The sequence below is a fragment of the Perissodus microlepis genome, chromosome 14, assembly GCF_051167445.1.
Source record: "Perissodus microlepis isolate ML-2025 ecotype Zambia chromosome 14, ASM5116744v1, whole genome shotgun sequence".
Lineage (NCBI taxonomy): Eukaryota > Metazoa > Chordata > Actinopteri > Cichliformes > Cichlidae > Perissodus > Perissodus microlepis.
The window spans coordinates 28,551,122-29,704,554 of NC_140474.1; the positions used below are offsets into that span (position 1 = coordinate 28,551,122).

The 1,153,433-nt window shown below is 39.8% G+C and overlaps 27 protein-coding genes, 1 long non-coding RNA gene and 2 pseudogenes across 50 annotated transcripts; 14 read left to right on the forward strand and 16 right to left on the reverse strand.

Annotated features, from left to right (window-relative positions):
- Positions 1 to 11,652: 11,652 nt before the first annotated feature.
- Positions 11,653 to 13,534, reverse strand: LOC146374119 (uncharacterized; annotated as a pseudogene).
- An 82,685-nt stretch (positions 13,535 to 96,219) lies between these two features.
- Positions 96,220 to 837,445, forward strand: lsamp (limbic system associated membrane protein). 6 transcript variants are annotated; one of them, XM_084951574.1, is made up of 9 exons: positions 96,220 to 96,428; positions 629,192 to 629,270; positions 764,197 to 764,341; positions 768,085 to 768,172; positions 796,796 to 796,921; positions 820,750 to 820,881; positions 822,726 to 822,864; positions 829,623 to 829,771; positions 833,806 to 837,445. In XM_084951574.1, the coding sequence occupies exons 1-9, from the start codon at positions 96,365 to 96,367 to the stop codon at positions 833,901 to 833,903; spliced, it is 1,020 nt and encodes a 339-aa protein (XP_084807700.1). In that variant the 5' UTR covers positions 96,220 to 96,364; the 3' UTR covers positions 833,904 to 837,445. The 6 variants fall into 6 exon arrangements, with proteins under 6 accessions (XP_084807700.1, XP_084807699.1, XP_084807702.1 ...); XM_084951573.1 differs by lacking the exon at positions 96,220 to 96,428 and adding an exon at positions 385,997 to 386,220; XM_084951576.1 differs by lacking the exon at positions 96,220 to 96,428 and adding an exon at positions 386,293 to 386,347.
- Positions 96,643 to 324,140, reverse strand: LOC146374121 (uncharacterized). The gene is made up of 3 exons (XM_084951519.1): positions 323,094 to 324,140; positions 322,816 to 322,960; positions 96,643 to 96,728 (listed from the first exon to the last, which is right to left on the reverse strand). The coding sequence occupies exons 1-3, from the start codon at positions 323,364 to 323,366 to the stop codon at positions 96,643 to 96,645; spliced, it is 504 nt and encodes a 167-aa protein (XP_084807645.1). The 5' UTR covers positions 323,367 to 324,140.
- LOC146374122 (uncharacterized) lies at positions 449,342 to 452,831 on the forward strand. The gene is made up of 2 exons (XR_014802233.1): positions 449,342 to 451,985; positions 452,574 to 452,831. It is a non-coding gene; the product is annotated as an uncharacterized LOC146374122 (long non-coding RNA).
- On the forward strand, positions 675,661 to 676,769 carry LOC146374123 (uncharacterized; annotated as a pseudogene).
- Positions 837,446 to 840,478: 3,033 nt separating the features above from the next.
- gap43 (growth associated protein 43) lies at positions 840,479 to 853,343 on the reverse strand. Of its 2 annotated transcripts, none has more exons than XM_084950822.1 (3): positions 853,017 to 853,343; positions 845,821 to 846,448; positions 840,479 to 841,807 (listed from the first exon to the last, which is right to left on the reverse strand). In XM_084950822.1, the coding sequence occupies exons 1-3, from the start codon at positions 853,044 to 853,046 to the stop codon at positions 841,728 to 841,730; spliced, it is 738 nt and encodes a 245-aa protein (XP_084806948.1). In that variant the 5' UTR covers positions 853,047 to 853,343; the 3' UTR covers positions 840,479 to 841,727. The 2 variants fall into 2 exon arrangements, with proteins under 2 accessions (XP_084806948.1, XP_084806949.1); XM_084950823.1 differs by having other exon boundaries at positions 845,830 to 846,448; positions 853,017 to 853,342.
- Positions 853,344 to 861,738: 8,395 nt separating this feature from the next.
- On the reverse strand, positions 861,739 to 877,718 carry mpzl3 (myelin protein zero-like 3). Its single transcript, XM_084950300.1, has 6 exons — positions 874,003 to 877,718; positions 870,242 to 870,408; positions 864,979 to 865,192; positions 863,901 to 864,057; positions 862,240 to 862,309; positions 861,739 to 862,033 (listed from the first exon to the last, which is right to left on the reverse strand). The coding sequence occupies exons 1-6, from the start codon at positions 874,070 to 874,072 to the stop codon at positions 861,953 to 861,955; spliced, it is 759 nt and encodes a 252-aa protein (XP_084806426.1). The 5' UTR covers positions 874,073 to 877,718; the 3' UTR covers positions 861,739 to 861,952.
- A 108-nt stretch (positions 877,719 to 877,826) lies between these two features.
- On the reverse strand, positions 877,827 to 900,371 carry LOC146374126 (myelin protein zero-like protein 2). The gene is made up of 5 exons (XM_084950301.1): positions 900,133 to 900,371; positions 883,456 to 883,625; positions 882,865 to 883,075; positions 880,635 to 880,806; positions 877,827 to 879,162 (listed from the first exon to the last, which is right to left on the reverse strand). Exons 1-5 carry the CDS (start codon positions 900,185 to 900,187, stop codon positions 879,003 to 879,005), a joined length of 768 nt encoding a protein of 255 aa, XP_084806427.1. The 5' UTR covers positions 900,188 to 900,371; the 3' UTR covers positions 877,827 to 879,002.
- A 1,755-nt stretch (positions 900,372 to 902,126) lies between these two features.
- On the forward strand, positions 902,127 to 906,740 carry LOC146374127 (T-cell surface glycoprotein CD3 epsilon chain-like). Its single transcript, XM_084951777.1, has 5 exons — positions 902,127 to 903,067; positions 903,482 to 903,670; positions 903,753 to 903,896; positions 904,065 to 904,117; positions 905,275 to 906,740. The coding sequence occupies exons 1-5, from the start codon at positions 902,995 to 902,997 to the stop codon at positions 905,335 to 905,337; spliced, it is 522 nt and encodes a 173-aa protein (XP_084807903.1). The 5' UTR covers positions 902,127 to 902,994; the 3' UTR covers positions 905,338 to 906,740.
- A 3,598-nt stretch (positions 906,741 to 910,338) lies between these two features.
- Positions 910,339 to 912,908, reverse strand: LOC146374128 (uncharacterized). Of its 2 annotated transcripts, none has more exons than XM_084949718.1 (7): positions 912,840 to 912,908; positions 912,446 to 912,517; positions 912,274 to 912,297; positions 911,960 to 912,154; positions 911,657 to 911,806; positions 911,238 to 911,296; positions 910,339 to 911,154 (listed from the first exon to the last, which is right to left on the reverse strand). In XM_084949718.1, the coding sequence occupies exons 2-7, from the start codon at positions 912,498 to 912,500 to the stop codon at positions 911,098 to 911,100; spliced, it is 540 nt and encodes a 179-aa protein (XP_084805844.1). In that variant the 5' UTR covers positions 912,501 to 912,517; positions 912,840 to 912,908; the 3' UTR covers positions 910,339 to 911,097. The 2 variants fall into 2 exon arrangements, with proteins under 2 accessions (XP_084805844.1, XP_084805845.1); XM_084949719.1 differs by having other exon boundaries at positions 912,446 to 912,520; positions 912,840 to 912,902.
- A 976-nt stretch (positions 912,909 to 913,884) lies between these two features.
- On the reverse strand, positions 913,885 to 919,859 carry tmem25 (transmembrane protein 25). Its single transcript, XM_084951741.1, has 9 exons — positions 919,305 to 919,859; positions 918,082 to 918,199; positions 917,366 to 917,710; positions 917,000 to 917,290; positions 916,678 to 916,809; positions 916,528 to 916,561; positions 916,132 to 916,241; positions 914,607 to 914,696; positions 913,885 to 914,489 (listed from the first exon to the last, which is right to left on the reverse strand). Exons 2-9 carry the CDS (start codon positions 918,158 to 918,160, stop codon positions 914,416 to 914,418), a joined length of 1,155 nt encoding a protein of 384 aa, XP_084807867.1. The 5' UTR covers positions 918,161 to 918,199; positions 919,305 to 919,859; the 3' UTR covers positions 913,885 to 914,415.
- A 2,678-nt stretch (positions 919,860 to 922,537) lies between these two features.
- Positions 922,538 to 959,808, reverse strand: sik3 (SIK family kinase 3). Of its 3 annotated transcripts, none has more exons than XM_084951172.1 (26): positions 959,425 to 959,808; positions 943,849 to 943,965; positions 943,145 to 943,208; positions 941,860 to 942,021; positions 941,550 to 941,674; positions 941,201 to 941,324; positions 940,706 to 940,824; positions 937,994 to 938,104; positions 937,773 to 937,907; positions 937,347 to 937,424; positions 936,859 to 936,968; positions 936,438 to 936,594; positions 936,187 to 936,336; positions 936,019 to 936,092; positions 934,939 to 935,073; positions 933,394 to 933,535; positions 931,782 to 931,901; positions 931,291 to 931,349; positions 931,022 to 931,131; positions 929,459 to 929,625; positions 928,794 to 928,921; positions 927,281 to 928,041; positions 926,972 to 927,126; positions 926,361 to 926,490; positions 926,154 to 926,280; positions 922,538 to 925,993 (listed from the first exon to the last, which is right to left on the reverse strand). In XM_084951172.1, exons 1-25 carry the CDS (start codon positions 959,788 to 959,790, stop codon positions 926,159 to 926,161), a joined length of 3,921 nt encoding a protein of 1,306 aa, XP_084807298.1. In that variant the 5' UTR covers positions 959,791 to 959,808; the 3' UTR covers positions 922,538 to 925,993; positions 926,154 to 926,158. The 3 variants fall into 3 exon arrangements, with proteins under 3 accessions (XP_084807298.1, XP_084807297.1, XP_084807299.1); XM_084951171.1 differs by having other exon boundaries at positions 937,347 to 937,427; XM_084951173.1 differs by lacking the exon at positions 934,939 to 935,073 and having other exon boundaries at positions 937,347 to 937,427.
- Positions 959,809 to 962,157: 2,349 nt separating this feature from the next.
- Positions 962,158 to 979,546, forward strand: sidt2 (SID1 transmembrane family, member 2). The gene is made up of 27 exons (XM_084951174.1): positions 962,158 to 962,555; positions 962,726 to 962,996; positions 963,089 to 963,210; positions 965,527 to 965,691; positions 965,817 to 965,862; positions 969,925 to 970,026; positions 970,275 to 970,358; positions 970,450 to 970,615; positions 970,783 to 970,876; positions 971,775 to 971,833; positions 972,055 to 972,081; positions 972,831 to 972,869; positions 972,956 to 973,033; positions 973,608 to 973,723; positions 975,864 to 975,937; positions 976,131 to 976,197; positions 976,297 to 976,370; positions 976,454 to 976,577; positions 976,708 to 976,825; positions 977,135 to 977,271; positions 977,384 to 977,492; positions 977,746 to 977,822; positions 978,008 to 978,054; positions 978,143 to 978,248; positions 978,349 to 978,459; positions 978,539 to 978,652; positions 978,759 to 979,546. The coding sequence occupies exons 2-27, from the start codon at positions 962,751 to 962,753 to the stop codon at positions 978,819 to 978,821; spliced, it is 2,565 nt and encodes an 854-aa protein (XP_084807300.1). The 5' UTR covers positions 962,158 to 962,555; positions 962,726 to 962,750; the 3' UTR covers positions 978,822 to 979,546.
- Positions 979,547 to 979,739: 193 nt separating this feature from the next.
- On the reverse strand, positions 979,740 to 999,884 carry cep164 (centrosomal protein 164). 7 transcript variants are annotated; one of them, XM_084951164.1, is made up of 29 exons: positions 999,777 to 999,884; positions 999,208 to 999,291; positions 998,855 to 998,966; positions 997,867 to 998,092; positions 995,634 to 995,798; positions 995,429 to 995,539; positions 995,275 to 995,355; positions 995,039 to 995,109; positions 994,950 to 994,983; positions 991,494 to 992,390; positions 990,884 to 990,937; positions 989,074 to 989,204; positions 988,286 to 988,825; positions 987,960 to 988,091; positions 987,673 to 987,868; positions 985,714 to 985,791; positions 985,447 to 985,569; positions 984,428 to 984,571; positions 984,218 to 984,301; positions 984,073 to 984,141; positions 983,730 to 983,989; positions 983,364 to 983,540; positions 982,715 to 982,871; positions 982,525 to 982,632; positions 982,110 to 982,212; positions 981,059 to 981,451; positions 980,889 to 980,961; positions 980,669 to 980,788; positions 979,740 to 980,522 (listed from the first exon to the last, which is right to left on the reverse strand). In XM_084951164.1, the coding sequence occupies exons 2-29, from the start codon at positions 999,284 to 999,286 to the stop codon at positions 980,426 to 980,428; spliced, it is 4,815 nt and encodes a 1,604-aa protein (XP_084807290.1). In that variant the 5' UTR covers positions 999,287 to 999,291; positions 999,777 to 999,884; the 3' UTR covers positions 979,740 to 980,425. The 7 variants fall into 7 exon arrangements, with proteins under 7 accessions (XP_084807290.1, XP_084807294.1, XP_084807289.1 ...); XM_084951168.1 differs by lacking the exon at positions 991,494 to 992,390; XM_084951163.1 differs by lacking the exon at positions 994,950 to 994,983 and having other exon boundaries at positions 995,005 to 995,109.
- A 7,299-nt stretch (positions 999,885 to 1,007,183) lies between these two features.
- LOC146374133 (uncharacterized) lies at positions 1,007,184 to 1,009,248 on the forward strand. Its single transcript, XM_084951347.1, has 4 exons — positions 1,007,184 to 1,007,238; positions 1,007,786 to 1,007,837; positions 1,007,950 to 1,008,094; positions 1,008,270 to 1,009,248. Exons 2-4 carry the CDS (start codon positions 1,007,795 to 1,007,797, stop codon positions 1,008,868 to 1,008,870), a joined length of 789 nt encoding a protein of 262 aa, XP_084807473.1. The 5' UTR covers positions 1,007,184 to 1,007,238; positions 1,007,786 to 1,007,794; the 3' UTR covers positions 1,008,871 to 1,009,248.
- Positions 1,009,249 to 1,010,672: 1,424 nt separating this feature from the next.
- Positions 1,010,673 to 1,013,294, forward strand: LOC146374134 (T-box transcription factor TBX1). The gene is made up of 7 exons (XM_084951230.1): positions 1,010,673 to 1,010,840; positions 1,010,952 to 1,011,053; positions 1,011,207 to 1,011,378; positions 1,011,603 to 1,011,758; positions 1,011,907 to 1,011,974; positions 1,012,292 to 1,012,401; positions 1,012,735 to 1,013,294. Exons 1-7 carry the CDS (start codon positions 1,010,776 to 1,010,778, stop codon positions 1,012,893 to 1,012,895), a joined length of 834 nt encoding a protein of 277 aa, XP_084807356.1. The 5' UTR covers positions 1,010,673 to 1,010,775; the 3' UTR covers positions 1,012,896 to 1,013,294.
- A 505-nt stretch (positions 1,013,295 to 1,013,799) lies between these two features.
- On the forward strand, positions 1,013,800 to 1,029,466 carry bace1 (beta-secretase 1). Its single transcript, XM_084950929.1, has 9 exons — positions 1,013,800 to 1,014,725; positions 1,022,156 to 1,022,244; positions 1,022,341 to 1,022,557; positions 1,023,712 to 1,023,849; positions 1,024,369 to 1,024,503; positions 1,024,614 to 1,024,715; positions 1,024,827 to 1,024,976; positions 1,027,675 to 1,027,846; positions 1,027,968 to 1,029,466. Exons 1-9 carry the CDS (start codon positions 1,014,414 to 1,014,416, stop codon positions 1,028,204 to 1,028,206), a joined length of 1,554 nt encoding a protein of 517 aa, XP_084807055.1. The 5' UTR covers positions 1,013,800 to 1,014,413; the 3' UTR covers positions 1,028,207 to 1,029,466.
- A 5,226-nt stretch (positions 1,029,467 to 1,034,692) lies between these two features.
- Positions 1,034,693 to 1,051,960, forward strand: pcsk7 (proprotein convertase subtilisin/kexin type 7). Of its 3 annotated transcripts, none has more exons than XM_084950332.1 (17): positions 1,034,693 to 1,034,987; positions 1,035,713 to 1,036,020; positions 1,037,083 to 1,037,325; positions 1,037,970 to 1,038,104; positions 1,038,583 to 1,038,748; positions 1,038,855 to 1,038,945; positions 1,039,054 to 1,039,108; positions 1,039,272 to 1,039,410; positions 1,039,519 to 1,039,619; positions 1,042,873 to 1,043,040; positions 1,046,808 to 1,046,912; positions 1,047,006 to 1,047,108; positions 1,049,267 to 1,049,423; positions 1,049,579 to 1,049,673; positions 1,049,777 to 1,049,882; positions 1,049,993 to 1,050,110; positions 1,050,650 to 1,051,960. In XM_084950332.1, exons 2-17 carry the CDS (start codon positions 1,035,772 to 1,035,774, stop codon positions 1,050,920 to 1,050,922), a joined length of 2,304 nt encoding a protein of 767 aa, XP_084806458.1. In that variant the 5' UTR covers positions 1,034,693 to 1,034,987; positions 1,035,713 to 1,035,771; the 3' UTR covers positions 1,050,923 to 1,051,960. The 3 variants fall into 3 exon arrangements, with proteins under 3 accessions (XP_084806458.1, XP_084806460.1, XP_084806459.1); XM_084950334.1 differs by having other exon boundaries at positions 1,034,693 to 1,034,830; XM_084950333.1 differs by having other exon boundaries at positions 1,034,693 to 1,034,819.
- A 601-nt stretch (positions 1,051,961 to 1,052,561) lies between these two features.
- Positions 1,052,562 to 1,058,223, reverse strand: tagln (transgelin). Of its 3 annotated transcripts, XM_084950335.1 has the most exons (6): positions 1,058,036 to 1,058,223; positions 1,055,079 to 1,055,122; positions 1,054,111 to 1,054,299; positions 1,053,794 to 1,053,965; positions 1,053,436 to 1,053,538; positions 1,052,562 to 1,053,351 (listed from the first exon to the last, which is right to left on the reverse strand). In XM_084950335.1, the coding sequence occupies exons 2-6, from the start codon at positions 1,055,088 to 1,055,090 to the stop codon at positions 1,053,213 to 1,053,215; spliced, it is 615 nt and encodes a 204-aa protein (XP_084806461.1). In that variant the 5' UTR covers positions 1,055,091 to 1,055,122; positions 1,058,036 to 1,058,223; the 3' UTR covers positions 1,052,562 to 1,053,212. The 3 variants fall into 3 exon arrangements, with proteins under 3 accessions (XP_084806461.1, XP_084806462.1, XP_084806463.1); XM_084950336.1 differs by lacking the exon at positions 1,055,079 to 1,055,122 and having other exon boundaries at positions 1,058,036 to 1,058,218; XM_084950337.1 differs by lacking the exons at positions 1,055,079 to 1,055,122; positions 1,058,036 to 1,058,223 and adding an exon at positions 1,056,538 to 1,058,023.
- A 4,588-nt stretch (positions 1,058,224 to 1,062,811) lies between these two features.
- On the reverse strand, positions 1,062,812 to 1,064,338 carry cbln18 (cerebellin 18). The gene is made up of 6 exons (XM_084951841.1): positions 1,064,239 to 1,064,338; positions 1,063,939 to 1,064,118; positions 1,063,694 to 1,063,852; positions 1,063,519 to 1,063,607; positions 1,063,339 to 1,063,419; positions 1,062,812 to 1,063,235 (listed from the first exon to the last, which is right to left on the reverse strand). Exons 1-6 carry the CDS (start codon positions 1,064,336 to 1,064,338, stop codon positions 1,063,107 to 1,063,109), a joined length of 738 nt encoding a protein of 245 aa, XP_084807967.1. The 3' UTR covers positions 1,062,812 to 1,063,106.
- A 7,945-nt stretch (positions 1,064,339 to 1,072,283) lies between these two features.
- Positions 1,072,284 to 1,073,249, reverse strand: LOC146374139 (complement C1q-like protein 2). Its single transcript, XM_084949873.1, has 4 exons — positions 1,073,216 to 1,073,249; positions 1,073,020 to 1,073,124; positions 1,072,800 to 1,072,940; positions 1,072,284 to 1,072,717 (listed from the first exon to the last, which is right to left on the reverse strand). Exons 1-4 carry the CDS (start codon positions 1,073,247 to 1,073,249, stop codon positions 1,072,284 to 1,072,286), a joined length of 714 nt encoding a protein of 237 aa, XP_084805999.1.
- Positions 1,073,250 to 1,075,426: 2,177 nt separating this feature from the next.
- LOC146374140 (complement C1q-like protein 2) lies at positions 1,075,427 to 1,076,810 on the reverse strand. The gene is made up of 4 exons (XM_084950155.1): positions 1,076,804 to 1,076,810; positions 1,076,346 to 1,076,453; positions 1,076,110 to 1,076,250; positions 1,075,427 to 1,076,022 (listed from the first exon to the last, which is right to left on the reverse strand). Exons 1-4 carry the CDS (start codon positions 1,076,808 to 1,076,810, stop codon positions 1,075,598 to 1,075,600), a joined length of 681 nt encoding a protein of 226 aa, XP_084806281.1. The 3' UTR covers positions 1,075,427 to 1,075,597.
- Positions 1,076,811 to 1,080,262: 3,452 nt separating this feature from the next.
- On the reverse strand, positions 1,080,263 to 1,085,202 carry ftr86 (finTRIM family, member 86). Its single transcript, XM_084951338.1, has 11 exons — positions 1,084,242 to 1,085,202; positions 1,083,813 to 1,083,908; positions 1,083,478 to 1,083,711; positions 1,083,235 to 1,083,388; positions 1,083,032 to 1,083,157; positions 1,082,873 to 1,082,923; positions 1,082,702 to 1,082,743; positions 1,082,554 to 1,082,595; positions 1,082,305 to 1,082,367; positions 1,082,010 to 1,082,212; positions 1,080,263 to 1,080,824 (listed from the first exon to the last, which is right to left on the reverse strand). The coding sequence occupies exons 1-11, from the start codon at positions 1,084,749 to 1,084,751 to the stop codon at positions 1,080,489 to 1,080,491; spliced, it is 1,857 nt and encodes a 618-aa protein (XP_084807464.1). The 5' UTR covers positions 1,084,752 to 1,085,202; the 3' UTR covers positions 1,080,263 to 1,080,488.
- Positions 1,085,203 to 1,085,327: 125 nt separating this feature from the next.
- On the forward strand, positions 1,085,328 to 1,088,616 carry nudt8 (nudix hydrolase 8). Its single transcript, XM_084951339.1, has 5 exons — positions 1,085,328 to 1,085,454; positions 1,086,171 to 1,086,995; positions 1,087,089 to 1,087,221; positions 1,087,562 to 1,087,639; positions 1,087,871 to 1,088,616. The coding sequence occupies exons 2-5, from the start codon at positions 1,086,172 to 1,086,174 to the stop codon at positions 1,088,054 to 1,088,056; spliced, it is 1,221 nt and encodes a 406-aa protein (XP_084807465.1). The 5' UTR covers positions 1,085,328 to 1,085,454; position 1,086,171; the 3' UTR covers positions 1,088,057 to 1,088,616.
- mfrp (membrane frizzled-related protein) lies at positions 1,088,617 to 1,094,431 on the reverse strand. The gene is made up of 13 exons (XM_084951340.1): positions 1,094,375 to 1,094,431; positions 1,093,036 to 1,093,144; positions 1,092,533 to 1,092,670; positions 1,092,153 to 1,092,320; positions 1,091,861 to 1,092,080; positions 1,091,344 to 1,091,474; positions 1,091,133 to 1,091,258; positions 1,090,376 to 1,090,452; positions 1,090,069 to 1,090,217; positions 1,089,818 to 1,089,948; positions 1,089,599 to 1,089,733; positions 1,089,237 to 1,089,364; positions 1,088,617 to 1,089,131 (listed from the first exon to the last, which is right to left on the reverse strand). The coding sequence occupies exons 1-13, from the start codon at positions 1,094,426 to 1,094,428 to the stop codon at positions 1,088,907 to 1,088,909; spliced, it is 1,791 nt and encodes a 596-aa protein (XP_084807466.1). The 5' UTR covers positions 1,094,429 to 1,094,431; the 3' UTR covers positions 1,088,617 to 1,088,906.
- A 1,709-nt stretch (positions 1,094,432 to 1,096,140) lies between these two features.
- Positions 1,096,141 to 1,102,484, forward strand: LOC146374144 (complement C2). The gene is made up of 19 exons (XM_084950280.1): positions 1,096,141 to 1,096,281; positions 1,096,413 to 1,096,525; positions 1,096,804 to 1,096,951; positions 1,097,041 to 1,097,226; positions 1,097,520 to 1,097,693; positions 1,097,815 to 1,097,913; positions 1,098,013 to 1,098,155; positions 1,098,291 to 1,098,429; positions 1,098,559 to 1,098,687; positions 1,099,018 to 1,099,122; positions 1,099,208 to 1,099,345; positions 1,099,491 to 1,099,600; positions 1,099,686 to 1,099,812; positions 1,101,025 to 1,101,184; positions 1,101,257 to 1,101,330; positions 1,101,452 to 1,101,570; positions 1,101,644 to 1,101,773; positions 1,101,854 to 1,101,903; positions 1,101,985 to 1,102,484. The coding sequence occupies exons 1-19, from the start codon at positions 1,096,230 to 1,096,232 to the stop codon at positions 1,102,147 to 1,102,149; spliced, it is 2,361 nt and encodes a 786-aa protein (XP_084806406.1). The 5' UTR covers positions 1,096,141 to 1,096,229; the 3' UTR covers positions 1,102,150 to 1,102,484.
- Positions 1,102,239 to 1,109,578, reverse strand: pnkp (polynucleotide kinase 3'-phosphatase). The gene is made up of 17 exons (XM_084950281.1): positions 1,109,142 to 1,109,578; positions 1,107,968 to 1,108,014; positions 1,107,439 to 1,107,717; positions 1,107,049 to 1,107,333; positions 1,106,204 to 1,106,283; positions 1,105,990 to 1,106,047; positions 1,105,777 to 1,105,884; positions 1,105,630 to 1,105,701; positions 1,105,131 to 1,105,179; positions 1,104,308 to 1,104,378; positions 1,104,094 to 1,104,186; positions 1,103,909 to 1,104,005; positions 1,103,763 to 1,103,824; positions 1,103,459 to 1,103,568; positions 1,102,920 to 1,103,007; positions 1,102,766 to 1,102,833; positions 1,102,239 to 1,102,648 (listed from the first exon to the last, which is right to left on the reverse strand). Exons 1-17 carry the CDS (start codon positions 1,109,260 to 1,109,262, stop codon positions 1,102,528 to 1,102,530), a joined length of 1,809 nt encoding a protein of 602 aa, XP_084806407.1. The 5' UTR covers positions 1,109,263 to 1,109,578; the 3' UTR covers positions 1,102,239 to 1,102,527.
- Positions 1,109,579 to 1,109,840: 262 nt separating this feature from the next.
- LOC146374146 (TRPM8 channel-associated factor homolog) lies at positions 1,109,841 to 1,119,268 on the forward strand. Of its 2 annotated transcripts, none has more exons than XM_084950278.1 (13): positions 1,109,841 to 1,110,008; positions 1,111,281 to 1,111,346; positions 1,111,754 to 1,112,482; positions 1,112,867 to 1,113,083; positions 1,113,534 to 1,113,828; positions 1,113,923 to 1,114,224; positions 1,114,343 to 1,114,517; positions 1,114,753 to 1,114,847; positions 1,115,141 to 1,115,354; positions 1,115,530 to 1,115,766; positions 1,117,652 to 1,117,869; positions 1,118,064 to 1,118,177; positions 1,118,459 to 1,119,268. In XM_084950278.1, exons 3-13 carry the CDS (start codon positions 1,111,833 to 1,111,835, stop codon positions 1,118,699 to 1,118,701), a joined length of 2,760 nt encoding a protein of 919 aa, XP_084806404.1. In that variant the 5' UTR covers positions 1,109,841 to 1,110,008; positions 1,111,281 to 1,111,346; positions 1,111,754 to 1,111,832; the 3' UTR covers positions 1,118,702 to 1,119,268. The 2 variants fall into 2 exon arrangements, with proteins under 2 accessions (XP_084806404.1, XP_084806405.1); XM_084950279.1 differs by having other exon boundaries at positions 1,111,285 to 1,111,346.
- Positions 1,119,269 to 1,119,708: 440 nt separating this feature from the next.
- Positions 1,119,709 to 1,129,719, forward strand: LOC146374147 (TRPM8 channel-associated factor homolog). Of its 3 annotated transcripts, none has more exons than XM_084950274.1 (13): positions 1,119,709 to 1,119,932; positions 1,120,528 to 1,120,591; positions 1,120,970 to 1,121,720; positions 1,122,474 to 1,122,690; positions 1,123,235 to 1,123,529; positions 1,124,310 to 1,124,611; positions 1,124,949 to 1,125,123; positions 1,125,252 to 1,125,346; positions 1,125,629 to 1,125,842; positions 1,126,153 to 1,126,389; positions 1,127,815 to 1,128,032; positions 1,128,147 to 1,128,260; positions 1,128,541 to 1,129,719. In XM_084950274.1, the coding sequence occupies exons 3-13, from the start codon at positions 1,121,071 to 1,121,073 to the stop codon at positions 1,128,781 to 1,128,783; spliced, it is 2,760 nt and encodes a 919-aa protein (XP_084806400.1). In that variant the 5' UTR covers positions 1,119,709 to 1,119,932; positions 1,120,528 to 1,120,591; positions 1,120,970 to 1,121,070; the 3' UTR covers positions 1,128,784 to 1,129,719. The 3 variants fall into 3 exon arrangements, with proteins under 3 accessions (XP_084806400.1, XP_084806402.1, XP_084806401.1); XM_084950276.1 differs by having other exon boundaries at positions 1,120,532 to 1,120,591; XM_084950275.1 differs by lacking the exon at positions 1,119,709 to 1,119,932 and adding an exon at positions 1,119,950 to 1,120,163.
- Positions 1,129,720 to 1,132,941: 3,222 nt separating this feature from the next.
- On the forward strand, positions 1,132,942 to 1,151,443 carry LOC146374148 (TRPM8 channel-associated factor homolog). The gene is made up of 11 exons (XM_084950689.1): positions 1,132,942 to 1,133,714; positions 1,133,965 to 1,134,181; positions 1,134,597 to 1,134,888; positions 1,143,873 to 1,144,174; positions 1,144,380 to 1,144,554; positions 1,144,827 to 1,144,921; positions 1,147,683 to 1,147,896; positions 1,148,299 to 1,148,535; positions 1,149,673 to 1,149,890; positions 1,150,053 to 1,150,166; positions 1,150,429 to 1,151,443. The coding sequence occupies exons 1-11, from the start codon at positions 1,133,068 to 1,133,070 to the stop codon at positions 1,150,669 to 1,150,671; spliced, it is 2,754 nt and encodes a 917-aa protein (XP_084806815.1). The 5' UTR covers positions 1,132,942 to 1,133,067; the 3' UTR covers positions 1,150,672 to 1,151,443.
- Positions 1,151,444 to 1,153,433: the final 1,990 nt, after the last annotated feature.

Consider the following 1,153,433-nt stretch of genomic DNA (forward strand, 5'->3'; position numbering starts at 1 on the left):
AAAAATACAACTGACATTTCATCTGCCCAACAAACATTTAACTATCGTGGCTCAAGAGTTGGTAGTTCGTCTTGTAATCGGAAGGTTGCCGGTTCGAGCCCCAGCTTGGACAGTCTCGGTCGTTGTGTCCTTGGGCAAGACACTTCACCCGTTGCCTACTGGTGGTGGTCAGAGGGCCTGGTGGTGCCAGTATCCGGCAGCCTCGCCTCTGTCAGTGCGCCCCAGGGTGGCTGTGGCTACAATGTAGCTTGCCATCACCAGTGTGTGAATGTGTGGGTGACTGAAGTGCTTTGGGGTCCTTAGGGACTAGCGCTATACAAATACAGGCCATTTACCATTTCACTGAAAGTTGAAAGAAGATTAATCTTTTACAGTTTTGGTGGGACAGGCCTCTTTTGCGTGTCTCTTGTCGGCATGATATAATGAAAACATTATTCTTCTCCTTTGAGTCTGACATACAAATGAGCAGAGTGATAGAAACGTGGATGATGTAAATAAACCCTGCAAGCACAGTCGACCAGTGTCATGATGCCTTGTGGGTGGAAGCTTCACAGATGGAAAATAAAACAAAAACAACAACAAAAAACACATACAGAAGATTTAAAAGATTAACTTCAAGCAGCAGTGTTAATACCTCATGTCTCTGAAAGACTATGTTTGTAAGTAGTGCATGATTACTGATTAATAATCGGCTATTTACTAAGCAAACTTAAACTGCTGACTCCTGTAAGAAATCATCATTGCCGCTAACTGCTGTTAATTGACTTAGGATGCTAAAAAGCAAACTGATGTTCTGTGATTCAAATGTTTTCATTTAAAAAATGATTATTTGTTCAGTGCAGTGACTTGATATCACTTAAGAACTGGCTCAGTTTCATTAGTGTAAACTTTGTTTATGTGACGAAAGCATCCATTGTGTGACCTGCTAGTACAGATAGCCTCTTCACATTAACATTAACAATATCCAAGGATATTTTTCAGATGAGACATGCAAATGTCCTTTGGTTTAAAGAGAGTTTAGCATTGAGTTAGAGCCACATGTACAATAAACCACACATGATTTGTGGCTATTAAAAATTCACAATGCTAATGTGGCAGATTAACATATTTATTTACCGAGCCATACGTTTTGCATGCTGAAGATGTATTTGTGAGCCACAGATTACCCCTAGGCATTAGTCATCATTATCATCTTATGTAACCTCTTGTATTGATTTGGACTCGTGATTCTCTTAATCTTTGCTCCATTACAGTAAATAAAATGAGATGAAAGGAAGAACAGGGCCTCAGTTTAAATATATCATGTTTGTGCTGCTAATGAATCTGTTTTCATTTGTCCAAATTACTCATATTTTTCAGTGCTTCAGTGTTAGATGGAAGAGCTTTAAGCTTGTTTGAATTTCATCATTAACTTGCCCTTTTGGATGGCAATGTTTACATGCATGTTGGCTTTTGGTGGATATCAAAGTGTGCTGAATATATCCATCCACTTTCTTTTCTTATCCAGTTCAGGGAGGAGCTGAAGCCTATCCCAGAGGCAGGGTCGCTAATCTGTCACAGGGCCAACATGCAGAATATCAAAGTTATTTAAAAGGTCTACACAGTATGCTGGTATTTAATTTTAAAGGATTGACAAATGCAGATGACAGTTGTGGACCAGGTATGCAGACGTCTGTCTACATAATGCATTGTCTCATTTACATTACTTTAATATTATATTACTAAACATTAAGGTTTGTAACTGAATTCTGACTGAGCTCCTTTGCTTTGTTTATGACTTCATTGAATATTGTGCTAAAAGCAGCGAGTTGTTAAAGAGACTTGATGATTTATAGTGAAAAGAAATACATATCCTTAGGATTCCCATCACTACCTCTCCATTAAATTCATTCTCTGTAGGTTATTAAGTGCTCTCACTTACTTCTCACTTTCAAAGCCTTCTCTTGCCATCCTCCATCTTTAACCACATTCTATATTGGAATTGTATATTCCAATTGCCTCATATTGCAGTCATTTTCCAAGCTGTGTGCGCAAGTGGAAAAAAGAGTTAGCGGAGTCGATATTTCTTTTCTGAGGTAATCTGTGAGGATGTCACTGCAGAGCTTCCTTACACTCATAGGCCTCAGACTTGATTAGATGTGAACACTGACCTCATCTCTGACTGGCTTTTCAGAGCGCAGACAAGAAGACGCAGAAGAAATGTTCATCAGCTCACTTGTGCAGGCTGGCTAATCAAAGCCTTAGTGTGAGTTAAAAGAATTTGGCATTGAAAGTAGTTCAGCTGTTCCATTCACTGTACAACTATTTATCTTCCACGGAGCATTTCTTTTACATGAAGTCTTTTCCACTTCCTTGGTCTCCATTTAACAAGTCCAGCTGCTTAAGTGTAAATTATAATTGATTTTCACCACATTTAGTGGTTTCTCATTTAGTTTCTCCACTTAGTAAAAATAATTAAATCTAATAATCCTCAACATTTGTGTTCAGTCTGAGACAATTACATCTACGAACTGATTATCGCGTACAATTAGATTTAACAGGTTAGAAGGAATACTCAGTGAATCAGAACAGTGTGACTGTCTCAGTAACGGTCCATAGATGATTTTCCTCCCTGTAATTTTGCATCTGTACACCACCAGACTGGATTTTAGATCAAGCAATCAAGATGTGATTGGTACGGAGCCCCTCTGATGACATGGTCCAAAAATAAATAAATTGTGGCCACAAAATACTACTCGAAATAGTATAACAAGCCCACGAAATACTTATTTGTGGCCACGAAATACTATTTTGACGGCACGAAGTAGGTATAACGTGCGCACGAAATGCTAATTTGTGGGCACGAATTGGGTATAACGTGGCAACGAATTATGCATTTGTGGCGCACATCATATTGATACAATTCCTGGACAGCTGTGTAGAGACATAAGCATAAGAGTAGGCTAAACCTGTACACCATGGACAGAGACAGTATGATTGAGTTTTATTTTAGGCTGAGAATGAGCTACAAATGCATTTTGAAAAGCCTGGCAATGCAAGGAGCCATTATTATGGAGAGACATTTAAACAGGATATTGAGAGCCCAGTTGCTGTACAGACGTAAGTACAACCTGGACGCCGGGATAGATTTTATTGTCAACCAACTGCAAGAGCCTGGGAAGGATCACGGTTATCGGTCAAGTGTTTCGTGCTCACAAATTAGCATTTCGTGCGCACGTTATACCTATTTCGTGCCCTTGAAATAGTATTTCGTGGGCACAAAAAAGTATTTTGTGGGCACGTTATACCCATTTCGTGCCCACGAAGTAGTATTTTGTGGCCACAATTTATTTATTTTTTGGACCATGTCATCAGAGGGGCTCCGTAGATTGGAGTGCAGACTTTCACTAAGAACTCAAGGGGTTTAACAAAAGTATTGTATTAACTCTTTAATACAAGTTAATACAGCCATTTTCATCATCAAAATCATCATTTAAAATGTAAGGATTGTTTTTGATATTTTACCAGCCACAGATTGTTTGTGAGTCTCAGTGCCATTCCTTTTTTGCTTCATTTGGCTGAATCTGAGCTGGAAATAGCACTGCATATTTAAGAAATCTTCTTAATAAATATAATTCTTCTGCTTCTATCAGCAGTCATATCATCCATAAAGACTAGTAACTGAGATCTACTGGCAGCCATATATGCCCATGCCCAAATATTAGTGTTGGACATGCTACTGTGTGCTTTAGATCATAACCTGTTTCTCTCATTCTCCCTACTTTTGTCATTCCATCAGTCTGGTACATGTTAGTATTGGTTTCTTCTGTATTTTTATTTATTTTATTTTCATTTTATTTTGATTCTAGGATTAAAAACTTTACTGGAAAAGTCTAATCTGGCTTATCTGCCCTTGAATGTAACCAGGAGTTTTGTAATACTGCAATTGTAAAATCTGTATGTAAATATTGCAGATTTTACTTTGTTAATGTATAAGAGAGCTGACTGTTGTTGTTAATCTTGCTTCAGAGTATCATCACTGAATTATTTTTTGTTTGTTTTGTTTGTTTTGCCACATGGGTTCTTGGATGCTTTAAGCAATAAAATTGTCACACTCTCTTAGCCGCTCTGAAGAGGTCTTGTGCTGTCTTGGATTATTTGGCCAAAGGGTCTAACATTACATTAAGTAAAGCAGAGATATGAAAATAGAATGAAGAGGAAGAGATAAATTGAGAAAGACAACAGATAGTTACTCTGTTCTATTTTCTCCTAACATTGCCTCGAAAAGCCCTAAGGTTGAAATGCTGCAGAGGTGTTTGGAGGCTGTGTCGCTGTGCAGCCTGGGGGAAGATGTTAATAAAACAAATTTTATTTCAGTGGACCTGGGCCTGTCACACAGGTATAGGTCTGTGACTTTTCACAGATTTTCATATATAACTTCCAGTGCAAAGCTCATTTATTGTAGTTTTTATCATTTTTAAGTGAATATATGAGTATTTTATTTGAGCGTAATGTCTGACAAAATCACAGGTGTTACTAAAACGCACGTCTTTAATGATAGTGACTGTCACAGTTTGCACATGCCCTGTTGTCATTTTGTTTACTCCCTTTTCTTTTTGTCTTATTCTTATATATGCTGTCAGTTTTTTAATTGTTTTGTACTGCCCATTATGTAAAGAGCGAAAGGATGGCAATTAGCCTTTGTTTAACTTTTTAAATGTTCTGAAGTGTGTGTGACGTTTGGATTGCATCATTGCTGTTGCTTCAGTTTAATGTAAGAAAAAAACCATGTTCAAACCAACTCCAAAAGTTCTTTAGAAAAGATTTGCAAAAATGTGTATCTTGCTGTTTAAAATCAGTCATTTACATATACCTGAATACAAAGTTTGCCCCATGGCATTAGGAGGTTTGTTCTTACATGGTGTTTAGTTTCAAGAAGTACTCAAAGACCAGAGCACAACAGCATTTGCTGCAAGTTTAGAGGCTCTGTGATTTGTTTCACCCAATATGAACATCAATTCATTTCCAATAACTGAATACCAAATCAATCTTTCTGAATGTTTTACAAATGATCAACTCCAGTGATGTCGTTTCTTCACAGTAATGGATTGATTAGATAATATGGCATGATGAACAGAATATCATCTGATGGACAGCCACGTTTTTTCCTGTTCACCGTGACTTTACATGATTAGTTGGTATGATCCCTGGGTAGTGGCGCGTGAAATGTAGGGGCTCAGTGGACTGATGTAGCATCTTCATGAACATGTTATTATTAGCTGTCATTTCATAACCTGAGTTGTATCTATTTGTTTTTGCAGCCTCTAAGCTGACAGTCTTATCTCACCCATTTCCACTCATCAGGGATTCCCTCAAGAAATGTACATTAGTAATAATAATAGCCACAGGTTAATTTGTAGCTATTTACTTCACACTCTTCTTTATGCTTGAAGCAGCAGCAATAAAATTATTAAAGTCATTGCACACAATGATTGCACATACACCTACAGATATATTCACATCACACACCTTCACTTGGGGTTTTTATCTATGGGAATATAACAGCTACATTTCCATAATAAATTAATAGTGAACATATTTATCTAGCCTCACAGCAACAAAGCTCCAGCCAGCTCTTTATCCTTAATGTTGTTCCTGCTCTAAGCATTAGCACAGATGACCGCAGCATGATTAACCTTGGCATTGTTCCAACCCAGATCGACTGTGGGTATAAACAGCAACCAATCCTTGTTTTTTGCTTTTATTAAATTAAAGCTCAAAAGCTGCTTTACTGAAATACTTATACAATACACTTGAAATCCCAGTCTAAACATATTGGTATTGATAACAGCTTATTGAATTATTCACAGTGGTAACCACATCTTCTGTCTAGTTTGAAAAATTTAAAGTTGATTCAGAAAGGCACTGAAGTTAAGCTTATCCCAATTCGCACTGCATTACCTGATAACACCGGATCTCTGTGCAGGCCTACATTGATCTTGTGAGAATATTCTGCTCAAGCTGCAAATTTGCTACTTTTAGGGCAGACCTTCCCAAAGTGTGGGGCCCGCCCCCTAGGGGGGGCGCAGAACCATGGCAGGGGGGGCGCGGGATGACAAGGGGGGAAAGAAAACAAAACGCTTGGACACTGCTAGCATGGGGCACCTACAGAAACGCAAAGCAGGAGATGAAGCATCGCTGAATATGTTTCCAAACCAACTTCATTCCAAGCCAAAGACTAGAAAATATGGTGAAGCATATCTTCCCTTTGGCTTCACCTGCACAAGTGCCGAGGTAGGTCTCCCCTGCAGAATTGCTTTTCCCTTCGTCGGGAGCAGCGCTGGGCTGTTTAAATCACGTATAAACAGTATCCCACATTCGTGATTTTTAGTTCACAATCACTTCTTGTAATGACTAACTACTCCTGACATTTTGGAGATATACATACTATACTATACTTTATACAGTAAAGTTACAGCAGGATACAAATAATATCAGGCTCATCCTGCCACGATTTGTTCCCCCGGTTTTAATCACGGACAAACAGTATCCCACAGTTGTTTATGTTTTTAAACCTATTTTGCACAGAGAGGCAGTTTTTGAAAAATGTATTGATATCAATGTTGAATATTATTACACATGAAAAAAACCAACTACGCGTAAAATAATCACATCGTGATGCCTCTGCCTTTGTAAATGGAGGGACAGTAACTGCGTGTGTATGTAAGCGTCTAAAACCTGCAGATAGTCAGATTAACAGTATTTTGTCTCGATCTGCCATTCTGCAATTCATCTCATGTAAACAATAACGTGGCGCACAGCGTGACGTGAAAAAAGGCACATACCTTTGACTTTGCGTGAGGAACTCTGTATTCCTCGTCCACACATAAACGCAAAAAAGGAGTTTTAAAAAAAATCTCAGTTTTTGGTGATTCGAAACGCCGTTTATGTGTGGACCAAACAGCTGCGTTTTCAAAAATACCCGTGTAGGTGCAGACGTAGCGTAAAAGAGTTAGTAGTTTATTTTCTTACTACCTGTAATTTATTGCAGATTACTTATATTTCCTTAATTGTTTACTAAATGTTTGAGGTGTGAAATAAACTGCAATGGAGCAAAATATGGGTGTGTGTGGTTGGAGGATGTGTGCGTGCGTGTGCGTGCGCGCGTGCACTCGTGGGGGGGGGAGGCGCAACATTTTTCTTGTAAAACAAAGGGGGGCGCAGCAAAAAAAAAGTTTGGGAACCACTGTTTTAGGGTAAGTTCATTTAACAGCTCTAAGTAGTTTTGTTAGTAAGGTACCTTGATTAAAATATTGTAATCTAGGGTTGGTGAAAGGAAGTGGGTTGGAGTTAAGATTTTAAAACCACAATGTGATGAAGTCAGAGTGATAGAGAGACAGAGACAGACAGCTAGTTTATTTTTTCTTCTCAAAGTTTCCAGCCACAGATGATCTTATTTATTTATTTATTTATTCATATGTATCTCATAATGTACAACATGGCTGCTTGTCTTTATCTTTCGAAGCTTTGCCGTACTTAACAAGGTAAATGAAGTGTGGACAAAAGCTTAAACAAACCCTCTGGGTTCTGATACACATAATGAATCACTATAGAAAAATTAAGCAAAATGACAAACAAAACCTAGGAAAACTCTACTTGAGACATTGATATAGTTTAGTTTTATTTTATTTTTTCATTGTTTTTGTTTAAAACTTCTGTTTCGACTTCACATTATCAGTTACACTTTGGTTTATAAATTCAATAGCTTAAAGTTCAGTATTGAGCAGGAACACACAGGATGATCATCATGAAAGAATGGTGACATCTGGAAAAACAGTTGGTTGCTGAGAGGGACCAGCGCACAGGGAGTACAGGCTTGGCAAGCAGAAGCGTGCTCTTACAAGAGTGGTACCTCTGGAGCCAGCTGACAGGAGGGCTCATTATCCAAATGTAGCTGATAAGTTTAAACAACAAGAACGTGAATGGAATCTAGAACACGAGGATGCTATTAATTACAGGTTTTGTGTGATCTGTTAAGTGTTAGTGTGGAAGGTTTAATCATCTATACCCTAACAGAATTCTATTAGCTTGTTCTACGCTCTCTGGTGAGCTTTCCAAATGCATAAATAAAGCTAAAAAAACAAATAAGAAGAAATTAATCATATGTGGCTCAAGGGGGAAAACGTTAAAATATCATATTGTTCTTTTAAGTGTATGAAATTATGAATGCAATCAATACTGTGTTTTTTTTAGCCTCACTGTGTAGACCAACTGCCTCTAAAATGCTCAGTTACAAATATCAATATTGCTAAATCTTCCACTCTGTGAGACCATGGCTGTGTCCCAATTAAGAGACCGCACGCTTGAAGTACGCATTTTGAGTGCGACTACGTCACCGCCACGCAACGACGGCTGTCCCAATTCGAAGTGTACTTCAAAGGCATACTCCAAATGCGCCGTCGATTTACCCAAATATCAAGCGTGGTCCGGTGCACGCTTCGTGGTCCCATATATCCCACAATATCATAACGCGGCGGTGGTGTGGATAATCTTGCCGCAAAATACGGCAGACGGCAGAAGGGAGCAGCCGAAGAGTGAACTGTCAAAAGTAAGTACTGAATATGATGTAATTTATTTATGTGCGAATGTTTAATAATGAAGAACATTAAAACATTACTGTTGGTCACATGTCGGCAAAGTTATGTGACATTAGTGATGTTTGTACTTTCAGCGTTAACTTGGTTTTAAAGCCTCTACTTCAAAATATATATATAGTTGACCTTAATCTTACAGAGAATGTGATGATTTTATGGATAATTAAAGTCAGTCATATATCCACAAACACAACAAGCTTGAAAGTCAGTGATGCTGCTCGGTTTGCAGTCCTGAATATCACGGCACAAGCAGGATTCACTGCACTGTTAATGTTAGCTATGTTATATTGCTGCCTCTGTTCGGTGGTGTCGAGCCAAACGGACTTTAACGTGTGTTTGAACGAGCTGACGGTTCACTCGTTTAGCTGAAAGAAAGATGCTTTAATCACAGGAGTCACACATGTGTCCACTGTACCATCTGGGAAGTCTTCTTGTTTAGCACTCGTAATAACACAAACACTAAATCCTCCTTCTCTTGTGCTGTTATGTAGCAGTGTGTACACCTGAGACTGTCACCTGTCTGTCTGTCCTGCACTCTCTCTCTGTTTCTTTCTCTCTGATTGTGTAATAAAAGTATGAACATTCATTTATACGTTACACTTGTGTTTGAATCCTGCAGCTTATCACACATTTGATTTCCATGTGTGACAACTGCAAGTGTCCAGAGTGAGGACAGACTGAGGGACCCACTGCTGCACATCATCTGTTGATGATGCCTATACCTGAATGATCCACCAGGACAAACTCAGCAGTGTGTGAGGAAGAGGAGGAGGAAGAGCCAGCAGCAGCTGACAGATGGAGAGAATAGACAGGCTGTTCCCTGTGTGTGAAGGACTGCTAGAAAAGTTTAGAATAACTAATTGTCTGTCCTGAATCAGTCTTATTAGGGTAATATTCAAATAATTTGATCATTCCAGTGTTTTCAGTGTGGGAGAAAGTACTCAGGGCCTTCAAGTTACACACTATGAAAGGCAGCAATAAGTTTAATATTCAGAAACCTAAAGTATGTATCAGCAGCAGAATGGAGCTAAAAATAAATGTTTGTTTCAGTTCTATCAGGCTTTGAGTATTTTGGATTAGTAGCACTGCTGTGTTTGTTGCATCATATTGCCGTAATTGTTTATATGCTTTATATATTCTGAGGTAAGTTGATCTATAGTGTTACATCATATTCTATAAGGATGTTATGTGTTTGTAGACTTTCTGCCCAGTTTGACCCATTTAGCAGAAGTCAGCCTGTTTAAGGCTCTGATATCTATTCTGTATGACTTAAAGCAGTTATGACATGGTCTGATTTTCTCACCCAATAAAGGAATATTTAATATATCAGTCTACTCTTCATTCTATCAGAAACAGTTTTCACAGCTCGTACATTTGCTTTTTACACATGTATGTAAGCATTGAGCCAAATGTAATGCCAACATATTAAACGAACAATATTTGTCTCTTATGTATAACACATCTGTATATACACTGTCAAAGATACTTGTCTTTGAGTGAAGATTTAAGGTGATAGGAAATATAAATAACTGCAACTGCAACTATAAATAACTCTTATGTATAACACATCTGTATATACACTGTCAAAGATACTTGTCTTTGAGTGAAGATTTAAGGTGATAGGAAATATAAATAACTGCAACTTGAAACTTTGACACAGAGTTCAAGCTCACTGCTATAATATTTCCTGTAATATATATATATCATAATAACCTGACAATACATATAATATTGGCCATATTATATTTACATTACAACAGTGAGATGATTTTAGTTTCATGACCAACATTAGCTAATTGCTATTTAGTAACTAATCTTGAAATGACTGTTCAGTACAGAAATGAAGCCCAACAATCATGTTTTACAGTCCCGTGGTCTCAGCCTCAGATACTCAACTAATCAAAGTGATGTCATGACAAAAATGAATGACCAACAAAACATTTTTTCTCCTTCATTTATGTCACACACTGCTGTGTGTAACGTTTCTCGGGGTTAGTGTCATGGTTGCTAGGCAACCTGAACAGCGCGACGAAGGCTAGACCATCCCATTTCACAAGCCTCTCACTTCCGCACTTCTCGTACTTATAGTACGCACCGTACGTAGTACGCGTAGTGCGCGTAGTGCGCGTACTTCAAGCGTGCGGTCTCTTAATTGGGACACAGCCCATGTCTTCTCCATATGCCAAGTCTCTCTGCTCTCATTTGAAAGCTGTTACTTTCTTGTGAACCTCCTTCAACCTCTGACATTTTCACTGTGAATTTCTCAGAGAAATCTATCAATTTTAAGCATTATCAGTCCTTGAAAATAGTTCACACTTGTTGATGCAACATTTCAAGGCTTATATGTATATGTATGTATATATACATATATACAGTGTTGCCACAGTTACTTTGAAAAAGTAATATATTACGGACTACTGATTACTCCTTCCAAAAGTAACTTAGTTACTTTACTGATTACTTTATTTTTAAAGTAACTAAGTTAGATTACTAGTTACTTTATTAGTTACTTTCAGAAGCTGCCAATAACACTCACCACTACCTCAACATAAAAACATCAACCGGTTTTGCCAATACTCACTTTATTGGAAGTGTATTTTAACAGTAATGTCAACAATATATCTCCTGACATTTGAACTTAAAACTTTTTTCCTGACAGAAATATTTGTTTGTATGAAAATAAAGACAGTATTGTTACTTCACTTAACATAAATACTTTTTATAAAAAAAATAAGTCGACTTCATTTAACATAAATACTTTTTATTAAAAAAAAGGAGTCTTTCTTTACTTCATTTCACATAAATGCTTTTTATAAAAACAAACAAACAAACAAAGAGTCTTTCTTGACTTCCCTTAAGATACTTTTTATACCATCCACATGTAAGCACTATTGTCCGCTTTTGTAACTTTGGACTAATCTTATGAAAAAAAAGAGACTGCAGGTCCAACTTAAATTGCCTTACTTCCTTGTAAGTAATTGATTCAAGTTAATCAACTTGAAAACTTTAATAAGTTTATTAAGTGACTTTGATAAACTTAATTCAATTACTTGTAAATAGTTATTTAAATTGGATTCCCCATTCTCTTTTTTTCAGTATATGTTGTCATCGCATGTTATGGGGGAAACAGTAGAGTGGAGCGAGTAAACCAGTGGTTGTACCTCATTAACAGAAGCTTCTCAAACCTTTTGTCAGAAAGTCGATTTCTTTTAGGCGTGAGCACCAAACCTCCCAGACTAAAAAGTCGCTCCACAGGAGCACTTGATGGGGTTGGAGTGTTATACTTTAAAAAAAATTGTCTTTATGCTTGAAAACTTATGCAGAATCTGAAGGTCGTAGCCTGACATCAGGTAGTCCATGACTTCTTTTAGGTCATAGGTCTCCTCCTCTGGCTCTGCCATCTCACCTTGGCTGCTATGTAGTAGCACTGGGCACACTGGCAGGGTTTTTTGACTATGGTGCAGAGGAGCAGTGGTGCAACACTCTGCTGTCAGAAGCTGTTTTACTCGCTCCCTCCTTCCTGTATCTCTCAGCCATTGGAGTTTGAATTTTGGACAACTGGCAGCTGCGAGAAGGGCATCTTTGTCGTCCAGCACACCGGTGAAACGAGCCTGAATAGCCTAAAAAACATAATCGATATTCTTATGCCTACAATTTATTATGTTATTGAATTATTTGCAAACCATGGCTAATATGAGATCAGTATTATGGATTTATTTTGTTTTAGGTTACTTGTAAACATTTTAATTGTTTTGATCTTATTTTTCAATGATAATTAATATTCTGTTCCATGTTTGTGAATTGTATGAAGCAAAAAATTTGACTAATTTCAAGATGGAGCGTACCTGTACAATGGCATCTGGAAGGCCTGCAGTCATCCTGGAGAGGTTATCTTTCACAGCCTGGGTCTTCTGCATCAGAACTTCAAGTGTTGGTAGTAAAGTTCCATATGGATAGTCGCCTTGTAAAATGTCCAGTGCTACAGTCAGAGGTTTCACGGCCATGCAGTACTCATGCAGGAACTGGTATTCTTGATCTTTGAAGCACTTCAGTCCTAGCTTTGTGTACAGAGTATTCAGCTCACCCATGGGGATTTCTGCAATTCTCTTTACAGCATCAAAAAAGGAATTCCACCTTGTGGATGTTGGTATTAGGAGCTTTCTTTTGGTGATTTCTTCCACTGTTTCTGATGCAAGTGTAGATCTACTCGATTTGGTCCAAAGAGCTGTGCATTTTGCTGTGCTGCTCCTATACACAGCCCTGCTCTCTGCATTGGTTGATAAATGTTTCTCCACATCACGTGTGCAAATTATGTTGATGGTGTGCCAAGCACACCTGCGGTGCGGGGGAAGAGACAGCTGACCATCACTTTCATTCTCAGCTGAGATGATTTCTGACAGATCAGAAAAAGTGACATCATCGTCTTTGGGGGTGGACTCTTCCTCCTCCGTCTCATCATCGGACTCCGTGACAGGATGATAAACTTGAAACGCATTAACAAAGTTGGATCCATTATCAGTAACTGTTGCAACTACTTTGTTGAGTAATCCATAAGAGGAGTGAATGTTTTTGATTTCTGTACCAGTGACATCATACGTGTGTCTACCACGAATTCGCCTACATGCTAATGCAACCTTGTGGTGCTCTAATGTGGTTCTACTGATCCAGTGGAGCGTTACTCCCATATAGCTTCTGTTGTTAGCAGTCCAAATATCCGCGGTAGTTGAAACAAAGTCAATCTCATTCAGTGCGGCCTTCAAATTTCTCTCCATTTCTGTAAACTCCTTCTCCAAGTAAGAAGTTAAAGTCGTTCGGTGAGACAGCTCGGCATTAACAGAAGTAGGGATCTTTTTTATTATGGCACGAAACGAGGGCGAGTCAACAGTGTTTATAGGTAGCATTTCTTCTACAATATACTGCGCGACCAACTTCTTCAATTCTTCATCACTTACTGGTTTTGCACCAAAGTCCAACTTTTGTTGTTTGGGGGGTTTAGGACCTTCTGCGCAAAGTCACGGCTCTCTGATCTGAATGAGGGTGGGGGAGGTTCAATTTGCCATGTTGCAAGGAGAGCTTACCTTCTGTCTTGCTAGCTTGCGCTGTGCTCAGTGAATCTGCATTTGACTACTCCGCCTAGGCTGCACTGTCGAGCGCAGATCCACTGAGCGCTCAACACAGACAGCATCGTCAGAAGGAAAGTTGATAAAATAAATTAAAAATTTTATATTGTTCGATACATATGCGTACCGAACCGAAAGCACTGTATCGAATGGTTCAATATCGATAGGAATATTGTTGCACCCCTAATATATTGTGGCGAGCTCAGACAAGGAGGAGACGGAGGTATCGTTTGGTCTTGCTTCCCGTGAGCTAGCCAGGGAGCACAGCCGTTTATTCCATTCGCAGAAAAACACTGCCGCTAGCTAACTGCTCAGCGCGGCAACAACAACAACAACACAGGGCGCCCTCTGACCCCGGAAGGACACACCGTCGCAGCGAGAGGGCGTCACCTGTCACTATGGCAACTTAAACAAAACATAACTGACCCACTACAATATATATATATATATATATATATATATAAATATATATATATATATAAATATATATATATATATGTATGTATATGTATGTGTGTGTGTGTGTATATACTTGAATGTCAACGTGACCGGGAGCTGGTGATATGTATATATATAGTATAAAATAAAACGATAAATTAAAACAAAAACATGCTCCAAAGCTTGGTGGGTGCAGGAACAAACAATATTTTGTTAATGTTTGACCACATTGATCAAAATAAAGAAGCTTGGCACCATAAAAGGGAGCCTGACTGTGCAATGATTTGTAGATATGGGTGAATTTTACACTTGAATGTCAATGTGGCCAGGAGCTGGTGAAGGTGCATTAGTAGTCGAGAGATATGGGCCCTTCTGTTTAACCTGGCATGCAGTCTAGCAGCAGCATTTTGTAAATGCATGCTGTTTTGCCGGCACGCAATCAAGAGTAAATAATGTGGATTATAGTGAATTGCAAAAGTTGACAATAGATTACATAAATGCATCAACAATCATCTTATAATGTTTGGGTTTATCTATTATTACTATGAAATTATGTGGAAAAGGGCAGTTTTGCATGATGCAGCCCTGATTCATGATTAGTACTTTGGAATTATCACAAATGTTTACAGGTAAGAAACCATGGCACTGTGGATATGAGGTAGCATGAATTTTAAACATATGACATTGTGATATATGTCTGAGTCTCTCTTCACTGTTACTCTGTAAGAGTCTGCACCCTTCTTTCCTCGCCCACACGTGTTCTTTTCATTCAGCTCACATAAAGCTTGCTGCTTGTCCTGAATTTTAAAACTCTAGTGGGATATTGCCTCTTAGAGCAGAGTGTTTGCTTTTTAACTCGGTATACTGTGAAGCATTTCACATGGTAGACATTATTGCCTTTTTTTTGAAAGTGAAATACAAGCATCTCTCATAATCTGAGATTTACCATTTTTAACCCTCTCGAGGCAGGCGTTGCCGATTTGCAACAGTTAAAAACTAACAACCTGATTACCCCACATACATATTTTATGAGTTTTTATTACTCAGAAGTACCACTGCAGGACTTGGTTGTGCATTAGCAACAAAAAGTTTAATTTGAGCCTGAGAGGGTTAAATATGGTGTTAAGCAGACTGTCACTTAACTGTGCTGGTTAGTGATTTGCCTGATTGCTGGTTTTATTCTTCTGAAATGATGAAGATTTGGTTTGTCACTCAGAAGATCATTCCTGAACATTACATCCAGGAAGTTTTTTTTATACATTTTATTTTATACATTGCGTTAATGTAATCAACCTGTTTATAACAGGCAAAATATAACATTAGCTGACATCGTCTTCTTTTATTTTCAAATTAGTCAAATATATCAACTAGTCCTAAAATCCACTTTATATGTATTTTCTACGAATTAAGATTAATTTAATTATAATTATATACATTTCTAAACCAAAACTTAAAAGTTTCTGTTTTTCCAAATAAAAACAAGAGGAGAGGACTATTTTATATGTTATGGAAATTAACTTGTAACACACCCAGTGAGCTTGATTTGAAGTGGGTTTAATAAACACATTGCAATGTGGAGAGAGCATCCCTGTGAAACACTAGAACTTTGAATTGTGGCCACTGCCCTTCATCTTACATACAGAGACACAGAAAGAAAGAACATTCCACAACACATGTTGGCCCCTCTCACAGGGGGGCTATACCTCCTCCCTCACAGAGAGAATTATGACCTTGTTTTCTGCTTGGCCGTCACCCAAGGATTTACATCCCTGATAAGCAGAAGGAGTCTCACTATCTGTTTAACGTCTCCCATTACAATGGCCTCACTGTGTGTGTAGAGCAAAAGGCCCCTCTGTAGTGAACATGCATACAACTAAGTGATAAAGTGAAATTACTATTACTAATGTGATATGATTAAATATGCGATTAATACATGACAAAAGAAATCTGCCACCACATATATATTTTTTTCTGTGACAGATTCTAATGTGAGCTCATATTTTTTTATGTTGTGCTGATATTATTATATTGATTTAGTGCCAGTTAACTTGAACTACAGCCCCATCTCAACTTCCAAGAATGAATCACCCTCATCATTTTACTTGGTGACTTTATAAGTCTGGAGAATTCTGGTGTGCGTGGACAGAATGTCACCATCTTCCCAGGACTGGCCGTCTTCACAAACTCACCCCATGCGTCAGATCTTGCCGTAGCAGTGAAAGAAAAATTTATAAAAATCCCAAGAGCTACGTTTCACGTTCTACAGGTCTCAGCATGTCAAATGGGAGAAAGCATGACAGTTAAAAAATTGAAAATGACTGAATAAGTATGGGTTCTTTGGAAGACATTGGAACAATGTCCTTTTGACAGACAAGACCAAAGTGGAGATCTTTGGCCATAATTCACAGTGCCATGTTTGGAAAAAAACTCAATATAAAAAAAGCACAATATATCAGCACAAACTCCCTTATACCAACTGTCAAGCACAATGATGCAAGGTTAAGGATTTGGACTTGTTTTGCAGCAGTAGGACCTGGGCATCTCTCAGTCACGGAGTTGACCATGAACTCTTATCTATACCAAAGTATTTTAGAGTCAAATTTGAGGCCATCTCTCTGACAGCTAAAGCTTGGCTGGAACTCGGTCATGCAGCAGGACAATGATCCCAAAGCATATCAACAACAACAACAGAATGGCTGAAAAAGAAACTAATGTGTTGCAATGGCCCACTCAAAGGACAGACCTCAACCTGACTGAAATGTTGTAGTCAGACCTTAAGAGAGCTTTGCATAAATAAATGCCCCAAAGCAGCAATAAACTCAAGCAACACTTTATAGAGGAGTGGGTCAAAATTCCTCAACATGTTGCGGGGTGACCTTATTATTTTAGTATTTATTTATTCTGTTCGATAGATAGATACAGCAAAGATAATTTCCTGTCATTTTCATGCCTAAATGTAACCAAATAACGAGTAAACACAAACTAAAGCACAATTTGAAACAAAATTGCACAACAGAAACAAGCAAATGACATAATTAGACTTAGAATTAGACACTAACATAGTTAGACTTTTAATATTCTTCACTTTTTAGGCCTCCTTGCAACCCGTAGATCCAAAGGAAAAATATATATGGCAGTAAAACTTGCAGTGTGCAATGCTAACTGGCCCTTAAAGTTAAAGTTGCACCTCATGGTTTCAAATAGATGAGTTTTTACTTTGAAGGCAAAGGGTCTCTGTTAACCAGATTGCATAGCACACTTCAGTTTTGGATAATAATCATAATGATTATGATGTTCAGTATTCCACTTGAATGTTCTGTCAGTTTTGGAAACAATGTTTGATCACCTGAGCAAGTTCAGTCATCCACTTTGTCCTGCTTTTATGTTTGCTAATCCTCAAAGACATACATAAAGTCCATAGAGCTACTTGCCTATTTAGTCCATGTAATGGATTGACTAGCCCATGTATTTCCATATGGGACCTGTCTGTAATAATATAGTTATGATTAAACTGCATATAGAGCCCCTTCACTTGACCAGCAATTTAGTTCTACATAAATATTCATACTGATCAGATTGGGGATGATTAACTCCTCCCAATCCTCTCCCCATCTGCTCTCTTTTTTTCTACACTCTGTTTTGAAATGTAAGCCAACCAAATCCATCTCTTTAATATACCATATTCCATGGATCAAAATGCTATGCAAGACACTTCAAAAATATTCATAGAGCAAAGGACATTAAGGAGAATATGAAATCTCTTCTTATAAATCACCTTGACTCAAAGCTGGAGATGGTTCAGAGCTGGCTGGGAGCTCCGAGCTGCTTGTCATAATGATCCGCTCCAGTGAGTTATAGAGAGCTACACTCAAGTTGAACTCCAGATTATATACACTGACACCATCTTTATTTATTTATGTGGTGTATTTAGAGTAAAATTTAGGAGGGTGTGCCCTTATCAATTTACCAGTTTTTACAGAATGCTTGTTTGCTTCCCAGACACCTTTATATATCAGAATTTGCTATTCTGATATTCTATTTATTCAGTTGTATGTTAGATATATTATATGTACTATAGATACATTATATATTCGATGCAAAGCTTGTTATTCTCATCTTGCATCAAACAAATCAAAAATAATTGTGCCAAAGCCAGTTAAATATAGTGTCTGACAAGCTCCCAGTGTTTGAAAATGTATAACATCCTGCTATTCTTACAGAAGAAAAGGTAAATCTGAACCTCTACCCTCAGAGAACTCCAAACTCTACATGTAGGCACATTACATACATTACTTTCTGTGAACAGAATATGTAAGATGCGGTATGACTCCAGCTGCAGGGGCTGAAAAACTGTCTATCAGTCTGTAAAAGGAGAAGAATGAGTCTGGCTGGAGAGTCTGCTCACATCTCCCAGAGCAGTGAAAGGAGACAGCAGCAAGACCACCTATTTAGACCAGTAGCTATTCATGAGAAAAAAGGACTGAGTCTGTTTTAATTCAAGTGTGTGTGACTTGTGCAAATTGTGTGGCAGTGGGAGAACATCTGGTGTGTTTTGTTTTTGTTTTTTTGTTGTTGTTTTACAATAATCCTTGTCTTCTTTTATTTATTCAATGGGTATATAAATGGTTTAAACGTTGTACTCAGGGGTTACAGTACATTCGTGCTTTTATAGCAAAAGATTGGTATTAAAATGTCCACTCAATCTTACCAAACATGTATTGCTAAGAGCTACAAACAACTTTGGATCCATCTATTCATTCAATTTCTTAACTGCTTATCCAAGTTGGGTTAACATGGGGAATAGAGCCTATCATATCTGTTGAATGGGAACAGAAGGGTTACACCCCAAACAAATCGCCAGTCCATTACAGAGCTAAACCCCAAACATAAACCATAAAAGAAATCTTGGAACTGGTAATCAAAGCTGTGCAGAAATCAAAACAGAGAACTTTTAGCATCGTTGATTTCTTGTTTATTCCTGTCATCTTTCAAAGCAGAACTTAAGAAATGAGAGAGCTCCTGGCCACTGAGCTACTCCACTGTGACTGTTACATTTCTGGACTTTGTTGGAGTCGCCACAGTGTTAATGTGAAAGGGACATTGTTTTATGTCTCAAGATCACTGAGACCTAGAACAGTGCTCCCTGTCCCCAAAGTTAACTGGACAATAAAATTGATGTTTATCAAAGAGAACAAGGACACATTCCACTGTTATTTCTGGTTCTTTACTTGCTCTTTGTAGTCCTTCCTTTGCTGTCCTCTCTCTCACTTGTATTGCATTAAGGTTGTTCACTCTCTCAATTTTACCCTGTTAGCAGCTGGTTTATGTGACACACTCCTGAAAGCACCCTGGATGCATTGTCAAAGGAATGCAGAAGAGAAAAATAGAGGCACAAAGATAGAAAAGGACAATTTAATGAGATGGAAGCAAAAGACTTGAGTGCCACCATCCAATGAGAGCCATATACAACTGCATATGTGGAACATAATGTATGCTTAAGAACCCAGTCAGTTATTGCATAATTTTAATCAGTGGTGTTATACGTTCCAAGTCTGGCACTGCTCCGATCACATCAATTTCGTATTTGAAGGTAAAACTGGCAAAGAAAGTGGTGGAGGTTTGAAATGACATCCTGGCAGTGTTGCCAACTCCTCAGTAAGGAAAATCGCTATTGGTTGTCCTAAAAGTCGCTAGAAGTCGCTAAATGACGTCATCGCCTAATTTGCATAATTGGTCATGCTAATCTAATTGTAACCTATGTTGTTGGAGAGAGAAATAACATCGTGGAAGAGACATAAAGTGAGTAAAAAGCGTCCTAAATGCATTTAGAGTTTATTTAGAACTACAAATTAAATTTCTTTTAGCAATTATTGTTTTTTTTAATGTCACAATTCCAACCCTGCTCTTTTACCCGGGCTTGGACCGGCAAAAGTGACCCGAAATAGGCACTCTGGTGGAGTTACTTTGTGTGTGTGTGTTTATAAGTAGTTTTAAACCTTGTGATCCACAAAACAGCATAAGAGTAAAAGAGTAAAAGAAGAACTGACTGCGTTACAGCACCCGCTGCTTGTTGAGAGTAAAAGCGATACGCGCTTTCACGTCTTTTTTTAGCGACTTTTTTTCTAAAAAAAAGTCGCTAAGGGGTCTGAAAACTCGCTAAATATAGCGGCAAAGTCGCTAAGTTGGCAACACTGCATCCTGGTGTTTTGGACCAGTCCCCGAGGGAGAGAGACTTGGCTGGATGAGGCAGAGTCAGATGATAAATGTAGATGTGACTTTTTTCCCCCTTTTTTTTTAAATTTAGCACTTTGCAGTAGTCATACAGACCAATATACTGAGATCACTCATTTCCACTGGAACATGCTGTTCCATCACTCTGTCACCCTCCCTGGAACCAGACAACTATTAGGTGAATACTGATCTTCTTAGTGTTTTTTAATCAGATAGAAATAATCCAAATGTAAGATTTTTAAAGTATACATAATCTAATTTAATTCATAATTAAAGGCATGAAGATTCTTTAAAGCATGCAGCAAAATTCCACGTTTTCTGCAACAGTGTCTTGTCTACTAAAATGCTAAGTATGTGTCACTATCAATGTTGGATAATGGCATGTGTGTTTAAAAAAAAATAAGGTGTGTGTGCCTAAAAAATAAAAAGGTTTGTGTGTATAACTTCAGAAAAAGTGTGTGCATCTAACTTCAAAAGTCTTTTCTCTTAGAAGGCCACACTGCAACACAAACAAATTAAATATAAAAGCAAGAACCTAAACCAAATTAGACTTTATTTTGTCTTCGAGCTCAGGTTGTTTATGCAGGTGCACTGCAGCCGTGGTTATAAGAATGAGTTGTAGCGCGGGAGTAGTTATTTTGAGGATGGCATGATATTACAGTACAGAAGAAGTTATAGAAATGGTCATGCACTCTGAGTGCGAGGATTCTGGGGGTGACACAGAGGATTCATCAGCGGTAAAACAGAGCAGCTGGAGTCCAATTCCGACTCATCTGATGTCTCGTCTGAAAATGAGAGCAAAGGGGAGATGGACGAAGCAGCAGCGGGATGGACTTCAAAAAACTGAAGAATATTTTGGTTTCCAACAAACACGGAGACACTCCGGTACATCCCAGCAGCCACTGGTTTTCTCCCGACCCGATCTCTAGCTTTGTGCTGTTCCTGACGGACGAAATCTTGCAGCATTTCGTGGTGATGACTAATCTGCATGGGAGACGAGCTGTCAAAGAATGGCGAGATATGGACACTGAGGAATTTCGGGCTTATGTGGGGCTGTTCGTTTTGGCTGGTGTTTACCGGTAAAAAAGCGAATCAACCCTCAGCCTCTGGAGTGAAAAATCGGGACGGCGCATTTTCCAGGCTACAATGTCCCGCAAGAGATTTCATCACATCAGCAGGGCGCTGCGTTTTGATGAAAAGCTATCCCAACCCTGACAACGTCATGACAAGTTGACTGCCTTCTGGGCATATGTGGACGCACTGCCTGGAGATGCTGTTCAGCCCAGACATGTCTGTGTTGACGAACAACTCATCCCATTTAAAGGCAGATGCAGCTTCAGGCAGTACATGCCAAAAAAGACAGACAAATATGGTGTGAAGATTTGGGGAGTCTGCGATGTCAAAACGCCCTACGCTTGGAGACTGCAGGTGTACACGGGCAAAGCAGCTGGCGATTGTGCTGAAGTCAACCAGGGGATGATGGTGGTCCTGGAAATGACAGAGGGGCTCCAGGGACATGTCATCACCTGTGATAATTTTTTCACCTCGTTTGCACTGGCGGATGAGCTACTCAAGACAAAACTGGCGCTAGTTGGCACAATTCACCAAAACAAGCCTGGACTTCCACCTTATTTGCTCCAGGCAAGAGGGAGAGTGGTCTTCTCCTCCACCTTCGCTTTTACGAAGACCCACACACTTATGTCTTACATGCCCCGATGGGGCAAGAATAAGCACAAAACACCACAGTCCAGACATAAGCGATGAAGGGAAAAGAAAGCCCATCATAATACAGGATTACAACAAATGTAAAGTAGGTGTCGACAGACTTGATAAGGTAGGCGTCAGTTACGCACACATTTATTCATTCTTGCTAATATATTCTTGTGTAAAATATACATAGGTTTTATGTTTTCGAGTTTTTTGTTTTTTTGTTAGGTTGTTGGCACCTACTCCTGCAGGAGGCGAACAAATCGGTGGCTATTGGCCCTCTTCCACAACCTCCTTGACGTTTCCTGGCAGAAACCATACAGGAGGAGGCTGTACATTGAAGAGGTGGGAGAAATGATGCTGAACACACACATTATGAAGAGAGTGTGCCTTTCCCGCTCATCAGCCGCTGCAGGTATCGTCACAACTGCGCTGGGTGCGGCTGCAGTGGATCTAAGGGCAGTGCGAGTTTTGCACCGACAAAAAGAGAAGAATTGGGAACACCTGCTGCAAATGTGGGAGGTTTACTTGCAAAGACCATAGTCTGCCCATTTGCAGCCTCTGCTCCACCTGAGCAGGACTGTTACACCCAGCCACATATGCGCTCTTTCTCTCTCTCTCATACCATTTCCGTTCCCAGCAACATAAATCATCGTGTTCATCCTTCTGAAATAAATGTTTTTCTGGTTCAAACTGATCTTGTATTTTTATTTACATATTTTTATTTTATTTTAGAATGCAACAAAGTAGTAAGCATTTAGTGGGGAAAAAGTGAAAAACATGATATACAATTATAGGCTAAGTTGATTAAATTTATGTGCCCCTGCAAAAAAAAAAATAATGATGGATCAAGATCCTGTTGGTGCCGATCTTTGACCCATTTCTTTGTCCCTTGTATTTTATGTTAAATGTTTTAGTTTTGGGGAGGGGCGGGGGGGGGGGGGGGGGGGGGGGATTTGGCAAAAAAAAAAAAAACAGTGCAGTTATGTAAAGATACTGGGATTTAAAGGGTTAAAACCCCCAAAATATAATTAATACTTGATATTAATATTTTAAGCAGAAGTAGTTTTAAAAGACTGGCCTGAAAGTGGAAAAAATATTAATATATAACATTTTTATTGCACTTTTTGGGAAGGTGCAATTTTTTGTCCTTTGGAAAATTTACCATGTTTTCTGCACTATAAGGCACAATTAAAAGCCTTTAATTTTCTCAAAAATTTGACAGTGCTTCTAATAATCCGAATTCTGGTTGTGCTTACTGACCTCGAAATGATTTTATGTGGTACGTGGCGCTCAAAAATCTGTCAAAAAATGTTTTAGTACCACTTTGGTAAGCTACGAAGCTGCACTGCTTGATGGATTGCCGGAGCATTGCAGCTACCGCAGTCAGGAGCCTTGTGGAGTACTCTGGGTCCAAAACTCATCACTTTGAGTTAAAAACTGTCAAAACTCTTTCATCTTTAATAAAATGATCAGCGTTCTGCTCTACCAGGTGAAACAATTAAGTTTAACATCCAGGCATCCATGAAAACAGAATTTATTACATTTAACAGTGTTAGAAGTTAGCAGGAAGTTAGCTCGCTAGTTTCCCCTTAAACATGATATACCATGTTCTAACTGAGAGATTTCTGAAAAAATTAAAACGTACAGCTCTGCTATCACTTCCAACATAAATGAAGACAGAAAACTAAACAGCAGTGACTTTTGTAGGGTTACTAAGGTTGGACTAGCTGGTATATAATGATGTGCTACCTGATTCCTAGCAACACGGCTATGTTAGCATAACAAACACAGTAAAGCTGGAAGATGAATGCTAACTTTTTTCCACTCGATAAAAGTTAATGTGAGCGTTCCCGATGGCTGGGGACAAAGGCAATCACATGGCAGGATGCTGTAAATTTCAGTCAGAATAACAATGGGATAATCCATCCACAATATGATGTCAGTCATTAATATACTGCAACAACATGGGAATAGAGCAGCTGCGAGAGAATTCAACATTAATGATTCAATGGTACAGAAGTGGAGGAAGTAAGAAGAATGAGTTGAGTAAGATTTAACTTATCTGACTGTTTTGTTTCACTTAGTGCTCCTTATAATCCTGCGCCTTATGTATGAAAACAGACTCGTTCATCGACAGTGCGCCTTATAATCCGGTGCGCCTTATGGTCTGAAAAATACATTTTTTAAAAATGATCTGATTAAATGTGGCTACTCCCCGTATTCTGTTACTCCCCAACACTGTCTGTGAGGTTTACTTGTGGTCAGGGCCCACTATGGAGCTAAGGATATTTCAGAGCACATTAATAGCTCTCCAGTATTATACAGTCATAACTACATATCAATTTATTTTATCTCAAATATGTCAATGATCGTAATCTGACAGTCCCTGAGAAAGATCCAGAATCCTATAATATCTTCCATTAATGAAATCATTTGTTTTCCGTTCTGATAATAATTCTCTCTGAAAAGCTGATTTCTCTGTGTTCTGCACTGCGGAATGCAAATTCCAATGCCATGCTGTATGTTTGCCAAATAGGACAACTGAAAATGACTGGTGTGTCTTGTGTAAATGTCTCTGTTTGTAAAAAGCAATAAATGGCATTGCGATGACTGTACTGATGTTCAGCTTCATGATCATCTTCTTCGAGTAGATGAAGAATAGTTCAAGTCTTTTTCTTGTCATGTCTTTCTTCCTGATACAATTAATTCACAAATCAGAATTATGCTAATACTCACAAATCGGTTAATGAGTGTTTGTTGCTTATTAAACGTTTCATTTAATTTCCTTAATTGAAAGAAATTTTACTGTAATCTATTCCCTACAATTAAAAAATAAGTGATAATATTTCCCTGTACAGGAGAAAACAAGACTAAGTTAGATTTGTAAACAAAGTACCTGTGTGCCATAAAAATGAATATATATATCTGAAAAGTACCCGTATCAGTCACATGTGACTAAATACCCACAAGATACACTAGATCTAGAACTCTGTTTGCAAATTATTGACTTAATTTTTGTTTTACTAATGACAACAAGATGCTATGCATAAAAATGCAATGTCGTCAAATGATTTGTTTGCCTGTACCTCACTAATTAAATATATTGTAATCCCATCTTCTTCCTCAGGTCACTATTTTCATACATTTCTACAAAATAAATCTTCAAGTTGGAAGATTGCAGTAAATGTACAGAAATTAATCTGTGGAAATAGCTGAAACAATTTGCATGCTTATCAAATATTCATCAAAAGCCATACTCATTTCTAATTAGTAGCCTCTGTGCCTGCAGAAACACTTTCTACCATTAAGATTTCTTAATTCTAAATGTTCTTACACATTTCTGCATGTTCTCTGTGTCACATCTTTGTTACCTTGAAGGCTGATGTTGTTTGATGATGCGATGATGGTGCCATATCCACATGCTTGAGTCCAGCTAATGAGGTGGGTTCTCCCCTGTGTTACGTCAAGCCGTTAATACACACTGTTACTGCAGTTGCTTTACTGTGATGTGATTTGTCTTCGTGGATTCAACTCAGCAGCAGCTGTCAGTCACATGAGACAGAAGCTTGCTGTGCTTGAGTTCAGAGATCCAACAAAGGAAGCCAAACTGTCAGAGGCAGTACTATGGCTGGCACACACACACACACACACACACACTCAAGTAGCAGCACCATCCTGCTGTGTTTGTTAACTCCATTTTAACTGAGTGAGTTTCATAGCTGTCATGTTTTAAACACTGCTGTACAAGCTGTGCCATGGATGTGCATGTCTTGTGGTCTTGCATTGCCTGATTTTCCCTTAGAGATTTACTGGCTACCCAGGATGTCTCTTACTATCAGCCAGAAGAAGTGTGTGTGTGTGTGAGTGTGTAAATTTAATTTTTTGAGACCAGAAAACACATTTGCACTTGCTACTGCTCTGTAGGCAGAAATGCATGTGAAGAGACTGCCATAAAAAAAGAAGAAATCAGACAAACTTCTTTACTGTGCATCTCATAATACACACAATTATATTAAAGTGTTCTTCATCTACACAACATTAACTTTACACATTTGTAATGAAATTATCACAATTGTGGAAACCGTGACTGCTAAATTTTCACCTGTATGAAAATGTACGTTTTATTTATTTATTTAAATCTAACAACAGTCTGTTCACAAAAAGGAAAAAGCGGCTTTTACCATTTCACTTCCACACACAGCTGTGAAGCTTTTCATTCTGATTATTCTTATTTTACATATACCCAATCTCTGTTGCAGTTTGGTACAGCACGCATGTATATATGTGCATGTGTTTATAATACCTTCAAGCTGACAGCATGTTGGTGCCTCCTTAACAAATAGAACAGTAATATTATGTAATATAATGTAAAGTTGCATGGTAGACCTAAATGCAGATGCATAAAAGTCCAACGAGTACAGCCATACAAGGAGGGGATAATGCAAGGAGTCTAACAGACAACTAAAAAAAGGACAAAGGGTGACAGCACTGTTTAAACAAATGGGGGTAAGTCGAAAAAGTAGTGTAACTGAGGAAAAAGGTATCTGAACACAACCAAGGAGAAGAGAAAGGAATTAATACTTGTGACAAATCAAGGCAGACAGAAGGTGAGTAACATTAACCCAAACAGGAATGAACTTAACAGAGGAAGAAGGCATAGGAGAATGAAACAAATGGGAACTCTCAGGTAACAAATAACAACCACAAAATAAGAACAGAAGCTAAGAAGAAAACCAGTGCATACGAATGCCAATAAACTGGTGTTTGCTGCACTTATCTTCAGCATCTTCTTTACTATCTACAGAAGCAAGAAAGCAATTTGCCCTGGTGCTGGCTGCGGTGTCCATGTTTGCTGTTTGATTAGGTCAAAGGAAGCAGTCTTCAGTTTTCATTAAAGATTATGATGCTCTACTATCCTTTACAAAATTCTGCCTTGCAGGTTGGCAAGCATGTTGTAGGCTGCAGTTTGCTGAACCCAGAAGGAGTAGTAAACCTCAACGTCATGACAGTTTGCAAATCAGAACGACATAAATAGACTAAGAATTTAAAAAATCAGTGACATAAACTCAGCTCTCTTTAAATCACGATAATTATCTTAAATTTTTTTACTAATACTAGGGGTGGGCGATATAAACGATATACGATATAAACGATATAAATTTGGCCAACGATAGAGATTTTGACTATACCGCTCTATCGCTATAGCGCATGTTGATGATGTCATCAAGCTGCGCCTGTTTTGGTCGAAAGCATCGCAGCGGCTACAACCATTATTCATTAATGCTGAATTCTCTCGCAGCTGTTCTATTCCCATGTTGTTGCAGTATATTAATAACTAACCTTGTATTGTGGATGAATAATCTCAGTTGTTCTCCTGACTGAAGTTTGCCCCGTGTATAGATCCTGCTATATGATTGCATTTGTCCCTGACCACCAGAATCCCTCACGTTAACTTTTAATGAGTGGAAAAAAAGTTGGCGTTCATCCTCCAGCTTCACTGTGCTAATGTTATGCTAACATAGCTGTGTCGCTAGCAATCACGTAGCACAACATTATATACCAGGTAGTCCAACTTCAGTAACCCTGCAAACGCCACTGCTGTTTAGTTTTCTGTCTTCATTTATGTTGGAAGTGATAGCAGAGCAGTACGTTTGAATTAGTTTCAAAAATCTCTCAGTCAGAACATGGTATGTCATGTTTAGGTGCAAACTAGCGAGCTAACTTCCTGTTAACTTCTAACTCCGTTAAATTTAATAAATTCTGTTTTCATGGACGCATGGATGTTAAACTTAATTGTTACACCTGATAAAGCAGCAACACTGATGATTTTATTAAAGACGAAATAATTTAGACCGTTTTTAACTCTTAGTGTTCGTTTGACTTTGGGACCTGAAGTTGACGGAGTTTTGGACCCAGATTACTCCGCAAAGCTCCTCACTACGGCAGCCGTAATACTCTGACAATCCATCAAGCTGTGCAGCTTACCAAAGTTGTACTAACAGATTTCTGCACGCCAAAATCGGTTCGAGGTCAGTAAGCACAACCAGAATTCATACATAAGGCACACTCTTGATTTTTGAGAAAATTAAAGGATTTTAAGTGTGCCTTATAGTGTGGAAAATACGTTATACAGAAGAAAAGAATATATCGCGATATATATCGTTACCGCACATGCTTCAAATTATATCGCAATATGAATTTTAGGCCATATCGCCCAGCCCTAACTAATACTCTTTATACTCAAAGAGCCTGTGTAACCAGTTATGACAAAGTAAGATATTTGAGTTTTTTCACTGCACAGCACGTCAGTGCAAATGTACTTTATGCAGGACAGCACCCTGAGGCCCTAAGTTTAAATTAAGGCTACTGCCTCACATGGTGTGAATTTTATGCCACTGAGAATTTAAGTTTTGTTCTCTTTGCTAGCCAATGGGACGACATACGTCTCTTTAGTGACCAGTCCTTGGGCCTGTCCTCTCATATACTGAGCTAATCTAAAGCTGAACAGCTGTCCCTTTTCCCAATCTGTCTTGTGTCAGAGCCAGAAGGCTGGAGTTGCCCTCTTGTGTCTCTTCTTCACCACAGAGATCCCACACACAGACTAACTTCCATTTTCGGTCCCTTAAACAGGACAAAACTGCATATCTTCTTCAGTCTTTTCATTGACATTGCTAAGCTTTAGATATCATCCATCACCTGCAAACAACATACAATGAGAAAAAAAAAACATATTAATCTCGATTATCCAGATGATGAGATATTTGTGATGCAAATGATTTTCCACTTTAATTATAACAACAGTTCATTACTTTTCATTACTAATCACAATATGTTTTAATCACGACCACTCAATCCTTTGCTAGAGTTGTGAGGCCAGCTGCATTTTCTTTGTGTCAGGATCACAGTTTGTATTTGTGTGATGAATTGTGAACGTAAATAACAGTTGCTTGAATATTGCAGGTGAAAAATGAATGAATGACTGAATAAAAGAAATCCGAGTGTTTTTAGGTCAGCTCAGATTATACGCTTTTAGTCATGGGATTATAGAGCAGTTTAACTGATGCAGATAGAAAAAAAAAAGGTAAACTGTGAGAAATATATCTGACATGGTCAGAAAGCAGGAAATGAACACAAAAAAGAGGTCCACAGAGACTCAACTGGAGAATACTCCTGAGAACATGTCAAGTATTCTGTTTCTGTTGCTCTCAGAAGCAGGAAAGACAGACAATGCAACCCTACAGTAGTGAACGCTAAGCAATGTTAGACCTCAGATTTGTGGGTGTAAAGGCAGCACAGACACATCAGAAAGAGAAAAAGATCTTGATCTGTTTTGTTTATTTTTCGTTTTCCCACACATTAGTTTTTTTGTAAGTGACTTCATTCCGACACACTGACAGAAAACAGCATGTACTATATGTCTGTGACCCAATTACCTCGCTAAAATACTTCTAACAACTTGTTTGAAGTAACACTTCGAGTGTAATGTTAGTTCAGAAGAAGGTGGCAATTTACTCTGCTGTCAGAAAAGATTCTGAGACTTGGTTTGGTGTGTGTGTGTGTGCACTTGTTTAAACATCTGTATGAGGACCAATAATTGGCATACCACTGTACTTGTGGTGAGCAGAGATGGGCAGTAACACGTTAAAAGTAATGCGTTACTGTAATCTGATTACTTTTTATCAAGTAACGAGTAAACTAAGGGGTCAATATTGTAAAAAAAAAAAAGCTACCCTGAGGTACCCCTGAGCAAGGTACCGTCCCTACACACTGCCTGATACAATAAGCTGAGACACAGACTTCAAAGTAAAACAGGAAACATAACACAGAGACGCAGACTTGACAAGGGGATACAGCAGACAGGGGAGACAGCAACTAAGGAACACAGACAGAAACCAGAAAGCAGAACACTAACAAAGAAACCAAAAGACTAGAAATGATAAATAATATCACAAAGTTCAATACTAATGGAAAACTGAAAACTCTGGGTCAATGACTCAGGGACCCGAACAACTTTGGGACTTGAAGCGGACAGAGTTTTGGACCTAGATTACTCCGCGAGGCTCCGGCAATCCATGCAGTGCAGCTTCTTAGCTTACCAAAGTGGTACTAAAACATTTTTTGACAGATTTTTGAGCGCCGTGTACCACATAAAACTGGTTCGAGGTCAGTAAGCACAACCAAACTTCATACACAAGGCGCACCGGATTATAAGGTGCACTGTCGATTTTTGAGAACATTAAAGGATTTTAAGTGCACCTTATAGTGCGGTAAATACAGTATACAGAATAAAATAATATATCGCGATATATATCTCTACCGCACATGCTGCAAATTATACCGTGATATGGATTTTAGGCCATATCGCCCAGCCCTAAATGAATGTATGCATCATACCACTTAATGATTGTGATATTCTGGGATCTCTTACTTCAGTTTGAATTTGATGTCTCTAATACTGTACTAACTGTTGTTTTTGTGTTTACAAGAGCTGGAGAGATGACCTTCATAAAAATAAACCGATAGTTTAAGTTGTCCCAGGTTCTTTCACCTGAAGATCATAATGATTTGAACACCTGATGTTATGAAAGGGGAGAGTCATTCCATGCAGAACAATAAGCAACAGCAAAGAAAAATGAAACTTCAATAGTCAATTTAGTTCTGTTGTGAATATTTTATTTCCTGCATATGTTCCTCTAAATAAAGTGACAGAAAGCAGGTTTACATGTGTGATCACTCAGACATGGGATTCAAGTTAAGGTCTATTTACTTCATCAGCACACTTGCTTACAGCTAGCCAGATAGTCTGCAAATATTTCAGTGATTTGCATCATGCTCAAAACGACACGGAACAAACATCAATAACTCTAAAACAATAAACTCTTACGACTGGAATGGTTGATAATTTTACTGTCATGGTCCGCGGCCCGGTGTCCAAGGAGCTGATGGGATGCCCACGCCCACGGGTGTGGCTGTCGACTCCACACCTGCATCCCATCCCAGGCGATCAGGTGGACCATTTAACCCAGCTCAGCCAGCTGCTCCACGCCAGTCCGTTAGTCACCTCTCAGCGGTAACAGCTCGGCGTGTTTGGAGCCCTCTCCTGCCTGTCTTCCTGCCCGCCTGGAGTTTTTGGATCACTACCGGCACTCGTCTCCTCTAATCACCTGGAGCTTCCCCGCAGACCCACACCCCTCCCTCCGGTTCCCACGGCCCCATCTGGACCGTAAGATTAATTCTCTACCCACGTATGCTGTTATTTCTCCGTTCCCCAGTAACCCTCTGCCTCTTTCTGTTGCAGCCTCCCACAGTCCCGATTACAGCGTTCCTGAGTTATTTCCCGGTCCCTTGGTTTTCTAGTTACCTGGCGTGTTTTCCTTTGACCCTTCCGGGACACCCTTAGTTAAAATAAAGTTTTTTGCGTGCACCTTGGCGTGTTGTCTCTGCTTCTGGGTCCAGCTTGTGTGCTGAACTACGGTTCATGACATTTGGTATTCTGAATGCACAGTGAACTTAAAATGCACAGTGTTGTCTTGCTATAACCTATCAGGTTCACAATATACCTCCTAGGATTGCAAACACTGTTAGCTGAACTGAATTAAAACACTTTATATATCAGAATGATATGGTCCAAAATTAGGAAATAATAGAGGATGGGTCCTAATGTAACCGTGGTTACTCATTATTAATGAGAATAATGAAAATTACAGTAGGCCAATGTCAGAGGATCTTGGAACAGCAGGAGCCCAACCAGTAAACAGTGTACAAAATGGTGTATTTAACATACAGCAACTGCAGATAAGTGTATATTTTCTCCAAAATAACAAACTAAATTTAAGTGTACCATTGTCAAAGGAGCCTTTGAGGTTATTTTCAGTGTGTGTGTGTGTGTCTCTGTGTTCGCTCTCATGTACTTCATCCTGCAGATGCCCTTACCTGAGGCTCCTGCTCACAGTTTGAATTTGAATAGTTATTATCTCCTCAGCTGGATGTTTATTGAAGTGACTAGATTGAGTGTCTTTCTTGAAGGCACATCAGCATGAATTGCATTATTAAAACCACCAGACAACGATAAAACAATGTGTAATGTATTGATATTCTTCGCCATCTTGTCACATGACCTCCAAGCAGCCTGTACAATTACAGATTGACCTGATTTAGGGGCCTAATTAAGAGTAAATAAGGAAATGCATTATGTCATTTTCAGAGATGGGCAGTAACGCGTTAACGCCCATGAGTAGTGTATACTATACATACAGACGTACATATATTTGGCTGTAGCTGGCCTCTTTATCACAGTTCTATTGGACATACACTGGTACTTATAGCTGTCCTTCATATCTGCTATTCCACCTTCTAGTACAATAAATCCGACCCTTCATTCCAGACCACCTTCCCTTTCTCTGCAACCATTCAGCCACACTTCCACAGTCCAGTATGAATAATATCTGGAAATCCTTGCTGTGTTGAAGCGGATCAGTGAGTCAGTGTCTCACTCATCCTGGCATATAGCTTGATCTCATCCATGTACAGAAAGTGGCTAATGGTGACTCCACTTCTGAATCTACAGTATATCCATATCCACTCCTAGTGATCAGCTGGCATAGAGGGTTAAGGCGTATGCAGAACAGCAGTGGGGACAGTGTAATACCTTGGTATATTCCATACTTGATGCTGACTTGTGCGATTGTCTTGGACTTGGCCTCCATTGTTGTCTTCACAGTCACATTCAGCTCATGATGAATGTTACTAAGGCACTATTAGCCTTGTCCTCCAAGCACTCCAGTATCCATGTGTGGTGCATTGAGTCGTAGGCTTTCATATAGTCAGTCCAAGTGGTCATCAGGTTGGTCTGAGGCAAAGGTAAATATCCAACAATGACTCAGTGAAATGTAGCACTGGACAGCACCTGAACCTGACAAGAAGCAACAGCACCTCTTGATTGTCTGGCAGCACAAATAAGAAGGCTGCTAATAGCAGCTACTCATTCAGACTGGCTAACACTGGGCAGAATAATCATACATATATATATATATATATATATATATATATATATATACACTCTCACACACACACCACCTCGGCCAGTGAGAAAGAAATATAGACTGTGCTGAAAAAGAAAATAAGATTGGATTGAATTGTCAGTAGACAGTTTCTTCAAGACACAAACAGTTATTTCACATCTCAGGCGTTGTCCCTGTTGCATTCCTTTCGACTTCAAGATGGTTGCCTCTACTAATTTATTTTTGCTCTCTCACTGTGACCTGAAACACAGCAATCTGGCTGTTCAAACCACAGGAAAGCCATTAGATTCCATTCAGTTAAATGGTGCCATTCATCACTGTATGAAATAAGTAAAAGACATCACTTCTTCATGTGGTGATACATAATAGCTTCCTAAAAGCAAGAAAAGACAGAGGGATTTGGAAATTGTGGAAAGCCACATTTACAAGCACTGAAAAACAGCTAAAAGTTATCTGTTCATGATTAATTTCTTCAGTCTGAGGATTCTTTGTACTTTTGTTTCAACAAGTGAGCAATAAGAGATTTAGACTTTTAGATCAGAACTTAGAAACAAAACGCAATCCTTGCCAATACTTCTATACTTATAAACATAGATGCTAGGGATTAGTTAACTGATAAAAAAAGATCCATTAACATTGAAACAGTTGTTGTACATCAATAGCCTCAAGCCATTTTTAAGGACGGTGAGCAGTGGGTTACAGACTGAGAGGCCATGAGCCAAAATCTGTCCTAAGGATAAAAGACAACAGAGATATAGCCGAGTAGATCTGACTCAGCCTGAGAGGAGAGGAGAGTGGTGACACAGAAAGACAGAATGAAAGATCTAAGCAGAGCTTGGGCACATGTACAGGTAATATATTTTTCTCTGCTGTTCCCACTTGTCTTACAGATAACCCCTGCGTGTGCTATGACCCCTTACATCCATTATGCTGTATCCTCGGAAATCATTCCAGCTTCCTGCCTTAAGGCAGAAGAGCCATAAACCAAGAAGAGTGGGAGTTGGACACAAATCTGTGATGTGTTTCTAAAAGTCCCACTGAATGCCCTTTCTTTGTAATTTACTGCAGTTCCACCTAAGTTATTTATGCTTTAATCTATATGAAATGAGACAGCATGTGACATCCAGCAATCACTGTACCAAGTAAAGAGAAGAAAAATCAGACAGGATCAGTATTTTGGATGGGAAAAGTATTGTAAGGTGGATTAAATTAAACAATAAACTTTCTTTTTGTAATTGAGTTTTTATTCAGCTTTTAACAATAATTTTCCAATAAAATGTAAACTCTTTCCTGTGTTACATAAATCAAAAGTTTTTCTTTTCATTATCCAGTTAGCTGGTCGGTGCCAGGATGCTGATCGTGTTGCCGGTCTTGTCTAATGAAGCCTTTCCCCTTATAACGCTCAAAATTGAAAATGCTTATTTAGACTCATAGATAATTATAAAACATTTACGTGCAAGAAGAGGGGAGACTAGGTGGGGTTAGTGCTAGTATGGCTCCTTTTTTCTAAGAAAAAGAACGTGGTGCAGTTGAAGAGGATGAAAAGGAAATAAGGCATTTGAAGGCACCTGGAAGAAGGATGATGTGAGAGAGGTGTGTAATCAGGTGATATGTTTTCTCTTTTTCTGTGTGGGTGACAGGTCTCAGTGACTCACATAAGTATATGGGGTCCAGTTACAGGAGGAAGACATAGAATGTTAGCTGTGTTAATCACACCATCATACCCTTCGTTCTTCTCCCAGTCATTTCTCTTTCCCCTGTGTCTGTCTTTCATCATACTTTTTTGTAACAGTATAAAACTAGCCTTTCTGATTTAGCAGGAACTCATTTCAGCAGAGCTTCAGAACTCAAAGCAGCTAATATTTCATCAATATTTTGCTGTTGGTTAAAATTGTGCTCTTTGTAGAAATTACAACTGTTTATTGATTGTAATTGTTGTAACTTGCTTTTTATTTCATTTTTAAGAGTAAATGGGGCAGTTTCAGCTTATCTTGTATGCAATTTCTTTAAAGTGATTCAGTTGTATATAATTCCATATATAGATGTAATTAGTAATACTAAAAATAAGAAGCAGCCAGTGTCCTTGGTTATAATGTCTGTAGTTTTTTGTTTGTTTGTTTTTTTTATATCTAAGATGCAGATTATGAATCTGGAAGGAGAAGTAAAGGTAACATGGGACAAGCAGGGTTGATGCTTTTTTAAACAGTAACCTTCTGATACCTGTGCCAGTGTTGCCAGCACATTATAGCTGACAGATGGAGCTTTGTGCCAGACTGCATTAGACATCAGATCATATTTTGGTCGTATTTTATTGAAACTCCAACAGACTGAATGAGGTTGGACTTGGGCAGGAGCTGCTTGATTTTGACAGTTTTACATAAAGTATACAGATTCTTTCCCTGTGTGTGTGTGTGTGTGTGTGTGTGTGTGTTATGAACAGCTACTGACCTTTTCTATACCCCACAGGAGTTTCTCCATATTTTTTCACCCATTTGCCTCCTCCATCTATTTTTTTTAGCAAAACACTGAAGCTTGTAACTAACATTTATCTCAATAAATGCTGGCAGACAATATTTCATTTATGTTTTATGTTAAAAGTTTTTCAATAGATCTCTGAAACATGGTGTTTGACCAGCAAAAGGAAGACCAGAGCAGAGCAGAGGAAGGCGTTTTTTGTAGAGGCAAATAATAGAATAAATACTGGAGTCAGAACAGAGGCTCTAAAAATAATAGATGCATTTTGCAGCCAGGAATACACAATTTTGTTCTGTAATTAGGAAACATGTAGTAGTAATTTTGGAAAGACAATAAATAAAATACAGAAATAATATCTAAAAAAGTGTAAAGTATCATCCACTTGCTAAACAGTGGAGAAAATGGCAACTACTTTCATTTCAAACAATCCAGGATGACTTTAGACACCCAAAGCTCTTGACATTTAGCCAGGACCATAATCTATCCTTTTTATGGAGGTGCTTTGTATAAGTCTGAAGCACCTGTAGAAGTTTTGAGCTTTTTCAAACTGCCAACCACACATCTCCTTGTTGGCCATTATGCAGTTCACAGCAGTAAACATATGAATCTAAAATAACTGTAAAAATATTTGTAATATTGTCATGTACCTTTGCAGTTATCAATAATGAAAACTGTTGTCTTAAAGTAAAATAAAACTGTAGTGTCATGTTTCAGAATTCCAAGTTAACTGCTCCCACCCCTTCTTTTACGCTTGATTTCTAAAATGACACTGCTATGAATCAATCAATCAATCAATCAATCAATCAATCAATCAATCAATAAAGGGAAAAGAGCGAAACCATTCCTTTATGTTCGGGGTCCCAAATTCATAATGACACACAATATAACAATTTATGATGAACAGCACTTCCTGCACATCCATTTATATGAGACATAGTTAAATGCATGTCAGTAATGAATAATATGTAATACTGTTAGAATTTGCAGCTTTATCATATTTAAATATTTATTTCTGTTCGTAAAACATTTTTGATGCATCTTTGCAACGTTCATATCCCTTTCCTTCCCCGTACATCGAGAGTTGGCATCAATTATAACAGTCATGACATTGAAATCAGAGATAAAATGATTAACATGAAATGGGGTTTACACTAGGTGGGTTTGTAAAGTGCCTTGCAGCGGTTTCAACAAACTAAATCAGAAGTCCCCAAATGAAAAAAGGAGGTTTTAAGTTCAGCTCATCTGATAGGATTGCTTAGCTCACACTTGCTGTTTGGTTAGATTTAGACACCAAAATTATTATTATGATGGATGGATGATACCCACTCTGTGTTTAAATGTGGAATGAGAATATGTGACGACTTGAAGTGTTTTGTCACAGTTGCCATGACCAGTGTATCAGTGCCTGTGGACACCATCTTCTCATCTCTGAGGTGCCAGCAGCTTTGAGGCACTGAAAGAACAGGCTTTTATCTCATGAAGGAGGGCAAAACAAATCTGTGTATACAGTGATATTATGGGGACAAACTAACCTTCTGAACATCCTTCAGTTCTGTTTGATGTTGCCCTGTTTGTAAAGTTCAGTTTTACTTGTTTTCAACTTGGATATAGTTTTTGTTTTATAAACTTGGCTGCTAAAACTTGGCTCCTCTCAGTGATGATTTAAGCCTGCCTAATTGAATGAAATACATGAGAAATGTCATTGTATGAACAGCACTTGAGGTAAACAGCACGGGGGCTTTGTGTAGCAGCTATCTGTTTAGAAAGTTTATTGTCAATAAAGTTATCCATCATAATTTTCTCTTGTGCTAAACCAAAGACTAACTTCATCTGCAGTTGCTTAAAGGGAATTTTAATCAGATTTGGGTTGAAATAAGAAGAATAGGAAATTCTGCTAATGCGTTGTTTAAGAATCGTGTTACTGCCAGTGGTTCTGTACAGCAAGTTTTCAAACTACAATCACATAATTTTAGTGTATGTTTTGCATTTTCTTGTCTTGCAAAGCCTGACTGCAGCTCAGTGAGTCACAAATATTGCAGTTTCAGTCAGAGTAAAAGGAAGATCAGAAAGGTGTAAAGCACATACAGCATTTACACGATTTGCAAGAAAAAAAGTTTATTTCTTACCCTAAATCAGAATATTACTTGTGGGTAGGCATGGGTGAATGTCTTCCCTGTAAATGCCATGCTTGTTTTCAGTAGAATGGCTGATGAAGGGATGAATAGGCTTTCTGCTCACAATGTTGACCTCATGATATGTGACTCTATCAGACAGAAGAGGTTTAAAAAAGAATATAATTTCACTCCCTTGAAAAATTTTTGTTGTACAGATGTTACAATGCCCTTGAGCCATTCTGCGAAAGGAAGCAATCAGAAAGTAAATTTGATCTTCGATGAATGCAGTTGTGTGTTTATTTCAAAAGCATCCCTATCCATTCGTATTACATGGTATGTTTACTGTAAAAGTTTGGATAGAAAAAGTACTTTTTTGATGTAACAAAGTTAGCAAAGTCAAGGATTCAGTGTCACATAATCAGCACGGGACTTTTTAAAGTGCTCCAAAGAGCAAACCATTCACTGTCTCTCACTCACACACACACACATATAGGTGCATATGTTGTTATCCAGGCTGTTAATCTTCAAATGACACTGACAAGTCAAAAATATATCTTAATAATTTAACTGAAATAATTTATTATTCATTTTTGGCCAAATGTCATTTTTGGTACCTTTTGATACATATACAATAAAATATATTCTGAATGCTGAATCTGCATTGTAATTATGTCAAATGTCATACTTGGTATGATTATGCACAATTCCAGTTCCATAGCCTGTTATTCAGATTCGTATTTAGCAGTAATAATGAATAGAAACAAATCCACATTCCCAAGAGTTACAATATTTTGACTTTGGCATAAGTGAAAAAATGTCACGCAGGTAACACAAACATTTGCGAACTTATAATCTTTTGTATTTAAGTTCATGTGTCTGGGACCAGGTCACTGTTTCTTGTGTCTTGTATTCATTTCCACTTCCCCTGAAAGATTATCTGTGAGTGGTTTCAGCTGTCCTCCCACCTGTTGCCTGTACCCTTGTTATCCTCTGTGAATATATTATCTCAATCTACCCCTTGCCCCTGTAGCATCCTGCCTACTGGTTATATGCTCTTGCAATATGTTTTCCCTGTTCGTTTGTAGGTTTGGTTTTCCTTCTTTATTGACTCACGTTATTTTTTACATTGTTTCAGTTAAACAAAACAGCCTTTTAGTTTATCCCTCATGTTTCTCTGCCAGCCACACAGCCAGTCCTGACATCATACGTTATGTCTCGAGCCTCATTGCTCTCTGTATTTTATCATCTATTTTATCAGGTGATTCTGCTGTGAACAATTAGAGTAAGATTCCTTCACTATGTCTGTGTCAGGTCAAAATGAGAACTGCTAATATGATCATTAATCTCTGATCATGTGTGGGGTCAAATGTCAGAGCAACCATAATAACTGTTAACCAGGTTAGATAAATCACATCCATCATTCCAGATTCTGTCACACTCTTATCTGTTGTCACACTAAAGCTTTGTTCTCAGATTTTAGACTATTTGAATTGAACTCTAAGCTGTTCCAATCAAAATCAGAAGCAGGAATGATAGTCATTTTCAGATTTCTAATTTTTTACGCTACAAGTTTATTTATAAATTTGTCATAGACTGTATTCCAGCACATCCAGCTTAAATGTAGCACAAAAATGAATTTTCATTATTTCATTTCATTATTTTTGTTGTACCACTGTTTTGTATTATAAGAACACTTGTATTTTTTTTCTTTTTTAAAGTTTACAGTGGAGAGCTAATATCATAATTACTGTAATAAGCACATACATCTTTGTGTGTTGTTGTTGCAAACTGTTGTTTCCAGTTTGAACTCGAGTGGAACAATGACTGATGGAGCAGATGGCAGCCGTGTCGACAGAACAGTAGACTTTATAATGAACAGCTCCTGAATGACAGGAGTATCTGACCACACCTGGAGCAGGTGCCAATCTAAACAGCATAATAGCAGTCAGTGCCAGTCATGACTGTCACTCTAGGTTGCACTGTCTTCTTAATAAATTCACAGATTCTGTCACAAACTGCCACTCAACAATGAAAGGATGTTACTCCAGACTTTTGATTTATTCTAAGTTAAGTTAGTTGATTTACTCAACTTCTGCAATAAGGTGAGTCCATTCAAGTGGTGACTCTTTCAGCCCTACGTTGGTGTTTTGGGAGCAACTGAAGCTGTATGTATTAAAACTACCAGTAATGTGCTTCTTCATTTTTATACCTTTGTGGAGTCACGAGTACATGCCAAAATCTGACTGGGAAGAGCTGGGAAAGTAGCCAGTGTCATTAAGGCCAGCTGGCGTGCACCATTGTTCAGCTATCTTTTATTCCTTTCTAAAAGCACTTTTTTTAAACACAACATTCATCCTTCTTCTCACCCACTAATGTATCTCCATTAGACTTTATGTTGCCATTTTATGCCTTTGGAGAATTGGCCTGCATGGACACAAATATTCACACACTGCATACATGCTGAGTAATGTGGAAATTTATAGTGACGGTTACAGTGTAAAATACTAGGATGATACATCCTGAATATATAACAATCCTAAGCATATTTTATGTATAGTTTATGCATATGTGTATACAATATGTACCCATGGTATACCATGTGCATATGGTAATCATGTCCCCAATTGAAGAGATCGGGGACATGATTGCAAAATTAATTTCTCAACAGACCCTTTTTAAACTGCAATTTTAATGGCATTCTAACTGAGATGGCACATACGTCACTATCTCCAAATAGTTTAAAAATCTCCCTGGCAACCTAATACAGGGAGTGCAGAATTATTAGGCAAGTTGTATTTTTGAGGAATAATTTTATTATTGAACAACAACCATGTTCTCAATGAACCCACAAAACTCATTAATATCAAAGCTGAATGTTTTTGGAAGTAGTTTTTAGTTTGTTTGTAGTTTTAGCTATTTTAGGGGGATATCTGTGTGTGCAGGTGACTATTACTGTGCATAATTATTAGGCAACTTAACAAAAAACAAATATATACCCATTTCAATGATTTATTTTTACCAGTGAAACCAATATAACATCTCCACATTCACAAATATACATTTCTGACATTCAAAAACAAAACAAAAACAAATCAGCGACCAATATAGCCACCTTTCTTTGCAAGGACACTCAAAAGCCTGCCATCCATGGATTCTGTCAGTGTTTTGATCTGTTCACCATCAACATTGCGTACAGCAGCAACCACAGCCTCCCAGACACTGTTCAGAGAGGTGTACTGTTTTCCCTCCTTGTAAATCTCACATTTGATGATGGACCACAGGTTCTCAATGGGGTTCAGATCAGGTGAACAAGGAGGCCATGTCATTAGTTTTTCTTCTTTTATACCCTTTCTTGCCAGCCACGCTGTGGAGTACTTGGACGCGTGTGATGGAGCATTGTCCTGCATGAAAATCATGTTTTTCTTGAAGGATGCAGACTTCTTCCTGTACCACTGCTTGAAGAAGGTGTCTTCCAGAAACAGTAGGACTGGGAGTTGAGCTTGACTCCATCCTCAACCCGAAAAGGCCCCACAAGCTCATCTTTGATGATACCAGCCCAAACCAGTACTCCACCTCCACCTTGCTGGCGTCTGAGTCGGACTGGAGCTCTCTGCCCTTTACCAATCCAGCCACGGGCCCATCCATCTGGCCCATCAAGACTCACTCTCATTTCATCAGTCCATAAAACCTTAGAAAAATCAGTCTTGAGATATTTCTTGGCCCAGTCTTGACGTTTCAGCTTGTGTGTCTTGTTCAGTGGTGGTCGTCTTTCAGCCTTTCTTACCTTGGCCATGTCTCTGAGTATTGCACACCTTGTGCTTTTGGGCACTCCAGTGATGTTGCAGCTCTGAAATATGGCCAAACTGGTGGCAAGTGGCATCTTGGCAACTGCACGCTTGACTTTTCTCAGTTCATGGGCAGTTATTTTGCGCCTTGGTTTTTCCACACGCTTCTTGCGACCCTGTTGACTATTTTGAATGAAACGCTTGATTGTTCGATGATCACGCTTCAGAAGCTTTGCAATTTTGAGACTGCTGCATCCCTCTGCAAGATATCTCACTATTTTTGACTTTTCTGAGCCTGTCAAGTCCTTCTTTTGACCCATTTTGCCAAAGGAAAGGACGTTGCCTAATAATTATGCACACCTGATATAGGGTGTTGATGTCATTAGACCACACCCCTTCTCATTACAGAGATGCACATCACCTAATATCCTTAATTGGTAGTAGGCTTTTGAGCCTATACAGCTTGGAGTAAGACAACATGCATGCAGAGGATGGTGTGGACAAAATACTCATTTGCCTAATAATTCTGCACTCCCTGTACATACATCCGAGTCTGTTATTGCGACTGTACAGCACCTCTGCAACTGTCTTGTGTACTGAGAATGAGAGACAGAGGGCAAAATGAACAGACGAAATAAAACTGATACCAAAAAACAAACAAAACACAGTTACACTGATAGCTAATTACCTCTGTAGTCGTGTTTATTATTATACAGCGGTTGTCACGTGTCAGTTACTAGAGTCAGGGAGGCCAGAAACTGTGCAAACTCTAAGCTTCAGGAATACTTTACAGACATGGTAAAATGTATGAAATAAACAACCCTCTTAAACACTTCATCTATGGCTGTTGTAGAGGACAAAAGCATGGAACAGAAGTCGTATGGTGAGGGAAAAGATTTTCTCTGTTGTCATGAAACAAAAATTCAAACTCTTAAGGCGCAAAAAGACTCTTCCCATTGCCTAGCTGCCATGTGAAGCAAACATGCAATAGGTCATCTAATGGAGTTGATTCAGAACATGCTGATACAACAGTTCTCACTACTGCACAAAACAAAACACAAATAGGTTTTCACTCTGATAAGTAGTGTCGACTGAACATGAGAAACTATTCAGTTTAAACTTAATAGTTTAATTAAGTGCAAACCATAAATGAGTCAAATACAATTTTTTTTAAGGAAGAACCTCTAACCCTTGAAGCAGATGCAATAGTCCTTTTCCCATATTTGATGTGTTGATAATATTTGTTTATTCAACACTTTTCTACCTGAAAAGTTTCATAATTCACTGTAATTGTAATCCAGGTTTAAAAAAATACCACCGTAAATCACAAACTACTAACACATGTTGTATAATGCTTTAAATCTTGTAACACAAAACTTCTAGGCAACTGACATGAAAAAAAGTTACCTGAGGTCTGCAAACTTGTAAAAGGAAAGGAAAATAAACATTTAACTATTTCACGATTTACAGCGAGGTTTAGCTGAGTGGTGTATCCCAAGGGATCTACACTGAAGAGTAATCAGAAGGGAACCTTTTTTGCAACATCATCAAAAAGGCCAGCATCGGAAGTTTCCAAAGCAATATCTGTAGGTAAGCAGTGGAACAGTACTGATGAAAAGAACATATTGCTTACTCTTAAGTACGAGTGAGGAAATATTCGGATTTGGAGTGTTGCAGTGCTACAGGAAACATATGGGACGAAATTCATAAAACACACTTGTGTCAGGCTATTGTAGGTGTACCAAAGGTTATTTTTGCTCACTCTTTTGAATTTTCACTTAATCCGGGAGAAATAAAGTACCATGATGACCATATTCTTTATGGGGTTTGACTGTGTAATGAAGGCATATTTCCAAATTGAAATAAACTGAAACAAATCAGAAGAATGACAAAAGAACTAATGCTACAACAAAATGTAGCACTTCAAGTAAACATCTCCATGTTTCTTCCTTGAGGATGTGCATATGATTTCTTTGAATAGTAAATTTAGATTTCAATTTCATTAAATCGGTTTCATGTGCTTTTGTAAGGCTAAGGGTCGTCTGTGTTTCGAGGTTTGTATGAAAGTGGGTTTTTTTCCTCACTCGTTTTCTTACTCTGCAGTATCGTAATGGCGGGCTGCATGTTGTTCTCAGATTGTGAGAACGTGGAGAGCCTTTTCAGAGTTGATTTCTCAAAAAGATCAAGCCACATTAACCCTGACACCTTCAAAATGACATTATTATAGTTACTTTCTCAAATCTGTGGGAGCTCCTCGTGTGCCTCGCAATTCATGATAGAAGTGCTTTTTAGTGACTAGAGTAAAAAAGTGTGCAAAAATCATACAGTGTTGGTTTTTTTTTTTTAAAGAATTGGTCAAGGAATGCAGGACTGACTTTTGGAATTTATAGAATTTCATTTATAAAATTGAAAACTGTGTGTTTAATAACATTTGAATAATAATACAAATATTTTAAATTATCAAATACTTTATTTCTTTTACATTTTGATGGATTTTATGGGGGGAAAAAAAGATAACATTAACAAAAAGCCAGCACCAATGCTGCTTCAATTTTCACCAAGTTGCTTACCTGCTTACATTTGTGTTGTTATAGGAACTTCCTTAACAGATGAAATTCTCTGCTTTTTTTTTGGTGTCCTCACTAAATCCATCTCTGTTACTCTTCCATGGATACATCTGCTTCAAAATATCGAAGGACTGAATGTGTATGGGAAAACCTAAGTGCTACAGATACTGCGAGATCTAAAAATCTTACAAAACCTTTTTTCTCAAATGTTGAGCCACCATTGGTTAATAAAAACAAACAAACAAAAATACTTAAAAGTACACATTTTCTATTTTTGTTTTTATAATCATGATAAAACTGGAACACAGACAACAATTCACTAAAACAACTGATATACTGCTGCTGCTTATATGCACATTTCTTAACACTTAATCCCTTCAGAAGACCTCAGCCTTTTGGTCTCATCTCTGCTGCCTACTGAGAACTAAACATTGTTCTATCTGGACTCCATCTGCTAATAACACTAAGCCTTCCCTACCTCATCTCAAACCTGACACCAGGCCAGCCCTTCATGTGTGCTTCCATGCCAGGCAGACTTGGCACAGACAGCCTGGCACAGATCAGATCAGTCTCTCTCTTCTCCTACAAGAGAAATAAACTAATTGCAGATGAGTTTCAACAGCTACACTGACTGAGATGGAGCAAAAAAAAAAAAAAAAACAAGTTAAAATGCCGACTTTGGGGTGGGTGTAGCTCAGGAGGAGTCATGTACTAATCGAAGAGGTTGTTGGTTCGATCGCTGGCTGCTCCAGTCTGCACAGCAAAATGCTGGACCACAAGTGTTCATGACGTCCAGTTTTTCAAGAATGTTTGAAAGTAATTAAGCATAGAAAACCTGCTGGTGTGAATGGGTGAATGAGGCATGTTTGAAAATGGCTTTAAGTGCTCAAGTTGAGTGGAAAAGCACTATATAAGATTTAGTCTATTTTGCTAACTTCTTTGTGACTGAATGTTCTAGATATCAAAAGCACATTCATGCCAAAAGATATCTTCTTTATCGCCTTTTTTCTATGTCACTGTTACAGAACTCTTCTCTATCTTTTAATAGGCACATTTTTATAATAAGGAGCTATGACTCTCTCTCTTTCACACAAAAAAAAGTTCATAGTGATGCTCTCCAGATCAGAGGCTCTGCAAACTCCTCTGAAAGACTTAGAAGCTCTATATTTGCACCACTATGTTCACACTTAACTAAACCCTAAAATCTCAAATGTTAAGTAAAGCAAAAGTGGGTTTTTTTGGTGGTTGTTGTTTTCTTTTTACTTGATATTGCTCTCTCTCTCTGTGTGTGTGTGTGTGTGTGTGTGTGTGTGTGTGTGTGTGTGTGTGTGTGTGTGTGTGTCTTGGAGCTCAGTGATGGTTTTTTGACAGGTTAGAGAAGCGCTGATGTAGATGGTGTACTGAGCGATGTTAACATGCACAGGTTAAACACAACAGTTCCCAGCAGTCTGTGTTCTCTGGGCTGTGACAGAAGATCAGAATGAAGCATGGGCAGTGTGCTAATAGGATTCTGTAATATCAGCCCCAAGTACTGAGGAGGTGTGTGCATCACAGTAGTTTGGTGTTAAAAGACAGCATTTTTCTTGAGGCCAGTTTGCTGATAGCATCTCCAGTTCTCATTCCTCCGGGGCCAATTATGAAATCACACAGGAAGGCACACATGAAGACAAAGGAGGGAGTTTCTCTTTAATAATCCTTACAGCACCAGTATAGACGTGCAGGTGGATCGACATAAAGCCTTCACTAAAAGAGAAAGCCAGTGGTTTAGCTTTGTAAGAAAAGGCATTGTTATGTATGGTGAGACCCTTTAGTTGACTTTTAAACATGCTGACAAAGAAATTCTCTAAATTATAATTTAAATAATTTGTAGCTGAGGTTTAGAAGTGTTTATGTTCATGTAGTGACATAATGCACATACAGTGCTGTTATTTCAAAATGAAAAGTCACTTTTGACTTTAGTTACTTTAGTTACTCTATTGATATAGATTACATGATCTGCTTAGTAAAACTCTGTTTTTAATTTCCAATAGAATTTTTTAGTCAAATGTGTTTATTATTAAAACCACTTATGTTATGTCCTATAATGGCATATACCAAATGTTGTCCATTGTGTCTCCAGCTACTTTGACCCTGAACTTCTCCAAGTGCCTCTTCTGAAATTACAGTTTTTACTACAATTAATCATGAGTGCAACTTCCCCAAAGTTTTGCTGGAGGAGAAACATTCTGAGCTGGAGATTAATTATAAAATAAGACACCCAGAGGTCAGACGATTATAAACATGAGTGGACGCAAGTTTGAATCTGAACCTGCTCTTTAATAACGGTGTGTAATGAAGTGAGTTTGCTTGACCTACACTAATTTAAATGGCTGTACAAGATGAATTTCTTTTAATTAAAGATTTCATTGAATTCTTCTGCAGCGGTTTGCCCTCGCTGTAATTGTTGGGGTCATCACTGATGGTAAACCTCACAGTGTTAACTTGTCCTTTTGTGGCATAGAGAGCAAATACAGGAAGTTTGAAAGTTTCTTAAAGACTAATTAGTTAGTATCTACATGTCACATAAACACTGAAGGAAAGCAGGACACATTCAGCTGGTGTGTTTTAGCACGTTTTGCTCTGAATGAAACTTAAGAACCCCAAGCAAAGCTTCATGCAGGAAGCACTGAGCGTTATATTAAATGTCCACAGGGGAAACAAATGAATATGGATGTGCAGGCAAACAAACCCACAAACAAAGACTTGAAAAAATGATATAAAAGGCATCCTTAGTTTGTACACTTCAAAATATTCTCTAAAAAGGTGTTTGAAGGTGTTTGTTTGTCTTTGCAAAGCTCAGCCCTCTTGGGAACTTTGCTCTGGAGATCAAAACCAGTGACAAAATCGTAGACGCTCAAAGTAAGAAATGTTGTCTCTGTACTGTTAATTTGCACCACTGAGGTACAGATTAAAGACATTGTAACATTTATGTTGTCAACAAAAAGAAATATTGGGACTGTTGACAAGATTTTCAAAAAAAAAAAAGTTCTATTATTTTTCATTTAACATGAACCTGTAGCGTGGACTTTTACGTTTTTGTCTAGACATGACTGCATAATGCAAAATGTAAAACACTAAAATGTTCCAAACTCTAATTTCAGTAAAATTAGTAAATGAATTTTCTGCAGGATTCGCCGTGAGACGATGGGAACACAAATGGTTTTATCTTGACGTAACTCAGTCTTCGATTGTGTAACAGCTTACTGTAATCATGCAGAAACTCAGTTTGGCAAGAAATATGAGTTTGTGTTTTTACTCATTCATTTCGTTTCTCTTTGACTAAAGTGTGTGGATAAGGACAGTTTTATTGCAGTTTATAGTTATGAATGGCAGTGTTTGATTTACTAAATGTATTGGCACAATTGCTTTTTCACATAGGACATGGTTTATTAAGGGACTGCCTTTTTCCCTTAATAAATAATAAGTTGCTAATCTCATGTCTCTTTAAAATGATGATATTCTGTCTGAAAACTTCGTGTTTTGTATCTTTCAGTATTCCCAGTCCTTAATTCTGTATCTCATGTTAAGAAAAAGACCAATAAAAATCAGGTAGCAAGTGTTTATTATACTAAATGTATAGAGCATAAAACAGAAGGTCAGTCAGGTTTGACCAATTCTTTCACATAATTGAATTGTGCTTAAATAAACTATTGTTTTGCTAGTGTGTTTGGAGATGTTTGTCAGGTGGCAAAGAAAATATTTTGTACATTTTGCTTATTTAATTGTAATTTGTGTTGTTTTGAATATGCCACTTTGTGAAAGTCTACTTTTTTTACCTGGAAAATCTAGCACTGGACATTGTAAAGAGTCCATTTTGGAGCTTCATCTTTATCATCTGGCGTTAAACTAGCTCATTCTAAGCCATATCCAGCTGTCTGTTAATCATCCAAATTGAAATCTGTTGAGCCCCACATGACAATTACCAAAGTGTTGTTGGAAAGAACAGACAGTGTCTAATGCGTCTGTCTTTCCAGCATGATTGTTACATGCTTGTTCTTGCATTTATACATCTGTCTTCTTGATTACAGCAATGGAAGTGACTCAGTTTTGGTAGTATTTATAGAACTAACAAAGTAAAAACATACATGAGGGTGATGCTGCTGTTATTCAATGTAAATTGTGAAAAAGGAAATCAGAAACAAAACAGAGTTGACAGCAACACTATCTCTCTATTGACAGAGTGTTAATAAGTTGCAGTGCGTGCACAATAGTAACAGTGCTCACAGGTGAAGGACAGCCACAGAAGGCTGTTCTGGATGTTACCTATATGTGGGTGTTTTGGAGTGTGCATTACAAAGTGACAGCAGCAGTGACAGATGACGGAGAGCTGAAAACACACACTATAATATTACCAGCCATATTTATTCAAAAAAGCATAGAATTGAGAAACATAATTATCCTGATATTAAATCGGCCCCAATTTAATGTCAGGTAATTGCTCCCTGCTTTTGGCAGCAAACATATTAACATTTTTGACCATTTTACTTTAATTCTGTAGAATAAAATATTAACCAATCTGCTGAGTGCACACACATTTCCATTGTAAGTACTATCTAACCAATGTGTTTTAACAGTCATATTTGTTAATTGCTTAGTATACAGCAATTACTGAATATGACAGACTTCCCCATTTACAAAACACAGACTTCTTTAGATAATACCATGCCCATCAAAGTGCTAATGAACAGTATTTTCATGTAGTTTTCACTTTTGTTGTTCAGAGGGTCTTCTTTGGTTGACTGAGCTTAAAACCAGTGATGGTGACATTTTAAGACTTCAGAAAACAAACTTCTGGTAGTGTCCCAGTGAAAATGAAGTGAAAATTCAGAAATCCACCCTTGTTAGTTCAAATGTAAAGCACTTTAAGTTGGTATAAACGCACACACACATACAGTCATACAGTGTCTATTACAAAGTGTTTTCTGTGCTCATTTTTATTCAACAGACTCGTGGTTTCTGAAAAAATAACACAAAACAATCTGTTTTTTCATCTGTTGGTGGGTGATTTGTGTATTCTATGTCTTCTGCCAGAGGGCATCAGAACAAACAATTGTGTGGATGCACTGGGTCTTTTAAAATTCTCAGGGCCCTCCTGAAGCATTGCTTTGTGTACAGCTCGTGTACCAGGGCTGGACTGGGAAAAAAAATAACTGCTTTGTGTGTGTGTGTGTGTGTGTGTGTGTGTGTGTGTGTCTATTTTGTTTGATTATAAATATTGAAACAGGTTTTAATCAGGTTGGTACTTTAAAGACAGCATTTTACCTGAATCCTTAAATCTCTCCCTTCCTAATTATATCCCTCGATCTATTTTTCCACCATGTTAATTTCATCTTCCTCACTTCTCGACAGCTGGTGCTAGCAGCAGCATGCTTTTGTGACTGTGAGGCCTGGTTACTAGTTGTTGTAAGTACTACTGTTCACTGTGCAGCAGCACCGATAGCTAACATGTCATTTAATTTGACACATTTTGCTGTTTCTATTTTTAGGATGTTTTTTGGGTTTTTTTTCGTTCTCGACGCTTTTTTAGATAGGGGACTGTCCGGTCGCATTAAGATATTTGATTGGGCAATCCAGTGTCAGTAATGAAAGTGAGCAAATAGGCTGCTGTGCTTGTAAGGCTGGTTTGCAGCGACGCTTCAGGCTGCTCCAGTGTGTCCGCCTACTGGTAAAAATGCCCAGTATGCCAGATTACAAATCCAGCCTTGTCTTCTAATTTGATATTTTGAGTTTACCTGTAATGCATGAAAGCACTAAGCTATAGTCCAAATGGTGGCATAGACTTTGCTTTGCATTGTTTGTTATTTTATATAGGTATATGTTATATTACAGGGAGTGCAGAATTATTAGGCAAGTTGTATTTTTGAGGAATAATTTTATTATTGAACAACAACCATGTTCTCAATGAACCCAAAAAACTCATTAATATCAAAGCTGAATGTTTTTGGAAGTAGTTTTTAGTTTGTTTTTAGTTTTAGCTATTTTAGGGGGATATCTGTGTGTGCAGGTGACTATTACTGTGCATAATTATTAGGCAACTTAACAAAAAACAAATATATACCCATTTCAATGATTTATTTTTACCAGTGAAACCAATATAACATCTCCACATTCACAAATATACATTTCTGACATTCAAAAACAAAACAAAAACAAATCAGCGACCAATACAGCCACCTTTCTTTGCAAGGACACTCAAAAGCCTGCCATCCATGGATTCTGTCAGTGTTTTGATCTGTTCACCATCAACATTGCGTGCAGCAGCAACCACAGCCTCCCAGACACTGTTCAGAGAGGTGTACTGTTTTCCCTCCTTGTAAATCTCACATTTGATGATGGACCACAGGTTCCCAATGGGGTTCAGATCAGGTGAACAAGGAGGCCATGTCATTAGTTTTTCTTCTTTTATACCCTTTCTTGCCAGCCACGCTGTGGAGTACTTGGACGCGTGTGATGGAGCATTGTCCTGCATGAAAATCATGTTTTTCTTGAAGGATGCAGACTTCTTCCTGTACCACTGCTTGAAGAAGGTGTCTTCCAGAAACTGGCAGTAGGACTGGGAGTTGAGCTTGACTCCATCCTCAACCCGAAAAGGCCCCACAAGCTCATCTTTGATGATACCAGCCCAAACCAGTACTCCACCTCCACCTTGCTGGCGTCTGAGTCGGACTGGAGCTCTCTGCCCTTTACCAATCCAGCCACAGGCCCATCCATCTGGCCCATCAAGACTCACTCTCATTTCATCAGTCCATAAAACCTTAGAAAAATCGGTCTTGAGATATTTCTTGGCCCAGTCTTGACGTTTCAGCTTGTGTGTCTTGTTCAGTGGTGGTCGTCTTTCAGCCTTTCTTAACTTGGCCATGTCTCTGAGTATTGCACACCTTGTGCTTTTGGGCACTCCAGTGATGTTGCAGCTCTGAAATATGGCCAAACTGGTGGCAAGTGGCATGTTGGCAGCTGCACGCTTGACTTTTCTCAGTTCATGGGCAGTTATTTTGCGCCTTGGTTTTTTTCCACACGCTTCTTGCGACCCTGTTGACTATTTTGAATGAAACGCTTGATTGTTCGATGATCACGCTTCAGAAGCTTTGCAATTTTGAGATTGCTGCATCCCTCTGCAAGATATCTCACTATTTTTGACTTTTCTGAGCCTGTCAAGTCCTTCTTTTGACCCGTTTTGCCAAAGGAAAGGAAGTTGCCTAATAATTATGCACACCTGATATAGGGTGTTGATGTCATTAGACCACACCCCTTCTCATTACAGAGATGCACATCACCTAATATGCTTAATTGGTAGTAGGCTTTCGAGCCTATACAGCTTGGAGTAAGACAACATGCATGCAGAGGATGATGTGGACAAAATACTCATTTGCCTAATAATTCTGCACTCCCTGTAATTATATTTCTGCTCTTTCTGAGTTACCTGACCTCTGCTCCAATCCTTCCTGGTTTGGCTGAAAGAGGAGGCTGAGGGTGGAGCTGATGGAGAAGCCAATAAAATGGACTGGACCATCTATTGTGATCATGTAGGGGGAATGGGGTTCTTCTTGAATGATGGTTAGCTGTTATCTCTCTAGTTTTCACCTTTGGTGTATATAGTGGTTTGTTCATTTGCTATATAACTGGAGCTGTTTCTCATTTGGGCAGGTCAGTTTGTTGAGTTATGTTTTTGTTAAGTGACTTTTGAGTAGCGTTCTGTTAAGTTAACCTCTTTTATGGGCCCACTTGGTTCTTAAAAAGTTTATTTTTGTTATTTTGAATTTTTGTAATCATCTTGTCCTTTTTGGGGTATAATAAAACCCTTCCCCCCCCCGAAGATTACATTTGTGCCTGTGTGTTCCTGGCTGCTTGGGTCATGACAATAACCCTTGAAAACACTTGTAAGAACACAGAGTAAGATCTGTGGGTCTCTGGTCACTGAAACTGCTTTCTGTAAAGAATGAAATAGTCCAGTTCATATGTAATAAAATCACTGCTGGTTTGTCAGAATCACTCTGAGACAGGAAAGAAGTCAGTCTAGCTTTTTTTTGTTTGATGTGGGAGTTAATGGTTCATCATCATCTCTTGCATGTTGTATTTCATTACTGTTATTGGTCTTCAGAGGTAATACAAATGAACAGTCTAAGTCATCAGTGCCAATATATGTTATAACATAGTTAAATACATATTTCATGTAACACAAATTAAACAGAGCAGCCAAACTTTGTGCAAGTTTTTTTTTTTTTAGTCTCTGATGACTTTCATTCTGCCAAGAGCCTTACATCCCACTGACACATTTACAGCAACACAGATACATACTTTCCACTAAGGGGTGTCAGCATTTGGTTAGTATAGACTTTTCAGTGTGTACAACATTTTGTACTACAGTGTGTACTACATGCCTTTTAGAGCATTCATTTAAGAATTTAGTGGCTCCATCGCTACTAATTCTATGCTGCATTTATTATACAGTAACACACGGTGCATGCACCAGGTTGGCAGGCAGCAAGTCATCATACTGTAGCTCAGTTTCCAGTGTATTGATGTGTCATTTGTGTAGTATTTTTCACAGTATGTGTAAAATCATGTATAAGAGGGATGCATTCCTTATGCTGCAGTGAACAGCACACGGTATCAATCATGTTAGTCTGGATGTCTTGAAGAAGCTGTTATGAGGCTGCCAAGCTAGAGCTAAAGCTACAGGCAAGGGCCTCGATACACAAGTCTGTTTTAACCATCAATCTTGATGGAAAGCATCAACTCGAGCCCCAACAGGATTCAGTAGTTGTAGGCAGTCATGAGGAATCAGTGAGCCTACTGTCTATTATAAGCTTTCAAGGTAGTGAAGAGGAAAATGTTAAGGTGACACAGCAAACCATGAAAATCAGAAGCAGGCAAAAGGGGACTATAAAGAAAGCTGGAGAGGAAACTGCAATGCAACAACATCAAAGACGTATGGAGGGGAAGGAACACCAACAATGGCTTCAAATGGAAAAGAAGATAGAATTCAGGATATATGGAGATGGCAAAGTTTTACAACATGCTTGACCTAGTGCCCTCCCCTGGCCTATCCCCTCCTTCATGACCCTCGATACCACAGCTTTAGCACTTTCTATAACAGCTTTAGCTCAACTGCTCTTTAGTATGGGACAGGTGAGAGATGAGCTGAGGTGGGACAACTAAGGCAAAGGACGGAGTAAGTCTCAGGCTCCTTAAAAACTGTACAGCTCAACTGATGAAGCTTTTTCACACTATCTTCAGGCTTGACCGTATCAAAGACATAATGTCTTGTACCAGTACCCAAGGATGGCAACTGTTGACTAATGATAAATTACTTAAAAAAGACAATGGAAAGGCTACTTCTTTTCCTCCTTAGACCACATACATTAGACTCATTACAGCTTAAATAGCAGGAAAACACTGATGTGGTTGATGTGATCCTTTACTTGCTTCACAGGATTCATTCCTTTTTGAATGACCCTGGAAAGTATTTGAGGATGTTATTTTGGTTTTTCTAGTGCATTTAACACAATTTAACCCCAGATTTTGAGAAGATAAGGTGGAGTTCACTGTCACATATATCATTATATATATATATTATATAATTATCCAACAGAATGACCACATCTTGTTAAGCTTGCGGACTATATTTCTGGGATTTTGGTGAGCAACGTTAGCGATTCAAAGGAACTTGTTCTGGCTCTGTTCCTCTCTGAATCGTACACGCCCTCAGTGAAGCTGTGCATCACAGGTGTATGAGGAGTACGTTGCACATCATCCTCAACAGCCCCATTCAACCCCTCTGTGTTATTCTAGTCAGACAGAGAAGCACACACAGCTGGCTCCCATCCCTATGCTGTAAAACTGGGTGGTTCAGGAGATCCCTTGTCACTGCTGCTATTAGATTTTATAATGCTGATCGTTCATTTTATGGCGATGATTTGCACTTTTTATACTTGCATTTTATTGCTTTTAACTATTGTTGATGTTTTATGTTCAGCCTGTACTTATTTTATGTTTTGACTCTGTCTATAGGACACCTGAATTTCCCTGTGGGGATTAATAAAATTTATCTATCTGTCTGTCTGTCTATCTGACTGGATACAGACAATCAGGATTTAAACCATACAGAGATGAACTGAACAATCATCTGTTCAAATTTGGGTATAGGGGAATATATTTAACATTACTTATAACACAGCTAAAGAGACACTAGCTTGATCAGGATGATGTAAATCACTGCTGATTGTTGATTGATGCCTTCATGCTTTGCTTTCTGGCCACTTACTCCCTCTCTTTTTTCCTTTCAAATTGGCTTTTAAATTCTACTCTGAAATTTTGGTATCATATTATTTAGAACTCGCTCAGTGCCACTGGCTCAAGGAACAAAACCCTTACTAATCAAACTCTTACAAGCTTTGGATGGTTGATCAAGTGATTTACAGAGCACCATCAGCTTCCCATTTGCTAAGATTCTAGTACTAAAGGTTTTTCCCTAACTCTTATTTAATGACACTTGACAGTTTAAGTGCACTTATTGACTGTACTGTTAGCCTGCATCTCCATCCTTTTCTTTAAAACCTTAAAACGCTTCACATCACTCTTTACAATTTCCCTGTTTTTTAACCTGCCTGTTTATGTCACTTTCTGCTAACTGTTCATTGTATTTTACCCCTACTTTTTAATGTTATTCCCCTTCATCCATTGCAAAACCCCTGCTCTCTCCTGGTATGGACTGATGTTGAGTTTGAACAAGGAAAACAAACTACTTACCTCCAAGTCTCCTCTGTATTCCTAATTTATCTGTTAATAGGTGTTGGAAAGAATAAATCAAGAATATAATAAATATATAAATGAAAAGATAAGTAAATATATTCAAAAACAAAGTTACAGTAATGTCCAGCTCAAGCCAGTGGTAGCTGGTTAGCTTTTAAAAGCACCGTTAGGAATGTGCAGTGATTGGAGCACATCATGGTCATATCAGTGAGGGCAGGTGGGATGAAGAAGGAGCATTTAGATCACATGAGTTAAACAGCAAGAAGAAAGAGTGAGCACAGTGAATGAGGGCTGTACCAGTTTCCACAAGCAACATGGTAAGTATGACAACACTTCCCTAAATTTAGTGCATCAAGCCCAAAGGACACTTTTGTGTAATTTCGAGATCCAAATGGTTTTAGCAAAATTTCATTGCTTGATGCCTTGAGAGGACAAAAAGCTAGATAAAAAAAAAAATCCCAGACTGATCTTTGAAACCTCCTCAGCTAGTCTGCTTTTGGAAGCAGGGACTGGAAATAATGATTGAAAACAGACATCAGAGAGGATCTGAATGGTAATCATCATTCAAAAAATGATTATACGCAAAATAATTATAAAAACAAAGAAGTTGAGGGTTAGTGTTGCATGAATGAATAAGATGTTCCATCAACAACAGCATCAAATTGTACAGATATCTTACAAAGGCATGGCTTGAAAAGACTGGCGTACACGTTGTTACTGAAGTATGAAAAACTGAAAATCTAACAAAAAAAGTTATAATGTTACACAAACAAACAGAGGATAGCAAGGATTTTCTGGTGCTTTGCAGCTAGTTAAGTAAAGAAAAAAAAACATTTTCACACTCATGGTATAATCATATATTATAATATATTCTTGGATATGTATGGAAGAGGGTTAAGGCCACTGTAAAAAAGAAAAGTGTGGATCTGTTGTTTTGTTTTGTTTTCTTAGAAGTCAGATTTTAACTTCGATTCTGAAAAAAAGACATCCCCACTTTTTTTTAGTCCAGTGACCCTAATGCTTTTCCCATAGATATCCATAGATTCAGTATTCACAGACAGAAATATGATAGATTTTACAGATGTAAAATATGATAGAAATGTTCTGATGGGATCTGAAACATTAATAAAAAAAACACTTGGCTCACTCAGAGAGGATAAAAAAAAAAAACACTGGACCTTTGAGGAGATACACTGCATGGTGAGTTTTATTTGAATGCATTCAGTTTTATGATGAATGAGTTTTTTTCATCTCCACATTTATTTGTTAATTTTTTTCCCCACCAGACAACCAGCAGCTGAAATCTTTATTCACAGATGAGGAGGAGGACGGGGGGCTGATTGATTGATTGTTAAAGAAGAATAGAGATTTTCTCCAGACTGTTGGTTCCAGTGTTTAGCTGTCTGTGAGGACAAAAAACAGATTAGTCAAAAATCACCTCTGCTGTGACGGTTCATTAGCTCATTTCTGATGGATCATATTCAGTGTTTGACTTCTGTGCAAAATCACACCCTTTAGCCCTGCAGTATTCCTGTTTAGTAGCGGGTCATCATTTTGAAGTACAGCACAGAAGCATGACAAGCAAAGTTTTATCAGTATTAACATGTTTGTGGTGCAACATCAGATATACTACTGATGTTCATGAAAGAGAGATTTTAATTCAATTAAATTTTATTTGTATAGCGCCAAATCACAGCAACAGTCGCCTCAAGGTGCTTTATATTGTAAGGTAGACCCTACAATAATACGTACAGAGAAAACAACAATCATATGACCCCCTATGAGCAAGCACTTTGGCGACAGTGGGAAGCAAAAAGTCCCTTTTAACAGGAAGAAACCTCCAGCAGAACCAGGGAGGGGCGGCCATCTGCTGCGACCGGTTTTAAAAACCTATTTTACAGTAGCATTGCCATAAAAACCAAATTATACATGAAAAACTTTATGTCCTTTTGGAGGTTTTGATTAAGAGGTGACGAACTTCCTAAAGAAGTTTCTGAGGTTTTGTAACAGTTCTCATGCTCGTTCCTTTGAATGCCTGGATAGGATGTAGGGGCCTTCCCAGTAGAAGTGAGTGATCCAAATGATTCAGCTTTTCAGAAAAGCATCTGCCGGGACTGGTTGAGTGTGAAGGGAGGGAGATGGACATAACACACACTGATGAAGAGAGCCAGAACTGTATTTACTTGGACTGGTTCTTCATTATATCATAGAAATATGTAAAAAGTAATGTAAAGGAAAACAGGCAAACACACGCAAACAGGCATGAAAACACGCACGCACCTTGGGCTCACATAATTTTGCAGCCAATGTAGTCCTGTTGACATGACAGATCAGTTAGTGCAGCGTTCCCAGTGATGCAGATACTGTACCAGTCTGTTAAGCTGAAAAGAGTGCTGAGTGTCGAGGCAAAGGTCTAATTGCACTGTCATGAACTTTAACATTTAACACGCAAACGGAGGCCTGTAGAATTTGAGATTTAGCACCTGAGGGTTTTTTGTTTTGTTTTGGGTTTTTTTTTTCCACATTCTGAGTCCTGCACGCTGTGACCTTGGAGTGAATTTAAAGAGATGTCCGTTCCTGGGAAGGAATGGGCCATTGTGTTAACACACCCCTGAATGCTCCAGATTGGAAAACTGCCAAAACCTCCACTTTTATAGAGATTCTCACACTTGCTGATGATCAATAAATCAAATGCATTTGATTAGTTGCTTCTGGCTGCTACTTAAGAACTATGGAAGCAGTAAGAGTGTACTTAATTTTTTTTACAGGACTGCATAGGAAAAAAATATTTTTCACATGAGCGCAACTGATCATTTAAAAAAAAAAAGTTTCACTGTCTGCGTGATGACTCAACCACAGTCTGACCCTCATTCTTTAACCTCTCACTTTTGTGATACGCTTCACTGTGCCGTCACATATTAGAACCCAGACTCCATATTGAATCATGCTAATATTGTCCTACTTTTAACTTTCCCTCTTTCTTGTGGCCAAGTTGCTCTCCATGTTGTGTGGGCTTAGTGAAGTTCTCCCCTGATCTCCATTACTCTCCGTGAACACTAGCAATGAATGTCTCATTTATTCTGTGGTCACTGGTGTGAAGCAGACTGCACTCTAATTGAGACCAAAGGTCAAATATGAAACATCTTCACAAGAGATTCATTGTTATTTTATTCAGTCTCTTAAGAAATTGAACACTTCAGTTTAGCAAACTCAGAGATGGTTGAATTTGTAAAACTACTTCTCAATAGTGTATGTGTCCTGCCTGTGCTTTCTTGGTGGGTGGAGTTATAACAAAAAAAACCCCAAAATGATAAGAGATGAAGGGTTCAGTAGCAGTATATTTCAGTCTGGAGTAATCATTATAAAACCAAACATTTATACCTGAATTCAAGATTAATATTCCCCACAAAGAGGTTTCTCACACACACAATAAAGAGAAACACTAAAACTTTGCTGGCTGTTGAACACTGTTGGAGTCTAATTAACACATCTGGTTGCACGTGCCTTTGATCAGCTTTTCTCTCCTAAACGATTAATGAGGCTATGCAAAACAACCAGCAGGGATTCTAGATTATTCTTAGTTTTGTCCATCAGAGTAAACAAAAATATGGGATGTATCAGAGATGCTTATGTTGACTTCAAACATCATATCTGGAAGATCTCAAGCAGTAAGTCAACATACTTAAGAAGGCTAGTCTTAATGAACATAATGTCATTGTAAGTAGCACACATAAAGCACCAATATATTGTTAACATTTGCTGGATATTAGTTTTCTGTTTTTCCCCTCAAGTAAAATATAACTGATGGAAAATAATAGTCAAAATAACAGTCAGCTATTTAAAATAATGTTATATATGTAAATTTTAGTTCAGCAGCATGAAGTTGGAGCACATTTCATCTTCGAAGTGGATGACACTTTATTCTACAGAGGCTTCAGATCACACTAATATTTTACCTCAATATAGTTTTCAGCTGACACCTCACAACCTTAATCATTTCATATCTTTGTAGTTACTGCATGTTGTTATACTATTCTCTGCTATCATGCTTGGACTGATGATAGGTTTAAAATAAGCCTTAAAGAGATGCATCCACATTTAATATCAGGTTATTTTACCTGAGCCGTGCCAGTGAATCACATATCATAATGGAAAATTAAACGGAATATTTCACTTTAGCTGCGGCTTTCAATTTGTATATTGTTGATAAAACCTGACACATACAGCAATTTATTGTTTCAATTCCTCTGTAGATCTTTTTATTGCATCTTTCCCATTTAACCAGTCTGGCCTTGTTTTCCACTCTCCTAAATTGTGGATTTTATAGAATTTTAATGAAGTGGTTATTTTCTCCAAGCCTCCCATCAACTGAGCTGTGGGGGAACACTTCTGGCTATTTTCTGACCTCAACTGCTCTACTTACCTGTTCTCTAATTAATTAATTGCAGTGATTTTATACCCACAACAAAGAGGTTGTGCAGAATAATTGTTGGAGTTTAAAATTGTAGTCAACTGTATAAATCATTAACTGGGGAAGTAATGTTTTTAGCCTATCCGGGCCCCAAACTTTTTTGACAACAGCAAAAACAATAATTCTTACAATCTCAGCTTTAAGATGGTTATGTGAGGATTATTGTTGAAGAGTCACTATAATATTTGTTTAATTACAATGTATTGGTGCATGCGGTTGTTGAGAGCGTGCATGGCAGGAGGTTTGAATTTTCTCATGTACAGTGATGTTTGAGTCGAAAAAAATGGGTGTTCATATTGGAATAATTATAATTTTTTACTTATTAGTTATGTCGAGCCAGGGTGTGTACAGCATAACTAATAGAAGCCAAGAGGTGTGAAACCCAATTACTCGCTTTTCTGCTCTTCTACACTGCTGTACTCAGCTGGTTGTCAGTCATGACTTTGTTCATAGAATAGGATTCTGTTTGTTGGATCCAAGCCTCAGAGTCCAGTTCAGCACTCCCAAATGAAAAGCAGGACTTCAGTTATTGTCGGGGGTTCTTAGAGTAAGAACTGTTTTGTTGTTGTTGTTGTTTCGTTTTTTTTTTTTTTTTTCTTTAATGATGTTTAGCTGCTGTTACTAACTGGAACACTTTAAACTTGTTTGGTGGTGGATACCAGATAACCAGGAATTTCATGCAGGCTCTCATGTAGCTATACAAGAAGGCTGTTGATGGTGTCTGCAATGCAACCACACGGGAGGGAGCTTGGAGAGAAGAGGGTAGAGCAGAGCACTGGAAAAGCACTCTGGAGTTGAGAGTGGAAAGAGAGCGGGTACAATGAGCGGCTCGAGTTTTTAAGCAGTGTTCCAAATATTCATGAATTTAGTTTACAGTGTACAAATGAACAAACCAATCTGTGGCCTTCATCGTGGCTCCAACAGCTGTGCTACTATCTCAAAATGTTTGGCCTTGGTTTCATTACTGTCAGCCTCATAGATGCAGAACAAAGATGATGGTGAGGCTGATGGAGGCAAAATGAATGCTTGTCCTCTAATTGTAAAATCAACTGTTCACCTACGCTGAAAACATATCTACAAACATTTTATCTATTTATTCACTGTGTTAGGGAAAATGTGTTCATTATAACAGAAGAGATAAAGAGATGCTACCATATGCAATCATAATATAAAAAAAAGATTATGATAATTAGCTCAAAAATAGATTCTGAGAGGATGGAGAGCATCTAATCTCCCTGTTGTTTCTGTTGCTTCTGTGATGAAGACGAGGGAGGAACTATGTTATCGAGGCAAAAACATCAGCTTCGGAAGTAACGAAGGATAATTTCCTTTTTCAGTGGAATACACTGCAAATTTCATTTGATTTCATTTATTAATTTAATTAATAATAATATTTGATTATTATTTAGGTAATAAATAAGGTGATTAACAGAGACTCACAGTCATATGAATTCATTAATGCTCACTACACTCATATTAGCCATTGGCTGCCAATGCTAACTAGTGGTGCTAATGCTAACAAGCTATGACAGCTAGCACTGCACTAGTTTCTTGCAATGGCAGGTTTCACTCAAACTAACTGGAAAGTGTTAACTCTGATTGATAGCTGCATGAGTAATGGGCCCGTCGTTTAGCACACCACTGCTCATTAACATTTTTTGGTCTTTTTTATATAATAACGACAACAATTCACTGAAGAACATCACAGATTAGAATATTCATCCTTTTTCTATTTTAAACCTTTCCCAGTGAGCACCTTTAGCATGTAGAGGAACTCTCTATAGGCTCATCATGTTCTATAAATGAGTGGGTGAAAGTACTCAGAGCACAGATGCTGTGCCAAGAATCAGATTTTAATTCTGACTCTATTCAGTTTTTGCATTCTGTCTTGTCTGATCTTACAAGGACCAAAGGTTAAAGCAGACAACTAAAGAGGAAGTGTAAGCCACTCAAGCTTTAAATATGAAGTCTTAATTTGGCTGGTGTTATCTCTCTCCTAGCAGAGTTCTCTATGGCTTGACTTTCACACACAGTCAGTAATCAAATTAGGCACGCTGTTCCTAATGTGGGTAAGTACTAATTGTAGAAATTATTTAAAAACCCACCCACTATTATTGTCAGCTATTAGCTGCACTCTAAAAGTTGATGTCCCCAGTATTCCTTCATTTCCCCCTCAGCATAAATGCTCATGCAGATATTAAGCTAATAACAGTGTAATGACAAAAACCCACAGTACTGTCTTCTGCTAGTACTTAGTATCGCCATTATTTGCAATAAAATGACAATGATTGCTTTTAGTTTTAAAACTTTTTTTAAATTTCTGTCTGTAAATCCTCATTCTGATATATTTTTACTATACATCAAAAAGATTCAGTAAACAAGTTGGCATGTCTGCATGGCTGTCTTGACAAAAAACCCCAATGTCATTCTGTCATTTTTCTTTGTTTGTACGTTTTACACTTCAAGACTTTCACTTTTATTAGTTAACACATTTTGTCTGGCGGTGAGCCATTACTGAAAAATCTTTCAAAGTTAGAGCTGAAGTCTGTGAGCCATGTGACAAATAAATGTACAAAAGCCAACCATATAATGATGAATGTTTTGTATTCCTCTGCCATTTAGTTTGTTTATGCAGTATGTGGGTAGAACAGCCTCAGCTATAATTTCCAACTTAAAAGGGAATCGCAAACTTCACTATTGTTGTAAGCGCCATAGACATGGAAGATGATAAATGAGCGGACAAATAAAACTTTGTTTTCACTTTTTTTCCCTTGGATGTCCTTTTCCTATTTAAATAAATAAATAAAACAAAGGTTAAAGCAGAAATAGCTCAGCATTTGTAACTTAAATAAAACAGTATACAAGCTCTTTCATGTAAATAATCAGCGATGAATACATGTAGGAGACTTTTAAATGCAGTCCCCTCATCCAGATTTCTCATTAGTGGTTTGTTTCATCTCTCTGTGACGCTGCCAGTCAAAGGCCGTATTCCAGGAAACAGGTTCAACAAATGACGAGTCTAATCATAGGCTCTGAGTTGATTAACTCAGAGACTGGCAACTCAGAGTTTCCACTTCCAGAACAGCTGATTAGAGTTACTTCATTGAACTGAGGCCATGCTCACCTTGAGTAGAGAAAGCAAGCCATCATCAGTGGAGGTTCAATAACAGGATTCACCATAACAATGCATTTAAAAAAAAAAACCCCACACACACCTAGCGGACCCAGGAACATGAAATATCAAATCTCAGCTTTGACCTTTGAGTCACTTGTATATTCTATTAAATTAATTCAGAGGTTTTCACTTACACGTGTAACCCATTCCAAGTGAGTGGCTAACACCAGCAATTTAAGCCAACCCAGCAGAGGATTCTATATTCTATAAAGCTTCCCTCTTCGTCACCTTAGATTTTAATGGAGTTGCTTGTCTGTTCTTGTCTGTTGTGTCACTAGAAAGTACTAGTGTGGCAAGTGTTGGCTTAGTCCTGTATAATTAGCGGTGTATTCTAATTACTGAACTGTGCTTGCTTATTATATATCAAGCAGCATGCCAGGCATCTGTGCAGTATTAATTTGGCCAGCTCTGGTCTTTTTGAAAAGTGAGTTTTAAGCTCTCACTCAGTGGGAGAGTGGTTTTTCACATGATAATGACATTCATTTCCCAAGTCAGCTTCAGATTAAATTAAATCTTAGACAAGTGACTGTAGCTGTTTTCTCCCACGCATTGCACCCCTGCACTCTTTAGACATTACCCAGAAGCATTTGATCTAAGAATGTAAATGTCTAATCCTGCATTTACTATAAGCATGTGTGAACAAAGCAGAGCAAACTGGGGTAATGTTGCCTGCCTCCTGCGACTTGAATACAGGTCCCACCCTCAACTCAATGCATTTGGACATGGCAGGGTTAATTGGAACAAGTTTCTCTTCTGTTCTGTCAAAACTTAGTCACCAGTAGTCTAAATTCAATAGCTCTAATGCCTGTGAATGTATTTAAAGGCAAAAAATCTGGTTTCCTATCATACAATGTTAAGCCAGTCAGGCTTCTTGAAGTTATAGCACATTTGTTGCATTTGAATCAGCTAACAATTGCCAAAGCACATTTACCACCATTAACTAATGTTAAATTATACGTGGTAATCAAAATGCAACATAATGGATATGACAAGTGAGATGGAACTAGTGAGTCTGGAAGTAATAAAATCCAGATTCAGCTGTCTGTCAGTCAAGAACAAGAGCACGGATACAGAGAAGCTGACAAACTAAATAGACAGAGTGCTGGTCAGGATTGTGACAGTTAGGATTTCTGTATTATGAAAATATGATATATGATCTACCCACTTCTATTCTTCTCACTTCTCCTTCCCTCTCAATTAATAGCAAAACAATCACAGTTTGGCAGCGAGGATGCTCTTTAATGTGTTCAGCTTCAAAACAGCTCTCTCCTTATGGTGGGGATTAGTTGTCCCTTCGTGCACTGTGGATAACGAAGGAGTGAATGAAGCCAGCTATTGATCCATGAGCAGACACACACAGGAGCAATTCATCTTACACAAAGAAAGAAAGAATCCAAGAGCCTGATGGGCGAAAATGTGAAACATAGGCATCATGTATTGATGACATTTGAGTATCATGTCACAGTGGTCAGGTCTAGCTTATGTTATTATATATGTCAGAGAACATGTTGGTTTATGAATTCTTGTTTTTGAAAATGTTACCTGTAATTTTAGTTTCTCATTTTCACCACAATATCCTTTTATCACATTTAGTTTATTTTGCCCACAGTTTTTAATGAGATCACTGAACACCCACACTTTAATTTGACATTAATTAGCTCTTAATCAGCCCAGTGATAGACTGTGCTAAAATATTGTGGAGAAAGATTTTAGTCTCTTGTGGTAACAGATGTGCAATGCATTTTTAGCACATGCTCACAGGAAGACACTAAAACTTGTGTGATGTTTCCTAAGATCAAATAAAAATAGTAAGATTTTATCTGGTTAAAGTGTAATCTTCTGCCCAGTGTGACTGCTGAAGCAACTAGTTCCTTAAGTGACACGTCATTACCCCTGCTGGTCTTTATATTTCATTGTCATGCAAACAAAACGATGACCTCATGACTTCTAAAATGGGCTGACAAATGTTAGAATACCTATCAGTACCTTAGCAGTACAAATAATATGGTGAATACTCAGGATCTACTGTGTTTGCTTTCCTCAGTGACACAGGGAGCGATTAACAAGAAAGTTCCTCAGTTGGAGTCTCTGTGTGGAGTTATTATGCCTTTATTTGCACGGTTCTCCTCTGGGTGCTCCAAAGACATACATGTTGGGTTAATTACTGATTCTAAGTTGGTCATGAATGTGAGGTAGATAAAGTATGTTAACTGGATATAGTAAAGTCTTCTTATCTGATGATTATATGATTAGGTGATCAGGTACACCTTTGGGGGGGGTAATTCTGACACTATATGCTACCAAAGTGCACTTTATATCAAACAGTTACGATGAGATTGGTAACAGTGTGTGGTGGTTAGTGCTGCTGCCTCACAGCAAGAAGGTCTTGAGTTTAATTCCACTATCTGGCTGGGGCTTTTCTGTCTTTGCGTGGGTACTCTGGCTGGGGTTAGGTTAATTGGTGTTTCTAAATTACCCATAAGTTTGAGTGTGAATGTTTGTCCTGTGACAGACGGTTGACCTGTCCAGGGTGTACCCTGCCTCTTGCCCTATGACAGCTGGGATGGGCTCCAACCCCCGTATGACCCTGAAGTGGATGAATGGATGTTTAAGGATTATTTTTTACATATTTCCCCTCAAAAGTAGTCTCAAAAGTCATAATTTTAACTGTAGAGGGCAGAGAAAAGGACACCAGGACTCTGACCTTTAAACCTCCTAATATGCATCAGGTTTTTTTTTCATGTTGATCTGCACTGATCACCCTATAGTATCAGTGTTATGTACTAACAGTAAATCGCAGTAGCTTATTATACCGTTCAAACCACTTTTAAGTAAAATACACAAGACATATGTGTCAGATTAATGCATTTGACCTGAGTTTTAATCCTTTAATATCATATACCTTTGTCTTTTTAGAAGTGACTTGAAATGAGCCACACTAAATGCTCCATTTTGTTACAGAGGTCCTTTTAGCCTCTGGCTAAAGTTTTAATTAGAGGACAAATGAAGTGTGGCAGAAAAATTAGAAGACAGTTCTCCAGCTATCACCATTTCCAATTCTTTATTATTTTATCTCAAAAACTCATATTTCATGCTATCAAATGTATTCCATATTCAGCAAAGGGAACAGCCAATAAAAGTGATCATAGCTTTCATAAAGACAAGTTGAATGAGTACATTTCATGCTTATTTCTTAAATTTAAAAAAAAAATAGTGCTCACTGCCACACATGTACACATTAGCATTATTTATATGTACTGATATATTTCTTGTTAATGAAATGAATGGTGGTGCTCTTTGGTCATATAGAACAAAAAAAGGGGGAAAAAAAGAAATAAATCCAAAGACAAAGGGGAGAGGGCCAGACTAACTGCTTTTAACAGAGATTTATCGCTGCACTTCACAGGGTCAGAATGGATTTTTTGAGTCCATTCTTCCAAAGGAACAACTCTTTAAAACACTAAATCAACTGGCATCACAGATAATATGAACAGATGCTCCACAGAATACAATGGAAGTTTTTATTTATTTTTTTAGATTTTTAGTTTCAATGACAATTGAATAAACATACTGAAAGTCATTTACAACCTTTCCTGTTGTAGCAGATACATTGTTGAGTCCTCAGCAGTATAACTGTACCAGTCGAGTGCTGTGACAATCAGCGCTGTTTTGGCAATCACATCTTTGGACATGTAAAGCCTTTATTTTCATTTGTTCTCTTGATTCTTTACATATAGTAAAGTTCAATAAGGAGAGATTATTAAAAGCAACTGAATGTGATTTATTAGTATACAAAATGCAATCATGCTATTTGGCAATTCGACTCCGTTGGCCTTCACAGCAGAATTAAACCCCAGCTGTGATACAGAAGGAATTAGAGTAGAGGGTGGTGGTTGTGAAGATAAGAGGGAGGATTGGATGAAGTGAGTTGTGTGGGGTGGAGATGGGGAGGAGGTGAGCGCACAAAGGAGTCTGCAAGCGAGAATTAAAGATTAGCAGTGCAATTTAAAGTATGCAGAGTAGAGGCTGATTGGTTTGACGAAGGTGGGCAGAAAGATGATTGGACTACAGCAATGATGTTGTTATGCATAAGCATCATTATTCATTAGGTCCTCTACCAGAGGCATGGGAGCTTGAGGGTCCTGTGCAGTATCTTAGCTGTTCCTAGGACTGCGCTCTTCTGGACAGAGATCTTGGATGTTGTTCCTGGGATCTGCTGGAGCCTAGCTTGGGAGTCACTGCGCTCTGATTACCACTGGGACAAAAGTTACCTTCACCCCCCACATCTCTGAGCCCTTGGTACTTCTCATGCTTTTTTTGTTCCTTCTTCCTGATGTTACTGTCATTCGATATTGCCACATCTATCTTCCTCTGCTTGTCTACCACTACTATGTCCGGTTGGTTGGCCATCACCATTTTGTCCGTCTGTAACAGGACCTTAGATCGGTCATTCTCGTCCACTCTAAGGAGCATCTCCCATTTTGACCTCAGGTCTTCCAGGACATACTCGGCACAGGTGTTACTGTACACTATGCCGGCCACTTGCTTATGGTGTTCCATGTATGCCCTGCCTGCTAGCATCTTGCACCCTGCTGTTATGTGCTGGATTGTCTCAGGGGCATCTTTACACAGCCTGCACCTGGGGTCTTTCCTGGTGTGATAGACCCCAGCCTCTATGGATCTTATGCTGAGATCTTGTTCCTGTGCTGCCATGATTAGTGTCTCTGTGTTGTCCAGTATGTCCAGCCACTTCCTCTATCTGCCGGTGATATATACCGTGCAGGGGTCTATCTTTCCATGATGGCTCCTCCTCTTCCTCCTCTTTCTTGGGTTTCTGCTGCCTGAGGTATTCACTGAGCACGGTTGGGGCCATCTTCCTGATATATTCGGGGATGTTCGTTGTCTCATCCTGAGCTATGGTGCTGACACTCACTAGTCCACAGCCTCCTATACCATATATGTAAAGTATGACTGTTTTCCCTAACAGGAAATATTGCCTCTGTTAATCTGACTATTCTTACAGACTTTCATATCTTGTGCACTATGAGATTAGGTCTCATCAGGTTTACCAGGTGTAACAGCTTACTCTTTGCTATCACTTCTCAGCTGCAAGAGAGAGAACAGTATAATGGATTAGCGTTCATAAAGCCAGATGTGACAGTAGATATAGCAGTCCAGATTATAATATTTCTTCAGGATGTTTTAATCTGTGGTTAGAAGTATGCTTGCTGCTCTAAGAGTGTGGCCTTGGTTTGATGCTTCTCAAACATTACTGATTTTATGGGTTACGTAATGCATCCTAGTTTTCCCATTATAAAGTTTCCTTTTGGCAGAAAACGTACACTAAAATAGCTTGTGGCACAAAGAAATCTGCATCTCTCTTCACCTGCTGTCATACATGGCTCATAATAAGAAAAAGGCACATTAAATTAAGCCCATAATAGCTTTCTGCTTTTGAATGGATCGCTGCTCATTACTTATCACTGCTAAATGGCCTGTCCCCTGTTGACATGAAATTCAATTTATACTCGAGCATCTATGGCCTACAGCTGTCATTAAGAAAGTAGCTTTCTTGTATCTTCACAATGTTAAAATTTTATTATGAAATGGATGGGTGTGATCATACAAAATAGGGTTTATGAATGATGTTGACCCACACATGATTTGGTTTCATCAGAGTATGTTTTTGCATCTCCACCATTTATATCCACTGCTTTGGAGATTTACCTATATTTGAAGCAAAGTGTTAATGATCAGTAGAGTTACTTTGGTAGTTCTGTTTGTGCCCAGCATTTCTGTTTTTCAGTTTAATTTTACCTGTACAGAGGTCTTGGTCTGTTATCACACTTTACTAAAGCTGGGACCCTGAACAAAATGACAAAATTTGGGAACATGTTGGGCAATTTTTTCATCCTTCTCTCAGAAGAAAAGGAAAAGAAAAAGCCTTTGTGTCTTCCTTACTGTGAAACTCGAAAAATGTTTTTGTCAATTGAAATTAATGTCTAACTGATTCAAGTTTGTGTGTCTCTTTTTACAGTTACACAAAGACAAGGTTAGTATAGTTGTGGCTTGAGAGGCGGCAGCAGCATAGCCATAACCTTCTGAACAATATATTGAAATCCAGGCTCTGCTTTGCCTTGGGCATGTAGCTTTGTTTTGGTCAGGGGGACATTCTTCAGTATTATGAGTCCTCCCTCTGCTGTGCTCCCTGCAGCTCATAGGGTTACCAGCTGTGGTGTGCTTTCCAAAGTGGCCACTTAGTGGTTGATTAAACACAGGGTTAGTATACATCCAGAATGTAACGTGTGCACCTAATCTTGAGTAAGAACTTTGCAACAGCCATGATCTCCATTTAAGTGAGATGACTACTGAAAGCAGAGAAAGCTATATGGGTGGAAAAAACATATTAAAGCCGGCACTGTAAAACATAAAAAAAGAGGTTTAATTTAGTTATAAGTATCTGCAAGGGCATAACTGGGCACTGTCAAGCAAATCAGAGGGACATTGCAATGTACAGGGAGTGCAGAATTATTAGGCAAATGAGTATTTTGTCCACATCATCCTCTTCATGCATGTTGTCTTACTCCAAGCTGTATAAGCTCGAAAGCCTACTACCAATTAAGCATATTAGGTGATGTGCATCTCTGTAATGAGAAGGGGTGTGGTCTAATGACATCAACACCGTATATCAGGTGTGCATAATTATTAGGCAACGTCCTTTCCTTTGGCAAAATGGGTCAAAAGAAGGACTTGACAGGCTCAGAAAAGTCAAAAATAGTGAGATATCTTGCAGAGGGATGCAGCAGTCTCAAAATTGCAAAGCTTCTGAAGCGTGATCATCGAACAATCAAGCGTTTCATTCAAAATAGTCAACAGGGTCGCAAGAAGCGTGTGGAAAAACCAAGGCGCAAAATAACTGCCCATGAACTGAGAAAAGTCAAGCGTGCAGCTGCCAAGATGCCACTTGCCACCAGTTTGGCCATATTTCAGAGCTGCAACATCACTGGAGTGCCCAAAAGCACAAGGTGTGCAATACTCAGAGACATGGCCAAGTTAAGAAAGGCTGAAAGACGATCACCACTGAACAAGACACACAAGCTGAAATGTCAAGACTGGGCCAAGAAATATCTCAAGACTGATTTTTCTAAGGTTTTATGGACTGATGAAATGAGAGTGAGTCTTGATGGGCCAGATGGATGGGCCCGTGGCTGGATTGGTAAAGGGCAGAGAGCTCCAGTCCGACTCAGACGCCAGCAAGGTGGAGGTGGAGTACTGGTTTGGGCTGGTATCATCAAAGATGAGCTTGTGGGGCCTTTTCGGGTTGAGGATGGAGTCAAGCTCAACTCCCAGTCCTACTGCCAGTTTCTGGAAGACACCTTCTTCAAGCAGTGGTACAGGAAGAAGTCTGCATCCTTCACGAAAAAAATGATTTTCATGCAGGACAATGCTCCATCACACGCGTCCAAGTACTCCACAGCGTGGCTGGCAAGAAAGGGTATAAAAGAAGAAAAACTAATGACATGGCCACCTTGTTCACCTGATCTGAACCCCATTGAGAACCTGTGGTCCATCAGCAAATGTGAGATTTACAGGGAGGGAAAACAGTACACCTCTCTGAACAGTGTCTGGGAGGCTGTGGTTGCTGCTGCACGCAATGTTGATGGTGAACAGATCAAAACACTGACAGAATCCATGGATGGCAGGCTTTTGAGTGTCCTTGCAAAGAAAGGTGGCTATATTGGTCGCTGATTTGTTTTTGTTTTGTTTTTGAATGTCAGAAATGTATATTTGTGAATGTGGAGATGTTATATTGGTTTCACTGGTAAAAATAAGTAATTGAAATGGGTATATATTTGTTTTTTGTTAAGTTGCCTAATAATTATGCACAGTAATAGTCACCTGCACACACAGATATCCCCCTAAAATAGCTAAAACTAAAAACAAACTAAAAACTACTTCCAAAAACATTCAGCTTTGATATTAATGAGTTTTTTGGGTTCATTGAGAACATGGTTGTTGTTCAATAATAAAATTATTCCTCACAAATACAACTTGCCTAATAATTCTGCACTCCCTGTAAAGGCAAGTTATTAAAGTCTGAGTTTGATAAGGATGAGAAATTAATAAGTGAGCAAAACATTGTTACAGGCCATTTTCACCTTAGCTGTCTGTGTATCACTGCCAGTTTGTTTATGCTTGTTGCATAAAGCAAAGTGTCACAGTTGAGGTTAGAGATGTGGAGCCAAAATGGAGACAATGGAGATGAAGGTGAGTGTTAAACAGAAACTGAGCCTTTATTGACGGCTGAACAAAACAATCAACAGGAGGAACAGGGAAAACGATCCAAAACCTAAACTGGGAAAACTAATTGTAACATAACACTAATCAGAAGCAGGAAACTAGAAACACCTGGAAACACAAGGGGACGGAGAGCAGAGGTTACACCGGGGATGACAAGCAGATGGACCAACAAAGAGCAAGGGATAACACGTGCTATTAACGTGTGGTTAGCGAGGAAATGGTAGACAGGAAGGGAAATACAGCTGAAACTAATAGGACAAGACAACAGGGAAACGAAACCCAAAACACTGAACACTGGACTCTCTAAAGTAAAACAGGAAATGCAAGACAGAAAACCACAATCCCCAGAATAAAACTTAAACCAAAAACACCAAACACTGGGCCGCAGACAGGGCTATGACACAAAGAAGGTGTTGTCGCTGTTGTAATTTACCAGAGAAAACCAGAACATTTAGTTTGGATTGAGGAGAATGGAAATAAGGCTATTGTTACTCAGCACAGGAGAGTTTACATTTATGAATATTACATTAAAGTATACTTTTATGCTATTTATAATGAAGAGGTAATCACATGATACAGGGCATAAAAGAAGCAGCAATCATTTGGAGGGGAAAAGCTGTCTCATATTGTAAGAGTCTTGTGAGCAAAACATCCATACTGATAAAGGCAAATAGATGAAAAATGTCATGCATTTCAGAATTAGACAAGAATGTTAATTCTATATGTTTACATCTATAAACACTTTCCTTTAATAATCCCAATAGTTTTTAAAATGTAATTTTACTATAGATTTACATTAAAACTGCCACTGATGTTGATTTTATTAACAATTCATTTGAATCTTTTTTTTTTTTTGGTGACATTTGATTTAGTCGTATTACAGTCGGATGCAATCTAGATGTCTGTTTTGACATTGTCCCAAGTAGTGTCTGTCTGTGTGTTGACCGTATAATTTGAGTGTGGGGGTCCTCAAAAACGTCCTCCTCAAAAGGGCAGTAGAGACAGTCCTTTGTCTCTGACTTTGCAGTCTCACCAGAGTCTGCTCAAGAAAGAGATACCTCATCTGCTGCTTTCCATTTATCTATATTCAGTATCATCCAGACATCAAATGTGTTTTGCAGTGCGGTCAGCAAGTTTTTTGCAAAATATCACAATCAGCAAGCACAGGCTGTCTGTTTTGCACCTGCTGTCATTCAACAGCTTGTCTAGCTTGTTCATGCCTCCTTTTTTGATATTCTGGTTTATTATGCCTTTCGCTTTGTGATGCCCCTGACCACAGATCCCCATGTTGATGTGCAGCATACTAATTTCTCCCGATCCTGTGTTTAAATGTTAAACCCCATGGACATATCTGGCATGAACCCAATCATGAATGAACCAACAGGCCTGTTCCGTGTCAGTAGTTGAAATGGGAGCTCTAACCCTGGGATTATTATCACTTTGAGATGCCCACTTGAACAGCTATTGACACCGTTGACAATTAGTTATTCTTATTAGACTTTTCATTCGGAGTGTGCCTCTATAATACTGCTGTAAGATTGACTGTTTTATATTGTTTTGTATGGTTTTTTGGACTGCTGACAATTTCATGTTAGACTGTGAGGTAGATAGACTTCAACATAATCCTTTGGATAAACCATCCAACCAGTTTTCACAATATGCACTGCTAGCCAAGTGACTGGCTTATACAGCCAGCATATTTTTTCCCATCTTGGCTCTCTCTTTCCCTTATAGTTCATTTGTAGATATTTTTTAACATGCCTGCCCTTTTCTGCAGATTCCAAACGTTCCCTAGTTCGCTGAAAACAGAGCGTCACAAACTAGTGACTCATTCCAAGCCCAGAAAAGTGGAGGGTTGAAATAGGAAGGCCATCTGGTGCAAAATCCATGTCAAATCAAACATGTGGATCCATATTTTGTGTGTCCATGTCAGTTTATTTTGGTTGTTTTTAACACGCTGTTCACTGAAAACGACTGAAAGCAGTGAGCATCCAGTATTTTTTTATCACTACTTTTAATAGCTATTTTTTGTATGTAATATTTGGGTACGTGGAAAAGTGGTAGGAGGGCCATCTGGTGTAAAATCAATGTCAGATCAAACATGTGTATCCATTTGGATCCATCTACTTGGTTGATGGGAATATCTGGGTATGTGGGAAAGTGGTCCCACATACCCAAATGAAGTAAATGACAAACAAACATTTCTGATTTCCAGAGAAATTCTAAGTTCAGTGCAAAGAGGTCTGTGCATTTTCTTTCAGTGAAACAGCAAAAATGACAATATGTATAAAACAGCATACATACCTAGATTCAGTTCTTATCTGCTTTGCCCATATAGCTGCTTCAATTATTGATTGATTGAAGGTAAGAGGAATGGAAATAAGTTATAATACTTCTAATAGTTGTATGCTGGTAGTAAAAATGATCATTTGCCTTAATCCAGACTGGACTAATCATTTCACTTTACATAGTTTAACTACCTTGATGTCAGAAAAAAATACCTCAATTTCAAGTACAGTGGAACCCTGACTTATGAAATGAATTCGTCTTTCATAAGTCGAAAATTCTCGTAAGTCGAAGCACCCATCGCGCCTCTTGAGTGAACGATAGGCTATAGGCTAATTGCTAACTGCAACAACAAGACGTCGTTCAAGTGGAACAGCAAAGCGTAAGTATGAAAGCCAAGGGGGTTCTCACATGATTCGGAAGGCATTGTGGGCATTGTAGGCATTCTGGGCTCAGCCAATCAGAGCCAGTGGATTTTGTTACGCGGGCATTTTGCCGTAACACGGGCAGAAATATTGCCGTTAACTTAAATTTTTCGTTAAATGGGGTATTCGTAAGTCGGGGTTCCTCTGTACTTGAATTCTCCCTATTAACAAAGGGAGACAAAGAAACAAATATGCAGTAAAAATTGATATCCAAAAAGAAACAAGAAGTTTGAAGACAAATTCAATTCCACACATACAACAAGAGACGCAGGAAATGTAGGACCCAAAAGAAATAAAAATAATCCTGTCTCAGATGTCTACAGACAGTTCCTTGGACTTTATAGCTTGTTTGTGCGCTGATGCGTCATCAATTATGGGACCTTATAGGTCCCAATCTCCAAATTCAAATTCATGTCCAACTGAGCATAGTTCTGGGTATCAGGGGAAAAAAAATCAGGCAATTTTTATTTTAATAAAAACTTATTAACATTTTATTTTAAATCATATTCATCATCAGAGGGATGATGAATATGATTTTGATTTCGATGAACATGAAACTGATTTTTAGTTTTAGTCTATGTTCCACTGAGTTTTTGGTTCTGTAACTAGTTACATAACATAAACTATAAGTCTTCTGTCTGTAATGTTCCATACTGACAGAAGATGGCGCTAAACGTGTTTTTAAAACTTTAAGAACTTAATTCTTAAATCCAACTACACAGGTAATGTTTTATCTTTGTCAGCTTTTAAGAACAGAGCTCAATGGTTTAAATTAGCCTTTATACATTTAGTCTTTCGTTTCCACCCTAAAACTACTAAAATTGTGTGTTTCATCATCTTTACGTTGTAAAAATTTGGGATTTTAAGATATTTTCATCGAAAGTGTGAACTTTATTATGCCATTGTGATTTTGTACGGCACCATATTGAAAAATAAAAATCTCCATGCACTTTCATATGATATATTACTCAATATGTTTTCAATATCACAAGCAAAATGTCAACTTTGACATTCTGCACTAACAATGAATGTCAGGGTCAAACGGTTAGCCAACCTAGGTACTCCCCCAAGGTCGCCATTCTAATCCAGGCAGATGGTAATCTGATAATTGTTCATAATGGAAAAAATGAATATTTAATGGCCTAATAGAAATAGAAATAGTTTATGTTCACTTTTATGTTTGTGTTTTATGTTCACAGTTTATGTTTACTTACCTCTTTGTTTTTCATATATATCAATATGTGATGTAAAGTTTTTCTTTATTCCCACAGAATACTCGCTCAACTGAGTTGCCACTTGCACTGCTCAGTTTTTTCTTTGCTTTTCTCTTCTTTTTGATACGTTTTTCTTAATGACATACACAGTTATTTTGGAGGAATCTCTTATTCGTCTCACTGACCATTCCTAACTTAACCTTTCCATCAGTAGTACAAATTTTTGTAATAATTGGAAGGAAGCACAGGTAATCCTGATTTTTAAGTCAAGAACAGCAATTATAGGGAAGGAGAAATGACATGCTGAACATGGTCCAGCATGTCATGGAGTTTCAACCCAACCCAAACTTCAGTCTTGTAAATCTCAATGAACTGAAGCCTCTTGTAGGTGAAAGGGTCATACAGAAAATGATTGGTGGTTCTACAAACTGCATCGTCACCTTCGTTGTTACTATTGTTTTAATTCCCCTGTAGCTATAAACAGTCTGCGGTGTCCCATAAGCATAGTAAATAAGGCATTCAGGAAAAGACCAACTTACTGAACAAAAGATATTTTATAACCTAATGCAGTTACTTTTCGGCAATATCTGTGTTGTACTCAAAATGTTGCAGGAGAAATCCTACAGAATTTGTGGAAAATTGGTATTGATTGAAAATCAAATAAAAATATGACCAGGTGGTACCTTTGACTTATAAAGGCAGCTTATGTAAGGGGCGGGGGGGTATTGATTCATGAGGTGAATGCTTCATCAGTATGCTAAATCTGAATGTAAATTGTAATGCTGAATCTGAATATGCTAAATCAATATGCTAAAATGACCACTAAATGAAGATGATTTTTGCTTTTCACTCACAACAAAACACACCTTTCACAGTTGTTCATATTCAACTGGGTTATTTGAGTCTTACAATGTAAATGAGCTTGCCTCTAAATCCGTTTGGGTCAGCAGCTATTCTAACAACTATACTAAGAGTTTGAGTTATGACATAAACTTTACTTTCTATAAAGCCCAAGGTACCTGGATATTCTTTGCCTCTGCAAGCACTCTGCTATTGGCCCTGTCACCATGTGCGGGTATTCACTCTGAGTTCTCCTTCTCACAGTTTCTCACCTGTTTGTGTAAATTAGTTGTGTTGGCCCAGCAGCATATAGCACATTTGTTTTCAGTGTTTCATTCACATCATTTCATTTACATTTTGCCAGGAATACTTGCAAATAATCATGTAACGTTTCATGTCTGTTCCTGCATCCAGTCGGTGACCTGTCCAGGGTGTATCCCCCTCTCTGCCCATGGTAGCTGGGATCGGCTCCAGCACCCCCGCAGCTCTGATAAGGATAAGCAGAAGATATTTTGATACATATTAGCATAAAAACATGACAAAGAAGAGCAGAGGCTGAGCAGCTAGAATTCTATATCAGACAAAAATGGGACAACATCCCTCTCTCAAAAGCCCAGAAGCTGATCTTCTCAGTTTCCAGATGTTTATGAACTATTGTTAAAGAAAAGGAGTTGCTACGCAGTTGGAAATAACTTTTTGAGATGTGCTGGTTAAACATTTGGTGTGTTTTCTATGTTCAATTGAAAATGAAAGAATGGGTTTGGTTTTATTGTTTTTTTCATGATTTCACACTGTGCCACAGGATTTTTGGAATTGGGGTTGTATAATTTTTGTTTGATTAAACACAGTTGTACCTTTGCTACACAGAGAGCACATGAAAAATGGAATCAGGGTTCATTCCCATATTTTGTCTCAGAGCACAGAAAAAGCTTTTAACTACCTGCTAACGTTCCACTTATTTACTCTGCACCTGTTCCCATTTCTCTCTGGTATCTTGTATTTTTTACTGGCCCCCCTAAAATTTGCAGCAGTTGTCTGCTTTATTTCACCCATAAATTTGACAGCGGTAGAATTGGCATTTTCAGCAGTTGTTTGCTTTATTTTACCCGTAAATTCTCTGAATTCTACAACAGTAGAATTTATTTGTTTGTTTGTTTGTCTAAAATCTGCAATCTTGCTGCATGATCTGTATGCTGCATTACATGTGTTTAAGCTGTATCGCACTTGTAACATGCTATTTTACTTTTCATCGGGCAACATGGAAGAGCTTTTCCAAATGATTCACACAGGTAATTAGAACAAATTAAACTTTGTAATTTAATGAGTGATTTGCCTGGTCCTTAGTTAACAGTGAAAGACACAGATGCAGTGAGATAGCAAGAGGAAAACTTGTTGTTACATGTTTGTCTGTCCTTAATGAATCCCACAGTCTCAAATAACTAATGAGATGTTTTCATTTCTGTCTTGAACTGGAAAAGGTAATTAGGGAAGACAGTGATTTATTTTTATTATGTGTTTGAGCCTTCAACAAACAAGGGGAAAGTAATAGACTTGGAAATATCAGTTCTGTTGAACTGTTGATTCCTTCTCTTCTGTCTACTTCTAATTGAATGTCATCATCAGTGAGACTCTAGTGATTTCCACTGTTGTAGCAAAAACATAAAATCTGTCCTGGTAATAGAGAGGAGCACTGAAGAGAAGATCAGTTGGACATAAATAGAGAGAGACTGTATAGTAGCCTTCAGTGCAAGTGAACAGTCAGGTCTGGTCAGAAGCAACCAGCTCGTTAACTAGAGGAATTGAAGCGTCTCTTTAGCCATTTCATTTTTTTTTCTAACAGGTGAACCAAATCGAGTAACTTGGTAATTGTGGGGGCTAAAAAGAACAGTACTGATGTTCATAAATGTTCTTACAAAATCTGACATTTCTTTATACTCCTGAATGCAATGCAACTTGAGGGAACAGCAAAGAAAATCTTACAGCTTTACCTCTTATATGATGATCGAGGACCTGTTTGTGTTGTGCATACTGACATGAAAGTTTATTATGTCATTCTTTTATTTAGTTATTCTTGCTGAATGCCAGATGGATGACGAGAGCTTCATGTAGAGGATGGTATCTGTGTGAATATCAGTTTGTTCCATCTCTCATGTTTGACCGATGAGTACACACCTTAACGTTGATTTGAGAAAGTTTGCACTGGGGTTGGCAATGTTAGAGGAGCACTAACTAGGTTTGGATGGAAAACTGCATGCAAAGAATAATTTTCATTTAAAGAGTAACATGTGTAACTTTATCTATTGAATTAAACCACACTCCCCGGCGGTGGCTGATGCCCCCACCTGTCGGTGTATTGGTGGTTCTCAGTGTCCGGGGCTGGGTGCTTGGGTATGTACTGGCTTACTCCAGGCGGCTGCTTGCCAGGGTCTGGCCCCTGTGGCTCGGTCGGGCCCTGGGGTGTGTAGGGTCCTCAGATCTCAGATCTCTGTGCCCGGGGCTTGGTCTGCTCTGGCGTAGCCAGCTGGCAGTGGAGCCTGCAGGCTCACAGCTCATTGTGTACCTGTTTGTACACACCTGCGTACAAACAGGTACTCACAGACACACATACTATCTTGGTTGGCTGCTGCCTCTAAACATGTTGTGCGTTGTCGGTGTTGTGTGCTGGTCAGTAACATTCAGTATTTATTATTTACTGTTACTTAATGCTTATGTTGGTTGTTGCTGTGGTTTTCTTTTTTTTCCAACAGTGCTTTCCCTCCCCTTCTGCTGAGTCTCTTCCCATCTTCTCTTTACTTTGTCTTTTCCATCTCCTGGTCCTGTCCGTTTCGATTGTAATAACTTAAAAGTAAATGTAAAAAAATAAATTATTTATATATTATAATAATAATAATAATAATAATAATAATAATAATAATAATAATAATAATAATAATTGAACAAACTATGGACCAGTATGGCAAAAGCCATAATGATTACGACCTTGATAAGTTAAAAATATCTGTTATGAAAATACAGTCAACCAATACACCACCACTAACTATAACCACAGAAATGTCCATGTTCATAGTTTCACTGACCCAGGCAAAATGCAACATTCTTAGCTAAAATATTAAGAATATTGTTATTTGATTGCAATACTATACATGTGCATATATACTTCTAAGTATAATGACCTTGAAGAAGGAAGCTTGAAGAGCATAAACATAAATTCACTTTATTTAATAATATTTTGAGAAATTAGTCGTGTGTGAGTGGGTGATGTGGCTTTTAGTATAAATTCATAGGACATTATAGGACTAGAAAAAAGTTCAATTTATGTATTTCATAGTACTGTTCATTTTGGCAGGTACTTAGATTGTTTAGTGAACCATGAGTTCTGACAAGGTTCTGACAAGTCCTCCACTGCTGTTCATATATCTAACAAAGAAAGCACTTAACTCAGTGCTACCAAGTTACTTAAAGGTCAAATAAATTCACCAGCATTGGAGTGTGTATGTGTATTGTTTAAACATCTTTGTGAGGACCAAACACTGGCATGCCACTATGCTTGTGGGGGCTAACAGTCATTTGGGAACCAAATGTTGCTCCTCGTGAATTCGAAGGCATTCTTGATGCTCAAACTGTGGTTTTAGGGTTAGTGTAAGGGGCTAGGCTAAGCATTATGTCAAATCAATGTCCTCACTGAAATGTGAATACAAGTGTGCGTGCGTGCGTGCGTGCGTGCGTGCGTGTGTGTTTGATAGCAAAGCAGAGTTAGCATTTCTGTAAATTCAGACTTGTCTTTGTCATCAAGTCTGAGCTCAGCTTAACTCTCTTTTATGTTCACCTAGTGTTGTCTGTTCATCATGAGTAAAATATCATTATAATCACTCAGACATGAAGATGCCCACTGTTGTACTTACTCTGTCATTATCTAGCAAAACCCCTGACAAGTCAAGAAATGATAAGGCAGATCCAAAACACTTTTCTAAATAACTTCTGTCACAGTTTGTATCATTCCAAACTCTATTATGTTTGTCTTGTGTTTGTAAAGTTTGAGTTTTCCTCTGTGCTTTAATTTAAGGTGTCTTACTGAAACTGAGTTACTTGGTACTTGCTGTTACTTGATATTCAGTGACTGTAAATGTATTCATTCATGTATTTCATTTTGAATCAGCCTACTTTATGTGTGAATTCTGCCTTGACCACACATCTGCCATCCTCCGAGGCAGAACAGCAAGGTAATTATTTCATGAAGTTGTCAGCGTCCCTTGCTGTCAGGCTCTGTGTCATAGTGAGACTCCAAATATAGAACTGACTGGACAGTCATAGACTGTGCTCTGACTTCAGGTCACTGCATATGTAACAGCTATCTTAAATGAACTTCACAAAACACATCAGGATCTGCTGAACCTTGCAATCTGGTTATTTTTTTAATTCATTCCTGTCTCTGTTCTGTTAATCCAGATTAGCGTATATATACACACAACTAACAACATGGATATTAAGGCAGATTTTAATCAGGTTGGTGCAGTTATTTGTTGAGTTAGATCTTAGTTGCAGTGCAGCATGTGAAAATAATTAACAGCTACACTTTACCTATTAGCAAAAACTCATGATGATGGTAATTTCATCTTCCTCTGTCTCTACCTCACTTCTCCACATCTGGTGCTAAGCAGCAGCCTCGTGTTGTACTGTGAGGCCTGGTTGCTAGCTGTTTAGCTGTTATTAGTTGTTGCTGGTACTACTGTTCATGGTGCAGCAGCCCCGGCAGCTAACATCTCAATTAATTTGACACATTTTGCTGCATCTGTTTTTAGCTTCTTTTCATTGTTTTCTCTCTAAACTTTTTCTACAAGATGCATTAGCACAGAGCAAAGGTGGTGGAAGGTCTGGTCATGTTAAGACATCCGATTGGTCAATCCAGTGTCAGTAATGAAAATGAACAAATGGGCGCCTGTCAGTGCTTGCATGGCCCATCAGCAGTGATCTAAAAGTGGGTCAGCCCACCAGGAAAATGCCCAGTATGCCAGATTACCAGTCCAGCCCTGCTGGAGCCTGTCCCTGCTGTCATAGGGTGAGACACAATGGACAGGTTTTCAGATTGACACAGACAGACAGAGACATTCACTCTCCGATTCCAGCAGCCTGGGTCACAGAAACATGTTGCTTCCTCCCCTCACCATCAACCAGTCACTAGGGTACCAAATGAGCTGTTATTATTTTTATTTTTTGTCAGCTTACGTTTTTTTTGGGATTTTTCAAGTTGAGAGCTCTTTGTATTAGTTGTAGTTGTTACTGCAATGTTGCACAGTCACCGTATTGTTGCGGTAAGAGGGAAATGTAGCAGGTTTTCAAGAATATTGGTGCTTTACTTTTTTCTTTGTGTAGGTGTTTGGAGAGTTCCCCCTTAAAACATCTAGCTTTCTGGTAAATTGATGCGTTAACTTAAATGGAAATGGTCAGTGGGTGCTTTAAGGCTCAGTGAACAAGAAAGGGACAAATGTTTTTTGTGGACTTGGTTATCTGCTGCACTCTGGAAAATTGGTTTTCTCCATATAGATGTTATTTCCCTGTGACCACCAAGAGGTCTGTCTCGATGTCATTTACTTCCACATTTAATGAGAAATACGAACAATCAAGTATGGATTAAAAAAAAGGGTAAGAGCACGGCGATATAGGAACAGAACTTCAGATCTTGAATTTTTTCCCTATTTAAAAAGAGAATTTCTCTGACAAATACTTAACTTGGGCCCAGGAAATTTGCATTTAAATAGGTATATAGTCCTGTGAAGATTAAGTATGAGGCACTGGGTATTGTGTTGCCATCTTATGTGTCTTTGAATGTAACTTATTAAATGAGGAACAATTAGTAGAAGACTGACACAATGTATTTTTTATGTTTCCTTAAAGAACTGCAGACACTTTATACTTGGTGTTGTCCTACAGTTTACCAGCCTTTGCCATTCTTACTGTTGAATTTTCTAAAAAAGAGTTTCTCTTATAAACACTACAATGCCTATTAGTCCTCTATAATATTATTGGGAATACAAATTTTCCCATGTCAGGATGCGTCTCTGTCCAGATGGATGCAAATCATGTTCCTTCAAGGGGAATTATTTCTGCACACTAATCTGTTCAAACACAGTCTTACACATGATTTGAAAAAAAAAAAAAAATGCATTTCGCATTTTGTTATACCTGTGATACAGAAAGTCACAGATATACTCAATTCTTTAAACAGGCATGTACTTATTTTTCTTGCATATACAGTATAACAAAGAAATGGAGAGCATCCTTCAATAATTTTTACTTTGTAATTTAAACTTCAGGTGTTTATAAATAATGAAAATAAGACTTTTTCTTCCTTTCTCTGTTATTGTTTCACAGGTAAGATGGCCATACTTGAACCACCTACTTTGAGGGTCATTCCTGGAATGCGGGATTTAATGTAAGACTTCAAGTAACATGTCATCTACGTTACTTTGTTACAAAGGTTCTTCATTTATCAGCCCACTGAGTGAATAGAAAGAAAGAAACCCCCCCTTTTTTTTTCTTTTTCTTTCTTCACACTTGTATAAACCTATAAAGCTTTGAGGAGTGGAGATATGGACATCACTTGTGATTTATCGGACAAAGGAAATAGAGCATAATGGTAAAGTGCAAACTGCATCCATGAGAGAAACAGCTGCATTATCCTGATAACAGAACTCTTTTCAAGCATCTGCACAGATAGCATGTTAAGGCAAGGCCACCTTTAAAACCCAGAGTTATGTTAAAGCTGACTGAATGACCCAAGCCCAGCAGCCGGACACTGATCTTCAACTAGTCACAAAAGCAGTGATGAGCAGTCGGCCTTTAAACCTCAGTTCATGTTCTTAAAGTAGAATCACTGTGCTGATCGCTTTAAAGTGTCTTTGGGCTGCTGTTCAACTTTACTTTGTGTTATTGGCTTTGTGTTCAAATGTAAGATCACATATGTATCCTCATATGATACATATATGATACCTAATATGTTCCAGTAAATTGAGAACTTCACTTTTACGCTCAGCCTTCTTTCAACGCGATGGACCGGTTCACCGTCGTCATGACTGCAGCCTCAGCACCAATCCATCTGTGCAACTCCTGTCAGCTAATATCAGGAAACTTTGTGTCGGCTCCCTAAAACTGAACAATAAAGATTGTCTGATGAATCATCATTTCTGCTGTGACAGTTGTTATGAAAACAATGAAACAACATGAAAACATGCATTCATCCTGCCTTATTTCAAGACATGCTGCTGCTGGTGGATTGATTTGTGTGGAGGATATATTGTTGGCACATTCTGGGCCCATTAATACCAACTGAGCAATGTTTAAATGCCACAGTCTTACATGGTACAACCATGTCAATCTCTTTCTGACTACAGTTTCCACACTTTCTGGTAAATGGTGAAATTTATCACAAAGCTGAGATTATCTCAAATCATTTCAAGAAAGCATGGCATCACTTGACCTCCAAACTAACCAGATCCCATTCAATTAGTCCACGTTTGAGATGTGGTGGGGTGGAAGATTTGCATTGTGGAGGTGAAGCCGACAAATCTGCACAGTGCTATCTGATCAGTATGTCTCACTCACTTAGTGAGTGGGCCAAAATCTCTGAGGGATGAAATTTGAGCGTCACAATTTTGTATCAAAAACAGAGGAAGCATAAATGAAGCAATGAAATGTTTGAAGCTTCTCCCTCCCTTTCTCCGTTTTTGTGGGAATATATGACATTATAATCTAAAAATGTGATGCAATTCATTTAATGCACACTACAAGTATTGCTACCACTACCTCTACTATTGCCAGTACCACTACTTGACTTCCAAATCACTCAGTAAAAATGAACTCCTGATTTCTCTGTTTTGTTCCTATCAACAAAAAAGTTGTGCTTTCTCAGTGAGCGTCTTTCTCCAGCTCTGTAATGATTTCATCATATTAAAAGGACACTGCCCTCCAGAATAACATTTGATCTCATTATAAACTGCTAGTGGTGGTAAAAAAAAATGTCAGCAGTCGTCTTTTACTTCATTTCCTCTGAGCTGTGGGAATCTTCAGACTGTTACAGCTCCATGGCTGTGATCTGAAGCTTGACCGTTGGTTCAATCTCCCTCTGCAGCTTAGCGGAGAAGTTAATCAATCTCCTGGTGTTTAAGAAAACTGGAGGGTCACCCTAACTGAAGAGTAGAGTGTGCTACTAGTAGAATGACATTCTGCTCATATTATTATTAATGGTAGTAGTAGTGGTAATAATAGTTTTGCATGCTTTTATTTCCTCTCTGTTGTCTGAGAATTTGCATAGAGTGCTTGATGTTCAGGACTTAAGCATATGGTTATATTCTACAATGAATGAAACTTTATGTTGGAAAAAAATCCTCTCGTCCTCTTCCTCGCTGTCTAACATTATATGCTGGGTGTTGTGCCACAGATGGAGGCAGGGTCTGCTGCTGTGATGATAAAGGTCACGCAGGCTGTGTTGTAGGTTTGCCCACAGTGTCATGAGAGGCTCCAGGAGTGAATGTGATGAATAAAGAGGTTAAACGGAAGCCAAAAGAGAGAAGCAAAGCATCATCACCTCCTGACAGAGTGCTTATGTTTGGCCTGAGTTTCATATTAATGCATATGCTTTGCACTGACTTGTAATTCACTATTTAAACCGTTTGGCCTGGATCGTGATATGATGGGATAGTGCATGCTATATAGAGAGAAAGTATTTGCAGCTGCTGTTGTGGGTTATAATATGTCCTCTAGGTATGTGCATAACAGCAAGTGGCCTTGACTTCTAGTTTTTAAAGCGCAGTGATGTAGGTCACTGAGGAATCAACACTTGTTAGATTTGGTCTTTTGGCACAGAAGTCATTAATCCATCTGAATCTTATGTTCTCATCTGTGCTCAACAGCACATACAAAGAAGAGAGTTTGCATTTATAAGAGGTGATTGATTGATTGATTGATTGATTGATTGATTGATTGATTGATTGATTGATTTGTTTGTTTCTTTGTTTGTTTTGGTTGCTCTGACATTTGAATTTGATGTCCAAATGAAAGTAGTTTATTTTTGCTGTATATGAGCTATTTGTTTCTTTGTCTGATAAGAAAATAAGAATTCTCTGGTATTTAGTCCATGGAAGGATCTTTGAGCCACTGCCAAATTCACATACCTGCTCAGCTATACAGATAAACACATTTTGACAGACAAACACACAACACACATTCACATTGCCAGAGGTTATTCGGCTGTCTGGTGTAAACATTTCCTTCCCTTAGCCAATTGGCTGCTGTAACTAGCCTCCAGCCATATTCGAGCACAAGGCGCAGCTTGTCTCAGCAGGAGAGGTTTGGATGGGAGCGTTGGTGAAACGCAGAGTCATGATCTGTCCTTAAGGTTGCATATGTCACTTGCAAAGGCAAGTGAAGTTTTACCTGAAACTCCGGGCTACAACTCATCATCATCATCATCATCATCAACTTTATTTATAAAGCACTTTAAAACAACCACAGCTGACACAAAGTGCTGTACATTGGAACTATAAAATAAAATTACATGAGATATAAATAAAAAACAAATAAAAGAAGAGTGAAATCATTAATTAAATAACTACTTCAATTAAAAGAGAAAACTAAGTCTCACTGAGGTTAAAAGCCAAGGAATAAAAGTGGGTTTTAAGACGTGATTTAAAACTGGACAGTGAAGGGGCCTCTCTAACGTGCATGGGCAAATTATTCCATAATTTTGGAGCCACAATAGAGAAGGCCCTGTCCCCTCTGAGCTTCCTCCTGGATCTCGGTACCTCCAGGAGCAGCTGGTCAGCTGACCTGAGAGACCGACAGGGTATGTGTGGGGATGAAGAAGCTCAGAGAGGTAAGGCGGGGCAAGACTGTGAAGGCATTTAAAAACAAACATAAGAATTTTAAAATTAACTCTAAAAGACACAGGCAGCCAGTGCAGGGAGGCTAGCACGGGGGTTATATGCTCTCTTTTTCGAGTTCCTGTTAGGAGTCGTGCAGCTGCATTTTGAACCAGCTGCAGACGTGAGAGCAATGACTGACTGACCCCCACATAAAGTGAGTTACAGTAGTCCAGGCGGGAAGAAATAAAAGCATGGATCACTGTTTCAAGGTGCTGCCTCGAAAGAAAAGATTTTACTCTTGCCAGTCGCCTTAAATGATAAAAACTGGACTTCACCACTGCTCTGATTTGGTTGTCCAATTTAAAATCACTGTCCAACTTAAAACCAAGGTCAGTAACAACAGATTTAAAATAGACTTCCAGGGATCCTAAAACAACAGAGGAGGACTCACAGGGACCACTGGGTCCAAACACCAACACTTCTGTTTTCTTTTCATTAAAATTTAAAAAGTTTAGAGCCAACCAAGCTTTAATGTCATCTAGACATGTCAAGAGAGGTTTTATGGAGATGCCATCCTTGTGTTTTAGTGGCAAATAAATTTGGCAGTCATTTCATAACAATGAAATGAGATCCCATGCCTTCTAAGGATAGAACCCAGAGGCAGTAGATACAGTGAAAAGAGCAGTGGCCCTAAAATTGAGCCCTGTGGGACGCCGCATGACAGAGGAGCAGAAGACGATTCGTAACCGAGAAGGCTGACAGAGAAAGTTCTATCTGACAAATAAGACCTAAACCAATTAAGTGCAGTGCCACCAATACCCACTACATCATGTAATCGAGAAATTCGAATATTGTGGTCTACGGTGTCAAAGGCAGCAGTTAGGTCAAGCAAGACAAGAACAACATGGTTACCAGAATCACATGCCAAAAGGATGTCATTAAAAACCCTTAATAATGCAGATTCTGTGCTGTGAAGGGTTTTAAAACCTGATTGAAAAACCTCAAAGATTCCATTTTCATCTAGAAAATCTTTCAGTTGACTAAAAACAATTTTCTCTAAAACCTTGGAGACTAAAGGCAGACTCAGAGAGAAGAGTCAGACAGAAAGAAGATGCCATTTGCGGTGATCTATCACATTAATAAAACAAAAAAGGGGGATATCTCGCCGCTGTCTTGTAATATCAGCTTATAGAACAATAACTGTGGGAATATTTTAAATTCAGTGCAGACATTTAAAGCTGTGGGTGACCGTGTAATTCAAGGAAAACCTTTGGCTGTCACAGACATTTACTGCTACATAAAATAATAATAATAAGGCTAGTAAACAGCTAGCAGACAGCTACTATTAGAAAAAAGAATTTAAAGGAGTCAGTTAAAATAGCTTTTAATGTTTATGTGTATGAAGGTATATATTTTTATAATTCCCAATAATTCCCAGCTTTATTATAGCTGGAGTGTTAACTGGCATTAACAGTTTAAATTGTATTTCTTTTAACTTATAGCTTTAAAAAGCTCTGCCATTTACACTGTTGATACATCAGTGTAAATGTAAATGACAAAAGACAGAAATCACATTGTTTTTCTTTTAGGTGCTTCAGTTAGTCACCTACATCAGATGCCCTTCCAGACACAGTCCTTCGCATTCATCCAGGCTTGGGACCAGCACTAGGAGTACACTGGCTTAAAGTTTCCTGTGACTATGTTAAAAAGATAAAAATCCACATAATCCATCATTTAATAAAAAAAAATTGAAGCTGTGTGGTTGCTCAGCTCTTTCAGTCTCCTAATAAATCCACTACTGACCGGCTGGGACCAACCCTATTCCAAAGCAAAAGTTCAAAAAGCTTAAATGTCCTCAGAACGTATTTAATTTAAGGGGGAAAAGGATTAAATAAGATGAAAGTGTCAGTGAAAAGAGGTAAAACAAAATAACAGAGAGAACAAAGGAAGGCAGTTGTAGAGACAGACTGCTGTGCCATGCAGGGAACAGACATTTATGTGATGCTGCGACAATTCATCATGTAATTTAAAAAAATAAATGTTGCCCGAAAAAACAAGCAAACAAAAAATAATTAATAAAACAAGAACAACTCTTCAACATCTTGATGGACTCACTATTGTGAAAAGTCATTCAGGTCAGGAGTGTATTTTTATACCTTTGTTTGAGTTGCCGATTTCATTTGTTCACTTATGTAAAGAGAGTTTATAGAAGCTGTAGTCCATGAAAACAGCAGACACACTGACAATACACAATTTATATTTTTGCCCTTTAAGGTCATAATTATTTCTTTCCTTTATCTCTTTATTCACTGGTTTGCAGATATCTTGCCTCACCACACTACTATGATTGCCTTCTTTTACAAACAAAAGGTTGTGCCACATCCAACTAAACAGTCTTCATCTATATTTAAACATTTGGTCGTGTATATGTAAATATAAAACAAGCTGTTATTTTCCAACCTTATTTGAGCTGCAGTTTATGAAACACTTTGTTTCTTAGGAACCAATTATACATTTTGTTTGCTCTCATAAACCTACATTTCTTTTAATTATAAGTTGTCCATCTCCCAGCAGAAGTCAGTAGGTGGAGATAATAATGTAACATAATAGCATAAAACAATACTTAAACCTGTAGATTAAATTATGATAATTCAAGCTCTTACCAGCTGTTTTATCAGGAAAAAATATGCCATATAGATAAAAATTACCCAGGGTGGACAATGGATCTCACCTTAATACAATACAGTTATAACCATCAATGAAACTGTAGATGGTATATAGTTACTTTGTAAGTTGTGTGTATGGTGACATTTTACAGATGAAAGACTTTTACTAAGTAAACCATAAAAAACAAATGCCTTGGTAAAAACCTTCTGTTAAGCTGAAGATGTGAAATCCGACCCTCCAAAGATGTTTATGCAGATTGGCTGCAGCATTCTTAATAATATAACCAGTGTCTGCGATGTGCAGGTAGCTGCCCTGCATGGTGATGGGATGTGGCAGTGAAAGAAATCTTATCATATTATTTAAATTTGGTTAGAATCCTGACAGATAGACATCAGCTGGATTGTTCTCATTTCCCTGAGTGCTGTGCAATTATTGCAAATAAAAAAGAAAACAAAAAAGAAGAAGATGCTGCTGTCTGTAAACTACGTGTCATTCTGCCAGTAATGAAATAGCAGTTCTAATCAGTGGCCATGCTGAGCTCGTGAATATTTGTAAGTTGGGAGTACTCCAACTTGTAGACCGTAGACAATTAGATTTGTTGTTTGAACTGGGCTTTGTATGCTACACAGTACGGCCCCTATCAGGTCCGTTAGCGCTTCTCTGCAACCATGTGAAAGACAATAAAGCTGCATGCACAATACTCAAAACAGCTGAAATAAATGAAGTGAAATCATTTTCAACATTATAAATGAAACGTGATCTTTTCCTGTAGGAACAACTTATAATGGCCTCTGTAAAAAAAATAAAAAAAACAAAAAAACATCTGTCATCCTATACTGCTGGGAGCTCTGGGAGGTTAAGAGCCACTTCCACAACATTGTGTGAAACAGCATGCAAGAAAACAGACCTGCAGGAAACCTCTCAATGCGTATGAGTGCAGTGAGAACAGATACAAATGAGCACAGAGAACAGGAATTTATTTTGCGGAAAAAAAATTCTTTATTTATGTAAGAGTTGCAAATCGGCTGATGCAGAGAGTCATTAGCTAATGCAGTTCAATACGGCTTTCCGAGCTGTAAAGGTTAACACGTTTATGGCTTCTTTCCTTCTCTCTCTCCACCAGGAATCGACCATCTTCAACAATTTGTTGGCAAACATAATGTCCATTTCCTTTATCATTTAATATTGATAAAGGTCCTCAATTTAGGTAACCATAATCCCACAGTATTAGATACATCTGTTCTTTTCATTTTAAATGTTGTAAATACGTTTCTGAAACTGAACTGGAAGAAAACATTAGCATTCCATTAGCATTCCTCATTATCCCATGATCCATTGTGTGTTCATGGTGTTCATAAATCTTGGTGATTGAGTCATCTTCATGTCATTTGGACCATCAGTCACTGGATAATAGGGTCAAGGACTTCAGGCCACCATTGACAAGAATCCAACTGAACCACACACTGCAAAGCTTTTGGTGAAAACAGTGGACATGATGAGGTTTTTCTTTCATATTGCACAAAGACCTTGGTGATATTTCAAACAGGATTTAAGATAATGTAATATTTAGCACTGATGTCTAATCTGTCCTCAGCTCACTCACATTTGTGAATGCAAGTGGAGATTAAATGACTGAATGGCTTTGTCTTTAGCTGTTAAAATTAATGTTTATACTGCTCCCAATGACTTTTAACCCTATGAAGATGTATGCATTATGGTGACAAAATTCCATCTCTACTCACACAGTGAAATTGCCAAGACTTTATTGGCTTAGCTGCTCATCTCATCTCAGGTCACAGCAATTTGCATGCTAATGCTTACCCGTGACAAGCTGTTTGAACCTTGGAGGAATTTTTCCTGCATAGAGTCAAGAGTGACACCTCAATCGAATCACTTCTCTTCTGTGTGCGAGATGGAAATATGAATCAGTGTCTTTATTACAATCTTACAGGTTGACAAGTGACATGTTCTATGTACAAACAAACATGGTTAATTACTCGGCAAGCAGCTGTGAAAACATTGGAGAAGCCTCTGCCATTTCTTAATGTGTGATTTTTTTCTTTTCTGGGGTGGGGGGTGGGGGTGGGGTGGGGTGGGGGATGGGTGTTCATTAGTGCTACTTATTCTGTGGTCTGTGTTGTTGCTGTACATAGTTATCAAAGCAAGACAACTCTGAGACTATGGTGTGCAATGCTGAAACAAGACACCTGTTGTCCTTATTCAGCTTCTACAAGTGTAGTTGTGTCTACACTATGTCACTGTTACCGTGAACTGAATCAGAAGCTTATATTAGCAACTGGAGGTTTGAAAGTATTTGCTGATGTGACAGTGCTGTACATTCTGGAGCAGTAGCACTAGGCTCCATATAAGGAACCAGATAGTGTTGTTGAGCACGAACTGATTTCTGCTTAAACGGAGAAAGTCCATCAGCTCCTTTGGGGTAATGAAACAGCTTTAAATTCTCCAATAAGGTTGCTATGTACTTCCTTGTTCCTTTGTCTGATGCGTTCGGGGTGCTAAAGGATGGACTATGCAAATAACAAATAAATAAGTAAAAATGACAAAATTAAATAATATTTGTTCCCCCATGACGATTCTTTGAAGTGGCTTCATGTGGTGTTCAGATACAGTATGCTTAAGGAAAGAAGTGGTGGGAGTGATGAATCATCTCATCAGTGTCTTCAAACCAAAGATTGAAGTCCCACACACATTAAAAAAAAATATTTTTTCCATTTCCTGTGACTTTATCACTGTGGTGTTTGCAGCAGATGATTTCATGATTTAGATAATCAATATATAATGACTAGCTTTGTTTTAGTGCATGTCTGTATCTGTGTATTCACTATTATTATATAGGTGCAAAGTGGCTAATTCAAAAATAAAGCACTAACACTGACATCAGCTGGTTTGAGCTTGAAACCAGATTGATTGTTTGCTTATTCATTTCAAATGGAACTCTTAGAAGGACACAGATTCAAGTGCAAACAAGTTTTATTGCTCAGCCCGTCGATGTTTGATCCTGAGAGGTTTGAAGAATCATAAAGATCTAGATAATCAACACTCTTCACAATCTTGTATAAAATTTCACTCTTTCAAAATATGGACTGTTAAGTGTCCCAGCTTCAATAAATAGATCTCCAAAACTTTCTTATGAAGAGTCAGTGACAGGCAGCTGAGTGGAATCAAGCAGAGAGGAGAAATCTGTCAGTGTGATGTTTGCCTCCACACTGACACTGTGTAAAGAGTGTGTGAAAAGCAGGTGAATGTGAATATGAATGTTTGATTTAAAGTCCCATGAAAAAAACCACACATATACATATGAACATGATCAACTGATCAGTGCTTCATTTGCATTTAAATTGTAAGCGTGTAGATTTTCTGTACTCCCAGGAAGGGAAAGTAGAGGCTGATAGGAAGGAGGTGGACAGAATGACAGTGAAGGAAACTGCTCATTAGTAGACAAGCAGTGGGTCTGCTTGGAGACAGATGAAAGAGGAAAAACTTTGAGCCAAGCCTGATAAGAACAAAGAGACACTTTCAGCTATGAACATGTCCATGTGCTTCTCTGTTAGTCTTCATAACATCAAGACAGAAGGTATCTATATCAAGTTTCCGGTTCAACTGCTCTTACTGGAGCAGAACTGCTTTTATTCAGCATATCTTCCCACCTGTCTGATCCTGTTAGACCACGACAATCTTTTTTATGGACTCAAAGAAGGGCTGGGAATCACAGGGACTCCTGAGGTGTGTACTGCACAAGGGGACCTATGTTTACGAGTGATCAGGTCCTCGTTTAACCAAAGTGAGTGCTGTATCAGACTGCTGTGGTAAAAAGAGAATGGAGTCAGAAGGTAAAGCTTTCAATTTACCACTCAATCCACATTCCAACCTTAACCTATGGACGTGAGATAAGGATCATGACTTAAAGAGTAAGGTTACAAACAGAAGTAGTTGAAATGAGTTTCCTACCTAGGGTGCCCAGGTCCGCACTTGAAGATTTTTTGAGGAGCTGCTGCGCCATGTCAAAAAAAGCCCCTTGAGGTAGTTGGGGTATCTAATCAGAAGGCACCTTCGTTTAGAGGTTTTCTGGGCACACTGAACTCGGGGACGCCCCGGTGTCGATCCAGAACCTACTGGAAACATCACAGATCTCAGCTGGCGTCATAACGAGATTCCCAAGGAGGAACTGCAAAATGTTCATGGGGAGGCTGTCTAGAGTGCCCTACTTACCCTGCCAATACCACTCGACTTTGGATAAGTAAGAGATGAATAACCTCAAAAAGAGAGCCTGAGCTCATAAACTTACCAAAAAAACTGAAGGAACTGCAGGCTGTTTTCATTTTGACTTATGTCAAAATTGACCGATAAGTCCTCAATCAGACTTTGTTGCTCTCTGAAGCAAGGTCATTATGTACAGTACTGATGTAATGCCAGCAGTTTCTGACAAAGTGACACTATTTGAGATAAGCATTTTGCTTTGAGATGAGTTTGTGAGAGTTCATTACAGAACCATCTGCTTTAAATGAGTGGCATTAGAAACAAGATGTTAGATGGTCTCTACAAAATCTACGACTGCAGTGCTGAGGGTACAGAAGAGGGCAAACAGGTGGGAAGAGAGGGTTCCATCTTCCGTTGGATTGACTAAATCCAGTGAACTGATTTAGTCTTAATCTACAGCTGCTTGTTTGATGAATTACCTAAGGATTAAAAAGTAATGTTACTCTGATATGTTGAGTGTTGAATAATTAGTTTTTAAATACAATGCTGTTTGCAAATTAATGGTCGGAAGAATGAAATGTGTGTGGTATCATTCATTTACAAATATGGAGGAATAATAAATAATCTTTTTTCTTCCATAATAGGTAAATATTTTTTCCTTTTGATGGGCAGCTACTTAATGTTTCAGAGTGAAAACAATCCCAAACACACTACAAGCATTCCCGAATGGAAGAAAACACCCAGTGAAACATGATCAGTCACAAAGTGGCCTTCCCAGAGATTCAATAACCACCTCAGTTAGTTGTAGTCAGTTTTTTTTTAAAACAAATGCAAAGGTTACTATTACACTACACTAAACTCATTGATGATGCTACCCCAGGTGACTGATCACAGCAAAGACACCAATAACAAAGAGGAAGTAAAGTGGAACGTGAATGTTCTTAATCACCGCTTCTCTATGTACTCAAATTATTTGATTGTTTGTGTTCTGTAGCTGTTTATGCTGGTCTCTTCCTGTTAGTAATCAGATCCAAATTTCTATGAAGAATAAAGGCAAAGTTACAGAGTCTAACAGATTTTAACAGCATCTTGGCTACAAAATATTGCTTTGTTCTGCCAACATTTGGCTCTCTATTAGAGCAAAGTGTTATGAAACTGCCTTGAGGGAAGTTTTTCATTCAGCAAAGGGCCTGAGTATAATAAGAACAAAACAGTCATAAATCAAATGCTCAGAAACAGTCTTGGGTAATCAGCTGGGGTCTGGTGTGGTGGGAAACACTGGGTTGGAGTCACTAGAAATAGACAACTGAGCTCTTTATTCAGGACAGAGACCAACAGTGGAGGCAACTAGAAAGTAGAGCTCCAAGAGTCATTAGCATCTGAGTATAAATCCTGCAGACATCTGTGACTTTACTGTAAATGATCCACTTCTGGAGGTCACAGCACAGTGTGGAGAGAGTGCTGTGTAATGTGGTATCATTTTAGAGGTTAAATCAATACATATCTTTTTTAGTATCCTGATACTTGATTGATGGAAAATCATGTTTACACGTTGGGAAAGCGCATTGCCAGATGTGATGAGACTTTGGTCCCTTTGAAATTTCACCAGAGGTATTTACAGGAATCCCATGAGGTTCATTCTGTTCATCTGGATGTAGCGTTTTCAGTGGGAGAAATGTTTATTTTCACTCATCCAAGTGACTTCTTCAGCCTCAGCTGACTGCAAGTTTCCCCGACCTTATAAACAGTACATTTGCACAATGACCGAAACTAGCCCACTGAACGAACACTGGTTGTTGATCAGTGTTCATGACCATTTGCATAATCATGATCAAGGAACTGACCACACAGCCCATTGTTCATGTGTTCTGTGTGAAAAAGTGACTGATTCTGCAAAGATGAGTGGACCAATATTCCTCCACAGCGCTGTGAAAGACTCATTGCCATGTAGGTTTGTATTATTTTTCCCCTTAATAATAAACACCTTCATTTAAAAACTGCATTTTGTTTTTGTTTATGTCATCTTTGTCTAATATTTGAATGTGCTTGATGATCTGAAACCTATACGTGTGACAAACAGTGAAAAAATAGGCAATCAGAAAGAGGGAAAAAACTTTTTCACAGCACCGTATGTTTTGGTGCAGAGAGCAACACAATTACTAAGCAGTAAATGTACTTTTAGCTGCTATTTGCACATCAGGGGAATATTTTATAGCCTTTGTGAAACTGTGATGTCACACAAGTCTGGATGTCTGTACCCATAACAGATGCAACCAGATAATGAATAAATTATCAGCTTTTGATTAACCTTTCTCTACCTTTTTGATTATTTCATTAATCTTTCTCAGCCTTCTACTCTTATGCCATTTTTGCCTAAACTCTGATGTGTGTTGGCTAATTAACAGAAGTGTTAACCTTGACAACAGTTCCATTTGCATCCTATACATAGGGTCCATCATTGTGATATGGCTCCAGACTAGGAGACATGTCATGGAAGGATCCTATATCTTCTCCACAGAGTCAGTAGAGGATTAAAATTCACCAACATTAGCTTGAAGATTTCACATTGACATCCAAAGGTTTGCCTGAGGATAGAAAGACTGTGGGCTGGAAATTAATTATGGATCAAGACACTTGGCAGTCAGGAGCTTTGACCTTGGTGCTCGGTGTTAGACATCAGTAGACTGAAGTCCCTGTTAAACAAATATGAATTATTTCTTAATGGAAGGTGGTGAAGAAGATTTTTTTTAACTGACGAGGTGTCAGTAAAAGGTCGTGAAATTGTCTAAAGTTATGGTTTGAACCAAACTGCTATGTTTGCCTCATTTCTTGATTCATGCAGTGTTGATGTCAGCTGGTAAGTTGGCAGTACTTTTACAAAGATGGTGAAGACTAACTAATGTGAAATCAGTTTGTACCATCTGCAACATAATTATAATCATGAGATACTTTGTGGAAAGCCTTATTATTACTATGTTTGTTTGTTCTGAACAATAATAGTTAAAATTCTAATAATTCTAGTTTCTATTTAAATACTTTAAACAGGAAGCTGAGAGGTGAGCTATACAGTTTGATAATGGGTGTGGTTTATACCAAAGAATAGCATTATGTACTGTATTTATAGGCTTTGAGAAACACTAAATGTGAAGAAATTTACGATCCCCAAGGTGCACAGAGAGATCTTTTTTCATGTGGAAGTGACATGAATAATGCATGGAAGCTTGGCATGGTATACTTTTCATCCACCTGGCTGATGATTTTTTTTCACAATTTGATTCCAACATGAAACACAGCTTCTTCACTTGTCTTTGTATTCTTTTGGTGAGACCGTTCTAACCGTTGCTTTTCTCATCTTGCTGCTGGCATGTTATAATGAAAAGTGTGTAAAATACAAGTAAGCTTGATGCAAATAAATTCTCTAAGCACGTAGCATCAGGTTTCATCAGTGAAAACTTCACAACTGAAGGGAACTGAAGGGAAACCCAAACACACTAAAGTATAAGCAGGTGTTTAAGTATTAATAATAACCGTGAACATGTTGATAATAGTATGTTGATAACATTAATGTGGTGGCCCTGCTTTTCCCATTTGCTCAAAAAATGAAAGCTCTCCACTCTGATCCCAGGAGAAGACACAATTCTTATCCATAGGTTAAAAAAATGTAATAAATAGCTTAATTGTTCCATATTTATCTAAATCGTTGCCCTCTTTAATTGGGAATTGATAAACATATAACTGAAGGGTTAGCTTTTACAATATATAAAGAAAAGAGAAAGACTAAGGTACACTCAGCCTGGCGACAGACCCACATACACACTTTCTGTCATTGGAGGTAGGGGTCGCTAATGTCCGGGAAGCACAAGTATAAGCAGTCTCAGGCTCTCCTGTTCATCAGCTCCGCTCAGGCTGGGATTTCTTCCTGCGCTCGGCTTCATCTGCAGCGCTTTCTCGTCGGGAAACTTACCGCTGGAGACGGAGCCTCATCTGGAGGAGCGCGGAGCTTTTGCACCTGAGTGAAGGAAACCATGGCTTACTTCTGGATACACACTGCGTGGATCGCCGGCGTCGCCTTCCTCTTTGGATTTCAAGGCAAGGGACCGTTTTATTCTTTTCATTTGGTTTCCCGCTAGGAAACACTGGAGTTAAGAGGAAAATTACGTCTACAGTGGATATTTAATGTGCGTCTGTCCGTCCGGTGCTGACTCGAGTTGTGAAGGTATGTGAAGAGACTTCCCTTCCTGTGAAACACCTGACAGGGCAGAGAGGTGGGGAGTCCTCGCGGTGAAGCTTCTCACTTTTACTGTTACAGCAGAGCGCCGTTCGGTCTGAATAAAGTTAGTGGTGAGTGTCTCGGAGCTGAGCTGACAGCAGTGAGCGCGCAGTAGCGCCCTGTGACACAGAAAAGAGCAGCACTGGAGGCTGATACCCCTGACAGCTTCACTTGAGTCTCCTCAGCAGGGGAGTAGAGTATTGCAGAAACGTGGAGGGTGCTGGACTGTCAACAGTTGTAGCTATTTAGGGATGTTGGCTGTATGTATAAACGCATGTCGGTGAAGAACGTGTAAAGTAATTGGGTTAGTGCCCTGTCTTATTTTTACTTCTGAGCCTGCTGATACTGTAAGATCTCAACATCTTAAAACTCATCTCTTCCCACTTTTGTAGTGACGCAACTGTAGATCAGTTTGGATCATTCGTTTGTGACCCTTTGCAGTCTTTTTGGCACTGCGCTTGTGATGGCAATAAGTCCATAACTGTGGATATGCGATCCATGTGGACTGTCGAGGAAGGAAAACAACAACAACAACAAAAAAACACAAAACAAAACATTATGTGTTAGGAAACAGATGAACAGAAGATACTATGGCAGGACAGAGAGGAGGAATTAATTTTCACATCTTCTTTCTGTCTACTTTAGTAATTAAGTGTCAGCTGTAAGTAATGATGCTCTCCAGACTGAGAGCAGATCGACTCTAAAGGAATTGTGAATGTTTGGAAATAGAGCTGTGGCAGTAGATGCCTAGTTTGAGGGGAATTCAGTTTAGATGAGAAAAGCTGCTGTTCAGTGAGCAAAGCAGTGGAAGCGTTTCTGTTTCAACCAGGGCACATACAAGGGGGCGAAGATGAGCACCAATGAGAGAACCAAGACCTCCATCGCATACAGGTCTACCTCAACAATATCCTAACAGACAAACTTTATGGCAATTTATTTAAGAAATTCTGATTAATGTAGAGATGTGTCAGGTGACCTGCTTATACCGATATTTGATGATTCTGACTTGGCAGGTATACAAACACAAATCAACGTCTCTTCAATGCAAAATATAATTTTAGTAATAAATGATTAATTTAAGTAAATGATTAAACTTTGCAGTTAAGTTTACAGGATCTTCCTTCAATCAAACAACTGAAAAAGAAGCACCCTGTTACTGGAAGGAGGTATAGATCATTAAATGAAAAGGAGTTCCTGTATCTGACACACTGTTATCTAACAGAGCAAATTCAACAATTTTACATTAATGAACAGGTAGTTACATAATTTTCCAATATGTTGACAATGTCACCAGATTGTAGGATATCGATTCTTTTCTATTGTTCACTCATCTCCTAAATTTTCCCTGTAACTGCTTTGCATTTTTGCTCGTACCACAGCTGCTAGCTTGTGGCTGACTGACAGGTGTGGATACCTTTACCTTGAGCCACTTTGCCTTTGTCACTGCAATCCCTATATGGGTAAATGTGACTTAAGTGTCTGATAAGGTTTGTTGTTCCAAAAATCTTTGTGGTTTAATTCATGGATCGTCCTCACTAACAGTGAAGAACTTGCTAATGGGCACGGCCAAATGCTATCGACATGTGCCTGCTCACAGTGTGTGGTTGAGACTGTATGTGTGCCGTCTGCGTAAATGAAAAGGACCACCTCATAACTATATGTACATGAGGCTGACTGGTCAGCTATCAGTCTGCTAGAGAATGCTGGCTTGTTCCTCAGTATGTATTTTTTCTTCATCTTTGACCTCTATTACCTCTTACTTCATAACTCTTGTGATTTAAGCCATCATTTTCTTTGTATATTTCTGTCTTGCAATTATTTTACCAATTCTGCATGCTCATGACAGACAGTAAAATCGTTGACAGCAGGCTGAGCCATTGTTTCCTCTGAGGGGAGCAATGATGCCCATCTCTCTGCAAAGCTACTTTAAAACTGTCATCTGCTGTGACTTCAATTGATTTGGATGTTGACACTGTTTGCTGCAGGCTTTTCAAAGTGCAGCCAATGAACCAGACCACCAGATAAACTGACTTTATGAAATAGACAGTAATATATATATTAGGAGTGCAACGATACACAAAATTCACGGTTTGGTTTGGTTCGATACTTTGGTGTCACGGTTCGATATTTTTTCGATACAAAAAAAATGTTCATGCCTTTTTTAATTTGTCATTTATTAAAATTATAAATATATATTTTGACTCAAAAGTACAGTTTTTAAATTTAATGTTGCTGAAACAACAAAATAAAAAAAAATAACTCTATCTGATCGAGAAATCACTCATCTTTGGAAAAGAGAGTTTATTACAGTTTATTATTTCCAAAATAAAAGCTATACTATACGCTTCTTCTGGGTTATATTCTCAGCAGCATATTAAACATATCAGGTCCCCATAAGGAGAATCATGTGCTAACGGCTGTCTAAATGACTCGGGTAAAGTTTGTAGCATGCGTGCTTGTTGTTTTTGTCTGCTTCCACTTGTCTTTGCACTAGGATGATGTCAGAGTAAATGTGCAGTCATATTCGTTGTGTTCCCACTAGTGCTGTCAACGTTAATCTCGTTGAAATGACGTTAACGCCACAACACGGCAAATCTCCGTTAACGAGCTACCGCGGATCGCCCCGTGCGTGGGGCTGGACGGCCAACACGTTAATGAGCAAACTGCGCTAACGCACTAGTTCCCACCAATGTAATTGAGCATTGCGTGGCACATCCAACATACTGTTTTACTTTTGTCCATGATGCGCTTACCTTCAGGGTCATACGTCACACAAAAACCAAAATAGTTCCAAACGCCAGATCTGAATGAGGGTGGGGGAGGTTCAATTTGCCATGTTGCAAGGAGAGCTTAACTTCTGTCTCGCTAGCTTGCGCTGCGCTCAGTGAATCTGCGTTCGACTACTCCGCCTAGGCTGCACTGTCGAGCGCAGATCCACTGAGCGCTCAACACAGACAGCATCGTCAGAAGAAAAGTTGATAAAATAAATTAAAAATTTTGTATTGTTCGATGCATATGCGTACCGAACCGAAAGCACTGTAGCGAACGGTTCAATACCGATACATGTATTGTTGCACCCCTAATATATATATCTATATCTATATACAGGGCTCTAGACTAATTTTTTGCCATGGGCGTACCGGTACACCTAACTTTAAAAAGTTAGGCGTACCGGCACAAAAGTTAGGCGCACACAAATTTTATAATAATTTATATAATATAATGTGTTTTTCTGGATACACTGTGCTTTTTCAGCATTCAAAGATTGATGACACCGTGTCAGAGCACTGGCTATGAATTTCAGAAGGATCAGGCCTTAACTTAACAGAAAAGTTAGCAATAGTTCTTTTCCTATTACAGCTACATCCACTTCTGTCGTGCCTAGGCTGCTCACTAGGGCTGGGTATCATCACTGATTTCTATAATCCGTTCGATTCCGGTTTTCAAAGTCCCAATTCGATTCAACTTAGCCTCAGACAGTCAGAAATATTATAATTCTGATCACTTATCAGTACTGACTTCATCAGAATTGTGAACATCACAGCAGATGCCTTTGTGTGAAAGTAACAGAGAATAAAACACAGAAAAACATGAATGAGATTTTCCTGGTCTGGCTTTTTATAGCAGATAACCTTAAAAATATTCTACAATGTTCTGCATATAAAGTTTAAATTTCTTCAGTATTGAACAACAGAAAAATAGGCTTTCTTGTCCGAGGTCATTTAAGTGAAAAAAAGAAAAAGAAAAGAAAAAGACAGCAGCCGACAGCGCTGTAAACAACGGTAGACTGGTGGGTAATAAGCGAATGAATAATACAGAAAACAGAGATTGGAGACGGGAAACTGTTCTTGAAGTACAGAGAGAGATAGAGAGAGAGCTAGCTGTGCATGAAGTGTGATTTTAATAGTCGTGGAAGCAAAACAGCAAAATTCATGACGACATTGATCAAATGTGAAGCGCAGTTTGCTGCTTCTTTTGCTGCTGGCTCGGTGAATTTTGGTTGGAGAGAGACAAAACTTGCAGCTCAGAATCAGCGCAAAAAGACGTAATCACAGCGCGGACCGGACGCATCAGAATTGCTAAGCTCCGACAGCGTGTCCGTCTACGGGCCGTCGGGTGAGAAAGCCGAGAAAGACAAAGTTGATTCTGATGCGTCGGTTCCGCTCCGTGTTTACGTCTTTGTGTGGAATCCGTGTACCTGCTCTCATCTGCTGTTTGGTTGTTGTTGAAATGGCACTTTCAACTGGACCACGGCCAATCAGAGAGGTCCCGCCCCTTACTATCTCTGATTAGTTTAGTCCACGATAGGGGCATAACGTGTGTCTGTTGTTGAACACAGGGAAGGTTGCAGATTTATTATTATTTTTTTGTTACCCGAACAGTTGGTCGCACAGGTGCAACCAAATATTTTTTTTTAGTCGCACCACTGAAAAATTTGGTCGCACTCTAGAGCCCTGATATATCTATATATATAAATATATATATACCTAAATGTTTGTTTGTTTGTGTGTGTGTGTGTGTGTGTGTGTGAAACAATAGCTTAAATGTGTAATCAGCTCAGCTGCTTTGTTCAGTTAACAGTATTTATCTTCTGCTAAGCATCCATTTTAATTACAAAGGTAAGTTTTTGTTCCGCCTATTCTCTCTCCCTTTAACAAGGGGAGCTGTATGGGCTCAAAATGTGGTCATAAATATTTTGTACTTGTAAAAAAGATTTGTATGTGTAAAAAAGATTTGTGTGTGCGTAAAAAAGATTTGTGTGTGCGTAAAAAAGATTTGTGTGTGCGTAAAAAAGATTTGTATGTGTAAAAAAGATTTGTGTGTGGACTTAGAAAAAAAACCCCTGCAAGTTACAAGTACGAATTTTGACCCTATTTTTCTTCCTTTCATCTGATTGGTCAATGTCATGTCAATCACAAATGTAACAATCCAATCAGAGAACAGATGGGTTTGGCTGTCAGAGGGGCACTTTTTTGAACTGCAGGTCTTTGAAGGGTGATACAGTTTGAAGCTGGAGGATCTCTATATAAATATCCGATAGCAGCTAGGTCCCCTAACTTTCAGCAGCTGTTGAAAGGATAAAGTTGTGCTATATCAGTGGTTAGAAATACCATTATTACTTTAGGATTAGTTTAACACAAAGTCAGGGCTGACCCAGGACCATTGCTGTGAGTCACAGTGCGCAGCATAAAAGTCCTTTCACATCAGACGCAGGATGTGCTGCTAATGCTAACTGCTAACTAAAAGCAAAGGATCCAGAATTTGTTACGCTGGCTGCTGGGCTCTGTGGGTTTTTGCAGCAGCTCTACCTGTACTAGATGCACCTGCTCCTTGTCTTTTCTATCTCTGACTTTATGTCCTCTACAAGAGTTTCTGTTTTTTTTGCTGGTTCTTCAAATGTTCAATAAAAACATGTATGCTAATTCATAACGAAGAAAGCTTTGCAATGAAGACTGTCATTTCCAAAACACTGCCCGCCCCCACCCCGCGGTCCGCAGCGCTGTTGAAAAGGCTGTGGAAGTCCCTATATTAAACACGTAGACCTGTGACACAAAAATCACCAAACTCGGACGACCACAGACTGTTTTCCTTCGTGGTGATGAAGGAAAACGCTGGGTTGGCATGTAAAAGGGCATTTATTCCCTTCAAAGACCTGCAGTTCAAAAAAAGCGCCCCTCCAACAGCCAAACCCATCTGTTCTCTGATTGGATTGTTACATTTGTGATTGACATGACATTGACCAATCAGATGAAAGGAAAAAAAATAGGGTCAAAATTCGTACTTGTAACTTGCAGGGGTTTTTTTTCTAAGTCCACACACAAATCTTTTTTACGCACACACAAATCTTTTTTACACATACAAATCTTTTTTACGCACACACAAATCTTTTTTACACATACAAATCTTTTTTACGCACACACAAATCTTTTTTACAAGTACAAAATATTTATGACCACATTTTGAGCCCATAGAGCTGCTAAAGTGTGAATTCTAATTTATCATCACTGCTCTGTTTGGCTTCTCATTTATTTTCAACACAAAATTTAGCAACTGAAAAACAAACACGCACATTACAAAAGCTATTGCCTCAATAATGTCAAAAAACCCCAGAGTGAATCTGTCAATGTTGAACATGAACAGGTTGCAGTTATATTTATTGTCTTAATTCATTATTTGAAACCAGTACAGCGAAGAACCTTAAAAGCAAACAGAGAAATATGTGTTTAAATCTATATTGCTAGATAGAACAGAAGAAAAATCGTCGGTAGTGTGATGCTACTGAGTAATTTCTGTCAGCATTGCAAAGTGCTGACAGTGCACCTTTCTTTGATAGTAGACTTTTTTGTGCTTTGTTTCTCTCACTATTTAAAAGTCAATTAAAGTCATATGTAAGACCATATAATTACATTAAAGAATTAAAGCGTTTTTCTCTGTTTAAGTGTTCAGCCATGGCATCAAAATGCCTGTTTGATCATGATCACTATTATTTCAAACAGGTAAACGTCTTTGAACAGGTTAATGATAACACTGTAAGATGTAAATCGAGCAAACGCTAACAAAGCTCACTGAATTTGCTGGAGGATTTCTCTGGATGCTGACGCTAAAGGTCCTTTGAAAAAGACTTTTCTTAATAAAAAACAAATTCTGGTGAAAGGCTGAAATTTAGCACAATAATAACATGAAGTTATAATGATGCCTAACAGCAGATTATGAAGCTCAGAACTAAGAGCTGGACATAAACTGGTCACATTTGTGAACAAGCCTGTGTGAAAATTGCTGCAAATTCTGCTGGACACTGCATTGTAGAAGCTGTTGTGATCAAAGCCAAATGCACTGATTAGTTTCAGTTGTGATTCAGATGCTTTGCTTTTCCAGAAATCCCAGATTGCATTTTGTGTGATGTGCAGTGCCAGTCGTACTGGGCCCACAGAAAGAGATTTTACAGTAGCTAAGTCTGGATCTGCAGGACAACAGTGGGGCCAAAGTTAGAGCTTTAATGCCACGAGTCTTAAAGAGGAAACATTAATACATTCAGTTCTTCTCTGAAGATATTTTTGCATCAGTTTATTTATATGCAACTATACTGAAGTGTTGAACAGCATGAAAAGCAACGTCAGTGGTTTTATTTGTGTATTATCTGAACTATTAATACCAAACCTCATGTCACAGATGTCATTTTAATCAGTCATCCAATGTTGCTGCCCCAATAACTGATATACAATTTTTTCTCCCTGTACCATTTATGTTTGTACCCTTCACTATTACACAGTGACCCTAGAACAGGGGTCAGCAACCTTTAGCACCCAAAGAGCCATTTGGACGCAATTTCCACGCAAAAGAAAACACTGGGAGCCGCAAATACTTTTTGACATCTAAAATGAAGATAGCACTGTATATATTGTTTTTTTACCTTTATGCTTTGTGTGAACAACTAAGGTGTGTTGCTTATGAAATCCATGAAGTGCTACAGAGAAAATTACATTTTATTTATGTAATTAACACATTTTGAACTCTTAAAGAAATAGAACAAAAGGAAAGACAGCCAGCTGAACTAAAATGATCCATGTAGCAAACAAAAGCTGTTGTGAGCCTCCTATCCTCCCTCATATCGCCTTTGGGCTTTTGGAGCCTTGACCTGACTTTAAAAAAAAAAAAAATGGAAAAAAGCACTATGCTGCTAAAAAATGAAAAATGGATATTTGCAAAATTCTGCCTTAATATGTATTTTACCTGGTTAAGGTGTGTGGCGGGGCGTGGCCTGCAGCGCCGCTGCAGGGGAGGCGGACGCACCTGAGCGGCACCCGCAATCACGCCTAATGTCTGTGCCATCTATGCTGTTGTGTTGGTATGTGTCGGGCTGTGAGCTTTAACACTGGCTGTATACGTACAGCAACCGTGTGTGAAAAGTGGTCAGTAAAAAGATGCTGAAAAGCAGCGGGTCTGCTGTGGTATGTTTACAATGGGACTTCTGCTCCTGAACCTCTGCGCACAGCGTCTGCAAATCGGGGCTGTACGAAGTCACTTTCATCTTTACGGAGGACTGTAAGCTGTCATCTGTGAGGCGCGAGCGGTGTTTGTTTTTAACATAGTTCACGGTGGAGAACAGCTGCTGACACAATGTGGATCCGAAGATCCATAATTAGCCTACCTGGGGCTGAAAGTCTCGATAAATGCACGGCGATTCGGCGGGAATATAGAATATAATTTTATATTTATATTTCAATATAAATATAAATATTACAAATTATTGTAATATTTTCAATATTACAATAATCTTCCAATTTAGAACTACAAGTTAAAAAAGAACTAACATAAATAAAATACACTTCAGCTAATTACTTATAATAATAATTTATTTTCCCAAACCACGCGGAGTCGCACTAAAAGGACTAAAGAGCTGCATGCGGCTCCGGAGCCGCAGGTTGCCGACCCCTGCCCTAGAACAAAGGACAGAGTATGGTATTTAAGGTTCTGAATATTTTGTTGTCCAAAATCTGGAAAAGATGTGAGGAAATACTGATGACACCTGACTGAGTAAATTGAAGAGATCTTCAACAGCATAGATGGTTCATAAATGCTTGTCCTCCACTGTGAGACCAGTTTGAAAAGTTGGGAACACTTATTTGATTCAGTGAACACCTTTTCAACTTTTCTGAAAGTAGCTACCTGTCACAGACATTTAGATTTAGAGTTGCATAGATTGCATCAACTATTCATGATTTATTTTCCCGAGTTTTAAAGTCTTCACTGTGTCTTTGTACAGAGATAAAGCTTATGCGCAAGTTCAATCCCAGGTGTTTGGTGGCTAATCTAAGCTTTACATCACTTCAACTTTCCCACGCTGTCAAACTCATTGCGACATCACTGGTCTAGTCCAATCATCTTTCTGCCAAACGTCTTCAAACCAATCAGACTTCACTCCGCGTACTTTAATTCTCACTGCTCATCTGTCATTCACCTTACAGACACCTCTTCCAGCCTCTCCCATGTTACTTAGGCTCCATCCAAGCCTCCATTTTTCGTTTCATATATCTTTTATTAGAAGCAAGTATCACAGTTGTTACAGGTTAATAGGACTTATGCCCCCTTTTTCCCAAGATATACAAGTAAAGGACGCCAAGTTAGTTCAAAATCTTTCACAGTGCCATTCATGGTATATCTTATTTTTTCAAGGTGAAGTGTATTTGTAAGCTCTGCGAGCCACATCTTTAATACAGGAACCTCTTTGCCTTTCCAAAGCTGCAGGATCAGTTTCTATGCAATGATCAGTGCATATGACATAAGACTTTTTTGAGCATATTGTAAGCTTTGTGTTTCTTTGGAGATCCCAAAGATAATTACTGTTGGATTTGGATCAATCTTGATTTTGAGAATATTAGATAGACAGGTGAAGATGTCACACCAAAAACCCTGAAGCCTTGGACAAAGTGCAAAACTATGTAACAGATTTCCATAATGTGTCATACATTTTTCACAGAAGGGAGAGCAGTCTGGATACATTTTGTGAATTCTTTCCCTTGAGTAATGTAACCTGTGTACAATTTTATGCTGAGTTAGGCAATGACTGGAAAAAGCGTATTTATGTTGCGTAAGACCTCCAAAAAAATCTTCCGATAGGGAGATCCCAAATTCCTTCTCCCACTCCTCTTTAATTGAATGAGTAGAAGGTGTACTCATCTCCTGTAGATTAGATTAGATTAGATTAGATGAGATGAAACTTTATTAATCCCTCGGGTGGGTTCCTCCGGGAAATTCAGTTTCCAGTAGCAAAGCACCGAAAGAAGTTGCATGTTACAGATACATTAAGGGGAATGAGAGTAAGGATATAAGCATAAATACACCATATATACACATATACACATATATAGATACAGAATATACAATATGGATAAATAGGATTGCTCATTTGAGTGAGTATATTGCACAGTGATTATTGCACAGTCAAATTGTAGTGAGTTATAGAATAATGAGATTCTCTGTTCGGACCCCTGGCTATCCAGCATGCTTTCAAACTGCGGCAGATGTGTGCGGATATAATTTCGTAGTAGAAGATATCTAAAAAAATGGCTACACGGTACAATCTTTTAATTGTTGAAATGACATGAAAGCATCGTTTAAATACAAGTCTTTTAATTTACGAATTCCCAGTTCCTGCCACACGTTGAAAGCTCCGTCTGCACATGATGGAAGGAAAGAAGGGTTCGATGTAACAGGGATACACATTGATAGTGGTTTCAGTTTAAATTTGTTTCCAGATTTCCAAAGTGGTATGGATCACTGGGTTATAGTTATAGTGTGCACTTCTCAAGAGAGTAGGAGAAAGTAATATTCCACCAACACAGTAAGGTAGGCAGTCCTCCCGTTCCATCTGCAAGCCATGGGGGAGTAACGCTGTATCATCAACTAAGAGGGAAATTATTCTTAAATTTGATGCCTGGTAATAATGCATAAAGTTAGGTAGTGCAAGTCCTCCAGGGGATCTGCGTTTACAAAGATGTTCTTTCTTTATTCTATGCGTTTTGTAGTTCCATATAAACGGCATAATAATGGCATCCAACTTTTTGAAGAACGATTTGGGCAAAAGAATTGGGATATTTTGGACCAAGTACAGATATTGTGGGAGAAAGATCGTCCTTATTGAGTTCACTCTTCCTATCAATGAGATAGGGAGTGTCCTCCAAAACTGAATGTTGTTTTTTAGCATCTCCAATAGAGGGAGAAAGTTTTCTTTCACTAGGGAACTATATTTTCTTGTTATTGAGATGCCCAGATATGTAATTTTTTCATAAGTTATTTTAAATGGTAGAGATACAAGCCACTCACTACTTTCAAATTTGATGGGCAATACTTCACTTTTTTCCCAGTTGATCCTGTAATCGGCAAAGGTGCCAAATTTATCAATAATGGAGAGAATGGAGAGGATGGAAGTTTGGTGTTTTGTTATGTATAGTAAAATGTCATCAGCATAGAGCGATATAGTATTAGAAGTATATGCTGTGTCATAACCATGTATATCAGGGTGAGTACGAATTGTCTGTGCCAGGGGTTCCAAAGCAAGAGTGAACAATAATGGACTAAGAACACATCCCTGTCGTGTCCTCTGCTGAGCTTAAACTGAGTGGATAATGTTTGGTTTGTAAGGATTCTGGCTGTGGGATTCTTATAGAGTAATTTTATCCAGGCTATAAAATCTTGTCCCAATTGAAATTTCTCTAAGACAGCAAAGAGATAGGGCCACTCCACATGATCAAATGCCTTTTCGGCAACTAAGCAAAGTATAAGTAGGTCCTGTTGCACCTTAGAGGAGTAAGTTATATTAAATAGACGCCTTAGATTGTTAAAGGAGCTCCTATCTGTTTGATCTGAATGTACCAGTTTATCTATTACCATACTGAGTCTACTAGCTAGTATTTTAGCCAGGATTTTTTGATCCGAATTTAATAAAGAGATAGGTCTATATATATGATCCCACTTCCTCCAAGACTTTACCTTTTTTTGGGAGTACAGTAATAACTGATTCATTCAGTGTTGGTGGTAAGGTGCCCACATTGTATGCAAGGTTGTACAGTTTAAATAGATATGGAGCAAGTTTGATCTTAAACTGTTTGTAAAATTCATTCCCTAATCCATCTGGGCCTGGACTCTTGCCATTTTTTAATACACCGATAGATTTAGTAATTTCTTTAGTTGTAATCTCGGCATTCAGGATCTTGCAATCCATCTGATCCAACACAGAGAGGTCACATTTGTCTAAAAAGTCCTGCATATCTTTAGGCCCTGCAGTGGAATGAGAAGTATAGAGAGATTCATAAAACTGTCTAAAGTTATCATTAATGTCTTTATGTGAAGTGACCAGGTTTCCATTGCGTGATCTAATTTTGTGAATCATTCTGTCATTTTCTAACTTCTTTAGCTGCCTAGCTAATAACTTATGTGACTTGTCCCCAAATTCAAAGTACTTCTATCTTACAAAGGTGAACGCCCTATTAATGTTGCTTGATAATATTTGATTTAATTTATATTTTAATGCGCAAATAGTGTTGTATTTATCTAAAGAGGGAGCCCTTGCATTGTTGGCATCCAAATCATGTATCATTTTTTCTAATTTTAACTGTTCTAGTTTATTATTTATATTCCGTGAGGCCTGATATGATATTATGCACCCTCTAATATAGGCTTTAAATGTTTCCCATAATATATCAGGTGAAATTTCAGCATTATCGTTTATATCGAAAAATAAAGAGGTCTGAGAGTTTATATACTGTTGAAGTTTTGAGTCATTCAATAGTTGTGGGTCAAATCTCCAGTTCCTATGTACTTTAGTGAAATTGCCAAGTGCAAAGGATCAGGTAACAGGACAATGGTCAAAAATAATAATATTGTGATAGGTTACATTATGCATTATACATTTTTCCATCTACCAGAAAATAGTCAATCTTTGAATAAATGTTATGTGCAAAGGAGTGGAAAAATACTCTCTGCCTGATGGATTTAAAGTTCTCCACACATCACAAATATTCATATTGTCCATATATGTTTTTATAAAGCTGCTACCTTTACACAATGTGTTTTTTTTTGGAGAGGGATTTATCTAAGTATGGGTCTAACACTAAATTAAAATCACCTCCAATTATTAAATTACCATTAGGTATATCTAGAATCAAACTAAAAACCTTTCTATAAAACTCTGGATCATCATGGTTAGGCCCATAAATGTTCAGTAGAATAATTGGAATGGCGTGCAGCTCCCCGGTCACTAATACATATCTACCATTCTTATCAGCAATAGTGAAGGTATGCCTGAACAGAATATCCTTAATTACTATAGCTACCCCTCTGGTTTTAGCAGAAAATGTTGAATAATACACCTGATTAATCCATCTACACCTAAGTTTATTATGAGCAGCATTTTTCAAATGAGTTTCTTGTAAAAAGATAATATCCACTTTTAAAGATTTCAAATGTGATAACACCTTGCCTCTTTTAACAGGCTCGTTTACACCTTTAACATTTCATGTACAAAAGGTCAGATCCACTTTCTTTTCATTTGCATTTCTATTGCCTTGCATTTAAATAAGTTATGGCGGCTTAAATCTAGTACTCTCCATACTTATGCAGTCATGGTATGGGCCCCAACCCTCACCCCCCACCCCCCTCCCCATGTATAACCATAACAAAACGTGAACAGTGCATCCCCGCCCATAAAGTCCCAACTAAAAATAAAAACAAAAAGTCTGAGGGGATGCCGTAACAAAAACTAAGCTTCCTAAAATACTTTATCTCAAAACTTCCTCTATCCAACGTAGCTCCATAGCAAATTGTAGTCTTTTTACATCAAAGTAAATAAATGTCACTGGGCCAGAGACTGTTTGACATGCTTGTAGCCAATTCTGATAAATCCTTCAGCTGGGCATCGTGGTTTTCCATCACGGTTCTCAAAGCTGAAATGGCCTCATCATTTTCAATCCTCAGCACTGCAATTTCCCCTCGCAGAGTATCACAAATGTTCGCCTTCATTTGAGTTATCTTGGTGTCCAAAGAAGCAATCGCAGACACTTGTTTATTGCCTTGTGTATACTCCTCATGTGTAGAGCTAGCAGGTGTGCTAGCAGGTGTGCTAGCTTTAGCGCCGTCATTTTTAGGTCGGTCGCTTCAATCGCCACTTGCTTCGGGTTTGTCTTTTTTGGTGGCATTTTTGAAAAGAGTGCGCTCTTGACAACCACTGTATTGCTTTTTAAGAAAAAGCAATAAGAAATTACTTTTTAAGAAATTACTTTCGTGATTATCGCAGTTTCAACAAGTCAGGTGCAGGAGCCACTGACACACGCGTCTTCACCCTGTCATAGCCTACCCGGAAGTCCCCCAAGCCTCCATTTTTATCTCCATCACCAACATCTAGACTCAAGAGGGTCCTTCCCAAATCAGTATCACAGCTGCGATTCCGTTCGGCCATCCAAATAGCTTAATTGAATTCTGCATATCAATAAATCACATTCAGGTCCTTTTAATGACCTCTCCTCTTTGAACTTGGGGTTGTGAAGACACAGACTGTGATTCATACACAAGTAGGCAATCTGGATAAAATTAGTGAAGACAATGATGTAGGCATGCATCCCTTTAAAGCACTGTAAAATAAAGCTTGAGGGTCATAAAAATTATGTGAGCTTCCCAGAAGATACAGCAAAATGAGAGGGGATGTAAATAGCTGAAGAGTGCGGACAGCTAAGACACCTGAATATGACAACATTGGAATTGCTGAGGAAAGGCTAGACTTTTAATCAACACCAAATGAGATTTGTTTCCAAGGGGATTCGTCATTTGTCTTATAATGCTGCCAGAATGCGCTTCCTGCATAAATTAAAATAAATAAATAAATGCTGTTGATGCACCACAGAAATTAGTTTTGCCAACCCACAGAGGTTGTTAATAACAGTGCGTAATTTGACATGATGAGGTGAAGAGATGTGATGATGTTAATTTGGCTGAACTGCATCTTATTTTCCATCATTCTGTCCTCACTCATCGGGGGTTTATAAAGATTATCTTGCTGCCTGCCTTGCCTACGTCCTTTGATGACATGGCAGAAGCACACAAACCACTGTGTCCTGAAAGTTGTACTTAAATGCCCTTCCATATCATTAGAAATAAGTGTAAATAAGGACAGACCAATGGTAACAGTTTGCCAGATGTGGATAATTATAAATATACATAGAATAGTGTGTAATTTCTTATAAGCTTATAATCTTATATTTAATCTATTAATATTAATCTAGAAAAATACACAGGAATGGTTGGCACTTTGTGGAAACTGCCGTGTTCCTCTGGAATTACAGCTTTCTTTCGACTAATCGTGTGTGTGGTTGCTAGAGACCGCCCACATAGAATAGAATAGAATAGAATAGAATAGAAATCTGAATAGGAGTAGGTAATTGCAGCATTAGACAAAACAACTAAGAAAAACCACTTGTTTATTTATCTCTGTGATCTCCATGCACATAGATGACAGTAGTGCATCTGAGCAAGTGTCATCTGAGTGTAGTAAGGGCAAAATGGCTAACTAACCTGTAAAATAAGACAGTAAGTCACACTGAGTCAGATCTGTCAGAACTGACCTCCATCCTTTGTACGTACAGACCAGAACCTGTGAGAAAGTATTTTGTCATATGTAGCTCTATAAGCTGTTTATTTTTGCAGGGTTCTTTAAATTGCCTTGAGTCTTACAGCATATTGGGCACTCTGAAAATGTAGAGGTTGGCAATTCGCCTCAGTTTATATTCCAGTGCTGATGTGTGTGGAAATGATAAAAATCTGAGTCAAGTTTGCTCCTGTCCTCAGCACCATCCCACATTTGCTTTACTGACGTAGAGCCTGCCCTTCTCGGGCTGATCGTGCTCCAGATATGGAGCAACGTATGGACAATTTGATAAAGTTGCTTTATCAAAAGATTTAGACCATTCCAGAATTTGTTTTGAGTATAATGTAAGTAAGACAGTTATCAAAAAATACTGACATATTTTGAGTGCAAATATTCAGCTATTGTATACTACAGCATATAGTGGTGCTGTTAATGCAAATATTTATACTGCATATCTCTGCTGTACTGAACAGAGGTAAGGACAGTTTGAAACTGCAACAGTTTTTGGTTTGCCTTGAATTTATAACTGAAGATAGTCAAGGACTCCACATATTTGTCCAATATATACATTTAGAAGTCGCAATCTACATGCATGCTTAAACACAATCTAAATTGTAAGTGTCTTTGTTAAGTCCGGCGCTGGTGTTTTTGAGAATCTCTATTTTGCAATAACAATAACCAAGAACAATAACCAAAAAATCCATAGAAATGCATTTAAAAAAAGTTATAAATTAATTTGCGTTTTCATGAAGTAAGTAAGTATTTGATCCCTTTGCAAAACGTGCTTTAGTACTTGGTGGCAAAAGCTTTGTTGGCAATCACAGAGTTCAGACATGTCTTGGACTGATTCTTATATAGCTCTTTATACTCTCCCGGAGTACTCAAAGCGCTCTATACAACATGCCACATTCACCCAGTCACACAAGCACTTGCTCTATACTGAGTGCTTACTAAATACATTTATTCACACTCCAATGGATGCATTGGAGAGCAACTTGAGGTTAGTATCTTGCCCAGGGATACTTGACATGCAGACTGGAGGAACCAGGGATTGAACCACTAACCTTCCGATCAGTAGGTGACCTTTTCGCTAAAAACACCTTGTTTTAATGATCTGCTGACATGAGAGTCTTACAGTATATTGGGTATTCTGAAAATGTAGAGGTTGGCAATTCGCCTCAGTTTATATTCCAGTGCTGATGTGTGTGGAAATGATAAAAATCTGAGTCGAGTTTGCTCCTGTCCTCAGCACCATCCCACATTTGCTTTACTGACGTAGAGCCTGCCCCTCCCGGGCTGATTGTGCTCCAGATATGCAGCAACTTCTGGGCAATTTGATAAAGATCCTTTATCAAAAGATTTAGACCATTCCAGAATTTGTTTTGAGTATAATGTAAGTAAAAAAAAAAAATACTGACATATCTTGAGTGCAAATATTCAGCTATTGTATACTCCAGCATATATATATATATATATACTATGGTCTATTAAGTATTTTCATATCTTTGTAAACTTTAGGAATGCCTTTTATGCTGCTGTTAATGCAAATATTTATACTGCATATCTCTGCTGTACTGAACAGAGGTAAGGACAGTTTGAAACTGCAACAGTTTTTGGTTTGCCTTGAATTTATAACTGGAGATATATGGGCTCAAAATGTGGTTATAAATATTTTGTACTTGTAAAAAAGATTTGTATGTGTAAAAAAGATTTGTGTGTGCGTAAAAAAGATTTGTATGTGTAAAAAGAATTTGTGTGTGTGTAAAAAAGATTTGTGTGTGCGTAAAAAAGATTTGTATGTGTAAAAAAGATTTGTGTGTGCGTAAAAAAGATTTGTGTGTGGACTTAGAAAAAAAAACCCTGCAAGTTACAAGTACGAATTTTGACCCTATTTTTCTTCCTTTCATCTGATTGGTCAATGTCATGTCAATCACAAATGTAACAATCCAATCAGAGAACAGATGGGTTTGGCTGTCGGAGGGGCGCTTTTTTGAACTGCAGGTCCTTGAAGGGTGATACAGTTTGAAGCTGGAGGATCTCTATATAAATATCCGATAGCAGCTAGGTCCCCTAACTTTCAGCAGCTGTTGAAAGGATAAAGTTGTGCTATATCAGTGGTTAGAAATACCATTATTACTTTAGGATTAGTTTAACACAAAGTCAGGGCTGACCCAGGACCATTGCTGTGAGTCACAGTGCGCAGCATAAAAGTCCTTTCACATCAGATGCAGGATGTGCTGCTAATGCTAACTGCTAACTAAAAGCAAAGGATCCAGAATTTGTTACGCTGGCTGCTGGGCTCTGTGGGTTTTTGCAGCAGCTCTACCTGTACTAGATGCACCTGCTCCTTGTCTTTTCTATCTCTGACTTTATGTCCTCTACAAGAGTTTCTGTTTTTTTTGCTGGTTCTTCAAATGTTCAATAAAAACATGTATGCTAATTCATAACGAAGAAAGCTTTGCAATGAAGACTGTCATTTCCAAAACACTGCCCGCCCCCACCCCGCGGTCCGCAGCGCTGTTGAAAAGGCTGTGGAAGTCCCTATATTAAACACGTAGACCTGTGACACAAAAATCACCAAACTCGGACGACCACAGACTGTTTTCCTTCGTGGTGATGAAGGAAAACGCTGGGTTGGCATGTAAAAGGGCATTTATTCCCTTCAAAGACCTGCAGTTCAAAAAAAGCGCCCCTCCAACAGCCAAACCCATCTGTTCTCTGATTGGATTGTTACATTTGTGATTGACATGACATTGACCAATCAGATGAAAGGAAGAAAAATAGGGTCAAAATTCGTACTTGTAACTTGCAGGGGTTTTTTTCTAAGTCCACACACAAATCTTTTTTACGCACACACAAATCTTTTTTACACACACAAATCTTTTTTACAAGCACAAAATATTTATGACCACATTTTGAGCCCATAGAGATAGTCAAGGACTCCACATATTTGTGCAATATATACATTTAGAAGTCGCAATCTACACGCAGTCTTAAACACAATGTAAATTACAAGTGTCTTTGGTAAGTCCGGCTCTGATGTTTTAGAGAATCTCTATTTTGCATCTGTATGGTTAGTAATATGTCATACAGTCAATTATTTGAACCCTTGCTAATTTTGTAAGTTTGCCCATTACCAAAGAAATTATGAGTTTATAATTTCAATGGTAGGTTTATTTAAACAGTGAGAGACAGAAAAATAACCAAAAAATCCAGAAAAATGCAAAGCGTGCTTTAGTACTTGGTGGCAAAACCTTTGTTGGCAATCACAGAGGTCAGACGTGTCTTGTTGTTGGCCACACGTTTTGCACACATCTCAGGGGGGATTTTGTCCCACTCTTCTTTGCAGATCCTCTCCAAGTCATTAATGTTTCATGGCTGATGTTTGGCACCTCAAACCTTCAGCTCCCTCCAAGGTCTGGATACTGACTAGGCCACTTCAATAATATGCTTCTTCTTGTTTTTTTGCTAAAAACTTGTTTTAATAATCTGCTGACATCAGAATTTGTTAGCAAGATCAGAATCAGTAAATGTCTTCAATAACAAAAAAAACCACTAGGTAAACACCATAATCATGTGTCCACATGAATCGCTATAGCAAGTTGTTCTGTGAAGCCTCACATCTGCTGAAGAGGTGAAATATTAACTTCATACTCACACAAATTCTATTCAAATTAGCAAGCCGTCTGCGTTATTATTACTACAGCTAATAGTAGACAGTAAAAGACTATGGAACAGCAGGTCTAAAGCAAAACTGACAGCTCAGGCTCATTTCTGTTTAATGAGATGAGGTTTAACACAGTCTCATATTCTCCACAGTGCAGTTCTACATCATATTAGGGAGGTATCTGAAGATTTTTTGCTTCACTAACTTTTAAGCTTTATGTCTCCTGTTAGACATGGGTGGCCTTATAATATTCAGGTTATTAATCATGACATTTTTGTCACATTTATGTACTACTGCTGTCGTGCTATTCATCAAATTGTTCCTTTACCCTCTTCGATTTTTATTTAATGATTGCCCACAGTCATACATTAATTAGACTTTGTGTATTATTTCCCTAGGCAATGTTTAATTATTCTGATTACTTTATTGCATTTTTCAAATGCTTCATCAGTCAAACACATCTTATGTAAGCTTGTGTTGCCGTAAATGGTTCGGCTTCCTGTGACATGTTTCTCTGATTGTGATTTATTTATTTTCTTTCAACAACGTGCACATTAATTTATATCAAAAAATTTAACACCTTGGTGAACAACAAATTGGTTGGTCTGGAATGATCAACAGACATTAATTAGACTTTATTTTAACGGAGCCCATCATTAATGGAGACTTGTTTGAGCGTTAGGCTCAGTTTCCTAATTTTAGCTCAACCTGAATAATGTTTTTATGGCGGCTTGTTTCTCTAAAACACTACACCACAGCCTTTGTTAACAATCCCACATTCATCAGAGTTTATCTAATGTGCTATGAGCAACATTAGAGCAATGTCAATGGCGGTCAAACTCCCCATTTGCTAACATGATGCATCATTGCCAACTCCAGTAATGGACTTATTGGACATCAGCTGAATGACAGCCATCCTTCTGCTGTGTTGACTGATTAGAGACAACCAGTTGGCATGGTGCACAGGTACTGGGATGTTAAAACAGAGCTCAGAGGACTAATGGTCTCTTGGTCTCATGTTAGACAGGTTTTTATAAGCTGTCAGTCCAAAACCTCAACTTCATCTGCTCATTTCTTCAGTACCAAGCTGTCAATGCTCTTTCACACACTTTCACTCATGAAAGGGTTCAGGAGTTTAATGCTTGTGTGTGACAGTTAGGAAATACAGTAGATAGTAAGAATAACATTAGTGTCAGTCCACAGCTTTGGACCTTACTGTTTACATCTCTGTATACAACCTCACTGTCTTCTTCATATTTTAAGCTACAAAAGAAAATTATTACAATCCAGTTCCGCTATACTGCCAAAGGTTTTTGCTTGTCTACATTTACATGCATATGAACTTGAATGACATCCCATTCTTAATGCGGTTTACAGTAATATGATGTCAGCCCACGCTTTGCAGCTATAATGGCTTCAGCTCCTCTTAGAAGGCTTTCCACAAGGTTTATGAGTGTGTTCATGGGAATTTTTGACTATTCTTCAAGAAACATATTTGTGATGTCAGACATTGATGTTGGATGAGAAGACCTGGCTCACAGTCTCCGCTCTAATTCATTTCAAAGGTGTTCTATCAGGTTATGGTCAGGACTCTGTGCAGGCCAGTCAAGTTCTTGCACAACAAACTCACTCATCCATATCTTCATGGAGCATGCTTTGTGCACTGGTGCGCAGTCATGTTGGAACAGAAAAGGGCCATCCCCAAACTGTTCCCACAAAGTTGGGAACATAAAATTGTTAAAAATGTCTTTATGTACTTAGTCCACTTTCACTGGAACTAAAGGCCATGCCCAACTCACCAATTAGATTGCCAGACGGAGCAGCATGACTCATGACCACCAGTGGTGGCGGGCTTTACACACTGCATCAGAAACTTTGAATGGCACTTGATGACGTAAGGCTTGGATGCAGCTGCTCAGCCACTGAAGCCCATTCCATGAGGTTCTCTTGGAGTTTGGAGGTCTGCAGATTGACTCTACAGAAGGTTGGTGACCTCTACCTCATGAGGCTTAGTGTCCCCTGACCCCACTGTGTGATTTTATATGGCCTACCACTTCATGGCTGACTTGCTGTCGTTCCCAATCACTGAGCTCCTGAGAGCGACCCATTCCTTTACAAATGTTTGTTGAAGCAGTCTGCATGCCTAGGTGCTTGGTTTTATATACCTGTAGCCACAAAAGTGATTGAAAAACCTGAATTCAGTGATTTGGATGGGTGAGTGAACACTTTTGGGAATATAGTGTGTCTTACATACACCTGAATTATGCTCTCTCTCTTTCTTTCGCTTTCTCCCTCTCTTTCTCCCTCACACACACACACACACACACACACACACACACACACACACACACACACACACACACACACACACACAGAAACTCACTTGAGCTTTAGCTGTGGGAATAGAGCAGCTAGATTAGCATAATAAATTTATATTAGGCATATTTAACCAGCCAATGCAGCCTCACAGCAGCAAAGCTCCAAATGTGTCCCCTGTTGTTAACATTAACATAGCTGACCACTGTGTACATGATATTATTCATCTTGGCATCATTTCCAGTGCAGACATAACTAAGGTATTGTTATTAATCATATGCATTTCAACAAAAATAAGCTTCTGATCTTAAGACCAGAAGCTTGGTGTTAGGATCAGGAAGGAGGATGGTCTGGTTTATTACACAAAATGACACACACTGTGGATTTAGCTTTAACTAAAGCCACAAATTCCATCTTGTGCTGTAACATGACTGTGCACGTTCATCCTGATGTGTGAGTTTTGCACAGTCGTCCACTTTGACCACCACCTGCTTACTGTAATCTAGTTTATTAATGTGATGCAACATTTGTTGATATGTCTTGTATAATTCTCATAATTCAGCCAATGATAAGGGAAGCCCTGTTTTTTTAATCTAAATGTCTACAAAAGACAATTTGGAGTGAATTATGTGACAGTGTATAACCTGGTTAGTCTGACATTTCAGTTGTTCCCATAACTGAGGCCCTCCAAGCATTAAAGGTCAATGAGTACATTAACTCCCTTTATTTTGACACTATTCCTAATAATCCACTAAGGCATTCGAAATATCACTGAAGCCATATAATCGTAGTTTTTCTCACACAAGACAATCCCTTGACAGCAAAGAGAAGAAGGGAATAAAATGAAAACATAATAGCACAGGGGAATGGAAATGTAAGAACAAAAGGCCATTTGAATGATCAGGGACAAATTAATGAGGCTTCAACTGAAGCTGACCCAGGTGACAGGTCTGCTACATTAGTTCTGGTCTGACACTACTTTGCGCATATTTTATGTTTGTGTGAGTGTGTATAATACATTGTCCCATGCTACCTGATCTTGTTTTCCCATGTGACATGTTGCTGAGAGAAATGATTTAGTGTGGCTCCTGGCTCTAGGAGCTCTGTCACTTGGAAAATGGTTTGTGAAAATGCAAAACAGAAAAGGATTAGCTTGGAGTGATGCCAACCCAGGCAGCTTGAGAAGAATAGCTGAGAGACAATTGCAGGGAGAGTCATAATGGTATTTCTCAGTCTGGTCATTCATGTAGCAGTCTGTCATCATTCCTATTTCCTCTTAATGTCCCCATCTATATGCATCTCTCCATATCTAAACTGTATAGCTGCTTTCCAGGAATGGATATGGATAGATCGATGAAGGCTTCTTTGCATTCTTCAGTTTTGCTAAAGTAGTGTCTATTTATTCACATCCGTTTCTACTGTGATCACTTTTCTGAATAAAATTTAATTAAAGGCTAACAAAGAAAAATCTGTCATGGTTGACTGTTTGGATGAGAACAAGGGAAAAAAGGAGATACAATGCCAGGAGATATGAATAAAGGGACAAAAAGAAGATGAAGTACATGGAATCTGAAATGATGTAATGTAATGCAATGTGCCACAGTAAGACCTTAATAAACAATACACTCCCACAGAGCAGAAATAACATGTCCCAGTGAAATGATATATTACTTTGTTTCAAACAAGTATACAAGTATACATGAATATGTTTATTTTATTTAATGTTTTACCAATAAGAGATACTTTGAAATGTAGCTAAAAAGGTTAAAAAATGATAAGATAATTCTCTTACTGGCTAAATACAATTCTTGGACCCAGTTCTAATTTGATTTGATGGAAATTTACATGGAAATTTGCTTAATGTCAGTGTACCTTAAATGTATTTAAAAGTATTTTCATACATGCAATACTTCATATCCATCGAGCAGCTGACTCAAAATCACACATTTCACGATGACTAAAAGGTAAGGATGAATATAGAAGGAGACTTAATAACCATGTGACAGAGAAAGCACAATGTGTATAGTAGGGCTGCCACGATTAGTCGACTAGTCACGATTACGTCGACTATCAAAATCGTCGACGACTGATTTAATAGTCGACGAGTCGTTTGAAGCTTTGTAAGATCCCAAAACACGCAGGAATAAGTAGTAGGATTTAAGAGTGTAATAACGGACTGAAACAGAAGATGGCAGCACTGCATGTACAAGGATGCCAGCTGCCGTTAAACTCCGAAGAAGTAGTATCTCTGTCCCAGAATTCATAGCGCAGCCCAGCTCAGTTTCCAACAATGGCGGCAGCTAGTTAGTTTTAATATTACTCTTATTATTCTTTCTGGGTCACAAAATAAACGTTTAGGCGAGAATGTAACTGTGTAAACCTCAAATATCTGCTCAGTTTATCAAGACACCACATATTTTCAAAAGCGCTCCGACGTTTTCGGAGATGTCTGTTACCCACTAGCTCGATAGCTAGCCGGGGGCAAGGCTCACTAGAGCCCGTGAGAACACCGGACTCTCACGGGCTCTATACTTAAAGGTATATAAGTCACTTAGATAACTTAAAAATGTTTTTGTTTGGCTTTTTTTTTTTTAGTATTTTATTTGTTCCTGAGTAAATCGGTTTGGCTGAGATTAAAGTTATAGTTTTTACACAGCTAAATAAACGTCAAGCAGACAACTGATTATCAGAATATACTCTGGTGTCCTGTTATATTTTAGATAGCAAGGAGTTTATTAAACTTCACCAAAACAATCTGCAAATTTCATTAAAATTTAATAAACTATCATCTTGTCTTTATTTTTAGTTAGCACATACCTTAAACACTTAAAGCTGTAAGCTAATGATAGTTATATAAGAGCAGATGCTGCTGGTGCAATAAGCTGTACGTTTTATGTCCAATGGATGATGATCTGATTAGTCGACTAATCGCAAAAATAATCGGTGACTAATCGACTATCAAAATAATCGTTTGTGGCAGCCCTAGTGTATAGATGAAAAAAAAATGCTCAGGTTGGTATGGTTGATAACTCACTCCCAATTTCTCCCTTTTGGATAAGTCTTCTTTTAGAGTACAGTTTGGGTTTTTGATAAAAGTTTAGATCATACTGAAAGATGTTCATCTTTAAAAGCTAAAAACTTCCCAGCAGCTGGATCGAGATTGATTTAGTTGAGCTTCAAGAAAACAAAACCTCTGCTGCTCAGCTTTCATTCTCTGGCAGCACTGTCACTCATTGTTCAGCATCAGTGGTGTTCAGTAGCTCTTCATTCACATCCTTGATTGGGGAATTTTCAGGTCTGTCTCATCTTTGTTTAATTGACATTACAAGCAGACAGGCCAGTTCATAAAGTACTTATCCACCACCCGCAACATACACAAAGGTCAGATCCTGCACTGATGCATTCCTGCAGATGGATTTGGAAGTTTTCTGTAGTTCACCCAACTATCTCGCCTTACGTACATCAATTTATCCTCTAAATCACTAATGATAGTTCTTTGACTAAAACAAAGACTTTTTCAGAGGACAAAGGATAAAGAATAAAGGGACTGATCAACATGAACAGAAAGTAAAAGTACTGCTTGTGCACAAAAAGAAGATGCTGACAGAGCAGTATTGCTCTGCTTTCAGTTATTGCAGTCAATAAAAACTAGATCAGTCTTCAAAAGCGGCCAATGACCTCAACCGGACCACCGTACAATAATGATCAACACTGATTCATGTTCATACAGAAGGTCATGCATTCAGTTTGCGGCCGTTCAGTTTGTCAGCATAGAAATTAATTGTGGCTATTCCAGTCACAATTATTCACAGTATGTGAATAATTACTTGTTATAGTTACGTGCTAGGTAGTTACATTCACTGCAAGTTTTGAGGATTTTATTACTAAAGCTAAATTACACATTAGGCTCATTTTAGAACAACTCTGCAGCTGCAGCTCAGATTGATGGGTCGTAACAACACTTGAAACGCTTCCACCATTTGACTGTATCAGCACCTGATTATTCAGCAGCCTTCTTCACCCTCTAATTATGCAGCATAGTCTGAAATAGATTGTAGAAAAGCACACTGGAGAATTTGTGGTAAAAGTATGACATATGATAATTACCTGCAAATAAACCTTTAGAGGTAACCTGAGAGCCATTGCAAGAACAAATCTTTATTTATATTCCTATGGAGTGCACCATACTGCTGCATATTTGAATAGTTAGAATGGTCGTTCAGTTTGAATGTCACTCTCATCACCCTGCGGTACATATAATAGTTTTCACAATAAACACACTGAACAATTTCCCAGTGGCAGCTTCATTTCTTATTTTAGCAAACTGTTTCTGTGATGTCTGATCAACCTGCTTGTTGTGAATGTGAAACATTAAGTCTGATAAAATATTAAAGAGAAAATATTTTGCTGAATTTTCTCCTGCTGATGGCAAAACATAGCAGTACTGAAAAAGTATAGTATTAGTTGGAATATTGCTTCCAACCAGACAAAAGGTGAGCAAGAGTGCAGGTTTTGTATAATAATTATAATATTAATAATAATAATAATGTATACTTTATTAATCCCCATAGGGAAATTACTCCTCTGCATTTAACCCATTCACTCAGTGAAGTAGTGGGCAGCCACCAATCCAGCGCCCGGGGAGCAGGATTGGTTTTGAGGTTATTTTGAGGTTCTTGTATGTTCTCAGCAAAAAGATGCTGAGAGAGCTGAGAAAGCTCTGTTATCCATTCGTAAATTGAATATGAGTGTGATGTGATCTAATGTTCAGTTCATATCCTAACTTCAATTCAATTCAGTTCAATTCAGTTTTATTTATATAGCGTCAAATCATAACAACAGTCGCATCAAGGCGCTTTATATTGTAAGGTAGATCCTACAATAATACATACAGGGCAAAACCCAACAGTCATATGACCCGCTATGAGCAAGCACTTTGGCGACAGTGGGAAGGAAAAACTCCCTTTCTGTGAGAGAAGGAAGGCGGGATAAAAGACATGCTGTGCCAAAGATTAATAACAGGTATGATTCAATGCAGAAAACACATAGTGATCCAACCCTAACTATATGATTTAACAAAAAGGAAAGTTTTAAGCCTAATCTTAAAAGTAGGGATAGTGACTTTCTCCCGAATCCAAACTGGAAGCTGGTTCCATAGAAGACTGACAACTGAAGGCTCTGCCTCCCATTCTACTTTTAAATACTCCAGGAACAACAAGTAAGCCTGCAGTGCAAGAGTGAAGCACTCTAATGGGGTGATATGGTAATACAAGGTCATTAAGATAAGATTGGGACTGATTCTTCAATACTGAAGAAGGATTTTAAATTTAATTCTGAATTTAACAGGGAGCCAATGAACGGAAGCCAATATAGGAGAAATCTGCTCTCTCTTTCTAGTCCCTGTCAGTACTCTTGCTGCAGCATTTTGGGTTAACTGAAGGCTTTTCAGGGAGTTTTTACGACACCCTGATAATAACACAATAATTACAGTAGTCCAGCCTGGAAGTAATAAATGCATGAACTAGTTTTTCAGTGTAACTCTGAGACGAATCAAATTTTAGAGATATTGCACAAATGAAAGAAAGCAGTCCTATATATTTGTTTAATATGTGCATTGAAGGACATATCTTGATCAAAAATGTCTTTAAGAGATTCCCTCAGTTTAAGTGATTGGTGTGTTATCTGGCTTCATTGATAGATAAAGTTGAGTGTTATCTGCATAGCACTGAAAAAACTCAGCTTTGTCTATGAGTGTACTGTCATATATTATGTAGTGATTTAGTAGTGTAGTGTAGTGATGTAGTGACAGTTCCCTAATAAGTGAAAAATTGCCAGTGTGATTATCATTTGATTGTCAGATGATCACAAATCTGTTCGGAGTTACATCAGTAAGGGCACCTGGTGAGTTCTAGTGGTGTACTCAGGTGGAAGCGTCAAAATTGAGGACTAAGGGATCTTCACTAAAATAGAATACATAGGAGTCTTCAATTTTACATGTGACTCAGGTGGCACATACCTGAAATTAAATCCCCCCCATAGTAGGAGTCATATTGACTTTTCAATATAACCAGATTTATTACCAGGCTGTCATCCAATCCACAGGTTTGCAGTTTGATATTAGCACAGTGTCTAAGAGTGTGTTTCTTTTTTTAAAGGAAAAAAACAGTTCTAGATAATGTAATAAGAAAAGGGAATTATTTCGTCATCCTTCACTGACTGATCAAGCTTATGTTGTATGATAATGACAAAAGTATTGTTTAGGCGCCTATGAGAAAGTATACTGTAGTGAGAAAATGGAAAACAGCCTAAGCTATTCAGTTCAATACTAACAATGTTGAACATATTTAGTCTGGGACAAAGTCGGATGTTGTAATGAATATTATGCTAGATAAAGGGATTCTAGCAGGTGTGTAATCCCACATTTTATTGTCACATTAAATTATGTTTTTGGTCACGAGACCTGAAGTAGATTTGACATCAAAGTAAATAGCAGGCCTTTTATATATAAATAAAATTGAATTGAATAGAAGGCCTTAGAGACAGTGGCATGCAACTTCAGATTAGGAATAGAGGGTTTCATTGGCTAGATATTAAGAAATATCATTGAGTGAGAAAAGGTATGTCTGATATCTCAAGGTATTAAACCATTTTCAGTGCTTAGTATTACAAATGAAAATTTTGTGTCATTACAGGGTTTCATATTTTCCAAGAAACCATTCATCACTACTGAGCTAAGACAGTTTAGTTTGATTTCGTTCTAATCTATCGCTATGGGCTCATTGTTAGCCTGAAAATAGGCAAACAATATAACTGATGTGATGTGAAGAATTAGAAATGATAGATTATCATTGATTACCTGGGTTGATGCAACTATTAATCATTTCCATTTGGTCTTTAAAACAGGTCTGGGTGTCACGGTTCTGGGTCGGTTCGACCCAGCATTCTGTGTTTATTATGTTTATTAGGTTTATTCTTGAATGATCGTTTTGTTACCTTTGTGATTTGTTGGTTATTATTTGAATTCTATGTTTCTGTTTATTCATGTTTTAGGATTTGTTCTTCGGTTGTGTCTCACGTTTAGTTTTGTTCAGGTTCCATGTGTTATATTCTGTCTGTCTCGCAGTGTCGTGTCTGCGTCTTTGTGTAGTGTTTTCTTGTTTCCTGTTTTATTGTGAAGGTCTGCGTCTCATGTGAGTGTGTTCAGTTTTACCTCCCTTGTCTCGTGTCGTTAATTACTCCCACCTGTGTGTAATCTCCCTGTGTTTCTCTGAGTGTATTTAAGTCGTGTCTTCTGTCATTGTAGTCGCTGGTCCGTCTGTGTATCCACCATGTCTCACTCGTGTGTTTTCCCTGCTGTCCGTCGTCATTCTCCGCTGCTCATCCTCCTTTATGTTCATGTCCTGGTTTGTGTTCACTAGTTTAGTTGTTCTCAGTTTAGATAGCCTTCTGTTCCTTTTGTCGTTTGCCCATTTTTATTTTGTGTTTAATAAACCACCCTCACACCTTTACAAGTGCCTGCGTTTGGATCGTCCTTTATTTCTTCCACACGGCTCATCTCACTCGCCGTGACACTGGGATCAGCCCATTAGCATAGTGACTCAGCTTTGTTACCAAATAACAAAGTAAAACTGAAAAGCTCCTCCAAGTATCCACACCCAGTTGAGCATAGCATTATTAAGGGCATCATAGCTGCTGCCCTGAGGTCACTATAAGTAAATAATACAAAATAATAAATACTAACTGACACTGAAACTTAATACTCATTTGCACAGACGTACATATACACATTTGCAACAGCATCGATACAAACAGTGCCATTTTTGCCTCCTCCAGCTGACATACATGTAAAACTACATTTTGTTTCTTTTCATCTCGTCTTATCATTTTATTGAATATGATTTGTATATTCAGTCATTGTCTCTGTGAAATAAACTGTGAAATAAAATTTATAATTAATTCTGTATTATCAAGTTAATGCACATTTTTCATTTTTGTCTTTTCTAATCTGAGATTTGCTGCAAACAATGAATGTTATAATCAGGTACAGAAACCTATTGTTTTTTTTTATCAACTATATATATAATTGATACATTTAATTTTAAAACAATAATTTTAGAAGGGGAGGAAAATCAGCAGTTATTTTGGAGTTTCAAATTTTCCTGTAGGTCATTTTTATATGTTATCATTATATTGTATTTTCAACTTTTTACTCATTCATTTTTCTTTGAAAGTGAATTTTCAGTGCTGGTTTTTATATGCCTACAAATTTCATCATGGTGATTGAGTGCTAATGTCTCTGTTTCTCTCTTTCTTTCTCTTTTTTCCCTCAACTGCTTGACACTGAACCTCTTCAATTGTGGATCCTGAAATGCAGGTAAAACATCAAGTTGTGTGTGTGTGTGTGTGTGTGTGTGTGTGTGTGAATACACTGGTTGCCAAACAACTTGCTCATAGTAGATTTTTCAGTGTTCCCCTCTGTGTTACTTGTTGCTATTTGTGGACAGTGAATCATTATCGTTCTACATTTCACTTCATGCAGTGAGAACTTTATGGTTAGTTTGTGATGGTGTGATGAATTGCATTTATTATTTTCAACTGCTTTGGCGAGAGAACAGTTCGCAGCATAAACCCAAAGAATCCAAAGATCACAGTGCTAAACATGTCTGTGTGCAGGTCGCGTGTTCCCTGTCCTTGGTAGTTCGTAGTCAAAAGATATTCAGACAGCATTACTGACACAGCTTGTCAGTATTCCTGAGAAGAGGTCAGATTTTGCTCTGCTGTGACTTTTTAAATGTTGGTCAAGTAGCATTTGTAATTTGCACAACAGTGTAACTAATACATAATAAGCGGTTTGTAGCAGGAGAATCAATCTAATAGAAAAAGATGGATGAATTCTTTCTGTCACGCTCACACTGATGTGCAGCCTCAGGTTCAAATGCTTCTCTGAGACCACCATTGCAGAGTAGATTTAATTGAACTACATGAAATCCTTTACCTTAAGAAATCTTTGTAGTTTAGAGCTGAGAAATCTGAAATAGAAGGAAAACAGCTTGAACGTAGTCTGATAGGAGTTTCTTACACTTTGTATCTATTGTTGTGTATTCCACGCACAACTGAAGATCGTTGTGCTCTTCCTCTCAGAGGACATAAATTGCATTTTTTTAAAATGCATGGATGTGCTCACTGATCCAAAGATTATGCACATTCAGGCCGGCTTCTGCACAGGGATTTTGTTTCTTTTTTCTTTGTTTGTTTGTTAATGCCCCAGTGACTCCAACCTGACAGATTATTATTCAAAAACTCAGCATGTGGTGCTATTGGGCTAATGGCTCTCCTTCACTGATACATTTATAACTAGCAGATGTTCTATCAAAGGTCAGATTTCCTGTTTCCAGTATCAAAGGGATGCTTTACTCGAAGAATTAAAAGCACCTTTATCAAAGGCTAACATCAGCATTGCAGGATTACACAACTCATAACACCTATGAGAATTTGTTGCCAAATTTGAACTGTTTTGTCTTTAGGAATTTACTGCAGGTTTTCTTTTAAAATTGAAAACAGCAGGATGTGTCGTGGATGTCATCTTGGGTCATGCCTAAACCAGCTACTTTGTCCAAAGTCTGTCAGATAAATATTATGTCCTATATTATGTAAAACTGTTGAATCTTTTTATATACCAAGAAGGGCAAAGACTATACTAAATTCTTGATGTTTTACGATGGTTATATTACAACGTGATGATGTACGCCTGCTTTTATAACAAGACACTGATGTTTATCAAAGCATGAAATATTAAAATGGTGTATTTTATTATCTTTACCCGTATGATTGGAGCAGAATTGGCTGAAAACTCTGGATTCTATAAGCTGTAAAAACTTGAACTTTTAAGATATATTCATATCATTTGTACTTTTGTGAAACTTTGTGGCGTCACCGTGATGTCATAGGGCAGTGTCATGGGAAAAAAAAGGAAAAAGTTTGTTGTACAGCTGCCCCTTCATATAATATATTTCTCAATATGGTTTACTCAGTACATTTTTTTTATCAAGGTCAATTTTGAACTTGGTCACATGGTCAAGGTTAAATGGCAACCTACATAACAGATATATCTTTAGTATATTATTGTGAATTTTGAAGATGATCACAAAAAATTGTGGGTAATTTTTTTTAAAATGTAATTTTTTTTACTGATTATGTTTGGTGTGAAATTTTCACCAAAATTAAATCACCTTGAGCTGTAATTGGTATTTATCGTCACACAAAATTTGAATATGATATCTTGAAAATTGGGGATGCTAGCGCACTAACAAACAGACAGACAAATGGAACCAATTACATACTCCCTCCTAACAGGAAGAAGAACCGTGTATATCTATTTCAACTGTTAAACACTGTTCTCACTCCTGTGTTGTAAAGGAATCATCATAACTGCCATTTATAATTAATAATTGTTAACACCTAGAAAATGAAACTTATTACACAGTACAGTATTAGTAGCAGGAAAACGCTCATCTATGCATAAATGGATTTTAATTTGTTTATTGTTAGATTGCCTTTGTCTTATTGTGGGTATTTCTCCTTAGTATAAGCACCAACACACAGGAATGTAAGGACCCACTCACATTGATATAGCACTAACAGACTCTTAAAGGGCTTTTAACTACAAGTCACACTTTAACCATATATTCACCAAGCACTTTCTTCTATATACAGTACTTCCCCTCATTTATGACTAATATAACTAAATTACTACACTGGACTAAATTAGAATCAGCAGTTAACTGACAATAGGTCCAAGGATTTTATCTCGATACCTAATAGCAGTCATTGGGCTATTTCTTATCCTATGGAGGTCTGTGCGTCCCAAGACCATCACTGGTCATCACCAAAGTGGTCAAGGGGAATGATGTTACTGACAGCATTATGTTCTTTACAGAGTCTCTCACACACAGACATGGCATGTATATTTTTTTTCACTGGATTAAAATTCTCTGAAACCACCATTTGCTTTGGTTTGACCCAAACTGGTGGATCCCAAATCAATCTTGGTTCACTACATGAAATTTCAGGTAGAACAGCCTCAATGTGGAAAGTGTTTTGTAGCACCTGTACAATAGTATAAAATTTGAATTTGAATAATAAAATATTCCGTATATTGCCAGTCACTGGCAAATTTCTGTCTAAAAAGTCAATATGTACGGATTGAAAATGATTCGATTTTTAATTAGGTATTTATGGTCCTTATGTTATATATTACCAACAATTATGTCTAACAGGCCACAGGAAAGAGATCATATGATGCAGAAAAGGAGAAAGGTGAACCAGAAAACGGGTTGGGGAGGTTTAATATGACCGCAGCCTGTTCTCATTCCCAGCCCCCGTGTTAAACCCTTAAATACTTTGAGCTGCGTGAAGAATGGTGGTTTGACAGTTTAATAAAGTTAAAAGGTTTCTGCTGTGGAGCTTTAGATCTACACTTTCGGCCGCCATGGTCAGACATCTATCAGAGCTGTACAAGACGGAGAGGAGGAGGAAGAGAAGACAAATTAGTCAGGCATTTTCTTTTACCCTTGAAACATAATGAGCATGTCAGGCTTCCCTTGAAAAGCGATAGAGAAATATTTATGCATACGTCAGAATGCACACATAAAAAGAAAAATCTTGGAGAACACATGAGACCTCAGGGTATTTTAATTATGCCTCCAACAGCTTAATTTGCGTGAGCTTTCTGAATTAAATACAGTCCTACATACACTTGCATGCTCTGAAGAATTTCATTTCTTTTGTATCAGCTTCAAAGAATGTGTAACTGTTATTAAAAATAGCACATTTATTGTAATCTTTATTATTTATTTATTTATGATAAACATTCCATCCTGATGAATTACAAAACCAAATTTCACATGTGACAACATGTTTATGCTAAGCTGCAGGGAAATCTTCTTATCTGTTGCATTTAAGAGTGTTTGGCAAGTGTCCTTTCTGGTGCCTTAGACGTCCATCTAGTACTAAGAATAATAGATGATCTTTTATTTGTAATATTTAATAGAAAAAATGACATTCACATGTTGAGATCTTTGTTTTTACCTGATCTTTGTTGCATTTATTGTCAGTGACGCACTGTTTTTTGACATGCAGTTATAAAACTGGAAATTCCTGCATGACAAATGTTTATAAGACAAACAATTGTTTCTGCTAAATCACTACATAATTAATATTTGACTGTACACTCACAGACAAAGCTGAAAGAGTTTTTTGCAGATGTGTAGGACCATTTTTTTCACAACTCGCTTGTCTGCTTCATCTCCAAAGTGTAGCAAGCAGTAAGGGTTAACTGCCTGGAATTATAACTAACACAACTCAGTTTTATGTTCAACTTATTGAAGGCCGAAAAGCCTTTAAGAAGAAATAATCAGCTAGCTGTTGTAGTAAGCGTTTCTGTTGTGAAAAGAATCATATGCACTGCGTGACATGGTTCAATATAGCTGAATGTTGAAAATGCAAACTGCAGTATATTGGTAATAAAACATAAGACCAAGGACTGCTTTCATCAGCATTTGGAATGCTCAGATGCCAAAATGCTTACAGAGGTATTTCAAAAGAATCTGCAATTATGGGTGCTCCAGGAGCGCGGGGAAAATTATAGGTAAAAATCATGTATCTATTTTTCCTTAACAAAAATGAAATAATATTATATTAATATTGAGGCTTAGCCAGTCAGCCATATTTGATATCCTTCATCGTTATTGACTCCAAAATAAATAACTACATACATAAATCAATGGACATTTTAAGTGAAAAAACAACAACTTACATTTAAAATTGTGTTAGTTTGTTCAGTTAGTTGCTCTAGAACAGGGGTGTCGAACTCCAGGCCTTGATGGCCGGTGTCCTACAGGTTTTAGATCTCACCCTGGGTCAACACACCTGAACTCACTCCAGGCCTCTGAAGAACATCAAGACATGTTGAGGAGGTAATTTAGCCATTTAAATCAGCTGTGTTGATTTAAAATTCACTGTGGTAGTGTGCAGATGCAAAATGACCAAATGGACAAATCAAGGGTGTGATATCACTAATTAACGACAACATGTTGCTCCTGTAGTATTAACTTGAGAAAATGGCCTGTTACCCCACAGAAAAGACTCCAGGTGTAAAACGGATGAGGAACACATCAGAACTTAAAATTTCAGGCACAACTGATTGTAAACACAGTTGGCATGAATTTATATTTGTAAATAATTAAAGCAAATTTTGCTTTAATTAACAGACAACAGCTATTATTAATAAGAAAACAAAAGGAAACAAGGTACCATTCATCCATCCACTCCTCTGTTTTCTTAACCATCATACAGGGAGTGCAGAATTATTAGGCAAGTTGTATTTTTGAGGAATAATTTTATTATTGAACAACAACCATGTTTTCAATGAACCCAAAAAACTCATTAATATCAAAGCTGAATGTTTTTGGAAGTAGTTTTTAGTTTGTTTTTAGTTTTAGCTATTTTAGGGGGATATCTGTGTGTGCAGGTGACTATTACTGTGCATAATTATTAGGCAACTTAACAAAAAACAAATATATACCCATTTCAATTACTTATTTTTACCAGTGAAACCAATATAACATCTCCACATTCACAAATATATATTTCTGACATTCAAAAACAAAACAAAAACAAATCAGCGACCAATATAGCCACCTTTCTTTGCAAGGACACTCAAAAGCCTGCCATCCATGGATTCTGTCAGTGTTTTGATCTGTTCACCATCAACATTGCGTGCAGCAGCAACCACAGCCTCCCAGACACTGTTCAGAGAGGTGTACTGTTTTCCCTCCTTGTAAATCTCACATTTGATGATGGACCACAGGTTCTCAATGGGGTTCAGATCAGGTGAACAAGGAGGCCATGTCATTAGTTTTTCTTCTTTTATACCCTTTCTTGCCAGCCACGCTGTGGAGTACTTGGACGCGTGTGATGGAGCATTGTCCTGCATGAAAATCATGTTTTTCTTGAAGGATGCAGACTTCTTCCTGTACCACTGCTTGACGAAGGTGTCTTCCAGAAACTGGCAGTAGGACTGGGAGTTGAGCTTGACTCCATCCTCAACCCGAAAAGGCCCCACAAGCTCATCGTTGATGATACCAGCCCAAACCAGTACTCCACCTCCACCTTGCTGGCGTCTGAGTCGGACTGGAGCTCTCTGCCCTTTACCAATCCAGCCACGGGCCCATCCATCTGGCCCATCAAGACTCACTCTCATGTCATCAGTCCATAAAACCTTAGAAAAATCAGTCTTGAGATATTTCTTGGCCCAGTCTTGACGTTTCAGCTTGTGTGTCTTGTTCAGTGGTGGTCGTCTTTCAGCCTTTCTTACCTTGGCCATGTCTCTGAGTATTGCACACCTTGTGCTTTTGGGCACTCCAGTGATGTTGCAGCTCTGAAATATGGCCAAACTGGTGGCAAGTGGCATCTTGGCAGCTGCACGCTTGACTTTTCTCAGTTCATGGGCAGTTATTTGGCGCCTTGGTTTTTCCACACGCTTCTTGCGACCCTGTTGACTATTTTGAATGAAACGCTTGATTGTTCGATGATCACGCTTCAGAAGCTTTGCAATTTTGAGACTGCTGCATCCCTCTGCAAGATATCTCACTATTTTTGACTTTTCTGAGCCTGTCAAGTCCTTCTTTTGACCCATTTTGCCAAAGGAAAGGACGTTGCCTAATAATTATGCACACCTGATATAGGGTGTTGATGTCATTAGACCACACCCCTTCTCATTACAGAGTTGCACATCACCTAATATGCTTAATTGGTAGTAGACTTTCGAGCCTATACAGCTTGGAGTAAGACAACATGCATGAAGAGGATGATGTGGACAAAATACTCATTTGCCTAATAATTCTGCACTCCCTGTATGTTCTCTGGGACACATTTTTATATATTTATCATTATTTTTATTTATATTAATAAATGCTTCCCATGGTGTTATAATTTATTATTATTTCTGAGTGAAAAAGCAGCACATTTTAAATACACAGACGCAGGGTGATGCATATTTTAGTGGCGGCGCATTGCACAGACACAGTTCTGTTTGGTTTTACGCCAGTCATCCTGCTGCCAAAAGACTGCTAATTAGCACTCTGGTATCTGTTGATTCCAGACAGTTGATTCCAAGCACTTTGTGTGCAGTATATTGTGAGTATATTATTCATTAATTTAACTTTTGTCTCTTCTGATCTTGGCTGGTAGCGGCCCAACTCACACTGTATCTATTACATCTATTACTCTGTCTACAGGATTAGTAATTGGATGTTACAATAAAAACAAAGTCCGTCATCTAAACTTGGTGAAGTTTTTTGAAGTGTGCAAGGGTTGCCCCATAAAAATGTCATAAACTGTCTGAAAGAAAGTGCATATCCCTGTGTCTTATCATTAAATCTTAAATGTGGAATTAGATGATACAGATGATGTGAAGAACCTTCCTTCAATCATACTTTTAGAAATGTAAGGAATATCATAGGTCCTACCAGTTTTATAATACTACAGTATTTGTTTAAAAGCTTCCTGTTCTCATCTGTTCACTCGCTGTATTGTGACTTGTTTGCTAACGCTCAAATACTGTACTTATGAAAAGCAGAATAACTAATTAGTCACAGTTCACCGTTAGCAAGTTCCCAGTTTCCTTGACTCTCTCTCTCTCTAACATTGTTGCCCGTCTTTTCCCCCCGTCTTCAGCTGGTTATGACACCCTCAGCCTCTTAGGGTCCCCCACTGCACCCTAAAATATCCTTTGCAGTTAGCAGATCTCCTGCCATTATCTTGATGGTGAATTTGGAATGAACACACAAGAATACACACATACAGGAAAATCATACTTTTCTTTTTCAAATACTATTATAAATTTTCTATTAGGCCTCAGTCACATGGGCCTGCAGACCAGTCAGCGACCCCTTTAATTGGAATCACGCAGCCTCTCCTTCACAGTCTTCATACTAACATAAGGTGGCTCTACATATGCTCTTAAAATTATAACTTTAAACACTTTCTTAAACCAGCTTCATAGACAATGGTTTTTGTTTTTTTTTTTTAGAATAGGTATAAAATAACCTGAATACATGTAGTGTTTCATGTTGACTTTAACATTATTGACTTATAGCAATGAACAATATTTTAATATCTTTATGTAACTCTATTCTTTAGACATATTTAGTGACAAACGGCAATTTTATCAGAAATCATTGCTTTATCAATTCTTAAAATTGAATTGAATTCCAAAAAAGTCCAAATGTATCAAGTATTTCAAAGTCCTCATCACAGTTTTCTTAATTCATATTACATATAATGCAGAACAGATTTTCTGTTTTCCACATATCAAAAACTAGAATTAACAAACCTCTCCAAATTATGCATAAATTAAATTTCATAGTCTGACAGAATAAATGCTCAATACCATACTTTAGGGATCAAAGCCAATTTTAATTTGGTCTGAAGTTCTGGACTGAAATCAGAGTCTCTTTACACACGGTGCTATATAAGTTGCCAAAAATAACTGGAGTCGTGAAGGTCTCGGTCAGCTGTTCTATCAGTTTTAATTGTGACTGTGACCAGTGCTGTCCTAGGCCTGGGGCAAGAAGAAAATATGAGTGTTATTACCCAGAGAAGTTAGTTTGATGTGTATGCCTGTGGAGTTGGCAGAGACTTGATTCTCAAAGGTTCTCTTTGTGAAAAAGGAGTGTTGAGGAACTGTAAGGAAGAGAACATAATTAAGACAAAGACCTTGACAGTTGTGCTTTGAGATGTTCAAAGTGACAGAGTGGCAACAGGTTAACATTTGGTCCATTTTGATTCGGGCTATTCCACCGAAAATCATGGTAATCAAAACCTTATGAAAGGAGAAATGATGCAGTCCTTGGATCTGTTATTTTAAAAACCCTGAATGTATCTTATTGTTTATGTCATGTGTTCCTTTTTTCAATAGTCATTTACATGTATACATATATACATTTCAATTAGTATCTATTAGTATCTAATTGAAATGTATACATCATCTGTGTTCAAACAGCCAATAAGATTGACGGAGCTCTTGATAAGATGATTTCAGGATTTTATTCCTGGGTTTGCTGTTGTGTCTCCTGCTCTTGGCAGGGCTAAGATTTCTCCTGTTTCTCCTGTTCTCACATCTTATACTCACCTGGGCCACAGTGCAAATGTGCAGTGCTATATGTCATGTAAATATGCCACAGGTATTGTAAGAAATTGAAACTCTTGTCCAAAATCTCGAGATTCAACATAGAAAGGTTGATCAGCCAGTTATATAGCATGAAGGTACATCTTAGAAAATGGTTTTGTTCAGCTTAGAGCATGTAGGATGAACAAAAGTGAGCTGATAGGCACTTAAGCACCAACAAACAATAAATCACAGCCAGCAGCCTGTGTGCCGGTTGCCTTTTCTGACTGCACTTGGCTGTATTACTTTCTTTTCAAGCCAGTCTTGATATCTGGCCAAAGATCAAATTTGAGTCCTCTGAAAGGCAAGGGGGAAAAGTCTGCCACTAAACGATCAGTTAGCAGAACACGGGCCATTTCATGCAGTCTGAAAACATGCATATTTGACCCTTCATAACTTCAGAAATACAAAAATTCAGCACTGAAAAACACATTTAGGCTCTTAAAAAAGGCAACAAAATCAATGTTACAGTGTTACCCACTTTAACCGTGACAGTCATCCAAAGTCCAAATCTTGGAGGGCTTAGGGGGATATTAAGAACAATTTTGAGATTAAAGTCCAAAATGTATTTTGAAAAAAAAAAAAAGTCAAAATATGGGGATTACCGTTGTTGTTTCACAACAAACTACCATGGCTTCTATACTCTGTACGAAATTCCTTGTTTAGATAAATTAGTGAAACAAACTGATCAGCCGTCTTGTAATACCACATACATCCTCTTTATTGCACGAAGACGGAGCCATCAATTACCTTGCATCTGTCCATTACCAGCCATTTCCTTTTGGGCAAATCCACTCTTCCACATTTGTGTGTATATAATGTCTTACCAGATGCCGCTTCGGTCACCATCTTTTCAATGTCCGTGTACTGAACAACACACTGTGTTTATCTGCTAAAAGACAAACTATTCCCTTCCTTGTTACTAAAACTGATTCTGAAGTACGCTGAGGATATAGCAGCCGTGGCAGTTTGTCTTGAAACGACAACTGTAATCTCCACAAAGGTACTGTTTATAAGGTTGGGGCAACCTGCAGTTAGCTGAGACTGAAGAAGTCTCAATGTTTTATCGCATTGGCAGCAAAAGCCTTTACAAAGACACGTTAGATCATTAAGAAGGACCATCAACTTCTACCATGATGGGGAATTGTTTCATGTGACACAGAGAAAACTTTTCTTCTCTTCCCAAAGAATTTGAAGATTTGCTACCAAAATGTAACTGAGCAGCTTAGGTAGAAGAACAGGGATTACAATGGGAAACCCGCCTAGTACATTGTTTTACTTATTAGACTTAAATTTTGTCAGTAAGCATATGCAATATAATGCATTTATTTCTGCATGATAGCTTTGGAACAATGACACTGGAGCACAACTTCAGTCCTCCTGCTGCTGTGCTGACGCTCTTTTGACAAAGATGTTACCTTTATTTAAATGGATGGCTGAAACAGACTTTTAGTCACAGAAAATGTCTTTAGAAATTGGGATGGCTATAACTAAGGAGGTAGTGCAAGTCACCTAGAAATCGGAAGGGTGGTGCTCTAGTCTGTATGCCAAATATCTTTGGCAAAATACTAATGCTAACATTATATAAGCGCTCTATAACAACCGGTCCAAATTTATTGTGCCAAATGGCTTATTCTGTTTCATCAAGTTTCACGCTTTCTATAAATACTAAATTTAAAATGCCAATTCAGTTTTATATATACATATTTATATCTATCTATCTATCTATATGTGTATATATAGCACTTAATCACAATATAAAAAAGTCTAATATTTGCTTTTATGTTTAGATTTTAATCTGTGCTGATTTCTCATTAAGCCTAGAAGAGACAGTAATTTTTCTCGATTTCAGCTTCATTTCCTGTCTGCCATCTCACTAACACAATTTCATAGCACTGCAGGTAACTGGAGGCCCATTACACAAAACAACCAATGCCAATAAATAAATGACGTAGTTGGTCACAGCTGAAAGATCCATCTGTGATAATTAGATGGGCATTACAAACAGGGATGTGTCTGTGAGCCTTGCTGTGCTGCTTCCACTTTCTCCAAATGACTGTGATTGGAGTTGTTTAGCTCCTGAATCACACAGACTTTGCATTTGTGGGTTTTTTTTGTATTTTTGTTTTTATTCATTATCTTTTTTTTTTTTGCGAATGCAATTCCCCGCCATCAGACATAAATGTATTTTGAATGACCATAAACATACAGGCGTTCATTAAGAACTACACTTGTGTTAAAAGTAGCACAATACAATCAAAACTTTTTTTTTGTAATTAAATAGTTGCTCTTGTCTGATGTGGTGCCAGCAGATAGATAGTGTACTTGAACAAGAGGTAATTCTTAATTTTGTTTTGGTTTTTGGGAAAGGTACACAGCACTAAAAATTAAGTGACATAAAACTAAAATTTGAGTTCACACATAAATATAAGTTCGAGTCTGTAATTTGGGATGCAGCTGGTTCAGTTTATTTCATTATTTATTTTTTAAAATTTGTATATTTATTTATTGCCTCACAAAAACAGCATGAAAATATGGAAAATAGACTGTAATTATGTCTACTCAATCTTCCTTTAACAGGACTGGATGCCAATTTATAATAGCTGTTTTTTGGAAGAGCCTTTTAAGAGTAAACCAATTAGGTGAAAATGAATGAAATCCCCCCTCCAGGAAGACACAAAGAAATTTGTCTCTATAGCCAACACAGATACGAGAATTAATGGTCCTTTACAATGAAAAGTATGGGGTTTGTTTTTGCCATGCAATGCTACAGGTCATGTAATAGAGTATATTGTCTCCTAATCAGCGTTTAGCCATCTGATATCCTGGTTCATCCACAAGGCTAAGCATGACATGTGAAGTTGCTCCTAATGCTTGCCTTGCATGGCTGCTCCGTGTCTTTTTGGGTGTGAGTTAAGTGGACATATAAGGCAACACAGTAAAGCAAATTGGAAAAGCTAAGGTGAATAAATCAAAAATGCTTTAAAGATACTTTTTTACTATTTAGATTTTCGACTACCACAGTTTATATTGCACAGCAGCACAGAAACTCCCAATGTGGTTGTTTGCTAACAAGCATCACACCTGGTGGACTGTTTTGCGATGAAGTGGTGCCAAAATGGGAGCGAGTTTCACATCTCGAGTGATGGGATGCATCTCATCCAGATGACAGTTTTTAGTTTCCTCAACAGCTAAAAAAAAATTGAGATTTTATCAGATGAAAATTTACATCATTGAAATGTAAAGGACATTAAGAGACAATTTATGTCATTCTGCTCTTTGGTCATATGAACTAACACAGACCCATCATCCAACACCCTTTCTTAATTTCTATCTGGTAAGGCACAGCTGTATTTGATGCTTACGTTGTAGCACTGCGAGAGCTGAAGACCGCGCCAGTCAGAGTTGACTGAGGAAGTTATTGATCAATCTGAAGCCACATCTGATTTGATTTCTCTCTGGAGGTTGCAGCAGACTTGAACGTATTTGATTTATAAATAAAACCAGTGGTTTACACAGCTTGTAAGGTTTTGACCCTCATGTGGCAGCTGTCCAGTCTGGCAGGTTGCCTGTGACAGCAGCTCCGCGGCAACAGCAGGTGAGAAATTAAATTTAAAAAGTAGACAAAGGGTGGGTCAGCTGTAAATGTTTTAATATGGTGAAAATTTACTTGTGGTAAGAGTACCATTTTTTTTAAACTGGTCATGCTACACTCCAGTGCCGTGATACAGTTTTACAGTCATGGTTTAAATTTATGCTACATGAGCAGCTGCCTCCTAGCAAAATAAAAGTTTCTGATTTAGAAATTAACAAATTATAATTAGCATCAGAATCAGAATCGTGTTTATTGGCCAAGTATATGTGCAGACACATACAGGGAATTTGGTTCCGGTAGATGGTGGCTCTCAAGCACAGCAATGTAAATCACACACACACACACACACACACACACACACACACACACACACACACACACACACACACGTATCTATATATACACATTACACATACATACACAAAGCTGTGTAAACCAACTATAAATAACGAATCTAAACTTATATACATAAAATACAGAAATGAATGAGGTGGAATGAATACTACAAAATGTACATAAGGTGCAGCTGCAGTCTGGCAGTGGGAGCAGTGTGACAGGTCAACTGTTAAGAAGGGAGATGGCGAGGGGAAAGAAACTGTTCCTGTGTCGGGTGGTCCTGGTCTGCAGGCTTCTGTACCGTCTGCCAGAGGGCAGCAGATCAAAAAGTCTGTGTCCAGGGTGTGAGGGGTCTGTGATGATTTTCCCTGCCCGTTTCCTGGTTCTTGAGAGGTACAGATCCTGGATGGAGGGCAGGGGGGTGCCGATGATCCTTTCTGCTGCCCGTACAGTCTGCTGCAGTCTGCTCCTGTCCTGTTTAGTGGCTGCTCCATACCAGACTGTGATGGAGGAGCACAGCACAGACTCAATGACCGCAGTGTAGAACTGGATCAGCAGCTCCTGTGGAAGACTGTACTTCCCCAGTTGTCTCAGGAAGTACATCCTCTGCTGGGTCTTTTTGAGGATGGAGTTGATGTTGGTCTCCCACTTCAGGTCCTGGGAGATGGTTGTACCCAGGAACTTGAAGGTCTTCACAGTTGACACAGGGCTGTCTGATATGGTGAGGGGGAGCAGAGTTGAGGGATGTCTCCTGAAGTCCACTGTCATCTCTACAGTCTTAAGAGTGTTCAGCTCCAGATTGTGCTGACTGCACCAGAGTACCAGCCGCTCAACTTCCTGCCGGTATGCAGACTCATCACCATCTTGAATGAGGCCAATGACAGTGGTGTCATCTGCAAACTTTAGGAGTTTGACAGCCGAGTTCTTGGAGGTGCAGTCGTTAGTGTAGAGGGAGAACAGTAGTGGTGAGAGGACACATCCTTGAGGGGCACCAATACTGAGGGACCGGGTTCCAGAGGTGATCTCCCCCAGCCTCACTTGTTGCTTTCTGTCTGTCAGGAAGCTGGTGATCCACTGACAGGTAGCTGGTGACACGCTGAGCTGGGAGAGTTTGGAGGAAAGAAGTTCAGGCACAATGGTGTTAAAAGCCGAACTAAAGTCCACAAACAGGACCCTAGCATAAGTTCCCGGGCGGTCAAGGTGTTGCAGGATGTAATGCAGCCCCATGTTCACTGCATCATCCACCGACCTGTTTGCCCGGTAGGCAAACTGCAGAGGGTCCAGCTGGTGGCCTGTAATGTCTTTCAGATGGGCTAACACCAGTCGTTCGAAGGATTTCATGACCACAGACGTCAAGGCGACAGGTCTGTAGTCATTCAGTCCTGTGATGGTGGGTTTCTTGGGAACAGGGATGATGGTGGAGCGTTTGAAGCAGGAGGGAACTTCACACAGCTCCAGGGATCTGTTGAAGATGCGAGTAAAGATGGGAGCCAGCTGTTCAGCACAGGTTTTGACCACAGCATCTTGGTCAATGCGGGATTGCTGATGTTTTGCAGAGATATAATGGTGTGAAGATAATGAAAGAAAAACAAAAACAAAAAAAGAAAAAAAAAAAAAACAATAGAAAAACTATATTAATTAAGCAAAATTACAAGAAAAAAACTAAATTATATATTTGGAAAATCACCGTTTCCAAATTAATTTGACTGTGGTATTCTTTTTTTTCACATTCTCACAAATGCACAAAAAAGGGGAAAATACAAAAAGGGATTATACTTTCCCTTAAAAACAAAATCATACATTATCATCATCGTCCCAAAGTAATGATGGTTTTCTTATTCAGACACAAATCTTATTAGGATGTGCTCAGGCCCCTGACATGCTAAGAATAAAATAATCACAATCTGCCTTTGCCATTTGATAAATGCAATTATGTGTCCTTCACATCCATGTGATTGAAAATGCGATTTAAGCTATTATACGATAAATCACTACTAGGCAATTGGTGGAGACAGATTGGAGTGGTGTTATTGTATCCTTTATTCAATAGCACATGGATTAGACCAGACAGAAAAGAGTAGGGTAACACACGCAGCAAGGGACCCCTCTAACTTATCGACACTGCATTTAGCCTTACGGAACACAGTCACCTGATCATCCTCTGAGTTAAACGAGCACTTTTCATAAAGTGTATCTTTTCCTTTCTTTTAAAAAAAGACAATATTTGCATTACCTCTAAACTGGAGTGATTGTTGCTGAAAACCTGCACAGACAGTATGAAAAGAGATTATGTGACAATTCAAATTCTAGATTTATTTTTTACTAATTTTTCACTCAATAATATTGTGCAAGAGCACAAAGCCACTGGCTGCGAGCACAGCTGCAGCTGCTCCACCAGTTCTGTTTGAACTGGTTGTGGATTGTTGTGGATGAAGGTATTCCTATACCACAATCTGTTTTATTGATACATATGTAGACCACTGTGACTGTATTTACTGCTAAAATAAGCACCACTGTAAAAGGCCCTGTTAAACCCCACAGTGTTTAAATATGTAGTTCTCATATCAGAATTATTTTACCGATACAACATATGAAGAATATTGTAGCTTGTCTAGTATGGTTTATCCTGATCAAATGTGAATTTATTGTTTATAGGAAAGGAATACTAACCAAAGCACATCACGTTATTATTTTTGTGTTATAATAACTGCTAAGATCCGCATCAGCACTGGCAACAGTCCATAACTAGTGCATCCAAGTACAGTGTGTGATAAATTACTCTATCATAGATCAGCTAAAAAAGTTCTTTATGCACGAACTAAAGAGTGCATGAAAAATACTTTTTCAAATACCATCATCGTTTCTATCAGAAGCTAACACAGACAATGAAAATGCACTTGTTCATTAATAACTGAATTACTTTCTGAGAAAACTAGTTGAACTTTGAGGTGGTGCTGACTGGAACAAAACTGAAAAGAAAAGTATGTACGTAAGGCACTGTTTAGACATTTTTTATTCTTATTGAGAGACTTTTTAGTATACTTCTTCTGACAAAATGTGATTGATTAAATATCTGATCGCTGATGTTATACACCAATAAATTTCATTTTAAGGCTGGAAATCCAGAAAAAAAGTCTGTGTAAGTGCTGAAGGTTAGATGGATGTGGTCTTCATGTTGACTCAGCTACTGTCAAAAAAACCCACAAAAAAATACTTATTTTCTGTTTTGAGAAATGGATTCAATTGGAAATAAAGATTTGTTTTCAATTCAGACTGTCTCTTACACTTATTTTCACTCATACACACAAACACACACATGCACCACAGTAGGATTGCTCTGTTGGAGATCAAACCGTTGGGACATGCATGTTCCATGCTGCCAAATGAGCTCTCATAAAGCAGTAAGTGTTCTGGGCTGTAGACCACATAGAGCTCCAATTTCAAAGCGAGCATAGATCAGTAATGCCTTTCATTCAGAGAACGACAGACATGCAGAGCTGCAAATTTAGTTAGGTAGATTATGTTAAATTAGTGTTTCCTCCAATACACACACACACACAGAGAGAGAGAGAGAGAGAGATCTTGTACAAGAAGAACTTTATTTTTAGAAAAGAAAGCAAGAAAAATTGTGACACCAGCCTCCAAGTGACACACTTCAGCGTGCGAGTTTGACTGGTTGTTTCCATGCGTATGTCCTGGAACCGACAGTCAACGGTTCAGATTGATGATGCATGGATCCATCCATCATGAGGGCAGCAGAGTTACACAGTTCTCCTTGTCACCTGCAGCTCCTGTGAGAGGCATTTCCAAGTCAGTTGAGGAACAGATTCTCCCTGGGGCCTCTTCCCCACTGGACATGCCCGAAACACCTCCTAATCGCATCCTAATCAGATACTAGAATCATCTGGCTCCTTTCAATGTGGTAGAGAAGCAGTTTTATAGTTTTAACTGAATGGCTGAGCTCGTTACTCTCTTTAAGTAAGAGCCCAGACACCCTTAGAGGAAGCTCATTTGAATTATTTCTATCCATGATTTCAATCTTTCAGTCATTACTCATTATTTCTTTACATGGGACAGCAACTCATTCACAACAGCAAGTGGGCACTCCACCTGTTTCAGAGGTGAAGAGATTTGGAGTTGCTAATTCTCATCTCATTCAACTCAAGATTGCCCCAGTATATCTACCAGTTATCACTTAAATAAAAAGAATAGAATCACATTTTTCCTAAATATTGTGATTTTGTTCCATGTTAAACAGTTAGAAAGAGGGATAGAGACAGACAGCTTATAAATAAAAGCACACAAATACAAAGAAATGGAGGAATGACAGTGACTTGCATGTGAGAAATGGATACACCCACAGCCCACAACAACCTGACAGAAGCTAACAGAGAGCCTTGTCCTCGTTGTGTCATGCAACCTTGAGTCAGTGTTATTGGGCTTTTTATTTCTTTATATATCATGATTAAAACTATTAATTATAGTTTCTGCTTTTGATACCCTGATATATCCTCGTACTGCACTTGAACATTAGTGATACTCACAATACTTATTCTCACTTTGTTTTTCTTAAAACATCTTAAAGTTTTAGTGTAATTTCAGTATGCTGAAATAACCAATCATATTATTTACAGCATTAGTTTCTTTTTTTTTTTTTTGCCTGTCCCGTTTGGATCTTTAGCCATCAGAATTGTTGTCTGAAGGCGAAGAAAGATGACAAGTGGATTTACTTTACCAAGTGGATCATCATGGCCTTGCCATATTGGTCCGTTTGATTGACCTTTATTATAATTATGTATTTATTTGATTTGATTTTTGGTTGTTACAGACGGGACAGGCATGACTGGGGGATAGGACAGGGAGAAAGAATGAAAGAAAGAGAGGGAGATAAAGACAAATAGAGGGGTGAAGAGATGGTGAGAAAGGGGGGGAAGAAAAAACAGAAGAGAAAACAAACAAAAAAGAGCAACATAACAAATACAACACAATCACAATAAACTAGCTAACAGTAGATAACAGTAGATACTACTATTACATGTCATTATGCAGCACGCAAGATCGACAGCGCACAAAGTGCTTTGAGGTAGCAGCCAAGAAAGGTGTAGATTGTGTCTGTGAACACCCGTGTGCACACCTGTGTGGATCAGCACGCTTGTATTCAAAAGGTTTCTCCATGTAACGATCTGCTAGTGAGTGTGGGGAGCAATAGCCCCGTACCCCAGGGCATGAAGCAGGTATGGAGGAGATCCAGGCCCCAGACATCCAGAGGCCTCAGAGTACAAGGACCCAAGGAGGACCACCACAGGGGCAACCATGCCACCCTCCTGGGAAGAGCTGAGGAGAGTCCCAAACGAGAGGTCACCTAGCAGCCACGGAGCAGAGGCCAGAGGGGGTTGCAGTGACGTGCCCGCAGGCTCTGCCGGCAGCCAGCTGTGCCAGAGAGGACCGGGGTGGGGTGCCCTCAGGCCTCTGGGCCTGAGGGCACCCCACCCCATAAAAACATGTGAATGACACTGGAAATGAAGCCCCTCTTGAGCCACACATGAATCACTGGAGAGGAGAAACACAAGGAGATTAGTGCAGGAGCTACTCGGGTTAGTCTTAGCACTATAGAGGAGCCTGATTACTGCTCGGGGTATGACAACAATCTGGTGGAGACTGAGTGCTGGAGTTGGGCCTTAAGTACAGCAGGCGATAGAATAGTGAGGCACAGGAGAGCGGGAAACCGGGAGCCCTGCCTCCTAGGTATGCTGAGCTGATTCTCATTGGAGCAGAAAATGTTCCAAGGAGACAAACAAGGGCTGACCAGTACAGACTGTGACAATATTAGTAGTTAAAAAAAAACATCACTACCGTCAGATTCTTCACCCACCAATTTCCCTCTCTCTTTCTTTCTATAAGGCCTCAGGTAATAGGTTCATGACCTCTTCCTGATAACAGAAACATGTCTCTGGGTTATTACTGAGATGGGACTTTATTGTTGAGCTTCAGTTTTAGTGCAAATTCCATGTTGCACATCAGAAGTTTAAATATATTGTTTTGCTGATGCATTTTAACTTCTTATCAACTATGAGAATAAATTGTAAATTGAAAAAAAAAATTGATCTGATGTTAGTAATGCACCACTTGCTAGTTGTCCCTCACGGGGATGTTTCATTTAAATGTTGAATGGTAATGATGATGTAAATATGCACACACTTGTGTGGCTGTCTCACTCTGACACTAATGACTTTGGGACTTAGGTTTCATTCCTGTGTGTGTCTCTCCTTAATTAAACACTTTGATGTCCATTTCTAGTGATTCCATCCCACTGGTTCCAATAACATCTGACCCACAGCTGATTAACTGTGGTTCTGCAAAGAGCATTGATATATGGCTGTATTGTTCTTTCTGTACTTGGGCCATTAGGTTATTTGGTCCAGGTCTCTAGTTAGCCAGACTACAATAATTACATTCTATAGTCAACTTTTACATATGTGAAGCTGTAAGTATCAATATTGTATCTTTTAAGATGCAGTTTTAGGATATGCAGAACATTCTTCATGCATCTCTAAAAATAGAGCATTCACTCCGCAAGCTGGTTGATAGTACTTTGTTTCCTTTAGCTGTCATTAATGCAACATCCTTATCAACTATGATTAAATGCAATAAACAGTCAATCATAGTGTATCACTTGGGAACTTTTTCAACACTAGGAGTCTCTAGAGAAGATATTTTATATCTGTAGTTACTCAGGCATTATAAAGTAATAACTTTAGCTTGTAAACATGCTCACAAAAAAATGCTAGCACAATAATGATGTGATTTTGATGGTGTGGTTTTACTATGTTGAAAATGTATAAGTGTTTTCCTGATTTGTTATATGAAATTTATGATTATTCTTGAGGTGAAGTGGCTCATTAAATTTCCATTTAGTATTTCTGAGCATAAGGAAGGTTTTTACCTGCGTTAAAAAAAGAGAAATAGCCATGGTGGAAAATCTTTATTTTATTCCATGAAAGAGTTTCCAAACATTTTCACTACAATATGAAAGAATTAAATAAAAACAATGGAATTTATATGGCTTTAAGTTTAGTTGCCCTACTAGTGATGGATTTCTAACCCATCAAAGAAGAATGATAGAGGGATATAATAATGCCTATGGAATGAGTAAGACTTAAGACTGGGGGGGGGGGGGGGGGGTAAACAACATTAAATAGATCAGCACTGTCTTTCAGTGGCGTGAAAGAGGCAGGGATTTATTCAGAATTCAGTGGGCCAGAGCCAGGCCTTTGCATTCCTGCTCTAGATATGCTCTACTGGAATAAGTGGGCAGCTATTGGATCAGTCGCCTCTGGAGGCAAGAGAAGTGAACAGAATAAATGTTAAGTAAAGGCAGTCAGGAAAATGAAATTTAAATTTCAGAATTTGCATATGTTTATTTGCATTTGCATCCTGTTTCCTGTGTTCAATAGAGTGTGTCTTGTTATCACTTGAGATGATGATTTGAGTGTTTTTTCCCATTAAGACTTTAAAAGAAAAACTTTTCTAATATTTAGTAATTAAACTAAACAGAAAGAAGGAAAATCACCTTGTGTCACACAGACTAGTGGCTTGATTAATACACAAGCTAGGATTTCTTGTTCCTTGTGATTTATTAATACTCCAACCTGACAGCTCAACAGGCCATTAATCCATGAATTATAAGAGCCGTAAAGCAAATTTCATTCTTATGGCTCTGATCTGGCATTTCTGTGTCACAAACTATTTTCATTAATCACATTCAGGGTTTACTTTCTTTGTATTTCTACATTTTCCCTTATTCAGCGTTGTATGTGAACGCTAGCTGTTTGTCTTTCAGTAACAAAATCACAAATCCATAATACTAGTACCACATCTATTTTGTTTTTTTAATGTTATGAACCCATATGAAACTGGAATCGTTTGTTACAGTTGCTTTTTCACCGGTCAAAATGTCCCTTAACAAAGAAAGAGTCTAAAAGAGACACAAAAAAATGAAGTCACACCTCTCCTGGCTTTACAACAGTCTCTTTCTTTGTGAAACATGTTGACATGTCACATTGAAAGAGGTGCAAATTATTAAATACAGCATGGCTAAATCTTTGCTAATTGCCTAAAACTACTCATGAAGAGTGAAAAAACAGCAAGGAACTGTTAGATATTTTCCAAATGAACAGCTGTACAATATATTTGTCTGTATTCACTCATTAACCATTTGCACATGTAGCACTATGTACCATATATAGTCTGTATGTTAGTTAGTGTTGCTACAGGATTAGTGGTCAGTCATTTAACCTACCTAATTAAATGGCATGGGCAAATCACCGAACAGTGATTTTTGAAGGTAAAAAACTACATTTATAACTCTTCCACTGGACTGTTCCACTATTGAAGTGCCTCATATGCTGATAAAGCGATGTAAGATGATGAAATGATAATAGGTGCTTGATTCATAATATTTGAGGATTCACTGGTTTCCTCATCATCATGTCTTCTCTGTTTACACCCTCCAGTAGCTGTGTAAATGTCTGAATATTTGTAATAAAGAAAGACTGAGTTGGATAGACACCCTTTAACTCTATGTAGGATTTATCATTTATTTACATCACTATGTAAATGTTATATTAAACAACATTTTTACTTGAAGATCATTTTTTTTAGCATTTTTTCATTGATCTTGACCAAAATATTATTTGCAGAGTCCATATTTTCCTTTTTTTTTGTCTGTAGTTTAATGATTGCATTTGATCCTATTTTATATTAATTAAATATAACAACTTTATTGACAATTTCCAGATAGCACACTTTTTTTCCTACCCAAATATGTTCCTTAATTATGTTGCTTATTTATAGTGCCAAATCACAACAACAGTCACCTCAAGGCGCTTTATATTGTAAGGTAGACCCTACAATAATGCATACAGAGAAAAACCCGACAATCAAATGACCCCCTATGAGCAAGCACTTTGCGACAGTGGGAAGGAAAAACTCCCTTTTAACAGGAAGAAACCTCCTGCAGAACCAGGCTCAGGGAGGGGCGGGGCCATCTGCTGCGACCGGTTGGGGTGAGAGAAGGAAGACGGGATAGAAGACATGCTGTGTAAGAGAGACAGAGATTAATAACTAGTACGATTTAATGCAGAGAGGTCTATTAACACATAGTGAGTGAGAAAGGTGACTGAAAAGGAAAAACTCAATGCATCATGGGAATCCCCCAGCAGCCTACGTCTATTGCAGCATAACTAAGGGAGGATCCAGGGTCACCTGGTCCAGCTCTAACTATATGCTTTAGCAAAACGGACAGTTTTAAGCCTAATCTTAAAAGTAGAGATAGTGTCTGTCTCCCAAATCCAAACTGGAAGCTGGTTCCACAGAAGAGGGGCCTGAAAACTGAAGGCTCTCCCAACAATTTTACTTTTAAATACTCTAGGAACAACAAGTAGGCCTGCAGTGCGAGAGCGAAGTGCTCTAATAGGGTGATATGGTACTACAAGTACATTAAGATAAGATGGGGCCTGATTGTTTAAGACCTTGTATGTGAGGAGCAGGATTTTTAATTCAATTCTGGATTTAACAGGAAGCCAATGAAGGGAAGCCAAAACAGGAGAAATATGCTCTCTCTTTCTAGTCCCTGTCAGTACTCTTGCTGCAGCATTTTGGATTAATTGAAGGCTTTTCAGGGAGTTTTTAGGACACCCTGATAATAATGAATTACAGTAGTCCAACCTGGAAGTAATAAATGCATGAACTAGTTTTTCAGCGTCACTCTTAGACAGGATATTTCTAATTTTAAAGATGTTCCGCAAATGGAAGAAAGGAGTTGTCTGTGAAGGTTCTCAGTCATCCAGGTCATCTGAAGCTTCTTCAGTTCAGAACTGAAGAAGCTTCTCGGATGAGAGGTGAAACGTCTTCAAGCAACTTAAAGAAGTCCAGACGCTTTTCTTTGCAAGCTCCTTTGACGAAAAAAGCAGTTCTACATATTTGTTTAATTTGTGCGTTGAAGGACATATCCTGGTCAAAAATCACTCCAAGGTTCCTCACAGTGTTACTGGAGGCCAAGGTAATGCCATCCAGAGTAAGAATCCGGTTTGATACCATATTTCTAAGGTTTTCAGGGCCAAGTACAATAACCTCAGTTTTATCTGAATTAAGGAGCAGAAAGTTAGCGGCCATCCAGGTCTTTATGTCTTTAAGACATTCCTGCAGTTTAACTAATTGGTGTGTGTTATCTGGCTTCATAGGTAGATAGAGCTGGGTCTCATCAGCAGTGAAAATGTACACTATGTCTTCTGATGATACTGCCCAAGGGAAGCATGTATAATGTAAACAGAATTGGTCCTAGCACTGAACCCTGTGGAACCAACTAACTAAATTCAGTGTTGTCTTAGTTCAGTTCAGCATGTGGCTTTTAGTGAGGTATTGTTGATCTAATCCGATGACTGTCGGTGAATGTTTAGGATGGAAAGCGTGATTATTTTCCAATATTAATATTTTAGTATGCTTTTTTGTAACTAACTAACTAAATATACTGTTTGATCAGACATAATTTTCTGAATTGTCCTTATGTCCTTAAACCTATGATGTAAAAAATGTGCTTAATTTAAAAATGTACTTTAAATTTAAAAAGGAAACTCTCATTATGAAGGGTGTCTCTCAAGTAATTTGGATTGTTGGCTTTGCAAGTGATGGTGTCGCTGCTGTGCGACATTGAATGACATCACAATGTCATTCAATGCATTGTTAAAGTTCCCGTCCATTTTGCTGTCCCTCTTGGGGGACACTCCCATAGGGCTTAAAATCTGGGACTATCCACCAGTTGCTCTTAGAACTGAAGAAGCTTCTCGGATGCGAGGTGAAACGTCTTCAAGAAACTTAAAGAAGTCTAGATGTTTTTCTTTCCAAGCTCCTTTGACTACGATGATCTGGATGACTGAGAACCTTCACAGACAAGGAAGCAGTAGTCAAAATTGTTACATAATGTATACACACATATCTCTTATACAACTACAAGCTTTTAAAAAATCCACAATTCAAAAACAATAGTATTTATATACACTTTCCTATAAATATATGTTTTATATAATTATTATGTATTTCAAGGTTTCGTTAAATTAAAAAAAAAAATCCATATCTTATCCATATACCAGAGCTAACCAATCAACATATAACATTTTGCAAAACATTTGCCTCAAGTTATGTCACACTGTCAGTGTTAAAAACAAAAAATACGGAGAGCTATTCTTATTAGAGGCATTTCACATACCAGCTAAATCTCCACCCCTTCATCCACAGAGGATCTCTGCCATCTCTGAACTGAGTGGATAGGCAGCATCAGATTTGAGTGATGTGAAATGACTCCTCCTGCTGGGCCAGAGGCTGATAAGAACAAATAAAACATGCTGTCAGCAGTTCTGTAGCTATAAACTTGTAAAGAGAGAACAATGAGTCAGCAGGACCACCGTCTACTTATTGAAAATACCTGAAGCATTTTTCTGCACTGCTGTGAAGATGCTAGACCATTAAATCAGACGGTAGTTGCTTCTACAATATTGCAAACATTATTTCCAGGAAGAATGTAAAAGCTTTATTTATTTTTGTATCTTCTGTTGAAATACAAGAGCCTGAAATAGATTCTAATATTACCTTTTTTTTCATGTTCTGCTGTATTTGCTCTTAATATTTAAAAGCTTTTTAAGCTTTACTGAATCAAAAAAAAGGGTAGTACCCCAGTGTGTGTAATACATAAGCGATAAGGAGTTTAGAGCTCATATGTAGGTTAGAGGAGGAGATTTTTGACCAAACTGCACAAATACATTAATGCTGATTTTTTTTTTTTTTAAAAAAAGAGCATCTGTGTCATGAAACGCTGTGTGGCAGGCAGGAGATGAGGACTCAAAAATGCAGGACTCAGACTCGAGGGATGAACTGAAAACCACAGCTTTATTTGCTGGTCGCAGAAAAACGAGCATACAAAGTAAACTAAATTAAACTGGGGAATAACACACTGGAGACACAGGGAGCTCCACACGGCATGAGGAACAACGCAACACTGACTCAGAGAAACACAGGGTTTAAATACACTGGGAAGTAACGAGGGGAATGAGACACAGAAGGAGGGCACAGCTGGGAGAAATCAGGACTGACGAGACAAGGAAGCAAAGCAGGACACATTCACATAAGACACGGACCTTCAAAGTAAAACAGGAAGTATGACACAGAGACGCGAACTTGGCACAGTGGAGACAGCAACTAAGAAACACAGAGACATAAACCATAAGGCAGAGGTCTAAGAACCAAAATACACTGAGGGAAATACTAAGCTTGGAACACAAGAAACTCGAGGGAGTAACAAAAGACCAACCATGAGAACATAATGCACAATACAGAGTGACAGAAAACAAGAAACTCAAACATGCAAAGACACAGACTTACACAGAACAGAGGGGGCACAGAGAAACATGAAGGGCAAGGGATCAAAACTAGAAACCATAGAATAACTCACAAGTACAATAATACAAAAACCACGAAGAACTAAACCCGCTGGGTCAGGAGACCCAGGACCCTGACAATCTGTACATTTGTCATGATTTTTTTCCTGTTTGTTATATTAATGTCCTTTTTGTCAACTGTGCCTAGCCCTTTAGTAACTGGTTTTCAATTTACTTATGATCCAGTGTTTATGTGTAAGAGGAGAGTAACAAACAACATTAAGTTCACTACGTAAATAAATAAATAAATAAATCAGCTTGTCAGTTTCTCTAATTTTGACTCTAGGGTTTTTTGCAGAAGTATTGCATAACTGTTCAGGAATTACACCCATTTTTATACATACTTAGCTGTTCAGGTCAGAACAAAGTAATAGGCTAAACTTAAAATAAAAAAGTTTAAATTGTTTTTAACAACTGAATTAAAACCCTTTGTAGTCAAATGCTGCATTTCTTCCCTGAAGATGCTCTGCCAAGCCTTTACTACTGATGCCTACATTTCATGCTTATTTGTGGCCATAAACTCCAGTACCATTAGCTTGGAGTAATTAGATTAAATGTATCCATCAATTACCCCTGAGTTGACACAACCTGATTAGAGCTACTGGCATTCCGATAGATGGAGAGAGGAACTGTGGGTGGAACAGATCAATGTGTACAATAGAAAGGTGGAAGATTAAACATGTTAATGTGAACTACAAATACCAGTGTACATAAAGCGCTCTCCTACTATGCTTCAATTTCTCTGTAGACTTGTTGGAGTTAATGGTCAAATATTTTTAACCGTGAACTATTTTACATTTTTTGCTTATTTTACTTTTTTACTTTACTTTACTTTATTTAACTTGCATATTTTTTTTATTTAATACAGTGAAAAGACAGGAAACAGAAGAAGTATTTAGTTGGATCATTGCCATTATTTAGCTTGTGCTGTAACCTTTTGGCTTCTCAGGCACACGTTTTGGATTTTCAATCTTCTGGCAATACTGGGAGGTGAAAATTCATGAGCCTCAGCTCTTTCTTGGCAAATTTAATCTTTTATTCAGTCTTTGCTTTGACATTAAATTTCTTTCTGTCTCAACATCATGATCTGTGCTGGTAAGAAAACGAAAATAGTTTTTTCTGGCTGGCTATGTGATTGTTTGAGATTGAAATTTTTTTGATACCTGTGTCGTTTCAGTAAAATCAGTGCAAATATTGAATGCAATCATTGGCATGGGGCAGTAAATCTAGGCCCAGTGTACAGTGCCTTAGAATTTAAGTGGGCCTTGCAGTGTTTAGTGTTTACAGTTAATGCAATTATAAGAACTTGCACAATAAGTGCAAGTACAGAAAAAAATAAATAGGCTTATCTTGCCTCTGTATGGTAGTTGTCATAGTTTCTGCTTGTAGAGATTAAGTTGAATATCACTGATTAGTGAAAACTGATGCACGATGCAGAAGAAAAATGGCTTGTGTAAAATATTTCCATAGGTTTTGCTTTATTCAACTTAGATTCATTCTGTTTCGAAGTTAATGCTCGTGCAGATTCCTTGAAGGTTTCTAGCTGGCTGTTGTTCCAGTTCTGCAAGCTATGCACTTTTTTACAGACATATTCAGTATGCATAATTTCTGCAATAATGAGAGCAGTCCAGCAGATAGTGTTATCATGGGGAAAACTCAGATATTGAATAATCTGAATTATTTAAATTAGCAATGTGACTAAGTAATACTCAGAGACAGTCATCCATTACATGCATTCAGTAAAATTCCCCCAGAGGCAAAATGCAGTTTGACCAATACACTGCACAATTCTTCATGCAGGAAAGAAGCTGTTAAGTTCTTAAAACCAGAACCTGTTAACTGTATAGTATAATCCCAATTTACATCAGTAATTTCATGGCTGTAATATTTTCACTGAAAGTAATACGGCTGTTGGTGTACAGGAGAAGCAGAGGTGAACAGGGATTTCTGGCCCCGTGCCTCTTGTGTGGTCACTGTGGTGTGAAATGTTGCTGTGCTCTGCCTCATCTCTTCAAGAGCAATGATGCTTCATAATCAGCAGTGCCCTCAGATATGAGCTGAGCTCCGAGTCACAGAGGATATGATGATATCCACATAAGATGAGGGCATTTATAAGAGACAGATAAAAGAACATAAAACAAAGGGGTGTTATTGTCTTTGATATAAATTTTCTTTCCTACTTTCTTTGTTTTTGTTTGTGGTCCTCTCCTTAGAATGACAGTTCTTCCTGTAGCCTCTTGTGAAAGGTCATTTCTATGTAGTATTTAGTATATAGTTATCATTGTAAGTATCAACAGACAAAATTAATTGGTAGCAATTTTGAATATAGTTTTATGGGGGTTTTAGTGTCTGCTTGGTGCAGAGGAGAAAATGAATGCTGGGAGAAAGTTCTAGGGGGGAAGACAGGTAGGAAATCGCCTGAAGGCAGTTTTGAACCTGGACCTCTGCTGTAGCCCTTACAGCATATAAGTCACCTGGTCAACCCAGTGAATCAAACCTGCTCATCGGTAACAATTTCTTTATCAGTAAACATTTTTTTTACTGAAACTGGTAACAAGTTGTCACTTCTCGCTGTAGTTGGTGACAGTGTAGACTTTCTGACACAACTGTGATCAGGCCACATGACAACCTCCTGATGGGTGATCTGGAATGTTACTGCTCATATTAATAGGACTGCATCAGCAATGGGATAAATAAATGAAGAGGTTTATGGTGAAACAGTGATGTGTACTGAAAAGGGTAAAAATATGTTTTATGATCATAAAACCTCAGAGAAGATCTGAAAATGGCTTTCAGTGAAAGAGGCACAGGAAGGGATAGATTCTACATTTTTATCCTTTAATGACGGAAGTCATTTGTTTTCAGTGGAGATTATTTTCAGTGAAAGCCTGGCATCTCTCTGCTCTCATGCTGTGTGTTTGCCAGAGTCATTAGTTGAAAATGACTCGTGTCTTTTGAAACCAGACTCTATTTAGGGTGAGTAACGTCAATATGTTGGTGTTGTTTAGCTTTAGTCAACAAATGTCTGACTTTTAACTAGTCTAGATGGTCTCGAGCTTCACATGCAAAGACGAAGAAATGTTTCTGTACTCTGCACAGCCATGTTACCCTCCAAAATAGCTCTTGCCAATTTCTATTGGTACATGGGGACAGATGACTTGACCTAGCTGTTATTTTTGAGGAGAAAAAAAAAAGAAGCTATTTAAAAGTTAGTCCAGCAGTGTAAGGGTAAAACAGATTTATGTTCCAGATTAGAAAATCTCTGGAGGTGGAAAAACTCCTATCTCCTCTTGCTATACAACAAAAAGTATCAATTTCCAAAACTAGTTACAATTACCCATGGGTAATTGTAACTAGTTTCAGCATCCATCCAGTGCTGCCTGGTCCTTGGCATTAGGAATGAGCTCCACTTGACAGATTTCGTTCTTAGTAAAAGACTTGTACCTCTTCCACACTCGCTCAATTTTTACGAGGCACCACTCCTTGACCTTCAGAGCAGAATTATGGACTTTGATTGGTAGCTAATTCAGTTCATTTTCTTCAATATGGTTTCAGGGTATGCGTATAGGGAAATAAATCATGAAGGATAATAGTTCATCCGTGTTTCCCAGTCAAAGTTAACACCATCAGTGTGTTGTTACCACGACATGATTAACCCTGTGACTGTGTATCATCAAACTATCTACTCTTAATGCATGTTTGCACTTTGTGCTTCACCTGTTGTACACATAGTGTAACATATGCAGAACAGTGTCTTTACTTGTCTTGGTTCTTAATTTCTGTGGCCCAGGATATGTGGCAGTACAGTAGCAGTGTCTTCATAAAACACGTAATATGCCACTCAAGGTGTTTCCTCTGAGCTCATCCGTCTTATTGCCGAAGGACAATCACATTGTCCACGATGACAGCTGGAACAGCCAAGTTCTATTTTCTCCTCTTAACCTTACACTGAAATCTCCTCCTCTAGTCCTTCAAAAATCATTGAGTACTACAGGCCTCACTGTTGAAGGTAGAACTCTCAGCACAATCAATAGGTGATGATTTTTCCATTGTAATATAAGATAAAGTCCAAATAAACTTGCAAAACCTGACAAGGCTTTTAAATCACAATGAACAAGGGAAAACGTAAAAAGCTGCCAATCAATACGGCTCAGGAAAAGAAACCCACAAGCTAACATGGATTCAAATTATACTGAAATTATATTTTAGACTCAAAGACACTAAACATGTCTCTTGAGCTGATCAGTTTGGATAAAGGAACTCTATAACTACCAATTCTAAAGGAAAATAAAACAAGAAAAAGTATTGTTTTTTGGTATCATGGGTAACCTCATTAATGTCAGACAAGATAAAACTTTTATGCTTTGCCAAGGGAGAGGAAATTAAAAGGTCATGGGAGTGTTCCCTGCAAAGCAAGTGTCTCCTGATGTGTGGGACTGGCTGCTTCCTTGTATCTTTGGCCTCTCTCATTGCTCTGTTTTATTGTTTATTCAGAATAATATATGAGCAGGTGAAGCATCAATGTCTGATCAGGAGCAAAATAATTGGCCTCGGACAGCTGTTGTATTGTAGCTGTCTTGTTTCTTGTTAGTTTCAGCTAGTTGGTCCTGTTTTATCTGCTGTATGCTGAAATGTTCACATCATAAACACAGGTGCTGCTGACGGCTGTGTTTATTTATGTATTTCAAGATATTGTTTCTATCTTTCATCATCAACTTTCTTCTCTAGCTTTAGTTGGCCTTCTTGAGCTGTACAAATACTTTTAGATTCAGTGGTGTGGGGTTTAGCAGCCACCAACACTGTTTGTAGCTTTTTAAAGAAAACTATGGATGAAGCCAGGATGAACATGGGGGAAAGACAGCTACACCCACTTCCATTCTTACATAACCTACATAGTTTCAGACTGAGGGAGGAACCCAGAGCACCCATAGTAATATCATCAAATCCTATAGAGAAAGGTCCCAGCCAGCTAACCACTGCATCACTGCATAATTTTTGTTGGTTTTTAAAAACAACAGTGATCTGAATTAACTATCTCTTATTTTACCATTTAATTCCTAAAGCGACAATAGACCTCAACCAGACACAATTCTACACAATGACTCAGCAGTGACAGATGGACTGCATGCAGTATTCACATTTTACAGTTTTTCTCTCGCATTAGCCATAGAGAGTTCTTCGATTTTGATTTGCTTTAGTGTTGACACATACTGTATCTCACTAAAGATATTTGTTATTGTGTTTATGCATTTCTCATCTGAATCTCAGAACTCTAGATTTTTCACTTTCCTGAATCAATTCCAGCATTGCATTAATTTTTCCAAGCAAATTACTTCGAACTTGCTTTCAAATATGTATGAAATGTAATGAAAGAAATGTATGAAAGAGCAAGGCGAGTCACTCTAAGTCACTTTAAGAACCGTGTTGACCCAATGCATCACTCTTCCATAAGTGCGTCAAAAACTAAAAATGTTTTTATTTTATCATTGTGGTTAAAAATAACCATTTCTATTATATTTTGGTTCACACAAAGATGATTTAATGTTTAAAATATTTTGGATTTTTTTAAAACTGTTTTAAAAAAATTTAAAACATTTAGAAAGTTGGAAAAGAAATAAACAATTACGCAACAGTAATAGAAAGTTCCAACATTCAATTTTGTGTTTGTGTGTGTGTGGGAGAGAGAGAGACCCCACACCTTCCCATTGCTTCAGTGATCGGGGTTTGCAGTTGGGGCAACCTTCCAGTCAACTCTTCATATTGTTGTGGCAAGCTCCTTTGAGAGATCAGTGAGGAAGACCTGTCAATCATTGATGATACTATTCTTGAATTCAGGGTGCTGAGCCATGAAAAAGGTGTAGGCATTCAGATTGGCAATGTCAAGCTGTACCACAGCACCATAGGCCACCTCTATGTTTTACACATGCAAGTGTACGGCAGGTTCCAGCAAACTGGTCAACAGAATTTTGTTGTGATATATCGTGCTCAGGAGTACAACGGCCATTCCTTTCTTGCTGACATAGCTGACCATAGTAAGGCTACCATTAAATCCAAACTCTGTGCTGTAAACCTCTCAGGACTCAGAAGCCTTAATCAGAGGAATGATGTCTGCCTTGTCCTGCAGAGTCCCCAAAATTCCAGAGCATCTCGTGGAGACACTGTCCAAGAGGCATACTGGAGAAAAAGTTATCTGTGGTGATGTTGCGTCTTGTCTTTCTTCTGCACAACTGCTGGACAGATTCTTCACCCAGATTTTTCTCAACTTCATCCCTTGTTTGTCTCCCTGTGTGAACTATTAGAAATATTGTATAGCTCATGCGGGCATCACAGGTCATCAGGCCACACTCGACGGGCTTGCTTGAACCTACCTCTAAATGACACAAGCTGCTGGTTTACAGTGACACAATAACTGAGGATGAATCACTGTCTGAATGCTGGATGTATGCTGTCTGTTAGTTATTGCTGTGTAAAATAATTTTCTAAAGGGGTGACACGCTTTTTGGCCCACAAAATATATTGTCAGGACAGTCACAATTTATAAGAACCAAAAGTTCCCATGAAATTCCATAAGAAATGAATGCGTGGAAGTTTAGGGTAGTAATACACATAGCTCAATGTATAAAAGGTAAGTTAAAGATTTAAATGGCATAATATCAAAAACGTGTTTTTAAGGAATATAAATAATTACAACTTTTATTACAAAGATATTGCAAGAAAACAACCTCACTGGGTCATTTTTGACCCACTTATGCATCTAAGGGTTAACAGCAGTGACAATAAAGTTTCTGATGTGAGAGCTGAACCAAAGCGACTGAGAAAAAACTGTAAAAATAAAGAAAGGGAATTACACTTTGTTCTTGAGGCTATAAAATGATTGCGACTTGATGAGTCATATGATATTAGAGGTTGGTTATCTAGATTGGTTGTTTTACATTGTATCAGTATTCATTTCTTTTTCATAACTTGTAGGTTGTCAAAAGCATTTTGCTGTTCTCTGGAAGAGACAGGAAGTGGATTAGATAAGCACCATATCTATATCTGTGAAATTCTTACAGGGACACACACACACACACGCACACACACACACAATCACGTTCCGCCTGCCTAATATAGACTGAAAGTTTCTATTTTATGTTCAAAAGCACAGCAGGCTGAACTTCTTTTTCTTTAGAAGACTAAATATGACTACAGGATTTTCCACTTCTTTTGGTCTTATTTCTCCTTTTTTAAAGTAGTTAGCTGGTTTAATTGCATGTTCCTGCTATCCTTTTTCAGTGATCACAGTGTTTGCATGGGATGTCTGCGAGACTCCAGAGTGCCAACATGTACTGTAAGTGTACTTCTATCAAAGTGTGTGGAATAATTGGTCCCACAGAAATAAGACTATTGTTACCCACTAATAAATCACAGACTGCCAGTATAGATATTTGTTGAGTTTTGTGTCACATACAGGAGGGTCTTTCTACTGCCTTTTACAGTAGTGGACATAACACAATACTTCAAGATTTTACAAACTGGAATTGGTACTGAAAATGTACACAGAGAATTCATATCGCTGAGCTCTTTTGATGGCATGCAAGGGAAAAACGTATCCGTGTAGACCACAGTGAAGAGAACAGATCTGGCTGCAGAGCTGTGAGGCAGTGTTTCTGTTCATGGCCCTCACTGGGAGTAAAACAAGCCACTGTATATCATTTCTTAAAGGACTTGACAGACTTATCAACAATTAACATTCTTATCAGTGGTACAAATCGTGCATGTGAGGAAAAGATGCATGATAACATTATTATTTAATCTCTTAGTGCGCTCGACTTGTCACTGGCTTAAAATCAAATTGTGTAATGGCATAGATTCAACTACAGAAATATGAATAAATTGTGTATTTTTGCAACAGGCTGCTAATAATAAAATAGTATAATATAATTTTGCTTCCTTGTTAAGTTTTCTGTAATGTGTAGAAATTACACATGTGAGTGTTGAGTGTTGTGTGTTTAACAAACAAAAGAAAAACATTACACTCTGAAAATGGTCAGGTACAAGGACTGGACTGAAGAAGAAGACAATGCACAAAGAAAAATACTGAGAGACCTTCAGAAAGTATGAAGAACTACTTCTCAAGACCACCTTAAAATCTTAAAAATGACAGGTTTGAGCAGAGTATAAAGAAATGAGTGGATGAATGGATGGATGGATTAGCCTTCACAACATGTGCCATATATTTGAATGTGTTATGAACGTGGATTAATCACAGCATCTTCATAGTTGGTCGCTGCTGGTTTTCTCTAACAAGGCTGTTTCCTAATTTATCATAACTATTGTTGGTTGTCAGGAAGGCTTTTAATGAGACTGAAAGGAGAGCATGTAATTAAATGGGGCTTTTTTTAAAGCCCTTGTTTTCCGTAACAAACAGCTGCAAGAATTCTAGTATTTTCACATAAACACATGTTGTATGACTGACAAGTTTATTGGAATTTCGGTGAAGTTTGTGAAAATAGCAGTTACTGTTGCTCCAGTGGTGACGTTAAATGTTTAAAACGACAACAACCAACGAGCATAACCAAAACATTTTCAGGCAGGAAAAAAAAAGAATAAAACAAAAATGCTTTAGTTATTCGTTCAGCCCTGCAGTTATACAAATTGTTAATCCCAGTGGGAACTCTGCTCAGAAAATCTCACGGAGACAGAGCGATTTTCACTCTTCCAGTGGAAAACAGTACTTAATAGTGCTTAAACATTTGTTATTGCTGTAATCTCATAACTGATATTGTATGTATCTGTGTAAAATGTCTGCATTCATCCAGTATATCTTTATATGCAGTTTGTGCAGCATGTCTGAAATAATCACAGATCATGTCAATGCAATAACTTTCTACCTCTCTTCATTTTTTTTTCAATAACATTTATATAATATGCTCACAGTGGGAAGCAATAAGTGGCATTAAAACACTTCTCTGGTGCAGTGATGTATTTATCAATATGCTGGAGTGGCTTGGCTCTTCTGAGGCAGGTACATCTGTGTGTCTTTTCTGTGTCATTCTCTAACCTCATCATATCAGACGAGTATAAAAATGCTCTGCAATGAAGGCAAGTTTCCAACACAGATGTCAGGTGCACAGCGTGACTGGTTGATGGGTCTTTGTTTCCTAGAGGGGAGGATGAACGCGTACAGTATTCATGCAGTTCGTTCGCCCTCGCAATTGCACTCCTCTCTGTTAAAAACAATGATAATGATAGGGCACTGCAAAGCAGAAACGTTATAAAAGTTGTTCTACAAAGACTTACTACATGGTGGATTGTGATGTAATCCTCTACACTGAAGGAGACACTGATGTCATACTGTACAAAACACACACATACTGTAACAGTACAAACCGTCAAACCAAGTTAGTTTGAAAGAAAATGTGGCAAAATGTTTGATTTTCACATACATGATATCAAGTAAAACAACATTTACATATAATACAATTTTCAGTTCGGTTCTGTCACGGTTCAGCTACATGGTAGGTAGGGAGTGGATCCAAATGCTGGACTCTGGAGACTAAATGTAACTTAGAAAGGCAGCTTTACTGCTGACTGTCTTACAAACTCATATAATATAATATAACTAAAGACTTGTTACCTTCTGAGGTCAGAAGGTAACAAGGCAGAGTGGAGACACCTGGAGAACATAGCTGAACAGAATCTAACTCATGAGATCACTGAAGCAAAACTGAACATAACACATACGAGACGAGGGACTACCAAAATAAAACAAGAAACAATACACACACACTGAGACCCAGACTAAGACATACGAAAAGGTAATCAAACCTTGAGACATGACTGACTGGGAAGATAAGACCAACTTCACACAACTAAACGGAGAGACGCCTGGGGAAACGGAAAAAAAATGCAAAAGGTGATAAACAAGAAGATCAACTGGAGTGTAAAGAGAGACTACAGAGGCTAATAAATGCTAAAGGAAACTGTGAAGCATGCTAATATACAGTCCAACAAGAGCTGAACTACAATACAAGGGATCCTCAAAACCACAAAACCCTGGGTCAATAACTCTGGGACCCTGACAGCCTCTTTCTAAGTCACAATAATAAAATGGCTGTATTGAGTATTTGTCCTCTATATAAAGTCTTGCGATTAAGGATGCCATGCCATATCAAAGCACTGATCTGATGGCTGCCATCCATCAGAACATTTAATGGCTCTGCAGCTGTAAAATACTAAATAGATCAGGTTATGGAGTTGGCTCTTTGAGGCCGTCCTAATAATATGAAGTGGCTGCTTCAATGGCTGAATGCTTTGCTTCCCCCATAAAATGATTCCAGATTCTCTCACTTGGTGGTATCATCCTGATAGAGAAAACTAGGTTAAAAAGCCTAGATATCTGTGTCTCTCTCTATCTCCATACATATGGTTTAAAATGAAGTTTTTAATATTTCAGCGAGGCCATTTCAGTTTAAGATACACTGAACATCAAGACCTCTGACCAAGACCTCACATCAGATTTTTCCCTTAGATGTAAAGCCCTTTAATCCGAGTCCAGACAATGTTGACAGCATCTCATTTGTACAACAAAGAATAAAAGAATAAAGATTTCAAAGGGAGCTTTTTTTTCTCTACACATAAAGGGCTGTCTGTGTTTTTACAGCTTTGTGTTTTCTCTGTCCTGTCAGAGAGGTGAGGCAAACACTGCTCACTCTTAATGCACCTACATGGTGGATTGTGATGTGATCCTCTACAGTGAAGGACACGCTGAACTCACACTGTACAGAGAACAAAACATGCTGTCCACAGACGTGGGCACTGTCTGCTGTTCTGTTGATAAATGTCAAGCTACAAGATGTTGGTTGTGTCAGGAGAGGCTTCAGGAGTGATGTGATATAAAAACAACAACAACAAAAAGGCTAAGACAGACAGATCAGGCAATAAACCAGGACACGGAAAGAGATGGAGCAGAGCACAGATATGATTGAGATTTGAGAAAAATTTCAATCCAAGTGCTGAGAATCAGTGTGCTGTCCAACAATTGATAAACCTTTAAACTTAATTAAATCCAATAAGCTTAATTTAGCTTTAGAAATGCATTTGCTGTTCCCTTGAATGGTGTAAAAACTGTCAAAGCACTATCTGTGTGAACCAGTTTTCAGTTTTTTGGAGTTGTATTTATTTTAATGTTATGCAGTGGCATGCTGGCAGTGTCAGGAGAGGCTCCAAGTGTAGATGTGACCCTTGAAAAGGTTAAGAGAGACACAGCAGGAGAGAGCAGTGTAACACAGCCCTGTGTCTGCCAAGGTTGCACACCAAAACTGCTTCACTCACTGCTGGTTGATACAGGTTAGTAAACTGGCTCACAGACAGATTTGTTTTTCATCATCGAAACAACTGCCTAGATTTTAAATTCTCTAGTCAAGGCAGGAAATATGTAGCAGTCTGTCGCAGCATGAAATACCATAGCAGGAGCAGTGGGGTACAGTCTATCCCAAAGGTTTAAAATGATAACTTGGCACCTTGGATCTGAGTCAGTCAGAGGAGAGAGGCTGGGTAGATGACATGTGGAGACAAAGGAAGATTCAGTCAAACCGTAAAATGGGGGGGGGGGGGGGGGGGGGGGGGACTTAATACACATTTAAAATGAGAAAGCTGATAGAAATGAATCTACACCAATATAAGAATCTGGACAAGGGAGGCTGTGAAACTCCAGAAATTGATGCCCTCCATTATATTTTCCAAAGCAGTCCAGAGGGCCAGATTGGATTCTTTGCTGGGCCAGTTTGCCTCCCCAGGCCTTATGTTTGACACCCCTGATTTAGACCCTTGGATAGGGAAAGGCAACATTCAGCAACATTTTTTTGTTAGAATTTGAGCAAAGACATTAATTTTGTTGCATTTCTCTAAAATCTAGCTGAATTGAGGTGAAGGTGTAAAAAGTGATCCTCAGCCAGTAGAGCATTCAACAGACTTGAAATTTGGTGCTTAAAAACAGCACACTCTCATTCCAATGAAAACAATATTGCTGATATTGCTCTCCCTCTCTCTCGCTCTCTTCATTCCCTGAGTGACCTGCTGTAACTGATGCAACTCCGTACACATCCATTTTTCTTTAAGTTAGTGCATAAAACATAATTTAATATCAGGTAATATGGTAGCTTTGTCATGCTGTCATGTACTGTAGTTATGGTTTCCCTTTTGCGACTTTTAGTCAGGCTTTTTGCCTCCACTGGTGTCGTGCTGCATTCCTGTTTTGAACTAAAGATTGAAAAAAAAATGAGGAAATAAGTGATAATGAGCTATCGGAGCGTGAAGTAGGTGTAGAAGAAAAGCAGAGGTGAGTGTGTGGTTGTAACAACCACACACTCACCATCGCAACTCATTAAAATGGTGACATTTCCACTAAATATCTTTATTATGTTCCAGTCTGATGTGTTTAATACAATTATGAAGTCATTTTAATAGCTGATTCTCATGCTAAAATCTGCTTTAGTAACCCACAGCTGTAGTTATTACAGTTGCCAGTGATGCAAATATGAAAAGGGTTATCTGATATTCAGATTGGCCTATTTCTGCGCCATTTAGATTAGTTTTGTGTCACAAACTGAAAGCAGTCACGTAATGCAAGTTGCAAATGGAACTAGATGGAATGGTAGATATAAGTGATAAAGAGACAGGCTTTTGTGACTGTTAAGAAAGTGAAAATTAGTGCTAGGGTTTTTTTTTTTTTCATTTCAGAGTGAAGAGCATGGGATGAGACAGATAGTTGAAGGCACTTAGAAGAGGGAAGATGGGAGAGAGGTGTTTAGCCTAATGTCTCTGCCAGATAATACAATTTTGCTTTCCAGTTTGGTGGGTGACAGGTCTTACTGTGTGCCACACTGATACATTATCAGTGTGGATAATGGTTACATGGTTTGATACACTGCTTTCCCCCCCCCCCCAGTTATTTATCTTCCGTCGATACCTCTATTGTTCTTCAGCTTCATTCCCAGAAACAGTGGGATGCATAAATGTTGAAAAACTGCTGTGATTTGCAAGCAGTTTGTCTCCAAATATTTAACTGAAAACATGTAGTATATCAAATAAACAATTTATTGCAAGCTGTTGAACGTGGGAAATGGTAGTGTTTACCAAAAAAACAAAACAAAAACAGAAGCTAGAAGCTAATTTGAAATGGGCCACTGATACCATATGAAATTGGTGTTGGCTTCTGTTTGTGCTGTTTGTGTTTCTTACGGTGTGAAAATTAAAAATAAGAATGTTGTGCAGCAGTAAAAAAACACGTTTGAGTAATGGATACTAACCACGGATACTCTTCTATCACTTCTTATTGACATAGGAAATTAAACTCTGTGAGAACTGGTTGTGTTGTAGATTGGACTTTGCTGGGGCTAAACTCAGTGGGCCAGATAATGAGAAAATAATACAGATGAGATGTAAAAATTATGTCTTGTTTCTTAGTAGAGGGCATGAACAGGAACACTGGATTTGTGCTTTAATAAATACATTAGTAAATAATTGGTGAAGTTTCAGTGAAAACAAAAGTGCTACCTCTGACATGTTGACCTTGGATGGTGAATATTTGGCTTAAAAATAGATGGGCAGATGGTTGAACTGTAAGAGAGCAATATTACAAAGATGACCATTTAAAATTTTGTGTGACTGCTCTTTTATTCATACAATCTTAGTTTTGGCACATTTGAAACATGGTCCACGTCCGTAATTACTCATGTTCATAGAAGACGCTTTGAAATGCATACCTCATATATTTATTGTTCACTGGCATTTAATGTTTTGACTGGCCACTGGTATTTCCCCACCCCTGTTTTTAGGGGGGGTTAGTGTGTCTACTGGTATCAAGTGATAACTAGGTATCAGGAAGAAATCCTTGGACCCACTGTGCAACTCTTGTGCAGTGGGTCCTGGGTCCCTTCTGGTGCACGATAATGCCTGTCTTCATGTGGCGAGAGTATGCAAACAGTTCCTGGAGGATGAAGGATATGATACCACTTACAGGGCTCCACACTCACCTGACTTAAACCTTAAATGAGAACATCATATTTGCGACATTATGTTTCAGTTAATCTGATGCCATCAGGTGCACCTCAGATTATCCAGGAGCTCATTAATGCCATAGTCCAGATCTAGGAGTCTCTTCAGGGTCTAATTTAATTCAGCATTCTGTAATTCAGCCTTCTCTTAATTTCTATAAAATTACGTTCTTATCATTTGTGGATGATCAGTGTTCACTGTTCTAACACTGAAGAAGACGGCTACTATCAAAGTTCAACAGTGTGCACTAAGAGAGCCTGCAATGCAGGAGAATGTTGGAAGCCAACAAATACACCAGAGAAGCTGATATAAATTTTCTCCAAAGACTAATCAATGTACTCCCAGCTGCAAGAGAACAACAGCATAAGGACAGACCCACTCAGAGCATATACTGAGGAATACTGGAAAACACTGGGAGAAAGACCTTTCACACAACACCAATGCCATGTGAGTGGCAGTCAACACCACAAAGGCATTCATCCATCAGCTCCATAGAGCCAGGAGTCTGCCACAACTGAGCATATAGTAACAGGATATAAGATGCAAGCCAGAACAGTGTGAACTATGAGGGCCAAACAAGTGGTTGGGATAGTGTACAGAAACATCTGTCCTACATATTGACTGAAAGGTATCTTAGAACAATAGAGATAAGGTTCTGTGGATGCCATTAATATATTTGAAAAAAAAGTTTTGGGAAACACAAAAAATAGAAAGTCATTAGACTCTGTCTATCCAGTTTTCACATTATGTCAGAGCTACTGGGACACGCCCACCTGGCGGACAAAAACCGTCCTGTGGTCCTTTGCCTTTCCTAACCCTGCATTAAAAGCCACATCACACTAATCCCTGCTTCTCCACAGCAACCTAGTCTGTCACTGGAGGCTAATTTAAACTCTAGGAATGATTTACTAACATCAGAAACTTTACTGTTATGAAATGCTATTAATTTGACAAATTAACAATACTTTTCTGACCCCACAGTCTAAAAGTCCAAGTCAACAAATCGTAAGCTAGCTATGTAGTAGTTACCTTTGCTTTAACAATGAATACTTTCGTGTTCTTCACCTCCATTATTTACCATTTCAGATTGAAAATACACGTAGTTGTACGTATTTTGTAAGGTTTCATCCTGGCAGTAGTGTAAGGTGAGTCATTGTCTACAAGATACACATAGATGTCACTGAACTGGAGCTCTGTGAGAACTGTTTTGCCTGCCTGGGTAGTAACTTAAGGTTGAAAAGTAAAATTGTGTTTATGCTTGTGTTTTTAAGGCATCAAATATCTTTGAATTATTGTGCCAATTATTGTGTGCATGTCAGTTTAATGTGTATAACAATTATAGATATGTAATGTAAAAAAGGAAACAAAAAAGATACAAACTTGAAATCCTGTTTTTCACTTGAAAAATATTGATCTCAAATACGATTTCCTGATATCAGAAAACCTGTTAAACTGCTTGTCTGCTTCAGGTGCTATGTGACCACTATAAAGGCAGCATTTACATGTAAGAAATATAATGTATGGCTCCAATACCGTTTGATGAAAATTCCTCTATCAGTCTAATGGCTGTGTCTGTGCATGATATCTGTATCTGGCTCTGTCCTTTGACTCAAAGACAAAGAAATGGATATTTGGAGTCAGAACTGTGAAATGAACACGTTTTCAGTCATTTTCTGTGTGCACCAGGCTGTCTTTAATGGAACACCATACTGAGTTCAGACACTGATATTCAACATTTTTCTTATTCTGGTGATTTTTCACACTATGAATGTGAAACAGGACTGAGTACAACACATACATGGCTTTAGATTAAAAGATATTATCTGGAGCTGTCTTCTTTTCCAAGCACTAATTACTCACTTACGCTAACTACTAAGTATCTCTGTGGTCTGGGGATAGCTATTATGAAGGTAATCATTTCCATTCTCTGACAGTTATAGGGGTTTTAAACTAAATTGGGGTGTTACCAAGGTCTGGTGTAATTATTGTATTAGGGTGGTGAAAGTAATTCTAAAAATTTAAAATGAGGAATTAAGTGATTTGTTGACATGTGATACAATCTACACGTGCTTGATTTTATGATTTCTGCTTTTATTTCTTCAATGTAATTAAATAACTGTTATTATTCAGTTCTAAATTATTTCTAAACATCTGCAAACTATCCAGGAGGATGATAACAGTATGATAACAATACAGGGTTTCTTTAAAGATAACTAGTAATAGTCCATTGTTGCTGGGATTACATTGTAGGATTAGATTACTACCTTTGTAGAAGGTAACTGAACCTTGTGCTGTGTTAATATAAAAATAAAACAAATAATATTATATATAATATTGACAATACAAATATTATTGAAATCTAAATTCGAATTCTAATGAATGTACTCAGCTCGAATCTGTTATATAGGACACATGCAGTGAAAGATAATTAAAAAAATAACTATTTTCTGTTGCCTACATGGTAGAGGATGACTTTGCCTCCACATCTAAACAGTAAAGTGAGTACAGTCAGGGGTTACAGTGGGATTGAGCAGTTTGGAGAACCCTAAGATCTATGCAGTAGCTCTGCATAGGGAAAAGAATCACAACTCACAATCATTTCTAATGTCAGCTTCAGTAGATTTTCTTAGTGCACTGGCTGTGATCAGCTGACCTGCTGCTCTTTGTGGATTTACACAACTGAATTCAACAAGATGTAAGCGGTTTGACAAGCTATGCTGGCTGATGTCCATCCCCTACACTGACACTGACAGTAGCACCATCAACTTAAATGTAAATTCATCTCTGCTTCATTTGATGTAACCTAACTCTGACCATAAGCATCACTGTGCACCAGTCCAACCCAGTGCTTTACTGTAATTCACCACAGCACTGCAGACTAACCTGTTTATACTGGACTAAACTACTCAGTATTTTTATGCAAAAATTTAATAACACAAAGTTAGTATAGCTCAGCTTTGTTTTGAAGCATGTTTCGAAATGTGAAAATACATAATTTATCAAAACACATCATATAAAAATCCAGTATCTGATTAAAATTATGACATTACATGTAAGCTTTAAATTTGCAGTTTATCAAGCGTCACTGAGCATCCTTCTCTTTAAACCTCTCCTGTCTGTCTAATCCTTCGTTCTCCATCTCTGAGTAAAATTATCTCACACTCTTTTGTCTTCCTGTGAAATACAGCAGCTGGACCTTTAGCTAGCAACACTGTGTGACAAACTGCACACATGTTATGTTATGATAAAGTGGTGGGTTTTAGCTGTCTACAACTCTCACGTTTCCTGAGCGATCTCAGCCCATTATTCTTTGACAAATTTCTCAAGTTCCTATAGATTATATATATATATATTAGGAGTGCAACGATACAAAAAATTCACGGTTCGGTTCGATACTTTGGTGTCACGGTTCGATATTTTTTCGATACAAAAAAATGTTCATGCTTTTTTAATTTGTCATTTATTAAAATTATAAATATATATTTTAACTCAAAAGTACAGTTTTTTAATTTAATGTTGCTGAAACAACAAAATAATAAATCTATCTGATCAAGAAATCACTCATCTTTGGAAAAGAGTTTATTACAGAGAAATGGCTCTTTCCAAAATAAAAGCTATACTATACGCTTCTTCTGGGCTATATTCTCAGCAGCATATTAAACATATCAGGTCCCCATAAGGAGACTCATGTGCTAACGGCTGTCTAAAAGACTCGGGTAAAGTTTGTAGCATGCGTGCTTGTTGTTTTTGTCTTTTTCCACTTGTCTTTGCACTAGGGTGATGTCAGCGTAAATGTGCAGTCATATTCATTTTGTTCCCACTAGTGCTGTCAGCGTTAATCTGAAATGACGTTAACGCCACAACACGGCAAATCTCCGTTAACGAGCTTCCGCGGATCGCCCCGTGCGTGGGGCTGGACGGCGTCAACACGTTAACGAGCAAACTGCGCTCGCTAACGCAGTAGTTCCCACCCATGTAATTGAGCATTGCGTGGAACATCCGACATACTGTTTTACTTTTGTCCATGACGCGCTTACCTTCAGGGTCATACTTCACATGAAAACCAAAATAGTTCCAAAGGCCAGATCTGAATGAGGGTGGGGAGGTTCAATTTGCCATGTTGCAACGAGCTAAGCTTCTGGCTCGCTAGCTTGCGCTGCGCTCAGTGGATCTGCGCTCGAGAGTGCAGCCCAGGCGGAGTAGTCGAACGCTGATCCACTGAGCTCTCAACACAGACAGCATCGTCAGAAGAAAAGTTGATAAAATAAATGAAAAATTTTGTATTGTTCGATACATATGCGTACCGAACCGAAAGCACTGTATCGAACGGTTCAATATCGATACGAGTATCGTTGCACCCCTAATATATATATATATATATATATATATATATATATATATATATATGTATATATATATATATCCCTCTATATGCTTAGGCCTAAGTTCATGGTAAATGGACTGGTTCTTATATAGTGCTTTTCTACTCTTGCTGTGCATTCAAAGCGCTTTATGCAACTCGTGCATTCACCCAATCATACCCATTCACACAAGCACTTTATCTAAGGTTTTTAGTACTTCTAGCTAACATTCACTCTCATTCACACTCCGATAGATGCATCGGAGGTTAATATCTTGCCGAAGGATATTTGGCATGTAGACTAGAGGAGCCTGGGCTCAAACCCCATCTTAGTAAGGTTTTCTTTCAAAATATTGAGAATTTTTTTGGTTTTGTTTTTTGTTTGTCTTTTTACATGCCACTGTTTGAGGGGAAACTTGTGTCTCTTGTGTTATGCAAAGTGTGATGTTCATTGAAACCATGAAAAACTGTCATGTCAGCTCCAGCCATTTATGACTGACCACAATGATGATGAGATTTCCAGGTTGGTTATTACAAAGGTTCAATGGTCCATTAGGAAGCTATTATGTAGTGAAGAAATGGAAGGAAAATAATTTCTCAATACAATGTTTGTCACAAGCATTTTCTCACTCCCTCTAAATATCACTTTTTATAAATATATGAACCTTTTTTATTTATATTGTATCGGAAAGCAGTGAAGCCAAAGATAGTTTTTGCCTGTTGTTTCTGGTGTCAGTAAAATTATATATTACAGATTTTCAGTTAACCCACTCTGGTCACTGACTTGGCAAAACTACATAGTGTAAATGAATATACAGGTTTTATATTTGATCTTTGTGAACAGAAATTGTAGCTCTGTTTGATCTGTTCACAGCACTGCTGTATTAGAAAGGCATAGTGTTGTGCTGAAATATTATTCTATATGAATACAGCAGAAAAATAGTTTTCTACTCTTCTGAGATCTATGCTCCATTGGGCATAATGGCAGATGGAGGCTTGGTAACAACATATAACAATATATTATTTTCTAATATTCATCCTATAATGTACAATGTACTCTGTCAAGGAAGAGAAATATGTTTGACAGATGGGTCTTCCTCGGTCAGTCTCAAATTGACTGAGGTCTCAAATTTCTCTTTTACTGTCTAATTTAGCCTGTTTGAAAAGAAAGGCAATTTTACCATAGTGTACAACTTATAAAACATCATATTGAATATGTATTATATTACTAAATATGAAAATAACACTCTGATGTATGTAAAAAATCTATCCAAGGAAATATCAGACAAATTAAAAAAAGTGTTTTCTTTCTGAGCTGTAAAGACACAGATACAAGCCTATAAGGGCTGCTTGCTAAATTACTGCTAATGCGGATTTATTTGACAGGCTCCTTGTATAATTAACTATATAGCAAAACATATTTAATGTCAGATAGTTACATTAAAAATGCTCCAAAATGCATTTACATGAATATTTTCTGTTTCATGGCTTGAATTAGAGTTGAAGGGAGTGAAAAATGCCATTTAAAGCTTCTGTAACCCTAAATAATTAAAGTTTTAGACCTTATTACATGTCTATACACAATACATATATAAAGTAAATAAATATGATTAAATAAAATAAAACAACTTGTACACTTGTTAAAAAGTGCTACAATGAGAAACATCAGACTTTACTTTCTTTCTTATCATTTTTATGGGTGTTTAATCAGCAATGTTAAAGCCAGTTTTCAGTGGTTATTCAAGGAACTGCAGATTCAAAATGCAGAAATTATTGTGAAAAACTAAGTACGCCCTTATTGAAGCATTACAAAGACCAAAGCACAGAGAGCTGTGCATGAACAAATGTCCGCAAACCTCCATGACATGAAGGAATGCCATAAACAAGCGTGGGGCAAAATCTCAATCTCACCAACTATATGGGAGAGCGACGATGCCATTTAGAAAATAATTATTTTGAATTATTGTTGCTAACTTTAATTTTTCATACACTGCTTCTGTTATTTGGTGAGTTTGTTAAATAAATAAAGAGGATTATTTCATGTACTAGAACGTGCAGAGATGGAGATGATTAATAAAAAATGTCCTGTTGCACTAATCCTTCAAATTTAGAAGAGGGTTTACTTTATTTTTATTTTCCCTTTACGAACAGATCAGAGAGACACTGTGAGCTCACTGCTGCTGGGGCAGTAGACTGATTCAAGCTGTTTGGCAGCCATAAATATGTAAAGAAAGCAATTTCAGCAGGACTGGAGTAGCCCAAAAGTGTAACGGGCCATGCAACAAGAATATAAAGAAGCTAAAAAAGTTGATACACAGGAGAGAATTAGAAGATGAGATAGAGAATAATTCAGCTGAGACAGACAAAAGTAAGGTTGGCTTTTTATCAGTGACCATTATCATTTGTTCACCAGAATTAGGCAGTGTATGCATAATGTGAGGAGAAATATGAATGCAGTTCATCAAATACACACATATATATTTATCTACTTTATCCTAAACTTTCCTAACATTTCCAGCACTGGTATAAACTATCTTTTTAATGAATATATTCTTATTATGACTGTCTGTGTATGCTTTATATCATGGCATGTACACTGATATGTTTTGCATTTTTAAATGTCTCTTTCTTTTTTTATGTCAAGCACACTGAATGTGTCTGAGTACTGCTTTACAAATAACTTTAACTTGATTTGACTTGTCATGATCTACTGGGATCTATTTTGTGTAATTTCAGTTGCTGCGTTGTGTCATATATTATAGCCAGTTGGTTTACAATCACTTTAGTTTGTTACAGTAATGTCAAGTCCAACCTGGTAGAGGAAACTAGGTTTAAAAAGCCCACACATAGTAGTGGGAGACCAGAGTGTGTCTGTCTTTGATGGGGGCACTTTAAGTGTCTTGAATGAATGCTTTCCTCAAGCAGAATTGACTTATTGTAGTGGACAAAGAGAAGGGTGAGTTCAGTTCTTTGTCACAGTTCACCAGCTTTACTACTCTCTCCACACTGTCACCCTGAAATAGTCGTCTGCTGAAGAAAGCACTGCTGTGCATTAGGCTGCATGGTGCAGAAATCAAGTTGCTCTGCATGGATATTGTTTTGAAACTGAAATATTATAAAGCCAAAAGTTACAGTCCTAGTTTGAGTGTCTTTGCACATTCTGACAGCTCTAGTTATTTTGATGAAAAAATAAATGGCCATAAATGACTTATTTTGGTCTGGATAACGAAACCGCCTAGATTGTCTCATAGCAAAAACATGCACGCTTTTCATTATTTGTTTGCCTGTGTTCCTTCCTTAGGCTGTTTTAAACCTGTTTGTACAGCAAATTCAGGTGAGGAATATCTGTGCACTCTCTGTGAATTAAGTCCGTGTTTGGATCATTACAAAAGGAATATAGCTAAATCACTTTTGCTTAACTCTGCTGCAATGTCTACAACTCTCACAGGATATGCAAACCTCAGGGCATAGTTAAAAAAGATGTCTTGCTTTAGTCTTAGGAGCCTGTGAAATAGTCTGCAATACAAAATATTTTAAAAAGACTAACTGTTGTTTGTATCTTTCCTTTTTCTTTCTTTCTTTAGTTATTTAATTTTGCAGAACAGACTAGCTTCATATTAATTAAAATTCTATGTGCTCAGTGATCCCTGTAGACACTGCATTTCTGCAGTTCCATGCCAATATCCACATTAATTATTTTAGTTGTCATATTATAATCATATCACTGTTAAAATGCATATATTTTATGTTACCACCGTATCTGTGTAGGCTGTCCTTACAGTTCTTAATTTATCTAACTATTTATCCTGTTCAATCCTGCTGCGGATTTGATCTGAAAATCTGATGAATATTGTTTTTAAATATTCTTTTGGCTGAGATGAAGTGAGAGAGAGATAATCAAAGACTAAAGGAGCTGTATCTGTTCTGATAAGACCTGCACTTACTCCTGCGAAACTGTTGCTGACAGTTATTGTCAGAAAAGTACCAATGGTTGGTGTTTGATCTTGGATTTTCATCTCCCTCATGGCTGAATGTCTGGTTTTAGCTTTCACTTAAGTAGGTAAAGTGAGAGAAAGTAAGTGCAGACTGAGAAAATCACTGACAAGTTTCTAAATCAAAACAATGTTTTTCGCTATGGCAGATGAGAACAAAAAAAAAAAAAAGACATATCAACTTTATGAAAGCTCTGTTGCACAGGCAAGTGCTGGCTGCATGTGGATGTTCTCCAACACATGCAGCCTGCTGGTTTTGCTTGTTTGGATGTAAACGTCACAACACTTTGTTTTCAATGCACAGGGAATAAAGATCAGATCCTGATGTTTAAGAGACAAAGATAACCCTCACTTAAAGCTAAAAATACAAAAAAAAAATAACAAATATTGAGTGGAAAGTTATTATTGATTTTGATCTAGGACATCACTACCTTCATCTCCTCCCCAGTCCAATTTCTCCCTGTACTGTCATATAATCAAATATATAATAATAACTGTTTTAAAGATTTTTTTAACAACATTAACTAATGCTTGAGTGCAGAGGAACCTAAGAGGGACAAATGTGATGATGATTCTGAGTGCCCATTACTGACAGGGCCTAGAAAACTGTGGAGCAGTTAAGACAGTAGGATGGCTTCATTAAAAGTAAGGTCTGTGTTTCAAAAAAGAAAAGCGAGACAGGTTGATATTAAACTCATAGTGAAGTCCAGATGAAAGAAAATTCTTAATATTCCTAGCAGTAGTTAGCTTATTTCATTTAGCAAACATGTAATTGGTGCAGCACAACCTTTGTACATATGTATGCTGAATCACTTTTCTAATGACCTGCTGCCAGGCCAAACAGATCAAACCTCTGGCAGAGGCTTAGCTGTCCCACTCCCATCTCCCCAAACTCACACTCTTAACATTGAACCAGCGCCACTGATATCTGAAGAAGCAGGTGAGTTCTTTTACATAAAAAAATGTGTCTAATTGCAGGAGGCTCCTTAGAAAACGTATTTATTTTCAACACACTATTATCATTATAATCCACATAAACAGAACTGTCTGGATGTATTGTCCACACTGCTTTTGACTGTTGCAGATGGTGAGAGCTTTCAGTTAACTAAATCAGGTTAAACCTGATTTCAGTTCTACTAAAGACAGACACATATTTTAGTTGTGTATATTCTGAAACTTGATATCCAAATTATTTAAGACAGCGGTCCCCAACCTTTTTTGTGCCACGGACCGGTTTATGCCCGACAATATTTTCACGGACCGGCCTTTAAGGTGTCGCGGATAAATACAACAAAATAAAACTAGTACCGGTACCGAAAAAAAGAAGATTTATTCATAACACACGTGAAAAGACCCAGGAAAACCGAGTTAACGATAAAAACAATAACAAAATAACGCTGAAAACCGATAAAAACCCTGAAAACCATACATTTCACACCTGAGCCTCTACTCTCGCGGCCCGGTACCAAACGACTCACGGACCGGTACCGGTCCGAGGCCCGGGGGTTGGGGACCGCTGATTTAAGATATATTTACCAGTACTTAATGTTATGAATAAAAAGATCAAAATTTAAAATTTCTTCCATCCAATCAATGTTAAAAAAAAGAAGAAAAAAAAAGTGAGACCCAAAGTGATATTTTCTTTCACTGGGCCCCAAATCCGTGCTTGAGTAATAGCACAATTAATTTTCTATTTGGGGAGAAGGATCACTCAAAATAATTTCTCTTGTGAGCTCCAGTAGATTTTCTTTGTGTACAGGTTGTGATAAGCAGACATTTGCTGCTGTTGCTGCTCTATAAGCCTAATGTGTACCTTAATCAAGCCATGTAATAACGACATGTGCCGTAACATAATAGTGCAAAAATAACATGACAAAACTCCGTTCAGAGGGTGAATGGACTGATTCTTATATAGTGCTTTTCTACTCTCCTGGATTACTCAAAGTGCTCTATACAACATGCCGCATTCAGACACTTTCTCTAAACTGAGTGATTCCTAACTACATTCATACACATTCACACTCTTGACATCCAGAATGGAGGAGCCACTAACCCTCCGATTAGTAGGTCACCTGCTCTACCTCCTGAGCTACAGCCACCCAGTGGTAAACATGAGTAAACCCTCACTAGGTTTTGGATAAAGTGTACACTCACAAACCTGTCAAACCTGCATTTGAAATGTAGCAGTATAGTATTGCAACATGGCATTTGGGTCTTCTAACTAAAATAGGAAAATAGGAACATAAATAGTACCAACATTGCCAGAACTGGCCCACATCTGGTTGACATACACCCTGCCATGACAACGGTCAGTCAGAAGTGCCAGCATGATGCCAGATTTTGTATTTTGTATGAGCCTGGGCCACATAAACCAAACCACAATCGGGCCAGATGTGGCATACCATCACGTAAACAGTGCCATCTACACCAGACCTGGCCCATATCTGGATGACATACCACTTACCATGCCAGAAGTCAGCCAGCAGTGCCGGCTTGACACCAGATCTGGGCCAGACCTGTGTGCTATGTGGGTATAAAGGTTGAATTCAGTAAATTACTCAAAACATTATCAGCTTAATCCCCGCTACACCTAATGTAACCTAACTGACCATGAACATCACAGCTGCTGTGCACCAGTCCACCACAGTGCTTTTTCCCACAAATTTGATACAAATGTTCACTTGAGTTATTGTGAATGAGTTATTGCAGGTCAAAGGTCACAGTGATCTAAACCACCCTCCACCCACCCACTTACACACATACACAATATTATATTAAAACTCAAGTTATGCTAATAATATGCACATTTTTCACATTTGGTCAGACCGTAAGTTCCACTTTAAAACTGATGATAGTATTGTGTGTGTGAAGCAGTTATGAGTCTGGATAGAAATTAATGCACACTGCAACTTCACTTGCTGGTAAGCGGTCAGGGAGGCAGTAATTTTTGTCTCTTTTACAGTCTCCGTACACATTAATGACGCTCCTGTCACTTTTTATTACAATACTTTGAACAGTGTGTTCATGTTGTGTCCAGCTGTGCTGCTCTTTTTGTGTGACCGTGCTGACCGTGCACACCCCAATTTTAGTTATTTATTTGTAAAAAATGTTTGGAATCATGTATGATTTTCGTTCCACTACTCACGTGTACTCCACTTTGTATTGGTCTTTCACGTGGAATTCCGATAAAATTGATTCATGGTTGTGGCTGTAATGTGACAAAATGTGGAAAAGTTCAAGGGGGCCGAATACTTTTGCAAGCCACTGTAACTGTTATTTGGCTTTTCAAATCAAACAGCCTCCCTCTTTCAATAAGTAGTCAAATTTTCTTTTTTTTCAGTTTTACATCCGCTAGGCAAATCTTCTGTTTTAAGTTAAAATACTGTGGAATAAGCTGCATAATGATGCCCTGCTGATAGAGCTGCGAAGAATTCCATGAATACAGCATGAATGAAAAATTCACAGGGTGCTGTGACTTTTCATTGTGTATGAGAGCACGACATAATACAGAGAGCATCAGTTTTTCTACTATAATTGACTCTGCAATGATCCAGACAGATTCTCTGACTCTGCAGGATTCTTGCCATAATGTCACAGCTCACTGAGGAGTGTGTGAGAGTCTGATTGTGTATTTGTTAGTAGTGCAAATTCATCAAAAATCAAGTAGGTACTAGAGAATAACTTTCTCATATCACGTTTAATTTACATTATTTAGCAGCAGTATAATACCGTCTGGATTATATATTAATTATTAACACTAGTGGAAAGGGCCTTATTGTCCAGTAAAGACACTGATATTCACTCAGTGACACTGGTCTTTCCTACAAAGAGCTGTTCTCATGGCTCTTTCAAAGAACAAAGAAGCAAGTTTATCTTTCAAACATCAGCATAAAAAAGAAACACTTATTTACTCTTTTTCTTCTTTTAAGTGAACATCTCCATCCAAAGAGTTACAGAGAATCTTAAAACTTTGTAATAAAATGTATAATAAATATATAAACGACACTAAAAATGCAATATTGTTCTGACCTGGTGTGGTAGGTAAGCCCATCATGATGATTTGCTAAACCATGATATATTGTTCTGCATTACAATTTTTAAGTTTTGTCTTTTTACAAATTTATCTTGAGTCACTCTGACCTTAAAGTTGTCATTTTTCTTTCCCTCTTTATTCTTCCACTGTGCTGTGAGATCTCAGTGACATGTTGCACTTTTTTTAAATTATTCATTTACAAATTGTAGTAGGAAATACAATTTGCACAAGTAGCCTGACATCTATCTGTAAAAAAATGACAGAACCAGTTCAGAAGTGTGTGTGTGTGTGGCTGTCCATTATTTCTGAAGTTCGGATGATGTAATGCAGTAATTAAAAATTTTTCTTTATTTATCTTTGTGTGAGCTGCTCGTGTCTTTATTGAAAGAGCAGAGTGATAGTTCCAGATTCACAGGCCACTATTATTATTACTTATAACTTATATTACCCTATTACTGTTAGTGATTTATATCTATTATTATTATATCTATTGTATCTTATATCTGATTTATATTAGTGATATATATTCTCCGACTACCTCACCGACAGGCCACAGTACGTTCTCCGACTACCTCACCGACAGGCCACAGTACGTCAGGCTGAAGGACATCACGTCTGACACTGTGGTCAGCAGCACAGGAGCACCACAGGGAACTGTGCTGTCCCCACTTCTCTTCACCCTGTACACCTCTGACTTCTGCTACAACTCTGAATTATGCCACATTCAGAAGTTTGCAGACGACACAGCCATCATGGGGTGTATCTGGGATGATCAGGAAGAGGAGTACAGAAGTCTGGTGAGGAACTTTGTCGCATGGAGTCACACAAACCACCTGCAACTCAACACCTCAAAGACTAAGGAACTGGTTGTGGACTTTGGGAGGTCCAGAGCAGGTCCACTGCCGGTTCAGATAGAGGGGGAGGACGTGGAGGTGGTCAACAAGTACAAGTACCTCGGGCTGTGGGTGGACAACAAACTGGACTGGTCATGCAACACAGAGCACCTGTATAAAAAAGCCCAAAGCCGACTGTACTTCCTCAGGAAGCTGAGGTCTTTTAACATCTGCAGGAAGCTCCTGAGGATGTTTTACCACTCGGTGGTTGCTGGAGTACTTTTCTATGCTGTGGTGTGCTGGGGGAGCAGCACAGCAAAGAAGGACTCATCCAGGCTGGAAAAACTGATCAGGAAGGCTGGCTCTGTGGTCGGCATGAAGCTGGACACTCTGGTGACAGTGGCAGAGAAAAGGACACTAAAGAAACTGCTGGACATTATGAACAATGCTGGGCATCCTCTGCACATGGCCATAAACAACCAGAAGAGCCTGTTCAGTGACAGGTTGCTTCTCCCCAAGACAAGAACCAACAGACTTAAAAACTCCTTTGTCCCACACGCCATCAGACTGTTTAACTCCTCTCTGGAGGGGAGAGGGAGGGGAAACAGGAGGACAAAGGAGGGGGGAACAACTAAGCTGTAGTGCCTCTTCACCTCACTGTGCAATTACCTTTGTGCAATACTTTTTGTTAATAGTCAACGGTGCAATAGACTCCATACTTGAAATGTGCAATCCACTTGTATTTTTATTTTTATTTTATTCCTATTTATTCTATTTATCCCCTTTGTATATTTTTATCTATATATGTCTTTGTATTTATATATGTGTGTGTGTATATATATATATATATATATATATATATATATATATATATATATATATATATATATATATAATATTCTGTAACTCTATAACTTCTGTCGGTGCTGTGCTTATTTGGAACCGAATTTCCCAGAGGAACCCACCCGAGGGATTAATAAAGTTTTATCTTATCTTATCTCTTATCTCTTATCATTTGTGTACTTTTTAGCATTGGGTACTGTTGGACTGTATCTTAAATACTCAACTTCTTCTAAAATATTAGAAAAAAAATCATTACTCTTACCTGCCGGGATAATCAGAGAGAGTCTTAACCATGTGTGGACCACATCTTCTTACCCTATCTTACCACAGGACACATAGCTAATGAGTCAGTGACAAAGGCTGTGGTTGCAGATAAACACAACAGAGCTGATGGTCTGTGAGCTGAACCAAAAGCCCTGTCAGTTTATAGATATCTAATTTGTAGCTAAATTGTAATTTTACAGATAACTCTCCCATGAGAGCGGTATCCAATTTCATCTGCTTTTTATGTCCCAGCAGCCGATCAATTCTATATCTTTTTACTTTTTTCCCCTTAGGCTCACACTTGTACCACGAGCTCTTAAAAATTGTGTGGCTGAGATGAGCGCTACAACTTCCTGTCTCTCACTTGGTGCTTTGTGTTGTTGCTTAATTTAATGATAAGCTCAAGCAATTTCACAAAGTTAAAATATGAGCTGCAAATGCACACCGTGGAGTAATAGTCACAGCTGTCAACTTAAAAGATGATATGTGAAGAAAATGTCAAAGCAGAACATTATATGATTAGTCTGGGAGTTTATAAATTACAACCAAGAGTGTGTGTATTTTTCTCCAAAAAGTATTTTCAATAAGGGGAGAGCATTTGGAAAAAAAATGTGATTAGACTCCAATGAAGGGAAACAGCAGAGCAAAGTCCCAACAGTGGCAGGAAGTAGGGCAAAACCCCCTGGAATTGAGATTTTGCTGCTGGTGGAAATGAAGCAGGAGGAGGCGTGGATAATACTCTATGACTGACCAGGATATTGTGGAGATAGGGAGGAGAGGGTTAGCACAAGTGACACACTGGAAGACTGAATGGCAAAGAAACCACTGAGATTTAAAGCACAGGGAACAGAGGCTGATTGACAAGAAAATTACTAGATCAGAGCACTGACGGAAAGGAGCTTGACTGACATGGAAAGTGAAAGTGATGCAAAGAATAGGCTAGCATCCCAAATGCTCAGGGATACAGGAAGACTAGCGAATGCAGATCTTCCTGACTTCACTTTTGTATAAGCTTTTGTTTTTTTTATAAATATTATAAATAATTTTACTAATTATAAATAATAAAAAAATAATTGCAATGACTTGAAGTTACTCTATATGTGGCTATACAGGATTCTTGAAATGCTTATACAATTTATTTGGACTAGGTGAATTCACTGGACGCAGTTAGAAAAGTGGCTTGTAGGTCTTTTATTATTTTATTTTATTTATTTATTTTTTAATCAATTCAAACTAAGTATTTTTTCTAATCTCCAGTTTTGAATCATGAGAGAATGTGGGACACTTAAAGTGGTTTAAAAACTTTACAAAATTCTATTTTAATTGTATTTTCTCTTTGCTTAATGTTTCATGACTTCTGATCTTCTCCATCTTGAATCTTCCACCACGGGTCTGGAAATGCAGGTAAAACAGAATTATCTCTTTTTATTAAACTATGTGTGCATTCTTTTTTTTTCTGGTTGTTATCAAGTCAATTACGTGTTAAGCAGCCTTGAAGTGCTGGTGCATGTTGATAGTGTGAAGAATCCTGAATTGTTTAAAGGCTGACGTAGTTGCACATCTTTTGAATAAACAGGTTGTGAGTTTGGCTAAGGTGAAGCATGTTAACATGTAAAGTAACTAATTATGACACTCTTGAAATAGAGGGAGAACGATTATTATTGCAGCAACAGAAAAGGTGTTGCTCTGCTGAATATGTGCAGATATAGACAGTGCAGTTCATTGTTCAGGATGACTGTAATTATATTCTGGTGCTGTTTACATTAAGGCAGATGTTGCTTGTTTTGCTGAACAGCTGCAGATTTTTTTATGTATTTGTACAACTCTAACAAATGCCAACACCACTGTTGATTGTATTGCTAGGGCAATTAGATATTGTTTGTGTGTGTGCGTATTAATGTATGCATAACTGGTTAAAAAGCTTAATGGTGGGTACTTTGAAATTGTCTTTATGCGTTTTTATTACACACGCACACAATAATACAAACAGGGGCTGTTTCTCTGGAGAATCTTTGTCATTCAGTTGGTGTCTTTTCCCAGCAGACACTGCGGCATCAAGAAAATGTCAATACACAGACACACGCATGCCTCACTTGCCTGTGACCTCTGCTCTTAAATAAACCAACGGCTCAGTGTCTCTGTTCTCTTCAGGTTGTGCTGTGAAGAAAAAAAAAACACAGTCTGCTGCCCTGATATGTCAGTGAAGTGCTGATGCTGACAGCTAGGGCTGGGTATCGTCACTGATTTCTAGAATCGATTCGATTCCGATCCACAAGGTCCTGAATTGATTCGATTCGATTCAATTCCATTCGATTTGATTCAATTCGATTTGAAATATTATAATTCAGATCAGTACATTTACATATTTTTGTATCTATAAAAAGGAAGCTGACACTTTCCAGACTTTATCAAAGGTGTGAGCATCACAGCAGATGGCTTTGTGTCAAAGTAGCTGAAGATAAAACACAGAAAAACATGAAGGTGATTTTCCTGGCCTGGGATTTTATAAAAATATTCTGCAGTACATCAAAAACGAAAGAAAATCATTAATCAACATATGAACATTACCTCTGAAGTTACAGCGGTTTTATTAGAGACACGACTAAGCGTTTTGCATAATTTTAAAAAGTTTAAATTTGTTCAGTAGCCTATTGAATGGCAGAAATTAGGTTTTCTTTTTGGAAGTAAGTAAAAGGGAAAAAAAAACAGCGGCCGACAGCGCTGTAAATAACTGTAGACTTGTGCGTAACAAGCAAGCGAATAATGCAGAAAACAGATTTCGGGGATAGACGGGAAACTGTTCTTGAAGTACCCTGAGAAAGAGAGAGAGAGAGAGAGCTGTGCATGAAGTGTGATTTTTATCGTGGTGGAAGCAAAACAACAAAAGTAAGAGGGAGTCCATGACGATGTTTATGTGAAGCTTAGTTTGGATCTTCTTTTGCTGCTGGTTCGGTCAATACAGGGAGTGCAGAATTATTAGGCAAGTCGTATTTTTGAGGAATAATTTTATTATTGAACAACAACCATGTTCTCAATGAACCCACAAAACTCATTAATATCAAAGCTGAATGTTTTTGGAAGTAGTTTTTAGTTTGTTTTTCGTTTTAGCTATTTTAGGGGGATATCTGTGTGTGCAGGTGACTATTACTGTGCATAATTATTAGGCAACTTAACAAAAAACAAATATATACCCATTTCAATTATTTATTTTTACCTATGAAACAAATATAACATCTCCACATTCACAAATATACATTTCTGACATTCAAAAACAAAACAAAAACAAATCAGCGACCAATATAGCCACCTTTCTTTGCAAGGACACTCAAAAGCCTGCCATCCATGGATTCTGTCAGTGTTTTGATCTGTTCACCATCAACATTGCGTGCAGCAGCAACCACAGCCTCCCAGACACTGTTCAGAGAGGTGTACTGTTTTCCCTCCTTGTAAATCTCACATTTGATGATGGACCACAGGTTCCCAATGGGGTTCAGATCAAGTGAACAAGGAGGCCATGTCATTAGTTTTTCTTCTTTTATACCCTTTCTTGCCAGCCACGCTGTGGAGTACTTGGACGCGTGTGATGGAGCATTGTCCTGCATGAAAATCATGTTTTTCTTGAAGGATGCAGACTTCTTCCTGTACCACTGCTTGAAGAAGGTGTCTTCCAGAAACTGGCAGTAGGACTGGGAGTTGAGCTTGACTCCATCCTCAACCCGAAAAGGCCCCACAAGCTCATCTTTGATGATACCAGCCCAAACCAGTACTCCACCTCCACCTTGCTGGCGTCTGAGTCGGACTGGAGCTCTCTGCCCTTTACCAATCCAGCCACGGGCCCATCCATCTGGCCCATCAAGACTCACTCTCATTTCATCAGTCCATAAAACCTTAGAAAAATCAGTCTTGAGATATTTCTTGGCCCAGTCTTGACGTTTCAGCTTGTGTGTCTTGTTCAGTGGTGGTCGTCTTTCAGCCTTTCTTAACTTGGCCATGTCTCTGAGTATTGCACACCTTGTGCTTTTGGGCACTCCAGTGATGTTGCAGCTCTGAAATATGGCCAAACTGGTGGCAAGTGGCATCTTGGCAGCTGCACGCTTGACTTTTCTCAGTTCATGGCCAGTTATTTTGCGCCTTGGTTTTTCCACACGCTTCTTGCGACCCTGTTGACTATTTTGAATGAAACGCTTGATTGTTCGATGATCACGCTTCAGAAGCTTTGCAATTTTGAGACTGCTGCATCCCTCTGCAAGATATCTCACTATTTTTGACTTTTCTGAGCCTGTCAAGTCCTTCTTTTGACCCATTTTGCCAAAGGAAAGGACGTTGCCTAATAATTATGCACACCTGATATACGGTGTTGATGTCATTAGACCACACCCCTTCTCATTACAGAGATGCACATCACCTAATATGCTTAATTGGTAGTAGGCTTTCGAGCCTATACAGCTTGGAGTAAGACAACATGCATGCAGAGGATGGTGTGGACAAAATACTCATTTGCCTAATAATTCTGCACTCCCTGTATTGTTTGGAGAGAAATAAAACTAACAGCTTTAGAATCAGCGCAAAAAGGGCATAAACACAAAGCGCGGAGCCGCTGAAACATCAGAATCAGCGAGCTGTCGGCTTTCAGCCCCGACCGTGTCCGTGCCGTCGGGTGAGAAAGGCGACATCTCACTGATTCTGATCCGTCAGCGCTTTGTGTTTACGTCTTTGTGCAGAAGCCATGTACCTGCTCTCATTTACTGTTTTAAATGTTTGGTGGTTGTCAAAATTTTGTGACGTTTCACCTGAGATTCTGGAATTTTGGGCAAAATACATTTATATAAAAAAATCGATTCATGAAAATAATGAATCGATATCACGTTATCCAAGCCAGAATCGATTTTAATTGATGCATCGATTATTAAAACCCACCCCTACTGACAGGGTACTCAGTGATGTTAGCACGGTCAGGTTAATCAAACTTTTCCCAGGAGTGTAGTTTCAGGGTTTAGATAGAAACTCATCCACGTTGGCGTAATAACAGAGCCCCCTTCCAAGAGAATTTCAATGAGTCCAGCAGGTTTATGTATAAACATGTCATACTATTTTATGTTGTATAATCACAGCTGTATTGGAGATGAAAATTTAGTGGAAGTAGTGACATAAATATTCCTCCCTGTAGGGCAGTTCATCCGCAGAACTCCCAGGGTCTGAACTCGAGACACAGCCCATAGTTTTCTTAGATTAAATTAGATTTAAATAAAAAACATGGGGCGTGGCTATAATCACCATTTAATATAGTTTTGTTTTAGTTATTCAACATGGTACAATCATGAATTTTATTCACATGTGTAACTCTGTGCAAAGAAAGTGACAACACTCCTTTTAAACTGTGGTAGATATTTTATATACACTCAATAAATAAAGTGTGTAAGCGTTGTGTTGTGGGTTGTGTTGTTGCAACTTTCATTACTTTGGTGGTATGAAATGCGCATGTAACAAACATGATCTGTCCTAAGTAATAAGAAGTAAAGCCTGAAACCACATTTCTGTTAATTTCAGGCGTCTTTATTATAAAAGTCGACTGTCTGATATTGGTGATTCCTCCATATTCTGGAGATTAAGGCAAATTGTAATTAAAATAATGCATACATTATGATAGACTACAAATTCTGCTATTTGTAGTCTTTGTACTCTCTATATAGTATCAATTTTAATATCTGAAATACCTCTTTTCTCTTCTGGAACATTATTTTTTTTTTCCTTTTCTTAGGTTTTCAGTCTCTTGTTAAAGCCATAGAATGTATGGAGTATGAAGTCAGAGGTCGCTTTTTTGCTTTACTTTGTACTTGCTCTACAGTCTTCCTCTATGACTGCTGTGGCATGAGGATCAGAGGTGATTTGTGCTGCTTCACAGATCCTTGTAATAAGGTCTGAGTAGAGCAGGGGGCTGTTAGAGTGCCCTTGGTTATTGCAAAGCAGCTGTAGCTGTGTCATTACAGGATGGTAACATGCTGCTGGTAACATTTTGTGTCTTGTAAAATATCTTTATTCTGGTACGCCATCTATGTGTAAGCAGTTACTCAGGTTATCTCGAAGTATGAGAGCATGTGCTGTCATGACCAAATCCTGTAAACGGCATTATTAGACTGTGGAGGGATAGTACAGTGAGTCATTTATACGGAAAACACAGTCATCAAATAAATGCAGGACACATTCGATTTGTGCTTGTTGTTTACTGCGTTTGGGGCAGCACATTATTTTAATTACACAATGGGAGTGAAAATTTAGAGTAGACAAAATCACAGACACAGCAGAGATGTCTGTACAGGTAATCAGATACTTCAGAAGACCTCCGGGAAAATAAATCACTGCTGCTGTTCATGCATAGACTTTAAAGTTAGTATTTAGTTTGTGTATAATTATCTGTATCCATGTGGTGTTTGCCTTAAATTAAGATTAAGTTCTACATTACCTAGCAACTGTTCTTTACCTTAGATGTGCTGTGTTTTTGTCTCATGCTGTGGATTCACAAGAACTTCCATTTTGATATCTAACTGTAGATAATCACAACCAAAGAACAAAGGAAACCATGGAAGGAGGAAAAAATAATCTGATGCACACAGTTATGACTGTGTGAACCCACTGTTGGACCTGTACTTATTATGTTTTCATTTTAGAGATGGACCGATCCGATATTACGTATCGGTATCGGTCGGATGCTGACCTAAATTACTGGATCGGATATCGGAGAGAAATAAAAAATGTAATCCGATCCATTAAATATCAAAAAAGCACCTCACAAAACTTGCGACATGGCGTAACTCGGCTCATAACCGTAGCACGTCGGAGCAGTATGCATCACGTGATAGAGGGGCTGCGTGTATTTGTAGCCTCGCTACCAATCCGGCATTTCATCTCCGAGGAAGTTATCCCAGAGAAGTAAAGCAAGCCTGTAAATTCATCTCTGAATGTTTGTAAAGCATTCCCGCGTTAAGCTTAACAACCAATATATGGAGCGACTGCCTCTCTCTCTCTCTCTCTCTCTCCTGTTGCTATTTCGATCATGAAACTGATCAATGATCAGCTGATCGGCTTTTCTGTCGCGAGTCTGTCTCTCTTGTTTGTTTATCGCCCACTTCGCGCCAGAAAGAGGAAACCAGCAGCTGAACAACAGCAGCACGTTTAAGCTTGATAAGCTGTTGTTAGAATTTATTTAATATTACTTTCTACACCAGGATCCTTTTCTACGTAGCTGACGGCTGGTAACTGTGCAGGGGCGGATCTAGCAAAGTTTAGCCAGGGGGGCCGATAGGGCATGAACAGGGAAAAGGGGGGCACAAAGACATACTTTTCTTTCTTATTCTCATTTAAAATGTCTAGCTTTTAATAAATAATTATCTGAATCTTACACCCAAAGTTTTAATCTGATGTAAAATGTATAGAAGTCCATTACTGTATATAGTAACTGTTAAGTCTAATATACCCTAGTAAGCTATAGTACTTTTTCCTTTGGGAAGGTACGATCTGTGCAGTCTGCAGTTCTGTTGAAGAAAGATGTTGAATCTATTTAATTATTCTTGAAAAATAATTGATTTCTGTGCATTTTTTTTTCACACTGCATCAAATTAAAGTTGATTACGTCGAATAAGCATCATGAGGTGGAGGGTGGTTCACTATTTTTTTTTTGCTGGGAGTTTGCAGCCCTATTAGTTAGGTTGCTTACTCTTTAAAATACCAGAATAGGGAGGATGGAGTAGGTTTAAGTTTATTAGATTGATCAGTATTGCTGAACTATGAAATATTTTGGGTGCAGTGTATTTTTTTGCATACAGGTATAACAGAATAGCTTTAGTGGTTTTTTTTTGTTTTTGTTTTTTTAACTTGAGTATTAACTTGTACAAAAAGCAGCAAGATATTAAAAAAACAGTTTTATTGATGAAAAAACACACTATATCGGATTCATATCGGTATCGGCAGATATCCAAATTTATGATATCGGTATCGGTATCGGACATAAAAAAGTGGTATCGTGCCATCTCTAGTTCATTTATGTAATTAATCAGTGGGAAGGCACGTATAGCTGCTTTCCACAACATGGAAACTCTTGACAGTCATCATTGCAACCAAGCTGAGTAGGCACAAGAGTCAAGACATAAGTTCAGCTCAGTCTCTTAAGACCAGGAGCCGTTTGGATTGACTCCAAGTAAGCCTAACGACTCAATGCTCCATCCATGCTTGCCACTGTGCAATGCTAATAGAGAACAATAACATCCATAAGAACTCAATGGGACTGTGGAGGACAACAATAGAGGCCAACTGTATGGCAATGCTACAAGTCACCATGAAGTGTTTGCGTGTGTGAGAGATAGGTAGGTCATGGATTATATATATAAATAGATGTGTGATAGATACCCACCTACAAGGCATAGACATAGGCAGATATTTTTATACACTTTTCTCTTACAATTTTGCTCTATAGTAAGAACACATTTTTTATGTGGGCAGTTTCTAGAATAAATCTTTCTGGCATGACTCCCATTGGTCAATACTGAAAGACTAGGGGATAAAAAAAATAGCCCAATAAAGGGGGAAAGGGGTGTTGTTAAAGAAGACTGATTGCTGTATTAGAGAACTGGGTGTTGTACAGTCTTGCTTTCTTTATTCCATCATTCCTTCCAGTAACCTTGAGTGTGTTTCAAGAAGTATTTGTTCCATTTGTATTCAGTGTGTGCTGCAGTAATGTTCTTGCAACATATTTCATCAAGAACAGAAACTCCCAGGTGGCATCAACACGTCTTTGTGTTAATACTGCAGGTAAAAATACATGCGAAAACTGTCTTTTTCTATTTCAGACAATCTTGGTGTCTTGAAGTGTAAAATAGCTGATTTGTTTTGTCTCTTTGATTTCCTCATTATCACTTCTCAATTGTGACTTTACAGTAACAAAAGTTTAATTTAGGTTTTTAAGCTGGTCTAGCAATTGTTGTTATTAGGATAATAACCAAGTGACCTTTTGAAGACCCTGAACACAAGTTTTTTCACTGCTTAGCTGATTGCAGCCATCTCAAATGACAGTAGGAGTGTTTTCAAGGTTCTTTGCATCAGTAGCCTCTGTGTGCCTTAGCTGCTTGAGCAAATGTTTATTCAGATGTGGCAAACAATTTAACAACTAATTACAAAGTCCAGGACATTGTAAGCTTGTGTTATGTAACCTTATGTCACTGTCATACCCTATGGCATACCCTAATAGACAGTGTTGGGTGGTAGAGATCTTAGTCCCCCAAAGTACAATGTGTTCAAAAGAAAAAATGGAATTTGCCAAATCTACAGTCCAGATTGCATCTCCCCTTTTTTGTCAGAATTTGAGACACAATGACCTCCTTTGTGATCCTGAGATGGTCAAAAAAGGTGGAAGCCATTAAAAAAGCAATTTCTTTTTTTATTGTTATTAAATTCAACATCACAGTTAATTTTCCTTCTTTGTCATCAGCTGCCATCACATCTACTACTAATTGCAATTTATTAAGAAAATAGAAGAGAAATTAGAGCCCAGTTATTGTTTTCTGATAAGGTCATGATACCAGGTTGACGTTATTGTATGGAAACTTGGGGGGGTGGAGCTTACATTGTGGGTTTTATTTTTCTTTCTTTTCTAAAAAGGGTGATACCAATTTCAGTTTCATTTGTTCAGTTTATTTACATTCGTTTTGTAGAGAAGCCTGAATGTGATGGCCTGCTGTCTCTCTTTATTTTGAGAACACTATTTCTGTTTTGATCTGTGTATATAATCATAACCGCAACATCATTACATTAAAAAAAAAACATAATTGAAGTGCAGCAATATTATAGCATCTCAAATGTTGCTTCCCTTCGAGCGGCTGACATAGGAGCCATAATCCAATGTACATAAACCTGTTTTTTACTTCTTTACCGCTCTCTTTTTTTCTGAAAGTTATTTTGCCCCATGATGTGCAAAATAATTTACATTTCTTCACTTTTTGGAAATAACATGCAGACAGAAATGAGTGTTAACTTCTAACATGATTTTTTCCTTTGTGCTTTTGGCAGGTGGCATACATAACAATGCTACTACAAACAACAAATACCTATAAGTCAAATTCCAAACACACTTTTAATTCAACTTGTAAAACTGGAGAGTCAGTAGTGATAGACTGGGGTTGGTGTAAAGAGACATTTTTTTTAACAATTCTCTACAGATTAATGTTAAATACAAATTAAAACATTTATTTGATTAATTATTAAAATCAAATCTTAATCTTGACAAAGTTAGACCTTGGAATTACCAACTCTACACATCAGGGTGAATGCAGACAGAAATGGAAACAGTGTGGGGAAAGATGTCACACACCTTAAATAATTAATCTGTTTTGTCTGAGAGATTTTTCTCTCTTTCAGTCTAAGCTGTGTCCTGCTTTCAGGCGTCAGTCACCCTTTATAATTAGTAAGTACCAAGAAAGTCTCCCCTCTATAGAAAACACAGACCTCCCAGAGCCTCTTTAGATGGTGTAGGTCTCCTCAGGGATAGTAATGCCTTGTGTCAGAACAACTATATATTACTCTCAGTAAAAGGTAAAGTAGTTTATTCAAGATGGCTCACATCTTCATTTACATTTGTAAAGACAGTAGCTAATGTACTTTCAGAGGATTATAGTAGAAAATCTAATTAGTGTTTATTATTGTCCTTTTGAAACCATTGTCTCTAGCAGAATGAGCTTATGTGATTAAAGTGCTGGGGGCTCAGATGGTCATGGACTCAGTTTGGTTTAGTTTCTAAATCCTATTACTACGTTCCTCAAGGGTTGAAACTATCACAGTTTTTTTTAAACAAATAAAACTTAGTTTCCCTTAAATAGTTTTCCCCTAATTGAATTTTGAAATACAAAGGAAAGTTCAATGTAATTTCAAATTATACATGTTTAAATGGAGCACTGTACAGTATTCATAAATTGTTTGTAGGGAAGAATGGAAGTTGTTAGTAACACATTTTTTTATTCTTTACTTTTTCAGATGTCTCTATCCTTTATTCCAGAACAAAATTTCTCACTGGACTGACAAACACGAATTACTAACAAATTCTTCAGTCACCTGTTTCCCTTTAAGAAAGGAATAAGAAAGAAATGCAAATTGATTTTTCATTCATACATCTATCCATTCACCCAACATCGCCTTAAAAACATAATCTCTGAAACAGGGCATTAGTATTTCAATATTTTATATATATTGAAATATATTTTATAGAAACAGACTCCAATTACAGTGGGAGAAATAATTATTTGATCCACTGCTGAATTTGAATTTGAGCTCAACTCATCATGCATATAAAGTACAGGTATCCAACATGGGCAAGACCAAAAGGCTGTCAAAGGACATCGGGGACAAAATTGTAGACGTGAGCAAGGCAGGAATGGGCTACAAGAAATTGCTATTATTCCAAAATGGAAGGAATATAAAATGTCCATCACTCACCCTCAATCTGGAGCTAGATGGTGCCTTCTAAATGATTCGAAGAAGGATTGGGAGAAAGTGCTATGTTTAGATGAAACCAAAATCTCTTTCTTTGGCATCAACTCAACCTACTGTGTTTGGATAGCGGTGAAACCAGTATGCTTTGAGTCTGTTTTCATGCTAAGGGTACAGGATGACTTCTCTGCATTGATAGGCCAAGTCTTGGATGAGAATCTATTTTTCTTAGCCACAATACTGAAGATGCTTTGTGAATGGGTCTTGCAGAATGATAATGACCCAAAACACACTTCCAAGACAACAAAGGAGTGGTGAAATAGGACACATATTGCCAACAAAGGCTTCTCCACCAAGAACTAAGAAATGTTCTATTTGGGGATCAAATCAGTCTTTGATTGATATTCTGACTCTCCATTAAAATTAAATTGCCATAAAAATTAGAGACAGTTCATTTATTTGGAAGTGAGCAAACTTAAGCAGAGGATCAAATAACCTTTCCCCCCTCTGTAGTCTTACATTGAAGAGGTCATCACTTCCCACAAATATGTTATATTTAGGGAGAGAGGTTTGGCCCTTTCTGCTCAGGCTGATATATATATATATATTAGGGGTGCAACAATACTCATATCGATATTGAACCGTTCGATACAGTGCTTTCGGTTCGGTACGCATATGTATTGAACAATACAAAATTTTTAATTTATTTGATCAACTTTTCTTCTGATGATGCTGTCTGTGTTGAGCGCTCAGTGGATCTGTGCTCGACAGTGCAGCCTAGGCGGAGTAGTCGAACGCAGATTCACTGAGCGCACGGCAAGCTAGCGAGACAGAAGTTAAGCTCTCATTGCAACATGGAAAATTGAACGTCCCCCACCCTCATTCAGATCTGGCGTTTGGAACTATTCTGGTTTTCATGTGACGTATGACCCTGAAGGTAAGCGCGTCATGGACAAAAGTAAAACAGTATGTCGGATGTGCCACGCAATGCTCAATTACATTGGTGGGAACTACTGCGTTAGCGCAGTTTGCTCGTTAACGTGTTGGCCGTCCAGCCCCACGCACGGGGCGATCCGCGGTAGCTTGTTAACGGAGATTTGCCGTGTTGTGGCGTTAACGTCATTTCAACGAGATTAATATTGACAGCACTAGTGGGAACACAACGAATATGACTGCACATTTACTCTGACATCATCCTAGTGCAAAGACAAGTGGAAGCAGACAAAAACAACAAGCACGCATGCTACAAACTTTACCCGAGTCATTTACAGCAGTTAGCACATGATTCTCCTTATGGGGACCTGATATGTTTAATATGCTGCTGAGAATATAGCCCAGAAGAAGCGTATAGTATAGCTTTTATTTTGGAAAGAGCCATTTCTCTGTAATAAACTCTCTTTTCCAAAGATGAGTGATTTCTCGATCAGATAGATTTATTTTTTTTATTACTTTGTTGTTTCAGCAACATTAAATTTAAAAAGTGTACTTTTGAGTTAAAATATATATTTATGATTTTAATAAATGACAAATTAAAAAGGCATGAACATTTTTTTGTATCGAAAAAATATCGAACTGGGAAACCAAAGTATCGAACCGAACCGTGAATTTTGTGTATTGTTGCACCCCTAATACATACACATATTTATATATATATATATATTTATATATATTTCACTTTTATAAAGGAAAACTTGTCTCAAAGTCACTGGTGAAAAACAGTAAAAAAAAAAAAAGAAAAATTGATGTTATTCCAGTTGTAATTGTGTTTTCATTCTAATGCAAGTCCTAACATAACCTTCACTCGATGTTATCTTATCTCAAATAATGAAAAGTTTGCTAACTAGCAAAACATGCAGTCGTACTACTTTGTTGAATTTCCGACTGTTAAAACAATACAAAGAACACCAATCTAGAGTATATTAAATCAGATGTTAAAGCCTTACAGTGTTATCACTGATGACATGTAGTTAATGATATTTTTTAGCAATTAAATTGATCATACTTGCATTTTGAATTTAGTATTTTAACAAACTATTCCAACTGGAGCGCATTACAAAAATAGTATTAGAATATGCGTTATACTTTCCAATGCTACAACACTTGTTCTGTTGCTAATAACTTAATAGGTGACAATGGGAAACCACACTTCTAGCACTTTCCACACTTCCAGCACTGTGAAAGTGAAGAAAAAGGCACTGTGAAAAATCCCTGGCTGTTTGAAACTAGAAGTCGTTGGGAGGGGCTTTGGGGAGTTCTTACAGCAGTCACAGAAACCACTCTTTTACATGATTTGAGCTGTGCCTGCTAATGTGTCATTATCCAGTCCACTGAGATTGCTGAAAGAGTTGTTAAAATAGAGATTTTAACATTTAATGAACAGCTGAATGGATTCTTTTTCTTTTACCTTTAAGTGCTTTTTTTCAGTTGACTGGAACATATTACTTCTGAATCCCAAAAGGTTGATTCTGTTCATCTGGACGTAGCATTTTCAGCGGGAGAAACGTTTCGTCACTCATCCAAGTGACTTCTTCAGTCTCAGCTGACTGCATAATTCCCCAACCTTATAAAGAGTACATTGCAAAATGACTGAAACTATCACCACTGATTGAACAATGGGCTTGATCATTAATATGCAGATGACCATGACCATTGAATTACTGATCAAAGTCCATTGATCAAAGACTTGGTACCAATGAGTGGCATTCACAGAGAGTTGGGGAATGGCTGCAATCACAGCATTGTAAGATGGTGAAACGTTTCTCCCACTGAAAGCCCAGAGGAACAGAATCAACCTTTTGGGATTTACTTACCTGGATGATTGAGCGTGCATCAAGACATATTACTACTGAAGTAACTGTCCTAAGAAGGCTTCTCATTGCAATACAGTCATCTATGAATCATCTCGCTAATAAGCTTTACCTGAATTCTTGGAAGATCAGTCTTTTTGTGAATGTGGGATTCTCTAATAAGTAGGTGACATTTTGACACATCTTGTTACCTTGACAAACAGACTGAGGGATCTGGGTGGGATGTTCAGGTCTGTTTAGAGTGGTTTTCATCCTACATGTCTGGTAGGAGTTTTAGTGTGGCTGCAAACTAGATTATGACTGAATCTAGAGAGCTACTATGTGGAGTCCCTCAGGACTCCATGCTGGGACCTATTTTGTTTTTAATATATAGTCTTCCGTTAGACCACATAATACAGCAGTTTAGTGATGTGTCTTATCATCTTTTTGCCGATGATATTCAGTTATTCTGCTCTTTTAAGCCTTCTGAATATCACAAACCGGTCGCTTTGATTAATTGCTTTACAAACGTAAAGCAATGGTAGAATAGCAACTACTTAAAGCTAAACCCAGATAAAACTGAAACTTTGATTATCGCATCGAGCAGTGCAATATCCGACACTAAAGACCAACTTTTGATTAAGATTTTTCCTTGGAGCATAACTTAAAACAGATGAAGTTGGTAGTAAAAAACAGCTTTTTTTCATTTGTGGAACATCTCAAAGCTTAGATAAATGGTGTCAACTCATGCTTTTGTCTCTACAAGATTGGACTATTGTAATGATCTTTTTACTTGGCTCAACAAGAAAGGGCTTGCTAGTCTCCTGGTTGTCCAAATCTCTGCCATGAGACTACTGACTCAATGTAACAGACGAACTCATATAACCCCTGTTTTAAAGTCCACTAAAACCTTTAAGTGGTCCTCCACACACGCTTCAGCACTCGAGGAGACCGATCCTTCCGAGTTGTTGCACCCAGACTGTGGAATGCACCGTCTCTATTGCACTTTGTGACATTTGTCAGTGAAATGTGCAATATAAATAGACTTCACTTATTTTCTTACTTACTTCACATGCACTTAGTCATTAGACAAAGGAAAATGCCTGATGGATGAGACATGGCTGATTCTGTCCAAAGGAAACACAATATAGGAAAAAATAAAGACAAAAAAGAAGACAAGAGGAACGTTAAGTTTTAGCAGCATATTTGTTTTATTAAAGCAGAGGGTTGTAAAAACAATCTTTATCTTCTTTTTTTTTAAATTGTTTTTCTCATTCTGTTATAACTACAATGAATTTAAAAATGAAAAATATGGATTGGACTCATAATACCTCACCATGCATATGCATGAAGGCATTTGAATAATGTAATTTAGTACTGGCACAATATCGTTTGGAGAAAGATGCAGAAGGTGAAGATTGTCAACAAGTAGATGTGAAAAGTCTCCCAAAGTCACAGCTCTGATGTACAAGACAGATGATCGATAAGAAATGTTGTATTTATTCTGCCATGATTTTAAACACCAGGTCAGTACATTGCATTTAAAATTTCAACATGTTTTAAATAATTGTTTTCTGGAAGGAAAGATATTTGCAAAATAAATAGCATAATAGATAAATTATAAGCCAAACAATGTGTTTTCTGTTCAAATGAATGCATGTCTGCAGATTTAGATGGATTATTCATTAAATGAAGCTGGGTGCCCGAGTTCTCCTGATTGAAACAAAAGAAAAGAAACAAAAAAAGCTGCCACGGCATCAAAAAAACAACAACATAATGTTAAAACCTACAACTAAATTAATTTTGCACATAATCCCAATGTCCTAAACTAAAGGCAAATGTGTTGAGCTCATTTTTTATAATCAGCTTGGAGCACAAATATAATCAGATATATAAATAGACATATGAATATATGAACAGTGTTTGTTAAAAAAAAAAAAAAGGAAACCCTCTGAAGTTTCTTCAGATATGTTTCTTTTGTATAATGACCATAGATCAGCAACAAGATAATTCCTTGTTTGAGGAAACCAGGGGGTTGTAGGCAATCAGATAAGCCTTATAATCAACAAGCTTAAAAAGCTGACCACTCAGTTGCTTGCTGGGTGGTGGCCTTGATTTTCAATTAGCTTAATTATAGTGTGCACTGAATAACAAGTTGGTGATAAACAGTAAAGTTTGACGTGTGATACAAAGTTATTTGTTTCAGCACTGAATTAACACTACAACAGTGTCCATCAGAGATGGACAGTAACGCGTTACTTGTAACGCGTTACTGTAATCTGATTACTTTTTTCAAGTAACGAGTAAAGTAAGGGATTACTATTGCAAAAACGGTAATTAGATTACCGTTACTTTCCCGTAGGAACGCTGCGTTACTGCGTTACTAAAACCGTGATTTTTTTTGCGAGAATGTCTCATGACAGTGACGTAAGCGAGTGCGACGTTCGTGACAACAGCTGTGTGCAGATCAACAATGGATCATATATCGAGTGCGGAGAGAGTATGAGCGTGCAGCGTTTAAAGCGTGGAAGTACTGACCTTACTTTGAGTTTGATTCCATAAAAAGTGACAAAAACATTAGTGTCCGTTGTGCGTGGGAAGAAAACTTCTTTTTACAGCGAAAAAAACCCCTAAACAAGCTTGGAGTGCGCAACGACGTAATGGGAAATTCACAGAGAAACTCGCGGATTCTTCCACTGACCGCTGCGCCACACCTGCACCAGGGCAAACCTCCGCCTACCCAACTCCTGCTTTACAGGTGAAAATAGAGCAACAGGACCGCTAGTCTTTGATTTTATTTACTTTCTGCTGTGTTTTACTTGCATCTAATTGAAAGACTGAGTGTAAACACACAAAATATTTTATTTTATGTGCTGGAATGTGCAGAAAATAGGTTTAAATGTTAAACTAATTTATTCAAGTCAGAGAATGGTGCATATAATTAAATTTTTGCTTGATGCATAAAGTTAAAAGATTAAAACGGATAAAACAAGTTTAAAAAAAAGAGACTTTTCCATTTGATTACATTTTGTATGATGGATTATGCAGAAAAAGTAGAATTGGGTTGAAAGATCTATTGCTGTATCACCTATTCAGGTTGTAAATCGTGTTTTTAAAAAGTAACTAAGTAACTAAGTAATTAATTACTTTTGAAAATAAGTAATCAGTAAAGTAACGGGATTACTTTTTTGGGGAAGTAATCAGTAATTAATTACTGATTACTTTTTTCAAGTAACTTGACCAACACTGGTGTCCATACAACAGACAGCAGAACTTTTAGAATTTTTTTTTTAGACTTGAGAAGTTAATCACTTAATCAGCATTAATCTGTGGAAAACACAGTCTATTTCCATGTCCATTTCGAATATGATAGTAGGTAGCATAAAAGTCAGGCAATACAACCTCATAATAATATTTACAATCCACAAGAGAACAGGTCAGATGCTCAGGGTGTTAGCAAAAAACCCCAGAAACTGTTGCTTATAGATCTTATATATATAGACTTCTGTTCATTAAGACTTCTCCCAGGCTCTTAAGTGTAAAACAAATGTCTTTATTCACAGCAAAAGCTGAGCTATTCTTTCTCACAAATAAAAATAATTTCAAGTGGGATTATAATTTTAATGTTTTGTTCTGCAATTATAGGTCAACAGGAGAGAGAAGCTCCTGCTAATGTTTTTTATGGTTTTGAAGATGCAATTAGAGTTTAATGTGTTATTCTTTTGAAATTACTTTCCTTATAAGAATAACATTTTTCATGATGAGTCATCATAATGATGCTCTTGACTTTCTGTATCATAATGGTCTGTTGCTGCTGGTACAATAAAAAATTAAGAAGAACATTCATATATATTTGACATAAAACAGAGACATGTTTACCACAGTGTATATGTACTCTGTGGCACATATAATGTGCCAGATGTTTTTTTTGCACCATTGATCACAACCTGTGTACTTTTCCCATCAGGCATGTTGGGGAATGTTTGAATTATGGTGTTTTGAAAAATCATTCTAATGCTGACAGCTTTGCTGTGTTCAACTCCACTGAGCTGCTGACTTAATCCTGCTTTCACTCTAGTGTAATGAAACATCAAAACTTTACTAGACGTGGTTAAACAAAACTTTGAGCTTTAGTCCAAATGAACAAGAATGTATATGTGGAATGTAATATTAATGGTAAATAACATAAAATATGCACAATGTGACAACACAGGAACAGTTTATTTAAGGATATGAAGAAACTTCAAACTAAAAAGACAACATATTGCTTCATATCCATCCGCTTATCCTTTTTCAGGGTCACTGGGGGCAGTGGAGCCTATCCCAGCTGTCATAGGGCAAGAGGCAGGGTACACCCTGGACAGGTCGCCAGTCTGTTGCAGGGCTAACACACAGAGGCAGACAACCAATCACACATTCATACCTATGGGCAACTTAGATTGATCAATGAACCTATCCCCACAAACTGCATGTCTTTGGACGGTGGGAGGAAGTCACGCGAGGAGGACATGCAAACACAGACAGACCACGGCCTGGTGGTGGAATTGAACTCAGGACCTTCTTGCTGTGAGACAACAGTGCTAGCCACCGTGCCACCATGCTGCCCTCTGCGAGGGGCAGACCTGATTTTTCATTTAACTTTTCCAAATGTTGGAGAACAACAATATAAATAGATAGTGAAGAAGATAAAAAGATTGTGAGCTTTTAATGACAATGCCAGGTATTAGAGAAGCAGAGGTTCATTGACCTCACATATGTAACCCAGATCTGTTAAACCTCAGTCAAACTCTTCTCACTTCAAACTTTCTCTTCTATTCTTTGTTCTCCCTTCTGTAGAAATTGTGTATGCTCCCTGGCTTGTAAATGCTGTTCATTAAAAACAAATGTACATAAATTTGTCTGTAGTGTCCACAGTCTAGACTGCCCAACACTGTTAAACACTAAAGTACACATTCCTGGGAACAGACAATATTATGCTTGCCTTTTTTGTGCATCCTTTTTGATGCTCAAATTGTCAAGATTTCTAAAAAGATTAATTAATAATCATAGTAATATTGATAAAATAATTAGCCTGAGTTTTACTCTGTAAAGGAAACATGCATTCACATGCTGATCTGTAGTGGCAGCTTGCTGTAAACGTTTTTTTGTTGGTGGGTATAAACAGCAGAAAGAAAACAGATCCTATATGAAACTGCTCATGGCAAAGTTTATGGATTTATGCATTGTTTTCTACACAATGCCTACTGATAAATAATGCAGTGCAGAGTGATAAGGGTTTTAGTCCCAACCTCAAGTTCTTTTTTTTCTTCCCCCCTCTGGTTAATCCAGCCAACCTGCCACATGATAGACTGTTGTAATATATAACACAACTACTGAAAATCCACTTACCTCAAGTGTCTGAGTTAGGTGTTCAGCCAACACGTGCCACCTGAACACTGTTTACTGTCACCTGGGATTTATTGTACAAGATCATCGTTTTCATGAAACAGTACTGCAGAGAGTGAGTTTCATTCTTACAGTCTCTCATTTTGTGCTTTGATGACGATAGAGGAGAGGGCTGTATAATACATCAATGCAAAATGCTATTTAACTGGGTTGAGCTTTGGTGACTGTAAACGCTAAAGTTCACAATTTGCATCGCTGTCATGCTTGTTAAACCACTCACCTCTGAGGTTGAGGACATAGTTAGCCTGAAAGATGACACTCCCATCAGGATAGAAATGTTCATTGACAGAATAAAGTTAATAACTCTCATTGGATTTGGAAATATTTTCTATTGCAGCTTGTTAATGATGTGGTAATATTGGGGTAATTTGATGTAAACAAAGTAATAACATGAAAATAGCAAGTTATTACCACTCAATTAATAATATCCAAGTAATGATCATATATCAATAGCAATTGATATAGTATTATATGAGTAACAGTGTGATAACCTAACAATAAGTGGGTAATATATATGCATTAACATTTTGATATACTGACTTGTGGTAGTAAACTCATAATAAAAAGGTAATATTTGCTGATGCTTTAAAATATTAGGATACTGTTATCATATTATGATGATGGAATTAATACTACCAAATAGCATTTTTAATTTTTCTTAGTTTGTAGGTACACAGCAAAATCTCCAGTGTTAAATTAACACTAGAGAGTGTCTATATGGGTCCACACCTCTGAGTGTTAAATACAACACTGTTGACAGTGTTATATGTTTAAAAGTAACCTAGTCAGTTTTGAAGATTAACAATGGCTAACACTGAGCAGTGCTGATTTTCTAACACTGGAAAATAACTCAAAATGTTAGAAATATTCCAGTGTTAGAAAATCAGCACTGCTCAGTGTTAGCCATTGTTAATCTTCAAAACTGACTAGGTTACTTTTAAACATATAACACTGTCAAGAGTGTTAATTTAACACTCAACAGTGTTGTATTTAACACTCAGAGGTGTGGACCTATATATACACTCTCTAGTGTTAATTTAACACTGGAGATTTTGCTGTGTAACAATGTTTAATATTGGGACTTAATGACTGCAAACATGGAAGTTCCTATCTAACCCATCAAAGGTATCTTAAATAAATCTGATTACCTTAAAAGATATGCATTAGTTGACAAGCAATAACTAGGAATGAGGGACTTAAAATGCAAAACTACACGGTTCTGCTACATTTCATTGTAATATTTCTTCTTTGCACCAGAAAATGTGTCTATGGATATGAATGGTATAATCGTGACTCAAACATAGGTGTTATGGTTACTTAATATTACACCACTGGTAAGTAAATAATTTTTATACAGCTTTAAAGTGTGAATGATGATATAAGTTAAATCATCATAGCTCACAAACAAACAACACTTATTGATGTGCAAAGACACATTTTTGCTCTGTGTACTGTGATCACGCCTCAATACCTATGAAGGGAAATAAAAACTATTTATTACAATATACTTTAGGATCATATACTTTAAGTAAGATGAACTTACTTATCTATTACTAATAAAGTAATTTATCTAAAAGTGAATTAGAGTGGTCATCTGCCTCCACTATGTGTGGTGAAGGGAATCCAATGAGAAAGAGAAAACATGAACACATGAAAATCAAGTCTTGCCACTATACATCCTCCTTGTATGAGTTTACAATCATTTTTAGAGGTAATTGGTCTTATATGTTTGTGATTAAATTTTAGAAGCTTGCATAAAGGCTGTTTATATCTTGCACTACTAATGAAACCATTCCAGCTATGGGAAACGGGAGGTATTTAATATTCAGAAACTTGGTGAGCTTAATAAGGCCAAAGGCAAACAGCAAGTGTGATACCAGTGCTTCTCAAAATATATCAGAATATAATTTAAGAAATACTTCTTTATTTTGATTTGATTTAAAAAGATACACTTTTAAAATTTTTCTATATACGTTACATGTGATGTGAAATATTTCAAACTGCTTGTTTTAACTGTGTGGCTCTTAAGATTGGAAAGTCTATATCTCAGATATTTCACTTAAAGTTTGGGTAAATTAAAATCCAAAGTCAGTTTCAGTACATTCAGTACATGTAACAACAATCAGGGAGAAGACAGCTGATTTGATTTTTGTTGATTATCAAAACCCTCCACAACGAGGACAAGCCACAGAATGTCATTCCTGAAAAGGCTGTCTGTTTGAAGAGTGCTCTATTGAAGCATGCTGCGTTAATGCAGTAATTCATAACCAATAGGCCCAGTTGTGTGTGTGTCTTACACATATCCTGTTAGCCTACTGTGAGGTGCAAAGTATCAATTTCCAAATAAAAATGAATTTATTTTGGCGTGAAGTCCTAGTGTTGGACACCAGTCTAAGATTAGTTATGTATCCTAATTGCTGAAGTGAACTTAGGCATTCCATAAGGCAATCTGGGAGAACTTTATAATAATTTCAGTCATTTGTGACAATTTCTCCTGTAACGATGAGAATTTCTCAAACTCAGCTTTATGAAAATTTGTAAACATTAGATGACTGACATGTTTCAGACAACTTTACAAAGATGAACACTCACACCAAAATCTCATGGTTCAGATTCAACTGGCTATTTAACGGTCTTCTCACCTAATCTGCCTGATTAATAAAGTGGCACTGCAGCTCTTGGGTAACCATCAGCAGAGAAATATGCAATGTTATCTCAAAGATCCTGGGTTTAAATCTTCCTAAGGCTTTCTGTGTTTGCATATTTTTCCTATGCATATGCACTGTAGTTTTTTTCTGGGCACCATGGTTTCTCTTTCATACACCGGTGACATGCTAGATCACGGGTGGGCAATTCCAGGCCTCGAGGGCCAGTGTCCTGCAGGTTTTAGATCTCACCTTGGGTCAACACACCTGAATCACATGATTAGTTCGTTACCAGGCCTCTGAAGAACTTCAGGACACGTTGAGGAGCTAATTTAGCCATTTAAATCAGCTGTGTTGGTTCAAGGACACATCTAAAACCTGCATGGACACCGGCCCTCGAGGCCTGGAATTGCCCACCCCTGTGCTAGATGCTAGATGAACTGGCAAGGCAGGTAACATGTAACTCTTACTCTGTCCTTTCTAAGTTTAAGAACCCCGGTGGGAACAGAAGTGGTGTCTCAGACTACTTTCATCTTGGGTGGTTTCCTGCTGGGTTGTATTTTGTTTATGCCAGTTGTCTTAGCCCACGCCCCTGTCTGTTGGTCCGTTACAGCCCTGACACTCAACAACGAAAGAGGCTCAGTCTGGCTGTTTGGCTTGACGGTAGGGATAATGATCACATGGATAGACATGCTATGCATCAGTGGCTGTTGGGCCACACTCCTGAGTGCACTATGAACTTTTGCACTGGAAGGTTGCAATTGTATGTAGACATTAAACTGGATTGCGTACTCATGTAAGAGAGAGAGCTGAATATGTGTGAGGTATGAAATATCCAGCATTTTGCAATGGTAACCAGTGTGCACTGTTTAATTCAGATATGTTGATCATCTAATCTCATACAAGTAATTAGACTCCACCCACACGCTTCATGTGGAAAATTTTTCAAAGGCCAAAGAGAAATTACTCCATGCTTTTTGAGAAAAAGTAGTCTTTCTGGTGATTATTCTTCCATCAAATAAGTAATTATTATTCATTCAACACTCACACATTACTCCGCTGATTGAAGAAGTGGTTAGAAATGGTTATGATTTTCCCAAAATGCTGCACCAAGTGCATGAATTCTAGAACATCTGGTAGTCATTAGAAAAGCAACCAAATCAGTTCATCTATGTGTCTACTCATCAGTCTCTCTGATTAGTGTCACAATGATGGCACAGTGATAACATAGAAGATTAACCCTCCACATGCCAATAGAAGAATACTAGAATGTTTCAGATAGCTGATAATTCCAAAAGAAAGGGAGATATAGGTTGGTGGATTTAGAGCAATAATTCCATCCTCTGTACCTGAGTCGTGTGTGTGTAAGATATCACATGACTCCCTGTTACAGTATGTGCAAGCACTTGGGCGACAGTGGGAAAGAAAAACTGCCTTTTAACAGGAAGAGACCTCTGGCAGAAACAAGGTCAGGGAGGGCAGATATCCGCCGACACCTGTTTGGAGTGAGGAGGAGGAAGACAGGACAAGCACACTGTGGAAAAGAGCCAGAAATTAATAATAGCTAATGTTTAAATGCAGTGGTGTACAAAAACATATGAAGTAGATCACAACAGGCTGTGTTGTTTTAAACTTAATGTCACTCACACTGGTATTCTTAAAACTAAAATCTTAATTACGCTAAATATTAAGGGGATACTGCTCTTTGGAGTGTATCAGCACAGCCATGGGTCTATTTTTACTCCTATTCTGAACAAACATTCTCCTGCTGCTTGTTACTCCAGCATAATCTCGCTGTCACTATGAATCCACCTTCAGTCCATTTCAGTTTGCAGGATGGAGGCACTTTGATGTTGTGGTTTATGAACGTGGAAAGAAGCTAATTGTGATTCAAGCTGCGGTTCCTCTTTTAGAGAAAATAGACTCTCAGCAGTCAGAGCACATAAGAATATTGTTATGTATTCTCTCTCTCTGTTTATCATTTCTTCTTCTTCCATTCCTGTCTTTTCAGTTAAGTACCTGTGCTTAAGTGTCCATTTTCTGGGTATCAAGTGCTAACACGTTCTGAGTCTTCAGACACAATGATGCCATCCATTACTGTTTCTAATGCAATCTGTTGTAACCTATTGTAAATCAGCAGGCCAGATACAGTTCTGATGATCAAATGGAAGAAGTTGTTCCAGCGCTGTGCATCTTTGCACACTTGTATGCAGGTTAGCGAGAGATGAGACGTGAACGAGAAACAGTTCCAGAGCTTTGTATCAATAATGTCTCTGACTAGTCAGTATTAGTAGCAGGTTGGTGATTAAATTGAAAAATACAATGAGAAACAAACTTGTGACAGACATTTAATCTAACATTAATATAACTGACTTTAGTTTCTCTTCAGAAAGTAATCTAATCAATGCACAATCCCTATAGTCATACTCTTGGAGCATGACTGTGTTTTTATCGGAGTGAGTAACTTTGAGGTTTCCTCATAATCCACAATAGATGAAAAACATTCACATTTACATTCACAAGGGTGGGTTTATTCTCTGGGTAATCTGCTGGAGCCACTCGCCTAGCTTGGGAGTCACTGCACCTAGTGCTCCGATTACCACTGGGACCACCGTCACCTTCACCCTCCACATCCTCTCGAGCTCTTCTCTGAGCCCTTGGTATTTCTCGAGCTTCTCGTGTTCCATCTTCCTGATGTTGCTGTCATTCGGAACCGCTACATCGATCACTACGGCCGTCTTCTCATATTTGTCTACCACCACTATGTCCGGTTGGTTCGCCACCACCATTTTGTCCGTCTGTATCTGGAAGTCATATCTATCTATCCACATGTGTTAAACTACTTTTTGCAATGTCACAACCTTGCTCGTAAGCCAGTGATAATGGGATGGATATACTATTCAGCAGTTTAAGGAAGTAGTTTATTAAGCAAACTTAAATACAAAATTAATGAGGTGTCCAAATCAGTAAGGTCACTTGTGTAGGTTGTGTGTGGGTATAAAAATGTGTGTAGGAGGGAGTTCTGGTATATTAGAAAAAAAAAAAAACTCAAAAGGAACCAGCGATATTTAGACAAGAGGATGAAGCTGGATGTCATGTTGATGGTTTTCTGGTAGACTTAGAGTGCAGACTTGCAAATGCAAAGTTCAGTGCATTTATTTACAGTGAATGACTCAATAAAAAATGACAACAGAAAGACTTTGCATTTAGTGGTTAGCTGAAGCTCCTAAACAGACAGATCTAACTTCCCAGTCACAGTCGTGAGGCATCTGCAGTTTAAACAGATCCTCAATCCTTCTTTCAACTAGATCACTCTCACAGTATTACTCACACCCAGGGCCAGACATCATGTGCAGAATGGAACAGAAGGTTAGCTGCAGTGTCTCTTGCCAAAGTGGACACAAGTGCAGACATTTGGAAGCCAATTCCACTAAATGTTTTTAGCTTTTAGCTAACAATCCGAAATGGACGGCTTCCTCCAGCTTAAGTAGAAAACAGCTGATCACACAATCACCCACAGGTGAGGTAATCAGCCCGGGTGCTTACAGGCAGGAGCTGGAGGGAGACCAACCTCTATAACACAAGTTTTTAAACAAATTTAAAATGTCAAAATATATTTATGAGTCAAATCGTGTGAACAAGACTTCATCATAGTATTATTATATAATAACACACAACATCAGCCTTTGGCTAAATCATTTTTGTGTTGCATTGTGACATTTTCACAATGCAATGTTTAGTACCATCTAGAAAACAATATGGCTTTCAAAATGTTACAACCCTAGAAGGACTCTGTGCCCCTGTGGGCGTGTCTATGTCTCTATCCTGCTGAATGGAACTGCCCTTGGCAGCTGACTCCAATCAGCAATTAATGTAGGCACTCAGGCCAGTGAAAAGAGAGCTGCAGTGCCAGAGAGCCTTTGTCCTTGCATCATGTGAGCTGTCTGGTTGTCTGTGACCACTTTTTCTTTGATCCCATATTTGCGACATGTTAGGATTTGTTACATTTATTTATTTTAGGTAGTTTATCAGCTGGAATGTCTGGGGATTAGCATGCCTGTTACAGTGATGTGAACGGCTAACTTATTGCTCAATGCAATCTTTAATCTTTATGTAGGTCAGTTCAGTAAATCTGATTTTCATTGTTGCTGTCCTTGACACAACTGCCATCATGCTGAAGAATCTTGAATGAAAATGGTAATATCTCGATATAAGACCAACAAACTCACCCAATAAATGTTGTCTTTCCTTCTTTTCTGTCACTTTAGTTCCCAGCCTCAAAGAAAATCTATTAAGGGCTAGAGATCATTTAAATGTTCATGTTTTAATTAAAATGTGTTAATGTTTTAATTAAAATATACAGTTATAGTTAATAATGGTAATGACAATGGTAATGACAATGCTTTGAATCATTGTCCTGTTGCATGGTTCAGTTTATACCAGGCTTTAGATTTCGCACAGATGGCCTCATATTTGACTTTAGTCATATAGAGGAATTCTTGGTCTACTCAATAACTGCAAAGTGCCCAGGTAGATCCTGTGGTTGCAAAACAAGACCTAAATCATCACCCCTCCACCTGCTTGACAGTTTGTATGAGGTGTTTGTCCAATATGCCGTGTTTGGTTTTTGTCAAATATACCTCTGTGCATTATGACCAAACATCTTTTCTTTGGTCCCAAAAGGACAGAAGTCTTGTGGTTTGCTCAGATGTACTTTTGCTAACCTAAGCCATGTTCTTTCTGGAGAGAAGCTTTTTGCCTGACAACCCTTCCAAAGGCACACTTGCTCAGTCATTTTTTTAAATTATACTGTCGGGAATTTTAACATGCTAATGGAGACCTGTGGAGTGTGAGATGTAGCTCTTAGGTTTGTTTGGGCCACTTCATAGAATTTACACGCAAACAGTCTAAACTGAGGCGCAGGGGGTGAATTTCCAGTGGAATTTCTTTGTGATGGTTCCGAAGTGCTGTCAATAGTCATTAACTTGCATTTCCACAGCAATTATCAGTACTGTTAAAAAAAAAAAAAAAAAGCTCTATTTTTTGTGCAGCAACTGGCAGAAGTTTCTGTATTTTTTTTTTTTTTTTTTTTGAGTCAGTTCCATTTAAAATGGGAATTTTCCTGGGCCAAGTCAATAGTTTTCTTTTATAAGCGCAAATATATGAAGCATAATTTTCCACCACATTTCATTTTGGTTTTTCAAACAACCCACAATGTTTTTCTTACCTCTGCAGTCCAGAATGAGATGTTCAGACGGCTGCCTGCTTGTTATTGTAATTTTGTTTTTCCACTGTGCTTTATTTAAAAAAACGAATGACTAAATGTTCCTGAAAAGTTTTCTGAACGACTAAGACGCAGTTATTATTCTTCTGTTGACCACTGAGCTTACAAATGCACAGTAAAACAACAGAGTTGCAACATACAGATTTTAGTCACAAGTAATTAGAAAAATGATGGATAGAATATACAGAAAGGCAGTGTGATTGCATTGCTTACAGTTTGACCAACAGCCACGTCTGTTTGGGAAGCAGCAGGCTCATTTTTCTGACTGTAACAGAAACCTGATTTTTCTTATGTAGTTGATTAATTAAACTTGTGTTGTTTTCAACTCTGTGCACATTATGTTGAACACAGTCCTGTCTCTTGTGAGTCTACAATACAAATGAATAGCTTAAAACAAGAGGTGAATATAAATTAATAAAATCTACCATGAGGTCTGGTTTTCTAGGCCCGCAGAGGGAAACCGTGAAAAACAAATGGTTATGAGCATAGTACAAGGAAAAATAACAGCACCTCCTTTTTATGTTTAATTTAAAAGTGACAAACCACTGATGACTTACTGGTTCATTTCTGCCTTGTTACATAAACTGCGCTGGGTCTTCTTGCATAAGCAGCTTATTAAAAAGAAGCTGCTTAAAATGGTAGATATACTGGAGTAGAGAGTTAGAGGTGATTAATCAGTGTCGGTTCAATAAAATAAAAAAAATCACAAATACTGCACAACTGGATGATGTCGTTTTTTTACAGTCAGTTACACCAAGGAAATTACAAGGCTAATATGAATGGGGTTTCACCACCAACCTAAAAGATAAAAAACAAGACCAGAAATATCTCTGCATCTTAAGATAGGCAGCTAGTTTGAAGAAAAAAAGGGAAAAGCCATGCACACCTACTTTTCTCATGAGAGCTAGAGGGATTCCTGTTTCCATATCTCAAAGATGTTTCATCATTCTGCTTGAGACAGACTGCATCCTCAGTTTAACGGTGCCTGGTTTAATATTGACAGGCTCCACGAAAAACAAAAACACTCACCGTCATACTTCCCACGTCTAAACCTGTACTCCTCTTACACATGGATGACATATCTCATGTCATCTTTTACTTGAGTATGTGATGCATTGATGAATACACTCAAAAAGGGCCAATTTGCAGTAAAAGTACGCATTGCTTTAAAATAACTATTAATATCTATATCTTTTATAATAGTTGACTTGCTGTCTGTCCATAGTGCTTCCAGTCAAAAACACCTAATGGACCTTAAAGCCACATAGTTAATGATAATATTGTTAATAAAGTTTATATTACATAAGTTAAGCTCCCAGCAGTATTTATATACTGTACTGGTATATGTCAAACTCCACAAATGTCCTCATGTTGGACATTCTCTCAAACCTGCAAATGGATTGTGCTTGATCAACGATGACCAGAGGTGGCAAAAGTACAGAATTGCTTTACTTAAGTAAAAGTACAGATACCTGTATTTAAAAAGTACTTCAGTAAAAGCTGAAGTACTGAAGCAACTTCTTTACTCAAGGAAAAGTGAAAAAGTACAGGCTTAGAAATGTACTCAAAGTAAGATTTTAGTTGTAGCTCCTTGAAGAAAAATTCTACTAACCGTTTTTGTACAAAGGAACTGAACTTTGTGCTGTATTATTATAATAATAAAATTATATCACATGAGAATACAAATATTCCTCAAATCTAAATTCTAATTCTAATGAAAGTGTTTAGTTTCAATCTGTTATATAGGACACATGCAGTGAAAGATAATTTAAAAAATAACTACTTTTTGTTGCCTCCACATTTAAACATTAAAATGAGTACAGTCAGGGGTTACAGTGGGATTCGGCAGTTTGGAGAACCCGAAGAACTGTGTAGTGGCTCTGCATAGGGAAAAGATTCACAGCTCACAATCATTTCTGATGTCAGCTTCAGTAGATTTTCTTTGTGTACAGGCTGTGATCAGCTGACCTGCTGCTCTTTGTGGATTTACACAACTGAACTCAACAAGATGTACACGGTTGACAAGCTGTCCTGGCTGATGTCCATCCCCTATACTATCTTTATATTAGAAAGTATGTAGTTGGTTTAATGTTGAAATTCAGTTAACGAATCTAAGCATCATCAGTAACCTACATCTGACCATGAGCGCCACAGTCACTGTGCACCAGTCCAACTCAGTGCTTTGCTGTGAATTCACCACAGCACTGCAAACTAACCTGTTTATCTTGGACTAAACTACCCACTGTTTTCATGCAACATTTGAATAGCACAAAGTTAGTATAGCTCAGTTTGTTTTGCCCAATGATTCACAATATGAAAATACATAAATTCTCAAAACACATCATGTACAAACCCAATACATGATTGATGTATACATGTATAAATGATGAAATTACATGCAAGCTTTAAATTTGCAGTTCATCAAGCATCACTGAGCAGCCCTTCTCTTTAAAGCTGCAACTTTATGCTTCAATGTTTCTCTCCAGTCAGATGCCCTCTTGCTGCCTTTTATGTCACTGTTCATCAGCTTAACATCAGGGTAACTTTTTTAAATGACTGGCCAAATTAATTAGAACAAATTAAACGTTGACGTTTTAATGAGTGACGTCTTTGCTCTCTGTGTTTATAAAGCAGGGACAAAGCAAGGGGGAGACTTATGCTTGATTCGTCTCTTCACATCCACTTTAATGAAGCACATAATCTCACAGCACTATTAGGATGTATGAACTGCCATGTTGGAGTCAAATAAGCTACACATTTATTTTTTAAATAGTAAATAGCTCTGTCAGTAATTGGCACAGTTAAAATGAACTGCTCACTTACACTTTCTTAATTGCCAAGTGTGCCTCTGCTGATCTTGCATTATTTTGCTGTCTCTATAAGTTTGTGCTTTAGTGTCAGTTTGTAGAGCTAGCTAAACAATGTAGCAGTATTCGGTAACATTCTAATAATAATCCTCACCGCCTCAGAACTTTTAAGTTTACATTTTAAAAAACAATCTAGTTGATCAGTGTTTAGCACCATCACTTCACAGCAAGAAGGTCAATTCATTTGAATCTCAGCTGGAGCTTTTCTTCATCATCTGGCCCTGTAGCGGATAAGTGGAAGGAAATGGATGGAGATGTTCACAGAAGACAGACTTGTATTTTCACCCACATTTTACTAACATTCACAGCTTCAATTATTTGATTACAGGTCATTAATCATCTCTGATGAAAACAGAAAATTGGCAGTAATCAGTTGGAAAGCAGTCATCTAATCAACAAGTTCAAAAGACTGGTCACCAAATTACATGCTGAGTCTATTATTATCAATTAACTTATAGCAGCTGCGCTGAATAGAAATGGGTTTTACATTGAATGGGGGATGCAGCGAGACATAGGGGGACTTGATCTAATATAAAACTAATGTTTCAGTGGAACTGCTAATAGCAGCTGAACTTTTTAATTGTGCCATCCGTGTTTTTCATTTGGAGCTGAACGTGTATAGCTAATGTGCAAACACCTGGAGCTGGATGGATAAACAATGAATACTCATGAAAACCTTTATGCCTTTCTCTAAACATAACCTGGTAAAGAGGGAAGAATGTGCAGACCCTGTTCAAAGATGATGTCTGGCATGTACCCACATTGTGAATTGCTGATGTGGGATATAACTATAAAAAAGTATAATTTTATCTGTGTTGCATGCATGTCTGCAATTCCTGTACTGTAAATTTTTTAAAATTGTTTTTGGAAAACCTATATCTCATTCTATTAATTTTGTGAAGGAAATGCTAAAACAAAGGGGAAGGGGGAGGCATTGAGTAGGTATTGTTGTGTTATTTCACAGACAGTTTTACCCTTTGAAATGTATTTGATATACACAGGTACAAATGCACACATATACACAATATTAAAGTAACTAGGAAAACGAGACAAAGGTCCTTCGGTCTTGTTGATTGTTTTCAGTTTCATTTGCAGTCAGTGCCAACTCCATGTTGGATTCTGAATCAGTATAAGTGAACTCTGTGACACAATAGAATGCAGAATGAATGTAAGTCAGTAAATAAATAGAGAAAGTGTGCTTTTTTTGTGGAGGGGAGGAATGTGTGTAATATGTTCGAAAGGTTAAAAGTTGACCTTTAATCAGTCTTTAATATTGGAAGAACAGCACAGAGCACCGACTGGCCTTTGGGAGCTCCAGCTGGTATTAAGTGAAACCAAATGGCAACCCCTTTGTGACTTGAGATGCAAAAGGTCCACTATCACACAATCAGATGGCTAATCAGGTTTACAAGAAAGGTATGCAACACTGTGAGACCAGACTTGGATTTAAGTCAGAAATATTAGACTGTCCAAATATTTAGTTGGCACTTGGTTTTTGGATTAATTGTTGATACACATAACTTGTCATTGGTTTAGCTGCACGGCACATGGCACTTTCCTTTTGGGTGCCATCAGTGCCAACATTAAAATTGTTGTGATTATGAAGTAGACTGGAATTGGTTAATTGAAAATTTATATGTAATCAGTAAACATTGCACCTCTTCAAACCTCTTGCTCATTTCTGTCTGTAACAGTACAATAATAAGCTATCACAAACATACAACCACACATTTCTTTGTAAACACATGGAAGTTCAAATATTTTGCATGACTTTTCATTTCAGTTGGGTTTTTTACCCACTGTGAATAGATGCTCTGTGCAGCTCATATTTATGATCAGATCTTTTTCTAACTGACAGACAAACAAACATACAAATGGCTGATGATGAAATAATTTTATTTTGCTGCTGCACCGAAGAAACTTGTCATCACTGAGGAAAAAATAAATGCCTATAAATATATAATAAATGCATGCATATATATTTTTTTCATGTGTATACATTACAGATATGGTCACTTAATGATATGTAAATCAGTTCATAAGTCATAATATGTAACCTGCAATGTGTTGATGCTACTCTCACCTATGGTCACGAGCTGTGGGTAGTGACCGAAAGAACGAGATTGCGGATACAAGCGGCAGAAATGATCTTTCTCCAAAGGGTAGCTGGCCTCTCCCTTAGAGATAGGGTGAGAAGTTCAGCCATCTGAGAGGGGCTCAGATTAGAGCCGCTACGCCTCCACATTGAAAGGAGCCAGTTGAGGTGGTTGGGGCATCTGACAAGGATGCCTCATGGGGGACGTGTTCCATGCTTGTCCCACCGGGAGGAGGCCCTGGGGCAGACCCAGGACACGCTGGAGAGATTGTATCTCTCAGCTGGCCTGGGAACGCCTTGGTGTTCCTCCAGACAAGCAGGAGGAGGTGGTTCGGGGAGAGGGAGATCTGGGCTTCTCTGTTTAGGCTGCTGCCCCTGCAACCTGGCCCTGGATAAGTGGAAGAAGATGGATGGATGGATGGATGGATGGATGGTGTTGTTGCTGAATTTTTGGTCAATATTTTGTCTCTTTTGATTTAGATGTAACTACCATAAAAATGGAGTCTGTTCATTTCTTTTTAAGTGAGCAAACATAAAAAATGTAGCATGGGAGCAAACAATTATTTCCCTCACTGTAAAATCTCTGGTTGAATAGATCTCTGGAAATATATACTTGTTCTGATTAACAATAGTCAACACAAAGCTTCATAAATGGACACAATATATACAGTGGCTTGCAAGAGTATTCGGCCCTCTTGAACTTTCCCACATTTTGTCACATTACAGCCACAAACATGAATCAATTTTATTGGAATTCCACGTGAAAGACCAACACAAAGTGGTGTACACGTGAGAAGAGGAACGAAAATCATACATGCTTCCAAACATTTTTTACAAATAAATAACTGAAAAGTGGGGTGTGCGTAATTATTCAGCCCCCTGAGTCAATACTTTGTAGAACCACCTTTTGCTGCAATTACAGCTGCCAGTCTATTAGGGTATGTCTCTACCAGCTTTGCACATCTAGAGACTGAAATCTTTGCCCATTCTTCTTTGCAAAACAGCTCCAGCTCAGTCAGATTAGATGGACAGCGTTTGTGAACAGCAGTTTTCAGATCTTGCCACAGATTCTCAGTTGGATTTAGATCTGGACTTTGACTGGGCCATTCTAACACATGGATATGTTTTGTTTTAAACCATTCCATTGTTGCCCTGGCTTTATGTTTAGGGTCGTTGTCCTGCTGGAAGGTGAGCCTCCGCCCCAGTCTCAAGTCTTTTGCAGACTCCAAGAGGTTTTCTTCCAAGATTGCCCTGTATTTGGCTCCATCCATCTTCCCATCAACTCTGACCAGCTTCCCTGTCCCTGCTGAAGAGAAGCACCCCCAGAACATCATGCTGCCACCACCATGTTTGACAGTGGGGATGGGGTGTTCAGAGTGATGTGCAGTGTTAGTTTTCCGCCACACATAGCGTTTTGCATTTTGGCCAAAAAGTTCCATTTTGGTCTCATCTGACCAGAGCACCTTCTTCCACATGTTTGCTGTGTCCCCCACATGGCTTGTGGCAAACTGCAAACGGGACTTCTTATGGTTTTCTTTTAACAACGGCTTTCTTCTTGCCACTCTTCCATTAAGGCCAACTTTGGTGATCGTGGCTCAAGAGTTGGGTGTTCGTCTTGTAATCGGAAGGTTGCTGGTTCGAGCCCTGGCTCGGACAGTCTCAGTCGTTGTGTCCTTGGGCAAGACACTTCACCTACCGCCTACTGGTGATGGCCAGAGGGGCTAATGGCGCGATATGGCAGCCTCGCCTCTGTCAGTCTGCCCTAGGGCAGCTGTGGCTACAACTGTGGCTTGCCTTCACCAGTGTATGAATGTGAGAGTGAATGAATAGTGGTATTGTAAAGCACTTTGAGGGGTCCCGAAAAGCGCTATATAAATGCAATCCATTATTATTATTATTATTATTATTATTATTATTATTATAACTTTGTGCAGTGCACGACTGATAGTTGTCCTATGGACAGATTCCCCCACCTGAGCTGTAGATCTCTGCAGCTCGTCCAGAGTCACCATGGGCCTCTTGGCTGCATTTCTGATCAGCGCTCCTTGTTTGGCCTGTGAGTTTAGGTGGACGGCCTTGTCTTGGTAGGTTTACAGTTGTGCCATACTCCTTCCATTTCTGAATGATCGCTTGAACAGTGCTCCGTGGGATGTTCAAGGTTTGGGAAATCTTTTTGTAGCCTAAGCCTGCTTTAAATTTCTCAATAACTTTATCCCCGACCTGTCTGGTGTCTAAATCCAATCGAGAATCTGCGGCAAGATCTGAAAACTGCTGTTCACAAATGCTGTCCATCTAATCTGACTGAGCTGGAGCTGTTTTGCAAAGAAGAATGGGCAAGGATTTCAGTCTCTAGATGTGCAAAGCTGGTAGAGACATACCCTAAAAGACTGGCAGCTGTAATTGCAGCAAAAGGTGGTTCTACAAAGTATTGACTCAGGGGGCTGAATAATTACGCACACCCCACTTTTCAGTTATTTATTTGTAAAAAATGTTTGGAAGCATGTATGATTTTCGTTCCTCTTCTCACGTGTACACCACTTTGTGTTGGTCTTTCACGTGGAATTCCAATAAAATTGATTCATGTTTGTGGCTGTAATGTGACAAAATGTGGGAAAGTTCAAGAGGGCCGAATACTCTTGCAAGCCACTGTATATATTGTGTCCATTTATGAAGCTTTGTGTTGACTATTGTTAATCAGAACAAGTATATATTTCCAGAGATCTATTCAACCAGAGATTTTACAGTGAGGGAAATAATTGTTTGCTCCCATGCTACATTTTTTATGTTTGCTCACTTAAAAAGAAATGAACAGACTCTATTTTTATGGTAGTTACATCTAAATCAAAAGAGACAAAATATTGAACAATGAAGTACATGTATTTATGAGTGTGGAGGAGATGTTGCTGTTCATAGAGCATTTATGGATTGACTTTTGTAAAATGAAAATTGTGTGTGAGTAACTGTCTTCTCTTAAAAGTATGGTATTCTGTCATTTTCCATAGGCAAAGGATATTTCAGTTATCTTCTATGGAAGCGCTGAAATTGAGAATTACACTTGAAATATGACCCTATGCCTTTGCTGAACATGGCAGGAGCTGCAGTTACTGTAAATCACTACACTTTCTCAATTTCACATCCTCTTAAAGGTCATGTACTAACATTTGTTGGCTGAAAGTCATTACAGAATGCTGTGCAGCTATTCCAGCAAGTTGTACAACAAAGACTGAAGCTATGAGGGTTTTTTCACTTTGTTAAAAATGTTTTCATGATAAGTTTTCTGTTCCAATGTAGTGGGTCAAGACTTTTAGTTTGCGTGGTGTTCTTGTTTTTTGCTTTTTTGAACTAAGCATAACAAATTATTCTTAACCCAGGGTCTAAGAATCCTATGGAGGATTTCTAATGCCTCATATAATACAGCACATTTTATGTCACAAAAATCACATACAAGTTGATGGAAACAAAATCCAACAAATTTAAGAACAAATGCAACAACAATGCCTATATCTTTTATTTATTACCATGTTTCAAGATCCAGTTTGTGCATTTGACTGAGCTCCACTCTTTTACATGATTCACTCTGTAAGTGTTCACCATCTCCTGAGTATCATTACAATCACAGAGCAACAGTAGCCCACTGTTCCACCTACTCTTTCATCATCCAGCAAGGGCTGCTAAGAGGCTTCACCTCAGTGGAGGAAAACTGAAGAAAATATGTGCTCATTTCAACAAAAATCAAAATTAACCTTTTTTTCATTATTATGTTTCCCACTTAACTAAATCAAAAAAAGAAAAAAAATCTCATCATTCTTCTCTGTGATGTCTGAGATTAATTTTGTGCTTTAAATCAGATTTTATCTGTAGATAACTTGATGGAGCAGCAATAAGTTTTGGAATGATGAACCGTCATTAGTCAGTTTTCTCATCAGTGTAAGAGGGTGATTTATTGGTCAGATGGCACATTCAGATTACACTTTCATATATTATTTTAAATAGTTTGTGGGTAACTGTGCAATTACTCTAATTAATTAGCAAATGTATATTTTTTTCATTGCATTTTGTGAGAATTTAGTTTGTTCATGGTTTCCATGCAGGTGCGCTTCCTTATATTATGACAAGGGGTTATTCTGTACAATAATGTGGAACTATGAAGATAAATAAAATCAAGAAAATTGTCAAATTCTCCCCAGACCTCCATGCTACTTAAATGTGGTGTACCAATGTTTATCCAAGACACATCTATGAGCTTATCAGCAGCAGATGTGTTAAAAAATACATGAATGAAATGTGAGGAAAGAAGGTGTGGCAGCCATACGTCTTTAGATATCCTTGAGGATGGAATTGTGTAGATCCCTTGTTTTCGGGGTCTTTTCTTGAAGGGAAATTCCATTGCTGATAGATGAGCATTTCTATTCGTAAATGAATGTCAAACTCAATTAAAGTGAGCAGTGTTTGTAGAAGTGGTCAGAGAAGAAAGAAAGTTGTTTTCTCTGTATTCCTTCTTGCTGAATCTTTCTCTGCTAAAGGCAAGGAAGCACCTATCTGTTGAACTTTGGGAAATTGGTTTCCTCCATCTATCATTGTTGTTTGTTTGTGGCTAGTGAAGGGCTCCGTCCATATCTTTTAATTTACTTCCACATTTAATGAGAACTTTAAAAACAATCAATGAGTATGCAAGAGGGGATTCAAGATAGATATACCAAGCAATAAAGAAAAAAAGAAAAGAGTAAATCTCCACTTTAGTCTGCCTTACGGTAAAAGAAAAACTTTCTTTCTTCCTATGAGTGGTCTTTTTTGTTACAAATCTTTACCTTTGCTCCAAAAAAATCTATGTTTAAATAGGTATACTGGGTACAATGCTACTTAGTCAGATTGTCTTTTAGTGTAAACGATGAACTAATGTAAGCCTGCCTTCAATATGAATCTAAATAAGTGTGCGAGATGATTTATAGATTCATGAAGAGCATCATAGCCACTTAGTGAAGTTCATGGTTTATCTGCCTGAAACATATGTACAACAGGGCTACAATATTTTTCAATGTCGACAAACAGAGGACACCAGAGGACACAGTCTACTCAAAATTACATTCCCATACAACTGCATTCTTAATGATGTTTTGAGTAAAAACAATTTTTCACTGTAACCTTGAAACCAGCTTTGTACTCATTCAAGAATTCCACTTCAGGGGAGTCAGTAGCATGTATTAGTTAGTAGCAAGGAGGAAATGGAGTAGGCCTAACAGACCAGAAGTATAGTCATCCAGTTCTGACGGTTGTCTTTGAACCTTTATACATTTGCACCAGTTTATTGGCTGAGGTGTGGATAGTGCAGTCTTGAAAGAGCTCCCAAATTAGGCTTGACTTTTCTACAAGCTAATTTCTAAAGAGTATGCGTATCCCCAGTTGCTGTTAGCAACAAATAAAATTTTGTCAAAGGTGGAAATGGTTTTGTGGGAGCAAAGAGCTAATTTGAGGAATTTGAATGGGATAATACATGTGTACTTGAAAAGTCTTTTGGACTTTGAACACACCATGTGCTGCTACATTAATTAATGTCATTATCATTGATGTTATTATAATGCAATTGTCCAGATTCTTTTACAGTAATCAGGCATTACCTATTGTTGTTGTTGTTGTTGTTGTTGTTGTTGTTGTTATTATTATTATTATTATTATTATTATTATTATTATTATTATTATTGTTGTTGTTGTTGTTGTTGTTCTCTTTGAGCTGAAGTAGGGATCTATCTGTTGGGCATCTTTCATCAAGTTCATCATACTATCATACTGAAAGTGTCACTTTCTGTTGAGAATGATCTTTAACCTTGTTGAAAAAAACTGCTAGGACATCTCTGTACTTCATGTCCTTTAAACTGTAGGATTGTTTAGAGTAACTGAATTAGGCAGCTCTACTGTGGCTTTGATTTGTCTGATACATAAATCTGTTGACACTTGATTTATGCGTCTGATACAATTTGGCAGCACTGAGAACAGGAAATGAATCAGTGTGTTCAAATAAATACAGGACTTAGCCCTTGTCTTGTGTGTTCTTTGAGCCAGTGGACATTTTCTCCACAGATACATACAGATAAATACAAAGTGTCTCACTCTGGCTCATAAATAAGACCCATGAATCATAAAACAATAACAGCACAAGCTTGTTCCTTAAGCTTTCATTGTAGATTTGTTTTCCCCTGCAGCGTTGATGAAGCTGTGTTTCTATTTCTCCTCTCCTCTGTCAGACAGATTGTAAATAATGCTTGCTGTTGAGCTTTTTAGCTGGACAGTAGCACTCTACAATGAATTAGACTTTAATTAGATACATACAACAACTCCCAGCACTGCACTCTCTCTTTCTCTTACACACTTTTACATGATATACTGGGAAGTCTCAGGGTCTGCTGCTCTGATGGTAAAATTCATCAAAATTGGTCTCAGTGGAAGGGTGGAAGCCATTCTTAGGGAAGGTGTGCCAAATAAGACGAGAAGAACTGGACTAAAAATCAGTGGCAACATATCTTATGGACTGATGAATCCAAATTTGAAATGTATGGTCTCTTCCATCAGTATGTACAGAGAAGATCAGGAGAGAGATACGACAATGAGTGTCTACAAGGTGGAAGCTTTGTCAGCGTTTTGCATTTCAGCCAGTTTTGGGAATCTTGTTAAAAAGTTACGGATTTGTGAAAAACTACCTTCACATTTTAACCATTTCATGTAGTACTATCTTGAAAACATATGATTAGCAGGGGCTTAATTTTTCAACATGACAATGATCACAAACACACTGCCAATTCAGCAAAAGCAAGCCTTGATAGAAAAACACACAATGGAATACCATTAGTCATGAAAGGGCCTCCCCAGAGCCCGGACGTCAACATTATTGAAGAAGTATGGGATCATCCTGACAGAGAATGGAACCCAGGGTTTAATAAGAATATTTTCTTCTTCCTGCTCCTTTTCACACATGGTTGCAGTGCTTTACTGATAGAAAGTGTGGCTAGTTTGTCTGAAAGAACTAACTGTGGAAACTGTTGTACCAAGTGTGAAATAAATAAATAAATGAAATGAAATGACAGAGAATGGAACAAAAGATCTAAAGAAGAGCTTTTGAAGTGTCCTTCAAGAAGCCTACTTACTTAAAGAAATAATATAAAAGCTTGCCAAAGAAGTTCAGGCTGTGTTCAAAAATGAAGGCGACCATATTAAATTTTGAATTTCAAGCCTGTTAGAAATGTGAAAAATGTAAAATTTTCAAGTTTTGTTTTCAATGTCAAGTCCAAAATAACTCTTACCTGCGTTATTGCAGCTTTCTGAGGAATAAGAAAAATTGTATTTTAGAATAAAATGAAAAGGTTCCTTTTTAGGTTTAGAGTCATTTAATGAAGGGTCAAGTATCTAAGTGGATTCTAAGAACTACTAGACTCTGTGTCACCAATGTGCAGATGTGGTACAAAAATTAATAAATGAATGTCTTATAAATAAATGGATAACAGCAACAATGCAAACCATCTGCTGCCATGTAATGCTAGCTTAAAATCACTGATCACAATAAAGTGTGTCAGGACCAGTGCACATAGATTACCAAAGTTGTGAGCATACATTTTAAAATAACCTGCCTCTTTTTACTGAATAATTTACAGTTGACTCAGGTTAACGCCTTTTTTTACCTTTTACTTAAAATTATAATGTTAAGTAGAGAAACAATCCAATCCGGTCGTTAAGTGATGACGTGACGAATCCTACTTCCGGGCCTAAAGTAGTCTGCGTTTAATATGGCTTTTGTGTTGTTAACATGTTTAATGTTTTGTATTTTCTTCTATTTAATCTCAAAAAGCTCCTAAAACAGTCAGTGATCACTGTTGACCTCCCTCGGCTTTTATTACTGCTAATCATTTATTTAAGCTCAGTTTTTAAAACCTTAGGATGTAACTACAGCCCAGCCCATGCAGCAGTATATGAATGACTAACTTCGTATTGTGGATGGATTATCTCAGTTGTTCTCCTGGCTGAAGTTTGGTCCTTTTACAGCATCCTGCCATGCGATTACATTTGTTCCTGACCACCGAGAACACTCACGTTAACTTTTATCGAGTGGAAAAAAAGTTAGCTTGTTTATATTATGCTAACATGGCTGCGTCGCTAGCAGTCACGTAGCACATCATTATATACCAGCTAGCCAAACTTCAGTAACCCTACAAACGTCACTGCTGTTTAGTTTTCTGTCTTCATTTATGTTGGAAGTGATAACAGAGCTGTACGTTTTAATTTGTTTCCAAAACCCAGCAGTCAGGACATGCTATATTGTATTTAGATAGAAGCTAGCGAGCTAACTTCCTGCTAACTTCTAACTCCGTTAAATGTCATAAATTCAGTTTTCATGGATGCCTGGATGTTAAACTCAATTGTTACACCTGGTAGAGCAGAACGCTGATCATTTTATTAAAGATGAAAGACTTTAGACAGTTTTTCAACTCTCAGTAATGCCATAGTGATCGTTTGATATATGGACCTGCAGCGGAGTTTAGGCCCAGACACGGCTAGTGACGTCAGACTTAACGACCGGATAGATCAAGGGCCAGTGCATCAGATCAAAGTATAACAAGTACAAGATAAAATGAAATCATGAAACCCTAACCTGTGTGGCTTGATACCACAGAAGTATTATCATACAGATTGCTGAAAATATTAATGCTGGCTATCATAGAAAGGTACCTGACAAAACAGTGCATCACAGCTTAGCTGCAGACTGATCAGAATGCCCTGCTGACCCTGCCTACTGCAAGCAGGCACAGTGGGCATGTGAGCATCTGAATTGAATGATGGCACAGTATAAGTGCATCATTTACCCAGGGAAGGAATTGCAGCAGGATGCATTATGGGAAGATTGTGAGCTGGCAGAGTCAGTCTGATGCCTTGGGTAATGCTCTGCTGGGAAACCGTGTGTCTTGGCATTTATGTGGGTGTTACTTTGACAGATATCAGCCACAGCATTTATCGTTTACCCCTTCATGGCAACAATATTCCCTGATCCCAGTGTTATTTTTCAGAAAGTATTGCACTGTAGTGCCATGCTGCAAAAATAATTTGCCATGGTCCCCAGGTAAAATCCTTGTTTTCTATTTGAAATTCTTTGCTAAAATTTTTGAGTTGGAGTTTCTGTCTCCTATTGTATTTATAGTTTATATTTTTGTGTTTCTGTATTTTTTTATTACCATTTTGATTTAGTTTTGTTCTTCATTTAGTCTTCCCAGGGTTCCCTTCATATCTTGTCCAGTGTGAGTTTGTGTCTCCGTACTTAGTTGGTATCTTTTTGGTTATTTCCTGTTTATCTTTGCCGCTTAGTACCTCTTGTATCTTGTCTTCAGTTTTACTTTCTGTTTGTTAATTTTGTTGAACTATTTCTCTGGTGTGGTTCCCTTTGTGTATTCCTATGATCATTCTGGATTTCAGTTTGCTCGCCGTTTGGATTTTGTGCATCCACCTGAATAAAAATGGCTTGCTTTTTGTTTACTCAGTCTTCCTCACCCGTCATGCATGTGGGTCCTTACTCCTGCATTTCACACACCGTGAAAATTTTGGCAACTGGTTTAACGGTCCATGGGTTTAACATGTAAATTCAATCCAGATGAGCTGTGGGATGTGGTGGGAAAAAAACTCCAGTTCATCAGACCTTAAAACTTGCAGGACTTAAAAGATCTGCTACTAACCTTTTGGTGCCTGATCACAGGTATCACAGGACACCTTTAGAGGTGTTGTGGAGTTCACGCATCTGTGGGTCAGAGCTGCTTTGGCAGCAGTGACCTACATAATATTAGGCAGGTAACTCCTTTATGTTTTTCTTTTTAGTTTCTGGAGCATATCTCTGAGCCACTGCCAAGGTTACACACTCAGAAAACTACCGGGAGGTGCCCGTCACAGCTGGAGTGGGCAGGACTGATACAGTATGAGAGAGAAGATCTGAGACGGTTTTACAAACATCTAGCTGCACCTGCATGTTTTCCTCTTTTACTGATCAAGATTCCCACTTCAGCATAGGTTTAGGGAAATTTAAATATCAATTTCAATTTTACACAGACTGACCCAAGTTTTCTTTGTTTGTGACTCTTTTCATTCTTTATAGCACCTAGCTTTTTAACCACCAATCAGAAGGACATACAGAAATAGATATTTGTCTTTAGAGATGCATTGATCTTTGAATCAGTACATCAAGCAGGGTTCCTTTTTGTTTCTTACATAAATGTAGATCCCTCTTTGAGTGCAATCATTCCCTCTGCAGCTTTTCAGGGTGTAATTTTGGATAATAGACTGATTCAGTGGCTCCACTCTGAATAATTTCATACTGCATTTCTGTTTGGAAAGCAACATCAAGGGGAAAGTGGTACAGGGCATAGGAAGAAAGTGCGATTCTCTCAGATAACAGGCAAACCACTCCAGTCATTAATGTGGTAACAGCTGTGAAGGGGAATCTGCGTGGTTAGATTAATCAGGATTTGATTGAGTTCAGCTATTTCTCCTCTAAAATGATGATAATGATGGTTATTATTATTATTGTTATTATTATTCAAAGGTGTTTCATTCAGCCAAAGAGTCAAGACGTAATCTCTAATCAAATGTGGTGTTGAATTGGCAGTGTGTGAAATTTCTCACTTTACTAGCAAAAGTGTAAGATAATATATCAAAAGAACTCATAATGAGATTAATGCCTGCACTCTGAATCAAAAGAAATGTTTGCTTGTATTTCATCAGGATCTACATGCACACTGGGTACCGCTCAAAACGTTTTTCATTTTATTCCTTTTGGCAGTACCTTGAGTGTTTGTTTGTTTTTTTAGTTTTCACTCAAACACTGGGGTAAAGCAAAGATTCTTACAAGTTAAAAAAGGCTACATTCCTACATATTTTTCAGTCAAGAGGCAGCTGCACAACATTTACACCTTCTCCGAAGTGCTAAACTGTATTCTCGCCCAAACAGTCTGAAAGGAAATGAAGACTAGAATAGAAACAGGACCCTCCGCTTGAAAACTTTTGTTTACATTTGTAAGCACATGTGCTTCTTCTTCTTCATTTTTCAGAGACTCTCTTTAGCAGTCACCACAGCAGATCATCTGCCTCCATCTCACACTGCCCCTTGCATCATCTTCTATCACACCAACCCTCTGCATGTCCTCTCTCACTACATTCATAAAGTAGTGTTCCTTGTTTCCTCCTGCCTGGCAGCTCCATCTATAACATCCTTTGTCCAGGTCCAGTACATCCCTGGACTATCTCTGCTCTGCACTGGTCCAAACCCTCTCAACCTCACCTCTCTAACTCTGTCTCCAAGCCACTCAACCTGGGCTGTCCCCTGATATACTCATTTATAATCCTGTCCAATCGAGTCACTCCCAACAAATCCTAACATCTTCAGCACCGTCACCCCCAGCTCTGGCTTCTGTCGTTTTGTCAATGCCAATATCTCTAAGCCATCTTATAAACCTTCCCTTTCACTCTTGCTGCTATGCTTCGGTCACAAATCACCCCTGACACTCCATCCCCTCCACCCCATATGCCTCTCTTCTCCGCCTCTATGGTGGACTCACTGTTGCTGTGAATGGTGGACCCCAAGTATTTAAAATCATTCACTTTTCCACCTATCTCTATTTCATTCACACACGTATTCTGTCTTGCTTCAATTGATTTTCATTTAATTCAATTCAATATTATTTATATAGCGCCAAATCACAACAACAGTCGCCTCAAGACGCTTTATATTCATGCATCTCCTTTCCAGTGTATACCTCCACCTGCTCCTTACTCTCACAGATCGCAATGATATGCACATACACTAGAGTCTACAGAGACTTCTGGCTGACCTCATCTGTCAGCAAACAAGAAAGGGGTCAGAGCCAATTCCACCTTCACTTTGATCTGTCACTCCTACCACACACTTGACCACTGCGACGTTGTTTATCCACGGACACTGTCCTCACATTTTCTTCTTCTTCTTCTCCTCATGCAGTGTCACAGTTACTCTTTTGGCATTCTGTCATAATATCTAGATCCACAAAGACAGAGTTCAACTCCTTCTGAACTTCTCTATATTCTCTATATCAACGCTCTTCAAAGCAAACTTTGCATCTTTAGTACTCTTTCTCGACATGAAGCCACACTGCTGCTCACAGATCATCAGCTCTCTCCTTAACCTTTGACAGCTCTTTCTCATAGCTTCATGATATGGTTCATCATATTTATACCACTGTGGATGCTACAGCTCTACACATCACCCCTGTTCTTAAACGTCAGAGTCCACTTCCATCAGAGTGTGGTAGTGCCCAGGTAATTTGGTACTGAGAATATATTTTTGTGTTATTATTACCTATCATTATCATTACCAGAAAAAAGTCTCTCTCATTTTCAATAAAACCTTGAAATTGAACTTTTTTTGAAGGACGCTGGTAAAAGTGAAAAACACATTTTGATTTGTTGAATTCTGAGAAATCTGAAGAATCAAAGTCACTCAGGTTGTTGACATTTTTTCCTCATTAGTCATAAAGTTCACATTGTTCATCAATGTATGTCTGGTTGAAGCTCCAGCTATTGCTAACCTCTTAACCTTTCTGGGGAAGAATCAGTATGCTGGGACATTCCTGTGTGTTAGGGACAAACAGGCAGTCTCTCTGCTGTGAATCATAAATGTTAGTGCACATGTGGTTTAAAGTTAAGGTGAGTTTGGTTGCAGTTCCGATCAGCATTGGAATAACTCTTAATTTAATCATGGACAGTACACAACAACAGTACTGTGTTTGGCTGTGAAAAAATACATGCATTTGTGCTTGATTTAATTTAAGAAGCAGGTGATTGTTTTAAATGTGAGTTTTAATTATTATGATTGATTCATCTTAGAGAGAGATAAAAGAACAGAGAGAAATTACTGAAGAATGGAAATGTTTTTCATCGGAAATGACAAAATCATTAGTTATTTAGTAGCCATAAATGCTCTTTTCTCCCTAGTTAGTCTTTTACTTTTTTTTTATCATCCATTCTTCAACGTTGACCAAACTTTTTTCAGTTATCACAACCAACATAGTCTCTCCAGGAGCATTCCTTACCCAGGCCTAAAACTTCTAGAACAACTTGGAACTTTTGCTTTGTTTCTAATTTGCAAAAGTGGTTTTGTTCCTTGTCCTGGCACTAAACCTACTCCTACTAGAGAGACAGATTTGTTTACATCTCAGCACAGTGGTGTATGATTACTTGGCATTCTGTTTCTAATTCAGCTACTTTCATTGAGCAGAACTGTTTTTATTCAGCACGTCTCCCCACTTGTCTAATCCTATTAGACTGCAACGTGTCTTCTGAGCAGATCAGGACTGTAACTTAGCAGATGGTGGGGAGACGACTGTTAGTAATGAAGAAATGAAATGAACATTAAATCACCTGATAAGCTGAGTTAGATGGGCTTTAAATCAGCGGAGCTAAGTATTCTGTTTTGTAGCGCTAAGGTGTTTGACGTTTGAGCTTCATTTATGGTAACATAGCAAAGTGGTTACAGATGGGGAGCAAATTAATGGAAAAGCCAACAGCTTACCTTGGCAAAAGGACTTGCTCTTATATAGCGCTTTTCTACTTTACTTGGGCACTCAAAACACGTTCACCTAGTCATACAAAAAACACTTTCTTATTGTGGCTAACATTCACACACATTCACACTCCACTGAACACAACTGAGAGCATCTTGGGGTTCATGCCCAAGGATACTTTGGCATGTAGATTGGAGCAACCAGCAACCTTCCAGTTAATGGATTATCTGCATTAACCTCCTGAGCTACAGCCACCCTACAGAACATTCCCTGAAAGGAAAAAAAAAAGTTCCCTCAACTGATGTTTTAATAATGAGAATAAAGAATGATTTTTGTCACATCACTCCAGATATGTCCCGTGTGCATTTACATGATTTTCTTTGTCTAACTGTCATCAGGTTCATCAGAGTCAGAGTGCTTTAGACAGCTGGTGAAAATGGCCCACCTTTTGTTGAGTCCTCACTCCGGCACTTCACAGTGACACTGTTGAGGAACTGTTTTAGGGGCCATGAGGTCAAGGTGTGAACTTGATTTTTGGGACATGCTGAAAGAGTTTTACTTTAGTATTTGTGTGTGTGTGTGTGTGTGTGTGTGTGTGTGTTTACAAATCAATTACAGCAAATGGTTAATTGAATATCAACTCTGTGAATAATGTGTGAGAACATCTCCTTGGCCAACAAAGCTTTTTGTCTGTGTTGAGTTACTAGTGAATGTATTTTTCCTCTGTTCTCTTATTTGTCATTTTTGTTATTGAGAGATATTTTTATTGCAACGTTATAGTACTGCGTGTACTATAACAGGAAGTGCCAGATCTTAGGATAAGAGCGATGCGTGTGTTTTTGTCAATATAATGTGCCGCATAACATTATTAACTGTCTGCAGGTGGATGATGTGTGAGAACCAACAACCCGCTATCATCATTACAGTTTTTCTCAAATGTTAAAACACAAAAGCCAATCCTGTAACCCAAATGACCAGTAGTCTAAACACATTTACTAAATGTAGCCACCATATTCCAGTACCATAAACACATGTCACATGAAGACACAATTCACAAAACACAACCCTCTGTACTCATAAATCTAAACACATTTTTCCTTGCTAAAACACATGTTGCAAAACAACTCTGCTCATATTCTCAAATGAAAGCCCATGTGATGCAAAATGCTTGCCACAGTCACCAATCTTTGAACACAGGGAACACACCTGGCGTCAGTCACTACACACAGCGACTCAAAATTGAAGACACCTGTTGCTAATGATGTGACCCCACCTATAAAAGCATAGTTTGGTGAAGATGCCAAACAATCACAATGGATGAAGGCATTCGAGCGTGCGGAAGGAGAAGAGCTGCAGGCCAAAGAGGAAGAGGGGTTGAGATCAGAGGAGGAAGAGGTGAAGGCCTAAGAAGAAGAGGAGTTCGGAGTAGAGGAGGAAGAGAAGGAGGCCAACAAGAGAGAGGAGAAGGTCCAGGTGGGAGAAGAAGACAACCTCGCACCATCATAACAGATGATATGCGAGCAACAGTAATTGATCATGTCATTGGCCATGGCATGACAATGGCTGAAGCGGGACGAAGAGTACATCCAAACCTGAGTAGGTTCACCGTGGCCACCATTATCAAGGCATTTAGACAACACAACAGGTATAGTACACTATTGCTTTCTTTGTCACACTACAGTTTTACAGGCCTGTGAAAGTGGTCTGTTACTTTACATGTAGTTTTACATATAAATCAGTCAATTGACAACACATGTTTCTTTCTTTAGAGCTGAAAGGATGCCACATAGAGGTGGGAGGGTTGCCATATTCACAGCGGCACAAGAAACCCTCATTGCAGATATGGTCCGTGAGAACAACTGCATTAGACTCCGAGAGATCAGAGACAAAGTCATTGCAGATAATGTAAACTTTGAGAACATTGATGCTGTCAGCGTGTCCACAATAGACCGAGTTCTCCGGCGCCAACAGATGAGGATGAAACAGGTCTACAGGGTTCCCTTTGAGCGCAACTCTGCGCGACACATAGAACAACGTTACGAGTATGTGCAAGTACGTATACATCCATGTCCACAGTACAGTTAGTGGACATACTGTGTTGCTTAGTGGCCTACATTACTTCTGGACAATACTGTGCTACCTGATTGACCGTTCTGAACACCTGTACGCTTTTCCATGTTCACAGAGGATAATGCAGTTGGACGCGATGGCCAGACCCCATGAGTACCTCTTCCTGGATGAGGCTGGCTTCAACCTCCAGAAACGAAGGCGAAGAGGCCGTAACATCATTGGCCAAAGAGCCATCACTGAAGTTCCTGGCCAACGGGGGGGTAATATTACTCTTTGTGCAGCTATGGGTACGGAGGGGCTTGTCCACCGGCATGCTGTCCTTGGGTCTTACAACACCCAACGTCTCCTCACCTTCCTAGAGGAGCTAAAAGACATCCTCCTGGACCGTCAACAACACCATCCTAGGCTAGCACATCACATGTATGTGATCATTTGGGACAACGTCCGCTTCCACAAAACACACCAAATCAGAGAGTGGTTCACCACCAACAGTGACCACTTTTTAAACGTCTGTCTGCCACCCTACTCCCCTTTCCTGAACCCTATAGAGGAGTTCTTCTCATCATGGAGATGGAAGGTGTATGACAGACAGCCATACACAAGAGAGAACCTCGTACGGGCAATGGAGCTGGCCTGTGCTGACATCCCAGTGGAGGCCTTCCAGGGATGGATTCGCCATTCCAGGGCGTTTTTCCCGCGGTGCCTAGCAAGGGACAATATAGCCTGTGATGTGGATGAGGTGATGTGGCCCAATGCAGCTCGGCGACATGATGCCGCACAGTGACTGTGTGTAATACTGTAAAAAGACCGTGTAGACAATAAAAAAAGACTTCACACCCTGATCATGTTTCCGAGAGTACTGTTGTGTGCGATAGATTCTGTTTTTGCATTGAGTTGTGTTACAGTAGTGTACGTACATGCAGGATGTTTTTATAGATTTATAGTCTTCATGTGAAACTCACAAATCTAAATGCCTAATCCTCTGCAGGGTTCTATGACGATCCGTTACTGTACAGTTTATAAAAATATGCATTGGCAGTTATGAACCAAAGAACCTTCTCACAAATTGAGCATTGTGTTTTCAATTGTTTTGCTGTAGTGTGTAATGCTGTGTATAGTGTTTACAGTTTTGACAGCTTCGAGCTGCTCTCTTGGTGTGGGAGTTTGAGTTTTGCAGTGGGAAGGTGTGGTTGTGTTTATGTAGCTTTAGAGAAGGGTGTTGTGTTTGGACATTGGGGGACCTGGTGGTAACGTTTGTGACATGTGTTTTAGCATTTGAGAAAAACTGTAATGTAGGCTGCCTTGTTGTATGCTAATCTTATAGTTTTCACCAGTGACAATCATTGGTTTTCACACATATTTTAAGTTCCCTTTGAGAGTCACAGTGTTTTTGCTTACTATCATTCAAAAGAAAGCAGCTGGACCACTACCTTGTATATGCATTTCTTTGTACAGAAAAAGAAATGTTTGGATGACCAAATAATGTAAGAAGTCATAACCAGTAATCTATAAAGATCAATAAAAATAGATTTTCTGATTTTTCTGATCCTGTTCTGTCATTGCCAGTGGACTTCCTCTCATTCCTCTCTTTAACAGCTGACCAACTGAGACACGTCATACAACCTTTAGCATATGGAAGTCTTATACACACAGTATGAATACTACAGATCTCACTATGAATAGTGACATTCAGCTCTCTCTGGAGTAAAGGTCCAGTGCAGAATCCATCATATTTAATGGGAACCGAAGAGTCTTTTGGAAAAAATAGATAGATTCTTCATGCCAGCTGAGAATTGAGTGTTGCAGTACACAGCTCAAACCTAATAAGAACAAAACAGCCGTAAAATCAAACATTCTCAGTAGATTCGATGGCAGTCAGTAGGACTTTGGTGTGGTGGAAATCACTGGGGTGACATGACTAGAAACAGAGAGAGGAGCTCTTTATCCAGGACAGAATCTCCAAAGGTGCAGGATGCTGGAAACTAAAGCTTTGACAGTCATTAGCATCAGAGTACTACATTTGTAGTACTAATACTACAAAACTGAAATAGTTTTCCAATAAGTGATCCACTTTTGCAGAGGGAGTACAGTGTAAAGTGGTGTCATATTCAGAAGTTAAATCAATGCACAACTTTTATTGATGGAAAGTGATGCTGGAATTTTCAGAATAACTAAAATAAGAAACTTCTCTGCTATGAACAAACCCACACTGTAGCCAAAAAGAGATGCAGATCAGTGCATCATGGCCAACGTAAACCCATTATGCTCTATGCTCCTTGTGATGGCCAAACCCGTGGCCACACTCTAAAGTCGGTAACTCCTTGTATTTTCATTTCTTCATTTGAACATGGTAATACACTTTAGTTTCCAATAACTTTATTGATTGGTTTGGATACATTTGTTCTATTTGTAAGCGCGCACATTTAGTTTACTTATGTATTCATACCACTTCATTGCTTTGATTTTTGACTAACCTTGTCTTTTTATTTCTTACCTGCTATCATCCCTGGGGGTTGCTGGACAAAAGATGATAGCCAGGGTTTGAAACCACTAAATGCAAAGGGGATAATTGGACCACACCACCACTTCCTGCTGAACGGGAGAATGTGTGTTTTCTTTCATTTTAAAAACAAAGTATTTGTATTTAATTAAATATTTGGGTTTAGGGTTTAATGGGTTTTGATTTTCTTCTTTGGTGTTTAGTTTATTAACAAACTAGATTGTACTGCATCGTTTGTGATTCATGATTGTGTTTTGCTTGTTACCCCTCATGTGTCACAATGGTCTGATCAGCTATTATATATATACCCTTGTATGTCATTTCATGTTTAGATCAATTATGTTTGTTTGGACAGTCATTTGGTTTATTAAGTTTGCAGTCTTTGCCGGAGTTCAGTTTTGTTTCTTTGACCTCTTTTATAAGCTAGACATTTATTACTTTTGTAAATATAGTTTTTGGGGGTTAAATAAATGAAAACCATATTTTTCTAATAATTCCTGGGACGACTCCTGTTTTTCAACTCGGTCCATCACACTCCTCTATAGTCTCACAGTGGTCATCAGTTATGGTAAAAGAGAATCAGTGAGATTTAGCTAATTGTATTATTTTCTTCCTGCATGGGAAAGAAAGGCTGTTGTGATGCCTGAGCAACATGGCTGTGTCTGCAGATTGTGTTACTATATTTCAGTTCACATTAGTCCAGTTTAAACTGATTTGCTGCTGTTATGTGTCGCACACTCTGATAACTTTTCATTACATTGTATACGTGTAGAGTTCCTCCCACATGTCAGAATAGAACTATGTTGTTGTTATGTTAACTGGTAATTCTGCTTTAGTCCTAGGTGTGGAAGTGAGTGTGAACAGTTCTTCTGGGTTTACCCTCCGATGGAGATCTTATATATTCATTTCTTGCTTTTTTCATATACTTTTGAGAGCCATTGGTTTATTTAACATTTTCTTTCTCTTATCTCTCCCTTCCAAACACCTACTTTTGTACTCCACATACTCTGAGATTGTGTTTGGGATGATATCCTCTGAGACCCTTTACAAATATCCCCCGATTTTTGCTTCAAATCTCACATATTTTCTTTACTGTCAATGCAGCCACAAACTTGCCAGCTTCATCTGGCAAATTTGTGCTTTCACACTGACATGCAAAGGGCTGCTGGACCACAGAAAAAAAAGTAAAATGGAAATGTATTATGAATCAAGACACATGGACATTAGGAGCTTTGACCCAAGTTTTAAGTGCTCTGGACTTTGTTAAATGAATCTGAATTTCCCTGTTTAATGGATGGAACATAATGAAGATTCATTTGACCCGCTGCTGTGATTTTTATTTCTCTTATCGATGAAGTTGGAGAAATTGTCTGAAATTGCCTTGTCGCAAGCAATCATCATGTGATTATGATTGTTTGACTGTGATTGTGCTGCGGGAAGTTTGGCATATTTTTTTGCTGTTTATTGCATAAATCTGCAGCTCAAAACACATTTAGGCTAATGTGTCTCTGAAATAATGGTTGATGGGTTCTTACTGTGCATGTAATTCAAACGTATTCACACAACAGCAGCAAAATGATTGCAGAATATTTATTGATTTGGCTCAAACTGAAGACTGGCATTTTGAGTCTGTTACAAAAATTTGAACATTAACCCTCACACCAACCCGAAGTGCACACATACACACACACATGCACAGAGCCAGACAGAGACGGTACTGATATCATACGGTTATGAAATATGCATGATTACATGCAGCATGTATGCAAAAATCACTTTTCATATTTCATCCACTCAACATAAGTTTGGCTATTTGAGTGAAAAATGGAACAAGAAATGACTTTAGTTTGGCAATCAATACCCTCACTTATTTCACATTGTTGTTTGGTGCACAGACCTTTTCTTTGTTTGTCTTGCTGCTGGCATAATATAATGGAAACAGTATTTCTGTCCCCTGAGTCTAAAACACAAATGAGCAGGGCGATGGAAGCAGGTGGGGGATGTAAATAAACCCTGCAAGCACAGTCCACCAGTGCCATGATGTCTTGTGGGTGGAAGCTTCACAGATGGAAAGTAAAACTGCAAACCCATGTGAAGGATGCACTTGTAATATTTAAGTGTTGCTCCAAGTAACATTTTTTTTCTTTTTGAGTGAAGTGAAACATAGAAATATAATCCTGCTTCACAAAGGCGCTACTGAACAAATATGTACACTTCACATTTGTAAAGTATTTTACTGATCTGTGAGATGTATGTAACACTTCTACATTAGCTCTATGACAATAGTAATTTATTTAATGTTAACTGTAACTCATTCAATAATTATTCATTCACACACATGGCTACACATGTGTATATCTATATATCTATCTATATATATATATATATATATATATATATATATATATATATATATTAATTAATTAATGCTGTCAGCGTTAATGTTAATCTCGTTAAAATGACGTTAACGCCACAACACGGCAAATCTCCGTTAACGTTAACGAGCTAACTGCGCTAACCACTAGTTCCCACCAATGTAATTGAGCATTGCGTGGCACATCCAACATACTGTTTTACTTTTGTCCATGACGCGCTTACCTTCAGGGTCATACGTCACATGAAAACCAAAATAGTTCCAAACGCCTGAATCTGAATGAGGGTGGGGGAGGTTCAATTTGCCACGTTGCAACGACAGCTTAACTTCTGTCTCGCTAGCTTGCCCTGGGCTCAGTGAATCTGCGTTCGACTACTCCGCCTAGGCTGCACTGTCGAACGCTACTGCAAAAATATACTCCAAAATCATGTCCAAAACTCAAAAACGGAAAGATCGCGTTAAGTTACAAAGAGCAGAAGGTGGGAACACTCACCAATGTTGTGTCCAAAAAATCTAATGATCAATTTTAACGTTTAAAGAGTTTAGATCGATCAGTTGTTTACATCACTCAACACAAGCAGAACTGCATTACTGCAGCAGAAGACACATCGTCCACATTCAGAAGCACATCTCTGTATAGTGACTGGTCTTATGATTTAAACAGGCAAATGTTCAGCATTCAAACTACAGGTGAAGAATAGTCAAACCAGATGTTTCCCCTTATGTCGATATCAGCTAGTCAAGTACACACCTACACAGCATGTTAACAAACCGTGAAAAAAGCCACACAAAAAATGAATGATTGTTGATAAGGGTTTCTATACATTAGTATTTACGAAGGGTATGTTGTGACTTACCTTCAAAATTACAGTAGTCCCTCGCTAATAACGCGGTTCACCTTTCACCTCGTTGTTTCACAGATTTTTTTAGTGCAAGTTTGCACGTTTTTTTACGTCACATTGTGTCCTGCGTCCTGATCGCTGCAGACGATCTCCTCCGTGACGTCTCTCCTGTACAGTACAGAATCGCTGCATCGATCGCTAGCAGTGTGACTCTGAAGTGCAGTACTGTATGTCCACGATGTCCACGAAACGTTTTGCACCGTCAAAAAATAAAATTGGCTACTTGATTTCACCTATCGCTGGTTATTTTTAGAACATAACACCCGCGATAAACGAGGGACAGCTGAGAAATATAACATTTGAATCCCTTTTCTCTTTTGCTCTGAGGCACGGGGAAAAAATATCGACAAGTCGATGCACATCATTTACAGATATATTGGGTAAATGCCCAAGACATCTATAGAAATGTAAATCACCGCTTGATTCATTCATTTGCTTAACTTGTTTTGGACCGTAAACAGGGCGCGAATAGGACACCGGAAACAAAGCTCCCCACAGGAGTTTCCGCACCGGAAGTAGCATATGCTAACGTGCACATAGTCAATTGACCGTGGCTGCTGGGGCTCTGGGGGTCCTCTCAGCCTGGCTGGGGGGCTTCTTTGCCTCCCTCCTGCTGTGTGCCCAGCCTGGAGGCTGCCGGTGCAGACGGCTCCCTGTGATAGTGTTTCCTCACTTGGCTAATGCGTACCTCATGTGCCCAATTTTACTGTGTGTGTGGGGGGGGGGAGGAGGAGGAGATATGTGTGTATTCACATCGTTTATGTTAATGAGAGTGTGGGGAGTGAGTTGGAGGGTGGGGTGGGGTGGGCTGCTTTTAACCATGTAAAGCACTTTGTGCTAAATTTTTTTTGTATGAAAAGTGCTTTATAAATAAAGATTGATTGATATATATATATATATATATGTATATATATATGTGTGTGTATATATATATTTAAATATGTATAGATATATATATAGATATATATATATAGATATATATATATATATGTAGATTACTGATTATTTCAGTAATCTAGTATTTTATCGATTATTCTGTTGAGTCATTGAGCAAATGCAGAAGAGAAATACTTGTTAATGAAGAATAAATAATACTCAAAAGAGAAAAAGAAACCCCCCGGGTATTTCAAAATGAACAGGTCATTGGATTCAATTTTAGAAATTTCAAGATTTTTACATTTAAGTGCATACAGCATTGTCAAAAAAGTAACCTCTTTGAATGTGTTTACATGCCATATTTAAATATATTTTAAAAATGTCTTATATGCAGATTCACTCCTACTTGCAACAGCTGTTTTACGCAGGCTGAATAATTTAAACATATTTTATCTATCTTTATCTATTTTAATGCAACTCCTGTATCTTTATTGTAGATTTTCAATACAGGAAAATATACAGTGAAAAAAACTGCGGTGGATGGAAGCAGCTCCAACAAGTTGAGCTTTGTTAAACAGTTACTTTGATGAAGTTTTAAAGCTCTAAATTAAAAGAAAGTTTACTTTAACCCCACCTGAGTTCTATGTCGCCTGAAAACTGTGGCAGTGTCACCTTCACTGCTGCTGTTGCATTATCATTTTTGAAAAACTGATGTTATGTTGTCATACTTTTTATTTACATGCATGCTCCTAAATGTGTTTCTATTGCTGTTTAGATTTTACTTGCAAATATGTGTGAAACAGTTTTACAGGGTGACAAGTAACCACTACAGAGCCATGCATTAATCGAAGCATCCAAGTAAAACGTTTGAGTCTTTTAATTCTTGTGTAATCAAATTAATTAAATATTTATGCATCAAACAGTCCTAAGGTCAATCCTCTCAGTCAATGAGGGCATTGAATTTCTAGTTCTGCTATGGTTAATTTAGCATGACAGAGCCTGTCATTTGAGCTGAAGCTTGTGTGCTCCAGTGAGTCTCCAGTTGTGACTTGCACATCATTCTGTCTTCAAAATGGACTTTCAGGTTCTTCTGCTGCTTCCTTGTTTCTGCCTCTCTAAGAGCAGGCTACGGTAGAGCTATCTTAGATATTAGCTTTTATTATTCTCAGCGACAGTTCTTGTTAAAAAGGTCTCCTAGTGGAAAACTCTCCTTTTGGTGCAGTTTCAATGCACAGAATTTAGTGACTAAAAAGCTAGTACATGGTTATATTTGCAGTTTGTCTTATTACATATGTATTTGCAGTATTTCCTTTTCAGAGAATAACATTTTGCAAGGACAATATTGAAATGAAAAATATAAACATGATTCAATACTGAAGGAGGCAATGAGGTGGACACAGGGAGGGAAGAATACTTGCTCAATAAAAGATTCATGCGGGCTATTGATGTATTAATGCCAGTGTTACCGTTTGCAGTGGGTGGAACAGTTCAGTGTTCTGAGTTTTTGCTCTCATTTTGACTTCGAGTAGGACAATCAAAACTGCAAATAACACTAAAGCCTCTGTGTGTCTTTACCCAGCCTTGCACCGACACAGAGCTCTGCAGCATCACAAATGAACAAACTCCTTCTGTCAGGGTTAGTAGAATTTCTGAACCTTGCAATAAGCTGCTAATGTGTCATTCAAAGTAATTTGGTAAAACTCTTCATGAAAAGTGGCGAGATTCTTTTGTAAATCTGTATCTCACCTGTTATTCATTGAGGTTTTCAGGTTTATATAACAGACTTGCTTGCCCCTCTCTAGAAAATTCCCAGGCTCCCCCTGAGCTGTCAGATTTGTCCAGAGTAAGCTGCCTCCAACTCCAATACTTCACACAGTCCCCATCACTTTCAGATATACAGTAAGCCAGTATATCAGAGCACACTTATTTCCTCATGCTGCTTCTTTTTTTTATCTGAATTGCTTGGATTTACAGTCTACAGTGTCTATGCAGGTATGGGTCTAAGAAACTGTTTACGTTAAGAGATGTTATGTTAATCTCACCATCACTTCACCATCACTCGCACCTGTTTGGACTGCAGTCCAAATTTGAACTGCTCTCGGTGGATTGTGCTAATATTGATATGAATTAAATATATGTGTGTACATACATTTGGTCACTTATTATGAAATTGCTTGTAGAACTTCCCACTCTGATCAGCTTTTTATTGTTGTTGTTTGTTTGTTTATTTCGTTCTTTCTTCTGCAGTGTAGTCTAATACTATTCTAGCTCAGATATATTTTGGTCTTGACATGGTTAGGTTCATTTAAAATAATTGTTCTGAATAATTGTTATGATATTCATTGATTGTTTAGGTTATACTTCATATATCAGATCTGTTTGTTATTTCCTTAGAGATGCTAAAAGTTCTCTAAAGTTTTCTTGCTTTAATGTTTTGTCTGTTTTCAGTGACATTTTACAGTCAGTGAAATGATGAGTTGACTGTTTGTTAGAGGAAGCAGGGTAAAGAGATGACATCTTCTTTAAATATAGCTGAATAATGGTCTCGACCAAGAAGAAGATCTTTAGCCAATGTTTGAAGCAGTTTGTTTGATGTGTGTTCTTTAGAACTACATATCTTTGCTGATTAGCTGAATAAGCAACATTATTGTTGCACCATATAGCTCATGCATTTGAATGAAAGCCTCTGGCCAGTACATCTTCCATGCATTTAAAATACACCCGTACACTTTTAGTTCTAATATCTGAATCTGCAATTTTAACACATGTTCTACCTTCATTCTGTAAAGATTGTCATGAAGTGTCATAAAATGCCAAACCCCATCTTGGTCAGGAAAACAGCACAGTTTTTAACAATGTCACCCTTTTTTTTTTGTTACACCAACCATATAATCACTAAATGATTGTTTTCTTAGTCACTGAAGTCAATAAAAAGAGGTGAGTGTATTATGGGATTATAGGACTAAAGCTTTGCTTGCCTTAAGTATTTACTCAATAAAACATCCAGATATTCAGTTTCTCTTAATCCTTCATTTAAACAGGTTCATCCAGTTGTGAATAATGACTGTGTCATGTGTGTGTATTTGTATATTAATGAATTCCTTAGACTGAATGGTCTGTCGCGTATTTGTGAAAGATGAATGGATTCTAAGATTAACAAAAGAGACCATTTTACTAAAACTAACAAAAGTACAGCTTGTTTTTTTTTTTATCATTATCTTTCTCCCTGTGCTTGTTTCATCCTTAATGGTGATTCTGTACACTATACTTTCATGAGTAGATGTGGCCTGTCATCTAAAGTTTTTTAAGTTGCCAGGAAGATCAATATCTAGTTGTTATGTCCAAGTGGCTCCTGAGTTATGTTGGCTTTGCTTCAGTTTGTCAAGATTGTGAACATGTCTTTGATGAAATGGCTCTAAATTCAGCAGGATATCCTATATTGCAAAGATTAAAGCCAAATGTAGAGATTAGTTTCATGTCCAATCTTTGCTGCTCATCTGTGTAAACATTTCATGTTGGAATTTGTTTGAAGTGTACTACCAGCTGTACAAACAGCTACATGATATGATTTCCAAAATTATAAAATCTGGGTTTAAACTGCATCGAGAGTTTACCATGTGATTTCTGATCAAGATCGCCAAAGGCAAAGGTACAAAAGTTCCTAATTAAATGCAAGGTAAATATCTATTTACGTCTACTTCATAAAATACAACCTCTGCTCCTTGGAGCCAATGCAGTCATTTTTACCACTCAAAACTGAACAAGAAGATGATTATAGATAATTACCTGATTAATAATTGAAGGATACGGAGGACATGATAACTATAGCCAAACATCTCTTCAGTTTATGTGCCATTCAAAAGTAGCTCATTTGAATTACACCCACATGCAAAACTCTCAGTCTCAGAGTGTTATTATTATTATTATTATTATGTACAACACAGCAGGAATAACGGGGTCTCTTCTTCTTCTTTTCTTTTTTAACCATCCAGTTGTCTGGGTGATATTCATTTGTATACAGTGTGAGTAGCACCTGTACTAACTGACTAGTGGTCAGAGAGGGTGTAGACATCTACTTACTGGATCTGTCTGAAATTTGTCTGAAATATACACACAGTGTCTGCAGTGCATGGTCCATGAAAACTGGACTCTGGTTCGTTGGTTGGCTTTGAGTTCACTTGGATTCTTCTCTGTGTGAAAACAAATCAAACATCAGAAAAAGTTAACAAAATCACTTTTTTTTTTTAATATTACATGATGCTATGACCTTTCGGCTCTCCATTCACTATTGAGATTCTTCTTGGCAACCGTGTAATTCTGGATTTGAGATTGTCATTGTTTATATCTCACATGTAAAATACGATTCAAATGTTCAGACTGAGAAAACTCTGTACAAGTCAAATTGTAAATCCATTTCGTGGTTTTGATCTAATTTGCAAAAATAACATTTTATGTATTGTTTTTATGCATAAACTTTTTACAATCAACATAGAGTCAATTTAGGATTTGGGGAAATTGGATTTTTCTGTTGGCACTAAGGGTTTGTTGTTCTTTTTGTTCTTTTTTTTTTTTTTGGGGGGGGGGGGGGGGGGGGGGAGTGCTGCTTGATTAGTGATACCCAAAGAGCCCAAAGACAAGAACTTCATTGATCGTATGAAGCTGTTTAACCTTTTTTAATGCTATAAATCACTCAGACTCTATTAAATATTTCTCTGTCATTAGACAAGGTGAACATTGGTTTATATCCAATAACTGAGCACCTTACTACAAAGTAAATTGGTATGTTTAAAATGTTGAACATCTGATGGATCAACAAAGGAGGCATTAATTAGACCTTGCTTAGATTGAGAAGATAATTACTGTGGTCTCCAGTGGGTGATAGGGTCCATTTGCCAATTTGCCTCCCACACATAAATATTTCAAAAACAAAGTATTGGGTTTAGACACAGGAGATTATGGTCTGGTTTTTTCTCTCAATAAAACACATTGCTGAAATATTTGTTAGTGATGCCAAATCACTATTAATCACAGTTTATCTAATGTGTTGCAGAATTTGCTTTGTGCAACATTAGCCCAATGTCAATGGCGGTCAAAGCTGTTTGCAAACATGATGTGACACTGCTAACCTGAGAAATGTTATTGTTTGGCAATAATAGATTAACTGTGTAAGACACTGTAATGAGTAGAATATCTTTTCAATATCAGATGAAAGACGACCATGTTTCTTCTGTTGAATGTGACTGTATATGATTAATTGGTATGATCCATGTGTAGTGGACTGTGAAATGTAGTGGCTCAGTGGATTGATTCAACATCTTCCTGGGTTTTATAAGCTGTCAGTCAACAACCTGAGTTTCATCATCTGTCTGTTTCGACAGCCTCCAAGCTGTCAGTCATTTCTCTCACACTTTGCCTCATGGGGCGTTAAGTTGTCTAATACTAGGGATGACAGTTATACAGTAGCAATAATATTAGGTAGCTTTCAGCCCGAAGCTTTAAACTCACCTATGTACAACCTCTCATCATATTTTAAACTGCAACAAGAAAATTCTACATATCCCTGCAGTATTCTCTCACACAGGTCTTCACATCACACCTCCTCATTTGGGATTTAACTATGGGAATACACTCACTACACCTGCAAAATAAATTAATATCAAACATATTTGCCACAGAATAAAACTATACACAAATTTGCTTTTCTCTTTAAAAAAATATTCAGAAGGTCTTAAATTAAGTGTGACGTGAGAACACATTTATGCCTGACTTTCCTGATGTTAAAATTAAAAATACCGGCAACTGTCAGTGCTACTCATCAGACTTGTAGTAGACACACCTATGGTATCAGTTTGAACATCTTCTGTTGCCTTGAACTGAAGTTATTGGGGGTGACCAAATTCATGGGCTGCATCATCCTGAGGCTGCATTTGTAGACTGATTACGTCACAGCGATGTGACGAAGGCTGTCCAAATTCGTAGACTTCGACAAATGCAGCCGACAAATGCGTCCTCCTTTTCCCCGAATTTGAAGGATGGGTCGGGTGTATCCTTCATGGCCTACCATATCCCAGAATTCATAGCGTGGCCCAGCCAATTCTAAGCTACTAAGTTTTAATATTACTCTTGTTACTCTTTTTGGGTCACAAAATAAACTTTTAGCATGTTTTCAGGCGAGAATGTAGCTGTTTAAACTTCAAATATCTGCTTGGTTTATCAAGACATCGCATATTTGCAAAAGTGCTCCGACGTTTTCGGCAGAGGTGGAAAGAGTACTAAAATATTTTACTCAAGTAAAAGTACTATTACTTTGCTGAAATTTTACTCAAGTACAAGTAAAATTACCTGTCTAAAAATTGACTCAAGTAAAAGTAAACAGTAGCTCATTTAAAATGTACTCAGAGTAAAAGTTACATAGTTACTTTTTTGTCAGCAGGAGGACAGCCGCTTCTGAGTAGTGCAAAAAGGACAATGGGATAAATCTCAAAGTAGTTGTTTCTTAATTAAAATAAAAACTTTACAAATTAAAGCGCAGTGGCAGTTAAACTGCAAGTCTATACATCAAAATGGATAATGGTCACCAAACCAACCAACCAAACTGTCAAAACCATATAATTCTTTTACATGACAATGTGTTCTAAACTGTCAAATAAGAGAACAAGTACTGAATTGAGCTGTACGGCAGCTGCTATAAAACTGTGTTTTAATTTTTTAAACTTGGCCCTGCTCTGTTAATTTTGAGGAGCAATTCAATTCAATTCAATTCAATAAAACTTTATTGATCCTGAAGGTTGACCCCGAAGGAAATTGGGTTAAGGCTGCCGACCTTTGCCAGCGCCATCTTACCCTTCTAACCATACATACATTACACAAACATCACATGGGGAAGGCAGGTCAGAGAGGTATAACAATGGAAAATGCACAACATGAGGAAATATAAGGAGAAAAAATAACTCCCCCCAGACTGAGGCTACGTCCACACGTACCCAGGTATTTTTGAAAACGCAGATTTTTCTATGCGTTTGCACCTTTCGTCCACACGTAAACGCCGTTTTTGGTCACTGAAAACAGAGATTTTTAAAAACTCCGGCGAGGGTGGATATTTTCTAAAACTCCGTTTTTGCATTTACGTGTGGACGAGAAAAACGGAGAAAACGCAGCCTCAAAGTTGTGCGCATTTTTTGAGGTCACACTGTGCGCCACGTTATTGTTTCGGTGAAATGAATTTCTACAATACTGTTACTGTTAATTGTAGTCTCTGCAGTGTTTAAATGCTTACCGTACATATACACACACAGTTACTGTCCCTCCACACATACGACTCGGTTCTGCTTCTATGCCCCATCTTTGTTTACTATTTCCCACCGAGGCTTCTAGACTTCTGATTGGTCAACATTTCTGCACGGTTAGGAATATATCGCCACCTGTTGCTTTGGCATGTTCCTAGCAGCGTTTTCCTTCATTTCTGCCTTTACGTGTGGACGGGATTATTTTTTAAAATGAAAACGGAAAATCTCCGTTTTCAAAAATACCCGTGTACGTGTGGACGTAGCCTGAGCTCCACCAGGGAGATCAGTTTGAGAACAGAAAAAAAACACCTCTGCACATAGCACTTGTTATTCTTTTGCCTGAACATATGTGGGTTAAGTAAGAAAGTAGCCGCTTCTGTCTTCTGTCTAATTTAACTATTTTTTAAAAATAAATTATTATTATTAACAAACAGGAAAAGTAAACACATTTTCTTTTGGCAATTTACCAATCCAGTAAAAAAAATTTAAGTTGCATGGACAACAACGTGCCCAATAACAGCTTATGTCTTTTAACTTAATGTGATTAACTTGAGCACAGCCTTTTTGCTAAAATAAATGTACAAGTTTCATTTAACTTACCTCTACATGCTTGCGCAGGTTTGATGTGGAATTTTTAAAAGCTGCTAACTCGGTCTCTCTGGGCAAACACAGCTTACACTGCATAATATAGCTGTTGCCTTTCTTGCGCTTGAAGCCGAAATGGTCCCTTAAATACGGCCAGGGGTTCTCATCAGTTTCTTCGAGTTCAGGGTCAGCAGAATTCGACGGGGTTTCTTTTTTCACTGGATCCGTAACACCGATGTCAGACTCCATCTTTATCGTGACCCAACGCCAATTTGTTCTACTACCCATCATTCCCTGCAGTATTTCCGAAGCGCAATGTTGGGGGTTTTTTTTGTTCTTTTAATTTACGCAGTAACGGGTGTGATTGAAAATGTAGCGAAGTACAATACTTTTTAAAAAATATACTTAAGTAAAAGTAAAATTACCGACTTGAAAAATGACTTTTAAAAGTACAAATACACAAAAAAACGACTCAGTTACAGTAACGCAAGTAAATGTAATTCGTTACTTTCCACCTTTGGTTTTCGGAGACGTCTGTTACCCACCACCTCGATAGCTAGCTAGGGTCAATAGAGCTGACGAGAATGGCGAACTCCCAGCACATCATTTTCAGATCACCGCAGTCTTTCGCTACTCAGGTTAAACATGATATATAAGTCACTTAGATAACTTAAAAATGTTATTGTTTGGCTTTTTTCAGGGGCGGTCGTGGCTCAAAGAGTTGGCAGTTCGTCTTGTAACCGGAAGGTTGCCGTTTCGAGCCCCGGCTCAGACAGTCTCGGACCGCCTACTGGTGATGGCCAGAGGGGCCGATGGCGCGATATGGCAGCCTCGCTTCTGTCAGTCTGCCCCAGGGCAGCTGTGACTACAACTGTAGCTTGCCTCCACCAGTGTGTGAATGTGAGAGTGAATGAATAGTGGAATTGTACAGCGCTTTGGGGGCCCCGAAAAGCGCTATATAAATGCAATCCATTATTATTTCATCATTATTATTATTTTTTCAGTGTTTTATTTATTCATGAGTAAATCGGTTTGGCTGAGATTAAAGTTATTAGATTAGATAAAATAGAATTTTATTAATCCCTCTGGTGGGTTCCTCCTTGGTTTTCACACAGCTGAATAAACGTCAAACAGAACTTATTAAACAGAAGTGTGAGATGGTCGAGAATTTACTCCAGTGTCCTGTTATATTTTAGATAACAAGGAGCAGACGGCCGAGTTCATTAAACTCCACCGAGTCAGCGGTGACGCAAATCTGAAGGCTAGACCGTCCAATTTCACACCTGAATTTCTGAGGACCCACGTAGACCGCGAAGGACGAGTCCTCAGGAGGATGCAGCCTATGAATTTGGACACGGCTATTGTATTCACTAGCTTTTCAGACACCTTTGACTGTTGACCCTTCAGGTCACTCAGGGTATCAATAAAAGAACCTATGCGACTTCCTTCTCAAGTTATTTGCTTTACAAGTTTTCATAAAACTTGACCCTTAGGTCAAAATGGGGTGTGACGACAATACCCCATTCAATGAGGGGTAAAAACCAAATACCTACCCAGCAAATGCGATGGCTACATTTTACAGATGATCTCTACTTTTGAACCATTCTACTTTCTTTTGCCTACCTTCCTGTTTCCTTGCAACAAATTTTTCATTCTTTCTTTTTTGTCTTTCTTTATTTCATTTCAAACAATTAACATTTCAACAAGACAAACACAGGAAATGGACAACATAAAAAAAATCCAACAAAACAAAAGGTGTTCATTTAAGGCTTTAAAATAAATTTAACTCTAAGTAAATAAACTATCAGGATTTCCTTGGGAGGTAAAGTATTTAAGATAAGAGATACGATAAGATAAAACTTTATTAATCCCTCAGGTGGGTTCCTCTGGGAAATTCGGTTTCCAATAGCAAAGCACCGACAGAAGTTACAGAACGTGAGCAGAATATTATATATATATATACACATATATAAATACAGAGACATATATAAATAAAATATACAAAAGGGATAAATAGAATAAATAGGAATAAGAATACAAGGGAATTGCACATTTCAAGTATTGAAGTCTATTGCACCGTTGACTATTAACAAAAAGTATTGCACAGTGAAGTGAAGAGGCACTACAGCTTAGTTGTTCCCCCCTCCTTTGTCCTCCTGTTTCCCCTCCCTTTCCCCTCCAGAGAGGAGTTAAACAGTGTGTGTGTGGGACAAAGGAGTTTTTAAGTCTGTTGGTTCTTGTCTTTGGGAGAATGAACCTGTCACTGAACAGACTCCTCTGGTAATATTTGGTAACTTAATAGTTAATAACATGTGCTTACTGTTTTGAAAGGGTCACATGCTCTACCATACGTACAGGCATCTTCTAGGTACAGTATATAAATTGGGTTGACGAACGTATGTGGTGCAGCATGTTTTAATGTTGGGTCACATTTTATGCCTAAAAACACGAATTTGGTTGGATAATAATTTCCCATTTTGCAAACTGTTGATTTAAATGTCTTCACGAAAAGACAGCCTGGAGTGAATGATGATAGTTATGTAACCTGGCTGATCTGACATTTCTGCTCATATCTGAGAGCCTCCAAGCAATCAAAGATTAATGAGCACATTAAACACCACTTTTGACACAAATCCCAGCAACACATGTTGACATTTTAGATGTCACTGAAACCTGAACTCGCTTTCATTCCTCACATAAGAGGTTCAGCTGTTAATAAGTCTGAAAAAATGTGTCAGGAGAATATAATGAAAGCATAAAAGGCCAGTGGATAAAGAAGTGAATCCAAATACCCTGACTGGTTTTAGCTTTTAGTCAAAGATGCCATGGGTGCTGCATCCTGCATGTCCTGCACTCAGTTTCTCACATGATGGATTATAATGAAATATGTACCCAGTGCGAAACCCTATCAATCCAATGTCATGCTTACAGAAAGACTAAAAAAAGAGATGAGCAGCACCAAAGCAAAACTAAAACATCAGGGGCATTACAACAAGCTGTAAATAGCTTAAAAGCTAAATATAAATTATGTGAAGGAGTATTAACAAAATGTTATTCCAACCTTAGAAAGCAAAGTTTCTCCCCTTTTGAGGAGCTTGGATTGAGAAAACGGTGTTCAGTATTATTATTATTATGAAGTTGTTGCCCTTCATAGTGATCAATAGGCGCATCAAATCACCTTTACTTTCTTCAGTCTTACCAAAGTTTCATCTAATTAATCACATTCATTATGATGCATTCAGGTTGTCATGTGTATTAACACATTGTTAAAGACCAAAGAAAAATGGCACTAGGTTCTAGTCACATGTTTGACACGAGGAAGAAAATGCACTGCAACAAGGGAGCTTCATGCTCTTCTCTGCAGGCATATGAGAGGGAAGAACAAAGTCAGTGTCTTAAAAACATACATAACCTTCAAAGCAGCCAATCAAATTCAGAATTTGGTTATGAGGTCTTTGACGTTTAGAGATTAAGTGTTAATTAAAAGGGTAAATGAAGTATGGCAGAAAGATTAGACTGAACCTACTCCAGGTTATCAACAGCTCTACTACTACACACCCAATAGCCCCAGCTAATTGTAAATTTGCCTAATCATAATATGTTAAAGGAATATGAAGTATATTTGGATTTACGCTACCAGTAAAAAGTTTGGACACATCTTCTCATTAAATGTTTTTTATTTATTTTCACTACTTTCTACATTGCAGATAAGAAAGTTATTTAGCAAAATTTTTTTGCTACATAACTCCATACAGTGGCTTGCAAAAGTATTCGGCCCCCTTGAACTTTTCCACATTTTGTCACATTACAGCCACAAACATGAATCAATTTTATTGGAATTCCACGTGAAAGACCAACACAAAGTGGTGTACACGTGAGAAGTGGAACGAAAAACATACATGATTCCAAACATTTTTTACAAATAAATCACTGAAAAGTGGGGTGTGGGTAATTATTCAGCCCCCTGAGTCAATACTTTGTAGAACCACCTTTTGCTGCAATTACAGCTGCCAGTCTTTTAGGGTATGTCTCTACCAGCTTTGCACATCTAGAGACTGAAATCCTTGCTCATTCTTCTTTGCAAAACAGCTCCAGCTCAGTCAGATTAGATGGACAGCGTTCGTGAACAGCAGTTTTCAGATCTTGCCACAGATTCTCGATTGGATTTAGATCTGGACTTTGACTGGGCCATTCTGACACATGGATATGTTTTGTTTTAAACCATTCCATTGTTGCCCTGGCTTTATGTTTAGGGTCGTTGTCCTGCTGGAAGGTGAACCTCCGCCCCAGTCTCAAGTCTTTTGCAGACTCCAAGAGGTTTTCTTCCAAGATTGCCCTGTATTTGGCTCCATCCATCTTCCCATCAACTCTGACCAGCTTCCCTGTCCCTGCTGAAGAGAAGCCCCCCCAGAGCATGATGCTGCCACCATATTTGACAGTGGGGATGGGGTGTTCAGAGTGATGTGCAGTGTTAGTTTTCCGCCACACATAGCGTTTTGCATTTTGGCCTAAAATTTTGGTCTCATCTGACCAGAGTAGCTTGAAAATTAAAGGATTTTAAGTGCGCCTTATAGTGCAGAAAACACGGCACATTTAAAGTCTCATGATTATTTTTAGATTTTTTTGTTTTACAAATTAATCTTCAAACACAACACTTCAAAACAAGCTTATCTGATTTCAGTAAAAAACAGATGCATTTGATTTGAATCCAGGAAGTCACACAGTAACTGAACAGGCATCACCAGTCTTCATTTTTCTCTCTCATTCATTATTTCAGGCAAATAACAACATGCTAATCTTGCATCTTTTTCTATTACTTCATATTTTACAAGCATGACAGGATGAAATGCAGGTGATCAAAGAATCGCGAGTCATATGGATGTTAGCTATTAATGATTAATTCAAAAGCTACTGAGCTAGGCCAAAAAATGTTGCCAGTTATTCTCATACATGAAATGTCTGTTTATTGAATGTATTATTAATAATAGTGTTTTGTTTAGAAGATCATGACTGACACACGCACACTGTTATAGTATTTGGAATTAATGAAGAAAACTACCAAGAAAACAGCAAGGGACAAACAACACTGCAAGAATAAGCATGCCCTGCTGTTGCTGATTGTTATTTAGGTGCAGGTGTTGACTTAGAAACTCAGACTTATCTTGGGGGTGGACAGCATCTGACCCAAACCAAAGCTGCCCATTCATCTAGTTCAAGACACACAGAGTTCAAAAGCTTGCAAACCAACAGAAAGAACTCTGACATATTTTTACAAACATAATTTCAATTTTAAATCCAAAAGTCTTGCATGTTACCACTGCTGAATCTTTTTCTGTGTTAAAATGTCCTTCAATTGTTATTGCCAGGAGGGACATCTGCTTTCACTTATCTTTCTGATAAAAACCAAGCCTCACTCAAACCATTAGCTTCCAACCATTTGATTTCACAGGAAAAGATCAGCGTCACTGTAGCAAGAGCAAACAGATGTGGCTATAGGAATTATAAAAGGTTTAAGTTCATCTTTACAGTGGAGGGTTTTAAAAGGTGGGAAAAACAGGAAGCATAGCAGGAGACACCCAGTCTCATGCCGTCTTAGGCCTTTGCATCCTGTTGAAAATGTCCCAGTCCCAGATTTAAGCCCTATGGGAGTGTCCCCCCCAAGAGGGACATGGACCCCAAACACACCCAAAACATTCCCCCGATATGAGGTTTCACAATGAGTTCACCAAAAAACCTTGGCTGATTGTTACCTACACCCATTTTCACATCTTGGCTCGTGTGAATAGTTAAAAGATCATTAGATGGTCCAACTTAAAGAAGTCCAGACGCTTTTCTTTCTAAGCTCCTTAGACTACTTTATACCTTCCATTTCCATTTTCTGGCCATGGCAACAGGAAGGTAAGATGTGACTGGCATAGGTAGTTATCAAGGTGAAGCTTGACTCCTTCTTTTTTTATTTGATACATTCAGAGCATATGTATGACTTTTTTTTCTTAAATAGGGTGATTTTTCTGTTGTTGCTTTTTAATTGACAGTGGAATCCAAGATGAGTCATATTAACAGAAACACAAATTAATTTTAATGGTTGATAGGCCCTAAGTTATGGTTAATTTCACTTATTCTTCATCTGTACAAATTTCATCTTAATTTAGGAATAAGCAATTTAGTTCAGTTCAGCATTATTTATATGGTGCCAGCTCACAACAAAAGTCACCTCAAGGCAATAAGCAAGATGAGTTTGTGAATAAATTCAGGACAGAACATCTTACGCATTTCTTTCTTCTTGATGAAACAGCTCAGACCTTGATTAGATTGCACATTAGGATATTGGATGAATCTGTTGTGGTTTCTTTTTTTTTGCTTCTATATATACCTTTAACATTAAACCTTCCAATATGCTTTTCTTGCAGTGATGGTGGATTGTTTCAATAAATACTTTGTCTAATCTTAGCTGATTATTATTTTTCATCTCCACTACACAAAATCTTTTCCACTTTAAATCACATTCTTTTGACATTTACCTCTGACTGTTAGAAAGAGATAGCCAGTGGTTTCATTCTGAAGTGGAACCAGATGGCTACATAATGACATCTCATTGGGATCTCAGAAAGTTGGCTGCATCATGATTAGCAATACACGATGAGCATAAAAGAAGAAGAAAAAAAGGGCTCTGGGAGCTGGTCAAAATATATTAGTGAAAAAAAGTAATAATGATAGAAAAGCGAAACTCACACTAAGAATAAGTGGCTGTGAAACTGTGGGGGTTTTCACTTTTCAACCAGAGTGAGTAATTATCCCTCTGTGCCTGCTGTGTGTCTCCTGGTTCACCCAGGGAACTTAGTCCTTTCTTTTTCTCTAATTTATAGCCATACTTCATCCATTCATTGAAGGTTCATTGTTATACATCTGATCAAATCAGTGCTTTCAGATGATTTGAAGGCTGGAGAAACAGCTTAACAATAATTGACACAAAAACGGCATTAGAGGCAATCATGGTTTGGAATATTTCTTTGAAAAAAGGCACAAAGTGAAATAGTTGAATTTGCCAGAAAACACTAACTTTGGGATGTTGGAGCTTAATCAGATTTGTATGTTTAAACAATAATCTAGAATTCAAACGAAACAATTGGTGTTTGGTTTTAATCAGATATCATCCTATACAACAGCGTAGATATGCATGTCAAACTCATTTTCTATTGTGGGCCACACATAGCCCACTTTGATCTTAAGTGTAAGTCAGACCAGTGAAACACCCCTTTTGTCAGTGTAAAGAGGTTTAACAACACACTTGATGTCTTAATATTAGAAACGGAAGTGCAATTTCAGCAGCGCGTCTCAGTTTTTCTGCTTAAAAGAGAAATGCTGCTCTAGTAAATGAAAAGTAAATGAAAAGAGATAAATGTTTAAAATGACAGAAATTGTAGCTCTTTGCTCAGACTGTCCTGTAATTATACAGCAGAATGTTTTTGTTTAGTCACAGAAAACGTCCTTTTATTAATATTATTATTTAACTGTAAAAAAAGCAAAAAACAAGGTCTGTCTTCTAACATTTGTAGTGTTCTGAAAGAGCCTCATTTAGCTCATAATCTTTAGCTCCTAACTGGTGCCTTAACCATATTAAAAAAAATAGTTTGCCCTCTTCTAAAGGTGGAAATTCTGCCTATGTTCGGTTCAGAAGGTCGCTTTGCACATGTTATAATGGTCCTAGTTCATTACAAAAATCACTCTTTATACAAATCCATAAATATGTTTAAAGGGAAGATAGATTAACAAGTGGGGAACATTTTGAAGAACTTCGTGGCTTACCCCATTGTACGTGGTTGCCTGAAGAATTTTAAAACTCTGCAGCGTGTTGGTGGAGCATTTGACTGCACCCAAGTGTACGAAATTTCCTGAGGACAGGAGATGATGATTTCAGTGGCAGAAAAACTCTCCACTGTGGTTGTACCATTGATGGATCTGCTTGAAAGCACTGCAACATTTTTGTGGTCCCCTGTGTTTCAGAGTGTGTTTAACCTCCTAGGACCTGGCGTCCACATATGTGGGTTATTTAGACCAAAATACTCAATTTTGCTCTAGAAGGGCCTGATATCCACCTACGAGGACATTATACAGCTACAGTTCTATCAAAATTTTAAACGAATATCCTCATATGTGGCTCTTATTTTTCTTAAAAACAAAAATAAGGTAAAAAATAAAATCTGGTAATTCTTTGTTTTTACATTCACCGGGCCCCAATATGCCCAAATATCAAAGAGAAATTAAAAATGAATGCCGTGGAAGAGTTCGGGTCTTAGGAGGTTAATACTGTGACAAATCTGTTGTATTTGGCTCCTCCACTTCTCTATGAGTCCTTTAAGCTCCAGGTGGATGCCAGTAAGCTGGGTGGTCGGGCAGTTTTGCAATAGGATATTGAGAATATTACTAATAAATTGTGTTGCTACTTCTTAAATAAATTTGATTTGCATCAGCTCAACTATTCTGTGAATTGGACTCCACGCCAATTATTCAGTGGTACTCGATGTAAGCCATTTATATACAGTGGCTTGCAAAAGTATTCAGCCCTCTTGAACTTTTCCACATTTTGTCACATTACAGCCACAAACATCAATCGATTTTATTGGAATTCCACGTGAAAGACCAACACAAAGTGGTGTACATGTGAGAAGTGGAACGGAAATCATACATGATTCCAAACATTTTTTACAAATAAATAACTGAAAAGTGGGGTGTGCGTAATTATTCAGCCCCCTGAGTCAATACTTTGTAGAACCACCTTTTGCTGCAATTACAGCTGCCAGTCTATTAGGGTATGTCTCTACCAGCTTTGCACATCGAGAGACTGAAATCTTTGCCCATTCTTCTTTACAAAACAGCTCCAGCTCAGTCAGATTAGATGGTCAGCGTTTGTGAACAGCAGTCTTCAGATCTTGCCACAGATTCTCGACTGGATTTAGATATATTTAGATATAGGCTTTTAGTTTTCGGGTTGTTGTCCTGCACGAAAGTGAACCTCCGCCCCAGTCTCAAGTCTTTTGCAGACTCCAAGAGGTTTTCTTCCAAGATTGCTCTGTATTTGGCTCCATCTATCTTCCCATCAACTCTGACCAGCTTCCCTGTCCCTGCTGAAGAGAAGCACCCCCAGAGCATGATGCTGCCACTACCATGTTTGACAGTGGGGATGGTGTGTTCAGAGTGATGTGCAGTGTTAGTTTTCCGCCACACATAGCGTTTTGCATTTTGGCCAAAAAGTTCCATTTTGGTCTCATCTGACCAGAGCACCTTCTTCTGTTTGCTGTGTCCCCCACATGGCTTGTGGCAAACTGCAAACGGGACTTCTTATGGTTTTCTGTTAACAATGGCTTTCTTCTTGTCACTCTTCCATAAAGGCCAACTTTGTGCAGTGCACGACTAATAGTTGTCCTATGGACAGATTCCCCCACCTGAGCTGTAGATCTCTGCAGCTCGTCCAGAGTCACCATGGGCCTCTTGGCTGCATTTCTGATCAGCGCTCTCCTTGTTGGGCCTGTGAGTTTAGGTGGACGGCCTTGTCTTGGTAGGTTTACAGTTGTGCCATACTCCTTCCATTTCTGAGTGATCGCTTGAACAGTGCTCCGTCGGATGTTCAAGGCTTGGGAAATCTTTTTGTAGCCTAAGCCTGCTTTTAATTTCTCAATAACTTTATCCCTGACCTGTCTGGTGTGTTCTTTGGACTTCATGGTGTTGTTGCTCCCAATATTCTCTTAGACAACCTCTGAGGCCGTCACAGAGCAGCTGTATTTGTACTGACATTAGATTACACACAGGTGCACTCTATTTAGTCATTAGCACTCATCAGGCAATGTCTATGGGCAACTGACTGCACTCAAACCAAAGGGGGCTGAATAATTACCCACACCCCACTTTTCAGTTATTTATTTGTAAAAATGTTTGGAATCATGTATGATTTTCGTTCCACTTCTCACATCTACACCACTTTGTGTTGGTCTTTCACGTGGAATTCCAATAAAATCGATTGATGTTTGTGGCTGTAATGTGACAAAATGTGGGAAAGTTCAAGGGGGCCGAATACTTTTGCAAGCCACTGTAGACCAGTATCCTTGACTTTTCTGAACTTATTGCTTATGTCCTATAGATTGGACATGAAAAACATTAAGGCCAAAGACAGTATTGTACCCATTGCTTTATGCTGTGCACTACTGTAGTAAAATTTTATGCCAGCTTTGGTTGGGGTGAGGGGAGTTCCCATCAATGTCTTCCTGTTTTCCACTAACCTTGTCATAATTTGCTTTCAGATCCATTTGCCTAGGTGCAGGAGTGTTTCGACAGTGTAGGTAATAATGTTGCTTCCCTGATATCAGACATGACACACTGACTGCTAAATTGGGTTTTGTGGTATCCCTATGGGAACCTTCTTGTTGGGAGGAATGACCCCTGCTCTATACTCTCATCCTTTTTTCATCTGTATGTTTCCCAGCACCCTGATGGGCAGGGCTGCGCTTATTATGTGCCAACTGGAAACCGTGTTCCCAGACAGTAACGCTGTAACTGACCCTTCATTCTGTCTCTTCCTCACCTACCTGCTCTATCATGGCCTTAAAAGTCAGTTTGTGACTCTCAGGAGTTTGCTGCTAATCTTGGTTTTTGGCTAGATCTCAAATAAGATACATTTGAGGTCAAAAGCGACAGGCTACTCACCTTATTTCTACCATTATTTCAGGCTTCAAGGCTTTTACATAATAGGATAATTTCCTTTTATAAAGGAAACAAATGGATGTATTAATTGAATTTCGCATAGCTTCCCTAAGACACAGCAGTAATATTCAAACTGATTACATGCGAGATGTTGGTGAAAGAGGTGTGCAGTCTGAAATCAGATAAGCTTTGGCATTATCTTATCTTCATATGTCATTACTGGGTCCAGGGTGTTTACCAGGTTTCTGTTTTAATCTTCCACCACATTAATTTTCCTGCCTGAAAAAGCGAAACGTGTGACACACTGTGATGCAAGAAGTGGCGTATGATAAAACTGCACTGAAGTTTGATTCTCTGTGTAGGCTGAGTAATAATACTGTTTTTCTTCTGTTGGTACACACCTATTGTGTTATCCTTTTATAGTACTTCTAAATTCCGCCATGAAATTCCCGATTAAGGAATTTGCATTACTATTTAAGAGAAATACATAAATACTGACTAGTTTTTCGAGCTGATTCAAGAGCAGCAGAGGACAAAACAGATTATAAGGACAGACTGCTGCTCTCTCAGTCATGGTAACCTGTGCGTGTGTGTGTGTGTGTGTGTGCGTGTGCGTGTGAGAGAGAGAGTGAACTAGATTAAGGACTGAGGCCATTTCATAAAATAATGGCAAAAATGGCAAATCACTAAGGGAAATATGAGAATTGAAAGATGAAATGTAATATTGTGAGCACATTCAGTGTATCATTCGTTATGGAGCATGTTTTGTGCATCATGTTCCCTCACAGTCAGGAGTACCTGAGCTTGGCAAACAGGAATCTCTGTCACTTAGGTTGTCTTTTCAAAGTTTCCTTGGTTTGTTTTTTGGGTTTTGTTTTTTTTAGAAATCAAAGCGGTTTTCTTGTCTGATGCTGAGCCACCAGTGAGTTTCTTCTTCTAAAAAAAAAAGAGCACATTAGAGGAAGTTTTTAATGCAACTGTATTCTATTCTGGGGTGCTTCTGTGTTTAATTGGGATTTTTTTAAAACCTGGATATGACATTTTAATGCAAAAACTCAAAAAAGTGGTGCATCACAGAATAGATATTTCTGGGAACTTCTGTTAGGGTAAACACAGGTGCTGTTTCTGCTACAGAACCAGTTTTGGATATTAAATAAATTGAAAAGTGTAGGAAACCAAGCAGACCTGCTGGTGGAGAAACTATTTGAAGTTTTGCAAACAAATGCCCACTAACCATGTGTAATGGAGAAGATGGGTAATGGAGAAGACGAGTAATGGAGAAGGTTCGCCTCCAAAGTAAAATTTGCACCTTTTGAAATATGTTGACTGTTTTGTTTTTTGTCTTTTATCTTAACTGATTGACTGATTATTTTTACTTTACCTTTCAATCGATCAGATTATTGTCTTTGATTGTTAATTATTTGTCCTTTTCTCTCTTTCTTTCTCTTTTATTGGGATGCTGTCTCTTGGTCGCCTCCTTTTTGAACCTTCATGGACCTTGAATACAGGTAGAACACATTTTTTCTTATATAAATGACACATGAGGAAGTTTTTGTATTCTTTGTTTTTTTTGGTTTGGATTTGCTGACCTTTCCTCACTTTCTTTGGTGTGATTTTGAATTAAACATGGGTTACTGTCTCTTGCTGGTTGTTTTCCTCAGATTTCTCTTGCACTCTTGCTCTTGAATTTGAATCTGCACACTTGTGTTGTTGTGCTCTGTTGCCTTATTGTACAGTTGATTTTATGATGACTTGAAGGCATTCGGTTCTTCATAAAGCCCAAGCTCAAAGATCATGTTTAAACAGCAGATGTCATTTTCAGAATGTGTCTAAGTTCTTTGTGCCCATTCCTAAGCAGATATGATCCACAGTAGTATGTACAAATGCTTGTTTTCATTCATTTAAGTGTAATTGTACAGTGGAACTTTTGCACAACAAGCTAATTGAAAAATGCATATCAGAGTGAGATGGGCCATTTAAGAGAAAAAGCATGTTGTATTTTTGCTGATGTTATTTTGATTTGTTATATGAATATATTAAGACGTGTAATAGCCACATGAGAGCGTGAACAAGCAGTCTCTTGTGCTCTCTCTCTTTCTAACTGACATGGTGATTTCTTTGCTGTTCTTCCCAGATCCTGTTGTGCTCAGATTTATATCTTTAAAACAGAGGCTTAAAAAAATAACATTAGTGTTATGTCTTACTACAAGCTGTGAACAGCACCCTCCCTCTGAGTGCCACAGCCCTGTCAACAGGTTAAAAAAGTCTTCCGTCTGTCTCAGTCCCCAGCCAGGTGTTTAATGGCAGCCTTTACTTCGCTGAGCTTGTCCCTGCTTCCTCAGATAGTTGACAGTCATCAGTAATTAACTAACCCCCAAGAGATTTTGCCTACAATTAGTATTCAGCACACCAGAAAAGACATCACCCCCAGTGTTTCACCACATTCCACATCGGAAACACTGATAGTCAAACAAAGTACTTTTCTGTACGGTTGTCAGAAGATTTAATGCAGCAGAGCAAAAATGACTAGACTCTAAGTGGAAGGGAACATATATCAGATTGTACTGCAACTTCTCCGATAGGCCTAATTGGTTTGCAGCAAATCGACAGTAACATTGTGAAAACAAGTGTCATGAGCAACAGGACTAACTGCCACACATTGCTGTATTCGGGATTATAGTGGGGGTTATGTTACTTTATGAATACAGAGAGTGGTGATATTAATTATTTTTTCATATTTGTAACTTTTTAGCCATGATCATTTTTGCAGCTCTCAAGAGTGTGTGCTGACTTGGAGCCAAACAAACATAATTTACTATAAAACAACGATGTAATGAAATGAAATGTAAAATTCACTTGAATCAATATCTCTTTGGACCTCATATTTAATTAGAAATATGAGTTCCAGCTACTAAATGCTACTTCAGTTTTTGTTTTTGTTTTTTTTTGTTTTTTTTTTATTATTTGAGATGTTTGAAGGATACAAAATGATGTCAAGGTATAGAAAAGGAAAACAGTTGCTAAGACAAAAATACAGTATATGAAATTTTGATTCCTCAAATCATTCAATTTCAGGTCATTTTAATGAATGTTATAACATTAAACATGCTTTAGATACACATAAACATCATGAATTTCACAAAAACATGAAATAAAGAAAGAAGGAATTCTATGGAATGATATTTATGTCATAACAAGTGTGCAATCAAAACCATAATCCATAATCAAAACATGCTCTAGAATTCTACTGTGTTTAAGATGCTTTTCAGTATTAAAGTGAAGCCAGTGATAAATGAGTACACCCATTGGTGTGCAATAGAAATAACAGCTGTAGGTAAATGGGCAAATTGAACTTTCAAAAAGTCAACAAATCCTCAAGACTGATGTGTAGCACAGAACAACTCTTTCATACTGACTATACATGTGCAAATATTTCATTATAAACTCTAATATCATGAAGCAGAATTAGAATAATATAAAACATAAATCAACTAGTCTCTTTATGAACACTATTACGATTTGTAAATAAACAAATATATAAACTTTACTAAACTGTAAAGAATATCAAGGAAATTGTACAAAAAATATTTGAGCATCGACAGGAGAAAGCAGACAGATGTGTGGTGTTTCCATGTGGTGTGCCTGGACCAGCCTGGAGACCAGAGTGATGGATCAACAGGCATAACTGAAGTTAATCTGCTGGTTAGCTGCACAGAAATAACCACAAAGCATAAAAACTAAGCACACCTAGCACGCAGCAGATGAGAGCACTGGTGTGTAATATAGATATAAAACCCTTTAGATTTACACAGCATGATAGCAACAACCTGAACTGTTTATCAGACACTAATTCAGACAAATGAGCTGCTTACCAAAGCCTATCACATCCTTCTCTCCTGTCCACTCCACAGACTGTTCAAAGAAGCTGAAATATGTGAATGAGCTATTACAGTGAGTGGATCTCTGCAGCCAGATGTGTACAGCTGTTTTACTGAGTGACCACATTTATTGGTAGCAACATAAACACATTTCATAAAATTAACTTAATTGATTAAGAACCAAATGTTCCTTTTTCGTAGGAATGATGCTGGCTTCTTGTTATGATGATTTATTATTTTTAAATAATAGAAGCTGTAATACTGTACAACAGGGTAATGGGACGGCAGTACAAGGCTTCAGAACTTGCCTTTGGTTTAAAATATTTCTTGAGCAGTAAAGTAAACCAATGACAGTTGCAGCACAGCAAATACTAACTTGTGATAATTTGGTAAACTTTGTTTTTCAAATTGAGATAACTCTTTATTGTCACTGCACAGTCATACTTAGTACAATCGTACAATGAAAGTGGGAAACTGCCTTACGTCAGGACTAAACACAACTACACACAACACAGTAAACTTAGATAGGAAAATATATAGATTTTTGCAAGAAAGGTATGAATAATAAGAACGAATGTTATTTGCACACACAAGTCCAAGGTGGTAGCTATTCGAAGTTTGACTTTGAAAAGACGTCCACAACAACCACATTTGGACTATAAATAGCCTGTACATGAAGGTCCTTCCGACAACAACACTAGACGTTCAGCAGATGTTGAAAAAAAAAAGAAGTGCCGAGTATTTGGATTTGGTTGTGCATATGGGGTGGGAATGCACGTTTGTGTCCGCGTGTGCCTGTTCGTCTGTGTCTATATGTCAGGTTGGGTCTTAGACTCAACCTCTCTGGATACATCTCAGGCCCTCTAAAGTATGGAGGCCTATCTCCCCGCACCACACTCCCTGCCGGTGGCTGATGCCCTCAGACGTTGGTGTGTTGGTGGTCCTTGTCGTCTGGGGCTGGGCGCTCATGTATGTACCGGCTCACTCCTGGTGGCCGATTGGCGGGGCCGGGAGCCTGCGGCCCGGCTGGGCTCCTTCCGGGGGCTGGGATGCCCTCAGGCCTCTGGCCTCTGGGCCTGAAGCTCGGTCCTCTCTGGCACAGCTGGCTGCCGGCAGAGTCCGCGGGCACGCCACTGCAACCCCCTCTGGCCTCTGCTCCGTAGCTGCGGGGTGACCTCTCGTTTGGGGCTCTACTCAGCTCTTCCCAGGAGGGTGGCACGGTTCCCCCCCCTTTGGTGGTCCTCCTCGGGTCCTTGTACTCTGGGGCCTCCGGATGTCTGGGGCCTGGATCTCCTCCATACCTGCTTCATACCCTGGGGGACGGGGCTATGGCTCCCCACACTCCCTAGCAGATCGTTACATGGAGAAACCTTTGGAATACAAGCATGCTGATCCACACAGGTATGCACACACGGGTGTTCACAGACGCGGACTACACCTTTCTTGGCTGCTGCCTCAAAGCACATTGTGCGCTGTCTATCTTGCGTGCTGCACAATATCGTTTATTATTTAGTATCTTTTTTTTTTTCTGTTTTTTTTTTCTGTTTTTTGTGTCCCGTTTGGATCTTTAGCCATCAGAATTGTTGTCTTAAGGCCAAGAAAGATGCCAAGCGGATTTATTTTACCAAGTGGATCATCATGGCCTTGCCATATTGGTCCATTTGATTGACCTTTATTATAATTATGTATTTATTTTATTTTCGGTTGCTACAAACGGGACAGACGTGACTGGGGGATAGGACAGGGAGAAAGAATGAAAGAAAGAGAGGGAGAGAAAGAAAACCAAAGGGGAGAAGAGACGGTGAGAAGGGGGGGAAGAAAGGAAAAAACAAACAAACAAACAAACAAAACGCCTGGATCACCTGTATGGAGAAAAAAAACAGAAGAGAAAGCAAACAACAAAGAGCAACATAATAAAAACAGCACCATCACAATAAACTAGCTAGCAGTAGATAACAGTAGATACTAAATAATAAACGATATTGTGCAGCACGCAAGATAGACAGCGCACAATGTGCTTTGAGGCAGCAGCCAAGAAAGGTGTAGTCCGCGTCTGTGAACACCCGTGTGTACACTTGTGTGCATACCTGTGTGGATCAGCATGCTTGTATTCCAAAGGTTTCTCCATGTAACGATCTGCTAGGGAGTGTGGGGAGCCATAGCCCCGTCCACCAGGGTATGAAGCAGGTATGGAGGAGATCCAGGCCCCAGATATCCAGAGGCCCCAGAGTACAAGGACCCGAGGAGGACCACCAAAGGGGGGGGGAACCGTGCCACCCTCCTGGGAAGAGCTGAGTAGAGCCCCAAACGAGAGGTCACCCCACAGCTACGGAGCAGAGGCCAGAGGGGGTTGCAGTGGCGTGCCCGCGGGCTCCGCTGGCAGCCAGCTGTGCCAGAGAGGACCGAGCTTCAGGCCCAGAGGCCAGAGGCCTGAGGGCATCCCACCCCCCGGAAGGAGCCCAGCCGGGCCACAGGCGCCCGGCCCCGCCAATCGGCCACCAGGAGTGAGCCGGTACATGCATGAGCGCCCAGCCCCAGATGACAAGGACCACCAACACACCAACGTCTAAGGGCATCAGCCACCGGCAGGGAGTGTGGTGAGGGGAGATAGGCCTCCGTACTTTAGAGGGCCTGAGATGTACCCAGAGAGGTTGAGTCTAAGACCCAACCTGACATATAGACACAGACAAACAGGCACACGCGGACACAGACGTGCATTCCCACCCCCATATGCACAACCAAATACTCGGCACTCACCCAACGTGTAGACAGACACAAATAGACACTGCACAGACAGTCGCACTCCCCAAACATACTCTATATCCCAGGTCCAGGTACCCCCGCCCCCAGAGGGGCAAGCCGCACCTAGACCCAGGAGATGTAACCCTTCTCTCTGGGGTGGAGGCAAGCGGACCACCTCCTTATCTGCAGTAGCAGGGAGGCCCCGCATCCCAGACCCCAGTCTGACGGCCAGCACCTCCTCCCAGCCCCCCAGCCCTGGCGGCTAACAGAACCGGGGTGAGTGAAGACCTCAAACCTCCCTACGCCCGCTCATATGTAATGTTGTTGTGTGCTGTTCTAAAGTGCATTTAAAACTCAGGAGAGCATGGTACTAGCTTCCTCTCAGACAGCAGCACGGCTCCTCCCGAAAACCCTCAGTGTCTAAATGCATTTAAAATTGAGGGTAGGGCACCAGCGCCAGAGGTGGGTTGGAGTACAACGACCATACTCTGGATGCTGTAAAACGTGCCCACCCCCAAGGCCCTATATGTATGTGTTATGTGAGAGTGTGAGTAATGTGGATGTCTAGGTTGCAGAATAAAATTGAGGCACAGGCGGCCAGAAGGGGACAGAGGGGGAGTGCCTCCCCTGCACCCTGGTGACATACCTGCACCCCAAGCCCTGCGTGTGTGGGTGGGTGTGGTAGAGCGGGAATAGGGAGGCAGCTGAGGATGGGGAGGGAAGAAAGGGAGGGGCAAGCGGTCCCTCCCTGGGGCCAGCTCCCCCGCTGACCCCAGTAGGCACCCCCACGCTCTGGAACCCACCAGGGCAAGGAGGCCCAGGCCCATCCGGACCGGAGCCCGCAGCAGCAGCACTGCCCAGCCCCACAGAGTCCGGGGCAGCCCACCCGACTCCACCCCAGAGAAAACTGCACCCACCCCATCATCCAATCATCTCCCAAACTACACAAGACAATAGACACCCAGGTTGAGTTCATTCTCCCCCTCTCCTATATCTCTCCCCCCCACCTGCAGAGTGAGCTCCTGTAGTGAGGAGACCACCTGCAAAGATGTAACAACCTCCCCACCAGTTAGAGAGCCCCCTAGTTGGGCCGATGCACCAGAGGTCCCCAGACCGGGGGGCGGAGCACCCCCAGACCCCCAAGCCTCCACGCCCGTCCCGGACCCTCCCAGGGGCAGCCAAGCTACCAGGCCAGTAACCAATGTCCGCCAGCACAGACCCTCCCCCATCTCCGCTGTACGCAGCCACAAGGAAAACACCATCCAAGAGCCCCAGAGCTTCTAACCAGGTCATGGCCACAGCCCCCAGGTTAGGCCCTCCAGGGAAACGTCCCTAGGGACTCCCCAGACGCCCTAAGGCCGTCCCTACCCCCACATCAACCACAATAGCGAAGGCAGGACCAAACCATGACCCCCCACCCCCACTAGGTGATGAAGCCGATCAAAGGAGCCCAAAGGGATTGATCAAATGTGATGGCAGAGGTTGTATCAAGACTAATGTGATCTATTAGATGGTTTTTATATTGGTTAGAATTAAGATTATTTTTATTTTTCCAGTTAATGAGGACCATTTTCTTGGCAATGCATAGGGCCGTAAAAACAACGTGGGCTGTGTTTATTTCTGCAGTGACCTCATCCAAGTTGCCCAGCAAGCATACTAAAGGGGAGGCTGGAATGTTACATTTCAGACACTTTGATAAGTCTTCACATATCTCACGCCAAAATTTCTGAACTGGTGGACAGAACCAAAGAGCGTGGATGTAATTGTCCGGTGTATTTGCTGTGCAGTGTGAGCAGTTGTTGGAAGGCGTATAGCCCATCTTGAACATCCTATGACCAGTATAGTGCACTCTGTGTAATATTTTGTATTGTATTAATTGCAAACTGGGATTTCTGATCCATTGAAAGGTTTTTAAGCATATCTGAGACCAAAGGTTTGGGTCTAAGTTGATTGATAAATCTGCTTCCCATTTTGCAATAGGAAGGGATATTGATTCATCTATTTTAGAAAGTGTTCTGTGTATTTTAGACAATAATTTGGGGGGTTTTAGACTAAGAAATTGTACCACACTTGGTGGTGTTTGTAATTCAGCTTCACTGGGATTAAATTTCTTTTTTACTATGGATTTAATTTGTTGATATTCCAAAAATCGTTTCTTGTTGATCCCATATTGTATAACTAGTCTGTCAAACGAAATAAAGTCTGTTCCTTCCAATATATGTTCCAAGTATTTAATTCCTTTGCAACTCCAATCTGAAAAGTTTATCATATTATTGTTTTGTAATATGTCCGGGTTGTTCCAGATAGGTGTACGTTTGCATGGGATTAATGAAGACTCTGTCATTTTTAGAAACTCCCACCATGCTGTCAGAGAAGAGCTAATATTGATGCTTTTAAAGCATTCATGTCGTTTGATGTTTGAGCTGATAAATGGTAGGTCTGAAATTTCTAGGTTATTACATAGTGCCTGTTCTACATCTATCCAAGGTTCATCTAAGAAGGTGTGTTTAAACCATCTAGAGATGAACTGAAGCCTGTTGGCTAAAAAATAGTGATTAAAGTTAGGCAGATCTAATCCTCCTTTATCCTTGGTCCTTTGTAGTGTTTTTAAGCTGATACGTGGGGGTTTATCTTTCCAAAGGAATTTAGAAATGTACGAGTCTAGAGATCTGAACCAATCTTGTGATGGCTTATTTGGGATCATTGAAAATAAATAGTTTATTTTTGGCAAGATCATCATTTTTATAGCGGCGACCCTTCCCATGAGTGATATGGGTAAAGATTTCCATCTAGCCAGGTCGCCTTCTACTGTCTTTAAAAGTGGGATGTGGTTTAATTTAGTTAATTCTGAAAGTTTAGGAGAGACATTAATACCTAAATATTTTATATTTCCACATTGCAGTGGGGAAGGAGAAGAATTATGGAAGGAGCAATTAATCAGAAGAACTGTTGATTTCGACCAGTTAATTGAATAATCTGAGACACTTGAGAAGGAATTTATCAATGCAATTACCCCAGAGATATTGGTTTGTGAGTTTTGGAGAAAAAGTAACACATCATCTGCATAAAGGCTGATTTTATGTTCTATATTCTTACATTTTATGCCCTTAATTGTTGTAGCCTGTCTAATTGCTGCTGCTAATGGCTCAATAAAAATTGCAAACAGTGAAGGGGAGAGTGGGCATCCCTGTCTGGTGCCCCTCAGAAGAGAGAAGGGGGAGGATGTTTGGTCATTTGTTCTGACACAAGCTGTTGGGGAGTTATATAATATTTTTAACCAGTTTATGAAACAGGGTCCAAAACCAAATTTATGTAAAGTTGCAAATAGAAATTTCCAGTTAACTCTGTCAAATGCTTTTTCTGCATCTAAAGAAAATATTATGGTTTCAGTGTTTTTACTGCATGAGTAGTCTATTAAATTAAGTAATCTACGTGTATTTGTTGATGAGTGCCTACCTTTTATAAAACCAGTTTGGTCAGGATGAATTAAAAGGGGGGTTATTTTCTCTAATCTCTTTGAGAGAGCTTTGCAGATTATTTTAAGGTCTACATTAATAAGGGATATTGGACGATAGCTTGAGGGATATACAGGGTCTTTGCCTGGTTTTTGTAAGAGACTGATATTTGCAGAGTTCATATTTGGTGGTAGTCTACCATTTTCTTTGATTTCCTGCAACATCCTGTGAAAAACTGGTGCCAGAATTGTCCAGAATTCTTTGTAAAAATCTGTTGGAAAACCATCTGGACCTGGAGCCTTATTATTGGGCATACTTATCAGAGCTTCCTGGAGTTCACCTGGCGTCAGTGGCGAATCCAGTGCTATTGCTTGGGTGTCTAATAATTTTGGAAGAGTTATGTTGTCGAGAAATTGATCAATTTCGTTTTTAGATGGGTTTATTTGTGGTGTATATAAAGTTTCATAGAAATCCCTAAAAATGTTATTTATTTTTTTAGGATCATATATTGTATTCCCAGATAAATCTTTAACAGCACATATAGTTGTTTTTTCTTTATTGATTTTTAACTGGTTAGCAAGAAATTGTCCGGATTTGTTACCGTGTTCATAATTTTGCAGGCGAAGTCTTTGTACTAAGAATTTAGTCTTTTTATTAATAATTTCATTTAATTCTAGTTTTGTCTTGCGTATTTTGTTTAATATTTCTTGATCTTGGTGTGACACATAGGCTTTTTCTAAGGATTTGATGTTTTTCTCTAGTTCCTGAATTTTTTTGTTTTCTTCTTTCTTCTTATGTGATGAGAAAGAGATTATTTTACCTCTCATCACGGCTTTCCCTGCTTCCCAGAGGACAGATGCTGATGTTCCAGGAATGTCATTAAAGCCTAAATATAGAGTCCATTCTTTTTTAAAGTATTTGATAAACTCTTCGTCTTTGAGCAGTGATGTATTAAATCTCCAGTTTTTTCTTGGTGTAGTATTATTCATCTGTATTAGTGTTAAAGATACAGGAGCATGATCGCTGACAGCTATAGGATGAATCTCAGTGTCTGTAATGTTACTCAGCAGTGAGCTGCTGACCAGAAAATAATCCAGACGAGAGTAGGAGTGATGGACATGTGAGAAGAAAGTATATTCCTTACTATTGGGGTGAAGGGAGCGCCATGCATCGCAAAGACCAAAGTCGCTCATATACTGTTTGATTATATTTGTGGACTGCCAGTTCCTGCTGTATTGAGCCTATCCATTTCTTCATTTAGTCCCAGGTTGAGGTCTCCCCCCAGAACAATTGTGCAGTCTAGGTGTTCGGAGAGTGTACTAAAAAAACCGTGGAAGAATGAGGGGTCATCAACATTTGGACCATATATACTTACAATACCTAGCTTTTGGTTAAGTATAGATAGTTTGACGATTAGGAATCTGCCCTCTGGATCTATAACTGTATCGAGTACTGTGAAATTAATATTTTTATGTATTAGAATTGCTACTCCTCTTTGTCTAGAATTATAACAGGCTGAGAACACATTAGGAAACTCAGGTGTTTTAAGTTTATTCAAACCTGCGACAGGCATGTGGGTTTCTTGTAATAAAACAACGTCTGCCTGTAATTTTTTAAGTTGGTTAAGTATTTTTAACCTTTTTTCCCTAGAGCCAGCTCCATGCACATTCCATGTGACAAATCTTAGTTGTGTGTTTGTGGCTAATGATGTACGCTGTGTGTCTCGCTTAGACGGGTGAGGAAAATGGAAACACATCATTTTTTATTTATTTATTTATTTTTTTGGTAAGTAAAGAGAAGAAAATGCGCGGCAAGAAGCTCCATAGGTCTGACTATGTGTGTGCATAATAACTAATATGAGCAAATGTGTGCATGTGTCCTATATCTGTGTGCGCTGTGTGGCTGTTGTAAATGTGTTGCCTTTAAACGCATGTGTGTGCGTGATCGTGCAGAGTAAGCATGTAGAAATAGACAGTGTCGTTTGTGAATGGATAGGGAAACAGGTGATCGACATAGTGATAGAAAAGAGAAGCAAATAAACCAAAGAGCAAGGTGCGCGACAAGAGAGAGAGAGGAAAAAAGAAATAAAAACAGAAACATTCCAATTAAAGCATTGGCGGAGAGTGACAATGATGTTATACTAAATTAGCAAACTGAAATTACATAGTTAAGCAAAAGTTAATACAAGAGAGTGTGAGTGAAGAGAATAGTGTAGCGGATTCTTATCTGGTGTGCAGTCAATACAGCCATGGAGTGGTGCCAGGGTCGCGGTAGAGTTGTCCGTCCACGTAGAGCCGGTCCACGGCGATGACAGCCCGGGAGCCTTTCTGGATAAAACTACGTCGGACTGGGAAGAGGACCCTGCGTCGTTCCAGGATCTCTCTGGGGAACTGATCGTTCACGCTGAAATCCGTTCCTTTCAGCTCTCTGCCGCGACTCTTCACCTGCTCCTTCTGCTTGAAGTGGCCGAATTTGGCTACAATAGGACGTGGTCTCCCACTTCCTGTCTTCGGAGCCCCTATGCGATGCACTCTATCGAACCCTATGTTTTTCACCGTGTCCTCCGGCAGCTTCAGGTGGATTTTAATGAAGCTTCTCACGGTCGTTTCCGGGTCCTCTCCGGCAGACTCTGGAATACCAGAAAACACCAGATTATCTCTCATGCTACGGGCTTGTAAATCTATAACGGTCTCTTTTATTTTTTTATTTGCTATGTTTAATTGGGTCACATTATCGGTTAGAGATTTGACCGAGTCCCGTAGCGTGGCGTTTTCCGCAGCAAGTGTTTCCACCTGCCGCTGGCTGAACTCCAGGGATTCTTTTAGAGATTTAAATTCCCGGTGTAAGATCTCCACCAGGGACAGCCTTGCATCGAAACTGGACAATCGCTTATCGATTGACTCCAGGATGTCGACGATATCTTTGCCGGCAGGCGATGTTGTGCCGGGAGAGTCTGCCGGGCGATATCTTTTAGATGATGGCGTCTCAGCTTTGGCCGGGGAAGACGCGCTCTGGGCCTTCTTCATTACTAAATCTTCAAAGCACCGGTCGATGTATTCTTGGAGAGCGTCTAAACTCTCCTCGTTGTCCTCCAGGGTGTTAGAGATGATAGGACAGATGTTGTTAGTTATATGACAGTTGGTTAGTTTATTTGGCAATACTGAAGTTTAAAGAAACTTTGTTAAATTCTATGCTACCATTCGCTTTTTTTTTTCCGCCAAATCTCCGGCGTCTGACGTCACCTACAACATGGGTCACTTACCTTTCCCCGTCACTTCCGTCACTTACCTCTCCTTCCGTCCATATTTAGTATCTACTGTTATCTACTGCTAGCTAGTTTATTGTGATGGTGCTGTTTTTTTTATTATGTTGCTCTTTGTTGTTTGCTTTCTCTTCTGTTTTTTTTCTCCATACAGGTGATCCAGGTGTTTTGTTTGTTTGTTTGTTTTTTATTCTTTCTTCCCCCCTCTCTCACCGTCTCTTCTTCCCTTTGGCTTTCTTTCTCTCCCTCTCTTTCTTTCATTCTTTCTCCCTGTCCTATCCCCCAGTCATGTCTGTCCCGTTTGTAGCAACCGAAAATAAAATAAATTCATAATTATAATAAAGGTCAATCAAATGGACCAATATGGCAAGGCCATGATGATCCACTTGGTAAAATAAATCCGCTTGGCATCTTTCTTGGCCTTAAGACAACAATTCTGATGGCTAAAGATCCAAACGGGACACAAAAAAAAAAAAAGACCTGGTGTTACAAAAAAACCTCTTCAGTTGACCAAAATTGGAGGTCCAAAAATGACCTATAAAAAGACGTCACACTGATGTCACTTTGCACAGTGGGTATGAACCCATGAATCAAGTTATTTATGTGCTTTCTTCACACTAGTGCAGTTTTGGCAGCACCCAACAACACCTCAGCCTGGCCATAAAATGCCCCACTGTTTAGTCAAAGCTTCGCCTGACCTCACAGATCTCTCGCTCTTTCACTCCAACCATGACTGCACTAATAGGGCTGATTGAGCTTCTCTCAAGGAGCTGAGAGTTGAATCAGTTAGCTGTTTTTCTCCTTCACTAGAATGTAAGACCCAGAAAAGCATACAGCCTGACCAAGAATGTTGGATTTGCTTTAACACTGACAACAAAAAAGCAGCTTGGTTGATATTAAGTACCAGATTAGGAGGAAGACAGGTAGAGAGGAGGAGGACTGGAGTTCAGGGAGGAAGATGGAAAGAGTCTGTATGCGCTAAAAATATTTGAATGTAGGGAGCAAGAGCAAACAGGAATAGGGTTATATTAGGGGCATGCATTTATTTTGCTTTTATCATTTGTTATGTTATATCAGCAACAAGTGATGGTATTCAGCATCTGCCTGTTCCACCTCTAGTATAACTTGCCCTGTTTCTTTCTCTCCATTGTGAAGCACATACAGTGTCAGATATCGATTGGCCAGAAGGTTGTGAATTTATATTTGTAATACCATGGTGTTTGAGCAGATAGTGATACCCTGTCTATCCCTGGGTCTCTCCTAACTATCATTGTGTATCTCTTTATTTTCTTTCTCTTTTCTTTGCCAAAGTGTGTTCTTGTTATTCAGGTCACACATAGAGCTTTCTGCCTGTCTCGAATTTTAAACTACTAGTAAGACTTTGCTTTTTAACTCGGTAAAACCACGAGTTCTCTCCCATTTTTTGCCTACTTTTTGCATGCAGCTCTAGCGAACCAAGAGACGTTTCTCATTTGAGTATTTTGTCATTCTGATTTTAAAAACTCAAAAGAATCGGAGTCATGCGGGTGTACTGACAGAGTAATTAACACAATCAGTGAACTGTGTTGGCTCATGATGTGCCTCGTTGCTAGAGGGTGATGATGATGATGATAACTATGGGGTTGGTGCATCTCTTAGAAGTTTATTACATTTAGGATTCAGCCGCTGCCTCTATGTCCTCTTTCTGCATATGTTTCAGTCTTTGCCATCTTATCCACCTACAATTCATTCATATGTGTGTGTCTGTGTGTGTGCGTTTGCAGTTACTCAGAGTTTCAAGGGATATATTATCACTTGCCAGTTAAAGCCTTTTCACACTGGTTTTTCTTTCTATTTTATTTTTGTTGAAGTTCCAGTTTTGGTAGGATTAATAATGTAATAAACCCCAGGAATGTTTCATTTGAATTAAACTGGTTTTTCATCATTTGAAGTACTGTATGAGCAGCTTTTCTTCTGTGGAGTGTCAAAGCAGTTGCGGCAGGTAGCTGCTTGTTCTGACTACTCTGTCTCACAAACAAGGCCAGCTGTTAATTTATCATCATTTGCTGTGTTTGGAGGAGAACCAATTTGGCAGCGGACTGTCAGGGCTTTAGATTGAGGACCCACATGCATGGCCCAAATGCCACAGAGATGAACTGGTAACCCATTTAGATGTTTTTTTTCCTATGTGCGAAGATTCTTTTTATGTTCATATGTTGTACTTTTTAAAATTTATATGTTTTCTGATGGTGTATTTGGCAGCAACTTCGTTGACAGAAAAATATTCCATAACATTCTTAAGATATTTTTGGTGCTAGTTTTTCTTTTAAATTATTTGAACTTATAGGTGACATTGACCAAAAGATGGGCCAATCACAAATCTATCACAGGGCTTAAATAAAGAGGCAGACAGTCAATCATATTCACACCTTTGGTCTAGACTCATCAAGAAAGCCCACTTGCATGTTTATTGGACTGTTGAAAGAAACTGCATTACCTAAAAGAACCCATGGAGGGACATTGAGAACATCCAAAAGTCCACACAGAAAGGTCCAAGCTGAGGCAATTTTTAAAATCCACAGTAAACAAAGACTGCTGCTTTCTTGCAACAGCCATGAATTCAAAACACCCATTTTAAATTTGTCATGTGAGGTTTTATTGTGTATGAAAACAGGGCCCCTAAAGTAGAGATTTGTTCTGTCATTACATTAGGGTCCAATTTCAGAAAAAACACTAAATAGTCAGTCTTTGTTAAATCATTGTAAAATATGAATGTGGCATTTCCATAGTGTGTAGCAGGAACATGCATGTGTATAGTAGGACAATTAGTAGTAAGTAAAGCAATATGACTGACACAATCAAATTAAAAAAATTAAATGATCAAATTTTGTCACATTACACCAAAATAATAAATAAATTAAGAGAAACCCATCATTACATTGTATACATACAATGTACAGCTAAACACAGAGCTAAGAATATCAGATACACAGGTCACCTGATAGACAGTCTTGGAATTGTAAACATGTTGGAATTAAGGAGACTAGTTGCTGGACTTCAGAGAAGGAATGTTGTCCCATTCTTACTTCATGGTGTGCTAAATGCTTTCAATTGGTGAAAGATCTGGACCGCAGGCAGGCCAGTTCAGCACCTCGACTCTTTCACTCCATAGGCACTAACGAACCCTCATATCATCAGAGATGCAAGTGTTTGACTTGAGAGCTGAGTGTTAATAACAAGCTGTACAGTCCCTTTTTCCTTTGTTGCAGAGAATAAAGTGTAATGTCTCATTAAAAATAAATATATATTCGATATATTCGTGCCTGAGGATGTGAAGATCACGGGCATCCATTTACTGATTTTTCAGCTAATTTCTCTTTCTCTGCATCTTTTCATGATATTATGCAATGTTGATAATGAGATATTCTTAGTCTTTACAACTTTACTTTGAGAAAAAATATTATGCAGTTTTTCCACAATTTGTATATATAGTTGTTGTGCAGATTAGGGAACCTCTTCCCATCTTTATTTCTGACAAACTCTGGCTCTCTAAGACCCCTTTTTCAATCATGCTAGTGGCCGGTTGCCAGGTAATATAATTAGTTGTTTACTCTGGCTGTTTCTTTTTAGTATCACTTACTTTTGTTGCCTTTATGGCAACAATATTGTTTTATGTTTTACTGTCAATAAAATAAATATTTTTATATTTTTAAATTACATCTCCTCATTTTGTCATGTCTGTTCTGTGGTTATCACAGTTTTATTTTAGCTTATTCCAACATCCTCTGCTTACTTTTGTTTACCATTGGCATGCTATCCCCCCCCCCCCGACATGTGAAACCAAGTGAAAGCTGTGGTTCTCTAGGCATGCAGGGTTACCCTGTAAAGGAGTAAGGAAATAGGAGTTAGTTCCACATAACGATTCAACCAACTGTCAGCTTTCGAGTATTACATTTCTCTGCAGGGCCTGCCTAATTCAATAGAGCTGGATGTTTGGAAACAGTGAATTTTAAATACAGAGGTAGGAAAATCTCTGAGGGTCAGACAGTAATTGACTCTTTGCTTCTCTGGCTCTGTGCAGTGATAGTGATGTGTTTTGACAGGAGTCCATCTACGAAGGTTTCACCTTCCCTCCCACCTTTCATTTTTTCCCAGTGCATATGTGTGGTCAGCTTATTATCTTAAACACCCCTGAAACTTGTGCCTACGTGGAGCCTGTACTACATCAAACAATTCTGGTGAATATTTATGGAAAGATTAATAAACACATAGGTGAATACTTTCATATTCAGCAGTCCTTTCTGGATGATGCTCAGGATTTTTGAAAACTTGTTCTGTACACTTCTCTGGAAGCCAAAAATGTATAAACTTATATTGTGTAAGTTGATAAATTGAGGCCTCTCTGTACTAACATGGTTTTAAAGAGACATATACAGAGTCGCATAGATATTCACACTGACTAGGCTGGGGATGATTAACTCCTCCCAGTCTTCTCTCTATCTGCTCTCCTTTGCTCAGCCATTTTTTCCCCACACTGTTTTGAAATGTAAGCCAACCAAATCAATCTCTTTAATATATGGATCAAAATGCTATGCAAGACACTTCAAAAATATTCAGAGAGCAAAGAAGATTAAGGAGAATATGAAATCTCTTTTTCTATAAATCACCTTGAGCCAGTGCTGGAGATGTTTCAGAACTGACTGGGAGCTCCAAGCCGATCATCATATTAATCTCCTCCACTGGTTGGCACTGTAGGTACTGTTTTTATGGTAAATTTAGCCCGTGAGACTAACATTGATCTATCTTTATGTTACATTTTACAGTTTTTACATTTTTTGGTGCAGGGATAGCTCAGTAGTTAGAGCGGTCGCACCGTGATTGGAAGGTCAGGGGTTCGAATCTGCTGAACGGCTACCCTGAGATACCCCTGAGCAAGTTACTGTCCCTGCCTGCTTAGTGGCTGCCCACTGCTTCACTGAGTGAATGGGTCAAATGCAGAGAGAGTAATTTCCCCATGGGGATCAATAAAGTATACATTATAATTATTATTTTATCCCCCAAAAATGTTATAAATTTGTTCTAACATAGATAAATACCAAATATCAGCTTCACATATGTGCTGTATTTCTTGTAATAGTGATAAAGTAAACATCTTTTAAAACATTTTTGCATAAATGTTTGGATTTATTGATTTACAGAAAATTTTTTTTTAAATATTGCCTTTTTACAGAAGTTGAAAATAATCTATGTGTGTTGACAGACATGTCAGTTCTGTAAGCCGAGAGCAAACATTAGACACGGTGACAGCTCGCTAGACAACAGCTCAAGGTTCACTCTCCACGGGCTCTGTGGCATCAGGGTTTGGTGTTTTAATGTCATGTGTTATGCCGCCAGTGTCAAGAAAGGAATCAGGAGTGGATGTGACCCACAAATAGGGAGAGACAGCAGGCAGGAGTCCAGGAAACACAAAGACATCTCAGTGTACTGCCAAGGTTATGCACCTTCACAATACACACACGCGCGCACACACAAACAGACACACACACAAATACTGCTATTTTGCCAGAGGTTACTCAGCCGGCTGACAGCAACCAACAAATAAAAGAATCCCACCGCTGAGCCAGCTGACTGGCATAAAGAGCCTTTATCCATGGCCAAGGAAAAGAAGCACCCTGTCACAGAAAAAGAAGCCAGGATGGAAACGTTGAGGGAAAAAGAACCATAATCTGTCCCAAAGGTAAGATATGAGACTGGCAAAGGAAGTATTCGAGGTTTGAAATAACATCCTGGTGCTCTGGAGCTGAATCAGCCCCAGAGGGGAGAAACTGGCTGGACGAGGCAGAGCCAGAGGATAGATGTACAGGTGATATTTTATTCAGCACTTTGCAGTTGTCATACAGATTGATATGCTGCGATCACTGTTGTTCCCATTGGAACATGCTGTGCTAGCCCTCGATCATCCTCCACTGAAGCATGATATAGCAGCTTGGCCCTGTAGGTGTTGGTGAACCTGGATTTTCTCAGTGCTGTTAAACTAAGTTTAAGTCTTGAAATTAATATTTTAAAAGGTTGGTTCAAGGATTTAAATGATTTTGTTTTGGTTTGCTTTTTGTTTTTTGGTTATGTTTTGATTGGGGATTTGCTGGAGGGTGATGTGGGGGCTCTGTTTATCTCTTCCTCTGCTGAATTTATACAACATATCCAGTGGGGACTAAATTTCATGTCAAGAAATTTCTGATAATTTTGACATGTTAAAATAGCACCACACTGTGATGCTATTTTAACATGCCTATGGGAAAGAAACGGATTTAAATTAAATAATTCAGTAAAACTTTACGTAAATTATTGATATATATTTGTGTGAATGAATGTTTGTGTTTAAATGAATATAACAGCATTAACTGTAGCAAAACAGATGCCCAGAAAGCATGCATATTTTTCTGTCTTGGTTTTCAATTGACAGTAAAATTTTCCATTTCACACTTTGCCTCTCCAAAACGTTAATTGTACACATATGCAGAAGTTGCAGTAATATGCAGTAACAGCAGAGAGAACTATTTTATTTCAAGCCAATATCAAAATAATCACAGGCAAATGTTTAAAAAGCCATCATTAAAACATTTGCATTTATATACATATTAGCTAGCTGAATCGTTTCTGACCATTAAGGACCCCGGAATCTACTTCATATGTTTTTTGCTCACTAAAAACTTTAAATCCTTTATTTGCAATATATTGCAAGATTGAAAAACTGCAGTATAATGCAGCTTCTGCATGCATGTCTGTTTCATGCTTTGCCTCTCCAAAACGTGCAGTGGAGACAGTGGACCTGTGTGTCTATTACACATTTTGCCGTGATACTGGATAATAAATGCACTAACTGCACTAAAATTAATCCTGATTCTCATAATAAACCACCCGCAGTGACATCTTAAGCCTTTAATCATTTGACTGACAGAAGTATTATGAATATTTAGTGATTCAAAACAAATGTTATGGAAGGGCTTGGGGGAGGGGGTTGGGGCAAATGTCAAGCAAGATTCTATTTTGGCATGATTTTCTATTTTCAGTTGTCAAATGTTGTTGTTTTGTCATTATTTGTCATGAAAGACATGTAGAAAAGTTAAATCAGTAAATGATTTAAATGATTTAAATCTGCCAGATTCAAAGGGCTAAGAGACTGAAATGTTCTTCTGACATGAGTTTTTTGCTCATTGTTATGCAGGTGCTAAAAGCCCCACATTTCTTCAGTCCAACAGTTTGTCACTGGATTATGGTTTCTTTTTTTTTTTTACCAGCTAAATCTGGCAGATATACAAATAAAACCTTTGTGCTTAGCTTTAAGTGTTGCATGAAATGTCATATGTGAAGTTCTTGTTTTCTCCTGTTTTGTGGTGACGATAAGGCTTGATATACCCTCAGGTGTGCCCCATATCCCCCTTTCAGGCATGCCTTTACCATACTTTAACACAATGCTGTTTGTTGTCTCAGGAGACTTTACTGTCACCTTGTTTCAGAGCAAAAGGCTTCATAAAACCCTGTGATCAGATCATCAGCCATCCACTTTTATTACACTCTTAAAGTATAGTCTCATCGGTGCAGAGATGTTAGTGTTTTGCTGTAGAGAATGAATTATTATGCTATACTCTTATCTTGGAGTTTGTAGAAGAAATTTGAATCTTTCTTTAAACTTCTGAATAACAATTCAGATGGAAGATGTGTGTGTGTGTGTGTGTGTGTGTGTGTGTGTGTGTGTGTGTGTGTGTGTGTGTGTCTGTCTGTCTGAAAAAAATGAAATAACATATTATTATCAGTCTTATACTTGGAGATAGAGGCCAGCAAGGATTGTCCATGTAAACTTGTGTTGCCAATAGTGCTGATGCTGCAATCTGAATCACTACGTTTCTGAGTGGTGAAGTAAATTTGACTTTACTTAATGGATATTAGTGAGAGAAACACCTGGAACCCGTCAACTGACAACAAAGACAGAAAAATATGCTGCGAATATAATTCAACAATCTCTCTTTGTTTTTTTCTCTTTTCACTGTATATTAACCAAACCATCATGAATATTCTCATGAATTTTATAGCAACATGTGTTCATGAGCTCTTCTTTATCACTAATGAATGCTTCTATGTTCCTGAAGAGAAATAACTTCTAATTTGGTTCTCTTTGACTGTAATCAGAGCCTTGTACTATGCATACACTTCATGCTGGGAGATCTTAAAGGCTGATAAATAGTTATACAGCATAACGTCATTATAAAAGAAAACGAAATTTGCTCTATCACAAAAAGATAGATCTGGAAATCCCAGAAAGAGAAATAAACCTTAATATCCCTCTTTAATGAAGGAAGTCATTTTAGCAGAGATTATTCCCAGTGAAAACTTGGCTCGTCTGTTTTTTCGCGCTGCAGCACACAGATTATTGTGTCATACTGTGTGTTTGCCTATGAGAGGGGTTGAAAATGACCACTGTGTCTTGTGTAATGGCCTCTCTGTGGAGGACGTGAGGAATGAAAACACCGTGTGTGTAGATGTTGCTTAATTTCATTTGCACGGTGACTTCGCAAATGTTTGTGTTAGTGAGAAATGTCAGTGAGTTTTGATGGATTGCATCTGTGCATTCATATACACACCAAAGTATCACTCTTTCTGCCTCATCATCCAAGGAAGTCAGCGACACAATTATGCATCAACCAGTGGCAGAAAAACAAAAATGAACCTCTCTGCTTCTTCCACACTAGGGAAGAACTCAAACCACATACAATTGTCATTAATGCAAAGTACTTTGTCCTTCCATTATTACACTACTTGTAAACTATTTTGAGTTCAGGCTGTCCTATTATAGAGCTTAAAAATCAGAATATTTACCGAGTTATTGAGACTGCATGGTATTGTACTTAGCATGGTGGTTTGCTTCTGAAAAGAAAACTAAAAGGGGAAAAAAAGAGTTAAACTGCATTTCTCCATAATAATCCTAATAAATCTGAGGTTTGTAGGATTTCGTCATTAGGGCTTTTAATGATTTCAATATGGAGAAAAGTGAAATGATTTGCAGCCTTAATAAATATTCACCAGGCAGAAACAGAAACATTTTTTTCAGCTGTGTAAACATGTTCTGAAATCAACCACATTTTTTGGCTAATTAGTCTCTCCAGAGATGCTTCTTAAAATTTGAGGCCAATGTTATTTGAAGACACGATGATGATGCTATAACCAGCTTTGAGTTAAACCAATGAGATAAGAGTTTGATTGAATTTCATTTGTTTTGCTGTGACAATGCTTTCAGCAGTAGGAACAGTAGTAGGATGATGTGTTGTTACACACACACACACACACACGCTCATGTAGCAGCATCCCGCCATGTCTATTAAGTTCACTTTGAAACTTCACTTTGAATTAATCAGTTTAGGAGCTGCCATGTGTAAAACACTGCTGCAGCAGCTGTGTGAGTGCATGTGTGTGTCTAGTGCTACAGTAACTGTTTCTCCCCTTGGAGAATTACTGGCACTACAAAATACTTACTTTCTTCAGCCAGAACAGTGTGTGTGTGTGTGTGTGTGTGTGGGTGTGTGAGTATCTCCTGTGCAAAAATTCAATTTGTTTGTTTGACACCTAATTATATAATTGTAAGGCTTTCAGACTTATTAAATATTGCATGCACTGCTACCTTTAGAAAGTGTGTAATCTGTGAGATGGTGCTAAAATAATGGGTGCAGTACATTTAATGTTAGGAAATGGCACCTCAATCAAACAATGTATAATAAGTAGAAAGATGAGAGAAAAGAAGAATTAATCATTAAAATTGCATTGTCTGGACTTGTTTATAATAATGACCTGATATTCCCCATTCCCCTTATAAAGCAACACTTTTAAGTTTTCTTTCAAAATTTATAGTCGTGTGTGTGTGTGTGTGTGTGCGTGCGTGTGTGTGCGTGTGTGTGTAAATGGTATTAAATCACAATGTAGTTACAACATTAAGTTACTTTATAAAAGAAAAGCGTATGCCACAAAAAAATCCTGATTTCCCCTTAATGGTAAATCTAAGTGTTTTCATATAATTTCATACTGACTTCATAATGTAAATAGAAACTGGGTTTAAGCAAAGCAAACAGCAAATTTCTTTGTTTTATGTGCTACAGTGTACAGTACATTCCACGCACGATAATGGTGAAGAAAAAGGTAGCAGACATCAGTTTACATTTAGGACAATGATGCTAAAGTGACACTTGGCAAATTCTAGCTTGATCTTTTCTATGGCAAGAAGATGAAAAGCAGCCATAGCAGAATAGCTAATACACTATTTAGACATAGGTAGTGGGCCATAGGGTCTCATAATTTTTTAATTTAGCTATTTTCAGTCTCTTTGCTACCTGCGCATAAAGTCAAACACTTATGCATACAGTCTGCCTTTACAAACATTTGTGAAAGAATGAATAGTTCTAAAGAGCTCCCTGGATTTGATCATGACACTGTAATAGGATGCCACAACAAGAAGCCAGTTCGTGAAATTTCTTGAAATCACTTGAAAGCACTTTGAGTGTCTCGAAAAGCGCTAAATAAATGCAATCCAAATGCAATCCATTACAAAGGGAGGTTGCCTAGTGCTGAGGCACATTCTTGTTTTCTGCTGCAGTTACAAATCTTCCCTGGCATTAACATCCACTCAAAAAATGTGTGCCCAGAGGTTCACAGCGTGGGTTTCCCTGGATGAACAGGGAACCCACGCTCGGTGAAAGTCTAAGTGGCCCGTCACTTAGGTCCATATACGGCCAAATTTACTAACACTAATAATCATGTCACCTAATTTTAAATTTACTCAATGAATTACTCAACGATGACCTAAAACCTCCAGTCATAAGGAGTCACACAATACCAGCAGTGACAAAATTCCCTGCAACTCTTCAATTTTTGATGTTGTATTCTTTTTCACTTCCTGTGCCCCTTCTGTGGCAGGAATTTCACAGCCAGGCTTAAAGTAAAATGTCTGAAGAATAGAGCGAACATCAAAATGTTGACCGTGGATCCAGTCTTAAAAATAATCAGGTTTTGATGGATGTGAGAAACGGGAATTCTTAATAGCAGCCATGTTTCATGCTTTTTTGATGTTTTGAATTGGTTTGATAGGTTGAAGGTGTATGATTTTGTTTTGATCAATAAAAAAGCTTAAAAAAAACCACATTTCTCAATAACGTTTTACTACACTCACATAAACTGAAAAACTAATTTATACAGTTAATTAATTAACACACACACTTCCAAGACACCCCATACAACTCAAAAATATTTAAGAAATCTAAAACAAGAAAAATGCATAAGTAAATTGAGCTTATTCATCATTATTTTCCATCCATCCATCTTCTTCCGCTTTATCCGGGGCCGGGTCGCGGGGGCAGCAGCCTAAGCAGAGAAGCCCAGACCTCCCTCTCCCCAGCCACCTCCTCTAGCCTATCCGGGTGAACAACAAGGCGTTCGCAGGCCAGCCGAGAGATATAATCTCTCCAGCGTGTCCTGGGTCTGCCCAGGTGGCTCCCAGGAGGCATCCTTATCAGATGCCCGAACCACCTCGCCAGCCACCCTTCGGAGGAAGCTCATTTCCGCCGCTTGTATCCGCAATCTCGTTCTTTCGGTGGGAAAAAAGAGGAATGTATCCAATTGGCCATTCATGTTAGGTAGCAGTCATGTGGTCAGCTTGTGTTTATAATAAATTCTGATTGTATAATAAATTCTCTGGTTTAAAAAGAAGAATAACACTTTTTTTGTTAAATGGGTAAAAAAAAAGTAAAGTGTCTGTCTTGTACAAAACTGTATAGTTATGATTATATATATTTGCAGCATATCCCATTCTTCTCTCTGACAAACACTTTTCCAGCCCTTCCATACTTGGCATGGATTTTTGAAGGATTCATGTCATACAAACAGAGAAGATACTGGTAAATATGTCAGAAATGTGTTTGACGTGTTCAGGAAAGAGGCGATGAACAAGCTAACAAGTCTGCAGAGACTCAACAGAAGAATCATCCAGAGTACACATAAAGCATTTTCTTTTCTGTTGTCGGCAGCAGACAAGCGGAAAAAAAATGGAAGCCTCACACGAGTGCACCCTAAAACGTTAAACTTTAACTCTATGTTTACAAAATGTGGCAAAGATCTACAGGTCTACTTTTTTTACTTGATTTCTTTTCAGCGGAGGCTTCAGGTGACTTCAGCCCAACAGATCCGTATTGACTGAATACAGCCCGTACGTCAGTGACCCTGACAGCTCACTGACAGATACTTTTAATGACTAACAGAAGTAATGTGCCAAATGTCAGATGTGCTCAGAAGAAGTTGGCAGTTTAATCCAGTGTCAGAGGTTATTGTAAGACTCAGGTATCTTTGTGTGTGTTCGCATGTTTTTTTGTTCTGCCCCACAGAAGCCAGAGCCTTTCATGTTGGGAAGCCTGGGGATGTTGTGCTCCGTGCCCTTAAAAACAGCATTGTCAAAGGATAGCATTGATGTTGAGCCACGCAAACATACCTTTCATTCCAAGTTTCATTTTTCTTTCAACATCCATAACGATTTTTTTGATCATTGTTATTTTTAAGTAGCAATGGTTAAGCACTCATCACAGCAGAGTTAGTGGAGGCAAATCTAATCTTAGCTTACAGTTTATGAGAATATAATAATATCAGCTTTATTTATTTATTTATAAATTTGATCTTTAATCAGTATATCATTAAAAAACAGTGTGATTTCTGCAATAGCGGCGGCCTTCATGCTATCTTAATTTGGATTTGTATAATCCACTGCATTACACCCAGATTTTACATGTTAAAGCTTCCCCTTGGCCTCAGGGCAAGAGGGGTGAATTACCAGTGGGAGCTCTCTGTGCTTACTCCAAATTCCTGTCAAGAGTCATTAACCTGCTTCTCCACACCAATTTACAGGACTGCTTACTGACATAAATCCCACTTTTCATGCAGTGTCGCAGTCATATTATAAAACATTAATAAATCCATCCAGTAGCTATACTTGTTTTACCCCTTGGGCGGGTCACAATGGGCCGGAGCTGTTTGCCATCTGCAAAATGTGCTGCAGTGGCTGCTCAACTCTGTCACACACTAAAAACTCCCATACAAAATAGGGCTAAAAACCTGTGGTACTGACTCTGGAAAACACCCTCAGGAGCCACAGGGACTCGCATGTTAAAATATAACAACATGGGACCTGATTGGAAAGTCTGCATATGTGTGTTTTTCGTCATTGTGCAGCAGTTAGTGTTCCTTCACATCACAGAAAATAGGTTATTAACTTTTAATGATGGATGATCTCTGGAGGAATTTATGCCATAATTTCTATATTTAATTCTTAGAAAGCAATTTCTTTGGTTTAAACAAGCTTAGGCTGACCAAATGCTCCTTAGATTTGTAAGCCATCTGCACCATCTAAAAAGCCAAATCCACAGTTTATTTTATGTTATGTTAGGCTGCAGGCTTTTAACAAAATGAGATGCGAAAAGTTGGGCCTTAAATCATCTTAAATAACTTAAGTAAGCACAACAGACATAAAGCAAAGCTAAAAGTATCTGGCTATTCCCCAGGTCAACGGGAACCATGATGAGGTCACAAGGAGATGCTTCCCATGGAGAACTAAGCGTTTCTTCTTCACTCCCTTCTTTTTCAGTCTCTATGTGTTTTTATATCACTATTATTGATTACAAATGATTGCTTTTAATTAGTTAGTAATTAATTTTAAACCCTAGTGCTCTCCCCAGTATGTCTTTTGTCCTGCCTCCAACCTAACTCTTCTCTTCCCCCTCACCCTCAACCCATTGCGGCAGATGGCTGCCCCTCCCTAAGCCTGGTTCTGGTGGAGGTTTCTTCCTGTTTGAAAAGGAATTTTTTCTTCCTTCTGTTACCAAGTGCTCGCTCGTACCGGGTCATCTCTGCTGTATTGCGTCTTCCTCCCTACAGATGCCCTTACCTGGGGCTTCTCATCACAGTTTGAATTTTAATTCTTATTAATCTCCTCAGGTGTATGTTTATTGAAGTGACTAGGTTGAGTGCCTTGCTTTAGGGCACAACAGCAGGAATCTCATTATTAAAACAAACAGTAGATAATATTAATTGTTTTGACATCTTGCCAATTAACCATTCTGCTGCACTGCAGCCCCTGGACTTGTTTTTACTTTAAATATTATTACAGACTCGTGCGTTTGTTGGGCTCATTTAACCCTCCATCCCCAATCGAAAAAAAGAGGGTGACTCTGAAACACTCTAAACACCTAGATTTAGCTAAAAAGTATTAATTACAAGTCATTTTTAATTTAAAGATCACAAAAGGCTTTCAAACTATATATGGCAGTTTAAGAAGAAACAACTTACAGACTACCCATTGCACACTCATTGCTAGCATGTTAAGATTTTAAGTGTTTGTGTGGCGTAAAGAAAACTGATTTTTCCTGTTCAGTACTGAGACGTTTTCAGAAGGCTTCGTGTGAAGATGAGGCAAAGCTATCCCCTTTTACTTCTATACATTTTTATCTTTTATCATCTCTTCCCTTCAACCTTTTTATCTGCATCCTCCACCACTGCTCCATCCTACCACATCTCCACCTCATCCTCCTTCTCTTCACCTGAAGCCTGAACTGAAATCCAGACTCTAAAATATAATTTGTGCATAAACATCCTTATTTTTTCCTGGTATTGTCACAGTTAATTATTGTCTGCAGATTAGACGGAGATCCTTACCTAAGGCTGTCTCTAGAGAGCTGACAACAAGCTAACAACAACAGCTGGTTATAAATTAATGGTACAGTAGCTAACATTAGGCTTGAATGTCATAAAAGCCACACTTTACTTCTAATGAGCAGTTCGATTAAATTTTCCTGTCATACGAGAGTTTATTTTCTAATTACCTGATTCCCATGACATTAGCACCTCCACAAAGACAGATTCTGTAACACTGGCTTACATCAGCTTTTTTTCACAAAGTTTTACAGCCTCCTCAAGAGGAAATAGATTTGGACACACCCAGCATTTTGACAGCTGAGATAAATAGATAGTGATAGCCTGCACTAAATTACTATAGATGAAGCGTTCCTACCACTGAAGACAGAAAAAAATAAGGGGCAAGGAGTGGGGGTATAAAATTATGAGAAGAAAATAAACAATTTTGACAAAGTGACAAACTACAACAAAATAATGTCAAGCCTTTGAGATTTATGAGAAAAAAAGTTTGCCAGGAACAACTCAGAAAACAGCATATTTCAGTCCAGGAAATGCATCGATTTGCACATTGGGTATGTTGTGCACTATGGCAACATTAGATGACATAATTGAATTATATTTTTTCCATTATATTTGGATTCAGCTCTCACATTATTGTAAGTATCCGGACTTTACACTGCAGTCTGAAGACATTATCACGAACTGAGTCTATTCAAAAGAAAATTAATTTGGATGTAGTGTATCAAGAACTACAGCACAATGGAGAGATGCAAGGATACTGCTGGTTACATCTTTGGGCTATTCAAATGGGATTTGTGGTACAGCAGGAAACCACCTGACAGATTATTAAAGTAATCAATCCTCATGTTGCGGCGCTTCAAAGAGTCGAGTGTCTGAGGCGACAGCAGTAGGCTACAGCACTAAGGAGCTGCTTTTTTCTAAAAAATTTGCCACTTTAATGTTGAAAATTTAGAGTTTTTCTCTGAATAATTAGTGAAAAGGTGTTGATGTTATTCAACTACATTAAAAAATGTTAACCCTGTTTGGTTTGCCAAGTAGCTCTGGCAGGTTTATGAAATGAGAAGTATATCTGGATAATCCACGCTGCCTCAGGGAACATTTCCTGAAAAAAAAAGTCTTCATTATTGCCTTTATAGAGCATTTCTAATAATTATCACTCCACTTCACTAGAATGTCTGTAGAGATTGCCAAGAGTGTCAGTCTACACTCAGCGGTCTGCTGCAACCGCTCCAGCTCCAAAATTCACGTTGTCTTTGCTCACACTGCATCCACCTGCAGAGACTTCATAAATTTAAATGTCATTCTGTCTTTTATGAACCAACATGCCAGGGTCATTTCGTCTCACTATTCTTTGCATGTGGTCTTGCAAAGGTAGAGCATGGGGACTTTGTTGCAAACATTTTTGATTAGAAACATATAGTGTAGGAATGACACTGCTATTACATTGCATCCATTTCATTTTTGGGTCAAACGCCAACAACTATGAGAAAAAAATTTACTTTTCTGTGACTTGTGTTGTGAAAATACTCTCACTTACAGATCACTCAACATCTGTCTCAATGGAAAAAGGCTTTTCTTGTTTAATTTCAGAGGGAAAAAAGGCCAATGATATTTGACATACCTGTAGACCGATATATGGCGATATATAAAATAAAATGGAAGACACAGAATGGCTCGTCTTCAGTGACATGTAAAAAGAATCACACACCCTGAAGTTCTATTTCTTAAGGCCCTTTTTAAAAGGTTTGATCCATCTACCTTCTGTGGTAGTATCCCCAACATCAGGAATCCCAGTCATATCCAACAATAGCAGGACATAGCATTTTTTCTCCAGAGTCACCAGGAGCAACACACACACAAACACAAACACAAACACACACACACACAAACACACACACACACATTACCCAACACTTTTTTTCACCTGGAGTTCCATTAACCAACCACCCAAGCTCAACTCAAGAAGGGTACAAGTACAAAGCAGGGTAAGATGCTAAACTGGCAAATAAGCAGTTGGGATGCTTTAATTGGGGTAACAGGTGACTACAATCACTAAACTGGTCTGCCAGTCTTAATTAATCAAGCAACTCTAGATTTTCATTCATCTCTATATTCCTTAAATCCTTCTTTCACCAGTATCAATTTTAGCTATCAGAGGAAAACTTTTTATAAGTGACGTCTCTAGATTTTTTTCCTGTGTTACATAATTGAAAGCTAAAGTCTCTCCACAGCCTCCTCATTTATCCTCACCCGCTGTGTTCAGGTCATATAAGCTAATGCTACATCATCCTTTTGAAACCGTTAAGGGTAATTACATATTTTTAGTTTATGCTGCTTTTGAAGACTTTTAAGGTGAAGTTGCTGAACAGATGAGAATAATCTTTAATTTTTTTTTATACAGTGAAATATTTAAAGAGGACAGTGTGCATCTGATCATCATCGTGAAGAACATTAGTTAGAGTTGGAGTAGGGTTATGATGGTTATGCAAAGCTAGCGCTCACCAAACCATAAAAGTACTTCTTCTTCAGCTTCTCAGACTCACAGTGTTACTATGAGTGGGCCAATGGGCCTTTAATTGAAATTTACAGTATTTATCATCACAGTCCATGGGGAATATATAAATATACTGTAGATTTTGCATATTAGAAGATAAAACTCTGCTCGATATGAATGAATTGGCTGCAGACGGTTTACTGGTAAAACGCTCATCTTAACTTTAATTTAGTGGTATAGTGGTAATTAGAATTTCCAAGGCATGGTATACATTATTAAAGGATTCATGTAATAGCAGGACTCTAACAGCAAATATTGTTACTCTGCTGCTCATATATAACAGTTTTGTTCTCAGCTGTATTTTTACGAGTTTATTTTCCTCCCTTGTGCTCTTTTTTTAATAACAGGTTGCCTCTTATGAAGCCATCATCCACTACAAACATAAATATGTGATATTGTGGAGTTTTTTATCAGAACTTGGTACTCTCAGGCATATGAAAAAATACTTTATTGCTCTGCATTGTGAAGCTGCAGTCTGTCTTTTTTTAAGGTGATAAAATGATCTGATTTCATTTAGTCGTTTACTGAATGATGTCGCTGATGCTCGTTTCACTTGGGGGAAAAAATGCAGTGGCTAAGCTATGTGTTGGAGCAAGCTGGTGTCATGAGACAAATGTAGTCCTAAGTTCAGAAGTTTTTCCAGCGGTTTATTTATCTAGGAAATAATTTTTTGACATAATGGTAGTATCAGGATGTTTAGCAGTGTGGGCTTGGTTTTTCTTCACTTAAAGTCAGTGATGCAGAAGAAAGATTCTGATGCAGGGTAAAAGCTGCAGGTGTGTTGAATTGTTTCCTTCTACGGTATAAAGGCTCCCTTGAGAAACATTTCCCACCATGAAGGGTTATGCATTATTTTTTTATGCACTCTTTTTTTAAATCCATCTCCCAAAAAATGTATCCACCGAGACGGCAGATATAAAGTTTGGAGGAGACTCTATACAGTGGTTTTTACCTCCCCCAAGGAGTTATGTTGTGCATCCATGTATGTTTCAATTCTTATCTGTCCATGAATACAATAGCTCAAAAAGACTAAATAATGAAGGCTGAAATCCAATAAAACTCAGGGGTGTAGTGTGGAGTCATGTTAATGATCCATTTGGCTTGAAGACCGAGGTCTTCAAGGCCAACTTAATGATTTCCTGGTCAAGAGTTGACAAAATGTCTTGTAATTGTGTGGTGAGTATTGTCAACATATGGAAAGTACCATATAAAGATTTAAAATATCATGTCACATTTTACCTCTGACCTCTCCTTCAACGTCAGTAGATTGATCTTGTCACGGGTTGCCGGGGCAAGCCGTGTGTGAATTATTAACGGACTACATATAACAATATGAGGAATGATATGTGGGGATTTTTAAACATCATGTTACTTTGAACCTTTGACCCCGTCTTCAAGGTCGAGGTCAAACTTTCATAAAATGTCTCTTTATCTTTAAAACTATGCTTAAACTTCTGCTGCCTTTGTTTGTATTGGCGACAATTAGGAAACAATACAGGTATATGTGGATTCTAAATATCACACTATAGTTTGCATCGCATTTGACCTCTGACCTCACTTATACAATTTACATATTTCACGTTAACCCTCATTTTATTAGAAAATGAGTTCCCTATAGTGCAGATCAAGTTATTGTGTCCAGTTATGTACAACTCATTGTTTGTACAACTCATTGTTTGTTAACCATTGCATAGGGACTAAGTAAAGCGCTATACAAATACAGGCCATTTACCATTTACCATTACCTCCTCTTATATAATGTTTGATTTTTGATTGTTTTTAATGATCACCAGCATTGACATCTGTAATTTCTCTGACAGGTATATTGGGCTGAGGAGGTTTCTTATTTTAAATGGTGGCTATATTTTAACAGTTATGCCGATCTTATGCCTCTTACACGATCAATAATGAAATCAGGAGAGATAGACAGTAGACTTTTACAAACTTCAGCCTCAACCCAAGCATAGTTGGCCATTTTCTCTAATCGGACACCTGTTTGATACATGAGGCTTTGTCCTTTTTTTTATGTTCCCTCACCCACTTCCCTACTCTCTGTTTTCACATTCAAACCAAGACAATCATGATGTTTGAAACTGTAATTACATCCTTTGTTTGGTAAACAATGCTGTGCACAATAACCAAACACATTGTTTGCTGCATTTTCACACCAATGTCCGGACCAACAGCGCCATTCTGGTTAAGCTATAAAACACACAATCCAGTAATAAAGGCTTAACTGTGCCAACAATGAACCAAAAATGAAAACTGAAAATACAGTGAACAATGAGAGGGAGGATGTCAGTTGCACTGAGAGGAAAAAGAGCATCTTGTATGAAATGGCTCTAATAGATGCTCTCTCAAAGATAGAAGCAGGAATCAAGAGATACTGGTGATTAATTATTTATAATTTCTTTTCAAATTTCATCTTTATATCAATAAGTCAATTATAGTACACTGGCTCACACAGAAGAGCTTTTTAAAAGAGAAAGTGAGGGTGCAGAGACAGACTGTGGAATGCTAAATTAAGTTAACCATATGTGGAAGAAAGAGGGGATGACTATAGATGGGAATTGATATGAGTCTAGTGATTCAGATTCCATTATTGATATCATTTATCGATTCTCTTATTGATTCTCATTATGCTTATTGCCTATGCCAACATCACTTAGCAACATATCAAAGACATTACCCACATAGCAGACAGGTCTGGCCCGGATCTGGTGTCAAGCCGGCACTGCTGGCTGACTTCTGGCATGGTAAGTGGTATGTCATCCAGATATGGGCCAGGCCTGGCGTAGATGGCACTGTTTATGTGATGGCATGCCACATCTGGCCCGATTGTAGTTTGGTGTATGTGGCCCAGGCTCATAGAAAACAGGTCTGGCCAGGATCCGGCATCAAGCTGGCACTTCTGACTAACTGGTGTCATGGCAGGGTGTATGTCAACCAGATGTTGGCCAGGTCTGGCAATGATGGCACTACTTATGTTCCTATTTTCCTATTTTAGTTAGAAGACCCGAATGCCATGTTGCAATACTGTACTGCTATGGTAGCCAATGTTTTAAGTGCATGTTTGACAGGTTTGTGAGTGTACACTTTATCCCAAACCTAGTGACGGTTTACTTATGTTTACCACCGGGTAGCTGTAGCTCAGGAGGTAGAGCAGGTCACCTACTGATTGGAAGGTTAGTGGTTCGATCCCTGGCTCCTCCATTCTGGATGTCAGGAGTATGAATGTAGTTAGGAAGCACTCAGTTGAGAGAAAGTGTGTGATTGGGTGACTGCAGCTCAAAGCAAAATAAATAGCCACGGTACATGGAAGTAGTTCACACCACAACAGGCATGTAGCCACCTCCACTTTAAGGCTCAGCTTCCTAATAAAACAAAAACACAAGTTATTAATATATCCAAAACAGGAAAACTATTAAATATGCCCCTTCTGTAGTTAATCCTACTGCAGAAACACTTTCCTTCCAGCGTAATAAAAAGAAAATTACAAATCAAAACAATCACTCTGAAATAAAAATGCATAAAACCTTCAGCTCGGAGCAAATAAACCATCAGTAATGTGGGTGGTAAAACACACATACCAACTGCTATAAAATGAAAATAATCTATTAAAAACATTAACTTTCTATACATCCCCTCATTCATACGGCTTCATACACTGTTTAAAAAAAGACAAGATAAAGTCTAACTAATTACACAAATAAGATTTGGGATCAAATTCCCATCTCTCTGGATTCTTAGCATATCCTGATATTGTGTTACATTCTGTCTATGGCTTGAAGAAAGATTTTTTTCCTGCTGTCATGTTTTTGTGTGGCAGATTTACATTTTCACTTTTTGCTTTCAACATTGTAGTAAATTCACCAACACAAATTTTCAGGTTGTAAGCCATTATGATTTGTTTGTTTGGATGTTGTATGTCACGCTGGGAGTGTCAGGATAGGCTCCAGCACTGAATCCTGCCCACAAACAGGTTAACACACAAACTACAGGCAGGAGTTCATGAGAGAGAAACAAAAACACAACACAACCCCTGCCAGCACATCTACACAGCCAGGAACACACCGTGGCTTAGTTCCTGAAGTTAGTAAACTAGTTGGCAAGATTATTACTACTGAACTAGTTTTCAGGCCTTTAGCAGTCGTAAAGAACGGGGGGAGCCTGCCACAGCACGAGAGGCCAGGGTGGGAGGAGGGAGCAAGCAATGAGCCAAAATTAGTCCCAAAGGTAAGATAAGAGAGACGCAAACACAGCAGAGATTCAAGAACCTTAGACTGTAAATCACACAGAGTACTAGATGAAAGTTGAGTGAGCCTCTTAGATAGATAGAGAGATCTAAGCAAGCTCGGGCACACATACAGGTGGTCTCACAGATAACCCTTGTGAACCCTCCCATTTATTTTGCTTTATTTCTATGATATCCTTCATCCTTCCAGCCTGTGGGCTGGACAAACATAAACCTGAGAAGCTTCAGCATGAAAAATGTATTTTCTTCAAAGATTTCAGTGTCACAGATGACGTTCTTCTGATGTTACATGAAGTGATGTCACACTAGTGTCAGCAGTGTGCTAGTGACTGCTAAAGATGCATTTGTTATTGGCCTTTCTTTTTCACTGCCACATCAAAGAGACCTTACGCAATGTAATGTAATATGACAGTGTAATTGTTTTTGTCTAATAAAGCCTCCTCACTAAACTGTTAGTGGAAAAGCATTTCTTTCAGAGTCACGGTAATAAAACTTGAATTCTTGGCAGAGATATGAAAAGGTCAGTACAGGAGCAAAGGAGAGAAAATGAGATGAGATGGTGGTATGAGTGTTTCTCTTCTCGGAGAAGGAAGATAAAGATGAAATGAAGCTCTTAGGGAGGTGAATGAAGCTGAAAGAGGGATGATGTGAGAGAGGTGTGTAGTCTGCAGTCTCTGCCAGGCAGTATGTGTCTGCTCTTTAGCTGTGTGGGTGACAGCTCTCAGTGTCTCCCTTAGGGAGACTCACTTCAGGTTACAGTATGAAATGTGATCTTTATGACGTTAATGGTCCCACGCTTTCATGATATGCTTCTTATGCGAAGAGCCATTTATCTTCCGCCGCTGCATCTGTCACCACGTGGTAGACCTTTTTTTTTTTTACTTTAACTCCAAGTAGCTCTTCCAGCATAGCCCATTTTAAGTTTTAAACTCTAGCTGTTGATGAACTTCACTGCTGTAAGCAACATTTGTAGTTATAATAATCTGCACATAAACATCAGTGTGAACACAGCTAAGACAGGCAAACAGAACAGTGTAAAGGTGTGGACTGATCTATAACTTTTTTCTTTTTTTTGGATTATATAATTCACAAACTGTGTGGCGCACCTGAGATGCATGACTAGTGCGGTCCAAATCGCCCCAGAAGAAAAATATTTGGAACTAATATTTGACATTGGAACAATTTTCAAAGCAGAAGATAGAAATGAGAGAATGGTGAAATATTTGATCGTGATGAAAGGAACAAAGCAGGCAAAGGTTTTTACACAATCAAATCTCAGGTGGAAATCATAAACAATATCAAAACCAAAAAGGAAGAACAAATAAGCTTATCTTTTTTTCTGACATTAGTATGCAGATTATCTGAGACCTAGCAAATTAGGAAGACACGCAAGCATCGCTTAAGCCACTTAACTCTTTAAGCCATAGAACCAAGTCCAACAGAGCTTATCTTTACATTTTTACATGCTGTAGTGCCATTTTTGGGAGCATTTCAAGTTGCTATACATCAATACAACAGTTATAGCCCAAATTTTAATAATATGTATGCATTAAGTCCATATTAACTACATAAATTGCAAGAAAGTGCAATAAACTACAAAAAAAATGAAAATCGTTTTTGTTTTTTTTACATATATTTCTAGTTAGAGAAATTTAAGAGGTTTATCCCTCAAAACTGTAAATACAAAAAAGTTGCACAAAATAGTTTCACACCACAGGAAATTTATTTTGAGTGTCTTCATAGTTTTATTTTTGAGATACACCAATTTTAAAGTAAGTAAGGCAAGTAATGCCGGACATGCGATAGTTTGAGCTGACGTCTATTCCAACGTAGGAAGTGTTTTGAACAGCTGATCGGATCGGCAAAGCGTGTTTCTGGAATATTATGTTTTTGCAAAGCTATATCTGGAAGGAAACCATGACTTAGGACAAGTTAATGGCATAAGATGTAAGTACAACTCCTCCGGTTTCATATGTAAAAAAAATTATTGCGCTAGCTTATGTGGTTCCGGTTCTACAGTGATTTAAAAATAGTTACGCAAAACGGAGCGTGCCCGCTCCAACCGGTTTTAAAGGGTTAAAGTCTTTCAAGGAACATTTGGACAATACAATCAGCGGGAAAATTGCTTCTTGAAAATGCAACAGTGAAAAATAAAGCACCAATGTTATCATGAATAAATCATGTCCACTATTGCACAGAGCAAGAAATAATGTGACAGCAGAGGAGCTCATGTTCACTGCTGAGGTTCTCCAAGGGTACTGCAGGCTGCACCGTGATGAGAAGGTGGAAGTCAGGACTGCAGTAACTCAAGTTGTTTAAGAAGCAAAATTAATCGCAACAGATGAAAAAAGAAATGTTATTGGGAAGTTAGGTTTCATATAGCTCCCCATCGATGAGTGTCAGTGTCTCATTAAGATTCCAAAGGGTCATGAATTTATTAAGATGCAATGTGAGTCATGGCTGTATGGTTTCATGGTTGGCTTTGACGAACTATTAGCAGAAAAAAGAGGCATGTTCCCTTTGTCATTGTGAGCTCTCAATTGAAAGGGTGAGGCATGACAAGAAAGAGCAGAAAGCACAAGAGGAGACCGTCGAGCGGATATCCTCATCTAACGGCAGTGATGAATCCACCGATGATGAGAGCAGTAGCACTCCATCCACTCTGAAGAGGTTACGCTTCACTAAAAACATTGTTAGACCATTGGCAATGGCAGCCCTGGAATGCAAGCTGAGTCACAGATAAGCAGTTCGTGTCCTGTCTGCAAAGAGCATCTGCTTTGGGACACAACACTTCTGAGTTAGCCATCAACAGATCCACACTCAGGACTTTATGAGTGAGTTATTGGCTCATATGGAAACAGCCCGATACTTTATGAAGTCCTTTTTCTCTGTCAGTGTGGTGATGAGTCTTTGTCTGAAACAGAAATGATTGTCAGTTTTTGTTTTCATTGCCCACTCGTGTACCACTACCAGTCATCAAGATGCTGGTAGATTACGTGCATCCGATATCCGATATTTGGTACTAATATTTTTCTAATAGAGATAAAATATTTTATCCAGATGCATGTTTTCACTCTGGGGTGCTAAGAGTGAAAATGTGCTTGCTGTCCAGTGACATGCACAGGGTGTATATGCAATACACTTCATCCTACAGGAAGGATAATGGGGCTACTCACTCCAATAAAGACTTCGTGTTCATTGCCTTGCTCATTTTGCCATTTCATAATCATTGTGTGAGGATTTGTTGTTTTACAGATATGTCCCAAGTAGAATGACAGCATAGGAGTTTTTTTTTTTAGACATCTTGATTGTTATCTGAGAGAAAAATTGAAAAAGTGTGTTGGAGTCAGGATGTTTAAAGCACAGATGAGGTGGTGAAAAAGAAGGTACTGCAGGCACTTATCAAGAGGGTGTCACCAATGAATGCACTCATACAAAGGGAATCTGCACAATATCATACACACACACCTTCATACTAGGGGTGCAACAATACTCGTATCGATATTGAACCGTTCGATACAGTGCTTTCGGTTCGGTACTTATATGTATCGAACAATACAAAATTTTTTATTTATTTTATCAACTTTCCTTCTGACGATGCTGTCTGTGTTGAGCGCTCAGTGGATCTGCGCTCGACAGTGCAGCCTAGGCGTAGTCGAATGCAGATTCACTGAGCGCAGGGCAAGCTAGCGAGACAGAAGTTAAGCTCTCCTTGCAAAATGGCAATTTGAACCTCCCCCACCCTCATTCAGATCTGGCGTTTGGAACTATTTTGGTTTTCATGTGACGTATGACCCTGAAGGTAAGCGCGTCATGGACAAAAGTAAAACAGTATGTCGGATGTGCCACGCAATGCTCAATTACATGGGTGGGAACTAGTGCATTAGCGCAGTTAGCTCGTTAACGTGTTGACGCCGTCCAGCCCCACGCACGGGGCGATCCGCGGTAGCTCGTTAACGGAGATTTGCCGTGTTGTGACGTTAACGTCATTTCAACAAGATTAACGCTGACAGCACTAGTGGGAACACAACGAATATGACTGCACATTTACTCTGACATCATCCTAGTGCAAAGACAAGTGGAAGCAGACAAAAACAACAAGCACGCATGCTACAAACTTTACCCGAGTCATTTAGACAGCCGTTAGCACATGATTCTCCTTATGGGGACCTGATATGTTTAATATGCTGCTGAGAATATAGCCCAGAAGAAGCGTATAGTATAGCTTTTATTTTGGAAAGAGACATTTCTCTGTAATAAACTCTCTTTTCCAAAGATGAGTGATTTCTCGATCAGATAGATTTATTTTTGTTGTTTCAGCAACATTAAATTTAAAAACTGTACTTATGAGTTAAAATATATATTTATAATTTTAATAAATGACAAATTAAAAAGGCATGAACATTTTTTTTGTATCAAAAAAATATCGAACCGTGACACCAAAGTATCGAACCGTACCGAACCGTGAATTTTGTGTATCGTTGCACCCCTACTTCATACATCATGTTACTTTTTGCACAATGCTCAGTCCTTTGTGCACTTGCACTTGCATGTAGTCCTGCTTTGATTGCCTGTTATATGTTAAGATAAGATAAGAGATAAGATAAAACTTTATTAATCCCTCGGGTGGGTTCCTCTGGGAAATTCTGTTTCCAAAAGCACAGCACCGACAGAAGTTACAGTTACAGAATATTATATATATATATATATATATATATACACACACACACACACACACACACATATATAAATACAGAGACATATATAAATAAAATATACGAAGGGGATAAATAGAATAAATAGGAATAAAAATAAAAATACAAGTGAATTGCACATTTCAAGTATTGAGGTCTATTGCACCATTGACTATTAACAAAAGTATTGCACAAAAGGTATTGCACAGTGAGGTGAAGAGGCACTACAGCTTAGTTGTTCCCCCCTCCTTTGTCCTCCTGTTTCCCCTCCAGAGAGGAGTTAAACAGTTTGATGGTGTGTGGGACAAAGGAGTTTTTAAGTCTGTTAGTTCTTGTCTTGGGGAGAAGCAACCTGTCACTGAACAGACTCTTCTGGTTGTTTATGATCGTGTGCAGAGGATGCCCAGCATTGTTCATAATGTCCAGCAGTTTTTTTAGTGTCCTTTTCTCTGCCACTGTCACCAGAGTGTCCAGCTTCATGCCGACCACAGAGCCAGCCTTCCTGATCAGTTTCTCCAGCCTGGATGAGTCCTTCTTTGCTGTGCTGCTCCCCCAGCACACCACAGCATAGAAAAGTACTCCAGCAACCACCGACTGGTAAAACATCCTCAGGAGCTTCCTGCAGATGTTAAAAGACCTCAGCCTCCTGAGGAAGTACAGTCGGCTTTGGGCTTTTTTATACAGGTGCTCTGTGTTGCATGACCAGTCCAGTTTATTGTCCACCCACAGCCCGAGGTACTTGTACTTGTTGACCACCTCCACCTCCTCCCCCTCTATCTGAACCGGCAGTGGGCCTCCTTCTCTGGACCTCCCGAAGTCCACAACCAGTTCCTTAGTCTTTGAGGTGTTGAGTTGCAGGTGGTTTGTGTGACTCCATGCGACAAAGTTCCTCCTGTTATATATAGCACCAATGTTGTCTTGCTTCACTGTGTACTGTACTACTGCACAATAAAGCAATTTGACTTGACTTGACTTGGAAGCTTAAGCAGATAAGCGGTGTTTAAACCCATGCTATTAGCATGTTCACCTTCATCAGAGAAAGACCTCTTAAAGCGTGACCGTTCTCTCCACTCTGGGAGAGTAAGGGGCTGAACCGAAGTAAATTTGGTGTTTAGAGGAGGTGGTTTTGGTGAGCATAGCACATTCACTTGAAAGCTAGGCAAGTATAGCAGGGAACTCGGTGAAGAAAATGCTGATTTCTTTGTGAATATGCTGAATCCAGTAAATCTGGACCATTTATAATGATTCAGTCGCTTAAATAACACATCTGTTCCCTGAGAGCATTTCATTATGAAGCACTTTACAAAAAACAGTGTTCAGAGTAAGAGATCCACTTAATTTAGCTCGTTTTACATGAGCTTCTTTTCAATGTGTTAACGATGAAAACTGACTCCACCCTCAAGCTGAGGTATGCAGCTCAGATGCTAGAAATTCTGTGTGGAGTGCAAGAATCCAGTCAAAGGGCAGAAAACTGTTGGTGTGGAACATTTAATGAAAGGAGAAACATCCGTTTCTCATTTGCTTTTAGATCTTAATATGCAACTATATATTAGTTTACATTTTTAAAAAAAACATGACTGATTGTAAGCTCACTGTGCGGTCATGTTCTTTTTTCAGTGTAGCATAAATTCTGTTTAAATTTCTGCAGTCTATTTCAGGCATGGGTGACTGACATAAAAGTGTAATAAATACTATGCGCTGGTGAGAAAGGTTGTATTACTTTTTGTTCAAAATGCATCTGACAGTCGAATGGCTCGCTTTGTATGATCGCTCTGTCTGATGTAGTTCTTTACCTTAAAGGAAGAAAAAAGAAAGAAAAAAGAAGCAAAAAAAGTCTTTGTTTTGAAATGAGTACATCGTCTGCCATTTTCTGTGTGCATTATGCTAAAACATCTCTGCAATGATCCAACTACCAGCCTAAATTAAGGCACCTATCATCAAAAGTAACAATAATTCAAATCAATGTTACATTACTGAAGCAAATTGATGTTCAAGTCTTTCAGACTACAAAACAAAAGAATAGAGAAAGACAAGATCACAGCTGACTTTATTAGCGTCCTTGTTATTTATTTACATTTTTCGCTGCTGCACAGATTTCGGGCAAATTTCTCTCAAAAACCATCACAACACTAATATGCACAAATAATTAAGACGCTTCCCATAACATTTAATTATGCGTGTATTAACTGGGCATGTATTTTCTGTTTCTCTTGCGGGTAAGTCTAGTGACTTTCTTCAGAAAAACGAATAAAGATAGATTTAAAAACATTCTCCAATATCTCCATCACTTATTCTCAGCAGGTTTGCTGTTTTTTGTTTCTTTAAAGAAGAAGTGAGTGTGTCCAAAGGGTTGCTTGGTATTTCCAGATGATAATGAGATTGGACATGGGGTTTCTTCACAGATAAGTCTGTCTGTCGTTCCATTCAACAACTTTGTTGAATGGAATGTATCCAACAAGAATTCTAATAAGGAGAAACAGCAGGTCTGCCTGGTTATAATGTCAGCAGCTCTTTGTGAGAGATGAAGATTATGAGTCCCTATGATAATAGCGATAACGAGACCAAACATGGAACAAATAAATACTGGTGCAATGCGACTTTGAGAGTTATGACCTTGCTGTTCATTTTTTTTTTTGTATTCCTGTTGTAGCGTATCAGCTTTCTACTTTCTATGACAGCAGAAACTGCCAGATAGCTGTGCTAGTGTTGCCCCCATACTGACGCTGGGCTGTAGCTGAAATGTGAACCTTTGTGCCATCAAACAGAATTAGATGGACATATGCACTGGAGATACCTTCAGACTGAAACAGTGATCGTGCTCGTGTTTTCTCAGTGTCACTGTCAATTTTGTGTACAGTATAAAATCACAGTTTAGAGATGTGTTTGTGTAGGCGTTGTTTTTTTGGGTAATACTCTGTGTAAAGTGAACATCATGGCTGAATAACAATCAGGTACTGTCCTTCTCCAGCTCTTTTCAGCAAAAACAGTAAACCACCCTCCTCACATTTCTGTCAGTAGATGCAGGCAGTGTGTATTGCATCCGTTAATGTTAGCGATGTTGTTTTGAAGTGTAGAATGTTTGCATTACAAAGGTAGAAGAAGAACAGAGGAAGTTTTGACGAAGACTTGGAGTTGATACGCGTTAATTAGTTTTTTTTCCCTGCTGAATTACTTCCAGAATAAACTTGTTACATTATCTTAAAAAAAAGATGGGAGTGCCTCAGCAAGTCAGTTTTGGTGTTGAACTTGCATCTCCCCCACTCAGGAACACCTGTCAGATAAGCCCTCAGAAGCCTTGTGGCACTTGCAGCACACAAAGATTGAAGAAGGCGGGTCAGTTAGCAACCAGAGTCAAATGTTTATCACCGTGTTCAGCAACTGTATTTTTATGGAAAGTATAAAACAGCTGCAAACATTTCTACATTTTCTTTGACTATATTTATCCAAGAACAAATCATCTTCACAGAGCTGTTTTGCTGCCTAATTCTGAAAGGAGCTGTGAGTTTTGCACAACTTCCAGCTACCCAACTTCATACATATTTCATATTTTTGTCATTTTGTTTATCCATCCATCCATTTAGTTCCACTCATCCAATTCAGTCTTACACAGCGCTAAAATTGAGAGACAGGCAGCCATTCGTGCTCACATTCAGACCTGCAGCCAATTTAGAAATGCCAGTTATCCGAACAATGTACATCTCTGGATGGTGGGAGGAATGCGGCGTTCCGAGAGAAGGGCAATGCAGACGCATGGAGAACATGCAAACTCGACATAAAAAGTTCTCAGCCAGCGGATTTGAACTCAGAACCTTCTTGCTGTGAGGCATGAGTGCTAATCACCACCATCCTGCTCAGCTTATGCACCAGAGTTCATATTCACAGAAGGCAAATTCAAATTCAAAATCTACTCTTTTGTCTAGTGAACATTTTGTAGGTGCATTAAAAAAAAATAAAATAGAACAAATGTCACCAATGCTCTGAGACACGATATTGATGCAATATATGCAGTCTTCTGTATCCTGCACTGCAATGTTTTACATCTGAGCAATTTCCTGTGAGTGGATGTTCAATTACCCCCCCACCTGCCTACCCACACACCAATCATTATCCTTTGCCTTTCTGCCACTCCTATCAAAGTTACTGATTTGATAACAAATATCACAAATCAGAAATTCTCTAGTGATTCAGAAAACTCAAGGAGCTGCCTATATACTTGAACTCTGGTATCGTCAGGACAAGCTGAAACTCACACCCACTTCTGTACACTAATCCAAGCTGCTTGGTACAGTGACATCTGTGACTGCAGCAATAACATTCTCCTGCACTGAACACACCAACACTTTCTGCTCCACTGAAACAGCAGATGGATGCATCTTGGAGGAGAGGAAACACTTTGATGGTTTTCTCTGCGGGTAACTGTTTCCTTGTGTGTGAGTAGGAGAGAGCGAGAGAACGAGACAGAGAGAGGAAGAACATAACATGTGAATATAGAAAATATAACATCTCATTGGCAATGAGACATTAGGAGCAGGTCCTTTGGCTCGTATGAGTACAATGTCAAGACTGAGGTCTTCATATGAACAGTGATTTTAACCCTCAGAACCGCACGGCTACTGTGTTATCATTGCTGAACTCACATATGTTGTCATATTTACCCTAATTACACATTTAAATTACGTTATTAAGAATTAAACTGCCACTGACCGTGACATCTAAATTTGATGAGTTGCTAACAAGCGATAATTACTACTAGCTGTAATAACTGAACTTTATTACAGCTGGGACTGAAGTCATGATATGCTTATAATTTATCTATGCAAATTGCACCTTAATTATTGCAGCTTACATATAGTATAATCCATAATAGTGTCTATGATAAATGTGAATGAAAAAATATATGTTATTTTTCTGAAAACATCTTAACAGCAAGTTTCACTTCCTTCATATTGAGATTGAGGTTCTGTTTTGAATTCAAGGCACAGTGTTTGTCAAATTATGATTAGGAGCGCCACCAGCAGAGAATGTTAATACCCAATTTCACTCCACATAGTTGTTATTTGTTACTTCACATGCATGCCAATAATAAATGATTATCCATTTCATTAGAGCCTGCAGCTAATTCAGCTGAAAGGCTTCAGTTTCTTATCAAAATATTAACCTTACTGTTGCATTTTTCATGTCAAGTTCAAGTCTTTTACATGTCAGTCCCGTTGGCCTGAAACGAGCCCTGATCTCATCAAGTGACAAAACTGCTATGATGTCAAAAGCTCTGTCCACTGAGTACAGAAATATGTTTTGTGGTTATTTAAAGGGAAAAAAGAGTGTTGTACTCATAAATATCTTTGATCATACTGCAAAACATCTTCCAACAAATTGATCCATTTTCACCAACATAACATGAACCCATTAGAAGTATGTACGAGTGCCTTTTTGACGAAGACACCATGTTGCCCTGCCATGTTGAATACAGTGGGTAACATTGACATCACACCAGTTTACTGTTGAAAAAAAACCCAGCTGTGATTACTGTCTGAAAAGTTCAGGATGTCCTCAACAACTCAGTATTGCTGTCATTGGACGGAAGTGAACTTCACTGACTCATCGACTCGTATTGGACTCTTTCCACAAAGAACTGCAGCTTCCTCCAGAGTAAATGGACATGGATGCGTATTGACAGCCGAGGTAAACAGCAGACTGACAGCACTCATTACAGATGAACAGCAGCTTGTTTGTCCAACAGCAGCCACCAGATTCCGTATTTGAATTTGGAGGGGTATGAAAACAATTCAGTTAAGTGCAATCTGCAGTCAACATAGAAAGCCAAGTTTGGCTCATGGCTATGCTACTCTGAGAACACCTGATCTCATCTGGATTTGTCAACTTACCAGGGAGAGACCTGGTATTGTCAGGTGCTTTTCTATTGGAGAAAACCACTGCTCTTAATTTGTGGACAAATCAGGAGGTCAGTCACCTCCTCTACTGGTGCATGGGCCCTCAGTCTTTCTTTGGCCTAGTCTTCTATTAAAGTACCAGCCATTGTGGTTGTGTGTCTTCACCAATGTGCACATTTTTGGAAGCTTCCAGAAGAGTTAAGTGTTATTCTCTTAAGAACTGTGGTTATTGTCAGTACTGAGACCCTTCCTTTTAGTAGGTTTGGAATAGAGCATATTCTGACAGGTTAGCATTTTTGGGTGAGAGAAAAGCCAAGATTTGAATCAATAAATGGCCAGTTTATGATGATGTTCTCAGCCTGAGCACAGCCAAATTATCTCATCTAAGCCAGTACCCTCGTTAGTACGTGAAAGTGATCTTTCCTGCAGAAAAGCTGTGCTCCTCATGAGTCCCACGGTCATTACTTGCTCAGTTCTTCCATGAAATAACAAGAGTCCTTAAACCAAGGAACAAAGCAAACTTTTCACAAAGTACCTACAGCAGGGAAGCTGCATGGATGCACACCTGCACTGTGCCATGAAATACCTCCCATTCTCACCCCGGATCTTTTCTGAGAATACCAGGAATATGAAACTTCATGAGGCACAACAGGTGCACCAAAATAACTTGCTTCACTGTGTTTTTAGCACAGTGAGGGGGAGTTAACAAGCTAAAGCCCAACACTGAAATCAACTGAACTGCACAGCAGTAAGAATAAATAACCAGAACAAATACAAAGAAATGTGTTTTGTTAAACAAAAGGGTTTTTTTGTTTTGGGGTTTTTTGTTATTCTTTATAAGCTGTATTGACTGTCATGGTTGTTATTATTCCATTTATTCCATTGTTCCATCCCATTATGCTCCAGCAGATGGTGAGCTGAAACTTAACAATAAATCACATGATAATATAAATGAGAGTGACTGTAGGGGTCCATTGGTAATGTATCCTGAATTTGTGATCCATTTGCTAACCTGTGGTAATTTTTTGTGATTTTTATTTTTTTTAACTGCTAACATAATTACATCAGGGATCAAAGCACTCAGTGTTCAATTATTTCTACTGTATTTTCTCATGAATCATTGTTGTTCTTCCAGAAAGTTGAACAATTACACCAGCAGTTGAAAACAAAGTGTCTATTTTACTTAACTATTTAAACTTCCTTTCTTCTCCTCCTGTGAATAAGGATCACAGCTGCTGGTACTCTGGAAATGAAAGCTATATAAATAAAGGAAAATAAAACAACATAAATGGGAAAAAAAAACTGTGAGAGTGAGAGGTAAATAAGAAATGTACATTAATGTTAAAAAGAAAGTAAGAAAGTACAACCTCTGTCAAAAACAAAGCAAAAAGATTCTAAGCTATATAATTGATTTTCATGCTTCAGTGCAACGATTTGGTGGATAATGAATTTTTTATTCACATTCAGTTTGTTTATTATATGATTAGTTTGATAAAGTAGTTTATTCAAGTGTTTTGTTTGTTTTTGTCAGCGAATGTGTTGCAGACAGTGTTAGCGGTGTGTTGTTTCATACACATCTCAGTGATTTATGCGCACTGTCAGTGTTGCATGTTGATGAACTATGGATTGATGCCACCTGTGTCTGTTAGAGATTAGGTCCCAGTGGTGTTTTAAGGATGGCTGCACCCACATGTGTATAAGAAATGCTGAGGAAAGTCTTCTGCTGAAATGCATCAGCGTTTTTTTCTTACTGCCTTGTAATCTTAAGTACTTTACACATGTAATGGTGAGTGCTGAAGCTGTTATTCAAAGGTGTAAAAATTGAGCACATCCCAATGATTTAATAGCTCACAGAACCTCTTTTAGCTACTGTATAAGAATTTATTTTACTTATATATTAATCACATTATGTTATTGTATAATGCCTTGGTGCCACTGGATTTTAACATGTCTCACACTCATACAGTAAGACAAATGGTGGGGGTCTAGTAAGGAAGTTGGGGGGAAGCAGACAACTCCACAGGAAGAATCTTTTGTCTCTTTGAGGACTCTGGGAGGTAGCAAGGGAGTGTGAACCTTAAGGTGTGAAACAGCTGTGTACTGCCTTTTGTTCCTGGAGAAGGTATTTAACTGAGAGCCATTTTGGACTCTGCTGACCGTCTGCCCCGCGATCATGCAGGCTCTCCACAAGCCTGGTTTGTCTGTTCTTTGTGTTTTGATTAAAGAATGTTAGCTACCGCTCACCGCTCATCTGCAGGCTTTATTTAAATGGAAAACTTCCACAACAGCTACGATAACTGGAAGTAACTTAATGTAGTCTTTTTCTGTATGTCTGTATCAGTTGCCTGATATATGCTTATATATATATATATCCTTATTTGATAAATAGCTTCTGACACTGATTAACAGTAGTTATTATTTTAAATAATTATATAACATTGTTTTTGTTTATAATTTGTTCTTCTTCCCTTATTTTTTTACCCTCTCACACACCTTGAGTCGCCACATGCTGAAGATGACTTCTAATTGCAACACTTTCAGAATACAGTTGGTGATTCATAGAATGACATTTATTTTTGTATCACGGTCTAAGTCACTGGAGATTTACAGGTTGGATGAACCTTTCTGGTCACTAAGGCATAGCAGCTTATTCAAGAGTTTTTCAAGCTTTTATATAATTGTAAAAGTTATAATAAATCACCGTGATTCATAGACCTTTCATCTTAACCATGACAAATGCAGTGTCTGTTTGGCTTTTCCTTCACCTCCGACAGAACGATGCCTTCCCTGAGCCTTGTTTTGCTAAAGGTTTCCTTTTAAAATAGATGCTTTTCCCACTCATGCCAGTTCATTGCTCTTATGGTGTCATTGGCTTTCTCTCTGCAATACTGTGGCTTGTTCATGAACACACCTACCCACTGAGCAAGTTTTTCCTGTAGATCATATCGCCTTTTGTTGCTGTCATACATTTCAAACTTGGATTAATTACTAAATGACCTTCTAGCTGGTGTTGCTTAGGACCTTTAGCCTGTTTTTTTTTTTCATGCATCTGGACACATCAAACCAAGAGGTAGAGTGAAGACAACTGCTGGAGTTTGTAGCATCTAGTTCTCATTCTGGGGTGCGTAATATTGCTGTTTTGTCAAAGATGCTGGCATTCAATGTGATTTGGCTCTCAGCGAAGGCTGTCGCACTTTTCTCCTCTCCTGCCCTTATCTTCCCTGCTTAGCTTCTTATGTCCTTGTCTTGTCTTGTGTTTTTACTTACTTTTCCCTGAACACTCTCTCACAGTCTGTTCTCTAAAACCTAAAAGAGGAATTATGGATTTGATCAACTGGTCTCTGAATGCAATTGACACCCCTTCTCATCGAGAAGTCTGGGCTCGGGTGAGCCTGACTGCTGAAGAAATCTACCTATTAGGAACCATGATAACAGGGTTCTTGCTGATCGGAGCTGGCTTGGCCCTGGCTTATCGAAGAATTAAGGAAGCGGAACCGGCTGTTCAAACCCCCACGAGGCTGCCCGCTGGGATTGAAATGATGGGACGAGGCGTGAGTTTTCAAAATGGGCTCATTGAGTGCAGCACGGAGAAGATCTTGGAGAACGCACGGCTGCCGTGAATACTCAGAACAAGACCTCTGAGTGAAAAACTGGATTACATCTGGAGGGGCTAGCTCGAATAACACCTTTGAGCGCAAATTGGATCAAATCTTGGGAAGTGCACTGCGGTCGTGAGTTCTCAGAACCTGCTCTTTGAGCAGAAAGAATGACAACATCACGGAAAGCTCACGGCTCTCCAACGGGAGATTGAGAGACCAGTGTTGGACTGTTAGAACAGCTTTGAAATTCATATGAGCTATTCGCACTAAAGTAAAAACCACCATCACTTCATGCGGAGACCCCTTCAGCGCCAGCTGCGGTCTCAAGGCTGGAGCTGAACAAAACTCCCTGATAACGACTGTGTTTAGACTGTTCCCCCCATGGGGGAAGGCTGTTCCCAGCCTTTCTGACATGTCTCCCCAATGTGATGTTTGTGTAAAGTTGGTCAGAAGGTTCCTTTGTAAGTGCGCATGCGCCATTAGCGTGCTGCCTGCTGTAACCCTAATTTCCTTCGGGATTAATAAAGTATTCTGATTCTGATTTGCAGAAATTTCACAATGATTCCTTCACGCACTGGCTGTGGCAATAGTGCTGTACTGAATGGAAGAGCACATGGTTCCGAGAAGGTTGATAAGACAGTTTAAGGGGTGGTGTTAGTGTATAAACCAGAATCACAACAGGTAGACCACAGTCCATGTCACTGTTTTGCTTTACTTTCATTCAGTTTCTTGATAGGATCACTTTAATCAAAATAAATGTGTTATTTCAATCAAAATGATTTATATTTCCCCTCGTTTCCTGCCCTTGTGTCCACATGCTAGGGCACCCAAGTTCATATGGTCATTTCTTAACAATTGTCTGAAGGCTCTTTAAAAGGTGCATTGGGTATTACATTCAGCCAAGTTACTTTTTACAGTGATGATGAAGGTACAGTGTTCAGGTTTTTCAGTCACATATCTACACAGTGCATGTTTTGTGTATATTTTTTTTTTAAGTGTTTGATACGGTTAATTTTGCAGCAGTTAATGGGAATTAGATCTGTTAACCTTAACAAACTCCCGTAGCCTGAAATGGTATCCAGAACAAACACACACGGCTCAGAAACCTAATATATGTGGTCAGGATCTTATGGTATGTTTTTGTGTTCTGCACATTCAGCGGTTGGCGGTTACGCATGGACTTCAGGTTTATATGCTGGAATAGCGTGTTATCATGCAGCATGAAGTTATGATAAGTATTATTATTAATTAATCACATACATCAACAATAACATCTAATACAGCTTCATGTCAAAATCATATTACCTCTCACTGATATGAGAACCATATCTCTGAAATCTGCTCTGACACTGTTTAATTTTTTCTTAGTAGACAACTCACTTCTGTATCAGGTCTGCTTGTTTTTTGTAATGCTTAATATCAGCCTCACGCTAATTTGCTCCACTTAGTAAATCAGGACCATGTAGACATAGAAACACAGATTATAAATGATTGCATCTTTAAGAATTCTGCAGCGAGAAATGGTAAAAAGCAACTAAAGCTAGTGTTGTTCCATTTTAAAAAAAAAAATGTTTTCTTTTGTTTTTATTGTAATAGTTGTCCTTGTCTTGCACAGCCTGACTGCACCTCAGGGAGTCTGTCAAAATTCCAACTTCAGTATCGGTGAAAAGGGAGACCATAAAGGTGTAAAGCGTATATTCTGAAGATTTCTATTAAAAGGATGGAAAACCAGACTGAAAACCAAAATATTATGTGCAGTTCTTGACAGCAGAACTGAGTGTCAACCCTGAAAATGTCAACCTTGTTTTCAGGAGAATCACCGTTGAAGTGATGAATGTGCTCTATGCTCACATTTTTAACTTCTTGACATTTGACTCTTTCGGATTGGAAAGGTTTATGGATGAATCATTTCTGAGAAAACAATCTTTCCATCTTCAAACATATTGTACTTATTAAGCACTAATGAATTTATTTGATTTTGCATTGGGATAAATTGGGATAAATACTGACACATATGTGCGGAGTAGTTTTTTTTTTCTATGCTATGTTTACTGTAGAAATGCACATATAAAAAAGATCTTTAATGGAAGATAAAAGAAGCCTCTAAATCAAAAATTTGTTATTGATGATGACCAAGCAAATGCATAGCTTTGCATGCCATGCCTGAGAAAACCGGGTTATGGTTTCCTACATGAGAACTGAAGTCCATTTGAGCACTGTGTTGATTGTTATTTTTAGGGGGAAAAAATCAAGTTGAAAAAAAAAAATAATGATACCAGTCTATTTTATACATTTGTGTTTTGATTCTAAGTCCTTTTGTCTGAGATGTCTGAGATGTTTGCAGAGCCCACACTTTCATCTTCAGCTAAAGTTTAAACAGCAACAGCAATTTTTATAGCACCTACTCTGTGAGGGACAGTTTGAAAAATGACTGCCATTTACAGATGCTCTATTCCTGATTCAGCGGATATTGATGTTTTCATCTTGAATAGAGCTAACGAATGTCTGGTAAGAACTAATTGAAAAAGAGACAAAAAATATGATGTGCCCTTTTAAAGTAAAACTAATTCTAGTGTTTCATTTTAGGGCTTTGAAAGGGGATAAAATGCTACTACATAATTTACCCCAGTGCTTACATTGAAAAGGGATTATTCAACTAAAGACGTTAAGAATTGATGTAACTAATCTGCTTTTGATGAGTTTTTTTCCCCAAAAGAATGATCATTTTTTAAAGTCCTTACCCACCTCTAATCTAAAATTAAATCCTATGTAGCGTACCGTCCTGCGCTCTGGAGCAACTGTTTGTCTCTGCTCAGCTACAAAGAGGAGAAAGTGTCTCGATAAGCAGCCTCTTACAGTAAAGCCTCACAGACACACAAATTTACAAATTACTCTTGGATCTTTTTTTTTCAGTCCACTTAAACTAGTGTTGTTGTAGTATTGTTGTTAGAATTAATGTCTCTACTTAAACTGTATCATACAGTGAAATGTTCACAGTGTGTGGTTGGTGGACCCTAAAATAAAGTGACGTTCAATTATTATTTATGCTATTAAATTATTTATTTATTTATTGTAAGTGTAAATGTACTGTGCAGCGGACACCTGTGCTTCAGCACCTAATCAAAAGCCACTCATACAAAAAGCCATTAATCATGAAACCCCGTTTTCTTAAGACTAAAAGAAGACTAAGATCTGAATGTCTGAATGATTAGCACATAATAAACGTGCTTCATAGGACATCAAATTTCAGCATCCAGGCTTGTGTGGCTTCCTGATGTCCGGATGACATCAAGTCAAACACATCAATCTCTACAACAGATTCACTTGTTTTCTCATTGTCTTTGTAGAGCTGAATATTTTTTAACCGTATATACATGTACTGTACCGTAGATTAAAATACTGTCACGGTCTGGCTGGCAGACTGTGGGGATATGGGGAATGAGGACCCAAAACGCAGGTTTCTGCGATGCAAACAGTGCACTTTATTTACAGTGAAAGCTGTAAACACAATAAATCCCCATTGCTCCCTTGACTCCCGTGTGTGTGCTCCCCTCCGACGTCTGTGCTCGTGCTCCCCGCTGTCGTGTTTCCGCACACCCCGTGCGTGCTGCCTTTCTGGTCCACTCTTCCACCTGCAGGAAAACCACAGAAACAGCCGTCAACACTGACCCCCGCGGGCATACACGAACTGCACTCTTATACACTGCCACACACTAACTTGGGATGACAACGCAATGATCCCGCGCCGGCGGGAGCTCCAACACTCTCCTAAGTAGCTCCCCCGCAGAGGCCACACCCATCAGGTCTGCAGGTGGCTGTGCTCCATCCTCCAGCCACACCCGCAGACACACACACACGTACACACCCACACCCTGCCTATACATATAATGAGTGGAACACAACGATAATAATAATAATAATAACAACAACAGTCAAAACTGCTCACGGACCCCCGAGTCCTCCAGAGCCGGGTCCGTGACAAATATTTCCTGATTCAAATGTTTTCAGGAGCTTCACTAATTTTTTAAAATACATGTTTGCTGCTTTATAAAGAAATCCCTCTGTAAAGCTATAACATCTCCCTAATCTTCAATGGTTGAAGAAAATAAGAACAACCCTAGGTTTCTCTTCAACACTGTGGCCCTGTTGAGCCAACCATTCCTTTAACGTTAACTAGTAATGACTTCATGAATTGAATTGTCCCAAGTTAAGCAATAATATCATAAACGTTCTCAGGGAAAGATAGGATCCAAACATTTCTGAATGTAATGGGCTGTATTTGTATAGTGCTTTACTTAGTCCTTAAGAACCTCAGAGCGCTTTACACTACATTCAGTCATCCAGACACACATTCACACACTGGTGATGGCAGCTACATTGTAGCCACAGCCACCCTGGGGCGCACTGACAGAGGCGAGGCTGCTGGACACTGGCGCCACCGGACCCTCTGACCGCCACCAGTAGGCAACGTGTGAAGTGTCTTGCCATGTAGACTTCAGCAATAGCAAAGATCGCAGTAGAAGTAACATTTTTTATTTGTCTCACAACATTATTGCCAACATTCTGGGTATATAATCGTAACAAAAGAATCAGAGCCTGTAAGAACAGAGAGATCTCTGTACTTACAGTCAATTACAGTCAATTACTGTAATTGAAAACCAATCTGATCTAAAGGATAAGATTGGTTTTCCATTGAAAACCAATTTAGATATACAGTGTAGATATCCAAAAGCGTGTAAAAATCATTGTGAGAAAACAAATTCTATTTATGCATCCAGATAGATTATTGTGTGATGACATATGACATTTTTTTCTTTTTCTGGCAACAGCTCACTTATTTCAGCAAGACAATGCAACATTCCATTCAGCAAATAATCCAAAACCAACGCTCCATCTTTGCATTTTCTCCAGAGCAATTTCTGAAAATTAATTGAATGGCAACTCTCTCGCTCTCTCGATCTCTCCACGGCTCTCCTTCCCCCTCTTTATACCACCTGCTTTATATAAGCTGTCTGTCTTCAAACTGACACTTATTTGGCTGCAAAAAGATTCCCCGTTCCACCCACCTCTTTATCTTTCTCACTTACAGAATCAGCCACTCACCCGGTTGATTCATAGTCAGCATGAGTGACATGCCAAAGTTACACAATAAAAATTGTTTTCCACCCAGAGATCTGCTTGAATGTGGAAAAAATAGGGATCTAATGGTTTATCCTCTACACAACCACCTTTTTCTTTGAAATGCTGGACATACATTATGATTATTGGCAGCAAGATGTCACTTTCATACAATATCAATATCATATAAGAATCATTCTTTCATTTAAACTGTTAAGTGTACATAATACATCCTGTGAATGTTTGTGGCTTAAAATGCCAACATACAGTAATCCTTCCTGACATCATTTTGGAATAAGCTGCTCATTAAACTGTGTCTGTCAGCAAATTCACACCGGCAGCTTTATTAGCATAGTCAAATAGACTTAAGACAGATTGAAACACTGACCATTACACAGTGTATTCCCCAACATAGATGAGCTATACCTACAGAGAGTGATTTCTTTGTCTACACTTTAAAGTAATGAGCTGTTTGTAGTCACTTTTACATTTCACATTTCTTTATAGAAACAGAAGAGATAAAAAAAAAGACACGTGCATACTTTCATAGTTCAAATTTTGGTGTTTTGTCTTGCCCTCTGCTGTGGATTTTAAAAATGAAAATGTAAGAAATATCAGGTTACGTTTTTATTTTATTGTGTTTTTTCAAGGATATCCAATTTAGACTGCAGTGAAAGGAAGTCAATCGAAGCGATGACAGTTGCAGTGCTGTTGTAGTGCTAGAAGAGAAGATTTTGAGTAACAGACGTATCTGAACACACCTGAAGCAGCTGTCAGTCAAATCAGCACAACAGCAGTCACTGCCTGTCATGACTGTTGTTCTAGTTTGGACAGCTGCTTTAATAAATTGACATGTTTCCAGTGCACATTACAATAAATTATTAAAAATACCTTTTTAGACTTGTGTGCTGCTTCCAAAGGTAAAGTCTCCACTCTACCTTAACTTGTGAAAAGTGGGTTTTGAGTTCAAATACTAATATCAGTCTGAACTGATGTTCTTACAGTTGGTTTTAACAACCTGAGTATGTGTAATTGACTAAATGGTTAGACCTGAAATATAATCTTAAATTCTACAAAGTTAGAAAAGTTAAAGGAACTTACTTAATTTAAGTTCATGTAAATAAAAAAAAGAAAACAAAAGGAAAAACTGCATGCAACAGATTTCCTTTTTTTTTTGTAATCGCTCAAGTGTTCTATTTATTTTACAGTGTAAAATGATTTTTAAAAATTAAAGGATTATGTGGTCAGTGGGTGGTAGCCTGGTGACTCTATAACAATATAGTATGGAAGTAAAAACATATCATAAAAGCAAAAAAACAAAACAAATGTGCATCCATATTAATATTTCATGCTACATTCAGTAAGTCAAGAAGCTGGTGGATTTGTCTGTGTACTGCAGGTAGCAGTCATTATCCAAAGCTGTATGAATTAGAACTTCCAGATGGGTGCTTCTTCATTTGACTCCTTTTGTGCAGTCAGAGTGATGAGCATGTGCCAAAAACTGACTGGGATGAGCGGGGGTAGCAGCCAGTGTCATTAAAGCCAGCTGGCACCCACCATTGTTCAGCCACCCTTTCTTTTCTAAAGGACTTTTTGTCTGCAAATGCAAAACGTTCATCCTACACACCATCCACTAGTATGTTCCCATCTATTTAATGGTGACCGCCCCCAAAGAAAAGAAGAAACCCGTCCACAAAACCCTTTGTGGATGAGGTTTGTCTTGTGGATTTAAAAACATTTATACACTGCACATTCAATAATCTATAAATGTATAATCACAATAATTCTGGAAGAATTGTGTTATACTGAATCTAAATTTGTCCTGTATGTACAGCAATTGGTCAGTTGGTTCACAACACAAAACATACACTACTTATCAGCAGAGGTGGAAAGAGTACTAAAATATTTTACTCAAGTAAAAGTACTATTACTTTGCTGAAATTTTACTCAAGTACAAGTAAAATTACCTGTCTAAAAATGTACTCAAGTAAAAGTAAAAAGTAGCTCATTTAAAATGTACTCAGAGTAAAAGTTACATAGTTACTTTTCTGTCAGCAGGAGGACAGCCGCTTCTGAGTAGTGCAAAAAAAGACAGTGGGATATAAATCTCAAAGTAGTTCTTTTTTAGTGAAAAGAAAAACTTACAAATTAAAGTGCAGTGGCAGTTAAACTGCAAGTGTATACATGAAAATGGATAATGGTCACCAAACCAATCAACCAAACTGTCAGGTATCACAGTGTTTTCAATACAAAACCATATCATTCTTTCACATGAGAATGTGTTCTAAACTGTCAAATAAGAGAACAAGTACTGAACTGAACGGCAGCTGCTTTAAAAATGTTTTTTAATTTTTTAAACTTGGCCCTGCCCTACTGTACCTCTAGAATAAAGTTCCTTTGTATCCATCCTAGAGTGTTACTCTCTGAACTTCCTGTTAATTTTGAGGAGCAGTTGATTTTCAAAGTTAGCAGAGTTCATCCTTGCTCACTTTGCAGTGAACAGTAGTCCAGCACAGCTAAAGAGACGCTCGAAGGCAGCTGAGGCAGGCAGGCCAGTGTTAAGTTTGAGAGAAAGTTTTTTGACGTCCCTAATAAGACATCAATGCATTACATAGCTACCGCTGGTAAATTATACCAATATACCTCGTGTTTTGTTTTATTGGACAGTAACAGGCTAGTTAACGGGAGGTTGCAAGTGCTAATTAACAAGTAACAGAAGTCAGCTGTCTTTGACTAATCTAAGGTAAGTGAGCGCTCTGTTATTCTTTTGCCTGCAGTGTGAACATATGTGGGTTAAGTAAGAAAGTAGCCGCTTCTGTCTTTAATTTAACTATTTTTTAAAATAAATTATTATTATTAACAAACAGGAAAAACGTAGGTAAACACATTTTCTTTTGGCAATTTACCAACCCAGTAAAAAAAATGTAAGTTGCGTGGACAACAACGTGCCGATTACAGCAAGTTGCTAGTACCAACCAACGTTATCTGTGTTCTTCACAGATGTCTTAACGTAATGTGATTAATTTGAACACAGCCTTTTTGCTACCATAACGGTACGAGTTGTATTTAACTTACCTCTACATGCTTGCGCAGGTTTGATGTGGAATTTTTAAAAGCTGCTAACTCGGCCTCTCTGGGCAAACACAGCTTACACTGCATAATAAAGCTGTTGCCTTTCTTGCACTTGAAGCCGAAATGGTCCCTTAAATACGGCCAGGGGTTCACATCCGTTTCTTCGAGTTCAGGGTCAGCAGAATTCGACGGGGCTTCTTTTTTCACTGGATCCGTAACACCGATGTCAGACTCCATCTTTAACGTGACCTTAGCGCCAATTTGTTCTACTACCCATCATTCCCTGCAGTATTTCCAAAGCGCAATGTTTTTTTTTTATTTTTAATTTACTCAGTAACGGGTGTGATTGAAAACGTAGCGAACTACAATACTTTTTAAAAAATATACTTAAGTAAAAGTAAAATTACAGACTTGAAAAATGACTTTAAAAAGTACAAATACACAAAAAAACTACTCAATTACAGTAACGCAAGTAAATGTAATTCGTTACTTTCCACCTCTGCTTATCAGCATGCTTTCTTGAACATTTATTTCTTTATAAGTATACATTAGAAAAATCGTGACTCCAAACTTTTAGTGAAGCTGTCCTGGTGAGCGCAATTTTTGTGAAATACCCACTTATACACACACACACACACACACACACACACACACACACACACACACATATATATGTATATATATAAGAAAAATTTCCCCACTCGCCCCTGTGGGCGGTCTATCCTTCAAGCTCGGGTCCTCTACCAGAGGCCTGGGAGCTTGAGGGTCCTGCGCAGTATCTCAGCTGTTCCCAGGACTGCGCTCTTCTGGACAGAGATCTCCGAGGTTGTTCCTGGGATCTGCTGGAGCCACTCGCCTAGCTTGGGAGCCACCTCACCTAGTGCTCCGATTACCACTGGGACCACCATTACCTTCACCCTCCACATCTTCTCGAGCTCTTCTCTGAGCCCTTGGTATTTCTTGAGCTTCTCGTGTTCCTTCTTCCTAAAGTTGCTGTCACTGGGAACCACTACATCGATCACTACGGCCGTCTTCTCCTGTTTGTCTACCACAACTATGTCCAGTTGGTTAACCATCACCATTTTGTCCGTCTGTATCTGGAAGTCCCACAGGAGCTTAGCTCAGTCATTCTCCACCACCCTTGGGGGCGTCTCCCATTTTGACCTCGGAACTTCCAGGTTATACTCGACTCAGATGTTTCTGTATGCCGGCCGCTTGGTTATGGCTTTCATCTTGGCTAGCATCTTGCACCCTGCTGTTATGAGCTGGATTGTTTCTTCTATTTTAAACCCAGTAGTAGCGCTGCAGTGGTATTGAAAATAAAAATTGAGAATAGTCAACCAGGTGAAATGGTTGAGGTGTGTGTGTATGATTCTGCTTCTAAAGAAAGGTTTTTCGGGCATGGGGCAGTTTTATCTCCTGAGTAGCTTAGAAAAGGTTAAGGCTTCCCCTAAAAGAGTTTGAAGTGGTATCAGGGAGGGAGGTAAAACATGGATGGATGGATGGATGGATTAGAAGTGTTTGATTTTGACACATAAAGTTTTCACTGTGCGGCAACATCAGCTAACACTTTTATCATTTCTGATGTGTCTTTGGATTTGATCTCAAATTCAGATATATTTCTGAAAGCAGGGAGTGAGATACAAAGACTAAGGTGGAAGCCTGATGTGTGATGATATCTACACTTATTCATGGAGCAGTTCCTTGAATCAGCTGTTGTGAGTAGAGCGCCTCTGCTTAGTGTTTGATTTTGGTTTCTCATCTTCCTTCTCCTGGCTTGTGTGCATATCAAAGCTCTCAGGTAGAGCCCTGCCTGCTCCTCCACACTTTGCCTCTGATCTGTGTATTAGTGGAGACTGAACTTGTTTACTTAAAACTTATCTCTGTAGTTATTTCTGGAAAATAATACATAAGTGATGCAGTCTAGTGAAAGCAGCAGAGATTCATCACATTTTATTAATAAAAATAACGAACAGTGATGTCAGGCCAGTTCTATGATGCAAAATGTCAGCTAAACTAACCAGAAGGCCTCTGTGATGCACTCGCCAGCTCTACAGTGTCGAAAGGCCTGGAAACAAAAGACAAATATCATCGCAGGAAAACAAAAGAAAAAGTCATTATATTTACAATCATGATAATTTATTTAACTACTTTTAAGTTTCTGAAATTGTGGGACTGTGTAAAAACAGCTGTAATTCTTAAACAGTTAATACAGTCCTTTTGTCAAAGACTTCACAACAGCTGCATCTTAATTTTGTTGGTTTAAAAGCAAGTTTGGTGGTGTAAATAGGCAATAGTACCAAATTTGTGTCATTGCCTATTTATTATGGACCTGACTGTATGAATCTCCCAAACCACATTTGCGGGGCAGATCCACATTCTCCAACACATGAAAAAGAAGATTAGCATCAGAATATGTGCACCCTGTTATGATAAATAATCTTTTACATTAGTAACACTAAACTTTCATCTTGGCTTGAATACGAGTTGTTCAGAACACAGTCAAATTATGATATAGAGCTGACGTAGAGCTCAAAATGTAAATATATTTTAGTAACACGGCATGATATTTTTTCCACCACTCTCTCATGTCAACGCGATAAGATCTGATTTGACATCACGCAGCTAATCTATTGCAGGGAGGTTCCCCCCCCCCACTGTCATCAGGCGCTTACTCGTAGGGATCTGTTAAATAGAGTTCTCTCTCCAACGATGTACAGTCTTGAATTTGGATTTGGATTACTTTATGCACGTTATGGCTGTACTACAGGTTTTTTTTAATCTCGCTTTATTTTTCCTGCTTAAATAAAGTTAAATACAAAAGTAAATCACAGCTTACTTAGCCGAATGTCTTACAATAAATACAGTCTTGATCAAGGTTTATAAAAATAAAACTAATTTGACTTGAAAATGAGCCATTTTTTAAAATGCATCATTGGGAGAATAAAGTTTAAATGCTCTACAAGGCATTAGAACACAGCTGCAAACACATGTGCCTTTAATGGGGTTCCTTCTATATTCCTCCTGTATTGTAGTGACTAATATCCGGCTGTCTTTTCAGACTACTGAAAAGATGCAGGAAGAAAAATAGCTACAGAAAAACAAAGAGATTACCCGAAAGATTTATCGTCTTCTTAAAAATGTTGCTCTCTTATTTTTATCGGCATCTTCGACATTTTAACCAGATACTTAGATTTTTAAACAAGTCCCTCAACTGTGACTGAGTGGTCTTTTGTTGTGTTGAGCTGAGCTTTTCATTGCTAATGCTGTTCTCGGCTTGTGAATATCTGTAGTGCTGTTTCAACTGCTGTCTGTCAGATTTGTCCTGCTGTCACGAATGCCTCCTGCTCTGTTTACTAATAGTTTCTATTTTCTTGGTCTGGTTTCTGCCATTACTTTAAAACCACTGGCCTGAATACGAACTGATTGCAGTTTCCAGGTGATGATAGGCTGCTGATGCACTTTAACAGTGGTACAGAATTAACTTTTTTTTCCCTTTTTTTAGCATTTGTAAAAGGCTCAGCAGACTCCTCTAATGAAGACACCTTCGCTTATTTTTAAGCGTGACAACACCTTCAATGCAAACAGTGGGCAACAAAGGTGCACTGCATTCGTCCCTTCAGTCACATTTCTCAGAACTAAATCATGACTGCTGGTTGTTTGGTGAAATTGAATGGGGTATTATAAGATGAGTGAGTTTGGGGGTAGTCCTACAGTGTTTCAACTCATTATTACATTGGATCAGTCCTTTACTAGCAGAGCTGTGTTTTCAGTCATGCAGACAGGAGATCAGATTAAAACTTGCACAAAAGATGACAGATAAAAGCCCAAAAACTTGAAAAAATTGCACAAGGCAGCACAGCTGTGACAGTTTTGGACACAAAGTTGTTTTGTAGATGCATTTAGAAATCATCACTTTAAAATCAAGATGGATAAATGGTTTCTTTAAAGGGAGATTAGATTTCAATAATCTGCCTGACCATGGGATCTTCTTCATGTACTGAGCCTTGGGCAAGAAAAAAGGCCAGCAGTCGACTGTGTGTTTGAATTTTGTGTGAAAGGGTTCATCAGCTCATGAGGTCAGTTTTATAGAGAAGACACTTCTCACAGCAGTTTTCACTGCCAACATTTGTGATTCAAAGTTTTGCAAACTTCCTTTGATGGACTATATAATTTTCCCTAACGTGCTCTGAGTGTTTAAAACTCAGCAAAGCAAGAAGACCTCAGCAAATCCTTTAGATTTGGATTGGCTATTTTAACTCTGGTGTACACACTGGCTTTACACAAGCTTTTAGGTTAATCATTGTACGGCCGTGATGAAAATTCTCTACTTATCTGATCCATTTTACAGAAACATTCAGCCAATGACGACGCAGCCTTGTAAGATATTGATTACTTCCAATTTTTTTCCTAATATCCTTATCATAAAGTGTCTCATGTCATCCTGTGTCCTGAAGCTAGGCTGGGCTGTTTGGGCTGGCTCCTGTTTGCAGGGTAGATGAAGATTTCGTTCTTGGCTTTTAGTTCCAAAAGCAGCAGCTTTAAAATCCTGTTGATCAAAAAAGATATCTGCGATTGAGGCTCTTTGTGCCTTCCGCTCACTCTGTTACTCCGTCCTCTGTGTACACTGTGACACTAGTTTTATAATAAGCTTACTGATCATAATGAAAGACCGAAAATGTCTTTCTAAAGAATGAAAGACTCCAGCTTATACAATTAAATTTTATTTATACAGTGGCAAATCACAATAACAGTTGACTCAAGGTGGTTTATATTGTAAGGCAGACCCTACAATAATACATAGAGAGAAAAACCCAACAATCATATGCCCCTCTATGAGCAAGCACTTTGGCAACAGTGGGAAGGAAAAACTCCCTTTTAACCAGGCTCAGGGAGGGGCGGGGCCATGTGCTGCGACCGGTTGGGGTGAGAGAAGGACACTAGTTAATATCCCATACCCTTACCCTAAACTGATGCCACTTCTATCTATCTGTCATACCTGGCCAGTGCGCCTAATACGACACCAATAAATGAGTCAAGCATAAGCATATCAATGACCCATACAAGTATTTCTCTAATACAATGTTTACATTTGGTCATAAAATGATAAAAACTGCATTTCCCAGTGTCAGGGAATAACTGGGCATGATTTCCAGGAACAAATCCCATAGACTCATGCATATCACTATACACAGGAAACTGCACACATAGAGTAATCTATCACTAATCTGATTATTGACAGAAGAGCAAAAGCACTAGGGATTTTCTTTCATTTACTTTCATCCTGTTGTTGACCAGTTTCAAAGAAACTCATATTATTCATCCTTTGGTATATTTCACCCTATTCCCCCTTTCTCTATCTAATATCTTCTTAACAAGTTTTCTTTTCATGAGTTCTGTTACAAGCCAGATTTTCAGCCTTTCATACCAGATATCTTCAGCATTCTTTTTTTTTTTTTCAGTATCTTCAAAACGCCTGAGACTCAAAATACACAAAGAGGTATAATGTGTGGAGAAAAATAACAGAAGAAATCAATTTCAGTCGAAAGTGGTTCCAGTGTTCTTCTTCATGACTCTTTTTTTCTCTCTCCTTCACAATGATAACATTTTTCAAGAGTTGTTGTCCATGTTTTCTGAATCCTCTGAGGCATTTTGGTACATAATGTGCTGTCAGCGTATGCTTTCTCAAGTCTTCATCTCTCTTTTGGGAACAATTTTTGAAGTCCATTGTAATTTCTGTCAGTCCTTTTATTGAAAAAGAAGATAACAAAATATGGATACGGCTGTAGATATATATACCGATGAGCTGCAGCAATGTGAACATTAAAGCTTGTCTATAAATTCCAGTATTTAGCTCTCATCTCTGCTGTCCACTGAGAACTAAACACTGATCTGTTCAGACTCCATCTGTTAATATAGCTAAGCCTTCCTCTTCTCATCTCAAACCTGACCTCGGGCCAGCCTCTCTAATGCTTCCATGCCAGGCAGACTTTACACAGATAGCCTGGCGTAGATCAGAGTCTAGCAAGGCTCTGCTCCTGCTAGAGAAATAAGCTAATTAGTAAACAACAAAGAATACCAGAGATACGTTTCTAGCAGCTAGACTGACAGAGATGAAATCCAGTTAGAATGCTGATTTTAAACTACTTTATAAACTGTCAGTGTTAAAAGGCATTTCTTAATTGTCTTGCTTTAAAGTCCCTTTCATCTCCAGTAAGTTTATACCAATGATTTTTTTTAAACAGTTGCAAAGTACCCATGCTCAACACAATGAGTAGAAGCTGACGGTGTGACTGTGTGTTTGTGCAGACCTTTGTCTTATGATTCTATCTCTTCTCTTTCTCTCTCATTTTTAAAATATCATCATTTGTTTTTACTTTGTTTAATTTCATCTCGTTTGTATTCATTTACTTATTTTCCGGTTGCTTCGCTCCTGTTTCGGGACCCGTTTCATCCTGCAGGTAAGACGTGACTAATGCATGTGCTAATGAGGTGTGACAGTTTGCATGTGAGTTTGTGTTTATGTTGCACTGTGGTCAAATTAAATGTGAAAAGACTTGTGTTTGAAGAGTTTGTGGGTGTCAATAGAGAACAACATAGAGTGGCGATACTGCAGTCAAAAGTCTCCCCCCCACAGTTAAGGTATGGTATCTGCTCGCCTCACTACACCCCACCCCTTCTTTCTTTTTAGACTCCCAGTGGCTTTCCTTGTTGTCCTTTAAACAGAGTCATCCACGTCACTTGCAATAGGAGTGAGTGGAGTTGTGTGGGGACCCCACAGGGAGCTCAGGAATCTCCTATTGTCATTGCATACCTTTGCACATTGTCACTGTTGTACGTTCTTGCCTGAGGTCCTAAGCAGTTGCCTGTCTTGCCTGCTGGCAAGAGGCACTTCTACTGATATGGTAGTACTTTGTGTGATTCTTTATTCTTGAGTCTTTTTCTCAAAGAGTCACATGCACTGTCACACATGCACCTGGCACTGGGAAGGGGATTATTTTTTTATATTAGAATGATTGATATGTACTTTTGGGGGGTTGGAATGCATTTCACCCACAGTTGATGGCAGGCTTGTTTCTTATTTTCTAGTCTTTTGTTGATTGATTTGCTGATGCTTGTGTAAAAGCACCTGTAACACTAAGGAATTTGGGCCATATATGGCAATGAATTTTGAGAAATCTATATTTATGTATCTTTTTTTTATCTGCAACTGCCAAAAGATTGAGAATACACTAGAGTTACACACACACTTGTATACATGTATGCATGTGTAATTTGACTGTCCTTTTGCATCAAAACAACTACAGCATCAGAAAATGTCAGCGCCACACACTTGTACTTCCATCAGCTTATAACCTTTGCTCTTAAGCAAACCAAAGGCTCCGTATCTTTGTTCTTTCAGCTGTCATTGCTGTCTGTTTGTGTGTGTCTCTGTGTGTGTGTGTGTTCTTCGAATTTTGTCTGAGCTCCGTGGTGACAGCAAACACAGTGAGCTCCCCTGACATTTCAGTGAAGAGCTGATGCAGATGGTGTACTCAGTGATGTTAACATGCACAGGTTAAACACAACAGTTCCCGGCAGCCTGTATTATCTGGGTGCTGACAGAAGATCAGAAGGAAGCATGGGCAGTGCTAACAGGGTTCTGTTGTATAAGCTCTAAATATGGACAACAGAGAAAGCACTGAGGGGATAAGGTGTCTTTCCTTTAACAGTTTGGGCAAAGGACAGTATTAAAAGACAGAATTCCCCCTGAGGAGAGTTTGCTGATAACATCCCTGCTCCTTTAACCTCTTGACCCTATTAAGAAACCGCACAGGTAGGCATATATAAAGACAAAGCAGACAGTTTGCTCTTAATAATCTATATAGGGCCCATGTGGACATGCTGGTAGAGTTGTACCAAGCCTTTAGTAAAAGAGTGATTCTGAGGTTAAGCTATGTGATGGAGGATTTTCTTTTTTCATATATACTGAAGCTCTTCACATAATCTCACTGAGACTGTTGTTGTTGATCAAAACATCAGGTATTTTCACTACAATAGAGTTTTTAACATGCTGGCAATCAATAATGTATAACCATCATTAAATACACAGTCCAAAAATGTCTTTTCTGCTCTGTCAAAATAAACCTCATAGTCATAGTCACAGTATTGCATTTGGATACAGACCAAATACAAAGAGCTGAATTTGATTTGGGTCAGGCACTGTTAGTGTTTTTGAGATGAGGTTCAGGATGTTGGGATGTTCTTTCACCTCCAGCCATGTTTGTATACTATGCAGAGCCATTCAATTGGAATAATTATCAAAACATTATTTGAAATGGAAGTATTTAGTTGACTACTCAGCTACTTTTCTTTAAACCTCTTATGCCATCAAATGCACCAACTGCTCTCCATTGCTTGTTCAACCACTCTGACCCCGAACTTCTATGGGATAACAGTTTTATAATTAATCATGAGTGTAACCTCTCCAAAATTTTACTGGAGCAGACACGCAGTGAGGTAGACATTAATTATAAATGAGATACCTAAAGGTCATGGGCTTGTAACTTTGTGTACTAGCTAAGACTGGAGTGGACTAAACTCTGAATCTTAACTTCCTCTTTAATGAGGCTATGCAATGATGTCAGCTTGGTTTACTTACCCTCATCTGAATGACTGTAAAAGATAAGCTCCCTATAATTAAATATTCCACTTTTCCACTGGAGTCTGCTGAAAGCCTTTTGCTTTCTAGTTCTGTAATTTTGATATTTGGGAGAAATGTAATAAAAATAATTAAGAAAAAAATCTCTGATCAGGAATCTGACATCGAAAAAATTATCTATCTATCTATCTATCTATCTATCTATCTATCTATCTATCTATCTATCTATCTAAATTTCTTTGATAAGCAGTAAAGTACTGGGTCTCTCCAGTGGGCATCCAAGTGTGCAAATGCCAGCTGTCTTCAAGTTTCTAACGTCAGTGTCCACAGTTGATGTTTTGTTATCACCAGATGCCCAGTGTCTTGTTAGAAGTGAGAAATATATGGAGTATAAACCCACAGGTCAACTGCTTTAGTCAAGTTGGTCCTGCTGCCGTGGTCACTTCCTTAACGAATGCTGTCATTCAAAGATCAAAAATACCATCTGCTGTTTTCACAGGTCCTTGTAATATTATATAAGTGGAGTAAGAAGCAAGCAATTAAAGGATCCTACATTATCTGTATGTCCTCACTGTAGAAAAACTTTACCTGGTTAAACTGCATATGCATTATAGGCTTGAAATACTCCTCCTGCTGGTAATGAATTAACAAGGCCACCTAGAGAACCTTTAGACCAGCTGGTGAAAAAAGGCCCTGCTACTTCAGACAGATGTGAAAGTGAACGTTGTTGAACGGCAAAGTTTAAAAATAAACATAATAAAGTCTAAAAAGTAAAAAAATCAAACCTAGAATTTTATGTTTGTTTTACAAAATACTTTCACGTATATTCTCCCGGTTTGACCAGGACCTTGGACCCACTAGTTGAATTGCCCTTGTATGACACATTGAGAACATACAGGAAATCTATGTGAATGTTTCTAAATGACTGTATTTAGGAAGTATCAATATGCCACATACAGATTTGTCATATAAAACAGGACTGGTGCGCTCCAGGCAGCATGTTTTCTCCGTGCCAGCATGGCAAAGAAATGTAAGAACACTAAGCAGAGCCAGCAGATACTCCGTTGTGTTGAACATTATATTAAAAGGCCAAAGGGGATATGAATGAGTTTAGATGCACAAACAAATGAACACACAAAAAGACACTCGACACACAAAGAGATGAAAAAATGATTTGATGATCCCACAGTCTCTGACTAATTCACTCTATTTACAGATGGATCTCAAAAGACTCTTTGACTAAAGCCTACAGACAGCTTTATTACAGTTTGCAGCTATGAATGACGTTTAATGAAAATGTAGACATAGAAATGTATAAATGTATTTTTTCCATATTCCAGGTTCCAACTTTAGTACCTCTTCTTACAAAGGTTATAATACAATTTCCCCATGCAACAAGTTGTTATTCAAAATAACCTGCCTGCAAAGTCTGCGTCTTGTCTCTGCAAAGATAGTTTTAATAAATGACTTGGATTCTGCATCTTAGTGTAGGTCACCTCAGGACCTCAGGACGGGTGTGACCTCAGGAAATCACATGATAGGGTGGGGCTGGGTTTCACAGCGGATTCACCCGAAACCTTGACTGATTATGAACTACACCCGTTTTCACACCTTGACTCATGTGATTAGGCAGAGGATCAACAGGGGTTACATGACACTTGGGGACACTCCCCTAGGACTTAAATCTGGGACTCTCCACCATTTGACCTTAGAACTGAGGAAGTTTCTCGGATGAGAAGTGAAACGTCTTCAAGCGACTTAAAGAAGTCCAGACGCTTTTCTTTCCAACAGATTAAATGCTGAAGATACAAAGAGAGTATCCACAAAGGAAAAGAGACAACACAGAAAGCAAGAATAAATGATGTGTACCGAGAAACTTCTTGATATTAAGCAACAATGCTAACCAGTGCGACATTTCGTCAATCTGAGTATTGTCCACATTGTGGCTGTCAGCTTTTTCATCTGGTAGTAAATTGGCTTATTTCTAGCCACTTGCAGCTGTTACTGCGGCATTCCAGTAAGATCTAAATCTGTGCAGTCCCATATGAGAATCACCAATTGCTGTGAGGAAGGACAGAACAGACAGTGCTCCCACTGTCCAATCCATCTCTCTCATTCTGTGCTACTGTATCATTGATTACAGCAGACTTGATTTTTAGAATATTTCTTTTTTTCCCCAAAGCACAATTGTTCGGCCCTGGTCGCTTCCATTTCCCTTACACTTGGAAATGTTTGGAATTTAATGACATGCAGAGTCTAGTCCGTCAAATCATCTGCTCCAGATCCTTTAGTAGCATGTAGCATGGGCAAACTCCTTAAAACTTGTCAAAATGCTTTTACTGTACTTTATATAGACACTGTGGAATGAGCAACTGTAATATAAACAATATGAGTGTGTCTTGTAATAGAGTGTTGCCAAAAGTCCCTCCAAAGATTTGTCAACTATATGTTGGTAACTATGGGTGTCTCAGGGTGTGCATTGCAAAGTAGCAGTAGCAATGACAAGCAATAATGGACTGAAAAACACAGTAATGTGTAGAAATATGTTGCATGTAAGTCTAGAAATATCTGTTTTGAGCCGCTGTCTTCAGAGCAGCACAGCATGTAAATACATAAACAACCAGTGCTAGGTCAACTGATTTTCATACATGGCTGGTTTCAGTTGTTTGGAGACAGGAACCCTGACTAAATGTGAGGAAAGTAATTACTCTGTGCTTTTGGCAAAGAACATATTACAGTTTTTCTCAAATGCTAAAACACATGTCACAAACGTTATCACCAGGTCCCCCAATGTCCAAACACAACACCCTTCTCTAAAGCTACATAAACACAACCACACCTTCCCACTGCAAAACTCAAACGCCCACACCAAGAGAGCAGCTCGAAGCTGTCAGAACTGTAAACACTATACACAGCATTACACACTACAGCAAAACAATTGAAAACACAATGCTCAATTTGTGAGAAGGTTCTTTGGTTCATAACTGCCAATGCATATTTTTATAAACTGTACAGTAACAGATCGTCATAGAACCCTGCAGAGGATTAGGCATTTAGATTTGTGAGTTTCACATGAAGACTATAAATCTATAAAAACATCCTGCATGTACGTACACTACTGTAACACAACTCAATGCAAAAACAGAATCTATCGCACACAACAGTACTCTCGGAAACATGATCAGGGTGTGAAGTCTTTTTTATTGTCTACACGGTCTTTTTACAGTATTACACACAGTCACTGTGCGGCATCATGTCGCCGAGCTGCATTGGGCCACATCACCTCATCCACATCACAGGCTATATTGTCCCTTGCTAGGCACCGCGGGAAAAACGCCCTGGAATGGCGAATCCATCCCTGGAAGGCCTCCACTGGGATGTCAGCACAGGCCAGCTCCATTGCCCGTACGAGGTTCTCTCTTGTGTATGGCTGTCTGTCATACACCTTCCATCTCCATGATGAGAAGAACTCCTCTATAGGGTTCAGGAAAGGGGAGTAGGGTGGCAGACAGACGTTTAAAAAGTGGTCACTGTTGGTGGTGAACCACTCTCTGATTTGGTGTGTTTTGTGGAAGCGGACGTTGTCCCAAATGATCACATACATGTGATGTGCTAGCCTAGGATGGTGTTGTTGACAGTCCAGGAGGATGTCTTTTAGCTCCTCTAGGAAGGTGAGGAGATGTTGGGTGTTGTAAGACCCAAGGACAGCATGCCGGTGGACAAGCCCCTCCGTACCCATAGCTGCACAAAGAGTAATATTACCCCCCCGTTGGCCAGGAACCTCAGTGATGGCTCTTTGGCCAATGATGTTACGGCCACTTCGCCTTCGTTTCTGGAGGTTGAAGCCAGCCTCATCCAGGAAGAGGTACTCATGGGGTCTGGCCATCGCGTCCAACTGCATTATCCTCTGTGAACATGGAAAAGCGTACAGGTGTTCAGAACGGTCAGTCAGGTAGCACAGTATTGTCCAGAAGTAATGTAGGCCACTAAGCAACACAGTATGTCCACTAACTGTACTGTGGACATGGATGTATACGTACTTGCACATACTCGTAACGTTGTTCTATGTGTCGCGCAGAGTTGCGCTCAAAGGGAACCCTGTAGACCTGTTTCATCCTCATCTGTTGGCGCCGGAGAACTCTGTCTATTGTGGACACGCTGACAGCATCAATGTTCTCAAAGTTTACATTATCTGCAATGACTTTGTCTCTGATCTCTCGGAGTCTAATGCAGTTGTTCTCACGGACCATATCTGCAATGAGGGTTTCTTGTGCCGCTGTGAATATGGCAACCCTCCCACCTCTATGTGGCATCCTTTCAGCTCTAAAGAAAGAAACATGTGTTGTCAATTGACTGATTTATATGTAAAACTACATGTAAAGTAACAGACCACTTTCACAGGCCTGTAAAACTGTAGTGTGACAAAGAAAGCAATAGCGTACTATACCTGTTGTGTTGTCTAAATGCCTTGATAATGGTGGCCACGGTGAACCTACTCAGGTTTGGATGTACTCTTCGTCCCGCTTCAGCCATTGTCATGCCATGGCCAATGACATGATCAATTACTGTTGCTCGCATATCATCTGTTATGATGGTGCGAGGTTGTCTTCTTCTCCCACCTGGACCTTCTCCTCTCTCTTGTTGGCCTCCTTCTCTTCCTCCTCTACTCCGAACTCCTCTTCTTCTTCTTAGGCCTTCACCTCTTCCTCCTCTGATCTCAACCCCTCTTCCTCTTTGGCCTGCAGCTCTTCTCCTTCCGCACGCTCGAATGCCTTCATCCATTGTGATTGTTTGGCATCTTCACCAAACTATGCTTTTATAGGTGGGGTCACATCATTAGCAACAGGTGTCTTCAATTTTGAGTCGTTGTGTGTAGTGACTGACGCCAGGTGTGTTCCCTGTGTTCAAAGATTGGTGACTGTGGCAAGCATTTTGCATCACATGGGCTTTCATTTGAGAATATGAGCAGAGTTGTTTTGCAACATGTGTTTTAGCAAGGAAAAATGTGTTTAGATTTATGAGTACAGAGGGTTGTGTTTTGTGAATTGTGTCTTCATGTGACATGTGTTTATGGTACTGGAATATGGTGGCTACATTTAGTAAATGTGTTTCGACTACTGGTCATTTGGGTTACAGGATTGGCTTTTGTGTTTTAACATTTGAGAAAAACTGTAACATGTGATTATTTTGACTGCATTACTGAGTCAGAAAACAAGTATAAAACGGCCGTTCCATATTCCAATATAAATTACGTTCAAACACCAAAAATGGGAAGCTAGCAATTTAAACAAAAACAAAACAGTAAATTATGACCATACAGAATATAATTCACTGGTTTCTGTTTTTTCCACTTTGGAGACTCATTGTTATACTTTTGCCTGCAGCCATGTTCTTCATTTTGAGCCAGAAGAGACAATATTGGAAGGCTAAATTATCAGCTAACACTAGCAAACTTTGTTAGCAAACTGTATCTACAAATTGTGCACATGCAGCTCCCAATATTGCAGGTTAATAAAATATCAAAATACACACAAACTGAAACACTGTAAAAGGCCCTAAGATCGCACAAATCTGTGACTTAAATTAGTGGAGATGAGGCCAAGAAGACACCTGCATCAGTACACCTGTCAATCAAAGTGACAATCTCCATTTAAACAATTCACACCTTGTATAGTTGTTAAAGAAAAACTTTTTATTTCTTTGCAGCAGACACCAAGGCATTCCCAGGCCAGCTGAGAGATATAATCTCTCCAGCGTGTTCTGGGTCTGTCCCAGGGCCTCCTCCCAGTGGGACACCTCACCCAGGAGGCAGCCTTGTCAGATACCCAAACCACTTCAACTGGCTCCTTTCGATGTGGAGGAGCAGTGGCTCTACTCTGAGCCCCTCCCGATTGGCTGAACTTCTCACCCTATCTCTAAGGGAGAGGCCAGCCACCCTTCGGAGGAAGCCCATTTCTGCCGCTTGTATAACCATAAGACGTCCCGTAATAAGTCCCGTCTTATAACGTCCCGTATTGATTACTGCAACTCCCTCTTATTTGGTCTCCCTAAACGGTCCCTTCATAAACTCCAACTTTTTCAAAATTCTACAGCTCAGGTCATAACTCGTACTCCTTCAAGAGCTCATATTACCCCAGTTCTTCAGCAGCTTCACTGGTTGCTCATAGAAGCCAGGATAAACTTTAAAATCTTACTTCTCACGTACAAGTGTATCCATAAATCTGCTCCTTCCTATTTGTGTGACCTGCTCCATATCACCACTGTTTCCCGCCCTCTCAGATCCTCATCTGCTATTCATCTCACTGTTACGTCCGCACATCTTATCACTATGGGGAACAGAGCCTTCAGTCGCTCTGCTCCTCGGCTCTGGAACTCTCTTCCTCCAGCCATAAGAAATATAGACTCTCATTTAAGTCACAGCTCAAAACACATCTGTTCAAACTGGCTTATTCGCTTTAGTGCTAATTTTATCTGTTGTCAAGTTCTGTTTTGCAATTTTAACTTATTTTATGTATTTTATGACTATTGCTCCTTTTATTAGTTTTGTTCTTTTGTAAGGTGACCTTGGGTTTTTGAAAGGCACCCTCAAATAAAATGTATTATTATTATTATTATTATTATTATTATTATCATCATAGGCTGAGGGTAGGGACGTAGATCGACCGGTAAATTAAGACCTTCACTTTTACACTCAGCTGTCTTTTCACCAAAACAGACCAGTGCAGCGTCCGCATCACTTCAGGTTAGGTTAACTGGTGATTCTAAATTTACCTTGATATAAGATGTAAGACTTGCCCACTACACAGTGAGAACAAAATGATAACGGATATAAGTAACAGTAATATAGACTGGTTTGTTGTAAACTGATTTAAGAAAACAATGATACATTTTGAAAATACATCCTGGTATTTGCATTATTTGACTATGCCAGAAGATTACAACCAGATAATGTGCTGCTTTCTCAAAGAGATGCCCCTATGTTGCGTAATGTATATATTATAGAGTCCTGGATCACAACATGATGTTACATCTACAAAATGCATAGAATTCGTTTATGCTTGTAAAATTTGTTATTTGAAATGTAAAAATAAAAAAATGCAAAACGATTTCAGAGAAGGAATGATCTTTCTCGCAGCGTTATGCTCTAGGTGATTACAGGAGTTTGGTTTTATGGTGTGTTATCAAAAGTATTACAGTTGCACAGCAAACATATCAATTTAGGGATAAGTACAATTGAAAATCGCTTGGAAATTGTTATCCTCTGGTGACTTTCCTTTATGCAAAGCACTTTTGTCCCACTATAGTAAACAGAAAGAAACACTGATCAATGAAGTATTTTCAAGCTTTTTAAGGCAATAATTTTGGCAAACTGAGCAGTTCAGTAGCTTGGTTTCCAGTAATTCCATACTGCATTTCTTTTTAAAAGGGACACAGAGAGTCTCACAGTAACCAGCCACTTTGTCTTAATAACACGACTGCAGCTCCAGACAGCTCATCTCAGGGCAGTGATTTTAATGATTTTCATGCTAAATAATTATTTATTTTATGACAGTTTTGTTTCAATTAATTTGTTCCACTCTGTCCAAACTGCAATGGACAGACCCGAACAATCATGTGTACAATTGTTTAATTTTGCATACAGTAACATTAACAAATGTGTTCATTAAACAAAATTTACCTTGCGCGTTTGCGTTATAAAGTTGGAATAAGGTTGTTCCTGAATTCATCCAAGTGCTGGCTGAATTTAATTAGCAAGGCTTAAGATAAGATGACATAAAGTGAACAGCATGAGTAAGCTATGACTGGAAATAAGATGTAGACCCCAACCTTTTTTGTGCCACGGACCAGTTTATGTCTGACAACATTGTCACGGACCGGCCTTTAAGATGTTGCGGATAAATACAACAAAATAAAACTAGTACCGGTATCAAAAATAAATAAATAATAATAATTCATAACACACGGGAAAAGACCCAGGGAAACCAGGTTAATAATAAAAACGATAAAAAAATAACAACACTAAAAACTGATAAAAACCCTGAAAACCATAAATTTCACACCCGAGCTTCAACTCTCGCGGCCCGGTACCAAACTCGGGGGCTGGGGACCACTGTTGTAGTCAACTCAATAAGGTTTACAAGGAGATGCAGTAACATTATTGAAAATTCAAAAGAAAATTGAAAAAACTCCACCAAGCAGCTGGCTCTGTGTTTTTTAATTACTTTCATGTGGTTATTTCTGTCATTTTCACATCCGTTTATTGGCTATAGCTCTAAAAACAACCTGGTTAGTTTCATAACGATCATGGCCCTGTCGAAATCTTAACCCTGCATGTTAAGAAATTATAGATTTAAATATAAACGGGACCTGTTGTAAATTGAAGATGAATTCTAAATAATTTCTTTACCCCCAGAATATTTTGGTATATGCCAGTAATCCAAAATTTTCTTTCTTACCTTCTTTCTCTGAATTTCTAATATTCGTATGGCGTCCACTCTTACAAATTAGAAGCACAAAGATGGGGACAGAAAATGTTGTCTGGCCTCTCTCATACCTCACATGAAATATTTATGAAGGCATTTGAATAATGTGATTTTGTAATGGCAAAATACAGTTTGGTGAAAGGAACAGTAGAGGGCAGGGAGGTGACGAACGTCAACAAGCAGAGATTGAGTAATCTTCCAAATGTCTCGCTGGTTCTTGAGGTGCTGCTGAACAAACAGATGAATGATATTAAATTGGAAATCTATTCTATGATGATGTGGGTCTCCGTGATGACACACATATAGTTTTGAAAATTCCTCACATGTAGTCTTTTGAAAGATGAGACAGGAAAAAACGTCTAAGATTAGAAATAACAGAGGGCCTGCAATCATCTGCTGTCAGTTTAAATCAGAAAAGAAGAGGGCTAAAGTTGCAGGAATAACTAAAGCCTTCCCCCAAAGTACAACTCAATTAACATGTATATGAACTGTCAAAGTTAACAGGAATCTCGATCTTTTTATTTGCAAATCATAGCATCCCATTGTTTTGACATAGCTTAATATGTATAGACGAATGGAGGACTGTTGTTTTAGGGATGATGTACAGTCTTACACACTATTAGGAAAGTGCTTAAAAGAAATCCTAACCGGGTGTTCTGGAAAACACATCAGGTTTCAGCACTCATATTATTCTTGACATAGTGATGGACGTGAAATTCAGTATTCACAGACAGAATTTAAAATAGATGAGGGATCTGAAACATTAATTCGTCAGGAGAAAGGACACGTTTTATCTCTATGACTCATTCAGTGTGAAAGAGAAGGAGAAATAGCAATATTGGGACCTTAGGGAAGCAAAAAATACATATACAAGATCATAGAACTTATTTATAAATATCTTAAATTGTTTTGCTCTATGTGTGTGTTTTGCTGGCTGTCCAAGCAGACATTATATTGTAATATTTGTTGTTCAAGTCACTTTTATTTGGATTCTCCATCCATTGTCTGTTTTATGAATTTCTGTAGTTTCTCCCTCAAGAAGCTAAAGTTGAGTAGACACTGGAAGCAATTCACCTGTCACACATCCCTTTGAAGGTGACAGCTAGTCACTTGCAGTTACCTAGGTGACCCTCTAATGTATTTACTCACAGGTCATATGTCAGTCAACAGTATTACTTACACTCACTGGTAATCCCTTTAGTTGCTCAACCTGAAGATGAGAAGGTTTATCATCCATAAGTAACACAGTGAAATAATGCTAGAATATTTTGCGGATTGAAACTATTTAAGAGATAACAGAAAAGGCCTAAATATTAGTAACTTTTCTCACAAAGACATATGCAGCCAGTAATTGTTTAGAATATGAGGTAATGTACTTGGTGATCTTGTAAAACACTTGAAAATGCTCAAATTTTAAAGCGATACAGTTGAAAGATTTCAAATTCTTATTTGAAAACTTCAACTTCTGATTGAGCCCATATAACCGAGCACAATTTAATAACTTTTTAATACAAATTGTCAAAACTATTGGATCGTCTAATAATAATAAAATAAGAGAAAAAAAATGCATACTATAAACGTCTTCTCACATTTCAGATTTATAAAAAATTATAACTGGTGTATAAGCTAATTTGAAATATGGGTATAGACTTATAAACACACACAAACAGAAGCAAAAACACAAAAACCAAGAAGCAACTGAAATCTTCACTCAGAGACGAAGAGCGGTACGGGAGAGATGACTGACTGGTAGTTAAAAAAAAAAATAAGAATTTTTTTTCAGTGTTTAGCTGTCAAACAACAAATTGGAAACATAGCCTGTAGTATGATGGGTCATTAATTGAAAGATGCACTCAGGAATTGGTATCTGCTTCATTATGTTCACTGTCATTCTCCCGTGTAACACGACATACTGTATCTACAATGAAATACATTTACATTATTTAGCAGCAAGCCACCACTCTAGCATTGAAGCTTGTCAAACCAGCATTTATTATTAAACTTATCTGTGATGCAACATCAGATAAACTAAAGATTTAACAAAGCTAATGAGATAAAACCTCCACACTTGTACAGCTAGCCAAACGCAGTTCACAGCTTGTTTATTAGTAAGAAACGTGTGCACAGTATATGAGTATATAATGATATAATTGTTATAAAACAAACTGCTGATATTGCACTTGGTTTAGGTTCATGTAGATATTTCACAACCACAACAGCGTGATCCCTGGCAGAAACTGTTTTGGTGAAAATAGGACTAGTTATAGTCTTTGCTAGTAAGACGACCTTTGACACTGATTGTAATGCTTGTGGGGAGAATTTCAAGCAGGAGGTTGGTGTAAAAACAAGGCTGTCTATCTTTGCTCTTACCCTCACCTATGACAAGCTGCAGGTAGTGGCTGAAAGAATAAGACTGAGAATACAACTGGCATGTGCTTTATTCAGCCAATGTCTGGGCTTACCCCCCAAAAAAGGGAAGTACTCATTGTAGAACTGCTGCCCCTTCTCATCCAAGTAAATTACTTGAAGTGGTTCACTTGCCTGATCGTGTTTGATCATGTTGTCTCCTGGGTGAGATGCCTCCGAGGTATATCATACTGAGACCCCAAAGCAGAACCTGAACATGCTGGAGACGTGTTCAGGTCTCTGGTTTAGGGACACAAAGGTAAACTCCTATAGAAGGACGGCGGCAGTGGATCTGGAGAGTGAGTTACTTTATAGAGCGTTTGTTTTTTTCAGCCAAAGAATTCTGATCAGATTGATCTTTCCACTCTTTATAGCCACCGACGTCTGACCATCACATAAAGATAATTGCTTGTCTAGTGAAAACAGGGGAATGTGGGAAATCAGATAACTCCTCTAATGAAGAGGCCTAAAAGGACGATCAACCAATTGCATGCTGTGTTATGACTATATTATAATCAATTAGCTTAATTTACACACAACTGTGTCTAATTCTGACTGTGGTTCACAGAATTGTTATGATAAAGGGATATTTGGTTGAGTACAGCAATGACACCCAAGCAATGACTCTTAAAAAAGGGGGAAAAAACAGTAAAGTAAAACGAATGCGTTCTAGCTGCTGCCTTCTGTGTGCAGATTTTGTTTCTGTAATCACTTAAAAGAATTGCAATGTGTATGCTAAACGATGTGTGACAGCCATTGTGTGAGGGGTCTGCTTCGATTCGAGAGCATGAATGTGAGCCTCTGGGTTTGTGTGCTCTCTAATTTGCTGTGACAGTGGAGACTTCTCTGCTCGGATGCTACGCTACAAGAGCACCACAAGTAGCTCCTCCGAGCAGACAAGAAAATATTCTTGTCTGCATTCTTGTGTTTCGTGGTTTTCATCTTCTTTGAAAGTACTTCTCTGTTGGGCTCCAGTCAGAGGAGTTGGTTGGCCAGTCAAACGCATTAATAGCATGGTCAGCAAAGCATTTGCTAGTAGTTTTAGTTTAGTGGACAAGTGCTCAGTTCTGCTGGAAAAGGAAATAAGCATATACCTAAATTTTGTTAGCAGATGAAATAATTAAGTTTTCTAAAATCTCCTGGTAGACACATATGTTGACTTTGGACTTGATAAAACACCGGGAGATAGCCCGGCATCACAAATCATCACAAACTGCATGAACTTCACATTGGACTTCAAACACTTTGGATTCTGTACTTCCCCACACCTCCTCCTGACTGTAGGAACTTGATTTCCAAAAGACACACAAAATTTAATTTGAAAAGTGGACTGTTGCTCAGTGTTCCTGAGCAACTGTTTTTTAACTTTGTTATAACTAACACTTGTAACACTTCTGCCAGTGTCTATTGTTTTGAATTGGCTTGGTATTAGGAATGCGACAGCTATAGGCTCTTTCCATCAGATCTGTGTCATGGCTCCCTGTGCGCTTACACTAGCCTCAGTCTGCTCCTTAGTATACGGTTGTCCATGTAGCAGTTTCCTACCACACTTTTCCGTTTAAATCAACTTTCCATTAAGAAGCTTCAGTGTAAGCTTCGGTGTATATAACCAGCCTAATCAGCAATAATTCTTACTGGCTTACCCTCCTCAACGGTATTGATAATTATCTGGCCAATTATCAACTCAGCTATCTACCCCATGATTTTGGTTGTATGTGCTGAACTTCACTGAGAGATACATTGTGTCTTAGTTCAATAATGTTTGATCAACTTCAAAGAAAGTTTCACTAATGCTGGCTAACACCTTACAGATTTCAGAGACATGGATTTAAGCTGAATTTCCCAAGAGAGAGAACTAGGATGAAGATTGTAACTTTGTTCATAAATAAATAAATAAAATAAATACGCAGACTTACACTTTCTTTCACTTTAGCATATTGGAGTCTGGTTAATACTTATGGTGCTTTTGAACATTTAGTTAAATCTCTACCTTAACTATTCACCTGGGGTGAATAATCTCAATCTTTAAGTCTTTAAGTCTGACATCATTAGCCGTGCCTGGGCCCAGACGCCGCTGCAGGTCCCCAAGTCACACGATCACTGTACGGCATCACTGAGAGTTAAAAACTGTCTAAATCCTTTCATTTGTAATAAAATCATCAGCGTTGTTGCTCTACCAGGTGTAACAATTAAGTTTAACATCCAGGCATCCATGAAAACAGAATTTATTAAATTTAATGGAGTTAGAAGTTAGCAGCGAGTTAGCTCGCTAGTTTCCATCTAACTATAACACACCATGTTCTGACTGAGGGATTTATGAAACAGATTAAAACATACAGCTCTGTTATCACTTCCAACATAAATGAAGACAGGAAAGCAAACAGCAGGGACATTTATAGGGTTACTGAAGTTTGGCTAGCTGGTATATAATGATGTGCTACGTGACCGCTAGCGACACAGCTATGTTAGCATAATATAAACAGTGAAGCTGGAGGATGAACGCTAACTTTTTTCCACTCGATAAAACTTAACGTGAGGGTTCCCAAAGGTTAGGGACAAATGGCAGGATGCTGTAAATGGACCAAACTTCAGTGCGGAGAACAACTGAGATAACCCATCCACAATATGAGGTTAGTCATTAATATACTGCTGGGCTGTAGTTACATCGTAAGGGTTTAAAAACTGAGCTTGATTAAATCGATTAGCTGTAATAAAAAACTGAGAGAGGCCAGCAGTGATCACTGACTGTTTTTAGGGGCTTGTTGAGATTAAATGGAACAAGATACAAAGCATTAAAACATGTTAAATACAAACAGGACTCATCATTTTATCACCTAAAGACTGGATTGGTCTATATCTGTTTTGTTTTCCTGTTTTTAAATCAATGGCAGTGAATATTTTATCAGAATAAACAGTAGTTTTTGACACAGATGGGAAACAATATTTCACCAACTGATGAAGGTGTACAGAATAAAAGTGTTTTGGTGTGCGTGAATAATTTTTAATTAAAGCAGAGTCTCAAAAGAAACTCAAAAAATTAGAAAAATAAAAGAAAGTTGACTATATATAACAAAAATAAAAAGTTAAGGGGAATAATTTAAATTAAATCAATAGTTAAATTATGGACTTCGACTTTGGCAGCTTTCCCAAGTTATAATAAGCAACAGCAACTGTGTTAGTAATTCAGTGGAAACAATCAGCAACAGCAAGTAAATCTTGCCGCTTACCTATAATTTAGGTTTGTGAGGTTAATACTCCATCAGGAAATCTATGAATTAAAGCACTACTGGGACTGAAATCTAATTAGTAAACTCTTAGTTTTTGTAGTACCATAAAATATGAAGATAACAAAGTATTTACATTTTTGCATTATTCCACATGTCCTATGTGGTGTCCGGGAAAAAAAAACATCTTTCAGACAGATATATAGATATATAGTTTCTCTATTATAACTGTTTAAAAAATGTGTCTCATTGTCAGATCCTCGTATTATATTGAATCCCTCCAGTTCCACAGAAGGTTATAATTCTCAGTACTGAGACAGATTACATTTATTTCTTGGGTTTCTGCAGACATATGTCAGCAGATCTGAGAAATGTGATTTGACTTCTGTTGCTGGGTGTAAGGCAAATGAGAGCAAATAAAAAGCTGTGGCAGCTTGTCAGTTGCTGTAAACCTGTAATGAGAGTAGAAGGAGACCACATCTGACAGAGCAGTGGAAGGACAAAGCACAAGAACCAAAATTATCATTGGTATCTCTCTATGAGAGAGACATTTGGTGGGTTACCATAAGTGGATGATAAACACTTACTGATGAAGGAATTAAAATTATGATACTGCTGATGTCATGAGCAATATGCTCAGTGTCAACCATGATGTTATCAAAAAATGGTGTTCTTCCAACTGGTCATCTTTAGAATACCCTGGCACCATAAAATCAATCCAAGCAGACATGAAGGTCTAAGATCAAGTGTTTCTTCCCCTTACTCGTCGATATTAAATTGGTGGTATTCTGTTACTGAAACCACGATACATCCCATGACACTGATTCTCAAAGGTGGTCATAGAATAAAACGTGAAAAACACATTTTAGACCTTACTCGGTGACACTTGATTCAGTTGTAGGGGTTTTTCTTATGTGTTCAAAAGTAATTTTCAGCCTTGAAAATGTCATGTAGATACCTTTTGTGTCCTTCATTCTCCTGTGAGAGCACCGGAAATCAATCTAGGTACATTAGGTATACTGTGGAGGACAAATAAGAGAGGAGATAGCAGGCTTGCTGACGGAGCTATTATCGAGGACACACAGCTGTAGCTTTTGAAAAAGTGTTATTTTTGTTGTACAAAAGAGACAAGAACATACAAACCATGGCAAGTACTGTAAACAGTTGGCCCTCATTATTTATAGGTTCCATCTATCCGTCCATCAATTGCTAACACAGGGACAGACAACAACATTACTCACACATGTAGTTAATTTAGAACTGCAAATTAACTTTACTCATGCATGTGTTTGGGATGTGACCCTGGCTACTAGACTGGAGTAGCCAGTGTCCATGGGTTTTTTGTGGGTTCTCCGTCCTAACCTTGAATTTTTAGAACAAAACTCACATGTCTACTCCACAATAAAACTGGTATTTTGATGATACAGAGTCTGAACTTAATCTGGAGTATCAGCAAGAAGGAAAATCCTGATGTGAGAAACATGTGATACATATTTATTTCCTTTTTACGGTGAGCAGAGTGGATTCCAATGTTTCAGGCTTTTAATCATGTTTCCACAGTACAGAAACGAGTACACAGTGAAAACACATTTGCATGTCTTTTCTTAGCAGTGCACACACAGCAACTTTCCTGTTTCTTTCTCTCTCTTCTTCTTTGTTCTCCCAATATATATACTTCCCTAATACATAACATAAAATACGCAATACATTATGTCTGTTAAATTGTAGCTTGTTTCTTGTCATTGTTTTGAAGATGGCAGATCTGGTTCCTGTCTCCAAAGCAACCATTCTCTTCTGCTTATCCAAGTCAGGGACTTCCAGGCCATAATTGGCACAGATGTTTCTGTATACTATGCCGGCCACTTGGTTATGGCGTTCCATGTATGCCCTGCTAGCATCTTGCACCCTGCTGCTATGTGGATCGTCTCAGGGGCATCTTTACACATCCTGCACCTGAGGTCTTGCCTGGTTTGATGGAGCCCAGCCTCTATGTCTCTTGTACTCAGAATTTGCACCTGCGCTGTCTTTCAGTCCAGCTTTGTCCAGCCACTGGTAGGAATTCTGGATGTCAGCCACCTCCTTTATCTGCCAGTGGTACATACCGTGCAGGGGCCTATCCTTCCATGATGGTCCCTCCTCTTTCTTGGGTTTCTGCTGCCTGAAGTATTTACTTTGCTCACTAAATACTGTGTATATATATTTCCCTGTCATGTAAAGTGTGTGTCATGGCTGAGCTGCCTGAGCTGGCTGTTTATGCATATTACTTTCTAGATCTTAATATAATATAATATTTTTTATGATGTTGCAAATTTAGGTTTTTATACATTTGCTTTCATTAGTAGTTCTCACTATGTGTGCCTTGGTTTTAGGCTTCCCAACATCACAGATGTAAAATGGTGGAGCCAGGGTTGATGTTGTTCTCTTGGCATACAATCAGGAGATACAGGCTAAAAAAAAAAAAGAAAGAAAGACTGAGGCCGTTTTCTAAATAACAAGCATTCCTCGGGGTGCAAACAAAGGATTTGTATATCAGCTGTTGTCAAAACTCCTTCAGAGAAGACAGAGATAATACCATGAACAATCATGGAGGAAACAGAGAACATTAATTTGCTGAAAAAATAAATGTTGAGAGACTGGAGATCACACAAAGCTCATTATTATTGGGGGGGGGGGGGGGGGGTTTCAGCTTCTTGTGTGATGATGGAAAGGTGGTAATACTCTGTTCCTGATTCAAACAAGGTGAGATTCCAGCTTTGCTTGTAATGAATACTTGTTTTCTTTCTTGAATGTAATACACTGAATATTTAAGCAATAACTGACACGAGGTGCTTATGAGAGGGTTGCAGTCATGCTGAGAAACTACTTCACTGAGTTCTGGATTTTTTTAACCATCATCACACATTAAAAACAAATCCCTTGGAAATGTTTTGATTTACTTCAACAATGTTAAGTATTCATAGATTCTAATCAAAACATTTATTTCCTCATTTATTTTAAGAAAACGATCATTCCAGGATCAACAAAAAAATTGCTCTGAAGTTATGGCAGGACGGGCAGTTGACATAAGAAGTTGCCATATCAGATATACCTGCTGTGGTAACCCCAGAGCAAAAAATGTCATTCAGTGGCTAAACTTTAAACATTCTCAGTGCCATTAACATCATCGACTATAGATTTCAATATGACTTATATACTATATGGCCTACTGAAGGTTAACCAGGCACAACAAGAGGATGATGTTCAATTGAATGACTGCCAGTGTTAGAGAAGCATTGTTGCCTCTGATTTAGTATTAATTAGTATGGTGAGTTTTGGAATTACAATGGTGACCAGAGCTCAGAAGAATATTTCAGTGCAGAAGTGTGCTTGATGTCACCTTTGCTGATCCTAACAAAGCTTTGACAGTGGGCACTGCATACGCCAATCCACTGTGTCCATTTCACGCTTTGCCTCTCCAAAACATGAAACGTACACGCATTGAGAGGTTGCAGTAATCTGCAGTAACAGCAGAGGGTGATATTTATTTCAAGCCAACATGAAAATTATCACGGGAAAGTGTTGAAACACAACACATTTACATGTAAAGGCCCTCGTGGCTTCTATATATATAATATATTATTTCCCCCTGCTAGTAATGCAGTTTCTGCATGCGTGTACATTTCACGTTTCTGAGAGGCAAAGCATGAAAATGGACACGGTGGACCAGCGTTTCTATTACATGTTTTGCCGTGAAACTGGGTTGCACTGCACTAGTTACCACAATGGTAGGTTTCACACAGACTTCCCACTGAGTAGGCCTGACCCTGAGTGATAGCTGTATGAATAATAACCCTGCCTTTAACAGCAATGCAAGCCTACCTCTCTGTTAGTCATTATAACTCGGAGCAAAGAGGAACTGATTGACAGCTCACAGTGAGTTAACATCACCTCCAGCTGCATGAGAAGCAGGAACTCAGAGAATTGGCTGCTGTGAGAGCTGAGCAGACTGACGAAATTGAAATCAAATAGAGGAAGCAGACAAAACCAACAAGTCTTCAAACTAAAGGATCATACCAGACTTTCAGTCTTACTCCATAGCTCAAATGAAATGTCCATTTAAGCAATCCCAAAACAAACCGTGAAAAATGAGCAACAAATTTCTCCTGATCGTTTGACAAGTATTCACTATAATTCAAATTCAAATGATTCACTATAGTGTTTGAATGGGGAAATAAAAAGTCAATTCTTAAGCCTTGAAAGTGCTTAAGAATTGAATTGAAGAAAATTTAAACTTTCCATAATGTCTAAGTCCTAATTTCCAGCTGTATCAGACATATGGCCACGGTTTAAAACCTTTCTTTATTTTCCCTGGACTCTAGATATAGGGATACAATTCAGATTCACAGGTCAACAAGTGTGTGAAATTACTAAGACCTCAGTCTGTATGAAAAACTGTATTACTCACACTAAAATTCTGTTATTCAGTTTTTGAATACATTGCATGATCGTACAAAGGAAAAACAAAAGGCGAGCTCAAGCTTTAACAGTGAAGCCTTATTCGGTTTGTAAAGTTATTTTTTTACAGTGCTGTGCAAATGTCTTGGGCCACCTCTCATTTCTTGCCAGGAAAATTGGAAATATGTGCAGGGATATATACTAAAACTTTACTGAAACCAGCCTACATGGAAATACAGTATATAAGGCAAAAACAGAGTTTCTACAATTCTAAGGAGCTTGAAGTCAATATGTGGTATAGGCACCTTTATTTTTCAACATAGTCTGAATTTTCTAAGGGAAGCTTTCTGGTTATTTCTTTAAGAAGTTATCAGGAATAGTTCTCCAGGCTTCATGAAGGACATTCAAAGTTCTTTGAATGTTGGCTGCCTTTCATTCTGTTCTCTGTCAAGATGATCCCACACTGCTTCAATAATGCTGAGGACCGGGCTCTGGGGAGGACAGTCTATGACTGACAGCGTTCCATTGTGTGTTTTTTTCTATCCAGGTTTGCTTTTACTGCATAGGCAGTGTTTTTGGAATCATTGTCATGCTGAGAAAGGAAGCCATTGCCAATGAGACACTTTTCAGGACAAGACCCCAACAGCAGTGGTTGAAATGGAGCATCATGACAGAACCTCCACCATGTTTTATTGATAGCTTCAGACACTTACTGTTGATAATTAGAGCCAAAAATTTCAAATGTGGATTCATGAATCCATAAGACCTGTTACCACTGATTTTCAGCCCACTTCTTGTGTAATGAGGCATACTGCAGCCTTCCTGCTTGTTTCTCTTCTTTGAGAATAGCTTCTTGACATCCACACTTCAACTCAGACCATTTCTGATGAGACTTCAGTGAATAGTAGATGGATCAACTGAAGGGTTGGACGCGTTGCTCAGGTCTATGTCAGGATTTCGCTTTCCATATTTCTTAAGCACATAACTTTCAGATGCTGTTCATCCTTTGTAGATATTTTCTTAGTTCTGCCACATCTCCTTTCTTCCTCCAATTCTCCAGTTTCCTCAAATGTTTTAGGGGCACACTGCACACCATGCCAAGATGCACCAAGTTTCTGCCTCTTACGTAATCACCTTATTAGTGCAAAAATACTATTTTATAGTATCACCCTGTACTATCTTTGGAATTTTTTGTAGATTCATCTAAAGAAATGGAAATAAATTATGTGTTTTCTGATCACTTAAATAATCAGCTATAACTAAATGTTGAGTTTTATGATTGTATCAGGTGATCAAAAGCTGTCAGACTCATGCAGATCTTTTGGTGGTTTATATCATATGGGTTAGATGATATCTCTCACTAATTCTGCCACACTCCCCAGGATTACACGAGTTGAAGCTTCAATAAATGATACAATTCCAATGCTGCGTGGATGTTTTTATTCCAACAAAAATGTAAATATCTTGTTAATATCAGTATGTGTTAGGAGATTGTTTTATGTGCAGGAGGCAGGTTCTGCATCATTCTTTATGATGAAAATGGAGAACAGGTCTATGTGTAAGGTTACTGTCTTGCCAGATTAAAAAAAAAATTTTGGTCACCTCTTTTTGCACTCTAAGAGGAAATTTTATTGAATTTGAATGTGATGTAATACATTTGCGCTCCCTCCTTTTCTGCTTCCTCATAATTTTACCCTCTCATTGGAATCAATTCATCATGATCTAAATGAATGATCTAAATCAAGAACTATTTACGTCTTAGTCATGAAGTTTGACAGTATAGGTACACCCTGTGAAGTGATGTGTGCACTGTCTTACAGAAGACATTTACCATCAATCCATCCCTTTTTGTGTGGTGAAGTGCAAACACCTCTCAGCATTTAGGTCCGTAAATATAAAAGAGAGCATTGCTTCAGTTTGAGTCTGTCACTAAAAGAAGAATCTGATCTAGAAACAGAGGCAAATGCACTGTTGTTCTATAGGTATTACGGAGCTTCATAAGCAGCAGCTGTGTTTTACTTGTGAGTGTGATGATGATAACTGTCATCAGATAGGCCCGCTATAGTGTGGAGAAAATGCATATTCATGTTTGCTCTGTTAGACATACTCAGTTATTATAAATGTAATGGGCTTGCATGCATCCTGATGCTGTTGTTATACAGTGATGAGACGCGAATGATACCTTAGCTGTAGATGTTGCCTCCCTCAGAGAAGGTCAGCTTTAAAGAGTAAGTGGATTATGTGTGAGGTGAAAACGGAGTCATTCATGTTCATCAGTTCATCAGTTTTATTATGCAAGGCTGACAAACTGTCATCCAACTGAAACCTTCCTGAGCAGGCTCGGTTTGTCTGTGACCCTCATTACACAGTTGAAGGGAGAAAATGACTTGGTGAGTTACTGGAGGGTGGATGTGCAGATAAAGCCATAAAGCCACAGCTTCTGCCTGAATACAAATTAATAGCTTAAACTGACAGAAACTTTAGAAAAGAAGCACTCCATTTTTTTCTTTGTTTGTTTTTGTTGTTTTGTTTTTTTTAAGCTGCGAACTGAATTTAGTGACCATACAGAGTGGCTCGGGGTTTGGAAAGAAGCCATAATAACTAATATAACATCTGCTTGTATATTGTTGAATTCAGTGGGATGAATCCACAGAGATCACTGAGCCTCAGAGCAGCAGCAACATATCAGCTAATCACAGTCTGTCCACAAAGAAAAATCTGCATCACCAATAACACAAATTATTATACAACTCATTTCTGAATTATTCTTTTCCCTATGCTGGACTAGACACTAGACCATAGGGTATCCCCACCTGTCAGTTCCCACTTTAATCCCTGAGCATACAAGTAGCAGCTCTCTATTCTGCATTACTTGAAATAGTGCCAGGTCTACTTTTTTTTTTTCTTCCAAAGCTGCACACAGCATGTGAGGAGAACAGTAAATCAGGCACACAAACTGTACAGAGAATCTAGTAAACTTTCAAAATTGAAAAACTGGATCAACAGCAGCATGGTGCTGATGTCGAGCCGCACTGGGAGGGAATCAGCAGTTGCTTACCTTGCTAAAAATGCACTTTAAACTTCAGAAAGCAGAGGTTCTCATTAAGTCGAGGGTGATTCCTGAGTTACCTGAGTCATTGATTTCACTTCTGAGCTCACGATGATAGATAAAGTTTCCATCTCAGAGACAGAAAAAGATTTAGAAGATATAATTACCTCACAGTCGAAATTGTCGGAATAGTCGAATTTGACTTAGTAGCACTGTAGACGTTTACCGTTAGCTAGGAACAATCTAGGTTCGCAAGAGCAGTTCTTACTAAAAATTCCATACTGTGAATTCTGAACTGCCAGCTAGTTTACGGAAAATAGAATACACAGAAATATACATAGAACTTCCAGTGCACTTCATCTGTTACATCCACATCCCAGAAGGAATTAAATAAAACAAGGAGGCATCCATCCATCCTTTTTCTTCCACTTGTCCGGGGATGGGTTGTAGGACTAATCCAAACCCCTCCCTGTAATGGTGGCGATAACATCACCATGCTTATCGATTGATTGATCATTTATTTTGAGCATATGTGTACAAATATACAAGATAGAACATATATACAGGGTAGAGAATATTGTCTTTTAGTACAACAGGTGCTCGAAAAGGAGTGGGAAGAAGTAATATACTCCTACCCCCTTCACATATTCTTTGCCCAGTCATGTAGTTGTGCAGCTGCTTCCTGAGGATATGTAATATTTTTTATAACAGTGATAACTTATCACATTGAACATTTCTATACTGAAAACACCTCTTGTAGCTTAATACTGCCCTTATCCCTGTACAGTGTGAAAATCATATCTTTATACACAGTTTTTCTGGATATCTGGACATTGCTGGTGCTTAGCCCCTAACCCATTCCACAATTGAACCCCACAAACAGACACACAAAAACATTTCCTAGTACACCGTAAAAAAATAAATCCTAAAAAAACAATAATATTCCGGCTGCTGGGGCGCCAAAATAATACCATAAAATAACAGAAAATAACTTTCCTATGAAAATACGGTTATTTTCAGTAATGACAATACAGTTTGTTGCCCTAATTTTACATGGGATTTTGCCTTTTTCAAGTGCTTTTAAACATTAAATTAGGAACAATTTAATGTGATTAAACAATGAAATTACCTATAAAAAAGGTCAATGAATGTGGCAATATGAATAATAATACTTAAATGTACAGAAATATACAGCTAACAGTTGGTTTCAATAACAATGGATTGCATTCATATAGCGCTTTATGAGACCCTCAAAGCGCTTTACAATTCCCCTCTGGCCATCACCAGTAGGTGGTAGGTGAAGTGTCTTGCCCAAAGACCGAGAGGGGCTCGAACCGGCAACCTTCTGATTACAAGGCGAACTGCCAACTCTTGAGCCACGATCGCCCTAAATGACAATAATGCTAATAATTATTTGATGTAAAAAAAGTTTATACGAATCATTTTATATATTTTTCCATAGCATTACATTTGAATTTAACGGTTCAATCTTTCAAATAACGGACAAATATTTGTGAAATTATGATGCATTTGTGAATGTATTTTAACAATCTAAATATGCATATGTACAGACAGATACATTTAAAAAACAAGAAAATTATGTTTTATTACATTTACAGTGATTTTACGTTAATTTACAATTGACATGTAAAATCACAGTCTATTTATGTGAATTTAATGATATTCTAGAAGAACAGTACAAAACTGTAAAATACACAGTAAAATACTTTTATATCACGATTTTTTTTACAGTGTAGTTCACTTTAAAATTCTCATTCCTCCTCAAACTGCAGCCCACATCTCTCTGGTTGAACATATTTTGAATATTCACTGGTAATAGATCATTTCTAGCTCTAAACGTTATCTGTGCTGTATTGTAATTAACCAAGTGCGTATTTGCACGACCTAAAATATTGGCTTACACATAACAAAATATATAAAATACACTGCTTGAAATACACTTACTAAGTGTCATTTTAGCTATCGGTGGCTTCAACAGTACATTTAGTAAAGAACACGAGGGAATAGCATGATAACTGACACCAAAGAAAACAACTCTGACTCACCAAATCATCTCAGTCAAACATGTTTTATCAGCAAGGAACGAAGGTCAGAACACCATCACCCTCAACAGTTTCAAATAAAAATGCATCTGTTCCCAACTTCATCTGTTGTTTAATCTCTTTTTTGCTGTTTGTGCTCATACAGTCTCCTGCTCGCTCTCGCTGCTGCTTTTTTCTTTTCACTGTCGAGTGCTGTGGTTACAGTGTTACAATTTGACAGATGAACAATACACCAAAAAGAAAGGTTACAAAATTTAAAAAAGCAATAAAACTATAACAACTCGCACCCATTTCGGGACAATTACTGCGATAACTATATTATCACGGTGTAAGCAGTGGATTCAATAACAAGAAGAGAACACTCAGAATGTGTAAGTTGTCTGCTATATATTCTCGTCTTATTCCAAAGGTGTTCTGCAGGATAACTTTTTTATGAATTTCATATTAGAGTTTGAAAGCTCACATAAAGTAAGCTCATATGCTGCACTGCTGGTGAAGCTTTGACTCTTCTTTTGTTATAACTTTGCAGATTTTGAGATAAAGTGGATCGAAAAGAGGAGTATGAAGAAAAAAGAAATAATACAACTCATCATTGGACGAGGAATGAAAATTTTTTTTTTTTTTTCAGAGATTAAAACTCCTCGTCAGTGTAGTTGAAGTGTAAGGACAGCATTTGTGTTAACAGACAGTTGAGAAGCAAGACAGCAAATCATTGGAGAAATTAACAAGTTATCAGATTTACAGTACTGAACACGTTGATATGTGAAAATAAATCTTATTGATAATTAAAGATGAAATAGCATTTTTTACTTATTCATTTAGATCTCTGTCATAATGACTGTATTGCTTTCCTTTTTAGTGAGCTAAGCTAAGAAATATATCTTTAATAGGTTCAGCATGTACTAATTTTCTATTTATATTTTGTCTCTTAGCTTTTATTTAAAAGTCAGTGTTATTAACAATGCTGCAAATGTATAAATACGTGAAATTTACATGCATGCACATTTGGATATCATGTCAGCATTTTGCTTGGCAAAGTTGAAAAACTGGCTTATTTTAAACAAGATTTTCTTTCACTGCCTGTATTTCCTTATATTCTTCAACTTGAAGAAGCAACAATATGTTGAGTTAATTTAATCAAGAAATTACCATCACCACACAATGTCACCATGGAAACCTCTCTTGGAAATCTTCCAAGGAATATTACAAAACTTCTTCAGCTACTGGCTTGTTTAGTATGCCTTACAAGAAAGCATCACTATTGCAAAATCAAGGAGAGAAGTACAAGAAAGGCTCAAACCTAAAACTAATCAGCCACCGTTCAGTACATGTTCTCCCTAGTCCTCTCTCTCTCTCTCTCCACACACACACACACACACACACACACACACACACACACACACACACACACACACACACAAAGAAAATGGAAATCATGTTCTGGGAAACTTGATTCGGTTCAGTTGGGTGAATGATGAACACTTCTCCCACAGAAAGCATTGCATCCAAATAAACTGAATAAACTTTATGGGATTTTCTTACCTGGATTATTGAACAATCCTCAGGACATTTTGAAAATCACTTGAAATACCTGAAAGTACCCGTATGTATACACTGTCCGTTGTGGATACATTTTCCAAAAACAAAAATTACCCTAATTTTTTTCCACATTAACATGTAGATGTAAACACACAACAAATACTCAGTGATTTGAACTTTAAAATGTTCATTATTGAGCTTTTTTAAAACTCTCAGTTGTAGTCTTGATTGGACTGCCATTGCTAAACCACTTGAGCCCCAGAAGTGTTTAATAATTTGTTCTTGTAGGTCCCGATCTGGGCTGCATCTTTTTTGTCAGAGTGCAATGAAGAGGTCTTCTGATGACTGTTATCTCCTGGCTGTTGGTTATACTGACTCTGAAGTGTCTTTGCAATCCATTTAGCCCATAATAAGCCCTCTCACATTCATGAAAGCCTCCAAGTAGAATGTCTCTGGAGGACACACATTTAAAGGCTCCCGGTGCTTCTTTTTCATCTGCATCTGTTTATATAGCCGAACCTTTTGTCAGTTTCAGGATTACCTGAGGAAGAGTATTAAGGCTGTTAACAGACCTCAATTAATAGCCAGTCACACCTCTGATGCAATTTTTTGTAACAAAGAATGTCCAGTTGATTATCTGCATGGGTCTTTATAAAACATTAATATTTCAGGATTCATGAAACTGTTGTTATATACAGCAGGAAGGAGGAAAAACAGTGCAGTGTGCTAGAGGAGTAAAAGAGGGTCTTTTAATGAGTCTAAGTGGTCATCAGTGGTACACAGATAAGTGGATACTTGTCTTTTTAGTAATAAACATATATTACACTGGAAAACTGAGGTTTTTTTAAGATAAAGGTGGAGAAAAAAATCTGGAATTACTCTTTTTTTTTAAAAAAAAAGGGAAGAAAAAAATCAAGTGAGAGTCTCCCACCCATTTTGCATGTGGGGAGATTATATTCATAAATTCCTTTCTGAGATAATATTTGATGAACTATAACAATCTGCATTAGTTTGCCAAGGCTACTTGTTATCTTTGAGTGCTTTTTAATGATTTTCTCATCTTCTTTGCTTCACTGAGGAACTGACACTGACTGGATCTGTTTTTTTCTTTGTTTTTGTGGGATTTTCTCTACATTTTTATTTCCTCCCCCATATTTTCCCTTTTTATAAGAGATGATTGCACCAATTTTAATACTTGACGTCAACAATGTTTATGTTTAGCTTTTTACATATATGTACATTTATTCACTTAGATATCTTACAATCTCATAATTCTTAAGAAACTTACAAGATCGATTAGAAAGTTTTATTAAAGCTAAAAAAAGGACGAACGTAATCATGTTCCTGCCAAACAAAGACAAATGACTCTAACACGGCTCTGAGGTGGTCCTACACACAGCCCACAGGCAGCTTTGCAGGCCGGCCCTTGCTGATGGTGTTGTTGGACAAATCACAGTGGAGGCCAAAGTTAAAGTTGAAGTGAAACTGAGTGTTAAAACAATGAGAAGCCACCACTGCTGCTCCTATCTGTGCTTATCCTTCTGTGTTTTTTGATCCTTGGTGGGGTTTTTGTGCTTCTCTGCCTCACTATCCCGGCCCACATTTTAACCAATCATCATTTGATTTATTTGCACATGAAGCCGGGTGCATTTGGGTTGGGCTTTTGGAAGACCACACACAAACCTGTTCACATTGGTTGCATAACCCGTGCTTATGCTCTATGTAGCAAAAATCCTACACAAATGCAGCCCCGTGAAACAAGCATTGGCTGGTCAGACTGTAGGTAAAATCTAGCCCTTTGATTTAATACATCAGCAATCATTAACATATTAGCTTCAGCCTGAAAAGCAGCCAATTTATCATTCTGCCTGCTCTTTCACATTTGCTCTTTTCTCAGCTTTCAAATTGGATGGTCAATATATTTTGGCTGCTACTTAAATAATGTGATGATTATCTGTGAATGAGAGTCCCTTCAGAATTGCTTTCAGCCATTCACCAACTTTCATCCCAGTTTGTATGAGTAGAACACGGAATACTTTTTTCCCTCTATATCCACTGCCTGAAGCATTTTATATCCTCCTCAAAGTATACTCAGAAGGTTAAAAAAGTCAGATTTTTCTTTTGCCTTTAACCAAGGTTTACTTATAAGTGGTACTCAGAATGCAGCATAATGGATGTGACAAAGGAGATGGAACTGCAGTGAGCCTGAAAGTAATGAGATACAGATATAGCTATCTATCACTGAGTAAGGAAGGGGCAAACAAAGATGGGGACAGGTGAAACAAGAGAGACGTATGGAACCGGTGTACCGAAAAAAGAAAGAGAAGTTTCTTTATCTTTTTTATACATATTTGTGTCATATGTCTTAATTTTTAATGACTAAATTAAGTATTTTGGGGTCGGGCATTTTCGGGCCTTATAATATGAAGATAAAAATCTAAAAACTCATTGTATTTAAGTTATTTCTTGCTGTAAAGCAAGACTGTAACCTCTTTTCCTCTCCTTACTGCACTGCACACTGGCAATGTTTGGAATATTTTACAATCCTACCTTTTATTGTTATTTTTGTTGTACAAAAGAGACAAGACTATACAAACCATCTCTCCCATCTCACCATCTCTCCCTGTTCCTCACACCTCGGTATTCACCACTCATCCAACGTGTGAAACCTGCTGTGAGGACAATTAAAGTGTGGCCAGAGGGGACAGACGCAGTGCTCCAGGACAGATTTAAAAACACAGACTGGAATACGTTCACCCACACAGACCTGGACCAGTACGCCTCATCTGTACTGGATTACATCTCCAAAACCACAGACAGTGTCACCACCCAGAAACGGATCACCATGTACCCCAACCAGAAGCCTTGGATGAACCGGGATGTTCGTCTCCTCCTGAAGGCCCGCAACACCGCCTTTAGGTCAGGAGATGCACACGCCTACAGCACAGCCAGGGCTAATCTAAAGAAGGGCATCAAAAAAGCCAAACACCATTACAAAAAGAAGGTAGAAGAACACTTCTCCAACTCCAACCCCCGACGCATGTGGCAAGGACTCCAGACCATCACAGACTACAGGACCACCAAACCCTCCCCCGCATCCTCTGATGTCTCCTTCCTCAACGAGCTCAACAACTTTTATGCTCGTTTTGAGCGAGGGAACCCCACAACCACAACCAAAGCAGATGTGACGCCAGACCACCAACCTCTGACTCTCTCCCCCACCGATGTAGGAGCGGTGCTGAGCAGGATCAATGTCCACAAGGCTGCAGGCCCTGATGGCATACCCGGGCGTGTTCTCAGAGCGTGTTCTGGGGAGCTTGCAGGAGAGCTGACAGACATATTCAACCTGTCCTTGGCCCACGCTGTGGTACCGGCCTGCTTCAAATCCACCTCCATCGTCCCGATACCCAAAAACTCCAACCCATCTTGCCTCAATGACTACCGCCCAGTAGCACTCACCCCCATCATCACTAAGTGTTTAGAGCAGCTGGTCCTAGCACACTTCAAATCCTGTCTCCCCCCCACCCTGGACCCCCACCAATTCGCATACCGCCAGAACAGGAGCACAGAGGATGCAGTCTCCATCGCACTGCACTCTGTCCTCTCACACCTGGACAACAACAACACCTACGCCAGAATGCTGTTTATAGACTTCAGTTCAGCGTTCAATACAATCCACCCCTCACAACTCATCAGGAAACTGACAGACCTGGGCATCAGTTCCCTCATCTGCAAATGGTTACTGGACTTCCTGACCAACCGCCCCAACATGTCCGGCTGGATAACCACTGCTCATCTACCATCACAATGAACACCGGTGTACCACAAGGCTGTGTGATGAGCCCCTTCCTCTACTCCCTCTTCACCCACGACTGCAGACCTGCTGATGGTTCCAACACCATCATTAAGTTTGCAGATGACACCACGGTGATTGGCCTCATCAGTGACAACGATGAGGCCGCCTACAGGGAGGAGGTGGATCGTCTGGCTGAGTGGTGCGACACAAACAACCTGCTGCTTAACCCCGAGAAGACCAAGGAGCTCATCGTGGACTACAGGAGGAATGCTGACCCACATCCACCCATCCACATTAAGGGGACGGCTGTGGAGCGTGTGAGCAGCTTCAAGTTCCTGGGAGTCCACATCTCCGAGGATCTCACCTGGACGACCAACTGCTCCAAGCTGGTCAAGAAGGCTCACCAGCGCCTCTTCTTCTTGAGGACTCTGAGGAAGAACCACCTGTCCTCAGACATCCTAGTGAACTTCTATCGTTGCACCATCGAGAGCATCCTGACCAACTGTATAACAGTCTGGCACGGAAGGCGTTGCAGAGGGTCGTGAAAACTGCCCAGCGCATCGCCGGAGCACCACTTCCTGCCATAAAAGACATCTACAGGAAGCGGTGTCTGAAAAGGGCTGGAAAATCATCAGAGACCCCAGTCACCCATCACATGGACTCTTCACCCTCCTGCCCTCTGGGAGGCGCTACAGGAGCCTCCGGACTAAGACCACCAGGTACCGGAACAGCTTCTTCCCCACAGCTGTCAGACTCCTGAACTCTGCCTCCTGACATCTGACCCACGTTAACACATGGACTGAACATACACACACCCACAATGGACAACTGTACCCTCAAACACACAATAATAACATGGACTGAACCACCACTCACAACCACTAGCACTTTATATAGATACTGTAGAAATTATCCACATATCTAATTTATCTTAACTGCACTACTGTATAGCTCTGTAAATAATCATTCTGTACATACGATAATTTTTAACCCTACAACTGTTTACAACTTGCATAGTTCCCATTTCTGTATAACTGTATATCTCAGATTTCTGTAAAGTTATTTATTTCATATTCTGTATAGTTTTTCATATTTATATCCTGTTCATATCCTGTACATAGCTTGTACTCACTACAGCCTGTACATACCTATAGTTATAGAATATTCACAACATACTTCATACCGTGTACATTATAACATACCAAAATAGACCCATTTCTGTAATATACTTACATATCTATATTATTGCTAATATATATTGTAATATATCTATATCACTAAAGCACTTCTGGATGGATGCAAACTGCATTTCGTTGCCCTGTACCTGTGCATGTGCAATGACAATAAAGTTGAATTCTATTCTATTCTATTCTAAACCATGGCAAGTAAAGTACTGTAAACAGTTGGCCCTCATTATTTATAGGTTCCATCTATCCGTCCATCAATTGCTAACACAGGGACAGGGTTAGTGTATTTAATTAACCTGTTAAGGGTTGGTATAAAACTTGAGAACAAGGGATTATGGTGTCTCTGCCTGGGGAACCTGGTACAGAGTTGTGACTGGTGACCTACACTGTGGAACAGATTCTGTTGGCAACTGGGGAACAGAAAACCCACAAAAAATATATAATGTACTGCCCACAGATGAATAACACCCATGTTGCATTTGTAAGAGAGTAGCCTTCAGTTCACAGGTTTGCTGAAAACGTCCTTATATTAGATTAGCTTTTGTTGTTGCTGCTGCTTTTTGTTCCAACATTAGCAACTGTGTTTGTGACTTTGGTATGCTCTCATTTGTTCTAAATGGCCTCACTGAAAAATATCTTGCTCATTCAAAAAATTGGCCGATTTGTCTGAGTTGCAGCGTGTCTTGTAAGTGCAAAGAAATGAACTGATGTATTTAAAAATATGTGCTATTTGCCATAAAAGTGAGCTCTGGCAACATCAAAGGCTTCAAGTGCTATGTGACATTGAGCATTAAGTTCATCATTATCACATATTCAAAAGGTAACAGCAGGGAGTAGCTCAGGTTAGTAGCAGTTTACAGGCAATGCTATTAATGCTATCAGTGGTAGCCTGCAGGCAGAGCAGCAGGCAGGTAGCAGAAGAGATCCGTACTTGAAATGAGCATCAACACAACACTGACAATGAAAGATTTTTGTTAGTGACGAATTTGGTGGAGATGATGCCGAAGTTTTTTTTCCGTGAATTTAGAATGATCCATAAACTGTTTTGCTTATTCTGCTAGCAAAGCGACAGACAAATCAACTGAAAATATTACATACTCCTTCCCTTCAGGGGAAGAATGAATAACCACTGTTATGATACCCATGTTTAGGTCTTGTGGAGCCAGCTATTTCAAAGAAAGCTTGGTTGTGTTAAACTTCCTTTGTACTATACCTCTCTTTGTATAGTTCAATTCAGACATTTTCCATTGTCTGCCTTCAGGTCCTGCATTTGGGTCCTCTTTTACATACTCAGTCACAACACAAAGGGTGTCTTTTTCTTGGAAGTGGTTCACTGTTCCTTTTTCTGCTATTGCCGAGTAGCGTAATGTACCAAACATATCTCATCAAGTGGGTAGAACTGGCATCAAAGATATAGCCTTTGTGTTCAAACCAGATTTCTGGTAATAATAAAATTTTGCTTCTGAAGCTTTAAGATTATTTACTAAATTACATGAGAAACTCACAGTTTAATATTAACTCACCTATAATAGTAACCAGGGTTTGGTGTTGCACAAGTAGTTTACGTTAGCACTAGCCAGTTAAAATAAAATGACAGAATGTAACACAAAGACAGCCTATTTGAATCAGACTTTTTAAATAGGTTAATTGGGCCCTGAATATCACCATGCAGGGACAGTCTGTTTCTATTAAACCCTAATCATTGCCCATATTTGTACTTCAACAGTCATCTAATTTATGACAAGGCCTTCTGGGATTTTTTAAATGTTTTTGAAATTAAGAAAAAATCTTTTTAAATCATGAGCTCAATCGTGGGCATAGATTATAATCTGCTTTCAGCAATTCTACAATTATACATTAAAAGGAAATGAGAAGATTTTCTTTCACCAATTAGGTTTGAGTGCTCAAAGACAGGATTAACAGTGGAATTACCAAAACCTGGGAGAAAGGTACGACAGCATCATATGTCTTTTTACTTGAAAAGGCAAAAGAAGCTTTTGTTAAAAATGGAATTTCTTCTGTCAATGATATAGACGTTCCAAATTTTAAAAACTTTAGGATGAAATATATAATATACTGTGTATATACTCCACATTTATTTAATGGGACAAAAGGTTAGGTATTATGTTTTGATGACATATCTCAAGCTTCCTGATGGAACCTCAGAAACCACTTCAGGAAAGATGACAGGGCTGATCATAAAGCACAGTCTTGCTGGTTTTGTGGATACTGGAGAGACTCCCTAAACAGGATTGTATAGAGCCACCCCTTCCCTTTGAGAAGCCATTAACCACCATTCACCAGCTGAGTTGTGTCTGTGTTTATAATGATTATGTCATGCTCCTGGGTCTGGTGACCCACTGTTTTTGTGTTGATTTTTAATATTCCGTAATTTTGTGGTTCACAAGGTTTAGGTTTCTATATTTGTTGCTCCCCAAGTTAGCTTCCTTGTGTTACGCCTGGTCACCCTGGTTTCTATGTTCGTGTATTTCCTGTTTTACTTTGACAGTCCTGTGTCTTCTGTTAGTGTATTCTGTTTGCTTCCTCCCAGTTTTGTGCGGGTGATTAGTCCCAGCTGTGTTCCCTCCTGTTCCTCATTCTCTCGATCCCCTCTTGTGTATTTAGCCCTCTGTCTTCCTCTGTTCCTCTGTCTGTTGTCGGTTCATCTGTCCCCCCCCCCTTGCGTCCACACGTAAACGGCGTTTTCGGTCACTGAAAACGGAGATTTCTAAAAACACCTGCCAGGGTGGATATTTTCGAAAACTCAGTTTTTGCATTTATGTGTGGACGAGGAAAACACAGCGTCAAAGGTGTGCGCCTTTTTTGACGTCACACTGTGCGCCACGTTATTGTTTTGGTGAAATGAATTTCTACAATACTGTTACTGTTAATTGTACTCTCTGCAGTGTTTAAATGCTTACATATACACACACAGTTACTGTCCCTCCACACATACGACTCGGTTCTGCTTCTATGCCCCATCCTTGTTTACTATTTCCCACCGAGGCTTCTAGAATTCTGATTGGCCAACATTTCTGCACGGTTAGGAATATATTGCCACCTGTTGCTTTGGCATGTTCCTAGCAGCGTTTTCCTTCATTTCTGCCTTTACGTGTGGACGGGATTATTTTTTAAAACAAAAACAGAAAATCTCCGTTTTCAAAAATACCCGTGTACGTGTGGACGTAGCCCTAGTTTCATGAAGTGTTTTTTATTTAGTTTTTCCAGTATAGGTTTCGTTAGCTCCATACTTTTTCTTTGTACTTTTGTTCAGCCAAATAAAAGGTTAGCTTTTTGTTTATCACCTCACTCTGCCTCCTTCGTCTGCTTTTGGGTCCACATTCTTCTCAATCCACAGCGTTTGCAGACATAACCGATTATAATGATGAAATTATGATTGTAATTTTTTTTTTTTGGTTCGTTTGTTTAAATAAATGCTTCCAGAAGAATGCTGGTCTACTTACAAACTGTTTTGTCTACTTAGACCAGTTTCACTTATTTTACAGATTATGAAGTAATTGCTGTATGTCTTTCAAAAGGATGGATGCAATGATTATTATTGTCATCATTTACAACAACGGATTTAAAGACATGGGTCTTTTGTATCTGGATCAAGAAAAAGCATTTCATATTGTAGACTAATGCTATTGCTTTTTTTTGCTTTTTGAGTTTGATTAGCACACCACTCCTAGGAGACATAAGGCAAAGGCATGCTGTATGCTCTCACCACTGAAACCTTTCTTATCTTAGACCAGGTCTCTCTGTGTTAACCTCTGCTGATGATATAATTTTGTTTGTTAGTCAGTATAATATCCATATAATCATATTTTGGATCAACTACCACTATATGAGAGAATCCGTTAATGGCTACCATCACAAAATCTGAAAACTCATTCAAACCTTCAATGCTTGTCTATTGGCTAATGTAAACCACCTGATTCGTGCATGCATGAATGTAAAAACTGTCAGCTCTAGTGTTCTAAAAGACAGAAAACCTTCCTTGTTATGTAATAGCTGGACCTGATAAGTGAGAAGATTCTCAGCAGATTGTCATTGCTTGGTATGCTGGAATCAAGATGGCGTGATGTACATGCACCACATCCTTCTCCCCGAGGCATTGAAATGATATAATTATCCCTCATGAGTGTCAAGTTACAATGCTCAACCTATGTTATGTTGTGTCAGAAGACATGGCATTTTAATTCTTGTTACTCAAAAATCTTGCTGAAAATTAGTGTGTCTAATCTACCACCTCCCCCAACAGTCTCTGATCTTTAATTCCCTCCACAAAGACGATTTAATTTATTTCACCACCGAGCAGCTGCACTTTAATCTGACATTAATTAGCTCTTAATGGGCTCAGTGATAGACAGTGCAAAATATTATAGAGAAGATTTTTAATTTCTTGTGCCATGAAGTGTATCTAACCATTACAGAACATACCAAAGTCACCAAAAACTCTGCAGTGCTTTAACAAATCCAGATGTTCTCCTTTTAAAGAGCATTCCATTGTTCCTGATGTAGCCCAGTTATTTATTTAGTCATTCATTCGTATAGTAATCTATTTCAAATAATCACAATTTGGTTTTGTGTTTTGCTTTATGTGTATGATATGAGGGATTTTATAGTTTGTGAATAAAGTATGTATTGTAAATACAACTACTAAGTATTGTTAGTCATTTATACTCTGGTTAAAATCACAATTTCTTTCTGGTCTAGTTTGTTTTCTGGGGGGGGTTTCCCAATAAACATGGGAATGTAATGAATCTGAGAATAATACATTTGGAAAATAACTAGTTCACTAGGCTATTATTCTCATGAACTTTTAGAGAGGACTTCAAATGAGCTACACTTAGATGCCTCATTTGGTTTCCAAGGTTCTTTTGCCCTTTGGATTAGGTGTTAATTAGAGGGCAAATGAAGTGTGGCAGAGAGATTATTAAAGGCTATTCTCCAGGTATTACAATGTCTGCTGCACACAGTGGAGATTGTGAGAGAATCCCACCAAAAGCCAATTCTTATGAATACCAAATCGAACCATATTCCTTGTGAATTGTTGGAGAATGCTGTTTGAATATTGTGTTTCAACAACTATAATTTATTTAATTTCCTCATTTTAGAAGTATATGATACCATGTCTTATAAAAAAGAAATCCAGTAAAGATCTCTGTAAAGCATTTTTTTAAAAAATTGAATCAGATATATTATTTGAAAAGTCACTATAATAAACCCACAGTGCTCGGTTTCAGCTTGAAACTCACTTTGCTTTGTGTGTTTTAGCAGTTCAGTACCCATTATTTTTCACTATTGATCTCCTGTTTAAAGTTCGTTGAGCCAAGCTTCAGCTGATATTGGAGCATCTATGACAGATTCACTGCTAATAATTTATCTTTACTGAAACACCAGTGGAAATACACACAACGCAATCAGTGAAAAATTATATCTCATACAGTTTTAGCTAGTAGAAAACATGAACCACTCATACATATTCATCATTTACTCCCCCACTTAAGCTTTAGGCACTTATTTTCAATGTTAGTTGTCTGTTTTATTATATTTCTATGCCAGAGTACTAAGTGGCTTTTGACATTGGCAGCCCACTAGTGTATCTTTAGTCATTGTTTTGCACCTATACCAGCACAAAGCCATTGGACTGTTATCAGTGATACTTTAGCAGGGTGGGAAAAAAATGACAGCATTAATTTCAGTAAACAGCTTTGCTTTCTCCCTCTCTAAACCAGTTCTGGCCACCCTAAGGTTGCTTAGTTTTAGGACTTTGTCCTATATCTCTACAGTAAGGGACAAACAACATTTGACACCAAGGTTCTGCGTTGCTGGTTTTGCCACTTCTGATTTCCTTTTTCAGTCTCTCCAGCTTTGTTTTGCTGCTCAGATCAGTTACAAGTAGTAAATACAATGATCAACAAGCATCTAAAACTGAGTATGTAATGTCTGAAAAATACCTAATTTTGAGAAGAAAACAGTAAAGAGCAAATCACAGTCATGATTTAAAGGGTGTGAGTATTAAAACCAGTGATGATGAGTCATAGAATAGGAGTAACCTGTTAAAAGGGGTCTATTCTAGAAAACATTTTCTTCATTGACATCTCCTTTCACTTATATTTTTTTGTTGATCTCCACCAAAAAAGTTACATTATAATTAAATTATAATTAAAATTGCTGTAAAACATGAACAAGGTTTCATATTTCACTGAGAAAGCTATCCAGTCACCTGCCAGAACAGAAAAAATACTCAGACACAGAAAAGCAGATCAGGCCATTGCTTAATGTGCATGCAAATAAAATTATCACATGAAAATGTTAGTTCAAGAAAAGAAAAGATTAATTTTTAATGTGTATTTTAAAACAACAGTCTCACATTCTCTTTACCTTCCAGGTATGTCTTTCTCGGTGTAACTGTCACTTTGTTTTGGTTAATTATATAGAGTTTAAGGAATCATCACTTCAGCTCTAAGTAGTCTAGCCATTTAAAGAAATTCACCTAAGAAACCCAGTATAGGCAGGATTGAGTAAGGGGTCATTTGTGTGTGACTGGATGTGTGCTTATATGTGAGTGTATGTTTATGTTTATGTGATACATACTTTATGAACATAAATCTGTTTACAGAGCCACATTGCTGGGACCTGGCATCCTTCTGGCAAGAGAAAAGCATGGCAATATGCTGCAAGTTAATGCAGATTAGCCTTGGGTATTTATAATTAGCTGCTGTAAGCTACAACAGTGCGAAAAAATAAAAGAAAAAAAGGGGAAAACTTTGCTCCAGAGTTTAAAACAAGAGACAATGCCAAAGTGCTCAGCAGACGGTCATTCTCTTTTTATGCCTTATACTGAAAGCCTGAGAGGCAATATCTTGTGCAACTTTTCTGTTATAACACAATTAACCCAAATTATGAAAATAACTCAGTTTTCAACATGCAATTGTACATATCCAAAATAGGTTTATAATATTATGTTTCATTTTTATTTTGTCATTTTTATTTGTTTTTATTTGTAAATCGTTTCAGTGTTATTGGTGACTTCCAGTCAAGAGCCCGTTCAAGTAATTGTTCTCCGCAAGATATTAATCAGCAGTGGTCACAAAAACTGCTCTCTTTAAACTGCTCTCTTTAACTTTCTCTAAGAAGCTGAATCCATTTTCCTTATCAGATGAAAAGAGAAAAGAATGGAAAGAAGTGAATGAATTGAAAGAGACATACATAAAAGATGAGCAAAGTTGCTGCATTAGATTTGAGGACGTGCTTTTATTTGACACATCTTGTTATGCGGTGACTATGTTCCTCCAGGAAAACTGTTTGGGAAAAATTGGGAAAAGAAAGATACAAGGACACACAAAGAAAACCAATGCAGAAACAACTGCTAGATAAAAAAGATAGATCTCTGGATTGAGATCTAGTGACTGTGGAGACCATCTACAGCGGACTGACTGTCATGTTCAAGAAACCGGTTTGAGATCATTCGAACTCTGGAACATGTTGAGTTATCCCCCTGGAAGCAGCCATCAGAAGATGGTTATCACAATGCTGATAAACGGTGAGCAACAATGCTCAGGTAGTATATTCATTTGGTACTAAGGGGTTGAAAGTGTGCCAAAAATACCCCCACCCAAAGCCAGAACTATTGATACAAGCAGGGTAGATATTTTTTTTCTTTTTGACTGTTTTTTTCACTGGTTTTGCAATTGGCAAGGTTGATTGTCATTCGTGGTACCACCAGGTTATACTTGGTCCCCACAAAGGTTGCGTAGTCCAGCTCCGCCAGGATGGCACATCAATATGTACCATTGCCAGAAGGTTTACTGTGTCTCCCAGCACAGTCTTCAGAGCATAGAGGAGATTCCAGGAGACGGGCAGTTACTCTATGAGAGCTGTACAGGGCTGTAGAAGGTCTTTAACCCATCAACAGGTCCAGTATCTGCTTGTTTGTGCAAAGAGGAACAGGTTGAGCGCTTCCAGAGCTACAAAATAACGTCCAGCAGGCCACAGGTGTGAATGTCTCTTACCAAACAATCAGAAACAAACTTCATGAGGGTGGCCTGAGGGCCAGACATTCTCTACTAGGCCCTGTGCACATCAGTGCACCATGGAGCATGATTGATATATGCCACAGAATACCAGAATTGTTAGGTCCACTGGCACCCAGCGCGTTTCACAGATGAGCGCAAGTTAAACCTGAGCACATGCGAAAGAGAAGGCTTGTAGAAGCATGAAGATGACCAGTTTGTCAGTGATGATCTGGGGATGCATATCCATGGAGGGATGCATCGACTTCTACAGGCTAGGCACTGGCACCCTGACTGTCATGAGATATCGAGATGAAATCCTCGGACCCATTGTGAGACCCTACACTGGCCCAGTGGGTCCTGGGTTTCTCCTGGGTCATGCCTGACCGAAATGAAATGGAACATTGTGTTGAAATCCATCTGACACCACCTGGTTGCACCTCATACATCAGGAATGCTTACAAGCATGTGGGGAATTTTCTATTTCAACCTTCATTTTGTGTGTAGTCATTTACATTTCTAAACAATGTGGCGTTTCATTCATAACACGGTCCTTATCAGTATAGATATCCAGCATAACTTTGTTCTTTGTTTTCAAAGTGTTCCTTTAATTTTTTGAACAGTACACAAATACACAGAAACCTTACTTTTTATTTGAAGTGAATATTTTAATCAATCTCCATATATATCTGAAGCTCAGTACCTGGTCATATTCACTGGATTTATAGTATATGACTTTGAGTTTTGGGACAACATGGGATAACCATCTCCTTTCCTTTTAAGGATAGCCCAGTGTACACTGCACAAAAGAAGGTAATAAAGAAAGCACTGAGGGCGCTTTCCTTAGTGTTTAGAGAATTTAACCAGGTCTTATTAAGGCAGCAACTCAGACACTTCCAGGTCACTTCACTCGGTTAGGAAGCCTCTTAAGAAAAATTGACTTTTCGGCTGCAACCACAGCTTTCATTTGATCATTTGCCTCAAGTTTGTGACATCATGGCTGTGACAGATACTGGCAAGAACATTCAAAGAACACAGAGGTTCTTATGCAATAACATTTTTTTCCAACATGCTTTTGTTTTTAATATACATTCCTTTTGCAATGGGCAACTCAAAAACACAGCTAATCGAAATAGCCTTGTTAGTGGACGGTTGCAAAGTTCATGCAGCTAAAACTGTGTTATTAGAAATAATAGAGAATCATAAAAATGCTTTCCTGCCACAGTTCAACCATCTGTTGTTGTGGAAGCGAAAACTCACTCTCACACAACATATTTTAAATTACATCCGTTTGGAGAGAAAATTAAAATGAAGTTCTCCGCTGCCCCTGCCATCTTGTCTCCACTATTACCACACATGTCCTCCCTTAAGGCATAAAACTTTCAAGTCCACCAGTCACATTTAGATAATAAGAATGAAGCTGAGTGAAATAGGGAAGAAGGGTAACAGATTGTGCAGTCAGCCCTGCAATGAGTCTTCTGGGCAGTGCAGTAGTTGACAGAAAGTCAGCAGTTATAATATGAGATGGCTGTTTACTATGTTAGATAAAGTAGAATTATAACTGTAATAATTTATTGTAAACACCTCTTTGAGTAAGTTTCACATTCTTTGTGGTTTCAGTTTGCAATCCACTGTAACATCTACAATATGATTATCGAAAGAATAATTTCTTCATTTTTTCAGCTGTTGCTGTTTCCACGTTACTATGGATCACACAGCTGTATCAGAGTGATCTAGTATTTTACAAAGCTGCACTTTTCAGTTTGCTACATGAGACAACACATCCAAAAAGGTGGTCGTATCTCAGAATTTGAAGGCCCTCTTACACAAAAACAATGTGCTGCACAATTAACCACCCTTTGCTCCCACTCTATAATATCTGATTTTGTTAGTTATAAATCAGTAACAATGCTGACTTGGTTAAAATTGACCTCCACTAAGTCCCCATGGCTACCTCTAATGAGGCTCATCGTGAACCAACACCGATGGCTAAGGTCATTATAGATGTAATTTCCCAGCTACAGTGCTAACACTGCCCTTTATTTTGTCTCTGTTTCAATATTCTGTTCTATAATGATGCATAACCTTATTTATTAGTTTCTTTCTTTCATCGCTTTGTCTGCCTTTATTCATTTACTCTTATCAGTCTTTTTTTTGCTCCTTCTTTTTCTTCTAATCGTTATTAATAGTGTTATTATTATTATTATCATATGCTTTAATGAGTCCATACTACATGGTCTGTATTTTGCAATGCTTTTACCCAGGCAGAATTCCTCTAACAAATAAATCAGTCATTTTAATGACTGATTTATTTTTTTCTCGATTTACAGTGAAAGATGAAGAGGTAGGAGGATACCCTCATACACTAAATTGGCCGTTATTGTAGTTGCTACTTCAGGAGGTGAAAATGAAATCCACTCCATATCAAGTAATACAAAGTTATTATAAAAGAAAATAATCTTTTCTTAAGGACACAACTGAGGAAAAAGTCCTACCCTCAAGTCCTGTAGGCTTAATCTGCATCTTATTTAATGAACGGGGACATGTTTATGTTGTCACGTGCACACTGACATGCAGGTTTACTTCTCTGACTGAGTCATTTCTGTGGTAGCTTAAAACCAGATGGCTGTGGAAAGCTTCATGCTGTAGTAGGGTAATATCTTTGAACAACAGCTGGTCTCGTGTTAACTATGATTCAAACAGTTCGTCTCATGTTTGACAGCAGAGTATATACCTCTATCTGAACAGAGGGAGCTCTTAAATATCTTGCAGTAGTTGTTTGGAGATACCATATGCTTAACTGCACTGAGTCAATAATTGCCAGACTACCTTTGATAATCTGTCAAGATATTGCATCGACATTCTCCGATGAGCCACACCACTGACAAGTGAAGTTCATCAGTCATTTTATTACAGTGGATTGTGGTGCTAAAAAACTCAGGTCTTGGGCTTTACTTTGACAAGTGACACTAACCTTTTTGCTGAGCAAGCACATCATCCACATTAAGAGGAGCATTCCTTAATGACTATGGCCTCTACTACACCACTAAAACACATGCTGTCACAGTAAAAAATGCATCGTGGAGCATAACCCAAGGCACTAAGGTGGCCCCTGACCTTCTTAGATCCCTATTCAATTGAGCATTTGTGGGATAAACCTAAACAAAGTCAATCACCAAACAGCATCTTGAGATCTTAGAAGAGTTCAGAAACATGAATTCAGGTTGTTTACTATTATTTACAGATATGGTAAAAAATTAATTTACAAATTCTAGAGAATGATGTTGTTGTGACCGTTTAACTGAGACCAGTTCTAACAGCTATTTTCAAATTGCAGTAACCGAACATTTATGACCTTCTGATTCCTCTCACAATGTCCTTTCCTCTCATCGTCTTAAAGAAACCCTTCACATTATTGAGCCTAAGACTTAACTTTTATTAGATTTGCCATCAGGCTGTATACCAGCTGCTTTCAAACACACTATTGTGTAGCCTGTTTTTATAGAAAAAAATCTTGATCCAAATGTCCTTTCTAACTATAGGCCAACATCTAAACTACCTTTTGTGTCCAAAATGTTGTTTTTAATCCACTTCAGAACTTTTTAGACACTTGTAGTGGTTTAGTTTCAAATCCCACTGCTGGTTTTCAATGGTTTGCTTTTAATTGTTGACAGGTTGCTCTACTGTTTTAATGTACCTCAAGGGACCATTTTGGGTTCTACTCTGTTTTTAGTATGTATTCTGCATTTGGTATTTATTTTCAGGAAGTAACATGCTCCCTTTCATTGTTATCCTGATGACACCCACATTTATTTCCCTGTTAAACTGGATGTGTCTTTCCCACTGCAGCTTGGTTTTAACTGTCTACAAGATGTCAAAAATTGGTCAACACAGAATTTACTTACCCTTCATGAAAAAAAGACTAAAATCATTGTATTTGGAATTCATACCACTATGGATGAGTGAACTCATGCCCATCAGCTTCTTATTATTCCCCCACTGTTGGAAATATTTAAATGTTTTTTGACAGCTCTTTTAAATTAGACAAGCAGTGACCCCAGTTATGGAGACCAGTTTTTATCACTTACTCCCAACTGCCAAAGCAAAACCCCATCTTCCTCTCTGAAAAACACATTCATGACTTCATCACCTATAGATTGGACTACTGTAACTTTCTATATTTGGGTCTCACTCATCTCTCCACCGCTTGCAGTTAGTCCTGTAGTAGTGGCTCCCTGACCATTTTCATATTGATTATGAGATTCTTTTACTTACTTTAAAAGTTTTAAATGTTTTGACATCCACCTATTTAACCAAGCTGATCAATTATATAACCACAAAAGAGGCTAGCATAGAGCCCTAGACTCTGGAATAACCTGCCACTTCATATGCGTACTGCAGAGTCTATATCCTGTCTTTTTGGGGGTTTTCTTACCTTGCTTTTAGTCAGTTGTATTGCATTTACTTATTTTATATTTTATTGATTTTATTGATTATTTAATTATTTATCTTGTCAAAGTAATTTGGAAAGCACTTTGGTCAACGTTGTTGCTTTTAAGTGTGCTATATAAATATAACTAAGATTGACATTTATAGTATTTATGTCTACACAGCTTTTAAAGCATGGTCTGAACAAGGAAAACAGCTTTGCTAAACTGCTTGAAGAAAAAGAAATTCACCTGCAATTTTTGAAAGTATGATAGCAAATTGCAGTTTCGTAGCTATTCCTGTGAACTCAGATGCAACATTTGTCTTTGTTAGGATCTGCTCAGCTCAAGTCTCTTTTATGCAGATAATTAATTCTGTTTTCTTCACTCTATAAGTGTTCATCATCAGCTGAGTATCATTATAATCAAGCTTGTACATTGCCCACTGTTGCACCTACTCTGTAATCATCTGCCAAAGCCTGCTCAGAGCTTTTCTTTAAGTGAAGAAAAGAGACTCAAGAAAATCCAGACTTGTTCTTTTTTCCCCAAATAAACAATAAAGCACTATGGAAAGTTCTCCACACATGTAGCAGAACAAGGGTTAAATGGAGAAGCATTATTTTATATGTATTGATTTATTGACATGAGATCAAAACCACTGTTTAAATTAAATAATAATTTTATTAACATTTAGTCTTTCATCCAATCATCTAAAAGACTAAAGGTCTTTTATGCAAATAAAGTTAATCTTTTTAACTTTTTTCCCATAATACACTCAGAGTATCCAGCTGTTGTCAGCCTTAACATTAACATAACTTGTATCATGTGATTCAAGCCTTCGACCCTGTTATATGTCATTAGGCATTGCATACTTAAGGCTTGACTCTGCCTGACTGGAAATCTAACACTGAAGGAAAATGTAGTAGCTGCACTGTACGAGGCATCATTATCCATATTTGCTGCTGAGGTGAGGAACAAGGTGATATGTAGTTTTAGTCTATACATCCCCAGACAAAAGAGGTATCCGTGTCCTCTTCTTCTTGACTGTAGTTTCAAGCAGGTGAAATTCTGTAAAGGTTTTGCTTCACTGAGTCCGACATTTTTTTAGCTGTCACTCAGCTCTGCAGAACCAGGTGAAAGCAGATGGATTTTCTTTTTTTTTTTTTACATTTTCTACAGGAGAGAAAAAGAAAGAAAATTTAATGTTAATGTTAATGATGAGCTTCTTTTTTTCATGTAAATAACAAAAATGTAACATTTGCATTTTAGGGATAGACTCTGAATCATGTTTTCTTTTCTTTAAGGCACAGAAACACTACACTGTCACTATGTCCAGATTTAGAGCTGACAGCATTGTATCTACAATAAAATAAGAATGATGCAGATGTAAGAGGTTTTCCAATATTAAATAAAGCCACTTCTTTGACCTGAATTTCACAATGTGCTCACCTCAAAAAAAAAAACAAAAAAAAACACAACAACAACACAAAATACCGCTTTTTTAATCTACATCCACACAACAGCACTGATGGGTCTCAACAAACAATATTAGAATCTGACAAAAAAAATCAGATCAGTGAAAGTTGCATGCATCCACTACAGTACTTGAAGTATAAATATATGTTAAAGTAAAAAGAGATGTCAAGAATGAGCCTGGAAGTAGGAGTGTGTCTACTAAAAACATTGTCAGGATAATGGTTCGACTGGTGAAAGAATGTCCAAGGACACTCACTGGTGAATTGTGGAGGTTAATTGAGTTTTGGTATCAGAAAGTCAACAAAAATGCCAGTACCGCAAGGTTTTTGGGGAGCTGCCAGAAAAGAAAGGCTCTGCTGTCAGTCATGAACAAAGCCCTTATAGTTTGATAAATAATTACAATGGTAAAGGGTTATGTGGTCAGACAAGACCAAAAATGTCCTTTTTTCACAACTACAAAATGTGCTTTGGAATCCATACAGAAACAAACCTCACACCCATTGCCACATGTTATGATGGATTTTGGATGTTGTGGGTTTTTCTTTTCCTCACAAAGACCTTGATAAACACGGCATCATAAACTCCAGGGAATACAAATGATATTATGAATAAATATTATGATAGCTGAGTAGTTTCTCCCAAGATACTTAAAACAGGCCATCAGTGGACCTCCCAACATAACAGTGATCCCAAGATCATCTCAAAGCTTAAACAAAAACTAGAAGAATACATTGTTTTCTGATCAGCACAGGTCCCTGTCCCCAGTCAAATATAGATGATATGGGAAGAGTTGAGGAGAGCCTGTATGCAATGATCTGGGTAGCTAATGGAGCTGAAAATATTCTCTATGGAGGAATGGTTTAAAATCATGTGTTTCAAGTATACTGATATTAACATGAATCACAGTATAAGACGTGGAGCTGCTATTTCAGCATATTCTAAAATGAAAAGCTTCCAATAATTATAACACACATCCTTTAAGTCTCCCCTATGGAAATAAGTAGTCACCCATACATAAAGCAGGCTTACATATATTAATGCCAGAGGTTGTTGTGAACTGAAATTATCAGCCTGTAGGTGAAGTTCATGAATAACATGAACAGCCTTTTCAGTGAATCTGCCTCTCTCAGTCAGCCTCTCTGTGAGAGTTGATGCTCATCAGGCCTTCCCTTCACCCTCACTGATATGGACCTGGCATTTACCGAGAGAAAAGAAAACCTGCCAATTGCTTTTGGACCGAAACTCCTGAAATATCTGATAATGGAAGAGCAACAGGCATAGATCCATGTTTTGCTGTGTTGTTGTTGTTGTTGTTTTCTTTTGATCCCGTACAGTCTTTTCCTTTGTATATCATTCACACATCAGGCATAAAGACACTGACAATGGGAGATGTAAAAACAGCGAGGGGGAATCCAAGAGAAAGCAAGAGTGAAAATCCATTAATGCTCAGATGAGATCATTGTGATTTTCTTATTTTAAAAATAAGAATAATTTCTTTGTATAATCTATTTTCTTTTTTAATTTTTATTTTACCTTTAAATATGTTTAAAGCATAAACCTTCACAAATTTGGGAAACAAGTCAGTAAAAAGAATCACCTCCTCAATGTATTGCAGTCCTCAGCGCATGAAATCCTCCCTTTCCAAATTTGAATCTTCAGCACTTATATAATCTGGAGTATATTGGAGTATATGTCTGGGTTTTTCAGGGGGGGTCGTGATGGTATTTGGTGGGCTCTCCAGTGAGATGTCTACCTTTCGGGTAAATTGTTGCATTAACTTTAACAAAACTGGTAAATAACTCCTTTGTGGATTGGTGAACACAAAAGGGGCAAATGTTTATCTGGAATTGGATATCTGCTGGACTCTGGAAATTGGTTTTCTCCATTAAGATGTGTCTCTGTGACCAGCAATAGGTTTTGTCCTTGATCGTTTCACTTATTTACACATGTTATGAGGTGTGAGTATGCACAGCATGGCATGTATAGCGAAAGACAAAAGATGATAGAAAAGCAGAAGTTATTTTTACCTTTCTCCTTTGTTCCTGCTCTAAATCCTAAACTCGACAGCAGGGAATTTGCATTTAAAAAGGTATACAGTGCAGTGAAGATAAAGTGTGAGGCATGGGATATTTTATTGTTGTAAGTCATCATATCTGCTGTCTATATGAATTAATAAAACAACTCCAGGGAAAACTCGAGAGGGCTAATAGAAGAATTGAATCTTAATGAGCTTCAAAAATATTGTACTTTTTGACAGTTTTGTCAGTCTTACTGTTAGGCTACTGTTTTCATGAAGCATACAATGCCCATGGGTCTTCTGTATTATCAATATTCTGGATACAATGAAATGTTCCATGTCAATGTATAAGCTGGAAGAGTTGTCTGGGTCCAGATGAATGCAAATCCTGTCCCTTCAAGCAAATACTGGGGATTACTTCTGCACACTGTTGTGTACTTATCATCATATGCTAATTCACTTTCTTTGCACACAAAGTCTTATGCACAGTTTGAACCAGACCAATATTTGGTTGCCATTTGTTATCCTCGTGACACAGAATGACATAGATAAACTGAATTTTTAGAACGGTCATGTTAGCAAATTACAAATGTCAGCAACCATCAGATAGACCTATACTGAATAACAGTGGTAATTTTTCAAGTTGGAAGTCACACATTTCATTAAAACTGGAACTGACATGGCAGAAAAAAAAATAATAATTTGGGGATCCAACCTTTGAATTTCAAGCTTCACTTTCAATGTAATTGAGGCCCACAGCAGTGAAAAAACACCTCTTATTTGGAAGGTGTCAGAGTCTTATCAGCTGAGAGAGGAAATGTGTATTTGTGTGTATCCAAGTGGAAGCGCACACAAGAGTGAATGACAAAGGTTAGGAATATTAATGTTTAGAGATGGAGCAGTGGAAGGAGCTCTGTCTCCTAAAAATAAATTTTTCAATTTCTATTAAACTGCATTTTCAATCACATTTGAAGGGGACTGCATTTTCTCTAAGATTACATTTATTTGTGACATTGAAAAAAAAAAAGATAAATGTCTCTGTGCTACTTTTGCCCTTCCTCCCAAACCTTCTGGGTGTTTTTCTGCAATATATAATACATGGCATGTAATGCATGTTTGTCATGTGGTGCTTCAATGCATACAAATCTCTCAACACCTGAAGCAGACAGAGTCACATTAATAGTATCAACACAATGATGTTCTTTTCCTTTTGATTAACACAGCCTGTTTCTTGTGATGATTTTTTTTCTTCTTCTTTGTGTTGCAGACATTAAACATTGTGCTCATATTGGCACTATAACCTATCAAAACACAAGATCTGGCTTTCAGGTTTTCTTTTTTATCGTTAACTATGTAAAATGATCATATTCCATCCATCTACATTCAGTATGTCTCCTGGAAATGCAGCACTTACAGCAAGAATTTATACACACAGCATAATTCTGTTTCCTGCCAACTTATCCATGGTTACCATCCCACCAACCCTGATGGCTCTTTGATTACATTTCCATCTTCTTCTCTCTGTCCCTCACACTTAAAAGCTTTCTAGAAAAGCACCAACAGTGATAATGGTACGGGAAATGTATATTGGTTTCTGTTATCCTTGGGGATATGCAGTTTAATGTGTAGACATATGAACTGTAGAATAAGTGAGTTGTGGCAATATATTCAACTTTTGAAGAGTTAAGTTGAATGCTAAGTGCACTACATTGCGTAACACCTACAGAAAGAAATCCCCAAAGCTTCCGGATCAGTTTTTCTGCTGATGTTAATGCCAGGGGAGGTTTTCTTGCAATCTCATAATGCACCTCAGCGTGGGCTGACGCCACTCTATAACTCAGTGCTTCAATCTAGGTGCTTGGTTTCATGGCTATGGGTTTGAAAAAACAGTGATTAAGAGGTGCTGCAGTATCAGTATTTTTGTCCATATGGCGTCTTCTCTTGTATTCCCTCTCCATTGCATGCTTTTATCCATCCATCCATCTTCTTCCACTTATCCGGGGCAGCCTAAGCAGAGAAGCCCACACCTCCCTCTCCCTGGCCACCTCCTCCAGCTTGTCTGGGGGGAACACCAAGGCGTTCCCAGGCCAGCCTTGGTGTTCCCCTGGTGCATGCATGCCTTTAATCTTCTTTAAAATGATAGAGGATTAAATTATTATTATTATTATTTTTTATCAGTGTTGGCAAACATCAGGTCAATCATGGTCACATCCATTCATGCATGTGGACCTTTGTGGACCTGTATCTAGTGGCTTAGTCTTTCTAATTTTTGAAAAAAAATGTTTTATGGTCTCTTTAATAGTTCAATAGTCTCTCTGTATGAGTTATAATAAATTAAAGTCAGGTGGCAGTTTTGTAGTGAGTATATTTTACACAAAAAGAAAACATCTACTTGTCATGGAGAAAGAGTTTACATTATGCCATTAAAATATTTAATGTTGACTGTCAAATTTGTTCCTGGTTTAGCTAGAACAAATCTAATTGACAGTGTTTTCGCCAGCCTCAACCTTGAGTGCACACATCAGTCACGCCATATAGTGGGATGTAATTTCAGTATGCCAATCAAGGATATTTCATTTTGGCTGTGTTTTACAATTTACTGCTATTGGCATATAAGTCATACTGGAAATCTGCATACTTGCTGTGCACAGCTGTATGATTTTCCCTGATGACACAAGACTAAAGTCTGCATCGTGAAACCTGAAGCACTGCAAACCCATCGGCTCACTGAAAAATTTAACTTGGCTGCCTGTAACATGAGACATATCCTTGCACTGTATTCCTTTTGTATTTTGGTTTACTCCATTGCTCTTTGTGATTTTTAATCAATATACCAGTATTATTAAGGACTAAAAATATGTCATCTCAGCTTTAACACGCTAGTCAGGTGACTATGACACTACACTTCTTTATTAGATCCCAAATGAGCTTTTCACCACCAAAAGGGAGTCTTATACTGGCTGCACATCATTAGGAAACCTGGCACATAGAGCCTCAGCAGTGGTCCATGTCCAGTTTACTCTCTGTGCAAAGACTGACATCAGTCTTAGAAGAATAAAGGATGGTTTGTCAGCAGCCCTGGTTTACACAGATAACTTTTTGACCTTAACACCGCGCACACACACACACACACACACACACACACAATTTCAAAGCTATAATTTGAGAGGAACAAGTGTTGCAACTAGACACTCGCAGAAATAAACAACACCCAGTCCGTCATTTGAGCAACAAAGACATGCTGCATGAACACAAAGAGTGTCCTCCACTGCTGTCCTCTATTTTATTTACAAGGGTGACAAGCACAGATTAATGATCAGTGGAATGATTGTGAAATTTTGTAGGTTGTACAGCTTGGTTTGCTAAACTTATGGCAAAGTAGACCATTTTCAGAGCTGGTTAACAATGATTCACTTGCATTTAGGGGCTCTGTATCCCATGATATTGACGCATGCTGTGTTCGCTTCAATAGCAGATAAACGTCTAATAAATAGATCAATATTGAGTACTGGCACCTTTGGTTTTCTTTTCTGACAAAACGTATGATATGAAAGAGGTTAGCCTGTAGTTTTTAGTTGATGCCATCCCTGCACAATTGTAGTGAGACTTTGGTTCACTTTTCAGCCAACAAGTCCAACTTTTTCCTGATTCCCTTCGGTTCAGTTTTATTTAAATGCAGCCAAATCACAACAACAGTTGCCTCAAGGCACTGATGGATGCTGGGATCTGCCAAGGATGCTCCTTTTTAACTGATTGTAATCATAATATTTATGAAGGGAGTTTCTAGGCACACAATTTCTAGAGTGGAGGGTCAAGAGTTCAGGTTTTTTTGTCTTGTTTTGGGTTTTTTTGCATATGATGTGGTTCTGTTGGCTTTATTGAGCCATGACCTCCAACTTTCACTAGGGTGGTTTGTAGCGGAGTGTGAAGTTTCTGGGATTAGCCAGTTAGCACCTCCAAGTCTCAGGCCATGGTATTCAGTTAGAAAACAGTGGAGTGCCCACTCCAGGCAGGGAACAAGATGCTGCCTTAAGTGAAGGCATTTAAGTGTCCTGGGGTCTTGTTAATGAGTGAGTGAGAATGAGGTGAGAGCTTGACAGACAGATTGGTACAGCATCTGCAGTCACTGGGACTGATCAGGAGTGGTGAAGAGAGCTTCGATTTACGAGTTGATCCATGTTCCTACCCTCACCTTCAGGCTGTCTTTCAGAGAAAGAACAAGAAGCTCAGTTATTCAAGAGAGACTTGGAGTAGAGTAGAATGCCTCCTGGATACTTCCAAGGCTCCAGGGCATGCTGAAGAGCTTCCATCTCTGGTCTGACTGGTGTGTTTATTTCAGTTATTTTATCTTTTGGTCAAAATGACCCTCAATGACCATACATATGTACATAATTGTATCTTTACAAAAAATAACAGTAGCTGCCAATCTTTTTTCCTTTCGATAACATTTAAAACAGCAAACGGTGTTTTGAGACCAAATAGTTTATAATATCATTATTTTGCTGTTATGATTGCTTCTTACAGTAAATTCCTTTTTGGAGTCCGCAGGGACCCCATTTGGTAATTCATGTATGTTCAATATGGGTTCAATAGGGTTTAAAAGTGAAATAATTTCAGGGGGTTACCTTAAAGAACTTTAATATGAGAAAATGGTTAGGCTTAGTCTTCCTAGTGTCAATCTTGACAGTAAATATGCACTCTTCCTTTGTCTGTTTCTTTTCAACTGCCTGAAGTAATGACCTCTCTAGTGAGCATCTTTCTCCAGCTCTATAATGATTTCATCATAGTTATGGGACATTTTCCCCCAGAATAACATTTGACCTTATTATAAACTTCTAGTGAAGGTATAACAATTTCAGCAATCCAGCCTCACTTCATTTCCTCTGAGCTGCAGGAATCTCCAGACTGTTACAGGCACCTCTACTATTGCTCTGATTTAAAGCTTTTTGATAGTTGGTTTAATCACCCTGATCATTTAAGTAGAGAAAGTGAAGTTTGTGCGAGTGTTAGAGTAACATGGCGGTTCACCTCTTTGGGACTCCGTAGCAAATTCAAGCGAAATATAAGTATATTTTCTTGTATTGAAAAGCCTGTGAGATGTTGTGGGACATTCATGCACACCTCATTCAGTGGATGTTACTCATTTGGCCAGGCAGGTTAAAATGGGGCTTGTTTACCTTTGTTGAAATGTAGATATTTGCCATTACTTCATTTTTTTAACATCTTTTTAGATTTACAAAAAATAAATCTACAGAAGGCAAACCATTCATCCATCTGATTTTCATTTTCCATATACCTGTTAATGTTTTGTAATACCTAGAAACTTAACTATATATGGTGAGGAATTGTGAAAAATCTCTTATAGAAACTGATATTGTGCTCAATTTCTTTTCTCAATAGTCTCAGATTTTTTTCTGGGACTCCAGAAGTTCATAGTCATCTGTGTAAAAGGAGTGAAAAGGGGAAAACGTGAGAAAGGTGTTTCTGAGAAAATTTGGTAAATAATTACTATTTACCCTGACACCGCAATTTCACGATGCTTTTTTGATGTTTGTCAAAAAATGAAAAATAAAAATTCAGGAGGACTCTGAAAGTGTTTTTGCTCTGTATGAGCTCTTGGTGTTCACAAAGTATCTTTCTATTTATCCTGGCTGGCTCACCTGCTGGATCTCCAACTGGCTACATTATTTGTGTTGATCAGTCTATTACAATGATGGGCAAATAGCTATTCTCTTGTATTTATTCACTTTTTGGCAAGGATCTTTGAGCCACAGCCAAAGGTAGATATTTACATAACTGCCAGCTACACACATACACACACACAAGCACAAAATCCTCCACATTAAACGAGGTTATTCACAAGAATTTCACCAGCGAGCTCAGTGACTGCCATTAGCAGTGATGCCATGGCCAAACGAGCAGCTTGAAACAGCAGAAGGACCCTGAATAGAACCAGTTGGGCGATAGCAGAGTCTTTCCAAAACGGAATGTATGAGACTTGCAAAGGGCGTGATGCTGTTAAAAAAATGAAAAAATAAGGACACAGTGGATTTGATGATGAGTTAGAGAAAAGAGAGTTTCTGACTCGATTTACGTATTATGTAATTTGCAGGAGTGATCTGTGATCATTAGCATTAATCTTGACAAACAGTCAGATATCCCTCTAGTATGTTTCAATAATTTTATATCATGCAGCTGCAGAGGACATTTATTCAAATATTACTGCTTTGCTTGTGTTGAACACAACGAAGAGAAACAGAGAAAAGATTGGTGAAGCACGTGTACGTAGACTGTTTATAAAAGACAAGTGTAGCCACTATGATCCAGCTCACTGCTTTCTAGACTGTTTTGAAGTCATATGTTGTCATATGTTGCTATGTTTTGGAAGCAGAATTGATTATATTTGATGAAGTTTACAGTATTCTGTAATAGCTGCAGTCATGGCCAAAGGTTTTAGCAGTGACGCTACAGCCGTGCATAGGAAAACTTTGCTCTAGCAAAGGTGCAAATAAAAGATTATGGAACTTATTAGATCCCGTTTTGTTTTGTTTTCATGAAAAACGATCCAAATGTTATTTTTTTAAAAATTAAAAACGATCAAATAAAATACTGTATAAAATTGACTGTGTGAAATACTAATACTCATGTCACTCACAACAGCTTCCTTAATAATGTGTAATGTTTATGCTACTAATACCACCACTCATGATAATAACAATAACCTTAATAATAATTCAAATCAGAGTTTGGTGTCTTGATGGAGCAATGGAAGTCACGACAGAAGACAACGATTAAACCATTTATGTACCCTGGCTATTTTTATATTTGATTCTAAGCAGACTGACTTTGTTCGAAGTCAGGCTGAAATGGTCATTCCAGAAACTGCAGTATTTAACTTCTCTGCTCTGGTTGCTAAACACCAATTCAAATTAATCATGGAACATTAAGAATGGAAAGATTTTCAGAAAAAAAAATTTCAGCACTCAGAAACACGCACAAAGAATTGCAACAAAGTTTATAAATGTTTGTAGGAACACATTTATCTCTGAATCAAAACATGATGCCGTGTCCATTTTACTGTAGGTCTCTCTGTGAGTATTGTCATTCCCTCAGCAGCCTTCCAGGCAGTAATTATGGAAAATAGACTGATTCCCCTGCTCCACTCTGAATAATTTCATGCTGCACTTATCCTTGAAAACAAACGTCAGTGGCAAACAGGAAAATAAAGAAACAGGCATGGGAAGAAAGATAACTAAGATAACAGCCACACAACCAACTCCACATTATCACATGGTGATAAATGGAAACTTTAGGAAGATTAATGCAGATTTGGTCCAGTTTAACAATTAAAGTCCTAACATTACTATTATTCTATTATTATTATGAATATTAGAAATTAAGACAATTTTATTCTGTGAGAGAAGATTGAATGTCAGTCAGACAGTACATCCACACACCACACTGATGTTCTTACATTATCAGTAATTAAAAAAAAAATAGAATAAGTAAAAACATAAATGTAACAACAAAACTTTCAGTGGTTGTGTGATGCCCAAACCCATGGCACACTCTACTAAAGTCAGTAACTCTTATGTCCTTCATCTAAACACAGTGATACACTTTAGTTTATAATAAGGTTATTGATTGGTTTAGATACATTTGTTCTATTTGAAGTGTGGACATTTAGTTTACTTATGTATTTATATAACTCATTTGTTATTTTTAGTGTCATAGTGATCGGATCACCCATTATATATACACTTGTGTGTCATTTCCTGGTTAGTTCAGTTATGTTTGTTCGGACAGAGAGTAGGTTGAGTTAAGTCTTGTTTTTTTAACCTCTTTTATGAGCTTGGAATTTATCTTTTTTTTGGGTAAATATCTTTTTGGGTTAAATAAAAAAAACAACAACAACAAAACACACAGCCTGTTTTTTTAATCATTCCTGTGAGTCCTCCTGCTTTTAAATCGGTCCATCACAGGCTGCGAGATAACAATCCTCATAATGTCCATTTTGAGGATTTTTCTACTCAAATGTTTATCAAACTTTGCTTCAAATCAGAGAATCAAACCTGTTTTAAAAATTCACAGCGCTCTGCAATAAAGTATCCTGAGATCCCAAAAGTGTAGCAGCCTCAGCATTCAGTCAAAAGCCAAATACAGCTGTAACATTTCCCTTTTTAGATGTGCATCATCTTCACTACAGTGTCTCAGAAATACTACACTCTCGCCAACGCTTCCAAAGGAGCTGAATCGACCTTCTTTATGGCTCAGAGCACAAAAGAAAAAGGGTAGGAGGAAGACAAGCACTACTCAGAGAGAACAGAGACAGTAAAATTTGAAAGCGGGCTTTGATTTTGTTTTTGTTAGGAAGAAAATGCTCTGCCTGCATAAAATGGCGTGGTCAAAAAGTAGTGTAAAAATACAATGGGTAGAAGGGAAATAATTAAATGAGATGAAGAGAGGTAAAATGAAGGAAAACAGAAAAAAGAAAGCAGGAGTAAAAACAGACTAAATGCTGTGCCATGCAGGTCATGCAGACAACAGACATCATCCTTTTTATTATGTAGAAAAACTGACTTTTTCCCCAAACTACAAATAATAATGGTAATAATGGTATAATATGTGTTTCTCACTCTGTACAGTGTATGTGGTTGTTGATAGTGCAACTACACATACGATAAATGTTTACATTAATGATACTTTCTAATGATAATGATTCTTTTGGGTTATCCTGTTTTTAATATATTAATAATGTGTGCACCACTGGGGACAATTTACAATTTATTACTAGAAGACAATGCTAGTATTATTTAATGCTACTGTAAAAAAAATCTTACTAACTCATGTCTTATTTTGGAATACATCAACAGTCTTTGAATGTATTCGTCTTCATTTAGTGTGTCTTTAAACTCTGATGTTGAGGATCTACTGGAAATACATCTGTTTAGAGCTGCTTATTGAGTATTTACATTTTAATTTCAGCCATTAATACAAGGCCAGGGTACTTCATTGTGAAGCCTAAATTTACATCCATTGACTTCCTTTGACGTTACTATACTGGCAATAGTTAGTGCGGTAATTATGGAGACTTACTTTAACAGATATAGACTCGATCTAAACAATGGGTGGAATTGCAGTTCTAGTTATTGATATATTATTTTTGTAAATCTTTTGATTACCACATGAAAAAAAAAGGTCAAATTTATTTTTCTGCAGTTTATAGAAAACGAGAAAATTCTTCACTTTGAAACCTTTGTTGCCATCTTAATTTATTGCCAGGGTCTGTGAGGCAGAAAGAGGCACCGGGACACTGTTTTTAAAGACGTGGTGAGTGATAGAGAAGGGTATCAGGCTATTGCGCTTTTACAGCAAAGAGGAGACTCACAGCACTCTGGCCACATATAAAAATTGTGAGCATTTGTTCCCTTACAATAAAGCTTCTCTTCCAATATTTTACAGCATTTGTTTTATGTGTACTTTGTAGAGGTATGAAGTGAGAGCAGAAGATGTAAAAAACAAAACATAAGAGAAAAGTAAATATTTGATGTGGCAACTTGTGGGCCTTTCTGGAGATCAATAATATACTGACTGCAGCATGACTCTGTATTACTTCAGAAAAGTAATACCGAGTTGATTTGTTACGATGAAATCTTGATCTAAAGCCTATTAGAGTATTTGATATACTAGTTCATAATTTAATTATAAACTTCACCTAAACAAGTTCAGACCACAAACACACAGACACACACACACAGGCATGATTTTCCCCAGTCTCATGTTTTACTTGTAATCCAATCGATAACAATATAAATTTGTAAAACAATATAAAGTAACATGTCCCTGTCCTTCAATCTTTCATCTCAAAATGCAAAATTTCAAAATGTTGTAACTTTAAAAAAGAATAATTAAATATTCTGACGCAGCAGAGCCATAAGAAAACAGTACTCATTTAATCAGAGTATAATTTCACTAATCTCATAATTTAGAAGCTGCAGAGACATAAACCACAGAGGCAGAAATTACCCCAGATCACTGCAATGGACTGGTGAGTTGTCTTGGCTTTACCCCATTTCACACTTTATAGCAGCTGAGATAGGTATTCAGTGACACAGCATTCAATAAGCATTTGGGAAAATGATGGAAGTGGGAGAAAGGAATAAACTAGGAATGACTAGGTTATTTTCTTGGGATAAATGAAAGGTTACGTAGGTTTAATGAGTCATCTGCTAAAATTCCCAACAGGAAACTCTCAGGAAACTGTCTGACTGACCGTCTCATGCGCACCTGTTGTCAAAACGGTCTGAAAGTAAAGCCTGGAGACTCTGAATTCATACATAAGGCACACGGGATTATAAGGGGACCTGTCGACTTTCAGAAAAATCAAAGGATTGATTTTAAGTGCGCCGTATTTTCCAAAAAACACGGTAATAACAACGGCCTGCTAGCATTCTCTACCAAAAATAGTGCTTTGTTGTGTATCTGATGGACGAAAGCTAAACCAGTTCCACATCACTGAAGTTGCAGCATTTTTACAAACTAGTTCTGGTTCATCCGTTTCATTCAACGATCCGCTTTCTCCCTTCTCATTCTCCGTCGCCGCCATGCTTTTTCCGCCATGTGCGTATGAAAACAAAGGCACTGCGCATGTGCGCTTTACCCATATTCTATCGCGATATTTCATTTTCTTATTGTTGCCCAACATTATACCGGTATTACCGTGAACGGTATGATATGGCCCAGCCCTAGTCATTAACATTGCTATTTGTGTGGAAAAAACAAGTCAGCTTGCAAGTCAAGAGTAGAAATATATAAAGATACAGATGACAGCCTGAAACACATGTGAAGTATCCTAGAACTGCAGCATAGGCAGTATGTAAATAACACGGCTTATCTCTAGTTTTCCAGAATCGCAAACGTTACTGAAGCTAAACTGTAACCTTTTGTGAAAGTGAAGTTTTCCACTGCTGTTTGATTAATTTCAGGCTTTTCACTGGCATTACAGAAGAAACTAATAGGCTGTAAAACAAAAACTGCAGATAACAGATTTTGTTAAAGTTCATGCTTTAGAAGAGTTCAGGCAATTACAAGAATCCGAAGCGTAGAATATCAGACAGTGATTATCTGGTGGCTGATCCTCTGTTGCCTGCATTAACTTTCTTTACATCTGGGGTGCAGTTCCTGTGTTGTGGCTTGCTGTTTTAACATTTTCAAATATAGCAGGTTGGGCTTTGGATAGAGCTATAAGGTTTATTTTATTTGAAAACAATATCTATAGAAATTCACTGTCTAATGGGGTAGGGATGATTGCATTTTGTTTGTCTACTACCTACTGGCTACATGCAGGGTTTTTTTCTCTGTGTAATGTGTGGCCAAGCTAAGCTGGTGAATATTTGTAGCACTGAAAGTAACTTCCATAAATGTGGCCTTCAGCAGGGTACGTCTGCTAGCCTGAGTGTGAACTAAGTTCTGCATGAAACCTTTTCACTGTAGACATTTTGAATCATAGCAGGAAAAGTAAAGATGAGACAAAGTTTGCAAATCTGCATAAACAATTCTATGGAAGTCCAATGATACCAATAATGAACAAGCTGACACAGCAATAGTGCCACTGACTGGAGCTCTTTTAAGTTACCAATTAGTTGTACCTGTGCTTTTAAATGTTGAACATAGCTGTTTTGGGAGGTTTTTTGCACACATAACATCAGCCGTCCTCATTAGCCAATAATCCACGGTATGTTTGTGATTTTCACAAATGTTCATGATTGACCTCTTCATCGAAAGCAAGTTGGGTCATCAAATAATCCTTATGAGAGTCAAAAATACTGCGCACTGATCCATACAAGCTATCCGGTCTTTAAGTGATGACATGATGAATCCTGCTTCCGGGCCCAAACTACCCTCCGTTTAATAAGGCTGTTGTGTTTTTAGCATGTTTTAATACTCCTAAAACCCCTAAAACCAGTCAGTGATCACTGTCGGCCTCACTCGATTTTTATTACCAGTATTAATTTTAAAGCTCGGTTTTTAAAAGCTTACGATGTAATTAAAGCCCAGCCTATGCAGCAGTATATCAATGACTAACCTCATATTGTGGATGGATCATTCGAGTTGTTTTCCTGACTGAAGTTTGATCGGTTTAAAGCGTCCTGCCATGTTATTGCATTTGTCCCTGACCATCGGGAACCCTCACGTTAACTTTTATCGAGTGGAAAAAAGTTCATCCTCCAGCTTCACTGTTTATATTATGCTAACATAGCTGTGTCGCTAGCGATCACGTAGCACATCATTATATACCAGCTAGCCAAAATTCAGTAATCCCACAAATGTCACTGCTGTTTACTTTGCTGTCTTCATTCATGTCGGAAGTGATAGCAGAGCTGTACGTTTTAATTGGTTTCAGAAATCTCTCAGTCAGAACATGGTATGTTATATTTAGATGGAAACTAGCGAGCTAACTCCCTGCTAACTTCTAACTCCCAGTGACTAAATACTAAAATACTCCCACTGACTTTTTAACCTTCTGAACATGTATATATTACAGCATCAAATTCTTCCTCTACTACAATAAGATTATAAAAGATTTTATTGGCTTGTGGCTCATCATCATTCAGGTTGTAAATCATGTTTTTAAAAAGTAACTAAGTAACTAGGTAATTAATTACTTTTGAAAATAAGTAATCTGTAAAGTAACGAGATTACTTTTTTGGGGAAGTAATCAGTAATTAGTTACTGATTACTGTTTTCAAGTAACTTGACCAACACTGATGTGGACAAACACAAATTGCTCTTTAACCTGTAAAGAAACCCGCAGGAGTTTCTACCACTTACTGAAGTGTGATTTGGAAAAAATTGCAGTAAGCACTGATTATCCTCTGAAGAATGAAAACCTCTGCACCATGCTCATCGTCAACTGTTGTGCCGAGGTTCTACTAGATGTTTATGAGCTTCTTTTTATTTATTTTATTTACTTAGTCTTAAATACAGAGTATATGCTTTTCCGTCTGTGGTGAGGGAAATATTTTTAAAGTCTTTAATGAGGCTACTTCCTTTCCCCTCTGTCTAATCCTTTCGAGGCTGCTGACACAATCCAGATGATTTATGTCTACAAAATATGCGCATTGTGCCTTAGTTAATAATGTAGTTCATGGTGTTGGTAGGATTTAATGAGAGTTTTTCAATAAAGAACTTGTCAAAAAATGATTTTTTGAAACAACATTTAGCTTTCAAAGAAATGTCGTAATTTCAAAGAGGTTTTAAACAAGTGTTCTTTTGGGAACTCAGCTATCACCATTCTTGCTCATTGTCTTATGCAGTCTTGTTTCTATAAGGTATCTTTGTGCTGAGATAAGAGTGTGGAATGTGGGGACAGGTCCTGAGAAAAAGAACCATCTTTTCATTTTACATAACAGGATGTTGCAAAGGATGAATAATCACTATAATGCACTAGCAAACACTAACACACACACACATGCTCATGCAATGATATGTACACAACAATCTCAGTCCAATTTTTGTTTTGTTACTGTAACATCTGTGACTCTACAGACAACAGCAGACTCCTACACATTTTAAGTGTTGATTTTCCACGGAGACTCCGGATGGATACGCTCTGATTTTTCACAGTAGTGTTCCGATGAGATCATTTCATGGTTTAGAAAGCTGTGCGTGCTTCTGTCTGTGTAGGTGTTTGTTTGTGGATGCGTGTGTGCGTGGAGGGTTGGGGGCTATAATTGTGTTTGCGTTCTTATCTTTCTTGTTTTGTTGGTGCAAATGGCTAAAATTATACTGTAGTTAACAAATACATACAGAAATGACGAAGTCAGCTGATTTGAGCTTAAATCAGATTGGTTTGCAAATAGAAATTGCTTTTAAGTGCTTTTGCATCCCCCCTATTCCATATTGACTCCTCTAACATGCATTAAAACATCTAGCTCTAGCTGTAAGGAGAAAAGAGCTTCATTACTCAGCCTGCTGGTATGCTTAGTCCTGAGAGGTTTGAAGAATCTCATATATCCAGATTGTTGACACTCATGCTCATCTGGTATGAAATGTCACTGTGTTTGTCATAATATGGACTGTTAAGACCTCTGGCTTCACTAAATAGATCACCAAGACTTTCTTATGACGAGTCAGTGACAGGCAGCTGAGTGGAACCAAGCAGAGGGGAGAAATCAGTCAGTTTGACAGTTCCCATCACACATCTCACTCTCCTCACCCAAAAAGCAGGTGGAAAATGTATAATGTGTGTATGTGTCCACATTTGCAGGCAAGTCATTTAGCAGAAACAATATCACTCTTGAGTTTGTTTTACACACGAAGGAACTTTTTTTTCTAATTATGTACTAGAGCGGATCCCAGTGATTTCACAGGAACTTACAGCAAGAGTGTTTGCTGGTGAAAGACTTCATAAGCGTGCTTTAATTTTATTTATTTATTTAATAGTATGTAAGAAAAAAAAACATCAGTACATGTGGGTTTTCTGTATTTCCTGAAATAAAGAGCAACTTGAGGTGGAAAGAATGACAGTATAGAAAGATGCTCATTAGCAAAGAAGCAGCAAGTCTGCTTGGAGAAAGATGAAAAGAGCAAAAGGTAGATAAGAACAAAGGTGGACCTTCAGCTGCTGAACGTGTCCATGAGGATCTCTGCTTGTGTTCATGCAGCAGGTATCTGTATCCTGTTTCTGGTTCAGCTACTCTCACTGGAGCAGAACGGTTTTTATTCAGCATGTCTCCCCACCTGTCTGATCCTATTAGACCACAACACGTCTGCTTAGCTGATCAGGGCTGGAACCCAGCAGAGTGTGAGCTGATGACTGTTGATAATGAAGAAAATGAGGATTAAATCACTTGGTAATAGAAATTAGATGAGTGCATGTGACCGCTCTAATGTAATGGTGGTTCAGACCAGTTTTTTTTTTCAAATAGGGCAAAGTACAGTAGCTCATATACAAATTCATTCCACATTATCCCATTACACAAACAATGCAACTCCCTCTGTCTCTTCGACACTACCACCTCCAACAAACAAACACGGACTTCCATGTCGTGTCCTTTAAACCAGGACAAAGCTCTGTGTATCCTTCAGTCATGTCACTGTCTGTCTGTCTGCTTCATATCAGAGAGCTTTGAATAAAATAAATAAAACAACAGTGCCATTCTATTGAAAATAATTAGAGATGTTATTGACCATTACATCCACAACTTTACATATAAATAATTTTTTAATGTGACATAAAAAAAGATTTATCTTGAATTGAATAATGTGTTATTTACTGTGAATTCTTTTAAGTTGTGTTTTTATGAAAGGGCTGAGGAAAGGTTATATGGAAATAGGCTGATGGCTGCATTTCTGTTTAAGGAGTCAAAATTTCCCAGCATTCCCAGGCTTCCATTGAAGTTGCAGCTTGAGTAATTGTTCATCTTTATCTCCCTCTGCTCAGTTTTTTTCTGCTTCCTTTCTTCTGCCACCTGCTCCTTTTGACAGTCTTCCTAACCGAGCAGCTACAGACAGTATGGTAACAAGTGTTAACCACTGTGCTGCTAGTTGTGAAAAGAAATAACATCAACTTATAAATAAGCCTCATTTGTGCAGCAGGTTCAGCTCAACAGAGCCTGAACACAGACCGAAAGGTAAACGAGTAAATACGGGTGATGAACAGACTCGATTATCTTTAACAGATGAGATTATTACATTGGAGTTTAAAGTTAATACGTTTCATCATATATATCTATATATCTATGTGCTCTCACATTTCATTAACCTTCACAATCATATATTCATTGACCAATTTCTTTTTTTTATTCATTTTAAAGAATGACAAATGCAGGATTAAAATTAATGCTTTACTTTGCCTTCCAGTTTGAATTGATGAAATATAATAACATAATTAAAGCAGTGGTTTTGTATGAATGATGGTGATTTACTGTCTTAACTGAACCTGTGGACGTTGATTTTTTTTTTTCACAAGATGGGCATCGTTTTTATTCCTCTGGCATCTAATATTGCTCTTCTGTCAAAGCCACTGGAATCTCAGAGTGCTTGTGTTTGGTCCTTGTAGTGTTGTAATACTCAAGGTATTGATAACTGTGAGAAAGCTCCCATTGAAACAGCTCTAATTACCAACTCATGACAAACAACAGGTATTTATCCAGAAGTATTTGGACAATGATATTCCATCAGTCCATCCATCTTCTTCCTCTTATCCAAGGCCAGGTCGCGGTGCAGCAGCCTAAGCAGAGAAGCTCAGACATCCCTCTCCCCAGCCACCTCCTCCAGCTTGTCCGGGGGAACACCAAGGCTATCCCAGGCCAGCCGAGAGATATAATCTCTCCAGCGTGTCCTGGCCCTGAACCTTGGCCTCCTCTTGGTGGGACATGCCTGGAACACCTCACCCAGGAGGCGCCCAGGAGGCATCCTTGTCAGATGCCCGAACCACCTCAACTGGCTCCTTTTAATGTGGAGGAGCAGCGGCTCTACTCTGAGCCCCTCCTGGATGGCTGAACTTCTCACCCTACCTCTAAGGAAGAGGCCAGCCATACTTTGATGGAAACTCATTTTTGCTGCCATGACAATGATTGTAATTTTACTTCTGCGCAGTGCTATAGTGAGGTTTACACCAAAAATTCAAAATGTGATCAAAGTGCAGACATCCAGCTTTAACCTCGCTCTCTATCAGTTTCAGGGAAACTTCAGATCTTCCAGGATATTAACAAGACAGACGGGACGGCTCATTGGTGAGCCCCAATCACAGAGGATGTTGTAGTCCACTGAGAGTTACTGCTGATGCAGTTCCTGTTGTTCAGATCATCATTTTCGAATGATGTTCTTTAGAGAAAACTCACCACATTGATATCAAGCTTCGTCAAGACTTCATAGGAAAGATTGTTTGATTTATTCTTGCCAGCAACTTGTGATGCAGTGCTCGCAAGCGCCGTTAGCGCTGTTAGTTACTGAGGATGTGTGACATTAATATGTGAAGCAATTAGTGGAGTTAAGCGCAAGAACAGTTAGCTTGTAATTAGCAAAGCACCATCTGTGGTTACCATGACGAGACATCGTGGTCGGTGTTACTTCATTTTGTGAGGTCGAATATTTTCATGAATCTTACTTTATAGGCATTTTTATGATTTTGCCTGCAGTGTAGTGAACAATAACAAAGCCCGGAATAGGTATGCATCTCACATACCTCTATGAACGTTGCTCATAGTCAGATTTCGCACCTACATCTCTGATGGTTATACATTTTATGACTTTGCCCATGTTAGGAGCGCTAAGCTTGCATACATACATTTGGCACCACTACACCTACATATATTTAGAAGTTGTTTGTGCAGGCCAAAACGGAAGCCGGTACAGAAATGGGGAAGCTAAACCAGGGTAAAGGTTGTTATACAGAAATAGGAGAGGCAGATTACCACCCCAGATGGAAAGTAGCGGGCCAAGAGGATGGGACCAGCCCGTGTAAACACGACACGGGAAACTGATCTTTGACACCACAGTCGGGAACCCCTTTCACAGCTAAGAAACAGCAATGATGAAGTGAAGAAAAAACACTGTCATTTTAATCGCTAACTTTTTATTTATTATATTTTTGTAGCTGTATATGCTTGCCTCATCTATCTGTTCTCTCTATATTTGGGATGACCTCTGTTAGAACTGAAATCAAGCTCCCTGTTGGAAATAAAAGGCCCAGTGACAGAGTCCAGCACACTTTAACTATATCTGAACCAGAAGGTGGTGCTTTGCTCTGCAGTCATTTGGCTCTCTGCTGGATGTAAAGCATAATGAGACCTCAAAGTCTTTAGGGAAGCTCTCATAGGTTTTTCATGCCAGCTGAGGGCTGCAGTGTTGCAGCAGAGAGCTCAAGTCTAATAAGAGAAAAACAGTCATAAATCAAATGTTCTCAGAACAGGCACAGGTAATCAGCTGGGGTCTGGTGTGGTGGAAAACACTGGGGTGGAGTCACTAGAAATAGACAGAGCAACTCTTTATTGAGGACACAGACCAACAGCAAAACTAGAGCTCCAAGAGTCATTAGCATCAGAGTACCACGGAGCATCTGTGACTTTACTGTAAATGATCCCTTTCTGGAGGATGCAGCGCAGAGTGGAGAGAGTGCTGTCTAATGTGGTGTCATATTTAGAGGTTAAATCAATAATTATCTTTTCTGGGCTGTATCCTGATACTTGATTGATGGAAGTTGAAGCTCACACTTTGGGAAGGAGTGCCGTCAGACATGATGGACTTTACTCATCATTACGCCCCATGTGATTTTCACAGTGGTACTTACAGGAATGGTGGACACAGCTATACACTCACTGTCCATTTTCCATGACCTTTGGATAATTTTTCAGTTTTATTCTCTTAAATCTAGAATGCAGTAGGAACAATCTTACAGTTATATGTCAATGTGGCTTGTTCAAATCTGCAGGAGGCAGTAAACATACTGACCGCTCGTAGGAAGTAAATGTACCAGGATATTAATCGTTCTCTTCACATTTCACCTCTATTTAGCATCACATTGGCTTTTTGCTCTGAGGGATAAATGCCATCTAATGTGCAGACTTGCTGGGATGGATATTTTTTGCTCTCACGGGTGCGTCTGTGATGAGGTGATGTCCAGAAAAGTTCAAGGCTGCAGCGCGTGTTTGAAAATGGCTACAGTTTGTTACCACTCCAAGCACCAAAAACGGGTGGCGGCAATCTGGATTTGAACAGAAGCTGCAAGCAACACCTCAAGATAACAGTTTAGAGCAGAGTCTGTGAAATAACTCAGAACTGACTCAACTCAACTCTAAAGTCTGTGAAATTACCAACTCTTAATATTGCCTCTCTCTACTCTTTTTTTCTGTATAATTTTCGTTCTTTGATCTTTCTGTCTTCAGTCGTCACTTTCTCGTTATTTCTTTGTCTGCACTCTGAGGTGTGTTGATTATTTTACAGAATAACTAAGCCTGACAAGTGTGTTCTACACAGTCCTGTATCTATAGTCCATCATCACTGCAAGGCTACATACTTCCTCATCAGAGGGACCCAACAACTTCTAATCACAGTCGGCACAGGCTGAAATTCATTAGAATTAGCTTAAGGATTTCACACTCACATTCAAAGGTTTGCCTGAGGACAGAAACACTGTGGGCTGGAAATTAATTATGAATCAGGACACTTAGCGGTCAGGAGCTTTGACCTTGGCGTTCAGTGTTAGACATGAGTGGACGGCGCTCACTGTTAAAGGAATCAGAATATTTCTTTTGAATTAATGGAAAGGAATAAAGATGGCTTGTTTTGACTGACCAGGCCCCTGTAACAGCTGGGAAATCGCCTGGAATTAGATAGTTTGATTAGAACTGCTACATTTAGCTCATTTCTGGATTCATAGGACATCAGTGTCTTATTCCAGAGTTGGCAACATTCCGTTTTTTTTTTTTTCCTTTGAAGCATGCAAAGTAATTAATGTGAAATAACCAAGCTAATAATTACAAAGAAAAGTGTTTAATATTCAACATATTTCAGTTTTTATTTATACATATCTTTATATAATTCACATTGAGAGAAAGCTGAGAGATGGTCAGTGATTACCACATGTGAAGGACTACGGCTTTGACTGAAGATTAGTATTATGAGCCTGTTTCGAGGCTTTGAGGAGCACTGAAGATATGAAGAGGTCCATAAACCCTTAGGTAGATATCCACATGCACAGAGAGCTCTGATATCCTGTGGATGTGAATAATGCATAAAAGCATAATACACTTTTCTTCCATCTGGCCAATTATTTATTTATTTTTAATTTTTTTTTTCTAAAACGAACTCGAACATGAAACGAATCTTCCGTCTGACAATCAGCACTCACTTCTCTGACAGCGGGTTATATTTTTCAATGTGCCGCTTCGGTAGGATACCATCTAACCTTTGCTGCTGGCGTGTTATCATAAAAACACTCCAAACTATAAATGAACACAGTGATGGAAACAGGTGGGGGAATGTAAATAAGCTCTCTGAGCACAATCCCCCAGTGATATGAGGTCCTGTGGGTGAAAGCGTCACAGGTGAAAATGAGCAAAAAGTGCAAATAATAACACGGAGCTCCAAGCGAGTCTTGGACATGATGGCAGAGACCGAGGACACAAATTAATACTGTGACATTAAACATGTAGACGTTTTTTTTGCTAATTTCTTATAAAGCAATGAACTGGTCTAGAAAAAAAGTCAGTTGATGAAAAGCTTTGAGTGCAGTGAGGTCTTTATATATTTGGACTTAAGTGTTGCAACTTTGCATCTGAATGTCAGCACAGTGGGATAGTTTTGTTGTACTTCAGTCACATGTTGGCAGTTTTTGTGATTTACAGAGGCAAAATTGCAAACAACGCGATGTAATTTCTTCTTTGCCTTGTGGCTGTGACTTGTCTTATTTCAGAATGAAAGTCATGGTCTTATTTTGCATCCAAAAAAAAATACTGTACTCTATAAAGATTTCGGAACAGCCTGCTGCAATTACAGTACAGGCGGTCACATAAAATATCGTATTAATATTGCGTATCTGTTTATGGTGTATATATATTTTGTACCATATGAAGCCACATGATAGCCTTAATCCATACAGTACGAATACATGTAGAGATGTGAGTATAAAGGGATGGAATACAGGACATGCTTCTTTTTGAGTTCATATCTAAAATTGTGAATACCTGTAAAATATTTGGATCATAGCTGTAGTGCCGCCTCAAAGTGAGAGCCACCGGGGTGACTGTAACGTGGGTGAGATGGAAGATTCTCGGTAGGGGTCGCTAATGTCCGCGCAAAGGTAGCAGAAGAATCAGTGACGGTCTCAGGCTCTCCTGCTCATCAGCTCCGCTCAGGCTGGGATTTCTTCCTCCGCTCGGCTTCATCTGCAGCGCTTTCTCGTCGGGAAACTTACCGCTGGAGACGGAGCCTCATCTGGAGGAGCGCGGAGCTTTTGCACCTGAGTGAAGGACACCATGGCTTACTTCTGGATACACACCGCGTGGATCGCCGGCGTCGCTTTCCTCTTTGGATTTCAAGGCAAGGGACCGTTTTATTCTTTTCATTTGGTTTCCCGCTAGGAAACACTGGAGTTAAGAGGAAAATGACATCTACAGTGGATATTTAATGTGCGTCTGTCCGTCCGGTGCTGACTCGAGTTATGAAGGTATGTGAAGAGACTTCCCTTCCTGTGAAACACCTGACAGGGCAGAGAGGTGGGGAGTCCTCGCGGTGAAGCTTCTCACTTTTACTGTTACAGCAGAGCGCCGTTCGGTCTGAATAAAGTTAGTGGTGAGTGTCTCGGAGCTGAGCTGACAGCAGTGAGCGCGCAGTAGCGCCCTGTGACACAGAAAAGAGCAGCACTGGAGGCTGATACCCCTGACAGCTTCACTTGAGTCTCCTCAGCAGGGGAGTAGAGTATTGCAGAAACGTGGAGGGTGCTGGACTGTCAGCTCAACAGTTGTGGTTATCTTTTTATCCCACGGTTTTGTAGTGACGCATACTGTAGATCAGTTTGGATCATTCGTTTATGATCCTTTGCAGTCTTTTTGGCACTGCGTGGCAATGAGCCCATTACTGTGGATATGTGATTCATGTGGACTGTTGAGGAAGGGAAAAAACAAAACAGTGTGTGGTAGAAAACGAGTAAAAGATGATAGTATGTTTGCAGTTAAAGGGGAGATTGGTTTTCGTGTCTTCTCGCTTGTCTATTTTAGCAATTAAATGCCGGCTTTAACTAATGATGCTCTCCAGACTGTGAGCAGATCGGCACTAAAGGAATTTAGGAAGAGAGTGGTGACAGAAGCTGCTTAGTCTGAACTGAAGAGAAAAACATTTTTAGGTAAGAAAATATTATCACTTAACAGTCAGCTGGAATAATAATAATAATAATAAGAAGAAGAATAAAAAGGTGATAGTCAGTGAGCAAGAGCAGTTAACACGTTTCTGTTTAAACCAAGGCACGTGCTGAAGTGTTAAGGATGAACACCACTGAGAGAACCAAGACCTCCATCACCTACAAAGCTGCCTTCCAATTATGTGCATAGATTAGCTTCACCCACAGCAAATTCTTTTTTGGCAGGACCACAGATGCTGAGGAATGTGTGCATGTCAGTCAAAAGCAAGCAAAAAAAAGCTTATGAATTGTTGATTGGTATTATATTTCAGGGGCGTTAGCACTTAACTCATTGATCTGCTGATGGAAGAAAATGATTTCCTGGCTTGAAGACAGTATGGAAACATCCATCCATACTTAAGCAAGTATATATGGATAAACAAACAACCTACTTCTTTTAAAACCATTGTATTCTCCTCTAAAATGAAACAACATTCACTGACAATTCTGTGTGTCAGTGTGTTCATGTTTTCCGTGTGCTTGTGTGGGTGTCCTCTGGTTACTCTGGTTTCCTTCCACAGGCCAAAAACATTCTCGTACTTCTGAATTGGCCATAGGTAGACTGTGAGAGTGTGTGGTTTCCCTGTCTCTGTGTCTCAGCCCTGTGATAGACTGAAACTGATGTGTCCATCCCAGAGTGTAGCCCTCCTTATCATTTGACTTTTGTCAAGTGACCCAGACTCAAACTTGGATAAGCAGTTAAAAAAATGGATGGCGTAAGAAAGTGGTTGATGGATGAGTGCCGCCCACTGCCGCATGACATACTTACACTTTTAGAGTTTTTGCAGTATTTTGGTACATGCTGAGCATGTTTAATGATCAGCGACGGTACTAAAAACCACCTGGCTAACATTGTGTCGGTACACCTGCAAAAAATGTTCTGACTCATCACAGCATTGACACGGGACCTCAAGGGGTATTGCTGGGTTTGTGTGGATGACTTGAGGCACATAGCAGTAAAATCTTGTAAAATTGCAGAATCTTTAACCTCCTAAGACCCGAACTCTTCCACGGCATGCATTTTTAATTTATCTTTGATATTTGGGCTGATTAGGGTCCGATGAATGTAAAAACAAAGAATTACCAGATTTCTTTTTTTTTTTACCCATTTTTGCTTCTAAGAAAAATGAGAGCCACAAATGAGGATATTCGTTTAAAATTTCAATAGAACAGTAGCAGTATAATGTCTTTGTAAGTGGATATCAGGCCCTTGTAGAGCAAAATTGAGTATTTGGGTCTAAATAACCAAAAATGTGATGTCCACATATGTGGACGCCAGGTCCTAGGAGGTTAAAAAGCATACATAAGAAGATGTGGCTTTTATTTTGCAACTAATAAGTAATGAAAAACAGTTCCCTTTTTACTGTGGGAAGAAAGAAGTCTTCAGAACTGAGTCAGTCTACAGAAAGATTGTCAGCGCTATAAATAAAAATTGGCATATGTCTACATTAGCAGAATACTGCCTATTATGTTAGCATTGTGAAGAAGCTAGATGTAATCACAGCCTATTGTATTTTCTGTTCACTGAAGCGTTATAATTTTGCTAATCAGTATACCGTGTTCACATAGCATATTACTGTCATGCAGACCAATCACACTAGCTGTGGCGTGGGTTGCCACAGTTTGTAGTTACATGTTTAGGAGGGTGCAAGTCAGGTTGCGATGTGGTCAACAGTGTAAGTTATGCTGTAGGTAAGATTATGCCGCAGGTTACAGCCACAAGTATGGGACTACGCTATACTGAAGATGATGAACACAGTATTATGAATACAGCTTGACATTAGCCTCTACTATACAGCAGCGACAGACCAAAACCAAAAAGAAAATATAGCAGTTTGGGCAAAATATGAATTCATTTTGAATTTAAAATTGATTTAAAGATTTAAAATTGGAGGAATCTCTGTGCCCAGTGGACAAGGATGAAAATTAATATTAGATGCCTGTGATCTTTGGGCCCTCAGGTGGCACCGCACTAAAAATGAGGTATGATTCTGTCATTGACCCATACCTGATTCCACAGGCTCGGGAACATGTTCAGAAACACCCCAGTGTGCCATGCATTCCACAAATACAGGTCAAATGTCTATCACGCAAAGAAAAAGCCATATTGGAACATGATCAAGAAATGCTGCCGTTTGCTTTGGACCAAAGCACATTTAAAATGCACTGAGGAGAACTAGAAAATCCTTCTGTGGTCAGATGAATCGAAATGTTTAATTCTTTTTGGAAAACATGAATACAACATCCTCCAGACTAAAGAGGAGCAGGACCATATGCTCCATTTCCAATTACATGTTTTTCAGTGATGCTCTTGCATATTTCAGCAAGATAATTCTAATTTCTCTACAGCAGAAAACTCCCATCCCAACTTTTTTGAAATGTGTTGCCACCAGCAAAGTCAAAATAAACAACAATTTTTCTTAAAAAGGTTCAATTATTCAATTTAAGCATTTAATCAGGTTTTCTTTAATTATGGGTTTACAAGATTTGTAAATCACTGCATTCTGGTTTTATTCAAATTTTGCAGTGTCTGAGCTTTTTGGGGGGACTTGGATTGTATTTTCCAAACTCCTAGAAAATAATGACTTTACCTGTTGAAAACCTGAACTGCACGAGTGAGGGGCAAAAAAAGAAAGGATAAAATATCTATAGTTAGGATTCCTGTCACTATCTCTTACATTAAACTACGAGTTAGTAAGCTGTCAAAGTTTTTCTTTTTTCTCTTTCCCTCCCCTTCAACATTTCTCTTATTCTCTCATGAGCTCCTTATTGTCCCTTAGTGGCTTTTTGAAAAAATCTTTGTCGACCAAAGCCATCCTTTCTTTGTTTATATCTGGTCCTCTACTGGAATTATTTTCCCAGTGCTGCATGCTCATGACAGACAGTAAAATCACTGACTGCAGGCTGAGCCATTGTTTCCTCTGAGGGGAGCAGTGATAGCCATCTCTCTGCAAAGCTACTTTAAAACTGTCATCTGCTGTGACTTCAATTGATCTGGATGTTGACACTGTTTGCTGCCGGCTTTTCAAAGTGCAGCCAATGAACCAGACCGCCTGATAAACCAATTTCATGAAATAATATACTTGCATGAATGTGGGGTGGGCTTTTGGGAAAGACTTTGAATTTTATGTGTATATTTGCCCTTTTCCTTAATTATGTAATCAGCTCAGCTACTTTCTTCAGTTAACAAGTATTTATGAATCAATCAATCAATCAATCTTTATTAGCAGACTTGATGTCCATAAAAACAAGACAGAAACACACACAACACCCCCCCCCCCCCCAAAAAAAACCAAAAAAAACCCCCACAAGGTATAAACCTTTAAAATAAATAAATAAATAAAAAAAAAAAAAAAAAAAGTGTATATATATATATATATATATATATATATATATATATATATATATATATATATATATATATATATAAAGCATTTGTAAAAATATAAAATCATAATATACATAAAACACAATTACTTAAAAGAAATCAATAAATACACAAACACTTCAACCAGTGCTTTCTCAGACTGGATGAGTAACGGGAACTACTCACTGTCGGATCTGTAAGTGCTAAAATTATACTGTTACTCGAACCATCCAGTCGTTCTCTAAAATTGAACATTAACTTTCTTAAAAGTGCTTTAAAAGTCCAAACACCCACAGCTATAAACATCTGGCTGGCACTACCCCTTCTAGGTATCCTGCAAAGGATTCTCATCGCATCATTATATGCAACATGCAGCTTCTGCATGCTACATTGTTTGTAGGATGACCACAAGGGGGCAGTATATAGCGGTTCCACTTTAACTGGAAGTGAACAAAAGCTGAATTTGCGGCAATAGTATTTGCCTGCACATAGAGCTTACACCGTTGTCTGTATATGTCATCATCATCATTCATTTGCACAGTAATAAAGTGACCGAGGTATTTCACCTTTTTATGACCTTCAAGAGTTTTTTGGGCCAGTTTAAACAAAGGGAAATTTAGCTGTTTATCCTGCTTGGTTCTACATATCAAAACAGCACTTTTAACAGCATTGTACTTCATGTCATATTGCACACCATATTCAGTACAGACATTGAGAAGATCCTGTAACCCAGCACTGCTTGGACTAAAAACAACCAGATCATCTGCATACATAAGATGATTTATCAATGTTTTACCTAATATACACCCAGTGTTACAGGCTCTCAGCTGTATGGACAAATCATCAACATATAGATTAAATAAAATTGGAGACAAAATCCCACCCTGTCTAACACCGTTGCTGACACCAAAGGGGGCAGAAATACTGCTTCTCCATTTAACCTGCATGTTCTGATGAGCGTACCAGTAAGAGAGAATCCTCACGATGTATTGAGGAACTCCCCGTCTCTTCAGTTTATCAAAAAGTTTTCTGTGGTTCACTCGATCAAAAGCCTTAGAGGCATCAATGAAACACATGAGGACAGATGAATTTTTAGCCCTATACAAACTGACTATTTCCTTGAGTGCATATATGCACATGTCAGTGCTGTGCTTTGGTTTGAAGCCAAACTGATTATCCAGAGAAGAGATGAACACACTAACTCTGTCAAACAAGATTCTTTCTAACACCTTAGATAAAATACTGGCGAGTTCAATCGGCCTATAATTATCCAAACAGCTCACTTTTGCAGCTTTGTCCTTCATAACTGGTACCAGTAAAATACACAGCATTGAGTCTGGTAATATGCCATGAATCATAAACCCAGTGAAACAGAGTGCTAGAAGAGGAGCTAGCCTTAAACTAGCATGTTTTAAATGTTCTGCAGTGATGTGATCCAAACCAGAAGCTTTATTATCAGATAACCTATGAATGACTTCATATACTTCATGTGTCCTTACACTTATTGTTTCATTACTCATGTCAGAATTGTCCTCATATGGTTCACTTTTTATACAGTTAAACAACGCACTGTAATGCTGTCTCCATAATGCTGCAATGTTATCTGCCCCAGAAACACCTTCAACAGTTGATGGTAGAGATGGTTTACAGTTATTAAGAGCTTTCACCTCTTTCCAAAAATCTGTCATATTATTACACAGCATTTTCCTGGCCAAAGAATCTGTTCTCAGCATTTGCTCATTTTCAGTTATAAAGTGAACAGCGTACTTATATCTGGCATTTGCACATTTTTTCTGTTCAAATTCTGGGCCTTGTTTAGGTCTTCCAGCCATGGCCCAGCATTTATAAGCTATGCGAGCTTCATCATGGTACATGGATATATGTTCTTTCCAGCCAGGTCTGATGTTAGGTTTCTTATGCTTATATTGTTTATCAAGCAGTGTACCACTTTCAGGAACCTGAGTTAGTGCGTGAGGTTGAGAGGTACCGGCTAGATATAGTCGGGCTCACCTCTACGCATGGCTTGGGCTCTGGAACCAGTCTCCTGGAGAGGGGCTGGACTCTGTCTCAGTCTGGAGTTGCCCCTGGTGCGAGGCGGCGGGCTGGGGTGGGTATTCTAATATCCCCTCGGCTTTCTGCCGGTACGTTGTGGTTTTTCCCGGTGGATGAGAGGGTTTGTTCCCTGCGCCTTAGGGTCGGGGAACAGGTCCTGACTGTCATCTGCGCTTATGCGCCGAGTGGCAGTTCGGAGTACCCAGCCTTCTTAGAGTCCCTGGGGGGGGGGGTGCTAGAAGGTGCTCCACCTGGAGACTCTGTTATCCTGCTGGGAGACTTCAATGCTCACGCGTGATTGGGAGGAACGGCCTCCCTGATCTGAACCCGAGCGGTGCTTTGTTATTGGACTTCTGTGCTAATCACAGTTTGGCCATAACGAACACCTTGTTCGAAGATAAGAGTGTCCATAAGTGCACATGGCACCAGGACGCTCTAGGCCATAGGTCGATGATCGATTTTGTAATCGTATCACCAGACCTGCGACCATATGTTCTGGACACTCGGGTAAAGAGAGGGGCTGAGCTGTCAACTGATCACCACCTGGTGGTGAGTTGGATCAGGTGGCGGGGGAGGACGCTGGACAGACCTGGTGCACCTAAACGCGTAGTGAGGGTGTGCTGGGAATGTCTAGCAGAGGCCCCAGTCCGCGAGATCTTCAACGCACACCTCCGGCAGAGCTTCAACAGCATTCCGAGGGAGACTGGGGACATTGAGTCCGAATGGACCATGTTCAGCGTCTCCATTGCCGAAGCTGCTGCATTGAGCTGCAGCCGCAAGGTGGTTGGTGCCTGCCGTGGTGGTAATCCCCGAACCAAATGGTGGACACCAGAGGTGAAGGGAGCCACCAGGCTGAAGAAAGAGTCCTATCGGGCTTGGATAGCCTGTGGGACTCCGGAGGCAGCCGACAGGTATCGACAGGCCAAGCGGAATGCGGCTCGGGCAGTGGCTGAAGCAAAAACTCGGGTGTGGGAGGAGTTCGGAGAGGCCATGGAAAAAGACTTTCGGACTGCCTCGAAGAGATTCTTGCAAACCGTCAGGCGTCTCAGGAGGGGAAAGCGGTGCTCTACCTGCACTGTGTATAGTGCTGGCGGAGCGCTGCTGACGTCGACTGAGAAAATTGTCAGGCGGTGGAAGGAATACCTCGAGGACCTCCTTAATCCCACTGACACGTCTTCGAGGACCTCCTTAATCCCACTGACACGTCTTCCGAGGAGGAAGCAGAGTCTGGGGTTGAGGGGAATGACCCGCCAATTTCCGGGGGCGAGGTCACTGAGGCAGTTAAACAACTCCTTGGTGGCAGAGCCCCTGGTGTTGATGAGGTCCGCCCCGAGTTCCTGAAGGCTCTGGACGTTGTAGGGCTGTCCTGGTTGACACGCCTCTGCAATGTTGCGTGGAGATCAGGGGCAGTACCCGTCGACTGGCAGACCGGGGTGGTGGTCCCCATCTTTAAGAAGGGGGACCGGAGGGTGTGTTCCAACTACAGGGGGATCACACTCCTCAGCCTCCCTGGGAAAGTCTATGCCAGGGTGCTGGAAAGGAGAGTTCGTCCGCTAGTCGAATCTCGGATACAGGAGGAACAATGCGGTTTTCGTCCTGGTCGCGGAACACTGGACCAGCTCTTTATCCTCTCGAGGATACTTGAGGGTGCATGGGAGTTTGCCCAACCAATCTACATGTGTTTTGTGGACTTGGAGAAGGCATTCGACCGTGTCCCTCGGGGTGTCCTGTGGGAGGTGTTGCGGGAGTATGGGGTGTCTGGCCCATTGCTACGGGCCATTCGATCCCTATACAACCGTTGCAAGAGCTTGGTTTGCATTGCCGGCAATAAGTCGGACTCGTTCCCGGTGGGTGATGGGCTCCGCCAGGGCTGCCCTTGTCTCCGGTTCTGTTCATAATTTTTATGGACAGGATTTCTAGGCGCAGCCAAGTGGCGGAGGGCTTTCGCTTTGGTGGCCTCAGAATCTCATCTCTGATTTTTGCGGATGATGTGGTTCTGTTGGCTTCATCGGGTGAGGGCCTCCAGCTCGCACTGGAACGGTTCGCAGCCGAGTGTGAAGCAGCGGGAATGAGGATCAGCACCTCCAAATCTGAGGCCATGGTTCTCAGCCGGAAAAGGGTGGAGTGCCCACTCCGGGTCGGGGATGAGTTCCTGCCCCAAGTGGAGGAGTTCAAGTATCTTGGGGTCTTGTTCGCGAGTGATGGGAGAAGGGAGCCGGAGATCGACAGACGGATTGGGGCTGCAGCTGCAGTAATGCAGACGCTGCACCGGTCCGTCGTGGTGAAGAGGGAGCTGAGTGTAAAAGCGAAGCTCTCAATTTACCGGTCGATCTACGTCCCTACCCTCACCTATGGCCACGAGCTGTGGGTAGTGACCGAAAGAACGAGATCGCGGATACAAGCGGCAGAAATGAGCTTCCTCCGAAGGGTGGCTGGCCTCTCCCTTAGAGATAGGGTGAGAAGTTCGGCCATCCAGGAGGGGCTCAGAGTAGAGCCGCTGCTGCTCCACATCGAAAGGAGCCAGCTGAGGTGGTTCGGGCATCTGACAAGGATGCCCCCTGGGCGCCTCCTGGGTGAGGTGTTCCAGGCATGTCCCACCGGGAGGAGGCCCCGGGGCAGACCCAGGACACGCTGGAGAGATTATATCTCTCGGCTGGCCTGGGAACGCCTTGGTGTTCCCCCGGATAAGCTGGAGGAGGTGGCTGGGGAGAGGGAGGTCTGGGCCTCTTTGCTTAGGCTGCTGCCCCCGCGACCCGGCCCCGGATAAGCGGAAGAAAATGGATGGATGGATGTACCACTTTCATACAGAGCAGTCACTATATCATCATACATGGAGCAGAGTAAATGTTTATGCACAGCATTCTTACAGTTGACATCCTTGCACAAATTAGCTTCTTTGGGCAAAGAAATGTTGTTCAGATGTATATCGGTATTACTATGATAAGCTAAGAAATCATCTTCACCAAATGCTGACCAGTCTAATTTTACACTGGTAGCAATATTAGCAATATTATTTCCAGTTGTTGCTGGCATTTGTTCCACATTCACAGTAAAACCAAAAGGTATATGGTCTGACACAGTTACCTCATACCTAATAGTCATGTTTGCTAAAGCTGCATGTCCACCAGCTGTACAGATACAGTGGTCCAGCCATGATGTACTATGCCAGGCTTCACTTATGTAAGTATAGCTATCTGCAGGCAGTAACACTTTGGTAGACAGGATAAGATTGTTAACTTCACAAAAGTGGGTTAAGTGGTTACCGAGAACTGCTGTCTGTGAGATCAGCATTAAAAACACCCAAAACATATATGCTGTAAAAGTCGTTGTCTTGAATAAATGCATTAATAAAAGCCAGCCTACTTAGGTATTCTTGCTCATTTTGACAAGATTCATAGGGAGTATAAATATTAAGAATGATAAAACTACTATTATTCTGTGTATATTGTACACCAATACACCAGTCTACATTCAGTCTAATGGGCTTTATCACAGGGTCTATTTTTTTGTCCCAAAGCACAGCAACCCCTCCAGGTATTCTACCTCTGACTATAGCTGTGCTGAGATCAGTTGTTGATTCCCCCACTCCCAAAAAACTTGCATTTAGACAGTTAAGTTTTCCCAAGTCCTGTTTGGACAACCATGTCTCTTGCAAGCATAAGATGTCACATTCTGCAAGCAGACTGTCCGCAACAATCCGTCGAGCTTTATCTCCTGCACTCTGTCCCAAACGTAGACCCCGACAGTTGTAAGATAATACCCGAATAGACATCTTCATGTTGATACGTTGGTACCAGAAGGCGCAGTTATCTCCCCTGCTGGATCCACTGTGCTTGGCACCACCGTACCGGGCTTACGAGGTTCATAAAAACGCCGGACCAGAGCCCCTCCAGGCCAGAGTTCAGGATTGTACATTTCACCCACATTATTACATTCAGCAGTAACCTTGAAAGAGCCGAACCTGCTACGTTTACTAGCAATTTTTTGACAGGTCACATCTCTTTTGAGTTTCTCTCTCAAATACAGAGCAAGAGTTTCTGCATCTACATCCAGGGCATATTTAGTGGCAAACACGCTCACCAATTTAGTTTTCACAGTTCTGATTGTACTCACAGCTCCAGTGCCGATAATCGATACACGTCCAGGCCTCTTATTGTGTCCAGTGGTAGCAGCATGCATTCCTGAACCCGAATTAACCTTCTCCAGCTTGTGACGAGACTTGCCATTTTTCACAACTTTACTCTATTGTGGGGAGCATGTAAGAAGCACTGTCTCAACGGGATCCTCCGTTGTTGCAGTAGTTTCCATATTACGACCTGAGGCTGTCGTCGGAGCCCGATCTTGACCACATAGCAACATCTCCGGACAAAACGCTGACACTGTGCTTGTCCCGGTCCTTGAAGCAGCCAAAGCTCTGGCTCCCTGCCTTCCGCGTGGGCCCCCTTTACTTCGACTCCCCCACCATTTCTCTGCGTGTTTCCCCAGGGGAAAGTGGGAAGCGGTCCCCGACCCCTGAGCATTCAGAGTAACAGGCTCAGCCGGTACCTCAGGCTGACACTCAAGAGCAGTCACACATTGGTCGACCTCCACAGCATTGGTCATAACTTGCTCGCAGACATCCGCCTGTAGTTTAACTACATGTTTTAAAGCACCCACCTCAGCACACAGCTGGTCCATTCGCCGTAGTAGACAACACACATCCATGCTGGAGTATGTAACAAGCGGCAAATCATCCAGGTGATGAGAGACAAATCTTGGGATATTCTCCCCACACTCATTCAGCACTTCAAGACAGAGTTTAATATTGTTGGCGTCTTTATGCTGTCCTTTATATCCAACGCACCGCTGTGAGGTAGTGGGGCAGAGCTCAAACAAAACTTTCTTGGAGGCTTCAATCCCCTCGGATTCAAATGTGTTCGTGGCCAACAACACAATTTCATCCTGACTTAAAGTTTTGATTTTTACAGCAAGGAAATTAAGTAGTTTATCCTCTACAATTACCCTTCCATCAGTTGTTTTATATATCTCTGGTTTTACAGTTTGTGACCGTTTGAAAAGTCGGAGCTACGTCTGCACCACCACCTGCTACATCCGCCATCTTGTTTTGTCTTAGCCTTATTTATCTTCTGCTGAGCATCAATTTTAATCACTCAGGTAGATCTGTTTTCCACCTACTCTGTCTCCCTCTAACAGGGCCAGCTGCTAAAATGTGAGTAATAATTCATCACCAGCACGGTGTATGCATTCTCGTTTATATTTACACTATATTAAGTAGTTAAATTGAAAAATACTGCATTTATCAAAAGCCGCAAACAGGATAACTGAGGAGTTCTATAAGTGGTCCCATTTAATAAAGTGAGACAATGCAGTAAGAGCTCATTCATTATTCCCTTGGCAGTATGAAACAAAGCTCTCTGCTTTCATGAGCTTTAATGATGCTTTAGCATCATTGCATTTTTTAATGAAAGAACAGAGATCAGACAGACTGTTTAAATCACTGACGATGTGACCAAAACGAGTTTAGTGGATTTCACGTTGGTGCTTGTAATCCCAAATTTGCTTCACTGAACTGATATGTCATCTTATCTGTTAGGTTTTCTAGTCTACAGCTGGGAGAACCATTTTCTTCCTATCTGAGTTTTAATTTGCTGCAAAAAGTTGTGCTTCAGTGATTATGACATATTTTCATCATTGGTGGCCCAGGCTTTGTGACTTGGGAATCACTGACATTAGAATCATGCAAACACGCATTTGTTTTCTTAGCCAGCAGACGACTTCATGGATGGTTTACAGGGAGAGAAGTGGATCTGTCATTGGAGACGAAGATGAAGATTGCTCCACTTCCTCTGACTGTCGGTGGTTTCCAGATAATATACTCAAACAAAGTTTCAGGCTCTTCAGCTGTTATCTTCTCTATAACTAGCCAAAACAAATTTCTGTCATTTTAAAAGGGAAATAAATCTTTTGAAAAGTATTCTTTTCTCAACTTTTAAAAAGAAGTGTTTTGGTCACTGCTTTATTGATAAGATCCATTTGCTGTCTAAAAGTGGACTTTATCTGTCCTATTAAATTAAGATAAGGGATGTCTGTTTTGGCCTTGTTGTGTGGCCAAAACTAGTTGTGATATCTAATTCCAATGAAGTCTCTTGAGATGTAAAAAAGTAGATAATCACTCCAGTGATCAAAGCCCTTTGACTTTAGGCAATCATCAAGCATGAATTCTCTATATTTGTTTCCTAATTAAGACCTTTTAACCATTTATAACATCCATACCATATCAATCACTTGCATGTATATGACCTATATACAAAAAGTGCAGCTTTTGTTTTCCTTGCCTCACTGCATGTACACTCTAATAAGTACTTTTTAATGTACAATGTAATTATGAATGCCTGCAGGTCTGTGGCGTAGCTTGTGTGATTCATAGTTTGCGACCCTGTGTATTTTGTTTATTTGGGTGAACGCACTTGATCAGTGTTAGATCATTTATGCAAAGTTACATTATGATTTCATTTCGTTTCATCTGCATTAACAAAGCTATGAAATGAGCTGGCCTTAAGTAAGTCAACTGTTGCTAGGAGGTTGCTAGTTCTGACATAACATATCTGCCATGGTTGGAGTTTTTGAAACAGAGTAACAGGAAGTAACATATCCTGGCATACTTTAAACCTGTGGAACCAATGCTCAGGAAAATGGACATCACATATTCAACAAATACAAACAAATACAGCATTGATTTGTATTTATATCAAATCAATGCTGATACTGCATATCAGTACTCATCAAACAAGAGTAAGCTCTGAAAGGACTTGATGTGTATACAGACACCACACGGTTTATTAAGTCATGGGCTTGTATGGGCTTGGACCCCTTTTTACCTTCAGAACCGCCCTAGTTCTTTGTGGCATAGAGTCACACGGGATTGAGTAACATTACAAATTCAAAAAACAAGCTGTAGATGGTCTAAGGAGCTTGGAAAGAAAAGCGTCTGGACTTCTTTAAGTTTCCTTGAAGACGTTTCACCTCTAATCCGAGAAGCTTCTTCAGTTCTAAGAGCAATTGGTGGAGAGTCCCAGATTTTAAGCCCTATGGGAGTGTCCCCAAGAGGGTCATGGACCTCTTATTGATCCTCTACCTAATCACACGAGCCAAGGTGTGAAAACGGTTGTGGGTCACAATCAGCCAGGGTTTCGGGTGAGCTCATTGTGAAACCTAGCCCCACCCTATCATCTGATTTCCTGAGGTCAAATGGCCCAGGATGTGAGTGGGCGTTAAGGCGTCTGGGAAGGGATCTCAAAAGTGGATTATAGATGCCAGACAGTTCGTGTCGTAAGCCACCACTTCTGTTCAAAGATGGTCGTTCACAGTGGACATAGATGGCTTCTTTCACTTCTCTTTCAAACCATCTGTTTTCTCTGTCCAAAATGTGAACATTGGCATCCTTGAAAGACCTTTGTCCTTTAAATGCAGATGAAAAGCTGAATCCTGACCACCTTGACGTGAGTCTCAGCTGTTCATCTGCATCTAAAGGATGCCAATGTTCACACATATCAGGAATTGGGCAAATAGTTTCAGTTTAATTGACTTCAAACTACTTGCAAAGTAACATTATAAATGCTCACACAATCGCAATTTAAGTAATGTTATACCTCATAGTAATGTTAGTAGGCTACTCAGAAATCATCCTAACATTTTAATTTTCACATTGTAAATAAATGGTCTGCCACCACCATGCCTGTTTAATAAGGCAGTTCTGATGTACATTGAGGTCCCAACAAAGCAAAAATGCATCGATTATGTGCAGCATGTGTCCCGATCGTTTAGCAAGAATGTTTTTTCTGCATTGTTGTACTGACTGTGTTTAACACTCATGTACAAAACAGTAACACTGATGTATCTGGTGAATACCTAACACAATATTATGCATAAATGAAACCTGCCTCTATACATGACAGACTGCCAGCAGAAGCAGTGTTTGTTTTCAATGTTTCCTACACACACCTGCTGCCTGTAATTTACAGTTTAACTGCTAACGCTAAAGATGTTATGAAATCTTGTAAGATCTGATAAAATAAACATGCTTTGTTTTCTAGGACTCCAAAACTACTCTGTGAGAAATCATTTAAAAATGATTAATTCTTTCATTATGGTGACTTCAACTGAATCTCTCAGTGTAAAGCAATTAAAAATTTTATTTAGCCGATTCTTTATTTAATTAATGAAAAATAAAGTAAAGTGCTCTGAAAGTAAATAGAAATATACAACATTTAATGAACAGCAAATTTTGGCTAAAAAAATTACTTTACCAAAATACTGTAACATTTTACTGAGACTGTTATCTCTCTGGTTCCTCACAATAAACAGCTGTACTGATTTTTATAGCATTATTCTTGAATTAAGTGTTTACACATTAAATATATACATGCATTTATTTCCTATTAATCCTACTTTCAAACTGGTTAATCCTCTTCATGAAAACAACCCTAATACTGTGTTCAGCTGATGGATTCAAGTAGTTTACCAGAGTGCAGACAGTTCTACCATTGAGCAAGATTAATGGACTGGTGAACCATTTAAAATCTAATTGTTTTGTCAGTTTTTTGCTCGTTTCAGAGTGAATGGAAAATGATTTTTAAACTGTTTAATGTGATTTTTTTGATGCCATATATCTGTATTAGGGCATGGGGCTGTACATGAGCCTGAAACTAAATCTTTTATAAACCATTTTTCTACTCTCTGTTTCTCATAAAATGTCCTGATTTGCAGTTTCCTCCAGCCCACCAGTTAATCTTATACCATCCTACTGAAAAAATCCTCAAAACATGTACTTTGTCTGGATACCATTTCAATTTCAAGAGCTCTAATGTGCAGCCATCAAATTTAGAAATAATCAGAAGCACTGAGGATATATACTTTGAGTTTCAACAAATTTTTTAATTGCTATTATTTCTCGTGCTTTTTTCAGCATCAATGTTTTTTTCTTCATAGTTATACTTGAACTGCTCCTCTTGACTGAAGTAGGTGGCACTTGATCAGCACATTTTCAACAGAAGAAACAAATGATGTATCACATGCCTCTCTCGCAGAGAGCGCACTGAGTGCACTGAGCGCACCTAGTACCTGATTTTAAAAAACGTTATCAAAGAGATTCAGTAACTAAAGTCATGATAGCCATTATCTGTGAGTGGGATTTTAGGTGTTAACAGAAAGAAAAATCTGCTCCGTGAAACGTGCTTTATAGTACATCACTTAGGCCAAAAGTCGTTTTTAAATGAAACATTTGGTTAATCAAAAACGAAGAAATAAATCTGGTTGAATATGTAGCACCATAATAACAGGTCTTAATGATGCCTAACAGTGGCTTATAAAGCCCAGAAGTAAGAGCTGGACATAAACTGGTCACATTTGTGAACAAGTCTGTGTGAAAATTGCTGCAAATTCTGCTGGACACTCTGCACACGCTGTTGTGATCAAAGCCAAATGCAGTGATTAGTTTCAGTTGCAATCCTGACGTTTCCTCTGTCCAAACATGCCAGATTGGATTTTGCCTGCGGTGTAATGCCAATCGTACTGGGCTGACAAACAGAGATTCTACAGTAGCTCAGTCTGGATGACAGTGAGAGCATAGTTAATGGACCTACATGACTGGAACAAACAGATTCAGATAACACACTAAGCAAGTCTAAAAACACACTTAGCTTTCAACCAGTATTTTAGCACATGTCAGGATGCCGAATACCATAATTTGTAGATGGAAAGGAAAAAACGAGAAAATACTTTCAGCAGAGAGGATCATACACTGAGGAAGAGGAAATAAATGGATGTGTGTCACTCCGTGCTGCCTGCGAGGTAAGGCGTCTTTTATAGCCATCCTACATGATGTGTGGGTGTTATAACAGACTAGATTTATACAGTCAAGAAGCTTAATGATGCTGTTGAGCAGCACTCTGCATGCAGAGTCACACATATACATTCACACTTATGTGAAACAGAAGAGCAGGAACCTGCAATATTGTAGAAAAGGAGAATTGCATTGTAGATATGTGATACTACTGTTACTATTAGGGTGAATCTAATACTAGTTACTCAGCAGTTACTATAAAAAAAATCAGCTCTGGGATGAAACGTGAGTTCATATCACTTAGATCACATAGGAGCCTTTAATCAGACAACTTATCAGTTTTTCCATTAAGCGTGCTTAAGGTTTAATACTGTCTAAGAGCTGTTAAGACTAACAAGAGTTTAAGTTTAACTGGGATAATTTATCACCTCAAGAAGAATGCTGTTGTTGTGATTTGTCGGTATATAAATAACATTTAAATCAAATTGAACTGATTCATTTACCAGATGTCTGTGAAGATAAACCTCATAGAGTTCTGAGCAACATGACCCCGTGCAAGCATATGATTCATTATTTCCATTGTTCCAGTTCTGAATAGGCTTCAGAAACTGGTGGTAGTAGGCCATATCAACACAGGTGGGCATCTTTGTTCGTCTTGCGTGCTGCAGTAAATTTACATAAGCCAGTTTCCTAAAGGTTCTTTCTACATAAACATGGTCTTGCAATTTTTTGACAAGACACAAACCACATTAGTGATAATTAGCTTTTCTGTATCCTGTTCATCAGTAAATAAAATGGACACATTTAATTATTTGTAACATTATCACATTGTTTACGACAAGCGGGGAAAAACAGGTGTGGAGCTTTCACAAAATATGACATTCATGTCAGAAAGATACGGAAGGAAGTCTCATTAGGATTGGGTTTCATTTTTCAGGAGAGACAATTAGAGCGCAATTATAGACAGATAATATGAAAATCCATTATACATTTTCAGAATTATGAATAGCCTCTGCAAGATTGATACTTAAATAAAACATTTTAATGAAAAAGGAGAATGTAACTTATTAGGTTTCTTTTTTCGTGCTGCTAGTAGAAGCAAAAAAAAGATTTGTTTTTGTGTGAAAATCCAAATCCCCGTACCTGAGAACAAAAAAAATGAAACTGCTGTTGTGCTGTGATTAAATCCTGACTTCTCTGTAGGAGTAGCAGTATTTGACTTCAGGCATTATCAAGCACGAATAAGTATAAAACAATAAAAAAATGTAAAATATTCTATTCAATGAATTTGCACATTGCTTTCTGCACATGTAATTTTGCATTAATTTGGGGTATACGCAAACACGAGACACTTTCTAAATCCTCTACAACAGCTAATGGGCATCATTTTGACCCTGTCCTGCAACAAAATTAGTAATGACATTAGCAATGAGGTATTTCATGAAGAATTTAAATGGTAGCCTTCATTTAGATTAGACAAAATCATAATCTAAGATTAAGTTTCAGGGGGTGTATTTTATTTTCAGAGTCTTGTATTTACAATACCACAAAATAGCCTTGATGTGATTTTAGCCAGACACTTTAAGCCATATGTTTGGGCTTGGTGAAACTCTGAGCACAGCCTCAGATACTCATTAGCTCAGGTATTCATTAGCTTTGTAACAGACTCTCAGTTACAGCTCTTTAACATTTTCACATCGCCTAACAGCTCATCTTAGGCTATCAGCTCTACCCACAGATAACAATGTCTCAGCTGTTAAAAGAGGGTGATCTCTCTCAGACAGTCTTGCTGCTTTTCCATGTCCACATTGAAGTAGAGAAGAAGAACAAGGGATGGATGGAGATTGACAGCCGACTTCTGTTTCTTTGATTCCAATTTGTCATTAGTTCCTCCAAAAATTCAGAAGGTTGAAATGCTGCACAGGAGGCATGAGCAACTCTGTGTAGCCATCCAGCCTGAGAGAAGAAAGGCTTTTTTTGTGCTGAAAACCAAATGTATGTACGTCTGCTTTCACAGGGTGTCTTTAGTGGTTTCCCTCTTTTTATAATGCACATTTTTTTCCATCTGATCTCCTCATCTACTTTACATAGCCATTCATGGATAATTTATACTACCATAAATAATTGCTGGACTTTTAAAAAAATCTATCTGTACATTCAAATTCACTTTATAACGTGCATATTAGCATGACTCCACTGACAGTTCTTGTAAATGAGTTTCTAATGATTGGAGTTGATTTCCACCGCTGTACATTATTTTTGCATTAACCGTGTATTTTGTTAAAGATACAAATAGACATGAAATTGATCATACAGAACATATTATACCGTGTCATTATGTTTTTTTTAAGAAAACAACTAATCCAAAATGCAGAAGTAGTTTGTGGTAAAACTAAATACACCTGTACTAATTCTATAGAAATTAAAAGTGTAAGTAGCAGCCAGGTACTGCTAATCAAACTTGTATTTGATTACTTGATGAGCACCTCTATAATACCAGAACAATTGTCCGTTTGCTGGTATAAAGCATCAAGGCGTGTGTTAGCACGATGTCAAGCAGAAAGGACATTGTTTCGGGTGGCTGTATCTCAGGAGGTAAAGCAGGCCATCTACTCATCAAAATGTTGGTGGTTCCAGCATACATCATAACAGGTCTCACTTCCATTTTATAAGCATTCCCTTTCACTCTGACTTCTATCTTCTTTCTTCTATCCTCGTCTCCACCTGCTCAATCCTCCCTGCTCTCAGTTCTTCACATCTCCTGTGTATGGTCTACTGCTTTGGATGGCTGACTACAGGTATTTAAACTCCTACTTCTACTTTTTCCAGCTTCACCTGCTTTCTTCTTATTCACACATGTATTCTGTCATGCTTTTACTGACTTTTCTCTTCTCTCCAGAGCGTACCTGCACCTCTTTAGGTTCTCTTCCTCTCTTCCACCCAATCATCACTCCCACTGCACACCTCACCACCACCTTATTTTATCATCTTCCAACTGACACAGTTCAATTCCTTTTGACCTTCTCTATACTTTACTATAGATACAATATACTCTCTCAGGACTCTCATAGCAAGCAACTACAGTGCTCGCGAAACTTCAACAAGTGTTTTCCATATCTTCTTGGTACGGCTGAGCTTTATTTCTCTGCAGTTACTACAGCTCTGCAGATCACCCTTGTTTTGTGACATACTTGTAATTATGCAGTGTGATGAAGATAATTCACAACAGAGTGGCTGAAAAAAAGTTGCAATAACCCAGTCAAAGTTCAGACCTCGATCTGGTTGAAATTCTTTAGAGAAAAAGAGGGTGTACTTTCTTTTTCACATGACTGTACTTGGGATCCTTTTGGATATGTTAAGATGTTGAGTTTACTAATTCATCCACTTCATATTATCTAAGAAAATACAAGGCTGGTTTCTCTTGAGTTGTTTATATTCTAAGGATGTTCAAAAGCTGATTTTATAATAGATGGAGACTTAGCTTGTTCTCAATTAAGATGAGCTGATTGCAAATTAGAGTATTAAGGATTACTTGAAGTCTAAATGAAGTTTGATTGAATGATTCAAATAAGCAGGTTTAACTGTTGCTTAACAATGTCTGTAAGGGAGCATGTGCTACTTGAAAGGCCAGATTTACTAAGTGAGGCAACAAGATTTAGACACTTCTAACCTATCAGCTCACAGTAAAAAGTAAAGGAGCCTGCTAAAATAAGACCAGTGTTTGTAGACATCTTGAATTGGGATATGAGATGAATATGAGTGTTTGGGATCAAAATATATTCTTTCAGTTCAGTTCTTTCTGTTATTAACATTAGTGAAAAATCTGTGGGTGAGCAGCTTTACAGCATGTGTTTCCATGGATGAGCAGCTCCTGGAACTGTAAGGTGACTCGGTTCTTATCAAATTATTGTATCTAACTGAACACCAACATAGAGAACAGATACAACCTGGACGAGTACTATTTTTTTAATATGACTAATCTATTAAATTATTTTTATGTTATAACTTTTCATTAATCTTGGCATCTGTAATCTTTAATTGTGATTTATCTTTGATGTGCTGCTGTGTTCAGGGTTTGTCTCAACTCACTGTTCGATTTCCAGGTTGCTCTTCATCACATTAACGTTGCTTATGGTCACAGTATGTATATGTATGTTGACATCTGTTGGTGTCAAAGAAACTGTAGAACTCATTATTGCACCAAAGGAGGCAGTTGAACATATCTAAAGGAGCATTCCTGCCTGCAGTGGCAGATGAGTGTGACACAGACTGGCTTTCACATTCCAGCATTTCATTTGGAAGTGATGCATTTGTTTATCTCATATGTGTTTATCTGAAAATTGAAATGATGTACAGCAAAAATTAAACGATTAATAAATCTGGTTCATATTGCAGCTTGTGGTGATTAAACTTCTCGTAGTAACAGTTACTTTGTTACATTTTTACATTACATTGTAAACTCTGTCAATTTGTCTCATTATTGGAGCAATTGTTCTACTTTTTGCAGCTTTATGTTATTACTGTTAATGATGATGCTTAACCCAGATGTGCTACTTAGTTACCTTATTCCAGGACTCTGCAGTGTCTGACTAACCTGAGATTGAGCCACGTGCCACACTGAAAGACACTTAAACATTTGTGTCCTTGCTTTTATGTTTGCGTCGAGACCAGCGAAACTGCACATTAATTATTCCGAAGTGATAACAACAGATTTAATGCTGGTAATTCCTGCCAGGTGGGAATAGCAGGGAGATAAATGATTACTCTGTGGTCTCATTATTAGTGATGCTTATAGCTTTTGTTGATTATATCAGAGATTATACTGTTGTCTACTGTATTACTGTACAAACTACAGCATAAACAGTCGATTCCTATTTTTTTCTTATCCAACAGTGAGAATTATCAGGTAAAATACATGGATGATACACAGAAATTATGATATGATCCACCCCACAGAGGGTGTTGATGAGTGTGTGTGATTTGACATGATGAGGTGAAGAGATGTGTTGATGTTAATTTGGCTGAACTGCGTCTTATTTTCCATCATTCTGTCCTTACTCACCAGGGGTTGTCTTGATTATAGCAGATGCCTTAGGTACCTCCTCACCTGTGCCCTCTGTTAACACGGCAGATGCATACTCTGCTGTATCTTGAAGTAGTGTAACTTAATGTCATTCTATATCAATAGAAGTGTGTTGGGGGTTTTTTAGTTTTAAAAAAAGTAGGACAGGGTTGTCTCTGATTGGTTCTAGTAAATTCATTTTTTTAATTTAAATATGTTATAACTCATCAAGAGAGATCTAAAATAATAGTACCTATTTATAATCTGGAGCCAATTAATGTTAAAGCACTGCAACACACTTAAGTGCATATTTTGCATGGCTATTGGAAGGATGAATCTAATAATGTTGCTCATGTCATTACAGTGAAATGACATTAAAGTGAAATATTAAACAACTTTACATACTATTCTTAATGCTACAGCTTATGTTAGACTCCTAATTGTAAAAGCCAGAGTGTCATATTTTAACCTGTTAAAGCCTGAAACATAAAATATATGACAAAAATTTTTATTTATTTATTTTTTAAATGGTTTATTGAGTCTTTGGACAAGTAAAAAAATCTAATCTTTAAAGACAGTTCTAAAGGACTCACTGATGGTGAGTTCTTGGTGCGTGGCACTTTCATGTGGTCTCACAGATCCATAGCCTGTTCATGAAATGTCTTCTTTCCTTCATATTCCACAATTAGCTATAAGGCGTGTTATTGCAAAGTGACAGACCATGTAAAGTTAGAGTAAAGCTGCCAAACACTGAGTGTGTAAAAGTCATTAGCTGACTCAATAACTGCAGAGTTCAAAACCTTCTCTGGCATTAACATCAGCAGAAATCACGTGTAACAGGAGCTTCATGGGATGGGTTTCCATGGTAAGGCAGCTTATAGTATAGGGTTTTTTTCCCCTGTACTTTTGTTCACATAGAGTGCATTTCACATGACACATTCAGCCTGTTTACAACTCTGCCCAGCTAAAGCCATAGCTTTCATAATGCAGTTTTTTTCTTTCTTTAAGTGTTTGTTTGGCTTGGCCAACACAGAAAAAAAGCGATCTGTTTCCCCCTTTCACAGGTCCTATCATACATCCCCCATCTGTCTAGTACAAAGATTAAAATTCACTTTGACAGAAGGTTTTTAAATACTTTCTTTTTATTTTAAGGAGAGAGTACATTTAAAAAAGTGATACAGTAAGTTAAAATAGTAATTCATAGCACATACGGCTTTAATGCCGTAATAACATCCCAAGGTACAAATGGACTTGCCTCTAGGAACACTGTGCCTTGCCATGCCATTTGGGAACCACTGATGTAAATGATATACTAATGGCAATGCTAAGTAATGTACCAATGGATTTAGCTGGGAGGAGTAACACACAATTGATTTTGCCTTAATGGTCTCAGTTGTTGAGTAAAACTTCAGTAATGAATCATTGTCTACTTTTAGCAGAAAATAATTTGTCACGTTTACTTTTGATGGCTTTCACCTCAGTTGCTGTAGTTCAGAAGGGCTCAGGCTCAACACTGTGTTTATAGCAGTAAATTTCTGCCCTCTCGAACTGAATTTTCAGTAAAATATGAGGGCAGGTAGAGGTTATAATGAAAAATATTTTGTTGCTTAAAAATAAATTGTATCTTTGGTGGATTTTTGAGGAAAATGAAACATAAATTTTGTCTTCTTTTAAAATTTGCAGTCCTCTTCTCTGTTTCAGCTAATGGTAAAATAGTATATTACACATAATCTATGTGAGAGTATAAAAGTCAAAGATGGAGAAAGATTGAGTATATATATATATATATCACAACAAGACTTTACCCTGAGCCAAAAAGGCAATATTCTCACATTTATCTATGTATACTATTTATCTATGCCTTCTTAAAGACTGGTTTGTATGTTGATGCTGATGTTGTTGTCAGATCCGTGAGAACTGACCTCCATCATTTATGTCTAAACTGCAGAGCCTAATGAAGGGAGTGTGCCATATTTAGACCTATAATGTATTCATTGTTGCAAACTCTCGGACAGATTGACTGAGTTTTAGAATGATGTAAAGTTTTTGACCAGTTCAGGAACTCCACAAACTTTTGCAAAAGATACAGTTTTGGAAGTGTGAATAGCAGGTAAAGCTAATCTCTGTTTTTCTGTCTTTTCCAAACTAGCGGTGATGTTTTTAGACAGTATTTTTCTGTCACCAGCTCTCATCACATTATTGTGGTGTGACTACATTGTTCCTAATTTAGTCCATTAAGGACAACTCTATAGAATTGGATTAGTGATTAACCAATTGCTCTATAATTAAAGAGTCATGGCAGGTTGGTCTATTGTAACAAGAGAGTTTGTTAGTGTGGTTGCTTTGTGTTTGAGAAGTTTGGAAAAGAAACTTATGGCACATTACAAAGAATGGCACAAAAATTGGAATTTTTCAGATGCAAAATTACTTTGTAGCACATATACAGACTGAAAGTGTTGGAATTTTTTGAAAAAAATCATCCAAAAAAGGCACATCAGTCAACAATAAGTTGGTCCTGCTGTTTCTAAGCATGAAAGAATCGAAATCGAGATTTTGGGTTCATCCTATTCTCACAAGAAGGCAGCAGCAAGGAGAATTTCATGGTTGGATCCAGGAATTAAAGCTGTATCACAGCTGCTTTCGTACATATTTCAGGATGTCAGTAGAGCACTTTGAGGTCTTGTTGGCAGAGTTTGGACCACATCTGAGGAGCCAGACAAATCATTTCAGGGAGCAGATTGAGCAACATCTAGCTGTGTGTCTGAGGTAAAACGGGATTATTTTTTTTAGTATTTCCATATGGCTCAAGACTGGTGCACGTTTTGAACTGTAAGTGCACTTTTTGCCAAATGCAGTGGTCTAATTGGTCAGATCTGTCTAGTCGCATGCAAAAAATCTGAAAAACTGCAGTTGATTTTCCAAGTGTTATTGGTAAAACGGCGTTGCCGGCTCTTTATGTTAAGATTATCTATAATAAAGACTATTTTATTTACTAAAAACACCTGTCTGTTTTCCTTTCATTCTGTTCTGGACTCATTTGTTACTGTTCCCCTCACTAGACCCCTTCGGGGGGACGTAACAATGTGGGGGCTCGTCTGGGATATGAATGTAAGGAACAGCAATTGAGTTTTAGTGAGTTGTTTGCCGGTGGCCTGTTTAGTTGTATTGTATCTGCTGCGCTCTCTCTCCAGTTAGCAAAGGGGAGTGTCTAGCTAAGCGTAAGCTCCTCCTTCAGGCGCTCATTTTTTATTTTGCCTTTTTTATTTTCGGAGTAATCCCGGGTGGGGATTAGTTCCCTGTCGGGGGTAGGCTTGTCGGTGTTTTGTGCACTTGATGCTTAGCCTTTAAAGTTGCCTTGAGCCTGGTACACTCCAGAAGCTAACTAGGCTAAGATTTTAGTAGGCAGGTCTGGGGAGAGGGTCGGTGGTATTTTTCTTTATTGGTTAACCTGTGGCCACACATCTCCCACCTGTTTTTCATTTGTGTATTGGAGGTGGTGCTTCTTTGTTGTTACTGTTAGCCTCAGGTAGTTTTTGTTTTAGTTTCAATGGCTACCTTTGATATTTCCGTGTTTAAGGAAAACCCTTCGCTTGTCCAGCTGGACGCCTGTAGGAAGAGGGATTTGCATGAGGTGGCGTCATTCTATGGCATTTGTGTCTCCACAGCTCTGCGTAAGGCTGAGCTGAAAGCTGCTCGTGTCTGGCTTGGTGGAGAAAGGGATAGTGGCCCTGCCAGTGTCTGCCAGTCCACTTGACCATGGTGTAGCGTCTCAGCCTGTTCTGCAGGTGCCAGCTCAAGGTGTAGCTCCATCAGTGTCTACGCCTGTTGCTCAGGGGATTCCTGAAGACAAACCTATGACACTGCCTCACTTCGAACCTCTCTCCATTGAATCATCAGTAGGCTCGAAGCAGGACGCTAAGCTCCGTGTCCGCCTGGCTCGTCTCCAGTTGGAAAAGGAGGATCGTGAGAGGGAGTTCCAGCTAAAGAAGGAGTTGGAGCTTAGGCGTTTAGACGCAGAGCTTGCCAGAGCAAGAGAGAGACAGAGGGGTGGAGCAAGAGAGGAGGAGGCGGAGAAAAACACCACGCCCACACAAGGGCAGTATCAGGAGGCCCAGCTAGGGCCGTAACAATTTGTAAAAACAAAATACCTGAAATTGCGGTCAGTGTGGATGGCTTCATTAAGAAAAGGTGGGATGAAAAACATCTTTAAGGCACAAAATTGTGCGTAAAACTTTACGTGTCTGATGTAAAGACCTTTAGTCTGGGACAGAAATACCGCTTAGCTGTGCTTTTGTGGGTTTTTTTGTTTATATTTGTCTTTGCACTCGAGCATGTTAATATGATATATTAACAGTAGTGAGTGAGCTACCAGAAACTAAATATGTTTTTGCACTAAAAAAGAGAAACCTCTCACAAAGGCTTAAACATGACTCACCAGAGCAGTTTATTGTCTGAAACCTCATTTTTGCTGAAGAGACTGTGTGATCGAATGCAACAGCTTTTCATGGGACTCTAGACCTTATTATTGTTTATCTTGTCCTCACACACATTCTTCTCACACTGAAAAACTGGGCTGTTATTATTAATATTGTTAAGACAGTAAAAAAAAAAAAGCAGAGAAGCATGTCTGAAGTAACAGTAACAGCTCAGGCCCATTTCTGTTTAATGAAAAAATGTTTAACGCATATTCTCCACAGAGCAGTTCCACATCATGTTAGAGATATAGCTGAAGGTATTTTTACTCCACTAACTTTAAAGGTTCAGACATCCACCGTAAGACATGGACTGAATTTTATTATTCCGGTTATTAATCATACAACTTTTAGCTTTGAAATTCAGCTAATTGTTCCTTTATAGCCTTAGATTTGTTTCTCTTGACTCTCGTGATGATTCCTCATTCTCTCTAGCTTTTCAGTGTTTTGATTTTGTAGTATTACCAACACATTGGGAACAAAAAGAACCATATTTAGAATCAGATCAGGGCTTTGATTTGATTTGTTTTCTTTTTGGGGGGGTTTGACATAGTAGAGGGGAATAAATTAAGGTAATGTAGCTTCCAATAAGAATAAGATTATCACCCATATTTAATTTATAAACCACTCTGAGCTGAAGATTATAATGCTTACAGCTTACTGAGGTGTTCATTGTGTGTGTGTGTGTGTGTGTGTGTGTGTGTGTGTGTGTGTGTGTGTGTGTGTGTGTGTGTGTGTGTGTGTAAAACATCTGTTCCACATTTGAAGTGTATCAACACCTGCTGGAGGATTTTATTGGTAATTTGCCAGACATGATCTGTGTGTGTGTGTGTGTGTGTGTGTGTGTGTGTGTGTGTGTGCGTGTGTGTGTGTGTCAGTGAATATATTTTTAATTTCAGCACAGAAAAACACATAGAACCTTATCAGTGTCTGTTTTCTCTACCTTCATTGCTTTCTTTATGCTTCACTTTTTGACTTTTGAGCTGCCGATCTCTTGTAGTCATCCTTAAATTATTGTTATACTTTCATCTCTTGCTGTCTGCGTTATGTTTATCATATCTGGATGATATAAATGTGCTCTAGCTCTCCTACCTACTCAAAGTAGAGCCATATTGCCCCTGGCAGCATTTTTCAAATGCTTTGATTGATTTAGGAGTTTCCCAGAGAGCAGAGCTTCATCAGTCAAACACATCTTATGTAAGCTTTTGTTGCTATAAACGGTTCGGCTTCCTGTGACATGTTTCTCTGACTTTGATTTATTTATTTTCTTCCCACAACGTGCACATTAATTCATATCAAATAATTTAACACCTTAGTGAAGAACAAATTGGCTGGTGTTGAATGATTAACAGAGAGACATTAATTAGACTTTATTTTAACGGAGCCCATCATTAATGGAGACTTGTGTGAGCGTTAGGCTCCATTTCCCAATTTTACCTCAACCTGAATAATGTTTTTATGGCGGCTTGTTTCTCAGAACTAAAACACTACACCACAGCCTTTGTTAACAATCCCACATTCATCAGAGTTTATCTAATGTGCTATGAGCAACATTAGAGCAATGTCAATGGCGGTCAAACTGTCTATTTGCTAACATGATGCATTATCGTCAACTCCAGTAATGGACTTATCGGACATCAGCTGAATGACAGCCATCCTTCTGCTGTGTTGACTGATTGGAGACAACCAGTTGGCATGGTGCACGGGTACTGGGATGTTAAAATAGAGCTCAGAGGACTAATGGTCTCTTGGTCTCATGTTAGACAGGTTGTTATAAGCTGTCAGTCCAAAACCTCAACTTCATCTGCTCATTTCTTCAGTACCAAGCTGTCAATGCTCTTTCACACACTTTCACTCATGAAAGGGTTCAGGAGTTTAATGCTTGTGTGTGACAGTTAGGAAATACAGTAGATAGTAAGAATAACATTAGTGTCAGTCCACAGCTTTGGACCTTACTGTTTACATCTCTGTGTACAACCTCACTGTCTTCTTCATATTTTCTTATTTCATAAGAAAATGATTGCACACAATCCAATTATCTTGCATACACTTGAGGTATTCACACACACAACCTACACACATACACTTCTTGGCATTATACCCTCTCTTGGGGTTTAGCTATGGGAATACAGCAGCAAGATTAGCATAATAAATGAACATCAGAAAGTCTCACTGTTGCAAAGCTAAGACCAGCTCTTTATCCTTAATGTGCCCCCTGTTGTTAGCTATAACACAGCTGACCATTCTGAACACAGCATTACTCACCTTTGCATAATTTCCAGCACAGAAAAAACAGGGTATTTTTAAAAAACCACTGTACATTTTTCAATCTATAAGACTAGTGGCCCTGGATAACAACATACATTTATGCAGAGCTTCCCAAAGTGTGAGCCATTGCAGCGGGGGTGTGGTATGAAAAGGGGGGGGGGGAATAAAATGGCTTGGACACTGCTAGCACTGGGCGCCTACACAAACGCAAAGCAGGAGATGAAGCATAGCTGAATATGTTTCCAAACTTCATTCTAAGCCAAAGACTAGAAAATATGGTGAAGCATATCTTCCCTTTGGTTTCACCTGCACAAGTACCAAAGTAGGTCTCCCCTGCAGAATTGGTTTTCCCTGCGTCGGGAGCAGCGCTGGGCTCTTCAAACAGTATCCCACATTCTTGATTTTTAGTTCACAAACACTTGTTTTAATGACTAACTACTCCTGACATTTTGGAGATGTTAGCTCTTTATACAGTAAAGTTACAGCAGGATACAAATAACATCAGGCTGATCCTGCCACGATTTGTTCCCTCGGTTCAAATCACGGACAAACAGCATCCAACAGTTGTTTATGATTTAAACCCATTTTGCACAGAGAGGCAGTTTTTGAAAAATGTATTGATAGCAATGTTGAATATTATTACAGGAAAAAACAAAAAAAACAACTACACGTAAAATAATCACACCGTGACGCCTCTGCCTTTCTAAATGGAGGGACAGTAGCTGCGTGTGTATATGTAAGTGTGTAAAAACTAAAGATAGTCAGATTAACAGTATTTTGTCTCTATCTGCCATTCTGCAATTCATCTCATGTAAACAATAACGTGGCGCACAGCATGACGTGAAAAAAGGCACAAAACTTTGATGTTGCGTGATGAACTCTGTATTCCTCGTCCACACATAAACGCAAAAAAGGAGTTTTAAAAAATCTCAGTTTTCGGTGATTCGAAACGCCGTTTACATGTGGATGAAACAGCTGCGTTTTCAAAAATACCCGTGTAGATGCGGAAGTAACATAAAAGAGTTAGTAGTTTATTTTATTACTACCTGTAATTTGTTGCAGTTTACTTGCATTTGCTTAATTGTTTACTAAATGTTTGAGGTGTGAAATAAACCGCAATGGAGCAAAATATGGGTGTGTGTGGTTGGAGGATGTGTGCGTGCGTGCGCGCGTCGGGGGGGGTGAACATTTTTCTTGTAAAACAAAGGGGGGCCTAGCAAAAAAAGTTTGGGAACCACTGCAAACACATATCTGCCACTTAGTTCTAAGTAACACAAAGTTTAAATATTAGAATTTCACTCACCTCAAAAGAAGGACAAGGTTCTTGTCCTGTATGTACATCACAGCAAACCATATACTTGTCAGATAATGAAAAATGCTGCAAATGCCACAAGAACATAAACACAGCTGATAAAACTAGTTCAGTGTCTTAGCAACAATGAAGCATAGACATATCAGTTAGCTCTCTGTGTTGACACATTTGCCACTCAAAGCAGCCATGTCCCTTTACCAGTAGCCAAATAAAATCTCTGGAGATTGAGCCCAGCTCTTCCACATGCATGAGGCCTCTTAAACTTTAGGTCAACAGTTTGTAAAAGTTTTTTTTCTTTCTTTCTTTTCTTTAAGTTGTAAAAAAAATGTGGTCTAATTCATGTCAAACTTGTTAAAATTAAACTTGAGATTTTAATTAAATGCTTGTGTCATGTTTTGGTAGGACCGAGTGCTACTCCACACATTTAATCATTTATAAATAACCTGTAGATTGGGCCATTCTGGTGTCTTTTCTGTTTCCTTAATATAGGTTCTGCTCACCTCGATCCATTCTGGTCAGAAGGTGTGCCAGCAAAGGGTTTGCTTTTTTTAAAATGTAATTTTTAAATTTAAATTTCTAATGATTGCAGTGTAAGCACAGAAAAATACCATAGAAAGATGTTTTCAATGATTTCTATAATTACAAGCTCTGTCAATCTTTTCTTATATATTTTCTATTAATTTTATATATGTATGATACTTTTAGATTTTCCTACAACAGGGGTTAATTAATAATATCCTTTTTTATGTTATTCTCAATATTCTGAATAAACAGTTCTCATCTGGATGAAGGTCACAGAGGAATTAAAGAAGGGCCATGGTCTGCTTTAACACAGAAAATGTCCAGCATGACTTTGACGATATATACATTAGTCTCTATGCTTAAACATACATAGTTACATAGAAATAAAAACGACTTTTCACTATAGCAAGAACCAGACTGGCATTGAAGTATTTATCACAGTCAGAAACTGAGAGAAGCTCAGTTATAGATGTAAATCTCTACAAAAAAATGAATGATGTAACTTGTATGTATGTAGTATGCAATCCTTATAATCTAGCATTTGACATGTTCCCATAAAAGAAAGCCTAGAAGAAATCAAGGATTAATGACTACATTGATGCCACTTTGACATTATTTGACACATTATTTTGACACTAATTTGGGATATCACTGAAGCCAGGTGTGTTACTTTCCTCGCATAAGATCTTTCCCTGACAGTAAACACAAGAATGGAATCCAGTGAACACATCAAAGTGTGGGCCATTTGAATGATTTGGGACAAATTAATGAGGCTTTAGTTGAAGAGAGAAATACTTGTGTGTGATTCTTGGCTCTTGTTACTTGGAAAGACTTGGTGAAGAAGAGCTGAGAGACTATGGCAGGCACAATCTAAGTTTTAACATAACATCACATTTTCTCTGTATGTCGCCATATGTGTGCATGTATATGTCCTCCATCTTCACATCCCTGCCTTCAGCAATGGATAGATGAATGAATGCACCATTACGTTCTTCCGTTTTGCTGACGGCGTGTCTCATTTTTCCACCCTTTATGTCATGTTTACTTTTCAGAGTAAAGAATTGTGCAAAAAGTGCAAAAGAAAAACAAGAATTTGTCTTAGTTAACTATATGGAAGATTAAAAAAAAGAAAAGAAAAAAGAGATAAAATACCAGGAGATATGAATAAAGGGGGGAGAGGAAGACGAAGAATCCTGAAGCTCAAATGATGTAATGTCATGTAATGTGCCACAGAAAGACCTCTGTGAAGTCATTCAGTCAAAATAAGTAGTTAACACAAAGAATGAACTTTTTACCAAGAAGAGATGCTTTGAAATGCAACCCAATGAGTCTGGAAGATAAAACGATTCTTTCACTTAATATCACTAAAATACAGCTTTTGGACACAGTTCTAATTTTCATTTGATAGAAATTTGCCTGAAAGCTTGTTGGAATCAGTGTTTCTGAAATGTCCTTTAAAAGAATTTCTGACACATAGAAACTCACTCACTTTGACTGAAAGGTAAGGATACATGTAGAAGGAGATGCAAGGTTTAATAACCATGTGACAGAGAAAGCACAACGTGTGCAGGCGAAATAGAGAAGAAGAAAAAAGCTGTGTCCGTCTATGATCTGGCCTTTTGCTACAGGTCATTTTTTTCCATAAATCTTTGGATCAAACTGAAAATGTTTCCACTTAGATTGAAATCCACAGCAGTTGGCTCAGCAGTGATTTGGTTGAGAATGGGGCAACAAATGCTGCTGCTCAGCGTCCATCCTTTGGCAACACTGTCACTCAGCATTCAGCATCCGTGGTGTTCATCGTCTCTTCATTCTTGCCCTTGATTGTGGCAGTTTCAGGCCTTTTTTTAAATTTTCTTTCTGGGTGAAACATATCTAGGGCAGACAAGCAAAAGACTGAGTGACTGACCTGTGAAGCCAGTTCTACTGACAATTCATAAAATACTTTGACCCACCAAACATACGAAGGTCAGGTGCTGCACTGTTTGGCTTGGATTGCATTCCTCCATCCTTCTACTGCTTTAACAGTTTTAAACCTAGTTTGAAATCCTGCTTCTGTAGTCATTGGACCAGCACCAAAGCCATTATATTCTCTGTGTGATCTTTTTCAGAGCTTTGTTAATAAAGGAATTGAACAGCATTGAACAGAGAGAAAGAAAGACATGCTGTTTGTGAAGGAACAAACAGAAGATGCTGACAGGGCAGCGCTCCTCTGCTTTCAGTTATTGCAGTCAATAAAAACTAGATCAATCTTATGAAGCAGTCAATGATTTCTGCCGGACCTCCATTCAATAATAATCAACCCTGATTATGTTCATACACAGGGTCATATATTCAGGGTCAGCTTCAGATTATTTTCTGAGCACTGATTTGATTGTAGTTGTTCCATACAGTGTCTATTACAGTTACTACTATGGTATGTGACTTTGATATGTCTCTGTACGTAGAATGAGAGATATAAAAGTTTATGAATCGCAGGATTTAAAGATTCTTCAGTCTGAATTATTAGGATAAGTGTGTTATTACCATCGAAATGTGCAGTATATGATAAGATCGGATTTATATATGGGATTTCAGGGTGGCTGATCATGGCCACGTTTTCCATGTTGAGCGTTAGCTCGTGCCAAGCTTATGTAAAATACATGCAAGATTTTTCTGCCTCAGGAATTAATATGCCCTCATGGTCTCCTTTCTGCCTCTATAGTCCTCTTTAAACAAGGTGGGCAAGTATGCACAGCTAAAGACAGCTGACACTTGGGACCTTCAACACAGTAAGATGATCCAGGTGTTTTATTGCAAAATAGTGGAACACAAACATGGAATTTAATTCCTCTCGATTTTTTAAATCTTCTTCTCCATTTGAATACCTACATTTCACCAGATATAATGAAGCTGAACCTTAAAAACACTTGAGATGTAAGCCGTTTTCATGCACAACCAGTCTTTTTGTAGCTACATTCTGTGTAACCTATTCACCAGCCCAGGAATCAAGCCGTCAGGTGCAGGTGCTAATTATCCAAAAGGGCAGAGAGTGGTGACCAAAAGAACACATTTAAATTTGCTTGGACGATAAACATGATGTGAATCAGATGGATTAAGGTGACTGTTTTTGTTGGTTTTGCTCCATCTTCTCTTTTCCAGTCCCGCTGTTTTTTTAGACTTGTTGTTTTTAGGCTTGTCTGTTTTATGATGTGTGTTGAGGAGGTGTAGTGAGAGTCGTCTAGTCTTTCAGTTTAGAGCTAATGATGCGATGCTGTGATACTTCATTGAAGTCACCAGTCTGCGGAGGAATTTGAAGTGCTGTTTGTTTCACTTGTAGAGATTCGGTGCCAACATTTAAATTGCAGGACTTGAGCTCATACCAATGAGCCTGAAAGTTAACATTATGTCACATCCAATAGAAAACATCTTCTTGTCTGGAAAGCAGTGTGTTATTTTTTCTGTTTGCCCCATTAATCAGTTAGTATTTGGAGAGTGTTCGCTGTTTGATTTTGGTTTCTAATCTTCCTCCTCCTGGCTTTTCTACATGTCAAAGTCTGAAGCTAGAGTCCTGCCCGCTCTCTCTAAGGCCAGTGTTTTGGATGTGTTTATTCGCTGCACTGTCTTTTATTTAAACTCTATTTGAGTTTTAGAAATGGAAAGGTGCGTATGGGGGTTTTGTCTCCCTCAGGTTACATGCTCTGTAAGTTTTGATCATTTTGTTACAGTATCACTTAAATCAACAACTATGCAACTGCAACTCTGATTTATGGGTTGTGACAACACCGAGACACTTCCGCCATATGACTTTCTAAATATCTGATCATCCAGCAGGCTTCTGCTACCTAATTATGCAGCCTAGTCTGAAAGAGACTGTATAAAAACACATTAGGGATTTTGTTGTGAAAATCTGTCGTTTGACAAGTGCCTGGAAATAAACCTTCAGAGGAGCCATTACAAGAGCAAATCTTTATTTATATTCCTATGAAGTGCGCCATACTGCTGCATATTTGAATAGGTAAATAATGGTCCTTGAATCCCAGTGTCACTCTCATTATCCTGCTGTACGTACAGTCATTTTCAAAATAAAGACATCAAGCACCGTAAAAGTGAACAATATCCCAGAGGCAATGTTATTCCTTCTTTTAGCAAACAGTTTCTGCGATGCTGAAACAACTTTCTTTTTCTGAATATTAAACATTAAGTCTAATCATTGCAAGAAAATACTTTCGCTAATTTTGCTCCTGCCAGTGGCAAAACATGGCAGTACTGAAGGAGTCTAACATTACTAAAAGAGTGAATAGTGATTGTACCTACCCATTCAACTTGTTTGAGAGCAAGTCAACAAAAGGGCAAATCTCTGTTTTTTCACTCCAAGTCTCTTTTTTGTTCATTATTCAAGTTCAAGTGTTTGCTCCAGGGTCCATTACCACTCACACATCTTAATATTCACTTCCAAAGTTGTTTATAGGCAAACACAAGATAACCCAAATATAAACTTCCTAACATCTTCCACTCATGATACATAATACATGTATGAAGATAGCAAAAAACAAAACTGTGTAGTGAACAACTTCAGATGATTCAAGCCTATAGTACAAGTCACCATCAAGTGTGGGATCTACCAAGGAGATGCCCTGTCCCCACTGTTTTTCTGCATAGGCCTGAATCTCATAGGATCCCATAGGGGATCACACTACCAGGAGGCAACATTTCAGACAATGAGTACAGCTACAAGCATCTGGGAATCCCATGACGAGGTCGCTAGGAAAGCCTCAACCACCGAATACCTGGAGAACGTAAGGCAAGTCCTGGGGAGTCAGCTAAATGGAAATAACATGATCCGGGCTATTAACACATATGATCAGGTACCCTGTGATCGCCTGTGATCAGGTACCTTGCTGGGATAATAAGCTGGACAAAGGAGAAGCCACTGACAAAAAAGCTCCTGATCATGCATGGAGATTTTCACCCTAAATCCAACAGCCTAAGACTATCCACTAAGGGAAAGAAAGAAAGCCAAGGATTAGTTAGTGTGAGAACCACTGTGCAGGCTGAGACAGCAAACACCTATGAGTACATCAGGAAGATGGCTCCAGCAGATCCCAGGAACAACACTGGTCGAGAAGAGCACAGCTCTGGGAATAGCATAGACCACCCGCAGGGACAAGAAGGGAGTTTAATTTTCACTTTTTTTTTAATTGGTCCAACCATTAGCTTGCTTGGGAGACAACTGGAATTGAAGAAAATGATGGTCTAATCCCCAATTGCCAAAACTAGTTGTAGTCAGTACATCACCTTTACATGTCAATGACAGCAAAACCTGGAAAGGTGTGATTACGTATACTGGCTGGATCAGGTGACCCTGAATCCTCCCTTAGTTATGCTGCAACAGGTCTAGGCTGCTGGGGGCTTTCCGTGATTCACTGAGTGTTTCTTGTGCACTCATGTCTTCTCATTCTCTGTGTGTTTATACATCGTTTTGCATTTAATCATTCGTTATTATTGATCTTTGGCTTTCCTCCAAAGTGTGTTTTTCGTCCTGCCTCTCCCATTACCCTCAACTGGTCACAGCAGATGACTGCTCCTTACTGAGCCTATTTATGCAGGAGGTTTCTTCCTGTTAAAAAGAAGTTTTCTGTTCCCGCTGTCACTAAGTGCTTGCTTAAAGAGGGTTGTTTGATTGTAGGGGTTTCCTCTGTGTTATTGCATGGTGTTTACCTTAAAATATTAAGTGAATAAGATGACTACTGTTGTGATTTGGTGCTATATAAATAAAATTGAATTGAATTGAACTGGGAGGAACCCAAGTGCTGCTTCATTAATGGGCTTTGTGAGTAGTTCAAGGAAGGTTTGGGCTATTAACTTCCAGTGAACTATGTTCCCTACCTTTATTGCTGAGGGGGCAGTGATCATAGGGTGGCTGGTGTCTTTTCATGGCAGCAACCTCTGAGCCAGATGCTTGACTCCGGAAGTGAAGGGAGCTGTCAAGCAGAAGGAGTCTTATTGATCTTGGTTTAGCTTCTGGGACTCAGCTGACAGCTAATGCCAGGCCCAGTGGAGTGTGGTTTGGGCAGTGCCTGAAGCGAGAAACTGAGATCTGCATTTGGTGGGGCAATGGAACAAAACTTTCTGTCAATCAAGAAGCTCAGGAGATGAAAGCAGTACTCTACAAATGATCATTAGATGTGGGATGGAGTCTTACTAGCTGTAGATGTGGATATAGACAAGTTTTGGAATACTTTGGGAATCTGCTAAAACCTTTTGACATACCATATTCCATAGAAGAAACAGTCTGGGGGTGAGGGGGGCAAAAAGGCTATTGATCAAGTTGTCTCCAAGTCAGACTGATAGACTACTTTCGTATTAAGCAGTGAAACCACAAAATAATCTATTAGCCCTAATCAGGGTGTAGCTGGCTTTCCAACAGTGAATGATTTCTGACTGTAACTGCACTGTAGGGGCTCCAGGTGCATGGGAATAATTAAACATTAGTGTTCATGAAAATCTAAAACTTTATTTTTCTTTTCTGTTAAGATGCCCTTCAAGTGTTTTTTACCAGGAGGGATGTCAGCTGTCATTTATCTCTGCTGTCTGATACTGACCTATGCTACACCCCAAGCTCCACTAAAGCCATTAGCTTCCAGCCATTTGATTAAATGTGGCCATTGATTCCCACAGGAAACGAGTAAAGTACAGCATCACCTGATCAGAGTTGCCAGCTCCCTAATTGAGACTAAGAGGGAGACGGATTGTAGGAGGTAGAAATTCACACTCACAATGAAGCATTTGAGAGGTAGGAGGGGATGAAACGGCTTAATGTGAAATACATACAGTGAGAAACATCCAGCACCCTATTGTTTCTGACTCATTGACAGCTTCCAGCAGCCCAAGGGCTTCACATATTGTTGCTTTAGCGATGAAGAGTGAGAACGTTTACACACCAAGGCTTCTGATTTTACATTTGCTTTCTCTAGAAAAAAGTGGGGAAAATCATAATCCAATAAAACTGCTGTCATTTAAATTCTGCATGCGCCTTTGCTCTTCTGTTTTTTACTGAAACGATATGCCACATTGTGATTCATATTTAAACGAATAGTCTTTATGTATCTGAAACGTGTTCACCACCAACATGGTTGGTGAAAAAAAAGATGTCACTTTCTTTTTGCGCAGTTGTATTTTATTTCTTATTCACATGTATTCCTTAACTGTGTTTTTTTTAGAGAATAGCATACAAAGCATTACTACAGTTCTACACGCAGCTATCTTAGTTTGTTGTCCGGCATGTTCATAATGGCAGTGTAAGGAGAGGCTGCGGGATACCAAGGAGAGCAGAGCAACACAATCTACTATGGAGTTTAAGTATATGCACAAATCCAGAATGGGGGAGTAATCGGTTTCAGAGCTAAGATATAAGACTGGCACAGGCAGTGAAGGAGGTGGTGGGACCTAAAATACACATTGTGTTTCTTTTTCTTTTTATGCCCCATTCCATGCCTATGTGAGGCTGGCTAGATGAGGGACAGAAATGGTAACATTTGTCTCATTCAGTCCAGGATTAGGCATCAAAAATAATAGTAAATAAAAGTAATTTGTTCATGAGAAAGTCTTAAGTAGGGCTGGGCCATATCATACCGTTCACCGGTATAATGTTGGGCAATGATTAGAAAATGAAATATCGCGATAGAATAATGGTAAAACACGCATGTGCAGTGCCTTTGTTTTCACGCACATGGCAGAAAAAGCATTGGCGGCGACGGAGAATGAGGAGGGCGAAGGCGGATCGCTGAATGAAACAGATGAACCAGAATTGGTTTGTAAAAATGCTGCAACTTGAGTGGTGTGGAACTGGTTTAGCTTTCGTCCGTCAAATACACAGCAAAGCACTATTTTTGGTAGAGCATGCTAGCAGGCCGTCGTTATTACCGTGTTTTTTGGAAAATACGGCACACTTAAAATCAATCCTTTGATTTTTCTGAAAATCGACAGTGCCCCTTAAAATCCCGTGTGCCTTATGTATGAATACTGGTTGTGTTTACTGACCTTGAAACGATTTTATGTGGTACACGGCGCTCGAAAAACAGTCAAATGTTTTAGTACGACTTTGCTAAGATACGAACCCGCACCGCTTCATGGATTGTCGGAGCATTACGGCTACCGTAGGCAGGAGCCTCGCGGAGTGATACGTAATGTGCTTCAACATAATATTACCGTATTGTGTGTGTATAACCTCTTTTTAAGTTTTGTGGATATTATACATGGTTATGCTGAGGATATGTCGGCCAATTTTCACTGGAAATGCCTTTTGGTTAAACTGTCAGCAAGGAATTTGCATTTGCACTGTTAAATTTTTATATAACTTTAATGCACATAAAAAACAGCTGCTTGTTTAAGTGAAAATACATTGATGGGGTTTTTTTTTTGCACCAATAAAGTTGTGGAGTTGTAAAGTATTTTGTCTAGTGTCAATCATATCGTCAGTTATATCGTTATCGCAAATTTTCAAATGTATATCGTGATAAATATTTTTGGTCATATCGCCCTGCTCTAGTCTTAAGTTATAATTGTCGTTGAATGAGTCGTTTTATACTTTCTGTTTTGTTAGATGATGCATGTGTTTGTCTGCGTGGTCTTCTAAATACTTTTGTGATGTTTGAAGGAACGTGAAATTGATGATTCATCTTCTGGCAAAGTGAAAAAAATTTTAATGCGTGTTACTACGACTTTGCCTGTCATGTACCTGTGACCTGAGACACAAAGATTGTTTCTCCGTCGTCTTATGATCGTTTTCTTATAAAATGTAAATATGATGGTTGTTCTGGTCCATCAGGGAGCCATTTCTGTGTTAGGAATATAATTGATACTTTGCCACAGCCACTGCTGACTGAAGTCATACAATTTATACAAGTTCTAATTTGTACTTGTAGAACTTGTACTTTATACAAGTTATATAATAAGTATAACCACGAATCCTAGCTGTGGCTAGAAAGCAAAGGACCATGTAATAAGGAAATAATTGCACTTAAAGTTTTGAGTATATTTTGTAATAATTACTTTAATATGTGTCTATTTATTTCCCATTTTTTAGAACACGTCATTACCTTAAAATGCATTTCTGTTTCTCAGAAACAGCCAAAAAAGCCTGTTGAATAACATGCTACTATAGAGAAAAAAGCAAAACAAATACAGAGCCTCATATTACACTTTCAACAGTCTGAGAATAATAATTCAGCAGTTGTTCTTACGAGAACTCTGATCTCAAGTGCACTTAGGTTTTTTTTTCCTCAATAACCCAGCACTAATATTTATATTTAATGATTATTTAATGACTGTTACATTCAGTAGAATAGCCGCAATAGGCTCCAGCAACCCCATAACCCTGAGTTTGATAAGCGGTTAAGAAAATTAATGAATGGATGCAGTGAGTTCTTGAAATAAATGTGTAACTGGCATGCCTGGTCATTCTTGTTCTTTGTCCTCATCCAACAATGAGTGTTATGATTAAAGTTATTCTTTCTTAGTGAAGAAAATTGTTCACAGAAATGGTAAAATCTGCTTTATTTTTCATCTGATTTATAGTTCAACCTCAGTGGGAATAACGAGGAAAGTGTCCATGCTTCATGCGCTGCAGATGCTTCGGGTTATTGTAGTTCCCAATAGAAAAGATATTGAGGCATCTGGCCACCTAGAAAAGCTTTAATATCCATTAATCTTCATCTGTGATATAAGTTAATCTACATTAGCTGAATGAAGGGAATTTACCTACTGTCAGTTTAGTGCACAAAATAAGGTGTCCACTGGATTCATGTGAAATGGTCTACTTTGCTTCATTGACATTTCTTAAAGAGATTCAGCTATTGTCCTCTTCCCAAAGTCTTGCCTACTACTTTCGTAATAGCCTTGAATATACTTAGTTTAATGACATAATTCTGAGTTTCTGGTAAGTTTTTAAGTTGTAAGTATACTGCTACTGCTAAAGGAATGTTAATGAGTCATGGTCAAGTAACAAGAGCCTTTGTCCCCGTTCCCAAAGAATGTGAACAAATTGTCTTCCTGTCACTCATTCAAAAACAGATTGAGCAGTGGGAGGCTCATGTTAATTTTCCAGGTGGGCTAGGGGATAATTACATTTTACAATGAAGCATTTTATTTGTTGCAGTATTTTTTTTTTTTTTCAAAAAATGTAGCTCTATATGTCATGTGTGAGCATAGATGTAAGTGTACTGATGTACTTAATCATGCTGGCAAAAAAATCTGTACTTTAAACTGTATAATTTATGTAAGAAACTAATGTAAACAACCAAGAAGCCATCTGATCAGTATAGTTACTGCATTTTCAGTCCAAATATTGTATATCTTTACAGTCTCCATTACAGGATCATGGTCAGATTAATATACATATGACACCAAAAGCACTTTTAGGGAGCAACCGATGTAAAATCTCCATCTGTTTTATACCCCAAATTTATAATAGCTTTCCAAAATTGAAAAGATAGTCCATTACTGAGACGTGATGTTGAAAACAACTTGAGATGGAATGTATCTGTTTCATTTGTACAGGAATTAAGTGCAAGAAATGCTTGCAATATTGTGTTGCTAATAAGGGAGCCACACAGCATCAATTAAATTATGTTTTCTAAAGCACAGCCCATGCATGTTTTCAGAACCTAGAAAAAAGAGACTCGGGTCATTTAGAACTTTGTGGAGGTTTTGGCAGTTGGATAGTGGCATATGTTTGTCTAAAACCATGTGACTCAGCATTCATGGTGTTTTCAAAGATGTGCAAGTAAGCCACATAATGTGCATGAAGGAACCCTGAAAATAGACTCAAAATAGGCAAACCAGATTGCCTATTTCGTGTATCAGAACTCATCTGGTTATTCACTGCATCCATTGTGTCCATGAACATATTCTATTGGACAGTAAGAACATAGCTGAAAAAACATATTTCTGACTTCATGCCTATCTGTCTTTTAACCACAGCACACCAGTATAGCATCTGCATCGCTACAGACATTGCACCAGTCTGTCTGTCAATCTCTCACTCCCCTCACTTGTGAACATGACCCTGAGATACTTGAACTCCTTCACTTGGAGCAGCAACTCATCTCCAACATGAAGTGGGCCTCAGACTTGGAGGTGCTAATTCTCATCTCTCCACCTTCACACTCATCTGCAAATGGCCCCACTACAAAGGCGGAGGTCACCACCTGAAGTAGGACTAGTTCATCTGCTAAAAGGAAAGAGGAGATTCTGAGGTCACAGAACCAAAAAACTCTCTGCCATCTTTCTATGCCTGGAAATTCTCTTAACAAAAGTTGTGAACAGACTCGGAGACAGAGGACAGCCACGGAGGAGTCCAACACCATTAGCTTGAAATGCTCTCTCGGTGATAATCTACCAGATATCCCATACTCTTAAAGCACAATAAAATGCAGAGGACCGTGGTATTGTTCCTTCTTCTCAGGGTCAATGTCCCAGCCTCCCTCAGAATGTTGTTAAAGATGGGATCTCAATTTTGATATTGTCAGTGGTGGAAGCTGGACTGGGTGCCTGTGTCTAGATAATTCATTGGACCCTCATTACACCTTTGGACATGCCAGGCCTGTGTGGCATCCACCCCAGCCACCTGTTCACCGTCCAGCATTAGAACATAATTCTTATTCAGACAGGCACCTTATAGCACCCCTAATTGTGATCTGTTTCAGTTGGCTGTCAGGGGTTTCGGCCATGGTGATCCAAACCCTAGTTGGCAAAACTACCTGGAATAAAATTAAACATTACCTCTTTTGTGGGGCCCAAACCTAGTATGTCAGTTTGAGAAATACCAGCTAGAGATAGCTGTGGTCAACTTAACAAACAACATATTCAATTCTTCCACAATATATGAGAGAGTTGTTTCCCTACACCCTCATCTTGGAGAATGGTTGAGACACAAGAGCAGGTTGGACTTTCCAGTAACCCGCATATACTTTATATTGTATTCAGCTTGTTCTTAATTTGTCTGAAACTAAGAGGAATAAATGTAGTTTGGCTGAATATAAAGTGTGTCTTTTAAAAGAACAACCTCAACCTTTTTTATTTGTCACATACACAATTATACAGAGTACAACATGTAGTGAAATTCTTGTGTCTGAGCTGCGGACAGGCTGCAGACATAGCTGCGACACTCCAGGGCTTGGTTTTAGCATGGGGGGGTCTAGCTAGGACCCTTACTGGACACTGGGTGGGAATTGAACTTGTGACTCCCGCTCCGAAGGTGTTTAGTCAAATCACAACAACAGTCGCCTCAAGGTGCTTTAAGGTAGACCCTACAATAATACATACAGAGAAAAACCTAACAACCATATGATCCCTTATGAGCAAGCACTTTGGTGAAAGTGGGAAGGAAAAACTCCCTTTTAACAGGAAGAAACCTCCGGCAGAACCAGACTCAGGGAGGGGCGGCCATCTGCCGCGACCGGTTGGGGTGAGAGAAGGAAGACAGGATAAAAGACATGCTGTGAAAGAGAGACAGAGATTAATAACAAGTATGATTCAGCACAAAGTAGAGACAGTGTCTGTCTCCCAAATACAATCTGGAAGCCGGTTCCATAGGTTCTGCCTTCACTTTCTACTTTTAAATACTCTAGGAACAACAAGTAAGCCTACAGAGCGAGAGCGAAGTGCTCTAATCATAGTGATATGGTACTATCACCATATCACTATCATCAACACTGGAGAAACATTTTAGTCAGTTCACAATTCAGTTTCACAGATATTCACCCCGTCTTAGATTTATTCTGTCTCTTTTTTTATTATTAAGTTTCACTTTGTTCTCATGTACACAGCCCCTTGCAACTCCTTCTCACTTATCCTGCCAGTTGATGCAGCACTGTTAACATGGCTTGTAACTTCCTAGAGCTCCCAGTGGGATGTGATTACGCTGTTGACTGAGCCCAGTTCAAAGTCAAACCAGTAATACGCACTGCTGACAATAAACAGAATTCCCAGTAACTAGAATTTCATGCCTGTGAGTTAAGAGAGAACTTAAAAACAAGCTGATCATATTACATGTAATTAAATATTATAGTTTGTTTATCCTTCACAGGTGAGGAATCAATGACTCTCTTCTCCTGACTCTGTAATGACATCCTCTATTATCTTTAATGTTCACCTTTACTCTTATCTCTTCACTTAATTGCGGTGATATAATGAGACAAAATTAGCAGAGGATAAAAAGGAGACTGTAAACAACAAGCTGAAATTGCAGGCCAGCAGCATCAGGTCCAGGAGATACGCAATAGCTGAGTTCAAGCAGCAGTCTGTTCAGTATAGTCTGAATTAAATAAGCTTTGGCTGATACGTGTTTACATGACTGTGTAATGTGTAAAAAGATAAGGTTTTGGGAAAGTTGTTGCTTTGTACTAAAGTTAGATCACTGCTTTTACTGAGTTTGATGTGGTAGGTGGTGGATTATGAGCTGCAGTTTTGGTTTACAAATTGTTCTCTTCCCATCATTCTGGTACATATCCAGTGGTTGAGACCTTGTCATAAACCTTCTGTATTTCAGTTCATTAAGGCCTCTGTTGATTGTTGAAATTAACTATGCTAGGCCTACCTTTAGACTGTTCCACACTTGGCTAGATGTTGTGAAGGAGTTTATTCATCAAGGAAGGAATTTTGTCTTTTGACTCAAAGCATTTTATACAACTTGTCTCATTCACCCATTCACATCCATTCCTATGAAAAGTTTTGTCTATCCTGTTTCTACGTAAGTGCTTTCTGTCTAACATTAGAGATGCTCATGAGTTTATGAGCACATTCGTTCTTTTTTAAATGAAGTTGGGATGCTTGAAATCATCTCCACGTTTTATCTGCCAGTCATGTTTTGTAATGGAATAAAGAGTGAATAGGTCTCAAGTATGTCTATATAGTTCACTATTAAATTATTCAATTTATGAAAACGGGACTGTATTATGTTGTAATTATTCCCGAAGAGTAAATGCAACAGTTTTCTCACAACCCTTGAATTAAAGCCGTAAGTCTGAATTTCAATTAATCAATCTTTAATGTTTAATTTAAAATCCACTGTTGTGATACACGGCAGCAAAATTACAAAAATGTTTCGCATCACTTTTGCTTTTTTCTTCGCTAACTCTTTTTGTGATGCTTGAAATATAATGAGTCTTGGTCTGCGTTTTTTGTTATTGTCTGTGCTGATATGGAGCTTTTTGAAAGGTGGTATCAATTTTTATTATATTATTTACTATGTTTATTGTCAATCTTATTTTCAGGGCCATGGATTTTCTTGGATTTCATAGGTTAAATGTGATTCTACTGAAATATTGAAGCTCTGAAGCAGAATTAGAATGATCGACTCTATGAATTAAATGTTGATTGTGTAATGAAAATAAGTATAGTAGTCTCTTCCCTGGAAACCAAATGAGTGCATAATCTGACAGATCACACAACATTAAAGTGCAGTACAAATCACACAACAGCTACAATTTTAATGTCCAAGATGATCAAGAATTTAAAAATGCTAGTCTGAGATCCTTCCATTTCTGTTCTGATTTAGACAGCAGAGCTAAATTTCAGTTACTATTAGTGTTAATTTCAGAATTGGCTTTTAAGCCAGGCCATCATTCAATCACAGAGTATAAAACACCATCTTATGCTGCACCTATCTGGCATAAGGTGAATGTGGAATTATTAAGGGGTTTCTGAGAAATATATCGCATACGTGTGGCACTTTGGTCTCTGATTAATAAGTATAATTTACTGTAAGTGCTCATTTTATATAAACTGAAAGTGGAGCTGTTTTTTATATATTTGAATGATGTATGTTTTTGACATCAAAATAAATATCCGTTGAGTTTTTTGTAGCAGAAATGTTTAAAAAAGCTCTCCAGAAAAAGCTTTACAGCTTATGAAGCTTTAGCATACTGCATATGCTTAATCTTTATGAAGATAATGAAGTAGCCATGCCCCGTATAAAGGTATAAAGTGTGAATAATACATAGTTATCCTTGATTTAGCGCTATCATTTGAATTTTTGTGTGCATGATGAAGATTTACTGAACCCCCACTGGCACAAAAGAGTTGCAGGGTTGTGACTGGAGGGCCTGTTTAACTAGATGAGCTTGTTAAGTTCTTCATTTACAGGGTGTCAGATAGTTCAAGGAAAAAGATTTCGGTGTTCACACATTACAAAAAGTTTCGTACTAGAAAAGAAGGCCTTGTGTTATTATCAGCCCTGGCATTTTTACTCATCATTATTGAGCTTTGGCTTTCTACCTGCATTTCTCTCTAATTCATCCCTATGCCCTAGTTAGCCTCAAAATGGGAAAAAAATATTTCAGATCACATGAATACTGTAGTTGCACACCTTCTAGTTCTCTAAGCAATTCACTAATGAATTTTTTTTCATCAGTCCACCTTTTCTAAATTCCTTTATCATTTGATTTCTTTGTGTTCAGAGTTTATTTATGGGTCTCTTATACCATTCCTTTTGAGTCTGGAATGTTTTGGACTATTCTTCATGAGCTGTCGATGACTAGCAACCCATCACTGGACTTGATTTCAAACTTTTTTCTTTTCTTTTTGATTATTTTTGCCACTCCCAAAGGAGAGGCAAGTGTTCACAAGTGCATCTGGTGACAAAATATCTGCAAGCTATTGCACTTGTTTCCATCATGTCCTAGCATACAGGTCATTTTTGAAGCCAGCATGTTGGGCTTTATCAGCAGCAAATGGTGAGGTGCTAATTTTCGAGAAGGCTGAGCTTGGTTCATGTGGTTCGCCTATTTAATCATACTTTGAATCTCATGCATGAGTTTGGAGAATGTCATGTGTGAGTGTCTATAATCTTACTAGGTTGCTTAGGATCGTCTGTACGGACTCGCTGTGCCCAGACACTTCTTTTATGAGATGTGACTGGGCTGTTAAAAAATGTATGCCCTTCTTCTGCATAGCCTTTTCAGTGTATGTGACTGGTCAATGTTTTCAATAACCTCACTCAACTCAGTCTCTGCAGCAACAAAATGTGGGCCATTATCAGAGTGCGTCTTCCAACCCCTACTCTCAACTTCCCTGCCGCAGTTGTGTGCACAAATCCAGGTTAAATGCATTTGTTAATTTTGTAGTTTGAAAGATGAGTAAGCTCTTTCTTTCTTCTTCTTTTTTCTTTAAAAAAAAATCCCATTTGTGCTTTTCTTTGCAAAGATCCTTCAGAGGAACCTTAGTAGGAAATACAACAGGTGGCAGGAAACAATATACAGAATGCTTTTACTGGTCATTGTCTGGTCCTGGCCCTGTAGCTTGATACTGAGTGTGAATGTGTCATCGTATTTGCTCATTCAGTGAGCAAGGCATCATGAATGAGATCTGCTAGGTTATTGCCTCTATGTTCTGCAGCAATTGCTGACAAAAAATTTTGGGCTATTGTTTACCTGTTTTGTGAGATTAAAACCTCCTTCTATACACAACTCTCAAGGACTCTTAACCAGGGAGACATCTTTGTCTTTTTTAGACAGATTTTAAACTATGTAGAAGTTGCACAAAACTATTTCAGCAGCTTGTAGAGGTGTGGCATGCTTCCTGGTGTTCTTTGTTGAGTATAAGAAGCAAGCCTAAGAGGTGATTTTCATCTGAAAACGTGCGCTGGCACCTGATATTCTTTCATCTGTGCACTAAGACTGCCATCTGACCACCACAAACATTGCAGTAGGTGGGAATTTTCTTCGAGAACCCTCACCTAATAAAAAATTTAACGTCTGCCATCATTGCTACAGGCTCGTCTGGAAACCTTAGCAAGACACCAATTGGTGAGGTCAGATCCCCGTAGTAAATGACCATCCAGTGACACATCCTGGAATGATGTTGTGCAGTCAAAAACTACAATTTTTTCTTTTCCTCAGGTAATGCACCCGTGCTGTGGAACATATCAGACTATTGTTATCCTGGTTTAGATATTTGTGGGGAAAATCAACTACATTTAATTTTTTTCAGTTCTCAGAGTCCTACAGAGTAATGTTCATCTAGAAACCTTTTATCTGCAAGTCAGTGTCGTGTCCATTATCAGGGGTCTTGCTGCTGCTCTTCCTGCCTTGGGCTCCTGAAGTATGCGCATATAAGTACAATGAGGTACCAAAGCAAAGCCCACAGTGCCAAATTTAAATGCAGATGGAATAACGGTCCTAGTTTATCTGAAATAGTCCTGATAGAATGAATCCTGGCAGAACTGTAGTGTTGCAACAAAGAAGAAAAATGGGGTGATGAAAGGGATAGTCAGACGGGCTGTGAGAATGCTGAATTCAGCCTCAGCTTAACAGGTTGTATTTTAAATATTCACAAATTTTCTCAGATTTTCATTGTTATCCTGACCAGTCGCTCTGGTGGTTACATTTCCTAGTTTCAGGGACTGTCAAATTGAAATCACATGTAACTGAGTCTCTTTTCCATATCACAGATCAGTTATGAAAATGAAACTTTGCAGCAGATCAGTTAACATTTCTAAAATGTATCTGGTAGAGCACGCAACCTGACATGTGCTCTGAAGTAAACAAAAAAAGGAAAGTGGAAAGCTAGAAATAATTAATTGGCTGTGTAGTTTCAGGTCGGTTGGTTCCTAAAGTTGCAAAGTTAACACGTGTTTCTATTTTCCATCTTTTATATGCTTTGCTTCTTGCTATTGAGTGTTTGCTAATTTGTTCTTTTTCTTTGTTTTGTTTTGTTGCCGTCTCCTGTTCTTCTCCACGCTGAACCTTCGACTTCAACCATGGCGCCCGAAATACAGGTAAAACACAACTAGTTCTTACGTAAACGACACATAAGGCTATGCTTATGTTTGAAGGTACAAATGTATGAGCGTGTGTATTTTGTGTGCTTGTGCATATGCTAGCGAAAATGGCTTCCTCTTACTCTTGGCAGAGTTTCCCTCACTGCTTTACATGGTTTCATGTTGAAGGGTGGACGATGAATCATTCCAGCCCCCACAGCTACTTTCAGCATTGGATTGTGTTGACTTTGACCAGTTGCTGCTTGTTTGTGTTGTTTCACCTCACGCAGTGACAGCCATATGGTGAGTTTGGGTTTCTGTGATGAATTACATTCATCAGTTTCAGCTGCCTTGGAGAGAGAACAGCTCATAGCAGAAACCCAAAGATCTAAATAATGGCTGCACAGCAGCCTCATTCTCACAGTGCTAAAAATGTCTATGTGTAGGGTCCTGTTTTTCCTGCCCTGGGTAGTCAAAAGATATTCAGGCGGCAGCACTGGGGTAGCTTGTCAGTATTCATGAGAAGACGTCAGATTTTGCTCTGCTGTGACTTTTCAAATGTTGGTCAAACGGCGTATTTAATTCTGCACAACAGTTAAGCTCATGCATAATAACCTGGTGTATAGATGCAAAGTGGTGTGTAGTGGGAGAGTTGGTGTAATTGAAAAAGACTGCTGTATTCTTTCTGTCATGGTCGTGTCATTGCTCAAACTGAGTGTGAATGCTTCAGAATGTGGGAATAGATGCATTTGCCTGGGAGCTGGATATACTGTATGACATCCACCTCCATACTAACTTTGAATTACTTGAACTGATTAGCATCATCCTTCATTACAGGACCAAATTTATCCCACTATTCGCTTTCAGAGCTATATAATTTATACATACATTATTCAACACTAGAAAAAATAATAATGTTCTCTAAAAATACTTTATTATGATCAGAAAGTTGTGGATACTTAACATACACAGACTTATATTGTGCAAGAGTCAATATGATGACCCAGATAAAGCATTGAAGATACACATCAGAAACAAAGCTGGACATGACTGACATGGCCAGCATGGTCGGTGGTCTTAATCTGGAGGGAGGACTTGATCTGACAGGAGATGTGGAAGTGAACAAGCTAACAAGTCAGCAGAGACCTGAAAGGAGAATCCTCAGGAGAACAGCTGAACTCTGCCTTTTTCCTCCTCAGTCAGTTCAGGAAATGCGGTTGAATCCAGCTGAGCGAGGAAGACAAAATGCGTGCGTAGGTGGAGGGTAATGTTATAAAAGGTTGAACTATGATTTTATGCTCGCAGAGATGTTGAAGGAACTGCTAAAGAACAGAATATTTGTCAGTTTGCTTACTGATGCAAAGGTTACACATCTTCGGGCCAGCTTCTGCACGGCATTTCTTTCTTCAATTTATGCCTTGGTGACTGTCTATCAGTAAACTAAAGGCTGTCCTCGAATGTTAATTCTCAAAATGAACAAAATGTTCTGTCAAATGTCAGATCTCCTGTGTCAGCTAGTGCCGAAATGTTTTCTTCTAAGCAGCCTCATCAAAGGCAGCGTTTCAGTGAAACACAAATCTCCAAGATCAGTGAGACATTCTGGATTTGATCTCAAACTTTAACTGTTTTGTCTTCATGACAATTGGTCTTAGGCCTGTTAGACATGTTTTTTTCTTTGTCAGAACCATTGATCCATGACGAGATCTTTGAAAGCTGGAAATAGAAGATTTTTTTGTTTATTTGCTATTTTTTTCCTGTATAAGGACAGTGAGATTTATGGGACAAACATATTCATAATGTAAAATGTTGTTTCAACTAAAGGCTGCAGTGCATTTCTTTATATATAGTAGAATAAATTCAGTCCACTCCCTGGGGGCTTTTTCATGGTGAGTCTGAACCTACTGTCAGTTCAGACTCACCAGTTAACTAACAGGCATGTCTTTGGACTATGGGGGTGAAGACGGAGTACGCTGATAAATCTCATTCAGGAAGAGGGAGCCAATGCAAACTTCCGAGACCTCTTGTATGTTCACAACACATTTCACACGATGAATATTGTGTTAGGACTTGAGCAAGAATTTTACCTAATTTAAAGTTTACAGAATTTAATATAGTTAAACACAGTGGTGCTGTGATTAGCAGTGTTGGATGACCTGGCCGGGGACTTTCTGTGTTGAGTGTTCCTGTTCTCCCCATGTTTGAGTGGGGTCTCTTCCTCCAACAGTCCAAAGACATGCAGTTAGTGGGGTTAGGTTAATTGGTAATTCAAAATTGCCCATAGGTGTGAATGTGATAGTGAATGGTTGTCTGTCGCTATGATCTTGGCCCTGCGACAGACTGGCCACCTGTCCAGGGCGTACCCTGCCTATTGCCCTATGGTAGCTGGGATAGGCTCCAGCACCCCCGCAACTCTAACAAGAAGTGGAAGAGGATGGATGGATGGATGGATGGATGTGAAATTTAATACTCTTTTTGAAAATTCAAAAAACAGTGGCTAACAAACCCTCCAAATGTCTGACAGTGAAATCCAGTTTAGATATCCAACCCTCGCTATACCTCAAGATTTATGAATCAAGAACTTAAGCAGAAAAGATTGCAAATTGCAAAATTGTGTTCAGTTATTTCAAAGAGAACATTTAATGTTATTTTAATGTTTAACACCACCAATAACTTCTAAACAGGCCACAGGGGAGAGATCATACAACATAGAAAAGTAGACAAGATGAACCAGAAAGGAGGGTGCGGGACGGAGCTTCTTCCCATTATCATCCTTCCTGTTAAAACCAATGATGACTGTGAGCGCATGAAGAATGGTGGTGTGACAGTTTAATAAAGTTAAGAGGTTTTAGCTGTGAAGCTTTAGATCTATGCATTCGGCCACCGTGGTCAGACATCGATCAGAGCTGAACAAGACAGAGAGAAGGAGAAAAAGACAAGCAGTTTCTTTTACACTTACAAGTCGAGAAGTGTGTCTGACTTCTCTTGAAAAGTGGTTAAAAATGTTTATGCATATACCACTGAAAAGCATATGAGAACTTGTGGTATTTTATTTCTTTTCTTCAACAGCTTAACTTAAGGCATAAGGTTTCTGACTTAAAAAACAGAAAAAAGCAGTGAATCACGTTTATTTTCATTCCTGAACAGAATAAAAAAATATTTTAGTGGTTAAATGTTGTTCTGGTTAAATTCTGACTTCTCAAAGAAGTCCAGTTTGGATATAAACATTTGAGTTTTAGACTTTTGACAGATTTCTAAAATATGTATATTTTCTTATTTTTAAAAGAGGTCTTTTAATAAATTCGTTAATCCTTATATTTCTACATTTTTTGATAATATTTATGCTTTGTGCTATTTATTTCACTTTTAATTCCCCCCCTAAGAATGAAATACAGATATTTCCATGTGACCATGTATTTTCATACAGTCAAAATGACAGCATAATGAATGTGTCAGATAAAACAATGTCTGAACTTTACTGAACTACCTTCTTTTCATACTGATAATTAGACGCAATAACTTTATTTTTAATATTTAATCATTAGACAGCCATTCAAAATAAATTCAGAAGAAATTTTATTTGGGTTTAGCTTATGGAAGATAAAGAGTCAGATTCTGGAAGAAGTCACATTGCAAATTATCATAGGTTAAAGTGTTACGTGAAAAAAACAACAACTGCATTATATTCAACTATTTATTCTACATACATTCAAACCCAAATGACCCTGCAACTGAGCCCAAGCGCCAGATACAAACCTTTGAACTTACACAGAATAAAGAAGCAAATGGAGGAGCGTGTTCAGAGTGCTTCAGGACAACATTAACAGAAATATCCATGAAACAGATGTTCTCTGCAGAGTCACAGATGATCAGCTGGGCGTCTGGCATGGCACGAAGTAGCAACTAGCCTACAAATCTAAGAATTACACAGAGAAAAAGAGAAGCTCTTTATTCAAAGATCAAAATCATCAAAAGTTTAAAAAGGCATTGACATCAATTGTAGCCGTTGCAGACTGTCTGCAGCTTTACTGTAAATTGTACTATTTCTTGGCAGGAGTAATTATGTATAGCTGTTTTCAGGGAACAACATCCACTTAATCAAATTCAGTAATTTCTGTAATTCATTCTGATACATCAGCTTTTGGAGACAGAAAAAAAAAACTATTTTCATCAAAGGTAGCATGTATTCCATAGAAAAAGCACTGATTAATAAACCCTAATGGCACAGCTTATAACAACCTATAGCTATGCTCATGTTACCATCAAGATCAGGCCATGAACCCATTACCACAGCCTAAATTGAAAATAGAAAATAGAAAGCTATGCTTCAATGCATAACAGACGTAGTGAGAAAAAGAGAGACAAGTGAATAAATTGTATGCCAAAATCACTCTCACTCAATGGTAAACAGTCATATATTTCATACCTAATGCTTCATATACACTGAGCCTGAAGACTGAAAAGAATTAGCACCATGTGAGAACTACATTTTTCAGGGATAGTAACCACAGCTGGCTGTTTTATTTATATCTATTATATAATATTATTTATTGTATCTATTACTAATATGGGCAGGTGTTCTTTGACAATCATCTAGAATAAGGATTGTATTTTTTTTGTGCTGAATGAAATCTATTTTATGAGGCTTATGACTTACATTATGTTATGACATCATACCAGACACAGTACAGTAAACAAAGCCACATTTTACATTTTCTGCATCAAATCTGAAAAACGCATTAGCACATTTACATACGACAATATCAAACTGATCATTCTGCCGTCTTTAACTACACCTGATAGCATGATCTCGACCAAACTTTCTAATAAATTGGCAGGAATCAGGCTGGATAAATCCTGTATCTATGTTATTATTTATGATATGAACAAGTTATTATTTACTATTATTTCTTTAGACAGAAAAATGAGAGAAAATTCTGAACAGACAGTGTGCGGTGTATACATGAGTGGAGGAGTATCGCACCTGCTCACATTGTTCTCTTTGGTTTTACACCAGTCACCCAGTTGCTGAAAGACTTTTAATAGCACTGTACATGAAGTGCCTGTTCCTGACGGTAAAGCACTGTGTGAGTAAATTGTGAGTAGATTATACATTAATTACATTTCTTTTACTGTGCTCAGTTACACTGTGGAGCGTTGGAGTCACATAGTCATGGTTTCATTCCCACTTATCCAGGATGGATTACAGTACTTTGGATCTACAGGATTAGTAATTATATTTCATAGAGAAAAGGAGAAAAATGCATGAGAGCAATATCTAATGCTCTGTGGCATAGCGTTGCACTCAGGAAACAAACTGTAACTTAATTTTGTTTTTAAATTTATCGATTTATTGACAAGTCACTGTTGAGTAAAATGAGGAATAGCAGAGGGTTCATGCCATGATAAATATTCTGTATGGAACATTTTGACACACAGAAACACAAAGGCCTACAATCACGCGTATAGACTAACATGCATGCATGAGTGCAAACACTCACAGTTATTTGGGATATTAATTAAATTGTTTGTTTCCTTGTAAATCTACTACATGAGTATATACAGAAAACAGTGACATTTTGGCATCTTTACAGCAAATTGCTACCCTGAAGAAAGGAAGTTTCTGATGAGTGAAGGTGGGGTGGGAACCAATTTATAATTGATGTATCAATAGGAACCCCCAAGCTCTCAGAAAGTAGGGTGTTTTATTTTATTTTCCACCAAATAATAATTCTAATGCTGTAGATGGTGAGGACGTACATGGAATATCTTAATTTAACTGAGACAAAATCTTTCATATGACCTTGGCTTTTTTCTCTAAAGAGAAATTTTATCTTTAACCTTGAGCGGCTTTTACAAAATAACCATATTTCTTGAATATCACAAATTGATAGAAATATTAATAATGGACATGATCCCGTCGCTTAGATGTCAAACTAATATACAGTCCCCACATTTCTGAAGATGTGAAAGGATGAAAATGTCAGAAATCATTTAAAAAATATATGTTGCTCTGTAAGAAAATGTCTTGTCATAGAATAAATGCAATCAGAGCTGAGATGCACCCTTATTTGAATGTGAAACCTACTTTCAGTTACACGTTCATAAATTTAAGGCATAAAAACCATAATCACCCATCAATAACCTTGCTGTTTCCTTTATGGTAATGTTTATTTAAAAGCTCCCTCTTCAGACTTGCACTACTGTCATTTGTCATCTAATACTGAATGGCTGCTTATAATAACTAAACAAAGCAGAGAGACCAAATGTTAGAAGGAGGTTCTTTGAATAGATTACATTGATTTCTTCACTATGTGTAATAAGTGTTGTGATAACCATGATCTTTGTACATGACAGCATTGCAGGAAATGCAGACTAAACCTTGAGTAAATGACACTGGAATTGTTTATGACTCTATGTGGACACATCTGAAGTTGTTGCCCTTTAGAGGAGCTTGTTACCTGACAAGAGTCAGATTATTTCAGACTGTTTCAAATATAATGTCAGGGGTTCGATGCTGGATGAGAACAGTGAGTGTCACTTGTAGTAAAACAAAGATAAGTAACGGGGAAGGTTTGCAAGATGTTAGTGAGACCTGCTATGATGACGGTGGAACTGATAAAAAGACAGGAGGCAGAGCTAGAGGTGGCAGAGTTGACAATGCTAAGACTTTCACAGACCAGAATGGACAAGATTCAAAATAAATATATAATAGTCAGACAAAATATATGAAAACACTACAGTGTAGCGATCAAAATCATTTTATAATGTCTGAAAAACCAAACAACCAGCACTGTGATATTCCACTCTCTCTAGTAGTGCATATGTTGTTACGAATAACTGAAGTCACCGAGATCACGGTCAGCTACCCTGTCAGTTTTGATTGTAGCTGTGGCCAGTAATGCTTCGGTGTTGTGGGCAGGAAGAGTGGGCAAAGTGTTACATCCTGCACAAAAAGCCCCACACAGGATGTGCAGGATGTATAGATGGTGAGGGCTTGTCTCTATTTAGGTTCAAATTAAGTGTTGGTGGACAACAAAACTTGAAAGGAAGAGACAAGAATCAGAGGTCAGCTAGTATAACTGCAGCCTTCAGGACACACAGACAAACAGCATTTACCAGAGACATAGCTGTCTGGGTCCTATCGCATTTTTTTAAAGATAAAAAAAATGTAGCTTTTATCAAACTGACAATGAGAAGTTTTGTTTCTTTAGGTTTTGAGTGATGTATGCTGACCAGGAAATCAGAGCAGACGTGAAGTATGAAAGACACCAACAGTTACTGGGGAATCAAAGAGTATTTGATAGACATTGTAGACAGAGTTGATGCAGTTGTTGCAGTCTAAAATGAGCTGTTGTGCTTCAGCAGAGGCAGAATTTATGAGACTTGGATTGATTAGTTTTCAAAATTGAATAAAGCATTTCTAGCATGCTCTCCATCATACAGTGTGACGACATCAACACCGAGCCCTTTACTTGTATTTTATTTATATTTTTTGTTACTCTTTTGCTTGTTTGTTTGTTTGCATGTTTTTACTGCTACCGCTAAAAATTCCAATCATTAAATTGAACAAGAATTCACATACATATATAACTGAAGTGTTTTTTCTTCTTTTTATGATATCACAATGCAAAAAAGAAGAAAAAACATTTCAGTTGTAATTACGTTTTAATTACATGGATGGTGGCTTCATTGTTCTGTGACATAAAAATTGATGATTTAAAACTTAAATGCATTCCAAAAATGTAACCTTTGCGGGTATTCATGTTGTAGGCGAACTAGCTAAACAGTGAGTGATATGGTTTCAGCCTGCATTGGTAAATCCACATGAGGCTTTGGGCCTATAGTGTGCCTGCAGCTGTATTTTTACATTACAGGAGTCTTTGTCATCAGAGCCCCAGGGCTCCAAAACAAACTGCCTGGAAAAAAGAAAAGAAAGAAAAAAATTTAGTGCAGTGTCTTAAATTCCAGTGTAGAGCATACTTTTATTGATAGCAAAGTAGATGGCACATATGGTGAGTGGTTGTGAAGTCAAATGCCTGGAGCAGAGTAGAGAAGCATTCTTGTCTGGATACTTTTTTTTCCTCCTTTTTTTTCCCCTTCAAGCCATTCCAGGTAAGGTGACTCAGTCTCCAGATAAAGAGAAACTGACACTGATTCATATGCATGCATGCATGCATGCATTTTACTCAAAAAAACAAAAAAAGATTAATCATATAGTCACAACAAAATTACTCATCGCTAACAGTCACCTGATACTTGTCTTATCAGGTGACATTAATCTTAAAATTGTGTATCTTTTCTGTGAAACAAGCTGTGAATGCAGTTCCAAAAGGCACAAGTGTCACTGTAGCATCATGAATAATGCATGAAAACATTCACTTGTGTTTTCATGCTAAATTACAAATCTTTTACACTTCATCCATTTGACCAATCACCATTCCTGGTTTGACTCTCAGTAAGAAGTCTTGTCTTCTATAACATAAAACACTCAAATCTAAAATGTATTCAGTTTAAGGTTTGCTTTCGCCTTCACATTACTTTTGGCAAATTGCAAAAAAGAACTTTTGTTTTCTTTTATTTAAGGTCAAAATTACAAACAGGCCTTGTGAAAGAAAAAGGGGGAAAAGAGGAGAATGTCAATTAGCTTTTACAAGTCAGTCTGTGTAGGAAAACGCAAAACTCATTGGTTTGGTTTAAAATGTGTTTGAAAAGTAGAGTTTGCTCTGCTTTCATATGCCTTCATTTGTATTTTTATTATATTTTTTCTTATACAGAATATAAACCACATTGTCAGGACTGAAATTGAATTATTTATTTTTCAGTTTTTCTATTAGCAAAATCCTTCCTATAATAACTCCATGTTTTTATCCAAATTTGGTCACAAAATGACAAAAATTATCCCTGATTTCATGTACAGTTAGCGCCATAGTTTTTTGAAAGTGAAACCTTTAATTTTGCTGCTCTGCACTCCCACAGGGCAGTTTAACCAATGAAGTTGGGATTCAAGTGTAGACTTTCAGCTTTAATTCAGCAAAAGTATTCCATTAATTATTTAGAGTCTTTTTATGTAAGCTTAAAAGAACTCTGACTGACAAGTACTTTCATGGTTTTGAGGTCTGGCACCTTGTTTTGAGGCATAGACCAGGTCTATATATACAGTACTGTGCAAAAGTTTAAGCAGGTGTGGAAAAAATGCTGTAAACCAAGAATGCTTTCAGAAATAAAAATGATTGTTTATTGGCCCCAAATGCATTCTGCAGCAGGACAACAACCCCAAACATACAGCCAAAGTCATTAAGAACCATCTTCAGCATAAGGAAGAACAAGAAGTGCTGGAAGTGATGGTGTGGCCCCCACAGAGCCCTGATCTCAACATGATTGAGTATGTCATGAAGAGACAGAAGGATGTGAAGAAGCCTACATCCACAGACGATCTGTGGTTAGTTCTCCAAGATGTTTGGAACAACCTACGAGTCGAGTTCCTTCAAAAACTGTGTGCAAGTGTACCTAGAAGAACCGATGCTGTTTTGAAGGCAAAGGGTGGTGACACCAAATGTTGATTTGATTTAGATTTCTCTTTTGTTCATTCACTGCACTTTGTTGATTGATGACCAGTGTTGGTCAAGTTACTTGAAAAAAGTAATCAGTAACTAATTACCGATTACTTCCCCAAAAAAGTAATCCTGTTACTTTACTGATTACTTATTTTCAAAAGTAATTAATTATTTAGTTACTTAGTTACTTAGTTACTTTTTAAAAACACAATTTACAACCTGAATAGGTGATAAAGCGATAGATCTTTCAGCCCAATTCTACTTTTTCTTCATAATCCATCATACAAAATGTAATCAAATGGAAAAGTCTCTTTTTAAAACTTGTTTTATTAGTTTTAACCTTTTAACTTTATGCATCAAGCAAAAATGTAATTATATGCAACATTCTCTGACTTGAAGAAATTAGTTTAACATTTAAACTTATTTTCTGCACATTCCAGCACATAATATATATATATTTTTTTGTGTTTACACTCACTCTTTCAAATAGATGCAAGTAAAACACAGCAGAAAATAAATAAAGTCAAAGACTCAGCGGTCCTGTTGCTGTATTTTCACCTGTAAAGCAGGAGTGGCGTACGCGGAGGTTTACCCTGGTGCAGGTGTGCCGCAGCGGTCAGTTGAAGAATCCGCGAGTTTCTCTGTGAGTTTCCCATTACGTGGTAGCGCACTCGGTGCTTGCTTGGAAGTTTAGGGGTTTTTTTTTTCGCTTTAAAAAGAAGTTTTCTTCCCACGCACAACGGACACTAATGTTTTTGTCACTTTTTATGGAATCAAACTCAAAATAAGGTCAGTACTTCCACGCTTTAAACGCTGCACGCTCATACTCTCTCCTGCACTCGATATATGATCCACTGTTGATCTGCACACAGCTGTTGTCACGAACGTCGCACTTGCTTACGTCACTGTCATGAGACATTCTCACAAAAAAATCACGGTTTTAGTAACGCAGTAACGCAGCGTTCCTACGGGAAAGTAACGGTAATCTAATTACCGTTTTTGCAATAGTAATCCCTTACTTTACTCGTTACCTGAAAAAAGTAATCAGATTACAGTAACGCGTTACCCATCTCTGTTGATGACAATAAATGATTAACACGTCTGATGATGTCCATGGGTTCCACACTTCAGGTAGTCATATATTTAAAATTCAGTGAGATTGTACAGTTACCTTTGACCTTATGAAAATTGCGTCTGTAAAAAGAAGTGTGTAATGAAAATAAACAAAAAAGAAAAGTTAATGCAGTGCTTTCACTGAAGCTGTTAAAACACAGCTGAACGTCTGCACCACTAATTGTTTGTTATGTGTAGATACAGATGAAACAATGACACAATTTAATATTTTATAACAACTTTGGGCCTAACTTTCACATCTGCTCCAGTTGTTCCTTCAGCCCTTGATACTTGGATTTTATATATATGCCGTATATAGACTGTGTGTATAAAAGTTTTAGATTTTATAAAACGAGTAAATGTTGCACACACTCAATTTATTCACTGACCTTGAGTTTTGAAAAAGGGTCTTTCAAACTAGATGTGACAGTCTTGCCAGAGCTTTCTTATTTTTTTAAGCCCATATAATAACAATTCATTGCTTTTGCTTCTTTCCATCTTTTTTTTTCTATTGCAAATATTTAGCCTTAGAGTCTATGTGGTTTATTGCAGATAGAATAGGCAGAGATTGGTGTTCGAGGGTCAGGAATCCTTTGAGACTTTGAGGGAAAGTGTCAGGAGGTGTGAAGAAGAGATTGCACAATGTCATGATAAAATAGTAAAAAGTGCAGCATATTCACTGGGTTTTATATTGCTTCACACAGAAGCCATCTCAGGTGCAGTGCCTTGATGTTTTAACGTTATTTTGCCCCTACAGATCTGACTTTTTTCAATGTTGTGGACATGTGAAAGTATTCATTTGACAATATGACTTTAACTTATTTTAATTGTACTGTATAGTAATGATCCATATGATTATGAAAATCATCTTGACTGTCTGGCACTTAAAGTTTCATCATTCAAAGTGCATGAACCTTACGGTGAGCAGCAATAATATGCACAAACATTTCAACACGTCATATAAAAGCTATTGAATGTTAAATTCTTTAGTCTTTCCCAGCTAGATATGTATGGGAAATATCAAGGGAAGAAAGCATTGGTACATTGGTACTCAAGTGAAATAAATGCTGGTGACACAAAGTGGGTGGAACACAGATAAACTTTCAGGTTGCAATGGAAGTGACAAGCAGTGAGAGATATGACCTAGTAGTAAATACATTAGAGTTACCGAGGTGCAACTGTGTGCAAGTGATCAGTGGTCACCGTGTGATGGATGAATTGCTTCCAGTGTGGGCGGAGCTTAAATGATTCTGTACTGAATGTGAATGAGAAACATGCAGTATCATGATGAAGAAGGAGCTGGAGTAAAAGCTGGAAGTTAGCTCTAATGATAGTTTTGTTTCCAATGCAGTATTTCGAATTTTGAACATTGAACAAACCCCTGAATTTTAAATGTGACTTTACAGTTGGCTACAGCAAAATAAGAAACACATTTCAACATGTTATCCCTTCCACCACCGGATTTGTAACCTCTCTTTGTCATCTACCTTCGACTGTGCTTCGCCACAGTCTGAAGCCTTTCGCTTCCTCAGCCTTGCTCCACAGTCCCGGAACTCATCCGATTTGGCTGCTCTGCTCTGGAATTTACTTTTTACTTGCTCAGATTAGTTTGCCAGTCTAGACTCTACATGGTTCAGCTAAGGTTTCCCGATTGCTCTACACAACCAGCAGCTGGCCCCAGTCATCCACTCTGTCTCATCTAAATATTCCATCACATTTAACCCTCCATAATTATTCATCTTATCAAACTGCAGTCCACTATATATTTATCGATCTGTCTCTTCTAGCTTGGGCTGTCTTGTGATATAGCAGTCTCGATAGCAAAATGTGTATAAAAAGATTTATTGCTGTCTGCATATTGTTTACACACATTTAGTCAATCAGACATGCTTCTTAATACTAATATCTGCGTTGCAGTGTTTTTTATTTACAGTTCTGTGGTGCAGCTTTCCAGCTGCTCTGCACAGCACACACTCCCTCCCTTCAGGTCCGAGCATCCTACTGAAATAGGAAGGCATGACTGATTGATGGAGAACAGCTGTGTGGGTCAGCCTCCCCTGACACCACACCCTAAACCCACTGCTCCACCCCTCCCCAGCAGCTGAGCCACAAACTACACCCCGCCACACCCAAGCTCTACTTTTTTGCCTTTTCTATATCAGTCCTTTCTATCCAACATTCAAACACATTCTGGTGTATGAATCGGAGAGTATTTGGGGGTTAGTATCTTGCCCAAGGATATTTGGCATGCAAACTGCCAGTTTGGATTCTCCACAGAGTGGAGCAGGAGTAGATAAAGATTTGACTCACCCCGATGGTAGTCCGCTCATTGTGTTCGCTACAAGGAATCAACTCTTAGAGCCAGCTCGTTTACGGACGACACATCGCTAACAGCTAAAATATTTCTACTTTGGATACTATACTAATAGAGGTTTACTTTGAGACAGGCTTAAAATGAAATGGTCTGGAGTTTATGTCACATTTCGCACACTACAGGTCAGAGAGTAGCTGGCCAGTCTTTATAGACCAGTCCATTGCTTCCATGCAGACTATGAGTTACTACAGTAACCTGTCACTGACCTTTCTCTAGGTCTTTGTAACTGGAACTTTTGCAGTCATTTTCCAAATGACTTCCATAAACCTCCAAACACACACTTGCAACTGTTTGGGGAATATTCATTTTTCCCTCATGACTGGTGGTTTCCAGATGGTCTGTAAGCCTGTGTGACTGATTCTGCATCGTCAACATGGCCAAAATGGCTGACAGGTTAATGTCACATGATTACTGGTCATATCAATCCAACACCTCAATAATTAAGCACACGATTTGATACTGAATTGTAAGAGGTTCAAAATGACTCCATCAGTTGTCACAGTTTGTCAAAATTCCCCACGCATTGGCAGTTCTACTGTTGCTTTTTTGCTTGTTTTTGTTGTTGTTTATTTTGTAGAATAGCACATAATTTTGTATATTTACTGTCTTTTGATTATTTATTGTTGTTTAAAAACAATCTGATTGTTGTATGCCACTAATGAAACAGTAATTCTCTAAAAAATGTGAACATCTGAGATGAAAATAAATAAAAGATAAATCAATAAGGACTTAATACAGTAGAAGAGTGGTGATTACACTGAAAGACTGCTTAGTACATTGATTTTCTTATTAGCCTTTTGTAACCTGGGAAATGGTTAGCCACACAGGACACAATTACTGGGGTTCTTAATGTGCAGTTTTATTGTCAATAACGACTGAATAAACCAAAAAAAAATGTCCTTTGACCTTTACTTTTGTCAAACAGCGGCCATATGGACTTGTACTGAACATCGACAGCACGAGAGGTAACGTGGCAAAGTAACAGAATAACCGATTAAACAAAGATGCGCCAATATAATACGAGGAATAAAAGAAATGAAATGAAATACAAAACACAAAAATACGGCAGTGGCCTCTGTCTGTGCAGAACAAAATACAAAGAACTAAATCACACAAGGCTCCTTTAAAAAAATGTGGAAGTGTTACATACATCTTTATAAACACTTACATTCCACAGAAATCTCAGCTCACTTGCAATACTGGAGCACACAGACGATCTCGCAACTTATCCCTTGCATGGAGAAAATGGCCGCTCCACGCTGCACATACAGGTCCTTTGCATCATACATTTAAGAAATACATCATCTTGTTAAAATACTGACGTTTTGCCACTGCACTACAATTATAACAATATGTTTCAATGAGTTATGTGCATATTTAACAATTCCTTACCAACAATTTAACTCCTTCACAACATTCCCGTTCCACATCCACAACAAAAAGAAAAGTAAACAGGAAGTCCCAAGATGCATTTCTTGTTAAGTGTTTTTTTTGGAAAACTGCAGTTAACCCTTAAGCACTGCCCCCCCCCAGTGACCACAATATGCAACTACACAAACCTATAAAATTAACAGCTTCAAGTGCACACAACATGCAGATAACCAAAGAAATAGCACAAGCAATAACATTAAATTACCCAATAACATTCTTGTCTTACCATACATGGAAACAAAGAAACAACATTTTAAGACCCCTTTTTGAACCTTAAATGGATATTTGGTTAACTGAAATGGAAAATATTATTATTAATTTACCACTCGGCTACACAATAAGTGTGTGTGCACACATACATAGACACAGACAACCACACCCATCCATCCACACACCCTCACACACACACTCATTCAAACCAATAAGCACCCAGTCAGTAATAAAAAGTAAAGCAAAAGTTTCTGAGCTCAAACCTACAATGCATGAAGTCAGCCGTCAGGATTTCTTGGGATAAAACACTGCATTTATATGCACACAGCTAACTACCTTTCTCCAGTGAGACCAGCCAAAATCCTTTTTTTACTCTGAACTGTAACAAATACAGTTAAACCAGGCAAGAGCCTCACATGAATCCACTTACACTCATGGGAAGTCCTATTCACATTCCCTCATTCATTCATCATTATCATATAACATGACACATCAGTTTTGCTATTCTTTGTATATAATTGCATGAAATAATACACATAAGCTAGCTTTAGTTATAACGCTAAAAGGCTGGCCTGACTGGCTGATTTATGTTCTGTTTACACTGAAACACATTTACCTGATAAACATAACCATGCTGTTAGCATTGCTTACAGAGAGAATATTACCTGGGGTGAAGTTTAAGGCAAAATCACTTCTTGACAAAGGGGATGAATTTAAATAATAACTGAAAACTGGGTTTACTGTACAAACGTGTTTCAATTGAATAACACAGTATGACCTGCCTTTGGGAGTCACGAGTGGTGGGAAAACCACAAGCCTTTCTGATGTCTCAAACCCTCTTCATGGTGCATACACCGTGGGACGGAGTTACAGGGTACCACCTTTGCAAACATCTTGTGCCCAGAAGTAGGTTAGTTGGTTGGATGGATGGATGGATGGATGGATGGATGGATAAATAGATCTTTATTTGTATAGAAGAATTTATTTGTACAGAAATTTGTATAGTAAGAAATTAGAATAAAAAATAAAGGGGAAAAAGAAAATATGAATATAGGCGTAAATATAGCATATATAAATAAGCAATGAAATTTACTCATTAATAAGATAAGGCAGCCAAATGTCTATACCACACAGTACAACTCTGTTGAACGAATCCAAGTGATAAATGATTTGATGTGGTATAATATGGGCATCCCTTGTACATTGGGTTTTTGGTGATATTACTGCAGAACTTTTGTGTTCTCAGTGTGCTACTGTCGGTAATTGTGGTGTCTTTATTGTTGTGGTTAGATTTGTCTGACAGTCACAACAAGGCACAAATAAAATTTCAATTTATAATAAGACTAGTGTAACAGTCTTATTTGCGATACAATGCGAAAATCTGCTGCTGTACAATAGACCACTGAGCAGTGAAGCTTACCTTAAGTTAATCTAGTATGTTCTCTGTGCGTCTTGTTAAAAGTACAGAGTAATTTCTAAAACAGTTGTTTCAAAAATGTGCTAAATGGACAGGTTAAAAAAAAATCCAGCTTTTAGCTTTAGCTACAGTTCTCCTCCTTCCTCCTGTGGTTCCTCAGAAGTGACCTTATTAACCCAACTCCACTTCACTACATTTAACACAGGCCAGGAAAATTACAGTTAGTTGCTGTGCTGACCCTCATATCCACCAGGATTGTTACCCTAACTTAAATGGGTGGCTGAAACCAGGCTGAGTTCAATGAAAAGACATGGCTGATAAAGTATTAAGAGGAATTTGCTGTGCTGAAATGACTTTCACTGTTCTGTCAAGCCTCTGGACATGCTGCATGTAAAACTCTTTAGACAATCAAATATGTGCCTTTGTGTTTTTTGTGTTGAAGTTGCTTATTTCTCATTCAGACGAAGGCTGACAGCGATTTTCTCTCCACAGATTATAACTTGATTCTCATTCTGCCTGCTCACTAACACAGATTCACTACACTGCAGGTGACTGGAGGCAAATTACACACAAAAGCCATGGCCAATAAATTTAGCTTTTCTGACAATGTTGGCCATGGCTAAAAGATCGATCTGTAATTATTAGGGGACTACAGCACACGGAGTATTTTCTGCCTGTGATTTTGAGTCTAACCAAGCCGCAGAGGGACAGCATTAATCATTCTGAGCAAAAATAAAACTCACATTTAGGCTTAAGTTTGCAGTATGAGAGACATTTGTTTTAGTTTTCTTTGTTGTTCGGCTTTGTTCATATCTGTTTGCATTTTCTTTATTGTAGAGTGTACGTGTATGCTGGTTTTTTATTTGCATTGTAATCACATAGGTAGCAGTGCCATCTCCATCTCCGTCTTCCTCTAACAGTACTTCATGCTAATTTAAGATGACTTCTCATTGGAAGAGCTTTCTAAAGGCGGACTAATTAGGTGAAAATAAATGTTACTAACCCCCAACACCACCACCTTTAGGAAAGCGCAAATCAATTTGTCTCTGTAACCAATTCTGAGGTTCCACAACAACATCAAGGATAACAAAATAAATGATCCATTAGAGTACATTTATTTGCGCTGTGGGCAGCTCTGCATCGGTTTGTAAAGCGGCTTGTCTACTAATCACAGGTTTAGCCATTTAATCTCCTCGCTTAAAAAAAACAAAGACACCCTGATTAATACCGGTGTTAAATTAATAAGCCGTATTCTTCTGAGGAATAGAATGAGAATCATTTCTTCTCCGTAAGGCAACATCATGCTTGACTTATACACGAGGGAGACCTTTGTGACCACATTTTTTAGTTTAATTATAAAACTATGGCAAAAATACAAGTAAAACATGTCAGTGTAGCTGGTATCTAGGACCTTTGAGCTTTACCGTTAGCTTCCTAACTGCCATGTTAGCTCTCCTGGTAGTAACCTGTGCACTGCTGGTGATATTTGGTGTAGTGAACAACATACGGTAGAACTAATTGTCACTGATACATCCATTGAGGCTTTTAAACGCAGCAATATCCAGTTCAAATACTGGACAATATATAATATTGGATTCATGCATCAATGCATTTGAAATCTGCAAAAATATGAGAGTACAAGTGCCACATTTTAGCAAAATTAGGAAACAAATGGATCAAATATCATATGCATTTTAACAGTATCAGAATTATATGCCAGGCTATCTAATGGGGATCAGATGTAAATCTTCCAGAAATGCAATGAGGAACTATGTGTCGGCTCCTACTGCTACCTCTCTTTATGGAGAGATGTTATATTAATAGTCACACAGCAAATTCAAAAGTGTTAAATGTTTTGGTGTTAGTAGTCTTCTTGCAAAAGTAGAGTTAATTTTACTCTAAGTAGAGTCACGTTCTTTTAATGTAACTCTGAGGTGTAAAATGATAGTAGTTAAAATCGAGTGTTAAAAATGAGTGTTTCTATTTCAAATCTGGAGGTGTTACAATGGAAACATTAACTCTTGACCTCTTAACTCTGAACTCCTAGAGGGGCTATGACACCAATAGAGTAAATTCACAGACTCCGCCCCCAGCACCATAGGCTCCAATCGAAGCTGAAGTGAAGCCGTTTCAGAACATTTTGCTCTACATATTTGAGTTGTTTGCCATGCTTGGTAAGTCATTTTTTCAAAGATTGTTCCAATTATTATTATTAGCTTTTACTTCAGTGGCTCTTTGGAGTTGAGACAAAGCTGTGTGAAAGGCATTAGCCATGTTGCTCGCTGATAGCATAATATTCTGTTTTAGCTAGCTGAAAGGTATTGTTTGCGGGCAAATACCACAGCCTTGAAAAAAGCTTGCATGTGAATTTTCAGTCATATTTTTGGTCAAATACATCTAAAACAATGTCTAGAATGTGAAATGTTGGTATAATGGTGCTACTTGAAGCCTGAAAACGATCTCCCATAAAAAAAAAAACGAGCACACAGCAGTAGCAGACGTCCTGACTGGGTTCTACGTTAGCATTTAGATCCCTCCAGAGTTTTGTGCACACGGTTTAGGTAAAAATGAAAAAGGTTGAGGTTTTACATTTAGTTCAGTATTACCTGTTGTTTGTGTCCTTGTCTTTTGGGAAAATACTTTACACAAGTAATGGCTCAAAAAGGATTCCTTTTTTTTTTTTTTTACTGTGCTGCAATTGATTACTGGATTATTTGTGCCATTAATTAGTGTCAACTAATTTTTATTCAATCTCCACATAGGATATGCTTGTGAAGATGGAATATGGGGGAGAGCAGAAGTGCGTTGAAGTTCCACAAAGTGATGAATGAAGGACATGCATATTGTATTGAAGAAATAAGTGATGAGAATGCTGTTATTTGCATTTACCAGCTCACCTATGTCAGACCTTTTGATAAACAAAATTCTAATGAAAGTGAGAACATGTACACTGTTACATCTTTCAGAAAATGTTTTGAAATTGTGGTGCACAGTTCAGAATAAATGTTTTTCAAAAACCATTGCGTCTTTTTAGTAAATGTTTATTTCCAAAAGAAATTTCTAGAAGTTCAGAACAGTAAAATTCCCGCTTTTTAGAATTAATTAGAAGATAACTCTTACGTAGTTAAACTAAAATACTCTTTTGAGAGTTAATATATAAACTCTTAACACCAAGTGTTAAATTAGCAACTCCAGACAGATTAGGTGTTTAACACTAAATCAGAGTTAATGTACCAACTCTCCAAAAAGAGTTAAATTAACACTCTCTGGTGTGGACCCATATAGACACTTTAATAGTGTTGAAATCAAATCCGACAGTGTTAATTTGGACATGCTGGATTTGCTGTGCACCTCGTAAAGGTGAATATCAGTTATTACTTGTGTCGTTTCCTCTGGCTGCCTAGTGTGTAACGTTTATTTTTCTTTCTTGCTACAGATTCATCCCCTTGCTCTCTTTCATCACACAGACACACAGATGGATTTTCCAATATAGCTTAGTTTCCTCATAAGGGATTATCATCAAACAAATATGAATGGTTTCTTAATTTTTCAACAGTAATGTGAACTTGGTCCCTACCTTGAAACACCATGAGAGCCAAAGAGGTGCTATTAAGAAAGCCCCTTGAAGTGGCAGGAGACTTGAATGTGTTTCATTTATAAAATAAAAGCTTCTAAGGTTTTGAACTCCAGTGTGGCAGGTTGGCTGTGATAGTAGCTTGCAACTGAAGGAGATGGTTTGGAAATTATACAAAGTGTATAAGTGAATCAGTTAAGATGTAAATGTTGTAATGTGACAAGACGTCGCTTTTTTTTAAGCGGCTTCTGTTAGCAGACAAGTTCTGTGGTACAGTTTTTATCCTTATGTGTCATAGAGGCAGGGCGACTAACTGGCTCCTGGTTACTTAAAATCAGATGCCTCTACAAGATAATGCAATAGTGAAATTAAAGCATTAACAGTTACTTTAATCCCTGATTTTCTAATGAACGCTGTCTCTTGATTTTAAAGTGGTTTCAGAAAATCTAAGTTTAAATAAATTGATAGTTTAAAATAAGATTATTAAGGTTTACACCATTTATCACAGGCAGAATTTCACAGAGGACAGATTTTATTTATTTATTTACTGGTTAAAAGATTAGCAGTACTTCTGTTCTCATTAGGAATCTAAAACAGGACCAGATTACAGATTTTTAAAAAAGAGGATTTAATGTTAAATTAGTCTTTAAGATGACTGGAGGAAAAGTGAAACTCTATGATTTAGAAAGCAGCACTTTTAACTTGAATATTAATTGCATGTCATCTTGGTCAATTTAAGATCCCAGATGTTTCACAGCAGGATAATGATGTGAAGATAATGACTTTAGATTTTTCTTCCCTCTGCCAAAGAACCATGTAAGGATTTGACTTGCAAACTAGTGAAGTGTGAAGAGGGGAATTTCAGATTATGTGGTTTTTGTTACAACTAACATCAGATCCATTCAATTTTAGTGTGTATTTTGCGGGAATAGCTGTTGTAGCTGTTGTACGTTTACATTTACAGCAGTAAAAAAGATTTAATTAAAAAGACGACCGAACAGAAGAGTTATAGGTCAGGAGTGTCAAGATCAAAATAACAGCAATGAATAAAGATTTCAGTGTTTCATCTGGAACAACTGAAGAGTTGTTTAAAGGGTGTAAAGAAGGCATTGTGTGTTTTCATTTCCTCACTGCGCTCTAATGCTGAGTATTAGTGAAAACAAGTCTAATTACAGCCTCATGCATACAAAGAATAACAAAGGTATAATTTCAGTAATTTTCCTTAAAAACACTACTGGGATAGACGTTTTTAATCACAGTCCCAAAGCACTTGGTTTGAATGCTGCATTTTAGTAAAGTGTGACACAGTCCTTGTCTAGATATGTAGAGCCCGTGGCCATGCGGAGGAATAAAGCAATCACAATCTGCGTACACTTTTTGATAAATGTAATTACGTGTCTGCTGTAAATGCCTTCAGGTTGTGTGCAGGGCTGCTGGTGTAATTCATTTTGTTTACCACTGTTTGTTTTGAAACTGATTTATTTATTTATTTTAGCTAGTGGATGAATGAGATAAATCTGTACAAGGCAGTTAGTGGATATAGAGACAGGGTCATAATCACGTAAACTGCCATATCTTTATATACACAAAAATATACAAGCTGGAAGGCATACACGATTATCTGCAGCACGTAATAAATCAGTCCTTTGAGCCTGATGTTCAATTAGCGTTGGTTTAGTGATATGATGGCTACTGCTTTAGAAAATTGGATGTTTTTTTACCATAGTTATGAGGCGATTTTTAGACTAATTCTATTCTATAGACTTGTATTCAGGTAACATTACCATGAGTGTCAGTGCAGTCGTAATCATAGAATAAAATTTAAAGACTGGAATTATAGTCTTTAATTATTCTAAACTCTTATTCCTTTAAAATCATTTGATTCATCAATGAGAATGTTCTTGTTCCTGCCTCAATAGTTTTGGTCAGCTAGGGCTTCTCTTTCCCAGGTGTGATTTCTTCCCACACTCCAAAGACAAGTATACATATTTATGTAGCCAGAAGGTTGTTTGCTCAAAGATGGGGATCCAGAACTGTGAATGTAGGAATGTTGGAATAATTTGGCAGATGGGAATGTGGCAGTGAACGAGAAGATTAAAATGCACGGCTATATCAAAAAATGGCATGATTGTATAGAAGGATCCCTAAACCATCCTTTGCAGATAATACAGACAAACGAAACACTTCATATTACAGGTTTGGTTAATCCATTTCCTCCTTGAAATATTAGAGTTCTGACACAACACATCACATTTATAGCCACCTCACCTGGTTGAAGCTGTGTGACTCTACATACTGTATTGCTTTAAAAGGCATTGCAAAAAAAAAAAAACAACACAAGATTTTAACCTGTGATCATCATATCAGATAGTAGTTTCAGTACTGTGATCAACTTGCACAAGCTTACATACTTTACAGTGTTCCATCTACGAATGAATCAGGCTGATGTTAAAAGCTTCAGGTTTCTGTAGCTCATATGAATAGGTGTACCAGAGGCAGCAGAGGGCATGTCTCGCTGTATCTAGAACAATACTTTATCATAACTAAGCAGTTGTCTATCCATTAAAAAAGATCTAATATACATTGAACATAATGTATTTAAATTGGGCTTTTTAGATCAGTAATTTTTATAACTCCCTATTTTCAGTTCACTGCACAAAATGGATGTTAATCTGGGGGAGATTCTTCAGATTATGTATTCTGATCAAAGGTGACTGACTGAGTGTTTGATGTTTTCATGGTGTCCATTACGACTGTGTTAATAACTCATTACAACAGCCTTTTATATCTTAAGCTACACTGAATAAGGAATGACTTTCCTTTATTGCTCTCAAGAAGAGAGCGAGAGGAAGTGATTGATTGAGTAATTTCAGCAAAGGGGAGTGAAATCCTCTTGTGATTTAAATTAGATGATCAGAGGCCCCAATCTACTAAGTGTGGCGTTTATTTATGTTTCTAATCTTGAAAATACTTTCAATGTTTTCAAGTGTATAAGTATGCTTTAATGTTGAATCATTTATTATAGAGACGATTTTATGGTCTTGACACCAGGTCTGCCACACATCTGAATCTGAAATAATCAGAAGACTATTGTAATTAATTTGGCTCATTCATGCTCTTTGATCAACAGCTCGTTCTTCGTGTGCAGACTAAACGACGGCCAGGGTTTGCATTTTGCTTGGTTTATCTGTGCATTGGAACAAAGTTTCATATCACATCTATGCATGCTTTTTAATAACTTTTAAAGTTATAACATGATGCTTAATTTTGGTACCAAATAATATAATTACCATCTCATTAAGAGGAAGACCACATGGATGTATTACTTGGAGGATATACAGAGTTGGTGTGACAGAGGAGGAGGTTGGAGATGAGGTGAGATGGAAGCAGGTGATCCACTGTGCCAACCCCTAAAGGGAGAAACCAAAAGAACAAGAAGATTAAAATTAAAAAAGAATACATTCTAAATAAATCCATCTCCTTATATTGATTTTAGACCGAAAATGACAGTTTTTCACGTCTTTAATATAAGCTTCACATTCAAATGTGATTATTTCTTCTGTTAAGAGTCATTCATTTGCTTCTCTCTCTCTCTCTCACACACACACACACACACACACGCACACACACACAGCCACACAAATCCGCTCACGCCACAGTAGAATTGCCCTGGGGACATTACACCATTGGGACATGTATGTTCCACGGTGCCAAATGAGCTCTCAGAAGCAAAAAGTGTGTCAGTCATTGCTTGGCTCAGGAGGCTGTGGACTGCACAGAGCTCATATTCTATCAAAGCTGAGCTGAGATCAGAAATGCCTTTGATTTAAAGAAGGAACATTCACACGAACATGCATAGCTACAAATTTAGTATGGTAGGATGTCCTACAGTGTGTTTGATGTAAGTTGCTTTGAACCAGTTTTTCGTCCAAAAACAAAAACACTTTCCAATTTGATTATCTTTAATAAAACTGTGATGGAGACCAAGGTAAGACGTGAGATTGGAACAGCGATAAAGTAGATGAGATATTAGGGCAGAGTTTTTTCTTTTTACATATGTGAATAATACCTCCAGGTGCAGCTACTATTTTTTTTTCCATCTTGTGATTAATTTGGCCATTAATTTGATACCATATCGCTCACAGACCTTTTAGAGGCCAAGTCCAGCTGCTATTAGAGAATGCGGATTATCCTCCAGAATCAGAACCAATCATCATCAGCTATGCCACCCAGTTATCAAGTAATGCACCATCATGTTAAGCACTTTGGTCAGCACTTGCTGTTTCAATGCACTCTGTAAATAAAGCTGGCTTGGCTTCATTTCACCAAAGCTCAGGTCGTCAAATACAAAAAAAAAGCCTGGAAAACCATTTTTGAAAGCAAAAACCCCAGATTTGTGTTGCACGACACTGAATCAGTGTCAAAAACATAATGTATTACTGATTTTTTAGACTGAGGTGGTTATTAAGTGTAGCTACAGCAGGTACATGGCTACTACATTTTAGAAGGGAGCTGCTGTTAAACTAAATGTTCAACTGTTACTTTGAGTGCTAGAAAGGACGGTTAACTGGATAGAAAGCCCTGATTTTATATGTCTGACTGGTTTAACAGATTAGGATGTTTTCCGTGTACATTTTGCTAGTTGTGTTAATGTGAAGCTGATCAATAATATTGGCAGCACTGCTGTTAAATAGCTCCAATTGTCTTTCAGTTTTGACACAATCCTACATGCCTGTAAGTTAAAGTAGTTTTTTTAAGCTTTTTTGAAAAAAGAAAAACATTAAATTCAGCGTAAAATAAATTTTATATCTTCTAATAATGTTGATGGCATAGACCTTTCCAAGCTCTTTATTTTTAAGAATAGAAAAACTCTAATATTTATGTTTTTTTATTTATTGGACACTAAAATAAAGTATTCACAGTCTTTTTTAATATTAAATTGCAAGCCTTCCTCTAACCCTAACCCCCTTTTCTTTTTCCATTTAAGTACTTTATATTTTCCATGCCCAGCTACTACTCAGGTAATGAGCTCATAACCTCTTTGTGGAAACAGATTCATGTCTCTAGGTTATTACTGACTTGTGACTTTATTGTTGAACTTCTGTTTTAGTTAACTATCCATGTTCCACATCATGATATGGGTATAGTGATTTGCTGAGATTTGTTTTCTTCTTCTTTTTTACTCAGAGTGCGGGAGACATTTCTTGCCATCAAGTGTGAAAATTAATTACAAAGTGGAGCAAAATTGGTCTAATGCTACCAACACACTCCACTCAGCAGCACTCCCTCTGAATGCTGCAATGTAAAACAGTTTCTTTTACAGATGTACACATACTGTGTGGCCGTTGCACTCTGGTGCTATTGACTTTTGGAACTTTTGGTTGTCAGTTAAGTGCTTTAATGGCTATTTGTAAAAATACGACTGTGGTTCCCAGCCTATCTGACCCACAGCTGAATGCATGCAGCTCTTCAAGAGTATTGATTTATAACCTCATTACTTTTATTTTTATTATTATTTTGCCCAGCTCTGTAGTTAGCATCTATTTGTGATCACTATATTACATTTTACATATGTCTCCACATTACCAAAAGCACTCTCTATATACAAGCTACCTACTCTGTAATTACACTGGCAAAGTGCTCTGAGCTGATTGCTATCTTTGGGATGGTCATAAACACAGTGCTGAGATTCTTGATACTGTAATTTTTAACACATGGAAAATGAATGAAGTCTTGACCTGATTTGGTTCTAGATTTAAAAAAAAAATATATCAAAAGATCACATGAGTTATAACCCTCAATAAACCGCAAAATGTGGGGTGTGGTGGGGCTTTCCAGATTATGGACCTTATAATGTTTTTATAACATTTTCTCGCTACGTAAGCTCAAAATTCCTGTGCCACCCTAGAAGCAACCATAAAGGGATCTAATAGACCGAAATAGACGAAGAGTTCCAGAAAGTGCTGATAAAAATAACAAGAATAAACTCCATTATCTTTGATCCAGTTTGGATCTAGTACTGCTTAACTTGATTTCTCAGTAGGGTGAAAGAGGCAGGGATTAATTCAGAGCTTAGTGGACCAGAGTCAGGCCTGTGCATTCCTAGGTGAGATGTCCTCCAGTGGGATAAATGCACAGCTATTGGTCCACACTCTCTGGAGGACAGAGAATGAGATGAATGAATCTTAATATAAAGGCTGTGAAAGAAAGAGGCGATTTTATAATTGGCATATGCACTTGTTTGCGTCTGCTTTTCCTGTACTTAGAGATTAAAATACCAGTGTAGTTAGACAAGCGCACCACTTTATTCTGTATGTGTAAAATAGTAAATGTCTTTTTTAGCACCGTTCCATCATACAATTTTGCCATCACAGGTAAAGGCTACCAAGAAGCTTAATGATACCTGTTTTAGCCCAGGAGCCCTGGCTGTAACAGCAGGTTATACAGAGCAACAGTTAGAAAAGCTGGACTTGCTCATCTTCAAATAAAGGCACTCTTAACTGTGCAAATTTAGCCCTCTTTGACTTCAGAGGTGTGTGATTTAAGTAAAATGTTGTGTAGCACTAAAATTTTGTCATGAAAGCCGCACATTAATGCTGCACAGATAAAAAAAAATATTTTCATAATCAGTTTAACATTTTTATTTTCACCAAAGGGAAATCGCCTTGTGTCTTTTTCAGTTCACCTTGGACCCATCTGTTATGCTGAGTAGCATCTCTGATAGCCTATTTGTTAAGAAGTAAAGTAAAATAAAATTAAATAGAGTAATATAAATACCCAACTGCAATATTTGAGATACTTCAATAGGAGTCTAACAAATTGAATATCTTCTCTTGCTATGGCCTCAGAAATGAGAACATAATTGAATGAACCCTCACAATATCTGCAAAACCTCCAAAAGCTCCATGATTAAGGGATCTATCGCTGTTTTATTGAGTTATACTATGTCACATGTGTCTAAAAAATAAAGTGGTGATTTGGTAGATCTGCTGGCTATGATTTATTTATATTTATGCTTGTGATGTATTAACACTTCTCCATGGCTGTCTTCATATGCTGCACATGTCAATGTTTGTTTTCTTTAGCTCAGCAGGCCACGATTTCATGATTTATGGTGGTGTCAAGCCAATATCTCTCCCGTGGCCCTGGCCTGGTGCTATTCCCTCTCTCAGACTATTTTCACAAAAAACATTCATGGTTTTATTTCTTTGAATCCCTCTTTGTGTATTCCCCAATTGATTGTAGTGTTGTCCAGCAGAACTGCACAACACTTGACAAATAACTATCCCGTGTAAATCACTCATTCGGTGATGATGATATTTCCTTTTATTTACACACAGATTGAGATATGAGGACACTTGCATACCCCACAGTAGCTACTATCGGGTAACTAACATGAACGTTAGTTATGTAATGGTAAATTAAGCATTTGTATAATGTTAGCTACTGCAGACAGTTTAGCCTATGTGACAGATTTGATATCAAAACAGCAATGCCAGCTCTCTTATCATTTATTCCAACATAACATAAGTAGGATACTTTTTTGAATTTGGCCAATGTGAGCTGAAATTAATTTACATTGAATTCCTTAAACAGACTTGGATGTCAGACGTTTAGGTTCTTTGCTTAACTGGTAGTATTTCCTCCATTGGCCTGTAGCATAATATCATTTGAAAAATCTATTATCAACACACGGTCATTCACCTTGAACATAAACTATTCTCTTACCTGACATATTGCCTTTCTTATCAATGAATCAAACTAACTGAGTGAAGCTATTCTGGCAGCTGCAGGAGTCATTATCTTCCACGTGTAGTTTTTCCTTTGCTTGTAGGAATCCTTCTTCCCCATCTAAGGATAGACGCGTTCACTCGTAACCATATGCTGCACAGGGAGGATTGCAGACCTCTTATACAGATCCTACAGTATCTATGGTTTGTATATGCAGAAATCTGGTATAGAAAAGATATTTTAAGTACTTTGAACAAGTGAGTGTAGGCCCAAAAGCATTATCTCAAGCCATCTATATGTCCAATTTATATATATGCATATAAAAAGAAAACACAAGCTTGTATTTCTTGTTGGCCTGGATTAAAAGGAAGCCCTGATGAATGGTGAATGGACAACTATTGACTGTTGGACATTTCAAACACAGGCTATTACAAACACAGAGCTGTGTAGTGTGAAATTGCCAAGTGATGTAGTTTAACTTCGCATTGACTTTGGAACCAGTGTCCACAGTGGCTCAATCATCCATGCAGGCAGTGAAACCTCACAGAAGACATTTGTTGCCTAGTGTGAATGCTCCTTAACACACTTCCAGTCATTAAATTGAGATTGAGTTTTTCCACTCCCGTATTTAAACCAGGAAATTATCAGTGATCAGATAGTACTTCTAAACAACAGGCTGAAAAAGCTGGCCAGCTATCTGCATGCTGTTATTCTATTTCTTTCAGTGACAAATGCAAATTGTAGAGAATAACAAGTGGGTAGTGAAGACAGTAAGGGTGGATCAAAGTGAGGCAGGGAAGCAATTGTTGTGGCACCATCAAAGGTTGTGTCAACAGTTTGCCACGATTATATGAAATTCGGGTGTCATCCATTTCTTTTCAGTGGCTTCTTTATTCTCGGTTAGTAATATTCAGAAACTATTGCATACACATGGCTCAATGTTTCTAAAACCATACGTGGTTTAGCCTAATAATGTTATCAGATTTGCTTCTGCAAATACACATCCGAAGAGTGATGAGTGCTGATGAGCATTGCAGTGGCAGCTGTTTTGTTCAATGACACCAATTCTAATCAATGACTGGATAGTGCTGTGTTCATGTCAAGTCTGCTCAGGCTGTAAATCCATGCAGCCAAGTGGGTAAAGAAATGAAAACATCCACATGAGTCTCCCAGTTGGTGACATTAGTGATTTATGACAAGGACTACAGAGGAGTCGCCTGCTTTAATCATGGCTGAAAAGTACTGCTGTGTTAGATACAGCTCCAGTATTAATACAAACAGAACAGTTGAGATAATACTCCTTGTTTTCACTTTTTAACCAGCTGTTAAATGCACCTGCAGTGCTGTAAATAATAAGTAGTAAAGTTAGGGGAAACTTTTTTTGTTTTTTGTTCTTGCAGTTCTGTTGGCAGTGAATTCTGAATTCCTGAACATGCACTGCATTGTAGCGAATTGGTTTAAATTTTCTATTATAGATCTTCTATAGCATAAAAGGAATCGCTTATTGGTGTCTTTTGTCCTTCATGGAGTCAAACATGAAGTACAAAAGTAAAGTAAAGGCATAGTCTTACCGATAACCCCTAGTTTAGTGCCATCAGTGTTACATGCTCTTTAGAAGTTTTCCTTTGGTAAATTATCAGTAAAAAGTGTCAATTTTCCTCCTCCAGGTTCTACTGTTCATCTTACTACCGCACAAAAGACAGTTGGTTTTGGTGCCAAACAATAACAAATACTGTGGCATGCTACTTTGAATTCAGCACAAACACTACTTTTTATATAGAACTGTTCATCACAGTTTAATGGAAGGCTCTTCTTTTTTTTGCCAGATCGTTTTCAATAAAATACTAATTGGATGAGAAGTCCTTTTTGTATATTTAAGTCTTTATTTAATTGGTCAATTAGCTTACCGAATCTATCATAAACTTTAGGTACTCAGCCACAAAACAAGTCTGACTTCTAGCAACTTGTTCTCACAACCTGCTGTCATCATTTAGTTGAGGACCATTTCACTTTTCAATGGTTAGTCACAAATGAGTGCAGTCATGCCTGTTTTTTTCACTAAGCAGTATTTGCAATTCTAAATTAAAAATGAGGAATTTATCTTTATCAGAAGAAAAAAAACACAATTAAATACGCATACATCTGGCTTGTGTATGGTGGTGTTGCACGGAGGGGCATATAAATTGCTTTTGAAGCAATTTGAAATATGCTGTTTTCTGTCTAGGTGTTGGACTGTCATTTGCATAGAAATGTGGCTAATGGATAGTCTGGTTTTCAGATTCTGTTGCTGTGTGAACTAAGGAGGCACATTTGGCTGGACTTTTAATTCCTTAGTATGGCGCTGAAGGTCTTTTGTTTCAACACTGGTGCACATTAGGATGCAAGGCTTGTTGTAATGACTAGGAAGTCATCTCTTGCCAAAACCCCTACTACCCTACTCTTTTCTTATGCAATACTAAGAAATCTACTGATTAGCAGTCTGTTAGCTGAATGTGCTATTATTTGATGTACTGCCAGTCCTCATTTGACAGATCTATCTATCTATCTATCTATCTATCTATCTGCCTGCCTTTTTTGCTCTGTATTCCTTTTTCTTCTGAGTGTTAATAGTGCAGTGTAACCTTGAATGTGTCTCCAGTATAGAAACATGAACTACTTTCCTATTCAGAGTGTGTGTGCTGCAGTAATGTCTGTCACAGACCATTTCCCTCTAGAATAGAAAATGCCAGCTGACACACAGCTCGGCATTAACTGCGCTGTATGTCAGTGTGTTGACTCTGTGTATGCGTGTTCTATTCTCACCCATTTCAAACATCCACATTTCTGTAATTTGGGCCTATAATGAAATGAAAATATTATTATTGTTTTTTTTATCCTAGTCTTTAGTTAATAATAATTTGTAGATACATGACATATAGAGATTGGTATATCAAGCATAGGAAATTTGGAAGTTGTTAAAATGCTGAGTGGGGTCAATACAGCACAGCCTGAACGCTTTTGGACAAAGTTTCATGTAATTTCTTCAAATAGTCTCCAAGAACACTTGTGTCATAAGGAAAACCCAGAGCTCTTATTTGGATGTTGGCTTCTTCTTGCTCCATTTTTTTGTCTAGATAATCGCACACTATTTCAATAATGTTGCGGTACGGGTCTGGGTGGCCAATCAATGACTCATTGTGTTCTATTAGATGTTTTTCTAACCATTCGCACTGTATTTGGGATCATTGTAATGCGGAAAAATGAAGCCCTTGCCAATCGGACACAAGCATGGTGGATCCAAACCTGATGGGGCTTTTTCCTGCATTTATACTTCCATCAATTTTAACAAGATCTCGGACACCACTGACTGAAATGTAGCTTCGAGCCATGGCGGAGGACTTCACCATGCTTTACTAGCTGTAGCTGTACACACTCACTGTTGGACCACTCTCCTACATATTGATGAGAATGAGGAATTTGGATTCATGTCTCCATAAGACCTTTTGCCACTGAGTTATTGCTTAACTTTGCATATCATAGCCTTTTCTCACTGAGGTTTCAGTAAACAGTAGATAGAACAACTGACGGGCCAGCTGGATCTGTCAGACCCTGTGTCAGGCCTGTCCTGTTTCTTAAAAACATGCTTTACATATGCTGTTCTTCTGGATGAAATAGTAGACTGTTTTTAGGCCTGACACTTCTTGTGTCCCCACTTGTCCAATTTCCTTAAATTTTTAAAGGACTTAGCTCACATCATATAAAGACAGATCAGGTTTTCACATAATAACTCTTTGGGAATTTCCTTCTTGTTTCAATAATACTATTCCTTCCTATCAAACTGTTTGCTCTTTGGCTTTTTTCCAGCTTTTGCAACAGGCTTTTTGTAACAAAGTGTCTAAAGATAAAATTTAAGACTGGTTCTTTGGTGAGTATTGTGTATAGACACACCACCCGTTCATCTATTTGTTTTGGTGCCTTTTTTAGTCATAGATCATTGTTAAGTGTCTTAACAAAGAAAGAAAGAAAACAAAGTGTTCCTCTGAAATTGGTCACGTCAAGTCTAGTTCATTAGGAAAAACATATTAAGAATGAGTGACAACACATACTGTGTTTTGTGTACGGATATTTTTCTCCTACTTCTGCAGGTGTATAAGCATAAGCTGAAATTCTGTAAAAGTACTCTAAACTTGCAGTTGTGTACATATTCTTGGTTGCTTTGAACCACTGGGTGTTGCATGATATTACATTATGCTGAGAGGTGTTTTTTTGCCTACTCTATTTGTAAGAGTGATGACTGGACTTTCACTGACTGCTCATGTCCTCTAGTGGCTTCTTGACAGTCAGATCACATTAAAGTACACTGTTAGTGTCTACCTGTGTGCTGTGAATAAGGTGACAGTGGACTGCACTGTCCCAAACAAATCACCCGTCAAAGTATTTTCACTCTGATTATGACAATATTTTAGTGTGTTTTCTTCACATAACTTATGTGCAATTAACATGCCAGGATGTTTAAATAAACTAACACTAATACACACAAGGGGAGACTGCCTTGTGTCGTGCATTACCTGTGTATATCAACTTTAGACTGCCATTTATACAGTGATAAAAATAGATTCTGCCTCTTGGGTTTAAACATAAGAAATTCCACCCACCCTATTCCTCACTTCATTCTATTTAACATATACTTAAGCTGAGCCATCTAAAATGCCATTTCAGAGGTCCAGTGGTCTATATTAGACTTATAAATCCTTTCCATTAGGAACAGTCTGTGTGAGGAGAGGATATAAAATCTCCCTACAGCACCTTATCTGACACATTGAATGTCATTTTAATCAGTCAGTCATAGTCTAAGCCCACCCCACCCTCTTTAACCTCTTATCCCATACTTTTTTTTTTGGTTCCTTTATTCTTCTGTCTTTCACTTTAAATGCAAAACCAATTTAGGAATATATTGCTCTGCCAGACACCATATTAACTCATCTTCATATGGGCACTTTTGGCCTGTAGTATTTTTCTCAGTCTGATTTGCTCAGTGCAGAAACTTTGGTGAGATCTACCTTGATCTTCCTTTCAGTTTCTCAACAAAATACACCTACTTTTTGCTTCAGTTAGCTTATATGAAATTATAATCAAAGCACTGAAAAGTAAGAAAAAAAGTGGTGAAACAGCTGCAGCTTGGAGAGAGGCTAACCCTAAGCAGGGACCTGTGGGCCTGAAAGAGAACGCAAACATAGAAATCCTGAAAAATGCAATTTCTTGGTGCTTTATATGTGTGATGCACCTATACAGATACAAGTTCCTAACCAAGTTTGATCACATTAGGTGAGAATGTTGAACTTTACACTCTATGTAATAATAATAATAATATGGTGTCATTAGTCTGGTCATATTGTTAAAACAGAGGCTTCAAAATTGAACTTTGCAAAATAATTGAATATACTGTATAAACAACAGAGACATGCACACCTTTTAAGTAGAGTCTATGATTGGGCTTCCTGCACCACAAAAGCAACATAAGAAATTGCATTATCAACCCAGTCAGAATCCTACGTATACTTTATTAATTTAACTTCTATTTAGATACATAAAATTCTCTTATTTTTGTTTCCAGAAGCATCTTATCCTGTAGTGAATTTTGACATTGTGATTCAATGAAACGCAGCAGTGTACAGAAACATTACAATATTCAGATAGGAACTTATCGCAGGGCTTTGTGTGCAACTGCAGTTGTATTTTTATTGAGTTTGCTGTCCTTTCAAGACTTGAGAGTGTACTTTGGCTCAGAAATGATGTCAGCAGCTTTAGTGGTTACTCAAACGTATTTTACCATTCATTGATCATTTAAAGGTGTGTTCAAAAAAAAAAAACATGTGACATTGAGAATTATTTGTCTCTTATGTCCTTCATAAGCTCATTTATATGAACAGGTTGAACGCATTGAGTTCCATTTTAAAAAAGCAGTCCAAAAGCAGTTATAAACAGTATAAGCAGTATATAAAAAGGACTCTTAGTTGTCGAAATTTCCACCTATAATTATTTGGATATCATCATGTAACAGTGAATGTGTGGTCTGCTCAAGGTAAACAGAATGCCCACTTGGCCAAAAGCTAACAGGCTTTGTGTCCGGCAGTGCCAAGCCCAAAATGTCTAAGCAGGTTCAGGGTAATGAAACACCCAGCATGCACTGTCATTACCCACTGAGGTTCATCACCCTGGAGAGTCCACAGACAGGCAACACAACGTCCTGAACTACCAAGTATCCCATCACAAAAAATGCTGCACAGAACATTTGGAGAACACGTCTTAGAATGCATTTTCTTATAGTTATTTAAGACAAACCCTACCCCAGCTAGAGGGCCCTTTAGTAAGATTTGCTAGATATGTAACAGGTAAAATAAAATCATCTGTAAAGCCCATTGGGTGAAAATATCTTCTCTACCCTTATTTATTTTATTGTTATGCAAATAAATACATTCCGTGATACTTGGGCAAACCGAAAACTCCACAAATATCTCAGATTTCCACCAAATACACTTTTTTGTATTAAATAACAGAGTGAGACACAACTACGATCTAGATAGCCTGCCAGTGTATCACAGGGCCAACATTCAGTTAAATTCAGTTCAGTTTATTAGAGCTATAAATTTAATTATTTATATAGCGACAACTTGCAACAACAGTTTTCTCCAGATTCTTTATATTGTAAGGTTACCTTACAATAATACAGAGAAAAGCCTAATAATCAGATGACCTTCTATGAGTAAGCACTCTGCAACAGTGGGAAGGAAAAGCTTCCTTTTAACAGGAAGAAACCTCTGACAGAACCAGACCCATGCAGTGGGTGTACAAAAAGAGAGAGAGAGAAAAATTCACACTTACAACTACAGTCAATTTAGAATCCCCAATTAAGGTAACCCCATGCATGTCAATGGGCTGTGGAAGGAAGCTGGAGTACCCAGAGAGAACCCATGCAGACATGAGGACATCATGCAAACGCCACACGCAAATGACCTGGCCAGATGGTGGATTCAATCCCAGGACATTCTTGCCATTTTCATGCAGTGTAACAATTAACTATTTTGCAAAGAAAAGCGTCTGGACTTCTTTAAGTTACTTGAAGACGTTTCACCTCTCATCCGAGAAGCTTCTTCAGTTCTAAGGTCAAATGGTGGAGAGTCCCAGATATAAACCTAGTGGGAGTATCCCCCCACAGAGGGACAAAAGGACCCCCTGATGATCCTCTAATCGCCTGAGCCAAGGTGTGAAACTGGGTGTGGGTCCCAATCAGCCAGAGTTTCGGGTGTGTTCATTGTGAAACCTGGCCCCACCTTATCATGCGAATTCCTGAGGTCAGATGGCCCAGGATGTGAGTGGGCGTTAAGGCGTCTGGGAAGGGATCTCAAAACTGGATTATAGATGGCAGAGAGTTGGTGTCGTAAACCCCCGCCTCTGTTCAAAGATGGTCGCTCACAGTGGACATAGATGGCTTCTTTCACTCCTCTTTCAAACCATCTGTCCTCTCTGTCCAAAATGTGAACATTGGCATCCTCGAAAGAGTGTCCTTTATCCTTAAGATGCAGATGGACTGCTGAGTCTTGTCCTGTGGAGGTGGCTCTTCTGTGTTGTGCCATGCGCTTGTGAAGTGGCTGTTTGGTCTCTCCAATGTAGAGGTCTGGGCATTCCTCGCTGCACTGTACAGCATACACCACATTGTTAAGTCTGTGTTTTGGCGTTTTGTCTTTCGGGTGAACCAGTTTTTGTCTGAGCGTGTTGCTGGGTCTGAAATGCACCGGGATGTCATGCTTGGAGAAAACTCTCCTAAGTTTTTCTGATACACCGGCTACATAGGGGATGACAATGTTGTTGCGTCTGTCCTTCTTATCCTCCCTCGCTGGTGTCTGGTCTTCTTTTCTGTGCCTCTTTGCTGACTTTAAGAACGCCCATTTAGGATAGCCGCACGTTTTGAGTGCTTCCTTTACATGTGTGTGTTTCTTCTTTTTTCCTTCAGGCTTAGAGGGAACATGTTCTGCCCGGTGGTGTAGGGTCCTAATTACTCCAAGTTTGTGTTCCAAAGGGTGATGGGAGTCAAAGAGGAGGTACTGGTCCGTGTGTGTGGGCTTCCGGTAAACTTCGATGTTGAGTTTGCCGTTCTCTTCAATGTGCACAGCGCAGTCCAGGAAAGGCAAACAGTTGTCCTTTGTGTCTTCCCTGGTGAACTTGATGTTTTTATCCACAGCGTTAATGTGCGCAGTGAAGGATTCCACTTCTTGTGTCTTGATTTTGACCCAGGTGTCATCCACATATCTGTACCAGTGGCTGGGTACTCTTCCTTTGAAAGAGCCAAGAGCCTTCCTTTCCACTTCCTCCATGTAAAGGTTGGCTACAATAGGTGACACGGGGGAGCCCATGGCACAGCCATGTTTTTGTCTGTAAAAGCCTTCGTTATATTTGAAATATGTAGTGGTGAGGCAGAGGTCTAACAGTGTGCAAATCTGATCGGGTGTGAAGTTGGTCCTGTCCTCCAAGGAGCTGTCTTCTTGTAGTCGTTTTCTGACAGTCTCCACGGCCTCTGTGGTGGGTATGCAAGTGAAGAGAGTACAATAATACCTACGAAGCCTTAAAGCGAGACCCCACAAGCAGCTACAAAAAGAAAATTATAGCTTGCCTTCAAGACTTTGAAAAGGACAAAATTATTGACCGCCTTACATATCACCGCCTTTACCCAGGGGATGCCATACCCTGCATCTACGGACTTCCTAAAATCCACAAGGAAGCTGTCCCACTCAGACCCATAGTCAGTAGCATAAACTCAGCCACTTATAACATTGCTAAACACCCCACACCACATCAAGAACTCCACCGACTTCACTGACAAGGTCCAGAAACTTACCCTGGACCCAGATGAAACCATGGTGTCCTTTGATGTAGTCTCTCTCTTCACTTGCATACCCACCACAGAGGCCGTGGAGACTGTCAGAAAACGACTACAAGAAGACAGCTCCTTGGAGGACAGGACCAACTTCACACCCGATCAGATTTGCACACTGTTAGACCTCTGCCTCACCACTACATATTTCAAATATAACGAAGGCTTTTACAGACAAAAACATGGCTGTGCCATGGGCTCCCCCGTGTCACCTATTGTAGCCAACCTTTACATGGAGGAAGTGGAAAGGAAGGCTCTTGGCTCTTTCAAAGGAAGAGTACCCAGCCACTGGTACAGATATGTGGATGACACCTGGGTCAAAATCAAGACACAAGAAGTGGAATCCTTCACTGCGCACATTAACGCTGTGGATAAAAACATCAAGTTCACCAGGGAAGACACAAAGGACAACTGTTTGCCTTTCCTGGACTGCGCTGTGCACATTGAAGAGAACGGCAAACTCAACATCGAAGTTTACCGGAAGCCCACACACACGGACCAGTACCTCCTCTTTGACTCCCATCACCCTTTGGAACACAAACTTGGAGTAATTAGGACCCTACACCACCGGGCAGAACATGTTCCCTCTAAGCCTGAAGGAAAAAAGAAGAAACACACACATGTAAAGGAAGCACTCAAAACGTGCGGCTATCCTAAATGGGCGTTCTTAAAGTCAGCAAAGAGGCACAGAAAAGAAGACCAGACACCAGCGAGGGAGGATAAGAAGGACAGACGCAACAACATTGTCATCCCCTATGTAGCCGGTGTATCAGAAAAACTTAGGAGAGTTTTCTCCAAGCATGACATCCCGGTGCATTTCAGACCCAGCAACACGCTCAGACAAAAACTGGTTCACCCGAAAGACAAAACGCCAAAACACAGACTTAACAATGTGGTGTATGCTGTACAGTGCAGCGAGAAATGCCCAGACCTCTACATTGGAGAGACCAAACAGCCACTTCACAAGCGCATGGCACAACACAGAAGAGCCACCTCCACAGGACAAGACTCAGCAGTCCATCTGCATCTTAAGGATAAAGGACACTCTTTCGAGGATGCCAATGTTCACATTTTGGACAGAGAGGACAGATGGTTTGAAAGAGGAGTGAAAGAAGCCATCTATGTCCACTGTGAGCGACCATCTTTGAACAGAGGCGGGGGTTTACGACACCAACTCTCTGCCATCTATAATCCAGTTTTGAGATCCCTTCCCAGACGCCTTAACGCCCACTCACATCCTGGGCCATCTGACCTCAGGAATTCGCATGATAAGGTGGGGCCAGGTTTCACAATGAACACACCCGAAACTCTGGCTGATTGGGACCCACACCCAGTTTCACACCTTGGCTCAGGCGATTAGAGGATCATCAGGGGGTCCTTTTGTCCCTCTGTGGGGGGATACTCCCACTAGGTTTATATCTGGGACTCTCCACCATTTGACCTTAGAACTGAAGAAGCTTCTCGGATGAGAGGTGAAACGTCTTCAAGTAACTTAAAGAAGTCCAGACGCTTTTCTTTGCAAGCTCCTTTGACTACGATGACCTGGATGACTGAGAACCTTCACAGACAATTAACTATTTTGAAAAAAGGTCGTTTTTAAACAGAGCTCTGCTTTTTTTTGTTGTACGATATATTCTGGCTATCAGCCACATGCCTTAAGCACATATTGGATAAATGATGTGTCATTTATTACATTAGCCAACATGGTTATGTGGTTTTTAGCTATTTGTAGATGTCATTCTTTCTGTCTTTAAACACGATAGATTGAAAGGCTAATTAATTCTGATAAAACTTTGAAGTGGAGCAGTAGAGGTCATATTATCCAATCCATTAAAGTTTGGCTTGAATCTGCCAAGGTATTCAGCGTCAATATAATGATGTACTATTCAAAGTTTTAGAGAAAGCATTAGAAGTTAGAAACTATGATTCATACAAGTGTGGTGTGTATCGTAAACATATAGAAAGTACCGTATGTCACATTTGACCTCTTACCTTTCCTTCAAGGTCAGTGATTGCACTGAAGGTTGACATGATAGTATTGCTATCTAGAGCTACACATATAGAGCTATTTAAAACTATGTTTCTTATTGTGTGTATTGGCAACATATATTCGTATAAAAAATTATATATGTGGATTCTAAATAGCACGTAATTTGGATCTCAGACCTGTCCTTCAAAGTCAAATAAGACCAAATTTTCATTAGGTCAGTTTTTATAAAGTTTCTGTTATCGTTAATATTATTTTATGCAGCCTAAAAAAAACCTGACATACTGCTTGTATGTCAGGTTTTTTTGAGGCTGCTCTACTAGAGCGCCTGTACTAGATGCGCCTGTGCCCTGTCATTTCAAAGAGTATGTCGTTTCCACAATACTGCTTTCCTCCCGAGGTCGTCAGAGCCATAGAAAGGAATGACTTACTCAAAGGCTCTGTGTAAACTGTGTCAAAAAGTTCGGTTATGCACAGAAAGTTTTCTGTTATTTGGTTGAACTCAGTGCAGCTGTAGGCTTCGTTTAGCGAAGGTGTGTCGCAGTACACAGCAGTCAAAGTTCAGCTGGGTTTTGCGAGTACTCTTCAGGAAACTGTTATTGCACAGCACAAACAATAGAAATGAATGGGTTTCGGAGCTCAATGCTGTGTTATTTTTGAAGGGGCCTTTATTTAGACAGAATGACTTTAATCAGGGTCAGTTGTACCGATGTCTTCTGATTTCTCCTAACTACACAGTAAAATATTAAGAGCAAAATTAGTTTTTGATCCTTCTATTTTAACTAATAAAGGAATGTATGCTGTATTTTGAAAGTTGCGAGACATGTGAGTTAGGAGTGTAGGAGCACTGTGCAAAGTCTCTACAGAATTATAGGTGGCTGACATCTATCATGCACTGCATCCACCTGTAGTGTTATATGTCCAAACAATTAGAAGGCTGACATTCAGCATATTGTAATGCATAACACATGAACAATACAAAACTGCACCATTTAAATTATGTGATCACAAGGATGAGTGAGAAGTGGAGAGAAAAGGGCACAACATTTCAAAAAGTGATGCATTTTAAAACGTGTAATAATCTTCAATCATGTAATTCATTGTGTGTGACCTTTGAAAACAGGCATAGATGGAACCATGCAGGCTTTATGTTTATGAATGTGTGCCTTCATATATTCTTTAGGTTTAAATGTCATAAGAGGCAACTCTGAAAGAACAAACAGTGTGCTAAAACTTCTACTTGAAGTTATATTAACTTCAAACCTCAAACTTTTTTAGTTTTAATTAGTTTAAGGTATATAAATCATGCACTAGCAAAATGTATATTAAGATATTACATTGTATAGTAGTGCGATGAAGTGAAAAAATAACCTTGCAAGCTTGAAAGTTAGTCACTTTGTCATAAACCATATACAAAATGAAGCTAAAGACAAAGTCCTCTGCAGTTCACTGTTACCTTTAGAGATGATAAAGTCTAACGGCCCTGATCTCTGCCATTTGGAAGTCATAGCCATCATAGAGAAACAACTAATCACTCTTCAATGAGTCATTCCCTGTGATGTATGGAGATGATTTGGAAGAAAGCACAGTACAGAGTCAAAATCCTCCAGAAAAGAACATTATGAGGGAACATGAGGATGGTAGAGACTGCACTCGTAGATCTGGTTTCAACTATAAAAAGCTTTGGTTTGGATAAATGGCTAAATTCTCCAGCTCTGTAACTGCATTGCAGTGGATGATTTATTCTGACTGTCCACTGCTCTATGGGTGGGGCATTTCATCAATTACAAGAGCACAAAGTAATTATGCTAGAGTAGTGCCTAGAATGTAAAATGCTGTAGTGGCTGTACAGCAGTGATACAAAGTTGTATTTTTTTGCATCATAAACAGTCTTTAATAAAGGACAGGCTGGTCTTGGCAAAAATAAAAATTGAAAATAATATTTTGGACTGTATTCAAGTGAATTGTTAATTAATTACTGCCGATATGACCTGTTTCCAGGGGCTCATTTTAAGCACTGAAAGTAATGATTAGAGTGGCTAAAATAAGGAGCTGCTTCCTGAATGTTTGCACACTGACTGAGACAGAGAAATAGCAGACTTATTAAGCTAATTGGCTTGGGAGATTTTGCCCACCCAGATGTCAGAGTCAGTTGCTGGTGTGAACAAGTAAGTTTTCAGGTTCGCAACCTGTGATTTGACCCTTGCGATAAAGGTTCCTGGTTTTGGCCAGTCTATATTTAACCTAGTCACACTACCTAGTCAGTTTGTAGTCCTTCACATTTAGTGGCAGTTTGTATAGTTTAAAATGGAAACCCCTGAAACTGGTGATCTTTAAACCTTTATTTCGGCATTCCTTCATTAAAAGCAAACAAAATTCCGCTGTTAAAATCAATACACGAGTTCGCGATCCCTTCCTAAAACCACTGAAAAAGTTTTAACTCTTCCATGCAAAGCAAAAAGATACAAACATAATCTAGAAACAATCTTTTAATGGATCAAATTGATTTAAGATGCACTGAGGGGAAATGGAAAGTTGTCCTGTGGATTCACTATGTAGATGGTCCTGCTTTATTTCTGAGACAATGCTAGTACACAGTTTGCACATATTCCAAGAGCATGACTCCCTTTTCGTATACTATAGGTGCCTTTCTTACCACTCAGGCATAAAAGATTGATGGGTTATTATAGTCACCCTGCTGGGGCAGGTGAGCAGCAGGTCACCCAAGTTTGTGAATGGGCTAACTCGACGAATGAGGCAACATAGGACTTTGAAATTCCTACCATATCTGCATCTACTAAAAGCCTCAGAAGGGTTTGAGTCTTAGTGACCCCATGGGAAAGATCAGAGGTATTTTTTCTGAGGCTGTGTAATGAGATGGAATTTATGCAGCTGATTTTTAGGTCCCTTTATGTGCTGATATCTTGTTCAGCCACCTGCTGAAGGACATTTCTATTGCACAAAGACTGAAATACACCTTGAAGCTGACTAATATGATAAGCTGTAGGCACAGACGAAGGAAAACTCGTGGGAATGTGTTGAGGTTCAGAGGTTTCAGTCAGGAAGAGCTGAGAAGTTTGATACACTTGGCTGACTCTACTCTGGCTTAATGGAAGAAGTTGATCTCAAAGGTGTCATTTAGGGATTGTGTGAACAACCCAATAATACTGATACTGTGGAAGAATGTGGCCCTCAGTATTTAGGACCATACACTATATATATATATATATATGTATATATGAGACTTGGAATTAATGGAATGCTATTTTCTCAGCCAACCCAGTGAGAGAGGTTATTTGTAATGAACGTGGAATGACAGACAACTAACCTCCACACTGACAAAGAAGCACCTAGGAGCTCACTGCCATGAGAGACATATCCTGGTTTATTATAAGGTAGAATAAGGAGTCCATAACAGAGTCTCTATAAACAGCAAATCAAAGGCTCAGATATCTGACCACTAGGTTTAAGAGAACATCTCGGAGAAACAGACATCACACAACACTAATACAAAAGACCAAACTGCTGCAACCTCCCAGAACAAGAACGAATCAAAAACCCAATGGCAGACATCCAACAACACGTCTCCAGAATAAAGAGCTGGAAAACAGCAGCACCTGTCATGATCCACATCAATTTATTAAAAAAAGCTAATAGCACTCTGAATCTCTGAATGCCTCACAGCACAAATAAAAGAGATTCTAGCAGCATGTAATCATCCCAATTGCATGATGCAGGGTAGAATAATCCTGATCATAAAGGATAAAGGATTCACGAGAAGGCTCTGCACAAGGGTGTAACACCATCAAACTACCAGCCAATTACCTGACTCTGCACAACATGGAAGCTCTTCTCAAGCATCATTGTAACCAAGCTGAGGCATTGGAATAACACCAGGCTCAAAGTCCTAGCTACTGGTTGATAGAGCAAGTAAAACCGGATTAAGACTAGACAGCCCTGCCTGAGCACTTGGCTACGAGAAAACCTATGCCTCAATAACCAGCTCTAAAACTGGATATGGATATAGAGTAGAGCGACCATCAATCACTTCCTGTACATGGATGGCATCAAAGCCATAAATCACCTCACCAGGATCTACAGTGAGGATACTGGAATCATATTCAGACTGGATAAGTATGGCCGATTGGTTGCAAAGAGAGAGAAGGTGATCCAGTAAACCTCCAGGGTGGAGCTGCTAGAAGGCAGATAATGAACATTCGGGACAGCTTCATGTAATTGGGCATCCCAAAGGCTGATAGGATCAATGATGAAGATGCAAGAAGGTCAGAGCCATAATCCGAGAGTAAACACAGGGCATCCATGAATAAACTGCTGCAATGGTTTCCCAGCCCGCTGAAGACAGCCAGTGATGAGGAACGAGGAGGAACTCATGGAAGCCCAAGGTCTGCAGGCGATGTGCCTTTGACACATAGACAAGGTGGCTGACATCAAGAAATCCTACTAGTGACTAGAAAATGCCAGGTTAAAGCACAGACACTCTGATTATAGGAGCACAAGAACAGGTCCTAAGCACCCAATCCATACAGACAGGAGAATAGAAGCTGTAACAGCATACACTGAGACTCACAACCAAATGGCTGGGATAGTTTACGGGAACATTTGTGCCACATATGGATTAGACATCCCCAATACCTATACCGACACCCAATACCAGATGCCAAAGATGGCTAATCAGGGCCAAGGTCCTGTAAGACTGCTGGTGCACCCAGCAGACATAGTGAACAGAAGACTGCAGTTGTCATGTAGCAATTTCAGTAGACAGGAACAACACAAAGAAGGAGCACAAGAAAACAGTAGTTCCAGTGGCCGTGCAGCTACAGTCACCTCCACCCCTTCTTTCTCTGTCTTGCAGGCGCTTGTTTTTTCAGTTCACTGGTTTACTCTGTTGACTTCTGATTCCTGCTGGGCTCATCAGTGCTTTTCTTTTAATAAAATAGGCCTTTCAGAAGTTTCTTTACATAATACAAACCTCTCTGGTGGCTGTTCTGCTCTGTATATTACTAACTCACAAAGGAAGATAGCTTAGTCAAGTCGAGCAGTATTATGTGGCTAAATTAGCATTTTTAAGTAAGAGAAGAGCAGCAGTTTCAGTTAAGTCTCTTTCAATGGTTGCCGCTCAAAAATCTAATTAGTGTTCATTATTGTCCTCTTAAAATGAGTGTTCTTATGAGAATGTGCTTATGTGATTAAAGTGCTGGGGGCTCAGCTGGGCCTTGGACTGACTGACTTCTTGTTATTTTGCTTCCCAAATCCCATTATGGTTTCTCCTTTGCTCTACCACAGTTGTTTTAAACAAAAAGTAGTGATGACTCTACAATTAATACCACAGGACTAATGAGACATGATTAATTCTACATTGTGCATGCTGCAGGAACACCATCTTGTTTCCCTATAGCCTTAATTACAGAGAAATAAATAAGGGGGGAGGGGGGTCTCATGTAATCAGTATCTTCTTTGTCAAAATGTAATCTAAATGGTAATTGTTTATCCTCTCTCACACAAAAAGCAACAACTCATACTCGATACAAAAGCATAGTATTCTGTTCAGTCAGAAATTATCCATAGTGTGTTTGCGTTTCAGCCTCCGGAGATATGCAGTGCTGTCACTGAATAACAAGATTCTTTTTGCTCCATTGATCTCAAGCTGTGTACTTCCACTATCAGACATGGCTGTGTTAAGCTTTGGCTGCAGTAATCCCTGTATTTACAAAGTCATTCTCATGTTGAGAGCTTTGCTCTGTTCATGGCCACTGAGCTGTTGACTTCAGGCTTTATTCATGCAACAGTGTAATGGACTCCAATGGGAAATACATGTAACTTTATTTAAAGATCAGTAACTACACTGGGACAAAACCAACTGGTGGTATTCATCTTTACACTGCTCACAAAGACATATGACAATACATAAGACAAATGCAACACAAATTGTGTTGCTTAACATAAAAAGCTAACTCAACTCAGTTCACATTTGAGCCGTCATAGGGTGAGAGTCTGGGTACACCAGACTAGCACACCTGCATTCAATTTAGAATATCCAGTTAAGCTAACAAGCTAACAGTAAAGCTAACAAGCATATCTATGGACTGTAATGGCAAGCTGGAGTATCTTGCAAGAACCTATGGGGGTATAGCAAAAACACTAACACTCCACACAGAAAGGTTTAAACCTAAGACCTACTCTCTAAGGTAAGACTACTTTGCCAGGTTATATCTTTGAATTTTTTAAAATTAATCTAAGAAAAAGGTGTTTTTGAAAGCAACTGTTCATTCGTTTATACTCAGATTGATGCTGTTCTGAGCTGTTGAATTGTTCCAGCTTGTGAGAAAATGAAAAGAATTTGAACGCTGCCAAAACTCTGTATTTATTTGTTTTGATTTTCAATAAATAGAGATTAAACAATTTTAGTTTTAGTTTTTATTTATTTATTTCTAAAGTCTTTGTTGTCATCCACAATAACTATACTGATATTGTATTGTGTACTGTGTGTGTATGTGTGTGTGTGTGTGTGTGTTTACTACCGTAAAGCCAGTTGGAAAAGTGGACATTGTAGTCACACATGTAGATGTGTGACTTCCTTGCAAGATGGGCACTTAAAATGTTGCGTTCACTGACAAACTCCTCTTGTTTTCCCTACGAGTGAAACCCTGACAACGAATTACACCAAAACTGCTTTCCTTATTCATTTATTTATTTATTCATTCATTCCTGTGACGTATTCATGAATTAATTTGGTAGGTGAGTAATCAATGTAATACTAGATCACTGTCAATAGCATCAATTTGCAAGCAGGATATGACAGCTTACCTCTGTGATGCTGTTATTTTAATGTGTCACGGAGAAACTTTCAGTATCAGCTAAATGACAACCTTGTTGCTGCTGCTTCTAGCTGTGACTGTGGATAATTAGTTGGTGCAGTCTGTGGGTAGTGGCGCACTGAAGTGATGTTCAGTGGGTTGATGATCGCTCTCTGGTCTCTTCTAAAGCTCGGTTTTATGTGAACTGCCAGTCCACTGCTTTGACTTTCATCTGTCCATTTCTGCATTCTCCATGCTCTCAGTGCTCTCCCTCTTGTACATGTGCATGAACACTTGAAGTAATTTTTTGGGGTGTGATACCTACTGAATATAATTGACAGATCAGAAATATGTTAATATAAAGAAGTGGACGTTCCAAATAACCCCATGTATGTTTGCATACAAATCACAAGGAAACAGTAATTATCTGAAATATAAGATCTCACACTTTCAAGTACAGTTTTTATTCCGCTGAAACAATTTCTCTCTGGAATATTGATATGCTTATTTAAACTGCAACAGCAAAAATGCAATATATATATATGTCCACACAAATAAAAATAAGTCAAGCATGCTTTGTGTAATGCATACATTCATATGCATGCATAAAGCTTTCATACTTACGTTTGACATCAAACCCACTCACTTGCTCTTCAGCAATGCAAAGCCAAATTAGCATGCTGAATTAATGTCAGACAACATTATACAGCCTTTACTGCCTCTCAGCTCCAAACTTCAACAAAGTCGTTATCTTCAATGTGTCCCCTGCTATCAGCATGAGCACAGCTGACCACTCTGTACACAGTATGAGTGACCTTGGTATTGTTTTTATCCCCGGTTAACCACTTTGACATCTCAATAGCAATAAAGAGTTACAAAAATGTTATAAATACATGATTATATATAGAAAATCCAATCAATGCCTCTTTAATGTTCATTATTTTTGATGTGTTTCTGTCATTAGTATTCTGTTCAAGCAGATGGTGAAAAAAAATACATCGGGTGTATGGAAACCACTCTGGAGGTTCAGCTCCTCCACCTACACAGAACAGACTAAATTGAAGGCTAGCATCTGGCAGAAGTGCCAAAGGAAAGACCATTTTTTCTTAGATTTTTCAGGTAGCTGTGGAAAGACTTACAGAAGATTCACCTAGTTTGTCTGAATGTCCTATTTTGCTTAATTTATGCAGGCAGATATTAATGCTATTCCAAATGCACAGAGAACAACATCAATAAAAAGCCAGGAAGGCATAGATCCTGACCCAGCTTTAGGTTAATTGCAAGGCTGAAAACAGTCTCTGAAGCAAGGTGGTCTACTTCAAATTCCCCATTACATTTGTAAGTCAGGACAGCAAATTTTTTTCTCCATTTTGATTGATGATGGTGACGAGTGTGCTTTGGCTATTTAAGTAATGAATACAAATACTTCAACACTGCGGCTTATAACGTGTAATAGTAGTTCAGCTTCTATTTCCAAAGATTGCGAAAAATTAGTTATTACATTTAAGGCATAACAACAAAAAACAACATACCCCATAAATTTATGTTGTGTGTATATGCTGTATTTTTCTTTTGTAGTGAATTTGCTATGGGTAATATACCAGTGACTTTAGTGTAATTAAAGCCAAACACTGTGAATCCCAGCACTCTCCCTCAGTCAGATGGAAGAAACTAATTAGCTGAACCTGCTGTTGTGTTTAACTCAAGCAAAACCTGTAGTTCTAGACTGTTCTTAATGGCCACAGTTGGGGATCACAAATTTGACTAGATGACCTTGTGTGATTTTTTGTGTTTTTTAAATTTTTTGACACAACTAACAATAATAATTAACTTGATTGCGCCGCTGTTCCTTTCCCTGCTTGTTTTCCCTTCTGTGCAAACACAACTATCTGCAAATGTTTGTGCGGGTGTTCAGTGAAATTAATTTGTATTATCATGAGGCAGTTTTTGTAAGCAAACTTTGTCTCTGTTGGTCTCCCCCTCAAAAAAGAGGAGAGAAGACGTGAAAGCTATAAACACTCACTGTACCTCTTTGAAGAAAAATCAGCCATTAGGCTTCTGTGAGTCAGCCAGAGTTTCGACGGTCTCTGTCGCTTTTATGCTATCTCCATCTTTAGCAAGTTTACTTCTTACAGACAATCTACATGTGAATGTGATAAATGTTTTTTGTTTTGTTTTGTTTTTTTTAGCAAGGCATGAATATTTATCTGATTTTATAGCTTCCTTAAGAGGAAAAAAATAGGGACAAAAAAAATAAAGAGAGAAATGAAATATGTCAAGGAGAGAGACAACAAATTGAAGCCGGTTTACTGTGCCCTGTCCCGGTTGTCTAATTTGTCAAGCACATAAATGACAAAACAGAGGGGAACGCATTTCTGGAAACTAGAAAATAATATTATGCTAATTGATCACAGTGCACTTTGGCACATTATCTTACACTGGCATGTTAATGTAAACCCTCATCTCTTCTCCGTCAACTCTTGCTGATTATATTTCTAATAAAAATCACACCGAGCTGGCTCCTTAATTTATTCCAGTCCAAAGTAAACCTTCTGGTAGGTCCTCGTAGAATAGGTGTCATTACAGTGATAATAGTTCCTACAGTGTGTGTGTGTGTGTGTGTGTGTGTGTGTGTAAGGGTTTATTGAATTAATTACACAACTGCTTCTCTAGGAGATTATAAAATGTGCTCACCCCTGTGTACAGTAACTGTGGTGCTGGTTGTATAAATATATCTGCACGTCTGCATTCGCTTGTGTACTAGCTTTGTGATTGCCCTCATTAGTTGTTGCTACGTGCAGCTCACGTTAAACCACACAGATGTTAAGGCAAGTGTAGCTCCCAGGTATGTGTGTCTCGTTGTGATGAGGGCTCTACTGTAGATATGATATGAGGTTGTAGCCTTTTCAGTAGGTTCATGTTAGTCTGCTGGTATCAGTGTGCGACAGCGCTTTCTCTCCAATCACAGTCATGACTACAATGGCAGATCTAGTTAGTAAATGGATAGCGGCACCCCCTGACAGTATAAAAACATTACTTCTACTTGTTTGTTGGGCCGTGTTGGCACTGCTTTCAACACATGATAATAGTTTAAGAATGGCACAGGAGAGAGATTTTCACGAGCTGCTTCATTCACACTCAACTGTTCATTGGTCTCTCAGCTTAAAAATAATGCCCACACTGACCTGCTCTCATTATTTTAAAAATTCTATTCGATTCCCATCTGTCGGTTGTTTTGTTTTAGACAATGAGATGGAGAAGATACATCAATACTTTAGAAATTCCCTCAAAAAGTATGAAAAAAAAGTGCTTTTTTGAAGAACAATGAGCTTGGTGGGCATTGAGATTATTTTAATAAGACAAAACAAGGCAGAAATTCAGAATCTACTAGCATTATAATTGTTCATCTTTTTCACTTTGAAATTCAGAGCGAACAGTAGGAAGCAAAATACAGCTTGAAATTCTACAATGGAAATAACCAATTAAAATCCTTAAAAAGTTGTGCAAATTGTTTCTGCAACAATTTTCAGCTTCTGTATTTGAGCCTCATAAACCCCCGCAGTTAATCTGCTCTTTTACTTGGTAACCATATGAAAGCCTTCATAGTTGATTTCCCCACAGCCTTTGCTGTGCTCAACAGGTCTTACCTACAGCTGTAATGGCATGGACCCAGTGTTTATAGAAAGAAAATTAGCACTGCACACTGAGTCTCCTGTACAATAGCAGTAGAGAAAGTTGATCTCAATGCTTTGTCCGTTTCCAATTAGGAGTGAGCTACTAAGGACTTCAAAGGAAGTACAAGATGCAGTATTTACAGTAAACTTAAGAGTTTTGTTTTTAACACAGTCATAATTTGAATTTGTTAGCATGTAGTTGTGCATGCTCTAATAACTTTTACAGATAAAGAGCCTTCTAAACATGTTTGTTTAAATACACTATGCTATGTAGCTGCTGCTGCCATTGCGTTCTTCATGGCTGAAGAAGGGTATGCCTGATGTTGTTTAGTGAAACATCTTGGAAGAAGGGCGACCAGATCAATTTGTTGACCTCAATGGGTCAAATTCAGAATTGCTTTCCCTCAGACCATTTACCCACAGTTAGAACTCTCTGAAGCAGTAAATAAGTTCCTCGAGTACAATGGCAAGAACAGCTACCACCACTGGGTAAGGCTGCTTGAGCACTGAGTACTGCGATCCTCCCTTGTGAACATGATTTCCATTAACACTCTCTGAAACTTCTTCGCACTCAAGGAAATGTATTTCTTTAGTTCCCAACTAGTTATCATGGCTGCAGTATTATAAACGCACTTTCACTGTGAGTTTATTGATGTTTGTTTGTTTTTTAAATATTCCGCTGTAGCTGCAAAAAGGTTTATTAAATTAGTCTCATAAATCAGTCTAATCTCTCTTGTAAAATACCCTAAACCACCAATTTGTAACTCACGTTCACAATTAAATAGAAAACTTTGGCTTAAGTTACTATATCAAGGTTGACGGGATTTGGGGAAGCTGGAAGCATTCACTGTACAACATAGTTAATAGATGACACAAAATGAAATACACACAACAAAATCTAACAACATGCACTTAATTCAGTTTCTGAAAGGACTGGATTTCCTCTGTATGTGTGTCTTTGTGTGTGTGGCTCTGTTTAAAACCAGTTCAAGGTGATTGTTTTGAGATAATTGTGTCCTGTGAAAACAGTTTGTATGTAAGAAGTGCAGTGAACGCTGGTTAAAAACCACCACCGGATGTTTAATAAAAGAAGACTTAATGCACTTAATTAGATATTTGACCTCAAACACGTCGGCCTTGGTTTCTTTTATGTGAGGAACTTTATAAAAGAACATGTTTTCAAGGAATGCATTCTGTTTAACCCCTTCAGAGATTTATATTACATATATGTTGTTCAGGTTCACTGGAAGCAAGGTTACTAAAAGTATTGATCTTCACTGGGCTTGCCTCAATTTTCAGATAGAACATTTTATTTAAAAAATAAATAAATAAATAAATAAATCACATGTGGCGGTTTCTATAAAATATCTTGTTACCTTTTACTGTGTGTGTTTACTTCTCAGCAGCTGGAAAACTATAGGAGTAAAAGGAAAGTCCTACTTGACCAAGAAAGGTTGAAATCATTCTCGTCTACATGAAATATAAAAATCCAAGGCTGAAAGAAACTTACCAGCCTATGCTATTGCTGCTGTAATGCGGTGATTACTGTTGTGTGCAGTGCTGTGTTATTAAAACTCTTTCATCATGACAAGGCCTTACACAACTGCAAGCCTGCAGTCCAGCCTGCATCAGGCAGGTTTTTCCACCTGATGAAGACGAATCAGCTTCAAAAACAGACATCAGCCTTCAAGGCTCCTCCTTTGCATTGTAAAGCAGATCTGTGAACCCTGAGAAGTCTTTTTGAAAAAACGAGCTCTGTCAGGGAAGGGAAATATATAGTAGCATGTGATTTTTTTTTTTTTTCTTGTTATGCTAGATGTTTTCACCACTCCTGGTGGTATAGTGTTACTAATAAAAAAGGTCTTTTTAAATCTGTGTCAAGGTGTCACAAGCAACATATCAAAGGTTTATGCATCTAGGGAGAAGATTTTTTTTTCTTCTTCACCCTATGTTTCCCAGAAGGCTCTTGGTGGAGGCTCATGTGCGAGCTGATTGTTGAAAAATGAATCCCCAAGGGAGGAGAAACACTCACAAAGAAACAAGTGTCTTGCCTCGATCCTTACACAAAAAAGGACAGGGTTTTCTTTTCATCTCTCACAAACAGCTGAAGTGAAAAACCTTAAGCTATAGAAAGGGTAACTAAATTAAAACATAAGAAACCTTGGTTTCATTTCCTGGTCTAATCAAACGATTAAAAAACATCCATGCTTATAGGTGCTGTATGTACTTGCATATGATTATTGGAGGTAATGCTAGCAATAATCATCCCTTTCTGCTATGACAGCAACTGCTGCAGATTGTGAGACTGTGCTTCATTTGTGTGTGCGTGATCACTACTATTTGCTGATGAAAGGTTGCAGCAGACCCAAGTCACTCGCTGAAATGTCACATTTTTGTTCACTTAGATGTAATCACTTTCATCTCTGGAATTATAAATTCATGGTGTCTGCTGGGACATTTGAGTGCATCTCAGAGAAATCAACCACAAACATTATCATATGTCCATATCCTTTCTGTAATGAAATAAATTGCCAACATTTCTCCTACACTTTTGTCTTTCTGCCATTTTCTGTTCTACTTGGGAAACTTAAGCCTCTTAAATGTTTTCTTTACCACCCCTAAAACCTTCACAGAGGAATGTTCTTAGAGGATAAAATGAATGAATGAATATTATTTGTATGAGAACTTTAGTAATGATGTGAAGGGTAATTTTTTAGGGAACGTCATAATTCTGTCTTTATCTAAGAATTTATAGGCCTCAGTTACATTACTCATGTGACATTTGAAATTTCTTGAAAGTACATTTAGAAAAAGATTTATCAAGTTTAGCTTGTTTGGAAAGACTTCCAGGAGGAAGCCTCTTCTCTTAAAAAAATAAAATAAAAGTTGGAAACTTGGCTCTGAATGATCCCCTGGATTTCTGGAACAATAAGTGAGACCAAAGTGAACATGTTTGGCCATAACACACAGCACCACATCTGGAAAAAACCAAGCACCATATCATCAAAAAAAATACCACTTCCAACTAAGGAGCGTGGAAAGAAAAGCATTAAGATGCTTTTCTTTCCAAGCTCCTTAGACTACAATGACCTAGATGACTGAGAACCTTCACAGACACTTTCAAGCTACCAACTATCAAGCTAGGTGATGGCAGGATAATGATTTGGGCTTGTTTTGCAGCCATGGGACCTGGGCACCAATCCGACGGCTAAAACTTAATTTTGTAGTGTTACAGGTCAGTGATCGCAAGCATAGCAGCAACTCTACAGCAGAACGGCTGAAAAAGCAAAGGTGTTGCAATATATGCCCGCTCAAAGTTCAGACCTCATCCTAATTGAAATACTGTAGTGACCAGCTGTACATCAACAAATGTATGCAAATTTAATGAGCTGAAGCCACGCTGCACAGAAGAGTGAGTCAAAGATTCATCAACAATGACGTGAGAAACTGCTACAGTCATACAGTTAGTTGGTAGTTATTGCTACTGCCTGTAGAATGTTCAGCAAGACATTATTATTATCTATTGCATATTGGTAATTAAGAATATTTACCTGATTAATCAGGGCATCTCATAAGTACCGACTGAGTGTGCAGCCAACAGCCCAAATCCAAAGTTGCCCAAAGACCGTCATTAAATCTGTTCTGATGGCTTAGCCTGCATGCATGCTGCATACACTGGTGAACTTGTTCTAACTAGTGTATGGAACAAAACAAATTAGTTTTCTTAACATTAATTTAACTTAGGTTAAGTTTTGTTGTTGTTTTTATTGCATCGCATCAACAGAACCACCAACCTTTTGTTTTTAACTTCTGATCTACCGTCCTTGCAAAAATCCAACTTAAGATTTCTACAAGTCCTAATATCGCAGACTTAAACTATCCCTGCTCGATAATAGCACTATTTAAATGTCAGTGAGGAAAGAATAACACTGGACGACTCCCAGTGGATTGTCTTCTTTCTGTATTTCTAACAGAGCAGTGTGTCTGCTCTGTAGGGGATCAGGCCAGTTGATCATTTCAATTTTGCAACATGCCGTCTCCTGCTAAACTGTTATTCATAACAAATCAATATCTTAACCTGATAGACTTAGTTTCAGTCCAAGACCTTAAGTCATTGTGCTAGGATAAGCTGTATAACACCAAATAGGCTTATGTCAATGTGTCATAAATATTTAATCAAAATTTATGTAAATACAAGTATGGGATCAGACTCAGCAGAAAAAGATCTGGTGACATCTCTACTGAAAGCTAATCAGCCACATAATGCATGTTGTAAAAGGAATATTTTCATCTTGTTTCTTTTTGTCCATTTACAGTTTCTCTCCTCTTGTCCTTTTTGTTTTAGGTAAGGCCAAAGTCTTGTGAACCTGTGCCTACTGTCCATTACAGTAAGTGTGTCCATACTTAAGTGCGTTGCCTAGTTGTCCTCATTGTCTTGGATAATATCAGCATTACACACATACACACATGAACGTACGCACACATAGCTTGCCAAGGCCCCTTCCTGCCTACTCACCTTTCGAAGAAGACCTCCATCCTGGTGGCTCTTTGATTTGAATTCATTTAGTTTCACTCCAAATTCTTTGATTAGGATTTCTAATTAAATCAGCAGGATGTGAAGACAATCAAAGCTTCTGTAATCATGCTGGATTGAAATGTTCTTTTATTTTTCAAGATGAAATCTTATTCAGGATGCTGCAATAGTGGAGAACATGCAGACAACGGATGTGCACCTGTGCTACGTAATTTGTTTTCAGTGAATAGACATGCCTTGAACAGTTAGTCACGCTGATAGATTTGGATTGATTCAAATTTTGGTGATTTCATGTCCACAGTTTCTGTTTTGTGAGACTGCTTTCAGCAGGGAGTGCAAAACAGTTGAAATGCAATAACTTGTAATACAGAAAGATCACTTAACGTGCACTCAAAAACTATTACTGTGGGTGGGTACGTCACATTGTTCTGATGGAGAACAGAGCACGTGAGTTACAGTGTGGTCGTTCACAATATGAAGACAGAGCTTCTGTTTAGGACGTTTTCATGCCTTTCAGGTGCACTGATAGGTTTGTAGCTTGAACCTATTCGCTGGAACGTTGAAGACAATATAATTACACAGCAAAGCAATACACGAGTAGGAAAAGTTCTTCATGTTTCTCGTGCACGGGAGAGAACCGGACAAACGCCGTTCCTTCGCTTGACCCCAGTTGCTCTCCCGTAACACTGCTCTTTTATTGAGGTTACATGAATATGCATAGGTTCATTAACATACGACGTGTACATACACACAAAGAGTACCTTGCCTTTGTGTGTGTGTGTGTGGGGGGGGTCAGAGTGTGACCCCATAAATGACTTCCCTAAACCTGCTGGTCTGGAAGTCCAGCAGTTCATCTAAACAAAAGGCACTTAGCCTAAAACAGATATAGCCACGTTTATCCTACCATAAAACAATAAGAGAAGGTACGACCTCTCCCATGCTCCCAGAGTGCTCTCTAATGCACACAAAGTTTGCAGACTATCAAGGATCAAACCTCTACCAATCTACAACTAATTATAAAACTCTAAGCATATATAAGTAGATATTTCTAAGCATAAATGACAATCAACAATACAAAACCTAACAGCACATTGCATATTCAGGAGGTGTAAATGAATGTAGTATGTATTCAAAAAAGCATAAAATTGTAATGACATTTCAGGAATTTGGAGGTGAACCCTGAACCCACTATATGCTCGGTTCGTCTTTGGTAACTCTCTTTAGGTCATCACCCAGGAATTAGTCTGTTTCCTCTTTGGATACGCAAATTAAATTCATTTACAAGTAAATTATTACAAGACGTGCATTTCAGAATTAGGTTTTGCAGGTCTTTAGCAGGATTTAACATTTTTTGTGCGCTATTCATTATCTATACAGTCATAGCATATTTAGGGAAACTGTTTCTGGAACTTTTTTTCAATCTGTGAATGTTTTGCATGTGAACATCTATTTAAAAAAGGACAGTGTTTATGTGTTTATGTGTTTGACAGAGATTTCTTTCTATTTTAATCCCGAGTTACAGTAACTCGTATAGTATTCTATGTTTGGAACTAGTGTAGTCAGTGATACTCATCTACAGCTGTGATCTGCTTCACCACAGGGAAGGGCTGACTATTCTCTGTATTGTGATAGAGACATGCTGTGAAGCTGTGAGTGTTTCCATCTGTCACATTGTCACTTGGCTTCTCATTTTCAGCCACCCTTTTCTATCTGCCACTTTCCATGTTTGTGTTTGTTTTAATTTAATCCCATATTTTTTTCTCTCTGCGTCTTTCATTCTTTCTTACTATCTATTGTTGAGCTAATTCATCAACTAAATTGTCTGAGTTCCCACTATGAATTTTTCTATTAAAGGGACAACCAGTTCTCTCAGCTTTGTGCCCAAATAGGATGTTCATGTCCTTCTACTTAAGAATTCAGTCTCTCTCTCTCATCTTGCTTTTGGCGCAATTGTCAGATCTTCCCTCCTCTTTGTATTTTCTTTCACCCTCTCTGTTTTGACTGTAGAGCATTACATCTATCTGGTGTGCACCATGTTTGACTAATTTGATTGGATATTCAAAACCATTTCACAAAACTGGGCAAAGGACAAGTACATGTCCTTAATATTGCTCTTGTTCTTTGAATATTTAATCACAGCATTACTGTGAATACAAAACCTGAGCAGAGAACATGGTCTGGTCAGATCTCTGAGGAACACTGGGCTCTTGGAAAAAATTTTTTTAATTCTCCTTGAGTAGTACAGAAATCAATCCAATGTCTCAGTGTGCCAATAGCAGGGTGTCAGAGGAAAAAAGTGCGTCAGAAGCTTTGGCTATCTGACTATAACCCCCCCCTCCAACAAATTATTAAATACATACGTATCTGGAATGTGGTGATCAGAATTTCACATTTAGGACTGCGACGAACTTACTCCATTAGTGGGTCTTCCTAAATGCCCACTATGTTTTCAAGTTTAATCATTCACTCATGAAAGACTTCTTAACAACATTTTTGTTTGAGTGGTACGCTTTTAAAGGCGCCTTTTATCCCCAGCCATCAGTTGTTCTATTGACAAACTGTCAAGAACAACCCCAGAAAAATTCAAGTGTTTAAATTTTTTCACATGGTCATTTCACGCGGCCAAAATTTCATCTAATGTCAAGTATTCACTATGTGATATGGACTGTCCAAGATAAAGGAGGATAAAAGAATTGTGTCATCTTTTTGACATGGCTTCACAACAGTGCTCCTACATTGTACAGAAAGAGGCATTGAAAGGTGACTTTGTAACTGTGAAAAATTCAGGATGAGAGGATTGTGAGATTGTAGCATGAAATGGCTGACTGACAACACTGGCACTTCTTAAGGAACCCAGAGTAACTCAAATGGAGTAGACGAAAATTGAAGTTGTTTTTTTTGTTTTTTTTTAACCACAAGCCTCATATCATGACTGTATCTGTGTTCATTTTGTTGACCAATAATTTTCAAGTTTTTGACAAAGATCCTTTTTGGGGTGTTAACATGTTCATCAAGGAAACAAAATGAAGATGTACGTGTTCTGGACAGACACGATCCATCAGAACTGATTCAGGTGTGTAGAAAGGCGAAGAAATGTTTGGAAGTCATCCAATCAGAAATAATCTCCCTTTGCGTGCTTCGATGTGCACATTCAGCTAGTTTACATACTTCTGTTTGAAAAACATTTGTGAAATTGTAAAAAGTAAAAAGTATTTTTTAAATAAATCATATAATTAATGCATGCAATACTGTGACAGGTAGAGTGTGGTTCAAGAACAAGGTTTGCTGTATACACTTGTCTATGTTTCCCCTTCTTGTTTTTCTTCATTTTCTTTTTTCTTCTTCTACTGCTTCTTGGGGTGTATAGCTAGCATTACAACTTGCAGCTGAAGTGCCTAGTGTAGTTTTGCTGTGGTTTCAGCAGAGTCAAGGGTGAGAAGAAATGCTTTAGCTACAGGGATGCTTAAGCTGTAGGCAATCAGTAAGGGGTGGGTGGCGGTATGGGCTAATTTCTATGTTCCTTTGCCTTTGCAATAAAGTAAAATTAAGGAGTTTCATACATGAACAGACTTTTGAGTTTTTGAGGCCTTCTTACTTCCGTTTAGCATACAGTCTCAGGGTGTTAGACCTGAGGTTAAACCCTCCATGCATGGTCAGCAGCAATGTCAGTGGCTTCTATCTCCTCCTTTGGCCAACTTATTATCAAAGCAGGGTACCTGATCACGGGTAGGGCGTAGGTGTTGATAGCCCGGATTTTGTTCTTCACATTCAGCTGACTCCTCAGGACTTTTCTGACCCTCTGCAGGTACTTGGTGGTTGCAGCTTTCCTAGTGGCGTCTTCATGGTTCCTATTTGCCTGTGGGATTCCCAGGTACTTGTAGCTGTCCTCGATGTCTAGCACAATCCCCTCAGTTCTTCCCTCTCTTTGTTGCCATCCAATTACACTTCTCCAGTCCGAATGACATTCTAATGTCATTGCTGTATATCCTGGTGGTGTGGATCAGTGAATCGGTGTCTCGTTCACTCTTGGCATACAGGTTGATCTCATCCATGTAGAGGAGGCAAGCTAGGATTGCTCCATTTTTAGTAGGTATCCATAGCCAGTCTTGTTAATGATCTAACTAATGGGGTTCAGGCCTAAGCAGAACAGCAGTAGGGACAGAGCATCTCCTTGGCAGATCCCGCACTTGATGGTAACTTGTGCATTTGGCTTGAAATTGGCCTCTAGTGTTGTTTGCCACATCACAATTGAGTCCCTAATAAATGCTCTTAGGGTCCTGTTGATTTTGTAAAGTTCTAGGCATTCCAGGATCCAGGTGTGGGGCATCGAGCCATATGCTTTCTTGTAGTCAATCCAGACAGTGCACAGGTTGGTTGGTATTTTTTTTTTAATGGCATTCGCATTTATTGTGACACTTTGGATATTAGTTGGCTCTATATTGCAATGCTGTTAAGCTGCAATGCTGTTGCGCCTGACAAAGTATGATTTGATCAAGTAGCCTTGAGTCACTTTACTTAGAAAAATTATCCCAATTTACTGTTCATTTACGAAGCAGTGGGAGTTAATGTCAGGTCCTTGTGGGACTCAGGTTCCTTCTTTTGTTGTGTGTTTCTCTACCATCTAATCCTTCCTCTAATCTGCTGTGTCCACAGAGTAATTTCTCATGCAGGCAAAACAAACAAAGAAAGAAAGAAGGAAATCAGTGTGGAGTCATTCTGGACATGTGTACTTTGATAAGATGTTGCTGGGCTCCTGTGGGTAATATCTGAGCCTGATCAAAAAAAACAGACATGCTAAAAATGTTATTTTGTTGTCTTTACATGCATCTAAGAAATGTATCTGCTTTTCATTGTAGGAATGTTACTTCCCTGGCATCTTTTCACTGCTGTTGTCAGTAAACAGTAATGTTTGTATAGTGAAGAGGCAGTGAGTAACTGGTTTACTGGTTTACAATTCTCTCAGAAACAGAGGGTTTTAGAAAACTTTGTGACAGAACTTGGTTATTAATTATTAACTTTGACTTATTTTATGACTACATTGAGCCTTTAAATGTATTTTTTACACTGTGCATACCTGACAGTTTGTAACTATTCCATGCTCGTTCACTGGAATTTCTAAACCTGGAGTAGAACAAAAAGGCCTGCTGTGAAAAGACACATTGCAAGTTTTAAAGCAGTCCCCTCTAATCTAGCAAACTGTAAAACAAGATGTTAGCAAGTGGGAAATCAGACTGCTTTATATAACGTGGTCTGGTCACAGCCCTCATCCCTGATGAACCAAACTAAGGAGGTTGCAATCTTCATTGTTCCAGCTTAAATGATACAGAAAAACCTGTAAAATAGAAAAGTTCCAACCAAAACACTCAAGTTCTGACAGGCTTCCAAAGGCTAAACACCATCCCTGGGCTCATCTTTGATTTGACAGATCCTACACACTAAACAGATGTTTTATGTGTGCGTTAATCAAACTATCAGTGTTTTAGATTAAGTGCATGGCAATAAATTAGTCTTTAAAAGTCCCACTGAATGATTTATGCAGCTGCAGTTTTTATGGAGTTGGAGTGAGACAGACTGTGATCCACAGAAGGCGATACTAGAATTTTGCTGTGAAGCCATTTGCCAATATACGACGTGCATGGAAAATGCTGTTTCAGCCCTGTCATTAAAATAACAGTTAACCATTTCACATTTTGTTCTGCGCGCATGCTTTTCTCTCCTTTTCTGTTATGCAGGCTTTCCCTTTTTGCTGTGTAAGGTTTTAAATGTAATTGCTGGGAAAAGGAACTGCAGCCTCATGTGTACCAATCATGTGATGGGTCAGGAGTTAATTTATCTTGTGTTATCTCTGGAACCTCCTCATTGCTCATCAGATTATCAGCCTTTGTTAGAGCAGTTTGATATACTTCACCTTTTTTTGCCTTTGTTGAAATATCTCTTCAAGCACTGACAGATAATGTGATTCTTATTCAAAGCCGCTGGAATTGATAATCCCATTAGACTATAGGAGGTAAGAGTGGAGGATCGACGGGGGGTAAAGCTATGCATCTTCAGTGGGGTGTCATACCAGCTCACTGCAGGGTTATCTCTGCCTCTGAAGACAACTGCTGAGCTTGAGCTGTGTGGCTCTTGGGATGTGTGCGTCACTCTTTTCCCATTATCCTCAAGACAGCTGCATTACTCCATGAAGTGCATTTTGTGCTTTCTGCAGTCCAAGTGGGGCATAACAAATGGAACCAGTGATAGATCACCTGATCTGTCTTTAACAAGTACTTTTTTGGACCTCAACCACTCAAATTTCCAACAAGAGCATTCAGGTATTGGTGGCCTTTTAGAGTAAATCTTAGACTACCTTTCCTGAATGCTGCATAAGAAAATGTCTTTAAAGTCATTCTCTTAACAGTTTTTACATTTAAGTGCTAAGATGGTGTGTGAACAAGTATTATCTTTACCAGGATTTATTCTTAACTATGAGGAAGAAAGTAAATAACTATATGAATTTTCTCTGAGCTCTTTCACAAGGACTTTGTGAAGCTTCGTTGTAATACAAAATTATCAGTGCAGTCTTGATCCTGAAGGACTTCAGATATTCCACCATAATTATGTTTAACTTCAGGGAAAATTTAGCAAATGAAATGGATTAGAACATTTGCTCCCAAATTAAAGCTGTCTTTTACAGGCAGCTAAATTAATGCACTAAGAAAGCCACACGTCTAATCTCTCTTGTTCACTCCCCTCCCACTCATCATGCTACATCTTCTGCTCTTTAGCCATACTTCTTCTGGTCAAATCTTTCAATTATATATTTTGATACATGGGCTTTCAATCAGCCCAAAGAAGGTTTTCTTTTCTTTTCTTTTCTTTTTTTTCTTTAAACAGATCACCTTGTGTGTGCTTAGGTGTGTCAGGTCTTGATGGAGCCTAAAGCTGCTCAGTTACAATGATCCACTCCACTGGGCTGTAGGAAGCTATTGTGAACTCCGGATTAATAGCAGTGACACTAGCATGCCCTTCAGCCTCCCTCAGATCTCATCAAGCCTACTTTCAGTTACTCAATCGAGTGAGGAAAAGACATTTTGCTCTGACTGCAACACTGGGTTTACAGCAGAGAGACTATGTACTGTGTGAGGCTTGGTTAAAGCTTATTTGTGTGTCAGCGTCTGCCCTTATATTAATCCGATTCATGGTTGGTGGCATGACATAATCTTCTTGTCTCTTCTGTAATGTTTATCTGCTCAGAACAGTTGTCATCAGGGGACCTGGACTTTGTGCTCATATCTTTCTAGCTGGACTGGACTGTTTACAATAGCCTGCACTCATATTCACATATATATGAACACAACACGGACCCTGTAGCTCACACACGAAAAAAGGATCATATTTCAGACAGGAAGATAATAACAGGGAGAAAAAGAGAAAATAAGAAAAATAAATTTTTCATTTTAATGCAATATTCTAAATTTGTGCATCCAGACAGTAATTTCATGATTTTTGATACCTTCTGAAATATGGTCACAAGGTTTCAACAAAGGCCCAGTATGTTTCCAAAAGTTGATTCTGTTCATCTGGAGTTTTGGAGATTACTTACCTGGATGATTGAGCATGCATCAAGACGCCCAGTATGTTGCTAAGCAACATAATTAAATGGCATGGCATGGGCTATTGTCATATAGGTTAAGTAGCTTGCCATCAGTCACTGATGGTAGTAAACGTTCATTTGTGTGTTTCCATTAGGTGTGTGTTTATAATTTGTAATCTGGTCCACAACAACAACTGCAGGAAAAGCAGTGTGCATCATCCTTGGAGAGTCTTTGATCATGTTACGCCTCCCTTGTGATACTATTGAATATATTTAAATACAGTGCATATTAAAGTATATTTTCCCACCAATCTAATTCAAACATTTGCCAGAAAGTCTTAATCTATGTTTAAGTGGTTGCCAATTAAATATGGTCAAAACCCCACATGATCACTCAGTAATCTTCCAATTTTTCATTCAACATTTACTACAGGTCCAAGTTTTACTTTACAGTAACAAGAATGCAAACCAGTTTATGACTTTCATTCAATATATTTTCTTTTATGGATATGTAGTTGCTATTCTGTCTCTGTCCATTAAAACAAACAAACAAAGAAACCTACCATAAAAATCAAAGACGGGTTCTGTGTGAGTGACCAGGCTTAAAAATTCCCCATTGGATCACATAATCTGTATCTGCATATCGCCTGTTCATCTCCCCATTGTTTCTCTGCACGATGCAATAATAATACAATGGTTGCCAAACTTCTAATCTTTTAATCCACGCTTCCCTTAGCACTCGTCAGTGAGTGGGAGACATCTTCATTATAATGAAAGACATTTGCCCATCACTTCCAGAATAACTTCTAGAAGCGGAATCTTTCTGTGAGTTACTTCCAGACTCTTACAAATCACTATTAGTGAAATAAAAATACTTTACAAGTTGACGCTAGTGCAGTAAAGATTTATGACAGGGAAAGCATTCCGACTCTGTTATAGTTGTTTTTCATAATAATTCTATATAGTTCTTCATCATTACTTTATATCAATTGTACATTATTGAGACTGACAAATTGTTGTGAGTTCCAATAGTGTTTACAGTATTCATCCTAGTCCTCCTCCTGTGCCTCAAGCATCTCACGAAGGTTACAAAGTCAACATTAAACATTACATCTCCTTTTTCCTGACTTCTAAGCCTTATAGACTTTAAAAATTGCTACTCTGTTTAATAAAGAACAGAATGGAGCATACCAGATATGAGATTGCTTAGATTAAACAGAAACAAATGGTTTTCTGGTCTAAATCCACCACGGAGCTCAGGTGAATTGGAGTTTATTATTGGGAACAAAAATAAAACCAAAAGTCATGCATTTCGAACACTCAAATCCTCAGAGCACTGAGCCACACTTCCTTTGTTTCTTGACTTTTTGCTGATAAGCATCAGATCTACAAAATGGTGTTTGACTCCTGCTGCAGGGTTTAGAAGAGATAAGAACCAGTACAACGTTAGGGCTCGTGCTCTGGAGCCTCAAACCTGTCGACAGAAAGAGTTTCATTAAAGTCCAGTCAAATGTTACGGAGCAGTTGAGAGAAAATGTAGCAGCACTTTCACGGCGGGCAACCGCAAGATTGTCAGCAGTTGAGATCGTTTGGTGTCACTGTTGTGAAATATGGTTAGGTTGGTAATTTGTCTGACAATGACACAATTGGTAGAACTTTACCTCTGTAAACGGTCTCATTGGCTTTTGTATCAAACAATCAAAATGTGGTTAATATCAATTAGAAATTGCAGCCCTTTTTATATAGTCAAACTAAGTTGACAAAGTAACACGATATTAAATATAGGGATTGATTTTAACAGTTGGATGAAAACCCTTTGCAGTCAGTGACTGTCTGGAACCCATGGACATCACTAATGACTTTGTTCTCTCCCTTGAGATCCTCTGCCAGGCCTTTCCTGCAGTGGCCTTCATTTACTGCTTATTTGTGGGTATTTCTATGTTCTGTTTTGTGTTTAAAAGCTGAAGAGCGTGAGCTGTTGGGTTGATATCAGCTCAATGACATGTGTATCCCTTTTTTTATTTTGAGAAACTCTTGGATTTCTTTTTTTAGTATGCTTCTGGACATTATTAGTTTGCACTATGATGTGCCGTCTGATCAGTTTTGAGGCATTTAGCTGAATCTGAGCAGAGTATAGTCCTGTGCACATCACAATGCATCCTGTTTCTTTTTTCAGCAGTCACATTACCAATAAACATCAGTGGTATGGTTTCACTGGAAGCCATATATACCCATGTCATAACATTACCTCCGTCGAGCTGGACACATAATGTGATACGCTCTTTCTCTCCTCATACATGTCTCTTCCTATCATACCTCCACAAGAATGTGCTTGACTTAGATTTTATGAAGTTGTTTTTCTTAACCGTGGAAATGAATCTGTCATCATCATCCATTGTGGCAGTGTACAGAGGCCAAACTACATAAATTGTGTGTTTGCTAAAGAAATTAGGGACCTAACTAACTAACTATACCTGTTGATTAATGGCTGTGATTGTGACAGCTGAGATGATTCCATGAACCCAGATTCATTATTGGTGGAATAAAGACTTTTTCTCCCTCTTTGCTCCAAAATGTTATTGAATATCTCCTGTATGTTTTCTTCCCTTTACTACACATTAAGCTCCAAAACATTCCAAACAATATTTTCATGAGGATTTCAGGCGTGGTTATACCTTCATCCTTCTCTAGTCCAGAATACGAGTCATCTGCCTTTCTCATCATTTGTTATCAACTATAAATTCAAAGGTGTGTGTGTGTGTGTGTGTGTGTGTGTGTGTGTGTGTGTGTGTGTGTGTGTGTGTCTGTGTGAGTGTGTGAGTGTGTCAGTGCCTGAGTGGACTTACTCATGTGTGAAGCATCAGTTCCATTTATTTCAAATCGTTGGAGAAATGATACTATGTTTCCCTTCCTCGGACAATTTCCTTTCAATAGTTATCCACAAAAAGAAATAGGAGAAAAGACAAAAGGCAGACATGATTACTAGTTATTTGTTTCCTGAATGTAAGAGTAGCAGCAGACTATTGATATTCAGTTCTCATCCTGTCGGGCTCTGTCCAGATTGCGGTGTTAGTTGACTGTCAGTAAGTAACGGTATGCAGCAATTGTACTACTAATGATTGTGTGATAAAAGAGTATTCTACCTTGGATTATGAAATTTACATTTTAATAAATGCTTAAAACAAAGTGTTAAAAACTGCAAAAACAACATTAGAAACAGCATTCTTTATACTGTAGAGCCATCTAGTGCATATAAAGATAGAGCATATTGCATTAAAGTACCATCATCGCCATATGTCATAACAGCATGAAAAGTTGAAAATAATATCCATCATTCTGATGTATACTAAGGCAGTAATTTTTAAGAGCCACAGTTTGAACTGCAAAAGCAACTTCAGTATAAATTTGCTCACGGACCATATAATTTCTTGAACCACTAAACTGATAAACTTTTTTCCTACAAAAAATGTTCTTCTTATCTCCTAAAATAAAATGATAGTATAGCCTAAATTTCATTCAAACCTTTTTTTCCATTAAAAGTTAAAAATGATCATCATTATCCCTGTCATTCGAAAGCCCAGATTCCTTCTTACCAGAACGGTTATAAATCCTTTTATCATACAAATGGTCATGATTTGGAAATCAGAATTATTACATCACTCTCTCTTTATAAGAAAAGCACATAACATAGAACAGTCTATTTTGTTTTATCTAATTCCACCTACAAGTTTTCTCTGGTATTTGTTCCAAAGTCTAAGAAAACTTTGGCCTTCTTGAGTATTTTAACTTTTAATCAGCAATAGATCTAAATAAATAATAAATAGATCTCTTCTGAAGATGTAGGATAGGCTGGTAATGTCACAAATACACCCGGCTTTCAATGGACTTCTGAGCTTTTTTTTTTTTTTTTTACTTTTATGTTCACTTCCTGGTTAGATATTGGCTGCAGTGTACACTTGGACATTACCTTGGTTTCTATTGGAGCGCTTAATTGTCCAGTGAATCAGCAGGTTAACTTATTCTTATGATGCTAGAAAGTCTTCTATTTCATTTCACAGAGGACAGTTTTCCGTCAGTTTTTTGTATAGTTATTGGCCATTAAAATGGCAGCCTTGATGATGGGCAATATGTAAGAAAAATGCCTGCAATTTAGTTTAGCATGCAGGTAAGCCATCTGTCTGAAAGTGTTGGTAAAAAAAAACAAACTACTGCACTCATACACTAGATGCTGCTGTATAATCATGGACCTAGGTGAGACTTGCACTGTTATCTGAGTGCAGGAAAAAGAAGAAGAAAAAAAGAGAAATAACGTTAAATTATCCTAGAAAAGGAGCAGAGTTCAGTCATTTGATCACTTAAATTGCTTTTATTTAGGGTAATAAGGCTTACTACATAGTATTATCTCTCTAAAACACATAAAACTGTAATTGTAGTCTGTAAGAGCAGAGTGGGCCACAATTTTCCAAGAGCAGATGTGTAGCTGCCTTCGTTCCCACAGTGCTCTCTCCCCTGTTCGATGGAAATGCTGTTGATGGTTAATGCATTTGCTTGTAGGATCAGTAACACTCTACATGGTGCTCTTCTCTTAAATAACATTTTTTTAAAAAAAACTAGAAAAAACAGAAACACAGTAAAGGATATGTTGCGACACAGATAAAAACAGGGTCTGTTGTTGTGATGATAAGGGTCAAGCTGGCTGTGTAGTGGGTCTGGCCACAGTATCAGGAGAGGCTTCAGAAGTGGATGTGATGCACAAAGAGATTAAAAGAGATACACCAGGCACACGGCCATGGGGGAGAGGCAGAACATCACTGAATGTGGGAGTAGCATGCATTCTAGTATAAAGAGGTCTCGTCTATTTTCTGGTTTCAATCTGGCTTGAGGAAAGCAGCAATAGTGGCTGCTAGCTAGATCCACAAACTTATTTGAATTTGCTTTGCAACTAGCGTAAAAAATCTAAAATATACTGAAGAGCAAACTGCACCCAGGAAAGAAACAACTGCATTATGCTGCTAACACAACTTCGGCTCTTTGCAAGCACCTGAGCAGATAGCATGCTAATGCTAAGCTAGCCAAAAACCCAGAACAGATTTAATGCCAGTTACTTTATAATCACTCCTCTATTTCCTCTATTACCGGATGTTTCTGTCTGTTAAAATGGGTTCTTCCTTCTCACTGTTGTCAAAGTGCTTATTCATAGGGACTTGTGTGGTTGTTGAGATTTCTTTTTTCTTGCTGATTTGCAATTGCATGTCTTTTTTAAATCAGTCAAGACTAAATAGTTGGGTTACAAGAAAGTTAAATTGAGAAATATTTAGGTACTATGTCAACACTATAATAACTTATAATATAAAACCAAAGGCCTGCACTACGAAGCAGGATTTTCTCTTATCCAGATAACTTTGGGGTTAATCCTGGGTTTTCTGTACAACATTGGTTAATTGGTTAATTTTTTACCGGGGTGTATCCCCAAGGTCAGCGGTCCCCAACCCCCGGGCCTCGGACCGGTACCGGTCCGTGAGTCGTTTGGTACCGGGCCGCGAGAGTTGAGGCTCAGGTGTGAAATGTATAGTTTTCAGGGTTTTTATCAGTTTTCAGCGTTATTTTGTTATCGTTTTTATCGTTTACTCGGTTTTCACGTGTGTTATGAATAAATTTTCTTTTTTTCGGTACTAGTTTTATTTTGTTGTATTTATCCGCGACACCTTAAAGGCCGGTCCATGAAAATATTGTCGGGCATAAACCGGTCCGTGGCACAAAAAAGGTTGGGGACCGCTGCCCAAGGTAACTCCGAACCTAGCTTGCTTGAGAGGAGGTCGATGTAAGTGAAACCAGACTTCTCTACTTAGATTTTTTTTTCCTAATAGGGAACATGTTAGTTTCTATAATAAGACACATTGCCAGTTACGTAAACTACAATTGTCTATTTCTGAGTACAGTAACATTATGGAAAGTGTCTTTTTACCCATTTACTTAATGCAGTTGTTTGTGTGTTGCTGACACAAAGACCTTTATGCCGAGGAGAAGAAGGGCAGTCTCACTGTGAACCATCTGCTCATTCAAAGTGTGGGTTGCCTTTGATAGCGGAGCAGAAAGTCACACTCATCCATGGGGAACAATGAGAGACAGGGAACAGCAGGGGAGTCACCAGAAAGACAAATACCCTTTCACACATGCAACCTGTGCAATATTAGGATCACTCTTTCTTGAAATACAGTTGGTTTTAACACACAGATATCATCTCTACACATTTTCTGTAAGGACACATTCTATATTGAGTTGTTTCCCTCATTTAATTGCAGTTGTGGACAGATTCTCCACTACTGTTACTAGTGGTGCAACGGATCACGGTTGATCCGTAATCCGAACCGATCCCACTCCACGGTTCGGCACGCACGTGATCCGAAGATTCGAAAAAGAAGAAAAAAAAGTATGTGTATGGTGGCGTGGTGGGTCTGTCAAGCAATAGTTATGTCCAGCGCTAGCGATCCAAGTGGAGGAGCAGAGGAGTTTGCATTATTTAAGCAGCCCTTTGCTGCCCAGTCCGACTATTACAAAAGCTATTCGGGTGTTTAGCTGCAGACGTCACTTTAGTGGCAAGATCGTTCCAAGCATGTATGAGCAGGAAAAGATTTAAGTTATGGCTGAACTGTCCCAGGCATCCTGGACCTCCAGGGCAACGGAAAGCTACGTGACCTTGACAGCTCATTATATCACAGCGGAGTGCGATATAATGAGCGGTATGTATTATTGTAGGGTCTACCTTACAATATAAAGCGCCTTGAGGCAACTGATTTGTGATTTGGCGCTTTATAAATAAAATTGAATTGAATTGAGTGGTAGATACAAAGCCCTTTTGTACCTTTTTTTTTTTTTTAATAATTGCGTGGAATGAGTCTTCAGTTTAATGTTTTTAACAGGCAAAAAATACTTCAATAAGTAAATAATTAAATGTTCAATTTTTGTCTTTTTTCATTTTTTTGCTGATCCGAAAATTGATCTGATCCGTGACTTAAAACCGTGATCCGATCCGAACCGTGAGATTTTTGACTAACTGTTACTCACCATGTGTGAGCAAGGCTGAAGGACCACAGGAGAAGCTTTTTCTGGTCTGCTTGTCTTCAAAGGAGGACAGTTGTTATTAATTATTATTATAATTATAAATTACCTATGTGAATTAAGTTTTAAATTCTTTTTTGGCTACAACACAACTTTATTTGTCAGTATCATTTCTGACTGCTGATACGACGTGTACACTTGGCTCTTTTAAAGTAAAGCTGTATGGAACAATAAATGGCCTCAGATACACTGGTTGTGGAGTGAGATATATGGACAATCTATAAAATATCCATTGATTGATTGATTTTCTTTTCTAGATTTACCTAAATGTGAAAGTAGATTTAAATTATGCATGCAATGCTTTTGTCCAAAATCAGGTATTCCAATAATATTGTATATTTTCACTGGTCATTTTAAACCCTTCCTTTTAAACCCCTCCCTGCATTGTAATAATAGAATGTTAAGATCTGAACTTTATGCCCCTTTTGTGCACGGTTCAGTGAAATGTGTGTCATTTGGTCACATAAAAGTTTTGGCTGAAGAATTACTGAATTTCCTGCTGTAGGCCATAACTGAAAGTTCCTCGAGTGATATTCACATTTCTTTTGTTCACAAATGACTTTGACTTGCAAATTTTCCAGATCACTGACTTATTCAAATAGAAGTCTGGGAGTATCTGTTAGAAAACTATACAAAACTGCACAATGACAGAAACTACACAAAAGAAATAAAGAGAAAGGTGTGAGGTGTATGCATCAACAGAAACAAGCCCAGGTCAAAAGTACAAGCGTATACTTCGAATAAATGGAATTCACTCGAGTAACCCACCCAACATTCATGCATTCACGAAGCTAGTGTTATGCTTCTAACTTTACATGACTGCATGGCGTCCTTAAGGACCATCTTCATTCTTTGAGAGACAGTGAATAGAAAGCTTAGATAAAACAAACAGTTTCCACATCTACTGTATAATTGATTGGGTATTGCATGGCTCTTTTGTGTTTAAGTGCTATAGAGTTGGTGGTGGAATGCCTGAGACTCTCTGCGTATCAAGGCCTGAAAAGTAAATCCATCAAGCGGGTTGAAAAATGTAGGCTCTTGGGCAACAGGGAATGTTTGTTATCTTAAAAGGATCCAGCTATAATGGAAGAGATGAAGGAGCATTTTATTCCATGCCTGATACAATGTGGCATACCCATGCCAAGGATCTTTTGATGTTTTATGAAGAATAAAAGAGGATATTACTTAAACAGATAGAGCCAAAGTATCTCTCATACCGACTTACTTGAATGAAGGCATCAAAAGATAAAAGATGAAGTTTTCTTTAGAACAAAGGGTGGATGTGTTTGCTTTAAACTGGAAATCAACTGATGTGCATACAGAGGGGAAAATGATGCAGAGGTTAATTGTTCACTTAGAATCTTGTGAAGTAATTAGGCAACAATATTTATCTGTGTAGAATGCTTTTGCAAATTAAATGAAAGTGACCTTATTGCATACCTCTTGAGAGAAAGTATTAGCTCAGTCCCACAGAGGCTAAGAACAGTTGGACATAGTTGCCCATATATGAGCATGTCATTTGCAGCAACATGCAAATAGAAAAGATCTAATCTACTGCAGTTATGTGGTAGTAACTGCATGCGATGCTGGCTACATGGAGCACTCTCGTCTCAGTGCTTTATAAACCAAGTCAATCACGGTACCCTCAGGGATCCCTCTGTCTCTGTCTCCCTCTCTAAGGTTAAAAGGCCAAAGAAAAGCCTTTTAGACTGTCCGTTGCAGAAGTTGAAGCTAGCCAGCAGAACAGATAATCAATACAGCATGTTGATTCAACCCACTTTACTAAATGAATGGTCTACTACAGATGGGCATTATAATTAGAGCAGTTTAAAGCATGGAAAAATGCAAAGTAGGTGGATGCTGTGGAGACCCATTCATTTTGTCCTAATTCAATGTGTGCATATATATATATATATATATATATATATATATATATATATATATATATATATATATATATATATATAATTAGTGGAATAAGGTTAATAGCATATAAACTGTTCAGGCAATGATATTGTGGGATTTAACTAGTAGGTTATAGAACAAGAACAAAGTTCATAAAATGCCTTTCAATTTAAAATAATTCACTTAAATTGATGTAATATGAGTTTATATAATAGTACCAGCGACAAGAGCTTTGATCATGTGGCAGCCAGCAGTGACAGATATGGTGAAACAAATAGTAGAGCATCTGAAATGAAAACAAGTGAGAAGAGAAATTTGATTAAAATTATTATGAAAAAAAAACTTGCTATGTATTAATTTGATAATGAATGAATTTTAAATATGCCACAATATTACAGTAGATTGAGGATATCTTACCTGCTTCTCTTTTTTCAATAGAATGACAAATTTATTTAGGAACGGTCAGATGGACTTGTTAAGTTAATAAGGGATTGTAATGACTATTGTAATGAACATCTAAAGTACCTCGTTTTTGCAAAGTATTGACTGTACAGTACAAAAGCCCAGTGAGCTGCATAGTTTAGAAAGATCACATGTGAACCCTGTAGGCCTTGCAGAGTTTAAACCTAGAAGAACATCAATTCTTTGTGTAGTTTAATTAGACATCCTTGTGGCTGACAAGCGGGTGAATTTATTTTCCTGCCAGCGTAACTCAATTTTAGATAGATATCATAGATTGCTAAAAATTTGAACTTTGTGATATTGGCTTGCAGTTTTCTGATAACCGACAACAGACTGCAGTTCAAACCATCATGGGTGTTACAAAAGTATACAAAAGTATATGTGTGTGTGTTTGTGTGTGTGTGTGTGTGTTCACTTACAGGAAGGAACTGTGTTGTGTGTTGAGGCAAGGTTTGCCATGGAGGTAGCAGGTTAAAGATTTACAACTTGATTCGACTAGGAACTTCATATTAAACAGGAGCACAGACTGAGCAAGGACACTTTTCTCATCTGTTAACATTCCCCTCTTTCATCTTGATCCCTCCGTCCCTCCCTCTCACCCTCCCTCCTGTCTACTCTTCATTATGTCTGCCAGCCTACTCTTATCTCTTTTTTGACATTTGTGTTAAGGATATGCTTGCAGGATTTAGTCATGAATTTGTAAACTAACAAAATTTTAAAAAGATATCACTGGAAACACTTTTAATATAAAAGTATTTTGTTTTTATTTATTCATATACCATATTAAGTAATTTAAGTATTAATAAAATTAATTTTAATTAAAATATTAATGAATTTGACAGAGTCAAATTTTGTGACATATGGGTGACCCCTCAGAGCTGTCAAACAATTTGAATTAAAAAACATTTAAAAAACTTTATCGATGCCTTAAATGAAGAACGTGGGACAAACACAAGGGTCTTTTTTTCTGTGGGTGTGTGTTGCCAGTGTTCGGGAAACCTTCCTCAACTTAGACTAAATTTTACAACAGCTCCTCAGAGGCATCTGGTACAGATTCAATTTAGCCACACACTGCTAAACGTCCAAACACTCTCTGGCAGCTGAATGGCATGTAAATCCTACAAGGATGCCAAACAAAAGTAGCTAGCTGCCACACAGCTAGAAAAAAAAAACAAAAAAAGAAGAAAAATCTCTCAGACAATACCAGATGCCTGATAGAAAACAAAGCAATACGAGATCAGTCTGGTAAACGGAATTCATAAAACTACCTGACAGATTGCCTCCATGCATGGCTGCACAGAGATAAAAAGTGTGTGGGAGTGAAGATCCAGCCCTATTAACTGACCATTATGTTACTATTTGCTGTCATGGTGAATATCCAGCAACAGAGCAATTTGCATTCGAAGTTATGCCCTCCATTTATTTGAACAAGGACTGGTATGGAGGATTATGGGATGGTGATGTCAAAGATGTATAATTGTGGAAATAAAGCGCTCTTTTCAGCACAGTGTGTGCTAACAATGTCTTGGGTTTTCAGGCGGCCAACTAAGAAGTTGGCTGTGCTGATTTTGAATACACTGCATTGCACAATTAAACTCTGTGGTTCCTGTGCGTAGCTCAAATTAACTGGTAGGAAATCCCTGAAAACTCTTCACAGAGAGCTTAAAAAAATAAAGGCTTGCCAGACAAGTGGCCCACTATACCTTGCATATGAGATTATTCAGACTAGACTGTTAAACGTGTGAAATGCAGAGCTGAAGTCAATGTCACGATGATGTATCTGCAGTCTACATTATTCTATAAAGCAAATGCCTTTTTTTTTACCATACCACTGTACTATAATGAAAGTTTACACACAGAAAAAGAAAATCACATAAATAAATGTCTTTTATAAAGCATTGATATTTGACAGATAAAACTGCTCCCGTTGTTAGTGCTACCAAGATAAGCCGCTACAGTAATTACAGGGATGAGACCCACTGTAGTAGTGACTTGTGCTGCTGGAACAAATGTCAGGACAACACTTCGAAGGTACCCAAAGACATGACAGAGAAAGGGGGCTTTACTTAAGGCCTTTTCCTTATTTTAGCACTCATCTCCAAACATCACAGAGAGCCTAGTAAACACCTGTCTATATGCTTATAGTGACACACCAGAATTCCTATTCAGTCAACTGTATTTATTTATATGACGCCAAATCACACAAGGGAAAGATCCTACAATAATACAGACAAAACGCCTCCAATCACATGACCCCCTGTGAGCAAGCACTTGGCGAAAGTGGGAAGAAAAAACTCCCTTTTAACATGAAGAAACACCTGGCAGAATCAGGCTCAGGCAGGGGCAGCTATCTGTCCTAAGAGGGTCGGAGTGAGAGGAAGACAAAAGACAAACTGTGGAAGAGAGCCAGAGTTTAATAATAACTAATGATTAAATGCAAAGTTGTGCATAGAGAGTGAAAAAGGTGAGTGAAGAAGAAACAATTCAACATGGAATGTTCCCATCTGCTTAGGCTCATTGCAGCAATACTAAGGGAGCAATGTTCCCTCTAAGCTGCACGTGTGCGCAATTGCGCACTGCTGACACGGTCTCTGCGCACAGAAAATCTGCGTTGCGCACAAAAAAAAACTAATCTGAATTGAAATTAAAATAAATACGTTAACAATTCTGTTTTGCAGTGTTAGTCAGTGAGTGACTGGCTGCTCCCGTATGGGATCAGAACGATGCCACCTTATCCCATAGTCCAGCCAATGATGCGATTCACATTCGTATATACGCAGCTAATCAATGTCGTTGACAGGCTATGACAGCGTCCTTATGTGCCGACACCGGCGTTTTAGCAAAGCAAAACAACTGTTGGAGATGTGAGCACTTTATACTTTATACCAGTTTTTAAATTGTGTTGATAGGCCACGTAAAACCAGAGTTATGATAAAAAAAATATGCAATGTTTGGTTTTTTTCCTGAATACTGTCGTTGTTTATATTTACAGCGGGAAGAAACGGTAAAAACGGCGTTTTATAAGGAAAACGCTCGAAAGCACTCTCCGCCTGTGAGCAAAGACAAAACCAAACACCCCCCCCTCCTGCCCGTCCCCCTCACCCTTTCCTATTGGTGGAAAAGTGTACCATGTCGACCAATCAAAAAATGATATGGCAACATGGCATTTAGTTGTTAAGGAAGGGAGGAAGTTTTAGGAGTGACGGCGGTGTTTTGAGATGTGAGAGATTTGCGATGTTTAACGCAAATCTTGTGTAGTTAGTGTGTAGTGTAGTCAATAGTTTTGTTGTGTGTGTCAGAACAATGAGGCGACTGCTGAATGTTACAGGTGTTACAGGAGTGATACAGTGATACATCTGCAGGTATCAGGCTTGTGACGCTCTCCTTTATCTCATAGTGGACAGAAATGATTTTTTGGAGTGGCACAAATAACTTATGTGGCATCAGATTTGATGCAGAACAGCTGATTGTTCTGTAAATAGTTTGAAATGTTTATTTAAAAAACCGCCTTGGCTGCATTTTTAGCTGCAAAAAACTTTGTTATTTGCATAACTCAGTTACTTTTTTGAAAAAGTAACTATATAATTAATTGCCCAACATTGGTCATTATATACTGTATTTTGCAGGCAGAGAGTTACAGGACTCTTTCCCAGACCACAGACTCATACTCATAATACAAATCAGAGCTTTATATATATATATATATATATATATATATATATATATATATATATAAATGTTGAAGCAATTAAATCAATGCAAAGTAACAAGGCACCGGGACCTGATGGTTTCCCTATTGAATTATAGAAAATGTTTATAGACAAACTAGCACCAATACTCAAAGTTGTATACCAGGAAATATTCTTTCAAGACAAATTACCAGATACTATGAAACAAGCCATAATTTCTGTGCTGTACAAAAAGGGTAACGATCCCTCACAATGCAGCTCCTACAGACCGGTGAGCCTCTTAAATTGTGATTACAAAATTCTCACAAAAATCTTAGCTAATAGAATCGATCTTATACTGCCAAAAATTATTAATCCTGATCAAACCGGCTTTATACCAGGGCGACAGTCATTTTATAATATGCGCCCCCTATTTAATATTTTATATACATCAGAACCAAAAGAAAAGTCAGAAATAATAATTTCTCTTGAATAAATTTGAATTTGGCCCATTGTTTTGAAAATGGATTAAATACTGTATTCCTCTCCAGTTGCGGCAGTGAGGACAAATAATGTAACCTCATTTTTCAGCTTAGTAGAGGCTGCAGACAAGGCTGTAGTTTATCTCCCTATCTTTTCAAGTTAGTAATCGAACCTTTAGCTATCGCTCTTAGGGAGGACAGTCAGGTTGCCGGAATCTCTAGGGACGGGACAGTGCACAAAGTATCATTGTATGCAGATGATTTATTGCTGTATATATCTAATCCAACGGCATCAATCCCTAAATTGCTCAAGGTATTAGACCACTTCGGATGCATATCTGGATACAAATTGAACTATTCAAAGCCTACTGTTCCCTATTAATAACATAGAGCAAGATTTCTCTGCCTTCCCTTTTAAATTAGAAAAAGAAACTTTTAAATATTTGGGAATAAATATAACCCACACAATGAACGAGTTGCAGATTCATAATTTTGACACTTTGTTAGAACAAACATCACAAGATTTTAAAAAATGGGCAACACTTCCAATCTTATTAGCAGGCAGAATAAATATAGTTAAAATGGCAGTCTTACCGCTGTTTTCCAAATGGTTCCTGTTTTTATAACCAAATCAAGTTTCAAAGATTTAGACAGATTAACAGCAACATTTATTTGGAAAAATTCAAATCCCAGAATAGAAAAAAAACATTGGAAGTACCAAAAGAGGCTGGTGGGTTAGGGTTGCCAAATTTTATCTTTTACTACTGGGCGGCTAATATCACCAGATTATTGCACTGGAAATATGTTTATGAAAATAGCGAGGGTGAGGCTTGGGTAAAAATGGAACTGACGTCTAATCCACTTCCCCTCCTAACCTCATCCCTAGCTCTAAATCAAAAACAGAAAAAAAACAAATCCAGTTGTAAGAACATCTATTAAAATATGGCTTCAATTCAGAAGGCACTTCTGTTTGCAACAGGTTAGTAATTTTTTCCCTGTTGCTTTTAACCCTTTTTTTGCCATCCATTTCAGATAAAGCATAATAATGGTTTGAAGTTTTTTTACAATTTATTTTCAGGAGAAACTTTTAACACCTTTGACGCTCTGATGAGAGATTACAATATACCAACCTCACATATGTTTAGATACCTGCAAATACGAAGTTTTGCAAAAACATTGTTTCCTTCTTTCCCCTACCTACCTCCTAAAAATCAAGTGGATACCATTTTGGAAATGGATCCTTTTGGCAAAAGGAGAATCTCCGTCATATACAAACTGATACAGAGCTTAAGGCCTATTGCTTGGGAAAAAACTAAAAATAATTGGGAAAAAGACATTGGGGTGGATTTATCTGATGATGAGTGGAGATTTGGTTTGAATCGTATACATACTTCCTCCCTTTGCATTCGCCATGGTTTAATTCAGTTTAAAATTCTTCATCATCTTCATTATACAAGAGAGAGGCTTTCAAAACTTTTCCCAGAAGCTGATCCTGCCTGTCCCAGGTGTGGACATAATCCAGCAAATGAGGGTCACATGATGTGGTCTTTTCCAAACCTGGATAATTACTGGGGAAATATATTTAAAGTATTATCTCATATCAGTGCGCAGAATTTAGTGCTTGATTTCCGCATTGGCATTTTTGGAGTTATGCCATCTCAATACAAAATTAGTAAATCTCAGGAAAATGCCATAGCATTTGCTACATTGCTTGCCCGTAGACTTATTCTATTCCACTGGAAGTCTGATAAGGCTCCTTCATACATACAATGGTTAAAGGAGGTGCTTTTCTTTTTACCACTGGAAAAACTTAGATACAGAGTTCTCTCATCACAACAAAAATTCTCTGCGACTTGGAACCCATTTAATGACTATATAAAAACGTATTTTCCAGATGTGTGACATACATTTTTTGTTTGTTTTGTTCTGTTTCTCTTTACATGAGCCTCGGGTGGGGAGGGAGGGTTTTTTTTTTTTGTTTGTTTTTTTTGTTTTGTTTTGTTTTTTTTGTTTTGTTTTTTGTGTATAATCGCAACGTTTTCATTATGTATTGTGACCATGATTTACTGTGTTGAGTCTGTTCCTTCCCATTCTCTACAAGGCCACCTGGGTTGGCTGGAAGACTGTTTACTTAGCCTGGCGGGGCGAAGGACACTGTCTCAGCTGAACTATGGACACGCACACACATACATATACTGATACTTATAAGCACTCACTGACACATCACCCTCCCTATCCAACGCCACCTCCAACGCTTACCTTCAAGGTTTAAGGTTCAAGGTTCTTTATTTGTCACATGCATAGTTATACAAGTATAACACACAGTGAAATGTAGCCTGACACACTCCTCGACATGTGCAAAAATGGGGGGGGGTACAGGAAGAACATTATATATATATATATATATAAATAGTATATACATTGGGTGAATGTGCAGTAGTAGCAGCAAGCAGGTGAATTCTGTACATTAATATGAATAGACATCTGACTATTTTACAGAATAGACAATATAAACATATTTAAAATTAAAGGAATTTGGAATGTACATTGTGCCTTGGTTTAGAGTGTCTGGAAGAGAGTCCTGTCTCAGTCAATTATAGATGATGTGAGAGGGCGGGTGTGTGTGTGTTTAGGGCCCGGATGGCTTGGGGATAGAAGCTCCTCTTGAGTCTCTCTGTCCTTGCCCGGATGATGCGGAACCTTCTACCAGATTGCAGAAGTTGGAACAGTTTGTTGCCAGGATGGGACGGGTCCTTCAGTATCTGCGCTGCTCTAGTCCGGCATCTCCTGGTGTAGGTGTCCTGAAGCGGGGGGAGAGCAATCCTGCAGCAGCGTTCTGCTGTACGGATCACTCTCTGGAGAGCTTTTTGGTCCTTCACACAGCTGTTCCCAAACCACGATGTCATGTTCTGTGTGAGGATGCTCTCCACAGCGCCTGTATAGAAAATCCTGAGGATCTTTGGAGAGACCCTGAACTTCCTCGGTTGTCGTAGGTGATACAGGCGCTGCCTAGCCTTTTTGGTCTGGACCTGAATGTGGGCAGCCCATGTCAGGTCTGAGGAGATGTGGACACCAAGATACTTGAAGGACTGCACCCTCTCCACTGGAGCTCCATTGATGATAATGGGCTTGTAGTCTCTGTGCTGACCCCTTCTGAAGTCCACCACCAGCTCCTTGGTCTTGCCGACGTTCAGCTGGAGGTGGTTGTCCTGGCACCATGATGCCAGATTCTTCACTTCATCCATGTAGGCCGCCTCATCATTGTTGGAGATGGCACCCAACACCACTGTGTTGTCAGCAAACTTCACAATGGTGTTGGAGCCATGGGTGGCCACACAGTCTGAAGTGTAGAGGGAATAGAGCAGTGGCGAGAGGACACATCCCTGAGGTGCTCCTGTGTTGATGGTGATGCTGTTAGAGACGCATCTACCCACCCTCACCACCTGAGTTCTGCCAGTGAGGAAGTCCAACACCCATGCACATAGACGGCTGTTAAGTCCCAGATCCCTGAGCTTTGTGAACAGTCTGCAGGGCACTATTGTGTTAAACGCTTACCTCCCCCATGATGTGGACATCGGGTCAGCTGGAGGCGCAGTCGAAGATTGCAGCGGTCCCAGATCAGATGTACACACTGGAACACTTTCCCATGTTGCTTGTCTGTGTTTATTGTGCTATGGTGTGTTGATATCTGTGCATTCCTGTATTATCCTTTTGTGTTACACATTTCAATGTTTTTTTTCCTCGCTACCTAGCCTGACCTGTCTCCCCAATGTGATGTTTGTGTATTGTATGTACGGTCGGCAAGGTCTGTCATCTCGGTTGTGGGCAAAAGACCTGCAACTGACAAATAAAGGCTATCTCATCATCTCTCATCTCATGATTTGTGGAAAAAAAAATAGTTGTGTTTTCAAAATTGGAGTTCAAGTTATTTTTACTTCCAATAGTGTTAACATACTACACAGGTCATGAACAAGATTTTTTTTAATTTTCATTGTAAGTGGGCTAAAGCAGTTAATTAAAAGTAGTCTAACATAAATGTAAATGCTGTAATTTGATTATTTTAATAAACCATGTAACTTGGATGCTGGTGTGACCACAGTGCACACGTCTAATGTTGCTCACAGTGGTCCAAGGGACCGCTCAGGGAGTTTGTGTGTTCGCTCAGACACATGAAAAATTAGAGGGAACATTGTAAGGGAGGGTTATGATTTGCCTGATCCAGCCCTAACTATATGCTTTATCAAAAAAGAGTTTAGTTTTAAGCATAATCTTAAAAGTAGAAAGGGTGTCTGTCTTCCAAATCCAAACTGGGAATTTTTTCCACAGAAGACGGGCTTAAAGTTGGAACCATAAGTAAGTCTTTAAGTTAAAATGTGACCTGATTATTCAAGGCGTTGTAGAAGGATACTGAAAACCAAGGTGAGTCTGTAAGAGAAGGAAATCAGGAAATCAGAAGGAAACAGTTAGTGCGGGCAGGCTCGACTGTGAGTATGCAGTTGAGAGGAATAGGTCTTACTTGCTATTTGAAAAAGCAGGGGAAAGACGGAGAAAGGGTGTAGTGTTGGGTCTTTGGTGACTGTTAGGAGCGGCAGTGAGCGGGCAGGCAATGTGGAGACAGGGAGCAGCTGGAATCAGGTGGAGACACTGATGGCTGACTACTCGGCTGTGTTTCCTTATAGCAAAACCTGAGAGAAGCACAGGTTGGTGTTAGGGTCGGGATTATGAAGTTAATCTTTAGTTGTGGTGGTGAGAGAACAAAACAGGAATCAAGGATTACTGAACTGATTAGTCAAAGTAGCTAGAGACAAAGAAAGCCAGAGAACTACAGAAAACATCCTCTACCGCCACACCTGCCCAAACCCTGACAAATTCCATAAAACTGAAACATCTCAAGCAATTTTCTAACTATTGTGATGGTGTACTTGCCTGTCTAACCATTCTGGTTCTCTGGCAGACATCTGAGTCCACTGTTTGCTGGAGAAATCCCCAAACTTCTGTGGATGTGGATGCCAATGTCTCTCTCTGTCATCATGGCCTCAGGTCGCAACACTGTCTATCCAGCAGCTCACCAGTTGGAATCTACTGTAAAATACTCTACTTTGGACTTGTTTTCCAACAGGAAAGTCAGTCGTGTGATTCTTGTCATCCAATTTGCTACACTGTTCTGATATTGAGCTGGCGTTGTGCCTAGAAGTAGGACGCACAAAGCAATGAGCTATTAGAGGAATATTGATCTTCGCCGAGGCAGTGCCACAGAAGTCAGATGGATGATTCAAAAGCCACAGTTTGTTGGCATGATAGTCTATTACAGTATATGACTGAGACAAGAGCTATGATAGAGTTGTCAGCTAGCAGCCACTAATTGTGATGGGCTATTGCAGTATCAAACACTATACATTAATCTGAACATTTTAATGGTTAATAAAGACTGTGCTCAATGAAAACAGATTTTAATGTATGGTTATCTAAAGTCAGCACAGTGCACTATGTGATAAGGAGCACAAGGCAATTCACTGAAATGTTTAGCCCCTAGAAGCTAAAATCCTGTCATTTTCACAGCAGGGTTATGAATGTTTAAGGAGATTAAAGTGGAACAAAGCAGCCAAACCTCCCGTAGGTTTGCACCCCTGGTGACTTGTTTTCATTCTCTATTAGTTTCTTCTTTCCCGCTGAGAAACTGCAACACAGACATAGTTCTACCCAAAGAAATGCATCTCTGAATCCCTAGATCAATCATGGTTTGCTGTTACACTTAAGGGTTGGGCCTTTCAGTTACTACCAAATTTTCCTCTCCAAACCTTTCAGGAGGTTAATTCCAATGAATAGTCTGATCGCTGGTTCCACTTCAATTAATTTCATGTTGCACTCCTGTTAGAAAACAAACATCACACAAATGAAGAAACATTACTCAGAAAGCAGCACAAACTCTCTGCGTCTGTTTGTGTAGTGAAAAGTGTTTGTGCTCATCCACTTAGATAAACACCCCCCCCCCCCGAAAAACACACACACTCAGAGTCATCCACTCCTCTCATTAACATGGTTGCAGCTGTGCCTAGAAATCTGCGTGGGGAGATTAATGGGGATTTGACGCAACAGAACTGTTTGTCCCTGACATGATAATTATCATTATTTAATCAACTGCAATTGCATTAATCACTAATGAAATAATGAACAATTAACTGCAATCCATTTCTTTGTGGTGGTTATTTTTGGTCTCGGGCTGTTCTCTGAATTTGATTGACTGGAGTTGATTTGATGAAGCCTTCCAGAGTATGTGGCCTGGATGGAAGCTTTTCTAAAATCTAAGAAAACCCTAATGATCTCATCAGGACAAACCAATGCAGTATTATTTGGAAAGCTTTTAGGTTACTGGCATGACGGAACAATTTCGTTTTAACGGTAGGAAACAAAACTTCAGAAAGTCACAATTCTGTTGAAAATACTTTTTTGCCACCACTGTATTTTCTATGTGGCTGAAATGGCAGTTAAAACCATTAAATGAATCAGCAGCACAGTGATTTATTGCAGTCAAGTGATGGAGGTATAATGGAACTGGTGCTGATCTCCATTGTACAGATACATTAAAGCGATTTTTCCACCCATTCAGTATCATTTTAGACGTTTCAATATACAACACATGTTAAGCTCTTTGTTTCCAGTAGTCTTTAGAATGCATCAACCAGCAATAGGTTCACCAAATGTTGCATTGACATCCCTTGAGACTCGAGTTGCATTTATTACACTGCTTAATGTTACAGTCAGACTAGGGAAAGCAGTTCTTGGAAACCAGGTCTGCAACCACTTGCAGTCAGTTGCCATCTTCAGTGATGCATCAAGTAATAATAGTTGTAATAATATGATTTAAATGGGTCAAGTTGGCACTTTGTTTGCAATCTGTTTGTGACAATGTGGTGATTAACTTTGGTAAATAAGGGGAAATTGCCAATGCCATCTATATAAGCAGAAATTCACATCCACTTCTTACATTTAGAGTTTAGCTAGAACCTCATAGAAACAAAAATTCTGAAATTCTTTCACAAAAACTGATCGAGTTGCTGCAATATGGCAATGCAAGCGCAAGATGGAATGATTGCAACCTGTTGATAATACTTGTGCATTTGTAAATTAGCATTTATTTGTGAACCTTTGTCAGTCTGAGAGTGATTATTAGGAGACAGGTTGCCTTGCACCAGATGACCTGTGCAATTGCCTTGCAGGTGAAAATCTTTGTTGCAACTACTTGACATTGACAGCAAAAAAAAAAAAAAAAAAAATCAGCACAATCACAGAGAAACCACCTTTTATTCTAGTCACAAGAAGGTTGCTTATTTTTACTCTGTTTTGACGGAGACACAAGTAAAAGCTTTCCTTCTGCAGGAATACAGGAAAAGACATGGGAATAGAATCATAATCCTCATTTGCCTTATAAAGGCCACTGCTTTATATGCAGGATTTTATAACAGCGTAATAGTTGCAGGGGATGATCTTCAGGGGTGCAAAGGGGGACCTGCCCGCCTGCTGTACAACCTTGCCCCTCCAGCAGCAGTGGTACAGTGCAGTGTTTTTGTGTTTTTATACCTTTTTGTTGTTTCTTTCTGCAACACACTGATAACCTTCAGTGATTAGAAACTAATAGAGCCTAATACAGCCTTGAGCCCAAACTTTACTTCGGATTGAAACGACAGTATACCACCTGAGACCACCGGATGCTCTGTGGGTTATTGTTTGGAACAGCAAGGGACACAGATGGCGCAGAGTTGGCTATCGCATTGAGCTCCGAAAACAACACCACAAATCTCAGCTTCCATCCATCTTCCTCACCATTACCAGATCTTTTCCAAACAAAACGGAGGACCTACATTCAAAGACTTACTACAACCGGGAGTCCGGGAGTGTTCTCTATTGATTGTGACTGAATCTTGGCTCCATCCAAACATCTGCCTCAGTGGGGTTACCGGGCTGGACTTTACACCACCAGGACCGCAACAAAGACTGATAAGGGAAGGAAGGGGCAGTGAGCTCTGGTGCCATAACAGCAGAATCATAGACAGTCAATGCTCACTGGACTTAGAGGCCATGTCCATTAATTGCCTGCCCTTTAATCTACCTTGTGAGCTAATAGTAGCCATAGTTCCCATTGTTTACATTCCCCCCAATGCTAACATTAGCTGGGCACTCAACCACCTCCAACTTATTATCAATAAATGGCAGAGAGAGCACGAGAGGCATGTTTGAAATCTCTACTCCATCTCTACTCTCAATTCCATGGTGGTGGAATTTGGGGGGAAGGGGGGGCTTTTTCAGCTTTATTTAATAGACTCAGTGAAGAAACAACAGGAACGCGGAGGCAGAGAGAGAAGGGGGAAGACATGCAGCAAAGGCTAAACCGGGGCCCGCACCAATATGTTGAGTGTTCTACATTAACTGCTGGGTAGATAATGTTAAAGTGACCACAGCCACCAGGGTTTTTTCTAAACGAAAACCTTGGATAAAGACTGAAGTACAGGCTCTGATCAGAACTCTGAGGGACAGTTCTTGGTACAGCACTGCCGGAGCCAACTTGAGGAGGGGCATCAAGCAAGCCAAAGAGGCTTACAGTAAGCTATAGAGGTGTGGAAAGGCATTCAAGCCCTCACCAAACTCCCTGACAGTAACCTCAAACTCGGAGAGGACCTCAACACCTTCTTTGCTCGGTTTGAGACCACCCCTCCCACATTCCCCCTGTCCGGCACCTCCTCCTCACTCAGCATACCTCCCTTTCCCTCCAGGAACATGAGGTCAGGAGGAGACCGAGAGCAGTGAACCCCAGAAGAGCTGCCTTATGCCACCAATCCCACCTGTCTGAAGGCCTGCACCATCATTCCCATCTCCAAAAAGACTGGCATAGACAGCCTGAATGACTACAGACCTATAGAACTCATCTGTAGTCAGCACCAGATCCCCGCAGGGCTGTGTTCTCAGCCTCCTACGGTACGCCCTGTATACCTATGACGACTATACACCAACCCACCCAGCCAATGTCATCGTCAAGTACGCAGATGACACAACCATAATTGGGCTCATCTCTGATGGAGCTGCGCAGCGGGTAATTTACCCTGCCAAATAAATCATTGACTGCCCTCTGGCACCCTCCTAGATCATCGCCAGATTCTCCTGTATTAGGAAAACCAGGGCCAATACAGGTGACCCCTTACATCCTGCCCACCACCTTGTTGACCCGATTCCTTCTGGTTGGCGCCTCAGGTCAGTCAGGTCCAACACCTTCAGATTCACAAATAGCTTTTTCCACTGGGCCGATCGGACTCTTAAAAACCACTATTCACCCACACCCCACCCCTGCCCACTCACCTTACCAATCTGAGCCATGTTCCCATTAACCCCCATCACTCTTTACAGAAAAAGTCTTTTTGCTTTGTGCTACTTCCAAGCACTTTGCAACTTGTTCGCTGATGTGTGCCTTTCTAGGGTTTTTGTATATATGCCTCTTGACTGTATACATTTCCCCTGTTTAGTATTTATTCCTGCAGTCTACTATTTATATTTTATTCTGACACAGTGGGTGTAGCGCACCCACAATTTCTTTGTACATGTTCAATGACAATAAAGAGCTATTCTATTCTATTCTATTCTATTCTAAATATTGTGATTTTAAAGTCTTGTTTTAAAAAGTCCAACTGTCATTCATGAATAGAGCCAGAAAGCAAACAGTAAAAAAACAAATAGTGAGTGTAAATAAATTAAAAACACAGCTAAAACAATGAAGAAGAAGCTACTCTCAGCTGCCCCCATATTCACAAGGGGTCACTAGAGGAGCTATGTTTGATTTGGCAATTCTTTTTTGTAACAGGGATTTGTGTCTCCAATGGGGAAGAAACCCAGGATGGTTTTGCTCTTTTGGCAAATGTGGAAACCACTACACTAAACAACCACTGAAAGCACAGCACAAAACTGTCAGAATGAATATCTGTTGCATTTTCTGTTGTATGATTTGATCTTATTCTGGTCAAAGCCCCTCACTCAGCAGGATGTGCACGGCTTTCTAGTATTTATTAAGTGTTTTGCTGTAGTAGGTGTTTCCTGCATTATCTGGCTCTCCCACATATTGATTTACATGGTTTAAACTGATGGCTTTATTTATTTATTTATTTATTTTTGTTGGGGGGGGTTTTAGTTTTGTAAATGTGGGCAACTGCCAATTAAAACTCCTGTTGCTGCCTCTTCTCCCCCTGTCACCGTGACTCTCTCATTATTCAGCAAATGATTGCTATTCAGATGTTGCATTGAGTAATTTCCATGACCGGGGATGTGGGAGTAGAAACCCTCCGCTGGCCTCCCTCACACGTCTTTCCCTCCTTCCAATCTCCAAACTCATCATAAATATTTATGACGTTATTTGAATAATGTGAATCGGAATGACACAATATCATTTTGAGAAGTGAAGAGTAGAAATAGGAGGAAGGTGAGGAATCGGAAGCAGCAGAAGTGAAAGAATCTTCCACAACTGAAATGTGAGTCAGGGGTCATGCTTTGAGACATTGGAGGTGCCGAGATATAATGAGATGAGATGAGTGCTCATCACACTCTGTGCCCTTAGGGGAAAAAAGAACAAAAACCTGCGGTGTGATCTTTACCACAGCGTGTTATCTCTGTGACAGGGATACTTTGACACATCACATATTTACAGTAATTAGGCTGATGTCACTGTTCACCTGCAGGTGCTTAAAACTAATGCATCATTCTGTTATCTGAAGGCTGTCATTGGAATAAAACAGACTGTTCCATATTAAAGAAAGAAAAAAAAACAGGTGACAAGAGGGGAAATGGGTGTTGGTAAATGAGGTTTAGAAGTGGCAGTCTCGCAGGGACAGAGAAGTGAGAATGAGATTAGGTACCCATGGAAAGGTGAGTGTTGCACTCAGAGAAAAGAAAAAGATGGGGCTAAGGATAAAGGCTGAGATGAAGATGGAGCCGAGTAGTGAGGGTGTGACGTGAAGACAGCATCTCTCAAGAGGGAGAAAAGTAAGAAGGGGGGATGTGTGTGGTATCCCTGTCTGCAGCCTGTGTGGATCTGATAGACAACAGAAGCTGATTCTCTAGTTGTGCAAGTGACAGGACAGCCTTGATGTCTTCCACAGGGAGAAACCTGATATTCCAGGAACAAGAAAGTCTTTTATGGAGGAGAACCTAAGCTTTCTGATATGTGCCTGCTTGAACCTACCTCATCTTTGTCAAGCAGAAAGGGAAAAATGTGAAGAAGGAGTCCATATACCGCAAAACCTAGAAAATGAAACAATTTATTGTCACTTAGGTTTTAGATTAATTAAAATCTTGATGAGCATTTTCAATATAACCACTTGTAGCATAATTTTGTTTTAGAGTCAGGCATTTGAATATTTGAAGTGTCAGCAGGCACTGACAAAAGGCTAAAATGTGAAATGATTCATGTTAAAGTACTGAAAAGGAAAAGTTACAAATGAGTAATAAATATATAGTTTTATGTTCACAGCCTCTGTGAGCCTGGGATGTTGTAAATAAGTCCTTCGTATGGTTTTAAAGGACAGCAGGATAGTTTGAGAAGTAGATTTAGCTTGCATGAACTTTTTTATTTTGAAAACTGGCCAGCTGTCCTATGTTTCTCATGCGTTTCCTGTCCTGCACATATTCTATGTACAGGTTCATACAGTGAAAAGACTTGGCACAAGACTTTTTGGCTATATGCAAGGCAGACAGTAGCTTTTTTTTTAGGTTTTTTTTTTTAGCCACAATGCTTCTAAAGTAAATTTGTTGGAATTGCTACCTTTGTGTTTATTGGTCTGCCTCAATCTCCCAGATGTAGGAGGGAATGGTGGAAAAGGAGGAAAGGGATTGCACTTTGTGTGCACTTTTATTACTATTATTAGCAATGGTCATAGTAACAATAGCCAATGAATAAGGATTGCAGAACTGAATAAAACGATTCTGTTACGATTCTCTAATATCAGTTTTCAAGCTCTTCCATTGTTTTTCTATACATATATGATGAGCATTTTGTGTTCAGATTCGTTGTCCCTTCTCTACAGCATTTCCTGACTCTTTAGTGACAGCGGGTACTTTCTAAGTGTTTTATTATTTTAATTTGTGGGTAGTAACCTATAACCTATGCTGTTCTGCATATAGTCTTTATCCATCCTGTGGGGATGAACAGGTTGATGATCTGACACAGGGCTAACACAAAAAGACAGACGATCGTTCATACCTATCGGGTAATTCACCCATTAACCCAGAGCTTCCCAAAGTGTGGGGCCCGCCCCCTAGGGGGGGCGCAGAGCCATTGCAGGGGGGGGCGTGGTATGAAAAGGGAAAAAAAAAAACGCTTGGACACTGCTAGCACAGGGCGCCCACACAAACGCAAAGCAGGAGATGAAGCATCGCTGAATATGTTTCCAAACCAACTTCATTCTAAGCCAAAGACTAGAAAATATGGTGAAGCTTATCTGCCCTTTAGTTTCACCTGCACAAGTGCCAAGGTAGGTCTCCCCTGCAGAATTGGTTTTCCCCTAATGGGGAGCACGCGTTGGGCTCTTCAAATCACGGACAAACAGTATCACACATTCTTGATTTTTAGTTCCCAAACGCTTCTTGTAATGACTAACTACTAACTACATTTTGGAGATTTTAGCTCTTTATACAGTAAAGTTACAGTGGGATACAAATAATATCAGGCTGATCCTGCCACGATATGTTCCCCCAGTTCAAATCCCAGACAAACAGTATCCTACAGTTGTTTATGTTTTTGAACCCATTTTGCACAGAGAGGCACTTTTTGAAAAATGTATTGATAGCAATGTTGAATATTATTACACAGGAAAAAAAACTACACGTAAAATAATTACACCGTGACGCCTCTGCCTTTCTAAATGGAGGGACAGTAATTGAGCTGCATTTTATAGAGGTGCAATTTCACAATTTGTGTATATTTTCTAAGTTCACTATTTCGTCATGTGTTGAGAAAAACAGAGGTTTAAAAATCACATGGTCTAATATTTACATTTAGCATATAACTGCAACATTCTTTTTTTTGTTTTTTTTCAAAGACTCGAAAGGACTTGAAATTCAAAGTTTCAGACTTGTGACTTTATTCACACTTTTACACCAGTGACTTGAGACTTGACTCTGACTTGCCTGACATTACTTGAGACTTGACTTGTGACTTGAGGATAAAGACTTGAGACTTACTTGAGACTTGCAAAACAATGACTTGGTCCCACCTCTGGCGCACAGCATGACGTGAAAAAAGGCACAAACCTTTGATGAACTCTGTATTCCTCGTCCACACGTAAACGCAAAAAAGGAGTTTTAAAAAATCTCAGTTTTCGGTGATTCGAAACGCCGTTTACGTGTGGACGAAACAGCTGCATTTTCAAAAATACCCGTGTAGGTGTGGACGTAGCGTAAAAGAGTTTTTAGTTTATTTTATCACTACCTGTAATTTATTGCAGATCACTTGTATTTGCTTAATTGTTTACTAAATGTTTGAGGTGTGAAATAAACCGCCATTTGTCAAAATATTAACATTTTTCTTGTAAAACAAAGGGGGGCCCAGCAAAACAAGTTTGGGAACCACTGCATTAACCTAACTCCACTAACTGCATATTTCTGGACTGTGGGAGTCAGAAACCCAGAGAGAACCCATGCAGAACATGCAAATATGCTAAAGTCCTGGCCAAATTGGGGAAGTCGAACTCAGGACCTTCTTGCTGCGAGCCAAAGGTGCTAAACATCCAGTAATTTTTCATCCATCATGAAATAAATGGGCAAGGTGTTTCATGCAACAGATTCACAAATTATTGAGAAAAGAGTCATCTAAGCTGCAAACTATATAAAAACCCAAACCTCAGGAGTTCTACAATGAATACAAATTTAGTTAAGCATCACATGAATAGGAATTAGTCACTTTTCTTCTTCTTTTTTCTTTTTTCTTTTTTCTTTTGTCAGAATGAATGCAATGAACTTTGCATAATGAGTTATTTAGATCTCCATCAGTCTGAGCACTGTGTTAGCCACAGAAACTCCTGTCCTTGCTCCAATCTTCTGAAAGGAGCTGAATCTAGTTTCCTTATCACTCTGAGCAGAAAACAATGAGTTGAGAGAAAGAAAAGACCTCGGTGAATGGAGGATGCGGGGAAAAACATAATAGATAGTAGTGGAAATTGATTTTGAACAAGTGCTTTTATTCGACAAAAGCTTGGCATCTGAGGAGAAAATGGTCTCCTTGAATAAGTACCGTGGTGGAAATGTGGTTTAGACCTGATAAAAGGATGCCAGGGGGAAGGTAGATGGAGACAATGGGTTGAGAAAGGAAGATAAAGAGTGATTAAAGAAAATGAGAAAAGAGGCAAAGCAGAAGCAAGAAAAACAATCTGAACAACAAGATTGGGTGGAGGAAGAGAGAAAAATGCTGAGAGAAAATGTAGGTGGGTCATGAAGAGGAACAATAGCTCTGTGCCCTTTGGGTTTAAATTGCCAACATACAGATAAATTTGAGATGTCTCTCTTCTATTCTTAACATCTTATTCATCACTGCAATGCTATTAACTAAAGGTGAGTCAGCCAGAAGTTCTAAAGAATGTCCCGATTCTGCACTGATTTATTCAAGAAGAAATAGACACAAAGTGCCTGTAAGAGTTGGATGGAAGGTAATAAGTTATTCATTAATGCCACCCAAAGAAATGTGTTAAAAACTTTTGAAAAGAGTTAATATGTAAGTAAAATATCACAAGAGAGGATCTGGGCAGGTGCTTTAGCTGAACATAAGTGAATTTGGCTAAAGGTAAAACCTACATGTAAGAGAAGTAAGATGCATGACTAGATAACCTCTTATGCTTTAATCTAACTTTTTTTATGCATCTTTTTGAACTGCCAGAGTTTTATTCATTTAAGGTAAGACTATTACCCCGCTATGTAATCATCACAAGGAATGTATCTAAAGATCAGGTGCCTTTCGTCCTGTCTTCCTCCCCTCACCCCCATCTGGTCACGCTAGATGGCCGTCCCTCCCAGAGCATTGATCTGCTGGAGGTTTCTTCCTGTTGTCGCCAATTCCTTGCTCATAGGGGCTTGTCTGATTGTTGGCGTTTTTTACTACATTATTGTTGGGTCTTTACTTTACAATATAAAGTGCTCTGACATGGCTGCTGTTGTGAATGGGTGCAAAATAAATAAAACTGAATTAATTTTACTAGTATTACCAGTTTATCTGCCAAAGTATCATTCACTCCCAGTTTGTCCCTATCCATACTCGTTAATGATTTTCCGGGCAAGAATTTTTGTACTTAGCCTCTAAATGCCACACTTTTTTGCACTTACTCTGTCTGCCTGCTAATTGTTATTGAGCAGGTAGAATAAAATGATGGGTTTGTATAGCTTTCTGCTAAAAGCAGCTGTTGATACGAAGGCAATTAGCGTGAACCACCAACAAGGACGTTGCAGCTGAGAAAATCGAAATAGCAAGCTGAATGTCTATAAAAGGCTATATTTGAAAGAACCCATTTGATATTCGTCAGCGCTAACGTTAAAAAATAAAGTATTAGAGCAAATGTAGCCTCTCTATTAAAACTATTGAACTGTGTTACAGAAATTGTCCTCGTACCTTTTCATTCTGTACTTTTGAAAAATATTCAGTTGTCACTGAGCATTATGGGAATATCTAAAACTGTCTACAGATATTTGTGTAACGCGCCTTATTCATCTAATTTCGTGAGCCCATCTTTCTTCCCCTGCCAACTTTATTTTGGTACATGCTACCTTTTATATGCCGAGCTGACAATGACAGACTGACTGGGCTATGTATAGTCTTCTGCAAGCTGTGGGCTGAGTCCTATTAAATTAATTAAAAATTTCCCCAAAATCTTCTCCTTTACCTTACAACTCAAAACTTTTTTACTAACACTTGAGGCCTTCAAACGTCATCACGCTGTTTATGACACACAGACTGATGAGATCTGCAAACATTTATCATTTTTATGCCATTCCAGTATGCTGCTTTAGGGTTTCCACAGACAAGTGGATTGAAATTAATGTGAGTGACTCATGCCACTTTAAATAGCGACTTTAACCTCTTTCCATATGTTTGTGCACCTGCATTATTTTTAGAAATCGAGTACTATAGTGACTGAAAATATGACATTGCCTTCCCTGCTGTTTTTCAAATGCAACATGGCCTCTCTGGCACTTAAAATCTGTAGGCAAATCACCTATCAATCACTATCTGCATGGGGGCGGGAAGTGCTGTGACATCGTGAATGTGGTATTAAATGAAGAAGAGCGATGGAGAGCAGAATCATGCATCAGGTTATTGTCTTTCCCAGGCAAAGAGGAGACTCTCAGCAGTCGGGCCACATAACAGCCTTGTTACCCATTTCTCTTCTGCTTTAGTTGTCATTTTCCATTTGGCTTTCCCCTTGGAAGACCGACATCTTTTTTCAGTCTGCCAGCATTTTCTACATTGGTTCACAAACGAGGGTGTGCTTGAATATCAATTCTCTAAGTCCTTTCTTGCTCCCTCTGTCTCTCTCCTTCCTGTTCAGGGAGGTAATGATGTAAGCAATTACTCATTGCAGTTTATTAAATCTGCTGTAAGTCAAAGGAGAATGTTATGTTGTCCCGTTGTTTGCATGATTTGTTGTGCCACTTACCGTGTCCTTTAGTGGAGGATCCACATTATGTATGGCTGTGCACCTTACCTAATACATGGATGCACTTTTTCTTTCATTGTTTTTCTTTCTGTTTTTACTGTATTTGGAAATGTAAATATCTTAGTCCAAAAACGTTTCAGTTCATTTTAACCATTCTAACTTATTATACACAGGCACACAGAACATTGATGGTCTGTAATGGAATTCATAAGTATTTGAAAGGCATGTTGTTCATAGTTTTATGTTAATTTGGATTAGTGGGTGAGCACCATCAGTCAGAGTTGAGCAAGCTTTTTAGATTTTAAGCTAAATATGCATTGTTTAAGCAAAAGTAAAGAAAAAAACTGGGAAATATGGCTGGTGTGTTCTCACAAAAAGGGAGCATTCTTTCATTCTTATTCATTTCATTTTTTTTTCATGCGACTGATTGGTTGGTTATAGGTGGGAAGCTACAATAACTAATTTGTAGAATGTAAGAAAACATTCTGCGTTTTATGTGTATGCCATTATTCGTTTGGATGCCTGTGGTTATTTAAGTTCAAAATTGGCCCGTACCCAGCACGGACATGATATGAAGGCCAGTGAAGCCCACATAAGGTGACCCGAGTTAATAATTTAGTCACAACTCCTTCTTTATTCTGGGGCACTGCTGAGAAACAATCTCCCATTAAATCACAACTAAAGTTAGACGGAGCCAAAGCAGTTTCTTTAAGATCAGGACCAGTTGCAAATTTAGAGTTTAAAAAAAGGGATGTTAGCAAGACAAGGAGAAAAAACTGAAACGTTTCTCATTTTAACTTAAAGTAACTGTAATAATCAGTGTGGTCCAATGCTAAAAAACAAAAAATTAATTCATTAATTAAGGAAAAAACCTAGTAGGAATGAAAATATTTTCACTGAATGATTAAAAACACTAAATAAACAAAGAATCCAGACTGCAACGTGCCAGATGATTTTTTTTTTTAATTTATGTAAATTACAGCCAGAGCTCCAAGTTGAATCTAATGGAATCCCACTACAGGCTGTAAATATCATTGTAAGCAGTGACAGAAGCCTTTTCACACAATAAGATTTTATTACTAATAGTAGCAGCAAAGTTGAACATACAATTACATCAATTTCATCATTTATTTCTTTTCCCTTTTTTGAATAGCCTCAACAGACAATTGTCACTCATTGACAACTCGCTAAATGACAAGACAAATATGCTGAAAGAATAATTTAATTAAATTTTTTTATCAAATAGCTTCAAACCAAAATTGCTGCTAAAAGCGTCTGACAGTCAGAATTGTAACCTGATGACAGGGCTAGCTGAAACGTCAGGGGATCACATGAGTTGTAGTCCATCATGAGGGAAACTTAAATGTTAAATTTCCAGTCAGTCAGACAGTTTTCCACGATATATCACTAAATGGCAAATATGTCAATCGGCTGTTGCTCCAAGAGTAAAAGTAAAGGGATCGTCAGAGTGAGTTACATTCACCCTGCAGGGACAGCAATCCATCTTAAACTTATTGAGATATTTCCGTGTGGACTGACATGATGGACTGTTACGCTGACTTGCCACCAGCATTGCTAAATAAAAATACACTAGCTTTTACAACCCACACAGAATGCCAGTTTACTGTGAATTCTTCACCAGTTTCCAGTCAATCAAACTGCCTTCTTGTCTTGCAATTTCATGCTTCAGCTAAATCTAAATTAAACCCCAGACTGTGTTTGGTTTGTCAGACTAATGTACTCTTGATAATTGTCAGTTATTAGGCGTTTGTGCCAAATTCAAAAGAAGCATAAATCTTTCTTGACAAAAGTCCTTTTGCTTTGCCAAGTGCAAACTTACCGCAGCATGCTTATCTGCTGTGACCCTCAACCTTTGGCTCAACTCCCTCCCTCTTTTGATGGCAACCACTTTTCTTTTCAACACGTTTAAGGCCCTCTACCTTGTTAATGATGTGTAATTATCTTGGAGTGTATGTGAGGTGAAAACTGATTTCTCCATGTCAGCGCTGTAGACAGGTTTGACAAGAACTTAGTTGTCTAGGGCTGACCGTCTGTCATCCCAGCAAAATCTTCTGGATCGACATTTGAACTGTGAGGGATACTCGGTGACAGAGTTCACAAGGCAAAATGGCTTTGTGGCTTTTTCGCTTCTCACGTCCAACAAAAATCAGCTACGGCGCTCTCTAAATGCAAATTAGAAGCTGGGCTTTTATATGCCCCGCTGACCGAACAGTGGCACTCCACTGTGAGGCCGGCTGGGTGGGTGGGGACTGTTGAAAGTGTAGGTTCTGGCTGAATGTCATCAACTCACGTGGATCCTCAATCATCCTCGGCATTGAGCAGCTCTTGCAGCAAAATCGAGGTCCTTGTTCACAATACAACACTTAAATCTTTATTTCTGACAGATACTGGCTGCCTCCAGTGGTGCCAAAAGTACAGACATCCGTCACTTACTGTAAGTAGAAGAACAGATACTTGTGGGAAAAAATACTCTAGTAAATGCTGAAGTACTGATTCATCTTCTTTACTCAGGTAAAATGAAAAAGCACAGTGAAATATGCTCATAGTGTAAAAATAAAAAATAGCTCTTTTGGGGATATTTCTAACAGCTGTTTTTGTGCAGGGAACTAAACTTCATGACTTAATAATATAATAATAAAGTAATATTTATGCAAGTATATGAATATGAATGTGTGCAGCTTGAACACGTTGGACACTTAAGCCATCTAAAATCAACAAGATCTAAGGAGATGCTACATGAACTGAGATTTTCCAAACGAAGACGGTACAAAGCTAATAAAAAGTTGGAATTCAGTGAGTGAATCTTTTCTCCATTCTAACTAATTTCATGCAACCCTTGAATGAAACAAAGTTACACTATGCTACTTTGTTTTGTAGGACGTTTCACAATGACCTGAAAGAAAAAAGACAACTGAACAACACAAACTCTAAAATGAATGGTGACGTTTAGTATGTAACATGCAAACAACAGATACATAATAATTATAAATAATATTATGTAAAAAATTATAATGTCCAGTTTATCAGGTATCACTGAGCAGTCCTCACTTCGAAAAATAATCTACTTTGTTCCTCCCTTTGTCTCGTCTTCCTAACATCTTCCTCCATCTCTGAGTGAAGTTCTCTCACTTACAGAAGGGAGATACAGAAGCTGTGTGACAAACTGCATCCAAACAGTGTGTTTGTTAATATTTGTTCAGCTGTTTGAGAGTTGCATTTGAAATGACCTGCCACTTTAAATCATTACTCCCTTTGTGCTCACTCGTTTTCTTTGCTGCTCGACAGACGCTACAACCAAAATGTATCAGCATTGTTGCCTCCAACCCCTGAGTTGGAACAATAAATGATACATAAATTGTATATCTTTGGCTCTCATTGTGTGATAAGCACCATTGATGGATACACAAATAGGATTGTCTTTGATGCCTTATTGTTCCCTCTATTTAAGTTCAAATGTGATTGGATTTTTGAAGGCATGCAGTAATGATAAATAATAACTCCCCTCAAGTACGTGAAACCTAAAGTAACAAACCTGTTTGGAAAATGTAAGGATTAGAAAGTAGAGATATTTGTGTTAAACATACAGAGTAAAAGTAAAAGATTGTCAGAATCAAAATACTCAAGTAAAGTTTTTAAGTACAGTAGCAAAGTATTCATCTACTTTATTACTTACTCTGGGTCTTGCTGGCTGAAAACTCAAAGCAAATGTTTGGTCTGTGCGAGGATTTTATGCGCAAACAGCAATTTCTTGTTAAAGTTAATTAAGTGGTGCCACTATTGATCAGCTCCACAGTAAATAATTTATCAAACATTCTGCAATGATGACATTTTCACCATTTTTCCTTCTATTTTTCCTTGAAGTAAAAGAAGGAAACACACTTTTGGGATGAACTGAATGTACAGAACAGTGAATGTGGTGACTTTATGAACGGCTCTGAAGTATTTTTGATGAGCGGATCAAAGCAACTCTACCAGTCTAACAGCTCAGTCTGCATGCGATGAACCATTGCCTGAAAGTGATAAAAGAATATATGGCATATGAACTGTGAAATGAATGCTTTGTCTGCCAGTTTCCCTGTGCACTGGGCTAAAAAATTATATGAAATTACTCATTTATCAGCTTCAGTTCAGATTACTGAGATTCACCAACTTCCTCGCTGTGCCAGTGTTATTATGTGAACTTTGGCGGAGCTAAATTATATCCTTATCTCCTCCTTTCCTGCTCTTAGATATAGATCAGCAGCCGTGATGATATTAGATTTTCTCTGCTCCTCAAAGGCTTTTCTTGCTTGTCTTTTAAAAGATACTGCCTCTGTCACTTGCTTCTGTGGATTACTATAGAAGGACAGTTAACTGACTCATCAATATAGACATGATTTTAGATTAAAATGTGATTAGAAATACAGACATTTTCAGTATTTGAAAGGGCTTCGATTGCTGTCATATAAAGCGTTTGGTATATCTATATGCAATGCTTTTTCTTCACAACTATTACACCCCATGTGATTTACTCCCTGTAGAAAATAATTTGCTACACTGCTCATTACATTACTGGTAGGTTAATTTCCAAGATTCTCTGCAATGCATTGTGGTTTTCCAGTAAACCGTGTAATAATAAACGCTACATATGCCCACATATCAAATCCCTATCTCAATAAGGACGATACACACAGGCTCTTTAAACGTTTCATTCACATTTTTGTCTTTTTGAGACACTCTTGTTGTTGTTGATGTTTTTTTTTTCTGCCTTTAATGCCCATAATTAAAAAAACAAATTGTTATGTAAATTAATTACGTTATTGTGTTTCTTCATTGTGCATTATGCCAACAGTTTTATTATTGGACATGAAATCTCTAAAGCAAATGGAAAGCAACACTTTCCGGATGAAGGTTTCACTTTGATGTCGACTTAGGAAGGGATCACAGTATGTTGCCATGATTTGAGAGATAAATCCTCTAGATAAATCATTACATCTGCTGTAACTATTAATCAGTGCATCATCTTGATCTCATGTTTGCTTTTCTTCTTTTCTCTATTTTAGGTAAGTGCTGCCAGAAGCTTCGAGGAGGGGTGGGAAGGAAAAAGGAACTACTATACAGGTTATGTTCTGTTTCTATCAGTTTCCTAGTTTTTCTGCATATTCAGTGGTTATAATTCTGATACAATGAGCAAGATGACAATCCCCAAGCCTCTTGCTGGGACATAAGTGTATTTCCTGAGTTAAACATTTGGGTAGATTAAGATTCAGTAGATTCAGTGGTCAGAAGTTCCATCATCATATCATCATATTGTCAGGGCAGACAGAACGGACTGAAGTGCAGACTCAGAAAGAGTTCAAAAGTTTATTTACAAAACCACAGTGCTGAATATATAGGTGCAGGGCACCTTGCCCTTACTACCGGGGGTAGGAAGGGAAGGGAACAAACTCCACGGTGCAATATATACAGGTGCGGGGAAGGGGGTTCAGGGCTCCAGGGGTAGGGAGGAAATCCACACACTCGCACACTCCTCTTCTTGCTCGCACACTCACTCTTCTTCTGCTGCTCACGCTCACGCTTTCCCACACTCCATGCCACTCAGACAGGTACTTCAGAGCGGTTCGGGGACAGGTCCAGGGAATTCAGGTAGCTCAACAATCTAGAGAAGCTCAGAGCCACCACCTTAAGTAGTGGCAGGAAACTAGGTCAGTGAGCAGCAGCTGGTGGTAAGCAGGCCAGGTGTGTGGGCCAAAGGCAGGAGCCCATAATGAGCTCCGCCCAGGTAGACAGGAGAGTGAGGAGAGAGAACGAGAAGAAAACAAAAACAACATGTGCCCTTGAGTGTGACAGCCGGAGAGACACAGGGACCACGACACATATTGATTTATTTAGTCACAATTAAACAATTTTGATTTTCATAGAAGAACTTTTCACATCCAGTACCTGAATGTAGCATTTGGCTTGACTGTGTGAGCTGCTGCACATTTCAGTTATGCTTGAAGGTGTCGATTTTCATCGGAGGCTGACAGTTTAGTTCTTTTTCCAGGGCTTGGCAAAGTGGTGACACATCAGAATAAGTTGTCCAGTTCTGTGAACTGATGATCCTGGAATCTGTAGTCATTTAGAAAAGGTGTCATCAAGTATCTGAAAAAGGCCTCCCAAAGCCGTTACCTCAATCCTTAATATTATGTGGACTATGCTTAGAAAATGCTTCTGTGCCAGGAAACCAACCAGTTTAAATGAACTCTACCAATTCTGCCAAGAAAATTAGTTAAATATTAGCCACAAGCTTGTTGCTGGCAACCAAAAGTGTCTGGCTGACATGAAACTAAGGGATATTAGATGGATTTTATGCATAGTTTTAGGGCTTTGTACATTGGCTAGACCCAATTCCTGTTTTTTAAAGTCATTAACAATGTGTGCTGTACAATCATTTTACCCTGGAATGACTGTACAGCACATTTGCTTGTTCCTAGTAGTCCTAGATTTCACATGGCAGGCAGATTTGAGCCATCATCGTCACTTTGAGGGGAATGGAAAATTAAACTGGATGTTCATCAGTTCTTCTATAATATGATATTCACATTTTGGCTCATAATTCCAAGACTGTGAAGCTCATTACATTTATATAATGTTTTTCATCATATTTGTTATTTCCTTGAATTCATATTATGTGAAAATACTGTTTTATGGAAGCGGGTGGTGATAAACATTACTGTGCAGCTCGAATAATACAGTAAAATGTCATCAGCTATCGCTCCAAATAAAAGAGGAAATTTCTAAAGTGAAAAGGTCACTTTTAAAAGGTGCGTGCTGACTTAAGGCAGCGCTTTTAAAGGTTGTGTTTAGAATTGAAGAATCTTAACGAGAAGTCAAAATAATTATCAATTTTAAAGCAACAAAAATTTGTTACATTTTGACTCAGGTTTATCTAGCCATAGAATTATCACTTTCATCTGCTGTTTTTTATATTAGAGCTTCTTAGGAACAGTCTAGCATCTCTATTTCCATAAATTTTGATCATGAAGTGAACCATTTGGCCCTAATTTATAGCAAGACACTTAGTGCTGGATATACATTGTAACTTAGCTTGATTCTGCATAGATGGAAGTGGAGAGCTCTGTGAGTAATCTGCTCAATCTACAAAAAGCCACGAGCGTACACTGCAATCCAGTAATGACCAGTGCAGTCTGCCGAAATTAACAGGTCAAAAACAAGCAGACCAGATGATTACAAAGGAACTGCACAGTTAAAGTCCATGGTTTATGCATGTGTTTGCCTTCAGTAATGGCATGGAAACTCAGAACAACGAGAGACAGCTGAAGTAGAAATGGTATCTTTTTGATATAAAGGGTGAACTCGTCTGTCAGATCTTGCTGGGGAGTGTGTGGATAAATGTGTGATCTGTTGATAAATCTGACAGCTCAGGTGGAGCGCAGGATTCATCCAGAGGGAGGGTTCCTGTATATCAAACTATTCTGTATAGGCCTAAAATCTGTTTGTAACAGCTTCAGAAAAAGAACACAAAGCATTATTTACCGTCAGATCCTGGTCCGACCCTGCGTTAATGATGTTGCTGTCACTGTGCCACATAGATAAATACGGACATTGCTTTAGTGTTTTCTCCCTGCTACATGAGGCAGACTTATTTTACAGCTCAAACATTAGTCTTAAAATCACTTCAGATCTGTCTGCGTCTTGTTAATTACTGTATTTTGGCACACATTTCAATATGGTATGGTGGAGACTTAAAGTTTATAAACAGACAAGTGGGCATTTTATTAAATGAAGACATGATTTTAAGCTCTGGAAGTGTTATAATGGAGACAGAGCAAGGTGAAGGACTCTGAGTTCCTTTTTAGTTAAACATGAACAACTTATTTAACATGTGTTTGGTTAGATATTAGATATATGCAAGGATTGAAAACAGTCACATTCAAAAAAAAAATGTAGCGCTTATACTTGATTTGAGCGTTTTTGCAAGTAATTTTGGTTCATAAAGATTGCTGTTATTTTTATTCACGCTAAGGAACATAGTCGTTACAGGTGAAGGGTTTGATTTTTGTCTGTGCTTTGGAAAATGAAAAATTGCCCCCTGCGTTAGTGATTTTGCTGTCACTTTTGTTAAGTATGTGAGTAATTCTGTAATGTCACTTGGCCCACCCCCATCCCACGAGGTAATTTGTTCCTCAGAATTGTTGGCTGTTGCAATTCAGGCTGAACCCGGCTCCAATACTTTGCTGGAGCGAGGTGAAGGGGCCTTGTGATAAGTGTTTGTCTGCTGGCTGCTGGTAGAAGTGAGTGTGAAGTGTCTTTGCGTTGCCGTCGTCCATAACAAGTCCTCTCAAATTCACTAAAACGTTCAAATATAACTTTCTGAAGGACACGGATTCAAGTGGAACGAAGCTTCATCACTCAGCCTGCTGACTTGTTTAGGTCGGGAGAGATTTGTGCAGATTGTTGACATTCTTCATCATCTTTTGTACAGCTTATACCATTACTGTCATAATGTGGACTATTAAGACTCCAGCTTCGGTAAATAGATGCCTAACCTTCAGCACTTTCATGAAGAGTCACTGACGAGCAAACAGCCAGATGTCAGGCAGAGAGGTTGTTGCGTTCACATTTATTTTGTATCACCATGAATATGCTGTGTCTGACACTCGGCCAGTCAGCGAGGTGATGACAATAGGGAAAAGAGCCGTCACTGAATCATCTGAAGCACGACCACGCTGCCATTAGAAGACCCCGATCTTTATGTCTACCTTTGTGGCCTTGCAAGAAAATTTACCACAGTTAGCAAATGTTAGCAAGAAGTCAGAAAAATGGGGATAAAATCAAACCCTAACTCCAAAGTTCTCTCAGCTGTTTTTTAAATTAGGGAAATAAAGACTTTTACACAACACATAATATGCATGTCTGTTAATATAAGCTTTATGTCCCGTTACATTCATGCCGAATGAGCTGCTACAGTATGCTTTTTGTCTGACAAATTGAGTTCATTATTTCATTCCCTAGCACTGTCATATTTTAAATCTATTTTTAATACTGTCAATTGGATGACAGCTTATATTCTAATCTGCTCCTTAGATCTTGATGTGCATACGAACAATCAGATATAATTATCAAAACTGACTCTCAAATGAAACGTAATAAGTTTTGATGAAATGGGAGCATTTCAAAATTCTGACAGCAGTAAATTAAGATTGAGTGATGAAAGCACAAACATCCTGTTTCCCAAGTGTCAATGTCATGTGTTTTTTCCTGAGTTTATTAATACCGATGGCGAGTTTCTCTTTTAATTTCATTGAAAGTTATTTATCTGACAAATTATGATGAGCAGCCACCATCCGCATTGAATCTTAATACCCATGTAGACTCCACACTGTTGGTTGATTATTGACAGCAGGCTGTCACTTAATATGCACATCATACAATCATATTAGATAGCAAAGCAGTCAAATGTGGCAAATGGCATCATTAAGAGGTTGAGTTAAATATAATACTTTTTTATCAAGATTTAAGTCAGTTATAATTTCCTCAAACAAAGCTTATTATATCCCACATCTAATGGGCGTTTGCAGTCTTCTCAACTCCACCGGTAGTAATATTAACTCTGTGAATAGTTCCCAATCTCTGCCAGTTATTATCCCTGTGTGCTCACTCTGTGTATTTCTTCAACTGTGCTACCTCTCATGGCGTGGAGACTGGCCAGGGTTTTCAAATGCACTTTTCCCAGTATGTGACGGGAGAAACATTTGATGTACCAGGGTGTTGCCCAAACTTGTCAGGTTTAAAAGTAACTTGTGGTTTGGAAGTAGTGTTACTAACTTCAGCACTCTTAAATGATCAATAAAAACATGCAGTAGTGTAAAAATCTTACACATTCTGCTGTTAAAACAAGAAAATGTGAGCTGACACTGGCAGACATTCTTTGATTATGTTTTTCATAGACCTAATAACTGAACATTGTGTTGTCTGGACATACATATTTGCAGATTTGGCTGATTTTACGATTGAAATCTGTGTATTTTGTTTTTCTCTTGGTGCACCTTAGGTATAATGCACACAATTAGAATGGTTCCCCCTAGAAACCTCTGGGGAAAATGTGTATTTCCTGACTGGTTGGAGAGTGGGTGCAGGAGGCTGCTGGCTGTCACTGGGTGAAATCTGTTGCAAAAAGGTTATTGCACCAAAAATGTCCTTTGATTAGGGACACAAACCAGAAATACAGAACACTGTAACCCAAAAATAAAAGATGTGCCTTACCATTGTACAGGAACCAAAATATTTCAAAAAGCACAACTTTCATTTTGAATGCAAAAGGTTTTTGATTCGTGTTACATTTTCCCCACTTTTACTGCTGCTTGGCGATTAGCTAGCCAAAGTGTACTGAAAAGTTCATCACCCTTCAAACTACAGACCACCATGCCAATCTGCAAGCGACCAAAGCAATTGCAAGGAGGTTTTTGCTGTAAAACTGCATACGTCTTTGCTACCAGTTTTACCTGATGTCTCCCAGCAACCACCAGCAACCAGTTTTCCATTGCCAGCTGTGGTGGCCAGATGTTTGGACTCCAGTCTCTAGATCTCACTGGAGTCTAAACAAATGAGTTGCAAAGTGAATAAATAGTAAATAATTATTTTTACTTGATATTTTTATTTTGTTCTTTAAACCTTTGGTGTGCTGCCTGGCATCTCCTTTAGCTAATTTTCTGAAGTGCCTCCATCAAACCACACAATGATGTAAAAGGCTGTTGTGTAGCGTACCATAATGCCAAGATGTTTTTATAATAATTTATTAGAGTTGAGGTTTGGTGTCTGTACTTGCCACTTGAATATAAATATAATACAAACACTCTTCTGCTTCTTTATTTAGTCTTTGGATAATTGTTCTGATTTGGTTCATTATCCTGTTATATGAAAAAAATCAAGTCAGGCAGTTCTTCTTCTTTAAGATGCCTTTAAAACTATAGTCATGTCCCATTTTATCAACACCAAAGAACCCCCCCAAACTAATCTCTAATTTTGCCACCATGCATGACAGATGTTAAGCACTCCTCTAACTTTCTTTGTTCTAACTCTCACAAATGTTCTTCTTTTTGACCCAAATACCTAAAACTTTTTTTTCAGTTTCTCTCTATCTACTGTCTCTATCTACTGCAAAAACTCTGTTAACCGAATATAAAGCTTATCTAATCAGCAGACCTGCTGTAAGGAATAAATAATTAACTTTGACTAGGTTATGCAACGTGACAGTTCACGTGAAAATGATCTTAGAGATGCACTTGTTATTCTCACCTCTTTGCTGATGTCTTATATCCTTGACATTCCCTGTATTGACCAAGACTTATGTAGGCCTAATGGACGTATTTCAGCTGTAAATTGAATTGAATTTTGTCTCTAGCACAAACGATAACTGAGTTACAGTCATTTCAAAATGTGCTAGCAGTCTATGGTAAATAAGAGGTTAATGCACCTGAATGCTCCAGGCCAAAAACTGCCAGAACTCTCCAATGACAAACGACTCAAGTGCATTCGATTAAAGTAAAATGGTTTCATATGTTACATTTTGTAGATTATCTCACGTTTTATGTACCTAATTTTAAAACCTCCTAATGACCATTTTATTTTTATTATGTCCTGACACCTAAAACTGAAGGAGGGTGTACCTTTTTTTTTAAATATATAGCCCCAGTGTGTAATCTTTTGCCCTGTAGTCTTGTTTTTTTCCTCCTGTTCTCCAATAACTGATCCAAAACCGGACAACTGTCCTCACTTCCAGCCCATCTTCCTGCAGAGCCAAAGGGCTGTAGCTGTTCTCTTACATCCTGTCAGTTGTTGGATATCAAATCTCTCTGTATCTTCTCCACTAGACTCCCCAGACAAGGCAAACCTCTGCACCCACCCACACACACACACACATGCTCCCCCCTCCACACACACACAGGCTGACCTCCATGTTCTGTCCTTCAAACTGCAACAGAACTTTATGTCTCATTTAAGTCTTTATCACTGCTCTTCCTTCTGCTTTTGCTCATCGTTTCATTTTCTTTTTCTTTTTTCGGGTGCAACTTACCCAGTTTGCATAAATGTTATCTATTTAAACATTCACAGTATTCAAAGCTCCCAGACTGTGACTATTCTCTCATATTCTGGTCAAATTCATGCATCATACATTGCCCCCCCTGCCCACCCCCAAAAAACGCATTATGTGCACAGATGGTTTATTATGTTTATTCTAAATGAATGGATTTCTTTTTATTTTTGACATTGCCAGGCAATTTATCTTGACAATTTCTTCCTCTTTTCCTCATCTTCTTCTCATTTCTTCTACCACCTGCTCCTTAAAATTCTAGTCTTTAATAGTGTAGGGTAAGGCACTTCACTGAACCTTAATGAATCTACTTGTTTTTCTCAGAATAACGCAGTAATGAACCATGGATGCAATTGGCTGGGTAAAATTAGCAGGATTTCTTGTGTAGAGGAACTCTAGTACTAAAGAAAACTAGAGACGATCATTTCTGACCCCTCCACTGAGTCAGGGGGAAACAACAAAAGAAAGGACAAAGAGGAAAAACAGAGGGGGAGGAGAGGAGGAGAGGCTCAGTCAGTTAAGGTTTTGTCTGCTATTGACTGTGCGTAAATTGGATTCGGTCCAGACTGTAGAGGCAGTTGTTGAGGAATTCACCAAGAAAGAAGCAACTATGGCATTTCGGCAGGGAGGTACTTGAACAGAGGACAGCATCTAAGATGTGTGGAGTCTTTGGAGGATGAAACAATGAAGTGCATTGTCAGGAAATGTTGAACAACTACTATCAGAGCAATTTGGAGTGGGAAATACAAAAGAACAGAGGGGGAAGCTGAGGATGGATAGAGGACATGGAAGGTAAACAGGGACTTTAACTGAGGATAGAAAGAGAAACACAGCTAGGAGAGATTAAAAAAAAAGAAACAGATTAGAGAGAAACAGCGGGGGAGATGCCACACTGTGCTGCCCCACCAGACAGAGGAGAGCACTGACTGTTAATCACATTGTGTGTTTATTTTGTTTCCTCTTTTCCTTTTTGATGTAGATAGCAAGGGTGTGCATTTGTGGACAGTGTGCCGTCTAAACTGGCTTCTTGACAATACTAAGAACATGTCTCTGTATTTTTGTTTGTACGCAGGGATTCGGTTTCCCTAAAGCATGTGCTTTTCGAGGTCTTTGGACATTAAGATGTTTAGTCTGAGACTTACTTGGTTAATGACATTTTTTTAATGTAAAACTCCAGCACAACCATTCAACTCTGAATTGACAAATCAAGGAAACATACATTGATATCGCACACTGCATGTAGAAGACCGCCTGCTATGACATGAAGTAAAGAGGAGGAATTAGAGGCTTTCAGGCGAGAGCAGTTCCTCAGCCGCTGACAGGTCTCAAAGTAGAAATGTTTGCTATTCATGCTGAACCGCCGGTGGGTGTTTGTAGCTGTGCTCAGTCTTCTACGTTGCACTGTCTGTGCCTGACAAGTTCCAAAAACAGTCCTTTTCTTTCTTTTTTTTTAAGCTCATGAATGCAATGCCACCAGTGGGTTTAATGCTAGTGATCTTCCCTTTTGCTTTGTCCTCCTCCTCCCAAATTCTCTGTTTTTCACACAAAGTCATTCAGTCTCTCGAGTTTCTGTTCACCTTCACTCTGAAAGGAGCGTTTTGTGTATTTTTCAATTGTTTTTCATCCCTCATGAGAGATGGAAGCAATTCAGCGTAGAGCCTGACTTTCATTACTCATCCTTCACACACACACACACACACACACACACACACACACACACACACACACACAAGCAGCTGTTGATGATAAACAACTCATTGATGAAATTGGATACAGTTCAGTTCCTCTTGCTGACCTTTTTTATGCTTCCACTCGTTCCTCAAATTTATATCATTTTACAAATCTGTCTGAAATAATTTGTTCTGTGTTTTCCTAGTCATGGAGCATGAAGATGTTCACATTTCTTCTCCTAATAAAACCGAGCCCTTTTCGCCTCATCTGAGGCCTGACCGCAATCAAGCCTGTCCCATCCTGCCATGCCAGAGTGAGCTGGCACACACACTATCTCACCCTGGCATGGACCACACTCTGTCAGCCTCTGTTCCTACAGGAGAAATCAGCTAATTAGTCTGAAAAAGAAGAGACAAAGAGCTTTCAGCAGCTGGACTGAAAGAGGATCAGCTTTCCTGTCCCCATCATCCTCATTTGAGGGTTTTTTTTTAATATACCAAATGAGGGGGTATGAAATGTTATCAATTTTTAAGTGTTTTAATCATAATTTAGTTTTGTTTTTTACTGCTCAAAAGCTAAAGGAATGCTTAAAAACACCAGACCTCATTGGGAAAAACAAATCATGCTGGATATCTATAATTATATGGACTGGGTAATGTGTTAGGAATGAATGGATCCCACTTCATTTATGGAAATGAAATTATTAACCTACAGAGGTCTTAATTCAAAGTGACGCTGCCCAGTTTTGCCAAAATTTTATTGCAGCAACTCAAAATGGTACTCAGTAGTTTTGAATGCCCCTGATTTTCTTGCTGAATGGCAGTCAGGGTGCCATTGACTGTCTGTGCGTCCCTACATGTATATGCCTCCACAGAGCATCACTGACCCACCATGAAGCCTATCATGCTGAACAGTGTTACAGGCAGCATAACATTTTCCATGGCTTCTTCAAACTCATGTTTGTCACATGCTCAGCTCTCGTCTTTTGAACGCAAACAGGGTGGTGAACCTGCAGATTCTGATATTCAGTGACAAATGCCAATCAGACTCAGCAGTACTAGGCAGTGTGCATAGGGCCCACTAGAGGACATAGAGTCATGAAGTCTGTTTCTGTTTGTCTGTACAGAGACTTTTACACAAGTGGCCTGCTGGAGGTCATTTTGTAGTACTGGGTTCTGGATCTGGCAGTGCTCACTGTGTTCCTTAATGGATTAAACACCTATGGTCATGTCCAGTGTTGGCTGTCTCCTAGAATCCCCTCCATGCTCTCCAGACTGAGCTGGGAGACACAGTAAACCTTCTGGTACTGGCACGTATTAATGTGCCATCCTGGGAGAGTTGGACTAACTGTGTGACCTCTGTAGGGTCCAGGTATCGCCTCATGCTATCAGTGGTGACACTGACCCTAGCCAAATACAAAACCAGTGAAAAGATAAGGAGGGTAAAAATGTCAAAAAATGGCTCAACCTGTAAAACCGTTAATGTTTCTGTGGTTGTTTCATTGTTGTCCCTCTACTATAGGGCTGAAACTGATTAACAACCCCCTATACTACTTGTCAATGTCGCAGAAGTTTACTTGACTTTTACCTTTAATTTTTTTATAGTGCTGTTGTCCAAAGTACACAACTGAAGTGCTTTCTGTCAGAAAGGCATCTGTGTCCAATATATCACAAATAAATATTATCCATTCACTTTTAGACTTTTTAAACATTTTTGTGACTTCTCAGTAAGAGTTTAATCAGGTTCAGATGACAAAGATATTTTTGACTTATTTATTTTGGTTGTCAAACAGAAAAGGATTTGTGGTAAAACATGTTCTTTCACGATGGCATACATGTTTAAAGAAAGCTTTTTTGGTTTGAAGACTTTTGGCAGAAAGCCTTAAAGGGAAATTAGTGGCAGCGGGGGGTGCACTTAAGCCTCCGCAGATGGAAAAACAGTAACTTAGAAAAACGAATATGGAAAGAAAATGTATTTAGAAACTTCATCCTAAAGTTATAAGTGAATATTGACATTTGGCCAAAAATAACAAATATTATGTGCAATTAAGTGTGTTTAACTTGCCTTTGCAGTGAACTTCAGAGAGATTCTCCTTTTTTTTCTTGTGTAATCATAAACACAGCAAACAAGTGAAAAAATTATTGTGATTTTTTTTTTTTTTTTTTTGGTAGGGGGTGATTTTCACCTGTGTACATGCTAATTATCTCTCTTTCTCTCTCTCTCTCTCTGTATTTTTGGGGATCCTTCTGATTTCCATCCCTGTGGGCCTGCTGGATCCCTGAAACATCAACTCCAGGTAAAACTAATGGTAGAAGTCTGTATGACTGGGTTTGTCGCTACTGACTGAACAATTTGCAGAAATATGGTTTTACTGCATGTTGTGTGTGCGTTTGCAGCAGTACGTTTAATCAAATATGCTCTGTGTGCCTGAACACAACATCAGCATTTATGCCTTTCCGTATTCATGACTGTTTTTACATAAAGCAGTGTTTCATCCTCTAAATGATGTCCATGGTAGGTACTTACATGGACATTTGTACTGGACCAGAGAGCAGGCAGTGAGGCTGTTGCACGAGTAAGTGCTCTTCTTCATGAACTTGATGTGCTCACAAGCATAGCTATTGTAGAGTCATGGCAACTATCCAACACAGTATAGGCAGTATATTCTGATCATGTGGATTTACACATTATTTAAGTTCATCACTTTGTTTTTTTCAAAGAAAGAAAAACTCATCAGTTAAAAACCAACTTACTGGCTGCACATTCATGGACAGTCATCCATCGCTGTTTGTGACTTGAAGTTTTATTTTTAAATAAAGAAAGAAAGAAAAAGGAAAAAAAGGTGGTGTGCTTCAGTTGAAGTATTTAAGTATACATTCCATTAAAATGGAGGACTTTTTTTCTTTTTTCTTTATTTTATTTAATTAACTTTTATTTAACTTCTGGTCAGGTCACACCCGTCCTCGCCGTCCATAACATTCGAACAAATGAGATGAATTCACTTCGACTCGCCATAAACCTAAACGGATTAGGTGAAAGTCACATTCCTTGTCTCTAGCAGCAAACTGAACAATAAAATCCTTGTAATCCAACTTGGATGCGACATCTCTGTCGTGGGATAGAACAGAAAACCCCACACTCTCGGCTCTGCTACACAGTGATCTGTGTAAATGTAGGTTTTAATTAGTTTCAGCTTTGAAAAGCTTTGCTCGCCAGATGCCACCATTACTCGGAGAGTCGTAAAGATCTTGAGGACAGTGATTTGGAGACGTTCCTTAATTTCTTTTTAGGAAATAACATGTTTGAAGGGCTGTAGGTATTCCCTCTAGAATGCTTGCACAAATTTGTTTATTTCAATTTTCATCACATGTTGCAGTGGCTTTTGCGGCCACACAGTCTGTTATTTCTGTATTTTTGCATTAAGCCAATTATTGTAGTTTGCTACATCTAGACTACATCCAGTTGTTTCTTCCTGGACTGCAGTGCTGATGAGCATACAACATACCCATCTTGTTTAGAACGCTGGTTTTCTGATTATTTCATGCCGTTTGGAATATCTAATATTGCATTAAGTCATTGTACTGCGAGAAAGAACCGTCCTATTTTAAGACAACATTTTATCTCATCTAATAATAAGTGCATATTTTTGCAAGCGCATCACACACCTGGGCTTTGAAATGTAGAATATGGACTCACACACACTGATTTGGTTTTTTCATACTGAGCCCATTATTGCTTCCATGTTACTGACAGTCATTTATGTTCAGTCTATAATAGCCTCTAGTTCACTCAACAGTGCATTTGATATTCCCTTTTCAGTGTGCCTGTTTACCGGAAGGAAATCAATGAAGGGTAGTTCGACAGTCTAATAACGCCACATTGACAGAAAGCAGAAGCGGTGACATTTGCTCTTGGTGGCTTCTGTCTGCTGTGCAGTAAAGTACACCAGACGGTCTTTCACAATAGACTTTTTGATGTCTGTGGGACAGAACATGGTTTGTTAAAAAGTCCTGCATGCTGTGCATTAGTGTACCTATTTATTTTGCCTATAACATGTTCTTGCGAAGAGAACTCTGATTTGTTGAACGTCTGTATTAACCCTCAAAAGGTAGCAGTGTAATCTTCATGAACCTTTTTATATGTTCCTCGAAATGCAAAAATGAAATTATGTTTACAGGAATAAATCTGAAAACAATGCAGCAGTGTACCTTTTTCTATTTTTGTCATTTTAAATAGCAGTTTTGCAGTTTTGCAACTTTTAGCATGGCCAACTAAATTATTTTTAGTGCAGTGATATCATAAAAACTATATGTTATAATTAGATTCACTGGTTTCTGAATGCATCTAATTTCACTGCATTTGTCTGCATTCTAGTCACTTGTTTTCAGCTTGGTTGGTTGCCAGGGTTTTTTCACCCCCATGCAGTGACAGCCATATGGTTGGAGCATTTGTGGAATGAGCAGTGTCCTTCTCATCCAGTCCAAGCTCTGCTGTCATATTTATTTATATTGAAAAATGTCACCAGTTACTGTTTAAATGCACTCAGTGCAAGCACTGAAAAGCACCTGCTTGTTATTGTGTCACAAAAACAGCTCTAACCTACTGGGGCATGGATACAGGGCCTGTGGGGCTGTGTTGTAATGTCTGGCACAGAAGCGATGGCAGGGGTTCTTTTGGGTCCTGGCAGACGTGGGATGGTAACTTTGTGATAAAAAGCTTGTTAGGGTGCTTTCTCAGATTAGAGATCTGTGTCGTTTGGAGGCAGGTGTCAGTGCCCTGGGCTCATTTCTGAGTTTTGTTGTTTTTTTGTTTTTTGTTTTTAACTATTTAGGGGGGGATTTATTCTGTTGGGCAGTAAGATAATCAATTTCACTTACATGTCATTCATTTTAATTTTCAATTTTCATCATTCAATACTTTCTGACGTATTTCTTTGAAAACCACAAATGGGATTCTCAAAAATAAAGATAAAATTAGAAAAAATCATGATGTGAGATTTATTTTAGCAATTCCTAAGCTACAACGCTGATGTGTTCTTAACCACTTCGGTTGACAATATTTCCAGCGCTGCATGAAACTCCAAATATCAGATTTCTTTGGGAGGGTGAAATAATGAACAAAAAACATATGAAGCTACTGCTGTTATGATTGGAGCTCTGTACAAGTAAAATAAAACTGAATTGAATTGATTGTCATGGTGTTGATGGTAGTCATGGCAACACTAATGTGATGTGTGAGTATATTTGAAGTCCCAAATACAGTACAGAAATGGTGTGTTTAGTGTACAGAGTAACACATATTATTTTTATAATTGCCATAGTGTTGGGAAAGCACATGTTAGCATTTTTATTTTTATTATTTTTATTACTCATGTTAAAATAGAATAGCATTTTTTTTAGGACTGATTGTTTGCTATACCTTGAAATTCATTTATAAGGATCTAATGTATTCATGTGGATTATTAGACACAAACTGGGGAAAAATCAGAGCTAAACACAAATATGTGAGATGGCGTTGTGGAAGGGAAATGGGACGAATTTTGATTATAGATTTTTTTTCTGCAGACTGACATGGACTGTCATTTTCTGATTTCAGGATTTGCTAAATTTTCAGCACTTGAAGGCGCTTTTTTCAACATGCCCACCCGCCTTGTTGTGGTCAGCAGGTTGTAGGTATTGGAAAGTCATTGCACTGATTTGATTGGGCAATCGCAAACTATTTTCAGAGTCTGAGTGCGTATTACCAAATAAATGGAGCCTGTCTACACGCAGAGAAAGCTCCTTCAGGGGCATCCTATCTTTGATGCCTCTCAAGAGATTTTATATTTGCAAGTTGTACAGAAATAATGCAATAGAAGGCTGTCCTGCATGGTGAAAAGATGCAAAGCAACAGAATGAATTATTCTCCATCTTTTACCAGAAGTAAAATATTAGCCATTGCTTTGAAATCACCAGCAGTTTCATCAGAAACTAGAAATGAATTTTGTTTAATCAGTGACTGTAACAGATTACAAATTTATTTATTTTGTAAGTTAATCACATAATTTGTACATGTAATTACTTGCTAGTATGGTTGAGTAATACTGCAATAATCTGCTCTGTTAAGAATGCATTCAGCTCACATAACAAATACCTTTGACAAAGAGAGGGAGAGAATACCACTGTCATTAAAAGCTATTAGTAACAGCCTTCCTGAAATTGCTGTCGAACAAAGGATACATTTTGAATGTTGTTGCCATTTGTGCATTTTAATGTGTAAGCAAACGTATTTCTCAGTTGTTAAGTGTAATTATTTGGCCCTGGAGCGATACCAGTACATACTGACACAGGACAGAAAGGTGAAACTAATTGAAACTAAGCACTCAGAGGGCTGATGAAGCCTCCAAACTGTCCACATTGTCCAGTAATTGCTCCTCTTCTAATGCCAAAAAAGTCCCAGACAAGTGAAATTTTCTGGCAGCTTCAGTCTTTGTGCTTGAGGCTTTGAAATGTTCCTGTTAACAAATGAATCACTACATTCTCGTTTTTTGTTGTCAGAAATCTCTTTCATTGTTGTGGTTACTCACTCCTCTTAATCCAGTTAATTCCCATAGCAGTACTTATGAAACATGAGTTCAAAATAAATTTGTAGGATAAAGTGTGTTGTTTAAAGGCTCCATAGTAAGTAAACCATAATGAAGGTCTTTGACTTGCGTTACAACAAACCCAGCGCATTTTCTAATCGATAAAGCCGCATTTAAAGGGCTTACTGCCATTATTGGTTTACATTTTTGTTTTCTGCTCTACAGCAGAAGGACTAAAGTATATCTGAATTCGAAGATTTTCTCTTTCAGTGGGTGAAAGTAGTTATACCAGCTCTTTAAAAATTTATTTCAGAAGGGCTGTTCCATCTCCTCAAGAGAATTGCATGGTTCATGAACAAAGGCCAGTATGTGCTTTTTATTTGTAGTGTTTTCTGTGCTTTTACGTTTCTAGTAAATCATATCAGTAGCGTCACTCATTAGATTACAAACATGCTGAATATCTAAGTGCTGCAGATAAAGAGAAACAAGGCTAGTGTAAGTGTTTGCCTCTAATCAGCCAATCTCAAGGTAGAGTAATTTGATTTTAAGCCACCTCTGTAGACTTGAAATGAAATCTACATGTACAATCACATTATTAAACTGTGATATGCAATACTGTGCAAAAGTAAAAGTGAACTCACTCCTCATTCCTTTATGTTTTGCTAGGGAAATGAGAAATACTGTAGGTGCAAATGTGTCCAAGCATAAATGGAAATGCAGCATATAAGACAAAAACAGAGTTTGCGAAGGACTTCAACGCCTTTACTCTGTAACACAGTCAGAACTCTTAGTCAGTCTTCAGGAATACTTCTCCAGGAGATCTAAAGCTCTTCTTTGGATGTTTCTGGCTTTTGTTCTTTTCTCTGTCAAGATGAGGTAATGTTGAGGTCCGGGCTCTGGGGAGGCCAATCCACGACTGTTTCATTGTGTGTTTTTCTATCCAGGTGTGCTTTTACTGCATCTGCAGTTTGTTTGGGATCATTGCCGTGCTAAAGAATGAAGTTGCTGCCAATCAGATGCTTTCCAGATGGTATTAAACAGTGGATCAAAATCTGGCAGTACGTGCCTGTGCTTATAATTTCATTAATTTTGACAAGATCTCCAACACCGCTGGCTAAAATGCAGCCATGAGAAAGCCGCAAAACTGTTTTGCAGATAAATGTAGACACTCATTGTTGTATCGCTTGGATAGCCTTCTCCGTTCATACCACACCCCAGCCCAAAGACCCGACACAATGGACCAACCCTAACCCCTGAGAACTGGGAAGGGCAAGACACTGTAAGCACCGGGACGAACCCCCACCAAAGCTGGACCAGCCCACAAGTCTCGCCACAAGTCTCGCAGTCCCTATTCTTGTGAATCTCACCTATATACTTCTTTTTGTCTTTTTTTAAATTGATAAACAAATAATTGCTGATTCTTTCTTACAAGCAGACTAGTAGTGTATTTTAAAAGTACGACACGGTTGTGTAGTAGACACAACACTGGTTCATTCCTCCGCTTAGATGATTCATGTGTTAAGTATCTTTGCAATCAACCAGAGAAAAATTCTCCTGAAGCTGATCAGGTACAAGAAATAAACTAAACATGAGTGAAAAAGCAGCCAATGTGCAACTAAGAACTTTGAAAAACCTTCAGAAAGTGTTACACACTTATTGCTAACATTTCTTACACATATTTTATTTTGTTTCTTAAGCTTTCTATATTTTCTTTACACAATATGTGAATAAATTACATAAATCAGCAGTTCCAGCTTACAAAAATTGTCATTTGTAAATCATTGAAACTCCTCTCTGTATTTTTAGCCTGTATTTTCTGTGTGTTTGTGTTTTGTTTTTGTTTTTTTAGAATGAACAGCTGTGTCTAGTTTGTGTTCTTGCCAGCATTTTTGCTGCTCTTTCTGTGACAGCCATATGGTCAGTGTGTTTGTCAAATAGTCACCTTTGTCACATAATAACCTCTAGTTGGGTTATTTTCAGCATTTCTGAGCAGTGATCAGTGAGCATGTCAGCATGTGAGGGAAGAGGGCAAGACACAGAAAGTCAGTTCGCTCACTCATAGGAAGGTTACTGACATGCAGATCCGTTGTTGCTCCTTATTTTCTGGGTTCGTGCTGCTCCGCTTGCGCTCGTTTAACATATGACAAGGACATTTCAGGCATTCGTTCGGGTGAAAAGATGGAAACCAAAACTGTGATTTTATTTTTCCTCTTTTTGTAGGTTTTTTTTTAACTCTGTGTTGTTTGGCTACCTGTGGGGTTCCTGCTGCCCTGGAGAAATACTTTTCATTTTGAGGATCTGAGATTTTGGAGCACATACATTTTGTGTACACACAAGCAAACAAGCTTGCACACAGTGACACTTTGACCCAAGAAGAAACTTTATCCTCACTCTTTTCAGTCTCTACAAATCTTCCTACTCTTCCAGTGTTGCCTAGAAATTCACACAGAATCCACACTGATATCCTGCCCGTACTTTCACCCTCCTGCAGTATTAAACCTGCTATTGCATGAATCCAAGTAGTATGCTTCTCTCTGTCAGCCTTTTTGTCGTTGCAGTGTGTGTGATATGAATTCAGACTGTGTTCAGGCATGACAGCAAACACAGTTCCCTCTTCCTGGATGTCACCGAGGTGCTGATGCAATAGAGTGGCTAGAATCCTCATATTAAGACGTCCTCTGCAGTGTGGCTTCTCCAGACCGTGACAGAGGCTCCTAAGGAAGCTCATTCGCATTGCAAAAATCATTCCTCTCTACAGCGTGTGTGTCTGTGTGTGTGTGTGCGTGTGTGCCACAGTATGTATGAGGAGAAGTGTGAAAAAGTGTGCACAGTGAGTCGCCTGGGTTTATGCATTTACATCTCAGTATCTGCATTTATGTTTCTTTCCTATATAGCTTGTGTGTCTGCATTAGTTCTGTTCTTCTTTCCCCTATTCAAGATGAAAGGTCAAGCTGCACCATATGTGCTGTATGTGTCTGGGTGTGTCATCTTGGCAGCACCCTGCAGTGCTCAGTAGAACTTGCTTCTTCGTCCATGTCCGGCTGTATACCATTAAACTGGTCTTGTTTTTGTTTAAGCTGATGCATCCGCTTGTTAATGTTGTCATTGTTTCTGGGCCATATGCTGTTGATAGCAGGCGCAGACTTAAAAGCTGGGGCGCAGTACACAAACAAGACAGAAAAGATGCACATCTATCTAGTTATGTATTCATCTATGCGCAATCTTCTGTCTGCCAAATGACAACCAAGAACATTTGTCAGACATTTAGTCACACCAATATACAGCTGAAAACCTGCACACCTGCTCATGCATATAATGCTCTCTCTGTACACAGACCGGGATGAGTGGAAATGAAGTTGTTTCCCATATAATTAAAGAGGACATCCATATGATGTTTGCAGCTGGATGCTACAGGCAAAGGGGGGCACATGCGTGCACATCTCCTTAGACAGACAGAAGCCACACATAAGCAAACTCAGAGGTGCCAAACTCAGTTTGCATCATGGTCCACACGCAGCCCAGTTTGAGCTAAAGTGGGCTGAACCACATGTCCACATGTTTTCTACATAAGGAAATGCTGCTGTAGGAAAGTCAAGAAATGCAATGGCATGACTCATTGGACTGAAAATGTAAGAAATAAATGTGTAAAATTGCAGAAAAGTTTCCTTAGGAATATTTTTAGTGTTTGTCATTTTTTCTTCACTGATTACAAATTTCTCTCAGAATCATGAGCGATATTTGAGAGAGGCTTTCCGGCTATGAGGAGAGGTGGTGATGCAGGGGACCTTTCCAGCTTTAGACTGTGGTTAAAACGCTGTGTAGCTTGTGAGCGACCAACCAGCTTCTTGTATACATAGAGCTGATTTTATCTGAATTCTTTCACCGTTACTAAACCACAACAGTTCCAACTACAGCCACAGTTTTTAAAAGATAGATAAATTAAATCTGTTTGAGAAATTAAAAAAGTGAAAATTTGAACATTTCTCTGCAGGTCTAGTTGCTTAGTACCGCAATCCTACCATGTCCTGAAATGAGACTTGCACCCAAAGTCATTTTCCACACGCCCAGATTAAAATGCTTAACTTTGAAACAGAACTCAGCATGTTTTAACAACAGCCTTGTAGAAGAATGATGAAAACTACACCCCAATTTCATTCTCGCATTTAAACGTTATTGAATGTCAACACAGGCAGCTGCTTTCTTCAAGGCTTTCCACTCAGCAATCTGGACCTCTGACCATCTTTGTGGTATTGCTGGTATTGGGGATCTTTTCTTTTCTTTATTGTAAGTTTAAAACATTTTAACAGAAATATCAGACAAAAATATTAGACTATCACATCCAAATATGATCACTTCTGCCACCGAAAAAACAACCAAACAAAAAATAAATAAATAAAACTGGTAGTTCATAAACTGCGGTCTTGAAATACCAAAGTTGATTGGTTGGTTGGTCAGCTGGTTCGTTGTTCCACCCTTGAAGCAATGAAGTGAAGTAATCAACTTGAGATATCACAAATATCAGACAGGTCTGAATTTACATTCATTTTTGTCCATTTATGGTTGTCAGGGAATGCTGTTCATCACTTTACATATTTAGCATATCACTGTAAGTTAAATATAATTTACTGTGGCTATATTGAAGGGATGTTGCACCACCATAGCCTTTACTAAGTATCCATTGCTAAGCAGCAGTTAGGATCCTAAACTAGGATGGTGAACATGAATGTGTGCATAAATCTCATATCTGTGCAACAGTAACTTTTTTTTTTTTTTTCAAGCTGACAGTTTGTTTTGGATTTTTTTTTTTTTTGCAGTATTCATAGCTGAAGTCAAGGAGCTCTTTCCTCCCCTGTGCTCAACCTTGAGTTCAAGGTTAAAATTGATCGACTGTCAGCCACGTCGGTTGTGAGGATTCTTTGTTCGGGCTTCATTCATGTGCATGTGACGTGAAAGCATGCATACATGCACATGAATGTCGGCTGAATGAAATTCACCTTTGCTATCGGTGAAGCTGAGAAGTGCACATTGTTTAATTTGCCCTTATCACGGCACCATTGTAAGCAAGGCTCTGGGCCATAGATTAAACGTCATTGTTTAATGAGAGGAGAACGGGATGGATGCAGCATGTAATTAGAACGACACATACACTGCTCTGATATATCCATCACCCTGGGCCGAAGACGTGGGAGTGTATGTCTGCTGTGAGCCTTCTCTTTCAACCCCCTGATGAGTGTGTGAGTATGCAAACACTCAACACATTAGGTGCTCTTCATCAGTCTTCAATTAAATCTGTTTTTGTCGCACATGAACTCTCGCACACCTGCCCACACATGCACGCACCCTCGCGAGCACACACACACACACACACACATTGACGTGCTCAAATGAGCCGAATCATATTTGGAATCTCACTCCCCTAGGAAATATGCCAAGCAGGCTCTCTGGGAGGTAGAATTCACTCAAACTGGGAATGTTAGCACCTGGGTGTTGCCGGTTGAATATGTTAATGTTTGGTAATAAGGATGTCTTCCATGACTAATGGTTGGAGTCACTATCTATTTCTCTCTGTCTCTCCATCTCTGCTTTTTTTCTCTTTTTATCCCACTCATTTCTTCTTAAACACACAGAAACACACACACACCATCACAAAAAATCAGTGTGAACCCCATTCATCAAGCGATAACGTGACATATTGGGCACAAACATTAAAATACAATGGCACACAGGAACACAGTGGCACACACATATCTAATACTGTATGAGTACGTACAGTAGATGAACTGTAAGTTACAGTGACGGTGCAATGCACGGCAACAATTGCAAGGATCTGCTGACATCTAGTGGTCATAAAGTATCATTACATATTTAAATCGTGTGGTTTCCGGTCATTTAAAATGCTTTATACACGTGGATGGGAGATATAAATATAAAAATAAAAATATACACTGCAAATGCTCTCACATAATTCCATAAAACTGTGTTTTCAAGATTCAAGACAAATGTGCTGCTGGCTGTGATCATTTGCTCATTTGAATATGTAAAGCAGTAGTGGAAACAAGAGATGATATTGCAGTTGTTATAGGGTATTTTATTGACTTGTCATTGGATTTGACACACTACAGTTGAAAGCAGTACAGCTGAATGAACATGCCTGTGCCTTTTTACGATTACCACGGGAGACAACACGCAGCTATATAACCCAGAAACCCTTTGCATGTCAGAGGTCATGTCAGAGGTGACGCCCGGGGCGATCGTGGCTCCAGAGTTGGCAGTTTGTCTTGTAATCGGAAGGTTGCTGGTTCGAGCTCCGTCTCAGTCGTTGTGTCCTTGGGCAAGACACTTCACCCGTTGCCTGCTGGTGATGGTCAGAGGGCCCGGTGGCGCCAGTGTCCGGCAGCCTCGCCTCTGTCTGTGTGCCCCAGGGCAGCTGTGGCTACAATGTAGCTTGCCATCACCAGAGTGTGTGTGAATGGGTGAATGACTGAATGTAGTGTAAAGCGCTTTGGGGTCCTTAGGGACTAAGTAAAAGCGCTATACAAATACAGGCCATTTACCATTTGTTCTGTATATGAATGCATTTTAACAGATGATATAACGGCGTCCACGTGTTTGATGAGTTGCCATTTCTTCTCTGAGGTCAGCCTGTGGTTCACATTCAAAAGAGAGTGCAGAGTTTAAAAAAACATTTAACAAAGGCATAGATAAATAAATTAATAAATACATAGCAGTTATTCAGTTGTTTTAAATCTGAATCTGTAGTGGGGGTGAGAGAAATAGCTTGAAAGTTTAACTACTAGAACGTTTCTAACAGTTTCAGATCAAGGAGTCAACAGTTTGACTAGACTGAATAAATAATGGAAAGAAACACACCACTCGATGACCTCGCAACCTTCATTAAAAAGTAAACAGTAAACATTTCAGCAATGGAGAAGCTCAAAGTCAGGGAGAACGCTTTATGCATCACTGCACGGTATTTCACAGGTTCACATCTTTAACTTTGCCATGCCCTTTGTTAGATCTTTAAGACTCCTGAATTCGGCATATGCCAGGAGCTTTCAGCATGTCTTGAACTTGGGAATTAGAACTTATAAAAGAAAGTTGGATGTCTTTCTAACACATGTCTGTGTGCATCTGATCCGGGTTACTTTGAGTGACTCTGGGCCACGGTGACAGTACAGACACAAAGTTTGAAAGTTTGAATGTCTGAAACCAAGGTTGGTGCGTGCACGCACACACACAGCGTGAATATTGCCTGGAAAAGAATGCTTGTAGCCAAACTCCAAGCTGACACAGATACACAGACAGGTGGAACTGGTTTAGTATGTGTGTTTCTATCACTGTAAGTCTGAGAGTCTTTAATGCTAAGTATGATAACACAACAACATTAGGACCGCATTATGAGCACATTACAGTAATTTCACGGAGTTTTTGAGTGCTGAACACACTGAATTCTAACTTGTCGTGCTGGATTATACCTTCTGTTTACTTGATAAGTGCGTGCATCTGGTGTGCATAGATTTTTATGAAGTTTCAAGCTCATTTGTTTTACAAAGAGAAAGCAAGACTACTAACTGAAGAGAGCAGTTGTTGGCAAGAGTATGCGCCTTTGTGTCTGCATTTTCTTGTTTGTACTGTTTATACTATAGTCGAAGACGCAGTTTAAATGAGTTTTTTTGTTTGTTTGTTTGTTTCCAACCACTTGACACTTTGCATATTCAAACCTAAAGGAGAAAAATTCAGGCTAAAGGAAATCACTGTATAAGTGTGCAGTTGAAGTTGAGTGTGACTGATGCAAAGGAGATCTGTTATTGTTTTCCTGTTATATGTCGGGCGTGCAACTAATCCTCATGAACGTAAAGCTCATGTTTATTTCTTCTTCTCTTAGATCTTAATGATACAATTGAGATGTGATCATCTCATCAAGCACACAGCTCTGACTGTGAGCACATAAGCCACAAACACATGCTGATCAGGCGAAAGCTTAAATGTATGTATGCAGGAACAGTAGATAGGCTGAGAGGCTTGACATAAGTCATACAAAACTCTAGGTCCTGCAATAAAAATCAACTGGACATGCTTGACAGCAATCTGACTTTGTTTTCACCTGGATTATTAGGCTAGCTCAGATTTCTCAGTCAGACATTACTGTCCTTTGAAGCTAAACAGGTGTGACTTGCAGCAGACGTGCAGTACACATCACTGCTCCTCTAGCTTAGACAGAAACAACATTGCTTGTGAAGCGATGCATCATCTGTTTACTTGATCCAGATCGAATCATGTACCAGTCAAGGTGAAGTCAAATGAAACATTAGACACAAATCAGCGTTGGCCATCATCAATTTAAAAAAAAACACAAACTACATGTGTTGCAGCAAAAGATTTGATTATTTATCTTTCAAATTTTACTCAGCGTGAATGTTGATTGTTGAAAGTTCAGGGTCGTCTATCATTACTATGAATGGTTACTACTTCAGTTGCTCTGCTGAAGTTGGTGAACAAACCACAAAAAAATCATCATCAGCTGATACTCTTCTACTCTCATATGCATGTGCATGTGTTTCTGCTTTTCTCCTCCCCTGCTGACTTTGTGTCATATTTGCTGTCAGTAGTGCCTGATCTGTTCTGTTGCTCTCGCTGCGTTACGCTTTCCTCACATTTACATAGAAGGATGGGGAAGTCCCACCTCTGAATCATACCACTAAATACGGATTACTGTAGCTGGAAATCACAGCCTTCTTTGACTGCGCTTTCCTGACTGAATTTGACTGCAAAAAGTCCGACTGCATTGTAGAACGGAGAGCCTTTTGCGGTGTTTTGCAAATGTCACACTGTGTTTAATATGAGTGTTTGGACTCCCGTGCTTCTACGGCAGCCAAATGTCAGCGAACGAGAATGTTCGTGTGTGTGTGTGTGGCTGTGTGGGTGTGCATGTGTGTCTATTTGTGTGTGTGTGTGCAAATGCTCTGAAAACGGATTCTCAGTCAGATGCGAAGTGCTGCAAGCTTCCACGCTCACTGCACACACAAGAGTGTGAGTACACACTCTACTCATTAGACACAGCCCGACAGTCTGATTTTGAGATCTCACTCTGTCACAGTCATACCCATGTGCGCGCACGGACACACACACACACACACACACATGCACCTCTATTGCAGCCTCTCACTCTCTCTCTCTCTCTCTCTTTCTCTGATGTTTCTATAGCAACAGCAGGCAGGCCCATAAGTGGGAAAAGGGAAGCAGCTGTATTCAGAACCCAAAGCCAATTAAATACCGACTCAAAATCTGCATACAGTACCAGTCAGGAGTTTGACTAAACCTTTATTTTTCCCTTACGTATCCCTGCTTGCACGTCTAGGAATAGACTTAATAGTAATTTATCAAAAGCGAATTCAGTTAAAATACTTAGAATCAATCAGTGTAATCTCTAAAACAAGCACCCAGGGCACTTTATTAGAACCACCTGCTTGTTAATGCAAATCGTTCCTGCATCTGTGCAGCAGAGCTTAGTTATAGCTCAAAATACTCCAAACCAGACAGAGACTACAAGCCCTACAAACTTTCACCTCTGGAAGTGTGAGAATGATAGTTGCTTGGGAAGATGGACTTTAGAGCCTGCCTCCTTCATACATATCTGGTATTTTGGGTAATTAATACTCTGAACAACAACTTGAATATGGATGATGCTGGAATCAAATCAAATAAGTGAGCTTCATTAATTAGTTACCGCAGGGCTGTGATCAGCTTTATCCAGTGGGTCAGTTGAACAGATGAAGCACTGGAAACAAAACTTTAGTATGGGTTTGACCTGTGCCTGGGTCTGTGGTCTACTAATTGGCTGGTGCAATGTCTTGGATTGTGCCGTCAAGTGCAATAAACCACATCGTGAAACGTTTTGGATTTATTCAGCATCTAATCTTTTCGCTCATTTTATGTGCTGTGCTGTAGTAGCTGTAACACTCTATGCTGGATCATGGCTCTTTGGTGACTCCTAAAGATCATGTTTATCCAACTTGCTTTCTTATTGTCTCCCAAAAGGATAAAACACTGGGCTTGCCAGCATGTGCAGGGCAGATGGAATATATAGTACTTTTAATTCCACTCAGAGCAGACTTGGCAGCCACAGTGCACAGTCGTTTTAAACATGGACCCGCCTCGTGAATTAGGTTGGCAGCATATGGCTGCAAATGGGAGATGTCGCCCATAAAACCGCTGCATGGAAACAACAGCGAGCAGCTGGAGATGAATACGGCTGTGTTCATTAAATGCGGGATATGAGCTAAATTGATAAATAACGAGAGAAGTTCAAATGCTTTATGGATCTGTCTATGCAAAAGCAAGTGATACAAATGAAGACACATGTCTTCCTGCATGCACACACTGACACACATGCATGGCTGCCTCCTGCACACGCTCAGGTGGACACAGGTGAGGTCTGCCAACATTCTTGCGGCCCATAATTCTATAAATGGCCACTTGGCTCGCACCTTGATGACAGTGTTTATCTCTCCAGTTTAGCCCATGCACTGTCCTCACATGTGTTTTGTTCTCATTCTATTTAGTCTAATTAGAATCCTTTCCAAACCATGTCCCTGTAGGCTTAATAAGGCAATGTTGCATGTGACGTTTTAATTGAACTCCTGTGGTTTTTCATTATAACACAATTAATAACTTAGTGAAATTTGGTAGATTTTTTTTCATGGAACAGTAACATACCTTGCTCATACTGGGTTAGACTCGCCTTTGTCTTTTTCCTGTATTCACATGATGCTAATGTGATGCCAATCGTCTGTTCCACCACATCCCACAGATGCTCTCTGTTACACTGTGGCATTTGGAGTGCAGTGAACTCATCGTCATGCTCAAAAAATAAAGTTTGAGATGCTTCGCATTCTGCTGCTCTGCTAGAAGCAGCCATCATAAGATGGGCAGACTTAAATGGATGGACATGGTCAACAACAGCCCTGAGGTAGGCTGTAGCCTTTAAAGAATGGTGAGCTGGTGCCAAGGGGAGTTTGCCAAGAAAATATACCCCACACCATTACACCACCAGCAGCCTGAACCATTGATACAAGGCAAAATGAACCCATGGTTTCATGTTGTGTTCAACAAATGCCGACTCTGCCATCCAAATGTTGCAGCAGAAATCAAGGCTTATTACACCAGTTGATGTTTTTCCAATCGTCTACTGTCTAATTATGCCGCGACCTGAGCTTCCTGTTCTGGACTGACAGTGTGGTCTTCTGCTGCTGTAGTCCATCTGCTTCAAGGTTCAACATGTTCGTTCAGAGATGCTCTTCTGCACACCTTGGTTGTAACAAATGGTTATTAGAGTTATTGTTCCTGTCCTATCATCGCAAAGCAACCTGATCAATCTCCTCTGACCTCTGGAAACGTGAACATGTTTCACCCAGAAAACTGCTGCTCACTGGATATTTTCTCTCTTTTGGTTCGTTGACTATAAACTCTAGAGATGGTCGTGTGGGAAAATCTGAGTAGATCAACAGTTTCTGAAACCATCCCTTACATCCATGCCACATTCAAAGTCACTTAGATGGTCTTTCTTCTCCATTCTGATGATCGGTTTGAACTAATCTAATATTCTAATAGTTCAAATTTAAAGCAGCACTAACTCAGATATTGAAATATTTGATTAATTTATCATTAAGTTCATTTAATAGTTTTTTTTTCACAAAATCATAGAAGAGAAATCTACCATCTGGGATGCACTGCCTGAGAAACGTCATCATCATAATTATTTAATTATTTTTCCTGACAAGCATCATTCACAGGAGCTGGAACAGGTTGTTTCCTTGACTGCTGTAATTACTGACTTATCTGACTCCTTCAATGCAGATTTTTAATGCGGTAGGTCTACTTTTATTAAAAAAAAAGATGAAATTTGCACCACTAGGCCATATTTTCTGTCCAACAAACACTCATCACATCCTGGTTATATACTGGAAAGCCCTGTATAGAGTTGTAAGACTGCTGGTAACCAGTAGATGTCTCTGCTATACTGGGGAACAGAACACTCTTGACAGACGCCTCCATATCTAATCTCAGGTTCTCTCAGAGTATATAGGCTTATCTGAAAGACAGAGTGCTGATAAACAGATAGGATCACTTTTCCCATCGCTTTGAATGAGGCAGTCAAGTTTGATGGATGGGCTTATCACATCTTCTCATGATGGAGGGTGGCAGCAGAATTGCTAATCAGGTCCTCCATGTCCCTATCTGATCTATTATGATCCACCAAGTAAAACTAATAAGAAATCTCATTCCTTCCTGTCTTTCCTGCACTTTTGTTGTTGGCAGATTGAAGTGAGTTATGGAGGCACACTTGGGACTCGGGAACAGAGAGTTCAGTTTTACATTGAACATTATCTTTTACTACATTTTACCTGTGCTGATTGGTATGTTTTTAGTAACAGTTTTCCAGTGGAAAAAAATGCCTAGAATAGGACAGATAGGGCCACAATGAATAATGTTCACACATTTTCCACGGATGTTAACAAATCAGTTGATGTATGCCAGCCTTGTGGTTGTTAGCAGATATTTGTGTTTGATGTGATTTGAAGTCCTACACACTGTAATTGGCATGAATCAGTATGCTGTCGATAGGGCTGCACTCGTTTCAAGCTCCCATAAGAAATAACTTATTAACATGCTTACATCTATATGGAGTTTACTGGAGGTTTTCTAGGAACTAGTCTGAATAAATGGGGATGGAGTCTGTTATTTAGACTCTGCAGTCAACTCTGTTTAAAAAGGAAGCTTCAAAAGGCTATTCGGACCCAAAATAAGGTTCAAGTAGTTAGTATACTTCTACTACACACTACTACTGTCTCAGACTCATATCACCAGGGCACTAAAAAAAATGACAAGCTGGGTTCACAGTTAGCAGAGGACTTTTTGATTTGGCTGTTGATTAACTATTTGGTGGCAGAAGTGAGAGACCTGTCTATATTTGCTCTTACAGAAGAAAGTGCCTCAACCAGCAAAGCAGAGTATACCCTCCGTTTTGGCCAATGTGAACTGGCATTTCCCATTTCTGTGTCTTTTAAAAGTCGTCAGTATCACTTCTTCTTTGTCATTATTAATGCCAGAGGTTCAGAATGGCACTTTGGTTCCATCTAATTAGTCTGGTGTTCTCTGTTCCTGCTAGATTTTTTCTCTGACTATCCTGTTACATCCATGGCTTGGAGCTTATGATCCACATTTTGCACTTGCACTCCTAAAAATAGAAGCCGTAAGCCGTGTGGCTGCTCAGTGGCACAAAACAGAGTCTGATGAATGCTGATAGTAGAATCGAATACAAGGAATTTGCCTTTAGTGGGGAGGACTCTTTAGCGGAATCTCCATGTTTTAAGTATTGCAGCTCTGGATTGTTTTGGACACACACAGACAGCTGGAGTAGACATCACACACCAACAATGATGGGTTTGTTCATTGTGTTTGTGCCAAAAGAAACACAGATCCAGTATTATCTGAATATTAATAAATTCCTAAATTTGGGTTTGATGATACAACTGGCATGTATTTATGACCCCATTCTTCAATTCTTTTTAGACTTCTGTGAATGTGCTTGTTAATTTTGTTTTTGTTTTTTAACTCATGGAAGGCTTTTTAGTTTGGACTATGCTTGGGACACAATATTTCTCTTACTTAAAATTCAGAATTTTTAGTGGTTACAATAAGGACATGAAAGCTGTTAAAGAAAAAGTAAACAGTGCATGGCACCATTTGAGTTAGCGGTTTCTCCATCTTCTTAGCAAGTCAACAAAAAAAGGCATATATATTATTTCTTTAGACATTTTGCAGGCAGTTGTACTGAACATAGATCATGTCTCACCCTTTATGCTAAAAACAGGGAACTTAGAAAATAATTTATTTTGTAATAAAATGTTCCAAATATTTTGCAAATCAAATCGAAACACCTCCTTAAGGCATTTAAAAGTTCTGGGAAGTTTTCAGCTCATGCTGATTAGTCACTCTTCAAACTAAAACTGTTTTGGCCAAAGATAAATACTTTTTTTTACCCTCTAGCATTTGTTTGAAGATATATCTATATATATATATATATATATATATATATATATATATATATATATATATATATATATAGATATATATTTTACTATGTAAAAAACTATGTCCAATCCCATCAAGAGCTACAGCTAGAGGCAAATTTAGTGGAACCCAAAGTTACAGTCTCCAATTTCTCTCTCTAGTGCTATTTTTTATTTTTGGACAAATTGCTTTGAAGTAAGGGGAACATAAGACTTTTTTTTCCTGGGTTTAGGAGATCAATGATAAAAAGCCTTCTGAACTATAAAATATTCAACTAATGTTTGCACGTCCACTGAATTCGTGTCACGTACAGGCAGCTCGGGACAATATGGAAAACAGACAAGTTCTTGACTTAACCTCACGCTGATGCACCGAGACCCCAAATCCATCCATCACCTATTTTTTTTCTTTATCTTTGTAGGTCACTTTCTTCACCTCAGACCAAAATAAGGTTAGAAAACGCTTTCTGTGGGTCACCGTCATATGATGCACCAAGTCTGTCCACATTTAGATTTCTGAAATATCCTTCAGGAATGACATGTCAGAAAGCTCAATTTGACCCAAGTCAAATAATTCAACACTTTTCTGAGCGTCCTTGTCAACCAGTGAAGTGATGATTAGGTGGATACTGGAGGATGAGGGCTGGTCATATATATACGGCTCTGTGAGAGGGAAACAAATCTTGGCAGGTGACAGAGAGTAGGGTGAAATTGTGGTGGCAATCAGGCAAAAACATCAGTGAAATAAACCCATACGATATGTAGGTGGTTAATAATAATCACCTGTAAAGCTGAACACACATAAATGTTCTTTCCATAACCTTAGACTTTAAAGACTCTAGAGACTTTTATAAGGTGCTAAGGAGCTGGTGGACAAATTGACTGAGGGATAATATGCCTATTCTGACTTTTCATATGTTTTCCTCTTTTTTCCCTCTTTTCTTTTTCTCTTCTTTGAGTCTTACTTACTTATAAAGATCGGATTACAGAAAGGATACAATGCTACAGCACAATGATGCATGTCTAACCACAGCTTCAAGTCTCACTCTGTTTTTGACACTGAACACAACAGTTGCAGCATTTATTAACTTAAAAAGAAAGACATTGCAATAATTACTGACACTGTATGCTTGAGAGGGAGGGTTAAATATATTCACTTGTCGTATAATCAGCTTTATTTAGTCTTTATTTAGAATGCAGTGTGTTGTGATTCAGAATTAGTGTGATTTAGTGACAAACATGTTCCACGAAGCAGGTCTTTCATTCTTTAGGTAACTTCTATAAGACTTACAGTCGTTTTTCTCCCCATCAGATAATTTGTATCTAAAAATCTGCAAAGTAAAATAATATCAACAAGTCTTATGGTTGCGATTTTTTAATACCATTTTTGTCACTTGACAAATCCTGTAGGACTTCTCAACCAGAAGCAGAGGTGTCACTCAGTGAGTTAAGCACCTGAAAAGAGTGGATGCACCTCAGATATCTGCATATTTTTTCATGCTTCACTGCTAGATTTCTAAATATGTCTCCCTGTCAAAATCTGACAAAATTTATTTTAATATCATAGATGTTTGACAACAATAGCAGATAAATACCAGGGGTGTTTTATGTGATCATTAAAAGGGGATATCATTTTCACAGAGCTGATGTTATACGATCAACCTTATACAGCAAATGATTTCCACCTATACCATTATTTGCTGATCTGGAAGACGTGCTAATGACTTACAGCACCGTGGTATCAGTTTTCCTTTTTCTCGTCACTTGTCTCTCAGATCTCTCAGGTTATATGGATTTTTGAAATGTTGCATTTATTTTACCTGAAATAACCCATGTTGATCAGCTTCCCAAATGTAAAAGAGACAAATTTATGTGTCTGTTTTTTATTTTTATCTAAGACAAAAGCTCAGTAGAGTGTACCAAGGACCAAAGGCCTCTTGAGAGGATCCACTGTTTTGTTTTTGTAAAGCTCTATTTTGCTGCAGTTTGAAAAGCTGATATATTAGTGTTGGATGCAGAAAACTCACACAGTGTGCCAGGAGGTTAGGCACATTCCCCTGATCTTTTGTTCCAGTGCAATTGTTTTAAAATCTTTTATGAACAAAATCCAAAAAAAGTTCTATTTTCTTGTTTGTAATATCATGCATGCCTTCTTTAACTGAGTTTCTTGATACTGTGTGGTGTCATAGTGATTCAAAATCTTAGTAGCGCTATCTAGGGAGGGCAATTTTTCATCTATACACGGCTGCACAGGTGTCTTACGTCTGTCTGCATTTCCTCTAAGGCACATAATACATTGGCAGGTTATCCATCACAGCTTACTGACTGATCCTCAAAGTCTTTGACAACGTGTTTTTTCAAAGTCAACAAGGAAAATAAAGCATTTTCACTGCTGCTTCAGCTTAACTACAGGGGGTAAATGGAGCTTCTTGGTTTTGCTTTGTGCATCTCTGTGCAAGTGTTGGTTAGTCTGCGTAGATACTACACATTTAGGAGTGTATTGATAGATTGACCCATTCAACCCAGCCACTCAGAATTAGCAGAGCATCTCTGCTCTAGGCAACAACCTCCTACAGTTTATCCACTTTCCTCTGAAACACTGTCTGCTTTCTGTCACTCTTAAGAATCTTTAATGGGTTGTAAACCGATTCTACCCTGAGGTGAACTTGTTGGCATGAGGCAGAGGTTTGCCTCTGGGCATAGCTTTGGAAGAGAAAGTGGCTCAAAAATGTTTTTATCGCTGTAAAAGTAACAGGTACGTGGAGTACATGGGCAGGAATGGGGTTCAGTAAGTTTCTGAGAGAAGCTCAGTGAAACTGGGATTTTAAAAATACGAGGCTGAGCTGCAGTTTCATTAACATAAAAGCTACAAATGATGCTCAGAGTAAAATAATGTATTGAAGGAAATTCTACTTTTTACAGAAGGAAAATCACAACAATACATGAATGTGTCACCGCTTTAGTTGTGACATTTCAGCAACATGGATGCACTTGGTTGGTCATGTCACTTCATTGTGTATTATGGGTTACAGCTGACACTGACCTGTCAGGCTGTGAGAGCTCAGTGTTCCACTTCAGTGCTGTTCCTGTTGTCCCCATGGATTTCCCAAGGGTGACAATCTCTGCTCCATCATCTACAAGCTCTCAGATATGGTTGTCTTTCTGTAACTTTAGATATAGTATGTTGATATGTAAACATCTCATGTATTCTTTAGGTCAGCGTGCAGGCACTGTCAATGCCCAGGTGATCGCGATTAGGCCACACTGCACCTTTGTATCATCTACAGGTACTAAGAATAAGTTGGGGGTTTTAAAATTGAGATATGAATAACAACATCCTTTAATCTAGCTAACAAAACAAGTGTATGTATTAAAAATGATTGGTAAAGGTAATGATGCAGTGATAAATAAGCAGTATTACAAGCATGTCCCTTTAGAGTCATTATGTTTGTACCAGATGAGATCAGAGGGAGAGGTAGAAGTCCCTGTCTTTGATTGAATATCTCGGTGTTTGTCATTAGTCCTATGTACCATCTATTTTAGTAGATATACTGGGGCTATAAGCCAGGAAGGGGATATATACATATCTTTATACAATCTTTGTCAAAATGCAGATAATCAAGAATGACATTTCCATAAGATTAGTCAAGACCCGGGTTGGCGACTGCCACCAGTGCTGTTGGAAACTGAACTACTGTCGATCAGAAGAGAGACAGAGGAGAAGGAGAAGCTTGGCGTGAAAGAGCTTCTTTAGAGATGACCTCTAGATTTGTTCTTTGAAAAAACAGGTTTGTGTAGCTTTATAATGAACTGACAACCTGTCCAGAGTGTGCCTTGCCTTTTGTCCTTTGACAGGATCCTAAGTTTGTTGAGCAATCTTTTTAGACAGTTAAACACACAAATCCCTGTTTTTTTCATCCATTGGTAAGATCTTACCAGTGAGATGCAGTTCATTTTTTTAATGCGTTTAATGTTTCATTGAGTAATTTACAATTGTAGGAAAGGAGAGGAGTGTTGGAGTCTGGAGAAATAGCTTTTGACCTTTGTGGAAGAAGGATGAAAGGTCACTTGTCAAGTAGTCTCTGTGTTCTGGAAGTATATCTGATTGCAATCTAGTGTCCAATTACAGCTGTGAAAAGCATGTCTACTTGATTCATTAAAATCCCTTTTTGCATCTCTCAAAGTTTAGTATTTTATGTTTCTCAAGTTGTATAAGTACTTTCAAACACTGTAATCGTACTGCTAAGCCACGATAGTCACAGTAAGGGAAAGTAAATACAAGGGTACAAGCTAGTGCCCTCCTTCTGCAGTTCCATGCCCAGATAACATCTAAAGGGTCAGGAAATGCATCCAACATAAAACCTTGGCTTAATCAACATGCAGATCACCAAGAATGAGACTTGGTCCAAGTTTAGAATGACTCCAAAAAGGTGCAGGTGGAACCTGTACTACTGTTGGCCAAAGACAAAGGAAGAAGAGAGGGGAAAGATGTGTTTGGAGGCAGCGGGAGAGAAGGAAAGGTAGGAGTGTGGAGGTGAAAGTAGGGACTTTAATGTAGGGACTATGACTGGTAAAGGGAGAGAGCTGGCTGATACAATGGAGTGAAAGAAGGTATATTAATTATGCATGAGAACAGAGGGAAGGGAAGCAAGGCCAGGGGCACTGGAGGTGGATTCAAACTGTTCAACCATGGTGTAGATTGGAAATGGAATTGATAGGGGTCATTTGGAAGGAAGAATATGTGAATAGTGTTGTGGAGGTTAAGAGAGTGTCAGAAAATATCACGAGTTTGAAGCTGAGTTGATGCTGAATATTGTAAGTGAGTCTGCTCAGTTCAAAGACAAAGATGACTAAGTTGGACGAAGTGGTAGAGTGTCACCATGGAAAGAGTGGTGATTGGAGCAGACTTTAATGGACATGTAGGTCAAGGGAACAGAGCTGAGAAGAGGTGTTGGGTAGGTATGTGTTAAAAAGAGAAATGCAAATGATTAGATGGTAGTTTTTTTTGCCAAAAGGATGGAAATGACTGCTGTGAACATGTACTTCTAGAAGCAGGAGGAACATAGAGTGGCGTGTAAGAGTGGAGGAAGGTGTAAATGTTACAAGATAGGGGGTTTATATCTTAAACAGAAGTTGCCATCTAAATGAGATGCAAGACTCCATGGTGCTGTTAGGGGAGAATATAGCTATGTAGCATCAGATCATAGTATACAGGATGCAGAATGGTGGAAGAAGGAAGAATTTTGTACAGAGTTGAGACAGGCTCTGGGTGGTAGTGAATAATTACCAGATGACTGGGAAAGTACAGCTGAGGGAAACTGCCAAGAAAGTACTAGATGAATACTCTGAACAGAGGAAAGAAGACAAGGAGACTTGGCTTAGCAAAAAATAAAAGTTGGGTAAGCAAAGAGATGAAGAGAGAAGGCAGTACTGGGAGGCTTTTAACCTAAAAAAATGTGGCAAAGGAAAAGGAAAAGGGTTATAGTGAGTTGTATGTGAGTCTCTAGGCTAGGCACTAAGGAAGAAGAATTAAACTTGTAGCTAGGCAGGAAGAGATTGAGCTAGAAAGGATGTGCAGCAGGCTAGGGTGATTAAGGAAGGAGGTGGAAATGTACTAACAAGTGAAGTAGAGTGTGTTGAGAAGGTGGAAGGAGTACTTTGAGAAGAGAATGAATGAATGAATGAATGAAATGAGAAAAAGGGAAGACAGGTGGAGGAAAGTTGGCGAATTAGGATTTGGAGAAGATTATTAAGGATGAAAAGTGAAAAAGCTCTTGTTTCATATGATATAACTGTGGATGGAGATGTCCAGGGGTGAGCAGGATGGACTGATTTAAAAATGTCAGCGGGACAGCCCCGGTTGAATGGTTTGAAGAGAACGTTAGTTCAATTCAATTCAATTTAAATTCAGTTTTATTGATAAAGTACCAAATCATAAGTAGAGTTGCCTCACTGTGCTTTATATTGTAAGGTAAAGACCCTACAATAATAGAAAGAAAACAGACAACCGCCCTCTATAAGCAAGTGCTTTAGTGACGGTGGGAAGGAAAAATTCCCTTTTAACAGGAGGAAACCTCAAGCAGAACCAGGCTCAGAGAGGGGCAGCCAGGAGCGGTTGAAATGGTCTGGATATGCACAGACGAGGGATAGTGGATAAATTGAGGGAATGATGCTGAATATAGAGCCAGGCAGGAGGACAAGAGGAACACCACAGGGAAGATTTATACATGTAGTGAAGGATGACATGCAGATGGTTGGTGTTGCAGAGGAGGATGCCAGGCGTAGGATGAGATAGAACCCAATGATGCTGATGTAGCGGCCTTTAAAGAGAGCAACCAAAAGAGGAATAATGTAAACATATGTATATGCAGACCACATAGAATAAAAAGGTTAATGCACCATAATTCCTATTTTTCAATTTTCCTCTGACCTTACACTAACTTTAGTGTTTCTGTTAAGGATGATACATGTTATTAATGCTTTAATGACATTTAACAGACTATTGAAGTTCTCTGAAAAGCGCTGACTCAGTGGGCAGGAAGAAGTGAGACTATTTAGTGGTTCCAGAGTGCTGCTGTATCTAATTCTATGGTTTGCAGTAACTGCAGTCGGAGAGCAGCAATTCTCCCGCAAGCATCTCTGGTGCAATATTAACCTGTTATAGTCATGTAATTCCAATGTGGTCAGCTGTGTTTTGTACATTCAGTAAGTCTTAGTCCTGCATACATCTTCTGAGTGAAAGGGGATGTGAAAGGGGCCAGAGCCTGAGCTGCAATTGGATTGAACCATTTCGACCTAAGGTGTGAATAGAGGTGGAGAGTGTAGCTGTTGCCAAACAACAGGTGCTGATTGAAGTCAAGGAGCAAGGCTTTCTCTCTGTCTTCCACTCTTTCTCTCTACATACTTTTGTGCTCTTACTCTTCAGGCATTTCTCTCATAACTAATTTCATTTTCCTTCCTCCTGCTTCCTGTCAGTGTGTTGCCATGAACCCATAGGGTTTCATTGGTCTTGTTTGAAAAAAACAAGGGGTAATGTAGCCCAAAATAGCTAATACAAATGCATCTTTACATGCACCTGTGAGTCATTAAAGGACTATAAAAAAACAGTTTGTATCACATGGTACTACTTTGTCCTGATCAGATATTAGCTCAACTGATGGACAATCCACTATGATATTTTTAATTAAGCTGACACTAGGGGCTACTTGGTGTTTCCTCCTGGTCTCGAACCAGGAGGAAACACAAAGTTCTTTTGGATTGTGTTAGGAAATTAATCTGAAATATAAACTGACCATATCAAACAGGTATCAAGTGATATGACAATTTGGATTTCTATTTCTGTTCAATTGTAAGATTAAATGACTAAAATGTATGCTTTGGCATTATAACCTTTGGGTTCATGGACTGTATCTTGTGAGTATGCATAGTGGTTTGCTTGTTTTCTTTTTGTATTTTTCTTCCACTGATATCTCTTTTCCTTTGCCTGTCTCTGCTTTGGTATATTTTCTCTGTCATACCTGTTATTCTTTTGTCTATTCTACTAAGACTCCAATCTGAGAGGAGCAGAAAGAGATACACTATAACTCAGCCTGACCTCTCATACAGCATTGCAATGCTGTAGTCATCTGTCACTCAGATACCAGCCCTCCATGACCAGAAAAAAATAAAGGCTTGGCTTTCAAACAAGGAACAATCTCACTTTTCTTTTACAGACCCCTATTATTCCCCTTTTCCTTTCTCTTCCTGCCTCACCACCCCACTCTCTACCGCTTTTTTTTGTCATTTTGAATTATAGCTCTGATGGGAGTGAAATAATCAGGCTGCCAAGTTGGCTAGACATGGACAGCATGGTGTACTTTGATCTGGACTTTCTTTTACAGGCACCACACACTGATACAGTCATGCACACAGACACGCACATATGCACACGCATACACACAAATGCCAGGTACAGAAACTAGTTCATTTCAATCTGTTTTGAGGTTAGACATGCTCAGTTTTTCTGCTGTTTAGAGCCATGCTGGTGAAAGAGCTACACAGTAATAAGGTTTATGCCAGGATGAAGGATCATAAATGCCTATGCCATTTAATAACAGCTGAATTGCATTTAAGGAAAGGAAAGATTTAATAAGCTGGGGAAATTAGCACGAGGCCACAGGTGCACAAGAGTAAAGACAGGTGTGGAAAGTTCTTTGGGTCGGCTAATAACAACATTTTCATTTAAAGACAAAGACACAGCCGGTTTATTTGAGTTACAGACACATTCTAACAAAACCAGCACAAATGATCGGATCAGAGATAAGCAGAGCTAATGAGGATATGAGAAGAGATTTACCTTGTTTTTCCTCCAAAAATAGCATGATACTTTGAATCAACAATAGCAGAAAGAGAATAATTATGTTTTTATATAAGATCAAACTCTTTTGTTAGCAGTTACAGGACTGTGTGGGTTCTCGTGAGCTCAGGAATCTGACTGCTAAGGTGGTGCGGGATTAACTTGGAGTACGGCCGCGATAATACTGACTATTCCACCATATAAACCAAAGTCTGATCTGTAGGATGTGCAGAACATTACTTAACATCAGGTCTGGACCATTAACATAATAATAAATTGCTTTTACTGTGCCACATCATCATTATTTTTTTCTTTATTCTGTATTCAGCTGCAGTCAGCATTACATGTTGTAATATTCAGACATTGATCTGATACACCTCACATCTGTCCTATTCATTGCTGCATTTTGAAAGACATTGTATTGTGTTATGTAACAACTACATGAAAGTTAATTTGTGATATATCAGAGCTGTGTGTGCGTGTACGTGTGTGTGTGTGTGTGTGTGTGTGTGTGTGTGTGTGTGTGTGTGTGTGTGTGTGTGTGTGTGTGTGTGTGCCTGGTGACAGAAACACTGCAATGGCTCATAGCTAGTATTTTATTTAATGGGATATGCCTGGTGTGCATCTTTTACTGTGCTCTTTCCCTCCCTCCAACACTCCACGCTCAATTATGTTAAGGTCAGTTAAGTTCTGGTCTGTTACATTAAACTACTTTATGAGGAGGAGAATTATTTAGAGCTTGGTTCTAAACATTCAGGGTGAGGACTCAGTGAAGAGCTACAGCACTGTGCAAAGAGGGAAAAGGGTAACTCCTAAAATACACATACAATAAGACTAGCAACAAAAATATCTGTGACCAGATCTGTGATCTATGTTCAGTTGCAAAACTGACACTGAGCCTCTTTAGTAAATCTGCATAGTGACTTTTCAGGAGCAAGACAGGGTTTTCCCTGCATACATATGATGGACATCCTGTTTTAACTTTGACAGAAAAGGTTAGCAGCTATTTATAAATACAAAACCTACTAAAAACTTTGACCTATATAGTTCCAGGCTTGAAAAGTGACCTATGTGGTCTGTGGATTTCTCTGGAGGTGCAAATATGTGATTTTGTCTGTGTATGCAGTTCCAAATGTTGTAGTATGCTGGGATTCCCTTACTCAACTCCCCTATTTAAATAAAGGTTTCAATGTCTAAAATGCAATTTATGTGTAAATTCCTTTATGAAGGTGTGGATTGGACAGATTAATTGCATAACTGATATGCAAATCCAGATAATCTTAAGAGTCAACTCAGTTAATGTGGTCCTTGTTTGCCTTTTACGTAACCTGGTTATTGTTGTTTATGTAAGCATGGCATCTGTGTATGTGTTTAGTCATGAGTGAACCCAGCCTCTGTGCAGACGGTGCGTTCAATAGTTTTCAGGTGCTCGATGTTCCAGCTGTTCTTAACCTGAGCAGTGACAAATTGCCATGGATTATGTGGCCTGATTCTGAACACTGCTGTCCAGACCTAGTTTTAAAAAGCTGTGGTTAATACATGTGTTATTTATTATATACTGGATGGTTTCGCATGTTTGACATACTAATGCCATCTAATTAAGCCAAGAAACAATTTTCTTTTTTATATCTTTTCTTTCAGACTTTAACCCTTGTTTACTTAAATAATTCTGAAAATCTATGATCAATTACATCATAATAGGTAACGTAAATGTGGTTTTACTGTTTAAACACCTTCAAAATACTTTGCAGGGCTGCCGATAAACGTATTATTCGCAGGCATATAGCTTTAGCAATAGCCAGCAATCATAAGAGCCATTCAAATGACAAATGTCCAGCTCTGGGTAATTGATGTATACAGGATCAAGTTGTCGGGCTCCTTCCTCTGCATCATCTCCTCAATGCCCTGCTGTGGTCGTTTGGTATTTATTCGCCCAATCAGGTTCCTTTATGGCCCTGCTCTGCTTAATGGGCCAAAAGAGAGGTACAGCTCAGAGTGCACCTGCCTTCAAAAAATTATTTATGATATAATTCTTCTCGGACACCTTAAAGACAGACACAATTCACTGGATTAGGAACTTAACAGATTCCTTCATAAGACATATTGCCTCATGGTCCACCTACAGACGTGTTACTGCTCTCCTCTTCTCAGGGTTGGTGTGCAGATTAAGCTTGATTGAGCATTGACCTTTCCTTTAGGGATGCAACGATACACAAAATTCACGGTTCAGTTCGGTTCAATACTTTGGTGTCACGGTTCGATTTTTTTTTGATACAAAAAAAATGTTCATGCCTTTTTAATTTGTCATTTATTAAAATTATAAATATATATTTTAACTCAAAAGTACAGTGTTTAAATTTAATGTTGCTGAAACAACAAAGTAATAAAAAAATAAATCTATCTGATCAAGAAATCACTCATCTTTGGAAAAGAGAGTTTATTACAGAGAAATGGCTCTTTCCAAAATAAAAGCTATACTATACTCTTCTTCTGGGCTATATTCTCAGCAGCATATTAAACATATCAGGTCCCCATAAGGAGAGTCATGTGCTAACGGCTGTCTAAATGACTCGGGTAAAGTTTGTAGCATGCGTGCTTGTTGTTTTTGTCTGCTTCCACTTGTCTTTGCACTAGGATGATGTCGGAGTAAATGTGCAGTCATATTCATTGTGTTCCCACTAGTGCTGTCAGCGTTAATCTCGTTGAAATGACGTTAACGCCACAACACGGCAAATCTCCGTTAACGAGCTACCGGGATCGCCCCGTGCGTGGGGCTGGACGGCGTCAACACGTTAACGAGCTAACTGCGCTAATGCACTAGTTCCCACCCATGTAATTGAGCATTGCCTGGCACATCCAACATACTGTTTTACTTTTGTCCATGACGCGCTTACCTTCAGGGTCATGCTTCACATGAAAACCAAAATAGTTCCAAACGCCAGATCTGAATGGAGGGTGGGGGAGGTTCAATTTGCCATGTTGCAATGAGAGCTTAACTTCGGTCTCGCTAGCTTGCGCTGCGCTCAGTGAATCTGCATTCGACGACTCCGCCTAGGCTGCACTGTCGAGCGCAGATCCACTGAGCGCTCAACACAGACAGCATCGTCAGAAGGAAAGTTGATCAAATAAATTAAAAATTTTGTATTGTTCGATACATATGCGTACCGAACTGAAAGCACTGTATCGAACGGTTCAATATCGATACGAGTACTGTTGCACCCCTACTTTCCTTAGCTTTATTTCACGTGTTATTGCAGAGCACCTTACACTGCAATCATTTCACTTACAACTGGGAGTTGGGCTGGGTAATGCATGAGCAGAGGTCCAATCAGCTGGCTATACACAACAACAACAATGTGCAGGTTGGTGTTTTTGCATTCCATTCAATCAAAATCTGCATTATTAGTCAGTCCTATGCCTAATATTGTGTTGGTCCACCTTTTAATGCTTAAACAGGCCTGGCCCATTGACTCCACTAGTCTCCTGAAGGTGTCCTGTATCTGGCACCAAGATGTTAGCAAAGCATCGTTAAAGTTCTGTAAATTGTGAGGTGAGGCCTCCATGAATGAGATTTGTTAGAGACCAAGTAAATACCTCAAACCTGTTGTTGTGCTCCTCAAACCATTCCTGAACCATTTTGGTGCATTATCCTGCTGAAAGTTACAGCCATCAGGGAGTGATGTTTATGTGAAAGAGTGTACATGGTCTGCAAAGTATCTAAGGTATGTGTCTGTCAAGGATGGATGGGTGATAGAACCCATTAGGACAAGGTTTCCTTACAGAACATTGGCCAAAGCATCACACTGCCTAAGTATCTGTCATTTTTGCTGTAGTGACATTAGGTAATCACCGCAAAAACAAATATGTATTTGATGCTGAGAAACAAACAGCTGCCTAACCCTAACAGTGACATTAATACATCATTTTGTAAAAATGTGTTTTGGAATCAAGCACACAAAGTGCCTGACTAAAAACCTGCAGCTGCTATCTGAAGATAAAGGGCTGTGGTTAGAATTACTAGCAGCCTCCCACCCCATCACTATCCTCTTCTGACTCATAGAGAAAGTGCGACCATGAGGCCTCCATTCACCGTGATGTATTTATCTCTGGCTTTCTACTCATGACTGATGCTTTTCCATTAGCATGGGGAGACGGGAGAGGATTTTAAATCTCCACTGCTGGCTTGCATGGCTCACACCTGAATAAATTCACCCTAGCTTTTCCAGCTCTCCTCTCTCTACTTTCTCCATATCTCTGTTACTATCCACTGATCATGTCTCCTCCAGCCCTTCACTCTCACGACCATCCTCTCTGCTATCTCTTTATCAGTCCTGTTGCAGTCCTAGCTCTACACTCCTTACCCCTCCACCACCCTTCCCTCTGTCTAGCCTAAACTGGGCCCGTTCAGTGCCTCGATAATCCCCCTAAGTTCTTTTCCAAATGGCTGACAAGTCCAGCACTGTCCCCTAAAAGACTTAGCATTATTGAATAAAACGTGGTAAATGCCGCCGCTGGGAAAAATTAATGCCACATCATATCACTCTCACCCTTCATCTCCTCCCATGTGGCTGGCTCCACTATTGTTTTTATTGAAGAATTGGAGCTGAAGACTGATATTCCCTGTTTCTATCCGTGAGGCAGTGGGGGTGGCCAAGTGTAGTCAAACGCAATAGAGAGCTGTCACTTTTGATCAGCATATGAAGATGTTTTTTTATTTTTTCGTCTTGTAAGTTATCATTCTTCAAAGGGTGCCTTTACAGAAACTCATTTCTATTCATTTTGCGTTTGCCAGGTGTGCCGAGAGACTTTACAGAACTGTTTAAAACTAGCAGGAAGAACAGAAACATCCATTTGGACCAACCCTGATGAGAGGGCACGAAATGTAACATTAATCAGTATTCCTTGAAGGCGCAACAATGCAATGCTTTGATGATTCACGTATAAAGAAGTAAGCCTTTTTTTCTTTAACGCCTTGTGGCTGCACAGAGCACATGAATTCATCTAATAGCTTTTATAATGATGAGGTTCTAGAAAAGGCCCAAAATGGTGCTCACGGAAACGTAAGGTGAAATTTTATGCCCCAGACTAAAATCTGACAAACAATAAATAACTGAATAGTTTCCCCTTTTCTCTCTTTTTTAAAGCTTATTCAAATTTCAAATCCTAAGTGAACTTTCAGCACATATTCTTTGCTTTCATTTATTATTTGGAAAAGTACAAAAGAGCACTGCATAAAATCCTCATTTGTCTTCTGTTCTTTGAATTGGCTCACCAGCCAATGATTTCTCAGGTCAGAACAGACAGCTGAAAATTAAACACCTTTTTTTTTTGTCCAAAGGTACATAGCAACATTGAGCAGACAATGAGATGTTCTGAAGCTACCTGCACTACCTGTGTCTACTTTCAATCTCTATGCTAATTCATCCTATTCCAGAATCCTGCAGAAATGTTCGAACCGAGTTAGGTCTCGTTAGGCAAATAAATGAGGCTCCAATCACTGTGAGTAACTATGGGAACAAGGCTACATATCACAGCAGGCAACACACCAGTCGAGTCTAAGCAGCTCATCAATGAGAAGAGGAAAGGATCTGTGAAAGGCTCAGAGATTGATTAAGTATCGAGACGTATCTTCTAGCTAAGATTAGCATTTTGACTATGTGTCACCTTAGGTCAGGGTCATTTATCAGGTATTCAGTGTCAACTGTTTATGTTAATGCAGTCAATGACAATTTAATCTAATGCTAGATTCATACTGTCTACTGCCAGCATATAAAATTAGTTATGCATGTGCATCTTTTTTATAAGCTGCTGATTATTATGTTTTTTCCCCAACTGGTATTAAAAAAGGTACAGGACTAATTAATTCCCTGAGTTGCCCTGCCGTTTCACCAGTGTTATTGCAGTTGCCTTGTAAAGAAGCTACATTACAATCAGTATTTTGCATTGTTACATTAGCCTGCTGGGACCACTGTCTAAAGTCAGGCTCGTCCACTTCAAATTATGTTTGTCTGCACAAATAAACAAGGAAATGCTTTTCCTGCAAACACAAAAAACAGTAGGTGCTGGATTTTTAATGCCTTTCTTTTTTTCTTTCTTTCTTTCATGACTGCACAAAGATATTTGGTAATTGCTTTTTTGTGTACCTTGTGTGTGAAGAGGCTCGCCGTCTTGCAACTGAATCTGAACTCATCAGTTCACGCGAGCTGACTTGAATAACTGCATTCAGCTGGATGCAAAAGCTGCATATTGTTTCTTCAGTTTTGTGCCACTATTGTGGAACATTTCATCTGTTCAGCTGGTAAACTGTGCAATTTGAAATTATCACAGTTATAAACTCTCCCAATTTATTTCTGTCTCGCAGCAGTGCTACTTATTGTAATAATAATAAGGTGAGAAGGTCTTTCTTTCAAAAACAAAACATGCCTCAGTAGTACATTTTCCCATCTTCCTGTATGCCCTGTACAGGGACACAGTTCATACAGGACTCCCATGCAGGAGCTTATTCTGGCAACTGACTTGCGCCACACTAGATGTAGTTTCTAAATGAGACATTTCTGATTAACTTTTGTGTAAAAGTGAAGTCCATTTTGTAGTAATACTACATTCCAACACATTTTCAAAGTGTTTTAAATTGTTGGTGATGAGAGCTTCTTGGTTAACAACTGCCTCTGCATGTAGTCATATTTCAGTGTAAGTTTGAACCAGAAAAGTCAAGTGACAGGAAAGATCAGATATAGATAGAAATCATCCCAAACAAAGTTCCTGAGCTACTCAGATGCTGCATTTAAGACACATTCGTGTTTGGCTGACAAGAAACCTTTTTGTCCCCACCCTGAACAAGACAGGCCTTCTGAACAGTGTTGAGAGAAGTATGAGAGGCGTTTTTTGCAGAGAATAAAAAGCAAAAATGAGAGAAATTGGAGTCAGGATTCATTTTTCAGGCATGAATCACGCCCACAACCACCCACTCATTCCTCTGTGAATTTAAAATACACCGTAGGTGCTGAATCCTGTTAGTTCCAAGCACGACCACATGTTACGTCCTATTCATAAGAACTTCTGGGGAAAAAATGAGCTCATCTGTGATGACAAAGTCATTTTAAGTAACATTTCTTTTCTCCAAGACAGTACAGTTAATTCCCCTTCAGCTGCACCCTGGAAGCAGCCGTATGAGATGAGCTGTGGAAATGTCCCCATTTAAGCAGTATTCAGAAATCTCTTTGTTCCCCTCCACCGGGTTCCAGCCTAAGCCAGCATTACTTTGAATAGAAAATCTGATGCTGGTGTAAAGTACCACTGAGCGTGTGCTCGTCTTTGTGTGTGCATTTGCCCATGTGCTCAAATGGGCCCATGATATTGCATTTGTCCACTCTGAGTTTTGATCATTTCATCCTGATTTTGAATTCAGAAGATCAAAACAGTAGCTGTCCTACATAAGCTGCGGTAAAAAATAAGGCAAAATCAGAAAAATGCTCCATATTGTCCACATAGTATATATATATACAGACTGTATTCTGCACTGTGTTGGGTTATTTAAATCAGAACTTGCAAATCAGTTGAAAACAAGTGTCTGGACACAAGCTCCCTAAACACACTGACAAAGCGTCGAAGGTGTTACTACATGTCTGCTGTTCAAACTATGACTTTTGTGTGAAGAGGTTATACTATAATGGCCTTGGTGCTTGAGGTCAGGCTGTTCTGTCCACTGCGACTAATTAATAAAGGCCTAAAATGTACTCTTTCTGACAAAACACGATTTTTAAGGACATGAATTATCTGTGATGTTAAGCTTTCATGGCAAATACACCACAGCTGACATCCTGGATGACCATATCAAACAGAATGAATACAGAGGAAAACATGGTATGCTAATCATCACCGGGTGTTTGCTGTTCTCATGTCCTAATTCTGACTTAATGGCTTCATTGTGTGTTACCCTGGTTGTAAGGTTCACTAATCTAATGACACAGACTTACATACTCCTGACTGCTCTGTCAATAGAGGCCATGTACTTACACAGATCGAGATAAGGAAGCTCTGATCGTGTACGTGGGTCTTGTCTCTGTGTGTTTGTGCGAGAGTCTTTTTTGCAAATGAAGAAGTAGGTGCATCTTTTATTGATGCGTCCTGGTCGTTGGCTGGGAAGGCGGTATAGTGTCTGCTCTTAAATCATTGTGTCCCTGTAATCACTTTTAAGACCACTGGGCCATTGTTTTAATCAGAGCTTACGCGTTAGGGTACTTCACAATTTCACAGGCAAGCCTAGGGAGTGAAATAGAGTGTGCCTGCAGTTGGGTTTTCTACAAAAGAAAATACACCTCAAAATAGCAGCTAAAGGAATGAACTTGGTCCCATTATTTCCGTTTAGCTATTGGTTCTTCTAAAAAGGAAGATCCACATTACAGTTTTGCACCAGAAGGCAAACCTTTTGTAACACGCATACAAAAAAAAAATGTTCTTTCATTACAAACTAGCAAAGCTAGTTGCATCAAGCACACGTTTTACCTCAAAGATCACTGAATCAGTTCATCCCTGTCCACAGTGCTTTTTAGACACATTCATTTACAGTTCTCTCTGCGACACAACAAAAAAAACAAAAAAAACCACTCTCACCAGATGATAAGGCCAAACCCAGTGTCTTTGAAAGGCCAAGATAAGACCTGCATAGAGATTAGAGGTGGCCAAGGTTAACGTGAAGAGTCAGGAACTACTAATGCTGGGCAAGAGGATAATTGAGCTCTTGTGGACTGGCGATAAGGTAACTTTTAATCTCTCCTGACTATTTAATCCAATCTGAAAATCCCTCTGCATTGTCAAGAGAAGTTGAGCACTCCAAGCTGCAGAAATGAAAGGAAAATAGATTTAGGGATCGCCTCCAACCCTGTCCAATTTCTCATAGCACCCATTTTTTCAAGGTCAGGATTATAACAGCATCTCTGGTTACAAAAGCAGGAAATGTGGGCAGCAAACTATGCACAGTTTGCTATTTAAAATTTTACGATGCAATTTGGGAAACCTTGCACAGGACTTGCAACAGCCATTTGGCACAAGCCATCTTAATTGAGAAGAAATTCATCCACCCTGACATTCAAAGTGAACTCTGAGATGAAAGTTTAATGATAAACTAATGCTTCTATCAGATTAATCAAATGATAGGAGATTAAATTTGGATGCTTCCTGGTTTTGGCTTTTGATGGCATAATTACTTTTTTACCCCTATTAGAGAACATCAAAGAGACAACATCCACTTTTTGACACTTGAAAAATAAATTAGACATTAAGGACAAGAGCTCCAACACAGATAGAGGTCATGCTGTGATTGAATTAATTTCAGAGCTCAGGATCAGCAGAAATAGCAAAGATGATCACACTGCATCAACTGGAAAAATATCTTTTATATACAGTCAAGTGTCGGTAGCATCTGTATGTACATCACTGAGTCCATAATTCAACTGCTAATAAAGAAAGGTTTTTCTTGTATGTAGCAAAGCCACCAGATATATCACTTTACCACAGTCCATATTATATAAAGATGCAAATCTATCAATTAAAGTGTGAATATAACTGTAGCATAGCTCAAAATACATTTTGATGGTTGTCAAGAAGTGATACAGGGATAAGGTGGAGGTATGCCAAATAACGTAAGAACTGGACTGAAAATCTGGGGCTGCAGGTCTTATGAAGTGATGAATCCAAATGTAAATTTTCTCCTTAAATATGAATGGAGGAGATCAGGAGACAGATACAACAGTGAGGGACTACAGCCATCTGTAAATCAATGGCAGCTCTGACATGGATGAGTTTAATTACATTCAGTAATGTTGGGAATCTTGTCAAAACTGATAGAATTATGAACACTGAAAAGTCAGATGTCGATCCGCCACCCAGTGTCATCTGGCAAGCATCTGATTGGCAACAGTTTCAAAAACACCCAATGGAACAGTATCAGTATTTATGTAGAAACTCACCCAAAGATGACTTTTTTCAACACATGGCATAAATATGACGCTAGTGCACAATGTGCAGTGGCTAAAACTCACTGTGTTTATGTTGTGTTTATAAAAAGAGACGTTTTGTTTATTTATCTTTATTACAGTCTGTATTGCTGTCTCAGCAAACATTTAGAGCTTTGTTAGGGGCTCCTTTTAGCTTCTAGAAGCCACATGCAAAGGCAGCATATATATATATATATATATATATATATATATATATATATATATATATATATATATATATAGTATATACATATATATATAGTATATACATATAGTATATACATATATATATATATAGTGTATTTATCAACTCGCTCAGAAAGGATGTGGATAAATGAAATGTGAATAGCAGTAATTAAGAAATTTGAGCGTAAGCCTCTGGATCAGACCTACCTGGAAAGTGTTTTCACAGCAACTCTTTATTATTGCTGAATACTACACGTAGCATAATGAAACCTTAACTGAATCCAATGACATGCGTCGTGACGGCTAAAGGGATTACTCTCCTCACATCTCGCCCACCAGCACTCACCGCTGGCATCCCTTGGAACAAGACGCTGACTCGAGCCTGCGCCCGTTTTGAACTTACCACATACAGTAGACTTCAATTACATCAATTTATTATGTGGCAAACAAGAAACGGGAGCATTTTCTTCTATTTTCCACGTGTCATCTCAATTTTCGCTCTCGCTTGTAACATATTTACTGTGATGTTACACTCTCATTATAAATGCCCCCTTCATTTTGATTCAGTCATTTATCCAATTTTGTCTCCAGCTCCGATACTCCTTCTGTGCCATTTTCTTGACTGAGTGATTAGTTAGTTTGGAGATGGGTTTGTTTCATTCTGATATCATCTTCCGCTCCAATCCCAGGTGAAATTAGATAAGCGCTATCTGTGCGTGGATTGCATTGTGTGTATGTGAATGTCTGCAGGTGTGTCTTGGTATTCCCCTGCAATCCAAAGGATACAGACAAGTAATTTAATCAGAACTTTGTGGGAGTATCCAAGGCACTCGTTTTAAGGATGGACACAAACGATTGAATATGAGCCCAATGTGGGTATTTTGTACATGACAGAGAACTCACTGCTCATTAGGTGAGCTGGCTTTGAAATTAAGTTTAAGAAGCTAGAAGTTATTAATCATTTCATACAGCACCCCTTCAGCAGCAGGAAACACAAAAGTGTTTTTTGTGGAAATTTCTGTATCTTTTTGCCACCAAAGCAGTGCCAGGCAGCCTGCAGAGAGAGATGTCCCAGCAGAGAAACTGTTCAGCTTGTGACTTGGTGCATGTATGCACCAGAATGTCTATGTGCATGAGTGTGCGTGTGTGTGTGCATGTTTTCCCTTACTTTGGAGAGCACCAGAGCACACTCTGTTCCCAGACTTACTGCTCCAACATAATTGAGCCATAATTTTTCATTTTTAACAGAAACATCTGAGCCCGCGTGTGTGTGCCTGCATAAGCGTGAACTCAGCACTGTAAATTTCTGCTTTGTCAGATGGCTGAGTGCTGATGAAAAGAGGGAAAATAAAAGATTTACACCCCTTGACATGAAAATGCAACCTCCTCATACCACCACCATCTGCATTAGCAAACGGCATTATCGCTCACCTCCTCATTTCTTTCACTCTTGCTCCGTCTTTATCTTCGGAGACCTGTGAGACGTGCACGTGGGAATGGTGCTTAACCACAGATATTAATGCGATGAGCGCCTGAGCAGGCACTGTGACCCGACAACCTTTCCGCTGCAGAAGACAATGTGGATGAAATGATGAATAAAAAGCCTGATAGCTATTTTGAGGGCAGTGAGATGCAGCAGCAAGACGGGCAGGTGTCTGCCTGAACTGCACATTTTAAGCAAAGTTGAGTCATGGGCAGATGGTTTTTATCCCAGTAGCACAGCTATATTAAACTGCACCTAGCTGCAATATGGAGAACGAATTTTAAACCCGACTGTCTAGAAACCTTGGAAATCTCAGCACAATAACCATGAATACGTTTCTTTTTCTTTGTTGAAGTCAAATCTGGAAAAGAGATTTGATAGATCGCCCTGCATTACTTTGAACACTCAAAAGCCTGGTCATTGGAAATGTGCTTCTCGAGACGAAGAAAAGCGTTTCCCCACAGACATTAAATAATGAGAGGTCGGGGCAAAGCACCCGATTCTCTTTTTTATTTATCTTGTTACGTGAGGAAAAGAAAAATCATGGGCAGGACAATGGCAGAAGCTAAATGGAGAATTTTATAGCTGACGAGAGAGCCACTCTACGAGTGGTCTGGTTAGTGTTGATAGAAAGACTCCCCTTGAGGAATGTCTTAATCACAGTCTATACCTGCAAGCCATGCGTCACCTAAACTGTTTAGTGGTAAAGATGAAGAAATGTCAGGTTATGCAGAGACACAGTGAAACACAGAGAACAAAAAGTAGCATGTTTGCATGCATGAGAGTCTGTGTGCTGAGGGGAAGTGGGTCTTGAGTTCAAGTTTTCCTCTCTTCCTTCCTTTTTCCTTTCTTTGCAATTTTTCTTTGGTGCCCGGAGGACAAAGCTCCTTGCACTTTTTTCTTTTACTCTTTTGTGCTCTCTCGCTTTTCTTTCCAGGCCCTTTCTCTTTCATCTTCTCCAGGACCCTTTTCCCTCCTCCCTCTCCTTCGCTCACAATTCAGAGTGAACATGCACACACACACACACACACACACACTTGGATGCAAATATCCGTCCAACATTATGTCTTTGTTTGAGGAAGCGGAGCTGGCCAGCATACCAAAGCGTGGAAGCCACCTGTGAGGCTCGATCCCCAGCAGCAGGAAGGAACTGATTGGTACTAAGCCTCTGCGATGGAAAGATGAACTTTTCTCACAAAGACAGGAGCACGTGTACAGCTGAGTGACCTTGCTCAGGCTTCCTCGTGCCTTCCATTAAGGCTGTAATGGAGTTTTATCTGAAGCTTTTTCACAATGTGTTTATCAAACACAGAAAGAGGCATGGTTGCCATAGGTCACCTCTTCAGTGCACTGCAAAGTGTCTATGCGGAGTCTTCTTCTGTTCAAATTTCACTGTGTAACATTTTGTTGTGAGTCATCTGTTTTTGTCACAAGTGCTGCTGACTGAAGGGTATAAATGTGCAGCATGGCCATCTGCTAAAGATTACACCTCAGCTGTTTACAGCAATGTTTCCTGGTGGCAAAAGTATCACAGTTTTCGCATAGCAAACCTTGTTAGTGGCTTCCCACTCGTAATCTTCTAAGCACGATGTACTGCGTCAACTATTTGTTAGCTTTGTTAGAACTTGTTAGTAGTTTTAATCACGGCTTCCCAGGAAGTTAGCCGGTCACTTTGTTTGAGGCACATCAAAGGGGATACCTTGTTAAAGTTTGATCACAGGAGTTATGGAATAAGTGAAGCTACTTAACACCGTCGCCTTGTAGTTGGACTTTGTTTCACAGCTCAAACACAGTGTTAAAAGAGGCCTTACAAGTCTGCTGTTGGCAGACAGCTCACCAGATGGGCTTAGCTCTGATAATATGTGTGTGTAAGAGCGAGAGAGAGAGAGACACGCACACACACAGATAGTCCTTCTAACCCCCGTGTCAATGTGTGCGCCTATCTCAATACGACTCACACGCTCACATGGAAGTGTACACTCTGCAGTGTAATGCAATCGGCAGGAGCAGCAAACACAAGCAGAGAACATCTGCGGGGAAAGAGAAAGCCAAATCCTCTCCGCTGGGAGACGGTGACCACGGACATGCAGGCATATGGATGGGCCAGAGCTTTCCAACGAGGCCAAATAATGATTGATGCTTGCAGTCGCTCGCTACACAACAGTCTGTGCATTCCTAATCCACCAGAGAGCCTCTGTCGCAGCCAAATGAGCAACTAAGCCATAATTTTATTTTCATTGACGATTAAATTATCCCGCTAGTCTAATTTGGACCAGGTTGTCGATGGTTTCTGATTTCCTGTTTTGTGCTATCGGCCATTGGGAAGGAAAGAATAATAAGAATGATGGTATGCTGTGTGTGTCATTGAAGCTCTTGAGCTCTGCGTGGCATCGCATCTTTTTTTGGCAGAGTGCTGAGCTAGAGGATGATGAAAAGTTCTGAAAGAGCAGCAGCCATCTTAAACTTACAAGACTCAGAATAAATTATATTTAGCAGCTCAAAGAACTTCAGGATTACATTTTCTTTTTTTCAGGAAAAATCCAACATTGTTACACCCCCAAATCTATTCTGTTTGTTATTTATGGTTTAGCTGCATTTATCATTTACTGCATCACATAGATAGATAGATAGATAGATAGATAGATAGATAGATAGATAGATAGATAGATAGATAGATAGATAGATAGATAGATAGATAGATATGAGCATCATGATATCATTAAGAATGTATTTCCAAAGCCATTTTAATTTATAGGGAAGTCTAGATTATACTAGCATTTTTCAGATGCCAGATACTTTCACATCAAATTTCTATAACAATGTAGTTTAATACGATACTTGCATATTTCAACTTCTTCCCTCGCTGTATTTTTTAAATCTGCCAGCCAAACTGTGTCCTTGCTGCACAGAACTGACAGCAAAGTGTTGTTAGATTCAAGCAGATGCTGCCTGCATCTGTTCTATAATTTTTAGCGATACATGTGGTGCAAAGTATGGGTCGTGAGCACAGTAATGAGGATTCAACCCTGTAAATTGACGATGGCCTGATTTGAAGTTTAGTGTTTTATTGTAGGTGGGAAAAAAAAAGTTAAACCTCTCTAAAAACTCTTGTCCAGATTCATCTGAATATGCATTTTTTAATCACTCTATTTTATTTTTTCATGAAGATAAATTGTGGTTTGTAATATGATTAGACAGGAAAAACCACTAGGAGTGACTGTGTAATAGCTTAGATTTAGAGCACGTTCTTGCTAGTTATCCATTACTGCCTCTAGGCTGTAAGGCTGAATAAATCTCAGCAGCCAAGTGAAGACAGCAGGGCTGCTATGTGTGTTCCATCTGCAGCTTCTAATTTGAAGAATGAGTTGTGCGTTTTCAAAGCTTTGCACAATTTTAAAAGTGTCACTTAATATGGCTGCCTGGGTTAAATGTTTTGTAACAATCAGCATACCATTTACACACAGGCAGCAGCAACTGCTTTACTTGCTTTACCCATCTGTGGCTGAGCTACTGTCTTCATCAGGAAAGGAAAGTCAGAAAGACTCAGCTGAATGAAGCTTTGGTTTCCAGATACAAAACCTTTTGTCTGTACGTCAGAAAGCTCAATTTTCAACTGGGTATCATATGGAAAGTTGCACAGCATTCATCAATCTGGATGCCTCCATAGTCTGGTTTCGACTCCCTGCTGAACACCCTGTAAACTTTTTAAGATAAGCCTGAAGATTTCTCTTCTTTCCTTCCTCCTAACCTTTTTTTTCCTCTCCCTGTGTGTTTATACACCATTCTGCATTGAATAGTCATTATCACTCTCTGAATCTCTTCTACATTCTGTGTTTTGTCATCTCTGCTTCCCATCAGTAGATGGTCGCCCCTCTCTGAGCCTGGTTCTGCCAGAGGTTTCTTCCTTTTATAAGAGAGTTCTTCCTTCCCACTCTCACCAAGGTCTTGCTCATAGGGGATCTTTTGATTGTTTTTCTGTGTTATATTGTATTGTCTACCTTGCAATATAAAGCACCTTGAGGTAACTGTTGGTATTTGGTGTTGTATCAATAAAATTGACATGGAAAATTGAAATGAATGTAGCTCTCATAGCCTTATTAAGACTTGCTGGCATGTAACAGTAGAGCAAGGACTTCCACCCAGTCTTTTTATACCTACTGATACTGTTGGGTACCCCCACGCCATCCAGCTTAGTCCAATTTCCAACTGTGTCACCCTTGTGGCATTAATTATAGTCACAAGTGAGCCAATGCTGTCAGTTTGTACTTGTACAAGTGTGCATTGACTTTGGGTCCACAAGACTTTAAGCCACAAAAGACCTCAAGATGCATAATGCCTTAGAGGAACAAACCAAACCTAAACTATTCTAAAAGCATGTTAATGAGACACTGCTATGTGCTACTTTCACAATGACCAGCTAGAGTAGAGACACAATTCTCTATATTTGCTTATAACTGTGGTGCAGCTTTGTCTGTTGAATTTGTATTTGGCTTTACACTGTGGCTTTCAGAAGAAAAACAATTAGGCTTCACATTCAGCCTCTGCATACTGCTGCCTTGTGTGACCACATCTCTCTCTGCACTTTACACTGCAGTCTCTGAGGACCTCTCGGGTGGCTCAGTTACTCACATGAATAAGTACTGTGTCCCTACACTCCTCCATTGTCGGATATATTTCTGCAGGAGACAGCAGTGCTTAAAGAGAAAATTTACTGTCTTGGTATCTGCACAGTTTTATTCTAATGTGTCTGTGGCGTTGTGTTTCCTTGGTAACATTGAAACCCAAATACTCCGTCAACCAAGGACTGAGGATGTCCCCAAAGACATGCTAAAAACTGACATGTTGGTTTTCATGTCTTGCGCACACATATTATCTCCTAGATCATGCACACACTGTGTCATTCCTGCACGGCGCCATTTACCGCAGTTAGTTTGACAGTGTGTACATATGTATGTTTGTGTAATATAATTAGAATTGCAGCCCTCTGAGAAGGTGTTCAATGTGCCTCTCCTGCAGGAAGTGAGATTCAATAAGCTACCCTGTTATTATGTAAATATTGATATAAGTAGTAGGAAGTGTGTTAATGTCTGGATTAGCTGCATTTTCAGTTGAAGGGCCTTTAGTTGCTGTAGGTGATAATCTTGTGTCCCAGTGGTTGTGTATTAAGGCTCTTTGGACATTGAAAGCAGTTTTCTTCTTTCTTGCACATCCTGTTGTTGTGGAAACAGTGGCCAAATTTCCTTTTCTCCATCCATCATCCACATATCCATCTTACTGTCTCCATAGTTTCCAGGCTCTCAGCTCTCTCCAAGGATCCACCACCACCCTGGCATGTTGCTCCTCTCAATTTATCAGCATCTCACTGTGCACTATGGCTGCCTGAGCCACGCTCTATAGAGCCAGGTTTGATAGATGACCGTGAAATGGCACACGAAGTTACAGAAAAAAAAGCAGGAAAGTAAAGTTTACAGTTTAGACCTAAGGAGTCATCTTTAAGAATGATTCCAAAAACCCAGTATCATTAATAACAATGATTATTCAGGTTTGTGTCATGTTTTAATATCAATTCATCAAATTATATGTTTCCATTCTGTAAAAAAATGAACACTGGTGTGTGTATATTTACATGTGAATATATGATTTCTAGATAATATAAATTGTAATTTATGACTGATATGATAGCACGCTTCCCTTCCAGGATGTCATTGTTTGTGGTTTTTATTAAACCAACCTATAAATGATTTTTAACATAGATACTGATACCGATACTTGGTGATTTAAAAACCCTGTACGTCAGATGATATATTTTTTACAGAAAAAACATAAACCAGTGTTATGTGTAGTCATTTATAAGTGCTTACTAAGACAATGTGACAGTGTGACTTAGAAATAAACTCATTTTATTGTCACAAGTCGTGACTATCACCCGTTTATGTTCTGCCCAACTTCTCAAAGATCACCTGGTTGTTGTCTTTGTGACTTTCCAAGCATGTGATGCCAACACGACAGCTGCAGACTGCCCTCTGTTGGACAAACTGTACATAATCACCACTCATAATATGCTTGAAGGGTGTTTCTCCCATCTCTTCTTTGCTTGTTTCACCATCAGTATTTATTGGTACTGATATATTGGGCAGGCTTCTTTACATTATTCGTCTTTTGCTATCATCTGGTCAAATCTTTAAAAATCTCGAGTTACATTGGTGAATGACCTGCTATCTGCAGAACTATAACAGCAAGGAAGAGCAGTGTAAACAACATACATGATAAATGCTGGTATGCTACCTTCAATGCTGTGAGCATTTCAACAGTTACCTCTAAAGCCTTCTATGACACATACAGAAATGGGTAGGGTCCACTTAACATCTTTGCAAACGCACAGCAGGAATTTCAGAATAAGAGCTCTGATTTAATGTAAAGTGACTCACAGCCGATTCATAACTGCCATGGATACTCTTATAGTTTGATCTTCCTTTGATGTCAGTCATTAGGAATCACTCTATCGCAGCTTAACGGTATGTGTTTGATAAAACAGCCAAGGCCAAACATTTTCTAATCATAAGTTTGTTGCAGGCTCTCTCTAAATGACCTCACTGCAGCAATCCTCCCTTAAACAATACGCTCATATTAGCATTTTGTATTGTCAACTTAACGAGGTTTGAATGCTTTGTACTCCTCCCTGACACTTGCGAGGAAGCCTCAGTAGACCAGAGCAGGACTTCCCATGACCAAGACTTGCCTAATGATGAGTGAAAGCACCCCTGTGTGTTCAACTCATAAATATCTGTCTTTCCCTCTCTCTGTGCGTGTGTGAGTACCTCTTTGTTTTAGCGCACTGCAGGCAGAGGAGCATCTACCAGGTTGTGATTATACCCATGGTAGCCGTGAGCAGCCGTGTAATCATCAGCTCCTTATTGTTGCCTGTAAAGACACTTTTATTCTTGCAGAAGCGGGGCGACAAAACTGGCAAAAAAAAGATAAAAGGCATAGAGAAAGAGAGAGTCAGACAGATTGTTTAGTTCACCAGGGACTCTGGGACGGACTATTATACTCAGTTATGCCTCACTTGTGCAGGAAAATGTTTAATACATTTTTATCCAGTTTTCAAATGTTTTTCCTTCTCTTTTTCTTCTTGACCAAACGACTCTAACACCCTCGTCCTAATCAGTGCCCACCCTATTTGTAGCTCTTCTAAAATTTCTCCTTCTTTACATCACAACCTCAAACTCCAACCATGGGGAGACTGAAGGTAAAGAGAGGAGTGTCAGTGGAGTGGCTTACAAGCAACCCCTCACAAGACTTTTTTTCCTTCCTCTTTCATTCTTTTTCATTGGTGTAAAAGTACAAGGCTGACAGAATGTTCAAAGTGCTCAGGATCAAAGAAGAGAACTCTGCTTTTCTGAGTGATGGGGGTGGGATTGGATCCAGAGGGTTCGCTAGTGTCAGACCGAATCATGCCTCTGCTTTCTCGCCATCTCCCACCGTCTCTTTTTCTTTCCCCTTGTTCTTCCTGTCGTTTGTTGTCCTCCTCTACACGTTCACTGTATCCCACTTTATCTCTCTCTGCCTGCATCTGCTTTTCTGTTGACGTGCTCTGTCTTCCTGTCACTCACTCCTCCTACGTAGCTTTGCTGCTTGCCATTTTTCTCCTGTCCTTCTCCTCTACCTGCGACTGTCATTATCCATTTTAGTCTTATCATTTAGCCCTGCTCTTTTCTCCTTCTTTCTCTTTCTCTCTCTTCATGTGTGCCTCTGCGTCTCCTCCATCTCTTTCATGTCCCACGGTGGCCCATAAGGCTGATGGCTGTTCTAATCAGCTGTAACAGTTTTAAATGTGGTTCAACATCATTTTCAAATTGATGGTAAACCATAAATCAAAAGGCTTGTAATATTAAATCGCTGGAAGGAATCGGAGTCCTTGAGCGGGCATGCTTACAGCAGAGGGCTTTTTTCTGTGAGAACATGACTGGATACAGTGGAGAAGTCAAGTATTCAATTATATGGCATGTCTAAGTCTCGTTAACACTTTAAATCAGCTGAATGAGGATTACTGCACAGGTTGGGCGGGGGTCATACACTTCTAAGGCACAATGGAGCAGAAATCAGTGTGAACAGCATTTTCTCTCAGTATGATTCAAGCGTAGGATTCATCTCTCGGTTTTTCCGCTGGTTTTCATTACTGAACGCAGCGTGTTGCCAATAAAGCAGAAAAGTGTAAAAATGATTTCCAAAGTGATGATAATTTCTCCTCCCGCTCGGTATCTCCTGAGGACAGATCAGTGTCAGTCATTTGGCTCGTCTTCTGATCTGGCTTGCGAGGGCAAAAACATTTAAAAAGACATTTAATGAGGCATTTAGGCCATGTCCTCACTAATTCAGATCCATTTGGGATTTTTTTTTCTGTCCTTCTCCCAACACTGAGCCTGTGTTTCCATCCTAGTACATGTTTTGGAAAGCTTTATCAAGACTGGATGATTTCCAGCACTGCGGTGTACTCAAGTGCAGTTCTCTGAATTTAAAAACTTGCATACAAACACTGCATACAAAAAAACATGACAGGATATTTTGTGTCATGTTTAATGATATATGTCCTCATGGGGAATGTGTCTGTGTTTTTAAGTGCCTTCCAAATATTCTTAGAGAACAGTTATATTTTACATTAACCTGAGAGAAAAGATTGTCAGACCTTTCGTTTCTTATTTTTGCTGTATTATTAAAAGAGCAAGACTAAATTATGCAATGCGTATTTTACACTATTGATGGTGGTCTCGGGCCAAAAAAGTCATGTGTTTCAGTAGACCTGACCCATAGTTTGTTCACTCCTCTGTTGCCATGGGAAGATGGGTACACTGTGGTGGGATGGACATGGTCAGCAGCAATAATCAGGTAGTTTATAGTGCTCAAAGTATCCCTCACACCATTACACCACAAGCGGTAGCCTGGACTGTTGATATAAGGCTGGGTGGGTGCTTTCATGTTGTCTATGCCAAATTCTGACCCTACCATCTGAATTTCACAGCAAAAATCACATCTCGTCAGACAAAATGACATTTTTGTAATTTGCTCTTGTCCAATTGAAACCTGTTTCCTGCTTTCAGCTGGGAGTAGTGGTAACCACAGTCTAGTCTTCTGCTGCAGTGGTGCAGATGTGTTGTGCACCCATAGATGCTCTTCTTTATACCTTGTTTGTAGTAAGTGGTGGTTTGGGTTGCCCTTGCCTTTCTGTCATGTCAGAGCAGCCTGGCTGTTCTCATCTGACCTCTGGCATCAACATTTTCACCCAATGAACTGCCACTCACTGCATATTTTCTCTTTTGTGGACCATTCTCTCTAAACTAGGGATTGTTGTGTGGAAAAACCCAGCAGAGCTGCAGATTCTGAAAGAGTCACACCAGACCATCTGGCACCAACAACTATGTCATGTTCACGCTCGGCCTGAACTTCAGCAGGTCGTTTTGACCATGTGTCCGTGCCTAAATGCACTGGGTTTCTACAAAGTGTGTTAATGAGCAGGTGAACAAGTGCACCTAATGAAGTGGTTGGTAATTTTGCGCCATATGGAATATTCTCTGCTTATTTTAACAACTGCAAATACTCTGTTTGGTGCTACCTGGCCACAACATGCCCGACAACATGCTGTGATTTCTTCAGACAAGTGTCCATGCTGTTCTTACATGAAGCTCACGCATAACTGGGAGGGAGTTGGAAGATGTTATGTGTCAGAGCACCATTACATGTGTAACAACAAATTGTTAAGGCTCTTTATTATAGACGAACATAGAGTGGGCTCTACCAGACCTATGGCATTAAAAAGTAAAGTTTATGCTGCTTCTGTCTGTGTCTGTCGCATTTATGATCTTGTAGCTGAAGGCTTGGAAAACAGGTGCAGCTCAAGTCACAGATTAAAGAGTGCTATATGACAATGAAAGACAAAAGATCTGACACAAAGAAACTGTGACATACTCAGCTAAAGTGAAATAAGTAAGACAAAGATTAGGTTTATGCATTTATTTACCACATCTGTCTAAAATGTTACATTTTCAAGCCCTCGTCCCTTTCAGTCAAAAAATTATTGTAATGTTTGCCACTGCAGATGTTAAATGTTATTGAGAATTCATCTCTCATCTCTGCTGTGAATGGAACATTATTTGAGCCAAGAACAACATTTTCAAACGTGTCTGCGTTGCTGTGAATAGACTCTGTGACAGCAAAAGAAGGAGAAATTATTCGAGACTTTCAGCTGCTTCAGTGTCATTAATGAGAAACTAACATATTACATATTTTTCTCCATTGGTTTGGCTCATTTCTTGAAACAGAAATTACATTCTCAAAACTCTAAGATCATTTGGCAAAACACTCTTACAGTTTAGAACAACACTATAGCTCACCTGCAAAAACTCATATCTCTTCCAAAACTGTTCACTCAGGCTTCAATCTAAATCCCTTTCTCATTTAAACAGTCAGTGTCTCCAAAATGGCAAAGATCCTTCTCAATAGCTTTGGCTCATTTCTCGACACAGATCGGACATTCTCATCATTCTTGGTGCTTTTGTCAAAATAAACCTGGATGGTTGATCACAACAACATGGTCCACCTGCAAAAGCTCATATCTCTCCTAAAACAGTTCACTCATGTGTCAAAACTACATTTCTTTCTAATCTGAATAGTCAGTGCCCCCAAAATGCATCGTCCCTTTGGCATTGTGTGAGTACTGCCATACAAAATGTTTAGATGTTTTGTCACTATGGCAGAGGACCAACAATATACAACAGAAAAGAGTAGCCTCCAAGGTTTGACATCACAGATTGCACTCACACTACCAAGGAAATTATAACCATTTTTTATTCACACGCGAAGAAAGTTTCATACATATGTAAAAAGAAAATGTACATTACAGTAGTAAATTGTATGAACACAAAATCAAAAAACAAGGACTTATTCAGTGGTCGCTGTACTCATTCTCCCGCTCTTGTCCACTGTCTTCACCCTCCGGATTATTTACACGCTGTTGTCCGTCTGGCCACAGATTCTCGTCCACATCACAGCGGATACTTTCTCTTGTGATGCAACGAGGGAAGAAACGGCGTGCATGCCGCAACCATCCCCTGCATTGATCTCCTGTAATGTCGTTACATGCTGCGTCCATAGCACGGAGCAGGGACGGCTGATCCTGAGCATGATGCTCATACACTCTCCACCTCCAACCAGAGAAAAACTCCTCTATTGGATTGAGGAAAGGAGAGTAAGGTGGTAGGAACCCCATGACCATCCTTGGATGCGTTGCAAACCAGCCCCTAATGAGTGGGCTATGGTGGAAATTGACATTGTCCCACACAATTACATAAATGGATAGGTGAGGCCCTATGAGACCTCTCTCATTTTCAGGGATAAAATCGCTATAAAGGCGATCCAAGAAGATGAGGAGCTTGTGTGTGTTGTATGGGCCAAGACTGGGGATGTGAGTGGCCACACCATTCTCAGAAATGGCAGCACACATAGTTATATTGCCCCCTCGCTGACCTGGGACATCCACTGTGGCCCGGTGGCCAATAATATTACGGCCACGTCTTCGGCCCTTGGCCAGGTTGAAGCCAGCTTCATCCACGAACACCAGGATGTGAGGGGTCTCATGTCCTTCCAATGCCATTATTCTCTAAAATAGAGTAAAGAACATAAAATCAGTCATACAGAAGAGTCATATACTACAGTTAGACAATTACATGTTCTCCCCCACAGGTTCAATATACTACAGGCCACTACTCCAGTGGTTCTAAACTAGTGATAGGCCTATGAGGAAGTACTGCAGGGGTATTTGATAGAAAGGGGAGTGGGAAATACTGACTACTTACTGAGGTGTTACAGTAAAACCTACAGTATTAGATAGATTTGATTGGGAGACAACAAAATAAGGATTATAATGAGAATTGTGTCATACAGTAAACTGCAGTTTTCTGTTGAAATTGTTGAAGTCAGATGAAGAAAATACTGATTCTGAAATCAGGTAAAGGAGGTATTGAAACCAAATAAGTGAACTACTGCTTACTGTGATTACAGGTAAGGTTATAATGAGAGACAACCAGTAACTGACTTACATTTACATACTGGTAGCGCAGCTCCTTCACTCTGTCAGAGTTCCTCTCAAATGGTACCCTGTAGATTTGTTTCATTGTCATCTGATGCTTCTTCAAAACCCGGTCTATTGTGGAGATGCTTATTGTGTTTATATTCTGGAATATATGATTGTCCTGAAGGATGGCATCACGGATCTGTCTCAATGTGATGGCATTATTTGCCATCACCATGTTACAAATCTGTCTTTCCTGTTGTTCATTGAGCAGTTTTCCTCTGCCACCCACGCGAGGTTGTCGTCCACTCCTACACAAAGAACAGAATACTGTAAGTTACCAGTGTAATTGTATCATTGTTTTACTCACAGTAACTTCACCACAATCCTAATGCAACATTGCACAGTGACTGGAATACTACTCTAAACTGTATAAATTATGTAATTCCATAGTTTACAGTAATTTGTTCAATATATTTCTTGTCATATTTAGTATCAAAACATTCCACTGGTCCTCTCCACCTGCTAGTATAGACCTACTACTGTAGGCAGATGCACACAAAATCTCTACAGTAAGTTATACATTTTTTGCCTCACGCACAGTGCCCTGTCCTATACAACATATAATTCCATCATAGATTACATAGAGTACATACCTGTTTTCCCTGCGAAAGGTTTGGATGATGGAGGAGACTGTAGAGCGAGGCACATTAGGCTGCACTCGATGACCTGCCTCTGCCATTGTGAGGCCATGGTTTATGACATGGTCTATAATTGTGGCCCGAATTTCATTCGGGACAGCACAGTGTCTTCGCGCACCTCGGCCTCTTCCCCCTATTCCTCCACCACGCATTCTCAGTCCTCCTCTTCTTCTTCTTCTTCCTCCTCCTCTTCCTTGAGGAAGAACTTCCTCGTGTCCGTTTGCTTGGCCTTGTCTATCCATGTTCAGAGATCGGACTGGCTCTGGTCAAGCTCTATATATCTGTGTTTGGCAGCACACAATCATGGAACACACCTGTGTGTGACACTCCCCCTTCGTTAGTCTAGTTTCACCTGACTGTCAATGACTGTCATCAATTTATCAAATATTCAAAGAAATTCATATATGGTATTCATGGTATTATGTTCTTGACCAATTTTGACAATTGAACAGACAGTTGTGCATGCGAGTACTTATACAATGAAATCATGCTGACATGTTTTGGAGGGAATGATCATTAGACTGAGAATCAACTAATCAGTTTAGATCTACAAGATCTATTCATTTGGAAAATGTGCTAAATGTGGGCTAACTGTATAACTGTAGGCTACTTGTACTTAATCGTTTGCAAAGATGCACTGAGACAATTGAGACATGTACTAGGGCATTTGCCATTTGATAAAATGAATGAGAAATGCCATTCTGTTGTGAACATTTGCCAAGAGGTTTGGAGGTTTGTCCATGTTATTTTGAGAATGTAATTTCTGTTCCAAGAAATGAGCCAAACCAATGGGGAAAAACTGTAATTTGAACGTGAGAGTAATGACGTTTTAAAGCTCACACATGAGTGATGTGTAACACACAACAATCACACAACAATCAACCTTGTATGTTATAGTGAGATAACACAGAAGATGACACCGTTGTTGGCGTCAGCATTTTTATTGTCTTTTTTCGAATGACTCACAGTCCCAGTGATATTACACCTGCATTAGCTGTGTCAAATAGGCGAGATTACAGATGAAAAGGATCATCACATGCACACGGTCTCACAGGCTCACAGACGCATGCGATGAAAAACGGCGTGCCTGTCTGGATCTGACTCTGACATTATGAGAACACCAGGTGCTCTGAGCAATAGTTCTTCTGCTCGATGTGTCCCCTTGAAGTGTATCGTTTTATGACTTTGTGTGTGCGCGTTTGTGTGTCTGTGTGTTTGAACTGAAGGATGAGGTAACAGGGTTATAGAGCTGTTCTTAGACAGTGGCTACCCTCTGCAGTGTTGCAGCTTCTCAGATGCTGATCATACTATGATCAGGGTAACTATTGGAGAAAGAAATATGTGTCTGTGCCTGCACATGTGTTTATATTCCTGTAGGAATACTCTATATGTATGCATATGCATGTATATGTGTGTACCGGCATGTACTGCACCAGCCTGTGTCGAAGAATATTTTAGCCACCTTTGCGCAGAGTCCCCAAGGTTTCCTCTGTGTCTGTCAAGCTCAGTCTTCCTGTCTCTGTGACTTGTGTTCCTTCTCCCTCTGTGCATCACTGCCCAAGCAGCCACTTTGAAATGCAGAGAGCATCAGCAAGGACTGTGGCTAAGCCAGGGCTTGATGCTGTCTTTCAGATAGGGTGAACTTTTAAAGAGCTGGGGAAATAGTCAAGGGCTGACGGCTAGAGAGGGAAGGGGAGGTGGCATGCAGTTGGGATCAGACCAGAGCAGTGCCGGATCTCAGGGGCCAGTCATAAATAAATGAGGCTGGCCACTGAACTGACTGAGGTCTGGATGTTTGGCTGCAGGGAGGGAGGAGTTGTGTGGCTGGCCGCGGAGTAGCCTCGAAGCTTTACAGCACTTAAGCTGACTGAATGTAGAATGAGTGGATGTAGAATGAGAGGGCAGTTAAACGATTCATGGAAGCGGAAACGAGGCTCATCTTTTTAGTAATTGGTGGAGTTTGGCGGTCCCGGCAGTTTCCGCTTTTGAATATTTATGTTTGACAGAGAGCGCCGATCGTCGCTTCAGTATTCAGCTTCGATCTGCTAATATCTCGCTTTTTTGAGAACACGCATTTGGTTTGTAAATGGCGCCATTAATTACCTCTCCTTTCCAGTGTAAGGGGAACATAATAGCAGGCAGACACAAATGTTGCTTGAATGGAACACATCCACCCCCTCACACACACCCTTTATCCCTCCACAGTTGCCCCACCCAGCTGCTGTCGTCTGACTCTAATTCAGTTCTGTCTCAGTTTCTGCTCAGGGATATACAATCAGAGCATAAACCACTGACAAATTCCTATTATAAGCAATTTCATGGGTGATAAACCCATCTGAAATCAGAACGATCCCCTGAATGTATGCATACTGCTTCCTCAATGAGCTCATTATGTTTTTTCCCCCTTTTTTTTTTTATGTACTCTCACAGAATCCCGGAGATAGACTTCATTTCGTGAAATGAAACTGGTCAGAGAAATGAGCTGGGAAGAGTGTGACTGTCTTTAGATAGCAGGACTCTAAGAAGGAGAGATGCTACTTCCTAAAGAGGTTTTTTGGCAGATATCTCATTGCACTGCACAAAATTGCACAGACATCCACAGTGTGTCCAGCTGTTCTTTTAACTACAGTTTAGGTTAGCTTTCATCCAGTGCCATTTGGAGTCATGCTTCGATACAGTAAATAAGAAGTTCTGATCTGCAGTTTTTTGGATTTTCTTGAGGAAATAACACTGGCTGACATATTGCTGTTGTTTTGATCACTTCCACGGGGGAAACAAGGCGTTGTTTTTGCTAGCAATGAACTTAAGTAGCTTCATACTGCCCCTAAAATTGGCCTCTTCAATTTTCTATTGACAAACCAAGTCACATGAGAATGAAATTTCCCAACATTTGCACTACTGTGATCAGTAAATGAAAGCAACAACAAAGCATGTAAACACTTCTCTGAGAGTGGGACACACTCAATCACAGTAGAAACGGTCACCAAGGCAACACGGGAAATATGTTTTGTATTTTTATTTTTTTTCTCTGCAGCACATGTAAATATAATCTCCTTTCTCTAATTTGACTCACACATCCATATTCCTTTCATCCATCACCACATCTGTAAAAGTACATCCACCCACATTACTGCGCGTCGCCGGCACAGCACGAAAGTACATTGCTTTCATTCAAAGTAATTGAGTGTTGCAGTGATGGGTTTTCTGATATTCAAGACTGGAAAAGTGTAAAAATGTCACGATTGGGAAGATGATTGAAATGCATTATTCCACTGCTGTTTCTTTCCTTTGCTCTCCCAACAGCACAAACAACGCCCCCAAAAAGTCGCACTCCTTACAGTTGGATCTTGTTGGAGGTCTTTTTGTAGTTCATTGCTTAATATACAGCATGCATCACTTTGCCTTTGTTGTAAACATGATAAATTTTCTGATACTTTCAACTCGCACTCTCAAGTTGTAGTCTGTCTAACTTCACAGCTCTTAACGTGAGTGTTACACAGTAGCAGATTTTTTAAGGACAAAAAAAGACAGACAAACTTGTATTATTATGTCAATTTCCATTAGATTAGATAGATGATACATAAACTGAACTATGAATTTATCACTTCTTCCTTAACTAGCCCACTCAGAACATCTATTGCATCAAAAGTCTGGTAGAAAGAACATTCATTCTTTTCAATAGGATTTGAGTGATGCATACACTTTTGCTGGGGACCCAGTGTGTGAAACACACTAGGCTATAGATTATTTACAGATTTATTTGCATGTGCTGCTGTTGCTTGCCACACAACACTGCACTCAAGTTAATGACATTTCTACAGAAGATTAGCAGACAGCTCCGAATAGCCTCCAGCCTCCTTAGTAATAGGTCTGAGCAACGCAGCCATTATGCTTCCTCATTTTTCATCCATTCTGAGACTAAAAACTCCTCTCAGGAAAACTGTAATTGTGGCCTCATCAATTGCTGCCACTATAAACTAATTGCAAACATCCAGATATGATTATGCGTCTATGCTTCTCGACAGTAAGCGCCACTTTTGACATAATGCTCCATCTCCCCAAAGAACAGTCTGATTATACTGGCTTTCTGCTCTTTAACTTAGCTCAATCACAGCATCATCCAGTAAGAAAGCTAATGTCCCCGGGCATTTTCCAGACCTTTTTGACAAGAAAGTCAAACTGGCAGCAGATCAGCACTTGCTTATTGGTAAGAGAGCAGAGATGGGGATTTTCTGTGAGTCTCTGTTTATTACAGGTTTTAACCAGTAACTGTGCTGGATGGCACTTTATGCCGTTAATCTATTTTTCATATTTATCTAAATTTTACCTCATGTTACATCATGTCTCCTCTTGAGCTGAAACAAACAAGGATTGAGTTTTAAGTGATATACAGTAAGTTTTATAAGATCATATATATGTTTAACAATTATTTTGACCAACTGCGATTCTATTAAGAAATGCTTTTACAGGGATCCATTCAGCAGAAGGTATTGAGAGGCTATATTTTTTAAACTGCACAAAATATTTTTTTTATGTAATGCACAGATTGTGTTCATTTATAAGCAGTAGTGAACCGCATAATTGCATAATTTGAAATACATAATTAATGTATGTATCAGCTTAAATTCCTGAATACAACCTGCTTTGTTCTTGAAGATTAGATATCTTTGTATCTATTTAAAAGGAAGCTATTCAGACTTTTCCATTAAAGAGCACTGCGTTAAAAGCTGTACATGCAACCATCATAGGCTTCAGTATGAAAAAAGAAAGTGTTAACAAGTTGTAGTCTCCTGTTTCTCATCTTTTCTTCTGCCCTTCTCCACAGAGTACTTTTACTCAATCTACTTCCCATTGAAGCTCAACTTCTCTGAAAATCATTAAATAGCTTGTAGAGTGAGTTGCTGCGCTAAGTGAGAATAACAAGTTGTGCATCCACCTGGTTGTTTTGTAAAGCTGTGCTGATGGGAGGTAGAATAGATAAAATAGAAGAAAACAAAGTTTGTTACTGGCCAGGTGCTCAGTGTTACATCTCCCTAGCAACATTGCATGCATAGACAAAACAAGGTTTGTTTTGGTGAGCCATGAGATGAAGAATGGTGCTGTCAATTGTTATCAGTCCAGTGGTGATCAGACCTCACGTGTAGCCGAAGCTGAATGCAGGTCACTGTCAGGGCACTGTCACTTCTGATTCATCACCAGAACCCCACAAAAGGATTTCAGATTTAGGTTTCTACATAGTGTTAATTTGTTCCCAAGAGCCTCGCTGCCAACAATGGTGGGTGAATGTTGGCAGTTATATCCCAGCAGAACTGATGAATTAGTCTTCTTATTATCCTAGTAAAAAAATCACCTCTTATTCTAGTTGTTAAGCGCAGGCCTTCTTGTTCCTTTAGAGCCACATTCAGAATATAAATAACTTGTTTTTTGTTTAAATACTAATACAGTGTTTGAAGTATCAGTGTCCCCCAAAAGGTTATTCATGAGTAATGACTACAGCCCCAAATATGGGGAAATAATAATGTTACTGATAAATATTATTATTGATATTAGCTTGTAATGAGAGATGGGCACCGGTGAGCCGTGGGGCAAATAATCAGAGGTGGAGTGTTGGGACTTTGTCTCCTGAGTCTTAAACAATATTTGAATAGAATTTTAATAAACCACACTTTGAAAGTTGTCTGCTTATGAATGTTACCGTGCAACTGATTTTAATTTGGATTTGAAAGTATCTGGTCTTCGAAATTACAGATAGACACTTGGGGGACTTTTACATCTCATTGCGAGAGGCAGGTGGTTCTCGTCTCCATCTGTTTCAGCAAACAGGGTCAGTACTTCGGGTAATGATGACAAGACCAATATAATAAGGCATGAAAACTGACAAGCAAGCAGTCTTGTCTGCTCAATTTAACTACAGCAGCGTTGGTGTACTGATCTCTCACAGAACTTGTGGTTAAAAGAAAAAGCACCGTCAGATAAAAAGCAGCTAAACCTCTATTTGAATAATTGTTTGGGATTTATTTGTTTTCAGCTTAAAGTATTCAGCATAATTTTGTAGTTTAAGAGTTAAAGCTATATAAGCTGTGCTTTGGTGTTTCATACCATAGCTGTTATAAACTCTTTATAAGAAAGTTCTGCTCCATTGAAAACTTCAGTGTGCAAGTCAATGACATTTGCTGATATTTTTGGACTGGCGAGGCCCTCTGTTCTCTTTTGTTCCCTTTTTTTCTCTCTCCAGACTAGTTGTGATGTTTGCAACAAAGAGAATTAAATATGAGTGACATGTTGGCCAAATATGAAGAGAACAAAGTGGGACAAAGAAATGCCATACAACCCATTAATTAAACTCCCATAAAGCTCATTCAGTTCCTGCAGTATTTGGTTTGAATATTTTCTCTTTTTACCAGTTTAATAACTGAATCTGCTTTTAAGTTCAACTGGGTTTATTAGGGAGGGGTTGGAATGCACAAAATACCCATACATAAGTAAAAAAGAAAAGAAGTCTTACTTATAAACAATTTTAGTGATTTTCACTTCCTCTGGTGGATTTGTTAACTTGTGCCAGGATTAAGTCTGTTTGTGCTCAGAGTAGATTGGCAATGTGGTGTCAAAGTAGACCTTGAAGAGGAAAGTGTTCATTTTTATAAAGGCTTTGAGACCAATTTTAAAGAAGGACATGCTGTATGTAATTATTGATTTCTCTTCAGATTCTAGGCATTATCTGCCATAGCTTTTCAGCTTTCTTTGTTGTTGATTGCTCATCTTTTCTTCCTTCACTGCAATCATTGGTTGCCTCTGTTACATTAAAAAACCTCACACGTTTTCTCCACTGTCATGAGAAAAAAGCAAAGATATTCATCAATATGTTTTTACTCCACTTATTTTGTCTCGAAGCACAATTGCTGTGCATGGTTTTGTTTTAAATATTACACCTAGTAAGACATGATGGTGATGAATTTAGTAGATCATTTATTTTGTATGTTCATTCATCCAAATGTATTTGCTAGACAAACTACACTGATATAACATGAGTAGAATTGCAATATGAAGCTAGAGTTGTTGTAAAAGGATGGTACACTATCTTTAAATTCTGAAGTTTTACGTATCAGGACATAAAGAAATCATATGGTTCTTAGCAGGTCTTCAAATTAGGTGGGTAAACTCTTATTATTATTATTGAATGTGACATATTATGCCGTGTCATTATTTATTTAACAAAAATTAGGTCAAAATATAGTACACCCTTACTGCTTCCATACAGATTAAGAGGGTAAGTTGTAGCCAGATGCTGCTGATCAAATGTACTTGATTAATTGATGATCAGCAAATACGGGGAACTCTATAAAGGCAGTTTTGGCAGTTAGCTGTTCTGGAGCTGTCAGGTTTGTGTTAACGCAATGCTAACGGGGAAAGACACCATCAATCATCTTAGAGCTCTTTTCGCTATCCATCAGTCTGGGAAGGGTTATAAGGCCATTTTAAAACAATTTGAAGTCCATCAATCTACTCCTGAGAAAGATTACAGTTTCTAATTTTCTCAGAAGTGCATGTTCCAGCAAAATCACCCCAAGATCAAATTCTGAAATGCTCTGAAACGTTGGAAAAAACCCAAGAGCTGCATCTCTTATTCTGCAAGCCTTAGCGAGCAGGTTAAATGTTAACCTTAGAAAGCCTGTTCTCTGTAAAAAGAATATGACAGCTTGGTTTAGGTTAACAAATTTGCAAAACTAAGCCTAAATAGTTCTGTGTTGAAGAAAACACAAATCTTAGTGAAAGATGTGACGGTAAAGTGAAGATGTTTGACCATAATGCATAGCGTATATCAGCGCACACCTTTTACCCATTACCCACACATTACCTGCAATGTAACCCATTAACAGGTCATTTACATATTCATTTTATACCTGTAGTGTCTAGTTAAGCTTCAAGCAGCAATAAGTATAAAATAGTAATTTAGTAAAATCAAATCCTTTTTACGTCCTCATGTCACTGACATTCAAACTCACAGTCTTCAACCTAAATTAATAAAGACATAACTTTTTTTGTTTGTTTGCAAATTATACAGCAGTTCACAAGAAGTGTTCATGAGTTGATTTTTGATATTTTTAACAGTTTTCTATGTCCTGTTTCACTATGCGACTGAGTATTAGGGCCACATTAAGAAAAAAAATATACTGTTGATCATTTTGAGAAAAAAGTCTAAATGTGGGGATTACTACTGTTGTTTCGTGACAGAATGTCACGGCTGCTATACCCTCTAAAAATACCTTGTTTGGATGAGTTGATGAAACAAATTGATCGGCCATCTCATTATACAACATACATCATCTTTACTGCAAGGGTATTGAACCATCGATCACCTTGCATCTGTCCATTACAACCCATCCCCTTTTGTGCAAATCCACTCTTCTTTAATCTCGAAATTTCGACTTGATTCTCAAAATGCTCTGTAACATTCTTTCTTGGTATGGCCTTGATACTCCTTCGCATGGAGACTTTATTTCTACAAATAATATGTTGGTTGACGGAAATGTTCAACAGAGAAGTTTTGATGATTATTTTGTTTGCTGCTATTTTAATTTCTGAAAAAAAAAAAACAAACTTGAATAACTAAATTTGTCATTGGCACTAAAAAGGCCGACTAAGAAGTGCAGCAGGGATTTAAAAATGTCTTTGTTCAGTCCTTTTTTTTCTTTTTGCTGCGCTTTGTCAGAGGAAATCAGTTGTTTCAGTTATTGTCCAGTCTTTTTCCACAGACATTATTACCAAGAGTGAGATGGCTGCACATCTATCTTTGGCATTGTGATTATTTAATAATTTAGTTTTGAGCATCAGCCAGTTGCAGACAGACACATAAATGTGGGAAAAGTTAGACAACTCACAGCTTTGTAGCAGCAAAGTAATAAATCAAGCAACCATCAAAACAGCACCTACTCACATCTAATGAATCACCACTGGAAGATTTCCTAATCCCAGTGTAACAGAATACAGCATGCAATAATGATAAATGGCATTTCTACACTAAGGGCTTTTGTTGGATTCAGTCAGTATATTGAAACCCCATTCATTCCAGCATCAGAACAAAGCAATATAGAGAGGCGGTCTAATACATCAGATACTGTACTATTTCCATATGTAGCATTACTCTGCCTCATTTTCACTCCTTCTTCTTAAAGACCTGTTTTAACTTGAGAGCCTGACAGTTCTGTGTCATGCTCTTTCTGTTTGAGCACTGTGTCATAATTTGTCTTATCTGAATAAAGAGTCTACTTCACAGTCGTAACCCCCACCTGCTGTGAAAGAAAAAGACTTTCAGCAATGCTTTCAAATGGCATTGGTATAAAAATAGATCCAAAGATTTGGCTGGTTGTCAGGTCGTTTGTTACAGCTTGATACTAATCTCTTTAAAATATTAAAGATTGTGTATTTTCTATCCTCACAGTATCACTTATTTTATTTAAAAAAAAAAAAAAAAAGGCCAGTGTACCGATCCTTCAACTCGCTCCATTTTATAGTGTTAAATCGAGTTGATGTTTGAGGCACTTATTTTGATATAACAGTCATTGTAGTTTATTGCTTAAACCCCATCATTTGGATAAGAGACAGCGAAAGCTTTATTAAAATGATAAGGCACCAACTAAAGCAGAGGATATAATATAAAGCACAGACAGTACTTCTGCCAACATGAGCAAAGACTTTTTGAAACATGACCAATGTGGAACACTTGGAGACTGAATTGTTGGAGACAGTTTTAGCTGCAATCCCAAAGCTTGATCCCTGCAGAGTTTTGGCTTGTTCTAAAGACTCTAGATGTTCACAAGTTTCCATTTCACGATCAATTCTTGTACCATTAGAGAAAATAACACGGGCTGCACAGTACTTGATATTCTTTTTCATGTCTTCTACGCAGAGGTGGGAAGTAATCAAGTACAAATAGTTTACTTGAATCTATATACTATACTGTGGGGCCGCACGGCATTAACGCGTTAGCGCGGTTAGCTCGTTAATGCGTTGACGCCGCCCGGGCGATCCGCGCTAACTCGCTAACGGAGATTTGCAGCGTTAATGTGGTTATGGCGTTAACGTCATTTTAACGAGATTAACGCTGACAGCACTACTTTGTACAAACATTTTTAGTAGACTTATCCTTCAAGGAGCAACTTTTTACTTTCTTACTTTGAGTACTTTTCACAGCCTGTACTTTTTACACTTTTCCTTGAGTAAAAAAGTGACTTTTACCTAAGTGAAGGAAGTCTGTCCTTTTGCCACCTCTGCTCCTAAGAGTTAGTCAGAAAAGACTGGAATGACTATAGGATTCCTCTTCAGCTTGAAGTGGAAAGTTTTTTTCCGATTTCCTTCTTTTTAAAAAAAAAAAAATTATCTTTGTTTAATTTTTGTTTTTGTTTTTACAAAGGTTTTTTTTTTTTTTTTTTTACATACTCTATGACATTCTAGTTTTTTGTATTTTTTGATCTACTCAAGAGCTGCCAGTCTAGAGCTGATCATCAACATTAAACGATCAAATCTGTCTTTTGGAGTCTGTGTTTTGGATGTGAGTTATGAAGTCTCTACCTGACTTAATTGGGGTTAAACTCTGGTGATAACATAAAGTGGTTTTTGTCCTCATAATGAATATTAAGAATTGTGCTTTGAGTCTCAGACTAGAAAGTATAACTGACAATTTTCTGAAGATCTTCACGTTTCACTAACACCTAACACCTCTGCTGATGCCTTTTATATCAGTGTGCTTAAGTTTATGTTCATTGTTCAGTTTATTTTGCCCACTGGATGCTTGGAGAAAATCTTGTGACTGACTTTGAGAGAGCAGCCAGAAATACAAGACAGACTTGAAGAACAGTCAGTGGCATTTTTATTTCTTTTTTTATCTGAATGAAAATTATTCAAAAGTCTTGTTCATCATATTGCACATCACTGAAACAGCCAGAAGGTGCCTGCTAAAATGACCAGAGTTTAATAATTGAGTTGTCAGGAAAATAATTTCTCACAATTTGATTTCGAGCATTCTTTTGTTTTTTCAGCTGTTTTGGGGTCTGTTTGCTCAGACTCTGTCAGACTCTGTCTCCTGATTCTGATTGAATCCTGAAATATTGATTCCCCCAGTCTAAGAAAGAAAGAATTCTTAGGCTGTGCATGCTGAAGCTTTTGTTGCAATCAATGTTGAGATCTCTGCTAAAAGTGCAAAAACTGAGTGACAGTATACTGCCATGGAAGGACTGCCCACACTATACACACAGGAATTTATGCTGCAAGACTCAAATAATAACTGATAGATTTGGTGAAATTAAACCCTCAGTGAGCCCTTTAGACTGATGAAGTTTACTTCTTTGCTCCGTATAATGTGTCATATCTATGGTAGGAACCCAAGTAAGAAATAAATAAATACATAAAAGATTTAAAAAAGATCAGTCACATATATAATTATACATAAAATAATTTATGTAATCTTCTTCAAAGTAATTCATTTTGTAGCATTTTAAATTTCTTCAAAACAGTGAGCATCTCTGGGATTAAATTGGTGGGATTAAATTAGGACTCTGCCAGTCACAATTCAAGATACAACCTGAAGCAGCACAGCTTTCTTTCACCATTTCTATCCTATATAAGCAAAAAAGTAAACTAAACTTGGTTTCACAAAGCTGATTTAATTGAAAAGGTAATTTTCAATTAATCTCTGTACTTAATTTACACATTACATTAAGTGTACTAATGTAACATAAGTGTAATTCCATCAATACTGAAAATTTAAGCCAGTTATAAGAACAGTACTAAATGCATCGGCAGTGCTGTAAATAGGATAAAAAAAATGTTCTCTAAAATTCTGAAAACCAGAATATTAACATCTATAAATACTTCACAAAGCCACATTTTAAATGAATTTTCAGAAATTAGAACATTCTTTTCCAGATGTCATCTCATGCATACACTTAAACTCGCACTACCCTTAAAATCTCTACCATTAGTGTATGACAAACATTACCAGATATGATTCTTGGTGGGTATTCATGTTCTACCCTATTCTGCTAGTATGGAAAGGAACACCTCTGGACAAGCTGAAACTGGTGCTTAAAGCTCATTATTATTTACCTATTTTAGTCGAGTAATAAATACTGACACTGACTAAAACCTGCGTCCTGTTTAGTGTGAGTGATGAGCAGCTTCCTGCAGATAAATGTGCAGACTAGTGCGTCATCATGAGCGCACAGGACTGTGCGATCCATGAGTGCTACACTGCACTGCTACTCTTCTGCACCAGACCTGTGCATCTGTTCCATTTGTCTATGTGTGTTTCCACCCCGGGACTCACCTCTGGCTCCAAACCATAACAGACGGCTCTGGGTCATTATGGCAGGTAGAGGAATGACAAGTAATGCAGTGATGGATTATAGTTGGTGTCAAAGCTGGTGTGTGTGTACATATTTGTCTGTGTGAATCAGGTCACCTCCAGTCCCTCCTGACTTTCCTCAGTTTCCTCTAAACCTCATTTCTCCTCCCTTTCTGTCGCTTCTTCACCTCCTTCTCAGCAGTAGATCTCTGAAAAAGGTTATTATCACAGCATGAGAAGCCACAATGCTTTTAAAGTCAGGAATCCACACACAGCACACATTTGAATATATGCTGAATAAGTCTAAGATGTTACACATTTTGTCCTGTCTTATCATAGTTATGCCAGCTTTAAAAAACAACTAAGAAGTAGAAAACTAAATTAAATCAGTGAATAAACTTTATTGAACTTTAGTTGTATATTTGTTTACAGTTGAAGTGTACAAACATAACTTATTGATCTAAAGCATAGAAGTTCAGTTTTCAGTTTCAGTTTCAGTTTTCAGTTTTATTTGTCATATGCAAGTTAGCACAGGGTCAACATCACAATGAAATGTATTTGACGAGCAGAAGACAGTCACTCAGCAGAATGGTACAGTAGAAAAAAATAAAATAAAATAATAAAAAATAAATAGAAAAATAGTAAGAGCAAAATATTAATAAGATGTAGTAAAAGAAAAAAGAGATTGTCAGTTAACTGACTAAATATATATAAGTGTTGTGGTTGAGGTGTCGTATGGCTTGATGGTAGAAACAGTTTTTAAGTCTTGTAGTCCGAGCAGACAGACTCCTGTAACGTCTGCCAGATGGTAACAAGGAGAACAACTGATGTGCTGGGTGGCTGTGGTCCTTGATGATGCTGTGTGCTTTACGGAGGCATCGCTGAAGATAAATGTCCTGAATGGCAGGAAGCCTCATGCCAGTGATGTGCTCTGCTGCCTTCACCACCCTCTGTAGTGATTTACAGCTGCTGGCAGAGCAGCTTCCGTACCAAACTGTAATGCAGCTCGTCAGCAAGCTCTCGATTGCACACCTGTAGAAATTTGAGGTGATGTTGGCGTTCATGCCAAACTTCCTCAGCCTTCTCAGGAAGTAAAGCCGCTGGCGAGCTTTCCTGATAGCAGCGTCTGTGTGAAGGGTTCAGGAGAAGTCCTCGGTGATGTTGACTCCAAGGAAAAACTTGACACCGTTGATGTGGATGGGCTGGTGTTCCCTGACTGGTCGTTTCCGGTAGTCCACTATCATTTCTCTAGTTTTGCTGATGTTGAGAGTCAGGTTATTTTCCAGACACCACTCGTACAGCGCCATCACCTCCTCTCTATAAGCCGTCTCATCATTGCCTGTGATGAGGCCTATGATGGTTGTGTCATCCGCAAACTTGATGATGATGTTGGACTCGTGTTTAGCAACACAGTCGTGTGTGAACAGGGAATATAGGAGGGGGCTAAACACACAACCCTGTGGCGTACCTGTGTTTAGGGTGAGTGGTGAGGAGGTGTGCTTACCAACTCTCACCACCTGGGGCCTGTTTGTGAGGAAGTTTAGAATCCATCTGCAGATTGGTGTTCCCAGCCCAAGGTCGACGAGCTTCGTGGCAAGTTTTGAGGGGATGATGGTGTTAAATGCTGAGCTGTAGTCGATGAAGAACATCCTTGCATATGTATTCCCTTTTTCCAGGTGAGTGAGGGTGGTGTGCGTTGCCAGGGCGATGGCATCCTCTGTGGCTCTGTTTGTCCGATAGGCAAACTGAAGAGGGTCCAGTGTGTCAGGGAGGGAGGAGCAGATGTGACCTTTGACCAGCTGCTCCAGGCACTTCATGATGACAGATGTCAGTGCAACAGGATGGTAGTCATTCAGACAGGAGACCACTGATTTTTTGGGAACAGGAATGATGGTGGATGCTTTGAGGGACGTGGGGACCACTGACTGCCTCAGGGAGAGGTTGAAGATGTTGGTGAACACCTCTGCCAGCTGGTCGGCACACACTCTGAGAAGCCGGCCTGGGATGCCGTCCGGTCCTGGAGCTTTGTGAGGATTGACCTTTTTAAAAGTCCATCTCACAGCTTCTGTTTTCAGAGTTAAAGTTACAGCCTCACTGTCCTCCTGAGGGTAGAGGATCTGCTCTCTGTTGTCTGCATCAAAACGAGCATAGAAGTTGTTGAGCTCGTCTGCGAGAGATGCAGTGGGCTGAACACTGCCTGTGTTGTCCTTCTTGTAGTCAGTGATGCAGCGCAGTTCATTCCACAGTCGCCTGGTGTCAAAGCTGTGGTAGCTGGACTCCATTTTGTCCCTGTAGTCCTTTCTGGCCTTTTTTATGGACTTTCGGAGGTCATACCTGGCTGCTTTATATGCATCAGCATCCCCAGAGTTAAAGGCAGAGGTCCGCACTTTTAGCTTGGCGCGAACGTCTTTATTTACCCATGGTTTCTGATTTGGATATATGCGGACAGTGGTTTTTGTGATGGTATCATCCATGCACTTTCCAATATAACCAATGACAGAGTCTGTGAGTTCATTGATGTTGCCATCAACTGCTGTCAAAGCAGTCCTGTTGGACCTCCTCAGCCTCACTGTCCCATTTGTAGATGACCCTGGAAGCTGGTTTTTCCTGTTTTAGTCTTTGTCTGTATGCAAGTTAGACTGCAGAAGGCCTTTTATTGTTCAGCTTTGTCTTCTGTGATCAGCAGTGTGCACCGACGCTGTGAGTGTGAACTTCTTTTTCACACTGTTTATCTTAATCTGCTTTTGTTTTGCTCTATTGGCGGATATGAATGCAGGTCACTGCCCTCTGGGACGATAACTTGAACTACAGGAATCAGTAAATGAAACCACTTTGGAGGTCAATGACTTCTGTTATTGCATGTTATACAGTTTTGCTCATCTTAAGTGATTTACTTAACAATAGCCAGAAATGCTGGAAAGCTGCAACATAAGCAAGATGTATAGTCACTTGAGCATTACATTGTCTTACTAGTTCTTTTTCCAAAAGACATCTAAAAGACTGCTCAGGTCTGCAAAAACATTGATTAAACCAAGAGGAACACAAACGAAAAGTATGGGGAGGGAAGAAACAGTTCAAATAAATTAATAACAACCAGAAGTTTACTGCAAAAGCCACCCAGGAGTTTGTCAAGTCAAAGAATGGGATATTCTTCAACAGCCAAGTCTATCACCTGATACCAGTTAAACAGCGCATGTTTTTCAGTTACTGTAGGGGTGAAACTGAAGGCAAAGAGACACACTAAGAAGCAAGAGTTCTAGACTTCAGGCAGTCATAGACTGCAAAAGACTCATCGTTTTTATTTTTACTTGAGTAAAGACCTTTAATAAGTACTTTTATCAAACTATTTTAACACAAGTATCAGTACTTTTGTCATCATCCGTCCATTCCCAAGCTGGTCCAAGTTATTCGTGCTGATACGCTGTGTTTGGTCTTCTGCAAACGTGCTGCTGTACATTGGAACTACACATCTTTACTTCTCATCTGTCCAAAGAACATTGCTCAAAAAGTCTTGTGTTTTTGTTCAGATGCAACTTAATTGGAGATTATGTATCGGAATTTCAGGAGCAGGACCACGCCTCCAAACACGCTCCTTCCAGCTGTCATCTATATAGGTTCCCCTAGTTCTGCAAGCCGATCATTCTCATTTACGTGCCCCACCCTCCATCCCTCCTTCTTCTCCATTCTTCAACTTCTTCACTTCTATTTAGTACATGGGGATCTGCCAGGCCTGGGAGCCATCGCCAGTCCCCTGGGCCCAGCTAGTGAAATTAAATTTCTGTGAGCGTTGCATGTTCTGAGCTTAGAGTGGATTTCCTGGGACGTCCATTCATGGGAAGTTTGTGGCATTTTGTTAGCACACAGCTCAATGGACCAGTCCAGCAAACTGCCAAAACCACTGCTTTTAAAGAGCTGCTCACACTCACATTATCAATTCATAAAGTACATTTGATCATCAGCACCTAGCTGCTACTTAACCTCTTCTTGTGGAAGCACTTCATTTTTCAGAGAATTGCATATGTCAGACACAATCCCTGTTTTTGTGGGGAGAGATGTTTCAGTCAGGCAGCTGGGATGATGATTACGAGTGTGCAGATCACTGAGTGGAGTGTGGGTCATCTTCAGATTTTTGTTATATAATGTAACACATACTGGGCTGAGAAGGTGCATAAAAAATAAACCATGTGAAATTTTATCTTAGCCAATTATATATATTATATATACTTACTGTAAGAGAAAAACAGCAGGAACACACACATGGCTCAGTCAGACACCAGGGACTGACTGGCCCTTTGGATGGTCAGCACTGATATCAAATGTAGAGAAAAAATGGATTCATACTCCTTTGTAATTTCTGCTTGAGACTGGAAACTTTGCTCGTTCCCTTGCGAGTCTATATATGTGTGTGTATACTCAAATGGGGTCACCAATTTGTCACATCCTGTCCCTCCTCTCCCGTCATTTTTACTTTGGTACGTTCTGCTTTTCACGCTGAATGCTGAGCTGACAGTGTTCTGTATAAATTTGCAAAAATATGAACCTCACAAGTGAGCAGCCTGCTGCCTTCAGTGCTCTGGTTGAAATATTAGATTCATTTTTTTATGACACAAGCATACATACAGTTCAAAGAGAAAAGAAAATAAAGAAAAGCAAAAAAATGACCAAAAAAACAATTAAATTAAAAGCTGCCGTTAAGAAAAAGCACTGTTCCATTATGGTTTGCATTCAGATTTGTCCAGGGTATATAGTGTGTCACTCTGGTGGGTATTTCTGTATCCATTGTTTGGTTTGTTTACGTGTGACTGGGTTGCACCAGCTACACATGAATATATTGCAAACAGTGTGATGTTCTTACCACAGCAAGGCGCAGACTGTCCAATTCACTGTACAGTACATAACAATACTTCTTTGCTTTATAGTCAAGTGACTCAAGCTGCCAAAACTAAAAGCAGCATACATCCTATCCTTTTTTTAGCAACTGTGATTGGATATTATTTTAGCAAATTGTTGAAAAGTTGAATAGTGCATTACTTTTGTCGTTTCTTGGATCTTTTTGACTGCGTTTCCTTGTAACCGACATGAATTCAGCTCCTCTGGGTCGGCCTTTGAAGCCTGCAGAGCCCTGATATTTAAAAGCATCAACTCCTGGGTAGACTGCACTTGAGTGAGATGTGCGCAGAATAAATCTTTGGGAGAAAGTTCACCGCGGTACAGCAATTATGATTACATTATTATGCTCCGTGGGAAAGAGTGGAAGTGTTTTGTCATTACATCAGGACATATTTCATCTTGTGTGAACTTTAAAGTAATGCAGACTGTGAACTGGAACGGAGCGCCGATCTGTTGGAAGAGGAAAATGACACTTTGTGCTACGCCAAGGCCAGCAGAGAGAAGGAGTAAAGTAACAGCTGAACATAATGTGCTTTAATGGTACTTAATATAATATACACCTGTTTATTGGAAGAGCTTTAATATTGGCCCGTGTGATGATATAGATCTTATTTTATTGCAGCTATTAGTTTATAAGTTTAACAAGAGTAGGATCTCGTGGGAATAGTTTACAACACGAAAGAAACTACAGCCATGTTTGAAGACAGTTAACAATACAAAGACAGACATGGCAGTGTGAGCGGGTGTTTGTTTTTGCAGGAAACAAAATTGTGTTGTGTCAAAAAAATTAAAATTAAACAGGCTTCCTGAACAAATCATGACTTACATGATTCACATGACTTAAATACTCACAAATCATTACATGAAACATGAATAGATCTTTTTAAGCATTTTTATTATTCCTTCTTCTTTTTTTTCTCTTTATGGCCTGACTGGCACTTTTAGTAATCTTCTCTTGTTTGCATGTTTTTTTCGCAGATCTAAAATCTTTGTCATATTTGTATCAGAATCAGAATACTTTATTGATTTGGCAAAGTTTGCAAGGGAGAATATCGCAAAACAGCATTAACCCTTTAAAGCCGGTCTGAGCGGACACGCTCCATTTTGCGTAACTATTGTGGCGGGCTCAGACAAGGAGGAGACGGAGGTATCGTTTGGTCTTGCTTCCCGTGAGCTAGCCAGGGAGCACAGCCGTTTATTCACATTTGCAGAAGAACACTGCCGCTAGCTAACTGCTCAGCGCGGCAACAACAACAACAACACAGGGCGCCCTCTGACCCCGGAAGGACACACCGTCGCAGCGAGAGGGCGTCACCTGTCACTATGGCAACATAAACAAAACATAACTGTACAAACAGAACCCCGAACAGCCCTGACCCACTACATAGCCCCCACCTAAGGGGTCAGTCGTCCCCGACGACCCCATTACCCCACACAAAGTCCTGCAAATGTCCAGGTGTCTTCTTTTGGCGCATCGGCCGGTCACGACCGGCGGGGGAAAAGTCACTCGGGTCAGAACATGGGGTGCCACCATCATCCACTGCTCCGGCGTCTGCTGGAGCGAGCGGTCGGTACGGTGAGAGCCTGTCCCGGTGCAACACCACCATGCGCCCCGGGCCCGGCATGCGGATACGGTACACCACGTCTGTTAGCCGCCCCACGACCTCTGCCGGCCCTTGCCAGTGACTGCAGAGTTTGGGGGACACTCCTCTCTTGCGAACCGGGCAGTACACCCAAACCTTGTCGCCAGGCATGAAAACCCCCCCTCGGCACTTGGTGTCGTAGGCTCTTTTCTGTTGTACTCCGGCGCTGGCCTGGGCCTGGCGGGTGTAGACATGAACCACCTGCAGCCGCTCCCTGAGCCTCCTGTAGTAGTCCATCTCTGGCCCACCATCAATCTCCGGCTCGGGGGGGGACCCGAACACCAGATCCACAGGCGTCCGGAGCTCCCGTCCAAACATCAGAGTGGCAGGTGTGCACTGGCTGGACTCCTGCACCGCAGTCCGATACGACCAAAGGACCAGGGGCAGGTGTCGGTCCCAATCTCGCTGGTGGCGGCTGGTGAGAATGGCGAGCTGGGTGGCCAGCGTGCGGTTGAAGCGCTCAACCAAGCCATCGCTTTGTGGGTGGAGCGGTGTGGTTCTCGTCTTCTCCACCCCCAGTTGCCGGCAGATCTCCCCGAAGACCTTCGATTCAAAGTTACGCCCCTGGTCACTGTGGAGCTCAGCCGGGACCCCAAAACGGGTGAACATCTCCTCCACCAGCTTCTCGGCCGTCGTCGTTGCACTCTGGTCCGGCACCGCGTAGGCCTCTGGCCACTTCGTGAAATAGTCCATAGCCACCAACACATACCGGTTCCCTGACTCTGTGACGGGGAAAGGCCCTAGAACGTCCACTCCCACTCTTTCCATTGGGGCACCCACCAGGTACTGCTGAAGGGGGGCAGTGGAGCGTTGAGTTGGGCCCTTCTGTGCCGTGCAGGTGTCACAGCAGTGCACATGGAGTTCCACATCTCGTCGACAGCCAGGCCAGTAGAACCGTCCCCTGAGGCGGCGGAGAGTTTTGGCGTTCCCATAGTGTCCTGCCCCCACCGAGCCATGGACCAGCTCAAGCACCTGCGACCACAGCGACCGAGGCACCAACAGCTGCAGGAGATCTCTGCCCTGACCGGGGGCCCGCCATCTCCGGTACAGGAGGCCGTTGTGGGTCTCCAGATTGTTGTGCTGGGAGTAGTAGGCCTTCACCTCGGGCTCCTGTCCCGACACCCCCGTCCAGGCGGGGCGTTGCGCCGCCTCCAGCCAGGCCCCCACCTGAACCAACGTCGCGTCGGCCTCCTGCTCCCGCTTCAGCTGCTGCGTTGTCAATGGGAGCCACCCCCCTCCGCCGGCTGTGGCCTGAGCAGTAGCCACCCCCAGCACCTCCTGGGCCCGCTCTTCCTGTCGCAGGCAGTAGCGGCACTTGACGGCTACGCAGGGCCGTCTGGAGAGGGCATCAGCGTTGCCATGCTGTCGACCTGGCCGATGCTGGATCTCGAAGTCATAGCCCTGAAGGAGCTCCAGCCAGCGGGCCACCTGCCCTTCTGGGTGTTTGAAGTTCAGGAGCCAAGTCAGAGATGCATGGCCAGTGCGCAGGAGGAACCGGCAGCCGTGCAGATATGGCTGGAAGTGCCGCACCGCTAGCACTACGGCCAGCAGCTCCCGCCGGGTCACGCAGTAGTTCCTCTCGGCTCGCCCCAAGGCACGACTGAAGTACGCCACCACCCGTTCTCCAGCCTCGTCCTGCTGGGAAAGGACCGCCCCGACCCCTACATTGCTAGCATCAGTGTCCACAATGAAAGGTTGCCGGGCTTCGGGGTAGGCCAGGACTGGGGCTCTGGGGAGGGCCTCCTTCAGCTGTTCAAAAGCCGCAGCACAGGCATCCCCCCAGCCAAACAGCTGTCCCTTGTCAGTCAGGCGGTGGAGGGGGCTGGCCATTGTCGCGAACCCTTTGATGAACCGACGGTAGTAGGAGGCTAGGCCCAGGAAGCTCCGCAGTTCTTGGACATTCGAGGGAGTTGGCCAGTCCCGGACCGCAGCCACTTTTGCGGGGTCAGTGGCGACACCTCGAGCGCTGATCACATGGCCCAAGAACATGGTCTCTCTTGCCAACAGGCGGCATTTCGCGAGGTTGAGCCGCAGCCCAGCTCGTCGGATGGCACTCAAGACCTCGCTCAGGTGAGACAGTGCACTGTCGAAGTCGCCACCGTGCACCAACAGGTCATCCAGGTACACAACGCAGCGGCTACGAGGGATATCCACGAGCACCCTCTCCATCAGCCTCTCAAACGTCGCTGGCGCATTGCAGAGCCCAAATGGCATGACCCTGAACTGCCACAGCCCCTGTCCAATGGTGAATGCAGTCTTAGGCCTTGCGTCGGGGGCTAGCTCCACCTGCCAGTAACCGCTGCGTAGGTCGAGGGAGCTGAACCAACTGGAGCCGGTAACGTAATCTAGGGCCTCGTCGATCCGCGGCAGCGGGTACGAGTCCTTCTTGGTGACTGCATTGAGACGGCGAAAGTCCACGCAGAACCTCGGGCTGCCATCCTTCTTCCCCACCAGAACCACGGGTGCCGCCCATGGGCTATTGGACGGCTCGATCACCCCAGCCGCAGCCATCTCACGGATCTTCTCTTCCGCTACCTGCCGTTTCGAGAGGGGCAGCCGGTGTGGGCGCAGACGGATGGGCTGAGCAGAGCCGGTGTCGATGGTGTGCTGGACCAGACTCGTCTGCCTGCAGTCTTTGTCACTGGCGGCAAAGATGTCCACATTCTCGTCCAGGAGGCACCTCAACCGCTGGCGCTGGTCGACGTTGAGGCCTACGCTGCTGCGCTGCCAAAGGTCATCAACAGCCTCGATGGTCTCGGTCGAAGGAGGTTTGTCAGGCTGAGAGGCTGAGGCTGAGGTGAGTGGAGATGACCCGGAGCCACCGGCATCCGAAATCTGCTGAGCGGCAGCTGCCCGACGCCTGTCTCGTCTGGTCCCCGCTCCCTGCTTTTGGCCGCGCTGGAGAGCAAAAGTCTCTGCGCCAAGAGTGATAGCCAGCTTTGCGGTGTCGACGCAGGCCCCCCAGCGGCTCAGCAGATCTAGGCCAATGATGCACTGGTCTTGAATGTCGGCGAGCCAGAAGTCGTGCACCAGCTCTAGATCCTTCACTCGGATCCGCAACGGTTTCTTCCCCCGCATAACAGTTTTCTCCCCGTCACTGTCATCAGTTGGGTGTCTGTGGGCAACCAACCCTTCACCAGTGGCCCGGATGTTTCAGGGAGCACGCCAGGTCGTATCAGGGAAATGGTAGACCCCGTGTCCACCAGGGCCTGGCATGGCTGGTCCTCAACACAGCAGCTCAGGTGGAGTCCCTTGAGGTGCCCAACTCGGCCCACCACTGTGCATCGTCCTTGGAGGGGGGCAGGAAGCTGGAGCGGTGGTCCCCTCGCTACACCGCTCCCTCCTCGTTTCCCTGAGGCTGCGTAGTTCCGGTCTTCGGGGCTGGTGCTGGGCAGTCACGCGCCACGTGGCCAGGCTCATCGCACCGGTAGCAGCGGTCGGTTGGTCGACGAGGACGCCTCCGGGGCACCGAGGGTTGCAGCTGGGACATCTCGGCGACCCCCCCCTCCCCGTCGCAGTCTGCGGCTCTGATTTGGGGGTAGTTTGGGGGGGGCACCTGCTGGTTAGGTCGCGAGGTGAGCACCGGCTCGGCCCTTTCAGCCTCAAGGAGCGCCTCACGGAGGGTCTGAGGCATGGCCAGGCGGACATGTTGGCGTAGTCGCTCTGGGAAAAGTCCTCGCAGAAAAGCATGCAGGCTAAGCTCCTCACGGGCCGCTGCTGGAAACTCCAGGTAGCCACGACGAGCATACAGCAACACGTCTGCTGCAAAGGTGCCCAGGCTCTCCCCTGGTCGACGGCTCCGGTTGGTTAGCTGCTCTCTGCTCTGATCAGTGGAGTGCCGCTGCCCGAATCGCCTCTCGAGTGCCGCGGTGAGGGCCTGGAGCTCATGCTGCTCTGCCGGGGCTAGGTCAAGGAGTATCTGCAGTGCATCTCCCTCCAATGCTAGTGCTAGGTGTGTAGCAGTCTCCTCTTCGCTCCAGCCACTATGTCTGGCGGCTAGCCGCACTTGTGAGAGGTAGGGCTCTAACGGGGTTAGCCCGTTGTATTTCGGTACCTTAACTGGCGTGGTAGGCATAACTGCTCGCGGTTGGGGGCTCGGCGTGTGGGTCGACAGAGGTAGCCCATGAAGCATTGCCCTAGCATCTGTCGCGACGGGCCGCCGCCGCGGTGCGCTCGCACCATCGGGACCCGTCGGGGGACTTACATGGCCACTCACATCCTCTCTCTTCCATCGCCAGTTTCCCAAGCGGGGAATGTTCTCCTCGACGGCTTGCTCCAGCCTCTGAATGTCTCTTTCCATTACGGCGAGGGTGAGCTATCCCACTTCTGACACCAATGTGGCGAGCTCAGACAAGGAGGAGACGGAGGTATCGTTTGGTCTTGCTTCCCGTGAGCTAGCCAGGGAGCACAGCCGTTTATTCACATTTGCAGAAGAACACTGCCGCTAGCTAACTGCTCAGCGCGGCAACAACAACAACAACACAGGGCGCCCTCTGACCCCGGAAGGACACACCGTCGCAGCGAGAGGGCGTCACCTGTCACTATGGCAACATAAACAAAAGATAACTGTACAAACAGAACCCCGAACAGCCCTGACCCACTACACTATTTTTAAATCCCGGTAGCTAGCGCAATAATTTTTTTTGCATATGAAACCGGAGGAGTTGTTCTTACATCTTATGCCATCAGCTTTTCCTAGGTCACATTTTCCTTCCACATATAGCTTTGCAAAAACTGCATAAAAAGCACTTGCAGCAACAAAAACATAATATTCCAGAAACACGCTTTGCCGATCCGATCAGCTGTTTGTAACACTTCCTACGTCCATCAGCGTGAACTATCACATGTCCTGCCCGAAACCGGAAGTGACGTCATTTTGCGGAAATGTAGTTTTTTACCATCGTGGCCTTACGAGCCTATACTTGTGTTTTTAAAAGTTATGTTTGACTTTATGACTTTCTGTGTCGTTTCTGGGATGCTGAGGACTCATATTGCACTGCTGGAAATATTTTATTTTGATGCATTAGCTGTTATTTTGCAAATTTGCACTATAATATATTTTTTCGTTTTTCCTGCAGTATATAAAAATTGGTGTATCTCAAAAATAAAACTATGAAGACACTTAAAATAAATTTCCTTTGGTGGGAAACTAGTTTGTGCAACTTTTTTGTATTTACAGTTTTGAGGGATAAGCCTCTTAAATTTCTCTAACTGGGAATATATGTTAAAAAATCAAAAACGATTTTAAATTTTTTTGTAGTTTATTGCACTTTTTTGCAATTTATGTAATAACTATGCACTTAATGCAGACATATTATTAAAATTTGGGCTATAATGGTTGTATTGATGTATAGCAACTTGAAATGTTCCAAAAAATGGCTCCACAGCATGTAAAAATATACTATAAGCTCTGGCGGACTTGGTTCTATGGTAGGTCTTAAAGGGTTAAACAAATCTCTAAACTTGTCACCGCTGTCACATTGATGTCAAGACTTGGACTATGTCAATTCAAAGGCTCTGAAGGGACTTATTTAATGCGGTGCTATAGACTGTCTGAACATGATCACAGAGGTACGCAGTGCTAGAAAGATTTTATAGTAAATTGGTTTCTGTGAGAACATTAACCTAACGTTCCCTGAGGCCTATATGTAAAACAGGACTCCCTTGTACATTAAGCTTCTTGCATCATAAGCTGATATATTGAAATGATGAAGAGCCCTTGGGTGCTGTATGGTATATTGTACCCAGAGGACCCAGGCTTGTCATTCCATTTACCCTGCAATTCACTGTGGAGAGAGACACTCACACACAGACACACACAAAGAGAGCTACAGAGAGATTAATTTCTGTCAATGCAGGTTTAGAAGAAGATTCTAGTTTCATCTATATTATTAGGTATGAAATGAGGCTGTTATCCCTGTTTCCCTTTAACACCTCATAAGAACTAAGTCATTCACGGTTTTTATGTCGGGCTGTTACTGACTTCTGTAGCTTGTGACATTTCTTTCTCCTTTAATTATTTACTCTGCCCTTCAGCCTCTTGCCGTTGCCTGTGCCTCATTACGAACCACGCAGATTAAAACTTCTGACTGTGTTGATGAAGAAGACGATAAGCTTGGAAGGGAAAATGGCGACGTTGACGAAGATGAAAAGACAAAAAGAAATGTGACTCGTGGAGGAAAAGAACGTTGGGAAAAGAAGACAAGGGTTTGCCACAGGGGAGGGGCAGAATGAGAAATCTGCAACAGCTGGGTGAAATTACTGTGCCTTCTTGTCCATAACCTGCTAATTAAGAGAACAGAGGGAGAATGCAGATTAGAGGGGCGGGCCTGGAGACAGGCCTGTGGCTCTCTAGTCCTCGGGGAGAACCTCATCCAGGGAATTGCTGTGTTCATACAAAGCAGTGAGGGAGTCTACATTATTCATCTCCGGAAGTAAGACGCGGCAAGGCAGCGAGGGAAAAGGATGGAGTAAAACAGGAGTGGGAGTGAGCGATAAAATATGGTGTTTAAAATCTGCATGTATGATTTTGGGCCCATGCTTTCTTTGTTTATCCAGTTGTTGTTTAGCTAAGGCTTCTGGGTAAATCCTAATGAGAGGGGGCTTTGGGATTTTTGTTTGTTTTTTTTGCTATTTTACATACTTACCCATGGATCAAATCCTTCTCAGCAGCACAGACTCTCAGCCCGTCCAGCTACCAATCGCATGCAATTTACCAAGCCTTTTAGCTTTTAATGGTTCTTCTCTACTCTGACAGCTTGGAGTAAAAATAACAGGACTGCAAGAACGCGCTCGCTTCTACAAGGCGTTAAAAAAAACAAAAAAAGCAGATTCCTCACATCAGATGTGTATCTCTTGGCTTACAGCAGATGTTGTTAATTTGAAATGAATACATTTTAGGCCATAGAAATCATTATCCATCAAAGCATGAACACATCAGTAGGATCTTGTGTCTGGCAGGTGTTTAACTTACTCGTTAGATGTTACTCTTAGCCTTCAGTACTTTTAAATGAAGCTCTCTGAGTCCTATCAGTTGCTCTGTCAAAAATGCGCCTCTGGTTATTGTGGGAATGATAGATGCATTAATCTTAGCGGGGGGTTCCTGGAAGAGGAAAGTCGAATGTACTGGGATCCACCCTGCAAATTAGTGCACATGAAGTTTACAAGGAATGTCTGGGGGAAAAAAAACATTCTTTACCGGAAAAGTTGCGCAATAAACTGCAAAAACACTCATCGTAAATCTGCCTACCGCCATGTTAAATTATACTCATTAAGCATAATTTCATTTTGTTTCAGATGGACGGTGAAAAAAGACCAAAGTTTGACACGTAACAGATCAAAATGTCTATAGGGGAGATTTTTGTTCTCAAGCCTGTTTATTTAACTGTGAGTTTATTACTGATGCATAGAAAAAACAAAGCTGTTGCCTCAATAAACCTGTGGTGCTTTTTATTGAAGCTATTCTGATGCAGCTGAAGTTTAATTTAATCATTTGATCAAATCAAGTTATGATTCTAAACCCAACACGCTGTCATCCTCTCCAGGGTGTAGCCCACCTTTTCCAGCCCTGTGTCTCTAAACTGGATAAACCATAAACATTGGACGGATGGATTGTGAACCTTTGTTCATTAGTCACTTTTATTTTTCACAATTATTTTTCTATAGATGCTAAGTTTTCAACAAATTCATGGACACTAACATTTTACAAGTCAGTGTCTTATCATTCAGATATCATTCAGTGTCTTATCATTCAGATAAGACACTGACTAAGAAAGAACAGCCAATAGAGAGAACTTTTGAATTGTTTTGGTAATCACCTAGCCTGTGCAAACCGTCATTTCTAAGTAATTTCTAAGTATGGATTTATTTTCATATACTTTAACCTTTCCACTACATGCCCGACCTTCACTGTGGATGAACTGAAAAAGTGTTTTGCACAATATATCTGTGTGGCTACCACCAGGTCTTTGTTTTAGTTTGTTAAGTAATGTTTTATTAAAATGAATGTAGACAAAATGTCTGTGAAGGTTCTCAGTCATCCAGGTCATCGTAGTCAAAGGAGCTTGCAAAGAAAAGCGTCTGGACTGTAGACAAACTTACAGGCTTGTCAAACAAAGAGTTACCTCTGTGGAATATGGACCGATATCTCGGTCCTGTATTAATTGTTTGGAAACACTGAACAATGAAATGAATTATATTTTTTTTAAAAACGAAAAAAGTTTTGGTTTAACGGATGGAACTTCAATATGACGAGAACTTAATAAGTCTAACTAGCTTTCTGTCATGATGTCTGGCATTTCCCTACAGTTCAAAAAATTCAATTAAAAAAAAACTTTAAATTTAACACCAGTGAATTTAATTCATGTAGATAGTGCTGAAAGACAATTGGCGTGTGGAACAGTGCAAACTTAGAAAGTCACAATTAGTCAGCCATCTTTTTTTTTAAATGCTTCCCATAACTGAGGATGAAATGTATAAAGAAACAACATCTCGAGAGAAGCGTAGTTGCAGGATGGTTCCACACTCATAGAGTTGCTTTGTGTTTGCAAGGACAAGCCTATTCGATCCATCAAAGTGGACATCCTCGCAGGTCTGCTAAGAATTCATCTTGTTCATCTAGGCTTTCACCTTGAACATTACATCTGCAGCTAAACCAATCCTCTCCAGCAAGGTCTCTCTGTGTGCTTGAACTCTCTAACAGAACTAAATAGTGAGAGAAGGGATGACCCTCAGGGGCCAACTCAGACCAATTCTTTTGCAAGAAGATTGAAGAGATGCTGTGTGTATGCGCATGTGTGCACGTCTATGTGTGTGTGTGTGTGTATGTGTGTGTATGTGTGTGTGTGATCACCTCCAGTAGATGAGATGGATAATGTACTGAAAGCTGAGGTCAAACTTGATGCACAGATGTGGAATTGGAAGAGAGGAGGGATGACACAAAAATAGTCTGAGATAGTTGCTGAAACAAACCACGGGGTATATTTCAAGAATTGTAATAATGCAAATGTGCTTTGGTTCACATCCACTGCATGTTTATGTAGGACTCAGCCTTAACTTTGAATTTTTTAACCTGAGATTTTTGCTGACCAGCACACTTTGTATTGGAGCTTTGAATGAAATGAACCAGCTCAAAGTCAGAAGCGATTGCTCAGTGCGAATGAGCCAGAAACAATGCAAGCAGCACCATCCTGCATAATATAACTCGGAACAATAGTGCTGGTCGGGAATATGTGCACTTTATACTTTTGGTTCAGGTCATTTTTGCACTCAGTTCACTTTTTTTTTGCACAAAAAGCCTGCATGACAGAAAAAAATATAATCCACAGGAGGAAAATTACATTGTTATAGAAAAAAATATCTGTGGTTTTAGCTACTTTTCTGTTTGTGAGGCACCATGAAGTGTGTGAAGTGTACCTTGGGAGTATAACAGCATTTGGCAAAGCACATATTGCTGAGAAGTCTGAAGCGAAAAGGAAAACCTAATAAATAAGTGAAATACATTTTTGATTGTGATATAATGCAAAGAAAATACGCTCACTCAAAAAAAACCTGAAATTCAACAGCATTCAAGCAGAAGGAGAATATCCAAAACTCCGTTATGAAAAAGTTATAGATGCCACTAAAGTTGAATAAAAACAGAGGGCGGCGGTTTCCTATATTTAATGGAATATAGAAACACGGCAACATACTGAAGTTTAAAGGGGAAGGCTTTTAATGCTTTTTAATGTTTTGTTATATGTGTAATAAATGCTAATTTTAGTTTTTATTGCTAACAGTTAATTGGCATCACATCATCCTTTATAATCGCTCTCATACTGTTTGGTATGCATGGTAAAGTTTTAGCTTGCACTCTCCAAATTTTTATTGATATTACATTGTAAAAATAAAATTATACACTGAAACTGGTCAATTCACACGTTCATATCATAGGAAACTCCTAGGTGAAGCGCCAGTGTAATGTCTGCAAACTTTATCAAAGAAAACGCCCTTCATTAGCTAGCCATCCATTTTTAATTCCCATAGAAAACAGCATTACAGCTGCTGCTGCTCAACATCTGCTCACTCGCATAACAACACACATGCCAGATGAATCTTTGTCAAGGTTACATTTTTGGCTTTTAACCAGGCTTTTGGGATATGTTCTGATGCGTGATGTGTTCTTTGAAGTGTGTTTTGTGTTATGTAAAGAGGTTCTGGCAATCTTTGCAAGCAGGCGCTATGCCAGTGTAGGCAGGCACCTTTTGGTAATGCAAAACATACTCAGATTGTAATCTAGCCAAAGCAGGCGTTACATACAGAGTATAACCTTATGTTGCTGAATAAAGGTTCAGTCACTATTTTATTAGATATTGTACGGGAAAGTGGGTGCTTTTAGTATATTTAAGAGTTGTGTTAAATGAATACAAAAAATATATGCTAAAGTCTTCGAAGTGTAATTTTCCAACTTAGACCTCCTTTTTTTAGCATGTCGTCCACAATACAGCAAGCTTTTTGGCAAAGTTTTGCCTTATTTTGTATTTCTGCTGACACAGACATACAGGGATGGAGAGCAAGAGGCTTCAGGCCAGGGTGTGTTGTGCTGCATTTGTGTGTCAGTGTGTGTGTGAGATACAGCATATTGCTGAGTATGTTTCTGGGTATTGCTTTTCCAGCATATCATGCATTTTGCTGCCAAGAGTCTGGTTTTGATCGGAATGCCAGGGTGAATTATGCATACACTCTTTCTTATGAAGAGAAGAAACTTGTTCTGTTTTTATCAGGAATCTTAGTCGTTGTGTCCCTTACACACACCTGGAGTACGTTTCTGCTGGGGAGCATGTGTTCCCAGTGCAGCCTAGTCTAGACTGACACAGAGTGCATTTTGCTTAAGAAACAACAAAAAAAGAGAGATTGGAGGGGAGACTTTGGCTCACAATGGAGCCGACTGCCATTTGTTTTCACACAGAGGTTAGATAGTGCACAATGAAGGTGGGTGAAGAATCAGAATCCCATTATAGATCCTGCTCTCTTGTTAAAAGCAGTTGGGTGTTTGGGCTTCATAAGCCAGTATTGATTGGGGGACTAAAGATGGAGAATGTTTTGGAATACGATAAGTGGGGGGTTTGTTCCACAGTAATGCACAGCATTTAAACATGAAACACCCAAAAAAACTCACTCAGTCAAAGTAGCTGACTGGAAAAATTGAGGTGGAGAGTCACGCTGCGGTCTCGGACATCAACGACTGAGGTGGAAATGTTTGCTGCACTTTTCTTTTGTTGCTGTGAAGTTTCCTGTTGACCCCACTGGTGCATTAGTTGAAATCAAATCCTGCAAAATCCTGCATGTTCCCACCAACAACAGCATTAGGTTCATGGCCAAAATTAAGCCAAACATTTGGCTTTGAATGCGGCCACGTGTGTTTATTGGCAACCCAGGGATGTTACAGCTTTTGCACAGCCTCATCGCTCATTATCCCACATTATGCACAGTTACTTGCAGGAGCAGTTGCAACTTCTTTTGGATGCTCGTGCACAATTAGAGCGTGCCGGTAACAACTTCTCCTCCAGTTTGTGTCATCCCACTATGGCTTCCATCTGTGGGCACTATTAGCTGAGGAGACTGCTTTTTGCACTCAGTGGGATATTTGACAGTGTAACAGCAGTTTAACAGTCCTTGTGAAATGCCATATTTTTGCACAAACTGTGTCCTCCTAAGTTTTGTGACTTTTTTCCCAAGATGCACTAAACAAAAAGAGAAGGGTACAGTAGTGTTTCAGCAATACACCATCCGAATGGTGGGCGATGTGAAATGTAGACTAAAAAAAAAGAATAGTCAAAGGACCTGAGGCTGAAGTGTTCTGACTTGTGGTTTTTAATATAGGTCATGCTTTAAAAGCAAAGACTTCTCCTAATGCAACTTGACAGTGTCTTTACTCTAAACCCTTCTCTATATTGTTAACATTCCCATACTTAAAAAAGATAAGAAAAAAAACAAAACAACTCCAAGCCTGTTACAACACTACTCATTTTAATATCAAAGTTCTTTTCACTAGCTTGACAAAATTCCTCCAGAACCACTGAACTGTTTCACAGTTGCTTCATTTAAAAGTACATCTCTGCGGGTTTTTAAATACTCACGTGGATACTGAAGAAAGGTTCTCTTACTGTATTCCTGTTCCATACAAGCTGCCGAAACATAGCCTCTTCTATTACCTGACACAAGGCTCTGTGAGAATGGGATGTCAGAAGAAGCAAGAGTAGTAATAGTGGTGAACCCTACATAATGTTATAGAATGGTTTTAAGAACAAGAACAAAAGGCACAACTCCACCTGTAATACAACACTTTGTTGAATCTTAACTGCTTAGGACTGAGTTTGTGTTGCAAAATGAAACATTTAATAGTGAAGATAAATATGCAGGATGTGTTTCCTGTTGCTCAAGTGAAGCTGACGGCAAAATTCATTTTAACTCACGTATGCAATCATTACTTTTAAATTATTAGCAATTTGAACAAGAAAAAACGATTCTAGCTTGTCCTTTCTAAAAAGTGTACAGTATTGATCTTATTTTGGTGTAATTATTTGTTTCTGTTATGACATTTTACTCCTGTGAAAGTCTAACTGTGACTTTTTGTGACTGGTGTACCCATCCATTCATTGTCTTTTGCTCAGTCTTCAGTTCAGGGTCACATGGGAGTTAGAGTCTAGCCCAACTAGCATAGGGCAAAAGGGTGGGTACACACTCACATTCACACCTACGGACAGTTTAGAATCACCAGTTAACCTAACCTCACTACCTACACATAGAGAACATACAAACTTCCTACAGAAAGATGCAGACTAGACGGTGGATTCAAACTCAGGATGTCTAGTCTAAGTTTCGCCTTTACAATAAAAAATAAAAAATAAAAAACTGAGTAGAACGGAGCAAAATACTCACTGACTTAAGTTCAGTTTTTTTCTTGGAAACATTGAATCGGCTGTCATAAGAGTGACACATACAAACACAAACAAACTCAGTATTAAAAGCTGTTTCTCTGTTCTTAAATCAGAGTTATACATCTACAGTGTACTACATATTTATCCCTTCTGTTTTCAGCTCTTTTGATCAAAGCTGGGTCGCTCTGACTGAATCATTATGACTCAATGAAATGGGGAGGAGTGCTTAAAGCACTTCATAATGTGCATTATGAAAATCATTCTACAGTGCCTGCCCTGTGATGCAGACCTTGTGTTAAAAAAAAATGCAAATGCCAGGTGATGTGCTGCTTACAAACATTTTCTGGGTTTCAGTGTGATTATGATTAAGTAGACCCATGATTTGTAGTTACATTAGTCTCTGTTATATTTCAACAACATCACTTCCTAGAATGTTTTCTTGCTGCCACTTTTTTAAGCTGAAATACAGAGTTGAATAATAGATCATACTGTATGTTGCTTTCCCCTCAAAGAAGTTAACTCCCCTTATGCTGCCATTGTTTGATCATTTATCAGGCACGGGCTCTGCCACTTATCACAGAAAATACCAATTACTATGTATTTCCCCTCACTGTACCACGCATTAGCGCTTCCATTGTACTGAATACTTCTCTTGGGTGCCGTGTTGTAGGAGCGCAGTGTTTTAAGATGATAGAAATTGTTATATATTGATTTGCAGAAAACACAGTTTCATCCCCTGTGTCAAATTCCTATTTTAAAGAAAGCATCAGTATGGGTTCATTTGAGCAATCTGGTAAATTTTGATGCAAATTTTAGTACTTTGTGCATACATTTATCATAGAAGTAAATTTAACTAAAAAAGAAAAGAGCAAAAAAGAAAAAGAAAAAGAAAATCAAAGCAAAGACGATTCAAAATCTACAAGAATCTAACGCAGCCAGATTCTTGGCTCTATGATGTTTTTGTCTTCCAGATTTGAGTCAGTGTGTGACAAGTTTCCATGTATCGGGCTACTTTTTTGTTTCTTACCTGCTCACTAAAAGTGTTAACTTTAACAAAAAGATTTCTGTTCATGTCCAAAGCATTCTGCACATTCATGCATGCCTCAACTATGTTATTGAGCCTGACTGAAAACAAACCCAGGCAACAGCACATCTAAAGTTAAAAAAAAGAATCCAAAACTGGCTTCCAGCTATATAGTTTTTCAGACATTTTTGGGGAAAAAATTCCTTTTTCTTTCTCTCTCCTCCATTCCTATCAGGCTACTTGCATACACACAGCCAGAGGAAAACATGAGAGGATGTGCAGCTTTTTTGTTGATATCAAAACACTGTATGTGCGCGTTTTTGTGTTGCAGGCTTAATTATATTTACCACAAAACATTCTGTGGTTGTATGAACTCATAATTCATATTCATATCTTTGGGAGGGAAAAAGACCTATTGTTGAAGAAAAAGACTCATCTGTGTGTGAGGCATTGTTATTGTGCATAGTGTTCGTTTTTTTCTTAGTAAATCCCCTGCTTCTTTCATGCTTTTATTGGAGGGGGACAATGTATTCTAAAAATTAAGACATCTCCCCTATTGAGATATAAAATAGATACAGAATTGATATAGAGATATAGGTCTCTGGGTCAGCTGTACAAATAGGGTGGCACCTAAGGCAGGAGACCTGGCAGGACACACCCTACAGGGACACAATCAAGGGAGGCCCTGCTAAGGGCCATAACAGTCCCTTAGCAGTGTTGGACCTCGACCAGATGGTTTGGTAGCCACTAACAAGCTCCTGGAATAATTCTGGCTGAATATTTGAGCATTCTCCTTGGCAGAATTGATAGCGTTCACAAATCTTCAGTAGGGTCGTAGTCTTCCAAAGCTTAATGTTAGCCTGCTTTATCGATTCCAAAACCAGTTTAGATTTGTGTTTGTGATAATTTGTCCTGTTGGAACACTCAGCTGTGTCGACCACCAAGGACTCAATCTTTGTCTTGTCTGACTTTTCTCCAGAAGGCATTTGACTCTTCCATGTGGACTAGCTTTAAAGAGCTGATTTTGGAGCAGTGGCTTTTTTCTTGGTACCCTCGCGGAGTCGCGGTCCCTGGTGACGTAAACCTCACTTCACTGTGGACAGTGACACCGGTGTTCAAGCAGCTCCCAGTTCATTTTAGTCTTGAATGCTGGAGGATGCTGGGTTGTTCTTAAACATCCTAACCAATTTCCTCTCATCTGAAGCTGACAATTTGGGGTTTCTTCCAGATTTTGACAAAGTGGTGACACATTTGAAAAACATTCAACTTTTTCTGCACTTGTTTAGAAATGGCCCATTAATCTTCTGGATTGAACTTCCCAAAGCCCCGACTTTAACCTTATTGAAAATTTGTGGACTATGTTTAATAGCCATCTATGTGCCAGAAACCAACTAATTTGAATTAACTGTAGCATTTTCTGCCAAGAAGAGTCAAATATCCAGCCAGGATTCTGCTAGACGCTTGGCTAACAAAAGTTTCTAAGGCACATTTAAATATAGGGCCAAATATTAGTGAAGGTATATGTAAATATCTGAACCTGTATGTATACTTTTGAACTTGTGTGGATTAGAGAAAACTGTATGCAGTATGTATAATGTACAAACATCCCACTCTGGAAAAAGAACAGTTGAAAGAAATCATGAAAAGCCCAAAATTATAATGACATTCATCCATGAATGGTTTATGTAAACTTCTGACCCCAGCTGTGTAGAATGTATGCCAGCATGAACTAGCAAATAAAAAGGACTTTTGCCTCTTCTGCTGTGTCCTTTTGGCTCCCAGCTGTCTGCTAACTGAGGGGATCTTATTTTATTTTGTAATGTAAACAGCAAACAATGCATCACATTGTTCTACATGTCATATTCTGGATAACGTACAATGTGTTATGTACAGTTTATTTTGCGTGCACAAAAGGAGAATCCATGACCACGTCTGCTATTCAAACTCCAACACCAGCATAGCACCAACACAATAATAACTGCTGTGTTTCCCTGCATTCAGTTTGTCTCTGTGTGAGTGTTTGTGAGCCCTTTAGTACAGGGAAGGCCTCCAGGCATCAGTGGACTTCTGATAAGACCCGGTTAAAGCAGCTGTTTTGTTGGCCTCCACTCTGCCATCTCGCTGCAAGAATTCAACTTATTACACATATAAACTCTCTTGGATCACCAGCGTACTTTTGAGAATTTATAACTATAAATAAAGCAAAAAGGCATGTAGGAGTCATCCCTACATAAATCTGTATTTCACAGAGACCCTCTTCTCTCCTCTTGTGAACCTAGTAAACCTTTTAAAGTGGTCTTAATGCATATGCTCTTTCAGAAACTGAAATCACCAAGATAGCTTAAACCTCTAGAAGATGAGGAAAACTGTAACAAGCACTATTTATTAAGCACCAAGTAGGGAGCAGCTTTTCAAGCGTCCCTCGTTGTAAACAGTTTAACACTTCTCAACTAATGCACTAACATAAGCACCTCCATACATTTACTGACATAAATTACCCCAGTGGTCCTTATCAGTTCTACTTTCATGTGCTCATCAATTTTTCTAATGCATCCAAAAAGTCTGCATAAAAAAAGGAGGGTAAAGATGCTTCGAGAGGCTGCCGTAAAACAGGCGACTGATTGTGTCTGATTGTGTTTTTAAGCTAGCTGGAGTAATTGCAATGTTAAGAACATATGTAATTATTCTACGTTCAGGTCATGACCTCAGCAAGTGCTGTGCTTGTATCAGTGTGACTAGTTTAGAGCACTACAATTAAAGAATTAAAGTGTGATTCTGAATTGTTAACTGCATACCCCCAGAGGCAAAATAAAAAATAAAAAAATGGGAGTGCACTATGCAGCGAATGGCAATGATTCACATTAGTATTAATGTATTTGCAGAATCAAATAAAATGCTAAATGCACTGCCTAAATTGTTACACTGCACTTCATTAAGCACATCATCAAGTGAGCATTAGATCAGGGCCTATTAAGCCAGCGCTTGATTGGCAAGTGGTGAAATTACAAGCTCATGCTGCATTCACATGTCTGCATAATTGCGAGGCGTGCACCTCACAAACTTGTGTCCTTGCTTATGCTGAAAGTGGATGTAATTACTTATCAAGCTATGGCATCACAACAGTCAATGCTAGTCTTGACAAGAGGTGATTATGTCTGGTTAAGCTATTCACGGCTCCGTATCATCCTCAAAATGGTAAAAATAAGTATAAAAATGTTTAGTTTTTCTATTATATATAGAGAATGCTTCCAAAAATGTCCTTTGGTTTAATTTCATGTCTAACATTTAATGGAACATGTTAAATGGAATTGTATAATGCAAACAGGCTCTCCAACTAAATCATAATTAGGTACAAAAAGTATCCACTGGAGATCTCATGGTCCACTGCAGATCTGCTAGGCATGGAAATGCTATGGGAGCTAATGGTGTAAATGAGTGGATACCTGCTGTAGATAAATGAGCTTGTTTGAAGAGTAATGGTACTGAAGTGATCCTCAGAGGGAAAGTGTCTTTCTGCATGGCTTCACCTCAAGGAAAGAAAGTTTTCTAGACCTATTTAAAACTGGAAGTTTGGGTTGTTTTTATTATATTTTTTTCTCTGTTTGTGTCCAAAACCTGTTCTGATATTCAAGACACGTATTAGCCTTCATGGATATTCAGATACACAACTCGATTCTTTTCTTCTGTTGAATATTTTTGTTTTTCTTATTCTCTAAAAATAAAAACAAAAATAAACTTATTCCACGGTGTTCCTCGGTCCTCGTTCGGTTGTGTCTCACCGAAAGGGACCTCAGGTGGTGCTGTTGTCCTGACAACCAATAAGGGGAGCATCAGAGTCAGACGGCTGGATAATCTGAGAGAGAGAGAGTGAGAGAGAGAGAGTGAGAGAGAGAGAGAGGTAGGGGGTGGTGGTGGGGGGTGATTTTCCCAGACTCTAAACAGAAGCTTGCCTCTCTCCATCGTCGCTGTGCCGTGTCTTTACGCGGAGAGCTTTGTGCGTCACTGGAGTACAGAAGGAGGATTTTCGCCCCCCTTCCCCCTCCAAAAAAGTATTTTTGGAACCTCGTGTCACCCATTCATTCCGAACTGCTTTGGACCTAAACGCATTCCCGCGTTTACCAGAAGTGTGGACAACTACGACTGTTTCCCCCTACCCCCTTTTTCACCCTTGGATTTATAACTGCAGAAACGCGCGCGCGCTCCTGTGCTTTCAAAAATGCAAGTCGGACGCAAGTCGTGCTGGAGGCAGTTACAGGCTTCGTTTTTCAGACTGCTTTGTCTTATCCCCACAGGATTCCCCGTCCGGAGTGTGGATATGCAGAGGGCCACAGACAACATCACTATCCGACAGGGCGACACGGCGATTATAAGGTAAGACTCTGCTTCCAACTTTCCTGTGCTGCTTCCCCACACCCCCGCCTCTCTCTGGATGCTGAGCAGCAGCAGCAGGATCCTCCGAGCGAAAGATTGCAGCTTGTTTTATGCATTCCTTTCTTTTTGTTGTTGTCGTTTCATCTTTCTTTCTTTACTAACTTTTTTTTTCTCGTTTGTTCAGTACAGAGAAGTGACGGAAATGTTGAGCGATTGCATGTTCTCCGCTTGCGTTTCTAACTTTTGTGTCACAACCTTTGTGAGAATCTTTGTGACACAGGACGCTGCGGCGGTGGTCACACCGCTTTATAGAACTTAAGATCAAGATGCTCTTGATAAAAGGCAAAGTGCGTCACCGTGACCGTGGCAATCATGACGGTGTGGTGGTGGGAGGGTTAACGACAAAGACTGATTACTGATTGCAGACAGGAATAACATGTTGCAAAAGACGACGTGTGACGAATCCTCCATGAGATGTTAGGAAAAGATTAACTGCCAGCAGTCTGCAGGGGGGCAAGAAGATGAAGTAGCAGCAGTGCAGCTGAGAGCTCGTTTGAGGGTTTTTTGCTTTTGCAGCTTTGTTTGTGGCCCCGCAAATTTAAAGATTCTCTCTGGATCTTTACGCGGATTTTTAGCTTTTTACATTTTTATTTATTTATTTATTTATTCACCACATATGTTAAGACATCCCATGTAATCACTTCGTAAACAATGAAAGCTGACAACTGTCTTATTGTGATACTGCTTGGCAGAGCTGGGTGAACACGTGATGACAGCCATGTGTTTTTGACAGGCTATAAATGCAGAAAGAGGATTTGGATTGTTTTGTTTATTCATTTGTTTATTTATATGTTTTGTGCACAGGGCTTTTCCTCAGCAGCCCCTCTCACTCACTCTCCCCAATCCTTTAAATGTACTCCAAATCAATTAGTTCACCACATAGTGACTGTGGCAATGGCAATTTTCTTTATATTTCATGTGTTCATTACATGCAAATTCAAAATGCTTAACACATATGATAAAAAACATGACAACCTGTGTAGGTTTACAGTGCCTCTAGGCTGTGAGAGAACAAACTGCGGTTATATGCTGGACTTTTAGCACAGCCGGTCAACAAAGCCTGCAGGCATGGACACCGCTTCCCCAGCCCCATATAAGAGAAAAAAAAAAGAAGCACACACATTTCCACATTTCCTCACATGTGCCCTGAGCTTGCATACACACAAAAGCTGTATGCCCAAACACACACACACACCAAGAATAAATCCCTTTAATGGATTCCTTCTGGTGCACAGGTGCCATCCATTTAGGTATCTGCTGATCAAGTTAGCCATCTGACTCAGTTACTGTTGAACTCAATGGGGGTCACAGCTATTTGTTTCACTTTCCACATCCAGTTGACTGCCTCGTTGCTGTAATCAGCCATTTGCCCCCACCCTGTTAACTCTCTATTCTTTAAAGGTGAGGTAACATGGCAGGCTCTGCGCTCACCTGCCAAATTAGATTCCACTTTCTGGGAAAACTGTATCCCCAGTCCACTATTTCACCTTTATATCTGCCAAACGATGTTTGAATAATCTGTGGTAATTGCTCAGTGAGTGTCATAATTAATTTGATGTTTGCGATGCATCTTGTTGGGACTGAGGATCAGTCTTATTTATTGTAAGGTAGACAGCGATAAGCTCTGGCTCAGAGCCCCGTGGCTCTGCTGAAAAATACAACCATTTTTCACACCCAGTTTCCACCTGACAAATAGGATCGAGAGGCGGTTTGGTGGGAGGTAGTTGCGGGACCACTAAGGCTAAAACGTACAAAGTTTGAGCAGGCGTGGGAGGCCGTTGGCTAGTAATTTGTCGTGTTACACAGTGTTGCTGATTCCCTAAGGGGGGGGGGGGGGGGGGGGGTTGTGAAGGCTGAGGGGTTATTGTTGACCCGGGGGCGTAATAAGGCCTGCGCTCCTTTAGCTGAGCCTGTGGCTGCAGTCGTGACACAAGACGAGCGATGCAGGAGTAGAGAAACAGTATGTGGCCAAACAGCCGCTGTGACAGAGCACAGCAGCAGGGCCTCGCTACTGAAATGAGAAAGGAAATTTATTTTTACCAAGGGCAGAAGTGTGTCATGCTGAGTAAATAAGCAAACTAAACTCTTTCTCCTCATGCGCAAAACTTTCAGATTTGTAGCACCGTTGTGAGTCACAGTGAAACACTGCATCATGAGTGTTTATTTAAGCTCCGCGAGGCTGCAGATTCATCGATGTCATGAGAATAATATAAAGGATTGCATCAGCTCTCTGCTCTATATTTTTATCAATACCACAGTCATAAAGCAACAATCTGCACTGGAAATCACAATGGACACTCAGTCAAATTATAGCTGACTGATTTATTAATACAAGATTTGAATAGTAAGTTATATGTAGCTAGGCTAGGGTTAGGATTAGATAACCCTAACCCTACCGACCAACTACTACTTGATGTGACAAGCGCATATACTCTAGCCTGAGCCTGACACAGTGCTTTGCTCACAGAATCTCATTCATTCTGGATCAAAAGTGAATGTAGGCTAGATATTGACACATATCTCTAACAACCTGTGTTGTACAGAACAGCAGAGAATCTACATTGATTTTTACTTGCATGGCTTCTATATCACAAGACAGAAATTTTAGCAGTCTGTTTTCCAGCACTATATAAAAGGAATGATCTTTACTCTTAACCACATTTAAGTCTATATCTGAAGAATATCATTGGCTCAGATGAATATGTTTACACCATCGGTTGTAGTGTGAAGTAAATCAGAAATCATCTGATGTTCAGTAGACTTAAAATCTGTTAATTCAAACTATGTGAATACTGAGGTTTTGTAACATAGTTTCTTTGGTTATCTCAGAAGCAAGAAAATTCCATCCTAAGTTTGCTGCTATCTTAATGATCTTGTGCCGCTGTGTGCTGTTCAAAGATTACAAACTCTTTGAGTCTTATATCTGTCCCTAAGATGTCTTCTTGCTCTAAAGAAGGTCTTTTTATTTAAATTTGTAACTGCTTGAAGTGACATTTGCCTCTGGAAAACACGAACATAAGTCCTAGCATATTAAATCCAGGCCTGTATCCCAGCAGTGATGTTGCAAACCTATAAGATTTAGGTCGCTGAAAAGCACCCCATATTTCAGCGCTTGCTTCCGTGGTGACTTAGCCTTAGCCTGTTTTTACAAGGATGATGCCAACAAGTGAAATCAAAGCAAAGCACAAGAAATAAATCTGAGGAGAGGAAAAAGATAAGTTTCTCCACATTTCTTGAAGCAGTTTCTCTGTGTCACAATAGTTTACTTTTTAATTTATTTTTTTGTCCTTCTCTATGCAGCGGCCTTAAGGAAGAGGTTTCAGTCTCAGGCAAAGCCCTTATAATTGACGATTGCTTATTAAACCACTGATAGTGCAGTGCCTGTGATTGCGCTCCTCTGGGTCAGAAATCTGCACGTTAACAATTCATTGTGCTTCCTTGTTACTTCCAGGGACGATGGTTCTGTATTTGTGCTTTTGCCTCAAAGGATCTTCTTTTCCAGAAATTTTCCTTTAATTTTAGTCAGAGTTGGTCAAATCGGCTGTGACACAACTACAACATGATGTTAGTCTAACAGATTGCAGGTTGTTTTTTTTTTTTAATTTCTATTTAATATTATTAAAAAAAAATGTGAATTTGCATGATTAAAACTTCCACTTTTAGCCACATTGACTGCACATTGTTTATTTCGTTTGATATATATTTAAATATGCAGCTCTCCTCTCTGTATACAGTGGTGTTAAAAAAGTGTCCCTGATTTCCTATTTTTTTTATATCTCATGTAGGTTTGGATTTTTTCCCCTTAATATTAATCACCTTCATTTAGAAACTGCATTTTGTGTTTCCTTGTGTTATCTTTGGCTAATATTTAAATTGCCTTGATGATCTGAAACATTTAAGTGTGACAAACATACAAAAACACCACTGTATCTATGTGTGTGTGTGTTTTTGTCACGTGTGGTCCCGGGACAGTTCTGGGCAGTATCTTAACTGTTCCTATGACTACACTTTTCCCGACAGAGACCTGTGATGTTATGCATGGAATCTGATGGCGCTAATCTTCCAGTTTTGGAGTTCCAGCTCTTCGTGCTCATATTACCACTTGGAGCAGTTTGAACTTTACCTTCCATGTCTACTCCAGTTGCTCGTTCAGCCCCTGATATATCTCTGTTTTTGTCTTCCTGATGTTGCAGTCTGCTGGGATTGCTGCATCCAACACAACTGCAGTCTTCTGTTTCTTTTCCACCTCCTCTGTGTCTTGCATGTTGGCTAGGAGCTGCTCATCTGTCTGGAACTCAGAGTCCCACGGGACCTTAGCCCTGTTGTTCTCAACCACCTATTGGGACTTGGGGACTTATAGTCAGTATTTGGTACAGATGTTCTTGTACACCTTCCTGGACACTTAGTTGTGTCACTCTATTTAAGATGCAGCTTGGATCCTACATCCTAGACCTTTGCATAGTCTGTAACCTGTGTTCGCTTGGTTGTGGTAGACTCCAGCCTCTATGGATCTGGTGCTTAGGGCCTGGTCTTGTGTACTTCATGATCAACAGAGCCTGTGTGCTATGCTTTAGGCTGGCCTTTTCTGGCTGCTGATAGTATTTATTGATGTGTTCCACTTGCTCTGTCTATCGATAGCAGGGATTTGGTTGTCCACGATAGTTCCTCCTCCTGTTCCTCTTCACTCTCTGTCTTCAGCTGCCTGAGGCATTCATGGAGCAGCTCATCTTGGGTGCAGTCTTCCCGATGTCTTCGTGAATGCTCTGTTATATCTTCGGCTGTGGCTCTGACATTCTGGTTCTTGCCCTTTCTCTTTCTCGTGCTCATAGAGCCTCAAGAGTTTTCAGGAGTTGTGAGGAGTTTTTATGTCATTACATTAGTGGCATCTATCTCCTCCTGTGGTCAGCTTATTATTCCAGTTGGGTATGTGTAGGGATTATGCATTGATGGCTTTGATTTCATTCCTAGCATTCAGCGGGTTTCTTAGCACCTGACAAACCTTGTTGAGATATTTGACTATGTCTGATCTTTGTGCATCTTTATCATGGTTCTTATTGTCCTGTGGGACACCCAGGTACCTGTGGCTGTCCTATATATCTGCTCTTCAGCTTTTCTGGCAACTTCCCACCTTCAGTTTGGACAGTGGTTCCCAAACTTTTTTTGGTAGGCCCCCCTTTGTTTAACAAGAAATATGGTTTGGAAAGATATTTGGCAACGCCTCATCCTCTGCTTTGCGTTTGTGTGGGAGCCCCGTCAAAAACCTGTCCATTATGCTAGCAGAGTCCAAGCATTTATAAGGTTGGGGAAACCTGCACTCAGCTGAGACTGAAGAAGTCACTTGGATGAGTGACGAAACGTTTCTCCCACTGAAAACGCTACGTCCAGATGCACAGAATCAACTTTTGGGAGTGTCCAAGCATTCTTTTTTTTACCTTTTTAGGTCTGCCTGGCCTTAGAGTCCTGGTGTCCAGTGTACCGCTTTAATAACCAGGAGCGGGTGCTTTGTCCCTCTGGTGTTATTTGTTATTTCCAGTTGTGTTCTGATCTGTCGTTGTGATGTGCCTACTTCCATGTCATGGAGAGACAGGTAATTGGCCGGTAGAAAGAGAGAGAGTCGGGTACATTAGGTGTCAGAGCTGCATTAAATTAATTTTCAAGCATGGACTGGTGGTGAAAGCTGATGCTACAGTGATGACTATTTAATGGTCCCATGCATAGCATCAAGTTCCACCACAGCTCCACAAAACTGACCTATCATCAAAATTTCTGTCACAGTAATTTACAATGGAGATGCAATGTCAAAACTTTGACAAATGCTTTCATAAGCTGAAACTTATATAGCGCAGTATGTATTCTAGACAGTGGTGGGAGGAAAATCGAGCAAAAACAGATCAATTTCTGGATTTCCTGACAGAGGGGGAGCAATGGAACATCATTTGGGATATCCAGTCCCCAGGGGGCTTTACTTTTCTCTCTGCAGCTCATTAGATTGGTGAGCTGCTTTCTTTCTCTCTCTCTCTCTCATTCTCACTCTCTCTTGCGCTCTCTCACTCACCTAGGCATCTCTCTCAGTCCCTCTTTGCTCTTCACCACCCACCCCTTGTCCTTTTCTCCTTTCCCTGCCAACATTAAATTGTCCAGTTGTGTAGTCTTAACCTGATTCACAGAGGGAACATGAAGTCAGATGAGATGAAACTCATAGATGAGTTTCTTCACAAGGATCTTAAAGGAAAGCCCTGGAAAGGGTAAGACTGGTGACTAAAGAGCACTGACCAAGGAAGAGTCACAAACAGAGAGAAAAAAAGGAGTAAGATGAGTAGAATTAGTATAGGAAGGAGGGGGAGGGGAGGGATGCAGTATTAGTACAATCAGCACAATAATCCCTTCTGTTCCAGCTTGGGCTGGGGTAGGATTTTCAAATCAATTTCATTTTCACTCATCACCCTACAGTGGGACAGCTGACCGGCTGCCAGTTGGGTCATTATCGTCTTTGGCCTGGGACTGTGCAGAGGTGAGAGAAAAAGAGACTGGGTTTTGGTTGATGTTTTTGCCAACTGTGTAAAGTTTCACGAAGCCCTTTGGAACAGCTCCGAAGCGTCACAAGTTCCAGATGCTTTCATCTTGGTCAGAAGGATCTGAACGATGGCCTGCAGAGACGGTGCGAAGTCTTTTGGCATGGCAGATGAACAGAGTGTTTACACTGTCATCTCGAGCTCACAGTCCAGTCCAGTTCAGTGGGCTGTCTGAGCCACTGTCAGAAATCCCCAACCAGATGGTTGTAGTTGGATTTTGCTGCTTCATCCTCAGAAAACATACCAGGACATGCTGAGCTCTTTATTATGTGGTTGCAACATGTTTTGTGAATATCTCAACCAGGGAATTCAGATTTTTTTTTTTTTTTGGGGGGGGCAGCTGAATACTAAAGCAGTGCTTCTCTCTAAAAGCAATTCCACTCCATTTCCATCTTCACATAGACTATTGTTGGACAGGCCAGGCTGTCTCTAAGTGCATATTTAAACTACTCAGCAATTTCTCAGTGCCTCTGGCTGCCTATGGGTGAAAGCAGTGGAAGTGGAGTGGAAGAGTATTGTTATTACAATCTGAGAACCTCAAAATGTCATAGTGCTACATAGCTGCAGTAGATGTACTATTAAAAGACAGAACTGACTCAAAGGGTATGTTTGAAGTAATTACCAGTTGTCCATATGGTATGTGGTATATAGCAGTACCATGCATGTGTCTTTCCCACTTTACTGGATGATTGTATCTAAAGTTCACCCAGGCTTTGTCACTGTAATGAAACTTTCATCTGTGAGTGGTTTGTTAGCCATCTTGATTAATTACCAAATCGGTGCATCTGTTTTAAAAGCAAACACATTTTCTTTTCCTTCTTACAAGTTCATGAAAGTCAGCGTTTTTGACAAAAATATGAAAGAACAAAGCAGGACTTTGGATTCACATTTAAAAACTTTGCAAGTAATCTTGACATGAAGTAGACAAATGAATAAAGTGCATGAGCTGCGCTTAGCTGAACCATGGAAGCAGGTTAAATACATTTAAATCTTTCCATCAGTCAGAGTGAATTAAAGCTGAAACATGTGGGTTTGAGCTGTCTCTGCAGCTGTAAATCCACATGGCTTTAAAGCAGATTAGAGGCATGCGGTAAGTATAGTCCTGGATGAGCGCACTCATTGTTTACTTCCAAATTTTTCCAAATCAGCAAAAAACTGACTCATTGACAGATACTTTGTGCAAGTGGCCTATATGTCGTCAGCAGTAAGCGGAATGTCTATTGCTCATTTATTCATGACACACAGAGCATGCAAGCCTTTTCATTATGCTGAACCTAGTGTGTCTGCTTTGATAACGAGTACTAAAAAATAGTTTTCTTCTTCTTCCTTTTAACTGCAGGTATCACGTTAGCCAGTGTTGCAAGATGTGTGTTTGTTGTGAGAAAACTAGCTCCCATGTTTGATGATGATTTCAATATGTTTTTAGTTCCAGTTTCAGCTCTCATCATTGTGCATGTTTTGTCCCTAATTAAACATTATGTGTCTCTTTAGGCCTCGGAGTGCAGTGGTTTGGGGTGGGTGATTTAATTGGCACTTTAGGCAGGTTAATTGAATATTATTTTTAATTAGGCTAGAATTAAATTGAGCTGTTCATGCTTTTTGTGACTCATAACTTGGACCTTCGTGTGCAATTATATGGATTTATAACTACTTAATTTATAACTACTTGGTTTCCAGTTAATTAAAAAGCTAATACTCCAAGCATCTTTCAAGCCTGCCCGGTCCTTATGTGTATAGAGTTTTCTGGGACTAATGAGTTATTTTGCTTACACTGTTCTTTATTTGTATTTGTCTTGAGTCAGTAGCAAACCTATTCAATGGTTTGGTATTTTCATTTATTATTTTACTTTAAAAAACAGAACATTATTTTAGAGAGCAGTTATGTCATTTCTAGTTTAACCTTGTAGGTAAGTTTATCTCACTCTTACAATTTCTTTTCAGACTACAGTGATACAGAAGTGTGCGTAGTTGGCCTAATATCACAGCAACTTGGTGGTAACGGAGCTGGGACATGGGTTAAGTTAAGAGTGAGGTACGTTCAAAGCTTTTGGAGCTGGAGAAAAAGAAGGAAGTGTCCTTACTTCCACAAGCTGAAGGATAATCTAAAAAAGGTTGCAGTTTTTACCCAGAATAAAAGCTGAAGCACTCCCACAAGATGTATGGAAGATGCCTAGTCTGTAAATCTGTGCTTGACATTAACTACAAATAATCAGTGGCAACAATTCTGAATAATTTTGATTTGGTTGGAAGGACTTTATGAAATGTTACAGCTGTTTTACATGTCAGATGAATGTGAAATGTGAAATTTGAAAAATACAACTGCAAAACACTTTTTGTTATATTGCTTATTGTGAGTACCAACTGGCAGCATAAAGTGTGTATGGGTGGAAGAAATAAAACCCATGCATTTGCTTAACAGCCCCATGCACAGCCACAGTCTTGCAGCGTGGAAGCCGATTAACTAAAATTTATACTGCAATAAACAAAAGATAAAATATGTAGAAAACCGTAGTGCTCTGCAGTATGGGAAGCTTAGATATGTGCCACTGACATTTAAAGTCAATGGAGGCCTTTCTTGGTTATTACAACAGTGGTATGCAATGATCCATAGTTACATAGCTGCACTTTGTCACTGTGACTTATACAGTATAAGTGAGCTTGTACTCATTCCTGACAATAAAGATTTTTATTCATTATTGTGTATTTACAGTTCAGTCTCTGAAAATGTGTATAAAAATTCCTATAATTCATTTGTGGTTAACACAATATATTTCAAAATCTGCACTTTAAGCCCAAATTTATTATATAACCCAAACCTTTATATATTTTGGTACACAAAAACTTTTTGGTAAAAAAAAATTGTGTCAGAATTTCTCTTTGTGTTATGTTGTGTTAGATGGTCTTTGCTGCAGTGAACTCGATGGCTGCAAGATGCCAAATATAGGCAATGGTACTGATATAAAGTGTTGTTTAGCTAAATTAATATTAAACATACCAAGACTTGTCTAATTTTCTGTTATGAAGAAACTAGTTTTGTGTCATAATATAGCAAGATGGTCTTTGATTGATGGTTCTTTGATTTGTTGTTCCTTCTGTAAGTGAATGCTGCAGTTGCAAGCCAAATGCGTATTTATTTATGGACGTCTCTAATTATATGGTATTAAAAATGACAGAGCAGCAAATAAAGCTCTCTTTGTTGTAAAAACAAACTGTTCTGGATTTAAAAGGAAAGATAAAAGTGATCATATTAGTTGATAAAATGAGTTGTTTTTATGTTTCTTGTACAAATTACTGGAAGTGAACAAACTAGAGAAAAAGCCAACGTTTTGGCTGCGACAGCCGCTCCTAAGATGGACTTACTACCGAGGAGCTTATTTATCTGTAGTTTGCAGCATTATCATACAAGTTATGCAGGAACTCAACATTTTGATATCTCCTAAAAGGGCATTTCATGCACTCAGTATCTCCTTTCACTGCTCGAGTTGATAGGCCACGCTTTGAAGTTTCCTGTTTTTTGTTGTTGTTTTTTATATTCAAGCGTCAGCACGATACTTCTGAGATAAATTTGAATTTGTATTAGAAAAGTATTCTTTGTTGTTCTGGATCAGTGTGTTAAATTATGTTTTCGGCTGTATATTCATAACCTGCACGCAACATCGCATTGACCCCTGGGGAAACTGTGCATTTGTTTCAAAGGCATGCTCTAAATGGCCTTAATGGCAACATGTTTTGATCTGCATTATCCCACTGAGTCTTACTTTCCATTTCAAAAGAAAATGATCTGAAAAGCCACAGTGGTAAAGGTGTGGGAGATTAATTAGAGTTTCTCTCTTGAGCATTTGGCATTTGGAAATGGAAATGGGGCTGATGCCATCGCCTACTTGCTTTTACTATCCCATCTGACTTGTAGAGCATAAATGTGTCAGATGTTTAAAAAAAAAAGTTTAACTGAAGCACTTTTCTACTTTATATAGCACATTGACATTCAAGCATTCACATTAACATAAAGAAAATGACAAATAAGTCAGCATTGCTTGTCTCATTTAATCCTTTTCAGTTCAGTTTAATCCTCTACCCTGTGGATCAGCATTGTTTTTGACTACAAGAACATTGCTTCTGTTTCTGTGTGTTACACAATTACCTACAATTAAATCAGGTCCCCAAGTGAACAGTTTGGATGTTGATTCTGTTAGCCCAGCTATCAGGGACCAAGCAGCCAAGAGCATACAGGCACATGTGTAATCTTCAAAAATTGGGTTGTATTATACCCAAAAAGGACAAAATTATTACAAAACTTCTAAATGACAAAAACAAACTATTTTACCAACCACGTTGGCACATAAACTAAAGGTCAGGTTTAAAAAATTCGACTCAAAAACCACTTAACAAACCATAACTCGGCAAACTTTCCTGCCCAAATGAGAGACAGCTCCAGTTATATAGCCATCGAATGCCCCATTGTATACACCAAAACCACAGAGATAATCGCTAATCATAATACAAGAAGAACCCTATTCTCCCCTGTGTGGTCATAACAGATGGTTAAGTCAGGTTAAGTCCATTTTATTGGCCTCTACATTTAAACCAGCTCCACCCTCAGCCTCCTCTTTCACCCAAACCAGGAAGGATTGGAGCGGCAGCCAGGTAACTCAAAAGGAACAGAAAATAATTAACAAAGCATATATCCATACTACCGTAACAAACAATACAAAACAGATTCTGTGCCATCATTTGGACTACAGCTTACTGCTAAATGGTCTGTATTTGTATAGCGCTTTACTAGTCCCTAAGGACCCCAAAGTGCTTTACACAACCAGTCAACTGAGGCTGCCGGACACTGGCGCCACTGGGCCCTCTGACCACCACCAGTAGGCAACGGGTGAAGTGTCTTGCCCAAGGACACAACGCCCGAGACTGTCCAAGCCGGGGCTAGAACCGACAACCTTCCGATTACAAGGCGAACTCTCAACTCTTGAGCCACGATCGCCCCTATTGCTGTCATGTATTACAAACTACTAACTCCAAATTAACTTATATTCACTGAACAATGTAAAAATAAGACAGGAAGGTAAACATGAATATTACCCGAGTATTTCAGTTGTGTGGTTGCATGCAGCCATCACACCAACATTCATAAACTGTCCTCTAACTGTGGTTTAAAAAAGTACCATTGAACCTCACCAAGTCCTTTTCAGCTCCCACCTATTGGCTTGTGTTGGACCCAAGAATACAATGCAGGGTTGGCTAAGTCATTATTAGCTAATGTTCAGCACTTAAACTACATTAGATAAAGCACTGCAGGGCACTCACATTTAAATGGCTGTTTGCATACAAAGGCTCTCTCATCAAGGACTTGAGAAGCGATGGCATTTGACTTGAGAGCACTTGTCTAACTGAATATCAGTGAAGTAACCCTAACATAGAATTTCCACAAAGTACAATACAATAAATTTATCTTTTTGTACAACTGCGCAGATATTTAATGTAGATTAAAGAAATGTATTTTACCCATCTAGGTCTTCTATTTTTGCCGCCTGTTGTAAATGTAAAAACACCACAAAGAGGCCATTTAACAATATATTAGCTGCAGTTATTATATCGTCATCTGAGCCCTTGGCCTTATACTTTCTGATAAGTTGAGATGTAAAATATTACCATGGAAATGATGAATTGCTGCAACTTGACCTATCTAATTCATGTTCACTTATAAGAATGATTGTGTACCTTAATATACACAACATAACAGACATATCAGACACATATTTAATATGTATGTAAATTGTGCTTTATAAACGGATTAAAGTGGACCAGAACCATCTGGAACAGCATCCTGGCACCTTCAGTTAATGAGTCATTAAATCTGATAGGCATGTGACACTTTCATGGTGAAGATGTAGATAAAGTTTTTGGTCATGGTATTTCAGCGTGTAACATTTTAAGTGGAACGTAATTGCAAATGAAACTTTACAGAGAGATATCAGCAAACACAAACTGATGTCAAATGTACAGCTCGACACAAAATGTGTCTGAGCTAAATGTACGGTTGCTGTGTTTCACTCGGAGAGGGGGAAAAAAGTTAATATGCGACACTGATAGATAGAGAAAGATGCAAGAAAGAGGAAACAAGATAAAGATGAGAGATTATTTTCAAAGGTAAGTACTGCTGAGCAAGTGTTACAGCAAGTTATAAAGTGTCAATTTGAATCTTGCATGTAATGTCCTCATTTATTCTAAGGTGCCTTTACTAGGTTACATCAAGTATAGCAGACACTAATTTATATCTACTTTTTTATTAATAGGTTTATAGTAGGTACACGTATAGCTGAAATAACATCTGCTTATATTTTCCCCACAAAGACCAGTGAAAGTAGCAGCACAGGTCAGCATATTATTGTGTTCTTTTCCCGATGCTGCACTGCTCCACCCAAATTTAGAGTTCTCCCACCTGTAACATCCCAGGTAAATCTTGACTATATATACACATTACAGGTCCTGACCTAAATAAATTGTATACAAGTTTGGGGTTTTTTTTCTCCTCACATGTATGAGTGGGAATTTGCCTCTCGCCCTATCGCAGCTGGGTTAGGCTCCTGCATACCCCACCCCCATCCGTGGCTCCGACAAGGACAAGCAGAAGAGAATGTATAAGCAGTGTATGTGGGCAGAGTCCATTTATGTTTTTCCTATCTTTAGTGTACTTTTCACTTATGCTCTGTGCAAGACCTTATTTATGTAATTGTGTCTTAATACTCGTCCACACGTCTTGTTTTTTGCATTCCTAGTTTGACCTGTTTTATGCAAATGATATGCAAATGAAGCACTTCAATGAGTCTAAAGTTCCTTAAAACATGTTAAGTTTTCAGTTTACTTAACAGATATTTGCATCGCTTTGACTCGTGATGCTAAAGGACATAACACAATATGGTATGCCTGAAATACACATTCTGTCCAAAGATTTAGAACAGGTGGCCAAGCACAAATACAGTCCCTTGGAGAGATGGCAGTAACACACTTCCTTTGTGTCTTTTTCAAAAATATTGTCTGTTTTATTTCTTGAGGGTATTTCCATTCAGTCCTACGACAGAACCTGTCAAAAATAAATCATACAGGAACAAATGGTGTTGTGAATCTGGTGATATGTTTGGCATGTTTGAAGGAAAGTAAGGAGAACAATTTAGGGTTTTTTTTTTCTATGTGCCTGTGTTATGGTTGTTATTTACTTGTCATTTACAGTTGACACACAAATTCACACAGAAGTGCTGCAGTCGCAGACACAAAGCCCCTCCCCTCACGATAGTTAACAGTGAGTTGACATAGACAGCTCTGTATGTCACGGGGCAGGCAATTAATTTTCCACATAAGAAACTGGGACTGTTGCACACCAATAAGCTGGAATCAGTTTTGCTCATTATTATATTCATCTCTTTATAAGCTTATTGGTTAATTGCCTCCTCTGTGACATAAAGTGTTGCTCAGAGCTGTCAGTGTCAACTACTTAAGCGGCTGTGTGTGACTATCTGCAGCACTGCTCTGTAGATTAATGTATCAGCTGTAGGAGGTGAAGACAGCACTGTTGGTATAGATACTGTTGCTTTATGAGGACTTTAAACAAGTCAGTAATGCTCCAGTTTCTACATTTAAGTCTTAAGCACTTGTTACACACATTAAGCTGGTCTGATCCACAGGCAGAATAAAAGATGGACGTAGCAGGCTGGTTTATATGGTACGACTAAAATTGACCAAAAACAGTCATTAAATTACAAGGTTGCAGCTAATGCTATAGTTAATATTAAAATTATAATCTAAATGTTGAAGCTAGGCAGCAAATATCATCAGTCCTGTTCATCATTAACAGAAACAGTCACAGTCTACCTTGCAACTCTATTTGATCAACACAGAAATATGGCACCAAGTCACCAGAAGCACAGGACTACCTCACACAACTCAAACAGCCCTACTATCTAATCATCAAATGAACTTACAAGCGGATCAAATAATAACTTCCCCTACTGTATTTTATCTTTTATATAGAGAACTATATTTGGAAGTCCAATTGCCTCCAAATAAATGAAAGTATGACGGTAATAAGAACCTTGCTTTTCCAGATATGTTGCTGGTCCTTTCCTTTCATCCCCAGCAACATCCTCTCCACATTACATTTTTTTCCTCTCCTCCTCTTGGCTCACTTCTCCTCTCCAATATCCTTCTCTCTGCTTCCTCCAGAGGAAGCCAGTACTTCTCCTTAATTGACTGGTTTTGTCAAACTCCCATGTCTACCATTCAAGGACAGGACTGGGAGCTGGATTGTGTGTGTGCTAGTAACTCAGTTTATTAGCTATTGTTTCCATATATGTACCTGTCCAATTGTGTTTGTGTGCGCACACAGCATATCACTCTGCTGTGCTTGCCAACAAGGGATTGTCCACCAAGTACGAAGTAATTTTTTTGTTTGGAGATGAAATATTTCAAATCAATTTATGACTTTTATTTAATGTGTTTTTTTTCTGTCTCTCGCAATTAAAATAAAACCATTCATCAAACAATTAAAGCAGAACATATGCACCTATCCCTTACAGCAGACTGACAGAAGCGAGGCTGCCATATCGTGCCATCGGCCCCTCTGGCCACCACCAGTAGGCGGTAGGTGAAGTGTCTTGCCCAAGGACACAACGACCGAGACTGTCGGAGCCGGGGCTTGAACCGGCAACCTTCCGATTATAAGGCGCACACCCAACTCTTGAGCCACGATCGCCCGTTAATACAACAGCATTCTCAGTGCTGCTCTGATGTTGACAGTGAGCATTTCCAGTATGTCCCTGCAGTTGTCTGACGCACCCCACTGTGCTGTGCTCTGCTGGATGCGCATTCCACTTCAACTCTTACCCGGTTCATAATTCGTCTCGTCTTTGCCGCTTTCCCCTCCTGTCAGTTTCACTTGATGTCCCACTTGTCACAAAAAAGAAGCTGTATTTAAAATCTAAAATCTGCTCTGCTCTTTTGAGCGACTCCATGAAACTATCAGCTTATTGATAATCAAATAAGACACTTTTGTACAGTTATTTAAAAATTTGCTTTGCTATTTTTTTAACATGTGTTCAGTGTGGCTTTACCCGTTTGCCTTAATTCACATTGAAGAGCTGGGTAAAAACAGCTCTGATATCTTTAGGAGTGATGCAGAGGTTGGGATATTTTCAGGTCATTTACAGAGCAGCAGTGTGTTTTATTCTCTTTCATTCTTCGCTCTCTTTTCTTTGCTTTTTTTTTTTTTTTGTCCTGGCTCTTAGTTGCAGTTCTGGCCCGCTGCACCACATCTGTGTCATTTCTTAGACACATCGTAAAGACATTTGATTTGAGGAAACCATTAAAAGGGGGTTCTCCAGAATTATGTCACACAGCACAAAGACAGATAGTGATGAAAAGTTGAAGATGCAACCCAGAAGTTCCAGGAGTTTCTGCTGCTTTCTCCCCAGATACCTTCTGTCATGCATTTATCATGAGGTACCTCTGATGGAAAGTTTTCTCTTCTCTTTTTCCTTTTTTAATGCTGTGGTTGCTTTAGAATGAAGGTGTATGGTAGACCAATCCACGCCGCCGCATGCAACCTTTTTTTTTCTTTGTAGGTTGAAACTTGCACTTCTCAAGGCTTTAACACAGTAAATGTGAAACAGCAAAGGACACAGGATCAGGCTCGTGAAGCAGTGCGCAAGACAGTAATGAAGATAATGATCTTATGCATGAGTATGAGTGGGACTAGTGCTTATGCTAAGAAATTGTCATCCCAGATAATATTCACATTTTTTATTATGGTACTGAACTTTCCAATTATCATTATCAGTGGGACGCTTTCATTAATGTCATTTATGATTGATTGTGATGTACTTACATCATTTTGGGGGGGATTAGAACAAAGTTGATGAAAATATTTTTTTTGCCATCATTTATCACCTTAAAGATCATTTTAAAATCCGTCTAAGTTATTAAAAGGGACAGAAACAAATCCCAGTTCAGGGATGTCATCTAAAGCCTTGATGATAACTTACAGAAATTATCCATTTATTAAAAACTCATCTGCACACTGGCTGTTTTGGGGGGATTTAAGAAGCTGAAAGTAGCACATATATTAGAAGGTGGGAGTTACTTTTTTTCTCTTTTGTTTCACTGCAGTTAGATGAATATAAATATTGTTGTTTTCAGCCTGGTCTATTTCTGTTTTGGCTCAGCGTCTCTCACAGAAGTAAATATGGTAGCACTAAACTGCTTTATACCTACAAGTCAGCATGAATCAGCAACACAATGAGCAAACAGAAAGGAATGCATAACCATCCATAACCTTTAGAAGAGAATTAGCTTTAATATACGAAAAGAATAAAAATAGAATTCAAAATATGAGAAGCGCAGACTTCCTGAACAGTTAATTACCAAGAAAGCCAATTAGATTATTTGTCAGATTTAATTGCATTACAAATGCACCAAAAAACCCACAAACAGCCCACAGGTCCAGTTCACTGACAGCTGAGTTAGGGCCTAGCAGACAGCTAGTAACTACAGCTAACACCAAACAGTGCATATACACATAATAAAGTAAGAAAAGCTTAATGAGAATTATAATTAATTTAAACAAACTAAATGGGAATGCCAATTGTTTTATTAATGATGAAGCAACAACCTAGGTAGCTGTAAGAGAGGCTGACAGAGACAGAGAGAAAAGGGGAGACAGGATGGAGCACAGAAACAAGAACATGTACTATGACTCAAATGTGCTCCAACTCCAGACCTTGTTATGAATGGTTACGCTGGCTATATAGACCAAGAACTAATTATTTATTTTACACAGCTCTAACATGTTTATTTCTGCTGTAAATGAGGGCATCTCGAGCCAGAGGAACCACATTTTTTATCATTTATCAAACAACATTGGTTATCTCTTTAGCTCTGCTACTACAGAGATACCAAATTTTAAAGCAAAAAAAAAAAGAAAATTTAAGAATGACATAAAGTTTCTGTAAATTCCATTGATTGGAGAATAGGAAAGTGTTTTTATGAGGTAATTCAACCTTCACACTTTGCTTCCCCACCTTCACACTGTTGGATAGTCAAAAACACAACAATATGATTCTTTGCATGCCGTGACTGAAGAAGTTGGCTTTTCTCATCCAGACTGGTTAAACAAAAAAAAAGAGCAAACTCTTCTGCTGTGGGAAAGTCTATTGATTCTGTGAGTCTAAAAGCAGTTTGACATGGTGCGAGATCAGCAGCTCCCACCCTGCCTGACTTATCTCTGATTCAGGGCTGGTTAATCCAGCATATGGACTGCAGTGAGAGACTGATAAATGTGGTGTGTGTATGCTGCGAGGAGAAACAGAGGGAGAGATCACAAGGATACAAGAAACAAGGCGCGCTATCACAGCTAAGATAAAAGAGGCACAACCTGAGGGATGTGTTTCTGTGGGCGTGCCTGCTGCCTCCTCGGGTGGTGCGATTTAATAGGAAGTGTGTGTTCAACTACACCAAATGTTTGTGAGAGTGTGTTCAAGTTTTTGCACTGTAGTTGCTGGTGGAGAAACTGATACACCCCATCTCTTCCCACCCATCATGTACACACTTAACCTCTGTTCTGCCTCATTACGGAAAACAATGAGACGGGATGCCAGTTTTGGCTATGACACACGAGCTGACACTTGAAAGGAAATCAGCCTCATATGATTTGGCAACGACAGAGTGACGAGAGCCAGAGTGAGGAGAGAAGCAGAGAGGGAATGAGTTTGAGGAAAGAAAGAGATTGATCAACGAGGGGGTGGAAATGGCATTGTGCTCCAGGCTATGCATTTTCCACTTGCGAAGCCGTCATTTGTGCTCTTTCTCACACTTGTGTCTAATGCTTTCTCAGACCTCACCTAGCGAACAACTCCAGTGTGTCTGTCTGGCTTTATGTTTCTTTTCCACACTCTCCCTCATATTATTTCCTCCCTTTTTGTATCACCCACAGAAGCAAAACAGACAGATTTCCCATCTTAGTTTAGTTTAGTTTATTTTTTTTAACAATCTGATCTATATTATATATCAGTCATAACATTACGACCACTGACAGGCGAAGTGAATAACACTGATATCTCTTCATCATGGCACCAGTTAGTGGGTGGGATATATTAGGGAGCAAGTGATTGTTCGGCTCAAATTTGATGTGTGAGAAGCAGAGATGGGAAGAAACGCTATTTTAATCCGATTACTTTTTTAAGTAACGAGTAAAGCAAGGGATTACTATTGCAAAAAAGATAATTAGATTACTGTTACTTTCCCGTAAGCACGCTGCGTTACTAAAACCGTGATTTTCTTGCGAGAGTGTCTCATGACAATGACGTAAGCGAGTGCGATGTTCGTGGCAACAGCTGTGTGCTGTGTGCAGATCAAAAATGGATAATATATCGAGTGCGGGAGAGAGTATGAGTGTGCAGTGTTTAAAGCGTGGAAGTACTGACTGTACTTTGAGTTTGATTCCATATAAAGTGACAAAAACATTAGCGTCCGCTGTTCACTGCGTGGGAGGAAAACTTCTTTTTATAGTGAAAAAACCCCTAAACTTCTGAGCAAGCACCACTGGAATGTGAAATTCACAGAGAAACTGCCGTATCCTTCCACTGACCGCTGCGACACACCTGCACCAGGGCAAACCTCCACCTGCCCCACTCCTGCTATACAGGTGAAAACAGAGCAACAGGACCGCTGAGTCTTTGATTTTGCATATCATTTAATGTTTGCTTAATGCATAAAGTTAAAAGATTAAAACTAATAAAAGTTTTAAAAAGAGACTTTTTCATTTGATTACATTATATATGATGAATTATGCAGAAAAAGTAGAATTGGGCTGAAAGATCTATTGCTTTATTGCCTATTTAAATTATATTTTAAAAAGTAACTAAGTAACTAATTACTTTTGAAATTAAGTAATCAGTAAAGTAACAGGATTACTTTTTTGGGGGGGGAATCAGTAACTAATTACTGATTACTCTTTTCAAGTAACTTGACCAACACTGGTGAGAAGTAATGTAATGGCCAGACAACTGAGTCAGAGCATCTCCAAAACTGCAGCTCTTGTGGGGTCTTCTCCGTCTGCAGTAGTCAGTATCTATAAAACGTGGCCCAAGGAAGGGACTTTGGTGAACCCATGACAGAGTTGCCAAGGCTCACTGATGCATGTTGGGAGCCAATGCTGGCCTGTGTGATCCGATCCAACAAACAAGCCTCTGTAGCTCAAAGTGCCAAAAGGTGTAGGAATAACAGGGAGGGAAGCTTGTTGCATATGGGACTGGAGAACACCTGGCACCAGCATGCACTATGGGAAAAAAGCAAGTAGGCAGAGGATGAAACTGATGTTTTTGGCAATGTCCTGCTGGGAAACCTTGGGTCCTGCCATCCGTGTGGATGTTACTTTGAAACATACCACCTACCCAAGCATTTTTGCAGACCATGTACACCCTTTCATGGAAGCCATTCCCTGATGGCTGTGGCCTCTTTCCTGGGATAATGAGCCCTGCAACAAAGCAGGAATGGCTCAGGAATGGTTTGAGGACCACAACAACAAGTGTAAAGTGTTGACTTGGACTCCAAATTCTCCAGATCTCACCAAAGCACACCTTCACTGGTCTAGTGGAGTCCGTGCCTTGATGGGTCAGGGCTGCTTTGGCACCAATACAATATTAGGCAGGTGGCCATAATGTTATGCCTGATTGGTGTATAATCATAAAACAGTGGCATGGTTTTTAGCTATCACATCACAGGAAGAAGGTCCAGGGTTCAAATCCACTATCCATACTATACTGATATACTTTATTCAATAGCACAGCTAAATATCTAATAAGAATTCTTTTTTTACAAGTCCTTCCCTTTCATCTCCAGCAACATCCTTCTTCTCCTCCTCTTGGCTCACTTGTCCTCTCCAATATCCTTCTCTCTGCTTTCTCCAGAGGAAGCCAGTGCTTCTCCTTAATTGACTGGTTTTGTAACACTCCCAATCTACCATTCAAGGACAGGACTGGGAGCTGGAATGTGTGTGTGCCAATGACTCACATTGGCACACACACACACATCTAAGCTTCCACCAGTGGCGTTAGCTTGCCCACCCAGGAAACCCCGGATTTGCAAGGAAGGCCATAATTATAATCAATCATAAGGCAAAGCCACTTTTGAGACATGAAGGAGTCTCAGCCTGCAACACCCCACTGATGAGCAGCATGGGAACCTGCCAATTAAGACTCCCTAAATTCAGAACATGATACGCTTAGCTCAGTGGCATTGTTGAGAGGGGGATCCTCTGGGCTGCAGCCAACAATCAGACAGGTACACATATACAGCAAGCAGCAAGCACAGCTGGAAACCTGATGTTTATTCTCCACTCAGGCTTGTTTGTTGATAGGATATTCATGCCGTTTAGACTTGGTGGACAGCAGCTAAGCCCTGGGGTTAGCCTTCAGTAAAGTCTGCATTGTGCACAGGATGGGTCTAAGAGCTTTGATCAAGTGTGTGTTGTATCACTGACACAGAATGCATATATTGTCCATCATTTCACATGAAATGGTACTTGCAGTGTTCCTTAGCAGTGCTTAAGTCTTCTTCTCTGTCATACACACAGGCACTAGTTTTCCCATATTTGACAATAAAATTACAAAATTGTGCTTCCCTCTTTTCTGATTAGTTATTGCTTAGTAAAAGCCGGAATCCATGTTGCATAAAACAAAGCTATTATGCAAGAATTTCTTTCTAGAATTTCCTTTTTGATTACAGAGCTGGCAGGTTGCAAACAAAACCTACTTATGCATTTTCTACTGTGGGATCAGTGCGTGCCTACAGGGCAAGCTTTGTGCCAGATGCACTGGCCCCTATGACAATCCTCCTAATCTGATTAATCTCTGTCCACACACTGAATCGCTGTATTTGTGCAGTGATATTTCTCCCTAGAATGTGTGGGTTCTGACCATGACCCGCACTGATTGAATGTTCAGCTTTTTTAACATTTAACAAAGGGTGTTGCGTTTGCATGCATACTATTAATAAATGTGCATGTGTTTTTTTTATTATAAAAAAAAGCATCTGTGCACGACCTCAGGATTTTAGGAAGAGAAACGATTCAGCAAGATACCTTTGCCTGCTATAGCTAAAATAAACTTTGTTGGATAAACTGTTACAAGCAACAAAGAAACTTCAGCTCCTGTTGTTTTGTCCAGACATTATACATTCTTTGAGGATCCTTCTTCTTATTGGCTTATTGGTGTGTAGGAGTTTGCCTCAGGACACCAAATATGACATCAGGTCAACTTGCAACGCCTACTCACACCTAGATATCTATCATAGTGCAGGGTTGAGGCGACTAAAAATTGTGACTCCTAGCATAATAAGTAAAAACCATGCTTGATTTCAGTTTGAGCCATGCCCCCTTTAAGGTCCAGTTCCTATGGATACCTTGAACACATCCAGCGGAGAGGCTGTTTTTAGCTTGTTGCAAAGTAGTTTGTTCTGACCTTTGTTTAAAAGGATCTGACTTTTGTAGTCAGGGTGATCACAGGTGATGAGAACCTGGCATCAACACAGTGACAAAACAGTTGTCAGAGTTCACAGGCACTTAAGTCAGGAGTCTGACTACAAACATGAGCATGCTCACTGTGCAACACCACAGGTTTGTGCACTCTCAGGTCAGACTGTAAACGCTCCTACTCTAACATCATGAGCTGATTGAGGGAGAACATTTGGAACCAGCAACTAGGCATCCAGCCTTTCCCATTTTTCCTGTGATACAGATCTGAATATCTGCCAATACTGAGTACAGATTCAATTCAACCAGTGTTATTGTTAGTGTCTGTGGTGGGGCGTGGTCTGCGGTGGCGTGCAGGGAGGGTGGACGCACCTGCACGGCATCCGTAATCACACTCGCCGGGTTAAAACACGGGGACTCAGGTGTGTGTGTTGTGTTGTGGTGAGATGTGAATAAAGATGGCTCTAAATGATACTCCGTGGTCCCGCCATGCCTTATTCTCGCCACAGTGTCATCTCAAACTGAGTAATTAGGTATCTGTATGCCACTGTTCCCTTGCTATCACTCCTTAATATGCCACTGGTTTTTACAGTGAAATTAGTTTCTATCTTCTTTCCATACCCCATCCAGCTTTTTGACCCAGGTTAGGGCTGATATTGGATCCAAGTGGATTAGATCCAATCTCTAACAACTCCCGTTTTACAAACTGTGCTCACTACCTTCCATCTTTCAACGGATGATGCGCTGGAACCAGTATTATAGCACTCTCTGAAAGATATGAATCTTTTTTTTTTTAATGTTGGTAAAACTGTTGGGTAGAGTTGCTGTGACCGTGACCACTGCGACCGTGGTTCAGGGGGTTGGGAAGCTCATCTTGTAACCGGAAAGTTGCCGGTTCGATCCCCAGCTCTGTCTGCCTTTGTTGTTGTGTCCTTGGGCAAGACACTTCACCTACTGATGATGGCCAGAGGGGCCAATGGCGCGATATGGCAGCCTCGCTTCTGTCAGTCTGCCCCAGGGCAGCTGTGGCTACATCTGTAGCTTGCCTCCACCAGTGTGTGAATGTGAGAGTGAATGAAAAGTGGAATTGTAAAGCGCTTTGAGGGTCTCGAAAAGCGCTATATAAATGCAATCCATTATTATTATTATTATTTCTATATGACTTCACCTCGTTGGTGTGACATATCTTGCAATAATTCACTCACCACACAAAATTCAACTGACCTATATGACACAACCATAAGCAAAACAAGGGATTCAAAATAGGTGCAACTGAGTAATTTGAGATTAGTTGGAGGACTAATCTGACACTTCACCAGCTGGGACCACATCCTCGGTAACAATAGGCGATGAGGGATGAGGAAGTGTGAACTGGTGACGCGGGTTGGGGAAGGCCTCGAAGGGGACTGGCGAGGGCTCCCGGGCTGGGCAGATCCCCATGTAGTAACGAGAAATGAATGAAGGAAAGGAGGAGAGGGAAAATGAGGGTGGGGCATGTAAATGAGAACAGCAGGTATTGGAGAAGGGGGGCCAGAGGGGGCGTGAAGGAGGAGTGAAATTCAGATGATATCTCCACGTAATTATATGTGAAAGATTTGTAGCAATTATTACATATTTATTTAAATATTTACATACAACTCTGTTGGCTGCTTCCTATTCTTTATTAGTTATTTTTTAGTAGTAATTGTGAGAGAAAGAAGAAATGTTGTCATCAGTGCTCCCCCTGCCAAAAAAAAGAAAAAAAAGAACAACTGGCTTAAGCAAAGGATTTCCTGTTTCTCTCCCAGTTGAGGAGCTATGTGCCGGAGATGCTGTTGTATCATCACAGGAGTAACTCAGCATAGGATGCCCTCAACATCCACCTTTTCCGGCCCATTCACACTGAAGATAAGATATGTTGTTGTTGGGTTTGTTTGTTTTTTCAATTAAAGTCTGTCTGCAGACTCGAAAATACAGAACAGAAAAGTTTGGCTATTTTTGTAATGTGTTTTTATTATTACCGATGTGCCATTGTTTCACATCTTAATACAGGCGTCATGCCGCTGTACGAAAGATAGGACCACAGTGTAGAGTGGTTTTCAGGTTGGTTGTATTTCTGCAAGTGCGTGTGACGCTTTTTATATTACCTGAAAAATATAGAAATGTTCAGGCCTGATTGTAAGATTTGGCCTGTGTTTTTAACTCTCCCCGTGATTACATTTGTAGTCTTTTAAGAGTGTGCACATCATAAAAACTTTTTTTTAAAAATCAGTGTTCTGGCCAGAAATCCTCTTTGGTCTAATTGATTCCAATAGGAGAACAGATCTTCATCTTTATCCTGCCCTGGGGGATAATTTTTAGACAATCTCATTATAGCGGTTCATATTTCTAAGCACGTCTACGTTTGGGTACAAGTTGTCCTTTCATCTTTTCCTATGTGGCTCTGCTAGCACTTACCGCTAAAGACCGGGTGGGGGTGGAAATTCACCAAGTTTTTTTCAGTTTTTCTTTATTTGCTATTATTTTTTTAAATCAGTTCCCTTGCTATCACTCTTTACCTTAATTGAGAGATGCCGCCTCACTGAACTGAAGGCAGCTCAGGATATAGCAGAAACAAATTGAGTGCACAATCTACCCTCCAACTAGGACCATGGGGGAACTGAGGAAATTAAACTCTTTATGATTATTTTAAAGGGAGAAAGAAAACCACCTTAGCTGAACTTTGTGATGAAGATGATGCCCTGAGCACAGCACATGTTTTAACTGCAGGGCCAACTAATGCCTGCCAGGACTTGTTAGGGCCCAAGCACTAGAAGTGCGAAGACCCTTTTTTATCAGCACTGTTTATTATTTTCATTCAGGCAAATGAATCGTCTTTTTACGTACTGTAATAGCTACATACATGAGTGTTTCAAAATGGCTCTAGAGCGCCACCTCTGCAGGATATTAAGCAGCACTACAGGGACATAGTTTGAGCTACATGTACGAAATTTTGTCCACATGTTGTAATTTAAGACGATGAACAAAAAAGGTCGGGACCCATCAATGTTAAGCCAACAGGAAGTCTGCCATATTGGATTGAAAATGGCAGTTTTCAATCCAACCAACTGGCCTGCATGCAGCATCAAATAAACTAATGGTGTTTTTTTTCTTCTTATTTTGATTCATACACTATCATGTAACAGGCATCTGTCAAGAATCCACATGGTCATGTTGAAGTTTACTCACGGATTGTAATTGTAAGTGTGTGTTGGCATGAGGTTTTCAATCCAGACTCCTGGATCTTCTACTTGCACCAATATCTGTGTGGCTGGCAGAGCGAGGACTCAAACACAGGACTCTGAACACAGGGAATAAACTAATAAGTGGTTTTATTAAACTACACTAAAGTATAAAATAACAAAACTAGACCAATCCATTGACCCAAGGAGGAAACCATACTGCAAGGGAAGACACAACCACACAACCCCTACATATAACGAGGATAACGAGGGAACATGACAGAGGTGGGAACACAGCTGACACTAATTCAGACAAATGAGACAAAGGAAGAAAAACTGAGCATAATGCAAATGAGACAAGGGACTGTCAAAATAAAACAGGAAGTGGCAAGTACACCAAAACTCAGACAAGGATACGTGAGGTTCACACTAAGACAGACATGAAACACATGACAGACCGGGGAGACACAACTCAGAGATGAGACTAGAACAGACATGAATAGTTCAGAAACCCAGAACTATAAATGCAAACTCAGAGACACTGGAAAGTGACATGTTCAGAAACTAAAAAACAATGAACTTATACTTTCAAAGAAGTAAATAACAAATCCAAAAATTCTAATCCAAATCCAAACAAATTTCAAAAATTTGATCTTTCTGGAAACTATTTCATAGTCCAGGCTTTACAGGGTCAACTGCATCTGATTTACTGCAGGATTTGATACTTCTCACACAAACATGCGCACACACACACATACCACTGCCACCATAACCACCACCGCATGGGTCCTAGATTACAGTGGCCTACATGTGGTGGATATTATTGAACTAGGTTACTGCTAATCAACTCCATGCCCATAAGCATTGTGAGTGTGTGTGTATGTATGCACTTATACGTGTGCAAAGAGATGAGATTGATTGGGGGCATATTAGCCTGGTAGCCTGTGCATGTACTATTTGAATCTTTCTGCTAATTTAGCACTGTCTCCGTGCTGCCCTGTAAAGCTAGCTGTAGCCAATCAGCAAAATTGTAAAAAAAAAATATATATATACAACTCACTCAGTTTTTATAATGAGATTTCCTCTAAAATATAATAAACTAACTCAGTGATGGCTTTCTAAACATCCTCTGCAAATCTGGATTTCTGCCATGCTGTGAGCACTTCTATATTCAGCCACTTGTGCGTCGATTCGCACACATGTACAAACATCGCACATTGTATGAGATGAAAAAAGCAAGCTCCAGTTGTAGTGTAGCCATAGAGTGTAGCTGGTTTTACAGCCACTGAAAACTCATTACAGCTGCCCTAGATACTCACATTCACTTTCCTCTGATATTCTGCATGCTGTTAAGCTCTAAATCCATCCCCATCCAAAAACATGTAAAGTCAAAATATCTGATCTACTGGTCATTCTTATATAACTTTTTAGCTAGCTTCTTCACAGACAGACATCACATAAGCAACAACAGCACAACCTGTATTTACCATACCACACTTTGCCTGACATACTTTGTCTTTGCAATTGTATTGCGCTGACATACTGCAGTACAATTAGACATGTTTTTTCCCCCTCCAGCTCTGTGCTGTTTTGCTGTACTGAAAGGCTAATGGTCTGCTGCTGCTACACCGAATTGCTGGGTCTCTTCTATGGGCTCAAAATGTGGTCATAAATATTTTGTACTTGTAAATCAGTTTTGTACTTGTAAATCAGGATTTGTACGTGTAAAAAGAATTTGTGTGTGTGTAAAAAAGATTTGTACATGTAAAAAAGATTTGTGTGTGTAAAAAAGATTTGTGCGTGTGTAAAAAAGATTTGTGTGTGTGTAAAAAAGATTTGTATGTGTAAAAAAGATTTGTGTGTGTGTAAAAAAGATTTGTATGTGTAAAAAAGATTTGTATGTGTAAAAAAAATTTGTGTGTGCGTAAAAAAGATTTGTATGTGTAAAAAAGATTTGTATGTGTAAAAAAGATTTGTGCGTGCGTAAAAAAGATTTGTGTGTAGACTTAGCCAAAAAAAAAACCTGCAAGTTACAAGTACGAATTTTGACCCTATTTTTCTTCCTTTCATCTGATTGGTGAATGTCATTGTGGTGGGGCGTGGCCTGCGGTGCCGTGCAGAGGAGGCGGACGCACCTGCACCGCAGGCCACGCCCCGCCACAGTCATGTCAATCACAAATGTAACAATCCAATCAGAGAACAGATGGGTTTGGCTGTCGCAGGGGCGCTTTTTTTGAACTGCAGGTCTTTGAAGGGAATAAATGCCCTTTTACATGCCAACCCAGCCTTTTCCTTCATCACCAGGAAGGAAAACAGTCTGTGGTCGTCCGAGTTTGGTGATTTTTGTGTCACAGGACTACGTGTTTAATACAGGGACTTCCACAGCCTTTTCAACAGCGCTGCGGACCGCAGGGGGGGGGGGGCAGTGTTTTGGAAATGACAGTCTTCATTACAAAGCTTTCTTCGTTATGAATTAGCATACATGGTTTTATTGAACATTTGAAGAACCAGCAAAAAAACCCAGAAACTCTTGTAGAGGACATTAAAGCATTAGCAGCACATCCTGCATCTGATGTGAAAGGACTTTTATGCTGCGCACTGTGACTCACAGCAATGGTCCCGGGTCAGCCCTGGCGTTGTGTTAAACTAATCCTAAAGTAATAATGGTATTTCTAACCACTGACATACCACAACTTTATCCTTTCAACAGCTGCTGAAAGTAAGGGGACCTAACTGCTATCGGATATTTATATAGAGATTACCCTTCAAGGACCTGCAGTTCAAAAAAGTGCCCCTCCGACAGCCAAACCCATCTGTTCTCTGATTGGATTGTTTAATTTGTGATTGACATGACATTGACCAATCAGCTTAAAGGAAGAAAAATAGGGTCAAAATTCGTACTTGTAACTTGCAGGGTTTTTTTTGGCTAAGTCCACACACAAATCTTTTTTACGCACGCACAAATCTTTTTTGCACGCACAAATCTTTTTTACACATACAAATCTTTTTTACGCACACACAAATTTTTTTTACACATACAAATCTTTTTTACAAGTACAAAACCGATTTACAAGTACAAAATATTTATGACCACATTTTGAGCCCATACTCTTCACACTTCAAATGTTGTTTTCTGTGAGCTTTAATTGTTTTGTGGTTGCCTTACAGATTGCTTGTCTGTATGCCTGCGTGATAAATTGCATAGGAAAATTTTGCACTTAAGAGGGATGGAGCGAGCTGCTTGCAGATGCAGTGATAAAGAGAAAATCTATGATGGAAGTAGTGTGCTGTCAAACGCCAACTCTCACTGGTGTTTGTCAGGGTTAGTGAGATTTTGACTGTTAGTGTCTTCATTCCCCAGGTTCATGACCCTAATAAAGGCCATGAGCCTTTCAATAAGGTTGTTCTATGTCCAACAAGTGCCGCGGGCAGTCTGAACCCTTCAGACTCTATGCACATTAGGCATAGCCACAAACCTCTACTCTGCCTCTACTGTCTTTTATTATTTTATTTCTCAGACATCCCAATATGTCAGATACCAGTTTAATTGTTGGCTATTTCTATTTTTCCAGCTATTCACCCTACATCTCTGTTGACGGCTTTCTCGTCTTTGCTTTGATTTGGTAGTTGCTTTGCAGACACCAACGTCATTTGAAACTCAAATTATTCAGAAATCACAGCTTTGCTTTTTGCTTTGCTTTTTGAAATGTGACATATGGCAGAAAGGTGCTGGATGCAAATCTTGTGGTTTGAAATGTTATATCTGTGTAAACTTCTGTCTAGTGTATGAATTCAGGTTTTGTCACACCACAGAAAACTGTTTTATTAACCGTCATTTATTCAATTCAGGGTCACAGGAGACAGAGCCTATATATTGTATCTGTCATAGGGCAAGAGGCAGTGTAATGCTCAGTTAGATTGCCAGTCCATCACAGAACAGTTACACAGAGACCTGTTTTTGGGTTGTGGAGGGAAGCTGGAGTGCCCATGTCTACTGAGGGTGTTGACTGGGGCCATTCCTAATATTAGGTCCCATTTACAGTAAGAACCACATGATGAATATAGTGCATTTTGTATACTAATTCACCAATACTTAATTTTGAAGTCTTGGCTTACACTACCAGCCCTTCTCTACCATAAAAATTTTACAGTAATCACTGATTTTTGAGGAGGCTTGAACATAAAATAAAGTCATGGTCATTTATTGACATAGCAATATTAAGGTACATAAGTGTTGAGTCTGCGCTTCAGTAGGCCTGCTAGTTCAGAGACTCATAACCCATGAAGAAAGCAAGATGAACAGTTTAACCGGTTTTACTTGCTAGCAAGGGAAGCCCTTGGCGGCATCTCTGCCCTCGCTCTCAAACGACTCCAAAGACCAGCACCCCCCTGCAGCCTTTTATTCTGTGACACACAGTTTCACAAACATTCATTGTAAAACCCTCCTATGGTGCGATAAACCTAAGGGACTAAGTGTGCGTGTATGCATGTGCGATGATGTGTGTGTGTGTATGTACGTGTATGCGTGCGTGTGTGTGTGTGTGTGTGTATGTGCACAGGAGTGAGTGTGTGTGGATGCGTGTGTTTTTGTGTGACTTCCTGCTGATCACAAAGGGTCATCTCTCCTTACCCTGTATATGGCTCCACCCCTTTTTAACAGTCTCACCGTACACAAGCACAGGTAAATAAAGGGCAGGAAGTAAAACATCCTCACTAAATAAGGACAGAGAATCTTCACATAGGATGTCCCTACAGTTAAACACTACAGCCAGTTATCTCCCCCACATAGTTGTCGGCCGGGGAGGAGGACAGAAACAGAAGAATGTCTTTGATCATACAGTTTGAACCAAGGCTTACAAATTTAAGTACAATAATGGCAACATTTAACAATTTCAACCTAATAAGAAAAGACTTAATGTGGAAGAAATGACCGAGTATACATAACGGCACAAAGTAACTTGGTAGTGGACATATGGATGCACTCATTTCAGAACACTAGGCTAGAGCATTCTTTACTGTGTGTGAGCTATGTTAGCACTGATTTAACATTTCTCTCAGTATATTAAATTTAATGTCACTTTGGCATACGTAAACCTTAAGCACAGTCGTTGTTGGTGAGGTTTCACAGTGTACTGAATATAAAATAACAATAATAATAATAATAATAATAAAAATGATAATAATCATTATATCTCCATTTCTAATCTGATCATACTTTCTTTAGTATGATAAGGTTGTGACCAGAAACCCAGCAGGCTTGAACATTATTGATTTACCCTTTTAACATACAAGCATGCAATACTGTAACTCTTTGACAGGTAATAAACATGCAAATGAGAATGCATAGCAGGTATACTCGATTATCTGATTTTAAAAGCAAATTACAGTACAGTGAATAGTTTAACATACAATACAGCATGTCCAATGAAATAGAGTAATTCTTTCAGATTTTTTGACTACTCCATTTTTGTCAGTCACCAGAAGATTTGTCTTTATTATGGAGCGCCTAACCTTGTTATCCCCTGTTGTCATTTTCATATTAGAAGCTAATGTGGCATTTCCATTTTGCGTTTCTTCACACATTGTTTTTCTTGTAACTTTAAAAGTCCTTCTGGATGTGTAAATCAGCAAATATTATTTCCTTTTTTTATTTATTTTCGTGGAGTGCCACCTCTTTTGTTTCTGTGCGGCCTTAATTGTCTCGGGATGTGCCGCGCATTGAAAACAGATGATGGTTTCGGTCTCAACACTAATTTCTTTGTAAAGGTCAACTTAATAAGAGGATTAGGGAACTAGGAGGCTTACACATCTGCACACGAAGATGGGGATACACCCCCATGAATACACATATCAAGCAAATGAATGGAGAATAGATTTTGTGTAGGTTTTAAAGAAGTTTAAGCATATAAGCCTCTATTGTCTGGACAGGACAGAGAATAAAGGCTAACTTGGTGTATGGGCCACACGCTTGACCAGGTGAGCTTTTGTTCTTTAACCACACACATGAAAAAACAGTACTGATACATTGTATAGCTTGAAGTTCATAGATGAAGGGGAACTTTAAATACTCAGGTGCTGAAAGACTTTCTAATGAGCTCATTAGTCAGTGGTTGCTAATTCTTTCTAAGGGTGGGACATATATGCGCAGATGGGAGCAGCCTAGATGATATTTACTTCACCTGCAGAGCCTCCTTGTTGCAGATTGTGCAAGAAGCTTTCTACTTTCTACCAAAGTCTGATGTAACTTGTTATCGGTGTGCATTTTTGTTGCTTTGATTCAAGTTTAAAAATAAACAGTAATTAAGGAAAACTTCCCATTTCCAGTTTTGCACGGCACCAGGGGAACGCACCAGTGTAGATTTTACTCCACAGACACCGATTTAATGTACATCGACACTAGGGCTGGGCGATATATCGAGTTTTTAAAAAATATCGATATATTTTCATACGAGGTATAAGATGTGACAATATCCTTTATATCGATATAGTCTATGTTACGTTATAATTATACTTGTGGAGCCACAAGTTTGCCTGTCTTTCGTCCACTTTTGTCTCTACGCAACGTTACTCGGCCTCGCCTCTCCTTCACTGAACACAACTCCCCCTCCTCCCCCATAGCTTCACCTGCAGGCAGCGACAAGATGGACACGGCAAATCTCCGTTAGCGAGTTGTGGGGCTGGACGGCGTCAACGTGTTAGCGAGCTAACCGCGCTAACGAGCTAACCACGCTAACGACACGGCCTAAAATCCTTTAATTTTCTCAAAAGTTGACAGCGCGCCTTATGTATGAATTCTGGTTGTGCTTACTGACCGCGAACCGATTTTATGTGGTACACGGGGCTCAGCAATCTGTCAAAAAATGTTTTAGTACGACTTTGGTAAGCTACGGAGCTGCACCGCTTGATGGATTGTCGGAGCATTACGGCTACCGTAGTCTGGAGCCTCGCGGAGTGATACGTACTGTGCTTCAACGTAATATTACCGTATTGTGTGTGTATTAGGGCCATAAATGGCACCTGTTAAGAGACATGGTTACGAAGCGGATTTCAAACTCAAGGCTGTCAGTCAGGCAGTAGAAGTTGGGAACAGAGCAGCTGTGAAATCTGTCTTTGTTAGTATGCTCAGCGTCTGTTAGTTTACATTTTGACTGCACAATTATGAGCTTTTTGTTATGCACAAAAACAACATTGTTTTCTTTTATTTATGGAGCATGATTATTTAATAAATGCTGATAATTTATTTTTGAGTAATTTCTTCATGTAAATCTATGCTGTATGTAAATAAAAATGCCTGTGTGACATCTGGGACACAGTGTGACTAAGAACTCTCTTTTTGTTCTTAACTTATGGCTTTAAAAAAATATCGAGATATATATCTTATATCGCCACCCAGCTAAAAAATATCGAGATATGAATTTTGGGTCATATCGCCCTGCCCTAATCGACACGCATGCAAACGAACATGAATTTTCAACTTCGGGTTTCTTAAGAATTCTCAAACGGAAACATTACACACATGTACACGTATAAGGTTTGAAAAATAAAGCTTTAAACTCTAACCCCATACCTCTAGTAATTACTGTGCAAACTTCCTCTCTGAAGCAGAGTGAAGAGGCCCCCATATGTACTTTTTTATATCAGCAGAGCTTAGGAGGTGCTTTGAAGAAAAGATAAATCACCTCATTACTTTGCAATAACTTCCACATAGCGATAATAAAAAATGCATCACGTCTCAAACTTTAACATAAAGGGCCAGTTAGGAGACAAATCGCTTCTGATGATCCTTTTTTTTTTTTTTTTTACTGCGGTGCCTCTCTTAACCTTTGAACATCATCACCTCCTGCTGAGTGAAAGAATGATACATGCGTTCTCAGAGAAATCCTAATTAGCTGCCGTTGTAAACGTGCACGTCCCCCCTTTCATTCCCGCCGCGCCTTACATAGTTCGTCTTTGACTGTGGCATTGCGTGTGATGTAGCTGGAGTTGATCTTGGGGAGAAACAATATGCGAATATCTTGCTGGAGTTCAGTGTTTCAGAGAATGTATGGGGAGAGAAGAAATGGAAGATTTGCAAAGAAAGAAAAAAGAAAAGCTACAGTATAATGCTTCCCGTTTTCCTCCAAAGATAAGCACAGGTGTTAAAACACTAATTTTGCCATCTTACTGCATGTGTACTGCTCCACTGAACCACTCAAGTCTTATCTCAGGTGGATTATGGTTTACAGATAAAGAAAGGCATGAGAAAAACCATCATTCTGGAAGAAGTTTTTAGCTTCATGTCCTTCTTTATTTCACTCAGTTCAGCAAAGCTGTAATTGGCAGCGTCGAACAATGTACAATTGTCACTTTCATAATTACTGTGAAGAAAAATCAACAGAGGATTTCAAGAAAATGCTGCCAAGTTGTTCTTGTAAGCTAAGTAATGATACCTTTGCAAAAAAACCTGGCTGTTAAATATTCTTAACTTAAATATCTGCTTAGTATGTGAAGCATGTGTCACACTGGCCTTGTATTAGTATTGCAAACTGGCTTGCAGCTACTTCAGTTACTGATTTTGTCCTCATTATGCTTCTGAAGACATAAATTCACCTTTATATGCAGTAAGCACATTCTCCTTCTTATTTTTAGGGGCTTCTCCGACTACTCTGTGTTTGATATATTTATTTTGTTCGGTGTCCCAAGAAAATGATTCACTACTCAAGATGCAACACATCTAATCAATGGAGACGTGAGTGGTTCGTGAAGTGTGTGCGAACTCTGAGGGTGACTGCCGTAATGAAACGACTTGCGGGAGATGGAAGATAAATTGGTTTGCGACACATCTAATGGTGTCATTTCAATATCTTGGCTTCATTCAGCTGATTGGGTACATTCTCGCACATACACAATCACATATACACATCCCTCATTGGCTTTTAGGTTTAACTGTTCAACTTTGAAAAAAGAAATGTGGCATTTCCCAGTGTGAAAGTTGTATTTGTGCATGCGGATATAGAAATACACTGAATCCAAGTATCAGGGTCGAGTTATGATAAAGTCTTAAGATGTTCTGACACTGACTTAGGCGGCTGAACAGACGTTAGAAGTATCAGAGTTTGTGATGACAGAGAGAGGATGGTGTGGGTTTTTTTTTTTCTTTTGCTTTCCTTATCATTTCTGCCACGCTGTCTGATTTGATATCCACTCTTTTCGCTGTCAGAACTGAAAGGTTCTGCTGAACCTGTCACAACAGCGAGCCATAAATGGGGCTTTGTGTGTTTAAAACAAAAATCCAGAGTTAACACATTTAAAGTCTCTTTACTTTGCAACCAGTTGTGTGCCCACTAGTAAAGCCAGCAGTTTGTTTGGCGTCCATGCTTTCTGTCCTCTGTGCTGCATGCCCTTGTATTTTTCTTGTGTATAGGGGGAAATGTGAAGTTATTGATCCACATTTTATTGCTTCATAACATGCGCTCCTGTAATGTGCCATGATGTGCTTTTCGCTAATGCACCGTGCGTGCAGCAGATTGTGGAGTCGTGTTAAAATGTCTAACCTCAGGCCACAGTTATACTGCTCTGTGAGATGGAACTTTTTCAAGGTAGCGGTTTATTTGTCTGCCTTGTTTGCACATCTGGCCGGCAGTTTAAAATAGTCAGCAGAGGAATAAGGATTCAAACCAGGGATTGCAACAGTGTGTTAGTTAAGTGCAGATCAGGTTTAGATGAGGAACACTTTCAGCCATCCTTTTTATGATCTGCTCACATTTTAAAATTAAATGACTTTTAATGCATGCAATTTGCACACTGAAGAATATGTCACCCTGGTAACGAAGAAAATTGCAGTTAATGTTGTTTTATATGGTATATCGGTGTAACTCATCTTCAACCCTAGTATTTTCCCAGCGATAAGCCAACAATTTTGTTGCAAGCTATGAATGAAACAGTGAAAATGAACTGTTGACTTTATATGTAAGTCTACAAATAGGGGTCATTAAAGAAACATCATATACAATTTAGTTTTTCAGTGACTGGATGTGATGTATTTGCCATCTATCTGCTGAGTCACTCTTTAAAACTGCTGGCAAAGACTTTTCTAAAGCTTTTTGGCAGGTAATATGTTTTTAAAAAGTATTATCTTGCAAACATATCTTTAATTAATTGCTCATGTCTAATTAATAGAAGTCAACCTAAGATTTATTTAAAAAAACAACAACAACAACAACAACAAATGAGCAAAAGAAAAAAATTGTTGGAATTCATTTCATCGTTCACTTCGATGTCTGTAATGCTGTAAATTTTTAATGTGAGCAATTCTAAAAATGTTTTGTGTCGACATTCATCCGCTGACAATTGTCTTACAGGCACTGCAAAGGCAAAGAAGCTGGTTTGATTTGGGAGCAACAGTAGTGATTGGCAGTGCGTGAAAAAGCAAAGATGATAATTGCAACATCAATGTAACCTTCAACACAGGCATCCAAAGAGAGAACAGCTAAACTAATAACTTCATTTATCTTCCGTGTTCCAGGATGTTGCAATATATTTATATGTTTGCCTTGTCGCCCTGAATTAATGTAGCTTCACGTGGCTTTGCACCACTTGGTGGCAAATTTTTTATCCAATTTTCTGCTATTCAGTGATCAGTGGCATGCCAGTACAAACATACCTGCATCTGGAATTGCTTTATTTTTCAGGAAATTTGAAAAAATATGTTTTTGTTTTTTTCTGATAAGCTGGCATTTTGTTGTTGTTTTGTTTTTTTACCAAAATATGACTTGATGAATGAAGACATGACAAAGACACACACACACACACATACATATATATATGTGTGTATGTGTCATTCTTATCAACTCCAGGCTATATGTCATGTTGCAGACAACAAATAGGAGATATGTAGGAGTAATCCCTGATGTTTCCATCATTATAATCACGTGTGCAGTTGCATGGATTTAGACTAACGGCTCAAAATAGCACAGGATACAGTACATATGTACGACTCACTCCTTTGAATGTATAAGTGCATTAACACTGACGAGTATGGCTATGAAATGTGCACTATGAGTACTCATAATCCTAAAAAAAGAGTGCAGAATGCTGTACGTCCTCAGTGGTCGCAGCATTGGGTAAGTAGCAAAAAAGATAGGACCATTAACCAGTTTTCCACCATTAGCCGAAGAATATGTACCAGCAACACTGACGGTGTTTATGCTAGCCTGCAGAGAGTCCCATGTAATACAGATATTCTGAAAATATGTCTGCTTTCACAACAACTGTGGTCAAATGTTGTGAAACTCATTTCTGGTACTTGCATAATGTGTTGGATTTAACACACCATGTTTTAAGTACATAGTGCAGACAAATGAAAAAATACACCAAAACTTATCACATGCAAAACAATTGGCCTATACTTAGTGTTGTGTTATACTATGGCACAACATCTGTATAAAGCTATGCATTCATGTAAAGATTAACCTTGTTTGTACCAATCCCCCACATTCCTTCTAGTTCCTCTCTGACTCTCTCTGATTCCCTAGAGGGTGTTTCAAATTTATGAAAATTGACTCTGCGTCTTTTAGAGCAGATGCTCCTGCTTGGCAGCAAGAAACGGTTCATTAGTTATTTAAATCAGAATAGCCCGGGACTGCATATCAGGCACTAAATTAATTTGATATATGGCAAGAGAAAAATAGAGCTATTAGTGGAAAAACAAAGTGTTGGAGGATTCGCGCTGCCGTACTGGTAACCTTTGCAGCAGTATATCTGGATCTCTATATCTCTATCTATATTTGTCACAGTCTTGGAAAATATATGCTGCACCCAGTATACCAGGGGTTCCAACTATTTGTCAAGGTGTATGTCGCAAAGTCTTTATATCTCTTCAGATCATGAATTTTATATGTCAACCAGTGCCTTGGCATGAATGTCATCTGTCCTCATGATGATGTGTGACTGCAGGTGGTTATGGGAAATGGTCCTTAAAATGCAAGTATGTATTATAGCAGTGTGTGTTTCTAACTTTTGCATATAGTGTATTATTTCAGATCTTTTCAGCCAGGAAAAACTGCTAATTACTTGTATTTGGAGGGCATATTCTTGGCTCTTCGGAGCATTTCATTTGTCACGTTGGTGAGAAAGCAAAATGAATATATGTGTTTTGGCAGCTCTTCAAATGAATTGAGTTCCACATCAGCTGTGCGCACGTGTTCAAGCATGGCACAGCCAACCATTGCTAGCTTTGGGAAGCAAGAAAAACAAGACATAGATTAGTGTTAGGTTCCATCTACCCTTCCTTCTGAAATTTGCGCATCCTGCAGTCACTCCCCCAACCACCATTCAACCATCCTCATGTCCCTTTCTCTCTAATTAGGACTTTTCCTCATCCCCTTAGCTCACTGAGAGCAATCTGGATTTCACTGCTAGTCCATGTGCCTTCCGTTGTGTGCTCTGACTTAACACAACATCAGTAACAATTTGTGGCTTGTTTATATGGAAATCAGTATTGCAATTAGGCTAAACAGCAAACAGTCGTGACTGTCAATACTGTCATCCCGGCAGAGTCCTGTGGGGGAGCGCGCTCAGCTTTATGTCTTCATTTACCGCAGTCACCATGGCTCCTGACATCTTTTTTACCTGCCTCGTTGAGCCCGGGAATGATTGAAGCTATATTCACTGAGCACTCTCCTATCAAGGACAATACCCGGAGAGACATCCAGTTAGTGTATAAGTATCCAAGAGACTGTTGGACAAAGGGATAAATTAGCAGTTCTGCAAGATGAACTTTTCTTTGTTCTTTGTCTACTGCTTTTTTAATTTTTTTAACAAGGCATCATCTTTCACAAAAGGATGACTAGGCTTAAAAAGCTAACACTCTCTGAGATATGGCCTCTGCAATTATACTCCTTTTCTCAGATTAGTCTGCCTGCCGCTCTATAATCCTTGTGGGTTATTATGAGCGGAGGAGCCTGGTGGAGAGGTTTTCGGTGATCAATCTTAAACCATCCTCTCTAATTTTCCACGGTCAGCGCTTCCATCCTGCCTGCCCTTGTCGCTCGACTGCGCCAGCCAATTACGGCCCTAACTATGTCAGCTTATTACAGGACAGCCATGGCCCTTGCCGCCGTATTGACCTGACACGATAGGCTTGGACCTTCCAACCTCCAGGCTCCAATTAATTACTGCAGTGCCCTTGTTGAGCATGCAAACCCAGAGAGGGTTGAAAAAATAACGCAGTCAGCGTACCTGGTTGTTGTTATTTTCTTTCCATGTGGATTAGGTTTAATTAAACTGATCACATGCATGAACACTGGAGCATTATGACAGGTAATAAAGACGAGATGAGACTTCATTGGCAAGGCATTAAAGTGGCAGATTCCTGGACTTGTTTCCTGGCCTGCGCTGATGTGCTTTATGCTGTCTCTCCTGATTTTCTCCCAGGCCCATTAAAGACAAGAATACCGGAAAACTGACTTCCCCAGTGTGTGTGTGTGTGTGTGGCTGTTTACTGTTAGCTAATATGGGGGAGATTGGAAATGTTTGAAGTGAAGTACCAGTTGCACGTGTAAGGCACCGTATTGACTGTTCACTTTGTTATTATGACTAAAACAGGGGTTTCTGGATATTATACCAGGCATCTATGATGAGAGACAAATTGCTGACCTGCAGGCTTCTGAATTAGGACAATGAGGAAGAGAGATATTTTGTGTATGTGCGTGTTTGCGTATGTATCTGTGTGAGGAGCTCAGTAACACTCAGTGAGGCTATTATTGATTAGACAGTTCTATTATTAGCTGAAGTAGACCAAAATCTGGCTAGCTGATTGGCTGGTGCATTGGGGTCATTTCATACACTGACCTAATTAACTAATTGGAATTATATCTCTGTCACCAGCACACAACTGGCATTATATCTGATAACCAAATACAGAGCAGAGATGAAGTTTTGTAAAAGAGTATTTTAGCAACTGTAATACAATCATAACACACATAAAGTTAAACATCAAGTCCATCAAAGTTCTTTTCTTTGTACGTACTCTGAGCCAGGTTGCCAGGTTCCAGTGCTTCTTTGATTTATTTAGCTTTTTCACCATTGCTGCTTTTGACTCACTGTTGACTTTGCCTGAGAAGTGCAGTCATGTGACTTAGTTTTAGATTACATACAGATAAAGAAGTAGAGGGAGAGAAAGGCAGAATAAATTTTAGGAGTCTAGTTGCATTAAAAAAATGATAAAGGAAAAAGTTGTGAACAGTGAATGTTCTCAGAGCAAATGTTGAGAGACAGCAGTGTGTGGCTGGAGCTTGTCCTTCAAAGTGACAGATCTTACCCTCTTCTAAGCTGACTGGAGTCTCTTCACAATATGAGCCCAGTGGATGCTTATTTTACTGCCTGATATTTAGGAAGCCTTTTATGCCAGTGCGAATATTACACAAAATAACATAAAAATGGCGCTGCCTGTGAACAGCATGGACACATGAGCAAAACCTAGTCCAGACCAGCTGCTGGTGGAGATAAGAAAGCTGAAGGACTCAGTCATTAAAGGGACAACTTTTTTTCTTAATTATTTTTGCTAGTGAACATTTGACAGGGATGTTTTCACTGGCTCAGGCATTATCCCTGAGCTGTTATGATGAGTCAAAGTTTCAATCCACCTCGTGCCATTTGGCCAAGGCATTCCCTCGGACAGGAATAGTTGTTTGTCTCCTTCCTCAGTGGAAAGGTATGGCGAGTCAAGCTCACGTGGGGCCATAAGTTCCTTTTCAGTCTTTGCCTCTTTTCACAAGACTTTCAACTTCTTTGATGGCACCCTCAATGTCCTCCCTCTCTATAAATGCACCTCTCTATTTTCTCTCCACTTACCCTTTCGCCCTATTCTCCTCCTCTGCACCCGCCTGTGGACCCTCGGTCTGTTGTGTGTTTGTGTTTTCTGTGTGAGAGAGAGAAGCTGAGACAGAAACGGACAGCATGAGGGATGGCAGAGCCGTACCACTGTGATGGAGCAGGGGGAAGGAGGTGTTTAAGCCATTACTGACGGAGGCTAAGTGGTGCCACACAGTTCTACTGCCTGCCCATCTTAGTGCCATGCTGGCCTCTACCCAAGTCATTAAAGTCTCTTGTCCCAGCTGTGAAATAAAAGGTCATATCACCGAGGGAAAATCTGGGTATGTGTTAAATCAAATTTATTGCAGCTGTATCATTGGTTCTCTGTTCTTACCTCCACTTGCTGCTGAGAGGAAGATGGCTCCTAACCAAGAAAAACAACAATAATCTCCTCTACCTCTCAAAGCAGTCACCCAACTGATGCCTCAATCTACAGTCCCCAGCCAAGTCCCCTCTATTATATTACTGCTGAATGATAGCTCCATTCTCAACCTTGAGTGTCATTCTCAATATTTGAGTGAATAACTTAAGAGGCAAGCAGTTTAGATGGCAGGAGTGCAAAGATGAAATTGCTGCCTATCAGTGCCAACCTTGAAAATAATCTCTCTAACTCCACACACCCAACACTTTGAGTCTTTAGCCTCTGCTGTCAGCGCAGGGATTCTGCTCCATAATTAGTGGCCGGCTTATTATAGGTTGCTCGAACCAGGCTAGGGTTCCTCTCCTCCGGGAAGGCGAGGGGGAGGAGCAGGGAAAGGAAGGGACTAATTGTTGGCTTTACTGTGGAAGCTTCGTTGCAGGATGAATGAGCCAATTAATATGCAAGGAGTGGAATGTCCTCCCTGCGCAAGGCAAGGAAGGAATAGCAGTGGCTCATTCGCTGGGTGTGTGTTGAAGAGGGGCCAGAGCTAAGAGGCCCAAAAGACACAAAGAATGCCTCTGTTTGAAGTAGAAACCGATGCACAAAAACAGAGAACTGAAAGGCTTTCTTCACTCTTAAACTAAACGATGCAAATTGTGAATTGATTATAATGAGCATACAAGTTGGAAGTTGACTTCGGGTTAGAATTTGATTAGCTTTGCAGTTTATAGCATATTCTTAAAAGAGATCATCAGTAAACCCCATGATAATTTTGACTCCAAACATAATGTGGAAAAACAGATAAGCCTTTAATCAGCCTAGTCCCAAATAATATGATCAAACAGAATATCACAGTTATCAAACTGTTATGTCCTCACATCCTTGTTTATTCACTTTGAGCTCACGGCTCCGTTTGTGTTGTGATTAAAATGTGCACCGAAGGTTAACAAGATGCCGTCATCCCTCAAGGTAGGAACTTTTGTAATTTTAGGCACAAGGCTGTCATCTGGATAAATGTTTCATCAAAAGTAATAATTTTCCAAAAAAATATATTAATAAGAGCTTCTTTCCTTTCATTTTAGTGCTGGAAACTGTAAAAAGGAAGTGGAAAAAAAGGAAGTCAAAGTCAAGTTTTTCAAGGTTGCACATGAACACTGTAATAGCATAATCTAAGTCAAAGGCTTTACTGGGTTTTACAGTTACAGTTATCACGTCAGCATTATTCTCCTAATCATTCGAGTGGTTATAAATCAGTTCAGCACTAATAAAGTAAGGAGACTGTGAAGGAATTGATTCAACAGGAGATTTTGGACAGGAATAAGGAGTTATCGGTTTCTTTTAAGCATGCATGTAATTATTTCTTCTCCTTTTTGTCTCAATTGTAGATAAATACTCACAAACAAACAAACCTATTCACAATGCACTTAATACAAAGACACAGAACAATAGTTTTTTCTCACTGGGCTACACAGTAGAGCGTTTCTTTTCTCCTGATCACAGGAAGCAGGGACAATGGCTTTATCAATGTCCATCTTTGTTCTACTGGACGACATCCACTCAGTTGAGTCTTTACAAAACACATTCCCCAGGCTGTGAATGAAGCTATTATTTTGCTCAGTGTTGTATACTTGAAAGACGCCACCGCCTAATTTCTTCTGCTAGCTGCAGAAACAGTGTTGCTTTTGTTTTGGTATACAGACACTACTGTATCAGCAGAAAGAATGTGCTGCTGTTGCTATTGGCTATCAACACATCAAATGAAATCTAAGACAGCTGCAGACGTCAATGTCAGCCCTTCCTACTCAGCACTGTGGATTGGCGCCTACTCCATTTGCAGTCGCATGTGTGATTTCACTACTGTATCGATGATTACGCAGAGATGCCAAAGGCTTCTTGTTGAGACTACAGGAACAAAATTAGAAAGCCAGCGATGAACTTGATAGAATGGCATGTAATGATTCAGAGGTAAAGAAATATGATAGCCTCATGTATAAAATAGATGCATTGTTCCATTGTCTGTCAACTAAGCAAACATCTACCCCATCCGAGGACTCTTACTGGCAGAAGTGATTTAAGATTCCTGCTTCTTTTAATTTAGTTTATGCTCATGTGCTCAAACATCTTGCTGCACTGTTGCACTGTGGGTAGTTACCATCAACAGCTTTCTAACAGGCCAGCGGGCATTTCTCTAAAAACATTTTTATTGGGCTCCAAACGAATGAAAGCAGGAAGTGATCTTTCAGCTTGATGAAACCACTGCAGTTGTAGCTAAACATGGTAAATACGCACAGAGACACACAGTAGTAAAAGATATATACTATGTATATATAGAGCTGCTCAAGTGCATCTAAAGTGTTCTCTGATTTGACTTGTATATCACATTAACTTGCATATAGAGTTGATATGACAGGGATATGCAATACAAGAGATAGGGTGCGATGGAGGAGGATGATTCACTGTGGTGAGCCTTAAAAGGAACAGAAGAAGAAGAAGATGCACATATATGACATCAGACAGCCATACACCTTGCTGTCTGATCGTGTCTTTATGTTTATTATACCCAAGGGCGTAGATTTGGTTTTGGCATTGGTGGGGACGGATGATTCAACCATCGAACCCTGCCCTGTTTCTTTTTTTTCCCCCCTTTTTGTCTTTGCTTCTTTAAAAAAATGCAAATTATATAATGTTAAATTACCTAAGTATTTTAGGCTTTAGTTTTCTTCAGTCATATTCCATATAAATCAGGTATCATACAAAAATAAAAATAGAGTCATGACAATAAAAGAATATGACTTTAAGGACTTAACAACATTACTTCAGTTATAATACACCAACATCTCTTATACATTAGCACTAAGGGAACACTGAATGACCTGGTGGTTTTTGTCCATAAAACTACTCATCTAAGATTACCACAAAGTAAAAGATCTCTCAGCAAAATTATGCAACATTTTGGGCACTATTGCCCCGATCAACTCAGTGAGCTGGGATTTTTTATTCTAAACGTGAACTAGAAAAAAATGAATGAATTCTGTTCACTCAAATTCAGCTTTTCTTCGCTCAAAATAAATTTCTCCTCAAAATACCACACTTGCACCTGCAAACTTTTTTTTACGTGTGCTCAAATTTTTTTTACGTGCGCTCAGTAGCACAAAAATAACGCCATACTGTTCCCCCATGTGTCCCCACTTCACCTTATCACCTCCTGTGTATTTAAGTCCTCTGTTTTCAGTGTGTCATTGTCAGATTGTCTGCTTTGTTTCCAGGCCAAGAGTTTGTGTCAAGTTTTCTCATGTCAGGTCCATGTTCCTGTTGTAGGTTTTTATTTAATTTAGCTCACCCAGTTTATTTTATTGTTAGTCTTGCCTTTTGCCTTTTGTTTGCAGTTATTTTGCCAGCCTCAATAAACGGTTCATTTTTGGTTATTCAAGTCACGTTTCACGTTTTGTTTCATAATAATATTTTGTAATAATGCAGGCTGTAAAAAGCAGTTGAGACATCCTGATATATGCCAGGATAAAGTTGATTTTAAAGTCTTTTATTAGTACAGCTGGTGTGGCTGATGGGGGATTGCCCCTGTATGCATGTAGAAAGTTAGTGAGTGATTGTGGCCTTGCTTATTGCAACAGAGATTTGTACTTGCCTGCAAGTAATAGAGGGCTTGAAAGACTCTAGGTCTCAGCACATGCTGAAACTTGTGTATCACAGAAAACACATGGCTTCCCCTGGTACACATCAGGTCAGCAGTAGACGTGGCACTGACAAGGACTGCAGAGAACAGGGAATTTGCACAAACCCTGAGGAAAAGAAAAGCAAAACATGACAGAAAAAAACTGGCAAGCCAGAATGCCATGCCGTTTTATGCTGGACACGACATAGGAGATAAAGCCTTCACCTAAAGTAACTCTTCATAAGCAGCTTTCTCATTTACCATGTTGAAATGTTGGCTACCTTTGTCAGAAATGATCCTAATTACAGCTACTACAAGAAAAGCACCTCCAGCAATCATTTACATACTAGACCTTTGGGACTTAATCTGGAGGTAGACTTGACAGTATGTCACAGGCAGTTCTCACACAATGCTCCACTTACACATCTACTGCAGGTCTGCGCTGGCCTTTCAGTGAAAAACCTTTTGATCCATCTGCTCTCCTGCATGAAGAGAAACTCAGCATGGCAAAACACAGTAAGGCAACAAACAGAATGCCAAATGATCATCCACAGAGGTTAAAACATCTTCTCTTTTTCTTGTATAATTCATCATTCTTTACTGCGGAAATTGAATTGATTAAAAAGAAGATTCCTCTAAATAAACTGTCTAAATTATCTTCAGTGGCCTGAAAGGTAGTATATCCCCCCAAAAATGGCTATCAAATGAAATGTGAATTCAAGAAAGGGCATGCTGTGATGTCTCCAGTTTATTAGCACTAATGATCACCAGAACCAACGGTAGCCATCGAATTCCTGATCTTCTTGCGTCCCCTGAGACTCTGCTGTAGAAACTTTTACACAGTTACCCTTTCAAATCAATACAAGTACTGTTAATGTTTAATGGGCCTGTTAGTGTTAGCGCACTTCCTCACGTCCTGTATTTGGAGGGTTTGACTTGCTCCTCAAAAATGTGGCCATGTTTGAAAGTAGAAGGCGGGCTGCAGATTGTTTGTGGCAAGTACACTTCAAGGACGTTTTCCCCTCATACATTCCTGAGTGCACAGACTTGATTTTGATCATCATTTTAAGCTTAATAACATGGAGGGAAATCATATGCAAACAAAAGCATGCTTATCGATCCAGTCATCACGAAGACTCCCAAACAGGGACAGGTGAGAACGACACCCCATGCCGTGCTCCTTTTGTGTGCCTCAACAATGTTTACAGGACCAGATCTTCGTTGTACATCCATTCACAGTAAACCGATGTGATAACAGCCCTCGTGGAGTGTCAGAGACTGCACAGAGTGATGCTTTCTGACACTAATTGTTCTTTCATCTTACGCAGCGGCGTCTTAGACAATCTCCAAAGCACTGAGGTCTGTTATGGTGAAGGGAGGAGGTGAGGGGGGCAGAGGCATTGAGCTGACTGTTGACATTCTGACACGTTTTGTCATGAGTTTGTTTATTTATTTATTTTTTTCCCCTGTGGTCATATTATAATAGAATTATCTACCCTGTCCTCCCTTAATCCTGCACTGTTATTGCCTGTGAGGTGATCCAAGCCTGTTCACTGAAGAACATCTGCAAACGAGGAAGATGTGTTCTGCTGGCTGGCTCGCTATATACTTTATAAAGTGGATTTTGAGATAACAGCCATGAGATTAAAATCCAAATTGCTTGACCAAGCAGAAATAACTATATAATTGACCAGGAGTGACCTTGTGCATGAGAGGAGTCCAAAGTTGCGACTCGCGTTGGAGACTGATTTGCTGATGTGATGTGTGCTTTTGGTGTATAAAGGAAATAATGTTTTGATAAGAACTCAGTCATTCTGGTAAGTCTGACTTTAAGATTAGTTTGTTATTTTAAGGAAAATGTGCTTCTAATCTTGCATTCATAGTAGCTTCATTCAATTATGCTAAATATACACTGAACAAAAATATAAACGCAAAACTTTTGCTTTTTGCTCCCATTTTCCATGAGCTGAACTTAAAGATCTGAAACATTTTCTACATACACAAAGGACCCATTACTATCAAATATTGTTCACAAATCTGTCTAAATCTGTGTCGGTGAGAACTTCTCCTTTGCCGAGATAATCCATCCCACCTCACAGGTGTGGCATGTCAAGGTGCTGATTAGACAGCATGAATATCTCACAGGTGTGCCTTAGACTGCCCACAATAAAAGGCCACTCTGAAATATGCAGTTTAATCACACAGCACACATGTCGCAAAATCAGTCAGTATCTGGTGTGGCCGCCCTTTGCCGTACGCAGTGCAACATTGCATTGCACTCCATTGTTAGAGCTGATCAGGTTGTTGATTGTGGGCTGTGGAATGTTGGTCCACTCCTCTTCAATACTTGTGCAAATTTGCTGAATATTGGCAGGAACTGGAACGTGCTGTCATATACGGCAAGCCGAGCATCCCAAACATGCTCAATGGGTGACATGTCTGATGAGTATGCTGGCCATGCAAGAACTGGGATGTTTTCAGCTTCCAGGAATTGTGTACAGATTCTTGCAATATGAGGCCGTGCGTTATCATGCTGCAACATGAGGTTATGGTCATGGATAAATGGCACAACAATGGTCCTCAGGATCTCAACACGGTATCTCTGTGCATTCAAAATGCCAACAATAAAATGCACTCGTGTTCATTGTCCATAACCCCACTGCCACCATGGGCCACTCAATCCACAACGTTGACGTCAGCAAACCACACGACGCGACACAAGCTGTCTGCCATCTGCCCTGAACAGTAAAAACATCTGTCAACGTGCCAGACACCATCGAATGTGAGCATTTGCCCACTCAAGTTGGTTACGACAACAAACTGCAGTCAGGTCCAGACCCCGAGTAGGATGCCGAGCATGCAGATGAGCCTCCCTGACACGGTTTCTGACAGTCTTTGCAGAAATTCTTTGGTTATGCAAACCGATTGTTGCTGCAGCTGTCTGGGTGGCTGGTCTCCACCTGGTTGACCATCCTGGAGGTGAACATGCTGATGTGGAGATCCTGGGCTGGTGTGGTTACATGTGGTCTGCGATTGTGAGGCCGGTTGGATGTACAGCCAAATTCTCTAAAATGCCTTTGAAGACAGCTTATGGCAGAGAAATGAACATTCATTTCACAGGCAACAGTTCTGGTAGACATTCCCGCAGTCAGCATGCCAATTGCACGCTCCCTCAAAAGCTGTGACATGTGTAGCATTGTGCTGTGTGATTAAACTGCATATTTTAGAGTGGCCTTTTATTGTGGGCAGTCTAAGGCACACCTGTGAGATATTCATGCTGTCTAATGCCAGGTGAGGTGGGATTATCTCGGCAAAGGAGAAGTTCTCACCGACACAGATTTAGACAGATTTGTGAACAATATTTGATAGTAATGGGTCCTTTGTGTATGTAGAAAATGTTTCAGATCTTTAAGTTCAGCTCATGGAAAATGGGAGCAAAAGCAAAAGTGTTGCGTTTATATTTTTGTTCAGTGTAGATTACAGGAAAGAAAAAAGCATCAACCTTATCCTGTATTCTGATCAAAGCTGATAGTGTGGCATCATGGATGTGGTAGTCGAAGAATTGGGGAAAAGTGCTTAACAGACCACCTTTCATAAAAACAAAAAAAGACATTTTATTAAAATCAAAGGTTATATTGTTATTTATTAGGCAAATAAGAATCCAAATTCACGTTTTTATACTCAAAATTTGAGCCGGCATGCTGGACTTCACTGACAAGTCCCAAATTAATGAAGCTCAGAAATGCAGGTAAATAAGTATAATTGTGCAACCTCCTTTACTCTTTTTCTGCTTTTCTGTAAAACAGTGAATTTAAACATTCATGGATAACACTAATTAATCATTAAAGAAACATAAAAAATGATTTTGGTCATTACCAATCCCGTAAATTTAGGCAACTGTGGCATAAACCTTACATTGGGTGGTGATCTAATTAATTTTGTTAAGCACTCTATATAAAAGAGACAGATGGTGGTGGCTAACCAGACCATCGTAAGCCGTGACAGTATTTTAGTTCCAGCGGTATGGGCTTCCCTTCAGGTGTGAAAGCTCGACACAGATGAGAAACCTCAGCACATTTTATCAAGACACCAGATGGCGACATGGCAGTGATGCAACTGCACTACATCTACAACGAAGGCTTGTGATGCCAGAGAAAGCTTGAACACTGGTACAAAAGCTTAATTGCAATTTAATTTGGATTACACCCCACACATCCAGAGTCCACCTCTGATGTGCATTTTCACACGTTTGTTGGTATGACTTTAAAGGCTCTCAATTCGTCTGAAAATCAAGAGACATATCTAAGAATGTGTATTCTAATTACATGTAAGCATCTGGGCTCACGATTCACTTCATCTAACTACTTTAATTGGGTATCAAAGATTAATCCAGTCATTGTCACGGTGGCTGGTGAAAACGTAGCAGTAAGGCAGTGCTTCTTGAGAAGCCATTACTGCTCCAATAGGACGCCTCGCTCATTATCTTCCCCTTTAGTAAGGGAATCGGTTAATAAGAGAGGGGAATCAGTTAATAGTTTACAAGGAAATCACTGAAGTTAGAGGAAAGGACACCATGGTCCTTTTTTTCATTCTTTAAGCCATCCATTGTTGAAATCGATTGTTCCGCTTTAGTGATTCTCTAAGGAGCCATTTAGACTGAGTTGGCTGTGGGCTGCACCATGAGCTCTCTCTCGTTCACTCTTTTTCTTTCTGTCTCTCTCTCTGTTTTTCCCTCACTCTCACTCACACACACACACACACACACACAAACACACACTAGAAACCAATGGCTGAAGATGTTCTTAATGGGCCAGAGTTTGATCTACTGTCAAGCAGCCAGAGATATACAGTTTCTACTGACTAGAGAAGCACCCCGAGAGGTGGATTTATTTTGTAAGGGGAAATAAATCCACGTCTCGGAGTGTAAGCCTACGTGTGGTGTGTGTGTGTGTACTCATCTTCCAAAAAGCGTGTTGTGCATAATTGTAATGCACACTCTTATTATCTGCTTGCACTTTCTGCAGTTTCTGTCTCAGCATACTATGCCTGTGTATTTACATACATGCTAACACACACGTGCACACTGTGGTTTAGTATATTACATCAGTTGCTGCTTTGTGATTAAAATGTTTGAGCTGTTAGCTTGCAGCTTCCTTACCCCTTAAGGCTTCTTATGGGAGTATTTGCACCCCACTCCCAGAACCACAGAGGTTCACACACTGTGGGATTAATTAATAGCTAAACCCATACAGCACACTTGCACACATACATTCGATATGAATGGAGGGATACGGAGCAGTTGGGAAAAATGCAGATGCAGAGGGTGGTGGTGGCTCGCGATGATGAGTAAAAACATCCACTGAAATGGAGAAGACAGAAAGCAAGGTTTGTCTTTTAGGTGGAAACAAAACAAGATAGAGAAACAGTGGAAGAGGGAGAGGGTCACAGCTGGCGAGAGGGGAAAAAATGTGTAAACAGAGGATACAGCACAGAAAAATAGAATTAAAGCAACAAAGCAAGGGTGCATTGTGGATTTGTGGACAGATTCTATCTGGTATGTTGGTCATGTCACACAAGGGAGGACTGGCTAGACAAGGCTGTGCATCCACTATGCTCCCCTCTGCTTATTGATTATGTCAGCAAGTCCCCTAGCTGGGTTCTGTGTGTGTGTGTGTGTGTGTGTGTGTGTGTGTGTGTGTGTGTGTGTGTGTGTGTGTGTGTGTGTCTGGCTTGATATGCACACAACTGTGCAGTCTGAGTATCGTTCCTTTTAAAAGACGGTTTAGAGTAATGCCATAAATCATCTTCGCAAAGATATCATTTTAAATCAAAGTTGGCTTTTAGGATTAACTATCCTGTAGTGGTAATGAATGCCATTACACACGTGACGTGGTGCAGAAAAACAACTCAAAATTCCAAATTTTGCTGATCCAAACTTGTCATGTAACGTGTACGCACTGAATGCACTGCAATTTTGCAAAAAAAAAAAATCATCCTCCAAAAAATTAAGGGAAAATAAAGTGATGATAAATTCCTCCTGATGCTGTTAAACAAGAAAAGGAAGAAACAGAGATTCTGGGTTCATCCTATTCTCATGAGAAAACAGCAACGGGGAGAATTTCAAGGTCAGATCCACAACTTGAAGCTATATCACGGCTGCTTTAGTACATATTTCAGGATGTCAGGGGGGCAGATTGAGCTCTTGTTGGCAGATTTGGGCCCATATCTGAAGAGGCAGAGAAATCATTTCAGAGAGCTGATTGCCCCAGAACAGCATCTAGCTTTGTGTCTCAGGTAAAATAGTATCATTTTACTATTTGCATATCATTGTATATTAAGTACTAGTGTGTATTTTGAGCTGCAAGCACACTTGTTAAAAAGTGCAGTGGTCCAATTTGGTGTGAACAGCTTCATTAAGCAAAGGTGAAAAATATTTTTCAATATATTGAAAGACGGACATCATCCTCGTGATGTAATGTATCTTTCTAATTTGTGTTGGATGACCTTAAGAAGATCTTTATAGTCCTTCTCCCAACCAATTAGTTTTGGTGCCTTAATATGGTCTTGTACTAGACTTGAACCCCAATCATTGGGTTGAAAGCCTTGCAGGTTTGTTCCAGTCCCTGCAAATACACCTAGTTGCTAACATGGAGAGGAGAACAAATGTCTAGTGCAACTGCTTTGCTGGTGAATAACCAGTTTCACAGGAGGACTACAAATGTGTGTTTGTATAGATATATATGTGTGTGTGTGTGTGTGTGTGTGTGTGTGTGTGTGTGTGTGTGTGCATGTATTCTATGCCTCCTTATGAGCTTTTAAATAAAAATAACTATTGCTCATAGCATCCCAGAGGCTGTGATCAATCACTGTCATCAATAAAGACAGGCCAGTTTGTCAGGAAGCACCCACTAGCCTTGGGGTCTGGCGGCAGCTCCAGAGGAGGTTTCAAATCGTTGATGGTCTTTTCCCATTAGTTGTACTAAAGAAATTGTCTCTGCATTTTTATCCTGCCGTGCAATTAACACTTCCCAAGGCTTGGAGAAACAAAAAAGCCGTCTTTTGATAAGTTAAGAAACTACAATTTTTGTACTGTCATGAAAACAAATCACTACATGTATATACAGTAGGTTGTACAAATCATTTCAGAGCCGACTAGCACAGTTCATTGGTTAACACTTTGTTGACATGGTTTGTTGACATGGCTTGAAGCCAGCAGAGCTCTTTTCTACTTGGATGGAGAGGTAGTTTGTTGTACTTGTCGTATTAAAAGATGTGATGAGGCTTTTTTTAACTAGTCCAAAAGGAGAAAATAGAAACTATTTATAAGCACATGCAAAAAGTTTTGCATCCATTTACGACAACCTAATACGACTGGTCACAGATGGGAATCGTTAATTTAGATGAGATAAGTTCCCAAAGTTTCAACAAAACGTGGGGAACTGACAAATCCCTTCTCAAACTCTCAAAGTTAATAACAGCCCAAAGTGTTGTATTTTCAGTTGTTTTGTCTATTGGTGGACAAAATATGCTGTCATCAACTGTCACAGGACTCATAAACTCATAAAATTCCCTGTAGGGAAATTACTCTCTGCATTTAACACATTCACTCAGTGAATGTGAGTGCGAGTTGGCTATCACAGGTAGAGAGAGAATAAATGAGCACAAGCACACATTCATGTATATCTGCTCAATCAAAGCGATCTCTCAGATCCACTGTACAGCATCCTCAGTACTACACTGAAATAATTGTAGCTATTACCAGGAGTCCCATCTTGCTTTAGCAAACAGACAGTTTAACCTTTAGACTGAAGGTACGATGAAAAAATAGATGCTTATATTTGCCAAAGGAACCACAGTAGGTTTTTTGATCTGTACAGGTGCATTTAGACACAGCAGTGGTTTGAGCTAAATGCTAGATGTACTCTCAATGCTTACATGTTCTTGAAGCAAATTAGATGTATTCTTCACATACTGTAATGTCCTTTTTATATTACAGTATTAGCCCCATGAAATAAACACTAAACACATGGTACAGCTCAAAGTGACGTCATTCATTTTGAACAAATGACACAGGAAAGGGAAACTGTGGCCAAATTATGACACTAGAGGTGAAGAATGCCTGCACTTAACTTTACAGCAATCTCTCTAGTTGTTTGTGAGTGACCATGAGAACACATACTGCAAATACAACGTACCGAGCTGTTGCATCCCTATCAAACTTATGCTCCATAATCTGCTACATATCACCGTGTTGTCACGGTGTTGTTTAACGGGAGGGGCGTCCAGCTGTTAATCTATCGAGACAATAAACTGCCGTGTGCAGTTGTTTTCTCAGCATTTTGCAACCCTTTCTCTACGCGCACACGCACACGCGCACACACACACACACACACACACACACACACACACACACATGCACAGAAACATATTGACTTAAAGTTGAACAATACAGATTATTTAGCCTTTTAAAGAAGCTACAGCTCAGATAAACTGTGGATTTGAGATTATATGCTTTGCTGTGTGACTGGATTTCATATGATTTTTACCACAAGTGAGCTTTGTACAGATACAGATCTGGTGTCACTTCCACAGACATTCCTTTTATAGTTTTAAATGGACCTCTGTTGGTGAAATCTTGTACATAAACAACTTCAATTTGTCTTTTAAATATTGAGGGTATTTACACAGCGATAGGTAGAACAAGGTGAGCACAGTTTGACTATTGAGTGCGATGTTTTAAAGTAGAAGGCAGGAAGAGAGCGATAAATCGAGGGATTGAGAAGTGTTAAGTAAATGCTGACACACATCCACACACACATACACATAAATTCCACAGAAGAGGAGTAGACACAGGTCGTGCTCAAGTTCAGGCCTCCTGTGCCATCATCAGCTTTTCCCTGTGCTCTGACCTTTGACCTCACTTTAATTCAAATGGAACACTCCTCGCTTCCTGTCTGAGTGCGTCTCTGTCCCTCTCGGTCTTTATCTTCTCATTGTCATCATCTTGCAAGCTCTGAGCTCACAGCTCCTGAGTACATCACACAGTGTATTGCATGTGTGTCTTTAGAGGCAGTAATTGGGGTTATCTCTATAGAGGATTTTGTAAATGACTTTTAGGCTGGGAATCTATTAAAGCACAAGTCAAGTGAAGGGAACATTAGACTTGAGCAAGTGTCCTAAGTAATACAAATCAACTCTCAGGATTTGACCGATTTAAACCAATTTAAAGCCACTGCAATACTTTTCATTAGTGACACAATAGTGTTATCTTATTGAGAAAATTAAATCATTTAGAATGTAGTTGCTCTTAAAAGTTGTTCTTCAAAGTCTGCTTTATGATGACTGAATAGACTTTTGGGATGTTTGCCTGAAGACAACCACTTGACATGACTTTATAGCAGATGTAAAAGTTGATTGCACAGGATTTTGCTGAAATAAAAATGACTTAAGTACTTAAAAAATTCATTTGTTCAGTAAATCGGGTTAAAGAGAATTCCTTAAAACCAGCAATAATGAAATTTCAGTTTGTCACCATTTTAATTAACACTGTTAGATATTTGAATACGTATCCTGCCAGTTTATTAAACTTTTAACATTTAGGTTGGTTAATATGAATATCAGGGTCTGGTTCATGGGTGAAGGAGACTGAGAGATGGATTGGGTCGTGGCTGTTCGTTCTGGTGAAGAGAAGGCTGAGTGTAAAAGCAAAGCTCTTGATTTACCGGTTGATCTAAGTCACTACCTTCACCTGTGGTCACAAGCTCTGGCCGAAAGAAGGACATTACGGATACAAGTGGTGGATACAAGTGATTTTCTCCATAGGGTGGCTGGCCTGTTCCTTGGTGACAAAATGAAGAGTTCAGTCACTTGAAAGAGGATCTGAGTAGAGCCGCTGCTCCTCCAGACTGAGAGGAGTCAGTTAAGGTGGTCCAAGCATCTGACTCAGATGCCTCCTGGGCACCTCTTGGGGAGGTGTTCCAGGCATGTCCTACCATGAGGAGGCCCCAGGGTAGAGCCAGGACAGGCAACAGTCTTACCTATCCAGCTAAAGAAAAGAGTGTAAAAAAAATCAAATTTCTTTTTCTAGGATCTTTCCATTGAAATACATCTTGATTTCAAACAAAAGATTTACCTCCCAAAAATGTTTGTAGAGCTAAAATTACAATCTGCTTTCCATCTGACCTCCATATGTGTGGGCGGATAGGATAAGTCATACTGCAGTCAGGGCTTGTAAATTGGCCAGTGAAACAGTCTAAATCCCCTACGCATGAGAGTTTCTGCAAGAATAATCGGTAGTAGCGTGTGTGATATCTCCGCACATGTAATTCTAAATTGAAAGATTGATTTTTTTTTTCATAATGAAAGGCAAAGGGCTGGGAGGGAGGAGTGAAGAGTGTAAGCGCAGATGAATGGATGGATAGATGACACATTTTCCCACATTTCTCCTCAGGCATTCAAGCCAGAGATGGTGCAGAATGCAAAGTGGGTGCAAGCCGTGCACACCTATATGTGTGCATTGTGTCTCAGTGTGTAGGCGTGTATTGATTGCTGCAGGTTGATGTTTTATTAAACAGAGGTGAGGGCAAAGAAGGGAGTGTCAGAGAGGCTGTTGCCCCTCACCAACAGTGAGGGGCAACAGCCTCTTTCAGTTGGCCTTTTGCTGCTTTTCCTGCTTCTTCCTGCTTCCATTCATCCCTTTAATCAGTGCTCATCACCTCCTCACTTCTTGCTTTCTTTTTTTTTATCCATTTTTTCACACTCATTGAATCCAGCTCACAGCTTTTCTGTTTCTGTTATAGTCCTCCTTTACAAGCAATTAACTCACAATGCTGACATGTGCTTCTTGTGCATGTACTCATCCCGCTCTTTGCATTTTTGCACTGCACAACCTTGTCGCCTCCTGCTTTTTCACTCAACCTCAGTGCTTCTTTCCTGCAGTCTCTCTTTACTCTTTCTTTCTCACCCTTGTCCTCCCACTTCCCCGCCTCCCCTGAGGAAAGCTGATAAGTTGGTTAGAGCAGACACGCCTTCACGCTCTCCTTCTCGCCTCTCATTTCCTCCTCCTACATCTTCCAGTGTTTGAGATCCCGTAGACCCCCGTGGGATCTATGAATCCCTGAGGTCTCTCAATCCCTCATTCCTCATCTTCAACCCTTTCACTCATCTTCCCTCTAGTCCAGGAAGTGAGATAACGCTACATGCGTCCATGAACTTCTACTCGCATTCTTCCTCTTCATTCACCCATACTCCTCTTTGGCTCCAGAGGAAAAGCACACACAAACACAGACACACACCCCCACTGAGACCCAGCAGTAGTAACCATGCTGAATCTTGTAGAGATTGTGCGCTGTTTGTTGTCAAACAGTTTAGAAACCAAGTATTGTGAAGCATTCCATGCATTTGTGTTCATTTCCTACAGTGCCCATTTCAAAAATCTCTCCACTTTTCTTTTGTACGTTTGTACCCTTAAAACTATTCTCCCTATCTTACAACCTGGAAATAGGGGTTAAGAGGGGGTTGCATGTTGGAGAGCCAATCAGCCGGTCCAGTCATGACTAGGGATGGGAATTGATAAGAATTTAGCGATTCTAATTCCATTATCAATATAACTTAACGATTTGATTCCTTATCAATCCCAATCACTGGGATGTCATTGGCTCCGTTTTGAGAGTCACCACCATTGTTAAGCAGAAATAAAGACATTATATTCATGCAAATTAAATTGCATGCTGTGGATCACATGTTTGAGCATGTTTGTTGAGGTATTTCCCCTCTTTGTTGTGATCAGTGTTGGAGACATTACTCAAAAAAGTTATTGTTACACATATTGCATGAAATAAGCAAAAGTAATGCAGTACTTTACTTAACTTCTGGGAAAAAGTCATTCATTATAAAACTCATTACATTACTTTCATGTTACTCTGTAAAATAGCTGAAACACACTGTCTCATAATCACCATTTAACAATTATTACTTGAGTCTACAACCCCACACACCAACACAAATCCTAATGAGATGTTTGTATTCTACTAAGATCTTTCTCTTAGTAGAATACGAAGCTGGACGCACAAAGCAAAAATGAAAACCAGCACAAGAAAGCAATCGCCACAGTGATTCTGCTTTAGAAATGTGAACAGGTAGAAAGGGAGGCTGGCTGCTCATCATCTTGTTACCTGTTAATGTTTTGGCTGACTCATCTATATACAGTTTGTAAATCAGAAAATATTATTTAGGTTTAAGGCTAGTTGCAGAATCCTAACCATAATCCTGACCTGTATTCAGTTTTAATATTGCCTTTTTTAGACAAAGATACTGTAGAATGTCAGTTTGTTTTGTTTTGTTTTTTTTTTATTTCTTTTCACTGCCTTAGGGTACAGATATGTTAGAAATCAGCTGGTTATTGTAATCTGTACAAAAAGCAAATGTATTTAAAGGTGTTTAAATATTTTTCGAGCATTCTGTATCTGCAAGCAGGCTGCATCTTAAATTGGGCTGCCCTAAAATGCTCTTCCTGTGCCCACTGTTCTGGCACTGGTGTAGAAAATACCCTCAGCAAATAGGACATGGCTTCAGACAAAACATCTACAAGTGGGCGTTTGGCCTTAAGAGGCCCGCATACAGTAATTGCTAACTTCACACCTCCTATTCAAGCTCAGTTGAGTGGAGAAAGGCTCATTTCTATTTTTGAGTCATATTTCCAGCAATTCGAAAAACATGCAATCACACATGTGAATGAAGCACTAAATCATTGCACAAGACGTTTGTTGTGACTTGTAGTGGCAAGACAGGCCTTTCCCTGGCTTTCCAACCTCCTTCTTTGTATTCCCTCCTGTTTCTTCCCACCTTTATGTTTAAGAAGAGTGGCGCACATGTGGAAACGGCATGTGTCGGTGTAGCAGCAGCTCTTTCAGGGTGGCCACTGGCCTATTGATTTTCTCTTCGCTTTTTTCCCCCCTCTCTCCAATAATGCCTAGCAGAGGATGTCAGACAGATTGATTGGGATAGTGTGGTTTGTGTGCTTTTGTGCCGTCACCGGCCGCAGATCACTCTTCGTCATCGTTTCATGTTGAATGAAATGTGCAATTCGAACACTTGTCGTCCCCTTCGGACCGTTGAACAAAATGCCACAAACAATCAATGGCAAAATCAAACACACATACTGTAGACGGAACGCAAACACCAATTGTCATCCGACTCCCGCCCAAGAGGGACATTCGCTGATAGAAATCAAACACGGCGTTCAAAGGCACAAACAAAGCTTTAGGACAGTTCCTGATGAAGTACTGTAGATCGGCTATTGCAGCAGGACCATGTGTTGTTTAGCTGAAACGTTGCAGTTTGTTTTTTGAATGCAAACTAAAGCTATCTTGGGGAAAAAGGAAAAAAAGATTGAAATATCTATTTCTGCTCAGTCACTGACATTATTTTGCTGAAAGTGCATTTCTGAAATCCCAATGTGCAACAGCTTAATGGCCCCTGAACCTCAAACCAAAGCAGCTTCTCTCCAACACTGTTTCACTCTGGACTCATTTCTGCCTGTACCGCAATCCATTTCATACAAAGAAAGGTTGTGTTTCTGTGAGAAAACCATCTGAGAGCACCAGCAAATGGTAAAAAAGTATTTTCAATCCCCAGGACTCGACTGAAATGCTGTGACACTGAGATGAATGTTAGGAGGCTGATATAAGAAGACATAAGCAGCTGATGCATATCTTAGAAATGGTTTTAAATGGAAAGACATTTGTTCCCTGCTGAGTCTTACCTTGCTTATATATGTCATAACCAGAGCTGAAAGAAATCAAAAACTTCTGTCAAGTCGTTTTGGTGAGAAAGAGGATATCAGCTTTATAATTTTGAAGCTGAAAAGACAATGAGATCACAGTTGTTGCTTCTTTTGTTTCCTGACCAAAAGGTGGTTTCAGTTATTTCAGTATTGGAAAAAATATAATTGAAATCTACACTGTTGGGAGCAAAGAAGTAGAAGAAATAGAATCAATTTCCCTGACCAGACAAAGATGAAAACAGAGGTCAAACTTTTGAAAGATTGACCTTCAGTTTTAAAATTGTTCACTATCTCCAGGGACACTGAACAGAAACAATCCGTGAACAATGATAAAAGGGAAAATTGTGTCATTTTCAACAAGTTTTGCTTTGTTTTTCTTTTGTTCATATCCAGACAGTCATGTACTTTTGTGTGACTCCATTAAATGTATCATACGTTTTTTAGCCCTAAACAGGCAGTTCAGATTTTTGCCTTTAAACTCAAGATCAAAACCTGCCTGCCTATATCACAGCAATGGACCTTTTAGATGTCCATAACTCTCAATATGAACGCACAGTTAATTAAATGCCAGCTATGTGTCACAGCTTCTCTCTGGCCTGCTCATTAACCTTCCCCATTCAATATGTCAGAGGAAGTAACCTTTTCACGGCTCACTTGTGGGGCTGAGACCCTGTTTTCTGAAATCATCCCATCGCAATGCATTTATTATTCTTTTATGATTGTATAGTCTGCCTGAATAATATTATCATGGCCTGATTTTTAACTGCCTCACTAAAACACACAGGCCAGCTAGCTTACGTCGAGCCACGTCAGCTTACCGAAGGAGTCAACCGCGCATCGAGGTCGTGCATTGAGGGGGAAAAGGATGCTTAACGTACGTGACCAGCCGGCCTTTTATTAAAGTGGGTCACTTTTAATTATAGCTGGCTTTCATTGTTACCTTTGCTGGCTGAATTCACATCATTAATTTTGCAAAGCCGTGCTGTTAGTAACGCAGAATGAATTCATGTCTGAGAGGCAACTGCACACGCTTTATGATCAAATCAACAATCAATTGAAACTGTGGACTCACAGCCGTTTTCCTATTATACGTATAACCCAGGGGAACCAAACAGATTACAGGTCGTCATGGAGAATTTCATCTTGCCATTTTATTGGGTTATTGTTAAGAGAATGTTATTAATAGAAAAAAGCCTAGGGTGGTCACCAGTAATTCCTTATAATGCTGTGTGTGTGTGTGTGTGTGTGTGTGTGTGTGTATACATGCTTCAAATCCTAGTATATTCACACTTGTCAACATGTATACAGCACATGTGTTGACATCCACTTGTTCATAATGGCTGAACAAAGGGTATGCGACCTTGCACAAGGACACGCCTTCTCAGGCTCTTAAGTCTTCTGTCTTTCCAATCAATACTCTGCCATTTTACCTCCACAGCGCAGGCTTGGCCCCCTCCACAACTCAGCACCTGTCGCTGGAACAGTAGAGATCTGTCACAGACCTTTCCTCATTGAAACATGAAATCACCACCAGGAGCAGAGAAGCGGCGTTGCCATTTATAACCATTCCCCATTCCTTTGTAAGACCCCCACGGGGGAGCTGCAATGAGAAGTGGGGGAAGTTGAAAGGTTACACCCTTTGAGAGAACAGACTAGACAGGGATTTGGGATCCACCCTGAACAGGAAATGGAGCCGTCTCCATCTGGCAGGTTGTTCATCATGAGGTAGCTTGTCAGATATAGTTCAGGCATTGGGAATTGCTTCAACTTTCTTCCTAGCTAAATTTCTCGAAGCTTTAAAAATGACTTTACAGCAAAAGGTGTGAAATAACTTCTCATGTTACTCTATGCGTAGTCCAGGGAGGAAGTGCCTGCGAGCAGGGAAAGCTTTACACGCACTACTGACACAACTCGGTGAATAGTTTATTAGAGAATGCCACTGTGGTCGTGCGTGTGTGTCCTCACAGAAATACAACCCACACAGGCGGTTTTATTCATACATAACCTTTGTCAGTCTTGAAAAGGGAGAAAGCACCTTAGAATCCTTGGATACGGCTTTAAAGTACACAGAGTACTTCGCCCAGCTTAATCTAAAATAAGTTTTGTACACCGGGCTGATTTCTGCCACGAGAGGCTTTAGGATTTGAGGACTGATGATGATTATAGTCTAGTTTAGTGGTTTTGCTAATAGTGGCTGTGATGTTGATGGTGGTGGAGGCAGCGGTGGTGCTGTTACGGCCTGTGGCCATAAGAAGTCTGTTTGAGCTGCTGTGTTTCTGTGTCTCTTTACTGTGTCTTAAGACTCTCTGCAGGTTCTTCCCCTAATGAAGAGTAGTGAGCTCCTGATTGGACCATGGAGCACGTGACTGCGTTCAAAAAGCCGCTCTGACAGGAGAGAGAGAGAAGCGAGCGAGCAGTTTAGACAGCAGACCGCGGACAGCAGAACTGGCCCTGGTTTCCAATTTTTCGTGTTACTTTGTGTATGTGTAAGCGTGCTCTGTGAGAGCCGCCACTGGTGTGTATAAATTCAGTGCTTATGCGTGCATAGGCGTGAAGGCGTGAGCCGCCTTTTCTTTTGAACTGTTTTTCTCCTGTTTCTGGGCTAGGAAGAGAGGGATAGTATTGTCATTTGTTTGTTTTGTTTCTTTCTTAGGGTTTAGTTAGTTTTCTCTGGCGGGACTTAGTTGGTTTTGTTTATTATTTTGGCCTGGGCCTGAGCTATGCTTCCTGACACTAAATAAAATCACCTTTTTTACTCATAACCGGTTTCGGATGTTTGGTTTGGGAACCAGGGCGGGTACTTGCTTCTCTCTCCTCAAATCTTATGTGCGTCTCTACACGCCTAGGCTAGGGGCGTAACAGTGCAGATACTTTTTCTGCTGTGATGGGACTTCTGTGGGAATTCCTTAGGAAAATTTATTTGTATTTTTTTTATTCTATATAATAATTTATAGCCTGAGCAATACGGGATTTTTAAGACTGAATGTCATTATTTGATGTGATTTAAAAATCTGATATTGGCCGATATTTCTTTCAGCCACATAAAAGATTTCCCTAACAATTATAAAAGTCATTTATTTACTTACTAAGAGTAGTAAGTAAAAATAAACTTGTTTTTTTGTCACAAGATGTCAATTACGATCTGCCTGACTAAGCTCGGATCCGCTGGTTAGTTTGTTCACCCTCTCCAGAAAGCTACAGAGTTCCCTCTGGTGGATAAACTGTGTAATATTCATCAGTATGCATGACTGAAGGGTGTTTCTACCATCTCCTCCTTGCATTGTTAATTTTCATTTAGCAGCTTATCAATGAAAATGAAAAAAAAAAATCAATTTTTTCAAATATTTGCTATTAGTAGCAAATTGGGGAATATTATTGGTCAAAAATATTAGCTGGTCAGGTCCTATAATCAATCTCGTTCTTGAAATATCTGCTATTGTTAAGAAACACAAGACTTCATAGCTTCCTCTTGGATTTAGTTTGACTTGCCATTTGTATCCTGCTATTCTAAGTACATTCATTGTACAGGTAAAAGTTACGTAAGACGGTGCAGTATGATTTGAGCTTTCTCTGTCACATGTGTACTACTTAAGGTGTATGTTTTTGTGTAGAACTGTCACCAACATAAAATTATTCTGGCTAACAAAGCCTTTATTTGTCTTTTTCTTTCCTTCTATGATCTCCTGGGGATGTCATGTGTCTCCATCATCCACCTGAATGAACCATGTGCCACGCACTACAGGTAAGAAAACATGTCTCCTTTTTATTCCTTTTATATAACAAAAGGAGGCCTCCAGGATCATTTACTAGTTATGATCCATAATTCAAATCAAAGTTTGCACCATTGACGCGAAGATAAAGCCAAAGACCGAATGTGAACCTGCATTTGCATAATCAGTGCGTGCACCCCTGGATCTCATTGAATATTCATATGGTGCCGAAAACAAGTCTCTGAGTTTGAAAAAGAGATTGCTGTCACAGCCTGTGAATCACGGAGCAATTTTAGCTCTTGAAGGCAGTGTAATCAGTGCTGCCTGCTGTCATGCCTTCTTCACCCTCACAAAGACAGAAAAGCACTCGCATACACATACACTGACACATGGGCACATACTATATACACTTCATATTGCTGATGTCTCCTTTAGACCAATGGACAGTTTTAAGAAAAACCCAGTCAAGGGTTTGTTGCTTGATGTGTCACACACTATCACTTCAGTTGCACTCCTCTCTAATCTCTCTTCTAAGGGGCAGACCTAATAAACCCAGTGGACAGCTACAAGCTTGAAGTGTCATGCAGCATCCATCCAAATACTTCCCCCAACTCACTCTCAGATGTGACTGAGGGATTCTTAAAAGCAGCGAAAGTGTTTATCTCCCAAAACCAATAGTCGGAGTACAAAACTTGGGGGAAAGTGGAAAAGATTAGAAGCTGTCTCGCACCACTTCTGCTGCTGTAATTTCTTCTCTCCTAGCAAGTTGTGTTGGAACTCTTGTCGCTTCCTTTTTAATGTTAGGAAATATGCATGACCCTAATAAGCAGCAAAATATAGGAGTCTTCTCTTTGTTCTTTGACAATTATAAATGTCTGAGAAGTTAGTGGACCTGCAATGAAACTGGTTAGTCTACAAGGATGAAACAGAGTTTGTGGAAAAGAGTAGAAATAAGGATTAGGAATGTAGAAATAACAAGACAAAAAAATCAATGGAGTGAAAGGAAGGGAAAAATGGATAAAGTAGTGAATCGATGACATGTAGCAGATTTTGTTACTGATGTGAGAGAGCAGTCGTTCTGTCATCTTCTTTTTACAATATTTATAGTGACATGTCACCGTGTACTACGTTTGAGGCCACTTATGTAAAAGTTTTATGAGGATGTGACAAAATTTGCAGCAACAAATGAGAGTGTCACTGCAGTCTGGTTGACAGTGAGTGTCTCAAGGTTACTGAATGGATTGCCATGAAATTCATTTACAACTTTTTGCGCAGGTTAAGGCAACTAAACTAAACAACTAAACTACTGTCAGATTATTAGTAATAAAACAGCATAAAACCAAAATACAACAAACCTACTTAAGTGGCACACTCACAACCATAACTACATTTGAAAGACGCTGGGATGTCATGTTAGGAAAGACATCTGCTCTCAAGAAATTTTCCACATCACACATGCATTCTCTGTGTATGTATATTGTACACTCATTTATCTGGATGAAATCCTTTGCTGTTCTGACCTGTGTACACAGAGTATCACTGAGTGAGTAATAGCTAAGCTAATATTTATGATTTCTCAAAACATTTTGTATTTATATAGGTTTTCCTACATATACTATTTACTTGGGTGAGTTTTACTGGCCACCACATATTTATATTTAATGAAATTTTTTTATCTTTCTGTTTACTGTTGGCTGATCTCTGAACTTTTATTTTGAAATTTCAGTCTCCTAGCACCTTTCCTTTCATTTCCTGACTCCTATTTCTCTCAATAGGCTCATGTCTTCTTGACTGAATTTACCTCCACTGACTTAGACGAGCTTTTACTGATTCATGTATTTATTTATATATTTAGTAAGATCTTGTTTGTGGACACTGGAGGATGGATTGAGGTGATCCGTGGGTCAGTTCTGACCCTCGGGCCATGTGGGCTGACTCTCTGCATTTGTAGATTTAATAATTGTGAGGAAAAGTTGATTATAATGTTCCATATTGATCTTTTGTTGCATCACTTTAACCTTTTCGCAGTGGTTTTGCTTTAACATTATACAGATTGAATCATGTTTCCCACTTCAGTGTTGCTCTGAATTGCAGCAGTGCAGCAGTCAAGAAAGCTTTAAGTAAACACACTCTTATTGTGCCAGCATCAATGACATCTTACCTAGCGCGAGCGACTAATCATAAATGTGATGAGTGGTTGTATAAGGGCCATTAGTTTTCTGTTATTATCACCATGAGTAATTATATACCCCAAAATATATATTTAAATAAATAAGTGCAGACTCATTTATTTAAAAAAGAGACGATGAGAAAAGATGTCAGCCCAGCACAGCGGCGCTGTAGACATTTGTCTCTCCCACAATGGCATAACGCGCAGCCCTCAAACTCCTGATTGCATTTGTAAGTCTGGCTATACTGAATACTCTGCTCATAAATTGCAAATGTGCTTCTTCACAGTGTTAAGATATATAACTTGCTCAGCCTCATAAGTAAATCATTGTTGGTGTTCCCTCTCTCTTGCTATCTCCCAAAATTGATGTTCAACAAGTCAAGCTGACGTATACTGGTTGTCATTCTGTGGTAGGCGCCCGTTGCTGCATTGTAGATGATTTTGTGCGTCAGTGTCCGGGAGTGTGTTGGTGTGTTTCGGTGTATCTGGAAAAGGACTGGTTTTGCTCGTTTATCTGCGTCACAGGGATGGACACTGAACGGTGCGAGCGGCGTCGTCGTGCATTCATTCAGCTCTGCTTCTCTGTCCGCTTGGTAGCGTGCTGAAGAGGGCATGAGCGGTTGAGGCGACATTTCACATCGAGAGCAGAGCTGTTCATTGAGATAAGAGCAGGAGCGCATTCGGGACGTGAAACAGAGGGTTAGGGCCACGGCCTGTAGATCAGCCAGCAGCCCTGGATTCGCCGGTATTTCAGGAGGAATTTAGTGGGAAAAACTGGGACTAATCCTGTTTGTAAAAAGTCACAGGTAGAGGGATTAAGGCCTGTTGTGTTGTCAGCCTCAACATAGACACAGTCTTGGCAATAAGGAGAGAGAGATATGTACTGGCCTGTGTGTGTGTAATGGGGTTTATTGGTGAGAAGTGCCAGGGGGATTTAGGAGGCTGGGGAAGCATAACTGACCTTCAGCAAACACACTACATACACAGGCGCATGCTGTGCGTGGATATTGCATTACATGCTTATTCATTCATTCAGAGTGTGCCATGTGAGATCATAGAGAGTCTGTGGTGTTGTTCTCTGTGGCTTCTTTGAGTTAGCAGCAAAGAAGCCACAGATTCACCCTCACATATGCTCAGTTCTGACTTCAAGTTGGCACCAAACTTAGATTAGTATTAAGAAAAAGAAAACCTAAAGATTTGCCTATTAATAGTTACTTCACTGCTTAGGCAAAACTCAAGGTTACATTTTATTTCCTTTTTTGCAAGCTGTACCAGATTTTTGTTGTTAAATTACTTATTTTGGATGTATTGGCCTTATTAGGCATTACTTACAGCTACTTTAACAGCAGCAAGGTTACTAAACAAAATCCATTCAAGAGGAAGAAGAAAGTTTATTTGTTTTTTCCTTTAGGCCCTTATACTAAACAATATTCATGCAGAGAAGGTTGACTGTAATTTAATTGCATGTAAATTTTATTATGTAATTTTGTTTCATAAGTACAATGTAAGGGTTACATTTAATGGCAATTTAATGCTTTGTACCAGTTTATTCAGTTTATACCAGTATAAAATTAATGCATTTTTATATGTCCTTAATTATTAATTATTTGAATAAATAACAAATTGATTTCATGTGTTTTAGTTGCATTTTTATCAAAATGATAGCTTCATGTTTGTTCATATTTCTTTTTTAGATATAGTGTAGATATTGCACACATAAAGGTCAGAAGTGTCAATTTGTGTTACATTAGATAACTTTGGTGCATTTTTGTATTTATTTACTTTATTTATGTATTTATCTGCAGCTCATGAGTGCCCAGCTATGACTGTGCAATGGTAAATGTGTATTTTCTCACTATACAAGCACAGATCATGTTGTGGCTCTCTGCTTATAGATTATATTTTTAATTATGCACTGATATTACATCAGAGCAAAGACTGGGACTTCAATGATTGATTAAGAATGATCGTCTGAACAACGTAGATATAAACTTCATGGAAAACTAATCGACAAATTAATACCCCAGCAATTAAAAAAAATATCACTATCATGCATCATGCAGTTTCTACACTAATGTTTGACAAATAGTGCTCTGGACCAAAGACAGACAGACAGCAAGACAATAACTGATGTTTGATATTTGCAACCTTAATGTGCCATCATTAAAAGAAGGACAAAGAAAAATATGCAGTCATGGTTGTACAAACTGTATGTGAAGCTGCTTCTAGCCTAGACTTTATACTCTTATTGTAATATAAAGTAGTATCTTGCCCAAGGGTATTTCGACATGCAGACTGGAATAGATGGAGTTCAAACCATCAGTTTCGTTTATGGTCGTTTCACATTTTGCACATTTTATGCTGCAAGCTATAACACTATTGTGATTTGTGAGTTGAAAAGGAGAATATGCGCATATTTGCATGGTTTTAACTGTGTACCGAAGATACGGCAATAAAAAGATACTAAAGTTCATAAACATATGACTGCAGGAATAGCAGACAGAGGCAATTATGGTATAAGTGCCTGGCAAAAACATAAAACCTAAATGGTCATTATTTTACTTTGTAACTCATGCAAAGGTGGTCCAGTAGAGCATAGGAATAAAATGGGGAGTTGGAAATGATAAAATGAGACCATCTTGCACGCTGTTATCTTACAGTATGTAGAGAGCAGACTCTTAGAGGCTAGCAAAAAAGCGTTCAGGTGCGAGGACTAAAAGTGAGCGTTGCATTATGGGGCTGAAAGGTTACCGTCCACAGAAAATTAGGTAGTACTCATGAATGAGTTTGTGTGTGTGTGTAGATATATGCATTTCCTCACCGCACCCCCACCCCACCCACACACTGTTACCTAAGATCCGCCACCAAATGTCCCCACCTTCTGCCTCATTTAACCTGGCAGAGCTCCCTGTAACAATTCTGCAGATGGCCACCTCTACTTTCTCCGTCTCTGTCTCCCTCTTTCACACATGATTTCCACACATTTCCACAGCCATTTGTCTCTCCCTCCTACATCCAAATCTGCAAATCTGGTTCCAGCTGAGAGCCTCTCAGTCTCTTGGCCGCATTACTTTCCTCTAAGGTCTTTGTCTGCTCCCTGAACTTAAGCAACAGTAGTTTTATTTATTTTATTATACACGATCTCAAGGCTGAAGGCACTATTCTTCTGTTATAGGCTGAAAGGTACTCAGACCAACTGCAGTTTTATTGGAGAAACTTCAGCCTTTCCTGCCTCTGCAGGACTGAAAGGGAAGGTGCAATGAAACTATAATGAAATGAAATCATCGCTTGCTGTGATGACAGTAGTTTGACTAATTCTTTAACAAAAATATGTAGAAAAAAGAAGACTTTGTTCTTGCATTTTGTCTGTCCAGCACAAAATTCAATCTTAATTTCAAACACTGATAAATCCCATCAACAGAGCCTGCTATGAGAGTCTCTCAAGACAGGACATCAGGTACACATAATTATACTCCAACGATGCAATTTCCAGTACCAGTAAAAGCAACAAATTCTCTCGCTTTCACACTCACACACACTCCGTCTCTCACGCTCACACACACTCCCCATCCAAAGTTGCAGATAAAATAACTGAGAAAAGAGAGTCAGGAAGAGATAGGACTCCAGCATCATACGAAGTCGGGCCAAGCCAGCCAGCACTGTATTCCTCACTTATTAATTTGACTTCATGAATGAGCCGGCATTGTGCTGTGAAAATGACTGGAGATTAACACTGATTAAAGAGGGAAATCAGTTAACATAAGAGCCACCCCCACATCCTCTCCAGCATCCCTCCTAATTAAATGCAACCATGTGGAGCCGGGGCTTGTCGAGGCCGACTCTCTCCTGGGCCTCAGCTCCACTCCTGAAACGCGCATATCAAATATGTAAACCAGTTTCGATAGCGGACAGATGGAATTAATTATTCGCTGCTACTTGACTGATGACGCTACATGAAAGTTAGCATGGGCAATTATTTTTGACATTAATGGTGCTGTGTTTTTATGCGTCTTCATCTTCACATCAGGCAGTACGAAGAGAAGACGCCGCGGCTTGTGGTGAGAAACGTGTTTTCCCTAATGTTTTGTCATGTTCCTTTTATCGTCAACCGAAGGCGTGTTGTAAAATAGATTGGAAGCTTTGCCTTCATAGCTCATGCAGGGAAGTATTAAATGGTTATGAAGTGTTTAGACTCGAATTCAAAGCTAAGCCGTGTGAAACGTTTCGATGCGTGATGTTGGAAATGTTTTTTTTCTTTGCAGTAAAATCGTAAAAAATAAGAAATTGTTAAAGTCACTGTGACAGCCTGGTAGGCGGACCCAGAGGGTCACTGTCAGTGTCCACCTTTCATAACTTGCCCAAGGCGAGACACTTGACCCATTTCCTGCAACAAAAGCAGCTCTGTTGCCTGCTGTTCTCCTCTAACCCCTTTACCTTTTATGTCCACGTGGATATTTGTCAAACAGTGATACGCCAAGAAGTACATTTCTTCAAACCCACTGTGTGTGATGGAAATGTACTGCTAACATAATTACTGTAAAGGGTGCTCTTTCAAGCACTCGAAAGCCCACTTACATACAGGAGCCACATTACTTCCTCTGGGACGTCAGTGTGACCCTTGAAAATTCATAATGCCTTCGGCACCCTCCATGCCTGCATGATGCATAAACATGAAATCGTTCATTCTGCTTGGGTTACTGGGAAATTTAGGCCAGAGGCAAAGCGTCGTGTTGAAAACTATGTTTTTAACTCACCAATCAAAGGCATCCCAAGCTCCGCGGTAAAACAAATAAAAGCGTACTTTGCCTCAACTTCCACTTTGCCATGCACTTGTTTTACCGCACACACTGAAGCGTGGAACACCTTTGGTAATACGGAGGAAAGAGGCGGGGAGGGACGACCGCACACCTATTCGCTCCAAGTCACCGGCTCAAATGTAAAATGCGTGAATTTTGCATCCGCATCCATCTGGTTGAGACGGATGAGCGAGGACATGCGCCATGTTTTATGAATGAGCTGGAAAGGATGGAAGCCAAGAGAAGAAGATGGCGAGAGACTTATCACACAGAGATGGAATCACAGAACAGAGAGGGCCTACAGTGCCACTCTGTTGTTCTTCAAGGAGACACCTTAGCGTGGGCTGGTAGCACTTAAGAGAGTCTGGTAAACAAACAGAAACCCCTCGGCTCACACACAGTCATCCTCTCTGACTTGGTACATACACAGGAAACCCGGTGTGAGATCCTTAAGGCAATTGAGGTTTGGGGAAGATGTTTATTTTTAGTTTCTAAGGAGCTGTAGAGTAAATAGGAATTCACTAAAGCCCCCACAGAAAAATCGGAGGGGGAAATGACTCCAGAGTGCACCTGACCACAGCTGAAGGCATATCTAAAATAGCTGTTATATGCAGAGTTTGAAGGCGTACTTCACAGTGTGTGTGTTGGATATTTTTTGCCTTAAGCTGCTATGAGTTTAGAAAGAGCACGGTAGGATTCAATACACATTTCACACAACAGCTTTAGAAACTGGAGACTGGCAGGATTTGACAAGACATGACAGTCTCATCTCAGTGTAACAAAGGAAGCTTTGTTACATCGAGATGACAGCATGAACCTGTGCTTAGCTAATAGTTTATGGCTAAATTTCGTATTGAAATATGCCATGCATAGACTGTATGTCACATACATGTTTGATTTGGACTTCATCATCATCGCAGGTACATGTATGAACAATCTTCCAAAGAGTTGTGTGAAAATATTGTGTTTCTTTATGCACAGTCAGTTCTAATGATTCAAAACTCAAACTGTGCTGTAACTTAATCAAACTCTGTAAATCACGGTCCATCAATTTCAAAGCTATTCTTGCTCAAATATATTAAATTAACTTGCTCTGCACTGGATCTAACAAGTTATCAGTCCATAGCCCGTGATTGATTCCTCCATATCTTTTGGCCATTTCTTAATTTGTAGCAGCAGAATATGAATACATTAACTAATTTTTATAGCAATTTTGCTATGTTTCTATTAAGAGGTCAGGAGGGCAGCTGACCTGAATCTTGCACATATTAAATACTAATTTAAAACTCTTAACTTTGTGAGGTGCTTAGCATTATTTAAATAGTGCCTTTACCTCCTCTGCTTTTTGAGTTTCTCTTTGGTTGTGCATTATGTGAAAGAAATTCAGAGAAAACATCTGACAATCTCTGATTGATGTACTTTACCTAATGTGATCTAATGGATGTGTTGCACCGACTCTGAGAAGGATTTTAAATTCAATTTTACAAAAGTGACAATTTCTGTCTCTGTGTGTGTCTGTAATTATTCAATTCAATCCAGGTTTATTATATAATGCCAAATTACAACAACAGTCTCCCCAAGGCACTTTATACCGTAAGGTAAGGACTCTACAGTATTCTGGAAAAACTCCAACAATAAAACAACCTTGGTGATAGTGGGAAGGAAAAAATCTCCTTTTAACAGGAAGAAACATCCAGCAGAACCGGCTCAGAAAGGGGGGCTTTTTGCTACAATCTGTTGGGGAGTGAGAGGGAAGAGAAAAGAAGAAAGAGGAAAAGGAAAGGGAAGAGTAGGAAGATGGGGGAAAAAAACACAGCCAAAGGAGAGAGAAGATAAAAATTTTATGATATGTTGCAGTGGTGCAGGGACTGATAAGAGGTGAGTGGAGAAAAAGTTCTCAGTGCATCACATGAGGTCCTGCAGCAGTCTGAGCCTATAACAGTTTAACCAAAGGAGTGTTCAGAGTCACCTCATCCAGCCCTTTCTATATGCTTTATTAAAAAGGAAAGTTTTAAGCCTAAACTTAAAAGAGTAGAGAGGGAGTCTGTCTCCCAAAATCGAAACTTGGAGCTGTTCCACAGACAAAGGCTCCTAGAAGCTGAAGGCTCTGCCTCCTATTCTACTTTTAGAAACTCTAGGAAACAGAAATAAGCCAGCAGTCTGAGAGCAAAGTGCTTTGTTGGGATATTATGAGGCCTTTAAGATATGATGGAGCCTAAGCATTTCATGCTTTGCATGTGAGGATTTTAAACTGAATTGTGGTTTTAACAGAAAGCCAGTGAGGAGAAGCTAATATGGGAAATATGTGGTTTCTCTCATTATCTGAATCAACTAGGATCACTTTGAGACAGGATGTTTCTCATTTTAAAGATCATTTGCAGATAAAAGAAAGCAGTCCCATGCACAGTTTGTTTAATGTGAATAATACAGGACATATCAGATTTCTCATTGTGTTACCGGAGGCCAAGGTAATCCCAAATTGGTTAGAGGTCATATTTTTAGGGTCAGATATGATAACCTCAGTTTTGTCTGAATTTAGAAGAAGAAAATTACAGGACTTTCAGGTCTTCATGAGTAACTGATTTGTGTCAACTGGCTTCATAGATAAATATCACTGGGTATCATTTACATAGCAGTGAGTATGTATGCAGTGTTTTCTAATAATATCGCCTAAGGAAGCATGTATAATGTAAAAATGTAAAAAGCATCGGTCCCCACACAAGAATCCTGTGGAGTTCTGACTTTCATGTGTAAAGAAAGCTCACAATTTATATGCACAAGTAAGAGTCTGTAGAAAGATATGGTTTGAACCATGGCAGCACAGTACCTTTCATACCAACAGTGGGATCTAATCTCCACAGCAAAATGATCAGTGGTATCAAATGCTGCACTGAGGTCTAGCAGGACAAGCATAGAAATGAGTCCCACTGTCAGAAACCATAAAGAGATCGTCCTTACCCTCAGTAATGTTGCTTTTGTGTTATAATCCACTCTGAAACTCTTCAAATAGACCATTCCTCTGGAAATGATCAGTTAGCTCTTTTACCACTCCTCTTTCAAGAATTTCTGAAAAAGTTGGAGAGTGGTCTATAATTAGCTAAGACAGCTGGATGAAGTAAAGGCTTTTTAAGTAGCGGTTTAATTATAGCCACCTTCAAAGCCTGTGGTACACAGTGTTGGGCAAGTAATTAATTATAGTTACTAGTTACTTCTTCAAAAAGGTAACTGAGTTAGTAACGCCGTTACTTGTAACGCCGTTATTCCCATCACTGGTGCTACATCATCGTAAAATTCATCGTATTTAAATTCTATAGCATTAATAAAAAAGTAAAGCTTCTTTCTTTCAACAATATTACAGAAACAGTGTCTAATAGACATGCTGATGATTCAGAGGAAATTATTTGGGTCTGTTCATAAAAATAATAACAATTTAAATAAATAACAGCAGTTTTTAACGTTGCTGTACTTAATGATACCTCTGTGGGAAGACTATGTACCATTTTTTTGGTTAAAATGTGATTTTTAAGAAATTCAAAGTATGTTTGTATGTACTTTGTCAGCCTGCTTACCGTAATGAAGATAAACCTCCAGTATGTTCCTGTTTTCCTCTGTGCTTCCCAAACAAGTTAAAGTTATCCATAAAAGTCACCTCACACTCACTACAGACTGATCATAGCAGGTATGTAAGCTCAGCAGGCAACTGAAGAGATCCACACTGCGACTGAGAGTAGGAAAATTGACCTGAGATGAAAGCATGGCAGTTCAAAGAGTCCAGAACTTTAAACAGATGGAGAAAGTCTTGTTAAAGCAGTTCAGACTGTTGATATCAGATATCATTTGTGGCCACGTGGATATTCCCATATAATCTCTTTGATTTAGCTCACTAATTCCAGAACTCAATCGACAGGAAAACCGTATATTTTCACTTTTAATTACAGCTGTAAAAGATGGCATGAGAACCAAGGTGCGATTGGCTGCCGTGTCATGGAACAGATGCAAGGTGGTGCAGGAAGCTGTGGAGGGTTTTTTTTCTGAGGGTTTTTTTTTTTTTTTTTTTCTTGTGGAGTCAGGGTGACAGCCAGTAAAATTCCTTAGACGAGGAGAGTCCTGTTCATCCAGGAAGCTAAATTTTTGGGCAGCCTAAGCATCCTGGGAGAGGATGAAATTAGGAAATTAGAACCGTTTCTCTAGTGCTTGCTCTTTGGTGCTGTGGTCCAGAGGTCTGTTTGCTGAGAGTACACTCCACTGGAGCCTTTGGTTTGGCATCTAAAGGCGTCCAGGGATTTGAAATCGGGATTGGGCTAGTCATTGTTCTGGTAGAATCAAGCTCTTCTCTGGTTGCATAGCAATTAGCAGGGCTAAACGTTACTAGATAGTGAAGGAGCTGTTCATCTTCTTTAATCTGGTAGAGGGTTTAGATCCTTTGTTCAGTTCTGCAATTTTGTTTGTTTGATACAGAGGCGGCTTGTACACCCAGGCAAGGACATAAGTGATTGCTTTCTAAAAAAGTCAGTCAAATAATTAGCCTAGCCATCAAGCTAGCAAACACAAACAAAAATAAGACTGGGTTAAGCTAGCTGAAACAGTCAGTTATAGCAATGCTTGATTCTGTCCATATCCGGATTCATCTAATTGGCTAAACTTAAAATCTAAAAGAAATGCTAAATGAATTGTCAGGAACCAGGCTATATTCACACTGCAGGCGAAAGCGCATCAAATTTTTTGACCCTATGCGACCCATATCCGATCATGCTATGACAGTGAACAGCGCAAATCCAATATTTCCAAATCCGACCTGAATCACTTTCGTATGTGGTACTGAATCCGATACATATCTGATGTTTTAGAAAGCGACTGCTGTTTGAATGGTCATGTCGCATTAAATCTGTCTTTTACATCACTGACACAAGACAGACACCAATTATCAGCGCCGGAGAAGTGCCCGAGAAGACATTGTGAACGCTTCCTGGCCAGCCATCCAGTGTAGATGTCAGTGAAACTGTTGGTCGTTGGAGAAACGTGAACATTTTATTTGTACTGTATAATCTGCAGATTCTGACAGAAATCTGCAACTATCCTTTTAAGCACCGCTCCTCTCTAAAACAGCAATAAGGATAATTATTAGTCCATATGTAAATAACACAATAACTTTATAACTTAATACAAAACTGCAAAACGTAAAGTCCGAAACAAGTCTTTATATTAAGGGCCATCAGTCAAACAATGCTGTTCGGTCTGGGTCTAAACAGAGCGCGTTGTGTGTGACGTCTTCTTTTACCACTGGGACCACCGTCACCTTCACCCTCCACATCTTCTCGAGCTCTTCTTTGAGCCCTTGGTATTTCTCGAGCTTCTCATGTTCCTTCTTCCTGATGTTGCTGTCATTCGGAACCGCTACATCGATCACTACAGCCATCTTCTCATATTTGTCTACCACCACTATGTCCGGTTTGTTAACCATCACCATTTTGTCCGTCTGTATCTGGAAGTCCCACAGGATCTTAGCTCGGTCATTCTCCACCACCCTTGGGGGCGTCTCCCATTTTGACCTCGGCACTTCCAGGCCATATTCAGCACAGATGTTTCTGTATACTATGCCAGCCACTTGGTTATGGCGTTTCATGTATGCCCTGCCTGCTAGCATCTTGCACCCTGCTGTTATGTGCTGGATTGTCTCAGGGGCATCTTTACACAGCCTGCACCTGGGGTCTTGCCTGGTGTGATAGACCCCAGCCTCTATGGATCTTGTACTCAGAGCTTGTTCTTGTGCTGCCATGATTAGTGCCTCTGTGCTGTCTTTCAGTCCAGCTTTGTCCAGCCACTGGTAGGATTTCTGGATATCAGCCACCTCCTCTATCTGCCGGTGGTACATACCGTGCAGGGGCCTGTCCTTCCATGATGGTTCCTCGCCTTCCTCCACTTTCTTGGGTTTCTGCTGCCTGAGGTATTCACTGAGCACGCTGTCAGTTGGGGCCATCTTCGTGATGTATTCGTGGATGTTCGTTGTCTCATCCTGGACTGTGGTGCTGACACTCACCAGTCCCCGGCCCCCTACCTTGGGGTGCTGGACTTGGGGTGAAACCCTCCATGCATGGTAAGGAGCTTTCTTGTCTTGATGTCAGTGGCTTCTATCTCCTCCTTTGGCCAGCCTATTACCCCAGCAGGGTACCTGATCACGGGCAGGGCGTAGGTGTTGATAGCCCGGATCCTTTTCTTACCGTTCAGCTGACTCCTCAGGACTTGCCTGACTCTCTGCAGGTACTTGGTGGTTGCAGCTTTCCTAGCGGCCTCTTCATGGTTACCATTCGCCTGCGGGATCTCCAGGTACTTGTAACTGTCCTCTATGTCTGCAATGTTGCCTTCTGGTAGTTCGATCCCCTCCGTTCTGACTACCTTCCCTCTCTTTGTTACCATCCGACTACACTTCTCCAGCCCGAACGACATTCCGATGTCATTGCTGTATATCCTGGTAGTGTGGATCAGTGAATCGATGTCTCGTTCACTCTTGGCATACAGCTTGATGTCATCCATGTACAGGAGGTGGCTGACAACTGCTCCATTCTGTAGTCGGTATCCATAGCCAGTCTTGTCAATTATCTCACTGAGGGGGTTAAGGCCTATGCAGAACAGCAGTGGGGACAGAGCATCTCCTTGGTAGATCCCGCACTTGATGGTGACTTGTGCTATGGGCTTGAGGTTGGCCTCCAGTGTTGTCCGCCACATCCCCATTGAGTTCCTGATGAAGGCTCTCGGGGTCCTGTTGATCTTATATAGTTCTAGGCATTCCAGGATCCAGGTGTGGGGCATTGAGTCATAGGCCTTCTTGTAATCAATCCAGGCAGTGCACAGGTTGGTCAGTCTGGTCCTGCAGTCTCGGCTGACTGCTTGGTCTGCCAGTAGCTGGTGTTTTGCGCCTCTGGTATTCTTGCCCATCCCTTTCTGTGCCCCGCTCATGTATTGACCCATGTGCCTGTTCATCTTAGCTGCTATGATGCCTGACAGGAGCTTCCATGTGGTGCTGAGGCAGGTTATTGGTCAGTAGTTGGAGGGGGCCAACCTCCAACTTCTGGGGGTCCTTGAGGATCAGGACTGTCCGGCCTTCGGTTAGCCATTCTGGGTGTCTCTCGTCAACTAGCAGCTGGTTCATATGTGCTGCCAGGCGCTCGTGGAGTGCAGTCAGCTAGAGGCTGAAGAACCATGTCAGGGCCTGGTGCTGTCCAACTGTGGTCTGCCCTCAGATCCACTAGCCACTGAGCATTGCCGTTATGGTTTGCGTCCTTCTCCCATATGCTCTTCCATATTCCACTGAGAGTACACCTTGGCTGGTTCCGTGGAGAACAGCTGGTTTATTCTCTTGCCTTCTATCTCTCTGGTGTATCTCTTCAAGCGGCTGGCCAAGGCTGTGAGTCGTTGCTTGGCTTCCTGTACTTCTTAGGCACCTTCCTCATCGCGCCTTTCTTTCCTCCGTGCTACCTTGATCTTAGCCTCTAGCCTCCCTTGTGGCTGTTCAACTTGTTCAACTTCAACTTGATCACTGCTGCCGTATTGTATATATATATATATATATATATATATATATATATATATATATATATATATATATATATATATATATATAGTGAGTGACTGTGTCTAATCTGCACCTGACTTACCTCACTTTAAGTGTTCTCTGTTTCAATGGCAATAAAAACTTTTATTCTGATCTCATCTGATATATGACTTATGACTTTTCAAAGCAAGAAGATCCTGGGTTCAAATCATCTATCTGGCCAAGGCCTTTCTGTGTAAAGTTCGCATGTTCTCATGTCTGCGTGGGTTCTCTCTGGGCACTCTGTCTTCGTCCCACAGTCCAAACACATTCAGGCCCTGGTACTAGGTTAATTGGAGATTTTAAATTACCCAAAGTTGTGAATGGTTATCTGTCTTTCTGTGTTAGCCTTGCAAAAGACTAGCAAATTGTCCAGGGTGTACCTTGCCTCTCGACCTATGGTAGCTGGGATAGACTACAGCTGCCGCACGACCCTGAATTGGATAAGCAGAAATGAAAGGACGGTCCTTTCTCTCTCAGACCTTAAGATTGTTCGCATGCATCTTTGTATGTAATGATTACTTATTTTGACTGTGCATGTGTGTGCACGAGGATATCTATCCACACATGCACTGAAAGTCATTTGCAAACCAATGAATTCCTTCACTGAGTCCCCAATTTCATTTAAAGTAAAATTCATATTTTACCAAACAAGAGAGTTAGCAGTGCACTTCCACAGTTCATTTCCATTCTGTGTGCCTGATAGGGAATGTTTCCACTTCTCACACTAAAAGAACGATGCTGACTGGCAGGTCCCTGTAGGGGCCCTACTTGCCTAGTGGGCTGTTACAGTACTTAATCAATATAGCAATGCATCAACCATGACTTCAGTATCAGCAGAGGGAGCTGCTCAGTGCTGACAGGATGTTTTCATTCACTGTTGGAGCCATCACAGGACTGTTTGATTCAGGCTAGGAATATAATACAGGACAAACAATGATTACCTGTGAGGAAGTCTCAGGGAGTGTCCCACTGAATGACCATGAATGGTAGATGAGAGAGAACATCTTTAATCCACAGAATAGTGATTATTAGCTCACGGCTGATTCATTTAAAACAAAGGTATAGTTCCATTTAAAGCCAGAACAAAAATTGTAGTTTCTGTCATTGGAGATCAAACTTAATGGATGACTTAGACTGCAAAAATTACGCATTCTAGTGTCAAAATAATTAAATTATGTGTTATTTTGGGTGTTGATTTTATGAATAATTTCTTACCTCTTAGTTTCCTCTGTATTTATTCAGTGTAATGACTGATAAAGTGTTGCTCACACAGAGCGAGACTCAAAGCATATTCAATTCAAATGAAACTGCTGAGCACAAATCAGAGTATATAGTACGAGATGAAGTTCAGAACTGTGTGAAGCTGATAACAAAACTCTGATACTACTTTGCAGCAGATTTTTACCTTTGCTTGAAGATTTTGCTTGTCCAATGTACAGTCAGCAGAATACAAGCAAGCATCTGCGGTAACTCACATTTGCATATACACGCAACAGCACACACATTGTTCCCGTACACAACTATCGACCATAGCGTTAGCCCACCATACGTACGCTGAGAATGAATTCCATCATTGACATAACATAAACCCAGAATGAACTTCTGATAACTGCGACCATTACACGGTGTGGTGACATTGAGCGTGGGTTCATCACCTGCCGTTCTATTGCAAAGTGAAGTGTTTAATTGAGAGTGAGCATGTGCTGCTTTTGGCTCCACTCCACCCAGTGGCCTGTGAAATAGACTGTATTTCATGTCATTTCTACCAACATAAGGAAATAACACTCACGTCTCAGTGCCATCTCCTTTGCTCGCTGAAACATAAACACCTGAAATTTTTTCATACGTTTACTTATTTCATGCATTTCTCACCTCCCTATTTCACTTCAACGCTCACACGGCTCAGCGAATCTGCTCATTTGGGGTGAGCCAGCGATGTGGTGAAGCGAGAGAGAGTGAGATGGAGCGTTGTGAGAAAGTTGCTGAGGTGATGACCTGATTGATTTTTAAATGAACTTGAATTTGTGGGTTTATTGCCTTTGCTTACAGCTTGCTGGCAGTCCTGACCGCCTTGGATTTTGATTTTGTTAACGACAGCTCTGGCAGGTACTGCAAATAGCAGCATAGCTGGAGATGACGAGGCGGAGAATGACATTCAGTGGCATCCTTAGTCCTTTTGTATACTGAAGAATCTATTATAAAATAAAATAAAGTAAAATAAAACCTTCAAAATTGTCTTCTCATAGTTAGGAAGTGCTTCCAGTGCTCCAGTTATTTTTAGACTTTAGAAAGTGTAGGTGTAAATCGGGGTGTGAATGATTGTCTGTCTCTCTGTGTTAGCCCTGCATCCTGCATTAACGCAGGCTTTAACAGGATGCACGTTGTTAACATTTTTGACATGGAACTGGCACAAACACAAAAATGAAACATGTTCATTAATTATGTAGAGTCCGACATGTTAACATGGGATTTTACAGACTTTTCTTAGATAGTATCGAGACGAACTGGACTTGGTTTCATTTTTCACCTCGTGAAGTTTTCCCTTAAGATAAACCCAAGCACTGATGCCCATTTAGACCTCAAGGGTGCATGTGCTGTGGAGATATTGTAATAGGAGCAATCCCTATAAGTAATTGCCAACTCCAATTTATAGTGGACTAGTGGCACTGGCTAGACTCCAAAAAAGAAAAAGAACTGCCTGTGATGGAAGATTTCATACTGGGTCTCAAATGCATCTTTCTTCTAATTTACCAAGAAACTTACCAACACATCATATTAAACACAAATAAGTTGACACGTGTTTCTTTGCAAGGATATGGAAGTAGATTGTCCTCTGGGGATGATGTTGCAATAAATTCATTATATTACCCTGCCTTACAATTGTTGAAGCATACAAAAGCTCATTAAACTAGTTGACTAAGAGACAGATGGAACTATGCTTGTTTTTTCTTCTCTTCTAATGAGTGATTTCTATAAGGAACGGGTTCAGTGTGTGTGTGTGTGTGTGTGTGTGTGTGTGTTTGTTTGTTTAGGGGAGTATGGTGTGTGGTAAAAGACTTAAACTTTTCTTCAGGGAGTGACACAGTGAATGTGTCAATAACTCTGGTGTATTTGCCTTTGTTATGTAGAAAAACAGTCTTTGCTGTGATTCTCAGAAATTAAAGCTGCATTTAATCCTTTTTGCTTTGTGCCAGGCTACACAAATGTGCTTTTTTTGTCCACTGTCAGAGGCTGTAGCCAAAATATATCTAATTGTCATTCCAAGCAATACGAGTTGCCATGGCATGCTGTATTTCCATGGCAACAAACTAAGTTATCGCTATTCTTGTACAGGAGTAATGTTGTGCCAGAGTGTTAGCGTTTGACCTCTTGATATTTTTAAGGATAATTTTTCATAAAGAGTTACTTTCCATTTAAGTGCGCCACGTTTCGAGACGAAAGAATAATTGAAATCAAGTGTTGGCTTATAAATTTCTTTTTGACTAGCAAATTGTTGTCAATTAAATTTAGACCCTCCTGCTAAGTGCATGCTTCTTATCTTAATTTCTTTTGTGCCAGTTTTCATTTTCCTGATACAGTATTCTGCGTGGTTTTTCAGTATGTAAATGTGATGGGATTACTTATGAAGAGATGCCCTTGTGAATAATTTGCTCACTGATGGTTTTTATCCCAGAGACATATTGATTCTTCCATCTTTGGGCAAGTCTTTTTGACCTGTCTCTTTCTAAACAAGAGAACAGGCATCTCGTGTGAAATGAGTATTCAAGAATAAAACACTGATGTCCTTTTTCTCACCATTAGTCTCTAGTCTGAACAAGGAAGTTTAAATGGTGGATGGGCATTTGTTTCTATTAAAATGCACAACACAACAGGAAAAAATGGCTCAGGCTGAGGCTCCAACTTACGCTGGACATTTTTGCCAAGATGCTCCAGTTCAAAGCTACTTTCTCTCTATTGAGAGAGTGATATTTAAATCAAGGCGAGAAACTGCTGCCACTCTTTTACTGCTAATGCCATCTGGTAAGATTATCATTAGCACAGATTTGCTCCCAGAGAGCCATTACACAAAGACCAAGGAAGATGTGTGGAGTACGAAATGTGAAAGACAATCCAGTACCATATGGAGGTAGCCTAAAGCATGTGAAGAAAAAACTCCTCCGTGACAATAACTCAACGAACGCACATGAGTTTTTGCTGAATGCTTTCCCTAAACTCCTTTTTTCAGTTCATATAATATTTTTCCTGGATAAAAAATTGTCACGTCTATTTCAAGTCTGCGTGTTACCACTTTTTTTTCCTTTTTTTTTTTTTTTTGCAGGGAACCTATAAAATTAGCTGCCATAAGGATCTATAGACTGCAACAGTGATCAGGCAAATGGTTCTAAGGAGATGGATGGTTTTCATTAAGTTTTCACAATGAAACAGACCGGCAACAAATTGCTAGTTGAAGTTAAATTGATATATAGCAATGGTAAATTTAGTCTCTCTGCTGCATTTCTTGTGCCATTGCAAAGAATCTCAGATGATCTTTGTCCCTCTTTGCTGTTGTTAATTGGATGTTCATATATGTACAAGAGTGTGGCAGGGCTACAGTGCCTGGAATTTGCATCCACAAGGTTAAATACTAATATCATCCGGCTAAGTTTTTGAAGGTGGCCAAAAATGAGGAGGAAAGCTACAGTTGCTTCACTATACTACAGAGAAAAAGTGCAAGACAACAGTAGATATTTTCTTTTTTCTTTCTTACTTTCTTAGTTAACAGCAAAAGGCCAATGTTTGTTTGTCTCTGGTTTGTCTCATGCCACGTCACAGAGGACTCTTTCATCTGCAGGCTAATACTAAAAGACCAAATAGTTTCATCTTAATTTGAAAAGACTGTGGAGAAAGTAGTTGTTTTTTTTAACCCATTTCCTTCATGTACACCTTTTAACTGCTGAAGTTCAAACCTGACGTTTGAATGGTAATTTGATTGACTTTGAACATGGCATGGTTCTTGGCACCAGATAGTCTGCTCTGAATATTTTAGAAACTACTAATCTACTAGCATTTGCATCTGCAGAGTTTATAGACAGAGCTACTTTCAGCTGCCACTTTGCTAGAAGGGGTCACCACAGTTGATTTGGCAGAGTTTTTCACCAGATGCCCTTCCTGACACACAGAGGGGATTTGTGTCTACAGCTGGAACCGAACCATTGAGCTTTCAGTTGCCAAGCAAATTTGTTAACCAAGCAAGTTGCCAAGCAAATTTGTTAACCACCGCATTATTGGGGTGCTGGAGTTTGCTCTCTATGTTTGTAGGGTCTTTACCTGACATTATAAAGTGCCTTGAGGTGACTGTTGTTGTGATTTGGCTCAATTTGGCATTTGATTTGACTTAAAATAATGAAATAATGAATATTTCTTTTGATAATATTACTGTGGTCGCAGTATAGCTTTTTGAGTTATGACTCCCACTCCCAATTATAAGTATTTCATTTTTTCACTATTTCCCTTCAATTCTCCTGCTCCCCAGATGGCTTTTCACTTTTTCTTTTGGCTCAACAGAACGTCCATGACTCATACAGATGATATCCTGTAATTCAATATCAGTGTCCATATGTCATCCAGAATGATGAGTCGGATTTCTTAAGAGCGACTTGTCACACTCCACCTCCTGACATAATGTTAATTCCATCCAAAAAGTCCTCATTTCAGTCTAATCAGTTCCCAAAGGAGAATCCATCCCTTAAAACTGCAGATAATCATTAATCATATCTGCCTTCAGCTCATGTCAGCAGTGCCTGTGGTCCTCTCCCAGAAAGAGACTGGAATTGATCATGCATTTTGAAATAAAAGAAAATAATAAAAATCGTTTTCATTAACTCATGAACACTAATAAGTTCTCAGTCTGTGCTGCACTTGCAGGACAACTGAATGAAATGCAATATACTACTTTGTAATGTGATGCAATATGAATTTGATGCAACCCGTGTCGAAATGCAAAGCAATTAATTAAATTGCTAAAGATGAACTGAAATACTTACTTTCTTGAGTACTATCACATTCATCTCTTCTTTTTATGTGATACTTCCAGTTTGAAAATGTGCCAACCTCAACAAAATAACCCTTGAATGTCGTCACATATGGTAACACTGGGTAAAAAGTTTGACATGTATTCTTCCTCCAGTTTTCCCAAGATGAACTTCTCTGACACTTCACGCCAATACTGCCAGTAAAACAGAATATCATTTTAATTCCCAGTACACCTGAGGTGAGCTTGAAGAGATTTAACTGGCTGGGCACAAACTGCCAGAGGTATCACAGGAAGCGAAATGACGCTATTTTTACACATGCCAAACTGGTGCAATTTTTTTCTGTTTAGATGGTCTGGCCATCAAACTGCCAGTTAGGGCCAGCTGAGCCCAGTTTGCTTCTGTCACACATACCCCAGTATCTGGCACACAGTGCCGCTGGGTCTGCCGTGAGTGCTGAAGCTGTGATCGTTCAGCTGGAGCTGCTCAGAAAGGTGTGCTCTGTTAAAGATCTACAAATTAAGTTCATGGAAATGCTCTTATAATCTCAAAGCTTGCACAGGAGTCTATAACTATAGTGGACTGTCTGTGGGTGCTCATTTACCCCCACACAAACAGTTCACTTGTGCCTGCTGGCATACCTCTACAGCTCGCAGTGTCATGCTGACAGCCAGAGGTTGTCAGCCCAGGATGCCTGGGTCCCAGACAAAAACACACAAAATTCAGGAATTCTTTTTGTCTCAGTGGAAAGCATGGTGCTCTCAAACGCTCCGCCTCCTCGTCTTTTTCTTTCCTGCTGTGTTCAGCAGCATGAGCAGGACTGTATTAGCCTTCTGCCCACGCATTAACATCAATTTCCCAACCACTTGCTGGGGCCACCCACCAACTGAGGTGACATCTGCCAATCAGCTCTGTGTCGGCGACCGGTTAGTCGGTCAGTCAAGTCAGCATATCAGTCTATTAAACTGTCGGTCGTGTTTGCTCGCTCTTTACTGGTGCAGTCAGCCAGTCAATCGCTCAAACTGACAGAATGTCGTTCAGCTGCCCCGTCAGTCAGACACCGTGCCACGACTTTGTCTTTTGGTTTCCATAGAATATACGGAGGTGTGATTTTATAAGATATTGACATGAACATGTAAGCCTCAGACAGGTAGTTTCTTTGATGGGATTATCAGCTAACAGCACTGTAATGTTATTAAAAGTAACTGAATTTATCACTTGTTTCCTGAATGAAAGATTGATTGTTAGGGTTTTGCAACATTTGTACACAAGCATGAAAACACACACACACCAGTATCGACACACAAATAATGAGCGAAAGAAGGGACAAGAGAGCAATCTTGTTTATTTGTTAGTGAGGGAAGCCTTTTTTTGCTGTTCTTGTTGATTGGAATGATTTGGATGGATGCTTCACCGCTGTTTTTGCAAACAAGTGTGTGCGTGTGCAAGTATGTCTGTGTGTATTTTTTCATTTTTCCACCATATTAAAACTGCTGGAAAATTGTACATTTTATTGAACACATCATCTCACAGCCAGATTCATCAATCTGCTATAAACACCCACACATACCTGTTGCATTCTCACACTTTAAATCAGCCCGAGAAAAGATGGCTGAACCTGTCAACCTGTCACAACGGTAAATAGATGGAGAATCAGCACAAGACCGGCCTCTCTCCAAACTTTGGCTAATTTGGAGTTATAATTATGGCAAAGCCCTATTTATTCTTTCCTCACTGAAACAAAAAGGCTCAAGAGATTAGCAGATAGAAATAAAAGAGCAACAATGGAGTACTGCCATCTTGAAGGCGAAGGCAATATTCATAATTAATTTGTAAAATTCATAAACAAACACAACCTTTTCTCCTAATCAGTCCCAGCCATATACAAATACATATTATTTAACACGCTGCCTGTTTGGCCATAATAGATGGATTCAGAGCTCAAAAACTATTAACGATTATCAAGTAAAAAAATGCTCCAGTGCAGCAATTGCTCTGTTTAGTCTGCTTAACCTCCTAAGACCCGAACTCTTTCATGGCTTTGATATTTGGGCTGATTGGGACCTGATGAATGTAAAAACAAAGAATTACCAGATTTTTTTTTTTTACCTGATTTTTGTTTCTAAGAAAAATGAGAGCATATATATGAGGATATTCATATAAAATTTCGATCAAACAGTAGCAGTATAATGTCCTCGTAAGTGGATATCAGGCCCCTGTAGAGCAAAATTGAGTATTTTAGTCTAAATAACCCAAAATGTGATGTCCACACATGTGGATGCCAGGTCCTAGGAGGTTGATTATATGAAAATGTTTTTGTTCAAATTCACATTTACAAACATAGGAGCATATGTAACTTTGGGACACTTGTGGCCATTCTGCAGTAATAATGTCCACTGCCAGCCTACATGAGGGTTGAATCGCCTCTAACTGGTGCAGAAGAAACTGAGGGATTTACAGCACAGGTAGAATCAGACCTTAAGTGAATCTGTGAATGCATCTGTGGCTGTGTTGGTGGAGGGATTAAATCTGCCTGTGAGTTTTCCAAATTAACTATGAATGATTGTAAAATTTCAATGCTACCCCCCACTTCTTTACTTCTCTCCTACCATTTCTGACTCACCACTATTGTCTCCCCAACAACGCCTGTTGGAAAACAATCGCCACCTTCCAGCTTAATCTCAGATTTATTGTCTACTGTTTACAGTGCAGCTAAAACACGTGGAAGTTTATTAAGAGAGGTTTAATGCAAAATTGAACACGTTTATCTCTTTGCCTGCAAAAGTAATATTTTGGGGGGGGTTTGAGAGTGGCAATGCGAGTAAAGTTTCAATTCCTATTCATTTTACGATTCAAATTTTATTTACCCAGTTTGACTTTGCATTTTCATTGGTTTTCCTTTGGTGTTGTGTTTCCATAGTAATGTAACTATGTTCTTTATCTGGTTATCAAAACAGCTGTGGGTAGAAATGTCCCATCTCAAGGTTCGTTATCTTTGTTGTTGCTTTGTTGTATTGACAATACAATACCTGAAAAATACAATACCTGAAAAATATCCTCAGAGACATCAGCGGACAGTAATTGTATAGTATGCAATACAATTAGTAGAAATCCATAACATTCCTGTTTTAAATATTTCAATGTTATACTGTCGTTCTGTTTCTGTCTTTAACATTTATCAAATAATTTGGAGCTGTGGTGTTCTATCAGGGCAAGCAAGGTAGGCAGTGCTTGCCCAGTGAAATCTAAAAATTAAAACATACAAAAATAAACATGATGTTACGTCGCCACATAAAAGCTAGGCGAAGAGGGTGGGGGACAGTAACAGTTGGATCCGGGTTGAAATGAAAAGAACGCCAGGCAGAGGTATTTAACACAAAATAAATCTTTATTATAATCAATTAACTCAATAATCATATAAATAGTAACAACAAAAAGAGACAGCACCGCTGTTTTAATGATAAATCAGACAGGTCAACCCAAAGAGATAGTGACCACTTCAACAAAGAAAACAACTATAAGGCTTCAACAGAAAAAGACAGCAACGCTGCTATTAACAATAACCAGGCAGGCCAAACAAAATAATGGAGGCCGCCGTCACTTAAGGGAAACCACCGCTCTCTTTTGTACATTTTAAATCTTGTAAAAGATGTCACGTTGCCGGTTTGTGTCCATTGTGCTAATACTTGACTATTATCTTTGGAACCTAGCATGACTCCAAGCCATCGGAATCTTAATTTGTTGTTTTCTTGGGTGTGTCCATTTCCCATTAACAAAGGATTCAGCTTGTCACGCTGAGAGGCCTACAGCTTTTTCTGGTTATTTGCACAAGCACATTATGGATAAGCATTTAGCACATTAGCAATAAAAGCTATGATGGGGAGGGCACATCAATTATTACCAGCATTTTCAGATTAGATCTGTGAGAAACCACTTAATGGAATAAATGAAGTTTAACGTGCTGTTTTTCTCATATGGCACCTTCATTTGACATTAAGATTTTTTTTATGCTACAGATCTTGTTAACACTGTCACACCTTAAAAATTCAGCTGTGACTTTTTTGTTTGTTTGTTTTGGTCCCCGCACAACAGACACATTAGAAACATATGATTTTATAGAATATGATACATTACAGTACAATAAACAGACTGTAAAATTTCAAATGAGCTCAACCTTGAACATGTGCAAAACTTATATTGATATCATAAAAACACTGCTGGGGAACATTTCTGCAGAGTGATTACTTTTCCTTTTCCTATTTTAAGTAAACTACGCCAATAACACAGTTTATGTATAATTAAGTGTTTTCATAGTTTAGTATTGCTAGCTTTACTAAACAGATCTAAAAAATAGAGCAGCCCTGACTCTTCACTATCAGCTAATGAAAATATATTATATATTATATGTATATAACTATAGAAACTATAGAAAGAATAACAGTTGACAATTCATCAACCAGGAGGAAGTGGAAAAGGATTCCCTGTAGAGTGAGACTGTCAGGATATATTCAACAATAAAAGACAGGTAGAGCAAAATCATGATCATCATCTATATTTTAAACGCATTTATTTATTTATTTATTTTTAGGTGGTAACTTCCTGTAAAGGTTGCAGCTTTTTAAAATACTAGTTGTACAACTTTTAAGTGTTTTAGTTGCCAAATAAAATATATCAATTTCTTCATAAAGTAAACAGTGAAGGCTTCCTTGCACTATTATTATGTTTTTTTTGTTAGGCTTACCTCACATTGTGTTCTGCTGAGTGGTTGTGCTGCATGCATATCATGAAATGAATGGTTGAGTAGCATGCAGCTTATTATTCTTGAATGAAATTTAAAGATTAATAAAAAGTCTGGTTAAAGCTGAATCAAAAGTTAATGGTAAAGCGATGCCCATCTGCCTTTGACTCTGACAGTATGAGGTCAAATATCAAGTGCATAACTTGAGTATAGCCTATACTGGGATGCTTTTTCATCTGCCCAATCCAACAGTTGCTGGAATGGGGTGTTGCTCTCCTCTGACCAGGGTGTTGCAGGGAAATGAACCAAAATGTGTCACCAGTCAAGCAATCATTACTTAACTGATATCCAAAATAATCTCTGTAAGAGTAAAGCTGACCAAACATTACATTGTGCATGTTAGGAAACATGACATCCCTATTACTAATCAATATAAACAACTTAACAAATAGCGAAAACCTTCCCGAACAATCACGCCCTGGCTGGTTAGTTGGTTGTTCAGACTGGTTTGTTCATATCTGATTCAGGTTAGCATTCAAATAAGGAAGCAAAACTGTGAATATTATCAGAAAAGCCATTGTGTTTAAAACAGAACATATTTGATAGAGATAATAGTATCACCAGTGCATCCACCATTATAGCCTGAATGAGGACTGAAGTGAAGATAATGGTCCAAATAATCATTATGGGGATTCATAGCTGACTAGAATAAGGATTCCATTAAAAAGATCCTCAGTAATTCATGCCTGTGTTGTAGTCAGGACCAAAAATGTGGAACTAATGTGAGTGTCAATGCAATGTAGGCTCTGGTATCTTTTTCTACTAATAGCCTTCATGTCGAAAAAACAAAATATGCTTGGACCACCAGCTGAATACTGAGAGCAATCAAATTCACCAGTGCACATTTATAGCTAATGGAAGTGTTTATTTTCCTGCCTTGAAATCAAATCATTTAACTTGCATTACTCATTCGAAGACCAGTTTAGTTTAAAGCTGAAACATAAGGGTTAGCTTAAATAGCTAAAATCACACTCGTCTGTGTGCGCGTATGTGTGTGCAAACATACACAAAGGCTGACATTTTGCACTTTTCTCCTCCTGTGATAATAGGATATTTCTGTGTCTCTATCTGCTTTCTCTTCTTGCCTCAATATGATATTTTACCAGGTCATGAACATTACAGACTGCTCACCCCAGGGTTGGTGAGATCCTCCCCTTACATCAACTAGGTCTTTTAATGATGGTGGCCTACCAGCCTGCCAGGGGATGCTGCCAGGGGACAGCTGTGTCTGGCCAAGAGTTCCCAGCCCCAAGCACTCTTGTCCATATGGCTTCTATTAAGAAGCAAGCAACAATACAATCGCCGGAGTGGTGAAGGCAGCTAAAATCTGATAATGTGTTTTCTGTCATTTTAGGAATGATAGGTAGAGGGCCACAGATAGAGATATAAGTTATTGTGTGCATCTATATTGTGTTTATTCACATGCCCACTGATTGGCCAGAATAAATCAGCAAAACTGTAGTCCAGTATTGAACTTTGAGCCAACAGATGTGCAGGTATGTGCATGCCAGCCTGACATGCCTTTGTGCATAGCTGATGGAGCTACTTGATGTTTGTGCCTTCAGGGTGAGGGTGATAATAACAAACAGCACAAAGGTGGCATTCATGTCTAAAACGTCTGAAACAATTTGGTTTGTTGAGGGCAATTCAGTCCCTGGGATGAACACTCAGTTGCCACTACCACATGCAAGAAGAGGCTAAAGATTATTTTTTTGTAAAATATGGTAAAATATCATCTTATTAAATGCAAACCATACCTTTCTGAACACATTTTAAAGGTGTGCAGTCATGCTGCAATCAACAAATTTACACCAAATTAAATTTCTTTTAAAAGATAAAGAAGCAGCAGATAAAAAAGTCAGATGGAGTCCAAGGATATTTTTTTATTATATTGAGGAAACAATATTGTTTTAGTATCATTTTATTCTAGGTAAGGAAGAGCTAGGACCACAGTGCACACACATAGGCAGGCTTTAAACTTAAAGAACCTTTTATTGAAGGTGAATAATAATCCATGTAAGAATGCAGCAACACTAGGAAACCCAGCACAGACGCAACACCAGGCTACGGGGCTATAAACACACATAAGAGGAAAAATGAGACTGGGGAAAGTAAAACACACTAAACAGACAGGACAGGTATTACCAAAGTAAAACAAACAAAGTACTGAACAAAGAGACAAGCACTCAAACATATAAATGTCACACAGAAAGACATGGAGACGAGACTGAAAACATTTAGGAAAATAGTGCAAAGAGGACTAATAAAACCAAGATTATTATTAGCTAAACTAAAATTAAAGGCACAAATAATTAAACCATAGGAAGCCAGTACCAGAAGTCAAAATAACAATAAAACTCATGAACAAATGGAAGCACAAAACAGCATTAACCATCTTAGGAACTCCCATAAACCCACAAAAAATCTAAACTCTGGGTCAACGACCCGGGGACCCAGATGCATTTAGCTTTCCTTCAGATCATTAGACAGCCAAAAACAAAAACATAATGGCAGAGCACATTTATTCATTATGATGCATTGAATAAAAGACTGTTTTGTTCTAATAAACAAAATAAAACATTGTTTTCATCTTTGAGGAACATACTAAACCAGACAGAATCAGTGTGCAAGTGTCATGCCCTTTGCATAATGTCATTGTGGTACCAGTTCAGAAAGTTCCAGCAACACTATGCTATCGTTGTTTCTCTTCTGTTAGATGCAGCACGCCCGGGGTAATGGATGGCTCTGGCTCTTTGATGTTTTCAGTCTTTGATGTTGCCATGTTCTTTATGTGCCACAATTTACATTCATGACTTTTGGTAATAGTAAATTATGTACCTCCTCTGGCTTCTTTGGATGCAGTCTCTAAGAACTTGTTGCGTATCTTCTGAAATCGTCCTACAACAAAATTAAGTACAAGTGTCACTGTGTTTGCTCTGTCACTTTCAAGTTAACACCCATATGCAACACCATTAATGTTTTTCAGGAGTTAATGTAAAAACAATTTTCACAGCCATATCCATATTCAAATATTTTTCTCCTCATGGGCCCCTTTTATGATACGCTAGATTTCTCACCCCTCCTCGAGTGGGTCTGCTAGGAACAGTTGTGTCTTTTCCTCTGATGTGGTCACACCACGTCCTACAAACAAGCTCAGTTCTCTAGCATAACACAGCCCTTATTGATAATAGTAATGTGGGCTAACACTGCAACTTTGTGTGGTATGCCCCATTTCAACAGGCATAAAGTTCATGTCCCACACCTCGCAAGTTTGTTTTTTTTTTTAAATGAAAAGGGATCCAAGAATAATTTTAAAATAAGATCGGCACAACTTCAGTAAACACTTCCTTGTTTTTAATGTAATGGAGTATTTTAAAACTCTCCAATTTGAGCTTCATCCACCGATATTTATTAAGTATTTTTAAAAGAAATACTTCTACCAATTAAGGCTATGGATGATAGGGGCAGCTGAATATGTCCAAGTCCAGTAAAGACAGTGCAGAATGATGACACTGTAACAGAAATATAATGTAATAAACATGCAGTATGCCATAGGGTGAGATAGAGGGAGATGATCTGTTGTACATCCCTAAAGGGAGCAGCCAAAAGAAGAAGAAGAATGTGTAATACATACACAGTACCGCCAAGCCTCTCAGTTCTTTATATTTGGCTATGAAAATGGGAAATGTGTGCAGTCATGTATTGAAACATGTACACACATACATAGACATAGAGAAAATGTGACAAAACCAGAGCTTGTACAATTCTAACGTTCTTGAAAGTCAATATTTGGTATGACCACATTTATTCTCCAACACAGCCTGAACTCTCTTCAGAAAGCAAGACCACTTTAAAATTGATATGAAGTCTGGTTCCTTGGAAGCAAAATATAAAGAAATGGGTAACACTTCATTATAATGTCACACTACTAAGTATTAGTAAGGTATTAGTAAGTGCTTAATTCATCATCTATAAAGCATTGTTCCTCCTTAGTCTGTAATTTATCAACACAAATATAAATGTTTTATGTAGCTCATATATAACATGTTCACAGAATCATTTATAAAGGCTGAATAAGTGATTAACAAGATAGTTACAGGCACATTTATATTTGTATATAATGATTAAGAGTGTATTAATAGATTTTTATTAATACGTATTCCATATTGGTTATCTGGCTTATTTAGGAAGTTGCTAGTTGAGTGTTTTATGTGACTTCTTAAGAAAGAATGCCTAACCAAAGAATAGCCAACCGTCCAGGTACACCAGGAACAATTTTCCTTCAAAATTCTACTGTGTAGTTTAATTTCAATTACAAAAACCAGCAGTGAGTCATGGGGAAACCTGGGGATTTAAAAAAGTGATTATTTGTATAATTCCAATATGAAACGTTTTATGTAGTCTATGCATTTGTGCAAATGTTTCATTTATTTTTTAGAGTGTTACTATACAATTCGAGATGCATTCATGAGAAAACTTCATACAGAGGATGTAAACAAGGCACAAACCACTGGTTCCACTCAAAAAACTAAGACTCTCGCTGGAAGTATCTAAAAGAGCCTCCACAGTTTTAAAAACAAATATTTGGACAGATGAAACCAGCATGACCTTGAATCAGGGGCATAATTTCCAGGGGGGTTATGACCCCCCCAATAATCAGACCCAACCAATATAACCCCCCTCCCCCCAATAAAATTATGAATTATCTTACATTAATAGGCTGTTGATTTTCTTTACTCATTTCAGATATTACCAGCAAAATAGTTGCATGTTTAATCATCTTTGAATTTACCCAGATTTATTTATTTATTTAGACAGAGATCTTGACCCCCCCCCTTCCAATGTTCAGCACAAAGTTATGCCAATGACCAGAATGATGGAAAGAGGAAGGTACAGAAAAGGAGAGAAACAGCTCATGATTGGAAGCATAACAAAAACGCATAATTTGAAAGCCATCCAAGAGTTTTTCAAGGCAAATAAGTGGAAGATTCTTCAATGACCAAGTCAGTCACATGACCCACAAATGAGCAGCAACTGAACACACCTGCACTAAGGCCTAGCAGAGCATTTCAAGGGAGGAAGCATTTGGTGATGCAAATGCTTTCCAGACTTTAGGCAGTGAATGACTGCAAAATATTTTCTTCAAAGTATTAAATACAATCCTTAGAAGTTAACTGGAAGCCTATTAATTTTGAGCCTCTGAAAATGGGGGATCATATAGAAAACTGGCCATAATTCATAGGTAATACAATACTTTTGTTAAATCCCTTGAAATCTTCAATTACACGATGTACAGATATGTTATGAGATTTGTTATATTTGCTATGTTTTTACATTAAAATCAATGTAAAACTGGCATTGTGTAGATTTGTTGTAGTGGTAAAAAAAAAACAACAACTGAATTTCAAATGCTACAGTAGACAACCGCTAGTCCTTTTGTATATGTTAATGCAATAGTTATTGATATCTTTTTTTCCATTCAAACTGCTGTTTGCTTATTAAGTCACATTTAATTTAAAGTACCATAGAAATCATATAGAGAAATCTTACTCAGTTAAGGTAATGCGCTGCGGTGAATTAAACAATTACATTTGTATTTCCTAAAGTTGCAACTGAAAATTAATACCAGGCTCTTTTCATTTTGAAGCTGTTCTGGCCCTGCTTAAATAGGAACGTAAACATTAAGAAACAGAGGAAGAGCTTCTATTTCATGCTCCAGTGAATCTACACGGGAAAAAAACTAAAAACCTGTTAATGTTTGTTTCAGATTAAACATTTTCCTTATCGCTAAACAACATGAACCAGAAGCTGAACCATAGCCCTTAAAAGCAACAACAATCAACGTCAAAGCCCTGACTTTCTTTTGTTGTGATAGCTGTTATGGATTCTGGTTGAGAGATCAAGCTTTGCAGAGAGAACGTATGAAGGAATTTTTTAAAGGTGGGGGGTGTTTACAGCGAAATCACTGTTTAAAGTTATATACTTGGATTATCCTCGTTTTTGTTGTGCAGGGTAAGTTGGCGCATTATTCGCTGCTAGATCTGTGCTTTTCTCAAAAAAGATAAAAGTGAATAAATCATAAGGAAAAGAGCAGCCGGTCTCTATACCAGTGATATAATAAAGAGATCCTCAGCTGATGTAAGACTGCTGTCATGGTTGGCATATTTTTAACCCCCTCTCGAGTTTGGGTCTGTGTGTGACACGGTGTCTCGGAATATATCTTGAAAATAACACGAGGTGTGACCGTGCTGTCTGGTTGGCACCTGAGTGGCGCGATCACCTGGAATAAATGGAACTATTTCAGGTAGCAGGGGAACAATGACACACGTGCATGAAGGGAGAAGGTGTAAAGTTAATATGGCACTAACCAAGTTTATCTGTACTTCATCCTCAGCTCACTTTTTCAGGATTAAAAGGAAAAAGAATCATAATTGGATGTTTTAAACCAGCAGTCAGAGACAATGCATTCTCATCATTCCTGTGAAATTGTTGTTTTATAGTGAAGAGTTCAATTCAGTTAAGATGTCCTAAGAGGAATCCTAAATGTGTCCAGCATATACGGAGTCATCAAGGACAAACGGTATGTCCTTTGGGCGGAATTAAACGTCCTGGAGACACTAGTTGCCAACACTTTTATATTGGAAGGCAATAATCACAAATGCACTTTATGTGTTATCATATTTCATTTCAGAAAAAAGTTGTGTATAAACCACTAAATTAATTTTTTTATTATTATTACTAATACGAGGCCCCCGTCAGGGGACAAGCAAACTTGAACCCACAGTTTAAGAGTGCTGACTCATTTCCTGCTTTTATGGCCACACACTGTAAATCTCAATCATGATTCTAATATTAGAAGACCTTGTGTACACTATTATTGGAGTAAAAAAACAACAACCTTAAAATCTTTTAATGTGTTTTTGGAGACTGTGTAATAGACAGTGCTGGTTGGTGCCACTGTAATCAAGCCCAATCGCATGATGAGATTTTGAAGCCAAGACTAAACGGAGCCTCTGTCAGTAGATCTGTAGAAACAGTCGGGCATTCCATCTCTTTCGGTATCCTGCAGTTTTCATTTTCTCGTGGCAAACTGAAAGTTTGATATGAAACATGAGCTATTGTGCTATTTTGGAAAAAGGGTTTACTCGTAATCAAAATACATAAATGACAATGTAAGAGAAGAACAGGAAATGACAGCAGCACAGTCTCTGTTTATCTGTATAAATGTAGCACATTTCTCTCATATTGGTTTCTCTTCTTTGACACCCTGTTAAAGCCAGAGTCAAATTTAAAATCCTTCTACATGCATACAAGGTCTAAAATAAACAAGTCCCATCATATCTGAAAGATCTTATAGTACCATATCACCCCGGCAGAACACTTTGCTCTCAGACTGCTGGCTTGTTTGTGGTTCCTACAGTAATTCAAAGTAGAAAAGGAGGTTTTCAGCTTAAAGGTCACCCAGAACTTGCTTCTGCTGGAGGTTTCTTCCTGTTAAAAGGGAGCTTTTTTTTCTCACCGTCACCAAGTGCTTGCTCGTAGGGGTCTTCCTTATATTACTGTGGGATATACTCTCTTACATCGGTACCTTTCTGAGCAGGTTGAACTTACTGCCTTCCTCTCTGAGCTAAAACTCTTCTGTAAACTGACTGAGATTAACTCGATTCAGTTCGTGCCTGACCATTAGTGTGCATCTGTCTCTGTTTTTATGAATCAATATGTGGGTGTTGTTGCTTGTCGGTTGACTCAAGCGCTAAGAGCAGCAATTAAAGGCAGGTTACACTGAGGTAAATGGGATAATTTTCATGTGGCTGCACAATAATCTGCTTTTTTTCAGTTTTTGGTATTTTAAAATAGGAAAATACAATAAACTGAGTAGAGAAGATCATGTAAAAGTGTGCATGTGTGGGTTTTGTGTGTAAGAAACTGAGGTTTTCACACAAAAAAACAATTAACCATTGTTTGTGGGTGTACTGATTTATCAAGCAGAGAAGTATAACAAATGTGGCTCTAATTTTAATTACATTTTCAGAAAAAAAGCTAGTTAGTACATCTTTCCATCCACTGCAATTAAAAGAATTTCGGGAGTTGATTCATCAAGATAAACAGTAGGTGACACCAAGGTGCCACTGAAGCACTTGAAAAATATAATTAGATTTTAAAAAAGGCAGCACAGTTGGAAGCAATTAGCTGTGATTAAAAGTGCACTAGTCCATGCTTCAAAAGGTGGAAAACAATCCTTTAAAAAACTTGCTTCATGTGTTCAGTTGATAAATGTTTTGGTTTCCTCATCCCTCCGCTCACAGTTTTATTTTTCATATGATGCTGTTTTTCATCTCTCTGGCAGAGCTTTATCTGCATCTTTTCTGTATTTTTTTTTTCATCTCTGTTTCTAATGCATTTTGTCAGGTGTTGCTTCATAACTGCATCTCAGCCCTGTGTGAAAACTTTGCAATACTCTCAGAGTTTTCAAATATCAAAATTGAAAACCTGCCTAAAAAATACAAAATAAAAAAATACACATTTGTTTCTGTCTGCGCTACAGGAGGTGTTTGTGTGCGTTTGTTTCAGATCCCACTGAAAAATGTGCACCGCTCCATCATTTGCCTGAACTTGAGAAACTATAACTACACCCTGCTCGTGTGGCTCTGTGTGTGACAGGGGAAGAAACGATAGAGGAACATGAGGAAAGAGAGGGGAAGTAGCTTTACTGAATGATGACAAGTAATGATTTTTCTACTACTGGAAGTGTATTTTGTTATATTAGTAGAAAAACACTGAGCAGCTCATTGCTGTTGTTATTGTGGCGACAGGTTGCCCAATCCCCTGCTGAACCAGCCCTTTGTGTTGTTGGGGAGTTGCAATAAATAATTGAAATGTTGACTCAGCCCAGTGGTCTGGGTCAGAACAAGCTGTAGTTGAGCTTATGTGTGTGTATATGTGTGCCACCCTGGTGTATGTGGAAAAAACCTAAGAGGCTTCTGTCTAAAAGGCAATAGTGTATATTCAGCGGGGAAAGAGGAGCATTAGGCTTGGACAGAGATGGAGGTGGTGGCAGGAGAGAGGGGATTGCAAACTAAAGAGAGTGTATGTACAGAGCGCGTGAGAGGAAGTGTGAAATTGAACAGCTGTTTTCCATCGCCTAGCTGACGTGCCTTTAATGGCACCATCATTTAATAATGCCTGCGCTTGCCGAGAGTACTGTGTACAGGCACATGCGCGCACACTCATGCCCACACATACAAAAACCTGCCACTGGCTTGTGCAGCAGAGCAACCACAAAGACGAAGTTAGCATCGGCTGGAACCTGCTGTGTGTTTTTCAGGACTTAATTTATGTCTGCAATTAACTCAGCAAAGAGGCTGGAAGCTCTCTCTTGGATGCACATTTCTGGAGTTACTGCGGGGCACCCTGATCCTCACTGTTTGATTCCAGCCAAGCAGAGATGGATAGGCATTAACAAGTCCCTGAAATTGTATTAGGAAGACCACCATCTGTTGGGCTGAATGACATAAAGATATCTAAAGTCAGTCTTTAGTTCCCTTGCCAATTTAGTTTGTTGTAACATTTGTACTAAGAAACTTTTTCTTGCCATTTGGTGTCAATATGGGACGCACAGAGGAAAACACTTTTTCTCTGGCATTTACTGGTGATGTAATAGGTCATAGAACATTTAACTTTGAAGGAGTCACCTTAAAGAAATGGCTTGAACCTGTAGTGGACTTTAAATATAGAAAGAGAAGGTGCTACAGCTGGGAATACAGTTTGAGGGTGGATGTATAGATGACGTGGGGGAAACAATTATTCTATTCCCTGCTAAATGTGTACGTTTTTTCCACTTCAGATTTACAATCACTTAATATTGTGCAGTCTGACAGCTAGTAAATGCACCGTAATTTCAATCTGATGTCCCAAGACCCATCTACGACCCGTCCACCACCTTTCTCATGATCATCCTCACCCCATGAGCGAAAGACCTTGCATGGAGCGATTGATGGTCATTTTATTTTTCTTCCATTTCCAAATTTCAAATAATTATTTCCCCCACTTCTTTTGTTTAGCTTCATACTTCAAGTAAGGCTACCTTCTCATTGAGGCAAGTCAATTTCTCTGATCCTCCTTCCTTGCATGCAGTATAGAAATATCCACCGACACAGTAAACAGAACAGTAAAACTTTCAGACTATATAGAAAAACGGATTTTCAGACGGATTTTCTATATAGTCGGAAGGTTTTAGACTTTTTTTAATAGCTGATTGACATGTATGAGATAATCTGCCACAGCATTTAACAGTCAACACAGAGGGGAAGGAACCACCCAGCACAAATCAGAGTGCTCTGAAATCCTTTTATGCACACTTTAGATTATCCTGCTTACAGCATGCTCATTCGGCAGCAGTTTTAAATACTTGCATTATTTCCTTACACTTTTTTTCTTTTTTTGTTATTTTTTTCTTTGCTATTATATGTGTGTAATTTAAAATTCTTAATGAAACATTTGCTATTAGTTTTATTATTTATTTTGCTATTGTTTTGTTTATTACCATGTCAAGCAAATTAGGTAAACAGAGAGCTGGAGCTTCTGTGTGAAATCACTATAGGCAAAAATGGCTCTCAAAACAATACAAGAACTGCAGTGAAAGAAATATAAAATGACTTCAAGGAGGCATAACAATATTTCAGGAAAAAGGGGAAGGTCATGTAGTTTGTTTAGGCTTCAGTCTTTGGACATTTGTTTGAAGTTCAACCAATGTTAAATGGATTTCCTGAAAGAAAAAGGAAAAACTATAACTGTTGTACCCATGTCATGCAGTAATGGACTGTTGAAATCATTTTTTGTTCTATGTTCAACACTTTGGCCGACACTTGATGTCTTTTAAATGTGCTATATAAATAAAGATGACTTGACTTGACTTGACTATGGGATTTATCAAATGCCAAATGTAAAAGTAGCAAATGTGCTTCACTAGGGTAACTTCACCAAGAGAAATTCATACAAGCCAAACTGCTTAACAGGTATGTAGATTCGATTATAAGGGTACAGCCCATCTTGTTGTCTCTAGTGTCAAATAACAGCTTTTACTCCAACATGTCTAGTCTGTTTTTGGATTTCTGTGCTGCAGTAATGTGGTGACACCAGATGGGATCTGATACCAGATGGAAAAGAGGCTCTGATCTTAGTTCAGCTCTTGGCGTGGCTGATCGGTGCAATGATGGAGCTGGAGAAAGGAGGTTACTGTATTCATCTTCCTCCTCTCTTTCTCTTTATCTCTCTTCCTATTTTCCTCTGATTACAGTTTTCCATGTGGTAACAAAATCCCATCCCCGGTCCATGTTTTGGAACAACTGATTATGCCTTAGCATTTTTCAGCCTAACTAGATCTGTACAGTTCCACACACAAGGGAGCTGTGTGTGTGTGTCCACTGTGGCTTGTGGCCATACTATGCCTTTTCCCGAACGCAGTTTCCCATCTGTTTGCTGAAAATATAGCATGGTGTCGTAAATGTTGAGTAATGTTTTCAATCTAGGAAACCGACTCAGTAAACAGAGTTTGGGGGGAAAACAGTTTGAATACTTTGTATTATTGTAGCACCGTCAGTTCACTAATGCCCTTTTATGAAGCCCCCAAACCTGCACTTCCCCACCCACACAGAAGTAGGTTTGTTCAGTGTTTGTTTGTTCACCATTTTTTGGGGCGGTGGGGGGGTGAAAGAGTTGATTGAAAGACAGCCATGGTATGCATGCAGGCTTTGTCGTGCATTCAAAAGATTTGTTTCTCTTGTGCCGGGACTTTTTTTTATCTCTGCATTTGTCACAACAGCAGGGTCTGTGTTTGTGTCCGTTTACCTGAATGGATGGGCTGCAGTGTGGAAGACAGACCGTGTGAGAATTTATGTTAAAAAAAATGAAATACAATAAAAACTGGCCACACTTGAACAGACCTCCCGGGTTTGTAGCCTGCATAAAAAAATAAAATTCAAAGGTCATATTTGTAATGGACATAGAAGCATGCAATACATTTTGAACTACATGGGTGAATATGAAGTTTTACATACAAAACTTACAATGTTCACAAGTGCTCAATATCTCAGTCTGGACGCACAGCACATGTCCATACAATACGATACTTTTGCAAACGTGTCTAGAATCACTGCAGCCACTGCTGTTGTTCTGTTGCCTACCAGCAACCACATGAAAATCATGAGCCTGGTGCAGACTGGTCAGGTTACTGTTGTGCTAATCCCCAATAACATTCTACTGCCTCAAATCTACTACAGTCTACTACGACAACTTGTAGTTGAAATCTATCTATTAAATGAGGACCCTGCTGGAGAGGCAGCTGATTATTGATCCATTATACAGTATACCTGCTGTATAGATGGTATTATTTATAATATAGTGGCTCTACAGTATTTTATATATCAGTACTACACCCCATTTCATTTCGAGTTGTAGTACCATATACCTATCCAGGAGAATTATTTTCTTGTTTCAGTTTCAGGAGTTCTTCCAAACAAAACAGATGTGGAGTTTTAATCTTCAGTGTGCCTATCCTTTAATGCAACTTTGTGCAGTAAGTACTGCTCCAGCCTTGCCTTCGCCTGTCTGACTTATAAGGAAGAGTTATCAGGGTGTTCATGAACCCACATGTTCAGATGCTGTCAGAAAGAAGTAGCGTAAAAAGGAGTGCACGCCGGAAAGGGGCTCGATTTCTAGTCCCCAGACTCTTTTCGTCTACATCTCATTCTTTGGCACTTTTTTCTGCCATCTGTAGCTGTCACTTTTGCTTTCTATTTTTTTTCCAAGACCGCCACATTTCAATCCCACTTTTTTCTCCATCATTTATCCTGCCTGAAGGCTGAGTGACAGATTGACACCGAAACACTACCCCCCACCCTGAACCCTGCACTCACACTCCTTCTGTCACCTCATCATCTAGTCATAACAGGTCCTTGTGCTATGCTTGACGCAAAGAAGTTACACCCCACAGGTGTGCAGGAAGGACAAGGAAGGCATGGGAGAATCACGGAGCGTTGACATGGAATGGTATAACCTGAAATAAAAGACTGCTTTTAAGCTATATTTCAACTCGCTTCACTATGATGATTGATGGTTAGAACTTATTCTCTTGTCATCCTGCTATGGATGTGTGCATAAAATAAAATATTAGGGTAGTTGGATAGAACCCACTGTAAAAAATCAAAGGAAAGTTCTGCTCTCTCTCCAAACTGCTTTCCTTGCAATGATGTTAAATGCACAGCCAGCAGAAGAAAAACTAACGAATAAAACAAAGGCTGACGCTGTCATTGCTAGAAGGTGATGTGTGGCGCCTGAATATATGCCCGTCTACACAGCCCTTTATTTTTTTTGCATAGACTCTTTGTATTATAGTTATTGGCAAGTTAAATGGAATTCAAGCATAAAGTGAACTCGATAAAAGTGTGAACTGCTGACTCCATAAAGACATACTTCAAAGAGTAAAGTAAACTATGATGACAATATCGTTAGAGGAATGCAAACACACATTAAAAAGTACACTTATTGGGTTGAACTACAGCTCATTGCATCCTCAAATTGAATCCAAAGGGATAACTAATGCTGTTGGCTCATTAAAGACCACAGTACAGTGAAACCATATGTGACAAACAAACAAATTACCCGAATGAGAGCACCAGGAGATTATCAGATGAATCATGCCCATAAAATGAGCTTTATATTACATACGTACATACAAGAGTTAAAAAAAGAAAACTTTGCTTGTCCTTAGGCACTGGGTTAAAAAGTTTAGTATCAACATATCCGTCAATGTGTTTTCAATGCCTGTTTGTGTTTGTGTTATGTGCGTGTGTGTCCACACGGATGTGTTGTGGCATCTGTAGGCGGGTGGAACATTTGTTTGTTGGCGGCATCTTTCCCCTAAATCCTGTCTAATGTGGATAAGGGAATGGCCTGTGGCAAGATAGATAGAAGGATGTTGTGTTTCCAGCGGTGTCCACGGGCTACAGCCTCAACATTACCAGAAGAGGAAGAGGGAGTTGGAGGAAAAGAGGAATTCACCAGAGAAGAGTCATGATGAAGACAACAAAGGGGGTGTTAAGAAGCTGAAGAGATTATTAGGCGAGGACGACTATGCTGGGGAAAGACATGATGGAGATGGCAATGAGGAGAGGTTTTCAGTGTTGTTTTTATATCCTCATATGTATAATTGAAACCCTCCTATCCACAGCTGGCTGTTTTCAGGCCAGCAGAAGGGAAAAACCGCCATGGCTGTCTGAATCCACATCAGTCCACCCAGATGAGTCAGTTTTATTGTCCATGAGTGGACAGCTTTATGGTAATATAGCCTGATATAAATGTTTTTTATTATGCATGAGACTATGACACAATGACTCAGGTTGTATATCTAAGCAATGAAAAAGACAGCAGCGAGACAGCTAACAAAATTCAGACTGATAGCATTAAAGGTATTAGAACAGGGGGGTCCAACGTAAGGCCAGAAATGGCCAGACAAAAACTTCTGTCATGGCTAGTGCTGTGCGCCAGGCAAGAGGAAGGACCCAAAATGCAGGACTCAGAAACAGGGAGTAACTTGGGGTGCAACTTTATTGCTGGAAAACTCTTAAAACAATAACCATTACAAAAAGAAACCAAAACCTCAAATACAGAAATAGAACTAGACTGAGAACAGGAACCTAGAAACTAAGAAAACTCACGCTAGGGAAAAACCGGGATACGACAAGAGGACAGAGTAAAATGAGGGTACAATGCAACGACAAGCAGGGGATGACAGAGGACTAAAATTCAAGGTGGAATAATTAGGAAACAGGAGACAGAAGGGAAACACAGCAGGGACTAATTAGGTAAGACGAGACAAGGAAAGCAAAACTGAATACACTGACATAAGACCCGGACTTTCAAAGTAAAACAGGAAACACACCAACTACACTTAAAGACACAACTCAAAGACACATCTTCACACAGAGACATAAGTGACTTGGAACCAGAGAGAACAAAGAGACAAAACCTAAGGACTAGAATCACAGAACTATAAACAAAAAGACTAGTGATGATAAATCATGATGAAATCAAAGCTTAATAATAATACAAAAATCAAAACACTGACCAACCCAGGACCGTAACACTACCAGAAATTTTGCGCTTCTTGTTATATAATGAGATATCTCAGGGATTAGCTAAACTTCTTTTCACTGACAGAAAGAGGGATTTCACTGGTCTGGCCTATTTGAATTTTCCACACTTCAATTACAATATATGTAAAGCAATTTTGCTTCTGCTATATTTATAGTTAGTGATGTTTTAGCTGTCTAAATATCTACATAGTGTCTTTTTTCTCTTTTTGGTATAAGCAGCTAATTAGAGAGTTGAATGATAAATTCCTCAGCAGGTGATGTTTAAAACAGTGCAGATAAGAAACTGGAAGACCAAGTTTGTTTGTAACATTTGCATTGACAGAGTGTTTCAGTGATTCTATCTGCATCATAATTAGCTGCTGAAGCTCTTGAAGACATGCCTGCGCTTTACTCAGTTTACTTTGGAATTAAAATTGTCTCAAATTTGATTCAAATTCACATTAAATGAGGCTCAGCCAACTTTATGTTTTTCTTGCGCATCCCTGAGCTGACACTACTCGAGTTTATGATTTGCACTTTTGCTTTATTTTTGCTTCCCACAGAAATACTGGATTTTCTATTGTAATATTCTTGGCTCAGAGTTTGTAGTAGTAAAGTAGTAAACATTTTACTGTCTACAATCCAAAGTCCACAGTCATGTGGAGCTTGCTTGTTCTCTTCAGAGTACTCTCGGGATATTTGGGCTTCCTCACACATTCCAAAGACATGCATATTAGGTTAACTGGTGACTCTAAATTGCCTGTAGATGTGAATAAAGCAACCTGTTCAGGGTGTACTGTACCAAGCCTGTTGCCTTATGACAGGGCAAAAGGCTGGGATAAGGTCCAGCATCCTTGCAAACCTAAATTGGATAAGCAGTTAAAAACATGGACAGATGAATGAATGAAATATTTTCCTTGGCTGGTCTCAGAAGATTTATGATTGGCCAAAGCTGAAATCAAAGACTAGAGGAAGTGCGGGGGTGTAATTCATTCATAGACATATTGAATGTTTGTTTGTTTTTTACAGTGATGCCAAAAACATACTTTAAATCACTTTATGTCAATGAGTTAGGGCTACACAGCAAATCAGAAGAAGAAAGAGTGGCCACAGTGTGCTGGTGAAGAAAGAGCCGCAGACAACAAGCTGCACACCTCCAGCATCTCAAAGTAATATTGTGTGCTTCATAAAATTAGATCACAATTGCTCATAGGATAATTGAAGTGATCCAATAATGACTTGACTCCCTATCAAAACAATATTAGCGGGTATATGTATACTATGTGTGAACCTATGTGTGTACTTTTGACTCTGTGTAGCTTAGAAAAAATCTAAAATAAATTCAAACTTGTTCACCCAATTCTTGTTTTTTAAAGCCTTTGAACATGTGTATGCTGGACAGTTGTTTTATCCCAGAAAAAGAAGAGGTCTAATAATTTTTTTTCACTTGTCCCGTTTGGTTTTTGGTTCTTTTTTTTTTTTTTTGCCTGTCCCGTTTGACTCTTTTGCCATCAGAATTATTGTCTAAAGGCAAATAAAGATGCCCAACGGATAGGGCTGTTCGATATAACGATATATATATCGGATGACGGTATAAAAACGTCTATCGTTTCATTTTACGCTATCGTTTGTTTCGTGGTGTTGCAAAATAAACTGTTTACGGCAATATTTTTTCATCGTTTTGATGGTCACTGTAGTGGCTATATTAATTTCTTAAAGTTCTCTCTTTCTCTTATATTTAATATAACCACACTACTGACGGACAAGCGCCTGTTTTTATGCGTTGTCGTTAGCAACAACGACGGTAAAACCATCGCGTGTCCGCTTGTTTATTTTCCACATAAACCTTTCACATTAAAGCTCAAGATCCTGTTGAGACTTTTCAAAATAAACTGAATCACGTGAAAGGGTATGCAGAGTATTTACGGATGAGAAGCAAAAAAGAGCCGCCAGGTGCTAAAAAATAAACCTTAGATTCAAACGTTAGAACCGGCTTTTCCCCGCAGCACGCCGTGTAATAAATACTCACAACGAAAACGGCGGCCATTACAACTTATGTCTAAAAATGTATCGTTTTATGCATCGGTTAAAACACTCCAGGTACACGACGCCCAGCTGGAAACACTTCACAAAAGTCGAGCTGCCCGAGATTCACACAATTTTCAGAAAATGTAAAATTTTTGTGATTTATATCGTTATCGGGACGATAGATGTCTTAATATCGGGATATGAGATTATGGTCATATTGCACAGCCCTATCAACGGATTTACTTTACCAAATTTGACCATCCCAGCCTTGCCGTATTGGTCTATTTGATTCACCTTTGCTTTTATTGTTTATTTTATTTTATTTTCACTTGCTAAATACGGGACAATCTTGACTGGATCACCTGTTGAGAAAGAAAAAAGAGAAAACAAGCAAAAAAAAAGAGAGCAATATAATAAACAACATCATGATGATCTATGTGAATATAACAGTAAATACTAAATATTGAATATTATTGTGCAGCACGTAAGATCGACAGCGCACAGTGTGCTTTGAGGTAGGAGCCAAAAAGGGTGTAGTTTGTGTGTGTGAGCACCCGTGTGTACACCTGTGAGCATGAGCACGCTTGTATTTAAAAGGTTCCTTCACGTAATGATCTGCTAGAGGGTGTGGGGAGCCACAGCCCCGTCCTCCAGGGCATGAAGCAGGTATGGAGGAGATCAAGACTCCAGACATCCAGAGGCCCTCAGAGCACTAATAAATTATTAAAAGCCCCAAATTACCATGATATTTATGCCCATGATGACTGTATGTAAACTTTTGACCACAACTTTAAATGAACATTTGGGATTAGGAAGGGTGAGCAGGAGCTCATGTATCTTGTCAGATGCAGATGATGGATGAGCAAACAGCTGTTGGTGCAGAACGTACGCCAGGTGTAGCCAGCTAGTGTCGCATCATAGTCTGTCAGTACCTTTTCAGTAAGAACATAACACAGAAAAAATATCCATCCATCATCTGCCCATCATTCCTCTCAGTGTGAATCTGTCTGTCATATGTTTGTCTACCCATCCATCTGTTCTTCCATCGACACAAACAACCATTAGGTCTTTCAAACTGGTCTATTCAGTTCCCTAGTCAATATCCGGCAGCTATAGCGTCATAAAAGTTGCTGCATCAAATTAAACCAGACATTGTGGCCACCATGCTTTCTATTTGTACCAACAAGCCTCTTGAAGCTTCATAAAATACACTACGCATGTCAACATTTCCCATTCAGGCTTTTCCTACACGAATGCAATAGCGAGAAAATCACAAACATGTATTTGTTTTTCTTCTTCGGGGAAAAATCCTGACATTTTCAAGTTCTTGCCTGTGCTGACAGAATAACTATCCCTGAAGCACTAAAATACTTCTCAGCGGCACACAGACACAGAACATGCACAAGTACACACATTTGTAGTGGCACAGCCCGTGTGCTGAGGATCACTGCTATCTAGGAGCAGCCCTTGGGCAAGTCATTCGTTTTGGAGACCACCCCTGCTTAACTTGCTTCCCAGGTGGAAGAGCATACTGGTGAAAATAAATATTATTTCATGCGTTGCATGTTGGGTAGGTGGAAGGTCTTACATATCTTATTGCCCCTGGATATCTATTTAGGCGTTTAAGCTCTAGATGGGAGTTTGCTTCTGAAAAGAAAAAACAGGAGAGAGTATTTTTCTTTTTTTTGGCAAAGACGTGCAACTACCCCTGCAGAACAGACAGGTACCTCAACGGTCCGAACTGAAATTGTGTCTAGTGTGGGTTTGACAGGAAGACAAATATGGCTTAATAAAAATTCAGTGATGTAACTATACTGCAATCATGAGACAGCATGGAAATTACGCTGTCACCTATTCACAGAGTTCGTTTCAACAGCTGCTTCAATAATTGAGTATTCCTCAAAATGTTGTGGGTGTTCTGTATAATAATACGACATTTCTGATTACAGTCATTTATCAGTGTCTTTGGTGTTGACAAAAGTGAAGCATTTAGTTGTCTGGTGAAACATGTTGATATTACTTCCTTGAGAAACCCTTGCAAGAGTTAGCTAATGAAAGCAAAGAAACATTTTATCCTTATGTGTCTCGCAATTTTAAAAGTGAAGATCCATGATTTGAACGTGCTTTAAAGTCATGTTTCCTTCACCTCTGCTGAGCTTCAATAAAGTCCGGTATGTATATATAGATAGATAGATAGATAGATAGATAGATAGATAGATAGATAGATAGATAGATAGATAGATAGATAGATAGATAGATAATACACGCTGAGGCATCGTTTCTAAAAGCTTTAAATGTCATCTGCAGTAAGAAAATAAAGTCGAATACATAAAAGTTCTTGCAGTCAAAAATGTTACTCAGATAAAGAGAACGGGGAAAATAAAGGCGCCCAGTCAGATATCTTCAAATTTCAAAGAAGAAGAGCTAGGGGATTCTAGCACATAGGTTGGCAAAGTCAAAGAAAATAGGATGGATAAAGGAAGATACGAAGAGCAAAATTCCAAAATCGAAGATGATAGTGTTCAAGCCAAGCTGCAGTCTGTTGAGAGAAAAAGAGTTGGAGGCCTTGCGAAATGAATCGCCCAGCTTATACTAGAAAGACATTATCATGATGGATATAGATGAGAATCCTCCAAAAAATGTAATCATTTTCTACAAGTACAGCTCAGTTTAGTTTTATTTGTATAAACTCAGTTCACAACAATAATTGTCTCAGGTTGAATATTGTGATCAAGATGATGGATCAGAACCCTGCGATTGAATCCCTTGAGAGCAAGCTTTTAATGAAATTGGGGTGAAAAACAAAGGGTGGTTATAAAGTGTGAAGGGAAATGGAAGAGAGAAAAGAAACGCAATTCAGGAAGAATCACATAGCATCTTGATATGACCACTAACTGCTTACCTGAAAGCTACACAGAAAGTCCTGACAAGACTTTCCAGTATCAAAAAGTTTGGAAAAGCATTACACACTCCAACAAAAGAAGGAAATTGTTATAGTAGTATTGTCTTAGGGACAAGGGCTTAGCTAATATGCTCAACAAGCCGTTTTGTTCTTATTTGCTAGTATTAAAAACACATTGCTGAAAATGTTCTCCATTTGACTACATACACTTTCTAATCCAGTGACTTTTAAAATGTACTATCAAATGAGATACCCCTGGGACACGCTGCACTCCTCCATACACAACACACACACTCTGCAAACAGTGTGACAAGGCACTTCATTAGCCAAGGAGCTGAATGCCAGAAATGCCTGGCTACTGTGCACTCTGTGTAATAAGCTCTGCTGTTCCTTTCTCAAAGGATACTTCTTACACAGTCATGCTCAAAAGTATACGTACATGCACACAACGTTAGCAATTCGGTTTGTGGATGGAAAGTAGATGCCAGCATGGAAACCTGACAGGGGCATCAAAACTCCCAACTCTAGATCAACTGCCAGCGAATGGTCTCCACGCTGGTGAATGCTGCCTGTGACGTTCACCTTTGAGAGACACCCAAGGGATAATTGCCAGGCTCCTTTCACCTCTCTCCTTTTTCACTGCCAGGAGAATGTTGTCCTTTGTAAGGACTCCTGTGGAGTTCAGATGCACTTTCTTTCTTTGTTCTTTCACTCCACTGTATGTCACTACTGTACACTCTTGGAGATTAACCCCTTTTTTAAAAAAAATGAGTGATATTTTTCTTCATAATATTAAGATAAATCTGTAAATGTTATGCATCACTTTTTTGGCTGCCAGAACAAATATTGAGTTAATATCTTTTTCCTTTTTTTAAGGAGCTTTTTGATTTTGTGTATAGCTGCAAAGTATTTTCATATACTCTTTGTTACAAGCTCTATGTAAGGTTTCTTACTATGACCTTGCTTTTATTACTTCTTTATACACTGGGCTGTGTCTATAGTGTATTTAAGTTGAGCTGTGCATTTAAAACTTTGTATTTGTGCCTGAAGTCAAAGCCTCGCTACTGATCAGCTTCCAAGGTGAAACACAAGTTACTCATGCAGCTGTCTGCGGAGTGTGTAGAGCGCTGTTTTCACTTAAGGAATATATATATATATATATATATATACATACATACACACACACACACACACACACACACACACACACTTTTAAATGACTATTTTCTTTTTCCCATGAAGTCTTTGTGCTTTCCATGTATTTTGCTAAACATTAGTTGTGCCATGCCCCAAAGCAGCTTTTGTCTGCATTAGTGAGACATCACACAGCTCAGTCTTCCTGAGGATAGTCTGACTCACTGACCTGGCACAACTCATCTGTCAGCTCCTCGGAAATGGCCCAGGGTTTCTCCCAGTTCGATGCATTTATTCACAACAATACCTTTTCTCAGGTGATAGCATACACAGTTCCTGAGATATTTAATCTGTTAAGTGTATTTTCATGGCATGATGTGGATTTAATATACAGTTCCTTGGAACTTTAAGATTGTATAATATAATGGTCATAGTGATGTTTAGATTTTTAATTAGCACTGTGAGGTCTATGTCATCATCGGTGATGAACCTAATAATTTCCTAACCCTGCATTTTGGAGAAAATCAAAAATGACTTTTAAAACTCTTGAAAAGTTTTTTGATGGTTCACAATGATTATTTTCTTTGTTCCTTGATTTTCAAGATGAGAGAGAACAATAAAATAAAAAATAAACCCAAAGATGGCATATAGTTAGGGATAGGGGAAGGTTGGAGTTGGGGTTGTTACCAATGATAACTTGCAATAGTTGCCACAAATTCAATACAAATTCAGTCATTTCACTAGCTGGGACCAGTGTTGGTCAAGTTACTTGAAAAAAGTAATCAGTAACTAATTACTGATTACTTCCCCAAAAAAGTAACCCCGTACTTTACTGATTACTTATTTTCAAAAGTAATTAATTACTTAGTTACTTAGTTACTTTTTAAAAACATGATTTACAACCTGAATAGGTAATAAAGCGATAGATCTTTCAGCCCAATTCTACTTTTTCTTCATAATTCATCATACAAAATGTAATCAAATGAAAAAGTCTCTTTTTAAAACTTGTTTTATTAGTTTTAATCTTTTAACTTTATGCATCAAGCAAAAATTTAATTATATGCAACATTCTCTGACTGGAAGAAATTTGTTTAACATTTAAACCTATTTTCTGCACATTCCAGCATATAAAAGAAATAGTTTTTTGTGTTTACACTCAGTCTTTCAAATAAATGCAAGTAAAACACAGCAGAAAATAAATAAAATCAAAGACTAGCAGTCCTGTTGCTCTGTTTTCACCTGTATAGCAGGCGGATGTTTGCCCTGGTGCAGGTGTGCCGCAGCGGTCAGTGTAAGAATCCGCGAGTTTGTCTGTGAATTTCCCATTACGTCGTAGTGTATTCGGTGCTTGCTCGGAAGTTTAGGGGGTTTTTTCGCTGTAAAACAAAGTTTTCTTCCCACGCAGTGAACAGTGGACGCTAATGTTTTTGTCACTTTTTACAGAATCAAACTCAAAGTAAGGTCAGTACTTCCACGCTTTAAACACTGCACACTCATACTCTCTCCTGCACTCGATATATTATCCATTTTTGATCTGCACACAGCTGTTGCCACGAACGTCGCACTCGCTTATGTCATTGTCATGAGACACTCTCGCAAAAAAATCACGGTTGTAGTAACGCAGTAACGCAGCGTGCTTACGGGAAAGTAACAGTAATCAAATTACCTTTTTTGCAATAGTAATCAATAGTAATCCCTTACCTTACTCGTTACTTGAAAAAAGTAATCGGATGCGTTACTGCCCATCTCTGGCTGGGACCACATCCTCAGTTACGATAAGCGACGATAGGGACCATGTATTGGTGCTGCGGTTTGGGAAGGCCTCGAAGGGGACGGGCAGCTCCTGAAATTCAGATAATATCTTCACATCTGAAATCATCCATAAATGTTGCCATGTTGGCATCATCATTGTAGGCTCCTAATGACTGATTTCATGGATGTGTGGGTTACACCCTTCAAAGAGTTATCTGGTGTCAGGATGTGATGGCTGTTGGGTTGTTGCAAACTGTTGCAAATGATATAATTGTGAATGTCTAAAAATACAAGTCTTACAAGTCTACATTGTGACACTGGGGGAATTCCCCTTTAATAATGGAGGGAACTGACACTGTGCTGGGAGGAGATTACAATCATCAGTAGCACGTTTTGGAAGGATGGCATGAAGCCGAAGACCTCCAGACAACATTAAAGCTGAACCGTCACATCTAAAGTTACATAAAACGACACCCTGAGCTCGCATCATATTGATTGAACCCTGCACTTGAAATGAGACTCTCATAGTGTTTGCTCACCTCAATGCTCTTCTGCTCAAAATACTGATAAAGACATAGCTGAATATAACATGAGGTTTATTTGAAAAATCCTGAGCACTATTTTTAAGTTTTATCTTTACACTCCAGAGGGCATCAGTGAGGTCAGTTATTTAATTTCCCATGTATAATTAAAAAAGCATGATGTCATTTACAGACGTTCTGTTCTCAATGAAACTACGTCAGAAAGTATGAATGAAATTGTAAAAGCAAAAAACTAATATATGGACTATATCGCCAATACACACCAACAATAAAGCTATATATCCACACTATATAGACATATATAAGTGTTTGGCCACACCTCTTAGTCACTGAATTCAGGTGTTTCCACCAGTCCCATTGCCATAGTTGTATAAAGTCAAACACCTAGCCATGCAATTTGCAATGGATACCACTTTAACATCGAGTTTAATGCTGATGGATGTTAGGATTCACGATCGTGCTTCGGTCAGAACCTATATGATATGCATGTAGTAAACTCTCGGGTTTACTACAGGTAACCCCCAGTTAAAACCAGAGGGTTAAATGACACCTTAATATTACATAAAATAGCTCTGATCCTGTGGACTACTGCTCTGCAAGCCGATTGCATTGATCCCCAGAGCCCAGAATCTGGGATTCTCCACCATTTGACCCTGGAACTGAAAAAGCTTCTCGGATGAGAGGTAAAACGTCTTCAAGCAACTTAAAGAAGTCCAGGCGCTTTTCTTTCCAAGCTCCTTAGATCACCTGAGGATGCTTTTTTAGTTTCAGTTTTCTTGTTTTCCACTTTATTATCAGTTCTATCACCAGTTAACTAACATAAACTAATGTAATTCTATTAGCAGCGACCAACAACACGTGTTGTTATGGAGTGGATGACCCTACACATGATCTAAAAATGTAAACTTTGAACATTTATTTCTTAAAATTGAGCCTCATGGACATTTTTACAGGCGTTTTTAGAGGAGAGCTCGATAGTGTAAATTAGTTTTAATACACGTAGTGTTTTATGTCCACTTGAGCGTCTGTCCACTTAAAATAAACTGACACAAAATGTCCACAAAATGGTGCTGGTGATTTTTTTTAAACTTTTGTTTTACTTTTTTTTTTAAATTTACATTTACTGTCTTTATTTTATTTTTATTTTTTAAACTGCTTGAGGAAAAAACAAGGTTTTGGCTAAACCGTCACATTTTCAGATGTTGAAAGGCAAACTTCTCCTGTCTGCAGCTTGTTTCTGTCAATTGTATTCAGCACTACAGAAATACTGCAAAACTGACAACAACGAAAGAGAATGTTTGACCAGCTGACCTGCTTACACAGTCTTGCCTCCAGTCCAGTAGCAACGGTTGACCATGACTTCCTGGTGCACTCTGCAAAGAATAACAAGCATAACTGCCTGTTGGGGCAATGTCTTAAAATATGACATCAAGTAGTGTATATTGTGAGAACGATGCTCTCCAGATAAGAGCAAAATCGTGTGAATATACCCTTTAACCATCTGCTATTTTAAAAAAAAAATCAACTTAATTTTTCATCTGTGTATTAATATGCTACCATAGTCTGATTATAAAAAGGCAAACCTTGACAGAAATCATGTGGATTTTGGAATTATATGACGCTAAATGTTTGGAGCTATTTTAGTGAGGGAGAAATGTGCATCCCGCTGATCCTCAGGTGCAGTTTTGCAGAATTTACCGTTTTGTTTTGTTTTTAACAAGGGCTGGCAGTTTTTCTCTGATAAATCCAATGTTCCACTATTTTATTGAATTTCTGTGACTTCACTAAGACACTACGGACTTGTGGAGGTGTAAAGATAAAAAACAAACGGTGCACAGAAATTACTGAAAGAAAGGATAAACATCATGAGGCTGTGAGACGTGGCCAACATAAAAACATACACCATAAATTACACAGCAGTCAGCCTACATGAGTTTAGCCTATGTTTTAAGCATGAGCATGTTGTGTTGTGTGTTGTGCCGCAAAGATCACATGTATATTTGTTTAGTATTATTGATGAGCAAGTCTGAAAGAGTAGCACTAGAAACCTGTACAGTTTTCATGCACATACTGTGTCTTCTTAATGGGATCAATTACTGTCTGTTTAAGAATGACAGTAATGTGAAAACTATTAGTGTTGTTCCTGTAAAGATAAGCTTTTAAAAGTGTGTTTGTCTTAAGGTCAACATGTTGGCAGATGTAGCAGAGGACAATGGCTTTAACTTACACAATTTATATTCTCATATAATCTTTTATGACAAGCATAAGCCTGCCCGAAAGTAGCTCATTCAGGACAATTGTTGTGTTAGCAATAAGGTAAGGCAGAAATCGAACAAATAATCAATTTCTATGAGACAAGTCAGGCACTGCAAAATTGTATTGTACTTTGCCGTCCAAAATCAGCTTCATATCACTTCCTGTGAAACGTAATTTTAAATGAGCCACAAATAAGAGCAAATAACAGATCAATTGTAGCTGTTATGGTGGTGTGATGTGAGAGGCATATGTAACAGCAGCGGAGCACGAGCAGAGAGGATGAATGCTTAAACCAGCCTGCTGAGTTAGTGACATTTCAGTTGTTTTGTGATTCCATAAGAAGAATGCATAAAAGCAAACCAAAAGCAGAGAGTAAATTACATACAGTTCTGCGAAGAAGTGTTTTCTCCCTTCCTGGACTCATGTGAAACAATTATTTTACCCCCACTTGTTAAGTCATGAATTAACTGTGTGAACCTATCTGTCAGTGTGAAGTAGGCATCCATGGGAGTACCAAAGCTGACCAAAATGAACAAAAGGCTCGTCTCACTTTTGCCTAAAAACATCTTGATGATCGCCAAGACTTTTGGGAAGATATTCTGTGGAGTGACGAGACAGAAATTGAACTTTTTGGAAGGTTCTGTTACATCTGTGGTAAACCTGACAGACCAGTCAAACATGGTAGTGGTGGTCCTGTGATGGTGGTCACTAGCCGTAATTGATGGAACCAAGTAATTGATGGAACCAAGTAATTGATGGAACCAAGTAATTGATGGAACCAAGAATTCTGCTGTCTTCCAGAAAATCCTGAAGGAGAATGCCCAGCCTTGTTTGTGCCTTGAGACTTAAGATCACTTGGGTTATGACAGTGATTCACATCAACAACTAAACCTCTGAATTACTAAAAAATAAAAAATAAAAATAAAGGTTTTGGTGTGGACAAAGTCCAGACTTAAATCCTACTGACATTGATTGATCCGAATATCAAAAGTATTGATAACACTGCTGGAATTGTTATTGGATTTACACTAGCACAATAGATATGGATAGTTTGTTTTTATTCTCCAATATTAGGTGTTGTCTACTGAACTGTGTTATATATTCTATTTGGAAATGAAAAAATATAACTCAGATATGTACTATAAAAAATCTCTGAACCTTTTGCTAGAGTACATTTGTAGCCTGGAGCCTGATTAAACAGAAAGTAATTAACAGTTGTGGTGGAGTGGTAAACTGTCCTAGAGTCTCGGTTCCACAAAGTGGAAGCTCTGTCCCTTCAGTCTTCAGTCTTGTACGAGGGATAACTAATAGATTTTGAGCTTGTGAACAAAGACTGCAAGCAGCGGTGCGTTTGACAAGAAGCTGAGACAAATAGTTTAGAGCTTGTCCATTTAGTGCTCTTTATGTAAGTGTGAGAATTCTGAAATCAACTATGAGCCAGTGTAAAGAAAATAAAATTGGGGTAATCTCAGCTCGCTTTGCTGAGTGTCTCAGGAGTCTGGCTGCATCGTTCTGTATTGCTCGGAGGTATGATGGAGATGATTTGTTTATCCTCGTAAAGAGGGCATTACAATAATCTAAGCACGATGATAAAAATCCATGAACAATTTTCTCCATTTCAGAGGAGGAGACTATAGCTCACAATTTAGAAATGTTCCTTAAATGAAACAAAATGGAGCGGGAGATTGATTTTATATGTGTGTCCAAGCCCAAGGAGCAATCAAATACTACAAAAAGATTATGAACTCTAGTCTTTACAGATGAGCAAAAAGAAGCAATCACTTGACTGGTTCTTAAGTGTATATCAGGAGGAGCTATGATCATGGCTTCAGTCTTGTCAGAGTTTAAAACAAGGGAATTATTGGCGAGCCAGTCACTAATCTGGGATAAACTGTTAACTAGGGCGGACAGCCTATCCAGCTGGTAAGGCTTAAAAGACATGTACGGTTGAATGTCATTAGCATAAAAATTGTTAAAAAAATGCCAGAGAAAGATTGAATGATCCCGGCTAAAGTAAGCATGTAAAAGGAGAATAACAATGGACCCAAGATAGAACCCTGAGGGACCCCACAGGTCAAACTATGTCCTTACAGATAAATAGGAGGAAAACCATTCATGTGCTGAGCCAGAAATACCAGCCAAAACCTTAAGCCTATTAAGTAAAATATTATGGTCAACAGTATCAAAGGCAGCAACACGAGTACAGAGCAATTTCCTGAAACAGATGCCATTAATTATACACCTTTAAAAGAGCAGTTTCCGTGTAGTGCTGCTTCTGAAAACCAGACTGAAAAGTATCAGAAATCCGTACTGTGCTTAATAAATATCTGAATGGATTTTCAACAACTTAAGCATAAGCACTGGAGTCAGACTCGAGCTACAGGAATAGCATTCACCATATGACCATGATGTTATCCCATTCTGTCACACTGAGGTGAGACATAAAGTCCAGATGCACTGAAACAACAAATGTAATCATGGCTACATGTGTGTGCGCATGAGAGAGCGAACACTAAGCAGTATATGATCAACACTGAACCTGAAGAATGTTCCCATGCCTCTGCTGGGTTTTACATGTCACCTAATTAAAGTGGCACAAGTGGTTTGTAGTTATTTAATATTTCATTCATTTGCAGTTGTCATATGTTATAGAGTGATAACTATCAGAAATCCAACAAATAAACCATAAAAAGACAACAGATATAATTGGTACTTTCATAACAGCAGTGGATTAAATGACTAATGTGTAATTTGAATGTAGTCACTTATTGTCACCCACAGCGAATGACCTCATTTACTCTGAAGTTCCGCCCTGCTTTACAAAGCTTTAAAGGAGACTATTTCTCACTGCTATTTTGCAACATTTTCCAAGCAGACAAACACAGTTAGCAAACATAGTGTGGCATCTTCCCCAAAAATGGAAAATTAGAAGTGGCCAGACATGACTCTCATTAGAAGTTCATGTCACAATTTTTTTCTTTTCTATTCCCTCTAAGAAATGAATTATTCCTGATCCAAGCATTACCCGTGAACTATAGAAAAATGTTTTTTATTACAATTTTGAATTCATAATCTTTTAAGTAAGTACTAAGCATTATGCTGACAACTATGATCATGAAAGATTTCTTTTTTTGCAGCCACCATAAGCATACTTCATATTATCTCGATGTACTCGATATTACCAGTTATCTTATAGTTCATTGCAAAATTGATTAGGATCATGCCAAGGTTTATGTCTTCTACTGTACAATAAAATGGCTTATGTAATAAAAACCCCTTGTGTTTACACTGGCAATAATTTTGTACGCTAACACAGCATTCATTCAAAGATTTCAGATGCAGGCAGAAATTAAGTTAGGTGAACTATAAATTGCTGAATGTGTGTGTGTGTGTGTGTGTGTGTGTGTGTGTGTGTGTGTGTGTGTGTCTGTTGTTGTCCCAAATCAAAACAGTGGCTTTACAGAACAGGCCAATTCTGGGTTACAGCTTTCTTAAGAACTTCTGGTCCAAATAACATCAGTGAGTGATTGCTCATGTGTCACAGGAAACCAAAGACACACATATGCACGCACACACACAAGAACCCCTCTAGGGTAAACACTGGGGTGTTTCTCAATATTTATTGCAGTTTGGCATCAGTTTCACTATATATTGTGTGACACATAAGGTGCTTGAACACTGGTGTTTTTGGAGGGGGGGTTTCTTACGGTCTCCAGTGGGTAATTTGGCACATCCAGCTTTTCCCTTATGTCAACAGTGACAGCACTTAAAAGGCAAAGCCTGTATTAAATGCAATGATGTCCACCGATGTCCAATGATGATGCAATTAAATGCAATGATGATTACGTATTGCTACACCAGATCCTATAAGTGCAGCCTTTATTAGCGTCACCTGCACTAGCTGGAGAATAGCTGGCTTTCAGGAGCATAACACCACTAAGTGCTGGGCAGGAAAGAAGCACGCACATGTGCTAGGCAAACTGCCAGTCCATTAACTGTGGTTCCCAGCAATGATCTACTAATTGTGATGTGCATTGGATGATGATGGTTGTCAAGTTAAGCAAAGAACACATGGATGGATGGATGGATGGATGGGTGGAGAAAAATATTAGCTTGATGTTTCAGGATGAAACCAATGATTGTTAAATTATATATTTTAGTAAGAATAATTATTTACCAATGTATGACAACCATCACACCACTGATGACAGCATGGTAACATTTTCAAAAGTCCACATGAATTGAGTGCCATGTAACTTTAATTACAAAGACTTTACAAAGGTGGAAGTTCTGTTCCCCGAGAGGAAAAAAAATTTGAAGAATTTCTCTTTCTAAGCCTTCATGTATTTCTGTAAGAGTGCAGAGAGAAACACAGCAGAAGCCAAAACTGCAACTCCCTTTCAAATACTGACGTGCTTCATGTGGAAGAAAAAAGAAATTCACAAAAAAAAAAGACTAGCCTCATAAAATTCTCTTTGTGGACAGAAGGAGGGCAGCTAACAGCCAGAGGCATTTCCAGATGTAAGCATACAGTCCAGCTGTTTTGAGAGTCTGATACTTTGATGTCTTACTTGTTCATGTGTTCTGTCTTATTAACAGTGGTGTATCCTTCTTTTTTTTAACCCTGATCACTGTAAAAACAACAGGCAATTTGAAAAGCCATATCAATCATTTAAACTCTGTTCCATAATTGTAATTAGACTTCATTAAAATGCTGAGTGCTATCTGAAGAGAAGGAGGGGGAGTTATATTAGTTATCGATAAGGTGTATTTTATTTAGATGTTTATCAGTGCAGGTGAGTATTGACATATCAGTTCAGAGAATGTGCCCTCATCTCTGGCCCTACTCAACTGTTTCCTATGGCGTTGGAGGGATTTCTGACTTGAGTGATCTCATTTGGCCATAACTTTGCTGCCAGCACCAACTGCAGCGAATTCCCTTTGAAATTCTTTTCACATAATCCTTGAGTTTGTCTGCCACTGTGCAAACAGTTTATTGTGTCCAAATTACAAATCACACCAGACAGAAAGATTTGTGTTTGACTCACCTTGTATCTTAGATATTGCATCTTTGACCAAAAATACACTCTAACAAGGCAGTTAGGAGAAACATTGTGCTAGCCAGTGTCAAAGCCAGTGTAATAACCTCTAACTTAACACACACAGAGACTGATGAACAGTGCATGCTTTAGTTTTTTATATATTTCTAACAGAGTTCGTTTGCCTCTGTATTTTCTGTGGTTGTTACACAAAATTGGATGGTTGTGAAGTTAGCAGAAATGAAAGAATACATCGCAAATCCCTGTCTGTTTGAAAATATAACTGACAGATCCCCAAATTAATATTACATTCAAGATTGTTACATAGTTGAAATAAAATTAGTAAAAACCATGAAAATCAGATGTTGGTTGCATACTACAAGCGGATTCTATGAGTTTGGGTAAGTTATTTAAGAGCAACATGTTTGCAGCAGGCTTGCTGCAAAAAGAAAATCTCAAGGATATTCTTCAGTGACCAAGTCAGTCTCCTGCCCTTAACCCAACAGAGCATAGCATCCTTTTCAGTTCCTGAAAGCATACTGAAAACAGAAGAGCCAGAAACAAGCAGTAACTGAAAATAGTCATAGTAAAAGCCTGGCAGAGCCTCTCACAGCACACTAGAGAGTGTTTGGGAATAGCCATAGGTTAAAGCCTTCAGGTAGCCATGACAGCAAAGGATTTCCATCCAAGTATTACTAACAATCTATATACTTTGACCAATGACTTTTGAGTCTCTGAAAATGGGGTAGTATATGTACTTTAATTGCTAAACAAGTAATGCAGTATTTTTTGAAAGCCCTTAAATTAAAGCACGAAGTCTGTACTTGAATCCCATTTTGATTGTTTGATTTAAAATCCATGATGTAAACACATAATATTAGAAAAAGAAAAGAAGCAGTCAAACTGTACAAAAGTCAGACCTCAAGCAGGTCCTTGTGGAGCACAGTAGCATAAAAGAAAATTATCACAAATGTGTGCTCTTGGAGGGATAAACCACAGCTTTTAGCGAGCTAAGCCTATTCATAAATTACAGTGATTCAGCTATATATAGAAAAAAGTAAACAAAGTTTTTGGCCCCAAAGAGTTTTTATCTGACTCTGAAACTTGGCATGAACTGTGCTACTTTTACCTGAAGCAAATTTGGCTGGAGGAAAAAGCTCATAAATCTGTTTCATGAAGTTCTATTCACATCTAAGACAGAGCTACTTCATCACTGAGCTTTATTTTATTTTATTTTTTGTGAAACAATGCTGCTCCAATGTTTATTCTGTCCAGGTAGCTCTGATCTCCCCTTTCTCCAGAACATTTACAACTACATGTAAATCCATAAACTAACATCTTAGATATTTTTATCTGAATTAAAGCAGAAGCAGGGCAATGTCCAAGTGATTAACGCTCACTCTTTATCAGATACATCAGACGTTTCCCTTTACATGGCCGTGTCCCTGACTGTTGGGCAGATTATCATTGAATACTCTAATGATATCAAAGCTTGTACAGATACATGTTAATGAACACAGATATATTAATAAACACGTACATACAAACCTATAAAATGCTTGCCAACAACCTTTTTTAAGCAAATAAGCCAAATAAACATAATTTCCTGTGTTATGATTCCAGTAAATTCAGTAAATGTTTTGTCCTTTTCTATGCTTTTTAAGTAATGGCAATCAGTGATAATAGAAAACAACTGATTTAAGTGTTTTGGAGTGTTTGGTTTCAGGGAGCCACTATCTATAATGAAATAATCGTGGTTATAAAAATGTCTTCACAGATCACAGTATGAATTCCACTTCTCAGCGGTTACATTTCAGGCTCCATTTGCTGTTAGATTGTCTATGACAAGCTAAGAATCCAAGAAATCACCTGGCTGGTATTTGGTCGTGCATGAATCTTGTTGCACTGCTTATACTTGAAAAGACTTCCTTGTCTCACTTCTCTGAATCAGAGGATAGCCTGTGAATGACTGTGTAGCCATAGAAGCGTTCATAAAGGCTTATTAGGTTGAGTAAACAGCGATCAAAATAGCACAGACCTCTCTGTGTCCTCAAAGTTTAGCTTGTTAAATCCAACTCTCTGTGTAGGTAGTTTATGATCATTGTATGTGCATTAGTGTGTCTTTCAGTCTGAATCTACCTACTGAAATCAGGTTTTTTGTTTGTTTGTTTTATAAGCGTTTGAATGTCTCAGTTTATGGTTTATGTCCTGTGTATGTTTGTCAGTTTCGTGTATACGATTGGGAAAACCTAGTTCGTTCTTTCTCTGTGGGTCCTTAGTGGGTGCAAGGAGACTGAACTTGGCACTGATTCGCTACCTTTCCCCAGCAAACCGTTTAGCCCTAAGGACTTTTTTTTTTTTTCCTCTGACTGAACAAAGTTCTTATGGAAGGCGACAAGAGCATGTGGCTGGCACAAAGTGATTTCCCATTTTACTGTCACTTTAAAGTGATATGCTACATGTCGCACAGTCAATTCCCCACTACCTGTGACAGATAGAAATTGGCCGGACTGAGGCCCCGCAAAATGGGTTTTTCAGCTGATGTGAGCGAGAGCACCAAAGCAAACGTTGGAGGGGAATCAAAATCAGCAGGAGTTAGGATTGCTTCGAGTAGTAATGGCGGCCAAGTGGCTTGCTGGTTACCTTCGCTTATATTGCGGCAATACTATCAACGGATCCATTCAATGTTATAGGCTGTTGAAAGTTTGGTTCATTATCTACTTCCCTCTCTCCATGAGTACCTTTTAACAGACCGATGCTGTTAAAAGGTCCTGATGAAGGATGGAGTTTATTTTTCAAAAATGTACCGCCCTAAAACAGAACACATGAAGGTGCCTATTTAACCTTGTTTACAGGTTTAGTAAACCATGCCTTTGGCAAAAACTGTGGATCTGAAGTATTCATTATGCTTATTGGTGATTTCTACATGCTGTTCTGTTGCATTAAGCAGTACTATGTGAAAAAGCAAACAGTGTGTAGCATTTTGTTTTAATGTTCAAAAAACCCTCCTAATCCTTATTTGTGCCAGAGGCTAATTTCCCCCTGCACAGAGTTGGCGTTTTACAGCAGGGCCATAGTCTCTTTTGTTATTAAACCACCACTGTGATGAAATTACATTCTTCTGCTTGTTTATTGTCTAGAGTCTATTGAGTATTTTAGCATGATTATTAGCTTCAAGCCTTTACTCTCTTTCTCTGAGATACAAGCAGAAGGAGGCAAAAAAGAAGGGATGATTTCAAGCTCAGAAAAACACATTCTTCTTCCTGCTCCCTCTCATCCCTTTCCCTGTCAGGGCTACTTGGCATTATCTGCTGGAACAGTGTGCTCTGAGGAAGAAAGAAAGTCTCCTCCCGCCCTCCGTCCTCCCCCCCTTCTTTCTCCTCGCCCTGCACAGAAGAGAAAGCAATTAAAAGGGAATCTTGTGATTGTCTGTGTTTATGGTATTGCAGAGAATGTTCCTGGACTGCTCTGATAACGCGTTGCGGGATCATTACCCAGAATCTTCGTTCTACTTGAGCTTCTCTTGCTCTGCAGATGAGGCTTTCAGAGTTGTCACACACACTGCTACAGATGTCAGGGGTTGAGAACATGAGTCCTTTTATTCTCAGCCAAAGTTCTATGTGTTAGAATTGATAGATATAAAATTGATAGATATAAATAAATAGATCTAGATACATCTTTGCTGCCTTTTGTGTCTGCCATTTCCTAATTTTCTCTCGCTTGCTCTCTCCTGTAACCTTTAGTAAGTTTTTTAGAAGCAGGTACTCGGATGAATGCAATTAGCAATAATGAAATAATGAATTTGTCGTTATTTTTTCACCCATTTTATTATTTGCTACATTTGTTTTGACAGCTTTATTTACTCCACAAATCAGTCCCGCTCTTTATAAGTGACGATGTGCTCAATTTTATATACCAGTAGATGATAAAGAAAAAATAAAACTTGACCATTTCAGCAGTAATAAAACAAACCCAGTGGTTTTCTTATGTTGTGAGGGGTGGCCGTCCCTCCCCAAGCCTGGTTCTCCCAGTTTTCTCCTCATCCTGCTAAAAGGCTGTTTTTTTCTTCCCACTGTAGCCAAGTGTTTGTTCATAGGGGGTCATTGTTGGGGTTTTTGGGGTTCTACATTACTCCAGGGTCTTTGCCTTACAATAAAAAAAGTGCTCGAGTACTTCATACCAAACAAGGTGTCAAATATTCCTGTTGACAAAGCTGTCTGTGATAACGATAAATCACAGTGTGCTAAGAAGACAAGCCTCTCATCATTTTTTAAACTCTGCTATCTAATTAAACAGCAATTTAGCTCCATGATAAGATAATAATTTTTTTCCATTCATTTATAACCCCCCTCGTGTCTCCATTATGGTCTTAAAGTATCATTATTTTGTGGCAATGAGCTTTAAAATATGATCTAATAGCACTTCAGGGGCCATGTGTTGCCGCATGAATAACCAAATCAATAATTGCATAGATGTACACTTCATAATCATCACCCTTTGAGATTCGGAAGACATCGCAGTGGTAAAGCCTACCTAATATAAAGGGCTGTGTTAGAGCACTATAGATACCAAGGTCAGTGTGGGCACATCAGACTGTATTAGGCTCATGGTTTCCTTGTCCTTTGATCTTTAAGACCGATGACAACTCAGCATATAGTGAGTAATTAAAGATTATTTTAAGAAATCAGCCTTGTACTGAGTCAAAGCCTTTTACATGTGAGCCTTTTGTGGCTTGCAGAGGTTGTTAACATTAGTTAGCCTTGCACAGACTCAGGAGACCACTTGAACTGAGGAGCTATCCTTGGCGATAACTGCTGTGAAAACCCTTTGTGAAAACAGTGAGATTCATGCTGAGCGCATGTAGCACAGTCTGAAATGGCCCTGCTAAAAACTTATCATTAGACGGCATGAAAAACACTAAATATTATAGCTGTTGCAACACATGTTGTGAGTGTATTCTATTGTTGCCATGGCTACATCAGTTGATGCTATAATTAAACAGCAGGAGCTGGTGGTCCTCTCTTGCTCCACGCAAACAAATTTTGTGTGACAGATGCAGATTATAAGCAGCACAGATTTTACAGTGAGTCTTTAGGGTCTATGTTTACCAGTGAATCCCTCTTCAAAATGTGACAAGTGCACATACAGCCCCAGAACTGCTCCAAGGCTTAGCTTGCATCCACGCTACTTATGAAGGCATCAAATGAATTTAGGTGTTCAGAGATGTGTTGACATCTTGATATTTTAGGATGCGTGCATCCACTAAGCCAATGACAGTGACATACTTCAACTGTTTTCTGCCAAAGTTAGTGCAGTTACAGTTGTCACTGTCTTGACATTACAGCTCTTGAGATTTGCCATCGTTCAACTGCCAGTCAAATGTGACCAAATCGTAACCCCCATAATGCGGATAAAGCAGCCTGGATTTAGGGCCGGTTTTACTAAGCGGCACAAATTACTGGGTCAAAATCAGCAGCTGTGATAAGGGAGAGAGCAATGTACTACCCAGAATTATACGGTGTAGGTGCAAGCATTGCATGTGTTTTCCATATCAATGAGAGGCAGCTGAAGGAGAGTCAATATGTTTTTGATGAACAATTTGCCTGGGACCATGTGTGGTGCTGTAGGTTTGGACAGCTGTTCTCTGGCAGTCGTATGGAGCTCAGGAGGGCTGCATTGTTACATTCACATTATTCAGTTTAATTCAGTTCAGTTTTATTTATAAAGTAGCAAACCACAACAACACTCACCTCAAGGGGCTTTATATTGTAAGGTAAAGATTCTACAATAATAGAGCAAAAAACCCAACAACTCGACTACCCCCTTTGGTTGTGCAATAGAATCATAGCACTACTATGAGAAAGCACTTTGTGACAGTGGGAAGGACAAACTCCCTTTTAACAGGAAGAAACCTCCAGCAGAACCAGGCTCAGGGAGGTGCAGCCATCTGTTTGCCATATAAACATGAAACATGTCTGTAACATGTGACCTATAGGATGTATAGAAGAACACCATTTACCATCAGATCCTGTCTCATGCCCGTATTAATGATGTGGTTGTTACAGAGCCAAAAGCAGGCTTTGGGTATTTATTAAAGTCAACAGTAAGACTCAGCCATTCATATAGCTCACTTTAGAGTCCCTTTATTACCTGCATTTTGATACACATTTCATTAGAGTATATAGTGAATACTAGTAGATAGGTATATAGGGAGGTAAAGAAAATAAAAACTGTACAAAAGAACCCTGTGCACACAGGTGTCTTCACTGTGGACTGACAAAAAAGTCACAAAAAACAGGAACCCTCCAAAGGCATCGTTCAGTCTAAAAAGTAACTTGAGTCCCTGTCAAACAAGACACATGCTGTATTTTTGTGTCAAAACAAGATTTCGCGCTGGTGCAGACTGCTTATAAATCTGGCTCTATGTCAGTGCTTGAGGTATCCTTAGCACCAAGGATAGTTCTTGAGTTCAGTTGTTGCCCTGAACATGTAATGGACTCACTCATGTTAACAACCACGGTGAATCACACAAGACTCATATGTAAAAGGTTTCAACAGCTGTTTTACTTTGAATGACTCATGCTCCTGTTGTTTGAGAGTGGATATGCTTTATCAACCCATCTCTTGCACACAGATCTGAAGAAAAAAAAACACCTGATGTTTTATTACACAGGGAAGTTGATTTAAAGTGGGAATGGAACGCAGACAACACCAATTCTCAGTAAAAAAGAAATTAGGATTATTATAAGTAGCCATAAATAAAAATTAAAAGTAAAAATAAGTTGAGTTCTGAAGCCAATGTTATAAGGTATTTATAGTAAAAAAATACAATTTAAAAAATAACCTTAAAGTAAGCCGCATTTCAGGCTATTGCTTATGGCCTAAGGCAAGTCATCACAATCAAAGTAAAAAATAATTTGAGCCGTGTAAAAAAACAAATAGAGTAATTGCTTTTTTCAAGCCTGCTGTATTGATTGACTGCAGTACATCACTCAGACTAACCTAACTAAGGAAAATGGGTAGCTTCCCCATTAGCTTTCACATAAATCTGATGCATAGGTAGGTGTCAACATGTCATGCTCCTCCCCAAACACTGGTATGTGAATAAGCTCTTTTATTTCTAGCAGCAAATCACAGAGCTTTTTGACCTTCTCGCTTGACATGGCACCCGTCAGTCAGTCATTTGACATTCCGAATCCCGCTGGCTAACCTTTAAAGCCGACCCGCAAACGCTGAACATCGTAGATGCGGCGTCAACTCAGCGTCCCCCACAAGCTGCTTAATCAGGCTGTGCTTTTGAAAATGAGCCCACAAGGGAGAACCGCTGATTAGTGTGGCAAGTGTATCTCACATAGGAAATGATGATGAAACGACCTGCACCCCAAGCTCTGATTCATACGTAATTATTGAAAGCACATCTTGTGTTACCTTTGAGATAAAACAGACTCTGAGTAAGAAGAGGTAGCAAAGCTCTTGGCTTATGTTTGTATGATTTTCCGAGCTTTGCTAAAGCTCTCCAAGATGTGTGCGGAATCTCGTTGATGTAGTGCGGGGTCCTGGTAGTCGTAGTTCATACACTATCAGAAGCTCTCCCAAGAAACACACATAGCATGCCGGGCCAACAAATTCAAATAAGCCTATTTCATTTCAGACAGAATTTATGATGCCGCATTTCATTTCGCAGCCTAAATAGAGGCAGCCAGGTCTGGAGTATTTTACCACTTACAAGAGCATTTCGTTTTTTTCCCTCTGTTGCCTCTGCTCTCATTCAGTGCTGCTGCATCATCAACTGATTCACCTCTTTGTGCCCATACTCCACCAAAGCAGAACATAGTGATGGATCGCATAAGAGGTAAATGTGGAGAGCAGAGAAATGAGGTAATAGTTCCACAGTGTCACACTTTGAGACAAGGCCTTATGTGACATCCCGTAGCAATCAGAGCGAGTTGTGAGTCGAAATGAAAAAGCGGCCTAAAGAACGCAAAAGGTGGGCAAAGGCCAGCCCTCTGCCGCCAGCACATGCAGAGTAATGAGCATAATTTGCAGCTGTGAGAGGCAAGTGGATTACATTAGGAATAATATCTTTCTGCCCTATGCTTGTGAACTCTCATCAACACAAAACAGCAAAAACAGAGGCATGAGGGCAGATAGAAAATTCTGATGCAATGCTCTGCAAGGTGTTGCGTGCAGAGCAAACATATGGTAACTTGTATTTGTGTCAAAATTTAAGACCGTTTAATTACCACTATGCAGCTGCAGGCAGTACGACGAAATTACAGGTTGCTGTTACTTTGCTCATCTCTTACTTACGCCGACTGCTGTACAGGCAGGCCAGCTGCTTAGGGGAGTAATAAGTGGGTAAAGAAAAAGAAGAATGAGAAATGGGAAAGAAAGGGGGTAAGGGCTAAAATGGGGAGCAGTAAAGCAGAAATTATGAGGCAAGCATAAATATGGACAACAGAAGGGGAGAAGCAAAAACAAACAGAGATGGTACAAAACTGCATAAAGATAAGAAAGCAGAATGAGAGTGACACGAGGGTAAGGAAGATGTGCCCGAGGAAGGAAGCACAGTACATCTCCTGAGATTTAATAGCAGCATCCTGCCCTCACCATAGATCCTACTGCCTACATCTCAGTAAGGCACCATCTGTCACAGGCTCGTTACATCCAGTCACTTCTCCCTCACACTCCAACCCTACTAAAAAGCACAACACAGACACAGATTGGGGTTGTGCTGACTTTAAAATGAGAAGGAATAGGTCCACTGGCAGGAGAAGTGTCAGAGGCTTCTGCGCCGCTGACGTACAGTATCGAGTGAGAACATTGATCAGATCAGCTTTTTTGCTGGCCGATAATGTTGCTCGAGAGACTTCCGATCTTGCACAGCAAACCCGAGCACAACATCCATTTGGATTAGCTTCAGAAACTTTGAGAAACAGAGCGCACACGCTGGAATTAAACTGCTCTGGCGCTTGCAAAGCCTTCGAGGTGAAATCACACCTGCGCCAAGCAAATTTGAATCAAGCAGACCTGCACATTCCTGACTTGTTTATAACCATTTTTGATTAATATTTCCCCCCACCCGCTAGCTTGGAAGGCCAAGTCTCAAAACAATCATTTCTTGACCTGATTAATGGCTTGCTCTAAGCAGTGATACATGCCATCCAAAGATGGAGGGGCTTCATGAAAATTATATGAGGATTTGTGGCTATCTAGGGGCTTTGAAGTAAGGAAAAAAAATCTACTGGAGCAACAGATATTAAGTCTATTCCCATGCATTTAGATCACTACGGGTTCCCTACAAACTGGCTCTGTGGTATCAAGAAGTTAAAAGGTGAAACATTTGCTAATTGTAGGCACAGGTAGACAGCGACAGGCGTGGTGTGGCCTCATCAACAGATAGATGAACTTTTGCAATCCTGGGCCTCTTACAGGGGAGGGAGTCAAGGGAGGGCTAGTTCCTGTTGACTGCAGCTTTTGTTTGAAATCACTATTAATAAAAGCAGGCAGTTTATTACCCTCAGCACATCACCTTCATCATTCCTTGCTTTAAATGCCTTTTTAAACCTCCAAAGAATATTTTGCAAACTTCAGACACTCTGCTGCTGCCTTTTCTAATTACAACAATTAACGTGACCTGTTTGCAGCTGATGTCGACACCAGTTTACAAAGGCATGGAGAAAATCTGACCTGTCAGTTGTCAATTAGTACGTAACATACATGGGCACATGTAGATGCACAAGTAGAATACACACTGCAGTTCTATCATTTAACACCTATTATTAATTATTTCTTGGTTTCTCTGTAAAGTGTTAATTGTGTTATTCAATGATAGTTTCTTCGTACCAATCAAATGGAGAGGATCGTAGTGGAAGGTGAACTCTGCAGCAGAACAGGGTTGTAGCAGGTGCTTCAGTGAGTGCTTTGTTCTGCTTAAGCCTCGTCCTAGGGGAAAAACTTAGACCTTACCTGAAATACTTTCAACCTGCTACTCAGAAAATATGTGGGGCAAGAAAGTGCTTTGAGGGCTATAAAGGAGACCCTGGTTTGATTTGATATCCAGCTTTAGCTGTGCTCTCACCTCGCACCTTTTTATTTTTGAGTACTTTTATTCTCTGGTGCATCTTTTCTATTTCTACCATCTGGTCTCTTGCCTGACTGGATATCTATTTTGTTTCTGTCCCTGTGCCTGCCTCCTGACACCTGTATGAAGTTAGCAGCACCTCTTGCCCTTCAGGCTAGAGTTAGGCAGATCAGGTCTAAATAGCTAGTGCACCACTCTTACTTTTTACTGATTGCTGAAGCAAAGGGTTTGGCCATTTTTGGCAGGTATACTATTAGTTGCAACTTAGTCACAAAGACGTGCATGCACACTACCATGTCTTTGTGAAACAGCCTGTCCAGTCGAGGATGAAAGGGGGGAAAAAGTGAGAGGAGGAGAATGAGTAGGAGGCAGAAGGTTGAAAAGGGTGGAGGGCAGAACATGACAGAAGCACTACAATGAGGAAGTGGGGGAAAAAGACGGTTTGGAAAGAGGTGAGAAGTGTCAGAGGCGGAAAAAATAGAAAGAAAAGATGAGGTGAGATAAGGAGAACTGGGTATTGATGGAGATAGCGGGTGGTGTGACTGTTCTGTCAATCTTGGCACATCGTTCCTCTCATTACAGTTTCACTCCCCGGCTCTGTCCTGCTCTTTGGTCCTCCCCCACGGCTAGCCCTGGAGCAGGGATCCATCCAGCCCAGCCCTCCTGTCAACACAAACACAACTCAGGCCCAGGCATCTGTCAGCCCACACAGTCCACTGTCAGCCATAGTCTATTGGCCAGTCCATATTGGCACAGCACAGCAGGGCAGAAAAGGAATGTAATATAGCACAGCAGAGCATCCATCAACAAACCTCGGGGTAAAACAGCACAGGACAGCAGCCTAAGCATCCATCACATGCAGACCCTGGATAGGCCAAACCGAGTCTCTGGAGGGACTGGTAAACAACTATTGTACTCTGCAAAATCCACTTTTAGAGAAAGAATTCTTTTTGTTTCAAATAACTAAAGTCAAACTGGTCAAATAACACAGATGAGGTGCTGCTTCATTGTGAGGACTGCAGCCAGTTAATAAGATAGATTTTCATTACAAATCGTTAAAAAGCACCTAGTTTTTCCAATTAAATCAAGTTTCCTGCAAGCGTCTTGTTGAACGAGTCCGAGCAAACCGACCACCGACAGCTGTGATCTTCTATTCTGGTCCAGTGAAGTCGAGACAAACCTGACCCTGCAAAGACATACCTTGACAGTTTCTCTGCCAGAAAGAGGCGAGAGCTACAGGCAGACAACTGCACTGACAAGTAATAGGAAGTCTCCAGTTTCTCACTCATTAGTGAGAACAGAAAATAGGTATTACTGATCATGCACCAGAACCACACTCTGAAGGTGTGAGCAGTTCTAAAGAACAGCAAAAAGCAGGATGTGGCACAAAATCCCAATATGTATGCAAGTCAATCCATTTTTGTTTTATTATTATTTTCTGTTGCAATCTGTTCAAGATGAGAATGCTTGAATTAGCAGAATATGGCCCTAGTTAAAGTCTGACTGTTGTGATACTTACTCCATCAAGTGTAATGGATTTAGTTTTCTGCTCTGTTTCCTTGATCCATATTGAACAGCATATAGTGGGCGCTAACATAAACGAGGTCACTCACAGTATGAACCTCATTAATTAAAGCAGAAGTTTAAAACTTGCTTTGCTAACTGAAACAGAGGGCGTAGTTAAGTTGTTGATTAGCTAACTCGATAGCTTCACATGCAGGCTTTTTTTTGTGCAGGTAAGATTTCTTCCTCAATGCTGACTTATTACTGTAGTTGTACCAAAATTATGATACTTTTTAATAAATTCTGTAAATAAGGAAATATAAGGCAGTTTAGTTTAAATGGGTATGCATTTCTAAAGCACTGAAAGATTAAATCACCGCTAACGCATACATCATGCTAGAGAGCCAGTTAATGTAAGTATTGGCAATAGCTGCTGGTTTTATTTAAGCACCACAGTGAGTTCTTGTTTTCCTCTAGAATCCTTAAGTGAACGAGTAAAGATTAAAATTGTGGCAAAATGGCTCCAGGTGCATGCACATCCCACGCTAGTTAACAAGCTGGCATGTAAGCTAAAACTGGTATTGCTGTTGCAATACTAGTTTTACTTCATTCATTCATGAAAATGCTGTACTGTCTAAAATAGTAACAAGATGACTGATGCTGTTTACTTTACCTGTCAGTGGCTGATCGGTGCACAGAGTACTTGAATACCCACATTTTGTCTTGTTTAAAATTAGAGCTAAGCAAAAATCAATAAGATGGCTATAACTAGACAGTAAAGGAGGAATTCATCGTCTGTGATGACCTGGGAATACCTCCTTAGAAAACCCAGAGCTAAACAAAACAAATGTTAAGAAGCTTCAGCCGGAGGCAAGCCTTCTCACTGAAATTAAAGCACCTGACTCTGAGCCTAGCTGAGAACGTGACGTTGAAAGCTAATTTGTAATAGGTCTCAGATGTTCCAAACTTCTGCACTACAACCTGATAACATAAAGATAATTACGTTATGTTAATAACATAACATAAAGTCTCATTGCCCTCATAAGACATGTAGTAGCTACTGGATATGTTCTGGATGACTGGGGGGAAACTGGAGACCTGTTTTGAATGGCTGAAGCATCCAGTCCAACCAGTGCCACTACTCTGTGTCTAGGTGAATGCTGATGACACAGTGCTCAGGTTGATGGCAAGAGTAATCATAAAATAAGTGAATATATAACTCTGTGTTGAATGTCACTCTAAAAGCCTTTTTCAAAAAATTTCAGCATTAATAAATGAATATGTATGCAGGAAAGCAGCAGAAGTAAAGCAGCGTGATAAGCATGTATCAGGATCTCAGGTAAAGTTCTAAGTATGAATTATAAAGAGCCACCGGGTATTAAAGTCAGTCTTTGGATCGTCAGCACATACAACATTCTAAAGGTCACTGTAAGAAATCTTGAGTTTATTTTGGGCAGGGAAAAAGCATTTTTCTCATATTCGTATTTTTAGTACATGACATTTTTGCATGGATCATACCAATACATCACTTTATTAATCACAGGAAACTCAGACATCAAGTAACAGTGGGGAAGGCTGAGGAGGTAGAAACTCATTTAATGTCTTCAATGCATTCTGCAATTGATCATCTGCTGTTATGTAAATTATCCCATTTAGCATGTGTGTATGCAAAGACTATATAAACATCAATTATCTATCTATTTTGATGTAATTTAATAACACAGCGTGCAATTGTAGGGGGTTGAACTCATTTTGTAAGACCTGAAACCAAATTTATTAAGTAATTAATTAATAAAGTAATTTAATCCTGTGTGGGGAAGGGTGAATTTTTAATTTTTTTAAGAAAAGTAATAAAATAAACTTTTTCGAATTAAAATTTAATAATGCACAAAAAACTTCATGCACAGTGTTGTGTAATACTGCCTCTGTGTGCACAATGTTACATTGAATATTTCAGTAACAGTGGTTATACAATTGGATAATGCACAGGGGAGAGAGTCTATTAAATTAAAGTATGCGCACTCAGTTATCAGCACTGTTACATGTGCTTGCATGTGTTTATATAATCTGCAAAGCTGTTCCTATCAACTTCACTGCTGTGGTTTTTTTTAGAAAGTTCCATTTCTTTTTTATGATGCTAATTTCTGTTAAAATAGCTGCCCTAACCCACACTGTGAATTTTTAATCATATGTCAAAACCACCAATTATCTAACATTTACATAATAATTACATTATGAGTACCAATTTGGCAGTCTGAGAACTGAGTTTTTATCAGTCACATGGCATCAGTCAGGATGGTTTATCTCTCAACAGGAAAACATAAAATGTGGATTTGTCAGCGCTACAGCAAAAAGTAGATTTTAATATATGTTGATGTTAACAATTGCATCCAGTAAAAAAGTTCGGGTTCAGTAACAGGCTACGGTTTAATGTGATCAAGAAAACGACATTAAACCGTAACTCTAAACGAGCATCATGTCCATTCGTGTGGTTGTCTTTTTCATCTCGTTTTCTTTTCCCACCTCCTCGTGGTTACTTCACAGTAGGCGACAAGCAGTAATGAGGAAGGAGAGGAAACAAGTGCAGTACAAGGAAACAAGATGTAAGCATTCAGTCAGCCAGAGCAGTTTATTGCTTCACTGCAAGCAATTTGTCAGTGTGTGTCCATAGCTTGCACTAATGTGGAGGAGCTGTAGACGATTAACGTCTAGAGCAGCAGATTGTGTGGTTCAAAAACAGCACCAGAAGGTTTTGATTATTAGTGTTGGGGAATAGTAAACTACACAGGATTAAACTAGTACTAGTACTACCTGTTTGATTGAATACCCGCCCCACCTGGACTAGTTCCTGGATGTAACCAATAGGACATCATCCGCAGGGTCTAGGACTGTGGTCAGTACTTTGTTAGGGTGATGTTGGAATGTGTGTGACCATGTTTGGACAAGAGACTGGCATTATCAGTTCAGGTTGTAGAGTGTATGTTAATTAGTGTTAAGTAACAAATCAAGTAAAATATTAGAGTTTCCCTCAACAAAACTGGAGCACAGAGTTCATGGATTTTAGTATAATTAACCACACTGAAAGTCAAGTTTATTTGTCAGATAACTGCATAAAAAATGCATCAAAAGCAACCAACACCAGAGACATGAAACAGAGATCCAGTGTAGTAGCTGAAATCAGCCAAGTGTTGCCCAGCAGACAGCTAGAGGCTACAGCTGCAGTGTCTATACTCTCCTGTCATTGGACATGACCACACCCTTTTCTCCCTACTATAATTAGAAGGTTAAAAGAAAAACATCACAGTCTCTACAATCACTATAAAGGAGAAAAATGGCAGCAGAGACCAAAGGGTTTTTTGTAGTGGGTAACAAGCATGTTTATTTCTGCTGTAATTTTGGGCATTTTAATGTGGGAGCCTATGAATGCAGATTCACTTTTCAAGCCAGCGTCAAGTGGACAGCTTTTGGCAGGTGTGTAGCTTCAATTTTGTGCACCCAAGAGTTGCCAGTTGGTGAATGGTAGTTTACAAAGCTTTCAAAACAGTTTCATCAATACTAATGTGATTGTGGTCAGAAAGAAATGGTACTTTCAAGGGAAATTGATTAGCGAGTGAACTATAGGTCTTTTATTTAACTGCACGAAAGCACTTTGAGGAGCAGGCATAGACATGTCATATGCTCTCAAATGGATCAGTTCTTTTGGGTGTCACACGTGAACAACGATGTTGCACTGTCACGACACACTTGCATGCACACATACACAGAACGGCCATTTATTAGTTACACCTTTTGAACTGCTTTATAACCCAAATGCATTGAGTTGCCACTAATTGGTTGATTAATCTTGATTTCTGTTGCAACATTCAGATGGCAGAGTCAGCATTTAATCCAAACAACGTGAAAGAATGGATCCACCCTGCCTTGTATCAACACCTCAGGCTGGTAGTGGTGGTGTCATGGTGCAGTTGATATTTCCTTGGCACATTTTGGGGCCCTTGGTACCAACTGATCATTGCTACCTTAGTACCTTTACTGAGTGTGTCCCTCCCTTTATGACAGTGTAACCATCATCTGATTGCTACTTCCAGGACATATAGAACCACAAAATGTAACAAAGCTCAAAACTTATATATAAGCTTATGATGGTGTTAACATATAAGATGCATGCACACAGCTCCACACTGTCACATCCTTCATGGTTTGTTTTGAGAGGCTAATGAACTGAAACTATTTATATTTTATGCATTTGAATATGACTCAGTCTGTTCTGCACCCCTTGTTCCCTCTGGCTTCTAGCTAGCTTTGGAAAGGGGCAGTTCATAGAACTTTCTTTGATTACAGAAAAATGTATCTGAATTAGCATAGCAAGCTTTTGAATTGCTTCTTTTAATTAGAACACTGAAAACTCTTGAAACAAAACTGAAGGAACACTTTAGAGTGACGCAATAGGAAGATAGCTGTCAAAGCGAGTCAGTAAACACAGCGAGTTATCTTGGTTCCACACAAAGGGAAGGAACATCAGTAGGGATTAAAGCTGCGAGTACAAACCTTCAACAAATCTGACATCCAGCTCCCGCTGTGAAGCAGACTAGGGTGACTGCACCAACACTTTTGTGCTTCACCCGGGGTCACCTGCCAAAGACAGCCTTACTCCACTGCTTCACTAAGCTACTCTCTTGTAGCTCAACACAATCCAAAGTGGTGTGCGCAGCCAAGGCTCGGCGAGTTGCCGGAATTTGCATGTGAGGCGCATTCACTGTCGGCTTGCATTACACCTGATATCCATTCTCATTGATTCCGACTTCTTCTCACATTTACATTTATTCATTAGGAAGACGCTCGGCTCCCTTCGCTCCCGTGCAAGATGTCTTAGCTTGAGCTTACTTGGTGTAATGCGCTGACAGCATGCAACAAGAAGTAAACAAGAGGATACCGGTGTCCCTTCTTATCCACAGGAATAACATACTGTTAAAGGAGATGTATTCATCAGAGAAAAAGGGTAAAGAAGGTGAAGGGTTCAGGAGGCAATACAAGGGGGTGTGTGGGAGGAGAAGAGAAAAAATGGTCGTTCACTTTGGTTTTTACTCCAAGACATTAGAATTAGTAGAGGCCTTAGGTGTCTGCTTAACTTAATAGTCTTTGTTAGTCAGTGGTATCAAACATAGCAGTGCTGAACTATATTAAAACATAACCAGCTTGGCTTATTATTTCAGCACAACTGTTTGTATAAACCTTACTCAAAGCACCTTTGACTTCCATACACCCGCGCCTACTCAGCTGGATTGCATAATTGCTGTGATTTGTTTGCTTTCCCTATCTACAAAACTCCACACTTCATTTTGCCTAATAGGATTACATATCATGAAATGGAAAAAAGTTGCATCCATTTGTTTCCCCTCGTAATGAAGAACCGGGTCTTGCTATTTCTCACCTAACCTGTTTTTGTTCTCGCTGCAGGTGTTATGTTGATGACAAAGTCTCCAAGGTGGCTTGGCTCAATAGATCCAACATCATCTTTGCCGGCCAGGACAAGTGGTCCCTGGACCCCAGAGTAGATCTGGTCACTAAAGGACAGCTGGAGTACAGCCTGCGCATACAAAAGGTAATGTTGACAATAGAGATTTAAAAGCTGAACTGAATTATTGTGCAAAACTGATTCAACCAGAGCTGAGTTGGGTTGTCATTTGCATTTAGATGTGGAAGAGAATTTCTTTTTTTTTTAGTTTCAGGGATGTTATTCAACAAGTCATGAAACACAACCTTATTACACACACTTTGACTTAAATTTATTCTTTTTTTTAGCAGCAGATGTTGTTAAATATTAATGTATTCATTTATTTATGCAGCAGGTTCAGTCAGAGGGACTTTTTTTAAACTACATTCTTAATTTTTGATTTTTCACTGTCTGCATGCTTTTACAAGTATAAACATAAGCAGTGACGGGATGGGAAGACAGGAGTGTTTTCACATCCCCTTCAAAAAAAATCTTTCCTAGCATAAATTAGTGCTGAAGAAGTAGTTTGACATATCGGGAAACTTGGTTGCCAGCTAAATATGAAACTGGAGCCGGAATTCATTTTATTTTAGCATAAAACAAAGACAGAGGGAAACAGAGTAAAGGGGCTAAGCATTAAAAATCTACTTATTCCATCAACTTATTCATCTCTATATTGGAGATACTTTCAAATAGAAATGTTTATTTTAAACTTACCTTATTACTGTCAGCATGACAGAAGGGCAGAACATAACATGTAGTGTATATAGTCTCAAATGTAAAATTTGGAAAGGCTATAGAGAGCAAGCAAAGCAAAGCTACGTACAACTGCAGAGGTTATACAAAGTGCAAGACTTGGCATAAGTGACGGGCATTTGCATTCTGAGTCCCGAGTGTGGTTCGCTTTAGGCAACAAAAGCAATGTTGTTTGAATGACAATGAGGTAAACACATCCTGCCCTGTTCTTCAAGTCGCTTAGCCAAGACAACAATGGTGTGCATAACCATGGACACATCAAAATCACAAATTTCTTTTTATGATGAGATTGCATTATAATAGGATAAAACACATTTTGTTGATTTACTCAGGAAATCAACATTTTGGACTTTGCCAAGTCCATTAATTCACAACAGTTCCTCATTATGTTAATGGAAAACATAACCGAGGCTCCAATACATTTATTTCCAAACATATTTGCTGTCTTGCATTCCTAATATCTAAAAGAAATTTGCATGAGACAGAGTTGGTCTGCTATTTTATGGGGACATGGATAGGGGTGACTGGCGGTGTGGCCATAAATCTGACATTTTTAGAATCTGGGGGGAGAAAAAAGCACACATTAAACTACAATAAAGTTCATATGCCTTCCCTGCAACAACTGCCAGCATTTTGTACTTCATTCAAAAAAAACAACAACAAACCCAACTATTATTTAGTCATTTCAATATCACAACTGTTTGTAAGTGCTTTCCTCGATCCATTTCTTTAATGGGGCTTACAAACACTATTTCATGTCCTGTTTTAATGATTCAACTTTCAAGTCACCTAACAGCATTGACATTTGATATGTAATATAATATATAAAATGTAATGTAATAAGTAAGTGAAATAGTCATGGTAACCACATTTAAACAGACTTAAAGTATGAATAAACTGAAACAAAGTACTTCAGAGTTTGCAATGACAAAGCAAAAATGATATGTAAGAGGCAGAATAATATTCAGTGAAGGGATCGTTCAGGAACCTTTTCTACTTTCACTAAAAGCAACAATATATATATATAAACAAAATATATGAAAAATGAAATGAATAAAAGGAATGTCATAGTTATGTAACAAATATTTGTTTGGTTTTTATTGGTTTGATGAGAAAATTCTGATAGTGGTTAATCAGTGTGCAGTTCTTGGTCTTTCATAAATACTGTCTTTGAGTGAAGTGTAATTCAGATTAAAGAGAATGTCAGTTTAAAATGACTCAGCATTTTTGTGACATGGGAAGTGACTTGCTTTTTTGTTTTTAGGAGAAATTACAAAAGACAACAATAACAATCACCACATGCAAAATCTCTCAATCTCTAATTCCCATCCAAACTTAAATCCGGGGCTGCCCCTGATTTGAGTTTGGATGGGATTGAGGGAATTTGGAGTAAGGATTAGTCAGACACACAGACTGCTACACAATTACAGTGGCAGGATAAGGAATGAGGGAACGCAAGCATTGTGGGGAACAGCAAGATACAACAAAAATACCAGTCATACATCATGGTTTCTCATTCTCAGGGCTAATATATACTCGGATAGCTATTTATCTTGGTAATCTCTTTTCATTTGAATGTTGCTGTATTGTCATAAAGTCTGTATCAGGTTGTGTGCATGCCTGTGAACTCTCTCTACATGATCAGGAGTTGAGCAACTAAAACAGGTCCATCTTAGGCCCCTGAAGGTTCTTATCGATATGAAATATTATGTGTCATGAAGCAGGCAGGATTGAGGACCCAAAATGCAGACTCTTAGTGGCAGGGCTAACTCAAAACACAGCTTTATTGCTGATTACAAAATACATGAAAGCAAACTGGAAGAAACTAGGAACTAAACAGGCAGGTTTAGTTCCTAAACCTGCAAGAATGAGGTAGATCGGGGCAGACGCAGACATACACACAAGGTCAAACAAAGGAACAAACCACATGGGGGAACACAGCTGAACATAATCTAACTAACAAGACAGCTGAACATGACACACACCGGACAAGAGACTGTCAAACTAAAACAGGAAGTATGAGACAGATGAAACACTGGGAAAAAAGTGAGGAGAGAGAGGGCGAGAGAGCAAGGAATGCGACGGACACACAGAGACATGACCAGGGAAACAGGACACGAAGGCGAGACCAGGGCATGAAAAGGAACCTAATAACTAACTAGACAATCTGAACTACAAATACAGAAACGCAACTAGGAAATGATTCACACAGAGAAAACAAGTATGAATAAACAAGACTCAAACAACCAAAAACACTGACTCAACATCCCAGGTACCCTAACAATTATGACAGTATCAAGTTGCCTAGTAACTGCCTACAAGCTGAAATAACCCACTTGTAGCATTCTTGCACATAAGACCTTTTTAAGAATCTCCTCATTTTAATTTCACAACAGTAACATCTAATTTTGTAAATATTTAATTTACTACATTTTGATGTCTCCTAATTATGATGTTTAGAACATCATCATTTGATATCATTTGACACATTAACGTATGACTAAGTTTACTGTTGTTAGTGGGTATATCGTACATTTAATGTCAGATAAATAACAATATAAATATACTTAGGGAAATGGGATTTCTAGCGTGCATTTTTTCAGATGCTTGGTATCGACATGTACTGTGTAGCTAAACCACGGTGTGTATAAACTGCAATCAGAGCAAGATAAATTAAAGCTTTAATCTTGAAATATATGGGTGCATATTCAGTTGAAAACAGTCATGCCAACATTACCAACATTTCATTATCCACTCAATGGGGGTGGACAGTGTCTGGCCAATAAACGTAGCAGTGCACTTATATTTTTTAGAAAATGGACAATTGAAATGGTCGTTTAAACATTCAAACATACGTGTAAATACATTTTCCTGTATGTTAACATACAACAATCCAATATTTATCTGTTCATTTAAATTAACATCTACCGCCCACGTTTCTTTTTTGCTTTTGTCTTAATGTATTTACTGTATGCGTTTGCTACTAGGAAAAAGATATCATCTATTTAAAATATACACATTCTCCCAGTAGCATTGTCGCAACCAATTAAATGTTGTTTTACACTAATAACTAATATTCTGTTTTAATGCGTTAGGTGGATGTGTATGATGAAGGCTCGTACACCTGCTCCATACAGACTAAGCAGCAGCCCAAGACCTCACAGGTCTACCTCATTGTACAAGGTAAGTTACAAGCTCCTGCTGCAAGGCAGAACGTGAACATATCGAATGAAGTCTTTGTCCAAGAGTTCACAAGCAGCATACACAAATGTTAATGCAATAAGTCATTTCTATTGCATTTGTTTTGTATGGTGTCTGGAAAGGAAATTACAGGAATACATTTCGTGAGAAACAGCATGCCTTGTTTTACTTCAGCTGAGTCTTAAGTGCACTTAAAAATCTTAAGCAGTTTTTCACTTCAAAGAATGTGAAGTTGTCTCTCTTTAATTGGGACAGCTGCAAAGATGAGAGCAGGAGGTAATCAGGAAGAGTGAGAAACGGTGATATTTTTCCCTATTAAATCTAGGTTTTTTGAAGTTTTCCTGTGGGTACGAGGCTTTTGGCTCATGAGATTACAGTAGAAACAATTCTGTGAAATCATCAACTTTTTCTAGCTGAGAGGCCTGATGAAAAGGTATCAGCCTCAATGCACAGTCATGTTAAGCTGTTCATTACTCCCCTTTTTTAACTGGATTTGTGAATGGTCCCTGTAGGCGCTGGGAAGCTATATCTGCTGATAGTCAGACCCATACATAGATTTCTTAACTAATTTTTTAATTTGTGGCTTAAAACTTGACTAATTATCTCAACATAGAACATCTTAGTTCAATTACATGGCACATACTACTTAGATATCAGGAAATGTCTGTGGTGCCTAAAACAAAGTAATAACGGCCTTGGATGTGCCAAAATGTCTGAAACCGAAATACCAGATAAAGCAGGAGTAAATTTTGTTTGCTGCTAAAGAAAAGTGAGTGCTCCCAGATCACACCACAATCGATTTTTAAGTCAAAGAAACAAGTTGCACAGCAAAGAAACAAGTTGAAACTGAAATGCAGACTTTCAGCTTTACTTCAAGGTGTTTGATAAAAGTATTGCCTTTTGTGTTTAGAAATTGAATTGAATTGAAGTCATTTTTTATTTATAGTCCTATAAGTTATAGGACAAACTAATATAGCTTCAAATAGAAATATTGTTATTTGGATGAAAATCTGTTGTAGTCAGAGACTGTGTGAAGTTTAAAACCCATGGGTATCACCAACTGCTGTGCTTCCTCCTTTGTTATGCTCTGCCAGGCCTTTACTGCAGCCACTTTCAGTTGTTCCTTACTTGTGGGTCTTTCTGCATTCAGTTTTGTATTTACTAACTGTAAGGTATTCTCTGTTGAGTTAAAACCAGGTGTGACTGACTTGCCCATTGAAGACTATCACATTTCTCCTCCTCATGAAACTCTTGTGTTGCTTTTGCAATCATTTTTGAATTATTTGGCTGAATGTGGGCAGCATTGTACAATTTGTCAGGAGTCACAACATCAATGAACACTAGTGGACCAGTTCTACTACACTCTTTGCATGCCCAAAGAGTGTAATCAGTGGTTTGCACGTTGTTGTAAACCCTCATTGTTTCCATTCATGAAGGTGTCTCTTGATTGTAGACCTTGACCTTGATACACCTACTTCCTGTATATATCCTCACTTGGATTGTGTTAGGAAGCTATTTTTCTTAAGCATTGAAATAATTTTGTCATCATGCACTTGAACTGGCCAGTGCATTCATTCTCTTTAAGAATGCAGATTCTTGATTTGGCCACTCCTAAAGTTTTTGTTATTTCTCTGATGGGTTTACTTTGATGTCCTAACTCACTTGTACTAACATATCTTTGGGCGTCATATTTAAAATTACAGTGAAAAGCGGTAAATGATATTTCGTCTGCACTAGCTCTGTTATTGTCATACAGTACCAGCAAACCTCTGATAAGACAGAATATTAGGTTACGTCACATCAAAATACTGATTTTCTTTCTAAAGTTACCACTTAACGCTCGAATTCAGGTATTTATTATGATTTTCTTTGTCTTATTATGCCCTAAAGCATTTGCAACATAATTTCTCTGCCTGTAGTTTTTCCTGCCTATTTATATCTACACACTGTCTCAGAAAAGCAAATCACACCCAGAAAATAATCTTGGCGATAACAGTCTCATTAAAACATTTATTCTTATGTTCACACTTGGCTGTTATACAGCAGCTGCACACTTTTTCAGGGTAACGGTTGGCCTTTTCAAGCCTTGTTTAAATCCCTAAGTTGTTTTTCTTTTATGAATCGCTTATAAAACAATAAGAGCAATACAAACACGGAGTTGTGCATCAAGGGCAAGTTTATTATCGATCAAAATGCCAAGTCTCTCAGTTTGGCTTTTTCAAAGCCACAGCTGGTTGACAGAATTTTCTTCTTTAAAGAGTCTATTTTATACATGCATGCAGAATGAGTTCTCACAATTGGATTTCCTATGGTGTCCTTGTTTGCTTGCATGAATGTGGGGGTTGAATTTTTGCATGCTTTATCTTCAAGCTGTGAATGTCTGAGCTTCTCAGCTGTCCGTCACCCAAAAAGTGACAGTAAATGTTGATGGAGTGTTGTATACAGCATGTACTTGGATACATTTAATGTTGTAGTTCAATCCATTTCACCAGTGCTGGAGTTTTTTAACTGCCCTCTCCATTTTGAACCTCCTTACTGTGAGATGTGAAACCCAACCGCAGATAAATGCTACAGGCTGTCAGTGGATGAAATGCATCACAGTGCAATTTCACCACACACAATAGTCTACTGAAGAACTTATCATCCAGCTATGAACTGACGATATCATCCATTAACAGCATTTTTAAAGGTCAATATGTGAATTGATGCTGCTCTTCTGGGATCCATGGCAGCAAATTGCCTCTCCTTCCCAGAATCCATCGTGTCCGATTATTCACTGCTTGATCATTGGAACGTCCTGTGCCGGCTTCCAGAGATTCTGACGGCGGTCTCATTCATCACAGCTAATGCGACGGTTATGGCCAAACATTGATTCTGTTGCTTTCATTACCTGCTATTTTGTCCTTTGCTCTGCCTCTCAAAGTCCCATTCAGTGTTGATGCCATTGTTATGCTCATCTATTGTATTTCCCTGCTGTGTGGGTGTAATCTTCTCCTTTAGGTTCACTTCAGCATCTTTCATCTAAATTGCCTTGCTGTGCTGAAGGCGTAGGTTTCTGGCAATTACAGTGAATGTGTTACTGTGAACAAATACTGGGACTTTTTATTTACTTTGAAATTTTGGTCAAATAATGAACGTAGATGTGCTCAAACAAGTGAATGCAGCATACAGGTTAACTAGGTGTAAGTTTGATTCTGATTTGTAAATATCCGACTGCTTTTACTTTTACTTTTACTAGTTTTGTCCACTCTTTTTGTACTCTAACTTTAGTTGTTTACTAAGAAGACAGGACAATGTCTCTTTGTTTGTGGTACTATAATGACATTACAAGCAGCAACCTACAGCAACCCCCACAAAACCCAATCAGCTCTGCGGGATAATAATTCACCCCGCCTTCATCTTTTAATGGGTATGAAAATGTTCCAAGCTTCAAACATTGCCCCTGGTTACAGACCCAAGAGCAGGTTCACATAACCAAAGCTGACAATTTTCTGCTAGCAGGGACAGGGTCGTAATTGGAAAACAAATGATCAGACAAAGTAAATTTGCCGTGGATGAAAAAGTGGCAGACTCGCGGGGCTCAGACGAGCGATACCAGGAAGCAGGGTCACTGCACATGACAAGAATCGTAATATAAGGGCGGGCTTTTCACCCCAATCCAATTTGATTTTTATGAAACACAGAATTTGGTTGATCGGCCAGTCTAAGACAGTGCTTTTATGAATTGAAGGTTTAATGGCTCCTTAAGCTACTTAAAAGAGTGTGTATGTGATTGAATGTAGATTTGCAGTGTGAAAAATAATTATTTGATCTCCTGCTAAATGTGTAAGTTTGCTCATTTAGAAGAAATCAAACAATCTCTAATATTTTAGAGAGAGAGGATATCAACAAAAATCCAGAAAAAAATCACATTAGATAAAAGTTATGAACTGATTTGCATGTCATTGAGTGAAATAAGTATTTGATGCCCCGTCTTCCACTCCAACCTCTCCACCATCATGGGCAAGACCAAAGCTGTCAAAGACTGCCAGGGACAAGATTGTAGACCTGCACAAGGCTGGAATGGGTTACAAGACCATCACAAGAACACTGTTCCTACAGTCAAGCACAGAGGTGGAAACATGATGCTTTGGAGATGTTTTTCTGCTAAGGGCAGGACGAGTTCACTGCATTGAGGGACCATGTATCATAAGATCTCAGACAAGGACATCTTTCTCTAGACCAGAACACTAAAGATATGTTATGGATGGCTTCTAGCTTGACAATGACCCACAACATTACAGCAAGGCACAAAAGGAGTGGCTAAAAAAGAAACACATAAAGGTCATGGAGTGCCCTCCAAGGTCAATCGCATAGAAAATCTGTGGACTGAGCTGAAGCTTTAAATTGCCAAACAGAAGCCAAGAAATATGAAGGATTTAGAGAGTTTCTGTAAAGATGAGAGTGGACCAAAATCCCTCCTGAGATGTGAGCAAACGAGGTGGCCAACTACAAGAAACATCCTACTGTGTTTGCCAACAAGTTGTGTTTTGCTAGGTGATATATATTATATTTTATTCAATGACATCCAAATCAATTCATAACTTTTACGTGTTTTCCTTGGGGTTTTTTGTCTGTATCCATTAAAATTAAGATATTTAATTATTTCTCTCACTGTACAAATGCAGATTAATATTAGATTCAGAATATCTTACATTTCATATAAAATCCTACCTGATTCACTTTCTCATAGCCTGTGGAGAGGTTTTATCTAATCATGTACACTTGACAGACTTTGAACTTGAACCTTATATAACTAATATTAAATTACATCTGCTCTGCGCTGCTGGGTTTTTTTGGAGTGTGCATAGAGTTCAAGCGAAATTCTCCACCACTTCAACAACTAAGAAAAAGTACACTTTAGATGTATATAGATCTAATAGCAATCCCTGAGGGGAAACGGTTTGTAGGGTTTTTTTAAAGATGAAATCCACAATGTAAAAAAAAAAACCCTGTCCGAAGCCCATAGAAACTGCTTACTTCATTAATAATACCAATTAACAACTAAAGGATGGCAGGAGGCAGTATATTTTCTCTGAAGGCAAATATTTGACATTCTAAAAAGTTGGTATTTTGAATTTTTACTCAGTCAGCTTATTTACACTTAAGGTGTCCTTGGGTTAAGTGAACGTGATCTCAACTCATCATTTTGTGAAGCAGCAGGGTTGCTTCAAACTATGACCCTAACCAAGAGTGTATTGATTTTAGAGCTTAAAGCTAACTAAGCATATTTGCAGTAGTATTAAGGGCCGAACCCTATCCAGCAAGTGATAAGTAAAAACCAAGGTCAACAAGGAAACAACCTCCATATGGGGTTTTTAACATCTGAAAAATGTGGTCATTATTTCTCAGTGGCCCAAGTACCCATGACTGGAACGTCAGAACACCAATGTTAAAGGACACCTTGCATGTAATGGGGGATCAGGAAGCACCTGACATAATGCTTCTGACTTGCCCACCATCACTTTCCCTGATACCATTAAACAACTTAAATGACAGTGAACAGCTAGCAGTGGAACAAAATAAGATGAGAGCAAAAGGGTGAGATAGTGAGCAGACACAACACAGTTGTAAAGGATAATCAAACAGCATACGTCATGTTCAAATAAATATGTGATATGATTAAAAAAAGAGGCATTTTGTTTGTAAATACAATATATAAGAACGTTCTTTTAAAAAACATTTTTTCCTAACTTCCCCAGTGTTGTTGAGCATTGTAGTTCATATAGCAGTGGGTACAATAGAGAGGAATCAGGAAAGTAAAATCAGAAGTGTTGTCTCTGTGATTGATGGAGCATGTGCCGTATTTTTTTCTGAATAGCCTCTTTAAAAAATAACCAGGTACTACCTGCAATTTATTTTTCTAGTTCTTGCCATGGATAGTGTCTGTTCCTTTGTGGCAGAATAAAGAGGCAGGATTGGTACAAATAGAGACAAATCAGTGATCAAGGTCATTTATGGCTACAGCTTTTTAGACTTAGACTTAGACACTGCCTACAGTGCTGTAAAAAGGATTTTCTCCGTTCCTGATTTCTTAATTTTGGCATATTTGTCACACTTAAATGTTTCACATTGTCAAACAAATTTTAACCCTTTCATGGATGAATTATGACAACCTCAATCAGGATTTTCTTTCATCATTTTTATTCATTTTTAAGCATGAAAAGATGAATAAATATACTTGAGAAAAAATACTGATCGAGGTTGTCCTAATTCATGCATGAAAGGGTTAAATAACAATAATTACAATGAAACATGTCATACGTATATAGTAACATTAAACGACCAGTGGGTGGCAGGGTATGGAGTGACACATCAGTGTCCAGTGTAGTGGTTTATGTGCAAGTATACCATCAACACTGACACAAATACAAGAAAACTGTCCACTGTAGTGACCAATATGCGTGAAAGGGTTAATATTAGACAAATATAACCTGAGTAAATACAAAATGTGTTTTTAGGACACTGATTTAATTTACAAAGGAAAAATGTTTCCAAACCTTATGTGAAAAAGTGATAGTAGTTCTTTAAACTGGACATTTGCTTGTCTGTTTCTTTTGGATGGGCTGTATTAAAAGTGTGGATGATTTGGGATTGTGACACCCGAAACCCTTGACTGTTTGATCCGATGTGACCAAAGTGTGGCTATGTTTTTTTATAGCACATGTACTGTTATTGTTAGCAAGCATTTAGTCCAAAAGAACCGCCTCAAAAAGCTCTGGGCCTAAATCTCACTACTACATTAATTTCAGCAATTAAACCAGATCTTCTGTGAATCAAAAAAAGAAGGAGGTGCAGTGCAAAGTACAATTAATATTTGAGAAAGTACCACATAAAAAGAGACATAAACCTAAATATAGCCTAAATCCCCATGCCAGTAATTTTCTTGTAGCCTTTTATGCAACCAGATTTACAGCAGCACTGTTTTAGCAAATTCAGCAACTCTTACTATGCTATGCTAATGTATTTCATAAAATGCAGAGGCCAGGGAGTAATTCATTCATCTCATGAGGTCGTCTTGTAATACTCGTTCCACACGGCTGGAACTTTTATTTTATTTAGTCGGCACTGCAACCGAGTCCTCCAGCAGCTGCTGACCCCACAATCAGAAATGTTCAAGCTTGTTGAACTCTGATGTCCACTTGTGTATCCAACATTTGACGTGCTGTTTCAACAGTTAGACAAATAATGGTGTCCACAGCCAGCATGTGGTTCAGCTTTCAGTGCTCAGTGCTTCAGATCATTGGCGTAATCACTAACCACAAGTAGATCGAAAGTCATTCCGTTGGCTTGTGCATCCCACACTAAATGAGGCATAACAGCTGGACTGACTTTGACTTGCTCTTTTCTAATGTTAGTGATTATGCAATAAATCCATGTGTGTCTACGTGCATGCTGGGGTGTCTTGGATGTTTCCCATATTCCTTCAAGTCTGTCAATATTATTGATCCTGTGTTAGTCTCCAGCTGCTCTTTTGGTTCCTTATTTTTGTTTTCTTCTGGGTTTTTTTATCTTTCCTTTCTCACTCTAGTCATGATCGTGCTTAATCAGCTGATTTAAATCAGCATTGATCTCATACTGTAGTTTTTGAGCAAGAGTCAGCAGTTTAGAATTTGCATTGACCTTTATGACATGAATCAAGCCATTAATGTCTTTTAAAAATATATATATTGTGATTGTTATCCATCTGACAGCAACCAGCTAAGCAATTCACTTAAGACTGCAAATTCTGTTCGCTGAACTGCATGTTCTTGCTTAGTTTTCAGTGCAACTTTGTAAGTGTTATTATTGTTGGGTGTATGACCAAAACGAGTCTAGCCAGGCAGTCTTAATTATCTCTTCAAGCTACAAGTTATCGCCCAAGCCTTCCTTGCGAGCAGGTATCCCTCCAAGACATATGGCATTATCCATTCATAAATGTCACAGAGACAGAATGACTATAAAATTCTACTATTTTATAGTCATTCTGTGCAAGTTGAATAGTCCTATAAACAGCTGTTCCCTGGCTGCTGTGATCTCATTTTAATATGTTGCGTCCACTGAGAAATGGCACATGTTAATGTACTGCAGACACTTGTTCTGGAGCACAGAGAGCTGGCAGAATTAACAACAGGATGTTGTGTGTGTGTGTGTGGGGGGGGGGGGGGGGGGGGGCTTGTTGGCAACTCTGGCATGTTGGTTGCTTTAACCTTTATTTTCTATCTAGCAAAAGCTTTGTTTTTAATATTATGAGCCTTAACATTATTACTGACTCTAACTTAGCCACAAGAAACAACCTTTATCCAGTCTCAGGATCACTGACGTCCTGACTAAGATCAACCATCAAATGCTCCCGTCTTCAGCACTTATCCAGGCTTTCTTCCTTTCATGTCTTCCATCTTTGTATCACAATGCCGTGATATTTAAAGAGCTAATCCGCAGAACTCTCCAAAGCCAGCTGTGTCACTCTAAAGAGCACGCTAGCAGGAGAGGACAGGAGAGAGTGTGCAGACTCATACATATGTGTGTCTCTGTGTTTGCACATATCTTTTGCTCCGCATTCTGGGCGAGGAGCAGGACTGACCTTTTTACAATTATCATGGGACAATCAGAAGCTTTCGGTGGTGCCTGTGAAGCCATCTACCCACTATCTTCCTCTTCACCACTTCCCATCTCAAGTCATCCTTGCTCTTTTCTTCTGCCTCTGCACAGCCCTCACACTTATTCATCTCAGACCACCCCTTATCTATGCAGTTACCGAGGTGTTTTGTTACCTCCTCTCTCACTAACCATAGGGTTACACAGAGAGACAAGGGAGATACAAAGACTGAACTGAAAGAAATTTGATGGTTTAGAGTGGATTAGGTAGTGCATTGCTTTCATTAATTCTAGATATCGGCAGTCTGTCTGGCTCCACTGCTTCAACACCATGATCACACCCACATACACATTATTGCTTGTACTGCCCCCAGCCATGGAGAGCAGACTACATTCTTTCTACTGGATGATTCCTCTTTACCCATCTGGAAAAAAAGAGAAAGAATGAAGCTCTGACTAACTAAAGAAAAACACATCAACAAAATTTCTTCCAGTAAAAGCTCCACAGCGTCTACAGCAACTTCACAAGACAGTGCTACTACACTTCAAGGTCTTTAAAGCCACAAAGGGACACATGAAACTCTTTAGCACAAATTATATTCTTCTGATGGTATACACCAGGCTTCATAGTAGTGAATTCAGTTTCATTTATATAGCACCATTTCACAGTAACAGTTGCCTTAAGGTGCTTTATATTCCAAAGCAAAGACCCTTGAGTGTGAGTGGTGTTAGAGAGAAAACTCCAACAATCAGATGAACCTCTATGAGCAAGCACTTGGCAACTAAAGGAAGAAAGAAATCCCTCTTAACAATGAGAGGCAGGCAAAGGAAGGGACGGCCATCTGTCATGACTAGACTTGGATGTGTGATGTGGGACAAAATTAGAAATGGACTAGTACTTATGTAGTGCTTTTACTACTCTGTGTGGGGTATATCAACTTGTCTGCTACCTGAAATGATGCCAAAGGAAAAGTGAAAGAAACAAGAACAAAAAGACCAAAAATAATGACACAAAAACTGTAGATTTGGCTTATAGATGTGCTTTGACATACACAGAGTTTCACCTTACAGTTTGTGGCATATGTTAGTGTAGAACATTAGTAAGTTTACTAGAAATACCAACCAGTGCATTTAACCAGTTGCTATTTTAGCTACATTGTGGTGAGAGATGTGTAGCAAAAACAGTGCTATCTAAAGGTACTTTAAAGGCCTTTAACCACCAGAGGCATAAAATTTGCCATCAAATCTGTTCAAATTTTTCATGTGTTAAAAATATTTGTCAGACTTACCTATTCATAATGCAGCTGATCACACTGATGGCGTAATTTCTCTGGATAAATTTGCAACATTTATTTTTATTTATAGCTTGATTTTTGGGATTCGAATAAAAAGATCTGATAAATCAGACCATGCATTTGGTAGCAAGTGCACTCGTAGCTCAAAACGGTACTGAATATATAATGATATAGAGATGGTAAAATAATACTATTTTAGCTCAGAAACTTAGACGCTTCTCCGGGTAAATCAGCTCTTTAAAATGGTTTGTCTTATGTGGTCCTAACTCTGCCAACAAGAGCTCAAACAAATATGGAAGCGTTTTTCACAAAAATGCAACATTTTTGATGTGTATACTTTGGTGTGAAAAAGTGTTTGCTCCTTCTTGAGTTTCAATTTTTTTTTGTATTTTGTCACACTTGTGTTTCAGATCATCCAAAAAATCTAAATATTAGACAAAGATTAAACTAGAAAAAACAACATGCAGTTTCTTAATGAAGGTGTTTATTATTAAGGGCGGGTGGGGGTGTTCTAAACCTACATGGCCCTGCCTGAAAAAGTGATTGAAGTGAGCCTTCCCAGGAGTGACTGACAAAAATTAATGACTAAAGAAATGACTCATCCAAGAGGTCACAAAAGACCCCAGAACAACATCCAAAGAACTGTGGGCCTCACTTGCCTCAGTTAAGGTCAGTGTCAGTGACTCTAACATAAGAAAGAGACTGGGAAAAAATGGCCTGCATGTTTCAAGGCTGGTCTCAGTTTTGCCAGAAAACATCTTGATTATCCCCAAGACGTTTGGGAAAATACTCTGTGAACTGACGAGACTAAAGTTGAACTTTCTGGAAGGTGTGTGTCCCATTACACAGCATTTCAGAAAAGGAAACCATGGAAAACAAATGGAACCATGAGCTCTGCTGTTTACCAAAACATCCTGAAGGAGAATGTCCAGCAATCTGTTCATGACCTTAAGCTGAAGTGCTCGTGGGTTCTGCAACAGGACAATGATCCAAAACACACCATTAAGTCCCCCTCTGAATGGCTTAAGGAAAAGAAAATGAAGACTTTGGAGTGGCCTAGTCAAAGCCTGACCTGAACCCAATTGAGATGATGTGGCATGACCTTGAAAAGGCAGTTCATGCTCGAAAAAAGTTGTTTGGTTTGGGTGAAATCACTTTTTCACGCAGTACCATGTAGGTCACCCCCAATAAAAAACACCTTAATTTAGAAACTGTATTTTGTGTTTGCTTGTCTTATATTTGTCTAATATTTTAATTTGTTTGATGATGTGAAACATTTAAGTGTGATGTCTTGATGCATACTCAATCATCCAACTATCCATTTGCAGATTAATGATCAAGAAACTGACCTCACAGCCAGTGGTTTTAGTTTCAGTCAGAGGAACAGAATCAAGTTTTTAGGATTAAAGTGTGACAAACATACAAAAAGTAGGAAATCAGGAAGGGCGCAAACGCTTTTTCACGCAAGTTCAGATCTGGAAAATTTGGAATTTCGTGCTGCATTCGTGTGATTAACTCTTTAACCACAAAGATGCAGAACTACTGCAACTATTTCTTTCTGGAGACAAATCACTGTTCATTCAGAAGTAAAATAAGCAGTTAATTTTACTTCAAAACATCCCAGATGTCGTATTTTTACCAATTCTCTTTTCCTGTTACTTTAATTTTAATCTGCAGCACTTTGGAGCCAGCACTTTAAGGTGGATACTTCCACATCAACTCCAGCCTTTAGTTGTGATAATTGACACTACCTTGTCAAGAGCAACTATTCATACATTTAGAACAACACTTTATCAATTATTCATGTCGAGTTGCCGGTTTAAACACATTTGAACTGCACATCGCTATCGCACTCAACTAATTTTAGCCTCTAAACATTTTTAATAATAAGAGGAAGTTCGGTGCTTTACTGTTAAAGCACTTTAAAACCTCTGCAGAAGCACTGGCTTGGTGAAGGGCAACAGTAAGCCCCGCCATGCCTAATTTATGTCTGCCGTGAGCGCTGTAGCAGATCGGCAGCTATACACGCATGCATATGCAAAAACGCTTCAGGGACAAAATTACAAGTAGTTGTCACACTGTCCATTATTCCATCCAAGTCAAGGAAGAAGAGGAAAAAGGCAGAGAGAGACTGTGGGATAAAGCAGCCACACGCTTTTTTTCATTGCCTTTGAACCTTTATAATGAAACTGACTCCTTGAAGTTTTAATGAAAGCGACAATTTACCATTCGCTTTTTCTCCCTGGGCTGCTGCAGCTTACGTTGCTTAGACTGATTCTTTTAAAAAAAAATGTTTTTAATAAAACTGCAGTCTCCTTTAATTTTATTTGTGCTGGCTGCGAGAGGTCCTCTCATGCATTTAAATGGGGTCATCCCATGGACACGCATGACAGCTGAGTATCGACAAGGACTGCAGGTGAGCCAGCAGTGCTATATTTCACAAACTAACCAGGGGAGCCAGTGGCCATCGGTTCTGGCCAATATCTCCCTGGTGTTATTTGTGATATAGAGGACCACTATTTCTTTTCCATTGCCTCCGCGCCCTGCACGCACCCTCATTACTTCTACAGAACCTGCCAGTATCTTTTCTCTCCATCCCTCACCATCTTCTCTGTGTGACCCGAGCCTGTCAAATAGATGGACAGCCCTTTGGCACAGTTCTTCTTGCACCCACGAATGCCTCTGAAAGCGAGGATTGAGTGGCGCAGTTAAACATGACCCCACTTGCTCTTTCTGAGGAGTAGACAGGAGGTTAGGTATATGTAGAGGTTGCACCTGTGTGACTGTGTCACAGCACGTAGGACATGTCTTGTATAAGTAAATCTATGGGCTTGTGACTGCCTTTCAAGAATATCCCCCTTGTGCACTACACCTATGTGCTTTTAAGCGTTTCACCCTTGCTGTGCTTTATAGGTTGTGCTCTTCTTTTTATCAGTGTCTATGACTGCTACAGAACTCAGAATCATACTCATTTGTGTAGCTTTTGGTGGCTGAACTCGCTGTCCACCTGCTATTCAGACCAATACTTTCGCTCGCTTCATTTATAAGAGCAGAAGCACAAATAGGTTGTACTCCTGACACAAAGTGCCACTATTGAAAACTGTGTGCTAGATATTAGCAGAAATTGCTCGTCCTGTTCTGGTGATATCAGTAGATCCCTGCTGTGGTCTATTAATGACTTCTACAAAGCCTCTTACATGTTTCCAGGCTCATGAAGCGGAGAAATCGGCATGGATACTGAGAACTGTCTTTCTGTGGGCTTTCACAGCACACACTGCACTTCAGACACAATGAGCGGTATCTGATTTCAGATGCCTCCTGATGGCTCAGCAGTATCAAGCTGAACACTGCTCAGACCTGGATGCAGTCTACTTCCCTGCTCTCCTTCCTACTCCTGTCAGCAGTTAGATCAAAAAGAAAAGGTTTTCTTCAGTGGGCACATAAGCTATTCATTCCCTTTTTAGAAGTGCTAGCGGTATGGCTCAAGGGACGGCAGGATTTCATTTGTTGGTCTGTCATAGTTTGGAAAAAGCAAGCAGGACTCATAAACATGTCTGCGATGCAAATTATACTACTCAACAGCCAAAAGAGAGAAGCCCAAAGCAGCGTTTATAGACAAGGCAACTGGGAACAGGTAAAAACTAGAGTTCAATAAGGGGTGGAAAAAAATACAATAAATAATGACTGGGAAGCTATGGCAGACTTTAATCTTACTCTAACCTTAAGAGCACCTCTGACTAGCATGAGCATTGAGTTAGCCATGATTGTAGCTTTTTGTAGGTTCTCCTAGGCAGGCACACCAAGTGAAAATATGTCACTTAAAGTGTCCATGTTATGCTCTTTGGGTTTTATCCTGTCCTCTAGCTTGTATTTGTTGTTTTTCCTGGACCCAAACAGTCTGCAGAGTTACAGACCAAAGTCCATGGCTAATGAATTTACTCTAGTCCCCAGAAAACACTGCTGCTAAGTATGAAATGCTTTTGTTGGGTCTACTGCACCGTAGCCCTTTTCAGATATAGGACAGGAGACATTGCTGGCTGGAGAAAACCACTTTGTATTTTATATGCTTAAAATCTGTTGCACCTCTGTAAACAAGTGTCAATGGGAACTAAATCAAGTGAAGTGCAACTACACTCATCTCTGTGGGTATGTGTGCTACTACATTCCTCCCTCACAGGCTAAGAGAGAGGTCCCTTCCCTTGTCCTGATAAATTCCTGCTGTTATACAGCAACATCACATCACAAAATAAAACAATAAAACTATAAAATAAAACTAAAAACCGATGAATAAGTCTAAAAGCTGATAAATATTACTTATTAAAGATCACAGTATCAATATCATCAAACCTTCATATATACTCAACTGCTTAATGCTCAGTTTGAGCTACAGTAAAGAATTTTACAATCACTGTGTGTCTGGAGTGATTTAAAGAGAAAGTCAGAAATCACTGACAGTCATCAAGTGCTTTGCATGCATTACATGCTCATGTTTTTTTAGTGAGTCTACTTGGCTGCTTCATCTCCCAGTGCCCACTGCCCCACCAGATGTCTGGCATGGTTTTCAGTTCAACATATGGTCGCCGGCGCTGATGCAGTGCTTTACATAAAGAGTCTTCTGTGAGGCAGGAGAGTGCTAAACACTTGTTATGGAGCATATGTCTTGTTGGATGTGTTTTTGATTAAAGGATGCTTTTCGCAAATGGTGAGGGAGGGACAAGTTAAGAGGATTCAGGCCTCGTCAGAATTGTTCTCAGCTGATGTCCTTTTGTATCAAATACGGTAACATACGACTGAAGTTAAGGTGAATTTCAAAGCGACTTGAAAAGTGTCTTGATATCACTTAGTCAGTTTAAAGTTTAAAGAATACACATGCTCTTTAATCTCAACGGAAGCCCTGAGAGACACTATGAATACACCTCACTAATGAGAATAATATTGGTTATCACTTACTGAAGGAAAATATTTATGACACTTCATCGCTGTGTGTTGCCGCTCTCCACTGCATAGCCGTCTAACAGCTAAAAGTAGAGTCAGGAATGTGTCTCTTCCTTTGATGGCACAGCTACAGACTTGATGGGATGTATCTGTTCCTAGGAGGGTCTTTGCGAGTTGGCATGGGTCGGCTGCTGCAGTGTCCACTGTAGTAAATAACATATGGGCTTGTTATCTCTCCACAGAGCTAGAAGGCACTCGACGGCAGCCGCTTGCTCATTAGACTGCAGCTCAAGGCAAAGCACAGGAACAGAGAGAATGAACAAAACAGTAAGGAGAGGAGACAGGGTAAAAGTGACAGTGATGTGGTAAGAGTTACGGAGATGGAAGGGCAGCAGGGAGAGGTAACAGCAGACCGAGGTTATGCTCATGTAAGATATGTCTATAAACATGTAGGTTAAAGGCAGTCACATCTCAGAAGTCACAGGAGGGAAAGTGCAAATACACTTCCCCTATGTATAGCAAAAGCAGCAGCTAAACCAGCTGTAAGCTCAGCCTGAGGGTGTGTGTGTGTGTGTGTGTGTGTGTGTGTGTGTGTGTGTGTGTGTGTGTGTGTGTGTGTGTGTGTGTGTGTGTGTGTGTGTGTGTGTGGCATCGTGGGGTAGTCTCCCTCAGCATTCGCTCTTGCAAGAGGAGGAAAAGTACCAGTTCATGAAATTTCCTGTGACAGCCTCCTGGGCTAGACGCTGTGTTGTGAATGTACTGTACTATTGTGCTCACACAGGCACTAAACCGTTAAAGTGCTTACTGTGTCCTATGGATCAAGAGTAAAGCGCGCTGTAAGCTGGTTATTGCAGCGTCACGTCACGGACAGCTGTAGGTATGTCCAGTTTAGCCAATTAGAGGGAGACCAGAGGAAGATGGTTGACTTTTATGGTTACAGGTTTGGAGGGAAGAGTTATGTGAAATATTTTGAAGCTTAAATTAAAACTACATTGAAACCTACTGAGACACATTTCCTTTTGTGACTTCATTTAAAATAATAGAGCGCTACGGAGGGGAGAATTTTATATTAGAAGAACGGCCTTATTATTGAGGAAAGTTCAGACTGTCTTTTTTTAAAAAAATTTATCCTGCTTTTTTTTTCTTGCAACACTAAATCTTTAAATATGCACATATTTTCATGCAGGAAGCCACTAAAGAAACTACAAAATTAATTATGGTAACACTTTATTTTACAGTTCGTGCACACTTTGATTAATTTCCCCTGACATGAAGTAAAACTGAGAGAACATTCTGACACATGAGTTTAGCCATAGTGTTGAGTTACTGAGTGAAAAATCCCTCATAGGAAATTTTAAGCTTTTTTAAAGCTTTAATGTAGGAAACTTTTACCTGAAGTGATGTGTAATCAAGGAGAAATCATTTCAGTGATAGGAGCTAAGTGTGGAGATTTAATTGTAAGTGTACTAAATGAACAGTGTCTTCACATATAATTAAAGATATTTAGGCCCATAATCTGCTGCTCCTCATTTTATTTCCCAGAGGGCATCTGCCAAACTGTCTGTACTGTCCTTTATAACATCTAAATGTGCATTTGGGTGAGTGGTTTTCTTTAATTACAGATTACATCATTAAGTGTCAGGTGGCTTGTGCTCATCAATCCCTTTGGTCGTTTTGCTATTAGAGCAGCGAGAGTCCATCACCGCTGCGGACTGAAGTAAAGAACCTCTGGACCTGCTCTGAGGTTAAAAGTTAATAGCTGCTATCAAAGGAGTCTGGAGGCTTCTAGTCTGGTGAGGGGACTAAAGTGTTAATGCATACACAAACACAGAAATATCCAGACACGTATGCACGCTTGATGGTCCACATTATGGGGTGCACTTCAATTTAGTGAATTGCAGCAAATGGGGGCAAATCAGGTAGTATTGATTAGTGAGTGCAGATTGCTGGTTTAAATTCCTCAAGGGCCTCTGAGGATCAGGGGAGTAACTCTGAAAGGCCATCTGAATGTCACAATAAGTCAAGCTGTAATTTGATAGGCCCACTTTACTGCCCAAGTAGACAAAGAGAGAGAACATTGTGGCTTTAAACCTCTAGTTTTACTTCCAATTTGCATAAATCAATAAGCCACTGTCTCAGTTTGGAAGAGCAGTGTAATAAATCAGTGCTCAGTTTATATATGCACTCACTTAGTCATGATGGAGTATTATTTTTTTCAATCCTAGCACCACAGCGCCTACCCGTTTATTAAAAACATGTGGGTAAACATCGCTCATCCTGTTGTTCTTAGTAAACAGTACTAACAGAAACACGAAAATGGAAAACCATCCTGCGCTGCAACTTTTGGTTCCGAGGTTTTGCTGAATCAGCTGTACTAAACGAGACAGGAAATAGGTTTGGAGTTAGAAAGCGGGGGTGATGGTCGTTTCACAATGGAGAGAAAATGGAAAGTAGTTATAAAAGACGTCTGATTTGAGCTGCATAGGTGTATGGATTGTGGGAGGTCTTGCCCGCTCCAGTAACCCTTATATGGACAAAGTGACATCATGAGCAATGGTGCTTGGAAGCAGAAGAGCAAAGGCCAGGAAGTTGTATTAAATAACTTAAAAAAAAATGGTTCCTGTGGAGGGAAAGATGGACAACGCAGCCAAGATTCAGTAACCTTGGATTTAGCTTGTCTGGCCATCTTTGTTTTTCTCATTATCATATTAGCGGTGTGATACCATAAACCTCTAAATCATGTGACCGCTTGAATACAAAGTCTGCTTTGCCTTTTGTTGGCAAGTCCCCTACACTTCACAGGTGCCAAGCTTAAAGCACAAAGCGCCTGAGGAAGGGAAGGATTTACGAAGCTACCTCCGCTAGGCCGAGATAAGAACAACGCCTCTGTGGAATGTATAAACGCAGTTATTTTTCATGAGGACAAGAGCTGCCATTAGTTGATTTTATAAAAGAAGTAAAAAAAAATACTTGGCAGCGTATTCACTTCTTTGGTTCTCCTTGGTTGAGCTTGTTAGGAAAAAACTGTTACTACACTTTTCTACCTTCCACCTTCTGTTTCATCTCTTTCAGTGCAAACACCAATTAAATGTTCGTGTGATTTACGAGTTGCTGCACTGGCAGGACCTCCATTGGAAAAAAACCCAACTCTTAAAACAGACTAAAAACAACAACATCTCCTTAATTATTCACCTTGGTGTCCCCGAGTAGCACAAGGTCTACATTATAAGGAATGGGCGGAGATGTGTGAGGTTCAAACACCTTCACTAAAACACTACACAGAAAGGGTTTTTTTTTTCACACCTTTCTCCCCGACTTCCATCGACGCCTCCAGCAGCCATCCGTCTCATATCCGGTGTTCCTTTGAAAGCTTCACTGGCATCTTGGGTGCCAGCACTGCTGGTGCTGATGGCTACGGCTGGGATGAAGGAGAGGCGCTGTCTTCTTCTCTGTCGTCACCTCCCTCATCTCCTGTTTCTCCTTCTTCTTCTCTTCAATTTTAGAAGCAGTGTGTAAGGGGAGGAGTGGATCCCAGCTGGCACTGCCAGGTCACTCGAGGTTCTTCTCCTGCAGCTGTAGCAGCAGCAGCCAATTTCTCAGACCTGCTCTCTTTAGTTCAGTTCTGCAGAGGAAACAGTGTGTATGCATGTGGATCGCTGCAGAAAAGCAACCCTTGGTGTCTCAAAATCTCCCTGATATTTCGCCTCTGTTGCAGTGTTAAAGTACAGTCAAAACAGTTGTTCGCTTTTGTTTGTGTCAGTCACGTAAGTGCAGGTGTGTCTTATCATTACATTGAGTTAACATGATAGATTACTTTGAGATAAGGTGTGTTTGAGAGTGAGTCTGTTTAGGGGAATATAATCAGTGGTTCAGCCACAAGGCCCCGTGCACACATTGCAGATGTTTGGAGACGTAGACGCTGCGATTACAGCTTGCTCTTTACTTTCCTCTGTCAGTTTCTGCGTCCTCTGGCCTCCTCTGCTCTTTCAAAAATCGATCACTAAGCCATATTATTGTGTAGGGGTGCCAATTCTTTGTGGCAGATTTATCAAAAACTTTTCTGTTAGCATTTTATTTACTTTCCCTGTGTGTCTGACCCCAAAGTCCAGACAAAATGATTTCAGCGCCCTAAGTGCTCTCCTACTTTCTACAATAACAGCTTGCCATGTGAGGTCAGGGTGCTAAAGTGGAGATGCAGAAAAAAGCAAAATCAAGTACACAAATGTGAACATAAAATAACACCAGCGTTAAGGCACAGCATGCAACCTGTGCTTGTTTGAACAGTGACAGCTCCAGTCAGCTGGTTATATTGTTTTCTTTCCATGGGGGGGTTCGGAGGGGAAAGTTTTTAGCTGACCTTGTTTATAGAAGACAGGTAATTGACGATAAAGCTTCCAAGCACTAAAAGCTAAAGAGCTGCAAGTGCTTTCTCCCGATTATCTTCTAATGGTTTCAAATTAGCTGAGCATAATCGCACGCCTCTTCTGCACTCGCTGCCACATCACTCCTCCAAATGTCACACTGAGAGCCAGCGGGGGATAAATGTCTCCGAGAGCAAATCAGCCCAAGGGGGAGAAAAAAAAATCCAAAACATGTAATATTCATGTTTTACTACCGTAAAATACCTTTAAGTTTTTAATATGAAAGAACCAAGCCATGCGATCTTTCCTTGTAAAGAAAAAACAAAAAAGTACCGATAATGTTCTGTTATTTTGACACAGCTCCTCATTTTCTGTCGAATAAAGTCACTTTTGTTATTTTAAGCAGTGGCCTGTGATGTAGCGAGGTAAAGCGAGTGAATTTCGCAGTTGCTGCACAAAGCTGTCTTGTTGTTTACTCCTTCTTAACATGTGTCCTAAAGAGCGGAATAGAGTTTGGCGCCGTAATCCTTGAACTGTAATGAACAGTTTAGCTGGGATATAAAGCAGTCTGACAGAATCCATGTAGGCAAAGTTGCATTCCTGTTTTCACTCCTGCTGTCCCTGCTCCTGTTCAAAGCCCTATTTAACGCTCACTACAGCTTTATTTGCGAAAGCCCAAGCAACAGTAATAGTCTGTGTGTTTTTGTTTTTTTCTGTTATGCTTCAAATGTTGGTCCACTCTCTGTGATATCACCAGCTGATCATGCTGCCTGTGTGATCTGTGTATTTATTTGGCTTTAACTTGCAGGTCAAAACACTTTTCTAGCTTTTTCGTCATGAGTGCCGAGTGTTCACAGCATTAATCATCATCATCCTCCCCCCGTGTTGCAACGTTTCTTAAAGTGAAGGAGGCAGTTTTGAAAGGGCCAAATCAAATGTCTTTGTTTTGCTAAATTACATTTAGCTGTAACTCGAGTTCGCGCTACACGCAAATTCAAAGTCACTTTTTTTCTTTTTTTTACGTGCACTTTCTCCAGATCTAAGGCAAACTGGAGACATTTCTGTAAATTGTTTCAAATGAGCACATTTTGCATTAGAGGAGGAGACGTTTTGTGATTTGTCATTGCTCGTTGCACACAGTCATGATTGCATGTATAATTAATACAGACTGGCAGCACACATTGACAAACTGTTCTCTGCGTGCTTTGATTTTCCAACCTTATTAGTAGATATGAACATCAATTTTAAATGATTCTGCAAAGTCCATTTGGCTTACATTTAGTTTGCAGTTTCACACACCATATCTGCACATGTTAGCTGTTGTATTATTAAGGTACTGTGGTTATGGTAAATGCATGATGGGTAAGCTATGATAACACAGCTGAATGTTCCCAGCGACTGCAGCGATGCATACATTCATGATTAACACCACCGCCTCTAAATGCTCTTTACATGTTGTGCGTGGTACTTCATGCATTGCTTTTAACGCTTTTCTTGGTACTTACGGTGCAGCGTGTCCTTGAATCATCTTCTTTTCAAGAAATGCTGGATTGGAGTGTCAGCATTACTCACCAAATAGTTTAGTGAACGAATTCAAACTGAATGAACAATTTGAGAGTTTTTGTTGGTATTAAGGTCTGAGTTCTCTGTGATTAAAGGAAGGCAGGTGGTAAAATGCTCAGATTCTTTCCTACAAATGAAGTAGATTATTATTTATTGGTCACAGCTGCTTTTTAAATTGTGTCAAAGTGCAGCTCTCTGCCTTGATGTGCTGGGGTTTATGTTTTTTTAAATAGCTATAGATGATAAATAATGAGCCACAGTTTCATTATCTGATAGCAGCTGATATAATGTGCAATGTCTTGTTGTTATTATTGTTGCTTAATTGTTATTTACAGTGATAACAGTTAGTCCTTATATACATAATCTTTTATCATAGCCATTATCCTATTATTGGGATTTTATACACAGATTCAATCTAATAAACAAGTCACCACTACCTGCACTGTGCAGGTGTTAGAATGCAAGCTGGCCAACATGACTATAATTTTCCTACTTTTACCTCTGTTGTCTAACAATGATGTTTGGTAACTTGTGAAGAACCTGTTGTGAATGTGAGGTAGATAAAGACCATAAAGTGTATAGAAAGAAGCACTGTATGACTGTATGGGTAAATGTTGTGTAAAGTGCCTCTAGTGGTCAGTAAGCTGAGAAAAAGGATATACAAATGCCTGCCTACTTCAATTTTTGATAATGATTAAGCATAAAGTAGCAAGTACGCTTACAGAGCAGACCTTGTTCCCAGCAGCTGCAGCATAGAAGATTTTACTTAAGTTATCAATCTTACGGTGATTGGTATGTAGACGCTTGGGTTAACATTAGAGATGCACTGATTGCAATTTTCTTGGCGAATTCCATTTTTTTTCTCTGTGACCTGCCAATTCTGATTTTCTTTCGAAAAACTATAATTGACAGGTATATAAAAATGTAAATCTACTTTTCTTCAAAGAAGTTTCTTAAAGAAGTCATTCAACTTTATAATTTCCTCTAAAAGTTACAGGCTCTCCCTTCACTTTTACAACTGAATATAAAATGCTATGCTGCTGGAAGAAGGTACAAATGATTAACTGAAAATGAGTTGTGGTACACCCACCTTTACCTAACATATTGTACTTCACCTCACTAAGCAAAAGCAACAGCACCAGGTGCATGTAACAAAACAAAATTCAGGCATAATTTTCCAGTATGTTTATATCTTCACCAGATAGCAGGGCATCCAGCCTTGTCTCTGCATCCACTTGTCTCTGCAATTTGCTCATACCGAAGCTGCTGGCTTGTGGGTTTGTGACTGGCTATGGGTGCTGATTAGCATTAGCTTTCCCTTTTCCCCATCTTTACAATGTCCATATTCCAGTGATGAAGGTGATTTAAATGTCTGATTAGTTTGGGGGGGGGGGGGGGGGGGGGGGGGGTTGTTCTTTTGTTAAATTTTATGTCTCCAGTCACAGTGAAATGCAAGAAAGGGACCAGACTGTAAATGGGCACACGCAAGGCTGACCAGGCACTCAGCAAATAAGTCAGTTCTATGCCTTAAACTCTATTTAATACGATCAAACCACTGGGCAGCATGGTGTTTCAGTGGTTAATACTGTAGTCTCATAGTCTAAGGAGCTTGGAAAGAAAAGCGTCTGGACTTCTTTAAGTTGCTTGAAGACGTTTCACCTCTCATCCGAGAAGCTTCTTCAGTTTTAGGGTCACATGGTGGAGAGTCCCAGATTTAAACCCAGTGGGAGTTTCCCCACAAAGAGGGACAAAAGGACCCCCTGATGACCCTCTACCTAATCACATGTTTAAATCTGGGACTCTCCACCATGTGACCCTAAAACTGAAGAAGCTTCTCGGATGAGAGGTGAAACGTCTTCAAGCAACTTAAAGAAGTCCAGACGCTTTTCTTTTCAAGCTCCTTAGATTACGATGACCTGGATGACTGAGAATCTTCACAGACATGTAGTCTCATAGCAAGAGTCCTGGCTTCAAACCTGGGTAGGGCCCTTCTGTGTGGAGTTTGAATGTTCTTACAAGTGCATGCACAGGTTTCCTCTGAAAGCTCTGATTTCTGCCCAGGAAGTCTCACAGAAAAAATGTTGTATCTCAAGTGTTTCATTTTGTGTTTATATTAAAAAAACAATTTTTTTTTTTAAAGTGAGGTAAATTAACACTTACTCAAGTTGTTTGTTGTTCGGACAGAGACACAGCTTCTCTAATAACTTTGTTGGACAGACTCTCTTATTTTACAATAATCTCACCAAACTTGAAGCTATTACTGTAAAATATAATCTTATTTGCTATAATCTGGGTGTTCTAACAGGTATGTACAAAGTTAGCGTCACATGCAAAACCTATAAAATAACATTACCACCCCTATAAGGTCTCTTTATCATTAACCTGGGGCCACTCTGTTACTGCTTCTGTCACTGGCACTACACACAGTGACAGAGGCAGAGGTGGACACTTTCATCAGGACTCGCCACCACAGTAATAATATCACCACTAAAAATCAGAGCACACAAATTCATGTTATGAATACTTTACATCACATTATCATCTTGGTTTGATTATTCTGTAATGTAATAGATGTCTGTATCTAGAGACAGTGCTAAAGGAAAGTGAGTTGTTATCATGCAGAGACAGGCATTTTTTTGCTTAAAATGCCCAGCCCACCAAGCATCTCTGTGGTGAATACTCAGTCACAAGGACTAAGGAACTGCCTGTGGTTTCTCTTTCTCTTTCCTTGTGCGTGCCCACACACTTAAAGAAGCAAAGCTAAACCATAAACACATTCCTCCTTAATTACTCTTCTCTGCCTCGTTCGGCTGTCTCTCACTCTGTCTTTTGCACTCTTGTCTTTCGTTCTCTCTTTGAAGTTTGAAATTTGAGTTGAAAGCAAGGTCAGCATATTTATACTGTTTACATCACAGATTTATTTATTTATTTCCAAACAAAACAGGAGATCATTAGCCAAAAAAGACATATATTATTATTATTTGTTATTTTTAATACAGACCTGCTAAATCTGAAATGGAAAACTCCTTTAAACTGTAGCTTGCTGTATTTTTAGCTATGAATACTAACAAACTTTATTTTTGGAAGTGGAAGAGAGAAATGAAGTTAAAAGTAGGTCCACTTGAGAATACAGTCCCCAACGTGTAGAGAAATGATTGTTCACGTGAAATTGTACACGGTTAAAATATTAAATATAGTTTCCCATGACTCACACAAACCCTGCCAACGTGCAGACGTCAGCAGAGATGCTGTGCATCATTGTGGAATTCATCCTTCCTGTAGTTGCAGATGCAAAGTGGAGTTTCAAAAAGCTGCCCTTTCCAACATTGCTCCTTGAAGGTTGACCTATGACTAAGATTACAATTCACAGCCTCCTCCCCCTCCACTCCTGACATCTGTACACCAGGCACTATATAGCCACCAGAGCTGAAATGTAATTCACACTTCTTTTCTTTCACTATTGTATTGCTTTGTACAAGTCCTCTCCTCTTTCCCCCAGTCTGGCCTTCCCTCCCATTTATAGAGGCGACAGGGTTATCAGAGTATGAGCAGTTGTTTTTTCCCCAATCCATTTTTATCTATGCTTCAGAGGATTAATTCTCCAGTCACACTTTCTACTCAGCCAATCAACTTTCCCACCCGCTGCTGGTTGTTTTTGAGGTTGGGGAGAAAAAAAAGTCAATTGGGTTTTTGTCACCTCGATCGAATGTTTCCGCCCCGCCATCCCCCTGTTCCATCTCAGCATATCTGATGAACCCATCTTCATTTTGGCTTGGTCATTTGACTACAGCGATAACTCTGTATGACTTCATTTAAAAGGCCGTTTGGAACGACTCTGTCTTGTCATTTCGTATTAGAGAAAGCGTTTGCTTGGGGTCGCTGTGCACCCATGTGTGTGCATGTGTGTGAGAGTCAGTGTGAGTGTTTTGTGAGATAGCTAAAGAAAGAAAGCGAGATGCCAGTTCAGTGATGCTTTTGCCAGCTTTTACTGATGCTGTACGGAGACAAAATTTCTATAATAACTTTGCTGGAGAAACAATCTGAAAGATACAACCAGTGAAATATTGCTTCTCAGAAAAACACGGTCGATATGGAGGAACATGGCAGCTTTATTTCAGCTTAGCACTGCTAGTCCTATCAGATTTAAATAGCAGATGAATTCCCACTCAGTTGCTACAAATGTGTTTGCCATTTATGTGTTTGTTAGTTATGCAATCAGAAGCACAATAGGCTTTCATATACAGCGGGAAGAATAAGATTTGAACAAGTCATTGAAGACTGTTTGTGTGGAAGAACGGGCCAAAATCACACCTGAGCAATGCACATGACTAGTTTCTCCATAGAGGAGGCATCTTGAAGCTGTCATCACCACCAAAGGCTTTTGTGCAAATTATTAAATAAATTTCAGTTAGTGTGTTCAATACGTTTTCCCTGTGTCATTGGATGGGTTGTTACTGACATCTGGTAAGAATTTAATGTCAACAGCACCTTTAGAAACATATTTATTTAGAAAATTGGTGACAATTCAATACTTATTTTACTCGCTGTAGGCATCAGAACTCAATGGTGCGATATCTAAAGCAAACTTCACTGCAAAAAGAAAACTAAGTACACCTGCTGGTGTGGATAACACCAACAACCAGAGCACAGTTGGAGCACAGTCTTTATTGTCGGGCCAATGAGTAACTTTAATGGAGCAGTAAGGGTTTAAGTGCTGTGTTTATGGACAAATTGACAGCAGTTGTTGAAAGCTGGAAGTGTGTTAAATTTCCAAAACAGCTTTTTACAACTGATTCTGGGGCCTTTGACACTTTCAGGCAGATAAACAATACATTTTAATGGTTTACTTTGATTTTTATGCATAAATGACAAAACCACATTACTCTCATGCACATAACAACATTTGTTTTGAGTAATCATGCTGTTCTAATATTTCGACAACTTTACACCTCCTAAATTCGTACTTCACCGGAGTGATAATTCACGTCTCTGTGATGATGAAGACAGAGTTCTTTTTTTTTTAATCAGAGTTCGCTGTGGGGTGAGATAGAGACATGTGTGGGCATTAATGCAAGTCAGTCAAAATGGCTTCAAATTTAATTCACACATCTCTGGTTTTGATAACATCTGTTCTCAAAGAAGGCTTTTTGTGAATTTAGTTCTTATGTAAAAGGCAAACACAAATTGGCTTTCTAATTAGTAATGGTTATCCATAAATGGTAAGTGAACGACAGAACCAGGCTGTTTGAAAAATGTAAATGTGAAGAAACTGAACAGAATGTTTTCACTTAATGAAATATGGAGGCGTACGGATGCTCAGTCTTTTTCTTTTTTAGCAAGGAAGCATAATTGTTATGTTTTATGAAAAGTCATTTGTTATATAATAACAGGAAAGAGTCACTGGTCTATTTTGTACAGTCTCAGATATAATAGATTCTACTGTAAAATGTAATATTTGCTGTACATGACAGACCGTGAACTACAGAGTTTGCATTTTATTTTTAGCAGCATGTTCTATGACGCCGAAAGCACGTTACACTCTTGATTAGTTTACTGACAGGATCAAAAACACTGACAGGATCAAAAAAGAAAATCTTAATGTAACCCATTGTTTTGTTGGAGCCTCAAGGCTGGTATTTTGGTCATTGTCATCTTGTTTTCTTTAAGTTTGACATTACAAAACTGAGACCTGGATCTGCCAACAACTTGTCAATCACAACATATTCATGCTCTAATAAATATCCTAAACCAAATAAACAACACACTGTATGAAATAACTTTAGGAGCTAGTGAATTATAGCATAAACTTAAGGAGTAATATTTACAGGAATCAACAGTAGGATCATTTTCTTGTTTTCATGAGGTCTCACAGCAAAAACTGAAATTAGCAGGTGATCAAGCAAGTCCGTTTGCTACCTGTTGCTTTTCTGATGAATCTTAATATTTGCAGATTATTCATAGTTTCATGACAAAGTATGTCAGCATGATCAGTGAGACATTCATTTAGTTGCTTTAAATTAACAGTGGCTCCATTTAGAATAAGCAACAAACACAGTTAGGAATTACTGAAAAATAAGGAAAGTCATTTGGATTTTCTCAATGCTTTGTCAGATAAAGCTCATTTTCACATACACTACACTTTTTTTCAGAATAACTGAAAAACTAACATTTTATGCATTCAAGTCCTTCCGAGGTGCCAGGAGGAAATGACATTGTTTCAGAAGGAGCTGTAAAAATCCCACTTCTATTAGATGATTGGCATCAGTTGTTTCATTCATGCCTCACAATCACCGTGCACGGCTTATTGTCTGCTGGAACTTTCACACTAACACAGGCGACTGTCAGAATTCGCTTCACCCTGCCAGCCTCCTTCCTGGTGGCTATATTATCAGGAGTGTTTGTAAAATGGGAACCAACTGTTCTTGTGTTGGATTCAGAGAGTTCCTTCAAAACTGAACTATTTGACAGATATGGGGGTTCAGTTATTAACAAAAACATAGTGGATGAGAGGATAGCTAGATAGAAAAGACCATTCCTCCTCCTCCTCCTCCTCCTCCTTCTTCTCCTTCTCCTCCTCCTTCTCCTCCTTCTCCTTCTTCTCCTCCTCCTCCTCCTTCTTCTCCTTCTCCTCCTCCTTCTCCTCCTTCTCCTTCTCCTCCTTCTCCTCTTAGGTAATAATGATACCCTGGTCGGTTAGGTAGAAGGATTGCCAGCAAGCGCTTATAAGTAAAGTAAAAACCTACTGATTCCTGCTGACTGTAATAGAGATCTGTGAGTCTGTGCATGTGCCTCATTTAATATAGCCGGGTTTACAGTTTGTTGAGCCCAAAGGAATATAAATCTGACACACATACGTATGAACACAGACCCTGAAATTAGAATAATAAATCCATTTATTGTACTCATAGTAACTTAAAGTTTTTGAGAAAAAAAAACAGTCAGTCTTGCTTTTTCTCCTGCATAATGCATGTTCCAGCATTCATCTTATTCCAAAGTCATTGATCATTTTACGTATTTTTTGGCCTCTCATCTGCATATACGATACTTTATCCTTTAAAAAAAAAGGAAACAACACTGATGCGTTCCCTCTACATCTTTCATGATTGATTGCACTTTAGCTGCTGACTCACTGACTGTAAAGTCTTAATTCTTTTATGGGATTTTTGTGGCGTTTGTTTGTTTTCTGTGGGGGGAGGAGGAGGGAGGGCACAGGAAAGGACTCTCCCTCCTCTGTGTGTTTCTGTTTGTTTGTGTGGGTGTGACAGCAGCAGGAGTGATGTGTAAATCGGTGATTGCGAGGCAGGATGATCTGTGACGAGATGAAACGGCGCCGTGTCGCTTTGAACATCAGTGTCAAATTCGCATGCACGTATAGCGGGATCTTCATTTCAGCCTTAAATTTGGATTATATATTAAATAAAGCCTACTTCCCTCAAAATAAACTCAAAGTGAATCTGCGGCAGCCGTCTGGTGGGTCCCCATATGACAAGACAGGCAATCTGTTTTTATGAGCTCAGGTCCCGGGGCAGAGGATTAAATTGCTTATTTGGATCCTGGGTTAAGAAAGTTTACCATAAGTACCTCTGAGGGTTATAGTAACAGGGGCAGAAAAAAGTTCTCTAAAGCTTTTTGAACACCTACTTTTAACTGAGAAGATCCAGGTTAGCTTGTGTCTCCATCTAAGAGTTTTTATGCATGTATGGTTAAGAACAAAAAGCAACTTTGTGTTTTTGGTGAGAATATGCATGGGTTTGATGACAATTAGCATCCTCTGTCGTTCATGCTCATATTTAATAGCATTATTAATCTTGTTGTCATTTCTCTTGTGTCTTCAGTTCCAGCCAGTATCTACCAAGTGTCAAATGACATTACGGTGAATGAGGGCAGTAACGTGACACTCAGTTGTTTGGCCAATGGCAGACCAGATCCTGCAATCACTTGGCGACTGCTCAACCCATCAGGTAAGAACTGTTAATCAGTACTCATTATCACATTTGAATTGTTGTTTTTTTTCTTAAGCAAACCATGAAGAAACATCTTTTTTCTTTTTGAGTGCAGAAGATTGATGTCTGTCAATTTTACTAAAGCTTAAATTTGGTGACACAACTCTGTTCTGAGACCCAGAGAGAGCAGAGGCGAGAATCCCATCACTGAAAATGGATATGGCTACAGATAGATAGATGAAAGATGAATCTCGGGTCAGGCTAAAGCATTTCAAATACTATGTTATATATGAGATATGAGCCAGTTGATGGAAGGGTAGGTGGAGAAGTGTATCAGCTAAGATACCAGCTAAGACTGAGATCAGCTGATCTGCGTCGCTTGTGGCTGAAACTGATTTTGCAGCCAATTAACTAACAATGTTGGATTTTTCTGGATCAATTTGTATGTTATGATTTGTTTCATAGCACACATTGGATCGGCAAATACTCAAAACAATAGGAAAGTCCAGAGTTTTTGGCCACAATGGCAATAGGTATATATATGGAGTGGTAAAAGTGAGGAACAATGAATGAGCTGTCATGCATGGTGGTGGCAGCATCATGCTGTGGGGCTGTTTTGCTGTGAGTGGTACTGGTTACAGTACATTGCACAACATGTTTGGAATAATGACTACATTCAAGTTCTTCAACTTTACTTTAAATCAACCGCAAGATGTTAGAAATAAGTTTTACAATAGGACAGTGATCACAAACACAAATCAAAACTGCTTTTTGGAATGGATAAAGTAGGCTAACATTAAGGTAGGCTGTGTTAGAAGATATTCACATTAATGCAGTCTCGAGAACCTTTCCTAGCCACTTTAACCCTCACTCATACCTTGCTTCAGTTGCGCTCAGTAGGTCACATGATAAAGTGGGGCAAGGTGATGATGACCAGTAATGTATCCTCACCTGCCAAGGGGAAAAATCCGACCACTAGCTGTTAATACATACCAGCTAGTTTCCACCTTTTGTTTTTAGAGCTGAAGAAGCCTCATGGAGAAGAGGTGAAATGTATTCACAAACTAAAAGAAGTCCAATTGCCTTCTTTTTTCAAGCTTTTAACCCGAACATTGGGCTACCAGACTGTTTTCCCAAAGCCCCAACCATTTCAAATAAACTCTACCAATTCTGCCAAGAAAAGTGGTCAAATATCCAGCCAGGATTATTCAAGAAGCTTATATACCTTAATAAATGCATGTAAATTTAACTTTCAAATAATCCCTATATTAGCTTTTTGCATATAGTTGTCAAGCTGGTGTTTATGAATGCCATTGAAGTGTACAGGGGACCTGGGTTGTGTTGCATCGCTCCATACATGTGCATCCCTCAGATATTGGCGACATTGTTGCTTTGGGATTTAATCCAGTTTCAGAGAAAAGATAAATGTCTCGAACTGCTGATAAGCTTGTAGTTTGATGGATGAAGATGCTCGAGTTGACAACATCCCGGTTTGATCGCAGCCTTGCTCTGATTTAAAGTCTTTCTATTTATGTGTCTTTATCAATTACTGCATCGGTTTGTCAGCACTCCAGACAGCTCTCATCAAATACATCTGTTTCCTGCTCCTGGAAGCAGAACAAATCAGAAGTTTCTTTTTCTTTTCTCTGTTTTCATTAAAGAAGAGTGATTTTTTTTACCCCCCACCTAATTCTGCAAGTCGTATGGATCCGACTGGCTGCTTTAATGAAAACTGAAAGCACCCTCCTATTTTCTGTCTGCAAAGCTGAAGGGGATCCCACAAAGTTCAGAGTTACTGCAGGTAAAGTTCCTTTGTAAGTGTGAACAGCTTTTGTTTCAAGGAAATTGATGGAAATGTGGAAGAGGAGGGAAAAAGCAATGTTCAATCGTAGATGTCTCACTCTGCAATATACCTGATCTTCATAAGTACGCCTCTGCAAGTTGTGTATAGTTCAGTAAGGAAGGTTCACTTTTTATTATCTAATTTCTCTGTGATTTACTGAGGATACAGGAGGTAGGCACATTCGGTAAGTCTTTGTTATTCACTGGAACACTGTGATAGAAGGAAAATCCTGTTGGTGTCCCGGCTGTATTAGTTACTAGTCTACACATGCACCTGTGGTTCCACACCATTTTAAACATAGGAAATTTTGATGTTATTGTTGTTTCGGTGTGCTGCCTCTTTCTTTCCAGAATTCATAAGTCTGACCCAGTTCAAGAGCATATGAGGCACTGCTGGGCAAGATAATGATGGCAGCCTGTAGTGTGACTGCTTTACGCCTTTGCCTGCTAAGGTGACAACGCCACTTCCCACACCTAGCGATGCTCTCAATTATTTTCTGAGGCCACAGATGTTCATGAGACCCAAAATTCCAGTCCAAGTACAGGCCCAAATCTTTTACTCTGAGCCTTCACTCAGTGTTAAATATTCAGTGTAAAGAGTAAGCTTAAGTCCATAATAGTATGGCCACATTTACCGTAATGAGCATTTCTATTTAACATACTTTAAAACAACATCGTTAATCTTCACTGTAAACCACAGCAGAAGGTTACATCTGTGTCAATAAGTGGAAAAACAAGATGTGTTCAATCTGAGATATATGCATGTTCAACAACAAGGTTACTACAAGCCTTTACTGCTCATTACACTTAACTGACTCTGATGATTTGTTAGGTATCGTGGTCATTCACGCCATACGTTCACCCTAACACAAATCAGTGTTATAAAGGAACAGAGGAGGAATATTCATAATGTATTTATTACTTGTCAAGTAAACTCTTAAAACGTTAAAGATAACTTTTACATTTCGTGACTCTTCTGCAACCTCGAGTGTGACTCACGGATTCTACTGCCAAAGTCTGGCTGAAGCTCATTATTGCATAACCACATGAATATTCATATTCCCACTGATGACTCTTTGTGTGCATGTTGCTGTCCATAAATGTGTGAAAATTTATTGGCATCCATACACACACATACAAACAGAAGATAAGCTCGGCACAGACACGTTCCTTAGGCTTCTGTCTTTTTAAGGCCCTTCTTTGATCGTGATCGTGCGCATTCATGTATTTCCAAAGTCTGATCACCGTCCAAACCCTAAACTTCCAAATTCGATGTATTTGGAAGAACTGTCAGGAACCCAAACTAAACATGACAGAATAAAGGAAAGATCGATGGCAGACATAAATGTACATTTGACAGACTTTCTTGTCTTACCAAGTCAAAAGTCTCTCCAGAACTAAGTAACTAAGTATTTAAATTATTTACATTGATGAAACAGTCCACACTTTGTATGGCTTGGAAACACGTACAGAAAATTCCTGTACCGTGGGCTGTAATATACCAACCACCAATCGAATTAATCCGTGAAGTTAGTATTTTTAAAAGCTTCCAACCAAAAAGAAATAATAATAATTGAAGTGACTGTTAACCTGCTTGTAACCTAACAATGACAATTAATACAGACAGCACAACGTTCTACTTTAAATCAAACTGACCAAACCATAAAAACCAACAAGCCAAACGGAGTATAACAACCCAAGAAGTCAATAAAAATCAGACAGTGAGCCAGCTCTGGAATACAGCATTGTAAAGTTTTGTCTGTAAAACTTCTTTTCTCGAGGGCTCGCAGATAAAACCTGAAGCAATTTCATAGAAACAAATAAGTCGAGTGACAAATGATGCCTCGAATGCCATAGCTGAGCATTTTCAACCAACTGTCCGGGTTGATATCCCAACCTAGGATTTGTTTATAGGATAGTTAATAGCAGGGTTTCTCAGGCTGTCCACACTGATTATGGCTGTCATCTGTTTCCACGGAGACATCCAGTCTTAAAGTCAGCATTTCACAGTCTTTTGTCTGTCATTGTTGCTTCTTTCACTGGTTTTCATGAAGCTAATTTGATCAGAACTGACACATTTCATGCACGGTGGATCATTTTTTCCCTTCTGTTTATCTCTCAATTCACCTTGCATGCAATTTTTGTTTTATCGCTGAGAAAGAACGCAGGCACGTTGTTGCACATCATTCTGAGGCCATATAATGTAGTGCTTGGGCAAGTGTGGCAAAGACTTTTAGACCTGCTTTGTTAAGAGTAAAGAGGACCATGCTGCAACTCGGTAAGATTTTTAGCATGATTTGAGATGATAGTGAGGCAAAAGATACTACATTATGAGTATAAATGTGGAATAGAGGCATCTCATTAAAATAAATGACAATTGATGAAATCAGCATGGTAGCGTGGTGGTTAGCACTGTTGCATCAGGTCCTGCGTTCATATCCACTGACTTGGGGGTTATCTTTCTGTGTGGTGTTTGGAAGGAAGCCAGTGTGCCTGGAGATAATGCATGCGAGCAGAGAACATGCAAAGACGATTGCCAGTTTTAAATTAGTTGTAGGTGTGAGTGGTTGTGTGTCTCCTTGTGTTAGTCCTGGCAACCTGTAAATGGTCTACCTTGCTTTTTCCCCCCACGGCAGTGTATCCAAGCTGCTGCTGATAGGCTTCCTCAGCCGGACAAGTTAAAGAAGATGGATGCACCAAAACAGCTGAAAGTAAAAGCCAGTTTTAACAGTATTTACAGCAGATTATCTATACTGAGTGTAGCGTATGCATGCATATATGTTTGTAAGTACGTTATATCTTCCTTAACGAGTGGGCCAGTCTGAATGAAACACTGCACAAATGTCATCCCACATGCAGCAATTATTAACATCCATATGATCTTTTTTTAAGATTTCTTATTCATTAAAATAATTTTTATTTCATTATTTTGTTCATGTCATCATCCTCCTGCAAATGCGATGTTATGTTCTCTGTTTGTGTTTGTTGCCCGTGTGTAACTGTACTTTTATGTGCACACAGACTTCTGTTCCAGCGACCGCTAAATGTAAAATGAAGAATTAGAAATAAAGTCCTTAAATATCACAGACATATGGCTTAACTGATGACAATTCATTCGGGTAAAGCTAAAAAAAAATGTAACGACCATCTTGACTGCATGAACCCATGTGTTAAGAAACTGCGATAACAAAACGTTTCACTTTAACATGGAGAGACTGTCACTTTGTACTTAAACCTTTCCAGTCATTAACCACTGATTAATTTGTCATCAGACATTTGCGATCATTTTTGGAAGGAACTGGTATATGATGTGAAGATGATAATGCTGATAGTGGTGTCAACATAAACTAGGCTGCTATGAGCTGTTAGAAATGACATATTTTGCCACATCATTTGGGCGTTTTGGGCTTTTACTTCAACACTGTTATCTGAGCTTTAAAGTCCTCTGGCACATCTCCTTAACTCTGATAAGAGTCTGTCTTTGGTAAATCAATGGCACTAATGGGTTTAGCTGGATTTTCCTTATCACTGCTATTCATCATTTTCTACTTTCACTGCACTTTGTGCATTGCATTTGAAAAATGTGGACTGCTGTGGGATCTGTTCATTTTTTTTCCTCGTTTTTTATGATTGCCAGACTCCACAGGACAACTTAATTTAACACATATACATCAGGCGTCTCGTTAAATAAGTCCCTTTGACCACAGCCATGAAAGGGAGACTGAAGACCTGAGAAAGGACAGGGTAGGTTCTCCACTGTGGTCCACAGGTTCAGTGTAACTTTAAGTTTAGCTGCTTGATACAGGGCCATGCTGACTGTACCACACTATCCTATCATTCTTGTTCTTTTTATCAATATACTTTCTGTTCAGCCCTTGCGAGGGCTCTGCTGTAAATATGGGCTGAATAACTCATTGCTTGAACTGAATGTGCAGAGGGGAAGGTATATTCATCGCAGTGGAAGGATTGAAAAGAGGGTGAGGAGAAGCAAAACATGAGTGCGTGAGGGAGGCTGAAAGCACGTGTGTGACACAGAGCAGTTGTTCAGTGCCTACAATCTTCCTCTGACATGCATCTGCTGAGATCTGCAGACACAATGGGATAAATCTCTGTAGCTGGCTGGCTCCTAACTTGGGCCCACTACTGGTTTTGTTTTGAGGCTTTTTTTTTTTTTAAATCTCCTCGTAGGCTAGAGTTCCTGGGTGGTGGAGGGCTGGAAGGCATCGAGCACGATGGGGAGCTACTGGTCAAGCAAGGAAACTTTCAGAGCACCAAAACAGAAGTCAGACAAGTATGAAAAATACATGCCCTCTGGCTCACTCTCGCTTTCCATGACACGAAGGATCCATGCAGAGCTGTAAAGAAGGAGGAAGTGGTGAAAGTTATGCTATCCTTAGGGAAGGAAGGAAACAAAGAAAAAATGAAAAAGGGAGCAAGGCAGGATATAGTGAGAGCTCGAAAAGAAGGACAGAATACTGCTTTAATATTTAATAGAGGTGCCATCATTCTTATCATCAGTTATAGCAACTCCAGTTGTTAATTAATGTTCAGTTATGCAATCAGGATCCTCTCAGCTCTGTGGTGTAATAGAGTTTACCAGTTACCCAGCACCGTTGAGAGACTAACCGCAGTGAACCTCCGGTCCGCACAAGCAAAGACGAGCAGGCTGCAGTGAGAACAGTAAGACAACAATGATTAAAATTCAGGTCATAAAGAAGCATCGACTTATTAACTGTACTGCACATTGGCAGCTGAGTGGAAAAGGGGCCACTAAGAGCCTCCTGTAAGCAAAATATCAACACTTTAAGTCCCTCGATGCCTATTCCCTGTCCATCAGCAGTCGTGTTTACTGTCATTGTGTCCTTCAGCAACACCCTGAACTCTTAAGGCGTCCTGGATAATAGCATCGGCTAACTGTAAATTGGTAAGCTATGAATCTACCCCAACAGTTTCATTGCAACAAAGACATCTGTCCAAATGAATTGATTTGGACCACAGCCCACGTTCCTTGGCTATATGATCCCCTGAATATTGAAGTCATAACCCTTTTATAACAGCGTTTGGCAGGGCAGCCTTTCAGAGATTTGATGCTGAGTGCCCTTGACACCCTTCGTACATCAGCCAGAGCGCTGTCGGCCGTGCTCCAAGACCAGGCTCGGGGAAGTCTCCCCAGGACTGTCACCTTTTCTCGAAAGCTCTCTCTCCCCGTTTCTTCTCTGCGACTCTTTGTCTATCCATCTTGAGCCGTTGTGCCGTCCTCCTCTCCTTCATTTTCACTCTCACTGCCTCCTCCACTTTCCATCATCCTCCAATCTCATCCTTTTGGCAGAAGTGTGACAGTCACTTCAGTTGTCCTTCCTGCTCCTCAATTCACAGTCTGGGGAAAAACGTGGCGTTAGCGAGCACAGCAGAACCTGCTCGTGCACAGCATCTCTGCACTCCAGGGGGAGTGGAGCAAGCAAGAGTGCAGATACATAGATGCCTCAGTAGTCTGACTTCCGTGTCGTAGGAGTGGGTGTGCAGATTAGTCGGGAGACACACACACGTATCATTGTGTGCCAAGCTGTCAGTAACAGAGTGTAGCTGACAAGCCAGCTGATTGTAAGAGTGAAGTGTAAGGTGGTGACAGGTTCTTGTCAGAGCAACCTGGGTCAAAGCTTCCACTCCACATCTCCAGCTGTGTTCAACACTGCGTGTGTGTGCGTGTGTGTGCGTGTGTGTGTGTGTGTGTGTGTGTGTGTGTGTGTGTGTGTGTGTGTGTGTGCGTGCGTGCGTGTGTGTGTGTGTGTGTGTGTGCGTGCGTGCGTGTGCGTGTGTGTGCAATCAATGGAACGCCAGCCCCTTTGGGAAGCAAGGAGAAGACAGCTGCTCATCTGTCTCGCAGCAGGTCTCAGATCTGCTGACTGTCACTGTTCACTTGTTTGTTTACAGTCAGCGCCATCAGCAGCTGTTCTGAAATCAGTCTGATGCCACATGCTATACAGGACATTATGAGCACAGCTTGCCCTGTGTCTGCCTAGCCTCATTAGGTGTAGACACCGCTGGGTGGGCTGAACACTAGAGCTCAGACTTGTTTAAAGTCACGACTGTGTTGAAACTGCACTTTTTGTCGAAGCCATAACCTTTTATCAGGTTTGAATCCCTGCTGAAGAAACAGAAGCAAGAAGAACAAGAAATGGGTTAGGTAATGCAGGTCGAGTACAAACTACTGACAAACATTAGGAAAATCTAATTAAACTGAGCAGAGGAACAAAACAAATCCTGACATGGCAGTAAATGGTTTGATGAGCAGAAAAAAAAAGGATGGGATTCTTATACTATGATATATGCAGTAAGCAGCACTCAGTGTCATGGCCACCTGTGGGAGATTTAACCATTTTATGTGATAGCAAAGGCTAAATGATGTTCCCGAAGCTCTTAATAACATTTAAGCATTTACCTTTATAATAGGCGTATCATGATATGATTTATGTTCTTCACAACAGTAGTGCAAGTTTTTCCTTCTGGAAAAAAGAATATGTCTGGATCTAAATTTACATAGAACAGGCACAGCTGTACTGTAATGATGGGTCGTTCGCGAACGAAATGGCTCTTAGAGCCGACTCTTTGAAGTGAACGACGTGAGCCGGCTCCTTATTGGGAGCCGTGAGGGGTTTTTTTTCTTTCTCTCACCCTTTTTTCCGCTAAACTCTGCACGCGTGGCCTGTACTTTGCGCTGGGCAGAGGGGGGAGGGGCGTTAGTTACACTCGCAGTAGCACAGGAACAGAGCCAGAGAGAAAAAGAGCAAGGGACAACAAGGTATAGTAATCATCCACTACAGGGAGTGCAGAATTATTAGGCAAGTTGTATTTTTGAGGAATAATTTTATTATTGAACAACAACCATGTTCTCAATGAACCCAAAAAACTCATTAATATCAAAGCTGAATGTTTTTGGAAGTAGTTTTTAGTTTGTTTTTAGTTTTAGCTATTTTAGGGGGATATCTGTGTGTGCAGGTGACTATTACTGTGCATAATTATTAGGCAACTCAACAAAAAACAAATATATACCCATTTCAATGATTTATTTTTACCAGTGAAACCAATATAACATCTCCACATTCACAAATATACATTTCTGACATTCAAAAACAAAACAAAAACAAATCAGCGACCAATATAGCCACCTTTCTTTGCAAGGACACTCAAAAGCCTGCCCTCCATGGATTCTGTCAGTGTTTTGATCTGTTCACCATCAACATTGCGTGCAGCAGCAACCACAGCCTCCCAGACACTGTTCAGAGAGGTGTACTGTTTTCCCTCCTTGTAAATCTCACATTTGCTGATGGACCACAGGTTCTCAATGGGGTTCAGATCAGGTGAACAAGGAGGCCATGTCATTAGTTTTTCTTCTTTTATACCCTTTCTTGCCAGCCACGCTGTGGAGTACTTGGACGCGTGTGATGGAGCATTGTCCTGCATGAAAATCATGTTTTTCTTGAAGGATGCAGACTTCTTCCTGTACCACTGCTTGAAGAAGGTGTCTTCCAGAAACAGTAGGACTGGGAGTTGAGCTTGACTCCATCCTCAACCCGAAAAGGCCCCACAAGCTCATCTTTGATGATACCAGCCCAAACCAGTACTCCACCTCCACCTTGCTGGCGTCTGAGTCGGACTGGAGCTCTCTGCCCTTTACCAATCCAGCCACGGGCCCATCCATCTGGCCCATCAAGACTCACTCTCATTTCATCAGTCCATAAAACCTTAGAAAAATCAGTCTTGAGATATTTCTTGGCCCAGTCTTGACGTTTCAGCTTGTGTGTCTTGTTCAGTGGTGGTCGTCTTTCAGCCTTTCTTACCTTGGCCATGTCTCTGAGTATTGCACACCTTGTGCTTTTGGGCACTCCAGTGATGTTGCAGCTCTGAAATATGGCCAAACTGGTGGCAAGTGGCATCTTGGCAGCTGCACGCTTGACTTTTCTCAGTTCATGGGCAGTTATTTGGCGCCTTGGTTTTTCCACACGCTTCTTGCGACCCTGTTGACTATTTTGAATGAAACGCTTGATTGTTCGATGATCACGCTTCAGAAGCTTTGCAATTTTGAGACTGCTGCATCCCTCTGCAAGATATCTCACTATTTTTGACTTTTCTGAGCCCGTCAAGTCCTTCTTTTGACCCATTTTGCCAAAGGAAAGGAAGTTGCCTAATAATTATGCACACCTGATATAGGGTGTTGATGTCATTAGACCACACCCCTTCTCATTACAGAGATGCACATCACCTAATATGCTTAATTGGTAGTAGGCTTTCGAGCCTATACAGCTTGGAGTAAGACAACATGCATTAAGAGGATGATGTGGACAAAATACTTATTTGCCTAATAATTCTGCACTCCCTGTATTTTCAGTTGCAGATGATAAAGGATTCAGAAATCATGCAGGCCCATATGACAGAGAATGTGCATCTTCTTTTTCTTTTAATATTTTAATTTATATTTAATTGTGTTGTGGTTTGCAGTGTTTTGTGTTGTTTCACGTTAAATTTGTTTAAAAGGAAAAAGCTGAAAATTTAAATAGTTAAAAGTTTAAAATGTAAATAGTTGTTTTTTGTATTATATGATTTATTTATTACATTTTATGTGGAGTGAATAAATAAAGTATATTTATGGTGGCCCTTAGAGACAAAACACGTACAAACTCCAAAACGCCTAAAAACTCAGACGAACGTACAAACTCAGAATCACGTACAAAAGACAACAGAAGTGCTCCAGGATGCTAGGGCGCAGTGTTGAGCTTTTGTTACCTAGTGGCTACACAAGCCAGCAAGTACCGGATTTGGTGTGTGGTAATAACAGGTAAATGAACTTTTTTTTTAAATTATTTGAATAAATATGAGTGCTTGTCTATAAATACACAAACAATACACACATGCTTTCAATTGTGTAATTTAAGTGATCTGGGTAGCTCTGTTTTGGAAGTTCAGTTAACGCTAGAAATGTGTTTTGGAGTTTGTACGTGCTTTTTGGAGTTTGTATATGCTTTAGAGTTTGTACGTGCTTTGTCTCTAGGGGCCACATATAAACATATATAAATAAAACCACTTTTTTTACATTAGTAATTCCTTTTCTGCATAATTTTATATTATTGTTAATGATAAATTAATTAAAGCAACAAAACAACCTGAAGAGCCGGTTCGGAGCCGAAAGAGCCGGCTCTTTTTAGTGAGCCGAGCCGAAAGAGCCGGATCTCTAAAAAGAGCCGGAAATCCCATCACTACTGTACTGAATTTCCACTTGAACATCAGCATGGCTAAAGATAGTTTTTATCTTTCACGTTTTTCATCTGTGTGTGGGAAGCGAAGCCTTGCTTCAGTAGGACATTGTGTTAATAAGTATTATTGCAAAAATTAAATTGCAATAACTTTGTTGTTGGATTGTTAATGAGGATAAAGTCACAGTGCTTTAAAAGTGTTTTCATACCTTTCCCGCTTTTTAATGAATGTTCTTGTAATAAGCATCAGTTAATGAGTAAAGAGGCACTAATGAGCCCTTATAAGAGCCTTAATAACATATGTTTGGTTAGAAAAACTAGACTAATTATGACTGACAGACAGATAGACAGAATACTAGCTGGTGATTACTTCATAATATCATTACTTCATGTAAATAACTTTGCATAATACTCAAAGACTACAAAAACCATTCCAGCTTGTACAAATAACATATAACAAAATGCCCCCTAAAAACAAGTTCATGAGGGAACTAACTCTGTAATGACAAATCATATCCTCACGTAGGTGGTACAGAAATATGTTCAGTGCTACAAAATCGCAGGACCACTACATCATGTTTCATATTGTTAAAGACGGCTGCTACTGGATATTCCCCATTAAACCAGCAGATCGCACTTATTTTCTGTTTCAGTTTTATCTGCGTACGCGAAACCAGGTGGGCAGAGACACTCTGACCTTGCTCTCCCCGCTCTCCCTGTGTAACACAAAGCCTCTCTTTCCCATGGCAAATGCAAGCCTATTGAATCAATCCAGACAGTAATAAGAAGCCCTCCCACAACAATAGGCTAGATCCGTTTATCAGCTGTGTTTAAGAAAAGCCAGACAACCCAACTCTCCTTCATGGGAATTCAATCACTTAAACCCTATTCTGCTTTATCAACAATTAATCTCCTTCTAAAGCCTCACACTTGAATGGGACAAGACAGCAAACAGCATAGAGTGTTATACGGTGTGATGCCACACTGAGAGCAACCCCAGCACTCCCTCAAACAAACAAGAAGAAGGAAAATGGGACAGAGAGAGGAACAACAACGTTCAGAAAAACAGACGGCAGCATCGCTTCGCTGTGCGTGTCATTTCTTCGGCTCAAGAAGCAGCAAATAAACAGCCGTCTTGTTTTTGGCTCCAACTCCTGTGTTATTTCTGCACTGCCAGCAGCAGTGGTGGCAAACGGCTGTGAACAGAAGTGGAAGTTCTCCTTTTGTCCTCGGACTGCCGATGAGCTATCGCTCATGTACCGTAGGGCTTCTTGCTGCCAAGAACAATAGGACATTAGAATTCAGCTGACAAAGCACAGCACATTAATACAAGAAGTCACTCAAAGACTCAATATATATATCTATATTTATAGAGAGAGAGAAAGAGAGAGAGAGACATTGGAGCGTTCGCTTAAAAAAAATAATAATAATTTTTATGCTGTAGGAAAAGCGTAAGATCTTCATTGACATTAAAGGGCGCCCATGCTGTCGCGCTCGTGCAGACAAAAGAAAATAAATGTCGCGGGGTCTTTTATGCTACTTGACTCTGAAGTTTCTCAAATCAGCTGTTTAACATAAATTAGCATTTGCAAAATAAATGTAATGTTTCGCGCCGTGGCGAAGCGACGCCGATGAATGATGCATGAGGACATGCAAATGAGCGCAATCCAGCAGAAGTTTGCTCGCTGCTGTGCGATTCACATCCCTCGTCCACATCCTCCTCACTACCCCACTGCCAGTCTCCTTCTTCCCCTGCTTCCTCTCCCATCCCTTACTTGAAAAGGTAGGGCGGGGGGGTGCGCAATGTTTTCCGGTTGTGTCCATCCCTAAGCAGTCCCTCACCCCTGCAAAGTGCTTTAATTGATATGGAAAACCTCAAGTTGTTCGTGCAAACTTAAAATTGCCAGCACAATGCAAATCAGTATCCGGCATGCATTTGCTGAAGTGCACTTATTCCAAGCTGCTCAACTCGTCCCAACTTGCTCCCAGAAAGCCCGCTGTTGCATGTCCCAGAAGCCGCAGGGGCTCTCGACAGTAAAATGTGGGTAATTATGTGCATTGTCTTTTCAGAATGGCTGCATCGCAAATTAGAGAATGGGAGAAAAACAATTTGAGCTCAGTGTCCGAGAAGTAGTTAAATACGAGCTTAAAGACCAGCTTTCAATTTTGTTATTAAAGAAATCAGTAACTGATCTGCATTCAGCTGATGCGCTCAGCTATGAGCACATACACTGAATGCTTTACACACCTGGGACACGGGCATATTCTTCACTTTCCAGTCGAGTTTTCCACCAAATTTCACATGCTTTAAAACGATGACGGCAGGGGAGACGAGCTGGCTCGGGTGCTCCATTTAGGGCATCACTTCTCAACTGCGGGCAGCTGTAATGCAGCTTACTGTATAACTTAATCATTCGCAGATGCTTCCTGTAATTCTCCATCATTTCACGCTTTCCATTTACAGTATCCTGTTCTTTTCGTGCATCTTTGAGGGGGGTTACGTCCGCTGCAGTCCAAATTCACACGGCAGAGGTATTACTTTCCAATTCCTCCCTGAAACAGTGCTTATCAAAGAAGCGGTTTCCAGTCACCAAGCACATCAGCAAAGGTAATTTAATTTTAGGTTTAGAATTTAGCCGTCATGGTATAGAATTCCCTTTGATCAGGAAATAGTTTCTCCCTAAGAGCAGCAGTAGCTCCTAAAATCCAATATGTCTTAATAAGAAGAAGAAAACAGGAACAAATCATGACACTTAGCATTTTCACTGGAAAAATAATAGCTGCTTCCCAGTGTTGTTCATTGATCTGTTGTGCATATAGAGAACAATCCACCACCTATTCCCTCCGTGTTTCTCATCGAGCATTCTATTGTTAGAGCAGCTCAAGGCTACTGGCGCACCAAATGCCCCCACTCCAAGTGCACCGGGAAAAAAGTTTGAAAGAAACACTCTCACTAAGGAAATGTAATCAATAGACTTGCAGCAAAGGCATTTCAGGCAGGAGACCAACTCTGACCTGTATTCAGAGATATTACAGGTGCAAGGGGAGGCACACATGCGTGGTTATATGTGTGAGCTTGGTACAAAAACACAAGATGTAGTTTCAGTGTTTGTGCTGCCAAAAAAGCCTTCACTCTCAGGAGTTTTTCACAGCCATTTGAAGAAATAAAAAAAGAAACCTAAGCGTATCCTGGGTTTACAAAAGAATGTATAGATATAACATATACATGCATAAGTTCGACCTTAACTTCAGATGCTGGGATTAACCCTTTAGCAGAAACACATTTTTGCGGGCGTTCTAAAATTGTCATCCATCAGACTCTGACAGAAGTTTTATGAAAGGCTTTCGTGAAAAATTCCTTCAGCTGCAAAATATTTGTGGTTTCTCTCGCGTGTGCCGTCTGTTTCATATCCCTGCGCAACATGATTCACACATGGACTTTTTTTAAACTGGGCCACTCAATAAACCTACATTTCTTCTCTTTGAGCCATTGAGTTTGTGTGCTGGTGTGGTTGGGGTCATTATTCTTTGGAAAGATACATTTCTGGGTTAACTTTCAGCTGTCAGACAGATGGTCTGACGTTATCTCAAAGCACCATTTGATGATGCTCAATTTGTTGTTGAATTCATTGCTTAGTCATCTCATTACATTTTTACCACTGTGCCTCACATTCGGTGTAAAGTTCACTTCCTGGAAAGCTGTGTTTTGTCTGTGGCAAACATGTCCCCATCTTTGACTTAACTGTCCGTAGCATGAGATTCAAAAATGTATGCTATTTGTCTGCATGTGTGGTGACAAACCATTACAGCAAAGCCTTACTCCACCGCACATGCTGGTCACATTTGTGCAATCTCTTTGCGACTGCACATGCATCCACTTTGAAACTAACAGTTGCGAGAGCTTTTAGTAGATCTTGAGATGAAAACCAGCTGGTTGTCACTTGAAAACGAGCCGCCTGTCGATGAAGTTCCTTTCAGTGGAATGATTTAGTTCAAATCACAGAGATCTTTTTGTAAATCCCTTGCTAGCCGGTCAGCAGCCATAGAGAGAAAAGAGGGAAAAGGGTATTTTTTTTTGGAGCCACTTGTAACTGTTCTGAGTACACTAATTGTTGTTGCAAGTGCACAAGATGTCATTTGTTCCACACTATACCAGTTTTCTCCCCAACATGCTAAATACTCTACTACAGTATTAACAGATTCAAATCCCCCCAAAAGCGCAACTTAGTTTAAACATAAACCAGGTTTCGCTCCATTTTTAGTCATGTAGTCATCACCATGGGCAACCTGGTGATGTTTGTAGTGGTCCTGGGTTCAGGTAGGTTTGGTCAGAAAGTGATAACGCAGCATTATAAGTTATAAATAACTTTGCCTGCAAAAGAGTAGGCTGTGATTAATAGTCCACCATCACTTTTGGCAGTGTCTATCACACACACACACACACACACACACACACACTGGAGGAAACAGCTCTTCAAATGCCCTGGCTATCAGTAATCTGCATCGCTAAATTATAAAGTAACCAACATTCATCATACACCTCTCTGCTATTAGGCTAAGAAACAATCAGGTAGTCTAAGGAGCTTGGAAAGAAAAGCGTCTGGACTTCTTTGAGTTGCTTGAAGACGTTTCACCTCTCAACCGAGAAGCTTCTTCAGTTCTAAGGGTCAAATGGTGGAGAGTCCCAGATTTAAACCCAAAGAGGGACAAAGGACCCCCTGATGATCCTCTACCTAATCACATGAGCCAAGGTGTGAAAGCGGGTGTGGGTCACAATCAGCCAGGGTTTCGGGTGAGCTCATTGTGAAACCTGGCCCCACCCTAACATGTGATTTCCTGAGGTCAGATGGTGACAGGATGTGAGTGGGCGTTAAGGCGTCTGGGAAGGGATCTCAAAACTGGATTATAGATGGCAGACAGTTGGTGTCGTAAACCACCGCCTCTGTTCAAAGATGGTCGCTCACAGTGGACGTAAATGGCTTCTTTCACTCCTCTTTCAAACCATCTGTCCTCTCTGTCCAAAATGTGAACATTGGCATCCTCGAAAGAGTGACCTTTGTCCTTTAGATGCAGATGAACTGCTGAGTCTTGTCCCGTGGAGGTGGCTCTTCTATGTTGTGCCATGCGCTTGTGAAGTGGCTGTTTGGTCTCTCCGATGTAGAGGTCTGGGCATTCCTCGCTGCACTGTACAACATACACCACATTGTTAAGTTTGTGTTTAGGAGTTTTGTCTTTCGGGTGAACCAGTTTCTGTCTGAGCGTGTTGCTGGGTCTGAAGTACACCGGGACGTCGTGCTTGGAGAAAACTCTCCTGAGTTTCTCTGATACACTGGCTACATAGGGGATGACAATGTTGTTGCATCTGTCTTTCTTATCCTCCCTCGCTGGTGTCTGATCTTCTTTTCTGTGCATCTTTGCTGACTTTAAGAACGCCCAATTAGGATAACCGCATGTTTTAAGTGCTTCCTTTACATGTGTGTGTTCCTTCTTTTTCCCTTCAGCCTTAGAGGGAACAGCCATGTTTTTGTCTGTAGAAACCCTCGTTGTATTTGAAATATGTCGTGGTGAGGCAGAGTGCAAATCTGATCGGGTGTGAAGTTGGTCCTGTCTTCCAAGGAGCTGTCTTCTTGTAGTCGTTTTCTGACAGTCTCCACTGCCTCCGTGGTGGGTATGCAAGTGAAGAGAGAGACTACATCAAAGGACACCATGGTTTCATCTGGGTCCAGGGTAAGTTTCTGGACCTTGTTGGTGAAGTCGGTGGAGTTCTTGATGTGATGTGGGGTGTTCCCCACAAGAGGTGCTAGGACGGTAGCAAGGTGTTTTGAGATGTAATAAGTGGCTGAGTTTATGCTACTGACAATGGGTCTGAGTGGGACACCTTCCTTGTGGATCTTAGGAAGTCCGTAAATGCAGGGTATGGCATCCCCTGGGTAAAGGCGGTGATATGTAAGGTCAATGATTTTGTCCCTTTCAAGGTCTTGAAGGCAAGCTATAACTTTCTTTTTGTAGCTGCTTGTGGGGTCTCGCTTTAAGGCTTCGTAGGTATTGTTGTCACTGAGGAGAGTAGTGATCTTTGTGTGGTAATCCGTTGTGTTTAGGACCACGGTGCACCTTCCCTTATCAGCTGGTAATATAGTGATGTTGTGGTCTTTGCTCACCGAAGCGACGGCCTTCTTTTCTTGTAATGTGAGGTTAGACGGAGGGACTTTGGCACTGGAGAGGGTGGCTGAGACTTTCATCCTGATTTGCTCTGCTTTAGCTTTATGTTGCTTTTGATTTTTGCTTTCACAGTCATGTAAACATCACAGTCACATTAAACAAAAGAGTCACAGCTTTCTCAACCAGGTTATTTACTAAACAAGCTGAAACTTCTGAAGGGTCTCTTGGCTTTTGGCCTTAGAGATAGACTAAGGAGTTCAGTCATTTTGGGGGGGCTTGGAGTGGGCTTAGAACCAGTTGTAGTTTGGAGATCCGATTAGGATGCCTCCTGGGTGAGGTGTTTCAGGCGTCTCCTATTGGGAGGAGGACATATCTCAGCTAGCTTGGGAATGCCTTGGTGTTCCCCCAGAAAAGCTAGAGGAGGTGACCAGACTAGTTGTCTTTGCTTCGACTGCTGCTCCTGTGACCTTAACTCAGACTGATGGATGGATGGACTTTGTAGAAAAAAAATTACAAGCCTAGTTTTTAGTCTTATTTTAGTCAAGTAAAACGTTTTGGTGTTTTCAAAATCAATAAATGCAACAATTCCTATCCTGCCGCCTGCCCTTCGACAGTTGGAAACAGGACATTTTTTGCATTTAATTAATGTTTCAGTAATTAGAAAGCTTCAGGCTTCATGTACTTTATCTTGTACATGTAAAAAATTTATTTTTTCTCTATTATGGTTTAACAGTCATTAGTGTCCATTTTTTTGTCTGAAGGTTGTAGTGAGCAATAGACCTTGGCATGTTGATAGCTCACATTTCATCCAAGAGGTTTAAACAAGAAAGTTTTTACCAGTTACTCCTCTATATAAGGAGGCTCTATATAATAATTGCTGTCTGGAAACTGGAAACTGAAGAAATACAGGAATGCAATAACTTTCCATGTTATGAAAAGGTCAACAAAACGTTGTTTATTTAAATATATCAACACGCATGCTATATTTCAAAAGAGGCTCAAATGTTTACTTATCTAAATTGTGCAAAATAGCCAACAGCTATGAGATATTAAAGTATTTTTTCCAGCAGAACATCAATATCAAAGTGTTTCATGAAATCTGAAGGCCTCACCTACATTTACATAATTGCCATTTGCAGCGTAGCAGCTGAAAGCTTACAGTTAGTTGGTAAATCCTAATTTACCGTAGATTTAATGACAATTATTGCCAACTGTCATTGTAGCTCTGTTAAAGCTAATAATTGGTACTTCTGTGATATGGTGAAACCAGAAGGCAAACATTTAGTCTGTCTTGTTATTCTTATTTGTGGAAATAGATATACAAATTATTAGCTTGTTTTTTATGATAAATTAGTAAATTGTCTGTGTTTGCTTTCAAAATCTAAAACTAGTTCAGAATTTTCCTGTTTTAGTTTTTATCTCGGGAGTTATCAAGAAGCAAGTATATTGCTATAGGTTGGAAACATTCTCAGCTGTGAAGTAACTTTTACTGGCTGTCAGTGAAGCTAATGGCATTATTAGCTATAGCTAGCTATAACTCCTGTCTTGGGTTAGTCAGATAATACAGCATTTATCAAATGTTGATATAACTACTTTCAGCAATTACAGGCAGAAGAATTAGTATAACAATAACTTCTGAACATTGAAAAGGGTGATATATGTGAATATACAGTACAAGTGATCCTTCTAGCCATGCATAGCTTAGCTCTGATGCTAAATGTTTCAATATAACAGTAAACAGTGGAAAGATCAGGTTGATGATAGACATTTGTGCACAGCGAATGATTACATTTTAGATCCCCTGTCTGGTTTATGACCAAATTCCCATTAGCCTCAGCTGTGTTCAGTCTTTAATGGTAATTTTTAGAAATGTAAGCGTGCTAGCACACAAAGTAAACCATAACATCAGTGTCATCCTTGTGTATACTGCATTAGAAAATGCTTCATTTAGGAAAAGCAAGTATTCAAAATACATTCACGGCATGACCTTGCCTTACTTAATGTATTCCTTTCCTATCTGACACCCACTCACTCTCTACTATCCAGATTAGCATAGAAATGTGATGATATAATATAGTGTAATGTCAGGCTTCATGGGGCTTTTCTAATGTGCACACTTTTTGAGTCAGTCCCCGCTCTCGGTGCTCCCTGAAAAACCTTCAAGGAAATCTCTGTTCACCCCTGAATTCATGCGTGCAGGCTTCATACTCACCACAGAGACATTACGCCTCTGCACGCAGCGTGGGCATGTGTATGTACACATGCGCTGAGATTGTACACACTCTCAAATCAATTCCCCTTAGACAAGATTAGCCAATCTAGCTTCATTACGCTTCATTAAATAGATAACATGTGACGCGCTCGCTCAGTGTGCAGGATGTATTCTCCTGTGGGCGCAGACAAAGATGTGTGAAATGTAATTAATTGTTTCTTTACACAATACGTCTCGTTCCATTAATGAAAGTGATTGAGTTGCTCTTTATACACTCCAGGTTAGACTGGTGACAGTTCATTTCTACATTTTAACTAGTCTAGCTACTTCCTCTCATCTTGTTCAAATTTGCTCCTCTCTTCACTTTCTGTCTCTTTTCTTTGATCTTTTGCATTCACCTGGTCCCCCCACCCACCCAGCACTGAAAACCAAAGTGCTGAAGAAGATAGTGAGCTTCAAGAGAATTTCCATGGCAACAGATTTTCAATCATACCTCTCCAATAACATTGCTCTGACAGTTCGTCCAGGGAGGGCTGAATATGATGTGGCTTAGACTTTGATCACGATCCCACTGATCTTTCAATCAACGTCAGATAATACTGAATCTCAGCTGACCTCCATCTCCATTAAGCAGCTGATTTAATCATTTAGCTTTCTCTCAGTTTCAAATATTGAGACTGCACACTGGGTTATAGATATCTGAAGGTATAAAATAATGCGACTAATTTCTATGCAGTAGTCATTACCTGGGGTTTTTCTCTGAGATTTATTGCAGAGATGTCAAAAGCAAAACTCCCATTGTTTGACTAACCTCCCGTGTCAGAGTCCCTGACACTTTCTCAGGGTTTCTCAGGGTGAGCGGTTCTGGGTTTCACAGAGCCTGAAGCCCCTCGCTGCAAACTTTAGCGTGGTCTTGCCCACAGCTGAGACCGCTGACATTTACTGTTGTTACAAACAGCACATTTTCTCACTCACCCTTGAGATCTCCCCTCTGCAATTTATTTCCACCACCACTATTCCATCATCCCACATTTCTTTTTAGATTAAGTGAAGTATCAGTCGATGTTGTAGTAGATATTATATTTCTCTTGGTCCTCGGAGAGTCCCTCTCCAATGCAGATAATTGCATCTTTTTTGAAGAAGAAGAAATTCACCAAGATCTGAACTTTTGGTTCATCTGCTTTTTCAAGAAGTTACTGCAATTTCCTAAAACTTCATTTACCATGAGGTGTAGATGTGTAGAATGGATACTGAAGTAAAGCTTGTCATTTTTGTTTGTTTTTTGTTTAGACCCAAATTATCACATATCAGTCCAGTTAGTTCCGATGTCATACATGCAACACATGAATTAATTGTGATATTACACACAATGATAGCACCACCTCTATGACTGAAGATGAAACACAGTTAGCATGGTAGCACATCAAAGAATGTGCCATTGTTACCTCCTGACCCCACCCATAGATCTCTAATAAGACATAGCAGATCTTTCCGAATGAGATGCCGAGCCACTGTGTTCTTTACATGGGTAATTAGCCGGATTGCTCGTTAAACAATTAGTCCGATATCTCCCTGGTAGTCTCTGTGCACTCTGTTCACACACTTTGTCGGACATTTGCAGATGCCATTCCTACGTTAATTGAAGCTTTCAGACAAAGCAACTAATTCAAGTCAGCGTAACAAGTTGTTGAATATTAGCTGCACTTTCACCTGTACAGTCCATCTAAGTCAGTTGGAATTTTTGAGCATGAGCCGACTGTGAATTTAAATGTTTGCTTCTGTTGTGGAATATGAGCATGAACGCATCCTATAATTTAAAATTGTCCCTTATTTATTTAGGCCTTTTTCTTGAGTGAGCCTCAAACAAATTTATGGTGTCAGTGTGCTGTGAGTGCAGTGCATGTGTGATGTGTGGCTACAAATACCTGTTTACTGGTCCAATTGGGACGCCGTACATGACAATTCCTGCAAATCCAAAAATCCCACAGGCACACCTTTGTGACTGACCAGGTGTGTGGAAATGAGAAGGCTTTGTCTCACTCGAGTTGCAGTGGGTGTGTGTGTGTGTGTGTTCACAGCCTAGTGCTACATCAGTAATGCCTAAGGGCAGAGACTACCTCAAAGTGCTCTCCGTTTCCCAAGTGTGGCTAATTAGTGCAGCTACGAACAAGGACAACACTTCACATAAACAAATTTACTGCAACCAGACTGTCACCTTTGAAGATATATGTCATATCACCTTGAAATGTGAAATAAGACAAAGTTGGAAAGAAATACATACATTGCATAATATTTGAGCCCCAAAGCTTCTACTATATTTAATATCTGAGTCAGATTGGCCATTTTGTCTTTCATTCTAAACGTGGCCATGCAAAGCGTGGTGGAGTGGGCGGCAAAATAATGGCAGTAATCTTATTAAATCATATATCATGAAAACACTGGTGAATTCTGTTTTGTTGGTTGTTATGTAAACTATGGGGGAAAAATCAGTCTGAGCGTATATTAAAAAAGGCTTAAATAAACTGCACACAGGAGCGTCACACATTCAGTAAAGTGACTGAAGTGTAATGCCATGTGGCTCCATGCAGCTTTTTGGCTATCTGAGCTGGCTGTTTCTTGGCTGAAAGCAGACTTCCCACACTGAGCTCATCAAAGAAAAAGTCCAGCGCAAAGCCCCTCAAAGCAGCAACACAACTTTCAAGAGGCCCTTCTCGTACCCAGGGAGACAAATACTGCCATTTTGTACGGAGCATGTTGTGGAGACGAGTCCCATTGTTAGCTAAATTTAGTTCTTCACCGGCAGCGACGTATATTTTGGGTCATAGTCATGTTGGAAGACAAAGTGACCACCCAGACTCAGTTATGCTGCTGATTGCTTGACATGTTCACATATTTCTTCCTTCATGATTCCTTCCACTTTGATGAGATTCCCACTTCCAGTCTTTGAAATCTTTGGCTTCCTACTTCTGCGTGGCTTTCTTTGAATTTCTCCATGATACTTCTCACCTCAGTTGACACTTGGAAACTCTGTGACAACTCTGTGGATCCATCTCCTGCTTTATGAACATCAGCGGTTCTTTTTCTCAAGTCTAAACTGATTTCTTTTGTCTTTGACAAATTTGATACTTTCTAACTAACAGCTCAAACTGTCGCTGAAGTTTTGATACTAGGTGTAAATTGGAAAATAACACTCATTTTTAACTTAAGCTTTGAGCATTATAGAGTTTAAGCACATCATGGCAGTGGTTTGTGCTCTGGCTCACTAAAAGGCTCAGTTGTTTAGGGGGGCTAATAATATAGATTCTTGTAATTTGAGTTTCTTCTGAAATAATTCTGTTATTGTGTAAAAATATATTTTTTAATTTGCCTTTTAAGGAAAAGTAGGATGTTTAGAAATGCTATGGTGAAAATCCCATGCTCTGTTAAAAAACACTTTGGAAAATTTTTAATAATTTTGTTTGATTGCCTTATATTGCTTCCTTAGCCGGCAATCATCTTGTGCTAAACAATCCAGGCCTCAGAAGTCTTCAGTACAGAACAGGATCTCAGCTTGTTTCGTTTGCTTGTGCTTGCTCTGTTTTTTCCACAGCACAGGACAGAGGCTCTCTTGTGTCTTGTAGACACTTAGGTTCATGATTGTTGGAAGTGGCAACACACTCTCCGCTCACATGACATACAAATTTGTTTGAATACTCAATACGGAAATTTTTATAGCAACAGCTGTTGCTGAGCAAATCTTGGAATCCCTTGCTTGAACCCTACATGAACCTGCACACTAGCTTGACCATGTCCATGCATAGTGTCTTTTCCAAAATTTAACCATGTACTTTTTCTTCCCTGAAACCTCACAATCTTATTTTATTATTATTTTTTGCCGAAACATTCCCAAGGAGTCAAAGCAAAACTAAAAAGCAACGAATGAGTGAACAGTAAGCTTCCAAATGGGACACAAACCCCACATCTTCGCAGCTTATGCATCACTAATGCCAAGGAAAACCTTGTGCATCTGACAGAACAGCCGTATTTGATGCATTCGGATGAGAACACCTCGGGTTTAACACAAATAAAATAGGGCATGTTAATTATTGAGCTTAAGACTTGCTGTTTTCTGCTGTTTTCATCTTTTTTGCTAAGCCAGGCTTTTGGCTTCGGAAATAACAGCAGTATCAATTTCCACAATATGTTGAGCTGTTCCTTTTAAAATTGAACGGCACTTCATTAGTCATTGTTTTACAACTGATCATACAGCAGAAATCCATCATTTAGTCAGTTTCTCTGTCACTTTAATTTGTGTACCCTCCCGCTCTGCCTGCTCTCTTTGTTCCTCTCCCTGGTACCTCCTTCACTCATGCCTCCACCTCTTTTGTCTTTCTGTCTCACTGCAGCTGAGCCGTTGGACGGAGAAGAGTACCTGGACATTATAGGCATCATGCGAACCCAAGCAGGCCGCTATGAATGTAAGGCCAGCAACGACGTCGCCACTCCCGATGTCAAATACGTCAATGTGATTGTCAACTGTAAGTAAATACAGAGCGCAGTGCGTGCTTTATTCCAAACTGAACACTGATCAATATCCTCGACACATTTAATGTCAAGCATTTAATATGATGATACACTCGGTGGATAAAAGCCTATAAAAGTCAAGATTGGAGGATAGGCATATGGGTAGAAGCATATAGAGTGTAACAGTATGACATGGAGTGAAGGACGTATGTTGAAAGTTTTGGAGCACCCTTCAATCTTCTCAAGATGAGTCCAGGTAGAAAGAGAAGCTTGGTAACATTGATTGCAGAAGTCATTGCCATGGTAATTCTCACATAACACATCATCATTTAAAGGATACTTCAAACTTCTAAACAAGACCACGTAATCACATCCTTTCCACGGTTTATATCCTGACAAGTGTTAATACACTCATCGGCTGTTCAGGATTGATGAAGAGCTCATGAGCCATCACAAACCAACACCTCCCCCGAAGAGAAGTTACAGAATTCTCTTTGATCTGAATAAATCATGGATGGCTGTTTGCCCAAACCGCACTTTAGCCAACACTGAGTGCCTGAATTAAATGATAAAGATTGTTTTATTAAACCATTTCCTATCCTGACTGGAAAATGGGCATTAATCCACTTGGGACACATTTTTGGCCATTGGGATGGAAAATGATTATGTGTGGATGATGAATGCTAATATACTTGATAAATGTGAACTCAGTCGATTAAGTTCACTGATTAATCGAGACCTGGATAATCTGTTTGACATCGTTTTTTGAGCTGTAAGAGCTAAAAGTGGAGCAAAATCTTACACTGAATCTACAAAATGTGGCAAACACTCAACTCACAAGTCGCAAAAAGTTGATTCTGTTCACCTGGACGTTTGCAGTGTTTTCAGTGGGAGAAACGTTTCGTCACTCATTCAAGTGACTTCTTCAGTCTCAGCTGACTGCAGGTTTCCCCAACCTTATAAACAGAACTGAACCTAGAGCACTAAATGAACAACAGGCTATAAGGTCAGTACCTTGATCACTGATTATTATGCAAAATATCATGACCATTGATCAGCAATTGTTTATAAGGTTGGGGAAACTGGCAGTCAGCTGAGACTGAGAAGTCACTTGGATGAGTGACAAAACGTTTCTCCCACTGAAAACGCTGCAAACGTCCAGATGAACAGATTCAACCTTTTTAGTTACCTGGATGATTGAGCATGCATCAAGTCAACTCACAAGTGTTTGTAATTAAATTCAAATTTCCTTTGCACCACACTCACAGTTCTGCTCAGAAGTTTATGTACAGTCATTGTGGACTTGACCGTCAAGGTCATTTGGGGATTTAACGATTTCTTTGAACTGTTCTTTTTCATGACTTGACTTTTTAATAACAAAAACTGGGAGCACAAGTTTGAATGTACTTTGGATTTACTTTGAATTTACCTCCACTAATATCTGGTTTAATGTTCCTAAGCAAATTGCACCTCAACCAGATGCTACCAGGGTTCTGGCATTCTGGTTGTTATTTCTCTTGACAGAATCGGTAGAGTTCATTTAAATTGGTTGGTTTCCTGGCACAGACTCTACTTTTAAGCCCAGTCCACAAATTTTCAGTGGAGATGAGGTTGGAGCTTTAAGTCATTACAATCATTAAGGACATGCGCTGTATAAACATTCCACTCTGGAAAAGAACAGTTGAAAGAAGTCATTAAAAGACTCGAATTACCCCGACATTTATACCCATGATGAGTGTATGTAAACTTCTGACCACAACTGTATATTAGTAATGCTGTTCAGACATGCTTGTCACTATATTAGTCTGACTATTTCAAAGATACCTATCCCCACACATTAACGTGTGACTTATGTCAGCATTGCGTGACTCTGCAGATCCTCCAACAATAAAGAAAACCCAGAGCTCCGAGACTCCCGTGGGCCGCAACGGGACACTGCGGTGTGAAGTAACCGCAGTCCCCACACCAGAGTTCGAATGGTACAGAGACGATAAAAGGTAAAAGCATTACCCACTTGTTTTTTTTTTGTTTTTTTTACACTGCAAACCACACTACACACTACTAGAACTGCATAAACAGTGACTTGAAGGAGAGATAACACAACATTCAGCTGTCAAGATCAAATTTCAGTGAAAAATGCAGGCAGTCTAAAGTTGCAGATAAATAGAGTTCACATAGTGGCTCAAGTTCAGGTTGTAATCTCAGCCTGTGTGTTTTCTTTGCCTCCACAAAGGCCAATCAAGGGCTAAGAGTGAACTAAAATATTAATACAGTTGAAACAACAACATCAGGCGCATACAATCAAGCTGTGTACCAACAACCCATTACATAGAGGGCAAGCCATCAGCCTCCCTTACCACAAACAACCATGGCAACTCACTGACTGATGGTAATGAACTCCTGTAGTGTTTCAAGACGGAAAACCTTCTCTCATTTAAAATGACTGGAAACTGCACAGTCCTGGAGAAAAGCCTTCACGATGTTTGAAACGCTCATACTCAACGTGCATTACAATCCTCTCCTGGAACCTTTTTATTTCTGATCATTATTAATTAGTTACAGCTAAAGTGCTGCTGGTCACAGGCATCTGATGAAAGCGTGCGGAAATGACTCTGAATGGACTTGACCTCTCTTGGCCCAAGGCAGTCAGAAAACTTGATTTATGTTGTTGGCTTTGCACCTAAAGTAATCATAGAGGCTAAGAGATTTTATAAGAATTAAGGCGCGAGTAATGAATTAACTCACTGTATGAGCTGTCTTTAAATAACAGCAAGGTCCTGCCTGTTGTTGTGCATTAAAAACAGCTTCCATCAGTATTGTTCTGCATGGTTTGTCCTGAGTTGATCCCTTCTCAGCCTCTAAGTGTTTTTTTCATATTTTCAGTGCTAGGCATGCTCTGTATTATGACCCAGTGGTTATAATGGATTGCTTTGATTCCTTTGTCAAATGTGCTCTTACAGTGGTCCCCATTGTCACACCCTTGTCTGGCTTTGATAACATCGTCCGTGTAGTTCATTGGTGACTAATCACCCACTTTATCGTTCACTCTGCTGCTATTCTGTTGTTAATTGAACATCGCAGCAGTGGTTTCTGTGACATTCTTTTGAGAAGAGAAAAACGACACCAGATCGGCCTTGCTGCTACTTTATATGGTGTAGCTGCTGAAAATCTCAGAAACTCTTTTCCTTTTCTTTTCTTTTTTACTGAAAGTAATTCCACTGAAATGGAAATCTGGATCCCTGCACTGTACTGTCTCCTGTGAAATTGCCAATTGTGTGACCAGACACAGATGTTTATTGGAAAGCTATCTCTTTTAAGTGTCATGCGTGTGCCTGAAAAACACTTGAAGAGGAAGGAAATGTAATGACATTCAAAGGGAATGACAAGCCAGTGCCTCAGTTTCAACACTTGTCATTTAATAACCTGAGAAATTTCCTCCTCAGCTGCAGACTCAACGTCTGAGTCAGTGTGGGAACGCAGAGGGCTCGACGGGAACAAGCTAATGATAAGAAAAAATAAATAAAGACGAAAAATACATGCTGCGCAATTTCACTCACGCCCAAAGTGCAGCAGTAAAAGTTCACCGAAGACTGTAGGAAAAATATTGGAAAAGTGTTATCACAGATATACTCTCTAAAGCAATAGTCCTATCATGACAGTGCTTGAAAAGAAAGATTAATGATAGCTGAAATATTTTTGCATTATCTGTTGTTTCCAACTTTCATCCATCTCAGTTGTTTTGTCCCGCAGAGGATTTTGGCCGTGCGCCTATTCATGGCACCCTTCTTCCTCTACGCCAGTGGAAAATGTTATTGCTCTTTCTCCTTGGACGATGGTGATATTAATGCACGATAATAATATCATTTATCTTTGCTTGGCTTTTTAATTTTACTGCCCCACTCCCCAATAATCAAACCTAATGCACTGTAGCCCGTTGTGTCTTATTTACTTGATTCTTAACAGGAGGTCTTGCTCCTGCGCTTGTTTCCTCCTTAATTAGTTTAACCTCATACGCACACAGATTATCAGATAATATCTGCATTTAAATTCAATCTTATGCAATGGGCTGTTGCCCAGAATTTGATTCTCATATGGCACAGATGGGGTTAAAGGTGTAAGATTTAGGTGTCAAAATTGCTATCTACCCTTGCATCCTCATTTCCAGTTGCCTACTGTTCATGTCCGCAGACTTCAAGTAAAAGATTATCATACCACCCGCTTTGGAAAAGTGCGTACTTTCTAATTTTCAGCAGGGGTTTCTTCTTATTCTTCTTTAATCTGCTTGCATAAAATCTATAGCTCCAACTGACAGTGAAAAGGGTGAACGTATGTGAGAGAGATGATGCAGTCAATGTGGAAATGCCTTAAACCTGCATTTTATCTGAAGGCCACCAGATGGCGATAGCTGTGGTTGCAAAAAGATTTTAGTCCTATAGAAATCTTGGGGAAAACAGCTTTCCATCTTGATTTCTATTAACACAAGAGAAGATGGGGCAAGTGCACTTTTACACTTTACTGGTTTGGTTTGCTCTGTTTTGCTTTTACCAGTGGCAAATGCTAATCTCAAGGCTTCAAAACGGGACTTCAGAAATCACTGGATTGTTGCTACATCCATCTTTAATTCTGTCTATGGTGGCTCCCTTGATGTCTTACCTCACTAAACATTATTGATGAGGTTTTAGGTTTTAGGTTTTACATTGTTTAAGGATCTAACCAAAAGGATGATGTCCTAGTGCACTGACAGCTGCTTTTAGCAAACCTGTAGCTAGCTAACTAATCCAACGAGTGTTTGCTCGTTAAGTTGGTTAAAAGCATCTTCTGCTATTTTAGTGTAATACATAATATTTCTGTATGAATTACATTGAAATTAGAAGAGGCCTAAAATATGTAATATTGGGTAAAAACAGGTTTCAGTAAAAGACAAATGTTCTAGTCGAGTGCCCCGGCCTTGACAGCTAAATACCTGTAAAAGATAAACAAGGTTCTTCAAGCTACACTGAAGTAAGGATAAACATTAAGCTCTAATATTAACAATAAAACAGTTCAGGATATTGCTCTTATTATTCATATTTATAAACATATTCAAATGTTATACATTAAATTTTAGCAACATCAGAAAAGGCTTTGATAATAACACCTTGATTTTGGCTAATGAAACCATACCTTTGCTAATGTTCTCAAGTTCTTCACTGACCCAGATTAAAACAAAGGAAGCTGTTGTAGCTGATGAGCAGTGTGCCTGATCTTTAGAAGGAACACGTGTATTCTATTTAGCTGGTGTGCTAACAACTGCAGCTCAGGTTTATGCTGATAAACACTGTGCACTTTTTGATTGGAAAGCTATAAAAATATCTAATGGTCATCATTCATTCTCTTCCATCTCAACTTGATGAAATCTTTATAGGTGATATCACTAATAACAACTGACAAATTAACAACTCTCCTATCCTCCTTTGATCAGATACGCTCAAAAGAAGACAGCTAAGTTGGGCAGGGAAGTGTGTTATAATTGAAAGAAAAGAACTCTTTTCTTCTAATTTCTACATTTTTTAGAAGTATATTTAAGTTCCACTGAAGTTTTCTCATTAGCTTTGGTCTTTTGTTGTGTTAAGTCTTGTTTAATCCTTCCTGTACATGGTATTTAGGTAAACAAACAGGGTCGCTTTTCTAATTAGCGAAACCTCTCAGATCTAGGATTATTCTGGTTAAATCTCATTGTATTTGATAACTTAACTCCTTTAATATTTTTATACTGTTTCTTACTTTTTTATTGGGACTCACTGATGTGCAGTAAAAGGTGTTGTAAAACAACTCTTTCAGTGGCATTACAGAGTGGCGGCCCCACACATTGCAAAGAAACTTTGCCTCCTCGTCAAAGTCAGCTTAGAAGGACTTCAGGATTTTTTGTAATCACTTCCTCTCCCGGGTTTGTTTTATCCCCTCCAAAAAAAACAAAACAAAACACAGCAGCTCGCCTGGAACGGGACTGAGGCACCAATTTTCGGTTCCAAAAGCTTTGCTCTCACCTGCACCGAGCAAACTGAGGAAACAAACAATCCAGAGTTTGAACAAACTGTTTGGCACGAGCTGGTGAACACACAACGAGGTGCTGAACTCTGAGCAGAGAAGCTTAACTCCACTAAAACTGCAAACATCCATCTTCTGTCAGTCTCGCTGAAATCTCCTCAGGTGATGAATTGAAATTCATGCTATGAAACAGAAATGAGCGTTACTTCACAACGCCTCTGACTTTGCCGGTCTCTGAGAATCTTCACAGTGCTTGAAGACCCAATTAGCCTCAGCAGAGACAGATACATCATGAGTTTAGAGCAGTGATAATGCTACCTGGATGTCATGACCCTTCCTGCACTTTTTGCATTCTCCCACTGCTTCCACATGATGGAATTTGAATCAAGTTGTAAATCAGTACACTACAAAACTTAGAATCAGCATCTGCCTATCTCCAAAAGCATCTAAAGTAGGATGCTTCTCCTGCTCTTTGAACAGTGATTCACTCCATCCGTGCTCCTGACATGAGAAAATCCAAACTGAGTTGTCAGCTAGCGTGACAGACGGATATGTTTGTTGTTTTGTCAGCTGACGCGCGGCTGTCACAACTACCAGAGCATTTTCAATCATCTCTGGGTTACAAGTCTCAGCAGGACTCTCCTCTTGATTTCATTTATCACTGGCCCTGAATCATGACAGACCTGTCACTCTCCTTGGCGCTGATAACCTACTTTAGATGCTCCCACAGGCTGCGGAATCTAATCTGTTGTCCGATGATTTGCTTTGGTCTTTCATCTGTCCCGGTCCGAGACTGCAGCCCTCGTGAGCGCACCACATGCCCTCTGCCAAATAAACGGGGTCAAATCATTTCAGTTCAGGGTTTTATTGTAGCTTCCTTGCATTAGGAAACAATGGTTGGAAGATATCCAGTAGAGCTCTGCTGCCCTCTGCCTGTGAGGAAAATCATCAAACATAAAAGCGTCCCTCCAAAAATAAAGGGGGGGGGGGGGTGAAAAAAAGGTTGACATCCACAGCTCCTGCCAAATTTGAGATAATATATTCCAGTGTATTATGCCAGATGAAGAACCTGGCAGACACACAGGCATATTTGAGGATGAACTTGAAATCAGAAGTGATGGAAGTCGTGAAGCTGCGTGTGCCAACGCGTTAAAAGTTAAAATGTTGAGCTCCATAAATGCAAATATGGAGAAGGTGAACTCTGGGAGGACACAGATCCATTTAAAAAAATTTTGTAACATCGTAGTTTTCTGCAGCTGGTTAAGTGAACTAACAGCCTTTGTAGCAAACTGTGAAAACAAAAGAGACTTCTATCTTTTCTGTCTGCGTCCATTCAGTCTCTTGCCAGAGCATCACAAATCATGAGCTGCAATCTACTGTAAAAAAAACAAACATAGGTGTTTGTTTCCAGCTCCCTGTAGTGCTGTGCATTATCTAGATCGCTCAGCATGCTCCATACGCAGGCAGGCCTTTTTAATAGTGCAGTCACTTCTCATGAAGACACACTGGAGAATATATCTTCTGCTGCTGGCCTTATCATCAGAGAGGGAGGGGGAGACTGTGCCGGTGCACTTGCCCCATCTTCTCTTACTTTCAAACGCACACACACAATGTTCCCAGCACTCCCAAGGTGTCCCTGCTGGAAGGACCTCAACACTCCCTACCGCCGCCACCGCAGCACCACGGCAAACCAAATTATGCTGTGCCATGATGTGCCGTTTCCTTTTTATGTTAATACTTCCTATCAGCCTCGTATGTGTCAGCACAAACTTCTCGCTCCTCTGCTCGAATTCCGATTACCACATTACCCCGACTTAAGTAGGATTAAGTTGAGGCGCCTTGAATGAGCCTCACCTCATTCATGATATGAAAGCGCTCAATCAGCCCAGAACAAGACGAATCCATTATGCACGGTGTGGCGTTAAATTAGTTTTATTTAGTCGTGATGATATAAGGAGCAGTTCATCAGCAAGGTATACAGTCTGAGTCAGCAAAAGCTGTATTGATTCATTTGCTGTGAGTGGGGTTCAAGGTTGACATCAGCGACAGTCAGAAGTGTGACGGTCGCTAGCGGCGTGTTGGTATTTCATCTGGACGAAAACAACTGAAAGTATTTTTTGGTTGGTGTTAAAGAAAGAAAATGAAAATAATGTGAACAGTGACATTTGAATTGTTGATTTAGAGAAACAAAGTAACGCATTATTTTTTCCACTCGTTTGCAAGTTCTGCAGGTATTCATCCAAAGCTAAATCTTCACAGGCGTTTCCCTTCGCCCCGTGCAAACTGCATGTTGTTCTCTTTGCTTCGATAAGACGCTGCATTCACCTCCTGGTAAAATGCAGCGTCCTATCGAACTGTTAATGAAAAAGATTTGTTCCAAAATGAGAAAGGCTTATCTCGCTCTTCTGAGCAGCCACAACGCCTACGCTCAGGGAGTTCAGCAGCGTGACCCCCGCTGATGCAAAGTAACGGCCGGCTAGAAGGTACAACTTGTTTTGGAATGTAATTAATGGGCTTGGCTATCTGAAGACCTTTACTCCAGTACAGTAACAGTCCATTAGCAAAACATTGCAGGCAGATATGATTATAAAACATATGGACATATATAATGTATCACTTTGTAAAGACATTTTGAATGTTGTTTCAAGGTTTCTGGTTTCAAGACCTAATTTGAATCTTTGTTACTTTGAAGTTTCTTAAAACTGTCTGGTCTATGTCTCCTCTCCAGGCTGGCTAATACCCAGAGCATCACCATCCAAACTTCTGGAACTACCACTAGTCTCACGATTGCCAACATCACTGAAGAGGATTATGGGAACTATACCTGCGTGGCCTCAAACCGACTGGGCGTCCAGAATGCCAGCCTTTTCCTCTATAGTGAGTATATACACAGTAAAATGGTGAATAGACTAGTACCTATAGAGTACTTTTCTACTCTAACTGAGCGATCAAAGTGATTTATACTACAAGCTTCATTCAGCCAATCACACATATATTCATGCGAGCACTTTTTTCTATAGCTAAGCACTTGTCTAACCCCCACACACCCTCAGGGCAACTCTGGATTCAGTATTTTGCCCTAAGGATACTTCAAAACAGGCTGGAGTAGATGGGAATCAAACCACCAACTTTCTGATTGGTAGCAAACCTGCTCACCACCCTCACTACTTCCATGTGCTATTTAAATGTGACATTAGAGGCGTGTCTTACACACATAAAGACCTGGGTGACCTATGATTTTATGCTTGTGAAGTCAGACAAAACTAGAGTTACTGTATTTGGCCATAAAAATCTCAGCAACATGTCTAACCAGATACTTAGATGTCTGCCAGTACCACCCTGGTGTCCATTACTAATGTCATGATCAGGATATGTCCGCTAACACACATTTTTAGGGCCGACTGAGTTCATCTTTGCCATCATGTCAAAATTAGAACCATCCTGTCTCAGAGTGATGCTGAAAAACTAGTCCATGCATTTGTTATTTCCAGGGTGGACTGCTCGAATTCTCTGTTAACCATTTGTCCTAAAAGCTCCCTGAAAAGCCTTGAAAACACAGAAGTGAGGTCATATTTCTCCTATATTGGCTTCTCTTTATTGACTCTCCGTTGAATCAAGGAATTAAATTCAAAGTCCTCACGTACAAAGTCCTGAAAGACCAGGCTCCATCATATCTTAAAGACCTCATTGTATCACATTGTCCCAGTAGAGCTCTTCGCTCTCAGACTGCAGGCTTACTTGAATTTGCCAGTTTTTTAAAGTAGAATGGGAGGCAGAGCCTTCAGCTATCAGTATCTCTCTGTGGAACCAGTCTCCAGATTATTTGGGAAGGCAGACACCTTCTCTGCTTTAAAGATTAAGCTCAAAATGTTTCTTCTCTGTAACATTTATGGGGCTGGTCCCTTAGTTAAGCTGCTGTATACTCAGGCTGAGCACGTCTCCTCCACCCCTTTCTATGCAGTCCCTGTGTGTTCATATATAACAATAAGACTATAGTATCATCACTACACCATGTATGACCAAGACGTCACCTGGGGTGCTGGTTTTGCTCACTGGGCGTAGCAGGCAGCCCATACGCTATAATGCTGATGCAGATGCCTGGGTGTTCCTTTACTGCAATTAATTAGGTTAATTTTATTAACCTAATTTCCTGCTGAACTATTGAAAATCAGAAGAGCAGCAGTTCGCTGCAGTTTGTGTGCTCTGCTTTAAGCTTCGCTGCTGAACGACTGCGAGAAGTAAAGAGCTCACTGTGTGTTCATTTCTAGTCATTTGGCCGACTGTGTTCTCAACTCTGCGTGAGAGCGATTTTGCTGAACACTTAGAGAAATTTAGGAAAGATGGCTCGAGCGGGAGAATGAAATGAGCTTTTGGCAGTCGGTGAAAAGCTTTAAGTTTCAGACTAAAGTCAAAGAGAAGCCAAGTCTGTTTCTGTGCTGTGTGATGCAGTCTCTGCCCTTAGAAACTTTATTTAAACATGCAAAAAAAACACCACAAAAGAACTATTAATGGGAAGAAACCTCAGGAAAAGCAAAATATTCCTTTCCAAAGGTGAACAAATGTATTTTAAGTGAAGCATATGGTTCATTAGGACATGGAGTGAGGTCAGACTACAGAAAAACCAAGAGGCAAAACTCAAGAATGCTAACACACATAAAGGAAAGACAAACTAACACAGACACAGAGAGAGAAGACTCTCCCAGAACAATAGCATGTCCCCCCAGATTGTCCTAATCCACCTTCAGCACCCAAGAATGGGACAGACACACAAAGGCACCCTCAGCTCGGTGCTGAAGATTTAAAAGGGAAGAAGGGGGTCGGCTAGATGTAACCAAAGCTTGTCTCAATTCACAAGCATCAAAACTAAAATTAGATCACAGTGCAGATGTCTTTAATAACTGAGCTGCATTCATAAGCATGTAAATGTTTGCAATATTCATGAAGCGTTCTAGTTCCATCACAGATTTTTGGCCACTTGAGGGTATAAAAAAAGCATGTTAACAAGCTGACATACACAATCACACACACGTCTCTGGCACCTAAACTTCTCAGACATCCAGATCCACAAGAGCAGCGCTGGTGTCAATTTGGAGTTTTTTTATTTGGAGCAGTGGTTAAATCCACTTTGATTTATTTTACAGACTATTGATTTCATGGTTTTTCTGAATATAAGGCTCTTTAGCTGCTCAAACACGGTCGGCAGCTGGGCATCAAATGGCATACAGCGGGGTTATCAGAGTTGTTTTGTTGGTAATGAGAACATGTGGGGGTTGCTGAGAAGATCGAGGAATAAACAGCGCTCGTAAATGGTTCAGCCTGAAGAATCGTGAAGCTGTGCAGGGCCGCGGAGCCGGGTGATGATTCCACCGTTACTTTTATGGTTCGCTGTTAATATCATATTTTTCACATTGGCAGCTGTCAGAGATCCCACACAGTTGTTTCACTGAGCACAAAACTAATGCTGTTTGAATTGCTTTCTTTGAGCTTTCACACCCCAAAGCCTGGCTGGCACAGTGCTGCTTTGAGCTCAGAGGGCCGTCGTGTACCCAACATTTGAATTTTATATCAAACTGCACTCAAACACAACACACTTCAAAATGATGGGTGCATGTATAATATGCCACAAGTGCCGTAAACAATACCAGAGCAACAAACCGACATTTCCCGTGGCCAGCAGTGGCCCCACTCACTGTGACAAATGTGTCTCGTTGTCTCTGCCAGCACTTAAAAGCTGTAAAAAGATGAAACTGTGGCAGGGAGGCAAAGCCAAATGGAGACTAGCTCCCAAAGGAAGACATCTGCACTGACACTGCAGACTGGGATTTGAACAAAAGGGAAACATGTTTGAAAGCGAAAAGAGATGATCAATTTATTTTTGGTGGCAATAAAACCTCCTTTTTCGTGATACTCCAAAGAAAGAAAGAAAGTGCCAACATACAGAAACAAAGTAGTAATATATAATAAAACAGTAACTAAAGTCCCACAGAACGCCTGGATACAGATCAACATTAGTCCATGACAATATTTCCTTTGGATAAGTTAGGTCTGTGTTTCTGTTGAGTTTAGTGACATCTAACATTTATTTTACTGGACTGACACACAGGAAAAGGTGATAAGTGTTTCTTTTACACTCAAAATACTGTCTGAATGTCGGTTTATTCGCTCCATAAATCTTGTGCAGAAGAGTGGTGGAAGAAAGCTGCAGAGATCAAAAGTCATAAAAAGACAGTTTGTGGAAAATGTGAAGGAATTTTTACTTTCCATATCATGAACTTGGTAGAAATGCAACATATGGAGGGCCCAAACAAGTTCTGCAATTATTATATGCAACTAGCAGGTCAAATAGTGCTTCATGAACTGTGTTACGTTAAGTTTAGTTGTGTTTGTTTAGCATTCAAATCACATGATTTTCACTGATCATATACCTAACCTGATAGCCTGGCTACTGCTGACTTAACTTAGCTTGATGAGCTACAAACATGGCAACAAGTATTACAGGCAGTTGATAAACCAGCAGCTTGCAGTTTCCTGTATTCTGCAACAAGACTGCATTTATTTATTTTTTCTGTCATATTAAGCTTGATCAGCAGGCTCACCGGTTTATGCCTCCTCTGTGGTTTAAAGCGTTGAATGATCACTGAATAACACAGCGTCAATGGCACAACATGGCCACTAGATGTCACCAAAAACTCCTGCAAAAGGCTACAAACACATGTTTATTTTCCAGTTTACTGTGTAGAATGTCTGCTAGCAACAGAACAGTGATGCAATGACCCTTTTTTGTGCAGGATTAAAAGGAAATAAAACTGTATTGTTCTTTTTCTTGTTCAAACCAATGTTGTGGTTGCTCTAGAAGTCTGAGTGAGCTCTCATTAACCCTGCTGCCTTTCTCTCTTTGCTTCTCCACACAGGACCCGGGACAGGCAGAGATATCAACGGCTCTGCCTGTGTATCTCAATCACTGTGGCTCCTGCTAGCCTCCTTCGCCTGCCTTTTCTTGAAGTGTTAATACCCCTGCCCTCTATCCTTCCCCTTCTCTCCCCCCGGCCTCGCACCTTGGCCTTCCGCCCCATTCGCTCGTCTTCTTCTTCTTCTCTCCAACTCACCGGCATCCTTACTGCTACCTTCTTACCAACTTTGCCGCCCTCTTCCCCAGACTGTTTGCATCATGATACAGAAACCTTACGTGCTGTCGAGCACTGCTTACAGGTGTGAAAAAAAAACGATGGGTTATGAGTAAAATGTTTTAGGAACAACAACAAAAAAACAGTAAAATCAAGGACAAAACAAGCAAGCAGTGCTTTTTAAAGAATTGCATTGTTCTTTTTGATTCGTATGCACTTCTTTTGTTTCTGCTTTATCTTGTCTTCTGGGTCTGGGTCGGGCTTTGGGAGGGGGGTTGTGGGGGGGTTGTTTGTTTTTTTGTTGTCTACATGGGAATAAAAATGAAGGTGGCCTGGCTCACAGGGACACCAAGAAAACAATCATTTGTCTCTAGGACTACTGAAGACATGAGGTGTATTTCTTCTTACTCCCTTAGATGTATTATGTTAACTTAAAGCGTAGATTTAACCGAGTGTTTATAACCAGTGCATTAATGAGAAACACGCAAAGCATCTGCCAAATATACACGTAAATTTCAAACTAACACATGTGAAACTCAAAGGGAAACTGCTACGGCTGATTTTGCGATGAGATTAGAGCTGTAATTTGATGCTACTGTGCTGAAACACAGATATAGTGTTAGGCAGATACCTCTGCAATCAGTGTCATTGCAAGCAGAGCCCAGAAATATAGGAACAGAAACAAACCTGAAGAAATGAGTCTGTCTGGAGCTCTGTGATATCTTGCGACCCTTCCCCATTATTCCAAAAAACAACCTGTTTTTCTTTTTCTTTTTAGACTCTCACTTACAAACAACAACAAAAAAAAGAACAGGGAAGAGAAACACACAGTAGGTTATAATGATGCGTATTGTACATAGTAAAATTTTGTATTACTCTATGATAAGAAAACCATGATGTGCAGTTTGTCTCAGAGGCTGCACCGAGCAGTGTTTGCATTCAGTCGATGAGTTTTAGGATCATTTTATCCCTACTGCTGGAATTTGGATAAAAATGTATGACACCAATGAATGACTTACTTTTTTGTTTTTCTCTTAATCAAAAACACGTGCTTTCATACGAAAATTATACAGAAAAAATCATAATATATAGATATTGGGGGTATTATTTTGTGTGCACCTCATGAATCCACTGTCCTTATATATGAAAAAAGCTCATTTTACATGATTCTGAATATGGTTGTGATTTGTTGAGGATTAATGAAATGCAGACCTTTGGACCTGGCAGATACCCATTATACAACAATGTTTTTTATGTTGTTTTTTGTTTTTTATAATTCTGTGCAGTAATTATTGTACCTGTCCTTGAAACGAGATGAGCGCTAGCTTAAATGATGTTAAACAGAGGGAGTATTATGAGCTTCATAATGCTCTTACGCATACCTGAGATTTAATATGACAGAAGAAACCAAATGAATACTGAATGCAGTTCCCCTCAGTGTCACCAAGGCCACTGTGCTGAAGGCCTTATGGGGAAAAAAAATCAAACAAATGAGAAATAATGAGAAGAATAGTGCTGTTACCTCACCGTGTCCTACAGCAAGATTTCTAATCACACTTCTGCCAATGCTTAGACTGAACAGTGAGTTAGTTTCTTTATGAACAAAATGGTTAAATAAGTATGTTACGTGTTGATATTTTGAAGAAAATCTTTCAAAGGGAGCAGCTCATAGGCCGTAGCTGTTAAAGAGACAGCACTGACACTGGTGGTGACTAATAGCGTTTGGACTCCAGTGCCCAGCTCAGCTCTTTGATTGGATGTGTGCGTTCAGGTCTCCGCTCTTTCAAACAACCAAGCCGAGATAGTACTGTAAAAACACACGTGTAATTAATGTCATCCTCGTCGCGCATTAAAAGACTCGTTCCCAGTGTGTTCTCTCATTGTAAATGCTTCTGAGGCCATGGCTGTGTGTGTAGTGTTGGTAATGCTCCAGTCTAAGCTGAGACGTACAGAGACTGAAAACCCACCGCGTTTTTAATCAAAACTGAAGCATTTATGAATTCATATTTCCATTAGCTCCATGAGACACAACGAAAACAATGTCTTGCGATCAGATCTCTTAGAATACGAAAGAAGCTGCTTGTTTTTACACTTTTATTGTGTTGTGTGCTTTTTTTATTATTTTATCTTATTTGGTTTTATTTTACAACTGTGCGAATGAGTCCTGGTGTTTTTATACTACAGTCTGCAGATTGATTTTTAGGCTCTGACTTAACCATACTTGAGGACGCTATTGTAGTTTATCAGCAGTTATCTTCTTACCTTAATTAGAGCCGAATGATCCGGTAGCTGTGGTGAAATAGTTTTTCATGATCAGTTTCCATAAACATGGTCTTTGCTACCAGTGAGCTTTACAGAAGAGACAAAATAAATGTGTTGTTTGTTTTATTTCAGCGGGGGAGACCCTGACAGACCAAAAAAGCTGGGTCAGATATCCCCAAATTGCGTTCTGCATTTAATTTCATGAGCCTGCATACAGGTCATTGTCTAAAATTTCTGCCATTCAGGTGTTTTCCAATGAGACTAAGCTCACCGATGTGGAAGTCTAAGTGCTTCCATGCGGGTTAAAACCAGCTAATAAGCACTTGACTTATAGGACCACTGACATAAAAGCCATGGAGCTCTGTCTTATCCATAAAGCAGCGAGAAAAAAGGAGATCTGGTGTTATTCCATTGCTCATAGAAACCAACAGCCAGCCTATAATGACACAGCACCAACCCCCTGCAGACAGACCTAGATATCTACTCAAGACTGTAGATACAGCTATGTAGTTTACTACTCAGCATTGCCTCAAAACATCGCCGAACTGGCTTGTGTATGTGTGCGTGTGTACTCATCTGTTTATATGATTAACCTGCTGGAAAAGTGGCATACATGTGAGGCATGAGATAAATGATGAGTTGGCCCAGCAGCTAACTATCTACTTTCCATTGAGCTATGGTTACACTTGTAACCCTCTATATTAAATTTAGATTGTTTTTTTTCTCTTCCTCTGTGTGTATATACAGCATTATGTTTCTACTGTAGAATGTTGTAAAGTCAGCAAATCCATAAGATTGTGTTTATACAACTCTACATTTAAAAGTTTAAAAGGCAAATGTAACTATCATGTTTGTACTTCCTTCCCTTTGTCGCGGGGAATTAAGATTCAATCATGGATTAGGACACAGCAATGTCCCTTTTTTTCTATTTTACTTTATTATGGTATAAGGTAATTGAAGTCAGTTTCTAAAAAATAAAATATGATATGTAATAAAGGTATATGAGAAATGTTAACAAAATAAAGTTGTTTGAATTCAGTGTTCTGTATTTGAATGTGACATGAAATGTCGAAGCAAAGTAACCTTTTCTTTCTGGAGACAGCTTGGAACACATGTTGTGTTAATCACCATGTAACATGCAAATAAAATAATATATGTATTGTTATGTTTTCTCTGGGAGACGTTTTTGTCCGCGGGAAACGTGTGAAAATTCTGCTCATTGGCAAAGGGAATGGTCCATTTTCACCTTTTTCTGGTGCCAAAGACAAAGACTGTGGTGTTATCACTACCACATATTGCCACACATTAATGACAATATGGCTCAGGCTCTTTTCACCACAGAGATGTGCAGCAAGTGCTGCAATAAAAGGTTTCGCCTCTAGGTGTCACACTAAACCAAATTATGCCCTACATGAGACTTTTCTAGTCTTACTCACCGCTCCTAACCTACAAGCCACACGGTGCTTTATGCTTTTGCAATGTTTTTGGAATGTATGCAAACACTATAAAATGTCAATTTCAGAAAAACATGTAGGTTCACATTTTTCAATTCAAACCTCACACACCAGTAGGGAAAATGTAGCTGTTCATCATTGTTTTCATACCTGAGCACAGTGGGTACCGTTTTTTGTTTTTTGTTTTTATTTCATTTTTGTTGTTGTCCTTTTTAAATAGAAGGTGCTAGCAAGAATTCTCTTCAAAGTACAGGGATTTCAAATGGGAATGATGAGTGACAATGCAGGAAGATAAGAGTCTATGAGGATGGTATGAACTAGCCATTTTAATTGAGGAGATTATGCTCTTCTTGTTAGCACTTGACAAATAGATTGCGGAAGGCATTTATGTAAACGTTATATTCAGGTCTTGCATTTTTGCTGAATCGTTCTGTCTCAGCACAAGTCCATGGAGTCCTTGAGTCCTGTTGGGACCTATAGCATTTGCATACACAGATTGCTTGTAAAGGATTAAGTCATTCAGATTTTAATCTAGAGATTTAAAAAAAAAAAATCAGTAATGCTCAGTGCAAAAAGTGCATGTAAACATATGTAAAGACTTATGTAAAGACTTTGGAGAAATCTGGTAAAGGAGTGTGAGTGTACCTAAAAAAATATCACCTGGTTCTTAGTATATCTTAAGATTAGCCACAGGTCCTGTGGCTGCAAAACAATTCCAAATCATCATCCCTCCTATTCAGTTGGTATGGTGATTGGTTGGTTGGTGCTGATTTATTGTTTAATTTTAGCCAATTGTGCATTATGGCCAAATGTCTCAGCCTTGGTCCCATCTTTCCAAAGGACGTTGTTCAAACAGTCTTGTGGTTTATTCAGAGCCAACTTTGGAAACCTGGGCCGTTCCCATGTTTCTCCTGGCAGCCCTTCCAAACATACTTGAGCCTTCTTTTTTTATTTTATTTTTTTTATTTTTTACTGTCGTGAACGTTAACATTTAAGAAGCTAACTGAGGCCTGTGAGCGATGTGTATAATGACTGGCCTTGGGGTGATTTTGGTGGGATTCCTGGGAAGATCAACAGCTTCCTGGAATGTTTTCCACTCAAATAATCTTTCTCACTGTAGAATGATGGAATTGAAACTGTTTGGAAATTACCTTATAACTCTTGCCAGACTGATGGGCAGCAACATTTACTTCTCTAAGATCATTGGTTATGTCGTTCCTTTTTCACATTCTGTCAACACATCCCTGAACTGCCGAAAGTTCTAATTTTATAGAGGTGCTCACACTTGCTGATGATCAATTATTCAAGTGCATTTCATGAGCAACATTTGGCTGCGACTTACTCTTATAATTCCTTTGGAAGAGGCAGGGTTGGCAGCATTGGTGAAGGTTACAAATGATCTTCTTATAGTCTCTGATTGTGGACTCATGTCTGTGCTTGTCCCGCTAGACCTCAGTGCAGCATTCGATACTGTTGACCATAATGTCTTATTACAGCGATTACAGCATGCTGAAGGTACTACACAGCAGTAGTTTAAATCATATCTGAATGGGGACATGTCTTCACACACTAAGGTTAATATCTAGTTCCACAGGGTTCTGTGCTGTTACCAATTCTGTTTACATTATACATGCTTCCCTTAGGCAGTATCATTCAATGGCATAGCACACGTTTTCAGTCCTATGCACTGTAATCCATAAAGCCAGAAAACAAACATTAATTAGTTAAAGTGGACAATCTCTAAATTTCTGCTTCTAAATTCAGACAAAACTGAGGTAATTGTACTCTGTTTCTTAGAAACATGGTGTCTAACCAAACGCTTACGTCTACATGGCATGACTTTGGTCTCCAGTAACACTGTGAGAAATCTTGAAGACATTTTTGACCAATATATGTCCTTCGATGTGCATATGAAACAAGCATGTAGGACTGCTTTCTTTTACTTGCACGATATCTAAATTAGAAACACCTTTCTGAAAGTGATGCTAAAAGCCAGTTAATGTATTTACTACTTCTAGGCTGCACGACTGTAATTCATTGTTATCAGGCTGTCTTAAGATTTCCCTGAAAAGCCTTCAGTTAATCCAAAATGCTGCAGCACGAGTACTGACAGGGACTAGAGGGAGAGAGCATATTTCTCCTATATTTTCTTCTTCTCATCAGGGCCCATCTTAAAGACTTCATAGTACAGTATTACCCCATTAGAGCGCTTTGCACTCAGACTGCTGGCTTACTTGTGGTTTCCAAAGTATTTAAACGTAGAATGGGAGCCTTCAGCTTTCAGGCCTCTTTTCTGTGGGACGAGCTCCCAGTTTGGATATGGGAGTACTTGCTCATAAGGGATCATCTAATTGGTGGGGTCTTCTCTGTATTATTGTAGGGTCTTTACCTTACGATGTAAAGCGCTTTAAGATGACTTTTGTTGTGATTTGGGGCTATATAAAAATAACTGAATTGAATTAAATTGTATTTCCCTGTGTAAGTATTGTTTTAATGTACGTTTGGTGCAAGAGCATCTAATATTACAGGAATACTATCCATTCATTTTCTTCCACTAGTCCACTTCAGGGTCGCGGCGGGCGCTGGAGTCTATCCCAACTGTCATGGGGCAAGAGTTATAATAAAACCACACTTATGTGTGGTTTCGTGATGGATTCAGTGGAAAATAAGCATGATTATTGGAAACTGCCGGGTGTTTCGAAGTGACAATATGTTTCTATCAGGCTTTAAACAAACTCCACAGCTTATGATGGTAATTGGCACATTTGCTTTATTTTGAAAACAGACATTGAAACCATTTTTTATTTTTTTCACATTTTTTTTCCTCACAAGTTTGAACTCCTCGATAAGATTGAAACTGGACATTGCACTCACTGGAACATAGGAAATTTTTTTGTTGTTGTTGTTTGCTCATTTGTTTGATTTTTCTCTTTATCTTTTTTTTGTAACATCAGTGCAAGAGTATTTTTCCAATTCATATAAACTGTCATAACAACACCAAAGACATCAAAAAAGAAGCCGCCACACCTCTTAAGTTTTTTGTGACTGCGAAAAAGTTCCTCTCAGAGGGAGAGTTCCCATCATGCATCTGGTTCAATGGTTCATGCTATGGCCTCACGTTTGGTTGGCAGAGCACAAATTGTAATATGTAAGAGCCAGTTACATCAATAATATAGTTGATTTCTAGAGTTTTTATTATATGATCACATCATTTAAATGGCAACAGGTCCTTTATTTACTGTAACTGTGAGTAAACGGAGTTTGTAAAAGGGGTGTAAACCAAGCTTGAATGACTCAAGCAGAATAGAGAAAGTTGAGTAAATATTGTTTTTGGGATTCAGGATAAAGCTGCCCCAACTGGAAATGTCACACATTTATTCATACATTCTATTATCCATTCAGTGTGTCAGTACATTACGTCTTTGTTGTGTTCTCAGTACACTTGGATCGTGTCGAAAACATGAATTGCATTTATAAACCTGGTTGTCTTTTTGTGCGTGCATTTGCAATACGGATTTCATTTGCAAAATGTGTCTAAAGAAAGAAAGTGCATTACAATGCAAATACAATACGGCGCATTGGCAATGCATTCTTTTTTTTATTTTATTTTAAATGTGTAAATATCCAGTTGGGAGCGTTCATTCCGCCCCCGGTTTTACATCAAATAGTGAAGATGTACCAAATGAAATCATCCACCTCGACATCATCACCATCACGGTAAGAGTCGCTTTTCATAAACATCAGCAACATCATCATCACCGTCATCGTCAGCATCGTCATCACTTGCGCATAGTACAGTGTTAGCTTGAGCCAAAAAACTTCACGCTGGAAACTCCCCCAACATGAGAAAATCATTGCCACACAAAAAATGACAAACAAATAGAAACGGACTGCCTTCACATTGAGAAGGCAAAGAGCAACCTTTTTAGATTTTTCGTTTTTGTGGTATTCTTCATACTTTTAATTCTGCTTTCATTAAGTTAGACTTTAGCCTTAAGCATCCTTGGACTCGGTGGCCTCCGCCTCTGCATCTGCCGGGGTGGCCTCCTCTCCTTTAGACTCCTCTGCAGCATCTTAATGTAAGAAGTGGTGGGGGTAGAGGGTGTAAGGGTAGAGAGAAGGGGTTTGGGGCGGGATAGATGAAAGGAGGGTGGAGAAAGAAGAGAAGAGGAGAGGTGGAGAGGTGGTTTTACATTGCGAGTAGAGTAATAAAGCTCTGTCTGGGGCGCCTGAGATACAGAGCTTCAAAGATTTCACTCATGAGCAGTAACTTTTGATGTTTTAAATATTTCACCCTCTATATGAAAAAAAAGCCATGTAACATTCGGAAATTCTCAAAATATTCACATCTTCCATCTCAAAAAAATAATTCGCACATGGAACTGTGTAATTCTGCGTTGTTCACAATGTGTCAGCTCCACTTAAACTGAGAGCATGTCTGAAGCCCGCACTGACTGTGTAAATAATAAAAGAAGAGCTTGCTCCTAATGGACCCATGAAGCATTTGAACTGGCATCACAAAGCTAACAGGAGCATCTTGGCCTGTCACATCTGATACAGTGTGATGCCCAGAGTGCACTGCACTATGATAGCAGGCAACGATAACTTGCTAAGAGGTGCACACTGCTGAGTAGCAATCCGTGATACATCACAAAGCAAATGCTAATGGGGATTCTTGCTCAGGTACTTTATATTTTTCAACATTAAATCATAATATCCTTCTTTAATAATCCTGTAGCTGGTGCGCTTTTTAGCTCCAAAAAAGCAAAGACATTCTCATTTATACTTAATCAAGACCTTCTTGCACTATGCAGGAGCTACACTGATTTTGGGGTCTTTGTTGTTCCTGCCCAAACTCGTTATCCGAGTGATCTCATCGGGGTGATGTCACACCCCGATGAGATCATATTCTTTTATTAGAAGGAGGAGACATCAAGGAATGATATCATTGCAATGGAGACCAGGGTGCATGTCTCCTGGTGTGTGCGTGTGTTTGTGTGTGGGAGGGAGGGAGGGAAAGAGAGAAGTGGGGCAACGGTGTCTGCACTAATGTGCGATTGTGTGTGTGACTCAAGACAGCATGACTCATGGCAGATCTTCCAGGTAAGAGATAATTAGCTTGTTAGCCACTGTGACAGATTTGAGAATGTCCTTCACTACAGCCACTGAACTGTGCGATGCAAATCCAATTTCACCCAATTTACAGAGCCAAAGCCCGTCATTTCTTGTGTCTGACATCAGCGCGAGCTCACTTTCATACACCAGTTACCGGCTGAAGTGACAGTTTAGCTTTGCTGTTGGGTTTGTGTATGAAGATTGCAGACAGGGAAACTAACATTTATAAGTGTTTCATCATTTCTACCCACTGACCTCTTAGTCTTTAGTAAATAAGACTAATGAGACATGAGACTGATAACATCGCCAGCTTTAAATTGATAAAATTCTGTCATTCGCACTGAGGTATGTTTTACATAAATGGTTCTCATAGCTTCATTGAAACATATGCAGGAGAGTTACAAAAACAGCCACGCAGCAAAAGACTTGTTGCATTTGTGACCATTGACTCAAGTGAAGTGTAACCACACTTTTGAATGGTTGCTTTTCTCCATCATTGTCACTAAAATCTGAGATCAGAGAGAGCTAGTGCCACCCCTCATTCTCAAAGAGAGATTGAAATCTCTGCTGAACTGGAAATGGCATCCTTTTTTAATCTTTTTTGGATTTACAATCAGAGTTGATGAGATAAAATGCTATTATATGCACATTAATGTAGTTTAGGGCACGCTCTACTAACACAAGCCATTCACAAAGATGTGAGAGAGGACTTCTAAAGATGTACAAGCCTGTCTTAATATGACAGCCTGCTTTCAGATATTGTGTCATTTTGAAAGTGCTGGGCAAACATTAATAGGTCTGATCTGGTTAGACTGTGGTCTCATAATCGACCAGGACGTTCATTCAGATGTAAAGCAGGTAAGTCCAGATAAATCGGATTTTGAATGTAAACACGTTCATATCTGAAAAAAGCTGATAAAAGTACAAGATATCTAAGTCAAGGCAATAAAATTTTACTTTTCATGCTTCAGATGATAAAGTGCCAATATCCATAAGCATGGTATTAATTTCACTGCTATGCAGATGACACCCAACTCTTAGCGTTATAATGAGCTCTTGAGAACCACATATCTGGCCAACATATGGTGTTACAACTGATTCTGATCTAAGTCTTCATCTGCATATATATTTCATTAAAGGTACGTTGCAGCTTGTTTATGTGTTTATAGTCTATAATCTGTTTTTAACAGCTTCAATGCTCTGTTTCCCAAAAAAGAGTTAGAATTCACTAGATACATATAAAAACCTTATGTCACTCTGGGGTTTTCACTCTGTAGCACCCTGAAATCCCCCTGCTCACTGCTGCTCGCTGTGCCAAAACAAAAACTAAAATACATCTGACTCAGTCTGGAGTGGAGACTGAAGAAGTCACTTGGATGAGGAACGAAACGTTAATCCCACTGAAAATGCTACAGAATCAGCTTTATCAAATAAAGAAACCGTCTTTCTATATCGTCTCTGAGTCACTACATCTGGACAGTCCAACATCACTGATGGCTTGTTTATAGTGAGAATCTGTTTCTACTACTCTACACTTTGCTTTACTTTTTCTAGTTAAGTTCTAGTGTTTTCTTTAATGTTTTTAACTTATTTTTCCTGCCTCCTCTTTTTAGTTTTCCAAATTAATCTACTATTTCTTTTCATTATTAATGAATTTGTTGCCACCTTTTAATGTAAGAGAAGTGCTCTATAAGTGCAGGAATTCGATAAGAATTTGTGACATAGAGACCACCTCGTAGAGTACCCAGCATCCTTGTGGATGTGACTCTTTTCTGTGTGCAACAAACCTTAACCGAGCGATTTGGTCATAAATATTCATTTTGGTCTCTGAGTCACTTTGGTAAGTTAAGCAGATTGTAGACAGCAGTGAATTCTTAATAAGCAGATCTTTGTCAAGTAGTGTTTGTTTATGGCAGACTTCCCCAGTGCGGATCGTGACCAGTAGGGATCATTAATCATTCATTTAAATCAGAGCACCTGTTCTACCCGCACTGCTCCATGCAGGCCAGCTATCCCATCGAGGTGGTAACTATGACAACAGGGAGACAGTGCTGCCTAGGTGACCTACTTTCTGTGTAGTTCTCCAGTTGGTGTATGCATGTGTGTGTGTGTGTTTCCCACCTCACGCCCCCACCAGCTCCAGACTGAGCATGCTCCGTTAACTACCTGTCTGACCCAGTCTGAGAGTCCTTGGACCAGAAATATGAGTTCATGTCAAGTGTATCTTGTGACAGTGTTGTATCAGTGGAATAATATCATTTTATCTCCAGTTTCTTCTCAGGTCCACATTTCTGCTCTAATTGGACATCACATGACAGTGCTGGAAGACTTTTTTTTTTTACCAAATATTTTAACGTGATGTGCTTAAAAAAAAAAGAAGTTTAACTGGGTCATCCATTACAACCGTTTTTCATGACTATGGTAGCAGTCAGGTTAATATATCACACCTCGTGTGAAGGCATCTGAGAGCTTTATTAACCTCAATGATTTATAATTCATGCTGCTTTTACATTATGCAAACAACACATTGCTTTTTATCAATAGCTTTGATCATTCCCAGTATCACTGTGTACCACACTCTTGACCAGTGCTTATCATTTTCTATGCCGGCCTCTGTCTAATCAGTATGGAGTTTTCATCTTGCAGAGGCTGAGCTACAAGGCTGTCTAATCTTATATTGAGCTGTGTCTCTGTGTTAACCAGTGAATGGTGGAGCACTGCCAAATATCTCTAAATCCCAAAGACACACCAAGCGGCTATGTCCTGTGGAGCCTGCCAAGCAGACTGTGTAAAAGCTTACCTATTCTTCTCGATTTTATATTTACAGTAAGTAAGTGCTTTTTGATTGGTGGAAGTGGCTGGAACTATTTTTAGCCCTGAACTCACTGCCCTCACGAACATGTGCATAAGTGAGAATGTGCTGGTAAACCTTTCTTCCTGACCACATGGAGCTCTCTCCTATTCTGCATACCTTGTTTACCTTTTGTTTGGTTAGGCTCCTCCTTCTCAGCTGTCGGACTGACAGCAGCAGGCACGTCGGCTTGTCTGGCCTCCTCCTTTTTCTCTTCGCTCTTCTCCTCCTTCTTCTCTTCAGCTGTGGCCGTGGTGGGACTCTTGGCTGGGGCCTCCACCTCTTTGGGCTTCTCCTCAGCTTTCTCCTCCGCTTTTGGCTCCTCTTTCTTGGGTTCAGAGGGCGCTGCGGCGGCCGTGGGAGATGCAGCAGCCGGGGCGGCCGCTACAGGAGACGTTGCTGTGGCAGCAGCTGCCGGAGAGTTAGCTGGCTTGTCTGCCACAGGGCTTTTGGCTTGGTTTGTCTCCTCTTCCTCCTTCTTAGCCTCTTCTCCTGCGGCTTCATCCTGCTTAGCAGGTGCCTCCTCTCCCTCCACTTTCTTTGCCTCCTCTCCTCCCTCTGTTGCCTCCTCTGCAGCAGCAGGACTGTCACCCTCTTTCTCCTCCTCTCCGTCTTTCATCTTTTTCCGAGTTATATGTCCACGGAAGCTGGCCTGTATTTTGGTGGCAGCCTTGTGGGCCTTGTCCTCGGGTTTGTTGGTGGTGCCATCCTGTTCAATCTTCTGGTCCGCCTCCTCATTCTTCTCCACCTGGCAGGCGATAGACAACATACCAGGTTAACATTTACTGCAAGAGTTGAAAAGGTTGCGCTGAATGTCTTTATTTTGCTAGTGTCCAGTTGTTGCTGTGTTTGTGTGTGTCTATCCCTCTTTTTGTTGGCATGCTGCTTGATCACGAGAAGGCATGCTTTATTTCTGTTTGCTAAAGTATGTAAAAAATAGTCAAACTGAAAGGTCAGAAGTCAAGAAAAGAAAAAAGTGTATATCGTGAAATGGGAAAGCTTAATAAATATATATATATATTTCTAACCATTACATGACAATCATAGGCTGGGAAAAGGTTAAAATTTCAGGACATGTTTAGAATAAAAGTGCAGGATGAGATGAGGAGCAGAGTTAGGAGTAGGACAGGAGACAGGGTAATATTGAAAGTCTTTCCTTGATATTACCTTCGGTTACTGGATCCAAAGCTGTCCATCAAATAGTGGGTTGTGCTATGAGTCATATAAATCTAATGAAAAGAAATCAAATCAAATAAAGGAATGAATGATGAGCACTGAAAGTGGCAACACAAAATGAATCAGTACATTCCAAATGAATAGGCAAACAAATCAAGGTAAAATATTCTCTCGCAGGTGTTGGAACCAATCGAAAGCCTCAAATGAACGTGAATAAGTGTAATGAAGCAAAAGAACACAAACCGTCAAGCAGCATGCAGACTGTGTAGCATCAGTTATACCAAATGAAAAACAAAGTGAGAAAACAGCACAATCTATTTTTTATTTTTTTATTTATTTATTTATTTTGGTCCTTCCAGGTATCAAGGCTTAGCTTGACTCTACAGCATTTTATCATTTCATGTGCCAGAGTGAGGAGATTTATTGTCTCCACATAATAAATCCAAGGCGCTGTGATTTTAGGTTGTGACAAGTGTCTCCGGGCATTTATTGCAGTTATTCAATCCAGGCATGAGGCTGATATTGTCCTCCTGATAATAACCCTGAAAATAGATTTAGTGAATAATTAAACTTAAATGTAGATGCTCTCCGTGGCATCCATTAATCTTTCCTGCAGTCTCTGCTAATGATATCCTCAAAATTATGAGCAGTGCTCAAAATCGGAGACAATCTTTATTCTCTGGGTACAGTATATAGCAGCTCCGTGTCTGGCTGCTAGGGAACGAGCTCCCTGCTACAATCTCCTCACCATTCACTGCCATACCCCTCCCAACCATCAAAGGTTACCTTGACAACCAGAGTGCTAACTCATCACAGGGCCTGTCTGCTGTTCGGTGCTATGAAAGACTATATGTCACCCTGATTGGCAGTGCGCCTGACCCCTCGGGGGGAGCGGGCCAATAGGAACTCGTAAATCAGGTGGAGTAATCAGCATGGAAAAGCCAGCAACGGTAGCAGCGGCAGGGTGAGGCGGTAGGGGGCAAAGGGGTAAAATGTATGTGCTTACATTAATGTCTGTGTCACCGAGATCTGGCAACGTCTTGTTTAAGGCCAATGAATCTGGGTGGAAAGCGCTTTCGTGCCTCTGCATCCACCCCCTATGTATGCTCTCCCAGTGTGTCATTATGTAGGATATGAGCTTTGACTTGGACAGCCTGTGTGAGGGATCACATCTGTGTGGAGTGATTTAAGACCCCGAGGCCCTAAATCAACACGTCTTCCTCAGGGTCAGTGTGTCAGTGCAATATTGGAGCAGCGAGGGCAAGGTGCAGCTGTATTGGTATATTCAGCTCCTCCGCCTTTATTCCCCCGGGTTCGGGTTCATATACACAGTCTTCCAGAGTAATTTTGTGCAGTATGAAATTATAAGACAGATAAATGAAATACACACTTAAATGTAGTGATTCACATTTAAAATCTGAACTGGAGCTAAACAAGCTACCGGCCAATGGGTGTGGAAATAAACTTCAGCAGAACAGAGAGCAGGCAGACAAAGCACCACCACCACCACACCCTCTGCTCTTAATAATATGCACGTCTCCAGTGACTTATTGGGCTTTTATTGTGTCTGATCTCATAGGTGCTTACAATTGCCAAAAATCTGACCCGAGCACTTAACTCTTAATAGAATTACTTACTGGCTGGGTTCAGTGAGTCAGACAGAGAAAGAGAAAGCGATGGATGAAGGGTGTTTGGGAATAAGGGGTATGACATCATTATTGGAACAGAAGAGCGATGTCATTTACGTTAGAGGTTGGGGAAATGTGATAAAATACCAGAGGAGCACCAGATGATCTCATCTGGTGGTACGAAGACAGGAAGAAGCATCACCATCACAGTTTGACCACAGCTGGAGCGTCATCACTTGAATTATTGATACTTGTGTGTGCATCACCCTTCAAAAAATAAAAATAAAAAAATGCCGTGCTGTGATTTTCCTTCTTCTTCTTCATGGATTCACTTCTGAGATGCAAAACCAAAAATTACTTGACCCAGCACAGCTGACATTTGCCTGCACTGTATTTAAATCCCAAACAGAAGCATCATTGCACATCATTTAAGACCTGCACCTTGAAGCCTCTGACCGGTAATTGAACCCCGGTCACGTACCCTCCCTGCAGGCGCTTTTGCACCCGGCGTCTATGTGGTGCACATCTCCATTCATAAATAAGGCAAGACTTAGTGGCTGTTTAAACTCTTCCTTGATTAATTTGCAGTGAGACAACATATTTGCATTATGAGTTAGTCAAATGGCTTACTACAATTAGCCTGCAGTGCTTGCTATTTGCACACAGTCGTTCTGGTTGCCATAGATACACTACTTTAACCGCTGAAAAACTGCTTTTAATCTCCAAGAAAATGTGGAATGTTTGCAACATAATAGTGCTATTCTTGCAAGATTATAAAGCCAGCAATTATGCAATCTTTGTGCAATTATATTAGCTGTAGTATGATGTAGCAACATTAAAAAGGCTTGCTCCAGGATAAACTGACACTGTGCTATAAAAGCAGCTGACCTGTGACGAGAGAATCTAGTTCACGGGTTATCAAAATGCAAGAGTGCCATTCACCACAGGACACACACACACACACACACCCTCTCTGTCGGATTTGTCTGCAAAGATAATAAATGGACATGGTGAAATGCGCTCAGTGCATTATCTGACTGGCTGGATGTGTCTATTACAGCTGCAGTCTGAGCCTCTCTCCCTGTCCGCCTCTGTCCTTGGGTGGGCACCGGCTGTTGTAAGAACCACACCCCACAGTCAATGGCTTTATCCATAACCACACACTCACACACGCACCATCCCCCAATGGTGACACAAGTAACAATCCACCACCTTCCCACTGCCTCATTTAGAGTGCCATTAGGGACTTGTTTCAGGAGGCGGGGGGGAGGGGAAGACACAGTGGAAGCAGCGAGGTTAGTGCCATCGGACCACAACTCACACTAATGCATTGGTGCATGCTGTCTAATGATAATGTTGGGGTTTTTCTTACTTATTAATATTATTACTATTACTATTGCAATCCATTCAAGTCCTGAGATTTTTGCCTCTCCACTTCACCCAGCATTGAATGCCTCAAGCAAGAGAGGAGAGAAATATTAAAGGTAATATTTGCATGCATAATGGAGATGCTTGCTTTGCAGACACCCCTTTTTTTTTATTATCACCAAGCCAACAGGTGCAGCTGCACTTTAATATGGGAGGCTTGTATGTAATAAAACCAGCTTATTAGAAGTCATAAAACAGACTGTATAGCGCACTGGCACTCTTTGAAATAAAATGGAAAAACTCCACCGAGCAGTTGTCATATTACCACAGCTCCACCGAGCAGGTGGAGAGACTGTCAGCCACCCTTGCTGGTGGCACACGTTTCTCTCTGCAATGGCACCTCTATCTTGTCTTCGGCGTGATTTCTGTGGCCGTGTCTGCTTTCCTGCAGGAGCCGTCCAGACAGCAAAGACTGAACTGCTGTCTGGAACTGCTGAATATCTCCCTCTTTCTCTCCCTGTCGTCTTTCACTCTCCATGAGCAAACTGCTACCCACTCATTCTCCCTCTCTCACACACACACATACACACACATAGGCACAGCGGAGCACCACACCCTTTTAGCCGGCTATCTCCTGCAGATGAGGAGAGGGGGGCTCAGGTGGTGACTGCCACAGCCCCCGCTCGCCATCTCTCGTCATCTCTCCCTCCTCTCGCGCTTTTTTCCTCTTCCTTTGACGGTGAATTGATGAGCAGCCGTAAAGGATGCACTGTTTCTTTTACGATGGCCCGGGAAAAGATGCTCCACAGCAACTAATAAGCAGCCATATGCCGGCCTCATTACGTCCTCTGGAGCAGCCTTTAATTCACTTACATCAGCTCTCTGGCTGAACAAAGGCTCTGCAATCGCCACTGATCTCATCGGGGGCTGGAGATATATATGTTTCTTTCTTTCTTTCTTTATTACAGCCTAAAGCAGAGGAAAGTCTCAGTTGAGACTGAAAACCTTGTTTTCAAGAGTGACCTGGGCAAGAGAGCAGCCAGTCACACCCTGCAAATGAGTGAGCACTGTATCCATAGGTAACCAGATAAGAGACGGGGTAGAGGAGAGAGGAAAAGGAGGTGATGCCTGAAGGAAAGGGCAAGGGTTGCGCACGGTGGTGGTTGTGTTAGTGGTGACGTGTGATAAGAAGTAGAGATGGAGAGTTGAGTGTTAGAGGAATAGCTCATTTGGGTGGGATTTGATTCTGCTTAAGTTCTGCTTATAAGCACAACCTGGAACTGGGTTCAAGATGTTGAGGTGAGAGCTGAATATTGTTGTAAAGCTGCATAAAAAGCGAGGGAGGCAGATGGGACTTAAACTAGGTGCCCGTAGCCACTCCCATATAGTGGAGATGTTGCAACAGCACTTAACACTCCACAATGGCGGGACCCCACAGCAACGCTGCCATACTCCAGAGCAGAAAATCATGCTTTTTGCTCATCCATCCGTGAAGACCGCGCAGTCTGTCCGGATTCATTTATGCTCAAATGCAGGAGCACGAAGATAAGTGCTTGTAGGCTGGGAGGACGTTTTTTTCTTTTTTACCCTCCCCTGTGGTGCACGCTTGAGGCGGCGACAGCCTTCCGTAGGAAAAAAAAAAAAGCTAGTGCCTCACCCACATGGCTGCAGTGTGCAGCGTGCCGGCTTCTCTTCCTTCAATGTTTCCTCGTGCTTCTCCCTTTCTCATCTTCGCGCCTGCTCACCTACTCCAGCCACCACCACCACCACCATCACCACGTTCTCGCTCCACCACATATCTGCCAGTTGTAGTCAGCCATCTAGTTTCATTCCATCTTCACCTTTCTGCTTTGTTGCATTCATGCCTCTCCCTACCTCCACCCCCCCCCCCCCCCACCCCCCCCCCCCCACCCCCCGCCCATGCCCCATACCTCACAGCCTCCACTCCCTGTCCCAATCCCTGTTTCACCTCTGTATCAGCGTCTTCTCCCTTTTTCCCCCTCCTCCATCTAGCTCCATGTGCACCACCCTGCTTCTGTTTCTCCCTCTTTCTCTCCCTGCATCCTGCTCCACCTGCATGGAGTTCATCTGGCAAGCCTTTCTTTCCTCTTTTTCTCTCTCTGCCAGAGCTAATATGACTCATCCGGGCTGACATTTAAGAAGCAATCAAAGTGCCATCGGAATCCAGCGTGTTATGGCTCTGATAAAAACCCTAATCAGTTCTGAGATAGCAGCCCGCGATCACATGCAGAACCACCGCGACAGCTGCTGAAATGCTACCTCAGTGCAACACCTTTCTTTCATTTCATATTCACTGCCGGGACAAGACTGGCCACGGGTACCCAGCACCACCCTTTCACACCCTTTTAAATGAGTGCTCACTTCATTGACAGCAACCACTCAAAAAGCTGGAGGGCTATGATAATCCATTTATGCTCATTTATTCCCATTGTATTCCCCCCTCGAGGCCACTGACATGATGGAGCTGCTCACTCAGTCAGTACCCCACCCTTTTTTTCCCCCTTCACACTATGGAAATGATGCACTTTCCTCTGTCACCCACTTCTTCTGCTTAACAGAAGACAAATACAGAAGATACCTAGACCTCTCCCCTGCCCCTGTTTAAGGCGTAGGTTAAGAGAAAACTGTCATTTATCTAAAGCATCACTCGCCGGTGGATGAGATTGGGTTTAGTGGATAAATCAGAGTATTTCAGCTTTGATATTGAAGACAATACATAATCTATCAAGTGCCATTCAGTAATAGTTCACTTTTTTCAAGCACTTAATCAATAAGAGGGAATACCGGCGGCCCAGGATCACATTACATTCTTGCTGCCTTTCTACAAGTACGGTGTGAGGTCTGAGAGGCATTGTGGCAGCATCCATTCATGCAGGATAATCACATTAACTAGGCGTGTCTGTGCTCCGTGGATAGATTTCTATAAAGACAAGTCAGGCCTCAAGTCACAGAAAATTACACCAACATTTTGGCTAATCCCACCTCGTGCCTCCTAATCTCACCAAAATTGGGAAAAAAGAAAAGAAAAGAAAAGAAAAAACTAAAAAACAAACCCAACAGTCACAAAGTTCAGAACTGAGGTGAAGCTGAAAAATATTGATAAAGCAAATCAGAGCAGTTTACCGGTTTGGTTCTTCTTATGCAGCACAGCATAGTTGTAGTATCCTCCCTTTTTCTTCTCTGCTTCTTTTCTTCCCTTTTTTCTCCCTTTCACTTCTCTCTCACCCTCTCCCTCTCTCTCTCTCTCTCGCTCTCGCTCGCTTTCGCGCGCACACACACTCTCTCGCTCACTCGCTCTCTCTCTCTTTTCTCTCTCTGGCTGTATCAACAGCTAAGCCGCCCAGTACATTTACTCATCCCAGTTTGCACACACGCGCTCTCCCGTCAGTCTGCCGGGGTGCGACTCTCTCACTCTTTCTTACTCGCTGCCTGACAATGACTGCGAGCCCACCCTTTAAACCCCTCCCTTCTGCCTCCCTCCTCGCTCCATCCATCCCTCTCGCTCTCTCTCCTCCTCCTCCTCCTTTCCTTCTTCTTCTTCCGCCTCCTCGTCCTCTTCTCACTCATAGTGATGACCCCCCCACCACCACCACCTCTTTTAGATCGGCACTCCTCTCTTCTACATCTTCTCACCCACCTCCTCCTCCTCCTCTTTCTTGTTCCCTTACAGCCTGGCTCCAGCAAAAGCTGCGGCCCCACCCTAAAAAAGCCTCTCCCTTAATAAATGACTGGATACCTCCCCTCAGTTTGGTCTATTAATGCATCTTTCTTTCAGCTGTTTCATTGTCTCTCTTTTTTTGCCCTCAACACCCACATAGCCTCACTAGTTTATCCCCTCCCCTTTCTATAACATTTAAGGAGGTTTTTCTTCTTCTTCTTCTTCTTCTTCTTTTTCTTTTTGTTAAGTGGCTCCCAAATGGAAGTTGCCTCCTCTGATTGCTCAGAATCCCTCTCAGACTCGGAGTGTTACAGACTCTGGATCTCAGATCAGCATTATAAGCCCCGGGAGCCCTGTTTCCAAATTACCACAGCAATGCCAAAAGCATGTTTTCTGGCACAGTCAGGGAGCAGCTCTTGGCCAGGATAGACGTGTGAAAGAGAGCAGTGATGATCGTTCAAACGCACGCACACACACACACACACACACACACATACACACACACTCTTTGCTTTTAGGACACGTCACCCCACACCACCGATCCGCCAGCCCACCCCCCCTTCCCTACGCTTCCCCGTACCCAGCGCTCTGTTCTCATGGAAACACCAGCAGATAGACTCGAAGAGCAGAGGAGGAGGAGTGTGTGTGTCTGTGAGAGAGAGAGAGAGAGAGAGAGAGAGAAAGAGATAGACATAGAGAAAAAAGAAAGGAATGAAGGTAGGAGGAGGAAGCAAGAAGGCCGGGTGTGGCAGACAAGCAGGAGAAGCAAACTGCTTTTTTTCACCCCTTTTTTTGTTTTGCATTTCTTTCCTCCCTCTGTGTCCACATTTGCACACACTCTGGGCTTAATAAGCAGGCACTAGGCATGCATTATCCCTAGAATCACATCTCAAGCCATTACCAATACAGTGAGGCTTGCAGGCACATGGTCATGCAAACACCCACACTCTGTATTTGCCTTTCATAATGCACACAGACACGCACAGCGGTGTCAGAAGAGTCCCCACCCCCGCTCTGACACCGGCGAGCACCAGCAGATGCTACAGACACAATGAGGATGCAGGGAGGGATGGAGAACACGGGGGAGACAGACTGAGCCAGGGATGGAATAGGGAGGCAGGGAAAAGAGGAAGAGGAGGAGGAGAAGACCTGAGGGGGGGTTGCGCTTTGCTATTCTTCTCTTTTACAGGATTATTCCACATGCAGTTCACTGAAGGGAAATCATTAACCTGCAACGCTGAGCCTCAGCCTTCTCGGTGGTCACTGCTGCCACACAGGGAAGGCAAAAAAAAAAAAAAATCTAGCACCATTACTTGGCCATCCTACATCATCACGATGTGTCATCATGGCAAACCACGGCCAGTGACACAGATACTGTAGTAATGCAGGGTTTTGCTGAGTATGCATGACTCTCTCAGTGCTGCCCTGCTTTACTTTTCCACAGTTGTGCACATTCATACTAAAGATGTCCAGCTCACAGTCCACATCCCACATCCTGCTGTAATAACCAGATAAGCGCTTTCCTGAAGGGGAGGTGCCTTTTTCTGTTCTGAAGCAGTTCAGATATCCCGCTTCTGTAAGGTGAAGCCAACATCAGATGTTCTTTGAGGGTGAAAACTATGTGCATAACTGGGAAATGAAGCTCTGACACTTATCATCTCTATTCCAAGAGTTTTCTGCACCAAAATAGGCAGAATGATTTACTTTTAAAGCAGGAGGCCTTGCCACGATTCAAACCCAGGACTTTTTTTTTTTTTTTTTTTGCTGTGAGCATCCATTCTGGCATCCACCAAGGAAATCACTGGTGTGGCGAGCACTGCTGCCTCACAGCAACAAGGTCCTGGGTTTGAATCCACCATCTGGCCGGGACCTTTCTGTCTGGAGTTTGCATGTTCTCTTCGGGTACTCTGGCTTCCTCCCACAGTCCAATGACATGCAGTTAGTGGGGTTAGGTTAACTGGTGATTCTAAATTGCCCAGGGGTGTGAATGTGAGTGCGAATGGTTGTCAGTCCCTCTGCGTTAGTGCTGTGACAGACTGGAAACCTGTCCAGGGTGTACCCCGCCTCTTGCCCTATGGCAGCAGAGATAAATGATCCTAAATTGGATAAGCAAATGAGGATGGATGGATGGATGGATGAAATAAACTGAATATCAAATCTAAAGTGAACACCTGACTGTCACCTCACTAAAGTGATTGCTGTTTCGCATCAAAATGATTATGATTCTGTTTACCCAGAGGTTTTCATCCAAACACAGTCGGAATTTAAATAAATGCAATTTTCTTGCATGTTGATGAGCAGCATCAATATTTAAACATCAAGTGACACTTCAAATCAAATGCCCACTGGGAGCAGTGCTACAAATCATTTCAGAGAGGAATACAAAACACAATCCCAATCTTCTTATTCAAAAAAATAGAAAGGGGGGGGGGGGGGGGGGGTATGTAAATGAAAACTTAGGAATTGCAAACACTCAAATTCCAAAGAGCCAGATTAGGCTCGCTGTGTGATCTGAAGAAGTGGCAGATAAAGAAACAGAGCCAGAGTGGTTGCTCCTGCAAAACAATCCATGTGCAGTTGCAAACAGACTGACCAGCAGTTGACAGGAAATAAACCCAACCCAAAAGAAGCTGCTCACTCTTCACTGTATGCTAATGTGTGTCCAGTGACTTGATTGTTCTGTTAAGCGGCTGAGTCTGCTGCTGCACCGACCACAGAGATCAATAACACAACAGCGATCTGCCAGTACTGAGAAACACTCAGGAGCCTAGTTCTGGCAACCGTTAAATGGAAATACAGACAGCTTCCTTTTTTCTGATTGGTGTATTCTGTCATTAAATATGACGTTCAGGACACATGTCGACACGTTTGTCTAATGATCAGCTATTCGTTTGCTGCTCGGTCTGTTTGTGCGTGCTTCCTCACACAGCAGTGTTATATAGATTTATATAAACCTGTAGCATATGCAGAGCTCAGACCAAAGCCAACTGAATACTAACTAATTAACTAACTAACTTATGAGCTTGTTCATATGAAACCATTAATATTGGTTTTTGAAGGGTTTTTTTTACATGTAAATCCACAGTGTGTTGTATTTGTTGCAGTGCTGTCTGCCCTTTCAGGCTAAGTGTGATGAAGCTCCTCATCCGGAGTATGAAAGGTCACTGTATCTGTGAGAGACAATGAGATTCTACCTGCTGCAAATTATACATGCTGCAGGAATATGAATACACAAACCAAGGGCATCTAATCGACCATCACCGTTTTAATCAGTTCATTTCCTTTAGGATGATGACCCAAAAGTCAAAGGTACAAATGAGTGTACTTAATCAGTACTGTGGAGCACACTACACTTCACAAGTGGATGGAGTTTAAAAGTTGCAAAGAGCTTTTTTGCGAAATTCAAATACAGTGCATAAAGTGTGCTACAAGTTATTTTTAACCAGTGCTTTTAGTCCAGGCAACATTCACATGCATCACTCACTCAATGAGGGCGTGTTCTTAAATAACATGATATTAAAGGAGCAGCAAATAAACAGACTCTTTAGTTGTTCTCTAAAGGCTTTCGGCACCGATTGCATTGCTTTATAACCCACATAACAAACCCAGAGCATAAAGTCCCAAACCATCAGAATACTGGAACTATCTATACAATGATATGAAAGTATAACACTAATAGGATGGCACTGCAGTGGTAAATCCAGGCCTGTCTCGTGTCTGGTGACTGACACTACAGCAACGTTGATTACAGGGATCAGCTGTCATGTTAAAGCAAATAAGTGGCCTGCTGAGCAGCCTGCCTGCACTCAAACGTATTATTACCATGCAAGGTGACTGGTCTGATGCTTTCGCCTGCTAGGTGACGCATTGTGTGTGTCACTATTCCGAAAAAACCAACATTGGAGAAAAAAGGGGAAAACAAATCTTGTGGACTAAGTGGAAGCAGACACAGCGTCACAAGTAATAAAATGACTCACCGTTGAGTAAATTTTATTAAGCATGATTGGAAAGAAACCACAACTGAGATTCAGTGAAAGCAAGATCGAATAAAAGTAAATACTAAGAAAAAGCAGTGATGCAAAGATGGATATGCATGGGTGGGTATGTGTGCTTGTGTAGTGATATTTCTCTTCTTTACGTTCTTTCATATGTTTATGAAAGTGTAAATACATATGCACTGCAGTACTATATAGACAGTAATTTTATGTTTTAAGTTGTTTTAAGAGAGCACAATGCTAAAAGCAAAAACAGAAGGTTACGGGTGGAGGGAGCGGGGATCGGTTCCACCACTTCCAATTTGCATAAAAATGTTCAATAAAAATGCAAGGATCAAACAAATGTAATGATTGTTGTGAAATTTTGGGATTTTGTTTCATATTTCAAATACTTTTCAATATGTATTGTTTTGAAAAACGGTCCGTTGACCCACATTCAAGCCCCATTTTTGATATATTAAAATCTGAGGCAATATTTGAACATGAATATTTCAAAAACTGTTAAAGATAAAAGCCTTTTTTCCTCTACTGGTCTTTCATGCTATCAAAATGAATCAGATTCTAAAATATGAGACAGATATATAAAATGTCAGATATGGTTAAAATATGAAAAGTCCACATCTGGAAACTCCAGAGTTTTGTTCTGTCTGGATTAGACTATGTGCTGATTTTTGTTTTTTTCATTTTTGCTCAATCCAGCATTTAAGTTGATGAAAGTATCACTCTCTTTATTTTTGTCAGTAATTATTCGTGTTCTATTTTTGCATTATTGTGAAATGCAACAACACACAATCTGATGTATTTTATTAGCATGTGCTCAAGTATGGGACTTTTTTTTTTTTTTTTTGAACTGAACACTCAGACATTTTTAATGTATCTGTTCCAAATTAAATATCCTGAATCATGATAATAATAATAATAATAATAATAATAATAATAATAATAAACTTTATTTATAAAGCACACTAAAAAACCAAGGAAAATAAAATAGGAAAAAGGAGATGGGAGGGAAAAGAGAAAGGACCTGGCACTTATCAATTATAATATATCATATTATAATATAATCATTAATATATTAATGATTCATGATTCATGATTCAGGAAAGAGCAGTGAAAAGTCTCATGTCTTTTTTCTTCAATAGTTTTTGAGATATTTATGTTAAACATCGCCTCAAATTTCAATGTGCAAAAAAACGGTGCAAAAGTGGGTTGATGGACCATTTTCAAAAAAATATATCTTGAAAAGTATTTTATATATGAAGCCTTTGGACAATAATATTGTTATTCAAATGGGAGACAGTCAAACAGAAGGCTCATGTTTATTTAAGATGGAATGACTGAAGTGTCACTGCAAACTTTAGGCATCTCTCACCGTATGCTGACAACCTCCCATCACCTAAATCTAAATTAAGTGGTGGAGGTGGTGTTGTGGCCAGAAATTGCAGCGCTCCAACATTTTCTGCTCATGTCAAATTACATGTTTATGCTCCCAGAGCCCATCAGTTGTGTTTTTTTCACCAAAGAAGCCATTGTGAAAATCTCAAACCGTCATTCGAGAGATACCATTATATGAATTCTTTTCATCGACTACTTTAGTTTGGTAAAGAAAAAAAGATGCTTTGTGTGAGTATTTTACTTATTATAATAAATACATACTTAGTAGTCTCTACCTTCCCCTGAAACATCTAAAAGGTCTGAGAATAGTACTTTTGTTATTTGGTACTGAGGTCAAAAATTAACAACCCAAGGTGAAAAAAGCATACGTATGCTTCTTTTACACTTCAGGCTAGCATTGAAGGCAACTTCAATGCTAGCCTGAAACATTACCACTGTTGCTGACATAGCTGGTCATCTTCCCCCCATGGAAAAAACAAATCCCCAGGGTAATTTGTGTATTAAGTATTGTATTTGAAATCTTGCCCTGTCTACATAAACCTAATTCACTTCAATGAAAATACAGACTAAAATACAGACTAAGGCGATTAATCGATTAATCATCAGCAGGCAGACTGTGCTAGTTTACACCTGCAGACACAAAAACTCGATTCTGCACTCTCTGAATGTCTTATTAATGGGCAGGCAGAGTGCAGATAGCTGTGTGGAGTGATCTGGGATGAATGATCTGTTTCTGAATGCGACACCATGTGGACACAGTGTGCCCGGAGAGGCAATGAAACAGCCATTTGAACTTGGTGGTTTTGGTCCCAGTGGTTCCAGATTCTTCCAGGTCTATTACTGAGACGGAAATACACTCACAACCAGTTTACACTCACCAGTTGCACCAGCAAGTATGTCTTTGATGTAGAAGCACAGGGAGAACAACCACACAGGAAAGGCCCCAGCTGACCAGGACTTTCAGTGTCACTGCACCAATTTTCCACCCTAAGCTCACTGCTTGCTCTGTTTACACATGGGATATCTGCATTATTGAAGAGCACTTATTGCTTTTGCAACAGGTCGAATAATACAACACAAAAGATAACCATGTGTGTCTGATTTTAGGTCCAAATATAACACTTACGGGCTATAAAGACCATGTGGCAATCCTAACACTCAGTGGTAGTCAGTTTTCCCAGTGGGGGAGCAGATGGTTTATTGATCATTGTTGGGTCTACTTTCCACGAGATGCTGCTTTAGAGGAGTTTCTTTCAACACTTTCTCCAATTTCCAGCCAGTAACAATATCCGACAGCACAAATAAATTTAGGTAAATAAGGTAAATCTGCAGCACTTCCACTAGGGGAAAGTCATAATCGCTACTAAACCCAAAGGCAGACTTTAGGTTGATAAAAACAGATGTTCTGCAAAATGTTTTGCATAATTGAGCATTTAGAAAGATGGATGTTATGTGGCTCAATATTTGGAGCAGTAAATCTCTGCAGGTAAGTGATATTATGAGATAGGAATGATACTATATCCTCTTAGCATGGAAAACAGAACATCTGAAGCATCTCCTAAACAAGGTTTATCCAGAAATTTGAGTCCGGGCAACAGTCCAACTGTTTCCTTTCTTCAATCAGTTTTTTTAAATATATTTTTTTCCTGCTTGACACGAGTAAGCTGTTGCCATGGCAGTTCAGATGAAGGAGGAATGATAATTGTTTCACCACAGCAGTTTGTGAATTATTAAAACCTAGAGGACATGAATGAGCAGGCTGAGAAATAGAAAAGAAATGAGACAGAATGAGGACTTGTCGCTTTCAGTGCGTTTTGCTGGAGACTGTTTATTGGATCTTTTTATGTCTCTCAAGGCCCACGACTGTGTAGATGAGACAGACGCAACCACAAATTTACAAGTAGTTCCAAGACTCCAGCATGTCCTCAGAGTTTTTAAAGGAATATTCAAGAACGTTCATGAATAGTTGAAGAGATCCATTCATGAATAGTGCAACAGAGCAAACAAGGAGAATAACGGAGAAAATGGTGGCAGTGCGCCATGAACTTTAACATCATATTGTCTCAGTCGAAGTTAAATACAGATCCATCACTTTAATATAAAAATAAGAATAAACAATTTCTTTATATTAAGTACAATCATTTTTTTTAAAGCAATCTTCTTACAAAGCCAAAAGAATCAGCTCAATTTATTTGTGAAAAAGAGATGCAAAAGCACGGTGTGCATCCAAAACCAACCGTTATATTACATTACATAACCACATCTACAGTCAAACACAGGACTTCCCTCCAAACAACTATCCAAAAGCAAATGCATACAGTTATTGCTGGAAGTGAAACAGAGTACTGACTATAAATACCATGAGTGATCTCAGTTAATGTTTATTTTTTTGTTTTGTTTTTTACAAATATTAATGATATGACAGAAATGTTCCACAAGAGTAAAACAGAGACACTGACAGATATCACACAGCCACTCTGATGTAGGCAATAAATTAGAAAAAAAATGTATGCATCTCCAAAAAACTAACAAAAACAAAAGAAAAGAATATTTGTGTTTGCATGCATTGCATACACAAGGACAGTTTGCCAAACAGTACCAGCCATGGTGCTTTGTGCACACAGAATAAAAAGTAAATACCATATTCACACCACAGACTTTAGATTTCTCTTCATCCCCAGCTCCGTCGTGTGAAAACAGTCAAAACAGCCTATAAATTCTAGCTTTCTGGGTTTTGTTTTGGGGTTTGTTTGTTTTTTTGTTTTTTGGTTTTTTTTTTTTGGGGGGGGGGGGGGGGGGGGGGTGCATGAGCTTGGGAATACAAAAGAAAATCTAATTATTTGCATAGTGTTAAATATATGGAGTATTTACCAAAGAGGTCACCAAAACAAACCTCATCACCAAGTGGTGGAGTGGCTGAGTGCTGGACTGTGACATAGAAGATAGAAATCCTGCATTGATTTCCTATAAAGCACCAGGCTGCAGTTACATCTCCTGACCACCGGGGTTCTCTAGCAGTGGGAGTCAGCATAGCCTTCGGCTTCAGGAGGCCTCTTTTTAAAGTCTTTTAAGTAATACTCTTCGTCTGAGTCCTGGAAAAGAAAAGGAAGAAATACTTATGGACAGGTACACACAAAGACACAGAACAGCTACACAGGAAAAAATTAATCAATAATTTACAAATCCCAAAGTCCTGTTGTCAGACACCGAGGTCATGTAAAATGAATCATGTGAAATGTATCTCGCAGACATGTCTCAGTAAGTTATTTATGGCTTTGTAGAAATTCTGTACTCTTACCATCACATATAGGTCACAGCATTTGGCCCTATCTTCTTTGTGTGTGTATCCTGGGATGCCATATTCATCCCTGATGAATGCAGAACGGACAGCAAAGATAGTTAAGAACGACATAATCACATGTTTGCAAAGTAAAAACCTGCCTGTGCTGTTTAGATACAGTACGTACAAATCACCTTTCAAGCCCACAATAAAACATGTACTTTTCAACTGAGGCTCTCCATTTGTTGTTTCCACTTATGTCCATGTTTGCCACATTAAGTCTTTAATTGGGCAGCAATTTAGGATATATTAGCAGCTGTTAAACTATTTGAAGACCCAGTTTAGCTTTTTCCTCTTCATCAGAAAGAACAATGCCATCTGCCATAAATCTAATAGTGGACTATTACCTTCCCGCTGGCTCACTCGCTAGGTCACCATTGTTGCAGCCATCGATACGTCACTGATGTCTCGTTAGAGAGTTTCTCATGCCACAATCGCATTGACTCCAGCTGTAGTATTTATTTTGCTGTGGAGATCTGCTGCAAACTAGGGCCACTCTGGTTTCAACTTTTCCTTCTAAGCTACAGGAGAATTGTTTCATGTTTTGTAGTGTGAGCTCAGAGCAGAGCAAGGACTACCATCATGGACGTTCATCCGAGGGAGGGAGGGAGGGAGGGAGGGAGAGGCAAACTGATTTTAAAACCCTGTTATTCAGCTCCACAAAGTAGCTGTCCATTAAAATCTTTGCACAGGAGCACCTTACACACTATATTATTTTAAAGTATATTTCCAGACAGACAGCAGCGTGTGCACATTTCCGATGCATACATTTGTATAAATATGTTTATATACTGGTATAAATGAAATCTGAAACTGTGGGAAACCCTGGATTTACACCACAAACAGACGTTAGCACTCAGACAATTATTCTTCAATAACTACAAAATAAATGTTTGAAATTATAATTCCCCATTAAAATGAATCCCATTCAACTATATGTCAGTTAAGCATTAAGATGGAGCAAGTACTCAGTTAGCTTGGCAAAGCATAAAGACCAAAAAACAAGGAAGACAGGCTAGTTCGCCCAAAGGTAACAACATCAGATTTTCAGCAAATACAAAGATCACTGATAAATATATTCTAATTAAAATATTTTGGCCTTTTTACAAGTTTTCTATTGAGTGTTAAATAGCCAATTTTTGTTATTCTCTTGTTTTTTTACTGTAAAGATATATTTGAGTGTAGTTAACAGTATAAAAACAGGAAAAAGTAAAAGACAAAGATGAAGCAATTTTTTAAAAAGATAATGGTAACAGTGGCAAGCTGCTTATATATAAGTATATAATGTTCGTAGAGCACCTAAGATGAATGTGAACCACAGCTGCACAGCTTGTTTTAAAAGCTTCTTCCTGTATGAACCAGTGAAAAACAAGCCAGTACTGGCTGAAACCCTATGTGACTTCTAATCACATGACATACCAGCGAGAAGTCAGTTAAAGAGTGATTGATAGCCACTCTTCAGAAGCAAACACCCATTTTAAACTTAGATTCATGTTTAACGTTCATTAAATCCATTTGAAAAAGCATGTCTATAACCATCAATCCTATTTATCACCTGCTGTGACCATCATTATCCCCTGGAGAGCCTCACCAGTGATTGGCAGAATGCATCTACTCACCCCTCTGTGACCTCTATGGGGGATCTGTGGGCCTTTGATTGGTTACGCTCTTTCTTGGGACACATCATCCGTCCAATAAGAATGAGGGTTATGACAGCAGAGGGAAGGAGGATGAAAAAAAGGAGGACTGCAACATCTGAGAAGCGAATGCTGGGCACTGAGGAGGAGGAGAAGAGTGTTTGGTCATCAGGGGCACAGTTACATGTTTATGATCACACATCTACAGGACTTCATACAAATCTGCACTTGGCAGTCACCACATATACACACACTGTCACACAGACTGTAAACTGTATACATACTATATACAGCAGCTCTATGAGTGCCACTATACAGTTGATGATAGCACGGAAAACGTGAAACAGTTTGTAATATTCTTGCAGAGAAGAGATGAAAAGACACATGGCTCACGTCTTTACAGTAAATATGCAGCTGAAGCCAGCAGCTGATTAGAACAGCTTGCCTGTCTTTACCCATAGGTAACAAATCCACCAACCAGCATATCGCCAAAGCTCCCTGACAAAAAGTTCATTGCTAATCTGTACAGAAAGAGAAAAAAAACAACAATGGGCCATTACAGTGGGGCTACATGCCAGACTCTTCCCTGGCAGAGAATAGCAACTTCCTGGTTGGGTGGAAGCCGTTCCCAGAAAAATACAGTCAAGATTTCACATGTTCATTTTACGTACCAGAGTTACAAACTGCACAGACAAGAGTGGGTTCAATCTTCCCTTCTAGCTTTTTATCAAAATGTGATGAGCTACACTCCAGTCATCCTCTAATCATCTACCGTCCGCTCATAGCTGACGCAGGTTAATACATGTGAGACCAAATGCTTAAATCATGACAGGCTTACACAAACACAACATGGATGTTTGGATTAGTCTGCCATCCATTAAACTGTGAGGCTGGCATTGGAATTTTAAGCCTTTCCTAAATCAGCCCAGTGTCTGCATGCACACACTGTACAACTGATAATAGGAGGCACCAAATCCAGACACCTGAGTTGAAGTCAGGACAAACACAGAAAGAGTCTGAATGCAAGACAAGGATTTGACTTGTTAGGTTAGCATCTTACCCCTTGGTGTGACAGTAAGTACAGTGTGTGAAGTCGTGGACCCGTGGACATCAGGTGGGTTTCTGACTGTGCATGTAAAGGTCCCGTTGTCATTCAGTGTGGCATTGATTAAAGAGATGGAAGCATCTCCACGTGCCGGGGTGCCTTGCCACCGGATGCGACCGCCGAACTGACCCTCTGTTGGCGGGTACGCCCGTGAGGAGAAGTGGAGAAACTGAAAGGAGAAAAAGACATCTTACATCTTTATATGAAGGACAGAGGAGTGGTTAAATGGCCTGAGCAAGCTGAAAATGATATTTGAGTGTGCAGGAAGGATGTGCAGTGAAATGTGGCTATGCATTGTGCATATTTCAACCTGCTGTGTCACACTAGGAGACTAACGCCTAAAACTGTGTAAATTAATGATCATTTTCCTGTTCAGAGAGCACATAATACTACTCATTTGCAAATCTAACTTGTCTGGAGAAACAGATGGTGGTTGGACATCCTTTCCTTGGACAACAGAGGGAAGAGGGCTCCTTGTTCAGTCTGAGAAATACAAATAAAATCCAGCAACTCCCAAAGGACATTCATGCTAGTGCACAATTCTGCAGGAGTCTTAAAAACTGAATCTACGTCTGTGTTTAACATTTACCACATCAGTCTGTTTTCAACAACAAACTCCATCCCTTTTATCACTCCCACATCAAGCTGACCCAGACCTCTCTACAACATGACATCCGGAGAATGAGTGTGCTGTGCATGTGGGTGGAAAAGAGGGGGATAAAAATGTGTAAACACGACAGAACATGTTTTGCACAGAGTAAACTAAGAGTGCAGAATGTGTGCTTTATTAAGTTTATGACACAACAATACACACAGACATGGGAGGAAAAGAAAAAAAAATGAAAGTAAACAAATAAAACACCAATAAGAAAAAGGGTAAAGAATACAGTCTCATGTATTGTATGCATTTGTATTGATCCGGTTTTCTGCTCCTGTTTGAATAATGCATTTTAAAACTCCACCACAGCAATATCAGATTTGACCTTAACACTGTTGTCATTTATAATCGCACCAGTTTCCACCTTTTTTACTCTCAGTATTACTGCGTGCACGCCTCCTCAAACACAGATGATATTAAACAAGATCACAACAACTTACAATGTTACAGTAAGTAAAAAAAATAAAATAAAAACTTAACAAGTGTTGATCTGAACATCAAAAAAAGTGAAAGAGTTGTTGACAGAGCCACTAAGAAACCGTTAGCAGTTATGTCACAACCCACTGAAAACACGTGCAAAGTTGTTGGTGTAGCATGCGCAAAATACCTACAAATTGTTGAGTGTGTGCTCTGTTAGCTGACAGTCACCCATAGTTTGCACATGAAATGCTGACAAACACAAACTACTCACCAAATGGTAGTGAAACTGAAAAGTGTGGTGCAAACAGGAAACGCAGACCTTTGAAATCTGTTTGTTGTAGCAGTAAAGCAAATGTTCTCCATTTCGGTTTGCACTGCACTTTTCACTGCCTGGAGAGTAAAAGCCAGGTGTTTGGAGAGAGGTTAGCATCTTTCATGCAAACTACAGATGGCTCCAACAACCTGCTAATAAACAAAGTTTTTAGTGCTCTTTGCGACTGATTTCACGTGGCTGATGCCTGAGCTGTCCTCGCAACCCATGCTAGGCTTCTGACATATGGCAATTTAGACACAGAACATTTTCCGAACAATTTCCAATATAAATACAGATGAATCCATGCCCAGAGACTGCTAAACATACATGTAATTTCCTACAACTTAACCAGACAAGTATTTGAGCTAATACACATAATGACAAGTAGTACGCTCAAGTAGAACTGATAGCAGAGATAATCTAAGCCACTAATGCAGTGATTCTTTGTGCTCAGTAAATCTGATAAACATGAACCATTCACAAAGTGCTACAAACCCTAAATATAATCCCTCCCTTTCCTGAAAAGTACATGAACAAACACAAAGTTTTATATTATTTATAATGTATTCAAACTGGCTTCACAAACTCAGAACAATATTTACTTTGAAAAAAATCAAGATTAGGTAAAAACGTTTGCCTTGTTTGAAGTTTATACATTTACTGCCTGAAGTGTGCAAATCTCTGTGAACACTGTCAACAAGGATAACTGCATATGATGTTCACAATAAACTGAGGCAGGAGAAAAGCAAAACCACAGAATCACCTGGATAATTACTAGGATTGATAAGGTTTTATGCTTTTACAGCCTCGTGCTGTAGAGGCTGGCAAAGATAAAGATGGTCATATCTGTGTTGCTCACTCTTGGTTGATCATTTAAAAGTTGGCAGAGCTCAGCCTACAAGAGAAAAGCTTGAAATCAGTTACTACTACTAGACTCTGCTCAGGCTGAAAACAAACATTAGACCCAAAGGTACTTTTGAATTCATGAGAGATGCTGCAGCATGACTAAGGATGGAAGACTGTTTTCAACTGAGACCACCTACATTTAAACAAATGCTTCCCCTGACTTGAGAAGCTTAGCAGCAACTTTTAGATCATAATAATAGATTTTAATGTAACATTATTCAGCAAAACCCAATAGCCAAATCCTTCAATTACCATCAGCTTCCACTGATATTTGATTGAACATTCAGCCTCTCTTCGCCAATCTACAAAATTAATTCTCATCAGGACTGGAGGTAATTATGTAAGCCACTGAAGCACTGCAGCAATTCAGATTGACACTAAAGCTTTGGCAGCAAAATTATATTTTCTGATAGAGGTTTTCACATGCTTATTCATGGCCTCTCCCAGCATGATATACCAGCAGGGACACACAGGCCAATAAAGCAGCCAAAACTGCAAATGAAATTGGATGGGAAGTAAATGAAGGCTTAGAAGCAAGTCTGGAAGTTTCTAATTTTTATTTGTATGTACTGGTCGCATCAGGAATCTGCCTCTTTTTATTTAGGTTGAGTTAGTTCTGATGAACTGCAGGAAAAGTGGGCTCCTTTTTTTGTTAGGAAGCAGCTGGCTCCTCCTTTTCCCCCCCCCCACAAACAGCTGTATGGCTTTATCAAGCAATTACTGCAGACTGCCACCCCAACGCTAATATAACATGCATCTCTCCCTCCACACAACTACATCTTAATGAGAGTGAACCAGCAAAACTCCATATCTGCAGAGCCACAAAGCATTAGCCTCTACTTTACTTCAAGTGCTCCTATAGGAAATGGTTGCATAGAGGGTTACAGCTACCACACTATGGATTCTCACAGTCCAAATGCAATTACACAGAACCACAGTGGATGGCTATCTTAAAGTACAAATGGAAATGCTTAAATGATGTGGTGTGTTTCCAGTGGATTGGTCAGTGAAACTCAAGCCACACTTAGAGGATTGAATGCAGTTATGGGTTAGGATGGATACATTTCAACGCACTTCGAACAAGACCACAATTCCATCGCATGAGGAGGGGTCTATTAAGGTAGCTCACTTTCTGGGGTTTTACCGAGGAAGCCACAAAAGATGGACTGGAAAATGAATGGGTAAAACATGGACTTTTCTTTTTCTCTTCACACCGAGGCTCATAAATCAGATGAGTTTGGCATAAACAAAATTGTAATTAAACTGAATTTGCTTGAGGGTGTTGCTGCTATCACAGCAGGTGTACAGGTACGTTCAGAAATCAAGAGAAGTCGAGCTGGCCATGAATGCAAATAAAGCAATCACATATTCAAACAAGCTGTGTTTGCACAAAGTGGCAATGCGTGTCACAAGCCTGTCTTATGAACAATTTCTGTGTGAGGCCCTGCAAGTTCAAAAATATTTTATGTCTGTTAAACTGTTTTTTGGGGGTGTTTTTCAGCTGAAGAAATGTGTACAAATGATGTGTTTTGCAACAGAGGGCCTAAAGATCAAATTTAAAATGAGCTCTTTGCCAAGAAGTCTGTTACGTGTAGACATAGCACTGGTTCATCCCATGAGTTAGGTGCCTTTTCAATGCTTGAATGATTCCTAGGTCAGTGTTATGTTGCTTATGAAGGACTGTACTGAGAATAAGTGAAAAAACAACCAGTGTGAAAAGAAAATCTTTGAAAGACTTTATGACAAGAAAGAAGACATGAAGTGCAGGTCAGGAGGACCTTAGAGATATAAATACTGTCTGGAGTCTATATTTTATCTTTCAATAACTTCAGCCTACAGTGATTGTGAAGCAACGTATCTGACATGTTTCACAAGGATCTTCTTGTTTTGTCTTGTTTTGCCCCACCTTAATAATCCATAGCTCCTTCCCTGCCAGGCTGAGTCATGTTTAGTTCAGTTCACCTACACTTTTTATTTCAGTTCAATGAAATCTAATTACAAAGACTTCACAAAATGCATTACATTTCTACAGTCAGTGTCAGAGATTTTGTCTTAATCTCTGGCTCTCTTCCACAGCATGTCTTTTATCCTGTCTTCCTTCTCTCTCCCGAACTGGCTGCGGCAGTTGGCCGCCCCTCCCTGAGCCTGGTTCTGCCAGAGGTTTCTTCCTGATAAAAGGGAGTTTTTCCTTCCCATTGTCGCCAAAGTGCTTCTTAACAGGGGGTCATATGATTGTTGGGTTTCTCTCTGTATGTATTATTGTAGGGTCTACCTTACAATATGAAGCGCCTTGAGGTGACTGTTGTTTTGGCGCTGTATAAATTAAATTGAATTGAAAAAAAGTCTTACCAGCACTCGATAATATTTTTTTAAAACAATGTATATTTAGGTAACTGTTACCAGACAGACACCAATAAATGAATCTATGAACCGTTGACATAGAAAAATCGGCTACTGAGAACAGTAATTTAATTATCCTGCTAAGGAAACAAAAAAAACAACAACCCCATAATCCTGTTTATCTGTTACCAAATTATAGTCGTGGTCTTCTAATTTTCATGTGTGATAATAAGTCATCATTAGTTAGTTCAGTAAATAATGTCATTACTGGAAGCACAGCTTTGATCTCTCTATGATCTTTTACAGAGTAATACTTTCAACTGACATCTACATTCAGCCGGTGCACTACAGTGTTTATTTGTTCTCTTGTCCAATTATCTTTTAATGTGTAAAACTCCCAAAATGAGTCAATTACAGGTGTTTTAGAGAAAATGCATGTCTCTGAAAGAGCTGATTGAACATTACACCTACAGACTTTAACATTTCACTGCAGTTATGGCTGCAAATAAAGAATACACATTATTTTTGCAACACTGGCTGCAACACAGCCTTGAAGTTAATTTGGATAAAAGTATACTCACCATCATTGGTGGACCTCCGCTCTGCGGCCGGTAAGACCAGTCAACTGTCATCCTACTAGTTGGCCTACTTGTGGAAGTAAATGAACAGGACAATGTGACAGTATCTCCTTTAGATGCATGGACCTCTGGTGGTGTAGTCACTGTGATGGAGGAGACTGGGGAAGGAGCTGGAGGTGAAATATTATAGTAGAAAAAGAAGAAGAAGAGAGATCCGCTGGTCAGAGATGAAAGCCAGCCAGAAAAAAAATGGGAGTGTCATGTACAGATTTATATATTTGTGTGTAAAGCAGGAAGGAGAACACAATGTGAGTGACGTTTTACCCACTGCAAAACAGAGTGTGCAAATATGCTCACACCAAGGTAACAACGTCCTCCGGATAGACACAGAACTGACTGACGCTAATGCAAGTTACTCATCCGACTCTCTTGCTGAATTGGACAGACCTTGTTTTACACTTGTATCTCTCAGAGGCCTTCAGCTCTGTCTCGCTCTAGATGGCTTTTCATTGTTATTTCTTCAGTGATAATACCAAGGGACTCAACATCAGCACTGTCCACAACAAACCGCTCAACTACACCTATAAACAAAACAAAACAAACAAACAAACAAACAAACAAACGGCTTCTCTTGCTAGTGCTTGCACACATACCATGAAGACTGGATTCAAAACACAGTGGACAGACTGTGCAGCAAGGTTTGAAATTTCACCCTGTTCCCTATCTTTGTTTAACATGTTGATTGCTAATTAGCAGTAAAAATAAAGTGCAAAGTTTGGTGCGATGTGACACTACATAAAAAAAAAAAGAAAAAGAAAATCAGTTCCAGTTACCCTAATAGGACCTTAGGGATCTGTGGCAAATTTCACAGCAATCTAGCCGACAGCTTTGCCAAAATGATTTGTTCTGAACCACAGACACCAAGCTTCTCGTGGCCAATCCATCCAGACATGGTTATTTCAATAAATGCATAAAACTGCTGCTGATAGCAATACAGAAAATGTAGAGGATCGCCAACATGACCAGGAATGATCCTTGAGAGACTCTGTGCATCTGGAGCCATTTTTTTGTTTTGTTGTTTTATGCAGTAACTGTAAAGGTATTTTCACTCTCAAGATGAAATGTCAGCATTGCTGTGGTGCATGCCACAGTCACCTCCTCTGGGGCTCATGAAAATTCTGGCTATGTGATAGATTTCCGACTGAAGCTGTAACTGGTAGACTGATAAAACAGCCTGACCAACTTTGACTCGAACTAAAGTGAATAAAAGCATCATCATGGTGCAACATTGTCCCCTTCAAAACAAAGTATTTATGTGAAACCGGCTCCATTTTCCCTTCAGCTATCTCTAACATTAACACACTGCTTTTGGAGGGCAAAAATGAAAGAGCCCTTCATTTCCAGAAAAAGCCTCAACATGCATTTTCTTTAAGAATTTACCAAAAGCAAAATAGAGCAATCCCCTGATATAACCAATCTTATTAGAACGACACCACTGCTTTCACCAAGCATCCCAAGGGACATGATAAGGCCGAAGTTTATACTAAACAAATGAGCAGAAGAGATCATATCCAATCAGCCCGAGTCATCGACAAAGACGTTGCAAAGCAATCTCTTCAAAAAAAGTGGAAATCAAAAAGCCAAACCGCTCTTGAACTTGAAGATAATAAATGCTGATAATATCGTAATCAGTGCTGGGACAGGAACACCGGCAGCTCATCGTTGGGCATGTTGACACTCGTTTCTGGACATTTACTTGAGTAGAAGAGCGAGGATGAGAACACACTGTGTAAGCATGTTTTTATGTAACCCTGCAAGGAAAAACTCCCCATATTAGTACAACCTTGATTCCACAAAATGTGGATGCTATGTAAAACGTAAACTCAAATAAACATATTTTTTGACAATACAACACACAAAACGTGTTTTTAAACTGAGGCATTTTACTCTTTCATAAAATACATAAGCTCATTTTAAATTTGATGGTAGCAACACGTCTCAAAAAAGTCAGGATGGGGAAAAACAAACACCTGGAAATGTAAGAGGCACTAAAAAGAAACAGCTGGGGAACTTTTTTAACCAATTAGGTTTATTGCAATTAGGTCAGCAGTATGATTGAGTATTAAAAACCAGCTTAGAGAGGCTGATTTCTTTCCACATTTTTTTTTCTTTAGCTTATGCTGGTGGGCTGAATTTCACCAGTCTGCAATAAACTGCATCTTTAAATTGTGAAACAATTTCAAAAACAATGTTCCTCAAGGTAAAATTGTGAAGAATATGTTAGCATCTACAGTACATTCATTAAAAGATTCCAAGAATTTGGAGAAATCTCTGTGCGCGAGGGGCAAGATCACACAAATTCAGGTTAAAGCTATCATGCAAAGAAGAAGCATCAACACAATACAGAAAGGCAAATCCACTTAAAACAGAGACAGAACATAAATAATCTGACCACAGAATAGCATTAAATTTTAAATTATTTTTGGAAAACATGGACACCACATCCTTTGGACTAAAGAGGAAACAGGAACAATCTGGCTTGATATCACTGCTCACTTATAAGTCCTGCATCTTTGAGAGTACAGGGGTGCATTAGTGCCTATGGAATTGGCACCACCATTGCTGAAAGGTATATACAGGTTATAGAGCTGCACATGCCCCCATGCAGACAACGTCTTTTGCAGAGAAGGCCTTCCATATTTTAGCAAGACGAGGCTAAACCACATACTGCAGATATTACAGCAGCATGGCTTCATAATAGAAGAGTCCAGGTGCACAGTGAAGTCCCCGGTCTCAATTTTTGGGACACATTGCTGCCATCAAATTCAAAATGAGCTAATATTTGTCTTAAAATAATACATTTCCTCAGTTTAAACATTTCATATGATCTCTAAAAATTCTATTAACAATTAAATTTGGGTTTATGAAATATTTGAATCATTGCATTGTTTTTAGCTACATTTCACACAGCATCCTAGCATTTTCACAGAACTGCGTTTGTGGACATGCTGATGTTACACCAACCTCTCCCTGTTTTATGTTGTCCACGACAGTCATGGCTCCATTTTCACAATTTATTTTTCTTATTTTTTGAAAGTCTGCCCACAATTCAGCGCCATCTTTGGCAAAATACCATGGTCTTGTGTTACTGAATACCAACTGTCTGATTTTTTTTTTTTCCTCCACGGCTGGTTTCATAACTAAGGTCTATTATTATGCTTATTATTAAGAGCGTGTGTGGCTGCCCCCACGGTAGCTACATTAGCAGGCCTCTGTGGATTATTAGGCTTATTACCACAAGAGGGAATCATTAATTAGTTGACAGTGACTTAACACTTGTCTGAGTAGAGTTTACTACAACTTCGTGGTGTTTACTGGATTACATTTAGTATATTTTGTATTCACTGGCAGTGTATATCTAAAACGAAAAGCTATAAACGAAAAAAAAACTACAAATAAATATGGCGTGTTAGGTCTATCGAAGTGTTGAGCAGGCTTTAGACCCAGAAGGCCTCCATTGTCTTGGGCATTTATGTGATAGCCTTAAAAACGAAACGTGTAATGTACAACTAACAGTGGTGAGCTAACGACACTGAAAACTCAAACGTCAACTAAATTTTAAACAGCCTGTGTTTAACGAGTTATTGCGGAAATGGGACATAAATGCCAGCCTACCAGCCCAAACTTTGAAAGACGCGACAGGGGTTGTGTGAGTATGGAGGCTCCAGTTTAAAAACAAGACAGCAGAGTCTCGGTCTACTCACCCAAACAGCAGAGCCAATACAGCAGCAAAACCACGTTCAGAGCGCTGGTTCTTCGGAGCGGTCGACGCATTTTAAAGTTGGGGGGAAAACAGGCTCCAATGTGTGAAGTTTAAAAAAAAAAGTCCAATGTTGCGTCAAAGGTTCAGTAAAATTCCGCCCATAGTCAATTTTTCATGACTCAGTCTCTCCGATAGCCTCTCCTAGGCGGACCGCCCTACCACTACCTGCCAAACAGGTGTATCAGGAAGTGGCGCTCAGACAGTAAAATTAATTTTAAGCATAGGCGCTGAATACAAGTAGACGCAATTTATGGTAGCTATGACCCTCGCCTGATTCGTTAGTGTGTTTTTTATTACTCGCATGACAAACTCCATGAAAATGCCACGATGGGACGCAAAACACTCGCGTAGTAACCCTGTTTTTCAGAATAAAGCAGCGATAACAAACGTATGAGACCACCCGATGTCAGGTTTATGCCACAGCTGCCCTAAATTAACAGTATTTGTAATTACCAAAATATTTTTTTATGTTTGTGTAATGGTTAATTCGGCAGTATGAACAAGCTCTTTAATCAACATATTGTTTGGAGTGCTAAAATGTAATTATTGTTTTTTATCCACGAATTCTCAAATTTACTCTTTAACAAAAAAAAGAAAGAATAACGCATATTATTTTATTTATTAAAATGCCCAATTGGAGTTATTTAATTAATAAAGCAAATAAATACGTTTTCGTGGTTGAGTATTATGCCTAATTCACTTATGATTCATCAGAAAAGGGCAGTGTGCCAACTCTTGTGTGTTGATGCAAGTATATATGAACTTGTGTTGTGTATTTAAGCTGGTTAAGTTCTAAAAAAAATAATAATAATACAACAAAACTGTTTTATTACGCCTGTTTTGAGGTTTTTAAAACAGACATTGGCCAAAAAGTGCCAAAATGAAACCACATTAAACTGCAATAAACTCCCCCCCACCCACTCTCCTCTGTGTGTGGAGGCCTTATCTCCCAAGCCAACCCTACCCAGCGATGCTCTACTGGGACCTCTCCTGGTATTTCTAAGCATATTACACCACTATCGCTGTCCCCAATCTCATGTTTTTACCACTATAATTATATCCACTGGGAGAACGGGTTTGTTTTTCTAGCCTCAGTGTAGTTTCAGTGGGATATTATGTTTTATCCCCCAATTACATGTTTGCACACATCGTTTGATGTTTGTGTCTTTATTTGGTCTGAATTCTCAGCTCCATTCTTATATTCAACTGCTCTGCCAGGGACCTTTTTCCCCTCTAATCTGACAGCAGCTATGGTTGCTGTAATGGGCCTCCATAACTTCATTTTACGACACATCAGCGTAAGAGCAGCATCCTCTATTACAGTGGCGCCAGCTCTGTGAAATAGTACATGTAATATATCAGCAGGCTAATATAATTGTTTGTAATGTGCAGTTCAGGATCTTGGGGGAGGGATTGCACCATGGTATTAACTTTCTCTGCAAGTAATCCCTTCTTTCTTAATCTTAATCTCTAGGAATCTTTCTTAATGTGTTTCATGAAATAGTAAGAGATCAAATAGATTTGTTCTTATTCCATGTAAACTGTGAGATGTGAGTGTGGCGGTGAATTCTGCCTAAAGACATCACCCTGGGATGGATGTACACAGTATTTTTTTTCTCTTCTTTTTGACAATATTTTTATCTACCAAAGGAGGGCTCTGCAGGGAAAAACTGACTGAGAACCACTTTGGTTGGTCAATTGCAGAATCTAAATTGATTGCAAAGTTTTTGTCCCCTCTCTCAGAGATGAGAGGCACAGGCCACAGGCTTTCTCCTCCTCCTCCTCCCGTATCCATTCACAAGTACAGTGTTTGTGTTGTATCTGTTAACAGTATTATGTAACAGTTCCCACACTGAGGCAGGGATACCACCTCTCTTTTTTTTTCTTTTTTCTTTTTTTTTGAATAGATGCTGAGTTGCAGGACTCCTGGTTTACCAGGAAATGAGCACTAACACCTTCCATATTGTGGGATATCTTAAAATCTGATCAAGTATAGCCTCTTACCTAGATACATGCAGGCACATCAGATGAATACAGGGGCTCTCTGTCTGGTTACAGTGGCGGGGTCTCAGTTTCAGCTGAAATCTTCTCAGTCACAATGAAGTCTGTCCCCGCTCACTGACTCTCAGGTGGCTCTGGTGGACAAGAGGCCCGTTCTTCTGTTGTCAACACTGGATGGGGCTAATAAAGGTGATCTTAAATTGTCATGGGCCAGATGGTATATGGGAACCATCATCCATCGGGCAAAAAAACAAGAAAAAAGCAAAAACCTGAGAATCCTGCAGTCTTTTCATCAGCTGATTTACACTGAAAAGCTGGTAAAAAGAAAAAAAAGTTGAATCTGCTGCACTGGTTTGTGTATTTTAAAGGTTTTGCATACAGATGCACTTTCCTCAAGGCTGTCACAAGCAAGTACAACAACATTAGTCATAGCTGTACAAGCTGTACCTCTCACTGAGAATAAAGCTGACTCTCTGCCTTTAAAATAAATGTATTCATAACCAGTGAGTGTTTTTGTTCTGCAACTCGCTGTGCATGTTTTCTGTGTGCACACACGCACACAAATGAGTGTAAAGTCATTTAGCATGTTTCTACAACACTGTGCTAGGTACAGCCCACCTCTGGGTGTGGAATACAGACTGGAAGGAGAAGGAGGAACGGAGCAAGACACGGCACAAGCAGGAAAAGGGAGTGAGTTCAAGAAAGACACGAATCATTTCTTCAACATTTACTTTACTGTGCGCTCTCCGTAGAATATAGAGGTGTTTTCTGGGTGCGTGGCAATGCTGAACACACTGTAAAAGACAATGGCTTGTTAAATGAGTCATGGGCGAGGAATGGCTAAGAGCACCTCTCCTGGGAGTTTAGTTCTCAAATAGGTAAGAAGGATGAATGCACAAAGGGCAGATACACAGAAATCAATCACCTCGGTCGCATACGATGTGTTTCCTTTCAATGACAGGAGAGGGGAGGGGTTAAGAACAACAGCTGCATTGAAAATTTAATGCGTCTCCCGTCCTTCCCATCACGTTTCTGCTTGCCTGGCCAATAGATTGATAGCACAGAGAGTGGTGTCATTAATTTGCCCAAAAGTATTTTGGGTGTTGCATTCAAATTTGGTCAATGAAGATAAATAATGCTCTAGAAAGTCAAAAATCAAGGTGTACATTATGTTATTTAAACATCCACAGCTGATTATTATCATTATTATTATTATTATTATTATTATTATTATTATTGCTCTTTCTACTATGAAATATAATTATTTAACATCCCCCCTTCCATTTTTAGTTAACCCTCCTGCAGACTTGCTGACACTGTTAAAGTCTGTCACTCAGTAACTAAAGCTGGCCGGACTTTAATCGGTGCTCACAAATGGACTGCCAAACACATACACAAGCTCACAGACAAATGTATAGAGTGACATATTTGTAGACATGACCAATCAGAATTCAGCAAACAAACCCAGACTGAAGTGACAAAGGCAGGTATGAGCATACTGGACCTGCAAGGAATGAAACAGTGATTCAGGACGTTAATGTTTACAGGTACAACAAGTGTAAAGCTCTCTAGACGCACAATAAACACGCAGCTGTAGATAATGCATTAAAGATAATGATGCATAATAAATGCTGGATAACAAGATTACTCTCTTACATAATAGATGACATATGTCAAATCACACTGAGCTCTAAGTGAAGGTCTGCATGTCCGTGTCTTTTTTGTGCAGTGAAACTAAATGTAGTCAAGAGTCAATGGCCATGATTATTAGAAAATTTTCTTTTTTTATTATTTTCTTTAGAAAAGCTCTATAACAAATACATAGAATGACACTTTTTAAAACAACATGATAAAATATTTCTGGCTTTATCTACAAAAGAAGAAAATAAAAATCTATAAACATAGTGCTCAATATTCAAATAGAAGTAAAAAGTCTGTCACACAAGGATGAAAGACAGGCAGCAAATTCATTTGTTAGTAGACACGATGCATTCACAGGCGCATGGAGGGGGGAAAAACAGGCTCTCATTTTCAAATCAAAAGGGTTTTCAGATCTGGCTGTGAGCTCCCACACAACACTCAGGGCAGGTGCATGCGCAGCTGCTTGCTCATGGATCAGATATTTGGCCTTGAGAAAAAATGGCAGCAATATTTATGCCTTGTTTCTCCATTTGATATGACACATTGTACGCATCTCTGTGTACTCGAGTAGGACAAAGCTACTCCTGACCAGTACTCGCAGGCTGGCGTCACGATGGTGTGCATAACCGACTGAAATGGAAGACCTCCTGTACATTATCTTTAATGACATTTAACTGTAAAACAAAGCCACTGTGTGAAAGATTAGCCCACAGGTACCAGAGATACTCTCCATTAAGACAATGAAAGAAAAAAGCCTCAGTGCAATAAAGATCTGCATATATGGCTGATCATCAGCAGTGGTGTCCGTCTCTTTCTGTCTAAATACAGTTCACGCCAATGTCTTTAGGGAAATTGGTTGCTTGGTGCAGCTGATTTTGGTATTGACTTCCTACACGTAACAAGATCCACGTGTCACCCAGGAGACAGCTATTGATTAAGAATTGTCCCCTCTTCCCTTCAGGACAGTAGCCAAGAGTTCAGGGTTACTTCCACAAACCCTGCACTTTTACTCACATATTTTTCCCTGCATATGAATATTTCCGGACTCCGTCAAGTAAAACGATTCTACTTTTGTTCTGTGCTCATTCAGCAGAAGCCTTGTTCTAACCTCTCTGTGCTTGCTTGGAAAGTTTTCAAACTTTCAGTTTTCCTCACAGATTTGTACCGACTGCACAATTCAACCTCAGCAGCAGCACCTTTTTAATCTGACCCCCGCTGGGCCCAATGGCGAGGTCCGCAGGTATCATCTGGTATCCCTCCGTCGAGCTTCCTGGCTGGATCCGCTTCAGCTTCTCCTCCTCAATCTGAGTCGTCACCGCCATCATCGTCATCCGAGCTCGGGCCTTCTTCCTCGGAGGAGCTCGAGTCTCTGGTGCTGGGATCTGAGATCATGCCGTCTGAACTGTCAATCTCTATGGAGGTCTCTGATAAGAAGAGGTGGACGGCCCTCGATGGGTGGCTGTGACAAACACGCACACAGATATGCACACACAGGCGAACGGGGGAGACGAGCAAACACGGCACATATAGACACAACGGGATATGCATTCATGCATGACACATTTATAAATCATACATGTACACACCCACAAGTCACACACATTGGGGGGGGGGGGGGTCAAAGGACAAAGACAAGCAGACACAAACACAGCAGCAGGGACAGAGGGTTAGCATCAGCTAGGAATAATCTGTCCCAAATTAAGAGGAAAGGTTGGATGAACATCTCTCCCCCATGAGCTCTGATTGGGTGAAATTATTTCCTTCTTATACAACTTTTTTTTTTTTAAGCAAGAGAGACACTTTGACTAAATCTGATCAGCGACAGCAAGAAGAACAAAACTTCCTCAACACCTTTCGCTTTCACGGTGTGACGCATTACAGTAACACTGTATTTCATAGGAAAAAACAAATAATCATTGCACCTTTTACAGAGAGATCTGAAAACCCAAGAGAGAAGCAAAGAAAACTCCAGCGCCCAAGAAAAAAGGTGTATTTTTGACAAATTAGCTCATTGTTTGAAACAGACAGAAGGCCATTAAAATGGTTCAAAAGAAAAGAATTCAGAGCTGATCGTGTTAATGTTTCTGTGTTGTTATTGAATTTATACAAAAGTGCTGGTTAAAAATGTCTGTTTCCAGCAAAGCAGCTCACCAACAGATCTTGATTGTTTCAAAGCACCTCGGTTATATTACATCAGTCACAAAATCAGGCTAACGACGACACAGGATGTCAGAGAAGTACAGCAATTTCACTTCAGCAGTGGAACAAAACAAAACAGAATCATAAACCAGCATCCTCCTGCAGCTTCACATGAACCACGGAAGACTGAATCAGACAGCCAATATTAATGACTAATGAAATAACAGCTTTGTGTGGGTTTCACAATATTACCATCATGTGGTGATTAAAGGAATTCAACAGAAGCGCTTTCATTGTAGCATTGTTTCTATTGTTTGCTGACCTACTATAACAAACATGCGCTGTGGTGCATTGCTATGTAGGAGTTTAAAATGTATCAGTAGGGAAGTAAGCAACAGGAATACACCATTGTTCTAAGTTTACATCAAAAGTTTACTCCAAACAGGAAGTGTGTTTGGAAGCACATTTAGTCTAACAGGAAAAGATGATGCGATTAAACAGTCCTTTCTGAGAAAGGATTCGCAGCAGTCTGGCTAAAAGGTCAGTGTCTACTGCTTTCAGCACAAAGGCACATTTTTCATTTTATGTCTGCTTTGTAAAAGCTGCCCCTTTGATTGGTCCAAATCTGTAGGATCCAAAGACTGCAGTTGGAGAGGAAGGAAGAAAGTGAATTGTCCAATAGGAAAAGAGCTGCAGGGAGGACCACAAGCCCTGATCCCCAGAGTTAGACTGAGAACAGGAGAGAAAGTGTGTGATTCTTCTTTTTTCTTTCCCTTTTGTCTCTTTTCTTACCACGCGGTGGGGCCTTTTCGCTCTTTGCGCGGGGCCTCCTCATTCCCTTCCAGCTCCCTTTGTCTCCTCCTCTTGCATCTCCTGCAGGATGCGATGATGAGGAGGAGGATGACTATGCCGGAGATGGCGGCTGCGATGGCAAATGCCAGCAGGAGAAGTCCAGAGAAAGAGGCTGAAAGTGATAGACAGTTATATTTATTTGAAAATAAACAACACCCTCAGCTCAAAGGCACTTTAACTGTGCTTTTCCAATATGTGTCTCCTGTAAGCTGGTATAAATACAAAAGCACTAGTAAGGGTACCAGGGCATCTTTAGAGACGACGAGGTCAGTGCGTCCACAACTTTGGTCGAAAGTGAAAGAAGTGCCTATCAGGTCATACCTGATTTAACTTTTGACGGTTGTCTCCTTGTAAAAGCACTCTGGAACTCTCCTTTTGATTGTTTGCACATGTGCATCTGAGATTTCAGCAGACAACATTACTTTCTAGGTCAGTGGCAAAATCTTACCGAAACCAAGCAGCAGTGTGCACAAGTGGTTAAAAAAGGTCTCCTAGAGAGCGATCCAAATATATGACGTGGCGTAATGCCAAACAAGGAGACAGTCTTGAAGTGGATGGAGAACAAGCTTAAAAACAGGTACAGCCTTTGCTTTTTGTATGTGCAGTAGAGGAACTTCCTCGTGGTGCCAGTTCATTTCTGGCTGCCAGTGATCACCTGACTTTTTCTCTAGTCAGGTGATCACAATTACTTTGCAGAATTCAAGCTTGGTTTCCACAAACACCTGCCAAAACTTTGTGTTTTTCATGTTAAGACTGTAAGATTAAATTTACTTCCCCTGTTACACTACGTCAGCATTCTAGCACTCACTCAGGTCTGCATACGTGACATCTCATAGCTGCTAGCACTGCTTTGTCTCATCTTGTTGACTGATTTTTTTCTGTGTTTAAATACTGATGCATAAAACACCAATCAGTCATAACATTATGACCACTGATGGGTAAAGTAAACACTGATTATCTCTTCATCGTGGCACTTGTTAGTGGGTGGGATATATTAGATGAACATTTAGTCCTTAAAGTTTATATGTGGGAAGCCGGAAAAAATGGGCTAGTGTGAGGATTTGAGCGAGTGCGACAAGGGCAAACTTGTGATGGCCAGATAACTGAGTCAGAGCGGAGTGTGGGGTGTTCCCAGTCTGCAGTGGTCAGTACCTATCAAAAGTGGTCCATTAAAGGAAGAGTGGTGAACCAACGACAGGGTCGTGGGAGGCCAAGGCTCACTGATGCATGAGTGAAGGCCGGCCCGTGTGCCCTGACCAACAGACGAGCTACTGTAGCTCAAAGTGCACAAAAAGTTCATGCTGGTTCTGATAGAAAGGTGTCAGAAGACACAGAGCAGTGTAGTGTTTTGTATGTGGGGCTGCATAGCTGCGGACCAGTCAGAGCGCCCATGCTCCCCATGAAAGCACCAACAATGGGCACGTAAGCAGAACAGAACCACAGAGCAATAAAGGGAGGTGGCCTGGGCTGATGAATCACGCTTTCTTTTATATCATGTCGATGGTCTGGAGAACACCTGGCACCTGTTTTAGGCAATGTCCTGTGGGGAAACCTTGGGTTCTGCCATCCACGTGGCTGTTACTATGACACGTACCACCTACCTAAGCATTTTTGCAGACTATGAACACACTTTTATGGAAGCAGTATTTTTTGATGACTGTGGCCTCTTTCAGCAGGGCAATGCACCAAAATGGTTGAGGAATGGTTTGAGGAGCACAACAACCAGTTTTAGGTGTTGACTTGGACTCCAAATTCTCCAGACCTTAATTCAATCAAGCATCTGTTGGATGTGCTGGACAAACAAGTCGGATACCTGGAGGCCCCACCCTAAACTTACAGGACTTCTGCTGCTAACGTCTTGGTGCTGGCTACCACAGCCTTCACCGCCAGTCTCTTTTTTTCAAGGATATTATTACACTAACTTGAATTTATTTCTTATTGTTATTTATTATTATCTTTATTATGCTTTTTATTATTATTTGATCAAATTAATATTTATTTCTTTAACATTTCTAAACTTTTCAGGTGAATTGCACATTGTGTTTGTGCTGGTTTAACTTGCGTTGCCATCAAATGTTTGGCTTTCCACCAAGACATAAAATGTATAGCTAGAAACGTTGAATGAAGGATGTACGAAGGAAAATGTTGGCTGAAAATTCAAACTGCTGACCTGTTTCAACTACTCTCAGTTTAATTTCTCCATCTGGGCCGTGGACATCGGGTGGGTTCTTCACTTGGCAGATGTAAGTGCCGTTGTAGGTGAACTTGACCTCTCGAATTATGATGGAGGCATCGCTGCCCATGATGTCACCAGCCCAGGAAATGCGCTTTCTGAAGAGTCCTTCTTGTGGAAGAAATGGTTTCCTTTGGTAGTAAAATACCTGCAAGAGAAAATTGGTGGTTACATTTAGATAGGGTAACGATGGCAGGGAATAGTCAGAAGTTATCAAACTGAGTCCTCTGCTGCTGCTGCTGCTGCTGCTGCTGGATAGTGAAGACATTTTCTTCCAGCAAAGAAAGGAAAATAAAAGCCCAGACTTGCCCAAATCTCCCGCTTCTTACTCTGTCTATTCTCAATATCCCCACACACAAGTATACAAACACTGGCTGTCTTGAATGCTCCACAGGGAGCCAGATGACTCACCGGTTCCTCTCTTACTTGGATGAGGGGGCGGATGCTCCTTGACACAATGAGGGAGTTTTTGTGGTTTGTTCTCACTTTTTTTTTTCTTTGCAAAGACACAGACACGCACACACTCACCGACTGCCTTGGACCCCCCTTAAGTGGCCTGAAGCTCCACGTGATGACGACATCATCGGGTTTGATGGGAGACGAGCTCTCGAAGGTGCACCTCAGACGAACGTCTGTGCCGTTGACCGCCTCAACCTCCTCAGATGTGTATATACGCATCCCGCTGACCTGCAGCATGCCTGCAACATGCGAGCATAAATTGCAGCAGCAGAATTAACATAGTGAGTGAGATCAAAACATGCACACGCAGATGGTGGGTAAAACAATCTCTGGAATGCACAAGAAAAAAATACAACCCAATAGGTGTTGTACAAATTCACCCTCATCAGTAATTCCCTTCTTTTTGAGTACATGCAGTGTACTCAGTGACCCTGCTTCTGCCTACGCAGTGCTGCTGCAAGAAAAATCACTAAGTTGTCACTGGAAATACACAGTAGCCTATATTAGATACAGAAATCCTTCAAGTGCTAAAAGTAGGAATTTACTAACGCACAGCTACGATCAGAAATGTGCTTCATCCCATCACATTTGCTGAAAGATTTCAGATCAGGAGCCAATTCTGTGACACTTTGTGAATAATAGCCAATTTGATCACTGCGACTGAGAGAAGCCTGAAAGTGAGAGCCTGCAGTATATTAGGTGGATGTGGACCATGTCAGTCTTTACAGTACGGTGGAGCTATTAGACGTAAAATGGATGGACCTGAAGACCGGGGAGGGATATTGGCAACAATTTGGCTCCTCCATAATATGATGGATAGAGCTGCCCAGAGTCAGCGCTGTTACACATTTACACCATGTGGAAACACATACACACACCTAGCATGCGGTGGGCCAGGAATAGACGTGTTTAATGCTGACTTTCAGTCTGGCAGCCCATCAGTATGGCATAGGGAGCCAGACGATTATGTTTTCCCTCTCCCAGAGATCACAGACTCTGACGGCAGATCCTTGATGAAGTAGTCTCCTGAGTATGTGTGTTTGTGTGAGTGCAGGTTGATATGGAAGTCTGTGTGCGGTTGTGTAGTTAAAGCCACCAGGACTATTTATAGAGAGCTCTATATTCTAAAAACAACAGGAGCCATGTCTAGTGTTTTTCAATACCAAGAACACAGCAGACATCCTTCTGCAGGGCTAGTAGCTGCAGTGAGCTCAGGGTAGCCCAGACTTTTCCTGTTGCCATTAGCACCATCTCTACAGATTAAGCCAAACACTTGAAAAGACTCGTGCGTCTGATGGAAAAGCCTTCTCTGGCCAGACTGCTCACCTGAGTGTATCATACCTGGCCTTGATTTTATACATACTGTGTTATACTGAAGTATTTAGTCATCAAAACATCAGAATTAAATAAGGAGACGTTATTAATCAGTTCATCTTTGTGACAGTGTTAATTATTAAAGATGTGAATAATATATAATATAAAGATGGATTAAGCTGTCCTTTACAACGTAAACTCTCGGTTAAGTAATTTCAGGTAGCTGGTGAATATCAATATAAGGCTTCAGGCACAAAACATCAGCAGCAGCAGCACAGAAATTAGAATAGTCTTGCAAAGCAGGCAAATTGAGCCATATTGTTACCGCTGGTTTATAATCACTGTGTGCATTAAGGCAGGAGCTTGCTGGGAAATGATCAGCGGGGGCTTAGCTCCTTGGGCAGTGTGTTTTGTTCCCTATCAGGCTGGAGAGAGTTTCCTGTGGGCCGGGATGAGACCAGACGACCCCTCGCAGCATTAAACAGACGAGCTTCTCTCTCCCTGACAGTGCTCTAACAGCCTAATGTGTTTTAAATGAGTCTGGTGAAACCTGGGAGTGCTGCATACAAGTGAGCAGAGCAAAGCAGAAGATACAAATCTTGAACTTTTCAGTGCTTTGTTGGATGCACATCAGAGGCTGTAAGCCTTAATTCACCACCTTTCCACCTCTTTCCTTCCCATACTTGGTTGTGTCTATAGGAGCATGGAATTAATGGAGAGAACTGGCTGTGTTTAGGATGTTCATTAGGTCAAGAGCACTGGCTGCATCAGCAAAGCCGGTTAATGACTCCCTCGCGACGGCAGGTGTGCGGCCGTGCGCACTTCTTCAATCCTGACACTTGAGTCCAGGCCACAAGGATGTCCAAGAAAAAGACAGAGAATAGCAGAATCGAGCAGGAGTTTGGTTCAAAATGAAATATTTAAAGACCTGCTCAATTTTGAGTGCTATGACTCCCTAATTTTAAGTTTTCAGTACAGATGACACCGCATGGCATGGTTTCAAATCTGCTTTGAACTGGCCATGGCGTTTTTTTGTGATGCTTAATTAGAGGAAAATGAATTAGACTCAGAGCAGCAAGTCATCACATTTTAGAAAAGCATCACAAAAAAACTATAAATATTACTACTCAGTGTCATACAAATGTTTGCTCATCTACACCTGAATTCCCTGTGAACGTGATATCTTCTTATTTTGACTTGTTGAACAGAAGTCATGCAGTGGGGGCGTGTTGCTATCTCCAACATACTGTGATAAAGACTCAACGTGCTGGACATCCCTGAAGAAATGGTACGCTTTGCAACTGATGGAGAGGCTCCAGTTCAAAAGCGCTAAGTGACCTGATCAATCCTAACCACGAATCACTGGCCGTCCATGATCCTGTAAAGCATGTTACAGAGGCAACGAGTCATTTCAGATGTTTGCCAGCTGTTCGGTTTTCTCTCAAAGTCTAAAAGCCTTTTTGTTTATCTTAGTAAATGGACCAGGGGTCGCCTACCCTGTCTGGAGATTTGCAGAGATGTAACTAAAAGACAGGCAGCACACTATAGATGAGCCCTCACAGCAAACAGCAATAAAAGGAGGTCTTGTTCCAAAGCTCACATTTTCAGCTTTCTATTTAAGTATTCATTTATTTGGGGGGACAGCATAATGTGCTGTTGCAGCTTGAGATTATGTCGTATTAAATATTTAAGTTGGCACGACTGATCAAATGGCACTATTGTTTAGTTCTGGCATGTTAAACTAGCAATAAACTGTTTATTTTGTTGTAAGCTGCATTGATCCCCTGTGGCCACAAGATACAAAAGCACAAAACAAGACACTGAGAATATTGTGCAAATAGCTTCATTTCTTTTTAAAGGAGATGAAATATTCTTGCAAAAGCAGTGATTAAATTTTTAAATTCTACAAATGTTACACTGACAGTAGCAATAAATAACAATTAAGCTAACAAGCATCATAGTCCACTGCGGTTCCATGTGCTGGAATACAGTCCCCTGCTGAATTTGTAACTTTGCTGACTTGCAAAGTAATGAACAGTCTCTAGTTTTTATGATAGTTTAAATTTAATGGCGATGGAGAGAGAATATGAACCAAAACTCCAGAAGATAAAAAACACATTACATCATTTCCATGTCATTGAGTGAAGTAAGTATTTGATTCCCAAACAAAGCATGACTTAATGCTGGGTGGAGAAACCCTTGTTGGCAAGAACAGTGGTGAGATATTTCTTGTAGTTGGTCACCAGGTTTGCTCAGCAGGGATTTTGGTCCACTCCTCTTTACAGAAACTCTACATCCTTTAGGCTTCTTGGCTGCTGTTTGGCCACTAAAACTTCAGTTCAAGTCAATTAAATTAAATTTATACAGCACCAAATCACAACAACAGTTGCCTCAAGGCGCTTTATATTGTAAGGTAGACCCTACAATAATACATACAGAGAAAAAACAACAATCATATAACCCGCTATGAGCAAGCACTTTGGCGACAGTGGGAAGAAAAAATTCCCTTTTAACAGGAAGAAAGCCTTCCCTCCACAGATTTTCTAAAGGAGTGAGGTCTGGAGATGTGCTAGGTCACTACATTACCTTAATGTGCTTCTTTAGCCACTCCATTTTTTACCTTGGTGTTATATTTTGAGTCACTGTCATGCTGGAAAATCCATCCATGACTCATCTTCAGTGTTCTGGCTGAGGGAAGGAAGAGGTTGTTTTCCGAGATGTTATGGTACATGCCCCCATTCATTAGCTCCTCAATGGAGTGAAATCCACTCCACTGAGGGCGATCGTAGCTCAAGAGTTGGGAGTTCGCCTTGTATTCAGAAGGTTGCTGGTTCAAGCCCCGGCTTGCACAGTCTCGGTCGTTGTGTCCTTGGGCAAGACACTTCACCCGCCTACTGGTGGTGGTCAGAGGGCCCGGTGGCGCCAGTGTCCGGCAGCCTGGGTGCCCAGGGTGGCTGTGGTTACAATGTAGCTTGCCATCACCAGTGTGTGAATGTGTGTGTGAATGGGTGGATGACTGGATGTGTAAAGTGCTATACAAATACAGGCCATTTACCAAATCAGAAAAGTACTAAGGTCTCCACTTCTGTGTTTGACTGTGGGGGTTGTGTTCTTTGGGTCATACTCAAAATTTGTCTTCTTCCAAACAAAGAAACATCTTTAGTTTAGTTTCATCTGAATGCAGCACCTTCTCCCAAACCCTGTCTGAAGCACTTAGATGTTCACTGGCAAACCTAACAGGGACCTGTACATGTGCCTTCATAAACAAGTCCATTAAAGTGTAGTGTGTTATCAGTGGTGGTATTGATGTCTATTGTCCCAGCTGTCTTCAAATCATTAACACTGCTCTCCAGTGGACTTTTGAGAGGATCTACCATCTTTCTTATAATCTCAAGATCTTGGATGGAGCTCCAGATTGAGGCCGATTGATGGTCATTTTATACTCCTTGCATTTCCAAATAATCTCACCAATAGTTGTCACCTTCTCACTAAGCTTCTTGCTGATGGTCATGTAGCCCATTACAGCCTTGTGCAGGTCAACAATCTTGTCCTTTGACAGCTCTTTGGTCGTGGCCACTGTGGTGGAAAGGTTGGAACAGACGCAGATGATTCTGTGACAGGTGGGCTTTATATACAAGGTCTCAAGTATCTGTAATTGACTGATTGTAATCAGTATCAGTGACATGCAAATCAATTTATAACTTTCATCTAATGTTTTTTACGGACTTTTGGTTCATATTCAGTCATGTCCAATAAAATGGAACTACCGTAAAAAATGATAGACTAAACATTTCTTTGAAAGCTTGCAAAGTTACAAATTCAGCAGGAGATGAAATAATTATTTCCTCCACTGTATTGCAATTATACGACCAGCACAGAGAAGAAGAACCAGAGAAGAAAGGGGGTAAATTTCTAGTTAGAAGTCAGTACTCACAGCTAAACTCTTTTATTTTCACATCCGAGAAGTGACAGAGGACCTGGAAGATTAGCAGAGTAAAAGTGCAGTGCCTGTGCTCCTCTACCAAATTGTTTAAAAGCTTACACTGAAATGATTCATTGTGCTTCAAATGCGAGCAGAGGAAGCAGGTCCTCCGGGCCATAACACCTCATTTCACATTTCTACCCTCAACCAAGTCTATTTTCGAGTACATGAATTTAAATAAGTGTTACTAATCTCTTTTTGAGCAACAAAAAAGTACGCGCTTTCAACTGTGCCGTCCTTTTGACGCACGCAGAGCTGATTAAGAATTAAGGTTAATTAGGTCTTTTTAGAGGGAGAATGGGTATTAGCACGACGACAGCAGCGTTAGGGTTATGTACAGTGCTTCTAACAGTAATTTGTCCCCATAGCTAGAAGTGCGTGATCACTATTTAATTTGCCATTAGCAGGCACTAATTGCTGAGGGGGACACATGCCGTTACATGAGTAAAGACATTACCAGTGTTGAATGGACCCATTTGGGGAAAGAAACAAGAAATAAGCAAGAAGCATAGGATTGACTTATTAGTGCATAGATGGAGCTAGAGATTAACCATGTCATTCTACACAGTTGCAGTCTGTAAGGATTAGATAAGATAATGATGTTTGTTTGTTTGTATGTCCACTTGTCTCCTCCAGCATAAGTTTCTGTCCAATCTCGTTTGCTCAACTGTTTATGTCTGAACATCCTGTCCAGCCAGTGCCGACCACACCCAGCACGCAGAGACAGAGAGAGGGCTTTCACAGCTTATTAAGTTGGAGCTATGTAGACTACGGAAGAGGGCATGGGAAGATTACAGGCAAATTGATTTGTCCTATTTCTGTTTGTGTGCAACTTGCTACTTTTTTCTTTTATTTGTGTGATTTTTTTTTTGCATTTTTTTTTACTCTTTGCAGGCAGAATGCAAAACTTTCATGTAAAAAGTTTTATCTACAAAGAGTTGGATTTCTTTGTAGAAGGAAACAGAAATTAAATTGTCAGGATGACAAGAAAACACAATATTTCAAAAATCCCACAACCTTTTTTTTCTAATTGGAAATATTAAATACTGTGAAGCATCTGAATGACATCAATTACATTCTTCACTGGTAATTAAAAAAGACCAAATTAGAGTCTTTGTGTGAAATGCGTCTGTAACCCGACGCCGTTACAGTTTAAATGAAAGACTTTCCCACATGGGATTTCCCGCCAGGTCAAAGTCTTATCTCTCCCAGACTTCTGGAGAAAGTGCGTATGTGCATGCGTGTGTCCTTGTGCATATTTTTGTTGATGTAAACGTCAGCTGTTCGTGTTCCTGAACCAATACAGTATCGGATACAGCTAGGATCATAAATATGAAATAAATAATAAATAAATAAATAATCATAAATAATATTGTCTTTCATTGTTGAGTGGATATCGACCTGTGTGCGTTCGCTGGGTTAAGCCCAAGGGCCCATCTGTTGGCACAAGTCCACATGCACCCACACACACACACACATTCACACACACGCTTCATTAGCTGTACTGGTGTTGGCGCAAGTCCAGAATATCTATCAATATCCCTTATATATCACAATAAAATGAACTTGCTGAACCTTTAATGCACTTTATTCTACCTGTCAACACTGCTCGGTACAAACTGCTCTGGCCCACTGTTCTGTCTGCAGCCGGAGAGGGTAAGTACTTTCATCTACTGTAATAATAATCACTGTGATTGGTTTTGCTTGGCTTGGCGGTCATCCCATGACTCTATGAAGCCTTGCAAAGACACAGAAATTATTAAGTACTTTCTGACCTGCATGTATGTATTTCAACCGGTGGCAGTGAGTGCAGGCAGGTTTTAAAGTGCACAGCCTCATTCAAGGACGCTTCAGTGTTGTTTTTAATCTCACATTGCCAGAGATGCAGGTATGTGTGGAATGAAGCAGTTGGCAGGAATCACTTTTATTCTTATTATTCTTATTAAAAGCTTAAAAATATTCTGGTTTTGGTATTCTAAAACTTTCTTTTGTGTGTGGTAGTGTACTGGTTGTTCCGGGTGCTATGCAGAGGTTAGCAGGCCTATTTCTACATGAAGCTGTCTGCTGTCACTTAGAAGCAGCGCCCAGAATGTGTGGAGCAACCAGAGTGTGGGGTCTCTTCATGTTTCCACTTTCATTTGGCCCCAGCTGTGAAAAAGACCAAAGTCATAACATAGCAAGAACTAAGGGGTGAAAAACTTCAATAATTGTCCTTTGTGGTCAATGTTTGAGGTTCCTGCGTCTCCTTTGTTGACCTTTCTGACCTTTTAAAACCAATTTAAAACAGTCAGAATTTCAGAAGTTACTGCAGTTTGAGCCTTAACACAATCCGTCTCGCGTCATAGAGAAAGAGTTACATAAACAGGGTTCCTTAGCAACCATTAGTCACTAAGGAAGGAAAAAACTGAGGACTTTTTATCAGTACTTCCCTAATAACTCCTGAGCCAAGGCTATAAAATCAAAAGTGATTATTGACTAAAGAACCATCTGGGAGAAACTATCTCCGTAGTTAATGACTACTGCATAATAATCTGTCAATCTGACTCCCCATTTTCATCTTAAAACGAGAATATGTACTTTTTCATTACAGATTACATTATTATTTTTTTAATTATTCTTTTTGTGTTGCTTCAAGCTGTTGATTCACATTTAATCAAGTAACTATGAAATAATGAAGCCCTACCGAGTAAATACTGAGGAACCAGCAGAAGTTTCACTTTAGTTGAAAAAGTTAATTAGATTATTCCGAGGAAATAAGGACGCACTGAGAGTGACGCATCACTATAAAGGATCTGTTCCCAGGCTGGATTTTTTTCGTTACTTATCAAAGTTATTTACATTTTTTTTTACCCTTGGAAGATAAAACTGAAGTATTTTTATTATCCAGTTTAAAAAAAATACCATCTCATAGAGTTCTGCCAAGGCTGCAAATCACGTCCTGCACAACATATTCTTCACTCACTTGCTTTCCTACTTCGTCAACTGACCTTTCTCCCACTCGTCAGTAAACCTTAGCTAACCAAGAGGCAGGCAAACAAACTAAGACCTCTGCTGACTGCAATATTTTGCTTCGGTTACCAACAGCTGTACTTCCGCAGCTTAAACATTTCCAAGCCGTTCTGGGTGTGTTTCACGCTGCAGAAAGGCCATGCTGCATGGTATATAGAGCTCTTATCACAGCTCCTCAGCAAACCTTCTCTGTTGGGCTTTGGGGTTTGTTGATGCAGTTGTTCATAAATATGCATCTTTCTAAACAGCAAGGGGAACAGAGCTAGTTTAAAAACAGAAGACACCATTGATTAGATGGTAAAGTATATCCACTAAAGTATGTCCAGGCAGCTGTGAGTCACTGTGTAAGTGGTATTTTCTGCCAACCTGCGTTACAATTTGCAAAGAGGACGTTAGGTCTTTTAGGGAGGCAACACTGCAGGAGAAATCGAGCAGCTGACACAATTCTCCGAATCAGGAAATTGGTTTCATTACCTTATTTCCTTGTTGTGCGTGTTTGTGCCTTTCCTCTCCTCATTACGGCTCAGAAACAGAACGGAGCGCTGGAGGAAACCTGATTCTCTGTTACGCCGGTTTTGGAGGAAACACTTAGGACAGGAGCAAACACACAAAGAGCTCAGTGGATTACAAAGAGCCTCTTCTCTTCTTTGTAAGATGTTTCACAAGCCCAGGTTAGTTTCCCCTGGTTTTAACAAGGCCTCGCTTTCATGAGGGGCTGGACTGAGGGCTGGGAATTGCAGGTTCAGGTAACAGTGTGTTCACAGAGGAGGGGGACACAGAGTTGAGTGTTGACTGGTGTAATGGGAGGGAACCCCTGAATGAACACAACTTTGTTTGAGATACTGACATGTATGCTTTCTTTATACAATTCAGTTTTATTTATATAGGCCAAAATCACAACAGTGGCCTCAAGGTGCTTTATATTGTAACCCCTTCAATCAAATAACCCCCCTATGAGCAAGCACTCGGTGACAGTGAGAAGGAAAAACTCCTTTTAACAGGAAGAAATGTCCAGCAAAATCAGGCTCAGGGAGGGGCAGCAATGTGCCAAAACATGATGGGGGTGAAGACAAAAGACACGCTGTAAAAAAGAGTCAGAGATTAATACAAATTTCCATTCCCTCATGAACGTCTGGCCTTAAGTGATCTTTATACTTTGTACTGTTTTACAAAAGTTACGGCAGCCCTGAGAGTTCAAACGCACTGCAACTTGAGAAAACCAGCAAATGCGGCTCACAAAGCTCACACAACTCAACAGAATTTGAACATAAAACAACAGAAGAAGAATTACAAATGAGTGTGTTTTGGGGAAAACAATAATGAGAGAGACCAGCTCCAGCAGTAACCCCCCCACCCCTTCACCCCCACCCCACCCCAAAGAGCAGAGGATTTGTCCGTGTTGTTTGGCAGAAAAATATGCAAGGTACGGTGTGTTTTAATCACACGGTCCATATAATCATTTATTAAATGCTTCCTGTTAGCTGTTTCCTGACACTTCCAAAGCTGTTCAGTCACATTCATTTCTCCCCCAAAAAACTTTCATATTTGTGTATCAAACTGTCACACAGACCTGTTCCATTCAGGTGTCCACACCTTTGGCCATGCTGTGTTAAGACATGAGGTCACTTTGAGGTGTATCTTTTCTCCCGTCCATATTTAGGTCTGAAAATTAAAGCCAATGCTGAACCGCTTGGTGTCATTCTTTCTAGTAACCACCAGGGGGCTGCACCAAAGGGACAGCGCAGAAGTCAATGAAAAAATTGCCCTACATCTCTTCTGATTTATGACCTTTCCTAAGGGGTTTATGATCTCAGTCACTACTGGACTGAGGGTGTCAAGTCTTTTTTAAAGACAGCATGCTGCTCAGTTAGTTAATTATGGTCCCATTTACTGTGAAATTGCTAATAAAGCTGGGTGTGCTATAGGGCTTGGCTTCTTTGATTATGATAAGTTACTAGCACATGAAGACTCAGTGTCCTATTCTTTGAAAAAACTAGTTTAATGGCCAAAATGTTCAACTTAAAGCTTTATAAATTGCAATGAAACCCAGTAGTTACTGTTTTGTTGTTGTGGTCTATTCTTTGTATGCAGTCTATGACCCTGCCGCTTATTCCAAATAAAGCTGAAATGTAAAATTAATTATTAACAAGACATGACAAGCTAAAGGCTTTGATTAATTTACTTTGGAAAGCTGTTCCTTGTTTATAGGAAGACAAAGAAAAATATTTCTCTCAATAAAACAAGTCACAAATTTTGTCACTGCAATTTTTTTCTTATTGTGATTTGAACTCTTTAGACATGAACTATGCACAGCTAATGTGTCTGAGTACACTTAAAGGTCATTCCAAGCAGGGACCAAGCATCAATCTCTTTTTGAACACTTTCTTCCTCGTCTTTTTTCTCCCACTCCCCCTACTTCCTCCTGGCCAATTGTAATTCATCAGGCGACGGTGTTCAGAGGAAACACGAAGTGGGTGAGTGAGGATAAGAGTTTAATCCATCAAACCTCTTCCACTCCCACCTCGCGGCTGACTCAGCTTCTCCTCGGGATTACAAACTCCTGAGGGGTTGGGGGCGAGGGGGGTCCAATGAGCACACTTCGATCCAGCTCACCCACAGCCCTCAGGCTTCTCTTGGACAGACAGTCCAACCCTCAATAGACAGCCTCTGCCTCACATATTTACTATGCAGCAAAAAAGATGTAGGTTTTGCGTGGTATGAGTCAGACTGGATGTGGTCTTGCTGTGGCTTTCACCTGTGCCCCCCGAGCAGATAAATAAGTGAGGCAGTGACAATTTATACACAGATCAGAGACCAAAGTGTGGAGGAGGTGCAGGCCTTTGCTCTCAGCTGGCTGCCTTAAAGGGGAACGGGCCAATTTTACAAATAGAGATCGCTTTACTTCAGAGAGAGGAAAGAGCTGCTCTGTGAAAAGAGTTACATAACATGGTCTGGCTCTGTCTGGCTTTTTAGAAGGAATACTATGTAACTCAAGATGGAAGAAACAAAACATGGTTCCTGTAAAATGGAAAGTTGGATTTTAGACACACTTGCTTAGTTCTAATGCTGGTTTGTTTCTTAAGTCGGTCTAACAGAGTCTCACTGCATTTAATCAAAGATTCATGTTCACTGTTTCTTTTTTGTGAACAAGCACACAGACAAAAGTAGCTATCTCATAAAAAAAACTAATTGTATCAGTTACAGTGTTTCGATTTTTACTCAGAATTCACTGAAGAAGCTAAAGTTGAAATCCTAAAGGGGAAGGGTCTTTTTCTCTGGTATCACTTTTACACAGAGGTTATGTTTTCAGATACTTTTTGGGCAGTTTTAAGGAAAAGTAACATCTGAATTCTGTCCCCACAAACACACTGAATCTGTGCATCTCTTTACATTCTGCCTCGACTTTGAGCTCAGGATGACACAGAGTCTTCCAGTGATTCAGCTCATGTGATGTTGTGGACTGATACTGTGAGGTCGTTTCACAGACTGTGTGGCTCTACTGTTACAAAAGGTTTTAGAATTAGGAATTATACGCTGTCATCTGTTCAGCAGAAGTTACAAAGTTTGCACGAATCCCATTTTTCTCTCCAGTGGGATTTCAGCCTATCATGGGTAGTCCAAGTTTCAGACTTGGGGTGAAGTTGAAAAATGTTGGAAAACAGGGTCTAAAAAAGTGGGGCCAAATCCTGCCACACGAGTCCTTTGCCTCCTTTTATCATTTTCATTCTCATTCATTTAAATTGTGATTACAGCACAAAAGCTTACAGCTGCTTTTGTATACACTGAAAAGATTTGCAGCCAACACATGAAAGTCAGAAGCTAAACAATGGAAAGGAAAATAAGGCAAAGTAACTCTCTCAGCTAGTGAAATACTATCGTCATGACCACAGTTATTATAGTTTAGTATTTCCTAATTAGTTTTTCTTAAATTTCATTTTGACTTTTTGTTTCTAATTCAGTTTAGCTTCAGTTAGTCTCCAAAGTTCATTTTCTTCATTCAGTTACATTTTTATTGTTTGAAAATGTTTAGTTTTTAATACTTTCAGTCTTTTTAATTATTATTGAAGTCAATTCAGTTCAATTCAATTTCTTTTATACAGCTCTAAATCACAACAACAGCCTCAAGGTGCTTAAAGACCCTACAATAATACAACAGAGAAAACCCCAAAAATCATATGAATCCCTATGAGCAAGTGATTTGGTGACAGTGGGATGGAAAAACTCCCCTTTAACAGGAAGAAACCTCCAACAGAACCAGGATCAGGGAGAGGCGGCGATCTGCCGAGACCGGTTGGGGTGAGGTGGGGTGGGGTGCATGACATATGTCAGAGGGAAGATTCAGGAAAATCAGCGCAGGCATTACAGTAAAATCACAGCAGTTTTCTTTTTGAAAGCAGCTGACGCTCTGTCTTCTAGATCCCACACTCTCAATAAACACTTGAAACAGCGCCTCATCATCAAGTTGTTAAAATATTTTTACCAAACCAGCAGACGGGTCATTCTGCTCAGTCGTCTCCAGTTTGTATTAAATTGTTATGGTACAAAGTTTAAAATTTATAATGATTGCTCTGAAACTATAACTTCATATATTAAATACTTTTATTTTTAATGTTGGTCTACCTACTTTGAGGCTATTTTTTGCGCATTGAAATCTGAGAACATGAATATCTTGTAAAGTATTAAAGGTAACAGCCTGAAATTCTCCCAGGTCTTTATTACAATCAAAATGAATCTGAATCTGTAATTTGGGACAGATACAATAAAAAAAATGTCTGAGTATTGGCTAGTTCAAATATTGTTATAAGGTCCAGCACTCCCACAAAGTCACATATTTGATCACACACTAGTAAGAAAAAAAAACAAAGTTTCCAGATGGTACTGGAATCATAACTCACAAAATCATTTTTCTTAAATATATATATAATTCTTCATGTTAAAACCTGGTTATCACCATCTCACATCAGGACATTTTTGGATGTTTTTTGCTCAATTAGGTATTATTTGAATTAACTTAATGTAATTTTTCAAATATGGTTTGAATTTTTAGCTTATTTTTAGTTAACTATAGTCACCTTGGTCACTACTCCTCTGTTGAGTCAAAAAATGGTTCAACTTAACGATAACTTAAGCGATAAAAATTTTCAAGGTCCTCCTCCCCGTAGATAAGATGACTACGAAAGAGCTGCTGATATTCTGTGGAAACTGTCGAGTTATGTCATGCTGTAAACGTACTGGGGTGGGTCGTTTGAACTTGTACATGTGCGTGTTTAAAGTAACTCTAAACATCTTTGGGAATGATTGGCCAGCCAACAACTGAGTGCATTTAAGAAAAGTGACTACACAAGCCAAAAAGCCACTCCCACAAACATACGGGCTTTGCATTTGCACGAGACGCAGCGACTCAAATGCTCCCTGCACCCAGATAAAGGCATTTGAAACCCCTGCTTCCATCTGGAGCCGAGCACCGTCTCTTGACATAAGTGCGGGGAACACCTTGCCGTCATTGTCAAATATTTTTCACAAGGGCCTCTAAACCCTCTGTGTTGGGGATTGGTGCACCCTTGCATACAAGGCATTCGTCACTGTCAACTTAACACACCCCTCTAAGGTAATTCTAATGTACCACAAAGGCCAGGCATCCCTCTAAGTGTGTCAGCAAAGCACGGCAAGTCAAAAAAACCACAGTCACACTTTGTTATGTTGACCTATTATTAATATTGTTGTGGTGAGATTAGAGACCCGCTGGCAGGGAGATAACTGTTACATCCCAGTCAACAGAGCCTAAAGAAGCTGCTCCTTTACTGTCAACAAGGCAGAGCTAAGAAAAAGCTTAAACAATCACCGTTTATACAACCCGGCCTGGAAAGTCGCAATCGTCAGCAGCCATTTGTTCGCATGTCTGTGCGTCTGTATGTGTGTTAAACCTGTAAGTCGGGACAGGCTGACGCGCTTTAGTGTTTCGTGTGTCGAGGATCATGTTTAAGAAAGAAAAGAACAATTGAAACAAAGCGAGAACAACAGAAACAAAAAGAGACGTACAGTAAGCAGAAGGGGATGGAAAAAATGTTCAGTTGGCTGTCTTTATTTGGATGATGAAAAGGAAAAATGAGAGAAATCTGGTCTAAGTGTTTGTTTTTGCTCTGTTTTCTTTTTCTTCTTCTCAGCTGGCAGCGAGTACATGTAACTGAGTTATTGCTCTGCTGGCTTTGAAGCTAAGTGGTCAGACGTGGGGGAGAAAAAATATGCCCGAACTCAAACCCCCACTTTCATAACAAATGGATGAATAATGCAAAAGTACTGAACAATTTAAACAGGCCCTGTCTATTCGCTGTGACATGTCTTACAAATTGGAAAATTCCAGAGGAAGTCTGGTCACTGTAAGATTACGGTTCAAATCCCGCTTTCTCCTTTAAGACATTTAATCAGCACAAAAGAAGAGAGTAATGTGGGGCTTTTAAGAAATGGCATGCCAAACCGCTACTGCTACAGATAACAGCAGCAACTACTGTTATTTTCACTTCATTTCCTGTTTCCTGTATTTATTTATATCATTAACTATTTGATTTCTTTATAAAAGAAAAAAAAAGTCTGTTGAAAAATGTGTTTCAATTGATGCTGGATTACCTCCAAGAGGCCTGTGCTGCACAACAGGTCAAACAGACTGCAGTTTAACACTTTGATTTGACAGCTTACAGGGAAAAAAGCTCTTTGTGTTTAAACTCCTGTGTTTTTATTCAGTTTGAATCTACTCTAACACCCTCCACCTCCATCACGAAGCAGGAAAACACAAGAGCTTTCCACAAATGCACTACTGAAATAAAAATGGATCCAAATTTGATAAGGATCACACTAGCTGAAGAAAATGAGCAACAAAAGAAACCCCATTGCTCTTAAATATGTCTTGATTTAAATATGATTTACTGAACTTAAAAATAAGAAATCCTGCCAACACACACTTTTCAAAAAACACACACAGCAGGAGTTCATTACGGTTTTCTGAGCCGTGAAGGATTTTTAACACTTGGTGACGGTGATGTTTAGCAGCAGCAGTGTGATTGTTCTCTTTGTTTCATCCTAAATCCCATAAAACTGACTTTTCTGTTTGCAGCAAGTCTACAAATGAATACAAACTGGCTTTGATCGCACGGTGACAGGCTTTTGCAGTCGAGAGAGAAACATCCCATTTATTTTGCATAGAGGGCTGCATATTTTATACCATACATGGCTCGCAAAAATGTTGCGCTGGCTTGTTTTGTCATGCCTGCCCTTTTTTTTTATCAATAAAGCCAAAGGCAATGGTAGTGATCACAGCACAAAACGCTCGAGAACTGAGGTGCTGCTGAGCTGTAATCAGTCCCAACATGCTCCTCTTCATCCACATGCTGTTATTTGAGGATCCGTTCCTCTGCATCCACGCGTCCTCCTGCTCCGTCAGTGTCAGCCTGTGCTGTGACTGATCTGCAGGCACATGCTCATTGTAAACATAAGCAGCTTGCCACTACAGTGAATCCCTACATGGTGCTTTGGCAGTGGATGGACATGTTCAATCAATATAATCCACTTAACCAGGATGGACAGAGATTACTTCAAGGTTAAAGCAACCTGGCTTCTTGTGAATGAATTGCCACTGATTGATGGGCCAACCGATGCTATTAAAACATGTTCCATTAGTCGTGCCAAAGCAGTGATTAGATGTTGGCTGGAACTTTTTTTAAAGGTAAGATCTATGATTGTTCATTTCCCTGCGCATCTGACAAGTTGTTATGATCCAAATTACATATCCTGAACACCAGCCCCCCTTCTCTTACTCCCCCTCTCTTAACGGGAAGCAGGTGGACTTATCTGAGGCCAGCGGGCCACTTCACAGTCTCTGTGAATGTAAGCACGTTAATAGACAGGAAAGGAGTTTGCGTGAAACCACAAACACAATGGGTTCAATGTCGGTAATTGCTATTAAACCATTATCTTGTCTGGAATGGGCCCCACTATGGGTATTGTAAAGCCTTTACAGGAATTCTTAAGTGACCCACCCAGTGCCACTGTGCCAAGTTCCCCACTTCCCAGTGACGCAAGACACCGGTCTGAGATGGAGGTTAAAGGTCCCTGGGGAGCTTTAAGTAAAAGCCAGGCAATCAGCGTTTTTACTCTGAAGCTGTTATTATTGGAAGCTCTCTTTAAGGGTCAACCCAGATATGTGACACTGTGTAAACTTTTGGAAAGCACAGACGCAAAAATATACGCGCAAACTGCCAGATAAACCAGGCGTAAGTGTCCTGGTATGAATATAAAACAGCGTGTTATTGGATAACTTTTAAAATATTAACATACATTAAAAAAAACAACATAAAAAAATAAATACATTTATATATCACAAAAAATATGTCAAACGGCAACTCACGTTAAACCAAAATCACCGTTTCACTCAAATGAGCGGCTCTCACCTGACGCTGCGAGTCCAGACAGGACGGTGAACACATAGAGCCCCTTTATGCACATTGGATGGACGGTAAGAAAGCGACCGGTGGCGGTCAACCGAACCACAGAGGCGCGATACAAATCTGTGGAAGCCCTCTGGAGAGGGATTGAATCGTGAAGTCGCGGTGATTCCTCGCCTGCTCCTCGTCTCCCAAAGACGCGTCCCAACTGGCCGCTGCCCTCTCACAGTTCATTTTTAGCACCCTCCCTCCACATTTTCGGGCGGAGTAAAAGTCATCCACTTTCCTCGCCGCCCTCTTATCTCCTTTTCACATGTAAAACTTAGAGACGGAGAATTCTTGATGGTCATCCAACCTATTCTACTGCTAGAGGCTTGATGCCACGCGTGGACTCTTGCGTAAAAATTTAACCTGGAGGCCAAATCAGTATTAAAGAGTTTATGGAAATGTACTAGTTCTTTTAAAGCATTATTATATTCTCGTGTTATATGATGTAATGTGTTATCATTAAATGAAACAGCAAACGCATGTATTTATTTATTTACATACATCTACATTTTCTTTAACGTGTACTTATTTAGTATTTTACTTCTTTTTTATTTTGTGTGTAATAGAGACAACAGACGCATTTAAGAACAGTCTGGATGTGATATATAGAATTTCCACATATTGAAGCTACTGTAACCGTGATATTAAATTGTAGCTTTCAAACTAATTTGATAGTTTATTCTTTACATGCTACAAATATGATTTCAATATCAAAGTGAATGTATGTACATTGACTTCTACTCTGTCGCAAACCACTTACTTGAACGGCTGCGCTCATGAAACAGGAGGATGTTACTGTGATGCTTCTTGTTGACCAGCAGAGGTATGTGCGCAGTTTACTGCCTTGAACCACTTGGGGGCAGAGCCGCACTTTGATGTGAACACACTGGCTCTGTAGGTCCAGTCAGAAGCCAGTGAGGAAGACTGGTTTTCAGATCTCCCCCTTTTTTTATTGCTCAGATGCCAACATGTTCTGTTGCATTTTGACTTACAGACATAAGTTTGCATGATGTGAATGAAATTGATACTGTGGGAATACAAGTTAATTAGTAAAGTGAGGAATGGTGGTGACTCAGGAGAAGGTAGGGAATCTGCTCGCCGGCTGGGCCGATCTCTGTGGAGCCTGCATGTTCTGCCTGTGCCTTTCTCTGGGTCCTCTGGTTTCCCCTCACAGCACAAAGACATACATGTTAAGTAAACTGTGATGGATGCTAAGTGTAGACGTGAGAGTACATAGCTGGATTGTCTGTTTTTTGATGAACAAGGTGACCTGTCCAAGGTGCCATGGTCTACTCTATATCTGTATAGGTTGGGCCCCAGCCCCCTGCTACCATAGCTGGTTAAGCTAGGCCAAGTTATCTAAAAATAGATGTACATGCAGTGATACTGCCTTTTTGTATTACTTGTACTTTGTATTTGTACTACTTTTTAAACACTTAGTTTATTATACATTTTTCCCAATAGTTGCTAAACACATCTGTTCTGTGTCTTGACTGCAGACAGGCGGGTGAGGTGAGTGGAGCAGATGTGTTGCAGACACACAATTACAAATGGACACGTTGAAGGCACACGATAAGGGCTCTAAACAGCGATGTCTCTATGCACTTGACTCATGAGCTGATCACCTAAGTCACATTTGAAACCCAGTAGTGAACAGTCACATTGTTTAAGGGTTTATTCATAGTTAATACAAATTCTAAAGCCATAGTTATTAAAATGCTTTTTCAGTGCCAGGGTCTTGATGTCTGTCGCCTCCAGACATGTTCGACTGCATGACAACATTTTATTATCATCTGTAATTCTAACGGAATATCTGAAACTCTTATTGGTCTTTTATCAGTGACGTTTTTCTGTTTGGTTATTTGAAGACAACAAGAAATGGGGGAAGGGACGTTACATGTAAAAAAAAAAAAAAAAAAAAAGACATCCACAAGTCACACACAAAGCAGGTGCTGTTTAAGAACAGGACCCGCCATGTTGGCTCAAAAAATAGCTCAGACACTTGTCACAGAGAGGTTTTTCATGACCTAAAAACTTCTTTTATCCATCATTTCGAACTGATCTACGAGTTGTTGTTACATACTGATGCATATGAGGCACAGTTTGTGAAACATACAAACTGCAGCTTGGTTGTAAATGTTTGATTCTTTGTGATTTACTGGAGTTAAATGTTGGTATTTTAATCATGCACATGGAAAATGATCAGAATGAGAAGTTTTACTGATCTAAGGATCTTTACAGTAGTGCATCATATGTTCTGCAAAGCCGCTCCAAACATCACGTACTGTGAGCTGCTGTGAACGCCGCCATCCTCACTCGTCACACACTGCACATAAAACTGATTCCCATCAAAGATTCAGACTGTGTTTTCAGACTAAACAATGGCTACATGTAAGGGGGAGTTTAGGTGCAAACTAAAGAGCATGAAAATATACGCCACACTGTAAATATGAGCTACTCATTCAAGCGATGTGACGTTAGCTGCTGTCATTTGCAGTTTTTTGTGTTTTTGATCTGTAATGAATCAGAAAACAAGCAGAAGCATTTCTATTCTGTATACTTCTTCAGTTTGACTTCATTTTGAGGTTTAACCGTGAATTCATCTTAAAAAAAAAACACTTCCTGTGGGTGCAACGTGTGTGTGTCAGAACAAGAGAGAGAGAGAGAGAGAGAGAACCTCCTCGTCTAATTTGAAGCTTTTCGTCTCATTGAGCAGCATTTTGATGTAACTGAAATCTTCAAGTGGAAATATTCAAAAAGTTATAGTCTATATATTAGAAAGCTTTAGAAACGCACACAAAAACAGGCATCCTGAAGAAAATGCTCAGCATGGGTGTCCAGGCCGTGCTCGTCGTCGTCCTCCTCGGCGTTGCTACCACGAAGGCTCGCGATGGTAACAGTCTGGCATTTGTTTTAATTCATATTTTAAAGTCATTGAGTCTCAGTAAACTTCTCTGGATTTAGAAACATGAATTCTGTCAACAAACTAGGACATCTAAGAGCATTTCAAAGAAATTTCTACAATTTCCTGTATGTCAATGATATGCTTTAATGTCCACATACACTTTTTGACATTTATATACTTTTGTCTTTGCTATATTGAACACATTTATTGTGAGCAGACATGGCCTTTTTTTTTGGTAAATGTTAAAGGATTTCTTTTAATAATAATTTAGAATGATGTGTATTCATGCAGGGAAAATTCACAATGTGCAAAAGATGAGCCAAGTTTAAGGAAAGTGTCTCACATCTCAGATTGTCCCTTTCTGTGTGAAAAGTATCTTAATATCTGTCCATGTTTTTTCAGGCAAAGCGGAATTCTGGAGGAGCAAAGTCATACTGACCTGTCCAGAAGATGGGGAGTGGTTTTACAAAAATGAAAAAGTCAATAATGAAAGTGATACCTATGAATTCCCATATACGAGTAAAGGCACATACAGATGTGTATCCGGCACTGATCCAAAGTCTAAATATTATTTCTATGTTGAAGGAAATGGTGAGTGAAAAAGAATCTTTTCATTTCCTCACTTGTGTTAGCTGTTCATGCTGCTCTAACACTTGTGGTCTTTTACCTCCAGTGTGTGAGAACTGCTTTGAGCTCGATGGAAACACATTATTTACGGTGATTGTCGGGGACTTACTCCTGACAATAATTATGATGGTAATAGTCTACAGGTGCACTAAGAAGAAAAGCTCGGCTGGACCTCCTCAACCTTCCAAAGGTAAAAAGTGCACTTGGACAAATGACTGACAGTCTACTAGTTTACCTTTTTGTCTTGGTTGAGTTAAAGGTTAACTCATGTCCTTTATACACCTTTAATTCTTGAGAAATTCTGTTATTATTGATATTACAAGCGTTAAGTTGTATTTACTCTGTCATCATCTTCCAGCACCTCCTCGATCGGGAGGCCGAGGTCCACCTGTCCCGTCTCCTGACTATGAGGTACGTACTGGATAATAAAAATTCTGTTTTACCTGGAATGTTAAATCCCCAATAATTCAGAAAGTATGGCTTTTATATTGTTGATGTTTTCATAGTTTTCATGGTTTCTCCATCTAACCACCCATTCATCCATCCAACCATCCATCCATTTTCTACCGTTTATCCGCTAGATGAACGGAGCAGGTTTAGCAGGGTATTCCAGATGTCCTTTTGCCTTTAATACTTTTCTCTTCCTTCCTGGGAATCCTGAGGTACACTCAGGCAACAAGAGATATTAATATATTACAGTTTGGGGGAAAGAAGAGAAAGAGAAACAAAAAATGCAGCCAAACTAATTAGTGATCTGAATTGGCAAATTGGCACTAAGTAAATAAAACTGAATTGAATTGTATTGAACTGAATTATTCATACTTTTTTTTATTTACCAGATGAAACAATTAATGTCCTGAAATGGTGTTTTCATGTTCTGTGAATTTTTTTTACTTTTCCACACATATTTTAATATTGTTTTACATGATATTTAATGATGTGGTGCAAGGAGTGATAAAAATCAGAACATGTCATTTGATAAAAATCAAATCTGAATGACTAAAAATAGATTTTTAGCTTTGTTTGCACTAAATTCTTCCAGTTCCTTCATGTAACAAATAAGACTGCGTTAGACGATATTGGAACGAGACCAACGTTGCAATTGAATGGAATTGGATTAATTCCTGACCAGAGTTAATTAACTGTTTATCAACATAGAACATAGATTACACTAAATATTAACACTAATTTGCCAAGATGTGATTCCAAAGCCTGCTATGAGCAGAGTCCAAACTTGCCCAAATATTTTATACTTTCCCTCAATTTTGAAAGAACTAGCAAGATGTAATACATGCAAAAGTGTTAGAAGAAGAGATTCCCCTAAATCAGCTACTCAGATATGTTGGGATGAAAGAGCGTGACTCCATTTTCACCTGGTTCATGGATCTGATGTAGTTATTTAACCACTTATTTTCTTGGGCTTCCTGGGTGGTTGATTAAAATCCCTCCCTCCCATAAATAAATAACATTATTTAAGCATATTGGACTATTTAACCACTTGGTGATGTGTACCTTAATCTGGCATCCTAAAGCAAAACATTTTATTGTTTGTTTTGTTTTTCTCGCAGGCACTGAACCCTCAAACTCGCGCCCAGGACACTTACTCCACGGTGGTCAACAGGATGGGATAGAAGCACTTCAACTATCGACTCCGGGTCTCTGCACAAATGAAGGAAAACAATCACAAAAGACACACAAGAGTATCAGTCATGATCCGAGTAGCGTGCAGTAGCTTCTTCTGTTTTGAATTTGAAGGGTCACCTTAGCCAAAAGCCAACACAACAAATTTTCTCCATTTCCCTTTGACTTACAAGCAGGTAGAGTTCAGGCGGAATTTGCATTGAGATTCAAAAGTTAAAGATATTTCATTTAAATATTATTTAGTATTATAGTATATAGTATTTAAATAAAAAAATTTTGTGAAAAAAGTTAAAATAACAGATTTTATCAATATAAAACCATTTTCCAGTATATTTTGAGAATTGTTCAGTATAAAGGAGACGTTTGTGTCTGTCGTCAAGTGGTTGGGAAATTGAGTTGTTGCTGATTTTAAATGAATCAGTGATGATCTGCCTGTTTTCTAATGAAATGATATTAGCATTGCGATGTGGTGAGTGCCTGAAAAGTAGCCTGCAAAAAGTGAGCAAAAAACCAAATGTAACATGAAACATGTCCAAAAGAAAGAAAGCGTTAGCACTGACATTAACCTAATGAACATTACAAATTTGTATTTGTTGTCGTGAACTGTTAATGCCAACAATGCCCATTTGCAAAGATGCTACCACGAAGCACGTAGAATACATAAACTTATCTAAAATGACTGTTAGGGGTATATCAAACAACAAAATATTCAAACTGATATTGTAGACTAAATATCATCTTTCAATATTGTGAGGCATAAAAACAGGTGTCAGGCTAATGAATAAATAAAGACGCCGTCGGAGGCAAAGTTAAAGAAGTCAAATTTTTTTGTGCTTATTGTACAGGTTATTAGGTGTACACAGAAATGCAGTACAGCACTGCGACTGCAAGTTTGCTTTCTTGATGCCTGTAATATTCATGTTTTGCTTTTAAATATATTGTTTTGCTACCGTCATGAAGTTTTTAGTGTTAGTTGGTTAGTGGTAAGGGTGCACAGCGGCAAATCAATTTATTACTGTATTGACATGGAATTGGATCACATCAGTCTGTAGGAGTGTGCCTAATAATGTGGATAGCCAAATATATGTGTTTATGGGCATTTGAGTATTTTGATCTTTTAATCTAAACATTGGCAGAAAGTGCTGTAATTTAGAGCTATAAAATCATATCAATTCAAATATACTTGCATGTCTTGTACATATATAAATAGAGTATATGCAGCATTTTAAGCTCTGACATGTAAAAAGAGCATCAGATATGTAACATGCTGCATGCACAGACCTTTGAGGCTTACTTCTTTGCTTCTTCTTTCATTACATTATAATGTGATAACCTTTTTGTTACTGTAATGGACAACGTGCGTCATTAATATAATAAACCACAGTGAACACTGCTCTCATGTATGTCTTTGTTCATGGTTGAAAACAGTACTGGGATGGTTCAGCAGATAGAACTGTAACCGATTCATGAAGCTGCCTCAAAGCCACAGCTCATATCCGTAGCACCCCAGCCCCCATCACACACTCATCACCAGTATGTCTTCGTTTCTGCTGTGACAGTTGTATACATCACCGTCTCTGGAAACATCCGATATATCTCTGAAACATTTCTCAATGCATAAACATATTTTTGATAGTGTTAAAGACACAGTGGAAATATCACATCATGTCATGTTTTGGGTTCTGTGTGATTTTTTTTCCCAGCAGTGACAGAGCACAGCTGTACTGGTGGAAACAAAAGAGGGAAACACAACGTAATGTTTTATCTCCATGCAGATTATTAATGATTGATAAATCTGTTACACTGTAAGCATCTCAGAAGAGTAGTGTTTAGTGGAAACACACCCACACTTACTGCTCAGTTATCTTCATTTACATCTTCTGTATATTTGTGAGAGAAAGAAGCAAAGAAAATAGGAGGGGGGTTTGTGTTCTTCTCTCTTTGTTGAGTCAAACCGCTCCCACACACAGACCTACATCTGCTCATCTGTTAGTGCGCACGAGCACACACACGTTCATGTTGGATGAGAGCGTGCGTGTGCTCGAAGGTGTGTGAACATGCCCTGAGTCAGAAGTTGGTTTTGTGCGTGTGTGTGTGTGTGTGTGTGTGTGTAGATCAGGTTTGTGTTTCAGAGCCGAGCTGCTTAAAGCTCCATTGTTTGATCTCTTCTCCGGCTCCGGTAGAAAACAGTAGTTTGTAGCTTTGTCACAGCAGAGTGAGGAAGAAGACGAGCTGCTATCAAAGACGTTAAGCTTTTAGATTATCTGACATGGGGACGCCTCTGAGTTTCTCTCCTCCTTTTGTGTTTCCTGCAACACTTTCAATTCTCTTAACCTTTCTCTCTGCTTTTCTCTTTGCCCTTGTTGTGTAACTTTCTCTTCAGTGTAAAAATTTAACTGATTACAAGACTTATGCAATTCTACATTAATATGAACCCTTTGACTAACATTATAGTATGTATTATAATTAGGTTCACATTCATTTACTTCTTTTAATTTCAATACATTTATGCCACACCTTTCATTACAAGCTATCCAGAGAGTAGATTTAATTTAATCTAAAACTATATAAAAACTAACATTGCATATTAATGTATTAACCATTAAAAATTACAATAATATATTAAAATGATCATAAATAATTCAACTAAGTGACAAATCTTACTTAGAGTTCCCTCCAAGGCCCTATACTTGTAATTGAGTATTTTAATGTGATTATTCACTTAATTGTGCAATTTGAATGGTTAATTACTTATACAGTGAATCGATGCGGTAGTAGCATTGTACTGTTGTATCTGGTTGAGTTAGGGTTAGTATTTAATGGTCACTGTTTTCCTTTGGGTAATACAATATATCTGAGGGTTCATTCATCAAAGGTGCAGTTGTCTGTAAATACTAACGTTAATAATTGTTTTATTTTGAAACAAACCTTTGTTTAATTATGTAAACAAAGGTTAAAAGACAATTCATTGATGAGGTTTCCAAGGTAACATTTCGCTGTCTTAAACTTAAGTATGTGCAAATGGTAAGGCTGCAAAACCAAATTTGCATGCATTTCATTAAAGACCCTTTAGCATTTAATGTTGTTGTTAGATCTTTTAGCATTCAGGCTAAAAAAAAAAAAGGAAAATGAAATCATACTGTTGATCAAAACCTCATGTAGGCCTCAATGTGTTTTGCAAGCAGAAGCTCTACTCGGTGGTTTTACATCAAACCATAAACTGTTTACAGAAAAACGATGAAGCCGCCCTTTGCTAGCTGGACTCAGTATTAGTGTTTGGTTGCAACTATGGTGTTGACCAAATTTAGAAGAGAGAGTGAAATGCTAATGCTAAGCTACCTCTATAAACTGTACAAGTTCAACACACAGACACACTTACCATCTCAACAGGGTGAAATACTAGCATTTCACTCACCAGAGAGTAAGTGCCAACTTCTTGGATGGGATTTTTGTGAGATAATACCACTAAAATTAGTCCAACTGCACAAAGATGGTATAGTGACACAAATTAGCATAGTTAGGATACATCTGTCAGTGTCTGCACACCTGTCAAACTAAGCAGTCACGCCCATAACTAAAGGCTTTAAACCCAAGCAGTGTGTTTGAAAAATAGTAATAAAAAATGGCTCACCACACAGATATCAAATTTTGTCCCAGTTGTAAATAGCTGAATAGCTAAAGTTGTACATTTTAACATGTCACTGAGGACTGACTCTCCTTTGGAGGCAACCACTCTACATAAAGAAAGAGAGGGAACATTCTAGGACTGACAGATAGCATAATGGTTATTGTACATTTATTGTAACTTCTGTGGACATAAGAAGCTTTTCCAAAAAGAAAAAGGACCATGCTGGAACATGGTGAAATTAAGGTCTTCTTGTTTCTGTAGCACCAGACACGAAAGTACCGCTGTCACATCCAAACACTCGGGCTGTAAAGAAGGGGGCTCATCAGCTAGCAAAGGTTTGAACAGGTGATGGAGAAACAGGTTTACCTTTTAGGTGACATAAATGAGTTGAAGGGAAGTTATGATCTGTTTCTGAGAGACAAATAACACCAGGATCCTTTTCTTACAGTTGACAGCTGGTAACTGTGCAGGGGTGGGTCTAGCAAAGTTTTGCCAGGGGGGCCAGGTAGGGCATTAACAGGGAAAGGGGGGCACAAGGAAATACTTTTCTTTCTTACTCTCATATAAAATATCTAGCTTTTAAAAAATAATTATCTGAATCTTACAACAGACGATTGATAGATTGATACATATATACCATCAAAACAGTGTACATCACTGTCACAACAGCGTTTGTTTTCATTCAAAGGCTTTATGATTTTTCCTATAATGGCGGGTCTCTAGTCAAAATGCCCAGGCCAATTTTTTGTCCCAAACCAGCCCTGTATGCAGCTCATCTGCAGTCTGGTGTTACCTACATCTTCCTATTCGGAAGGCAGAATTTCCGAGTTCTGAGTACAATCGAAAGCACCACGACTGCGGTTTTTGTGTTGGATGTAAAAAGCGCACATGACGCTGTGACGTAGGCTAGAATCATGGCAGCGGTCAATGACGGTCCAGGCGTGGGATTTCTCTTGTGGAAATATGCACATTATTTTTTTTTTCTATTGGTAGGTGGCACAGTGCACTTGTGGCAAGTAAGCAAGCTAGAAGACTGGCAGAGTTATGGAAGCAACACATTAACAAGAGAATTCTGAGTAAAACCAAAATTACTTTCCCTAGTAACTCGTTACTCTGAAAGTAATGAGTAAATAGAAGTAACTGAGTTACTTTTGATAGAAGTAACTAGTAATGTAACTAAGTTACTAATTTAAAGTAACTTACCCAACACTGGTTATGAATGATTTGACATGTGGGTAAATTTAACATATTAATGCTTGATGCATGTTGAGAAAATAAAGAAAGAAAAAAATATGTCTGCATAGGCTTCAAACGTATCACTTAAATTAAACCACAGAAAAACTGGTTAAACATTAAATAGTGCTTTATTTTTTTACATTTACAAATAATTATATGTATATAGACATACTGGGGCTGTTTCAGATTTTTGTTTCACAATAACAGTTTAAAGAAATTAATAACCATATCAATCAAAACACAGAAATAATAAAAATAATGCAATAATGCCATCAGTCAAATTTATCTATAACTTTGTCGAATGTGTGAGATCTTTTGTTTTATTTTCTTTTTCTTTCTTTTTCTTTTCTTTATATTATCATATGCGCATTACTACAGACAATGTTAATATTTAATTTTTAAATGTCACAGTTATTCTCAATACATGGTTATGGTGACGCCATTACAATATAGGGTGCTAAAAGGCACAGTATTAAGCTCTTTAGTACATTAGGACTGAAGTATAATATAGCAGTTACCTTAAAATTGTACCAAAGAAAAGTACTAGAGAAGTATTCACCACTAGCGATAGCATAACAAGACAACACAGTCAATTTTAGTTTTTCATTTTGGCAACAAGATAATCTTATTTTTTTTATTCATAAACAAAAATAATACTATAATTAATATTCTGCCTCAATTCTGCCGGTATCTGAAATACTGAGTTTACAAGCATGATGAAAATAAAGCTGGAAGAGACTTTACATTAGAAATGGGCATAAACCAAGCTAAACATAAACCCTGGAAACAGTTTTTCCCTCTGTCGGGGGCTGCTGTCGGATGTTTCAGATGTGAGGACTCATGGAACTTCAGTTTCCAGCGATGGACCCAGTGAGCATCCTTCCGTTTATTTTCTGTGGACGAGTTCATCATATGTATCTCTCTGGCCAGCTCTCCTCAGAGGCTGTTGCAGAAAAGGTGTCAGTTGTTGTTTTCGTTATTAGTGGTATTTTCACATTTACAACGAGTGTTCGTGTTTCAGCTTACCTGGTAGTGGTCATTGGACGGTCCTCTGCTTTCAGAAACAAGATGCTGTCTGTCAGAGCCTGAGGACACATGAATTATTATTCACCAAGCTCATCTGCTGATGGCAATTTGAGTTAACAGTAATGATGTTATTAATAATAATGGTTTTAGAGCATTTGTATGCATTATTTAAATGACTATAGTCTTTAATTGAGTAATTCTGAATTGTGGCTGAAGCACTAATGCCTATTCTCTTCTTCAAATTCTTATTGTGCCCAATGTGGTGAACTAATTAAAATAATAGCACAACATCCTTAACCAATGACCACTCCTCAACAAAGACCAATCCTGCAGGGTGTTTAAAACATCTTCATCTGTTATTTACAGTGTTTTTCACAACCAATGTTTTCCACAGTAAAAAACAGATAAATAGTCTTTACTTTTACTCTTTCTGTTAGAGACGACGGGGCCGGTCCGAGTCTGAGAAGCGAGGAGATAGACACCCACTCCAATCACAATGGTGGCCACCACATTTCCTATGACCATGCCCACTGTGGACATTATGTCAAGCTCTACACAGTTGTCACAGCCTGCAAACACACAGATACAATAAATATATGTATTCACAGAATGAAGCCAAGTAAAGCAAGTACAAAAGAGTATGCATACTATACAACATAAAATTTGAAAACTGAAGTTTTTTTCATCACATTTCACTACACAGTTGTTTATGCAGAACTTACTGCGAAACATCACGAAGATTTTTATACTTTCTTCAGGGTTATCGTTAATCTTCTTCGTGCAGATGTACTCCATTGTTGACTCATCTTTAGTTTTAAGCGTTACTTCTGTAGCAGTATTATTGTGGGCAAACTTATACTCGGCAGGACAAGTCACCTTAATTCCCTCAGCGAGCTCAGTCACTTTTATCATGGGATCTGGGACGTAAGGAAAAAAAAACATTCAAATCGAACACATTAAACCTGCTGGTACTTCTATTGAACTGCTACTTGTACATTACTACATAGTTTCATGAAAAAAGTAGTAGTCTTCTTACCTTTGTCTTCACAGCTGACAAACACTGAAAGAGAAATTTGGAGGGAAATATGAAAACATTTCCTATAAATAAAAAACCAACATGCAACTCTGTAACAACAAAAGTTAACATTACTGAACACAATGATTTTCATTTCATGTCAGTGTGGGGTAAAATGGTGTAGCAGGCCTACCTGTGAAGGTCCAAAGCAGCAGCAAACAGGAGACCAAAGCAAAGAGATTCTTCATTGTTCCTGTGAGTTCTGCTGCTGATAGAAGGAAACAGTTCATTTCCCTGCAAGTAAGAGCAAGCGAACTACAGAACAACAGGAAGTTCGCCATTTTCTACTTCATGTCAACCATTTATTGGACTTACAGAGACAGATAATAGATGATGAAATACAACATTTAGGGTGCTATTATGAGGAAATCATTTTAGTTAGCCAAGAATACAAACTCTGAAACAAGGTTTAGTTTAGTTTATTCCTAGAATTCACACTTTACACATTATCAACTCGAAATGAAAAAACAATATCAACACTCAATATCAACACAACATAATATCAACTTTTAAATAAAAGTACTGACCACGAAATGAAGAACTGTGGGTCTCAGCTGCCGAGCATCCAGTCTCTGTCTGTCAGAGTCTCAGTTTCTCTCTGCATGTGCATGAAACGGAAGTGAATGTGATTGGTTTATCTTCTGTCTCAGCAGGCTTTGTTGATTCCTACATCTGGAGGAGCCTGACTGTGACTTTGACATGTTCAGATGCACTTAGCTAATAATATTTATTACACTCTCACCAACACAAGCAACATTTTAAGTTGCAGTCGAGTATTTTGAACTTGTCACAACAAAAATCAGTTTGTACAGTTTCAACACTAAAGCCTCACTGAACTGTTCATTCATTTCCTGTTTGATCACTAAACTTCATGTTTGTTGTATATGTAATAAGATTAAAATGTTGTGGGTATTGAAACTCCCTACCCACGTGATTTTTTGTCATGGCAGCTTTCACATCTTACAAAAAACACGAACAACAACCGGAGAAGAAAATTCCGCCTTATGGGAATGACTGATCAGCCTGTTGACAGTAATTGCTGCTTGGTGTACGCTTGCTCTGGGATATGTTCGTGCCGGTGGTGGTGAGCAGCTCCATCTGGTAAAACGAAGGCACAAACACAAGCGTGTGTGTTCAGATGAATATTTTAATTCCCCCGTGTGTTGTGAATATTTTCTTTTCCCACTATGTGTGTGACAGACTGCATTTACTGTACAGAGCAGAAGAAAAACAGAGAGAAAGCAAATAGATGCTCCCACAACACAACTCGACTTCCTGTTTGATGAAAAGCCACAGGAACCTGTGACCCAGAGGTAACACCTGGCACACACACACACACACACACACACACACACAGTTAAACCTAAAGAGCTAGATTATTCTTCTCCTGCACCTGCTACAGCTATAGAGTACCCAATTACGTTTCCCCCAAATGCAACAGTGCCTTCTCCATCACACAACACTTATTGCTAGAACTATGCCAACAACACACGACTCTCATCGTAAACCGCTCTGCAGCGCCCCCTGGTGAGTGTTGATTGCAACCACAGCATTTTCCAGCTTTTGCCTCCACACAGTCTCCATATTATCTTTATTAGACATCTTCTTTTATACACATATACATATGCATACAAATATACAGTACATTGCATCTTAACATTTCCATGACCAAATACGTATTCTATAATTATGCACCATTTTATTCAGGTATCAGTGTTAGCATAGAACATTTAATGCATTCCAGTAATGCAACACAGAGGAGGGACATTATGAGCATGTTTACAGGAGATCATGTCGAAACAAACTGAAAGATGAGCGCTTCATTTGCAGTTCATACTGTTGAGACAACATGTCAGCAGTGTAAATACGGAGCACTTGGTAACAAACACACAGACAGTTTCCTTGTGTGGTTATGAAACTCGTGATCATGTCGATGCGGTCAGCAGAATGGTGTTAAACTCCACCATCAAGATCCTGGATCCTGTTCGTGTCAGTCCAGCCTGAGTTGTTGGTTGAGTGGCAGTTGCTCTGGGTTTCCTCCGGGACGGCTGGACTGTTTTGAAGTAGCATGCATGTACAGTATGTGGGTTACATTCAGGGACGTCAGAGCCAGATCTCCTCGCTGCTTGTGCTGTTCACCTTATAGATGTAGCCCACCATCGGATATCTGGCAAAACCTGGAAACATTAGGGGGGAAAGAAAGAACGCTAATGTTCCTTGATACAAAAAACTTATATTAAAGTATTTTTAAAAGTGAAGAAAAAACTCAACAGGATCAGGAGTATTTCCCTGACCTCTGGCAGCATAGGCTAAAGATAGATCTTCCTCCTCCTCTTCCTCTTTCTTCTCCTCTCCCACACTGTTCTGCTGGGCGGCCTCTCGGGCTACAAAAAGTGATACAGGAAAGATGGAGGATGCAGTAGTATGTAAGATGTTATCCTTTTTTGGTGGGGAAGCTGTGGTGAGATTTTTAAAATCAAGTTAAAGTTTATGCATATGTCTACTGATGGACTGGCCACCTATCCAGGGTGCATCCCATCTCTCACGTTACAGTAAGATTTGGGAGAGGCTCCAGGAAGTGGTTCAGAAGGAGGGATAAAAACTGATACAACTGTCAGATACTTGCTGTAGCTAACAGGCTAAACAGAATCAGAAATACAGGTAAAATGGCTAACGTGGCCAAGCTAAAACATTCCATTGAAGCTTACAAATTAACACAATATCAACTATTTATTTAACCTATTAAAAGCAGTCTGTAAAAACCCAACATGTAACAATGCATTTCTTGGATTTTGTTTTTTTGTTTGTTTGTTTGTTTTTTGTTTTTTGTTTTTCCTAGCCAAGCACAGTTTATGCTAAGCTAAATTTATGTTAAGCTAAGCTAGGTTTAGCTACCACACAACAAAATCAATTAAATAATCAAAATAGCTTGCTAAACTGAAAAATAACTTACAAAAAATTCAATTAAATTTAATTACCATCTCTGTGTGTGTGTGTGTGTGTGTATGTGTGTGTGTGTGCTCTACACAAAACCAAAACAAAAAAAGTTGAGACAGATAAGTCTAGGTAAAGATAAATGATTCACTAATGTTTTTCCTGACCTTCTGTTTGCTTTACTGACAGATAAGTAGGTGATTGTTCTGGCGAAGAACCAGAGTGACTGGTACATTGGCGGCTGTCTGGAAACCCAGAGACACATCTCAGAAGTGAAGTCTGGTTGTAATCCTTTCTCTAACTGTGAGCAAGGAAGCAAACTAGTAGGTTCCCAAAAACTGTTTAGCATCTAAAGCAACTCTCTTGTTCCCTCTCACCTTCACGTAATCGCCTTCAGGGAATTAAATATATTTAAAAATATGACATCAAGTACTTTCACAGTAAACTTTCTGGGATCATTATCATTCATTATCCAGTTTTGAAATGGTGTAAATCCTGTGCATTAATACTAAATAATTATTTTCCCTCTTTGTGATCTGATTGATTTTAATAGAAGAACATAACCACAACAGGGCGGCTCATTTCTGAATAAAAAAGCATGGATCTAATCTAAGTAGTGCCCGAATGGATGCCTAGAATTCCAAATGATCAAGAAATGACAGACTGATTGCTCTTAACAAGATCTTGGAGAACACATTTTACACCAAGATTGTCAGATAACGTTGCCCTGCTTCTTCCGTCAAAAGGTTTTTGCACCTGATTATCGGACACTCAATTCAGTCCACCAGCAAAGATATAAGTGATTGATTTATTGTTAAAGTGTTGTATTCTTAAACTGTTTGCACGGTCAGATTCTGTGCTGCGGTTAAACTGTGGTAAATGTACCTTTCTTTAAAGTGCTGAGGTCGTTGAGCTGCATGTTTGAAGGCAGGGACATGTTCTCTCTGGGGATGTGGGTCTTATCAGCTTTATCCGGCTTCAGATTGGCTGACTCGCTGTGTGGAAGATATCAAACTTGGATTAGAGATGGTATTGATCTGTAGGATGCACATAAAGTATTCTTAAGAGCAGAGAAATGCTTTCAGCAGTGTTTTCAGTCCGCTAATGCGCTGAGCTGGAAATTATTAAGGAAGATGTGAAATATGGATGTGCTGGAATACAGAGATGGTGTCGGTGTGGTGTCAATCAAACGTTGAAGATTTAGAAAGAATAATGGCAATGACTGCTGAGATTTCCACTTTATTTGTGCTGTAACATCACAAGTCTGCCCTCCTTGCTTACCTCTTCTTGGTCATCACAATCTCCACTGTATCCTCTGTAACATCAAACGGAGATGTGTGTTAGTCTGCTGAAGAATACATTAAGAATACATGCTGCAATCAAATTTTCCAGCTGGTTTCTTCACTGCATGCATGCACACTTGAGTCTCACCAATAGACTTGCTCTTGTTTTTTTGCATGAGGCAGAGGACTATCAGGCTGAGGATGAGCAGGGCCATAAAGGCCATGGCTCCTCCGGTCACGATTCCCAGCATGGGCACCTCCACACGAGACTGCAGGAACTCTGGAGACAGAAAGGGGAGAGTTTAAAGGAATAATTCCACATGTTTTGTTTTGTTTTTTCAATTTTTCTTTTAGTGATCTCATAATTGCATGGTAAACAGGAAACTAAGGCCAAGAGAAGTGCTGTAGAGGTCCTGATGAATGTATTATCATCACATGTAGTTTCTGAAGTCAATGTAGATTTGTCTCACCTGCCAGTGTGAGGTTGCTTTGCGCCGTTCCCACGCTGTTGCTGGCATTCAGCGAGACATTTCCTGATAGACTGCTGAGCGTGACTCTCAGCGTGTGATTGGTCAGCCAGGGGTAGCTTCGTGAGTCCAGAATGAGGAAGTCAGAGGTATTGGCCACCAACTGGCCGGACTGGTCAACAAAGGTGATCGTGGCAGGTGGATTTGACCGCACCAAGGCGAAGAGGACCAGGGAGAGTCCGGGGTCTGAGGTTTCACTATAGTGGGCATTCACCCTGAGGATTTCTGGCTGGACTGAGATACAGAGAAAGAGCAATTCAGCATTTCGTCAAATGCATCAGGTGAAGACACATGGGCCCACTTACTCACACTGTACATTGAGCGTGACCGTGGCGTTGTAGCTCTCGCCTGTCCTGGGGTTTGATGCGACACACACCAGTTCCCTGTCCCACTTTCTGGCCCTCAAAGAGAAGGTGCTGTTGTGATTGGACCCCGGTCTCATCACCTCAGAATCCTCTTGTGATGTCATGACCAGACGGCCACGGTTTGGCGATGGATCTCTCTGCTGCTCGCCGTTCAAATACCAGGTCAGCATGGGAGGGGCGTGGGGGTCCCAGCCATCTGAATGGCAGTTGAACCGGTGTGTCACATTCTCCTGCAGCGTCACACCTCCCCGGTGCCATCCGTCAATTTTAGGAATGGGCTCAATTGCACCTATAGGTAAAAGAGTAGCACTAATATATTATGGTTCATTCATCCATCCAACCATCCATCCTCGTCACATGACTCCATGTGAAAGAACTTTGCAGGCTGGTAGATTCAAACCCAAAATCTTCTTGCTGTGAGGCAACAGTGCTAACCACCAATGATTGTGCTGCCAGTCTACTTTATTTATTTATTTATTTTCATCATCGTCATCTTGGTCTTTTGAAACCACGTGATCAAATATGATATCCCAGTTCTAGCCTCCATCTTTTATATAAAGTCTGTATATCAATGACACCTTTCAGCTATGACTAAACTGGAGTCAAGATCATAATTAGTACGACAGATATAATCAGGACTGAAGCTGCCATGTTTCTTACCTGTCCAGGACAGGGCCAGTGTGTGAAGGAACACGACGGCCGAGCCCGACGTCCACCTTCCCAGACACACACACTCCATAATGGCCCAACAGAGCACCACACACACTCGCACATCTACCTGCAGAGACAAGAAATCACATATATTTTTTAAATATCAAAAGATCATCCCAAATCAATCGCAACCTCCATCTATGCAGATCAGTTTGGTTCTACGAGTAAATGAGTCCAGTTCAAGAAAAGATGCCCCCTCTAGTGCACAAATCCACTTTTTTATTTTTTTACACCGGATCAGTCCAACCTCACCTGGACCGTGTACCAGTGAGCATAGGGTTATAGTTTAATGTACTGTTGTTCTAAGCCTGACATTTTCATTCTCATGTGAATGAGAATAAATACATTTTTTTTTTTTTTAAAACAGCTTTAAGGAAAAACTCCAGTAAATATGTATGAAAATTGTAGATAGCCTTTTGTGCCTCTAGAGGGAGCTGTCAGAAGTCTGATTATTGCCTCCAGCAGTGTCTCTCCAGTCTGTGGCCTTGCTCCTTGTCTCTTCTTAAGACTAACAGCTCAAGGATTCAGTAGGACCTACAAGAATACCACCCAGCTGTTGATGGTCAAATTGCATTGTGGGTAAGGTGGGCAACATGTTGTGCAAAGCTTCACTGGAGGTTTAATATATATGTATATATAAAGCAGTTGACGGGAAACTTTGAATGCAATGCGGTCTCTACACAGGCACTGACAGGCCCATCATTCTTTAGTATCTTGTCAAATATAGGGTATGTACAATGTACCCCATCACTACAATGCAAAACACTGACGGGCGGCTGGGATCAGTACACGCAAGAGCAGAGAAGGAGGAATATCTAGTGTTTGCTTTCCTGCTGTATAGGTCATGTGATCTGTGGGAGAAACCTGGAGGAGAGCAGGAACTGAGCCATCTAAGAAACGCACACACAATCCAACATGTATGAGGACAACCAAGAAAATTCTTAGCTGAGCTCATATATGCGCATGATAGCAGCGGACAGATGTTTGCAGCCAGGTGGAAGAGATGCTTTCCACTGACAATCATAGGAATCTGATCGCCAGCAAGATGCTATATATTACAGTGCAGGTCTACACACATGCACGCACACATTATGCACTCTCTTAGGCTGCATGCAGTGCAGCTGTGTGCGCTTAAATACACAGCAAAAGTCCTCTATAACACACAGTATTACCTCAGCCCTTTCTGCAGATGCTGCTGTGATTCAGCCTGCTGGAGCTCCATGGCAGCAGAGGAGGAGGAGAGGAAAGGATGGCGATGACAGCGGAGAGATGAGAGGCAGCCCTCCCTGACTCAGTTGCTTTCCCATCTGCGTGCACTCATACACTTACACACATATGCACACACACACACACACACACAGGAATCTCTGCAGGATACGGCAACCTCCAGTAGCAGCTTTCACTAGCTGGCAAAGGCTGGCTGACGCAGGCAGTCACAGTGTCGCCACTCGGAGGAGAGGAGAGCAGAAGGGAGGGGAGGGTGGGAGAATAGGAGAAAGAAGAATGATGTAGAGAGAGAAGCGTAGTAAGGAAGAAGAGAGCAGGCACAGAGTCATGAGGGAAGAAAGAGAAAGTGATGGTGTGGGGGAGGAGACAAGGATGCAGCGTCGAGTAAAGCCAGAAAACTGTCAGTTCCCAGGGATTAACACATCATTTCCTATCATCCATCACCCAGTTCCATCATTAGGCATGTTAAAGTGAACCCATGTTCTACAAACACAGACACACGACAAGTCAGCGCTCGGATACCGCCGACTGAAAAGCCTCTGCAGTGCAGCTGCACAGATCAGAGCAGCAGCATGCAGAGCACTGCAGCCAGAAGGCAGACAAAAGAAACAAGCTCATACAATAGGGGGCTATGTTTCCATTGTGTCATCAACCTGTGACTTATAATGAGAACTTATTCATCTTAAGGGTACAGTAGCCTAATTCTCAGTAAAGAAGTCACTGATTTAATTGTGCAGCTGTTATTCATTCAGTGGAAACGCCTCTCTGCGTGCTCTTTTCTCCAGTTCAGTCATCTGTGTGATTGCATAGTAGAGGGTTAGGAAACATTTAGAGTTTAGGACTATCGTGGCTCAAGAGTTGGGTGTTCGTCTTGTAATCGGAAGGTTGCCGGTTCGAGCCCGGCTCGGACAGCCTCGGTCGTTGTGTCCTTGGGCAAGACACTTCGCCTACTGGTGATGGCCAGAGGGGCCGATGGCGCAATATGGCAGCCTCGCTTCTGTCAGTCTGCCCCAGGGCAGCTGTGGCTACAACTGTAGCTTGCCTCCACCAGTGTATGAATGTGAGAGTGAATAAATAGTGGTATTGTAAAGCGCTTTGAGGGGTCCTGAAAAGCGCTATATAAATGCAATCCATTATTATTATTATTATTATTATTATAAACGGAACGTTTCAGTGTGCACAGACAGCTGTGTAAACCGTGTCAACACACTTCTACACTCACCCAGCTGACAAGACTGCTTAGTGAAACGCACCATTCACCTGGACGCCATTAATAAAAGGAATGTGCTCAGTTACTTCACAAGCATAATCAAACAGACAGACCTACAACAAGTCTGATCTGCATTACCTGTCAAAGTGACGATTTTTGCGCTTTGTCTTATGTATTTGCTTCTCTCTTGAAACCTGTAGGTTTCTGTTTATTTCCAGGCTGCAGTGATATGACATCATTAGCAATTTCCAAGACTTCAAATGAGCCGTTGTCAAACTGAAGGCAGGATGTCTTATTGCACATATTTCAGTATTGGAATAACTTGAAGATCTTATAGTGTCATCACTCAAATATCTAATCCTGTTTGCTTTAGTTATTATTCAGGTAATTAGTTCTTGAGCTGACAATTTGATTGGCATTCTCGTTTGGTAAACTGGCATTTGATGTAGTCCATAAAGACAGCTGTTTAAAAATAAATGCTGAGGACTTACAAGTCAGTCCCATGGACTTCTGCAAGATTCCATCCAACCATCCATTCTCTGACGCTTATCTAGGTTTGGATCATGGGGGTAGAAGTCTGAGCAGAGAAGCCCACACTTTCCTCACCCCAGCCATCTCATCCAGCTGGAATAACAAGCCAAGCCAGTTGAGAGATATAATCTCTCCAGTCCTGGGTCTGGGGCCTCCTCTCAGTAAGATATGCCCAGAATGCCTCACCTAGGAGGCATCCATGAGATATATTAGTGGAGTTCGATGTGGAAGAGCATCAACTCTATTCTGAGTCCCTCTTGAATGACTCTAAGGGAAACCCCGGCCACTCTTCGAAGGAAATTAATTTCTGCTGCTTGTATCTGCAAACTCATTCTTTCCGTCACCACCCAGAGCTCATGACCATAGGTGATGACAGGAACGTAGACTGACTGGTATTTTGACAGTTTTGTTTTTATGCTCAGCTCTCGTTTCAATATAACATATCAGTTCAGCATCCACATTATTGCGGACGCCGCCCCTATCCGTCTGTCAACCCCCCCACCCCACATTATACCCTGAGGGACCCAGTCAAATAACTTGTCCAGGTCCACAGAAACACATGTAGACCTGCTGGGCAAACACCCTCAAATATTCTTGAGAGGATAAAGAACTGGTCTGGTGTTCCAAGACCAACCCAGGGGCCCTGCCACTGTGCAGTAACCACATCAGTGATGGGTGACTCATCCCCTTCCTTCCCAGACTCTACTTTAATGATAGAAGGCGTGACTATAGGATTGAGGACGTCTTCAAAGTGTTCTTTCCACCACCTGACTAAATCCTCAGTTAAGGTCAGCAGCATCCCACCACCACCACTCTAAATAGTGTGTGTGGAATACCAGTTTCAATTGAGGTCAATCAAAAGTCTTGTTCCACGGTCTCACTGAAATCCCTTCAACAACTGACAAAACTGACAGAAATTTGGAACTAGCAGATCTCTTAATAGGGTTGAGTAGCTTTTGCAAGTAAGGCCTTGGTAAGTGAGGAGACCAAGAACCCAGTCGTCCCTTTGACACAGCTTCAGCCCTCAGCAGCCCAAAGACACAGTGGTAAAGACGGCTGTCTCAGTTACACTTAATCAGCTGCATATGGCGGAGTAGGCCTCTCTTGGATAAAAATAGACAGTCTACTTTGTGCTAGAGCCAAACTGCACTGCTCTGCTAATACCCTCCCTACAGTGAAGCACAATGGCGGCATCAAGCTGTGAGGAGTAACAGGGATGTCCTTGAGGAACAAGAACTATGTAGTGCATGAAAAATATTAGTAGGAAGAAACTGAGTGTGCAGCCTGCACTAGAGTGTCTTCAAACCTTGTCTGGTCATGTCAACGTTTGGCCAAATCACTTTTGACCCTACAGTCACGATGTTGTAATCCGGGCACAAGAAATTTCACTTGATTCACAAGTTTCGTGCGAGCAGGTACAACAAAGACACACTGGTCAACCTTTTTAAATTATTTCTTTATTTATATATATTTATTTATTCATCTCAGTTTGGTTGATATTCTTTTTAATCATTGTTGTTGCACTTTAGTATTTTTGTACTCAACAAAAAAGAAAAATAAAAACAACAAAAAAGTAGACAAAAAAAGAACCAATAGAAAACAAAATGAACCTAAGAAACAGGAGTTGAGCAGAGAGCTGGCTTGCTGGGATGGAGAGAGAAGATGGAAGTCAGGGATGGAAGAGTTGATACACAAATTAAAATAAAACAAAAAAGAGGAAGGATCATTCTGATCAGGCAGATGTGTGCGATTCAGCTCAGTGCTGTGCTTTCCATTCCAGTGTGCTCCCCCTCGACCTTTACATACAGCTCTGGAACTGGACACAACGCAAACAACAAGAGGAGCTTCTGGAGTTGCATCTCTTGTCCAGCCAATGGGACGAGAGATGCATCCTCCATCCCCATTATTTCCCTTTTCCATACTCAATCCTTTCCCCTTCAGTTCTTGATTTTGGCTTGGTGTAAACAATGAGAAAAAAACAAAAATAACAGGAGGTCAGATCTGAAAGAGGAACGACTGAGATCTGGAGGAAACTCTCGAGTTAGATTGGAAGGTTGTCTTCTGTCCAATTAAAACACGGTTTGGAAGGAACAGCATGCACATCAGCTTCCCTGTTCACATCTGTGCGTACACTTTGTTTTAGAGATACAACTGCTAAGAAGGAACCGCGGGCCTGAATAAAAGCAAATGTCAGTAAACAGGAAGTGACATGCTGCAAATGGAAAGCACAAGCGCTGCATGACACCACCTACAGTTCTCGGGCGTATATAGCGTACAATATGGCGACCAGCGCAGCCAGGTCCTGCGGCGTCTCCCTTGTACAAGCACACAAGTGGAGCTCGATTGTTTTGCGCCGCAGTCCACTTGCTGGCCCAATATTGAGTACTGATTTATGAGAGGATAGATAAAGAACAACAAACCAAATTTGAAAAACAAAGAGGAAGAAAAGGGAGGTGCAGTCCTCTGCTGTGGTCCCCAGTGTGCTGCAGGGCACACACCTTGGGAGACTAGCGTAAAGGTGGGCGTACCCTTCCCAGCTCAGCTCTGACCACACCTTTCCCTTTTTTTGGAGAATCCAAATAATTCATTCCTATGGTTACCTCCTTATAAATTTTCCCTTTTACAGTTCGGAGGGATGTCCAGGTGTATCCAAACTGTTCATGCAGCCATCACCTCCACCTGGGGTTAGAGTGAAACAAAATCACAAATGAATCCAAAAGAGGGGAACGTGTGGGGGGTGAGCCGCAGCTGCAGTGTCCTCCTTGGTGGTAACATTGTTAGCCTGGGAGGAGGGGGCCAAGTCTGTAAGGCGCCGTCTGATCAGAAGCCGACATAGTAAAAGATGGCGGGGAGGATCACAGCAGACTGGTAGGTTGGGCAGCAAGAGGGAGAAATAGAAGTGGGTTTGTCCGTGACCACACTTGTGATGTTTCTTTTTTGGATGATATGTCAGCTATTTTACAAGATATTCCCTCATTTTTTTGTCTTTTTTGTAGTTTGTTTTGTTTTTCCTTTAAGAGCATCAAGTCAAGTAGCACCCGAACCAACCCAGACAAAAGCCCGAAAGCCTGACCCTGTAAAGCCTGCCACAACTACCCCGTTAACAGAAAACAGGCCCCCCAACATCAACGAGAATGACAGTCACAACAACATCGATTGAAATGATACTTTAAAAAGCAACACAAAATAATTACTCTCCTCTTATTCAAGTGTCTCGATATCATAATAACATTAAAACAAATAAGAACAATCGCTTTTTTTAACGACACAGGAAGAGCACCGTCTCTCTTCTCTCTGTCCTCTTTTGGCTAGAAATCTCAAGATTCATAAAACAAGAAGAAAACATTTTTTCTCAAGACATCAAAAAAAAAAAAATACAAATACAAATGATAAACAATACCAATATACTTTTTTAAAAAAAGAAGAAAAATAAAGCCTCCCCAACATCATCTAAAAACAAAAACAGAACAGAAACTAAAGTTTAGATACAGAAATTTGCAATAGCGTTCTATACATGGCATCACTGTACAAGGAAAGGAGCAAAATGTCTGGTAAAACTACCCACAATGCAATACACTGTCACTGACGTGGGGGGAGGAGGGGGGAGAACACAAAGTGGGGAAAGTTTAGAGGTTGGAGGGGATGGGGAGGGTGGATTGAAAACCAAGCTGACAGTATGGCAGAGAGCGAGGAACTGCGATGAAGGGTGGAAGCTGACGGAGGAAAGCTGGAACCGAAAGTGCTGAATTACTTAAGTCAAAGAACAAAGTTTGTATTCCTTGTAACACAGAACCGTTTCCTTTAATAATAATAATAATAATAATAATAATAATAATAATAATGATAACAATCATCATAGTAAAACTTCTTTTACAGAAAAACAGTAATAACAATAAGAGTAACAATATCGAACATAATGCCAACGTGGACATTAGCTGTGAAAATTAATTTTAAAATAAAATTAAATTAAAAAAAGAAACAAAAGTAAAACAATAGAAGAAATGAATGCCAGAAAAATAACAAAGACCAAAACAATTAGAGCTGGTTTGTCCTGTGCGATGTCTCTGAGCTCCATCTTTGGATAGAGCGCTTTTCTTGCCCAGTTGGGAGCCTGACCCAAAACGCCCGCCGCCTGGCCGGGTGAGGGGCAGCCACCGCTGAGGTTTCAGCCCGCTCTGGAATGATCTGCTGCAGGACAGCAGGAGGAGAGGAGAGAGGGGAGGAGCAGACTGAAATTCATAGACACCCTCGGCTCACCCCTCTCATTCATTCACACACACAAACACACACACGCAGTCGCACCTAATGTGAATACTTTGGGTTTGTGGCAGCAGTGTGGACGTTTCTTTGTGTCACTGAACTCAACGTTCTTGCAAGTATTACTGTATCGATGCATCGGCCAGTGAGGCACATAATGAAGTATGCCGACAGAGAAAAGGGGAGGTTTGGGTCAGGCGGCTACAAGGTGGGGGTGGGGTGAGCTGGGCGGGCCAGATTTGTAGATGGGGGGGAAGAGGGGAAAGGCGGGTGGGGTCGAGATGAAAAAGGGAAGAGCGCAGCCCCAGTCTACCCACGGCGGGAGCTGCGAAGAGGAGACGACCTGCGGGAATGAATGCTGGATGTCTGTGCAGAAAATGCTGGCACTTTGACCTTTGAACCCCGAGGCTCCACCTGAGACCCTCACCCCTCTAATGTCTACACCCACCCACCACATACACCCACACCCTCTCTCGCGCAAACTGCCCTCCCAGGGGACAGATGGAGACAGACAGATGGACACAGAAGCGCCCCTGCTTGGGCAGACGACGATGGTTTGGCGTGATGCTGCACAACTCAAGTCAACACAACTCAGGATGGCTGATATGGACCGATGGACACAGGATACACCGCTTCCTGCAGGAAGACAGAGGGAAACAAGAAACAATGTTCTCAATCATTTTGCTGCTGATATACCAAAATCTACATCAGTTGTTATCAAGTATTTAAGATTAAAGAAGTGATGTTTGAGGCTTCACACAGACTTTAAGGTTGACTTCACATTCACTGTGTGTACCTGTGCTAGACCCCAGCCTGCTCCATGCTGTACTGCAGGTCAGGGGGCTTGTAGCTAAGGAGCATGTCACTGGTGCAGGAGGAGGGATAGCAGGCTGCCGCATGGAGCTCCCCTTCAACGTCACACACTGCATGGGAAACACAAATCTTTAACTGATGGGGAAACACAGAATACTGTTTTTGGGGTAACTACAGGTCTCATACTGACCCGATTCTTCCCGCTGGTGTAGCTGCTGGCTTCCTGTCAGCGATGTCTGGCTGAGAATGTCCGACATGCGAGCGGAGCTTAGCGCCTTCCCAGCCAGCAAGCTCATCCCAGACATGGGGTCTGCCTGATCCTGGAACAGGAAGCGAACGACAGTTTAGAGGCAGGAATAATGAATCGTGTTTAATAAACGGCTTCTAGCGGAAACAGTGAGTCAGAATTTGGATGTTGTGAGCATCCTTGCAGTGTGTTGATGCCCTCTTGGTTCATTTAGTCATACAAACAAACATACGCTTTCTTCGTTCTGCTAAGTGGGTGTTCTCCAGCACTGCACTGGCAGAGAAGGTGAGCTAAGATCCCATATCCTCCAAAAGGACAGCGAGCCAATATTAAAATGACATACAAATATGATTGTTTCTGCCAGCCCTTTTCCATGACCCACCAAAACAACAGGATGAAATTTAACACTGAATTGTTTTTATTTTACCTAGTTGGAAGCTGATGTAAATGTAAAAAAAAACAACCAACAACAACAACCCCCCCCAAAAAACCTACTAGAACCCACACTTAGTGATCAATGTAGTGTGTAAGCATAGCAGCAGTGTTTGACTCACATAAGCATCATCACAAGTCTGGATGGTGTGGTGGCGCTGCAGCTGTCCTCTGGATCTGTAAACCTCCCCCTGGGGGCCTCGCGAGTAGCCCACACCATTATGATCAGGCACTTCCATGGCCTGTCCTTGAGGCCTGCACTCCACATGCTCAGACTCTGAAAAGGACATATTTTGTACAGGTTTAGCTCGTGGCTTTAACATACAGGAAAAGAACATAAATTTAAAGGCGGGAAAAAAAATATTCCAGTTAAGACAGACACTGGATTCCAGATCTTTGGAGAAAGCATTGAAATTGGGGTATGGTCTCACCTCTGTTACCTGTGCCAGTTCTTATGTAGCCACCATGCCTGTGTGTAGGGGAGGTGTATGGTGGGGTGCCTCCTCGGGGAGGCCCCAGGAGCTCATGTCCTTCTCCTGCCTTGGCAAGAAGGCCTTCGTGTGGGTGATGGTAGCTAGCCGGTACCTCGTCCTCCTCCATGCTCTCTGAGTGAGGTAAGCTGGGGCACGGTGCCTGCTGCTGTTGCTGGACCTCCGGGGGTCTGATCTGAAGGAGGTGGTGGTAGTGTTGCCCTCCAGAGGCACCCTGAGGTGCCTGTGGTTCCAAGCTTTCTCCTGGGCCTAGCTGGCGGAGAAGAAGCATATCTCCATACTCTTGTGGCGCACCGCTGGGTGGTGTCGGGGGTGCCGGACATGGCCGGGGGCTCTGCCTTTTCAGCAGGGCAGCCAGGTCCTGTGGGGGCAGTCTGGGATCAGCGTGGCCTGTTAAAGAGTGGCGGGGAGACAGGAGGCCCTGCAGGGTGGGAGTGACGTGCTGCTGAGGGGGGCGGTAGTCCAAAGGAGTTGGGGAGAGGAGAGCCTGCTGTAGTGTGGAAGGGGCTCCGTAGTTGTTGGTCCCCACCGCCCCAGTCTGGTAACCCTCCAGGCCGGGAACTTTAAGGGAGGCTCCCTGCAGGTAGGGGCTGTAGGACCCCACCACGCCTGAGGCGCCTCGGGAGGCAGCGTCGCCAGAGTAGAGGTGGGGATTGAACTGGGCCTGGTCGTAGCCCGATGTGAAGCGGCCAAGGCTGCGGCTAAACAGGAGGGAACACACACAGTAATTACCTACCTGCTGTCTAACAACAATGTACTCCCAATCCTCTGTATACACAGCAAACACATCACCTAACGTCCACCAATCTGCTAAAGATCCACAGAGACAGCCTAGAACACACATCACACGCTGCTCCAGGTTCAAGTATTCACTGAGAGGTGTAACATATTTCCAAAGGACGCTTTTTAATAAAGATTGCAACTTCAAGATTGTAACATGCTCACTCAGTGAAGGTAGTCCTGGCTACAAGGGGCAGTTATGGGATAATGAAGTCAGGGGTGGTGGTCACAGGTTTGACTGACCTCCTACTCGAGTTGATGCTCTGTTTACATGCAGAAACTCACCCAGATACACTGAGCTGGAGAGTTTGTTGTTGCTGTCCACTCAGCACAGACGATGAGGGATTTACAGTCATTTTAAACACATTTCAAACAAAGTTATAATTCTTACGTCTGCTCTTTTACGAACAAAGTCCAGAGCAACGAGTTTTCAAAATACAGTTGTAGAAAAATCATTTAATATGGAAGCAATGAAAACACAACAAAAACAAAAAAATGAGAAGCATACAGTGAGAAAAAACAAAACAAAAAACAATGCAATGAATGTGAGAGAGGGAGAGTGGTGAGTTCATGCAATCTAACTAAAAGGCAAAGAGGAGGACACAGAAACAGTCCATTGCTGGCGACCATCAGGGGAGAGGGGGGGGTTGTGGTGACATGATGCGAGCGTCACCTGTGCGACTCGGCGTTGTCTGCGCTGAGCTGCTTTCCGAGGACTCTGTGTCCGCCTGGCGTGGATAGAAAGTTGCTCTGCCTCTGTGCCCCACCTCCCAGCTCCACCTCCTGCACCTGAATGGTCACCTGCACAACAAAGGATGGTGTTCGTTAGTGACTGCAGCATCGCTTCACGACTAATTAAATACATTCTAGCTCGTGACAGCAAAATTTAAAAAAAGGTCCAATATTATGTTTGATTCAGTTATAGGAGGGATTTCAAACTCATTTTACATCGTGGGCCATGTTCAACCCACTTTGACCTTAAGTGGGTCAAACCAGTTGAAACAGAATTGCAATTTTAACAGCACGTCTCAGTTTTTCTGCATAATAAACGTGTCAGATTACTGAAAATGTTCTGGTAGCTCACTGCTCAGACATTCCTGCAGTTATAAAACAGTGTTTCTGTCATTTAACAGTTTAACTGTTACCCAGCTACTTTGGTATAGTATGAATGGCACTGGCGGTGCACTCCTTTACATTTTACAATGCCATCCAGTCGGCCAGACTGAAGTCTTTGTCGGGCCAATTATGGCCCCTGGGCCTCATGTTTGACACCTCTGAATTAGAGGGAATTCCTCAGAAGACAAAAAAACCCACATTTGATTGGCTCTTTGCAGTCACCTGCTGTTGTTGAGGTACACCCTGTGCCAATGGGACAGTGGGGCGGGCAGATGCTGCTTGTGGATTGGCTGGCAGAGACACTCGAGGAAGGCCCGTGGGAGGCGGGCTGCCACTCTGGCCCTGGTACATGGCTGGAGCGCCATGTTGGTACTGCACTGATGATTGACCTGAAAGAGAACAAGAGAGAGAAGGGGAAAAATGATGAGAGCAAAATCATCAAAAATGTAATAAATTTAAGCTGAGCAGAAATTTCCAAAAATAAAAAATACAACTAAATAGAATAAATAAATTCTCTTAAGACTTTTCAGCTGGAAACCGCAAATGACACAACGAGAAAATAAAAACAGCTGTTAACCTATCACGCTAATCACATGTTATTTCGTTCTTGACGACTGAGGTGTTTACTCACCTGCTGTCCCTGAGGAAACATTTTCATTGAGTCAGCATAAGCTATATGCTTTCTACTGCATTATTCAGAACACACAAACGAACATGGCAGTGCTATTGTACAGAGAACAAAAGCCAGAAACGAATAAAAAGCTTTGTTTTTAAATTAAATATCTGCTCTTTAGCTGCACTACCAGCAAATCCCAAACCGTATTTTAATTAACTTATAAAGTATGAATTGTGACTATAAAGGGCTTAACATTTGACCTCTGTAGCATCTAAAGTCTTCTTGTGTCCACTGAAGGCAGGCATAGATTTAATGTAATTAGGAAACTTTCTCTTACTGTTACATTAATACTGACGAACGAGTGTTTACAATCGGACATCATATTAAAATTGTACACTGTTCGTCCAGGTCGCGTCACGGGTTAAATGCATGGAACTGAGAATTGGAAATCAGTTTGTATTGTGCAGATATTCATACTTTGATTGCAATTACAAGTTTAAATTAACGCACTATAACAGGGGTGGGCAACTCCAGGCTTCGAGGGCTGGTGTCCTGCAGGTTTTATATATCACCCTGGGTCAACACACCTGAGTCACATGATTAGTTCGTTACCAACACTCTGGAGAACTTCTCCTCTTGAGGAGGTAATTTAGCCATTTGAATCAGCTGTGTTGGATCAAGGGCACATCTAAAACCTGAAGGACACCAGCCCTCGAGGGCTGGAGTTGCCCACCCCTGCACTATAATATGTTAAGATCAACATCACACTCATTACCATGCACAGAGACTACATGAACAATATTTCACTGTGTCTAGCCACGTAGCTTTGAGTGCAAAGCGACTTAAAGATTCGGAATCAGATTGTTTGTTTTATCTGGATAAAACAAATGATGCCAATGCATGTGGAAGATCTGGATCTTTTAGTGAGTCAGAATCATTACTTGTTGAAGTCTACGCACATTGGGATGCAAACTACCATGTGTTGAATCAGAAATGCAATATGCTGATCATTAGGTTTTTCTTTCTATGTTAAAATAGATGTTCTAATAAATATATAGCGAGCTGTGAATAAGCCAGTTAGTTTTATATTTACAGTTTAATCACTGCATTTCTGTACAGTCACATCACCTACTAAAGCATTTAAGCACTCCAGCGGTGGTATTACTAACCGTGCCCTTGCATTAGTCCTGCAGAGCCAGGCGGAGAACTCTGATTGGGCTGTCTGAAGAGGTGGTTGCTGGGCTGTGTTGGCGGAGGGCTAGAGGGCTGGATACGCAACCTGAGGGAGGACAGGACAAAGTAGGAGAGGAGAAGAGAGAGATACGACAGTGATGTAACACTTCAGTCGATAGCGCTGCACCACGGTATCAGGTTCATTGTTCACCGTTCAATAGCTGATGAGTAATGTGTGTGTGTGTGTGTGTGTGTGTGTGTGTACCTCTGAAGCTGGTGGGTTAGGTGACTGGGCTGGCTTTCTCCATGGCCTAAAGACAGACCCTGCAAGTAAAGACAAATAACCAGATTATGGCTCACAGGGCAGACTACATAACATGACAAAGCATAACACACATGTACACTTCTCATGCCTCCAAAAAAACACATTAAGTAAAATGAAGCTACAATGCACTGCAGCCAAGCCTAAGGTGATCCAAATCAATAAAGTTTCATCTCGCATGTGTTTCTCCTTCAACAAGATAAGCAACTTTTGTTTCCAGGAGCATCAGTAATTGAGTGCAGTACGCCCAGGTCTCATTGCAGCAATAATGAAAACATAATTCTCCCTTTTCTGAGTAAATTAGTAGAATACAATAATAATACAGTGGTGGATGCTCATATTAAACATGAGCACAACAGGTCCACTTAAGAGTTTCATAACGTGGCCCAAGTTGATGTGAAGACACAGTGCTTCGTATCATTAGCTTCACATACCTGGATTTGCTGGTGGAGGATTTGTTGCTCTTGCTGGTACAGGATATGCTGCTGCTGGGTGTGCTCCAGGAGTTTCTCATCCTGCTGGACAGCATACATTTTCTGGAGCTGCTCACACTCCTATTGGAAACACAGACGCGCACCCAGGGTGTTTAATACACATGCTAACAAGGCACAAAATTACAAGTATCCACACTCTACACGCTCTCAGGTTTGAACAATTACCACAGCTGCTTTCATTACCGTCTTGCCAGTAATTAGAACAAAAACCCAAAAATCCAAACCATTCAACACCGTTTCACCTCAGATTTGTTTGCCACAGGTGTGCTCATATAATTAAGATCACCCTGTGTTTAATGATACCGATCACATTTAGCTAATAAGATTAATTGTGTTGCAAAAATACCACATTTTCCAAGTGCTTCTTAAGTACAACCTCCTGATAACACCAGCTTTTTCAGTTTCAGCTTTTATGACCAACGAAGAGAGACGTAATTTACTGTAATCTAGTTTTACGGGTGCTTTCCCAGGCATAGGTCATGTATGTGCCTCTATTCTAAGCAATATTAATCCTGAATGCTCAACATGAAGCGCCCACCGATTCTGATCATTATCTCTTTCCCCACCTACGCCTCCTAGTGGGTGAGGTAATCTCATCGTGGGATTGCTGAAAATGATGCGACATCTCAAGAAAAGTTGTGGTTTTGTCAGGTCAGAGATTCAGTTTGGTCTCATTTTAAGAAAAGCTGATGCAGTGGATCCAACATTGTTTTTCTTTTAAGAAAAGCCTTTAGTTGGCTAACAGGAATCCCCGCACACTTAGTGGTGTGAAGACCAAACAATAAAATTAAGCTGTTGCACATTATCACTGCAGCCTGTGCAAACATGTCAAACAGATTTGGCCATGTGATGCACATAAAAGCAAAAAGGCAGATGTTACAAGAAATTCAAGTTAAAAAAAATATATGTGTGTGTGTTTTTTAAATGAGTCTTGCTTGATTGTGATAGTCTATTGTTGTGCTACTCTGTGTGTGTGGGGAGGGGCCATCCAAAAACATGAAGCAAGAACAGACAGGTGATGTGAAGCAAATGTCAGACTTCAGGTTTGATGATTACTGAAATTAAGTTAGTATAAGTGCAGTAACAGTCCTCCCAACAAGGAGTCACAACAGTGTTCAGATCCCATGGCTGACTGTGCCAAGACTGTCTGACTGAATGCATCGCATCAGAGTCCTCCACTGCTAACAAAGCACATATTTACAGTGTCAGGGATCTGTTTGTACTCGCCAGCGATTCAAACTTGCATCAGAGCGACTGCAAACTATTTCCTGTTCTGCACTGTTGCTCTGGGAACCATGTTTTGCATACAATATATAGATATAGATATATAGATATATATATATATATAATATCAACCCTAAGGGGAAAACAGTGATTTGTTTAGCCAAGCAAGAACAGTGATACGGTTTCACTGAAAATCCTCAATCTTTGAATGTGATTATTTTCTAACTGGTTAAAAAGTAAAAGTAAGGCATATATTTTTAACTCCTGCACAAATATAAGGATGTAAACAAGTTAATGGCTCTAAAAATGTATAAGTAAGGTGATGTACCTGCTTGAGTTGCTTAATGAGGCTGCTGTTCTCTAGGTGAGCCTTGAAGGCCTGAATGGTGGCAGCCCCGTCAGAGAACCGTCTGACAGGAGAGAAGCGCTCCATGGGCAGATGAAGGGTGTTACAGTCCTTATAGCTGGATCTGAAAAGGGGGCCATGGGGAGCAGACGCAGACAAGTGTGTACACAAATACACACGTGCACGCACACACATATACACGAGACGTAACACGACAGATACCATAGGTACACCATTGGACACACGCATTCAGCCATACAGACAGAGATAAGACACAGAAACAGACACGTGAGCACTTTAAACCTGCACAACATGGTCATATTCAGGTGTTGTCATGGAGGCGTAGTCCAGTGTGTAAAAAGCGTAAGGAGCCCGAACTTATGTGTCAAAGGAAACCTCGAAATTTCACCTTTCCTGTAAATCATGCCATGTAAGCCTGGTTACATTAGATGATCTTCATGCCAGGTTATCTAAGGTCAACACTGATGATATATATACACCATTCAGCCACAGCATTAAAACCTCTGACAGGTGAAGGGAATTAAACATCTTACTAGGATGATTTGTTTTTATTTTTGCAGTGGGTTTTAATCTCATACACCCAAACCACCTAAACAGACCACACACATACCCAGTGTTACAATGGTACTCCCTAAGAAGGACAACACACTCAAGGAAGCTCAAGGAGCACAAAGAATAATCCAAGATGCTGACCTGTTGTTTTCCCTGCAGAAGGAAGCCCTACCCTATTGGGAGGTGGGGGTTTAATGTTGTGGCTGATAGGTGCATAACAGTAAGTCCCCTCTTCAGCTGAACACTGATATAGTTATTTTTCTGTACAGAGCTTAGACAATGCAGATCATTTGATGGGATTGGATAAAGCAGCTGTGTCTGTCATCAAGAAATTCATATTCATAAAAAAGAAAGACAAAAATACAGCTGAACAGAACATGCTTTCTTTAAAATTCAACTTTTACCCATCTATAGCCCCATTTTAAACCCAAGGTTAGGCTGCCTTGGTAGAAAAGTACACTCAGTTTTGCTGAGCTGAGGGGGAGGATAATGACACCTATGAGGGACAACAGTTAAAACTACCAGCATGACAACAGTAAAATATGGCTGCTATTGCAGAGAAAATGTACAAATGTAGTGATTTAGCTCTGAGATGTTGTTCATACCTCCAAAAAAACCTCCAAAAACCTCCAAAAAACAAAAAAAAACATCTGGTAAAATCTCTGTCTTCCCCCAGGTTGTGAAAATGAAAGAGTTCTACTAAATCCTGGTTTACTGGTGATGTGACGATACAGCATTTGCGCCCTGTGTCAGAAACTCCATCTCTACCATCACTCTCCATTGGTGGGTATGGATCACATCCTTTGTGTTGTTTGTGATGTGTTTGCAAGTGATGAGAATGTGTGTGTGACAGTGTGTAAGAAAGAATTGGGCTTAACTTTCCATTCATTTAATGGGTCTCAGTGTTTGTGTGTGTCTGTGCATAGAGAGCTCGGAGTGGGTGTGTCCCCTCACCGGGTGTGTGTGTCGGGGACCCAGCCCACCCGCTGACGGGGGCCTTGGGGCCGCTGTGACTCTGCCGAGGGCTCGCCATGCGATGTGCTCATGAGCGTGTGCGTCGTGTGCCGCTTGGAGCGGTTCGCCAGGTACCTGGGCCGCAGGGAGGGGGGGGAGGACGGGGGTGAGGGTGGGAGACAGGAAGCAGCGCTGGTCAGCTCTCTGTCCTCATTGGCTAATGGAGATGGGGAGGGAAGGCCCACCCCTTCCCACTTCTGCCAATAGGTGCCATGATTAATATCATCTTAGCCAATCAAAAAACAGTAAACAAAATTACACCGGTTGATGGATGTTATAGCTTATGGGTGTCCCGCAACGCCCCAGCTTTCCAATTTTAGGATTGGACTGGTTGCCATTTAGTATTCATTGGTTTTGCAAGCTTCAGAGTTAGCAAAGCTGTGTGAGAAAGAGTGAAAAGGTCCAGAGGATAATTTGGCACTTACTGAAATGAGAGAGAGAAAGAAAAGCTCTTGGCCAAAGAGTATGAGCGATAGGAGGCACTGTGTCTGGTGGCAGATTCAGTTTAGGCCTGTGGCAGAAGGCACTTGCGCAATGGAGAGAGAAAAGATGGGATAAGCACCGCAGCAGAGTGGCCACCTCCCGTTGGGGGGGAAAAAGCAGAGCAGCCAGAGGCACTCACTCCCAGCAACCCAGGACACCAGCGAGGTCTACAGAAGGTGCTGTCTGAAGAGGATCGGCTGGGAAGAGCTCACCTAGACTCAACAGCTCCATAAAAGAACCCAGCGCCCGTCATTACCCCAGACTAATGTCAACGTTTTTCCACATTATTTTTAAAAACTAAGTCAAACATAAAATTGTCATTACATGACTATATTCATGTGGGTTTTTTACACTTTGTTTTATTCGGTTACCTGGTTATAAAACCTCCTCTATAAACTTTAGACTTCAATATCTTGGCCGACCCAGATCTCAGTACTTGTACTTGTCGTCACAGGTTATGAGACTTCCACAGATTCTCATTTAGACAGCACCTCTGTACGGTATTCCCCTTCACCAAAAACCGTCACCGTGGGTTACCTCTGTACTGCCTCTTGATCTGGCTCTCCGTCTGAACCCTCCTCATCCACCGGAGCTACTGCAGGGATAGGATGCTAAGAGAAGCAAAGAGTTTACTGGTCAACGCCTGTTCAGCACATAGGAGGACGACATACAAGGTGGACTACATTCAGAAATCCAGATCCTCACCGGGCTGGTGACAAGTGGCGAGGGCCCTCGGGGCCTTTTCAAGAGCTGAGCGTGTAGTTGAATGTTGGCCCCGCCGTCGGAAGCTCTTCGACCCAGAGGCCCCATGCCGTTGAGCAGTTGGAGGGTAGGCGGCTGCAACAATGATTGCTCCTGGAGGATCAGCAGGCACAGGAAGTCAGATTAAGTGGGAAAATAAATAAAGTAAGCTGATGGCTACCAAGTGAAATCTGGTCTAACCCAGCTGACTGTACCTTGTATTCCAGCTGCTGTGTGGGCTGCAGGCTCTGTGTGGGCATAAGAGTGTGCATTTGACCCATAGCGGGGGCAAGAGGGATGAAAGGGGGCTGGGGCAGCGCACCACGAGGGAAACCAGGTGGCAGCTTCTGGAGATCTTCCTGCATCTCTGTCCTGTTAGGGAAACGGAGAAAATGACATAAAATGAGTCGATGATTGTTTAAGATTAGTGAGAAAGCAGCTAATATAATTACTTATGCTTTAATGCTCCTCATTCTTACTTAAATTTGCTTGAAATAACCCACATGTGCACACCCTAAAATATATTACCTCATCTATAAATAGCTGGCAGTCAACAAATCTGAATGCAATTGTGCTGCACTGTTTTAGACAAATACCTAATAATGTGAGTGAAAACAGTGTCAGTTCATGCCTAACCTTTGGTCTGGTACCCCCACAGTGTGCCGCCTCATTGAAAGGTAGCGAGCCATGGCCTCAGGAGATGGCTCCTCCCCTTCATCGCTGTCCAGAGCCATGCTGCCGTCAGGCTGAACGATAGATAAACACACAGCCAGTGTTTGGTAATCAGAAGTGATCTTTGGTAGTGTGTGCTGCATGCTTGTGTGCATTTGTTACTTAATAAAGACAAAGTTCACATTTTAAATGCATTCCATGTTTATATAAACATGCATAAGTGTTTTCTATTAAAATAGAACACATTTTTACTACATAGCACTGACTAACTGAAATCAAAACACAGTTGAAGAGTCTAAAGAGACTCCCCTTATTTCTCATCATACTATATACACTGTTGCAGTTTATGAAGAAATTAGCTAGTTCTAGCTTGCTTTTCAAGCTCAACAGCCCTAGCTGCTGCGCACCTACTCCCAGGCTGATGCAACCACTTGACTCCACTGCTAACTCACCTCAACAATCTGGTTCTCTGGATTGATGAGTTGGACGTGGGGAACGGTTATGCTAACAGGATTACCTTGTGGGTCTGTCTGCTGGGACACACAAACACACACACACACATACAGAGGTCATAAGGGTTGTGCTAATTTGATAACAATCTTCTTAGCCCAGAATGATTGGCAGATATGGGTTAAAACCATTCAGCGGACAGACACCAGGACTACAGTAAGATATACTGATGGAGGAGTCACCTTTACTACATCTACAGCTCAAGTGCCTCACTTAAAATTTATTCCTAAAACCTGTTGATATAAAGACAATTTTGTATACACAGAATCTACAGAAAACTACACTGATCCTTTTAATTGTATCGCAATAATGTCACTGATATCAGCAGACCCCACATATCATGACAACACCAAGAGGTAATGAATCACCTGTACAGCATTTAGAGGATAGCTAATGGGGCGCAGTGTGGGTTGAGCAACACGCAGGGTCTTGTGTTTCTTGAGGCGGTCAGCCAGCAGACTGTAGATGGCACTGTAGTGATCATATGCATCTGTTTGTAGAGACTGAAGAAGAAAAGGCAATCCGTTCATAAGCTGTGCTATTTATTTTGACAAATAAACAAAAAGGTAGAGATGAAACTTTTCGCCACCTGAAGTGTGCGCTCTCGGTCCAGGCCCATCTCACACATGGCCATGAGCACTTGCTCGTTGATGAGCTCCATCTCTCTCTCCGTCTTCACCTGCTCACACTCCGCTATTAACTGGAAGGGAGTGGAAAAACATGGCAACGCTTTACAGACTGCAAATAATTGCTGCTATTAAACAACAATAATGATCAAAGCATTCACAATTTATTAGTGAGGCCAAAACTTAAGTTGATTTATGTCATTAGCTTGTGTAAAACAAGTCAAGATTTTATGAAGTGTGAATTATTTTATGTGTAATTACAGCTGAAAAGAGATGATAATTGCATTCTGATTACATCCACACCCATAACACTACATATGAGGAGGAGTAATGAAAACATGATCACAAACCACAGTGATCATTAAAAATTCATACTACAATGGATATGCTCAGCTACAGATACTGACATTAAGTCAAAAGATCAGTATATCTTAACCCAGTGGGTTTTTCCCCCTAAAATAACCAAGTAGCTTTGGTCCCTGAACGCAACCTAACCTAACTAACAGCAAGTGAAAGCAAACAGACAGTGAAACCAAAACCAAAAGGTGAGTACTGGAATATAAACCACAGCCTTCAGGTTCACAGTCTTGTGATTTACAAACGTACAGGTGAGGACAAAATTAGTTTTTGTCTATATGTTTCCAAAGGCTTTCTTTAAAAAAATCAACAAAAAAAAAAATCATAGTTTTCTTTAGAAATGATCAATTATTTCTATTTTTAGAAAATAACCGAGGTCTATATTATTAGCCACCCCTAAAAACTGACCATTTTATTGAGCTAGAGCATAAACCACTGCCATGATGACATTTTGTAAAGTTAAAATGAGTGTTATTTTCCCATTTACAAACTTCAGTGACAGTTTGAGCTGTCAGTGAGAAAGTATCATGTCGAAAACAAAGGAAATCAGTTTAGACTTGAGAAAAAGAACCGATGACGCTCACAAAGCAGGAGATGGATATTCAAATGTATCACAGAGTTTCCAAGTGTCAAGAACTGGAGTGAGAAGTATCGACAGCCACACAGTACAGAACGAGCCTGGCGGAGGTAGGAAGCCAAAGAGACTCGTGAATGGCTTATCCAAGACTGGAATTGTAGTCTTAAACAAGAAAATCTCTAGAATCCTGAGCATAATGAATGAACTGCGGGTTTGCAGATCAAGAAAAACTCGATTTCTGTTTAGAGACACCTTGAAGTCAGACTGAAGTATGCTAAAGACAACACAGAGAAATATTCTGCATTGGGCAGCCCGGTGGTTAGCATTGTTGCTGCACAGCAAGAACGTCCTGAGTTCAATTCCACCATCAGGCTGGGGTCTTTCTGTGTGGAGTCTGCATGTTCTCCCCGTGTTTGCATGGATTCCCTCCGGGTACTCCGGAAGTGAATGGATGGATGGATGGATACTGGAGATGGTCCTTTGGTCAGATGACATGAAACTAGAGCTCTTATCCCATAGAGATGGGTGTTTACTCCCCCCATAGTGAAACACAATGGTGGGAGTATTATGCTGTGGGGATGCTCCAGTTGGTCTGTAATAGGGAATCTCATCAAGGTGGAAGGAATCATAAAGAAAGAAGGATATGTGAAGATTCAGAAAGAAAACCTCATGTAGTCAGCAGCAAAACTGAGTTTGGGTCATCGCTTTGTCTTCCAACATGAGAACAACCCAAAACATAGCGCCGTGGTGAAGAACGACCTCCAGAAGACCAAAGGGATGCCTGCACAAAGCCACAACTTGAATCACACTGAAAATCTGAAGTGAAGTGGAGACCAAGGTCCATCAAATCTGGTGGTGCTTAAGAGATCTGCCAAAGATGAATGGGCTGGGATTGCTCAGGACACGCGTGCGAGACTTCAGACTGGTATCATGCAAAAAGGATAATATTATTATTGTATGTGCACAATAATTCTGAGCCTGGTAGTTTTTGGTTTTTATGAAATAACTTTGATTCTGTGTGCAAAATAAAATTAAGTATCCAAAACAAATAGGAAGTGTGGTAAAAATTCCTTCATCTGTTTAAGAGCAATTAGGAAATAGTTCTCCAAAATGGTGATAGGGGAGCCAGTAATTCTGTCCTCATCTGTATAATCTCTTAAAAACAGGTGTTGCAAAGACCAGTGACACTTTTATAACCATCCATAAAAAGGCTTATTTGATGAACCACAAACTACTTATTAACCATTACCAAAGTTAAACACATATCCAGATAAATGTTTATAAATGTTTATAAAAAGTACTAGAAATTACTTTGCAAATTAATTATATGAGTTTAACATTTTTAGATAATGTGCATATTCAGTTCCTAATGATGCAAAGTAACTTTAAATGAATGATTCCTTGCAAAGGGATTAAAGAGGGCTAGTTCAAGGCTAGCTGTTAAGCTTAACTGGTGCCTGACAGTAACTATATTTAACATAATATTTAATAACTCTGGGGTTCATTCTCATCCAGCTTTCAATCATCTCTAGTGCAACCAAATTAAATATGTTGTTCGTGTAACACAGTGTAGCCACTAAATGATGGGGTGAGTCGTTTTTGCAAAAACTCTGCTTTCTGGCAAGAGTTTTGCCAAATCAACATCTTATACTGAAACTGTAACAGAAAAAAGCACACACACACACACACACACGAAGAACAGAAAGAATGACTTTGTGAAATCCTTTTAAAAAGGTCTCACCCGGTCAAACTCTGGGTCTGGGTCCCCCTGTCTCATCCACTTGTTCTTACAGATCTGCTCCATGGTCAACCGTCTGCTGGGCTCCAGTACTAACATGTGTCTAATTAAGTACTCACAGTCTGTAACAACACATAAGCATACATGTTATGCATTTATATCAGAGTATAATAGTTCAACTATTTAACTAATAAGCCTAAATCTTTCAAGTGGTGACAAACGATCAGAAAAAGCTAAAATGATTTGCATTGTTCAAAAAAAAAAAGATAATTATTAATTTATTAATTTAGTTTCTGTTAGTCCAATTTTATTCTTTCCTCTCATACAACATAAAATGCTTTTTTCCAAAAGAAACTTTTGAAAATCAAAAGCTGGCCAGGCTTGGACTTCAGCGGCAGCTGTTAAAAGTCTTTACCGTGTACGTCGCGCGGAACAAAGGTAAATTTGTTTTGTCTGATTAAAAACATGGAGAAGAATAAGAGTTGACTGCAGTCCCACCTGTGGACATGAAGAAAGGGATGCGGAACTTTCCACTGAGAACACGTGCCCGCAAATTTTGTAGAGTGCTGCCATCAAAGGGCAGGGCGCCGCACACCAGCACGTATAACACCACACCTAAGCTCTACACAGAGGAGAGGGAAAACAGCTGTGAGCACATCACTTTGAAAAATTTGAAAACCATTCATTTATTAATTTTTCCAGAGCTCTGTGTGTTATTTAAGAAATGTGGTCGTCTGTGTTTTTCTTTTTCTTTTCAATTCAGCCGTACCTGGAACATTCAAGTCAGCTAGCCACACCCCACGTTTGAGCCCAGCAGGGCCTTCTGCGTACCTAAAAGTCGACTCACCCATATATCTACTTTGGGACCGTCATACTCCTTTCCCTCAAATAGTTCAGGAGCAGCATAGGGAGGGCTGCCACACCATGTCTTCAATAGCTGGCCTCGAGAAAACATGTTGCTGAAACCAAAATCTGACAGGGCAGACAAGAGGTTGATTTAATCTCACCAGTTGCCTTGACAGAGTAAACATTTTGTTCAAAACAGAAAAATGCTCCCTAAGTGCATGCTGACACTTGCCTGCATCCACATCCACCACTAAATTTAACCTACCCACCCATTCGCTCTTCAGTACAAACACACACGTGCGCGCACACACCTGCGATTTTGATGTTGAGGTTGTGGTCCAGGAGCAGATTCTCTGCCTTCAGGTCTCTGTGGACAATGCTGCGGCAGTGACAGAAATGAACCGCTGCCACGATCTGCTTGAACTTCTTCCTGGCATCTTTTTCTGCCATTCGCCCGTGAGCCACCAGGTGGTCTGTACATCCAAACAAAACACAATTGCTGGATTTAGGAAGGGAACACAATGTTTCTACTGTCTACCTGTTCAGGTACAAGATCCTGTGCTACAAATGTCCTTAAATTAATTCCCAAGACTGGCCAGGTGAACATTAAAGTGTACAGCTTTGGTGGGATCTGGGATTTTAAAGCACAGAGAGGGAATTTCATTTCCTTTTTACAGGGAAAAACTTTCATTTTAATTACAGAGAGTCTGCAGATTTAAATAAATTAGACTCTAAAACCTTTTTAATTCCACTTTAAAGGACATTTAATACCAAAGCTACATTGGAAACACATCAAACACATTGATTTACATTCAACATGAACATTGAAGTAAAATAAAAGCTTTTGACTGACGTTAAGAAACTTGTGTTCATTAAAGAGAAAAATCTTGATGTTGTCCTTAATGGTCTTCAATGTTATTTTGATTTATCTGCATTTCCAAGCACTGACTTAACATTGTTTAGTAAAATACACAATTAGTCTTAAACTTGCATCTTCCCACGTCTGAGGCTAGCTAGCAAAGGCCCCTTTTAATCATCATTACCTTTTTCATCAGACTTTCTGGCAGTGAAGCACTAAACTGAACCTCTTTCCCCCCTGAACACATTAAATTCAGTTTTGTTTTTTCCCCACATTAAGTTTCAACTGTTAGATAATGCTTCTACTCCTCATTAGCTGTTTTTACACATGTATTAAAAAAGAGAAAAGCTTAAAGAAGTTATTAAAAAAAAGAAAGATTTTACTTAATAACACAGTTATTCATAGCTGATATCAACCCACTTAGATCAGCATTTAAAATCAGCTTGGAGTTCCAAAGTAGCAGAGCCCAAATGCTATAGCTGCATTACGTGATCACAGTGCAGTCGTGAAAGCAGCAGTACTGTGTGTGGAAAAAGTTCCTGAATTTAACACAAAACTTAAACACTTAGAGTCAATTTTCAATCTGTGTTTATCTAAAACGTTTACAGGACCTGGAGGCACTCTGTAATTAGATTACAATTTTGTTTTATGTATGTTGACACAATCAAAAATCAAAGTAAGAGAAAGTCAATGACAGAGAATCTACATTATAAGGTGACAGTGGGGGACTCCCTTACCGAATATCTCTCCGCCGCTAGCGTACTCTGTTACCAAATAGATCATCCTCTCCGTCTCCATCACCTAAAGATATAAACAAATGATAAAAACCAGGACCTGCAGACCCTCTTCACAGGCCAACATCTAGTCATGGGCAGTTCATGCGTTACATAACTGAATGACTAAGCACGGTTTGGCATACAAACAAGAAAGATGTAAATAGAACAAAAACAGCCATGTACTTAAGTGTACTGATCAACCTATGCATGTGTGAGGATCAGATTATTAAAATTTATGGTAACGTGATAAAAAAGCGTGCCTTCAAATTGCTGGGGGCTATTTCAGATCAGATGCTGGGACACTGGTAGGGTGTTACAATCCTCATACACCTGGAAAAGTATGAAAACAAACAAAACTCTCACCTCTAAATTTCTATCACCGAGTCTCACTAGAGTGAGGTTTTGGGCAGAAGGTTGTAGTTGTACTGCCCCCCCCCCCCCCCCCCCCCCCACCCCACTTTCCCCCACACCCTCCAATACTTTTGAGACTTTTCCAGGTACATTTTATAATTGAACTGTCAACACCCCCAGAAAACAATGTCTGGTAACATCTGGATTCTTCTACACTTCAATCATCTATTTGCTCACATTTGGCCACAGGTCCTGGGTGGAAGAAGTGAGCAGAGATGTGTTAAAAGGCTCTGTGGGTGAGAGTGACTGTGTACCTGGTAGAGGCGGATGATGTGGGGGTGCTTCAGCAACTTCATGATTTGCACCTCTCTGAAGATCTTTTTCAGGTTCTCCTCGTCCAGCTGGGTCTTATCCACTATTTTTATAGCCACCTGGAGACAGAGACGCGAGAAAAAAAGAGATGGAAGGAGATGAATGATGGGAGAAGGAGAGATGGCGAAGTGGTGAAGAGGGTGAGATTAAAAAAAGAAACATGGAGTACAGAAGACAGAGAAAAAAAGCAGAAACAATAACGGTTAGCAGAGGAGGAGAGAATGCGTTTTAAAACATACAATATGTTTGTCAGCTCTTATGTCTCTAAAGCACTCATGACAACGGTATTTTGCCGACACCTAAATTACAGACAACACATCTAGGGCACAGTCACAGTGTCTTAACAATATTGCTGTGATGACACAATAATCAAAGAACAGTAACAAGCCAAGTAAATTACCAACAAAGGGACTAAGGGCATGCAGCCCAGGAGACTTTACCCATTTAAAAAAATAACTTAAAGACAACTAAAAATGAAAACTAACAGGGGACACCGACACTTCTTGAGGTGATTGGTCGGCAAGTGTGCTGTCAGACTGTGTTATTCCTGATTTCCAGCTTGTTTGGATAACGTGACCCACACCGTGACCTTCGACTGCAAGCGTAATGCTTGCGTAACTGCTGAGCCCCTCGACAATAGCTCCGGCAATGCGGACTGTGATAATTTGTGACAGGAGCTTTGCTCCGCCACTTAGGAGTGGGTAGACGACTTTAATGACTTAATCAAGCAAAGCTAATGGGGATGCCCCAAAACACAGCTTCTGCTTCTGCTAGACAAGTGTGGACAGAGTACATGAAAACTATGCTGTGATTACACACACACACACACACTCAGACACACACTCACACACCAACTCATTTGTCAAATTCTGTGAAGTACTATTTCGAGTACTCCTTTTAGCCATGAAGATGAGGCCATCTGAAGCCTGGCAAGGCCAACTTCCTGGAGCAGACAGGAAGGGGAAGTGAGGAAGAGCGGACGTAGGGGCTCCTGAGAGAGCACAGGGCAGCAAGTATGGCATTCATCCAGCTTATATGGTGCATTGGTGTGTGAACTTTCCTTTCAAAGGTATTGTACAAACTGTGACAAACATTGGCACTTGGTAGAGTTCATGTGTTCACTAAATTTGGCAACTTACAAAAACAACGTGTCAGGTGGGCAGAGTTGGTGTTGTGTGTTTTTTTAAATCACACTTTATTTGATAACAGCACTGAGTCCCACATACACAACTGCTATTTCAGTTCTAATAGTCGCGAGTATCTTAAATTGGTTAAATAAAAATAAAAGAAGCTTGAAAAACAAAATTCCTAATTAAATGAAAACAGTTGACTTATCCAGCCTGATTGACCATGTTTGTTTAGTTTAAATAGATAATTTTACAGAGCATTAAAAACAAGACTGAAACAAAAATCACCCCCCATGTATGTAAGCATCTGTTTGGAACGTGTGAGTCTACGAGGTATTTTAAGCCCTGGAAATCTATTCTTAGAACTGGCCATCGTCAAGCCTTGTTGACGTAACTGCTCCTGTCTGCATCTTCTGGACGGTATCAACAGGACATCTGGATCACACGAGAATGAGCACAATTATTATCACTTTGGGGGGCAGCGAGACCTTGTGAAAAGGTGGAAACAGGGCAGCAAGTACAATTATACAACAATGACATACCCCAAAAAAAGAGGAAGAGAGGAAGATTATTCATTTTTTGGCACCACAAAAATAAATTTGAAGTATTCCCTTTTCTCCATGTTCTCATACACACTAAGGCATCCTATAAATTTAACTTGTTCTTTTTCCAGTAGTAGCATATGGGACATCAAAATAAATATCTCAGCCACAAAAAAACTAACAAAGGACAAGCCATTCTTTCCTAAAGACACACAGTCATTTTTCTCCTTTATACGGTAGGGTCTGGCTTGAAGTGAGATGCTGGATCAAGATACGTTTCCAAGGACAGAGCAAAGATACCAGTTACCTCCAACCAAGATGTTGATCTTGGCTGAGACGGAATTCATGATAACACATTCGTGTCTGTTTGCACAGGCATTTGGCTGTGCACGGTGAAGGGTTTGAGGAAAGCAACCTATGCAGATTTGCTTGCATGCTGTCCTCCATAAAACCCAGCAGCATGTAGCCCGACTATCATGTACAGAATGCCGATTGCTTGAGAAGTGGATTTGGACGGGAAGGGAGTGACTGGAGCTTACCACAATGAGCAAGAAATACAAAAAATAATCAAAGTTTCAAAAAGCATCATGGGAAGCACTGAGAGTGGCTGCAGTGGAGCCCCCTCATTATGACTTCAGTCTTCTCCCTGATAGGAACAACAACAGCACGAACACACACGAGAAGTAGCCCACAGACCAGCCTGCAAAGCTCTGCGTAGGTCCAGCATACAGCAATACCAGTCCCCTTAAGCCTTTCAGGTCCAGAGGCAGTTATAACATGTTTTAAGGTTGTGAGGAATGAGTAAAGGGTGCGGTTTCACACATGCCTTGCACTGAATATTTAGTATTAAGTGAAGAGAAATATTGGTGGCAGATACACAGAGGCAGAGAGAGAACAACTCTATAGAGAATGTTAGCGGGCGGAAAAAAACAAATGTATAATGTTAGACACACATACACGCGTCTGCTAAATGTCATTTGTACTAGTGAAGCAAAAGAAAACATTTAGTCACGTTTGACAGAAAACTCCAGATCATATTGGTCCCGCTCTGGAGCCTTGTCTCTCTCTCTCAGCACAGACAAAATCCAGCCCATGACAGGAGACTTTTGCCAGTTATTCGGTTAGTAATATCTTAAGAGTATAAAAACTGAATGTGTCCTTGCAGGAAGTAAGACATGGCTGCAACATGGTTTAACTCTTTATTCCATAAAGACATCTGATGACCGCTGCTGTACCCTTAATTAAGAGTTCTGAGACCTCAGTATATATCAATAAACACATGGTTTGGTAACCATTACAATTGTTTCTGGGTTTTTCCAAGGGTAGCTGTATAGGTAAAGACCTCCCTCACTAACCTCTGATGCACACAGAGTCATTTTGTTCTATAAGCAGGTCTGAAATGACACAAAAACTGATCAGATGAGAAAAGAGATTCAAGGGTTACTCCTAGTAAGCTTTCATGGGGTACGGAGTTAAGCACAGGGTGCATGAGATCTGGTTTTCATACCAAAAATTCAGTTACTTTCTGTTGTTGTTTGTTTTTAGCTGCTGTAAGACATGCTTTTTTCCCATCTTGTCTGGTGGATGAGGCTCATTTCAGAGAGGTGATAACGAAGAGCTGTCCTTTTTTAATTCCCCGTTTTCTTAAATATTAGTTTCCCGAATTTTCCCTTGAGCAGCTTTCATTGCTTGAGATTAGCACAGCTAGTAGAGTATGTTCATTTTATTGTGTTAACAGGTTAACCAACTTGCCCTGAGGTGAGGTTAGCTCTAAGCTCGACTCCACTGCCAAGCATGCGACAAGTGCATGTCTGTAAAGTTCAGTTTCAACCTTCACTAGAGTTTGTGTACCGAAGCACTTTTGGGATTTTCATCTGCTTTGATCCAATTTCCATGGCTATTTCTGCCAAAATACCTGCGCTCTCTCTCTCTCTCACACACACACACACAGGAAGACACACACACAGACACATGCACACTCTCCTGGGAGGCCAGCTGCAATGAGACGAAGTGTCATATAGCCCTTCTGATCACAAGACAGTGACCTCAACACAGCACCATGTCCGAGCAGCTGATGCCCAGAAGAGGAGTCTGGACCCGTTACTACACACAGACACAGACACAAGTTTCGGAGAACACAACAGTAACCACGAAGTGTTCAAGAAATGGCTCCTTTAGTATTTAGTGTAAAGCACCATTCATGACTCAGAGCTGGAGGAAGAGTACTTTCTATACCCAAATATTTTAGGATGTGCGTTTCGAAGTAACTGTTCCCAACTAATAAAAACAGTAAATAAAAGTTGGTGCTCATGTAGATACAAAAAAACTAAGCTTTTAATTTTATTTCATTTTAGTTATTTCACTGCGTCCACTGTTAAATGAACTTGTAACATGCAGCTCAGAAAAGGTTAAACATCATAATTCGTTATAAGAAACTCAGTAATAAGCTAAGATGTAAAGTACATCCAAATCTTATCACTCTCCTTTATTGGCGGCTTTTTTAATGAACTGATTGTAACAGGTTTCAGTTGTACAACAACGACTCAGCTACCGTACAGAGGACAGCAGGACTGAGATTATTGGGAGCTTGTTAGGAGCTTATACGCAAGTTAATGACACAGTGACGCTTACATGTCTCCCTGCATAAACACAGTGGACACCAACACAGACACAAGAAGGACTGAAGTAAACACTGCTGCAACAACAATTTAAAGACCACAGCGCATTTCTTGTACTCCATCTTTGCTGTGAAACATGCCTGCCCTCATGCACACGTGTTTGTGGTTGCTGTTGTGTGGCGGGGAAATCTCATTGTCATTGGTTAGCAGTTACAGTAAAATGCCTTCATTTTCAGCAATGCACTATTTATGGAAAAACATTACACTGTCTTATCTTGTGTATTACTGCACATCTACTATGGGCCACGAACTCTGTCATGCTGCTCATTTCTAAGAAACTGTGTACACAGAAAACCATAAATCAGCTTTTTCCAAGTTACGGAAAACACCCTCACTGTGATTCTTGAAAATACCATCAAGTCAACATTTTTGCCCAAGACACTGTGAAGATAACTGCATTTAGGCTGGATTCATGCCCTGATCACACTAGATAGTGTGCATCACAGATGGGCATTATCTGTAAGCTGCCAAAATCTATCAATATGGCATTTTAAACCCACTTTACACTGGGACTGGACAGCTGTGTTGAGGTGAGAGGAACTGGGCATCACTGCGCAACATTTTCCAAGTGTGCAACCCATCAGAACAACTCTAAAACTGTCTGAAGTTATCCTGGATTTTAAATAACACTGGATTCCTGCAGCCAATTTTTTATCCCGGCTTTAACTGACATGAGCGACCATAAACACAATCAATGCATCTATATTGAATTGAAACAAACAGGGCAATCAACAGAAACACTAACCTCGCATGCCTTTGGTCAACAAGGTCTATCTTTGAGGAAGTAAAAGTCGTAAAAGGTTTCCGCGGGTGAAACTGTGGAAGCTTTTATTAACCTTCTATTAACGGTTGCCTGTAAATGCCTTTGTCTGCGGATCTCAGGCGGTCTCTCGCCCTTGTCAGTTTTCGGCTTGGTGCGGCTGAGGTGTAGGTGCCATTCGGCTTCGGTTCTCCATTGTTCTCTCTGGTGCTAATGTGCTAGTCTCAAGACTGCTTGACTTCCACACCTACGTCTGCTCAGCCAAGAAGTGTATTCTGCTACAGTAAATTGAAACAGTCTTGCTGACCACGCAAAGCACTTTAGACTACATGCCACATTTAACCATACATTCATACTGTTCTTATTCTCCACACACCAATTAAGCTAACATGAATGTGTCTGGACAGCGCTGAGGGGTTTGCAAGCAAGCCAGTCAGAGCATCTCTACTGGAAAAACTGTTTGATGACACCATTTTTAAATTACCCTCAAGCATGTTTTCGGCATCATCTTCTGTTAAAAAAAAAAAACAGAGTGCAGGGAAATACCTGACAACATATCTATAGAGAACCTACAGATAACATGAATGATGAGCTATGCTCTGTGATGCCTGTTCGCGTAGCTTTCAGGATCCTTTAGGACTTGAACTTGAAAACATCCATGCATGACTCAACTATGATTCTAAAAAGCAGAACTTGGTTTATGGTGTAATGTCTACAGTGGGAAGCCTGGGAAAGTGCATCTTGTGTGCTCATCTGTGTTCTCACACACACACACACACAAAATGGTGTGGTGTTAAACTGTATGAGGTTAACCTTCATCGACAGCAGACACAGATTACGACACCCACAGAGGGAATAATGCTCAGGCTTAACCCACATCAGCATGTGAAGGCATTTTAACTCACATGCACACAAAAACCCCAGCTCAACTGATAACCTGCCATCCCATGTTTGCTGTTAAATCTCATCTTTTCAAATATAAACACTATAAAACTGAGTCTGAGTCTTGCATGCTTATGTCACAAAGACATCACGCACCATGAGGTCACGTCAGGTCAGCACAAATGGCGTTGCTCTGGCTGTGCTAAGCGTGAGCACGCACAGTGATGTTACAGGCACAATGAGTCAGCAGCACAATGCCTTTCAGAGGTGTTTTACTGGTGTGTTGTGCACTTGTATGAGTAAATGTGTCGAAATGACTCAGCTGAGTGTGTTGAGCTGAAACTACAAGAAAGGAGACATGCTACAGCGCAGAGAAAAAAAACTGGACATCACATTCATCTGCCAATTTGGCAGCTTTTTCCCCTTCTTAAATAGCAAAGCAGGCATTTTATGGTGACTAAACTCTGTGGGATAGAAATACCTCATCGTGCGTAGCATTCACCACTGAGCTTTGATGAACACAGACATCACAAGAACCACTCCTCCGAAGCTTAATAACTATTTTATTCGATTTTTATTAATGACATTTTTATATCAGAAGCAGAAATTGGAATTAATGCATACTTTACAAGGAGACGCCACCTGAAACAGCATCAGTCTGCATTAGGCCTGTTCGAATGAACGATCAGCTTGGGGATTGGCAATGTTCAGAGTAAGTGGCCACTATCAGCTTCTTTTTTTTAATGTCTTAAAAAACATTATTATTAAATTAATATCCAATTTAATTTGACCCGTCATAGTTTTGCAGCAGCATTCTATGACTATAACTGCTACTTGCAACACCTACACAGTAGACTTGAATAGTCCAGAGCAGCAAGTCTTTTGTGGCATGCTCAGCTAAACGCAGTTTTCAAGGTGCCTGATTACCATAGAAAGCACAAAAGATGGAGGTAACGACCATGCCATCCCCGATGGCTTTGGACTCCACATTTTGAAGGCTCAACAACAATCTTTTTTAGCATTAAAAGTGGAGACGACACGTCCTTCATCAGGATGCTACAAACATACAGACACATCTATATAACATTCAAATCAAATTTAACCAGCAACCTGCTTGTTACAGCATCATACTTACTAAGACTGCAGTCAAAAACTGAACAGGTGCCATGCAAAGACACATATGCCGGCCAAGGCACAGAAAACTGCTAATTACTGGAAGAAATGTAACACCAATTACATGCAAGCAATTGTACTGTCCTGTTAAATTATGCTATTAACTTTTCACAAGGGTGGGATTAATAATGTTTGCTGCATAGCTCCCAAAACTAACGTTACTGGGTGTTTTTTTATGACCTAAACCCACTAGCTGCTACCTTAATGATAACTTAACAGACAGTTAGTGTGGGTGATTGATAGTGAAAAGCTAACTTTAGCATGTGTACACCATTGTGCATGTTGAACATACTGTGAACTTCCCATGTATTTACTGCAAATATAGTAACCAGTTATCCATCCTTTATTTAACATCACTGCTCTCTGCAGCACTGCACATATAAATATGCTAAACATGTTACTGTCTTTACTGTCTGTTTATATTGAGAACAAGAAAACAAAACACAGCCCAATTTCCTGTATTTGGACACATACTTGGCCAGTAAAGCAGATTCTGATAGCTGTTAAATGCTTCGATGCTGGTGAAATGAGAGCCTTATTGACATCTCATATATTCTATAAAAGTGTTGTGAACTTCACTTAGTTCAGCTGCTAGTGAGGAGTGGGTCTGTGTGTAATGCTACTGTGTGAACTTGTGTCTCAAGTGGAAGAGGCAAAGATGGCACTGATGGCATCAATACCATTGCAAATGAGCATCTAATCCAATAGTAATTTTTGGTGTCGAATAGTAACTGTGCATATGCTTTTTAATGATGTAAACTTGGGCATTATAAGACTGGAGTCTACAGTGACAGACCTTTGGAGCTGACTTCAAGCAACACCTGGGGAACTCAAGTTTTTGGCATTTTTGCATCGGCTTTATTTTTCAGCTCTAGAAGCTGCCTCCTGGCATTTACTTAGACCATCTATGCAAAGACACAAACCTATGCAAATCTGTGACCATCAAAGCAAAAAAGGGAGTAAAGGAGTAATCACTGGGCGATCGTGGCTCAAGAGTTGGGAGGTCGCCTTGTAATCGGAAGGTTGCCGGTTCGAGCCCCGGCTCCGACAGGCTCGGTCGTTGTGTCCTTGGGCAAGACACTTCACCCGTTGCCTACTTGTGGTGGTTAGAGGGCCCGTTGGCGCCAGTGTCCGGCAGCTTCGCCTCTGTCAGTGCGCCCCAGGGTGGCTGTGGCTACAATGTAGCTTGCCATCACCAGTGTGTGAATGTGTGCGTGAATGGGTGGATGACTGGATGTGTAAAGCGCTTTGGGGTCCTTAGGGACTAATAAAGCGCTATACAAATACAGGCCATTTACCATTTACTTCCTGCTAAGTTCTGAAAGTATGTTACTGAGTCGTTCACCCATTTCCAAAGTGCAACCAGTAGCTGGAAGTTAGTAGTTCTCCCTTTGCTCCAAAAACACTCCATAAACTGTATTCACACATGTAACATGAAGAAAAATTTCTCCTTGGGTTTGTCTGCACACAACCATTAGACTTGTCCTTGGAGAAACAACACACATTTCTCCTGATAATGCCTGATGTTGAGCTGATGGTTCCACTGATATAGAAACCAGTACAACTAAATGCAGTAGCCTTTCTTCTACTAGGACCAGTGCCAACTACAAGCCCTGTGTGTGAGAGCTTTATCCATCATACAGGTAAGAGGCTACAGAACAGGGACTTTGCATGCACTAATACGCACATTCACAAACTGCTGGCACCACTCTGAGGCAGAACCGTAGCTGATTTTATAATTCGTCAGGAACACAATGTGATTGTATTGACGAAGCCTCGAGTGCCCTCAAACATGCGCCGCACAGTCACACACATTCTGGTGCATGTTCTTCCTCTTTTGAAGCTGCAGATTCACTGAGACGCGGGAGAAGACAACTACAGGGCAGGAAAATAAGTCAGGCAGAAACGTAGCCTTTGTCGTATTACTCACCCAAATGAAATCACATTCGGGCATGTGTATGTGTGTCTGTGAGAAAGCGAGAAGGATTGCTGTATCTTTGAGAGCTGTGTGTGAGTGTACTGAGGGAGTGAGTGAAATTGTTACACAGTACATTAGGCCTGTTACCTAACGCTTGCCATCCTGTCGGCCCCCTTCCTCTTGCTTGTTTCTTACCAAGAGCACAGGGGAGGAAAAGGGGGACAACACAGGAAATAGGACAGAAGGGCATGGGGAAAGGCCTGCTTCCCTAAGAAACACACAGGTCAGGGTGTGCCACACAGCACCGTGTACCTATCATGACACTTTGCAGTTATTTCAATGACAAAGAAACCAAGGACCCAGTCCGTCTGATAATAGAAGCGCACTTTGTTCATGGCAGACAAAGACCATAGCCAATGGTAAATCACTCGCATTCAAAATTGGTGGTTGGGGTCTGGAACCACCATCATCACGACTGAAACCATGGAAACCAGTTAAGACTTCAATGGAGCGACCTTTCTCCAACTAGGAGCCTTGGCAACACACAGTCGCCGCTGACAACAAGCAGCACTTTGGATGATGACGGCACAGAGTTGTGATTTTTAACTGCCGGCTTCCTGTGCCTACAACTCAACCCGCTGCAGAAAAAGCCCAACTCGACTTTATTTTTAACCAGATCAAACAAGACCACTGATCCCACCTCCTTCATCATGGTGCTACACACACGCATATAACATTCAAATCAAATTTAACCAGCAACCTGCCTGTTGCAGCATCACACAGACTAAGACTGGAGGTTTTTGTTGTGATCGGTGATTTGCAATAACCATGTTTACAATTCAAATAAATAAAGGTTTGTCATGCAGATAAAACAGACACTATTTGGTGCTGCATTCTGCACTCCGAGTTCATCATATGTCCTTGGGTCGCACATCAATAAATTATTAGCGATGACCTCTTACCTAGAAACCAGCAAGGACCAAAGACACTGTAGTAGCAAAGATGAAACGTTTCACTGATTCTAATTAATTAAATGTGCATAAACAGTCAATTCCATACAACATCTGACAGGCACTGTTAAAAGGATATGCAAAAAGGATGTGCAAATTTGCCACCTGTTAAAGCGGTCTGCACTGTAAACACAAGGTGACCAGCTCGCAGCCTGCACCCTTATGTCCTAAGCTAACAGGAAAATTGTCCATCTCTATGATGTACAAGCAACATATGCATTTGTTTTTCATCGTGTCTATATAAATCCTAAATCGCTCTTTGGAATCTTTTTTATAAAATGTATTCAAGATTTTAATGACATGATTTTGTTTACAAATATCTACAAATTAAACATATTTGTTTTAGTTTGTCAGTTTGACATAGAAAGTAGGGCTGGGCCATATCATACCGTTCACGGTAATACCGGTATAATGTTGGGCAACGATAGGAAAATGAAATATCATGATAGAATATGGGTAAAACGCGCATGCACAGTGCCTTTGTTTTCATATGCACATGGCGGAAAAAGCGTGCCGGCGACAGAGAATGAGAAAGGCGAAAGCGGATCGTTGAATGAAACGGGTGAACCAGAATTGGTTTGTAAAAATGCTGCAACCTCAGTGGTGTGGAACTGGTTTAGCTTTTGTCCGTCAGATACACAACAAAGCACTATTTTTGGTAGAGCATGCTAGCGGGCCGTCGTTATTACCGTGTTTTTTGGAAAATACGGCACACTTAAAATCAATCCTTCGATTTTTCTGAAAATTGACAGTGCCACTTATAGTCCCGTGTGCCTTATGTATGAATTCTGGTTGTGTTTACTGACCTCGAAACGATTGTATGTGGTACACGGCGCTCGAAAATCTGTCAAATGTTTTAGAACGACTTTGCTAAGCTACAAATCCGCACCGCGGAGCGTTGCGGCTATCGTAGGCAGGAGCCTCGCAGAGTGATCCGTACTGTGCTTCAGCATAGTATTACTGTATTGTGTGTGTATAACCTCTTTTTAAGTTTTGTGGATATTATACATGGTTATGCTTGGACATGGATATGTCGGCCAATTTCCACTGGAAATGCCTTTTGGTTAAACTGTCAGCAAGGAATTTGCATTTACAATGTTAACTTTTTATATAACTTTAATGCACATAAAAAACAGCTGCTTGTTTAAGTGAAAATATGTTGACTTTTTTTTTTGCACGAATAAAGTTGTGGAGTTGTAAAGTATCTTGTCTCGTGTCAATTATATTGTCAGTTATATATCGTTATCGCAAATTTTCAAATGTATATCGTGATAAATATTTTTGGTCATATCGCCCTGCTCTAATAGAAAGCAATTTAAAGTTGTGATCTTACTACTTTCTTAGATCACACTTAAAAAGGAGTGTGCGTGTCTATGTATTCTTTACATCTCAGCAAGTGCTCTTTCAAAACACTTTGCGTTTCAGTGAGTGTGTATTGCTAACATGGGAAGGAAGGCTGGTGGTAATTTTGGAGGAATCTGAATAAGTGATTCTTCAGAAATATAAATAATTGAACAAATGACATTAAGGTGACTCCTTTAGGTGTGGGGCGACTGATAATGACAACAGTGCATCACAAAGATGGCCGTGCAGAGATAGGGATGGATTCTATTGGAGAACAAAAGCTTAAAAACATCAGCCACCGTCACCTAAATCACCTACAGTGTGGGGTTGTTAAAACAGAATCAACACTGCAGTACTTTGTAAGCTCTGCAACTGGAAATGTCTTTTCAAATCAGCTCAACCTGCAGTGCTCTGGCTGTTTCCTGTACTGTGTTTACTGTAACACGGCATTATCTCATATCATTTGATATGCCAGTTGTAAAGTCTTGATGTGGACCCAATATCAAAGTTAGACCCCCTTCTGGTTTGGATCTTCATTCTTTCATTTGAGAATAAACGCGTATTAACTGCTTATTAAATGTTGTTTTAGTATCAGAATAAACAAGATCAGAAAGTCTAACCTAAAACTCTCTTTGACTTGCTAGCTCCTGTGTCTTATCAAACCTAAGTGAGAACACATCAGTAGCTACCTGGTGTATCCGCAGCAAGCCTGTGGGTGTCCCCGGTCCTGTCCTATGTATGTTCCAATCAGGCACCAACCTCACCTAAACCAAACAGCGCTGTAGCAAGAGCACATCTAATGTGGACTAAATCTACTATGTGCTACATATGAGACAGTATAAAGTCCGAAAACACCCAAACTTAATTCTCCCAACACTCTCCGAAATGTCCGTGGGAAAACAGTGACCAAGATTAAATGAACAGATGTAGCATTTTGAGTTCAATTTCTCATATTTATTTGAGGTAAAAGCTTTAAAATACTTGATGAATTAGCTTTTACATTATTCGATTATCGAGTCATGCGTTGCTTGAGAAAAGTTTGAGGAGCAATGTTCAAGGCCAAGCAATCAAACAAGTACAGCGTTAATTATATTTAAAAAAAAATGACTGACCAAAGAATTGTTTTAATTAGTTACATCTTAATACACTTTAATTAGGCATTAGTTAATGCCTATTATACCTAACTACATGAGTATATCCTGCTTGCTAGTTAAATGTTTACATATTGATTATTATTATTTCTATAAGATGAAGGCACATTGGATATTTTTGTAAATAAGGGCAAATCAAATGGCTCTTATTGTTGCTATAGTTGAAAAGAATTTTAAAATAAAAGCAAAACTCAATGATGGGTCACAGTTTACTTAGTCCCCAAAATTCACAGAACTATGAGTAACAGATTTAGTCTACAATGGGTAGTTTACAGTGTCACAGTATCAGAGAGGACTAATAGGTTTTATTAATGAGCCACGGCTAGCAAGGATGTTTGTGGATACCCTGAACAGTAAAGCCAACATTTATCCACACTGCTAGCAGCAACATGTGACACAAACTGCGTGAGTGTAACAACTCTCTTGTTTTGACTTCCACCTCACAAACTGATCTTGTCTGGGTGAAATGAACTTTCACTATTACGACATCAAGGTGCACCACACCAATTGTTTGCTTCTCAAGGTCTGTGCTGTGTGACTGCCTCCGTTTTACTAAGCATGTAAGCCAAAAGCCCCAGATTTCCACAAATGTGCACGGCAAAAACCCAAGTTGAAGTGCTATTGGGAAATTAAACTCTGAACTAATTGCCCATCGAATTGCTCAGATTTTATAAAACATCAGAGGGGGAAATGAGGCTTCGAAAAGGGACCATCCCTTTCTGTGCTTGTGAGCCACAGAGTATAAATATCCAGGTCCTCTTCTGTGTGACTGCACTGCAGGATATCACGCAGCTCCATCTGAGAACGGGGGGAGTTGTTAGGCTGTTTATGACTAGTCAGCATTTCTCTTCAGATCGTAATAGAACCTGGGCCATGAAACAAAGCTACCCGTGCGCATTTCATCTGATGGCTGATTACCATATCCATATTCATGATAACTACGGGCACGTTAAAGCACGCTGCTACTCTTCTGATATCCGTAAGCCAAGTGGGGACGCTGAAACCCCTGCGATTGTTGGTGGAAATTATGAGGTTACTGCGACCAACCACCAACAGACAGAAAACAGGGCTTATTTCATTCTCTCAGTGATTGTCATCTCTCAGGCTCAGACAGACACACATCAATACAAGTGAAAACAATAGACATTGTATTGTTATTCGAGGAGACTAACAACATCTCCCATAAATTCTGGCCTCTACATATCATAGTCAAACACACACACACACACACACACACACACACACACACACACACACACACACACAGGTAGTCTTTCGAGCAACATCCCCAGGATTAAAAACATCTCCACGGCTCACTGACCCTTGTGTATTTTGTCATGAAACTAAATGGAGGGTTCACTCTCTATGTGACGCAAAGCATCCAAATGACCCGTGTCTACTCGTCTGTGTGTATGTCAACAAGAACACCAAGGTAAAGCTACACACTTGGCAGCTTTGACATACCTCTATTTATATCATCTCAATAAAAGGCTCTTCATCATATATTGCAGGCACCGCTTTCAGTAATCGAAGCCCTGAGTGTTCACCTGCACATCAATCACTACTGATCCCAATACTCCCGATAACCTAAGGAAGGATTTTTAACGCTGCTATACTAATCTGCTGCAAATCACAGTTAGTATTAGAAGAGACCTCAATGACGCATCTGTTGTCAAATATGCCAGCAAAGGCCTTCTGATTTGTTTGGCACTTTTTAAGGTTACATTACCAACACAGCTGATAACCCAGTGGCAACAGACTGCTCAAAGGCAAATAAAGCCTTACAAAAACTCAGGCACCGCACACGATAGGTCAGCAAAACTTCAAAACAATACTCAGAATTTGTGAGTGCTGCCTTTTCTTTGTAATGCCCCCAAACGTGTCACAAACAATAAGATTTTTTTTAAAGCACTGAGTTGTGGCCAACTTCAGTGTAAGGCTGAAAGGCATCTACTCATGAAGGATGATTTTGTGTTTCATTAATTTTCTGACAGTAGCATCTGCCATTAACTATCCCAATCGTTCAGTATATTTCAAACTGTCGCCCACACCATGCAAACGCGTTTATGTTCCACTTAAAACTGTATGGTGACCATTCTGAAAACACTTTCATTTTTTTGGCCAATGTCAATATTTTCCTGTCCACGAGGACTTAACGCGCTGTCATCTAGCTATTAAACCTGATATCTAGTACTACAAAATCTGATATGTACAGCTGAAAATGTTCCAACAAACTGGTTAAGGTGTACGAACGTATCTTTACGCGAAACGGTACATGTTAAGTAGCTTGTTCACCCAATTCTTTAAACAGTTAAGTTTATTTTAAAGCCCACAGTCTTTAGCTTTCCTATAATATAGTGTGACAAAGTTTCGATGGTACTTTATTGGGGAATTCCTAAGAGGGATATTAAATCTTGGGCCAAACACAAACCTATCAAGTTTGGAAGTTCACGGTTAACTTAACAAAAACAATGGCCCAAACTTTTCTTTCATCCTTGACGGACTGGCATCTTTCTCAGAGGTATCTAAGTTGTACTAACCAGGTAATTAGCCATCAAGCTAAGCTAGCTACTAGAAAATCGACTCTCGTCTTTTTTATCTTCGTCGATACCCTTCTCTCTGTCCTCTGCGCTTTGCTACACATTAACCTCGGGCCTTTTAAGCTTTCAGAAAAAGCACTACAAGTGGATAGATGCGAGCTATTATTTACGTTGTGGTAAATATATCTGGATCCAGTAGCTAACGGCGGTGTCCCGTGTCGAGCGGACCTCCGCTACACCGAGCAGCGGTGTCACCATAGCGGGCTGGCCGCTGCTGTCTCCCGAGCCCGAAGGCCCCACCGTCATTCTACTAAAGCGGCCGAAAAGGCTCAGAATAAATCAATGACAACTTATAATTGTTCACCTCTGATACTCGGACATCAATTGTCTTACCTTTGCTTTAGTAATGATGTGTGTGGCCAGTTTAACAACCGCGAAATTTCCCTTCCCGATGGTCCGCTCGATTTCGTAGTGGCCCACTCGGGCTGGGGGTGGCCTGGGGACCGAAGTGTGGCCAGGATTTGTGATGCACCCAGTGGCGGTGCTGGTACGACCGGAGTGGCTGATCCCGGAGGATGGCTGGGCTCGGTTCTGGGAGCCCATGCCTGCGTGGGTCGGTCGGGCAGAGTGCGTAATCCCGGCCGCTGCGGACCCAGCAGCACCTCCGCTTGACACGGCCGCCATCTTCTCGCCTCTCTGCGGGAACAACAAGCAGCCGTGCGCAGCGCGCATCGCGGGCACGCCCCCGCCCTGCGTCATTTTACGTAGAAAGCTCTTCCGCAGCGCCCTCTCTAGGTTGTAACCATAGTAACGAGCGGCGTAACAAATGACTTCATCCAGAGAAACGTATTGTGGTTGCCCTGGTGACAAAGAAGTGCGCATTATCACTCCGGTTCCCATGATTCAGTGATTCCTTGCAAAGTGCTGCGTTCTGTGCAGACGGTTTTTAAAGTGTTTAAAGGTGTACGCCGCTTTACCCTTACAATGGCGGACGAGAACAACGGTCGCTTTGTTATTCCACTGCAATACAAATATACATCTGATATGAGTATTTTTCACAAAAATATGACTACAGTTTCTAACAGCTGAATGCCATGAAGAGATCCCAAATAGAAAAATTACAGCCATTATGGCGGTCGTCCACAGGCACTGTATTAGCTATTTTGGCTGTTTTTTTTTTTTTTTTTGTTTTTTTTTTGTCTTCGATAAATTACTAAAAACGTGTACTTAAAAAACAAGCAAACCTTTAACTTCCCCCAGAGATGTAGGTGTCTTTATAATGCTGATAAATGGCCCTGACCTTCTGAGGAGGCTTTGATAAGATCTCTTAATGAACACAGAGTCATTAAATCAGCGATTAGCTGTACTTCCGTGGTGACTGGCCTGCACTCATACAAAAACATAATCGTGTCCCCACCACAAGCGTGCAGTGATACCTGCACAGTGACATAATAATAATTATGCAAAACTAAATGTATGTATGTGCAAGAATAAAAAGATAAACAAGCGGGGTCACTCACACCATTTATAGAAAGATGCATTAACTGAATCCACTCATAGAGCTAATTTAACATAAGGATAATCTAAGTAAAACGAAAGGAAAGATTTCAAAGCTCGTTGCAGTTAATTTTATTCTCTGGTCCATAGGCTCTCTCACCAGACTGTAGACAGCACCCCTTCATGGTGGAAAAGAGTTCCTGCATCCCGGCTGGTCCAAAACAGGAAGGTGCCCTGTGGCTCCCAGACCGCAGAGAGAAAGCAGACTTGTTGTTTGGAATTAGATAACTCATTGTAAATAAGTTTCGGCATGTGCATTTCTAAATGATCGTGTGTAATGCATTTCTAAAGGAAAGTTTTGTAATGTGCAGCTGACTTGTATTTTAATGTAGGAAGCAGCGCATGTTAAAGGCGCCAGGGAGTGCTCTGGGTAACAAAAAGAGAACTTGCTGGTTTCTTGAGGAGTGAATTAATGAATATGTGGGTGGCGTGGTGGTGCAGTTGTTAGCACTGTCCTGAGTTCACAGCCGTTGACTGGCTGGGGCATTTCTGTGTGCAGTCACAATGTCCAGCTTCCTCCCCTCCTCCCCAAGTGTTGATTTTAAATTGACCGTAGGCATAAATGAGGTGTGAATGATTGCTTTTTTGTGTCAGCCCTGTGATAGACTGGCGACCTGTCTACCCCACTTCTGTGTACCTCACCTCTTCTCCTATCCTCCAGTGCACCAATGACCATGAGTTGTATAAGTGCCTGGGGTACAGTATTTTGTAGTTTTACTTAAACTATAACTAAAAGCTACTTAAGTAGCTTAACAGTGCACAGGCCGCATATTCAACTATATTTATAGCTCCAAACGTAAATGTCCTAATGTGTAATGACATGTTTCAGAATGATCATGTAACATGACGGTATTCTTACTTTTATTAGTACTGTTGTTGTTTTTGGATAATAATGTATTATAATTATTCATTTGTTGACGTGTATATCTAGCAGTTCATGGTGATTCTAATTCCTTATATATTGATTGATCAACAATAATGTAATTTATCAGCAAAATAATGTGTGACTAAAAGTTTTATATGTGCTGGTTCTATTCATCTTCACCTACACACAACAGTTTTTTTGGTGTGCATTCTGTTATTTAGACAGACTGCTGGCTGCAGAAGACAATGGAAGTCAAGGAAAGGAGTAAAATTTGAATCCAACAGCTTGGTTTGCGTGAGGATCCTATGATCCAACATATGCATACATAGTAACACATTTTTGCCTTGGTATATACATAAAATAGATCCAAGTCCTTGGGACACTAACCACTGAAATACCTTGAAATGTCCTCTTCATCAAGATTAGCTGTAATAAAAACATATTACATGAAAAAATAAGGGAGTGTAGTTCATACCTCGTGATTTAGTATTTTCCCGATGTATTCCAGCTTCTTTCAAACTGACCTGGTTAATACTTTACCAGTTTTGTATTATTATTATTATTATCGTTGTTGTCGTTATGCCTGGTTTGAAGTCACTATATAGGAAACTCACAGATAAGGCCAACCCCACATACAGCAAACATCGGTTTCCCCAGATATTTGACTGCTGAGGGTCCAGGAAGTGTCGTCATGACGTCGTGCGTCGGTTTGTTTACTGTCTAAGCGTGCAGGGAGGGTGGGCGCTAACGGCACAGATTTTCACACTGAATCTCTTCCCCCCGCTGGACCAAAATTTCTTGCACAATGCAGCGGTCCTACGAAACCCGATAGTGACAGCCGTTCGCAGTTTTACAGGAAGGCTTTTGTGCGGGTTTTGTTTTTGACGACAGAACCGAAGTCCGACATGAAAACATGAAGCTGCCTAACCAGCAGTGCTAATGCTAACACGGCGAGTCAGCGGGCTGTCAGATTTCAGGGTTTCATATAGAAGAATTGAGTGTCGCTGGTTTTGTTGTGTTGAAACTTGGCACTGGGCGCATGACTGACAGCGTCTACTTCATTACGGATGCCGACAGGACGAAGCGCAAGTTTATAGCAAATGTAAACACTTCACTGTGTCACTAGCTTTTATTTAGCACCTGCTGTTATTGTCTGAAGGGGCATAGTTGAGCTAGCCTGCCTGCTGTCATTGTTATTGTTGCTGAATGGGGTGGAGTTTTTTTATAGCGTTGTCTCTCCACCCTAGAGTAACTTAAGATATCGTTTCCCAGTTGTAGGAAGACGGTGTCAGGCAAAATGGTGTTAAGAAGCTCCTGGAAATCACGACATAAAAACAGCTGTGGACCTGCTCCCCGTTGGATCCGACCAGGATTGGCTGCCCTGCTCTGGTTATGTGCGATTCGGTTAGCTTGCGGCATTGAGGTGGGGGAGATCAAATTCATCGTCCAGAAAGATGCGGAGTTTGATGCCAACTATAATGACACGGTTACGAGTGAAAACCAGACCATTTACGCGTTTAATCACACCATCTCTCGGAATAAGGTGAGTTCGCCTCCTCAGACTTGTCGGTTCGTTTTTTCACCACTTAAAGATTATTATCAGTCCTTTCTCCTTTTCCCTCTCTTGACTTTCAGACTGAGGGAGTGCGTGTGTCTGTGGACGTGTTATCCAACAAGTCGGAGAGCCCAATCTTGTTTGTAGTGCGACAGAAGCAAGCCGTGCTGTCTTTTCAAGTCCCCCTCATTCTCAGAGGCCTGTGAGTACCCCCCACCGTTTACATACATAACATATATACATCACACGTATGTGATGTATATATGTTAATGTTTTTTCTTACAAAAATCAAGTAATTTAAAATAAAAACTGATGTGGTCTGTAATTTGGTCCATCCCTTAACTCCTTTAACTTCACGTTTTTGTCTAATTGCATATTAAGCTTCCCTTCTTTGTATGTACCCAGAGATGGCCACTCACTGTTATTTTAAATCCTCTAAGTTAGCGTCAAAGCATTTTAAAAGATCTATGTGTTACAGAGTTGAAATTGAAATTGAAACACCAGTATGCATTATGCTTAGTGAGGTGTGGAGTCAATTGTCTAGTCTACAGTAAAGCCAGCAGTATTTAAACTTACTGTGCCCATGGCAATTTTTAAGTCCTATTCATTTATGTGCAAGTGACATAGAGGAAAGATGAGATACAAAACAGAATATGTGTGGTATGACATGCCAGCTTTTCTGTGTTTTTCTGGACCCAGCAAACGTTTCCTTTTCTTTTTTCTTAATAATGTCTACATTAGTTACTTCACCTTATCCAAAACCTTCTACCAAATCATCTTAAATCAGTGTTTTTCCCCAGATGAGATAAAATGAGTGTATTTAGCTTGTGGAACCAGGTTTTCATTGGCAAACATTTCCCAGCAGGTTCATGTTGACAGCCCTAGTCCAGTTGAAGCCGTAACCCCAGGAGCTTTCATGATAGATGCAACTAACAGTTGCTTTTTTTTTTCACTTTCCTTTCTTTAAGTACACAGCATGTCTTATCCTCTTTGCAGACAGTCAGGGCTTTTGTTATGTCAAGCTCCAAACTGCCAACCATCCATCAGCTATGTGAGCAGACTTGGCAGAGGTTTTCAGAAAATGCCCCTGTTTGGAAAATGAGAGCCCTTAGAGCTCGAATATATTCAGTTACAATTCTTTGTGCCATTTTTACACTGCAGCAGTGATGTGGGGCTGCCAAAGAAAATCTCACATTTCAAATTTGGGCTTGCCTAGAGGTGCATTAGTAGGGCTCGGCACATCATTTGGGACTTCTTACATTAGGGCGTGTAGTTAAATATGACATAATTATACAAGATGTTTCCCAGCTTCTCATCGCAGCATTGCTTTTTTTGGGCCTCACTAATGTAGTGACCTATCACAGATATAACCATATTTCAGGATGTCCTGAAAAAAGGTACTTGGGCGTAATTTAAGAACGGTGTCATCTCAGGCTCAGGCTGCACTTTCCACATGTAGCATCACAGCTGTGAAGATAATGGTGTGAGGTCAAGCTGTCTCCTCAACTTTGATTATTATAGTGTGAGGTATATTCCTAAGTTTTTCTGTTTTCAGTAGAACAAAGATAACATAAAGTAGTATTAAAAATAAACAATAACAGCCAGTATATCGACATTCAATAATTTTTTTTTTTTAGTCCCCAAACATCAACATTCACCCTAAAAACCTGTTGTTGTTTTGGTGCTGGTAGCTTTATCAGGTTTGTGAACATACACTATTGTTTGTGATTACAGATGGATTAAATGTAAGCAAATGCTAATAAGGATGTCCTCTTCCTAAACGCCACGTAGGCAGATTTTATTTGAACATGTGTTCCAAGGTTCTTTTTAAGGAGTGTCGGGCTACTTGGACAGTAAATGAATATAACTGCAGGTCACAGGGTTTCGCTGTAAAAGCAGATGTAGTGGAGAAAGGTGACGAGGCAGTTCAGTCTGCAATCAGTAATTCTTTTCAGAAGTGTGACGGTCATTTGACAAGTTTTGTAAGGAGGAAACGGCAAAAAACACTGCCTGTAATGTGCTTGGGATTGTCTCCAAGTCAAACAGCTCCTGTAACCTTACTTCATTGTGTGCAACGTGATAAAAGGTTCCTAGTTCTGCAGTTTATTTGCCCAACAGTCCATTTGTGATGTGTTCCTCTCTTGCACTGGAAGGTTTTGCAACACCAGAATCACCCCGCTGTCAGTCATTGCTTTGTTGGTCTCATGGTCAGGCCACGTTTTTAGCAGCTCACTAATGAACTTTGGACTCTCACTTCCTCCTTTGTGAACCACCAGTGCAGAGATGGGGAGCTAATGTCATTGTGAGGTTTGCATTCAACCACTTTTAAAGGAAAAATTACGTTCATGTTTCAACTTGTCAGATTGTGTAACTGTCAAACAAAAAAAACCCACCTGATTTGCTTCATTCTTATAATATTAGAGAATATACAAGAAGGAATGAATGAATGTATGAGAGGTTAAGGGAAACTTGATCTTTGTTGTCCCCTCCTTTTTTTTCTTTGTTCCTTTTTCATCAGCTATCAGAGGAAGTACCCTTACTACGATGTGGGCAGGACACTGTGCCAACCTCCAACACGGGCCGCCTCAGAGACCCAGTACTTCTTTGTTGACGTGTCTACCCTGTCCAGTCAGGGTACAAACTACCAGCTCAGAGTGAGCCGTGTTGAAAGTTTCACCCTGCAGTGAGTGTTATCTGTTATGTAATAAATCAAAAACAGTACGTGGTACCTGCCTGAATTCCCATCTTATTGCACTGTACATCAGCCTGTGTTATTTGAATGAAACGTTTTGTTTAACTTGATTACAGAACAAACAAGAAATTCAGCTTCACCGCATCACCATCCCAACCTCAGGTAACCTGCCTGGTACCATAGCTCTGTGTGACAGTAGGCTCCTTCTTTACATAACTGTGTTGAGTCAAAGAAATGTGCACCACAGATGGGGGGAGTTTGTGGGTGGGGGAGGGACTCATGACAAGAAATGTGCAGGAAGCCAGCTGAAAGTATACATGTGAAAGAGGATGTTATGAATGCAGGGAATTTCTGATTTTGTGTTGTTATATTACATTAAAAAAATCTTTTTCTTGAGTAAGCTCTGTTTTCTGCACATCCAATCATTTAAACAAAAGTTTGCTTTCCTTTTGGCCTTTGATGACACTTTCATTGGATCGTGTTAGGTTTTTGTTTTGGATGTGCGGGGTGTATAGATTTGTGTGGATTGCAGGGCTTTAAACTCAGTTTTACCTCACATCCATGTGTAGTTAATTGACACCTTTTAAGAATATAACATTCTCATTTCCAGTTTAAGCCACGTAACGCCTTCAGACGGTCAACAACAAAGATGTTCAGACATTATACCATTTAGTCTGGCATAACAATGCAGTCTGACTGGAGTAGTCTATACTGCAGTAAACAGAACAACCTGTTTCACAAACCTTTATGTGACAGTTACTGGGAGCATGGGTTGTTTATTTAACCCAAATACACACTTATGTTAAAGCTAAATAATGCTTTCATTTTGTATGTGCATGTGTTTCTAAAAAACAAACTATGTTGCTGAGCATGTAGTTTACCTCTGGCATACAGCTTAGGCTTCCTGCATCATGCTGGCTGCAAAGAAAGAAAATAACCACTGCAAATAAACCTCAGAGTTTCTCTAAAGGTTCCAGACTCTATTAATATTAAAACTTTCCTTTACTGAGATTTAGCTCTGAAAACCAACCAAATAACCAAAAAAATTCTATTATTATTCTTTGTAACGGTATAAACAATGAAAGGTGGTGGATTGGCCAGATGCTGGTCGGTGTGTAAAAATAACTCAGTAGTTTGGTGGTGGCTCAGATTCAGTAACATTAGCAAGTGGTGGAGGCCAGCAGGTGAATGAGAGAAAGGGGAGGCAGGAGGAGGAGGAGAGACCCGAGGTGGCCGCTGGTCCGAGTGTGAACTGAACTTCAGGTAAGAAGTTATGACCTGCAGTCTATCTGGGTCAGATGTAAACCAAGTTTAGGTGGAGTTTATTTTCGTTGTGCTGACTTTTTGCAGTCAGTTACAATAACTCGTACTGCGTGCTAGCTAGCATGACAGAGTTTCTATACAGCTGGGTGGATGCTTTGATGTTACTGATAGTGAACTTTATTTTATTCATAAGGTTAGTTAGTAGAGTTGCCAACCGTCCCGTAAAAAGACGGAATCGTCCCGTATTCAGAGAAAATATTACTCGTTTCGTGTTGAGGTGAAAAGGAACAGTTTGTCCCGGACTTCAGCTAGAATGGAAAAAGACACAAAGCTGGAGTTATTCTATGTCTTTACACTGCACAGCTGCTCTCATTCTTTCCCTCTCTCTCGCCTGTTGCTACTTCAATCATGAAACGGCTCAATGATCAGCTGATCGGCTTTTCTCTCTTGTTTGTTTATCGCCCACTTTGCACCAGAAAGAGGAAACTGCCGAATGTCGCGTTAAACAACAGCAGCACGTTTAAGCTTGATCAGCTGTTGTTAGAATTTATTTAATATTACTTTCTAGTAGCTGATGTTTGCTGGAGCCACAGCTGTAAAGCTGCTGGTCATGATATCGGTTTGGATATGTGGTGAGAGGGAAACATGAAGATGAAACCAGGAGATGTCCTCACTGAATCATCAGAGCTGAACAGGTGATGGAGAAACAGGTTTACCTTTTAGGTGACATGAATAAGTTGAAGGGAAGTTATGAACTGTTTCTGAGAGACAAATAACACCAGGATCCTTTTTTTTAAGTAGCTGACAGCTGGTAACTGTGCAGGGGCGGGTCTAGCAAAGTTTTGCCAAGGGGGCAGGTAGGGCATTAACAGGGAGAGGGGGGCACAAAGAAATACTTTCTTATTCTCATTTAAAATGTCTAGCTTTTAATAAATAATTATCTGAAACTTACAACCAAAGTTTTTATCTGATGTAAAATGTATAGAAATCATACATATAACATCGAAGCAGCTGGAATCCACAGCTGTGCGTGTTCATGAAGCTTGCATTTTCACCTGCTGGACATCACTACCTGACAAGTTTAACTGTCTTCGGAACATTGCAGAGGCCTTATTGACAGTATTTGGCTCTACATATCTGTGTGAGCAGATTTTCTCTCACATGAGTGTCCTCAGGTAGCCGTCTGAATGCTGGACACTCGGAGACCTGTGTCTCTGAGTGGGAGACCAGAGATCACATTACCATGTGTGTCTCTGTATTAACAAACATGCCATATTGGCTTAGTTTATTTTTCTTATCATTGTTGTGAGGAGACCATAAATAGCATTTGTATTTTCTGTTGTACAGTTCATTTGCTGTTGTGGAGTTCTTGTTATGGATAAAAAGTGTCTTTTTTTTTTGGTTTCAAAATGGCTGATAACTATTCGCTGATAGCTGCCAACATCTGCGAACAAATATAATTATTCTATAAAGTGTTTCTATATAGTGTGTAACTGTTAATATAGAGCGTTATTACATTTATTGCTAATGCAATCATATGGCACACTGACTTCTGAGGAAATTTTAAATGGCACTCGTCATCAGAAAGGTTGCCTACACCTGATCTATACAGTCCTATGAAAAAGAATGAAGTAAAACCTGTCATTCAGTAGCTTACAGTTGGCTTTTGGCAGCAATAACTTGAAGTAATTCTTTTCTGTATGACTTTATCAGTATTGTCATGGAGTGAGTTTGTTGCTGATTTATGCAGATCTCTCTCCAGGTTCCTTCACATTTTCAGTCAGGTTGAGGTCTGGACATTGCAACACCTTGTTTCTTTTCTTTTTTTAGCTGTTTATTCTGTTCTAGATTTGCTGCTATGATTGGGGTTGTTGTCCTATTGCGTGACCCAGTTTGGACCAAGTTTTAGCTCTCACGCTGGCATCCTGACATTTGAATCACGAATACTTTTGTAAACAGAGGGGTTTGTGGTCAACTCAATGACTGCATGGAGCCCAGGTCCTGTGGTTGCAAAACAAACGCAACCCATCACCCCTCCACCACCGTGCTTCGGGGTTGGTCTGAGATGTTTGTTCTGATAAGCATGGTTAGCGCCAAACGTGGTGCTGTGCGTTATGGATAAGCATCTACACTTTAGTCTCGTCTGTTCAAAGGACATTGTTCCAGTTTGAGTTTTTTCTAATTGTCCTGTTATGAACTTTAACATTTAACTGCGGCTTGTAGCGTCTGAGCTGTCGCTGTTGGGTTTTTTGCAGTTTCTTTAAGCTTTGCACGGTCTGACCTTACGGTGAATTTTCTGGCATTTCCACTCCTGAGAAGATGGTGACATATTGTTAACTTACCTATGAATGCTCCGGAGCAGCAAATTGCCAAAACTTCTGCTTTTGCAGAGGTGCTCACACTTGCTGATGACCGATCAATCAAGTGTGTTTGATTATCAGCACCTGGCTCCTCCTTACACTCTTCATTCCCATAGCAGCAGTATGGGTGCACTGAGTTATGCTCAAAACTGCCAATCCTGTGAAAACCTTACTTTTCACACGACTGTATGTTATTTGAAAACGGAGATCAGCTTGTGGCAAATGATTCCATGACTTTCTTTTGACACTTGATGAAGACATTATCAGTCTCTGACCTCTTTTAAGACAGTCTGCTTTCTGCATCAGCTTTGCTTTGTTCTCCCAGTCTGTGCTTGTAAGCTATCAGGTCAGCTCATTTGTATGCGTGAGGTGCTCTGCAGTCGAGGGCTACAACTAAACAGGATAAAACCTTTTGAGAACCTGGAGTGGGAGGCTCTCAGTAACATATCACTTATCAAATTGTGCAAATGGCCCGTGGGGTGACGTATTGGTTTAATGGTTTATTGTGCTGTCAACAATTAAAACGCCATCCTCAAGTCAATCTTTCTGAAAACTGCCTCACTGACTGTTGTCCTCTTCTTTCCCTCTCCTTTTTTCTCAGTATTTCAAGTATGTCTTCCAAGACGGGGTGGATACTGTGATCGTCAAGGTCAACTCGGACATGACTTTCCCCTGTTCTGTCATGTCCATCCAGGACATCCAGGTACAGTTATCCAGAGCACACATTCAGCTGTGCTGCAGCAGCCCTCAAGAGGCCCCTCCCTCAGCCTCAGTGGTCAGCGTGCAGTAGCACTCTGAGACCACATGAGGGCATCACAGTGGATACCACAGCTGATTTCTTGCTGTTCAAAAATGTGTTTTCTTATTTACTTCTGAAACGATCCATCTGAATCTTTCTTTTTTCACATCTAATTCAGTTTTTTTTCTGCCTCTCCCACTGTCTCCATTCAGTGCCCCATTTACGACCTTGACAACAACGTGGCCTTCATTGGGATGTACCAGACTATGACAAAAAAAGGTGCCATCACCGTGCAGGTAGTTTCCCGCAGAAATTCAGAGCTTATTGGAACCGCTTGCGATAAATCCTGGTGTAGATTTGAATGTAGGTGTTACTGCCTTTATCTAGAGGAAAGATTTCCCCAGCAACAGTTTCTACGTGGTGGTGGTGGTAAAAACTGAGGACGAGGCATGCGGCGGCCCGCTGCGCTTCTACCCTCTGAGACCCGATCAGCTGATTGACGCCGGCAATCGCAGCAAGGCCCTCGATGTGATGGTCTCACCCGCAATCAACTGTAAGTCACATGGCTACATATGTGAAACGCTGAGGGTTAGCATGTGCTAAAAGAAGCAGAGATTTCTCTGCTTGTGTTGTTTAGATTTGGGGTTTTTTGGCAGCAGATACAGAATGTTGTGTCTTACTATGCAAATTAGCTTACAGTTAATATGTCCTCCCACACAGTGGAGGCGTACGTGATGGGAATGCTGTTCTGTTTGGGGATCTTCTTCTCATTCTACCTCCTGACCTTGCTCTGTGTCTGTCTAGAGCGTGCACGGTAAGGTTTTGAAATTGCCTCTGCAGCAAAGTCATCATTTGCTTTGTTTATCTGCTACTTGTACAAAAGAGTTTCCAGTTGCGGAGGTCGTGTTGGAATGTTCTTCACTTAGAAAAGCCATCTCTGCATCTTTGTCTTCCACTATTGCATGAAGCTTGATTATGTTATACTCAAAACCCAGAAAAAGTAAAGCATATGCATATATAAATAAACTGATTTCACACCTGTAGGAAATATCAGGCCTGCATCTTTTTTTCTGTTTTTATTGCATCTCCCTTTTTTTCTGGCTTGTTTTCGGAGTAGAAGGAAGTACGTGCTTTAGGGTGTGCCCTTCCAAACGGACCTCAAAACTCAACAGCTTATGCAGGAGTTTTTTAAAAAGCTGCAGGTGGGCAGAAGGAATAGCTGATTAATTGAAAAGAGCTGAACAGTAAACGTCAGAAATGGCTTAACCGTTAGCTGTCATGTATTTATTTTTTTTGGCTGTTGAATTTCACTGAAGTGAAAGCAGAGCAGTGAATCAGCAATTATGTTGTACACATCTGCAAAACCCTGTGAGGAAGATGCAACTTTTAACCAAAGTCTTCACCCGAAACACAGAATAGAAAAGCCAGGGTGGCAACAAAACAACCGTCTTTGCAAGTCTGCACCGCAACAAAAAGACGCAGGCAGACGGCAACTTGTAGCTGCCTGAAAATGACAGAAAGTTTTGCACTTTGGTTGGAAAAACAACAACTAATTTCCAACCTCCTGTACATCAATTAGTCCCTCTCCAGCCCACGTTTCAACCCACGAGGTCGGACGTCATATTGTCAGAATAGATCTGCACTGCAGGGATGACACTGCACTGAATACAAATTGTGTTCATTTGCATTTTTCCCCCTCTCTGTTTCTGCAGACTGAACAAGAGGAGAAATGTGTTTCTGAATCCTGCCGACATGTCGCCTGCTGAGACAGGTAACCCAGCAACTAGCTCTGATGGACCGGCCCATTAGGAGCAGTGTGCACTGACCACAAACCAGCAAGCTTGTTCTGTTCTGTTAATTAAATACCAGAGTAAATGTGATCCTAAACTGGACTGATCATGCAGTCCCACAGCTGTTTGCCACTCTTTTATCTCAGAGCTGAATGTTTAAGCGTGTACTGAACGTGTATCTTTCTCTCCCCCTGCCATTCAGCCTCTCTGCTCGGGAAGAACAGCGACGGTATACAGACACAGTTACTCCCCTTGTGCACTCGCTGCCCTCTCTCAGTCTGTGTTGCTTGTCTGCAGATGCTCTGCATGCAGTAGCTTCCATACTTTACCCTACAAAGAAGAGAAAGAGACGTTTTCGGCTGCAGGGCTTCATGGACATAAACGTGGCTCTGTTCTGAGGCTTTTCTGGCTTTACAGAGATACAGATATGCACTCACATGGGTCTTTGTTAGCTTCTTTTGCCTGTGTTTGTAACAGTGTTATCCTTTTGTAGTCCTCACAGCTTTATGGCTTTGAGCTAAAGAAACACGTGAGCATATTTTCAGCACTCCCATTAAAAGCATGAAGGCGCTAAGATGAATGCAAGCGCTGCTGATGTGCTTTTTTGGCTGCTGGCTGCCTTCCAGTGTGTATCTGTATCTATCCACTGCAGTATTTGCTGCCACTGTTTGATTTTAAACCACTAGTTTTGAAATAATCCTCTTCACTGCATCTCATTTCTCAGCTTTCACACTTTTGGAGATTAATAACTTTTTTTTGCCCCCAGCCAGAAAAGAATTTAAGGAATTCCATTTTTTCACTGGATTCCTTCACGTGTTTACGTCCGCCTCACCTCCCTGTTTTCCTGACTAACACAGTGATCATTGTGCAGTGTTAGGATACTAACTAAACGTTGATCGTAGTGCTGCTTGTTTGTGCATGTGAGCATTTGGGAGCATGTATCCTTTCTTGGATTTTTGAAAGTTTGTGTCTTCACAGGAAAAACTCCAGCCTCACCAAACGAATATGGCTCATTTGGTGAGTATTTAAAAAAACAAAAAACATTTAGTCTTTGTGATGTCATTGTTTGATTGCCAATGAACGAAGAGTCATCTCCTCCTCAGCTGACAACGGCAGCACAATGAGTTCAGAGGCCATTACCGACAGCGCCACTTCAACTGACAACAACTATGGATACATGGGTATGAGCAAACAGAGACTCACACGTCCTTTTTTCCCTCTTTCTTGTTTTTTTTTGGCCCACTCTAATGTCGCTCTGCAGAGCGGCTTGCACATGGATTCTTAGCAGCTCCACGCCCTCACTGGTTTTCTGTGTGTCTTTGTTCATTAGGACAGGAGCCTTTCAAACGTCGACCAATCCTCAATCACCTTCACTACATAGCCATCCGCATCGGTGACACGCTACCATATAACTAGCCGAATCAGCACCCCAAACCAATCAGCCACCATGTCAATCAAATATCAGTGGAGTTAAGAGGCCGGGAAAGTGGCCACTTCTCTCCACTGATGGCACTCAAATGAACAGCGACGGTGATCTCATCAGTGCAAAGATCATCTGACCAAAAAAAAAAAAAATCATTCTGGTCATCTATTTAATCATTTTGAAAATTGAAGATCATTTTTGAAAGGTGCGATGTGTTGGATCACCTTTTTGCATCAGCCTGCAATTCCCTTAAATCCAGTCGTCGGTCTGCCTGCTCACGTTGTGCCTCCACTAGACAGAATGACTCTTTTGCTCTTCCCTCCTCCAATCAGAGCGATCGTTGGAAAGTGTTGCACGGAGCAGGCAGGAGTCTTTGAGCTCCATTGAGGAGGATGACTATGACACACTGGATGACATACACTCCGACAAGAACATTGTTCGCACAAAGGTACGTGAAAATCATTTTTCCTGCCTCAGAATGGCACAGATGTGGCTCTCTGCACATCTGGCTTATTTACAATAAAAAGATCTGTGAATGTGCAAAGTAGTCCTCACCTCTAGTACCTCGGGGTGCTAGAACAAAAACGTCCATCTGATCTGTTTGGTCACTAACAGATTGCTGTATTCATCTGTGGAGATGGTGAGCCAAACTGGAAACTGGAGGCATAACTTTTTTTTTTCTTTGATAACAAACATTCCCATTTCCATTTGTGTCAAATATTTGCCAAGTTTCGCTACGTCTCTGAGAGTTTAAACCCCAGCAAGGTCTTTAAAACTCGAGCAGCATCCTAAAAACTTGGTTCTGTTCATCTGGACGTAGCGTTTTCAGTGGGAGAAATGTATTGTCACTCATCCATGTGACTTCTTCGGTCTCAGCTGACTGCAGGTTTCCCCAACCTTATAAACAGTACCTATGCACAATGACTGAAACCAGCCCCGCTGAATGAACAATGTGCTGTGAGGTCAGTTTCTTGATCATTAATATGCAATTTGTCATTCACAAATCAACAGCCACTGATCAATGGTTTATGATCAGTGATTGTTGATCAGTTGCCATGAGTACCATTCACAGAGAGTTGGGGAATGGCTGCAATCACAGTATTGTAAGATGGTGAAAGATGTACCCTTAGGCCCCCTCCTCGATTCAGAGATGGTCTTTCCTTTTTCTCGTAAATGGCCTCTTTGACTCCGCGCTCAAAACCAGCCTTCCTCCCTGTCCAAGATGTGTCCTCATCATTGAAAGAGTGTCCACTGGCCTGTAGGTGTGAATAGACTGCAGAGTCCAGGAGTTAGCTCTCCTGTGTTGTGCCATCTGCTTCGCCAGAGGTTGTTTGGTTTCCCCCCCGATGTATAAATCACGGCAATCCTCCTGGCACTTAACAGCGTATGCTACATTACTCCGTTTGTCCCGAGGGACCCGATCCTTGGTGTGAACCAACTTTTAGCGCAGTGTGTTTTGGTGTTTATAGTAAATGCGTCTCAACTGTTCCAATACTCTTGACACGTACGGATCATTAAGGGTTTTCGCTTAAGCAGCAGTTGTTCTCCTCTCCTGGATCGGCTGGAGCTTTCTTTAGGTGCCTTCCCAGCTTTGACAAATGTCCAGTTGGGACAACCACATTTACTCAGGGCCTTCTTGGTATGATGTTCTTTTGCTTCCCTGGCTGCTGTCTGTGGGGATGGTGTTTGTGCTGTGTTGTAGCGTCCTGATGACACAGAATTTATGCTCCAGTGGATGATGAGAGTCAAACCTTGAATACTGAGATTTGATTTTCACCCAGATGTCACCCACGTACTTGAACCAGTGACTTGTAGTGAACCATCCTGTAATCTCTTACAAACGACCTTCACTGCTTCAGTAAAGACAGATGTAACATTGTACAAGACCATTGTTTCATCTGCCTCCATAATGCCATCTCTCACCTTCTCAACAAAATCCAAGCTGTTCTGGATGTGGTGTTCAGAGCTGCCTACCAACGGGTTGAGGGTCGAAGCCAGAAACTTTGAGATGTTATAGGTGACCGAGTTGATCATACAGACAATTGGTCTTAGAGCTACCTCCTGTTTATGTGTCTTCAGTAAACCATACAGACTTGGTGTAGCTTCTCCTGGGTATAGCCTGTGGTATGAGGTCCGGTCAGTAGCATTGTCTTGTTCTAACTGCTTCAGACAATCTATCACCGTCTTCCTGTAACCACTTCCTGGGTCTCGTTTCAGGGGCTCATAAGTATTTTTCTCACTGACCAATGACAAAATTTTCTCATGATCTTTCTGGTTTAGCAAAACCATCAAGCAGCATTCCCTTCCATAAATGCCAGCTCTGAGCTCACACACACACGCGCACACACAGTGTAAAACGAAGAGCAGGGCAGCAGATATTCTCATACTGAGCTCAAATGAAACAAGTGCACAGAGACAATTTAATAATGTGTTCCTTCGTTATATTAAACCTCTAAACCAGAGTCACAAATTTAAAAAACTTGTCAGCAGTAAAGAGTTTGAACATTAATTAGGCGAGGTTAATGCCTTCTTCATCCAGACTTTAATAAAGTAATCAAAGTAATAAAGTCCTCTTCTTCCTCTTACAGAAATTTCTGTACGTGGCTGACTTGGCCCGCAAAGACAAGAGGATCCTCAGCAAGAAGTACCAAATCTACTTCTGGTGAGTTCTCTTGTTGCACCCATGATAAGAAACATGATATTCTTTTATATCTAAGCCAAATCAATTCACAGTGAATTAACCAAGCCATAGTTTTGACATTATATGAAACATTAAAAAAATGACTGATTATTAATGAAGTGCTGCAGATCTGATGGTTGTGAGCGGCTGAAAGTAATAACTGTACCCTCTTCAGGAACATTGCTACCATTGCCGTGTTTTACGCCCTGCCAGTCGTCCAGCTGGTCATCACCTATCAAACGGTAACAATGATTTTATAAAGCATGGCGACACTTTTTTAAAAAAGATTCCGATAAGCCGTCAGCTCGCTAATACGACGTGTGCATCTCTGTTCTCCACAGGTTGTCAATGTTACAGGAAACCAGGACATCTGCTACTACAACTTCCTGTGCGCCCACCCGCTCGGAGCTCTAAGGTTTGCAGTCGAGCACAGTGTGTTAACATGTCCAACATCATCAGCTAACCCGCGTAAAGTAACGATTAACTAATTCCACACAGCGCTTTCAACAACATCCTCAGTAACCTTGGTTACGTGATGCTGGGGCTCCTCTTTCTCCTCATCGTCCTCAAGAGAGACCTCGCCCAAAATCGTGCTCTGGAGCGGCATGACGTCAACGCGCTGGTGAGGCACACGCACACTGACAAACGTGTAGTCATTTGTCATGAAGATGTGTTTTTAAAGATTTAGATGATGATGATGATGATGATTGACAGCGGTAGTTTAGTTATCAGGTTGTCTCTTCCTCCTTCAGGAGTGCGGTATCCCAAAGCACTTTGGCCTCTTCTATGCCATGGGAACTGCTCTGATGATGGAGGGTTTGCTCAGTGCCTGCTACCACGTCTGTCCCAACTACACAAACTTCCAGTTTGGTAAGAACGATTGTGTCCTTACTCAGACTCGACATGGTTACAGTTGTTTCTACCTTTGTCAGGATCAGTAGTCTGAAGAGAGTTTTGGCTTTAAGCAGCTGTCACTTCAAAGGAAGATGAGGTTTCTTGGCTTTAGTCTGCATCAGTTCTTTGTGCAGTTTTACTGCTTCAGCCAGTTTCTTGAGTTTCTGCTGGCTGTAAAATTTGTGAATGCATTATTTTTTTCTCTCTGTCTGGTTTACTTTGAGTCCTGGGCTGAAAAACGTTCAAGTTGCATGCGGTACATTTGAGTTGTTCTCCTCCCTCCAGACACCTCCTTCATGTACATGATTGCTGGACTGTGTATGCTGAAGCTCTATCAGAAGAGACACCCGGACATCAACGCGAGCGCTTACACCGCTTACGCCTGCCTCGCCGCTGTCATCTTCTTTTCTGTGCTGGGAGTGGTAAGCACGCACACACACAATACAAAACCTGAGTTATGCTTTATGGTCTAAAAACACGGATTTCTTAATAATCATTGTGCTGTGCTTTTTTTTTTTTTTTTTTTCCTCTCAGGTTTTTGGGAGAGACAACACAGCCTTCTGGATTGTTTTCTCTGTGATCCACATTCTGGCCACGCTGCTGCTCAGCACACAGCTCTACTATATGGGTCGATGGAGGCTCAGTAAGATCACAGAAAGAAAGCAAACTCAGTCCAGTGGGCTTTATTGGCTTAAAATGAGTCACTTTAGACTAATAACTGACTGCAACTAAAGTAGTCCAGGATTATAGGCTGTCGTGTGAGCGTGTGTCTCACATAAGCTAGCAAATCAGAGTAACTAACATTTAAATCCACTTATCGGGATATTCTAATAAAATAAAGCAGCTTATAATCCTTGTTGTTCTCTCTCCTTCCTCTCTGTGTGTTCACGTATCAGACGCTGGGATCATGCGTAGGATAGTTTACGTCATCTACACAGACTGCATCAGGCAGTGCAGCGGGCCGATGTACATTGTGAGTAACGGCCAGAAAATCCAGTATCAGTGTATTGCATAAGGTAGCAGGTCCTTCTGCTTTTACCTGGTAACTCAATTATTATCTTATCTTAACGACCGGTGGTTGCAGAGAGCAATAAAAGGCATCGGTGAGTCCTGATGACCTGCTTTTTAATCATTTTTCCGCCGGTGTATGTCTTTCAGGACCGCATGGTTCTGCTTGTGATGGGGAACATAGTCAACTGGTCTCTGTGAGTAAAACAAACTGTGTTTCCAGCTCATTTAAATCAGCAGAGTGCGGAGGAGGCAGGTGATGTGTATCTCGCTATCTCTCTGCAGGGCTGCCTACGGCCTCATACAGAAACCCAACGACTTTGCCTCGTACCTGTTGGCCATCGCCATCTGTAACCTGTTGCTCTACTTTGCCTTTTATATCATCATGAAGGTTTGTGTGTTTAGTAACTCTGCGCATGTGAGAAGCACCAGGAGAAAGTAGCAGACATGTTTGGGACCTTTGGAGCTCACAGTTTTCTGTTTGTGCTCAGCTACGGAGCGGTGAGAGAATCAAGTGTCTGGCGCTGGTGTGTATTCTCTTCACGGCGGTTGTGTGGGGCTTTGCGCTGTATTTCTTCTTCCAGGGTCTCAGCACCTGGCAGGTTAGCCACACACAAACCTATGAGATTTGGGCTCATGTGAAAAGACACTTGGATTACTTGTTTCTCTCCTCTGGCACAGAAAACTCCAGCTGAGTCTCGCGAGCACAACAGGGACTGCATCTTGCTATCGTTCTTTGACGACCACGACATTTGGCATTTCCTGTCCTCCATCGCCATGTTTGGATCCTTCCTGGTATTATGAATCATGTTTAAGTTTGTTTAAACATGCAGGATCTGCAATTGGTCTAGAATGAGGCGTTAAAACCTTAATATCCAATATTACCTCTGCTCCCCCTCAGGTCCTCCTGACCATGGACGACGACCTCGACACCGTCCAGAGAGACAAAATCTACGTCTTCTAGATTTGCCAGATCTGCGAAGAGCTCTGCTCTTTCTCTCTGCCTTATCACCCTGTTTGCATCCCCTCCATCTTTTTCAAAAAGCACAGCCAGTAGCCTGTTTCTGGGCTGTCGATGAGCACCTCTCTGCCTCGTGGAGAGTCGGGGAGGAGCAACAGGCCCCTCCCTCTACCTGCATGGACACTAATGTGCCAATAAAAGCTGGAATGTCGTCGAGCGATGCTGAAGTGTTTCGTCCTCTCGCTGCCATCATCGATGTAACTGTTGTGAGCACCGTTTACTGCTGACGATTAACGGTGTGCATTCTCGCTTGACACGAAACTCGTCCATTTTAACTTATTTTATATTGTCTGCATTACATTTGGCCTGGAAGTCAGCAATGTATTTTAATTACTGTTTGTAGCCTGTTTATATGCTGTGTGTTTGTACAGGTGTGTGCGTGCGTGCGTGCGTGCGTGTTTTCAAAAATAATTGTGGGAAGATGAATCCTGTCCAGTCTCAGTGGCCTTCAATGTTCTAATCATAGTAGTCACAATACTGTGTTCTGATTGGTCAGATCTGCAAGCTATCCGTCCTCCTCCTTGAGGGAATATCCATGAAGACATGATTGTATTTACTTGTAACTGCCCTTAAGTGTGACTCTTAAAGGTATTTTTGCACTCTACAAAAAACGAATTTTATTGTCAGGCATTGCAGTGAAAGGATACTCAATAAAGGTCTTTTCTGAAGTGTGGTCTATTTTTCCAATACCTGGCTTTGATAAGATCATCTCGGGCACAACAGCTCCACCCACCTGCTGTTTGGATCTTCTGTTTGAGAGGGGCAGCCATTCAGAAGTAACCTGGCTTAATTACTGAGTCCAATTTAGAGCATTGGAAAAAGAGCAGCTCACAATTTAACCACAAGTTTTTCCACTGGAAATCATTTGCACATTAAAAATGTTTTATTAAAATATTTCATAGAAAAATACAATATTTACACAAATATGTAACAGGCACAACTAGTCGACAGCTCACTTACTGATATTCAAACACCAGGAGACTGGACATTAAAAAACATTTTTCAAAGTGGATTGGCTTCACTGTCTTTACAAAAACAACAGGAAATTCAGTCTCTGTTAAAAAGTGCATTACATAAACGGTTAACCTCCATCAGGCCGTGTTGTGGAAGGAAAGGTTTCAGCAATAGAGAAATCGCAGAGGACACTTCTCTGTGATTGTCTTATACTTATTAGGAAAACCCAACCCGACACAAGTGAACTACAGCTTTAAAACACAGAGTGGATAAGTTCTGGCATGGGCCTCTAACCCTGAATTTGTTTGCCTAAAAAGAATAATAAAAGTAGTTTCTAGTGTTGGAGGATAAAAGTCCTCAGCCCTCTCAGATATGTAACCTCCCTGAATGAACAGCCATGTCCTCTAGAGTAATCTCTTCCTCTGGGAAGAGCAGAGGAGGCTGAACAATCCCTGAAATTTTTCTGAACCGACATATTTAATTTTAAAAGAAGAAGAAGAAGGAATGTAAACATCACGATGCAGACCTGTCACAGTCAGTAATACAAAGTCCTCGGTAACAGTCTTGGTAGAGGGAGGCCGTGCATCATGTTGTCAGTAATGATAGACTCTGATCTGATTGTTGTCATCCAGGCCCAGCTGGACCCGCCCGCTCTTTGAGGAGGGAGCCTGATAGCGGGTGAACAGCGGTCTGAAGGGTGGAGTTAAAGATGGCAGGTACAACCCAAGGTGAACTTAGACTAGAGATGTTTGCAAAGTGAAAATTTTAAAAAGGAAGTTATATGAAATAAAGGAGAACTAGAGGATGGACCGTGTGTTAGAGTGATGGAAGGATACATGCTGGTGTCTTTCTTGCGCATTTCCAGCCACCTCTTGTTGACGTCTATCAGCCCCTGCAGCCTTTGGCCGTCCATCTCAGCTGATCTCGGTGTGGAGTGAAGCGCCCGGCTGTGTTCACTGAGACACACACAGGAGTTACTGTAAGTACACTTAAAACAGCGTTTGTGTGGAATCTGCTACACAGGCTTGATTAAAGGTGTATTGTAGGTCGCAGTACTTCAGAGGAGTGTATGATGAGTAAGCCGTGGAGGGTCTTGTTGTGCTGGAACCGAGTGGGGCAACAGCTGCTCCTGGACAAGAGAACAATGACACAATTTGTACAACTTTGTTTTGGTTTTTTCCCCCAACGAGTGCTGTTGTTGGTGCACCACTAATCCAACAACATACCAGGGAATATCTGGCTCCAGCGGCTGTTGAGGGTGTCCCTGGATGCCCTCAGCTCACTGCTGATGGGCGTGCTGAAGAGTGGGGAGGCTGCAGAGCCGCTCTGAGTCGCCCAGCTCCACGGTGGCTCTGAGGGCCTCTCCAGAGGAGGAGGCGGGGCTAAGGAGCTGGTTCCCAGGTTGTACGTCTGAGCAATGGCAGGAGCTGATGAGGAGGAGGTAGGAGCTAGAGTGGAGTGAGGATGAGACAGAGGTGGAGGGAAAGCTGCGTAAGGTGTGGTGCTCTGCTGCTGGGTCAGCGAACCCAAGGCACCCAGGACGGTGTTGAGCTGGCCTGAGATCTGCTGCAGTGACACTGCTAATTCCTGGACTTTGGCTGGAACGCTGGGAATATCACCTGAAGAGAGAGGGAGGAGAAGAGTGTAGATTTGCAGAGGTAAGAGAAAATACAACAGGTGAGTTCTTCAAACTGGTAGGAGCGGCTCTCTGGGGACGCACTAGAGCCAAAATGATTGTCTATTAACAGCTGATTTGTGAAGTTTATATACAGAAGCATTGGCTCTGACACACAAATCAAAGGGCCACTTATAGTCCCCAATCATAAATCAAAGTATGGTATAGGTTACCTTAGATCTGCTAATTCAGTATACTTTGAAAGGGGCTTTACTCTCAGCCCATAGCTACAGGGGAACATGTTACTTCCATCCATCCATCTTCTTTTGCTTAGCAAGAGCTTGTTTGTGGGGGCAGCAGCTAAAGTACAGCTGTAGGAGTCCAGGAGGAATCCCAGTCAGATGCCCAAACCAGAAGCAAGAAAAATAAAGCGCATTGACAAAATCGGTCTTTTTACACCTTTACATGGTGCATTGTTGATAACTTTGACTTTATTGAGGCTGTGTAACACTGACACATATTCCAGGAGCGCTAACACTCAGTCTGAACACTCAGTGTTAAAGGCGAATGCTGAACCCCAAGCGGTGAACTGGCAGAGCCCACATGTTGGATTTAGACTGAAATTTGAAAATCCTGTTCATTGTCTGGGGAGCATGCATTACCTGTCCCATATGGCGGTTCCACGGTGCTGCTGAGGTCTGACTCACTCACATCAAAGGTTACCTTCCTTCCTCCGGCGAGCTGAGACAAATCTTCAAACAGCGGCTACGTGGAAAAAGCACCAGGGCGTTACAGTCCTCACGACATTCCATTAAAAGTATGAATTCCCTTCTGCTACAGCTTAAATCTAATCCAGGTTATATTTCCAATCCACTGAGACACATTTCATCCTTGCATATAAAGTGTGTTGAGTGGCAGAAATGTACCATGCAGCTAAATGTTCTGCTTATTTTTATAGCTTTTCATCAATTTTACTTGGTCAATATAACCTTCTACACTGATTACACAAACTCATTCTAAGTGTGACTTTAAACAAGCTCACAGAAGAGCACAAATACATGCTGATGACCTCCTGACCTCTTTAGCTATAGAGTTCTCTAGCTGCAGAAGCTGCTCCTCTTTCCTCCGCAGGAGTCTGTTTCCTCTCTGAACCGTCCGCTCCAGCTCCGCCACACTGTTGGCCTCCTGACAAAGGGAGGGGAAATTCCCATCTTGTTTAAAAAAAAAAAAATCAGATTGAGGTTTAACACGTGAGGCTCCCCCTTACCTGCTCAAGGTTTCTCATCGTCTCTTCGGTCGCTCTTCCCTGAGCGGGGTGGGCCTGCAGGGCCGCCTGCCTCTCCATCAGCCAGCTGCTCTCTCTCTCCAGGAAGAGTTTGGTCTTCTGGATGGAAGCGCCATGTGAGGAGATGTACCGCCGGAATCTGGACACGTAGAAGTGTGGGGATTGGAAGTGTTGAAGGTAGACACGCACCAAAAACTCAAATGTTTTGATATTTCTATCATACAAACATTAGAACTAGAAACATGCACGCTTCAAAACAATGAAAGGAAGAGTTTTAATCAGTACAACATCAAGTCAAGTTAAGTAGCAGAGGGGGTTATTACGGTAGCCAGTTTTAGCTGATTTAGTACTGATGACATAAACAACAAGTGCATAAGAGTGGTAACAATGAAAAAAACCCAAATCTGTAATGTCAGATCCTGGAAGAGCTCTGCTTTCACAGCATCTGTCATCTTATTAGGAGTATTCTACCTCAAAGGTTTTTCAACTTTTAGGATTCTGCTATTTTTTTAGATTGACAAAATGATAAGAACAAAATGCTGGAAAGTACCAAACCATAAAAAAAAACCTAATCCTGAAGAATTTATAACTGTTTATTCTGTGATTGGTACTGTGTGTGTGCTCCCCTTACTCATCCATGCTGCTGTTGCTGTCAGGTACAGGGGAAAGAGGCGGCTCCTCCAGGTCATCTACATATAGTGATGTGTCTCCTCTATCACTGGAGGCCGTCGTCGCCTTCTCTGCCTTCTTCTTTCTGTCCTGCTCTTGTTCCGGGGACGTGCTCGCCCCTTCACCTCGTTCCAGCTCACTGAGAAAACGACAGCAGACTTTTCACATGGAAACATATTTAAAGCCATTAAAAAAGCTAAACAAATACAAACCAAGACAATTCTACATATGCAAGGCGACAGTCATTCTGTCATTTAATACTGAGGCAAATCTATGAGTACTAATCAGAGCTTTTATTTTGAAAGCTATTAGTGTAGGAAGCCTCTACCTGACTCTGTGGCTGAGGCGGTCACATCTCTCCTGCAGCAATGCCACCTTGGTCTCCAGGTGCTCCTTGTCCTCCCTGGCTCTCCTGCTCTCTTCCCTGGCTCGGTCCAACTCCTCCCTGAGCCTCTCCTCCTTCTCCTTGGCCTCACTCCTGTCCTCCCTGGCTCTGTTGATGAGTTCTCTGGCTTGGGCTGTCTCTTCTCTCATCCTCTCGAGTTCCTCTCTCAGCCGGTCTCTTTCCTGGATCAGCCGAGGTAAGGCCTGACGGAGGAAAAAAGGAAAGTTGGCAGATCGCAAAGCAAGTGAATAAAATCTGTTCATTAGGAGAGAGCATGGCTTCACACCTCTATCTGTCTGTCCACTTCCTGCTCCTCTTCTCCAAGCAGCTTCCTCCTCCTCTTCAGATCTGCTGCCTGATAGGAGACAGAAATTGATTAGTCCATGTGGTTCAGATACCTCTTAACAGAGCACATATTGTTTAAAACGGACCTTGGTCTGCAGCATGGCCTCCTGGCTCTTCAGCTCTTTGGCTCTCAGCTCCAGCTGATCCCCCAAATCCTGCAGCTCTGACTCCTACACAAAGAGATAAGATGACTTCATTTTAGAAAAGGCTAACCTTTACCCTTCCTTGGCACAGCTTAGCAAATATTATATAAACTCCACCTCAGAGTTAGCATTCGTGTGTCTGTCCTGACTTACCTTGCGTGAGTGTGCCAGGTCAGTCTTTTGTATCTGTGCATCCAGCTGTAAGCGGAGCTTCTCCAGCTGGACAGCATGTGAGGCCTGCAATCGCTCTCTGTCCTCCTGCAGAGTGGACAGCAAGCGCTCCCTCTGAGCCGTCTCCTAGGACACAGACACGATGACGTGACTGATAATAAGTATCCTGCTTGTTTACAAAAAAGCCTTGAGGCAAAAGCTTGTGATACTAGTCCACTGTTTAAAATTAAACACAAACGTGACACTGTGTGAGAAAAGCTATTCTTTACTTTAAAGTCCAAAGCATGTGTGGTGTTGTTTTAACAGCTCAGTCTCTCTTTTCCTTGATTCAGACCTGTTATACGCATTTACAGATTGTTTTTTTCACAGCCTCTCCTAGAGTAAGTTATTTGGCTCCTCTTAAAGTTCTCCCTGACTGAATCTGACTGACTCCTCTTAAACAGAAGGTGGAAACAGCAGGTGAGTCAGTCTTCTATGCCTGAGCTGGCCAGATTAAGGAAATCTGCACTTACTAATATCATTTGGAGCCAAGAGTAGAAATAAACTGCCTCTTTAGAGCAGTCTGAAATGCTGATATGCCAATCAGACTGATATTAGCCATTTGCTGACATATCAAAAATGTCATTTATGACATTTATGTACAAAGAAAGGAGAAACATCCTTCAACCATGTTATGAATGTTGATGTTGCATACTTTGTCCACCAGAGGGCACTCTGCAACTTTCCTTTTGGCAAAAAGCTTTGTTGGAAACAGATGTTAGGAGCAGAGTCAGGTCGAGCATAAACAAATCATTCACTATCTCATTAAGCACTTATAAATAACGATATGTGGAAATCTGGTTATGTTTGGTGAATATCGGCTGAAAAACACTTTTTTTTAAATCGGTATCAGTCTTAAAAATATCAGCCAGGCTCTAGTCTGAAGATCATTTCTTACTTGAAAGTTTGGCTATATGTTTATAAGAATCTACAGTACAACTAAATCTGAAATGCCCCCTGACCTCGTCTAGATATTTCTCTCTTATGCTGTTCATCTCTCTCCTGTGGTCGTTCCTCAGCTGCTCCAGCTTCCTCTCGTGATCCCGCTGCACTTCCTCTCGCACTTCCTGGAGCACATCGGTCAGCTGGGCAGCGGTGCAGAAAAGGGGGAAGAAAAAATTTTTAAAAAGAAGTTATAACCCATTCTAATGCTACTAGTGCTTCATGCCCTTTAAGCTCATATTCACAGAGATGATGATTCAATGCTGTATAAAAATGTGTCCTCTAACCTCGCGGTGGTACTCGGCCAGTTGCAGCTCAGGCCGCGGACTCATCATCAGCTCCCTCCTTCTCTCTGTGCTTCTGACCTTTATACACACAAAAAAGTGCAAACACAGACAGATCATTAATCCGTGTTTGTTGTGTTCGTGTACTATCAAAGCAAACCCATGGATCGGTTGGTTTTAATGTTTACATTAGTATATCACACTACCACTGGCCACAAAGATCATTTGGCAGTTTAAACTGAGACCATTTAGATCCTGGCAATGTCTGTCTTTTCTGTCTTTACAAAAACTAAAAAACAAAGCTACAACTGTATGGTGACGCAGACACTTTAGGACTTGAAGTCATGGACATAAAATATGTTGGTATGTTAGTACCACTGTGATCAAGAACTCTTGCCCTGAGTGACAAGTCTAACTAGAAATGGAGTTACAAGGACTAGGTCACAACAAAACTGACTTCTGGAGTCCTCTCACTACACAAGACAACAAACATCCAGGTTTAACCTGCCAGCATCTAGTGTGAGTCAGTGGTTTGTTTTTCAGTCCATATTGCTTCATAACAAGGACAATATTTGACTATTTACTGAACCCAACTTTAATCTTGATTTCTCCCATGGAAGCAACTACAATACATTTGCTTCCTTCAGAACGTGTATGATCACTTTTCTATAAATCGCAATAACAATCTTAATAAATCAAGATAGGAAAAAACCTTTCACCTATCAGGGGCGGATCTAGAGAAAGTTTCGTAGGGTGGCATGGAAATCAAATGGGATGGCAAAATCTAAGCCTTTTTTGAAACACAGGTGTTACATACGGTTAAAATGATTTAAATGCAGTAAGTATACACATGTTTCATATAAATATAGTCTATAACTTAATTATTTTCTGTAGCTCACATAATTAAACTTTTCAGTTACATAACACGTGAATTTTGACTTTATGTACTGTATAGCCTGTATAATAAATAAATACATATAAAAATATAGTTTTTTAATCAGAAGTCTGGATTTAGTGGCCTGTCATTAAAATTTAAAAACTGATGTATACTTTGAAGTCCAAACTTTCAACACAAGCTGAAATAGAGACTCAGCGTGGCTCCAGCTTGTTGCTATGTCAGCTTAATCACATGCCGGTCCTGCAATTCGGAGGTGCAGCACACACAGTGTTAAGAACGGTCACCTTCATTCCACCTTCAAAGTGTTAATGCTATCTTATCTTAATAAACAACACCGTCATATGCAAAACTAGGGTGGCACTAGAGGTGGCAAGAGATCATTTTAGGGTGGCACATGCAACCCCATGCCACTCCTCTAGATCCGCCCCTGTCACCTGTGACACAACAGCCCCGGGTTTGAGTTCCCTCACCTATAATAAATTATCTCCCACATGGAGACAAGATTAATCACAATATAAAAGCAAATCTGTACTTTATTTCAGACAGGTATATGACACACAGTGACGCAGTTAGTTTAATAGGATTCTATTAAAGGGATACCTTCTCATAACTACATACAGGATGTGGCCTCTATAATTATTAAAGCAGCTATCACCTCATGCGTTACATGTCACTTAACATTTTATTCTAAAAGTTCGAGCATTGCTGCTCAGCAGTCCAGGGTCTTCTTTCTCTTACTTGCTTCATAATGTGTCAAATGTTTCAGGACGGTGAAAGGCTAGCATTGTTACTGCAGCATGAAGCCATGCTGCAGTAACAGATGCAGTATGCGGTTTAGCATTGTCTTGCTGAAATATGAAAGGCCTTCCCTGAATCTGGATGGGAGCATGTGGTGCTCTAATTCCATTCCATCACAGATGCAGGATTTTGAACTGAGTGCTAGTAATAAGTTGGATGGTCCCCCTCCTCTTTAGTCCAGTGAACACTGTGATTCATCTGACCTAAATATCCCTATAAAGACAAGCTGTCTGAGGATAAAAAAAATCAGCAGCATCAACAGTTACCTCCTGTTTCAGAGAGTCCAGTTTCTCCTCCCTCTCTCTCTGGAGCCTCTTCTTCTCTGTCTCCAGCTCTTCTTCTAACTCCGCCTTCAGTCGCTCGATGTCCCGTGTCTTCTGGGCCTCCAGTCTTTCCCGCGCTGCAGTTTGCTCTTCCTCTAGAGTGACACGTACCTCCTTTAACAGGACTTCACTCTCTTCCCTGCACACGACGCAGATGTTAATGTTAATACAGGGATTGTGTTTTTCCACTTCTTTAGGGGCGACTGTGCTGATGTGTGTTAAGCGTTGACCTGAGTTTGTGTTGCTGCTGCTCCCTCTCCCTCTTCGTAGACTCTCTGAGCTCCTCCAACATTCTGTCAGACTCCTCGTTCAGCCTGGTCTCCTCCTCTCTCCTTCTAGACAGGAGGTGCTGCCGTAAAGCCCTGAGGGAGAGGCATGTAAATTCAGAAGCATTTGTGTATGTAGTTACAACAAAAAAAACCTTTGGAAGCAAAGGAGCTTCATCAATTCGCGGATTCACACCTCATGAAATAATAACAATAAAGAGCAGGAAGTAAACAACACAATACAAAAACAAATTTAAAGGTGCTGTCTTTGAGTTTGACCTCCTACCAACCTCAGTCTTTCCTCAGTCTCCCCCCTCAGTTTCTCCTCCTCCTCCTCCTCTTCTCTTTTCAGCTCTTCCCGGAGGAGACGAATCCTCTCTTCTTTTTCCTTAGCTATGCGCTCCTTCTCCTCCTCTATCTCTCGGTCAGCTTTCCTCCTTTCCCTCTCCATCTCCTCTCTTTCCTTCTTACTCCTCTCCTCTCTCTCTAGCCTCTTTCTCTCCTCTTCCTCTTCTTTCTCACTCTCTTTCTTCTCCCCATCTTTCCGGCTTCTCCCTCTCGGCTCTTCTTCCAAAGCCCTCTCTTGTTTTTTTAAGGAGCGTTTAACACCATCAGCTTGGATGCTCGAAAACCGTGCCTGTCGGCCCCTGGAAGTTTCAGGCCTCTCAAGCCCCAGAGGTACGCCGAGGCCCTGGGCCATTTGCCTGGGGGTGACAGCCTGGTCTGAATGCGAGGAGATGGAGGGTGACGGTGAAAGGCTGGACTGGTGAAGGACAAGCCGGTCAACTTTATGCACTGGGGATGTGTCTCTGTCTTTGGCCAGCACATGGCTAAAATAAAAGAATGAGAGCAAAAGAGTTAAAAGGTGTTGTATTTGTTCATCATAATTCTATGAACAGGCAAGAAGGGCATAAGTCTAAAGCTTTCTCTATAAACAGTAAATGTGGTAAAAAGTAGACGTTTCTTTACTAAAAAAACAAAATACACCGAGTGCTAAGTGCAACTTCTTAAGAGGATAAAGTCACATAAAATCAACAAAGCAGATATTTTTGAGGACCAATATGTAAACCAAAGGCACCTCTTGCTGCCCTCTCCTCCTTTCCTTTCCCCTTTTTCTCCTTTCTCCTCTTCCTTCTCCTCTGTGTCAGTTTTTTCCTGCGGACTGACAGCATCAGACAGATCGTTGATGTCCAGAGCCTTCTGCGACAGCTGAAAGACATAGAGTTTGAAATCTAAAAATCATTTATCAGATGTGTTGCAGCTGCAAATTTTTGCTTTTTTTTTTTTTTTTTTTACACTGGAAGAATAAAAAGAGATTTATGCAGTTAAGTGAAAGGGAAGCTTTTTGGATTTTGAAATTCTAACCCAGAAAAAGAAATTTATTTTCTGAACCCTTTTAGACCATTATACCTTGTCCAAGCCTGCCTATCAGTGGAACACCACAAGAAAAAAAGTGTCATCAGGGCTCTAGACTAACTCTTTGCCATGGGCGTACCGGTACGCCTAACTTTTTAAAGTTAGGCGTACCGGCACAAAAGTTAGGCGCACACAAATTTTATAATAATTTATATAATATAATGTGTTTTTCTGGATACACTGTGCTTTTTCAGCATTCAAAGATTGATGACACCGTGTCAGAGCACTGGCTATGAATTTCAGGAGGATCAGGCCTTAACTTAACAGAAAAGTTAGCAATAGTTCTTTTCCTATTACAGCTACATCCACTTCTGTCGTGCCTAGGCTGCTCACTAGGGCTGGGTATCATCACTGATTTCTATAATCCATTCGATTCCGGTTTTCAAAGTCCCGATTCGATTCAACTTAGCCTCAGACAGTCAGAAATATTATAATTCTGATCATTTATCAGTACTGACTTCATCAGAATTGTGAACATCACAGCAGATGCCTTTGTGTGAAAGTAACTGAGAATAAAACACAGAAAAACATGAAGGAGATTTTCCTGGTCTGGCTTTTTATAGCAGATAACCTTAAAAATATTCTACAATGTTCTGCATATAAAGTTTAAATTTCTTCAGTATTGAACAACAGAAAAATAGGCTTTCTTGTCCGAGGTCATTTAAGTGAAAAAAAGAAAAAGAAAAGAAAAAGACAGCAGCCGACAGCGCTGTAAACAACGGTAGACTGGTGGGTAATAAGCGAATGAATAATACAGAAAACAGAGATTGGAGACGGGAAACTGTTCTTGAAGTACAGAGAGAGATAGAGAGAGCTAGCTGTGCATGGAGTGTGATTTTAATAGTCGTGGAAGCAAAACAGCAAAATTCATGACGACATTGATCAAATGTGAAGCGCAGTTTGCTGCTTCTTTTGCTGCTGGCTCGGTGAATTTTGGTTGGAGAGAGACAAAACCTGCAGCTCAGAATCAGCGCAAAAAGACGTAATCACAGCGCGGACCGGCGCATCAGAATCGCTAAGCTCCGACAGCGTGTCCGTCTACGGGCCGTCGGGTGAGAAAGCCGAGAAAGACAAAGTTAATTCTGATGCGTCGGGTCCGGGGGCAAAATGTGTGTCTGTTGTTGACCACAGGGAAGGTTGCAGATTTTTTTTTTTTTTGCTACCCGAACAGTTGGTCGCACAGGTGCAACCAAATATTTTTTTTTAGTCGCACCACTGAAATATTTGGTCGTATTTGCGACCAAATTGGTCGCACTCTAGAGCCCTGGTCATTGTCCACACATAGCCTGTTAATTAAAATAAATAAAATGTAACACCTCATAAAGGCTTTTAAGATGAAATGAGTCGGGTTTTTAGGTCATGATCGTGCCATATTTAAAAGAGTCTTGGGGGATTTTGGGGGGGTTTGTTTTGGCTTTTTGAGTCATAGGCTGGCACAGTAGGTTGAATGGTAAATGAGTTAGGGTGCATACCTTGTTATCTATGGAGGACGATGCCTCCTCAATGTTCTTACTGGCTTCAGAATTCTGCAATAGTACAGACAGTGATCATGTAACGTTCTCGCTGATAACCTATGTCTAAACAACTGAACTGCCCACAAGCAACGCTGGACATCCAAGCATGCTGTCTCTACCAAAGCCACAGAAAGACACTAAGGGTGATTCTAAGCTACAGCCTACATGCAAACACAACCAAGGCCAGACTGCAGGCAGGCACACTGCAAAATCATTGTGCAACTGAAGCAAGCACACTCTGCAGGTGAAGGGCAAGGTTGTGGGATATGACAGTTCTGTCTGAACAGAAAACTCAAACCAGCAACCTAAGGTCAGGTCAGCTTAATAAGTCTGCAGTGTCAATGGGAAAATGCTCCAATCCAATCCTCAGGGGCTCAGATAGATTGACCTTTTGCCCGATTTATCATTCAGTGTGTGAATGAAGACTTCCAGGCAGGAAGTCGCAGGGCAAGTAGCAGCCCCTAAGGCAGTGGAGTTGGAGCCTGAGAGCTACTACATGCACCTGCTTGCAAAAATCAAGCAAGACTAAGACTGAGAGGCAACACAGAGGCACAACATTGGACCCTACCTCTGCAGGAAGGGAAGAATTTTTTGTCACATTTTTCATCTTCCGATCATTACTGGCTGGTTGGTCATAAGCCCCTTCCTCTTTAAACCTCTCTATAACCTCCTCCTCCTCCTCCTCCTCCTCCTCCTCCTCCTTGCTGTCTGATGCTCTCTGGCCAACTGAGTCATCCTCTAGCTCCACTCCCCCCCTCTCTGTGTCTTCTCCTTCGCTCTGTACACATCTTTCCAACACCTCATCACTCTCTGTCAGTTTCCTCCGGCTTAGAGAGCACCTCTCCAAAACCTTATCGCTCTCCTCCTCCTGCCCTCCTTTGCTACTGGTCTCGACCTCCTCTTCCTTTCTCTCACTGTGCCCTCCGTCACTTACAGTTCTCTCAAGCTCATCCCTCTCTTTGTCAGTTCTGTCCTCCTCCCGACTTTCTCCACCTTGATCACTTTTGGAGGACTTCTTCACGACTTCACTGCTACCATCCTCACATTCCTCTTCTTCTATTTTTTGCTCCTCTTCTTTCCTCTCTATGTCTTCATCTTTGTTCTCGTCCTTATCTTCACAGCACTCTTCCTCTAGCTGATTATTTTCATCTTCCCCTTTCTTGTTCTCTCCAGCCGCTTTACTTTGAGCATCCTCTATCTCTTTCCCCTCCTCTTGGCTTTTTCCATCTTCCTGTCTACCTTCCACATCTCCTTTTGTCTCTTTTGCTCCTTTTTCATCTTTGTCTAATGTGCTACCCTGCTGCTCTTCTTCCTCTGCCTCATTTAACTCCTCTGCTACCTCCTCTTCTGAGTGCTCAGCAGAGTGTTCAGGATCAGGAGTGACAGCATCAGCCCCTTTCTCACTGACATGATTTCCACTGCCTGTCTGTGTAGAGAGGTGGGTGTGGCGACCCTTCAGAGAATCCTGGGTGGAAGATAATGGGAAGAATGGTCCATCCATCCCAAACAGAGGCAGAAAGCCAGGCATACAGAGACATAAGGGAGAGAAGGGAAGGAGGAAGTAAGGTGAGGAAATGTGCCAGACAAAAAAAAAAAAAAGAAATCAAGTGAAAGATGGTGAAGGTGAGATGTTCTTGAAACATGGCTACATGCAAAACTGACACATTGTTAGGCAGTCAGCACATAAAAATAAATCCACCAAACAAGAACATGCATGTCTGCACAAACCAAAGACACAAACATTGTTGTTCTGGGTCTCACATTCAAACACAAGCACAAACACGGGTCGAGCAGGTGTGTTTTATGACTGTGATTTCCTTGTTTCAGCACTGAATCAGTACACCTTTACGCTGACAAATCAACAGGAAATTCTGTTATTCTCCCCCAAAACACACCAAATTTATGACTTTGGGTGCAAGCCTTGATTTGGTGAAAAAAATAAATCTAAAAAAGTTTACTACAGGTAAAGAAGCTAGTGATACAACTGCATTTACAGTTTTTCTCCTTATTTATCCCTTCAGCATTTAAATCAGTCATGCAGCATGATTCACTAAGGTGCATATAAAAGAAGCAAAGGTGCCTTAAACCGGCATTCCTTATAAATAAATCAGCAGGAGGCGACTCCTCCAGTCATGAAAAGAAATCTAGTTATAGAGACATCTAAGAGAAAATGACCCTTCAGCTCCCTGTGACTTCTGCAAACACTTTCTTAATGAGCTAATAGACTTAATTACTAGTTTAGTCTTACTCAATCCAACATAATGTTCACTTTGTCCCCATTAGAGTCAAGAAAGACGATAGAGCAGGGTATGGGCACACAGTGTCCCTCGGTTTCTCAGTCAGACTCAGAACTCGAGTCCAGTATGAAGACAGAGGCATCACAGCTGGACATTTGGCTAACACAGTGGGTTATGTAATTATTACTGGGTCCATTTTAACCTCACATGGCAACAATAGTTGTTGCTAGGGAAATGCTGCACAAGAGCACAGAGCACATAGCAGAAATGAGACAATTTTCTCAACTTGTGTTAATTTATTTGGCATGTGAGGAAAAACTGGTTTTATTTGAAAGGAAACTCAACCTCCTGAAACATCCAGCTAAACTAGAAGGAGTCTGACTTCATGAAGCCAAGCGTGGCTTTATAAACTTGTTTTTTCACATAAGCATCAAATCTTAAATGAAATCCTCAAATTTTGTATTTTTTTCAGAACCACAGAGCACATCACTGTTCTACTAGACTACTTTTGCTAGCCGAACATTTTACAGAATATTCGTTTAGCTCAGTTGGATGAGCAGGCGACCATATGCTGTACGGCTGAGAGCCGACGGCCTGGGTTCAAGTCCGAAACGTGGCCCTCCGCTCTCCTGTCAGTCTTCACTTTACCTATCCAATAAAGCCATAGAAAAAGAAACTGTTGCACTATCCTTAGGGAAAGGCTACAAAGTATCTGTCACTATCCAAAAACTTATGGACCCTTCTCTAACCTCTCCTTGGTCTACTCTTCCACATTTGCTTAGGGCATAAAAACTACACACATATTAGGTCTGTCAGACTTCAAGCAACAAAAATGTGCCCGCGTTCTCAACTTTGAAAGCCATCTGTGCTGCTTTTGGTGATTGTGTTTTTCAATATAGAAATAAAGTGTGTCACAAATTTGTGCATCATTAGTAAGTAAATTGCATTTTATCCCTCAACACTTTTTTAAAATTTAATTTGGCCTGATTAACAAACCTGGCCGTGTCTGTATTATATATACATTTCAGAAAAAAACAATTTATATGACTTATTAAATTAAATGATATAAATACAACTGCTCAGTGGTGATGGTAAGGAATTATACTGTGAATGATATACTTAAATAAATAAATTCATGAATGAGTTTTGATGGCGATGGCCCATGCTCTTGCTGTTTAGAGAGCAAAGCAGTAACAGTGGCAGTAGGAGGACAGAAGGACAAAGAGGAAGACACAGTAACAGCCGTGCCCGTAGGACAGATCCCAGCAGCACAGCAGCTGCAGGGACACACATGGGTCACAGTGCAAAGGTGAAAGGTTTAAAGGTCAAAGAGACACAAGAGAAGCAGAAACATATGGTTTAGAGACCACAGTTAGACGAGACAACAAGAAAAGTCCCTTTTTGTAATCATAAAAACACTTATAATAATATAACACCAATACCCATTAATAACACTTCTAGTTAAACAGGCACTGAAAATACAGCAGTGTTTGTGTATTTTCTAAATCTCTCACACTGCAGTTTTACCAGAGGAAAGGTACCCGAGACCCCCATTCTTCACAAACATATTCTGATCTTTGTACAAAATCTCTGGTTTAAAAAAAAGAAACACAACAATCATTATAATACCTCGAATGTGCCGCACATTAAACAACACATCACAGCCGTTCAAAGACACACACACACACACACACACACACACACACACACACACACACACACACACACACACACACACACACACACACACACAGGTGAAGAGGGCAGAAGTGGCAGAGAGGTTTTACTTGTTGAGAGCGAGAAAGAGAGAAATGATGCGTGGACTCTGTTGTGTGCTTTTACTTGTTGTGACTGCGGTTCAGGGCTGTGGTCACCAGACAGGCCCAAATCCTGCAACTCGGGCTCCGTCCTCTCCTCAGCTGGTGCTGCGCCAGTGGCATCACTTTCCTGCAGTAAACATTTACACAGGAAACTTTAACACTGACACTGATAAACCATTAATTAGGAAACATAATTATACTTTCTATAAATGAGAAGGTGCATAATGGTCAATGCAGTTATTTGTGCCTAAATTATGACTCAGAGTAGTAAAAAGCTAGTAATCCTGTCTACCTCATACTTTAGGCTTCCTCCGAGGGCATCCAGATCCAGGTGGAGATTCTTCAATAGTCTGTCTGAATCATGAGGACTTGGCTGGAAAGAACAGTCGCTGGTTACAGAAGGACGTGAAGTGTATTTCCTGGGAGCTACAGGAAGCTAAACCAACCTCGTTTTCTGAGATTTTGTCATCATCACTGTCAAAATCGGGCAAAGTAAATGACACTCTCTCTTCCTGTCGGCTGCCGAGTATTCTGGTTGCTCCACTGGTTCGAGGAGCCTGAAAAAGAATGAATGGAAGGAAGAGATTCAGATGGGATAAAAAGCGAGAAGCACAACATTTCATCCATAACGTAGCATGATGGCTCTTTTACCTGTAGGGGTTTCTTGAGGGGTTCCAACCCCCCGGAGCTGCCGAGAGACCCCCGCAGAGCAGGGGCAGATCCAGAGAGAGCGCTTTGGCTGGGGGCATCTAGACCTCGCAGGGGAGCCAGGCTGGTAAGCGAAGATTGCAGAGGTCCCAGAGACGAACTGAGGGCCTATAGGAGAAGAGACGCAGTCGGTGATGTGAGCTCTTGCTTTTCAACAAATCCTTTTTTAGGAATGCATCGTGTTCTCTGACATGGAAGTCTAGTTTTAATATTGCAGTAGAAAGAAAATGTATTTGGGCTCTTTAGATGTTTATGTTTTAATAACGTAATACCACTAATTAGACATTTCCACAACTCATTCTGCAGCAGTCCAAAATTCCAGCCTGTGACATAAAGAACTCTCTCAGTCACAGGGAGAACACAGAGTTCTGCAGCAGATGGCCCGGACCCCAAGAGAGCCCCGATTACAACACGGAGTCAGTGGGGATTATGCAGAAGCAGATGCAGAAGACACTGAGGCAGCATAACACTATATAAAAACATTGATAAAGTGTCCACAATGTTAGAAACTGATTTTGCAAAGTGTGCATAAAAGGACCTTGGCGGGCTAAATCTGAGCATTTTTAAGGGCTAATTGAAAAAAAAACAAAAAAACAACAACACTGACAACACGGCGGTGGAGCAGTGGTTAATCTCACAGCAAGAAGGTGTTGGGTTCAAATCCACCATCTGGCCGGGGCCTTTGTCTGTAGGTTAGTTTAGTTGATGATTCTAAGCTGCCCACAGGTGTGAATGTGAGCATGAATGGTTGTCTGTCTCTCTTTGTCAGCCCTGTGACAAACTGGCAACCTGTCCAGGGTGTAGCCCACCTCTTGCCCTATAGCAGAAGGGACTGGCTCCAGCATGGTTAAGTGAAAGAAGCTGGATGGATGGAGGTTGGAGTTGTGAATTTCAAACTTTAAGAATCAACAGGCTAACCCTTATGAGCTCAGAAAACCTTCTAATAACCCAGTAACAAACAGTAGTTAGTTAGGAACCTGTGTTCAGCACACAGACACCCATCTTAATAACAAACCTGATGCATCTGCAGGCGAAACAAGCAAGAAGATCATTCTTACAAACCAACAAAACACTTGCCTTAGCTAGTGAGTAAGCTACGTAGTGCAGCGATCCCCAACCCGCGGGCCACGGAGTCATTTGGTACCGGGCTGCGAGAGTTGAGGCTAGGGTGTGAAATATATGGTTTTCAGAGTTTTTACTGTTAACTCCGTATTTATGCGATACCATAGCGACCAGAGAGCATTAAGGGGCAGAGAGGTAGATTTTACTCTCAATGTTGTTGGTGCATTTCAGGAGGACGCTGCTAATAAAGTTACACAATTGCACAGTGAATTTGTGTTTATTATTATATTTACAAAATACCACAGTTTTTGTCTTGGTCTTATCATTTTATTTTGTTGTATTCATCCACGACACCTCAAAAGGCGGTCCGTGAAAATATTGTCTGACATTAAACCGGTCAGTGACTCAAAAAAGGTTGGGGACCGCTGACCTAGTGCAATAACAAGTGAAAAAAAACATAGCTCACTATTAGCCAGGAGCTACTAACTAGGATTTTGAGGATTGCTTTAACTTGCTTCATTTTATTGTTGGTTTTATTCAACCATTTTTGACTTAAGAAGCATGCACTGCTTTCCTAAGCGGTACAGACTCAGGGTACACTTAAAAACCCACAATTCTGTAATGCAATCAAACCATAAAGGGAGACCATTTATTCAAAATTTCACAACATGTCCTTGACTGACAGACAGATGGAAGGCCTGAGAGTCATCAGCAGCAACTAACCACACAGGATGATAATGTTATATTCACACTGTGCAGGCATTCATCATCATTGTGGCAAATTAAAATGAAAGATAACCTGCAACATTACAAACAAACATTACAAAAAATACAAAATAATCTGTGTGAAACAGAAACTTGAATTCACTGGTGATGCCAAAAACATGCACAAGAAGAACAAATAAAGAATTAAAGGTTAGTAGTGATTAGTAGTGAAAATACGAACACACACACACACACATATACATACATGTTTGTCCCTATAACCACTTAATCAATCTATACACATCTTATTTGCAGTCCATTATACTCTGATGCCATGTTGCTCGATAAGTAAACATAAACTTTTTGTCTAAAACAAGAAGGAAGAAAATAAATCAATAAAACCACTCACCCCAGGAGTTTTGAGTGGTTCCTTCTTCTTGTTGTCTTTCTTCTCCTTCTTTTCTTTCTTCTTTTTCTTGTCTTTCTTGGCTCCTGCGCCCCCAGCTGTGGCTGTGAGCTGAGCTCGCTCACGCTCCTGGGCCACCAGGCGTCGGTAGTGCTCGTCACAGGGGTGATCCCAGGTGGACTGACCCGTGGAGAAGTTGAAGTAGTAGATGTCCCCTGTCACGTCCTGGCTGTGGGTAAGGAGAAAGGAAACGGGAGTCATTCACTGTTCTGTTCAGTCTTGAGTCACCCCACATTTCTTTATAATTTTACTTTGAAGGCATCAGACATTCTTGAAATTATTTTAAATGGTCTTGTGCAACAACACCATTGACACTGATCTTACCAAACTGAAGGGATGAACCAGTGTGGACAACTAAAGCAAACCTGTTGTAGGAGGACAAGCTGGTGGTGATGGATGGATCATATAACCCCACCTCCTACATTTTTATGTCCATTAAGCATTACAAATGATTATTATGCTATAACTGTCTTAATAATTATTTAGGTTTAGTTAATACATTCAGTTAAAAACCATAGAATTCATTCTTACAGTTAACATCACTCATTGAGGACATCATAATGAAGCTAAATTATATAAAACACATGAGCCAAAAATTAGAATGGTGGCTATGTTAATCTATTACGTTAATCTATCATCTATCTACAAGTAATAATAACTGCTTTGTAAGCCATGTGTTGCTGGGTTAGAGGCATTATTTTGTCAATAGCTCTGACGTCTCCCTGGAGAATTTGGTAAGAGATGGTTGCTACACATTTTGGCCTTCAGTTGCCAACAACAGACCCTCACTTGTAATGAGCTGGAAATTACACCATAATCCACACCTTGAAAACACTTTGTAAAACACCTGAATTTGCCAGAGCATACGTGAAAAGGGACTTATATCTCTGGTGCTTGAGGTCCACTCCCTGGGTGCTTTCCCATTACTTACCAAGGCTTCCACTCAGGAGGCAAAGGGGCGACAATGCCCTCCCTTGCCAGCCACAGAAGCTCGGACTCATTGTCGGGGTCAATGCCAATCTCTCTTGCATACTCTTGGATCTCTGATCAGAAGAAAAGAAGAATAGCTGAATGCAAAGTATACACCATCATGTAGCATAGTTTTGGAAATCTCCAGATTTTAAGCCATAAAGCACTGCAGTTCTGCATGAGCTCTGTTTATGGAACCTGAATGCAACATGTTCCGGACTAATATTAGTTCAGTGCTTAGGTGTGAATAAACACAAGTAAGCCACAGTGCAGTTTAAATCTCATCAACTGTGCTGTTCAATGATGCTGGGGTACCTTGTTCAGCGGGTATATAATTTTCGTCGTATTCCTCTTCGAGGATCAGCTGGTCTCCTACAAGAGCAGCTGCAGTCATGGTTACTGCAGAGACGAAACATAATTCACGCACATATTCTAAAACAATGGCGACACCGTTTGCATCAACGTCTCTTTTGAAAACGGCAGGTTTTGCGTTGTCGTTTAGCTAAAGGGGTAAAATTTACACATTAGCTAACTTTTGTCGCATATTTGTTGTACACTGACTAACAATGTTTAGCATGGGGAAAAGGGCTTCTGGGCTAAAGCCACAGTCAGCATACAATCAACATATAATCCTTGCTGAGGACAGCAATTAGGGTCGGGGAGTAAAAGGAGCGAAATAAATCTAATTAATCTAACGTTAGCATCTCAGCTAATTTCAACGTTAGCGTAACGTTAGCTCAGGAAGCTAAGTAGTTGGAAAGCAGATTAGAGCCGAGCCGTTTACCTTCCCAACTTTAAATTAACCTCTGTGGAAGCAACGCTTAGCAGTCAGTTCTTTGACGGCGGAATTGTGAACAAAGACAGGGGAAAGATGCGAAACTTACACTCCTAACTACATCTCCAAGGACGCTTCCTTCGTTTCCTGTTGACGATGGAGACGTTTGAATCTAACTGGCTGAGCCACTCGAGGCGTTCACATGTACTCGGAAACTCAGCAATTGTCAGTATATCCAGTTTATGTGTATTACAGTACATGGTGAAATTAGACTTTAACAGAGGTGTTAACGGTGAGTATACTGTCATTTATTTTAGTTTACGCATATAGACTCAAAATAAAAATAAAATGTCTGAAATATATGAATAAAATCTGTTCGGGTGTAGATAAAGAGGACACAGAGAGAGGATTGATACAAAAAGGAAGAATGGAGGGATAGAGTGAGAAAGAGGCAGATGAACCACTGTGGTGACCACTAAAGGGACCAGCCAAAAGAAGGAGAAGACGACGAAGAAGCAGATTCTGTACTATGTATGTATCCATCTGTGCAATATTTTGCAGTGCACCTGAAAGCACCAATAGTTGTACAGCTTCAACCTGCCCTTACTTTATTTTCCAAGGGTTTGGGATGTAGGTGTGTGTTGGAGGGAACAAACCTTTAAAGGGGCTCCAAGCTGAAACTTCCTACTCTACATTTTATTAGTAATTCTTACACCGGGATGACTACCACATCCATCCTCCTCTCGCTCATTCCTCTTGTGTATTGTAGGAGTAAACTAGGACTGAAATAGCTATGTTATCCAGTTATGTGATATTACCTTTGAAGAGAAATATCTTTATGTAATATGGAATTTTCTACCATATCTGTGGTGAAGTTTAAAAATCTATTCTAAATCCCCCAGTTCCCTTTTTTAACATGTCCCTTTTTAGGTCGAAGGTCACAAGGCAGCAGTTGGATCTGTTGTTGGCTCTCACACACTGGATGTGAAACCCTGTCTCTGTTTTGGAAATCACATGGAAATAATAAAACTACTCTCCCCCTGCTAATGAATGACGTTCGTTAACATTAATGTCACAAAACAAAGACAATCCCCCCAAAAAAGAAATCAGGTGGCAAGAAAGAAACTCCCAACCTTTTAGCACGTCATTGTGACAATTGATTCAAAGAGCTGCTCATTGTCAAACATGTGCTAAAACTGCTTTAATGGGAGCCAGTTTATTTTTACAGCAGGGCAAGGCATGTGGTTTGCAGGCGTTATTGTAGGGGGAGTTAAGTGTGAGGATCCTGTGGCTGTGTCAAATGGCACTTTTTGTCCTCTGAGCTTCTCACTCCATCAAAGAGGCGTTGCCAAATGAAGCTTTTTTACAGATCCAGAGCCAGGATGTGATATCAGATGCTTGACACCTATCCCATTCAGCCCTTTGTTTACTGCTGTTTACAATAAAGTAGCTCCCGCAGTATTTATTTATTTTTTACACTGTTACCAAGTAACATTTGCACAGAGGATTATAGGATTGTAAGCTTCAGAAATATCCTAGCGTAATAACCTAGAGCCTTAACCACAAGAGGGCAGAGGAGGGAGAGCACACAGCAATGTCCAGACCCCTTTCTGATAAACAGCAGCTGTATTAATACACTGAAAGAACTAAATTATTCAAAATCTTTGGCTCAACATGTTGCCAATTATCTCTCAAGTTTCCAAATACTCCCTATTCTTCTTCGCTCTTTTGAGTTTATGGCTTCAGTCATTCTGCTCTTAAGCCACACATCGCATTAGCGAGAAAAACACGGTCACCTCTCTAATGACATGTGTTCAGCAATACATATTACGCAACAAACTCCCAGAGTATTGAGAAAAAATGCCCGGGTTCAGGGGAAATGGCTTTTCTTCCCCAGCGTTTGTTTGCTTTGTCTTTGGTGTGGGTGGTTTGGTTCTAGCGTCAGGGTGAATAACCTCCATATCTTGGGCAATGGCAGCTAGAGGACCACAAACTGGCCTTGAAACTTCGATGATCACCTCAACACCCACGCACATGTGCACTTCTTATGTGAGGCTGCGATGCCATGTAGGTATTGAAAAATAAAAAATAAAAAAGAAATGACAGTCGAGTGCATGTACACCAGGTAAGCGGAGCCAGTAAAAGTCGAGACGTCCAGATCATCACCAAACTCTTTGCTTTCACTTTTCCATGAATTTAAAGAGCCACATGTTCCTTTTCTGCTGAAAGGTCCTAATTGTGTACTAATTATCTATGAGCAGCAAATGACTGCAGCGCCTCATAAACAGGGGAGATAATGTTCCCTATCAGAACGGCTGGCATGGGAGATGCCCTGGTGTGTCCTCGTTATTCTCTGATTACGTGAGCATTTGTCAAGCGAAAGAGTCTGTGTGTGTAGAGACTTACAGTTAAATCAGAGTTCTCAACTGTATATCACCATGGCTGCACTTCTCAGGTTATTCGAGTTCACAGCAGATTTTCTTGCTGTCAAGCTGTACAGCCCACAGGGCGATGCAACCTACAGTGACACTCTCCATGCAGGGCTCTGGGCCAAATATCTGTATTAAAACCAAAGGGGCCTCAGCAGCTGTGACATTGCAAAACTACCTACGGACAATTAAGTAGACGTGCGTATGGCCGACCTGAAGCGGCGTGTATGTGTTTGACAAAGCAAGTGAGTGCGCCGCACTGTTGCTTACAGCTGAGATAACCTCCCCTGCTGATCAGAGAGCAGTGCTCCATCATGGAGGCAGCTGGAACAGTGACGTGACCTTTGAACCTCAGCCAGTGCCTGATCAGACGGTGGGTTTGAATGATGAAATATTTATCAACGTTCTCTGAAGAAATGAGGCATACATTAAAACTGACTTGAAAACTAACTTCTTCTTTTTTTTGCCCCAAATATCTACGTCTCATAGGGAAATTAGGATAACTCACCTACTATATCCCCTCAAACGCTTGTCAAAATGATGATGACGACAAAGACAGGGGCATAATATCAGAACTTTCTGTTTGCATAAGAGTTCACTTATATATGCCTCGTTCGTGGAAATCTCAGCAGAGGATTGAAAATCAGCTTGTTTTGGAACTCATATGCAGATAATGAATGTTCAAATTATGTTTATTAAGCATGTATATTGTCTGACAGTGCTTTTAATAAGCTATAATGAGCTCATTTGAGCTTGGTTTTAATATTATTCTTACTCCATCAGAAGAGTTCAGTGTTGCTACACAATCTGCAACCTCAGCAGCTGAGTCACCAGCGAGGAGTCCTGAGGTCCTATTGATATCAGTTATGACAGCAGTAATGTAGACGGACTGCTCGGTGTGGATGCTGAATCAATGTCGTGCGACGCAAGCAGTCTCAAAGGTTATTCTTCCAGATAAGAGTCATTCCTCTGATGAGATTCCTGCTCACCAGCTCTGAGCAGCTGATATCCAGAACATTCTTATCTTATGGGTCAGACCAAAAGCCCACAAGATCACTGCAAAATGACAAGACAGTCCAAGTACTATATTTATCCAGTTTTTATGGTAGAATTATTTTAATTGCGAGAGACAGAATATCAGCCAAAAATCTAGAAAGAACACTTTACGTAAAAAGTTATACATGTATATGCCTCTGAAATTAAATAAGTAATTGATCTCCATGTAAAGCATGGCTCAGTAATTGGCAGAAAAACCCTTGCACACGTCTCAAGACAGATTTTGGTCCATTTCTCTTTACAGAAACTCTCTAAATCCTTTATGTTTCTTAGCTGCTGCTTAGTAATTCAAAACTTCAGCTCCCACCATAGATTTTCTATAGGACTGAAGTCTAGAGACTGGCTAAGCCACTCCGTGACTTTAATATGCTTCTTCTTTAGTCACTCCTTTGTTGTCTTGGTGGTACGTTTCGGGTCATCCATTACCCATCTTCAGTGTTCTGGCTGATTAAAGTCATCTAAGATTTTAGTGGTCAATGACCCCCCAGTGAGGTAAAGTCATCCTACACTCTTAGCAGAAAAACACATAATGTTTCCACTGTGGGAATGATGCAGAGAATGGTGTTCTCTGCATCATACTCAGCATTTCTCTTCCTCCAAACACAGAAGTGATGCCATAGAACTTGATCTTGGTTTCATCTGACCACAGCACTTTCTCCAAGGCCTTCTCTGAATCATTTAGATGTTCACTGGCAAACTTAAGACAGACATCTACATGTGTTTTCTTGAGTGGGTGCTGTAAGATTTCAGTTCATCACAGCGTAGTGTATTAAAAATGGTATTCTTGGTGACTGTGGTTCCAACTGCCAGATCACTAACAAACATTACAATAAAACTTACTAAAAAAAAAGTTTGTTCACTTCATTGTAAATGAGCAAACTTAAAATTTAGCAGGCGTTAAAATAATTAAGGGCATGGAGATAAGACAGGAAAGCCAGGAGGAGGGGAAGAAAAAGAGTAAAAGGGCAGGTTTGAACCCAAACCTTTTCATTAGTCTGACAGCATATGGTCACCAAATCAACCCAGTGACCTAACGTGGCAACCAGTTCTGCCTTTTAATGTGGCTGGTGTATCAAGTGGGAGCCTGCACCAAACAATTATTTTCACTGAGGATTTTTTTTTGTCAGAAAGTCATTGAAAGTCCATCTCACAGCTTCAGAGCTCAAGGCAGCATCTCCAGATTGCATATATTCCAAATATATGGAATATATGCAATGACAATAAAGGGCTATTCTATTCTATTCTATAGCCTGAGTAAAGCAGTAATTTGTGACATTGCAGTGGCATAAAATACTTGGCTTTATAAATGGAAAACAACTTACCGATGTAATCTGGCACTGGTGCAGTGTTTTTATAATTAATGCATTCCAGGCTTCCATCGAGATGTTTACCAGTGAAAAGAAGAAGCTGTGAACGTGGTAGAAGTGGGTGACTCCTCACCGAGTCACCAGGCTCAGCTTGACTCCTTGCATACTTCAAGACACGGGGGTAGAAAAAAGACACCAAGGTGTCAAAGAATGAACAGCAAAGACAAATGAAAGTGGGGAGAAAAAACGTTTAGACTTTTAAATGAATAGAACTGCTGCTAATTGTGGAAATACACCAAAACTAATCTGGAATTTTGTTCAGGCAGAAACTCAAACACAATATCACAAACTACACTGAGCTTCACATCAGGCCATGTGCAAACACTTTTTTCTACTACTGTATATATCAAGTCAACATTTGATTACTTGAATCCTCTATATTTCTACCTCTACGTGTGTGCAGAGCTGTGGAGAAAAAGTCGATGTTTCCAGTTTTTAAAAATCATTTTAAATCCTTAATATTTTTTAAGACTTTATGAAACAAGGAATGATTCTGACATGAAAGTCTAGAGTCAAAGCCTTCTACTGTCTTCATTTTGCAGACTTTATAATACTCTTCCACTAGGTAAATTCTTTGGGTAGTATCCTGCTACATGTTGCTTGCTCTTATGTTGCAATCACACAGAGATTGCATTCAAAGAAACGTTCATTGATTATATAGGCTTCTGGAACTTTTATTGTGCAACACTGCACCTAATAACCCAGCAATACACACGCTTTAAATCTGCAGATATGGCCCAGAGTATAATTCAGTTAAATTGTATTCCTTTTTATATATAGTGCCAAATCACAGCAATAGTGACCTATTGGTGTGTCGTATCCCTCATGAGCAAACACTTGGTGACAGTGGGAGGGAAAAACTCCCTTTTAACAGGAAGAAACCTCAAGCAGGACGAGGCTCAGGAAGGTGCAGCCATCTGCTGGTTGGGGATTAGGGGAGGAAAATAGGACAAAACACACACTGAGCCAGAGATTAAAATTTAAATTAATTACTATGAATGAATGCAGTAGTGATGTAGAAACACATAAAGAGCGAAGAAAAGGGGAGTGAAGAAGAAACACTCAGTACATCCATGAAAGCCCCGAGCAGCCTAGGCTTATCATAGTGTAACTAAGGGAGGATTCAGAGTCACCTGATCCAGCCCTAAGTATATGCTTCATCAAAGATGAACGTTTTAAGCCTAATCTTAAAAGTAGAGATGGTGTCTGTCTCCTGAATCCAAACTGGGAGCTGGTTCCACAGAAGAGGGGCCTGAAAGCTGAAGACTCTGCCTCCCATTCTACTTTTAAATATGCTAGGACCAAGTAAACCTGCAGTCTGAGAGCAAAGAGCTCTATTAGGATGATATGGTACTATGAGGTTTTTAAGATGTAAAGGCCATAAAAGGGGCATTATTGATGTTCACTAGTGCTCGAATGAAATTCTTCAAATTCACTCTACGTGTCTCTCTATGACTTTCCTCAGGTACAGAAGCCATCTCAATATTCAGATTTCAGCACATGAGCGATGAGGGGCTACTAAAATACAACTGAAATATAACAATTATGCTCCCATCTCTTTTGACAGCAACTTCTTTTCAAATAAAAACGAAAGATATGAAAGTACTCCCAGTAGACACATTCATGCACAGACTTAGAGACAAATCTTTGCACTATGTTCATTCCTATTCCCAAAATCACATGAAGCTACAGTGACAAAGTCCACCGGTGATAGGACAACAAACAACAGCATAGCAAACATCACTCTTTGACCTTATTAATCATCATCGCAAACACACCAGTGAGAGAATTTGTTATCTAAAATGAGTCTACATTTTTTTAGGTTGTATGTTATGTGGCATTGCTTGTGCGTGAACGCGTGTGCATAGTTGCCGCCTGTGATTTAATGACTTTAGATTTAATATGACTGCATTTATGAGCTGATTGCATCAAGTCACTGTCTTCTGTTTACTCGTGTCTGTTTACCCTGGCAGCTTTTTTAGAAAGGAGTTGGACTGTGAAGGATGTGGCTTTCCCCATTACAGAACCTGGTGTGAACTGAATGTGAAAAATGTAGAAAAATACAAGAGACTGCTGGGAAATGTGTTTACCCAGGTAACATTTTCAACCCTTGTCCTCATTTTCACCCCCCTCCCACCTTCCCACCAGCTCAATCAAGCTCTCCTCTCGTGTCGCCCTTTACACCCATAATAATATTCGCACTTCCTTTCTAATTTCACAATCTTCCTGGCTCAGTCTTCACACTGAACTGGCATTTTTTACTTTGTTCTTGTCAGCCTTTCATGTTTTTCTGCAACAATTTGGTCACAAGACAAATGAGAAAAAGTCCTCGTGAAGCAGAAAAAAGTGCTGACAGATGTCCCAGAAGAAGCAGACGGAGTTTTGTTTTTTTTAAAAAAAAGAGAGAAAGAAAAAAGTGGTAAACGGGGAGGACTGATTCACCGATACGCATATGATACTGATAATGTATATTTGTGTGTTAATGGTGTGCGTCGATGCGTGTGTGCAGACTGATCTCCTCCCACTAGATGACCATTGAACTGTCGCCCCAGTCCTCCTGCTGATGGAGATAACAGGGGGCTGAGGTCCACCTCCACGGAGACACACAGACCTCACACCTCCACCCTCCCCCTTCTCCACATGGACTCGTCCCCCACCAAGGGACTATAAAAAGTCTGCCCCTGCTGAAGTTGTTCAGTCTCGTCCAGAACTCCACCAGGTAAGAGAAGCAACTTTGCGGTACTCGCAGAACAGAATTGGAAGCCGGAGAGGACTAAGTGTCAGGGAACTTTTTGTTAGATCTAACTTGAAAAACAAAGGGAAAAAAAGAAATTCCTGGAAGTAAAATTCTTAATTCTGACTTAAAGTTTTTGTATTTTTTATTTTATTAGATATAACTTTGGGATTGTTCTCTTTAGCCTGAGGTAATTTTGCAGCAGTGCTTCTCCACCAAGAGCGTCTCCTGCTAATTCTATGACCGTGTTTTACAGCAAAACCTGAAACAGGATTATGTAGCAGCTTAGGTCTGATCTCCTTAATCATCCTCTGTAATCTACTCAGATTACAAGTTCCTTTAATAGCTTGCTATACATTTAGTGCAAACTCATTCAGGCTAATTCAGCAATGTGTTGGGCTGTTAAGACATTCTTACTTCCAAGACTACTGAGTCTGCTTTAGGCACAGGATTCAAGCTCTGTTGGATTAATGAATTCCCACTATTCAGTTGGATGTTCATTTCCTAATCATTAACTGCTTTTCTGCTCTAGACCATCACCATGAAATTTGTGGCTCTAGCTCTCACTCTTCTCCTGGCTGTCGGTGAGTACTGAACGCACCCTTTCCAACCTGAGGGAAATCATTTAAAATGCAGGTGGAACTTTAGCAGGTCCACTTTACCCTTTAACAGTTTTTCCCTCTTTGCTTGCCAAAGGCTCTCAGGCCGCCTCCCTGCAGGCTGATGCACCTTCCCAGCTGGACCAAATCCGGTCCGCTGTGGATGTCTACCTGACTCAGGCGAAGGACGGTGCCATCAAAGCCCTGGACCAGCTTGATGACACTCCATACCAAGAGCTCAAGTAAGGATTCTCATTCTTGTCCATCAGCCGCACTTTTTTGTAGTTGGTCCATGCATTGCCAGGGGTTCGTTTAACTTCCTGCCTTAGTCAGTTTTTACACTTTGCAGTCGACATTTGGTGTGTACACTTAGCTTAACTAAAATGGCTTTGTTTTCCTATCTCTGTTCTCTCTCAGGACCACCCTGGCTCAGCGCCTGGAGGGCCTGCACACTCAGATCAAGACTTTGCAGGCTTCCGTTTCTCCTGTGACCGACAGCGTCTTTACCACAGTCTCTGAAGCCACTGCTGACTTACGTAACAGCATTGTGACTGATATCGAGGCCCTGAGAATCGAGCTGGAACCCAAACGTACTAAACTGCGGGAAGTCATCGAGAGACACATCGAGGAATACCGCACCCAGCTCGAGCCCATCGTCAGAGAGTACCATGCCAAGCACACAGCTGAAATGGAAGAACTGAAGACAAAGCTGGAGCCCGTTATGACTGAGCTGCGTGAGAAGATTCGCACCAATGTGGAAGAGACCAAGGCTGCGTTGACACCCATTGTAGAGAGTATTCGTGCCAGGGTTGCTACACACGTGGAACAAGCAAGGGCAATGTTGGCTCCCTATGTTGAAGAATACAAGGAGCAGCTGAGGCAGGCCTACGACCAGGCACAAAACGTCAAAGCTGAAGACCTTACTGCCCTGAAGGAGAAGATTCATCCTCTGACCGAAGACATCAAGGCAAAGCTCCAGCAAATCTTTACAATCGTTTCCGAAACCTTCAAGAGCTAAATCCTCCCTACCCTGTTCCTATAACTAACCTCCCTTTCCTATCATGTCTAGATCCATTCCAAATTTCTCTCGATTCCTTCTTTCTTCACAAACAGACCACTTCCCTAAAATGTAGCCTTGCTGATGAATGAAACGGCAGGACTCTCTCTTCCCCAGCTTACTTCATGCATACATGATCAAGCACAAGCTCCCAAACACACAGACGTGTAGATAGTCAGCACATAATTGCTCTATTCTTCACATTCTGTGCCCAACTTTTTGTGTAGCAATCATATGTGAATTATTGCACGTGCTCAAACTCCTGTGTAATGACGCTTGTCTGACGAAAAGTGTGCCTTGATGAATTACAGCTCAATAAACATCTGACTGTTTATACTACTCTGAAATGATTTTTCTCTCCTATATGATATGTAAAACTTTTCCTCATCCTAGAATTCCCCAACAGTAGCATTGAACATCTACGCCTTTTTTAGGGTTATCAATGCTCATATTTAGATTCATTAGAGTGTTTAAGACCTCAGTGAACCCCTAAGGTTATGTCACACAGACACACACAGCATTTTAAGAGGTCATCATTGATCAGAAAGGTCTGCTAGAGAAGAATATTAATACAATCAGTTGTACTTAGGAATGGTGTACGATAGCACATGAGACATTTCTGTTTGTGAACACCAAAAGCTGTGATTAATGACTTGATCACACAGTGACCGGTCTATTGACAACTTACGTCTTGTGCTTTATTGGAGAAAAGCATTCTTTCTGCTGTGTGCTGCTACCCTCCAGGCTGGATCCCTTCAACACTGTCCCATTGAGCTACACACACACACACACACACACACACATAGAGTTCTTATATGAACAGTAGTTGTGTGGTCATCATGCAACCCAAGATGATTTGCACAACAACACTGTGAGATGAACTTTCTCCAAAATCTAAAAAAACAACAACAACATTCATCAGTGGATCCTTGACAAGAGATGATGTTTAAACATGCCAGAGTCTTGCTTCTAACCAGCCTCAGAAATGTATACCTTGGTCAGTGTTAAGGAGTAACCGGTTCGCTAATTAGTAAGGTGTTGAAAATCTGCTCCCAGAAAATACTCTGAATAATAAAAAGCAGCTCGATGATGTCCTCATCTGTCTGCACCCTGTAACACTGGGCCGATTAGGGTGTTATTAATGTGCTAAAGGTGGGTTAGGACGAGCTTCACTTATTGCTCCAGGCCATAAGAAACAATAGGTAATAGAGCAGAGAGTTCTAGATGTGTGTGTGTGTGTGTGTGTGTGTGTGTGTGTGTGTGTGTGTGTGTGTGTGTGTGTGTGTGTGTGTGTGTGTGTGTGTGCACGTGCACATTTTTGCCTTAACTGTTCTCAGGGCGGCAAGTGAGTGCATCTGTGATTAGTGTGTGTCAATGGCACCGTGAATATTGTAATGGATGAGTCCACCATGGAAGTCCCCAGTGAGAGCCTCGTGGTGTATAAAACCAGCTTGTTTCTCACTGCAACCAGACACTCCACAGACCTGGATGTACATCTACTGCAGCACCTGAAAACTGGAATACAAATTGTTCTTTTCAGTCCCATGTTGCTTTGCAAAACTGTGGGTGAATGTGTTGACTAGATCTGGATGAAAAGACTGGAAAAAACAAAATAGCACCTCCATCTATGTTATCAGTAAAAGGTGTTGAAATTATGAATGGTAAGTGTTTCGCACTCTAAGTTATCGCATCAAAGCTCATGGGCAGAATCTGTTCCAACAAATATGAACAGAATTGTATTCTCTCTTCTCCTCAGGTCTTCAGCTGTCTCAGAGCTGCGATCTGTCTGTACCCTGCTGCGCAGATGAAGGGTCACTGTCGAGCACAAAGTGCCCCCAGATCAGTGGGGTCAGAGTTCAGCTGGAGATGCAGGCACTTTGGCAGCAGTTTGACCAGCTGGGCACAGAGATGATTGTTACCAAAGCAGGAAGGTGATGAGAATCCTCACATTTATGCATACTCCTACTAAACATCATATCTCGTATGTTTCCTATTTGTCTTCCTGCACTACCTCTCACTAGAATCTGTTTGTTAACTTGCAGGCGGATGTTTCCGACATTCCAGGTACGGATCTCTGGGATGGATCCCTCTGCCGAATATGTTCTTCTCATGGATTTTATCCCTGTCGACAGCAAAAGATACAGGTCAGAAACACAACCTGCATAACTGTGTTTAGTGTATTTGTGATGTTTAACAGTTGTGTTATTTGCACGAATACAATTCTGCAAGCATCGTTGCTCTGTAAGTCCTGCTTTGAACATTTTACACTTTTGTGTGTGTGTGTGTGTGTGAGTCAGATATGCATTCCACAGCTCATCCTGGTTAGTGGCGGGAAGAGCAGATGTCGCAGCCCCAAGCAGGATGCATTTCCACCCAGACTCACCTGCCCGTGGAGCCCAGTGGATGAAGCAGACTGTGTCCTTCGACAGCCTAAAGCTCACCAACAACCTGCTGGATGACAACGGACATGTTAGTGAATGTCTTAAATGAGGGGCTATGATGCTAAACGGGCTTTTTCGCACAGAGAATTAACTGAGGAGCTGTAGTAAGGATTATTTTGAATTGTGAATCATGCAAAGCTTCTCTAAAAGATTCCAATGGAGCAGACTTTGAAGGCCAGAAAAAGAGATCATAGCAGTGTGCAACAATAAGTACTAAGCTATTTGTGTTTTCTCATGTCCCCCCACTTCCAGATGATACTGAACTCCATGCATCGCTATCAACCGCGCTTCCATGTGGTGTATGTGGATCCAGCGCCGAACAGCCACTTGAATGCATTCAAGAACTTCTGCTCTTTCTCGTTCCCTGAGACACGCTTCATGGCTGTAACTGCTTATCAAAACCACAGGGTACGGAACTGAGTGAAACATGATACAAGCTAAAAAAAAATTATGACATTACAATGTTTTTATCTGTTTGATTTTTGATTTTTTTTTGTGTGTGTGCATTAAGCGATTCTTTGCTTTTCATGCCATTTATTTTAACCTCTCCTCTTAGATCACTCAGTTAAAAATTGCAAGCAACCCATTTGCTAAAGGCTTCAGGACTACAGACCCCCAGGCTTGGTGAGTGTCACACTTTCCCTGCACTTCAGCTAATTTAATAAACATATCTGTCCCTACATAGACCAGAAGAAATCACGACATGATCACACTGTTTCTTTATCACTTTTATCACCCGTTAAATAGTGATAAGGCGAAAGTCTTGATGATAGCTAATCTCTGACCTTTGTATGCAAAGAACTGACGTTCATAGATGACAGATTATACATGTCCGGGATGAACACCTTTGCCTGCCATGTATTTAATTTGTGTGTGAGGTTAAGGTGAACACTTACCTCTCCTCTTTCTCGCTCTGGTTTCGTGTGTGTGTTTGTGTGTAGGGCGGGTAATCCCAGTCCTCTAGCAGTGTGCTGTCCACCAGAGGGCAGAGCAGAATCTCAAATCGACAAATCTGGAGAGCAAATAAACTGTGAATCAAAGACTTCAACCAGTCAGTATCTTTTGTGGTTTTTTTTAACAGTGTTATATGTGGTTAAAGTTTTTTTAGCTCATGGAATAAAGAAATTTTAACTAGTGGATACCTGTTTGAATTCAACCTACTTAATGAAACTGTACGGAGAAGGATTATTTAAGGAAAAGATTGTAAGAACGCAGCCTGTTTGGTGCTTTATTTGCCCACCAGTCCTGCAGTGTTTTAAAACTGGATAGGAACAACCAGATTATTTAAATAAGCTTTTGGCAAATGATTTATATTTATTAGACAGCAGATTTGGTCTAAATGTTCTTCAGTACCTTTCTAAAGATTTTTCTTCTCCATCTTCAGGGCAGGAGGGCCTGGACCCGCTGATGATGGAGCAGTGTGAACTGTTTCATCACAGTAAAGACTCCATGGGAGGCACGGAGAGGAAAGGTGGGAGCAGTTTTTTAGCACCTGCCTCCTGCCTCCATCTCCCCTCCTTCTGGGACCGTGCAGGGTCATCATGAGACCGCCAATCTGTCAAGGTTCAAAAGAAGTGTTTTAAATGAAAAATGACCCTCCTGTTATATAATATTATGTGATAACTTCACACTGTGTTCATTGTCATTTTTAGTAACTATTTTACAAAATAATGCCTAATGGATACTTATAATTATTAATTGTAATTATTATTAAGTGTAACATAAAATCCAATGTCTACATGAATTATGACAAACACTGTGAATAATACCATTCAAGCACTTCAAGGACATAGTAGTTAAGTTTGTTAACGCCGCAGTTATACAGTTATAGTGTTATGTTATCTATGCAGTTATAGTTCGTCTCCATAGCAATATTTATAAAATCGTGTGCAACGTTTGTAATGCATCTGTTTGTTGTCTGAGATAATAAAACAGCACCCTGAAGTTTTGTATGAATGTTTGGTGTGTTTCTGATATTGGAACTGATGCCTCGTGATTTGCAAGGGAGTACTGGTGAAAACTACATTCCCCAGGATGCAATGTTTCTTAGGGACAGTTTCCAAACAACCTGCGAGACCTACAATACCGCGGCTTCAGAATAAAAGACGATATGAAAGCATTACAGGCTATACAGAAAAAAATGTCGAGGAAACAAGAGCGATTTAATTTAAATGGAACCAAGTGTAACCTTTTCTGTTGTAAAACTGAAAACTAAGGAATTGTTTTAAGTTAAATCCTCTTTAAGAAAGGCGTATACTCCAAGCCTTCTGCAGTGGTTTGACACGTGATGTGTGACCGTCAATGTGTAGAGCTGCAAATAATCAGTGCCGTCTAATTTTAGAACCCATTGGGGTAAAAATGTGGGCCTTTCATGCTTTTTTGCTTATGCAGGCGTAATCGGTGTAAATTGTTTTATTTTGAAAAGTATTAGAGGAAATGGTGTGGTTATGTAAGCTAACTTGACGGAGGTGATGCTCGCGCTCTTGCAGCTCTGATGGATGCAGAGGGGTAGATGGAGGAGGAGGAGGAGGAGGTGAAAGACTTGAAGGCGGAGAACAGAGAGAACGTGTCGGGCAGGAGGAAGGATGCGGATTATGGCAGCCTGCCGGCCGCCCGCCTGTCAGCGGTGAATGTCGTTTGACACGAAGATGCGCGGACGGAACTACGCAGGCCTGCAGTTTGTTGGCTCACGGAGGCACAGACTGTAATTTACGCGTCGGTGACACCGAGGATTGCCTGGATCAGCTGTGAGGGCGATTTATTATTATTTCTTATTTTATGCTATTTGATTTATTACTTATGCTAGTTGTTGTAGTCTGACATTTTTTGGGGTATCCCCCCCTCGACGTGTCATTTAACATGAAGAAAACAGGAGTGAACGCAGAGTGACCTCGTCTCTTCGTGTTTGTGGTTTAACTGCCATCATGCTTTTAGCCGTCATCTTAGCATCCTCACCACCTGAGCTCTCCCCCTGGGTTGCTGCGGACTGGATGTCAAACTGAAGCGAGTGTCGTTAAGTCAGACTTGAACAAGACAAAATCAAAACTTTTACCCGGTTTCACCATGGACACGTTACAGCCTCGCTGGTTAACGGGTATATTTATATGGACGACTTTATGTCTGCTCAGCAGCGGTCAAACCGCCCCCAACTCCTCGGGCCTGTCTCTAGCCATCCGCGTGCCACTGCGGCAAGGTGCTCGCGGCGAACAACCACCGCCGCTGCCACTTGCCGCCTCCGCGAGCAGGAGCCCTGCGCGCAGGCGGAGAGGAGCGCCAGCGGGCGGTATCAGCTTCGTGGACATGATTGATAACCTGCGTGGGAAGTCTGGCCAGGGATACTACGTGGAGATGGCCGTGGGTTCTCCTCCGCAAAAGGTAGAGGTTTCATTCACAAAGAGTAATTGATTTGATGTCCCCTGACTCCTCAGTGTGTACCTCATCACTTTTTAAACCAATGAACACACACCCACTGTAAGAAAATCAATGTAATTAACACCAGGCACACCCAAAAAATCAATATCTTATCCTTAAAACATCCTTTAAGAGTACTCAGACCTATCAGGCGAAACCAGCTTGAAATTATCATTGGATCCAGGATTATCAATTGGCACAAGACATACCCTGTGATGTTATCTGTATTACACAGTCACCTTAGTGTTGCATCAGTGTGTCAGCATATATGCTCATATATATAGTCTTTGTTAGAGTACGTGTGTGAATCCCTGTGAAAGTGTGAGAAAGGACTGAATGATACGGGCAGATAATGGAACCATTAATTCTGCAGAGTGAGGACTGCCAGCTGGGTGCAGCTGCGGTGTACAGGCTGGCACACAAAGGGCGAGCACGGAGGGAGAGATGGAATGAGAGGATCTGCCAAAAGAGAAGGAGGAAAAAGGGAAAGATGGAGTGGGGTGACAGGGACAGAAGAACATAAACAGATGGACAATGGTCAAAGAGAAGAAAGTGGAAGTTTGAGAGTGGAAGAAGAGGAAGGAGAAACAAGTGTGTGTGTGTTACAGAGGGAGGACGTGGAAGTCAGACAGGCAGCTTTCAGGAAACAAAAGCAATGAGATGGTGAGGGAGATGGAAGGCCGAAGGTGCTAAGCGGAGGTGTCACTTTGCCACTGATTCTTCCTGTGTTAGTGAGAGAGACAGAGGGTGAGAAGGAGATCTGTCTGCTGCAGATCAGTCCCCGGCAGCAGAGGCCAGTCAGCACTGACAGGCAACACTGTGTGTTGGTGGCTGGAGTGATTGTTATTTATTCATTATTCTAATCTTTCAGCGCAGGAAGCCAAAGTCTGACGTTAAGTGAAATATAGGAAGCCGTGCAGGAAATCTGTCTTCAAAAAAAATATTGATTGTAATTTGAGGAATGCGTCAGAGACTGTTTGTTGGCATTTTCTGAATCTTTGTGTTGCAGAGATAACCTTCTAAAAAATAGAAAGAAAACAAAAACAGTGACCTTTGATATGTAGCCGTGGAAGTAAGAAAGAGCATCCAAAATTTAGAGGTGTTAAAAGCTCAGTGAGGTAACCACCCACAGAACACTTTTATTTACTGTCATTTCTGTAATATAAATAACTTTAACTAAAAAGCCAGTCTTCTAGTTTGTTATCTATCATAAATTCTTTATGAGTCAAAAGGGTGTCTTTTTACTTTTGAGCCTGATCATGCCAAAAAAATCACTGTCACCCTGGTAACTACCAGCTCGATGGCCCCTGACCTGAGGATAATCAATATGAATTCACTTAAGGGCAAAATCCAATTTTGTTGAAAGCTCGTCAAAACTGTAGCCACCATTTTTCTTTCTCCTGCCTTTATTTCTCTGTGGTATGAAATAAAAATGTGTTTTAACTAACTTTAGGAATTTTTAAGATAGATAAAGGTTTTGTTTATAAAGCTTCTAATTCTCAAAGATTTTTTCATCTCTGTGGTGTGGACGTACAGTGGGGCAAAAAAGTATTTAGTCAGCCACCGATTGTGCAAGTTCCCCCACCTAAAATGATGACAGAGGTCAGTAATTTGCACCAGAGGTACACTTCAACTGTGAGAAACAGAATGTGAAAAAAAAATCCATGAATCCACATGGTAGGATTTGTAAAGAATTTATTCGTAAATCAGGGTGGAAAATAAGTATTTGGTCAATAACAAAAATACAACTCAATACTTTGTAACATAACCTTTGTTGGCAATAACAGAGGTCAAACGTTTACCATAGGTCTTTACCAGGTTTGCACACACAGTAGCTGGTATTTTGGCCCATTCCTCCATGCAGATCTTCTCGAGAGCAGTGATGTTTTGGGGCTGTCGCCGAGCAACACGGACTTTCAACTCCCGCCACAGATTTTCTATGGGGTTGAGGTCTGGAGACTGGCTAGGCCACTCCAGGACTTTCAAATGCTTCTTACGGAGCCACTCCTTTGTTGCCCGGGCGGTGTGTTTTGGATCATTGTCATGTTGGAAGACCCAGCCTCGTTTCATCTTCAAAGTTCTCACTGATGGAAGGAGGTTTTGGCTCAAAATCTCACGATACATGGCCCCATTCATTCTGTCCTTAACACGGATCAGTCGTCCTGTCCCCTTGGCAGAAAAACAGCCCCGTAGCATGATGTTTCCACCCCCATGCTTCACAGTAGGTATGGTGTTCTTGGGATGCAACTCAGTATTCTTCTTCCTCCAAACACGACGAGTTGAGTTTATACCAAAAAGTTCTACTTTGGTTTCATCTGACCACATGACATTCTCCCAATCCTCTGCTGTATCATCCATGTGCTCTCTGGCAAACTTCAGACGGGCCTGGACATGCACTGGCTTCAGCAGCGGAACACGTCTGGCACTGCGGGATTTGATTCCCTGCCGTTGTAGTGTGTTACTGATGGTGGCCTTTGTTACTGTGGTCCCAGCTCTCTGCAGGTCATTCACCAGGTCCCCCCGTGTGGTTCTGGGATCTTTGCTCACCGTTCTCATGATCATTTTGACCCCACGGGATGAGATCTTGCGTGGAGCCCCAGATCGAGGGAGATTATTAGCGGTCTTGTATGTCTTCCATTTTCTGATGATTGCTCCCACAGTTGATTTTTTCACACCAAGCTGCTTGCCTATTGTAGATTCACTCTTCCCAGTCTGGTGCAGGTCTACAATACTTTTCCTGGTGTCCTTCGAAAGCTCTTTGGTCTTGGCCATGGCGGAGTTTGGAGTCTGACTGTTTGAGGCTGTGGACAGGTGTCTTTTATACAGATGATGAGTTCAAACAGGTGCCATTCATACAGGTAACGAGTGGGGGACAGAAAAGCTTCTTACAGAAGACGTTACAGGTCTGTGAGAGCCAGAGATTTTCCTTGTTTGAGGTGACCAAATACTTATTTTCCACCCTGATTTACGAATAAATTCTTTACAAATCCTACCATGTGGATTCATGGATTTTTTTTTTCACATTCTGTCTCTCACAGTTGGAGTGTACCTCTGGTGCAAATTACTGACCTCTGTCATCATTTTAAGTGGGGGAACTTGCACAATCGGTGGCTGACTAAATACTTTTTTGCCCCACTGTAGCTCTGAGTCTGAAAAGTGAACCCAGGGAAGACTTACTTTAAATCTGCAATCTTTTTAGAGGTCACCAGGGGGCGACTCCTCTGGTTGCAAACTTGACATCCAGCTGTGTAGTCTGTGGGGATCCTTGTCTCTCTTGCTCTGCAACATCAGAAAACACTGATGAGTTTATCGGCTCAGTCACTAGAGTAATGTCTTAATGAGTAAAATATTAAGTTAATTTTGTAAAATTATTGTCATTGTCACAGTTAGAAACAGAATTATCAAGGTATGTCAGGGATGTGTGGTGTCTTCAGCTTCACAGTCATTTTCGCCACTTTCTCTTCCCTTCTGGTTTAAAAACACTGGGATGGAAAAACACATGGAAAAGTCTTGTTATGAAGCCTCAGTGGGTGACTTCATAGTAGCTGCTTTAATCTTTTATATACAGGTCTGGGAACATTTGGAAAGAACCTAAAAACTGTCATCACACTTTGATTAAAATGTGGGAAAATCCTTGCTGATACTTGGAATATTGAGACATCATTCACGAGAGATATGTTTGACATATGTTTAACAGATTATAAGCCAATAAGTCATCTATTAACGGTTAAATACCGACAGTTGTTTTTTGGCAAATACAGTTAATCACTCTCTGGCAGACGATCATTGCGGAGTCTGCAGCTTGGATATGAACATTATTTTTATTGCACAAATGGATGAGTCCGATGGGAAAGTACAAACTACATCCAGAACAGAATGAACTTTGTTATGCTCAAACACAACTTCAGCTCTTTGGAAACATCTGCACAGATCATATTTAGGTACATTAGTAACATATCATTAATGCTGCAATCCTGAACAGGTTGGAATTCAGAGATTTTGAGTTCCCAGTTGTAAATGTTTTGTGGAACGTCCCCAACAATCCAAGATGGTTGCACTAAATGTAAACATGTGGTAAAACGTTAAACTTTTAATCTGTACAGCCACTGTTGTGTATTTGTGACTCGTCAAATAAGGCATACACAGAACACTGACCAGGCTCCATGAACTGTTGTGTTTTTAAGCACACACAAAAAAAATGTTTGGCTTTGCTGGTGGTACCTGAATGATTATCTATCTCCCTAAGAACCAAAAATAAATCCTGTTTTCTGGAACCCGCTAACTCAGGAGGAGTATTGACATCTGATTATCCTAAGTGCTAAATTTATCAGCAAATCCTAGAAAGCTGCACCAATAAACTGTACAAGTTGCAATCTACAGCCCAAGCGGTGATAATAATAATAATAATAATAATAATAATAATAATACATGATTTGATGATTCAAGAAGCAGGAAAATCCTTAATTATTTTCATTTGCCAAAAGTTAAGTTTTTAAAAACAAAGCATATGTGTGTGTTCCAAAAGCCATCAAAGCACCACGATGGTCTGAAAGAGTTCAGATTAACTATCTGTCATGCTAATTGAATTTCATTGTTGCCACAAAGGGAAAAATTCCCTCTTAATTTCCTTCTGGTGACTTGGTACCATATTTTCATTGCTGATATTTGTGGCAGCTTCAACTTCAGTCAGGGACTTGAACCATAAGACTTTCAAACACAAATAGCTGTTATCCTGTAATCTTAACACCGTCTATTAACAGTATTACAGATGGGGAAAACATTTGCTGCCTACCTTCAGGGCTGAGTTTTATCGTTATAATTTTTTATTTAGTAATTAGATTTTTTTTTTTTCATTTTTACTCATTGTTTTAAATTCTGTTTACTTTCAGTCAGTTTTCAAAGAGGTTTGTCTTATTTCAGTTTCATTTTTATTATTTGAAAAATGTTTAATCTAGTTTAATTAGTTTTAATATTTTAAAATGATTAAAATGTGGAGGGCATATGGCAGATGCAAGATTTAGGAAAGTCAGTGTAGGTATTATATTATAGTATATACAGTATACAATAGAAATGCAAAACCTTTTGAAGGCAGTTGTTTCTCAGTCTTTTAGACATCCAGAGTCTTATCCATCAATGACTGATCAGGCAAGTTGTAATAACATTTTTACTAACAAATACGAAAACTTAAGATACTGCCTCTATATTTTTTATTCTTTATTTTTATTAGTTTTCCAAGTTCACAAAATTGTTTCAGTTAAATTACTTTTTGCTTTTTATTTTTATTTTAGTTGACTGAAATGTGTTTTCAGATCTACTTTTAACTAGTTTAGTTCACTATAATAACCTTGTTATTGGACAACTAATGTGGGTTATGTGGCTAATAGTTAAATGGCTAACGTGCACCAGTCAGGTTAACATTTATGGTAATTGTTCAGTACTTTAGTATTAAAGAAACACATGCTTTACTGATCTCTTGAAATTCCTCATTAAAAAAACGGGTGATAATATTTAAGATGCTTCATCAAAGTTTGTTGTGCTGCCGTTCACACGTTCAGCTGCTAGTGAGGGGAGGGGCATTGTGCTGGTCTGCAGAGCTGCAGTTGTTTCTCAGCTAGAGGAGAGGAAGATGCTACTGTTGCAAATGAGTATCTAATCTGATTGTAGTATTTAGTATCAATTATCCAAGTAGCAAAACTATTTCTCATATTCATTACAAATGCTGGCTACGGTACCCGTGGTACTGAAAAAGGTTCTCAGAATTTTGGTATGGAAAGGTACCACAGGTATGTGTTCTGGTGACATCCCTGGTGACAGTCATGTCAGAATTGCTACCGGGCCAATAATAATGTGTATGTGAATAATGCGTATAAAAATGCATTTTGTACGCATTATTCACATACACATTATTATACAGGAATATTTCATAACAAGTTATTCATAACAAGTTTATTTGTTTTGTTTTGACTGTCAGTCACACACCCCTGGAGATCCTCAGAGCCAACTTCAAGAAGTAAACTATAGAGTATATAAACCTTTGGATGTAGATAGTCAGTTTGTATGTGTTAGAGATTAAGAGTGGCACTATAACTCAGAGCACTAGATGAATCATTTGGTCAGCGTTGGCCAAATGGTCTTGAATTTTAATGAGCACATACAGAGACACGAAGGAGACACTTTACATTTATTTATTAGAAGTAATGTTGCGGAAATGACCCTGATCCATTTACAGTAACTTTCAAAAACAGAATGTAGGTTGCATTCTGTTCTCGTAACTGCTAAATGATTTCTCCTCCATAGTGAAGGGGGAAGGGTGTATAATGGATGGAACAGACAGGCACTCTGCCAGAGAGGACAGGAAGACAGATAGAGAGAGTGCAGGGAGAGGCATGAGGTCTCAGTGTGTCAGGATGCAGTGGCTTTCGGCATTTGGGATCCTTGTGTGTGTGGCCCCGCGCACATCTCGGTGACTCAGGATGCGTGTGTGAAAGATTCAGACCTATAAAGTGTAGTCAGCAAATTTCTTTCCAAGAAAGGAGGACAGGGTGCGTATAGAAATATGGCTGACCGTGTTTTTGGGGAAAGTACAGGTGGATGCCAGTGATGTGAACATATGTATGTCTCTGTGTGTGTATGTATGTGTGTGTGTGTGTAGGTAAGATAGACAGTCAGGATTTATTCTGGGCTTTCAGTGCTGGCCCTTGAGACTCCAGCACTTCTCTGGATATTTAAAGAGCCAATCCATTATTGAACAGCTTGCTGTTGGTTCAGTGTCTGCCTGTGTGTTCATCTGTTTGGGTTTCTCTGTCTCTGCTCTCAGCTGAAGTCTCGGTCTTTCTCTGAATTTCTCATTTATCAATAAAATGCAGTCAGAAATGGTGCTGTGCAACATGGGGTACACAGTCATGCATAGTTGTAAATGATCGTGGAGTTTTTTACATAATTAATATGAGGCAGACGTGGCTTATTTCTCTTCTCCTCGCTGTCTGCCGCGGTGCTCCATTCATACTTTTACTAACTGTTTTGACTGACTACGCAAAATACGATACTTGCATTAGAGATGCTGACAGAAGAGGAGGAGACGGGGAGTAGAATGGGCAACCTGAGAGGAGGGGAGGGTTGGAGTGGAGACAGAGAGGGGACAGAGAAGGACATTCAGGTCAAGAGGAAGCATCACAGGACACTACAACAATAGAGTGATGTGTACAGTAAATTCCCGAGGTGAAAAATGAAAGTCAGTTAGAGATGAGGCTAATTACTTGCCAAAAACAGCCTGTAAGACCTTAAACTATCTATAAAATATTGATGTTATCGATTGTAGACAGCAAACGTAATATTGTTTTACAAGCTTGTGGTATGTGTTTAATAAATCCCTCTCTCTGCTTTCCTGCATTCAGTTGAATATCCTGGTGGATACTGGAAGCAGTAACTTTGCAGTCGGGGCGGCTGCTCATCCTTTCCTGCGCAGATACTACCATCGATCGCTGTGAGTAGAGACTCAGTCAGATATAGAAGTTGTTCGGAAACATTTTATGAAGGCTGGAGGAGAGTAAAACGAATCCTGCCCCTTGTTCATTAACAGCTCCACCTCGTACCGCGACCTGGGTAGGAGTGTGTACGTTCCCTACACACAGGGACGCTGGGAAGGAGAGCTGGGCACCGACCTAGTCTCAGTCCCGCATGGACCCAATGCCACGCTGCGCGCCAATATTGCTGCAATCACACAGTCGGATCGCTTCTTTATCAATGGATCTAACTGGGAGGGAATCCTGGGGCTTGCCTATGCTGATATAGCCCGGGTAAGAATCACTCTGTCTTTCCAAAATATGAGAAAAGAAAATCTCAATTCAAACTTTACAAGACACTTACAAATGCCATTATCCAAAGCAGCCTAACATATTAAAGTTAGGGCTAGAAGTTAGATTATGTCTCGACTGCTAATACACTTACTTAAAAGTGACATGTGATGAAATTATAAAGGAGAACAAATGAATGTGAGGACATGCAAAATAGATTTTATTATCACATCATACATCTATATTTAGCTCTTGTGGAAATTAGTGAGAGCATGTGACCAAACTGTCAAGCGGCACAGTATCAGATGTGAGTAAGCGATGCTACTAATCTAGTAAAAGATCAAGAAACTATTGAACTGGTGATGAAAAAAATTTGGTTCATTCAATTTAAACCTAAACCTGTGATTCGATTTTGTTACTCAGATGTCAAAGATCAGTGTAGTTTTATTACATACGGCATAAATGCCCACTTTATGATACAATAAAAAGTAAGTATATTTTATTCGTGACAGTAAGGTGTTTGGGGGTTTTGAATATGTAATTATTTGGGGCTGTGACAGTGGTCTGAATTAGGTTCACTTGTTCATATTTTCATGCACAATTTCCACAGAACATGGAAGTAGATTCAAAGTCCAAGGAAAGACCTTGGACTTTGAATCCTGTATCACACTTACACCTATTGGCATAATAACTGCCACACTGACATCTGCAGAAAAGTAATATGTGATTAGACAGCAGAACTGCTGATGTGTCAGGAGGAGGATATTTAAGAAACTGAAAGCAGGTTGGGACGGGACAAAATATTGACCCGGCAATATATTTCATTGCATCCTCTCAAACATTATTTACACAGAGGTGCCAAATATTAACATTTCTATTGAAACATTTACCTAAAAAATTACAATACTGAACGTTATTAAAATGAGAAAACAGTGAACACACACGTACATTAGCACCACAGTGCAGTCAACACATAGTTTTTGCATCTTTCCTTTCTTAGGGTCCGGTTACACAGATGATGTCATGTGTGGTGGATGATTATTCTTTATAATCATTGCTGTATAGATATACCATTTATATCATGATAGTATTGAATCTGTAGCTATGGTCTGATTCCTGGTTCTATTCTGGACTTATTTGTCTGTGTTTCCCTCCAGCCTGATGAGAAATTGGAGCCTTTCTTTGACTCTTTGGTTCGCCAGACTCCTGTCCCCAACCTCTTCTCTCTCCAGCTGTGTGGTGCAGGCTTCACACAAAACTACTCCCTGGGCAGTGCTACAGTTGGCGGAAGCATGGTGAGAAACACTTATAGCTCTTTTCCACTCGTACCTACTCGACTCGACTCGACTCTTCTTGGTTTCGGTCGTTTTCCATTACAGTTGAGCACCACCTAATGTTCATGGGTCGTTATAGCAACACGCCTGAAACTCCTGTGACTTCATTTGTATCTAACACAAACACAAGACAACAGTGGGGGACGTTGAGGCGACGGTATACCTGCTTCTCAGTATATGGCTGTTTGTCACATTCAGGTACCACGTGGGGTTTTTCATGTAACCATTGCCCTTGTTGCCGGGTTTCAAAAATGGTGGTTTATTTTCATGAAGAAGATGCTGTCATGGTTCATCGAGTGACGCCAATGACTAGCCAATTGGTGACATGCAGTCTGCTGACATCACATTTTCAGATGGACTCAGATTGGACAGGGCATAAGTGGACAACTCTAAAAACCGAGAAAATGCAAGCAGGGTTGAGTAGGTACTAGTGCACATGTGTTAGGCCGGATTGGACTCTATTATTCCTCTTGCTTTCAGATCATTGGAGGTGTGGATCCATCACTCTATGTGGGAGAGCTTTGGTACACACCCATCCGCAGGGAGTGGTACTATGAGGTTATCATCGTACGTATTGAGGTAAACGGACAGGACCTGAACATGGACTGTAAAGAGGTGAGGCTCGATAGGTAGATTCCTACCAAAGCTAAAAAAAACACAAACAGACTAATGAAGGATGTGTATGAAATTTAAACTATGCCTGACTGTGTCACTGTCTTCTACAGTACAACTACGATAAGAGCATTGTGGACAGTGGAACTACCAACCTTCGACTGCCTAGAAAAGTGTTCCAGGCTGCAGTCAAAGCTATTGAAGCTGCTTCCTCGGTCAGTACTACTATAATGTACCATCACGTTTATATCACCGCCCTGGTCGTCTGGTTTGTACTGAGTGGATTATGAGAACCAACTAATGTCCTTCCGACCCTGATTTTTCAGACCGAGCAGTTTCCCTCTGGGTTCTGGCTCGGGGAGCAGCTGGTGTGCTGGCAGGCTGGCACCACGCCCTGGCACATCTTCCCCGTCATCTCCCTCTACCTGATGAGCGAAGTCCGTAACCAGTCCTTCAGAATCTCCATCCTGCCGCAGGTAGGATCTGAGTATAATTTTATAAAGCTGGACTTTGAGAAGGGTCAGGGACATAAAGCTGTATTGCTGAACCTTGAATTCTCTCCAGGTGATGTGAAATTAAATGTTATTTTGTAAGATCTTTTGATAAGAAGATTACATTTAAAAATGTTATTCATTTCCATCATTGGTGCAAGACGCAGTTATGCAAGAATGTAGTTAGCATGCCGCACACTGTATGAGGTCTCGACACCGTGTATTCATCAGTAAGTGAAAAGTTTTAACTTTCATTTGGACTTTGCACAGTACAAAAACTGTGGTCAGAGCAAACACACCAATATATGCAGTTCCACTCCTCATGGAATGAAAGCACAACTAGAAACCGTGACAAAAGAAAAGAGCACGTTTGAATGTCCTTTGAATATATTTTCTAAAGGTTTAAAAAGTCATTCAACGTCCTTTTTTTGTTGTTTTTTTATAAATTGGAAGCCGCTCAGACAGACCTTGATGGTGACGAGATTAATAGAATTTGAGATTTCAAAGAAAAGTTCACTGCAATTAATATCTGAGTGGGTTGTGACCTTGATACTGTCAGAAAAATGAAAAGCTTATTTATTTTACTTTGTGTCCCCCTGTTTGAATGTCTGTAGCAGGTATAATACAGTGAATGACTTTGCTATAACAACTGCATATACAGGAACACTTGAGCTGGAAAAATCTGCCTCTGTAATCTGATTGTTATTTGTTCTGAATAAGATCCTTTAAATATGAAAACATATGATCGCTCTCTAGTGGACAGCTTTGCAATTACATCATTGATTCTAGGTCATAGCTCAGTACTGATCAGCAAACAATATCTGCTACCAGTCTAGTGTGGCGTTATATCCAGGATGTTCATATTAAACAAGTCCGGTTAGTGAGGTTAGTGTATGTATAGTCAAACGCTATGAGCCAAAAAATCATACGGTCAGCTTTTGTGTTTCCCAGGGGCAGCCACTGAAAAGGAGGTTGACCTAAATAAAGCTAAAACAGCTTGTTTCAGGCAGCTGGGGGCACTTCAGTAAGGCCCGGTACAAGATAAATAAGGATTATTTCCCACTATGAATCATGCAAAGCTACTCTAACAGGCTCCAAGAATAAAACTGTGCAATGAGAAATTAGGGTGATACGGGCATTTTAGTGAGCTCTCTAGTCTCTGTATAAAAAAAGTAACCAAGTTACTCAAAACACAAACCTTGTTGTAAGTAGGGATGGGTATCGTTTGGGTTTTATCTGATACCGGTGCCAAACCGGTACTTTTGAAACGGTGCCGGTGCTTAAACAGTGCTCGAACCGGTGCTCAAAGAATGGAAAACACAAACTTTGTCCAAAAACCTCTCATGTTTAGCTGTTTTTTTGTAAAAAGATAACAATGTTAGACTTTTCTGCAGCTATAGGGGATTTATGGTATCACTCTTGGCTGGAAGCAGTGCTTAAACAATGGAAAAAAACACAAACTTTGTCCAAAAACCTCTCATGTTTAACTGTTTTCCACTTTTTCTTTGGTCATTTTAGCCTTTTTGGCCAGGGTGAAGGGAGTATCTGACATCAAACAAAACAAGACAAGAAAGCCGCATGTAACTACGACGGTGTTTGCTAGTTCACCTTAGGTGCATTAATTTAATAACGTGGTTAGCGTACTCAACGTAAATTACACACGAACAACATTAAGCTACTCACCCAGAGAAAAACGGCTGCTGCTGCTGCCATCATCATCCGTCATCATTTCTGCTACACTGGCAGGGCTAGGGACCAGGACTCTACTCTTCGGGTTCTTCTGGGATGTTGCTAACTCCGTGTCTGATAACAGGCACCACACCTGCAGTAGATGTGCTCGGTGTGAGGTCTTGCAGCAAGTTATCAAATATGGTGCATTTCTCGGCTTTTAAAAAAAGCTCTATGTGTTGCCAGATGTTTCATCAGATTCGAGGTGTTACCTCCTTTGCACAGTGTCACCTTAAAGCACTTGTTGCAGGCTGCTGAGTTTGCGTCTTTTGCTGTGAAGTACAGCCAGACTTTTGACCACTTCGCCTTGGGCATTTTTAATCTGTAGCTCTGCTCTAAAAGAACGTACGTACCTGGGCCCGCCTACTATCCTTGGAAAGGTAAAATGATTGGCTAGAATCTGAAGTGTATGACATCTCAGGAAAAAAAAGCACCGAAATAAAGCACTGAAATGTGCGCTGCTTTTCGGTCTGGTTACTACCGTCTAGTTGTGAGCAGTTGTGAGCACTTTGGTTTGGGAACTATTTACTACACGGACATTTCTTTCTGCAGATTGATTTTGTTTATGTCAGTAGGAAAAAAAATGCTTTCTACATTTTATACCATTGTCATGATTTCTGGAGACATTGCTGCTATCTCTCGTTTAGCTTCATCTAGCACTCTGACATTGCAATATCTGAGCATGATGCACAAACTCTGTCTCTTTGCCTGTGAATTCCTCCTACACATGCAGGAGTTGAGCAACCAGGCTTGACATACAGGTACATCTTAGGCCCCTTAGGCTGTTACAAAATAGCTGAGATGTTTTGTAAAGAGTAAATAACAACAACATGCAGTGATTTGCAAATCTCACATGATGGTGTATTTTAAGAATGAAGTAATGGTGATTACACAAGGGCTGTGCATGCCTGATGCTGGGTGTCTGACTCTACTTTTTTTTTTCTTTTGTATGCAGCAATACTTGCGTCCAGTGGAAGACGTGGCCTCTGCTCAGGAGGACTGCTACAAGTTTGCTGTGTCCCAGTCCAGCACCGGCACAGTGATGGGCGCCGTCATCATGGAAGGCTTCTACGTGGTGTTTGACCGCGAGAAGAAACGCATCGGATTTGCTGTTAGCACCTGCCATGGTGAGGAGCAGGGGAGGGAGGGATGACAGAGAAAAAATGGGAGAAAAGAGAAGGAGGCAGAAGAAATGTAGGTAATATTGTTCTGTTTCTTGACTACATACAATCCTTTTGTTTTTTTTAGTGCACGATGAGTTCCGCACAGCCTCCGTGGAGGGTCCGTTCCACGGGGTCGACCTGGAGGACTGCGGCTACAACATCCCCCAGACGGACGAGTCCACCCTTATGACCATCGCCTACATCATGGCGGGCATCTGCGCTCTCTTCATGCTGCCGCTGTGTCTCATGGTGTGCCAGTGGCGCTTTGCCCGCTGCCTGCACCCACACGGGGACTTCGCTGACGACATATCGCTCCTAAAGTGAAAGGGAAGACGTGGAGGTCATATAAAGACATGTGCTTGAAAGGCAGGATAAACATGGACTGTGGTTAAAAAGTGTTTTAAAATGTCGGTGCTGTTAAAACAGGAGCTTTGAAAATATTTTTCAGCTAACGTTAACTAAAGAAAATGGTGACAGCCTTGCTGCCCTCAAGTGTTTTGCAAGGATAACTAGAGCCGTTACGAAAAAGCCGTTTTCATCAGCATCAACTTTGCCTGTTTGAGCTACCTATGCAGATCAGCATGGCTATAGAGAGCAGATGCAGGAAAATGTGAAATGAAAGAATAATGATTATAAATAGTATATAAATAAATCACAACAATGGATTTGTTTTGTAATTCGGAAAGGTTTGTCTCTTAACATTTGGAACTTGAGGAAAGAGCATTTAGAAACATTAAAACACTTTTAATGAAGAAAATCACGCCAGATATGAGTACTGGATGGAGATAATGTAAACATATGGACGTATGAACTGGTCACTGTGTGCGTGTGTGTGTGTATGTGTGTGTGTGTGTGTATAGATGTTCTGTTTCTGGCTTAGAGTGAATGAGACGAGTCTGATACATGTGAGCATGCCTGTAGATGTGCGCAGCTGTACTGTAAGTGAGAAGTGTACTGAGAGGTTTAACAAAAATGGAAACATGATAGTAGCGCCAATGAAATTACATATGCCAGCAAATGAATCCTGCAATGCAAAACAAGTATGCATAACGTGGCTAATTTGATGAAATATCAGACGTTATATTTAAAGTATAAAAATCGGTTTTGCTTTGTGTGAAACTGAGACTACTGAACACAGCAGATGTCACTTTTTCTTATTATATTGATGGCTTCAATTTATCTACTGTACATAAAGGTTGTGCATTCCAGATCATGTATTTGCGCAGACACACACAAAACACACAGAGCTTATACCCCCGCATATGACTGCTGCACCATCTGATGATTTCCACATGTAACAAGAACACATGACAAGCAAACAAACCAAGACTTTATAGGGCTTTTTTTCCACAAACACAAACTGAATCACTCACCACATCTTTCAAGGGGGACCATACATGTATGCTTGGATGAAGATACCAGCCCAACGTATGTTATACACTAAAGAACACTATGTATGTCTATAAGAGACTGTTTGTATTGTCTCTGAACAAGGTGTAAATAGGTCAACTCAGAACTGTTTATTTATCTGCCAGGCGCTGGCAGCACTGTTGAACCAATAAAATACTAATTGTAACTGGAAAATGTGTTGTCTATAGGTGTGTGTTATTAAACTCAACTGCAATAGCCTTGCATGATTTGTAATTTAAAATAAGCCCTACATGTTTCTTGGCCTTGATGTGGCTCAACTTTCTTCTGATTGGCTGCCCCTTGCAATCAGAAGAGGTCGACGGGGCTTCTGTGGTCACAGACAGAGCTGTGTGCAAAGGATATTAGGGAAATCTCCCATTTAACATAATTAAACATAAAAAAAACTACCAAACAGTAATCATTTAGTAACTACATAAGCACCTCGTATTACAATATCTTCAAACTTAAAAAACGAAACAGAAATGACAGAAACGTTCCTGTTTTTCTCCTAATATCTACAATAAAAAGTACAGAACTTTTTCTGTGCTTTTACACATTCCCTCCTGCAATGTAAGCCCAAAGATATGGGATCAGAACGATGCCACCTTGAAATGAAACCGAAAAAAAATATTGTAACTGAAATAAATGTACTGAAAAATCTTGTATTGAAACTGAAAAAAAAATTGATAGTGAAAAACAATTAATTGAAACTGTAATTTTTTTGTTTTCGCTTACAATTTTTTTTTTCAGTTTCAATCCATTTTTCGGTTTCAAACCATTTTTCAGTTTCACTCTGCTGGCACTATTTTGGCGTCCAGGGGCGCGCTGGGGGGCCTTCAAGACCTTTTCAAAGTCTTGAAGGCAAGCTAAGCCTGAAGGAAAAAAGAAGGAACACACACATGTAAAGGAAGCACTCAAAACGTGCGGCTATCCTAAATGGGCGTTCTTAAAGTCAGCAAAGAGGCACAGAAAAGAAGATCAGACACCAGCGAGGGAGGATAAGAAGGACAGACGCAACAACATTGTCATCCCCTATGTAGTCGGTGTATCAGAAAAACTCAGGAGGGTTTTCTCCAAGCATGACATCCCGGTGCATTTCAGACCCAGCAACACGCTCAGACAAAAACTGGTTCACCCGAAAGACAAAACGCCAAAACACAGACTTAACAATGTGGTGTATGCTGTACAGTGCAGCGAGGAATGCCCAGACCTCTACATTGGAGAGACCAAACAGCCACTTCACAAGCGCATGGCACAACACAGAAGAGCCACCTCCACAGGACAAGACTCAGCAGTCCATCTGCATCTTAAGGATAAAGGACACTCTTTCGAGGATGTCAATGTTCACATTTTGGACAGAGAGGACAGATGGTTTGAAAGAGGAGTGAAAGAAGCCATCTATGTCCACTGTGAGCGACCATCTTTGAACAGAGGCGGGGGTTTACGACACCAACTCTCTGCCATCTATAATCCAGTTTTGAGTTCCCTCCCCAGACGCCTTAACGCCCACTCACATCCTGGGCCATCTGACCTCAGGAATTCGCATGATAAGGTGGGGCCAGGTTTCACAATGAACACACCCGAAACTCTGGCTGATTGGGACCCACACCCAGTTTCACACCCAGGCGATTAGAGGATCATCAGGGGGTCCTTTTGTCCCTCTGTGGGGGGATACTCCCACTAGGTTTATATCTGGGACTCTCCACCATTTGACCTTAGAACTGAAGAAGCTTCTCGGATGAGAGGTGAAACGTCTTCAAGTAACTTAAAGAAGTCCAGACGCTTTTCTCTGCAAGCTCCTTTGACCATGGTGAGTATATCCTTCTCTCATCCCCCCCCTCTTCTCACGAAGCTTCTCCTTCAACCTCAGTTCTCACCTCCTCAGCAAAGAGAAGCAGAGAAGACATCTGCACTGAAGAGGTAAGTGCAAAGAGGTGCAAGGTAAGTGATGACACGTTCTGTGGCCCTTTAACATCATCAGGTTCTTTTGGTGTCAGACGCTTCTGGGAAAGGCCTTTTAACCTTTCACTTGATGACAGTGACTCTGACTAGGTAATGTTAGAACTTGTTTTTAAACTTTAAATGTTTAAGTTAAGCCTTTGTGTCTTGTGATGTTTGTAACACAGCTAACTAAGAATATCTGACTTTTAAAGAATATTAACTAACACATGTGAAATGTATTGTTTTTTTCTTAATATGTGGCATTGCCTGTAAGGTAGTGTTTTAGGTGTTGTTACTTCTATTTTTGTTAATATCACAGGTAACTGTTTAAATGACTAACATATTTTTTCTCAAGCTCTAGCTCACCATGCAGGACAAAGGTAAGTCCGTACTTAATGTCAACACAAATGAGTAGAAAAGGTTTAAAAATGATGTCGTGAACTGACTGTAGTCTCTTGTTTTTACATAAGGTATAGCCTGTGGCTAAGGGATCAGAGGTAAGGTAAAAACACATAACAGAAGAAAAGTAAATTGAACAAATCAGTGATCTGTGAATTCATCCTTTTGTCTTTGTCTTTTTGTCTTCAGGTGCTTTACACTTGTCCTCTCCCAGCATTCCAGATGGCGCTAACACAGAGAGATGCTCCACCCAGAAGACAGCCTTACCCCAACCCGATGAGAAGGATGGATGACCAAATGACAAACTGGAGAGTGGTGCTGTGTTCCAGCTATGTAAGTTATCACCTCACATTGGCTACAAACTGTCTTGAAGACTAAATCCTTCCAAAAGCTGGTGTAAATCATCGTCCTACAGTACTGTAGGTCTAAGTTTATTTATAGTTATTGTGTGTATATGTTGAGTTTAAAATAGCATTTTAACAACATGCTGCAGCTACCTACTATGGAAATGCTGTTTTGTGTTAAAATTACGTCTTTCTTGTGTTATTGCTTTGCAGGGCAGCTGAGAGTGGACAGAGCTGCACAGAGGACCAAAGATCCACTCTCAGCACTTCATACCTGACTGGCCACAGCACCACCCCTCTTCACCCAGGGTGAGGAGGGTCCTGACCCCGCCTGCACAGAGGGAGTTGTGAACATGCACTTCTGTGTCGGTGGGTTTAGGAGCCTCCTCACACACACACGGATGAAGACTGTCACTGGAAGATGTCTCCATTGCATCAGCAGGACAGGACGTAAGCATTTGTATAATATCACAGTTTGTGATGTTTTATACATGTTTTTATTGCTTCATTTCAAACTAGGAGATATAAAATAAACCAGTTTTCATAATAGTTTCTGTCTCTTTAGTTGTTTTCTTAATAAGTTATTTGGAACATCATTGCAACCTGTCAGCTTTTTATTGAGGATTTAGAAAGTTGCTGGTGGCCCGAGTGTGTACAGTGGGGTGTTGTTTTTGTCACATGGTGAAAGTGACCTCAGGGGGAGCAAAAAGAACAACTGAACAATTTGGGGATTCACAGACTTTGGTAATCATTAAAAAAATGAAGAAAAATTGTTCTGTGTGAACAAGAAGCTCAAATATAAACCTTACTGACACAAATGATCTGCTATCTGTAAGCAGGAAAATGTTTTCATGAGCCTAGGTGAAGCTAATTTGTATGAGTTTAACCTCCTGGTCAAAAACTTTTAGAAGATTAATACGTTCACCCGCTGATTCTTACTTGGCCTGAATGTTTGAATGTTTGCAGTTTCAGGCCCTACTGATCAGTTTTAAGTACTGTAGAAAGTGAGCAGCAATTTAATCGAGTCCTGGGATGAAATGGGACAAAAGGGTAATGTGACAGACACATTAGTTCCCTTCCCTCGTTTAACAACGTGTAAGCAGACTGCTTTAACCTGCAATTTACTGCATGTTGTTAGGCTGCATGGTACAACCACAGTCTGCAAACCACCCATGGTGAGCGAAGGTTTTGAGGTCTTGCTCGAGCTACTGATGAAGTTTTATTAATGCTTGTTAAGTTTCCCAACCACATTTCATCTCAATGGTCCAAGGCTTACATCTTTAAGCTCACAAATATACTTCTGTAATTAATCAGTAACCAATTTATTACTTTAAGTTACAGTGTGAGGGGCATTGATGAACATAAAGATTTAACTGGATTACGTGTTTAGGTCAAGAGACACAGATCTTCATCTTCAAGAGGCTCTTCTTAAATGTCTGATCACGATGTTTGTGTTTGTCTGCAGCATCACTGCAGCAGAGAGGGTATAACACAAGGCCACAGTCATGTGGTATTCTGTCCTGCTATTAAGTGAATAAAATACTGAAAAAAACATCTAGACACTAAATACAGTCACTGGCCACTTCATTAGTTACACCTTGCCAGTACTGTTTTGGACCTTCCTTCACCTTCAGAACTGCCTTAATTCTTTGTGGCGCAGATTCAACAAAGACCTGGAAACATTCCTCACAGATTTAGTTTCATATTGACATGACAGCATCACACAGTTGCTTCAGATTTGTCGGCTGTGCATCCGTGTTGCAAATCTCCTGGTCCACCACACGCCAAAGATAATCTGCTGGATTGACATCTGTTATAAGATGAGTATACTGTGGTCATAAAACGATGGGCATGGTCAGCAGCACAGCTCAGGGAGGTTGTACCTCTGGAGAGGCCCCTTCTTACACCTGAAGATTTTACCAGTGAAAAGAACGGAGGTTTCCTCACAGTGTTTCCTAGTGTTTCATCAACAAAGGAGAATTTATTCCTTAGACTGTGCAAAATTTCTTTCATGGTTATCCTGCTGCAAGGGTGAGCTCTGAGATGGGCCCAAGCCATGCTTGCTCCTCAGCAGTCTTTATTTAACCTGATATGTCAAACCCAATTATTGTGGAAGACTGCTCCGACTCTGGAGAAGGAGTTATGCTTTCTGTTTTTTTAAATGAGCAGTAATGATACTTGTAATAAATGTAGCCTTTATGCAGCTCTGGAGGCCTGGATCGCTGAATTGTAAACCGAAAAAAAAAATGGTTTGGAACCGAAAAATGGATTGAAACTGAAAAAAAAAAAAATTGTAAACGAAAAAAAAAAATTACAGTTTCAATTAATTGTTTTTCACTATCATTTTTTTTCCAGTTTCAATACAAGATTTTCAGTACATTTATTTCAGTTACAATATTTTTTTTCGGTTTCAATATTTTTTTCGGTTTCATTTCAAGGTGGCATCGTTCTGACCCCATACAATGAGTGCTAAGAAGATTTCTTTCATTCAATAGAGCAGCAATGGACTACTAAAAACTTTTATCTTGTACAAAAACAAAAATGCTGTTGAAATTGCACTTCTTTTTTATATTGAGGGAAAATTGTTAATGATTTCTTACGATAAATCTTCGATTACGATAAATGCTCCAAGTGTTTTGAATAACTTGCTGTTGTTGTTTTAACTGCAGTGCTTTACGCCGTGGCTCTGGGCCAATCAGGAACACCCCACACGACGTTTTGCGCAACGCGTGACGTAGCACCTAGATAGCGACTTCTAGAGCGTTGTACGGAAATGAGATGATTACCTTTGGTTCCCTGAATTTCACAAACGGCAGAGGACTAAACAGGGATTCAGTGGAAAAGTAAGCTGAAGGTGTCTGACTACAAATCATTTTCAAACAGCTACTAATTCGTACTACTTTATCTAATAAAAGAATAGCGAGCTTACTCGTTAGCCGCCAGGACAACTAGCTCGCTTACTAAGCTATGATAACAACGAGGCTGGGAACGAAACCCGACTCCCTCTTCAGGTTGTTGACTTTTTTCCTCCTTCTTTTTCTGTTCTTACATTATAATTTTATCGAGTGTACGTGGCAGTGTTTTCACAGACACTGTAATTATACAACAAATCTCGGTCAAACGTACAGCTAGCTAGTAAGCTGAATAAAAACAAAACAAAAAGAAGTCATCAAAACTAAGAAGTCACGAGAGCGTACTGCTGGGTGATAAGACAGCTAATGCTAATACGTATCAAAGAGAAAGAGCCACGATTTAAATAGCCGTAAATGCCTTTTTAAGGCTATCATTATCATAATTCAGATTTTCGATGGGACAGCCATCGGTAATGTCTTCGGCTGTCTGTCTGATGTGGTTATAGATGTTACATCCGCACATTTGCGCAGACTGGACGTTTTCCTGGTGATTGATTTGTCACGTTATTTGGTTCTGTGAAAAAACCTGAGGCGTACATGTAGTACAACCTGTTGTTTGGCTAGAAGAAACCGCCCACAACAGGTATGATTGATGTTGTTTTGCAGGTGTTGGAATGCACTGTGTGTCTCACTGGTGCAAAGGGTTTGATTTAACCACAGGGTTTATCTCACACAGATGGCGTCCAGTTAGTAAGGTGCTGTGAATTTGATAGTTGCTTCTGAATACAGCATGCAGATGATAAACACCAAGGCGCACTGATTCACAGATTGTCCTCACTAATGACACCTTTTTCTCTCCCTGTCTGACTCTGTCTGATGTTCAGGTCGCTTTTCCAATGAGGAGAACTCGCCCTTTTGGCCCTGTGCATCACCCTTCCTCGCCATGGCAAAGCTCTATCTGCCTACTTTCCTCTTACTGATTTTTCTGTCCTCCTTCGTCCTCCTGCTGCTCATCCTTCTGACCCCTGTCACCCCCTCACTTCCTTTAGCGCCTGCCTCTGATCCCTCACTTTGGCCGTCACCCTCTTGCAGTCCTGGTCAGTCCTGGGCGGTTCGACTGCACACTGGTCTTGATCACAAGGAAGAAGATGGTGAACACGGTGCCGTGCACATGGATTTCATAGCCAACAAGGTAGAGTACTTCATTCATGCTTTTTCAGATTAGACTTAAGAGCTTGTTATTTGCTGTTGTTATTGTAACCATAATAGGCCATTTCATACACTTGCATTTGAACTTAACACATTCACATTCATTAGCTTTTCATTTCACCAAACCTTTCAGTTGTTTGTTTTTTGCTCCCTGTTTGTATTCTCTTTTTATCCCATGGTCTCTTATCTATGTAGGGATTTGACAGGGTTTGTTTTACAGGTTCACTGTAAAAATGCTTTAGGACCAAACAGTTCTGTGAAGCCTTCTCACTGCGATACTTCCCACAGAACTGCATACTGTTAGATCTTTTACGTTTTCCTTTTCTTCTTTTTTTTCCATTCACACAACTGATTGCATTTCTGAGCAACATATCCAACAGCCAGCCAGCTGTTGGCATAACAACAACAACTAAGCTACAAACACAAGAATGAGTTGGAGGACGCTGTGATTTGGAACATGTGTTTACTGAGTGTCAGGGGTTTCATGATAATGCTGTAGTTGAAAATTAGAGATGTGATTTTGTTCACTTTTAAGATGCATAACATAACATTACAAGTGACTCATTACTTACATGTTAAGTACCGTATACAGAGAGCCGCTAATCTTACACCGAGGCTTCCTGCAGTTCCTGGTGCTGCTCCTGATTACCTCCAAAACCCCACTAACCAATCACACCTACCCACATTAAGAGCACATGCCAGCCTGTTGGAGTTATATTCCAGTAAATCATACCAATAGTGATTCACTTTCATGATTTTCTCATGCTATGTCAGTTAGCACCTGCCAACTTTGACAGTTCCTTCAGTTTGGATATACACACACACACACACACACACACACACACACACACACACACACACACACACACACACACACACACACACACACACACAATTTGGACTTCCTCCAAATGTTATAGGATCTATAAAAAGGTTTCTCTGGACCAGCAGTGCCTTACATTAGTCTTACATGAAGGTGGCCACGTTTAGATGCATTGTCCTAGTTTAATTTTGCAGTCGTCACCTGCGTTCTCTCTTGTCACAGGTAGCGGAGCAGGCTGGGCTGCACAACCATGGCCAGATAGGACACCTGGAAGGCCACTACTTGCTGTGCTCTACAAAGCCCGGTGCTGGGTCTGTAGGACGCATGAAGAGACAAGCTCTCCGGCCTGAGGATGTTTTAGCAGGACACCCTCATGTTATGTGGTACTCTCAGGAGAGAGTGCTCAGCCGCTCAAAGAGATCGATGGCCTTCAACGACCCCAACTACCCCAAACAGTGGCACCTGGTGAGGATGCATATGACTGACTGTCTTTATGATGAAATGTGGCATTAACATTTTTAACTAATTCAGAGACTGACAATCAATTCATATCTTAATTAAAAAGCATTTTTAGCTCTAAATTCTATTTTAACAACTCAATCAGAATGGAATTTAAGCCAGGCAATTTAAGTGTGAATCAATGTAACAATCTGTGTGCGACATGACATTTGGTATTATTTTTAACGGCTATGCCAAATGCTACGGAGCAATATCAGACAGCTTACCAAGGAGAGAGAAGGAAAGTAAATTGTTGCCTAAAGTGAGAATGAAGTGCAAAGTGAAAAGCTAAATACTGCCGCTCAGCTGATTGTAACCTTTGAGCTTGCGCCTCTTTTATAGTTTCCTGATTTATAAGCTTATTACTTTGTTTTTCACAGCTGTCCAATGTGTGGGTACAAAAACATAAAACAGCCATAGTGGATTTCAAAGCTCTGATTGGCTTCACAGAAATGCTTGTTGTACAATAAGACCCATACTGCCAGATACACCACTTCACCTTTTCTCCCTCTGTTCTCTCATTTTGATTTTTGTTCTCGTTTTGATTTACCTTGACATTTCTATTTCCACCTCTTCCTCTCATCCCTTTTTTACTCTGCCTGTTTTTGCAGCACAATGACATCAGTAAGGGCATGGACATCAACGTGACAGGAGTGTGGGAGCGTAACATTACCGGCCAGGGAGTCACAGTGGTGGTTGTTGATGACGGGGTGGAGCACACCCACCGAGATATTCAGCCAAATTATGTAAGTCAAAACTGTCTAAGCAATTTTTTGATTTATTCCTATTGCTTAACAATGGGAACTGGCATGGATTTATTTGTTTTGTAGGGAATCCAGTGTTGAATTACTGTAATCGATACTTTTTTTTTTTTGTCAATTCTGCCAGTGGGCTTTTGTATTATAGTTTAGCAACTGCAGGCCAGACAAGAATCATCTTGCTGTGGAGGAACTACTGTGGCAGATTTAACTTTAAACAGCATGTTGTAGATCAGAGGAAAGTTATAAAGTAGAGAGAATGTCGCTGTCAGCAGTTTTTTTTTGTTTTGTTTTGTTTTTTACAGTGTAGACGGACTTACAGTCCGCACTAGTAGAAAGGTGATCACACAGTGAAGAGAACATTAAAGTGAATTGGATAATAAGAAGTTCTAGTTGTAATAGTTTTCTTGATTGTCTTATTAACGATTCTAGTAATGTTTAAAAACTGATTTTATGTCCTTCTTAGAGTCCAGAAGGCAGCTACGACCTTAACTCAAATGACCCAGACCCCATGCCTCACCCTGACATTCACAGCGACAACCACCACGGTACTCGGTGCGCTGGAGAGATTGCAGCTGTTTCCAACAACAGCTTCTGCGCAGTGGGAGTGGCCTATGGCAGCAAAGTAGCAGGTACAGACCGGAAAATCTTGATTTTTTTTTTTCCGTTGTTAAAATCTGAAGATGACAGAGTTAATTCTGAATTTATCTCATTTGTGACTTGTTGCTTGCTTCTAAGGTATTAGAGTGCTCGATGGCCCGCTGACAGACAGCCTGGAGGCTATAGCCTTTAACAAACACTACCAAGTTAATGACATCTACAGCTGCAGGTCCGACTGTGTTTCCTGTGTAATTAAGCAGTGTTTTAATATGCTGTAATATCATATTAATGAAGGTTCTCATGTTCTTGCTGATGTTGCTCGTTGTGTGTTTTTTAGTTGGGGTCCAGATGATGATGGGCATACTGTGGATGGACCTCATCCTCTGGGCAAGGTGGGATCATCTATTCACAGAACTCTTTGTCCAGCAGAGGGCAGTAAAACACAACAGCTCAGCAGCTTGGACATGTAGAAGACCACTGCAGATTTTAACTTCATGTTTTTGTTGTTTTTTTTGTTTTTATGCTAATGACTTGTTTGTTGTCCCTGCTCCACAGGCAGCTCTGCAGCACGGGGTGATTGCAGGCAGACGAGGATTCGGGAGCATCTTTATAGTTGCCAGCGGTAACGGTGGTCAGTACAACGACAACTGCAACTACGACGGGTACGCCAACTCGATCTACACCATTACAATCGGTAAGAACCGGACATTCTTAGGCGTGCCTGTGCCCGCCCTGTTTCTGCAGGTTTATTTGTGCAGTATGTGTGGCGCATGCAAGTAAATTCTGTGTTTGTTTGATGCAGGAGCGGTCGACGAGAAAGGCAAGATGCCATTCTATGCTGAGGAGTGCGCATCCATGCTGGCCGTCACTTTCAGCAGCGGGAGGGGCTCTTTGAGGAGCATTGTAAGTCTCATCAAACAAAGACAAGTAAAAGAATTAAGTGCATGAATAGCGAGTCAACTTAGTTTAGCTTCATTTAGCTGGGTTAATAGTGGCCATGACAGTGGTTTGACACCTTACATGTTCGGTGAAATTCAGACTAGAGGTGTGTGCGTTCTGAACCAGACAAACAGCTTTAAATCATGTGCATCATGTGTAAAGTAAGCAGCTAGACAGAGATTGACTCAAAGGTGAGTCTTGGCATTCTTCCAAGTGGATGTTAGCACAGTTTGTAGATAACTACAGCATTGCGTGATGCTAAATGTAGCAGAAATTTAAAAGTTTAACTAATATTTGAACTGCAGTCTTTAAAGAAATTTGTGGAGGCAGGCTGTTCTGTATCTCCACTCAAGCACAAAAATTGTTACTCTCTCCAAAGCCTTCTTTCCACTAGCACAGATTTGGCTTTGCTTGACTCTGTTTTTCCATTAGGTGGTAGTAGCAGGAGGCCAGGGTTCCAACTGTTTGCGTTGCATGCAAATGATGTTACGGGACTTCTGTGCTGCTGTGCGGCACCAATGACCACACCCACATTGAGGTGGTGCTAAATTTTAATCAAAAATCACCAAAACAGAGTAAAGTCGAGCCAAGCCGTGTAGGTGGCACTGGAAAGGAGACATAAAGTTGAGTTGTGTCTAGGTGAGCTGTCAACCTCTTGGCCAGCACACACGTGTGAGTGAACAGATGATCGCCAATATAGAAAATCTATATAAAATTTTCAAAAGGGTCGTCTGTTTCTTGCTCTACATGTTTAAAAACTGTTGTGCTGCGTATATTTAACCTTACTGATTAAGCCTGCAGATACCAAACTCCAAGACATGACATGCAGACCAGTATGTTTGAGTTCTCTACTGGAAAGGTCTAAAACTGTAGTGATGGGGACAGCTGTTTGAAAGAGCAGCTCCACATCAAGAGCAACAGGGAGTGTTTTCATCTGAAAACCATGACTAATGTTGACAGGGGTAAGAGCCCATTGAAGCCGCTGACTTGTATTTGCTGTTGTTTGTGCATCACCACGGTAACGCAGTTTGGAGCGGCGGATGTCATCGCCTGAGGGAGAAGAGCTTAGCCAGGAGTGGGCTGTGTGATCCACTGCTGACCACAGTATGGTCACAGGCCAAATGCTGTCCAGACACTGCCTGTTAGTTCAATAGTCTCCAGAAACTTTTACCAAGAACAGCTGCTGTCACCAGCGCGCTGAGTTGGGATTTATTATTGAGTTTATAACATCTGGACAGTCATGAGAAAAAAAAAGTAGTGATATCTTAGAAATTACTTCTAAGCTGTTGGCAGTTTTTGCATCTTGTACTAATGGAGGATTGAAGATATTTTAAGGGCTTCAACTCTCATAAAAATAATGTAAGTCCCAAATAATAGCTGTGACTAATTAAAACATGATGCTCAGTGTTGAAGATGAAGAAATTCAGTTGTTTGAAATAAATACACCATGACTGTTTCTAAAAGACATGTGGGCCTTATAAAACCTCATATATGAGTGAAAAAAGAGCCTCTAATGCTTTGAACAATGATGACCACGGTTTGGCAGCATATTTTGTTTCTCATGTGTCCATCACATACTGACTTTTACATCAGTGTATCTGGGAGATAGCAGCAGTTGTACTGGCAGCATTTGATTGACTGAATGATTACACTTTGCTACCTTCGCTAGGTGTCACCACAAATAGCAGTTATATCGTTGTAGAACAGCGCTTCATTATTCATTACTGGACAACTACAAGGGGCTGCAGTCTGCGTGGCCTTGCCAACAGCTCTAATACCTGTAGTGGATCTTGTAAATAAGGAGGTTGAAAGTTAGAACAAATGATTGGATGTGTAACTATTAGACTCAGGCAATGCATTACCCACTTAAATAGGTGGCGCAAGGATGGCTTCCTTCAAGGAATGATAGTAAGAGACTGGTTGATTATTTTCCTCAAGCACAACTTTCTAGGGGCAAACCGTTCTTTGTTAATGTTGGCTGTGTCATCTTTGATCAGTGGGACTAAACCCAAAATACTCATGAACAGTTTACTGGTTACTTTGTTTTCTGTTCACTGTTGTTATGTTGCACAGCTCGCTGAGCTTAGCACTCTGTTGGATTTGCGTGTTTAAGGTTTAGTTTGTTCTTGTTTTCATCAGCTGAGAAATATTAGTTGCTGTTCATGCTTTTATCTCATCTTTGGACTATTGTAATTTACTCTTCGTCTGCCTCAGTAAAACCTCCTTGGATCATCTATATCTTCCACAGATTGCTGCTGGTAGGCTTACCAGATCCCCCAACGTTGCTCATTTCACACAGCTGCTGATCTCAATGCACTCACTCCCTATTAAATTTAGAATTCAATGCAAAGTTCACCTTTAGCACCTAAATATATCAGTGAACCTTTGCAGCTATGTGTCACCAGTAGGACTCTCAGATGTTCTGATTGGGGTTTGTGTCCAGCCATAAAAATTCCTCATTTAAAAAGCTAACTGGGCCTTAGTATTTTATTTTGTCTTATCGTCTGTTTTGTTTTTAATTGTCTGTGTTTGATGTGAACCACATTGTGATTTTCATCTTAAAAGGTGCTATATAAATGAAACGTTCTTAATAAATTACTTATTGTGGATCAGGAGACACTGCACATTGGTGGCATTTTAACACAGTGCAACAGCACAGAAGACCAAAATACATCATCTTCTTACTAGCTAAACAGAGAGTGTATTGAAAATCATACTGCAATACCACCCACATCCAATCATAATTGCCTTTTTAAAAACATTTTTGAGACCCAGTACATGTACAGCACTGCGCTGTATTTGATGTCCATGAGCAAACAGCAAAAGATCAACAGCTGGGAATAACTGTTGATCTTTTGCTGTTTGCTCAAGGAGGTGTCTGGATTGTCTGTGTATACACATTTTAATGTATTCCTCCCTGTGGTTTTGTTCGTTTAACCTCATTTATTTTACTTTTTTTAATCCTAATGTGGCTCTTAAATTCTTCTCTGGGTGTTCCCAGTGTCAAATTGTACTCCAATAACTGCACATACAGAGGGCTGAACTCTGGTTACATTCGTTCAAATGGGTCAAGATGGCTTTTTAAAAGGGTTTGAGGGTTTGATAACAGTTTATATTCAGACTCCTGACAGTTTTTACTGCTGTGACACTGTTTATACTGTGCACAGTTTCTCCAAACTATCCTTCCAACACTCAGCCCATCTGTGTGGTTCTTCAGGTGACTTCGGACTGGTCCATGCAGGGGGGCACAGGTTGTACCGAGGGCCACACCGGTACGTCTGCTGCAGCACCCCTGGCAGCAGGAATGGTGGCACTCATGCTGCAGGTCCGGCCCTGCCTCACCTGGAGGGATATCCAGCACATCATCACCTTCACTGCCACCAAGGTAAGCCTGATGAAATTCAGAAACTTGGTTATTACAGTACACACACACACACACACACACACACACACACACACACACACACACACTGTGCTCAGGTAAACTTCTCTCTTAGGGGCTACTATATTTTATCTTTGTTTGGATATTGAATTTATGGCATTAATCTTTCGTGCCTTCTTCTCTGTGCTCTTGGGTTGAAAATGTATATCCGCGTTTGAAGCCTCTTTCTACTAACATTTGCATTATTTGGTGTAATGTAATTGTCGAGTATCTTTTTGAGTAAAGCCCTTGTGTGTTCTGTTGTTCAGCCAATCAGGTCACAATACCAGCTGTTCACAGAATGATTCAAAATGACATGTTAAAACCTGAAAGGTGAAAATGGGATGCAAAGTAAACTAAATGTAGGATCTGACACAATTTAGCTCACAGTTCTAACAGTGTTTTGAAATCTTCCCTTAATCTTTTTTTCAGCAGTGTTTTGCTTCAGTGGATAAAACTCAAGAGTTATTGGCTTATAAAAATTTGTGAGTCTTCATCGCTGACATATACAGGGAGTGCAGAATTATTAGGCAAATGAGTATTTTGTCCACATCATCCTCTTCATGCATGTTGTCTTACTCCAAGCTGTATAGGCTCGAAAGCCTACTACCAATTAAGCATATTAGGTGATGTGCATCTCTGTAATGAGAAGGGGTGTGGTCTAATGACATCAACACCCTGTATCAGGTGTGCATAATTATTAGGCAACGTCCTTTCCTTTGGCAAAATGGGTCAAAAGAAGGACTTGACAGGCTCAGAAAAGTCAAAAATAGTGAGATATCTTGCAGAGGGATGCAGCAGTCTCAAAATTGCAAAGCTTCTGAAGCGTGATCATCGAACAATCAAGCGTTTCATTCAAAATAGTCAACAGGGTCGCAAGAAGCGTGTGGAAAAACCAAGGCGCAAAATAACTGCCCATGAACTGACAAAAGTCAAGCGTGCAGCTGCCAAGATGCCACTTGCCACCAGTTTGGCCATATTTCAGAGCTGCAACATCACTGGAGTGCCCAAAAGCACAAGGTGTGCAATACTCAGAGACATGGCCAAGGTAAGAAAGGCTGAAAGACGACCACCACTGAACAAGACACACAAGCTGAAACGTCAAGACTGGGCCAAGAAATATCTCAAGACTGATTTTTCTAAGGTTTTATGGACTGATGAAATGAGAGTGAGTCTTGATGGGCCAGATGGATGGGCCCGTGGCTGGATTGGTAAAGGGCAGAGAGCTCCAGTCCGACTCAGACGCCAGCAAGGTGGAGGTGGAGTACTGGTTTGGGCTGGTATCATCAAAGATGAGCTTGTGGGGCCTTTTCGGGTTGAGGATGGAGTCAAGCTCAACTCCCAGTCCTACTGCCAGTTTCTGGAAGACACCGTCTTCAAGCAGTGGAAGAAGTCTGCATCCTTCAAGAAAAACATGATTTTCATGCAGGACAATGCTCCATCACACGCGTCCAAGTACTCCACAGCGTGGCTGGCAAGAAAGGGTATAAAAGAAGAAAAACTAATGACATGGCCTCCTTGTTCACCTGATCTGAACCCCATTGAGAACCTGTGGTCCATCATCAAATGTGAGATTTACAAGGAGGGAAAACAGTACACCTCTCTGAACAGTGTCTGGGAGGCTGTGGTTGCTGCTGCACGCAATGTTGATGGTGAACAGATCAAAACACTGACAGAATCCATGGATGGCAGGCTTTTGAGTGTCCTTGCAAAGAAAGGTGGCTATATTGGTCGCTGATTTGTTTTTGTTTTGTTTTTGAATGTCAGAAATGTATATTTGTGAATGTGGAGATGTTATATTGGTTTCACTGGTAAAAATAAATAATTGAAATGGGTATATATTTGTTTTTTGTTGAGTTGCCTAATAATTATGCACAGTAATAGTCACCTGCACACACAGATATCCCCCTAAAATAGCTAAAACTAAAAACAAACTAAAAACTACTTCCAAAAACATTCAGCTTTGATATTAATGAGTTTTTTGGGTTCATTGAGAACATGGTTGTTGTTCAATAATAAAATTATTCCTCAAAAATACAACTTGCCTAATAATTCTGCACTCCCTGTAGAGTGCAGTAAAAACAGACAAGCGGGAGAAAGTGGTGATTTCAGTAACATGCAGCTACGGCCCAGCCAACCAGGAATCAAACAGAGAACTCGGCTGATTAGTCCCTGTGTTAAGTCTTCTCAGCACCTGGCTGTCGAGCTCCACAAGTTATTTTTATTATTAAGGAATTGTGTGTAGATTGTCAGGATATGGTGACAATTTTTTTTATTTTAATTTTTTTCGTAGACGTGGAAAGTCCTGCTAATTTTTCTGCACTTCCGATATCGTCAGCGTGTGATGTTGAATGCATTTTGATACATATGAAGCCTCATCTACCCCCATTATTGCTAGTTACTCTTCCAGTAATCATAAATAGTAAAGCAATGCTTCGAGTGTTATGAAGGCCAGATAAAGAATCAGCTTTTATATGGATGGGTAAGCCCTGTCCAAACTTACTGCTGCTATATTTACATAGTTACAGGCAGCAGCCAGTTTATATGAGACTCAGAGAGCCAGCCTTTGTCCAGGGGTAACAAAATTTGCCTAAGAGCTAGGGCTGCCACGATTAGTCGACTAGTCACGATTACGTCGACTATCAAAATCGTCGACGACTGATTTAATAGTCGATGCGTCGTTTGAAGCTTTGTAAGATCCCAAAAGACGCAAGAATTAGTAGGATTTAAGAGTGTAATAACGGACTGAAACAGAAGATGGCAGCACTGCATGTACAAGGATGCCAGCTGCCGTTAAACCCCGAAGAAGAAGAAGTATCTCTGTCCCAGAATTCATAGCACAGCCCAGCTCAGTTTCCAACAATGGCGGCAGCTAGTTAGTTTTAATATTACTCTTTCTGGGTCACAAAATAAACGTTTAACATATTTTCAGGCAAGAATGTAGCTGTGTAAACCTCAAATATCTGCTCAGCTTATCAAGACACCACATATTTTCAAAAGCGCTCCGACGTTTTCGGAGCTCGATAGCTAGCCGGGGGCAAAGCTCACTAGAGCGGTGAGAACACCGGACTCCTGGCAAATCGTTTTCAAACCCACCGCCGTCTTTCGCTACTCAGGTTAAACATATATAAGTCACTGAGATAACTTAAAAATGTTATTGTTTGGCTTTTTTTTTTGTATTTTATTTGTTCTTGAGTAAATCGGTTTGGCTGAGATTAAAGTTATCGTTTTTACACAGCTGAATAAACATCAAGCAGACAACTGATCATCAGAAGTGTGAGATGCTCCAGAATTTACTCCAGTGTCCTGTTATATTTTAGATAGCAAGGAGTTTATTAAACTTCACCAAGACAATCTGCAAATTTCATTAAAATTTAATAAACTATCATCTTGTCTTTATTTTTAGTTAGCACATACCTTAAACACTTAAAGCTGTAAGCTAATGATAGTTATATAAGAGCAGATGCTGCTGGTGCAAAAAGCTGTACGTTTTAAGTCCAATGGATGATGATCTGATTAGTCGACTAATCACAAAAATAATCGGTGACTAGTTGACTATCAAAATAATCGTTTGTGGCAGCCCTACTAAGAGCAAAGCTGGCTCATTAACGTGCCAGATCTGATGTATCTCATTTCCCAATACTCCTGGAAGTGGTCTCTGTTGTTTATTTTGTCATTTCTGTTGCTCAATTAAAGCATAAACTCAATCTTGGCTGTGTTTGTTTTGACAGTGCGACAGTAGTGCCGACTGGAAGGTGAACGGAGCAGGATTTCATCACAGCCACCAGCACGGCTTCGGTCTGCTCAACGCGTGGAGGCTCGTCAATGCCGCCAAGGTTCACACATACGCACGTAGAGACACAGCCACTGCTCTCAATAAAGATGTCCACTCCAGGTTAGGCTGAAGATGTCTCTGGTTTCTGTTTCAGGTGTGGGAGTCAGTGCCATTCCTCTTGTCCTATCAGAGCTCTGTAATAAAGGAGGAAACCCCCATTGTGATCTATCCCGATGAGCTCGTCCTTACCTGGGAAGGTAACCCTGCCTCAGTGTCTACTCTTCTCTCTCAGCTCTGTACTGGACATTTACTTGTCAAGTTTACACACTGCACTCATGTAGTTAACTCCGTCTGCCCCTCCCTCTCTGCCTGCCTGCTCCTCAGACAGGCTGCCTGTCCATATTTGGTAATGTTCTCTTTGTTTGTGAGTTCCCTTGGCGAAATTTTTTTTCCAGATTTCTTTGCAGGTTTTTTTCCATTTTCTTCAATTTTTTTCTGATATAACTACTTTAACATTTCTCACTCTTCATTTTGTTCCTTCATCACTTCTTACCGCTCTGAATCTCTCACATTCAGCTATCTGTGTATGTAATCTCTCCCTTGTACAGTTTTTTCGCATATGGTGACCTCATTCTAGCAGAAACATTTCCTTCTCCCTCATCTCCTCCTCTCCTCCCTCGATCTGTATCTTCCCTCTTTTATGGGCTTGTTGATTTCAGGAATACAGCCAGATGTGTGTGCGTCTGTGTGTGTGCGCACAAAGAGCTGCTGACAGTTAAAGAGGTGCTGTACTCCACATTTTCTCCTTTAAGCGTCGTTTCAGTCAGTATTGGTTGGGGTTCTTTTTTCTTCACCACTGACACTGTTCAGACCTGCCCGTCACACTACTCGGGGTTTGTTGTGGTAGTTTCTATGTGTTTTGGCTGACTCACTAACACGCCCCCTTTTCAAAATTTCTTCTTCCCATGTGAACATTTTCTCCACTTGTAAGCGCACACTGCAACGTGCTCTGACCTGTTCATGGCCAGTCACATCAGGTTTCATCAGCCCAGCTCAGGGCGAGTGGGTGACGTTAGTTTACAGACAACTTGAGTTTGACTTTTCTGAGGGAGAGACGATGTGTGGGAGCTCGCAGTCTCATGTTCCTGTGAAGAATAGAGGTTTTAGGTTGCTGCGAGGTGAAGGAACGCCAGTGAGTTAGTTGTAAAAGAGAAACATGATGGTAAAAGCTCACAGCTGCTGCGTCATCACATTCTAACCCAGAGCAGTCATTTAGCAGAGTTGGTTTGTGTGGTATACTCAAACCTGTCATCTCAGACAAAAGTTTGGATTGAAAAAAAAAGTTTCAACAATCTTACATCATTTTTATAGCTCTACACTGAATTTATTTAGCTTGGCCTAAAGCTCATGACCAGCCCAATGACAAAGATATAAAAAAAACCCATCATCTGCTTATTTAGAAAAGCATGCAGTCTTTTATCCCAGGATACATCTTTATCTTCATGCGTCTTCCCTTCTTGAGCTATGAGCACAGGTCAGCAGCGTGCTGTTTGGAGTTTATTACGCACTCACCCCCGCACCCTGTTTATTGAATGCATATCAGGTTTCCTTAAAATTTCTAGTGAAAACCACTGCCAGACCAGTGCATTCATGGAAAATCTTCCAAAATCTGAAGTTGATTTGAACTCTGAGCTGTCATTTCCCCTCTACAGTTGCTTTCTTTTCCTTCTTACTTTCCTCTTCTCCATGTGTCTCCTTGTCCTTGCTGCCCCTCCCGATCATTCCCTTTTTCTCTACATCTGTCCCATGCCTCTCCATCTTACCGTCCACACCTCTGTTTACACGTCTCCTCTCTCCTTGGGCCCTCTGCGTCCTTCCCTGCCCCGAGGATGTGTTCAGCCCTACATGGTCAGATAGAGCCATGGCCCATTAGCACTCAGAGCCCAGGAAATACCAAGAAATTACCAGACACTCGCACTGGGAGGGCAAGAGGTGGTCAGGAAGACTCACTGATAACAGATTCACGTTTGAGGGAAGATTGAAATTTTAGAGTGGTTTTTATTGATTTGCTCTGTTTTAAAGTCTCTCCAGATTAGGACTGGTTTCATTCATTAGCTAAACTCTAATTGTTTGTAAAGGAAATGTTATTTGCTTTGTCATAACGGCAGCAAAGAAGTTTTACTGAAATAAAGTTTTGTAAATAATAGGACGAGTAGAAAATTGAATTCTTATCACCGTCGTATTGTGAAGCAGCACTTAAAATGAAGCTAATGAGCCCTGAAATAGAAACTTAAACATGCATTCAGAATGATTTCAAGCATATTCACATACTCTTCATTATTTACCAGGTTAGAATAAAGGGTCAAAATGCCAAACATACAAACAGTGTGAGCCGCTCTGTCTCCTCTCCATCAGTCTCTGCTGCCGACCTGAGACAGTCTGGAATGGAGACCCTGGAGCATGTGGCCGTGACCGTGACAGTCATCCACCCTTGCCGTGGCAACGTGGAGTTCGTGTTGATCTGCCCCAGCGGTATGACATCAGTCATCGGGGCTCGCCGTGCCATCGACAGGTAGTTTCTGTCTTTGAGCTTTGTAAAACAACACTTTACGGAAAATGGTAATTGTAAAACGTACTCACGTTTAAGGTTTCTAATGTATCTCAAGATTGCACTGAAAATTGTTTGTGCTGCAGTCTAATGTAGCTGTGTGTGTTTTGTGCTCATAGAGATAATGCAGGCTACCAGGACTGGACTTTCTCCACTGTGCGCTGCTGGGGGGAGAGAGCCCAGGGCCTCTACACCCTCAAGATCTCTGACCACAGTGAGTTTCTGCCGTTCTTACAGCTAGACTTGTTTGGGTTTTTAAATTTTTTTTTATTTGTTTGGCTCTTCATCATGACCTCCTCACTCCACTTTTTCTGTAGAAGATGAATCTTCTGTCCAGTGTGCCGCTGTGGGAGTGCTGAAGGAGAGGAAGTTGACTCTGTATGGTTCATCTATGATGTTCAGCGAGGTCAAGGAAAGACAGAGGCAAGAACCGATACACAGTCGGCATAACACTTGGGCAGATGTTAGGAGTGAACCTGTGATTTTTTATGAAGATGTTCTGTGAGTTTGATGGGCTGTGCATCGATTGACAGGCTGGTGGAGGAGGCAATGACTGGGAAGTATCTGCACAGCAACTTCTCTCTGCCCTGCCCTCCAGGTCTGGACCTGCCTCCAGAAATCACCAAGCCCTTCACGTCCAACAACCTCAAGGTAAACAGCGCGGCGTTTACGTTGCACACTCAGACAAGCCGCGTCATGGTTACCATGCTGTTGCCCACTGTGTGCTTCAGTCTTTTGAGTTCTTTGCGGACTGTGTTCATTTTCTCCCTGGGGAGGTGATGTGTGTTTGTTGTTGTTTTTTAACATGTTTCTTGTACAACTTTCATGGTTTTAACCATCAATCAGGGAAGTGTTTATCATAAAGTCTCCAGCGATTAAATATATCCTCAGGCCTTCATCTTTCTTATTTAGTTAAGATGTGCATAACTTAACTTAGCAGTAGGATGGTGGACATGTGAGAGGGTAACTAAAATCTGAGAGCCCCTGGACAGAAGGGTATAAAACAAATCAAGTATTGATTAATTAACCCTTCAGCTAACCTTTAGGTGTGTGTGCTCCTTCTCCTTTTCCATTCTTTATCAGCTCCCTTCCTTTGCACTTTACCAGCACATTCAGCCATCACTGATTGACTCTTCCTGTGGTGATTTACATTCCTTGTTTCTATAACCTGTGTCCTCCTCCTCTTCCAGTTCATGCTGTTGCTTGGCTGTTTTGCTCTCTTCTGGTCCCTCTACTACACATTGGAGGTTATGATGGCCCACGTAGACTTCAGGGTCCTTCTCTGCTTGCCCAGGAGACAGGGTGGTCACAGGAGGGGGCGACAAGGGAAAGGAGTGGAGGAGGCACTGATTGGGGATGAGGACGGGGAGGATGAGGAGCAGGACTCAGGGGTGGAGTTGCAGGCTGTGCTGGACTCTGATGTCAAAGAGCCGCTTGCCAGTGGGGAATGGCTGGCAACATAGCACTGAGCCAGATTAAGGGCTAAAACCATCACACTGTTAGTCCTTATAGGACCTCTCAGGCTTACACCTTCATTTTGCCACTCGCCAACTTAGCCTTCCACACTCAGCTTCCAGCAGTGGTGTTGGAGGGTCAAACCAGTGCACTCTTGTCCTTCTTTGCATTCCCCTTAAGAGTGGCCTTCAGTGTGCTTGTGCTGCACGCAAAGGTGTGTGGCTTGTGCACACCCCCTTAATAAAGGTGATCACATTTTTTTTCTGCGATCTCTTTAGACATGGAAGAAAAATTTGGTACGAAGGTTAAAATTCCTGTAAAGTAAGTTAATGCACAGGTCTGGTATGACCATCAGATGGACTTAACAGGGTTCCTGGTTTAATTACATGTGTGAAAGTGTTCATTTGCTCATATATGTTTAAAATGTAACCTCAAAGAAGAGCTTGATAGGATACAATACACCTGTGGAAGGAAGAACTGAGATGTGCACTTAAAAAAAACAAAAAACAAAACAGGTGTGTGTGTGTGTGTGTCCGTGTGTGTGTGTGTCCGTGTGTGTGTGTGTCCGTGTGTGTGTGTGTCCGTGTGTGTGTCCTGAGCGATTGTGCTTGTGATATGCAAGGTCTTCCATGGAAAAAGTGACCTATGGTAAAATGTGAAGCTTCAAGTGGGTACTGTATTTCAATAAAAAGATTGCTTTTTGAGGGAATTCCTTTATGCATTTATTTTTTTAAGCCTGGTGTTGTTTTCTGTGGCTTATCAATCTACTACTGATAATTTACAAATAAAAAAAACAAATACAAACTTGAAATGGGATTTTTGCATTGTGGGATTTGCAAATCAATTTTTTAATAAAGTATAATATATAGACAATGTGTGCCTGCTGTACAGATGTACTATGCTGATGGTGTTTTTACAGTGCTTTTTTTTAAAGACTATTAAAGAAGTATAATTTTTTTAATGTAAACAGTGTTTGGAGTGATATTGAAAACCATTACTGTGCAAGTCACAGGCAAGTTCAGTGATAATAAACAATGCTTGATTAAGTTTTCTCTTTGACTGATTTTTGTACTTTTAAAATAGTTTTAAAACGAAGTTCACACAAGCACCCACCTCCAGTAAGTCACCTGTATAAATTAATCTGGCATGGTAAATGTATGTGTTGAGTGGTTTTACACATTTTTTTAATCGAATATGTCATTTGAATTGAGTAACTGACTACATTTCAAGGTAATCTGAAACAATCCTGGGTATGGTTACAGAGGTTTTTAAAGTCTATTATGGTAACAGTTGCAACATTAACTTGCACTAACTGGCACTGAACACAAACAATAGCATGGATACAAAATAAAGCAAAAACAAAGAAAAATTAACCAATGGGAATGTCAAATCTCAGAACTGCCAGAAGACTGTTTTCCCGTAATGTAAGGCTTTCCCATTTTTGAAGTCTTATGTCGACGCTTACACGCCTACAGATAAAAATGTGATAAGTGTTCCCCGTTGCCATGTATTCTTAATCTGGGTCATGTAAACATGCATGCATGCATGTTGGTGCATGGGTTGTTTGAAATATTAGTAGGAGAGATCCCACCCCATTCACCCCATTTTCCAACAAGGGAACCCTTAAAGAGCTGGAAACAAAGTCAATTCAGAGATGTATTTCAAAGTCATTATTTAATAAGACAATGTACAAAAATATGAGCGCTGATACAGCAGGCGCAGCGATGTGGGACGTGTACTTGACACGGTAGCAGTAAAAATGAGGAGCATTGGTGCAACATGGTTGTGCTTGTAAATTTGAGAAGAACGTTTTACGGCATGTAAACGAATTCGTATTTCTGTCAGAACCCATCAAAATTCAGGGAGGCAGATGCAACACAAGTTCCTTATCGAAGGAAAGACCGGATCAACTTTTGGTATGTGAAAGGTTTTTGGTCATTTTTCATGGCTACGATTGCAGCTTAAGACTACAAACATTCAGTTGTTACTGGTCCGAAGACAAAGCATAGTTGAACCCTGCATTGATCACCAGTGCGAGCATGTAAATAAGGGCTCTGTGACAGTTTAGGGAGGACCGAAGGGTGTAAGAGATCGTAAAAAGCACCAGAGGTTTTGGTTAAAAGAGGGGCTAAAGAGGTTTGGGGTACTGATGCAAGTGCTGCTCGCTGCAGACAAAAGGTTTCGCTCCATCTCTCTGAAGTTGGAGTTAGGATGGTGGCATGGCTGGACCTGGAGATGGAGTTGGACCAAGCCATTGGCTCTGCAGTGAGCGCCCTTTCCACTGGCGGCTCAGTGACTTTACAGGATCTGTCGAGGTCTTCCGTAGCTCATGCCCTCCTGACTGGCTCCCTTATTGGAGCCCATCTGTAAGCCAATCACATTTTTGCCAGCCTTCATCTGCTCATCGCTGAAGTCTCGCTTGTTCTCCTGTGCCTTCCTGCAATGCAACATTGAAAAGTGTCACAAAAAGGTGCCGGAGTCATTGTGTTAACAGGGGTCTGTTTAATTTTAGAGGACTCACTTGAAGAACCAGTTGGGGTCTCCCTTGTATGTGCCTTCATCCTTGGTAACGGCCAAGCTTCCCAAAGCTGACAGGGTCCTCTGCACCGCTGCCAAGTCCTTACCTGTCCCAACACACCATATTAACAACAGCATCAGTCAAAATATCAAATATCAATCTCTGAAAACTAATACCAATATGTGTAAACAACCAAAACCTGCCGTTCCTCTAATGACCACCTCCTCTAATGGCAACACTCTGAAAATAACACGTGGTGGCTACATTCATTAACAAAAAAACATCTATGGTTGCACCATACAATCCAAGTGCCTAAACCCTCCACCATTAAACAATCCTGAGAGCATGAAACCTGTCTGACCTTCCCAAAGGTCCACGGTCTGGAACATGTCGGTCTTCGTGACGCCGTATTTCTCGGCAGCATTGAGAAACTGGGAGATCTGTTCCATCTGCTTGAAGGCCATGGGTGAGCTCTGAATCTTCTTCACTGGCTTCTCGCCGGCAAACAGACTGTTAATGAGCTCGCTCAAGACCTGGAGAGAAAAAACGAAACCAAAAAGGAGGGTAGAAAGGGGAGGGCAGTTAAAGGGAAGAAGAAAGGAAGGAGAAGCACAAATAAAAGATTTTTATCTTAAAGCAATTTCTAGTAGAAAACATCCGGGCAGCTTGTGCACTCACACATCCGTCCTTGAGCCAAGCCTGGAAGCCCTGTTTGCCAGGCTCTGGCTTCCCCACACCAGAGCCACACTGACGGCTGATCCACTCCACCAGAATCTGCTCCAGCTCTGGGTCGTACTTGCTGTCGATCTTGTCCTGGACCTGCCGACTCAGGCCGTAGGATGGACCTTTGTTAGCCATGCCGGCACCCTGGGGCAGGCGAGATGGATGGAAATGAACGAGAAATACATGCCTTCAAAGAAAAAGGGCTAATGTAGTTATGATCCCTTGATGTCACGTAATGATGGGGATTTCAGTCTCCCTGATCTTAGTCTTACCTGTGATCTCTTTTTATCAAATATTGTCGCTTCTATCCTTGTCCTGCATATACGTTTATACCTATTCCATTCATAGTTGCTTTTAGCAGCTCACATGTTTGCACTGCAGTATCATTTAGATTGAGTCTAAAGCATATGCAGAAACATGCATAGTTGTGCAAAGAATTTAAATAAAGCCACATTTACTCGGGAACACGCATACACCTCCTCCTGACTATATGCTGTATTCATGATACACCAGTACAAACATTAACACCATGCATGTCAGAAGCGTGTATAGAAGCGTAAATGCTCAGCATTCAGTACAATTATAAACCTTCCCAGGAGCACCAGCAGTAACAGTGCTGCGTCTCCCAGTGCAAACCATTCAGCCCCGTCAGGATGGACGGTGTGCAGAGGGAGCTCGCTATCAGCCAGCTGATTTTTGCATATGTTCCTCTGTAATGCCAGCACACACACACACTCTTTCTTCCTCCCTCTCTCTTTTTTTGGCTTTTGCTTTGCACCAACGCACAAACACACATACAGCCAGCACTTGTTTTTTTTTTTTTTTTTTTCCATTTTATGCTTCTGTATTGCCTTTGGGCCAACAGCCAATGAGTGCAAATGAGTGCAAAAACTCATATCAAAGTGCTGTCTGCACCATCCAACCTTTGTTGCCATCTTGATGTCAGGTCACGTCAACTTCCCTGTTCCTGGAGAGGTTTAAAGTCGAAACATTGAAAAGGTTAAACTTCTCCTCTGGCTGGAGTAGAGACTCATTTCTGGCACAGGGTGAGGAATGCTGTTGTTCTGTTTTTACACAATGCACAAGTTTTTCTGATTGGATTCTTTCCACTGTAGCAGAGGCCTGTAGGGGTCACTGACAGAAGATAAAGTTGGGACTTTTTTTCTTAAAACGTTCCTTTCTTTCACATTCCCCTTATTTTCATTTGCTCATTTATTCTTTCTCACCAAATGATTTGTGAGGCATGGAAACCTGTGATGGAAACAACGTGCAAACACAATACTGCCACATTCCCACTTTGGAATATTCAACCTACTTTTAGCTCCATGTTTTTGTTTTTTCAGTTTTAATTTCACCCGTCTCCTACTCGTTGCTGGACATGCAGCCGATGAGTGAGCCAGTGTAGCTGTGTTTATGTAAATTACAGATTATAGGCACTCTATAAGTACTTAGTTTAGTTTAGTTTAGTTTAGTAAAGGGATAAAAGAAATGTGGATTTTTTTGGTGTCGTGGATATGATAAATAAAACCATTGTACCATTGTACGAGTACATATCCCCCATGTCTGCGTATTAGAGGCTGAATGCCAAAGAACTGAATGGCTCCCAGCCCAGAACGTCCAGAGCTCGTTACCTCCAGCCCAGTTTCATATTCTCTGCATACTCTGTGGTGCTTTTCCAGACCACAGGAAACCAAACACACATGCTGGGGAGCACGCTCACTTACTTACAACCACAAGTTCAGATATTATATCTCTTCCACACACACACACACTCATACCTCTCATTATTCCGCCTGACATTTGCCATTATATAATTATTATTTCAAAGCAATGTGTCTCTGGTATAATTTCAATCTGTCCTTTTTTTTTTTTCTTTTTAAACACTGGCCCTCCTGAAACACTCTGTGGGCTTTGACCACGAATCCTTCACGCTACACTTTTTTTAAATAGGAAAAGTAATAGACGGCATCTTTACCACACTGTGCACTCAGTGCCTTCTCCCACCACGAAGAGGAGAAAGTGTGCACTGCATAACAACCAAACAAAGCTTATATAATCTTTTTTTTGGAGGTTAAGTAAATCCATTAAGGCCTAGTCTCTATTTCTGGTATTTATGTGCTTCCAGGGGCCTGATGTTGTGTTTGGGACCCGGCCCAGGTCCAATAAATATCTGCTAAACAAGCTTCTGTGCTGTCTGGCTGCTTCTGCTTAATTCTGCTGCATGGGGAGCTTTTCATTTATAGCGACTTCTAATGCTTTGTACTGTAGAAAGAAAAGGATGGAGATTTTTGTGTAAGAGCAATATGGCAGCATCAACATTAAAAAAAAATCACCAAAGATGGTCAAAACCACAGATTTGAAGTAAAGGCGAGCCTCAAATACCTCTTCTCAAAACTCCCAAAGAGCTCTATCCCACAGTCATGACTTCATCACCTCAGTCCATCCATCTCTCCCTCTCCTGTGTTTTCCCCGTCTGTTTCTCTATCACCATGGCAAATGTGCCTAATGCCAGAACAGGAAACCAGTTTGAGGGCTGTGGCAACTGCGGCAGCCCGAGGGGACGTGGCATCGGACAGCCTCGCCTCCTCTACAGTTAACCAGCTAACCGCCATCTAATGATTTGTATGAATAAGCTGTGGGGTGCTTGTGCAAGCGGCGCACGCTCTATCCTTTTGTTTCTCAGCTTTTTAGAGAGTCAGGATTTGGCGTAAATCTGCTGAACTTTGGGCCGGACATTGTCAGCTGAGTCATCTGGCTGAAGGATGCCATCCCAGCTTGGTGATGTGCTGGTTTTATTTTTTTTTTCCAGTTTATTCCAGGGGCACAGAAAAGTTTACTCCGACCTGCCACTTTCTGGAAGCCCTTTTGCGTTCTGATCATTCTGACAAACTTTACAACAGTTGTACTTCTAGTGACTGTGTCATGTGAGCACTGCTGTCCGGCTCACAGCAACTATGCGCTCTTACAAAGACGTGATCAGTCCCTGGCTTCTATAAACCTCTGCTGTGTTTATGTGCTGCTGCTGGATTGGCAGCGCAGATAGTGTTATCTCCTCCTGTTGCTGCTGTTCAGAAACTCAGCTACCCACTGGTACTCTTTCCCCTCCTCCTTCCCACTGCTACTGCTGGCTGGCTTTACTGGAATCACTGGGTGTGCTGCCATCTTTGATGATTTGCTCATTATCTTCTCTCCAAACACTCCTCCACATCAGGCAGCAGCTTCATAATGTATTCATAAAGACAGATGGAAACTATGGACAGCTCTGTATCCTCATTATATAAGTGGCTGTAACTGTCTGCTCTGTAACTCATTACGCCTCAGAAGCTCATGTATGGCAGTGGATCATTTGCTTGTACAAATAAAACTATGCAGATGTGGAGATATATGAAATGCTGTCTGGCTTTTATGTCCTTTCAGTTTAAGGAAAAAAATATCAGCCCTCAAATAAGATATGCACCGCATTACAGTTAAACGGTGAGTTTATTTGCACAAAGTTTTAAGGTATGTATATAAAACGGTACAACCAGGCTTCCCGTATGAAAACAGCAGTTTTTAATCAGAGAATGAAGATTATAAGCAGCTGTACTCAATCACGTGCAGATATTTGCAAACTTTTATTCAGTCAAATGCGCAAAAATCTTTAGTAAACCCGATAGTCTCTGCATACGTCGTAAACCATTGGTGCATATGGATGTTTGAGCTCCCATCTGCTCCTGGATTTTGCATGCAAACAGTCCCTTTGACCTCCGAAGGATGAAATTAGTCATATTCTGTATGTATTCCTTTTGATATGAATTTAACACCCCGCATCTGACCATCATCAACCAGACAACCATCACTTCCAGGAGTTTTACAAGGGAAAAAAGACACGCATACTCACTGTGTGAAGCAATAGGTGAGTTCTCCGCTGGTGAAGGCGTGAGTGTGGATGCTTGACTGAGTGTTTGTATATGCTTGGCAAGGGACCTCCCTCTCAAAAATGCCGGCTTAAAAGGAGCAGATGAGGCCAGATGACTTCACTCCTCTACTGAGAGAGTGAGAGAGGGCGGAGGAAGGAGGGAGCAACGAAAGCCAAGAATGAGGGCGAGTGAGAGGGAAAAAAAGGAAACTTCATCCTTAAAAGGGCATGGCCTTTCAGCAGCTCCCTCTCCCTCTGCCTGTTGCGTCTCTTCCTCTCACGTCTAGTCTGAACGCCCAGCCTTATTTGGGTACGGCTGTTCCACGCAGAGAGGAGAGAGACGGCAGCATTGGTTTGGTCGGCGAGAATTCCCCAAATAGTTTCGCCGCATTGCTCTTCGTTCAAAGTGGCAGCAAGATGGCGGAGGGAGAGGATGGAGGCTGGAGGGAAGCGGGGAGGAAGGGTGATGGGATGGAGGTGGAAAGAAAAGAGAGGAAGTGACAATTGGTTGTGGGGGAAATAATTAAAGTATTGTTCTATACTACTGTAGGGACTGAGCAGTGTCAAAAGTGACTCTATTTCCACATTTGTGTACACTGAGGAGGGAAGGAGGAGAGGAGAGGAGAGGAGGAGAGGAGAGATAAACAGGATGGGAGTAAGAGAAAGTCATCAAACTTTGAGACAGAAAGCTCCATGTAAGTCCAGGGTGCGTGCATGGATCCCACCGCAAACATTCATGACATTTCCATCACTTCCTTTCCAGTACAAGCACATTTCAGCACGATGCTCCTGTGTGCATATGAGAATTCAAACGTATAGTTACAAACTCTCTGTGAAGCTGGACAGATCACAGAGCGAGAAGCTAGTTCAGACCACTCCTACATAAAACAAAGCATCTATTCATACTGACAATGACAAAGTTACACTCTTAAACTACATTTAATAAACTCTGCCAGCTGTCATACATTATGTTTTGTCCACATACCTGATAGAAGTAATGAATCGCTTTGCGTCACAATCACTTTGTCGTGTCACAAAACATCTGTCTTATGCTCATTGGTTTCCATCTTTAGCACTCTAATATTCAAGTTACATGACTTTGATCTTCTCCTTTAATCCTGCTTCCATAAGCTGTAAAAATAAAAGGAGAGCCAGATGTTTCTGTGTGCTTCCTCGAGTGTTTTATTGGGTGACTATGAGATATGAGGTATGTTAGTCTTTGATAGATGAAGACGTAAAATGGCAAAATAAAAACGAATCAAACGCAGAAAAGAAATGCACAACAATGTCTCATATGTGCTTCTTTGCACGTGTCAACAGTGTAGGAATAAATCTTCCACACATGGCTGGTACTGGTGGTTTTTGTGCTTCGTGCTCAGTGTTGCAGAGTAATCACATTACAGTTACTAAGCTAGCAGTGATATTATTAAGGCTTGATAGAAATGTAAAAAATGTGCAGGAAAACAGCTAAAATCGCAAACAGTTTCCAGGCCAGAAACAACTGCTGACAACAGGACAGCTACTGCTAGCATGCATCTGCAAATACAGCATGCTAACACAAAGCTAGCAGCTTGTGGTTTTCGCCTTTGCTCACACTCGAGCACAAAAATCTTTCTCTTAAAAAAAGAGTGCTATGTAAGTGTAAGCATCACCCTTTGAAAATGTACCAACTCATGTGTATTTTTACATATCTAGTAATATGTTTGTATAAATGACTTTTCATTGAGTAATACTCCCTGTACCAAACCCCAGCCCCAGTAGTACTTGGCGCCATCCCAGTAGGTAGTGCCCAGTTCCTTAAAAGGACGACTTGAAGCTGATTCCAAAAGTGAGTCAGTTCCCATACACCCCAAAGTAAAATGCTAAGCTGCAGCAGAAATAAATACTTGTGCTAAATTTTGCATCCTAACCCTTCAGGGTGTGGATTTTTTCTTTATATGTTACCTGTTTAAATAGAGGTTTAAAGTTGTGTGTTATCAGACTTGAGCATGCTTTAAATGATGGGGTCCTGACTTAGCCTCTTGCTGTCTGCAACTCAACTCAGCGTGACTGGTATCTCCAACGTGTTTGTAGTGATAATCAGAGATAGGCTGATGGGGGGAGGTTTGGGTTGTTTTGCATATTTTGTTTTTCTTTCTAAGAACTATAAGTGAGATCATATATCATTTATACAATTTCCTCCAATCTGCAGTAAGTTGGGATCTTCTCTCACTTTAACGACTAAAAATAAAGTGCTCTGCTACTGCAAAGAGTACAGTTCTGTACATTAGTGAATGAAATACTCAGATGCAATTGAATGCAGACTTTCAGCCTTAATTTAGCAGGTTGAACAAAAAGTTTACATAAAAATGCTAGAGGAAAACGCTTTTTTAACACGATCCCTTCATTTCAGGGGATCTAAAATAATTGGACAAATGAAATAACCGAAGATAAAATGTTCAATACTGTTGTTATGCTTCTTTAAAAACCCTTTGCTGGCAATGACAGCCTAAAGTCTTGAACTCATGGACATCACCAGATGCTGGGTTTCCTCCTTTTTAATGCTTGCCAGGCCTTTACTGCAGAGGCTTTCAGTTGCTGTTTGTTTGTGAGCCTTGCTGATGATGATCTTGATTTCATCTGTTCAGTGAATGTTTCCCAGAACTGTACTGGCTTTTTTAGATGTCTTTTAGCAAACTCCAATCTAGCCTTTGTATTCTTGAGGCTTATGAGTGTCTTGCACCTTGCAGTGAACCCTCTGTATTTACTTTCAAGCTGTCTTCTCTTTATGGTAGACTTGGTTATCTATATGCCTACCTCCTGGAGAGTGTTGTTCACTTGGTTGCATGTTGTTAAGGGGTTTCTCATCACCAAGGAAATGACTCTGTGATCATCCACCAATCACAAAACTGTAGATTTTGCCACTCCTTTTTTCAGTTTTCACAGCTCAAGGATTAAGGATAGCTTGTTTCACCTGCATCGAGAGCTCCTTTGAACGTATGCTGTCGGTTCACAGCAAAATCTTCCAAATGCAAGCACCACACCTCAAATCAACTCCAGGCCTTTTATCTACCTAATTGAAAGCTTTAACTTTGCCTTTGTTGGCATCTTTAAAATATCTTTTTAAAAATCTGGCAGTTTCATTAAGTTTGTTGTTATCGGCATTTTTGTTGTGGTCCCCGTCGTTTTACTTTGATAAACTTTGTGTATTCACTCACAGTGAAAACCTTCCACAGTAAAGACAGATTCAGGGGAGCATTTTAATCCAGTATCACATAGCTTGTACTGTTGTGGTGCAAGAAATTCCAGTATTTTATTTGAGTGTCTCTAATTAGCACTTTTCTAAACAAGCTAGCTAGCATTAGTGATCCATCCTCTTGTGTTAGTGTGTTCATCGCAAGGTCTAAAAACCAGTAACACCACACACTTCAGAGTCTGCAAACAATTTAGATAAAATGTGTGTCATTAGGAGCAGCTGCTTGTTCAGTCTGGCTTAAATATTCACCATTATCAGGAATTTAATATGCCATGAGCGAGCCTGTTATCTCTGTTTCTGTGGTCAGAAATGAACTTTGACCTTAGTTTGATAATAGAATGAAACTGTTCTCATTCCCAACGCATAACATACCGATGATTTGTCACGTCCCGAGGCATCACATAGGAACGTAAAAGGTAACCTTCTGCGTCCCTATGGATTGTGGATGGAGTCCAATAGAATGATGCTCCCGGCAGTAACACACGTTCCAGCCTTGACCCTAACCATAACCTTATCCCTAACCTCAATCGTATTAGATTGTGTTTTCCAAAGCGATTCATGATGAGAAAGTAAAATAAATGTACATGTGTAGATTCATTCCAAATGGTTCTCATGTTTCTGAACGAGTAACATACCGACGATTTGTCACATAGTGTCGTCAGTATGTTATGCTTTGGGATGAGAATGTGTTGATAGAATAATGGAACTGCATCCTGATGCAAACAGGCAACACTTAACATGTTGTGTCTCTTGCACTGAGTACAAAACTGAAGAAAACAAGAGGCTAGCTGTTCGTGTTTTAACAGTCTTTGTGCTAAGTTAAACTCCTCTGAGAAGTAGCTACGTATTAAACAATTAATTGTATATTCACAAGTTTACAGCTTTTCACAGCAATAAAAACCTCTCTCATGGTTATTGGTATTATTAGATGAACAATTATGTAACATAAAAGTTCCAGTTGTAAGCCTTTGATTTACTACAGCAGCATTTCTTTCATGTGTAGGATAAGAAATGCTCTTTTTGCACCTTTTTTCTCATATTCAGATATCTCTTGAACTAAATGTATAGTTTGGAGGACTTCCCTTTTCTAAGCTCAAACTGGGCTGTATGTGGTCCATGCTGTAAAATGAGTTTGACATCCCAGCTTTAAAGTAACAACATGGACCCACCACCCTGTGCTTCTGGCTTCTACACAGAAGCTTCCTATTGGAATGACTGGTATGTCCAAATTCTCACAGCATGTGCGTGCATGTGTGTGTAATCTGCTCCTACATCATGTGTTTGTTTAACTGAAGGTGGGTCGTGGCCAGATGCCATCAGCAGTAGCAGCAGCATTGTTATGATCCACTGTCATCCTTCCTAATTTTTTAGAAAAACCTCTCACTGCTTTTTCCATTCATGGATGTTGCCTATGTGAGTGTGTACGAGTTCTGAAATTAAACACACGCCATCACTGTCAACTAAGCTTTGATTATGTCATAACCCAAAAATTTCACACTTTATCTTTATACAGACAGACTTTGTATAATTTATTGACACAGATTTAGATCTTAATCATGGAAATAACTTTGAAGAAGTGATTTTCTTGTTTTTCTTCTAACTATGCACAAACTGTGTTTCTTGGCATATTATGTGATAGCAACAAACATCTTTGTAGTTTTTTGTTTAAATCTAATGCAGGGGCTCTTAAACAATGGGACCTGCCCCACAATAAATCACAAACCTATATCTGGTGGGTGAACACTAGTATTTCGATTTCAATCCATTTAAGGTCCTGGAATGAGAAAGATGAAGTGACCTGGCTCTCCAGGTGGTGTATTAGGCAGCAATGTAGGGGTACAGGATGTAACCAGTGAAGACATTGTACTGAAGATTTGTACAGAGTTTCCTCCCGGACGTCAGGTCAAGGTAGACCTGATCGCCCCTCTGCATTTCCAGTGCAACGACCTGAAAAACAGATGGTAAATTGTGTTTCTCACTGTCATTCAAAAATTGTACAAAAATGACACAGTCTCACATTTAATAACTGTATTTGTAGCAACCAATTTACCTGCGTGGCGCTGTCCTCCGTATCCTCTCGATTGTTCTCCCACACACTGGCTCCGCGCTTCCCATTCTTCATAAGCTGGACCTGCACAGAAAAGTAAGGTACAACTCATTTTGTTGTTGCTATACAGCGAAACCAGTCAAATGTAATCTGATATCAGAAATTTCAATCTTCTTTGTTTACTTTATGGTAGAGGCGCCCATTCTCTCCCACAGATGAGTAGGTTGTGAAAGAAAAGACGTAAACACCAGGAAAGGGGGCAGTGAAGATACCTGAAGAGACAGAGAGTGTAGAGTTAGTGAGTTAAACTCATAGGAGTCATAGGAGTTTAATCCTTCTTTTTCTGTGTGTGTCTTACCCAAGGACGGGTTATATCCATTGCCACTGTTGAGAAGGACAGAGGAGAAGGGAACTGGAATATTAATATTGAATGGACCAAAGCAACGTTCTGTTGATCCAGGAACCATAAGGGCAATATTTGGGTCCATTGTGGCCTTGAAGGCAACCTTGATTTTATCTGACAGTGAGAAGGGAGAATTAATACTGAACAACAGAGGTCAATGGCCTCAAAACACTTTGAATTTAATAAACAAGGGTGTTCACCTGTGAGTGACTGTACTCTGCCTTTCAGTGTGCTGATGTCATGCCACAAAAAGGTCATCCTTTCTAAGATATCCTCTTCTAATTGGAGCATGTCGCTTGCTGCACAGCAGCAGCCGCGCTGTTGATTGAAAGTGCAATTGCAGTCCGATTTTTCACAAGTCAGAGCTCCCTTCCAGTTAACTGGAAAAAACAGAGGAACACCAAGAAGGGCAAACAGATATGGCTTCAGCCGTCAAACTAAAGTTACTAAACTTAATGTTATATAAGCATTTGTCAACAAAATAAGGCCGGATAACATACGTGCTGCCTGTTTCAGCATTAAGATGGTGTCGGACTGGGCCTGCACTGGATCACAGAGAAACAGTGACCCCAACAGGAACAAAACTGGTAATACAACCATCTGAAAAAAACAAAAAGCAGAATCCAGTATTTTATCAGACTAGAGAGGCCAAGTACTCCTTTCTTATAGATAGTAAGCTAAACACTGCTGAGCTAATGCAACATTTTCAGGCCTACCAGCACTAATTCTCACACTTTTAACTGAGTAACTGAACTTTTTAACATAACTGCTGGAATTACCTAAAACTAGCTACCTACCTTACCATACAACAACTTAAGCATTGTGTGTAAAGTGAAGAAGCTCATGTTTACTCAGAAAATTCTACTTAGATTTTGCCAACCTTTAGCCGTGTATTTTCGATCTTCATTCTGAGGTGTGTTGTAAGGAGGAGTTAAATGCTTGAAGCCATTCCCACCAAACAACAATGAGTAATTGTTGTGTACAACATGGCTATTACTTTTCAGCCACATATAGTGTGGTTTAGGCTTAGTTTTGACCTGCTCTGAGCTATGTTATCTGCCTAGCCAAATAAGCTAGCTGCTAGCAAGTAAAAATACCAAAACTTATGCTTTCCTCAGAAAAATCCCAATAAGCTAGTATATACCCAGCTTACAGAGCCAGAAACATAACTCTAAGAACATGATGTTTATGTCGGCTAGATGTCTACTTGGATTTTTAGCCCTCTGTGTATGGATTCTTATTTCTTAAGAATTTTTTTTGTCATCTAGGCTAAGTCCAAGTTTCACATTAATATTTCAAAATTTTGACTTACACAGGCGTTACTCAAAAATTTTTGATGTTTCATAAATTTTAATTTCAAGATTGTCTCAAAAAAGTTCCACCTAACTCTGGCTGGCAAATTTTTTCAATATTAGCTTTAAAATATGACTGACTTTGTAACTCATACCGATTTTTTGGACTGCTTTTTTAACCTAAATTAAAACGGGTAAAACTGAAATGTAGCAGAAAGCAGAGATAATGAATTTGACCTTGATAATATACATCAATCTGGTACCTGTGATACTCTTTATCAAGACCATAAGTCAGTAGTTGAAAGCTAGAGTGTTAAGTATTTTGGTTATCTTACTGTAATCATCATAACATGTATATTAGTTAATGTCTGCATATAAACAATTTCCTTTTTCAGTCCCACATACAGCAGTATTTTTTTATTTTTATTTTATATGTTTCAAATAAAGGTTAATTATATATCATCCCCCTGCAAAAGCAATATAACGTTCTTCATTTGTATTTGTTTCACATTTTTATAATGTATATGTAAGGACTTAATCATAAAACTTACTGTTTTTCTGGTCCTCTTCTTGTTCTGAAGGACTGGGCCTGTGTCAGGTTCTTGTGAATTTAAGAAAGTTAATGGCGGAGGATGAATTCAGCTTCTTATTGTTACACTTTGGGTGATCCAGCCCATGAGGGTGCGAATGACAGTAGCTCCACCTTTTCACATGAACACACACACAAACACACAAGTAGACATTTGACAGCTAAGCACTAGCTATCCAATCCCTGCCACGGTGACAGCCTCAATTGCCTCTGTAATACAGTCCTGTAGATCATTTTCCTCTAGTTTAAAAGAACAAAAAGTGTTCTCACAGCACCTTTTAGCACTTATTGTGTGGACAGTAATACTCGTTTTTAGGACAGCAGTATCTGGTTGCCAATTTTCAAATGATGCCAGCTGCTCAAAAATGTAGATAGTTGTCAGGTCCCCGAGAATATAATAACACTGAGATAAGAAGACAAATGGAGCTGAGTTTTATCTGATTTAACAAAAACAATATACAGTATTGCTTTCCCATGATTGCTTTCTCTTTACAGGGAGTGCAGAATTATTAGGCAAGTTGTATTTTTGAGGAATAATTTTATTATTGAACAACAACCATGTTCTCAATGAACCCAAAAAACTCATTAATAGCAAAGCTGAATGTTTTTGGAAGTAGTTTTTAGTTTGTTTTTAGTTTTAGCTATTTTAGGGGGATATCTGTGTGTGTAGGTGACTATTACTGTGCATAATTATTAGGCAACTTAACAAAAAACAAATATATACCCATTTCAATTATTTATTTTTACCAGTGACACCAATATAACATCTCCACATTCACAAATATACATTTCTGACATTCAAAAACAAAACAAAAACAAATCAGCGACCAATATAGCCACCTTTCTTTGCAAGGACACTCAAAAGCCTGCCATCCATGGATTCTGTCAGTGTTTTGATCTGTTCACCATCAACATTGCGTGCAGCAGCAACCACAGCCTCCCAGACACTGTTCAGAGAGGTGTACTGTTTTCCCTCCTTGTAAATCTCACATTTGATGATGGACCACAGGTTCTCAATGGGGTTCAGATCAGGTGAACAAGGAGGCCATGTCATTAGTTTTTCTTCTTTTATACCCTTTCTTGCCAGCCACGCTGTGGAGTACTTGGACGCGTGTGATGGAGCATTGTCCTGCATGAAAATCATGTTTTTCTTGAAGGATGCAGACTTCTTCCTGTACCACTGCTTGAAGAAGGTGTCTTCCAGAAACTGGCAGTAGGACTGGGAGTTGAGCTTGACTCCATCCTCAACCCGAAAAGGCCCCACAAGCTCATCTTTGATGATACCAGCCCAAACCAGTACTCCACCTCCACCTTGCTGGCGTCTGAGTCGGACTGGAGCTCTCTGCCCTTTACCAATCCAGCCACGGGCCCATCCATCTGGCCCATCAAGACTCACTCTCATTTCATCAGTCCATAAAACCTTAGAAAAACCAGTCTTGAGATATTTCTTGGCCCAGTCTTGACGTTTCAGCTTGTGTGTCTTGTTCAGTGGTGGCCGTCTTTCAGCCTTTCTTACCTTGGCCATGTCTCTGAGTATTGTACACCTTGTGCTTTTGGGCACTCCAGTGATGTTGCAGCTCTGAAATATGGCCAAACTGGTGGCAAGTGGCATCTTGGCAGCTGCACGCTTGACTTTTGTCAGTTCATGGGCAGTTATTTTGCGCCTTGGTTTTTCCACACGCTTCTTGCGACCCTGTTGACTATTTTGAATGAAACGCTTGATTGTTCGATGATCACGCTTCAGAAGCTTTGCAATTTTGAGACTGCTGCATCCCTCTGCAAGATATCTCATTATTTTTAATAATAATGGATTGGATTTATATAGCGCTTTTCAAGGCACCCAAAGCGCTTTACAATGCCACTATTCATTCACTCTCGCATTCACACACTGGTGGAGGCAAGCTACGGTTGTAGCCACAGCTGCCCTGGGGCAGACTGACAGAAGCGAGGCTGCCATATCGCGCCATCGGCCCCTCTGGCCAACACCAGTAGGGTAAAGTGTCTTGCCCAAGGACACAACGACCAGGACAGAGAGCCCGGGGATCGAACCGGCGACCTTCCGGTTACAGATACGCTTCCCAACCCCCTGAGCCACGGTCGCCCCAAATTTTTGACTTTTCCGAGCCCGTCAAGTCCTTCTTTTGACCCATTTTGCCAAAGGAAAGGACATTGCCTAATAATTATGCACACCTGATATAGGGTGTTGATGTCATTAGACCACACCCCTTCTCATTACAGAGATGCACATCACCTAATATGCTTAATTGGTAGTAGGCTTTCAAGCCTATACAGCTTGGAGTAAGACAACATGCATGCAGAGGATGAAGTGGACAAAATACTCATTTGCCTAATAATTCTGCACTCCCTGTAAGTATTGTTGGAAACTCAGATAGTGGTAGTAGCCCAGTTTATCATCGATATGAGATAAAATAAAAATAAAAAAAGTGGGAAACACTTTAACCTGGTTCAGAGAATTGGCCTAATAAAGTCTTTTGTTGTGCGAGAATATGTTAGCTGACTGCACAATTGTCATAAGATATTGCATTCTGTTAAGGCCTATAATATGTGCCTAGATGTGTCTATGTGTAGATAAGAAATCACGATTGCCATTATTTGGGAGTAGATTGATAACATAGACACTTCATTTGTTATCTCACTTAGAAACTTTGATCGTTTGAGTATGAAATTTTGCATTACAGAGGTTAAACTCTGCTCTCCATGTGGTAGAATGGTGAAGTTGAACTGCACCAAATAAATCATGTTTTTTAACCAACCACCATTATTTATAGAAATATGCAAACATAAGTGGTAGTACAGTCTATATAAGGCAAATCTGAGTTTTTACAAAGTATTGAGCTTGAAAATGAATATTTGGTTTGACCACCTAGTCAATCGTTCTTATAATTTCTTTAAGCAGTCTTCAGGAAAAGTTCTCCAGACGTCTTGAAGGAAAATTCAAACCTTTAGATACTTGGCTTCTTTTCATTCGGTTCTCTGTCAAGATGATCCCACATTGCTTCAATAATGCTGAGTTCCAGGCCCTGGAGAGATCAATCCACTCTTTGTCTGTTATCCAAGTATTCTTTTACTGCATTGCCAATGTGAGTAGGGTTATTGTGGTGCTGAAGAATTAAGCTGTTGCCAATTAGTTGCTTTCCAGATGGTATTGCATTGTTTAAAAATCTGACTGTACTCTTCTGTACTCATAATTACTTCAATTTTGACAGCATTTCCAGCGCCACTGGCCGATGCAGCCACAAACCATGACAGTGCCTCCACCATGTTATAGAGAGGCTGTAGGCACACTAGTTTACCTCTTTATTCAGCTCCTTCTTGACAACCAACCATTTACTGCACAGTCCAATATAAAGCCTTTGTAGATTAACAGATCCTTTGAATAGTAGTAAGATGCAGAGCATGCATGACCAGCTGAGGCCGATGTTGTATTTCCAATTAAAAAAAAGATCCTCTAGGCTATAAATAGACCTTGAACTAAGCATTTTCACCACCACCATCTTAGTGTTTGAAACTTGACATGATGAATAAGCAGTGGATCTGACTGCACTGAGGATATATCCCGGCTACTCTAATTGAACACAATTTATTAAAATAAATAATAGTTTTGATTCACTAGGACTTGAAACTAGCGACTGTGTCTATAAAATCATTTACAGAGAGTTTATCGAAAAAGGGTTCCAGGAGGCATTTTCTTAGACTTCTGTACACCCAAACTTCTACGTAACCAGCTGGCCACTAGTGACTACCTGACAAGGTTTTGTACTGTAAATGGCCCAATTGCTAACCCATTGTTAGCTATAAAAATGAATTGCCCCATCATATGGAGAAGCAAATAGACAAATCTGTGTGTGCTTAATACAACATCATCCTTAGCATGAAGTTAACAAATAACATGATTGTACCAAAGTGTATATATTGAAATCATAGTTGGATATTTTTTTACGCATAAAAGTTAAGCATTTAAAATTAAAATATTGGCCCCATTAATAGGAGTTTGCTGTACAGCAGATCCTCATTCACCTCTACTGTTTGTTATTAACCTGAAACCAGGTGTTTTGTTCAAAAGGACGTGGCCCTATTTGATAACAGGGTTTTTCATGTGTTGACAACCACGTTTAAAAATGTCCGTACTCCTGGAAAAATGTATTATATTTGTCTTTTGTTCACCACCTGTGTGTACGGAGTCTCAAATCAGTTGACCTGGTTCATCGCATAGTTTCATGTTCTTCTTATCTGATCTTCTCTATGCCAGGGTATCTCAGGTGTTTTATGTCTGATTTCCTGTCCTTGAGATAATTCATGTAGCACCTGGGGACAAAACTGGCATGCAGTGTTATAACCTCAGATGTGATTTCAAACCAGAGATTGTTTGATACGGGTGTGAAAATGTAGCCGAGTTCATTTCAGTATGACGAAACCATCCAGAAAAAGACTGCTTTCTTTTGGAGTAAAACAACTAGTAAAAAAAGGTCCCACTGCTGTTTGTTTGAAAAGTATAATGAAATACTACTAATTCTTTGAACAGTTTTCATTTCTTTTATTTTTCAGATTTAATAATTCAACTTATTGTGACAGAATGTATAAAAACTGCCCAGCAAATTTAACTTCTTAACATCTAGCTAGAGGCAGTTTTAGACTTAAGACGCATTTTGGCCTAATTTTTTAGCAAGTTTTAAAAACTCTATTGATCACCAGTCACGGCTATTCTACTGACGACTTTTCTATTGATCACGCTATCAAAGACTAATGTGGATATTCAGTCTATTAAATGTCTTTGTGATTCAACTTGGGTATCATCCATCCGTCCTGCTTATCAAGAACCTGGTCGTGGGACCAGCAGCCTAAGCAGAGAAGCCCAAACCTCCCTCTCCCCAGCCACCTCCCTGAGTTCATCCAGGGGAACAAAGAGGCATTTCCAGGCCATTTGACAGATATAATCTATTCAGCATGACTTGGGTTTGCCCCAAGGCCTCTTTCCAGTAGGAAATGCCCAGTGCACTTCACCCAGGAGGCGCTCAAGAGGCATCCTTGTCATATGCCCCAAAAACTTGAGTGGGCCACCTCAGCTGGCTGTGTTCGTTGAGCACGAGTAGCACTACACTTACCATCTTTCAATTGACTGAATGCTTCACCCTGAGGAAGAGGCAAGCCACCCTTGCATCCATTGTTGTGGTCACTATCGAAAGCTTGTGACTATACGTGAGCATAGGGAAGTAAATCAACCAGTAAATCAAAGTTTCATATTTATGCCCAGCTCTCTCTTTACCACGACAGAGTAGTGCAGCATCACTGCAGACGTAGCCGCAATCTGTCCGTCAGTCTACTCCTCTCCTCTGACTTTTTAATAAGACCCTGAAATATTTAGTATTTACGATTTAGGATTCTCCATTTTGGGGCAGCAACTCGTCCCTGACCTGGAATAGGCATGCCACCCCTTTTCAGCTAAGAATCATGTCCTCAAACTGGGAAGTGCTAATTCTCATTCCTGCCGCTTTACACTCTACGCTACGGTGCAACCTATTTCATTTTGACTCAACATGCCCAGCGTCCCAGCTTTTGAAGTTCTGCCTCAGGTCGGTGTTAAAGATCTCACAGACTGGGCCTCTGCCAGATTTTCCAAGTGCACCTTCACTATACATTTGTATAGTGTCCAGCATCCTTCCCCAACTTACCACCAGTTGGTATGGACACCTTTATGGACAAATCACTATTTGCAAAGAAGTCTTATGACAGAACACTAATCAGGTTAACATCAGGTTGGTCATTTCCTTCCAGACCCGCCTTCGGGTCTCACTATTGTTACCGATGTGAGAATTGAAGCCCCCCTTTAAGAATCACCAGATGACTCTAGACCACTTTGGTATACAAACCATGGCCGACTCAGTGACTATAAGGTGCCCAGGTCAGCATGTACTTGTACAATTTAGTATGTAAAAACATGGTGAAAGTCCTTCACCCGAACATCGTTCTCTGAACCCCTGAACAGGTGACAGGTATACAATCAGGTTCAAGGTGGAACCTGATGAAAGATTAGTTGGATGCATCTGACTGATGTTATCGGGTAAATAAAATAAAGTATATTAAAATGGACTGAAATCCACCATATACTAAATGTTAAGACATTCATCTCATTGATACTGTATGTGTCATGTATGTCTGTCACCAGAGTGGTTTAATGAGGCTTCATATTCATGCTCACTGTGACCAAGATTGTAAATAAAGTTTTTTTTTAATTTAATTGATATATGTTTGTTACTAAATATAGTTCAATATAAAGTTGGTCTGTGGAAAATATCAATACCTAAAAAATAAACAGCATAGTACCGTCAGTATTTCAATAGTTTAATTTTCCAAACAATCACACAATTCTTAAGGTAAAACAAAACTTTTGATTACAGTTCATGTAATTTTACAAGGTGCATGGCTGCTGATTGTATATACACATTACAGGCCATTACTGAAACAAGAAAATATATGTTTTTTTCAGAACAAAGATACTCTTATAGTTTCTTGGTTTAAGCTTTCAGATTGTACAAGCTGAATCAAAGCACGATGAATGAATAGACTGATACAGAAAATTTCACCTAGCAGACTCTAACCTTAAAAGTGGAGCAAAACTTGCAATAAAAACCAACCATCCTCCAACTTATTCAGTAACATAAAGCAGAAAGCCACTGAAGGTGTTGTAGTAGCTTTCATCACAGAGATAGCAGCCACTGCTTAAGGTAACAGTCACCATGTCTCCAACTTTCAGGTGCATGGCCACAACTATAGTGGCGCTATCTTCTTGGTCATTGTTATTAAACTCTTTGGCTCTTGCCATCACTTTATTGTTAACCTGCAGATTGGCACAGGCAGCCAGCATGTTGCCGGGAGACCCCGCGTCACTGAAGATGGTGACTGCGAGGCTGTAGACGCCTGAGAAGGGAACGGTGAAGACGCCAGTGTTCATGTTGTAGGCTTCGCCCAAGTTAAGGAAGGCATTTTTGTAGATGACGACCTTGTTCATTTCGCTGAAGGGGCCGTAACACTTAAAATTCTCATCGCTGAATAGAGAGACAGAGAAGGCAACGCGGCTGGCTGGAAATGCAAAAGGGAGATGGTGTGTTAGCAATGCAAAAATCTGGTTTTGCTGTTATGTCCTTTATAATTGATCACTTACCTTCAACCACCCTGAGACTTTCTTTTGTCATTTGGAAGTCCTTCTCCAGCTCAGTCATGCTCTTGTTAAAGTAGGTCTTCAGCCTGTTCACCTCTTGCACCATCAGGCAGCAACCACAGGAGAATTTGTCCGTGCTGCATGCTGAACACAAAGACACATTAACACACTTGCAGCAGAGAATATATGAGCACACACTTTTTGTGCAGTCACAGTTCCTCACCACTGCCTGCGTTGGGGTCGGGATCTGGAGCAATCCGGACGGGTCCGTTCCAGGAATATTCGTTTTGAGCAAACGCTGCATTCAGCAGACACAGCAGTACAAGAGCTGTGGAGAAAAATGTGAAAGAGATAAACCAATTAAGAAAGAGAAAGCGCTACTTACTAGATACTTGTTTTGTGTGTAAACGTAGGCTCACCTCTCATGCCGACACTAAATGATGGCAACTTCATGAATGAATGAAAGGTAAGAGAGACTGATGAGCTGAAAAAGGGTCATGGATATATATTTTTCACAGCGCTCCTCCTTCATTGCCTTCCAACTTTGACAACGCCCTTTTTTGGGTTTTTTCCTGTCCTTTTTACCTGTGCAACTGATAAAGTGTATCATCGCCACTTGATCTCAGCTTTAAAAATCACACAGAAGCAGGTACACACCCTGACTCTAAGGCTTTGTTGTGGATGCCGGTGAGGTGTCATCTATCATCTGGAAAGAGGTGTCAGTGTGTTCTCATTAGCAGACAAGGTGTAAAGTGCTGGTTGATAGTCTAGTGTACTTTTCTATGCACAGTTCTAACCTGCCTTTAAAAAAGCACTGTCATTTTACATGCTTGTGCTTTCAGTGTGATAGATAAGTTGACATATTTTTGGTCCAACAGAAATGTGTTAGAAGGGCTCTATACACATGGCATACATCAGAATCAGAATATTTTATGGGGAAATTATGTTGGTTACAGTGCTCCAGTACAAACAGTTAACAAAAACAGGCAATACAACAAGTAAGAAATAGCACAATATATACATACATAGAAGTCCCTTACTAATAAATATCTGAATAAGAAAGAAGAGCATGTGCAAAAAGGGTGTAGCTATTGCAGTTTACAGTGTGTTAGGTGGATGAGTTGTACAGGGAGATGGCCACAGGCAGGAATGATTTCCTGTGTCGTTCAGTGGTGCTTTTTGGTAATCTCTATCTCTCACTGAACGTGAGAATATATGTATATAGTAGGAAGACTGAAGTAACGTTCTACACTGCAGGGTTATACTGTGTATATTATACAGTGTAGTGCTGTAATAATTTTTACATTAGGAAATAATCTGTGTAGATTAGAGTGAAATGAAAGTTTCCAGGTGACAAATGAAGCTGCCAGTACTCGTAGTTTCACATGATTTGTTACATTGTATAAACAGCATCTTAATTAGCTACAGAATGTATTCAGAATTACATACACCAATAATATATTTTAATGCTGCACTGTTTGTTGCAATTTAGGACACGATTAAATCTTGCTTTAGTCATCCATCCACTTCCGCGTATCCTTTTCAGGGTCGCGGGGGGCGCTGGTATGGATCAGCTGTCCCTGGCTGTCGCCAGTCTGTCACAGGGCTAACACATAGACAAAGACAACCATTTGCACTCACATTCACACCTATGGGCAATTTAGACTTTCCAATTAACCTATCCCCACTAAGTGCATGGCTTCGGACTGTGGGAGGAAGCAAGAGGACCCACGCAAACATGAAAACTCCCAACAAAAAGCAGTGTAATTGAACTCAAGACCTTCTTGGTGTGAGGCAGCAGTGCTAACCACCATGCCACCATGCTAGCCGTTATTTAGAAAGCATCCATCCATCCAATCAAATTTAAGATAGAGGGTAGACTCAAGTGAGTTGTCTACTAATTGCATCAGTTCTTGGTCCTCCAAGGCATCCTTGGGCAAACACACATACCCCCAACGTAACCCTTGATGAATCTATTAGAGTGTGCGTAAACGTTAGACACAAAGTACGAAAATAAAAGTGCTGTATGTATGTATGTATGTATGTATGTATGTATGTATGTATGTATGTATGTATGTATGTATGTATGTATGTATGTATGTATGTATGTATGTATGTATATGTATATGTATATATATATATATGGTGAATGATACGTAGAGAGAACTCTCTGACTGCTCAACTTGAGGAGTAGTAAGCCAGTACACAAGTATCATTTGATTTGGGCATGGATTTGAGGTGGATTTCACCCTGCGCTGGTTGCTAGGCCATCACAGGACTTATTGGGAATTTCATTGGTGTGGAATAGCATTTATTTCAGCTTATCTTTTTATTTCACAAAGAAGATAATGATTATAAATCCTCTATTTTCCACTCAAATTGTGAACAGCACACTATGCTAGTACCACCGTTACAACTTTGCTTTATTTGTTACAGAATGGATCAAAAATTATAACAAAGGCAACTGTGTTTTTTTAAAGATCTGATTTATTTCATCATTTTTATAGGCTTGACAGATTTCACAGACAAGTAATATAACATTTATAACTAAATCAAAATCAATAACAGTTATAGCCAAGACACTTCAGCAGTCTAAAAAAAAGATACAGCTGTAGTAATTCAAGGGTTAATCCACATAAGAGTGTTTAAGAAACAACTCTTCAGCATAATGACATACAATCTCAGAAAGAACAAAACAAGTCACTGATGTCACCATAGAAAATTTTCATCTAGCAGGCTTACATTTTGGCTGTATTAGGCAAACGTTGGTACAAAGCACACAGTGGCTACACTATGCCAACTTAATCAGAAGCATAAAGCAGAAAACCAGTGAAAGTGTTGTAGTGGTTGATGTCATCGCTTAAGGAGCATCCTTGGAGCAGCCTGACAGACAGCTGGTCCCCAGCGTTCAGCTGCACAGCCACGACAACACTGGTGCTGTCTTCAAGGTCCTGACCACTTCTTTCAATGGCTTCAGCCACATTTTCGCCGTTAACCTGCAGAGTGACGCAGTTGCTCAGGGTTACGCGAGCAGAGCTGTAAACCGTGACGGAGAGGCTGTAGACGCCGGAGCGGGGCACGGTGAAGATGCCAGTCTCCACATTGTAGCCGTCTCCCAAGTTGATGAAGACATGTTTGTACTTAATTATGCTATCACTGGAGAAGGGGCCATAGAAGACCATGGCTGAGTTGTTGTTTAGAGCGACGGAGAAGGCGCTGCGGCTTCCTGGAAATGCAGAGAAGAAATAGCTTAGGGAAATGAGAAATCTATCAGCTTCGACTTTTAGTTTATTGGCCACTTGATGTCACTCACCTCTCATATTGTTGAGGATCATTTTGGAGCTCATGAGCTCGTCCTTCAGTGTGTTAATGCTCATGTTAAAGAACTTCTCCAACCTGCCTATTTGTTTCTGCATTAGACAGCAGCCACACGACGCCTGGTCAGTAACACACACTGCATACACACACAGATGAGTAGGTTTTCAGGTAAAAACATGCAGAGCTATATTGAGACATAAATGCAGACCTTCTTATTTAGCAGCCTCTCACCTTGGCTTTGAACGGGGGCTTGCTGCGGTACATTGTCCAAAGGTCCGAGCCAGGAAAACTTGTTGTCCTGACCGAAAGCTGCATGCAGCAGACACAGCAATACAATTGCTGGAGAAAAAAAAGGGCATCAGACATCTTTGTTATTTTGAAATGTGGAACTGACTCTAAACCACTACTATTTTCTACCTTTTTTCAATTTGTGGAATTGACGAGCTTAATTGGAGACATTCAACATCCCAAAATGTAAAAAATTCTTCTAATATACTTTTCATTTTCACATGGTTTAGTTTCCTAAATTTAAAATTCTAACATGCAGTCTTTAGTCATTTTTTGTATTTCTTGCCTACTAGAGTCTGAATATTTTGAACCTGAGCTAAATCCATTAATGTTCTTTGCAATTAAAAAATCTTCCTCCAAAAGCTTATGTCAATGTAGATGCAGCGTCCATCTAGTCTCACCTCTCATGTTGATGCTGATATATGGCAAATGATGATGCTTCTGAAGGGTGGAAGTTTGTACTGACTGATCATGACACGAAAGTAATGGATATATAGTTTTCTAAAAGCCCCTCCCGTGTAACCTCTTTTCACACAACTCCTCCTCTCTCTTTTTTCTTTGTTGTTCATCCCCTTTCCCTCTGTGACTTTATAGCTCAAGATGAATCTTTTTTTTTTTCATCACTAGAGGCTCTCGTTTTCTCAAATCCACACATTGACAGACAGCTTATGTGTGAGTGCTGCTCCAGGGTGCCTTGTTTGATGTTACACACATATCTTTGCTATGAGCAATTTTTTTTCTAGTCAGATTACTAAACATTGTTTTTGCACTCTCCACGTTCATGATTGAGTTAAAAACAAACAACAAACAACAAACCTGCCTTTTTGAAAGGAAAAACTGTGCTGATTGTAAGCAGGATTTATTTCATTTAGCTACTGCTGAGATCAGCACGACCCTCTGACTGCCAGTAGTCCTACAAGGAAGCTCATCTGCATGTTGTTAGAGCCAGGTAGAAAACAGCAATGCTTTGAGGTAAATCCTAATGCCAATGCTAACATATTTATGATCAAACATTTCATTAATCATGTACACCATCTTACCATGTTAGCATGCTATCACTTTCTAATTAACCTTATAGGTAAAGTACAACTAAAAGACATTCATTCATTCCTTCACATAAACCAAAAATGGACCTTATGCTGATGAACTATTTCAGTCCAGACCAATTTTTTTGGGCGGATCAATATTGGAGTGCTGCACCACTATAAGCTGTTGAATTATTTAAATAATTATATGCTGTGGACTATATACTCGGTCGCTTTGGAATCACACGATTGATACAATTGCCATGACTGTGTGGCTGTATGGTAAATTTGCTTAGTAGAAAGACTGAAAAAGAGGGAAATATGTTTGAAGAGGTCTATGCAAGCATAGACAAAATAAAAACAATCTTTTGCTTTCTTTGCTGAAAAACAGGCTATTCAGTAAACAGGGCCCAATGTGGAGATTTTGATGGCAGAACAATTAAGACACGTGTAAGCCCCGTGTGACTCAACACAGAACCTGTATGAGCTGATTGGGTGGCCAGTGGTCACTGCGTACCTGCTTAATGCCCAGTAGAAATCTGTATAGAGGCACACAAGTAGGAATACAGTGGAACCACAGTGTGTCTCATGTTTAAAACCTTTCTGTTAATCTCTGCTAATTATCTGCTTCCAATAGCTTTATACTGAGCAAACAGGGGTATTGCTTTCTATGCTGAAATGTAAGCTTATAATTACTTATTACTTATTATAATTACTCATTAGTATTTACAACAGCTGAATGTTGTATGAAAACACTCATTTAAACTGTAAACAACCCATTAAATTACAGTCTACCTCCAGATCGGAATCACTGTATTTAAAATTCAGTGCTCTTCTTTATAATGATCATGTGTATTAGCGCATTACAGTGACTTACGATTCACTTTCCCCTTACTTTTGGCAGATTGGTTTTACTTGTCTGCCCTAATGCTTTTTCATGTGTCACCTGCAGACTTTCTTGGGCTTTCTTTGACCTGTGATGAATCTAAGAATAATAAAACTACTGTACTTGCTTATGCACAAAAAAACTACTACTCCACAGGAAGAGAGTGTTGACTTGAATCCAGACTAACGTAGTTTGCACGGAATTTAATCCAAAGAAAAAGTAATGCAAATCCAAAAAAATGTCCTTCCTGCAGCTTGACCTTGGTTCAACTTGCAGCAGTTTCCAACTATGTGAGTCTCAGCTAAATAAACCAAACCAAAAGTTCAAAAAAGAAAAGAAACTCTAAAGAAGTTAGCGGCCATTTGCGCGCTCGACTCTCAAAGTACAACTCAGTGACTCAAATGATGTTGCTGGAGGCAGCATTAGTTTTAAAAGCAAAATCATCCGACCCTGTTCCTAATCTCTGCTTGAAGTCTCAAGAGAATATTTGCAATTTTAGCATGAAACAAGAGAGAAGAAAGCAGATAAAATTAAAGACCTCTGCTTTGTTTTTTTGATCCTTTTTAGGATATCCATCCATCATGACTGATAAATATCAACCACTAAATCAACTTTCAGCTTTCTGCTGTTGATTGCACAGGTTTAAACAAAACAATTTACACTACTGTTACTTCAGATAAATGTGGATGATATTTAAAGTTTATCAGTGAGGTTTAAGTTTCCACAAATCCCAGAGCAGCTTATTTTTCCTTAACTCAGTCAGTAGCGTACAGCAGAAAACCAGGGAAAATGTTCTCTGTATTCTACTGCCACCTAAAAGTTAGCCTGCAGATCAGTCACCTTCATCCTGTCGATCAATTAATCAGTCAATCAATCAGTCAACCATCAATCCATCCATCCACTTTGTTCATGTAAGTAGGGAACCTTCTGCTCACAGGGTTCTGCACTAGGACCAGTTCTGTTTATATTATACATGCTTCCCTTAGGCAGTATTATTTGTATCATTTTCTGTGTCTAAATTCAGATTAAAATGACAGCTGGCAAAGAAGTGGAGATATGGAACTCAACAAAACATTTACCTCACAGCAGGTGCGTTTCCTAAAGTTGCATCTTTTTTCTAACCATATCTAGTCTCACCTCAGATAATCTTGCTAACAGCACGCTAACATGTGCACCTCCCAGGACTTTTGTTGTCATTGTAGGTCAGGTATCACCTCTCCTCTGAGACAAAAAAGGTGAGTGTTTTTACTTTGTGTCCACAAGTACATGCTTAGTCATTTTGCACTGAATATACTTTTGTGGTCATATTAATGATTGCAACACTAGCGTCACCAGGTTTAACCAATAATACTGTAGTATATTTATATATATATGGGAACAGTGCCATTCTAAAGCATATGTTGTTATCTTAGAAGGCTGGGATTTGTTGTATCTATTTAGTGTGTCCAACTTTTTCCAATCAGGGCAGGGTTGCAACAAACTGTTGCCAAAACATGTAAAATGAGATCTTCCTTGTTCTCCTGTGAATAGTGTTTGATTACTAACTAGTGCAAAGCAAGATAATTTCTGAATATCTGCACTGAGAGAGAAAAGACTTACACAAGAGTTTCCTTCGGAAGAGTAACAAGTCAGTAAGGAAGAACCAGAGTTAAGCCTAAACAGACCAAACACAAATCAGGACTTTTCAGCTCATCGTATCTGTGTGTGGAGAAAGATCGAAATAAATATGGGAATACCAAATATATTGTACGTGCAGAATGGAGGGGAAGCTCTAGGCATAAAGGTCAGTGAGATATAGAGAAGACCAGCATTATATTGGTTATGTGTTTGGTCACATAAGAAGGAAGAAATAGACCCAATGCGCTATAAGATACAGTCAGTCAACTCATTTAAAAAAAAAAAAAAAAAAAAAAAAAATGCTAAAACAGATCACAGAGGTATGTGTTGCAAGTTTATTAATCTTTTATTTACTTACATAGACATATTTAAATTAATTTATATTATATGAATCATGGTTGGTGCAAAATCATTATGTAAACAAGAACTGACTGAACTAGTTCTCTCCAGAGCAAGAAGGCATCCTTGACATCCTTTTTAAAAACCTTAAGCTGTTACATTCTTGCAGCCAGATAAACATCTTTAATCAAAAACATCAGATAATTACTCTTGTGCACATCAGTCTAATTGGCAAATAGTTACTGTAGCACCTACTCTTGCCCAGAATCTGAATCCTGGGAACAGAGGGCCAGTGAACTGCTGCTGGTGTCTGTGGATGAGGGTAGCCTGGTTTTTGGTGATGCTGTAAAAGGCCAGAATCCCTGCATGCTGGTCCAGGTAGATGCCGATCCGTTTGGCCTTTGGTGCACCCAGCAGTTTTTCCTGGTTATTGTGCCAAAAGGAAAATCCGCTCCCAGACCAGTACAGACTCCAAGACAGCTCATTGTGGCCCAAACGGCTCTTGTCATCATTACTCTTGCGTTCTATCTCTTTGTAGGAAACTCCGATGGTGACCTGCATGATGGGAGTGAGGAAAATAAATTCAGTGAGGGGCACAAATGTAAGAGTCGTTTGCTAATCACTTTAGCAAAAGCATTAAGAAATGTAAAGTTTATGACTTCATTCCACACTCATATGGTAGCAACTAATCACTCACAAGGTGACCAAATCCTGAAACCTGGATGAGATCAGAATTTTAAAAGTTTAAATTTTGCTATATTTAAAAAAAAAAAAAAAAAAAAAAAAAAAAAAAAAAAAAGGGGGAAACAAAAAAAACAACAAAACTTTAAACTAGAAATTGAGACCATAAGATGACTAGGAATATATTTATCAAGGTCATAAATAAATTCAAAAGTAGGATCAAGTTTTCATAGATTTTTATACAATGTTACTTTTTCTTTTGCAATCAGAAGAGTCGCCCCCTGTTGGCTGTTAAAAGAACCTGTTTAATGCACAAGCGCATTAAACAGCTTTTCATAACTGGAGGTCATGTGGATCTTTTTTAAAAATAACCTACAAAAATAACACATGACAAATATGTATGTTGAACAGATTCCGTCTTTTAAGGAGCGCAGCCGTGGCTAATAGAAATGTCAGTAATTTTTGTATTTATAGCACTGCTGTCCTTAGGACCTCTCTGGTACTCTAATACAGTATGACTTGGCATAAACTATGATGCAACTCTGTGCATTGTGTGTGAAAATGAATTACTTTCCAGGCAGAAAGTAATTGAAATGATTGGTTTCCTTTGAAATTTCTGTATACATGGATTCCATTAGCCAATTAAAATGGAACACAAAGGGCAGTTCCCTCCATTACCAGACTGCCTGTGTAGAGAAATGCTGGCTGCATGATTTAAATCCTTAAAAACATTTATATTAATTAAAATATATATAAAACTAAAAATGTTTTATAGCCAAAACCTATCCTAAAAGGAATGGTAGGACATAGAATATTGATTTAAGCCTTCTTTAGTCAGACTTATTATTGTGAGACTTCTATTTTGCTTTTAGGTCTGAAGACTTTTATGGCATCAGAGTTCTTTCATAACCATCACTTAGCACTGACTGGGCAAACAAAACATGTTAACTAATTCTACGACTCAAACAGTTACAGTTGAGAACACACACACACACACACACACACACACACACACACACACACACACACCCACACACACTTTTAATCATATCCAAGCACCTTCTGGCCAGTCCACTCCACCTCCCAGTAATAAGGGCTCCCTCCCAGCGGCTCTTTGCAGAGAACCTGTCTCCAGAACTGGAATCGATCAGGATGGTCTGGTGGGTTCAGGTTCTCAGCCCGCATTGTTGCCTTACGATTGCCATCCGAAAGCAGCACGTGGCGATACACTGTGTTGGGGTCCATGGTGGGTTCGAAACGAACTAAAGAAAGAGGATTTGTCATTGTAGCTAACACTCTGGAACAAACGAAGGCTAAATAAAGGGGTCTGTATTCTGGAGTACAAAAGACTTACATTTTATGAGTTCATCTCGAGTTTTTGGTTCTGGATTCATAAATCCCACTGATGATACAGAAGCTGTTAAGACAGAAAAAAAAAATACACCATTGTAAAAAGGAAAAGTAACATTTAACCCCAAGATACTCTAAGAGGCATCTGTGAAAGGTCAGGTGAGCAAAGCTGTCCACAGCCAGCTTTTATCTCCTACAAGACGGGGTAACTGCCTGACGTGGATATCTTCAATGATAATGTTTGTGCTTTTACCTTGACGTCGAGGAGCAGGCAAGGGTGGAGGTGGGGCTGAAGCTTCATTCACAGAGAGACAGGGAGAAGCAACAAACAGAACAGTTAAACTAAAGCATATCTAAACTCTATGACAGCCAACATTAGAGAAACCTTTTTCAAGCATTACCTTGAATGTAAGCAGAACCACCAGACCTTGAAGGCAGAGGCCCTGAGGTGAAAAAAATAAAAACAAGAGTAAAATATGAACTCAGTGTTTTTTCAAATGCCACATTAAAGTATATTCTGTGTGTGTGTGTGTGTGTGTGCGCGCGCACGCGCGCGCACGCGCATGTTTTACCTTGAGGTCGCAAAGGTGGCAAGGGTGGAGAGTCTGTTTTCATTTCATACACTACAGAAGAAAAGAGTTTACATGTAAAAAGGTGTCCTTTCCACAATCAAAAGCTAACAGTCAAAACAAAGCTCATTTGTGCTTTTATTGGACTGGTATTTAACGTACCTGTACTTTGGGCAGGAACCTGAGCTGGTAGTGGGTCTGCAGGTAGTGGGCCTGTTGGTACTGGTCCCGCTGGTAGCAGGCCTGCTGCTTCCGGACCACTGGTAGTCAAAGCCAAGGGGTTATTCACTGCAAAAGGAAAATTTTGACCTTTTGTTATTAAGAGAAGAGAAAAGACGAGAAGAGACTAGAAGAGAAGAGCTGACCTATTGTGATGATTTTTTCCAGGCTGCCTTTGCAGAGATCCTGAACTGACTCCTGCAGTTCTTTCATGACTGAGCGGACTGACGCCACCATGGTTTCCTCCTGCCCAATCACTGTGGCATCAGTCTGAACCAGCGGCTCCATGAGGAGGAAGTTCTTGAGAACAAATACCACAAATTCCACAGTCAGAGACTACAGATCTAGTTTAGCACTAAAATATGTGCACTCCGCTTTACACTCGTTACCTTCAAGAAACAGACATCGTCCTGCATGTCAGCCAGTCTGCTCAGCTCTTCACTCTTCCAGTTGAGCTGTGCAACCTGCTGCTCCAGTCTGTTGAGCTGCCCCTCAGCCTGGCTGCCTAAAGAGGCCTCGTGGGTAGAGAGGAGCTCGCTGACCTGGGTGCCTGTTAGATTCACGTTCTTGGCTAGCTCCATGAATAAATCTGTGCTCTCCTTCTCTAGAGCCTGGACCAAGGCCTGGTAGTGTAGACAAGCAAGATGAGGACATATTGTCACCACCATTTCATATTTTTCAAAGTAAACAAGGATGGCATGAATTAATAAGGTTTTCTACATGCCTTGTCTTGACGTGCAAAATGTGGGAGTTCCTTAATCTTCCTGTCCGTCTCCTGGAGCCTCCTCTGTACCTCTGCTTGCATCTGAACAAGCTCTTTCTATACACAAACACATGCACACATACATTGTGAGGCAGTAATGACTGTACTTGAGACTGTACAGGCTATTTGTGATATTGTTACATAGTTTTGCTGGGAATCACTATAACATCAGTAAGGCGCACTTCAGACTTGTTTTTCAAGTACTTCAAGATTAGCTTAAGAAATGTTTTAGTTACACTTGGAAACTGCATTTATAGTGGTGTATTTCTTTTACCAGCATTTTACTTTCATTTTAAAAGTTGTTTAGAGACCCAAAAACAAATAAACAAAAAAAAAAAAAAAAAAGCAGAGTGAAAATATCACCTGAAATAATCACTTCCAATTACACACCTGTCTTTCTTTTCTCTCGTCTCTCGGTTTGACAACACGGTGTCCACTGTGTCCATGCTGGCAACACACCTCACACACACACTCCCTGTCGTCATGGCAAAACAGGTCCAGGGGTCGGCCGTGTTGGTGGCAGGGTCTGGGTTCTACAGAGGGAAGCTGTGGGTACACGCTGCCCTTTCGTTGCATTGTATCTGGCTGGACCTCCAAATAGACCGGCATGGATGGTGGGCCGGGGGAAGGAGCTGTGAAGGAGTGCTGCTTCAGGCTGTTGGTCCTCAGCTTCTCCATAGCCTCTGCTAGCAGGGTGCTCTTGGCCAGCGAGGGCCGAGGGTTAAACACCTGCCTACACTGGGGGCAGCTGTACTGACCTTTGCTGCCCCCTTTGTCCCAGTGGCTCTGAATACAAGCCAAGCAGTATGAGTGTCCGCAGGGTAGAGTGGCTGGATCCTTCAGGGTTTCCAGACATACTGGACAGGCAAAGCTTTCCTCTTCAGTCCAACCTGAGGCCATGCTCGCTGGGAAGAGATGAGCTTGAACTTTCTTTGTATGGATCACAAAGTTCTCTGTGTGAAGTTACAGAACTGATACTACAGCAAGCAGGTCAGAGAAATTAAAGCAATGACGCCCAACAAATGACGAGGCTAAAATGCCAGTTCATATGAATCACCTGCTGCTTAAAACATGAAGAAACGGCTCAGGGTGGGGCTGGTTAAACAGGTGGAGTGAGGAGTCTATCAATCTGACATCATGGGTTTCAACAGTTTGTTGGAGCCTCCTAATGGAAAAATGAATTTTGCTGTTGATTTTTGCTACTCAAACGAATTAATTAAGTTTAATCATCCAGTCACATTCATTCTTGCCAGGCAGTCTGCACATAGGCAAAAAACTGTAAAGAGCGCCTGTTTTAGTCTCCTCTGTAAAGGAAGCGGGCCTACACAGTCCAAACGAGAAGGACTGGTTTTAAAAACCTGTTACATAAACTGACATCATTTGGTGCTTTCCACGTGATTTAATCACTAAATAACGTAAACGTCGTGTCTTAAAACCAAACCTCGGGAGGGGACAAAGAAAGCACAACAGGCTAAGCTTGAATGTTGTGCAATAAGTTTGGCGTCATCACGACGTAGTGAGGGCAACACTGACGCGAGTGAAGCTAGCCGGCGCCATATTGACTGCTGGCAGCCGCCTAGCCGCTGCTGATTCAACTTTCAAGGTGAGCCTTTTCTGTGTTAAAATGACGTTTTACTGTCATACTTGGCACCTTGGTGTGTTTTCTGACATACAGTGAAACACGTTGGGGCTTTGTCATAAGCCAAATCTGAGTGTTAGCTTTGGGGTATGAGCTACTTCAGCTGTTTGGTTTTTGTTTTGATCGCTCGGTCAGTTAGCCTGCGTGCGCTCCTTACTCGTTTTGAAGACACTGAAGATTTTCTCGCCCAAAAAGCCTTCTTTGCATGGGTTTAGTTGGCGATGAGGAAGTCTGAACATTGACAATGTCATATTTTATATATATATCGTCATCACTGCTAACAAATGAATACAGCTAGCTAGCTAGCTACAGCTAACAACCAAAGTTTGGGAGAAACTTGAGCCAAACGTGAACTCCGTATTCGAAGCTAATATGTAATACGTTTCTGTGTCTTAACAGCTTTGAACAACAGTTAAACGTAACACCGAGATATGACAGTGAGAGCACATTGACCAGTATTGCTGTAGGTAGGTTTGGGTGAGCCTCTGATCTCGGTTAAGCCAGGGTATCTTCAGCCCTGTTTACCCATGTTATCTGATCCTTCACCTCCCCTGCTGGCAGAGACGAGCAGATTTCGGTTCATCTTTCACCTCTTTCAAGTTGGTTTAACTAGCTGATGAACACAACTAATTGACTAATACATTTGCGATCATATCTGTATGTTTTGTTTCCGTTTATAGGATGTTGGCAAGTTCTCGGATTCTGACTTGGTCTTGCCCCAAAAGATCATTACAGCTGTTAAGAGACTCTCATCTCTGTGGTTTTTCCGAGATCACATGTGCTGGATGGCAGGGAGCAAGTCACGAGAAAGGAAGGAGACACCCAGAAATAAGTGGAACAGGCACCCACAAGGATGGACCATCCACAGAGACTGTTTATAGTTCAGCACCAGTATCTTCTTGTAGCTTCAATTATAAGCTGAGACAGACACGGTTTGAAAACCTTCTATCCAAAGCCATTTTATTAAACCACCACCATTCTGCCTCTACAAAAACCAAACAAGTGTGTGATCCTGTGCGCACTTACTGGAACTGTTTAGTCAAAATAACCTGCCTTCAGCGCTGGAGAAAACCTTGGGACTTTCGCCTGCCTTCTTTTAGCCGCACCAGTAAGACTCAGTGTAGCCTTCTTCAAAGCCATTTAACTCATGGACAGGACTTCGTTAGACCTCTCAGCTTGTCAGCACATAGTCCCTGGACTTTAGAAAACAAGCACAATAAACCACAACTCCCTAGCCTCAGTTTCCACCAAACCATAGCTACTCATCAGGCTGCCACGTGCGTGTCGGATACCTGGAGAGATTGCTTATCCCCTGGGAATGAAAACAGATGTCGACAGCACTTGGGCCCTAACTTGAAGCTCTACAAGTTGCAGAAGGGGAGGAAAGAACGAAATCAGAGATGGGCATCCGTCCTGGTCTCCCTCTGCTCTCTTGATGGGGAGCCTGCATTTCTCTTCACCCTGCGGTCCAGCACTCTGAAGGGCAGGCACAAAGGAGATGTCAGGTTAGTGGTAGATTAGAAGCAGGCTATGTCTTAAATCTTACTTATTGGAGTACTTTATGAGTCCTGCCTTTTTTTTTTTTTTTTTTTGTCCAGCTTTGCTGGAGGAAAGAGCGATCCTTCAGACAGTGATGTGGTGGCCACAGCATTGCGGGAAGCCAGGGAGGAGCTGGGTGTAAATGTGGGAATAGAAAAGGTGTGGGGCGTTCTGAAGCCACTAAGAGATGCGGTGAGTGGAGCTGTGCTGGTAGAAATCTCAAGTAGAAATGCATATTAAAAAATAATTGACAAAATCATACCATATTTATGTTACCCTAAATAAGCACTTAGAGTCACTGTTTTTTTTGTAAATTCATTGTTTGGTTGATAAATAATGGTGAAAATTATTATGTGACATTGTAAGAGCTCTGTGTTGATTATTTGGTCTGACCATCTGCCCAAAATACCCAAAGATTCCTTATACAAGTAGATAAAATAGAAATGAGCAGGAATTTCTGTAAAAACCTTCAAAACATTCGAATATCTGAGATAAATTTGAATTAAAAATCTGTTCATGTGTTTCGGTCCAGTCGGGGATGGTTATTGCTCCTGTGCTGGCTAACCTCGGTCCTCTAGAGGAGCTGAACTTCAAACCAAACCCCGGGGAGGTACGATCATCTGCCATTTTCTGTCTGTTTGAAAAGAACAGGGTGAGACTAGAGTTGACTAGTCTCATGTTATTCTTGACCCTAATATATAGTACTGTGCAGAAGTCTTGAGCAACTCCTCATTGCTTTATATTTTGCTTCCAAGGAGCTGGACAATTTTTAAAAATATAATTACTCAAGCTGAATTGAATAAAAATGCCAAAAGTTTGAGAGTCTGTTTCCCGCTTCCAGGTGGATGAGATCTTCACCCTGTCCTTGTCTCACTTGTGTAACCCCCAAAACCGAGGCTACACACACTTCCGCACCGGTGACAAATACGGATACACTCTTCCGGTGTTTAGGAATGGCAAACATCGAGTGTGGGGCCTGACTGCTGTTGCCCTAGACCATACCCTGAAACTCATTGTCCCTCCATAATAGCGCACAATAACTGAACTCAACAACTGAAGGATTATTCTGACAAATATAAGCTTTGCACCAAGTGAATCTGAGCAAATCCAAAATAGTTTAATACAGCCGCTTTTGTTTTGGAAGGTAAATTCCTCTCTTGAATTTATTAGAGTGAGGAAGAAGCTCTTTCTGCTAGTGCACTTTCTGAGCCTTAAATTTGTATGATTGTTTAAAAATGAAAAGCAGGTGTTGGAAGCTTTTCTAAGGAAGAATGTGAACCTGGTGGGCCAACGTTATAATTTTACACCGAGTGATTCTTATTCAAACTCTTTACGTTTTTAGGTAAGTCTTGAAATTCTTTTAATTATTTCTATAATAAAAGTTACCACCTGGGTTGAAATAAATTCAGTGAGTTGCTTTCTCAGATCAATTATGTCACATGACTGTGAATTGTTAAATGTTTGTCAGTACCGCTGTGACAGCCTGTTTCCTGTGTTAGCTAACATTAGATCAACTGAAGTAATCCGAGTATTTAGGAGTGATGTGGTGTGTTGAAGAACAATGCAATAAACTTTGTTTTAAACATATTTTCTCTGCATGGTTTATTTAATTTACAAGATTGACATCAAAGCATTAAATAAATACGGCAATTTACAGTAAAACAGTCTGATTCCCGTCGGAGATCGAAAGCTTTCATTTTACTTAGCTGTCTACTTTAAAACTGCATGTGGTCTCATATATACTGAGCACATGTATTACAAACTGTGTTTAAAACTGTAAACCTTTGTTTCCACTAAGGTAAGTAAGGTCCTCGAACGCTCGGGTATTTCCTGCCTGGGCCTGATATGATCTCAAAGGTAACTGGACTGTCCCAGCTTTAAGGCAGTGAGCACTCCAAGGGGTCCTGTGAGTCTGGGAGAAGGTGGCAGTTGAAGGGCCAGCTGAAGGAAAAGAGATCCAGGGCTTGGCTGCATTGCTGCTCGGCCGAGGAGCAGACTGAGCGGCAGGGTTGGAGGACGCCGCCCTGAGGACTACACTGGGGCAGAAACATCCCACAAACCAGCCTCTGCAGAGGCTCAAAGCACGCCAGCTCCATCAGCACCTGGATGACAAAAGGAGAGGAGGGAGGATGGTTTGATGCCTGGTTTGAAACAGTTGCCAGCTACAGCTCCAGATGTCTGATGAAGCTTTTTGATGTGACTTTTACCCGATACTGTCCCAGGAGCGCGGCAGCTTCTCTCTGGTCAGCAATGGACAGCCAGATGTTGGGGAATGAGGTGAAGTTGTAGCTGAGGCCCCGACACATCTCTACTTCAATGTGCTCACAAGACGAGGCTACTTTCATGAGAGGAAATTATTCATTCAGAGAAACACTTATAAAATAGAAACCACAAAACCATGTTGACATAGAGGTGAAAAGTGGTAACATTTCTATTTTGCGGTTTTCTCAGAATATGAAGCCATCGGCAATTCCTGTTATTTCAACACTTAAGTTTCTTCCTGCTGCTTTTCATTGGCAGTGGAAACAAAAAGTGGCTGTGATTGAGGTCAGAGATAAACCAGACTCACTAAAGGGAGGATAGGTGGAGTTGCCACAGCCTTGTTCATCCGCACCATTGGGGCAGTCGTTCCAGCCGTCACACAGCCACTGCTGCTGAACACACTCCCCTGTGCTGCAGGCGAACTGCCTGGGGCCGCATGTCCCTTTAAAAATAAAAAGGATGTAAAAGAGGTTTATAGAAAGCTAATGCAAAAAAAAAATTGTAATATTAAAGCATGAAAACTCACTGCCCAGCACGGACACAGCCTGGTATGTTGCATTGAAGCCGCTGTCGGCCACTCCCTCATCAGCCACAAACACCACTGTCATGTGAGGGCCAGAGGAGGTCAGCTCTGGGGGGAAGGTGGTACCACAAAACCTGGCACAAAGGGAGAAGAGACACAAAAGGTACTCCAGAAAACTGGTTGTTTAACTTGCACGAAGGGAAATGTGTTTGTCCTTAGTTACCCTCAGAATAAAAGACTGTGGCACTTCTCACCTTCCGAGGACTCTTCCAGCTCCGGTGCTGACGCTGTCATGCACCTCCACATAGTCAAACTCACACACATCCTGAGTCTCCAGGCTGAAGTTTCTGAAGCTCAGCGTGATCACGTGACCCTCCTCAACAGATATATGCCATATACACAACTGGAAAACATCAGATTAGTGGAGAAAACTGCGTGGTGTGGTGTGGCTGTCGGACTGAGAATGTGTTATGCATGTGGAAGTACTTCTGAATCTTTATAATTTTGTGTTTTCAATTACTATTAGGATTATTTTTCAGTTTGAATGGTTTAGAATGTAACCTGCTGGTGAGGGTAAGGCCCGGGGTGGTTTGGACTTGCCAGGTAACCATACGGCCCAATCTTCTGCCCACCGCATTCTGTGAAAAAGAAAAGCATCTCTTCAGTGGCTCCCTGTTAATCCCAGAATTGAATTAAATCCTTCTCTGCATATACAAGGTCTTGAATAATCAGGCCCCATGTTTTCTTCAAGACCTCATAGTACCATATCAACTCAATAGGGCACTTTGCTCTCAGACTGCTGGTTTACTTGTGGTTCCTAGGGTATTTAAAAAGCAGAAAAGGAGGCAGAGCCTTCAGCTTTCAGGCCTCTCTTCAATGGAACCAGCTGCCAGTTTGGATTCGGGAGACAGACACCCTCTCCACTTTTAAGATTAGGCTTAGCACTTTCCTTTTTGTTAAATCTTATAGTTAGGGATTGATCAGGTGACCCTGGATCCCTTAGCTACACTGCAATAGACTAGGCTAACTGCTGGGGGATTCTTATGATGCAGATGATGGCCGCCCCTCCCTGATTGTGGTTCTGCTGGAGGTTTCTTCCTGTTAAAAGGGAGTTTTTCCTTCCAACTGTTATCAAGTGTTTGCTCGTAGGGGTTCATCTGGTTGTTGGGATTTTCTCTGTTATTGTAGGGTCTTCATCTTCCAATATAAAGCACCTTGAGGTGACAGTTGTGATCCGATGTTATATAAATAAAAGTGAGTTGAATTGTGACCTTTGACCTTTCCTGATTCTGTTTTAGTTCCATCCGTGGACTCTCACCCTTGTGCTTGTGGCTGCAGTTTGCCTCGTCCATCTGGTCATGGCAGTTTGGATGACCGTCGCACACAGACACAGGCAGCAGGCAGCGGCCGCCGTCGCACATGAACTCTTCTCTGGAGCAGCTTTCTGAGAAAACACAACGTGCTAACTTGAACATGGTTGCAAAACATATACAAGAGTGAACACGTGCTCCCACATGCAGGCTACTGACTGTGTCCGGGGAGTACCGCCCTGTACTGGGCAGTGAAGCCATTGCCTGCGATGCTGCCATCAGAGTGGAAGGTGACCCACACCGTACTGCTGTTTGTGTTGACCGTCGGTGGCGCTACGTTACCACAGAACCTGCAAGGGAGACATTTCTTTTTGATCAGTCTCATTCTTGTTCAGCTTTGGATTGAACTTTGTGCCTGAGCCATGCAGCTATACATTCTTAAAAGGATTTGTAAGCAGGAAATGTGTTACGTAGTTAGAGGAATTTAATGAATCACGTTACGACACTGTCCAGGAATGTGAGCAAAAAGGTCAACGTGTTGATATGTACAAAATTTCCAAAAACCCTTCAGTACCTGGAAGCACTTTCCAATGATGCACAGGCTTTTGGCGCCATCTATCAGCAGTTTAGTGAAACAGCATAATGCTCCTACTCTGATCGTGTATAAAAATGTTGCTTGTGGAAATATGGAGGTGTGAATGATGTTCATAAGAAGGTATGTTTCATGATCGCTGACCTGGTGACCACAGAAGTCTGCTCGATCTGCTCCCGCACCTCCACCCAGTCAAACAGGCAAGGAGAGGGTCCCTCCACGGTCAAAGAGGAGACATGAATCTGGACCAGGTAGGGGGGCGGGACCTGAATCACCCACACACACAGCGAGTTTGGGGGGTAGGACGCAGGGTGATTTGGAGAGCTGAAACTTCCTTCAGTGTCAGTTAAAACACCTCCACATCCTGAGAGGCAGAGAGAGAGAGCTTGTGTCTTAGGTCAACAAAAAGTATTTCGGGTAGAGAGGCCAGACCTACTTGGTTCAGATGGAGGGATTCTGGCAGGTTGTGGTGCAGCTGTACTGTCCTCTTTACTTCTATTGATAGGGACTGTAGGTAAAGTTTGGGACTGTCCATCTCCTGCATGCTGTAGACCTGAAGTGGCAGTGGTCAGCACCTGATCCTTCATTGCCTGGTTCTTTATCTCTAAATAAGGAAGCAAATACATCTGGGTCAGAAGATTTTTATGATGTGCAGTGAGAGCTAGTCATGCTGAGAAACCTTTAAACTCCAGTATCTGTGAGTTCATGGTGTACTTTGAGATTTTAGCATGGATCCTGGGTTTATGAAATCACTCAATCCTTTTAATCAGTTTGAGATTGTGGTAATGAAGCAGTTGATGTGCAGCAGTGACTCACGTGTGAGAATGAGGACCAGCATCAGTCCTAGGGCTGCTAATAGGAGCAGGACAACAGCAGAGACCACTACCACCCCCCAACCGCAGCCCGGAGCACGCACACGCATCACACACACACCGAAAAATCCCCAGACTAGGCCTGAAAGAAATGCATAGAACATCTGTAATCTCCTTTTTTTCCACTTTGTTTTCTTCTTTTTTGTTTTTCAAGAACTGTATTCTGGGAAATGCATTCATTTGGAAATAAGGACATCACTGAAAACTTCCAAACTCACCACGTCTATTTAAAGTTGACATAACCCAATGACATCACTATGATATGTTTATGGGATTTGTTTCCTTTGAGAATAGCTAAAGAAGGCATCAACTGTACACTTTTTACAACTTGAGTACAACTATTATGAGGCCACATTTACCTATATTTCAAGAAAACTGAGCTTAAGTGATAAAATTATGACGTTAGGGTAGAGGCACAAGAAGCAGCAAGCTGATTGGCTGACTCACTTGCTCCTGGCGGTTTGATTGGCTCAGGAGTAGAAGAGGATGTCCTGAATCCCTCCACCCTCTCCTCCTTCTCCCCCTCCAGCTCAAAGGCGGGATTGCAAAAGACATTCTGCGGATGTAAAAATCAAAGATTCACACAAGTGCTGGTTTTAAAAACAGCTTTTTTAAACTCTTCCTCTGCTTTCAAATAAAAAGCAACGAAACACATCTTCAGTTATTAGAACACACACATCTTATGGTTCCATTTCACTGCTGGTCGGGTTACATATAACATTTCATATGACACTGACCCATCATTACCTTCAGATCTGGTTAGCCAGATATCTGACTCCTTTGTGGCTAAATGTCCAGGTATGTTAACCAGCTAGTTACTGTGGAAGTTAGTTTTTGCTACCAAAAAAAGGATATTCTAACTGCATCACTGAAAAATTTCAAATAATTTTCTCAGAAGCTTGTGTTAATGAGTTGAAAGTTTGAGATATAAAAATTTGTTTTTCAGCAGTGTAAACAGCTTCTATATGTTATTGATTGTGTCTGATGTTTGCGTGGGAACCCTGCTCTTTGTTATTGCTTTAAAGTTAGCGACTTGCTAAAAGAAAAAAAAAAAAGCAGCAATGAGTAAAAGTTACAGAAACTAAACTATGACCGGGTAAGAACGTCTTTGTGAGATCACCAGTGTGCTTAGACACTTTTCTCACATTGCTGTTTTGTAAAAATTCAAAAAAGCAAACAAATCGTTATAGTATCATAAGAAATGTCCAGGAAAGAGCCAGAGTTTGCAAAGCCACACAGTGGGCATAGATATATTTGCAGTATACTCAAACAGCAAAAGTTTGTTTTCTAGACTACAAATACATGTTTCAAAGCAGAGGCAGAATGTGCAGGACAATAACTGCCAACATGGTCTCTTAAGCCTATTAGCAGGTCACTTAATGTGCAGACATTTTACACTGGACTACCTTTCTATTCTTGTTTCAACAATATTACCCAGTCTTCATCATCTGAAGTGAAACCCTTAACTGATTAATCTCCACAACAGCTGAATGGCTTTACTCTAAAGGCTGACAGCTGTGGAAAACAAGCTCGACAGCAGCCTTGAGCTGGGATTGTTTTGTCAAACCAAACTCCTTAAGCTCTTAAAACTAGATTTTGATATAAGGCCTTTCCACAAATTACTGAAGTCCAAGTGATGCTGACTAAAGCTCGGGATCTGAGCCTTTAGAACATTTGCCCATTTTGGTAATTCAACTACAACCAGGAAAATTGGCACAGTAGCTCCATAACATATCCGGTTAAAATCCAAAAACATGGGGAGTCAAAATCAACATATCCTACTCACCTTATAAATGTCTGAGGAGTCAGGGTATACAGCGACTTGGCTGAGTTCAGACATCTTTACTCTCTCAGTGCGCTCCTCTTCTTAAAGGCTCCAATGTTGTTCTGAAAACATTTGGGATATGATCCTGAAGATATCCTTTTATCCGTGAGGGAATTTTAAAGATGTTCCCCTGAGTTTTCTTGTCATTGTTCACTTTTTTGCCCTGACTGCAAACCTCCACATGAGCTGTGAAAGCCTACAGCGCTCAATCCCCCAGCACAGCACAGTCCTTTGTTTAGACCCCATCAAAAATGGGGCCTAAACACTGCTAGAAATGAGAGAAAAGTACAATCAAATTCCGATCTTCAGCAGTAGAGATGACTGTGGTTGCTGTCTGTCTAGTTTATCGCAGTAATTATTATTATTTTCTTTTACGTGTGTTTGTGTGCCTGGTTAAAAAGGTTTTAGAAACTTGCTCACATTGCTGAGCAAATCCTTGTCAGGTGAGAGGACTGAGCCCTGGAGGAGGCGGGAAGAAGGGCAGGGAATGCCAAAGATGGGGTTGGGGTGGAGGTGCAGGGGTCCCTGTTAAATCTCGGTAATCCCCTTAATGATGGTTTAAGCTCCTAAAATGTTTCACTGAAATGTGCACCTGCGCACAGCCGAGTGAGCAAACACAAACACACGAGAACGCTGCTGCAGAGACGGAGCAGTCTCAGTCATCTAACAGGGATTCTGGGTAAGATGGCACCATAGCAACGACGGCAGCGTTCAGTGTGGAGAAGCAGGAGTGACATCTGATTGTAAGATCTGAAACTGTGTGTTGTGCCAAAAACTGATCATCTGAAAAGAAGTGATTTATGATATTTGTGTTTTTTTAAAGGTCTAATCTCTTTCTTTTTAAAACATTTAAAAAATAATGTAAAAAAATAGGTTTTAGTTTAATTATTTTATTTAAATTGTGCTTTTTATGGACCCTCTGTGTTTTAAATATATATTTTTATTTTTTGGATCAATTATTATTATTATTATTTATTCATGTTTGTGTTTTATTATTTTATTTTATTTATTTTTCTGTAATTTTATTCTGTCCTTAATGTTTGGTCAGCATTTACTGTTTCAAAGTGCTTTATAAATAAAGTTGGCTTGGCTTGGCTAAATAGACTGCAGTGAACATGATGTAGGAAGGAGTTATACTGTATATAAAATGACCTGTTTTGAAAGTATCTTTATGACTCTGCATTGTTTTACATACATTATAATGAATCCAGTCCTTTTTGGTCCCTTAAAGTGTGTTTATAGAATTGTTATGTTACATTTGTTCTAATCCCTTCTGCCCTCTTGGTCAGATCTGTTTTGAAACAGACATTTTTATTGTCTGCGAGTCTTTTTTAACCACATAAATAAAGGAAATATAAAAATATTTTTTTCCAAAAAACTGATTGCAGCTTCTATCTTGTGATAGGAATGCTCTTTCTGGTCAAAATGACTCAATATCGTTCATGAGAGACATGTTTGACATATTTGTTTGACAGATTATAAGCCAACAAGTCATTTATTTTTTAACAGTTTAAATTCCCTGACACAGTGATCGGTTTGGTGTCTGGTTTGTGTTCACTAAGTATTTCAAATGTGTCACTGAACAGAACAAGACCTCAGATAATCCTGAAGAAAGAGAAAGAGATCAAAACTAAAAGTGAGTGACTTTATTTGTCCTCTGTCCTAAATTGCTCAATGCCTCCTCTTCCCGTTAGGTCCTCTGTGTTAATGGGTAATCAGTCATCAAATAAAGGAACTGACTGCATGTCAATAGAAACACTCTTGTTGCGGCTTCTGTTATTTAAAGGTAAAAAAGAAGTTGCTACAGAGACCAGCCATGCACCCCAGGTCTATACTGTGGATCCTCCTCCTCGTGTTGGTGCATAGAGGTGAGCATTTCACTTTTAAGTGCATTTGATTGTGTCAGATGTGTGTGGACTGATGCCACATGCCCGAGTGCGCTGTGTGTGCGTGCAGAGCTGCATGTTTGTTACCCACAGTTTTACTGCGTGCGCTCTAGGGTCCCTGCAAAAGACCGACTACGACTATGGATATGAAGCGTACGATGATGAAGAGCCCGTGAACTGCTCGGTCACAGAGAGCATCAAAGGTGGACATGTCACCTACTCCAAGGTAACAAAAGTAATATGTGCACCTGGGTGAGAGGTTTAAGTAAAATGCAAATGTACAGCATTTTAAATAGTGTAAATATTCAGTTTTAGTTCTCATAGTTTTAGTGCAGTTTTAACGTTGCTGACAACGGAAGAATTAGAAAGTTGATTTTCTGGTTATGATAAAAAAAAACAAAAAAAGAAAATAAAATCCAAGTGATGCAACAGGGACAGGGCTTTACTGGAAAACCTCATGTTACCTAATCTGTTTATTTAAACAACTGTTTGTTTCCTCGACAGGGAGGGTTGGTGGGCAGCGTGCTGACCTATCACTGCGGTCCAGGGAAATACCCGTCCCCAGTTAGCTACAGGACATGTGAAGAACATGGGGAGTGGTCGCCCATGAGGCTAGCCAGTGGGAGGCTTGCATCTAGGGCCACATGCAAAGGTAATGTTGATGATGATGATGCCTTCAGTATCATACACACATGAAAGCGGTCCCATTCTGGTGTGCACATACATCTTCCTCTCACCCAGACGTGCTGTGTCCGGCTCAGCTGCAGCTGGATCATGGTGACTTCTGGCCCAGGGACCAGTGGTTTGCTGTTGGGGCGACACAGAGCTTCTCCTGCCAGGAAGGCTTCACCCTGTATGGCTCAGCTGAGAGAAACTGCACTCTCTCTGGGGAGTGGACGGGAGAAACCCCCATCTGTAACAACCATGGTGAGAAAAGAAGAAATTAAAAAGCGAATCTTTCTGTCTTCTTCCAGTTTATCACACTTGCTTATGCTGCAGTTTACACTGGAATGATAATATTATTTCATTGTGACGTGCAAATATTCTGATGTCTCAAAAAGCCCATTTGCATAATTTCAACATGCTACATAGTTGCTTTTTTATAATAAAACCTAATTCTTTAGTCACTGTAATAGTGAAAACATGAAAAGCCTTTTCAAAGATGCTGAAATTCCCAGAAATCACTATTTTATATTTTTTGCATCTGTTTGCAAATTCAGCTGATGACTGTGACGACCCGGGGATCCCACCCGGTGCCCTGAGGTCAGGAGGCCGGTTCTTCAGGGGAGAAAAGTTGACTTACCGGTGTCAGACCGGTCTGGATCTGCTCGGGTCGGCTGAAAGGTTCTGTCTGGAGCACCGGGAATGGAGCGGATCAAAACCACGTTGCCATGGTGCTTTAAATTTACAGTTTTCTGCCTATAATTTCACAGGACATTAATTCTTTAAGAACAAAAAAAGAAAAGAAAATTGAGCATCATGACAGCAAATTAACAATGTGTTGCTTTGTCACAGGTCCAAATACCTTTGACTCCCCCAGTGCTGTGGCTGCAGCCATGACGGGATCACTTGCAGGACTAATGGATGTACTGTCACCTGACGACAAAAAGAAAGGTGGTTACCATGAAATGTTAAGCACATGTTGATATAATTGGAATACACATAATCAGTAACAAAAAGCCAAAAAAAAAAAATCCACTTTGTGTGTTTAAGAGGAAAGCATTTCCTTTGGCCGAACCTTCCGCGTGGCTGAAGTCAGCCGTATGCACATCTACATCTTACTGGACACATCAGGAAGCATCGAAAGGGAGGAGTTTGAGAAATCCAGGAATGCCACCATTGCTCTGATCAGAAAGGTCAGCATTGAAACAGCTCAGCGTGACGACCTGAGACCCGACAGTGAAATCCTTGATGCACTTATGATCCTAGTTTATGTGTCTTCCTCTTTCAGCGAGTAAGAAACCCACTCATGTTCTTCATTTTTTCTCCAGCTGGACAGTTACGATGTAAAGTTGAATTTCCACGTGTTGTCTTTTGCCACCGAGGCTAAAGACATCGTCGACATCATGGACGAAGAAAGTGGTAACATTGACGACGTCATCTGGAGCATCATGGATTTTAACTACACGAGTATGACTCTGCTTGTTCTGCCTTTATTTGAAAACCACGTCTTTTGATCTGAGTCAGTCTGCATCGCACCACAACTGTGATGCATTTATTTCCATAGTGATTTATTCCTCTTTGTTTGTTCACGTACAGGCCACGGGCGCAAGACAGGCACCAACATCCACGGTGCTCTAAAGCGCGTCGAAGAGAGGATGAGCATCTTTAAGCGCAACAGCAATCAATTTAATGAGACCCAGAACATCATCATCATAGCAACAGATGGTGACAACACTCAGAGACACTGTTTTAATGCTGTATATATTACACTAAGTCTGAATATATAGGATGATATAGTCTGAATAGAATGAAAGTCTGAATACATTGTATTCTGAATACAACGTAAGTGACGTTACAAAGGATTTGGGGCCATCTTTATATATACAAATATATGTACGTATATATATATATATATATATATATATATGTGTGTGTGTGTGTATATATATCACATTGTAACACAAAGTGTTTCTGCTGGTTTTAAAAGTGCTGTATAAATATCATCAGAAAATAAAAGTCAACATTTATTCTGTCCTAATGTTTATCTGCCCACAGGTTACTCCAACACAGGGAAATCGGCTAAGATTGTCCTCACAAAGATCCGGCATTTGCTGGGTTATAGTAACCCAGACCCAGACCATACAAATGAGAAAATGCTAGGTATTGTGATGGAAATAACATATTAAAAAGGTTGAGCTGGAGTTGACGCACTTATCTGCATTTATGTTTCCATGTGCACTTTCAGACGTCTATGTGTTTGGCGTCAAGGAGAAGGTGAACAAAGAGGAGTTGAATTCTTTGGCCTCAAAAAAACGTGGTGAGACTCACGTGTTCATCCTCAAAGATTATGACAAACTGGGAGAAGTGTTCAACAGCATCATTAGTGAGTAGAAGTCAACCCTCCACTCTAACACAAAACAGCCAAATGAAACAACGTTAGTGATTTATCTTTCACATTTCATGCTTGTTGAAAAAAACAAAAGTGAAAAACTGAACTGGAACATTCATTTGTTTAATCTATAAATCAGGTGACGAGAGTGTGACCATGTGTGGGGTGGCTCAGGAAGACATCTCCAAGGATGAGCAGGACGGAGGGAAGAGAGCTTACACCACCCCCTGGCACGTGACTCTGAAATCAGTAAGAACTTTATTTCAATAAGGAATTCTTTGTGTTCAATATTATCGAGTGGATTTTTACATACTGACATTTTCCTTCCCTGTAGCCTGAATGGGGAATGGACAAGTCCTGCTTTGGATCCATTGTAAGCCAGAACTGGGTGCTGACGGCTGCTCATTGCTTTGCCAGAGAAAACACGGGCAGTGTCCCACGGCAGCTGGACATAGAATATGGTCAGTGGTTATTGTCAGTGGAAAATTCTTAAATGTATAGATCAGGATGTCAATATCATTTTACACTGTGGGCTACATACAGCACATTTAGATCATAAGGTGGCCGGACCAGTGAAACTATATAATAAATGTGTGAAATTACATAAAAAGTCAGGATAGTTCGTTGCACAGACTATCCTGAAATTATAAAATATAAATATGTTACTATGGACTCACTAATAAAAAAAAAAACTGTTAGTGAATTACTTTGGTGTAATCCCATTTTATAAACCTTATTTAGTGTTTAATCTTAATTTTAAGATTCTCATTAAATATGAATTCTGTTTACTTTTTCATTCTAATTTAATTTAAATCCTAATCAGGTGGTTTTTAACCCTAAAAAAAGTCTTAATCAGTAATATAGTGTTTTATCATATTTTCTATTTGATCATATTTCTATCTAATTTAGTTCTAATTTACCTTTTTATCTTATTCAAGTTTAAATCTGGGTGACAAATAATCTAATTTAATTGAATTTACTTTTTAATTCTAATATTCTTTTTAATCCTTTTTCATGTTAATTGCTGATGAAGTTTTAATTTTAATATGTTCTTTTAAATTGTAATTTAGTTTCAATATTCACGATCAATTAAAAAGAAATCCCAGTTAATTTTGTAATTTGGTTTTAAATCCTTATTTAGTTTTTGGATTAAAAAATGACATAAAAATGTCATCTTTTAATCCTGATTAAAACCCTGCAGTTGTGTGCAACCCCTTACTTTAGTGTTCTGGTCACAATTGACCAGTCAGTTTTAACAGCTCTTAAATTAACAAAAGGAACATTTTCCACCACCAAATTCAGTTCAATGGGTCGTTCAGTGGTCATTCAGGGGGTCAGAGGCCAGGGGGGGTATGGGGGTGGATTCCCATCCGTTTCCTATGGCGGTCACTTTCGCTGGGAGCCCCACGGATGTAACAAAGTTGATAAAAACACTCAAAATTGAACAAAAGAGGTGCTCATCACTTTTATATGTTCAAGTGCATAGTGTGGAGGATGTCATAAGGCCTTGAGGCAATCAGATGTAAATCACACAATATTTTTGAGTTTTTTAATTTGTAAATCAGTCAGATTTGACCCGAACACGACAGGAGTATTTAATCCTAGCTTATTTTTTAATGAATAAACTGCAGGTGCTAATCATTGTGTTATAGGCTGTGGTTGTTTGTCCTCAGGTCTCCCACCCTCCCAGTCAAATGTCAAATTTAAGAGAGTGATCATGCATCCCAGCTACAGCACCAGCGCACTCAAACACAGAAACGTCTCAGAGTTTTATGACTATGATGTAGCTCTGGTGGAGACAAACAGGAGCATCCCACTGTCATGGATGGCCAGGTAAGACGAGTTATACATTGTGTGCGTTTCTAATCCTCTTGTCATGCTTATTGTCTGTGTGCTGTACAACAGACCCATCTGCCTGCCATGCACCGTACCAGGCTCCCGAGCCATGAAGAAAGTCAACTCTACCTGTGCAGACCACAGTATGTGACCTTTACCTGCTCCACAACGTGATTTGCGATGAGTCTGTTATAGTGTGACACAAAACTGAGGATAAATCGTTGAATAAATGATCATTTATTCTGAATAAAATTAATGTTCCAGGAGTGGAGTTACTAACGCTCGAGCAGACTCCTGCTTTTTTCAATCATAAGATCTCAGGAAGCACTGCGAACAAGCTCCTATTTGAACGCAAAGAAACACATATTCATACAGGGCGTCAGGTGAGCGCTGCTTTCATCTTATCATCAGTACTGTGTTAACAGGGATTTGTTACAGTGCATCATTTGTCTGCAGAGGCTTGGCTGTGTGGAGAAGGCAAGGAAGCTTGTGGAGCACACGGATGTGACTTTGGATGAGTTTGTACCTGACAGATTCCTCTGCTCTGGGGGAACTGCAGGATATCAGGATGCTATCACCTGCCAAGGTCTGGTCTCTTCTGCATAGTAATCCTAACAGTTTGACCAACATCGGAATCACCTAACAGCTCAATGCGTTTCTTTCTAGGCGATTCTGGTGGGTCCCTGTTTCTGCAGAAAAAGAAGCGCTACTTTCAGGTCAGTTTGCCGATATTTATAAGAGCCTAACTTTGCTGGAGAATCAGGATCAAAAAGACAATTTCCTGCTCTCATCACCAGGTTGGTTTGGTGTCTTGGGGCATCGTAGATGTGTGTAAAATAAAAGGATTCACAAGGAGGCCTCCTCCAGATGCTCGAGACTTTCACATTGACCTCTTCAAGATAATGCCGTGGTTGAAGCAGCATCTGGGGAAGGAGATCCAGTTCCTGCCTGAGATAAACTGAGCGGGTCCAGGATTAGACTGCAGATTTCAACAGAGCAAACACAGAGGAGGTGAACTCTCTCCAAACTTAAATACTTACAACCAATCAAATAGATTTTCTAAAGCTTTATTGACATATTCAAGCTGTGCAGTAAAATTACACAACATACATACTACGTGACGCATCAAACTACTGTTATGTTCATTCATATAGATGTTCAACTGGCCTTTGTAAAAACACCGTTTTAATAACGTCTCTGATTTTGGAGTTGGACTTTGTGGCTAGAGATCTTATTGAATGCAGCTTGGAAACACTGGACTGAAATAAATGTGGACGTCTGCTGATGTTACTGGGTACCATTTGTGTTTTTTCTTTGTCCGTAAAGTAAAAGGTGTCCAGTCAGCCCTCAGAAAACTGTCTGAACAGAGTTTCTGATTGCTTGTCTTTGAAGCTTGGAACAAAATGGATTTGGAGGATCTCGGAGAATCCCTCGGAGAGAGCAGGAGCCTGGAAATGTTTCCTGTTCAGGGAGAGACGGAGAATGGTAGACATGGGCCTTTTGCTACAACAAACAAATATGTCTTAAACTTAAAGAATGAGGGAGGGAGGCCTGTCCTTCCTGACCAGTGTTACTTACTTATAGCTGTGGAAAACCATGTCATTGACCTTGGCGTGTTTGCTGTCTGACGGAGCCATCTCACGGAACTGCCGACAATAATGATGCTTTTTAAAAAAAACAACACAAAAACCCACGAGTGTATAATGGGGCAGTGTGGACGAGTGAGTCATACCCTGTTGTTGTGTTTGGCCTGCTCCAGAGTGGCAGAGAAGTGAAAGCAGCGACAAGGAACACCTGCTGCTTTGGCCACATCCACATAGCTACAAAATACACACAAATACACACAAAGGAACAAAAATAAAAGGATGAAACACAACAGTAACAATCACTTTGAGAGCATTTTTCTGTAAGGGTAAAATTAGTGCTTGTCATGGCTCTTCTCTCTCTCTTTACTTATCAAACTTGAAATACAGCACCAGAGTCAAATAGTCTGTCACATAATTAAATGTATTACACTGAGCTGATTCCAGAAACACCAAGCAGATAAGTGACTCTATTAGACTTCAGTGTAAACAGAAGGTGAATATCTCCACCCTGATTGCAAATATCTGACATATACTTTGAATGTGATGGTAGATACTGGATAGGTGTTCATCTTTGAATGACCCCCCAGCCCAGTGTGTACTCAGGTCAGGTGGATTTGAAGATATGGGTGTACTATAACAAGTCAGGACACACACCCACACACGCACTCAGACTGAGGTGCTTTACCGTTTGCGAGACTCTGGGTCTGGATTTGTGTTGTCTACGGCGACGCTGCGGCCCTCCTTCAGAGCGCGCTCACATGCCGACACGCAGTTTTGCCACGAACCGAGTGTGTCCTGATCCGGAAACAAATGGAGAGGTGTCAATGTGTGTGAATAAATGCTTTGAGTGCTCAGGGAGAGTAAAAAAGCACCATATAAGAACCAGTCCATATATACACCATATAGATAATTTTCACTATAGTTAAAATAGTTCAGTGAAAAGACAAAATTAAAGTGGATAAGCACATATTGCCACAAGCGCCACTCACCCTGTTGACATAAACGTAGCCCTTTGGAATAACGCGGGTGTGGAAGAAGGTGGATTTACCCGCTGCAGATCAAAGGAAGATGGAATGAGATCAGAAGGGTGTTTGTCAAAGGTGAGAACAGAACGATGACTCTGTGGTTTTCTTACATGCTGGGAATCCCACGGCAACAATGACTTCGGTGTCACCGGAGGTGAGGGAGGCGGACGGTGGGTCGTACAGCCTGGCAGCAGAGTCGAGCTTAGTCTAGCGATTTAAATAAAGACAACCGTCAACGAAACACTGAAGCAGAAGACATATATAGTGTAATATGTACAGACTATATTGTACCCACAGGGTTAAATTCAGGCAGGCTGTAGGGGGCGCGCTTCCAACCCAAAAAGTACTCCTCTGGGGTGTAGAACTGCAATCTGATGTTCAGAGCAAACTATGACATAAAAAATATACATCCTCCGTTAACATAAAGAGACGACAGGTAATACTTGACATGCCACAAAAGATCAAGAGTGTAAATAGGGTTTCCTCTAAGCTGCTAACATAGCTCTTACCAAGCGATCACTGCAGGAGAAGTCCTTTTTCTTCTTCCCTGGAGCCCAGTTTTCTGGTCTTCCTGCGGCATCTGAGCACAGATGTAAGTCACACGCTGTGTGTGCATGTTTGTGCAGCTTGTATGTGATTGAGTTAATGCGTAGGTTAATTTAGGAAGGAGACGGGGGAGGGACTGAAGTTAGTTTAGTCTCCAAACTGCAGAACTTAGTAGGTAACGCGCAATTTAACAATGGTTAAATGTTCAAAAATAGCCCGACATTTTCTTCTGTTTATGATGAAAACAAGTTTGTGCTCTGTGACAACAGCTGGAATAAATGGACAAAAAAAATAAGCAAACAGGAGAAAAAATAAAACATTCAATGTACTCGCACTTATATAACACTGTTCTAGTCTTCCTGACACTAAATGTGCCACACAAGTCCCACTTTAGATTTGTTTAGCACTTAATTCTATGCATTTCAAGCCCTGTGAATACATCACATCTCTGGTCAGTTTTGAATCATTAGCTACCGTAGCATGCATGTCTATAGAAGAAGAAGGAGAGAACCCACACAGGCACAGGATGAACATGCAAAAACCTCTGTGTGAGCTGACAGTGCTTCAAAGGAAAATGAATCGCTATTGAGTAGGTCAACAATTCAAATAAATATCTAAATCTATCTCACACACACACACACACACACACTCCTACTTGTTACTCAGTATTATTTCAGATTTCAGCATTTATACTCTTCACTGCTGGGCTCTAGATAACAGCCAGTCCTGCATTACGTATGGGCAGCTCACTGTGAAAAGAAAAACTCCACAGCTGGGATCACTCACCTCCAACATAGAAACTCTGTGTCATGTCAACAGTCACGTCATCATTGGCCTGAGCGGGAAACATACATGCAAAAACATTCAAACTAAATAATAATATATTTTTTAATAAGGACTTAATGAAACACAAGTATGTTACACTCACATAAACATATTAAAATACATACACTCATTACACCATTGGATTGTTTTTAATGGTCCTGTTCATTAAAACTGTGTTTATGGATCACATGACTTTTTTAAAATGATTTCATAATCAAATCAAAGTATTTTTCATTTACTTTTTGTTGTCTTACTCTTCTTTGTTTTATTGTGGATGTGATATAACAAAAACAAAGCCAAATGTGCAACAGTGAAATGAGAAAACATGAGTGCGGCTTCTATGACTCATCACATCTGTTAACTGCTTATTTGTGCAGGCTGTGTCTGTGTAAATAACATTTGAGGTGTGGCTCTTAAGTGGGCGTGTGCGCCTTTTTCATGGATGTTACCTGGCATTTACCTTCTCACATAGGTGATTCCACATTCCCATGACTGGTTTCCTGTAAATACCAGGACCGGTTGCTACAAACACCTGAAACACAGACAGTGAGATCACCTATAAATAGTACTATGAACAATGGGAACCAGCTCATGCAACATGACCAACCTGCACAGGCAGCTTCAGAGTGGCAAGGATGTCCTCCACTTTGGACTTGAACACTTCTGGTCTCAGTTTGCCTTTAGCAATCCCCAACTGGTTGGTGAAGAAGACCACCTGCAGGACGAGAGACAAACCCAGTGACAAATGCTGCCAGAGCAAATCAAATTTAACCTTGCAAAAGTACACTTTAGCATTAGCATCAAATTAGCTTCTCCTCACCTTGTAACCTTTCTTGAGCAGGCTGGCTAGCTTGGGCTGAATCTCTGGGTACAAAATTCTGGTAATTGAACACAAACAAACCGTGAAAGTCTGACAATCTTGAAATGAAACTACGAAAAAAAGAAAATACAGACACTTATTTGTAACTCTTAATAAAATCAAATAAAATGGAATGAGAAAAATGAACAGGAAAAGCTGAGGAGTGCAGACGTACTTCCAGTCATCTGGTGCTGTGGGAAAGACTTTGCCAGACTTGGTGGTGATGATGCAGCCATCAATGTCAAACCCAGCGATCTGGAGTTAGAAGAGGCAAATTAGCCATATCTTTCACAAAACCTTGTGCATAACACATAAACCTGAATTTTAACATCTTGTTCATCTCCGAGTCAAGCTCATCTGCTCATGCAACTCTGAAGTGTAAGCCCACGACTGCACGCGTCGTGAGCTCTGCAGTTCAAACAAACCTTAAACTCGTACAGGCAGCAAGCACAGACTCCTCTGACAAACTGACCCAAATTTCACATGAAGGATCATCGCTGGTGATGGCAGCCGGGCCTTTCACACAGCGAGACCAGGAGCATGCTCAGTGCCCCGTTCCCCTCCTCCCTGCACCCAGACCTCAATACCAAAATCTCTGCCCACTGCTCACCCCACACAGCATATTTGAATCCATGTGACACACTGGAGGTGATCCAGCAGTCACTGGACAGACACAAATCAAAGGGCACAGGATGGGAATTCCACTGAGAAATGTAAAAAAAGAAGCAGCTGTGATGGAAGACCTCCAGAGGAGCCTGAGAAGATGATCTTGAAGGGGTAAATGGTCATGATTTTAATCAGGTAAGGTTTTTTTTTATTATGATGGGTGCATTTTCTGACCTTTTGGATCCCAGTTCACACAATAACAAAAAGAGTTGCTGATTAATTTTCTGAGAAGAGCTGAACATGATATGCTGCAGAGTTTTTAGGTCTTTCACTCATTTGAACGTTATATAAAACACTGCCTGCTGTAGATAAAGACTCAATATCTGCTGATCATCTGAATGAATCACTCCCCACCTTGTCACTCCCTTTGACACCAGCAGCTGTGTAAACCATTAAGCTGCCAAACTGCTGCCAGCTGCTCTTTAGACTTGGTTTTGAAGACGATGACGGCTGATTGCTGCTGCTCTCCTCTGTCAGGGACTTTTTGGCAAATTCCTGAAGGTACTTGAGCCGTTCGCCAGCCAGTCTCTCCTCCTCATCCTCCTCCTCTTTCATCTGCCAATCAGAAGCTTCCTCCTCTATTCTTTGGCGCTTCACCTCAGGTTGCTCTTTCTTTGGGCTCAGTTGCCTTTTAGATGACTAAATAACAAGGATCAAAACAGAAATTTCTCTTATTCTGGCTCCTCTTTATACATATGCTTGTAGACAGCTAGATCCATGAATCAATACATCACAGAGGTTTACCTTCATGGGAGAGCTGGGGAAGAAATCCTTTATGTTGCGTTTGGGTGTGGGACTGGACTGTGCCTCTTTTTCTTTTGAACTCGTCCCTCCTTTTGTCTTATCTGCTGCTTTCAGCCCTCTCTGTGCCGTGCTGGAGGTGATTCCATTGGAGCTCAGAGAGTAGTTCAGTGTGAATGGGTGGCTCTGGTTAACTAGGTAGAGAGTACCTCCGTGGCTGAGTTTACCAGACTGACCCCGGCCCAGCTTCTCACCATCCAGGGAACTGGGGTTGGGACCCAGCTGTGGAGAAATGGACATTGGACTGTAGCAGTTACAGTTAGCACATGAGCTGTGAGGTAACACGAGTGGACAAAGAGGACAATGTGCTGACATCAGCTTTGAACATAATGACACGCCGGTTGCGGGTGGATCAGGTGTAAATGCTTGGGGTTAAATATTAATTTGCGGTGATGTTGAAGGGAGTGTGCTCTAGTTTAATAGGCAGGGTCATTATTCTACTGTGGAGGCACCCAGTGTTTGTTCTTCATACCTGTGTAACAACAACATCCTGGTCTGCAAAGCAAGCCACCACCTTCACTGTAATAAATAAAAAGACACACACACACACATTTTGTATGTATACACATCTAGAGCTGGGACCTAAAAAACTAAAAGAAGACAAAACAACAACTCTCTAACTCATTTTAATGCAGATTTTATTTTGCAATATGAAAACTAAATGCATAAAAGAAATGCCTCGGCTAATTTTGAAAATTACCATGTGCCATTACATACAGTACTGTGCAAAAAAAGACTTGAGCCACCCATGTTATCTTTATACTTTAACAGACTTGTTTTTTTTAAATAAGTCTTGAGTAATAGTTCTCCTGGATTTCTCAAGGTCTTCAAAGTTTTCTTTGGGCATTAGCTGCTTTTTCACTCATTTTCAATCCACTCCTTGTAACTGACCGTTTTCAGAGAGATTTTTTTTATTTTGTTTTGTTTTATTTTGTTTTTTTTTTGTTAGGCCACTTAACACTGACTTATAATTCATTTAGCATTAAACTATATCTAATTCAAGGAAGGAAGTAGTGTTGTGTCTTTAAATAAAAGTTAAAGAACCAATTCCAAACTGTGTTGCAAGAACACAGTCATTTGGTGCCATTTCTTATGAGAAATATCAAAGATAACTCAGTCTGCCAGGCAGAAAACTGTATGTTTGCACCAATATGGTCATTCCCAAAAAACTATTGTAGGGTACATCTGGCCCCTAACCACTAAAACATTTATATACATACCTACTGATTTTCAGGGAGAAAAAAAGTACCAGCCTGGTTCTTTTGTCTTGCTCTATTTGACTCCCCGTGGATGCAATTTTAAGCTCCTCACTTAATAAGTACATATATCTGTATGTAAAATTGTAACCAAAGTTCAGTCATGATGAGTTTAAATCCCTGTTAGTGACTTGTAGAGTGAATGCAAGACACTCAAAACACAAAACTCAGTCAGCACCACAGATTTACTTTCTCACATAAATACATGAACGAATTAAAGCTTACAGCCACATTAGCAGTATTTTCTTGCGTTGTACACTGTAAAGTAATTTACAGCTTTAGGGTGGTTTGTTATAAAGTTAAGCTTCAGCAGAGCACGAGCACTAACAGCTTCGCAGATTTAAATCTAGAGTCTCGCGATGAATGTGGCACATAAGCGGGACGCCTCACCCTGATGTCTGGAGCACTTCTTATCTGTGACACCAGTGTCCGGACCCCGGCCCAGAATCACAGCCCGTCCATCTTCCAGGGGGATCCGAGCTCCAGAGGCGCCAACTAGCGTGCAGGACATTCGAACAAGCGGCCACAGAGAGGCTGTTTGCCCCTTAATATGTTGTGTTTAAGAGTCTTTTTTTAAGTCAAGCCAAAGTACAGGGCATTAAACGGCCTCACGCAGTAGTGTTTAACATCATTACAACTTCAACTACCTCAATTTCTTTTCGTCTTCTAAAGAAAAACTTGAAGAATGTGTGAACTACAAACTACAGGGGTCTGATTTTGCAGCGTTGTCCCCGCGGTCCGACGCAAAAATAACTACGTTTAGCAACGTCGTCCCCGCGTGAGGTTCCGCTCAAAGTGTAGGTTACATGAGCAAAGTCGCGGTCAAGCTAGCAGAAGCTGAAATTATTTGGTTTCTTTTCTTTTCTTTTTTTTTGGGGGGGAAAGTCAGCATTGAAATCACTTAAGTTTTTTTTTTTTTTTAATAAATATACATATAATGCGTAATGTAATAATGATAATATACAATCATTGTGGACTGCGCAATCACATGGTAAAAACAAACAAACCCTGCAGGATAAAGAAAACTATTCTGTTGGGTTTCTGAGTCATTCGGCACTGGTACCGTGTTATCAGAAAGAAAAGCGCAACAACATTCTAGGTGCCGCTGACTGAACCGCAACATAATGTTTCCACTCTCTCGTTGTTGACACGTGTAATATAACAACAATGCATATTCATATTACTCTCCCTAGATGGAATAAGGCGTTGTCATTTGTTGTCCATTGAAGGAGTTAAATATTTAACACATCAGTATTGGTGAGTCACTATTTTCCTTTTCAGATCCTTTAATGGGCGAGACGGGAGAAAAAGATAATACGGAAATAAGACAAAGTAACACATTGTTCTGGTTACACTTTCAGCTAAAAGCTCATCTAAAGACTAATTTAGTGTGACGAACAGGTGATCACTATTTATTATGCAAACTTTAAGTCTAAAGCGGAACGACGAACGAATAAAGTGTAATCACGCTATGCTATGGTCAAGCTTAAAGATGTAATACTTCGATATAATGCAAAACCCAGAGAATAAAAAAACACCATATTCTGCTGTTTATTTTACCTCCAGAAAGTTCTGTGTTGTGCTTTTCATCATTCACAACTATTTACTAAAGATGACAGGAGGAGCAGGTTTCTCCGTGGGCTACATGCTCATTTAGGGTGTATCAGCAGTGGCGGTCCTTGCCTGTTTGGCGCCCCCGGGCGAACACTCCCTCAGTATTCTGATTCTGACTCTGATTGTTTCAGGATGACCTGCCATTATCCAATGACACATCTGTTTACCTGCATCTTTTGCTCGTTTCTCTTCCTCTTCTTTTCTATTTTTTCCTAAACTGAGCACCTGATGGCTTTGAACTTTTCTTGTCCATCTTCCATTGGTTTTAATTTTGCACTCCAGTATGAACACAAATCCCCCAACCCGAGGATCGCCACAACATAACTTAATTGACCTACACCTTAGTTCACAGATTCACTTTGTCTAGGGTTTATTTCTGAGATTTCACACAACCCAGGATTCAAATCATGAATACATAATGGGCTTGGATTTACAACATTATGAATGAAATGTGCTCTGTTTGGAAGCAGCCGGCCCCCCTCCCCTTTCGACGGGTTGTGTGTGAGACTTTAAATCATCAAACTGTAAATTATAAATTTTCAATTGTTATTGATCCCTTTACCCCTAGTCCTAAAGTGTATATTTATTTTCTTACTCTTCTTATATATATTGTTTGTTTACTTGCACTGCTGTAACTGGAGCCTCGTCGTCTCGTCTCTCTATATACTGGACTGTATGTAGCGGCGATGACAATAAACAACCGCCCGTGTCGCCCGTATCAAAAACCGCTACTGTGTATCAGTGATTATACCATTGACACATTGATAATGTTGATACTGCTGTCATTTTCCATGCTTCTGTTTATTTTGTGCTGTGCTCAGTAGCCCGTCTGTGGGCTGTCCTCATTGTAGACCTACCACTCATGATCTTAACTCCTCAAATAGGCCCTCACTTCCACATTCTTTATTCTGTCAGGTAGAGCTCCTTGTGTATCACCCGCCTTCAAAAACTATTGAGCTGCACCGGAAAGTCATCTTGCAGGTAAAATATATATAAATAAATAAAAGAATGCCCTTTTTAAAGGTGTTTAGTAGTAACCAGATATGTAAACTCTGAGTCTTGGTGCTATCATGTGGAAAGCAGTTATTTAACTTTTCATCTCTGAACCTGCTTTATTTTCAGAATTTGCTTTAATGTCTTGTCATGGTGTATGAGGCATTAGTCACCAGTCATACTTTCACTTTATTTATTGGTTTTGTTATTCACAGTACACTGTGAATGTGCCTCTTGTTATTCTGTGAATACATATCTTGTTTTTGCATATATTACCTACTTTAACTGCTGTCTAAGTGCAAAAGTTTGTTTCACCTCAAGTGAATACATGTGCTCAAATGATAATAAAACTACGTAATTCTTTTTTTTTTCCCTCTATCTCTAATCGATGCAAGAAATACTGTGAAGTCGAATCTGCTGGCAACAACTTGCCCTCGATCTTCATCATTCTTCAGAGTATAAATCCTCTACACTATGTCGTCCAACCAATCATTCAAAAGCCAACATGAAGAAGCCTACATGTCTCTGATGAGAGGCCTGAAGGAGCTGGACCTACAGGGACCCTGTGTTCCCAGTGACCTGGTCTTGATCGGAGACCATGCCTTTCCTTTAGCAATGAACAGCCGAGGTCAGGTGCTGATGGCTGCCTCTCTGTACGGCAGTGGAAGGATTGTGGTCCTGGGTCATGAGGGCTACTTGACAGCCTTTCCTGCTCTGGTAGAAAATGCTGTGACCTGGCTGAGAGGTGATGGATCTGATAACCTCTCAGTCGGGGTGCACAGAAGTGTATGTGCAGTTGCTAATAACCTCCAAAAATCCAGCTTCCAAATAGAAGTTGTGGGAGCTTTCAGTGACAAACAGGGAGTTGGTGTTTATGTGACCGATGCCTACAGCGTGGGCTCAGACCCAACAGAGCTGGTGGCATTTCTGAAAGCTGGAGGAGGGGTGCTGATAGCTGGTCAGGCGTGGAGTTGGGCTGCAGATCACCCCAAAGAGAACGCACTGCATCAGTTTGATGGGAATAAAGTGTCGGGAGTGGCAGGAATCTACTTCACTGAGCGTTGTGGTGAGGTGGAGAACCTGCCTGTCTACCCTCAGATCCCATCCTCCTGGATGTCTGTGGTGTGAGTACATGCTATAACTATTTTAGATTCCATGTTAGTTTTTTTAAACCCACAAGGTAAATATAACATGAAATAAATTGCAATCTACTATAGACTATATGTACAGTATTTTTACAGGAACTTGTTGATAATAACATTAAGAAAATCTATTTTATGTTGAAGTTTCATATTTATTGTTTTTATACATAGTCACTGGTAATAATTATACAACATGAATGCAATTCAAATTTTCATGGTGATAATCTTCCAAAAATGTAAAAAATTCAATTACTTGTATGTTGGTTAATTGTTTTGTTAACATGCAAAAACTCATTTGAAAACGCAATTTATACAATTATTCTTAACTGTGTCTCTCATTCCTGCCATGACTCTTCCACCTTTCAGCTTGGGTAAGGATTTTGAGGACGACTTGCAGTTCTTACTCCAGGGGGTTTCAGAGTTCCAGCTCCCGTCTAATTTAACTGCTTCCGAGGTTTTAGTCCATGGACCGCTAGCATTTCCCATTGCGACCACAGGTGATGGACGGGCGTTCCTGGCAGGAGGCTACTATGGACAGGGACGAGTGATTGTGGCTACACATGAAGGATTTCTGGGACTCGGAGTAAATTAGACATTTGTTATTTTCACTATATATATATTTTAGTATTGTATATTTCTGTCAGCACTTTGATGCTTACAGTAGATTTCGGCCATCTGTGATGAGAGAATATAAAAGAACATTCTAACCGTTTGATGTCTGATCCATCACTGGTGATAACCCTAACTCTGTATGAGGCATGACGCAGGGGTTAGAGATCGTTGTCTACTAATCTAAAGGTTTGTCTGTTGATCCCATGCTTCTTCACTTTGGATGTTGAAGTATACTCGGCAAATACGCTGAACCCTAAGTTTCTTTTGATGTCTATGGTGTGAGTACCCGAGTCTCAGCATGGTGAATGTTGGTTAAACCATCAATGGTTAAAAAGGAAATGCTTCTGCTGTTCCGAGAAATCTTTTATACATCACATGTACACGTGACTGCCTTTGTTCCTGCTTTCCTTCCATTTTTTAGAGCATGGCTCCATTTTGGCAAAATGCCATTCACTGGTTGGATGAAGGCCGCAGAGGGGTTGTAGGGGTCATGAATATAGATGCTGCAATCAAAATTCTCAGCAAGTCAGGGCTGAAGTGCGAGAAGACAAACTTCAGGAAAGACCTCAGCGTGTTTGTGTGTAAAGCGTATATCACTGAGCATTTGGAGGAAATCAAAAACTTTGTGGCAGAGGGAGGAGGCCTGCTGATTGGAGGACATGCCTGGTACTGGGCACAGACACATGGTGGGCAAAATCCACTTACAGATTTCTCAGGTATGAAAATGCACGACCAATGCATCTGATTTGTGTGACATCTCCAACAATACACCAGAGTATTTTAAGTCAGATTTGTTTTAATGTCTTTCAGGAAACAAGATCTTAAATCAAATGGGATTGAGCCTGTTGGGCACAACAATCGGAGGAGGAACATACAAAGCTCTCGTACCCACCCAGGCTATTAAAGACAGCTACCACTTCCGCCACCTTCTATACCGCTTTGCTGCCCATGTGACTGCAGGTGAAAAACTTAGCAAACATGAGGAGGGATGTCTGAAAAAGCTGGGCAACGACTGCAATGCCTACTTGCAGATGAAAGCCCATGACTCCTCCCACTACAGACAAGTGTTGGCCACACTCACTGACTTATTAAAGAGGTCAGGCCTGCCACAGGTGAGTAGCTGCCCTTTATGGATGGGGTTTGGTGAGGGGTCGCTCGTCTGCCCTCTTTTTTGCAGATAGTGTCATAATGTGGGGACATATCTAATAACATTCACCATTCACTTTCAAGGTGAGTGACAGCTGCCCTGTAAAGAGTCCCAAAGACCACCTCCTCCTCGCTGTGGGTACCCAGGTATATAAGGTTTGCCCAGATCCCGATGCCCTCCTGCCCTATCTTATCAAGGACAACCCAATGATGCCTGTTGTCTATAACCACCGGATCAAGGTTGATGTTGATACAGCAGGTCAGATCTCTCTGCTATGTTCAAAAATGTGAATGCGGTTATTTGAATTTAGGTACAAATTTAAATTGTACAGCATCGTTCAGCATGATGCAGCAATGCCTGTTGTTCAGTGTCACACAGTATTAATACATGCACCTCTTTGTAGACACTGAAAACTGTGGAATACATTTTTTAAATGCATATTTTATACATGTAAAATTCCCTGACTGTCATCTTTTATAATTGTGTGTTTCAGATAAGGAAAAGTGGATCAGTACAGGTCTCTACCTCTCTCCTGGTATGAAGACCTACATCGCTATACCACCTCAGATTGTCAAAAAGAATTGGAAGGTACAGCATATGAAATCAATTGATTTTGAGTTCACTCAGAATGTTGCAACTTTGTTACCTAAAGATAGCGAGGTGCCAGAAACTGAAAAATTCCAGACGCAAAACTTGTCTCTGGTGAATAGATACTGTAAGTCGATTCAGGCCATTTAGTTGTTTAAACACAGAGCAGTCATTGCAATTTTTAGTTATTGCAATGACACTTTTTACAGTGTTGCATATTTTGTGGTATTGCTTATATTATTATATTTTTGCTTGTATTATTGCTTATAATGCATTTTCCTTTTCTTCTGCAGATTCAGATAGGATGTCAAACTGATTCTCTGCACAAGAACGATGTGCTGAAGAGACCACCGTCTGTCCATGAGCGATTTCCTGTCACCTCAGAGATGATACAAGTTTGGAACCTTTGGGGAGGACTCATCTACCTGGTGGCCCCACCCAAAACACAAGTGAAGGGGTTGGAGGTCACAGCACAGATGGCTGTACCTGCTCCATATTATAAGACTGGTGAGTCTGTGGTAGATTGAACTTTGATATGTGTTTGCACTAGTGTGTACCTTTGTTTGTACTGGTCTAATAGACTATTTTTTAAACAATCTATAATTTGAAGGGCTGAGGGCAGCATCTCCCAGGTAATAATCCAAAGCAATTTAATAGATCCACTCCTCTCTGTTCTTTTCAGGTGTAACAACTGCAGCTGAGTGGTCGTTGCTGCGCACAGCTCCTTCACCCTGGGCAGAGTTGGAGTTTGAAAACATCATTCTCACCGTACCGTCAGATGCTGTTCGGGGTCTGGAGCGCCCTGACAAGGTGGCTGCTCTGTGGGATGAAATCATGAGGGCCATTGCAGATCTGTCTGCCAAACCACACAAATTTCCCCGCAAGGAGCGCTTTGTGGCAGATGTGCAGATTTCTCACGGTAAGTGCATTTTGCCTCATGTTGTACAGTACACACCTGCCTGTTATTTTCTTATCATATATAGAGTCTCAAGTAATGCTGGGTGACAGGTAGGGTATGCATGGACCAGTTCTCTGGAATAGAACTAGCAAACAGAAAGTATTCACTCACCAATCCAAATTCAATTTTTCAATTCAATTCAATTCAATCTTATTTATGCAGCGCCAAATTACAACAACAGTCGCCTCAAGGCGCTTTATATTGTAAGCTAGACCCTACAATAATACATACAGAGAAAAACCCAACAATCATATGACCCCCCTTTAACCCTTTAAGACCTACCATAGAACCAAGTCCGCCAGAGCTTATATTATATTTTTACATGTTGTAGAGCCATTTTTGGGAGCATTTCAAGTTGCTGTACATCAATACAACCATTATAGCCCACATTTTAATAATATGTCTGCATTAAGTGCATAGAAATGACATAAATTGCAAAAAAGTGCAATAAACTACAAAAAAATTTAAAATCGTTTTTGTTTTTTTAACATATATTTCTACTTAGAGAAATTTAATAGGCTTATCCCTCAAAACTTTAAATACAAAAAAGTTGCACAAAATAGTTTCCCACCACAGGAAATTTATTTTGAGTGTCTTCATAGTTTTATTTTTGAAATACACCAATTTTTATATACTGCAGGAAAAACGAAAATAAATATTATACTGCAAATTTGCAAAAAAGCAGCATATGCATCAAAATAAACTATTTCCAGCAGTGCAATATGAGTCCTAAGCATCCCAGAAATGACACAGAAAGTCATAAAGTCAAAGATAACTTTTAAAAACACCAGTATAGGCTCATGAGGCCCTGATGGTAAAAAACTACATTTCCGCGAAAATGACGTCACTTCCGGTTTCGGGCAGGTAATGGCAGACGTGTGAAAGTTCGCTCTGACGTCTATTCCAACGTAGGAAGTGTTATGAACAGCTGATCGGATCGGCAAAGCCTGTTTCTGGAATATTATGTTTTTGTTGCTGCAAGCGCTTTTTATGCAGTTTTTGCAAAGCTATATGTGGAAGGAAACCGGGACCTAGGACAAGCTGATGGCATAAGATGTAAGTACAACTCCTCCGGTTTCATATGCAAAAAAAATTATTGCGCTAGCTTATGTGGTTGCAGTGCTACCGGGATTTAAAAATTGTTACGCAAAACAGAGCGTGCCCGCTCGGTTCTAAAGGGATAAACAAGCACATTGGCTGTGACCAGTTGATAAAAAAAAAAAACAGGATAAAAAAACATGCTGTGAAAGACAGCCAGCGACTGATAACAAGTAGGATTCAATGTAGAGAGGTCTGGAGAAATATTTAAGGCATCATGGGAATCTCCCAGCACCCTAAAACTATTGCAGCATAACTAAGGGGGAGGATTCAGGGTCACCTGATCCAGCCCTAAGTATATGCTTTTTTCATCACCAAGCACAATGCAAAGCACTCATTCAGAATGGGATGTCACTCAAGTTCATATGGGTGTGAAGGCAGACGTGCAAATACTTTTGGCAAAATAGTGCATATATACAATTACAATGCTGGCTTTACCTGTCTATCAAGTTTGAGAAAATGAAGTAAGTGTGTGTACGCTTAATCCCTGTAAGCTGAAAGCTCAGGCTTTAGAGCTCTAAATGCTTATTTTTTCCTTCTACTTTTGGTTCTGGTTGAAATCCCTGAGGACTCCAGTGGATGCAACCATCCACTGGAGTCTATCCCAGCTGTCACACGGCAAAAGGCTGAGTAGACCCTGGACTGTTGCATTGAAAAAACCATAATCATGTCATACTTTTGCTTGTTTGTTTGTTTTTACATAAGAATCATCACTATACTACTGTTCATTTCTCCTTTTTCTGTTCAGGTTTTATGCATGCAGGTTATCCTATCATGGTACAAAAAAACTCAGCTGCTAACCTGGTTGACGTTAAAAAAGGTAAAGGCATGTGGGGTGCCATCCACGAGTTGGGACACAACCAACAGAGAGGCTGCTGGGAGTTCCCACCACACACCACAGAGTGTACATGCAACCTGTGGTCAGTGTATGTGCATGAAGAGGTGCTGGGCATCAAGAGGGAGAAGGTGGAGTAAATCACATGCGTCTTTGAGACCAATGGCCAGAAAAGCTTTTGTTGAATTGTGATGCTTTTCATATCAATCAGTTATAGAAAGCATAACTCTTTTTTTTGATATCCTGTGAAGACAGAAGACTTAACACTGTTTTTCCTTAGAGTACAATGCTTAACAGTCACCTCATTCCATACTATTCAATGCAGGCTCATGGAGCTATGACTGCAGCAAAACGACAAAGTCGAGCCAAGGATTACGTCGCAGGAGGCAGGAAACTTGAGAGCTGGAGCATGTGGGTGGCTCTGGAAACATATATGCAGGTGAGAGAATTCTACTCTGTAGAAAAACTGTCCTTTGTCCACACTGGAGTGACCTGCTTTCACTGGAAAAAAAATGATTGCATGTAAAACTGAAAGCAGAGTGTGAAACAAGGCGAGTTCCAGAAACTGTAAGATGATATCTTTTAAATCAAGTCACTATCAAGAAAGTGTGGAGACAGAATTAAAACAGTATCTTAACAAACAGAAATAAGCCTGACATGAACACTTTATTAGACATAACATGATTATCAGCATTATGATTTTTGTCTCCTCATCTGCAGCTCCAGGAAAGGTTTGGCTGGGATGCCTTTAAGAAAGTGTTTACTGCGTATCATCACATGAAAGACATCCCCAAGGACAAGAAAGGAAAGATGAATCTGTACGCTGAGACTTTCTCCCAGACTGTGGGGATGGACCTGACTGGCTTCTTTAAGGCCTGGGGCTGGCCAATAGAAACAGCCACTGAAGGGAAGCTCTCCCAGCTGCCTTCCTGGAACGATCACCCCATGACCCAGTATCAATAAACCTCAGACCACTGCAGTGTGCAGAGAAATGGTTTCAACCAATATCTTAATTTGAAGTGAATGATGGGCAACACGGTGGACTGATTTGGTGTTTGGTGTTCTGTTTTAACAACATTTATGAGAGTATCTGAGTAGAGAAACAAATGATGTGGTGAGGTTGTAGGTATTTAATTCAGTTTGAATTATTTTTCCCTGAGGCTTTCACTTACTGCCAGGTAGACTAGATTTTTGATGATATCAAGAGTTGGATCTTTGCCTTTGTTTTGTACAGGGCTGAAATCATAGCAAGGCATTGCACTACTATAGCATACAACGCAATAAACTTGCCTTACACTGTGCTCTACTGAATACGTTCACTGCAACCTTTTCCTTAAAAAATAGTAGTCTTTTATGAGGACACAGGATTTTTATAAGGACACTTATATTATTAGAAATGTGGATTTTCTTTATGTGAATAAGCATAATATTGAATCTCTCATTTGCTCTGCTGCTGTATTTTCATGTTTGCATTATGTTGGGTTGCAATAAAGAGGTCAGACTTTATAATAAAAGAACTTTAGTCTTTAGTTTCACTACACTGATATCTGAAACAGCTTCAATAATAATCCACTTTATCTTTTTTAGAGAAAAAAAGTGAAAGACTTCATTTCATTCTGAAATACTGTTATATTGTAGCTGCATCAATAGGTGATTCCCAAAGAGCCATTAGCTGAATACTTGGCATATCTCAACATGGTCTGCTGTTTGTCCTTACAAATATTTTGAGGACCCTCTTGGGACCTGTGTGAGGCCAGATTATGATTATGTATTTACAGTCTAGGTTTATTTTTTTTCTAAAATATTCAGCAATATTATCCAACATTAATTACGTACAGAGTTGGGAGTCAGCATTGAAATCACTTGATGTGCGATAGTTTGTTAATATAGCAAAACCTGTGCTGGACTGCGCAGTCAGATGGTGAAAAACTGCAGGATAAAGAAAACTTTATCCTGTTGGCTTTCTGAGTCACTCGGCACCCGTACCGTGTTATCTGAAAGAAAAGCGCAACAACATTCTAAACTTCTGCTGACTGGACCACATTATAATATTTCCATCTCATTTTTGGACTCTGTCTTTGTTGACACGTGTAATATAACAACACTGTATATTTATAATACTCTCACTGGATGTAATAAGACGTCGTTATTTGCTACTCACCGAAGGAGTTAAATATTTAACACATCCGCATTGGTGAGTCACTATTTTGGTTTTCAGGTCCTATAATGGGCGAGGCAGGGAGAAAAAGTTGATACGGAAAGAAGACAAAGTAACACATTGTCCTGGTTACATTTTGAGCTAAAAGCTCATCTGAAGACTAATTCAGTGTGACAAAATAGTGAGCACTATTTATTATCCAAACCTTTAGTCTAAAGCCTAACGACGAACGGATAAAGAGTAATCACGCTATGCTATCCCGCTATGGTAATGCTGAAAGATGTAATAATTTGATATGGTGCAAAACACACTGAATTAAAAACACCACATTCTTCTGTTTATTTTACCTCCAGAAAGTTCTCCGCTGTGCCCTTTAGCGTTCTCAACTAGTTACTAAAGATGACAGGATGAGCAGGTTTCTCTGTGGGCTTCATACTCGTTTAGGGTGTATCAGTAATTACAACATTCACACAATGGGAATGTTGACATACTGCTGTCATTTTCCATGCTTCTGTTTATTTTTTGCTGTGCTCAGTAGCCCGTCTGTGGGCTGTCCTCATTGTAACCTACCACTCATGATCTCCTCAACTCCTCAAATAGGCACTCACTTTCACATTCTTTATTCTGTCAGGTAGAGCTCTTTGTGTCACCTGCTTTGAAAAACTCTTGAGCTGCACCGGAAAGTCATCTTGCAGGTAAAAATATTATTATTAAATAAAAGAATGCCTTTTTTTTTTTAAAGTTGTTTAGTAGTAATGAGATATGTAAAATCTGGGTCTTGGTTGTACCAAGTGGAAAGCAGCTATTTAACTTTTTTATCTCTGAATCAGCTTTATTTACTGTAATGTTTTGTCATGACTTATGAGGCATTAGTCACCAGTCATACTTTCATTTTATTTATTTATTTTTTTGTTATCTTATTCACACTACACCGTGAATATGATTCTTGTTTTTGCATATATTACCTACTTTAACTGCTGTGTGAGTGCAAATTTTTGTTTCACCTCAAGTGAATACGTGTGCTGGAATGATAATAAAAAACAATGAATTTTTTTTCTGCCCTATTTCCACAGGTCACCTTGGCATACATTGATGCAGGAAATACTGTGAAATCAAATCTGTTAAGACAACTTGCCCTCGACATTCAGTCTTCAGAGTAAAAATCCTCTACACTATGTCATCTAACCAATTGTTAAAAAGCCAAGATGAACAGGCCTACATGTCCCTGATGAGAGGCATGAAGGAGCTGGACCTACATGGACCCTGTGTTCCCAGTGACCTGGTGCTGATCGGAGACCATGCCTTTCCTTTAGCAATGAACAGCCGAGGTCAGGTGCTGATGGCTGCCTCTCTGTACGGCAGTGGAAGGATTGTGGTCCTGGGTCATGAGGGCTACTTGACAGCATTTCCTGCTCTGGTAGAAAATGCTGTGACCTGGCTGAGAGGCGATGGCTCTGATAACCTCTCAGTCGGGGTGCACAGAAAAGTTAGTGCAGTTGCTAATAACCTCCAAAAATCCAGCTTCCAAGTAGAAGTTGTGGGAGCCTTCAGTGACAAACAGGGAGTTGGTGTTTATGTGACCGATGCCTACAGCGTGGGCTCAGACCCAGTGGAGCTTGTAGCATTTCTGAAAGCTGGAGGAGGGGTGCTGATAGCTGGGCAGGCATGGGGCTGGGCTGCAGATCACCCCAAAGAGAACGCACTGCATCAGTTTGATGGGAATAAAGTATCGGGAGTGGCAGGAATCTACTTCACTGAGCGTTGTGGTGAAGTGGAGAACCTGCCTGTCTACCCTCAGATCCCGTCCTCCTGGATGTCTGTGGTGTGAGTGTTTAATATAGTTCTGTTTTGTTGTTATTGTTACTGTTAGTTTAAACCCACAAGTTAACTATAACATGAAATAAATTGCAAACTACTATAGATTGCATATAGAGTTTTAAATAAAATATTATTATTACATTTAATGTAAACTTTTACATAATTTTACATGGATTTATCAGTTTTGACATTTTCTGCCTAAGCAATAAAACAAAGTATCTATTGATGTCAAACTCAGCACCTGTGAATTTACAAAAGGACTGTATTTTTACAGGACTGTGTTTATAATAACAGTAGGAAAATCAATTTTATGTTTCATATTTATTAATTTAATATCAGAATACTTTATTGATCCCTAGGGGAAATTATTTTGGTTACAGTGCTCTGGTACAAACAGTAACAAAGACAGACAATACACTACAGTAAGAAAATAGCACAATATATACAAAATATACATACATATATATAGATATATTGATAAATATCTGAATAAGAAAGAAGAGCATGTGCAAAAAGGGTGTAGCTACTGCAGTATACAGTGTGTTAAGTGGATGAGTTGTACAGGGAGATGGCAACAGGCAGGAATGTATTCCTGTGTTGTTCAGTGGTGCTTTTTTACATTCTGAAAATGTAAAAATTAAACTTGCTTGTACGTTGGTTAATTGTTTTCTTAACATGCAAAAACAGATAAAAAATGCAATTTACACAATTATTCTTAACTGTGTCTCTCATTCCTATCATGACTCTTCCACCTTTCAGCTTGGGTAAGGATTTTGAGGACGACTTGCAGTTCTTACTCCAGGGGGTTTCGGAGTTCCAGGTCCCGTCTAATTTAACTGCTTCCGAGGTTTTAGTCCATGGACCGCTAGCATTTCCCATCGCGACCACAGATGATGGACGGGCGTTCCTGGCAGGAGGCTACTATGGACAGGGACGAGTGATTGTGGCTACACATGAAGGATTTCTGGGACTCGAGGTAAATGTGAGAGTTGGGCTTCCTTTCCAAGCACTCATAGGTCAGAATCAGCACGTGATTCGGACCTATGAATGAACAGGTTTCCTTTGATTTTACAAGTTTGATTTGCATCAGAAGGTTTTTATGTGTGTCACTGTAATGAATAGTTTCTTTGTTAACTGATTGCCAAGACTTGGGTGAATAATTTAATTTAAAACAATGCTATTCTCATTGCCTAGGATGGATAGAGGGATGGAGGTTAAAGTTTAGGTTAGGGTTGGGTTCTCCACTGATGATGACTCAGGCCTCAGAGGGGTAAAAATGTGAGTAGTAGTAGTTTGTGCAACTCAGAATGGATGTATGACTGTTTTTATTGTGTTTCTCCCTGACTTTGGAGCAAACATTGCAGATAACATAAATTGTGTATTGTGATAGGGTTAGAGTTAGGAGTCAGTGGTAAACAGACCTATAATGGTTAAAAAGGAGATGTTTCTGCTGTTTTGATGCAATTTTTATACATCTTATGTACACTGCATCTGTTCCTGATTTCCTTCTATTCTTTTAGAGTATGGCTCCATTTTGGCAAAATGCCATTCACTGGTTGGATGAAGGCCGCAGAGGGGTTGTAGGTGTCATGAATATAGATGCTGCACTCAATATTCTCAGCAAGTCAGGGCTGAAGTGTGAGAAGGCAAACTTCAGGAAAGACCTCAGCGTGTTTGTGTGTAAAGCGTATATCACTGAGCATTTGGAGGAAATCAAAAACTTTGTGGCAGAGGGAGGAGGCTTGCTGATTGGAGGACATGCCTGGTGGTGGGCACAGACACATGCTGGGCAAAATCCGCTTACAGATTTCTCAGGTATGAAAATGCACCTCAAGACTCTGATTATATAAACTTGATGATCTGGTTTCTCCTGGCCCTGATAGTACGACCTTGGCTAGCTTGGCTTTAGCTTAGATTGTTGCCATTATAGCGCAGCTAGTTGACCTGGCGACCCATGTACCAAAGGCTTTGTGGGAGCCTGGGTTGAGTTCACTCCATTTCCCCAAACCTCTCCCCTGTTTCCTGTCTAGTCTCTGCAGTGCCCTGTCCAAGAAAAACTGAAATGGCAAAATAAGTCATGTGGACTGATTGGTCATGTTCAAGGATCAGTCCAGAAGGGTAACGAGCTGTTCCACAGTCAAAATGGAGTGTGCATTTGAAAAAAAGTAATTTTTTCACATGCAACCGTTAGAGGCTTCTCTTCAAAATTGAATCAACTTTGGCAGGAAAGTTGAACACTGTAATACTCCTTCTGTTTCAATACAATCTTTGGTCTTCATTTTTAGGACACGGGGACACCAATTTGTCTGCCATCTATGAGTTTCATATAAATTGTTAAAAAGATTTTGGGACCCAGTTTGCTGGTAGTGTTTTTATAACTTACATATATCAACCCAGAAACTGCTCAAAATCCTTCTACACTACAAACCACATTTACCCATAAAAAAGACACTATCATAGAGCTCTTTTATTCTACAAGTACAGTGGTCTGACAGCACACACAGTATCATCCAAATAAACAAACTTCTGATTAGTGTGACATCTCCAACAATACACCAGAGTATATTATGTCAGATTTGCTTTAATGTCTTTCAGGAAACAAGATCTTAAATCAAATGGGATTGAGCCTGTTGGGAGCAACAATCGGAGGAGGAACATACAAAGCTCTCGTACCCAGCCAGGCTATTAAAGACAGCTACCACTTCCGCCACCTTCTATACCGCTTTGCTGCCCATGTGACTGCAGGTGAAAAACTTAGCCAGCATGAGGAGAGATGTCTGAAAAGGCTGGGCAACGACTGCAATGTTTACTTGCAGATGAAAGCCCATGACTCCTCCCACTACAGACAAGTGTTGGCCACACTCACTGACGTGTTAAAGAGGTCAGGCCTGCCACAGGTGAGTAGACAAAAATAATATGAAGACCTTTTAAAATAACAAAATTAAACAAAGCTATGCTGGCTGATGTGGTTTGTGACCATTATGTGTGCCAAAACATTACAGTGCATGTCACAGCTATTAGTTGGTATATTACAGCTATCAACAAGTAATATGTGTCTCAAAAATGTGTTTTAAAAAAGAAACAACAACGCCAATGTGTTTTAAACATGATTGACCACTGCTTTTTATGGATGGGGTGTGGTGGAGGTGGAGGGGGTGAGTGGTTGCCTTTGTTTCTGCAGATAGTGTCATAATATAGGGACATATATAATGACATTGACTATTCACTTTCAAGGTGAGTGACAGCTGCCCTGTAAAGAGTCCCAAAGACCACCTCCTCCTCGCTGTGGGTACCCAGGTATATAAGGTTTGCCCAGATCCCGATGCTCTCCTGCCCTACCTCATCAAGGACAACCCAATGATGGCTGTTGTCTATAACCACCGGATCAAGGTGGATGTTGATACAGCAGGTCAGATCTCACTGCTGTGTTAAAAATGTGTTAATATATGCAGCTCATTGCAAACACTGGAAACTGTGAAACATAGTTTTTAAAATGCATATTTTATACCTGTAAACGTCCCTGATTGTCTGTTTCAGATAGGGAAGACTGGATCAGTACAGGTCTCTACCTCTCTCCTGGTATGAAGACCTACATCGCTATACCACCTCAGATTGTCAACAAGGATTGGAAGGTACAGCATATGAAGTCAATTGATTTTGAGTTCAACCCCATGTAAGTCTCTGTCTCCAGTAGTGACAGAGACTCACCATAAGTAACATGAGCTGTACTTATGTTCTGAGGTGCCAGAACCTGAATTTTTTTTTTGTGGTGAATAGATACTGTAAGTTGTTTCAGGTCATTTAGGTGTCTAAACACAGAGGAGTCCTTGCAATTTTTAGACATTCCTTTTTACAGTGTTCAATACTTTAGCATATAGAGATTGCTTACAATGCATTTTTCTTTTCTTCTGCAGATTCAGATAGGATGTCAAACTGATTCACTGCACCACCATGAGGAGCTGAAGAGACCACCGTCTGTCCATGAGCGATTTCCTGTCACATCAGAGATGATACAGGTTTGGAACCTGTGGGGAGGACTCATCTACCTTGTGGCCCCACCCAAAACACAAGTGAAGGGGTTGGAAGTCATAGTGCAGATGGCTGTACCTGCTCCATACTATAAGTCTGGTGAGTCTGTGGTGGATTTGACTTTGTTAACTTTGTTTGTACTGGTCTAATAGACTATTCTCAAACAGTTTATAAGGCGATTTAAGGGGCTGAGGGCAGCATCTCCCTGGTTCTAATCAAATATGAAGTGTTAGGAGTGTTAGAAGTGTTCAGTAAAGTAAATATCCAACAGTTTAACGTCTGATACAATGAATTAGACTTCCCTAACTGTTAATATTTCAAGTTGGTGTTAGCTAGCCCTTAATTCTGTTTTTATGTGTTGGAGCCTGAAGCATTTTAATAAATTCACTCCTCTCTTTGTTCTTTTCAGGTGTAACAACTGCAGCTGAGTGGTCGTTGCTGCGCACAGCTCCTTCACCCTGGGCAGAGTTGGAGTTTGAAAACATCATTCTCACCGTACCGTCAGATGCTGTTCGGGGTTTGGAGCGCCCTGACGAGGTGGCCGCTCTGTGGGATGAAATCATGAGGGCCATTGCAGATCTGTCTGCCAAACCACACAAATTTCCCCGCAAGGAGCGCTTTGTGGCAGATGTGCAGATTTCTGCTGGTAAGTGCATTTTGCATCATGTTGTATATACACCTGCCTTTAACTGGCTTGTCATATGTAGAGTCTCGAGTAATGCTGGGTGACAAGAAGGAATGCATGGTCCAGTTCTCTGAACTAGCAAACAGAAAGTATTTAGTCACCAATACAAATCATTGAGGTAAGGTGTTCCAATCACTTCCATGACACAGGTGTATAAAATCAAGCACCAAAGCATGCAGACTGCTTCTATGAACATTTGTAAAAGAATTGGTCGCTTTCAGGAGCTCAGGGAATTCCAGTGTGGTAATGTGATAGGATACCACCTCAGCATGAAGTCCAGTCATGATATTTCCTCATTACTAAACATAGTGAGTAGTGGAACGGACTGGGAACAACAGCAACTCAGCCACAAGGAGGTAGGTAAGTAAAATCACAAAGCAGGGTCATCGGATTGGGAAGTGTATAGCATGCAGAGGTTGCCAACTTCCTGCAGACCTGCAAACTTCATGTGGCCTTCAGATTAGCTCAAGAACAGTGCACAGAGAGCTTCATGGAAAGGGTTTCCATGCCCGAAACCTGATTCCAAACTTTACACCACGAGGGACAGTGCAAAGCATATAAACCTTTCCATTTAATGCTTTGAACTAGTGCAAAGCATTGTGCTTTGGTGATGTACAGAATGCTGCTACTGGAGACTTTGTATCTGACCACACAAATGCGCTTCTGGATGGTCAAAAATTCCCATAAACACACTCCTAAATGTTGTGGAAAACCTTCCCAGAAGAGTTGAAGCTGTTATATCTGCACATGGTGGGCTGACATCATATTAAACCCTATGGATTCAGAATGGGATGTCACCCAAAGTTGTGTGGGTGTGAAGGTGGACGAACAAATACTTTTGGCAAAATAGTGCATATATACAGTCACAATGCTGGCTTCAGCTGTCTAACAAGTTTCAGAAAATGAGGTGTGTGCACACTTAATCCCTGTAAGCTGAAAGCTCAGGCTTTAGAGCTCTAAATGCTTATTCATCAGACAGTTTTTCCTTCTACTTTTGGCTCCGTTTGAAATCCCTGAGGGTGTGTATCCCCAGCTTAGCCTCTGAGTGCAGAAGCTCTACCCATTTGTTATTGAAGTCTTGTGTTTATAAAGAACTGCCAATCAGAGAAACTTGTTTAAACGTCTATCCATCCACCGGTGTCTATCTCAGCTGTGACAGGGCAAAAGGCTGAGCAGACCTTGGACAGGTCGCAAGACCACTGCAGGGTTACCACAGAGACAGATGAACATTTACACTTAACATGACTAACTTTTACTGAAGAACCATAATCATATCATGCTTTTGGTTGTTTGTTTGTTAATTGTTTTTTTTTTTTTTTAAATAAAAGCTATAAAATCTGAAAGAATCATCACTATACCACTGTTCATTTCTCTTTTTCTGTTCAGGCTGGATGCATGCAGGTTATCCTATCATGGCACACAAAGTCTCAGCTGCTGAGCTGGTCGGTGTTAAAAAAGGTAAAGAAATGTGGGGCCCCATCCACGAGCTGGGACACAACCAACAGAGAGGCTGCTGGGAGTTCCCACCAAACACCACAGAGTGTACATGCAACCTGTGGTCAGTGTATGTGCATGAAGAGGTGCTGGGCATCAAGAGGGAGAAGGTGGAGTAAATCACATGTGTCTATTTTGATATCCCATGATAACTGATGATTGAACTCAGTTTTTACTAAGAGTAAAATATTTTACAATCATCTCATTCCATGTTTTTAATGCAGGCTCATGGAGCTATGACTGCAGAAAATCGACAAAGTCGAGCCAAGGATTACGTCGCAGGAGGCAGGAAACCTGAGAGCTGGAGCATGTGGGTGGCTCTGGAAACATATATGCAGGTGAGAGAATTCTACTCTGTAGAAAAACTGTCCTTTGTCCACACTGGAGTGACCTGCTTTCACTGGAAAAGAATGATTGCATGTAAAACTGAAAGCAGAGTGTGAAACAAGGAGAGTTCCAGAAACTGTAAGATGATATCTTTTAAATCAAGTCACTATCAAGAAAGTGTGGAGACAGAATTAAAACAGTATCTTAACAAACAGAAATAAGCCTGACATGAACACTTTATTGCACATAACATGATTATCAGCATTATGATTTTTGTCTCCTCATCTGCAGCTCCAGGAAAGGTTTGGCTGGGATGCCTTTAAGAAGGTGTTTACTGCATATCATCACATGAAAGACATCCCCAAGGACAACAAAGGAAAGATGAACCTGTATGCTGAGACTTTCTCCCAGACTGTGGGGGTGGACCTGACTGGCTTCTTTAAGGCCTGGGGCTGGCCAATAGAAACAGCCACTGAAGGGAAGCTCTCAACACTGCCTCCCTGGAACGATCACCCCATGACCCAGTATAACTAAACCTCAGACCACTGCAGTGTGCAGAGAAATGGTTTCAACCAATATCTTAATTTGAAGTGAATGATGGGCAACACGGTGGACTGATTTGGTGTCTGGTGTTCTGTTTTAACAACATTTATTAGAGTATCTGAATAGAGAAACAGAAATGGTGGACTGAGGTTGTAGGTATTGAATCTTTCCCTTTATTTTGTACTGGTCTGAAAACATACTAAAGCATTGCACTATTATAGCATACATTGCAATTATTTGTCTTCCACTGTGCTCTATGTGCTCTACTGAATACTTTCACTGCAAACCTTTCATTACAAATAATAGCAGTCTTTTGTGAGGACACAGTTGTTAATATTAGGACACTAATATCATTAGAAATTTGGATTTACTTTATGTGAAAAGGAAAATATTGAATCTCTCATTTGCTCTGCTTCTGTATTTTCATGTTTGCATTTCCAAGTTGCACTACAGACGTCAGACTTTTTAATAAAAGAACTTTTGTCTTTAGTTTTACTACACTGATATCTGAAACAGTAAGAGAAATCACTTTATCTCTAAAAGACTTCTTTTTTTCAATTCAGATCTTAAGTGAGAAAAGCAGTGAATGGCTTTGTTTCATTCTGAAATCTTTGTCTCTGCGATCATTTGAGCAAAGCCAAATAATTTTGTTCCCTGCAGAAAATGCAACTTGATGTTTGTGACTTGTGAAAACTGGAAGACATTACATTACTAAACAGAGATCGTTTCTGAAGATGAAAATGTTCTTGCATGTTTGCATATTTATTACTTAGTTGCATTTCTTTACTTGCATCCAAAACTGTCATGGTTTTCTTCCACACATAAACACACACAGTGACATATCGGATTCTATAAGTGTTAATATTGCAGAGCCAGCCCTTAAAACTAGATGAATGGGTGCGTAATAAAGCCTGGGTGTGTCGCTTGTCTGAGTTTTAAAAACAGATGCTGAATGTTGACTAACAGGTTTTGAAGCCTTCTCTGTTCACTGACACCTCGTCTTTCACTTAATTCCATCAGCCTGAGTCAGTCGGTTGCCCTGACTAAAGTCACTCCTCTAATTGTCTTTGTCTTTTTCACTCAAGTAGCCCCTCCTGTTCTTATTTGTATACACTCACTTGCTGTTGTTGCAAAGTTTTCACCAGTCGTTCTAAAACCACAGATTCAGCCAGCCCTATAGGCTGAGGAAGGCTGTTTCAGCTACAACATCAAAATTTGATGGCCTCTGATTATAAAATAAGAGCTTGAAAATAAGGCTTGAAGGGCCAACAGCAGTAGCAGTATAATGTCTGAGAATCTCTGCTATATACCTGGGACCCTGGCCATGTAGGACTTTATGTTATTAAGATTATTAAGACCCTCGATCAGTCCAAGTAACTGACGGGCCACAGCTTTCTCTCAAATGGTTGGGGGTGAAGGGATGGAGACAGGACAAAGGTGACACCCTGGTTGTGTCTTTGCCGTGTAATTTGTATTTTACTCCCTACATTCAGCCTTTATGCACTTCTTTCTATGGTGACATATAATCATTGATCCAAGGGAAAAGATTGATGGCTCGAGGTAATCCAGATTCTAAAGGGGCTACACTATCAAGAAATGATCTACACAGATCATTAAATCATTCATGTAAATCACTAAAAACCCAGGTGTTCAAATGTAAAAATAGGAGAACAGAGCTGCTGAATTGTCATTAACAATGCCAGACTGAGTCTGCTATGGGAACACAAAATTAGTGGTGTTATATTTTGACAGTAAATCAGACGTACAAAGGTTGTTTAAGGACAGGCCACGAGTAGAAACATACTCCAGGGTGTGCTCACCGATAAGAACGGGACTATTAAGAATATTACAACCAGAGGAAAGATCTAAGAAAGAAGATGTGAAAGTTAAAGTCACCAACCATAATGAACTGGTCAAATTAAAGAACAACAGATGAAAACACATTTGAGAGTTTATTTAGGAATTCAGAAGGGAATTTAGGAGGATGATAGAAAACAAGGAGACTGGATTCTTACACAAAGTATTTTGAATGAATTAAAAAAAGAAGGTAAAAGTAAATGGAACACAATTTAAGTTGTTCCTGTAAACCCTTCTGTTGAATGAAAAAATTAAGAAGGGAGTAGAAGTTTGATGAAAATGTTACAGTCTCCTTCTGTGTGTTATAATTACAGAATTTAGTTAACCTGATCAGATTCTGAGGTCAGTGACATAGTGGACATAGGATAGCAACACAGTGGACTTAGTTTGTGAGGCCTGCAGAGAAAGCTGGCAGATAAAACAGAACTACTCATGGCTGAGAAGGGGAAGAAGACTCCAGAGGCAGTCACGTGTAGCAAAATTGACAATATACAGCATGTTAACTGCTAGAAATGAGCCAACTAACTGGTTGGGCTGGTTTTCATCTGTCCTAAAAAGGTAACAACAGATTAAAATTGTCAATAAAACCTATGTTTATTCTGAAGCCAGGTGTTGAGGCTGAGGAGCCTGCTAAAATGCCCCACACTGTTTTAAGAGGTTAAAAAGCTCTTCCCAGTCAGCTCAGACTGTGGACAAGCTTACCCTGACCCTCATTTCCCTAAGGTGTTAGGTTACTGTGAGGCAGGGAAGGAAGGACAGGGTGTGGTGGAAGGGAGTAACCTTGTGGAAATATACTGAAAGGGACAAATCCATGACAACCATGACATCATCTATGCATGTTTCTGTGTTGCCTTATTAAAGAGATGGAGGGAATTTGGCTTGTTTGTCCAGCGTGATGGAACATTTAGGACCATTCACTTCTCAGTGCAGGTTATTTTTTGTCCTGGCAAACAGAATTTACCTGTGTACAGTAGATCTGCCTCATGCTTAGATTTACATGTTGCGCCGAGTCAGGAAATCTTAGTGCTTGAATAGCAGAAGATATAGTTTCTTACCTCTACTGTGCCAGTCAGAGTGTGGAGTGTTTGTTGCAGTTTGACACAACGCAGACTTAGACTCAGTTTACAATACACAAATGCTGCTTTCATTTCTGAAATTTGGTGGTTGCTGCACTGCAGGCAGCGTTGGCATTTGAAAACATCAGCTGGAGCAAGCCCTCACTGAGGAAGTTCTAACCAGGATAAACATGGTGTCACAAACATGCATGTTTGTGGTCAGAATTGCAACATGGTGAGTGTATTGTGTGAAACCCAGGTTGCAGATAAAAAGCTCCGGAAAAAAGAAAGGCTTGTGCAGAGGAGTGCGATAAATGGGCAGGAAACTCAGCAGCTGGAAAGTGTTTGCAGCCCTGAAGGTATACCTGCAGGTGAAAGAGTATACCACCGAAAAGGTGCCTGTGTCACAATGGGCCTGATATTTAGACATTTAGGGAAAGGCAAAGAAACTACACATATGCCTGCCAGCACCCTTTAAAGATTTGTTATCATTCACAATCAATTTAAACTTAGAAGTACATTAAAATGGTCACTTTTCATCACACTAATAACAGTGGAAAGCCTTCTGTGAAGACTCTAACTCATGACTGCTGAGTCAGTGTCTTGGTGTATTAGATGCTACAGTCTATGAGTGAGGCAAGGAAGAAAACCTGATGCAGAAATAGGGAAACAAGAGAGCATTTGTTCTGTTTACATTTCAGTTTGAGGCTAAATGCTCACCTGAGAACGAATGACATGTGACTATTTATGATTGTCATTCATTTATTATGTAAAGTTTCCTTTATGTAAAACCCTATGATGAATAAGCCTAAGCTGTTTTTCTCTGTAAACAGATGACAGCTCTGTAAGGGACCACATCGAAGCTGATACTGTAGTCTACAGTACAAACATGTGCTTCTTTTAAGAAACATCGATATTCTTGTTGTTGTGTTTAATTCACCTCCAGAGTTTTTTCTGTTGTGTTCGTATCATTCACACTAGTTAACTTCAAGCGACATGATGAGCAGGTTTTGCTTGATCCTCTTTTAGGGTGTGTAGTCAGCCACAGTGAAACATCATTCCTATTCTGAGAAAGCTTATCCACTGCTTATATTTTTCTATGAATCTGATGTTTAATTTAGCTCTGGCCATTTGTTTGTCCATGGGTTTGTCATCACAGTAAACCCTCCCCTTATTATTAGGGCACCTGAAGTAGGCACTCCTCCTATTCCTGCTCTCATTTGACAGAACAAGGACAACTACAGGACAACTTCTATATAAGAAGTGTTGAACCTCAGGGGCTAAGATAACTTCTCCTGATATCTTGCTCTCTGCCTTCTTCGGCACCTTCTTCTTTGTCTTCAAAGTACAAATCCTACAGGCCATGTCCAACCAGTCCTTCCAAAACCAACATGAAGAGGCCTACGCCTCCCTGATGAGAGGCCTGAAGCAGCTGGACCTACAGGGATCCTATGTTCCCACTGACCTGTTGCTGATCGGAGACCATGCTTTTCCTTTAGCAATGAACAGTCGAGGTCAGGTGCTGATGGCTGCCTCTCTGTACGGCAGTGGAAGGATTGTGGTCCTGGGTCATGAGGGCTACTTGACAGCCTTTCCTGCTCTGGTAGAAAATGCTGTGACCTGGCTGAGAGGTGATGGATCTGATAACCTCTCTGTAAGGGTGCACAGAAATGTCAGTGCAGCTGCTAATAACCTTCAAAAATCCAGCTTCCAAGTAGAAGTTGTGGGAGCCTTCAGTGACAGACTGGGAGTTGGTGTTTATGTGACCGATGCCTACAGCGTGGGCTCAGACTCAATGGAGCTGGTGGCGTTTCTGAAAGCTGGAGGAGGGGTGCTGATAGCTGGACAAGCGTGGAGTTGGGCTGCAGATCACCCCAAAGAGAACGCACTGCATCAGTTTGATGGGAATAAAGTGTCGGGAGTGGCAGGAATCTACTTTTCTAAGAACTGTGGTGAGGCGGAGAACTTGCCTGTCTACCCTCAGATCCCGTCCTCTTGGATGTCTGTGGTGTGAGTGATTCTATTGGTTCTGCTTTACTGCACATAAACAAAGATTACAATTTTATCAAAAGTGAACAGCTTATCTGTCACTGAAGCAAACAGATTTTTTTTCTGTTAGTTGTTAAATATATTTTATTCTATATCCATTTACCCATTTCTAGAGTGTAAAAAATTAAAATGCAAACAAAATACATTCCATAGACTGTCTTTCCTTCTTAAAATGTCTTTCCCCTTTTATTCTTCCCTCTTTCAAATGCAGCATAGGTAAGGATTTTGAGGATGACTTAGAGTTCTTACTCCAGGGAATTTCAGAGTTCGAGCTCCCGCAGGGGTCAACTGCTTCTGAGGTTCTAGTCCATGGACCGCTAGCTTTTCCCATCGGTACTACACATGATGGACGGGCATTCCTCGCAGGAGCCTACTATGGACAGGGACGAGTCATTTTGATTTCACACGAAGGATTTCTGGGACTTGAGGTAAAGTTGACACCTTGAACTAGTATTTAAATTAAAGTTTTTTTCATGAACATATAGCAGGAATTTGCTCCTATTGTACACAAATGCACTATTTTATAGATGTTTCAGCTTAGACAGTAAATATGCTTCCTTTCAACATTTATTTCGGTGTACATTACATTTGTCTACATTAGCAGTTCCCTACGGATTACCCTAGTGTTTGGAAGTAAAAATAAATTTACATTTAAAAAATGTAAATATAGTTACTTTTAAGTAAAACATTTCAAATGCCCTAAAATTCACATATCCTGATAGGGTTAGGAGTTAACAGGAAGTAGTTCTCAAAGAGTTGAATATTTCTGCTAATCTCCCAAACCTTTTATATATCAGATAAACACATGACAGTATTGTTGCTGCTTTTCTTCCTTTGTTTTAGAGCATGGCTCCAATTTGGAAAAATGCCATTCACTGGTTGGATGAAGGCCGCAGAGGGGTTGTTGGTGTAATGATGGATCCTGCACTCAAAGTTCTCAGTGATGCAGGGCTGAAGTGTGAGAAGACAAACTTCAGGAAAGACCTCAGTGTGTTTGTGTGTACAGCATATATCACTGAGCATTTGGAGGAAATCCAAAACTTTGTGGCAGAGGGAGGAGGCCTGCTGATTGGAGGACATGCCTGGTGGTGGGCTCATTCAAATGCTGGGAAAAATGTGCTAACGGAATTCTCAGGTATGAAAATGCACGACAAGAGTGATATATAAAATTATAAAGATATATAAAGTTGAGGATCTGGTTGCTCCTGGCCCAGATAATATGACTTATAACTTCTTGGCTTTAATTAGCATTCTTTCGAGTAAGGAGAGTGTATTGCCTCTAGGCTGAGTCTGTCAAGTATGTCAGAAAAGCAGGACCTAAAGCAGGACTCGCAGACAGGGAATTTAGTTACAGTGTAAAACAATGCAGTCCAAAGCAGTTCCAATAAATGTGATCTCCTCAGCAATGACTTCCCAGCTTCCAGTGCAGAGAATTCCAGAGCCCCGCCCTGGAGCAAGGCCCGGGAAGGGTGCCTGAAGGCAAGCATCTGGCAGCTAGGCCTTAGTCCATGTAGCCTTGCCAGACAGAGCCCAGAAAAGGGACATCGGCCCATCGTCCTGTAGGCCCACAACCAGCAGGAGGTGCTGTAGGGGTCGGGTGCAATGTGTGTTGGGCAGTGGCCAGGAGTGGATGCCCTGGTGGACTGATCCCCCACTACCTAAACTAGTGATTGGGGCATGGAATGTCACCTCTCTGGTGGGGAAGGAGCCTGAGTTAGTGCGTGAGGTTGAGATGTACTGGATAGATATAGTCAGGCTCACCTCAAAGCATGGCTTGGGCTCTGGAAGCAGACTCCTGGAGAGGGGCTGGACTCTGTCTCAGTCTGGAGTTGCCCTTGGTGAGACGCAGTGGGCTGGGGTGGGTATCCGTATCCCCTTGGCTTGCTGCCTGTACGTTGGTGTTTCTCCTGGTGGACAAGAGGGTTTGTTCCCTGTGCTTTTGGGTCGGGGAATAAATCTCCACTGTTGTCGATGATTGATTTTATAATCGTATCACCAGACCTGTGGCCATATGTTCTGGACACTCGGGTGAAAAGAGGGTTCGAGCTGTCAACTGATCACCACCTGGTGGTGAATTGGAACAAGTGGCGCAGGAGGATGCTGGACAGACCTGACTCACCAAAATGTTTAGTGAGGGTGCACAGGGAGGGCCTGGCAGAGGCCCCTGTCTTCGAGATCTTCAACTCACATCTCCAGCAGATCTTCTACAGCAATCCAAGGCAGAGTGAGGGAATTGAGTCTGAATGGACCATGTTCAGCACCTCTACTGCTGAAGCCGCTGCACTGAGCTGCAGCCACAAGGTGGTTGCTGCCTGTCGTGGTGCCAACCCCTGAACCAAAAGGTGGACACCAGAGGTGAAGGGAGCTACCAGGCTGAAGAAGGAGTCCTATCGGGCTTGGTTAACTGTGGAACTTCAGAAGCAGCTGATAGGTACTGACAGGCCAAGGTCTGCTTAGCCGGCAATACGTCAGACTCATTTCCGGTGGGTGATGGACTTATTCAGTGATGTGATGGATTTCTTTTCTTGGATGGTGAGGTTAGACAAATAAATTCCTGCACCAGAGAAGGTTGCTGAAACCTTAATCCTGATTTGCCTTTGGCCTTTGATGTGTTGTACCAACTGACCTTTGTCCATGAACTTTGAAACTTCTTCTTCTACAATGGAGGATGGTAAGTGTTGCATCTTCAAAAAATAAAAATACAATAACTGAGACTTACAATGAAGTATCGTTGCAACTGGTTTACTGAACCTTCTTTTCAGTGCATGTACAGAACAGGAGTATCCATTTTCTACTGCCTCCTACAGGACACACTCTTCTTCCACTTCCTTACACATTAATGTAACACAGAACCAATACTGCCTGTCCTGGCATTACCATTGTAACAACACACTCATTCTGTTTCTTTCAGAAGAATAACAGGAACTTAGGATGTAGGTATCTATGAATAATAACTATTATGTATACTCATATATTTATATAACCTACTAATTTCTTGCGATACCACATCTCCTCCCCCCCTTAAGTCAACAACTCCCTTGACTTACAAAATAACTGTTTATCTAAAGAATGCTTAACAAGCAATCAACATGTAATTAAGGTAACCATACAACCATACAACTGTACATAGGTTTCCATGTTTCTCTTTTTTTTTTTTTACTAACTAGGAAGGTACGTCCTTCCTGTGAGATCAGAGCGCATTGTTGCTCTATTTCTGGAAGATCTCACTCTACCTAACAAAGTCCTTTAAAGTCTCTGGTGGACGTCTCTCTCTCTGGGAACGTCGCAACACGGGTGTCACTGAAGAGTCTCCGGGAGCCGGAGTCTCCGGAGCATAAGGCAACTCCATTGCCGGAGGTTGTGGCGTTGTGTCCAACTCCGATGGCAAGCAGCACTCAGGCACTGATTCTTTGTCAAGCAATGGCTCCACCTCCCTGTCTGGTGTACTGGGAACAGTGTCAGCCACTCTTGCTCTCACCTGATCCACGTGCCGCTTCACAGTTTGACCTGATCCAATGGTAACAATGTAAGACACTGGACCCGATGCTCTCACAATGACTGCGGGAATCCACTTCGGGCCATAGGAGTAGTTTCTGAAGAAGACCTTGTCTCCTGGTGTGAAACTTCTCAGTCTTTTCTTGGTGTCATGATTTTCTTTCTGTTTCAATTGTTTGTGCTGCACTTTTGTTTTCACATCAGGCATGAGCAAGTCCAAAACTGATCTGAGTCTCCTTGACATCATCAACTCTGCAGGTGATAAACCAGTAGTGGCATGCGGTGTGATGCGATAACTGAACAGAAATCGGGACAGTCTGGTTTGCAAGGTATCACCTTTGACTTTCTTCATCCCCTCCTTAAAGGTCTGGACCGCCCTCTCAGCCAGCCCATTTGAAGAAGGGTGGAAAGGTGCTGATCTCACATGGTCAATTCCATTCTGCTTCATGAATGACTCAAATTCAGCACTTGTGAAACATGTTCCGTTATCTGAAACTAACATTTTAGGTAGTCCAAACACACTGAAACTCTGGCGCAGTTTCTCTATAGTTACCTGTGATGTAGAGGATTTCACAGGGTAAATGTCCATCCACTTGGAATGAGCATCCACAATGATTAGAAACATCTCCCTGAGGAAAGGCCCTGCATAGTCCACATGGATTCTGGACCATGGTGACTCCGGCCACTCCCAAGGGTGTAATGGTGCAGTAGGTGGTGACTTGTAGTGTTTCTGACACTCCTGACATGCCTGCACTTCTCTTTCAATGTTCTCATCCATCCCTGGCCACCATACATACGACCTTGCCAAGCCTTTCATCTTCGACATGCCTGTATGAGTCTGGTGCAGGAGTTTCAATATTTTGTCTCAGCCTTTGGTGGGAATAATTACTCGGGCTCCCCAGAGCACGCAACCATCCCTCACACTCAGTTCCAGCTTTCTCTGTCGATATGGCTTTAAACAGGCATCGGTCTCAGTTGGCCAGCCTTTTAAGGTGTACTCGTGGACTTGCGACAACAAGACATCCTTAGCTGTCCATCGTTTGATCTGTGCAGTGTCCACTAATGTGTCATCCAGTACATCCATCATTAAAACCTGCTCAGCCATCTCTTGCTCAGGTGCTGAGTCTGGTACCGGCAACCGGCTGAGCGCATCCGCGTTTTTATGGTGTTTTCCTGGCTTGTACCTGATGTTGTACTCGTAAGCACTCAATGTCACAGCCCATCTTTGTACTCTTGGTGAGCCCATCTGAGGTATAGGCTTCTTTTCATTGAACAGTGAGATTAGGGGTTTATGATCTGTGTAAATCGTGAAAACTCAGCCATACAAGTATTTGTGAAATTTCTTGATGCCAAATATCACAGCTAAACCTTCTTTGTCAAGCTGAGAATACTTTTTCTCAGCAGGAGAGAGTGTGCGTGACATGAACCCTGTCGAGATGAAATATTATTTTATATTTATAATCTATGTTACTATTCATAATCCTTATTATTACTGTTGCATCATTTATGATTTATCATTATTGTCATTTCATTGACACATTTATGGAAACTGGTGATGTTATATTAAAGTCTGTATTTCAGGGGTTAGCATAAGCACATAATCTTTCATTGCAGGTGCAACTGTAATCATGTTATACACATATTGCATAATTAAAGGGTTGAAGCTCGGTCAAGTTAATTAATGGTTTGAAGCTACGGGCAGCGCGATGTCTGGCCGATCAATGGAGCAAAGTTCAGCTATTGAAAGGTTGCCTACATGTTTACAGTATAATTTACTACATGTTGCCTGTGTTATGGATGTTTGCCTGGTAACAGATGACGTAGAGGGAGGTCATGCACTTAGATTAACGACACAGACACATAGCCTGTCTGGGTAAACTGATTGCAAGTGTTGTCTAAGTCTAGACAAGTAGAATAACAGGAAGCATCTGGAGGAACAGAGGAAGTAGCGGTTCCTTTTTAGAATATGTCCTCGCTGGAGTTACTGGTCATCATAAGTATAAATATCACACCCACCTATTGTAAGGCGGGAGATGGAGCCTGATGTTTTGCAGAGCCCATCTTCACCACATATATGTGTTATAATAAAATAATTTGTGTTGACCCACTATGGACTTTCAGTCGTATGTCTCTTCCTCAAAAATTCGAACTATGACAACCCCAAAGGTCTCTCGCTTCCATCCTCCATCTTATGTGACAATACGGCGCCTACGCCGTATGGGGGTGCATCACATGAGAGAACCAACTCACGGTCAGCAGAATAATGAACTAACACCTCTGCTGAGTTCAACAGGTTCTTGGATTTCTGGAATGCTTCCTCTTGTCTCTTTTGCCATGTCCACCGTACCTCGTGTCTCAAAAGTTCATGTAAGGGTGCCAACAGGGTTGCCAGATTTGGAAGGAATTTGTTGTAGTAATTTAGCAAACCTAAGTATGCTTTCAGTTCAGTGACATTTGTGGGGGGTAGGTGCATCCATGATTGCTTTAACTTTCTTTTCCATTGGGTGGAGCCCCTGGGCATCCACTATGTGCCCCAAGTACTCCACTTTCTCTTGCATGAAGGCACACTTGCACCTCTTTAACCTCAACCCAGCTTCCTCCAACCGGGTCAACACCTCATCCAGGTTCTGTAGATGGTTTACTTCATCCACTCCAGTCACTAAGATGTCATCTAAATACACCGCTACGTGAGGTATCCCCTTCAAAAGACTTTCCATGGTCCTCTGGAATATTGCTGGAGCAGAGGCCACTCCAAAAGGCAATCTGTTATACGTGAACAGCCCCCGAGATGTGTTTACTGTCACGTACTTTTTCGATTCGTCATCCAAGAGGATTTGCTGGTAAGCGTGGCTCATGTCTAATTTTGAGAACTGCTTACCCCCGGACAGTGTGGCAAACAAGTCCTCCATTCTGGGTATGGGGTACTGCTCCAGTGAAGCCACGGTATTTACAGTAAGCTTATAATCCCCACACAGTCTTATTGTCCCTGTGGGCTTCAGGAGTGGCACTACTGGTGCCGCCCATTCAGCATATTTCACTGGCGAGATGATGCCTTCTTTCAACAGTCGGTCTATTTCCTCATCGACTTTTGCTCGCATAGCAAAGGGGACAGAACGTGGACGGAAGAAGCGTGGGGTGGCATCACTTTTCACATGAATAGCAGCTTTCATTCCTTTCAGGGTGCCCAACTCCTCTTTGAATACATTCTCATGTTTACTTAACACTTGCTGAAGTGTTTTTTCTGTTGTTTTGACTTGGTGCAGCTTTCTGTTGTTAGGACTGTTTTTCACTTCACCCCAGTCCAATTTAATTTCCTCGAGCCAAGCTCGACCTAGCAAGCTGGGGCCGTCGCCTTCGACCACCACCAGGGGCAGATGTTTTTTCTGCTGCTTGTATTTGACGCTGACTCGTGTTGCACCAATCACCTTAACAGGATCCCCTGTATAAGTTTCGAGCTTGATTTTGATGGGCTGCAGGCTGGGGGGCTTGCTGTCTTTCCCTGTTTCTCTGAATGTTGCTTCGTTCATGACTGTTAGGCAACATCCAGTGTCTATTTCAAAGTTCACCTTTTTTCCATCAATTTGCATATCCACAGTGTAGGGGTCTACTCTTCTCAAGTGTACCACACTGCCACGCCCTAACTTGAACAGTTTTCTTTTGTGCCCTTGACTGCACTTGACACAGTTCAACATGAAAGAGTCATCTTCAGAGCTATCAGTTTTGTTGTTATCTGCTTTATCGCCCACATTGTGAGTACTGTAGTGTGAACTCTGCTTTTTTTCTTTCTTTACATATGTCGATCCATACTTTTTCTGGTTCAGTTTAGTCTTGCTTCTACAAGCTCTAGCTATGTGTCCCACTTTACCACAAGCATGACATTTTTCTTGTTTGTACTTACAGTCTGCTGCTGTGTGCTTGGTTCCTTTGCAACGATAACACTCTTTATTTTCTGCTTTAAAGGTACGACTCTCCTGTTGTCCTCTAGCGAGACTGAAACATTTTGCTGACGCTCCTGAGGTCTGCAGATCCTGTGCATTCTTATTTGCAGTCTCCATGGCTACTGCAATTGACAGAGCCTTGTCAAACGTGAGATCTATTTCTGACAAGAGACGTCTCTGAATTCGGTCATCCTTAATTCCGCAGACGATCCTATCTCTCAACATCTGTTGTAACGTGTTGCCATAGTTACAATCCTGTGCCAGGCGACGCAGCTCCGCTACATATTCCATGACGGTTTCATTCGGCTTGCGGGAGCGAGAGTCGAACTTATACCTTTGCACAATTTCACTGGGCTTCGGATCGAAGTGATTTTTCATCAGAAGCACCAGCTCTTGGAAGGTTTTGTCTTTGGGCTTGGCCGGGCTGAGAAGGTTTCGCATCAAGCTGTACGTCGCTGCTCCGACGACACTTATTAATATCGCTCTTTGTTTCTCTGCATCGTCAATCCCGTTAGCTGCGAAAAACTGCTCGAGTATTTCCGTATACTCATCCCAAGTCTGATTCTTTGGATCGAACGCTACTAGCGTGCCAATTGTAGCCATTTCTGCTTCGAGCTTACTGCCTTCTATTTCCAGCCGAAAACTTTTGCATTCTTTGAAAAACTAGCCAAACCTGTAGCCGACTCCATCACTTTTTTTTTCTTCTCTTTTCTTTCAGTCCGATCGCCCAAACTCCTTCCCCCTAAACGTCCTCGTCGCCAAAAAGATGTTGCATCTTCAAAAAATAAAAATACAATAACTGAGACTTACAATGAAGTATCGTTGCACTGGTTTACTGAACCTTCTTTTCAGTGCATGTACAGAACAGGAGTATCCATTTTCTACTGCCTCCTACAGGACACACTCTTCTTCCACTTCCTTACACATTAATGTAACACAGAACCAATACTGCCTCTCCTGGCATTACCATTGTAACAACACACTCATTCTGTTTCTTTCAGAAGAATAACAGGAACTTAGGATGTAGGTACCTATGAATAATAACTATTATGTATACTCATATATTTATATAACCTACTAATTTCTTGCGATACCACAGTAAGAATGTTCTAAATTCCTTCAGGGTCTGGCTGATCTTGTTTCGGAGTGCATCTATGGTGAAATGGACCCATCCTATCCTTTTACTCAGGAGCTGTTTCTGTGCTTCCCATAAGATCTTTTCAGGTCCATGTCCTTGAGTGTAGAACGAAGGCACAAACTCCTAGGAACCAGTTTGGACTGGGAACCAGTGTGAGATTCAGTCTGTCTGCGTCTCAGGTTAAAGTGGAGGTTGTTCCTATAGTCCCCTAGTTTCCCCAAATCCCTTACATAGACCAACCTATGTACCAAGTGAACTCACACTACTCACATCTTGTCCTATCTGACCTAAAATGGTTACATGATGTAGTTAGGCAAGGCCTTACAGTGGTTTCACCCTTAATGCCTAGTGATGGTAAGGACCCATGCCTATTTTCACACCTTGGCTCATCTAATGACTCACAACAGTGGGTCAGCAACCTTCACTTCCACCTCCAAAGCAGAAAACCCCCACTAGAGGTTAAGTACCTGGGACTCTCCAACTGTAGTTTTTAGAACTGAAAATGCCTCATGATAAGAGCTAAAACATCTCCACAAACTTAAATAAAATCCAGTTGCCTTCTTTTTTTTTTAAATCTCTGGATGATAGAAAGCTACACACACATATCGCTGTGCTGTTTCCCAGGAAACCAGACATGAAAATGAGGAATTGAGGAATCAGAGCTCTGTTTTGCACTCGAGGGTTGTCAGTACTTACCCCTGAGTGCTGGTCAGGATACAAGACTGAGATTTCCTTCCTTTTTGGACATTTATTGCCGGCTGGTAATTATGTAGGCGTATGTGGGCCAATAAGTCACCAAAGTAACATTACAGTGGTGTCAGTTCAAAATACCACTCACTCTGCTGACATACTTTATCTTTCAAGCTCGGTTCCTCCACCAGAGGCCTAAGAGATTAAGTATTCTGCACAGTATCTTTGGTGCTTCTTGGACTGTGCACTTCTTGATAGAGATCTCGGATGTTGGTCTTGGAATCTGCTGGAGTCACTCGCACAGTTTACGGGTGACTGCCCTGAGGAAATGATACTACTACTACTACTACTGATACTACTACTACTACTACTACTACTGATACTACTACTACTACTACTAATTATTATTATTATTGACCCAGCATTGTTTCCAGAAGTCCTGCAAGGCTAAAAAGCTTATTCATGGCCAGAATGGACTATGCATTTTTCCTCTTGAAACTGACAGTTGGAGTCTTCTCTTGTCCAACAAATTATGGACCTAACTGTATGTGGTATACATGAGTCACTAAATGTGAAAAAATATTTTTGGGCTTGTTTTCAAACTCAAAATTACTGGTAGTGTTTTTATAGTTTGCCTGTATCATTTAAATCCTTTTACACTACAACCCATGATTGCCCATAAAAACATCGTAAAGCTCTTTTATTATATATATACAGAGCTCTAATGTGATATTAAGGTGGCACCTCTTGGGCAAAAAAACCCCCAACCTTCTGCAGTTTAATGAAAAAACCAAAGTCATTACACTTTCAACAGTAAACGAGAGTATATTAAGTCAGATTTGCTTTAATATCTTCCAGGGAACAAGATCCTGAACCAAATGGGATTGAGCCTGTTGCCAGCAACAATCGGAGGAGGATCATACAAAGCCCCTGTACCCAGCCAGGCTATTAAAGACAGCTACCACTTCCGCCACCTTCTAAACCGCTTCGCTGCCCATGTGACTACAGGTGAAGAACTTAGCCAGCATGAGGAGGGATATCTGAAAAAGCTGGGCAACGACTGCAACGTCTACTTGCAGATGAAAGCCCATGACTCCTCCCACTACAGACAAGTTTTGGTCATACTCATGGATATATTAATAACATCAGGCCTGCCAGAAGTGAGTAGACAACATAATATGATCATCTTAAAAAATTCCAAAAGAATGAAACAGTGCTGGTTGACTTCTCACAGCTATAAGTGACCAATGACTGACAGCTGCCCAATCTATGAGTGTTTGGTTTTGGTAGGTTTCTTTTGGCTGCAGATGCTGTGATAATGTGCGAAAGATAATTTTTTTTTAACATTCACCACTCATTTTCAAGGTGAGTGACACCTGCCCTGTAAAGAGTCCCAAAGACCACCTCCTCCTCGCTGTGGGTACCCAGGTATATAAGGTTTCCCCAGACCCTGACGCTCTCCTGCCCTACCTCATTAAGGACAACCCAATGATGCCTGTTGTCTATAACCACCGGATCAAGGTTGATGTTGATACAGCAGGTCAGATCTCTCCGCTGTGTTATGTGAACTGGTTATAATTTTACAATTTACAATATGTGTACAGTGGTTATTGTTTTGCTAACACATTTGAATCACATAGCAATGTTCACCATGATGCAGCAATGTTTGTTACTTGATGTTACACAGTTTTAATCTGTGAACCTCACTGTAGACACTGAAAACTGTGAAATACAGTTTTTAAAATACTGATTTTATACCTGCAAATGTCCCTGACTGTGTTGTTTTATTTTTTAAACATAATTGTGTTTCAGATGGGGAAGAGTGGATCAGCACAGGTCTCTACCTCTCTCCTGGTATGAAGACCTACATGGCCATACCACCTCAGATTGTCAACAAGGATTGGAAGGTACTGCATATGAAGTCAATTGATTTTAATTTCAGTGATAATGCTGACCCCATGCAAGTCTCTGTCCTCAGGAGGCATCTAATCGGGATGCCTCCTAAAGGTTGGGGTCCACAATATTTTATTCTCATTATTTATTTTAAATATGCATTTTCTAGCCTGATGTGATACTTTGAAGATTATAGACCATCATAAGTATAAGCTGAGGTTCCAGTCAAGCCCACTAGACTGCCCCCAGCAGTATAATGATATGGCATGCCTCAGCCTTCAATATCAATCCACCTATATCTAATGGGTGGGTGACATAACCCAGTGGTTTTAAAGCTTAAAGCCTCAACTTCAGTGCTTTGGCTACAATCATGTTGGGTTTTTTTTAAAAACTGCAAGTGACCATATTGGGATGAGACAGAGTTAAGTTACCCAATTTAACAAGGTCACGCAGACACAAAAACATAACTGCAGGGATAATTACTTTAAAAATGTAAAACAAAAAAAGTTGGTAGAAAGATCAGATTTGGCAGGGAGATTCCTATCAGCCAATTCAATTCAATTCAATTCAATTTTATTTATCGCCAAATCACAACAAAAGTCGCCTCAAGGCGCTTCATAGATACAGAGAAAAACCCAACAATCATATGACCCCCTATGAGCAAGCACTTTGGCGACAGTGGGAAGGAAAAACTCCCTTTTAACAGGAAGAAACCAGGCTCAGGGAGGGGCGGCCATCTGCTGCGACCGGTTGGGGTGAGAGAAGGAAGACAGGATAAAAGACATGCTGTGGAAGAGAGACAGAGGTTAATAACAGATATGACTCAATGCAGAGAGGTCTATTAATACATAGTGAGTGAGAAAGGTGACTGGAAAGGAAAAACTCAATGCATCTTGGGAATCCCCCGGCAGCCTACGTCTATTGCAGCATAACTAAGGGAGGATTCAGGGTCACCTGGTCCAGCCCTAACTATATGCTTTAGCAAAAAGGAAAGTTTTAAACCTAATCTTAAAAGTAGAGATAGTTTCTGTCTCCCGAATCCAAACTGGAAGCTGGTTCCACAGAAGAGGGGCCTGAAAACTGAAGGCTCTGCCTCCCATTCTACTTTTAAATACTCTAGGAACAACAAGTAGGCCTGCAGAGCGAGAGCGAAGTGCTCTAATAGGGTGATATGGTACTACAAGGTCATTAAGATAAGATGGGGCCTGATTATTTAAGACCTTGTATGTGAGGAGCAGGATTTTGAATTCAATTCTGGACTTAACAGGAAGCCAATGAAGGGAAGCCAAAACAGGAGAAATATGCTCTCTCCTTCTAGTCCCTGTCAGTACTCTTGCTGCAGCATTTTGGATTAACTGAAGGCTTTTCAGTGAGTTTTTTGGACATCCTAATAATAATGAATTACAGTAGTCCAGCCTGGAAGTAATAAATGCATGAACTAGTTTTTCAGCGTCACTCTGAGACAGGATATTTCTAATTTTAGAGATGTTGCGCAAATGGAAGAAAGCAGTCTTACATATTTGTTTAATATGTGCGTTGAAGGACATGTCCTGGTCAAAAATGACTCCAAGGTTCCTCACAGCGTTACTGGAGGCCAAGGTAATGCCATCCAGAGTATGAATCTGGTTAGATACCATATTTCTAAGATTTTCAGGGCCGAGTACAATAACCTCAGTTTTATCTGAATTAAGAAGCAGAAAGTTAGCGGCCATCCAGGTCTTTATGTCTTTAAGACATTCCTGCAGTTTAACTAATTGGTGTGTGTTATCTGGCTTCATGGACAGATAGAGCTGGGTGTCATCTGCATAGCAGTGAAAATGTATGCTATGTCTTCTAATGATGCTGCCTAAGGGAAGCATGTATAATGTAAACAGAATTGGTCCTAGCACTGAACCCTGTGGAACTCCATAATTGACCTCAGTGTGTGAAGAGGACTCTCCATTTACATGCACAAATTGGAGTCTATTAGATAGATATGATACAAACCACTGCAGTGCAGTACCTGTAATACCTACAGCATGTTCTAATCGCTCTAATAGGATATTATGGTCGACAGTATCGAACGCTGCACTGAGGTCTAGCAGGACAAGCACAGAGATGAGTCCACTGTCAGAGGCCATAAGAAGATCATTTGTAACCTTCACTAAAGCTGTTTCTGTGCTGTGATGAGCTCTGAAACCTGACTGAAACTCTTCAAATAAACCATTCCTCTGCAGATGATCTGTTAGCTGTTTGACAACTACTCTTTCAAGGATTTTTGATATGAAAGGAAGGTTGGAGATTGGCCTATAATTAGCTAAGACTGCTGGGTCTAGAGATGGCTTTTTGAGTAAAGGTTTAACCACAGCCAGCTTGAAGGCCTGTGGTACATAGCCGACCATTAGAGATAGGTTGATCATATTTAAGATCGAAGAATTAATCAATGGCAGGACTTCTTTGAGCAGTTTTGTAGGAATGGGGTCTAAAAGACACGTTGATGGTTTGGAGGAAGTAATTATTGAAGTTAACTCAGAAAGATCAATTGGAGAAAAAGAGTCTAACTTAACATCAATGGTACTAAGAGTAGCTGTAGATAATATTACATCTGTGGGATGATTACTGGTAATTTTTTCTCTAATGATAAAAATTTTATTTGTGAAGAAGTTCATGAAGTCATTACTAGTTATGCGGCAATGGTCCAAAATCTAAGGCTTAAAAAAGAGAGAGACGGCAGTTTCTGGCACCTATTCAGTTAACTAACACGTGCTAATAATGCATTTTCCTTTTCTTCTGCAGATTCAGATAGGATGTCAAACTGACTCACTGCATCACAATGAGGAGCTGAAGAGACCACAGTCTGTCCATGAGCGATTTCCTGTCACTGCACAGATGATACAGGTTTGGAACCTGTGGGGAGGACTCATTTACCTGGTGGCCCCACCCAAAACACAAGTGAAGGGTTTGGAGGTCATAGTGCAGATGGCTGTACCTGCTCCATATTACAAGTCTGGTGAGTCTGTGGTGGATTTAACTTTAATATGTGTTTATCCAAGTGTGTCTCCAAGTAGCAGTTTAACTGTGAAACAGGGTTTCTTAACTGTTAATCAAAGCTACTAACTGACCAATAATCATTGTGTACGTCATAATGTATAATGTACTGTATAAATGAAAAGACTTTGTGATTTATATCATGAGCATCAATTTCCCGTGGACCATTGTTATCTATGAAACCTCATCATTATAAAGTTGTTATTTGTCTCTGTAGATCTTGATGTGACACAAGTTTGTAATCTATCTAGTATGAGACATTAGCTAACTTTAAGTTAACGTTAGCTAACCCCTAGTCCTTTTTTTATATATGTTATAGCCCGAAGCGTTTTAGTAGATCCACTCCTCTCTTTGCTCTTTTCAGGTGTAACAACTGCAGCTCAGTGGTTAACGCTGCGCACGGCTCCTTCACCCTGGGCAGAGTTGGAGTTTGAAAACATCATTCTCACCATACCATCAGATGTTGTTCGGGGTCTGGAGCGCCCAGATGAGCTGGCTGCTCTGTGGGATGAAATCATGAGGGCCATTGCAGATCTGGCTGCCAAACCACACAAATTTCCCCGCAAGGAGCGCTTTGTGGCAGATGTGCAGATTTCTCACGGTAAGTGCATTTTGCCTCATGTTGTACAGTACACACCTTGCACTTATTTGCTTGTTCTTAGAGACTCCCAAGAACATAAAGCCTGACCAAAAAAACGCTGGGTGACTGAGTGGTTACATGTGGACCAGTCTTTGGACCAGCTGGCACTCCTAACACTCAGGAGTGTTAGCTCCTAACACAGCTAACACTCCTTGGAATGAATTAAGTGGTTTAGATGAGTAATTCATTCTTTTTTGCTTGGGATGGAGTCACTGGGAACAGGAAGACAGACTCAGAAGAAGAAAACAGAGTAACCAACCAAGAAATCAGTGTGGACTCTCCTGAAAGCTCAAGTTGAATACCTGCCATCCCAAGTCTGCTCTCTCTGCTTCAACCCCTCATGTCAGACATCTTGCAGCCCATTTGGTGTACTTCCTTTCCTTCCAAAGCCAATTACTGCTTCACTCATCAGCTTCTGATAGTGATGGCTTGAATCCACATTTTCTCCTCGGGGACCTGGTTGTTGTCCTCTGCAACCCACCTCTACATGAAATACCTAGGTGCACCTTGTTCTGCATCGGCTGCTATGTCTATATGTTTGTGATCGGAACCTCACAGAGTGTTGAAGGCCACAACAAATGGGAGAGTAATACGAACTGCCGACACCGTATTTTTAATTTACGAGAGTAGCAGGTTCTATCTATGACAACAAGGCCTTTCTTCCTCAGTTAGTCAATATGGTCTGAGTCTTTAAACCTCGCATTCTATCACTGCCCTGAATGCTTGACTGATCGCTCTGCCAGCACTGGAGTGGATATTTCATGGATAGCCTGCAAAAGATAAGCTCCAAGATTTGCTGGGCTTCAATTTCATGTCACCCATGTAGGTGTGAATAGGAGGCAGCTGCTGTCCAGCCTGTAGATGCTCTTCTCCAACAACCCACTTGAAAGCTCAGATGAGCTGTGGTGAAGGTTGCTGGGGAGTTCGGGCATTCTGTCACTATTCACACTTCCAGTGATCAACTATAGTGTAATGATGCTTTTGTTTGGTTCTTTGCTCAGATAGATACAATGGCATTCTCTCTTTTTTGTCTATCAAAGCTGTAAAATCTGAAAGAATCATCACTATACCACTGTTTATTGCTCTTTTTCTTTTCAGGCTGGATGCATGCAGGTTATCCTATCATGGCACACAAAATGACAGCTCATGAACTGGTCGGCGTCAAAAAAGGTAATCCGATGTGGGGCCCCATCCATGAACTGGGACACAATCAACAGAGAGCTTGCTGGGAGTTCCCACCAAACACCACAGAGTGTACATGCAACCTGTGGTCAGTGTATGTGAATGAAGAGGTGCTGGGTGTCGACAGGGAGAAGGTGGAGTAAATGACATATGTCTTTGAGACAAATGGCCAGAAAGATCTTATATTGTTACGCTTTTTAGGAGAACGTTTTTGATGTTATATGATGACAAACCACTTAACTATGTTTTAGAGTAAAATATTTTACGATCATCTCATCCCATGTTGTTTAATGCAGACTGAAGGAGCCATGACTTCAGCAAACCGACAAAGTCGAATAAATGACTATGTCGCGGGAGACAGGACACTTGAGAGCTGGAGCATGTGGGTGGCTCTGGAAACATATATGCAGGTGAGAGAATTCTGCTCTGTAGAGAAACTGTCCTTTGTCCACACTGGAGTGACCTGCTTTCACTGGAAAAAAAATTATTGCATATAAAACTGAAAGCCAAGTGTGAAACAAGGAGAGTTCAAGAAATGTTTTCAATCAAGTCACTTTTAAGAAAGTGTGGAGACATAATTATAAACAGTATCTTAACAGTCAGTCCTTTGTCCACACTGGAGTGCACATAACACGACTACCAGCATTATGATTCTTGTCTCCTCATCTGCAGCTCCAGGAAAGGTTTGGCTGGGATGCCTTTAAGAAGGTGTTTGCTGCGTATCACCACATAAAGGACTTCCCCGGTGACAACAAAGGAAAGATGAACCTGTATGCTGAGACTTTTTCCCAGACTGTGGGGATGGACCTGACTGGCTTCTTTAAGGCCTGGGGCTGGCCAATAGAAACAGCCACTGAGGAGAAGCTGTCCCAGCTGCCTCCCTGGAACGATCACCCCATGACCCAGTATCAATAAACCTCAGACCACTGAAGGGTGGTTTTAACCAGTATCTTAACTTGAAGTGAATGATGGGCAACACAGTGAATTGATTTGGTGTTTGGTGTTCTGTTTTAACAACATTTATTAGAGTATCTGAATAGAAAAACAGAAATGATGTACTGAGGTTGCAGGGTTTGAATTCAGTATTGTAACTGGTTTGTGATTCTCATGTTCCCGAGGGGAAACACAGTAGGCTTCCACTTACTGCCAGGTAGACTAGACTTTTGATGGTATAAGGAGTGGCATCTTTGCCTTTATTTCATAGTTGATGTGAAGATACAGGCAGGAAATATGACTTGTTATACATGTTCTGGGCTGAAATCATACCAAGGCATTGCACTACTATAGCATACATTTCAATCATTTGTTCTCTATAAAGAAATACAATGCATTATGTTTCTGTTTTGCTCTTGGTTTCTGTTTGCCAACCTGTTTCGGTTTCTTTTACTTGCACTGCAACCCTTTCCTTATGTAAAATGAATTTTTATAAAGAAATTAATATTCAAAAGAATACAAGGGATTTTCTACAGGTTTATACTGTAAGAGTGTGGATGTGGAAGATGTGTATTTTCTTTGTGTGAGTAAGTAAACTGCATCTTTCATTTGATCTGCTGTTGTATATTTGAATTATGCTGGTTCATAATACAGAGGTCAGACTTTATATAAGCAAACCTTTGTCTTTGCTTTCACACTGATATCTGTTTGCTCACAACTGAAACACTAATAAACGTGAGTTATACCTCTCAGACACTTCCTTTTTCATTCAGCTCTGGAGAGAAACTTTAGAGTTCACGTTTTTTTCTGTGTTGAAGAAGATTATCTGTTGAAGACAAATGCAGGTATCAATAAGAGACAACTAGAGTACAGGTGTGTGTGAGTGGGTGGGAAGATCAGTAGAACAGATGCATGTCAGAGTCGGGTGACAGGTCAAGAAAGAAAGGCTGAGGACATCTACTGGTGATATGGAGAGCTGCATGAAGGGGAAACTGAATGTGGCAAAAGGAAGCGACCAATAGAAATAGAGTAAACACAATATAATTGGGAGTCAGGTGTGTCAGGTGACAAGAGACATATGGATGGTGTGTTACTGTGAGTCAGTTGAAAAATGGCAGAGAGTTGGGGTAGTAGTGTAGCCTTGAGAAAACATGCCATGGCAACCATGACATCACATATGTTGTCCTTGTTTCCCCATGAGGGATACACACACATGTATAATCCTTGTTTAAATGGGATTGATATTCTCACTCGCAGCTATCCCTACACCTGTTTTCTCTTCTGTAGCTCCTTTGGCTGGGATGCTGAAAAAAAAAAGTGTTCACTGCTTGCCACCACATAAACAACTTCCCCATGACAACACAGGAAAGATGAACCTGTTTGCTGAGACTTTCTGGCTGGGCCATAAAAAACGGCTACTATAGCTCTCCTTCCTGGACTGATCACCCCCCTCTGGCTCAGTATGACTGAAGCTTAGAACACTACAGACTGAAAAACAAAGATTATAAGTTTAAGTGATTTTTTTGTTGTGTAGTTAATCAATATTGTTCTTTATATAAAATGCATTGTAATATTGGAATGAAACCATTCAGCTGTTAAATCCGATACCTTCTTTTATAAACAAAAGAATGTGATCATGTTAGTGGGGAAATGTTAACTGTTACATTTTCTAGAGGGTTCACCAAAGTCACCAAAGTCTGTTAGTCAGAGTTTGTGAGACTGTTTTAACACACTACTATTGGCATCCCTATTTGTACACCTTATGTCTATTATTTCCAGATAAAGTAAAGTTAAAGTTCCATCCATTCGCTTCTGCTTATCCTTTTCAGGGCCGCAGGGGGCGCTGGAGCCTATCCCAGCTGTCATAGGGCAAGAGGCAGGGTACACCCTGGACAGGTCACCAGTCTGTCGCAGGGCTAACACACAGAGATAAACAACCATTTACACTCACATTCACACCTAAGGGCAAATTGGATTAATCAATTAACTTATCCCCACAAACTGCATGTCTTTGGATGGTGGGAGGAAGCCGGAGTACCCGGAGGGAACCCACGCAAACACGGGGAGAACATTCAAACTCCACACAGAAAGCCTGATGGTGGAATTGAGCTCAGGACCTTCTTGCTGCACGGCAACAGTGCTAACCACTGTGCCACCGTGCTGCCCTTAAAGTTCAAGTTAAGTAAGTTAAAGTTATTCATTGTTATAAAAGATGTTGCATTTGCAGGCCGCTCTGTGGCAGCTGTGATAGGGTCCAGCCTGCGATGGATGGGCATGCCATATAATGATAGGTATTCAAGTATTATATGCTGTAAGATTAAAATATTAAGACACTTCTGATCTTTCTGGGTCCCACTATTTATAGTGCTATCAGAAACATTTCTATAATAATTTCCATGCTGACTTGAGAGAAGGAGGCAAACTATATAAATATGATTTGTGGTGTTTTCTACTTTCTTTTTTAGCAGCTGCATTGCTTCTTTTTCTTGTTGTTTCAGCTCTTTGAGTGCCTTTTTACATGCTTTCTTTGTCAGTTCAGTGTCTATATTTTCTGTCTACTTTCCCGTCACTTTTCCTTTGTGATGTAATGTTAGCTTTGATACAGAAATATAATACACGTGGAGTCATATACCTGATCTTATTCTTGAATGTTCAGATTATAGAAGCCACTGTAGAAGCGGTAACTCGAGGATGCGCCCGCCTACCAAAACATAGCAAAACTTAGACCATGGTTTGCAATGTGA

Coding starts and splice junctions, on each gene's coding strand:
- LOC146374121 (XM_084951519.1), bottom strand. CDS start 323,366: ATGCCACATAGAGGTGGGAGGGTTGCCATATTCACAGCGGCACAAGAA. Junction 322,961..323,093: donor AACGTTACGAGTATGTGCAA/GTACGTATACAT, acceptor CCATGTTCACAG/AGGATAATGCAGTTGGACGC. Junction 96,729..322,815: donor GGTTCCTGGCCAACGGGGGG/GTAATATTACTC, acceptor TCTGTGTCACAG/GGCGCTACTGCGCGCTCACT.
- lsamp (XM_084951572.1), top strand. CDS start 629,116: ATGCAAGTCGGACGCAAGTCGTGCTGGAGGCAGTTACAGGCTTCGTTT. Junction 764,342..768,084: donor ACAGCCTGCGCATACAAAAG/GTAATGTTGACA, acceptor TTAATGCGTTAG/GTGGATGTGTATGATGAAGG. Junction 822,865..829,622: donor TGGTACAGAGACGATAAAAG/GTAAAAGCATTA, acceptor TCTCCTCTCCAG/GCTGGCTAATACCCAGAGCA.
- gap43 (XM_084950822.1), bottom strand. CDS start 853,046: ATGCTGTGCTGCATAAGAAGAACCAAACCG. Junction 846,449..853,016: donor GCATAAGAAGAACCAAACCG/GTAAACTGCTCT, acceptor ATCGCCTGCCAG/GTGGAGAAGAATGAGGAGGC. Junction 841,808..845,820: donor CCAAACAAAAGGTAAACAAG/GTATGCAGAATA, acceptor TCTTACATTAAG/ATGCTGCAGAGGAGTCTAAA.
- mpzl3 (XM_084950300.1), bottom strand. CDS start 874,072: ATGCGTCGACCGCTCCGAAGAACCAGCGCTCTGAACGTGGTTTTGCTG. Junction 864,058..864,978: donor ACTTACTGTCACACCAAGGG/GTAAGATGCTAA, acceptor CCTCCTCCTCAG/TGCCCAGCATTCGCTTCTCA. Junction 862,034..862,239: donor GCTGTGACCTATATGTGATG/GTAAGAGTACAG, acceptor TTTCTTTTCCAG/GACTCAGACGAAGAGTATTA.
- LOC146374126 (XM_084950301.1), bottom strand. CDS start 900,187: ATGTGCATAAAGGGGCTCTATGTGTTCACCGTCCTGTCTGGACTCGCA. Junction 883,076..883,455: donor AGGGGGGTCCAAGGCAGTCG/GTGAGTGTGTGC, acceptor TTTCTCTTGCAG/GTATTTTACTACCAAAGGAA. Junction 880,807..882,864: donor ACTGAGAGTAGTTGAAACAG/GTCAGCAGTTTG, acceptor TATCACTTTCAG/CCTCTTTCTCTGGACTTCTC.
- LOC146374127 (XM_084951777.1), top strand. CDS start 902,995: ATGCTCAGCATGGGTGTCCAGGCCGTGCTCGTCGTCGTCCTCCTCGGC. Junction 903,068..903,481: donor TACCACGAAGGCTCGCGATG/GTAACAGTCTGG, acceptor ATGTTTTTTCAG/GCAAAGCGGAATTCTGGAGG. Junction 904,118..905,274: donor TCCCGTCTCCTGACTATGAG/GTACGTACTGGA, acceptor TTTTTCTCGCAG/GCACTGAACCCTCAAACTCG.
- LOC146374128 (XM_084949718.1), bottom strand. CDS start 912,500: ATGAAGAATCTCTTTGCTTTGGTCTCCTGTTTGCTGCTGCTTTGGACC. Junction 911,297..911,656: donor CTCTAACAGAAAGAGTAAAA/GTAAAGACTATT, acceptor ATGTGTCCTCAG/GCTCTGACAGACAGCATCTT. Junction 911,155..911,237: donor CGTCCAATGACCACTACCAG/GTAAGCTGAAAC, acceptor TTTCTGCAACAG/CCTCTGAGGAGAGCTGGCCA.
- tmem25 (XM_084951741.1), bottom strand. CDS start 918,160: ATGGAGTGTGTGTGTCTGGGAAGGTGGACGTCGGGCTCGGCCGTCGTG. Junction 917,711..918,081: donor ACTGGCCCTGTCCTGGACAG/GTAAGAAACATG, acceptor TTTTACCTATAG/GTGCAATTGAGCCCATTCCT. Junction 917,291..917,365: donor GGTCACGCTCAATGTACAGT/GTGAGTAAGTGG, acceptor TCTGTATCTCAG/TCCAGCCAGAAATCCTCAGG.
- sik3 (XM_084951171.1), bottom strand. CDS start 959,790: ATGACGCAGGGCGGGGGCGTGCCCGCGATGCGCGCTGCGCACGGCTGC. Junction 943,966..959,424: donor ACATCATTACTAAAGCAAAG/GTAAGACAATTG, acceptor CTCTGTCTCCAG/GTGGCTATAAAAATAGTGGA. Junction 943,209..943,848: donor ACATCATCCGCCTCTACCAG/GTACACAGTCAC, acceptor TTATATCTTTAG/GTGATGGAGACGGAGAGGAT.
- sidt2 (XM_084951174.1), top strand. CDS start 962,751: ATGGTGTTAAGAAGCTCCTGGAAATCACGACATAAAAACAGCTGTGGA. Junction 975,938..976,130: donor AAGTACCAAATCTACTTCTG/GTGAGTTCTCTT, acceptor TACCCTCTTCAG/GAACATTGCTACCATTGCCG. Junction 976,578..976,707: donor GGCATGACGTCAACGCGCTG/GTGAGGCACACG, acceptor TTCCTCCTTCAG/GAGTGCGGTATCCCAAAGCA.
- cep164 (XM_084951164.1), bottom strand. CDS start 999,286: ATGACTGCAGCTGCTCTTGTAGGAGACCAGCTGATCCTCGAAGAGGAA. Junction 984,142..984,217: donor AGGCCATGCTGCAGACCAAG/GTCCGTTTTAAA, acceptor GTCTCCTATCAG/GCAGCAGATCTGAAGAGGAG. Junction 980,789..980,888: donor TCATCATACACTCCTCTGAA/GTACTGCGACCT, acceptor TGTGTGTCTCAG/TGAACACAGCCGGGCGCTTC.
- LOC146374133 (XM_084951347.1), top strand. CDS start 1,007,795: ATGAAATTTGTGGCTCTAGCTCTCACTCTTCTCCTGGCTGTCG. Junction 1,007,838..1,007,949: donor CACTCTTCTCCTGGCTGTCG/GTGAGTACTGAA, acceptor TGCTTGCCAAAG/GCTCTCAGGCCGCCTCCCTG. Junction 1,008,095..1,008,269: donor ACTCCATACCAAGAGCTCAA/GTAAGGATTCTC, acceptor GTTCTCTCTCAG/GACCACCCTGGCTCAGCGCC.
- LOC146374134 (XM_084951230.1), top strand. CDS start 1,010,776: ATGCAGGCACTTTGGCAGCAGTTTGACCAGCTGGGCACAGAGATGATT. Junction 1,011,759..1,011,906: donor CTGCTTATCAAAACCACAGG/GTACGGAACTGA, acceptor CTCTCCTCTTAG/ATCACTCAGTTAAAAATTGC. Junction 1,011,975..1,012,291: donor ACTACAGACCCCCAGGCTTG/GTGAGTGTCACA, acceptor GTTTGTGTGTAG/GGCGGGTAATCCCAGTCCTC.
- bace1 (XM_084950929.1), top strand. CDS start 1,014,414: ATGGACACGTTACAGCCTCGCTGGTTAACGGGTATATTTATATGGACG. Junction 1,024,977..1,027,674: donor GAATCTCCATCCTGCCGCAG/GTAGGATCTGAG, acceptor TTTTGTATGCAG/CAATACTTGCGTCCAGTGGA. Junction 1,027,847..1,027,967: donor TGCTGTTAGCACCTGCCATG/GTGAGGAGCAGG, acceptor TGTTTTTTTTAG/TGCACGATGAGTTCCGCACA.
- pcsk7 (XM_084950332.1), top strand. CDS start 1,035,772: ATGGCAAAGCTCTATCTGCCTACTTTCCTCTTACTGATTTTTCTGTCC. Junction 1,038,749..1,038,854: donor CTATGGCAGCAAAGTAGCAG/GTACAGACCGGA, acceptor CTTGCTTCTAAG/GTATTAGAGTGCTCGATGGC. Junction 1,047,109..1,049,266: donor GCTCGTCCTTACCTGGGAAG/GTAACCCTGCCT, acceptor CCTCTCCATCAG/TCTCTGCTGCCGACCTGAGA.
- tagln (XM_084950335.1), bottom strand. Junction 1,053,539..1,053,793: donor GACCGTGGACCTTTGGGAAG/GTCAGACAGGTT, acceptor GTGTTGGGACAG/GTAAGGACTTGGCAGCGGTG. Junction 1,053,352..1,053,435: donor GACCCCAACTGGTTCTTCAA/GTGAGTCCTCTA, acceptor GTTGCATTGCAG/GAAGGCACAGGAGAACAAGC.
- cbln18 (XM_084951841.1), bottom strand. CDS start 1,064,338: ATGGTTGTATTACCAGTTTTGTTCCTGTTGGGGTCACTGTTTCTCTGT. Junction 1,063,420..1,063,518: donor ATGGGCGCCTCTACCATAAA/GTAAACAAAGAA, acceptor TTTTCTGTGCAG/GTCCAGCTTATGAAGAATGG. Junction 1,063,236..1,063,338: donor CGGAGGACAGCGCCACGCAG/GTAAATTGGTTG, acceptor TCTGTTTTTCAG/GTCGTTGCACTGGAAATGCA.
- LOC146374139 (XM_084949873.1), bottom strand. CDS start 1,073,249: ATGAAGTTGCCATCATTTAGTGTCGGCATGAGAG. Junction 1,073,125..1,073,215: donor ATTTAGTGTCGGCATGAGAG/GTGAGCCTACGT, acceptor TTTTCTCCACAG/CTCTTGTACTGCTGTGTCTG. Junction 1,072,941..1,073,019: donor CGACCCCAACGCAGGCAGTG/GTGAGGAACTGT, acceptor CTTTGTGTTCAG/CATGCAGCACGGACAAATTC.
- LOC146374140 (XM_084950155.1), bottom strand. Junction 1,076,251..1,076,345: donor AGCCCCCGTTCAAAGCCAAG/GTGAGAGGCTGC, acceptor GTGTGTATGCAG/TGTGTGTTACTGACCAGGCG. Junction 1,076,023..1,076,109: donor GATCCTCAACAATATGAGAG/GTGAGTGACATC, acceptor CTGCATTTCCAG/GAAGCCGCAGCGCCTTCTCC.
- ftr86 (XM_084951338.1), bottom strand. CDS start 1,084,751: ATGGCCTCAGGTTGGACTGAAGAGGAAAGCTTTGCCTGTCCAGTATGT. Junction 1,083,909..1,084,241: donor ACGAGAGAAAAGAAAGACAG/GTGTGTAATTGG, acceptor GTTTGTGTATAG/AAAGAGCTTGTTCAGATGCA. Junction 1,080,825..1,082,009: donor TGGAGTGGACTGGCCAGAAG/GTGCTTGGATAT, acceptor CCCATCATGCAG/GTCACCATCGGAGTTTCCTA.
- nudt8 (XM_084951339.1), top strand. CDS start 1,086,172: ATGTTGGCAAGTTCTCGGATTCTGACTTGGTCTTGCCCCAAAAGATCA. Junction 1,086,996..1,087,088: donor AGGCACAAAGGAGATGTCAG/GTTAGTGGTAGA, acceptor TTTTTTGTCCAG/CTTTGCTGGAGGAAAGAGCG. Junction 1,087,222..1,087,561: donor TGAAGCCACTAAGAGATGCG/GTGAGTGGAGCT, acceptor GTTTCGGTCCAG/TCGGGGATGGTTATTGCTCC.
- mfrp (XM_084951340.1), bottom strand. CDS start 1,094,428: ATGTCTGAACTCAGCCAAGTCGCTGTATACCCTGACTCCTCAGACATT. Junction 1,091,475..1,091,860: donor CAGACTTCTGTGGTCACCAG/GTCAGCGATCAT, acceptor TCTCCCTTGCAG/GTTCTGTGGTAACGTAGCGC. Junction 1,089,734..1,089,817: donor GGCTGTGTCCGTGCTGGGCA/GTGAGTTTTCAT, acceptor TTATTTTTAAAG/GGACATGCGGCCCCAGGCAG.
- LOC146374144 (XM_084950280.1), top strand. CDS start 1,096,230: ATGCACCCCAGGTCTATACTGTGGATCCTCCTCCTCGTGTTGGTGCAT. Junction 1,097,227..1,097,519: donor CCCCATCTGTAACAACCATG/GTGAGAAAAGAA, acceptor TTGCAAATTCAG/CTGATGACTGTGACGACCCG. Junction 1,099,813..1,101,024: donor GCAGCTGGACATAGAATATG/GTCAGTGGTTAT, acceptor GTTTGTCCTCAG/GTCTCCCACCCTCCCAGTCA.
- pnkp (XM_084950281.1), bottom strand. CDS start 1,109,262: ATGTCCTGCACGCTAGTTGGCGCCTCTGGAGCTCGGATCCCCCTGGAA. Junction 1,104,187..1,104,307: donor TCTCCTGCAGTGATCGCTTG/GTAAGAGCTATG, acceptor TTTATGTCATAG/TTTGCTCTGAACATCAGATT. Junction 1,103,569..1,103,762: donor GCTACGTTTATGTCAACAGG/GTGAGTGGCGCT, acceptor TTTCCGGATCAG/GACACACTCGGTTCGTGGCA.
- LOC146374146 (XM_084950278.1), top strand. CDS start 1,111,833: ATGTCGTCCAACCAATCATTCAAAAGCCAACATGAAGAAGCCTACATG. Junction 1,112,483..1,112,866: donor TCCTCCTGGATGTCTGTGGT/GTGAGTACATGC, acceptor TCCACCTTTCAG/CTTGGGTAAGGATTTTGAGG. Junction 1,114,848..1,115,140: donor TTGTCAAAAAGAATTGGAAG/GTACAGCATATG, acceptor TTTCTTCTGCAG/ATTCAGATAGGATGTCAAAC.
- LOC146374147 (XM_084950274.1), top strand. CDS start 1,121,071: ATGTCATCTAACCAATTGTTAAAAAGCCAAGATGAACAGGCCTACATG. Junction 1,122,691..1,123,234: donor AAGGATTTCTGGGACTCGAG/GTAAATGTGAGA, acceptor CTATTCTTTTAG/AGTATGGCTCCATTTTGGCA. Junction 1,125,347..1,125,628: donor TTGTCAACAAGGATTGGAAG/GTACAGCATATG, acceptor TTTCTTCTGCAG/ATTCAGATAGGATGTCAAAC.
- LOC146374148 (XM_084950689.1), top strand. CDS start 1,133,068: ATGTCCAACCAGTCCTTCCAAAACCAACATGAAGAGGCCTACGCCTCC. Junction 1,134,182..1,134,596: donor AAGGATTTCTGGGACTTGAG/GTAAAGTTGACA, acceptor CCTTTGTTTTAG/AGCATGGCTCCAATTTGGAA. Junction 1,134,889..1,143,872: donor TGTGCTAACGGAATTCTCAG/GTATGAAAATGC, acceptor AATATCTTCCAG/GGAACAAGATCCTGAACCAA.